Consider the following 1,153,433-nt stretch of genomic DNA (forward strand, 5'->3'; position numbering starts at 1 on the left):
TTAAATTTTAAAATTTAAAAATTTTAATACTAAATTTTAAAAATATAATTATTAAAACTTTAAATTTTAAAATTTAAAAATATCAATACTATATTTTAAAAATATAATTATTAAAATTTTAAATTTTAAAATTTAAATACCAAATTTTATAAATTTAATTATTAAAACTTTAAATTTTAAAATTTATAAATTTAAATACTAAATTTTAAAAATTTAATTCTTAAAATTTTAAATTTTAAAATTTAAAAATTTAAACACTAACTTTTAAAAATTTAATTATTAAAATTTTAAATTTTAAAATTTAAAAATTTAATTTTTAAAATTTAAAAATTTAAATACTAAATTTTAAATATTTAATTATTAAAACTTTAATTTTTAAAATTTAAAAATTTAAATACTAAATTTTAAAAATTTAATTACTAAAATTTTAAATTTTATAATTTAAAAATTTAAATTTTAAAATTTAAAAATTTAAATACTAAATTTTAAAAATTTAATTATTAAAACTTTAAATTTTAAAATTTAAAAATTTATATACTAAATTTTAAAAATATAATTATTAAAACTTTAAATTTTAAAATTTAAAAATATCAATACTATATTTTAAAAATTTAATTAATAAAATTTTAAATTTTAAAATTTAAATACCAAATTTTATAAATTTAATTATTAAAACTTTAAATTTTAAAATTTATAAATTTAAATACTAAATTTTAAAAATTTAATTCTTAAAATTTTAAATTTTAAAATTTAAAAATTTAATTTTTAAAATTTAAAAATTTAAATACTAAATTTTAAAAATTTAATTATTAAAACTTTAAATTTTAAAATTTAAAAATTCAAATACTAAATTTTAAAAATTTAATTATTACAATTTTAAATTTTAAAATTTAAAGATTTAAATACTAAATTTTAAAAATTTAATTATTAAAATTTTAAATTTTAAAATTTAAATACCAAATTTTATAAATTTAATTATTAAAACTTTAAATTTTAAAATTTATAAATTTAAATACTAAATTTTAAAAATTTAATTCTTAAAATTTTAAATTTTAAAATTTAAAAATTTAATTTTTAAAATTTAAAAATTTAAATACTAAATTTTAAAAATTTAATTATTAAAACTTTAAATTTTAAAATTTAAAAATTGAAATACTAAATTTTAAAATTTAAAAATTTAAATACTAAATTTTAAAAATTTAATTATTAAAATTTTAAATTTTAAAATTTAAAAATTTAAATAATAAATTTTAAAAATTTAATTATTAAAACTTTAAATTTTAAAATTTAAAAATTTAAATACTAAATTTTAAAAATTTAATTATTAAAATTTAAATTTTAAAATTTAAAAATTTTAATTTTAATATTTAAAAATTTAAATACTAAATTTTCAAAATTTAATTATTAAAACTTTAAATTTTAATATTTAAAAATTTGAATACTAAATATTAAAAATAAAATTATTAAAACTTTAAATTTTAAAATTTAAAAATATCAATACTAAATTTTAAAAATTTAATTATTAAAATTTTAAATTTTAAAATATAAAAATTTAAATTTTAAAATTTAAAAATTTAAATACCAAATTTTAAAAATTTAATTATTAAAACTTTAAATTTTAAAATTTTAAAATTTAAATACTAAATTTTAAAAATATAATTATTAAAACTTTAAATTATAAAATTTAAAAATATCAATACTATATTTTAAAAAATTTAATTATTAAAATTTTAAATTTTAAAATTTAAATACCAAATTTTATAAATTTAATTATTAAAACTTTAAATTTTAAAATTTATAAATTTAAATACTAAATTTTAAAAATTTAATTCTTAAAATTTTAAATTTTAAAATTTAAAAATTTAAATACTAACTTTTAAAAATTTAATTATTAAAATTTTAAATTTTAAAATTTAAAAATTTAATTTTTAAAATTTAAAAATTTAAATACTAAATTTTAAATATTTAATTATTAAAACTTTAATTTTTAAAATTTAAAAATTTAAATACTAAATTTTAAAAATTTAATTACTAAAATTTTAAATTTTATAATTTAAAAATTTAAATTTTAAAATTTAAAAATTTAAATACTAAATTTTAAAAATTTAATTATTAAAACTTTAAATTTTAAAATTTAAAAATATCAATACTATATTTTAAAAATTTAATTAATAAAATTTTAAATTTTAAAATTTAAATACCAAATTTTATAAATTTAATTATTAAAACTTTAAATTTTAAAATTTATAAATTTAAATACTAAATTTTAAAAATTTAATTCTTAAAATTTTAAATTTTAAAATTTAAAAATTTAATTTTTAAAATTTAAAAATTTAAATACTAAATTTTAAAAATTTAATTATTAAAACTTTAAATTTTAAAATTTAAAAATTCAAATACTAAATTTTAAAAATTTAATTATTACAATTTTAAATTTTAAAATTTAAAGATTTAAATACTAAATTTTAAAAATTTAATTATTAAAACTTTAAATTTTAAAATTTAAAAATTCAAATACTAAATTTTAAAAATTTAATTATTAAAATTTTAAATTTTAAAATTTTAAAATTTAAATACTAAATTTTAAAAATATAATTATTAAAACTTTAAATTATAAAATTTAAAAATATCAATACTAAATTTTAAAAATTTAATTATTAAAATTTTAAATTTTAAAATTTAAAAATTTAAATTTTAAAATTTAAAAATTTAAATACCAAAATTTAAAAATTTAATTATTAAAACTTTAAATTTTAAAATTTATAAATTTAAATACTAAATTTTAAAAATTTAATTCTTAAAATTTTAAATTTTAAAATTTAAAAATTTAATTTTTAAAATTTAAAAATTTAAATACTAAATTTTAAAAATTTAATTATTAAAACTTTAAATTTTAAAATTTAAAATTTTAAATACTAAATTTTAAAAATTTAATTATTAAAACTTTAAATTTTAAAATATAAAAATTTAAATACTAAATTTTAAAAGTTTAATTATTAAAATTTTAAATATTAAAATATAAAAATTTAAATTTTAAAATTTAAAAATTTAAATACTAAATTTTAAAAATTTAATTATTAAAACTTTAAATTTTAAAATTTAAAAATTTTAATACTAAATTTTAAAAATATAATTATTAAAACTTTAAATTTTAAAATTTAAAAATATCAATACTATATTTTAAAAATATAATTATTAAAATTTTAAATTTTAAAATTTAAATACCAAATTTTATAAATTTAATTATTAAAACTTTAAATTTTAAAATTTATAAATTTAAATACTAAATTTTAAAAATTTAATTCTTAAAATTTTAAATTTTAAAATTTAAAAATTTAAACACTAACTTTTAAAAATTTAATTATTAAAATTTTAAATTTTAAAATTTAAAAATTTAATTTTTAAAATTTAAAAATTTAAATACTAAATTTTAAATATTTAATTATTAAAACTTTAATTTTTAAAATTTAAAAATTTAAATACTAAATTTTAAAAATTTAATTACTAAAATTTTAAATTTTATAATTTAAAAATTTAAATTTTAAAATTTAAAAATTTAAATACTAAATTTTAAAAATTTAATTATTAAAACTTTAAATTTTAAAATTTAAAAATTTATATACTAAATTTTAAAAATATAATTATTAAAACTTTAAATTTTAAAATTTAAAAATATCAATACTATATTTTAAAAATTTAATTAATAAAATTTTAAATTTTAAAATTTAAATACCAAATTTTATAAATTTAATTATTAAAACTTTAAATTTTAAAATTTATAAATTTAAATACTAAATTTTAAAAATTTAATTCTTAAAATTTTAAATTTTAAAATTTAAAAATTTAATTTTTAAAATTTAAAAATTTAAATACTAAATTTTAAAAATTTAATTATTAAAACTTTAAATTTTAAAATTTAAAAATTCAAATACTAAATTTTAAAAATTTAATTATTACAATTTTAAATTTTAAAATTTAAAGATTTAAATACTAAATTTTAAAAATTTAATTATTAAAATTTTAAATTTTAAAATTTAAATACCAAATTTTATAAATTTAATTATTAAAACTTTAAATTTTAAAATTTATAAATTTAAATACTAAATTTTAAAAATTTAATTCTTAAAATTTTAAATTTTAAAATTTAAAAATTTAATTTTTAAAATTTAAAAATTTAAATACTAAATTTTAAAAATTTAATTATTAAAACTTTAAATTTTAAAATTTAAAAATTGAAATACTAAATTTTAAAATTTAAAAATTTAAATACTAAATTTTAAAAATTTAATTATTAAAATTTTAAATTTTAAAATTTAAAAATTTAAATAATAAATTTTAAAAATTTAATTATTAAAACTTTAAATTTTAAAATTTAAAAATTTAAATACTAAATTTTAAAAATTTAATTATTAAAATTTAAATTTTAAAATTTAAAAATTTTAATTTTAATATTTAAAAATTTAAATACTAAATTTTCAAAATTTAATTATTAAAACTTTAAATTTTAATATTTAAAAATTTGAATACTAAATATTAAAAATAAAATTATTAAAACTTTAAATTTTAAAATTTAAAAATATCAATACTAAATTTTAAAAATTTAATTATTAAAATTTTAAATTTTAAAATATAAAAATTTAAATTTTAAAATTTAAAAATTTAAATACCAAATTTTAAAAATTTAATTATTAAAACTTTAAATTTTAAAATTTTAAAATTTAAATACTAAATTTTAAAAATATAATTATTAAAACTTTAAATTATAAAATTTAAAAATATCAATACTATATTTTAAAAAATTTAATTATTAAAATTTTAAATTTTAAAATTTAAATACCAAATTTTATAAATTTAATTATTAAAACTTTAAATTTTAAAATTTATAAATTTAAATACTAAATTTTAAAAATTTAATTCTTAAAATTTTAAATTTTAAAATTTAAAAATTTAAATACTAACTTTTAAAAATTTAATTATTAAAATTTTAAATTTTAAAATTTAAAAATTTAATTTTTAAAATTTAAAAATTTAAATACTAAATTTTAAATATTTAATTATTAAAACTTTAATTTTTAAAATTTAAAAATTTAAATACTAAATTTTAAAAATTTAATTACTAAAATTTTAAATTTTATAATTTAAAAATTTAAATTTTAAAATTTAAAAATTTAAATACTAAATTTTAAAAATTTAATTATTAAAACTTTAAATTTTAAAATTTAAAAATATCAATACTATATTTTAAAAATTTAATTAATAAAATTTTAAATTTTAAAATTTAAATACCAAATTTTATAAATTTAATTATTAAAACTTTAAATTTTAAAATTTATAAATTTAAATACTAAATTTTAAAAATTTAATTCTTAAAATTTTAAATTTTAAAATTTAAAAATTTAATTTTTAAAATTTAAAAATTTAAATACTAAATTTTAAAAATTTAATTATTAAAACTTTAAATTTTAAAATTTAAAAATTCAAATACTAAATTTTAAAAATTTAATTATTAAAATTTTAAATTTTAAAATTTAAAGATTTAAATACTAAATTTTAAAAATTTAATTATTAAAATTTTAAATTTTAAAATTTAAATACCAAATTTTATAAATTTAATTATTAAAACTTTAAATTTTAAAATTTATAAATTTAAATACTAAATTTTAAAAATTTAATTCTTAAAATTTTAAATTTTAAAATTTAAAAATTTAATTTTTAAAATTTAAAAATTTAAATACTAAATTTTAAAAATTTAATTATTAAAACTTTAAATTTTAAAATTTAAAAATATCAATACTAAATTTTAAAAATTTAATTATTAAAATTTTAAATTTTAAAATATAAAAATTTAAATTTTAAAATTTAAAAATTTAAATACCAAATTTTAAAAATTTAATTATTAAAACTTTAAATTTTAAAATTTATAAATTTAAATACTAAATTTTAAAAATTTAATTCTTAAAATTTTAAATTTTAAAATTTAAAAATTTAAATACTAAATTTTAAAAATTTAATTATTAAAACTTTAAATTTTAAAATTTAAAAATATCAATACTAAATTTTAAAAATTTAATTATTAAAACTTTAAATTTTAAAATTTAAAAATTCAAATAATAAATTTTAAAAATTTAATTATTAAAATTTTAAATTTTAAAATTTAAAAATTTAAATACTAAATTTTAAAAATTTAATTATTAAAATTTTAAATTTTAAAATTTAAAAATTTAATTTTTAATATTTAAAAATTTAAATACTAAATTTTAAATATTTAATTATTAAAACTTTAAATTTTAAAATTTAAAAATTTAAATACTAAATTTTAAAAATTTAATTATTAAAACTTTAAATTTTAAAATTTAAAAATTTAAATACTAAATTTTAAAAATATAATTATTAAAACTTTAAATTTTAAAATTTAAAAATATCAATACTAAATTTTAAAAATTTAATTATTAAAATTTTAAATTTTAAAATTTAAAAATTTAAATTTTAAAATTTAAAAATTTAAAAACCAAATTTTAAAAATTTAATTATTAAAACTTTAAATTTTAAAATTTATAAATTTAAATACTAAATTTTAAAAATTTAATTCTTAAAATTTTAAATTTTAAAATTTAAAAATTTAATTTTTAAAATTTAAAAATTTAAATACTAAATTTTAAAAATTTAATTATTAAAACTTTAAATTTTAAAATTTAAAAATTCAAATACTAAATTTTAAAAATTTAATTATTAAAATATTAAATTTTAAAATTTAAAAATTTAAATACTATATTTTAAATATTTAATTATTAAAACTTTAAATTTTAAAATTTAAAAATTTTAATACTAAATTTTAAAAATATAATTATTAAAATTTTAAATTTTAAAATTTAAAAATTTTAATACTAAATTTTAAAAATATAATTATTAAAACATTAAATTTTAAAATTTAATAATATCAATACTAAATTTTAAAAATTTAATTATTAAAATTTTAAATTTTAAAATTTAAAAATTTAAATTTTAAAATTTAAAAATTTAAATACCAAATTTTAAAAATTTAATTATTAAAACTTTAAATTTTAAAATTTAAAAATTTAAATACTAAATTTTAAAAATTTAATTATTAAAACTTTAAATTTTAAAATATAAAAATTTAAATACTAAATTTTAAAAATTTAATTCTTAAAATTTTAAATTTTAAAATTTAAAAATTTAAATTTTAAAATTTAAAAATTTAGATACTAAATTTTAAAAATTTAATTATTTAAACTTTAAATTTTAAAATTCAAAAATTCAAATTCTAAATTATAAAAATTTAATTATTAAAATTTTAAATCTTAAAATTTAAAAATTTAAATACTAAATTTTAAAAATTTAATTATTAAAATTTTAAATTTTAAAATTTAAAAATTTAAATACTAAATTTTAAATATTTAATTATTAAAACTTTAAATTTTAAAATTTAAAAATTTTAATACTAAATTTTAAAAATATAATTATTAAAACTTTAAATTTTAAAATTTAAAAATTTTTATACTAAATTTTAAAAATATAATTATTAAAACTTTAAATTTTAAAATTTAAAAATATCAATACTAAATTTTAAAAATTTAATTATTAAAATTTTAAATTTTAAAATTTAAAAATATAAATTTTAAAATTTAAAAATTTAAATACCAAATTTTAAAAATTTAATTATTAAAACTTTAAATTTTAAAATTTAAAAATTTAAATACTAAATTTTAAAAATTTAATTATTAAAACTTTAAATTTTAAAATAAAAAAATTTAAATACTAAATTTTAAAAGTTTAATTATTAAAATTTTAAATATTAAAATATAAAAATTTAAATTTTAAAATTTAAAAATTTAAATACTAAATTTTAAAAATTTAATTATTAAAACTTTAAATTTTAAAACTTAAAAATTTTAATACTAAATTTTAAAAATATAATTATTAAAACTTTAAATTATAAAATTTAAAAATATCAATACTATATTTTAAAAATTTAATTATTAAAATTTTAAATTTTAAAATTTAAATACCAAATTTTATAAATTTAATTATTAAAACTTTAAATTTTAAAATTTATAAATTTAAATACTAAATTTTAAAAATTTAATTCTTAAAATTTTAAATTTTAAAATTTAAAAATTTAATTTTTAAAATTTAAAAATTTAAATACTAAATTTTAAAAATTTAATTATTAAAACTTTAAATTTTAAAATTTAAAAATTCAAATACTAAATTTTAAAATTTAAAAATTTAAATACTAAATTTTAAAAATTTAATTATTAAAATTTTAAATTTTAAAATTTAAAAATTTAAATAATAAATTTTAAAAATTTAATTATTAAAACTTTAAATTTTAAAATTTAAAAATTTAAATACTAAATTTTAAAAATTTAATTATTAAAATTTAAATTTTAAAATTTAAAAATTTTAATTTTAATATTTAAAAATTTAAATACTAAATTTTAAAAATTTAATTATTAAAACTTTAAATTTTAATATTTAAAAATTTGAATACTAAATATTAAAAATAAAATTATTAAAACTTTAAATTTTAAAATTTAAAAATATCAATACTAAATTTTAAAAATTTAATTATTAAAATTTTAAATTTTAAAATATAAAAATTTAAATTTTAAAATTTAAAAATTTAAATACCAAATTTTAAAAATTTAATTATTAAAACTTTAAATTTTAAAATTTATAAATTTAAATACTAAATTTTAAAAATTTAATTCTTAAAATTTTAAATTTTAAAATTTAAAAATTTAAATACTAAATTTTAAAAATTTAATTATTAAAATTTTAAATTTTAAAATTTAAAAATTTAATTTTTAAAATTTAAAAATTTAAATACTAAATTTTAAAAATTTAATTATTAAAACTTTAAATTTTAAAATTTAAAATTTTAAATACTAAATTTTAAAAATTTAATTATTAAAACTTTAAATTTTAAAATATAAAAATTTAAATACTAAATTTTAAAAGTTTAATTATTAAAATTTTAAATATTAAAATATAAAAATTTAAATTTTAAAATTTAAAAATTTAAATACTAAATTTTAAAAATTTATTTATTAAAACTTTAAATTTTAAAATTTAAAAATTTTAATACTAAATTTTAAAAATATAATTATTAAAACTTTAAATTTTAAAATTTAAAAATATCAATACTATATTTTAAAAATATAATTATTAAAATTTTAAATTTTAATATTTAAATACCAAATTTTATAAATTTAATTATTAAAACTTTAAATTTTAAAATTTATAAATTTAAATACAAAATTTTAAAAATTTAATTCTTAAAATTTTAAATTTTAAAATTTAAAAATTTAAACACTAACTTTTAAAAATTTAATTATTAAAATTTAAAATTTTAAAATTTAAAAATTTAATTTTTAAAATTTAAAAATTTAAATACTAAATTTTAAATATTTAATTATTAAAACTTTAATTTTTAAAATTTAAAAATTTAAATACTAAATTTTAAAAATTTAATTACTAAAATTTTAAATTTTATAATTTAAAAATTTAAATTTTAAAATTTAAAAATTTAAATACTAAATTTTAAAAATTTAATTATTAAAACTTTAAATTTTAAAATTTAAAAATTTATATACTAAATTTTAAAAATATAATTATTAAAACTTTAAATTTTAAAATTTAAAAATATCAATACTATATTTTAAAAATTTAATTAATAAAATTTTAAATTTTAAAATTTAAATACCAAATTTTATAAATTTAATTATTAAAACTTTAAATTTTAAAATTTATAAATTTAAATACTAAATTTTAAAAATTTAATTCTTAAAATTTTAAATTTTAAAATTTAAAAATTTAATTTTTAAAATTTAAAAATTTAAATACTAAATTTTAAAAATTTAATTATTAAAACTTTAAATTTTAAAATTTAAAAATTCAAATACTAAATTTTAAAAATTTAATTATTAAAATTTTAAATTTTAAAATTTTAAAATTTAAATACTAAATTTTATAAATATAATTATTAAAACTTTAAATTATAAAATTTAAAAATATCAATACTAAATTTTAAAAATTTAATTATTAAAATTTTAAATTTTAAAATTTAAAAATTTAAATTTTAAAATTTAAAAATTTAAATACCAAAATTTAAAAATTTAATTATTAAAACTTTAAATTTTAAAATTTATAAATTTAAATACTAAATTTTAAAAATTTAATTCTTAAAATTTTAAATTTTAAAATTTAAAAATTTAATTTTTAAAATTTAAAAATTTAAATACTAAATTTTAAAAATTTAATTATTAAAACTTTAAATTTTAAAATTTAAAATTTTAAATACTAAATTTTAAAAATTTAATTATTAAAACTTTAAATTTTAAAATATAAAAATTTAAATACTAAATTTTAAAAGTTTAATTATTAAAATTTTAAATATTAAAATATAAAAATTTAAATTTTAAAATTTAAAAATTTAAATACTAAATTTTAAAAATTTAATTATTAAAACTTTAAATTTTAAAATTTAAAAATTTTAATACTAAATTTTAAAAATATAATTATTAAAACTTTAAATTTTAAAATTTAAAAATATCAATACTATATTTTAAAAATATAATTATTAAAATTTTAAATTTTAAAATTTAAATACCAAATTTTATAAATTTAATTATTAAAACTTTAAATTTTAAAATTTATAAATTTAAATACTAAATTTTAAAAATTTAATTCTTAAAATTTTAAATTTTAAAATTTAAAAATTTAAACACTAACTTTTAAAAATTTAATTATTAAAATTTTAAATTTTAAAATTTAAAAATTTAATTTTTAAAATTTAAAAATTTAAATACTAAATTTTAAATATTTAATTATTAAAACTTTAATTTTTAAAATTTAAAAATTTAAATACTAAATTTTAAAAATTTAATTACTAAAATTTTAAATTTTATAATTTAAAAATTTAAATTTTAAAATTTAAAAATTTAAATACTAAATTTTAAAAATTTAATTATTAAAACTTTAAATTTTAAAATTTAAAAATTTATATACTAAATTTTAAAAATATAATTATTAAAACTTTAAATTTTAAAATTTAAAAATATCAATACTATATTTTAAAAATTTAATTAATAAAATTTTAAATTTTAAAATTTAAATACCAAATTTTATAAATTTAATTATTAAAACTTTAAATTTTAAAATTTATAAATTTAAATACTAAATTTTAAAAATTTAATTCTTAAAATTTTAAATTTTAAAATTTAAAAATTTAATTTTTAAAATTTAAAAATTTAAATACTAAATTTTAAAAATTTAATTATTAAAACTTTAAATTTTAAAATTTAAAAATTCAAATACTAAATTTTAAAAATTTAATTATTAAAATTTTAAATTTTAAAATTTAAAGATTTAAATACTAAATTTTAAAAATTTAATTATTAAAATTTTAAATTTTAAAATTTAAATACCAAATTTTATAAATTTAATTATTAAAACTTTAAATTTTAAAATTTATAAATTTAAATACTAAATTTTAAAAATTTAATTCTTAAAATTTTAAATTTTAAAATTTAAAAATTTAATTTTTAAAATTTAAAAATTTAAATACTAAATTTTAAAAATTTAATTATTAAAACTTTAAATTTTAAAATTTAAAAATTGAAATACTAAATTTTAAAATTTAAAAATTTAAATACTAAATTTTAAAAATTTAATTATTAAAATTTTAAATTTTAAAATTTAAAAATTTAAATAATAAATTTTAAAAATTTAATTATTAAAACTTTAAATTTTAAAATTTAAAAATTTAAATACTAAATTTTAAAAATTTAATTATTAAAATTTAAATTTTAAAATTTAAAAATTTTAATTTTAATATTTAAAAATTTAAATACTAAATTTTCAAAATTTAATTATTATAACTTTAAATTTTAATATTTAAAAATTTGAATACTAAATATTAAAAATAAAATTATTAAAACTTTAAATTTTAAAATTTAAAAATATCAATACTAAATTTTAAAAATTTAATTATTAAAATTTTAAATTTTAAAATATAAAAATTTAAATTTTAAAATTTAAAAATTTAAATACCAAATTTTAAAAATTTAATTATTAAAACTTTAAATTTTAAAATTTTAAAATTTAAATACTAAATTTTAAAAATATAATTATTAAAACTTTAAATTATAAAATTTAAAAATATCAATACTATATTTTAAAAAATTTAATTATTAAAATTTTAAATTTTAAAATTTAAATACCAAATTTTATAAATTTAATTATTAAAACTTTAAATTTTAAAATTTATAAATTTAAATACTAAATTTTAAAAATTTAATTCTTAAAATTTTAAATTTTAAAATTTAAAAATTTAAATACTAACTTTTAAAAATTTAATTATTAAAATTTTAAATTTTAAAATTTAAAAATTTAATTTTTAAAATTTAAAAATTTAAATACTAAATTTTAAATATTTAATTATTAAAACTTTAATTTTTAAAATTTAAAAATTTAAATACTAAATTTTAAAAATTTAATTACTAAAATTTTAAATTTTATAATTTAAAAATTTAAATTTTAAAATTTAAAAATTTAAATACTAAATTTTAAAAATTTAATTATTAAAACTTTAAATTTTAAAATTTAAAAATATCAATACTATATTTTAAAAATTTAATTAATAAAATTTTAAATTTTAAAATTTAAATACCAAATTTTATAAATTTAATTATTAAAACTTTAAATTTTAAAATTTATAAATTTAAATACTAAATTTTAAAAATTTAATTCTTAAAATTTTAAATTTTAAAATTTAAAAATTTAATTTTTAAAATTTAAAAATTTAAATACTAAATTTTAAAAATTTAATTATTAAAACTTTAAATTTTAAAATTTAAAAATTCAAATACTAAATTTTAAAAATTTAATTATTAAAATTTTAAATTTTAAAATTTAAAGATTTAAATACTAAATTTTAAAAATTTAATTATTAAAATTTTAAATTTTAAAATTTAAATACCAAATTTTATAAATTTAATTATTAAAACTTTAAATTTTAAAATTTATAAATTTAAATACTAAATTTTAAAAATTTAATTCTTAAAATTTTAAATTTTAAAATTTAAAAATTTAATTTTTAAAATTTAAAAATTTAAATACTAAATTTTAAAAATTTAATTATTAAAACTTTAAATTTTAAAATTTAAAAATATCAATACTAAATTTTAAAAATTTAATTATTAAAATTTTAAATTTTAAAATATAAAAATTTAAATTTTAAAATTTAAAAATTTAAATACCAAATTTTAAAAATTTAATTATTAAAACTTTAAATTTTAAAATTTATAAATTTAAATACTAAATTTTAAAAATTTAATTCTTAAAATTTTAAATTTTAAAATTTAAAAATTTAAATACTAAATTTTAAAAATTTAATTATTAAAACTTTAAATTTTAAAATATTAAAATTTAAATACTAAATTTTAAAAATATAATTATTAAAACTTTAAATTATAAAATTTAAAAATATCAATACTAAATTTTAAAAATTTAATTATTAAAATTTTAAATTTTAAAATTTAAAAATTTAAATTTTAAAATTTAAAAATTTAAATACCAAAATTTAAAAATTTAATTATTAAAACTTTAAATTTTAAAATTTATAAATTTAAATACTAAATTTTAAAAATTTAATTCTTAAAATTTTAAATTTTAAAATTTAAAAATTTAATTTTTAAAATTTAAAAATTTAAATACTAAATTTTAAAAATTTAATTATTAAAACTTTAAATTTTAAAATTTAAAATTTTAAATACTAAATTTTAAAAATTTAATTATTAAAACTTTAAATTTTAAAATATAAAAATTTAAATACTAAATTTTAAAAGTTTAATTATTAAAATTTTAAATATTAAAATATAAAAATTTAAATTTTAAAATTTAAAAATTTAAATACTAAATTTTAAAAATTTAATTATTAAAACTTTAAATTTTAAAATTTAAAAATTTTAATACTAAATTTTAAAAATATAATTATTAAAACTTTAAATTTTAAAATTTAAAAATATCAATACTATATTTTAAAAATTTAATTATTAAAATTTTAAATTTTAAAATTTAAATACCAAATTTTATAAATTTAATTATTAAAACTTTAAATTTTAAAATTTATAAATTTAAATACTAAATTTTAAAAATTTAATTCTTAAAATTTTAAATTTTAAAATTTAAAAATTTAATTTTTAAAATTTAAAAATTTAAATACTAAACTTTAAAAATTTAATTATTAAAACTTTAAATTTTAAAATTTAAAAATTCAAATACTAAATTTTAAAAATTTAATTATTAAAATTTTAAATTTTAAAATTTAAAAATTTAAATACTAACTTCTAAAAATTTAATTATTAAAATTTTAAATTTTAAAATTTAAAAATTTAATTTTTAAAATTTAAAAATTTAAATACTAAATTTTAAATATTTAATTATTAAAATTTTAATTTTTAAAATTTAAAAATTTAAATACTAAATTTTAAAAATTTAATTACTAAAATTTTAAATTTTATAATTTAAAAATTTAAATTTTAAAATTTAAAAATTTAAATACTAAATTTTAAAAATTTAATTATTAAAACTTTAAATTTTAAAATTTAAAAATTTATATACTAAATTTTAAAAATATAATTATTAAAACTTTAAATTTTAAAATTTAAAAATATCAATACTATATTTTAAAAATTTAATTAATAAAATTTTAAATTTTAAAATTTAAATACCAAATTTTATAAATTTAATTATTAAAACTTTAAATTTTAAAATTTATAAATTTAAATACTAAATTTTAAAAATTTAATTCTTAAAATTTTAAATTTTAAAATTTAAAAATTTAATTTTTAAAATTTAAAAATTTAAATACTAAATTTTAAAAATTTAATTATTAAAACTTTAAATTTTAAAATTTAAAAATTCAAATACTAAATTTTAAAAATTTAATTATTAAAATTTTAAATTTTAAAATTTAAAGATTTAAATACTAAATTTTAAAAATTTAATTATTAAAATTTTAAATTTTCAAATTTAAAAATTTAATTTTTAATATTTAAAAATTTAAATACTAAATTTTAAATATTTAATTATTAAAACTTTAAATTTTAAAATTTAAAAATTTAAATACTAAATTTTAAAATTTAAAAATTTAAATACTAAATTTTAAAAATTTAATTATTAAAATTTTAAATTTTAAAATTTAAAAATTTAAATAATAAATTTTAAAAATTTAATTATTAAAACTTTAAATTTTAAAATTTAAAAATTTAAATACTAAATTTTAAAAATTTAATTATTAAAATTTAAATTTTAAAATTTAAAAATTTTAATTTTAATATTTAAAAATTTAAATACTAAATTTTCAAAATTTAATTATTAAAACTTTAAATTTAAATATTTAAAAATTTGAATACTAAATATTAAAAATAAAATTATTAAAACTTTAAATTTTAAAATTTAAAAATATCAATACTAAATTTTAAAAATTTAATTATTAAAATTTTAAATTTTAAAATATAAAAATTTAAATTTTAAAATTTAAAAATTTAAATACCAAATTTTAAAAATTTAATTATTAAAACTTTAAATTTTAAAATTTATAAATTTAAATACTAAATTTTAAAAATTTAATTCTTAAAATTTTAAATTTTAAAATTTAAAAATTTAAATACTAAATTTTAAAAATTTAATTATTAAAACTTTAAATTTTAAAATTTTAAAATTTAAATACTAAATTTTAAAAATATAATTATTAAAACTTTAAATTATAAAATTTAAAAATATCAATACTAAATTTTAAAAATTTAATTATTAAAATTTTAAATTTTAAAATTTAAAAATTTAAATTTTAAAATTTAAAAATTTAAATACCAAAATTTAAAAATTTAATTATTAAAACTTTAAATTTTAAAATTTATAAATTTAAATACTAAATTTTAAAAATTTAATTCTTAAAATTTTAAATTTTAAAATTTAAAAATTTAATTTTTAAAATTTAAAAATTTAAATACTAAATTTTAAAAATTTAATTATTAAAACTTTAAATTTTAAAATTTAAAATTTTAAATACTAAATTTTAAAAATTTAATTATTAAAACTTTAAATTTTAAAATATAAAAATTTAAATACTAAATTTTAAAAATTTAATTATTAAAACTTTAAATTTTAAAATTTAAAAATTCAAATACTAAATTTAAAAATTTAATTATTAAAATATTAAATTTTAAAATTTAAAAATTTAAATACTATATTTTAAATATTTAATTATTAAAACTTTAAATTTTAAAATTTAAAAATTTTAATACTAAATTTTAAAAATATAATTATTAAAACTTTAAATTTTAAAATTTAAAAATTTTAATACTAAATTTTAAAAATATAATTATTAAAACATTAAATTTTAAAATTTAAAAATATCAATACTAAATTTTAAAAATTTAATTATTAAAATTTTAAATTTTAAAATTTAAAAATTTAAATTTAAAAATTTAAAAATTTAAATACCAAATTTTAAAAATTTAATTATTAAAACTTTAAATTTTAAAATTTAAAAATTTAAATACTAAATTTTAAAAATTTAATTATTAAAACTTTAAATTTTAAAATATAAAAATTTAAATACTAAATTTTAAAAATTTAATTCTTAAAATTTTAAATTTTAAAATTTAAAAATTTTATTTTTAAAATTTAAAAATTTAAATACTAAATTTTAAAAATTTAATTATTAAAACTTTAAATTTTAAAATTTAAAAATTCAAATACTAAATTTTAAAAATTTAATTATTAAAATATTAAATTTTAAAATTTAAAAATTTAAATACTAAATTTTAAAAATTTAATTCTTAAAATTTTAAATTTTAAAATTTAAAAATTTAATTTTTAAAATTTAAAAATTTAAATATTAAATTTTAAAAATTTAATTATTAAAACCTTAAATGTTAAAATTTAAAAATATAAATACTAAATTTTAAAAGTTTAATTATTAAAATTTTAAATATTAAAATATAAAAATTTAAATTTTAAAATTTAAAAATTTAAATACTAAATTTTAAAAATTTAATTATTTAAACTTTAAATTTTAAAATTCAAAAATTCAAATACTAAATTATAAAAATTTAATTATTAAAATTTTAAATCTCAAAATTTAAAAATTTAAATACTAAATTTTAAAACTTTAATTATTAAAATTTTAAATTTTAAAATTTAAAAATTTAAATAATAAATTTTAAAAATTTAATTATTAAAACTTTAAATTTTAAAATTTAAAAATTTAAATGCTAAATTTTAAAAATATAATTATTAAAACTTTAAATTTTAAAATTTAAAAATATCAATACTAAATTTTAAATATTTAATTATTAAAATTTTAAATTATAAAATTTAAAAATTTAATTTTTAAAATTTAAAAATTTAAATACTAGATTTTAAAACTTTAATTATTAAAACTTTAAATTTTAAAATTTAAAAATTTAAATACCAAATTTTAAAAATTTAATTATTAAAACATTAAATTTTAAAATTTATAAATTTAAATACTAAATTTTAAAAATTTAATTATTAAAACTTTAAATTTTAAAATTTAGAAATTTAAATACTAAATTTTAAAAATTTAATTATTAAAATATTAAATTTTAAAATTTAAAAATTTAAATACTAAATTTTAAATATTTAATTATTAAAATTTTAAATTTTAAAATTTAAAAATTTAATTTTTAAAATTTAAACATTTAAATACTAAATTTTAAAAATTTAATTATTAAAACTTTAAATTTTAAAATTTAAAAATTTATATACTAAATTTTAAAAATTTAATTATTAAAATTTTAAATTTTAAAATATAAAAATTCAAATACTAAATTTTAAAAATTTAATTATTAAAATTTTAAATTTTAAAATTTGAAAATTTAATTTTTAAAATTTAAAAATTTAAATACTAAATTTTAAAAATATAATTATTAAAACTTTAAATTTTAAAATTTAAAAATATCAATACTAAATTTTAAAAATTTAATTATTAAAATTTTAAATTTTAAAATTTAAAAATTTAAATTTCAAAATTTAAAAATTTAAAAACCAAATTTTAAAAATTTAATTATTAAAACTTTAAATTTTAAAATTTATAAATTTAAATACTAAATTTTAAAAATTTAAATCTTAAAATTTTAAATTTTAAAATTTAAAAATTTAATTTTTAAAATTTAAAAATTTAAATACTAAATTTTAAAAATTTAATTATTAAAACTTTAAATTTTAAAATTTAAAAATATCAATACTAAATTTTAAAAATTTAATTATTAAAATTTTAAATTTTAAAATTTAAAAATTTAAATTTTAAAATTTAAAAATTTAAATACCAAAATTTAAAAATTTAATTATTAAAACTTTAAATTTTAAAATTTATAAATTTAAATACTAAATTTTAAAAATTTAATTCTTAAAATTTTAAATTTTAAAATTTAAAAATTTAATTTTTAAAATTTAAAAATTTAAATACTAAATTTTAAAAATTTAATTATTAAAACTTTAAATTTTAAAATTTAAAATTTTAAATACTAAATTTTAAAAATTTAATTATTAAAACTTTAAATTTTAAAATATAAAAATTTAAATACTAAATTTTAAAAATTTAATTATTAAAACTTTAAATTTTAAAATTTAAAAATTCAAATACTAAATTTAAAAATTTAATTATTAAAATATTAAATTTTAAAATTTAAAAATTTAAATACTATATTTTAAATATTTAATTATTAAAACTTTAAATTTTAAAATTTAAAAATTTTAATACTAAATTTTAAAAATATAATTATTAAAACTTTAAATTTTAAAATTTAAAAATTTTAATACTAAATTTTAAAAATATAATTATTAAAACATTAAATTTTAAAATTTAAAAATATCAATACTAAATTTTAAAAATTTAATTATTAAAATTTTAAATTTTAAAATTTAAAAATTTAAATTTAAAAATTTAAAAATTTAAATACCAAATTTTAAAAATTTAATTATTAAAACTTTAAATTTTAAAATTTAAAAATTTAAATACTAAATTTTAAAAATTTAATTATTAAAACTTTAAATTTTAAAATTTAAAAATTTATATACTAAATTTTAAAAATATAATTATTAAAACTTTAAATTTTAAAATTTAAAAATATCAATACTATATTTTAAAAATTTAATTAATAAAATTTTAAATTTTAAAATTTAAATACCAAATTTTATAAATTTAATTATTAAAACTTTAAATTTTAAAATTTATAAATTTAAATACTAAATTTTAAAAATTTAATTCTTAAAATTTTAAATTTTAAAATTTAAAAATTTAATTTTTAAAATTTAAAAATTTAAATACTAAATTTTAAAAATTTAATTATTAAAACTTTAAATTTTAAAATTTAAAAATTCAAATACTAAATTTTAAAAATTTAATTATTAAAATTTTAAATTTTAAAATTTAAAGATTTAAATACTAAATTTTAAAAATTTAATTATTAAAATTTTAAATTTTCAAATTTAAAAATTTAATTTTTAATATTTAAAAATTTAAATACTAAATTTTAAATATTTAATTATTAAAACTTTAAATTTTAAAATTTAAAAATTTAAATACTAAATTTTAAAATTTAAAAATTTAAATACTAAATTTTAAAAATTTAATTATTAAAATTTTAAATTTTAAAATTTAAAAATTTAAATAATAAATTTTAAAAATTTAATTATTAAAACTTTAAATTTTAAAATTTAAAAATTTAAATACTAAATTTTAAAAATTTAATTATTAAAATTTAAATTTTAAAATTTAAAAATTTTAATTTTAATATTTAAAAATTTAAATACTAAATTTTCAAAATTTAATTATTAAAACTTTAAATTTAAATATTTAAAAATTTGAATACTAAATATTAAAAATAAAATTATTAAAACTTTAAATTTTAAAATTTAAAAATATCAATACTAAATTTTAAAAATTTAATTATTAAAATTTTAAATTTTAAAATATAAAAATTTAAATTTTAAAATTTAAAAATTTAAATACCAAATTTTAAAAATTTAATTATTAAAACTTTAAATTTTAAAATTTATAAATTTAAATACTAAATTTTAAAAATTTAATTCTTAAAATTTTAAATTTTAAAATTTAAAAATTTAAATACTAAATTTTAAAAATTTAATTATTAAAACTTTAAATTTTAAAATTTTAAAATTTAAATACTAAATTTTAAAAATATAATTATTAAAACTTTAAATTATAAAATTTAAAAATATCAATACTAAATTTTAAAAATTTAATTATTAAAATTTTAAATTTTAAAATTTAAAAATTTAAATTTTAAAATTTAAAAATTTAAATACCAAAATTTAAAAATTTAATTATTAAAACTTTAAATTTTAAAATTTATAAATTTAAATACTAAATTTTAAAAATTTAATTCTTAAAATTTTAAATTTTAAAATTTAAAAATTTAATTTTTAAAATTTAAAAATTTAAATACTAAATTTTAAAAATTTAATTATTAAAACTTTAAATTTTAAAATTTAAAATTTTAAATACTAAATTTTAAAAATTTAATTATTAAAACTTTAAATTTTAAAATATAAAAATTTAAATACTAAATTTTAAAAATTTAATTATTAAAACTTTAAATTTTAAAATTTAAAAATTCAAATACTAAATTTAAAAATTTAATTATTAAAATATTAAATTTTAAAATTTAAAAATTTAAATACTATATTTTAAATATTTAATTATTAAAACTTTAAATTTTAAAATTTAAAAATTTTAATACTAAATTTTAAAAATATAATTATTAAAACTTTAAATTTTAAAATTTAAAAATTTTAATACTAAATTTTAAAAATATAATTATTAAAACATTAAATTTTAAAATTTAAAAATATCAATACTAAATTTTAAAAATTTAATTATTAAAATTTTAAATTTTAAAATTTAAAAATTTAAATTTAAAAATTTAAAAATTTAAATACCAAATTTTAAAAATTTAATTATTAAAACTTTAAATTTTAAAATTTAAAAATTTAAATACTAAATTTTAAAAATTTAATTATTAAAACTTTAAATTTTAAAATATAAAAATTTAAATACCAAATTTTAAAAATTTAATTCTTAAAATTTTAAATTTTAAAATTTAAAAATTTTATTTTTAAAATTTAAAAATTTAAATACTAAATTTTAAAAATTTAATTATTAAAACTTTAAATTTTAAAATTTAAAAATTCAAATACTAAATTTTAAAAATTTAATTATTAAAATATTAAATTTTAAAATTTAAAAATTTAAATACTAAATTTTAAAAATTTAATTCTTAAAATTTTAAATTTTAAAATTTAAAAATTTAATTTTTAAAATTTAAAAATTTAAATATTAAATTTTAAAAATTTAATTATTAAAACCTTAAATGTTAAAATTTAAAAATATAAATACTAAATTTTAAAAGTTTAATTATTAAAATTTTAAATATTAAAATATAAAAATTTAAATTTTAAAATTTAAAAATTTAAATACTAAATTTTAAAAATTTAATTATTTAAACTTTAAATTTTAAAATTCAAAAATTCAAATACTAAATTATAAAAATTTAATTATTAAAATTTTAAATCTCAAAATTTAAAAATTTAAATACTAAATTTTAAAACTTTAATTATTAAAATTTTAAATTTTAAAATTTAAAAATTTAAATAATAAATTTTAAAAATTTAATTATTAAAACTTTAAATTTTTAAATTTAAAAATTTAAATGCTAAATTTTAAAAATATAATTATTAAAACTTTAAATTTTAAAATTTAAAAATATCAATACTAAATTTTAAATATTTAATTATTAAAATTTTAAATTATAAAATTTAAAAATTTAATTTTTAAAATTTAAAAATTTAAATACTAGATTTTAAAACTTTAATTATTAAAACTTTAAATTTTAAAATTTAAAAATTTAAATACCAAATTTTAAAAATTTAATTATTAAAACATTAAATTTTAAAATTTATAAATTTAAATACTAAATTTTAAAAATTTAATTATTAAAACTTTAAATTTTAAAATTTAGAAATTTAAATACTAAATTTTAAAAATTTAATTATTAAAATATTAAATTTTAAAATTTAAAAATTTAAATACTAAATTTTAAATATTTAATTATTAAAATTTTAAATTTTAAAATTTAAAAATTTAATTTTTAAAATTTAAACATTTAAATACTAAATTTTAAAAATTTAATTATTAAAACTTTAAATTTTAAAATTTAAAAATTTATATACTAAATTTTAAAAATTTAATTATTAAAATTTTAAATTTTAAAATATAAAAATTCAAATACTAAATTTTAAAAATTTAATTATTAAAATTTTAAATTTTAAAATTTGAAAATTTAATTTTTAAAATTTAAAAATTTAAATACTAAATTTTAAAAATATAATTATTAAAACTTTAAATTTTAAAATTTAAAAATATCAATACTAAATTTTAAAAATTTAATTATTAAAATTTTAAATTTTAAAATTTAAAAATTTAAATTTCAAAATTTAAAAATTTAAAAACCAAATTTTAAAAATTTAATTATTAAAACTTTAAATTTTAAAATTTATAAATTTAAATACTAAATTTTAAAAATTTAAATCTTAAAATTTTAAATTTTAAAATTTAAAAATTTAATTTTTAAAATTTAAAAATTTAAATACTAAATTTTAAAAATTTAATTATTAAAACTTTAAATTTTAAAATTTAAAAATATCAATACTAAATTTTAAAAATTTAATTATTAAAATTTTAAATTTTAAAATTTAAAAATTTAAATTTTAAAATTTAAAAATTTAAATACCAAAATTTAAAAATTTAATTATTAAAACTTTAAATTTTAAAATTTATAAATTTAAATACTAAATTTTAAAAATTTAATTCTTAAAATTTTAAATTTTAAAATTTAAAAATTTAATTTTTAAAATTTAAAAATTTAAATACTAAATTTTAAAAATTTAATTATTAAAACTTTAAATTTTAAAATTTAAAATTTTAAATACTAAATTTTAAAAATTTAATTATTAAAACTTTAAATTTTAAAATATAAAAATTTAAATACTAAATTTTAAAAATTTAATTATTAAAACTTTAAATTTTAAAATTTAAAAATTCAAATACTAAATTTAAAAATTTAATTATTAAAATATTAAATTTTAAAATTTAAAAATTTAAATACTATATTTTAAATATTTAATTATTAAAACTTTAAATTTTAAAATTTAAAAATTTTAATACTAAATTTTAAAAATATAATTATTAAAACTTTAAATTTTAAAATTTAAAAATTTTAATACTAAATTTTAAAAATATAATTATTAAAACATTAAATTTTAAAATTTAAAAATATCAATACTAAATTTTAAAAATTTAATTATTAAAATTTTAAATTTTAAAATTTAAAAATTTAAATTTAAAAATTTAAAAATTTAAATACCAAATTTTAAAAATTTAATTATTAAAACTTTAAATTTTAAAATTTAAAAATTTAAATACTAAATTTTAAAAATTTAATTATTAAAACTTTAAATTTTAAAATATAAAAATTTAAATACTAAATTTTAAAAATTTAATTCTTAAAATTTTAAATTTTAAAATTTAAAAATTTTATTTTTAAAATTTAAAAATTTAAATACTAAATTTTAAAAATTTAATTATTAAAACTTTAAATTTTAAAATTTAAAAATTCAAATACTAAATTTTAAAAATTTAATTATTAAAATATTAAATTTTAAAATTTAAAAATTTAAATACTAAATTTTAAAAATTTAATTCTTAAAATTTTAAATTTTAAAATTTAAAAATTTAATTTTTAAAATTTAAAAATTTAAATATTAAATTTTAAAAATTTAATTATTAAAACCTTAAATGTTAAAATTTAAAAATATAAATACTAAATTTTAAAAGTTTAATTATTAAAATTTTAAATATTAAAATATAAAAATTTAAATTTTAAAATTTAAAAATTTAAATACTAAATTTTAAAAATTTAATTATTTAAACTTTAAATTTTAAAATTCAAAAATTCAAATACTAAATTATAAAAATTTAATTATTAAAATTTTAAATCTCAAAATTTAAAAATTTAAATACTAAATTTTAAAACTTTAATTATTAAAATTTTAAATTTTAAAATTTAAAAATTTAAATAATAAATTTTAAAAATTTAATTATTAAAACTTTAAATTTTAAAATTTAAAAATTTAAATGCTAAATTTTAAAAATATAATTATTAAAACTTTAAATTTTAAAATTTAAAAATATCAATACTAAATTTTAAATATTTAATTATTAAAATTTTAAATTATAAAATTTAAAAATTTAATTTTTAAAATTTAAAAATTTAAATACTAAATTTTAAAACTTTAATTATTAAAACTTTAAATTTTAAAATTTAAAAATTTAAATACCAAATTTTAAAAATTTAATTATTAAAACATTAAATTTTAAAATTTATAAATTTAAATACTAAATTTTAAAAATTTAATTATTAAAACTTTAAATTTTAAAATTTAGAAATTTAAATACTAAATTTTAAAAATTTAATTATTAAAATATTAAATTTTAAAATTTAAAAATTTAAATACTAAATTTTAAATATTTAATTATTAAAATTTTAAATTTTAAAATTTAAAAATTTAATTTTTAAAATTTAAACATTTAAATACTAAATTTTAAAAATTTAATTATTAAAACTTTAAATTTTAAAATTTAAAAATTTATATACTAAATTTTAAAAATTTAATTATTAAAATTTTAAATTTTAAAATATAAAAATTCAAATACTAAATTTTAAAAATTTAATTATTAAAATTTTAAATTTTAAAATTTGAAAATTTAATTTTTAAAATTTAAAAATTTAAATACTAAATTTTAAAAATATAATTATTAAAACTTTAAATTTTAAAATTTAAAAATATCAATACTAAATTTTAAAAATTTAATTATTAAAATTTTAAATTTTAAAATTTAAAAATTTAAATTTCAAAATTTAAAAATTTAAAAACCAAATTTTAAAAATTTAATTATTAAAACTTTAAATTTTAAAATTTATAAATTTAAATACTAAATTTTAAAAATTTAAATCTTAAAATTTTAAATTTTAAAATTTAAAAATTTAATTTTTAAAATTTAAAAATTTAAATACTAAATTTTAAAAATTTAATTATTAAAACTTTAAATTTTAAAATTTAAAAATATCAATACTTAATTTTAAAAATTTAATTATTAAAATATTAAATTTTAAAATTTAAAAATTTAAATACTAAATTTTAAATATTTAATTATTAAAACTTTAAATTTTAAAATTTAAAAATTTTAATACTAAATTTTAAAAATATAATTATTAAAACTTTAAATTTTAAAGTTTAAAAATTTTAATACTAAATTTTAAAAATATAATTATTAAAACTTTAAATTTTAAAATTAAAAAATATCAATACTAAATTTTAAAAATTTAATTATTAAAATTTTAAATTTTAAAATTTAAAAATTTAAATTTTAAAATTTAAAAATTTAAAAACCAAATTTTAAAAATTTAATTATTAAAACTTTAAATTTTAAAATTTAAAAATTTAAATACTAAATTTTAAAAATTTAATTATTAAAACTTTAAATTTTAAAATATAAAAATTTAAATACTAAATTTTAAAAGTTTAATTATTAAAATTTTAAATATTAAAATATAAAAATTTAAATTTTAAAATTTAAAAATTTAAATACAAAATTTTAAAAATTTAATTATTAAAATTTTAAATTTTAAAATTTAAAAATTTTAATACTAAATTTTAAAAATATAATTATTAAAACTTTAAATTTTATAATTTAAAAATATCAATACTATATTTTAAAAATTTAACTATTAAAATTTTAAATTTTAAAATTTAAATACCAAATTTTATAAATTTAATTATTAAAACTTTAAATTTTAAAATTTATAAATTTAAATACTAAATTTTAAAAATTTAATTCTTAAAATTTTTTAAATTTTAAAATTTAAAAATTTAATTTTAAAAAATTTAAAAATTTAAATACTAAATTTTAAAAATTTAATTATTAAAACTTTAAAATTTAAAATTTAAAAATTCAAATACTAAATTTTAAAAATTTAATTATTAAAATATTAAATTTTAAAATTTAAAAATTTAAATACTAAATTTTAAAAATTTAATTCTTAAAATTTTAAATATTAAAATATAAAAATTTAAATTTTAAAATTTAAAAATTTAAATACTAAATTTTAAAAATTTAATTATATAAACTTTAAATTTTAAAATTCAAAAATTCAAATACTAAATTATAAAAATTTAATTATTAAAATTTTAAATCTTAAAATTTAAAAATTTAAATACTAAATTTTAAAAATTTAATTATTAAAATTTTAAATTTTAAAATTTAAAAATTTAAATACTAAATTTTAAATATTTAATTATTAAAACTTTAAATTTTAAAATTTAAAAATTTTAATACTAAATTTTAAAAATATAATTATTAAAACTTTAAATTTTAAAATTTAAAAATTTTAATACTAAATTTTAAAAATATAATTATTAAAACTTTAAATTTTAAAATTTAAAAATTTTAATACTAAATTTTAAAAATATAATTATTAAAATTTTAAATTTTAAAATTTAAAAATTTAAATTTTAAAATTTAAAAATTTAAATACCAAATTTTAAAAATTTAATTATTAAAACTTTAAATTTTAAAATTTAAAAATTTAAATACTAAATTTTAAAAATTTAATTATTAAAACTTTAAATTTTAAAATAAAAAAATTTAAATACTAAATTTTAAAAGTTTAATTATTAAAATTTTAAATATTAAAATATAAAAATTTAAATTTTAAAATTTAAAAATTTAAATACTAAATTTTAAAAATTTAATTATTAAAACTTTAAATTTTAAAATTTAAAAATTTTAATACTAAATTTTAAAAATATAATTATTAAAACATTAAATTATAAAATTTAAAAATATCAATACTATATTTTAAAAATTTAATTATTAAAATTTTAAATTTTAAAATTTAAATACCAAATTTTATAAATTTAATTATTAAAACTTTAAATTTTAAAATTTATAAATTTAAATACTAAATTTTAAAAATTTAATTCTTAAAATTTTAAATTTTAAAATTTAAAAATTTAATTTTTAAAATTTAAAAATTTAAATACTAAATTTTAAAAATTTAATTATTAAAACTTTAAATTTTAAAATTTAAAAATTCAAATACTAAATTTTAAAATTTAAAAATTTAAATACTAAATTTTAAAAATTTAATTCTTAAAATTTTAAATTTTAAAATTTAAAAATTTAATTTTTAAAATTTAAAAATTTAAATACTAAATTTTAAAAATTTAATTATTAAAACCTTAAATGTTAAAATTTAAAAATATAAATACTAAATTTTAAAAGTTTAATTATTAAAATTTTAAATATTAAAATATAAAAATTTAAATTTTAAAATTTAAAAATTTAAATACTAAATTTTAAAAATTTAATTATTTAATTTTTAAATTAAATTTTAGTATTTAAATTTTAAAATTCAAAAATTCAAATACTAAATTATAAAAATTTAATTATTAAAATTTTAAATTTTAAAATTTAAAAATTTAAATACTAAATTTTAAAAATTTAATTATTAAAATTTTAAATTTTAAAATTTAAAAATTTTAATAATAAATTTTAAAAATTTAATTATTAAAACTTTAAATTTTAAAATTTAAAAATTTAAATACTAAATTTTAAAAATTTAATTATTAAAATTTAAATTTTAAAATTTAAAAATTTTAATTTTAATATTTAAAAATTTAAATACTAAATTTTAAAAATTTAATTATTAAAACTTTAAATTTTAATATTTAAAAATTTGAATACTAAATATTAAAAATAAAATTATTAAAACTTTAAATTTTAAAATTTAAAAATATCAATACTAAATTTTAAAAATTTAATTATTAAAATTTTAAATTTTAAAATATAAAAATTTAAATTTTAAAATTTAAAAATTTAAATACCAAATTTTAAAAATTTAATTATTAAAACTTTAAATTTTAAAATTTATAAATTTAAATAGTAAATTTTAAAAATTTAATTCTTAAAATTTTATATTTTAAAATTTAAAAATTTAAATACTAAATTTTAAAAATTTAATTATTAAAACTTTAAATTTTAAAATTTTAAAATTTAAATACTAAATTTTAAAAATATAATTATTAAAACTTTAAATTATAAAATTTAAAAATATCAATACTAAATTTTAAAAATTTAATTATTAAAATTTTAAATTTTAAAATTTAAAAATTTAAATTTTAAAATTTAAAAATTTAAATACCAAAATTTAAAAATTTAATTATTAAAACTTTAAATTTTAAAATTTATAAATTTAAATACTAAATTTTAAAAATTTAATTCTTAAAATTTTAAATTTTAAAATTTAAAAATTTAATTTTTAAAATTTAAAAATTTAAATACTAAATTTTAAAAATTTAATTATTAAAACTTTAAATTTTAAAATTTAAAATTTTAAATACTAAATTTTAAAAATTTAATTATTAAAACTTTAAATTTTAAAATATAAAAATTTAAATACTAAATTTTAAAAGTTTAATTATTAAAATTTTAAATATTAAAATATAAAAATTTAAATTTTAAAATTTAAAAATTTAAATACTAAATTTTAAAAATTTAATTATTAAAACTTTAAATTTTAAAATTTAAAAATTTTAATACTAAATTTTAAAAATATAATTATTAAAACTTTAAATTTTAAAATTTAAAAATATCAATATTATATTTTAAAAATTTAATTATTAAAATTTTAAATTTTAAAATTTAAATACCAAATTTTATAAATTTAATTATTAAAACTTTAAATTTTAAAATTTATAAATTTAAATACTAAATTTTAAAAATTTAATTATTAAAATTTTAAATTTTAAAATTTAAAAATTTAATTTTTAAAATTTAAAAATTTAAATACTAAATTTTAAAAATTTAATTATTAAAACTTTAAATTTTAAAATTTAAAAATTCAAATACTAAATTTTAAAAATTTAATTATTAAAATTTTAAATTTTAAAATTTAAAAATTTAAATACTAACTTTTAAAAATTTAATTATTAAAATTTTAAATTTTAAAATTTAAAAATTTAATTTTTAAAATTTAAAAATTTAAATACTAAATTTTAAATATTTAATTATTAAAACTTTAAATTTTAAAATTTAAAAATTTAAATACTAAATTTTAAAAATTTAATTATTAAAACTTTAAATTTTAAAATTTAAAAATTTAAATACTAAATTTTAATAATATAATTATTAAAACTTTAAATTTTAAAATTTAAAAATTCAAATACTAAATTTTATAAATTTAATTATTAAAATTTTAAATTTTAAAATTTAAAAATTTAAATACTAAATTTTAAAAGTTTAATTATTAAAATTTTAAATATTAAAATATAAAAATTTAAATTTTAAAATTTAAAAATTTAAATACTAAATTTTAAAAATTTAATTATTAAAACTTTAAATTTTAAAATTTAAAAATTTAAATACTAAATTTTAAAAATTTAATTATTAAAACTTTAAATTTTAAAATTTAAAAATTTTAATACTAAATTTTAAAAATATAATTATTAAAACTTTAAATTTTAAAATTTAAAAATATCAATACTATATTTTAAAAATTTAATTATTAAAATTTTAAATTTTAAAATTTAAATACCAAATTTTATAAATTTAATTATTAAAACTTTAAATTTTAAAATTTATAAATTTAAATACTAAATTTTAAAAATTTAATTCTTAAAATTTTAAATTTTAAAATTTAAAAATTTAATTTTTAAAATTTAAAAATTTAAATACTAAATTTTAAAAATTTAATTATTAAAACTTTAAATTTTAAAATTTAAAAATTCAAATACTAAATTTTATAAATTTAATTATTAAAATTTTAAATTTTAAAATTTAAAAATTTAAATACTAACTTTTAAAAATTTAATTATTAAAATTTTAAATTTTAAAATTTAAAAATTTAATTTTTAAAATTTAAAAATTTAAATACTAAATTTTAAAAATTTAATTATTAAAACTTTAAATTTTAAAATTTAAAAATATCAATACTAAATTTTAAAAATTTAATTATTAAAATTTTAAATTTTAAAATATAAAAATTTAAATTTTAAAATTTAAAAATTTAAATACCAAATTTTAAAAATTTAATTATTAAAACTTTAAATTTTAAAATTTATAAATTTAAATACTAAATTTTAAAAATTTAATTATTAAAACTTTAAATTTTAAAATTTAAAAATTTAAATACTAAATTTTAAAAATTTAATTATTTAAACTTTAAATTTTAAAATTTAAAAATTTTAATACTAAATTTTAAAAATATAATTATTAAAACTTTAAATTTTAAAATTTAAAAATATCAATACTATATTTTAAAAATTTAATTATTAAAATTTTAAATTTTAAAATTTAAATACCAAATTTTATAAATTTAATTATTAAAACTTTAAATTTTAAAATTTATAAATTTAAATACTAAATTTTAAAAATTTAATTCTTAAAATTTTAAATTTTAAAATATAAAAATTTAATTTTTAATATTTAAAAATTTAAATACTAAATTTTAAAAATTTAATTATTAAAACTTTAAATTTTAATATTTAAAAATTTGAATACTAAATATTAAAAATAAAATTATTAAAACTTTAAATTTTAAAATTTAAAAATATCAATACTAAATTTTAAAAATTTAATTATTAAAATTTTAAATTTTAAAATATAAAAATTTAAATTTTAAAATTTAAAAATTTAAATACCAAATTTTAAAAATTTAATTATTAAAACTTTAAATTTTAAAATTTATAAATTTAAATACTAAATTTTAAAAATTTAATTCTTAAAATTTTAAATTTTAAAATTTAAAAATTTAAATACTAAATTTTAAAAATTTAATTATTAAAACTTTAAATTTTAAAATTTTAAAATTTAAATACTAAATTTTAAAAATATAATTATTAAAACTTTAAATTATAAAATTTAAAAATATCAATACTAAATTTTAAAAATTTAATTATTAAAATTTTAAATTTTAAAATTTAAAAATTTAAATTTTAAAATTTAAAAATTTAAATACCAAAATTTAAAAATTTAATTATTAAAACTTTAAATTTTAAAATTTATAAATTTAAATACTAAATTTTAAAAATTTAATTCTTAAAATTTTAAATTTTAAAATTTAAAAATTTAATTTTTAAAATTTAAAAATTTAAATACTAAATTTTAAAAATTTAATTATTAAAACTTTAAATTTTAAAATTTAAAATTTTAAATACTAAATTTTAAAAATTTAATTATTAAAACTTTAAATTTTAAAATATAAAAATTTAAATACTAAATTTTAAAAGTTTAATTATTAAAATTTTAAATATTAAAATATAAAAATTTAAATTTTAAAATTTAAAAATTTAAATACTAAATTTTAAAAATTTAATTATTAAAACTTTAAATTTTAAAATTTAAAAATTTTAATACTAAATTTTAAAAATATAATTATTAAAACTTTAAATTTTAAAATTTAAAAATATCAATATTATATTTTAAAAATTTAATTATTAAAATTTTAAATTTTAAAATTTAAATACCAAATTTTATAAATTTAATTATTAAAACTTTAAATTTTAAAATTTATAAATTTAAATACTAAATTTTAAAAATTTAATTATTAAAATTTTAAATTTTAAAATTTAAAAATTTAGTTTTTAAAATTTAAAAATTTAAATACTAAATTTTAAAAATTTAATTATTAAAACTTTAAATTTTAAAATTTAAAAATTCAAATACTAAATTTTAAAAATTTAATTATTAAAATTTTAAATTTTAAAATTTAAAAATTTAAATACTAACTTTTAAAAATTTAATTATTAAAATTTTAAATTTTAAAATTTAAAAATTTAATTTTTAAAATTTAAAAATTTAAATACTAAATTTTAAATATTTAATTATTAAAACTTTAAATTTTAAAATTTAAAAATTTAAATACTAAATTTTAAAAATTTAATTATTAAAACTTTAAATTTTAAAATTTAAAAATTTAAATACTAAATTTTAAAAATTTAATTATTAAAATTTTAAATTTTAAAATTTAAAAATTTAATTTTTAAAATTTAAAAATTTAAATACTAAATTTTAAAAATTTAATTATTAAAACTTTAAATTTTAAAATTTAAAAATTCAAATACTAAATTTTAAAAATTTAATTATTAAAATTTTAAATTTTAAAATTTAAAAATTTAAATACTAACTTTTAAAAATTTAATTATTAAAATTTTAAATTTTAAAATTTAAATATTTAATTTTTAAAATTTAAAAATTTAAATACTAAATTTTAAATATTTAATTATTAAAACTTTAAATTTTAAAATTTAAAAATTTAAATACTAAATTTTAAAAATTTAATTATTAAAACTTTAAATTTTAAAATTTAAAAATTTAAATACTAAATTTTAATAATATAATTATTAAAACTTTAAATTTTAAAATTTAAAAATATCAATACTTAATTTTAAAAATTTAATTGTTAAAACTTTAAATTTTAAAATATAAAAATTTAAATACTAAATTTTAAAAGTTTAATTATTAAAATTTTAAATATTAAAATATAAAAATTTAAATTTTAAAATTTAAAAATTTAAATACTAAATTTTAAAAATTTAATTATTAAAACTTTAAATTTTAAAATTTAAAAATTTAAATACTAAATTTTAAAAATTTAATTATTAAAACTTTAAATTTTAAAATTTAAAAATTTTAATACTAAATTTTAAAAATATAATTATTAAAACTTTAAATTTTAAAATTTAAAAATATCAATACTATATTTTAAAAATTTAATTATTAAAATTTTAAATTTTAAAATTTAAATACCAAATTTTATAAATTTAATTATTAAAACTTTAAATTTTAAAATATATAAATTTAAATACTAAATTTTAAAAATTTAATTCTTAAAATTTTAAATTTTAAAATTTAAAAATTTAATTTTTAAAATTTAAAAATTTAAATACTAAATTTTAAAAATTTAATTATTAAAACTTTAAATTTTAAAATTTAAAAATTCAAATACTAAATTTTAAAAATTTAATTATTAAAATTTTAAATTTTAAAATTTAAAAATTTAAATACTAACTTTTAAAAATTTAATTATTAAAATTTTAAATTTTAAAATTTAAAAATTTAATTTTTAAAATTTAAAAATTTAAATACTAAATTTTAAATATTTAATTATTAAAACTTTAAATTTTAAAATTTAAAAATTTAAATACTAAATTTTAAAAATTTAATTATTAAAACTTTAAATTTTAAAATTTAAAAATTTAAATACTAAATTTTAAAAATATAATTATTAAAACTTTAAATTTTAAAATTTAAAAATATCAATACTTAATTTTAAAAATTTAATTATTAAAATTTTAAATTTTAAAATTTAAAAATTTAAATTTTAAAATTTAAAAATTTAATTATTAAAACTTTAAATTTTAAAATTTATAAATTTAAATACTAAATTTTAAAAATTTAATTCTTAAAATTGTAAATTTTATAATTTAAAAATTTAATTTTTAAAATTTAAAAATTTAAATACTAAATTTTAAAAATTTAATTATTAAAACTATAAATTTTAAAATTTAAAAATTCAAATACTAAATTTTAAAAATTTAATTATTAAAATATTAAATTTTAAAATTTAAAAATTTAAATACTAAATTTTAAATATTTAATTATTAAAACTTTAAATTTTAAAATTTAAAAATTTTAATACTAAATTTTAAAAATATAATTATTAAAACTTTAAATTTTAAAATTTAAAAATTTTAATACTATATTTTAAAAATTTAATTATTAAAACTTTAAATTTTAAAATTTAAAAATTTTAATTTTAATATTTAAAAATTTAAATACCAAAATTTTAAAAATTTAATTATTAAAACTTTAAATTTAAAAATTTAAAAATTTAAATAGTAAATATTAAAAATAATATTATTAAAACTTTAAATTTTAAAATTTAAAAATATCAATACTAAATTTTAAAAATTTAATTATTAAAATTTTAAATTTTAAAATTTAAAAATTTAAATTTTAAAATTTAAAAATTTAAATACCAAATTTTAAAAATTTAATTATTAAAACTTTAAATTTTAAAATTTAAAAATTTAAATACTAAATTTTAAAAATTTAATTATTAAAACTTTAAATTTTAAAATTTAAAAATTTTAATTTTAATATTTAAAAATTTAAATACTAAATTTTAAAAATTTAATTATTAAAACTTTAAATTTTAAAATTTAAAAATTTAAATACTGAATATTAAAAATAAAATTATTAAAACTTTAAATTTTAAAATTTAAAAATATCAATACTAAATTTTAAAAATTTAATTATTAAAATTTTAAATTTTAAAATTTAAAAATTTAAATTTTAAAATTTAAAAATTTAAATACCAAATTTTAAAAATTTAATTATTAAAACTATAAATTTGAAAATTTATAAATTTATATACTAAATTTTAAAAATTTAATTCTTAAAATTTTAAATTTTAAAAATATAATTATTAAATTTTTAAATTATAAAATTTAAAAATATCAATACTAAATTTTAATAATTTAATTATTAAAATATTAAATTTTAAAATTTAAAAATTTAAATACCAAATTTTAAAAATTTAATTATTAAAATTTTAAATTTTAAAATTTAAAAATTTAAATACTAAATTTTAAAAATTTAATTATTAAAACTTTAAATTTTAAAATTTAAAAATTTAAATACCAAATTTTAAAAATTTAATTATTAAAACTTTAAATTTTAAAATATAAAAATTTAAATACTAAATTTTAAAAGTTTAATTATTAAAATTTTAAATATTAAAATATAAAAATTTAAATTTTAAAATTTAAAAATTTAAATACTAAATTTTAAAAATTTAATTATTAAAACTTTAAATTTTAAAATTTAAAAATATCAATACTTAATTTTAAAAATTTAATTATTAAAATATTAAATTTTAAAATTTAAATACCAAATTTTATAAATTTAATTATTAAATCTTTAAATTTTAAAATTTATAAATTTAAATACTAAATTTTAAAAATTTAATTCTTAAAATTTTAAATTTTAAAATTTAAAAATTTAATTTTTAAAATTTAAAAATTTAAATACTAAATTTTAAAAATTTAATTATTAAAATTTTAAATTTTAAAATATAAAAATTCAAATACTAAATTTTAAAAATTTAATTATTAAAATTTTAAATTTTAAAATTTGAAAATTTAATTTTTAAAATTTAAAAATTTAAATACTAAATTTTAAAAATATAATTATTAAAACTTTAAATTTTAAAATTTAAAAATATCAATACTAAATTTTAAAAATTTAATTATTAAAATTTTAAATTTTAAAATTTAAAAATTTAAATTTTAAAATTTAAAAATTTAAAAACCAAATTTTAAAAATTTAATTATTAAAACTTTAAATTTTAAAATTTATAAATTTAAATACTAAATTTTAAAAATTTAATTCTTAAAATTTTAAATTTTAAAATTTAAAAATTTAATTTTAAAATTTAAAAATTTAAATACTAAATTTTAAAAATTTAATTATTAAAACTTTAAATTTTAAAATTTAAAATTATCAATACTTAATTTTAAAAATTTAATTATTAAAATATTAAATTTTAAAATTTAAAAATTTAAATACTAAATTTTAAATATTTAATTATTAAAACTTTAAATTTTAAAATTTAAAAATTTTAATACTAAATTTTAAAAATATAATTATTAAAACTTTAAATTTTTAAGTTTAAAAATTTTAATACTAAATTTTAAAAATATAATTATTAAAACTTTAAATTTTGAAATTTAAAAATATCAATACTAAATTTTAAAAATTTAATTATTAAAATTTTAAATTTTAAAATTTAAAAATTTAAATTTTAAAATTTAAAAATTTAAATACCAAATTTTAAAAATTTAATTATTAAAACTTTAAATTTTAAAATTTAAAAATTTAAATACTAAATTTTAAAAATTTAATTATTAAAACTTTAAATTTTAAAATTTAAAAATTCAAATACTAAATTTTAAAAATTTAATTATTAAAATTTTAAATTTTAAAATTTAAAAATTTAAATACTAACTTTTAAAAATTTAATTATTAAAATTTTAAATTTTAAAATTTAAAAATTTAATTTTTAAAATTTAAAAATTTAAATACTAAATTTTAAATATTTAATTATTAAAACTTTAAATTTTAAAATTTAAAAATTTAAATACTAAATTTTAAAAATTTAATTATTAAAACTTTAAATTTTAAAATTTAAAAATTTAAATACTAAATTTTAAAAATATAATTATTAAAACTTTAAATTTTAAAATTTAAAAATATCAATACTTAATTTTAAAAATTTAATTATTAAAATTTTAAATTTTAAAATTTAAAAATTTAAATTTTAAAATATAAAAATTTAAAAACAAAATTTTAAAAATTTAATTATTAAAACTATTAATTTGAAAATTTATAAATTTATATACTAAATTTTAAAAATTTAATTCTTAAAATTTTAAATTTTAAAATTTAAAAATTTTAATTTTAATATTTAAAAATTTAAATACTAAATTTTAAAAATTTAATTATTAAAACTTTAAATTTTAAAATTTAAAAATTTAAATACTAAATATTAAAAATAAAATTATTAAAACTTTAAATTTTAAAATTTAAAAATATCAATACTAAATTTTAAAAATTTAATTATTAAAATTTTAAATTTTAAAATTTATAAATTTAAATACTAAATTTTAAAAATTTAATTCTTAAAATTTTAAATTTTAAAATTTAAAAATTTAATTTTTAAAATTTAAAAATTTAAATACTAAATTTTAAAAATTTAATTATTAAAACTTTAAATTTTAAAATTTAAAAATATCAATACTTAATTTTAAAAATTTAATTATTAAAATATTAAATTTTAAAATTTAAATACCAAATTTTATAAATTTAATTATTAAATCTTTAAATTTTAAAATTTATAAATTTAAATACTAAATTTTAAAAATTTAATTCTTAAAATTTTAAATTTTAAAATTTAAAAATTTAATTTTTAAAATTTAAAAATTTAAATACAAAATTTTAAAAATTTAATTATTAAAACTTTAAATTTTAAAATTTAAAAATTCAAATAATAAATTTTAAAAATTTAATTATTAAAATTTTAAATTATAAAATATAAAAATTCAAATACTAAATTTAAAAAATTTAATTATTAAAATTTTAAATTTTAAAATTTGAAAATTTAATTTTTAAAATTTAAAAATTTAAATACTAAATTTTAAAAATATAATTATTAAAACTTTAAATTTTAAAATTTAAAAATATCAATACTAAATTTTAAAAATTTAATTATTAAAATTTTAAATTTTAAAATTTAAAAATTTAAATTTTAAAATTTAAAAATTTAAATACCAAATTTTAAAAATTTAATTATTAAAATTTTAAATTTTAAAATTTAAAAATTTAAATACTAAATTTTAAAAATTTAATTATTAAAACTTTAAATTTTAAAATTTAAAAATTCAAATACTAAATTTTAAAAATTTAATTATTAAAATTTTAAATTTTAAAATTTAAAAATTTAAATACTAACTTTTAAAAATTTAATTATTAAAATTTTAAATTTTAAAATTTAAAAATTTAATTTTTAAAATTTAAAAATTTAAATACTAAATTTTAAATATTTAATTATTAAAACTTTAAATTTTAAAATTTAAAAATTCAAATACTAAATTTTAAAAATTTAATTATTAAAACTTTAAATTTTAAAATTTAAAAATTTAAATACTAAATTTTAAAAATATAATTATTAAAACTTTAAATTTTAAAATTTAAAAATATCAATACTAAATTTTAAAAATTTAATTATTAAAATTTTAAATTTTAAAATTTAAAAATTTAAATTTTAAAATTTAAAAATTTAAATACCAAATTTTAAAAATTTAATTATTAAAACTATAAATTTGAAAATTTATAAATTTAAAAACTAAATTTTAAAAATTTAATTCTTAAAATTTTAAATTTTAAAATTTAAAAATTTAAATACTAAATTTTAAAAATTTAATTATTAAAACTTTAAATTTTAAAATTTTAAAATTTAAATACTAAATTTTAAAAATATAATTATTAAATTTTTAAATTATAAAATTTAAAAATATCAATACTAAATTTTAATAATTTAATTATTGAAATTTTAAATTTTAAAATTTAAAAATTTAAATTTTAAAATTTAAAAATTTAAATACCAAATTTTAAAAATTTAATTATTAAAATTTTAAATTTTAAAATTTATAAATTTAAATACTAAATTTTAAAAATTTAATTCTTAAAATTTTAAATTTTAAAATTTAAAAATTTAATTTTTAAAATTTAAAAATTTAAATACTAAATTTTAAAAATTTAATTATTAAAACTTTAAATTTTAAAATTTAAAAATATCAATACTTAATTTTAAAAATTTAATTATTAAAATTTTAAATTTTAAAATTTAAAAATTTAAATTTTAAAATATAAAAATTTAAAAACCAAATTTTAAAAATTTAATTATTAAAACTTTAAATTTTAAAATTTATAAATTTAAATACTAAATTTTAAAAATTTAATTCTTAAAATTGTAAATTTTATAATTTAAAAATTTAATTTTTAAAAATTTAAATACTAAATTTTAAAAATTTAATTATTAAAACTATAAATTTTAAAATTTAAAAATTCAAATACTAAATTTTAAAGATTTAATTATTAAAATATTAAATTTTAAAATTTAAAAATTTAAATACTAAATTTTAAATATTTAATTATTAAAACTTTAAATTTTAAAATTTAAAAATTTTAATACTAAATTTTAAAAATATAATTATTAAAACTTTAAATTTTAAAATTTAAAAATTTTAATACTAAATTTTAAAAATTTAATTATTAAAACTTTAAATTTTAAAATTTAAAAATTTTAATTTTAATATTTAAAAATTTAAATACCAAAATTTTAAAAATTTAATTATTAAAATTTTAAATTTAAAAATTTAAAAATTTAAATAGTAAATATTAAAAATAATATTATTAAAACTTTAAATTTTAAAATTTAAAAATATCAATACTAAATTTTAAAAATTTAATTATTAAAATTTTAAATTTTAAAATTTAAAAATTTAAATTTTAAAATTTAAAAATTTAAATACCAAATTTTAAAAATTTAATTATTAAAACTTTAAATTTTAAAATTTAAAAATTTAAATACTAAATTTTAAAAATTTAATTATTAAAACTTTAAATTTTAAAATTTAAAAATTTTAATTTTAATATTTAAAAATTTAAATACTAAATTTTAAAAATTTAATTATTAAAACTTTAAATTTTAAAATTTAAAAATTTAAATTTTAAAATATAAAAATTTAAAAACCAAATTTTAAAAATTTAATTATTAAAACTTTAAATTTTAAAATTTATAAATTTAAATACTAAATTTTAAAAATTTAATTCTTATAAATTGTAAATTTTATAATTTAAAAATTTAATTTTTAAAATTTAAAAATTTAAATACTAAATTTTAAAAATTTAATTATTAAAACTATAAATTTTAAAATTTAAAAATTCAAATACTAAATTTTAAAAATTTAATTATTAAAATATTAAATTTTAAAATTTAAAAATTTAAATACTAAATTTTAAATATTTAATTATTAAAACTTTAAATTTTAAAATTTAAAAATTTTAATACTAAATTTTAAAAATATAATTATTAAAACTTTAAATTTTAAAATTTAAAAATTTTAATACTAAATTTTAAAAATTTAATTATTAAAACTTTAAATTTTAAAATTTAAAAATTTTAATTTTAATATTTAAAAATTTAAATACCAAAATTTTAAAAATTTAATTATTAAAACTTTAAATTTTAAAATTTAAAAATTTAAATAGTAAATATTAAAAATAATATTATTAAAACTTTAAATTTTAAAATTTAAAAATATCAATACTAAATTTTAAAAATTTAATTATTAAAATTTTAAATTTTAAAATTTAAAAATTTAAATTTTAAAATTTAAAAATTTAAATACCAAATTTTAAAAATTTAATTATTAAAACTTTAAATTTTAAAATTTAAAAATTTAAATACTAAATTTTAAAAATTTAATTATTAAAACTTTAAATTTTAAAATTTAAAAATTTTAATTTTAATATTTAAAAATTTAAATACTAAATTTTAAAAATTTAATTATTAAAACTTTAAATTTTAAAATTTAAAAATTTAAATACTAAATATTAAAAATAAAATTATTAAAACTTTAAATTTTAAAATTTAAAAATATCAATACTAAATTTTAAAAATTTAATTATTAAAATTTTAAATTTTAAAATTTAAAAATTTAAATTTTAAAATTTAAAAATTTAAATACCAAATTTTAAAAATTTAATTATTAAAACTATAAATTTGAAAATTTATAAATTTATATACTAAATTTTAAAAATTTAATTCTTAAAATTTTAAATTTTAAAATTTAAAAATTTTAATTTTAATATTTAAAAATTTAAATACTAAATTTTAAAAATTTAATTATTAAAACTTTAAATTTTAAAATTTAAAAATTTAAATACTAAATATTAAAAATAAAATTATTAAAACTTTAAATTTTAAAATTTAAAAATATCAATACTAAATTTTAAAAATTTAATTATTAAAATTTTAAATTTTAAAATTTAAAAATTTAAATTTTAAAATTTAAAAATTTAAATACCAAATTTTAAAAATTTAATTATTAAAACTATAAATTTGAAAATTTATAAATTTATATACTAAATTTTAAAAATTTAATTCTTAAAATTTTAAATTTTAAAATTTAAAAATTTAAATACTAAATTTTAAAAATTTAATTATTAAAACTTTAAATTTTAAAATTTTAAAATTTAAATACTAAATTTTAAAAATATAATTATTAAATTTTTAAATTATAAAATTTAAAAATATCAATACTAAATTTTAATAATTTAATTATTGAAATTTTAAATTTTAAAATTTAAAAATTTAAATTTTAAAATTTAAAAATTTAAATACCAAATTTTAAAAATTTAATTATTAAAATTTTAAATTTTAAAATTTATAAATTTAAATACTAAATTTTAAAAATTTAATTCTTAAAATTTTAAATTTTAAAATTTAAAAATTTAATTTTTAAAATTTAAAAATTTAAATACTAAATTTTAAAAATTTAATTATTAAAACTTTAAATTTTAAAATTTAAAAATATCAATACTTAATTTTAAAAATTTAATTATTAAAATATTAAATTTTAAAATTTAAATACCAAATTTTATAAATTTAATTATTAAATCTTTAAATTTTAAAATTTATAAATTTAAATACTAAATTTTAAAAATTTAATTCTTAAAATTTTAAATTTTAAAATTTAAAAATTTAATTTTTAAAATTTAAAAATTTAAATACAAAATTTTAAAAATTTAATTATTAAAACTTTAAATTTTAAAATTTAAAAATTCAAATAATAAATTTTAAAAATTTAATTATTAAAATTTTAAATTTTAAAATATAAAAATTCAAATACTAAATTTAAAAAATTTAATTATTAAAATTTTAAATTTTAAAATTTGAAAATTTAATTTTTAAAATTTAAAAATTTAAATACTAAATTTTAAAAATATAATTATTAAAACTTTAAATTTTAAAATTTAAAAATATCAATACTAAATTTTAAAAATTTAATTATTAAAATTTTAAATTTTAAAATTTAAAAATTTAAATTTTAAAATTTAAAAATTTAAATACCAAATTTTAAAAATTTAATTATTAAAATTTTAAATTTTAAAATTTAAAAATTTAAATACTAAATTTTAAAAATTTAATTATTAAAACTTTAAATTTTAAAATTTAAAAATTCAAATACTAAATTTTAAAAATTTAATTATTAAAATTTTAAATTTTAAAATTTAAAAATTTTAATACTAACTTTTAAAAATTTAATTATTAAAATTTTAAATTTTAAAATTTAAAAATTTAATTTTTAAAATTTAAAAATTTAAATACTAAATTTTAAATATTTAATTATTAAAACTTTAAATTTTAAAATTTAAAAATTCAAATACTAAATTTTAAAAATTTAATTATTAAAACTTTAAATTTTAAAATTTAAAAATTTAAATACTAAATTTTAAAAATATAATTATTAAAACTTTAAATTTTAAAATTTAAAAATATCAATACTAAATTTTAAAAATTTAATTATTAAAATTTTAAATTTTAAAATTTAAAAATTTAAATTTTAAAATTTAAAAATTTAAATACCAAATTTTAAAAATTTAATTATTAAAACTATAAATTTGAAAATTTATAAATTTATATACTAAATTTTAAAAATTTAATTCTTAAAATTTTAAATTTTAAAATTTAAAAATTTAAATACTAAATTTTAAAAATTTAATTATTAAAACTTTAAATTTTAAAATTTTAAAATTTAAATACTAAATTTTAAAAATATAATTATTAAATTTTTAAATTATAAAATTTAAAAATATCAATACTAAATTTTAATAATTTAATTATTGAAATTTTAAATTTTAAAATTTAAAAATTTAAATTTTAAAATTTAAAAATTTAAATACCAAATTTTAAAAATTTAATTATTAAAATTTTAAATTTTAAAATTTATAAATTTAAATACTAAATTTTAAAAATTTAATTCTTAAAATTTTAAATTTTAAAATTTAAAAATTTAATTTTTAAAATTTAAAAATTTAAATACTAAATTTTAAAAATTTAATTATTAAAACTTTAAATTTTAAAATTTAAAAATATCAATACTTAATTTTAAAAATTTAATTATTAAAATTTTAAATTTTAAAATTTAAAAATTTAAATTTTAAAATATAAAAATTTAAAAACCAAATTTTAAAAATTTAATTATTAAAACTTTAAATTTTAAAATTTATAAATTTAAATACTAAATTTTAAAAATTTAATTCTTAAAATTGTAAATTTTATAATTTAAAAATTTAATTTTTAAAAATTTAAATACTAAATTTTAAAAATTTAATTATTAAAACTATAAATTTTAAAATTTAAAAATTCAAATACTAAATTTTAAAGATTTAATTATTAAAATATTAAATTTTAAAATTTAAAAATTTAAATACTAAATTTTAAATATTTAATTATTAAAACTTTAAATTTTAAAATTTAAAAATTTTAATACTAAATTTTAAAAATATAATTATTAAAACTTTAAATTTTAAAATTTAAAAATTTTAATACTAAATTTTAAAAATTTAATTATTAAAACTTTAAATTTTAAAATTTAAAAATTTTAATTTTAATATTTAAAAATTTAAATACCAAAATTTTAAAAATTTAATTATTAAAATTTTAAATTTAAAAATTTAAAAATTTAAATAGTAAATATTAAAAATAATATTATTAAAACTTTAAATTTTAAAATTTAAAAATATCAATACTAAATTTTAAAAATTTAATTATTAAAATTTTAAATTTTAAAATTTAAAAATTTAAATTTTAAAATTTAAAAATTTAAATACCAAATTTTAAAAATTTAATTATTAAAACTTTAAATTTTAAAATTTAAAAATTTAAATACTAAATTTTAAAAATTTAATTATTAAAACTTTAAATTTTAAAATTTAAAAATTTTAATTTTAATATTTAAAAATTTAAATACTAAATTTTAAAAATTTAATTATTAAAACTTTAAATTTTAAAATTTAAAAATTTAAATACTAAATATTAAAAATAAAATTATTAAAACTTTAAATTTTAAAATTTAAAAATATCAATCCTAAATTTTAAAAATTTAATTATTAAAATTTTAAATTTTAAAATTTAAAAATTTAAATTTTAAAATTTAAAAATTTAAATACCAAATTTTAAAAATTTAATTATTAAAACTATAAATTTGAAAATTTATAAATTTATATACTAAATTTTAAAAATTTAATTCTTAAAATTTTAAATTTTAAAATTTAAAAATTTTAATTTTAATATTTAAAAATTTAAATACTAAATTTTAAAAATTTAATTATTAAAACTTTAAATTTTAAAATTTAAAAATTTAAATACTAAATATTAAAAATAAAATTATTAAAACTTTAAATTTTAAAATTTAAAAATATCAATACTAAATTTTAAAAATTTAATTATTAAAATTTTAAATTTTAAAATTTAAAAATTTAAATTTTAAAATTTAAAAATTTAAATACCAAATTTTAAAAATTTAATTATTAAAACTATAAATTTGAAAATTTATAAATTTATATACTAAATTTTAAAAATTTAATTCTTAAAATTTTAAATTTTAAAATTTAAAAATTTAAATACTAAATTTTAAAAATTTAATTATTAAAACTTTAAATTTTAAAATTTTAAAATTTAAATACTAAATTTTAAAAATATAATTATTAAATTTTTAAATTATAAAATTTAAAAATATCAATACTAAATTTTAATAATTTAATTATTGAAATTTTAAATTTTAAAATTTAAAAATTTAAATTTTAAAATTTAAAAATTTAAATACCAAATTTTAAAAATTTAATTATTAAAATTTTAAATTTTAAAATTTATAAATTTAAATACTAAATTTTAAAAATTTAATTCTTAAAATTTTAAATTTTAAAATTTAAAAATTTAATTTTTAAAATTTAAAAATTTAAATACTAAATTTTAAAAATTTAATTATTAAAACTTTAAATTTTAAAATTTAAAAATATCAATACTTAATTTTAAAAATTTAATTATTAAAATATTAAATTTTAAAATTTAAATACCAAATTTTATAAATTTAATTATTAAATCTTTAAATTTTAAAATTTATAAATTTAAATACTAAATTTTAAAAATTTAATTCTTAAAATTTTAAATTTTAAAATTTAAAAATTTAATTTTTAAAATTTAAAAATTTAAATACAAAATTTTAAAAATTTAATTATTAAAACTTTAAATTTTAAAATTTAAAAATTCAAATAATAAATTTTAAAAATTTAATTATTAAAATTTTAAATTTTAAAATATAAAAATTCAAATACTAAATTTAAAAAATTTAATTATTAAAATTTTAAATTTTAAAATTTGAAAATTTAATTTTTAAAATTTAAAAATTTAAATACTAAATTTTAAAAATATAATTATTAAAACTTTAAATTTTAAAATTTAAAAATATCAATACTAAATTTTAAAAATTTAATTATTAAAATTTTAAATTTTAAAATTTAAAAATTTAAATTTTAAAATTTAAAAATTTAAATACCAAATTTTAAAAATTTAATTATTAAAATTTTAAATTTTAAAATTTAAAAATTTAAATACTAAATTTTAAAAATTTAATTATTAAAACTTTAAATTTTAAAATTTAAAAATTCAAATACTAAATTTTAAAAATTTAATTATTAAAATTTTAAATTTTAAAATTTAAAAATTTAAATACTAACTTTTAAAAATTTAATTATTAAAATTTTAAATTTTAAAATTTAAAAATTTAATTTTTAAAATTTAAAAATTTAAATACTAAATTTTAAATATTTAATTATTAAAACTTTAAATTTTAAAATTTAAAAATTTTAATACTAAATTTTAAAAATATAATTATTAAAACTTTAAATTTTAAAATTTAAAAATTTTAATACTAAATTTTAAAAATTTAATTATTAAAACTTTAAATTTTAAAATTTAAAAATTTTAATTTTAATATTTAAAAATTTAAATACCAAAATTTTAAAAATTTAATTATTAAAATTTTAAATTTAAAAATTTAAAAATTTAAATAGTAAATATTAAAAATAATATTATTAAAACTTTAAATTTTAAAATTTAAAAATATCAATACTAAATTTTAAAAATTTAATTATTAAAATTTTAAATTTTAAAATTTAAAAATTTAAATTTTAAAATTTAAAAATTTAAATACCAAATTTTAAAAATTTAATTATTAAAACTTTAAATTTTAAAATTTAAAAATTTAAATACTAAATTTTAAAAATTTAATTATTAAAACTTTAAATTTTAAAATTTAAAAATTTTAATTTTAATATTTAAAAATTTAAATACTAAATTTTAAAAATTTAATTATTAAAACTTTAAATTTTAAAATTTAAAAATTTAAATACTAAATATTAAAAATAAAATTATTAAAACTTTAAATTTTAAAATTTAAAAATATCAATACTAAATTTTAAAAATTTAATTATTAAAATTTTAAATTTTAAAATTTAAAAATTTAAATTTTAAAATTTAAAAATTTAAATACCAAATTTTAAAAATTTAATTATTAAAACTATAAATTTGAAAATTTATAAATTTATATACTAAATTTTAAAAATTTAATTCTTAAAATTTTAAATTTTAAAATTTAAAAATTTAAATACTAAATTTTAAAAATTTAATTATTAAAACTTTAAATTTTAAAATTTTAAAATTTAAATACTAAATTTTAAAAATATAATTATTAAATTTTTAAATTATAAAATTTAAAAATATCAATACTAAATTTTAATAATTTAATTATTGAAATTTTAAATTTTAAAATTTAAAAATTTAAATTTTAAAATTTAAAAATTTAAATACCAAATTTTAAAAATTTAATTATTAAAATTTTAAATTTTAAAATTTATAAATTTAAATACTAAATTTTAAAAATTTAATTCTTAAAATTTTAAATTTTAAAATTTAAAAATTTAATTTTTAAAATTTAAAAATTTAAATACTAAATTTTAAAAATTTAATTATTAAAACTTTAAATTTTAAAATTTAAAAATTTAAATACCAAATTTTAAAAATTTAATTATTAAAACTTTAAATTTTAAAATATAAAAATTTAAATACTAAATTTTAAAAGTTTAATTATTAAATTTTAAATATTAAAATATAAAAATTTAAATTTTAAAATTTAAAAATTTAAATACTAAATTTTAAAAATTTAATTATTAAAACTTTAAATTTTAAAATTTAAAAATATCAATACTTAATTTTAAAAATTTAATTATTAAAATATTAAATTTTAAAATTTAAATACCAAACTTTATAAATTTAATTATTAAATCTTTAAATTTTAAAATTTATAAATTTAAATACTAAATTTTAAAAATTTAATTCTTAAAATTTTAAATTTTAAAATTTAAAAATTTAATTTTTAAAATTTAAAAATTTAAATACAAAATTTTAAAATTTAAATAGTAAATATTAAAAATAATATTATTAAAACTTTAAATTTTAAAATTTAAAAATATCAATACTAAATTTTAAAAATTTAATTATTAAAATTTTAAATTTTAAAATTTAAAAATTTAAATTTTAAAATTTAAAAATTTAAATACCAAATTTTAAAAATTTAATTATTAAAACTTTAAATTTAAAAATTTAAAAATTTAAATACTAAATTTTAAAAATTTAATTATTAAAACTTTAAATTTTAAAATTTAAAAATTTTAATTTTAATATTTAAAAATTTAAATACTAAATTTTAAAAATTTAATTATTAAAACTTTAAATTTTAAAATTTAAAAATTTAAATACTAAATATTAAAAATAAAATTATTAAAACTTTAAATTTTAAAATTTAAAAATATCAATACTAAATTTTAAAAATTTAATTATTAAAATTTTAAATTTTAAAATTTAAAAATTTAAATTTTAAAATTTAAAAATTTAAATACCAAATTTTAAAAATTTAATTATTAAAACTATAAATTTGAAAATTTTTTAAATTTATATACTAAATTTTAAAAATTTAATTCTTAAAATTTTAAATTTTAAAATTTAAAAATTTAAATACTAAATTTTAAAAATTTAATTATTAAAACTTTAAATTTTAAAATTTTAAAATTTAAATACTAAATTTTAAAAATATAATTATTAAATTTTTAAATTATAAAATTTAAAAATATCAATACTAAATTTTAATAATTTAATTATTGAAATTTTAAATTTTAAAATTTAAAAATTTAAATTTTAAAATTTAAAAATTTAAATTTTAAAATTTAAAAATTTAAATACCAAATTTTAAAAATTTAATTATTAAAATTTTAAATTTTAAAATTTATAAATTTAAATACTAAATTTTAAAAATTTAATTCTTAAAATTTTAAATTTTAAAATTTAAAAATCTAATTTTTAAAATTTAAAAATTTAAATACTAAATTTTAAAAATTTAATTATTAAAACTTTAAATTTTAAAATTTAAAAATTTAAATACCAAATTTTAAAAATTTAATTATTAAAACTTTAAATTTTAAAATATAAAAATTTAAATACTAAATTTTAAAAGTTTAATTATTAAAATTTTATATATTAAAATATAAAAATTTAAATTTTAAAATTTAATAATTTAAATACTAAATTTTAAAAATTTAATTATTAAAACTTTAAATTTTAAAATTTAAAAATATCAATACTTAATTTTAAAAATTTAATTATTAAAATATTAAATTTTAAAATTTAAATACCAAATTTTATAAATTTAATTATTAAATCTTTAAATTTTAAAATTTATAAATTTAAATACTAAATTTTAAAAATTTAATTCTTAAAATTTTAAATTTTAAAATTTAAAAATTTAATTTTTAAAATTTAAAAATTTAAATACAAAATTTTAAAAATTTAATTATTAAAACTTTAAATTTTAAAATTTAAAAATTCAAATACTAAATTTTAAAAATTTAATTATTAAAATTTTAAATTTTAAAATATAAAAATTCAAATACTAAATTTAAAAAATTTAATTATTAAAATTTTAAATTTTAAAATTTGAAAATTTAATTTTTAAAATTTAAAAATTTAAATACTAAATTTTAAAAATATAATTATTAAAACTTTAAATTTTAAAATTTAAAAATATCAATACTAAATTTTAAAAATTTAATTATTAAAATTTTAAATTTTAAAATTTAAAAATTTAAATTTTAAAATTTAAAAATTTAAAAACCAAATTTTAAAAATTTAATTATTAAAACTTTAAATTTTAAAATTTATAAATTTAAATACTAAATTTTAAAAATTTAATTCTTAAAATTTTAAATTTTAAAATTTAAAAATTTAATTTTAAAATTTAAAAATTTAAATACTAAATTTTAAAAATTTAATTATTAAAACTTTAAATTTTAAAATTTAAAAATATCAATACTTAATTTTAAAAATTTAATTATTAAAATATTAAATTTTAAAATTTAAAAATTTAAATTTTAAAATTTAAAAATTTAAATACCAAATTTTAAAAATTTAATTATTAAAACTTTAAATTTTAAAATTTAAAAATTTAAATACTAAATTTTAAAAATTTAATTATTAAAACTTTAAATTTTAAAATATAAAAATTTAAATACTAAATTTTAAAAGTTTAATTATTAAAATTTTAAATATTAAAATATAAAAATTTAAATTTTAAAATTTAAAAATTTAAATACTAAATTTTAAAAATTTAATTATTAAAACTTTAAATTTTAAAATTTAAAAATTTTAATACTAAATTTTAAAAATATAATTATTAAAACTTTAAATTTTATAATTTAAAAATATCAATACTATATTTTAAAAATTTAATTATTAAAATTTTAAATTTTAAAATTTAAATACCAAATTTTATAAATTTAATTATTAAAACTTTAAATTTTAAAATTTATAAATTTAAATACTAAATTTTAAAAATTTAATTCTTAAAATTTTAAATTTTAAAATTTAAAAATTTAATTTTTAAAATTTAAAAATTTAAATACTAAATTTTAAAAATTTAATTATTAAAACTTTAAATTTTAAAATTTAAAAATTCAAATACTAAATTTTAAAAATTTAATTATTAAAATATTAAATTTTAAAATTTAAAAATTTAAATACTAAATTTTAAAAATTTAATTCTTAAAATTTTAAATTTTAAAATTTAAAAATTTAATTTTTAAAATTTAAAAATTTAAATACTAAATTTTAAAAATTTAATTATTAAAACCTTAAATGTTAAAATTTAAAAATATAAATACTAAATTTTAAAAGTTTAATTATTAAAATTTTAAATATTAAAATATAAAAATTTAAATTTTAAAATTTAAAAATTTAAATACTAAATTTTAAAAATTTAATTATTTAAACTTTAAATTTTAAAATTCAAAAATTCAAATACTAAATTATAAAAATTTAATTATTAAAATTTTAAATCTTAAAATTTAAAAATTTAAATACTAAATTTTAAAAATTTAATTATTAAAATTTTAAATTTTAAAATTTAAAAATTTAAATACTAAATTTTAAATATTTAATTATTAAAACTTTAAATTTTAAAATTTAAAAATTTTAATACTAAATTTTAAAATTATAATTATTAAAACTTTAAATTTTAAAATTTAAAAATTTTAATACTAAATTTTAAAAATATAATTATTAAAACTTTAAATTTTAAAATTTAAAAATATCAATACTAAATTTTAAAAATTTAATTATTAAAATTTTAAATTTTAAAATTTAAAAATTTAAATTTTAAAATTTAAAAATTTAAATACCAAATTTTAAAAATTTAATTATTAAAACTTTAAATTTGAAAATTTATAAATTTAAATACTAGATTTTAAAAATTTAATTCTTCAAATTTTAAATTTTAAAATTTAAAAATTTAAATACTAAATTTTAAAAATTTAATTATTAAAACTTTAAATTTTAAAATTTTAAAATTTAAATACTAAATTTTAAAAATATAATTATTAAATTTTTAAATTATAAAACTTAAAAATATCAATACTAAATTTTAATAATTTAATTATTAAAATTTTAAATTTTAAAATTTAAAAATTTAAATTTTATAATTTAAAAATTTAAATACCAAATTTTAAAAATTTAATTATTAAAATTTTAAATTTTAAAATTTATAAATTTAAATACTAAATTTTAAAAATTTAATTCTTAAAATTTTAAATTTTAAAATTTAAAAATTTAATTTTTAAAATTTAAAAATTTAAATACTAAATTTTAAAAATTTAATTATTAAAACTTTAAATTTTAAAATTTAAAAATTTAAATACCAAATTTTAAAAATTTAATTATTAAAACTTTAAATTTTAAAATATAAAAATTTAAATACTAAATTTTAAAAGTTTAATTATTAAAATTTTAAATATTAAAATATAAAAATTTAAATTTTAAAATTTAAAAATGTAAATACTAAATTTTAAAAATTTAATTATTAAAACTTTAAATTTTAAAATTTAAAAATATCAATACTTAATTTTAAAAATTTAATTATTAAAATATTAAATTTTAAAATTTAAATACCAAATTTTATAAATTTAATTATTAAATCTTTAAATTTTAAAATTTATAAATTTAAATACTAAATTTTAAAAATTTAATTCTTAAAATTTTAAATTTTAAAATTTAAAAATTTAATTTTTAAAATTTAAAAATTTAAATACTAAATTTTAAAAATTTAATTATTAAAACTTTAAATTTTAAAATTTAAAAATTCAAATACTAAATTTTAAAAATTTAATTATTAAAATTTTAAATTTTAAAATATAAAAATTCAAATACTAAATTTTAAAAATTTAATTATTAAAATTTTAAATTTTAAAATTTGAAAATTTAATTTTTAAAATTTAAAAATTTAAATACTAAATTTTAAAAATATAATTATTAAAACTTTAAATTTTAAAATTTAAAAATATCAATACTAAATTTTAAAAATTTAATTATTAAAATTTTAAATTTTAAAATTTAAAAATTTAAATTTTAAAATTTAAAAATTTATAAACCAAAATTTAAAAATTTAATTATTAAAACTTTAAATTTTAAAATTTATAACTTTAAATACTAAATTTTAAAAATTTAATTCTTAAAATTTTAAATTTTAAAATTTAAAAATTTAATTTTTAAAATTTAAAAATTTAAATACTAAATTTTAAAAATTTAATTATTAAAACTTTAAATTTTAAAATTTAAAAATATCAATACTTAATTTTAAAAATTTAATTATTAAAATATTAAATTTTAAAATTTAAAAATTTAAATACTAAATTTTAAATATTTAATTATTAAAACTTTAAATTTTAAAATTTAAAAATTTTAATACTAAATTTTAAAAATATAATTATTAAAACTTTAAATTTTAAAGTTTAAAAATTTTAATACTAAATTTTAAAGATATAATTATTAAAACTTTAAATTTTAAAATTTAAAAATATCAATACTAAATTTTAAAAATTTAATTATTAAAATTTTAAATTTTAAAATTTAAAAATTTAAATTTTAAAATTTAAAAATTTAAATACCAAATTTTAAAAATTTATTTATTAAAACTTTAAATTTTAAAATATAAAAATTTAAATACTAAATTTTAAAAGTTTAATTATTAAAATTTTAAATTTTAAAATTTAAATACCAAATTTTATAAATTTAATTATTAAAACTTTAAATTTTAAAATTTATAAATTTAAATACTAAATTTTAAAAATTTAATTCTTAAAATTTTAAATTTTAAAATTTAAAAATTTAATTTTTAAAATTTAAAAATTTAAATACTAAATTTTAAAAATTTAATTATTAAAACTTTAAATTTTAAAATTTAAAAATTCAAATAATAAATTTTAAAAATTTAATTATTAAAATATTAAATTTTAAAATTTAAAAATTTAAATACTAAATTTTAAAAATTTAATTCTTAAAATTTTAAATTTTAAAATTTGAAAATTTAATTTTTAAAATTTAAAAATTTAAATACTAAATTTTAAAAATATAATTATTAAAACTTTAAATTTTAAAATTTAAAAATATCAATACTAAATTTTAAAAATTTAATTATTAAAATTTTAAATTTTAAAATTTAAAAATTTAACTTTTAAAATTTAAAAAATTTAAAAACCAAAATTTAAAAATTTAATTATTAAAACTATAAATTTTAAAATTTATAAATTTAAATACTAAATTTTAAAAATTTAATTCTTAAAATTTTAAATTTTAAAATTTAAAAATTTAATTTTTAAAATTTAAAAATTTAAATACTAAATTTTAAAAATTTAATTATTAAAACTTTAAATTTTAAAATTTAAAAATTCAAATACTAAATTTTAAAAATTTAATTATTAAAATTTTAAATTTTAAAATATAAAAATTCAAATACTAAATTTTAAAAATTTAATTATTAAAATTTTAAATTTTAAAATTTGAAAATTTAATTTTTAAAATTTAAAAATTTAAATACTAAATTTTAAAAATATAATTATTAAAACTTTAAATTTTAAAATTTAAAAATATCAATACTAAATTTTAAAAATTTAATTATTAAAATTTTAAATTTTAAAATTTAAAAATTTAAATTTTAAAATTTAAAAATTTAAAAACCAAAATTTAAAAATTTAATTATTAAAACTTTAAATTTTAAAATTTATAAATTTAAATACTAAATTTTAAAAATTTAATTCTTAAAATTTTAAATTTTAAAATTTAAAAATTTAATTTTTAAAATTTAAAAATTTAAATACTAAATTTTAAAAATTTAATTATTAAAGCTTTAAATTTTAAAATTTAAAAATATCAATACTTAATTTTAAAAATTTAATTATTAAAATATTAAATTTTAAAATTTAAAAATTTAAATACTAAATTTTAAATATTTAATTATTAAAACTTTAAATTTTAAAATTTAAAAATTTTAATACTAAATTTTAAAAATATAATTATTAAAACTTTAAATTTTAAAGTTTAAAAATTTTAATACTAAATTTTAAAAATATAATTATTAAAACTTTAAATTTTAAAATTTAAAAATATCAATACTAAATTTTAAAAATTTAATTATTAAAATTTTAAATTTTAAAATTTAAAAATTTAAATTTTAAAATTTAAAAATTTAAATACCAAATTTTAAAAATTTAATTATTAAAACTTTAAATTTTAAAATATAAAAATTTAAATACTAAATTTTAAAAGTTTAATTATTAAAATTTTAAATATTAAAATATAAAATTTTAAATTTTAAAATTTAAATACCAAATTTTATAAATTTAATTATTAAAACTTTAAATTTTAAAATTTATAAATTTAAATACTAAATTTTAAAAATTTAATTCTTAAAATTTTAAATTTTAAAATTTAAAAATTTAATTTTTAAAATTTAAAAATTTAAATACTAAATTTTAAAAATTTAATTATTAAAACTTTAAATTTTAAAATTTAAAAATTCAAATACTAAATTTTAAAAATTTAATTATTAAAATATTAAATTTTAAAATTTAAAAATTTAAATACTAAATTTTAAAAATTTAATTCTTAAAATTTTAAATTTTAAAATTTGAAAATTTAATTTTTAAAATTTAAAAATTTAAATACTAAATTTTAAAAATATAATTATTAAAACTTTAAATTTTAAAATTTAAAAATATCAATACTAAATTTTAAAAATTTAATTATTAAAATTTTAAATTTTAAAATTTAAAAATTTAAATTTTAAAATTTAAAAATTTAAAAACCAAAATTTAAAAATTTAATTATTAAAACTTTAAATTTTAAAATTTATAAATTTAAATACTAAATTTTAAAAATTTAATTCTTAAAATTTTAAATTTTAAAATTTAAAAATTTAATTTTTAAAATTTAAAAATTTAAATACTAAATTTTAAAAATTTAATTATTAAAACTTTAAATTTTAAAATTTAAAAATTCAAATACTAAATTTTAAAAATTTAATTATTAAAATTTTAAATTTTAAAATATAAAAATTCAAACACTAAATTTTAAAAATTTAATTATTAAAATTTTAAATCTTAAAATTTGAAAATTTAATTTTTAAAATTTAAAAATTTAAATACTAAATTTTAAAAATTTAATTATTAAAACTTTAAATTTTAAAATTTAAAAATTCAAATACTAAATTTTAAAAATTTAATTATTAAAATTTTAAATTTTAAAATTTGAAAATTTAATTTTTAAAATTTAAAAATTTAAATACTAAATTTTAAAAATATAATTATTAAAACTTTAAATTTTAAAATTTAAAAATATCAATACTAAATTTTAAAAATTTAATTATTAAAATTTTAAATTTTAAAATTTAAAAATTTAAATTTTAAAATTTAAAAATTTAAAAACCAAAATTTAAAAATTTAATTATTAAAACTTTAAATTTTAAAATTTATAAATTTAAATACTAAATTTTAAAAATTTAATTCTTAAAATTTTAAATTTTAAAATTTAAAAATTTAATTTTTAAAATTTAAAAATTTAAATACTAAATTTTAAAAATTTAATTATTAAAACTTTAAATTTTAAAATTTAAAAATATCAATACTTAATTTTAAAAATTTAATTATTAAAATATTAAATTTTAAAATTTAAAAATTTAAATACTAAATTTTAAATATTTAATTATTAAAACTTTAAATTTTAAAATTTAAAAATTTTAATACTAAATTTTAAAAATATAATTATTAAAACTTTAAATTTTAAAGTTTAAAAATTTTAATACTAAATTTTAAAAATATAATTATTAAAACTTTAAATTTTAAAATTTAAAAATATCAATACTAAATTTTAAAAATTTAATTATTAAAATTTTAAATTTTAAAATTTAAAAATTTAAATTTTAAAATTTAAAAATTTAAATACCAAATTTTAAAAATTTAATTATTAAAACTTTAAATTTTAAAATATAAAAATTTAAATACTAAATTTTAAAAGTTTAATTATTAAAATTTTAAATATTAAAATATAAAATTTTAAATTTTAAAATTTAAATACCAAATTTTATAAATTTAATTATTAAAACTTTAAATTTTAAAATTTATAAATTTAAATACTAAATTTTAAAAATTTAATTCTTAAAATTTTAAATTTTAAAATTTAAAAATTTAATTTTTAAAATTTAAAAATTTAAATACTAAATTTTAAAAATTTAATTATTAAAACTTTAAATTTTAAAATTTAAAAATTCAAATACTAAATTTTAAAAATTTAATTATTAAAATATTAAATTTTAAAATTTAAAAATTTAAATACTAAATTTTAAAAATTTAATTCTTAAAATTTTAAATTTTAAAATTTGAAAATTTAATTTTTAAAATTTAAAAATTTAAATACTAAATTTTAAAAATATAATTATTAAAACTTTAAATTTTAAAATTTAAAAATATCAATACTAAATTTTAAAAATTTAATTATTAAAATTTTAAATTTTAAAATTTAAAAATTTAAATTTTAAAATTTAAAAATTTAAAAACCAAAATTTAAAAATTTAATTATTAAAACTTTAAATTTTAAAATTTATAAATTTAAATACTAAATTTTAAAAATTTAATTCTTAAAATTTTAAATTTTAAAATTTAAAAATTTAATTTTTAAAATTTAAAAATTTAAATACTAAATTTTAAAAATTTAATTATTAAAACTTTAAATTTTAAAATTTAAAAATTCAAATACTAAATTTTAAAAATTTAATTATTAAAATTTTAAATTTTAAAATATAAAAATTCAAATACTAAATTTTAAAATTATAATTATTAAAACTTTAAATTTTAAAATTTAAAAATTTAAATACTAAATTTTAAAAATTTAATTATTAAAACTTTAAATTTTAAAATATAAAAATTTAAATACTAAATTTTAAAAGTTTAATTATTAAAATTTTAAATATTAAAATATAAAAATTTAAATTTTAAAATTTAAAAATTTAAATACTAAATTTTAAAAATTTAATTATTAAAACTTTAAATTTTAAAATTTAAAAATTTTAATACTAAATTATAAAAATATAATTATTAAAACTTTAAATTTTATAATTTAAAAATATCAATACAATATTTTAAAAATTTAATTATTAAAATTTTAAATTTTAAAATTTAAATACCAAATTTTATAAATTTAATTATTAAAACTTTAAATTTTAAAATTTATAAATTTAAATACTAAATTTTAAAAATTTAATTCTTAAAATTTTAAATTTTAAAATTTAAAAATTTAATTTTTAAAATTTAAAAATTTAAATACTAAATTTTAAAAATTTAATTATTAAAACTTTAAATTTTAAAATTTAAAAATTCAAATACTAAATTTTAAAAATTTAATTATTAAAATTTTAAATTTTAAAATATAAAAATTCAAATACTAAATTTTAAAAATTTAATTATTAAAATTTTAAATCTTAAAATTTGAAAATTTAATTTTTAAAATTTAAAAATTTAAATACTAAATTTTAAAAATATAATTATTAAAACTTTAAATTTTAAAATTTAAAAATATCAATACTAAATTTTAAAAATTTAATTATTAAAATTTTAAATTTTAAAATTTAAAAATTTAAATTTTAAAATTTAAAAATTTAAAAACCAAAATTTAAAAATTTAATTATTAAAACTTTAAATTTTAAAATTTATAAATTTAAATACTAAATTTTAAAAATTTAATTCTTAAAATTTTAAATTTTAAAATTTAAAAATTTAATTTTTAAAATTTAAAAATTTAAATACTAAATTTTAAAAATTTAATTATTAAAACTTTAAATTTTAAAATTTAAAAATTCAAATACTAAATTTTAAAAATTTAATTATTAAAATTTTAAATTTTAAAATATAAAAATTCAAACACTAAATTTTAAAAATTTAATTATTAAAATTTTAAATCTTAAAATTTGAAAATTTAATTTTTAAAATTTAAAAATTTAAATACTAAATTTTAAAAATTTAATTATTAAAACTTTAAATTTTAAAATTTAAAAATTCAAATACTAAATTTTAAAAATTTAATTATTAAAATTTTAAATTTTAAAATATAAAAATTCAAATACTAAATTTTAAAAATTTAATTATTAAAATTTTAAATTTTAAAATTTGAAAATTTAATTTTTAAAATTTAAAAATTTAAATACTAAATTTTAAAAATATAATTATTAAAACTTTAAATTTTAAAATTTAAAAATATCAATACTAAATTTTAAAAATTTAATTATTAAAATTTTAAATTTTAAAATTTAAAAATTTAAATTTTAAAATTTAAAAATTTAAAAACCAAAATTTAAAAATTTAATTATTAAAACTTTAAATTTTAAAATTTATAAATTTAAATACTAAATTTTAAAAATTTAATTCTTAAAATTTTAAATTTTAAAATTTAAAAATTTAATTTTTAAAATTTAAAAATTTAAATACTAAATTTTAAAAATTTAATTATTAAAACTTTAAATTTTAAAATTTAAAAATATCAATACTTAATTTTAAAAATTTAATTATTAAAATATTAAATTTTAAAATTTAAAAATTTAAATACTAAATTTTAAATATTTAATTATTAAAACTTTAAATTTTAAAATTTAAAAATTTTAATACTAAATTTTAAAAATATAATTATTAAAACTTTAAATTTTAAAGTTTAAAAATTTTAATACTAAATTTTAAAAATATAATTATTAAAACTTTAAATTTTAAAATTTAAAAATATCAATACTAAATTTTAAAAATTTAATTATTAAAATTTTAAATTTTAAAATTTAAAAATTTAAATTTTAAAATTTAAAAATTTAAATACCAAATTTTAAAAATTTAATTATTAAAACTTTAAATTTTAAAATATAAAAATTTAAATACTAAATTTTAAAAGTTTAATTATTAAAATTTTAAATATTAAAATATAAAATTTTAAATTTTAAAATTTAAATACCAAATTTTATAAATTTAATTATTAAAACTTTAAATTTTAAAATTTATAAATTTAAATACTAAATTTTAAAAATTTAATTCTTAAAATTTTAAATTTTAAAATTTAAAAATTTAATTTTTAAAATTTAAAAATTTAAATACTAAATTTTAAAAATTTAATTATTAAAACTTTAAATTTTAAAATTTAAAAATTCAAATACTAAATTTTAAAAATTTAATTATTAAAATATTAAATTTTAAAATTTAAAAATTTAAATACTAAATTTTAAAAATTTAATTCTTAAAATTTTAAATTTTAAAATTTGAAAATTTAATTTTTAAAATTTAAAAATTTAAATACTAAATTTTAAAAATATAATTATTAAAACTTTAAATTTTAAAATTTAAAAATATCAATACTAAATTTTAAAAATTTAATTATTAAAATTTTAAATTTTAAAATTTAAAAATTTAAATTTTAAAATTTAAAAATTTAAAAACCAAAATTTAAAAATTTAATTATTAAAACTTTAAATTTTAAAATTTATAAATTTAAATACTAAATTTTAAAAATTTAATTCTTAAAATTTTAAATTTTAAAATTTAAAAATTTAATTTTTAAAATTTAAAAATTTAAATACTAAATTTTAAAAATTTAATTATTAAAACTTTAAATTTTAAAATTTAAAAATTCAAATACTAAATTTTAAAAATTTAATTATTAAAATTTTAAATTTTAAAATATAAAAATTCAAATACTAAATTTTAAAATTATAATTATTAAAACTTTAAATTTTAAAATTTAAAAATTTAAATACTAAATTTTAAAAATTTAATTATTAAAACTTTAAATTTTAAAATATAAAAATTTAAATACTAAATTTTAAAAGTTTAATTATTAAAATTTTAAATATTAAAATATAAAAATTTAAATTTTAAAATTTAAAAATTTAAATACTAAATTTTAAAAATTTAATTATTAAAACTTTAAATTTTAAAATTTAAAAATTTTAATACTAAATTATAAAAATATAATTATTAAAACTTTAAATTTTATAATTTAAAAATATCAATACAATATTTTAAAAATTTAATTATTAAAATTTTAAATTTTAAAATTTAAATACCAAATTTTATAAATTTAATTATTAAAACTTTAAATTTTAAAATTTATAAATTTAAATACTAAATTTTAAAAATTTAATTCTTAAAATTTTAAATTTTAAAATTTAAAAATTTAATTTTTAAAATTTAAAAATTTAAATACTAAATTTTAAAAATTTAATTATTAAAACTTTAAATTTTAAAATTTAAAAATTCAAATACTAAATTTTAAAAATTTAATTATTAAAATTTTAAATTTTAAAATATAAAAATTCAAATACTAAATTTTAAAAATTTAATTATTAAAATTTTAAATCTTAAAATTTGAAAATTTAATTTTTAAAATTTAAAAATTTAAATACTAAATTTTAAAAATATAATTATTAAAACTTTAAATTTTAAAATTTAAAAATATCAATACTAAATTTTAAAAATTTAATTATTAAAATTTTAAATTTTAAAATTTAAAAATTTAAATTTTAAAATTTAAAAATTTAAAAACCAAAATTTAAAAATTTAATTATTAAAACTTTAAATTTTAAAATTTATAAATTTAAATACTAAATTTTAAAAATTTAATTCTTAAAATTTTAAATTTTAAAATTTAAAAATTTAAATACTAAATTTTAAAAATTTAATTATTAAAACTTTAAATTTTAAAATATAAAAATTTAAATACTAAATTTTAAAAGTTTAATTATTAAAATTTTAAATATTAAAATATAAAAATTTAAATTTTAAAATTTAAAAATTTAAATACTAAATTTTAAAAATTTAATTATTAAAACTTTAAATTTTAAAATTTAAAAATTTTAATACTAAATTATAAAAATATAATTATTAAAACTTTAAATTTTATAATTTAAAAATATCAATACAATATTTTAAAAATTTAATTATTAAAATTTTAAATTTTAAAATTTAAATACCAAATTTTATAAATTTAATTATTAAAACTTTAAATTTTAAAATTTATAAATTTAAATACTAAATTTTAAAAATTTAATTCTTAAAATTTTAAATTTTAAAATTTAAAAATTTAATTTTTAAAATTTAAAAATTTAAATACTAAATTTTAAAAATTTAATTATTAAAACTTTAAATTTTAAAATTTAAAAATTCAAATACTAAATTTTAAAAATTTAATTATTAAAATATTAAATTTTAAAATTTAAAAATTTAAATACTAAATTTTAAAAATTTGATTCTTAAAATTTTAAATTTTAAAATTTAAAAATTTAATTTTTAAAATTTAAAAATTTAAATACTAAATTTTAAAAATTTAATTATTAAAACCTTAAATGTTAAAATTTAAAAATATAAATACTAAATTTTAAAAGTTTAATTATTAAAATTTTAAATATTAAAATATAAAAATTTAAATTTTAAAATTTAAAAATTTAAATACTAAATTTTAAAAATTTAATTATTTAAACTTTAAATTTTAAAATTCAAAAATTCAAATACTAAATTATAAAAATTTAATTATTAAAATTTTAAATCTTAAAATTTAAAAATTTAAATACTAAATTTTAAAAATTTAATTATTAAAATTTTAAATTTTAAAATTTAAAAATTTAAATACTAAATTTTTAATATTTAATTATTAAAACTTTAAATTTTAAAATTTAAAAATTTTAATACTAAATTTTAAAATTATAATTATTAAAACTTTAAATTTTAAAATTTAAAAATTTTAATACTAAATTTTAAAAATATAATTATTAAAACTTTAAATTTTAAAATTTAAAAATATCAATACTAAATTTTAAAAATTTAATTATTAAAATTTTAAATTTTAAAATTTAAAAATTTAAATTTTAAAATTTAAAAATTTAAATACCAAATTTTAAAAATTTAATTATTAAAACTTTAAATTTTAAAATTTAAAAATTTAAATACTAAATTTTAAAAATTTAATTATTAAAACTTTAAATTTTAAAATATAAAAATTTAAATACTAAATTTTAAAAGTTTAATTATTAAAATTTTAAATATTAAAATATAAAAATTTAAATTTTAAAATTTAAAAATTTAAATACCAAATTTTAAAAATTTAATTATTAAAACTTTAAATTTTAAAATTTAAAAATTTTAATACTAAATTTTAAAAATATAATTATTAAAACTTTAAATTTTAAAATTTAAAAATATCAATACTATATTTTAAAAATTTAATTATTAAAATTTTAAATTTTAAAATTTAAATACCAAATTTTATAAATTTAATTATTAAAACTTTAAATTTTAAAATTTATAAATTTAAATACTAAATTTTAAAAATTTAATTCTTAAAATTTTAAATTTTATAATTTAAAAATTTAATTTTTAAAATTTAAAAATTTAAATACTAAATTTTAAAAATTTAATTATTAAAACTATAAATTTTAAAATTTAAAAATTCAAATACTTAATTTTAAAAATTTAATTATTAAAATATTAAATTTTAAAATTTAAAAATTTAAATACTAAATTTTAAATATTTAATTATTAAAACTTTAAATTTTAAAATTTAAAAATTTTAATACTAAATTTTAAAAATATAATTATTAAAACTTTAAATTTTAAAATTTTAAAATTTTAATACTAAATTTTAAAAATTTAATTATTAAAACTTTAAATTTTAAAATTTAAAAATGTTAATTTTAATATTTAAAAATTTAAATACCAAAATTTTAAAAATTTAATTATTAAAACTTTAAATTTAAAAATTTAAAAATTTAAATACTAAATATTAAAAATAAAATTATTAAAACTTTAAATTTTAAAATTTAAAAATATCAATACTATATTTTAAAAATTTAATTATTAAAATTTTAAATTTTAAAATTTAAAAATTTAAATTTTAAAATTTAAAAATTTAAATACCAAATTTTAAAAATTTAATTATTAAAACTTTAAATTTTAAAATTTATAAATTTAAATACTAAATTTTAAAAATTTAATTCTTAAAATTTTAAATTTTATAATTTAAAAATTTAAATTTTAAAATTTAAAAATTTAAATACTAAATTTTAAAAATTTAATTATTAAAACTATAAATTTTAAAATTTAAAAATTCAAATACTTAATTTTAAAAATTTAATTATTAAAATATTAAATTTTAAAATTTAAAAATTTAAATACTAAATTTTAAATATTTAATTATTAAAACTTTAAATTTTAAAATTTAAAAATTTTAATACTAAATTTTAAAAATATAATTATTAAAACTTTAAATTTTAAAATTTTAAAATTTTAATACTAAATTTTAAAAATTTAATTATTAAAACTTTAAATTTTAAAATTTAAAAATTTCAATTTTAATATTTAAAAATTTAAATACCAAAATTTTAAAAATTTAATTATTAAAACTTTAAATTTAAAAATTTAAAAATTTAAATACTAAATATTAAAAATAAAATTATTAAAACTTTAAATTTTAAAATTTAAAAATATCAATACTATATTTTAAAAATTTAATTATTAAAATTTTAAATTTTAAAATTTAAAAATTTAAATTTTAAAATTTAAAAATTTAAAAACCAAATTTTAAAAATTTAATTATTAAAACTTTAAATTTTAAAATATAAAAATTTAAATACTAAATTTTAAAAGTTTAATTATTAAAATTTTAAATATTAAAATATAAAAATTTAAATTTTAAAATTTAAAAATTTAAATACTAAATTTTAAAAATTTAATTATTAAAACTTTAAATTTTAAAATTTAAAAATTTTAATACTAAATTTTAAAATTATAATTATTAAAACTTTAAATTTTAAAATTTAAAAATATCAATACTATATTTTAAAAATTTAATTATTAAAATTTTAAAATTTAAATACCAAATTTTATAAATTTAATTATTAAAACTTTAAATTTTAAAATTTATAAATTTAAATACTAAATTTTAAAAATTTAATTCTTAAAATTTTAAATTTTAAAATTTAAAAATTTAATTTTTAAAATTTAAAAATTTAAATACTAAATTTTTTAAAATTTAATTATTAAAACTTTAAATTTTAAAATTTAAAAATTCAAATACTAAATTTTAAAAATTTAATTATTAAAATTTTAAATTTTAAAATTTAAAAATTTAAATACTAAATTTTAAAAATTTAATTATTAAAATTTTAAATTTTAAAATTTAAAAATTTAATTTTTAAAATTTAAAAATTTAAATACTAAATTTTAAATATTTTATTATTAATACTTTAAACTTTAAAATTTAAAAATTTAAATACTAAATTTTAAAAATTTAATTATTAAAACTTTAAATTTTAAAATTTAAAAATTTAAATACTAAATTTTAAAAATATAATTATTAAAACTTTAAATTTTAAAATTTAAAAATATCAATACTTAATTTTAAAAATTTAATTATTAAAATTTTAAATTTTAAAATTTAAAAATTTAAATTTTAAAATTTAAAAATTTAAAAACCAAATTTAAAAAATTTAATTATTAAAACTTTAAATTTTAAAATTTAAAAATTTAAATACTAAATTTTAAAAATATAATTATTAAAACTTTAAATTTTAAAATTTAAAAATATCAATACTAAATTTTAAAAATTTAATTATTAAAATTTTAAATTTTAAAATTTAAAAATTTAAATTTTAAAATTTAAAAATTTAAAAACCAAAATTTAAAAATTTAATTATTAAAACTTTAAATTTTAAAATTTATAAATTTAAATACTAAATTTTAAAAATTTAATTCTTAAAATTTTAAATTTTAAAATTTAAAAATTTAATTTTTAAAATTTAAAAATTTAAATACTAAATTTTAAAAATTTAATTATTAAAACTTTAAATTTTAAAATTTAAAAATTCAAATACTAAATTTTAAAAATTTAATTATTAAAATTTTAAATTTTAAAATATAAAAATTCAAATACTAAATTTTAAAATTATAATTATTAAAACTTTAAATTTTAAAATTTAAAAATTTAAATACTAAATTTTAAAAATTTAATTATTAAAACTTTAAATTTTAAAATATAAAAATTTAAATACTAAATTTTAAAAGTTTAATTATTAAAATTTTAAATATTAAAATATAAAAATTTAAATTTTAAAATTTAAAAATTTAAATACTAAATTTTAAAAATTTAATTATTAAAACTTTAAATTTTAAAATTTAAAAATTTTAATACTAAATTATAAAAATATAATTATTAAAACTTTAAATTTTATAATTTAAAAATATCAATACAATATTTTAAAAATTTAATTATTAAAATTTTAAATTTTAAAATTTAAATACCAAATTTTATAAATTTAATTATTAAAACTTTAAATTTTAAAATTTATAAATTTAAATACTAAATTTTAAAAATTTAATTCTTAAAATTTTAAATTTTAAAATTTAAAAATTTAATTTTTAAAATTTAAAAATTTAAATACTAAATTTTAAAAATTTAATTATTAAAACTTTAAATTTTAAAATTTAAAAATTCAAATACTAAATTTTAAAAATTTAATTATTAAAATTTTAAATTTTAAAATATAAAAATTCAAATACTAAATTTTAAAAATTTAATTATTAAAATTTTAAATCTTAAAATTTGAAAATTTAATTTTTAAAATTTAAAAATTTAAATACTAAATTTTAAAAATATAATTATTAAAACTTTAAATTTTAAAATTTAAAAATATCAATACTAAATTTTAAAAATTTAATTATTAAAATTTTAAATTTTAAAATTTAAAAATTTAAATTTTAAAATTTAAAAATTTAAAAACCAAAATTTAAAAATTTAATTATTAAAACTTTAAATTTTAAAATTTATAAATTTAAATACTAAATTTTAAAAATTTAATTCTTAAAATTTTAAATTTTAAAATTTAAAAATTTAAATACTAAATTTTAAAAATTTAATTATTAAAACTTTAAATTTTAAAATATAAAAATTTAAATACTAAATTTTAAAAGTTTAATTATTAAAATTTTAAATATTAAAATATAAAAATTTAAATTTTAAAATTTAAAAATTTAAATACTAAATTTTAAAAATTTAATTATTAAAACTTTAAATTTTAAAATTTAAAAATTTTAATACTAAATTATAAAAATATAATTATTAAAACTTTAAATTTTATAATTTAAAAATATCAATACAATATTTTAAAAATTTAATTATTAAAATTTTAAATTTTAAAATTTAAATACCAAATTTTATAAATTTAATTATTAAAACTTTAAATTTTAAAATTTATAAATTTAAATACTAAATTTTAAAAATTTAATTCTTAAAATTTTAAATTTTAAAATTTAAAAATTTAATTTTTAAAATTTAAAAATTTAAATACTAAATTTTAAAAATTTAATTATTAAAACTTTAAATTTTAAAATTTAAAAATTCAAATACTAAATTTTAAAAATTTAATTATTAAAATATTAAATTTTAAAATTTAAAAATTTAAATACTAAATTTTAAAAATTTGATTCTTAAAATTTTAAATTTTAAAATTTAAAAATTTAATTTTTAAAATTTAAAAATTTAAATACTAAATTTTAAAAATTTAATTATTAAAACCTTAAATGTTAAAATTTAAAAATATAAATACTAAATTTTAAAAGTTTAATTATTAAAATTTTAAATATTAAAATATAAAAATTTAAATTTTAAAATTTAAAAATTTAAATACTAAATTTTAAAAATTTAATTATTTAAACTTTAAATTTTAAAATTCAAAAATTCAAATACTAAATTATAAAAATTTAATTATTAAAATTTTAAATCTTAAAATTTAAAAATTTAAATACTAAATTTTAAAAATTTAATTATTAAAATTTTAAATTTTAAAATTTAAAAATTTAAATACTAAATTTTTAATATTTAATTATTAAAACTTTAAATTTTAAAATTTAAAAATTTTAATACTAAATTTTAAAATTATAATTATTAAAACTTTAAATTTTAAAATTTAAAAATTTTAATACTAAATTTTAAAAATATAATTATTAAAACTTTAAATTTTAAAATTTAAAAATATCAATACTAAATTTTAAAAATTTAATTATTAAAATTTTAAATTTTAAAATTTAAAAATTTAAATTTTAAAATTTAAAAATTTAAATACCAAATTTTAAAAATTTAATTATTAAAACTTTAAATTTTAAAATTTAAAAATTTAAATACTAAATTTTAAAAATTTAATTATTAAAACTTTAAATTTTAAAATATAAAAATTTAAATACTAAATTTTAAAAGTTTAATTATTAAAATTTTAAATATTAAAATATAAAAATTTAAATTTTAAAATTTAAAAATTTAAATACCAAATTTTAAAAATTTAATTATTAAAACTTTAAATTTTAAAATTTAAAAATTTTAATACTAAATTTTAAAAATATAATTATTAAAACTTTAAATTTTAAAATTTAAAAATATCAATACTATATTTTAAAAATTTAATTATTAAAATTTTAAATTTTAAAATTTAAATACCAAATTTTATAAATTTAATTATTAAAACTTTAAATTTTAAAATTTATAAATTTAAATACTAAATTTTAAAAATTTAATTCTTAAAATTTTAAATTTTATAATTTAAAAATTTAATTTTTAAAATTTAAAAATTTAAATACTAAATTTTAAAAATTTAATTATTAAAACTATAAATTTTAAAATTTAAAAATTCAAATACTTAATTTTAAAAATTTAATTATTAAAATATTAAATTTTAAAATTTAAAAATTTAAATACTAAATTTTAAATATTTAATTATTAAAACTTTAAATTTTAAAATTTAAAAATTTTAATACTAAATTTTAAAAATATAATTATTAAAACTTTAAATTTTAAAATTTTAAAATTTTAATACTAAATTTTAAAAATTTAATTATTAAAACTTTAAATTTTAAAATTTAAAAATGTTAATTTTAATATTTAAAAATTTAAATACCAAAATTTTAAAAATTTAATTATTAAAACTTTAAATTTAAAAATTTAAAAATTTAAATACTAAATATTAAAAATAAAATTATTAATACTTTAAATTTTAAAATTTAAAAATATCAATACTATATTTTAAAAATTTAATTATTAAAATTTTAAATTTTAAAATTTAAAAATTTAAATTTTAAAATTTAAAAATTTAAATACCAAATTTTAAAAATTTAATTATTAAAACTTTAAATTTTAAAATTTATAAATTTAAATACTAAATTTTAAAAATTTAATTCTTAAAATTTTAAATTTTATAATTTAAAAATTTAAATTTTAAAATTTAAAAATTTAAATACTAAATTTTAAAAATTTAATTATTAAAACTATAAATTTTAAAATTTAAAAATTCAAATACTTAATTTTAAAAATTTAATTATTAAAATATTAAATTTTAAAATTTAAAAATTTAAATACTAAATTTTAAATATTTAATTATTAAAACTTTAAATTTTAAAATTTAAAAATTTTAATACTAAATTTTAAAAATATAATTATTAAAACTTTAAATTTTAAAATTTTAAAATTTTAATACTAAATTTTAAAAATTTAATTATTAAAACTTTAAATTTTAAAATTTAAAAATTTCAATTTTAATATTTAAAAATTTAAATACCAAAATTTTAAAAATTTAATTATTAAAACTTTAAATTTAAAAATTTAAAAATTTAAATACTAAATATTAAAAATAAAATTATTAAAACTTTAAATTTTAAAATTTAAAAATATCAATACTATATTTTAAAAATTTAATTATTAAAATTTTAAATTTTAAAATTTAAAAATTTAAATTTTAAAATTTAAAAATTTAAAAACCAAATTTTAAAAATTTAATTATTAAAACTTTAAATTTTAAAATATAAAAATTTAAATACTAAATTTTAAAAGTTTAATTATTAAAATTTTAAATATTAAAATATAAAAATTTAAATTTTAAAATTTAAAAATTTAAATACTAAATTTTAAAAATTTAATTATTAAAACTTTAAATTTTAAAATTTAAAAATTTTAATACTAAATTTTAAAATTATAATTATTAAAACTTTAAATTTTAAAATTTAAAAATATCAATACTATATTTTAAAAATTTAATTATTAAAATTTTAAAATTTAAATACCAAATTTTATAAATTTAATTATTAAAACTTTAAATTTTAAAATTTATAAATTTAAATACTAAATTTTAAAAATTTAATTCTTAAAATTTTAAATTTTAAAATTTAAAAATTTAATTTTTAAAATTTAAAAATTTAAATACTAAATTTTTTAAAATTTAATTATTAAAACTTTAAATTTTAAAATTTAAAAATTCAAATACTAAATTTTAAAAATTTAATTATTAAAATTTTAAATTTTAAAATTTAAAAATTTAAATACTAAATTTTAAAAATTTAATTATTAAAATTTTAAATTTTAAAATTTAAAAATTTAATTTTTAAAATTTAAAAATTTAAATACTAAATTTTAAATATTTTATTATTAATACTTTAAACTTTAAAATTTAAAAATTTAAATACTAAATTTTAAAAATTTAATTATTAAAACTTTAAATTTTAAAATTTAAAAATTTAAATACTAAATTTTAAAAATATAATTATTAAAACTTTAAATTTTAAAATTTAAAAATATCAATACTTAATTTTAAAAATTTAATTATTAAAATTTTAAATTTTAAAATTTAAAAATTTAAATTTTAAAATTTAAAAATTTAAAAACCAAATTTAAAAAATTTAATTATTAAAACTTTAAATTTTAAAATTTATAAATTTAAATACTAAATTTTAAAAATTTAATTCTTAAAATTTTAAATTTTATAATTTAAAAATTTAATTTTTAAAATTTAAAAATTTAAATACTAAATTTTAAAAATTTAATTATTAAGACTATAAATTTTAAAATTTAAAAATTCAAATACTAAATTTTAAAAATTTAATTATTAAAATATTAAATTTTAGAATTTAAAAATTTAAATACTAAATTTTAAATATTTAATTATTAAAACTTTAAATTTTAAAATTTGAAAATTTTAATACTAAATTTTTAAAATATAATTATTAAAACTTTAAATTTTAAAATTTAAAAATTTTAATACTAAATTTTAAAAATATAATTATTAAAACTTTAAATTTTAAAATTTAAAAATATCAATACTAAATTTTAAAAGTTTAATTATTAAAATTTTAAATATTAAAATATAAAAATTTAAATTTTAAAATTTAAAAATTTAAAAACCAAATTTTAAAAATTTAATTATTAAAACTTTAAATTTTAAAATTTATAAATTTAAATACTAAATTTTAAAAATTTAATTATTAAAACTTTAAATTTTAAAATATAAAAATTTAAATACTAAATTTTAAAAGTTTAATTATTAAAATTTTAAATATTAAAATATAAAAATTTAAATTTTAAAATTTAAAAATTTAAATACTAAATTTTAAAAATTTAATTATTAAAACTTTAAATTTTAAAATTTAAAAATTTTAATACTAAATTTTAAAAATATAATTATTAAAACTTTAAATTTTAAAATTTAAAAATTTAATTTTTAAAATTTAAAAATTTAAATACTAAATTTTAAAAATTTAATTATTAAAACTTTAAATTTTAAAATTTAAAAATTCAAATACTAAATTTTAAAAATTTAATTATTAAAATATTAAATTTTAAAATTTAAAAATTTAAATACTAAATTTTAAAAATTTAATTCTTAAAATTTTAAATTTTAAAATTTAAAAATTTAAATACTAAATTTTAAAAATTTAATTATTAAAACCTTAAATGTTAAAATTTAAAAATATAAATACTAAATTTTAAAAGTTTAATTATTTAAATTTTAAATATTAAAATATAAAAATTTAAATTTTAAAATTTAAAAATTTAAATACTAAATTTTAAAAATTTAATTATTTAAACTTTAAATTTTAAAATTCAAAAATTCAAATACTAAATTATAAAAATTTAATTATTAAAATTTTAAATTTTAAAATTTAAAAATTTAAATACTAAATTTTAAAAATTTAATTATTAAAATTTTAAATTTTAAAGTTTAAAAATTTAATTAATAAATTTTAAAAATTTAATTATTAAAATTTTAAATTTTAAAATTTAAAAATTTAAATGCTAAATTTTAAAAATATAATTATTAAAACTTTAAATTTTAAAATTTAAAAATATCAATACTAAATTTTAAATATTTAATTATTAAAATTTTAAATTATAAAATTTAAATACCAAATTTTATAAATTTAATTATTAAAACTTTAAATTTTAAAATTTATAAATTTAAATACTAAATTTTAAAAATTTAATTTTTAAAATTTTAAATTTTAAAATTTAAAAATTTAAATAATAAATTTTAAAAATTTAATTATTAAAACTTTAAATTTTAAAATATAAAAATTTAAATACTAAATTTTAAAAGTTTAATTATTAAAATTTTAAATATTAAAATATAAAAATTTAAATTTTAAAATTTAAAAATTTAAATACTAAATTTTAAAAATTTAATTATTAAAACTTTAAATTTTAAAATTTAAAAATTTTAATACTAAATTTTAAAAATATAATTATTAAAACTTTAAATTTTAAAATTTAAAAATATCAATACTATATTTTAAAAATTTAATTATTAAAATTTTAAATTTTAAAATTTAAATACCAAATTTTATAAATTTAATTATTAAAACTTTAAATTTTAAAATTTATAAATTTAAATACTAAATTTTAAAAATTTAATTCTTAAAATTTTAAATTTTAAAATTTAAAAATTTAATTTTTAAAATTTAAAAATTTAAATACTAAATTTTAAAAATTTAATTATTAAAACTTTAAATTTTAAAATTTAAAAATTCAAATACTAAATTTTAAAAATTTAATTATTAAAATATTAAATTTTAAAATTTAAAAATTTAAATACTAAATTTTAAAAATTTAATTCTTAAAATTTTAAATTTTAAAATTTAAAAATTTAATTTTTAAAATTTAAAAATTTAAATACTAAATTTTAAAAATTTAATTATTAAAACCATAAATGTTAAAATTTAAAAATATAAATACTAAATTTTAAAAGTTTAATTATTAAAATTTTAAATATTAAAATATAAAAATTTAAATTTTAAAATTTAAAAATTTAAATACTAAATTTTAAAAATTTAATTATTTAAACTTTAAATTTTAAAATTCAAAAATTCAAATACTAAATTATAAAAATTTAATTATTAAAATTTTAAATCTTAAAATTTAAAAATTTAAATACTAAATTTTAAATATTTAATTATTAAAACTTTAAAATTTAAAATTTAAAAATTTTAATACTAAATTTTAAAATTATAATTATTAAAACTTTAAATTTTAAAATTTAAAAATTTTAATACTAAATTTTAAAAATATAATTATTAAAACTTTAAATTTTAAAATTTAAAAATATCAATACTAAATTTTAAAAATTTAATTATTAAAATTTTAAATTTTAAAATTTAAAAATTTAAATTTTAAAATTTAAAAATTTAAATACCAAATTTTAAAAATTTAATTATTAAAACTTTAAATTTTAAAATTTAAAAATTTAAATACTAAATTTTAAAAATTTAATTATTAAAACTTTAAATTTTAAAATATAAAAATTTAAATACTAAATTTTAAAAGTTTAATTATTAAAATTTTAAATATTAAAATATAAAAATTTAAATTTTAAAATTTAAAAATTTAAATACTAAATTTTAAAAATTTAATTATTAAAACTTTAAATTTTAAAATTTATAAATTTAAATACTAAATTTTAAAAATTTAATTCTTAAAATTTTAAATTTTAAAATTTAAAAATTTAAATACTAAATTTTAAAAATTTAATTATTAAAACTTTAAATTTTAAAATATAAAAATTTAAATACTAAATTTTAAAAGTTTAATTATTAAAATTTTAAATATTAAAATATAAAAATTTAAATTTTAAAATTTAAAAATTTAAATACTAAATTTTAAAAATTTAATTATTAAAACTTTAAATTTTAAAATTTAAAAATTTTAATACTAAATTTTAAAAATATAATTATTAAAACTTTAAATTTTATAATTTAAAAATATCAATACAATATTTTAAAAATTTAATTATTAAAATTTTAAATTTTAAAATTTAAGTACCAAATTTTATAAATTTAATTATTAAAACTTTAAATTTTAAAATTTATAAATTTAAATACTAAATTTTAAAAATTTAATTCTTAAAATTTTAAATTTTAAAATTTAAAAATTTAATTTTTAAAATTTAAAAATTTAAATACTAAATTTTAAAAATTTAATTATTAAAACTTTAAATTTTAAAATTTAAAAATTCAAATACTAAATTTTAAAAATTTAATTATTAAAATATTAAATTTTAAAATTTAAAAATTTAAATACTAAATTTTAAAAATTTAATTCTTAAAATTTTAAATTTTAAAATTTAAAAATTTAATTTTTAAAATTTAAAAATTTAAATACTAAATTTTAAAAATTTAATTATTAAAACTTTAAATTTTAAAATTTAAAAATTCAAATACTAAATTTTAAAAATTTAATTATTAAAATTTTAAATTTTAAAATATAAAAATTCAAATACTAAATTTTAAAAATTTAATTATTAAAATTTTAAATTTTAAAATTTGAAAATTTAATTTTTAAAATTTAAAAATTTAAATACTAAATTTTAAAAATATAATTATTAAAACTTTAAATTTTAAAATTTAAAAATATCAATACTAAATTTTAAAAATTTAATTATTAAAATTTTAAATTTTAAAATTTAAAAATTTAAATTTTAAAATTTAAAAATTTAAAAACCAAAATTTAAAAATTTAATTATTAAAACTTTAAATTTTAAAATTTATAAATTTAAATACTAAATTTTAAAAATTTAATTCTTAAAATTTTAAATTTTAAAATTTAAAAATTTAATTTTTAAAATTTAAAAATTTAAATACTAAATTTTAAAAATTTAATTATTAAAACTTTAAATTTTAAAATTTAAAAATATCAATTCTTAATTTTAAAAATTTAATTATTAAAATATTAAATTTTAAAATTTAAAAATTTAAATACTAAATTTTAAATATTTAATTATTAAAACTTTAAATTTTAAAATTTAAAAATTTTAATACTAAATTTTAAAAATATAATTATTAAAACTTTAAATTTTAAAGTTTAAAAATTTTAATACTAAATTTTAAAAATATAATTATTAAAACTTTAAATTTTAAAATTTAAAAATATCAATAATAAATTTTAAAAATTTAATTATTAAAATTTTAAATTTTAAAATTTAAAAATTTAAATTTTAAAATTTAAAAATTTAAATACCAAATTTTAAAAATTTAATTATTAAAACTTTAAATTTTAAAATATAAAAATTTAAATACTAAATTTTAAAAGTTTAATTATTAAAATTTTAAATATTAAAATATAAAATTTTAAATTTTAAAATTTAAATACCAAATTTTATAAATTTAATTATTAAAACTTTAAATTTTAAAATTTATAAATTTAAATACTAAATTTTAAAAATTTAATTCTTAAAATTTTAAATTTTAAAATTTAAAAATTTAATTTTTAAAATTTAAAAATTTAAATACTAAATTTTAAAAATTTAATTATTAAAACTTTAAATTTTAAAATTTAAAAATTCAAATACTAAATTTTAAAAATTTAATTATTAAAATATTAAATTTTAAAATTTAAAAATTTAAATACTAAATTTTAAAAATTTAATTCTTAAAATTTTAAATTTTAAAATTTGAAAATTTAATTTTTAAAATTTAAAAATTTAAATACTAAATTTTAAAAATATAATTATTAAAACTTTAAATTTTAAAATTTAAAAATATCAATACTAAATTTTAAAAATTTAATTATTAAAATTTTAAATTTTAAAATTTAGAAATTTAAATTTTAAAATTTAAAAATTTAAAAACCAAAATTTAAAAATTTAATTATTAAAACTTTAAATTTTAAAATTTATAAATTTAAATACTAAATTTTAAAAATTTAATTCTTAAAATTTTAAATTTTAAAATTTAAAAATTTAATTTTTAAAATTTAAAAATTTAAATACTAAATTTTAAAAATTTAATTATTAAAATTTTAAATCTTAAAATTTGAAAATTTAATTTTTAAAATTTAAAAATTTAAATACTAAATTTTAAAAATATAATTATTAAAACTTTAAATTTTAAAATTTAAAAATATCAATACTAAATTTTAAAAATTTAATTATTAAAATTTTAAATTTTAAAATTTAAAAATTTAAATTTTAAAATTTAAAAATTTAAAAACCAAAATTTAAAAATTTAATTATTAAAACTTTAAATTTTAAAATTTATAAATTTAAATACTAAATTTTAAAAATTTAATTCTTAAAATTTTAAATTTTAAAATTTAAAAATTTAAATACTAAATTTTAAAAATTTAATTATTAAAACTTTAAATTTTAAAATATAAAAATTTAAATACTAAATTTTAAAAGTTTAATTATTAAAATTTTAAATATTAAAATATAAAAATTTAAATTTTAAAATTTAAAAATTTAAATACTAAATTTTAAAAATTTAATTATTAAAACTTTAAATTTTAAAATTTAAAAATTTTAATACTAAATTATAAAAATATAATTATTAAAACTTTAAATTTTATAATTTAAAAATATCAATCCAATATTTTAAAAATTTAATTATTAAAATTTTAAATTTTAAAATTTAAATACCAAATTTTATAAATTTAATTATTAAAACTTTAAATTTTAAAATTTATAAATTTAAATACTAAATTTTAAAAATTTAATTCTTAAAATTTTAAATTTTAAAATTTAAAAATTTAATTTTTAAAATTTAAAAATTTAAATACTAAATTTTAAAAATTTAATTATTAAAACTTTAAATTTTAAAATTTAAAAATTCAAATACTAAATTTTAAAAATTTAATTATTAAAATATTAAATTTTAAAATTTAAAAATTTAAATACTAAATTTTAAAAATTTGATTCTTAAAATTTTAAATTTTAAAATTTAAAAATTTAATTTTTAAAATTTAAAAATTTAAATACTAAATTTTAAAAATTTAATTATTAAAACCTTAAATGTTAAAATTTAAAAATATAAATACTAAATTTTAAAAGTTTAATTATTAAAATTTTAAATATTAAAATATAAAAATTTAAATTTTAAAATTTAAAAATTTAAATACTAAATTTTAAAAATTTAATTATTTAAACTTTAAATTTTAAAATTCAAAAATTCAAATACTAAATTATAAAAATTTAATTATTAAAATTTTAAATCTTAAAATTTAAAAATTTAAATACTAAATTTTAAAAATTTAATTATTAAAATTTTAAATTTTAAAATTTAAAAATTTAAATACTAAATTTTTAATATTTAATTATTAAAACTTTAAATTTTAAAATTTAAAAATTTTAATACTAAATTTTAAAATTATAATTATTAAAACTTTAAATTTTAAAATTTAAAAATTTTAATACTAAATTTTAAAAATATAATTATTAAAACTTTAAATTTTAAAATTTAAAAATATCAATACTAAATTTTAAAAATTTAATTATTAAAATTTTAAATTTTAAAATTTAAAAATTTAAATTTTAAAATTTAAAAATTTAAATACCAAATTTTAAAAATTTAATTATTAAAACTTTAAATTTTAAAATTTAAAAATTTAAATACTAAATTTTAAAAATTTAATTATTAAAACTTTAAATTTTAAAATATAAAAATTTAAATACTAAATTTTAAAAGTTTAATTATTAAAATTTTAAATATTAAAATATAAAAATTTAAATTTTAAAATTTAAAAATTTAAATACCAAATTTTAAAAATTTAATTATTAAAACTTTAAATTTTAAAATTTAAAAATTTTAATACTAAATTTTAAAAATATAATTATTAAAACTTTAAATTTTAAAATTTAAAAATATCAATACTATATTTTAAAAATTTAATTATTAAAATTTTAAATTTTAAAATTTAAATACCAAATTTTATAAATTTAATTATTAAAACTTTAAATTTTAAAATTTATAAATTTAAATACTAAATTTTAAAAATTTAATTCTTAAAATTTTAAATTTTATAATTTAAAAATTTAATTTTTAAAATTTAAAAATTTAAATACTAAATTTTAAAAATTTAATTATTAAAACTATAAATTTTAAAATTTAAAAATTCAAATACTTAATTTTAAAAATTTAATTATTAAAATATTAAATTTTAAAATTTAAAAATTTAAATACTAAATTTTAAATATTTAATTATTAAAACTTTAAATTTTAAAATTTAAAAATTTTAATACTAAATTTTAAAAATATAATTATTAAAACTTTAAATTTTAAAATTTTAAAATTTTAATACTAAATTTTAAAAATTTAATTATTAAAACTTTAAATTTTAAAATTTAAAAATGTTAATTTTAATATTTAAAAATTTAAATACCAAAATTTTAAAAATTTAATTATTAAAACTTTAAATTTAAAAATTTAAAAATTTAAATACTAAATATTAAAAATAAAATTATTAAAACTTTAAATTTTAAAATTTAAAAATATCAATACTATAATTTAAAAATTTAATTATTAAAATTTTAAATTTTAAAATTTAAAAATTTAAATTTTAAAATTTAAAAATTTAAATACCAAATTTTAAAAATTTAATTCTTAAAATTTTAAATTTTATAATTTAAAAATTTAATTTTTAAAATTTAAAAATTTAAATACTAAATTTTAAAAATTTAATTATTAAAACTATAAATTTTAAAATTTAAAAATTCAAATACTTAATTTTAAAAATTTAATTATTAAAATATTAAATTTTAAAATTTAAAAATTTAAATACTAAATTTTAAATATTTAATTATTAAAACTTTAAATTTTAAAATTTAAAAATTTTAATACTAAATTTTAAAAATATAATTATTAAAACTTTAAATTTTAAAATTTTAAAATTTTAATACTAAATTTTAAAAATTTAATTATTAAAACTTTAAATTTTAAAATTTAAAAATTTCAATTTTAATATTTAAAAATTTAAATACCAAAATTTTAAAAATTTAATTATTAAAACTTTAAATTTAAAAATTTAAAAATTTAAATACTAAATATTAAAAATAAAATTATTAAAACTTTAAATTTTAAAATTTAAAAATATCAATACTATATTTTAAAAATTTAATTATTAAAATTTTAAATTTTAAAATTTAAAAATTTAAATTTTAAAATTTAAAAATTTAAATACCAAATTTTAAAAATTTAATTATTAAAACTTTAAATTTTAAAATATAAAAATTTAAATACTAAATTTTAAAAGTTTAATTATTAAAATTTTAAATATTAAAATATAAAAATTTAAATTTTAAAATTTAAAAATTTAAAAACTAAATTTTAAAAATTTAATTATTAAAACTTTAAATTTTAAAATTTAAAAATTTTAATACTAAATTTTAAAATTATAATTATTAAAACTTTAAATTTTAAAATTTAAAAATATCAATACTATATTTTAAAAATTTAATTATTAAAATTTTAAAATTTAAATACCAAATTTTATAAATTTAATTATTAAAACTTTAAATTTTAAAATTTATAAATTTAAATACTAAATTTTAAAAATTTAATTCTTAAAATTTTAAATTTTAAAATTTAAAAATTTAATTTTTAAAATTTAAAAATTTAAATACTAAATTTTTTAAAATTTAATTATTAAAACTTTAAATTTTAAAATTTAAAAATTCAAATACTAAATTTTAAAAATTTAATTATTAAAATTTTAAATTTTAAAATTTAAAAATTTAAATACTAAATTTTAACAATTTAATTATTAAAATTTTAAATTTTAAAATTTAAAAATTTAATTTTTAAAATTTAAAAATTTAAATACTAAATTTTAAATATTTTATTATTAATACTTTAAACTTTAAAATTTAAAAATTTAAATACTAAATTTTAAAAATTTAATTATTAAAACTTTAAATTTTAAAATTTAAAAATTTAAATACTAAATTTTAAAAATATAATTATTAAAACTTTAAATTTTAAAATTTAAAAATATCAATACTTAATTTTAAAAATTTAATTATTAAAATTTTAAATTTTAAAATTTAAAAATTTAAATTTTAAAATTTAAAAATTTAAAAACCAAATTTTAAAAATTTAATTATTAAAACTTTAAATTTTAAAATTTATAAATTTAAATACTAAATTTTAAAAATTTAATTCTTAAAATTTTAAATTTTATAATTTAAAAATTTAATTTTTAAAATTTAAAAATTTAAATACTAAATTTTAAAAATTTAATTATTAAGACTATAAATTTTAAAATTTAAAAATTCAAATACTAAATTTTAAAAATTTAATTATTAAAATATTAAATTTTAGAATTTAAAAATTTAAATACTAAATTTTAAATATTTAATTATTAAAACTTTAAATTTTAAAATTTAAAAATTTTAATACTAAATTTTTAAAATATAATTATTAAAACTTTAAATTTTAAAATTTAAAAATTTTAATACTAAATTTTAAAAATATAATTATTAAAACTTTAAATTTTAAAATTTAAAAATATCAATACTAAATTTTAAAAGTTTAATTATTAAAATTTTAAATATTAAAATATAAAAATTTAAATTTTAAAATTTAAAAATTTAAAAACCAAATTTTAAAAATTTAATTATTAAAACTTTAAATTTTAAAATTTATAAATTTAAATACTAAATTTTAAAAATTTAATTATTAAAACTTTAAATTTTAAAATATAAAAATTTAAATACTAAATTTTAAAAGTTTAATTATTAAAATTTTAAATATTAAAATATAAAAATTTAAATTTTAAAATTTAAAAATTTAAATACTAAATTTTAAAAATTTAATTATTAAAACTTTAAATTTTAAAATTTAAAAATTTTAATACTAAATTTTAAAAATATAATTATTAAAACTTTAAATTTTAAAATTTAAAAATTTAATTTTTAAAATTTAAAAATTTAAATACTAAATTTTAAAAATTTAATTATTAAAACTTTAAATTTTAAAATTTAAAAATTCAAATACTAAATTTTAAAAATTTAATTATTAAAATATTAAATTTTAAAATTTAAAAATTTAAATACTAAATTTTAAAAATTTAATTCTTAAAATTTTAAATTTTAAAATTTAAAAATTTAAATACTAAATTTTAAAAATTTAATTATTAAAACCTTAAATGTTAAAATTTAAAAATATAAATACTAAATTTTAAAAGTTTAATTATTTAAATTTTAAATATTAAAATATAAAAATTTAAATTTTAAAATTTAAAAATTTAAATACTAAATTTTAAAAATTTAATTATTTAAACTTTAAATTTTAAAATTCAAAAATTCAAATACTAAATTATAAAAATTTAATTATTAAAATTTTAAATTTTAAAATTTAAAAATTTAAATACTAAATTTTAAAAATTTAATTATTAAAATTTTAAATTTTAAAATTTAAAAATTTAATTAATAAATTTTAAAAATTTAATTATTAAAATTTTAAATTTTAAAATTTAAAAATTTAAATGCTAAATTTTAAAAATATAATTATTAAAACTTTAAATTTTAAAATTTAAAAATATCAATACTAAATTTTAAATATTTAATTATTAAAATTTTAAATTATAAAATTTAAATACCAAATTTTATAAATTTAATTATTAAAACTTTAAATTTTAAAATTTATAAATTTAAATACTAAATTTTAAAAATTTAATTCTTAAAATTTTAAATTTTAAAATTTAAAAATTTAAATAATAAATTTTAAAAATTTAATTATTAAAACTTTAAATTTTAAAATATAAAAATTTAAATACTAAATTTTAAAAGTTTAATTATTAAAATTTTAAATATTAAAATATAAAAATTTAAATTTTAAAATTTAAAAATTTAAATACTAAATTTTAAAAATTTAATTATTAAAACTTTAAATTTTAAAATTTAAAAATTTTAATACTAAATTATAAAAATTTAATTATTAAAATTTTAAATCTTAAAATTTAAAAATTTAAATACTAAATTTTAAAAGTTTAATTATTAAAATTTTAAATATTAAAATATAAAAATTTAAATTTTAAAATTTAAAAATTTAAATACTAAATTTTAAAAATTTAATTATTTAAACTTTAAATTTTAAAATTCAAAAATTCAAATACTAAATTATAAAAATTTAATTATTAAAATTTTAAATCTTAAAATTTAAAAATTTAAATACTAAATTTTAAAAATTTAATTATTAAAATTTTAAATTTTAAAATTTAAAAATTTAAATACTAAATTTTTAATATTTAATTATTAAAACTTTAAATTTTAAAATTTAAAAATTTTAATACTAAATTTTAAAATTATAATTATTAAAACTTTAAATTTTAAAATTTAAAAATTTTAATACTAAATTTTAAAAATATAATTATTAAAACTTTAAATTTTAAAATTTAAAAATATCAATACTAAATTTTAAAAATTTAATTATTAAAATTTTAAATTTTAAAATTTAAAAATTTAAATTTTAAAATTTAAAAATTTAAATACCAAATTTTAAAAATTTAATTATTAAAACTTTAAATTTTAAAATTTAAAAATTTAAATACTAAATTTTAAAAATTTAATTATTAAAACTTTAAATTTTAAAATATAAAAATTTAAATACTAAATTTTAAAAGTTTAATTATTAAAATTTTAAATATTAAAATATAAAAATTTAAATTTTAAAATTTACAAATTTAAATACCAAATTTTAAAAATTTAATTATTAAAACTTTAAATTTTAAAATTTAAAAATTTTAATACTAAATTTTAAAAATTTAATTATTAAAACTTTAAATTTTAAAATTTAAAAATATCAATACTATATTTTAAAAATTTAATTATTAAAATTTTAAATTTTAAAATTTAAATACCAAATTTTATAAATTTAATTATTAAAACTTTAAATTTTAAAATTTATAAATTTAAATACTAAATTTTAAAAATTTAATTCTTAAAATTTTAAATTTTATAATTTAAAAATTTAATTTTTAAAATTTAAAAATTTAAATACTAAATTTTAAAAATTTAATTATTAAAACTATAAATTTTAAAATTTAAAAATTCAAATACTTAATTTTAAAAATTTAATTATTAAAATATTAAATTTTAAAATTTAAAAATTTAAATACTAAATTTTAAATATTTAATTATTAAAACTTTAAATTTTAAAATTTAAAAATTTTAATACTAAATTTTAAAAATATAATTATTAAAACTTTAAATTTTAAAATTTTAAAATTTTAATACTAAATTTTAAAAATTTAATTATTAAAACTTTAAATTTTAAAATTTAAAAATGTTAATTTTAATATTTAAAAATTTAAATACCAAAATTTTAAAAATTTAATTATTAAAACTTTAAATTTAAAAATTTAAAAATTTAAATACTAAATATTAAAAATAAAATTATTAAAACTTTAAATTTTAAAATTTAAAAATATCAATACTATAATTTAAAAATTTAATTATTAAAATTTTAAATTTTAAAATTTAAAAATTTAAATTTTAAAATTTAAAAATTTAAATACCAAATTTTAAAAATTTAATTATTAAAACTTTAAATTTTAAAATTTATAAATTTAAATACTAAATTTTAAAAATTTAATTCTTAAAATTTTAAATTTTATAATTTAAAAATTTAATTTTTAAAATTTAAAAATTTAAATACTAAATTTTAAAAATTTAATTATTAAAACTATAAATTTTAAAATTTAAAAATTCAAATACTTAATTTTAAAAATTTAATTATTAAAATATTAAATTTTAAAATTTAAAAATTTAAATACTAAATTTTAAATATTTAATTATTAAAACTTTAAATTTTAAAATTTAAAAATTTTAATACTAAATTTTAAAAATATAATTATTAAAACTTTAAATTTTAAAATTTTAAAATTTTAATACTAAATTTTAAAAATTTAATTATTAAAACTTTAAATTTTAAAATTTAAAAATTTCAATTTTAATATTTAAAAATTTAAATACCAAAATTTTAAAAATTTAATTATTAAAACTTTAAATTTAAAAATTTAAAAATTTAAATACTAAATATTAAAAATAAAATTATTAAAACTTTAAATTTTAAAATTTAAAAATATCAATACTATATTTTAAAAATTTAATTATTAAAATTTTAAATTTTAAAATTTAAAAATTTAAATTTTAAAATTTAAAAATTTAAATACCAAATTTTAAAAATTTAATTATTAAAACTTTAAATTTTAAAATATAAAAATTTAAATACTAAATTTTAAAAGTTTAATTATTAAAATTTTAAATATTAAAATATAAAAATTTAAATTTTAAAATTTAAAAATTTAAAAACTAAATTTTAAAAATTTAATTATTAAAACTTTAAATTTTAAAATTTAAAAATTTTAATACTAAATTTTAAAATTATAATTATTAAAACTTTAAATTTTAAAATTTAAAAATATCAATACTATATTTTAAAAATTTAATTATTAAAATTTTAAAATTTAAATACCAAATTTTATAAATTTAATTATTAAAACTTTAAATTTTAAAATTTATAAATTTAAATACTAAATTTTAAAAATTTAATTCTTAAAATTTTAAATTTTAAAATTTAAAAATTTAATTTTTAAAATTTAAAAATTTAAATACTAAATTTTTTAAAATTTAATTATTAAAACTTTAAATTTTAAAATTTAAAAATTCAAATACTAAATTTTAAAAATTTAATTATTAAAATTTTAAATTTTAAAATTTAAAAATTTAAATACTAAATTTTAAAAATTTAATTATTAAAATTTTAAATTTTAAAATTTAAAAATTTAATTTTTAAAATTTAAAAATTTAAATACTAAATTTTAAATATTTTATTATTAATACTTTAAACTTTAAAATTTAAAAATTTAAATACTAAATTTTAAAAATTTAATTATTAAAACTTTAAATTTTAAAATTTAAAAATTTAAATACTAAATTTTAAAAATATAATTATTAAAACTTTAAATTTTAAAATTTAAAAATATCAATACTTAATTTTAAAAATTTAATTATTAAAATTTTAAATTTTAAAATTTAAAAATTTAAATTTTAAAATTTAAAAATTTAAAAACCAAATTTTAAAAATTTAATTATTAAAACTTTAAATTTTAAAATTTATAAATTTAAATACTAAATTTTAAAAATTTAATTCTTAAAATTTTAAATTTTATAATTTAAAAATTTAATTTTTAAAATTTAAAAATTTAAATACTAAATTTTAAAAATTTAATTATTAAGACTATAAATTTTAAAATTTAAAAATTCAAATACTAAATTTTAAAAATTTAATTATTAAAATATTAAATTTTAGAATTTAAAAATTTAAATACTAAATTTTAAATATTTAATTATTAAAACTTTAAATTTTAAAATTTAAAAATTTTAATACTAAATTTTTAAAATATAATTATTAAAACTTTAAATTTTAAAATTTAAAAATTTTAATACTAAATTTTAAAAATATAATTATTAAAACTTTAAATTTTAAAATTTAAAAATATCAATACTAAATTTTAAAAGTTTAATTATTAAAATTTTAAATATTAAAATATAAAAATTTAAATTTTAAAATTTAAAAATTTAAAAACCAAATTTTAAAAATTTAATTATTAAAACTTTAAATTTTAAAATTTATAAATTTAAATACTAAATTTTAAAAATTTAATTATTAAAACTTTAAATTTTAAAATATAAAAATTTAAATACTAAATTTTAAAAGTTTAATTATTAAAATTTTAAATATTAAAATATAAAAATTTAAATTTTAAAATTTAAAAATTTAAATACTAAATTTTAAAAATTTAATTATTAAAACTTTAAATTTTAAAATTTAAAAATTTTAATACTAAATTTTAAAAATATAATTATTAAAACTTTAAATTTTAAAATTTAAAAATTTAATTTTTAAAATTTAAAAATTTAAATACTAAATTTTAAAAATTTAATTATTAAAACTTTAAATTTTAAAATTTAAAAATTCAAATACTAAATTTTAAAAATTTAATTATTAAAATATTAAATTTTAAAATTTAAAAATTTAAATACTAAATTTTAAAAATTTAATTCTTAAAATTTTAAATTTTAAAATTTAAAAATTTAAATACTAAATTTTAAAAATTTAATTATTAAAACCTTAAATGTTAAAATTTAAAAATATAAATACTAAATTTTAAAAGTTTAATTATTTAAATTTTAAATATTAAAATATAAAAATTTAAATTTTAAAATTTAAAAATTTAAATACTAAATTTTAAAAATTTAATTATTTAAACTTTAAATTTTAAAATTCAAAAATTCAAATACTAAATTATAAAAATTTAATTATTAAAATTTTAAATTTTAAAATTTAAAAATTTAAATACTAAATTTTAAAAATTTAATTATTAAAATTTTAAATTTTAAAATTTAAAAATTTAATTAATAAATTTTAAAAATTTAATTATTAAAATTTTAAATTTTAAAATTTAAAAATTTAAATGCTAAATTTTAAAAATATAATTATTAAAACTTTAAATTTTAAAATTTAAAAATATCAATACTAAATTTTAAATATTTAATTATTAAAATTTTAAATTATAAAATTTAAATACCAAATTTTATAAATTTAATTATTAAAACTTTAAATTTTAAAATTTATAAATTTAAATACTAAATTTTAAAAATTTAATTCTTAAAATTTTAAATTTTAAAATTTAAAAATTTAAATAATAAATTTTAAAAATTTAATTATTAAAACTTTAAATTTTAAAATATAAAAATTTAAATACTAAATTTTAAAAGTTTAATTATTAAAATTTTAAATATTAAAATATAAAAATTTAAATTTTAAAATTTAAAAATTTAAATACTAAATTTTAAAAATTTAATTATTAAAACTTTAAATTTTAAAATTTAAAAATTTTAATACTAAATTTTAAAAATATAATTATTAAAACTTTAAATTTTAAAATTTAAAAATATCAATACTATATTTTAAAAATTTAATTATTAAAATTTTAAATTTTAAAATTTAAATACCAAATTTTATAAATTTAATTATTAAAACTTTAAATTTTAAAATTTATAAATTTAAATACTAAATTTTAAAAATTTAATTCTTAAAATTTTAAATTTTAAAATTTAAAAATTTAATTTTTAAAATTTAAAAATTTAAATACTAAATTTTAAAAATTTAATTATTAAAACTTTAAATTTTAAAATTTAAAAATTCAAATACTAAATTTTAATAATTTAATTATTAAAATATTAAATTTTAAAATTTAAAAATTTAAATACTAAATTTTAAAAATTTAATTCTTAAAATTTTAAATTTTAAAATTTAAAAATTTAATTTTTAAAATTTAAAAATTTAAATACTAAATTTTAAAAATTTAATTATTAAAACCATAAATGTTAAAATTTAAAAATATAAATACTAAATTTTAAAAGTTTAATTATTAAAATTTTAAATATTAAAATATAAAAATTTAAATTTTAAAATTTAAAAATTTAAATACTAAATTTTAAAAATTTAATTATTTAAACTTTAAATTTTAAAATTCAAAAATTCAAATACTAAATTATAAAAATTTAATTATTAAAATTTTAAATCTTAAAATTTAAAAATTTAAATACTAAATTTTAAATATTTAATTATTAAAACTTTAAAATTTAAAATTTAAAAATTTTAATACTAAATTTTAAAATTATAATTATTAAAACTTTAAATTTTAAAATTTAAAAATTTTAATACTAAATTTTAAAAATATAATTATTAAAACTTTAAATTTTAAAATTTAAAAATATCAATACTAAATTTTAAAAATTTAATTATTAAAATTTTAAATTTTAAAATTTAAAACTTTAAATTTTAAAATTTAAAAATTTAAATACTAAATTTTAAAAATTTAATTATTAAAACTTTAAATTTTAAAATATAAAAATTTAAATACTAAATTTTAAAAGTTTAATTATTAAAATTTTAAATATTAAAATATAAAAATTTAAATTTTAAAATTTAAAAATTTAAATACTAAATTTTAAAAATTTAATTATTAAAACTTTAAATTTTAAAATTTATAAATTTAAATACTAAATTTTAAAAATTTAATTCTTAAAATTTTAAATTTTAAAATTTAAAAATTTAAATACTAAATTTTAAAAATTTAATTATTAAAACTTTAAATTTTAAAATATAAAAATTTAAATACTAAATTTTAAAAGTTTAATTATTAAAATTTTAAATATTAAAATATAAAAATTTAAATTTTAAAATTTAAAAATTTAAATACTAAATTTTAAAAATTTAATTATTAAAACTTTAAATTTTAAAATTTAAAAATTTTAATACTAAATTTTAAAAATATAATTATTAAAACTTTAAATTTTATAATTTAAAAATATCAATACAATATTTTAAAAATTTAATTATTAAAATTTTAAATTTTAAAATTTAAAAATTTAATTTTTAAAATTTAAAAATTTAAATACTAAATTTTAAAAATTTAATTATTAAAACTTTAAATTTTAAAATTTAAAAATTCAAATACTAAATTTTAAAAATTTAATTCTTAAAATTTTAAATTTTAAAATTTAAAAATTTAAATTTTAAAATTTAAAAATTTAAATACCAAATTTTAAAAATTTAATTATTAAAACTTTAAATTTTAAAATTTAAAAATTTAAATACTAAATTTTAAAAATTTAATTATTAAAACTTTAAATTTTAAAATATAAAAATTTAAATACTAAATTTTAAAAGTTTAATTATTAAAATTTTAAATATTAAAATATAAAAATTTAAATTTTAAAATTTAAAAGTTTAAATACTAAATTTTAAAAGTTTAATTATTAAAATTTTAAATATTAAAATATAAAAATTTAAATTTTAAAATTTAAAAATTTAAATACTAAATTATAAAAATATAATTATTAAAACTTTAAATTTTATAATTTAAAAATATCAATACAATATTTTAAAAATTTAATTATTAAAATTTTAAATTTTAAAATTTAAATACCAAATTTTATAAATTTAATTATTAAAACTTTAAATTTTAAAATTTATAAATTTAAATACTAAATTTTAAAAATTTAATTCTTAAAATTTTAAATTTTAAAATTTAAAAATTTAATTTTTAAAATTTAAAAATTTAAATACTAAATTTTAAAAATTTAATTATTAAAACTTTAAATTTTAAAATTTAAAAATTCAAATACTAAATTTTAAAAATTTAATTATTAAAATATTAAATTTTAAAATTTAAAAATTTAAATACTAAATTTTAAAAATTTGATTCTTAAAATTTTAAATTTTAAAATTTAAAAATTTAATTTTTAAAATTTAAAAATTTAAATACTAAATTTTAAAAATTTAATTATTAAAACCTTAAATGTTAAAATTTAAAAATATAAATACTAAATTTTAAAAGTTTAATTATTAAAATTTTAAATATTAAAATATAAAAATTTAAATTTTAAAATTTAAAAATTTAAATACTAAATTTTAAAAATTTAATTATTTAAACTTTAAATTTTAAAATTCAAAAATTCAAATACTAAATTATAAAAATTTAATTATTAAAATTTTAAATCTTAAAATTTAAAAATTTAAATACTAAATTTTAAAAATTTAATTATTAAAATTTTAAATTTTAAAATTTAAAAATTTAAATACTAAATTTTTAATATTTAATTATTAAAACTTTAAATTTTAAAATTTAAAAATTTTAATACTAAATTTTAAAAATATAATTATTAAAACTTTAAATTTTAAAATTTAAAAATATCAATACTAAATTTTAAAAATTTAATTATTAAAATTTTAAATTTTAAAATTTAAAAATTTAAATTTTAAAATTTAAAAATTTAAATACCAAATTTTAAAAATTTAATTATTAAAACTTTAAATTTTAAAATTTAAAAATTTAAATACTAAATTTTAAAAATTTAATTATTAAAACTTTAAATTTTAAAATATAAAAATTTAAATACTAAATTTTAAAAGTTTAATTATTAAAATTTTAAATATTAAAATATAAAAATTTAAATTTTAAAATTTAAAAATTTAAATACCAAATTTTAAAAATTTAATTATTAAAACTTTAAATTTTAAAATTTAAAAATATCAATACTATATTTTAAAAATTTAATTATTAAAATTTTAAATTTTAAAATTTAAATACCAAATTTTATAAATTTAATTATTAAAACTTTAAATTTTAAAATTTATAAATTTAAATACTAAATTTTAAAAATTTAATTCTTAAAATTTTAAATTTTATAATTTAAAAATTTAATTTTTAAAATTTAAAAATTTAAATACTAAATTTTAAAAATTTAATTATTAAAACTATAAATTTTAAAATTTAAAAATTCAAATACTTAATTTTAAAAATTTAATTATTAAAATATTAAATTTTAAAATTTAAAAATTTAAATACTAAATTTTAAATATTTAATTATTAAAACTTTAAATTTTAAAATTTAAAAATTTTAATACTAAATTTTAAAAATATAATTATTAAAACTTTAAATTTTAAAATTTTAAAATTTTAATACTAAATTTTAAAAATTTAATTATTAAAACTTTAAATTTTAAAATTTAAAAATGTTAATTTTAATATTTAAAAATTTAAATACCAAAATTTTAAAAATTTAATTATTAAAACTTTAAATTTAAAAATTTAAAAATTTAAATACTAAATATTAAAAATAAAATTATTAAAACTTTAAATTTTAAAATTTAAAAATATCAATACTATATTTTAAAAATTTAATTATTAAAATTTTAAATTTTAAAATTTAAAAATTTAAATTTTAAAATTTAAAAATTTAAATACCAAATTTTAAAAATTTAATTATTAAAACTTTAAATTTTAAAATTTATAAATTTAAATACTAAATTTTAAAAATTTAATTCTTAAAATTTTAAATTTTATAATTTAAAAATTTAATTTTTAAAATTTAAAAATTTAAATACTAAATTTTAAAAATTTAATTATTAAAACTATAAATTTTAAAATTTAAAAATTCAAATACTTAATTTTAAAAATTTAATTATTAAAATATTAAATTTTAAAATTTAAAAATTTAAATACTAAATTTTAAATATTTAATTATTAAAACTTTAAATTTTAAAATTTAAAAATTTTAATACTAAATTTTAAAAATATAATTATTAAAACTTTAAATTTTAAAATTTTAAAATTTTAATACTAAATTTTAAAAATTTAATTATTAAAACTTTAAATTTTAAAATTTAAAAATTTCAATTTTAATATTTAAAAATTTAAATACCATAATTTTAAAAATTTAATTATTAAAACTTTAAATTTAAAAATTTAAAAATTTAAATACTAAATATTAAAAATAAAATTATTAAAACTTTAAATTTTAAAATTTAAAAATATCAATACTATATTTTAAAAATTTAATTATTAAAATTTTAAATTTTAAAATTTAAAAATTTAAATTTTAAAATTTAAAAATGTAAATACCAAATTTTAAAAATTTAATTATTAAAACTTTAAATTTTAAAATATAAAAATTTAAATACTAAATTTTAAAAGTTTAATTATTAAAATTTTAAATATTAAAATATAAAAATTTAAATTTTAAAATTTAAAAATTTAAATACTAAATTTTAAAAATTTAATTATTAAAACTTTAAATTTTAAAATTTAAAAATTTTAATACTAAATTTTAAAATTATAATTATTAAAACTTTAAATTTTAAAATTTAAAAATATCAATACTATATTTTAAAAATTTAATTATTAAAATTTTAAAATTTAAATACCAAATTTTATAAATTTAATTATTAAAACTTTAAATTTTAAAATTTATAAATTTAAATACTAAATTTTAAAAATTTAATTCTTAAAATTTTAAATTTTAAAATTTAAAAATTTAATTTTTAAAATTTAAAAATTTAAATACTAAATTTTTTAAAATTTAATTATTAAAACTTTAAATTTTAAAATTTAAAAATTCAAATACTAAATTTTAAAAATTTAATTATTAAAATTTTAAATTTTAAAATTTAAAAATTTAAATACTAAATTTTAAAAATTTTATTATTAAAATTTTAAATTTTAAAATTTAAAAATTTAATTTTTAAAATTTAAAAATTTAAATACTAAATTTTAAATATTTTATTATTAATACTTTAAACTTTAAAATTTAAAAATTTAAATACTAAATTTTAAAAATTTAATTATTAAAACTTTAAATTTTAAAATTTAAAAATTTAAATACTAAATTTTAAAAATATAATTATTAAAACTTTAAATTTTAAAATTTAAAAATATCAATACTTAATTTTAAAAATTTAATTATTAAAATTTTAAATTTTAAAATTTAAAAATTTAAATTTTAAAATTTAAAAATTTAAAAACCAAATTTTAAAAATTTAATTATTAAAACTTTAAATTTTAAAATTTATAAATTTAAATACTAAATTTTAAAAATTTAATTCTTAAAATTTTAAATTTTATAATTTAAAAATTTAATTTTTAAAATTTAAAAATTTAAATACTAAATTTTAAAAATTTAATTATTAAGACTATAAATTTTAAAATTTAAAAATTCAAATACTAGATTTTAAAAATTTAATTATTAAAATATTAAATTTTAGAATTTAAAAATTTAAATACTAAATTTTAAATATTTAATTATTAAAACTTTAAAAATTAAAATTTAAAAATTTTAATACTAAATTTTTAAAATATAATTATTAAAACTTTAAATTTTAAAATTTAAAAATTTTAATACTAAATTTTAAAAATATAATTATTAAAACTTTAAATTTTAAAATTTAAAAATATCAATACTAAATTTTAAAAGTTTAATTATTAAAATTTTAAATATTAAAATATAAAAATTTAAATTTTAAAATTTAAAAATTTAAAAACCAAATTTTAAAAATTTAATTATTAAAACTTTAAATTTTAAAATTTATAAATTTAAATACTAAATTTTAAAAATTTAATTATTAAAACTTTAAATTTTAAAATATAAAAATTTAAATACTAAATTTTAAAAGTTTAATTATTAAAATTTTAAATATTAAAATATAAAAATTTAAATTTTAAAATTTAAAAATTTAAATACTAAATTTTAAAAATTTAATTATTAAAACTTTAAATTTTAAAATTTAAAAATTTTAATACTAAATTTTAAAAATATAATTATTAAAACTTTAAATTTTAAAATTTAAAAATTTAATTTTTAAAATTTAAAAATTTAAATACTAAATTTTAAAAATTTAATTATTAAAACTTTAAATTTTAAAATTTAAAAATTCAAATACTAAATTTTAAAAATTTAATTATTAAAATATTAAATTTTAAAATTTAAAAATTTAAATACTAAATTTTAAAAATTTAATTCTTAAAATTTTAAATTTTAAAATTTAAAAATTTAAATACTAAATTTTAAAAATTTAATTATTAAAACCTTAAATGTTAAAATTTAAAAATATAAATACTAAATTTTAAAAGTTTAATTATTTAAATTTTAAATATTAAAATATAAAAATTTAAATTTTAAAATTTAAAAATTTAAATACTAAATTTTAAAAATTTAATTATTTAAACTTTAAATTTTAAAATTCAAAAATTCAAATACTAAATTATAAAAATTTAATTATTAAAATTTTAAATTTTAAAATTTAAAAATTTAAATACTAAATTTTAAAAATTTAATTATTAAAATTTTAAATTTTAAAATTTAAAAATTTAATTAATAAATTTTAAAAATTTAATTATTAAAATTTTAAATTTTAAAATTTAAAAATTTAAATGCTAAATTTTAAAAATATAATTATTAAAACTTTAAATTTTAAAATTTAAAAATATCAATACTAAATTTTAAATATTTAATTATTAAAATTTTAAATTATAAAATTTAAATACCAAATTTTATAAATTTAATTATTAAAACTTTAAATTTTAAAATTTATAAATTTAAATACTAAATTTTAAAAATTTAATTCTTAAAATTTTAAATTTTAAAATTTAAAAATTTAAATAATAAATTTTAAAAATTTAATTATTAAAACTTTAAATTTTAAAATATAAAAATTTAAATACTAAATTTTAAAAGTTTAATTATTAAAATTTTAAATATTAAAATATAAAAATTTAAATTTTAAAATTTAAAAATTTAAATACTAAATTTTAAAAATTTAATTATTAAAACTTTAAATTTTAAAATTTAAAAATTCAAATACTAAATTTTAAAAATTTAATTATTAAAACTTTAAATTTTAAAATTTAAAAATATCAATACTAAATTTTAAAAGTTTAATTATTAAAATTTTAAATATTAAAATATAAAAATTTAAATTTTAAAATTTAAAAATTTAAAAACCAAATTTTAAAAATTTAATTATTAAAACTTTAAATTTTAAAATTTATAAATTTAAATACTAAATTTTAAAAATTTAATTATTAAAACTTTAAATTTTAAAATATAAAAATTTAAATACTAAATTTTAAAAGTTTAATTATTAAAATTTTAAATATTAAAATATAAAAATTTAAATTTTAAAATTTAAAAATTTAAATACTAAATTTTAAAAATTTAATTATTAAAACTTTAAATTTTAAAATTTAAAAATTTTAATACTAAATTTTAAAAATATAATTATTAAAACTTTAAATTTTAAAATTTAAAAATTTAATTTTTAAAATTTAAAAATTTAAATACTAAATTTTAAAAATTTAATTATTAAAACTTTAAATTTTAAAATTTAAAAATTCAAATACTAAATTTTAAAAATTTAATTATTAAAATATTAAATTTTAAAATTTAAAAATTTAAATACTAAATTTTAAAAATTTAATTCTTAAAATTTTAAATTTTAAAATTTAAAAATTTAAATACTAAATTTTAAAAATTTAATTATTAAAACCTTAAATGTTAAAATTTAAAAATATAAATACTAAATTTTAAAAGTTTAATTATTTAAATTTTAAATATTAAAATATAAAAATTTAAATTTTAAAATTTAAAAATTTAAATACTAAATTTTAAAAATTTAATTATTTAAACTTTAAATTTTAAAATTCAAAAATTCAAATACTAAATTATAAAAATTTAATTATTAAAATTTTAAATTTTAAAATTTAAAAATTTAAATACTAAATTTTAAAAATTTAATTATTAAAATTTTAAATTTTAAAATTTAAAAATTTAATTAATAAATTTTAAAAATTTAATTATTAAAATTTTAAATTTTAAAATTTAAAAATTTAAATGCTAAATTTTAAAAATTTAATTATTAAAACTTTAAATTTTAAAATTTAAAAATATCAATACTAAATTTTAAATATTTAATTATTAAAATTTTAAATTATAAAATTTAAATACCAAATTTTATAAATTTAATTATTAAAACTTTAAATTTTAAAATTTATAAATTTAAATACTAAATTTTAAAAATTTAATTCTTAAAATTTTAAATTTTAAAATTTAAAAATTTAAATAATAAATTTTAAAAATTTAATTATTAAAACTTTAAATTTTAAAATATAAAAATTTAAATACTAAATTTTAAAAGTTTAATTATTAAAATTTTAAATATTAAAATATAAAAATTTAAATTTTAAAATTTAAAAATTTAAATACTAAATTTTAAAAATTTAATTATTAAAACTTTAAATTTTAAAATTTAAAAATTTTAATACTAAATTTTAAAAATATAATTATTAAAACTTTAAATTTTAAAATTTAAAAATATCAATACTATATTTTAAAAATTTAATTATTAAAATTTTAAATTTTAAAATTTAAATACCAAATTTTATAAATTTAATTATTAAAACTTTAAATTTTAAAATTTATAAATTTAAATACTAAATTTTAAAAATTTAATTCTTAAAATTTTAAATTTTAAAATTTAAAAATTTAATTTTTAAAATTTAAAAATTTAAATACTAAATTTTAAAAATTTAATTATTAAAACTTTAAATTTTAAAATTTAAAAATTCAAATACTAAATTTTAAAAATTTAATTATTAAAATATTAAATTTTAAAATTTAAAAATTTAAATACTAAATTTTAAAAATTTAATTCTTAAAATTTTAAATTTTAAAATTTAAAAATTTAATTTTTAAAATTTAAAAATTTAAATACTAAATTTTAAAAATTTAATTATTAAAACCATAAATGTTAAAATTTAAAAATATAAATACTAAATTTTAAAAGTTTAATTATTAAAATTTTAAATATTAAAATATAAAAATTTAAATTTTAAAATTTAAAAATTTAAATACTAAATTTTAAAAATTTAATTATTTAAACTTTAAATTTTAAAATTCAAAAATTCAAATACTAAATTATAAAAATTTAATTATTAAAATTTTAAATCTTAAAATTTAAAAATTTAAATACTAAATTTTAAATATTTAATTATTAAAACTTTAAAATTTAAAATTTAAAAATTTTAATACTAAATTTTAAAATTATAATTATTAAAACTTTAAATTTTAAAATTTAAAAATTTTAATACTAAATTTTAAAAATATAATTATTAAAACTTTAAATTTTAAAATTTAAAAATATCAATACTAAATTTTAAAAATTTAATTATTAAAATTTTAAATTTTAAAATTTAAAAATTTAAATTTTAAAATTTAAAAATTTAAATACCAAATTTTAAAAATTTAATTATTAAAACTTTAAATTTTAAAATTTAAAAATTTAAATACTAAATTTTAAAAATTTAATTATTAAAACTTTAAATTTTAAAATATAAAAATTTAAATACTAAATTTTAAAAGTTTAATTATTAAAATTTTAAATATTAAAATATAAAAATTTAAATTTTAAAATTTAAAAATTTAAATACTAAATTTTAAAAATTTAATTATTAAAACTTTAAATTTTAAAATTTAAAAATTTTAATACTAAATTTTAAAAATATAATTATTAAAACTTTAAATTTTAAAATTTAAAAATATCAATACTATATTTTAAAAATTTAATTATTAAAATTTTAAATTTTAAAATTTAAATACCAAATTTTATAAATTTAATTATTAAAACTTTAAATTTTAAAATTTATAAATTTAAATACTAAATTTTAAAAATTTAATTCTTAAAATTTTAAATTTTAAAATTTAAAAATTTAAATAATAAATTTTAAAAATTTAATTATTAAAACTTTAAATTTTAAAATATAAAAATTTAAATACTAAATTTTAAAAGTTTAATTATTAAAATTTTAAATATTAAAATATAAAAATTTAAATTTTAAAATTTAAAAATTTAAATACTAAATTTTAAAAATTTAATTATTAAAACTTTAAATTTTAAAATTTAAAAATTTTAATACTAAATTTTAAAAATATAATTATTAAAACTTTAAATTTTAAAATTTAAAAATATCAATACTATATTTTAAAAATTTAATTATTAAAATTTTAAATTTTAAAATTTAAATACCAAATTTTATAAATTTAATTATTAAAACTTTAAATTTTAAAATTTATAAATTTAAATACTAAATTTTAAAAATTTAATTCTTAAAATTTTAAATTTTAAAATTTAAAAATTTAATTTTTAAAATTTAAAAATTTAAATACTAAATTTTAAAAATTTAATTATTAAAACTTTAAATTTTAAAATTTAAAAATTCAAATACTAAATTTTAAAAATTTAATTATTAAAATATTAAATTTTAAAATTTAAAAATTTAAATACTAAATTTTAAAAATTTAATTCTTAAAATTTTAAATTTTAAAATTTAAAAATTTAATTTTTAAAATTTAAAAATTTAAATACTAAATTTTAAAAATTTAATTATTAAAACCATAAATGTTAAAATTTAAAAATATAAATACTAAATTTTAAAAGTTTAATTATTAAAATTTTAAATATTAAAATATAAAAATTTAAATTTTAAAATTTAAAAATTTAAATACTAAATTTTAAAAATTTAATTATTTAAACTTTAAATTTTAAAATTCAAAAATTCAAATACTAAATTATAAAAATTTAATTATTAAAATTTTAAATCTTAAAATTTAAAAATTTAAATACTAAATTTTAAATATTTAATTATTAAAACTTTAAAATTTAAAATTTAAAAATTTTAATACTAAATTTTAAAATTATAATTATTAAAACTTTAAATTTTAAAATTTAAAAATTTTAATACTAAATTTTAAAAATATAATTATTAAAACTTTAAATTTTAAAATTTAAAAATATCAATACTAAATTTTAAAAATTTAATTATTAAAATTTTAAATTTTAAAATTTAAAAATTTAAATTTTAAAATTTAAAAATTTAAATACCAAATTTTAAAAATTTAATTATTAAAACTTTAAATTTTAAAATTTAAAAGTTTAAATACTAAATTTTAAAAATTTAATTATTAAAACTTTAAATTTTAAAATATAAAAATTTAAATACTAAATTTTAAAAGTTTAATTATTAAAATTTTAAATATTAAAATATAAAAATTTAAATTTTAAAATTTAAAAATTTAAATACTAAATTTTAAAAATTTAATTATTAAAACTTTAAATTTTAAAATTTAAAAATTTTAATACTAAATTTTAAAAATATAATTATTAAAACTTTAAATTTTAAAATTTAAAAATATCAATACTATATTTTAAAAATTTAATTATTAAAATTTTAAATTTTAAAATTTAAATACCAAATTTTATAAATTTAATTATTAAAACTTTAAATTTTAAAATTTATAAATTTAAATACTAAATTTTAAAAATTTAATTCTTAAAATTTTAAATTTTAAAATTTAAAAATTTAATTTTTAAAATTTAAAAATTTAAATACTAAATTTTAAAAATTTAATTATTAAAACTTTAAATTTTAAAATTTAAAAATTCAAATACTAAATTTTAAAAATTTAATTATTAAAATATTAAATTTTAAAATTTAAAAATTTAAATACTAAATTTTAAAAATTTAATTCTTAAAATTTTAAATTTTAAAATTTAAAAATTTAATTTTTAAAATTTAAAAATTTAAATACTAAATTTTAAAAATTTAATTATTAAAACCTTAAATGTTAAAATTTAAAAATATAAATACTAAATTTTAAAAGTTTAATTATTAAAATTTTAAATATTAAAATATAAAAATTTAAATTTTAAAATTTAAAAATTTAAATACTAAATTTTAAAAATTTAATTATTTAAACTTAAAATTTTAAAATTCAAAAATTCAAATACTAAATTATAAAAATTTAATTACTAAAATTTTAAATTTTAAAATTTAAAAATTTAAATACTAAATTTTAAAAATTTAATTATTAAAATTTTAAATTTTAAAATTAAAAAATTTAAATAATAAATTATAAAAATTTAATTATTAAAACTTTAAATTTTAAAATTTAAAAATTTAAATACTAAATTTTAAAAATTTAATTATTAAAACTTTAAATTTTAAAATTTAAAAATTTTAATTTTAATATTTAAAAATTTAAATACTAAATTTTAAAAATTTAATTTTTAAAACTTTAAATTTAAAAATTTAAAAATTTAAATACTAAATATTAAAAATAAAATTATTAAAACTTTAAATTTTAAAATTTAAAAATATCAATACTAAATTTTAAAAATTTAATTATTAAAATTTAAAATTTTAATATTTAAAAATTTAAATTTTAAAATTTAAAAATTTAAATACCAAATTTTAAAAATTTAATTATTAAAACTTTAAATTTTAAAATTTAAAAATTTAAATAATAAATTTTAAAAATTTAATTATTAAAATTTAAATTTTAAAATTTAAAAATTTTAATTTTAATATTTAAAAATTTAAATACTAAATTTTAAAAATTTAATTATTAAAACTTTAAATTTTAAAATTTAAAAATTTGAATACTAAATATTAAAAATAAAATTATTAAAACTTTAAATTTTAAAATTTAAAAATATCAATACTAAATTTTAAAAATTTAATTATTAAAATTTTAAATTTTAAAATTTATAAATTTAAATACTAAATTTTAAAAATTTAATTCTTAAAATTTTAAATTTTAAAATTTAAAAATTTAATTTTTAAAATTTAAAAATTTAAATACTAAATTTTAAAAATTTAATTATTAAAACTTTAAATTTTAAAATTTAAAAATTCAAATACTAAATTTTAAAAATTTAATTATTAAAATATTAAATTTTAAAATTTAAAAATTTAAATACTAAATTTTAAAAATTTAATTCTTAAAATTTTAAATTTTAAAATTTAAAAATTTAATTTTTAAAATTTAAAAATTTAAATACTAAATTTTAAAAATTTAATTATTAAAACCTTAAATGTTAAAATTTAAAAATATAAATACTAAATTTTAAAAGTTTAATTATTAAAATTTTAAATATTAAAATATAAAAATTTAAATTTTAAAATTTAAAAATTTAAATACTAAATTTTAAAAATTTAATTATTTAAACTTAAAATTTTAAAATTCAAAAATTCAAATACTAAATTATAAAAATTTAATTACTAAAATTTTAAATTTTAAAATTTAAAAATTTAAATACTAAATTTTAAAAATTTAATTATTAAAATTTTAAATTTTAAAATTAAAAAATTTAAATAATAAATTATAAAAATTTAATTATTAAAACTTTAAATTTTAAAATTTAAAAATTTAAATACTAAATTTTAAAAATTTAATTATTAAAACTTTAAATTTTAAAATTTAAAAATTTTAATTTTAATATTTAAAAATTTAAATACTAAATTTTAAAAATTTAATTTTTAAAACTTTAAATTTAAAAATTTAAAAATTTAAATACTAAATATTAAAAATAAAATTATTAAAACTTTAAATTTTAAAATTTAAAAATATCAATACTAAATTTTAAAAATTTAATTATTAAAATTTAAAATTTTAATATTTAAAAATTTAAATTTTAAAATTTAAAAATTTAAATACCAAATTTTAAAAATTTAATTATTAAAACTTTAAATTTTAAAATTTAAAAATTTAAATAATAAATTTTAAAAATTTAATTATTAAAATTTAAATTTTAAAATTTAAAAATTTTAATTTTAATATTTAAAAATTTAAATACTAAATTTTAAAAATTTAATTATTAAAACTTTAAATTTTAAAATTTAAAAATTTGAATACTAAATATTAAAAATAAAATTATTAAAACTTTAAATTTTAAAATTTAAAAATATCAATACTAAATTTTAAAAATTTAAATACCAAATTTTAAAAATTTAATTATTAAAACTTTAAATTTTAAAATTTATAAATTTAAATACTAAATTTTAAAAATTTAATTCTTAAAATTTTAAATTTTAAAATTTAAAAATTTAAATATTAAATTTTAAAAATTTAATTATTAAAACTTTAAATTTTAAAATTTTAAAATTTAAATACTAAATTTTAAAAATATAATTATTAAAACTTTAAATTATAAAATTTAAAAATATCAATACAAAATTTTAAAAATTTAATTATTAAAATTTTAAATTTTAAAATTTAAAAATTTAAATTTTAAAATTTAAAAATTTAAATTTTAAAATTTAAAAATTTAAATACCAAATTTTAAAAATTTAATTATTAAAACTTTAAATTTTAAAATTTATAAATTTAAATACTAAATTTTAAAAATTTAATTCTTAAAATTTTAAATTTTAAAATTTAAAAATTTAATTTTTAAAATTTAAAAATTTAAATACTGAATTTTAGAAATTTAATTATTAAAACTTTAAATTTTAAAATTTAAAATTTTAAATACTAAATTTTAAAAATTTAATTATTAAAACTTTAAATTTTAAAATTTAAAAATTCAAATACTAAATTTTAAAAATTTAATTATTAAAATTTTAAATTTTAAAATTTAAAAATTTAAATACTAAATTTTAAAAATTTAATTATTAAAATTTTAAATTTTAAAATTTAAAAATTTAATTTTTAAAATTTAAAAATTTAAATACTAAATTTTAAATATTTAATTATTAAAACTTTAAATTTTAAAATTTAAAAATTTAAATACTAAATTTTAAAAATTTAATTATTAAAACTTTAAATTTTAAAATTAAAAAATTTAAATACTAAATTTTAAAAATATAATTATTAAAGCTATAAATTTTAAAATTTAAAAATATCAATACTTAATTTTAAAAATTTAATTATTAAAACTTTAAATTTTAAAATTTAAAAATTTAAATTTTAAAATTTAAAAATTTAAAAACCAAATTTTAAAAATTTAATTATTAAAACTTTAAATTTTAAAATTTATAAATTTAAATACTAAATTTTAAAAATTTAATTCTTAAAATTTTAAATTTTATAATTTAAAAATTTAATTTTTAAAATTTAAAAATTTAAATACTAAATTTTAAAAATTTAATTATTAAAATATTAAATTTTAAAATTTAAAAATTTAAATACTAAATTTTAAATATTTAATTATTAAAACTTTAAATTTTAAAATTTAAAAATTTTAATACTAAATTTTAAAAATATAATTATTAAAACTTTAAATTTTAAAATTTTAAAATTTTAATACTAAATTTTAAAAATTTAATTATTAAAACTTTAAATTTTAAAATTTAAAAATTTTAATTTTAATATTTAAAAATTTAAATACCAAAATTTTAAAAATTTAATTATTAAAACTTTAAATTTAAAAATTTAAAAATTTAAATACTAAATATTAAAAATAAAATTATTAAAACTTTAAATTTTAAAATTTAAAAATATCAATACTATATTTTAAAAATTTAATTATTAAAATTTTAAATTTTAAAATTTAAAAATTTAAATTTTAAAATTTAAAAATTTAAATACCAAATTTTAAAAATTTAATTATTAAAACTTTAAATTTTAAAATATAAAAATTTAAATACTAAATTTTAAAAGTTTAATTATTAAAATTTTATATATTAAAATATAAAAATTTAAATTTTAAAATTTAAAAATTTAAATACTAAATTTTAAAAATTTAATTATTAAAACTTTAAATTTTAAAATTTAAAAATTTTAATACTAAATTTTAAAATTATAATTATTAAAACTTTAAATTTTAAAATTTAAAAATATCAATACTATATTTTAAAAATTTAATTATTAAAATTTTAAATTTTAAAATTTAAATACCAAATTTTATAAATTTAATTATTAAAACTTTAAATTTTGAAATTTATAAATTTAAATACTAAATTTTAAAAATTTAATTCTTAAAATTTTAAATTTTAAAATTTAAAAATTTAATTTTTAAAATTTAAAAATTTAAATACTAAATTATTTAAAATTTAATTATTAAAACTTTAAATTTTAAAATTTAAAAATTCAAATACTAAATTTTAAAAATTTAATTATTAAAATTTTAAATTTAAAATTTAAAAATTTAAATACTAAATTTTAAAAATTTAATTATTAAAATTTTAAATTTTAAAATTTAAAAATTTAATTTTTAAAATTTAAAAATTTAAATACTAAATTTTAAATATTTAATTATTAATACTTTAAATTTTAAAATTTAAAAATTTAAATACTAAATTTTAAAAATTTAATTATTAAAACTTTAAATTTTAAAATTTAAAAATTTAAATACTAAATTTTAAAAATATAATTATTAAAACTTTAAATTTTAAAATTTAAAAATATCAATACTTAATTTTAAAAATTTAATTATTAAAATTTTAAATTTTAAAATTTAAAAATTTAAATTTTTAAAATTTAAAAATTTAAAAACCAAATTTTAAAAATTTAATTATTAAAACTTTAAATTTTAAAATTTATAAATTTAAATACTAAATTTTAAAAATTTAATTCTTAAAATTTTAAATTTTATAATTTAAAAATTTAATTTTTAAAATTTAAAAATTTAAATACTAAATTTTAAAAATTTAATTATTAAGACTATAAATTTTAAAATTTAAAAATTCAAATACTAAATTTTAAAAATTTAATTATTAAAATATTAAATTTTAAAATTTAAAAATTTAAATACTAAATTTTAAATATTTAATTATTAAAACTTTAAATTTTAAAATTTAAAAATTTTAATACTAAATTTTAAAAATATAATTATTAAAACTTTAAATTTTAAAATTTAAAAATATCAATACTAAATTTTAAAAGTTTAATTATTAAAATTTTAAATATTAAAATATAAAAATTTAAATTTTAAAATTTAAAAATTTAAAAACCAAATTTTAAAAATTTAATTATTAAAACTTTAAAATTTAAAATTTATAAATTTAAATACTAAATTTTAAAAATTTAATTATTAAAACTTTAAATTTTAAAATATAAAAATTTAAATACTAAATTTTAAAAGTTTAATTATTAAAATTTTAAATATTAAAATATAAAAATTTAAATTTTAAAATTTAAAAATTTAAATACTAAATTTTAAAAATTTAATTATTAAAACTTTAAATTTTAAAATTTAAAAATTTTAATACTAAATTTTAAAAATATAATTATTAAAACTTTAAATTTTAAAATTTAAAAATTTAATTTTTAAAATTTAAAAATTTTAATACTAAATTTTAAAATTATAATTATTAAAACTTTAAATTTTAAAATTTAAAAATATCAATACTATATTTTAAAAATTTAATTATTAAAATTTTAAATTTTAAAATTTAAATACCAAATTTTATAAATTTAATTATTAAAACTTTAAATTTTAAAATTTATAAATTTAAATACTAAATTTTAAAAATTTAATTCTTAAAATTTTAAATTTTAAAATTTAAAAATTTAATTTTTAAAATTTAAAAATTTAAATACTAAATTTTTTAAAATTTAATTATTAAAACTTTAAATTTTAAAATTTAAAAATTCAAATACTAAATTTTAAAAATTCAATTATTAAAATTTTAAATTTTAAAATTTAAAAATTTAAATACTAAATTTTAAAAATTTAATTATTAAAATTTTAAATTTTAAAATTTAAAAATTTAATTTTTAAAATTTAAAAATTTAAATACTAAATTTTAAATATTTAATTATTAATACTTTAAATTTTAAAATTTAAAAATTTAAATACTAAATTTTAAAAATTTAATTATTAAAACTTTAAATTTTAAAATTTAAAAATTTAAATACTAAATTTTAAAAATATAATTATTAAAACTTTAAATTTTAAAATTTAAAAATATCAATACTTAATTTTAAAAATTTAATTATTAAAATTTTAAATTTTAAAATTTAAAAATTTAAATTTTAAAATTTAAAAATTTAAAAACCAAATTTTAAAAATTTAATTATTAAAACTTTAAATTTTAAAATTTATAAATTTAAATACTAAATTTTAAAAATTTAATTCTTAAAATTTTAAATTTTATAATTTAAAAATTTAATTTTTAAAATTTAAAAATTTAAATACTAAATTTTAAAAATTTAATTATTAAGACAATAAATTTTAAAATTTAAAAATTCAAATACTAAATTTTAAAAATTTAATTATTAAAATATTAAATTTTAAAATTTAAAAATTTAAATACTAAATTTTAAATATTTAATTATTAAAACTTTAAATTTTAAAATTTAAAAATTTTAATACTAAATTTTTAAAATATAATTATTAAAACTTTAAATTTTAAAATTTAAAAATTTTAATACTAAATTTTAAAAATATAATTATTAAAACTTTAAATTTTAAAATTTAAAAATATCAATACTAAATTTTAAAAGTTTAATTATTAAAATTTTAAATATTAAAATATAAAAATTTAAATTTTAAAATTTAAAAATTTAAAAACCAAATTTTAAAAATTTAATTATTAAAACTTTAAATTTTAAAATTTATAAATTTAAATACTAAATTTTAAAAATTTAATTATTAAAACTTTAAATTTTAAAATATAAAAATTTAAATACTAAATTTTAAAAGTTTAATTATTAAAATTTTAAATATTAAAATATAAAAATTTAAATTTTAAAATTTAAAAATTTAAATACTAAATTTTAAAAATTTAATTATTAAAACTTTAAATTTTAAAATTTAAAAATTTTAATACTAAATTTTAAAAATATAATTATTAAAACTTTAAATTTTAAAATTTAAAAATTTAATTTTTAAAATTTAAAAATTTAAATACTAAATTTTAAAAATTTAATTATTAAAACTTTAAATTTTAAAATTTAAAAATTCAAATACTAAATTTTAAAAATTTAATTATTAAAATATTAAATTTTAAAATTTAAAAATTTAAATACTAAATTTTAAAAATTTAATACTTAAAATTTTAAATTTTAAAATTTAATAATTTAAATACTAAATTTTAAAAATTTAATTATTAAAACCTTAAATGTTAAAATTTAAAAATATAAATACTAAATTTTAAAAGTTTAATTATTAAAATTTTAAATATTAAAATATAAAAATTTAAATTTTAAAATTTAAAAATTTAAATACTAAATTTTAAAAATTTAATTATTTAAACTTTAAATTTTAAAATTCAAAAATTCAAATACTAAATTATAAAAATTTAATTATTAAAATTTTAAATTTTAAAATTTAAAAATTTAAATACTAAATTTTAAAAATTTAATTATTAAAATTTTAAATTTTAAAATTTAAAAATTTAAATAATAAATTTTAAAAATTTAATTATTAAAATTTTAAATTTTAAAATTTAAAAATTTAAATGCTAAATTTTAAAAATATAATTATTAAAACTTTAAATTTTAAAATTTAAAAATATCAATACTAAATTTTAAATATTTAATTATTAAAATTTTAAATTATAAAATTTAAAAATTTAATTTTTAAAATTTAAAAATTTAAATACTAAATTTTAAAACTTTAATTATTAAAACTTTAAATTTTAAAATTTAAAAATTTAAATACCAAATTTTAAAAATTTAATTATTAAAACTTTAAATTTTAAAATTTATAAATTTAAATACTAAATTTTAAAAATTTAATTATTAAAACTTTAAATTTTAAAATTTAAAAATTTAAATACTAAATTTTAAAAATTTAATTATTAAAATATTAAATTTTAAAATTTAAAAATTTAAATACTAAATTTTAAATATTTAATTATTAAAATTTTAAATTTTAAAATTTAAAAATTTAATTTTTAAAATTTAAAAATTTAAATACTAAATTTTAAAAATTTAATTATTAAAACTTTAAATTTTAAAATTTAAAAGTTTAAATACTAAATTTTAAAAATTTAATTATTAAAACTATAAATTTTAAAATTTAAAAATTCAAATACTAAAATTTGAAAATTTAATTTTTAAAATTTAAAAATTTAAATACTAAATTTTAAAAATTTAATTATTAAAACTTTAAATTTTAAAATTTAAAAATTTAAATACTAAATTTTAAAAATATAATTATTAAAACTTTAAATTTTAAAATTTAAAAATATCAATACTTAATTTTAAAAATTTAATTATTAAAATTTTAAATTTTAAAATTTAAAAATTTAAATTTTAAAATTTAAAAATTTAAAAACCAAATTTTAAAAATTTAATTATTAAAACTTTAAATTTTAAAATTTATAAATTTAAATACTAAATTTTAAAAATTTAATTCTTAAAATTTTAAATTTTATAATTTAAAAATTTAATTTTTAAAATTTAAAAATTTAAATACTAAATTTTAAAAATTTAATTATTAAGACAATAAATTTTAAAATTTAAAAATTCAAATACTAAATTTTAAAAATTTAATTATTAAAATATTAAATTTTAAAATTTAAAAATTTAAATACTAAATTTTAAATATTTAATTATTAAAACTTTAAATTTTAAAATTTAAAAATTTTAATACTAAATTTTTAAAATATAATTATTAAAACTTTAAATTTTAAAAATTAAAAATTTTAATACTAAATTTTAAAAATATAATTATTAAAACTTTAAATTTTAAAATTTAAAAATATCAATACTAAATTTTAAAAGTTTAATTATTAAAATTTTAAATATTAAAATATAAAAATTTAAATTTTAAAATTTAAAAATTTAAAAACCAAATTTTAAAAATTTAATTATTAAAACTTTAAATTTTAAAATTTATAAATTTAAATACTAAATTTTAAGAATTTAATTATTAAAACTTTAAATTTTAAAATATAAAAATTTAAATACTAAATTTTAAAAGTTTAATTATTAAAATTTTAAATATTAAAATATAAAAATTTAAATTTTAAAATTTAAAAATTTAAATACTAAATTTTAAAAATTTAATTATTAAAACTTTAAATTTTAAAATTTAAAAATTTTAATACTAAATTTTAAAAATATAATTATTAAAACTTTAAATTTTAAAATTTAAAAATTTAATTTTTAAAATTTAAAAATTTAAATACTAAATTTTAAAAATTTAATTATTAAAACTAAATTTTAAAATTTAAAAATTCAAATACTAAATTTTAAAAATTTAATTATTAAAATATTAAATTTTAAAATTTAAAAATTTAAATACTAAATTTTAAAAATTTAATTCTTAAAATTTTAAATTTTAAAATTTAAAAATTTAAATACTAAATTTTAAAAATTTAATTATTAAAACCTTAAATGTTAAAATTTAAAAATATAAATACTAAATTTTAAAAGTTTAATTATTAAAATTTTAAATATTAAAATATAAAAATTTAAATTTTAAAATTTAAAAATTTAAATACTAAATTTTAAAAATTTAATTATTTAAACTTTAAATTTTAAAATTCAAAAATTCAAATACTAAATTATAAAAATTTAATTATTAAAATTTTAAATTTTAAAATTTAAAAATTTAAATACTAAATTTTAAAAATTTAATTATTAAAATTTTAAATTTTAAAATTTAAAAATTTAAATAATAAATTTTAAAATTTTAATTATTAAAATTTTAAATTTTAAAATTTAAAAATTTAAATGCTAAATTTTAAAAATATAATTATTAAAACTTTAAATTTTAAAATTTAAAAATATCAATACTAAATTTTAAATATTTAATTATTAAAATTTTAAATTATAAAATTTAAAAATTTAATTTTTAAAATTTAAAAATTTAAATACTAAATTTTAAAACTTTAATTATTAAAACTTTAAATTTTAAAATTTAAAAATTTAAATACCAAATTTTAAAAATTTAATTATTAAAACTTTAAATTTTAAAATTTATAAATTTAAATACTAAATTTTAAAAATTTAATTATTAAAACTTTAAATTTTAAAATTTAAAAATTTAAATACTAAATTTTAAAAATTTAATTATTAAAATATTAAATTTTAAAATTTAAAAATTTAAATACTAAATTTTAAATATTTAATTATTAAAATTTTAAATTTTAAAATTTAAAAATTTAATTTTTAAAATTTAAAAATTTAAATACTAAATTTTAAAAATTTAATTATTAAAACTTTAAATTTTAAAATTTAAAAGTTTAAATACTAAATTTTAAAAATTTAATTATTAAAACTTTAAATTTTAAAATTTAAAAATTCAAATACTAAAATTTGAAAATTTAATTTTTAAAATTTAAAAATTTAAATACTAAATTTTAAAAATTTAATTATTAAAAATTTAAATACTAAATTTTAAAAATTTAATTATTAAAACTTTAAATTTTAAAATTTAAAAATTTGAATACTAAATTTTAAAAATTTAATTATTAAAATATTAAATTTTAAAATTTAAAAATTTAAAAACTAAATTTTAAATATTTAATTATTAAAATTTTAAATTTTAAAATTTAAAAATTTAATTTTTAAAATTTAAAAATTTAAATACTAAATTTTAAAAATTTAATTACTAAAATTTTAAATTTTATAATTTAAGAATTTAAATTTTAAAATTTAAAAATTTAAATACTAAATTTTAAAAATTTAATTATTAAAACTTTAAATTTTAAAATTTAAAAATTTATATACTAAATATTAAAAATATAATTATTAAAACTTTAAATTTTAAAATTTAAAAATATCAATACTAAATTTTAAAAATTTAATTATTAAAATTTTAAATTTTAAAATTTAAAAATATAAATTTTAAAATTTAAAAATTTAAATACTAAATTTTAAAAATTTAATTATTAAAACTTTAAATTTTAAAATTTAAAAATTTAAATACTAAATTTTAAAAATATTATTATTAAAACTTTAAATTTTAAAATTTAAAAATATCAATACTAAATTTTAAAAATTTATTTATTAAAATTTTAAATTTTAAAATTTAAAAATTTAAATTTTAAAATTTAAAAATTTAAATACTAAATTTTAAAAATTTAATTATTTAAACTTTAAATTTTAAAATTCAAAAATTCAAATACTAAATTATAAAAATTTAATTATTAAAATTTTAAATTTTAAAATTTAAAAATTTAAATACTAAATTTTAAAAATTTAATTATTAAAATTTTAAATTTTAAAATTTAAAAATTTAAATAATAAATTTTAAAAATTTAATTATTAAAATTTTAAATTTTAAAATTATAAAATTTAAATGCTAAATTTTAAAAATATAATTATTAAAACTTTAAATTTTAAAATTTAAAAATATCAATACTAAATTTTAAATATTTAATTATTAAAATTTTAAATTATAAAATTTAAAAATTTAATTTTTAAAATTTAAAAATTTAAATACTAAATTTTAAAAATTTAATTATTAAAACTTTAAATTTTAAAATTTATAAATTTAAATACTAAATTTTAAAAATTTAATTATTAAAACTTTAAATTTTAAAATTTAAAAATTTAAATACTAAATTTTTAAAATTTAATTATTAAAATATTAAATTTTAAAATTTAAAAATTTAAATACTAAATTTTAAATATTTAATTATTAAAATTTTAAATTTTAAAATTTAAAAATTTAATTTTTAAAATTTAAAAATTTAAATACTATATTTTAAAAATTTAATTATTAAAACTTTAAATTTTAAAATATAAAAGTTTAAATACTAAATTTTAAAAATTTAATTATTAAAACTTTAAATTTTAAAATTTAAAAATTCAAATACTAAATTTTAAAAATTTAATTATTAAAATTTTAAATTTTAAAATTTGAAAATTTAATTTTTAAAATTTAAAAATTTAAATACTAAATTTTAAAAATTTAATTATTAAAACTTTAAATTTTAAAATTTAAAAATTTAAATACTAAATTTTAAAAATTTAATTATTAAAATATTAAATTTTAAAATTTAAAAATTTAAATACTAAATTTTAAATATTTAATTATTAAAATTTTAAATTTTAAAATTTAAAAATTTAATTTTTAAAATTTAAAAATTTAAATACTAAATTTTAAAAATTTAATTACTAAAATTTTAAATTTTATAATTTAAGAATTTAAATTTTAAAATTTAAAAATATAAATACTAAATTTTAAAAATTTAATTATTAAAACTTTAAATTTTAAAATTTAAAAATTTATATACTAAATATTAAAAATATAATTATTAAAACTTTAAATTTTAAAATTTAAAAATATCAATACTAAATTTTAAAAATTTAATTATTAAAATTTTAAATTTTAAAATTTAAAAATTTAAATTTTAAAATTTAAAAATTTAAATACTAAATTTTAAAAATTTAATTATTAAAACTTTAAATTTTAAAATTTAAAAATTTAAATACTAAATTTTAAAAATATTATTGTTAAAACTTTAAATTTTAAAATTTAAAAATATCAATACTAAATTTTAAAAATTTATTTATTAAAATTTTAAATTTTAAAATTTAAAAATTTAAATTTTAAAATTTAAAAATTTAAATACCAAATTTTAAAAATTTAATAATTTAAACTTTAAATTTTAAAATTTATAAATTTAAATACTAAATTTTAAAAATTTAATTCTTAAAATTTTAAATTTTAAAATTTAAAAATTTAAATTTTAAAATTTAAAAATTTAAATACTAAATTTTAAAAATTTAATTATTAAAATATTAAATTTCAAAATTTAAAAATTTAAATACTAAATTTTAAAAATTTAATTATTAAAATTTTAAATTTTAAAATTTAAAAATTTAATTTTTAAAATTTAAAAATTTAAATACTAAATTTTAAAAATTTAATTATTAAAACTTTAAATTTTAAAATTTAAAAATTTAAATACTAAATTTTAAAAATTTAATTATTAAAACTTTAAATTTTAAAATATAAAAATTTAAATACTAAATTTTAAAAATTTAATTATTAAAATATTAAATTTTAAAATTTAAAAATTTAAATGCTAAATTTTAAAAATATAATTATTAAAACTTTAAATTTTAAAATTTAAAAATATCAATACTAAATTTTAAATATTTAATTATTAAAATTTTAAATTATAAAATTTAAAAATTTAAATGCTAAATTTTAAAAATTTAATTATTAAAACTTTAAATTTTAAAATTTAAAAATTTAAATACTAAATTTTAAAAATTTAATTATTAAAACTTTAAATTTTAAAATTTAAAAATTTAAATACTAAATTTTAAAAATTTAATTATTAAAATTTTAAATTTTAAAATTTAAAAATTTAATTTTTAAAATTTAAAAATTTAAATACTAAATTTTAAAAATTTAATTATTAAAACTTTAAATTTTAAAATTTAAAAATTTAAATACTAAATTTTAAAAATTTAATTATTAAAACTTTAAATTTTAAAATATAAAAATTTAAATACTAAATTTTAAAAATTTAATTATTAAAATATTAAATTTCAAAATTTAAAAATTTAAATACTAAATTTTAAAAATTTAATTATTAAAATTTTAAATTTTAAAATTTAAAAATTTAATTTTTAAAATTTAAAAATTTAAATACTAAATTTTAAAAATTTAATTACTAAAATTTTAAATTTTATAATTTAAGAATTTAAATTTTAAAATTTAAAAATATAAATACTAAATTTTAAAAATTTAATTATTAAAATTTTAAATTTTAAAATTTAAAAATTTAAATGCTAAATTTTAAAAATATAATTATTAAAACTTTAAATTTTAAAATTTAAAAATATCAATACTAAATTTTAAATATTTAATTATTAAAATTTTAAATTATAAAATTTAAAAATTTAATTTTTAAAATTTAAAAATTTAAATACTAAATTTTAAAACTTTAATTATTAAAACTTTAAATTTTAAAATTTAAAAATTTAAATACCAAATTTTAAAAATTTAATTATTAAAACTTTAAATTTTAAAATTTATAAATTTAAATACTAAATTTTAAAAATTTAATTATTAAAACTTTAAATTTTAAAATTTAAAAATTTAAATACTAAATTTTAAAAATTTAATTATTAAAATATTAAATTTTAAAATTTAAAAATTTAAATACTAAATTTTAAATATTTAATTATTAAAATTTTAAATTTTAAAATTTAAAAATTTAATTTTTAAAATTTAAAAATTTAAATATCAAATTTTAAAAATTTAATTATTAAAACTTTAAATTTTAAAATATAAAAGTTTAAATACTAAATTTTAAAAATTTAATTATTAAAACTTTAAATTTTAAAATTTAAAAATTCAAATACTAAATTTTAAAAATTTAATTATTAAAATTTTAAATTTTAAAATTTGAAAATTTAATTTTTAAAATTTAAAAATTTAAATACTAAATTTTAAAAATTTAATTATTAAAACTTTAAATTTTAAAATTTAAAAATTTAAATACTAAATTTTAAAAATTTAATTATTAAAATATTAAATTTTAAAATTTAAAAATTTAAATACTAAATTTTAAATATTTAATTATTAAAATTTTAAATTTTAAAATTTAAAAATTTAATTTTTAAAATTTAAAAATTTAAATACTAAATTTTAAAAATTTAATTACTAAAATTTTAAATTTTATAATTTAAGAATTTAAATTTTAAAATTTAAAAATATAAATACTAAATTTTAAAAATTTAATTATTAAAACTTTAAATTTTAAAATTTAAAAATTTATATACTAAATATTAAAAATATAATTATTAAAACTTTAAATTTTAAAATTTAAAAATATCAATACTAAATTTTAAAAATTTAATTATTAAAATTTTAAATTTTAAAATTTAAAAATTTAAATTTTAAAATTTAAAAATTTAAATACTAAATTGTTTAAAATTTAATTATTAAAACTTTAAATTTTAAAATTTAAAATTTTAAATACTAAATTTTAAAAATTTTATTATTAAAACTTTAAATTTTAAAATTTAAAAATTTAAATACTAAATTTTAAATATTTAATTATTAAAATTTTAAATTTTAAAATTTAAAAATTTAATTTTTAAAATTTAAAAATTTAAATACTAAATTTTAAATATTTAATTATTAAAACTTTAAATTTTAAAATTTAAAAATTTAAATACTAAATTTTAAAAATTTAATTATTAAAACTTTATATTTTAAAATTTAAAAATTCAAATACTAAATTTTAGAAATTTAATTATTAATATTTTAAATTTTAAAATTTGAAAATTTAATTTTTAAAATTTAAAAATTTAAATACTAAATTTTAAAAATTTAATTATTAAAACTTTATATTTTAAAATTTAAAAATTTAAATACTAAATTTTAAAAATTTAATTATTAAAATATTAAATTTTAAAATTTAAAATTTTAAATACTAAATTTTAAATATTTAATTAGTAAAATTTTAAATTTTAAAATTTAAAAATTTAATTTTTAAAATTTAAAAATTTAAATACTAAATTTTAAAAATTTAATTACTAAAATTTTAAATTTTATAATTTAAAAATTTAAATTTTAAAATTTAAAAATTTAAATACTAAATTTTAAAAATTTAATTATTAAAACTTTAAATTTTAAAATTTAAAAATTTATATACTAAATATTAAAAATATAATTATTAAAACTTTAAATTTTAAAATTTAAAAATATCAATACTAAATTTTAAAAATTTAATTATTAAAATTTTAAATTTTAAAATTTAAAAATTTAAATTTTAAAATTTAAAAATTTAAATACTAAATTTTAAAAATTTAATTATTAAAACTTTAAATTTTAAAATTTAAAAATTCAAATACTAAATTTTAAAAATTTAATTATTAAAATATTAAATTTCAAAATTTAAAAATTTAAATACTAAATTTTAAAAATTTAATTATTAAAATTTTAAATTTTAAAATTTAAAAATTTAATTTTTAAAATTTAAAAATTTAAATACTAAATTTTAAAAATTTAATTATTAAAACTTTAAATTTTAAAATTTAAAAATTTAAATACTAAATTTTAAAAATTTAATTATTAAAATTTTAAATTTTAAAATATAAAAATTTAAATACTAAATTTTAAAGGTTTAATTATTAAAATTTTAAATTTTAAAATTAAAAAATTTAAATACTAAATTTTAAATATTTAATTATTAAAATTTTATATTTTAAAATTTAAAAATTTATATACTAAATATTAAAAATATAATTATTAAAACTTTAAATTTTAAAATTTAAAAATATCAATACTATATTTTAAAAATTTAATTATTAAAATTTTAAATTTTAAAATTTAAATACCAAATTTTATAAATTTAATTATTAAAACTTTAAATTTTAAAATTTACAAATTTAAATACTAAATTTTAAAAATTTAATTCTTAAAATTTTAAATTTTAAAATTTAAAAATTTAATTTTTAAAATTTAAAAATTTAAATACTAAATTTTAAAAATTTAATTATTAAAACTTTAAATTTTAAAATTTAAAAATTCAAATACTAAATTTTAAAAATTTAATTATTAAAATTTTAAATTATAAAATTTAAAAATTTAATTTTTAAAATTTAAAAATTTAAATACTAAATTTTAAAACTTTAATTATTAAAACTTTAAATTTTAAAATTTAAAAATTTAAATACCAAATTTTAAAAATATAATTATTAAAACTTTAAATTTTAAAATTTATAAATTTAAATACTAAATTTTAAAAATTTAATTATTAAAACTTTAAATTTTAAAATTTAAAAATTTAAATACTAAATTTTAAAAATTAAATTATTAAAATATTAAATTTTAAAATTTAAAAATTTAAATACTAAATTTTAAATATTTAATTATTAAAATTTTAAATTTTAAAATTTAAAAATTTAATTTTTAAAATTTAAAAATTTAAATACTAAATTTTAAAAATTTAATTATTAAAACTTTAAATTTTAAAATTTAAAAATATAAATACTAAATTTTAAAAATTTGATTATTAAAACTTTAAATTTTAAAATTTAAAAATTTAAATAATAAATTTTAAAAATTTAATTATTAAAATTTTAAATTTTAAAATTTAAAAATTTAAATGCTAAATTTTAAAAATATAATTATTAAAACTTTAAATTTTAAAATTTAAAAATATCAATACTAAATTTTAAATATTTAATTATTAAAATTTTAAATTATAAAATTTAAAAATTTAATTTTTAAAATTTAAAAATTTAAATACTAAATTTTAAAACTTTAATTATTAAAACTTTAAATTTTAAAATTTAAAAATTTAAATACCAAATTTTAAAAATTTATTTATTAAAACTTTAAATTTTAAAATTTAAAAATTTAAATACTAAATTTTAAAAATTTAATTATTAAAATATTAAATTTTAAAATTTAAAAATTTAAATACTAAATTTTAAATATTTAATTATTAAAATTTTAAATTTTAAAATTAAAAAATTTAATTTTTAAAATTTAAAAATTTAAATACTAAATTTTAAAAATTTAATTATTAAAACTTTAAATTTTAAAATTTAAAAATTTAAATACTAAATTTAAAAAATTTAATTTTAAAACTTTAAATTTTAAAATTTAAAAATTCAAATACTAAATTTTAAAAATTTAATTATTAAAATTTTAAATTTTAAAATTTGAAAATTTAATTTTTAAAATTTAAAAATTTAAATACTAAATTTTAAAAATTTAATTATTAAAACTTTAAATTTTAAAATTTAAAAATTTAAATACTAAATTTTAAAAATTTAATTATTAAAATATTAAATTTTAAAATTTAAAAATTTATATACTAAATTTTAAATATTTAATTATTAAAATTTTAAATTTTAAAATTTAAAAATTTAATTTTTAAAATTTAAAAATTTAAATACAAAATTTTAAAAATTTAATTACTAAAATTTTAAATTTTATAATTTAAAAATTTAAATTTTAAAATTTAAAAATTTAAATACTAAATTTTAAAAATTTAATTCTTAAAATTTTAAATTTTAAAATTTAAAAATTTAAATACTAAATTTTAAAAATTTAATTATTAAAACCTTAAATGTTAAAATTTAAAAATATAAATACTAAATTTTAAAAGTTTAATTATTAAAATTTTAAATATTAAAATATAAAAATTTAAATTTTAAAATTTAAAAATTTAAATACTAAATTTTAAAAATTTAATTATTTAAACTTTAAATTTTAAAATTCAAAAATTCAAATACTAAATTATAAAAATTTAATTATTAAAATTTTAAATTTTAAAATTTAAAAATTTAAATACTAAATTTTAAAAATTTAATTATTTAAACTTTAAATTTTAAAATTCAAAAATTCAAATACTAAATTATAAAAATTTAATTATTAAAATTTTAAATTTTAAAATTTAAAAATTTAAATACCAAATTTTAAAAATTTAATTATTAAAACTTTAAATTTTAAAATTTATAAATTTAAATACTAAATTTTAAAAATTTAATTATTAAAACTTTAAATTTTAAAATTTAAAAATTTAAATACTAAATTTTAAAAATTTAATTATTAAAATATTAAATTTTAAAATTTAAAAATTTAAATACTAAATTTTAAATATTTAATTATTAAAATTTTAAATTTTAAAATTTAAAAATTTAATTTTTAAAATTTAAAAATTTAAATACTAAATTTTAAAAATTTAATTATTAAAACTTTAAATTTTAAAATTTAAAAGTTTAAATACTAAATTTTAAAAATTTAATTATTAAAACTTTAAATTTTAAAATTTAAAAATTCAAATACTAAAATTTGAAAATTTAATTTTTAAAATTTAAAAATTTAAATACTAAATTTTAAAAATTTAATTATTAAAAATTTAAATACTAAATTTTAAAAATTTAATTATAAAAACTTTAAATTTTAAAATTTAAAAATTTAAATATTAAATTTTAAAAATTTAATTATTAAAATATTAAATTTTAAAATTTAAAAATTTAAAAACTAAATTTTAAATATTTAATTATTAAAATTTTAAATTTTAAAATTTAAAAATTTAATTTTTAAAATTTAAAAATTTAAATACTAAATTTTAAAAATTTAATTACTAAAATTTTAAATTTTATAATTTAAGAATTTAAATTTTAAAATTTAAAAATTTAAATACTAAATTTTAAAAATTTAATTATTAAAACTTTAAATTTTAAAATTTAAAAATTTATATACTAAATATTAAAAATATAATTATTAAAACTTTAAATTTTAAAATTTAAAAATATCAATACTAAATTTTAAAAATTTAATTATTAAAATTTTAAATTTTAAAATTTAAAAATTAAATTTTAAAATTTAAAAATTTAAATACTAAATTTTAAAAATTTAATTATTAAAACTTTAAATTTTAAAATTTAAAAATTTAAATACTAAATTTTAAAAATATTATTATTAAAACTTTAAATTTTAAAATTTAAAAATATCAATACTAAATTTTAAAAATTTATTTATTAAAATTTTAAATTTTAAAATTTAAAAATTTAAATTTTAAAATTTAAAAATTTAAATACTAAATTTTAAAAATTTAATTATTTAAACTTTAAATTTTAAAATTCAAAAATTCAAATACTAAATTATAAAAATTTAATTATTAAAATTTTAAATATTAAAATTTAAAAATTTAAATACTAAATTTTAAAAATTTAATTATTAAAATTTTAAATTTTAAAATTTAAAAATTTAAATAATAAATTTTAAAAATTTAATTATTAAAATTTTAAATTTTAAAATTTAAAAATTTAAATGCTAAATTTTAAAAATATAATTATTAAAACTTTAAATTTTAAAATTTAAAAATATCAATACTAAATTTTAAATATTTAATTATTAAAATTTTAAATTATAAAATTTAAAAATTTAATTTTTAAAATTTAAAAACTTAAATACTAAATTTTAAAACTTTAATTATTAAAACTTTAAATTTTAAAATTTAAAAATTTAAATACCAAATTTTAAATATTTAATTATTAAAACTTTAAATTTTAAAATTTATAAATTTAAATACTAAATTTTAAAAATTTAATTATTAAAACTTTAAATTTTAAAATTTAAAAATTTAAATACTAAATTTTAAAAATTTAATTATTAAAATATTAAATTTTAAAATTTAAAAATTTAAATACTAAATTTTAAATATTTAATTATTAAAATTTTAAATTTTAAAATTTAAAAATTTAATTTTTAAAATTTAAAAATTTAAATACTAAATTTTAAAAATTTAATTATTAAAACTTTAAATTTTAAAATTTAAAAGTTTAAATACTAAATTTTAAAAATTTAATTATTAAAACTTTAAATTTTGAAATTTATAAATTCAAATACTAAATTTTAAAAATTTAATTATTAAAATTTTAAATTTTAAAATTTGAAAATTTAATTTTTAAAATTTAAAAATTTAAATACTAAATTTTAAAAATTTAATTATTAAAACTTTAAATTTTAAAATTTAAAAATTTAAATACTAAATTTTAAAAATTTAATTATTAAAATATTAAATTTTAAAATTTAAAAATTTAAATACTAAATTTTAAATATTTAATTATTAAAATTTTAAATTTTAAAATTTAAAAATTTAATTTTTAAAATTTAAAAATTTAAATACTAAATTTTAAAAATTTAATTACTAAAATTTTAAATTTTATAATTTAAAAATTTATATACTAAATATTAAAAATATAATTATTAAAACTTTAAATTTTAAAATTTAAAAATATCAATACTAAATTTTAAAAATTTAATTATTATAATTTTAAATTTTAAAATTTAAAAATTTAAATTTTAATATTTAAAAATTTAAATACTAAATTTTAAAAATTTAATTATTAAAACTTTAAATTTTAAAATTTAAAAATTTAAATACTAAATTTTAAAAATATTATTGTTAAAACTTTAAATTTTAAAATTTAAAAATATCAATACTAAATTTTAAAAATTTATTTATTAAAATTTTAAATTTTAAAATTTAAAAATTTAAATTTTAAAATTTAAAAATTTAAATACCAAATTTTAAAAATTTAATTATTTAAACTTTAAATTTTAAAATTTATAAATTTAAATACTAAATTTTAAAAATTTAATTCTTAAAATTTTAAATTTTAAAATTTAAAAATTTAATTTTTAAAATTTAAAAATTTAAATACTAAATTTTAAAAATTTAATTATTAAAATATTAAATTTCAAAATTTAAAAATTTAAATACTAAATCTTAAAAATTTAATTATTAAAATTTTAAATTTTAAAATTTAAAAATTTAATTTTTAAAATTTAGAAATTTAAATACTAAATTTTAAAAATTTAATTATTAAAACTTTAAATTTTAAAATTTAAAAATTTAAATACTAAATTTTAAAAATTTAATTATTAAAACTTTAAATTTTAAAATATAAAAATTTAAATACTAAATTTTAAAAATTTAATTATTAAAATATTAAATTTTAAAATTTAAAAATTTAAATACTAAATTTTAAATATTTAATTATTAAAATTTTAAATTTTAAAATTTAAAAATTTAATTTTTAAAATTTAAAAATTTAAATACTAAATTTTAAAAATTTAATTATTAAAACTTTAAATTTTAAAATTTAAAAATTTAAATACTAAATTTTAAAAATTTAATTATTAAAACTTTAAATTTTAAAATTTAAAAATTCAAATACTAAATTTTAAAAATTTAATTATTAATATTTTAAATTTTAAAATTTGAAAATTTAATTTTTAAAATTTAAAAATTTAAATACTAAATTTTAAAAATTTAATTATTAAAACTTTATATTTTAAAATTTAAAAATTTAAATACTAAATTTTAAAAATTTAATTATTAAAATATTAAATTTTAAAATTTAAAATTTTAAATACTAAATTTTAAATATTTAATTAGTAAAATTTTAAATTTTAAAATTTAAAAATTTAAATACTAAATTTTAAAAATTTAATTACTAAAATTTTAAATTTTATAATTTAAAAATTTAAATTTTAAAATTTAAAAATTTAAATACTAAATTTTAAAAATTTAATTATTAAAACTTTAAATTTTAAAATTTAAAAATTTATATACTAAATATTAAAAATATAATTATTAAAACTTTAAATTTTAAAATTTAAAAATATCAATACTAAATTTTAAAAATTTAATTATTAAAATTTTAAATTTTAAAATTTAAAAATTTAAATTTTAAAATTTAAAAATTTAAATACTAAATTGTTTAAAATTTAATTATTAAAACTTTAAATTTTAAAATTTAAAATTTTAAATACTAAATTTTAAAAATATTATTATTAAAACTTTAAATTTTAAAATTTAAAAATATCAATACAAAATTTTAAAAATTTATTTATTAAAATTTTAAATTTTAAAATTTAAAAATTTAAATTTTAAAATTTATAAATTTAAATACTAAATTTTAAAAATTTAATTCTTAAAATTTTAAATTTTAAAATTTAAAAATTTAATTTTTAAAATTTAAAAATTTAAATACCAAATTTTAAAAATTTAATTATTAAAACTTTAAATTTTAAAATTTAAAAATTCAAATACTAAATTTTAAAAATTTAATTATTAAAATATTAAATTTCAAAATTTAAAAATTTAAATACTAAATTTTAAAAATTTAATTATTAAAATTTTAAATTTTAAAATTTAAAAATTTAATTTTTAAAATTTAAAAATTTAAATACTAAATTTTAAAAATTTAATTATTAAAACTTTAAATTTTAAAATTTAAAAATTTAAATACTAAATTTTAAAAATTTAATTATTAAAACTTTAAATTTTAAAATATAAAAATTTAAATACTAAATTTTAAAGGTTTAATTATTAAAATTTTAAATTTTAAAATTAAAAAATTTAAATACTAAATTTTAAATATTTAATTATTAAAATTTTAAATTTTAAAATTTAAAAATATATATACTAAATATTAAAAATATAATTATTAAAACTTTAAATTTTAAAATTTAAAAATATCAATACTATATTTTAAAAATTTAATTATTAAAATTTTAAATTTTAAAATTTAAATACCAAATTTTATAAATTTAATTATTAAAACTTTAAATTTTAAAATTTATAAATTTAAATACTAAATTTTAAAAATTTAATTCTTAAAATTTTAAATTTTAAAATTTAAAAATTTAATTTTTAAAATTTAAAAATTTAAATACTAAATTTTAAAAATTTAATTATTAAAGCTTTAAATTTTAAAATTTAAAAATTCAAATACTAAATTTTAAAAATTTAATTATTAAAATTTTAAATTATAAAATTTAAAAATTTAATTTTTAAAATTTAAAAATTTAAATACTAAATTTTAAAACTTTAATTATTAAAACTTTAAATTTTAAAATTTAAAAATTTAAATACCAAATTTTAAAAATTTAATTATTAAAACTTTAAATTTTAAGATTTATAAATTTAAATACTAAATTTTAAAAATTTAATTATTAAAACTTTAAATTTTAAAATTTAAAAATTTAAATACTAAATTTTAAATATTTAATTATTAAAATTTTAAATTTTAAAATTTAAAAATTTAATTTTTAAAATTTAAAAATTTAAATACTAAATTTTAAAAATTTAATTATTAAAACTTTAAATTTTAAAATTTAAAAATGTAAATACTAAATTTTAAAAATTTGATTATTAAAACTTTAAATTTTAAAATTTAAAAATTTAAATAATAAATTTTAAAAATTTAATTATTAAAATTTTAAATTTTAAAATTTAAAAATTTAAATGCTAAATTTTAAAAATATAATTATTAAAACTTTAAATTTTAAAATTTAAAAATATCAATACTAAATTTTAAATAATTAATTATTAAAATTTTAAATTATAAAATTTAAAAATTTAATTTTTAAAATTTAAAAATTTAAATACTAAATTTTAAATATTTAATTATTAAAATTTTAAATTTTAAAATTTAAAAATATATATACTAAATATTAAAAATATAATTATTAAAACTTTAAATTTTAAAATTTAAAAATATCAATACTATATTTTAAAAATTTAATTATTAAAATTTTAAATTTTAAAATTTAAATACCAAATTTTATAAATTTAATTATTAAAACTTTAAATTTTAAAATTTATAAATTTAAATACTAAATTTTAAAAATTTAATTCTTAAAATTTTAAATTTTAAAATTTAAAAATTTAATTTTTAAAATTTAAAAATTTAAATACTAAATTTTAAAAATTTAATTATTAAAGCTTTAAATTTTAAAATTTAAAAATTCAAATACTAAATTTTAAAAATTTAATTATTAAAATTTTAAATTATAAAATTTAAAAATTTAATTTTTAAAATTTAAAAATTTAAATACTAAATTTTAAAACTTTAATTATTAAAACTTTAAATTTTAAAATTTAAAAATTTAAATACCAAATTTTAAAAATTTAATTATTAAAACTTTAAATTTTAAGATTTATAAATTTAAATACTAAATTTTAAAAATTTAATTATTAAAACTTTAAATTTTAAAATTTAAAAATTTAAATACTAAATTTTAAATATTTAATTATTAAAATTTTAAATTTTAAAATTTAAAAATTTAATTTTTAAAATTTAAAAATTTAAATACTAAATTTTAAAAATTTAATTATTAAAACTTTAAATTTTAAAATTTAAAAATGTAAATACTAAATTTTAAAAATTTGATTATTAAAACTTTAAATTTTAAAATTTAAAAATTTAAATAATAAATTTTAAAAATTTAATTATTAAAATTTTAAATTTTAAAATTTAAAAATTTAAATGCTAAATTTTAAAAATATAATTATTAAAACTTTAAATTTTAAAATTTAAAAATATCAATACTAAATTTTAAATATTTAATTATTAAAATTTTAAATTATAAAATTTAAAAATTTAATTTTTAAAATTTAAAAATTTAAATACTAAATTTTAAAACTTTAATTATTAAAACTTTAAATTTTAAAATTTAAAAATTTAAATACCAAATTTTAAAAATTTAATTATTAAAACTTTAGATTTTAAAATTTATAAATTTAAATACTAAATTTTAAAAATTTATTTATTAAAACTTTAAATTTTAAAATTTAAAAATTTAAATACTAAATTTTAAAAATTTAATTATTAAAATATTAAATTTTAAAATTTAAAAATTTAAATACTAAATTTTAAATATTTAATTATTAAGATTTTAAATTTTAAAATTAAAAAATTTAATTTTTAAAATTTAAAAATTTAAATACTAAATTTTAAAAATTTAATTATTAAAACTTTAAATTTTAAAATTTAAAAGTTTAAATACTAAATTTTAAAAATTTAATTATTAAAACTTTAAATTTTAAAATTTAAAAATTCAAATACTAAAATTTGAAAATTTAATTTTTAAAATTTAAAAATTTAAATACTAAATTTTAAAAATTTAATTATTAAAAATTTAAATACTAAATTTTAAAAATTTAATTATTAAAACTTTAAATTTTAAAATTTAAAAATTTAAATACTAAATTTTAAAAATTTAATTATTAAAATATTAAATTTTAAAATTTAAAAATTTAAAAACTAAATTTTAAATATTTAATTATTAAAATTTTAAATTTTAAAATTTAAAAATTTAATTTTTAAAATTTAAAAATTTAAATACTAAATTTTAAAAATTTAATTATTAAAACTTTAAATTTTAAAATTTAAAAATTTATATACTAAATATTAAAAATATAATTATTAAAACTTTAAATTTTAAAATTTAAAAATATCAATACTAAATTTTAAAAATTTAATTATTAAAATTTTAAATTTTAAAATTTAAAAATTTAAATTTTAAAATTTAAAAATTTAAATACTAAATTTTAAAAATTTAATTATTAAAACTTTAAATTTTAAAATTTAAAAATTTAAATACTAAATTTTAAAAATATTATTATTAAAACTTTAAATTTTAAAATTTAAAAATATCAATACTAAATTTTAAAAATTTATTTATTAAAATTTTAAATTTTAAAATTTAAAAATTTAAATTTTAAAATTTAAAAATTTAAATACTAAATTTTAAAAATTTAATTATTTAAACTTTAAATTTTAAAATTCAAAAATTCAAATACTAAATTATAAAAATTTAATTATTAAAATTTTAAATTTTAAAATTTAAAAATTTAAATACTAAATTTTAAAAATTTAATTATTAAAATTTTAAATTTTAAAATTTAAAAATTTAAATAATAAATTTTAAAAATTTAATTATTAAAATTTTAAATTTTAAAATTTAAAAATTTAAATGCTAAATTTTAAAAATATAATTATTAAAACTTTAAATTTTAAAATTTAAAAATATCAATACTAAATTTTAAATATTTAATTATTAAAATTTTAAATTATAAAATTTAAAAATTTAATTTTTAAAATTTAAAAATTTAAATACTAAATTTTAAAACTTTAATTATTAAAACTTTAAATTTTAAAATTTAAAAATTTAAATACCAAATTTTAAAAATATAATTATTAAAACTTTAAATTTTAAAATTTATAAATTTAAATACTAAATTTTAAAAATTTAATTATTAAAACTTTAAATTTTAAAATTTAAAAATTTAAATACTAAATTTTAAAAATTTAATTATTAAAATATTAAATTTTAAAATTTAAAAATTTAAATACTAAATTTTAAATATTTAATTATTAAAATTTTAAATTTTAAAATTTAAAAATTTAATTTTTAAAATTTAAAAATTTAAATACTAAATTTTAAAAATTTAATTATTAAAACTTTAAATTTTAAAATTTAAAAGTTTAAATACTAAATTTTAAAAATTTAATTATTAAAACTTTAAATTTTAAAATTTAAAAATTCAAATACTAAATTTTAAAAATTTAATTATTAAAATTTTAAATTTTAAAATTTGAAAATTTAATTTTTAAAATTTAAAAATTTAAATACTAAATTTTAAAAATTTAATTATTAAAACTTTAAATTTTAAAATTTAAAAATTTAAATACTAAATTTTAAAAATTTAATTATTAAAATATTAAATTTTAAAATTTAAAAATTTAAATACTAAATTTTAAATATTTAATTATTAAAAATTTAAATTTTAAAATTTAAAAATTTAATTTTTAAAATTTAAAAATTTAAATACTAAATTTTAAAAATTTAATTACTAAAATTTTAAATTTTATAATTTAAGAATTTAAATTTTAAAATTTAAAAATTTAAATACTAAATTTTAAAAATTTAATTATTAAAACTTTAAATTTTAAAATTTAAAAATTTATATACTAAATATTAAAAATATAATTATTAAAACTTTAAATTTTAAAATTTAAAAATATCAATACTAAATTTTAAAAATTTAATTATTAAAATTTTAAATTTTAAAATTTAAAAATTTAAATTTTAAAATTTAAAAATTTAAATACTAAATTTTAAAAATTTAATTATTAAAACTTTAAATTTTAAAATTTAAAAATTTAAATACTAAATTTTAAAAATATTATTGTTAAAACTTTAAATTTTAAAATTTAAAAATATCAATACTAAATTTTAAAAATTTATTTATTAAAATTTTAAATTTTAAAATTTAAAAATTTAAATTTTAAAATTCAAAAATTTAAATACCAAATTTTAAAAATTTAATTATTTAAACTTTAAATTTTAAAATTTATAAATTTAAATACTAAATTTTAAAAATTTAATTCTTAAAATTTTAAATTTTAAAATTTAAAAATTTAATTTTTAAAATTTAAAAATTTAAATACTAAATTTTAAAAATTTAATTATTAAAATATTAAATTTCAAAATTTAAAAATTTAAATACTAAATTTTAAAAATTTAATTATTAAAATTTTTAATTTTAAAATTTAAAAATTTAATTTTTAAAATTTAAAAATTTAAATACTAAATTTTAAAAATTTAATTATTAAAACTTTAAATTTTAAAATTTAAAAATTTAAATACTAAATTTTAAAAATTTAATTATTAAAACTTTAAATTTTAAAATATAAAAATTTAAATACTAAATTTTAAAAATTTAATTATTAAAATATTAAATTTTAAAATTTAAAAATTTAAATACTAAATTTTAAATATTTAATTATTAAAATTTTAAATTTTAAAATTTAAAAATTTAATTTTTAAAATTTAAAAATTTAAATACTAAATTTTAAAAATTTAATTATTAAAACTTTAAATTTTAAAATTTAAAAATTTAAATACTAAATTTTAAAAATTTAATTATTAAAACTTTAAATTTTAAAATTTAAAAATTCAAATACTAAATTTTAAAAATTTAATTATTAATATTTTAAATTTTAAAATTTGAAAATTTAATTTTTAAAATTTAAAAATTTAAATACTAAATTTTAAAAATTTAATTATTAAAACTTTAAATTTTAAAATTTAAAAATTCAAATACTAAATTTTAAAAATTTAATTATTAATATTTTAAATTTTAAAATTTGAAAATTTAATTTTTAAAATTTAAAAATTTAAATACTAAATTTTAAAAATTTAATTATTAAAACTTTATATTTTAAAATTTAAAAATTTAAATACTAAATTTTCAAAATTTAATTATTAAAATATTAAATTTTAAAATTTAAAATTTTAAATACTAAATTTTAAATATTTAATTAGTAAAATTTTAAATTTTAAAATTTAAAAATTTAAATACTAAATTTTAAAAATTTAATTACTAAAATTTTAAATTTTATAATTTAAAAATTTAAATTTTAAAATTTAAAAATTTAAATACTAAATTTTAAAAATTTAATTATTAAAACTTTAAATTTTAAAATTTAAAAATTCAAATACTAAATTTTAAAAATTTAATTATTAATATTTTAAATTTTAAAATTTGAAAATTTAATTTTTAAAATTTAAAAATTTATATACTAAATATTAAAAATATAATTATTAAAACTTTAAATTTTAAAATTTAAAAATATCAATACTAAATTTTAAAAATTTATTTATTAAAATTTTAAATTTTAAAATTTAAAAATTTAAATTTTAAAATTTAAAAATTTAAATACCAAATTTTAAAAATTTAATTATTAAAACTTTAAATTTTAAAATTTAAAAATTTAAATACTAAATTTTAAAAATTTAATTATTAAAATATTAAATTTTAAAATTTAAAAATTTAAAAACTAAATTTTAAATATTTAATTATTAAAATTTTAAATTTTAAAATTTAAAAATTTAATTTTTAAAATTTAAAAATTTAAATACTAAATTTTAAAAATTTAATTACTAAAATTTTAAATTTTATAATTTAAGAATTTAAATTTTAAAATTTAAAAATTTAAATACTAAATTTTAAAAATTTAATTATTAAAACTTTAAATTTTAAAATTTAAAAATTTATATACTAAATATTAAAAATATAATTATTAAAACTTTAAATTTTAAAATTTAAAAATATCAATACTAAATTTTAAAAATTTAATTATTAAAATTTTAAATTTTAAAATTTAAAAATTTAAATTTTAAAATTTAAAAATTTAAATACTAAATTTTAAAAATTTAATTATTAAAACTTTAAATTTTAAAATTTAAAAATTTAAATACTAAATTTTAAAAATATTATTATTAAAACTTTAAATTTTAAAATTTAAAAATATCAATACTAAATTTTAAAAATTTATTTATTAAAATTTTAAATTTTAAAATTTAAAAATTTAAATTTTAAAATTTAAAAATTTAAATACTAAATTTTAAAAATTTAATTATTTAAACTTTAAATTTTAAATATTTAATTATTAAAATTTTAAATTATAAAATTTAAAAATTTAATTTTTAAAATTTAAAAATTTAAATACTAAATTTTAAAACTTTAATTATTAAAACTTTAAATTTTAAAATTTAAAAATTTAAATACCAAATTTTAAAAATTTAATTATTAAAACTTTAAATTTTAAAATTTATAAATTTAAATACTAAATTTTAAAAATTTAATTATTAAAACTTTAAATTTTAAAATTTAAAAATTTAAATACTAAATTTTAAAAATTTAATTATTAAAATATTAAATTTTAAAATTTAAAAATTTAAATACTAAATTTTAAATATTTAATTATTAAAATTTTAAATTTTAAAATTTAAAAATTTAATTTTTAAAATTTAAAAATTTAAATACTAAATTTTAAAAATTTAATTATTAAAACTTTAAATTTTAAAATTTAAAAGTTTAAATACTAAATTTTAAAAATTTAATTATTAAAACTTTAAATTTTAAAATTTAAAAATTCAAATACTAAATTTTAAAAATTTAATTATTAAAATTTTAAATTTTAAAATTTGAAAATTTAATTTTTAAAATTTAAAAATTTAAATACTAAATTTTAAAAATTTAATTATTAAAACTTTAAATTTTAAAATTTAAAAATTTAAATACTAAATTTTAAAAATTTAATTATTAAAATATTAAATTTTAAAATTTAAAAATTTAAATACTAAATTTTAAATATTTAATTATTAAAATTTTAAATTTTAAAATTTAAAAATTTAATTTTTAAAATTTAAAAATTTAAATACTAAATTTTAAAAATTTAATTACTAAAATTTTAAATTTTATAATTTAAGAATTTAAATTTTAAAATTTAAAAATTAAATACTAAATTTTAAAAATTTAATTATTAAAACTTTAAATTTTAAAATTTAAAAATTCATATACTAAATATTAAAAATATAATTATTAAAACTTTAAATTTTAAAATTTAAAAATATCAATACTAAATTTTAAAAATTTAATTATTTAAATTTTAAATTTTAAAATTTAAAAATTTAAATTTTAAAATTTAAAAATTTAAATACTAAATTTTAAAAATTTAATTATTAAAACTTTAAATTTTAAAATTTAAAAATTTAAATACTAAATTTTAAAAATATTATTGTTAAAACTTTAAATTTTAAAATTTAAAAATATCAATACTAAATTTTAAAAATTTATTTATTAAAATTTTAAATTTTAAAATTTAAAAATTTAAATTTTAAAATTTAAAAATTTAAATACCAAATTTTAAAAATTTAATTATTTAAACTTTAAATTTTAAAATTTATAAATTTAAATACTAAATTTTAAAAATTTAATTCTTAAAATTTTAAATTTTAAAATTTAAAAATTTAATTTTTAAAATTTAAAAATTTAAATACTAAATTTTAAAAATTTAATTATTAAAATATTAAATTTCAAAATTTAAAAATTTAAATACTAAATTTTAAAAATTTAATTATTAAAATTTTAAATTTTAAAATTTAAAAATTTAATTATTAAAATTTAAAAATTTAAATACTAAATTTTAAAAATTTAATTATTAAAACTTTAAATTTTAAAATTTAAAAATTTAAATACTAAATTTTAAAAATTTAATTATTAAAACTTTAAATTTTAAAATATAAAAATTTAAATACTAAATTTTAAAAATTTAATTATTAAAATATTAAATTTTAAAATTTAAAAATTTAAATACTAAATTTTAAATATTTAATTATTAAAATTTTAAATTTTAAAATTTAAAAATTTAATTTTTAAAATTTAAAAATTTAAATACTAAATTTTAAAAATTTAATTATTAAAACTTTAAATTTTAAAATTTAAAAATTTAAATACTAAATTTTAAAAATTTAATTATTAAAACTTTAAATTTTAAAATTTAAAAATTCAAATACTAAATTTTAAAAATTTAATTATTAAAACTTTATATTTTAAAATTTAAAAATTTAAATACTAAATTTTAAAAATTTAATTATTAAAATATTAAATTTTAAAATTTAAAATTTTAAATACTAAATTTTAAATATTTAATTAGTAAAATTTTAAATTTTAAAATTTAAAAATTTAAATACTAAATTTTAAAAATTTAATTACTAAAATTTTAAATTTTATAATTTAAAAATTTAAATTTTAAAATTTAAAAATTTAAATACTAAATTTTAAAAATTTAATTATTAAAACTTTAAATTTTAAAATTTAAAAATTTATATACTAAATATTAAAAATATAATTATTAAAACTTTAAATTTTAAAATTTAAAAATATCAATACTAAATTTTAAAAATTTAATTATTAAAATTTTAAATTTTAAAAATATTATTATTAAAACTTTAAATTTTAAAATTTAAAAATATCAATACTAAATTTTAAAAATTTATTTATTAAAATTTTAAATTTTAAAATTTAAAAATTTAAATTTTAAAATTTAAAAATTTAAATACCAAATTTTAAAAATTTAATTATTAAAACTTTAAATTTTAAAATTTATAAAGTTAAATACTAAATTTTAAAAATTTAATTCTTAAAATTTTAAATTTTAAAATTTAAAAATTTAATTTTTAAAATTTAAAAATTTAAATACCAAATTTTAAAAATTTAATTATTAAAACTTTAAATTTTAAAATTTAAAAATTCAAATACTAAATTTTAAAAATTTAATTATTAAAATTTTAAATTTCAAAATTTAAAAATTTAAATACTAAATTTTAAAAATTTAATTATTAAAACTTTAAATTTTAAAATTTAAAAATTTAAATACTAAATTTTAAAAATTTAATTATTAAAACTTTAAATTTTAAAATATAAAAATTTAAATACTAAATTTTAAAGGTTTAATTATTAAAATTTTAAATTTTAAAATTAAAAAATTTAAATACTAAATTTTAAATATTTAATTATTAAAATTTTAAATTTTAAAATTTAAAAATTTATATACTAAATATTAAAAATATAATTATTAAAACTTTAAATTTTAAAATTTAAAAATATCAATACTATATTTTAAAAATTTAATTATTAAAATTTTAAATTTTAAAATTTAAAAATTTAATTTTTAAAATTTAAAAATTTAAATACTAAATTTTAAAAATTTAATTATTAAAACTTTAAATTTTAAAATTTAAAAGTTTAAATACTAAATTTTAAAAATTTAATTATTAAAACTTTAAATTTTAAAATTTAAAAATTCAAATACTAAATTTTAAAAATTTAATTATTAAAATTTTAAATTTTAAAATTTAAAAATTTAAATACTAAATTTTAAAAATTTAATTACTAAAATTTTAAATTTTATAATTTAAGAATTTAAATTTTAAAATTTAAAAATTTAAATACTAAATTTTAAAAATTTAATTATTAAAACTTTAAATTTTAAAATTTAAAAATTTATATACTAAATATTAAAAATATAATTATTAAAACTTTAAATTTTAAAATTTAAAAATATCAATACTAAATTTTAAAAATTTAATTATTAAAATTTTAAATTTTAAAATTTAAAAATTTAAATTTTAAAATTTAAAAATTTAAATACTAAATTTTAAAAATTTAATTATTAAAACTTTAAATTTTAAAATTTAAAAATTTAAATACTAAATTTTAAAAATATTATTGTTAAAACTTTAAATTTTAAAATTTAAAAATATCAATACTAAATTATAAAATTTATTTATTAAAATTTTAAATTTTAAAATTTAAAAATTTAAATTTTAAAATTTAAAAATTTAAATACCAAATTTTAAAAATTTAATTATTTAAACTTTAAATTTTAAAATTTATAAATTTAAATACTAAATTTTAAAAATTTAATTCTTAAAATTTTAAATTTTAAAATTTAAAAATTTAATTTTTAAAATTTAAAAATTTAAATACTAAATTTTAAAAATTTAATTATTAAAATATTAAATTTCAAAATTTAAAAATTTAAATACTAAATTTTAAAAATTTAATTATTAAAATTTTAAATTTTAAAATTTAAAAATTTAATTTTTAAAATTTAAAAATTTAAATACTAAATTTTAAAAATTTAATTATTAAAACTTTAAATTTTAAAATTTAAAAATTTAAATACTAAATTTTAAAAATTTAATTATTAAAACTTTAAATTTTAAAATATAAAAATTTAAATACTAAATTTTAAAAATTTAATTATTAAAATATTAAATTTTAAAATTTAAAAATTTAAATACTAAATTTTAAATATTTAATTATTAAAATTTTAAATTTTAAAATTTAAAAATTTAATTTTTAAAATTTAAAAATTTAAATACTAAATTTTAAAAATTTAATTATTAAAACTTTAAATTTTAAAATTTAAAAATTTAAATACTAAATTTTAAAAATTTAATTATTAAAACTTTAAATTTTAAAATTTAAAAATTCAAATACTAAATTTTAAAAATTTAATTATTAATATTTTAAATTTTAAAATTTGAAAATTTAATTTTTAAAATTTAAAAATTTAAATACTAAATTTTAAAAATTTAATTATTAAAACTTTATATTTTAAAATTTAAAAATTTAAATACTAAATTTTAAAAATTTAATTATTAAAATATTAAATTTTAAAATTTTAAATACTAAATTTTAAATATTTAATTAGTAAAATTTTAAATTTTAAAATTTAAAAATTTAAATACTAAATTTTAAAAATTTAATTACTAAAATTTTAAATTTTATAATTTAAAAATTTAAATTTTAAAATTTAAAAATTTAAATACTAAATTTTAAAAATTTAATTATTAAAACTTTAAATTTTAAAATTTAAAAATTTATATACTAAATATTAAAAATATAATTATTAAAACTTTAAATTTTAAAATTTAAAAATATCAATACTAAATTTTAAAAATTTAATTATTAAAATTTTAAATTTTAAAATTTAAAAATTTAAATACTAAATTGTTTAAAATTTAATTATTAAAACTTTAAATTTTAAAATTTAAAATTTTAAATACTAAATTTTAAAAATATTATTATTAAAACTTTAAATTTTAAAATTTAAAAATATCAATACTAAATTTTAAAAATTTATTTATTAAAATTTTAAATTTTAAAATTTAAAAATTTAAATTTTAAAATTTAAAAATTTAAATACCAAATTTTAAAAATTTAATTATTAAAACTTTAAATTTTAAAATTTATAAATTTAAATACTAAATTTTAAAAATTTAATTCTTAAAATTTTAAATTTTAAAATTTAAAAATTTAATTTTTAAAATTTAAAAATTTAAATACCAAATTTTAAAAATTTAATTATTAAAACTTTAAATTTTAAAATTTAAAAATTCAAATACTAAATTTTAAAAATTTAATTATTAAAATATTAAATTTCAAAATTTAAAAATTTAAATACTAAATTTTAAAAATTTAATTATTAAAATTTTAAATTTTAAAATTTAAAAATTTAATTTTTAAAATTTAAAAATTTAAATACTAAATTTTAAAAATTTAATTATTAAAACTTTAAATTTTAAAATTTAAAAATTTAAATACTAAATTTTAAAAATTTAATTATTAAAACTTTAAATTTTAAAATATAAAAATTTAAATACTAAATTTTAAAGGTTTAATTATTAAAATTTTAAATTTTAAAATTAAAAAATTTAAATACTAAATTTTAAATATTTAAATATTAAAATTTTAAATTTTAAAATTTAAAAATTTATATACTAAATATTAAAAATATAATTATTAAAACTTTAAATTTTAAAATTTAAAAATATCAATACTATATTTTAAAAATTTAATTATTAAAATTTTAAATTTTAAAATTTAAATACCAAATTTTATAAATTTAATTATTAAAACTTTAAATTTTAAAATTTATAAATTTAAATACTAAATTTTAAAAATTTAATTCTTAAAATTTTAAATTTTAAAATTTAAAAATTTAATTTTTAAAATTTAAAAATTTAAATACTAAATTTTAAAAATTTAATTATTAAAACTTTAAATTTTAAAATTTAAAAATATCAATACTAAATTTTTAAAATTTAATTATTAAAACTTTAAATTTTAAAATATAAAAATTTAAATACTAAATTTTAAAAGTTTAATTATTAAAATTTTAAATTTTAAAATTTAAAAATTTAAATACTAAATTTTAAATATTTAATTATTAAAATTTTAAATTTTAAAATTTAAAAATTTAATTTTTAAAATTTAAAAATTTAAATACTAAATTTTAAAAATTTAATTACTAAAATTTTAAATTTTATAATTTAAAAATTTAAATTTTAAAATTTAAAAATTTAAATACTAAATTTTAAAAATTTAATTATTAAAACTTTAAATTTTAAAATATAAAAATTTAAATACTAAATTTTAAAAATTTAATTATTAAAATATTAAATTTTAAAATTTAAAAATTTAAATACTAAATTTTAAATATTTAATTATTAAAATTTTAAATTTTAAAATTTAAAAATTTAATTTTTAAAATTTAAAAATTTAAATACTAAATTTTAAAAATTTAATTATTAAAACTTTAAATTTTAAAATTTAAAAATTTAAATACTAAATTTTAAAAATTTAATTATTAAAACTTTAAATTTTAAAATTTAAAAATTCAAATACTAAATTTTAAAAATTTAATTATTAAAACTTTATATTTTAAAATTTAAAAATTTAAATACTAAATTTTAAAAATTTAATTATTAAAATATTAAATTTTAAAATTTAAAATTTTAAATACTAAATTTTAAATATCTAATTAGTAAAATTTTAAATTTTAAAATTTAAAAATTTAAATACTAAATTTTAAAAATTTAATTACTAAAATTTTAAATTTTATAATTTAAAAATTTAAATTTTAAAATTTAAAAATTTAAATACTAAATTTTAAAAATTTAATTATTAAAACTTTAAATTTTAAAATTTAAAAATTTATATACTAAATATTAAAAATATAATTATTAAAACTTTAAATTTTAAAATTTAAAAATATCAATACTAAATTTTAAAAATTTAATTATTAAAATTTTAAATTTTAAAAATATTATTATTAAAACTTTAAATTTTAAAATTTAAAAATATCAATACTAAATTTTAAAAATTTATTTATTAAAATTTTAAATTTTAAAATTTAAAAATTTAAATTTTAAAATTTAAAAATTTAAATACCAAATTTTAAAAATTTAATTATTAAAACTTTAAATTTTAAAATTTATAAAGTTAAATACTAAATTTTAAAAATTTAATTCTTAAAATTTTAAATTTTAAAATTTAAAAATTTAATTTTTAAAATTTAAAAATTTAAATACCAAATTTTAAAAATTTAATTATTAAAACTTTAAATTTTAAAATTTAAAAATTCAAATACTAAATTTTAAAAATTTAATTATTAAAATATTAAATTTCAAAATTTAAAAATTTAAATACTAAATTTTAAAAATTTAATTATTAAAATTTTAAATTTTAAAATTTGAAAATTTAATTTTTAAAATTTAAAAATTTAAATACTAAATTTTAAAAATTTAATTATTAAAACTTTAAATTTTAAAATTTAAAAATTTAAATACTAAATTTTAAAAATTTAATTATTAAAATATTAAATTTTAAAATTTAAAAATTTAAATACTAAATTTTAAATATTTAATTATTAAAATTTTAAATTTTAAAATTTAAAAATTTAATTTTTAAAATTTAAAAATTTAAATACTAAATTTTAAAAATTTAATTACTAAAATTTTAAATTTTATAATTTAAGAATTTAAATTTTAAAATTTAAAAATTTAAATACTAAATTTTAAAAATTTAATTATTAAAACTTTAAATTTTAAAATTTAAAAATTTATATACTAAATATTAAAAATATAATTATTAAAACTTTAAATTTTAAAATTTAAAAATATCAATACTAAATTTTAAAAATTTAATTATTAAAATTTTAAATTTTAAAATTTAAAAATTTAAATTTTAAAATTTAAAAATTTAAATACTAAATTTTAAAAATTTAATTATTAAAACTTTAAATTTTAAAATTTAAAAATTTAAATACTAAATTTTAAAAATATTATTGTTAAAACTTTAAATTTTAAAATTTAAAAATATCAATACTAAATTATAAAATTTATTTATTAAAATTTTAAATTTTAAAATTTAAAAATTTAAATTTTAAAATTTAAAAATTTAAATACCAAATTTTAAAAATTTAATTATTTAAACTTTAAATTTTAAAATTTATAAATTTAAATACTAAATTTTAAAAATTTAATTCTTAAAATTTTAAATTTTAAAATTTAAAAATTTAATTTTTAAAATTTAAAAATTTAAATACTAAATTTTAAAAATTTAATTATTAAAATATTAAATTTCAAAATTTAAAAATTTAAATACTAAATTTTAAAAATTTAATTATTAAAATTTTAAATTTTAAAATTTAAAAATTTAATTTTTAAAATTTAAAAATTTAAATACTAAATTTTAAAAATTTAATTATTAAAACTTTAAATTTTAAAATTTAAAAATTTAAATACTAAATTTTAAAAATTTAATTATTAAAACTTTAAATTTTAAAATATAAAAATTTAAATACTAAATTTTAAAAATTTAATTATTAAAATATTAAATTTTAAAATTTAAAAATTTAAATACTAAATTTTAAATATTTAATTATTAAAATTTTAAATTTTAAAATTTAAAAATTTAATTTTTAAAATTTAAAAATTTAAATACTAAATTTTAAAAATTTAATTATTAAAACTTTAAATTTTAAAATTTAAAAATTTAAATACTAAATTTTAAAAATTTAATTATTAAAACTTTAAATTTTAAAATTTAAAAATTCAAATACTAAATTTTAAAAATTTAATTATTAATATTTTAAATTTTAAAATTTGAAAATTTAATTTTTAAAATTTAAAAATTTAAATACTAAATTTTAAAAATTTAATTATTAAAACTTTATATTTTAAAATTTAAAAATTTAAATACTAAATTTTAAAAATTTAATTATTAAAATATTAAATTTTAAAATTTAAAATTTTAAATACTAAATTTTAAATATTTAATTAGTAAAATTTTAAATTTTAAAATTTAAAAATTTAAATACTAAATTTTAAAAATTTAATTACTAAAATTTTAAATTTTATAATTTAAAAATTTAAATTTTAAAATTTAAAAATTTAAATACTAAATTTTAAAAATTTAATTATTAAAACTTTAAATTTTAAAATTTAAAAATTTATATACTAAATATTAAAAATATAATTATTAAAACTTTAAATTTTAAAATTTAAAAATATCAATACTAAATTTTAAAAATTTAATTATTAAAATTTTAAATTTTAAAATTTAAAAATTTAAATACTAAATTGTTTAAAATTTAATTATTAAAACTTTAAATTTTAAAATTTAAAATTTTAAATACTAAATTTTAAAAATATTATTAAAACTTTAAATTTTAAAATTTAAAACTATCAATACTAAATTTTAAAAATTTATTTATTAAAATTTTAAATTTTAAAATTTAAAAATTTAAATTTTAAAATTTAAAAATTTAAATACCAAATTTTAAAAATTTAATTATTAAAACTTTAAATTTTAAAATTTATAAATTTAAATACTAAATTTTAAAAATTTAATTCTTAAAATTTTAAATTTTAAAATTTAAAAATTTAATTTTTAAAATTTAAAAATTTAAATACCAAATTTTAAAAATTTAATTATTAAAACTTTAAATTTTAAAATTTAAAAATTCAAATACTAAATTTTAAAAATTTAATTATTAAAATATTAAATTTCAAAATTTAAAAATTTAAATACTAAATTTTAAAAATTTAATTATTAAAATTTTAAATTTTAAAATTTAAAAATTTAATTTTTAAAATTTAAAAATTTAAATACTAAATTTTAAAAATTTAATTATTAAAACTTTAAATTTTAAAATTTAAAAATTTAAATACTAAATTTTAAAAATTTAATTATTAAAACTTTAAATTTTAAAATATAAAAATTTAAATACTAAATTTTAAAGGTTTAATTATTAAAATTTTAAATTTTAAAATTAAAAAATTTAAATACTAAATTTTAAATATTTAATTATTAAAATTTTAAATTTTAAAATTTAAAAATTTATATACTAAATATTAAAAATATAATTATTAAAACTTTAAATTTTAAAATTTAAAAATATCAATACTATATTTTAAAAATTTAATTATTAAAATTTTAAATTTTAAAATTTAAATACCAAATTTTATAAATTTAATTATTAAAACTTTAAATTTTAAAATTTATAAATTTAAATACTAAATTTTAAAAATTTAATTCTTAAAATTTTAAATTTTAAAATTTAAAAATTTAATTTTTAAAATTTAAAAATTTAAATACTAAATTTTAAAAATTTAATTATTAAAACTTTAAATTTTAAAATTTAAAAATTCAAATACTAAATTTTAAAAATTTAATTATTAAAATTTTAAATTATAAAATTTAAAAATTTAATTTTTAAAATTTAAAAATTTAAATACTAAATTTTAAAACTTTAATTATTAAAACTTTAAATTTTAAAATTTAAAAATTTAAATACCAAATTTTAAAAATTTAATTATTAAAACTTTAAATTTTAAAATTTATAAATTTAAATACTAAATTTTAAAAATTTAATTATTAAAACTTTAAATTTTAAAATTTAAAAATTTAAATACTAAATTTTAAAAATTTAATTATTAAAATATTAAATTTTAAAATTTAAAAATTTAAATACTAAATTTTAAATATTTAATTATTAAAATTTTAAATTTTAAAATTTAAAAATTTAATTTTTAAAATTTAAAAATTTATATACTAAATTTTAAAAATTTAATTATTAAAACTTTAAATTTTAAAATTTAAAAATTTAAATACTAAATTTTAAAAATTTGATTATTAAAACTTTAAATTTTAAAATTTAAAAATTTAAATAATAAATTTTAAAAATTTAATTATTAAAATTTTAAATTTTAAAATTTAAAAATTTAAATGCTAAATTTTAAAAATATAATTATTAAAACTTTAAATTTTAAAATTTAAAAATATCAATACTAAATTTTAAATATTTAATTATTAAAATTTTAAATTATAAAATTTAAAAATTTAATTTTTAAAATTTAAAAATTTAAATACTAAATTTTAAAACTTTAATTATTAAAACTTTAAATTTTAAAATTTAAAAATTTAAATACCAAATTTTAAAAATTTAATTATTAAAACTTTAAATTTTAAAATTTATAAATTTAAATACTAAATTTTAAAAATTTATTTATTAAAACTTTAAATTTTAAAATTTAAAAATTTAAATACTAAATTTTAAAAATTTAATTATTAAAATATTAAATTTTAAAATTTAAAAATTTAAATACTAAATTTTAAATATTTAATTATTAAAATTTTAAATTTTAAAATTAAAAAATTTAATTTTTAAAATTTAAAAATTTAAATACTAAATTTTAAAAATTTAATTATTAAAACTTTAAATTTTAAAATTTAAAAATTTAAATACTAAATTTAAAAAATTTAATTTTAAAACTTTAAATTTTAAAATTTAAAAATTCAAATACTAAATTTTAAAAATTTAATTATTAAAATTTTAAATTTTAAAATTTGAAAATTTAATTTTTAAAATTTAAAAATTTAAATACTAAATTTTAAAAATTTAATTATTAAAACTTTAAATTTTAAAATTTAAAAATTTAAATACTAAATTTTAAAAATTTAATTATTAAAATATTAAATTTTAAAATTTAAAAATTTAAATACTAAATTTTAAATATTTAATTATTAAAATTTTAAATTTTAAAATTTAAAAATTTAATTTTTAAAATTTAAAAATTTAAATACAAAATTTTAAAAATTTAATTACTAAAATTTTAAATTATATAATTTAAAAATTTAAATTTTAAAATTTAAAAATTTAAATACTAAATTTTAAAAATTTAATTATTAAAACTTTAAATTTTAAAATTTAAAAATTTATATACTAAATATTAAAAATATAATTATTAAAACTTTAAATTTTAAAATTTAAAAATATCAATACTAAATTTTTAAAATTTAATTATTAAAATTTTAAATTTTAAAAATTTAAATTTTAAAATTTAAAAATTTAAATACTAAATTTTAAAAATTTAATTATTAAAACTTTAAATTTTAAAATTTAAAAATTTAAGTACTAAATTTTAAAAATATTATTATTAAAACTTTAAATTTTAAAATTTAAAAATATCAATACTAAATTTTAAAAATTTATTTATTAAAATTTTAAATTTTAAAATTTAAAAATTTAAATTTTAAAATTTAAAAATTTAAATACCAAATTTTAAAAATTTAATTATTAAAACTAAATTTTAAAATTTATAAATTTAAATACTAAATTTTAAAAATTTAATTCTTAAAATTTTAAATTTTAAAATTTAAAAATTTAATTTTTAAAATTTAAAAATTTAAATACTAAATTTTAAAAATTTAATTATTAAAACTTTAAATTTTAAAATTTAAAAATTCAAATACTAAATTTTAAAAATTTAATTATTAAAATATTAAATTTCAAAATTTAAAAATTTAAATACTAAATTTTAAAAATTTAATTATTAAAATTTTAAATTTTAAAATTTAAAAATTTAATTTTTAAAATTTAAAAATTTAAATACTAAATTTTAAAAATTTAATTATTAAAACTTTAAATTTTAAAATTTAAAAATTTAAATACTAAATTTTAAAAATTTAATTATTAAAACTTTAAATTTTAAAATATAAAAATTTAAATACTAAATTTTAAAAGTTTAATTATTAAAATTTTAAATTTTAAAATTTAAAAATTTAAATACTAAATTTTAAATATTTAATTATTAAAATTTTAAATTTTAAAATTTAAAAATTTAATTTTTAAAATTTAAAAATTTAAATACTAAATTTTAAAAATTTAATTACTAAAATTTTAAATTTTATAATTTAAAAATTTAAATTTTAAAATTTAAAAATTTAAATACTAAATTTTAAAAATTTAATTATTAAAACTTTAAATTTTAAAATTTAAAAATTTATATACTAAATATTAAAAATATAATTATTAAAACTTTAAATTTTAAAATTTAAAAATATCAATACTATATTTTAAAAATTTAATTATTAAAATTTTAAATTTTAAAATTTAAATACCAAATTTTATAAATTTAATTATTAAAACTTTAAATTTTAAAATTTATAAATTTAAATACTAAATTTTAAAAATTTAATTCTTAAAATTTTAAATTTTAAAATTTAAAAATTTAATTTTTAAAATTTAAAAATTTAAATACTAAATTTTAAAAATTTAATTATTAAAACTTTAAATTTTAAAATTTAAAAATTCAAATACTAAATTTTAAAAATTTAATTATTAAAATTTTAAATTTTAAAATTTAAAAATTTAAATACTAAATTTTAAAAATTTAATTATTAAAATTTTAAATTTTAAAATTTAAAAATTTAATTAATAAATTTAAAAATTTAAATACTAAATTTTAAATATTTAATTATTAAAACTTTAAATTTTAAAATTTAAAAATTTAAATACTAAATTTTAAATATTTAATTATTAAAATTTTAAATTTTTAAAATTTAAAAATTTAATTTTTAAAGTTTAAAAATTTAAATACTAAATTTTAAAAATTTAATTACTAAAATTTTAAATTTTATAATTTAAAAATTTAAATTTTAAAATTTAAAAATTTAAATACTAAATTTTAAAAATTTAATTATTAAAACTTTAAATTTTAAAATTTAAAAATTTATATACTAAATTTTAAAAATATAACTATTAAAACTTTAAATTTTAAAATTTAAAAATATCAATACTATATTTTAAAAATTTAATTATTAAAATTTTAAATTTTAAAATTTAAATACCAAATTTTATAAATTTAATTATTAAAACTTTAAATTTTAAAATTTATAAATTTAAATACTAAATTTTAAAAATTTAATTCTTAAAATTTTAAATTTCAAAATTTAAAAATTTAATTTTTAAAATTTAAAAATTTAAATACTAAATTTTAAAAATTTAATTATTAAAACTTTAAATTTTAAAATTTAAAAATTCAAATACTAAATTTTAAAAATTTAATTATTAAAATTTTAAATTTTAAAATTTAAAGATTTAAATACTAAATTTTAAAAATTTAATTATTAAAATTTTAAATTTTAAAATTTAAAAATTTAATTTTTAAAATTTAAAAATTTAAATACTAAATTTTAAATATTTAATTATTAAAACTTTAAATTTTAAAATTTAAAAATTTAAATTTTAAAATTTAAAAATTTAAAAACCAAATTTTAAAAATTTAATTATTAAAACTTTAAATTTTAAAATTTAAAAATTTTAATACTAAATTTTAAAAATATAATTATTAAAACATTAAATTTTAAAATTTAAAAATATCAATACTAAATTTTAAAAATTTAATTATTAAAATTTTAAATTTTAAAATTTAAAAATTCAAATTTTAAAATTTAAAAATTTAAATACCAAATTTTAAAAATTTAATTATTAAAACTTTAAATTTTAAAATTTAAAAATTTAAATACTAAATTTTAAAAATTTAATTATTAAAACTTTAAATTTTAAAATTTAAAAATTTAAATACTAAATTTTAAAAATTTAATTATTGAAACTTTAAATTTTAAAATATAAAAATTTAAATACTAAATTTTAAAAGTTTAATTATTAAAATTTTAAATTTTAAAATTTAAAAATTTGAATACTAAATTTTAAAAATTTAATTATTAAAACTTTAAATTTTAAAATTTAAAAATTTAAATACTAAATTTTAAAAATTTAATTATTAAAACTTTAAATTTAAAATTTAAAAATTCAAATACTAAATTTTAAAAATTTAATTATTAAAATATTAAATTTTAATATTTAAAAATTTAAATACTAAATTTTAAATATTTAATTATTAAAACTTTAAATTTTAAAATTTACAAATTTTAATACTAAATTTTAAAAATATAATTATTAAAACTTTAAATTTTAAAATTTAAAAATTTTAATACTAAATTTTAAAAATATAATTATTAAAACTTTAAATTTTAAAATTTAAAAATATCAATACTAAATTTTAAAAATTTAATTATTAAAATTTTAAATTTTAAAATTTAAAAATTTAAATTTTAAAATTTAAAAATTTAAATACCAAATTTTAAAAATTTAATTATTAAAATATTAAATTTTATAATTTAAAAATTTAAATACTAAATTTTAAAAATTTAATTATTAAAATTTTAAAATTTAAAAATTTAAATTTTAAAATTTAAAAATTTAAATACTAAATTTTAAAAATTTTATTCTTAAAATTTTAAATTTTAAAATTTAAAAATTTAATTTTTAAAATTTAAAAATTTAAATACTAAATTTTAAAAATTTAATTATTAAAACTTTAAATTTTAAAATTTAAAAATTCAAATACTAAATTTTAAAAATTTAATTATTAAAATATTAGATTTTAAAATTTAAAAATTTAAATGCTAAATTTTAAAAATTTAATTATTAAAATTTTAAAATTTAAAAATTTAAATTTTAAAATTTAAAAATTTAAATACTAAATTTTAAAAATATAATGATTGAAACTTTAAATTATAAAATTTAAAAATTTCAATACTAAATTTTAAAAATTTAATTATTCAAATTTTAAATTTTAAAATTTAAAAAGTTAAATTTTAAAATTTAAAAATTTAAATTTTAAAATTAAAAATTTAAATTTTAAAATTTAAAAATTTAAATACTAAATTTTAAAAAGTTAATTATTAAAACTTTAAATTTTAAAATTTAAAAATTTAAATACTAAATTTTAAAAGTTTCATTATTAAAATTTTAAATTTTAAAATTTAAATACCAAATTTTATAAATTTAATTATTAAAACTTTAAATTTTAAAATATATAAATTTAAATACTAAATTTTAAAAATTTAATTCTTAAAATTTTAAATTTTAAAATTTAAAAATTTAATTTTTAAAATTTAAAAATTTAAATACTAAATTTTAAAAATTTAATTATTAAAACTTTAAATTTTAAAATTTAAAAATTTAAATACTAAATTTTAAAAATTTAATTCTTAAAATTTTAAATTTTAAAATTTAAAAATTTAATTTTTAAAATTTAAAAATTTAAATACTAAATTTTAAAAATTTAATTATTAAAACTTTAAATTTTAAAATTTAAAAATTCAAATACTAAATTTTAAAAATTTAATTATTAAAATATTAAATTTCAAAATTTAAAAATTTAAATACTAAATTTTAAAAATTTAATTATTAAAATTTTAAATTTTAAAATTTAAAAATTTAATTTTTAAAATTTAAAAATTTAAATACTAAATTTTAAAAATTTAATTATTAAAACTTTAAATTTTAAAATTTAAAAATTTAAATACTAAATTTTAAAAATTTAATTATTAAAACTTTAAATTTTAAAATATAAAAATTTAAATACTAAATTTTAAAAGTTTAATTATTAAAATTTTAAATTTTAAAATTTAAAAATTTAAATACTAAATTTTAAATATTTAATTATTAAAATTTTAAATTTTAAAATTTAAAAATTTAATTTTTAAAATTTAAAAATTTAAATACTAAATTTTAAAAATTTAATTACTAAAATTTTAAATTTTATAATTTAAAAATTTAAATTTTAAAATTTAAAAATTTAAATACTAAATTTTAAAAATTTAATTATTAAAACTTTAAATTTTAAAATTTAAAAATTTATATACTAAATATTAAAAATATAATTATTAAAACTTTAAATTTTAAAATTTATAAATATCAATACTATATTTTAAAAATTTAATTATTAAAATTTTAAATTTTAAAATTTAAATACCAAATTTTATAAATTTAATTATTAAAACTTTAAATTTTAAAATTTATAAATTTAAATACTAAATTTTAAAAATTTAATTCTTAAAATTTTAAATTTTAAAATTTAAAAATTTAATTTTTAAAATTTAAAAATTTAAATACTAAATTTTAAAAATTTAATTATTAAAACTTTAAATTTTAAAATTTAAAAATTCAAATACTAAATTTTAAAAATTTAATTATTAAAATTTTAAATTTTAAAATTTAAAGATTTAAATACTAAATTTTAAAAATTTAATTATTAAAATTTTAAATTTTAAAATTTAAAAATTTAATTTTTAAAATTTAAAAATTTAAATACTAAATTTTAAATATTTAATTATTAAAACTTTAAATTTTAAAATTTAAAAATTTAAATTTTAAAATTTAAAAATTTAAAAACCAAATTTTAAAAATTTAATTATTAAAACTTTAAATTTTAAAATTTATAAATTTAAATACTAAATTTTAAAAATTTAATTCTTAAAATTTTAAATTTTAAAATTTAAAAATTTAATTTTTAAAATTTAAAAATTTAAATACTAAATTTTAAAAATTTGATTATTAAAACTTTAAATTTTAAAATTTAAAAATTCAAATACTAAATTTTAAAAATTTAATTATTAAAATATTAAATTTTAAAATTTAAAAATTTAAATCCTAAATTTTAAATATTTAATTATTAAAACTTTAAATTTTAAAATTTAAAAATTTTAATACTAAATTTTAAAAATATAATTATTAAAACTTTAAATTTTAAAATTTAAAAATTTTAATACTAAATTTTAAAAATATAATTATTAAAACATTAAATTTTAAAATTTAAAAATATCAATACTAAATTTTAAAAATTTAATTATTAAAATTTTAAATTTTAAAATTTAAAAATTTAAATTTTAAAAATTAAAAATTTAAATACCAAATTTTAAAAATTTAATTATTAAAACTTTAAATTTTAAAATTTAAAAATTTAAATACTAAATTTTAAAAATTTAATTATTAAAACTTTAAATTTTAAAATATAAAATTCTTAAAATTTTAAATTTTAAAATTTAAAAATTTAATTTTTAAAATTTAAAAATTTAAATACTAAATTTTAAAAATTTAATTATTAAAACTTTAAATTTTAAAATTTAAAAATAACATACTATATTTTAAAAATTTAATTATTAAAATTTTAAATTTTAAAATTTAAATACCAAATTTTATAAATTTAATTATTAAAACTTTAAATTTTAAAATATATAAATTTAAATACTAAATTTTAAAAATTTAATTCTTAAAATTTTAAATTTTAAAATTTAAAAATTTAATTTTTAAAATTTAAAAATTTAAATACTAAATTTTAAAAATTTAATTATTAAAACTTTAAATTTTAAAATTTAAAAATTTAAATACTAAATTTTAAAAATTTAATTATTGAAACTTTAAATTTTAAAATATAAAAATTTAAATACTAAATTTTAAAAGTTTAATTATTAAAATTTTAAATTTTAAAATTTAAAAATTTGAATACTAAATTTTAAAAATTTAATTATTAAAACTTTAAATTTTAAAATTTAAAAATTTAAATACTAAATTTTAAAAATTTAATTATTAAAACTTTAAATTTTAAAATTTAAAAATTCAAATACTAAATTTTAAAAATTTAATTATTAAAATATTAAATTTTAATATTTAAAAATTTAAATACTAAATTTTAAATATTTAATTATTAAAACTTTAAATTTTAAAATTTACAAATTTTAATACTAAATTTTAAAAATATAATTATTAAAACTTTAAATTTTAAAATTTAAAAATTTTAATACTAAATTTTAAAAATATAATTATTAAAACTTTAAATTTTAAAATTTAAAAATATCAATACTAAATTTTAAAAATTTAATTATTAAAATTTTAAATTTTAAAATTTAAAAATTTAAATTTTAAAATTTAAAAATTTAAATACCAAATTTTAAAAATTTAATTATTAAAATATTAAATTTTAAAATTTAAAAATTTAAATACTAAATTTTAAAAATTTAATTATTAAAATTTTAAAATTTAAAAATTTAAATTTTAAAATTTAAAAATTTAAATACTAAATTTTAAAAATTTAATTCTTAAAATTTTAAATTTTAAAATTTAAAAATTTAATTTTTAAAATTTAAAAATTTAAATACTAAATTTTAAAAATTTAATTATTAAAACTTTAAATTTTAAAATTTAAAAATTCAAATACTAAATTTTAAAAATTTAATTATTAAAATATTAGATTTTAAAATTTAAAAATTTAAATGCTAAATTTTAAAAATTTAATTATTAAAATTTTAAAATTTAAAAATTTAAATTTTAAAATTTAAAAATTTAAATACTAAATTTTAAAAATATAATGATTGAAACTTTAAATTATAAAATTTAAAAATTTCAATACTAAATTTTAAAAATTTAATTATTCAAATTTTAAATTTTAAAATTTAAAAAGTTAAATTTTAAAATTTAAAAATTTAAATTTTAAAATTAAAAATTTAAATTTTAAAATTTAAAAATTTAAATACTAAATTTTAAAAAGTTAATTATTAAAACTTTAAATTTTAAAATTTAAAAATTTAAATACTAAATTTTAAAAGTTTCATTATTAAAATTTTAAATTTTAAAATTTAAATACCAAATTTTATAAATTTAATTATTAAAACTTTAAATTTTAAAATATATAAATTTAAATACTAAATTTTAAAAATTTAATTCTTAAAATTTTAAATTTTAAAATTTAAAAATTTAATTTTTAAAATTTAAAAATTTAAATACTAAATTTTAAAAATTTAATTATTAAAACTTTAAATTTTAAAATTTAAAAATTCAAATACTAAATTTTAAAAATTTAATTATTAAAACTTTAAATTTTAAAATTTAAAAATTTAAATACTAAATTTTAAAAATTTAATTCTTAAAATTTTAAATTTTAAAATTTAAAAATTTAATTTTTAAAATTTAAAAATTTAAATACTAAATTTTAAAAATTTAATTATTAAAACTTTAAATTTTAAAATTTAAAAATTCAAATACTAAATTTTAAAAATTTAATTATTAAAATATTAAATTTCAAAATTTAAAAATTTAAATACTAAATTTTAAAAATTTAATTATTAAAATTTTAAATTTTAAAATTTAAAAATTTAATTTTTAAAATTTAAAAATTTAAATACTAAATTTTAAAAATTTAATTATTAAAACTTTAAATTTTAAAATTTAAAAATTTAAATACTAAATTTTAAAAATTTAATTATTAAAACTTTAAATTTTAAAATATAAAAATTTAAATACTAAATTTTAAAAGTTTAATTATTAAAATTTTAAATTTTAAAATTTAAAAATTTAAATACTAAATTTTAAATATTTAATTATTAAAATTTTAAATTTTAAAATTTAAAAATTTAATTTTTAAAATTTAAAAATTTAAATACTAAATTTTAAAAATTTAATTACTAAAATTTTAAATTTTATAATTTAAAAATTTAAATTTTAAAATTTAAAAATTTAAATACTAAATTTTAAAAATTTAATTATTAAAACTTTAAATTTTAAAATTTAAAAATTTATATACTAAATATTAAAAATATAATTATTAAAACTTTAAATTTTAAAATTTAAAAATATCAATACTATATTTTAAAAATTTAATTATTAAAATTTTAAATTTTAAAATTTAAATACCAAATTTTATAAATTTAATTATTAAAACTTTAAATTTTAAAATTTATAAATTTAAATACTAAATTTTAAAAATTTAATTCTTAAAATTTTAAATTTTAAAATTTAAAAATTTAATTTTTAAAATTTAAAAATTTAAATACTAAATTTTAAATATTTATTTATTAAAATTTTAAATTTTAAAATTTAAAAATTTAATTTTTAAAATTTAAAAATTTAAATACTAAATTTTAAAAATTTAATTACTAAAATTTTAAATTTTATAATTTAAAAATTTAAATTTTAAAATTTAAAAATTTAAATACTAAATTTTAAAAATTTAATTATTAAAACTTTAAATTTTAAAATTTAAAAATTTATATACTAAATATTAAAAATATAATTATTAAAACTTTAAATTTTAAAATTTAAAAATATCAATACTATATTTTAAAAATTTAATTATTAAAATTTTAAATTTTAAAATTTAAATACCAAATTTTATAAATTTAATTATTAAAACTTTAAATTTTAAAATTTATAAATTTAAATACTAAATTTTAAAAATTTAATTCTTAAAATTTTAAATTTTAAAATTTAAAAATTTAATTTTTAAAATTTAAAAATTTAAGTACTAAATTTTAAAAATTTAATTATTAAAACTTTAAATTTTAAAATTTAAAAATTCAAATACTAAATTTTAAAAATTTAATTATTAAAATTTTAAATTTTAATATTTAAAAATTTAAATACTAAATTTTAAAAATTTAATTATTAAAATTTTAAATTTTAAAATTTAAAAATTTAATTTTTAAAATTTAAAAATTTAAATACTAAATTTTAAATATTTAATTATTAAAACTTTAAATTTTAAAATTTAAAAATTTAAATACTAAATTTTAAATATTTAATTATTAAAATTTTAAATTTTAAAATTTAAAAATTTAATTTTTAAAGTTTAAAAATTTAAATACTAAATTTTAAAAATTTAATTACTAAAATTTTAAATTTTATAATTTAAAAATTTAAATTTTAAAATTTAAAAATTTAAATACTAAATTTTAAAAATTTAATTATTAAAACTTTAAATTTTAAAATTTAAAAATTTATATACTAAATTTTAAAAATATAATTATTAAAACTTTAAATTTTAAAATTTAAAAATATCAATACTATATTTTAAAAATTTAATTATTAAAATTTTAAATTTTAAAATTTAAATACCAAATTTTATAAATTTAATTATTAAAACTTTAAATTTTAAAATTTATAAATTTAAATACTAAATTTTAAAAATTTAATTCTTAAAATTTTAAATTTTAGAATTTAAAAATTTAATTTTTAAAATTTAAAAATTTAAATACTAAATTTTAAAAATTTAATTATTAAAACTTTAAATTTTAAAATTTAAAAATTTAAATACTAAATTTTAAAAATTTAATTATTAAAACTTTAAATTTTAAAATATAAAAATTTAAATACTAAATTTTAAAAGTTTAATTATTAAAATTTTAAATTTTAAAATTTAAAAATTTAATTTTTAAAATTTAAAAATTTAAATACTAAATTTTAAATATTTAATTATTAAAACTTTAAATTTTAAAATTTAAAAATTTAAATTTTAAAATTTAAAAATTTAAAAACCAAATTTTAAAAATTTAATTATTAAAACTTTAAATTTTAAAATTTATAAATTTAAATACTAAATTTTAAAAATTTAATTCTTAAAATTTTAAATTTTAAAATTTAAAAATTTAATTTTTAAAATTTAAAAATTTAAATACTAAATTTTAAATATTTAATTATTAAAACTTTAAATTTTAAAATTTAAAAATTTTAATACTAAATTTAAAAAATATAATTATTAAAACTTTAAATTTTAAAATTTAAAAATTTTAATACTAAATTTTAAAAATATAATTATTAAAACATTAAATTTTAAAATTTAAAAATATCAATACTAAATTTTAAAAATTTAATTATTAAAATTTTAAATTTTAAAATTTAAAAATTTAAATTTTAAAATTTAAAAATTTAAATACCAAATTTTAAAAATTTAATTATTAAAACTTTAAATTTTAAAATTTAAAAATTTAAATACTAAATTTTAAAAATTTAATTATTAAAACTTTAAATTTTAAAATATAAAATTCTTAAAATTTTAAGTTTTAAAATTTAAAAATTTAATTTTTAAAATTTAAAAATTTAAATACTAAATTTTAAAAATTTAATTATTAAAATATTAAATTTTAAAATTTAAAAATTTAAATACTAAATTTTAAAAATTTAATTCTTAAAATTTTAAATTTTAAAATTTAAAAATTTAATTTTTAAAATTTAAAAATTTAAATACTAAATTTTAAAAATTTAATTATTAAAACCTTAAATGTTAAAATTTAAAAATTTAAATACTAAATTTTAAAAATTTAATTTTTAAAATTTTAAATTTTAAAATTTAAAAATTTAAATACTAAATTTTAAAAATTTAATTATTAAATCTTTAAATTTTAAAATTTAATAATTTTAATACTAAATTTTAAAAATTTAATTATTAAAACTTTAAATTTTAAAATTTAAAAATAACATACTATATTTTAAAAATTTAATTATTAAAATTTTAAATTTTAAAATTTAAATACCAAATTTTATAAATTTAATTATTAAAACTTTAAATTTTAAAATATATAAATTTAAATACTAAATTTTAAAAATTTAATTCTTAAAATTTTAAATTTTAAAATTTAAAAATTTAATTTTTAAAATTTAAAAATTTAAATACTAAATTTTAAAAATTTAATTATTAAAACTTTAAATTTTAAAATTTAAAAATTTAAATACTAAATTTTAAAAATTTAATTATTGAAACTTTAAATTTTAAAATATAAAAATTTAAATACTAAATTTTAAAAGTTTAATTATTAAAATTTTAAATTTTAAAATTTAAAAATTTGAATACTAAATTTTAAAAATTTAATTATTAAAACTTTAAATTTTAAAATTTAAAAATTTAAATACTAAATTTTAAAAATTTAATTATTAAAACTTTAAATTTTAAAATTTAAAAATTCAAATACTAAATTTTAAAAATTTAATTATTAAAATATTAAATTTTAATATTTGAAAATTTAAATACTAAATTTTAAATATTTAATTATTAAAACTTTAAATTTTAAAATTTACAAATTTTAATACTAAATTTTAAAAATATAATTATTAAAACTTTAAATTTTAAAATTTAAAAATTTTAATACTAAATTTTAAAAATATAATTATTAAAACTTTAAATTTTAAAATTTAAAAATATCAATACTAAATTTTAAAAATTTAATTATTAAAATTTTAAATTTTAAAATTTAAAAATTTAAATTTTAAAATTTAAAAATTTAAATACCAAATTTTAAAAATTTAATTATTAAAATATTAAATTTTAAAATTTAAAAATTTAAATACTAAATTTTAAAAATTTAATTATTAAAATTTTAAAATTTAAAAATTTAAATTTTAAAATTTAAAAATTTAAATACTAAATTTTAAAAATTTAATTCTTAAAATTTTAAATTTTAAAATTTAAAAATTTAATTTTTAAAATTTAAAAATTTAAATACTAAATTTTAAAAATTTAATTATTAAAACTTTAAATTTTAAAATTTAAAAATTCAAATACTAAATTTTAAAAATTTAATTATTAAAATATTAGATTTTAAAATTTAAAAATTTAAATGCTAAATTTTAAAAATTTAATTATTAAAATTTTAAAATTTAAAAATTTAAATTTTAAAATTTAAAAATTTAAATACTAAATTTTAAAAATATAATGATTGAAACTTTAAATTATAAAATTTAAAAATTTCAATACTAAATTTTAAAAATTTAATTATTCAAATTTTAAATTTTAAAATTTAAAAAGTTAAATTTTAAAATTTAAAAATTTAAATTTTAAAATTAAAAATTTAAATTTTAAAATTTAAAAATTTAAATACTAAATTTTAAAAAGTTAATTATTAAAACTTTAAATTTTAAAATTTAAAAATTTAAATACTAAATTTTAAAAATTTAATTATTAAAATTTTAAAATTTAAAAATTTAAATTTTAAAATTTAAAAATTTAAATACTAAATTTTTAAAATATAATTATTAAAACTTTAAATTTTAAAATTTAAAAATTTCAATACTAAATTTTAAAAATTTAATTATTAAAATTTTAAATTTTAAAATTTAAAAATTTAAATTTTAAAATTTAAAAATTTAAAAACTAAGTTTTAAAAATTTAATTATTAAAACTTTAAATTTTAAAATTTATAAATTTAAATATTAAATTTTAAAAATCTTATTATTAAAATTTTAAATTTTAAAATTTAAAAATTTAAATACTAGATTTTAAAAATTTAATTATTAAAACTTTAAATTTTAAAATTTAAAAATTTATATACTAAATTTTAAAAATTTAATTGTTAAAATTTAAAATTTTAAAATTTAAAAAGTTAAATACTAAATTGTAAAAATTTATTTATTAAAACTTTAAATTTTAAAATTTAAAAATTTAAATACTAAATTTTAAAAATTTAATTATTAAAACTTTAAATTTTAAAATTTAAAAATTTAAATACTAAATTTTAAAAATATAATTATTAAAACTTTAAATTTTAAAATTTAAAAATATCAATACTAAATTTTAAAAATTTAATTATTAAAATTTTAAATTTTAAAATTTAAAAATTTAAATACTAAATTTTAAAAATTTAATTATTAAAATATTAAATTTCAAAATTTAAAAATTTAAATACTAAATTTTAAAAATTTAATTATTAAAATTTTAAATTTTAAAATTTAAAAATTTAATTTTTAAAATTTAAAAATTTAAATACTAAATTTTAAAAATTTAATTATTAAAGCTTTAAATTTTAAAATTTAAAAATTTAAATACTAAATTTTAAAAATTTAATTATTAAAACTTTAAATTTTAAAATATAAAAATTTAAATACTAAATTTTAAAAGTTTAATTATTAAAATTTTAAATTTTAAAATTTAAAAATTTAAATACTAAATTTTAAAAATTTAATTATTAAAACTTTAAATTTTAAAATTTAAAAATTTAAATACCAAATTTTAAAAATTTAATTATTAAAACTTTAAATTTTAAAATTTATAAATTTAAATATTAAATTTTAAAAATCTTATTATTAAAATTTTAAATTTTAAAATTTAAAAATTTAAATACTAGATTTTAAAAATTTAATTATTAAAACTTTAAATTTTAAAATTTAAAAATTTATATACTAAATTTTAAAAATTTAATTGTTAAAATTTAAAATTTTAAAATTTAAAAAGTTAAATACTAAATTGTAAAAATTTATTTATTAAAACTTTAAATTTTAAAATTTAAAAATTTAAATACTAAATTTTAAAAATTTAATTATTAAAACTTTAAATTTTAAAATTTAAAAATTTAAATACTAAATTTTAAAAATATAATTATTAAAACTTTAAATTTTAAAATTTAAAAATATCAATACTAAATTTTAAAAATTTAATTATTAAAATTTTAAATTTTAAAATTTAAAAATTTAATTTTTAAAATTTAAAAATTTAAATACTAAATTTTAAAAATTTAATTATTAAAACTTTAAATTTTAAAATTTAAAAATTCAAATACTAAATTTTAAAAATTTAATTATTAAAATATTAAATTTCAAAATTTAAAAATTTAAATGCTAAATTTTAAAAATTTAATTATTAAAACTTTAAATTTTAAAATATAAAAATTTAAATACTAAATTTTAAAAGTTTAATTATTAAAATTTTAAATTTTAAAATTTAAAAATTTAAATACTAAATTTTAAAAATTTAATTATTAAAACTTTAATTATTAAAACTTTAAATTTTAAAATTTAAAAATTTTAATACTAAATTTTAAAAATTTAATTATTAAAACTTTAAATTTTAAAATTTAAAAATAACATACTATATTTTAAAAATTTAATTATTAAAATTTTAAATTTTAAAATTTAAATACCAAATTTTATAAATTTAATTATTAAAACTTTAAATTTTAAAATATATAAATTTAAATACTAAATTTTAAAAATTTAATTCTTAAAATTTTAAATTTTAAAATTTAAAAATTTAATTTTTAAAATTTAAAAATTTAAATACTAAATTTTAAAAATTTAATTATTAAAACTTTAAATTTTAAAATTTAAAAATTCAAATACTAAATTTTAAAAATTTAATTATTAAAATATTAAATTTTAAAATTTAAAAATTTAAATATTAAATTTTAAATATTTAATTATTAAAACTTTAAATTTTAAAATTTAAAAATTTTAATACTAAATTTTAAAAATATAATTATTAAAACTTTAAATTTTAAAATTTAAAAATTTTAATACTAAATTTTAAAAATATAATTATTAAAACTTTAAATTTTAAAATTTAAAAATATCAATACTAAATTTTAAAAATTTAATTATTAAAACTTTAAATTTTAAAATTTATAAATTTAAGTATTAAATTTTAAAAATCTAATTATTAAAATTTTAAATTTTAAAATTTAAAAATTTAAATACTAGATTTTAAAAATTTAATTATTAAAACTTTAAATTTTAAAATTTAAAAATTTATATACTAAATTTTAAAAATTTAATTGTTAAAATTTAAAATTTTAAAATTTAAAAAGTTAAATACTAAATTGTAAAAATTTATTTATTAAAACTTTAAATTTTAAAATTTAAAAATTTAAATACTAAATTTTAAAAATTTAATTATTAAAACTTTAAATTTTAAAATTTAAAAATTTAAATACCAAATTTTAAAAATTTAATTATTAAAACTTTAAATTTTAAAATTTATAAATTTAAATATTAAATTTTAAAAATCTTATTATTAAAATTTTAAATTTTAAAATTTAAAAATTTAAATACTAGATTTTAAAAATTTAATTATTAAAACTTTAAATTTTAAAATTTAAAAATTTATATACTAAATTTTAAAAATTTAATTGTTAAAATTTAAAATTTTAAAATTTAAAAAGTTAAATACTAAATTGTAAAAATTTATTTATTAAAACTTTAAATTTTAAAATTTAAAAATTTAAATACTAAATTTTAAAAATTTAATTATTAAAACTTTAAATTTTAAAATTTAAAAATTTAAATACTAAATTTTAAAAATATAATTATTAAAACTTTAAATTTTAAAATTTAAAAATATCAATACTAACTTTTAAAAATTTAATTATTAAAATTTTAAATTTTAACATTTAAAAATTTAATTTTTAAAATTTAAAAATTTAAATACTAAATTTTAAAAATTTAATTATTAAAACTTTAAATTTTAAAATTTAAAAATTCAAATACTAAATTTTAAAAATTTAATTATTAAAATATTAAATTTCAAAATTTAAAAATTTAAATGCTAAATTTTAAAAATTTAATTATTAAAACTTTAAATTTTAAAATATAAAAATTTAAATACTAAATTTTAAAAGTTTAATTATTAAAATTTTAAATTTTAAAATTTAAAAATTTAAATACTAAATTTTAAAAATTTAATTATTAAAACTTTAATTATTAAAACTTTAAATTTTAAAATTTAAAAATTTTAATACTAAATTTTAAAAATTTAATTATTAAAACTTTAAATTTTAAAATTTAAAAATAACATACTATATTTTAAAAATTTAATTATTAAAATTTTAAATTTTAAAATTTAAATACCAAATTTTATAAATTTAATTATTAAAACTTTAAATTTTAAAATATATAAATTTAAATACTAAATTTTAAAAATTTAATTCTTAAAATTTTAAATTTTAAAATTTAAAAATTTAATTTTTAAAATTTAAAAATTTAAATACTAAATTTTAAAAATTTAATTATTAAAACTTTAAATTTTAAAATTTAAAAATTCAAATACTAAATTTTAAAAATTTAATTATTAAAATATTAAATTTTAAAATTTAAAAATTTAAATATTAAATTTTAAATATTTAATTATTAAAACTTTAAATTTTAAAATTTAAAAATTTTAATACTAAATTTTAAAAATATAATTATTAAAACTTTAAATTTTAAAATTTAAAAATTTTAATACTAAATTTTAAAAATATAATTATTAAAACTTTAAATTTTAAAATTTAAAAATATCAATACTAAATTTTAAAAATTTAATTATTAAAACTTTAAATTTTAAAATTTATAAATTTAAGTATTAAATTTTAAAAATCTAATTATTAAAATTTTAAATTTTAAAATTTAAAAATTTAAATACTAGATTTTAAAAATTTAATTATTAAAACTTTAAATTTTAAAATTTAAAAATTTATATACTAAATTTTAAAAATTTAATTGTTAAAATTTAAAATTTTAAAATTTAAAAAGTTAAATACTAAATTGTAAAAATTTATTTATTAAAACTTTAAATTTTAAAATTTAAAAATTTAAATACTAAATTTTAAAAATTTAATTATTAAAACTTTAAATTTTAAAATTTAAAAATTTAAAATACTAAATTTTAAAAATTTAATTATTAAAATTTTAAATTTTAAAATTTAAAAATTTAATTTTTAAAATTTAAAAATTTAAATACTAAATTTTAAAAATTTAATTATTAAAACTTTAAATTTTAAAATTTAAAAATTTAAATACTAAATTTTAAAAATTTAATTATTAAAACTTTAAATTTTAAAATTTAAAAATTTTAATACTAAATTTTAAAAGTTTCATTATTAAAATTTTAAATTTTAAAATTTAAATACCAAATTTTATAAATTTAATTATTAAAACTTTAAATTTTAAAATATATAAATTTAAATACTAAATTTTAAAAATTTAATTCTTAAAATTTTAAATTTTAAAATTTAAAAATTTAATTTTTAAAATTTAAAAATTTAAATACTAAATTTTAAAAATTTAATTATTAAAACTTTAAATTTTAAAATATAAAAATTTAAATACTAAATTTTAAAAGTTTAATTATTAAAATTTTAAATTTTAAAATTTAAAAATTTAAATACTAAATTTTAAAAATTTAATTATTAAAACTTTAAAATTTAAAATTTAAAAATTTAAATACTAAATTTTAAAAATTTAATTATTAAAACTTTAAATTTTAAAATTTAAAAATTCAAATACTAAATTTTAAAAATTTAATTATTAAAACTTTAAATTTTAAAATTTAAAAATTTAAATACTAAATTTTAAAAATTTAATTATTAAAACTTTAAATTTTAAAATTTAATAATTTTAATACTAAATTTTAAAAATTTAATTATTAAAACTTTAAATTTTAAAATTTAAAAATAACATACTATATTTTAAAAATTTAATTATTAAAATTTTAAATTTTAAAATTTAAATACCAAATTTTATAAATTTAATTATTAAAACTTTAAATTTTAAAATATATAAATTTAAATACTAAATTTTAAAAATTTAATTCTTAAAATTTTAAATTTTAAAATTTAAAAATTTAATTTTTAAAATTTAAAAATTTAAATACTAAATTTTAAAAATTTAATTATTAAAACTTTAAATTTTAAAATATATAAATTTAAATACTAAATTTTAAAAATTTAATTCTTAAAATTTTAAATTTTAAAATTTAAAAATTTAATTTTTAAAATTTAAAAATTTAAATACTAAATTTTAAAAATTTAATTATTAAAACTTTAAATTTTAAAATTTAAAAATTTAAATACTAAATTTTAAAAATTTAATTATTAAAATATTAAATTTTAAAATTTAAAAATTTAAATATTAAATTTTAAATATTTAATTATTAAAACTTTAAATTTTAAAATTTAAAAATTTTAATACTAAATTTTAAAAATATAATTATTAAAACTTTAAATTTTAAAATTTAAAAATTTTAATACTAAATTTTAAAAATATAATTATTAAAACTTTAAATTTTAAAATTTAAAAATATCAATAATAAATTTTAAAAATTTAATTATTAAAACTTTAAATTTTAAAATTTATAAATTTAAATATTAAATTTTAAAAATCTAATTATTAAAATTTTAAATTTTAAAATTTAAAAATTTAAATACTAGATTTTAAAAATTTAATTATTAAAACTTTAAATTTAAAATTTAAAAATTTATATACTAAATTTTAAAAATTTAATTGTTAAAATTTAAAATTTTAAAATTTAAAAAGTTAAATACCAAATTGTAAAAATTTATTTATTAAAACTTTAAATTTTAAAATTTAAAAATTTAAATACTAAATTTTAAAAATTTAATTATTAAAACTTTAAATTTTAAAATTTAAAAATTTAAAATACTAAATTTTAAAAATTTAATTATTAAAATTTTAAATTTTAAAATTTAAAAATTTAATTTTTAAAATTTAAAAATTTAAATACTAAATTTTAAAAATTTAATTATTAAAACTTTAAATTTTAAAATTTAAAAATTTAAATACTAAATTTTAAAAATTTAATTATTAAAACTTTAAATTTTAATATTTAAAAATTTTAATACTAAATTTTAAAAATTTAATTATTAAAACTTTAAATTTTAAAATTTAAAAATAACATACTATATTTTAAAAATTTAATTATTAAAATTTTAAATTTTAAAATTTAAATACCAAATTTTATAAATTTAATTATTAAAACTTTAAATTTTAAAATATATAAATTTAAATACTAAATTTTAAAAATTTAATTCTTAAAATTTTAAATTTTAAAATTTAAAAATTTAATTTTTAAAATTTAAAAATTTAAATACTAAATTTTAAAAATTTAATTATTAAAACTTTAAATTTTAAAATTTAAAAATTTAAATACTAAATTTTAAAAATTTAATTATTAAAACTTTAAATTTTAAAATATTAAAATTTAAATACTAAATTTTAAAAGTTTAATTATTAAAATTTTAAATTTTAAAATTTAAAAATTTAAATACTAAATTTTAAAAATTTAATTATTAAAACTTTAAAATTTAAAATTTAAAAATTTAAATACTAAATTTTAAAAATTTAATTATTAAAACTTTAAATTTTAAAATTTAAAAATTCAAATACTAAATTTTAAAAATTTAATTATTAAAACTTTAAATTTTAAAATTTAAAAATTTAAATACTAAATTTTAAAAATTTAATTATTAAAACTTTAAATTTTAAAATTTAATAATTTTAATACTAAATTTTAAAAATTTAAATATTAAAACTTTAAATTTTAAAATTTAAAAATAACATACTATATTTTAAAAATTTAATTATTAAAATTTTAAATTTTAAAATTTAAATACCAAATTTTATAAATTTAATTGTTAAAACTTTAAATTTTAAAATATATAAATTTAAATACTAAATTTTAAAAATTTAATTCTTAAAATTTTAAATTTTAAAATTTAAAAATTTAATTTTTAAAATTTAAAAATTTAAATACTAAATTTTAAAAATTTAATTATTAAAACTTTAAATTTTAAAATTTAAAAATTTAAATACTAAATTTTAAAAATTTAATTATTAAAACTTTAAATTTTAAAATATAAAAATTTAAATACAAAATTTTAAAAGTTTAATTATTAAAATTTTAAATTTTAAAATTTAAAAATTTAAATACTAAATTTTAAAAATTTAATTATTAAAACTTTAAAATTTAAAATTTAAAAATTTAAATACTAAATTTTAAAAATTTAATTATTAAAACTTTAAATTTTAAAATTTAAAAATTCAAATACTAAATTTTAAAAATTTAATTATTAAAACTTTAAATTTTAAAATTTAAAAATTTTAATACTAAATTTTAAAAATATAATTATTAAAACTTTAAATTTTAAAATTTAAAAATTTTAATACTAAATTTTAAAAATATAATTATTAAAACTTTAAATTTTAAAATTTAAAAATATCAATACTAAATTTTAAAAATTTAATTATTAAAATTTTAAATTTTAAAATTTAAAAATTTAAATTTTAAAATTTAAAAATTTAAATACCAAATTTTAAAAATTTAATTATTAAAACTTTAAATTTTAAAATTTAAAAATTTAAATACTAAATTTTAAAAATTTAATTATTAAAACTTTAAATTTTAAAATATAAAAATTTAAATACTAAATTTTAAAAGTTTAATTATTAAAATTTTAAATATTAAAATATAAAAATTTAAATTTTAAAATTTAAAAATTTAAATACTAAATTTTAAAAATTTAATTATTAAAACTTTAAATTTTAAAATTTAAAAATTTTAATACTAAATTTTAAAAATATAATTATTAAAACTTTAAATTTTAAAATTTAAAAATATCAATACTATATTTTAAAAATTTAATTATTAAAATTTTAAATTTTAAAATTTAAATACCAAATTTTATAAATTTAATTATTAAAACTTTAAATTTTAAAATTTAAAAATTTAAATACTAAATTTTAAAAATTTAATTATTAAAACTTTAAATTTTAAAACTTAAAAATTCAAATACTAAATTTTAAAAATTTAATTATTAAAATATTAAATTTTAAAATTTAAAAATTTAAATACTAAATTTTAAATATTTAATTATTAAAACTTTAAATTTTAAAATTTAAAAATTTTAATACTAAATTTTAAAAATATAATTATTAAAACTTTAAATTTTAAAATTTAAAAATTTTAATACTAAATTTTAAAAATATAATTATTAAAACTTTAAATTTTAAAATTTAAAAATATCAATACTAAATTTTAAAAATTTAATTATTAAAATTTTAAATTTTAAAATTTAAAAATTTAAATTTTAAAATTTAAAAATTTAAATACCAAATTTTAAAAATTTAATTATTAAAACTTTAAATTTTAAAATTTAAAAATTTAAATACTAAATTTTAAAAATTTAATTATTAAAACTTTAAATTTTAAAATATAAAAATTTAAATACTAAATTTTAAAAGTTTAATTATTAAAATTTTAAATATTAAAATATAAAAATTTAAATTTTAAAATTTAAAAATTTAAATACTAAATTTTAAAAATTTAATTATTAAAACTTTAAATTTTAAAATTTAAAAATTTTAATACTAAATTTTAAAAATATAATTATTAAAACTTTAAATTTTAAAATTTAAAAATATCAATACTATATTTTAAAAATTTAATTATTAAAATTTTAAATTTTAAAATTTAAATACCAAATTTTATAAATTTAATTATTAAAACTTTAAATTTTAAAATTTAAAAATTTAAATACTAAATTTTAAAAATTTAATTATTAAAACTTTAAATTTTAAAACTTAAAAATTCAAATACTAAATTTTAAAAATTTAATTATTAAAATATTAAATTTTAAAATTTAAAAATTTAAATACTAAATTTTAAATATTTAATTATTAAAACTTTAAATTTTAAAATTTAAAAATTTTAATACTAAATTTTAAAAATATAATTATTAAAACTTTAAATTTTAAAATTTAAAAATTTTAATACTAAATTTTAAAAATATAATTATTAAAACTTTAAATTTTAAAATTTAAAAATATCAATACTAAATTTTAAAAATTTAATTATTAAAATTTTAAATTTTAAAATTTAAAAATTTAAATTTTAAAATTTAAAAATTTAAATACCAAATTTTAAAAATTTAATTATTAAAACTTTAAATTTTAAAATTTAAAAATTTAAATACTAAATTTTAAAAATTTAATTATTAAAACTTTAAATTTTAAAATATAAAAATTTAAATACTAAATTTTAAAAGTTTAATTATTAAAATTTTAAATATTAAAATATAAAAATTTAAATTTTAAAATTTAAAAATTTAAATACTAAATTTTAAAAATTTAATTATTAAAACTTTAAATTTTAAAATTTAAAAATTTTAATACTAAATTTTAAAAATATAATTATTAAAACTTTAAATTTTAAAATTTAAAAATATCAATACTATATTTTAAAAATTTAATTATTAAAATTTTAAATTTTAAAATTTAAATACCAAATTTTATAAATTTAATTATTAAAACTTTAAATTTTAAAATTTAAAAATTTAAATACAAAATTTTAAAAATTTAATTATTAAAACTTTAAATTTTAAAACTTAAAAATTCAAATACTAAATTTTAAAAATTTAATTATTAAAATATTAAATTTTAAAATTTAAAAATTTAAATACTAAATTTTAAATATTTAATTATTAAAACTTTAAATTTTAAAATTTAAAAATTTTAATACTAAATTTTAAAAATATAATTATTAAAACTTTAAATTTTAAAATTTAAAAATTTTAATACTAAATTTTAAAAATATAATTATTAAAACTTTAAATTTTAAAATTTAAAAATATCAATACTAAATTTTAAAAATTTAATTATTAAAATTTTAAATTTTAAAATTTAAAAATTTAAATTTTAAAATTTAAAAATTTAAATACCAAATTTTAAAAATTTAATTATTAAAACTTTAAATTTTAAAATTTAAAAATTTAAATACTAAATTTTAAAAATTTAATTATTAAAACTTTAAATTTTAAAATATAAAAATTTAAATACTAAATTTTAAAAGTTTAATTATTAAAATTTTAAATATTAAAATATAAAAATTTAAATTTTAAAATTTAAAAATTTAAATACTAAATTTTAAAAGTTTAATTATTAAAATTTTAAATATTAAAATATAAAAATTTAAATTTTAAAATTTAAAAATTTAAATACTAAATTTTAAAAATTTAATTATTAAAACTTTAAATTTTAAAATTTAAAAATTTTAATACTAAATTTTAAAAATATAATTATTAAAACTTTAAATTTTAAAATTTATAAATTTAAATACTAAATTTTAAAAATTTAATTCTTAAAATTTTAAATTTTAAAATTTAGAAATTTAATTTTTAAAATTCAAAAATTTAAATACTAAATTTTAAAAATTTAATTCTTAAAATTTTAAATTTTAAAATTTAAAAATTTAATTTTTAAAATTTAAAAATTTAAATACTAAATTTTAAAAATTTAATTATTAAAACCTTAAATGTTAAAATTTAAAAATATAAATACTAAATTTTAAAAGTTTAATTATTAAAATTTTAAATATTAAAATATAAAAATTTAAATTTTACAATTTAAAAATTTAAATACTAAATTTTAAAAATTTAATTATTTAAACTTTAAATTTTAAAATTCAAAAATTCAAATACTAAATTATAAAAATTTAATTATTAAAATTTTAAATCTTAAAATTTAAAAATTTAAATACTAAATTTTAAAAATTTAATTATTAAAATTTTAAATTTTAAAATTTAAAAATTTAAATAATAAATTTTAAAAATTTAATTATTAAAACTTTAAATTTTAAAATTTAAAAATTTAAATGCTAAATTTTAAGAATATAATTATTAAAACTTTAAATTTTAAAATTTAAAAATATCAATACTAAATTTTAAATATTTAATTATTAAAATTTTAAATTATAAAATTTAAAAATTTAATTTTTAAAATTTAAAAATTTAAATACTAAATTTTAAAACTTTAATTATTAAAACTTTAAATTTTAAAATTTAAAAATTTAAATACCAAATTTTAAAAATTTAATTATTAAAACTTTAAATTTTAAAATTTATAAATTTAAATACTAAATTTTAAAAATTTAATTATTAAAACTTTAAATTTTAAAATTTAAAAATTTAAATACTAAATTTTAAAAATTTAATTATTAAAATATTAAATTTTAAAATTTAAAAATTTAAATACTAAATTTTAAATATTTAATTATTAAAATTTTAAATTTTAAAATTTAAAAATTTAATTTTTAAAATTTAAAAATTTAAATACTAAATTTTAAAAATTTAATTATTAAAACTTTAAATTTTAAAATTTAAAATTTAAATACTAAATTTTAAAAATTTAATTATTAAAATTTTAAATTTTAAAATATAAAAATTCAAAAACTAAATTTTAAAAATTTAATTATTAAAATTTTAAATTTTAAAATTTGAAAATTTAATTTTTAAAATTTAAAAATTTAAATACTAAATTTTAAAAATTTAATTATTAAAACTTTAAATTATAAAATTTAAAAATTTAAATACTAAATTTTAAAAATTTAATTATTAAAATATTAAATTTTAAAATTTAAAAATTTAAATACTAAATTTTAAATATTTAATTATTAAAATTTTAAATTTTAAAATTTAAAAATTTAATTTTTAAAATTTAAAAATTTAAATACTAAATTTTAAAAATTTAATTATTAAAACTTTAAATTTTAAAATTTACAATTTAAATACTAAATTTTAAAAATTTAATTATTAAAATTTTAAATTTTAAAATATAAAAATTCAAATACTAAATTTTAAAAATTTAATTATTAAAATTTTAAATTTTAAAATTTGAAAATTTAATTTTTAAAATTTAAAAATTTAAATACTAAATTTTAAAAATTTAATTATTAAAACTTTGAATTTTAAAATTTAAAAATTTAAATACTAAATTTTAAAAATTTAATTATTAAAATATTAAATTTTAAAATTTAAAAATTTAAATACTAAATTTTAAATATTTAATTATTAAAATTTTAAGTTTTAAAATTTAAAAATTTATATACTAAATATTAAAAATATAATTATTAAAACTTTAAATTTTAAAATTTAAAAATATCAATACTAAATTTTAAAAATTTAATTATTAAAATTTTAAATTTTAAAATTTAAAAATTTAAATTTTAAAATTTAAAAATTTAAATACCAAATTTTAAAAATTTAATTATTAAAACTTTAAATTTTAAAATTTATAAATTTAAATACTAAATTTTAAAAATTTAATTCTTAAAATTTTAAATTTTAAAATTTAAAAATTTAATTTTTAAAATTTAAAAATTTAAATACTAAATTTTAAAAATTTAATTATTAAAACTTTAAATTATAAAATTTAAAAATTTAAATACTAAATTTTAAAAATTTAATTATTAAAATATTAAATTTTAAAATTTAAAAACTTAAATACTAAATTTTAAAAATTTAATTATTAAAATTTTAAAATTTAAAAATTTAAATTTTAAAATTTAAAAATTTAAATACCAAATTTTAAAAATATAATGATTAAAACTTTAAATTATAAAATTTAAAAATTTCAATACTAAATTTTAAAAATTTAATTATTCAAATTTTAAATTTTAAAATTTAAAAATTAAAATTTTAAAATTTAAAAATTAAAATTTTAAAATTTAAAAATTTAAATTTTAAAATTTAAAAATTTAAATTTTAAAATTTAAAAATTTCAATACTAAATTTTAAAAAGTTAATTATTAAAACTTTAAATTTTAAAATTTAAAAATTTAAATACTAAATTTTAAAAATTTAATTATTAAAATTTAAAAATTTAAAAATTTAAATTTTAAAATTTAAAAATTTAAATACTAAATTTTTAAAATATAATTATTAAAACTTTATATTTTAAAATTTAAAAATTTCAATACTAAATTTTAAAAATTTAATTATTAAAATTTTAAATTTTAAAAATTTAAATACTAAGTTTTAAAAATTTAATTATTAAAACTTTAAATTTTAATATTTATAACTTTAAATATTAAATTTTAAAAATCTAATTATTAAAATTTTAAATTTTAAAATTTAAAAATTTAAATACTAGATTTTAAAAATTTAATTATTAAAACTTTAAATTTTAAAATTTAAAAATTTATATACTAAATTTTAAAAATTTAATTGTTAAAATTTAAAATTTTAAAATTTAAAAAGTTAAATACTAAATTGTAAAAATTTATTTATTAAAACTTTAAATTTTAAAATTTAAAAATTTAAATACTAAATTTTAAAAATTTAATTATTAAAACTTTAAATTTTAAAATTTAAAAATTTAAATACTAAATTTTAAAAATATAATTATTAAAACTTTAAATTTTAAAATTTAAAAATATCAATACTAAATTTTAAAAATTTAATTATTAAAATTTTAAATTTTAAAATTTAAAAATTTAAATTTTAAAATTTAAATATTTAAATACCAAAATTTAAAAATTTAATTATTAAAACTTTAAATTTTAAAATTTATAAATTTAAATACGAAATTTTAAAAATTTAATTCTTAAAATTTTAAATTTTAAAATTTAAAAATTTAATTTTTAAAATTTAAAAATTTAAATACTAAATTTTAAAAATTTAATTATTAAAACTTTAAATTTTAAAATTTAAAAATTCAAATATTAAATTTTAAAAATTTAATTATTAAAATATTAAATTTCAAAATTTAAAAATTTAAATACTAAATTTTAAAAATTTAATTATTAAAATTTTAAATTTTAAAATTTAAAAATTTAATTTTTAAAATTTAAAAATTTAAATACTAAATTTTAAAAATTTAATTATTAAAACTTTAAATTTTAAACTTTAAAAATTTAAATACTAAATTTTAAAAATTTAATTATTAAAACTTTAAATTTTAAAATATAAAAATTTAAATACTAAATTTTAAAAGTTTAATTATCAAAATTTTAAATTTTAAAATTTAAAAATATAATTTTTAAAATTTAAAAATTTAAATACTAAATTTTTAAATATTTAATTATTAAAACTTTAAATTTTAAAATTTAAAAATTTAAATACTAAATTTTAAAAATTTAATTATTAAAACTTTAAATTTTAAAATTTAAAAATTTAAATACTAAATTTTAAAAATATAATTATTAAGACTTTAAATTTTAAAATTTAAAAATATCAATACTCAATTTTAAAAGTTTAATTATTAAAATTTTAAATTTTAAAATTTAAATACCAAATTTTATAAATTTAATTATTAAAATTTTAAATTTTAAAATATATAAATTTAAATACTAAATTTTAAAAATTTAATTCTTAAAATTTTAAATTTTAAAATTTAAAAATTTAATTTTTTAAATTTAAAAATTTAAATACTAAATTTTAAAAATTTAATTATTAAAACTTTAAATTTTAAAATTTAAAATTTTAAATACTAAATTTTAAAAATTTAATTATTAAAACTTTAAATTTTAAAATTTAAAAATATCAATACTCAATTTTAAAAGTTTAATTATCAAAATTTTAAATTTTAAAATTTAAATACCAAATTTTATAAATTTAATTATTAAAATTTTAAATTTTAAAATATATAAATTTAAATACTAAATTTTAAAAATTTAATTCTTAAAATTTTAAATTTTAAAATTTAAAAATTTAATTTTTTAAATTTAAAAATTTAAATACTAAATTTTAAAAATTTAATTATTAAAACTTTAAATTTTAAAATTTAAAAATTTAAATACTAAATTTTAAAAATTTAATTATTAAAACTTTAAATTTTAAAATATAAAAATTTAAATACTAAATTTTAAAAGTTTAATTATTAAAATTTTAAATTTTAAAATTTAAAAATTTAAATACTAAATTTTAAAAATTTAATTATTAAAACTTTAAATTTTAAAATTTAAAAATTTAAATAATAAATTTTAAAAATTTAATTATTAAAACTTTAAATTTTAAAATTTAAAAATTCAAATACTAAATTTTAAAAATTTAATTATTAAAATATTAAATTTTAAAATTTAAAAATTTAAATACTAAATTTTAAATATTTAATTATTAAAACTTTAAATTTTAAAATTTAAAAATTTTAATACTAAATTTTAAAAATATAATTATTAAAACTTTAAATTTTAAAATTTAAAAATTTTAATACTAAATTTTAAAAATATAATTATTAAAACTTTAAATTTTAAAATTTAAAAATATCAATACTAAATTTTAAAAATTTAATTATTAAAATTTTAAATTTTAAAATTTAAAAATTTAAATTTTAAAATTTAAATATTTAAATACCAAATTTTAAAAATTTAATTATTAAAACTTTAAATTTTAAAATTTAAAAATTTAAATACTAAATTTTAAAAATTTAATTAATAAAACTTTAAATTTTAAAATATAAAAATTTAAATACTAAATTTTAAAAGTTTAATTATTAAAATTTTAAATATTAAAATATAAAAATTTAAATTTTAAAATTTAAAAATTTAAATACTAAAATTTAAAAATTTAATTATTAAAACTTTAAATTTTAAAATTTAAAAATTTTAATACTAAATTTTAAAAATATAATTATTAAAACTTTAAATTTTAAAATTTAAAAATATCTATACTATATTTTAAAAATTTAATTATTAAAATTTTAAATTTTAAAATATATAAATTTAAATACTAAATTTTAAAAATTTAATTCTTAAAATTTTAAATTTTAAAATTTAAAAATTTAATTTTTAAAATTTAAAAATTTAAATACTAAATTTTAAAAATTTAATTATTAAAACTTTAAATTTTAAAATTTAAAAATTTAAATACTAAATTTTAAAAATTTAATTATTAAAACTTTAAATTTTAAAATATAAAAATTTAAATACTAAATTTTAAAAGTTTAATTATTAAAATTTTAAATTTTAAAATTTAAAAATTTAATTTTTAAAATTTAAAAATTTAAATACTAAATTTTAAAAATTTAATTATTAAAACTTTAAATTTTAAAATTTAAAAATTCAAATACTAAATTTTAAAAATTTAATTATTAAAATATTAAATTTTAAAATTTAAAAATTTAAATATTAAATTTTAAATATTTAATTATTAAAACTTTAAATTTTATAATTTGAAAATTTTAATACTAAATTTTAAAAATATAATTATTTAAACTTTAAATTTTAAAATTTAAAAATTTTAATACTAAATTTTAAAAATATAATTATTAAAACTTTAAATTTTAAAATTTAAAAATATCAATACTAAATTTTAAAAATTTAATTATTAAATTTTAAATTTTAAAATTTAAAAATTTAAATTTTAAAATTTAAAAATTTAAATACCAAATTTTAAAAATTTAATTATTAAAACTTTAAATTTTAAAATTTAAAAATTTAAATACTAAATTTTAAAAATTTAATTAATAAAACTTTAAATTTTAAAATATAAAAATTTAAATACTAAATTTTAAAAGTTTAATTATTAAAATTTTAAATATTAAAATATAAAAATTTAAATTTTAAAATTTAAAAATTTAAATACTAAAATTTAAAAATTTAATTATTAAAACTTTAAATTTTAAAATTTAAAAATTTTAATACTAAATTTTAAAAATATAATTATTAAAACTTTAAATTTTAAAATTTAAAAATATCAATACTATATTTTAAAAATTTAATTATTAAAATTTTAAATTTTAAAATATATAAATTTAAATACTAAATTTTAAAAATTTAATTCTTAAAATTTTAAATTTTAAAATTTAAAAATTTAAATACTAAATTTTAAAAATATAATTATTAAGACTTTAAATTTTAAAATTTAAAAATATCAATACTCAATTTTAAAAGTTTAATTATTAAAATTTTAAATTTTAAAATTTAAATACCAAATTTTATAAATTTAATTATTAAAATTTTAAATTTTAAAATATATAAATTTAAATACTAAATTTTAAAAATTTAATTCTTAAAATTTTAAATTTTAAAATTTAAAAATTTAATTTTTTAAATTTAAAAATTTAAATACTAAATTTTAAAAATTTAATTATTAAAACTTTAAATTTTAAAATTTAAAAATTTAAATACTAAATATTAAAAATTTAATTATTAAAACTTTAAATTTTAAAATATAAAAATTTAAATACTAAATTTTAAAAGTTTAATTATTAAAATTTTAAATTTTAAAATTTAAAAATTTAAATTTTAAAATTTAAATATTTAAATACCAAAATTTAAAAATTTAATTATTAAAACTTTAAATTTTAAAATTTATAAATTTAAATACGAAATTTTAAAAATTTAATTCTTAAAATTTTAAATTTTAAAATTTAAAAATTTAATTTTTAAAATTTAAAAATTTAAATACTAAATTTTAAAAATTTAATTATTAAAACTTTAAATTTTAAAATTTAAAAATTCAAATACTAAATTTTAAAAATTTAATTATTAAAATATTAAATTTCAAAATTTAAAAATTTAAATACTAAATTTTAAAAATTTAATTCTTAAAATTTTAAATTTTAAAATTTAAAAATTTAATTTTTAAAATTTAAAAATTTAAATACTAAATTTTAAAAATTTAATTATTAAAACTTTAAATTTTAAACTTTAAAAATTTAAATACTAAATTTTAAAAATATAATTATTAAAACTTTAAATTTTAAAATATAAAAATTTAAATACTAAATTTTAAAAGTTTAATTATTAAAATTTTAAATTTTAAAATTTAAAAATTTATATACTAAATATTAAAAATATAATTATTAAAACTTTAAATTTTAAAATTTAAAAATATCAATACTAAATTTTAAAAATTTAATTATTAAAATTTTAAATTTTAAAATTTAAAAATTTAAATTTTAAAATTTAAAAATTTAAATACCAAATTTTAAAAATTTAATTATTACAACTTTAAATTTTAAAATTTATAAATTTAAATACTAAATTTTAAAAATTTAATTCTTAAAATTTTAAATTTTAAAATTTAAAAATTTAATTTTTAAAATTTAAAAATTTAAATACTAAATTTTAAAAATTTAATTATTAAAACTTTAAATTTTAAAATTTAAAAATTTAAATACTAAATTTTTAAATATTTAATTATTAAAACTTTAAATTTTAAAATTTAAAAATTTAAATACTAAATTTTAAAAATTTAATTATTAAAACTTTAAATTTTAAAATTTAAAAATTTAAATACTAAATTTTAAAAATATAATTATTAAAACTTTAAATTTTAAAATTTAAAAATATCAATACTCAATTTTAAAAGTTTAATTATTAAAATTTTAAATTTTAAAATTTAAATACCAAATTTTATAAATTTAATTATTAAAATTTTAAATTTTAAAATATATAAATTTAAATACTAAATTTTAAAAATTTAATTCTTAAAATTTTAAATTTTAAAATTTAAAAATTTAATTTTTTAAATTTAAAAATTTAAATACTAAATTTTAAAAATTTAATTATTAAAACTTTAAATTTTAAAATTTAAAAATTTAAATACTAAATTTTAAAAATTTAATTATTAAAACTTTAAATTTTAAAATATAAAAATTTAAATACTAAATTTTAAAAGTTTAATTATTAAAATTTTAAATTTTAAAATTTAAAAATTTAAATACTAAATTTTAAAAATTTAATTATTAAAACTTTAAATTTTAAAATTTAAAAATTTAAATAATAAATTTTAAAAATTTAATTATTAAAACTTTAAATTTTAAAATTTAAAAATTCAAATACTAAATTTTAAAAATTTAATTATTAAAATATTAAATTTTAAAATTTAAAAATTTAAATACTAAATTTTAAATATTTAATTATTAAAACTTTAAATTTTAAAATTTAAAAATTTTAATACTAAATTTTAAAAATATAATTATTAAAACTTTAAATTTTAAAATTTAAAAATTTTAATACTAAATTTTAAAAATATAATTATTAAAACTTTAAATTTTAAAATTTAAAAATATCAATACTAAATTTTAAAAATTTAATTATTAAAATTTTAAATTTTAAAATTTAAAAATTTAAATTTTAAAATTTAAAAATTTAAATACCAAATTTTAAAAATTTAATTATTAAAACTTTAAATTTTAAAATTTAAAAATTTAAATACTAAATTTTAAAAATTTAATTAATAAAACTTTAAATTTTAAAATATAAAAATTTAAATACTAAATTTTAAAAGTTTAATTATTAAAATTTTAAATATTAAAATATAAAAATTTAAATTTTAAAATTTAAAAATTTAAATACTAAAATTTAAAAATTTAATTATTAAAACTTTAAATTTTAAAATTTAAAAATTTTAATACTAAATTTTAAAAATATAATTATTAAAACTTTAAATTTTAAAATTTAAAAATATCTATACTATATTTTAAAAATTTAATTATTAAAATTTTATATTTTAAAATATATAAATTTAAATACTAAATTTTAAAAATTTAATTCTTAAAATTTTAAATTTTAAAATTTAAAAATTTAATTTTTAAAATTTAAAAATTTAAATACTAAATTTTAAAAATTTAATTATTAAAACTTTAAATTTTAAAATTTAAAAATTTAAATACTAAATTTTAAAAATTTAATTATTAAAACTTTAAATTTTAAAATATAAAAATTTAAATACTAAATTTTAAAAGTTTAATTATTAAAATTTTAAATTTTAAAATTTAAAAATTTAATTTTTAAAATTTAAAAATTTAAATACTAAATTTTAAAAATTTAATTATTAAAACTTTAAATTTTAAAATTTAAAAATTCAAATACTAAATTTTAAAAATTTAATTATTAAAATATTAAATTTTAAAATTTAAAAATTTAAATATTAAATTTTAAATATTTAATTATTAAAACTTTAAATTTTATAATTTGAAAATTTTAATACTAAATTTTAAAAATATAATTATTTAAACTTTAAATTTTAAAATTTAAAAATTTTAATACTAAATTTTAAAAATATAATTATTAAAACTTTAAATTTTAAAATTTAAAAATATCAATACTAAATTTTAAAAATTTAATTATTAAATTTTAAATTTTAAAATTTAAAAATTTAAATTTTAAAATTTAAAAATTTAAATACCAAATTTTAAAAATTTAATTATTAAAACTTTAAATTTTAAAATTTAAAAATTTAAATACTAAATTTTAAAAATTTAATTAATAAAACTTTAAATTTTAAAATATAAAAATTTAAATACTAAATTTTAAAAGTTTAATTATTAAAATTTTAAATATTAAAATATAAAAATTAAAATTTTAAAATTTAAAAATTTAAATACTAAAATTTAAAAATTTAATTATTAAAACTTTAAATTTTAAAATTTAAAAATTTTAATACTAAATTTTAAAAATATAATTATTAAAACTTTAAATTTTAAAATTTAAAAATATCAATACTATATTTTAAAAATTTAATTATTAAAATTTTAAATTTTAAAATATATAAATTTAAATACTAAATTTTAAAAATTTAATTCTTAAAATTTTAAATTTTAAAATTTAAAAATTTAATTTTTAAAATTTAAAAATTTAAATACTAAATTTTAAAAATTTAATTATTAAAACTTTAAATTTTAAAATTTAAAAATTTAAATACTAAATTTTAAAAATTTTATTATTAAAACTTTAAATTTTAAAATATAAAAATTTAAATACTAAATTTTAAAAGTTTAATTATTAAAATTTTAAATTTTAAAATTTAAAAATTTAAATACTAAATTTTAAAAATTTAATTATTAAAACTTTAAATTTTAAAATTTAAAAATTTAAATACTAAATTTTAAAAATTTAATTATTAAAACTTTAAATTTTAATATTTAAAAATTCAAATACTAAATTTTAAAAATTTAATTATTAAAATATTAAATTTTAAAATTTAAAAATTTAAATACTAAATTTTAAATATTTAATTATTAAAACTTTAAATTTTAAAATTTAAAAATTTTAATACTAAATTTTAAAAATATAATTATTAAAACTTTAAGTTTTAAAATTTAAAAATATCAATACTAAATTTTAAAAATTTAATTATTAAAATTTTAAATTTTAAAATTTAAAAATTTAAATTTTAAAATTTAAAAATTTAAATACCAAATTTTAAAAATTTAATTATTAAACCTTTAAATTTTAAAATTTAAAAATTTAAATACTAAATTTTAAAAATTTAATTAATAAAACTTTAAATTTTAAAATATAAAAATTTAAATACTAAATTTTAAAAGTTTAATTATTAAAATTTTAAATATTAAAATATAAAAATTTAAATTTTAAAATTTAAAAATTTAAATACTAAAATTTAAAAATTTAATTATTAAAACTTTAAATTTTAAAATTTAAAAATTTTAATACTAAATTTTAAAAATATAATTATTAAAACTTTAAATTTTAAAATTTAAAAATATCAATACTATATTTTAAAAATTTAATTATTAAAATTTTAAATTTTAAAATATATAAATTTAAATACTAAATTTTAAAAATTTAATTCTTAAAATTTTAAATTTTAAAATTTAAAAATTTAATTTTTAAAATTTAAAAATTTAAATACTAAATTTTAAAAATTTAATTATTAAAACTTTAAATTTTAAAATTTAAAAATTTAAATACTAAATTTTAAAAATTTAATTATTAAAACTTTAAATTTTAAAATATAAAAATTTAAATACTAAATTTTAAAAGTTTAATTATTAAAATTTTAAATTTTAAAATTTAAAAATTTAAATACTAAATTTTAAAAATTTAATTATTAAAACTTTAAATTTTAAAATTTAAAAATTTAAATACTAAATTTTAAAAATTTAATTATTAAAACTTTAAATTTTAAAATTTAAAAATTCAAATACTAAATTTTAAAAATTTAATTATTAAAATATTAAATTTTAAAATTTAAAAATTTAAATACTAAATTTTAAATATTTAATTATTAAAACTTTAAATTTTAAAATTTAAAAATTTTAATACTAAATTTTAAAAATATAATTATTAAAACTTTGAATTTTAAAATTTAAAAATTTTAATACTAAATTTTAAAAATATAATTATTAAAACTTTAAATTTTAAAATTTAAAAATATCAATACTAAATTTTAAAAATTTAATTATTAAAATTTTAAATTTTAAAATATATAAATTTAAATACTAAATTTTAAAAATTTAATTCTTAAAATTTTAAATTTTAATATTTAAAAATTTAAATTTTAAAATTTAAAAATTTAAATACCAAATTTTAAAAATTTAATTATTAAAACTATAAATTTTAAAATTTAAAAATTTAAATACTAAATTTTAAAAATTTAATTAATAAAACTTTAAATTTTAAAATATAAAAATTTAAATACTAAATTTTAAAAGTTTAATTATTAAAATTTTAAATATTAAAATATAAAAATTTAAATTTTAAAATTTAAAAATTTAAATACTAAAATTTAAAAATTTAATTATTAAAACTTTAAATTTTAAAATTTAAAAATTTTAATACTAAATTTTAAAAATATAATTATTAAAACTTTAAATTTTAAAATTTAAAAATATCAATACTATATTTTAAAAATTTAATTATTAAAATTTTAAATTTTAAAATTTAAATACCAACTTTTATAAATTTAATTATTAAAACTTTAAATTTTAAAATTTATAAATTTAAATACTAAATTTTAAAAATTTAATTCTTAAAATTTTAAATTTTAAAATTTAAAAATTTCAAATACTAAATTTTAAAAATTTAATTATTAAAATATTAAATTTTAAAATTTAAAAATTTAAATACTAAATTTTAAATATTTAATTATTAAAATTTTAAATTTTAAAATTTAAAAATTTAATTTTTAAAATTTAAAAATTTAAATACTAAATTTTAAAAATTTAATTATTAAAACTTTAAATTTTAAAATTTAAAATTTAAATACTAAATTTTAAAAATTTAATTATTAAAATTTTAAATTTTAAAATATAAAAATTCAAATACTAAATTTTAAAAATTTAATTATTAAAATTTTAAATTTTAAAATTTGAAAATTTAATTTTTAAAATTTAAAAATTTAAATACTAAATTTTAAAAATTTAATTATTAAAACTTTAAATTTTAAAATTTAAAAATTTAAATACTAAATTTTAAAAATTTAATTATTAAAATATTAAATTTTAAAATTTAAAAATTTAAATACTAAATTTTAAATATTTAATTATTAAAATTTTAAATTTTAAAATTTAAAAATTTAATTTTTAAAATTTAAAAATTTAAATACTAAATTTTAAAAATTTAATTATTAAAACTTTAAATTTTAAAATTTACAATTTAAATACTAAATTTTAAAAATTTAATTATTAAAATTTTAAATTTTAAAATATAAAAATTCAAATACTAAATTTTAAAAATTTAATTATTAAAATTTTAAATTTTAAAATTTGAAAATTTAATTTTTAAAATTTAAAAATTTAAATACTAAATTTTCAAAATTTAATTATTAAAACTTTGAATTTTAAAATTTAAAAATTTAAATACTAAATTTTAAAAATTTAATTATTAAAATATTAAATTTTAAAATTTAAAAATTTAAATACTAAATTTTAAATATTTCATTATTAAAATTTTAAATTTTAAAATTTAAAAATTTAATTCTTAAAATTTAAAAATTTAAATACTAAATTTTAAAAATTTAATTATTAAAACTAAAAATTTTAAATTTAAAAAATCAAATACAAATTTTAAAAATTTAATTATTAAAATATTAAATTTTAAAATTTAAAAATTTAAATACTAAATTTTAAAAATTTAATTCTTAAAATTTTAAATTTTAAAATTTAAAAATTTAATTTTTAAAATTTAAAAATTTAAGGACTAAATTTTAAAAATTTAATTATTAAAACCTTAAATGTTAAAATTTTAAAATATAAATACTAAATTTTAAAAGTTTAATTATTAAAATTTTAAATATTAAAATATAAAAATTTAAATTTTAAAATTTAAAAATTTAAATACTAAATTTTAAAAATTTAATTATTTAAACTTTAAATTTTAAAATTCAAAAATTCAAATACTAAATTATAAAAATTTAATTATTAAAATTTTAAATCTTAAAATTTAAAAATTTAAATACTAAATTTTAAAAATTTAATTATTAAAATTTTAAATTTTAAAATTTAAAAATTTAAATAATAAATTTTAAAAATTTAATTATTAAAACTTTAAATTTTAAAATTTAAAAATTTAAATGCTAAATTTTAAAAATATAATTATTAAAACTTTAAATTTTAAAATTTAAAAATATCAATACTAAATTTTAAATATTTAATTATTAAAATTTTAAATTATAAAATTTAAAAATTTAATTTTTAAAATTTAAAAATTTAAATACTAAATTTTAAAACTTTAATTATTAAAACTTTAAATTTTAAAATTTAAAAATTTAAATACCAAATTTTAAAAATTTAATTATTAAAACTTTAAATTTTAAAATTTATAAATTTAAATACTAAATTTTAAAAATTTAATTATTAAAACTTTAAATTTTAAAATTTAAAAATTTCAAATACTAAATTTTAAAAATTTAATTATTAAAATATTAAATTTTAAAAATTTAAATACTAAATTTTAAATATTTAATTATTAAAATTTTAAATTTTAAAATTTGAAAATTTAATTTTTAAAATTTAAAAATTTAAATACTAAATTTTAAAAATTTAATTATTAAAACTTTAAATTTTAAAATTTAAAAATTTAAATACTAAATTTTAAAAATTTAATTATTAAAATATTAAATTTTAAAATTTAAAAATTTAAATACTAAATTTTAAATATTTAATTATTAAAATTTTAAATTTTAAAATTTATAAATTTAATTTTTAAAATTTAAAAATTTAAATACTAAATTTTAAAAATTTAATTATTAAAACTTTAAATTTTAAAATTTACAATTTAAATACTAAGTTTTAAAAATTTAATTATTAAAATTTTAAATTTTAAAATATAAAAATTCAAATACTAAATTTTAAAAATTTAATTATTAAAATTTTAAATTTTAAAATTTGAAAATTTAATTTTTAAAATTTAAAAATTTATATACTAAATTTTAAAAATTTAATTATTAAAACTTTGAATTTTAAAATTTAAAAATTTAAATACTAAATTTTAAAAATTTAATTATTAAAATATTAAATTTTAAAATTTAAAAATTTAAATACTAAATTTTAAATATTTAATTATTAAAATTTTAAATTTTAAAATTTAAAATTTTAATTTTTAAAATTTAAAAATTTAAATACTAAATTTTAAAAATTTAATTACCAAAATTTTAAATTTTATAATTTAAAAATTTAAAATTTAAAATTTAAAAATTTAAATACTAAATTTTAAAAATTTAATTATTAAAACTTTAAATTTTAAAATTTAAAAATATCAATACTAAATTTTAAAAATTTAATTATTAAAATTTTAAATTTTAAAATTTAAAAATTTAAATTTTAAAATTTAAAAATTTAAATACCAAATTTTAAAAATTTAATTATTAAAACTTTAAATTTTAAAATTTATAAATTTAAATACTAAATTTTAAAAATTTAATTCTTAAAATTTTAAATTTTAAAATTTAAAAATTTAATTTTTAAAATTTAAAAATTTAAATACTAAATTTTAAAAATTTAATTATTAAAACTTTAAATTTTAAAATTTAAAAATTCAAATACTAAATTTTAAAAATTTAATTATTAAAATATTAAATTTTAAAATTTAAAAATTTAAATACTAAATTTTAAAAATTTAATTATTAAAATTTTAAAATTTAAAAATTTAAATTTTAAAATTTAAAAATTTAAATACTAAATTTTAAAAATATAATGATTAAAACTTTAAATTATAAAATTTAAAAATTTCAATACTAAATTTTAAAAATTTAATTATTCAAATTTTAAATTTTAAAATTTAAATACCAAATTTTATAAATTTAATTATTAAAACTTTAAATTTTAAAATTTATAAATTTAAATACTAAATTTTAAAAATTTAATTCTTAAAATTTTAAATTTTAAAATTTAAAAATTTAATTTTTAAAATTTAAAAATTTAAATACTAAATTTTAAAAATTTAATTATTAAAACTATAAATTTTAAATTTAAAAATTCAAATACTAAATTTTAAAAATTTAATTATTAAAATATTAAATTTTAAAATTTAAAAATTTAAATACTAAATTTTAAAAATTTAATTCTTAAAATTTTAAATTTTAAAATTTAAAAATTTAATTTTTAAAATTTAAAAATTTAAATACTAAATTTTAAAAATTTAATTATTAAAACCTTAAATGTTAAAATTTAAAAATATAAATACTAAATTTTAAAAGTTTAATTATTAAAATTTTAAATATTAAAATATAAAAATTTAAATTTTAAAATTTAAAAATTTAAATACTAAATTTTAAAAATTTAATTATTTAAACTTTAAATTTTAAAATTCAAAAATTCAAATACTAAATTATAAAAATTTAATTATTAAAATTTTAAATCTTAAAATTTAAAAATTTAAATACTAAATTTTAAAAATTTAATTATTAAAATTTTAAATTTTAAAATTTAAAAATTTAAATAATAAATTTCAAAAATTTAATTATTAAAACTTTAAATTTTAAAATTTAAAAATTTAAATGCTAAAATTTAAAAATATAATTATTAAAACTTTAAATTTTAAAATTTAAAAATATCAATACTAAATTTTAAATATTTAATTATTAAAATTTTAAATTATAAAATTTAAAAATTTAGTTTTTAAAATTTAAAAATTTAAATACTAAATTTTAAAACTTTAATTATTAAAACTTTAAATTTTAAAATTTAAAAATTTAAATACCAAATTTTAAAAATTTAATTATTAAAACTTTAAATTTTAAAATTTATAAATTTAAATACTAAATTTTAAAAATTTAATTATTAAAACTTTAAATTTTAAAATTTAAAAATTTCAAATACTAAATTTTAAAAATTTAATTATTAAAATATTAAATTTTAAAATTTAAAAATTTAAATACTAAATTTTAAATATTTAATTATTAAAATTTTAAATTTTAAAATTTAAAAATTTAATTTTTAAAATTTAAAAATTTAAATACTAAAATTTAAAAATTTAATTATTAAAACTTTAAATTTTAAAATTTAAAATTTAAATACTAAATTTTAAAAATTTAATTATTAAAATTTTAAATTTTAAAATATAAAAATTCAAATACTAAATTTTAAAAATTTAATTATTAAAATTTTAAATTTTAAAATTTGAAAATTTAATTTTTAAAATTTAAAAATTTAAATACTAAATTTTAAAAATTTAATTATTAAAACTTTAAATTTTAAAATTTAAAAATTTTTATACTAAATTTTAAAAATTTAATTATTAAAATATTAAATTTTAAAATTTAAAAATTTAAATACTAAATTTTAAATATTTAATTATTAAAATTTTAAATTTTAAAATTTAAAAATTTAATTTTTAAAATTTAAAAATTTAAATACTAAATTTTAAAAATTTAATTATTAAAACTTTAAATTTTAAAATTTACAATTTAAATACTAAATTTTAAAAATTTAATTATTAAAATTTTAAATTTTAAAATATAAAAATTCAAATACTAAATTTTAAAAATTTAATTATTAAAATTTTAAATTTTAAAATTTGAAAATTTAATTTTTAAAATTTAAAAATTTAAATACTAAATTTTAAAAATTTAATTATTAAAACTTTAAATTTTAAAATTTAAAAATATCAATACTAAATTTTAAAAATTTAATTATTAAAATTTTAAATTTTAAAATTTAAAAATTTAAATTTTAAAATTTAAAAATTTAAATACCAAATTTTAAAAATTTAATTATTAAAACTTTAAATTTTAAAATTTATAAATTTAAATACTAAATTTTAAAAATTTAATTCTTAAAATTTTAAATTTTAAAATTTAAAAATTTAATTTTTAAAATTTAAAAATTTAAATACTAAATTTTAAAAATTTAATTATTAAAACTTTAAATTTTAAAATTTAAAAATTCAAATACTAAATTTTAAAAATTTAATTATTAAAATATTAAATTTTAAAATTTAAAAATTTAAATACTAAATTTTAAAAATTTAATTATTAAAATTTTAAAATTTAAAAATTTAAATTTTAAAATTTAAAAATTTAAATACTAAATTTTAAAAATATAATGATTAAAACTTTAAATTATAAAATTTAAAAATTTCAATACTAAATTTTAAAAATTTAATTATTCAAATTTTAAATTTTAAAATTTAAATACCAAATTTTATAAATTTAATTATTAAAACTTTAAATTTTAAAATTTATAAATTTAAATACTAAATTTTAAAAATTTAATTCTTAAAATTTTAAATTTTAAAATTTAAAAATTTAATTTTTAAAATTTAAAAATTTAAATACTAAATTTTAAAAATTTAATTATTAAAACTATAAATTTTAAATTTAAAAATTCAAATACTAAATTTTAAAAATTTAATTATTAAAATATTAAATTTTAAAATTTAAAAATTTAAATACTAAATTTTAAAAATTTAATTCTTAAAATTTTAAATTTTAAAATTTAAAAATTTAATTTTTAAAATTTAAAAATTTAAATACTAAATTTTAAAAATTTAATTATTAAAACCTTAAATGTTAAAATTTAAAAATATAAATACTAAATTTTAAAAGTTTAATTATTAAAATTTTAAATATTAAAATATAAAAATTTAAATTTTAAAATTTAAAAATTTAAATACTAAATTTTAAAAATTTAATTATTTAAACTTTAAATTTTAAAATTCAAAAATTCAAATACTAAATTATAAAAATTTAATTATTAAAATTTTAAATCTTAAAATTTAAAAATTTAAATACTAAATTTTAAAAATTTAATTATTAAAATTTTAAATTTTAAAATTTAAAAATTTAAATAATAAATTTTAAAAATTTAATTATTAAAACTTTAAATTTTAAAATTTAAAAATTTAAATGCTAAAATTTAAAAATATAATTATTAAAACTTTAAATTTTAAAATTTAAAAATATCAATACTAAATTTTAAATATTTAATTATTAAAATTTTAAATTATAAAATTTAAAAATTTAGTTTTTAAAATTTAAAAATTTAAATACTAAATTTTAAAACTTTAATTATTAAAACTTTAAATTTTAAAATTTAAAAATTTAAATACCAAATTTTAAAAATTTAATTATTAAAACTTTAAATTTTAAAATTTATAAATTTAAATACTAAATTTTAAAAATTTAATTATTAAAACTTTAAATTTTAAAATTTAAAAATTTCAAATACTAAATTTTAAAAATTTAATTATTAAAATATTAAATTTTAAAATTTAAAAATTTAAATACTAAATTTTAAATATTTAATTATTTAGTATTTAAATTTTAAAATTTAAAAATTTAATTTTTAAAATTTAAAAATTTAAATACTAAATTTTAAAAATTTAATTATTAAAACTTTAAATTTTAAAATTTAAAATTTAAATACTAAATTTTAAAAATTTAATTATTAAAATTTTAAATTTTAAAATATAAAAATTCAAATACTAAATTTTAAAAATTTAATTATTAAAATTTTAAATTTTAAAATTTGAAAATTTAATTTTTAAAATTTAAAAATTTAAATACTAAATTTTAAAAATTTAATTATTAAAACTTTAAATTTTAAAATTTAAAAATTTTTATACTAAATTTTAAAAATTTAATTATTAAAATATTAAATTTTAAAATTTAAAAATTTAAATACTAAATTTTAAATATTTAATTATTAAAATTTTAAATTTTAAAATTTAAAAATTTAATTTTTAAAATTTAAAAATTTAAATAATAAATTTTAAAAATTTAATTATTAAAACTTTAAATTTTAAAATTTACAATTTAAATACTAAATTTTAAAAATTTAATTATTAAAATTTTAAATTTTAAAATATAAAAATTCAAATACTAAATTTTAAAAATTTAATTATTAAAATTTTAAATTTTAAAATTTGAAAATTTAATTTTTAAAATTTAAAAATTTAAATACTAAATTTTAAAAATTTAATTATTAAAACTTTGAATTTTAAAATTTAAAAATTTAAATACTAAATTTTAAAAATTTAATTATTAAAATATTAAATTTTAAAATTTAAAAATTTAAATACTATATTTTAAATATTTAATTATTAAAATTTTAAATTTTAAAATTTAAAAATTTAATTTTTAAAATTTAAAAATTTAACTACTAAATTTTAAAAATTTAATTACTAAAATTTTAAATTTTATAATTTAAAAATTTAAAATTTAAAATTTAAAAATTTAAATACTAAATTTTAAAAATTTAATTATTAAAACTTTAAATTTTAAAATTTAAAAATATCAATACTAAATTTTACAAATTTAATTATTAAAATTTTAAATTTTAAAATTTAAAAATTTAAATTTTAAAATTTAAAAATTTAAATACCAAATTTTAAAAATTTAATTATTAAAACTTTAAATTTTAAAATTTATAAATTTAAATACTAAATTTTAAAAATTTAATTCTTAAAATTTTAAATTTTAAAATTTAAAAATTTAATTTTTAAAATTTAAAAATTTAAATACTAAATTTTAAAAATTTAATTATTAAAACTATAAATTTTAAAATTTAAAAATTCAAATACTAAATTTTAAAAATTTAATTATTAAAATATTAAATTTTAAAATTTAAAAATTTAAATACTAAATTTTAAAAATTTAATTATTAAAATTTTAAAATTTAAAAATTTAAATTTTAAAATTTAAAAATTTAAATACTAAATTTTAAAAATATAATGATTAAAACTTTAAATTATAAAATTTAAAAATTTCAATACTAAATTTTAAAAATTTAATTATTCAAATTTTAAATTTTAAAATTTAAAAATTAAAATTTTAAAATTTAAAAATTTAAATTTTAAAATTTAAAAATTTAAATTTTAAAATTTAAATATTTAAATTTTAAAATTTAAAAATTTAAATTTTAAAATTTAAAAATTTAAATACTAAATTTTTAAAATATAATTATTAAAACTTTAAATTTTAAAATTTAAAAATTTCAATACTAAATTTTAAAAATTTAATTAATAAAATTTTAAATTTTAAAATTTAAAAATTTAAATACTAAGTTTTAAAAATTTAATTATTAAAACTTTAAATTTTAAAATTTATAAATTTAAATATTAAATTTTAAAAATATAAATATTAAAATTTTAAATTTTAAAATTTAAAAATTTAAATACTAGATTTTAAAAATTTAATTATTAAAACTTTAAATTTTAAAATTTAAAAATTTATATACTAAATTTTAAAAATCTAATTATTAAAATTTTAAATTTTAAAATTTAAAAATTTAAATACTAGATTTTAAAAATTTAATTATTAAAATATTAAATTTTAAAATTTAAAAATTTAAATACTAAATTTTAAAAATTTAATTATTAAAATTTTAAAATTTAAAAATTTAAATTTAAAAATTTAAATACTAAATTTTAAAAATATAATGATTAAAACTTTAAATTATAAAATTTAAAAATTTCAATACTAAATTTTAAAAATTTAATTATTCAAATTTTAAATTTTAAAATTTAAAAATTAAAATTTTAAAATTTAAAAATTTAAATACTAAATTTTAAAAATTTAATTATTAAAATTTTAAAATTTAAAAATTTAAATTTTAAAATTTAAAAATTTAAATACTAAATTTTTAAAATATAATTATTAAAACTTTAAATTTTAAAATTTAAAAATTTCAATACTAAATTTTAAAAATTTAATTATTAAAATTTTAAATTTTAAAATTTAAAAATTTAAATACTAAGTTTTAAAAATTTAATTATTAAAACTTTAAATTTTAAAATTTATAAATTTAAATATTAAATTTTAAAAATCTAATTATTAAAATTTTAAATTTTAAAATTTAAAAATTTAAATACTAGATTTTAAAAATTTAATTATTAAAACTTTAAATTTTAAAATTTAAAAATTTATATACTAAATTTTAAAAATTTAATTGCTAAAATTTAAAATTTTAAAATTTAAAAAGTTAAATACTAAATTGTAAAAATTTATTTATTAAAACTTTAAATTTTAAAATTTAAAAATTTAAATACTAAATTTTAAAAATTTAATTATTAAAACTTTAAATTTTAAAATTTAAAAATTTAAATACTAAATTTTAAAAATATAATTATTAAAACTTTAAATTTTAAAATTTAAAAATATCAATACTAAATTTTAAAAATTTAATTATTAAAATTTTAAATTTTAAAATTTAAAAATTTAAATTTTAAAATTTAAAAATTTAAATACCAAATTTTAAAAATTTAATTATTAAAACTTTAAATTTTAAAATTTATAAATTTAAATACTAAATTTTAAAAATTTAATTCTTAAAATTTTAAAATTTAAAAATTTAATTTTTAAAATTTAAAAATTTAAATACTAAATTTTAAAAATTTAATTATTAAAACTATAAATTTTAAAATTTAAAAATTCAAATACTAAATTTTAAAAATTTAATTATTAAAATATTAAATTTTAAAATTTAAAAATTTAAATACTAAATTTTAAAAATTTAATTATTAAAATTTTAAAATTTAAAAATTTAAATTTTAAAATTTAAAAATTTAATTACTAAATTTTAAAAATATAATGATTAAAACTTTAAATTATAAAATTTAAAAATTTCAATACTAAATTTTAAAAATTTAATTATTCAAATTTTAAATTTTAAAATTTAAAAATTAAAATTTTAAAATTTAAAAATTTAAATTTTAAAATTTAAAAATTTAAATTTTAAAATTTAAAAATTTAAATTTTAAAATTTAAAAATTTAAATACTAAATTTTTAAAATATAATTATTAAAACTTTAAATTTTAAAATTTAAAAATTTCAATACTAAATTTTAAAAATTTAATTAATAAAATTTTAAATTTTAAAATTTAAAAATTTAAATACTAAGTTTTAAAAATTTAATTATTAAAACTTTAAATTTTAAAATTTATAAATTTAAATATTAAATTTTAAAAATCTAATTATTAAAATTTTAAATTTTAAAATTTAAAAATTTAAATACTAGATTTTAAAAATTTAATTATTAAAACTTTAAATTTTAAAATTTAAAAATTTATATACTAAATTTTAAAAATCTAATTATTAAAATTTTAAATTTTAAAATTTAAAAATTTAAATACTAGATTTTAAAAATTTAATTATTAAAACATTAAATTTTAAAATTTAAAAATTTAAATACTAAATTTTAAAAATATAATTATTAAAACTTTAAATTTTAAAATTTAAAAATATCAATACTAAATTTTAAAAATTTAATTATTAAAATTTTAAATTTTAAAATTTAAAAATTTAAATACCAAATTTTAAAAATTTAATTATTAAAACTTAAAATTTTAAAATTTATAAATTTAAATACTAAATTTTAAAAATTTAATTCTTAAAATTTTAAATTTTAAAATTTAAAAATTTAATTTTTAAAATTTAAAAATTAAAATACTAAATTTTAAAAATTTAATTATTAAAACTTTAAATTTTAAAATTTAAAAATTCAAATACTAAATTTTAAAAATTTAATTATTAAAATATTAAATTTCAAAATTTAAAAATTTAAATACTAAATTTTAAAAATTTAATTATTAAAATTTTAAATTTTAAAATTTGAAAATTTAATTTTTAAAATTTAAAAATTTAAATACTAAATTTTAAAAATTTAATTATTAAAACTTTAAATTTTAAAATTTAAAAATTTAAATACTAAATTTTAAAAATTTAATTATTAAATATTAAATTTTAAAATTTAAAAATTTAAATACTAAATTTTAAATATTTAATTATTAAAATTTTAAATTTTAAAATTTAAAAATTTAATTTTTAAAATTTAAAAATTTAAATACTAAATTTTAGAAATTTAATTATTAAAACTTTAAATTTTAAAATTTACAATTTAAATACTAAATTTTAAAAATTTAATTATTAAAATTTTAAATTTTAAAATATAAAAATTCAAATTCTAAATTTTAAAAAGTTAATTATTAAAATTTTAAATTTTAAAATTTGAAAATTTTAAATTTTAAAATTTGAAAATTTAATTTTTAAAATTTAAAAATTTAAATACTAAACTTTAAAAATTTAATTACTAAAATTTTAAATTTTATAATTTAAAAATTTAAATTTTAAAATTTAAAAATTTAAATACTAAATTTTAAAAATTTAATTATTAAAACTTTAAATTTTAAAATTTAAAAATATCAATACTAAATTTTAAAAATTTAATTATTAAAATTTTAAATTTTAAAATTTAAAAATTTAAATTTTAAAATTTAAAAATTTAAATACCAAATTTTAAAAATTTAATTATTAAAACTTTAAATTTTAAAATTTAAAAATTCAAATACTAAATTTTAAAAATTTAATTATTAAAATATTAAATTTTAAAATTTAAAAATTTAAATACTAAATTTTAAAAATTTAATTATTAAAATTTTAAAATTTAAAAATTTAAATTTAAAAATTTAAATACTAAATTTTAAAAATATAATGATTAAAACTTTAAATTATAAAATTTAAAAATTTCAATACTAAATTTTAAAAATTTAATTATTCAAATTTTAAATTTTAAAATTTAAAAATTAAAATTTTAAAATTTAAAAATTTAAATACTAAATTTTAAAAATTTAATTATTAAAATTTTAAAATTTAAAAATTTAAATTTTAAAATTTAAAAATTTAAATACTAAATTTTTAAAATATAATTATTAAAACTTTAAATTTTAAAATTTAAAAATTTCAATACTAAATTTTAAAAATTTAATTATTAAAATTTTAAATTTTAAAATTTAAAAATTTAAATACTAAGTTTTAAAAATTTAATTATTAAAACTTTAAATTTTAAAATTTATAAATTTAAATATTAAATTTTAAAAATCTAATTATTAAAATTTTAAATTTTAAAATTTAAAAATTTAAATACTAGATTTTAAAAATTTAATTATTAAAACTTTAAATTTTAAAATTTAAAAATTTATATACTAAATTTTAAAAATTTAATTGCTAAAATTTAAAATTTTAAAATTTAAAAAGTTAAATACTAAATTGTAAAAATTTATTTATTAAAACTTTAAATTTTAAAATTTAAAAATTTAAATACTAAATTTTAAAAATTTAATTATTAAAACTTTAAATTTTAAAATTTAAAAATTTAAATACTAAATTTTAAAAATATAATTATTAAAACTTTAAATTTTAAAATTTAAAAATATCAATACTAAATTTTAAAAATTTAATTATTAAAATTTTAAATTTTAAAACTTAAAAATTTAAATTTTAAAATTTAAAAATTTAAATACCAAATTTTAAAAATTTAATTATTAAAACTTTAAATTTTAAAATTTATAAATTTAAATACTAAATTTTAAAAATTTAATTCTTAAAATTTTAAAATTTAAAAATTTAATTTTTAAAAATTAAAAATTTAAATACTAAATTTTAAAAATTTAATTATTAAAACTATAAATTTTAAAATTTAAAAATTCAAATACTAAATTTTAAAAATTTAATTATTAAAATATTAAATTTTAAAATTTAAAAATTTAAATACTAAATTTTAAAAATTTAATTATTAAAATTTTAAAATTTAAAAATTTAAATTTTAAAATTTAAAAATTTAAATACTAAATTTTAAAAATATAATGATTAAAACTTTAAATTATAAAATTTAAAAATTTCAATACTAAATTTTAAAAATTTAATTATTCAAATTTTAAATTTTAAAATTTAAAAATTAAAATTTTAAAATTTAAAAATTTAAATTTTAAAATTTAAAAATTTAAATTTTAAAATTTAAAAATTTAAATTTTAAAATTTAAAAATTTAAATACTAAATTTTTAAAATATAATTATTAAAACTTTAAATTTTAAAATTTAAAAATTTCAATACTAAATTTTAAAAATTTAATTAATAAAATTTTAAATTTTAAAATTTAAAAATTTAAATACTAAGTTTTAAAAATTTAATTATTAAAACTTTAAATTTTAAAATTTATAAATTTAAATATTAAATTTTAAAAATCTAATTATTAAAATTTTAAATTTTAAAATTTAAAAATTTAAATACTAGAATTTAAAAATTTAATTATTAAAACTTTAAATTTTAAAATTTAAAAATTTATATACTAAATTTTAAAAATCTAATTATTAAAATTTTAAATTTTAAAATTTAAAAATTTAAATACTAGATTTTAAAAATTTAATTATTAAAACATTAAATTTTAAAATTTAAAAATTTAAATACTAAATTTTAAAAATATAATTATTAAAACTTTAAATTTTAAAATTTAAAAATATCAATACTAAATTTTAAAAATTTAATTATTAAAATTTTAAATTTTAAAATTTAAAAATTTAAATTTTAAAATTTAAAAATTTAAATACCAAATTTTAAAAATTTAATTATTAAAACTTAAAATTTTAAAATTTATAAATTTAAATACTAAATTTTAAAAATTTAATTCTTAAAATTTTAAATTTTAAAATTTAAAAATTTAATTTTTAAAATTTAAAAATTAAAATACTAAATTTTAAAAATTTAATTATTAAAACTTTAAATTTTAAAATTTAAAAATTCAAATACTAAATTTTAAAAATTTAATTATTAAAATATTAAATTTCAAAATTTAAAAATTTAAATACTAAATTTTAAAAATTTAATTATTAAAATTTTAAATTTTAAAATTTGAAAATTTAATTTTTAAAATTTAAAAATTTAAATACTAAATTTTAAAAATTTAATTATTAAAACTTTAAATTTTAAAATTTAAAAATTTAAATACTAAATTTTAAAAATTTAATTATTAAATATTAAATTTTAAAATTTAAAAATTTAAATACTAAATTTTAAATATTTAATTATTAAAATTTTAAATTTTAAAATTTAAAAATTTAATTTTTAAAATTTAAAAATTTAAATACTAAATTTTAGAAATTTAATTATTAAAACTTTAAATTTTAAAATTTACAATTTAAATACTAAATTTTAAAAATTTAATTATTAAAATTTTAAATTTTAAAATATAAAAATTCAAATTCTAAATTTTAAAAAGTTAATTATTAAAATTTTAAATTTTAAAATTTGAAAATTTTAAATTTTAAAATTTGAAAATTTAATTTTTAAAATTTAAAAATTTAAATACTAAATTTTAAAAATTTATTTACTAAAATTTTAAATTTTATAATTTAAAAATTTAAATTTTAAAATTTAAAAATTTAAATACTAAATTTTAAAAATTTAATTATTAAAACTTTAAATTTTAAAATTTAAAAATATCAATACTAAATTTTAAAAATTTAATTATTAAAATTTTAAATTTTAAAATTTAAAAATTTAAATTTTAAAATTTAAAAATTTAAATACCAAATTTTAAAAATTTAATTATTAAAACTTTAAATTTTAAAATTTATAAATTTAAATACTAAATTTTAAAAATTTAATTCTTAAAATTTTAAATTTTAAAATTTAAAAATTTAATTTTTAAAATTTAAAAATTTAAATACTATATTTTAAAAATTTAATTATTAAAACTTTAAATTTTAAAATTTAAAAATTCAAATACTAAATTTTAAAAATTTAATTATTAAAATATTAAATTTTAAAATTTAAAAATTTAAATACTAAATTTTAAAAATTTAATTATTAAAATTTTAAAATTTAAAAATTTAAATTTAAAAATTTAAATACTAAATTTTAAAAATATAATGATTAAAACTTTAAATTATAAAATTTAAAAATTTCAATACTAAATTTTAAAAATTTAATTATTCAAATTTTAAATTTTAAAATTTAAAAATTAAAATTTTAAAATTTAAAAATTTAAATACTAAATTTTAAAAATTTAATTCTTATAATTTTAAATTTTAAAATTTAAAAATTTAATTTTTAAAATTTAAAAATTTAAATACTATATTTTAAAAATTTAATTATTAAAACTTTAAATTTTAAAATTTAAAAATTTCAATACTAAATTTTAAAAATTTAATTATTAAAATTTTAAATTTTAAAATTTAAAAATTTAAATACTAAGTTTTAAAAATTTAATTATTAAAACTTTAAATTTTAAAATTTATAAATTTAAATATTAAATTTTAAAAATCTAATTATTAAAATTTTAAATTTTAAAATTTAAAAATTTAAATACTAGATTTTAAAAATTTAATTATTAAAACTTTAAATTTTAAAATTTAAAAATTTATATACTAAATTTTAAAAATTTAATTGTTAAAATTTAAAATTTTAAAATTTAAAAAGTTAAATACTAAATTGTAAAAATTTATTTATTAAAACTTTAAATTTTAAAATTTAAAAATTTAAATACTAAATTTTAAAAATTTAATTATTAAAACTTTAAATTTTAAAATTTAAAAATTTAAATACTAAATTTTAAAAATATAATTATTAAAACTTTAAATTTTAAAATTTAAAAATATCAATACTAAATTTTAAAAATTTAATTATTAAAATTTTAAATTTTAAAATTTAAAAATTTAAATTTTAAAATTTAAAAATTTAAATACCAAATTTTAAAAATTTAATTATTAAAACTTTAAATTTTTAAATTTATAAATTTAAATACTAAATTTTAAAAATTTAATTCTTAAAATTTTAAATTTTAAAATTTAAAAATTTAATTTTTAAAATTTAAAAATTAAAATACTAAATTTTAAAAATTTAATTATTAAAACTTTAAATTTTTAAAATTTAAAAATTCAAATACTAAATTTTAAAAATTTAATTATTAAAATATTAAATTTCAAAATTTAAAAATTTAAATACTAAATTTTAAAAATTTAATTATTAAAATTTTAAATTTTAAAATTTAAAATTTTAAGAATTAAATTTTTAAAATTTAGTATTTAAATATATATATTTTAAAATTTAAAGTTTTAATAATTAAATTTATAAAATTTAAAATTTTAATAATTAAATTTTTAAAATATAGTATGTTATTTTTAAATTTTAAAATTTAAAGTTTTAATAATTAAATTTTTAAAATTTAGTATTAAAATTTTTAAATTTTAAAATTTAAAGTTTTAATAATTAAATTTTTAAAATTTAGTATTTAAATTTTTAAATTTAAAAATTTAAATATTAAATTTTAAAAATTTATTTATTAAAACTTTTAATTTTAAAATTTAAAAATTCAAATACTAAATTTTAAAAATTTAATTATTAAAATTTTAAATTTTAAAATTTAAAAATTTAAATACTAAATTTTAAAAATTTAATTATTAAAATTTTAAATTTTAAAATTTAAAAATTTAATTTTTAAAATTTAAAAATTTAAATACTAAATTTTAAATATTTAATTATTAAAACTTTAAATTTTAAAATTTAAAAATTTAAATACTAAATTTTAAAAATTTAATTATTAAAACTTTAAATTTTAAAATTTAAAAATTTAAATACTAAATTTTAAAAATATAATTATTAAAACTTTAAATTTTAAAATTTAAAAATATCAATACTCAATTTTAAAAATTTAATTATTAAAATTTTAAATTTTAAAATTTAAAAATTTAAATTTTAAAATTTAAAAATTTAAATTTTAAAATTTAAAAATATAAATTTTAAAATTTAAAAATTTCAATACTAAATTTTAAAAATTTAATTACTAAAATTTTAAATTTTAAAATTTAAAAATTTAAATTTTAAAATTTAAAAATTTAAACACTAAGTTTTAAAAATTTAATTATTAAAACTTTAAATTTTAAAATTTAAAAATATCAATACTAAATTTTAAAAATTTAATTATTAAAATTTTAAATTTTAAAATTTAAAAATTTAAATTTTAAAATTTAAAAATTTAAATACCAAATTTTAAAAATTTAATTATTAAAACTTAAAATTTTAAAATTTATAAATTTAAATACTAAATTTTAAAAATTTAATTCTTAAAATTTTAAATTTTAAAATTTAAAAATTTAATTTTTAAAATTTAAAAATTAAAATACTAAATTTTAAAAATTTAATTATTAAAACTTTAAATTTTAAAATTTAAAAATTCAAATACTAAATTTTAAAAATTTAATTATTAAAATATTAAATTTCAAAATTTAAAAATTTAAATACTAAATTTTAAAAATTTAATTATTAAAATTTTAAATTTTAAAATTTGAAAATTTAATTTTTAAAATTTAAAAATTTAAATACTAAATTTTAAAAATTTAATTATTAAAACTTTAAATTTTAAAATTTAAAAATTTAAATACTAAATTTTAAAAATTTAATTATTAAATATTAAATTTTAAAATTTAAAAATTTAAATACTAAATTTTAAATATTTAATTATTAAAATTTTAAATTTTAAAATTTAAAAATTTAATTTTTAAAATTTAAAAATTTAAATACTAAATTTTAGAAATTTAATTATTAAAACTTTAAATTTTAAAATTTACAATTTAAATACTAAATTTTAAAAATTTAATTATTAAAATTTTAAATTTTAAAATATAAAAATTCAAATTCTAAATTTTAAAAAGTTAATTATTAAAATTTTAAATTTTAAAATTTGAAAATTTTAAATTTTAAAATTTGAAAATTTAATTTTTAAAATTTAAAAATTTAAATACTAAATTTTAAAAATTTAATTACTAAAATTTTAAATTTTATAATTTAAAAATTTAAATTTTAAAATTTAAAAATTTAAATACTAAATTTTAAAAATTTAATTATTAAAACTTTAAATTTTAAAATTTAAAAATATCAATACTAAATTTTAAAAATTTAATTATTAAAATTTTAAATTTTAAAATTTAAAAATTTAAATTTTAAAATTTAAAAATTTAAATACCAAATTTTAAAAATTTAATTATTAAAACTTTAAATTTTAAAATTTATAAATTTAAATACTAAATTTTAAAAATTTAATTCTTAAAATTTTAAATTTTAAAATTTAAAAATTTAATTTTTAAAATTTAAAAATTTAAATACTATATTTTAAAAATTTAATTATTAAAACTTTAAATTTTAAAATTTAAAAATTCAAATACTAAATTTTAAAAATTTAATTATTAAAATATTAAATTTTAAAATTTAAAAATTTAAATACTAAATTTTAAAAATTTAATTATTAAAATTTTAAAATTTAAAAATTTAAATTTAAAAATTTAAATACTAAATTTTAAAAATATAATGATTAAAACTTTAAATTATAAAATTTAAAAATTTCAATACTAAATTTTAAAAATTTAATTATTCAAATTTTAAATTTTAAAATTTAAAAATTAAAATTTTAAAATTTAAAAATTTAAATACTAAATTTTAAAAATTTAATTATTAAAATTTTAAAATTTAAAAATTTAAATTTTAAAATTTAAAAATTTAAATACTAAATTTTAAAAATTTAATTCTTAAAATTTTAAATTTTAAAATTTAAAAATTTAATTTTTAAAATTTAAAAATTTAAATACTATATTTTAAAAATTTAATTATTAAAACTTTAAATTTTAAAATTTAAAAATTTCAATACTAAATTTTAAAAATTTAATTATTAAAATTTTAAATTTTAAAATTTAAAAATTTAAATACTAAGTTTTAAAAATTTAATTATTAAAACTTTAAATTTTAAAATTTATAAATTTAAATATTAAATTTTAAAAATCTAATTATTAAAATTTTAAATTTTAAAATTTAAAAATTTAAATACTAGATTTTAAAAATTTAATTATTAAAACTTAAATTTTAAAATTTAAAAATTTATATACTAAATTTTAAAAATTTAATTGTTAAAATTTAAAATTTTAAAATTTAAAAAGTTAAATACTAAATTGTAAAAATTTATTTATTAAAACTTTAAATTTTAAAATTTAAAAATTTAAATACTAAATTTTAAAAATTTAATTATTAAAACTTTAAATTTTAAAATTTAAAAATTTAAATACTAAATTTTAAAAATATAATTATTAAAACTTTAAATTTTAAAATTTAAAATTATCAATACTAAATTTTAAAAATTTAATTATTAAAATTTTAAATTTTAAAATTTAAAAATTTAAATTTTAAAATTTAAAAATTTAAATACCAAATTTTAAAAATTTAATTATTAAAACTTTAAATTTTTAAATTTATAAATTTAAATACTAAATTTTAAAAATTTAATTCTTAAAATTTTAAATTTTAAAATTTAAAAATTTAATTTTTAAAATTTAAAAATTAAAATACTAAATTTTAAAAATTTAATTATTAAAACTTTAAATTTTTAAAATTTAAAAATTCAAATACTAAATTTTAAAAATTTAATTATTAAAATATTAAATTTCAAAATTTAAAAATTTAAATACTAAATTTTAAAAATTTAATTATTAAAATTTTAAATTTTAAAATTTAAAATTTTAAGAATTAAATTTTTAAAATTTAGTATTTAAATATATATATTTTAAAATTTAAAGTTTTAATAATTAAATTTATAAAATTTAAAATTTTAATAATTAAATTTTTAAAATATAGTATGTTATTTTTAAATTTTAAAATTTAAAGTTTTAATAATTAAATTTTTAAAATTTAGTATTAAAATTTTTAAATTTTAAAATTTAAAGTTTTAATAATTAAATTTTTAAAATTTAGTATTTAAATTTTTAAATTTAAAAATTTAAATATTAAATTTTAAAAATTTATTTATTAAAACTTTTAATTTTAAAATTTAAAAATTCAAATACTAAATTTTAAAAATTTAATTATTAAAATTTTAAATTTTAAAATTTAAAAATTTAAATACTAAATTTTAAAAATTTAATTATTAAAATTTTAAATTTTAAAATTTAAAAATTTAATTTTTAAAATTTAAAAATTTAAATACTAAATTTTAAATATTTAATTATTAAAACTTTAAATTTTAAAATTTAAAAATTTAAATACTAAATTTTAAAAATTTAATTATTAAAACTTTAAATTTTAAAATTTAAAAATTTAAATACTAAATTTTAAAAATATAATTATTAAAACTTTAAATTTTAAAATTTAAAAATATCAATACTCAATTTTAAAAATTTAATTATTAAAATTTTAAATTTTAAAATTTAAAAATTTAAATTTTAAAATTTAAAAATTTAAATTTTAAAATTTAAAAATATAAATTTTAAAATTTAAAAATTTCAATACTAAATTTTAAAAATTTAATTACTAAAATTTTAAATTTTAAAATTTAAAAATTTAAATTTTAAAATTTAAAAATTTAAACACTAAGTTTTAAAAATTTAATTATTAAAACTTTAAATTTTAAAATTTATAAATTTAAATATTATATTTTAAAAATTTAATTATTAAAATTTTAAATTTTAAAATTTAAAAATATAAATACTAGATTTTAAAAATTTAATTATTAAAACTTTAAATTTTAAAATTTAAAAATTTATATACTAAATTTTAAAAATTTAATTGTTAAAATTTTAAATTTTAAAATTTAAAAAGTTAAATACTAAATTGTAAAAATTTAATTATTAAAACTTTAAATTTTAAAATTTAAAAATTTAAATACTAAATTTTAAAAATTTATTTATTAAAACTTTAAATTTTAAAATTTAAAAATTTAAATACTAAATTTTAAAAATATAATTATTAAAACTTTAAATTTTAAAATTTAAAAATATCAATACTAAATTTTAAAAATTTATTTATTAAAATTTTAAATTTTAAAATTTAAAAATTTAAATTTTAAAATTTAAAAATTTAAATACCAAATTTTAAAAATTTAATTATTAAAACTTTAAATTTTAAAATTTATAAATTTAAATACTAAATTTTAAAAATTTAATTCTTAAAATTTTAAATTTTAAAAATTTAATTTTTAAAATTTAAAAATTTAAATACCAAATTTTAAAAATTTAATTATTAAAACTTAAAATTTTAAAATTTATAAATTTAAATACTAAATTTTAAAAATTTAATTCTTAAAATTTTAAATTTTAAAATTTAAAAATTTAATTTTTAAAATTTAAAAATTAAAATACTAAATTTTAAAAATTTAATTATTAAAACTTTAAATTTTAAAATTTAAAAATTCAAATACTAAATTTTAAAAATTTAATTATTAAAATATTAAATTTCAAAATTTAAAAATTTAAATACTAAATTTTAAAAATTTAATTATTAAAATCTTAAATTTTAAAATTTGAAAATTTAATTTTTAAAATTTAAAAATTTAAATACTAAATTTTAAAAATTTAATTACTAAAATTTTAAATTTTATAATTTAAAAATTTAAATTTTAAAATTTAAAAATTTAAATACTAAATTTTAAAAATTTAATTATTAAAACTTTAAATTTTAAAATTTAAAAATTCAAATACTAAATTTTAAAAATTTAATTATTAAAATATTAAATTTCAAAATTTAAAAATTTAAATACTAAATTTTAAAAATTTAATTATTAAAATCTTAAATTTTAAAATTTGAAAATTTAATTTTTAAAATTTAAAAATATCAATACTAAATTTTAAAAATTTAATTATTAAAATTTTAAATTTTAAAATTTAAAAATTTAAATTTTAAAATTTAAAAATTTAAATACCAAATTTTAAAAATTTAATTATTAAAACTTTAAATTTTAAAATTTATAAATTTAAATACTAAATTTTAAAAATTTAATTCTTAAAATTTTAAATTTTAAAATTTAAAAATTTAATTTTTAAAATTTAAAAATTTAAATACTATATTTTAAAAATTTAATTATTAAAACTTTAAATTTTAAAATTTAAAAATTCAAATACTAAATTTTAAAAATTTAATTATTAAAATATTAAATTTTAAAATTTAAAAATTTAAATACTAAATTTTAAAAACTTAATTATTAAAATTTTAAAATTTAAAAATTTAAATTTAAAAATTTAAATACTAAATTTTAAAAATATAATGATTAAAACTTTAAATTATAAAATTTAAAAATTTCAATACTAAATTTTAAAAATTTAATTATTCAAATTTTAAATTTTAAAATTTAAAAATTAAAATTTTAAAATTTAAAAATTTAAATACTAAATTTTAAAAATTTAATTATTAAAATTTTAAAATTTAAAAATTTAAATTTTAAAATTTAAAAATTTAAATACTAAATTTTTAAAATATAATTATTAAAACTTTAAATTTTAAAATTTAAAAATTTCAATACTAAATTTTAAAAATTTAATTATTAAAATTTTAAATTTTAAAATTTAAAAATTTAAATACTAAGTTTTAAAAATTTAATTATTAAAACTTTAAATTTTAAAATTTATAAATTTAAATATTAAATTTTAAAAATCTAATTATTAAAATTTTAAATTTTAAAATTTAAAAATTTAAATACTAGATTTTAAAAATTTAATTATTAAAACTTTAAATTTTAAAATTTAAAAATTTATATACTAAATTTTAAAAATTTAATTGTTAAAATTTAAAATTTTAAAATTTAAAAAGTTAAATACTAAATTGTAAAAATTTATTTATTAAAACTTTAAATTTTAAAATTTAAAAATTTAAATACTAAATTTAAAAAATTTAATTATTAAAACTTTAAATTTTAAAATTTAAAAATTTAAATACTAAATTTTAAAAATATAATTATTAAAACTTTAAATTTTAAAATTTAAAAATATCAATACTAAATTTTAAAAATTTAATTATTAAAATTTTAAATTTTAAAATTTAAAAATTTAATTTTTAAAATTTAAAAATTAAAATACTAAATTTTAAAAATTTAATTATTAAAACTTTAAATTTTTAAATTTATAAATTTAAATACTAAATTTTAAAAATTTAATTATTAAAATATTAAATTTCAAAATTTAAAAATTTAAATACTAAATTTTAAAAATTTAATTATTAAAATTTTAAATTTTAAAATTTAAAACTTTAAGAATTAAATTTTTAAAATTTAGTATTTAAATATATATATTTTAAAATTTAAAGTTTTAATAATTAAATTTATAAAATTTAAAATTTTAATAATTAAATTTTTAAAATATAGTTTGTTATTTTTAAATTTTAAAATTTAAAGTTTTAATAATTAAATTTTTAAAATTTAGTATTAAAATTTTTAAATTTTAAAATTTAAAGTTTTAATAATTAAATTTTTAAAATTTAGTATTTAAATTTTTAAATTTAAAAATTTAAATATTAAATTTTAAAAATTTAATTATTAAAACTTTTAATTTTAAAATTTAAAAATTCAAATACTAAATTTTAAAAATTTAATTATTAAAATTTTAAATTTTAAAATTTAAAAATTTAAATACTAAATTTTAAAAATTTAATTATTAAAATTTTAAATTTTAAAATTTAAAAATTTAATTTTTAAATTTAAAAATTTAAATACTAAATTTTAAATATTTAATTATTAAAACTTTAAATTTTAAAATTTAAAAATTTAAATACTAAATTTTAAAAATTTAATTATTAAAACTTTAAATTTTAAAATTTAAAAATTTAAATACTAAATTTTAAAAATATAATTATTAAAACTTTAAATTTTAAAATTTAAAAATATCAATACTCAATTTTAAAAATTTAATTATTAAAATTTTAAATTTTAAAATTTAAAAATTTAAATTTTAAAATTTAAAAATTTAAATTTTAAAATTTAAAAATATAAATTTTAAAATTTAAAAATATCAATACTAAATTTTAAAAATTTAATTACTAAAATTTTAAATTTTAAAATTTAAAAATTTAAATTTTAAAATTTAAAAATTTAAACACTAAGTTTTAAAAATTTAATTATTAAAACTTTAAATTTTAAAATTTATAAATTTAAATATTATATTTTAAAAATTTAATTATTAAAATTTTAAATTTTAAAATTTAAAAATATAAATACTAGATTTTAAAAATTTAATTATTAAAACTTTAAATTTTAAAATTTAAAAATTTATATACTAAATTTTAAAAATTTAATTGTTAAAATTTTAAATTTTAAAATTTAAAAAGTTAAATACTAAATTGTAAAAATTTAATTATTAAAACTTTAAATTTTAAAATTTAAAAATTTAAATACTAAATTTTAAAAATTTATTTATTAAAACTAAATTTTAAAATTTAAAAATTTAAATACTAAATTTTAAAAATATAATTATTAAAACTTTAAATTTTAAAATTTAAAAATATCAATACTAAATTTTAAAAATTTATTTATTAAAATTTTAAATTTTAAAATTTAAAAATTTAAATTTTAAAATTTAAAAATTTAAATACCAAATTTTAAAAATTTAATTATTAAAACTTTAAATTTTAAAATTTATAAATTTAAATACTAAATTTTAAAAATTTAATTCTTAAAATTTTAAATTTTAAAATTTAAAAATTTAATTTTTAAAATTTAAAAATTTAAATACTATATTTTAAAAATTTAATTATTAAAACTTTAAATTTTAAAATTTAAAAATTCAAATACTAAATTTTAAAAATTTAATTATTAAAATATTAAATTTTAAAATTTAAAAATTTAAATACTAAATTTTAAAAACTTAATTATTAAAATTTTAAAATTTAAAAATTTAAATTTAAAAATTTAAATACTAAATTTTAAAAATATAATGATTAAAACTTTAAATTATAAAATTTAAAAATTTCAATACTAAATTTTAAAAATTTAATTATTCAAATTTTAAATTTTAAAATTTAAAAATTAAAATTTTAAAATTTAAAAATTTAAATACTAAATTTTAAAAATTTAATTATTAAAATTTTAAAATTTAAAAATTTAAATTTTAAAATTTAAAAATTTAAATACTAAATTTTTAAAATATAATTATTAAAACTTTAAATTTTAAAATTTAAAAATTTCAATACTAAATTTTAAAAATTTAATTATTAAAATTTTAAATTTTAAAATTTAAAAATTTAAATACCAAGTTTTAAAAATTTAATTATTAAAACTTTAAATTTTAAAATTTATAAATTTAAATATTAAATTTTAAAAATCTAATTATTAAAATTTTAAATTTTAAAATTTAAAAATTTAATTTTTAAAATTTAAAAATTAAAATACTAAATTTTAAAAATTTAATTATTAAAACTTTAAATTTTTAAATTTATAAATTTAAATACTAAATTTTAAAAATTTAATTATTAAAATATTAAATTTCAAAATTTAAAAATTTAAATACTAAATTTTAAAAATTTAATTATTAAAATTTTAAATTTTAAAATTTAAAAATTTAATTTTTAAAATTTAAAAATTAAAATACTAGATTTTAAAAATTTAATTATTAAAACTTTAAATTTTAAAATTTAAAAATTTATATACTAAATTTTAAAAATTTAATTGTTAAAATTTAAAATTTTAAAATTTAAAAAGTTAAATACTAAATTGTAAAAATTTATTTATTAAAACTTTAAATTTTAAAATTTAAAAATTTAAATACTAAATTTTAAAAATTTAATTATTAAAATTTTAAATTTTAAAATTTAAAAATTTAATTTTTAAAATTTAAAAATTAAAATACTAAATTTTAAAAATTTAATTATTAAAACTTTAAATTTTTAAATTTATAAATTTAAATACTAAATTTTAAAAATTTAATTATTAAAATATTAAATTTCAAAATTTAAAAATTTAAATACTAAATTTTAAAAATTTAATTATTAAAATTTTAAATTTTAAAATTTAAAACTTTAAGAATTAAATTTTTAAAATTTAGTATTTAAATATATATATTTTAAAATTTAAAGTTTTAATAATTAAATTTATAAAATTTAAAATTTTAATAATTAAATTTTTAAAATATAGTATGTTATTTTTAAATTTTAAAATTTAAAGTTTTAATAATTAAATTTTTAAAATTTAGTATTAAAATTTTTAAATTTTAAAATTTAAAGTTTTAATAATTAAATTTTTAAAATTTAGTATTTAAATTTTTAAATTTAAAAATTTAAATATTAAATTTTAAAAATTTAATTATTAAAACTTTTAATTTTAAAATTTAAAAATTCAAATACTAAATTTTAAAAATTTAATTATTAAAATTTTAAATTTTAAAATTTAAAAATTTAAATACTAAATTTTAAAAATTTAATTATTAAAATTTTAAATTTTAAAATTTAAAAATTTAATTTTTAAAATTTAAAAATTTAAATACTAAATTTTAAATATTTAATTATTAAAACTTTAAATTTTAAAATTTAAAAATTTAAATACTAAATTTTAAAAATTTAATTATTAAAACTTTAAATTTTAAAATTTAAAAATTTAAATACTAAATTTTAAAAATTTATTTATTAAAACTAAATTTTAAAATTTAAAAATTTAAATACTAAATTTTAAAAATATAATTATTAAAACTTTAAATTTTAAAATTTAAAAATATCAATACTAAATTTTAAAAATTTATTTATTAAAATTTTAAATTTTAAAATTTAAAAATTTAAATTTTAAAATTTAAAAATTTAAATACCAAATTTTAAAAATTTAATTATTAAAACTTTAAATTTTAAAATTTATAAATTTAAATACTAAATTTTAAAAATTTAATTCTTAAAATTTTAAATTTTAAAAATTTAATTTTTAAAATTTAAAAATTTAAATACCAAATTTTAAAAATTTAATTATTAAAACTTAAAATTTTAAAATTTATAAATTTAAATACTAAATTTTAAAAATTTAATTCTTAAAATTTTAAATTTTAAAATTTAAAAATTTAAATTTTAAAATTTAAAAATTTAATTTTTAAAATTTAAAAATTAAAATACTAAATTTTAAAAATTTAATTATTAAAACTTTAAATTTTAAAATTTAAAAATTCAAATACTAAATTTTAAAAATTTAATTATTAAAATATTAAATTTCAAAATTTAAAAATTTAAATACTAAATTTTAAAAATTTAATTATTAAAATCTTAAATTTTAAAATTTGAAAATTTAATTTTTAAAATTTAAAAATTTAAATACTAAATTTTAAAAATTTAATTATTAAAACTTTAAATTTTAAAATTTAAAAATTTAAATACTAAATTTTAAAAATTTAATTATTAAAATATTAAATTTTAAAATTTAAAAATTTAAATACTAAATTTTAAATATTTAATTATTAAAATTTTAAATTTTAAAATTTAAAAATTTAATTTTTAAAATTTAAAAATTTAAATACTAAATTTTAAAAATTTAATTATTAAAACTTTAAATTTTAAAATTTACAATTTAAATACTAAATTTTAAAAATTTAATTATTAAAATTTTAAATTTTAAAATATAAAAATTCAAATACTAAATTTTAAAAATTTAATTATTAAAATTTTAAATTTTAAAATTTGAAAATTTAATTTTTAAAATTTAAAAATTTAAATACTAAATTTTAAAAATTCAATTATTAAAACTTTAAATTTTAAAATTTAAACATTTAAATACTAAATTTTAAAAATTTAATTATTAAAATATTAAATTTTAAAATTTAAAAATTTAAATACTAAATTTTAAATATTTAATTATTAAAATTTTAAATTTTAAAATTTAAAAATTTAATTTTTAAAATTTAAAAATTTAAATGCTAAATTTTAAAAATTTAATTACTAAAATTTTAAATTTTATAATTTAAAAATTTAAATTTTAAAATTTAAAAATTTAAATACTAAATTTTAAAAATTTAATTATTAAAACTTTAAATTTTAAAATTTAAAAATATCAATACTAAATTTTAAAAATTTAATTATTAAAATTTTAAATTTTAAAATTTAAAAATTTAAATTTTAAAATTTTAAAAATTTAATTATTAAAACTTTAAATTTTAAAATTTATAAATTTAAATACTAAATTTTAAAAATTTAATTCTTAAAATTTTAAATTTTAAAATTTAAAAATTTAATTTTTAAAATTTAAAAATTTAAATACTATATTTTAAAAATTTAATTATTAAAACTTTAAATTTTAAAATTTAAAAATTCAAATACTAAATTTTAAAAATTTAATTATTAAAATATTAAATTTTAAAATTTAAAAATTTAAATACTAAATTTTAAAAATTTAATTATTAAAATTTTAAAATTTAAAAATTTAAATTTAAAAATTTAAATACTAAATTTTAAAAAGTTAATTATTAAAACTTTAAATTTTAAAATTTAAAAATTTAAATACTAAATTTTAAAAATTTAATTATTAAAATTTTAAAATTTAAAAATTTAAATTTTAAAATTTAAAAATTTAAATACTAAATTTTTAAAATATAATTATTAAAACTTTAAATTTTAAAATTTAAAAATTTCAATACAAAATTTTAAAAATTTAATTATTAAAATTTTAAATTTTAAAATTTAAAAATTTAAATACTAAGTTTTAAAAATTTAATTATTAAAACTTTAAATTTTAAAATTTATAAATTTAAATATTATATTTTAAAAATTTAATTATTAAAATTTTAAATTTTAAAATTTAAAAATATAAATACTAGATTTTAAAAATTTAATTATTAAAACTTTAAATTTTAAAATTTAAAAATTTATATACTTAATTTTAAAAATTTAATTGTTAAAATTTTAAATTTTAAAATTTAAAAAGTTAAATACTAAATTGTAAAAATTTAATTATTAAAACTTTAAATTTTAAAATTTAAAAATTTAAATACTAAATTTTAAAAATTTATTTATTAAAACTTTAAATTTTAAAATTTAAAAATTTAAATACTAAATTTTAAAAATATAATTATTAAAACTTTAAATTTTAAAATTTAAAAATATCAATACTAAATTTTAAAAATTTATTTATTAAAATTTTAAATTTTAAAATTTAAAAATTTAAATTTTAAAATTTAAAAATATAAATACCAAATTTTAAAAATTTAATTATTAAAACTTTAAATTTTAAAATTTATAAATTTAAATACTAAATTTTAAAAATTTAATTCTTAAAATTTTAAATTTTAAAAATATAATTTTTAAAATTTAAAAATTTAAATACCAAATTTTAAAAATTTAATTATTAAAACTTAAAATTTTAAAATTTATAAATTTAAATACTAAATTTTAAAAATTTAATTCTTAAAATTTTAAATTTTAAAATTTAAAAATTTAATTTTTAAAATTTAAAAATTAAAATACTAAATTTTAAAAATTTAATTATTAAAACTTTAAATTTTAAAATTTAAAAATTCAAATACTAAATTTTAAAAATTTAATTATTAAAATATTAAATTTCAAAATTTAAAAATTTAAATACTAAATTTTAAAAATTTAATTATTAAAATCTTAAATTTTAAAATTTGAAAATTTAATTTTTAAAATTTAAAAATTTAAATACTAAATTTTAAAAATTTAATTATTAAAACTTTAAATTTTAAAATTTAAAAATTTAAATACTAAATTTTAAAAATTTAATTATTAAAATATTAAATTTTAAAATTTAAAAATTTAAATACTAAATTTTAAATATTTAATTATTAAAATTTTAAATTTTAAAATTTAAAAATTTAATTTTTAAAATTTAAAAATTTAAATACTAAATTTTAAAAATTTAATTATTAAAATCTTAAATTTTAAAATTTGAAAATTTAATTTTTAAAATTTAAAAATTTAAATACTAAATTTTAAAAATTTAATTATTAAAACTTTAAATTTTAAAATTTAAAAATTTAAATACTAAATTTTAAAAATTTAATTATTAAAATTTTAAATTTTAAAATATAAAAATTCAAATACTAAATTTTAAAAATTTAATTATTAAAATTTTAAATTTTAAAATTTGAAAATTTAATTTTTAAAATTTAAAAATTTAAATACTAAATTTTAAAAATTCAATTATTAAAACTTTAAATTTTAAAATTTAAACATTTAAATACTAAATTTTAAAAATTTAATTATTAAAATATTAAATTTTAAAATTTAAAAATTTAAATACTAAATTTTAAATATTTAATTATTAAAATTTTAAATTTTAAAATTTAAAAATTTAATTTTTAAAATTTAAAAATTTAAATGCTAAATTTTAAAAATTTAATTACTAAAATTTTAAATTTTATAATTTAAAAATTTAAATTTTAAAATTTAAAAATTTAAATACTAAATTTTAAAAATTTAATTATCAAAACTTTAAATTTTAAAATTTAAAAATATCAATACTAAATTTTAAAAATTTAATTATTAAAATTTTAAATTTTAAAATTTAAAAATTTAAATTTTAAAATTTAAAAATTTAAATACCAAATTTTAAAAATTTAATTATTAAAACTTTAAATTTTAAAATTTATAAATTTAAATACTAAATTTTAAAAATTTAATTCTTAAAATTTTAAATTTTAAAATTTAAAAATTTAATTTTTAAAATTTAAAAATTTAAATACTATATTTTAAAAATTTAATTATTAAAACTTTAAATTTTAAAATTTAAAAATTCAAATACTAAATTTTAAAAATTTAATTATTAAAATATTAAATTTTAAAATTTAAAAATTTAAATACTAAATTTTAAAAATTTAATTATTAAAATTTTAAAATTTAAAAATTTAAATTTAAAAATTTAAATACTAAATTTTAAAAAGTTAATTATTAAAACTTTAAATTTTAAAATTTAAAAATTTAAATACTAAATTTTAAAAATTTAATTATTAAAATTTTAAAATTTAAAAATTTAAATTTTAAAATTTAAAAATTTAAATACTAAATTTTTAAAATATAATTATTAAAACTTTAAATTTTAAAATTTAAAAATTTCAATACAAAATTTTAAAAATTTAATTATTAAAATTTTAAATTTTAAAATTTAAAAATTTAAATACTAAGTTTTAAAAATTTAATTATTAAAACTTTAAATTTTAAAATTTATAAATTTAAATATTATATTTTAAAAATTTAATTATTAAAATTTTAAATTTTAAAATTTAAAAATATAAATACTAGATTTTAAAAATTTAATTATTAAAACTTTAAATTTTAAAATTTAAAAATTTATATACTAAATTTTAAAAATTTAATTGTTAAAATTTTAAATTTTAAAATTTAAAAAGTTAAATACTAAATTGTAAAAATTTAATTATTAAAACTTTAAATTTTAAAATTTAAAAATTTAAATACTAAATTTTAAAAATTTATTTATTAAAACTTTAAATTTTAAAATTTAAAAATTTAAATACTAAATTTTAAAAATATAATTATTAAAACTTTAAATTTTAAAATTTAAAAATATCAATACTAAATTTTAAAAATTTATTTATTAAAATTTTAAATTTTAAAATTTAAAAATTTAAATTTTAAAATTTAAAAATTTAAATACCAAATTTTAAAAATTTAATTATTAAAACTTTAAATTTTAAAATTTATAAATTTAAATACTAAATTTTAAAAATTTAATTCTTAAAATTTTAAATTTTAAAAATTTAATTTTTAAAATTTAAAAATTTAAATACCAAATTTTAAAAATTTAATTATTAAAACTTAAAATTTTAAAATTTATAAATTTAAATACTAAATTTTAAAAATTTAATTCTTAAAATTTTAAATTTTAAAATTTAAAAATTTAATTTTTAAAATTTAAAAATTAAAATACTAAATTTTAAAAATTTAATTATTAAAATTTTAAAATTTAAAAATTTAAATTTAAAAATTTAAATACTAAATTTTAAAAAGTTAATTATTAAAACTTTAAATTTTAAAATTTAAAAATTTAAATACTAAATTTTAAAAATTTAATTATTAAAATTTTAAAATTTAAAAATTTAAATTTTAAAATTTAAAAATTTAAATACTAAATTTTTAAAATATAATTATTAAAACTTTAAATTTTAAAATTTAAAAATTTCAATACAAAATTTTAAAAATTTAATTATTAAAATTTTAAATTTTAAAATTTAAAAATTTAAATACTAAGTTTTAAAAATTTAATTATTAAAACTTTAAATTTTAAAATTTATAAATTTAAATATTATATTTTAAAAATTTAATTATTAAAATTTTAAATTTTAAAATTTAAAAATATAAATACTAGATTTTAAAAATTTAATTATTAAAACTTTAAATTTTAAAATTTAAAAATTTATATACTAAATTTTAAAAATTTAATTGTTAAAATTTTAAATTTTAAAATTTAAAAAGTTAAATACTAAATTGTAAAAATTTAATTATTAAAACTTTAAATTTTAAAATTTAAAAATTTAAATACTAAATTTTAAAAATTTATTTATTAAAACTTTAAATTTTAAAATTTAAAAATTTAAATACTAAATTTTAAAAATATAATTATTAAAACTTTAAATTTTAAAATTTAAAAATATCAATACTAAATTTTAAAAATTTATTTATTAAAATTTTAAATTTTAAAATTTAAAAATTTAAATTTTAAAATTTAAAAATTTAAATACCAAATTTTAAAAATTTAATTATTAAAACTTTAAATTTTAAAATTTATAAATTTAAATACTAAATTTTAAAAATTTAATTCTTAAAATTTTAAATTTTAAAAATTTAATTTTTAAAATTTAAAAATTTAAATACCAAATTTTAAAAATTTAATTATTAAAACTTAAAATTTTAAAATTTATAAATTTAAATACTAAATTTTAAAAATTTAATTCTTAAAATTTTAAATTTTAAAATTTAAAAATTTAATTTTTAAAATTTAAAAATTAAAATACTAAATTTTAAAAATTTAATTATTAAAACTTTAAATTTTAAAATTTAAAAATTCAAATACTAAATTTTAAAAATTTAATTATTAAAATATTAAATTTCAAAATTTAAAAATTTAAATACTAAATTTTAAAAATTTAATTATTAAAATCTTAAATTTTAAAATTTGAAAATTTAATTTTTAAAATTTAAAAATTTAAATACTAAATTTTAAAAATTTAATTATTAAAACTTTAAATATTAAAATTTAAAAATTTAAATACTAAATTTTAAAAATTTAATTATTAAAATATTAAATTTTAAAATTTAAAAATTTAAATACTAAATTTTAAATATTTAATTATTAAAATTTTAAATTTTAAAATTTAAAAATTTAATTTTTAAAATTTAAAAATTTAAATACTAAATTTTAAAAATTTAATTATTAAAACTTTAAATTTTAAAATTTACAATTTAAATACTAAATTTTAAAAATTTAATTATTAAAATTTTAAATTTTAAAATATAAAAATTCAAATACTAAATTTTAAAAATTTAATTATTAAAATTTTAAATTTTAAAATTTGAAAATTTAATTTTTAAAATTTAAAAATTTAAATACTAAATTTTAAAAATTTAATTATTAAAACTTTAAATTTTAAAATTTAAACATTTAAATACTAAATTTTAAAAATTTAATTATTAAAATATTAAATTTTAAAATTTAAAAATTTAAATACTAAATTTTAAATATTTAATTATTAAAATTTTAAATTTTAAAATTTAAAAATTTAATTTTTAAAATTTAAAAATTTAAATACTAAATTTTAAAAATTTAATTACTAAAATTTTAAATTTTATAATTTAAAAATTTAAATTTTAAAATTTAAAAATTTAAATACTAAATTTTAAAAATTTAATTATTAAAACTTTAAATTTTAAAATTTAAAAATATCAATACTAAATTTTAAAAATTTAATTATTAAAATTTTAAATTTTAAAATTTAAAAATTTAAATTTTAAAATTTAAAAATTTAAATACCAAATTTTAAAAATTTAATTATTAAAACTTTAAATTTTAAAATTTATAAATTTAAATACTAAATTTTAAAAATTTAATTCTTAAAATTTTAAATTTTAAAATTTAAAAATTTAATTTTTAAAATTTAAAAATTTAAATACTATATTTTAAAAATTTAATTATTAAAACTTTAAATTTTAAAATTTAAAAATTCAAATACTAAATTTTAAAAATTTAATTATTAAAATATTAAATTTTAAAATTTAAAAATTTAAATACTAAATTTTAAAAATTTAATTATTAAAATTTTAAAATTTAAAAATTTAAATTTAAAAATTTAAATACTAAATTTTAAAAAGTTAATTATTAAAACTTTAAATTTTAAAATTTAAAAATTTAAATACTAAATTTTAAAAATTTAATTATTAAAATTTGAAAATTTAAAAATTTAAATTTTAAAATTTAAAAATTTAAATACTAAATTTTTAAAATATAATTATTAAAACTTTAAATTTTAAAATTTAAAAATTTCAATACAAAATTTTAAAAATTTAATTATTAAAATTTTAAATTTTAAAATTTAAAAATTTAAATACTAAGTTTTAAAAATTTAATTATTAAAACTTTAAATTTTAAAATTTATAAATTTAAATATTATATTTTAAAAATTTAATTATTAAAATTTTAAATTTTAAAATTTAAAAATATAAATACTAGATTTTAAAAATTTAATTATTAAAACTTTAAATTTTAAAATTTAAAAATTTATATACTAAATTTTAAAAATTTAATTGTTAAAATTTTAAATTTTAAAATTTAAAAAGTTAAATACTAAATTGTAAAAATTTAATTATTAAAACTTTAAATTTTAAAATTTAAAAATTTAAATACTAAATTTTAAAAATTTATTTATTAAAACTTTAAATTTTAAAATTTAAAAATTTAAATACTAAATTTTAAAAATATAATTATTAAAACTTTAAATTTTAAAATTTAAAAATATCAATACTAAATTTTAAAAATTTATTTATTAAAATTTTAAATTTTAAAATTTAAAAATTTAAATTTTAAAATTTAAAAATTTAAATACCAAATTTTAAAAATTTAATTATTAAAACTTTAAATTTTAAAATTTATAAATTTAAATACTAAATTTTAAAAATTTAATTCTTAAAATTTTAAATTTTAAAAATTTAATTTTTAAAATTTAAAAATTTAATTTTTAAAATTTAAAAATTTAAATACCAAATTTTAAAAATTTAATTATTAAAACTTAAAATTTTAAAATTTATAAATTTAAATACTAAATTTTAAAAATTTAATTCTTAAAATTTTAAATTTTAAAATTTAAAACTTTAATTTTTAAAATTTAAAAATTAAAATACTAAATTTTAAAAATTTAATTATTAAAACTTTAAATTTTAAAATTTAAAAATTCAAATACTAAATTTTAAAAATTTAATTATTAAAATATTAAATTTCAAAATTTAAAAATTTAAATACTAAATTTTAAAAATTTAATTATTAAAATCTTAAATTTTAAAATTTGAAAATTTAATTTTTAAAATTTAAAAATTTAAATACTAAATTTTAAAAATTTAATTATTAAAACTTTAAATTTTAAAATTTAAAAATTTAAATACTAAATTTTAAAAATTTAATTATTAAAATATTAAATTTTAAAATTTAAAAATTTAAATACTAAATTTTAAATATTTAATTATTAAAATTTTAAATTTTAAAATTTAAAAATTTAATTTTTAAAATTTAAAAATTTAAATACTAAATTTTAAAAATTTAATTATTAAAACTTTAAATTTTAAAATTTACAATTTAAATACTAAATTTTAAAAATTTAATTATTAAAATTTTAAATTTTAAAATATAAAAATTCAAATACTAAATTTTAAAAATTTAATTATTAAAATTTTAAATTTTAAAATTTGAAAATTTAATTTTTAAAGTTTAAAAATTTAAATACTAAATTTTAAAAATTTAATTATTAAAACTTTAAATTTTAAAATTTAAACATTTAAATACTAAATTTTAAAAATTTAATTATTAAAATATTAAATTTTAAAATTTAAAAATTTAAATACTAAATTTTAAATATTTAATTATTAAAATTTTAAATTTTAAAATTTAAAAATTTAATTTTTAAAATTTAAAAATTTAAATACTAAATTTTAAAAATTTAATTACTAAAATTTTAAATTTTATAATTTAAAAATTTAAATTTTAAAATTTAAAAATTTAAATACTAAATTTTAAAAATTTAATTATTAAAACTTTAAATTTTAAAATTTAAAAATATCAATACTAAATTTTAAAAATTTAATTATTAAAATTTTAAATTTTAAAATTTAAAAATTTAAATTTTAAAATTTAAAAATTTAAATACCAAATTTTAAAAATTTAATTATTAAAACTTTAAATTTTAAAATTTATAAATTTAAATACTAAATTTTAAAAATTTAATTCTTAAAATTTTAAATTTTAAAATTTAAAAATTTAATTTTTAAAATTTAAAAATTTAAATACTATATTTTAAAAATTTAATTATTAAAACTTTAAATTTTAAAATTTAAAAATTCAAATACTAAATTTTAAAAATTTAATTATTAAAATATTAAATTTTAAAATTTAAAAATTTAAATACTAAATTTTAAAAATTTAATTATTAAAATTTTAAAATTTAAAAATTTAAATTTAAAAATTTAAATACTAAATTTTAAAAATATAATGATTAAAACTTTAAATTATAAAATTTAAAAATTTCAATACTAAATTTTAAAAATTTAATTATTAAAATTTTAAATTTTAAAATTTAAAAATTAAAATTTTAAAATTTAAAAATTTAAATTTTAAAATTTAAAAATTTAAATTTTAAAATTTAAAAATTTAAATTTTAAAATTTAAAAATTTAAATTTTAAAATTTAAAAATTTAAATACTAAATTTTAAAAAGTTAATTATTAAAACTTTAAATTTTAAAATTTAAAAATTTAAATACCAAATTTTAAAAATTTAATTATTAAAACTTTAAATTTTAAAATTTATAAATTTAAATACTAAATTTTAAAAATTTAATTTTTAAAATTTAAAAATTTAAATACCAAATTTTAAAAATTTAATTATTAAAACTTAAAATTTTAAAATTTATAAATTTAAATACTAAATTTTAAAAATTTAATTCTTAAAATTTTAAATTTTAAAATTTAAAAATTTAATTTTTAAAATTTAAAAATTAAAATACTAAATTTTAAAAATTTAATTATTAAAACTTTAAATTTTAAAATTTAAAAATTCAAATACTAAATTTCAAAAATTTAATTATTAAAATATTAAATTTCAAAATTTAAAAATTTAAATACTAAATTTTAAAAATTTAATTATTAAAATCTTAAATTTTAAAATTTGAAAATTTAATTTTTAAAATTTAAAAATTTAAATACTAAATTTTAAAAATTTAATTATTAAAACTTTAAATTTTAAAATTTAAAAATTTAAATACTAAATTTTAAAAATTTAATTATTAAAATATTAAATTTTAAAATTTAAAAATTTAAATACTAAATTTTAAATATTTAATTATTAAAATTTTAAATTTTAAAATTTAAAAATTTAATTTTTAAAATTTAAAAATTTAAATACTAAATTTTAAAAATTTAATTATTAAAACTTTAAATTTTAAAATTTACAATTTAAATACTAAATTTTAAAAATTTAATTATTAAAATTTTAAATTTTAAAATATAAAAATTCAAATACTAAATTTTAAAAATTTAATTATTAAAATTTTAAATTTTAAAATTTGAAAATATAATTTTTAAAATTTAAAAATTTAAATACTAAATTTTAAAAATTTAATTATTAAAACTTTAAATTTTAAAATTTAAACATTTAAATACTAAATTTTAAAAATTTAATTATTAAAATATTAAATTTTAAAATTTAAAAATTTAAATACTAAATTTTAAATATTTAATTATTAAAATTTTAAATTTTAAAATTTAAAAATTTAATTTTTAAAATTTAAAAATTTAAATAATAAATTTTAAAAATTTAAATACTAAATTTTAAAAATTTAATTATTAAAACTTTAAATTTTAAAATTTAAACATTTAAATACTAAATTTTAAAAATTTAATTATTAAAATATTAAATTTTAAAATTTAAAAATTTAAATACTAAATTTTAAATATTTAATTATTAAAATTTTAAATTTTAAAATTTAAAAATATCAATACTAAATTTTAAAAATTTAATTATTAAAATATTAAATTTTAAAATTTAAAAATTTAAATACTAAATTTTAAATATTTAATTATTAAAATTTTAAATTTTAAAATTTAAAAATTTAATTTTTAAAATTTAAAAATTTAAATACTAAATTTTAAAAATTTAATTACTAAAATTTTAAATTTTATAATTTAAAAATTTAAATTTTAAAATTTAAAAATTTAAATACTAAATTTTAAAAATTTAATTATTAAAACTTTAAATTTTAAAATTTAAAAATATCAATACTAAATTTTAAAAATTTAATTATTAAAATTTTAAATTTTAAAATTTAAAAATTTAAATTTTAAAATTTAAAAATTTAAATACCAAATTTTAAAAATTTAATTATTAAAACTTTAAATTTTAAAATTTATAAATTTAAATACTAAATTTTAAAAATTTAATTCTTAAAATTTTAAATTTTAAAATTTAAAAATTTAATTTTTAAAATTTAAAAATTTAAATACTATATTTTAAAAATTTAATTATTAAAACTTTAAATTTTAAAATTTAAAAATTCAAATACTAAATTTTAAAAATTTAATTATTAAAATATTAAATTTTAAAATTTAAAAATTTAAATACTAAATTTTAAAAATTTAATTATTAAAATTTTAAAATTTAAAAATTTAAATTTAAAAATTTAAATACTAAATTTTAAAAATATAATGATTAAAACTTTAAATTATAAAATTTAAAAATTTCAATACTAAATTTTAAAAATTTAATTATTAAAATTTTAAATTTTAAAATTTAAAAATTAAAATTTTAAAATTTAAAAATTTAAATTTTAAAATTTAAAAATTTAAATTTTAAAATTTAAAAATTTAAATTTTAAAATTTAAAAATTTAAATTTTAAAATTTAAAAATTTAAATACTAAATTTTAAAAAGTTAATTATTAAAACTTTAAATTTTAAAATTTAAAAATTTAAATACCAAATTTTAAAAATTTAATTATTAAAACTTTAAATTTTAAAATTTATAAATTTAAATACTAAATTTTAAAAATTTAATTTTTAAAATTTAAAAATTTAAATACCAAATTTTAAAAATTTAATTATTAAAACTTAAAATTTTAAAATTTATAAATTTAAATACTAAATTTTAAAAATTTAATTCTTAAAATTTTAAATTTTAAAATTTAAAAATTTAATTTTTAAAATTTAAAAATTAAAATACTAAATTTTAAAAATTTAATTATTAAAACTTTAAATTTTAAAATTTAAAAATTCAAATACTAAATTTCAAAAATTTAATTATTAAAATATTAAATTTCAAAATTTAAAAATTTAAATACTAAATTTTAAAAATTTAATTATTAAAATCTTAAATTTTAAAATTTGAAAATTTAATTTTTAAAATTTAAAAATTTAAATACTAAATTTTAAAAATTTAATTATTAAAACTTTAAATTTTAAAATTTAAAAATTTAAATACTAAATTTTAAAAATTTAATTATTAAAATATTAAATTTTAAAATTTAAAAATTTAAATACTAAATTTTAAATATTTAATTATTAAAATTTTAAATTTTAAAATTTAAAAATTTAATTTTTAAAATTTAAAAATTTAAATACTAAATTTTAAAAATTTAATTATTAAAACTTTAAATTTTAAAATTTACAATTTAAATACTAAATTTTAAAAATTTAATTATTAAAATTTTAAATTTTAAAATATAAAAATTCAAATACTAAATTTTAAAAATTTAATTATTAAAATTTTAAATTTTAAAATTTGAAAATATAATTTTTAAAATTTAAAAATTTAAATACTAAATTTTAAAAATTTAATTATTAAAACTTTAAATTTTAAAATTTAAACATTTAAATACTAAATTTTAAAAATTTAATTATTAAAATATTAAATTTTAAAATTTAAAAATTTAAATACTAAATTTTAAATATTTAATTATTAAAATTTTAAATTTTAAAATTTAAAAATTTAATTTTTAAAATTTAAAAATTTAAATAATAAATTTTAAAAATTTAAATACTAAATTTTAAAAATTTAATTATTAAAACTTTAAATTTTAAAATTTAAACATTTAAATACTAAATTTTAAAAATTTAATTATTAAAATATTAAATTTTAAAATTTAAAAATTTAAATACTAAATTTTAAATATTTAATTATTAAAATTTTAAATTTTAAAATTTAAAAATATCAATACTAAATTTTAAAAATTTAATTATTAAAATTTTAAATTTTAAAATTTAAAAATTTAAATTTTAAAATTTAAAAATTTAAATACCAAATTTTAAAAATTTAATTATTAAAACTTTAAATTTTAAAATTTATAAATTTAAATACTAAATTTTAAAAATTTAATTCTTAAAATTTTAAATTTTAAAATTTAAAAATTTAATTTTTAAAATTTAAAAATTTAAATACTATATTTTAAAAATTTAATTATTAAAACTTTAAATTTTAAAATTTAAAAATTCAAATACTAAATTTTAAAAATTTAATTATTAAAATATTAAATTTTAAAATTTAAAAATTTAAATACTAAATTTTAAAAATTTAATTATTAAAATTTTAAAATTTAAAAATTTAAATTTAAAAATTTAAATACTAAATTTTAAAAATATAATGATTAAAACTTTAAATTATAAAATTTAAAAATTTCAATACTAAATTTTAAAAATTTAATTATTCAAATTTTAAATTTTAAAATTTAAAAATTAAAATTTTAAAATTTAAAAATTTAAATTTTAAAATTTAAAAATTTAAATTTTAAAATTTAAAAATTTAAATACTAAATTTTAAAAAGTTAATTATTAAAACTTTAAATTTTAAAATTTAAAAATTTAAATACTAAATTTTAAAAATTTAATTATTAAAATTTTAAAATTTAAAAATATAAATTTTAAAATTTAAAAATTTAAATACTAAATTTTTAAAATATAATTATTAAAACTTTAAATTTTAAAATTTAAAAATTTCAATACAAAATTTTAAAAATTTAATTATTAAAATTTTAAATTTTAAAATTTAAAAATTTAAATACTAAGTTTTAAAAATTTAATTATTAAAACTTTAAATTTTAAAATTTATAAATTTAAATATTAAATTTTAAAAATCTAATTATTAAAATTTTAAATTTTAAAATTTAAAAATTTAAATACTAGATTTTAAAAATTTAATTATTAAAACTTTAAATTTTAAAATTTAAAAATTTATATACTAAATTTTAAAAATTTAATTGTTAAAATTTAAAATTTTAAAATTTAAAAAGTTAAATACTAAATTGTAAAAATTTATTTATTAAAACTTTAAATTTTAAAATTTAAAAATTTAAACACTAAATTTTAAAAATTTAATTATTAAAACTTTAAATTTTAAAATTTAAAATTTTAAATACTAAATTTTAAAAATATAATTATTAAAACTTTAAATTTTAAAATTTAAAAATATCAATACTAAATTTTAAAAATTTAATTATTAAAATTTTAAATTTTAAAATTTAAAAATTTAAATTTTAAAATTTAAAAATTTAAATACCAAATTTTAAAAATTTAATTATTAAAACTTTAAATTTTAAAATTTATAGATTTAAATACTAAATTTTAAAAATTTAATTCTTAAAATTTTAAATTTTAAAATTTAAAATTTTAATTTTTAAAATTTAAAAATTAAAATACTAAATTTTAAAAGTTTAATTATTAAAACTTTAAATTTTTAAAATTTAAAAATTCAAATACTAAATTTTAAAAATTTAATTATTAAAATATTAAATTTCAAAATTTAAAAATTTAAATACTAAATTTTAAAAATTTAATTATTAAAATTTTAAATTTTAAAATTTAAAAATTTAATTTTTAAAATTTAAAAATTTAAATACTAAATTTTAAAAATTTAATTATTAAAACTTTAAATTTTAAAATTTAAAAATTTAAATACTAAATTTTAAAAATTTAATTATTAAAACTTTAAATTTTAAAATATAAAAATTTAAATACTAAATTTTAAAAGTTTAATTATTAAAATTTTAAATTTTAAAATTTAAAAATTTAAATACTAAATTTTAAAAATTTAATTATTAAAACTTTAAATTTTAAAATTTAAAAATTTAAATACTAAATTTTAAAAATTTAATTATTAAAACTTTAAATTTTAAAATTTAAAAATTTTAATACTAAATTTTAAAAATTTAATTATTAAAACTTTAAATTTTAAAATTTAAAAATTTATATACTAAATATTAAAAATATAATTATTAAAACTTTAAATTTTAAAATTTAAAAATATCAATACTAAATTTTAAAAATTTAATTATTAAAATTTTAAATTTTAAAATTTAAAAATTTAAATTTTAAAATTTAAATTTTAATAATTAAATTTTTAAAATTTAGTATTGATATTTTTAAATTTTAAAATTTAAATACCAAATTTTAAAAATTTAATTATTAAAACTTTAAATTTTAAAATTTATAAATTTAAATACTAAATTTTAAAAATTTAATTCTTAAAATTTTAAATTTTAAAATTTAAAATTTTAATTTTTAAAATTTAAAAATTAAAATACTAAATTTTAAAAATTTAATTATTAAAACTTTAAATTTTTAAAATTTAAAAATTCAAATACTAAATTTTAAAAATTTAATTATTAAAATATTAAATTTCAAAATTTAAAAATTTAAATACTAAATTTTTAAAATATAATTATTAAAACTTTAAATTTTAAAATTTAAAAATTTCAATACAAAATTTTAAAAATTTAATTATTAAAATTTTAAATTTTAAAATTTAAAAATTTAAATACTAAGTTTTAAAAATTTAATTATTAAAACTTTAAATTTTAAAATTTATAAATTTAAATATTAAATTTTAAAAATCTAATTATTAAAATTTTAAATTTTAAAATTTAAAAATTTAAATACTAGATTTTAAAAATTTAATTATTAAAACTTTAAATTTTAAAATTTAAAAATTTATATACTAAATTTTAAAAATTTAATTGTTAAAATTTAAAATTTTAAAATTTAAAAAGTTAAATACTAAATTGTAAAAAATTATTTATTAAAACTTTAAATTTTAAAATTTAAAAATTTAAACACTAAATTTTAAAAATTTAATTATTAAAACTTTAAATTTTAAAATTTAAAATTTTAAATACTAAATTTTAAAAATATAATTATTAAAACTTTAAATTTTAAAATTTAAAAATATCAATACTAAATTTTAAAAATTTAATTATTAAAATTTTAAATTTTAAAATTTAAAAATTTAAATTTTAAAATTTAAAAATTTAAATACCAAATTTTAAAAATTTAATTATTAAAACTTTAAATTTTAAAATTTATAGATTTAAATACTAAATTTTAAAAATTTAATTCTTAAAATTTTAAATTTTAAAATTTAAAATTTTAATTTTTAAAATTTAAAAATTAAAATACTAAATTTTAAAAATTTAATTATTAAAACTTTAAATTTTTAAAATTTAAAAATTCAAATACTAAATTTTAAAAATTTAATTATTGAAATATTAAATTTCAAAATTTAAAAATTTAAATACTAAATTTTAAAAATTTAATTATTAAAATTTTAAATTTTAAAATTTAAAAATTTAATTTTTAAAATTTAAAAATTTAAATACTAAATTTTAAAAATTTAATTATTAAAACTTTAAATTTTAAAATTTAAAAATTTAAATACTAAATTTTAAAAATTTAATTATTAAAACTTTAAATTTTAAAATATAAAAATTTAAATACTAAATTTTAAAAGTTTAATTATTAAAATTTTAAATTTTAAAATTTAAAAATTTAAATACTAAATTTTAAAAATTTAATTATTAAAACTTTAAATTTTAAAATTTAAAAATTTAAATACTAAATTTTAAAAATTTAATTATTAAAACTTTAAATTTTAAAATTTAAAAATTTTAATACTAAATTTTAAAAATTTAATTATTAAAACTTTAAATTTTAAAATTTAAAAATTTATATACTAAATATTAAAAATATAATTATTAAAACTTTAAATTTTAAAATTTAAAAATATCAATACTAAATTTTAAAAATTTAATTATTAAAATTTTAAATTTTAAAATTTAAAAATTTAAATTTTAAAATTTAAAAATTTAAATACCAAATTTTAAAAATTTAATTATTAAAACTTTAAATTTTAAAATTTATAAATTTAAATACTAAATTTTAAAAATTTAATTCTTAAAATTTTAAATTTTAAAATTTAAAAATTTAAATTTTAAAATTTAAAAATTTAAATACTAAATTTTAAAAATTTAATTATTAAAACTTTAAATTTTAAAATTTAAAAATTTAAATCCTAAATTTTAAAAATATAATTATTAAAACTTTAAATTTTAAAATTTAAAAATATCAATACTAAATTTTAAAAATTTAATTATTAAAATTTTAAATTTTAAAATTTAAAAATTTAAATTTTAAAATTTAAAAATTTAAATACCAAATTTTAAAAATTTAATTAATAAAACTTTAAATTTTAAAATTTATAAATTTAAAAACTAAATTTTAAAAATTTAATTCTTAAAATTTTAAATTTTAAAATTTAAAAATTTAATTTTTAAAATTTAAAAATTTAAATACTAGATTTTAAAAATTTAATTATTAAAACTTTAAATTTTAAAATTTAAAAATTTATATACAAAATTTTAAAAATTTAATTGTTAAAATTTAAAATTTTAAAATTTAAAAAGTTAAATACTAAATTGTAAAAATTTATTTATTAAAACTTTAAATTTTAAAATTTAAAAATTTAAACACTAAATTTTAAAAATTTAATTATTAAAACTTTAAATTTTAAAATTTAAAATTTTAAATACTAAATTTTAAAAATATAATTATTAAAACTTTAAATTTTAAAATTTAAAAATATCAATACTAAATTTTAAAAATTTAATTATTAAAATTTTAAATTTTAAAATTTAAAAATTTAAATTTTAAAATTTAAAAATTTAAATACCAAATTTTAAAAATTTAATTATTAAAACTTTAAATTTTAAAATTTATAAATTTAAATACTAAATTTTAAAAATTTAATTCTTAAAATTTTAAATTTTAAAATTTAAAATTTTAATTTTTAAAATTTAAAAATTAAAATACTAAATTTTAAAAATTTAATTATTAAAACTTTAAATTTTTAAAATTTAAAAATTCAAATACTAAATTTTAAAAATTTAATTATTAAAATATTAAATTTCAAAATTTAAAAATTTAAATACTAAATTTTAAAAATTTAATTATAAAAATTTTAAATTTTAAAATTTAAAAATTTAATTTTTAAAATTTAAAAATTTAAATACTAAATTTTAAAAATTTAATTATTAAAACTTTAAATTTTAAAATTTAAAAATTTAAATACTAAATTTTAAAAATTTAATTATTAAAACTTTAAATTTTAAAATATAAAAATTTAAATACTAAATTTTAAAAGTTTAATTATTAAAATTTTAAATTTTAAAATTTAAAAATTTAAATACAAAATTTTAAAAATTTAATTATTAAAACTTTAAATTTTAAAATTTAAAAATTTAAATACAAAATTTTAAAAATTTAATTATTAAAACTTTAAATTTTAAAATTTAAAAATTTAAATTTTAAAATTTAAAAATTTAAATACTAAATTTTAAAAATTTAATTATTAAAACTTTAAATTTTAAAATTTAAAAATTTAAATCCTAAATTTTAAAAATATAATTATTAAAACTTTAAATTTTAAAATTTAAAAATATCAATACTAAATTTTAAAAATTTAATTATTAAAATTTTAAATTTTAAAATTTAAAAATTTAAATTTTAAAATTTAAAAATTTAAATACCAAATTTTAAAAATTTAATTAATAAAACTTTAAATTTTAAAATTTAAAAATTTAAATACTAAATTTTAAAAATTTAATTATTAAAACTTTAAATTTTAAAATTTAAAAATTTTAATACTAAATTTTAAAAATTTAATTATTAAAACTTTAAATTTTAAAATTTAAAAATTTATATACTAAATATTAAAAATATAATTATTAAAACTTTAAATTTTAAAATTTAAAAATATCAATACTAAATTTTAAAAATTTAATTATTAAAATTTTAAATTTTAAAATTTAAAAATTTAAATTTTAAAATTTAAAAATTTAAATACCAAATTTTAAAAATTTAATTATTAAAACTTTAAATTTTAAAATTTATAAATTTAAATACTAAATTTTAAAAATTTAATTCTTAAAATTTTAAATTTTAAAATTTAAAAATTTAAATTTTAAAATTTAAAAATTTAAATACTAAATTTTAAAAATTTAATTATTAAAACTTTAAATTTTAAAATTTAAAAATTTAAATCCTAAATTTTAAAAATATAATTATTAAAACTTTAAATTTTAAAATTTAAAAATATCAATACCAAATTTTAAAAATTTAATTATTAAAATTTTAAATTTTAAAATTTAAAAATTTAAATTTTAAAATTTAAAAATTTAAATACCAAATTTTAAAAATTTAATTAATAAAACTTTAAATTTTAAAATTTATAAATTTAAAAACTAAATTTTAAAAATTTAATTCTTAAAATTTTAAATTTTAAAATTTAAAAATTTAATTTTTAAAATTTAAAAATTTAAATACTAGATTTTAAAAATTTAATTATTAAAACTTTAAATTTTAAAATTTAAAAATTTATATACAAAATTTTAAAAATTTAATTGTTAAAATTTAAAATTTTAAAATTTAAAAAGTTAAATACTAAATTGTAAAAATTTATTTATTAAAACTTTAAATTTTAAAATTTAAAAATTTAAACACTAAATTTTAAAAATTTAATTATTAAAACTTTAAATTTTAAAATTTAAAATTTTAAATACTAAATTTTAAAAATATAATTATTAAAACTTTAAATTTTAAAATTTAAAAATATCAATACTAAATTTTAAAAATTTAATTATTAAAATTTTAAATTTTAAAATTTAAAAATTTAAATTTTAAAATTTAAAAATTTAAATACCAAATTTTAAAAATTTAATTATTAAAACTTTAAATTTTAAAATTTATAAATTTAAATACTAAATTTTAAAAATTTAATTCTTAAAATTTTAAAGTTTAAAATTTAAAATTTTAATTTTTAAAATTTAAAAATTAAAATACTAAATTTTAAAAATTTAATTATTAAAACTTTAAATTTTTAAAATTTAAAAATTCAAATACTAAATTTTAAAAATTTAATTATTAAAATATTAAATTTCAAAATTTAAAAATTTAAATACTAAATTTTAAAAATTTAATTATTAAAATTTTAAATTTTAAAATTTAAAAATTTAATTTTTAAAATTTAAAAATTTAAATACTAAATTTTAAAAATTTAATTATTAAAACTTTAAATTTTAAAATTTAAAAATTTAAATACTAAATTTTAAAAATTTAATTATTAAAACTTTAAATTTTAAAATATAAAAATTTAAATACTAAATTTTAAAAGTTTAATTATTAAAATTTTAAATTTTAAAATTTAAAAATTTAAATACTAAATTTTAAAAATTTAATTATTAAAACTTTAAATTTTAAAATTTAAAAATTTAAATACTAAATTTTAAAAATTTAATTATTAAAACTTTAAATTTTAAAATTTAAAAATTTTAATACTAAATTTTAAAAATTTAATTATTAAAACTTTAAATTTTAAAATTTAAAAATTTATATACTAAATATTAAAAATATAATTATTAAAACTTTAAATTTTAAAATTTAAAAATATCAATACTAAATTTTAAAAATTTAATTATTAAAATTTTAAATTTTAAAATTTAAAAATTTAAATTTTAAAATTTAAAAATTTAAATACCAAATTTTAAAAATTTAATTATTAAAACTTTAAATTTTAAAATTTATAAATTTAAATACTAAATTTTAAAAATTTAATTCTTAAAATTTTAAATTTTAAAATTTAAAAATTTAATTTTTAAAATTTAAAAATTTAAATACTAAATTTTAAAAATTTAATTATTAAAACTTTAAATTTTAAAATTTAAAAATTTAAATCCTAAATTTTAAAAATATAATTATTAAAACTTTAAATTTTAAAATTTAAAAATATCAATACTAAATTTTAAAAATTTAATTATTAAAATTTTAAATTTTAAAATTTAAAAATTTAAATTTTAAAATTTAAAAATTTAAATACCAAATTTTAAAAATTTAATTAATAAAACTTTAAATTTCAAAATTTATAAATTTAAAAACTAAATTTTAAAAATTTAATTCTTAAAATTTTAAATTTTAAAATTTAAAAATTTAATTTTTAAAATTTAAAAATTTAAATACTAAATTTTAAAAATTTAATTATTAAAACTTTAAATTTTAAAATTTAAAAATTTAAATACTAAATTTTAAAAATTTAATTATTAAAACTTTAAATTTTAAAATATAAAAATTTGAATACTAAATTTTAAAAGTTTAATTATTAAAATTTTAAATTTTAAAATTTAAAAATTTAAATACTAAATTTTAAAAATTTAATTATTAAAACTTTAAATTTTAAAATTTAAAAATTTAAATACTAAATTTTAAAAATTTAATTATTAAAACTTTAAATTTTAAAATTTAAAAATTTTAATACTAAATTTTAAAAATTTAATTATTAAAACTTTAAATTTTAAAATTTAAAAATAACATACTATATTTTAAAAATTTAATTATTAAAATTTTAAATTTTATAAATTTAATTATTAAAACTTTAAATTTTAAAATATATATATTTAAATACTAAATTTTAAAAATTTAATTCTTAAAATTTTAAATTTTAAAATTTAAAAATTTAATTTTTAAAATTTAAAAATTTAAATATTAAATTTTAAAAATTTAATTATTAAAACTTTTAATTTTAAAATTTAAAAATTCAAATACTAAATTTTAAAAATTTAATTATTAAAATTTTAAATTTTAAAATTTAAAAATTTAAATACTAAATTTTAAAAATTTAATTATTAAAATTTTAAATTTTAAAACTTAAAAATTTAATTTTTAAAATTTAAAAATTTAAATACTAAATTTTAAATATTTAATTATTAAAACTTTAAATTTTAAAATTTAAAAATTTAAATACTAAATTTTAAAAATTTAATTATTAAAACTTTAAATTTTAAAATTTAAAAATTTAAATACTAAATTTTAAAAATATAATTATTAAAACTTTAAATTTTAAAATTTAAAAATATCAATACTCAATTTTAAAAATTTAATTATTAAAATTTTAAATTTTAAAATTTAAAAATTTAAATTTTAAAATTTAAAAATTTAAATACTAAATTTTAAAAATTTAATTATTAAAACTATAAATTTTAAATTTAAAAAATCAAATACTAAATTTTAAAAATTTAATTACTAAAATTTTAAACTTTAAAATTTAAAAATTTAAATTTTAAAATTTAAAAATTTAAACACTAAGTTTTAAAAATTTAATTATTAAAACTTTAAATTTTAAAATTTATAAATTTAAATATTATATTTTAAAAATTTAATTATTAAAATTTTAAATTTTAAAATTTAAAAATATAAATACTAGATTTTAAAAATTTAATTATTAAAACTTTAAATTTTAAAATTTAAAAATTTATATACTAAATTTTAAAAATTTAATTGTTAAAATTTTAAATTTTAAAATTTAAAAATTTAAATACTAAATTTTAAAAATTTATTTATTAAAACTTTAAATTTTAAAATTTAAAAATTTAAATACTAAATTTTAAAAATATAATTATTAAAACTTTAAATTTTAAAATTTAAAAATATCAATACTAAATTTTAAAAATTTATTTATTAAAATTTTAAATTTTAAAATTTAAAAATTTAAATTTTAAAATTTAAAAATTTAAATACCAAATTTTAAAAATTTAATTATTAAAACTTTAAATTTTAAAATTTATAAATTTAAATACTAAATTTTAAAAATTTAATTCTTAAAATTTTAAATTTTAAAAATTTAATTTTTAAAATTTAAAAATTTAAACACTATATTTTAAAAATTTAATTATTAAAACTTTAAATTTTAAAATTTAAAAATTCAAATACTAAATTTTAAAAATTTAATTATTAAAATATCAAATTTCAAAATTTAAAAATTTAAATACTAAATTTTAAAAATTTAATTATTAAAATTTTAAATTTTAAAATTTAAAAATTTAATTTTTAAAATTTAAAAATTTAAATACAAAATTTTAAAAATTTAATTATTAAAACTCTAAATTTTAAAATTTAAAAATTTAAATACAAAATTTTAAAAATTTAATTATTAAAACTTTAAATTTTAAAATATAAAAATTTAAATACTAAATTTTAAAAATTTAATTATTAAAATTTTAAATTTTAAAATTTAAAAATTTAATTTTTAAGATTTAAAAATTTAAATATTAAATTTTAAAAATTTAATTATTAAAACTTTAAATTTTAAAATTTAAAAATTCAAATACTAAATTTTAAAAATTTAATTATTAAAATTTTAAATTTTAAAATTTAAAAATTTAAATACTAAATTTTAAAAATTTATTTATTAAAATTTTAAATTTTAAAATTTAAAAATTTAATTTTTAAAATTTAAAAATTTAAATACTAAATTTTGAATATTTAATTATTAAAACTTTAAATTTTAAAATTTAAAAATTTAAATACTAAATTTTAAAAATTTAATTATTAAAACTTTAAATTTTAAAATTTAAAAATTTAAATACTAAATTTTAAAAATATAATTATTAAAACTTTAAATTTTAAAATTTAAAAATATCAATACTAAATTTTAAAAATTTAATTATTAAAATTTTAAATTTTAAAATTTAAAAATTTAAATTTTAAAATTTAAAAATTTAAATACTAAATTTTAAAAATTTAATTATTAAAACTTTAAATTTTAAAATTTAAAAATTTAAATACTAAATTTTAAAAATTTAATTATTAAAACTTTAAATTTTAAAATTTAAAAATTTTAATACTAAATTTTAAAAATTTAATTATTAAAACTTTAAATTTTAAAATTTAAAAATAACATACTATATTTTAAAAATTTAATTATTAAAATTTTAAATTTTATAAATTTAATTATTAAAACTTTAAATTTTAAAATATATATATTTAAATACTAAATTTTAAAAATTTAATTCTTAAAATTTTAAATTTTAAAATTTAAAAATTTAATTTTTAAAATTTAAAAATTTAAATATTAAATTTTAAAAATTTAATTATTAAAACTTTTAATTTTAAAATTTAAAAATTCAAATACTAAATTTTAAAAATTTAATTATTAAAATTTTAAATTTTAAAATTTAAAAATTTAATTTTTAAAATTTAAAAATTTAAATACTAAATTTTAAATATTTAATTATTAAAACTTTAAATTTTAAAATTTAAAAATTTAAATACTAAATTTTAAAAATTTAATTATTAAAACTTTAAATTTTAAAATTTAAAAATTTAAATACTAAATTTTAAAAATATAATTATTAAAACTTTAAATTTTAAAATTTAAAAATATCAATACTCAATTTTAAAAATTTAATTATTAAAATTTTAAATTTTAAAATTTAAAAATTTAAATTTTAAAATTTAAAAATTTAAATTTTAAAATTTAAAAATTTAAATACTAAATTTTAAAAATTTAATTATTAAAACTATAAATTTTAAATTTAAAAAATCAAATACTAAATTTTAAAAATTTAATTACTAAAATTTTAAATTTTAAAATTTAAAAATTTAAATTTTAAAATATAAAAATTTAAATACTAAATTTTAAAAGTTTAATTATTAAAATTTTAAATTTTAAAATTTAAAAATTTAAATACTAAATTTTAAAAATTTAATTATTAAAACTTTAAATTTTAAAATTTAAAAATTTAAATACTAAATTTTAAAAATTTAATTATTAAAACTTTAAATTTTAAAATTTAAAAATTTATATACTAAATTTTAAAAATTTAATTGTTAAAACTTTAAATTTTAAAATTTAAAAATTTATATACTAAATATTAAAAATATAATTATTAAAACTTTAAATTTTAAAATTTAAAAATATCAATACTAAATTTTAAAAATTTAATTATTAAAATTTTAAATTTTAAAATTTAAAAATTTAAATTTTAAAATTTAAAAATTTAAATACCAAATTTTAAAAATTTAATTATTAAAACTTTAAATTTTAAAATTTATAAATTTAAATACTAAATTTTAAAAATTTAATTCTTAAAATTTTAAATTTTAAAATTTAAAAATTTAATTTTTAAAATTTAAAAATTTAAATACTAAATTTTAAAAATTTAATTATTAAAACTTTAAATTTTAAAATTTAAAAATTTAAATCCTAAATTTTAAAAATATAATTATTAAAACTTTAAATTTTAAAATTTAAAAATATCAATACTAAATTTTAAAAATTTAATTATTAAAATTTTAAATTTTAAAATTTAAAAATTTAAATTTTAAAATTTAAAAATTTAAATACCAAATTTTAAAAATTTAATTAATAAAACTTTAAATTTTAAAATTTATAAATTTAAAAACTAAATTTTAAAAATCTAATTCTTAAAATTTTAAATTTTAAAATTTAAAAATTTAATTTTTAAAATTTAAAAATTTAAATACTAGATTTTAAAAATTTAATTATTAAAACTTTAAATTTTAAAATTTAAAAATTTATATACTAAATTTTAAAAATTTAATTGTTAAAATTTAAAATTTTAAAATTTAAAAAGTTAAATACTAAATTGTAAAAATTTATTTATTAAAACTTTAAATTTTAAAATTTAAAAATTTAAACACTAAATTTTAAAAATTTAATTATTAAAACTTTAAATTTTAAAATTTAAAATTTTAAATACTAAATTTTAAAAATATAATTATTAAAACTTTAAATTTTAAAATTTAAAAATATCAATACTCAATTTTAAAAATTTAATTATTAAAATTTTAAATTTTAAAATTTAAAAATTTAAATTTTAAAATTTAAAAATTTAAATTTTAAAATTTAAAAATTTAAATACTAAATTTTAAAAATTTAATTATTAAAACTATAAATTTTAAATTTAAAAAATCAAATACTAAATTTTAAAAATTTAATTATTAAAATTTTAAATTTTAAAATTTAAAAATTTAATTTTTAAAATTTAAAAATTTAAATACTAAATTTTAAATATTTAATTATTAAAACTTTAAATTTTAAAATTTAAAAATTTAAATACTAAATTTTAAAAATTTAATTATTAAAACTTTAAATTTTAAAATTTAAAAATTTAAATACTAAATTTTAAAAATATAATTATTAAAACTTTAAATTTTAAAATTTAAAAATATCAATACTCAATTTTAAAAATTTAATTATTAAAATTTTAAATTTTAAAATTTAAAAATTTAAATTTTAAAATTTAAAAATTTAAATTTTAAAATTTAAAAATTTAAATACTAAATTTTAAAAATTTAATTATTAAAACTATAAATTTTAAATTTAAAAAATCAAATACTAAATTTTAAAAATTTAATTACTAAAATTTTAAATTTTAAAATTTAAAAATTTAAATTTTAAAATATAAAAATTTAAATACTAAATTTTAAAAGTTTAATTATTAAAATTTTAAATTTTAAAATTTAAAAATTTAAATACTAAATTTTAAAAATTTAATTATTAAAACTTTAAATTTTAAAATTTAAAAATTTAAATACTAAATTTTAAAAATTTAATTATTAAAACTTTAAATTTTAAAATTTAAAAATTTATATACTAAATTTTAAAAATTTAATTGTTAAAACTTTAAATTTTAAAATTTAAAAATTTATATACTAAATATTAAAAATATAATTATTAAAACTTTAAATTTTAAAATTTAAAAATATCAATACTAAATTTTAAAAATTTAATTATTAAAATTTTAAATTTTAAAATTTAAAAATTTAAATTTTAAAATTTAAAAATTTAAATACCAAATTTTAAAAATTTAATTATTAAAACTTTAAATTTTAAAATTTATAAATTTAAATACTAAATTTTAAAAATTTAATTCTTAAAATTTTAAATTTTAAAATTTAAAAATTTAATTTTTAAAATTTAAAAATTTAAATACTAAATTTTAAAAATTTAATTATTAAAACTTTAAATTTTAAAATTTAAAAATTTAAATCCTAAATTTTAAAAATATAATTATTAAAACTTTAAATTTTAAAATTTAAAAATATCAATACTAAATTTTAAAAATTTAATTATTAAAATTTTAAATTTTAAAATTTAAAAATTTAAATTTTAAAATTTAAAAATTTAAATACCAAATTTTAAAAATTTAATTAATAAAACTTTAAATTTTAAAATTTATAAATTTAAAAACTAAATTTTAAAAATTTAATTCTTAAAATTTTAAATTTTAAAATTTAAAAATTTAATTTTTAAAATTTAAAAATTTAAATACTAGATTTTAAAAATTTAATTATTAAAACTTTAAATTTTAAAATTTAAAAATTTATATACTAAATTTTAAAAATTTAATTGTTAAAATTTAAAATTTTAAAATTTAAAAAGTTAAATACTAAATTGTAAAAATTTATTTATTAAAACTTTAAATTTTAAAATTTAAAAATTTAAACACTAAATTTTAAAAATTTAATTATTAAAACTTTAAATTTTAAAATTTAAAATTTTAAATACTAAATTTTAAAAATATAATTATTAAAACTTTAAATTTTAAAATTTAAAAATATCAATACTAAATTTTAAAAATTTAATTATTAAAATTTTAAATTTTAAAATTTAAAAATTTAAATTTTAAAATTTAAAAATTTAAATACCAAATTTTAAAAATTTAATTATTAAAACTTTAAATTTTAAAATTTATAAATTTAAATACTAAATTTTAAAAATTTAATTCTTAAAATTTTAAATTTTAAAATTTAAAATTTTAATTTTTAAAATTTAAAAATTAAAATACTAAATTTTAAAAATTTAATTATTAAAACTTTAAATTTTTAAAATTTAAAAATTCAAATACTAAATTTTAAAAATTTAATTATTAAAATATTAAATTTCAAAATTTAAAAATTTAAATACTAAATTTTAAAAATTTAATTATTAAAATTTTAAATTTTAAAATTTAAAAATTTAATTTTTAAAATTTAAAAATTTAAATACTAAATTTTAAAAATTTAATTATTAAAACTTTAAATTTTAAAATTTAAAAATTTAAATACTAAATTTTAAAAATTTAATTATTAAAACTTTAAATTTTAAAATATAAAAATTTAAATACTAAATTTTAAAAGTTTAATTATTAAAATTTTAAATTTTAAAATTTAAAAATTTAAATACTAAATTTTAAAAATTTAATTATTAAAACTTTAAATTTTAAAATTTAAAAATTTAAATACTAAATTTTAAAAATTTATTTATTAAAACTTTAAATTTTAAAATTTAAAAATTTATATACTAAATTTTAAAAATTTAATTGTTAAAACTTTAAATTTTAAAATTTAAAAATTTATATACTAAATATTAAAAATATAATTATTAAAACTTTAAATTTTAAAATTTAAAAATATCAATACTAAATTTTAAAAATTTAATTATTAAAATTTTAAATTTTAAAATTTAAAAATTTAAATTTTAAAATTTAAAAATTTAAATACCAAATTTTAAAAATTTAATTATTAAAACTTTAAATTTTAAAATTTATAAATTTAAATACTAAATTTTAAAAATTTAATTCTTAAAATTTTAAATTTTAAAATTTAAAAATTTAATTTTTAAAATTTAAAAATTTAAATACTAAATTTTAAAAATTTAATTATTAAAACTTTAAATTTTAAAATTTAAAAATTTAAATCCTAAATTTTAAAAATATAATTATTAAAACTTTAAATTTTAAAATTTAAAAATATCAATACTAAATTTTAAAAATTTAATTATTAAAATTTTAAATTTTAAAATTTAAAAATTTAAATTTTAAAATTTAAAAATTTAAATACCAAATTTTAAAAATTTAATTAATAAAACTTTAAATTTTAAAATTTATAAATTTAAAAACTAAATTTTAAAAATTTAATTCTTAAAATTTTAAATTTTAAAATTTAAAAATTTAATTTTTAAAATTTAAAAATTTAAATACTAGATTTTAAAAATTTAATTATTAAAACTTTAAATTTTAAAATTTAAAAATTTATATACTAAATTTTAAAAATTTAATTGTTAAAATTTAAAATTTTAAAATTTAAAAAGTTAAATACTAAATTGTAAAAATTTATTTATTAAAACTTTAAATTTTAAAATTTAAAAATTTAAACACTAAATTTTAAAAATTTAATTATTAAAACTTTAAATTTTAAAATTTAAAATTTTAAATACTAAATTTTAAAAATATAATTATTAAAACTTTAAATTTTAAAATTTAAAAATATCAATACTAAATTTTAAAAATTTAATTATTAAAATTTTAAATTTTAAAATTTAAAAATTTAAATTTTAAAATTTAAAAATTTAAATACCAAATTTTAAAAATTTAATTATTAAAACTTTAAATTTTAAAATTTATAAATTTAAATACTAAATTTTAAAAATTTAATTCTTAAAATTTTAAATTTTAAAATTTAAAATTTTAATTTCTAAAATTTAAAAATTAAAATACTAAATTTTAAAAATTTAATTATTAAAACTTTAAATTTTTAAAATTTAAAAATTCAAATACTAAATTTTAAAAATTTAATTATTAAAATATTAAATTTCAAAATTTAAAAATTTAAATACTAAATTTTAAAAATTTAATTATTAAAATTTTAAATTTTAAAATTTAAAAATTTAATTTTTAAAATTTAAAAATTTAAATACTAAATTTTAAAAATTTAATTATTAAAACTTTAAATTTTAAAATTTAAAAATTTAAATACTAAATTTTAAAAATTTAATTATTAAAACTTTAAATTTTAAAATATAAAAATTTAAATACTAAATTTTAAAAGTTTAATTATTAAAATTTTAAATTTTAAAATTTAAAAATTTAAATACTAAATTTTAAAAATTTAATTATTAAAACTTTAAATTTTAAAATTTAAAAATTTAAATACTAAATTTTAAAAATTTAATTATTAAAACTTTAAATTTTAAAATTTAAAAATTTTAATACTAAATTTTAAAAATTTAATTATTAAAACTTTAAATTTTAAAATTTAAAAATTTATATACTAAATATTAAAAATATAATTATTAAAACTTTAAATTTTAAAATTTAAAAATATCAATACTAAATTTTAAAAATTTAATTATTAAAATTTTAAATTTTAAAATTTAAAAATTTAAATTTTAAAATTTAAAAATTTAAATACCAAATTTTAAAAATTTAATTATTAAAACTTTAAATTTTAAAATTTATAAATTTAAATACTAAATTTTAAAAATTTAATTCTTAAAATTTTAAATTTTAAAATTTAAAAATTTAATTTTTAAAATTTAAAAATTTAAATACTAAATTTTAAAAATTTAATTATTAAAACTTTAAATTTTAAAATTTAAAAATTTAAATCCTAAATTTTAAAAATATAATTATTAAAACTTTAAATTTTAAAATTTAAAAATATCAATACTAAATTTTAAAAATTTAATTATTAAAATTTTAAATTTTAAAATTTAAAAATTTAAATTTAAAAATTTAAATACCAAATTTTAAAAATTTAATTAATAAAACTTTAAATTTTAAAATTTATAAATTTAAAAACTAAATTTTAAAAATTTAATTCTTAAAATTTTAAATTTTAAAATTTAAAAATTTAATTTTTAAAATTTAAAAATTTAAATACTAAATTTTAAAAATTTAATTATTAAAACTTTAAATTTTAAAATTTAAAAATTTAAATACTAAATTTTAAAAATTTAATTATTAAAACTTTAAATTTTAAAATATAAAAATTTGAATACTAAATTTTAAAAGTTTAATTATTAAAATTTTAAATTTTAAAATTTAAAAATTTAAATACTAAATTTTAAAAATTTAATTATTAAAACTTTAAATTTTAAAATTTAAAAATTTAAATACTAAATTTTAAAAATTTAATTATTAAAACTTTAAATTTTAAAATTTAAAAATTTTAATACTAAATTTTAAAAATTTAATTATTAAAACTTTAAATTTTAAAATTTAAAAATAACATATTATATTTTAAAAATTTAATTATTAAAATTTTAAATTTTATAAATTTAATTATTAAAACTTTAAATTTTAAAATATATATATTTAAATACTAAATTTTAAAAATTTAATTCTTAAAATTTTAAATTTTAAAATTTAAAAATTTAATTTTTAAAATTTAAAAATTTAAATATTAAATTTTAAAAATTTAATTATTAAAACTTTTAATTTTAAAATTTAAAAATTCAAATACTAAATTTTAAAAATTTAATTATTAAAATTTTAAATTTTAAAATTTAAAAATTTAAATACTAAATTTTAAAAATTTAATTATTAAAATTTTAAATTTTAAAATTTAAAAATTTAATTTTTAAAATTTAAAAATTTAAATACTAAATTTTAAATATTTAATTATTAAAACTTTAAATTTTAAAATTTAAAAATTTAAATACTAAATTTTAAAAATTTAATTATTAAAACTTTAAAATTTAAAATTTAAAAATTTAAATACTAAATTTTAAAAATATAATTATTAAAACTTTAAATTTTAAAATTTAAAAATATCAATACTCAATTTTAAAAATTTAATTATTAAAATTTTAAATTTTAAAATTTAAAAATTTAAATTTTAAAATTTAAAAATTTAAATTTTAAAATTTAAAAATTTAAATACTAAATTTTAAAAATTTAATTATTAAAACTATAAATTTTAAATTTAAAAAATCAAATACTAAATTTTAAAAATTTAATTACTAAAATTTTAAACTTTAAAATTTAAAAATTTAAATTTTAAAATTTAAAAATTTAAACACTAAGTTTTAAAAATTTAATTATTAAAACTTTAAATTTTAAAATTTATAAATTTAAATATTATATTTTAAAAATTTAATTATTAAAACTTTAAATTTTAAAATTTAAAAATAACATACTGTATTTTAAAAATTTAATTATTAAAATTTTAAATTTTATAAATTTAATTATTAAAACTTTAAATTTTAAAATATATATATTTAAATACTAAATTTTAAAAATTTAATTCTTAAAATTTTAAATTTTAAAATTTAAAAATTTAATTTTTAAAATTTAAAAATTTAAATACTAAATTTTGAATATTTAATTATTAAAACTTTAAATTTTAAAATTTAAAAATTTAAATACTAAATTTTAAAAATTTAATTATTAAAACTTTAAATTTTAAAATTTAAAAATTTAAATACTAAATTTTAAAAATATAATTATTAAAACTTTAAATTTTAAAATTTAAAAATATCAATACTAAATTTTAAAAATTTAATTATTAAAATTTTAAATTTTAAAATTTAAAAATTTAAATTTTAAAATTTAAAAATTTAAATACTAAATTTTAAAAATTTAATTATTAAAACTTTAAATTTTAAAATTTAAAAATTTAAATACTAAATTTTAAAAATTTAATTATTAAAACTTTAAATTTTAAAATTTAAAAATTTTAATACTAAATTTTAAAAATTTAATTATTAAAACTTTAAATTTTAAAATTTAAAAATAACATACTATATTTTAAAAATTTAATTATTAAAATTTTAAATTTTATAAATTTAATTATTAAAACTTTAAATTTTAAAATATATATATTTAAATACTAAATTTTAAAAATTTAATTCTTAAAATTTTAAATTTTAAAATTTAAAAATTTAATTTTTAAAATTTAAAAATTTAAATATTAAATTTTAAAAATTTAATTATTAAAACTTTTAATTTTAAAATTTAAAAATTCAAATACTAAATTTTAAAAATTTAATTATTAAAATTTTAAATTTTAAAATTTAAAAATTTAAATACTAAATTTTAAAAATTTAATTATTAAAATTTTAAATTTTAAAATTTAAAAATTTAATTTTTAAAATTTAAAAATTTAAATACTAAATTTTAAATATTTAATTATTAAAACTTTAAATTTTAAAATTTAAAAATTTAAATACTAAATTTTAAAAATTTAATTATTAAAACTTTAAATTTTAAAATTTAAAAATTTAAATACTAAATTTTAAAAATTTAATTATTAAAACTTTAAATTTTAAAATTTAAAAATTTTAATACTAAATTTTAAAAATTTAATTATTAAAACTTTAAATTTTAAAATTTAAAAATAACATACTATATTTTAAAAATTTAATTATTAAAATTTTAAATTTTATAAATTTAATTATTAAAACTTTAAATTTTAAAATATATATATTTAAATACTAAATTTTAAAAATTTAATTCTTAAAATTTTAAATTTTAAAATTTAAAAATTTAATTTTTAAAATTTAAAAATTTAAATATTAAATTTTAAAAATTTAATTATTAAAACTTTTAATTTTAAAATTTAAAAATTCAAATACTAAATTTTAAAAATTTAATTATTAAAATTTTAAATTTTAAAATTTAAAAATTTAAATACTAAATTTTAAAAATTTAATTATTAAAATTTTAAATTTTAAAATTTAAAAATTTAATTTTTAAAATTTAAAAATTTAAATACTAAATTTTAAATATTTAATTATTAAAACTTTAAATTTTAAAATTTAAAAATTTAAATACTAAATTTTAAAAATTTAATTATTAAAACTTTAAAATTTAAAATTTAAAAATTTAAATACTAAATTTTAAAAATATAATTATTAAAACTTTAAATTTTAAAATTTAAAAATATCAATACTCAATTTTAAAAATTTAATTATTAAAATTTTAAATTTTAAAATTTAAAAATTTAAATTTTAAAATTTAAAAATTTAAATTTTAAAATTTAAAAATTTAAATACTAAATTTTAAAAATTTAATTATTAAAACTATAAATTTTAAATTTAAAAAATCAAATACTAAATTTTAAAAATTTAATTACTAAAATTTTAAACTTTAAAATTTAAAAATTTAAATTTTAAAATTTAAAAATTTAAACACTAAGTTTTAAAAATTTAATTATTAAAACTTTAAATTTTAAAATTTATAAATTTAAATATTATATTTTAAAAATTTAATTATTAAAATTTAAAATTTTAAAATTTAAAAATATAAATACTAGATTTTAAAAATTTAATTATTAAAACTTTAAATTTTAAAATTTAAAAATTTATATACTAAATTTTAAAAATTTAATTGTTAAAATTTTAAATTTTAAAATTTAAAAATTTAAATACTAAATTTTAAAATTTAAAAATTTAAATTTTAAAATTTAAAAATTTAAATACCAAATTTTAAAAATTTAATTATTAAAACTTTAAATTTTAAAATTTATAAATTTAAATACTAAATTTTAAAAATTTAATTCTTAAAATTTTAAATTTTAAAAATTTAATTTTTAAAATTTAAAAATTTAAACACTATATTTTAAAAATTTAATTATTAAAACTTTAAATTTTAAAATTTAAAAATTCAAATACTAAATTTTAAAAATTTAATTATTAAAATATCAAATTTCAAAATTTAAAAATTTAAATACTAAATTTTAAAAATTTAATTATTAAAATTTTAAATTTTAAAATTTAAAAATTTAATTTTTAAAATTTAAAAATTTAAATACAAAATTTTAAAAATTTAATTATTAAAACTCTAAATTTTAAAATTTAAAAATTTAAATACAAAATTTTAAAAATTTAATTATTAAAACTTTAAATTTTAAAATATAAAAATTTAAATACTAAATTTTAAAAATTTAATTATTAAAATTTTAAATTTTAAAATTTAAAAATTTAATTTTTAAGATTTAAAAATTTAAATATTAAATTTTAAAAATTTAATTATTAAAACTTTAAATTTTAAAATTTAAAAATTCAAATACTAAATTTTAAAAATTTAATTATTAAAATTTTAAATTTTAAAATTTAAAAATTTAAATACTAAATTTTAAAAGTTTATTTATTAAAATTTTAAATTTTAAAATTTAAAAATTTAATTTTTAAAATTTAAAAATTTAAATACTAAATTTTGAATATTTAATTATTAAAACTTTAAATTTTAAAATTTAAAAATTTAAATACTAAATTTTAAAAATTTAATTATTAAAACTTTAAATTTTAAAATTTAAAAATTTAAATACTAAATTTTAAAAATATAATTATTAAAACTTTAAATTTTAAAATTTAAAAATATCAATACTAAATTTTAAAAATTTAATTATTAAAATTTTAAATTTTAAAATTTAAAAATTTAAATTTTAAAATTTAAAAATTTAAATACTAAATTTTAAAAATTTAATTATTAAAACTTTAAATTTTAAAATTTAAAAATTTAAATACTAAATTTTAAAAATTTAATTATTAAAACTTTAAATTTTAAAATTTAAAAATTTTAATACTAAATTTTAAAAATTTAATTATTAAAACTTTAAATTTTAAAATTTAAAAATAACATACTATATTTTAAAAATTTAATTATTAAAATTTTAAATTTTATAAATTTAATTATTAAAACTTTAAATTTTAAAATATATATATTTAAATACTAAATTTTAAAAATTTAATTCTTAAAATTTTAAATTTTAAAATTTAAAAATTTAATTTTTAAAATTTAAAAATTTAAATATTAAATTTTAAAAATTTAATTATTAAAACTTTTAATTTTAAAATTTAAAAATTCAAATACTAAATTTTAAAAATTTAATTATTAAAATTTTAAATTTTAAAATTTAAAAATTTAAATACTAAATTTTAAAAATTTAATTATTAAAATTTTAAATTTTAAAATTTAAAAATTTAATTTTTAAAATTTAAAAATTTAAATACTAAATTTTAAATATTTAATTATTAAAACTTTAAATTTTAAAATTTAAAAATTTAAATACTAAATTTTAAAAATTTAATTATTAAAACTTTAAATTTTAAAATTTAAAAATTTAAATACTAAATTTTAAAAATATAATTATTAAAACTTTAAATTTTAAAATTTAAAAATATCAATACTCAATTTTAAAAATTTAATTATTAAAATTTTAAATTTTAAAATTTTAAAATTTAAAGTTTTAATAATTAAATTTTCAAAATTTAGTATTTAAATTTTTAAATTTTAAAAATTAAATTTTTAAATTTTAAAATTTAAAATTTTAAGAATTAAATTTTTAAAATTTAGTATTTAAATTTATAAATTTTAAAATTTAAAGTTTTAATAATTAAATTTTTAAAATTTGGTTTTTAAATTTTTAAATTTTAAAATTTTAATTTTTAAATTTTAAAATTTAAAATCTTAATAATTAAATTTTTAAAATTTAGTATTGATATTTTTAAATTTTAAAATTTAAAATTTTAATAATTATATTTTTAAAATTTAGTATTTAAATTTTTAAATTTTAAAATTTAAAGTTTTAATAATTAAATTTTTAAAATTTAGTATTTAAATTTTTAAATTTTAAAATTTAAAGTTTTAATAATTAAATATTCAAAATTTAGTATTTAAATTTTTAAATTTTAAAAATTAAATTTTTAAATTTTAAAATTTAAATTTTAATAAATAAATTTTTAAAAGTTAGTATTTGAATTTTTAAATTATAAAATTTAAAGTTTTAATAATTAAATTTTTAAAATTTAATATTTAAATTTTTAAATCTTAAAAATTAAATTTTTAAATTTTAAAATTTAAAATTTTAATAATTAAATTTTTAAAATTTAGTATTTAAATTTTTATATTTTAAAATTTAAAGTTTTAATAATTAAATTTTTAAAATTTTGTATTTAAATTTTTAAATTTTAAAATTTAGAGTTTTAATAATTAAATTTTTAAAATTTAGTATTTAAATTTTTAAATTTAAAAAATTAAATTTTTAAATTTTAAAATTTAAAATTTTAATAATTAAATTTTTAAAATTTAGTATTTAAATTTTTAAATTTTGAAATTTGATACTTTAATAATTAAATTTTTAAAATTTAGTATTTGAATTTTTAAATTTTAAAATTTAAAGTTTTAATAATTAAATTTTTAAAATATAGTGTTTAAATTTTTAAATTTTAAAAATTAAATTTTTAAAATTTAAAATTTTAAGAATTAAATTTTTAAAATTTAGTATTTAAATTTATAAATTTTAAAATTTAAAGTTTATAAATTTAAATACTAAATTTTAAAAATTTAATTCTTAAAATTTTAAATTTTAAAAATTTAATTTTTAAAATTTAAAAATTTAAACACTATATTTTAAAAATTTAATTATTAAAACTTTAAATTTTAAAATTTAAAAATTCAAATACTAAATTTTAAAAATTTAATTATTAAAATATCAAATTTCAAAATTTAAAAATTTAAATACTAAATTTTAAAAATTTAATTATTAAAATTTTAAATTTTAAAATTTAAAAATTTAATTTTTTAAATTTAAAAATTTAAATACTAAATTTTAAAAATTTAATTATTAAAACTCTAAATTTTAAAATTTAAAAATTTAAATACAAAATTTTAAAAATTTAATTATTAAAACTTTAAATTTTAAAATATAAAAATTTAAATACTAAATTTTAAAAATTTAATTATTAAAATTTTAAATTTTAAAATTTAAAAATTTAATTTTTAAGATTTAAAAATTTAAATATTAAATTTTAAAAATTTAATTATTAAAACTTTAAATTTTAAAATTTAAAAATTCAAATACTAACTTTTAAAAATTTATTTATTAAAATTTAAATTTTAAAATTTAAAAATTTAATTTTTAAAATTTAAAAATTTAAATACTAAATTTTGAATATTTAATTATTAAAACTTTAAATTTTAAAATTTAAAAATTTAAATACTAAATTTTAAAAATTTAATTATTAAAACTTTAAATTTTAAAATTTAAAAATTTAAATACTAAATTTTAAAAATATAATTATTAAAATTTTAAATTTTAAAATTTAAAAATATCAATACTAAATTTTAAAAATTTAATTATTAAGATTTTAAATTTTAAAATTTAAAAATTAAAATTTTAAAATTTAAAAATTTAAAAATCAAATTTTAAAAATTTAATTATTAAAACTTTAAATTTTAAAATTTATAAATTTAAATACTAAATTTTAAAAATTTAATTCTTAAAATTTTAAATTTTAAAATTTAAAAATTTAATTTTTAAAATTTAAAAATTTAAATACTAAATTTTGAAAATTTAATTATTAAAACTTTAAATTTTAAAATTTAAAAATTCAAATACTAAATTTTTAAAATTTAATTATTAAAATATTAAATTTTAAAATTTAAAAATTTAAATACTAAATTTTAAATATTTAATTATTAAAACTTTAAATTTTAAAATTTAAAAATTTTAATACTAAATTTTAAAAATATAATTATTAAAACTTTAAATTTTAAAATTTAAAAATTTTAATACTAAATTTTAAAAATATAATTATTAAAACTTTAAATTTTAAAATTTAAAAATATCAATACTAAATTTTAAAAATTTAAATACCAAATTTTAAAAATTTAATTATTAAAACTTTAAATTTTAAAATTTAAAAATTTTAATTTTAATATTTAAAAATTTAAATACTAAATTTTAAAAATTTAATTATTAAAACTTTAAATTTTAAAATTTAAAAATTTAAATACTAAATATTAAAAATAAAATTATTAAAACTTTAAATTTTAAAATTAAAAATATCAATACTAAATTTTAAAAATTTAATTATTAAAACTTTAAATTTTAAAATTTAAAAATTTAAATGCTAAATTTTAAAAATATAATTATTAAAACTTTAAATTTTAAAATTTAAAAATATCAATACTAAATTTTAAATATTTAATTATTAAAATTTTAAATTATAAAATTTAAAAATTTAATTTTTAAAATTTAAAAATTTAAATACTAAATTTTAAAACTTTAATTATTAAAACTTTAAATTTTAAAATTTAAAAATTTAAATACCATATTTTAAAAATTTAATTATTAAAACGTTAAATTTTAAAATTTAAAAATTTAAATACTAAATTTTAAAAATTTAATTATTAAAACTTTAAATTTTAAAATTTAAAAATTTAAATACTAAATTTTAAAAATTTAATTATTAAAATATTAAATTTTAAAATTTAAAAATTTAAATACTAAATTTTAAATATTTAATTATTAAAATTTTAAATTTTAAAATTTAAAAATTTAATTTTTAAAATTTAAAAATTTAAATACTAAATTTTAAAAATTTAATTATTAAAACTTTAAATTTTAAAATTTAAAATTTAAATACTAAATTTTAAAAATTTAATTATTAAAATTTTAAATTTTAAAATATAAAAATTCAAATGCTAAATTTTAAAAATTTAATTATTAAAATTTTAAATTTTAAAATTTGAAAATTTAATTTTTAAAATTTAAAAATTTAAATACTAAATTTTAAAAATTTAATTATTAAAACTTTAAAATTTAAAATTTAAAAATTTAAATACTAAATTTTAAAAATTTAATTATTAAAATATTAAATTTTAAAATTTAAAAATTTAAATACTAAATTTTAAATATTTGATTATTAAAATTTTAAATTTTAAAATTTAAAAATTTAATTTTTAAAATTTAAAAATTTAAATACTAAATTTTAAAAATTTAATTATTAAAACTTTAAATTTTAAAATTTAAAATTTAAATACTAAATTTTAAAAATTTAATTATTAAAATTTTAAATTTTAAAATATAAAAATTCAAATGCTAAATTTTAAAAATTTAATTATTAAAATTTTAAATTTTAAAATTTGAAAATTTAATTTTTAAAATTTAAAAATTTAAATACTAAATTTTAAAAATTTAATTATTAAAACTTTAAAATTTAAAATTTAAAAATTTAAATACTAAATTTTAAAAATTTAATTATTAAAATATTAAATTTTAAAATTTAAAAATTTAAATACTAAATTTTAAATATTTGATTATTAAAATTTTAAATTTTAAAATTTAAAAATTTAATTTTTAAAATTTAAAAATTTAAATACTAAATTTTAAAAATTTAATTATTAAAACTTTAAATTTTAAAATTTAAAATTTAAATACTAAATTTTAAAAATTTAATTATTAAAATTTTAAATTTTAAAATATAAAAATTCAAATACTAAATTTTAAAAATTTAATTATTAAAATTTTAAATTTTAAAATTTGAAAATTTAATTTTTAAAATTTAAAAATTTAAATACTAAATTTTAAAAATTTAATTATTAAAACTTTAAATTTTAAAATTTAAAAATTTAAATACTAAATTTTAAAAATTTAATTATTAAAATATGAAATTTTAAAATTTAAAAATTTAAATACTAAATTTTAAATATTTAATTATTAAAATTTTAAATTTTATAATTTAAAAATTTAAATTTTAAAATTTAAAAATTTAAATACTAAATTTTAAAAATTTAATTATTAAAACTTTAAATTTTAAAATTTAAAAATTTATATACTAAATATTAAAAATATAATTATTAAAACTTTAAATTTTAATATTTAAAAATATCAATACTAAATTTTAAAAATTTAATTATTAAAATTTTAAATTTTAAAATTTAAAAATTTAAATTTTAAAATTTAAAAATTTAAATACCAAATTTTAAAAATTTAATTATTAAAACTTTAAATTTTAAAATTTAAAAATTTAAATGCTAAATTTTAAAAATATAATTATTAAAACTTTAAATTTTAAAATTTAAAAATATCAATACTAAATTTTAAATATTTAATTATTAAAATTTTAAATTATAAAATTTAAAAATTTAATTTTTAAAATTTAAAAATTTAAATACTAAATTTTAAAACTTTAATTATTAAAACTTTAAATTTTAAAATTTAAATATTTAAATACCAAATTTTAAAAATTTAATTATTAAAACGTTAAATTTTAAAATTTAAAAATTTAAATACTAAATTTTAAAAATTTAATTATTAAAACTTTAAATTTTAAAATTTAAAAATTTAAATACTAAATTTTAAAAATTTAATTATTAAAATATTAAATTTTAAAATTTAAAAATTTAAATACTAAATTTTAAATATTTAATTATTAAAATTTTAAATTTTAAAATTTAAAAATTTAATTTTTAAAATTTAAAAATTTAAATACTAAATTTTAAAAATTTAATTATTAAAACTTTAAATTTTAAAATTTAAAATTTAAATACTAAATTTTAAAAATTTAATTATTAAAATTTTAAATTTTAAAATATAAAAATTCAAATGCTAAATTTTAAAAATTTAATTATTAAAATTTTAAATTTTAAAATTTGAAAATTTAATTTTTAAAATTTAAAAATTTAAATACTAAATTTTAAAAATTTAATTATTAAAACTTTAAAATTTAAAATTTAAAAATTTAAATACTAAATTTTAAAAATTTAATTATTAAAATTTTAAATTTTAAAATATAAAAATTCAAATGCTAAATTTTAAAAATTTAATTATTAAAATTTTAAATTTTAAAATTTGAAAATTTAATTTTTAAAATTTAAAAATTTAAATACTAAATTTTAAAAATTTAATTATTAAAACTTTAAAATTTAAAATTTAAAAATTTAAATACTAAATTTTAAAAATTTAATTATTAAAATATTAAATTTTAAAATTTAAAAATTTAAATACTAAATTTTAAATATTTGATTATTAAAATTTTAAATTTTAAAATTTAAAAATTTAATTTTTAAAATTTAAAAATTTAAATACTAAATTTTAAAAATTTAATTATTAAAACTTTAAATTTTAAAATTTAAAATTTAAATACTAAATTTTAAAAATTTAATTATTAAAATTTTAAATTTTAAAATATAAAAATTCAAATACTAAATTTTAAAAATTTAATTATTAAAATTTTAAATTTTAAAATTTGAAAATTTAATTTTTAAAATTTAAAAATTTAAATACTAAATTTTAAAAATTTAATTATTAAAATATTAAATTTTAAAATTTAAAAATTTAAATACTAAATTTTAAATATTTGATTATTAAAATTTTAAATTTTAAAATTTAAAAATTTAATTTTTAAAATTTAAAAATTTAAATACTAAATTTTAAAAATTTAATTATTAAAACTTTAAATTTTAAAATTTAAAATTTAAATACTAAATTTTAAAAATTTAATTATTAAAATTTTAAATTTTAAAATATAAAAATTCAAATACTAAATTTTAAAAATTTAATTATTAAAATTTTAAATTTTAAAATTTGAAAATTTAATTTTTAAAATTTAAAAATTTAAATACTAAATTTTAAAAATTTAATTATTAAAACTTTAAATTTTAAAATTTAAAAATTTAAATACTAAATTTTAAAAATTTAATTATTAAAATATGAAATTTTAAAATTTAAAAATTTAAATACTAAATTTTAAATATTTAATTATTAAAATTTTAAATTTTATAATTTAAAAATTTAAATTTTAAAATTTAAAAATTTAAATACTAAATTTTAAAAATTTAATTATTAAAACTTTAAATTTTAAAATTTAAAAATTTATATACTAAATATTAAAAATATAATTATTAAAACTTTAAATTTTAATATTTAAAAATATCAATACTAAATTTTAAAAATTTAATTATTAAAATTTTAAATTTTAAAATTTAAAAATTTAAATTTTAAAATTTAAAAATTTAAATACCAAATTTTAAAAATTTAATTATTAAAACTTTAAATTTTAAAATTTAAAAATTTAAATGCTAAATTTTAAAAATATAATTATTAAAACTTTAAATTTTAAAATTTAAAAATATCAATACTAAATTTTAAATATTTAATTATTAAAATTTTAAATTATAAAATTTAAAAATTTAATTTTTAAAATTTAAAAATTTAAATACTAAATTTTAAAACTTTAATTATTAAAACTTTAAATTTTAAAATTTAAAAATTTAAATACCAAATTTTAAAAATTTAATTATTAAAACGTTAAATTTTAAAATTTAAAAATTTAAATACTAAATTTTAAAAATTTAATTATTAAAACTTTAAATTTTAAAATTTAAAAATTTAAATACTAAATTTTAAAAATTTAATTATTAAAATATTAAATTTTAAAATTTAAAAATTTAAATACTAAATTTTAAATATTTAATTATTAAAATTTTAAATTTTAAAATTTAAAAATTTAATTTTTAAAATTTAAAAATTTAAATACTAAATTTTAAAAATTTAATTATTAAAACTTTAAATTTTAAAATTTAAAATTTAAATACTAAATTTTAAAAATTTAATTATTAAAATTTTAAATTTTAAAATATAAAAATTCAAATGCTAAATTTTAAAAATTTAATTATTAAAATTTTAAATTTTAAAATTTGAAAATTTAATTTTTAAAATTTAAAAATTTAAATACTAAATTTTAAAAATTTAATTATTAAAACTTTAAAATTTAAAATTTAAAAATTTAAATACTAAATTTTAAAAATTTAATTATTAAAATATTAAATTTTAAAATTTAAAAATTTAAATACTAAATTTTAAATATTTGATTATTAAAATTTTAAATTTTAAAATTTAAAAATTTAATTTTTAAAATTTAAAAATTTAAATACTAAATTTTAAAAATTTAATTATTAAAACTTTAAATTTTAAAATTTAAAATTTAAATACTAAATTTTAAAAATTTAATTATTAAAATTTTAAATTTTAAAATATAAAAATTCAAATACTAAATTTTAAAAATTTAATTATTAAAATTTTAAATTTTAAAATTTGAAAATTTAATTTTTAAAATTTAAAAATTTAAATACTAAATTTTAAAAATTTAATTATTAAAACTTTAAATTTTAAAATTTAAAAATTTAAATACTAAATTTTAAAAATTTAATTATTAAAATATGAAATTTTAAAATTTAAAAATTTAAATACTAAATTTTAAATATTTAATTATTAAAATTTTAAATTTTATAATTTAAAAATTTAAATTTTAAAATTTAAAAATTTAAATACTAAATTTTAAAAATTTAATTATTAAAACTTTAAATTTTAAAATTTAAAAATTTATATACTAAATATTAAAAATATAATTATTAAAACTTTAAATTTTAATATTTAAAAATATCAATACTAAATTTTAAAAATTTAATTATTAAAATTTTAAATTTTAAAATTTAAAAATTTAAATTTTAAAATTTAAAAATTTAAATACCAAATTTTAAAAATTTAATTATTAAAACTTTAAATTTTAAAATTTATAAATTTAAATACTAAATTTTAAAAATTTAATTATTAAAACTTTAAATTTTAAAATTTAAAAATTTATATACTAAATATTAAAAATATAATTATTAAAACTTTAAATTTTAATATTTAAAATTATCAATACTAAATTTTAAAAATTTAATTATTAAAATATTAAATTTTAAAATTTAAAAATTTAAATACTAAATTTTAAAAATTTAATTATTAAAATTTTAAAATTTAAAAATTTAAATTTTAAAATTTAAAAATTTAAATACTAAATTTTAAAAATTTAATTATTAAAATATTAAATTTTAAAATTTAAAAATTTAAATACTAAATTTTAAAAATTTAATTATTCAAATTTTAAATTTTAAAATTTAAATATTAAAATTTTAAAATTTAAAAATTTAAATTTTAAAATTTAAAAATTTAAATTTTAAAATTTAAAAATTTAAATACTAAATTTTAAAAAGTTAATTATTAAAACTTTAAATTTTAAAATTTAAAAATTTAAATACTAAATTTTAAAAATTTAATTATTAAAATTTTAAAATTTAAAAATTTAAATTTTAAAATTTAAAAATTTAAATACTAAATTTTTAAAATATAATTATTAAAACTTTAAATTTTAAAATTTAAAAATTTCAATACTAAATTTTAAAAATTTAATTATTAAAATTTTAAATTTTAAAATTTAAAAATTTAAATTTTAAAATTTAAAAATTTAAATACTAAGTTTTAAAAATTTAATTATTATTTAAATTTTAAAATTTATAAATTTAAATATTAAATTTTAAAAATCTAATTATTAAAATTTTAAATTTTAAAATTTAAAAATTTAAATACTAGATTTTAAAAATTTAATTATTAAAACTTTAAATTTTAAAATTTAAAAATTTATATACTAAATTTTAAAAATTTAATTTTTAAAATTTAAAATTTTAAAATTTAAAAAGTTAAATACTAAATTGTAAAAATTTATTTATTAAAACTTTAAATTTTAAAATTTAAAAATTTAAATACTAAATTTTAAAAATTTAATTATTAAAACTTTAAATTTTAAAATTTAAAAATATCAATACTAAATTTTAAAAATTTAATTATTAAAATTTTAAATTTTAAATTTTAAAAATTTAAATTTTAAAATTTAAAAATTTAAATACCAAATTTTAAAAATTTAATTATTAAAACTTTAAATTTTAAAATTTATAAATTTAAATACTAAATTTTAAAAATTGAATTCTTAAAATTTTAAATTTTAAAATTTAAAAATTTAATTTTTAAAATTTAAAAATTTAAATACTAAATTTTAAAAATTTAATTATTAAAACTTTAAATTTTAAAATTTAAAAATTCAAATACTAAATTTTAAAAATTTAATTATTAAAATATTAAATTTCAAAATTTAAAAATTTAAATACTAAATTTTAAAAATTTAATTATTAAAATTTTAAATTTTAAAATTTAAAAATTTAATTTTTAAAATTTAAAAATTTAAATACTAAATTTTAAAAATTTAATTATTAAAACTTTAAATTTTAAAATTTAAAAATTTAAATAATAAATTTTAAAAATTTAATTATTAAAACTTTAAATTTTAAAATATAAAAATTTAAATACTAAATTTTAAAAGTTTAATTATTAAAATTTTAAATTTTAAAATTTAAAAATTTAAATACTAAATTTTAAAAAGTTAATTATTAAAACTTTAAATTTTAAAATTTAAAAATTTAAATACTAAATTTTAAAAATTTAATTATTAAAACTTTAAATTTTAAAATTTAAAAATTTTAATACTAAATTTTAAAAATTTAATTAATAAAACTTTAAATTTTAAAATTTAAAAATTTAAATACTAAATATTAAAAATATAATTATTAAAACTTTAAATTTTAAAATTTAAAAATATCAATACTAAATTTTAAAAATTTAATTATTAAAATTTTAAATTTTAAAATTTAAAAATTTAAATTTTAAAATTTAAAAATTTAAATACCAAATTTTAAAAATTTAATTATTAAAACGTTAAATTTTAAAATTTAAAAATTTAAATACTAAATTTTAAAAATATAATTATTAAAACTTTAAATTTTAAAATTTAAAAATATCAATACTAAATTTTAAAAATTTAATTATTAAAATTTTAAATTTTAAAATTTAAAAATTTAAATTTTAAAATTTAAAAATTTAAATACCAACTTTTAAAAATTTAATTATTAAAACTTTAAATTTTAAAACTTATAAATTTAAATACTAAATTTTAAAAATTTAATTCTTAAAATTTTAAATTTTAAAATTTAAAAATTTAATTTTTAAAATTTAAAAATTTGAATACTAAATTTTAAAAATTTAATTATTAAAACTTTAAATTTTAAAATTTAAAAATTCAAATACTAAATTTTAAAAATTTAATTATTAAAATATTAAATTTCAAAATTTAAAAATTTAAATACTAAATTTTAAAAATTTAATTATTAAAATTTTAAATTTTAAAATTTAAAAATTTAATTTTTAAAATTTAAAAATTTAAATACTAAATTTTAAAAATTTAATTATTAAAACTTTAAATTTTAAAATTTAAAAATTTAAATACCAAATTTTAAAAATTTAATTATTAAAACTTTAAATTTTAAAATTTAAAATTTTAAATACTAAATTTTAAAAATTTAATTATTAAAACTTTAAATTTTAAAATTTAAAAATTTTAATACTAAATTTTAAAAATTTAATTATTAAAACTTTAAATTTTAAAATTTAAAATTAACATACTATATTTTAAAAATTTAATTATTAAAATTTTAAATTTTATAAATTTAATTATTAAAACTTTAAATTTTAAAATATATATATTTAAAAACTAAATTTTAAAAATTTAATTCTTAAGATTTTAAATTTTAAAATTTAAAAATTTAATTTTTAAAATTTAAAAATTTAAATATTAAATTTTAAAAATTTAATTATTAAAACTTTTAATTTTAAAATTTAAAAATTCAAATACTAAATTTTAAAAATTTAATTATTAAAATTTTAAATTTTAAAATTTAAAAATTTAAATACTAAATTTTAAAAATTTAATTATTAAAATTTTAAATTTTAAAATTTAAAAATTTAATTTTTAAAATTTAAAAATTTAAATAGTAAATTTTAAATATTTAATTATTAAAACTTTAAATTTTAAAATTTAAAAATTTAAATACTAAATTTTAAAAATTTAATTATTAAAACTTTAAATTTTAAAATTTAAAAATTTAAATACTAAATTTTAAAAATATAATTATTAAAACTTTAAATTTTAAAATTTAAAAATATCAATACTCAATTTTAAAAATTTAATTATTAAAATTTTAAATTTTAAAATTTAAAAATTTAAATACTAAATTTTAAAAAGTTAATTATTAAAACTTTAAATTTTAAAATTTAAAAATTTAAATACTAAATTTTAAAAATTTAATTATTAAAATTTTAAAATTTAAAAATTTAAATTTTAAAATTTAAAAATTTAAATACTAAATTTTTAAAATATAATTATTAAAACTTTAAATTTTAAAATTTAAAAATTTCAATACTAAATTTTAAAAATTTAATTACTAAAATTTTAAATTTTAAAATTTAAAAATTTAAATTTTAAAATTTAAAAATTTAAACACTAAGTTTTAAAAATTTAATTATTAAAACTTTAAATATTAAAATTTATAAATTTAAATATTAAATTTTAAAAATTTAATTATTAAAATTTTAAATTTTAAAATTTAAAAATTTAAATACCAAATTTTAAAAATTTAATTATTAAAACGTTAAATTTTAAAATTTAAAAATTTAAATACTAAATTTTAAAAATATAATTATTAAAACTTTAAATTTTAAAATTTAAAAATATCAATACTAAATTTTAAAAATTTAATTATTAAAATTTTAAATTTTAAAATTTAAAAATTTAAATTTTAAAATTTAAAAATTTAAATACCAAATTTTAAAAATTTAATTATTAAAACTTTAAATTTTAAAACTTATAAATTTAAATACTAAATTTTAAAAATTTAATTCTTAAAATTTTAAATTTTAAAATTTAAAAATTTAATTTTTAAAATTTAAAAATTTGAATACTAAATTTTAAAAATTTAATTATTAAAACTTTAAATTTTAAAATTTAAAAATTCAAATACTAAATTTTAAAAATTTAATTATTAAAATATTAAATTTCAAAATTTAAAAATTTAAATACTAAATTTTAAAAATTTAATTATTAAAATTTTAAATTTTAAAATTTAAAAATTTAATTTTTAAAATTTAAAAATTTAAATACTAAATTTTAAAAATTTAATTATTAAAACTTTAAATTTTAAAATTTAAAAATTTAAATACTAAATTTTAAAAATTTAATTATTAAAACTTTAAATTTTAAAATATAAAAATTTAAATACTAAATTTTAAAAGTTTAATTATTAAAATTTTTAATTTTAAAATTTAAAAATTTAAATACCAAATTTTAAAAATTTAATTATTAAAACTTTAAATTTTAAAATTTAAAATTTTAAATACTAAATTTTAAAAATTTAATTATTAAAACTTTAAATTTTAAAATTTAAAAATTTTAATACTAAATTTTAAAAATTTAATTATTAAAACTTTAAATTTTAAAATTTAAAATTAACATACTATATTTTAAAAATTTAATTATTAAAATTTTAAATTTTATAAATTTAATTATTAAAACTTTAAATTTTAAAATATATATATTTAAATACTAAATTTTAAAAATTTAATTCTTAAGATTTTAAATTTTAAAATTTAAAAATTTAATTTTTAAAATTTAAAAATTTAAATATTAAATTTTAAAAATTTAATTATTAAAACTTTTAATTTTAAAATTTAAAAATTCAAATACTAAATTTTAAAAATTTAATTATTAAAATTTTAAATTTTAAAATTTAAAAATTTAAATATTAAATTTTAAAAATTTAATTATTAAAATTTTAAATTTTAAAATTTAAAAATTTAATTTTTAAAATTTAAAAATTTAAATAGTAAATTTTAAATATTTAATTATTAAAACTTTAAATTTTAAAATTTAAAAATTTAAATACTAAATTTTAAAAATTTAATTATTAAAACTTTAAATTTTAAAATTTAAAAATTTAAATACTAAATTTTAAAAATATAATTATTAAAACTTTAAATTTTAAAATTTAAAAATATCAATACTCAATTTTAAAAATTTAATTATTAAAATTTTAAATTTTAAAATTTAAAAATTTAAATACTAAATTTTAAAAAGTTAATTATTAAAACTTTAAATTTTAAAATTTAAAAATTTAAATACTAAATTTTAAAAATTTAATTATTAAAATTTTAAAATTTAAAAATTTAAATTTTAAAATTTAAAAATTTAAATACTAAATTTTTAAAATATAATTATTAAAACTTTAAATTTTAAAATTTAAAAATTTCAATACTAAATTTTAAAAATTTAATTACTAAAATTTTAAATTTTAAAATTTAAAAATTTAAATTTTAAAATTTAAAAATTTAAACACTAAGTTTTAAAAATTTAATTATTAAAACTTTAAATATTAAAATTTATAAATTTAAATATTAAATTTTAAAAATTTAATTATTAAAATTTTAAATTTTAAAATTTAAAAATATAAATACTAGATTTTAAAAATTTAATTATTAAAACTTTAAATTTTAATATTTAAAAATTTATATACTAAATTTTAAAAATTTAATTATTAAAACTTTAAATTTTAAAATTTAAAAATTTAAATAATAAATTTTAAAAATTTAATTATTAAAACTTTAAATTTTAAAATATAAAAATTTAAATACTAAATTTTAAAAGTTTAATTATTAAAATTTTAAATTTTAAAATTTAAAAATTTAAATACTAAATTTTAAAAAGTTAATTATTAAAACTTTAAATTTTAAAATTTAAAATTTTAAATACTAAATTTTAAAAATTTAATTATTAAAACTTTAAATTTTAAAATTTAAAAATTTTAATACTAAATTTTAAAAATTTAATTAATAAAACTTTAAATTTTAAAATTTAAAAATTTAAATACTAAATATTAAAAATATAATTATTAAAACTTTAAATTTTAAAATTTAAAAATATCAATACTAAATTTTAAAAATTTAATTATTAAAATTTTAAATTTTAAAATTTAAAAATTTAAATTTTAAAATTTAAAAATTTAAATACCAAATTTTAAAAATTTAATTATTAAAACGTTAAATTTTAAAATTTAAAAATTTAAATACTAAATTTTAAAAATATAATTATTAAAACTTTAAATTTTAAAATTTAAAAATATCAATACTAAATTTTAAAAATTTAATTATTAAAATTTTAAATTTTAAAATTTAAAAATTTAAATTTTAAAATTTAAAAATTTAAATACTAAATTTTAAAAATTTAATTATTAAAACTTTAAATTTTAAAATTTAAAAATTTAAATACTAAATTTTAAAAATTTAATTATTAAAACTTTAAATTTTAAAATATAAAAATTTAAATACTAAATTTTAAAAGTTTAATTATTAAAATTTTTAATTTTAAAATTTAAAAATTTAAATACCAAATTTTAAAAATTTAATTATTAAAACTTTAAATTTTAAAATTTAAAATTTTAAATACTAAATTTTAAAAATTTAATTATTAAAACTTTAAATTTTAAAATTTAAAAATTTTAATACTAAATTTTAAAAATTTAATTATTAAAACTTTAAATTTTAAAATTTAAAATTAACATACTATATTTTAAAAATTTAATTATTAAAATTTTAAATTTTATAAATTTAATTATTAAAACTTTAAATTTTAAAATATATATATTTAAATACTAAATTTTAAAAATTTAATTCTTAAGATTTTAAATTTTAAAATTTAAAAATTTAATTTTTAAAATTTAAAAATTTAAATATTAAATTTTAAAAATTTAATTATTAAAACTTTTAATTTTAAAATTTAAAAATTCAAATACTAAATTTTAAAAATTTAATTATTAAAATTTTAAATTTTAAAATTTAAAAATTTAAATATTAAATTTTAAAAATTTAATTATTAAAATTTTAAATTTTAAAATTTAAAAATTTAATTTTTAAAATTTAAAAATTTAAATAGTAAATTTTAAATATTTAATTATTAAAACTTTAAATTTTAAAATTTAAAAATTTAAATACTAAATTTTAAAAATTTAATTATTAAAACTTTAAATTTTAAAATTTAAAAATTTAAATACTAAATTTTAAAAATATAATTATTAAAACTTTAAATTTTAAAATTTAAAAATATCAATACTCAATTTTAAAAATTTAATTATTAAAATTTTAAATTTTAAAATTTAAAAATTTAAATACTAAATTTTAAAAAGTTAATTATTAAAACTTTAAATTTTAAAATTTAAAAATTTAAATACTAAATTTTAAAAATTTAATTATTAAAATTTTAAAATTTAAAAATTTAAATTTTAAAATTTAAAAATTTAAATACTAAATTTTTAAAATATAATTATTAAAACTTTAAATTTTAAAATTTAAAAATTTCAATACTAAATTTTAAAAATTTAATTACTAAAATTTTAAATTTTAAAATTTAAAAATTTAAATTTTAAAATTTAAAAATTTAAACACTAAGTTTTAAAAATTTAATTATTAAAACTTTAAATATTAAAATTTATAAATTTAAATATTAAATTTTAAAAATTTAATTATTAAAATTTTAAATTTTAAAATTTAAAAATATAAATACTAGATTTTAAAAATTTAATTATTAAAACTTTAAATTTTAATATTTAAAAATTTATATACTAAATTTTAAAAATTTAATTATTAAAACTTTAAATTTTAAAATTTAAAAATTTAAATAATAAATTTTAAAAATTTAATTATTAAAACTTTAAATTTTAAAATATAAAAATTTAAATACTAAATTTTAAAAGTTTAATTATTAAAATTTTAAATTTTAAAATTTAAAAATTTAAATACTAAATTTTAAAAAGTTAATTATTAAAACTTTAAATTTTAAAATTTAAAATTTTAAATACTAAATTTTAAAAATTTAATTATTAAAACTTTAAATTTTAAAATTTAAAAATTTTAATACTAAATTTTAAAAATTTAATTAATAAAACTTTAAATTTTAAAATTTAAAAATTTAAATACTAAATATTAAAAATATAATTATTAAAACTTTAAATTTTAAAATTTAAAAATATCAATACTAAATTTTAAAAATTTAATTATTAAAATTTTAAATTTTAAAATTTAAAAATTTAAATTTTAAAATTTAAAAATTTAAATACCAAATTTTAAAAATTTAATTATTAAAACGTTAAATTTTAAAATTTAAAAATTTAAATACTAAATTTTAAAAATATAATTATTAAAACTTTAAATTTTAAAATTTAAAAATATCAATACTAAATTTTAAAAATTTAATTATTAAAATTTTAAATTTTAAAATTTAAAAATTTAAATTTTAAAATTTAAAAATTTAAATACCAACTTTTAAAAATTTAATTATTAAAACTTTAAATTTTAAAACTTATAAATTTAAATACTAAATTTTAAAAATTTAATTCTTAAAATTTTAAATTTTAAAATTTAAAAATTTAATTTTTAAAATTTAAAAATTTGAATACTAAATTTTAAAAATTTAATTATTAAAACTTTAAATTTTAAAATTTAAAAATTCAAATACTAAATTTTAAAAATTTAATTATTAAAATATTAAATTTCAAAATTTAAAAATTTAAATACTAAATTTTAAAAATTTAATTATTAAAATTTTAAATTTTAAAATTTAAAAATTTAATTTTTAAAATTTAAAAATTTAAATACTAAATTTTAAAAATTTAATTATTAAAACTTTAAATTTTAAAATTTAAAAATTTAAATACTAAATTTTAAAAATTTAATTATTAAAACTTTAAATTTTAAAATATAAAAATTTAAATACTAAATTTTAAAAGTTTAATTATTAAAATTTTAAATTTTAAAATTTAAAAATTTAAATACCAAATTTTAAAAATTTAATTATTAAAACTTTAAATTTTAAAATTTAAAATTTTAAATACTAAATTTTAAAAATTTAATTATTAAAACTTTAAATTTTAAAATTTAAAAATTTTAATACTAAATTTTAAAAATTTAATTATTAAAACTTTAAATTTTAAAATTTAAAATTAACATACTATATTTTAAAAATTTAATTATTAAAATTTTAAATTTTATAAATTTAATTATTAAAACTTTAAATTTTAAAATATATATATTTAAAAACTAAATTTTAAAAATTTAATTCTTAAGATTTTAAATTTTAAAATTTAAAAATTTAATTTTTAAAATTTAAAAATTTAAATATTAAATTTTAAAAATTTAATTATTAAAACTTTTAATTTTAAAATTTAAAAATTCAAATACTAAATTTTAAAAATTTAATTATTAAAATTTTAAATTTTAAAATTTAAAAATTTAAATACTAAATTTTAAAAATTTAATTATTAAAATTTTAAATTTTAAAATTTAAAAATTTAATTTTTAAAATTTAAAAATTTAAATAGTAAATTTTAAATATTTAATTATTAAAACTTTAAATTTTAAAATTTAAAAATTTAAATACTAAATTTTAAAAATTTAATTATTAAAACTTTAAATTTTAAAATTTAAAAATTTAAATACTAAATTTTAAAAATATAATTATTAAAACTTTAAATTTTAAAATTTAAAAATATCAATACTCAATTTTAAAAATTTAATTATTAAAATTTTAAATTTTAAAATTTAAAAATTTAAATACTAAATTTTAAAAAGTTAATTATTAAAACTTTAAATTTTAAAATTTAAAAATTTAAATACTAAATTTTAAAAATTTAATTATTAAAATTTTAAAATTTAAAAATTTAAATTTTAAAATTTAAAAATTTAAATACTAAATTTTTAAAATATAATTATTAAAACTTTAAATTTTAAAATTTAAAAATTTCAATACTAAATTTTAAAAATTTAATTACTAAAATTTTAAATTTTAAAATTTAAAAATTTAAATTTTAAAATTTAAAAATTTAAACACTAAGTTTTAAAAATTTAATTATTAAAACTTTAAATATTAAAATTTATAAATTTAAATATTAAATTTTAAAAATTTAATTATTAAAATTTTAAATTTTAAAATTTAAAAATTTAAATACCAAATTTTAAAAATTTAATTATTAAAACGTTAAATTTTAAAATTTAAAAATTTAAATACTAAATTTTAAAAATATAATTATTAAAACTTTAAATTTTAAAATTTAAAAATATCAATACTAAATTTTAAAAATTTAATTATTAAAATTTTAAATTTTAAAATTTAAAAATTTAAATTTTAAAATTTAAAAATTTAAATACCAAATTTTAAAAATTTAATTATTAAAACTTTAAATTTTAAAACTTATAAATTTAAATACTAAATTTTAAAAATTTAATTCTTAAAATTTTAAATTTTAAAATTTAAAAATTTAATTTTTAAAATTTAAAAATTTGAATACTAAATTTTAAAAATTTAATTATTAAAACTTTAAATTTTAAAATTTAAAAATTCAAATACTAAATTTTAAAAATTTAATTATTAAAATATTAAATTTCAAAATTTAAAAATTTAAATACTAAATTTTAAAAATTTAATTATTAAAATTTTAAATTTTAAAATTTAAAAATTTAATTTTTAAAATTTAAAAATTTAAATACTAAATTTTAAAAATTTAATTATTAAAACTTTAAATTTTAAAATTTAAAAATTTAAATACTAAATTTTAAAAATTTAATTATTAAAACTTTAAATTTTAAAATATAAAAATTTAAATACTAAATTTTAAAAGTTTAATTATTAAAATTTTTAATTTTAAAATTTAAAAATTTAAATACCAAATTTTAAAAATTTAATTATTAAAACTTTAAATTTTAAAATTTAAAATTTTAAATACTAAATTTTAAAAATTTAATTATTAAAACTTTAAATTTTAAAATTTAAAAATTTTAATACTAAATTTTAAAAATTTAATTATTAAAACTTTAAATTTTAAAATTTAAAATTAACATACTATATTTTAAAAATTTAATTATTAAAATTTTAAATTTTATAAATTTAATTATTAAAACTTTAAATTTTAAAATATATATATTTAAATACTAAATTTTAAAAATTTAATTCTTAAGATTTTAAATTTTAAAATTTAAAAATTTAATTTTTAAAATTTAAAAATTTAAATATTAAATTTTAAAAATTTAATTATTAAAACTTTTAATTTTAAAATTTAAAAATTCAAATACTAAATTTTAAAAATTTAATTATTAAAATTTTAAATTTTAAAATTTAAAAATTTAAATATTAAATTTTAAAAATTTAATTATTAAAATTTTAAATTTTAAAATTTAAAAATTTAATTTTTAAAATTTAAAAATTTAAATAGTAAATTTTAAATATTTAATTATTAAAACTTTAAATTTTAAAATTTAAAAATTTAAATACTAAATTTTAAAAATTTAATTATTAAAACTTTAAATTTTAAAATTTAAAAATTTAAATACTAAATTTTAAAAATATAATTATTAAAACTTTAAATTTTAAAATTTAAAAATATCAATACTCAATTTTAAAAATTTAATTATTAAAATTTTAAATTTTAAAATTTAAAAATTTAAATACTAAATTTTAAAAAGTTAATTATTAAAACTTTAAATTTTAAAATTTAAAAATTTAAATACTAAATTTTAAAAATTTAATTATTAAAATTTTAAAATTTAAAAATTTAAATTTTAAAATTTAAAAATTTAAATACTAAATTTTTAAAATATAATTATTAAAACTTTAAATTTTAAAATTTAAAAATTTCAATACTAAATTTTAAAAATTTAATTACTAAAATTTTAAATTTTAAAATTTAAAAATTTAAATTTTAAAATTTAAAAATTTAAACACTAAGTTTTAAAAATTTAATTATTAAAACTTTAAATATTAAAATTTATAAATTTAAATATTAAATTTTAAAAATTTAATTATTAAAATTTTAAATTTTAAAATTTAAAAATATAAATACTAGATTTTAAAAATTTAATTATTAAAACTTTAAATTTTAATATTTAAAAATTTATATACTAAATTTTAAAAATTTAATTGTTAAAATTTTAAATTTTAAAATTTAAAAAGTTAAATACTAAATTGTAAAAATTTAATTATTAAAACTTTAAATTTTAAAATTTAAAAATTTAAATACTAAATTTTAAAAATTTATTTATTAAAACTTTAAATTTTAAAATTTAAAAATTTAAATACTAAATTTTAAAAAGTTAATTATTAAAACTTTAAATTTTAAAATTTAAAAATTTAAATACTAAATTTTAAAAATTTAATTATTAAAATTTTAAAATTTAAAAATTTAAATTTTAAAATTTAAAAATTTAAATACTAAATTTTTAAAATATAATTATTAAAACTTTAAATTTTAAAATTTATAAATTTAAATATTAAATTTTAAAAATCTAATTATTAAAATTTTAAATTTTAAAATTTAAAAATTTAAATACTAGATTTTAAAAATTTAATTATTAAAACTTTAAATTTTAAAATATAAATATTTATATACTAAATTTTAAAAATTTAATTGTTAAAATTTAAAATTTTAAAATTTAAAAAGTTAAATACTAAATTGTAAAAATTTATTTATTAAAACTTTAAATTTTAAAATTTAAAAATTTAAATACTAAATTTTAAAAATTTAATTATTAAAACATTAAATTTTAAAATTTAAAAATTTAAATACTAAATTTTAAAAATATAATTATTAAAACTTTAAATTTTAAAATTTAAAAATATCAATACTAAATTTTAAAAATTTAATTATTAAAATTTTAAATTTTAAAATTTAAAAATTTAAATTTTAAAATTTAAAAATTTAAATACCAAATTTTAAAAATTTAATTATTAAAACTTTAAATTTTAAAATTTATAAATTTAAATACTAAATTTTAAAAATTTAATTCTTAAAATTTTAAATTTTAAAATTTAAAAATTTAATTTTTAAAATTTAAAAATTTAAATACTAAATTTTAAAAATTTAATTATTAAAACTTTAAATTTTAAAATTTAAAAATTCAAATACTAAATTTTAAAAATTTAATTATTAAAATATTAAATTTCAAAATTTAAAAATTTAAATACTAAATTTTAAAAATTTAATTATTAAAATTTTAAATTTTAAAATTTAAAAATTTAATTTTTAAAATTTAAAAATTTAAATACTAAATTTTAAAAATTTAATTATTAAAACTTTAAATTTTAAAATTTAAAAATTTAAATAATAAATTTTAAAAATTTAATTATTAAAACTTTAAATTTTAAAATATAAAAATTTAAATACTAAATTTTAAAAGTTTAATTATTAAAATTTTAAATTTTAAAATTTAAAAATTTATATACTAAATATTAAAAACATAATTATTAAAATTTTAAATTTTAAAATTTAAAAATTTAATTTTTAAAATTTAAAAATTTAAATACTTAATTATAAAAAGTTAATTATTAAAACTTTAAATTTTAAAATTTAAAAATTTAAATACTAAATTTTAAAAATTTAATTATTAAAACTTTAAATTTTAAAATTTAAAAATTTTAATACTAAATTTTAAAAATTTAATTATTAAAACTTTAAATTTTAAAATTTAAAAATTTATATACTAAATATTAAAAATATAATTATTAAAACTTTAAATTTTAAAATTTAAAAATATCAATACTAAATTTTAAAAATTTAATTATTAAAATTTTAAATTTTAAAATTAAAAAATTTAAATTTTAAAATTTAAAAATTTAAATACCAAATTTTAAAAATTTAATTATTAAAACTTTAAATTTTAAAATTTATAAATTTAAATACTAAATTGTAAAAATTTAATTATTAAAATTTTAAATTTTAAAATTTAAAAATTTAATTTTTAAAATTTAAAAATTTAAATAGTAAATTTTAAATATTTAATTATTAAAACTTTAAATTTTAAAATTTAAAAATTTAAATACTAAATTTTAAAAATTTAATTATTAAAACTTTAAATTTTAAAATTTAAAAATTTAAATACTAAATTTTAAAAATATAATTATTAAAACTTTAAATTTTAAAATTTAAAAATATCAATACTCAATTTTAAAAATTTAATTATTAAAATTTTAAATTTTAAAATTTAAAAATTTAAATACTAAATTTTAAAAAGTTAATTATTAAAACTTTAAATTTTAAAATTTAAAAATTTAAATACTAAATTTTAAAAATTTAATTATTAAAATTTTAAAATTTAAAAATTTAAATTTTAAAATTTAAAAATTTAAATACTAAATTTTTAAAATATAATTATTAAAACTTTAAATTTTAAAATTTAAAAATTTCAATACTAAATTTTAAAAATTTAATTACTAAAATTTTAAATTTTAAAATTTAAAAATTTAAATTTTAAAATTTAAAAATTTAAACACTAAGTTTTAAAAATTTAATTATTAAAACTTTAAATATTAAAATTTATAAATTTAAATATTAAATTTTAAAAATTTAATTATTAAAATTTTAAATTTTAAAATTTAAAAATTTAAATACCAAATTTTAAAAATTTAATTATTAAAACGTTAAATTTTAAAATTTAAAAATTTAAATACTAAATTTTAAAAATATAATTATTAAAACTTTAAATTTTAAAATTTAAAAATATCAATACTAAATTTTAAAAATTTAATTATTAAAATTTTAAATTTTAAAATTTAAAAATTTAAATTTTAAAATTTAAAAATTTAAATACCAAATTTTAAAAATTTAATTATTAAAACTTTAAATTTTAAAACTTATAAATTTAAATACTAAATTTTAAAAATTTAATTCTTAAAATTTTAAATTTTAAAATTTAAAAATTTAATTTTTAAAATTTAAAAATTTGAATACTAAATTTTAAAAATTTAATTATTAAAACTTTAAATTTTAAAATTTAAAAATTCAAATACTAAATTTTAAAAATTTAATTATTAAAATATTAAATTTCAAAATTTAAAAATTTAAATACTAAATTTTAAAAATTTAATTATTAAAATTTTAAATTTTAAAATTTAAAAATTTAATTTTTAAAATTTAAAAATTTAAATACTAAATTTTAAAAATTTAATTATTAAAACTTTAAATTTTAAAATTTAAAAATTTAAATACTAAATTTTAAAAATTTAATTATTAAAACTTTAAATTTTAAAATATAAAAATTTAAATACTAAATTTTAAAAGTTTAATTATTAAAATTTTTAATTTTAAAATTTAAAAATTTAAATACCAAATTTTAAAAATTTAATTATTAAAACTTTAAATTTTAAAATTTAAAATTTTAAATACTAAATTTTAAAAATTTAATTATTAAAACTTTAAATTTTAAAATTTAAAAATTTTAATACTAAATTTTAAAAATTTAATTATTAAAACTTTAAATTTTAAAATTTAAAATTAACATACTATATTTTAAAAATTTAATTATTAAAATTTTAAATTTTATAAATTTAATTATTAAAACTTTAAATTTTAAAATATATATATTTAAATACTAAATTTTAAAAATTTAATTCTTAAGATTTTAAATTTTAAAATTTAAAAATTTAATTTTTAAAATTTAAAAATTTAAATATTAAATTTTAAAAATTTAATTATTAAAACTTTTAATTTTAAAATTTAAAAATTCAAATACTAAATTTTAAAAATTTAATTATTAAAATTTTAAATTTTAAAATTTAAAAATTTAAATATTAAATTTTAAAAATTTAATTATTAAAATTTTAAATTTTAAAATTTAAAAATTTAATTTTTAAAATTTAAAAATTTAAATAGTAAATTTTAAATATTTAATTATTAAAACTTTAAATTTTAAAATTTAAAAATTTAAATACTAAATTTTAAAAATTTAATTATTAAAACTTTAAATTTTAAAATTTAAAAATTTAAATACTAAATTTTAAAAATATAATTATTAAAACTTTAAATTTTAAAATTTAAAAATATCAATACTCAATTTTAAAAATTTAATTATTAAAATTTTAAATTTTAAAATTTAAAAATTTAAATACTAAATTTTAAAAAGTTAATTATTAAAACTTTAAATTTTAAAATTTAAAAATTTAAATACTAAATTTTAAAAATTTAATTATTAAAATTTTAAAATTTAAAAATTTAAATTTTAAAATTTAAAAATTTAAATACTAAATTTTTAAAATATAATTATTAAAACTTTAAATTTTAAAATTTAAAAATTTCAATACTAAATTTTAAAAATTTAATTACTAAAATTTTAAATTTTAAAATTTAAAAATTTAAATTTTAAAATTTAAAAATTTAAACACTAAGTTTTAAAAATTTAATTATTAAAACTTTAAATATTAAAATTTATAAATTTAAATATTAAATTTTAAAAATTTAATTATTAAAATTTTAAATTTTAAAATTTAAAAATATAAATACTAGATTTTAAAAATTTAATTATTAAAACTTTAAATTTTAATATTTAAAAATTTATATACTAAATTTTAAAAATTTAATTGTTAAAATTTTAAATTTTAAAATTTAAAAAGTTAAATACTAAATTGTAAAAATTTAATTATTAAAACTTTAAATTTTAAAATTTAAAAATTTAAATACTAAATTTTAAAAATTTATTTATTAAAACTTTAAATTTTAAAATTTAAAAATTTAAATACTAAATTTTAAAAAGTTAATTATTAAAACTTTAAATTTTAAAATTTAAAAATTTAAATACTAAATTTTAAAAATTTAATTATTAAAATTTTAAAATTTAAAAATTTAAATTTTAAAATTTAAAAATTTAAATACTAAATTTTTAAAATATAATTATTAAAACTTTAAATTTTAAAATTTATAAATTTAAATATTAAATTTTAAAAATCTAATTATTAAAATTTTAAATTTTAAAATTTAAAAATTTAAATACTAGATTTTAAAAATTTAATTATTAAAACTTTAAATTTTAAAATATAAATATTTATATACTAAATTTTAAAAATTTAATTGTTAAAATTTAAAATTTTAAAATTTAAAAAGTTAAATACTAAATTGTAAAAATTTATTTATTAAAACTTTAAATTTTAAAATTTAAAAATTTAAATACTAAATTTTAAAAATTTAATTATTAAAACATTAAATTTTAAAATTTAAAAATTTAAATACTAAATTTTAAAAATATAATTATTAAAACTTTAAATTTTAAAATTTAAAAATATCAATACTAAATTTTAAAAATTTAATTATTAAAATTTTAAATTTTAAAATTTAAAAATTTAAATTTTAAAATTTAAAAATTTAAATACCAAATTTTAAAAATTTAATTATTAAAACTTTAAATTTTAAAATTTATAAATTTAAATACTAAATTTTAAAAATTTAATTCTTAAAATTTTAAATTTTAAAATTTAAAAATTTAATTTTTAAAATTTAAAAATTTAAATACTAAATTTTAAAAATTTAATTATTAAAACTTTAAATTTTAAAATATAAAAATTTAAATACTAAATTTTAAAAGTTTAATTATTAAAATTTTAAATTTTAAAATTTAAAAATTTAAATACCAAATTTTAAAAATTTAATTATTAAAACTTTAAATTTTAAAATTTAAAATTTTAAATACTAAATTTTAAAAATTTAATTATTAAAACTTTAAATTTTAAAATTTAAAAATTTTAATACTAAATTTTAAAAATTTAATTATTAAAACTTTAAATTTTAAAATTTAAAATTAACATACTATATTTTAAAAATTTAATTATTAAAATTTTAAATTTTATAAATTTAATTATTAAAACTTTAAATTTTAAAATATATATATTTAAAAACTAAATTTTAAAAATTTAATTCTTAAGATTTTAAATTTTAAAATTTAAAAATTTAATTTTTAAAATTTAAAAATTTAAATATTAAATTTTAAAAATTTAATTATTAAAACTTTTAATTTTAAAATTTAAAAATTCAAATACTAAATTTTAAAAATTTAATTATTAAAATTTTAAATTTTAAAATTTAAAAATTTAAATACTAAATTTTAAAAATTTAATTATTAAAATTTTAAATTTTAAAATTTAAAAATTTAATTTTTAAAATTTAAAAATTTAAATAGTAAATTTTAAATATTTAATTATTAAAACTTTAAATTTTAAAATTTAAAAATTTAAATACTAAATTTTAAAAATTTAATTATTAAAACTTTAAATTTTAAAATTTAAAAATTTAAATACTAAATTTTAAAAATATAATTATTAAAACTTTAAATTTTAAAATTTAAAAATATCAATACTCAATTTTAAAAATTTAATTATTAAAATTTTAAATTTTAAAATTTAAAAATTTAAATACTAAATTTTAAAAAGTTAATTATTAAAACTTTAAATTTTAAAATTTAAAAATTTAAATACTAAATTTTAAAAATTTAATTATTAAAATTTTAAAATTTAAAAATTTAAATTTTAAAATTTAAAAATTTAAATACTAAATTTTTAAAATATAATTATTAAAACTTTAAATTTTAAAATTTAAAAATTTCAATACTAAATTTTAAAAATTTAATTACTAAAATTTTAAATTTTAAAATTTAAAAATTTAAATTTTAAAATTTAAAAATTTAAACACTAAGTTTTAAAAATTTAATTATTAAAACTTTAAATATTAAAATTTATAAATTTAAATATTAAATTTTAAAAATTTAATTATTAAAATTTTAAATTTTAAAATTTAAAAATTTAAATACCAAATTTTAAAAATTTAATTATTAAAACGTTAAATTTTAAAATTTAAAAATTTAAATACTAAATTTTAAAAATATAATTATTAAAACTTTAAATTTTAAAATTTAAAAATATCAATACTAAATTTTAAAAATTTAATTATTAAAATTTTAAATTTTAAAATTTAAAAATTTAAATTTTAAAATTTAAAAATTTAAATACCAAATTATAAAAATTTAATTATTAAAACTTTAAATTTTAAAACTTATAAATTTAAATACTAAATTTTAAAAATTTAATTCTTAAAATTTTAAATTTTAAAATTTAAAAATTTAATTTTTAAAATTTAAAAATTTGAATACTAAATTTTAAAAATTTAATTATTAAAACTTTAAATTTTAAAATTTAAAAATTCAAATACTAAATTTTAAAAATTTAATTATTAAAATATTAAATTTCAAAATTTAAAAATTTAAATACTAAATTTTAAAAATTTAATTATTAAAATTTTAAATTTTAAAATTTAAAAATTTAATTTTTAAAATTTAAAAATTTAAATACTAAATTTTAAAAATTTAATTATTAAAACTTTAAATTTTAAAATTTAAAAATTTAAATACTAAATTTTAAAAATTTAATTATTAAAACTTTAAATTTTAAAATATAAAAATTTAAATACTAAATTTTAAAAGTTTAATTATTAAAATTTTTAATTTTAAAATTTAAAAATTTAAATACCAAATTTTAAAAATTTAATTATTAAAACTTTAAATTTTAAAATTTAAAATTTTAAATACTAAATTTTAAAAATTTAATTATTAAAACTTTAAATTTTAAAATTTAAAAATTTTAATACTAAATTTTAAAAATTTAATTATTAAAACTTTAAATTTTAAAATTTAAAAATTTAAATACTAAATTTTAAAAATTTATTTATTAAAACTTTAAATTTTAAAATTTAAAAATTTAAATACTAGATTTTAAAAATTTAATTATTAAAACTTTAAATTTTAAAATATAAATATTTATATACTAAATTTTAAAAATTTAATTGTTAAAATTTAAAATTTTAAAATTTAAAAAGTTAAATACTAAATTGTAAAAATTTATTTATTAAAACTTTAAATTTTAAAATTTAAAAATTTAAATACTAAATTTTAAAAATTTAATTATTAAAACATTAAATTTTAAAATTTAAAAATTTAAATACTAAATTTTAAAAATATAATTATTAAAACTTTAAATTTTAAAATTTAAAAATATCAATACTAAATTTTAAAAATTTAATTATTAAAATTTTAAATTTTAAAATTTAAAAATTTAAATTTTAAAATTTAAAAATTTAAATACCAAATTTTAAAAATTTAATTATTAAAACTTTAAATTTTAAAATTTATAAATTTAAATACTAAATTTTAAAAATTTAATTCTTAAAATTTTAAATTTTAAAATTTAAAAATTTAATTTTTAAAATTTAAAAATTTAAATACTAAATTTTAAAAATTTAATTATTAAAACTTTAAATTTTAAAATTTAAAAATTCAAATACTAAATTTTAAAAATTTAATTATTAAAATATTAAATTTCAAAATTTAAAAATTTAAATACTAAATTTTAAAAATTTAATTATTAAAATTTTAAATTTTAAAATTTAAAAATTTAATTTTTAAAATTTAAAAATTTAAATACTAAATTTTAAAAATTTAATTATTAAAACTTTAAATTTTAAAATTTAAAAATTTAAATAATAAATTTTAAAAATTTAATTATTAAAACTTTAAATTTTAAAATATAAAAATTTAAATACTAAATTTTAAAAGTTTAATTATTAAAATTTTAAATTTTAAAATTTAAAAATTTATATACTAAATATTAAAAACATAATTATTAAAATTTTAAATTTTAAAATTTAAAAATTTAATTTTTAAAATTTAAAAATTTAAATACTTAATTATAAAAAGTTAATTATTAAAACTTTAAATTTTAAAATTTAAAAATTTAAATACTAAATTTTAAAAATTTAATTATTAAAACTTTAAATTTTAAAATTTAAAAATTTTAATACTAAATTTTAAAAATTTAATTATTAAAACTTTAAATTTTAAAATTTAAAAATTTATATACTAAATATTAAAAATATAATTATTAAAACTTTAAATTTTAAAATTTAAAAATATCAATACTAAATTTTAAAAATTTAATTATTAAAATTTTAAATTTTAAAATTAAAAAATTTAAATTTTAAAATTTAAAAATTTAAATACCAAATTTTAAAAATTTAATTATTAAAACTTTAAATTTTAAAATTTATAAATTTAAATACTAAATTGTAAAAATTTAATTCTTAAAATTTTAAATTTTAAAATTAAAAAATTTAATTTTTAAAATTTAAAAATTTAAATACTAAATTTTAAAAATTTAATTATTAAAATTTTAAATTTTAAAATTTAAAAATTTAAATACTAAATTTTAAAAATATAATTATTAAAACTTTAAATTTTAAAATTTAAAAATATCAATACTAAATTTTAAAAATTTAATTATTAAAATTTTAAATTTTAAAATTTAAAAATTTAAATTTTAAAATTTAAAAATTTAAATACCAAATTTTAAAAATTTAATTATTAAAACTTTAAATTTTAAAATTTATAAATTTAAATACTAAATTTTAAAAATTTAATTCTTTAAATTTTAAATTTTAAAATTTAAAAATTTAATTTTTAAAATTTAAAAATTTAAATACTAAATTTTAAAAATTTAATTATTAAAACTTTAAATTTTAAAATTTAAAAATTCAAATACTAAATTTTAAAAATTTAATTATTAAAATATTAAATTTCAAAATTTAAAAATTTAAATACTAAATTTTAAAAATTTAATTATTAAAATTTTAAATTTTAAAATTTAAATATTTAATTTTTAAAATTTAAAAATTTAAATACTAAATTTTAAAAATTTAATTATTAAAACTTTAAATTTTAAAATTTAAAAATTTAAATACTAAATTTTAAAAATTTAATTATTAAAACTTTAAATTTTAAAATATAAAAATTTAAATACTAAATTTTAAAAGTTTAATTATTAAAATTTTAAATTTTAAAATTTAAAAATTTAAATACTAAATTTTAAAAATTTAATTATTAAAACTTTAAATTTTAAAATTTAAAAATTTAAATACTAAATTTTAAAAATTTAATTATTAAAACTTTAAATTTTAAAATTTAAAAATTTTAATACTAAATTTTAAAAATTTAATTATTAAAACTTTAAATTTTAAAATTTATAAATAACATACTATATTTTAAAAATTTAATTATTAAAATTTTAAATTTTATAAATTTAATTATTAAAACTTTAAATTTTAAAATATATATATTTAAATACTAAATTTTAAAAATTTAATTCTTAAGATTTTAAATTTTAAAATTTAAAAATTTAATTTTTAAAATTTAAAAATTTAAATATTAAATTTTAAAAATTTAATTATTAAAACTTTTAATTTTAAAATTTAAAAATTCAAATACTAAATTTTAAAAATTTAATTATTAAAATTTTAAATTTTAAAATTTAAAAATTTAAATACTAAATTTTAAAAATTTAATTATTAAAATTTTAAATTTTAAAATTTAAAAATTTAATTTTTAAAATTTAAAAATTTAAATACTAAATTTTAAATATTTAATTATAAAAACTTTAAATTTTAAAATTTAAAAATTTAAATACTAAATTTTAAAAATATAATTATTAAAACTTTAAATTTTAAAATTTAAAAATATCAATACTCAATTTTAAAAATTTAATTATTAAAATTTTAAATTTTAAAATTTAAAAATTTAAATTTTAAAATTTAAAAATTTAAATTTTAAAATTTAAAAATTTAAATTTTAAAATTTAAAAATTTAAATACTAAATTTTAAAAAGTTAATTATTAAAACTTTAAATTTTAAAATTTAAAAATTTAAATACTAAATTTTAAAAATTTAATTATTAAAATTTTAAATTTTAAAAATTTAAATTTTAAAATTTAAAAATTTAAATACTAAATTTTTAAAATATAATTATTAAAACTTTAAATATTAAAATTTAAAAATTTCAATACTAAATTTTAAAAATTTAATTACTAAAATTTTAAATTTTAAAATTTAAAAATTTAAATTTTAAAATTTAAAAATTTAAACACTAAGTTTTAAAAATTTAATTATTAAAACTTTAAATATTAAAATTTATAAATTTAAATATTAAATTTTAAAAATTTAATTATTAAAATTTTAAATTTTAAAATTTAAAAATATAAATACTAGATTTTAAAAATTTAATTATTAAAACTTTAAATTTTAAAATTTAAAAATTTATATACTAAATTTTAAAAATTTAATTGTTAAAATTTTAAATTTTAAAATTTAAAAAGTTAAATACTAAATTGTAAAAATTTAATTATTAAAACTTTAAATTTTAAAATTTAAAAATTTAAATACTAAATTTTAAAAATTTATTTATTAAAACTTTAAATTTTAAAATTTAAAAATTTAAATACTAAATTTTAAAAATATAATTATTAAAATTTAAATTTTAAAATTTAAAAATATCAATACTAAATTTTAAAAATTTATTTATTAAAATTTTAAATTTTAAAATTTAAAAATTTAAATTTTAAAATTTAAAAATTTAAATACCAAATTTTAAAAATTTAATTATTAAAACTTTAAATTTTAAAATTTATAAATTTAAATACTAAATTTTAAAAATTTTATTCTTAAAATTTTAAATTTTAAAAATTTAATTTTTAAAATTTAAAAATTTAAATACTAAATTTTAAAAATTTAATTATTAAAACTTTAAATTTTAAAATTTAAAAATTCAAATACTAAATTTTAAAAATTTAGTTATTAAAATATTAAATTTCAAAATTTAAAAATTTAAATACTAAATTTTAAAAATTTAATTATTAAAATTTTAAATTTTAAAATTTAAAAATTTAATTTTTAAAATTTAAAAATTTAAATACTAAATTTTAAAAATTTAATTATTAAAACTTTAAATTTTAAAATTTAAAAATTTAAATACTAAATTTTAAAAATTTAATTATTAAAACTTTAAATTTTAAAATATAAAACTTTAAATACTAAATTTTAAAAGTTTAATTATTAAAATTTTAAATTTTAAAATTTAAAAATTTAAATACTAAATTTTAAAAATTTAATTATTAAAACTTTAAATTTTAAAACTTAAAAATTTAAATACTAAATTTTAAAAGTTTAATTATTAAAATTTTAAATTTTAAAATTTAAAAATTTAAATACTAAATTTTAAAAATTTAATTATTAAAACTTTAAATTTTAAAACTTAAAAATTTAAATACTAAATTTTAAAAATTTAATTATTAAAATTTTAAATTTTAAAATTTAAATACCAAATTTTATAAATTTAATTATTAAAACTTTAAATTTTAAAATTTAAAAATTTAATTTTTAAGATTTAAAAATTTAAATATTAAATTTTAAAAATTTAATTATTAAAACTTTAAATTTTAATATTTAAAAATTCAAATACTAAATTTTAAAAATTTAATTATTAAAATTTTAAATTTTAAAATTTAAAAATTTAAATACTAAATTTTAAAAATTTAATTATTAAAATTTTAAATTTTAAAATTTAAAAATTTAATTTTTAAAATTTAAAAATTTAAATACTAAATTTAAAATATTTAATTATTAAAACTTTAAATTTTAAAATTTAAAAATTTAACTACTAAATTTTAAAAATTTAATTATTAAAACTTTAAATTTTAAAATTTAAAAATTTAAATACTAAATTTTAAAAATATAATTATTAAAACTTTAAATTTTAAAATTTAAAAATATCAATACTCAATTTTAAAAATTTAATTATTAAAATTTTAAATTTTAAAATTTAAAAATTTAAATTTTAAAATTTAAAAATTTAAATACTAAATTTTAAAAAGTTAATTATTAAAACTTTAAATTTTAAAATTTAAAAATTTAAATACTAAATTTTAAAAATTTAATTATTAAAATTTTAAAATTTAAAAATTTAAATTTTAAAATTTAAAAATTTAAATACTAAATTTTTAAAATATAATTATTAAAACTTTAAATTTTAAAATTTAAAAATTTCAATACTAAATTTTAAAAATTTAATTACTAAAATTTTAAATTTTAAAATTTAAAAATTTAAATTTTAAAATTTAAAAATTTAAACACTAAGTTTTAAAAATTTAATTATTAAAACTTTAAATATTAAAATTTATAAATTTAAATCTTAAATTTTAAAAATTTAATTATTAAAATTTTAAATTTTAAAATTTAAAAATATAAATACTAGATTTTAAAAATTTAATTATTAAAACTTTAAATTTTAATATTTAAAAATTTATATACTAAATTTTAAAAATTTAATTGTTAAAATTTTAAATTTTAAAATTTAAAAAGTTAAATACTAAATTGTAAAAATTTAATTATTAAAACTTTAAATTTTAAAATTTAAAAATTTAAATACTAAATTTTAAAAATTTATTTATTAAAACTTTAAATTTTAAAATTTAAAAATTTAAATACTAAATTTTAAAAAGTTAATTATTAAAACTTTAAATTTTAAAATTTAAAAATTTAAATACTAAATTTTAAAAATTTAATTATTAAAATTTTAAAATTTAAAAATTTAAATTTTAAAATTTAAAAATTTAAATACTAAATTTTTAAAATATAATTATTAAAACTTTAAATTTTAAAATTTAAAAATTTCAATACTAAATTTTAAAAATTTAATTATTAAAATTTTAAATTTTAAAATTTAAAAATTTAAATTTTAAAATTTAAAAATTTAAATACTAAGTTTTAAAAATTTAATTATTAAAACTTTAAATTTTAAAATTTATAAATTTAAATATTAAATTTTAAAAATCTAATTATTAAAATTTTAAATTTTAAAATTTAAAAATTTAAATACTAGATTTTAAAAATTTAATTATTAAAACTTTAAATTTTAAAATATAAAAATTTATATACTAAATTTTAAAAATTTAATTGTTAAAATTTAAAATTTTAAAATTTAAAAAGTTAAATACTAAATTGTAAAAATTTATTTATTAAAACTTTAAATTTTAAAATTTAAAAATTTAAATACTAAATTTTAAAAATTTAATTATTAAAACTTTAAATTTTAAAATTTAAAAATTTAAATACTAAATTTTAAATATATAATTATTAAAACTTTAAATTTTAAAATTTAAAAATATCAATACTAAATTTTAAAAATTTAATTATTAAAATTTTAAATTTTAAAATTTAAAAATTTAAATTTTAAAATTTAAAAATTTAAATACCAAATTTTAAAAATTTAATTATTAAAACTTTAAATTTTAAAATTTATAAATTTAAATACTAAATTTTAAAAATTTAATTCTTAAAATTTTAAATTTTAAAATTTAAAAATTTAATTTTTAAAATTTAAAAATTTAAATACTAAATTTTAAAAATTTAATTATTAAAACTTTAAATTTTAAAATTTAAAAATTCAAATACTAAATTTTAAAAATTTAATTATTAAAATATTAAATTTCAAAATTTAAAAATTTAAATACTAAATTTTAAAAATTTAATTATTAAAATTTTAAAATTTAAAATTTAAAAATTTAATTTTTAAAATTTAAAAATTTAAATACTAAATTTTAAAAATTTAATTATTAAAACTTTAAATTTTAAAATTTAAAAATTTAAATAATAAATTTTAAAAATTTAATTATTAAAACTTTAAATTTTAAAATATAAAAATTTAAATACTAAATTTTAAAAGTTTAATTATTAAAATTTTAAATTTTAAAATTTAAAAATTTATATACTAAATTTTAAAAAGTAAATTATTAAAACTTTAAATTTTAAAATTTAAAAATTTAAATACTAAATTTTAAAAATTTAATTATTAAAACTTTAAATTTTAAAATTTAAAAATTTTAATACTAAATTTTAAAAATTTAATTATTAAAACTTTAAATTTTAAAATTTAAAAATTTATATACTAAATATTAAAAATATAATTATTAAAACTTTAAATTTTAAAATTTAAAAATATCAATACTAAATTTTAAAAATTTAATTATTAAAATTTAAAAATTTAAATACCAAATTTTAAAAATTTAATTATTAAAACTTTAAATTTTAAAATTTATAAATTTAAATACTAAATTGTAAAAATTTAATTCTTAAAATTTTAAATTTTAAAATTTAAAAATTTAATTTTTAAAATTTAAAAATTTAAATACTAAATTTTAAAAATTTAATTATTAAAACTTTAAATTTTAAAATTTAAAAATTTAAATACTAAATTTTAAAAATATAATTATTAAAACTTTAAATTTTAAAATTTAAAAATATCAATACTAAATTTTAAAAATTTAATTATTAAAATTTTAAATTTTAAAATTTAAAAATTTAAATTTTAAAATTTAAAAATTTAAATACCAAATTTTAAAAATTTAATTATTAAAACTTTAAATTTTAAAATTTATAAATTTAAATACTAAATTTTAAAAATTTAATTCTTTAAATTTTAAATTTTAAAATTTAAAAATTTAATTTTTAAAATTTAAAAATTTAAATACTAAATTTTAAAAATTTAATTATTAAAACTTTAAATTTTAAAATTTAAAAATTCAAATACTAAATTTTAAAAATTTAATTATTAAAATATTAAATTTCAAAATTTAAAAATTTAAATACTAAATTTTAAAAATTTAATTATTAAAATTTTAAATTTTAAAATTTAAAAATTTAATTTTTAAAATTTAAAAATTTAAATACTAAATTTTAAAAATTTAATTATTAAAACTTTAAATTTTAAAATTTAAAAATTTAAATACTAAATTTTAAAAATTTAATTATTAAAACTTTAAATTTTAAAATATAAAAATTTAAATACTAAATTTTAAAAGTTTAATTATTAAAATTTTAAATTTTAAAATTTAAAAATTTAAATACTAAATTTTAAAAATTTAATTATTAAAACTTTAAATTTTAAAATTTAAAAATTTAAATACTAAATTTTAAAAATTTAATTATTAAAACTTTAAATTTTAAAATTTAAAAATTTTAATACTAAATTTTAAAAATTTAATTATTAAAACTTTAAATTTTAAAATTTAAAAATTTATATACTAAATATTAAAAATATAATTATTAAAACTTTAAATTTTAAAATTTAAAAATATCAATACTAAATTTTAAAAATTTAATTATTAAAATTTAAAAATTTAAATACCAAATTTTAAAAATTTAATTATTAAAACTTTAAATTTTAAAATTTATAAATTTAAATACTAAATTGTAAAAATTTAATTATTAAAATTTTAAAATTTAAAATTTAAAAATTTAATTTTTAAAATTTAAAAATTTAAATACTAAATTTTAAAAATTTAATTATTAAAACTTTAAATTTTAAAATTTAAAAATTTAAATAATAAATTTTAAAAATTTAATTATTAAAACTTTAAATTTTAAAATATAAAAATTTAAATACTAAATTTTAAAAGTTTAATTATTAAAATTTTAAATTTTAAAATTTAAAAATTTATATACTAAATTTTAAAAAGTAAATTATTAAAACTTTAAATTTTAAAATTTAAAAATTTAAATACTAAATTTTAAAAATTTAATTATTAAAACTTTAAATTTTAAAATTTAAAAATTTTAATACTAAATTTTAAAAATTTAATTATTAAAACTTTAAATTTTAAAATTTAAAAATTTATATACTAAATATTAAAAATATAATTATTAAAACTTTAAATTTTAAAATTTAAAAATATCAATACTAAATTTTAAAAATTTAATTATTAAAATTTAAAAATTTAAATACCAAATTTTAAAAATTTAATTATTAAAACTTTAAATTTTAAAATTTATAAATTTAAATACTAAATTGTAAAAATTTAATTCTTAAAATTTTAAATTTTAAAATTTAAAAATTTAATTTTTAAAATTTAAAAATTTAAATACTAAATTTTAAAAATTTAATTATTAAAACTTTAAATTTTAAAATTTAAAAATTTAAATACTAAATTTTAAAAATATAATTATTAAAACTTTAAATTTTAAAATTTAAAAATATCAATACTAAATTTCAAAAATTTAATTATTAAAATTTTAAATTTTAAAATTTAAAAATTTAAATTTTAAAATTTAAAAATTTAAATACCAAATTTTAAAAATTTAATTATTAAAACTTTAAATTTTAAAATTTATAAATTTAAATACTAAATTTTAAAAATTTAATTCTTTAAATTTTAAATTTTAAAATTTAAAAATTTAATTTTTAAAATTTAAAAATTTAAATACTAAATTTTAAAAATTTAATTATTAAAACTTTAAATTTTAAAATTTAAAAATTCAAATACTAAATTTTAAAAATTTAATTATTAAAATATTAAATTTCAAAATTTAAAAATTTAAATACTAAATTTTAAAAATTTAATTATTAAAATTTTAAATTTTAAAATTTAAAAATTTAATTTTTAAAATTTAAAAATTTAAATACTAAATTTTAAAAATTTAATTATTAAAACTTTAAATTTTAAAATTTAAAAATTTAAATACTAAATTTTAAAAATTTAATTATTAAAACTTTAAATTTTAAAATATAAAAATTTAAATACTAAATTTTAAAAGTTTAATTATTAAAATTTTAAATTTTAAAATTTAAAAATTTAAATACTAAATTTTAAAAATTTAATTATTAAAACTTTAAATTTTAAAATTTAAAAATTTAAATACTAAATTTTAAAAATTTAATTATTAAAACTTTAAATTTTAAAATTTAAAAATTTTAATACTAAATTTTAAAAATTTAATTATTAAAACTTTAAATTTTAAAATTTAAAAATTTATATACTAAATATTAAAAATATAATTATTAAAACTTTAAATTTTAAAATTTAAAAATATCAATACTAAATTTTAAAAATTTAATTATTAAAATTTAAAAATTTAAATACCAAATTTTAAAAATTTAATTATTAAAACTTTAAATTTTAAAATTTATAAATTTAAATACTAAATTGTAAAAATTTAATTCTTAAAATTTTAAATTTTAAAATTTAAAAATTTAATTTTTAAAATTTAAAAATTTAAATACTAAATTTTAAAAATTTAATTATTAAAACTTTAAATTTTAAAATTTAAAAATTTAAATACTAAATTTTAAAAATATAATTATTAAAACTTTAAATTTTAAAATTTAAAAATATCAATACTAAATTTTAAAAATTTAATTATTAAAATTTTAAATTTTAAAATTTAAAAATTTAAATTTTAAAATTTAAAAATTTAAATACCAAATTTTAAAAATTTAATTATTAAAACTTTAAATTTTAAAATTTATAAATTTAAATACTAAATTTTAAAAATTTAATTCTTTAAATTTTAAATTTTAAAATTTAAAAATTTAATTTTCAAAATTTAAAAATTTAAATACTAAATTTTAAAAATTTAATTATTAAAACTTTAAATTTTAAAATTTAAAAATTCAAATACTAAATTTTAAAAATTTAATTATTAAAATATTAAATTTCAAAATTTAAAAATTTAAATACTAAATTTTAAAAATTTAATTATTAAAATTTTAAATTTTAAAATTTAAAAATTTAATTTTTAAAATTTAAAAATTTAAATACTAAATTTTAAAAATTTAATTATTAAAACTTTAAATTTTAAAATTTAAAAATTTAAATACTAAATTTTAAAAATTTAATTATTAAAACTTTAAATTTTAAAATATAAAAATTTAAATACTAAATTTTAAAAGTTTAATTATTAAAATTTTAAATTTTAAAATTTAAAAATTTAAATACTAAATTTTAAAAATTTAATTATTAAAACTTTAAATTTTAAAATTTAAAAATTTAAATACTAAATTTTAAAAATTTAATTATTAAAACTTTAAATTTTAAAATTTAAAAATTTTAATACTAAATTTTAAAAATTTAATTATTAAAACTTTAAATTTTAAAATTTAAAAATAACATACTATATTTTAAAAATTTAATTATTAAAATTTTAAATTTTATAAATTTAATTATTAAAACTTTAAATTTTAAAATATATATATTTAAATACTAAATTTTAAAAATTTAATTCTTAAGATTTTAAATTTTAAAATTTAAAAATTTAATTTTTAAAATTTAAAAATTTAAATATTAAATTTTAAAAATTTAATTATTAAAACTTTTAATTTTAAAATTTAAAAATTCAAATACTAAATTTTAAAAATTTAATTATTAAAATTTTAAATTTTAAAATTTAAAAATTTAAATACTAAATTTTAAAAATTTAATTATTAAAATTTTAAATTTTAAAATTTAAAAATTTAATTTTTAAAATTTAAAAATTTAAATACTAAATTTTAAATATTTAATTATAAAAACTTTAAATTTTAAAATTTAAAAATTTAAATACTAAATTTTAAAAATATAATTATTAAAACTTTAAATTTTAAAATTTAAAAATATCAATACTCAATTTTAAAAATTTAATTATTAAAATTTTAAATTTTAAAATTTAAAAATTTAAATTTTAAAATTTAAAAATTTAAATTTTAAAATTTAAAAATTTAAATTTTAAAATTTAAAAATTTAAATACTAAATTTTAAAAAGTTAATTATTAAAACTTTAAATTTTAAAATTTAAAAATTTAAATACTAAATTTTAAAAATTTAATTATTAAAATTTTAAAATTTAAAAATTTAAATTTTAAAATTTAAAAATTTAAATACTAAATTTTTAAAATATAATTATTAAAACTTTAAATATTAAAATTTAAAAATTTCAATACTAAATTTTAAAAATTTAATCCTTTAAATTTTAAATTTTAAAATTTAAAAATTTAATTTTTAAAATTTAAAAATTTAAATACTAAATTTTAAAAATTTAATTATTAAAACTTTAAATTTTAAAATTTAAAAATTCAAATACTAAATTTTAAAAATTTAATTATTAAAATATTAAATTTCAAAATTTAAAAATTTAAATACTAAATTTTAAAAATTTAATTATTAAAATTTTAAATTTTAAAATTTAAAAATTTAATTTTTAAAATTTAAAAATTTAAATACTAAATTTTAAAAATTTAATTATTAAAACTTTAAATTTTAAAATTTAAAAATTTAAATACTAAATTTTAAAAATTTAATTATTAAAACTTTAAATTTTAAAATATAAAAATTTAAATACTAAATTTTAAAAGTTTAATTATTAAAATTTTAAATTTTAAAATTTAAAAATTTAAATACTAAATTTTAAAAATTTAATTATTAAAACTTTAAATTTTAAAATTTAAAAATTTAAATACTAAATTTTAAAAATTTAATTATTAAAACTTTAAATTTTAAAATTTAAAAATTTTAATACTAAATTTTAAAAATTTAATTATTAAAACTTTAAATTTTAAAATTTAAAAATAACATACTATATTTTAAAAATTTAATTATTAAAATTTTAAATTTTATAAATTTAATTATTAAAACTTTAAATTTTAATATATATATATATTTAAATACTAAATTTTAAAAATTTAATTCTTAAGATTTTAAATTTTAAAATTTAAAAATTTAATTTTTAAAATTTAAAAATTTAAATATTAAATTTTAAAAATTTAATTATTAAAACTTTTAATTTTAAAATTTAAAAATTCAAATACTAAATTTTAAAAATTTAATTATTAAAATTTTAAATTTTAAAATTTAAAAATTTAAATACTAAATTTTAAAAATTTAATTATTAAAATTTTAAATTTTAAAATTTAAAAATTTAATTTTTAAAATTTAAAAATTTAAATACTAAATTTTAAATATTTAATTATAAAAACTTTAAATTTTAAAATTTAAAAATTTAAATACTAAATTTTAAAAATATAATTATTAAAACTTTAAATTTTAAAATTTAAAAATATCAATACTCAATTTTAAAAATTTAATTATTAAAATTTTAAATTTAAAAATTTAAATTTTAAAATTTAAAAATTTAAATTTTAAAATTTAAAAATTTAAATTTTAAAATTTAAAAATTTAAATACTAAATTTTAAAAAGTTAATTATTAAAACTTTAAATTTTAAAATTTAAAAATTTAAATACTAAATGTTAAAAATTTAATTATTAAAATTTTAAAATTTAAAAATTTAAATTTTAAAATTTAAAAATTTAAATACTAAATTTTTAAAATATAATTATTAAAACTTTAAATATTAAAATTTAAAAATTTCAATACTAAATTTTAAAAATTTAATTACTAAAATTTTAAATTTTAAAATTTAAAAATTTAAATTTTAAAATTTAAAAATTTAAACACTAAGTTTTAAAAATTTAATTATTAAAACTTTAAATATTAAAATTTATAAATTTAAATATTAAATTTTAAAAATTTAATTATTAAAATTTTAAATTTTAAAATTTAAAAATATAAATACTAGATTTTAAAAATTTAATTATTAAAACTTTAAATTTTAAAATTTAAAAATTTAAATACTAAATTTTAAAAATTTAATTATTAAAACTTTAAATTTTAAAATTTAAAAATTCAAATACTAAATTTTAAAAATTTAATTATTAAAATATTAAATTTCAAAATTTAAAAATTTAAATACTAAATTTTAAAAATTTAATTATTAAAATTTTAAATTTTAAAATTTAAAAATTTAATTTTTAAAATTTAAAAATTTAAATACTAAATTTTAAAAATTTAATTATTAAAACTTTAAATTTTAAAATTTAAAAATTTAAATACTAAATTTTAAAAATTTAATTATTAAAACTTTAAATTTTAAAATATAAAAATTTAAATACTAAATTTTAAAAGTTTAATTATTAAAATTTTAAATTTTAAAATTTAAAAATTTAAATACTAAATTTTAAAAATTTAATTATTAAAACTTTAAATTTTAAAATTTAAAAATTTAAATACTAAATTTTAAAAATTTAATTATTAAAACTTTAAATTTTAAAATTTAAAAATTTTAATACTAAATTTTAAAAATTTAATTATTAAAACTTTAAATTTTAAAATTTAAAAATAACATACTATATTTTAAAAATTTAATTATTAAAATTTTAAATTTTATAAATTTAATTATTAAAACTTTAAATTTTAATATATATATATATATTTAAATACTAAATTTTAAAAATTTAATTCTTAAGATTTTAAATTTTAAAATTTAAAAATTTAATTTTTAAAATTTAAAAATTTAAATATTAAATTTTAAAAATTTAATTATTAAAACTTTTAATTTTAAAATTTAAAAATTCAAATACTAAATTTTAAAAATTTAATTATTAAAATTTTAAATTTTAAAATTTAAAAATTTAAATACTAAATTTTAAAAATTTAATTATTAAAATTTTAAATTTTAAAATTTAAAAATTTAATTTTTAAAATTTAAAAATTTAAATACTAAATTTTAAATATTTAATTATAAAAACTTTAAATTTTAAAATTTAAAAATTTAAATACTAAATTTTAAAAATATAATTATTAAAACTTTAAATTTTAAAATTTAAAAATATCAATACTCAATTTTAAAAATTTAATTATTAAAATTTTAAATTTAAAAATTTAAATTTTAAAATTTAAAAATTTAAATTTTAAAATTTAAAAATTTAAATTTTAAAATTTAAAAATTTAAATTTTAAAATTTAAAAATTTAAATACTAAATTTTAAAAAGTTAATTATTAAAACTTTAAATTTTAAAATTTAAAAATTTAAATACTAAATTTTAAAAATTTAATTATTAAAATTTTAAAATTTAAAAATTTAAATTTTAAAATTTAAAAATTTAAATACTAAATTTTTAAAATATAATTATTAAAACTTTAAATATTAAAATTTAAAAATTTCAATACTAAATTTTAAAAATTTAATTACTAAAATTTTAAATTTTAAAATTTAAAAATTTAAATTTTAAAATTTAAAAATTTAAACACTAAGTTTTAAAAATTTAATTATTAAAACTTTAAATATTAAAATTTATAAATTTAAATATTAAATTTTAAAAATTTAATTATTAAAATTTTAAATTTTAAAATTTAAAAATATAAATACTAGATTTTAAAAATTTAATTATTAAAACTTTAAATTTTAAAATTTAAAAATTTAAATACTAAATTTTAAAAATTTAATTATTAAAACTTTAAATTTTAAAATTTAAAAATTCAAATACTAAATTTTAAAAATTTAATTATTAAAATATTAAATTTCAAAATTTAAAAATTTAAATACTAAATTTTAAAAATTTAATTATTAAAATTTTAAATTTTAAAATTTAAAAATTTAATTTTTAAAATTTAAAAATTTAAATACTAAATTTTAAAAATTTAATTATTAAAACTTTAAATTTTAAAATTTAAAAATTTAAATACTAAATTTTAAAAATTTAATTATTAAAACTTTAAATTTTAAAATATAAAAATTTAAATACTAAATTTTAAAAATTTAATTATTAAAACTTTAAATTTTAAAATTTAAAAATTTAAATACTAAATTTTAAAAATTTAATTATTAAAACTTTAAATTTTAAAATTTAAAAATTTTAATACTAAATTTTAAAAATTTAATTATTAAAACTTTAAATTTTAAAATTTAAAAATAACATACTATATTTTAAAAATTTAATTATTAAAATTTTAAATTTTATAAATTTAATTATTAAAACTTTAAATTTTAAAATATATATATTTAAATACTAAATTTTAAAAATTTAATTCTTAAGATTTTAAATTTTAAAATTTAAAAATTTAATTTTTAAAATTTAAAAATTTAAATATTAAATTTTAAAAATTTAATTATTAAAACTTTTAATTTTAAAATTTAAAAATTCAAATACTAAATTTTAAAAATTTAATTATTAAAATTTTAAATTTTAAAATTTAAAAATTTAAATACTAAATTTTAAAAACTTAATTATTAAAATTTTAAATTTTAAAATTTAAAAATTTAATTTTTAAAATTTAAAAATTTAAATACTAAATTTTAAATATTTAATTATAAAAACTTTAAATTTTAAAATTTAAAAATTTAAATACTAAATTTTAAAAATATAATTATTAAAACTTTAAATTTTAAAATTTAAAAATATCAATACTCAATTTTAAAAATTTAATTATTAAAATTTTAAATTTTAAAATTTAAAAATTTAAATTTTAAAATTTAAAAATTTAAATTTTAAAATTTAAAAATTTAAATTTTAAAATTTAAAAATTTAAATACTAAATTTTAAAAAGTTAATTATTGAAACTTTAAATTTTAAAATTTAAAAATTTAAATACTAAATTTTAAAAATTTAATTATTAAAATTTTAAAATTTAAAAATTTAAATTTTAAAATTTAAAAATTTAAATACTAAATTTTTAAAATATAATTATTAAAACTTTAAATATTAAAATTTAAAAATTTCAATACTAAATTTTAAAAATTTAATTCTTTAAATTTTAAATTTTAAAATTTAAAAATTTAATTTTTAAAATTTAAAAATTTAAATACTAAATTTTAAAAATTTAATTATTAAAACTTTAAATTTTAAAATTTAAAAATTCAAATACTAAATTTTAAAAATTTAATTATTAAAATATTAAATTTCAAAATTTAAAAATTTAAATACTAAATTTTAAAAATTTAATTATTAAAATTTTAAATTTTAAAATTTAAAAATTTAATTTTTAAAATTTAAAAATTTAAATACTAAATTTTAAAAATTTAATTATTAAAACTTTAAATTTTAAAATTTAAAAATTTAAATACTAAATTTTAAAAATTTAATTATTAAAACTTTAAATTTTAAAATATAAAAATTTAAATACTAAATTTTAAAAGTTTAATTATTAAAATTTTAAATTTTAAAATTTAAAAATTTAAATACTAAATTTTAAAAATTTAATTATTAAAACTTTAAATTTTAAAATTTAAAAATTTAAATACTAAATTTTAAAAATTTAATTATTAAAACTTTAAATTTTAAAATTTAAAAATTTTAATACTAAATTTTAAAAATTTAATTATTAAAACTTTAAATTTTAAAATTTAAAAATAACATACTATATTTTAAAAATTTAATTATTAAAATTTTAAATTTTATAAATTTAATTATTAAAACTTTAAATTTTAAAATATATATATTTAAATACTAAATTTTAAAAATTTAATTCTTAAGATTTTAAATTTTAAAATTTAAAAATTTAATTTTTAAAATTTAAAAATTTAAATATTAAATTTTAAAAATTTAATTATTAAAACTTTTAATTTTAAAATTTAAAAATTCAAATACTAAATTTTAAAAATTTAATTATTAAAATTTTAAATTTTAAAATTTAAAAATTTAAATACTAAATTTTAAAAATTTAATTATTAAAATTTTAAATTTTAAAATTTAAAAATTTAATTTTTAAAATTTAAAAATTTAAATACTAAATTTTAAATATTTAATTATAAAAACTTTAAATTTTAAAATTTAAAAATTTAAATACTAAATTTTAAAAATATAATTATTAAAACTTTAAATTTTAAAATTTAAAAATATCAATACTCAATTTTAAAAATTTAATTATTAAAATTTTAAATTTTAAAATTTAAAAATTTAAATTTTAAAATTTAAAAATTTAAATTTTAAAATTTAAAAATTTAAATTTTAAAATTTAAAAATTTAAATACTAAATTTTAAAAAGTTAATTATTAAAACTTTAAATTTTAAAATTTAAAAATTTAAATACTAAATTTTAAAAATTTAATTATTAAAATTTTAAAATTTAAAAATTTAAATTTTAAAATTTAAAAATTTAAATACTAAATTTTTAAAATATAATTATTAAAACTTTAAATATTAAAATTTAAAAATTTCAATACTAAATTTTAAAAATTTAATTACTAAAATTTTAAATTTTAAAATTTAAAAATTTAAATTTTAAAATTTAAAAATTTAAACACTAAGTTTTAAAAATTTAATTATTAAAACTTTAAATATTAAAATTTATAAATTTAAATATTAAATTTTAAAAATTTAATTATTAAAATTTTAAATTTTAAAATTTAAAAATATAAATACTAGATTTTAAAAATTTAATTATTAAAACTTTAAATTTTAAAATTTAAAAATTTATATACTAAATTTTAAAAATTTAATTGTTAAAATTTTAAATTTTAAAATTTAAAAAGTTAAATACTAAATTGTAAAAATTTAATTATTAAAACTTTAAATTTTAAAATTTAAAAATTTAAATAATAAATTTTAAAAATTTATTTATTAAAACTTTAAATTTTAAAATTTAAAAATTTAAATACTAAATTTTAAAAATATAATTATTAAAATTTAAATTTTAAAATTTAAAAATATCAATACTAAATTTTAAAAATTTAAATACCAAATTTTAAAAATTTAATTATTAAAACTTTAAAATTTAAAATTTATAAATTTAAATACTAAATTTTAAAAATTTTATTCTTAAAATTTTAAATTTTAAAAATTTAATTTTTAAAATTTAAAAATTTAAATACTAAATTTTAAAAATTTAATTATTAAAACTTTAAATTTTAAAATTTAAAAATTCAAATACTAAATTTTAAAAATTTAATTATTAAAATATTAAATTTCAAAATTTAAAAATTTAAATACTAAATTTAAAAAATTTAATTATTAAAATTTTAAATTTTAAAATTTAAAAATTTAATTTTTAAAATTTAAAAATTTAAATACTAAATTTTAAAAATTTAATTATTAAAACTTTAAATTTTAAAATTTAAAAATTTAAATACTAAATTTTAAAAATTTAATTATTAAAACTTTAAATTTTAAAATATAAAAATTTAAATACTAAATTTTAAAAGTTTAATTATTAAAATTTTAAATTTTAAAATTTAAAAATTTAAATACTAAATTTTAAAAATTTAATTATTAAAACTTTAAATTTTAAAACTTAAAAATTTAAATACTAAATTTTAAAAATTTAATTATTAAAATTTTAAATTTTAAAATTTAAATACCAAATTTTATAAATTTAATTATTAAAACTTTAAATTTTAAAATTTATAAATTTAAATACTAAATTTTAAAAATTTAATTCTTAAAATTTTAAATTTTAAAATTTAAAAATTTAATTTTTAAGATTTAAAAATTTAAATATTAAATTTTAAAAATTTAATTATTAAAACTTTAAATTTTAATATTTAAAAATTCAAATACTTAATTTTAAAAATTTAATTATTAAAATTTTAAATTTTAAAATTTAAAAATTTAAATACTAAATTTTAAAAATTTAATTATTAAAATTTTAAATTTTAAAATTTAAAAATTTAATTTTTAAAATTTAAAAATTTAAATACTAAATTTTAAATATTTAATTATTAAAACTTTAAATTTTAAAATTTAAAAATTTAAATACTAAATTTTAAAAATTTAATTATTAAAACTTTAAATTTTAAAATTTAAAAATTTAAATACTAAATTTTAAAAATATAATTATTAAAACTTTAAATTTTAAAATTTAAAAATATCAATACTCAATTTTAAAAATTTAATTATTAAAATTTTAAATTTTAAAATTTAAAAATTTAAATTTTAAAATTTAAAAATATAAATTTTAAAATTTAAAAATTTAAATTTTAAAATTTAAAAATTTAAATACTAAATTTTAAAAAGTTAATTATTAAAACTTTAAATTTTAAAATTTAAAAATTTAAATACTAAATTTTAAAAATTTAATTATTAAAATTTTAAAATTTAAAAATTTAAATTTTAAAATTTAAAATTTAAATACTAAATTTTTAAAATATAATTATTAAAACTTTAAATATTAAAATTTAAAAATTTCAATACTAAATTTTAAAAATTTAATTACTAAAATTTTAAATTTTAAAATTTAAAAATTTAAATTTTAAAATTTAAAAATTTAAACACTAAGTTTTAAAAATTTGATTATTAAAACTTTAAATTTTAAAATTTATAAATTTAAATATTAAATTTTAAAAATTTAATTATTAAAATTTTAAATTTTAAAATTTAAAAATATAAATACTAGATTTTAAAAATTTAATTATTAAAACTTTAAATTTTAAAATTTAAAAATTTATATACTAAATTTTAAAAATTTAATTGTTAAAATTTTAAATTTTAAAATTTAAAAAGTTAAATACTAAATTGTAAAAATTTAATTATTAAAACTTTAAATTTTAAAATTTAAAAATTTAAATACTAAATTTTAAAAATATAATTATTAAAATTTAAATTTTAAAATTTAAAAATATCAATACTAAATTTTAAAAATTTATTTATTAAAATTTTAAATTTAAAAATTTAAATTTTAAAATTTAAAAATTTAAATACCAAATTTTAAAAATTTAATTATTAAAACTTTAAATTTTAAAATTTATAAATTTAAATACTAAATTTTAAAAATTTTATTCTTAAAATTTTAAATTTTAAAAATTTAATTTTTAAAATTTAAAAATTTAAATACTAAATTTTAAAAATTTAATTATTAAAACTTTAAATTTTAAAATTTAAAAATTCAAAAACTAAATTTTAAAAATTTAATTATTAAAATATTAAATTTCAAAATTTAAAAATTTAAATACTAAATTTTAAAAATTTAATTATTAAAATTTTAAATTTTAAAATTTAAAAATTTAATTTTTAAAATTTAAAAATTTAAATACTAAATTTTAAAAATTTAATTATTAAAACTTTAAATTTTAAAATTTAAAAATTTAAATACTAAATTTTAAAAATTTAATTATTAAAACTTTAAATTTTAAAATATAAAAATTTAAATACTAAATTTTAAAAGTTTAATTATTAAAATTTTAAATTTTAAAATTTAAAAATTTAAATACTAAATTTTAAAAATTTAATTACTAAAACTTTAAATTTTAAAACTTAAAAATTTAAATACTAAATTTTAAAAATTTAATTATTAAAATTTTAAATTTTAAAATTTAAATACCAAATTTTATAAATTTAATTATTAAAACTTTAAATTTTAAAATTTATAAATTTAAATACTAAATTTTAAAAATTTAATTCTTAAAATTTTAAATTTTAAAATTTAAAAATTTAATTTTTAAGATTTAAAAATTTAAATATTAAATTTTAAAAATTTAATTATTAAAACTTTAAATTTTAATATTTCAAAATTCAAATACTAAATTTTAAAAATTTAATTATTAAAATTTTAAATTTTAAAATTTAAAAATTTAAATACTAAATTTTAAAAATTTATTTATTAAAATTTTAAATTTTAAAATTTAAAAATTTTATTTTTAAAATTAAAAAATTTAAATACTAAATTTTGAATATTTAATTATTAAAACTTTAAATTTTAAAATTTAAAAATTTAAATACTAAATTTTAAAAATTTAATTATTAAAACTTTAAATTTTAAAATTTAAAAATTTAAATACTAAATTTTAAAAATATAATTATTAAAACTTTAAATTTTAAAATTTAAAAATATCAATACTAAATTTTAAAAATTTAATTATTAAAATTTTAAATTTTAAAATTTAAAAATTTAAATTTTAAAATTTAAAAATTTAAAAACCAAATTTTAAAAATTTAATTATTAAAACTTTAAATTTTAAAATTTATAAATTTAAATACTAAATTTTAAAAATTTAATTCTTAAAATTTTAAATTTTAAAATTTAAAAATTTAATTTTTAAAATTTAAAAATTTAAATACTAAATTTTGAAAATTTAATTATTAAAACTTTAAATTTTAAAATTTAAAAATTCAAATACTAAATTTTAAAAATTTAATTATTAAAATATTAAATTTTAAAATTTAAAAATTTAAATACTAAATTTTAAATATTTAATTATTAAAACTTTAAATTTTAAAATTTAAAAATTTTAATACTAAATTTTAAAAATATAATTATTAAAACTTTAAATTTTAAAATTTAAAAATTTTAATACTAAATTTTAAAAATATAATTATTAAAACTTTAAATTTTAAAATTTAAAAATATCAATACTAAATTTTAAAAATTTAATTATTAAAATTTTAAATTTTAAAATTTAAAAATTTAAATTTTAAAATTTAAAAATTTAAATACCAAATTTTAAAAATTTAATTATTAAAACTTTAAATTTTAAAATTTATAAATTTAAATACTAAATTTTAAAAATTTTATTCTTAAAATTTTAAATTTTAAAAATTTAATTTTTAAAATTTAAAAATTTAAATACTAAATTTTAAAAATTTAATTATTAAAACTTTAAATTTTAAAATTTAAAAATTCAAATACTAAATTTTAAAAATTTAATTATTAAAATATTAAATTTCAAAATTTAAAAATTTAAATACTAAATTTTAAAAATTTAATTATTAAAATTTTAAATTTTAAAATTTAAAAATTTAATTTTTAAAATTTAAAAATTTAAATACTAAATTTTAAAAATTTAATTATTAAAACTTTAAATTTTAAAATTTAAAAATTTAAATACTAAATTTTAAAAATTTAATTATTAAAACTTTAAATTTTAAAATATAAAAATTTAAATACTAAATTTTAAAAGTTTAATTATTAAAATTTTAAATTTTAAAATTTAAAAATTTAAATACTAAATTTTAAAAATTTAATTACTAAAACTTTAAATTTTAAAACTTAAAAATTTAAATACTAAATTTTAAAAATTTAATTATTAAAATTTTAAATTTTAAAATTTAAATACCAAATTTTATAAATTTAATTATTAAAACTTTAAATTTTAAAATTTATAAATTTAAATACTAAATTTTAAAAATTTAATTCTTAAAATTTTAAATTTTAAAATTTAAAAATTTAATTTTTAAGATTTAAAAATTTAAATATTAAATTTTAAAAATTTAATTATTAAAACTTTAAATTTTAATATTTAAAAATTCAAATACTAAATTTTAAAAATTTAATTATAAAATTTTAAATTTTAAAATTTAAAAATTTAAATACTAAATTTTAAAAATTTATTTATTAAAATTTTAAATTTTAAAATTTAAAAATTTTATTTTTAAAATTAAAAAATTTAAATACTAAATTTTGAATATTTAATTATTAAAACTTTAAATTTTAAAATTTAAAAATTTAAATACTAAATTTTAAAAATTTAATTATTAAAACTTTAAATTTTAAAATTTAAAAATTTAAATACTAAATTTTAAAAATATAATTATTAAAACTTTAAATTTTAAAATTTAAAAATATCAATACTAAATTTTAAAAATTTAATTATTAAAATTTTAAATTTTAAAATTTAAAAATTTAAATTTTAAAATTTAAAAATTTAAAAACCAAATTTTAAAAATTTAATTATTAAAACTTTAAATTTTAAAATTTATAAATTTAAATACTAAATTTTAAAAATTTAATTCTTAAAATTTTAAATTTTAAAATTTAAAAATTTAATTTTTAAAATTTAAAAATTTAAATACTAAATTTTGAAAATTTAATTATTAAAACTTTAAATTTTAAAATTTAAAAATTCAAATACTAAATTTTAAAAATTTAATTATTAAAATATTAAATTTTAAAATTTAAAAATTTAAATACTAAATTTTAAATATTTAATTATTAAAACTTTAAATTTTAAAATTTAAAAATTTTAATACTAAATTTTAAAAATATAATTATTAAAACTTTAAATTTTAAAATTTAAAAATTTTAATACTAAATTTTAAAAATATAATTATTAAAACTTTAAATTTTAAAATTTAAAAATATCAATACTAAATTTTAAAAATTTAATTATTAAAATTTTAAATTTTAAAATTTAAAAATTTAAATTTTAAAATTTAAAAATTTAAATACCAAATTTTAAAAATTTAATTATTAAAACTTTAAATTTTAAAATTTAAAAATTTAAATACTAAATTTTAAAAATTTAATTATTAAAACTTTAAATTTTAAAATTTAAAAATTTTAATTTTAATATTTAAAAATTTAAATACCAAATTTTAAAAATTTAATTATTAAAACTTTAAATTTTAAAATTTAAAAATTTAAATACTAAATATTAAAAATAAAATTATTAAAACTTTAAATTTTAAAATTTAAAAATATCAATTCTAAATTTTAAAAATTTAATTATTAAAATTTTAAATTTTAAAATTTAAAAATTTAAATTTTAAAATTTAAAAATTTAAATACCAAATTTTAAAAATTTAATTATTAAAACTATAAATTTTAAAATTTATCAATTTAAATACTATATTTTAAAAATTTAATTATTAAAACTTTAAATTTAAAAATTTAAAAATTTAAATACTAAATATTAAAAATAAAATTATTAAAACTTTAAATTTTAAAATTTAAAAATATCAATACTAAATTTTAAAAATTTAATTATTAAAATTTTAAATTTTAAAATTTAAAAATTTAAATTTTAAAATTTAAAAATTTAATTTTTAAAATTTAAAAATTTAAATACTAAATTTTAAAAATTTAATTATTAAAACTTTAAATTTTAAAATTTAAAAATTTAAATACTAAATTTTAAATATTTAATTATTAAAACTTTAAATTTTAAAATATAAAAATTTAAATACTAAATTTTAAAAATTTAATTATTAAAACCTTAAATGTTAAAATTTAAAAATATAAATACTAAATTTTAAAAGTTTAATTATTAAAATTTTAAATATTAAAATATAAAACTTTAAATTTTAAAATTTAAAAATTTAAATACTAAATATTAAAAATAAAATTATTAAAACTTTAAATTTTAAAATTTAAAAATATCAATACTAAATTTTAAAAATTTAATTATTAAAATTTTAAATTTTAAAATTTAAAAATTTAAATTTTAAAATTTAAAAATTTAAATACCAAATTTTAAAAATTTAATTATTAAAACTTTAAATTTTAAAATTTATAAATTTAAATACTAAATTTTAAAAATTTAATTATTAAAATATTAAATTTCAAAATTTAAAAATTTAAATACTAAATTTTAAAAATTTAATTATTAAAACTATAAATTTTAAAATTTAAAAATTTAAATACTAAATTTTAAATATTTAATTATTAAAACTTTAAATTTTAAAATATAAAAATTTAAATACTAAATTTTAAAAGTTTAATTATTAAAATTTTAAATTTTAAAATTTAAAAATTTTAATACTAAATTTTAAAAATTTAATTATTAAAACTTTAAATTTTAAAATTTAAAAATTTAAATACTAAATTTTAAAAATTTAATTATTAAAATTTTAAATTTTAAAATTTAAAAATTTTAATACTAAATTTTAAAAATTTAATTATTAAAACTTTAAATTTTAAAATTTAAAAATAACATACTATATTTTAAAAATTTAATTATTAAAATTTTAAATTTTAAAATTTAAATACCAAATTTTATAAATTTAATTATTAAAACTTTAAATTTTAAAATTTATAAATTTAAATACTAAATTTTAAAAATTTAATTCTTAAAATTTTAAATTTTAAAATTTAAAAATTTAATTTTTAAGATTTAAAAATTTAAATATTAAGTTTTAAAAATTTAATTATTAAAACTTTAAATTTTAAAATTTAAAAATTCAAATACTAAATTTTAAACATTTAATTATTAAAATTTTAAATTTTAAAATTTAAAAATTTAAATACTAAATTTTAAAAATTAATTATTAAAATTTTAAATTTTAAAATTTAAAAATTTAATTTTTAAAATTTAAAAATTTAAATACTAAATTTTGAATATTTAATTATTAAAACTTTAAATTTTAAAATTTAATAATTTAAATACTAAATTTTAAAAATTTAATTATTAAAACTTTAAATTTTAAAATTTAAAAATTTTAATTTTAATATTTAAAAATTTAAATACTAAATTTTAAAAATATAATTAATAAAACTTTAAATTTTAAAATTTAAAAATTTAAATACAAATATTAAAAATAAAATTATTAAAACTTTAAATTTTAAAATTTAAAAATATCAATACTAAATTTTAAAAATTTAATTATTAAAATTTTAAATTTTAAAATTTAAAAATTTAAATTTTAAAATTTAAAAATTTAAATTTTAAAATTTAAAAATTTAAATATCAAATTTTAAAAATTTAATTATTAAAACTTTAAATTTTAAAATTTTTAAATTTAAATACTAAATTTTAAAAATTTAATTCTTAAAATTTTAAATTTTAAAATTTAAAAATTTAATTTTTAAAATTTAAATACTAAATTTTAAAAATTTAATTATTAAAACTTTAAATTTTAAAATATAAAAATTTAAATACTAAATTTTAAAAGTTTAATTATTAAAATTTTAAATTTTAAAATTTAAAAATTTAAATACTAAATTTTAAAAATTTAATTATTAAAACTTTAAATTTTAAAATTTAAAAATTTAAATACTAAATTTTAAAAATTTAATTGTTAAAACATTAAATTTTAAAATTTAAAAATTTTAATACTAAATTTTAAAAATTTAATTATTAAAACTTTAAATTTTAAAATTTAAAAATAACATACTATATTTTAAAAATTTAATTATTAAAATTTTAAATTTTAAAATTTAAATACCAAATTTTATAAATTTAATTATTAAAACTTTAAATTTTAAAATTTAAAAATTTAAATACTAAATATTAAAAATAAAATTATTAAAACTTTAAATTTTAAAATTTAAAAATATCAATACTAAATTTTAAAAATTTAATTATTAAAATTTTAAATTTAAAAATTTAAATTTTAAAATTTAAAAATTTAAATACCAAATTTTAAAAATTTAATTATTAAAACTTTAAATTTTAAAATTTATAAATTTAAATACTAAATTTTAAAAATTTAATTATTAAAACTTTAAATTTTAAAATTTAAAAATTTTAATTTTAATATTTAAAAATTTAAATACTAAATTTTAAAAATTTAATTATTAAAACTTTAAATTTTAAAATTTAAAAATTTAAATACTAAATATTAAAAATAAAATTATTAAAACTTTAAATTTTAAAATTTAAAAATATCAATACTAAATTTTAAAAATTTAATTATTAAAATTTTAAATTTTAAAATTTAAAAATTTAAATTTTAAAATTTAAAAATTTAAATAACAAATTTTAAAAATTTAATTATTAAAACTTTAAATTTTAAAATTTATAAATTTAAATACTAAATTTTAAAAATTTAATTATTAAAACTTTAAATTTTAAAATTTAAAAATTTTAATTTTAATATTTAAAAATTTAAATACTAAATTTTGAATATTTAATTATTAAAACTTTAAATTTTAAAATTTATAAATTTAAATACCAAATTGTAAAAATTTAATTCTTAAAATTTTAAATTTTAAAATTTAAAAATTTAATTTTTAAAATTTAAAAATTTAAATACTAAATTTTAAAAATTTAATTATTAAAACTTTAAATTTTAAAAATTTAAATACTAAATTTTAAAAATATAATTATTAAAACTTTAAATTTTAAAATTTAAAAATATCAATACTAAATTTTAAAAATTTAATTATTAAAATTTTAAATTTTAAAATTTAAAAATTTAAATTTTAAAATTTAAAAATTTAAATACCAAATTTTAAAAATTTAATTATTAAAACTTTAAATTTTAAAATTTATAAATTTAAATACTAAATTTTAAAAATTTAATTCTTAAAATTTTAAATTTTAAAATTTAAAAATTTAATTTTTAAAATTTAAAAATTTAAATACTAAATTTTAAAAATTTAATTATTAAAACTTTAAATTTTAAAATTTAAAAATTCAAATACTAAATTTTAAAAATTTAATTATTAAAATATTAAATTTCAAAATTTAAAAATTTAAATACTAAATTTTAAAAATTTAATTATTAAAATTTTAAATTTTAAAATTTAAAAATTTAATTTTTAAAATTTAAAAATTTAAATACTAAATTTTAAAAATTTAATTATTAAAACTTTAAATTTTAAAATTTAAAAATTTAAATACTAAATTTTAAAAATTTAATTATTAAAACTTTAAATTTTAAAATATAAAAATTTAAATACTAAATTTTAAAAGTTTAATTATTAAAATTTTAAATTTTAAAATTTAAAAATTTAAATACTAAATTTTAAAAATTTAATTATTAAAACTTTAAATTTTAAAATTTAAAAATTTAAATACTAAATTTTAAAAATTTAATTATTAAAACTTTAAATTTTAAAATTTAAAAATTTTAATACTAAATTTTAAAAATTTAATTATTAAAACTTTAAATTTTAAAATTTAAAAATAACATACTATATTTTAAAAATTTAATTATTAAAATTTTAAATATTATAAATTTAATTATTAAAACTTTAAATTTTAAAATATATATATTTAAATACTAAATTTTAAAAATTTAATTCTTAAGATTTTAAATTTTAAAATTTAAAAATTTAATTTTTAAAATTTAAAAATTTAAATATTAAATTTTAAAAATTTAATTATTAAAACTTTTAATTTTAAAATTTAAAAATTCAAATACTAAATTTTAAAAATTTAATTATTAAAATTTTAAATTTTAAAATTTAAAAATTTAAAAATTTAAATACTAAATTTTAAATATTTAATTATTAAAACTTTAAATTTTAAAATTTAAAAATTTAAATACTAAATTTTAAAAATATAATTATTAAAACTTTAAATTTTAAAATTTAAAAATATCAATACTCAATTTTAAAAATTTAATTATTAAAATTTTAAATTTTAAAATTTAAAAGTTTAAATTTTAAAATTTAAAAATTTAAATTTTAAAATTTAAAAATTTAAATTTTAAAATTTAAAAATTTAAATACTAAATTTTAAAAATTTAATTATTAAAACTTTAAATTTTAAAATTTAAAAATTTAAATACTAAATTTTAAAAATTTAATTATTAAAATTTTAAAATTTAAAAATTTAAATTTTAAAATTTAAAAATTTAAATACTAAATTTTTAAAATATAATTATTAAAACTTTAAATATTAAAATTTAAAAATTTCAATACTAAATTTTAAAAATTTAAAAATTTAAACACTAAGTTTTAAAAATTTAATTATTAAAACTTTAAATTTTAAAATTTATAAATTTAAATATTAAATTTTAAAAATTTAATTATTAAAATTTTAAATTTTAAAATTTAAAAATATAAATACTAGATTTTAAAAATTTAATTATTAAAACTTTAAATTTTAAAATTTAAAAATTTATATACTAAATTTTAAAAATTTAATTGTTAAAATTTTAAATTTTAAAATTTAAAAAGTTAAATACTAAATTGTAAAATTTTAATTATTAAAACTTTAAATTTTAAAATTTAAAAATTTAAATACTAAATTTTAAAAATTTATTTATTAAAACTTTAAATTTTAAAATTTAAAAATTTAAATACTAAATTTTAAAAATATAATTATTAAAATTTAAATTTTAAAATTTAAAAATATCAATACTAAATTTTAAAAATTTATTTATTAAAATTTTAAATTTTAAAATTTAAAAATTTAAATTTTAAAATTTAAAAATTTAAATACCAAATTTTAAAAATTTAATTATTAAAACTTTAAATTTTAAAATTTATAAATTTAAATACTAAATTTTAAAAATTTAATTCTTAAAATTTTAAATTTTAAAAATTTAATTTTTAAAATTTAAAAATTTAAATACTAAATTTTAAAAATTTAATTATTAAAACTTTAAATTTTAAAATTTAAAAATTTAAATACTAAATTTTAAAAATTTAATTATTAAAACTTTAAATTTTAAAATATAAAAATTTAAATACTAAATTTTAAAAGTTTAATTATTAAAATTTTAAATTTTAAAATTTAAAAATTTAAATACTAAATTTTAAAAATTTAATTATTAAAACTTTAAATTTTAAAACTTAAAAATTTAAATACTAAATTTTAAAAATTTAATTATTAAAACTTTAAATTTTAAAATTTAAAAATAACATACTATATTTTAAAAATTTAATTATTAAAATTTTAAATTTTAAAATTTAAATACCAAATTTTATAAATTTAATTATTAAAACTTTAAAATTTAAAATTTATAAATTTAAATACTAAATTTTAAAAATTTAATTCTTAAAATTTTAAATTTTAAAATTTAAAAATTTAATTTTTAAGATTTAAAAATTTAAATATTAAATTTTAAAAATTTAATTATTAAAACTTTAAATTTTAATATTTAAAAATTCAAATACTAAATTTTAAAAATTTAATTATTAAAATTTTAAATTTTAAAATTTAAAAATTTAAATACTAAATTTTAAAAATTTATTTATTAAAATTTTAAATTTTAAAATTTAAAAATTTAATTTTTAAAATTTAAAAATTTAAATACTAAATTTTGAATATTTAATTATTAAAACTTTAAATTTTAAAATTTAAAAATCTAAATACTAAATTTTAAAAATTTAATTATTAAAACTTTAAATTTTAAAATTTAAAAATTTAAATACTAAATTTTAAAAATATAATTATTAAAACTTTAAATTTTAAAATTTAAAAATATCAATACTAAATTTTAAAAATTTAATTATTAAAATTTTAAATTTTAAAATTTAAAAATATCAATACTAAATTTTAAAAATTTAATTATTAAAATTTTAAATTTTAAAATTTAAAAATTTAAATTTTAAAATTTAAAAATTTAAAAACCAAATTTTAAAAATTTAATTATTAAAACTTTAAATTTTAAAATTTAAAAATATCAATACTAAATTTTAAAAATTTAATTATTAAAATTTTAAATTTTAAAATTTAAAAATATCAATACTAAATTTTAAAAATTTAATTATTAAAATTTTAAATTTTAAAATTTAAAAATTTAAATTTTAAAATTTAAAAATTTAAAAACCAAATTTTAAAAATTTAATTATTAAAACTTTAAATTTTAAAATTTAAAAATATCAATACTAAATTTTAAAAATTTAATTATTAAAATTTTAAATTTTAAAATTTAAAAATTTAAATTTTAAAATTTAAAAATTTAAATACCAAATTTTAAAAATTTAATTATTAAAGCTTTAAATTTTAAAATTTATAAATTTAAATACTAAATTTTAAAAATTTAATTATTAAAACTTTAAATTTTAAAATTTAAAAATTTTAATTTTAATATTTAAAAATTTGAATACTAAATTTTAAAAATTTAATTATTAAAACTTTAAATTTAAAAATTTAAAAATTTAAATACTAAATATTAAAAATAAAATTATTAAAACTTTAAATTTTAAAATTTAAAAATATCAATACTAAATTTTAAAAATTTAATTATTAAAATTTTAAATTTTAAAATTTAAAAATTTAAATTTTAAAATTTAAAAATTTAAATACCAAATTTTAAAAATTTAATTATTAAAACTTTAAATTTTAAAATTTATAAATTTAAATACTAAATTTTAAAAATTTAATTATTAAAACTTTAAATTTTAAAATTGAAAAATTTTAATTTTAATATTTAAAATTTTAAATACTAAATTTTAAAAATTTAATTATTAAAACCTTAAATGTTAAAATTTAAAAATATAAATACTAAATTTTAAAAGTTTAATTATTAAAATTTTAAATATTAAAATATAAAACTTTAAATTTTAAAATTTAAAAATTTTAATTTTAATATTTAAAAATTTAAATACTAAATTTTAAAAATTTAATTATTAAAACTTTAAATTTTAAAATTTAAAAATTTAAATACTAAATATTAAAAATAAAATTATTAAAACTTTAAATTTTAAAATTTAAAAATATCAATACTAAATTTTAAAAATTTAATTATTAAAATTTTAAATTTTAAAATTTAAAAATTTAAATTTTAAAATTTAAAAATTTAAATACCTAATTTTAAAAATTTAATTATTAAAACTTTAAATTTTATAATTTATAAATTTAAATACTAAATTTTAAAAATTTAATTATAAAAATATTAAATTTCAAAATTTAAAAATTTAAATACTAAATTTTAAAAATTTAATTATTAAAATTTTAAATTTTAAAATTTAAAAATTTAATTTTTAAAATTTAAAAATTTAAATACTAAATTTTAAAAATTTAATTATTAAAACTTTAAATTTTAAAATTTAAAAATTTAAATACTAAATTTTAAATATTTAATTATTAAAACTTTAAATTTTAAAATATAAAAATTTAAATACTAAATTTTAAAAATTTAATTCTTAAAATTTTAAATTTTAAAATTTAAAAATTTAATTTTTAAGATTTAAAAATTTAAATATTAAATTTTAAAAATTTAATTATTAAAACTTTAAATTTTAAAATTTAAAAATTCAAATACTAAATTTTAAAAATTTAATTATTAAAATTTTAAATTTTAAAATTTAAAAATTAAAATACTAAATTTTAAAAATTTAATTATTAAAATTTTAAATTTTAAAATTTAAAAATTTAATTTTTAAAATTTAAAAATTTAAATACTAAATTTTGAATATTTAATTATTAAAACTTTAAATTTTAAAATTTAAAAATTTAAATACTAAATTTTAAAAATTTAATTATTAAAACTTTAAATTTTAAAATTTAAAAATTTAAATACTAAATTTTAAAAATTTAATTATTAAAACTTTAAATTTTAAAATATAAAAATTTAAATACTAAATTTTAAAAGTTTAATTATTAAAATTTTAAATTTTAAAATTTAAAAATTTAAATACTAAATTTTAAAAATTTAATTATTAAAACTTTAAATTTTAAAACTTAAAAATTTAAATACTAAATTTTAAAAATTTAATTATTAAAACTTTAAATTTTAAAATTTAAAAATAACATACTATATTTTAAAAATTTAATTATTAAAATTTTAAATTTTAAAATTTAAATACCAAATTTTAAAAATTTAATTATTAAAACTTTAAATTTTAAAATTTATAAATTTAAATACTAAATTTTAAAAATTTAATTCTTAAAATTTTAAATTTTAAAATTTAAAAATTTAATTTTTAAGATTTAAAAATTTAAATATTAAATTTTAAAAATTTATTTATTAAAACTTTATATTTTAATATTTAAAAATTCAAATACTAAATTTTAAAAATTTAATTATTAAAATTTTAAATTTTAAAATTTAAAAATTTAAATAGTAAATTTTAAAAATTTATTTATTAAAATTTTAAATTTTAAAATTTAAAAATTTAATTTTTAAAATTTAAAAATTTAAATACTAAATTTTGAATATTTAATTATTAAAACTTTAAATTTTAAAATTTAAAAATTTAAATACTAAATTTTAAAAATTTAATTATTAAAACTTTAAATTTTAAAATTTAAAAATTTAAATACTAAATTTTAAAAATATAATTATTAAAACTTTAAATTTTAAAATTTAAAAATATCAATACTAAATTTTAAAAATTTAATTATTAAAATTTTAAATTTTAAAATTTAAAAATTTAAATTTTAAAATTTAAAAATTTAAATTTTAAAATTTAAAAACCAAATTTTAAAAATTTAATTATTAAAACTTTAAATTTTAAAATTTATAAATTTAAATACTAAATTTTAAAAATTTAATTCTTAAAATTTTAAATTTTAAAATTTAAAAATTTAAATTTTAAAATTTAAAAATTTAAATACCAAATTTTAAAAATTTAATTATTAAAACTTTAAATTTTAAAATTTAAAAATTCAAATACTAAATTTTAAAAATTTAATTATTAAAATATTAAATTTTAAAATTTAAAAATTTAAATACTAAATTTTAAATATTTAATTATTAAAACTTTAAATTTTAAAATTTAAAAATTTTAATACTAAATTTTAAAAATATAATTATTAAAACTTTAAATTTTAAAATTTAAAAATTTTAATACTAAATTTTAAAAATATAATTATTAAAACTTTAAATTTTAAAATTTAAAAATATCAATACTAAATTTTAAAAATTTAATTATTAAAATTTTAAATTTTAAAATTTAAAAATTTAAATTTTAAAATTTAAAAATTTAAATACCAAATTTTAAAAATTTAATTATTAAAACTTTAAATTTTAAAATTTAAAAATTTAAATACTAAATTTAAAAATTTAATTATTAAAACTTTAAATTTTAAAATTTAAAAATTTTAATTTTAATATTTAAAAATTTAAATACTAAATTTTAAAAATTTAATTATTAAAACTTTAAATTTTAAAATTTAAAAATTTAAATACCAAATATTAAAAATAAATTTATTAAAACTTTAAATTTTAAAATTTAAAAATATCAATACTAAATTTTAAAAATTTAATTATTAAAATTTTAAATTTAAAAATTTAAATTTTAAAATTTAAAAATTTAAATACCAAATTTTAAAAATTTAATTATTAAAACTTTAAATTTTAAAATTTATAAATTTAAATACTAAATTTTAAAAATTTAATTATTAAAACTTTAAATTTTAAAATTTAAATATTTTAATTTTAATATTTAAAAATTTGAATACTAAATTTTAAAAATTTAATTATTAAAACTTTAAACTTAAAAATTTAAAAATTTAAATACTAAATATTAAAAATAAAATTATTAAAACTTTAAATTTTAAAATTTAAAAATATCAATACTAAATTTTAAAAATTTAATTATTAAAATTTTAAATTTAAAAATTTAAATTTTAAAATTTAAAAATTTAAATACCAAATTTTAAAAATTTAATTATTAAAACTTTAAATTTTAAAATTTATAAATTTAAATACTAAATTTTAAAAATTTAATTATTAAAACTTTAAATTTTAAAATTTAAAAATTTTAATTTTAATATTTAAAAATTTAAATAATAAATTTCAAAAATTTAATTATTAAAACCTTAAATGTTAAAATTTAAAAATATAAATACTAAATTTTAAAAGTTTAATTATTAAAATTTTAAATATTAAAATATAAAACTTTAAATTTTAAAATTTAAAAATTTTAATTTTAATATTTAAAAATTTAAATACTAAATTTTAAAAATTTAATTATTAAAACTTTAAATTTTAAAATTTAAAAATTTAAATACTAAATATTAAAAATAAAATTAATAAAACTTTAAATTTTAAAATTTAAAAATATCAATACTAAATTTTAAAAATTTAATTATTAAAATTTTAAATTTTAAAATTTAAAAATTTAAATTTTAAAATTTAAAAATTTAAATACCAAATTTTAAAAATTTAATTATTAAAACTTTAAATTTTAAAATTTATAAATTTAAATACTAAATTTTAAAAATTTAATTATTAAAATATTAAATTTCAAAATTTAAAAATTTAAATACCAAATTTTAAAAATTTAATTATTAAAATTTTAAATTTTAAAATTTAAAAATTTAATTTTTAAAATTTAAAAATTTAAATACTAAATTTTAAAAATTTAATTATTAAAACTTTAAATTTTAAAATTTAAAAATTTAAATACTAAATTTTAAATATTTAATTATTAAAACTTTAAATTTTAAAATATAAAAATTTAAATACTAAATTTTAAAAGTTTAATTATTAAAATTTTAAATTTTAAAATTTAAAAATTTAAATACTAAATTTTAAAAATTTAATTATTAAAATTTTAAATTTTAAAATTTAAAAATTTAAATACCAAATTTTAAAAATTTAATTATTAAAATTTTAAATTTTAAAATTTAAAAATTTAATTTTTAAGATTTAAAAATTTAAATATTAAATTTTAAAAATTTAATTATTAAAACTTTAAATTTTAAAATTTAAAAATTTAAATACTAAATTTTAAAAATTTAATTATTAAAACTTTAAATTTTAAAATATAAAAATTTAAATACTAAATTTTAAAAGTTTAATTATTAAAATTTTAAATTTTAAAATTTAAAAATTTAAATACTAAATTTTAAAAATTTAATTATTAAAACTTTAAATTTTAAAACTTAAAAATTTAAATACTAAATTTTAAAAATTTAATTATTAAAACTTTAAATTTTAAAATTTAAAAATAACATACTATATTTTAAAAATTTAATTATTAAAATTTTAAATTTTAAAATTTAAATACCAAATTTTAAAAATTTAATTATTAAAACTTTAAATTTTAAAATTTATAAATTTAAATACTAAATTTTAAAAATTTAATTCTTAAAATTTTAAATTTTAAAATTTAAAAATTTAATTTTTAAGATTTAAAAATTTAAATATTAAATTTTAAAAATTTATTTATTAAAACTTTATATTTTAATATTTAAAAATTCAAATACTAAATTTTAAAAATTTAATTATTAAAATTTTAAATTTTAAAATTTAAAAATTTAAATACTAAATTTTAAAAATTTATTTATTAAAATTTTAAATTTTAAAATTTAAAAATTTAATTTTTAAAATTTAAAAATTTAAATACTAAATTTTGAATATTTAATTATTAAAACTTTAAATTTTAAAATTTAAAAATTTAAATACTAAATTTTAAAAATTTAATTATTAAAACTTTAAATTTTAAAATTTAAAAATTTAAATACTAAATTTTAAAAATATAATTATTAAAACTTTAAATTTTAAAATTTAAAAATATCAATACTAAATTTTAAAAATTTAATTATTAAAATTTTAAATTTTAAAATTTAAAAATTTAAATTTTAAAATTTAAAAATTTAAATTTTAAAATTTAAAAATTTAAAAACCAAATTTTAAAAATTTAATTATTAAAACTTTAAATTTTAAAATTTATAAATTTAAATACTAAATTTTAAAAATTTAATTCTTAAAATTTTAAATTTTAAAATTTAAAAATTTAAATTTTAAAATTTAAAAATTTAAATACCAAATTTTAAAAATTTAATTATTAAAACTTTAAATTTTAAAATTTAAAAATTCAAATACTAAATTTTAAAAATTTAATTATTAAAATATTAAATTTTAAAATTTAAAAATTTAAATACTAAATTTTAAATATTTAATTATTAAAACTTTAAATTTTAAAATTTAAAAATTTTAATACTAAATTTTAAAAATATAATTATTAAAACTTTAAATTTTAAAATTTAAAAATTTTAATACTAAATTTTAAAAATATAATTATTAAAACTTTAAATTTTAAAATTTAAAAATATCAATACTAAATTTTAAAAATTTAATTATTAAAATTTTAAATTTTAAAATTTAAAAATTTAAATTTTAAAATTTAAAAATTTAAATACCAAATTTTAAAAATTTAATTATTAAAACTTTAAATTTTAAAATTTAAAAATTTAAATACTAAATTTTAAAAATTTAATTATTAAAACTTTAAATTTTAAAATTTAAAAATTTTAATTTTAATATTTAAAAATTTAAATACTAAATTTTAAAAATTTAATTATTAAAACTTTAAATTTTAAAATTTAAAAATTTAAATACCAAATATTAAAAATAAAATTATTAAAACTTTAAATTTTAAAATTTAAAAATATCAATACTAAATTTTAAAAATTTAATTATTAAAATTTTAAATTTAAAAATTTAAATTTTAAAATTTAAAAATTTAAATACCAAATTTTAAAAATTTAATTATTAAAACTTTAAATTTTAAAATTTATAAATTTAAATACTAAATTTTAAAAATTTAATTATTAAAACTTTAAATTTTAAAATTTAAATATTTTAATTTTAATATTTAAAAATTTGAATACTAAATTTTAAAAATTTAATTATTAAAACTTTAAATTTAAAAATTTAAAAATTTAAATACTAAATATTAAAAATAAAATTATTAAAACTTTAAATTTTAAAATTTAAAAATATCAATACTAAATTTTAAAAATTTAATTATTAAAATTTTAAATTTTAAAATTTAAAAATTTAAATTTTAAAATTTAAAAATTTAAATACCAAATTTTAAAAATTTAATTATTAAAACTTTAAATTTTAAAATTTATAAATTTAAATACTAAATTTTAAAAATTTAATTATTAAAACTTTAAATTTTAAAATTTAAAAATTTTAATTTTAATATTTAAAAATTTAAATAATAAATTTCAAAAATTTAATTATTAAAACCTTAAATGTTAAAATTTAAAAATATAAATACTAAATTTTAAAAGTTTAATTATTAAAATTTTAAATATTAAAATATAAAACTTTAAATTTTAAAATTTAAAAATTTTAATTTTAATATTTAAAAATTTAAATACTAAATTTTAAAAATTTAATTATTAAAACTTTAAATTTTAAAATTTAAAAATTTAAATACTAAATATTAAAAATAAAATTATTAAAACTTTAAATTTTAAAATTTAAAAATATCAATACTAAATTTTAAAAATTTAATTATTAAAATTTTAAATTTTAAAATTTAAAAATTTAAATTTTAAAATTTAAAAATTTAAATACCAAATTTTAAAAATTTAATTATTAAAACTTTAAATTTTAAAATTTATAAATTTAAATACTAAATTTTAAAAATTTAATTATTAAAATATTAAATTTCAAAATTTAAAAATTTAAATACCAAATTTTAAAAATTTAATTATTAAAATTTTAAATTTTAAAATTTAAAAATTTTAATTTTAATATTTAAAAATTTAAATACCAAATTTTAAAAATATAATTATTAAAACTTTAAATTTTAAAATTTAAAAATTTAAATACTAAATATTAAAAATAAAATTATTAAAACTTTAAATTTTAAAATTTAAAAATATCAATACTAAATTTTAAAAATTTAATTATTAAAATTTTAAATTTTAAAATTTAAAAATTTAAATTTTAAAATTTAAAAATTTAAATACTAAATTTTAAATATTTAATTATTAAAACTTTAAATTTTAAAATATAAAAATTTAAATACTAAATTTTAAAAATTTAATTATTAAAACCTTAAATGTTAAAATTTAAAAATATAAATACTAAATTTTAAAAGTTTAATTATTAAAATTTTAAATATTAAAATATAAAACTTTAAATTTTAAAATTTAAAAATTTAAATACTAAATATTAAAAATAAAATTATTAAAACTTTAAATTTTAAAATTTAAAAATATCAATACTAAATTTTAAAAATTTAATTATTAAAATTTTAAATTTTAAAATTTAAAAATTTAAATTTTAAAATTTAAAAATTTAAATACCAAATTTTAAAAATTTAATTATTAAAACTTTAAATTTTAAAATTTATAAATTTAAATACTAAATTTTAAAAATTTAATTATTAAAATATTAAATTTCAAAATTTAAAAATTTAAATACTAAATTTTAAAAATTTAATTATTAAAACTTTAAATTTTAAAATTTAAAAATTTAAATACTAAATTTTAAATATTTAATTATTAAAACTTTAAATTTTAAAATATAAAAATTTAAATACCAAATTTTAAAAGTTTAATTATTAAAATTTTAAATTTTAAAATTTAAAAATTTTAATACTAAATTTTAAAAATTTAATTATTAAAACTTTAAATTTTAAAATTTAAAAATTTAAATACTAAATTTTAAAAATTTAATTATTAAAATTTTAAATTTTATAATTTAAAAATTTTAATACTAAATTTTAAAAATTTAATTATTAAAACTTTAAATTTTAAAATTTAAAAATAACATACTATATTTTAAAAATTTAATTATTAAAATTTTAAATTTTAAAATTTAAATACCAAATTTTATAAATTTAATTATTAAAACTTTAAATTTTAAAATTTATAAATTTAAATACTAAATTTTAAAAATTTAATTCTTAAAATTTTAAATTTTAAAATTTAAAAATTTAATTTTTAAGATTTAAAAATTTAAATATTAAGTTTTAAAAATTTAATTATTAAAACTTTAAATTTTAAAATTTAAAAATTCAAATACTAAATTTTAAAAATTTAATTATTAAAATTTTAAATTTTAAAATTTAAAAATTTAAATACTAAATTTTAAAAATTAATTATTAAAATTTTAAATTTTAAAATTTAAAAATTTAATTTTTAAAATTTAAAAATTTAAATACTAAATTTTGAATATTTAATTATTAAAACTTTAAATTTTAAAATTTAAAAATTTAAATACTAAATTTTAAAAATTTAATTATTAAAACTTTAAATTTTAAAATTTAAAAATTTTAATTTTAATATTTAAAAATTTAAATACTAAATTTTAAAAATATAATTAATAAAACTTTAAATTTTAAAATTTAAAAATTTAAATACAAATATTAAAAATAAAATTATTAAAACTTTAAATTTTAAAATTTAAAAATATCAATACTAAATTTTAAAAATTTAATTATTAAAATTTTAAATTTTAAAATTTAAAAATTTAAATTTTAAAATTTAAAAATTTAAATTTTAAAATTTAAAAATTTAAATATCAAATTTTAAAAATTTAATTATTAAAACTTTAAATTTTAAAATTTTTAAATTTAAATACTAAATTTTAAAAATTTAATTCTTAAAATTTTAAATTTTAAAATTTAAAAATTTAATTTTTAAAATTTAAATACTAAATTTTAAAAATTTAATTATTAAAACTTTAAATTTTAAAATATAAAAATTTAAATACTAAATTTTAAAAGTTTAATTATTAAAATTTTAAATTTTAAAATTTAAAAATTTAAATACTAAATTTTAAAAATTTAATTATTAAAACTTTAAATTTTAAAATTTAAAAATTTAAATACTAAATTTTAAAAATTTAATTGTTAAAACTTTAAATTTTAAAATTTAAAAATTTTAATACTAAATTTTAAAAATTTAATTATTAAAACTTTAAATTTTAAAATTTAAAAATAACATACTATATTTTAAAAATTTAATTATTAAAATTTTAAATTTTAAAATTTAAATACCAAATTTTATAAATTTAATTATTAAAACTTTAAATTTTAAAATTTAAAAATTTAAATACTAAATATTAAAAATAAAATTATTAAAACTTTAAATTTTAAAATTTAAAAATATCAATACTAAATTTTAAAAATTTAATTATTAAAATTTTAAATTTAAAAATTTAAATTTTAAAATTTAAAAATTTAAATACCAAATTTTAAAAATTTAATTATTAAAACTTTAAATTTTAAAATTTATAAATTTAAATACTAAATTTTAAAAATTTAATTATTAAAACTTTAAATTTTAAAATTTAAAAATTTTAATTTTAATATTTAAAAATTTAAATACTAAATTTTAAAAATTTAATTATTAAAACTTTAAATTTTAAAATTTAAAAATTTAAATACTAAATATTAAAAATAAAATTATTAAAACTTTAAATTTTAAAATTTAAAAATATCAATACTAAATTTTAAAAATTTAATTATTAAAATTTTAAATTTTAAAATTTAAAAATTTAAATTTTAAAATTTAAAAATTTAAATAACAAATTTTAAAAATTTAATTATTAAAACTTTAAATTTTAAAATTTATAAATTTAAATACTAAATTTTAAAAATTTAATTATTAAAACTTTAAATTTTAAAATTTAAAAATTTTAATTTTAATATTTAAAAATTTAAATACTAAATTTTGAATATTTAATTATTAAAACTTTAAATTTTAAAATTTATAAATTTAAATACCAAATTGTAAAAATTTAATTCTTAAAATTTTAAATTTTAAAATTTAAAAATTTAATTTTTAAAATTTAAAAATTTAAATACTAAATTTTAAAAATTTAATTATTAAAACTTTAAATTTTAAAAATTTAAATACTAAATTTTAAAAATATAATTATTAAAACTTTAAATTTTAAAATTTAAAAATATCAATACTAAATTTTAAAAATTTAATTATTAAAATTTTAAATTTTAAAATTTAAAAATTTAAATTTTAAAATTTAAAAATTTAAATACCAAATTTTAAAAATTTAATTATTAAAACTTTAAATTTTAAAATTTATAAATTTAAATACTAAATTTTAAAAATTTAATTCTTAAAATTTTAAATTTTAAAATTTAAAAATTTAATTTTTAAAATTTAAAAATTTAAATACTAAATTTTAAAAATTTAATTATTAAAACTTTAAATTTTAAAATTTAAAAATTCAAATACTAAATTTTAAAAATTTAATTATTAAAATATTAAATTTCAAAATTTAAAAATTTAAATACTAAATTTTAAAAATTTAATTATTAAAATTTTAAATTTTAAAATTTAAAAATTTAATTTTTAAAATTTAAAAATTTAAATATTAAATTTTAAAAATTTAATTATTAAAACTTTAAATTTTAAAATTTAAAAATTTAAATACTAAATTTTAAAAATTTAATTATTAAAACTTTAAATTTTAAAATATAAAAATTTAAATACTAAATTTTAAAAGTTTAATTATTAAAATTTTAAATTTTAAAATTTAAAAATTTAAATACTAAATTTTAAAAATTTAATTATTAAAACTTTAAATTTTAAAATTTAAAAATTTAAATACTAAATTTTAAAAATTTAATTATTAAAACTTTAAATTTTAAAATTTAAAAATTTTAATACTAAATTTTAAAAATTTAATTATTAAAACTTTAAATTTTAAAATTTAAAAATAACATACTATATTTTAAAAATTTAATTATTAAAATTTTAAATATTATAAATTTAATTATTAAAACTTTAAATTTTAAAATATATATATTTAAATACTAAATTTTAAAAATTTAATTCTTAAGATTTTAAATTTTAAAATTTAAAAATTTAATTTTTAAAATTTAAAAATTTAAATATTAAATTTTAAAAATTTAATTATTAAAACTTTTAATTTTAAAATTTAAAAATTCAAATACTAAATTTTAAAAATTTAATTATTAAAATTTTAAATTTTAAAATTTAAAAATTTAAAAATTTAAATACTAAATTTTAAATATTTAATTATTAAAACTTTAAATTTTAAAATTTAAAAATTTAAATACTAAATTTTAAAAATATAATTATTAAAACTTTAAATTTTAAAATTTAAAAATATCAATACTCAATTTTAAAAATTTAATTATTAAAATTTTAAATTTTAAAATTTAAAAATTTAAATACTAAATTTTAAAAATTTAATTATTAAAACTTTAAATTTTAAAATTTAAAAATTTAAATACTAAATTTTAAAAATTTAATTATTAAAATTTTAAAATTTAAAAATTTAAATTTTAAAATTTAAAAATTTAAATACTAAATTTTTAAAATATAATTATTAAAACTTTAAATATTAAAATTTAAAAATTTCAATACTAAATTTTAAAAATTTAAAAATTTAAACACTAAGTTTTAAAAATTTAATTATTAAAACTTTAAATTTTAAAATTTATAAATTTAAATATTAAATTTTAAAAATTTAATTATTAAAATTTTAAATTTTAAAATTTAAAAATATAAATACTAGATTTTAAAAATTTAATTATTAAAACTTTAAATTTTAAAATTTAAAAATTTATATACTAAATTTTAAAAATTTAATTGTTAAAATTTTAAATTTTAAAATTTAAAAAGTTAAATACTAAATTGTAAAATTTTAATTATTAAAACTTTAAATTTTAAAATTTAAAAATTTAAATACTAAATTTTAAAAATTTATTTATTAAAACTTTAAATTTTAAAATTTAAAAATTTAAATACTAAATTTTAAAAATATAATTATTAAAATTTAAATTTTAAAATTTAAAAATATCAATACTAAATTTTAAAAATTTATTTATTAAAATTTTAAATTTTAAAATTTAAAAATTTAAATTTTAAAATTTAAAAATTTAAATACCAAATTTTAAAAATTTAATTATTAAAACTTTAAATTTTAAAATTTATAAATTTAAATACTAAATTTTAAAAATTTAATTCTTATAATTTTAAATTTTAAAAATTTAATTTTTAAAATTTAAAAATTTAAATACTAAATTTTAAAAATTTAATTATTAAAACTTTAAATTTTAAAATTTAAAAATTTAAATACTAAATTTTAAAAATTTAATTATTAAAACTTTAAATTTTAAAATATAAAAATTTAAATACTAAATTTTAAAAGTTTAATTATTAAAATTTTAAATTTTAAAATTTAAAAATTTAAATACTAAATTTTAAAAATTTAATTATTAAAACTTTAAATTTTAAAACTTAAAAATTTAAATACTAAATTTTAAAAATTTAATTATTAAAACTTTAAATTTTAAAATTTAAAAATAACATACTATATTTTAAAAATTTAATTATTAAAATTTTAAATTTTAAAATTTAAATACCAAATTTTATAAATTTAATTATTAAAACTTTAAAATTTAAAATTTATAAATTTAAATACTAAATTTTAAAAATTTAATTCTTAAAATTTTAAATTTTAAAATTTAAAAATTTAATTTTTAAGATTTAAAAATTTAAATATTAAATTTTAAAAATTTAATTATTAAAACTTTAAATTTTAATATTTAAAAATTCAAATACTAAATTTTAAAAATTTAATTATTAAAATTTTAAATTTTAAAATTTAAAAATTTAAATACTAAATTTTAAAAATTTATTTATTAAAATTTTAAATTTTAAAATTTAAAAATTTAATTTTTAAAATTTAAAAATTTAAATACTAAATTTTGAATATTTAATTATTAAAACTTTAAATTTTAAAATTTAAAAATCTAAATACTAAATTTTAAAAATTTAATTATTAAAACTTTAAATTTTAAAATTTAAAAATTTAAATACTAAATTTTAAAAATATAATTATTAAAACTTTAAATTTTAAAATTTAAAAATATCAATACTAAATTTTAAAAATTTAATTATTAAAATTTTAAATTTTAAAATTTAAAAATATCAATACTAAATTTTAAAAATTTAATTATTAAAATTTTAAATTTTAAAATTTAAAAATTTAAATTTTAAAATTTAAAAATTTAAAAACCAAATTTTAAAAATTTAATTATTAAAACTTTAAATTTTAAAATTTAAAAATATCAATACTAAATTTTAAAAATTTAATTATTAAAATTTTAAATTTTAAAATTTAAAAATATCAATACTAAATTTTAAAAATTTAATTATTAAAATTTTAAATTTTAAAATTTAAAAATTTAAATTTTAAAATTTAAAAATTTAAAAACCAAATTTTAAAAATTTAATTATTAAAACTTTAAATTTTAAAATTTAAAAATTTTAATTTTAATATTTAAAAATTTGAATACTAAATTTTAAAAATTTAATTATTAAAACTTTAAATTTAAAAATTTAAAAATATCAATACTAAATTTTAAAAATTTAATTATTAAAATTTTAAATTTTAAAATTTAAAAATTTAAATTTTAAAATTTAAAAATTTAAATACTAAATTTTAAAAATTTAATTATTAAAACTTTAAATTTTAAAATTTAAAAATTTAAATACTAAATTTTAAATATTTAATTATTAAAACTTTAAATTTTAAAATATAAAAATTTAAATACTAAATTTTAAAAGTTTAATTATTAAAATTTTAAATTTTAAAATTTAAAAATTTAAATACTAAATTTTAAAAATTTAATTATTAAAACTTTAAATTTTAAAATTTAAAAATTTAAATACTAAATTTTAAAAATTTAATTATTAAAATTTTAAATTTTAAAATTTAAAAATTTTAATACTAAATTTTAAAAATTTAATTATTAAAACTTTAAATTATAAAATTTAAAAATAACATACTATATTTTAAAAATTTAATTATTAAAATTTTAAATTTTAAAATTTAAATACCAAATTTTATAAATTTAATTATTAAAACTTTAAATTTTAAAATTTATAAATTTAAATACTAAATTTTAAAAATTTAATTCTTAAAATTTTAAATTTTAAAATTTAAAAATTTAATTTTTAAGATTTAAAAATTTAAATATTAAATTTTAAAAATTTAATTATTAAAACTTTAAATTTTAAAATTTAAAAATTTAAATACTAAATTTTAAAAATTTAATTATTAAAACTTTAAATTTTAAAATATAAAAATTTAAATACTAAATTTTAAAAGTTTAATTATTAAAATTTTAAATTTTAAAATTTAAAAATTTAAATACTAAATTTTAAAAATTTAATTATTAAAACTTTAAATTTTAAAACTTAAAAATTTAAATACTAAATTTTAAAAATTTAATTATTAAAACTTTAAATTTTAAAATTTAAAAATAACATACTATATTTTAAAAATTTAATTATTAAAATTTTAAATTTTAAAATTTAAATACCAAATTTTAAAAATTTAATTATTAAAACTTTAAATTTTAAAATTTATAAATTTAAATACTAAATTTTAAAAATTTAATTCTTAAAATTTTAAATTTTAAAATTTAAAAATTTAATTTTTAAGATTTAAAAATTTAAATATTAAATTTTAAAAATTTATTTATTAAAACTTTATATTTTAATATTTAAAAATTCAAATACTAAATTTTAAAAATTTAATTATTAAAATTTTAAATTTTAAAATTTAAAAATTTAAATACTAAATTTTAAAAATTTATTTATTAAAATTTTAAATTTTAAAATTTAAAAATTTAATTTTTAAAATTTAAAAATTTAAATACTAAATTTTGAATATTTAATTATTAAAACTTTAAATTTTAAAATTTAAAAATTTAAATACTAAATTTTAAAAATTTAATTATTAAAACTTTAAATTTTAAAATTTAAAAATTTAAATACTAAATTTTAAAAATATAATTATTAAAACTTTAAATTTTAAAATTTAAAAATATCAATACTAAATTTTAAAAATTTAATTATTAAAATTTTAAATTTTAAAATTTAAAAATTTAAATTTTAAAATTTAAAAATTTAAATTTTAAAATTTAAAAATTTAAAAACCAAATTTTAAAAATTTAATTATTAAAACTTTAAATTTTAAAATTTATAAATTTAAATACTAAATTTTAAAAATTTAATTCTTAAAATTTTAAATTTTAAAATTTAAAAATTTAAATTTTAAAATTTAAAAATTTAAATACCAAATTTTAAAAATTTAATTATTAAAACTTTAAATTTTAAAATTTAAAAATTCAAATACTAAATTTTAAAAATTTATTTATTAAAATATTAAATTTTAAAATTTAAAAATTTAAATACTAAATTTTAAATATTTAATTATTAAAACTTTAAATTTTAAAATTTAAAAATTTTAATACTAAATTTTAAAAATATAATTATTAAAACTTTAAATTTTAAAATTTAAAAATTTTAATACTAAATTTTAAAAATATAATTATTAAAACTTTAAATTTTAAAATTTAAAAATATCAATACTAAATTTTAAAAATTTAATTATTAAAATTTTAAATTTTAAAATTTAAAAATTTAAATTTTAAAATTTAAAAATTTAAATACCAAATTTTAAAAATTTAATTATTAAAACTTTAAATTTTAAAATTTAAAAATTTAAATACTAAATTTTAAAAATTTAATTATTAAAACTTTAAATTTTAAAATTTAAAAATTTTAATTTTAATATTTAAAAATTTAAATACTAAATTTTAAAAATTTAATTATTAAAACTTTAAATTTTAAAATTTAAAAATTTAAATACCAAATATTAAAAATAAAATTATTAAAACTTTAAATTTTAAAATTTAAAAATATCAATACTAAATTTTAAAAATTTAATTATTAAAATTTTAAATTTAAAAATTTAAATTTTAAAATTTAAAAATTTAAATACCAAATTTTAAAAATTTAATTATTAAAACTTTAAATTTTAAAATTTATAAATTTAAATACTAAATTTTAAAAATTTAATTATTAAAACTTTAAATTTTAAAATTTAAATATTTTAATTTTAATATTTAAAAATTTGAATACTAAATTTTAAAAATTTAATTATTAAAACTTTAAATTTAAAAATTTAAAAATTTAAATACTAAATATTAAAAATAAAATTATTAAAACTTTAAATTTTAAAATTTAAAAATATCAATACTAAATTTTAAAAATTTAATTATTAAAATTTTAAATTTTAAAATTTAAAAATTTAAATTTTAAAATTTAAAAATTTAAATACCAAATTTTAAAAATTTAATTATTAAAACTTTAAATTTTAAAATTTATAAATTTAAATACTAAATTTTAAAAATTTAATTATTAAAACTTTAAATTTTAAAATTTAAAAATTTTAATTTTAATATTTAAAAATTTAAATAATAAATTTCAAAAATTTAATTATTAAAACCTTAAATGTTAAAATTTAAAAATATAAATACTAAATTTTAAAAGTTTAATTATTAAAATTTTAAATATTAAAATATAAAACTTTAAATTTTAAAATTTAAAAATTTTAATTTTAATATTTAAAAATTTAAATACTAAATTTTAAAAATTTAATTATTAAAACTTTAAATTTTAAAATTTAAAAATTTAAATACTAAATATTAAAAATAAAATTATTAAAACTTTAAATTTTAAAATTTAAAAATATCAATACTAAATTTTAAAAATTTAATTATTAAAATTTTAAATTTTAAAATTTAAAAATTTAAATTTTAAAATTTAAAAATTTAAATACCAAATTTTAAAAATTTAATTATTAAAACTTTAAATTTTAAAATTTATAAATTTAAATACTAAATTTTAAAAATTTAATTATTAAAATATTAAATTTCAAAATTTAAAAATTTAAATACCAAATTTTAAAAATTTAATTATTAAAATTTTAAATTTTAAAATTTAAAAATTTTAATTTTAATATTTAAAAATTTAAATACTAAATTTTAAAAATATAATTATTAAAACTTTAAATTTTAAAATTTAAAAATTTAAATACTAAATATTAAAAATAAAATTATTAAAACTTTAAATTTTAAAATTTAAAAATATCAATACTAAATTTTAAAAATTTAATTATTAAAATTTTAAATTTTAAAATTTAAAAATTTAAATTTTAAAATTTAAAAATTTAATTTTTAAAATTTAAAAATTTAAATACTAAATTTTAAATATTTAATTATTAAAACTTTAAATTTTAAAATTTAAAAATTTAAATACTAAATTTTAAATATTTAATTATTAAAACTTTAAATTTTAAAATATAAAAATTTAAATACTAAATTTTAAAAATTTAATTATTAAAACCTTAAATGTTAAAATTTAAAAATATAAATACTAAATTTTAAAAGTTTAATTATTAAAATTTTAAATATTAAAATATAAAACTTTAAATTTTAAAATTTAAAAATTTAAATACTAAATATTAAAAATAAAATTATTAAAACTTTAAATTTTAAAATATAAAAATTTAAATACTAAATTTTAAAAGTTTAATTATTAAAATTTTAAATTTTAAAATTTAAAAATTTAAATACTAAATTTTAAAAATTTAATTATTAAAACTTTAAATTTTAAAATTTAAAAATTTAAATACTAAATTTTAAAAATTTAATTATTAAAACTTTAAATTTTAAAATTTAAAAATTTTAATACTAAATTTTAAAAATTTAATTATTAAAACTTTAAATTTTAAAATTTAAAAATAACATACTATATTTTAAAAATTTAATTATTAAAATTTTAAATATTATAAATTTAATTATTAAAACTTTAAATTTTAAAATATATATATTTAAATACTAAATTTTAAAAATTTAATTCTTAAGATTTTAAATTTTAAAATTTAAAAATTTAATTTTTAAAATTTAAAAATTTAAATATCAAATTTTAAAAATTTAATTATTAAAACTTTTAATTTTAAAATTTAAAAATTCAAATACTAAATTTTAAAAATTTAATTATTAAAATTTTAAATTTTAAAATTTAAAAATTTAAAAATTTAAATACTAAATTTTAAATATTTAATTATTAAAACTTTAAATTTTAAAATTTAAAAATTTAAATACTAAATTTTAAAAATATAATTATTAAAACTTTAAATTTTAAAATTTAAAAATATCAATACTCAATTTTAAAAATTTAATTATTAAAATTTTAAATTTTAAAATTTAAAAGTTTAAATTTTAAAATTTAAAAATTTAAATTTTAAAATTTAAAAATTTAAATTTTAAAATTTAAAAATTTAAATACTAAATTTTAAAAATTTAATTATTAAAACTTTAAATTTTAAAATTTAAAAATTTAAATACTAAATTTTAAAAATTTAATTATTAAAATTTTAAAATTTAAAAATTTAAATTTTAAAATTTAAAAATTTAAATACTAAATTTTTAAAATATAATTATTAAAACTTTAAATATTAAAATTTAAAAATTTCAATACTAAATTTTAAAAATTTAAAAATTTAAACACTAAGTTTTAAAAATTTAATTATTAAAACTTTAAATTTTAAAATTTATAAATTTAAATATTAAATTTTAAAAATTTAATTATTAAAATTTTAAATTTTAAAATTTAAAAATATAAATACTAGATTTTAAAAATTTAATTATTAAAACTTTAAATTTTAAAATTTAAAAATTTATATACTAAATTTTAAAAATTTAATTGTTAAAATTTTAAATTTTAAAATTTAAAAAGTTAAATACTAAATTGTAAAATTTTAATTATTAAAACTTTAAATTTTAAAATTTAAAAATTTAAATACTAAATTTTAAAAATTTATTTATTAAAACTTTAAATTTTAAAATTTAAAAATTTAAATACTAAATTTTAAAAATATAATTATTAAAATTTAAATTTTAAAATTTAAAAATATCAATACTAAATTTTAAAAATTTATTTATTAAAATTTTAAATTTTAAAATTTAAAAATTTAAATTTTAAAATTTAAAAATTTAAATACCAAATTTTAAAAATTTAATTATTAAAACTTTAAATTTTAAAATTTATAAATTTAAATACTAAATTTTAAAAATTTAATTCTTAAAATTTTAAATTTTAAAAATTTAATTTTTAAAATTTAAAAATTTAAATACTAAATTTTAAAAATTTAATTATTAAAACTTTAAATTTTAAAATTTAAAAATTTAAATACTAAATTTTAAAAATTTAATTATTAAAACTTTAAATTTTAAAATATAAAAATTTAAATACTAAATTTTAAAAGTTTAATTATTAAAATTTTAAATTTTAAAATTTAAAAATTTAAATACTAAATTTTAAAAATTTAATTATTAAAACTTTAAATTTTAAAACTTAAAAATTTAAATACTAAATTTTAAAAATTTAATTATTAAAATTTTAAATTTTAAAATTTAAATACCAAATTTTATAAATTTAATTATTAAAACTTTAAAATTTAAAATTTATAAATTTAAATACTAAATTTTAAAAATTTAATTCTTAAAATTTTAAATTTTAAAATTTAAAAATTTAATTTTTAAGATTTAAAAATTTAAATATTAAATTTTAAAAATTTAATTATTAAAACTTTAAATTTTAATATTTAAAAATTCAAATACTAAATTTTAAAAATTTAATTATTAAAATTTTAAATTTTAAAATTTAAAAATTTAAATACTAAATTTTAAAAATTTATTTATTAAAATTTTAAATTTTAAAATTTAAAAATTTAATTTTTAAAATTTAAAAATTTAAATACTAAATTTTGAATATTTAATTATTAAAACTTTAAATTTTAAAATTTAAAAATCTAAATACTAAATTTTAAAAATTTAATTATTAAAACTTTAAATTTTAAAATTTAAAAATTTAAATACTAAATTTTAAAAATATAATTATTAAAACTTTAAATTTTAAAATTTAAAAATATCAATACTAAATTTTAAAAATTTAATTATTAAAATTTTAAATTTTAAAATTTAAAAATATCAATACTAAATTTTAAAAATTTAATTATTAAAATTTTAAATTTTAAAATTTAAAAATTTAAATTTTAAAATTTAAAAATTTAAAAACCAAATTTTAAAAATTTAATTATTAAAACTTTAAATTTTAAAATTTAAAAATATCAATACTAAATTTTAAAAATTTAATTATTAAAATTTTAAATTTTAAAATTTAAAAATATCAATACTAAATTTTAAAAATTTAATTATTAAAATTTTAAATTTTAAAATTTAAAAATTTAAATTTTAAAATTTAAAAATTTAAAAACCAAATTTTAAAAATTTAATTATTAAAACTTTAAATTTTAAAATTTAAAAATATCAATACTAAATTTTAAAAATTTAATTATTAAAATTTTAAATTTTAAAATTTAAAAATTTAAATTTTAAAATTTAAAAATTTAAATACCAAATTTTAAAAATTTAATTATTAAAGCTTTAAATTTTAAAATTTATAAATTTAAATACTAAATTTTAAAAATTTAATTATTAAAACTTTAAATTTTAAAATTTAAAAATTTTAATTTTAATATTTAAAAATTTGAATACTAAATTTTAAAAATTTAATTATTAAAACTTTAAATTTAAAAATTTAAAAATTTAAATACTAAATATTAAAAATAAAATTATTAAAACTTTAAATTTTAAAATTTAAAAATATCAATACTAAATTTTAAAAATTTAATTATTAAAATTTTAAATTTTAAAATTTAAAAATTTAAATTTTAAAATTTAAAAATTTAAATACCAAATTTTAAAAATTTAATTATTAAAACTTTAAATTTTAAAATTTATAAATTTAAATACTAAATTTTAAAAATTTAATTATTAAAACTTTAAATTTTAAAATTGAAAAATTTTAATTTTAATATTTAAAAATTTAAATACTAAATTTTAAAAATTTAATTATTAAAATCTTAAATGTTATAATTTAAAAATATAAATACTAAATTTTAAAAGTTTAATTATTAAAATTTTAAATATTAAAATATAAAACTTTAAATTTTAAAATTTAAAAATTTTAATTTTAATATTTAAAAATTTAAATACTAAATTTTAAAAATTTAATTATTAAAACTTTAAATTTTAAAATTTAAAAATTTAAATACTAAATATTAAAAATAAAATTATTAAAACTTTAAATTTTAAAATTTAAAAATATCAATACTAAATTTTAAAAATTTAATTATTAAAATTTTAAATTTTAAAATTTAAAAATTTAAATTTTAAAATTTAAAAATTTAAATACCTAATTTTAAAAATTTAATTATTAAAACTTTAAATTTTATAATTTATAAATTTAAATACTAAATTTTAAAAATTTAATTATAAAAATATTAAATTTCAAAATTTAAAAATTTAAATACTAAATTTTAAAAATTTAATTATTAAAATTTTAAATTTTAAAATTTAAAAATTTAATTTTTAAAATTTAAAAATTTAAATACTAAATTTTAAAAATTTAATTATTAAAACTTTAAATTTTAAAATTTAAAAATTTAAATACTAAATTTTAAATATTTAATTATTAAAACTTTAAATTTTAAAATATAAAAATTTAAATACTAAATTTTAAAAATTTAATTCTTAAAATTTTAAATTTTAAAATTTAAAAATTTAATTTTTAAGATTTAAAAATTTAAATATTAAATTTTAAAAATTTAATTATTAAAACTTTAAATTTTAATATTTAAAAATTCAAATACTAAATTTTAAAAATTTAATTATTAAAATTTTAAATTTTAAAATTTAAAAATTTAAATACTAAATTTTAAAAATTTATTTATTAAAATTTTAAATTTTAAAATTTAAAAATTTAATTTTTAAAATTTAAAAATTTAAATACTAAATTTTGAATATTTAATTATTAAAACTTTAAATTTTAAAATTTAAAAATCTAAATACTAAATTTTAAAAATTTAATTATTAAAACTTTAAATTTTAAAATTTAAAAATTTAAATACTAAATTTTAAAAATATAATTATTAAAACTTTAAATTTTAAAATTTAAAAATATCAATACTAAATTTTAAAAATTTAATTATTAAAATTTTAAATTTTAAAATTTAAAAATATCAATACTAAATTTTAAAAATTTAATTATTAAAATTTTAAATTTTAAAATTTAAAAATTTAAATTTTAAAATTTAAAAATTTAAAAACCAAATTTTAAAAATTTAATTATTAAAACTTTAAATTTTAAAATTTAAAAATATCAATACTAAATTTTAAAAATTTAATTATTAAAATTTTAAATTTTAAAATTTAAAAATATCAATACTAAATTTTAAAAATTTAATTATTAAAATTTTAAATTTTAAAATTTAAAAATTTAAATTTTAAAATTTAAAAATTTAAAAACCAAATTTTAAAAATTTAATTATTAAAACTTTAAATTTTAAAATTTAAAAATATCAATACTAAATTTTAAAAATTTAATTATTAAAATTTTAAATTTTAAAATTTAAAAATTTAAATTTTAAAATTTAAAAATTTAAATACCAAATTTTAAAAATTTAATTATTAAAGCTTTAAATTTTAAAATTTATAAATTTAAATACTAAATTTTAAAAATTTAATTATTAAAACTTTAAATTTTAAAATTTAAAAATTTTAATTTTAATATTTAAAAATTTGAATACTAAATTTTAAAAATTTAATTATTAAAACTTTAAATTTAAAAATTTAAAAATTTAAATACTAAATATTAAAAATAAAATTATTAAAACTTTAAATTTTAAAATTTAAAAATATCAATACTAAATTTTAAAAATTTAATTATTAAAATTTTAAATTTTAAAATTTAAAAATTTAAATTTTAAAATTTAAAAATTTAAATACCAAATTTTAAAAATTTAATTATTAAAACTTTAAATTTTAAAATTTATAAATTTAAATACTAAATTTTAAAAATTTAATTATTAAAACTTTAAATTTTAAAATTGAAAAATTTTAATTTTAATATTTAAAAATTTAAATACTAAATTTTAAAAATTTAATTATTAAAACCTTAAATGTTAAAATTTAAAAATATAAATACTAAATTTTAAAAGTTTAATTATTAAAATTTTAAATATTAAAATATAAAACTTTAAATTTTAAAATTTAAAAATTTTAATTTTAATATTTAAAAATTTAAATACTAAATTTTAAAAATTTAATTATTAAAACTTTAAATTTTAAAATTTAAAAATTTAAATACTAAATATTAAAAATAAAATTATTAAAACTTTAAATTTTAAAATTTAAAAATATCAATACTAAATTTTAAAAATTTAATTATTAAAATTTTAAATTTTAAAATTTAAAAATTTAAATTTTAAAATTTAAAAATTTAAATACCTAATTTTAAAAATTTAATTATTAAAACTTTAAATTTTATAATTTATAAATTTAAATACTAAATTTTAAAAATTTAATTATAAAAATATTAAATTTCAAAATTTAAAAATTTAAATACTAAATTTTAAAAATTTAATTATTAAAATTTTAAATTTTAAAATTTAAAAATTTAATTTTTAAAATTTAAAAATTTAAATACTAAATTTTAAAAATTTAATTATTAAAACTTTAAATTTTAAAATTTAAAAATTTAAATACTAAATTTTAAATATTTAATTATTAAAACTTTAAATTTTAAAATATAAAAATTTAAATACTAAATTTTAAAAATTTAATTCTTAAAATTTTAAATTTTAAAATTTAAAAATTTAATTTTTAAGATTTAAAAATTTAAATATTAAATTTTAAAAATTTAATTATTAAAACTTTAAATTTTAAAATTTAAAAATTCAAATACTAAATTTTAAAAATTTAATTATTAAAATTTTAAATTTTAAAATTTAAAAATTAAAATACTAAATTTTAAAAATTTAATTATTAAAATTTTAAATTTTAAAATTTAAAAATTTAATTTTTAAAATTTAAAAATTTAAATACTAAATTTTGAATATTTAATTATTAAAACTTTAAATTTTAAAATTTAAAAATTTAAATACTAAATTTTAAAAATTTAATTATTAAAACTTTAAATTTTAAAATTTAAAAATTTAAATACTTAAATTTTAAAATTTAAAAATTTAATTTTTAAAATTTAAATACTAAATTTTAAAAATTTAATTATTAAAACTTTAAATTTTAAAATATAAAAATTTAAATACTAAATTTTAAAAGTTTAATTATTAAAATTTTAAATTTTAAAATATAAAAATTTAAATACTAAATTTTAAAAATTTAATTATTAAAACTTTAAATTTTAAAATTTAAAAATTTAAATACTAAATTTTAAAAATTTAATTGTTAAAACTTTAAATTTTAAAATTTAAAAATTTTAATACTAAATTTTAAAAATTTAATTATTAAAACTTTAAATTTTAAAATTTAAAAATAACATACTATATTTTAAAAATTTAATTATTAAAATTTTAAATTTTAAAATTTAAATACCAAATTTTATAAATTTAATTATTAAAACTTTAAATTTTAAAATTTAAAAATTTAAATACTAAATATTAAAAATAAAATTATTAAAACTTTAAATTTTAAAATTTAAAAATATCAATACTAAATTTTAAAAATTTAATTATTAAAATTTTAAATTTAAAAATTTAAATTTTAAAATTTAAAAATTTAAATACCAAATTTTAAAAATTTAATTATTAAAACTTTAAATTTTAAAATTTATAAATTTAAATACTAAATTTTAAAAATTTAATTATTAAAACTTTAAATTTTAAAATTTAAAAATTTTAATTTTAATATTTAAAAATTTAAATACTAAATTTTAAAAATTTAATTATTAAAACTTTAAATTTTAAAATTTAAAAATTTAAATACTAAATATTAAAAATAAAATTATTAAAACTTTAAATTTTAAAATTTAAAAATATCAATACTAAATTTTAAAAATTTAATTATTAAAATTTTAAATTTTAAAATTTAAAAATTTAAATTTTAAAATTTAAAAATTTAAATAACAAATTTTAAAAATTTAATTATTAAAACTTTAAATTTTAAAATTTATAAATTTAAATACTAAATTTTAAAAATTTAATTATTAAAACTTTAAATTTTAAAATTTAAAAATTTTAATTTTAATATTTAAAAATTTAAATACTAAATTTTGAATATTTAATTATTAAAACTTTAAATTTTAAAATTTATAAATTTAAATACCAAATTGTAAAAATTTAATTCTTAAAATTTTAAATTTTAAAATTTAAAAATTTAATTTTTAAAATTTAAAAATTTAAATACTAAATTTTAAAAATTTAATTATTAAAACTTTAAATTTTAAAAATTTAAATACTAAATTTTAAAAATATAATTATTAAAACTTTAAATTTTAAAATTTAAAAATATCAATACTAAATTTTAAAAATTTAATTATTAAAATTTTAAATTTTAAAATTTAAAAATTTAAATTTTAAAATTTAAAAATTTAAATACCAAATTTTAAAAATTTAATTATTAAAACTTTAAATTTTAAAATTTATAAATTTAAATACTAAATTTTAAAAATTTAATTCTTAAAATTTTAAATTTTAAAATTTAAAAATTTAATTTTTAAAATTTAAAAATTTAAATACTAAATTTTAAAAATTTAATTATTAAAACTTTAAATTTTAAAATTTAAAAATTCAAATACTAAATTTTAAAAATTTAATTATTAAAATATTAAATTTCAAAATTTAAAAATTTAAATACTAAATTTTAAAAATTTAATTATTAAAATTTTAAATTTTAAAATTTAAAAATTTAATTTTTAAAATTTAAAAATTTAAATACTAAATTTTAAAAATTTAATTATTAAAACTTTAAATTTTAAAATTTAAAAATTTAAATACTAAATTTTAAAAATTTAATTATTAAAACTTTAAATTTTAAAATATAAAAATTTAAATACTAAATTTTAAAAGTTTAATTATTAAAATTTTAAATTTTAAAATTTAAAAATTTAAATACTAAATTTTAAAAATTTAATTATTAAAACTTTAAATTTTAAAATTTAAAAATTTAATTTTTAAAATTTAAAAATTTAAATATCAAATTTTAAAAATTTAATTATTAAAACTTTTAATTTTAAAATTTAAAAATTCAAATACTAAATTTTAAAAATTTAATTATTAAAATTTTAAATTTTAAAATTTAAAAATTTAAAAATTTAAATACTAAATTTTAAATATTTAATTATTAAAACTTTAAATTTTAAAATTTAAAAATTTAAATACTAAATTTTAAAAATATAATTATTAAAACTTTAAATTTTAAAATTTAAAAATATCAATACTCAATTTTAAAAATTTAATTATTAAAAATTTAAATTTTAAAATTTAAAAGTTTAAATTTTAAAATTTAAAAATTTAAATTTTAAAATTTAAAAATTTAAATTTTAAAATTTAAAAATTTAAATACTAAATTTTAAAAATTTTTAAATTTTAAAATTTAAAAATTTAAATACTAAATTTTAAAAATTTATTTATTAAAATTTTAAATTTTAAAATTTAAAATTTTAATAATTAAATTTTTAAAATTTAGTATTGATATTTTTAAATTTTAAAATTTAAAATTTTAATAATTAAATTTTTAAAATTTAGTATTGATATTTTTAAATTTTAAAATTTAAAGTTTTAATAATTATATTTTTAAAATTTAGTATTTAAATTTTTAAATTTTAAAATTTAAAGTTTTAATAATTAAATTTTTAAAATTTAGTATTTAGATTTTTAAATTTTAAAATTTAAAGTTTTAATAATTAAATATTCAAAATTTAGTATTTAAATTTTTAAATTTTAAAAATTAAATTTTTAAATTTTAAAATTTAAAATTTTAATAAATAAATTTTTAAAATTTAGTATTTAAATTTTTAAATTTTAAAATTTAAAATTTTAATAATTAAATTTTTAAAATTTAGTATTTGAATTTTTAAATATTAAAATTTAAAGTTTTAATAATTAAATTTTTAAAATTTAATATTTAAATTTTTAAATCTTAAAAATTAAATTTTTAAATTTTAAAATTTAAAATTTTAAGAATTAAATTTTTAAAATTTAGTATTTAAATTTATAAATTTTAAATTTTAAAGTTTTAATAATTAAATTTATAAAATTTGGTATTTAAATTTTAAAATTTAAAATTTTAATAATTAAATTTTTAAAATATAGTATGTTATTTTTAAATTTTAAAATTTAAAGTTTTAATAATTAAATTTTTAAAATTTAGTATTTAAATTTTTAAGTTTTAAAATTTAAAGTTTTAATAATTAAATTTTTAAAATTTAGTATTTAAATTTTTAAATTTTAAAATTTAAAATTTTAATAATTAAACTTTTAAAATTTAGTATTTAAATTTTTATATTTTAAAATTTAAAGTTTTAATAATTAAATTTTTAAAATTTAGTATTTAAATTTTTAAATTTTAAAATTTAAAGTTTTAATAATTAAATTTTTAAAATTTAGTATTTAAATTTTTAAATTTTAAAAATTAAATTTTTAAAATTTAAAATTTTAAGAATTAAATTTTTAAAATTTAGTATTTAAATTTATAAATTTTAAAATTTAAAGTTTTAATAATTAAATTTTTAAAATTTGGTATTTAAATTTTTAAATTTTAAAATTTAAATTTTTAAATTTTAAAATTTAAAATTTTAATAAATAAATTTTTAAAATTTAGTATTGATATTTTTAAATTTTAAAATTTAAATTTTAATAATTATATTTTTAAAATTTAGTATTTAAATTTTTAAATTTTAAAATTTAAAGTTTAAATAAATAAATTTTTAAAATTTAGTATTTAAATTTTTAAATTTTAAAATTTAAAGTTTTAATAATTAAAATTTTACAATTTAGTATTTAACTTTTTAAATTTTAAAATTTAAAATTTTAACAATTAAATTTTTAAAATTTAGTATATAAATTTTTAAATTTTAAAATTTAAAGTTTTAATAATTAAATTTTTAAAATCTAGTATTTATATTTTTAAATTTTAAAATTTAAAATTTTAATAATTAAATTTTTAAAATTTAATATTTAAATTTATAAATTTTAAAATTTAAAGTTTTAATAATTAAATTTTTAAAACTTAGTGTTTAAATTTTTAAATTTTTAAAATTTAGTATTGAAATTTTTAAATTTTAATATTTAAAGTTTTAATAATTATATTTTAAAAATTTAGTATTTAAATTTTTAAATTTTAAAATTTAAATTTTTAAATTTTAAAATTTTAATAATTAAATTTTTAAAATTTAGTATTTAAATTTTTAAATTTTAAAATTTAAAGTTTTAATAATTAAATTTTTAAAATTTAGTATTTAAATTTTTAAATTTTAAAATTTAAATTTTTAAATTTTAAAATTTAAATTTTTAAATTTTAAAATTTAAACTTTTAAATTTTAAAATTTAAATTTTTAATAATTAAATTTTTAAAATTGAGTATTGATATTTTTAAATTTTAAAATTTAAAGTTTTAATAATTATATTTTTAAAATTTAGTATTTAAATTTTTAAATTTTAAAATTTAAAGTTTTAATAATTAAATATTTAAAATTTAGTATTTAAATTTTTAAATTTTTAAATTTTAAAATTTAAAAATTTAAATACTAAATTTTAAAAATTTAATTATTAAAACTTTAAATTTTAAAATTTAAAAATTTAATTTTTAAAATTTAAAAATTTAAATATCAAATTTTAAAAATTTAATTATTAAAACTTTTAATTTTAAAATTTAAAAATTCAAATACTAAATTTTAAAAATTTAATTATTAAAATTTTAAATTTTAAAATTTAAAAATTTAAAAATTTAAATACTAAATTTTAAATATTTAATTATTAAAACTTTAAATTTTAAAATTTAAAAATTTAAATACTAAATTTTAAAAATATAATTATTAAAACTTTAAATTTTAAAATTTAAAAATATCAATACTCAATTTTAAAAATTTAATTATTAAAAATTTAAATTTTAAAATTTAAAAGTTTAAATTTTAAAATTTAAAAATTTAAATTTTAAAATTTAAAAATTTAAATTTTAAAATTTAAAAATTTAAATACTAAATTTTAAAAATTTAATTATTAAAACTTTAAATTTTAAAATTTAAAAATTTAAATACTAAATTTTAAAAATTTAATTATTAAAATTTTAAAATTTAAAAATTTAAATTTTAAAATTTAAAAATTTAAATACTAAATTTTTAAAATATAATTATTAAAACTTTAAATATTAAAATTTAAAAATTTCAATACTAAATTTTAAAAATTTAAAAATTTAAACACTAAGTTTTAAAAATTTAATTATTAAAACTTTAAATTTTAAAATTTATAAATTTAAATATTAAATTTTAAAAATTTAATTATTAAAATTTTAAATTTTAAAATTTAAAAATATAAATACTAGATTTTAAAAATTTAATTATTAAAACTTTAAATTTTAAAATTTAAAAATTTATATACTAAATTTTAAAAATTTAATTGTTAAAATTTTAAATTTTAAAATTTAAAAAGTTAAATACTAAATTGTAAAATTTTAATTATTAAAACTTTAAATTTTAAAATTTAAAAATTTAAATACTAAATTTTAAAAATTTATTTATTTAAACTTTAAATTTTAAAATTTAAAAATTTAAATACTAAATTTTAAAAATATAATTATTAAAATTTAAATTTTAAAATTTAAAAATATCAATACTAAATTTTAAAAATTTATTTATTAAAATTTTAAATTTTAAAATTTAAAAATTTAAATTTTAAAATTTAAAAATTTAAATACCAAATTTTAAAAATTTAATTATTAAAACTTTAAATTTTAAAATTTATAAATTTAAATACTAAATTTTAAAAATTTAATTCTTAAAATTTTAAATTTTAAAAATTTAATTTTTAAAATTTAAAAATTTAAATACTAAATTTTAAAAATTTAATTATTAAAACTTTAAATTTTAAAATTTAAAAATTTAAATACTAAATTTTAAAAATTTAATTATTAAAACTTTAAATTTTAAAATATAAAAATTTAAATACTAAATTTTAAAAGTTTAATTATTAAAATTTTAAATTTTAAAATTTAAAAATTTAAATACTAAATTTTAAAAATTTAATTATTAAAACTTTAAATTTTAAAACTTAAAAATTTAAATACTAAATTTTAAAAATTTAATTATTAAAACTTTAAATTTTAAAATTTAAAAATAACATACTATATTTTAAAAATTTAATTATTAAAATTTTAAATTTTAAAATTTAAATACCAAATTTTATAAATTTAATTATTAAAACTTTAAAATTTAAAATTTATAAATTTAAATACTAAATTTTAAAAATTTAATTCTTAAAATTTTAAATTTTAAAATTTAAAAATTTAATTTTTAAGATTTAAAAATTTAAATATTAAATTTTAAAAATTTAATTATTAAAACTTTAAATTTTAATATTTAAAAATTCAAATACTAAATTTTAAAAATTTAATTATTAAAATTTTAAATTTTAAAATTTAAAAATTTAAATACTAAATTTTAAAAATTTATTTATTAAAATTTTAAATTTTAAAATTTAAAAATTTAATTTTTAAAATTTAAAAATTTAAATACTAAATTTTGAATATTTAATTATTAAAACTTTAAATTTTAAAATTTAAAAATCTAAATACTAAATTTTAAAAATTTAATTATTAAAACTTTAAATTTTAAAATTTAAAAATTTAAATACTAAATTTTAAAAATATAATTATTAAAACTTTAAATTTTAAAATTTAAAAATATCAATACTAAATTTTAAAAATTTAATTATTAAAATTTTAAATTTTAAAATTTAAAAATATCAATACTAAATTTTAAAAATTTAATTATTAAAATTTTAAATTTTAAAATTTAAAAATTTAAATTTTAAAATTTAAAAATTTAAAAACCAAATTTTAAAAATTTAATTATTAAAACTTTAAATTTTAAAATTTAAAAATATCAATACTAAATTTTAAAAATTTAATTATTAAAATTTTAAATTTTAAAATTTAAAAATATCAATACTAAATTTTAAAAATTTAATTATTAAAATTTTAAATTTTAAAATTTAAAAATTTAAATTTTAAAATTTAAAAATTTAAAAACCAAATTTTAAAAATTTAATTATTAAAACTTTAAATTTTAAAATTTAAAAATATCAATACTAAATTTTAAAAATTTAATTATTAAAATTTTAAATTTTAAAATTTAAAAATTTAAATTTTAAAATTTAAAAATTTAAATACCAAATTTTAAAAATTTAATTATTAAAGCTTTAAATTTTAAAATTTATAAATTTAAATACTAAATTTTAAAAATTTAATTATTAAAACTTTAAATTTTAAAATTTAAAAATTTTAATTTTAATATTTAAAAATTTGAATACTAAATTTTAAAAATTTAATTATTAAAACTTTAAATTTAAAAATTTAAAAATTTAAATACTAAATATTAAAAATAAAATTATTAAAACTTTAAATTTTAAAATTTAAAAATATCAATACTAAATTTTAAAAATTTAATTATTAAAATTTTAAATTTTAAAATTTAAAAATTTAAATTTTAAAATTTAAAAATTTAAATACCAAATTTTAAAAATTTAATTATTAAAACTTTAAATTTTAAAATTTATAAATTTAAATACTAAATTTTAAAAATTTAATTATTAAAACTTTAAATTTTAAAATTGAAAAATTTTAATTTTAATATTTAAAAATTTAAATACTAAATTTTAAAAATTTAATTATTAAAACCTTAAATGTTAAAATTTAAAAATATAAATACTAAATTTTAAAAGTTTAATTATTAAAATTTTAAATATTAAAATATAAAACTTTAAATTTTAAAATTTAAAAATTTTAATTTTAATATTTAAAAATTTAAATACTAAATTTTAAAAATTTAATTATTAAAACTTTAAATTTTAAAATTTAAAAATTTAAATACTAAATATTAAAAATAAAATTATTAAAACTTTAAATTTTAAAATTTAAAAATATCAATACTAAATTTTAAAAATTTAATTATTAAAATTTTAAATTTTAAAATTTAAAAATTTAAATTTTAAAATTTAAAAATTTAAATACCTAATTTTAAAAATTTAATTATTAAAACTTTAAATTTTATAATTTATAAATTTAAATACTAAATTTTAAAAATTTAATTATAAAAATATTAAATTTCAAAATTTAAAAATTTAAATACTAAATTTTAAAAATTTAATTATTAAAATTTTAAATTTTAAAATTTAAAAATTTAATTTTTAAAATTTAAAAATTTAAATACTAAATTTTAAAAATTTAATTATTAAAACTTTAAATTTTAAAATTTAAAAATTTAAATACTAAATTTTAAATATTTAATTATTAAAACTTTAAATTTTAAAATATAAAAATTTAAATACTAAATTTTAAAAATTTAATTCTTAAAATTTTAAATTTTAAAATTTAAAAATTTTATTTTTAAGATTTAAAAATTTAAATATTAAATTTTAAAAATTTAATTATTAAAACTTTAAATTTTAAAATTTAAAAATTCAAATACTAAATTTTAAAAATTTAATTATTAAAATTTTAAATTTTAAAATTTAAAAATTAAAATACTAAATTTTAAAAATTTAATTATTAAAATTTTAAATTTTAAAATTTAAAAATTTAATTTTTAAAATTTAAAAATTTAAATACTAAATTTTGAATATTTAATTATTAAAACTTTAAATTTTAAAATTTAAAAATTTAAATACTAAATTTTAAAAATTTAATTATTAAAACTTTAAATTTTAAAATTTAAAAATTTAAATACTAAATTTTAAAAATTTAATTATTAAAACTTTAAATTTTAAAATATAAAAATTTAAATACTAAATTTTAAAAGTTTAATTATTAAAATTTTAAATTTTAAAATTTAAAAATTTAAATACTAAATTTTAAAAATTTAATTATTAAAACTTTAAATTTTAAAACTTAAAAATTTAAATACCAAATTTTAAAAATTTAATTATTAAAACTTTAAATTTTAAAATTTAAAAATAACATACTATATTTTAAAAATTTAATTATTAAAATTTTAAATTTTAAAATTTAAATACCAAATTTTAAAAATTTAATTATTAAAACTTTAAATTTTAAAATTTATAAATTTAAATACTAAATTTTAAAAATTTAATTCTTAAAATTTTAAATTTTAAAATTTAAAAATTTAATTTTTAAGATTTAAAAATTTAAATATTAAATTTTAAAAATTTATTTATTAAAACTTTATATTTTAATATTTAAAAATTCAAATACTAAATTTTAAAAATTTAATTATTAAAATTTTAAATTTTAAAATTTAAAAATTTAAATAGTAAATTTTAAAAATTTATTTATTAAAATTTTAAATTTTAAAATTTAAAAATTTAATTTTTAAAATTTAAAAATTTAAATACTAAATTTTGAATATTTAATTATTAAAACTTTAAATTTTAAAATTTAAAAATTTAAATACTAAATTTTAAAAATTTAATTATTAAAACTTTAAATTTTAAAATTTAAAAATTTAAATACTAAATTTTAAAAATATAATTATTAAAACTTTAAATTTTAAAATTTAAAAATATCAATACTAAATTTTAAAAATTTAATTATTAAAATTTTAAATTTTAAAATTTAAAAATTTAAATTTTAAAATTTAAAAATTTAAATTTTAAAATTTAAAAATTTAAAAACCAAATTTTAAAAATTTAATTATTAAAACTTTAAATTTTAAAATTTATAAATTTAAATATTAAATTTTAAAAATTTAATTCTTAAAATTTTAAATTTTAAAATTTAAAAATTTAAATTTTAAAATTTAAAAATTTAAATGCCAAATTTTAAAAATTTAATTATTAAAACTTTAAATTTTAAAATTTAAAAATTCAAATACTAAATTTTAAAAATTTAATTATTAAAATATTAAATTTTAAAATTTAAAAATTTAAATACTAAATTTTAAATATTTAATTATTAAAACTTTAAATTTTAAAATTTAAAAATTTTAATACTAAATTTTAAAAATATAATTATTAAAACTTTAAATTTTAAAATTTAAAAATTTTAATACTAAATTTTAAAAATATAATTATTAAAACTTTAAATTTTAAAATTTAAAAATATCAATACTAAATTTTAAAAATTTAATTATTAAAATTTTAAATTTTAAAATTTAAAAATTTAAATTTTAAAATTTAAAAATTTAAATACCAAATTTTAAAAATTTAATTATTAAAACTTTAAATTTTAAAATTTAAAAATTTAAATACTAAATTTTAAAAATTTAATTATTAAAACTTTAAATTTTAAAATTTAAAAATTTTAATTTTAATATTTAAAAATTTAAATACTAAATTTTAAAAATTTAATTATTAAAACTTTAAATTTTAAAATTTAAAAATTTAAATACCAAATATTAAAAATAAATTTATTAAAACTTTAAATTTTAAAATTTAAAAATATCAATACTAAATTTTAAAAATTTAATTATTAAAATTTTAAATTTAAAAATTTAAATTTTAAAATTTAAAAATTTAAATACCAAATTTTAAAAATTTAATTATTAAAACTTTAAATTTTAAAATTTATAAATTTAAATACTAAATTTTAAAAATTTAATTATTAAAACTTTAAATTTTAAAATTTAAATATTTTAATTTTAATATTTAAAATTTGAATACTAAATTTTAAAAATTTAATTATTAAAACTTTAAACTTAAAAATTTAAAAATTTAAATACTAAATATTAAAAATAAAATTATTAAAACTTTAAATTTTAAAATTTAAAAATATCAATACTAAATTTTAAAAATTTAATTATTAAAATTTTAAATTTAAAAATTTAAATTTTAAAATTTAAAAATTTAAATACCAAATTTTAAAAATTTAATTATTAAAACTTTAAATTTTAAAATTTATAAATTTAAATACTAAATTTTAAAAATTTAATTATTAAAACTTTAAATTTTAAAATTTAAAAATTTTAATTTTAATATTTAAAAATTTAAATAATAAATTTCAAAAATTTAATTATTAAAACCTTAAATGTTAAAATTTAAAAATATAAATACTAAATTTTAAAAGTTTAATTATTAAAATTTTAAATATTAAAATATAAAACTTTAAATTTTAAAATTTAAAAATTTTAATTTTAATATTTAAAAATTTAAATACTAAATTTTAAAAATTTAATTATTAAAACTTTAAATTTTAAAATTTAAAAATTTAAATACTAAATATTAAAAATAAAATTATTAAAACTTTAAATTTTAAAATTTAAAAATATCAATACTAAATTTTAAAAATTTAATTATTAAAATTTTAAATTTTAAAATTTAAAAATTTAAATTTTAAAATTTAAAAATTTAAATACCAAATTTTAAAAATTTAATTATTAAAACTTTAAATTTTAAAATTTATAAATTTAAATACTAAATTTTAAAAATTTAATTATTAAAATATTAAATTTCAAAATTTAAAAATTTAAATACCAAATTTTAAAAATTTAATTATTAAAATTTTAAATTTTAAAATTTAAAAATTTTAATTTTAATATTTAAAAATTTAAATACTAAATTTTAAAAATATAATTATTAAAACTTTAAATTTTAAAATTTAAAAATTTAAATACTAAATATTAAAAATAAAATTATTAAAACTTTAAATTTTAATATTTAAAAATATCAATACTAAATTTTAAAAATTTAATTATTAAAATTTTAAATTTTAAAATTTAAAAATTTAAATTTTAAAATTTAAAAATTTAAATACCAAATTTTAAAAATTTAATTATTAAAACTTTAAATTTTAAAATTTATAAATTTAAATACTAAATTTTAAAAATTTAATTCTTAAAATTTTAAATTTTAAAATTTAAAAATTTAAATACTAAATTTTAAAAATTTAATTCTTAAAATTTTAAATTTTAAAATTTAAAAATTTAATTTTTAAAATTTAAATACTAAATTTTAAAAACTTAATTATTAAAACTTTAAATTTTAAAATATAAAAATTTAAATACTAAATTTTAAAAGTTTAATTATTAAAATTTTAAATTTTAAAATTTAAAAATTTAAATACTAAATTTTAAAAATTTAATTATTAAAACTTTAAATTTTAAAATTTAAAAATTTAAATACTAAATTTTAAAAATTTAATTATTAAAATTTTAAATTTTAAAATTTAAAAATTTTAATACTAAATTTTAAAAATTTAATTATTAAAACTTTAAATTATAAAATTTAAAAATAACATACTATATTTTAAAAATTTAATTATTAAAATTTTAAATTTTAAAATTTAAATACCAAATTTTATAAATTTAATTATTAAAACTTTAAATTTTAAAATTTATAAATTTAAATACTAAATTTTAAAAATTTAATTCTTAAAATTTTAAATTTTAAAATTTAAAAATTTAATTTTTAAGATTTAAAAATTTAAATATTAAATTTTAAAAATTTAATTATTAAAACTTTAAATTTTAAAATTTAAAAATTTAAATACTAAATTTTAAAAATTTAATTATTAAAACTTTAAATTTTAAAATATAAAAATTTAAATACTAAATTTTAAAAGTTTAATTATTAAAATTTTAAATTTTAAAATTTAAAAATTTAAATACTAAATTTTAAAAATTTAATTATTAAAACTTTAAATTTTAAAACTTAAAAATTTAAATACTAAATTTTAAAAATTTAATTATTAAAACTTTAAATTTTAAAATTTAAAAATAACATACTATATTTTAAAAATTTAATTATTAAAATTTTAAATTTTAAAATTTAAATACCAAATTTTAAAAATTTAATTATTAAAACTTTAAATTTTAAAATTTATAAATTTAAATACTAAATTTTAAAAATTTAATTCTTAAAATTTTAAATTTTAAAATTTAAAAATTTAATTTTTAAGATTTAAAAATTTAAATATTAAATTTTAAAAATTTATTTATTAAAACTTTATATTTTAATATTTAAAAATTCAAATACTAAATTTTAAAAATTTAATTATTAAAATTTTAAATTTTAAAATTTAAAAATTTAAATACTAAATTTTAAAAATTTATTTATTAAAATTTTAAATTTTAAAATTTAAAAATTTAATTTTTAAAATTTAAAAATTTAAATACTAAATTTTGAATATTTAATTATTAAAACTTTAAATTTTAAAATTTAAAAATTTAAATACTAAATTTTAAAAATTTAATTATTAAAACTTTAAATTTTAAAATTTAAAAATTTAAATACTAAATTTTAAAAATATAATTATTAAAACTTTAAATTTTAAAATTTAAAAATATCAATACTAAATTTTAAAAATTTAATTATTAAAATTTTAAATTTTAAAATTTAAAAATTTAAATTTTAAAATTTAAAAATTTAAATTTTAAAATTTAAAAATTTAAAAACCAAATTTTAAAAATTTAATTATTAAAACTTTAAATTTTAAAATTTATAAATTTAAATACTAAATTTTAAAAATTTAATTCTTAAAATTTTAAATTTTAAAATTTAAAAATTTAAATTTTAAAATTTAAAAATTTAAATACCAAATTTTAAAAATTTAATTATTAAAACTTTAAATTTTAAAATTTAAAAATTCAAATACTAAATTTTAAAAATTTAATTATTAAAATATTAAATTTTAAAATTTAAAAATTTAAATACTAAATTTTAAATATTTAATTATTAAAACTTTAAATTTTAAAATTTAAAAATTTTAATACTAAATTTTAAAAATATAATTATTAAAACTTTAAATTTTAAAATTTAAAAATTTTAATACTAAATTTTAAAAATATAATTATTAAAACTTTAAATTTTAAAATTTAAAAATATCAATACTAAATTTTAAAAATTTAATTATTAAAATTTTAAATTTTAAAATTTAAAAATTTAAATTTTAAAATTTAAAAATTTAAATACCAAATTTTAAAAATTTAATTATTAAAACTTTAAATTTTAAAATTTAAAAATTTAAATACTAAATTTTAAAAATTTAATTATTAAAACTTTAAATTTTAAAATTTAAAAATTTTAATTTTAATATTTAAAAATTTAAATACTAAATTTTAAAAATTTAATTATTAAAACTTTAAATTTTAAAATTTAAAAGTTTAAATACCAAATATTAAAAATAAAATTATTAAAACTTTAAATTTTAAAATTTAAAAATATCAATACTAAATTTTAAAAATTTAATTATTAAAATTTTAAATTTAAAAATTTAAATTTTAAAATTTAAAAATTTAAATACCAAATTTTAAAAATTTAATTATTAAAACTTTAAATTTTAAAATTTATAAATTTAAATACTAAATTTTAAAAATTTAATTATTAAAACTTTAAATTTTAAAATTTAAATATTTTAATTTTAATATTTAAAAATTTGAATACTAAATTTTAAAAATTTTATTATTAAAACTTTAAATTTAAAAATTTAAAAATTTAAATACTAAATATTAAAAATAAAATTATTAAAACTTTAAATTTTAAAATTTAAAAATATCAATACTAAATTTTAAAAATTTAATTATTAAAATTTTAAATTTTAAAATTTAAAAATTTATATTTTAAAATTTAAAAATTTAAATACCAAATTTTAAAAATTTAATTATTAAAACTTTAAATTTTAAAATTTATAAATTTAAATACTAAATTTTAAAAATTTAATTATTAAAACTTTAAATTTTAAAATTTAAAAATTTTAATTTTAATATTTAAAAATTTAAATAATAAATTTCAAAAATTTAATTATTAAAACCTTAAATGTTAAAATTTAAAAATATAAATACTAAATTTTAAAAGTTTAATTATTAAAATTTTAAATATTAAAATATAAAACTTTAAATTTTAAAATTTAAAAATTTTAATTTTAATATTTAAAAATTTAAATACTAAATTTTAAAAATTTAATTATTAAAACTTTAAATTTTAAAATTTAAAAATTTAAATACTAAATATTAAAAATAAAATTATTAAAACTTTAAATTTTAAAATTTAAAAATATCAATACTAAATTTTAAAAATTTAATTATTAAAATTTTAAATTTTAAAATTTAAAAATTTAAATTTTAAAATTTAAAAATTTAAATACCAAATTTTAAAAATTTAATTATTAAAACTTTAAATTTTAAAATTTATAAATTTAAATACTAAATTTTAAAAATTTAATTATTAAAATATTAAATTTCAAAATTTAAAAATTTAAATACCAAATTTTAAAAATTTAATTATTAAAATTTTAAATTTTAAAATTTAAAAATTTTAATTTTAATATTTAAAAATTTAAATACTAAATTTTAAAAATATAATTATTAAAACTTTAAATTTTAAAATTTAAAAATTTAAATACTAAATATTAAAAATAAAATTATTAAAACTTTAAATTTTAATATTTAAAAATATCAATACTAAATTTTAAAAATTTAATTATTAAAATTTTAAATTTTAAAATTTAAAAATTTAAATTTTAAAATTTAAAAATTTAAATACCAAATTTTAAAAATTTAATTATTAAAACTTTAAATTTTAAAATTTATAAATTTAAATACTAAATTTTAAAAATTTAATTCTTAAAATTTTAAATTTTAAAATTTAAAAATTTAAATACTAAATTTTAAAAATTTAATTCTTAAAATTTTAAATTTTAAAATTTAAAAATTTAATTTTTAAAATTTAAATACTAAATTTTAAAAACTTAATTATTAAAACTTTACATTTTAAAATATAAAAATTTAAATACTAAATTTTAAAAGTTTAATTATTAAAATTTTAAATTTTAAAATTTAAAAATTTAAATACTAAATTTTAAAAATTTAATTATTAAAACTTTAAATTTTAAAATTTAAAAATTTAAATACTAAATTTTAAAAATTTAATTGTTAAAACTTTAAATTTTAAAATTTAAAAATTTTAATACTAAATTTTAAAAATTTAATTATTAAAATTTTAAATTTTAAAATTTAAATACCAAATTTTATAAATTTAATTATTAAAACTTTAAATTTTAAAATTTAAAAATTTAAATACTAAATATTAAAAATAAAATTATTAAAACTTTAAATTTTAAAATTTAAAAATATCAATACTAAATTTTAAAAATTTAATTATTATTATTATTTTAAATTTTAAAATTTAAAAATTTAAATTTTAAAATTTAAAAATTTAAATACCAAATTTTAAAAATTTAATTATTAAAACTTTAAATTTTAAAATTTATAAATTTAAATACTAAATTTTAAAAATTTAATTATTAAAACTTTAAATTTTAAAATTTAAAAATTTTAATTTTAATATTTAAAAATTTGAATACTAAATTTTAAAAATTTAATTATTAAAACTTTAAATATAAAAATTTAAAAATTTAAATACTAAATATTAAAAATAAAATTATTAAAACTTTAAATTTTAAAATTTAAAAATATCAATACTAAATTTTAAAAATTTAATTATTAAAATTTTAAATTTTAAAATTTAAAAATTTAAATTTTAAAATTTAAAAATTTAAATACCAAATTTTAAAAATTTAATTATTAAAACTTTAAATTTTAAAATTTATAAATTTAAATACTAAATTTTAAAAATTTAATTATTAAAACTTTAAATTTTAAAATTTAAAAATTTAAATACTAAATATTAAAAATAAAATTATTAAAACTTTAAATTTTAAAATTTAAAAATATCAATACTAAATTTTAAAAATTTAATTATTAAAATTTTAAATTTTAAAATTTAAAAATTTAAATTTTAAAATTTAAAAATTTAAATACCAAATTTTAAAAATTTAATTATTAAAACTTTAAATTTTAAAATTTATAAATTTAAATACTAAATTTTAAAAATTTAATTATTAAAATATTAAATTTCAAAATTTAAAAATTTAAATACCAAATTTTAAAAATTTAATTATTAAAATTTTAAATTTTAAAATTTAAAAATTTTAATTTTAATATTTAAAAATTTAAATACTAAATTTTAAAAATATAATTATTAAAACTTTAAATTTTAAAATTTAAAAATTTAAATACTAAATATTAAAAATAAAATTATTAAAACTTTAAATTTTAATATTTAAAAATATCAATACTAAATTTTAAAAATTTAATTATTAAAATTTTAAATTTTAAAATTTAAAAATTTAAATTTTAAAATTTAAAAATTTAAATACCAAATTTTAAAAATTTAATTATTAAAACTTTAAATTTTAAAATTTATAAATTTAAATACTAAATTTTAAAAATTTAATTCTTAAAATTTTAAATTTTAAAATTTAAAAATTTAAATACTAAATTTTAAAAATTTAATTCTTAAAATTTTAAATTTTAAAATTTAAAAATTTAATTTTTAAAATTTAAATACTAAATTTTAAAAACTTAATTATTAAAACTTTACATTTTAAAATATAAAAATTTAAATACTAAATTTTAAAAGTTTAATTATTAAAATTTTAAATTTTAAAATTTAAAAATTTAAATACTAAATTTTAAAAATTTAATTATTAAAACTTTAAATTTTAAAATTTAAAAATTTAAATACTAAATTTTAAAAATTTAATTGTTAAAACTTTAAATTTTAAAATTTAAAAATTTTAATACTAAATTTTAAAAATTTAATTATTAAAATTTTAAATTTTAAAATTTAAATACCAAATTTTATAAATTTAATTATTAAAACTTTAAATTTTAAAATTTAAAAATTTAAATACTAAATATTAAAAATAAAATTATTAAAACTTTAAATTTTAAAATTTAAAAATATCAATACTAAATTTTAAAAATTTAATTATTATTATTATTTTAAATTTTAAAATTTAAAAATTTAAATTTTAAAATTTAAAAATTTAAATACCAAATTTTAAAAATTTAATTATTAAAACTTTAAATTTTAAAATTTATAAATTTAAATACTAAATTTTAAAAATTTAATTATTAAAACTTTAAATTTTAAAATTTAAAAATTTTAATTTTAATATTTAAAAATTTGAATACTAAATTTTAAAAATTTAATTATTAAAACTTTAAATTTAAAAATTTAAAAATTTAAATACTAAATATTAAAAATAAAATTATTAAAACTTTAAATTTTAAAATTTAAAAATATCAATACTAAATTTTAAAAATTTAATTATTAAAATTTTAAATTTTAAAATTTAAAAATTTAAATTTTAAAATTTAAAAATTTAAATACCAAATTTTAAAAATTTAATTATTAAAACTTTAAATTTTAAAATTTATAAATTTAAATACTAAATTTTAAAAATTTAATTATTAAAACTTTAAATTTTAAAATTTAAAAATTTTAATTTTAATATTTAAAAATTTAAATACTAAATTTTAAAAATTTAATTATTAAAACCTTAAATGTTAAAATTTAAAAATATAAATACTAAATTTTAAAAGTTTAATTATTAAAATTTTAAATATTAAAATATAAAACTTTAAATTTTAAAATTTAATAATTTTAATTTTAATATTTAAAAATTTAAATACTAAATTTTAAAAATTTAATTATTAAAACTTAAAATTTTAAAATTTAAAAATTTAAATACTAAATATTAAAAATAAAATTATTAAAACTTTAAATTTTAAAATTTAAAAATATCAATACTAAATTTTAAATATTTAATTATTAAAATTTTAAATTTTAAAATTTAAAAATTTAAATTTTAAAATTTAAAAATTTAAATACCAAATTTTAAAAATTTAATTATTAAAATTTTAAATTTTAAAATTTATAAATTTAAATACTAAATTTTAAAAATTTAATTATTAAAATATTAAATTTCAAAATTTAAAAATTTAAATACTAAATTTTAAAAATTTAATTATTAAAATTTTAAATTTTAAAATTTAAAAATTTAATTTTTAAAATTTAAAAATTTAAATACTAAATTTTAAAAATTTAATTATTAAAACTTTAAATTTTAAAATTTAAAAATTTAAATACTAAATTTTAAATATTTAATTATTAAAACTTTAAATTTTAAAATTTAAAAATTTAAATACTAAATTTTAAAAATTTAATTATTAAAACTTTAAATTTTAAAATTTAAAAATTTAAATACTAAATATTAAAAATAAAATTATTAAAACTTTAAATTTTAAAATTTAAAAATATCAATACTAAATTTTAAAAATTTAATTATTAAAATTTTAAATTTTAAAATTTAAAAATTTAAATTTTAAAATTTAAAAATTTAAATACCAAATTTTAAAAATTTAATTATTAAAACTTTAAATTTTAAAATTTAAAAATTTAAATACTAAATTTTAAAAATTTAATTATTAAAATTTTAAATTTTAAAATTTAAAAATTTAATTTTTAAAATTTAAAAATTTAAATACTAAATTTTAAAAATTTAATTATTAAAACTTTAAATTTTAAAATTTAAAAATTTAAATACTAAATTTTAAATATTTAATTATTAAAACTTTAAATTTTAAAATATAAAAATTTAAATACTAAATTTTAAAAGTTTAAGTTTTAAAATTTTAAATTTTAAAATTTAAAAATTTAAATACTAAATTTTAAAAATTTAATTATTAAAACTTTAAATTTTAAAATTTAAAAATTTAAATACTAAATTTTAAAAATTTAATTATTAAAATTTTAAATTTTAAAATTTAAAAATTTTAATACTAAATTTTAAAAATTTAATTATTAAAACTTTAAATTTTAAAATTTAAAAATAACATACTATATTTTAAAAATTTAATTATTAAAATTTTAAATTTTAAAATTTAAATACCAAATTTTATAAATTTAATTATTAAAACTTTAAATTTTAAAATTTATAAATTTAAATACTAAATTTTAAAAATTTAATTCTTAAAATTTTAAATTTTAAAATTTAAAAATTTAATTTTTAAGATTTAAAAATTTAAATATTAAATTTTAAAAATTTAATTATTAGAACTTTAAATTTTAAAATTTAAAAATTCAAATACTAAATTTTAAAAATTTAATTATTAAAATTTTAAATTTTAAAATTTAAAAATTTAAATACTAAATTTTAAAAATTTAATTATTAAAATTTTAAATTTTAAAATTTAAAAATTTAATTTTTAAAATTTAAAAATTTAAATACTAAATTTTGAATATTTAATTATTAAAACTTTAAATTTTAAAATTTAAAAATTTAAATACTAAATTTTAAAAATTTAATTATTAAAACTTTAAATTTTAAAATTTAAAAATTTAAATACTAAATTTTAAAAATATAATTATTAAAACTTTAAATTTTAAAATTTAAAAATTTAAATTTTAAAATTTAAAAATTTAAATACCAAATTTTAAAAATTTAATTATTAAAACTTTAAATTTTAAAATTTATAAATTTAAATACTAAATTTTAAAAATTTAATTATTAAAACTTTAAATTTTAAAATTTAAAAATTTTAATTTTAATATTTAAAAATTTAAATACTAAATTTTAAAAATTTAATTATTAAAAACTTAAATGTTAAAATTTAAAAATATAAATACTAAATTTTAAAAGTTTAATTATTAAAATTTTAAATATTAAAATATAAAACTTTAAATTTTAAAATTTAAAAATTTTAATTTTAATATTTAAAAATTTAAATACTAAATTTTAAAAATTTAATTATTAAAACTTTAAATTTTAAAATTTAAAAATTTAAATACTAAATATTAAAAATAAAATTATTAAAACTTTAAATTTTAAAATTTAAAAATATCAATACTAAATTTTAAAAATTTAATTATTAAAATTTTAAATTTTAAAATTTAAAAATTTAAATTTTAAAATTTAAAAATTTAAATACCAAATTTTAAAAATTTAATTATTAAAACTTTAAATTTTAAAATTTATAAATTTAAATACTAAATTTTAAAAATTTAATTATTAAAATATTAAATTTCAAAATTTAAAAATTTAAATACTAAATTTTAAAAATTTAATTATTAAAATTTTAAATTTTAAAATTTAAAAATTTAATTTTTAAAATTTAAAAATTTAAATACTAAATTTTAAAAATTTAATTATTAAAACTTTAAATTTTAAAATTTAAAAATTTAAATACTAAATTTTAAATATTTAATTATTAAAACTTTAAATTTTAAAATATAAAAATTTAAATACTAAATTTTAAAAGTTTAAGTTTTAAAATTTTAAATTTTAAAATTTAAAAATTTAAATACTAAATTTTAAAAATTTAATTATTAAAACTTTAAATTTTAAAATTTAAAAATTTAAATACTAAATTTTAAAAATTTAATTATTAAAATTTTAAATTTTAAAATTTAAAAATTTTAATACTAAATTTTAAAAATTTAATTATTAAAACTTTAAATTTTAAAATTTAAAAATAACATACTATATTTTAAAAATTTAATTATTAAAATTTTAAATTTTAAAATTTAAATACCAAATTTTATAAATTTAATTATTAAAACTTTAAATTTTAAAATTTATAAATTTAAATACTAAATTTTAAAAATTTAATTCTTAAAATTTTAAATTTTAAAATTTAAAAATTTAATTTTTAAGATTTAAAAATTTAAATATTAAATTTTAAAAATTTAATTATTAGAACTTTAAATTTTAAAATTTAAAAATTCAAATACTAAATTTTAAAAATTTAATTATTAAAATTTTAAATTTTAAAATTTAAAAATTTAAATACTAAATTTTAAAAATTTAATTATTAAAATTTTAAATTTTAAAATTTAAAAATTTAATTTTTAAAATTTAAAAATTTAAATACTAAATTTTGAATATTTAATTATTAAAACTTTAAATTTTAAAATTTAAAAATTTAAATACTAAATTTTAAAAATTTAATTATTAAAACTTTAAATTTTAAAATTTAAAAATTTAAATACTAAATTTTAAAAATATAATTATTAAAACTTTAAATTTTAAAATTTAAAAATATCAATACTAAATTTTAAAAATTTAATTATTAAAATTTTAAATTTTAAAATTTAAAAATTTAAATTTTAAAATTGAAAAATTTAAAAACCAAATTTTAAAAATTTAATTATTAAAACTTTAAATTTTAAAATTTAAAAATTCAAATACTAAATTTTAAAAATTTAATTATTAAAATATTAAATTTTAAAATTTAAAAATTTAAATACTAAATTTTAAAAATTTAATTATTAAAACTTTAAATTTTAAAATTTAAAAATTTAAATACTAAATATTAAAAATAAAATTATTAAAACTTTAAATTTTAAAATTTAAAAATATCAATACTAAATTTTAAAAATTTAATTATTAAAATTTTAAATTTTAAAATTTAAAAATTTAAATTTTAAAATTTAAAAATTTAAATACCAAATTTTAAAAATTTAATTATTAAAGCTTTAAATTTTAAAATTTATAAATTTAAATACTAAATTTTAAAAATTTAATTCTTAAAATTTTAAATTTTAAAATTTAAAAATTTAAATACTAAATTTTAAAAATTTAATTATTAAAACTTTAAATTTTAAAATTTAAAAATTTAAATACTAAATTTTAAAAATATAATTATTAAAACTTTAAATTTTAAAATTTAAAAATATCAATACTAAATTTTAAAAATTTAATTATTAAAATTTTAAATTTTAAAATTTAAAAATTTAAATTTTAAAATTGAAAAATTTAAAAACCAAATTTTAAAAATTTAATTATTAAAACTTTAAATTTTAAAATATAAAAATTCAAATACTAAATTTTAAAAATTTAATTATTAAAATATTAAATTTTAAAATTTAAAAATTTAAATACTAAATTTTAAAAATTTAATTATTAAAACTTTAAATTTTAAAATTTAAAAATATCAATACTAAATTTTAATAATTTAATTATTAAAATTTTAAATTATAAAATTTAAAAATTTAAATTTTAAAATTTTAAAAATTTAAATACCAAATTTTAAAAATTTAATTATTAAAACTTTAAATTTTAAAATTTAAAAATTTAAATACTAAATTTTAAAAATTTAATTATTAAAACTTTAAATTTTAAAATTTAAAAATTTTAATTTTAATTTTTAAAAATTTAAATACTAAATTTTAAAAATATAATTATTAAAACTTTAAATTTTAAAATTTAAAAATTTAAATACTAAATATTAAAAATAAAATTATTAAAACTTTAAATTTTAAAATTTAAAAATATCAATACTAAATTTTAAAAATTTAATTATTAAAATTTTAAATTTTAAAATTTAAAAATTTAAATTTTAAAATTTAAAAATTTAAATACCAAATTTTAAAAATTTAATTATTAAAACTTTAAATTTTAAAATTTATAAATTTAAATACTAAATTTTAAAAATTTAATTATTAAAATATTAAATTTCAAAATTTAAAAATTTAAATACTAAATTTTAAAAATTTAATTATTAAAATTTTAAATTTTAAAATATAAAAATTTAATTTTTAAAATTTAAAAATTTAAATACTAAATTTTAAAAATTTAATTATTAAAACTTTAAATTTTAAAATTTAAAAATTTAAATACTAAATTTTAAATATATAATTATTAAAACTTTAAATTTTAAAATATAAAAATTTAAATACTAAATTTTAAAAGTTTAATTATTAAAATTTTAAATTTTAAAATTTAAAAATTTAAATACTAAATTTTAAAAATTTAATTATTAAAACTTTAAATTTTAAAATTTAAAAATTTAAATACTAAATTTTAAAAATTTAATTATTAAAATTTTAAATTTTAAAATTTAAAAATTTTAATACTAAATTTTAAAAATTTAATTATTAAAACTTTAAATTTTAAAATTTAAAAATAACATACTATATTTTAAAAATTTAATTATTAAAATTTTAAATTTTAAAATTTAAATACCAAATTTTATAAATTTAATTATTAAAACTTTAAATTTTAAAATTTATAAATTTAAATACTAAATTTTAAAAATTTAATTCTTAAAATTTTAAATTTTAAAATTTAAAAATTTAATTTTTAAGATTTAAAAATTTAAATATTAAATTTTAAAAATTTAATTATTAAAACTTTAAATTTTAAAATTTAAAAATTCAAATACTAAATTTTAAAAATTTAATTATTAAAATTTTAAATTTTAAAATTTAAAAATTTAATTTTTAAAATTTAAAAATTTAAAAACTAAATTTTGAATATTTAATTATTAAAACTTTAAATTTTAAAATTTAAAAATTTAAATACTAAATTTTAAAAATTTAATTATTAAAACTTTAAATTTTAAAATTTAAAAATTTTAATTTTAATATTTAAAAATTTAAATACTAAATTTTAAAAATATAATTATTAAAACTTTAAATTTTAAAATTTAAAAATTTAAATACTAAATATTAAAAATAAAATTATTAAAACTTTAAATTTTAAAATTTAAAAATATCAATACTAAATTTTAAAAATTTAATTATTAAAATTTTAAATTTTAAAATTTAAAAATTTAAATTTTAAAATTTAAAAATTTAAATACCAAATTTTAAAAATTTATTTATTAAAACTTTAAATATTAAAATTTATAAATTTAAATACTAAATTTTAAAAATTTAATTATTAAAACTTTAAATTTTAAAATTTAAAAATTTTAATTTTAATATTTAAAAATTTAAATACTAAATTTTAAAAATTTAATTATTAAAAACTTAAATGTTAAAATTTAAAAATATAAATACTAAATTTTAAAAGTTTAATTATTAAAATTTTAAATATTAAAATATAAAACTTTAAATTTTAAAATTTAAAAAATTTAATTTTAATATTTAAAAATTTAAATACTAAATTTTAAAAATTTAATTATTAAAACTTTAAATTTTAAAATTTAAAAATTTAAATACTAAATATTAAAAATAAAATTATTAAAACTTTAAATTTTAAAATTTAAAAATATCAATACTAAATTTTAAAAATTTAATTATTAAAATTTTAAATTTTAAAATTTAAAAATTTAAATTTTAAAATTTAAAAATTTATATACCAAATTTTAAAAATTTAATTATTAAAACTTTAAATTTTAAAATTTATAAATTTAAATACTAAATTTTAAAAATTTAATTATTAAAATATTAAATTTCAAAATTTAAAAATTTAAATACTAAATTTTAAAAATTTAATTGTTAAAATTTTAAATTTTAAAATTTAAAAATATAAATACTAAATTTTAAAAATTTAATTATTAAAACTTTAAATTTTAAAATTTAAAAATTTAAATACTAAATTTTAAATATTTAATTATTAAAACTTTAAATTTTAAAATATAAAAATTTAAATACTAAATTTTAAAAGTTTAATTATTAAAATTTTAAATTTTAAAATTTAAAAATTTAAATACTAAATTTTAAAAATTTAATTATTAAAACTTTAAATTTTAAAATTTAAAAATTTAAATACTAAATTTTAAAAATTTAATTATTAAAATTTTAAATTTTAAAATTTAAAAATTTTAATACTAAATTTTAAAAATTTAATTATTAAAACTTTAAATTTTAAAATTTAAAAATAACATACTATATTTTAAAAATTTAATTATTAAAATTTTAAATTTTAAAATTTAAATACCAAATTTTATAAATTTAATTATTAAAACTTTAAATTTTAAAATTTATAAATTTAAATACTAAATTTTAAAAATTTAATTCTTAAAATTTTAAATTTTAAAATTTAAAAATTTAATTTTTAAGATTTAAAAATTTAAATATTAAATTTTAAAAATTTAATTATTAAAACTTTAAATTTTAAAATTTAAAAATTCAAATACTAAATTTTAAAAATTTAATTATTAAAATTTTAAATTTTAAAATTTAAAAATTTAAATACTAAATTTTAAAAATTTAATTATTAAAATTTTAAATTTTAAAATTTAAAAATTTAATTTTTAAAATTTAAAAATTTAAATACTAAATTTTGAATAATTAATTATTAAAACTTTAAATTTTAAAATTTAAAAATTTAAATACTAAATTTTAAAAATTTAATTATTAAAACTTTAAATTTTAAAATTTAAAAATTTAAATACTAAATTTTAAAAATATAATTATTAAAACTTTAAATTTTAAAATTTAAAAATATCAATACTAAATTTTAAAAATTTAATTATTAAAATTTTAAATTTTAAAATTTAAAAATTTAAATTTTAAAATTGAAAAATTTAAAAACCAAATTTTAAAAATTTAATTATTAAAACTTTAAATTTTAAAATTTAAAAATTTAAATTTTAAAATTTAAAAATTTAAATACCAAATTTTAAAAATTTAATTATTAAAACTTTAAATTTTAAAATTTAAAAATTTTAATTTTAATGTTTAAAAATTTAAATACTAAATTTTAAAAATATAATTATTAAAACTTTAAATTTTAAAATTTAAAAATTTAAATACTAAATATTAAAAATAAAATTATTAAAACTTTAAATTTTAAAATTTAAAAATATCAATACTAAATTTTAAAAATTTAATTATTAAAATTTTAAATTTTAAAATTTAAAAATTTAAATTTTAAAATTTAAAAATTTAAATACCAAATTTTAAAAATTTAATTATTAAAACTTTAAATTTTAAAATTTAAAAATTTAAATACTAAATTTTAAAAATTTAATTATTAAAATTTTAAATTTTAAAATTTAAAAATTTTAATACTAAATTTTAAAAATTTAATTATTAAAACTTTAAATTTTAAAATTTAAAAATAACATACTATATTTTAAAAATTTAATTATTAAAATTTTAAATTTTAAAATTTAAATACCAAATTTTATAAATTTAATTATTAAAACTTTAAATTTTAAAATTTATAAATTTAAATACTAAATTTTAAAAATTTAATTCTTAAAATTTTAAATTTTAAAATTTAAAAATTTAATTTTTAAGATTTAAAAATTTAAATATTAAATTTTAAAAATTTAATTATTAGAACTTTAAATTTTAAAATTTAAAAATTCAAATACTAAATTTTAAAAATTTAATTATTAAAATTTTAAATTTTAAAATTTAAAAATTTAAATACTAAATTTTAAAAATTTAATTATTAAAATTTTAAATTTTAAAATTTAAAAATTTAATTTTTAAAATTTAAAAATTTAAATACTAAATTTTGAATATTTAATTATTAAAACTTTAAATTTTAAAATTTAAAAATTTAAATACTAAATTTTAAAAATTTAATTATTAAAACTTTAAATTTTAAAATTTAAAAATTTAAATACTAAATTTTAAAAATATAATTATTAAAACTTTAAATTTTAAAATTTAAAAATATCAATACTAAATTTTAAAAATTTAATTATTAAAATTTTAAATTTTAAAATTTAAAAATTTAAATTTTAAAATTGAAAAATTTAAAAACCAAATTTTAAAAATTTAATTATTAAAACTTTAAATTTTAAAATTTAAAAATTCAAATACTAAATTTTAAAAATTTAATTATTAAAATATTAAATTTTAAAATTTAAAAATTTAAATACTAAATTTTAAAAATTTAATTATTAAAACTTTAAATTTTAAAATTTAAAAATTTAAATACTAAATATTAAAAATAAAATTATTAAAACTTTAAATTTTAAAATTTAAAAATATCAATACTAAATTTTAAAAATTTAATTATTAAAATTTTAAATTTTAAAATTTAAAAATTTAAATTTTAAAATTTAAAAATTTAAATACCAAATTTTAAAAATTTAATTATTAAAGCTTTAAATTTTAAAATTTATAAATTTAAATACTAAATTTTAAAAATTTAATTCTTAAAATTTTAAATTTTAAAATTTAAAAATTTAAATACTAAATTTTAAAAATTTAATTATTAAAACTTTAAATTTTAAAATTTAAAAATTTAAATACTAAATTTTAAAAATATAATTATTAAAACTTTAAATTTTAAAATTTAAAAATATCAATACTAAATTTTAAAAATTTAATTATTAAAATTTTAAATTTTAAAATTTAAAAATTTAAATTTTAAAATTGAAAAATTTAAAAACCAAATTTTAAAAATTTAATTATTAAAACTTTAAATTTTAAAATATAAAAATTCAAATACTAAATTTTAAAAATTTAATTATTAAAATATTAAATTTTAAAATTTAAAAATTTAAATACTAAATTTTAAAAATTTAATTATTAAAACTTTAAATTTTAAAATTTAAAAATATCAATACTAAATTTTAATAATTTAATTATTAAAATTTTAAATTATAAAATTTAAAAATTTAAATTTTAAAATTTTAAAAATTTAAATACCAAATTTTAAAAATTTAATTATTAAAACTTTAAATTTTAAAATTTAAAAATTTAAATACTAAATTTTAAAAATTTAATTATTAAAACTTTAAATTTTAAAATTTAAAAATTTTAATTTTAATTTTTAAAAATTTAAATACTAAATTTTAAAAATATAATTATTAAAACTTTAAATTTTAAAATTTAAAAATTTAAATACTAAATATTAAAAATAAAATTATTAAAACTTTAAATTTTAAAATTTAAAAATATCAATACTAAATTTTAAAAATTTAATTATTAAAATTTTAAATTTTAAAATTTAAAAATTTAAATTTTAAAATTTAAAAATTTAAATACCAAATTTTAAAAATTTAATTATTAAAACTTTAAATTTTAAAATTTATAAATTTAAATACTAAATTTTAAAAATTTAATTCTTAAAATTTTAAATTTTAAAATTTAAAAATTTAAATACTAAATTTTAAAAATTTAATTATTAAAACTTTAAATTTTAAAATTTTAAAATTTAAATACTAAATTTTAAAAATATAATTATTAAAACTTTAAATTATAAAATTTAAAAATATCAATACTAAATTTTAAAAATTTAATTTTTAAAATTTTAAATTTTAAAATTTAAAAATTTAAATTTTAAAATTTAAAAATTTAAATATCAAATTTTAAAAATTTAATTACTAAAACTTTAAATTTTAAAATTTTTAAATTTAAATACTAAATTTTAAAAATTTAATTCTTAAAATTTTAAATTTTAAAATTTAAAAATTTAATTTTTAAAATTTAAAAATTTAAATACTAAATTTTAAAAATTTAATTATTAAAACTTTAAATTTTAAAATATAAAAATTTAAATACTAAATTTTAAAAGTTTAATTATTAAAATTTTAAATTTTAAAATTTAAAAATTTAAATACTAAATTTTAAAAATTTAATTATTAAAACTTTAAATTTTAAAAATTTAAATACTAAATTTTAAAAATTTAATTGTTAAAACTTTAAATTTTAAAATTTAAAAATTTTAATACTAAATTTTAAAAATTTAATTATTAAAACTTTAAATTTTAAAATTTAAAAATAACATACTATATTTTAAAAATTTAATTATTAAAATTTTAAATTTTAAAATTTAAATACCAAATTTTATAAATTTAATTATTAAAACTTTAAATTTTAAAATTTATAAATTTAAATACTAAATTTTAAAAATTTAATTATTAAAACTTTAAATTTTAAAATTTAAAAATTTTAATTTTAATATTTAAAAATTTGAATACTAAATTTTAAAAATTTAATTATTAAAACTTTAAATTTAAAAATTTAAAAATTTAAATACTAAATATTAAAAATAAAATTATTAAAACTTTAAATTTTAAAATTTAAAAATATCAATACTAAATTTTAAAAATTTAATTATTAAAATTTTAAATTTTAAAATTTAAAAATTTAAATTTTAAATTTTAAAATTTAAAAATTTAAATTTTAAAATTTAAAAATTTAAATACCAAATTTTAAAAATTTAATTATTAAAACTTTAAATTATAAAATTTATAAATTTAAATACTAAATTTTAAAAATTTAATTATTAAAACTTTAAATTTTAAAATTTAAAAATTTTAATTTTAATATTTAAAAATTTAAATACTAAATTTTAAAAATTTAATTATTAAAAACTTAAATGTTAAAATTTAAAAATATAAATACTAAATTTTAAAAGTTTAATTATTAAAATTTTAAATAATAAAATATAAAACTTTAAATTTTAAAATTTAAAAATTTTAATTTTAATATTTAAAAATTTAATTATTAAAACTTTAAATTTTAAAATTTAAAAATTTAAATACTAAATATTAAAAATAAAATTATTAAAACTTTAAATTTTAAAATTTAAAAATATCAATACTAAATTTTAAAAATTTAATTATTAAAATTTTAAATTTTAAAATTTAAAAATTTAAATTTTAAAATTTAAAAATTTAAATACCAAATTTTAAAAATTTAATTATTAAAACTTTAAATTTTAAAATTTATAAATTTAAATACTAAATTTTAAAAATTTAATTATTAAAATATTAAATTTCAAAATTTAAAAATTTAAATACTAAATTTTAAAAATTTAATTATTAAAATTTTAAATTTTAAAATATAAAAATTTAATTTTTAAAATTTAAAAATTTAAATACTAAATTTTAAAAATTTAATTATTAAAACTTTAAATTTTAAAATTTAAAAATTTAAATACTAAATTTTAAATATATAATTATTAAAACTTTAAATTTTAAAATATAAAAATTTAAATACTAAATTTTAAAAGTTTAATTATTAAAATTTTAAATTTTAAAATTTAAAAATTTAAATACTAAATTTTAAAAATTTAATTATTAAAACTTTAAATTTTAAAATTTAAAAATTTAAATACTAAATTTTAAAAATTTAATTATTAAAATTTTAAATTTTAAAATTTAAAAATTTTAATACTAAATTTTAAAAATTTAATTATTAAAACTTTAAATTTTAAAATTTAAAAATAACATACTATATTTTAAAAATTTAATTATTAAAATTTTAAATTTTAAAATTTAAATACCAAATTTTATAAATTTAATTATTAAAACTTTAAATTTTAAAATTTATAAATTTAAATACTAAATTTTAAAAATTTAATTCTTAAAATTTTAAATTTTAAAATTTAAAAATTTAATTTTTAAGATTTAAAAATTTAAATATTAAATTTTAAAAATTTAATTATTAAAACTTTAAATTTTAAAATTTAAAAATTCAAATACTAAATTTTAAAAATTTAATTATTAAAATTTTAAATTTTAAAATTTAAAAATTTAATTTTTAAAATTTAAAAATTTAAAAACTAAATTTTGAATATTTAATTATTAAAACTTTAAATTTTAAAATTTAAAAATTTAAATACTAAATTTTAAAAATTTAATTATTAAAACTTTAAATTTTAAAATTTAAAAATTTTAATTTTAATATTTAAAAATTTAAATACTAAATTTTAAAAATATAATTATTAAAACTTTAAATTTTAAAATTTAAAAATTTAAATACTAAATATTAAAAATAAAATTATTAAAACTTTAAATTTTAAAATTTAAAAATATCAATACTAAATTTTAAAAATTTAATTATTAAAATTTTAAATTTTAAAATTTAAAAATTTAAATTTTAAAATTTAAAAATTTAAATACCAAATTTTAAAAATTTAATTATTAAAACTTTAAATATTAAAATTTATAAATTTAAATACTAAATTTTAAAAATTTAATTATTAAAACTTTAAATTTTAAAATTTAAAAATTTTAATTTTAATATTTAAAAATTTAAATACTAAATTTTAAAAATTTAATTATTAAAAACTTAAATGTTAAAATTTAAAAATATAAATACTAAATTTTAAAAGTTTAATTATTAAAATTTTAAATATTAAAATATAAAACTTTAAATTTTAAAATTTAAAAAATTTAATTTTAATATTTAAAAATTTAAATACTAAATTTTAAAAATTTAATTATTAAAACTTTAAATTTTAAAATTTAAAAATTTAAATACTAAATATTAAAAATAAAATTATTAAAACTTTAAATTTTAAAATTTAAAAATATCAATACTAAATTTTAAAAATTTAATTATTAAAATTTTAAATTTTAAAATTTAAAAATTTAAATTTTAAAATTTAAAAATTTATATACCAAATTTTAAAAATTTAATTATTAAAACTTTAAATTTTAAAATTTATAAATTTAAATACTAAATTTTAAAAATTTAATTATTAAAATATTAAATTTCAAAATTTAAAAATTTAAATACTAAATTTTAAAAATTTAATTGTTAAAATTTTAAATTTTAAAATTTAAAAATATAAATACTAAATTTTAAAAATTTAATTATTAAAACTTTAAATTTTAAAATTTAAAAATTTAAATACTAAATTTTAAATATTTAATTATTAAAACTTTAAATTTTAAAATATAAAAATTTAAATACTAAATTTTAAAAGTTTAATTATTAAAATTTTAAATTTTAAAATTTAAAAATTTAAATACTAAATTTTAAAAATTTAATTATTAAAACTTTAAATTTTAAAATTTAAAAATTTAAATACTAAATTTTAAAAATTTAATTATTAAAATTTTAAATTTTAAAATTTAAAAATTTTAATACTAAATTTTAAAAATTTAATTATTAAAACTTTAAATTTTAAAATTTAAAAATAACATACTATATTTTAAAAATTTAATTATTAAAATTTTAAATTTTAAAATTTAAATACCAAATTTTATAAATTTAATTATTAAAACTTTAAATTTTAAAATTTATAAATTTAAATACTAAATTTTAAAAATTTAATTCTTAAAATTTTAAATTTTAAAATTTAAAAATTTAATTTTTAAGATTTAAAAATTTAAATATTAAATTTTAAAAATTTAATTATTAAAACTTTAAATTTTAAAATTTAAAAATTCAAATACTAAATTTTAAAAATTTAATTATTAAAATTTTAAATTTTAAAATTTAAAAATTTAAATACTAAATTTTAAAAATTTAATTATTAAAATTTTAAATTTTAAAATTTAAAAATTTAATTTTTAAAATTTAAAAATTTAAATACTAAATTTTGAATAATTAATTATTAAAACTTTAAATTTTAAAATTTAAAAATTTAAATACTAAATTTTAAAAATTTAATTATTAAAACTTTAAATTTTAAAATTTAAAACTTTAAATACTAAATTTTAAAAATATAATTATTAAAACTTTAAATTTTAAAATTTAAAAATATCAATACTAAATTTTAAAAATTTAATTATTAAAATTTTAAATTTTAAAATTTAAAAATTTAAATTTTAAAATTGAAAAATTTAAAAACCAAATTTTAAAAATTTAATTATTAAAACTTTAAATTTTAAAATTTAAAAATTTAAATTTTAAAATTTAAAAATTTAAATACCAAATTTTAAAAATTTAATTATTAAAACTTTAAATTTTAAAATTTAAAAATTTTAATTTTAATGTTTAAAAATTTAAATACTAAATTTTAAAAATATAATTATTAAAACTTTAAATTTTAAAATTTAAAAATTTAAATACTAAATATTAAAAATAAAATTATTAAAACTTTAAATTTTAAAATTTAAAAATATCAATACTAAATTTTAAAAATTTAATTATTAAAATTTTAAATTTTAAAATTTAAAAATTTAAATTTTAAAATTTAAAAATTTAAATACCAAATTTTAAAAATTCAATTATTAAAACTTTAAATTTTAAAATTTATAAATTTAAATACTAAATTTTAAAAATTTAATTCTTAAAATTTTAAATTTTAAAATTTAAAAATTTAAATACTAAATTTTAAAAATTTAATTATTAAAACTTTAAATTTTAAAATATAAAAATTTAAATACTAAATTTTAAAAGTTTAATTATTAAAATTTTAAATTTTAAAATTTAAAAATTTAAATACTAAATTTTAAAAATTTAATTATTAAAACTTTAAATTTTAAAATTTAAAAATTTAAATACTAAATTTTAAAAATTTAATTGTTAAAACTTTAAATTTTAAAATTTAAAAATTTTAATACTAAATTTTAAAAATTTAATTATTAAAACTTTAAATTTTAAAATTTAAAAATAACATACTATATTTTAAAAATTTAATTATTAAAATTTTAAATTTTAAAATTTAAATACCAAATTTTATAAATTTAATTATTAAAACTTTAAATTTTAAAATTTATAAATTTAAATACTAAATTTTAAAAATTTAATTCTTAAAATTTTAAATTTTAAAATTTAAAAATTTAATTTTTAAGATTTAAAAATTTAGATATTAAATTTTAAAAATTTAATTATTAAAACTTTAAATTTTAAAATTTAAAAATTCAAATACTAAATTTTAAAAATTTAATTATTAAAATTTTAAATTTTAAAATTTAAAAATTTAAATACTATATTTTAAAAATTTAATTATTAAAATTTTAAATTTTAAAATTTAAAAATTTAATTTTTAAAATTTAAAAATTTAATTTTTAAAATTTAAAAATTTAAATACTAAATTTTAAAAATTTAATTATTAAAACTTTAAATTTTAAAATATAAAAATTTAAATACTAAATTTTAAAAGTTTAATTATTAAAATTTTAAATATTAAAATATAAAAATTTAAATTTTAAAATTTAAAAATTTAAATACTAAATTTTAAAAATATAATTATTAAAACTTTAAATTTTAAAATTTAAAAATTTAAATACTAAATTTTAAAAATTTAATTATTAAAACTTTAAATTTTAAATTTTAAAAATTTTAATATTAAATTTTAAAAATATAATTATTAAAACTTTAAATTTTAAAATTTAAAAATATCAATACTATATTTTAAAAATTTAATTATTAAAATTTTAAATTTTAAAATTTAAAAATTTAATTTTTAAAATTTAAAAATTTAAATACTAAATTTTAAAAATTTAATTATTAAAACTTTAAATTTTAAAATTTAAAAATTCAAATACTAAATTTTAAAAATTTAATTATTAAAATATTAAATTTTAAAATTAAAAAATTTAAATACTAAATTTTAAAAATTTAATTCTTAAAATTTTAAATTTTAAAATTTAAAAATTTAATTTTTAAAATTTAAAAATTTAAATACTAAATTTTAAAAATTTAATTATTAAAACCTTAAATGTTAAAATTTAAAAATATAAATACTAAATTTTAAAAGTTTCATTATTAAAATTTTAAATATTAAAATATAAAAATTTAAATTTTAAAATTTAAAAATTTAAATACTAAATTTTAAAAATTTAATTATTTAAACTTTAAATTTTAAAATTCAAAAATTCAAATACTAAGTTTTAAAAATTTAATTATTAAAATTTTAAAATTTAAAAAATTTTAATTTTAATACTTAAAAATTTAAATACTAAATTTTAAAAATTTAATTATTAAAACTTTAAATTTTAAAATTTAAAAATTTAAATACTAAATTTTAAAAATTTAATTACTAAAATTTTAAATTTTATAATTTAAAAATTTAAATTTTAAAATTTAAAAATTTAAATACTAAATTTTAAAAATTTAATTATTAAAATTTTAAATTTTAAAATTTAAAAATTTAAATACTAAATTTTTAAAATATAATTATTAAAACTTTAAATTTTAAAATTTGAAAATTTCAATACTAAATTTTAAAAATTTAATTATTAAAATTTTAAATTTTAAAATTTAAAAATTTAAATACTAAATTTTAAAAATTTAATTATTAAAATTTTAAATTTTAAAATTTAAAAATTTAATTTTTAAAATTTAAAAATTTAAATACTAAATTTTGAATATTTAATTATTAAAACTTTAAATTTTAAAATTTAAAAATTTAAATACTAAATTTTAAAAATTTAATTATTAAAACTTTAAATTTTAAAATTTAAAAATTTAAATACTAAATTTTAAAAATATAATTATTAAAACTTTAAATTTTAAAATTTAAAAATATCAATACTAAATTTTAAAAATTTAATTATTAAAATTTTAAATTTTAAAATTTAAAAATTTAAATTTTAAAATTGAAAAATTTAAAAACCAAATTTTAAAAATTTAATTATTAAAACTTTAAATTTTAAAATTTAAAAATTCAAATACTAAATTTTAAAAATTTAATTATTAAAATATTAAATTTTAAAATTTAAAAATTTAAACACTAAATTTTAAAAATTTAATTATTAAAACTTTAAATTTTAAAATTTAAATATATCAATACTAAATTTTAATAATTTAATTATTAAAATTTTAAATTTTAAAATTTAAAAATTTAAATTTTAAAATTTAAAAATTTAAATTTTAAAATTTAAAAATTTAAATACCAAATTTTAAAAATTTAATTATTAAAACTTTAAATTTTAAAATTTAAAAATTTAAATTTTAAAATTTAAAAATTTAAATACCAAATATTAAAAATTTAATTATTAAAACTTTAAATTTTAAAATTTATAAATTTAAATACTAAATTTTAAAAATTTAATTCTTAAAATTTTAAATTTTAAAATTTAAAAATTTAAATACTAAATTTTAATAATTTAATTATTAAAACTTTAAATTTTAAAATTTTAAAATTTAAATACTAAATTTTAAAAATATAATTATTAAAACTTTAAATTATAAAATTTAAAAATATCAATACTAAATTTTAAAAATTTAATTTTTAAAATTTTAAATTTTAAAATTTAAAAATTTAAATTTTAAAATTTAAAAATTTAAATATCAAATTTTAAAAATTTAATTATTAAAACTTTAAATTTTAAAATTTTTAAATTTAAATACTAAATTTTAAAAATTTAATTCTTAAAATTTTAAATTTTAAAATTTAAAAATTTAATTTTTAAAATTTAAAAATTTAAATACTAAATTTTAAAAATTTAATTATTAAAACTTTAAATGTTAAAATATAAAAATTTAAATACTAAATTTTAAAAGTTTAATTATTAAAATTTTAAATTTTAAAATTTAAAAATTTAAATACTAAATTTTAAAAATTTAATTATTAAAACTTTAAATTTTAAAATTTAAAAATTTAAATACTAAATTTTAAAAATTTAATTGTTAAAACTTTAAATTTTAAAATTTAAAAATTTTAATACTAAATTTTAAAAATTTAATTATTAAAACTTTAAATTTTAAAATTTAAAAATAACATACTATATTTTAAAAATTTAATTATTAAAATTTTAAATTTTAAAATTTAAATACCAAATTTTATAAATTTAATTATTAAAACTTTAAATTTTAAAATTTATAAATTTAAATACTAAATTTTAAAAATTTAATTCTTAAAATTTTAAATTTTAAAATTTAAAAATTTAATTTTTAAGATTTAAAAATTTAGATATTAAATTTTAAAAATTTAATTATTAAAACTTTAAATTTTAAAATTTAAAAATTCAAATACTAAATTTTAAAAATTTAATTATTAAAATTTTAAATTTTAAAATTTAAAATTTAAATACTAAATTTTAAAAATTTAATTATTAAAATTTTAAATTTTAAAATTTAAAAATTTAATTTTTAAAATTTAAAAATTTAAATACTAAATTTTGAATATTTAATTATTAAAACTTTAAATTTTAAAATTTAAAAATTTAAATACTAAATTTTAAAAATTTAATTATTAAAACTTTAAATTGTAAAATTTAAAAATTTAAATACTAAATTTTAAAAATATAATTATTAAAACTTTAAATTTTAAAATTTAAAAATATCAATACTAAATTTTAAAAATTTAATTATTAAAATTTTAAATTTTAAAATTTAAAAATTTAAAAACCAAATTTTAAAAATTTTATTATTAAAACTTTAAATTTTAAAATTTAAAAATTCAAATACTAAATTTTAAAAATTTAATTATTAAAATTTTAAATTTTAAAATTTAAAAATTTAAATACTAAATTTTAAAAATTTAATTATTAAAATTTTAAATTTTAAAATTTAAAAATTTAATTTTTAAAATTTAAAAATTTAAATACTAAATTTTGAATATTTAATTATTAAAACTTTAAATTTTAAAATTTATAAATTTAAATACTAAATTTTAAAAATTTAATTCTTAAAATTTTAAATTTTAAAATTTAAAAATTTAATTTTTAAAATTTAAAAATTTAAATACTAAATTTTAAAAATTTAATTATTAAAACTTTAAATTTTAAAATATAAAAATTTAAATACTAAATTTTAAAAATTTAATTATTAAAACTTTAAATTTTAAAATATAAAAATTTAAATACTAAATTTTAAAAGTTTAATTATTAAAATTTTAAATATTAAAATATAAAAATTTAAATTTTAAAATTTAAAAATTTAAATACTAAATTTTAAAAATTTAATTATTAAAACTTTAAATTTTAAAATTTAAAAATATCAATACTATATTTTAAAAATTTAATTATTAAAATTTTAAATTTTAAAATTTAAATACCAAATTTTATAAATTTAATTATTAAAACTTTAAATTTTAAAATTTATAAATTTGAATACTAAATTTTAAAAATTTAATTCTTAAAATTTTAAATTTTAAAATTTAAAAATTTAATTTTTAAAATTTAAAAATTTAAATACTAAATTTTAAAAATTTAATTATTAAAACTTTAAACTTTAAAATTGAAAAATTCAAATACTAAATTTTAAAAATTTAATTATTAAAATATTAAATTTTAAAATTTAAAAATTTAAATACCAAATTTTAAAAATTTAATTCTTAAAAATTTTAAATTTTAAAATTTAAAAATTTAATTTTTAAAATTTAAAAATTTAAATACTAAATTTTAAAAATTTAATTATTAAAACTTTAAATTTTAAAATATAAAAATTTAAATACTAAATTTTAAAAGTTTAATTATTAAAATTTTAAATATTAAAATATAAAAATTTAAATTTTAAAATTTAAAAATTTAAATACTAAATTTTAAAAATATAATTATTAAAACTTTAAATTTTAAAATTTAAAAATTCAAATACTAAATTTTAAAAATTTAATTATTAAAATTTTAAATTTTAAAATTTAAAAATTTAAATACTAAATTTTAAAAATTTAATTATTAAAATTTTAAATTTTAAAATTTAAAAATTTAATTTTTAAAATTTAAAAATTTAAATACTAAATTTTGAATATTTAATTATTAAAACTTTAAATTTTAAAATTTAAAAATTTAAATACTAAATTTTAAAAATTTAATTATTAAAACTTTAAATTGTAAAATTTAAAAATTTAAATACTAAATTTTAAAAATATAATTATTAAAACTTTAAATTTTAAAATTTAAAAATATCAATACTAAATTTTAAAAATTTAATTATTAAAATTTTAAATTTTAAAATTTAAAAATTTAAAAACCAAATTTTAAAAATTTTATTATTAAAACTTTAAATTTTAAAATTTAAAAATTCAAATACTAAATTTTAAAAATTTAATTATTAAAATTTTAAATTTTAAAATTTAAAAATTTAATTAATACTATATTTTAAAAATTTAATTATTAAAATTTTAAATTTTAAAATTTAAATACCAAATTTTATAAATTTAATTATTAAAACTTTAAATTTTAAAATTTATAAATTTAAATACTAAATTTTAAAAATTTAATTCTTAAAATTTTAAATTTTAAAATTTAAAAATTTAATTTTTAAGATTTAAAAATTTAGATATTAAATTTTAAAAATTTAATTATTAAAACTTTAAATTTTAAAATTTAAAAATTCAAATACTAAATTTTAAAAATTTAATTATTAAAATTTTAAATTTTAAAATTTAAAAATTTAAATACTAAATTTTAAAAATTTAATTATTAAAATTTTAAATTTTAAAATTTAAAAATTTAATTTTTAAAATTTAAAAATTTAAATACTAAATTTTGAATATTTAATTATTAAAACTTTAAATTTTAAAATTTAAAAATTTAAATACTAAATTTTAAAAATTTAATTATTAAAACTTTAAATTGTAAAATTTAAAAATTTAAATACTAAATTTTAAAAATATAATTATTAAAACTTTAAATTTTAAAATTTAAAAATATCAATACTAAATTTTAAAAATTTAATTATTAAAATTTTAAATTTTAAAATTTAAAAATTTAAAAACCAAATTTTAAAAATTTTATTATTAAAACTTTAAATTTTAAAATTTAAAAATTCAAATACTAAATTTTAAAAATTTAATTATTAAAATTTTAAATTTTAAAATTTAAAAATTTAAATACTAAATTTTAAAAATTTAATTATTAAAATTTTAAATTTTAAAATTTAAAAATTTAATTTTTAAAATTTAAAAATTTAAATACTAAATTTTGAATATTTAATTATTAAAACTTTAAATTTTAAAATTTAAATATTTAAATACTAAATTTTAAAAATTTAATTATTAAAACTTTAAATTTTAAAATTTAAAAATTTAAATACAAAATTTTAAAAATATAATTATTAAAACTTTAAATTTTAAAATTTAAAAATATCAATACTAAATTTTAAAAATTTAATTATTAAAATTTTAAATTTTAAAATTTAAAAATTTAAATTTTAAAATTTAAAAATTTAAATACCAAATTTTAAAAATTTAATTCTTAAAATTTTAAATTTTAAAATTTAAAAATTTAAATACTAAATTTTAAAAATTTAATTATTAAAAGTTTAAATTTTAAAATTTTAAAATTTAAATATTAATTTTAAAAATATAATTATTAAAACTTTAAATTATAAAATTTAAAAATATCAATACTAAATTTTAAAAATTTAATTATTAAAATTTTAAATTTTAAAATTTAAAAATTTAAATTTTAAAATTTAAAAATTTAAATATCAAATTTTAAAAATTTAATTATTAAAACTTTAAATTTTAAAATTTATAAATTTAAATACTAAATTTTAAAAATTTAATTCTTAAAATTTTAAATTTTAAAATTTAAAAATTTAATTTTTAAAATTTAAAAATTTAAATACTAAATTTTAAAAATTTAATTATTAAAACTTTAAATTTTAAAATATAAAAATTTAAATACTAAATTTTAAAAGTTTAATTATTAAAATTTTAAATATTAAAATATAAAAATTTAAATTTTAAAATTTAAAAATTTAAATACTAAATTTTAAAAATTTAATTATTAAAACTTTAAATTTTAAAATTTAAAAATATCAATACTATATTTTAAAAATTTAATTATTAAAATTTTAAATTTTAAAATTTAAATACCAAATTTTATAAATTTAATTATTAAAACTTTAAATTTTAAAATTTATAAATTTGAATACTAAATTTTAAAAATTTGATTCTTAAAATTTTAAATTTTAAAATTTAAAAATTTAATTTTTAAAATTTAAAAATTTAAATACTAAATTTTAAAAATTTAATTATTAAAACTTTAAACTTTAAAATTGAAAAATTCAAATACTAAATTTTAAAAATTTAATTATTAAAATATTAAATTTTAAAATTTAAAAATTTAAATACCAAATTTTAAAAATTTAATTCTTAAAAATTTTAAATTTTAAAATTTAAAAATTTAATTTTTAAAATTTAAAAATTTAAATACTAAATTTTAAAAATTTAATTATTAAAACTTTAAATTTTAAAATATAAAAATTTAAATACTAAATTTTAAAAGTTTAATTATTAAAATTTTAAATATTAAAATATAAAAATTTAAATTTTAAAATTTAAAAATTTAAATACTAAATTTTAAAAATATAATTATTAAAACTTTAAATTTTAAAATTTAAAAATTTAAATACTAAATTTTAAAAATTTAATTATTAAAACTTTAAATTTTAAAATTTAAAAATTTTAATATTAAATTTTAAAAATATAATTATTAAAACTTTAAATTTTAAAATTTAAAAATATCAATACTATATTTTAGAAATTTAATTATTAAAATTTTAAATTTTAAAATTTAAAAATTTAATTTTTAAAATTTAAAAATTTAAATACTAAATTTTAAAAATTTAATTATTAAAACTTTAAATTTTAAAATTTAAAAATTCAAATACTAAATTTTAAAAATTTAATTATTAAAATATTAAATTTTAAAATTAAAAAATTTAAATACTAAATTTTAAAAATTTAATTCTTAAAATTTTAAATTTTAAAATTTAAAAATTTAATTTTTAAAATTTAAAAATTTAAATACTAAATTTTAAAAATTTAATTCTTAAAACCTTAAATGTTAAAATTTAAAAATATAAATACTAAATTTTAAAAGTTTCATTATTAAAATTTTAAATATTAAAATATAAAAATTTAAATTTTAAAATTTAAAAATTTAAATACTAAATTTTAAAAATTTAATTATTTAAACTTTAAATTTTAAAATTCAAAAATTCAAATACTAAGTTTTAAAAATTTAATTATTAAAATTTTAAAATTTAAAAAATTTTAATTTTAATACTTAAAAATTTAAATACTAAATTTTAAAAATTTAATTATTAAAACTTTAAATTTTAAAATTTAAAAATTTAAATACTAAATTTTAAAAATTTAATTACTAAAATTTTAAATTTTATAATTTAAAAATTTAAATTTTAAATTTTAAAAATTTAAATACTAAATTTTAAAAATTTAATTATTAAAACTTTAAATTTTAAAATTTAAAAATTTAAATACTAAATTTTTAAAATATAATTATTAAAACTTTAAATTTTAAAATTTGAAAATTTCAATACTAAATTTTAAAAATTTAATTATTAAAATTTTAAATTTTAAAATTTAAAAATTTAAATACTAAATTTTAAAAATTTAATTATTAAAATTTTAAATTTTAAAATTTAAAAATTTAATTTTTAAAATTTAAAAATTTAAATACTAAATTTTGAATATTTAATTATTAAAACTTTAAATTTTAAAATTTAAAAATTTAAATACTAAATTTTAAAAATTTAATTATTAAAACTTTAAATTTTAAAATTTAAAAATTTAAATACTAAATTTTAAAAATATAATTATTAAAACTTTAAATTTTAAAATTTAAAAATATCAATACTAAATTTTAAAAATTTAATTATTAAAATTTTAAATTTTAAAATTTAAAAATTTAAATTTTAAAATTGAAAAATTTAAAAACCAAATTTTAAAAATTTAATTATTAAAACTTTAAATTTTAAAATTTAAAAATTCAAATACTAAATTTTAAAAATTTAATTATTAAAATATTAAATTTTAAAATTTAAAAATTTAAATACTAAATTTTAAAAATTTAATTATTAAAACTTTAAATTTTAAAATTTAAATATATCAATACTAAATTTTAATAATTTAATTATTAAAATTTTAAATTTTAAAATTTAAAAATTTAAATTTTAAAATTTAAAAATTTAAATTTTAAAATTTAAAAATTTAAATACCATATTTTAAAAATTTAATTATTAAAACTTTAAATTTTAAAATTTAAAAATTTAAATTTTAAAATTTAAAAATTTAAATACCAAATATTAAAAATTTAATTATTAAAACTTTAAATTTTAAAATTTATAAATTTAAATACTAAATTTTAATAATTTAATTATTAAAACTTTAAATTTTAAAATTTTAAAATTTAAATACTAAATTTTAAAAATATAATTATTAAAACTTTAAATTATAAAATTTAAAAATATCAATACTAAATTTTAAAAATTTAATTTTTAAAATTTTAAATTTTAAAATTTAAAAATTTAAATTTTAAAATTTAAAAATTTAAATATCAAATTTTAAAAATCTAATTATTAAAACTTTAAATTTTAAAATTTTTAAATTTAAATACTAAATTTTAAAAATTTAATTCTTAAAATTTTAAATTTTAAAATTTAAAAATTTAATTTTTAAAATTTAAAAATTTAAATACTAAATTTTAAAAATTTAATTATTAAAACTTTAAATGTTAAAATATAAAAATTTAAATACTAAATTTTAAAAGTTTAATTATTAAAATTTTAAATTTTAAAATTTAAAAATTTAAATACTAAATTTTAAAAATTTAATTATTAAAACTTTAAATTTTAAAATTTAAAAATTTAAATACTAAATTTTAAAAATTTAATTGTTAAAACTTTAAATTTTAAAATTTAAAAATTTTAATACTAAATTTTAAAAATTTAATTATTAAAACTTTAAATTTTAAAATTTAAAAATAACATACTATATTTTAAAAATTTAATTATTAAAATTTTAAATTTTAAAATTTAAATACCAAATTTTATAAATTTAATTATTAAAACTTTAAATTTTAAAATTTATAAATTTAAATACTAAATTTTAAAAATTTAATTCTTAAAATTTTAAATTTTAAAATTTAAAAATTTAATTTTTAAGATTTAAAAATTTAGATATTAAATTTTAAAAATTTAATTATTAAAACTTTAAATTTTAAAATTTAAAAATTCAAATACTAAATTTTAAAAATTTAATTATTAAAATTTTAAATTTTAAAATTTAAAAATTTAAATACTAAATTTTAAAAATTTAATTATCAAAATTTTAAATTTTAAAATTTAAAAATTTAATTTTTAAAATTTAAAAATTTAAATACTAAATTTTGAATATTTAAATATTAAAACTTTAAATTTTAAAATTTAAAAATTTAAATACTAAATTTTAAAAATTTAATTATTAAAACTTTAAATTGTAAAATTTAAAAATTTAAATACTAAATTTTAAAAATATAATTATTAAATCTTTAAATTTTAAAATTTAAAAATATCAATACTAAATTTTAAAAATTTAATTATTAAAATTTTAAATTTTAAAATTTAAAAATTTAAAAACCAAATTTTAAAAATTTTATTATTAAAACTTTAAATTTTAAAATTTAAAAATTCAAATACTAAATTTTAAAAATTTAATTATTAAAATTTTAAATTTTAAAATTTAAAAATTTAAATACTAAATTTTAAAAATTTAATTATTAAAATTTTAAATTTTAAAATTTAAAAATTTAATTTTTAAAATTTAAAAATTTAAATACTAAATTTTGAATATTTAATTATTAAAACTTTAAATTTTAAAATTTAAATATTTAAATACTAAATTTTAAAAATTTAATTATTAAAACTTTAAATTTTAAAATTTAAAAATTTAAATACTAAATTTTAAAAATTAATTATTAAAACTTTAAATTTTAAAATTTAAAAATATCAATACTAAATTTTAATAATTTAATTATTAAAATTTTAAATTTTAAAATTTAAAAATTTAAATTTTAAAATTTAAAAATTTAAATACCAAATTTTAAAAATTTAATTATTAAAACTTTAAATTTTAAAATTTAAAAATTTAAATACTAAATTTTAAAAATTTAATTATTAAAACTTTAAATTTTAAAATTTAAAAATTTTAATTTTAATATTTAAAAATTTAAATACTAAATTTTAAAAATATAATTATTAAAACTTTAAATTTTAAAATTTAAAAATTTAAATACTAAATATTAAAAATAAAATTATTAAAACTTTAAATTTTAAAATTTAAAAATATCAATACTAAATTTTAAAAATTTAATTATTAAAATTTTAAATTTTAAAATTTAAAAATTTAAATTTTAAAATTTAAAAATTTAAATACCAAATTTTAAAAATTTAATTATTAAAACTTTAAATTTTAAAATTTATAAATTTAAATACTAAATTTTAAAAATATAATTATTAAAACTTTAAATTTTAAAATTTAAAAATATCAATACTAAATTTTAAAAATTTAATTATTAAAATTTTAATTTTTAAAATTTAAAAATTTAAATACTAAATTTTGAATATTTAAATATTAAAACTTTAAATTTTAAAATTTAAAAATTTAAATACTAAATTTTAAAAATTTAATTATTAAAACTTTAAATTGTAAAATTTAAAAATTTAAATACTAAATTTTAAAAATATAATTATTAAAACTTTAAATTTTAAAATTTAAAAATATCAATACTAAATTTTAAAAATTTAATTATTAAAACTTTAAATTTTAAAATTTAAAAATTTTAATTTTAATATTTAAAAATTTAAATACTAAATTTTAAAAATATAATTATTAAAACTTTAAATTATAAAATTTAAAAATATCAATACTAAATTTTAAAAATTTAATTTTTAAAATTTTAAATTTTAAAATTTAAAAATTTAAATTTTAAAATTTAAAAATTTAAATATCAAATTTTAAAAATTTAATTATTAAAACTTTAAATTTTAAAATTTTTAAATTTAAATACTAAATTTTAAAAATTTAATTCTTAAAATTTTAAATTTTAAAATTTAAAAATTTAATTTTTAAAATTTAAAAATTTAAATACTAAATTTTAAAAATTTAATTATTAAAACTTTAAATTTTAAAATATAAAAATTTAAATACTAAATTTTAAAAGTTTAATTATTAAAATTTTAAATTTTAAAATTTAAAAATTTAAATACTAAATTTTAAAAATTTAATTATTAAAACTTTAAATTTTAAAATTTAAAAATTTAAATACTAAATTTTAAAAATTTAATTGTTAAAACTTTAAATTTTAAAATTTAAAAATTTTAATACTAAATTTTAAAAATTTAATTATTAAAACTTTAAATTTTAAAATTTAAAAATAACATACTATATTTTAAAAATTTAATTATTAAAATTTTAAATTTTAAAATTTAAATACCAAATTTTATAAATTTAATTATTAAAACTTTAAATTTTAAAATTTATAAATTTAAATACTAAATTTTAAAAATTTAATTCTTAAAATTTTAAATTTTAAAATTTAAAAATTTAATTTTTAAGATTTATAAATTTAGATATTAAATTTTAAAAATTTAATTATTAAAACTTTAAATTTTAAAATTTAAAAATTCAAATACTAAATTTTAAAAATTTAATTATTAAAATTTTAAATTTTAAAATTTAAAAATTTAAATACTAAATTTTAAAAATTTAATTATTAAAATTTTAAATTTTAAAATTTAAAAATTTAATTTTTAAAATTTAAAAATTTAAATACTAAATTTTGAATATTTAATTATTAAAACTTTAAATTTTAAAATTTAAAAATTTAAATACTAAATTTTAAAAATTTAATTATTAAAACTTTAAATTGTAAAATTTAAAAATTTAAATACTAAATTTTAAAAATATAATTATTAAAACTTTAAATTTTAAAATTTAAAAATATCAATACTAAATTTTAAAAATTTAATTATTAAAATTTTAAATTTTAAAATTTAAAAATTTAAAAACCAAATTTTAAAAATTTTATTGTTAAAACTTTAAATTTTAAAATTTAAAAATTTAAATACTAAATTTTAAAAATTTAATTATTAAAACTTTAAATTTTAAAATTTAAAAATTTAAATACTAAATATTAAAAATAAAATTATTAAAACTTTAAATTTTAAAATTTAAAAATATCAATACTAAATTTTAAAAATTTAATTATTAAAATTTTAAATTTTAAAATTTGGAAATTTAAATTTTAAAATTTAAAAATTTAAATATCAAATTTTAAAAATTTAATTATTAAAACTTTAAATTTTAAAATTTAAAAATTTAAATACTAAATTTTAAAAATTTAATTATTAAAACTTTAAATTTTAAAATTTAAAAATTTAAATACTAAATATTAAAAATAAAATTATTAAAACTTTAAATTTTAAAATTTAAAAATATCAATATTAAATTTTAAAAATTTAATTATTAAAATTTTAAATTTTAAAATTTAAAAATTTAAATTTTAAAATTTAAAAATTTAAATACCAAATTTTAAAAATTTAATTCTTAAAATTTTAAATTTTAAAATTTAAAAATTTAAATACTAAATTTTAAAAATTTAATTATTAAAAGTTTAAATTTTAAAATTTTAAAATTTAAGTACTAAATTTTAAAAATATAATTATTAAAACTTTAAATTATAAAATTTAAAAATATCAATACTAAATTTTAAAAATTTAATTATTAAAATTTTAAATTTTAAAATTTAAAAATTTAAATTTTAAAATTTAAAAATTTAAATATCAAATTTTAAAAATTTAATTATTAAAACTTTAAATTTTAAAATTTATAAATTTAAATACTAAATTTTAAAAATTTAATTCTTAAAATTTTAAATTTTAAAATTTAAAAATTTAATTTTTAAAATTTAAAAATTTAAATACTAAATTTTAAAAATTTAATTATTAAAACTTTAAATTTTAAAATATAAAAATTTAAATACTAAATTTTAAAAGTTTAATTATTAAAATTTTAAATATTAAAATATAAAAATTTAAATTTTAAAATTTAAAAATTTAAATACTAAATTTTAAAAATTTGATTATTAAAACTTTAAATTTTAAAATTTAAAAATATCAATACTATATTTTAAAAATTTAATTATTAAAATTTTAAATTTTAAAATTTAAATACCAAATTTTATAAATTTAATTATTAAAACTATAAATTTTAAAATTTATAAATTTGAATACTAAATTTTAAAAATTTAATTCTTAAAATTTTAAATTTTAAAATTTAAAAATTTAATTTTTAAAATTTAAAAATTTAAATACTAAATTTTAAAAATTTAATTATTAAAACTTTAAACTTTAAAATTGAAAAATTCAAATACTAAATTTTAAAAATTTAATTATTAAAATATTAAATTTTAAAATTTAAAAATTTAAATACCAAATTTTAAAAATTTAATTCTTAAAAATTTTAAATTTTAAAATTTAAAAATTTAATTTTTAAAATTTAAAAATTTAAATACTAAATTTTAAAAATTTAATTATTAAAACTTTAAATTTTAAAATATAAAAATTTAAATACTAAATTTTAAAAGTTTAATTATTAAAATTTTAAATATTAAAATATAAAAATTTAAATTTTAAAATTTAAAAATTTAAATACTTAATTTTAAAAATTTAATTATTAAAACTTTAAATTTTAAAATTTAAAAATTCAAATACTAAATTTTAAAAATTTAATTATTAAAATATTAAATTTTAAAATTAAAAAATTTAAATACTAAATTTTAAAAATTTAATTCTTAAAATTTTAAATTTTAAAATTTAAAAATTTAATTTTTAAAATTTAAAAATTTAAGTACTAAATTTTAAAAATTTAATTATTAAAACCTTAAATGTTAAAATTTAAAAATATAAATACTAAATTTTAAAAGTTTCATTATTAAAATTTTAAATAATAAAATATAAAAATTTAAATTTTAAAATTTAAAAATTTAAATACTAAATTTTAAAAATTTAATTATTTAAACTTTAAATTTTAAAATTCAAAAATTCAAATACTAAGTTTTAAAAATTTAATTATTAAAATTTTAAAATTTAAAAAATTTTAATTTTAATACTTAAAAATTTAAATACTAAATTTTAAAAATTTAATTATTAAAACTTTAAATTTTAAAATTTAAAAATTTAAATACTAAATTTTAAAAATTTAATTACTAAAATATTAAATTTTAAAATTTAAAAATTTAAATACTAAATTTTAAAAATTTAATTATTAAAACTTTAAATTTTAAAATTTAAAAATTTAAATACTAAATTTTTAAAATATAATTATTAAAACTTTAAATTTTAAAATTTGAAAATTTCAATACTAAATTTTAAAAATTTAATTATTAAAATTTTAAATTTTAAAATTTAAAAATTTAATTTTTAAAATTTAAAAATTTAAATACTAAATTTTGAATATTTAATTATTAAAACTTTAAATTTTAAAATTTAAAAATTTAAATACTAAATTTTAAAAATTTAATTATTAAAACTTTAAATTTTAAAATTTTAAAATTTAAATACTAAATTTTAAAAATATAATTATTAAAACTTTAAATTTTAAAATTTAAAAATATCAATACTAAATTTTAAAAATTTAATTATTAAAATTTTAAATTTTAAAATTGAAAAATTTAAATTTTAAAATTGAAAAATTTAAAAACCAAATTTTAAAAATTTAATTATTAAAACTTTAAATTTTAAAATTTAAAAATTCAAATACTAAATTTTAAAAATTTAATTATTAAAATATTAAATTTTAAAATTTAAAAATTTAAATACTAAATTTTAAAAATTTAATTATTAAAACTTTAAATTTTAAAATTTAAATATATCAATACTAAATTTTAATAATTTAATTAATAAAATTTTAAATTTTAAAATTTAAAAATTTAAATTTTAAAATTTAAAAATTTAAATACCAAATTTTAAAAATTTAATTATTAAAACTTTAAATTTTAAAATTTAAAAATTTAAATTTTAAAATTTAAAAATTTAAATACCAAATATTAAAAATTTAATTATTAAAACTTTAAATTTTAAAATTTATAAATTTAAATACTAAATTTTAAAAATTTAATTCTTAAAATTTTAAATTTTAAAATTTAAAAATTTAAATACTAAATTTTAATAATTTAATTATTAAAACTTTAAATTTTAAAATTTTAAAATTTAAATACTAAATTTTAAAAATATAATTATTAAAACTTTAAATTATAAAATTTAAAAATATCAATACTAAATTTTAAAAATTTAATTTTTAAAAATTTAAATTTTAAAATTTAAAAATTTAAATATCAAATTTTAAAAATTTAATTATTAAAACTTTAAATTTTAAAATTTTTAAATTTAAATACTAAATTTTAAAAATTTAATTCTTAAAATTTTAAATTTTAAAATTTAAAAATTTAATTTTTAAAATTTAAAAATTTAAATACTAAATTTTAAAAATTTAATTATTAAAACTTTAAATTTTAAAATATAAAAATTTAAATACTAAATTTTAAAAGTTTAATTATTAAAATTTTAAATTTTAAAATTTAAAAATTTAAATACTAAATTTTAAAAATTTAATTATTAAAACTTTAATTTTAAAATTTAAAAATTTAAATACTAAATTTTAAAAATATATTTGTTAAAACTTTAAATTTTAAAATTTAAAAATTTTAATACTAAATTTTAAAAATTTAATTATTAAAATTTTAAATTTTAAAATTTAAAAATAACATACTATATTTTAAAAATTTAATTATTAAAATTTTAAATTTTAAAATTTAAATACCAAATTTTATAAATTTAATTATTAAATCTTTAAATTTTAAAATTTATAAATTTAAATACTAAATTTTAAAAATTTAATTCTTAAAATTTTAAATTTTAAAATTTAAAAATTTAATTTTTAAGATTTAAAAATTTAGATATTAAACTTTAAAAATTTAAATATTAAAACTTTAAATTTTAAAATTTAAAAATTCAAATACTAAATTTTAAAAATTTAATTATTAAAATTTTAAATTTTAAAATTTAAAAATTTAAATACTAAATTTAAAAAATTTAATTATTAAAATTTTAAATTTTAAAATTTAAAAATTTAATTTTTAAAATTTAAAAATTTAAATACTAAATTTTGAATATTTAATTATTAAAACTTTAAATTTTAAAATTTAAAAATTTAAATACTAAATTTTAAAAATTTAATTATTAAAACTTTAAATTGTAAAATTTAAAAATTTAAATACTAAATTTTAAAAATATAATTATTAAAACTTTAAATTTTAAAATTTAAAAATATCAATACTAAATTTTAAAAATTTAATTATTAAAATTTTAAATTTTAAAATTTAAAAATTTAAAAACCAAATTTTAAAAATTTTATTATTAAAACTTTAAATTTTAAAATTTAAAAATTCAAATACTAAATTTTAAAAATTTAATTATTAAAATATTAAATTTTAAAATTTAAAAATTTAAATACTAAATTTTAAAAATTTAATTATTAAAACTTTAAATTTTAAAATTTAAATATATCAATACTAAATTTTAATAATTTAATTATTAAAATTTTAAATTTTAAAATTTAAAAATTTAAATTTTAAAATTTAAAAATTTAAATACCAAATTTTAAAAATTTAATTATTAAAACTTTAAATTTTAAAATTTAAAAATTTAAATACTAAATTTTAAAAATTTAATTATTAAAACTTTAAATTTTAAAATTTAAAAATTTTAATTTTAATATTTAAAAATTTAAATACTAAATTTTAAAAATATAATTATTAAAACTTTAAATTTTAAAATTTAAAAATTTAAATACTAAATATTAAAAATAAAATTATTAAAACTTTAAATTTTAAAATTTAAAAATATCAATACTAAATTTTAAAAATTTAATTCTTATAATTTTAAATTTTAAAATTTAAAAATTTAAATACTAAATTTTAAAAATTTAATTACTAAAATTTTAAATTTTATAATTTAAAAATTTAAATTTTAAAATTTAAAAATTTAAATACTAAATTTTAAAAATTTAATTATTAAAACTTTAAATTTTAAAATTTAAAAATTTAAATACTAAATTTTTAAAATATAATTATTAAAACTTTAAATTTTAAAATTTGAAAATTTCAATACTAAATTTTAAAAATTTAATTATTAAAATTTTAAATTTTAAAATTTAAAAATTTAAATACTAAATTTTAAAAATTTAATTATTAAAATTTTAAATTTTAAAATTTAAAAATTTAATTTTTAAAATTTAAAAATTTAAATACTAAATTTTGAATATTTAATTATTAAAACTTTAAATTTTAAAATTTAAAAATTTAAATATTAGTATTAGTAAAATTTAGATTTTAAAAATTTAATTATTAAAATTTTAAATTTTAAAATTTAAAAATTTAAATACTAAATTTTAAAAATATAATTATTAAAACTTTAAATTTTAAAATTTAAAAATATCAATACTAAATTTTAAAAATTTAATTATTAAAATTTTAAATTTTAAAATTGAAAAATTTAAATTTTAAAATTGAAAAATTTAAAAACCAAATTTTAAAAATTTAATTATTAAAACTTTAAATTTTAAAATTTAAAAATTCAAATACTAAATTTTAAAAATTTAATTATTAAAATATTAAATTTTAAAATTTAAAAATTTAAATACTAAATTTTAAAAATTTAATTATTAAAACTTTAAATTTTAAAATTTAAATATATCAATACTAAATTTTAATAATTTAATTATTAAAATTTTAAATTTTAAAATTTAAAAATTTAAATTTTAAAATTTAAAAATTTAAATTTTAAAATTTAAAAATTTAAATACCAAATTTTAAAAATTTAATTATTAAAACTTTAAATTTTAAAATTTAAAAATTTAAATTTTAAAATTTAAAAATTTAAATACCAAATATTAAAAATTTAATTATTAAAACTTTAAATTTTAAAATTTATAAATTTAAATACTAAATTTTAAAAATTTAATTCTTAAAATTTTAAATTTTAAAATTTAAAAATTTAAATACTAAATTTTAATAATTTAATTATTAAAACTTTAAATTTTAAAATTTTAAAATTTAAATACTAAATTTTAAAAATATAATTATTAAAACTTTAAATTTTAAAATTTAAAAATTTAAATACTAAATTTTAAAAATATATTTGTTAAAACTTTAAATTTTAAAATTTAAAAATTTTAATACTAAATTTTAAAAATTTAATTATTAAAACTTTAAATTTTAAAATTTTTAAATTTAAATACTAAATTTTAAAAATTTAATTCTTAAAATTTTAAATTTTAAAATTTAAAAATTTAATTTTTAAAATTTAAAAATTTAAATACTAAATTTTAAAAATTTAATTATTAAAACTTTAAATTTTAAAATATAAAAATTTAAATACTAAATTTTAAAAGTTTAATTATTAAAATTTTAAATTTTAAAATTTAAAAATTTAAATACTAAATTTTAAAAATTTAATTATTAAAACTTTAAATTTTAAAATTTAAAAATTTAAATACTAAATTTTAAAAATATATTTGTTAAAACTTTAAATTTTAAAATTTAAAAATTTTAATACTAAATTTTAAAAATTTAATTATTAAAACTTTAAATTTTAAAATTTAAAAATAACATACTATATTTTAAAAATTTAATTATTAAAATTTTAAATTTTAAAATTTAAATACCAAATTTTATAAATTTAATTATTAAAACTTTAAATTTTAAAATTTATAAATTTAAATACTAAATTTTAAAAATTTAATTCTTAAAATTTTAAATTTTAAAATTTAAAAATTTAATTTTTAAGATTTAAAAATTTAGATATTAAATTTTAAAAATTTAATTATTAAAACTTTAAATTTTAAAATTTAAAAATTCAAATACTAAATTTTAAAAATTTAATTATTAAAATTTTAAATTTTAAAATTTAAAAATTTAAATACTAAATTTTAAAAATTTAATTATTAAAATTTTAAATTTTAAAATTTAAAAATTTAAATACTAAATTTTAAAAATTTAATTATTAAAATTTTAAATTTTAAAATTTAAAAATTTAATTTTTAAAATTTAAAAATTTAAATACTAAATTTTGAATATTTAATTATTAAAACTTTAAATTTTAAAATTTAAAAATTTAAATACTAAATTTTAAAAATTTAATTATTAAAACTTTAAATTGTAAAATTTAAAAATTTAAATACTAAATTTTAAAAATATAATTATTAAAACTTTAAATTTTAAAATTTAAAAATATCAATACTAAATTTTAAAAATTTAATTATTAAAATTTTAAATTTTAAAATTTAAAATTTAAAAACCAAATTTTAAAAATTTTATTATTAAAACTTTAAATTTTAAAATTTAAAAATTCAAATACTAAATTTTAAAAATTTAATTATTAAAATATTAAATTTTAAAATTTAAAAATTTAAATACTAAATTTTAAAAATTTAATTATTAAAACTTTAAATTTTAAAATTTAAATATATCAATACTAAATTTTAATAATTTAATTATTAAAATTTTAAATTTTAAAATTTAAAAATTTAAATTTTAAAATTTAAAAATTTAAATACTAAATTTTAAAAATTTAATTATTAAAATATTAAATTTTAAAATTTAAAAATTTAAATACTAAATTTTAAAAATTTAATTATTAAAACTTTAAATTTTAAAATTTAAAAATTTAAATACTAAATTTTAAAAATTTAATTATTAAAACTTTAAATTTTAAAATTTAAAAATTTTAATTTTAATATTTAAAAATTTAAATACTAAATTTTGAAAATATAATTATTAAAACTTTAAATTTTAAAATTTAAAAATTTAAATACTAAATATTAAAAATAAAATTATTAAAACTTTAAATTTTAAAATTTAAAAATATCAATACTAAATTTTAAAAATTTAATTCTTATAATTTTAAATTTTAAAATTTAAAAATTTAAAAATTTAAATTTTAAAATTTAAAAATTTAAATACCAAATTTTAAAAATTTAATTATTAAAACTTTAAATTTTAAAATTTATAAATTTAAATACTAAATTTTAAAAATTTAATTATTAAAACTTTAAATTTTAAAATTTTAAAATTTAAATACTAAATATTAAAAATAAAATTATTAAAACTTTAAATTTTAAAATTTAAAAATATCAATACTAAATTTTAAAAATTTAATTATTAAAATTTTAAATTTTAAAATTTAAAAATTTAAATTTTAAAATTTAAAAATTTAAATACCAAATTTTAAAAATTTAATTATTAAAACTTTAAATTTTAAAATTTATAAATTTAAATACTAAATTTTAAAAATTTAATTCTTAAAATTTTAAATTTTAAAATTTAAAAATTTAAATACTAAATTTTAATAATTTAATAATTAAAACTTTAAATTTTAAAATTTTAAAATTTAAATACTAAATTTTAAAAATATAATTATTAAAACTTTAAATTATAAAATTTAAAAATATCAATACTAAATTTTAAAAATTTAATTTTTAAAATTTTAAATTTTAAAATTTAAAAATTTAAATTTTAAAATTTAAAAATTTAAATATTAAATTTTAAAAATTTAATTAATAAAACTTTAAATTTTAAAATTTTTAAATTTAAATACTAAATTTTAAAAATTTAATTCTTAAAATTTTAAATTTTAAAATTTAAAAATTTAAATACTAAATTTTAAAAATTTAATTATTAAAATTTTAAATTTTAAAATTTAAAAATTTAATTTTTAAAATTTAAAAATTTAAATACTAAATTTTGAATATTTAATTATTAAAACTTTAAATTTTAAAATTTAAAAATTTAAATACTAAATTTTAAAAATTTAATTATTAAAACTTTAAATTTTAAAATTTAAAAATTTAAATACTAAATTTTAAAAATATAATTATTAAAACTTTAAATTTTAAAATTTAAAAATATCAATACTAAATTTTAAAAATTTAATTATTAAAATTTTAAATTTTAAAATTTAAAAATTTAAATTTTAAAATTGAAAAATTTAAAAACCAAATTTTAAAAATTTAATTATTAAAACTTTAAATTTTAAAATTTAAAAATATCAATACTAAATTTTAAAAATTTAATTATTAAAATATTAAATTTTAAAATTTAAAAATTTAAATACTAAATTTTAAAAATTTAATTATTAAAACTTTAAATTTTAAAATTTAAATATATCAATACTAAATTTTAATAATTTAATTATTAAAATTTTAAATTTTAAAATTTAAAAATTTAAATTTTAAAATTTAAAAATTTAAATTTTAAAATTTAAAAATTTAAATTTTAAAATTTAAAAATTTAAATACCAAATTTTAAAAATTTAATTATTAAAACTTTAAATTTTAAAATTTAAAAATTTAAATTTTAAAATTTAAAAATTTAAATACCAAATATTAAAAATTTAATTATTAAAACTTTAAATTTTAAAATTTATAAATTTAAATACTAAATTTTAAAAATTTAATTCTTAAAATTTTAAATTTTAAAATTTAAAAATTTAATTTTTAAAATTTAAAAATTTAAATTTTAAAATTTAAAAATTTAAATTTTAAAATTTAAAAATTTAAATATCAAATTTTAACAATTTAATTATTAAAACTTTAAATTTTAAAATTTTTAAATTTAAATACTAAATTTTAAAAATTTAATTCTTAAAATTTTAAATTTTAAAATTTAAAAATTTAATTTTTAAAATTTAAAAATTTAAATACTAAATTTTAAAAATTTAATTATTAAAACTTTAAATGTTAAAATATAAAAATTTAAATACTAAATTTTAAAAGTTTAATTATTAAAATTTTAAATTTTAAAATTTAAAAATTTAAATACTAAATTTTAAAAATTTAATTATTAAAACTTTAAATTTTAAAATTTAAAAATTTAAATACTAAATTTTAAAAATTTAATTGTTAAAACTTTAAATTTTAAAATTTAAAAATTTTAATACTAAATTTTAAAAATTTAATTATTAAAACTTTAAATTTTAAAATTTAAAAATAACATACTATATTTTAAAAATTTAATTATTAAAATTTTAAATTTTAAAATTTAAATACCAAATTTTATAAATTTAATTATTAAAACTTTAAATTTTAAAATTTATAAATTTAAATACTAAATTTTAAAAATTTAATTCTTAAAATTTTAAATTTTAAAATTTAAAAATTTAATTTTTAAGATTTAAAAATTTAGATATTAAATTTTAAAAATTTAATTATTAAAACTTTAAATTTTAAAATTTAAAAATTCAAATACTAAATTTTAAAAATTTAATTATTAAAATTTTAAATTTTAAAATTTAAAAATTTAAATACTAAATTTTAAAAATTTAATTATTAAAATTTTAAATTTTAAAATTTAAAAATTTAATTTTTAAAATTTAAAAATTTAAATACTAAATTTTGAATATTTAATTATTAAAACTTTAAATTTTAAAATTTAAAAATTTAAATACTAAATTTTAAAAATTTAATTATTAAAACTTTAAATTGTAAAATTTAAAAATTTAAATACTAAATTTTAAAAATATAATTATTAAAACTTTAAATTTTAAAATTTAAAAATATCAATACTAAATTTTAAAAATTTAATTATTAAAATTTTAAATTTTAAAATTTAAAAATTTAAAAACCAAATTTTAAAAATTTTATTATTAAAACTTTAAATTTTAAAATTTAAAAATTCAAATACTAAATTTTAAAAATTTAATTATTAAAATTTTAAATTTTAAAATTTAAAAATTTAAATACTAAATTTTAAAAATTTAATTATTAAAATTTTAAATTTTAAAATTTAAAAATTTAATTTTTAAAATTTAAAAATTTAAATACTAAATTTTGAATATTTAATTATTAAAACTTTAAATTTTAAAATTTAAATATTTAAATACTAAATTTTAAAAATTTAATTATTAAAACTTTAAATTTTAAAATTTAAAAATTTAAATACTAAATTTTAAAAATTAATTATTAAAACTTTAAATTTTAAAATTTAAAAATATCAATACTAAATTTTAATAATCTAATTATTAAAATTTTAAATTTTAAAATTTAAAAATTTAAATTTTAAAATTTAAAAATTTAAATACCAAATTTTAAAAATTTAATTATTAAAACTTTAAATTTTAAAATTTAAAAATTTAAATACTAAATTTTAAAAATTTAATTATTAAAACTTTAAATTTTAAAATTTAAAAATTTTAATTTTAATATTTAAAAATTTAAATACTAAATTTTAAAAATATAATTATTAAAACTTTAAATTTTAAAATTTAAAAATTTAAATACTAAATATTAAAAATAAAATTATTAAAACTTTAAATTTTAAAATTTAAAAATATCAATACTAAATTTTAAAAATTTAATTATTAAAATTTTAAATTTTAAAATTTAAAAATTTAAATTTTAAAATTTAAAAATTTAAATAACAAATTTTAAAAATTTAATTATTAAAACTTTAAATTTTAAAATTTATAAATTTAAATACTAAATTTTAAAAATTTAATTCTTAAAATTTTAAATTTTAAAATTTAAAAATTTAAATACTAAATTTTAAAAATTTAATTATTAAAACTTTAAATTTTAAAATTTTAAAATATAAATACTAAATTTTAAAAATATAATTATTAAAACTTTAAATTATAAAATTTAAAAATATCAATACTAAATTTTAAAAATTTAATTTTTAAAATTTTAAATTTTAAAATTTAAAAATTTAAATTTTAAAATTTAAAAATTTAAATATCAAATTTTAAAAATTTAATTATTAAAACTTTAAATTTTAAAATTTTTAAATTTAAATACTAAATTTTAAAAATTTAATTCTTAAAATTTTAAATTTTAAAATTTAAAAATTTAATTTTTAAAATTTAAAAATTTAAATACTAAATTTTAAAAATTTAATTATTAAAACTTTAAATTTTAAAATATAAAAATTTAAATACTAAATTTTAAAAGTTTAATTATTAAAATTTTAAATTTTAAAATTTAAAAATTTAAATACTAAATTTTAAAAATTTAATTATTAAAACTTTAAATTTTAAAATTTAAAAATTTAAATACTAAATTTTAAAAATTTAATTGTTAAAACTTTAAATTTTAAAATTTAAAAATTTTAATACTAAATTTTAAAAATTTAATTATTAAAACTTTAAATTTTAAAATTTAAAAATAACATACTATATTTTAAAAATTTAATTATTAAAATTTTAAATTTTAAAATTTAAATACCAAATTTTATAAATTTAATTATTAAAACTTTAAATTTTAAAATTTATAAATTTAAATACTAAATTTTAAAAATTTAATTCTTAAAATTTTAAATTTTAAAATTTAAAAATTTAATTTTTAAGATTTATAAATTTAGATATTAAATTTTAAAAATTTAATTATTAAAACTTTAAATTTTAAAATTTAAAAATTCAAATACTAAATTTTAAAAATTTAATTATTAAAATTTTAAATTTTAAAATTTAAAAATTTAAATACTAAATTTTAAAAATTTAATTATTAAAATTTTAAATTTTAAAATTTAAAAATTTAATTTTTAAAATTTAAAAATTTAAATACTAAATTTTGAATATTTAATTATTAAAACTTTAAATTTTAAAATTTAAAAATTTAAATACTAAATTTTAAAAATTTAATTATTAAAACTTTAAATTGTAAAATTTAAAAATTTAAATACTAAATTTTAAAAATATAATTATTAAAACTTTAAATTTTAAAATTTAAAAATATCAATACTAAATTTTAAAAATTTAATTATTAAAATTTTAAATTTTAAAATTTAAAAATTTAAAAACCAAATTTTAAAAATTTTATTGTTAAAACTTTAAATTTTAAAATTTAAAAATTTAAATACTAAATTTTAAAAATTTAATTATTAAAACTTTAAATTTTAAAATTTAAAAATTTAAATACTAAATATTAAAAATAAAATTATTAAAACTTTAAATTTTAAAATTTAAAAATATCAATACTAAATTTTAAAAATTTAATTATTAAAATTTTAAATTTTAAAATTTGGAAATTTAAATTTTAAAATTTAAAAATTTAAATATCAAATTTTAAAAATTTAATTATTAAAACTTTAAATTTTAAAATTTAAAAATTTAAATACTAAATTTTAAAAATTTAATTATTAAAACTTTAAATTTTAAAATTTAAAAATTTAAATACTAAATATTAAAAATAAAATTATTAAAACTTTAAATTTTAAAATTTAAAAATATCAATATTAAATTTTAAAAATTTAATTATTAAAATTTTAAATTTTAAAATTTAAAAATTTAAATTTTAAAATTTAAAAATTTAAATACCAAATTTTAAAAATTTAATTCTTAAAATTTTAAATTTTAAAATTTAAAAATTTAAATACTAAATTTTAAAAATTTAATTATTAAAAGTTTAAATTTTAAAATTTTAAAATTTAAGTACTAAATTTTAAAAATATAATTATTAAAACTTTAAATTATAAAATTTAAAAATATCAATAATAAATTTTAAAAATTTAATTATTAAAATTTTAAATTTTAAAATTTAAAAATTTAAATTTTAAAATTTAAAAATTTAAATATCAAATTTTAAAAATTTAATTATTAAAACTTTAAATTTTAAAATTTATAAATTTAAATACTAAATTTTAAAAATTTAATTCTTAAAATTTTAAATTTTAAAATTTAAAAATTTAATTTTTAAAATTTAAAAATTTAAATACTAAATTTTAAAAATTTAATTATTAAAACTTTAAATTTTAAAATATAAAAATTTAAATACTAAATTTTAAAAATTTGATTATTAAAACTTTAAATTTTAAAATTTAAAAATATCAATACTATATTTTAAAAATTTAATTATTAAAATTTTAAATTTTAAAATTTAAATACCAAATTTTATAAATTTAATTATTAAAACTATAAATTTTAAAATTTATAAATTTGAATACTAAATTTTAAAAATTTAATTCTTAAAATTTTAAATTTTAAAATTTAAAAATTTAATTTTTAAAATTTAAAAATTTAAATACTAAATTTTAAAAATTTAATTATTAAAACTTTAAACTTTAAAATTGAAAAATTCAAATACTAAATTTTAAAAATTTAATTATTAAAATATTAAATTTTAAAATTTAAAAATTTAAATACCAAATTTTAAAAATTTAATTCTTAAAAATTTTAAATTTTAAAATTTAAAAATTTAATTTTTAAAATTTAAAAATTTAAATACTAAATTTTAAAAATTTAATTATTAAAACTTTAAATTTTAAAATTTAAAAATTTAAATACAATATTTTAAAAATTTAAATATTAAATTTTATAAATTTAAATAATAAATTTTAAAAATTTATATATAAAAACTTTAAATATAAAATTTTAAAAATTTAAATAAAAAATTTTAAAATTTTATAAATTTAAATAATAAATTTTAAAAATTTAATTATTAAAACTTTAAATTTAAAATTTTAAAAATTTAAATACTAAATTTTAAAAATTTAATTATTAAAACTATAAATTTTAAAATTTAAGAATTTAAATAATAAATTTTAAATATTTAATTATTAAAACTTTAAATTTAAAATTTATAAATTTAAATACTAAATTTTAAAAATTTAAATTTTTAAAATTAAAAAAATTAAATATTAAATTTTATAAATTTAAATAATAAATTTTATAAATTTAAATAATAAATTTTAAAAATTTATATATAAAAACTTTAAATATAAAATTTTAAAAATTTAAATAATAAATTTTAAAATTTTATAAATTTAAATAATAAATTTTAAAAATTTAATTATTATAACTTTAAATTTTAAAAATTTAAATAATAAATTTTAAAAATTTAAATATTAAATTTTATAAATTTAAATAAAAAATTTTAAAAATTTAATTATTAAAACTTTAAATTTAAAATTTTAAATATTTAAATAATAAATTTTAAAAATTTAATTATTAAAACTTTAAATTTTAAAATTTAAAAATTTAAATACTATATTTTAAAAATTTAAATATTAAATTTTATAAATTTAAATATTAAATTTTATAAATTTAAATATTAAATTTTAAAAATTTAAATATTAAATTTTAAAAATTTAATTATTAAAACTTTAAATTTTAAAATTTAAAAATTTAAATACTAAATTTTAAAAATTTAATTATTAAAACTTTAAATTTTAAAATTTAAAAATTTAAATACAATATTTTAAAAATTTAAATATTAAATTTTATAAATTTAAATAATAAATTTTAAAAATTTATATATAAAAACTTTAAATATAAAATTTTAATAATTTAAATAATAAATTTTAAAATTTTATAAATTTAAATAATAAATTTTAAAAATTTAATTATTAAAACTATAAATTTTAAAATTTAAGAATTTAAATAATAAATTTTAAATATTTAATTATTAAAACTTTAAATTTAAAATTTATAAATTTAAATACTAAATTTTAAAAATTTAATTATTGTAACTTTAAATTTTAAAGTATAAAAAATATAAATATTAAAATTAAAAAAATTAAATATTAAATTTTATAAATTTAAATAATAAATTTTATAAATTTAAATAATAAATTTTATAAATTTAAATAATAAATTTTATAAATTTAAATAATAAATTTTAAAAATTTAATTATTAAAACTTTAAATTTAAAATTTAAAAAAATTTAAATACTAAATTTTAAAAATTTAATTATTAAAACTTTAAATTTTAAAATTTAAAAATTTAAATACTAAATTTTAAAAATTTAAATATTAAATTTTATAAATTTAAATAATAAATTTTAAAAATTTATTTATTATAATTTTTGATTTAAAATTTTAAAAATTTAAATACAAAATTTTAAAAATTTAATTATTAAAACTTTAAATTTTAAAATTTAAAAATTAAAATAATAAATTTTAAAAATTTAATTAATAAAAATTTAAATTTTAAAATTTAAAAATATAAATACTAAATTTTAAAAATTTAAATATTAAATTTTATAAATTTAAATAATAAATTTTATAAAATTAAATAATAAACTTTATAAATTTAAATATTAAATATTAAAAATTTATTTATTAAAAGTTTAAATTTAAAATTTTAAAAATTTAAATACTAAACTTTAAAAATTTAATTATTAAAACTTTAAATTTTAAAATTTAAAAATTTAAATACTAAATTTTAAAAATTTAATTATTATATCATTAAATTCTAAAAATTTAAATATTAAATTTTATAAATTTAAATAATAAATTTTAAAAATTTAATTATTAAAACTTTAAATTTAAAATTTTAAAAATTTAAATACTAAATTTTAAAAATTTAATTATTAAATCATTAAATTTAAAAATTTAAAAATACAAATTTTAAAATTTAAAAATTTAAATACTAAATTTTAAAAATTTAAATATTAAATTTTATAAATTTAAATAAAAAATTTTGTAAATTTAAATAATAAATTTTAAAAATTTATTTATAAAAATTTTAAATGTAAAATTTTAAAAATTTAAATATTAAATTTTATAAATTTAAATAATAAATATTAAAAATTTATTTATTAAAAGTTTAAATTTAAAATTATAAAAATTTAAATTGTAAACTTTAAAAATTTAATTATTAAAACTTTAAATTTTAAAATTTAAAAATTTAAATACTAAATTTTAAAAATTTAAATATTAAATTTTATAAATTTAAATAATAAATATTAAAAATTTATTTATTAAAAGTTTAAATTTAAAATTATAAAAATTTAAATTGTAAACTTTAAAAATTTAATTATTAAAACTTTAAATTTTAAAATTTAAAAATTTAAATACTAAATTTTAAAAATTTAAATATTAAATTTTATAAATTTAAATAATAAATTTTAAAAATTTATTTATTAAAACTTGAAATTTAAAATTTTAAAAATTTAAATATTAAATTTTATAAATTTAAATAATAAATATTAAAAATTTATTTATTAAAAGTTTAAATTTAAAATTTTAAAAATTTAAATACTAAATTTTAAAATTTTATAAATTTAAATAATAAATTTTAAAAATTTAATTATTAAAACTTTAAATTTTAAAATTTAAAAATTTAAATACTAAATTTTAAAAATTTAATCATTATAACTTTAAATTTTAAAAATTTAAATAATAAATTTTAAAAATTTAAATATTAAATTTTATAAATTTAAATAATAAATTTTAAAAATTTAATTATTAAAACTTTAAATTTTAAAATTTAAAAATTTAAATATTAAATTTTAAAAATTTAAATATTAAATTTTATAAATTTAAATAATAAATTTTAAAAATTTAAATAATAAATTTTAAAAATTTAATTATTTAAACTTTAAATTTTAAAATTTAAAAATTTAAATATTAAATTTTAAAAATTTAAATATTAAATTTTATAAATTTAAATAATAAATTTTAAAAATTTAAATAATAAATTTTAAAAATTTAATTATTTAAACTTTAAATTTTAAAATTTAAAAATTTAAATACTATATTTTGAAAATTTAAATATTAAATTTTATAAATTTAAATATTAAATTTTATAAATTTAAATATTAAATTTTATAAATTTAAATATTAAATTTAAAATATTTAATTATTAAAACTTTAAATTTTAAAATTTAAAAATTTAAATACTAAATTTTAAAAATTTAATTATTAAAACTTTAAATTTTAAAATTTAAAAATTTAAATACAATATTTTAAAAATTTAAATATTAAATTTTATAAATTTAAATAATAAATTTTAAAAATTTAAATAATATATTTTAAAAATTTAATTATTAAAACTTTAAATTTTAAAATTTAAAAATTTAAATATTAAATTTTATAAATTTAAATAATAAATTTTAAAAATTTAAATAATAAATTTTAAAAATTTAATTATTAAAACTTTAAATTTTAAAATTTAAAAATTTAAATATTAAATTTTAAAAATTTAAATATTAAATTTTATAAATTTAAATAATAAATTTTAAAAATTTAAATAATAAATTTTAAAAATTTAATTATTAAAACTTTAAATTTTAAAATTTAAAAATTTAAATATTAAATTTTAAAAATTTAAATATTAAATTTTAAAAATTTAAATATTAAATTTTAAAAATTTAAATATTAAATTTTAAAAATTTAAATATTAAATTTTATAAATTTAAATAATAAATTTTATAAATATAATTATTAAAAATTTAAATTTTAAAATTTAAAAATTTAAATACTATATTTTAAAAATTTAATTATTAAAACTTTAAATCTTAAAAATTTAAATACTAAATTTTAAAAATTTAAATATTAAATTTTATAAATTTAAATAATAAATTTTAAAAATATATTTATTATAATTTTTGATTTAAAATTTTAAAAATTTAAATACTAAATTTTAAAAATTTAATTATTAAAACTTTAAATTTTAAAATTTAAAAATTAAAATAATAAATTTTAAAAATTTAATTAATAAAAATTTAAATTTTAAAATTTAAAAATATAAATACTCAATTTTAAAAATTTAAATATTAAATTTTTTAAATTTAAATAATAAATTTTATAAAATTAAATAATAAATTTTATAAATTTAAATATTAAATATTAAAAATTTATTTATTAAAAGTTTAAATTTAAAATTTTAAAAATTTAAATACTAAACTTTAAAAATTTAATTATTAAAACTTTAAATTTTAAAATTTAAAAATTTAAATACTAAATTTTAAAAATTTAATTATTATAACTTTAAAATTTAAAAATTTAAATAATAAATTTTAAAAATTTAAATATTAAATTTTATAAATTTAAATAATAAATTTTAAAAATTTAATTATTAAAACTTTAAATTTAAAATTTTAAAAATTTAAATACTAAATTTTATAAATTTAATTATTAAAACTTTAAATTTTAAAATTTAAAAATTTAAATACTATATTTTAAAAATTTAAATATTAAATTTTATAAATTTAAATATTAAATTTTATAAATTTAAATATTAAATTTTAAAAATTTAATTATTAAAACTTTAAATTTTAAAATTTAAAAATTTAAATACTAAATTTTAAAAATTTAATTATTAAAACTTTAAATTTTAAAATTTAAAAATTTAAATACAATATTTTAAAAATTTAAATATTAAATTTTATAAATTTAAATAATAAATTTTAAAAATTTAAATAATATATTTTAAAAATTTAATTATTAAAACTTTAAATTTTAAAATTTAAAAATTTAAATATTAAATTTTATAAATTTAAATAATAAATTTTAAAAATTTAAATAATAAATTTTAAAAATTTAATTATTAAAACTTTAAATTTTAAAATTTAAAAATTTAAATATTAAATTTTAAAAATTTAAATATTAAATTTTATAAATTTAAATAATAAATTTTAAAAATTTAAATAATAAATTTTAAAAATTTAATTATTAAAACTTTAAATTTTAAAATTTAAAAATTTAAATATTAAATTTTAAAAATTTAAATATTAAATTTTAAAAATTTAAATATTAAATTTTAAAAATTTAAATATTAAATTTTAAAAATTTAAATATTAAATTTTATAAATTTAAATAATAAATTTTATAAATATAATTATTAAAAATTTAAATTTTAAAATTTAAAAATTTAAATACTATATTTTAAAAATTTAATTATTAAAACTTTAAATCTTAAAAATTTAAATACTAAATTTTAAAAATTTAAATATTAAATTTTATAAATTTAAATAATAAATTTTAAAAATATATTTATTATAATTTTTGATTTAAAATTTTAAAAATTTAAATACTAAATTTTAAAAATTTAATTATTAAAACTTTAAATTTTAAAATTTAAAAATTAAAATAATAAATTTTAAAAATTTAATTAATAAAAATTTAAATTTTAAAATTTAAAAATATAAATACTCAATTTTAAAAATTTAAATATTAAATTTTTTAAATTTAAATAATAAATTTTATAAAATTAAATAATAAATTTTATAAATTTAAATATTAAATATTAAAAATTTATTTATTAAAAGTTTAAATTTAAAATTTTAAAAATTTAAATACTAAACTTTAAAAATTTAATTATTAAAACTTTAAATTTTAAAATTTAAAAATTTAAATACTAAATTTTAAAAATTTAATTATTATAACTTTAAAATTTAAAAATTTAAATAATAAATTTTAAAAATTTAAATATTAAATTTTATAAATTTAAATAATAAATTTTAAAAATTTAATTATTAAAACTTTAAATTTAAAATTTTAAAAATTTAAATACTAAATTTTATAAATTTAATTATTAAAACTTTAAATTTTAAAATTTAAAAATTTAAATACTATATTTTAAAAATTTAAATATTAAATTTTATAAATTTAAATATTAAATTTTATAAATTTAAATATTAAATTTTAAAAATTTAATTATTAAAACTTTAAATTTTAAAATTTAAAAATTTAAATACTAAATTTTAAAAATTTAATTATTAAAACTTTAAATTTTAAAATTTAAAAATTTAAATACAATATTTTAAAAATTTAAATATTAAATTTTATAAATTTAAATAATAAATTTTAAAAATTTATATATAAAAACTTTAAATATAAAATTTTAAAAATTTAAATAAAAAATTTTAAAAATTTAAATAAAAAATTTTAAAATTTTATAAATTTAAATAATAAATTTTAAAAATTTAACTATTAAAACTTTAAATTTAAAATTTTAAAAATTTAAATACTAAATTTTAAAAATTTAATTATTAAAACTATAAATTTTAAAATTTAAGAATTTAAATAATAAATTTTAAATATTTAATTATTAAAATTTTAAATTTAAAATTTATAAATTTAAATACTAAATTTTAAAAATTTAATTATTGTAACTTTAAATTTTAAAGTTTAAAAATATAAATATTAAAATTAAAAAAATTAAATAATAAATTTTATAAATTTAAATATTAAATTTTATATATTTAAATATTAAATTTAAAATATTTAATTATTAAAACTTTAAATTTTAAAATTTAAAAATTTAAATACTAAATTTTAAAAATTTAATTATTAAAACTTTAAATTTTAAAATTTAAAAATTTAAATATTAAATTTTAAAAATTTAAATATTAAATTTTATAAATTTAAATAATAAATTTTAAAAATTTATTTATTAAAACTTGAAATTTAAAATTTTAAAAATTTAAATATTAAATTTTATAAATTTAAATAATAAATATTAAAAATTTATTTATTAAAAGTTTAAATTTAAAATCATAAAAATTTAAATTGTAAACTTTAAAAATTTAATTATTAAAACTTTAAATTTTAAAATTTAAAAATTTAAATACTAAATTTTAAAAATTTAATTATTAAAACTTTAAATTTTAAAATTTTAAAATATAAATACTAAATTTTAAAAATATAATTATTAAAACTTTAAATTATAAAATTTAAAAATATCAATACTAAATTTTAAAAATTTAATTTTTAAAATTTTAAATTTTAAAATTTAAAAATTTAAATTTTAAAATTTAAAAATTTAAATATCAAATTTTAAAAATTTAATTATTAAAACTTTAAATTTTAAAATTTTTAAATTTAAATACTAAATTTTAAAAATTTAATTCTTAAAATTTTAAATTTTAAAATTTAAAAATTTAATTTTTAAAATTTAAAAATTTAAATACTAAATTTTAAAAATTTAATTATTAAAACTTTAAATGTTAAAATATAAAAATTTAAATACTAAATTTTAAAAGTTTAATTATTAAAATTTTAAATTTTAAAATTTAAAAATTTAAATACTAAATTTTAAAAATTTAATTATTAAAACTTTAAATTTTAAAATTTAAAAATTTAAATACTAAATTTTAAAAATTTAATTGTTAAAACTTTAAATTTTAAAATTTAAAAATTTTAATACTAAATTTTAAAAATTTAATTATTAAAACTTTAAATTTTAAAATTTAAAAATAACATACTATATTTTAAAAATTTAATTATTAAAATTTTAAATTTTAAAATTTAAATACCAAATTTTATAAATTTAATTATTAAAACTTTAAATTTTAAAATTTATAAATTTAAATACTAAATTTTAAAAATTTAATTCTTAAAATTTTAAATTTTAAAATTTAAAAATTTAATTTTTAAGATTTAAAAATTTAGATATTAAATTTTAAAAATTTAATTATTAAAACTTTAAATTTTAAAATTTAAAAATTCAAATACTAAATTTTAAAAATTTAATTATTAAAATTTTAAATTTTAAAATTTAAAAATTTAAATACTAAATTTTAAAAATTTAATTATTAAAATTTTAAATTTTAAAATTTAAAAATTTAATTTTTAAAATTTAAAAATTTAAATACTAAATTTTGAATATTTAATTATTAAAACTTTAAATTTTAAAATTTAAAAATTTAAATACTAAATTTTAAAAATTTAATTATTAAAACTTTAAATTGTAAAATTTAAAAATTTAAATACTAAATTTTAAAAATATAATTATTAAAACTTTAAATTTTAAAATTTAAAAATATCAATACTAAATTTTAAAAATTTAATTATTAAAATTTTAAATTTTAAAATTTAAAAATTTAAAAACCAAATTTTAAAAATTTTATTATTAAAACTTTAAATTTTAAAATTTAAAAATTCAAATACTAAATTTTAAAAATTTAATTATTAAAATTTTAAATTTTAAAATTTAAAAATTTAAATACTAAATTTTAAAAATTTAATTATTAAAATTTTAAATTTTAAAATTTAAAAATTTAATTTTTAAAATTTAAAAATTTAAATACTAAATTTTGAATATTTAATTATTAAAACTTTAAATTTTAAAATTTAAATATTTAAATACTAAATTTTAAAAATTTAATTATTAAAACTTTAAATTTTAAAATTTAAAAATTTAAATACTAAATTTTAAAAATTAATTATTAAAACTTTAAATTTTAAAATTTAAAAATATCAATACTAAATTTTAATAATTTAATTATTAAAATTTTAAATTTTAAAATTTAAAAATTTAAATTTTAAAATTTAAAAATTTAAATACCAAATTTTAAAAATTTAATTATTAAAACTTTAAATTTTAAAATTTAAAAATTTAAATACTAAATTTTAAAAATTTAATTATTAAAACTTTAAATTTTAAAATTTAAAAATTTTAATTTTAATATTTAAAAATTTAAATACTAAATTTTAAAAATATAATTATTAAAACTTTAAATTTTAAAATTTAAAAATTTAAATACTAAATATTAAAAATAAAATTATTAAAACTTTAAATTTTAAAATTTAAAAATATCAATACTAAATTTTAAAAATTTAATTATTAAAATTTTAAATTTTAAAATTTAAAAATTTAAATTTTAAAATTTAAAAATTTAAATACCAAATTTTAAAAATTTAATTATTAAAACTTTAAATTTTAAAATTTATAAATTTAAATACTAAATTTTAAAAATTTAATTCTTAAAATTTTAAATTTTAAAATTTAAAAATTTAAATACTAAATTTTAAAAATTTAATTATTAAAACTTTAAATTTTAAAATTTTAAAATATAAATACTAAATTTTAAAAATATAATTATTAAAACTTTATATTATAAAATTTAAAAATATCAATACTAAATTTTAAAAATTTAATTATTAAAACTTTAAATTTTAAAATATAAAAATTTAAATACTAAATTTTAAAAGTTTAATTATTAAAATTTTAAATTTTAAAATTTAAAAATTTAAATACTAAATTTTAAAAATTTAATTATTAAAACTTTAAATTTTAAAATTTAAAAATTTAAATACTAAATTTTAAAAATTTAATTGTTAAAACTTTAAATTTTAAAATTTAAAAATTTTAATACTAAATTTTAAAAATTTAATTATTAAAACTTTAAATTTTAAAATTTAAAAATAACATACTATATTTTAAAAATTTAATTATTAAAATTTTAAATTTTAAAATTTAAATACCAAATTTTATAAATTTAATTATTAAAACTTTAAATTTTAAAATTTATAAATTTAAATACTAAATTTTAAAAATTTAATTCTTAAAATTTTAAATTTTAAAATTTAAAAATTTAATTTTTAAGATTTATAAATTTAGATATTAAATTTTAAAAATTTAATTATTAAAACTTTAAATTTTAAAATTTAAAAATTCAAATACTAAATTTTAAAAATTTAATTATTAAAATTTTAAATTTTAAAATTTAAAAATTTAAATACTAAATTTTAAAAATTTAATTATTAAAATTTTAAATTTTAAAATTTAAAAATTTAATTTTTAAAATTTAAAAATTTAAATACTAAATTTTGAATATTTAATTATTAAAACTTTAAATTTTAAAATTTAAAAATTTAAATACTAAATTTTAAAAATTTAATTATTAAAACTTTAAATTGTAAAATTTAAAAATTTAAATACTAAATTTTAAAAATATAATTATTAAAACTTTAAATTTTAAAATTTAAAAATATCAATACTAAATTTTAAAAATTTAATTATTAAAATTTTAAATTTTAAAATTTAAAAATTTAAAAACCAAATTTTAAAAATTTTATTGTTAAAACTTTAAATTTTAAAATTTAAAAATTTAAATACTAAATTTTAAAAATTTAATTATTAAAACTTTAAATTTTAAAATTTAAAAATTTAAATACTAAATATTAAAAATAAAATTATTAAAACTTTAAATTTTAAAATTTAAAAATATCAATACTAAATTTTAAAAATTTAATTATTAAAATGTTAAATTTTAAAATTTGGAAATTTAAATTTTAAAATTTAAAAATTTAAATATCAAATTTTAAAAATTTAATTATTAAAACTTTAAATTTTAAAATTTAAAAATTTAAATACTAAATTTTAAAAATTTAATTATTAAAACTTTAAATTTTAAAATTTAAAAATTTAAATACTAAATATTAAAAATAAAATTATTAAAACTTTAAATTTTAAAATTTAAAAATATCAATATTAAATTTTAAAAATTTAATTATTAAAATTTTAAATTTTAAAATTTAAAAATTTAAATACCAAATTTTAAAAATTTAATTCTTAAAATTTTAAATTTTAAAATTTAAAAATTTAAATACTAAATTTTAAAAATTTAATTATTAAAAGTTTAAATTTTAAAATTTTAAAATTTAAGTACTAAATTTTAAAAATATAATTATTAAAACTTTAAATTATAAAATTTAAAAATATCAATACTAAATTTTAAAAATTTAATTATTAAAATTTTAAATTTTAAAATTTAAAAATTTAAATTTTAAAATTTAAAAATTTAAATATCAAATTTTAAAAATTTAATTATTAAAACTTTAAATTTTAAAATTTATAAATTTAAATACTAAATTTTAAAAATTTAATTCTTAAAATTTTAAATTTTAAAATTTAAAAATTTAATTTTTAAAATTTAAAAATTTAAATACTAAATTTTAAAAATTTAATTATTAAAACTTTAAATTTTAAAATATAAAAATTTAAATACTAAATTTTAAAAGTTTAATTATTAAAATTTTAAATATTAAAATATAAAAATTTAAATTTTAAAATTTAAAAATTTAAATACTAAATTTTAAAAATTTGATTATTAAAACTTTAAATTTTAAAATTTAAATATATCAATACTATATTTTAAAAATTTAATTATTAAAATTTTAAATTTTAAAATTTAAATACCAAATTTTATAAATTTAATTATTAAAACTATAAATTTTAAAATTTATAAATTTGAATACTAAATTTTAAAAATTTAATTCTTAAAATTTTAAATTTTAAAATTTAAAAATTTAATTTTTAAAATTTAAAAATTTAAATACTAAATTTTAAAAATTTAATTATTAAAACTTTAAACTTTAAAATTGAAAAATTCAAATACTAAATTTTAAAAATTTAATTATTAAAATATTAAATTTTAAAATTTAAAAATTTAAATACCAAATTTTAAAAATTTAATTCTTAAAAATTTTAAATTTTAAAATTTAAAAATTTAATTTTTAAAATTTAAAAATTTAAATACTAAATTTTAAAAATTTAATTATTAAAACTTTAAATTTTAAAATATAAAAATTTAAATACTAAATTTTAAAAGTTTAATTATTAAAATTTTAAATATTAAAATATAAAAATTTAAATTTTAAAATTTAAAAATTTAAATACTTAATTTTAAAAATTTAATTATTAAAACTTTAAATTTTAAAATTTAAAAATTTAAATACTAAATTTTAAAAATTTAATTATTAAAACTTTAAATTTTAAAATTTAAAAATTTTAATACTAAATTTTAAAAATATAATTATTAAAACTTTAAATTTTAAAATTTAAAAATATCAATACTATATTTTAAAAATTTAATTATTAAAATTTTAAATTTTAAAATTTAAAAATTTAATTTTTAAAATTTAAAAATTTAAATACTAAATTTTAAAAATTTAATTATTAAAACTTTAAATTTTAAAATTTAAAAATTCAAATACTAAATTTTAAAAATTTAATTATTAAAATATTAAATTTTAAAATTAAAAAATTTAAATACTAAATTTTAAAAATTTAATTCTTAAAATTTTAAATTTTAAAATTTAAAAATTTAATTTTTAAAATTTAAAAATTTAAATACTAAATTTTAAAAATTTAATTATTAAAACCTTAAATGTTAAAATTTAAAAATATAAATACTAAATTTTAAAAGTTTCATTATTAAAATTTTAAATAATAAAATATAAAAATTTAAATTTTAAAATTTAAAAATTTAAATACTAAATTTTAAAAATTTAATTATTGAAACTTTAAATTTTAAAATTCAAAAATTCAAATACTAAGTTTTAAAAATTTAATTATTAAAATTTTAAAATTTAAAAAATTTTAATTTTAATACTTAAAAATTTAAATACTAAATTTTAAAAATTTAATTATTAAAACTTTAAATTTTAAAATTTAAAAATTTAAATACTAAATTTTAAAAATTTAATTACTAAAATTTTAAATTTTATAATTTAAAAATTTAAATTTTAAAATTTAAAAATTTAAATACTAAATTTTAAAAATTTAATTATTAAAACTTTAAATTTTAAAATTTAAAAATTTAAATACTAAATTTTTAAAATATAATTATTAAAACTTTAAATTTTAAAATTTGAAAATTTCAATACTAAATTTTAAAAATTTAATTATTAAAATTTTAAATTTTAAAATTTAAAAATTTAAATACTAAATTTTAAAAATTTAATTATTAAAATTTTAAATTTTAAAATTTAAAAATTTAATTTTTAAAATTTAAAAATTTAAATACTAAATTTTGAATATTTAATTATTAAAACTTTAAATTTTAAAATTTAAAAATTTAAATACTAAATTTTAAAAATTTAATTATTAAAACTTTAAATTTTAAAATTTTAAAATTTAAATACTAAATTTTAAAAATATAATTATTAAAACTTTAAATTTTAAAATTTAAAAATATCAATACTAAATTTTAAAAATTTAATTATTAAAATTTTAAATTTTAAAATTGAAAAATTTAAATTTTAAAATTGAAAAATTTAAAAACCAAATTTTAAAAATTTAATTATTAAAACTTTAAATTTTAAAATTTAAAAATTCAAATACTAAATTTTAAAAATTTAATTATTAAAATATTAAATTTTAAAATTTAAAAATTTAAATACTAAATTTTAAAAATTTAATTATTAAAACTTTAAATTTTAAAATTTAAATATATCAATACTAAATTTTAATAATTTAATTATTAAAATTTTAAATTTTAAAATTTAAAAATTTAAATTTTAAAATTTAAAAATTTAAATTTTAAAATTTAAAAATTTAAATACCAAATTTTAAAAATTTAATTATTAAAACTTTAAATTTTAAAATTTAAAAATTTAAATTTTAAAATTTAAAAATTTAAATACCAAATATTAAAAATTTAATTATTAAAACTTTAAATTTTAAAATTTATAAATTTAAATACTAAATTTTAAAAATTTAATTCTTAAAATTTTAAATTTTAAAATTTAAAAATTTAAATACTAAATTTTAATAATTTAATTATTAAAACTTTAAATTTTAAAATTTTAAAATTTAAATACTAAATTTTAAAAATATAATTATTAAAACTTTAAATTATAAAATTTAAAAATATCAATACTAAATTTTAAAAATTTAATTTTTAAAAATTTAAATTTTAAAATTTAAAAATTTAAATATCAAATTTTAAAAATTTAATTATTAAAACTTTAAATTTTAAAATTTTTAAATTTAAATACTAAATTTTAAAAATTTAATTCTTAAAATTTTAAATTTTAAAATTTAAAAATTTAATTTTTAAAATTTAAAAATTTAAATACTAAATTTTAAAAATTTAATTATTAAAACTTTAAATTTTAAAATATAAAAATTTAAATACTAAATTTTAAAAGTTTAATTATTAAAATTTTAAATTTTAAAATTTAAAAATTTAAATACTAAATTTTAAAAATTTAATTATTAAAACTTTAAATTTTAAAATTTAAAAATTTAAATACTAAATTTTAAAAATATATTTGTTAAAACTTTAAATTTTAAAATTTAAAAATTTTAATACTAAATTTTAAAAATTTAATTATTAAAACTTTAAATTTTAAAATTTAAAAATAACATACTATATTTTAAAAATTTAATTATTAAAATTTTAAATTTTAAAATTTAAATACCAAATTTTATAAATTTAATTATTAAAACTTTAAATTTTAAAATTTATAAATTTAAATACTAAATTTTAAAAATTTAATTCTTAAAATTTTAAATTTTAAAATTTAAAAATTTAATTTTTAAGATTTAAAAATTTAGATATTAAATATTAAAAATTTAAATATTAAAACTTTAAATTTTAAAATTTAAAAATTCAAATACTAAATTTTAAAAATTTAATTATTAAAATTTTAAATTTTAAAATTTAAAAATTTAAATACTAAATTTTAAAAATTTAATTATTAAAATTTTAAATTTTAAAATTTAAAAATTTAATTTTTAAAATTTAAAAATTTAAATACTAAATTTTGAATATTTAATTATTAAAACTTTAAATTTTAAAATTTAAAAATTTAAATACTAAATTTTAAAAATTTAATTATTAAAACTTTAAATTGCAAAATTTAAAAATTTAAATACTAAATTTTAAAAATATAATTATTAAAACTTTAAATTTTAAAATTTAAAAATATCAATACTAAATTTTAAAAATTTAATTATTAAAATTTTAAATTTTAAAATTTAAAAATTTAAAAACCAAATTTTAAAAATTTTATTATTAAAACTTTAAATTTTAAAATTTAAAAATTCAAATACTAAATTTTAAAAATTTAATTATTAAAATATTAAATTTTAAAATTTAAAAATTTAAATACTAAATTTTAAAAATTTAATTATTAAAACTTTAAATTTTAAAATATAAAAATTTAAATACTAAATTTTAAAAGTTTAATTATTAAAATTTTAAATTTTAAAATTTAAAAATTTAAATACTAAATTTTAAAAATTTAATTATTAAAACTTTAAATTTTAAAATTTAAAAATTTAAATACTAAATTTTAAAAATATATTTGTTAAAACTTTAAATTTTAAAATTTAAAAATTTTAATACTAAATTTTAAAAATTTAATTATTAAAACTTTAAATTTTAAAATTTAAAAATAACATACTATATTTTAAAAATTTAATTATTAAAATTTTAAATTTTAAAATTTAAATACCAAATTTTATAAATTTAATTATTAAAACTTTAAATTTTAAAATTTATAAATTTAAATACTAAATTTTAAAAATTTAATTCTTAAAATTTTAAATTTTAAAATTTAAAAATTTAATTTTTAAGATTTAAAAATTTAGATATTAAATTTTAAAAATTTAAATATTAAAACTTTAAATTTTAAAATTTAAAAATTCAAATACTAAATTTTAAAAATTTAATTATTAAAATTTTAAATTTTAAAATTTAAAAATTTAAATACTAAATTTTAAAAATTTAATTATTAAAATTTTAAATTTTAAAATTTAAAAATTTAATTTTTAAAATTTAAAAATTTAAATACTAAATTTTGAATATTTAATTATTAAAACTTTAAATTTTAAAATTTAAAAATTTAAATACTAAATTTTAAAAATTTAATTATTAAAACTTTAAATTGCAAAATTTAAAAATTTAAATACTAAATTTTAAAAATATAATTATTAAAACTTTAAATTTTAAAATTTAAAAATATCAATACTAAATTTTAAAAATTTAATTATTAAAATTTTAAATTTTAAAATTTAAAAATTTAAAAACCAAATTTTAAAAATTTTATTATTAAAACTTTAAATTTTAAAATTTAAAAATTCAAATACTAAATTTTAAAAATTTAATTATTAAAATATTAAATTTTAAAATTTAAAAATTTAAATACTAAATTTTAAAAATTTAATTATTAAAACTTTAAATTTTAAAATTTAAATATATCAATACTAAATTTTAATAATTTAATTATTAAAATTTTAAATTTTAAAATTTAAAAATTTAAATTTTAAAATTTAAAAATTTAAATACCAAATTTTAAAAATTTAATTATTAAAACTTTAAATTTTAAAATTTAAAAATTTAAATACTAAATTTTAAAAATTTAATTATTAAAACTTTAAATTTTAAAATTTAAAAATTTTAATTTTAATATTTAAAAATTTAAATACTAAATTTTAAAAATATAATTATTAAAACTTTAAATTTTAAAATTTAAAAATTTAAATACTAAATATTAAAAATAAAATTATTAAAACTTTAAATTTTAAAATTTAAAAATATCAATACTAAATTTTAAAAATTTAATTCTTATAATTTTAAATTTTAAAATTTAAAAATTTAAATACTAAATTTTAAAAATTTAATTACTAAAATTTTAAATTTTATAATTTAAAAATTTAAATTTTAAAATTTAAAAATTTAAATACTAAATTTTAAAAATTTAATTATTAAAACTTTAAATTTTAAAATTTAAAAATTTAAATACTAAATTTTTAAAATATAATTATTAAAACTTTAAATTTTAAAATTTGAAAATTTCAATACTAAATTTTAAAAATTTAATTATTAAAATTTTAAATTTTAAAATTTAAAAATTTAATTTTTAAAATTTAAAAATTTAAATACTAAATTTTGAATATTTAATTATTAAAACTTTAAATTTTAAAATTTAAAAATTTAAATACTAAATTTTAAAAATTTAATTATTAAAACTTTAAATTTTATAATTTAAAAATTTAAATACTAAATTTTAAAAATATAATTATTAAAACTTTAAATTTTAAAATTTAAAAATATCAATACTAAATTTTAAAAATTTAATTATTAAAATTTTAAATTTTAAAATTGAAAAATTTAAATTTTAAAATTGAAAAATTTAAAAACCAAATTTTAAAAATTTAATTATTAAAACTTTAAATTTTAAAATTTAAAAATTCAAATACTAAATTTTAAAAATTTAATTATTAAAATATTAAATTTTAAAATTTAAAAATTTAAATACTAAATTTTAAAAATTTAATTATTAAAACTTTAAATTTTAAAATTTAAATATATCAATACTAAATTTTAATAATTTAATTATTAAAATTTTAAATTTTAAAATTTAAAAATTTAAATTTTAAAATTTAAAAATTTAATTATTAAAACTTTAAATTTTAAAATTTAAAAATTTAAATTTTAAAATTTAAAAATTTAAATACCAAATATTAAAAATTTAATTATTAAAACTTTAAATTTTAAAATTTATAAATTTAAATACTAAATTTTAAAAATTTAATTCTTAAAATTTTAAATTTTAAAATTTAAAAATTTAATTTTTAAAATTTAAAAATTTAAATACTAAATTTTAAAAATTTAATTATTAAAACTTTAAATTTTAAAATATAAAAATTTAAATACTAAATTTTAAAAGTTTAATTATTAAAATTTTAAATTTTAAAATTTAAAAATTTAAATACTAAATTTTAAAAATTTAATTATTAAAACTTTAAATTTTAAAATTTAAAAATTTAAATACTAAATTTTAAAAATTTAATTATTAAAACTTTAAATTTTAAAATTTAAAAATTTTAATTTTAATATTTAAAAATTTAAATACTAAATTTTAAAAATATAATTATTAAAACTTTAAATTTTAAAATTTAAAAATTTAAATACTAAATATTAAAAATAAAATTATTAAAACTTTAAATTTTAAAATTTAAAAATATCAATACTAAATTTTAAAAATTTAATTCTTATAATTTTAAATTTTAAAATTTAAAAATTTAAATACTAAATTTTAAAAATTTAATTACTAAAATTTTAAATTTTATAATTTAAAAATTTAAATTTTAAAATTTAAAAATTTAAATACTAAATTTTAAAAATTTAATTATTAAAACTTTAAATTTTAAAATTTAAAAATTTAAATACTAAATTTTTAAAATATAATTATTAAAACTTTAAATTTTAAAATTTGAAAATTTCAATACTAAATTTTAAAAATTTAATTATTAAAATTTTAAATTTTAAAATTTAAAAATTTAAATACTAAATTTTAAAAATTTAATTATTAAAATTTTAAATTTTAAAATTTAAAAATTTAATTTTTAAAATTTAAAAATTTAAATACTAAATTTTGAATATTTAATTATTAAAACTTTAAATTTTAAAATTTAAAAATTTAAATACTAAATTTTAAAAATTTAATTATTAAAACTTTAAATTTTAAAATTTAAAAATTTAAATACTAAATTTTAAAAATATAATTATTAAAACTTTAAATTTTAAAATTTAAAAATATCAATACTAAATTTTAAAAATTTAATTATTAAAATTTTAAATTTTAAAATTGAAAAATTTAAATTTTAAAATTGAAAAATTTAAAAACCAAATTTTAAAAATTTAATTATTAAAACTTTAAATTTTAAAATTTAAAAATTCAAATACTAAATTTTAAAAATTTAATTATTAAAATATTAAATTTTAAAATTTAAAAATTTAAATACTAAATTTTAAAAATTTAATTATTAAAACTTTAAATTTTAAAATTTAAATATATCAATACTAAATTTTAATAATTTAATTATTAAAATTTTAAATTTTAAAATTTAAAAATTTAAATTTTAAAATTTAAAAATTTAATTATTAAAACTTTAAATTTTAAAATTTAAAAATTTAAATTTTAAAATTTAAAAATTTAAATACCAAATATTAAAAATTTAATTATTAAAACTTTAAATTTTAAAATTTATAAATTTAAATACTAAATTTTAAAAATTTAATTCTTAAAATTTTAAATTTTAAAATTTAAAAATTTAATTTTTAAAATTTAAAAATTTAAATACTAAATTTTAAAAATTTAATTATTAAAACTTTAAATTTTAAAATATAAAAATTTAAATACTAAATTTTAAAAGTTTAATTATTAAAATTTTAAATTTTAAAATTTAAAAATTTAAATACTAAATTTTAAAAATTTAATTATTAAAACTTTAAATTTTAAAATTTAAAAATTTAAATACTAAATTTTAAAAATATATTTGTTAAAACTTTAAATTTTAAAATTTAAAAATAACATACTATATTTTAAAAATTTAATTATTAAAATTTTAAATTTTAAAATTTAAATACCAAATTTTATAAATTTAATTATTAAAACTTTAAATTTTAAAATTTATAAATTTAAATACTAAATTTTAAAAATTTAATTCTTAAAATTTTAAATTTTAAAATTTAAAAATTTAATTTTTAAGATTTAAAAATTTAGATATTAAATTTTAAAAATTTAATTATTAAAACTTTAAATTTTAAAATTTAAAAATTCAAATACTAAATTTTAAAAATTTAATTATTAAAATTTTAAATTTTAAAATTTAAAAATTTAAATACTAAATTTTAAAAATTTAATTATTAAAATTTTAAATTTTAAAATTTAAAAATTTAAAAACTAAATTTTAAAAATTTAATTATTAAAATTTTAAATTTTAAAATTTAAAAATTTAATTTTTAAAATTAAAAATTTAAATACTAAATTTTGAATATTTAATTATTAAAACTTTAAATTTTAAAATTTAAAAATTTAAATACTAAATTTTAAAAATTTAATTATTAAAACTTTAAATTTTAAAATTTAAAAATTTTAATTTTAATATTTAAAAATTTAAATACTAAATTTTGAAAATATAATTATTAAAACTTTAAATTTTAAAATTTAAAAATTTAAATACTAAATTTTAAAAATTTAATTATTAAAACTTTAAATTTTAAAATTTAAATATATCAATACTAAATTTTAATAATTTAATTATTATAATTTTAAATTTTAAAATTTAAAAATTTAAATTTTAAAATTTAAAAATTTAAATACTAAATTTTAAAAATTTAATTATTAAAACTTTAAATTTTAAAATTTAAATATATCAATACTAAATTTTAATAATTTAATTATTATAATTTTAAATTTTAAAATTTAAAAATTTAAATTTTAAAATTTAAAAATTTAAATACCAAATTTTAAAAATTTAATTATTAAAACTTTAAATTTTAAAATTTAAAAATTTAAATACTAAATTTTTAAAATTTAATTATTAAAACTTTAAATTTTAAAATTGAAAAATTCAAATACTAAATTTTAAAAGTTTAATTATTAAAATTTTAAATATTAAAATATAAAAATTTAAATTTTAAAATTTAAAAATTTAAATACTAAATTTTAAAAATTTAATTATTAAAACTTTAAATTTTAAAATTTAAAAATTTTAATACTAAATTTTAAAAATATAATTATTAAAACTTTAAATTTTAAAATTTAAAAATATCAATATTATATTTTAAAAATTTAATTATTAAAATTTTAAATTTTAAAATTTAAATACCAAATTTTATAAATTTAATTATTAAAACTTTAAATATTAAAATTTATAAATTTGAATACTAAATTTTAAAAATTTAATTCTTAAAATTTTAAATTTTAAAATTTAAAAATTTAATTTTTAAAATTTAAAAATTTAAATACTAAATTTTAAAAATTTAATTATTAAAACTTTAAATTTTAAAATTGAAAAATTCAAATACTAAATTTTAATAATTTAATTATTAAAATATTAAATTTTAAAATTTAATAATTTAAATACCAAATTTTAAAAATTTAATTCTTAAAATTTTAAATTTTAAAATTTAAAAATTTAATTTTTAAAATTTAAAAATTTAAATAATAAATTTTAAAAATTTAATTATTAAAACTTTAAATTTTAAAATATAAAAATTTAAATACTAAATTTTAAAAGTTTAATTATTAAAATTTTAAATATTAAAATATAAAAATTTAAATTTTAAAATTTAAAAATTTAAATACTAAATTTTAAAAATTTAATTATTAAAACTTTAAATTTTAAAATTTAAAAATTTAAATACTAAATTTTAAAAATTTTATTATTAAAACTTTAAATTTTAAAATTTAAAAATTTTAATACTAAATTTTAAAAATATAATTATTAAAACTTTAAATTTTAAAATTTAAAAATATCAATACTATATTTTAAAAATTTAATTATTAAAATTTTAAATTTTAAAATTTAAAAATTTAATTTTTAAAATTTAAAAATTTAAATACTAAATTTTAAAAATTTAATTATTTAAACTTTAAATTTTAAAATTCAAAAATTCAAATACTAAGTTTTAAAAATTTAATTATTAAAATTTTAAAATTTAAAAAATTTTAATTTTAATACTTAAAAATTTAAATACTAAATTTTAAAAATTTAATTATTAAAACTTTAAATTTTAAAATTTAAAAATTTAAATACTAAATTTTAAAAATTTAATTACTAAAATTTTAAATTTTATAATTTAAAAATTTAAATTTTAAAATTTAAAAATTTAAATACTAAATTTTAAAAATTTAATTATTAAAACTTTAAATTTTAAAATTTAAAAATTTAAATACTAAATTTTTAAAATATAATTATTAAAACTTTAAATTTTAAAATTTGAAAATTTCAATACTAAATTTTAAAAATTTAATTATTAAAATTTTAAATTTTAAAATTTAAAAATTTAAATACTAAATTTTAAAAATTTAATTATTAAAATTTTAAATTTTAAAATTTAAAAATTTAATTTTTAAAATTTAAAAATTTAAATACTAAATTTTGAATATTTAATTATTAAAACTTTAAATTTTAAAATTTAAAAATTTAAATACTAAATTTTAAAAATTTAATTATTAAAACTTTAAATTTTAAAATTTAAAAATTTAAATACTAAATTTTAAAAATATAATTATTAAAACTTTAAATTTTAAAATTTAAAAATATCAATACTAAATTTTAAAAATTTAATTATTAAAATTTTAAATTTTAAAATTTAAAAATTTAAATTTTAAAATTGAAAAATTTAAAAACCAAATTTTAAAAATTTAATTATTAAAACTTTAAATTTTAAAATTTAAAAATTCAAATACTAAATTTTAAAAATTTAATTATTAAAATATTAAATTTTAAAATTTAAAAATTTAAATACTAAATTTTAAAAATTTAATTATTAAAACTTTAAATTTTAAAATTTAAATATATCAATACTAAATTTTAATAATTTAATTATTAAAATTTTAAATTTTAAAATTTAAAAATTTAAATTTTAAAATTTAAAAATTTAAATACCAAATTTTAAAAATTTAATTATTAAAACTTTAAATTTTTAAATTTAAAAATTTAAATACTAAATTTTAAAAATTTAATTATTAAAACTTTAAATTTTAAAATTTAAAAATTTTAATTTTAATATTTAAAAATTTAAATACTAAATTTTAAAAATATAATTATTAAAACTTTAAATTTTAAAATTTAAAAATTTAAATACTAAATATTAAAAATAAAATTATTAAAACTTTAAATTTTAAAATTTAAAAATATCAATACTAAATTTTAAAAATTTAATTATTAAAATTTTAAATTTTAAAATTTAAAAATTTAAATTTTAAAATTTAAAAATTTAAATACCAAATTTTAAAAATTTAATTATTAAACTTTAAATTTTAAAATTTATAAATTTAAATACTAAATTTTAAAAATTTAATTCATAAAATTTTAAATTTTAAAATTTAAAAATTTAAATACTAAATTTTAAAAATTTAATTATTAAAACTTTAAATTTTAAAATTTTAAAATTTAAATACTAAATTTTAAAAATATAATTATTAAAACTTTAAATTATAAAATTTTTAAATTTAAATACTAAATTTTAAAAATTTAATTCTTAAAATTTTAAATTTTAAAATTTAAAAATTTAAATTTTAAAATTTAAAAATTTAATTTTTAAAATTTAAAAATTTAAATACTAAATTTTAAAAATTTAATTATTAAAACTTTAAATTTTAAAATATAAAAATTTAAATACTAAATTTTAAAAGTTTAATTATTAAAATTTTAAATTTTAAAATTTAAAAATTTAAATACTAAATTTTAAAAATTTAATTATTAAAACTTTAAATTTTAAAATTTAAAAATTTAAATACTAAATTTTAAAAAATTAATTGTTCAAACTTTAAATTTTAAAATTTAAAAATTTTAATACTAAATTTTAAAAATTTAATTATTAAAACTTTAAATTTTAAAATTTAAAAATAACATACAATATTTTAAAAATTTAATTATTAAAATTTTAAATTTTAAAATTTAAATACCAAATTTTATAAATTTAATTATTAAAACTTTAAATTTTAAAATTTAAAAATTTAAATACTAAATTTTAAAAATTTAATTATTAAAACTTTAAATTTTAAAATTTAAAAATTTTAATTTTAATATTTAAAAATTTAAATACTAAATTTTAAAAATATAATTATTAAAACTTTAAATTTTAAAATTTAAAAATTTAAATACTAAATATTAAAAATAAAATTATTAAAACTTTAAATTTTAAAATTTAAAAATATCAATACTAAATTTTAAAAATTTAATTATTAAAATTTTAAATTTTAAAATTTAAAAATTTAAATACCAAATTTTAAAAATTTAATTCTTAAAATTTTAAATTTTGAAATTTAAAAATTTAATTTTTAAAATTTAAAAATTTAAATACTAAATTTTAAAAATTTAATTATTAAAACTTTAAATTTTAAAATTGAAAAATTCAAATACTAAATTTTAAAAATTTAATTATTAAAATATTAAATTTTAAAATTTAAAAATTTAAATACCAAATTTTAAAAATTTAATTCTTAAAATTTTAAATTTTAAAATTTAAAAATTTAATTTTTAAAATTTAAAAATTTAAATAATAAATTTTAAAAATTTAATTATTAAAACTTTAAATTTTAAAATATAAAAATTTAAATACTAAATTTTAAAAGTTTAATTATTAAAATTTTAAATATTAAAATATAAAAATTTAAATTTTAAAATTTAAAAATTTAAATACTAAATTTTAAAAATTTAATTATTAAAACTTTAAATTTTAAAATTTAAAAATTTAAATACTAAATTTTAAAAATTTAATTATTAAAACTTTAAATTTTAAAATTTAAAAATTTTAATACTAAATTTTAAAAATATAATTATTAAAATTTTAAATTTTAAAATTTAAAAATATCAATACTATATTTTAAAAATTTAATTATTAAAATTTTAAATTTTAAAATTTAAAAATTTAATTTTTAAAATTTAAAAATTTAAATACTAAATTTTAAAAATTTAATTATTAAAACCTTAAATGTTAAAATTTAAAAATATAAATACTAAATTTTTAAAGCTTAATTATTAAAATTTTAAATATTAAAATATAAAAATTTAAATTTTAAAATTTAAAAATTTAAATACTAAATTTTAAAAATTTAATTATTTAAACTTTAAATTTTAAAATTCAAAAATTCAAATACTAAGTTTTAAAAATTTAATTATTAAAATTTTAAAATTTAAAAAATTTTAATTTTAATACTTAAAAATTTAAATACTAAATTTTAAAAATTTAATTATTAAAACTTTAAATTTTAAAATTTAAAAATTTAAATACTAAATTTTAAAAATTTAATTACTAAAATTTTAAATTTTATAATTTAAAAATTTAAATTTTAAAATTTAAAAATTTAAATACTAAATTTTAAAAATTTAATTATTAAAACTTTAAATTTTAAAATTTAAAAATATCAATACTAAATTTTAAAAATTAAATTATTAAAATTTTAAATTTTAAAATTTAGATATTTAAATTTTAAAATTTAAAAATTTAAATACCAAATTTTAAAAATTTAATTATTAAAACTTTAAATTTTAAAATTTAAAAATTTAAATACTAAATTTTAAAAATTTAATTATTAAAACTTTAAATTTTAAAATTTAAAAATTTTAATTTTAATATTTAAAAATTTAAATACTAAATTTTAAAAATATAATTATTAAAACTTTAAATTTTAAAATTTAAAAATTTAAATACTAAATATTAAAAAAAAAATTACTAAAACTTTAAATTTTAAAATTTAAAAATATCAATACTAAATTTTAAAAATTTAATTATTAAAATTTTAAATTTTAAAATTTAAAAATTTAAATTTTAAAATATAAAAATTTAAATATCAAATTTTAAAAATTTAATTATTAAAACTTTAAATTTTAAAATTTATAAATTTAAATACTAAATTTTAAAAATTTAATTCTTAAAATTTTAAATTTTAAAATTTAAAAATTTAATTTTTAAAATTTAAAAATTTAAATACTAAATTTTAAAAATTTAATTATTAAAACTTTAAATTTTAAAATATAAAAATTTAAATACTAAATTTTAAAAGTATAATTATTAAAATTTTAAATATTAAAATATAAAAATTTAAATTTTAAAATTTAAAAATTTAAATACTAAATTTTAAAAATTTAATTAATAAAACTTTAAATTTTAAAATTTAAAAATTTTAATACTAAATTTTAAAAATATAATTATTAAAACTTTAAATTTTAAAATTTTAAAATATCAATACTAAATTTTAAAAATTTAATTATTAAGATTTTAAATTTTAAAATTAAAAATTTAAATTTTAAAATTTAAAAATTTAAATAACAAATTTTAAAAATTTAATTATTAAAACTTTAAATTTTAAAATTTAAAAATTTAAATACTAAATTTTTAAAATTTAATTATTAAAACTTTAAATTTTAAAATTGAAAAATTCAAATACTAAATTTTAAAAGTTTAATTATTAAAATTTTAAATATTAAAATATAAAAATTTAAATTTTAAAATTTAAAAATTTAAATACTAAATTTTAAAAATTTAATTATTAAAACTTTAAATTTTAAAATTTAAAAATTTTAATACTAAATTTTAAAAATATAATTATTAAAACTTTAAATTTTAAAATTTAAAAATATCAATATTATATTTTAAAAATTTAATTATTAAAATTTTAAATTTTAAAATTTAAATACCAAATTTTATAAATTTAATTATTAAAACTTTAAATATTAAAATTTATAAATTTGAATACTAAATTTTAAAAATTTAATTCTTAAAATTTTAAATTTTAAAATTTAAAAATTTAATTTTTAAAATTTAAAAATTTAAATACTAAATTTTAAAAATTTAATTATTAAAACTTTAAATTTTAAAATTGAAAAATTCAAATACTAAATTTTAATAATTTAATTATTAAAATATTAAATTTTAAAATTTAATAATTTAAATACCAAATTTTAAAAATTTAATTCTTAAAATTTTAAATTTTAAAATTTAAAAATTTAATTTTTAAAATTTAAAAATTTAAATAATAAATTTTAAAAATTTAATTATTAAAACTTTAAATTTTAAAATATAAAAATTTAAATACTAAATTTTAAAAGTTTAATTATTAAAATTTTAAATATTAAAATATAAAAATTTAAATTTTAAAATTTAAAAATTTAAATACTAAATTTTAAAAATTTAATTATTAAAACTTTAAATTTTAAAATTTAAAAATTTAAATACTAAATTTTAAAAATTTTATTATTAAAACTTTAAATTTTAAAATTTAAAAATTTTAATACTAAATTTTAAAAATATAATTATTAAAACTTTAAATTTTAAAATTTAAAAATATCAATACTATATTTTAAAAATTTAATTATTAAAATTTTAAATTTTAAAATTTAAAAATTTAATTTTTAAAATTTAAAAATTTAAATACTAAATTTTAAAAATTTAATTATTTAAACTTTAAATTTTAAAATTCAAAAATTCAAATACTAAGTTTTAAAAATTTAATTATTAAAATTTTAAAATTTAAAAAATTTTAATTTTAATACTTAAAAATTTAAATACTAAATTTTAAAAATTTAATTATTAAAACTTTAAATTTTAAAATTTAAAAATTTAAATACTAAATTTTAAAAATTTAATTACTAAAATTTTAAATTTTATAATTTAAAAATTTAAATTTTAAAATTTAAAAATTTAAATACTAAATTTTAAAAATTTAATTATTAAAACTTTAAATTTTAAAATTTAAAAATTTAAATACTAAATTTTTAAAATATAATTATTAAAACTTTAAATTTTAAAATTTAAAAATTTAAATACCAAATTTTAAAAATTTAATTATTAAAACTTTAAATTTTAAAATTTAAAAATTTAAATACTAAATTTTAAAAATTTAATTATTAAAACTTTAAATTTTAAAATTTAAAAATTTTAATTTTAATATTTAAAAATTTAAATACTAAATTTTAAAAATATAATTATTAAAACTTTAAATTTTAAAATTTAAAAATTTAAATACTAAATATTAAAAAAAAAATTACTAAAACTTTAAATTTTAAAATTTAAAAATATCAATACTAAATTTTAAAAATTTAATTATTAAAATTTTAAATTTTAAAATTTAAAAATTTAAATTTTAAAATATAAAAATTTAAATATCAAATTTTAAAAATTTAATTATTAAAACTTTAAATTTTAAAATTTATAAATTTAAATACTAAATTTTAAAAATTTAATTCTTAAAATTTTAAATTTTAAAATTTAAAAATTTAATTTTTAAAATTTAAAAATTTAAATACTAAATTTTAAAAATTTAATTATTAAAACTTTAAATTTTAAAATATAAAAATTTAAATACTAAATTTTAAAAGTATAATTATTAAAATTTTAAATATTAAAATATAAAAATTTAAATTTTAAAATTTAAAAATTTAAATACTAAATTTTAAAAATTTAATTAATAAAACTTTAAATTTTAAAATTTAAAAATTTTAATACTAAATTTTAAAAATATAATTATTAAAACTTTAAATTTTAAAATTTTAAAATATCAATACTAAATTTTAAAAATTTAATTATTAAGATTTTAAATTTTAAAATTTAAAAATTTAAATTTTAAAATTTAAAAATTTAAATAACAAATTTTAAAAATTTAATTATTAAAACTTTAAATTTTAAAATTTAAAAATTTAAATACTAAATTTTTAAAATTTAATTATTAAAACTTTAAATTTTAAAATTGAAAAATTCAAATACTAAATTTTAAAAGTTTAATTATTAAAATTTTAAATATTAAAATATAAAAATTTAAATTTTAAAATTTAAAAATTTAAATACTAAATTTTAAAAATTTAATTATTAAAACTTTAAATTTTAAAATTTAAAAATTTTAATACTAAATTTTAAAAATATAATTATTAAAACTTTAAATTTTAAAATTTAAAAATATCAATATTATATTTTAAAAATTTAATTATTAAAATTTTAAATTTTAAAATTTAAATACCAAATTTTATAAATTTAATTATTAAAACTTTAAATATTAAAATTTATAAATTTGAATACTAAATTTTAAAAATTTAATTCTTAAAATTTTAAATTTTAAAATTTAAAAATTTAATTTTTAAAATTTAAAAATTTAAATACTAAATTTTAAAAATTTAATTATTAAAACTTTAAATTTTAAAATTGAAAAATTCAAATACTAAATTTTAATAATTTAATTATTAAAATATTAAATTTTAAAATTTAATAATTTAAATACCAAATTTTAAAAATTTAATTCTTAAAATTTTAAATTTTAAAATTTAAAAATTTAATTTTTAAAATTTAAAAATTTAAATAATAAATTTTAAAAATTTAATTATTAAAACTTTAAATTTTAAAATATAAAAATTTAAATACTAAATTTTAAAAGTTTAATTATTAAAATTTTAAATATTAAAATATAAAAATTTAAATTTTAAAATTTAAAAATTTAAATACTAAATTTTAAAAATTTAATTATTAAAACTTTAAATTTTAAAATTTAAAAATTTAAATACTAAATTTTAAAAATTTTATTATTAAAACTTTAAATTTTAAAATTTAAAAATTTTAATACTAAATTTTAAAAATATAATTATTAAAACTTTAAATTTTAAAATTTAAAAATATCAATACTATATTTTAAAAATTTAATTATTAAAATTTTAAATTTTAAAATTTAAAAATTTAATTTTTAAAATTTAAAAATTTAAATACTAAATTTTAAAAATTTAATTATTTAAACTTTAAATTTTAAAATTCAAAAATTCAAATACTAAGTTTTAAAAATTTAATTATTAAAATTTTAAAATTTAAAAAATTTTAATTTTAATACTTAAAAATTTAAATACTAAATTTTAAAAATTTAATTATTAAAACTTTAAATTTTAAAATTTAAAAATTTAAATACTAAATTTTAAAAATTTAATTACTAAAATTTTAAATTTTATAATTTAAAAATTTAAATTTTAAAATTTAAAAATTTAAATACTAAATTTTAAAAATTTAATTATTAAAACTTTAAATTTTAAAATTTAAAAATTTAAATACTAAATTTTTAAAATATAATTATTAAAACTTTAAATTTTAAAATTTGAAAATTTCAATACTAAATTTTAAAAATTTAATTATTAAAATTTTAAATTTTAAAATTTAAAAATTTAAATACTAAATTTTAAAAATTTAATTATTAAAATTTTAAATTTTAAAATTTAAAAATTTAATTTTTAAAATTTAAAAATTTAAATACTAAATTTTGAATATTTAATTATTAAAACTTTAAATTTTAAAATTTAAAAATTTAAATACTAAATTTTAAAAATTTAATTATTAAAACTTTAAATTTTAAAATTTAAAAATTTAAATACTAAATTTTAAAAATATAATTATTAAAACTTTAAATTTTAAAATTTAAAAATATCAATACTAAATTTTAAAAATTTAATTATTAAAATTTTAAATTTTAAAATTTAAAAATTTAAATTTTAAAATTGAAAAATTTAAAAACCAAATTTTAAAAATTTAATTATTAAAACTTTAAATTTTAAAATTTAAAAATTCAAATACTAAATTTTAAAAATTTAATTATTAAAATATTAAATTTTAAAATTTAAAAATTTAAATACTAAATTTTAAAAATTTAATTATTAAAACTTTAAATTTTAAAATTTAAATATATCAATACTAAATTTTAATAATTTAATTATTAAAATTTTAAATTTTAAAATTTAAAAATTTAAATTTTAAAATTTAAAAATTTAAATACCAAATTTTAAAAATTTAATTATTAAAACTTTAAATTTTTAAATTTAAAAATTTAAATACTAAATTTTAAAAATTTAATTATTAAAACTTTAAATTTTAAAATTTAAAAATTTTAATTTTAATATTTAAAAATTTAAATACTAAATTTTAAAAATATAATTATTAAAACTTTAAATTTTAAAATTTAAAAATTTAAATACTAAATATTAAAAATAAAATTATTAAAACTTTAAATTTTAAAATTTAAAAATATCAATACTAAATTTTAAAAATTTAATTATTAAAATTTTAAATTTTAAAATTTAAAAATTTAAATTTTAAAATTTAAAAATTTAAATACCAAATTTTAAAAATTTAATTATTAAACTTTAAATTTTAAAATTTATAAATTTAAATACTAAATTTTAAAAATTTAATTCATAAAATTTTAAATTTTAAAATTTAAAAATTTAAATACTAAATTTTAAAAATTTAATTATTAAAACTTTAAATTTTAAAATTTTAAAATTTAAATACTAAATTTTAAAAATATAATTATTAAAACTTTAAATTATAAAATTTAAAAATATCAATACTAAATTTTAAAAATTTAATTTTTAAAATTTTAAATTTTAAAATTTAAAAATTTAAATTTTAAAATTTAAAAATTTAAATATCAAATTTTAAAAATTTAATTATTAAAACTTTAAATTTTAAAATTTTTAAATTTAAATACTAAATTTTAAAAATTTAATTCTTAAAATTTTAAATTTTAAAATTTAAAAATTTAAATTTTAAAATTTAAAAATTTAATTTTTAAAATTTAAAAATTTAAATACTAAATTTTAAAAATTTAATTATTAAAACTTTAAATTTTAAAATATAAAAATTTAAATACTAAATTTTAAAAGTTTAATTATTAAAATTTTAAATTTTAAAATTTAAAAATTTAAATACTAAATTTTAAAAATTTAATTATTAAAACTTTAAATTTTAAAATTTAAAAATTTAAATACTAAATTTTAAAAAATTAATTGTTCAAACTTTAAATTTTAAAATTTAAAAATTTTAATACTAAATTTTAAAAATTTAATTATTAAAACTTTAAATTTTAAAATTTAAAAATTTTAATACTAAATTTTAAAAATATAATTATTAAAACTTTAAATTTTAAAATTCAAAAATTCAAATACTAAATTTTAAAAATTTAATTATTAAGATTTTAAATTTTAAAATTTAAAAATTTAAATACTAAATTTTAAAAAATTAATTGTTCAAACTTTAAATTTTAAAATTTAAAAATTTTAATACTAAATTTTAAAAATTTAATTATTAAAACTTTAAATTTTAAAATTTAAAAATTTAAATACTAAATTTTAAAAATTTAATTATTTAAACTTTAAATTTTAAAATTCAAAAATTCAAATACTAAATTTTAAAAATTTAATTATTAAGATTTTAAATTTTAAAATTTAAAAATTTAAATTTTAAAATTTAAAAATTTAAATAACAAATTTTAAAAATTTAATTATTAAAACTTTAAATTTTAAAATTTAAAAATTTAAATACTAAATTTTTAAAATTTAATTATTAAAACTTTAAATTTTAAAATTGAAAAATTCAAATACTAAATTTTAAAAGTTTAATTATTAAAATTTTAAATATTAAAATATAAAGATTTAAATTTTAAAATTTAAAAATTTAAATACTAAATTTTAAAAATTTAATTATTAAAACTTTAAATTTTAAAATTTAAAAATTTTAATACTAAATTTTAAAAATATAATTATTAAAACTTTAAATTTTAAAATTTAAAAATATCAATATTATATTTTAAAAATTTAATTATTAAAATTTTAAATTTTAAAATTTAAATACCAAATTTTATAAATTTAATTATTAAAACTTTAAATATTAAAATTTATAAATTTGAATACTAAATTTTAAAAATTTAATTCTTAAAATTTTAAATTTTAAAATTTAAAAATTTAATTTTTAAAATTTAAAAATTTAAATACTAAATTTTAAAAATTTAATTATTAAAACTTTAAATTTTAAAATTGAAAAATTCAAATACTAAATTTTAATAATTTAATTATTAAAATATTAAATTTTAAAATTTAATAATTTAAATACCAAATTTTAAAAATTTAATTCTTAAAATTTTAAATTTTAAAATTTAAAAATTTAATTTTTAAAATTTAAAAATTTAAATAATAAATTTTAAAAATTTAATTATTAAAACTTTAAATTTTAAAATATAAAAATTTAAATACTAAATTTTAAAAGTTTAATTATTAAAATTTTAAATATTAAAATATAAAAATTTAAATTTTAAAATTTAAAAATTTAAATACTAAATTTTAAAAATTTAATTATTAAAACTTTAAATTTTAAAATTTAAAAATTTAAATACTAAATTTTAAAAATTTTATTATTAAAACTTTAAATTTTAAAATTTAAAAATTTTAATACTAAATTTTAAAAATATAATTATTAAAACTTTAAATTTTAAAATTTAAAAATATCAATACTATATTTTAAAAATTTAATTATTAAAATTTTAAATTTTAAAATTTAAAAATTTAATTTTTAAAATTTAAAAATTTAAATACTAAATTTTAAAAATTTAATTATTTAAACTTTAAATTTTAAAATTCAAAAATTCAAATACTAAGTTTTAAAAATTTAATTATTAAAATTTTAAAATTTAAAAAATTTTAATTTTAATACTTAAAAATTTAAATACTAAATTTTAAAAATTTAATTATTAAAACTTTAAATTTTAAAATTTAAAAATTTAAATACTAAATTTTAAAAATTTAATTACTAAAATTTTAAATTTTATAATTTAAAAATTTAAATTTTAAAATTTAAAAATTTAAATACTAAATTTTAAAAATTTAATTATTAAAACTTTAAATTTTAAAATTTAAAAATTTAAATACTAAATTTTTAAAATATAATTATTAAAACTTTAAATTTTAAAATTTGAAAATTTCAATACTAAATTTTAAAAATTTAATTATTAAAATTTTAAATTTTAAAATTTAAAAATTTAAATACTAAATTTTAAAAATTTAATTATTAAAATTTTAAATTTTAAAATTTAAAAATTTAATTTTTAAAATTTAAAAATTTAAATACTAAATTTTGAATATTTAATTATTAAAACTTTAAATTTTAAAATTTAAAAATTTAAATACTAAATTTTAAAAATTTAATTATTAAAACTTTAAATTTTAAAATTTAAAAATTTAAATACTAAATTTTAAAAATATAATTATTAAAACTTTAAATTTTAAAATTTAAAAATATCAATACTAAATTTTAAAAATTTAATTATTAAAATTTTAAATTTTAAAATTTAAAAATTTAAATTTTAAAATTGAAAAATTTAAAAACCAAATTTTAAAAATTTAATTATTAAAACTTTAAATTTTAAAATTTAAAAATTCAAATACTAAATTTTAAAAATTTAATTATTAAAATATTAAATTTTAAAATTTAAAAATTTAAATACTAAATTTTAAAAATTTAATTATTAAAACTTTAAATTTTAAAATTTAAATATATCAATACTAAATTTTAATAATTTAATTATTAAAATTTTAAATTTTAAAATTTAAAAATTTAAATTTTAAAATTTAAAAATTTAAATACCAAATTTTAAAAATTTAATTATTAAAACTTTAAATTTTTAAATTTAAAAATTTAAATACTAAATTTTAAAAATTTAATTATTAAAACTTTAAATTTTAAAATTTAAAAATTTTAATTTTAATATTTAAAAATTTAAATACTAAATTTTAAAAATATAATTATTAAAACTTTAAATTTTAAAATTTAAAAATTTAAATACTAAATATTAAAAATAAAATTATTAAAACTTTAAATTTTAAAATTTAAAAATATCAATACTAAATTTTAAAAATTTAATTATTAAAATTTTAAATTTTAAAATTTAAAAATTTAAATTTTAAAATTTAAAAATTTAAATACCAAATTTTAAAAATTTAATTATTAAACTTTAAATTTTAAAATTTATAAATTTAAATACTAAATTTTAAAAATTTAATTCATAAAATTTTAAATTTTAAAATTTAAAAATTTAAATACTAAATTTTAAAAATTTAATTATTAAAACTTTAAATTTTAAAATTTTAAAATTTAAATACTAAATTTTAAAAATATAATTATTAAAACTTTAAATTATAAAATTTAAAAATATCAATACTAAATTTTAAAAATTTAATTTTTAAAATTTTAAATTTTAAAATTTAAAAATTTAAATTTTAAAATTTAAAAATTTAAATATCAAATTTTAAAAATTTAATTATTAAAACTTTAAATTTTAAAATTTTTAAATTTAAATACTAAATTTTAAAAATTTAATACTTAAAATTTTAAATTTTAAAATTTAAAAATTTAAATTTTAAAATTTAAAAATTTAATTTTTAAAATTTAAAAATTTAAATACTAAATTTTAAAAATTTAATTATTAAAACTTTAAATTTTAAAATATAAAAATTTAAATACTAAATTTTAAAAGTTTAATTATTAAAATTTTAAATTTTAAAATTTAAAAATTTAAATACTAAATTTTAAAAATTTAATTATTAAAACTTTAAATTTTAAAATTTAAAAATTTAAATACTAAATTTTAAAAAATTAATTGTTCAAACTTTAAATTTTAAAATTTAAAAATTTTAATACTAAATTTTAAAAATTTAATTATTAAAACTTTAAATTTTAAAATTTAAAAATAACATACAATATTTTAAAAACTTAATTATTAAAATTTTAAATTTTAAAATTTAAATACCAAATTTTATAAATTTAATTATTAAAACTTTAAATTTTAAAATTTAAAAATTTAAATACTAAATTTTAAAAATTTAATTATTAAAACTTTAAATTTTAAAATTTAAAAATTTTAATTTTAATATTTAAAAATTTAAATACTAAATTTTAAAAATATAATTATTAAAACTTTAAATTTTAAAATTTAAAAATTTAAATACTAAATATTAAAAATAAAATTATTAAAACTTTAAATTTTAAAATTTAAAAATATCAATACTAAATTTTAAAAATTTAATTATTAAAATTTTAAATTTTAAAATTTAAAAATTTAAATACCAAATTTTAAAAATTTAATTCTTAAAATTTTAAATTTTAAAATTTAAAAATTTAATTTTTAAAATTTAAAAATTTAAATACTATATTTTAAAAATTTAATTATTAAAACTTTAAATTTTAAAATTGAAAAATTCAAATACTAAATTTTAAAAATTTAATTATTAAAATATTAAATTTTAAAATTTAAAAATTTAAATACCAAATTTTAAAAATTTAATTCTTAAAATTTTAAATTTTAAAATTTAAAAATTTAATTTTTAAAATTTAAAAATTTAAATAATAAATTTTAAAAATTTAATTATTAAAACTTTAAATTTTAAAATATAAAAATTTAAATACTAAATTTTAAAAGTTTAATTATTAAAATTTTAAATATTAAAATATAAAAATTTAAATTTTAAAATTTAAAAATTTAAATACTAAATTTTAAAAATTTAATTATTAAAACTTTAAATTTTAAAATTTAAAAATTTAAATACTAAATTTTAAAAATTTAATTATTAAAACTTTAAATTTTAAAATTTAAAAATTTTAATACTAAATTTTAAAAATATAATTATTAAAATTTTAAATTTTAAAATTTAAAAATATCAATACTATATTTTAAAAATTTAATTATTAAAATTTTAAATTTTAAAATTTAAAAATTTAATTTTTAAAATTTAAAAATTTAAATACTAAATTTTAAAAATTTAATTATTAAAACCTTAAATGTTAAAATTTAAAAATATAAATACTAAATTTTTAAAGCTTAATTATTAAAATTTTAAATATTAAAATATAAAAATTTAAATTTTAAAATTTAAAAATTTAAATACTAAATTTTAAAAATTTAATTATTTAAACTTTAAATTTTAAAATTCAAAAATTCAAATACTAAGTTTTAAAAATTTAATTATTAAAATTTTAAAATTTAAAAAATTTTAATTTTAATACTTAAAAATTTAAATACTAAATTTTAAAAATTTAATTATTAAAACTTTAAATTTTAAAATTTAAAAATTTAAATACTAAATTTTAAAAATTTAATTACTAAAATTTTAAATTTTATAATTTAAAAATTTAAATTTTAAAATTTAAAAATTTAAATACTAAATTTTAAAAATTTAATTATTAAAACTTTAAATTTTAAAATTTAAAAATTTAAATACTAAATTTTTAAAATATAATTATTAAAACTTTAAATTTTAAAATTTGAAAATTTCAATACTAAATTTTAAAAATTTAATTATTAAAATTTTAAATTTTAAAATTTAAAAATTTAAATACTAAATTTTAAAAATTTAATTATTAAAATTTTAAATTTTAAAATTTAAAAATTTAATTTTTAAAATTTAAAAATTTAAATACTAAATTTTGAATATTTAATTATTAAAACTTTAAATTTTAAAATTTAAAAATTTAAATACTAAATTTTAAAAATTTAATTATTAAAACTTTAAATTTTAAAATTTAAAAATTTAAATACTAAATTTTAAAAATATAATTATTAAAACTTTAAATTTTAAAATTTAAAAATATCAATACTAAATTTTAAAAATTTAATTATTAAAATTTTAAATTTTAAAATTTAAAAATTTAAATTTTAAAATTGAAAAATTTAAAAACCAAATTTTAAAAATTTAATTATTAAAACTTTAAATTTTAAAATTTAAAAATTCAAATACTAAATTTTAAAAATTTAATTATTAAAATATTAAATTTTAAAATTTAAAAATTTAAATACTAAATTTTAAAAATTTAATTATTAAAACTTTAAATTTTAAAATTTAAATATATCAATACTAAATTTTAATAATTTAATTATTAAAATTTTAAATTTTAAAATTTAAAAATTTAAATTTTAAAATTTAAAAATTTAAATACCAAATTTTAAAAATTTAATTATTAAAACTTTAAATTTTAAAATTTAAAAATTTAAATACTAAATTTTAAAAATTTAATTATTAAAACCTTAAATGTTAAAATTTAAAAATATAAATACTAAATTTTTAAAGCTTAATTATTAAAATTTTAAATATTAAAATATAAAAATTTAAATTGTAAAATTTAAAAATTTAAATACTAAATTTTAAAAATTTAATTATTTAAACTTTAAATTTTAAAATTCAAAAATTCAAATACTAAGTTTTAAAAATTTAATTATTAAAATTTTAAAATTTAAAAAATTTTAATTTTAATACTTAAAAATTTAAATACTAAATTTTAAAAATTTAATTATTAAAACTTTAAATTTTAAAATTTAAAAATTTAAATACTAAATTTTAAAAATTTAAATACTAAAATTTTAAATTTTATAATTTAAAAATTTAAATTTTAAAGTTTAAAAATTTAAATACTAAATTTTAAAAATTTAATTATTAAAACTTTAAATTTTAAAATTTAAAAATTTAAATACTAAATTTTTAAAATATAATTATTAAAACTTTAAATTTTAAAATTTGAAAATTTCAATACTAAATTTTAAAAATTTAATTATTAAAATTTTAAATTTTAAAATTTAAAAATTTAAATACTAAATTTTAATAATTTAATTATTAAAACTTTAAATTTTAAAATATAAAAATTTAAATACTAAATTTTAAAAGTTTAATTATTAAAATTTTAAATTTTAAAATTTAAAAATTTAAATACTAAATTTTAAAAATTTAATTATTAAAACTTTAAATTTTAAAATTTAAAAATTTAAATACTAAATTTTAAAAAATTAATTGTTCAAACTTTAAATTTTAAAATTTAAAAATTTTAATACTAAATTTTAAAAATTTAATTATTAAAACTTTAAATTTTAAAATTTAAAAATAACATACAATATTTTAAAAATTTAATTATTAAAATTTTAAATTTTAAAATTTAAATACCAAATTTTATAAATTTAATTATTAAAACTTTAAATTTTAAAATTTAAAAATTTAAATACTAAATTTTAAAAATTTAATTATTAAAACATTAAATTTTAAAATTTAAAAATTTTAATTTTAATATTTAAAAATTTAAATACTAAATTTTAAAAATATAATTATTAAAACTTTAAATTTTAAAATTTAAAAATTTAAATACTAAATATTAAAAATAAAATTATTAAAACTTTAAATTTTAAAATTTAAAAATATCAATACTAAATTTTAAAAATTTAATTATTAAAATTTTAAATTTTAAAATTTAGATATTTAAATTTTAAAATTTAAAAATTTAAATACCAAATTTTAAAAATTTAATTATTAAAACTTTAAATTTTAAAATTTAAAAATTTAAATACTAAATTTTAAAAATTTAATTATTAAAACTTTAAATTTTAAAATTTAAAAATTTTAATTTTAATATTTAAAAATTTAAATACTAAATTTTAAAAATATAATTATTAAAACTTTAAATTTTAAAATTTAAAAATTTAAATACTAAATATTAAAAATAAAATTATTAAAACTTTAAATTTTAAAATTTAAAAATATCAATACTAAATTTTAAAAATTTAATTATTAAAATTTTAAATTTTAAAATTTAAAAATTTAAATACCAAATTTTAAAAATTTAATTCTTAAAATTTTAAATTTTAAAATTTAAAAATTTAATTTTTAAAATTTAAAAATTTAAATACTAAATTTTAAAAATTTAATTATTAAAACTTTAAATTTTAAAATTGAAAAATTCAAATACTAAATTTTAAAAATTTAATTATTAAAATATTAAATTTTAAAATTTAAAAATTTAAATACCAAATTTTAAAAATTTAATTCTTAAAATTTTGCATATTAAAATATAAAAATTTAATTTTTAAAATTTAAAAATTTAAATAATAAATTTTAAAAATTTAATTATTAAAACTTTAAATTTTAAAATATAAAAATTTAAATACTAAATTTTAAAAGTTTAATTATTAAAATTTTAAATATTAAAATATAAAAATTTAAATTTTAAAATTTAAAAATTTAAATACTAAATTTTAAAAATTTAATTATTAAAACTTTAAATTTTAAAATTTAAAAATTTAAATACTAAATTTTAAAAATTTAATTATTAAAACTTTAAATTTTAAAATTTAAAAATTTTAATACTAAATTTTAAAAATATAATTATTAAAATTTTAAATTTTAAAATTTAAAAATATCAATACTATATTTTAAAAATTTAATTATTAAAATTTTAAATTTTAAAATTTAAAAATTTAATTTTTAAAATTTAAAAATTTAAATACTAAATTTTAAAAATTTAATTATTAAAACCTTAAATGTTAAAATTTAAAAATATAAATACTAAATTTTTAAAGCTTAATTATTAAAATTTTAAATATTAAAATATAAAAATTTAAATTTTAAAATTTAAAAATTTAAATACTAAATTTTAAAAATTTAATTATTTAAACTTTAAATTTTAAAATTCAAAAATTCAAATACTAAGTTTTAAAAATTTAATTATTAAAATTTTAAAATTTAAAAAATTTTAATTTTAATACTTAAAAATTTAAATACTAAATTTTAAAAATTTAATTATTAAAACTTTAAATTTTAAAATTTAAAAATTTAAATACTAAATTTTAAAAATTTAATTACTAAAATTTTAAATTTTATAATTTAAAAATTTAAATTTTAAAATTTAAAAATTTAAATACTAAATTTTAAAAATTTAATTATTAAAACTTTAAATTTTAAAATTTAAAAATTTAAATACTAAATTTTTAAAATATAATTATTAAAACTTTAAATTTTAAAATTTGAAAATTTCAATACTAAATTTTAAAAATTTAATTATTAAAATTTTAAATTTTAAAATTTAAAAATTTAAATACTAAATTTTAAAAATTTAATTATTAAAATTTTAAATTTTAAAATTTAAAAATTTAATTTTTAAAATTTAAAAATTTAAATACTAAATTTTGAATATTTAATTATTAAAACTTTAAATTTTAAAATTTAAAAATTTAAATACTAAATTTTAAAAATTTAATTATTAAAACTTTAAATTTTAAAATTTAAAAATTTAAATACTAAATTTTAAAAATATAATTATTAAAACTTTAAATTTTAAAATTTAAAAATATCAATACTAAATTTTAAAAATTTAATTATTAAAATTTTAAATTTTAAAATTTAAAAATTTAAATTTTAAAATTGAAAAATTTAAAAACCAAATTTTAAAAATTTAATTATTAAAACTTTAAATTTTAAAATTTAAAAATTCAAATACTAAATTTTAAAAATTTAATTATTAAAATATTAAATTTTAAAATTTAAAAATTTAAATACTAAATTTTAAAAATTTAATTATTAAAACTTTAAATTTTAAAATTTAAATATATCAATACTAAATTTTAATAATTTAATTATTAAAATTTTAAATTTTAAAATTTAAAAATTTAAATTTTAAAATTTAAAAATTTAAATACCAAATTTTAAAAATTTAATTATTAAAACTTTAAATTTTAAAATTTAAAAATTTAAATACTAAATTTTAAAAATTTAGTTATTAAAACCTTAAATGTTAAAATTTAAAAATATAAATACTAAATTTTTAAAGCTTAATTATTAAAATTTTAAATATTAAAATATAAAAATTTAAATTTTAAAATTTAAAAATTTAAATACTAAATTTTAAAAATTTAATTATTTAAACTTTAAATTTTAAAATTCAAAAATTCAAATACTAAGTTTTAAAAATTTAATTATTAAAATTTTAAAATTTAAAAAATTTTAATTTTAATACTTAAAAATTTAAATACTAAATTTTAAAAATTTAATTATTAAAACTTTAAATTTTAAAATTTAAAAATTTAAATACTAAATTTTAAAAATTTAAATACTAAAATTTTAAATTTTATAATTTAAAAATTTAAATTTTAAAGTTTAAAAATTTAAATACTAAATTTTAAAAATTTAATTATTAAAACTTTAAATTTTAAAATTTAAAAATTTAAATACTAAATTTTTAAAATATAATTGTTAAAACTTTAAATTTTAAAATTTGAAAATTTCAATACTAAATTTTAAAAATTTAATTATTAAAATTTTAAATTTTAAAATTTAAAAATTTAAATACTAAATTTTAAAAATTTAATTATTAAAATTTTAAATTTTAAAATTTAAAAATTTAATTTTTAAAATTTAAAAATTTAAATACTAAATTTTGAATATTTAATTATTAAAACTTTAAATTTTAAAATTTAAAAATTTAAATACTAAATTTTAAAAATTTATTTATTAAAACTTTAAATTTTAAAATTTAAAAATATCAATACTAAATTTTAAAAATTTAATTATTAAAATTTTAAATTTTAAAATTTAAAAATTTAAATTTTAAAATTGAAAAATTTAAAAACCAAATTTTAAAAATTTAATTATTAAAACTTTAAATTTTAAAATTTAAAAATTCAAATACTAAATTTTAAAAATTTAATTATTAAAATATTAAATTTTAAAATCTAAAAATTTAAATACCAAATTTTAAAAATTTAATTATTAAAACTTTAAATTTTAAAATTTAAAAATTTAAATACTAAATTTTAAAAATTTAATTATTAAAACTTTAAATTTTAAAATTTAAAAATTTAAATTTTAAAATTTAAAAATTTAAATACCAAATTTTAAAAAATTAATTATTAAAACTTTAAATTTTAAAATTTATAAATTTAAATACTAAATTTTAAAAATTTAATTCATAAAATTTAAATCTTAAAATTTAAATATATCAATACTAAATTTTAATAATTTAATTATTAAAATTTTAAATTTTAAAATTTAAAAATTTAAATTTTAAAATTTAAAAATTTAAATACCAAATTTTAAAAATTTAATTATTAAAACTTTAAATTTTAAAATTTAAAAATTTAAATACTAAATTTTAAAAATTTAATTATTAAAACCTTAAATGTTAAAATTTAAAAATATAAATACTAAATTTTTAAAGCTTAATTATTAAAATTTTAAATATTAAAATATAAAAATTTAAATTTTAAAATTTAAAAATTTAAATACTAAATTTTAAAAATTTAATTATTTAAACTTTAAATTTTAAAATTCAAAAATTCAAATACTAAGTTTTAAAAATTTAATTATTAAAATTTTAAAATTTAAAAAATTTTAATTTTAATACTTAAAAATTTAAATACTAAATTTTAAAAATTTAATTATTAAAACTTTAAATTTTAAAATTTAAAAATTTAAATACTAAATTTTAAAAATTTAAATACTAAAATTTTAAATTTTATAATTTAAAAATTTAAATTTTAAAGTTTAAAAATTTAAATACTAAATTTTAAAAATTTAATTATTAAAACTTTAAATTTTAAAATTTAAAAATTTAAATACTAAATTTTTAAAATATAATTATTAAAACTTTAAATTTTAAAATTTGAAAATTTCAATACTAAATTTTAAAAATTTAATTATTAAAATTTTAAATTTTAAAATTTAAAAATTTAAATACTAAATTTTAAAAATTTAATTATTAAAATTTTAAATTTTAAAATTTAAAAATTTAATTTTTAAAATTTAAAAATTTAAATACTAAATTTTGAATATTTAATTATTAAAACTTTAAATTTTAAAATTTAAAAATTTAAATACTAAATTTTAAAAATTTATTTATTAAAACTTTAAATTTTAAAATTTAAAAATATCAATACTAAATTTTAAAAATTTAATTATTAAAATTTTAAATTTTAAAATTTAAAAATTTAAATTTTAAAATTGAAAAATTTAAAAACCAAATTTTAAAAATTTAATTATTAAAACTTTAAATTTTAAAATTTAAAAATTCAAATACTAAATTTTAAAAATTTAATTATTAAAATATTAAATTTTAAAATCTAAAAATTTAAATACCAAATTTTAAAAATTTAATTATTAAAACTTTAAATTTTAAAATTTAAAAATTTAAATACTAAATTTTAAAAATTTAATTATTAAAACTTTAAATTTTAAAATTTAAAAATTTAAATTTTAAAATTTAAAAATTTAAATACCAAATTTTAAAAAATTAATTATTAAAACTTTAAATTTTAAAATTTATAAATTTAAATACTAAATTTTAAAAATTTAATTCATAAAATTTTAAATTTTAAAATTTAAAAATTTAAATACTAAATTTTAAAAATTTAATTATTAAAACTTTAAATTTTAAAATATAAAAATTTAAATACTAAATTTTAAAAGTTTAATTATTAAAATTTTAAATTTTAAAATTTAAAAATTTAAATACTAAATTTTAAAAATTTAATTATTAAAACTTTAAATTTTAAAATTTAAAAATTTAAATACTAAATTTTAAAAAATTAATTGTTCAAACTTTAAATTTTAAAATTTAAAAATTTTAATACTAAATTTTAAAAATTTAATTATTAAAACTTTAAATTTTAAAATTTAAAAATAACATACAATATTTTAAAAATTTAATTATTAAAATTTTAAATTTTAAAATTTAAATACCAAATTTTATAAATTTAATTATTAAAACTTTAAATTTTAAAATTTATAAACTTAAATACTAAATTTTGAAAATTTAATTCTTAAAATTTTAAATTTTAAAATTTAAAAATTTAATTTTTAAGATTTAAAAATTTAGATATTAAATTTTAAAAATTTAATTATTAAAACTTTAAATTTTAAAATTTAAAAATTCAAATACTAAATTTTAAAAATTTAATTATTAAAATTTTAAATTTTAAAATTTAAAAATTTAAATACTAAATTTTAAAAATTTAATTATTAAAATTTTAAATTTTAAAATTTAAAAATTTAATTTTTAAAATTTAAAAATTTAAATACTAAATTTTGAATATTTTATTGTTAAAACTTTAAATTTTAAAACTTTAAAACTTTAAAATTTAAAAATTTATATACTAAATTTTAAAAATTTAATTATTAAAACTTTAAATTGTAAAATTTAAAAATTTAAATACTAAATTTTAAAAATATAATTATTAAAACTTTAAATTTTAAAATTTAAAAATATCAATACTAAATTTTAAAAATTTAATTATTAAAATTTTAAATTTTAAAATTTAAAAATTTAAAAACCAAATTTTAAAAATTTTATTATTAAAACTTTAAATTTTAAAATTTAAAAATTCAAATACTAAATTTTAAAAATTTAATTATTAAAATATTAAATTTTAAAATTTAAATATTTAAATACTAAATTTTAAAAATTTAATTATTAAAACTTTAAATTTTAAAATTTAAAAATATCAATACTAAATTTTAAAAATTTAATTATTAAAACTTTAAATTTTAAAATTTAAAAATTTAAATACTAAATTTTAAAAAATTAATTGTTCAAACTTTAAATTTTAAAATTTAAAAATTTTAATACTAAATTTTAAAAATTTAATTATTAAAACTTTAAATTTTAAAATTTAAAAATAACATACAATATTTTAAAAATTTAATTATTAAAATTTTAAATTTTAAAATTTAAATACCAAATTTTATAAATTTAATTATTAAAACTTTAAATTTTAAAATTTATAAATTTAAATACTAAATTTTAAAAATTTAATTCTTAAAATTTTAAATTTTAAAATTTAAAAATTTAATTTTTAAGATTTAAAAATTTAGATATTAAATTTTAAAAATTTAATTATTAAAACTTTAAATTTTAAAATTTAAAAATTCAAATACTAAATTTTAAAAATTTAATTATTAAAATTTTAAATTTTAAAATTTAAAAATTTAAATACTAAATTTTAAAAATTTAATTATTAAAATTTTAAACTTTAAAATTTAAAAATTTAATTTTAAAAATTTAAAAATTTAAATACTAAATTTTGAATATTTTATTATTAAAACTTTAAATTTTAAAACTTTAAAACTTTAAAATTTAAAAATTTAAATACTAAATTTTAAAAATTTAATTATTAAAACTTTAAATTGTAAAATTTAAAAATTTAAATACTAAATTTTAAAAATATAATTATTAAAACTTTAAATTTTAAAATTTAAAAATATCAATACTAAATTTTAAAAATTTAATTATTAAAATTTTAAATTTTAAAATTTAAAAATTTAAAAACCAAATTTTAAAAATTTTATTATTAAAACTTTAAATTTTAAAATTTAAAAATTCAAATACTAAATTTTAAAAATTTAATTATTAAAATATTAAATTTTAAAATTTAAAAATTTAAATACTAAATTTTAAAAATTTAATTATTAAAACTTTAAATTTTAAAATTTAAAAATATCAATACTAAATTTTAAAAATTTAATTATTAAAATTTTAAATTTTAAAATTTAGATATTTAAATTTTAAAATTTAAAAATTTAAATACCAAATTTTAAAAATTTAATTATTAAAACTTTAAATTTTAAAATTTAAAAATTTAAATACTAAATTTTAAAAATTTAATTATTAAAACTTTAAATTTTAAAATTTAAAAATTTTAATTTTAATATTTAAAAATTTAAATACTAAATTTTAAAAATATAATTATTAAAACTTTAAATTTTAAAATTTAAAAATTTAAATACTAAATATTAAAAATAAAATTATTAAAACTTTAAATTTTAAAATTTAAAAATATCAATACTAAATTTTAAAAATTTAATTATTAAAATTTTAAATTTTAAAATTTAAAAATTTAAATACCAAATTTTAAAAATTTAATTCTTAAAATTTTAAAAATTAAAATTTAAAAATTTAATTTTTAAAATTTAAAAATTTAAATACTAAATTTTAAAAATTTAATTATTAAAACTTTAAATTTTAAAATTGAAAAATTCAAATACTAAATTTTAAAAATTTAATTATTAAAATATTAAATTTTAAAATTTAAAAATTTAAATACCAAATTTTAAAAATTTAATTCTTAAAATTTTGCATATTAAAATATAAAAATTTAATTTTTAAAATTTAAAAATTTAAATAATAAATTTTAAAAATTTAATTATTAAAACTTTAAATTTTAAAATATAAAAATTTAAATACTAAATTTTAAAAGTTTAATTATTAAAATTTTAAATATTAAAATATAAAAATTTAAATTTTAAAATTTAAAAATTTAAATACTAAATTTTAAAAATTTAATTATTAGAACTTTAAATTTTAAAATTTAAAAATTTAAATACTAAATTTTAAAAATTTAATTATTAAAACTTTAAATTTTAAAATTTAAAAATTTAAATACTAAATTTTAAAAATTTAATTATTAAAACTTTAAATTTTAAAATATAAAAATTTAAATACTAAATTTTAAAAGTTTAATTATTAAAATTTTAAATATTAAAATATAAAAATTTAAATTTTAAAATTTAAAAATTTAAATACTAAATTTTAAAAATTTAATTATTAAAATTTTAAATTTTATAATTTAAAAATTTAATTTTTAAAATTTAAAAATTTAAATACTAAATTTTAAAAATTTAATTATTAAAACCTTAAATGTTAAAATTTAAAAATATAAATACTAAATTTTTAAAGCTTAATTATTAAAATTTTAAATATTAAAATATAAAAATTTAAATTTTAAAATTTAAAAATTTAAATACTAAATTTTAAAAATTTAATTATTTAAACTTTAAATTTTAAAATTCAAAATTTCAAATACTAAGTTTTAAAAATTAAATTATTAAAATTTTAAAATTTAAAAAATTTTAATTTTAATACTTAAAAATTTAAATACTAAATTTTAAAAATTTAATTATTAAAACTTTAAATTTTAAAATTTAAAAATTTAAATACTAAATTTTAAAAATTTAATTACTAAAATTTTAAATTTTATAATTTAAAAATTTAAATTTTAAAATTTAAAAATTTAAATTTTAAAATTTAAAAATTTAAATACTAAATTTTAAAAATTTAATTATTTAAACTTTAAATTTTAAAATTCAAAAATTCAAATACTAAGTTTTAAAAATTTAATTATTAAAATTTAAAAATTTAAAAAATTTTAATTTTAATACTTAAAAATTTAAATACTAAATTTTAAAAATTTAATTATTAAAACTTTAAATTTTAAAATTTAAAAATTTAAATACTAAATTTTAAAAATTTAATTACTAAAATTTTAAATTTTATAATTTAAAAATTTAAATTTTAAAATTTAAAAATTTAAATACTAAATTTTTAAAATATAATTATTAAAACTTTAAATTTTAAAATTTGAAAATTTCAATACTAAATTTTAAAAATTTAATTATTAAAATTTTAAATTTTAAAATTTAAAAATTTAAATACTAAATTTTAAAAATTTAATTATTAAAATTTTAAATTTTAAAATTTAAAAATTTAATTTTTAAAATTTAAAAATTTAAATACTAAATTTTGAATATTTAATTATTAAAACTTTAAATTTTAAAATTTAAAAATTTAAATACTAAATTTTAAAAATTTATTTATTAAAACTTTAAATTTTAAAATTTAAAAATTTAAATACTAAATTTTAAAAATATAATTTTTAAAACTTTAAATTTTAAAATTTAAAAATATCAATACTAAATTTTAAAAATTTAATTATTAAAATTTTAAATTTCAAAAATTTAAAAATTTAAATTTTAAAATTGAAAAATTTAAAAACCAAATTTTAAAAATTTAATTATTAAAACTTTAAATTTTAAAATTTAAAAATTCAAATACTAAATTTTAAAAATTTAATTATTAAAATATTAAATTTTAAAATTTAAAAATTTAAATACTAAATTTTAAAAATTTAATTATTAAAACTTTAAATTTTAAAATTTTAAAATTTAAATACTAAATTTTAAAAATATAATTATTAAAACTTTAAATTATAAAATTTAAAAATATCAATACTAAATTTTAAAAATTTAATTATTAAAACTTTAAATTTTAAAATTTAAAAATTTAAATACTAAATTTTAAAAAATTAATTGTTCAAACTTTAAATTTTAAAATTTAAAAATTTTAATACTAAATTTTAAAAATTTAATTATTAAAACTTTAAATTTTAAAATTTAAAAATAACATACAATATTTTAAAAATTTAATTATTAAAATTTTAAATTTTAAAATTTAAATACCAAATTTTATAAATTTAATCATTAAAACTTTAAATTTTAAAATTTATAAATTTAAATACTAAATTTTAAAAATTTAATTCTTAAAATTTTAAATTTTAAAATTTAAAAATTTAATTTTTAAGATTTAAAAATTTAGATATTAAATTTTAAAAATTTAATTATTAAAACTTTAAATTTTAAAATTTAAAAATTAAAATACTAAATTTTAAAAATTTAATTATTAAAATTTTAAATTTTAAAATTTAAAAATTTAAATACTAAATTTTAAAAATTTAATTATTAAAATTTTAAATTTTAAAATTTAAAAATTTAATTTTTAAAATTTAAAAATTTAAATACTAAATTTTGAATATTTTATTATTAAAACTTTAAATTTTAAAACTTTAAAACTTTAAAATTTAAAAATTTAAATACTAAATTTTAAAAATTTAATTATTAAAACTTTAAATTGTAAAATTTAAAAATTTAAATACTAAATTTTAAAAATATAATTATTAAAACTAAATTTTAAAATTTAAAAATATCAATACTAAATTTTAAAAATTTAATTATTAAAATTTTAAATTTTAAAATTTAAAAATTTAAAAACCAAATTTTAAAAATTTTATTATTAAAACTTTAAATTTTAAAATTTAAAAATTCAAATACTAAATTTTAAAAATTTAATTATTAAAATATTAAATTTTAAAATTTAAAAATTTAAATACTAAATTTTAAAAATTTAATTATTAAAACTTTAAATTTTAAAATTTAAAAATATCAATACTAAATTTTAAAAATTTAATTATTAAAATTTTAAATTTTAAAATTTAGATATTTAAATTTTAAAATTTAAAAATTTAAATACCAAATTTTAAAAATTTAATTATTAAAACTTTAAATTTTAAAATTTAAAAATTTAAATACTAAATTTTAAAAATTTAATTATTAAAACTTTAAATTTTAAAATTTAAAAATTTTAATTTTAATATTTAAAAATTTAAATACTAAATTTTAAAAATATAATTATTAAAACTTTAAATTTTAAAATTTAAAAATATCAATACTAAATTTTAAAAATTTAATTATTAAAATTTTAAATTTTAAAATTTAAAAATTTAAATTTTAAAATTTAAAAATTTAAATACCAAATTTTAAAAATTTAATTATTAAAACTTTAAATTTTAAAATTTATAAATTTAAATACTAAATTTTAAAAATTTAATTCATAAAATTTTAAATTTTAAAATTTAAAAATTTAAATACTAAATTTTAAAAATTTAATTATTAAAACTTTAAATTTTAAAATTTTAAAATTTAAATACTAAATTTTAAAAATATAATTATTAAAACTTTAAATTATAAAATTTAAAAATATCAATACTAAATTTTAAAAATTTAATTTTTAAAATTTTAAATTTTAAAATTTAAAAATTTAAATTTTAAAATTTAAAAATTTAAATATCAAATTTTAAAAATTTAATTATTAAAACTTTAAATTTTAAAATTTTTAAATTTAAATACTAAATTTTAAAAATTTAATTCTTAAAATTTTAAATTTTAAAATTTAAAAATTTAAATTTTAAAATTTAAAAATTTAATTTTTAAAATTTAAAAATTTAAATACTAAATTTTAAAAATTTAATTATTAAAACTTTAAATTTTAAAATATAAAAATTTAAATACTAAATTTTAAAAGTTTAATTATTAAAATTTTAAATTTTAAAATTTAAAAATTTAAATACTAAATTTTAAAAATTTAATTATTAAAACTTTAAATTTTAAAATTTAAAAATTTAAATACTAAATTTTAAAAAATTAATTGTTCAAACTTTAAATTTTAAAATTTAAAAATTTTAATACTAAATTTTAAAAATTTAATTATTAAAACTTTAAATTTTAAAATTTAAAAATAACATACAATATTTTAAAAATTTAATTATTAAAATTTTAAATTTTAAAATTTAAATACCAAATTTTATAAATTTAATTATTAAAACTTTAAATTTTAAAATTTATAAATTTAAATACTAAATTTTAAAAATTTAATTCTTAAAATTTTAAATTTTAAAATTTAAAAATTTAATTTTTAAGATTTAAAAATTTAGATATTAAATTTTAAAAATTTAATTATTAAAACTTTAAATTTTAAAATTTAAAAATTCAAATACTAAATTTTAAAAATTTAATTATTAAAATTTTAAATTTTAAAATTTAAAAATTTAAATACTAAATTTTAAAAATTTAATTATTAAAACTTTAAATTTTAAAACTTTAAAACTTTAAAACTTTAAAATTTAAAAATTTAAATACTAAATTTTAAAACTTTAATTATTAAAACTTTAAATTGTAAAATTTAAAAATTTAAATACTAAATTTTAAAAATATAATTATTAAAACTTTAAATTTTAAAATTTAAAAATATCAATACTAAATTTTAAAAATTTAATTATTAAAATTTTAAATTTTAAAATTTAAAAATTTAAAAACCAAATTTTAAAAATTTTATTATTAAAACTTTAAATTTTAAAATTTAAAAATTCAAATACTAAATTTTAAAAATTTAATTATTAAAATATTAAATTTTAAAATTTAAAAATTTAAATACTAAATTTTAAAAATTTAATTATTAAAACTTTAAATTTTAAAATTTAAAAATATCAATACTAAATTTTAAAAATTTAATTATTAAAATTTTAAATTTTAAAATTTAGATATTTAAATTTTAAAATTTAAAAATTTAAATACCAAATTTTAAAAATTTAATTATTAAAACTTTAAATTTTAAAATTTAAAAATTTAAATACTAAATTTTAAAAATTTAATTATTAAAACTTTAAATTTTAAAATTTAAAAATTTTAATTTTAATATTTAAAAATTTAAATACTAAATTTTAAAAATATAATTATTAAAACTTTAAATTTTAAAATTTAAAAATTTAAATACTAAATATTAAAAATAAAATTATTAAAACTTTAAATTTTAAAATTTAAAAATATCAATACTAAATTTTAAAAATTTAATTATTAAAATTTTAAATTTTAAAATTTAAAAATTTAAATACCAAATTTTAAAAATTTAATTCTTAAAATTTTAAATTTTAAATTTTAAAAATTTAAATACTAAATTTTAAAAATTTAATTATTAAAAGTTTAAATTTTAAAATTTTAAAATTTAAATGCTAAATTTTAAAAATATAATCATTAAAACTTTAAATTATAAAATTTAAAAATATCAATACTAAATTTTAAAAATTTAATTATTAAAATTTTAAATTTTAAAATTTAAAAATTTAATTTTGAAGATTTAAAAATTTAGATATTAAATTTTAAAAATTTAATTATTAAAACTTTAAATTTTAAAATTTAAAAATTCAAATACTAAATTTTAAAAATTTAATTATTAAAATTTTAAATTTTAAAATTTAAAAATTTAAATACTAAATTTTAAAAATTTAATTATTAAAATTTTAAATTTTAAAATTTAAAAATTTAATTTTTAAAATTTAAAAATTTAAATACTAAATTTTGAATATTTTATTATTAAAACTTTAAATTTTAAAACTTTAAATCTTTAAAATTTAAAAATTTAAATACTAAATTTTAAAAATTTAATTATTAAAACTTTAAATTGTAAAATTTAAAAATTTAAATACTAAATTTTAAAAATATAATTATTAAAACTTTAAATTTTAAAATTTAAAAATATCAATACTAAATTTTAAAAATTTAATTATTAAAATTTTAAATTTTAAAATTTAAAAATTTAAAAACCAAATTTTAAAAATTTTATTATTAAAACTTTAAATTTTAAAATTTAAAAATTCAAATACTAAATTTTAAAAATTTAATTATTAAAATATTAAATTTTAAAATTTAAAAATTTAAATACTAAATTTTAAAAATTTAATTATTAAAACTTTAAATTTTAAAATTTAAAAATATCAATACTAAATTTTAAAAATTTAATTATTAAAATTTTAAATTTTAAAATTTAGATATTTAAATTTTAAAATTTAAAAATTTAAATACCAAATTTTAAAAATTTAATTATTAAAACTTTAAATTTTAAAATTTAAAAATTTAAATACTAAATTTTAAAAATTTAATTATTAAAACTTTAAATTTTAAAATTTAAAAATTTTAATTTTAATATTTAAAAATTTAAATACTAAATTTTAAAAATATAATTATTAAAACTTTAAATTTTAAAATTAAAAAAATATCAATACTAAATTTTAAAAATTTAATTATTAAAATTTTAAATTTTAAAATTTAAAAATTTAAATACCAAATTTTAAAAATTTAATTATTAAAACTTTAAATTTTAAAATTTATAAATTTAAATACTAAATTTTAAAAATTTAATTCATAAAATTTTAAATTTTAAAATTTAAAAATTTAAATACTAAATTTTAAAAATTTAATTATTAAAACTTTAAATTTTAAAATTTTAAAATTTAAATACTAAATTTTAAAAATATAATTATTAAAACTTTAAATTATAAAATTTAAAAATATCAATACTAAATTTTAAAAATTTAATTTTTAAAATTTTAAATTTTAAAATTTAAAAATTTAAATTTTAAAATTTAAAAATTTAAATATCAAATTTTAAAAATTTAATTATTAAAACTTTAAATTTTAAAATTTTTAAATTTAAATACTAAATTTTAAAAATTTAATTCTTAAAATTTTAAATTTTAAAATTTAAAAATTTAAATTTTAAAATTTAAAAATTTAATTTTTAAAATTTAAAAATTTAAATACTAAATTTTAAAAATTTAATTATTAAAACTTTAAATTTTAAAATATAAAAATTTAAATACTAAATTTTAAAAGTTTAATTATTAAAATTTTAAATTTTAAAATTTAAAAATTTAAATACTAAATTTTAAAAATTTAATTATTAAAACTTTAAATTTTAAAATTTAAAAATTTAAATACTAAATTTTAAAAAATTAATTGTTCAAACTTTAAATTTTAAAATTTAAAAATTTTAATACTAAATTTTAAAAATTTAATTATTAAAACTTTAAATTTTAAAATTTAAAAATAACATACAATATTTTAAAAATTTAATTATTAAAATTTTAAATTTTAAAATTTAAATACCAAATTTTATAAATTTAATTATTAAAACTTTAAATTTTAAAATTTATAAATTTAAATACTAAATTTTAAAAATTTAATTCTTAAAATTTTAAATTTTAAAATTTAAAAATTTAATTTTTAAGATTTAAAAATTTAGATATTAAATTTTAAAAATTTAATTATTAAAACTTTAAATTTTAAAATTTAAAAATTCAAATACTAAATTTTAAAAATTTAATTATTAAAATTTTAAATTTTAAAATTTAAAAATTTAAATACTAAATTTTAAAAATTTAATTATTAAAATTTTAAATTTTAAAATTTAAAAATTTAATTTTTAAAATTTAAAAATTTAAATACTAAATTTTGAATATTTTATTATTAAAACTTTAAATTTTAAAACTTTAAAACTTTAAAATTTAAAAATTTAAATACTAAATTTTAAAAATTTAATTATTAAAACTTTAAATTGTAAAATTTAAAAATTTAATTACTAAATTTTAAAAATATAATTATTAAAACTTTAAATTTTAAAATTTAAAAATATCAATACTAAATTTTAAAAATTTAATTATTAAAATTTTAAATTTTAAAATTTAAAAATTTAAAAACCAAATTTTAAAAATTTTATTATTAAAACTTTAAATTTTAAAATTTAAAAATTCAAATACTAAATTTTAAAAATTTAATTATTAAAATATTAAATTTTAAAATTTAAAAATTTAAATACTAAATTTTAAAAATTTAATTATTAAAACTTTAAATTTTAAAATTTAAAAATATCAATACTAAATTTTAAAAATTTAATTATTAAAATTTTAAATTTTAAAATTTAGATATTTAAATTTTAAAATTTAAAAATTTAAATACCAAATTTTAAAAATTTAATTATTAAAACTTTAAATTTTAAAATTTAAAAATTTAAATACTAAATTTTAAAAATTTAATTATTAAAACTTTAAATTTTAAAATTTAAAAATTTTAATTTTAATATTTAAAAATTTAAATACTAAATTTTAAAAATATAATTATTAAAACTTTAAATTTTAAAATTTAAAAATTTAAATACTAAATATTAAAAATAAAATTATTAAAACTTTAAATTTTAAAATTTAAAAATATCAATACTAAATTTTAAAAATTTAATTATTAAAATTTTAAATTTTAAAATTTAAAAATTTAAATACCAAATTTTAAAAATTTAATTCTTAAAATTTTAAATTTTAAATTTTAAAAATTTAAATACTAAATTTTAAAAATTTAATTATTAAAAGTTTAAATTTTAAAATTTTAAAATTTAAATGCTAAATTTTAAAAATATAATCATTAAAACTTTAAATTATAAAATTTAAAAATATCAATACTAAATTTTAAAAATTTAATTATTAAAATTTTAAATTTTAAAATTTAAAAATTTAATTTTGAAGATTTAAAAATTTAGATATTAAATTTTAAAAATTTAATTATTAAAACTTTAAATTTTAAAATTTAAAAATTCAAATACTAAATTTTAAAAATTTAATTATTAAAATTTTAAATTTTAAAATTTAAAAATTTAAATACTAAATTTTAAAAATTTAATTATTAAAATTTTAAATTTTAAAATTTAAAAATTTAATTTTTAAAATTTAAAAATTTAAATACTAAATTTTGAATATTTTATTATTAAAACTTTAAATTTTAAAACTTTAAATCTTTAAAATTTAAAAATTTAAATACTAAATTTTAAAAATTTAATTATTAAAACTTTAAATTGTAAAATTTAAAAATTTAAATACTAAATTTTAAAAATATAATTATTAAAACTTTAAATTTTAAAATTTAAAAATATCAATACTAAATTTTAAAAATTTAATTATTAAAATTTTAAATTTTAAAATTTAAAAATTTAAAAACCAAATTTTAAAAATTTTATTATTAAAACTTTAAATTTTAAAATTTAAAAATTCAAATACTAAATTTTAAAAATTTAATTATTAAAATATTAAATTTTAAAATTTAAAAATTTAAATACTAAATTTTAAAAATTTAATTATTAAAACTTTAAATTTTAAAATTTAAAAATATCAATACTAAATTTTAAAAATTTAATTATTAAAATTTTAAATTTTAAAATTTAGATATTTAAATTTTAAAATTTAAAAATTTAAATACCAAATTTTAAAAATTTAATTATTAAAACTTTAAATTTTAAAATTTAAAAATTTAAATACTAAATTTTAAAAATTTAATTATTAAAACTTTAAATTTTAAAATTTAAAAATTTTAATTTTAATATTTAAAAATTTAAATACTAAATTTTAAAAATATAATTATTAAAACTTTAAATTTTAAAATTAAAAAAATATCAATACTAAATTTTAAAAATTTAATTATTAAAATTTTAAATTTTAAAATTTAAAAATTTAAATTTTAAAATTTAAAAATTTAAATACCAAATTTTAAAAATTTAATTATTAAAACTTTAAATTTTAAAATTTATAAATTTAAATACTAAATTTTAAAAATTTAATTCATAAAATTTTAAATTTTAAAATTTAAAAATTTAAATACTAAATTTTAAAAATTTAATTATTAAAACTTTAAATTTTAAAATTTTAAAATTTAAATACTAAATTTTAAAAATATAATTATTAAAACTTTAAATTATAAAATTTAAAAATATCAATACTAAATTTTAAAAATTTAATTTTTAAAATTTTAAATTTTAAAATTTAAAAATTTAAATTTTAAAATTTAAAAATTTAAATATCAAATTTTAAAAATTTAATTATTAAAACTTTAAATTTTAAAATTTTTAAATTTAAATACTAAATTTTAAAAATTTAATTCTTAAAATTTTAAATTTTAAAATTTAAAAATTTAAATTTTAAAATTTAAAAATTTAATTTTTAAAATTTAAAAATTTAAATACTAAATTTTAAAAATTTAATTATTAAAACTTTAAATTTTAAAATATAAAAATTTAAATACTAAATTTTAAAAGTTTAATTATTAAAATTTTAAATTTTAAAATTTAAAAATTTAAATACTAAATTTTAAAAATTTAATTATTAAAACTTTAAATTTTAAAATTTAAAAATTTAAATACTAAATTTTAAAAAATTAATTGTTCAAACTTTAAATTTTAAAATTTAAAAATTTTAATACTAAATTTTAAAAATTTAATTATTAAAACTTTAAATTTTAAAATTTAAAAATAACATACAATATTTTAAAAATTTAATTATTAAAATTTTAAATTTTAAAATTTAAATACCAAATTTTATAAATTTAATTATTAAAACTTTAAATTTTAAAATTTATAAATTTAAATACTAAATTTTAAAAATTTAATTCTTAAAATTTTAAATTTTAAAATTTAAAAATTTAATTTTTAAGATTTAAAAATTTAGATATTAAATTTTAAAAATTTAATTATTAAAACTTTAAATTTTAAAATTTAAAAATTCAAATACTAAATTTTAAAAATTTAATTATTAAAATTTTAAATTTTAAAATTTAAAAATTTAAATACTAAATTTTAAAAATTTAATTATTAAAATTTTAAATTTTAAAATTTAAAAATTTAATTTTTAAAATTTAAAAATTTAAATACTAAATTTTGAATATTTTATTATTAAAACTTTAAATTTTAAAACTTTAAAACTTTAAAATTTAAAAATTTAAATACTAAATTTTAAAAATTTAATTATTAAAACTTTAAATTGTAAAATTTAAAAATTTAATTACTAAATTTTAAAAATATAATTATTAAAACTTTAAATTTTAAAATTTAAAAATATCAATACTAAATTTTAAAAATTTAATTATTAAAATTTTAAATTTTAAAATTTAAAAATTTAAAAACCAAATTTTAAAAATTTTATTATTAAAACTTTAAATTTTAAAATTTAAAAATTCAAATACTAAATTTTAAAAATTTAATTATTAAAATATTAAATTTTAAAATTTAAAAATTTAAATACTAAATTTTAAAAATTTAATTATTAAAACTTTAAATTTTAAAATTTAAAAATATCAATACTAAATTTTAAAAATTTAATTATTAAAATTTTAAATTTTAAAATTTAGATATTTAAATTTTAAAATTTAAAAATTTAAATACCAAATTTTAAAAATTTAATTATTAAAACTTTAAATTTTAAAATTTAAAAATTTAAATACTAAATTTTAAAAATTTAATTATTAAAACTTTAAATTTTAAAATTTAAAAATTTTAATTTTAATATTTAAAAATTTAAATACTAAATTTTAAAAATATAATTATTAAAACTTTAAATTTTAAAATTTAAAAATTTAAATACTAAATATTAAAAATAAAATTATTAAAACTTTAAATTTTAAAATTTAAAAATATCAATACTAAATTTTAAAAATTTAATTATTAAAATTTTAAATTTTAAAATTTAAAAATTTAAATACCAAATTTTAAAAATTTAATTCTTAAAATTTTAAATTTTAAATTTTAAAAATTTAAATACTAAATTTTAAAAATTTAATTATTAAAAGTTTAAATTTTAAAATTTTAAAATTTAAATGCTAAATTTTAAAAATATAATTATTAAAACTTTAAATTATAAAATTTAAAAATATCAATACTAAATTTTAAAAATTTAATTATTAAAATTTTAAATTTTAAAATTTAAAATTTTAAATTTTAAAATTTAAAAATTTAAATATCAAATTTTAAAAATTTAATTATTAAAACTTTAAATTTTAAAATTTATAAATTTAAATACTAAATTTTAAAAATTTAATTCTTAAAATTTTAAATTTTAAAATTTAAAAATTTAATTTTTAAAATTTAAAAATTTAAATACTAAATTTTAAAAATTTAATTATTAAAACTTTAAATTTTAAAATATAAAAATTTAAATACTAAATTTTAAAAGTTTAATTAATAAAATTTTAAATATTAAAATATAAAAATTTAAATTTTAAAATTTAAAAATTTAAATACTAAATTTTAAAAATTTAATTATTAAAACTTTAAATTTTAAAATTTAAAAATTTTAATACTAAATTTTAAAAATATAATTATTAAAACTTTACATTTTAAAATTTAAAAATATCAATACTAAATTTTAAAAATTTAATTATTAAAATTTTAAATTTTAAAATTTAAAAATTTAAATTTTAAAATTTAAAAATTTAAATACCAAATTTTAAAAATTTAACTATTAAAACTTTAAATTTTAAAATTTAAAAATTTAAATACTAAATTTTAAAAGTTTAATTATTAAAATTTTAAATATTAAAATATAAAAATTTAAATTTTAAAATTTAAAAATTTAAATACTAAATTTTAAAAATTTAATTATTAAAACTTTAAATTTTAAAATTTAAAAATTTAAATACTAAATTTTAAAAATTTAATTATTAAAACTTTAAATTTTAAAATTTAAAAATTTTAATACTAAATTTTAAAAATATAATTATTAAAAGTTTAAATTTTAAAATTTTAAAATATCAATACTATATTTTAAAAATTTAATTATTAAAATTTTAAATTTTAAAATTTAAAAAATTTAATTTTTAAAATTTAAAAATTTAAATACTAAATTTTAAAAATTTAATTATTAAAACCTTAAATGTTAAAATTTAAAAATATAAATACTAAATTTTTAAAGTTTAATTATTAAAATTTTAAATATTAAAATATAAAAATTTAAATTTTAAAATTTAAAAATTTAAATACTAAATTTTAAAAATTTAATTATTTAAACTTTAAATTTTAAAATTCAAAAATTCAAATACTAAGTTTTAAAAATTTAATTATTAAAATTTTAAAATTTAAAAAATTTTAATTTTAATACTTAAAAATTTAAATACTAAATTTTAAAAATTTAATTACTAAAATTTTAAATTTTATAATTTAAAAATTTAAATTTTAAAATTTAAAAATTTAAATACTAAATTTTAAAAATTTAATTATTAAAACTTTAAATTTTAAAATTTAAAAATTTAAATACTAAATTTTTAAAATATAATTATTATAACTTTAAATTTTAAAATTTGAAAATTTCAATACTAAATTTTAAAAATTTAATTATTATAATTTTAAATTTTAAAATTTAAAAATTTAAATTTTAAAATTTAAAAATTTAAATTTTAAAATTTAAAAAGTTAAATACTAAATTGTAAAAATTTAATTTTTAAAACTTTAAATTTTAAAATTTAAAAATTTAAATACTAAATTTTAAAAATTTAATTATTTAAACTTTAAATTTTAAAATTCAAAAATTCAAATACTAAATTTTAAAAATTTAATTATTAAAATTTTAAATTTTAAAATTTAAAAATTTAAATTTTAAAATTTAAAAATTTAAATTTTAAAATTTAAAAATTTAAATTTTAAAATTTAAAAATTTAAATACTAAATTTTAAAAATTTAATTATTAAAACATTAAATTTTAAAATTTATAAATTTAAATATTAAATTTTAAAAATTTAATTATTAAAATTTTAAATTTTAAAATTTAAAAATTTAAATACTAGATTTTAAAAATTTAATTATTAAAACTTTAAATTTTAAAGTTTAAAAATTTATATACTAAATTTTAAAAATTTAATTGTTAAAATTTTAAATTTTAAAATTTAAAAAGTTAAATACTAATTTGTAAAAATTTAATTATTAAAACTTTAAATTTTAAAATTTAAAAATTTAAATACTAAATTTTAAAAATTTAATTATTAAAACTTTAAATTTTAAAATTTAAAAATTTAAATACTAAATTTTAAAAATATAATTATTAAAACTTTAAATTTTAAAATTTAAAAATATCAATACTAAATTTTAAAAATTTTATTATTAAAATTTTAAATTTTAAAATTTAAAAATTTAAATTTTAAAATTTAAAAATTTAAATACCAAATTTTAAAAATTTAATTATTAAAACTTTAAATTTTAAAATTTATAAATTTAAATACTAAATTTTAAAAATTTAATTCTTAAAATTTTAAATTTTAACATTTAAAAATTTAAATACTAAATTTTAAAAATTTAATTATTAAAACTTTAAATTTTAAAATTTAAAAATTCAAATACTAAATTTTAAAAATTTAATTATTAAAATATTAAATTTCAAAATTTCAAAATTTAAATACTAAATTTTAAAAATTTAATTATTAAAATTTTAAATTTTAAAATTTAAAAATTTAATTTTTAAAATTTAAAAATTTAAATACCAAATTTTAAAAATTTAATTATTAAAACTTTAAATTTTAAAATTTAAAAATTTAAATACTAAATTTTAAAAATTTAACTATTAAAACTTTAAATTTTAAAATATAAAAATTTAAATACTAAATTTTAAAAGTTTAATTATTAAAATTTTAAATATTAAAATTTAAATACCAAATTTTATAAATTTAATTATTAAAACTTTAAATTTTAAAATTTATAAATTTAAAAACTAAATTTTAAAAATTTAATTCTTAAAATTTTAAATTTTAAAATTTAAAAATTTAATTTTTAAAATTTAAAAATTTAAATTTTAAGATTTAAAAATTTAAATACCAAATTTTAAAAATTTAATTATTAAAACTTTAAATTTTAAAATTTATAAATTTAAATACTAAATTTTAAAAATTTAATTCTTAAAATTTTAAATTTTAAAATTTAAAAATTTAAATACTAAATTTTAAAAATTTAATTATTAAAACTTCAAATTTTAAAATTTAAAAATTCAAATACTAAATTTTAAAAATTTAATTTTTAAAATATTAAATTTCAAAATTTCAAAATTTAAATACTAAATTTTAAAAATTTAATTATTAAAATTTTAAATTTTAAAATTTAAAAATTTAATTTTTAAAATTTAAAAATTTAAATACCAAATTTTAAAAATTTAATTATTAAAACTTTAAATTTTAAAATTTAAAAATTTAAATACTAAATTTTAAAAATTTAACTATTAAAACTTTAAATTTTAAAATATAAAAATTTAAATACTAAATTTTAAAAGTTTAATTATTAAAATTTTAAATATTAAAATTTAAATACTAAATTTTAAAAATTTAATTCTTAAAATTTTAAATTTTAAAATTTAAAAATTTAATTTTTAAAATTTAAAAATTTAAATACTAAATTTTAAAAATTTAATTATTAAAATTTTAAATTTTAAAATTTAAAAATTTAATTTTTAAAATTTAAAAATTTAAATACTAAATTTTAAATATCTAATTATTAAAACTTTAAATTTTAAAATTTAAAAATTTAAATACTAAATTTTAAAAATATAATTATTAAAACTTTAAATTTTAAAATTTAAAAATATCAATACTAAATTTTAAAAATTTAATTATTAAAATTTTAAATTTTAAAATTTAAAAATTTAATTTTTAAAATTTAAAAATTTAATTTTTAAAATTTAAAAATTTAAATACTAAATTTTAAAAATTTAATTATTAAAACCTTAAATGTTAAAATTTAAAAATATAAATACTAAATTTTAAAAGTTTAATTATTAAAATTTTAAATATTAAAATATAAAAATTTAAATTTTATAAATTTAATTATTAAAATTTTAAAATTTAAAAATTTTAATTTTGATATTTAAAAATTTAAATACTAAATTTTAAAAATTTAATTATTAAAACTTTAAATTTTAAAATTTAAAAATTTAAATACAAAATTTTAAAAATTTAATTACTAAAATTTTAAATTTTATAATTTAAAAATTTAAATACTAAATTTTAAAAATTTAATTATTAAAATTTTAAATTTTAAAATTTAAAAATTTAATTTTTAAAATTTAAAAATTTAAATACTAAATTTTAAAAATTTAATTATTAAAACTTTAAATTTTAAAATTTAAAAATTTAAATACTAAATTTTAAAAATTTAATTATTAAAACTTTAAATTTTAAAATTTAAAAATTTAAATACTAAATTATAAAAATTTAATTATTAAAACTTTAAATTTTAAAATTTAAAAATTTAAATACTAAATATTAGAAATTTAATTATTAAAACTTTAAATTTTAAAATTTAAAAATTCAAATACTAAATTTTAAAAATTTAATTATTAAAATTTTAAATTTTAAAATTTAAAAATTTAAATACTAAATTTTAAAAATTTAATTATTAAAATTTTAAATTTTAAAATTTAAAAATTTAATTTTTAAAATTTAAAAATTTAAATACTAAATTTTAAATATTTAATTATTAAAACTTTAAATTTTAAAATTTAAAAATTTAAATACTAAATTTTAAAAATTTAATTATTAAAACTTTAAATTTTAAAATTTAAAAATTTAAATACTATATTTTAAAAATATGATTATTAAAACTTTAAATTTTAAAATTTAAAAATATCAATACTAAATTTTAAAAATTTAATTATTAAAATTTTAAATTTTAAAATTTAAAAATTTAATACTATATTTTAAAAATTTAATTATTTAAACTTTATATTTTAAAATTTAAAAATCTATATACTAAATTTTAAAAATTTAATTGTTAAAATTTTAAATTTTAAAATTTAAAAAGTTAAATACTAAATTGTAAAAATTTAATTATTAAAACTTTAAATTTTAAAATTTAAAAATTTAAATACTAAATTTTAAAAATTTAATTATTAAAACTTTAAATTTTAAAATTTAAAAATTTAAATACTAAATTTTAAAAATATAATTATTAAAACTTTAAATTTTAAAATTTAAAAATATCAATACTAAATTATAAAAATTTAATTATTAAAATTTTAAATTTAGAAATTTAAAAATTTAAATTTTAAGATTTAAAAATTTAAATACCATTTAATTATTAAAACTTTAAATTTTAAAATTTATAAATTTAAATACTAAATTTTAAAAATTTAATTCTTAAAATTTTAAATTTTAAAATTTAAAAATTTAATTTTTAAAATTTAAAAATTTAAATACTAAATTTTAAAAATTTAATTATTAAAACTTTAAATTTTAAAATTTAAAAATTTAAATACTAAATTTTAAAAATTTAATTATTAAAACTTTAAATTTTAAAATTTAAAAATTTAAATACTAAATTATAAAAATTTAATTATTAAAACTTTAAATTTTAAAATTTAAAAATTTTAATACTAAATTTTAAAAATATAATTATTAAAACTTTAAATTTTAATATTTAAAAATATCAATACTATATTTTAAAAATTTAATTATTAAAATTTTAAATTTTAAAATTTAAATACCAAATTTTATAAATTTAATTATTAAAACTTTAAATTTTAAAATTTATAAATTTAAATACTAAATTTTAAAAATTTAATTCTTAAAATTTTAAATTTTAAAATTTAAAAATTTAAATACTAAATTTTAGAAATTTAATTATTAAAACTTTAAATTTTAAAATTTAAAAATTCAAATACTAAATTTTAAAAATTTAATTATTAAAATTTTAAATTTTAAAATTTAAAAATTTAAATACTAAATTTTAAAAATTTAATTATTAAAATTTTAAATTTTAAAATTTAAAAATTTAATTTTTAAAATTTAAAAATTTAAATACTAAATTTTAAATATTTAATTATTAAAACTTTAAATTTTAAAATTTAAAAATTTAAATACTAAATTTTAAAAATTTAATTATTAAAACTTTAAATTTTAAAATTTAAAAATTTAAATACTATATTTTAAAAATATGATTATTAAAATTTTAAATTTTAAAATTTAAAAATATCAATACTAAATTTTAAAAATTTAATTATTAAAATTTTAAATTTTAAAATTTAAAAATTTAATACTATATTTTAAAAATTTAATTATTTAAACTTTATATTTTAAAATTTAAAAATCTATATACTAAATTTTAAAAATTTAATTGTTAAAATTTTAAATTTTAAAATTTAAAAATTTAAATACTAAATTTTAAAAATATAATTATTAAAACTTTAAATTTTAAAATTTAAAAATATCAATACTAAATTATAAAAATTTAATTATTAAAATTTTAAATTTAGAAATTTAAAAATTTAAATTTTAAGATTTAAAAATTTAAATGCCATTTAATTATTAAAACTTTAAATTTTAAAATTTATAAATTTAAATACTAAATTTTAAAAATTTAATTCTTAAAATTTTAAATTTTAAAATTTAAAAATTTAATTTTTAAAATTTAAAAATTTAAATACTAAATTTTAAAAATTTAATTATTAAAACTTTAAATTTTAAAATTTAAAAATTCAAATACTAAATTTTAAAAATTTAATTATTAAAATATTAAATTTCAAAATTTAAAAATTTAAATACTAAATTTTAAAAATTTAATTATTAAAATTTTAAATTTTAAATTTTAAAAATTTAATTTTTAAAATTTAAAAATTTAAATACTAAATTTATAAATTTAATAATTAAAACTTTAAATTTTAAAATTTAAAAATTTAAATACTAAATTTTAAAAATTTAATTATTAAAACTTTAAATTTTAAAATATAAAAATTTAAATACTAAATTTTAAAAGTTTAATTATTAAAATTTTAAATAATAAAATATAAAAATTTAAATTTTAAAATTTAAAAATTTAAATACTAAATTTTAAAAATTTAATTATTAAAACTTTAAATTTTAAAATTTAAAAATTTAAATACTAAATTTTAAAAATTTAATTATTAAAACTTTAAATTTTAAAATTTAAAAATTCAAATACTAAATTTTAAAAATTTAATTATTAAAATATTAAATTTCAAAATTTAAAAATTTAAATACTAAATTTTAAAAATTTAATTATTAAAATTTTAAATTTTAAAATTTAAAAATTTAATTTTTAAAATTTAAAAATTTAAATACTAAATTTTAAAAATTTAATTATTAAAACTTTAAATTTTAAAATTTAAAAATTTAAATACTAAATTTTAAAAATTTAATTATTAAAACTTTAAATTTTAAAATATAAAAATTTAAATACTAAATTTTAAAAGTTTAATTATTAAAATTTTAGATATTAAAATATAAAAATTTAAATTTTAAAATTTAAAAATTTAAATACTAAATTTTAAAAATTTAATTATTAAAACTTTAAATTTTAAAATTTAAAAATTTAAATACTAAATTTTAAAAATTTAATTATTAAAACTTTAAATTTTAAAATTTAAAAATTCAAATACTAAATTTTAAAAATTTAATTATTAAAATTTTAAATTTTAAAATTTAAAAATTTAAATACTAAATTTTAAAAATTTAATTATTAAAATTTTAAATTTAAAAATTTAAAAATTTAATTTTTAAAATTTAAAAATTTAAATACTAAATTTTAAAAATTTAATTATTAAAACTTTAAATTTTAAAATTTAAAAATTTAAATACTAAATTTTAAAAATTTAATTATTAAAACTTTAAATTTTAAAATATAAAAATTTAAATACTAAATTTTAAAAGTTTAATTCCTAAAATTTTAAATATTAAAATATAAAAATTTAAATTTTAAAATTTAAAAATTTAAATACTAAATTTCAAAAATTTAATTATTAAAACTTTAAATTTTAAAATTTAAAAATTCAAATACTAAATTTTAAAAATTTAATTATTAAAATTTTAAATTTTAAAATTTAAAAATTTAAATACTATATTTTAAAAATTTAATTATTAAAATTTTAAATTTTAAAATTTAAAAATTTAATTTTTAAAATTTAAAAATTTAAATACTAAATTTTAAATATTTAATTATTAAAACTTTAAATTTTAAAATTTAAAAATTTAAATACTAAATTTTAAAATTTTAATTATTAAAACTTTAAATTTTAAAATTTAAAAATTTAAATACTAAATTTTAAAAATATAATTATTAAAACTTTAAATTTTAAAATTTAAAAATATCAATACTAAATTTTAAAAATTTAATTATTAAAATTTTAAATTTTAAAATTTAAAAATTTAAAGACTAAATTTTAAAAATTTAATTATTAAAACTTTAAATTTTAAAATTTATAAATTTAAATATTAAATTTTAAAAATTTAATTATTAAAATTTTAAATTTTAAAATTTAAAAATTTAAATACTAGATTTTAAAAATTTAATTATTAAAATTTTAAATTTTAAAATTTAAAAATTTATATACTAAATTTTAAAAATTTAATTGTTAAAATTTTAAATTTTAAAATTTAAAAAGTTAAATACTAAATTGTAAAAATTTAATTATTAAAACTTTAAATTTTAAAATTTAAAAATTTAAATACTAAATTTTAAAAATTTAATTATTAAAACTTTAAATTTTAAAATTTAAAAATTTAAATACTAAATTTTAAAAATATAATTATTAAAACTTTAAATTTTAAAATTTAAAAATTTAAATACTAAATTTTAAAAATTTAATTATTAAAATTTTAAATTTTAAAATTTAAAAATTTAATTTTTAAAATTTAAATACTAAATTTTAAAAATTTAATTACTAAAATTTTAAATTTTATAATTTAAAAATTTAAATTTTAAAATTTAAAAATTTAAATACTAAATTATATAAATTTAATTATTAAAACTCTAAATTTTAAAATTTAAAAATTTATATACTAAATTTTAAAAATTTAATTGTTAAAATTTTAAATTTTAAAATTTAAAAAGTTAAATACTAATTTGTAAAAATTTAATTATTAAAACTTTAAATTTTAAAATTTAAAAATTTAAATACTAAATTTTAAATATTTAATTATTAAAACTTTAAATTTTAAAATTTAAAAATTTAAATACTAAATTTTAAAAATTTAATTATTAAAACATTAAATTTTAAAATTTAAAAATTTAAATACTATATTTTAAAAATATGATTATTAAAACTTTAAATTTTAAAATTTAAAAATATCAATACTAAATTTTAAAAATTTAATTATTAAAATTTTAAATTTTAAAATTTAAAAATTTAATACTATATTTTAAAAATTTAATTATTTAAACTTTATATTTTAAAATTTAAAAATCTATATACTAAATTTTAAAAATTTAATTGTTAAAATTTTAAATTTTAAAATTTAAAAAGTTAAATACTAAATTGTAAAAATTTAATTATTAAAACTTTAAATTTTAAAATTTAAAAATTTAAATACTAAATTTTAAAAATTTAATTATTAAAACTTTAAATTTTAAAATTTAAAAATTTAAATACTAAATTTTAAAAATATAATTATTAAAACTTTAAATTTTAAAATTTAAAAATATCAATACTAAATTATAAAAATTTAATTATTAAAATTTTAAATTTAGAAATTTAAAAATTTAAATTTTAAGATTTAAAAATTTAAATACCATTTAATTATTAAAACTTTAAATTTTAAAATTTATAAATTTAAATACTAAATTTTAAAAATTTAATTCTTAAAATTTTAAATTTTAAAATTTAAAAATTTAATTTTTAAAATTTAAAAATTTAAATACTAAATTTTAAAAATTTAATTATTAAAACTTTAAATTTTAAAATTTAAAAATTCAAATACTAAATTTTAAAAATTTAATTATTAAAATATTAAATTTCAAAATTTAAAAATATAAATACTAAATTTTAAAAATTTAATTATTAAAATTTTAAATTTTAAATTTTAAAAATTTAATTTTTAAAATTTAAAAATTTAAATACTAAATTTTAAAATTTAATAATTAAAACTTTAAATTTTAAAATTTAAAAATTTAAATACTAAATTTTAAAAATTTAATTATTAAAACTTTAAATTTTAAAATATATAAATTTAAATACTAAATTTTAAAAGTTTAATTATTAAAATTTTAAATATTAAAATATAAAAATTTAAATTTTAAAATTTAAAAATTTAAATACTAAATTTTAAAAATTTAATTATTAAAACTTTAAATTTTAAAATTTAAAAATTTAAATACTAAATTTTAAAAATTTAATTATTAAAACTTTAAATTTTAAAATTTAAAAATTCAAATACTAAATTTTAAAAATTTAATTATTAAAATTTTAAATTTTAAAATTTAAAAATTTAAATACTAAATTTTAAAAATTTAATTATTAAAATTTTAAATTTTAAAATTTAAAAATTTAATTTTTAAAATTTAAAAATTTAAATACTAAATTTTAAATATTTAATTATTAAAACTTTAAATTTTAAAATTTAAAAATTTAAATACTAAATTTTAAAATTTTAATTATTAAAACTTTAAATTTTAAAATTTAAAAATTTAAATACTAAATTTTAAAAATATAATTATTAAAACTTTAAATTTTAAAATTTAAAAATATCAATACTAAATTTTAAAAATTTAATTATTAAAATTTTAAATATTAAAATATAAAAATTTAAATTTTAAAATTTAAAAATTTAAATACTAAATTTTAAAAATTTAATTATTAAAACTTTAAATTTTAAAATTTAAAAATTTAAATACTAAATTTTAAAAATTTAATTATTAAAACTTTAAATTTTAAAATTTAAAAATTCAAATACTAAATTTTAAAAATTTAATTATTAAAATTTTAAATTTTAAAATTTAAAAATTTAAATACTAAATTTTAAAAATTTAATTATTAAAATTTTAAATTTTAAAATTTAAAAATTTAATTTTTAAAATTTAAAAATTTAAATACTAAATTTTAAATATTTAATTATTAAAACTTTAAATTTTAAAATTTAAAAATTTAAATACTAAATTTTAAAATTTTAATTATTAAAACTTTAAATTTTAAAATTTAAAAATTTAAATACTAAATTTTAAAAATATAATTATTAAAACTTTAAATTTTAAAATTTAAAAATATCAATACTAAATTTTAAAAATTTAATTATTAAAATTTTAAATTTTAAAATTTAAAAATTTAAATACTAAATTTTAAAAATTTAATTATTAAAACTTTAAATTTTAAAATTTATAAATTTAAATATTAAATTTTAAAAACTTAATTATTAAAATTTTAAATTTTAAAATTTAAAAATTTAAATACTAGATTTTAAAAATTTAATTATTAAAATTTTAAATTTTAAAATTTAAAAATTTATATACTAAATTTTAAAAATTTAATTGTTAAAATTTTAAATTTTAAAATTTAAAAAGTTAAATACTAAATTGTAAAAATTTAATTATTAAAACTTTAAATTTTAAAATTTAAAAATTTAAATACTAAATTTTAAAAATTTAATTATTAAAACTTTAAATTTTAAAATTTAAAAATTTAAATACTAAATTTTAAAAATATAATTATTAAAACTTTAAATTTTAAAATTTAAAAATATCAATACTAAATTTTAAAAATTTAATTATTAAAATTTTAAATTTTAAAATTTAAAAATTTAAATTTTAAGATTTAAAAATTTAAATACCATTTAAGTATTAAAACTTTAAATTTTAAAATTTATAAATTTAAATACTAAATTTTAAAAATTTAATTATTAAAACTTTAAATTTTATAAATTTAAATATTAAATTTTATAAATTTAATTATTAAAACTTTAAATTTTAAAATTTATAAATTTAAATACTAAATTTTAAAAATTTAATTCTTAAAATTTTAAATTTTAAAATTTAAAAATTTAATTTTTAAAATTTAAAAATTTAAATACTAAATTTTAAAAATTTAATTATTAAAACTTTAAATTTTAAAATTTAAAAATTCAAATACTAAATTTTAAAAATTTAATTATTAAAATATTAAATTTCAAAATTTAAAAATTTAAATACTAAATTTTAAAAATTTAATTATTAAAACTTTAAATTTTAAAATTTAAAAATTTAAATACTAAATTTTAAAAATTTAATTATTAAAACTTTAAATTTTAAAATATAAAAATTTAAATACTAAATTTTAAAAGTTTAATTCCTAAAATTTTAAATATTAAAATATAAAAATTTAAATTTTAAAATTTAAAAATTTAAATACTAAATTTCAAAAATTTAATTATTAAAACTTTAAATTTTAAAATTTAAAAATATAAATACTAAATTTTAAAAATTTAATTATTAAAATTTTAAATTTTAAAATTTAAAAATTTAAATTTTAAAATTTATAAATTTAAATACCAAATTTTAAAAATTTAATTATTAAAATTTTAAATTTTAAAATTTAAAAATTTAATTTTATAAATTTAAATATTAAAATACTAAATTTTAAAAATTTAATTATTAAAACTTTAAATTTTAAAATTTAAAATTTTATATACTAAATTTTAAAAATTTAAAAATTTAAATACTTAATTTTAAAAATTTAATTATTAAAACTTTAAATTTTAAAATTTAAAAATTTAAATACTAAATTTTAAAAATTTAATTGTTAAAATTTTAAATTTTAAAATTTAAAAAGTTAAATACTAAATTGTAAAAATTTAATTATTAAAACTTTAAATTTTAAAATTTAAAAATTTAAATACTAAATTTTAAAAATTTAATTATTAAAACTTTAAATTTTAAAATTTAAAAATTTAAATACTAAATTTTAAAAATATAATTATTAAAACTTTAAATTTTAAAATTTAAAAATATCAATACTAAATTTTAAAAATTTAACTATTAAAATTTTAAATTTTAAAATTTAAAAATTTAAATTTTAAGATTTAAAAATTTAAATACCATTTAATTATTAAAACTTAAAATTTTAAAATTTAAAAATTTAAATACTAAATTTTAAACATTTAATTATTAAATTTTTTAAATTTAATAATTTAAATTTTAAAATTTAAAAATATAAATACTAAATTTTAAAAATTTAATTAAAATTTTAAATTTTAAAATTTAAAAATTTAAATTTTAAAATTTATAAATTTAAATACCAAATTTTAAATATTTAATTATTAAAATTTTAAATTTTAAAATTTAAAAATTTAATTTTATAAATTTAAATATTAAAATACTAAATTTTAAAAATTTAATTATTAAAACTTTAAATTTTAAAATTTAAAATTTTATATACTAAATTTTAAAAATTTAAAAATTTAAATACTTAATTTTAAAAATTTAATTATTAAAACTTTAAATTTTAAAATTTAAAAATTTAAATACTAAATTTTAAAAATTTAATTATTAAAATTTTAAATTTTAAAATTTAAAAATTTAAATTTTAAAATTTAAAAATTTAAATACTAAATTTTAAAAATTTAATTATTAAAACTTTAAATTTTAAAATTTAAAAATTTAATTTTTAAAATTTAAAAATTTAAATTCTAAATTTTAAAAATTTAATTATTAAAACATTAAATTTTAAAATTTAAAAATTTAAATACTAAATTTTAAAAATTTAATCATTAAAATTTTAAATTTTAAAATTTAAAAATTTAAATTTTAAAATTTAAAAATTTAAATACTAAATTTTATAAATTTAATCAATAAAATTTTAAATTTTAAAATTTAAAAATTTATATACTAAATTTTAAAAATTTAATTGTTAAAATTTTAAATTTTAAAGTTTAAAAATTTAAATACTAAATTATAAAAATTTAATTATTAAAACTTTAAATTTTAAAATTTAAAAATTTAAATACTAAATTTTAAAAATTTAATTATTAAAATTATAAAATTTAAAAATTTAAATTTTAAAATTTAAAAATTTAAATACTAAATTTTAAAAATTTAATTATTAAAACTTTAAATTTTAAAATTTAAAAATTTAATTTTTAAAATTTAAAAATTTAAATACTAAATTTTAAAAATTTAATTAGTAAAATTTTAAATTTTAAAATTTAAAAATTTAAATTTTAAAAATATAATTATTAAAACTTTAAATTTTAAAATTTAAAAATATCAATACTAAATTTTAAAAATTTAATTCTTAAAATTTTAAATTTTAAAATTTAAAAATTTAATTTTTAAAATTTAAAAATTTAAAAACTAAATTTTAAAAATTTAATTATTAAAACTTTAAATTTTGAAATTTAAAAATTCAAATACTAAACTTTAAAAATTTAATTATTAAAATTTTAAATTTTAAAATTTAAAAATTTAAATACTAAATTTTAAAAATTTAATTATTAAAATTTTAAATTTTAAAATTTAAAAATTTAATTTTTAAAATTTAAATACTAAATTTTAAAAATTTAATTACTAAAATTTTAAATTTTATAATTTAAAAATTTAAATTTTAAAATTTAAAAATTTGAATACTAAATTTTATAAATTTAATTATTAAAACTCTAAATTTTTAAATTTAAAAATTTATATACTAAATTTTAAAAATTTAATTGTTAAAATTTTAAATTTTAAAATTTAAAAATTTAAATTTTAAAAATATAATTATTAAAACTTTAAATTTTAAAATTTAAAAATATCAATACAAAATTTTAAAAATTTAATTCTTAAAATTTTAAATTTTAAAATTTAAAAATTTAATTTTTAAAATTTAAAAATTTAAAAACTAAATTTTAAAAATTTAATTGTTAAAACTTTAAATTTTAAAATTTAAAAATTTAAATACTAAATTTTAAAAATTAATTATTAAAATTTTAAATTTTAAAATTTAAAAATTTAAATTTTAAAAATATAATTATTAAAACTTTAAATTTTAAAATTTAAAAATATCAATACCAAATTTTAAAAATTTAATTCTTAAAATTTTAAATTTTAAAATTTAAAAATTTAATTTTTAAAATTTAAAAATTTAAATTCTAAATTTTAAAAATTTAATTATTAAAACATTAAATTTTAAAATTTAAAAATTTAAATACTAAATTTTAAAAATTTAATTATTAAAATTTTAAATTTTAAAATTTAAAAATTTAAATTTTAAAATTTAAAAATTTAAATTTTAAAATTTAAAAATTTAAATACTAAATTTTAAAAATTTAATTATTAAAACTTTAAATTTTAAAATTTAAAAATTTAAATACTAAATTCTAAAAATTTAATTACTAAAATTTTAAATTTTAAAATTTAAAAATTTAAATTTTAAAAATATAATTATTAAAACTTTAAATTTTAAAATTTAAAAATATCAATACTAAATTTTAAAAATTTAATTCTTAAAATTTTAAATTTTAAAATTTAAAAATTTAATTTTTAAAATTTAAAAATTTAAATACTATATTTTAAAAATTTAATTATTAAAACTTTAAATTTTGAAATTTAAAAATTCAAATACTAAATTTTAAAAATTTAATTATTAAAATTTTAAATTTTAAAATTTAAAAATTTAAATACTAATTTTTAAAAATTTAATCATTAATATTTTAAATTTTAAAATTTAAAAATTTAAATTTTAAAATTTAAAAATTTAAATACTAAATTTTATAAATTTAATCAATAAAATTTTAAATTTTAAAATTTAAAAATTTATATACTAAATTTTAAAAATTTAATTGTTAAAATTTTAAATTTTAAAGTTTAAAAATTTAAATACTAAATTATAAAAATTTAATTATTAAAACTTTAAATTTTAAAATTTAAAAATTTAAATACTAAATTTTAAAAATTTAATTATTAAAATTATAAAATTTAAAAATTTAAATTTTAAAATTTAAAAATTTAAATACTAAATTTTAAAAATTTAATTATTAAAACTTTAAATTTTAAAATTTAAAAATTTAATTTTTAAAATTTAAAAATTTAAATACTAAATTTTAAAAATTTAATTAGTAAAATTTTAAATTTTAAAATTTAAAAATTTAAATTTTAAAAATATAATTATTAAAACTTTAAATTTTAAAATTTAAAAATATCAATACTAAATTTTAAAAATTTAATTCTTAAAATTTTAAATTTTAAAATTTAAAAATTTAATTTTTAAAATTTAAAAATTTAAATACTAAATTTTAAAAATTTAATTATTAAAACTTTAAATTTTGAAATTTAAAAATTCAAATACTAAACTTTAAAAATTTAATTATTAAAATTTTAAATTTTAAAATTTAAAAATTTAAATACTAAATTTTAAAAATTTAATTATTAAAATTTTAAATTTTAAAATTTAAAAATTTAATTTTTAAAATTTAAATACTAAATTTTAAAAATTTAATTACTAAAATTTTAAATTTTATAATTTAAAAATTTAAATTTTAAAATTTAAAAATTTAAATACTAAATTTTATAAATTTAATTATTAAAACTCTAAATTTTAAAATTTAAAAATTTATATACTAAATTTTAAAAATTTAATTGTTAAAATTTTAAATTTTATAATTTAAAAATTTAAATACTAAATTTTAAAAATTTAATTATTAAAACTTTAAATTTTAAAATTTAAAAATTTAAATACTAAATTTTAAAAATTAATTATTAAAATTTTAAATTTTAAAATTTAAAAATTTAAATTTTAAAAATATAATTATTAAAACTTTAAATTTTAAAATTTAAAAATATCAATACCAAATTTTAAAAATTTAATTCTTAAAATTTTAAATTTTAAAATTTAAAAATTTAATTTTTAAAATTTAAAAATTTAAATTCTAAATTTTAAAAATTTAATTATTAAAACATTAAATTTTAAAATTTAAAAATTTAAATACTAAATTTTAAAAATTTAATTATTAAAATTTTAAATTTTAAAATTTAAAAATTTAAATTTTAAAATTTAAAAATTTAAATTTTAAAATTTCAAAATTTAAATACTAAATTTTAAAAATTTAATTATTAAAACTTTAAATTTTAAAATTTAAAAATTTAAATACTAAATTCTAAAAATTTAATTACTAAAATTTTAAATTTTAAAATTTAAAAATTTAAATTTTAAAAATATAATTATTAAAACTTTAAATTTTAAAATTTAAAAATATCAATACTAAATTTTAAAAATTTAATTCTTAAAATTTTAAATTTTAAAATTTAAAAATTTAATTTTTAAAATTTAAAAATTTAAATACTATATTTTAAAAATTTAATTATTAAAACTTTAAATTTTGAAATTTAAAAATTCAAATACTAAATTTTAAAAATTTAATTATTAAAATTTTAAATTTTAAAATTTAAAAATTTAAATACTAAATTTTAAAAATTTAATTATTAAAATTTTAAATTTTAAAATTTAAAAATTTAATTTTTAAAATTTAAATACTAAATTTTAAAAATTTAATTACTAAAATTTTAAATTTTATAATTTAAAAATTTAAATTTGAAAATTTAAAAATTTAAATACTAAATTTTATAAATTTAATTATTAAAACTTTAAATTTTAAAATTTAAAAATTTATATACTAAATTTTAAAAATTTAATTGTTAAAATTTTAAATTTTATAATTTAAAAATTTAAATACTAAATTTTAAAAATTTAATTATTAAAACTTTAAATTTTAAAATTTGAAAATTTAAATACTAAATCTTAAAAATTAATTATTAAAATTTTAAATTTTAAAATTTAAAAATTTAAATTTTAAAAATATAATTATTAAAACTTTAAATTTTAAAATTTAAGAATATCAATACCAAATTTTAAAAATTTAATTCTTAAAATTTTAAATTTTAAAATTTAAAAATTTAATTTTTAAAATTTAAAAATTTAAATACTAAATTTTAAAAATTTAATTATTAAAACTTTAAATTTTGAAATTTAAAAATTCAAATACTAAATTTTAAAAATTTAATTATTAAAATTTTAAATTTTAAAATTTAAAAATTTAAATACTAAATTTTAAAAATTTAATTATTAAAATTTTAAATTTTAAAATTTAAAATTTTAATTTTTAAAATTTAAAAATTTAAATACTAAATTTTAAAAATTTAATTATTAAAACTTTAAATTTTGAAATTTAAAAATTCAAATACTAAATTTTAAAAATTTAATTATTAAAATTTTAAATTTTAAAATTTAATAAATATAAATTTTAAAATTAAAAAATTTAAATACTAAATTTTAAAAATTTAATTATTAAAACTTTAAATTTTAAAATTTAAAAATTCAAATACTAAATTTTAAAAATTTAATTATTAAAATATTAAATTTCAAAATTTAAAAATTTAAATACTAAATTTTAAAAATTTAATTATTAAAATTTTAAATTTTAAAATTTAAAAATTTAATTTTTGGAATTTAAAAATTTAAATACTAAATTTTAAAAATTTAATTATTAAAACTTTAAATTTTAAAATTTAAAAATATAAATACTAAATTTTAAAAATTTAATTATTAAAACTTTAAATTTTAAAATATAAAAATTTAAATACTAAATTTTAAAAGTTTAATTATTAAAATTTTAAATATTAAAATATAAAAATTTAAATTTTAAAATTTAAAAATTTAAATACTAAATTTTAAAAATTTAATTATTAAAACTTTAAATTTTAAAATTTAAAAATTTAAATACTAAATCTTAAAAATTTAATTATTAAAACTTTAAATTTTAAAATTTAAAAATATCAATACTATATTTTAAAAATTTAATTATTAAAATTTTAAAATTTAAATACCAAATTTTATAAATTTAATTATTAAAACTTTAAATTTTAAAATTTATAAATTTAAATACTAAATTTTAAAAATTTAATTCTTAAAATTTTAAATTTTAAAATTTAAAAATTTAATTTTTAAAATTTAAAAATTTAAATACTAAATTTTAAAAATTTAATTATTAAAATTTTAAATTTTAAAATTTAAAAATTTAAATACTAAATTTTAAATATTTAATTATTAAAACTTTAAATTTTAAAATTTAAAAATTTAAATACTAAATTTTAAAAATTTAATTATTAAAACTTTAAATTTTAAAATTTAAAAATTTAAATACTAAATTTTAAAAATATAATTATTAAAACTTTAAATTTTAAAATTTATAAATTTTAATACTAAATTTAAAAAATTTAATTCTTAAAATTTTAAATTTTAAAATTTAAAAATTTAATTTTTAAAATTTAAAAATATAAATATTAAATTTTAAAAATTTAATTACTAAAATTTTAAATTTTATAATTTAAAAATTTAAATTTTAAAATTTAAAAATTTAAATACTAAATTTTAAAAATTTAATTATTAAAACTATAAATTTTAAAATTTAAAAATTTAAATACTAAATTTTAAAAATTTAATTACTAAAATTTTAAATTTTATAATTTAAAAATTTAAATTTTAAAATTTAAAAATTTAAATACTAAATTTTAAAAATTTAATTATTAAAACTTTTAATTTTAAAATATAAAAATTTAAATACTAAATTTTAAAAGTGTAATTATTAAAATTTTAAATATTAAAATATAAAAATTTAAATTTTAAAATTTAAACATTTAAATACTAAATTTTAAAAATTTAATTATTTAAACTTTAAATTTTAAAATTCAAAAATTCAAATACTAAATATTAAAAATTTAATTATTAAAATTTTAAATTTTAAAATTTAAAAATTTAAATTTTAAAATTTAAAAATTTAAAAACTAAATTTTAAAAATATAATTATTAAAACCTTAAATGTTAAAATTTAAAAATATAAATACTAAATTTTAAAAGTTTAATTATTAAAATTTTAAATATTAAAATATAAAAATTTAAATTTTAAAATTTAAAAATTTAAATACTAAATTTTAAAAATTTAATTATTTAAACTTTAAATTTTAAAATTCAAAAATTCAAATACTAAATTTTAAAAATTTAATTATTAAAGTTTTAAATTTTAAAATTTAAAAATTCTAATTTTAATATTTAAAAATTTAAAAACTAAATTTTAAAAATTTAATTATTAAAACTTAAAATTTTAAAATTTAAAAATTTAAATACTAAATTTTAAACATTTAATTATTAAATTTTTTAAATTTAATAATTTAAATTTTAAAATTTAAAAATATAAATACTAAATTTTAAAAATTTAATTATTAAAATTTTAAATTTTAAAATTTAAAAATTTAAATTTTAAAATTTATAAATTTAAATACCAAATTTTAAAAATTTAATTATTAAAATTTTAAATTTTAAAATTTAAAAATTTAATTTTATAAATTTAAATATTAAAATACTAAATTTTAAAAATTTAATTATTAAAACTTTAAATTTTAAAATTTAAAAATTTATATACTAAATTTTAAAAATTTAAAAATTTAAATACTTAATTTTAAAAATTTAATTATTAAAACTTTAAATTTTAAAATTTAAAAATTTAAATACTAAATTTTAAAAATTTAATTATTAAAATTTTAAATTTTAAAATTTAAAAATTTAAATTTTAAAATTTAAAAATTTAAATACTAAATTTTAAAAATTTAATTATTAAAACTTTAAATTTTAAAATTTAAAAATTTAATTTTTAAAATTTATAAATTTAAATACTAAATTTTAAAAATTTAATTAGTAAAATTTTAAATTTGAAAATTTAAAAATTTAATTTTTAAAATTTAAAAATTTAAATTCTAAATTTTAAAAATTTAATTATTAAAACATTAAATTTTAAAATTTAAAAATTTAAATACTAAATTTTAAAAATTTAATCATTAAAATTTTAAATTTTAAAATTTAAAAATTTAAATTTTAAAATTTAAAAATTTAAATACTAAATTTTATAAATTTAATCAATAAAATTTTAAATTTTAAAATTTAAAAATTTATATACTAAATTTTAAAAATTTAATTGTTAAAATTTTAAATTTTAAAGTTTAAAAATTTAAATACTAAATTATAAAAAATTAATTATTAAAACTTTAAATTTTAAAATTTAAAAATTTAAATACTAAATTTTAAAATTTTAATTATTAAAATTATAAAATTTAAAAATTTAAATTTTAAAATTTAAAAATTTAAATACTAAATTTTAAAAATTTAATTATTAAAACTTTAAATTTTAAAATTTAAAAATTTAATTTTTAAAATTTAAAAATTTAAATACTAAATTTTAAAAATTTAATTAGTAAAATTTTAAATTTTAAAATTTAAAAATTTAAATTTTAAAAATATAATTATTAAAACTTTAAATTTTAAAATTTAAAAATATCAATACTAAATTTTAAAAATTTAATTCTTAAAATTTTAAATTTTAAAATCTAAAAATTTAATTTTTAAAATTTAAAAATTTAAATACTAAATTTTAAAAATTTAATTATTAAAACTTTAAATTTTGAAATTTAAAAATTCAAATACTAAACTTTAAAAATTTAATTATTAAAATTTTAAATTTTAAAATTTAAAAATTTAAATTTTAAAATTTAAAAATTTAAATACTAAATTTTAAAAATTTAATTATTAAAATTTTAAATTTTAAAATTTAAAAATTTAATTTTTAAAATTTAAATACTAAATTTTAAAAATTTAATTACTAAAATTTTAAATTTTATAATCTAAAAATTTAAATTTTAAAATTTAAAAATTTAAATACTAAATTTTATAAATTTAATTATTAAAACTTTAAATTTTAAAATTTAAAAATTTATATACTAAATTTTAAAAATTTAATTGTTAAAATTTTAAATTTTATAATTTAAAAATTTAAATACTAAATTTTAAAAATTTAATTATTAAAACTTTAAATTTTAAAATTTAAAAATTTAAATACTAAATTTTAAAAATTAATTATTAAAATTTTAAATTTTAAAATTTAAAAATTTAAATTTTAAAAATATAATTAATAAAACTTTAAATTTTAAAATTTAAAAATATCAATACCAAATTTTAAAAATTTAATTCTTAAAATTTTAAATTTTAAAATTTAAAAATTTAATTTTTAAAATTTAAAAATTTAAATTCTAAATTTTAAAAATTTAATTATTAAAACATTAAATTTTAAAATTTAAAAATTTAAATACTAAATTTTAAAAATTTAATTATTAAAATTTTAAATTTTAAAATTTAAAAATTTAAATTTTAAAATTTAAAAATTTAAATTTTAAAATTTAAAAATTTAAATTTTAAAATTTAAAAATTTAAATACTAAATTTTAAAAATTTAATTATTAAAACTTTAAATTTTAAAATTTAAAAATTTAAATACTAAATTCTAAAAATTTAATTACTAAAATTTTAAATTTTAAAATTTAAAAATTTAAATTTTAAAAATATAATTATTAAAACTTTAAATTTTAAAATTTAAAAATATCAATACTAAATTTTAAAAATTTAATTCTTAAAATTTTAAATTTTAAAATTTAAAAATTTAATTTTTAAAATTTAAAAATTTAAATACTATATTTTAAAAATTTAATTATTAAAACTTTAAATTTTGAAATTTAAAAATTCAAATACTAAATTTTAAAAATTTAATTATTAAAATTTTAAATTTTAAAATTTAAAAATTTAAATACTAAATTTTAAAAATTTAATTATTAAAATTTTAAATTTTAAAATTTAAAAATTTAATTTTTAAAATTTAAATACTAAATTTTAAAAATTTAATTACTAAAATTTTAAATTTTATAATTTAAAAATTTAAATTTGAAAATTTAAAAATTTAAATACTAAATTTTATAAATTTAATTATTAAAACTTTAAATTTTAAAATTTAAAAATTTATATACTAAATTTTAAAAATTTAATTGTTAAAATTTTAAATTTTATAATTTAAAAATTTAAATACTAAATTTTAAAAATTTAATTATTAAAACTTTAAATTTTAAAATTTAAAAATTTAAATACTAAATCTTAAAAATTAATTATTAAAATTTTAAATTTTAAAATTTAAAAATTTAAATTTTAAAAATATAGTTATTAAAACTTTAAATTTTAAAATTTAAGAATATCAATACCAAATTTTAAAAATTTAATTCTTAAAATTTTAAATTTTAAAATTTAAAAATTTAATTTTTAAAATTTAAAAATTTAAATACTAAATTTTAAAAATTTAATTATTAAAACTTTAAATTTTGAAATTTAAAAATTCAAATACTAAATTTTAAAAATTTAATTATTAAAATTTTAAATTTTAAAATTTAAAAATTTAAATTTTAAAATTTAAAAATTTAAATACTAAATTTTAAAAATTTAATTATTAAAACTTTAAATTTTAAAATTTAAAAATTTAAATACTAAATATTAAAAATATATTTATTAAAACTTTAAATTTTAAAATTTAAAAATATCAATACTAAATTTTAAAAAGTTAATTATTAAAATTTTAAATTTTAAAATTTAAAAATTTAATTTTTAAAATTTAAAAATTTAAATACTAAATTTTAAAAATTTAATTATTAAAACCTTAAAGGTTAAAATTTAAAAATATAAATACTAAATTTTAAAAGTTTAATTATTAAAATTTTAAATATTAAAATATAAAAATTTAAATTTTAAAATTTAAAAATTTAAATACTAAATTTTAAAAATTTAATTATTTAAACTTTAAATTTTAAAATTCAAAAATTCAAATACTAAATTTTAAAAATTTAATTATTAAAATTTTAAATTTTAAAATTTAAAAATTTAAATTTTAAAATTTAAAAATTTAAATACTAAATTTTAAAAATTTAATTATTAAAACTTTAAATTTTAAAATTTAAAAATTTAAATACTAAATTTTAAAAATTTAATTACTAAAATTTTAAATTTTATAATTTAAAAATTTAAATTTTAAAATTTAAAAATTTAAATACTAAATTTTAAAAATTTAATTATTAAAACTTTAAATTTTAAAATTTAAAAATTTAAATACTAAATATTAAAAATATATTTATTAAAACTTTAAATTTTAAAATTTAAAAATATCAATACTAAATTTTAAAAATTTAATTATTAAAATTTTAAATTATAATATTTAAAAATTTAAATTTTAAAATTTAAAAATTTAAATACTAAATTTTAAACATTTAATTATTAAATTTTTTAAATTTAATAATTTAAATTTTAAAATTTAAAAATATAAATTCTAAATTTTAAAAATTTAATTATTAAAACTTTAAATTTTAAAATTTAAAAATTTGTTTACTAAATTTTAAAAATTTAAATACTAAATTTTAAAAATTTAATTATTAAAACTTTAAATTTTAAAATTTAAAAATTTAAATACTAAATTTTAAAAATTTAATTATTAAAATTTTAAATTTTAAAATTTAAAAATTTAAATTATAAAATTTAAAAATTTAAATTCTAAATTTTAAAAATTTAATTATTAAAACTTTAAATTTTAAAAATTAAAAATTTAATTTTTAAAATTTAAAAATTTAAATACTAAATTTTAAAAATTTAATTAGTAAAATTTTAAATTTTAAAATTTAAAAATTTAAATTTTAAAATTTAAAAATTTAAATACTAAATTTTAAAATTTAATTATTAAAACTTTAAATTTTAAAATTTAAAAATTTAAATACTAAATTTTAAACATTTAATTATTAAATTTTTTAAATTTAATAATTTAAATTTTAAAATTTAAAAATATAAATACTAAATTTTAAAAATTTATTTATTAAAACTTTAAATTTTAAAATTTAAAAATTTATGTACTAAATTTTAAAAATTTAATTGTTAAAATTTTAAATTTTAAAATTTAGAAATTTAAATTTTAAACTTTAAAAATTTTAATACTAAATTTTAAAAATTTATTTATTAAAACTTTAAGTTTTAAAATTTAAAAATTTAAATACTAAATTTTAAAAATTTAATTATTAAAATTATAAATTTTAAAATTTAAAAATTTAAATTTTAAAATTTAAAAATTTAAATACTAAATTTTCAAAATTTAATTATTAAAACATTAAATTTTAAAATTTTAAAATTCAAATACTAAATTTTAAAAATTTAATTATTAAAATATTAAATTTTAAAATTTAAAAATTTAAATACTAAATTTTAAAAATTTAATTAATAAAATATTAAATTTTAAAATTTAAAAATTTAACTTTTAAAATTTAAAAATTTAAATTCTAAATTTTAAAAATTCAATTATTAAAACTTTAAATTTTAAAATTTAAAAATTTAAATACTAAGTTTTAAAAATTTAATTATTAAAATTTTAAATTTTAAAATGTAAAAATTTAAATTTTAAAATTTAAAAATTTATATACTAAATTTTAAAAATTTAATTGTTAAAATTTTAAATTTTAAAATTTAAAAATTTAAATACTAAATTTTATAAATTTAATTATTAAAACTTTAAATTTTAAAATTTAAAAATTTAAATACTAAATTTTAAAAATTTAATTATTAAAATTTTAAATTTTAAAATTTAAAAATTTCAATACTAAATTTTAAAAATTTAATTCTTAAAATTTTAAATTTTAAAATTTAAAAATTTAAATACTAAATTTTAAAAATTTAATTATTAAAACTTTAAATTTTAAAATTTAAAAATTTAAATACTAAATTTTAAAAATATAATTATTAAAACTTTAAATTTTAAATTTTAAAAATATCAATACTAAATTTTAAAAATTTAATTCTTAAAATTTTAAATTTTAAAATTTAAAAATTTAATTTTTAAAATTTAAATATTTAAATACTAAGTTTTAAAAATTTAATTATTAAAACTTTAAATTTTAAAATTTAAAAATTTAAATACTAAATTTTAAAAATTTAATTACTAAAATTTTAAATTTTATAATTTAAAAATTTAAATTTTAAAATTTTAAAATTTAAATACTAAATTTTAAAAATTTAATTATTAAAACTTTAAATTTTAAAATATAAAAATTTAAATACTAAATTTTAAAAGTTTAATTATTAAAATTTTAAATATTAAAATATAAAAATTTAAAATTTAAAATTTAAAAATTTAAATACTAAATTTTAAAAATTTAATTATTTAAACTTTAAAGTTTAAAATTCAAAAATTCAAATACTAAATTTTAAAAATTTAATTATTAAAATTTTAAATTTTAAAATTTAATAAATTTAAATTTTATAATTAAAAAATTTAAATACTAAATTTTAAAAATTTAATTATTAAAACTTTAAATTTTAAAATTTAAAAATTTAAATACTAAATTTTAAACATTTAATTATTAAATTTTTTAAATTTAATAATTTAAAATTTAAAATTTAAAAATATAAATACTAAATTTTAAAAATTTAATTATTAAAACTTTAAATTTTAAAATTTAAAAATTTATTTACTAAATTTTAAAAATTTAAATAATAAATTTTAATAATTTAATTATTAAAACTTTAAATTTTAAAATTTAAAAATTTAAATACTAAATTTTAAAAATTTAATTATTAAAATTTTAAATTTTAAAATTTAAAAATTTAAATTATAAAATTTAAAGATTTAAATTCTAAATTTTAAAAATTTAATTATTAAAACTTTAAATTTTAAAATTTAAAAATTTAAATACTAAATTTTAAAAATTTAATTATTAAAATTTTAAATTTTAAAATTTAAAAATTTAATTTTTAAAATTTAAAAATTTAAATTTTAAAAATATAATTATTAAAACTTTAAATTTTAAAATTTAAAAATATCAAAACCAAATTTTAAAAATTTAATTCTTAAAATTTTAAATTTTAAAATTTAAAAATTTAAATACTAAATTTTCAAAATTTAATTATTAAAACATTAAATTTTAAAATTTAAAAATTCAAATACTAAATTTTAAAAATTTAATTATTAAAATATTAAATTTTAAAATTTAAAAATTTAAATACTAAATTTTAAAAATTTAATTAATAAAATATTAAATTTTAAAATTTAAAAATTTAATTTTTAAAATTTAAAAATTTAAATTCTAAATTTTAAAAATTCAATTATTAAAACTTTAAATTTTAAAATTTAAAAATTTAAATACTAAGTTTTAAAAATTTAATTATTAAAATTTTAAATTTTAAAATGTAAAAATTTAAATTTTAAAATTTAAAAATTTATATACTAAATTTTAAAAATTTAATTGTTAAAATTTTAAATTTTAAAATTTAAAAATTTAAATACTAAATTTTATAAATTTAATTATTAAAACTTTAAATTTTAAAATTTAAAAATTTAAATACTAAATTTTAAAAATTTAATTATTAAAATTTTAAATTTTAAAATTTAAAAATTTCAATACTAAATTTTAAAAATTTAATTCTTAAAATTTTAAATTTTAAAATTTAAAAATTTAAATACTAAATTTTAAAAATTTAATTATTAAAACTTTAAATTTTAAAATTTAAAAATTTAAATACTAAATTTTAAAAATATAATTATTAAAACTTTAAATTTTAAATTTTAAAAATATCAATACTAAATTTTAAAAATTTAATTCTTAAAATTTTAAATTTTAAAATTTAAAAATTTAATTTTTAAAATTTAAATATTTAAATACTAAATTTTAAAAATTTAATTATTAAAACTTTAAATTTTAAAATTTAAAAATTTAAATACTAAATTTTAAAAATTTAATTACTAAAATTTTAAATTTTATAATTTAAAAATTTAAATTTTAAAATTTTAAAATTTAAATACTAAATTTTAAAAATTTAATTATTAAAACTTTAAATTTTAAAATATAAAAATTTAAATACTAAATTTTAAAAGTTTAATTATTAAAATTTTAAATATTAAAATATAAAAATTTAAAATTTAAAATTTAAAAATTTAAATACTAAATTTTAAAAATTTAATTATTTAAACTTTAAAGTTTAAAATTCAAAAATTCAAATACTAAATTTTAAAAATTTAATTATTAAAATTTTAAATTTTAAAATTTAATAAATTTAAATTTTATAATTAAAAAATTTAAATACTAAATTTTAAAAATTTAATTATTAAAACTTTAAATTTTAAAATTTAAAAATTTAAATACTAAATTTTAAACATTTAATTATTAAATTTTTTAAATTTAATAATTTAAAATTTAAAATTTAAAAATATAAATACTAAATTTTAAAAATTTAATTATTAAAACTTTAAATTTTAAAATTTAAAAATTTATTTACTAAATTTTAAAAATTTAAATAATAAATTTTAAAAATTTAATTATTAAAACTTTAAATTTTAAAATTTAAAAATTTAAATACTAAATTTTAAAAATTTAATTATTAAAATTTTAAATTTTAAAATTTAAAAATTTAAATTATAAAATTTAAAGATTTAAATTCTAAATTTTAAAAATTTAATTATTAAAACTTTAAATTTTAAAATTTAAAAATTTAAATACTAAATTTTAAAAATTTAATTATTAAAATTTTAAATTTTAAAATTTAAAAATTTAATTTTTAAAATTTAAAAATTTAAATTTTAAAAATATAATTATTAAAACTTTAAATTTTAAAATTTAAAAATATCAATACCAAATTTTAAAAATTTAATTCTTAAAATTTTAAATTTTAAAATTTAAAAATTTAATTTTTAAAATTTAAAAATTTAAATTCTAAATTTTAAAAATTTAATTATTAAAACATTAAATTTTAAAATTTAAAAATTTAAATACTAAATTTTAAAAATTTAATTATTAAAATTTTAAATTTTAAAATTTAAAAATTTAAATTTTAAAATTTAAAAATTTAAATTTTAAAATTTAAAAATTTAAATACTAAATTTTAAAAATTTAATTATTAAAACTTTAAATTTAAAAATTTAAAAATTTAAATACTAAATTCTAAAAATTTAATTACTAAAATTTTAAATTTTAAAATTTAAAAATTTAAATTTTAAAAATATAATTATTAAAACTTTAAATTTTAAAATTTAAAAATATCAATACTAAATTTTAAAAATTTAATTCTTAAAATTTTAAATTTTAAAATTTAAAAATTTAATTTTTAAAATTTAAAAATTTAAATACTATATTTTAAAAATTTAATTATTAAAACTTTAAATTTTGAAATTTAAAAATTCAAATACTAAATTTTAAAAATTTAATTATTAAAATTTTAAATTTTAAAATTTAAAAATTTAAATACTAAATTTTAAAAATTTAATTATTAAAATTTTAAATTTTAAAATTTAAAAATTTAATTTTTAAAATTTAAATACTAAATTTTAAAAATTTAATTACTAAAATTTTAAATTTTATAATTTAAAAATTTAAATTTGAAAATTTAAAAATTTAAATACTAAATTTTATAAATTTAATTATTAAAACTTTAAATTTTAAAATTTAAAAATTTATATACTAAATTTTAAAAATTTAATTGTTAAAATTTTAAATTTTATAATTTAAAAATTTAAATACTAAATTTTAAAAATTTAATTATTAAAACTTTAAATTTTAAAATTTAAAAATTTAAATACTAAATCTTAAAAATTAATTATTAAAATTTTAAATTTTAAAATTTAAAAATTTAAATTTTAAAAATATAATTATTAAAACTTTAAATTTTAAAATTTAAGAATATCAATACCAAATTTTAAAAATTTAATTCTTAAAATTTTAAATTTTAAAATTTAAAAATTTAATTTTTAAAATTTAAAAATTTAAATACTAAATTTTAAAAATTTAATTATTAAAACTTTAAATTTTGAAATTTAAAAATTCAAATACTAAAGTTTAAAAATTAAATTATTAAAATTTTAAATTTTAAAATTTAAAAATTTAAATACTAAATTTTAAAAATTTAATTATTAAAATTTTAAATTTTAAAATTTAAAATTTTAATTTTTAAAATTTAAAAATTTAAATACTAAATTTTAAAAATTTAATTATTAAAACTTTAAATTTTGAAATTTAAAAATTCAAATAATAAATTTTAAAAATTTAATTATTAAAATTTTAAATTTTAAAATTTAATAAATTTAAATTTTAAAATTAAAAAATTTAAATACTAAATTTTAAAAATTTAATTATTAAAACTTTAAATTTTAAAATTTAAAAATTTAAATACTAAATTTTAAACAATTAATTATTAAATTTTTTAAATTTAATAATTTAAATTTTAAAATTTAAAAATATAAATACTAAATTTTAAAAATTTAATTATTAAAACTTTAAATTTTAAAATTTAAAAATTTATTTACAAAATTTTAAAAATTTAATTATTAAACCTTTAAATTTTAAAATTTAAAAATTTAAATACTAAATTTTAAAAATTTAATTATTAAAATTTTAAATTTTAAAATTTAAAAATTTAAATTATAAAATTTAAAAATTTAAATTCTAAATTTTAAAAATTTAATTATTAAAACTTTAAATTTTAAAAATTAAAAATTTAATTTTTAAAATTTAAAAATTTAAATACTAAATTTTAAAAATTTAATTAGTAAAATTTTAAATTTTAAAATTTAAAAATTTAAATACTAAATTTTAAAAATTTAATTATTAAAATTTTAAATTATAAAATTTAAAAATTTAAATTTTAAAATTTAAAAATTTAAATACTAAATTTTAAAAATTTAATTATTAAAACTTTAAATTTTAAAATTTAAAAATTTAAATACTAAATTTTAAACATTTAATTATTAAATTTTTTAAATTTAATAATTTAAATTTTAATATTTAAAAATATAAATACTAAATTTTAAAAATTTAATTATTAAAATTTTAAAAATTTAATTATTAAAACTTTAAATTTTAAAATTTATAAATTTAAATACTAAATTTTAAAAATTTAATTCTTAAAATTTTAAATTTTAAAATTTAAAAATTTAATTTTTAAAATTTAAAAATTTAAATACGAAATTTTAAAAATTTAATTACTAAAATTTTAAATTTTATAATTTAAAAATTTAAATTTTAAAATTTAAAAGTTTAATTTTTAAAATTTAAAAATTTAAATACTAAATTTTAAAAATTTAATTAGTAAAATTTTATATTTTAAAATTTAAAAATTTAATTTTTAAAATTTAAAAATTTAAATTCTAAATTTTAAAAATTTAATTATTAAAACATTAAATTTTAAAATTTAAAAATTTAAATACTAAATTTTATAAATTTAATTAATAAAATTTTAAATTTTAAAATTTAAAAATTTATATACTAAATTTTAAAAATTTAATTATTAAAACTTTAAATTTTAAAATTTAAAAATTTAAATACTAAATTTTAAACATTTAATTATTAAATTTTTTAAATTTAATAATTTAAATTTTAAAATTTAAAAATATAAATACTAAATTTTAAAAATTTAATTATTAAAACTTTAAATTTTAAAATTTAAAAATTTATTTACTAAATTTTTAAAATTTAAATACTAAATTTTAAAAATTTAATTATTAAAACTTTAAATTTAAAAATTTAAATACTAAATTTTAAAAATTTAATTATTAAAATTTTAAATTTTAAAATTTAAAAATTTAAATTATAAAATTTAAAAATTTAAATTCTAAATTTAAAAAATTTAATTATTAAAACTTTAAATTTTAAAAATTAAATATTTAATTTTTAAAATTTAAAAATTTAAATACTAAATTTTAAAAATTTAATTAGTAAAATTTTAAATTTAAAAATTTAAATACTAAATTTTAAAAATTTAATTATTAAAATTTTAAATTTTAAAATTTAAAAATTTAAATTTTAAAATTTAAAAATTTAAATACTAAATTTTAAAAATTTAATTATTAAAACTTTAAATTTTAAAATTTAAAAATTTAAATACTAAATTTTAAACATTTAAATATTAAATTTTTTAAATTTAATAATTTAAATTTTAAAATTTAAAAATATAAATACTAAATTTTAAAAATTTAATTATTAAAATTTTAAAAATTCAATTATTAAAACTTTAAATTTTAAAATTTATAAATTTAAATACTAAATTTTAAAAATTTAATTCTTAAAATTTTAAATTTTAAAATTTAAAAATTTAATTTTTAAAATTTAAAAATTTAAATACCAAATTTTAAAAATTTAATTACTAAAATTTTAAATTTTATAATTTAAAAATTTAAATTTTAAAATTTAAAAATTTAATTTTTAAAATTTAAATATTTAAATACTAAATTTTAAAAATTTAATTAGTAAAATTTTAAATTTTAAAATTTAAAAATTTAATTTTTAAAATTTAAAAATTTAAATTCTAAATTTTAAAAATTTAATTATTAAAACATTAAATTTTAAAATTTAAAAATTTAAATACTAAATTTTATAAATTTAATTAATAAAATTTTAAATTTTAAAATTTAAAAATTTATATACTAAATTTTAAAAATTTAATTGTTAAAATTTTAAATTTTAAAGTTTAAAAATTTAAATACTAAATTATAAAAATTTAATTATTAAAACTTTAAATTTTAAAATTTAAAAATTTAAATACTAAATTTTAAAAATTTAATTATTAAAACTTTAAATTTTAAATTTACAATTTAAAAATTTAAATACTAAATTTTAAAAATTTAATTATTAAAACTTTAAATTTTAAAATTTAAAAATTTAAATACTAAATTTTAAAAATTAATTATTAAAATTTTAAATTTTAAAATTTAAAAATTTAAATTTTAAAAATATAATTATTAAAACTTTAAATTTTAAAATTTAAAAATATCAATACTAAATTTTAAAAATTTAATTATTAAAATTTTAAATTTTAAAATTTAAAAATTTAATTTTTAAAATTTAAAAATTTAAATACTAAATTTTGAATATTTAATTATTAAAACTTTAAATTTTAAAATTTAAAAATTTAAATACTAAATTTTAAAAATTTAATTATTAAAACTTTAAATTGTAAAATTTAAAAATTTAAATACTAAATTTTAAAAATATAATTATTAAAACTTTAAATTTTAAAATTTAAAAATATCAATACTAAATTTTAAAAATTTAATTATTAAAATTTTAAATTTTAAAATTTAAAAATTTAAAAACCAAATTTTAAAAATTTTATTATTAAAACTTTAAATTTTAAAATTTAAAAATTTAAATACTAAATTTTAAAAATTTAATTATTAAAGCTTTAAATTTAAAAATTTAAATACTAAATATTAAAAATAAAATTATTAAAACTTTAAATTTTAAAATTTAAAAATATCAATACTAAATTTTAAAAATTTAATTATTAAAATTTTAAATTTTAAAATTTGGAAATTTAAATTTTAAAATTTAAAAATTTAAATATCAAATTTTAAAAATTTAATTATTAAAACTTTAAATTTTAAAATTTAAAAATTTAAATACTAAATTTTAAAAATATAATTATTAAAACTTTAAATTTTAAAATTTAAAAATTTAAATACTAAATATTAAAAATAAAATTATTAAAACTTTAAATTTTAAAATTTAAAAATATCAATACTAAATTTTAAAAATTTAATTATTAAAATTTTAAATTTTAAAATTTAAAAATTTAAATTTTAAAATTTAAAAATTTAAATACCAAATTTTAAAAATTTAATTCTTAAAATTTTAAATTTTAAAATTTAAAAATTTAAATACTAAATTTTAAAAATTTAATTATTAAAAGTTTAAATTTTAAAATTTTAAAATTTAAATATTAATTTTAAAAATATAATTATTAAAACTTTAAATTATAAAATTTAAAAATATCAATACTAAATTTTAAAAATTTAATTATTAAAATTTTAAATTTTAAAATTTAAAAATTTAAATTTTAAAATTTAAAAATTTAAATATCAAATTTTAAAAATTTAATTATTAAAACTTTAAATTTTAAAATTTATAAATTTAAATACTAAATTTTAAAAATTTAATTCTTAAAATTTTAAATTTTAAAATTTAAAAATTTAATTTTTAAAATTTAAAAATTTAAATACTAAATTTTAAAAATTTAATTATTAAAACTTTAAATTTTAAAATATAAAAATTTAAATACTAAATTTTAAAAGTTTAATTATTAAAATTTTAAATATTAAAATATAAAAATTTAAATTTTAAAATTTAAAAATTTAAATACTAAATTTTAAAAATTTAATTATTAAAACTTTAAATTTTAAAATTTAAAAATATCAATACTATATTTTAAAAATTTAATTATTAAAATTTTAAATTTTAAAATTTAAATACCAAATTTTATAAATTTAATTATTAAAACTTTAAATTTTAAAATTTATAAATTTGAATACTAAATTTTAAAAATTTAATTCTTAAAATTTTAAATTTTAAAATTTAAAAATTTAATTTTTAAAATTTAAAAATTTAAATACTAAATTTTAAAAATTTAATTATTAAAACTTTAAACTTTAAAATTGAAAAATTCAAATACTAAATTTTAAAAATTTAATTATTAAAATATTAAATATTAAAATTTAAAAATTTAAATACCAAATTTTAAAAATTTAATTCTTAAAAATTTTAAATTTTAAAATTTAAAAATTTAATTTTTAAAATTTAAAAATTTAAATACTAAATTTTAAAAATTTAATTATTAAAACTTTAAATTTTAAAATATAAAAATTTAAATACTAAATTTTAAAAGTTTAATTATTAAAATTTTAAATATTAAAATATAAAAATTTAAATTTTAAAATTTAAAAATTTAAATACTAAATTTTAAAAATTTAATTATTAAAACTTTAAATTTTAAAATTTAAAAATTTAAATATTAAATTTTAAAAATTTAATTATTAAAACTTTAAATTTTAAAATTTAAAAATTTTAATATTAAATTTTAAAAATATAATTATTAAAACTTTAAATTTTAAAATTTAAAAATATCAATACTATATTTTAAAAATTTAATTATTAAAATTTTAAATTTTAAAATTTAAAAATTTAATTTTTAAAATTTAAAAATTTAAATACTAAATTTTAAAAATTTAATTATTAAAACTTTAAATTTTAAAATTTAAAAATTCAAATACTAAATTTTAAAAATTTAATTATTAAAATATTAAATTTTAAAATTAAAAAATTTAAATACTAAATTTTAAAAATTTAATTCTTAAAATTTTAAATTTTAAAATTTAAAAATTTAATTTTTAAAATTTAAAAATTTAAATACTAAATTTTAAAAATTTAATTATTAAAACCTTAAATGTTAAAATTTAAAAATATAAATACTAAATTTTAAAAGTTTCATTATTAAAATTTTAAATATTAAAATATAAAAATTTAAATTTTAAAATTTAAAAATTTAAATACTAAATTTTAAAAATTTAATTATTTAAACTTTAAATTTTAAAATTCAAAAATTCAAATACTAAGTTTTAAAAATTTAATTATTAAAATTTTAAAATTTAAAAAATTTTAATTTTAATACTTAAAAATTTAAATACTAAATTTTAAAAATTTAATTATTAAAACTTTAAATTTTAAAATTTAAAAATTTAAATACTAAATTTTAAAAATTTAATTACTAAAATTTTAAATTTTATAATTTAAAAATTTAAATTTTAAAATTTAAAAATTTAAATACTAAATTTTAAAAATTTAATTATTAAAACTTTAAATTTTAAAATTTAAAAATTTAAATACTAAATTTTTAAAATATAATTATTAAAACTTTAAATTTTAAAATTTGAAAATTTCAATACTAAATTTTAAAAATTTAATTATTAAAATTTTAAATTTTAAAATTTAAAAATTTAAATACTAAATTTTAAAAATTTAATTATTAAAATTTTAAATTTTAAAATTTAAAAATTTAATTTTTAAAATTTAAAAATTTAAATACTAAATTTTGAATATTTAATTATTAAAACTTTAAATTTTAAAATTTAAAAATTTAAATACTAAATTTTAAAAATTTAATTATTAAAACTTTAAATTTTAAAATTTAAAAATTTAAATACTAAATTTTAAAAATATAATTATTAAAACTTTAAATTTTAAAATTTAAAAATATCAATACTAAATTTTAAAAATTTAATTATTAAAATTTTAAATTTTAAAATTTAAAAATTTAAATTTTAAAATTGAAAAATTTAAAAACCAAATTTTAAAAATTTAATTATTAAAACTTTAAATTTTAAAATTTAAAAATTCAAATACTAAATTTTAAAAATTTAATTATTAAAATATTAAATTTTAAAATTTAAAAATTTAAATACTAAATTTTAAAAATTTAATTATTAAAACTTTAAATTTTAAAATTTAAATATATCAATACTAAATTTTAATAATTTAATTATTAAAATTTTAAATTTTAAAATTTAAAAATTTAAATTTTAAAATTTAAAAATTTAAATTTTAAAATTTAAAAATTTAAATACCAAATTTTAAAAACTTAATTATTAAAACTTTAAATTTTAAAATTTAAAAATTTAAATTTTAAAATTTAAAAATTTAAATACCAAATATTAAAAATTTAATTATTAAAACTTTAAATTTTAAAATTTATAAATTTAAATACTAAATTTTAAAAATTTAATTCTTAAAATTTTAAATTTTAAAATTTAAAAATTTAAATACTAAATTTTAATAATTTAATTATTAAAACTTTAAATTTTAAAATTTTAAAATTTAAATACTAAATTTTAAAAATATAATTATTAAAACTTTAAATTATAAAATTTAAAAATATCAATACTAAATTTTAAAAATTTAATTTTTAAAATTTTAAATTTTAAAATTTAAAAATTTAAATTTTAAAATTTAAAAATTTAAATATCAAATTTTAAAAATTTAATTATTAAAACTTTAAATTTTAAAATTTTTAAATTTAAATACTAAATTTTAAAAATTTAATTCTTAAAATTTTAAATTTTAAAATTTAAAAATTTAATTTTTAAAATTTAAAAATTTAAATACTAAATTTTAAAAATTTAATTATTAAAACTTTAAATGTTAAAATATAAAAATTTAAATACTAAATTTTAAAAGTTTAATTATTAAAATTTTAAATTTTAAAATTTAAAAATTTAAATACTAAATTTTAAAAATTTAATTATTAAAACTTTAAATTTTAAAATTTAAAAATTTAAATACTAAATTTTAAAAATTTAATTGTTAAAACTTTAAATTTTAAAATTTAAAAATTTTAATACTAAATTTTAAAAATTTAATTATTAAAACTTTAAATTTTAAAATTTAAAAATAACATACTATATTTTAAAAATTTAATTATTAAAATTTTAAATTTTAAAATTTAAATACCAAATTTTATAAATTTAATTATTAAAACTTTAAATTTTAAAATTTATAAATTTAAATACTAAATTTTAAAAATTTAATTCTTAAAATTTTAAATTTTAAAATTTAAAAATTTAATTTTTAAGATTTAAAAATTTAGATATTAAATTTTAAAAATTTAATTATTAAAACTTTAAATTTTAAAATTTAAAAATTCAAATACTAAATTTTAAAAATTTAATTATTAAAATTTTAAATTTTAAAATTTAAAAATTTAATTTTTAAAATTTAAAAATTTAAATACTAAATTTTGAATATTTAATTATTAAAACTTTAAATTTTAAAATTTAAAAATTTAAATACTAAATTTTAAAAATTTAATTATTAAAACTTTAAATTGTAAAATTTAAAAATTTAAATACTAAATTTTAAAAATATAATTATTAAAACTTTAAATTTTAAAATTTAAAAATATCAATACTAAATTTTAAAAATTTAATTATTAAAATTTTAAATTTTAAAATTTAAAAATTTAAAAACCAAATTTTAAAAATTTTATTATTAAAACTTAAATTTTAAAATTTAAAAATTCAAATACTAAATTTTAAAAATTTAATTATTAAAATTTTAAATTTTAAAATTTAAAAATTTAAATACTAAATTTTAAAAATTTAATTATTAAAATTTTAAATTTTAAAATTTAAAAATTTAATTTTTAAAATTTAAAAATTTAAATACTAAATTTTGAATATTTAATTATTAAAACTTTAAATTTTAAAATTTAAATATTTAAATACTAAATTTTAAAAATTTAATTATTAAAACTTTAAATTTTAAAATTTAAAAATTTAAATACTAAATTTTAAAAATATAATTATTAAAACTTTAAATTTTAAAATTTAAAAATATCAATACTAAATTTTAAAAATTTAATTATTAAAATTTTAAATTTTAAAATTTAAAAATTTAAATTTTAAAATTGAAAAATTTAAAAACCAAATTTTAAAAATTTAATTATTAAAACTTTAAATTTTAAAATTTAAAAATACAAATACTAAATTTTAAAAATTTAATTATTAAAATATTAAATTTTAAAATTTAAAAATTTAAATACTAAATTTTAAAAATTAATTATTAAAACTTTAAATTTTAAAATTTAAAAATATCAATACTAAATTTTAATAATTTAATTATTAAAATTTTAAATTTTAAAATTTAAAAATTTAAATTTTAAAATTTAAAAATTTAAATACCAAATTTTAAAAATTTAATTATTAAAACTTTAAATTTTAAAATTTAAAAATTTAAATACTAAATTTTAAAAATTTAATTATTAAAACTTTAAATTTTAAAATTTAAAAATTTTAATTTTAATATTTAAAAATTTAAATACTAAATTTTAAAAATATAATTATTAAAACTTTAAATTTTAAAATTTAAAAATTTAAATACTAAATATTAAAAATAAAATTATTAAAACTTTAAATTTTAAAATTTAAAAATATCAATACTAAATTTTAAAAATTTAATTATTAAAATTTTAAATTTTAAAATTTAAAAATTTAAATTTTAAAATTTAAAAATTTAAATACCAAATTTTAAAAATTTAATTATTAAAACTTTAAATTTTAAAATTTATAAATTTAAATACTAAATTTTAAAAATTTAATTCTTAAAATTTTAAATTTTAAAATTTAAAAATTTAAATACTAAATTTTAAAAATTTAATTAATAAAACTTTAAATTTTAAAATTTTAAAATATAAATACTAAATTTTAAAAATATAATTATTAAAACTTTAAATTATAAAATTTAAAAATATCAATACTAAATTTTAAAAATTTAATTTTTAAAATTTTAAATTTTAAAATTTAAAAATTTAAATTTTAAAATTTAAAAATTTAAATATCAAATTTTAAAAATTTAATTATTAAAACTTTAAATTTTAAAATTTTTAAATTTAAATACAAAATTTTAAAAATTTAATTCTTAAAATTTTAAATTTTAAAATTTAAAAATTTAATTTTTAAAATTTAAAAATTTAAATACTAAATTTTAAAAATTTAATTATTAAAACTTTAAATTTTAAAATATAAAAATTTAAATACTAAATTTTAAAAGTTTAATTATTAAAATTTTAAATTTTAAAATTTAAAAATTTAAATACTAAATTTTAAAAATTTAATTATTAAAACTTTAAATTTTAAAATTTAAAAATTTAAATACTAAATTTTAAAAATTTAATTGTTAAAACTTTAAATTTTAAAATTTAAAAATTTTAATACTAAATTTTAAAAATTTAATTATTAAAACTTTAAATTTTAAAATTTAAAAATAACATACTATATTTTAAAAATTTAATTATTAAAATTTTAAATTTTAAAATTTAAATACCAAATTTTATAAATTTAATTATTAAAACTTTAAATTTTAAAATTTATAAATTTAAATACTAAATTTTAAAAATTTAATTCTTAAAATTTTAAATTTTAAAATTTAAAAATTTAATTTTTAAGATTTATAAATTTAGATATTAAATTTTAAAAATTTAATTATTAAAACTTTAAATTTTAAAATTTAAAAATTCAAATACTAAATTTTAAAAATTTAATTATTAAAATTTTAAATTTTAAAATTTAAAAATTTAAATACTAAATTTTAAAAATTTAATTATTAAAACTTTAAATTTTAAAATTTAAAAATTTAAATTCTAAATTTTAAAAATTTAATTATTAAAACTTTAAATTTTAAAATTTAAAAATTTAAATACTAAATTTTAAAAATTTAATTATTAAAATTTTAAATTTTAAAATTTAAAAATTTAATTTTTAAAATTTAAAAATTTAATTTTTAAAATTTAAAAATTTAAATTTTAAAAATATAATTATTAAAACATTAAATTTTAAAATTTAAAAATATCAATACCAAATTTTAAAAATTTAATTCTTAAAATTTTAAATTTTAAAATTTAAAAATTTAATTTTTAAAATTTAAAAATTTAAATTCTAAATTTTAAAAATTTAATTATTAAAACATTAAATTTTAAAATTTAAAAATTTAAATACTAAATTTTAAAAATTTAATTATTAAAATTTTAAATTTTAAAATTTAAAAATTTAAATTTTAAAATTTAAAAATTTAAATTTTAAAATTTAAAAATTTAAATACTAAATTTTAAAAATTTAATTATTAAAACTTTAAATTTAAAAATTTAAAAATTTAAATACTAAATTCTAAAAATTTAATTACTAAAATTTTAAATTTTAAAATTTAAAAATTTAAATTTTAAAAATATAATTATTAAAACTTTAAATTTTAAAATTTAAAAATATCAATACTAAATTTTAAAAATTTAATTCTTAAAATTTTAAATTTTAAAATTTAAAAATTTAATTTTTAAAATTTAAAAATTTAAATACTATATTTTAAAAATTTAATTATTAAAACTTTAAATTTTGAAATTTAAAAATTCAAATACTAAATTTTAAAAATTTAATTATTAAAATTTTAAATTTTAAAATTTAAAAATTTAATTTTTAAAATTTAAATACTAAATTTTAAAAATTTAATTACTAAAATTTTAAATTTTATAATTTAAAAATTTAAATTTGAAAATTTAAAAATTTAAATACTAAATTTTATAAATTTAATTATTAAAACTTTAAATTTTAAAATTTAAAAATTTATATACTAAATTTTAAAAATTTAATTGTTAAAATTTTAAATTTTATAATTTAAAAATTTAAATACTAAATTTTAAAAATTTAATTATTAAAACTTTAAATTTTAAAATTTAAAAATTTAAATACTAAATCTTAAAAATTAATTATTAAAATTTTAAATTTTAAAATTTAAAAATTTAAATTTTAAAAATATAATTATTAAAACTTTAAATTTTAAAATTTAAGAATATCAATACCAAATTTTAAAAATTTAATTCTTAAAATTTTAAATTTTAAAATTTAAAAATTTAATTTTTAAAATTTAAAAATTTAAATACTAAATTTTAAAAATTTAATTATTAAAACTTTAAATTTTGAAATTTAAAAATTCAAATACTAAAGTTTAAAAATTAAATTATTAAAATTTTAAATTTTAAAATTTAAAAATTTAAATACTAAATTTTAAAAATTTAATTATTAAAATTTTAAATTTTAAAATTTAAAATTTTAATTTTTAAAATTTAAAAATTTAAATACTAAATTTTAAAAATTTAATTATTAAAACTTTAAATTTTGAAATTTAAAAATTCAAATAATAAATTTTAAAAATTTAATTATTAAAATTTTAAATTTTAAAATTTAATAAATTTAAATTTTAAAATTAAAAAATTTAAATACTAAATTTTAAAAATTTAATTATTAAAACTTTAAATTTTAAAATTTAAAAATTTAAATACTAAATTTTAAACAATTAATTATTAAATTTTTTAAATTTAATAATTTAAATTTTAAAATTTAAAAATATAAATACTAAATTTTAAAAATTTAATTATTAAAACTTTAAATTTTAAAATTTAAAAATTTATTTACAAAATTTTAAAAATTTAATTATTAAACCTTTAAATTTTAAAATTTAAAAATTTAAATACTAAATTTTAAAAATTTAATTATTAAAATTTTAAATTTTAAAATTTAAAAATTTAAATTATAAAATTTAAAAATTTAAATTCTAAATTTTAAAAATTTAATTATTAAAACTTTAAATTTTAAAAATTAAAAATTTAATTTTTAAAATTTAAAAATTTAAATACTAAATTTTAAAAATTTAATTAGTAAAATTTTAAATTTTAAAATTTAAAAATTTAAATACTAAATTTTAAAAATTTAATTATTAAAATTTTAAATTATAAAATTTAAAAATTTAAATTTTAAAATTTAAAAATTTAAATACTAAATTTTAAAAATTTAATTATTAAAACTTTAAATTTTAAAATTTAAAAATTTAAATACTAAATTTTAAACATTTAATTATTAAATTTTTTAAATTTAATAATTTAAATTTTAATATTTAAAAATATAAATCCTAAATTTTAAAAATTTAATTATTAAAATTTTAAAAATTTAATTATTAAAACTTTAAATTTTAAAATTTATAAATTTAAATACTAAATTTTAAAAATTTAATTCTTAAAATTTTAAATTTTAAAATTTAAAAATTTAATTTTTAAAATTTAAAAATTTAAATACTAAATTTTAAAAATTTAATTACTAAAATTTTAAATTTTATAATTTAAAAATTTAAATTTTAAAATTTAAAAGTTTAATTTTTAAAATTTAAAAATTTAAATACTAAATTTTAAAAATTTAATTAGTAAAATTTTATATTTTAAAATTTAAAAATTTAATTTTTAAAATTTAAAAATTTAAATTCTAAATTTTAAAAATTTAATTATTAAAACATTAAATTTTAAAATTTAAAAATTTAAATACTAAATTTTATAAATTTAATTAATAAAATTTTAAATTTTAAAATTTAAAAATTTATATACTAAATTTTAAAAATTTAATTATTAAAACTTTAAATTTTAAAATTTAAAAATTTAAATACTAAATTTTAAACATTTAATTATTAAATTTTTTAAATTTAATAATTTAAATTTTAAAATTTAAAAATATAAATACTAAATTTTAAAAATTTAATTATTAAAACTTTAAATTTTAAAATTTAAAAATTTAAATACTAAATTTTAAACATTTAAATATTAAATTTTTTAAATTTAATAATTTAAATTTTAAAATTTAAAAATATAAATACTAAATTTTAAAAATTTAATTATTAAAATTTTAAAAATTCTAAATTTAATTATTAAAACTTTAAATTTTAAAAATTAAATATTTAATTTTTAAAATTTAAAAATTTAAATACTAAATTTTAAAAATTTAATTAGTAAAATTTTAAATTTAAAAATTTAAATACTAAATTTTAAAAATTTAATTATTAAAATTTTAAATTTTAAAATTTAAAAATTTAAATTTTAAAATTTAAAAATTTAAATACTAAATTTTAAAAATTTAATTATTAAAACTTTAAATTTTAAAATTTAAAAATTTAAATACTAAATTTTAAACATTTAAATATTAAATTTTTTAAATTTAATAATTTAAATTTTAAAATTTAAAAATATAAATACTAAATTTTAAAAATTTAATTATTAAAATTTTAAAAATTCAATTATTAAAACTTTAAATTTTAAAATTTATAAATTTAAATACTAAATTTTAAAAATTTAATTCTTAAAATTTTAAATTTTAAAATTTAAAAATTTAATTTTTAAAATTTAAAAATTTAAATACCAAATTTTAAAAATTTAATTACTAAAATTTTAAATTTTATAATTTAAAAATTTAAATTTTAAAATTTAAAAATTTAATTTTTAAAATTTAAATATTTAAATACTAAATTTTAAAAATTTAATTAGTAAAATTTTAAATTTTAAAATTTAAAAATTTAATTTTTAAAATTTAAAAATTTAAATTCTAAATTTTAAAAATTTAATTATTAAAACATTAAATTTTAAAATTTAAAAATTTAAATACTAAATTTTATAAATTTAATTAATAAAATTTTAAATTTTAAAATTTAAAAATTTATATACTAAATTTTAAAAATTTAATTGTTAAAATTTTAAATTTTAAAGTTTAAAAATTTAAATACTAAATTATAAAAATTTAATTATTAAAACTTTAAATTTTAAAATTTAAAAATTTAAATACTAAATTTTAAAAATTTAATTATTAAAACTTTAAATTTTAAATTTACAATTTAAAAATTTAAATACTAAATTTTAAAAATTTAATTATTAAAACTTTAAATTTTAAAATTTAAAAATTTAAATACTAAATTTTAAAAATTAATTATTAAAATTTTAAATTTTAAAATTTAAAAATTTAAATTTTAAAAATATAATTATTAAAACTTTAAATTTTAAAATTTAAAAATATCAATACTAAATTTTAAAAATTTAATTATTAAAATTTTAAATTTTAAAATTTAAAAATTTAATTTTTAAAATTTAAAAATTTAAATACTAAATTTTGAATATTTAATTATTAAAACTTTAAATTTTAAAATTTAAAAATTTAAATACTAAATTTTAAAAATTTAATTATTAAAACTTTAAATTGTAAAATTTAAAAATTTAAATACTAAATTTTAAAAATATAATTATTAAAACTTTAAATTTTAAAATTTAAAAATATCAATACTAAATTTTAAAAATTTAATTATTAAAATTTTAAATTTTAAAATTTAAAAATTTAAAAACCAAATTTTAAAAATTTTATTATTAAAACTTTAAATTTTAAAATTTAAAAATTTAAATACTAAATTTTAAAAATTTAATTATTAAAACTTTAAATTTAAAAATTTAAAAATTTAAATACTAAATATTAAAAATAAAATTATTAAAACTTTAAATTTTAAAATTTAAAAATATCAATACTAAATTTTAAAAATTTAATTATTAAAATTTTAAATTTTAAAATTTGGAAATTTAAATTTTAAAATTTAAAAATTTAAATATCAAATTTTAAAAATTTAATTATTAAAACTTTAAATTTTAAAATTTAAAAATTTAAATACTAAATTTTAAAAATATAATTATTAAAACTTTAAATTTTAAAATTTAAAAATTTAAATACTAAATATTAAAAATAAAATTATTAAAACTTTAAATTTTAAAATTTAAAAATATCAATACTAAATTTTAAAAATTTAATTATTAAAATTTTAAATTTTAAAATTTAAAAATTTAAATTTTAAAATTTAAAAATTTAAATACCAAATTTTAAAAATTTAATTCTTAAAATTTTAAATTTTAAAATTTAAAAATTTAAATACTAAATTTTAAAAATTTAATTATTAAAAGTTTAAATTTTAAAATTTTAAAATTTAAATATTAATTTTAAAAATATAATTATTAAAACTTTAAATTATAAAATCTAAAAATATCAATACTAAATTTTAAAAATTTAATTATTAAAATTTTAAATTTTAAAATTTAAAAATTTAAATTTTAAAATTTAAAAATTTAAATATCAAATTTTAAAAATTTAATTATTAAAACTTTAAATTTTAAAATTTATAAATTTAAATACTAAATTTTAAAAATTTAATTCTTAAAATTTTAAATTTTAAAATTTAAAAATTTAATTTTTAAAATTTAAAAATTTAAATACTAAATTTTAAAAATTTAATTATTAAAACTTTAAATTTTAAAATATAAAAATTTAAATACTAAATTTTAAAAGTTTAATTATTAAAATTTTAAATATTAAAATATAAAAATTTAAATTTTAAAATTTAAAAATTTAAATACTAAATTTTAAAAATTTAATTATTAAAACTTTAAATTTTAAAATTTAAAAATATCAATACTATATTTTAAAAATTTAATTATTAAAATTTTAAATTTTAAAATTTAAATACCAAATTTTATAAATTTAATTATTAAAACTTTAAATTTTAAAATTTATAAATTTGAATACTAAATTTTATAAATTTAATTCTTAAAATTTTAAATTTTAAAATTTAAAAATTTAATTTTTAAAATTTAAAAATTTAAATACTAAATTTTAAAAATTTAATTATTAAAACTTTAAACTTTAAAATTGAAAAATTCAAATACTAAATTTTAAAAATTTAATTATTAAAATATTAAATATTAAAATTTAAAAATTTAAATACCAAATTTTAAAAATTTAATTATTAAAAATTTTAAATTTTAAAATTTAAAAATTTAATTTTTAAAATTTAAAAATTTAAATACTAAATTTTAAAAATTTAATTATTAAAACTTTAAATTTTAAAATATAAAAATTTAAATACTAAATTTTAAAAGTTTAATTATTAAAATTTTAAATATTAAAATATAAAAATTTAAATTTTAAAATTTAAAAATTTAAATACTAAATTTTAAAAATTTAATTATTAAAACTTTAAATTTTAAAATTTAAAAATTTAAATACTAAATTTTAAAAATTTAATTATTAAAACTTTAAATTTTAAAATTTAAAAATTTTAATATTAAATTTTAAAAATATAATTATTAAAACTTTAAATTTTAAAATTTAAAAATATCAATACTATATTTTAAAAATTTAATTATTAAAATTTTAAATTTTAAAATTTAAAAATTTAATTTTTAAAATTTAAAAATTTAAATACTAAATTTTAAAAATTTAATTATTAAAACTTTAAATTTTAAAATTTAAAAATTCAAATACTAAATTTTAAAAATTTAATTATTAAAATATTAAATTTTAAAATTAAAAAATTTAAATACTAAATTTTAAAAATTTAATTCTTAAAATTTTAAATTTTAAAATTTAAAAATTTAATTTTTAAAATTTAAAAATTTAAATACTAAATTTTAAAAATTTAATTATTAAAACCTTAAATGTTAAAATTTAAAAATATAAATACTAAATTTTAAAAGTTTCATTATTAAAATTTTAAATATTAAAATATAAAAATTTAAATTTTAAAATTTAAAAATTTAAATACTAAATTTTAAAAATTTAATTATTTAAACTTTAAATTTTAAAATTCAAAAATTCAAATACTAAGTTTTAAAAATTTAATTATTAAAATTTTAAAATTTTAAAAATTTTAATTTTAATACTTAAAAATTTAAATACTAAATTTTAAAAATTTAATTATTAAAACTTTAAATTTTAAAATTTAAAAATTTAAATACTAAATTTTAAAAATTTAATTACTAAAATTTTAAATTTTATAATTTAAAAATTTAAATTTTAAAATTTAAAAATTTAAATACTAAATTTTAAAAATTTAATTATTAAAACTTTAAATTTTAAAATTTAAAAATTTAAATACTAAATTTTTAAAATATAATTATTAAAACTTTAAATTTTAAAATTTGAAAATTTCAATACTAAATTTTAAAAATTTAATTATTAAAATTTTAAATTTTAAAATTTAAAAATTTAAATACTAAATTTTAAAAATTTAATTATTAAAATTTTAAATTTTAAAATTTAAAAATTTAATTTTTAAAATTTAAAAATTTAAATACTAAATTTTGAATATTTAATTATTAAAACTTTAAATTTTAAAATTTAAAAATTTAAATACTAAATTTTAAAAATTTAATTATTAAAACTTTAAATTTTAAAATTTAAAAATTTAAATACTAAATTTTAAAAATATAATTATTAAAACTTTAAATTTTAAAATTTAAAAATATCAATACTAAATTTTAAAAATTTAATTATTAAAATTTTAAATTTTAAAATTTAAAAATTTAAATTTTAAAATTGAAAAATTTAAAAACCAAATTTTAAAAATTTAATTATTAAAACTTTAAATTTTAAAATTTAAAAATTCAAATACTAAATTTTAAAAATTTAATTATTAAAATATTAAATTTTAAAATTTAAAAATTTAAATACTAAATTTTAAAAATTTAATTATTAAAACTTTAAATTTTAAAATTTAAATATATCAATACCAAATTTTAATAATTTAATTATTAAAATTTTAAATTTTAAAATTTAAAAATTTAAATTTTAAAATTTAAAAATTTAAATTTTAAAATTTAAAAATTTAAATACCAAATTTTAAAAATTTAATTATTAAAACTTTAAAGTTTAAAATTTAAAAATTTAAATTTTAAAATTTAAAAATTTAAATACCAAATATTAAAAATTTAATTATTAAAACTTTAAATTTTAAAATTTATAAATTTAAATACTAAATTTTAAAAATTTAATTCTTAAAATTTTAAATTTTAAAATTTAAAAATTTAAATACTAAATTTTAATAATTTAATTATTAAAACTTTAAATTTTAAAATTTTAAAATTTAAATACTAAATTTTAAAAATATAATTATTAAAACTTTAAATTATAAAATTTAAAAATATCAATACTAAATTTTAAAAATTTAATTTTTAAAATTTTAAATTTTAAAATTTAAAAATTTAAATTTTAAAATTTAAAAATTTAAATATCAAATTTTAAAAATTTAATTATTAAAACTTTAAATTTTAAAATTTTTAAATTTAAATACTAAATTTTAAAAATTTAATTCTTAAAATTTTAAATTTTAAAATTTAAAAATTTAATTTTTAAAATATAAAAATTTAAATACTAAATTTTAAAAGTTTAATTATTAAAATTTTAAATTTTAAAATTTAAAAATTTAAATACTAAATTTTAAAAATTTAATTATTAAAACTTTAAATTTTAAAATTTAAAAATTTAAATACTAAATTTTAAAAATTTAATTGTTAAAACTTTAAATTTTAAAATTTAAAAATTTTAATACTAAATTTTAAAAATTTAATTATTAAAACTTTAAATTTTAAAATTTAAAAATAACATACTATATTTTAAAAATTTAATTATTAAAATTTTAAATTTTAAAATTTAAATACCAAATTTTATAAATTTAATTATTAAAACTTTAAATTTTAAAATTTATAAATTTAAATACTAAATTTTAAAAATTTAATTCTTAAAATTTTAAATTTTAAAATTTAAAAATTTAATTTTTAAGATTTAAAAATTTAGATATTAAATTTTAAAAATTTAATTATTAAAACTTTAAATTTTAAAATTTAAAAATTCAAATACTAAATTTTAAAAATTTAATTATTAAAATTTTAAATTTTAAAATTTAAAAATTTAAATACTAAATTTTAAAAATTTAATTATTAAAATTTTAAATTTTAAAATTTAAAAATTTAATTTTTAAAATTTAAAAATTTAAATACTAAATTTTGAATATTTAATTATTAAAACTTTAAATTTTAAAATTTAAAAATTTAAATACTAAATTTTAAAAATTTAATTATTAAAACTTTAAATTGTAAAATTTAAAAATTTAAATACTAAATTTTAAAAATATAATTATTAAAACTTTAAATTTTAAAATTTAAAAATATCAATACTAAATTTTAAAAATTTAATTATTAAAATTTTAAATTTTAAAATTTAAAAATTTAAAAACCAAATTTTAAAAATTTTATTATTAAAACTTTAAATTTTAAAATTTAAAAATTCAAATACTAAATTTTAAAAATTTAATTATTAAAATTTTAAATTTTAAAATTTAAAAATTTAAATATTAAATTTTAAAAATTTAATTATTAAAATTTTAAATTTTAAAATTTAAAAATTTAATTTTTAAAATTTAAAAATTTAAATACTAAATTTTGAATATTTAATTATTAAAACTTTAAATTTTAAAATTTAAATATTTAAATACTAAATTTTAAAAATTTAATTATTAAAACTTTAAATTTTAAAATTTAAAAATTTAAATACTAAATTTTAAAAATATAATTATTAAAACTTTAAATTTTAAAATTTAAAAATATCAATACTAAATTTTAAAAATTTAATTATTAAAATTTTAAATTTTAAAATTTAAAAATTTAAATTTTAAAATTGAAAAATTTAAAAACCAAATTTTAAAAATTTAATTATTAAAACTTTAAATTTTAAAATTTAAAAATACAAATACTAAATTTTAAAAATTTAATTATTAAAATATTAAATTTTAAAATTTAAAAATTTAAATACTAAATTTTAAAAATTAATTATTAAAACTTTAAATTTTAAAATTTAAAAATATCAATACTAAATTTTAATAATTTAATTATTAAAATTTTAAATTTTAAAATTTAAAAATTTAAATTTTAAAATTTAAAAATTTAAATACCAAATTTTAAAAATTTAATTATTAAAACTTTAAATTTTAAAATTTAAAAATTTAAATACTAAATTTTAAAAATTTAATTATTAAAACTTTAAATTTTAAAATTTAAAAATTTTAATTTTAATATTTAAAAATTTAAATACTAAATTTTAAAAATATAATTATTAAAACTTTAAATTTTAAAATTTAAAAATTTAAATACTAAATATTAAAAATAAAATTATTAAAACTTTAAATTTTAAAATTTAAAAATATCAATACTAAATTTTAAAAATTTAATTATTAAAATTTTAAATTTTAAAATTTAAAAATTTAAATTTTAAAATTTAAAAATTTAAATACCAAATTTTAAAAATTTAATTATTAAAACTTTAAATTTTAAAATTTATAAATTTAAATACTAAATTTTAAAAATTTAATTCTTAAAATTTTAAATTTTAAAATTTAAAAATTTAAATACTAAATTTTAAAAATTTAATTATTAAAACTTTAAATTTTAAAATTTTAAAATATAAATACTAAATTTTAAAAATATAATTATTAAAACTTTAAATTATAAAATTTAAAAATATCAATACTAAATTTTAAAAATTTAATTTTTAAAATTTTAAATTTTAAAATTTAAAAATTTAAATTTTAAAATTTAAAAATTTAAATATCAAATTTTAAAAATTTAATTATTAAAACTTTAAATTTTAAAATTTTTAAATTTAAATACTAAATTTTAAAAATTTAATTCTTAAAATTTTAAATTTTAAAATTTAAAAATTTAATTTTTAAAATTTAAAAATTTAAATACTAAATTTTAAAAATTTAATTATTAAAACTTTAAATTTTAAAATATAAAAATTTAAATACTAAATTTTAAAAGTTTAATTATTAAAATTTTAAATTTTAAAATTTAAAAATTTAAATACTAAATTTTAAAAATTTAATTATTAAAACTTTAAATTTTAAAATTTAAAAATAACATACTATATTTTAAAAATTTAATTATTAAAATTTTAAATTTTAAAATTTAAATACCAAATTTTATAAATTTAATTATTAAAACTTTAAATTTTAAAATTTATAAATTTAAATACTAAATTTTAAAAATTTAATTCTTAAAATTTTAAATTTTAAAATTTAAAAATTTAATTTTTAAGATTTATAAATTTAGATATTAAATTTTAAAAATTTAATTATTAAAACTTTAAATTTTAAAATTTAAAAATTCAAATACTAAATTTTAAAAATATAATTATTAAAATTTTAAATTTTAAAATTTAAAAATTTAAATACTAAATTTTAAAAATTTAATTATTAAAATTTTAAATTTTAAAATTTAAAAATTTAATTTTTAAAATTTAAAAATTTAAATACTAAATTTTGAATATTTAATTATTAAAACTTTAAATTTTAAAATTTAAAAATTTAAATACTAAATTTTAAAAATTTAATTATTAAAACTTTAAATTGTAAAATTTAAAAATTTAAATACTAAATTTTAAAAATATAATTATTAAAACTTTAAATTTTAAAATTTAAAAATATCAATACTAAATTTTAAAAATTTAATTATTAAAATTTTAAATTTTAAAATTTAAAAATTTAAAAACCAAATTTTAAAAATTTTATTGTTAAAACTTTAAATTTTAAAATTTAAAAATTTAAATACTAAATTTTAAAAATTTAATTATTAAAACTTTAAATTTTAAAATTTAAAAATTTAAATACTAAATATTAAAAATAAAATTATTAAAACTTTAAATTTTAAAATTTAAAAATTTAATTTTTAAAATTTAAAAATTTAAATACTAAATTTTAAAAATTTAATTATTAAAACTTTAAATTTTAAAATATAAAAATTTAAATACTAAATTTTAAAAGTTTAATTATTAAAATTTTAAATTTTAAAATTTAAAAATTTAAATACTAAATTTTAAAAATTTAATTATTAAAACTTTAAATTTTAAAATTTAAAAATTTAAATACTAAATTTTAAAAATTTAATTGTTAAAACTTTAAATTTTAAAATTTAAAAATTTTAATTCTAAATTTTAAAAATTTAATTATTAAAACTTTAAATTTTAAAATTTAAAAATAACATACTATATTTTAAAAATTTAATTATTAAAATTTTAAATTTTAAAATTTAAATACCAAATTTTATAAATTTAATTATTAAAACTTTAAATTTTAAAATTTATAAATTTAAATACTAAATTTTAAAAATTTAATTCTTAAAATTTTAAATTTTAAAATTTAAAAATTTAATTTTTAAGATTTATAAATTTAGATATTAAATTTTAAAAATTTAATTATTAAAACTTTAAATTTTAAAATTTAAAAATTCAAATACTAAATTTTAAAAATTTAATTATTAAAATTTTAAATTTTAAAATTTAAAAATTTAAATACTAAATTTTAAAAATTTAATTATTAAAATTTTAAATTTTAAAATTTAAAAATTTAATTTTTAAAATTTAAAAATTTAAATACTAAATTTTGAATATTTAATTATTAAAACTTTAAATTTTAAAATTTAAAAATTTAAATACTAAATTTTAAAAATTTAATTATTAAAACTTTAAATTTTAAAATTTAAAAATTTTAATTTTAATATTTAAAAATTTAAATACTAAATTTTAAAAATATAATTATTAAAACTTTAAATTTTAAAATTTAAAAATTTAAATACTAAATATTAAAAATAAAATTATTAAAACTTTAAATTTTAAAATTTAAAAATATCAATACTAAATTTTAAAAATTTAATTATTAAAATTTTAAATTTTAAAATTTAAAAATTTAAATTTTAAAATTTAAAAATTTAAATACCAAATTTTAAAAATTTAATTATTAAAACTTTAAATTTTAAAATTTATAAATTTAAATACTAAATTTTAAAAATTTAATTCTTAAAATTTTAAATTTTAAAATTTAAAAATTTAAATACTAAATTTTAAAAATTTAATTATTAAAACTTTAAATTTTAAAATTTTAAAATATAAATACTAAATTTTAAAAATATAATTATTAAAACTTTAAATTATAAAATTTAAAAATATCAATACTAAATTTTAAAAATTTAATTTTTAAAATTTTAAATTTTAAAATTTAAAAATTTAAATTTTAAAATTTAAAAATTTAAATATCAAATTTTAAAAATTTAATTATTAAAACTTTAAATTTTAAAATTTTTAAATTTAAATACTAAATTTTAAAAATTTAATTCTTAAAATTTTAAATTTTAAAATTTAAAAATTTAATTTTTAAAATTTAAAAATTTAAATACTAAATTTTAAAAATTTAATTATTAAAACTTTAAATTTTAAAATATAAAAATTTAAATACTAAATTTTAAAAGTTTAATTATTAAAATTTTAAATTTTAAAATTTAAAAATTTAAATACTAAATTTTAAAAATTTAATTATTAAAACTTTAAATTTTAAAATTTAAAAATAACATACTATATTTTAAAAATTTAATTATTAAAATTTTAAATTTTAAAATTTAAATACCAAATTTTATAAATTTAATTATTAAAACTTTAAATTTTAAAATTTATAAATTTAAATACTAAATTTTAAAAATTTAATTCTTAAAATTTTAAATTTTAAAATTTAAAAATTTAATTTTTAAGATTTATAAATTTAGATATTAAATTTTAAAAATTTAATTATTAAAACTTTAAATTTTAAAATTTAAAAATTCAAATACTAAATTTTAAAAATTTAATTATTAAAATTTTAAATTTTAAAATTTAAAAATTTAAATACTAAATTTTAAAAATTTAATTATTAAAATTTTAAATTTTAAAATTTAAAAATTTAATTTTTAAAATTTAAAAATTTAAATACTAAATTTTGAATATTTAATTATTAAAACTTTAAATTTTAAAATTTAAAAATTTAAATACTAAATTTTAAAAATTTAATTATTAAAACTTTAAATTGTAAAATTTAAAAATTTAAATACTAAATTTTAAAAATATAATTATTAAAACTTTAAATTTTAAAATTTAAAAATATCAATACTAAATTTTAAAAATTTAATTATTAAAATTTTAAATTTTAAAATTTAAAAATTTAAAAACCAAATTTTAAAAATTTTATTGTTAAAACTTTAAATTTTAAAATTTAAAAATTTAAATACTAAATTTTAAAAATTTAATTATTAAAACTTTAAATTTTAAAATTTAAAAATTTAAATACTAAATATTAAAAATAAAATTATTAAAACTTTAAATTTTAAAATTTAAAAATTTAATTTTTAAAATTTAAAAATTTAAATACTAAATTTTAAAAATTTAATTATTAAAACTTTAAATTTTAAAATATAAAAATTTAAATACTAAATTTTAAAAGTTTAATTATTAAAATTTTAAATTTTAAAATTTAAAAATTTAAATACTAAATTTTAAAAATTTAATTATTAAAACTTTAAATTTTAAAATTTAAAAATTTAAATACTAAATTTTAAAAATTTAATTGTTAAAACTTTAAATTTTAAAATTTAAAAATTTTAATTCTAAATTTTAAAAATTTAATTATTAAAACTTTAAATTTTAAAATTTAAAAATAACATACTATATTTTAAAAATTTAATTATTAAAATTTTAAATTTTAAAATTTAAATACCAAATTTTATAAATTTAATTATTAAAACTTTAAATTTTAAAATTTATAAATTTAAATACTAAATTTTAAAAATTTAATTCTTAAAATTTTAAATTTTAAAATTTAAAAATTTAATTTTTAAGATTTATAAATTTAGATATTAAATTTTAAAAATTTAATTATTAAAACTTTAAATTTTAAAATTTAAAAATTCAAATACTAAATTTTAAAAATTTAATTATTAAAATTTTAAATTTTAAAATTTAAAAATTTAAATACTAAATTTTAAAAATTTAATTATTAAAATTTTAAATTTTAAAATTTAAAAATTTAATTTTTAAAATTTAAAAATTTAAATACTAAATTTTGAATATTTAATTATTAAAACTTTAAATTTTAAAATTTAAAAATTTAAATACTAAATTTTAAAAATTTAATTATTAAAACTTTAAATTGTAAAATTTAAAAATTTAAATACTAAATTTTAAAAATATAATTATTAAAACTTTAAATTTTAAAATTTAAAAATATCAATACTAAATTTTAAAAATTTAATTATTAAAATTTTAAATTTTAAAATTTAAAAATTTAAAAACCAAATTTTAAAAATTTTATTGTTAAAACTTTAAATTTTAAAATTTAAAAATTTAAATACTAAATTTTAAAAATTTAATTATTAAAACTTTAAATTTTAAAATTTTTAAATTTAAATACTAAATTTTAAAAATTTAATTCTTAAAATTTTAAATTTTAAAATTTAAAAATTTAATTTTTAAAATTTAAAAATTTAAATACTAAATTTTAAAAATTTAATTATTAAAACTTTAAATTTTAAAATATAAAAATTTAAATACTAAATTTTAAAAGTTTAATTATTAAAATTTTAAATTTTAAAATTTAAAAATTTAAATACTAAATTTTAAAAATTTAATTATTAAAACTTTAAATTTTAAAATTTAAAAATTTAAATACTAAATTTTAAAAATTTAATTGTTAAAACTTTAAATTTTAAAATTTAAAAATTTTAATACTAAATTTTAAAAATTTAATTATTAAAACTTTAAATTTTAAAATTTAAAAATAACATACTATATTTTAAAAATTTAATTATTAAAATTTTAAATTTTAAAATTTAAATACCAAATTTTATAAATTTAATTATTAAAACTTTAAATTTTAAAATTTATAAATTTAAATACTAAATTTTAAAAATTTAATTCTTAAAATTTTAAATTTTAAAATTTAAAAATTTAATTTTTAAGATTTATAAATTTAGATATTAAATTTTAAAAATTTAATTATTAAAACTTTAAATTTTAAAATTTAAAAATTCAAATACTAAATTTTAAAAATTTAATTATTAAAATTTTAAATTTTAAAATTTAAAAATTTAAATACTAAATTTTAAAAATTTAATTATTAAAATTTTAAATTTTAAAATTTAAAAATTTAATTTTTAAAATTTAAAAATTTAAATACTAAATTTTGAATATTTAATTATTAAAACTTTAAATTTTAAAATTTAAAAATTTAAATACTAAATTTTAAAAATTTAATTATTAAAACTTTAAATTGTAAAATTTAAAAATTTAAATACTAAATTTTAAAAATATAATTATTAAAACTTTAAATTTTAAAATTTAAAAATATCAATACTAAATTTTAAAAATTTAATTATTAAAATTTTAAATTTTAAAATTTAAAAATTTAAAAACCAAATTTTAAAAATTTTATTGTTAAAACTTTAAATTTTAAAATTTAAAAATTTAAATACTAAATTTTAAAAATTTAATTATTAAAACTTTAAATTTTAAAATTTAAAAATTTAAATACTAAATATTAAAAATAAAATTATTAAAACTTTAAATTTTAAAATTTAAAAATTTAAATACTAAATTTTAAAAATTTAATTATTAAAACTTTAAATTGTAAAATTTAAAAATTTAAATACTAAATTTTAAAAATATAATTATTAAAACTTTAAATTTTAAAATTTAAAAATATCAATACTAAATTTTAAAAATTTAATTATTAAAATTTTAAATTTTAAAATTTAAAAATTTAAAAACCAAATTTTAAAAATTTTATTGTTAAAACTTTAAATTTTAAAATTTAAAAATTTAAATACTAAATTTTAAAAATTTAATTATTAAAACTTTAAATTTTAAAATTTAAAAATTTAAATACTAAATATTAAAAATAAAATTATTAAAACTTTAAATTTTAAAATTTAAAAATATCAATACTAAATTTTAAAAATTTAAATATCAAATTTTAAAAATTTAATTATTAAAACTTTAAATTTTAAAATTTAAAAATTTAAATACTAAATTTTAAAAATTTAATTATTAAAACTTTAAATTTTAAAATTTAAAAATTTAAATACTAAATATTAAAAATAAAATTATTAAAACTTTAAATTTTAAAATTTAAAAATATCAATACTAAATTTTAAAAATTTAATTATTAAAATTTTAAATTTTAAAATTTAAAAATTTAAATTTTAAAATTTAAAAATTTAAATACCAAATTTTAAAAATTTAATTCTTAAAATTTTAAATTTTAAAATTTAAAAATTTAAGTACTAAATTTTAAAAATTTAATTATTAAAAGTTTAAATTTTAAAATTTTAAAATTTAAGTACTAAATTTTAAAAATATAATTATTAAAACTTTAAATTATAAAATTTAAAAATATCAATACTAAATTTTAAAAATTTAATTATTAAAATTTTAAATTTTAAAATTTAAAAATTTAAATTTTAAAATTTAAAAATTTAAATATCAAATTTTAAAAATTTAACTATTAAAACTTTAAATTTTAAAATTTATAAATTTAAATACTAAATTTTAAAAATTTAATTCTTAAAATTTTAAATTTTAAAATTTAAAAATTTAATTTTTAAAATTTAAAAATTTAAATACTAAATTTTAAAAATTTAATTATTAAAACTTTAAATTTTAAAATATAAAAATTTAAATACTAAATTTTAAAAGTTTAATTATTAAAATTTTAAATATTAAAATATAAAAATTTAAATTTTAAAATTTAAAAATTTAAATACTAAATTTTAAAAATTTGATTATTAAAACTTTAAATTTTAAAATTTAAAAATATCAATACTATATTTTAAAAATTTAATTATTAAAATTTTAAATTTTAAAATTTAAATACCAAATTTTATAAATTTAATTATTAAAACTATAAATTTTAAAATTTATAAATTTGAATACTAAATTTTAAAAATTTAATTCTTAAAATTTTAAATTTTAAAATTTAAAAATTTAATTTTTAAAATTTAAAAATTTAAATACTAAATTTTAAAAATTTTATTATTAAAACTTTAAACTTTAAAATTGAAAAATTCAAATACTAAATTTTAAAAATTTAATTATTAAAATATTAAATTTTAAAATTTAAAAATTTAAATACCAAATTTTAAAAATTTAATTCTTAAAAATTTTAAATTTTAAAATTTAAAAATTTAATTTTTAAAATTTAAAAATTTAAATACTAAATTTTAAAAATTTAATTATTAAACCTTTAAATTTTAAAATATAAAAATTTAAATACTAAATTTTAAAAGTTTAATTATTAAAATTTTAAAAATTAAAATATAAAAATTTAAATTTTAAAATTTAAAAATTTAAATACTTAATTTTAAAAATTTAATTATTAAAACTTTAAATTTTAAAATTTAAAAATTTAAATACTAAATTTTAAAAATTTAATTATTAAAACTTTAAATTTTAAAATTTAAAAATTTTAATACTAAATTTTAAAAATATAATTATTAAAACTTTAAATTTTAAAATTTGAAAATATCAATACTATATTTTAAAAATTTAATTATTAAAATTTTAAATTTTAAAATTTAAAAATTTAATTTTCAAAATTTAAAAATTTAAATACTAAATTTTAAAAATTTAATTATTAAAACTTTAAATTTTAAAATTTAAAAATTCAAATACTAAATTTTAAAAATTTAATTATTAAAATATTAAATTTTAAAATTAAAAAATTTAAATACTAAATTTTAAAAATTTAATTCTTAAAATTTTAAATTTTAAAATTTAAAAATTTAATTTTTAAAATTTAAAAATTTAAATACTAAATTTTAAAAATTTAATTATTAAAACCTTAAATGTTAAAATTTAAAAATATAAATACTAAATTTTAAAAGTTTCATTATTAAAATTTTAAATATTAAAATATAAAAATTTAAATTTTAAAATTTAAAAATTTAAATACTAAATTTTAAAAATTTAATTATTTAAACTTTAAATTTTAAAATTCAAAAATTCAAATACTAAGTTTTAAAAATTTAATTATTAAAATTTTAAAATTTAAAAAATTTTAATTTTAATACTTAAAAATTTAAATACTAAATTTTAAAAATTTAATTATTAAAACTTTAAATTTTAAAATTTAAAAATTTAAATACTAAATTTTAAAAATTTAATTACTAAAATTTTAAATTTTATAATTTAAAAATTTAAATTTTAAAATTTAAAAATTTAAATACTAAATTTTAAAAATTTAATTATTAAAACTTTAAATTTTAAAATTTAAAAATTTAAATAGTAAATTTTTAAAATATAATTATTAAAACTTTAAATTTTAAAATTTGAAAATTTCAATACTAAATTTTAAAAATTTAATTATTAAAATTTTAAATTTTAAAATTTAAAAATTTAAATACTAAATTTTAAAAATTTAATTATTAAAATTTTAAATTTTAAAATTTAAAAATTTAATTTTTAAAATTTAAAAATTTAAATACTAAATTTTGAATATTTAATTATTAAAACTTTAAATTTTAAAATTTAAAAATTTAAATACTAAATTTTAAAAATTTAATTATTAAAACTTTAAATTTTAAAATTTTAAAATTTAAATACTAAATTTTAAAAATATAATTATTAAAACTTTAAATTTTAAAATTTAAAAATATCAATACTAAATTTTAAAAATTTAATTATTAAAATTTTAAATTTTAAAATTGAAAAATTTAAATTTTAAAATTGAAAAATTTAAAAACCAAATTTTAAAAATTTAATTATTAAAACTTTAAATTTTAAAATTTAAAAATTCAAATACTAAATTTTAAAAATTTAATTATTAAAATATTAAATTTTAAAATTTAAAAATTTAAATACTAAATTTTAAAAATTTAATTATTAAAACTTTAAATTTCAAAATTTAAATATATCAATACTAAATTTTAATAATTTAATTATTAAAATTTTAAATTTTAAAATTTAAAAATTTAAATTTTAAAATTTAAAAATTTAAATTTTAAAATTTAAAAATTTAAATACCAAATTTTAAAAATTTAATTATTAAAACTTTAAATTTTAAAATTTAAAAATTTAAATTTTAAAATTTAAAAATTTAAATACCAAATATTAAAAATTTAATTATTAAAACTTTAAATTTTAAAATTTATAAATTTAAATACTAAATTTTAAAAATTTAATTCTTAAAATTTTAAATTTTAAAATTTAAAAATTTAAATACTAAATTTTAATAATTTAATTATTAAAACTTTAAATTTTAAAATTTTAAAATTTAAATACTAAATTTTAAAAATATAATTATTAAAACTTTAAATTATAAAATTTAAAAATATCAATACTAAATTTTAAAAATTTAATTTTTAAAAATTTAAATTTTAAAATTTAAAAATTTAAATATCAAATTTTAAAAATTTAATTATTAAAACTTTAAATTTTAAAATTTTTAAATTTAAATACTAAATTTTAAAAATTTAATTCTTAAAATTTTAAATTTTAAAATTTAAAAATTTAATTTTTAAAATTTAAAAATTTAAATACTAAATTTTAAAAATTTAATTATTAAAACTTTAAATTTTAAAATATAAAAATTTAAATACTAAATTTTAAAAGTTTAATTATTAAAATTTTAAATTTTAAAATTTAAAAATTTAAATACTAAATTTTAAAAATTTAATTATTAAAACTTTAAATTTTAAAATTTAAAAATTTAAATACTAAATTTTAAAAATATATTTGTTAAAACTTTAAATTTTAAAATTTAAAAATTTTAATACTAAATTTTAAAAATTTAATTATTAAAACTTTAAATTTTAAAATTTAAAAATAACATACTATATTTTAAAAATTTAATTATTAAAATTTTAAATTTTAAAATTTAAATACCAAATTTTATAAATTTAATTATTAAAACTTTAAATTTTAAAATTTATAAATTTAAATACTAAATTTTAAAAATTTAATTCTTAAAATTTTAAATTTTAAAATTTAAAAATTTAATTTTTAAGATTTAAAAATTTAGATATTAAATTTTAAAAATTTAAATATTAAAACTTTAAATTTTAAAATTTAAAAATTCAAATACTAAATTTTAAAAATTTAATTATTAAAATTTTAAATTTTAAAATTTAAAAATTTAAATACTAAATTTTAAAAATTTAATTATTAAAATTTTAAATTTTAAAATTTAAAAATTTAAGTTTTAAAATTTAAAAATTTAAATACTAAATTTTGAATATTTAATTATTAAAACTTTAAATTTTAAAATTTAAAAATTTAAATACTAAATTTTAAAAATTTAATTATTAAAACTTTAAATTGTAAAATTTAAAAATTTAAATACTAAATTTTAAAAATATAATTATTAAAACTTTAAATTTTAAAATTTAAAAATATCAATACTAAATTTTAAAAATTTAATTATTAAAATTTTAAATTTTAAAATTTAAAAATTTAAAAACCAAATTTTAAAAATTTTATTATTAAAACTTTAAATTTTAAAATTTAAAAATTCAAATACTAAATTTTAAAAATTTAATTATTAAAATATTAAATTTTAAAATTTAAAAATTTAAATACTAAATTTTAAAAATTTAATTATTAAAACTTTAAATTTTAAAATTTAAATATATCAATACTAAATTTTAATAATTTAATTATTAAAATTTTAAATTTTAAAATTTAAAAATTTAAATTTTAAAATTTAAAAATTTAAATACCAAATTTTAAAAATTTAATTATTAAAACTTTAAATTTTAAAATTTAAAAATTTAAATACTAAATTTTAAAAATTTAATTATTAAAACTTTAAATTTTAAAATTTAAAAATTTTAATTTTAATATTTAAAAATTTAAATACTAAATTTTAAAAATATAATTATTAAAACTTTAAATTTTAAAATTTAAAAATTTAAATACTAAATATTAAAAATAAAATTATTAAAACTTTAAATTTTAAAATTTAAAAATATCAATACTAAATTTTAAAAATTTAATTCTTATAATTTTAAATTTTAAAATTTAAAAATTTAAATACTAAATTTTAAAAATTTAATTACTAAAATTTTAAATTTTATAATTTAAAAATTTAAATTTTAAAATTTAAAAATTTAAATACTAAATTTTAAAAATTTAATTATTAAAACTTTAAATTTTAAAATTTAAAAATTTAAATACTAAATTTTTAAAATATAATTATTAAAACTTTAAATTTTAAAATTTGAAAATTTCAATACTAAATTTTAAAAATTTAATTATTAAAATTTTAAATTTTAAAATTTAAAAATTTAAATACTAAATTTTAAAAATTTAATTATTAAAATTTTAAATTTTAAAATTTAAAAATTTAATTTTTAAAATTTAAAAATTTAAATACTAAATTTTGAGTATTTAATTATTAAAACTTTAAATTTTAAAATTTAATAATTTAAATACTAAATTTTAAAAATTTAATTATTAAAACTTTAAATTTTAAAATTTAAAAATTTAAATACTAAATTTTAAAAATATAATTATTAAAACTTTAAATTTTAAAATTTAAAAATATCAATACTAAATTTTAAAAATTTAATTATTAAAATTTTAAATTTTAAAATTGAAAAATTTAAATTTTAAAATTGAAAAATTTAAAAACCAAATTTTAAAAATTTAATTATTAAAACTTTAAATTTTAAAATTTAAAAATTCAAATACTAAATTTTAAAAATTTAATTATTAAAATATTAAATTTTAAAATTTAAAAATTTAAATACTAAATTTTAAAAATTTAATTATTAAAACTTTAAATTTTAAAATTTAAATATATCAATACTAAATTTTAATAATTTAATTATTAAAATTTTAAATTTTAAAATTTAAAAATTTAAATTTTAAAATTTAAAAATTTAAATTTTAAAATTTAAAAATTTAAATACCAAATTTTAAAAATTTAATTATTAAAACTTTAAATTTTAAAATTTAAAAATTTAAATTTTAAAATTTAAAAATTTAAATACCAAATTTTAAAAATTTAATTATTAAAACTTTAAATTTTAAAATTTATAAATTTAAATACTAAATTTTAAAAATTTAATTATTAAAACTTTAAATTTTAAAATTTTAAAATTTAAATACTAAATATTAAAAATAAAATTATTAAAACTTTAAATTTTAAAATTTAAAAATATCAATACTAAATTTTAAAAATTTAATTATTAAAATTTTAAATTTTAAAATTTAAAACTTTAAATTTTAAAATTTAAAAATTTAAATACCAAATTTTAAAAATTTAATTATTAAAACTTTAAATTTTAAAATTTATAAATTTAAATACTAAATTTTAAAAATTTAATTCTTAAAATTTTAAATTTTAAAATTTAAAAATTTAAATACTAAATTTTAATAATTTAATTATTAAAACTTTAAATTTTAAAATTTTAAAATTTAAATACTAAATTTTAAAAATATAATTATTAAAACTTTAAATTATAAAATTTAAAAATATCAATACTAAATTTTAAAAATTTAATTTTTAAAATTTTAAATTTTAAAATTTAAAAATTTAAATTTTAAAATTTAAAAATTTAAATATTAAATTTTAAAAATTTAATTATTAAAACTTTAAATTTTAAAATTTTTAAATTTAAATACTAAATTTTAAAAATTTAATTCTTAAAATTTTAAATTTTAAAATTTAAAAATTTAATTTTTAAAATTTAAAAATTTAAATACTAAATTTTAAAAATTTAATTATTAAAACTTTAAATTTTAAAATATAAAAATTTAAATACTAAATTTTAAAAGTTTAATTATTAAAATTTTAAATTTTAAAATTTAAAAATTTAAATACTAAGTTTTAAAAATTTAATTATTAAAACTTTAAATTTTAAAATTTAAAAATTTAAATACTAAATTTTAAAAATTTAATTGTTAAAACTTTAAATTTTAAAATTTAAAAATTTTAATACTAAATTTTAGAAATTTAATTATTAAAACTTTAAATTTTAAAATTTAAAAATAACATACTATATTTTAAAAATTTAATTATTAAAATTTTAAATTTTAAAATTTAAATACCAAATTTTATAATTTTAATTATTAAAACTTTAAATTTTAAAATTTATAAATTTAAATACTAAATTTTAAAAATTTAATTCTTAAAATTTTAAATTTTAAAATTTAAAAATTTAATTTTTAAGATTTAAAAATTTAGATATTAAATTTTAAAAATTTAATTATTAAAACTTTAAATTTTAAAATTTAAAAATTCAAATACTAAATTTTAAAAATTTAATTATTAAAATTTTAAATTTTAAAATTTAAAAATTTAAATACTAAATTTTAAAAATTTAATTATTAAAATTTTAAATTTTAAAATTTAAAAATTTAATTTTTAAAATTTAAAAATTTAAATACTAAATTTTGAATATTTAATTATTAAAACTTTAAATTTTAAAATTTAAAAATTTAAATACTAAATTTTAAAAATTTAATTATTAAAACTTTAAATTGTAAAATTTAAAAATTTAAATACTAAATTTTAAAAATATAATTATTAAAACTTTAAATTTTAAAATTTAAAAATATCAATACTAAATTTTAAAAATTTAATTATTAAAATTTTAAATTTTAAAATTTAAAAATTTAAAAACCAAATTTTAAAAATTTTATTATTAAAACTTTAAATTTTAAAATTTAAAAATTCAAATACTAAATTTTAAAAATTTAATTATTAAAATATTAAATTTTAAATTTTAAAAATTTAAATACTAAATTTTAAAAATTTAATTATTAAAACTTTAAATTTTAAAATTTAAAAATATCAATACTAAATTTTAAAAATTAAATTATTAAAATTTTAAATTTTAAAATTTAGATATTTAAATTTTAAAATTTAAAAATTTAAATACCAAATTTTAAAAATTTAATTATTAAAACTTTAAATTTTAAAATTTAAAAATTTAAATACTAAATTTTAAAAATTTAATTATTAAAACTTTAAATTTTAAAATTTAAAAATTTTAATTTTAATATTTAAAAATTTAAATACTAAATTTTAAAAATATAATTATTAAAACTTTAAATTTTAAAATTTAAAAATTTAAATACTAAATATTAAAATAAAAATTACTAAAACTTTAAATTTTAAAATTTAAAAATATCAATACTAAATTTTAAAAATTTAATTATTAAAATTTTAAATTTTAAAATATAAAAATTTAAATTTTAAAATATAAAAATTTAAATATCAAATTTTAAAAATTTAATTATTAAAACTTTAAATTTTAAAATTTATAAATTTAAATACTAAATTTTAAAAATTTAATTCTTAAAATTTTAAATTTTAAAATTTAAAAATTTAATTTTTAAAATTTAAAAATTTAAATACTAAATTTTAAAAATTTAATTATTAAAACTTTAAATTTTAAAATATAAAAATTTAAATACTAAATTTTAAAAGTATAATTATTAAAATTTTAAATATTAAAATATAAAAATTTAAATTTTAAAATTTAAAAATTTAAATACTAAATTTTAAAAATTTAATTAATAAAACTTTAAATTTTAAAATTTAAAAATTTTAATACTAAATTTTAAAAATATAATTATTAAAACTTTAAATTTTAAAATTTAAAAATATCAATACTAAATTTTAAAAATTTAATTATTAAGATTTTAAATTTTAAAATTTAAAAATATAAATTTTAAAATTTAAAAATTTAAATACTAAATTTTTAAAATTTAATTATTAAAACTTTAAATTTTAAAATTGAAAAATTCAAATACTAAATTTTAAAAGTTTAATTATTAAAATTTTAAATATTAAAATATAAAAATTTAAATTTTAAAATTTAAAAATTTAAATACTAAATTTTAAAAATTTAATTATTAAAACTTTAAATTTTAAAATTTAAAAATTTTAATACTAAATTTTAAAAATATAATTATTAAAACTTTAAATTTTAAAATTTAAAAATATCAATATTATATTTTAAAAATTTAATTATTAAAATTTTAAATTTTAAAATTTAAATACCAAATTTTATAAATTTAATTATTAAAACTTTAAATATTAAAATTTATAAATTTGAATACTAAATTTTAAAAATTTAATTCTTAAAATTTTAAATTTTAAAATTTAAAAATTTAATTTTTAAAATTTAAAAATTTAAATACTAAATTTTAAAAATTTAATTATTAAAACTTTAAATTTTAAAATTGAAAAATTCAAATACTAAATTTTAATAATTTAATTATTAAAATATTAAATTTTAAAATTTAAAAATTTAAATACCAAATTTTAAAAATTTAATTCTTAAAATTTTAAATTTTAAAATTTAAAAATTTAATTTTTAAAATTTAAAAATTTAAATACTAAATTTTAAAAATTTAATTATTAAAACCTTAAATGTTAAAATTTAAAAATATAAATACTAAATTTTAAAAATTTAATTATTAAAACTTTAAATTTTAAAATTTAAAACTTTAAATACTAAATTTTAAAAATTTTATTATTAAAACTTTAAATTTTAAAATTTAAAAATTTTAATACTAAATTTTAAAAATTTTATTATTAAAACTTTAAATTTTAAAATTTAAAAATTTTAATACTAAATTTTAAAAATATAATTATTAAAACTTTAAATTTTAAAATTTAAAAATATCAATACTATATTTTAAAAATTTAATTATTAAAATTTTAAATTTTAAAATTTAAAAATTTAATTTTTAAAATTTAAAAATTTAAATACTAAATTTTAAAAATTTAATTATTAAAACCTTAAATGTTAAAATTTAAAAATATAAATACTAAATTTTTAAAGCTTAATTATTAAAATTTTAAATATTAAAATATAAAAATTTAAATTTTAAAATTTAAAAATTTAAATACTAAATTTTAAAAATTTAATTATTTAAACTTTAAATTTTAAAATTCAAAAATTCAAATACTAAGTTTTAAAAATTTAATTATTAAAATTTTAAAATTTAAAAAATTTTAATTTTAATACTTAAAAATTTAAATACTAAATTTTAAAAATTTAATTATTAAAACTTTAAATTTTAAAATTTAAAAATTTAAATACTAAATTTTAAAAATTTAATTACTAAAATTTTAAATTTTATAATTTAAAAATTTAAATTTTAAAATTTAAAAATTTAAATACTAAATTTTAAAAATTTAATTATTAAAACTTTAAATTTTAAAATTTAAAAATTTAAATACTAAATTTTTAAAATATAATTATTAAAACTTTAAATTTTAAAATTTGAAAATTTCAATACTAAATTTTAAAAATTTAATTATTAAAATTTTAAATTTTAAAATTTAAAAATTTAAATACTAAATTTTAAAAATTTAATTATTAAAATTTTAAATTTTAAAATTTAAAAATTTAATTTTTAAAATTTAAAAATTTAAATACTAAATTTTGAATATTTAATTATTAAAACTTTAAATTTTAAAATTTAAAAATTTAAATACTAAATTTTAAAAATTTAATTATTAAAACTTTAAATTTTAAAATTTAAAAATTTAAATACTAAATTTTAAAAATATAATTATTAAAACTTTAAATTTTAAAATTTAAAAATATCAATACTAAATTTTAAAAATTTAATTATTAAAATTTTAAATTTTAAAATTTAAAAATTTAAATTTTAAAATTGAAAAATTTAAAAACCAAATTTTAAAAATTTAATTATTAAAACTTTAAATTTTAAAAGTTAAAAATTCAAATACTAAATTTTAAAAATTTAATTATTAAAATATTAAATTTTAAAATTTAAAAATTTAAATACTAAATTTTAAAAATTTAATTATTAAAACTTTAAATTTTAAAATTTAAATATATCAATACTAAATTTTAATAATTTAATTATTAAAATTTTAAATTTTAAAATTTAAAAATTTAAATTTTAAAATTTAAAAATTTAAATACCAAATTTTAAAAATTTAATTATTAAAACTTTAAATTTTAAAATTTAAAAATTTAAATACTAAATTTTAAAAATTTAATTATTAAAACTTTAAATTTTAAAATTTAAAATTTTTAATTTTAATATTTAAAAATTTAAATACTAAATTTTAAAAATATAATTATTAAAACTTTAAATTTTAAAATTTAAAAATTTAAATACTAAATATTAAAAATAAAATTATTAAAACTTTAAATTTTAAAATTTAAAAATATCAATACTAAATTTTAAAAATTTAATTATTAAAATTTTAAATTTTAAAATTTAAAAATTTAAATTTTAAAATTTAAAAATTTAAATACCAAATTTTAAAAATTTAATTATTAAAACTTTAAATTTTAAAATTTATAAATTTAAATACTAAATTTTAAAAATTTAATTCATAAAATTTTAAATTTTAAAATTTAAAAATTTAAATACTAAATTTTAAAAATTTAATTATTAAAACTTTAAATTTTAAAATTTTAAAATTTAAATACTAAATTTTAAAAATATAATTATTAAAACTTTAAACTATAAAATTTAAAAATATCAATACTAAATTTTAAAAATTTAATTTTTAAAATTTTAAATTTTAAAATTTAAAAATTTAAATTTTAAAATTTAAAAATTTAAATATCAAATTTTAAAAATTTAATTATTAAAACTTTAAATTTTAAAATTTTTAAATTTAAATACTAAATTTTAAAAATTTAATTCTTAAAATTTTAAATTTTAAAATTTAAAAATTTAAATTTTAAAATTTAAAAATTTAATTTTTAAAATTTAAAAATTTAAATACTAAATTTTAAAAATTTAATTATTAAAACTTTAAATTTTAAAATATAAAAATTTAAATACTAAATTTTAAAAGTTTAATTATTAAAATTTTAAATTTTAAAATTTAAAAATTTAAATACTAAATTTTAAAAATTTAATTATTAAAACTTAAAATTTTAAAATTTAAAAATTTAAATACTAAATTTTAAAAAATTAATTGTTCAAACTTTAAATTTTAAAATTTAAAAATTTTAATACTAAATTTTAAAAATTTAATTATTAAAACTTTAAATTTTAAAATTTAAAAATAACATACAATATTTTAAAAATTTAATTATTAAAATTTTAAATTTTAAAATATAAATACCAAATTTTATAAATTTAATTATTAAAACTTTAAATTTTAAAATTTAAAAATTTAAATACTAAATTTTAAAAATTTAATTATTAAAACTTTAAATTTTAAAATTTAAAAATTTTAATTTTAATATTTAAAAATTTAAATACTAAATTTTAAAAATATAATTATTAAAACTTTAAATTTTAAAATTTAAAAATTTAAATACTAAATATTAAAAATAAAATTATTAAAACTTTAAATTTTAAAATTTAAAAATATCAATACTAAATTTTAAAAATTTAATTATTAAAATTTTAAATTTTAAAATTTAAAAATTTAAATACCAAATTTTGAAAATTTAATTCTTAAAATTTTAAATTTTAAAATTTAAAAATTTAATTTTTAAAATTTAAAAATTTAAATACTAAATTTTAAAAATTTAATTATTAAAACTTTAAATTTTAAAATTGAAAAATTCAAATACTAAATTTTAAAAATTTAATTATTAAAATATTAAATTTTAAAATTTAAAAATTTAAATACCAAATTTTAAAAATTTAATTCTTAAAATTTTAAATTTTAAAATTTAAAAATTTAATTTTTAAAATTTAAAAATTTAAATAATAAATTTTAAAAATTTAATTATTAAAACTTTAAATTTTAAAATATAAAAATTTAAATACTAAATTTTAAAAGTTTAATTATTAAAATTTTAAATATTAAAATATAAAAATTTAAATTTTAAAATTTAAAAATTTAAATACTAAATTTTAAAAATTTAATTATTAAAACTTTAAATTTTAAAATTTAAAAATTTAAATACTAAATTTTAAAAATTTAATTATTAAAACTTTAAATTTTAAAATTTAAAAATTTTAATTTTAATATTTAAAAATTTAAATACTAAATTTTAAAAATTTAATTATTAAAACTTTAAATTTTAAAATTTAAAAATTTAAATACTAAATTTTTAAAATTTAATTATTAAAACTTTAAATTTTAAAATTGAAAAATTCAAATACTAAATTTTAAAAGTTTAATTATTAAAATTTTAAATATTAAAATATAAAAATTTAAATTTTAAAATTTAAAAATTTAAATACTAAATTTTAAAAATTTAATTATTAAAACTTTAAATTTTAAAATTTAAAAATTTTAATACTAAATTTTAAAAATATAATTATTAAAACTTTAAATTTTAAAATTTAAAAATATCAATATTATATTTTAAAAATTTAATTATTAAAATTTTAAATTTTAAAATTTAAATACCAAATTTTATAAATTTAATTATTAAAACTTTAAATATTAAAATTTATAAATTTGAATACTAAATTTTAAAAATTTAATTCTTAAAATTTTAAATTTTAAAATTTAAAAATTTAATTTTTAAAATTTAAAAATTTAAATACTAAATTTTAAAAATTTAATTATTAAAACTTTAAATTTTAAAATTGAAAAATTCAAATACTAAATTTTAATAATTTAATTATTAAAATATTAAATTTTAAAATTTAAAAATTTAAATACCAAATTTTAAAAATTTAATTCTTAAAATTTTAAATTTTAAAATTTAAAAATTTAATTTTTAAAATTTAAAAATTTAAATACTAAATTTTAAAAATTTAATTATTAAAACCTTAAATGTTAAAATTTAAAAATATAAATACTAAATTTTTAAAGCTTAATTATTAAAATTTTAAATATTAAAATATAAAAATTTAAATTTTAAAATTTAAAAATTTAAATACTAAATTTTAAAAATTTAATTATTTAAACTTTAAATTTTAAAATTCAAAAATTCAAATACTAAGTTTTAAAAATTTAATTATTAAAATTTTAAAATTTAAAAAATTTTAATTTTAATACTTAAAAATTTAAATACTAAATTTTAAAAATTTAATTATTAAAACTTTAAATTTTAAAATTTAAAAATTTAAATACTAAATTTTAAAAATTTAATTACTAAAATTTTAAATTTTATAATTTAAAAATTTAAATTTTAAAATTTAAAAATTTAAATACTAAATTTTAAAAATTTAATTATTAAAACTTTAAATTTTAAAATTTAAAAATTTAAATACTAAATTTTTAAAATATAATTATTAAAACTTTAAATTTTAAAATTTGAAAATTTCAATACTAAATTTTAAAAATTTAATTATTAAAATTTTAAATTTTAAAATTTAAAAATTTAAATACTAAATTTTAAAAATTTAATTATTAAAATTTTAAATTTTAAAATTTAAAAATTTAATTTTTAAAATTTAAAAATTTAAATACTAAATTTTGAATATTTAATTATTAAAACTTTAAATTTTAAAATTTAAAAATTTAAATACTAAATTTTAAAAATTTAATTATTAAAACTTTAAATTTTAAAATTTAAAAATTTAAATACTAAATTTTAAAAATATAATTATTAAAACTTTAAATTTTAAAATTTAAAAATATCAATACTAAATTTTAAAAATTTAATTATTAAAATTTTAAATTTTAAAATTTAAAAATTTAAATTTTAAAATTGAAAAATTTAAAAACCAAATTTTAAAAATTTAATTATTAAAACTTTAAATTTTAAAATTTAAAAATTCAAATACTAAATTTTAAAAATTTAATTATTAAAATATTAAATTTTAAAATTTAAAAATTTAAATACTAAATTTTAAAAATTTAATTATTAAAACTTTAAATTTTAAAATTTAAATATATCAATACTAAATTTTAATAATTTAATTATTAAAATTTTAAATTTTAAAATTTAAAAATTTAAATTTTAAAATTTAAAAATTTAAATACCAAATTTTAAAAATTTAATTATTAAAACTTTAAATTTTAAAATTTAAATATTTAAATACTAAATTTTAAAAATTTAATTATTAAAACTTTAAATTTTAAAATTTAAAATTTTTAATTTTAATATTTAAAAATTTAAATACTAAATTTTAAAAATATAATTATTAAAACTTTAAATTTTAAAATTTAAAAATTTAAATACTAAATATTAAAAATAAAATTATTAAAACTTTAAATTTTAAAATTTAAAAATATCAATACTAGATTTTAAAAATTTAATTATTAAAATTTTAAATTTTAAAATTTAAAAATTTAAATTTTAAAATTTAAAAATTTAAATACCAAATTTTAAAAATTTAATTATTAAAACTTTAAATTTTAAAATTTATAAATTTAAATACTAAATTTTAAAAATTTAATTCATAAAATTTTAAATTTTAAAATTTAAAAATTTAAATACTAAATTTTAAAAATTTAATTATTAAAACTTTAAATTTTAAAATTTTAAAATTTAAATACTAAATTTTAAAAATATAATTATTAAAACTTTAAACTATAAAATTTAAAAATATCAATACTAAATTTTAAAAATTTAATTTTTAAAATTTTAAATTTTAAAATTTAAAAATTTAAATTTTAAAATTTAAAAATTTAAATATCAAATTTTAAAAATTTAATTATTAAAACTTTAAATTTTAAAATTTTTAAATTTAAATACTAAATTTTAAAAATTTAATTCTTAAAATTTTAAATTTTAAAATTTAAAAATTTAAATTTTAAAATTTAAAAATTTAATTTTTAAAATTTAAAAATTTAAATACTAAATTTTAAAAATTTAATTATTAAAACTTTAAATTTTAAAATATAAAAATTTAAATACTAAATTTTAAAAGTTTAATTATTAAAATTTTAAATTTTAAAATTTAAAAATTTAAATACTAAATTTTAAAAATTTAATTATTAAAACTTAAAATTTTAAAATTTAAAAATTTAAATACTAAATTTTAAAAAATTAATTGTTCAAACTTTAAATTTTAAAATTTAAAAATTTTAATACTAAATTTTAAAAATTTAATTATTAAAACTTTAAATTTTAAAATTTAAAAATAACATACAATATTTTAAAAATTTAATTATTAAAATTTTAAATTTTAAAATATAAATACCAAATTTTATAAATTTAATTATTAAAACTTTAAATTTTAAAATTTAAAAATTTAAATACTAAATTTTAAAAATTTAATTATTAAAACTTTAAATTTTAAAATTTAAAAATTTTAATTTTAATATTTAAAAATTTAAATACTAAATTTTAAAAATATAATTATTAAAACTTTAAATTTTAAAATTCAAAAATTTAAATACTAAATATTAAAAATAAAATTATTAAAACTTTAAATTTTAAAATTTAAAAATATCAATACTAAATTTTAAAAATTTAATTATTAAAATTTTAAATTTTAAAATTTAAAAATTTAAATACCAAATTTTGAAAATTTAATTCTTAAAATTTTAAATTTTAAAATTTAAAAATTTAATTTTTAAAATTTAAAAATTTAAATACTAAATTTTAAAAATTTAATTATTAAAACTTTAAATTTTAAAATTGAAAAATTCAAATACTAAATTTTAAAAATTTAATTATTAAAATATTAAATTTTAAAATTTAAAAATTTAAATACCAAATTTTAAAAATTTAATTCTTAAAATTTTAAATTTCAAAATTTAAAAATTTAATTTTTAAAATTTAAAAATTTAAATAATAAATTTTAAAAATTTAATTATTAAAACTTTAAATTTTAAAATATAAAAATTTAAATACTAAATTTTAAAAGTTTAATTATTAAAATTTTAAATATTAAAATATAAAAATTTAAATTTTAAAATTTAAAAATTTAAATACTAAATTTGAAAAATTTAATTATTAAAACTTTAAATTTTAAAATTTAAAAATTTAAATACTAAATTTTAAAAATTTAATTATTAAAACTTTAAATTTTAAAATTTAAAAATTTTAATACTAAATTTTAAAAATATAATTATTAAAATTTTAAATTTTAAAATTTAAAAATATCAATACTATATTTTAAAAATTTAATTATTAAAATTTTAAATTTTAAAATTTAAAAATTTAATTTTTAAAATTTAAAAATTTAAATACTAAATTTTAAAAATTTAATTATTAAAACCTTAAATGTTAAAATTTAAAAATATAAATACTAAATTTTTAAAGCTTAATTATTAAAATTTTAAATATTAAAATATAAAAATTTAAATTTTAAAATTTAAAAATTTAAATACTAAATTTTAAAAATTTAATTATTTAAACTTTAAATTTTAAAATTCAAAAATTCAAATACTAAGTTTTAAAAATTTAATTATTAAAATTTTAAAATTTAAAAAATTTTAATTTTAATACTTAAAAATTTAAATACTAAATTTTAAAAATTTAATTATTAAAACTTTAAATTTTAAAATTTAAAAATTTAAATACTAAATTTTAAAAATTTAATTACTAAAATTTTAAATTTTATAATTTAAAAATTTAAATTTTAGAATTTAAAAATTTAAATACTAAATTTTAAAAATTTAATTATTAAAACTTTAAATTTTAAAATTTAAAAATTTAAATACTAAATTTTTAAAATATAATTATTAAAACTTTAAATTTTAAAATTTGAAAATTTCAATACTAAATTTTAAAAATTTAATTATTAAAATTTTAAATTTTAAAATTTAAAAATTTAAATACTAAATTTTAAAAATTTAATTATTAAAATTTTAAATTTTAAAATTTAAAAATTTAATTTTTAAAATTTAAAAATTTAAATACTAAATTTTGAATATTTAATTATTAAAACTTTAAATTTTAAAATTTAAAAATTTAAATACTAAATTTTAAAAATTTAATTATTAAAACTTTAAATTTTAAAATTTAAAAATTTAAATACTAAATTTTAAAAATATAATTATTAAAACTTTAAATTTTAAAATTTAAAAATATCAATACTAAATTTTAAAAATTTAATTATTAAAATTTTAAATTTTAAAATTTAAAAATTTAAATTTTAAAATTGAAAAATTTAAAAACCAAATTTTAAAAATTTAATTATTAAAACTTTAAATTTTAAAATTTAAAAATTCAAATACTAAATTTTAAAAATTTAATTATTAAAATATTAAATTTTAAAATTTAAAAATTTAAATACTAAATTTTAAAAATTTAATTATTAAAACTTTAAATTTTAAAATTTAAATATATTAATACTAAATTTTAATAATTTAATTATTAAAATTTTAAATTTTAAAATTTAAAAATTTAAATTTTAAAATTTAAAAATTTAAATACCAAATTTTAAAAATTTAATTATTAAAACTTTAAATTTTAAAATTTAAAAATTTAAATACTAAATTTTAAAAATTTAATTATTAAAACCTTAAATGTTAAAATTTAAAAATATAAATACTAAATTTTTAAAGCTTAATTATTAAAATTTTAAATATTAAAATATAAAAATTTAAATTTTAAAATTTAAAAATTTAAATACTAAATTTTAAAAATTTAATTATTTAAACTTTAAATTTTAAAATTCAAAAATTCAAATACTAAGTTTTAAAAATTTAATTATTAAAATTTTAAAATTTAAAAAATTTTAATTTTAATACTTAAAAATTTAAATACTAAATTTTAAAAATTTAATTATTAAAACTTTAAATTTTAAAATTTAAAAATTTAAATACTAAATTTTAAAAATTTAAATACTAAAATTTTAAATTTTATAATTTAAAAATTTAAATTTTAAAGTTTAAAAATTTAAATACTAAATTTTAAAAATTTAATTATTAAAACTTTAAATTTTAAAATTTAAAAATTTAAATACTAAATTTTTAAAATATAATTATTAAAACTTTAAATTTTAAAATTTGAAAATTTCAATACTAAATTTTAAAAATTTAATTATTAAAATTTTAAATTTTAAAATTTAAAAATTTAAATACTAAATTTTAAAAATTTAATTATTAAAATTTTAAATTTTAAAATTTAAAAATTTAATTTTTAAAATTTAAAAATTTAAATACTAAATTTTGAATATTTAATTATTAATCTTTAAATTTTAAAATTTAAAAATTTAAATACTAAATTTTAAAAATTTATTTATTAAAACTTTAAATTTTAAAATTTAAAAATATCAATACTAAATTTTAAAAATTTAATTATTAAAATTTTAAATTTTAAAATTTAAAATTTTAAATTTTAAAATTGAAAAATTTAAAAACCAAATTTTAAAAATTTAATTATTAAAACTTTAAATTTTAAAATTTAAAAATTCAAATACTAAATTTTAAAAATTTAATTATTAAAATATTAAATTTTAAAATTTAAAAATTTAAATACCAAATTTTAAAAATTTAATTATTAAAACTTTAAATTTTAAAATTTAAAAATTTAAATACTAAATTTTAAAAATTTAATTATTAAAACTTTAAATTTTAAAATTTAAAAATTTAAATTTTAAAATTTAAAAATTTAAATACCAAATTTTAAAAAATTAATTATTAAAACTTTAAATTTTAAAATTTATAAATTTAAATACTAAATTTTAAAAATTTAATTCATAAAATTTTAAATTTTAAAATTTAAAAATTTAAATACTAAATTTTAAAAATTTAATTATTAAAACTTTAAATTTTAAAATATAAAAATTTAAATACTAAATTTTAAAAGTTTAATTATTAAAATTTTAAATTTTAAAATTTAAAAATTTAAATACTAAATTTTAAAAATTTAATTATTAAAACTTTAAATTTTAAAATTTAAAAATTTAAATACTAAATTTTAAAAAATTAATTGTTCAAACTTTAAATTTTAAAATTTAAAAATTTTAATACTAAATTTTAAAAATTTAATTATTAAAACTTTAAATTTTAAAATTTAAAAATAACATACAATATTTTAAAAATTTAATTATTAAAATTTTAAATTTTAAAATTTAAATACCAAATTTTATAAATTTAATTATTAAAACTTTAAATTTTAAAATTTATAAATTTAAATACTAAATTTTAAAAATTTAATTCTTAAAATTTTAAATTTTAAAATTTAAAAATTTAATTTTTAAGATTTAAAAATTTAGATATTAAATTTTAAAAATTTAATTATTAAAACTTTAAATTTTAAAATTTAAAAATTCAAATACTAAATTTTAAAAATTTAATTATTAAAATTTTAAATTTTAAAATTTAAAAATTTAAATACTAAATTTTAAAAATTTAATTATTAAAATTTTAAATTTTAAAATTTAAAAATTTAATTTTTAAAATTTAAAAATTTAAATACTAAATTTTGAATATTTTATTATTAAAACTTTAAATTTTAAAACTTTAAAATTTAAAAATTTATATACTAAATTTTAAAAATTTAATTATTAAAACTTTAAATTGTAAAATTTAAAAATTTAAATACTAAATTTTAAAAATATAATTATTAAAACTTTAAATTTTAAAATTTAAAAATATCAATACTAAATTTTAAAAATTTAATTATTAAAATTTTAAATTTTAAAATTTAAAAATTTAAAAACCAAATTTTAAAAATTTTATTATTAAAACTTTAAATTTTAAAATTTAAAAATTCAAATACTAAATTTTAAAAATTTAATTATTAAAATATTAAATTTTAAAATTTAAATATTTAAATACTAAATTTTAAAAATTTAATTATTAAAACTTTAAATTTTAAAATTTAAAAATATCAATACTAAATTTTAAAAATTTAATTATTAAAATTTTAAATTTTAAAATTTAAAAATTTAAATTTTAAAATTGAAAAATTTAAAAACCAAATTTTAAAAATTTAATTATTAAAACTTTAAATTTTAAAATTTAAAAATTCAAATACTAAATTTTAAAAATTTAATTATTAAAATATTAAATTTTAAAATTTAAAAATTTAAATACCAAATTTTAAAAATTTAATTATTAAAACTTTAAATTTTAAAATTTAAAAATTTAAATACTAAATTTTAAAAATTTAATTATTAAAACTTTAAATTTTAAAATTTAAAAATTTAAATTTTAAAATTTAAAAATTTAAATACCAAATTTTAAAAAATTAATTATTAAAACTTTAAATTTTAAAATTTATAAATTTAAATACTAAATTTTAAAAATTTAATTCATAAAATTTTAAATTTTAAAATTTAAAAATTTAAATACTAAATTTTAAAAATTTAATTATTAAAACTTTAAATTTTAAAATATAAAAATTTAAATACTAAATTTTAAAAGTTTAATTATTAAAATTTTAAATTTTAAAATTTAAAAATTTAAATACTAAATTTTAAAAATTTAATTATTAAAACTTTAAATTTTAAAATTTAAAAATTTAAATACTAAATTTTAAAAAATTAATTGTTCAAACTTTAAATTTTAAAATTTAAAAATTTTAATACTAAATTTTAAAAATTTAATTATTAAAACTTTAAATTTTAAAATTTAAAAATAACATACAATATTTTAAAAATTTAATTATTAAAATTTTAAATTTTAAAATTTAAATACCAAATTTTATAAATTTAATTATTAAAACTTTAAATTTTAAAATTTATAAATTTAAATACTAAATTTTAAAAATTTAATTCTTAAAATTTTAAATTTTAAAATTTAAAAATTTAATTTTTAAGATTTAAAAATTTAGATATTAAATTTTAAAAATTTAATTATTAAAACTTTAAATTTTAAAATTTAAAAATTCAAATACTAAATTTTAAAAATTTAATTATTAAAATTTTAAATTTTAAAATTTAAAAATTTAAATACTAAATTTTAAAAATTTAATTATTAAAATTTTAAATTTTAAAATTTAAAAATTTAATTTTTAAAATTTAAAAATTTAAATACTAAATTTTGAATATTTTATTATTAAAACTTTAAATTTTAAAACTTTAAAATTTAAAAATTTATATACTAAATTTTAAAAATTTAATTATTAAAACTTTAAATTGTAAAATTTAAAAATTTAAATACTAAATTTTAAAAATATAATTATTAAAACTTTAAATTTTAAAATTTAAAAATATCAATACTAAATTTTAAAAATTTAATTATTAAAATTTTAAATTTTAAAATTTAAAAATTTAAAAACCAAATTTTAAAAATTTTATTATTAAAACTTTAAATTTTAAAATTTAAAAATTCAAATACTAAATTTTAAAAATTTAATTATTAAAATATTAAATTTTAAAATTTAAATATTTAAATACTAAATTTTAAAAATTTAATTATTAAAACTTTAAATTTTAAAATTTAAAAATATCAATACTAAATTTTAAAAATTTAATTATTAAAACTTTAAATTTTAAAATTTAAAAATTTAAATACTAAATTTTAAAAAATTAATTGTTCAAACTTTAAATTTTAAAATTTAAAAATTTTAATACTAAATTTTAAAAATTTAATTATTAAAACTTTAAATTTTAAAATTTAAAAATAACATACAATATTTTAAAAATTTAATTATTAAAATTTTAAATTTTAAAATTTAAATACCAAATTTTATAAATTTAATTATTAAAACTTTAAATTTTAAATTTTATAAATTTAAATACTAAATTTTAAAAATTTAATTCTTAAAATTTTAAATTTTAAAATTTAAAAATTTAATTTTTAAGATTTAAAAATTTAGATATTAAATTTTAAAAATTTAATTATTAAAACTTTAAATTTTAAAATTTAAAAATTCAAATACTAAATTTTAAAAATTTAATTATTAAAATTTTAAATTTTAAAATTTAAAAATTTAAATACTAAATTTTAAAAATTTAATTATTAAAATTTTAAATTTTAAAATTTAAAAATTTAATTTTAAAAATTTAAAAATATAAATACTAAATTTTGAATATTTTATTATTAAAACTTTAAATTTTAAAACTTTAAAACTTTAAAATTTAAAAATTTAAATACTAAATTTTAAAAATTTAATTATTAAAACTTTAAATTGTAAAATTTAAAAATTTAAATACTAAATTTTAAAAATATAATTATTAAAACTTTAAATTTTAAAATTTAAAAATATCAATACTAAATTTTAAAAATTTAATTATTAAAATTTTAAATTTTAAAATTTAAAAATTTAAAAACCAAATTTTAAAAATTTTATTATTAAAACTTTAAATTTTAAAATTTAAAAATTCAAATACTAAATTTTAAAAATTTAATTATTAAAATATTAAATTTTAAAATTTAAAAATTTAAATACTAAATTTTAAAAATTTAATTATTAAAACTTTAAATTTTAAAATTTAAAAATATCAATACTAAATTTTAAAAATTTAATTATTAAAATTTTAAATTTTAAAATTTAGATATTTAAATTTTAAAATTTAAAAATTTAAATACCAAATTTTAAAAATTTAATTATTAAAACTTTAAATTTTAAAATTTAAAAATTTAAATACTAAATTTTAAAAATTTAATTATTAAAACTTTAAATTTTAAAATTTAAAAATTTTAATTTTAATATTTAAAAATTTAAATACTAAATTTTAAAAATATAATTATTAAAACTTTAAATTTTAAAATTTAAAAATTTAAATACTAAATATTAAAAATAAAATTATTAAAACTTTAAATTTTAAAATTTAAAAATATCAATACTAAATTTTAAAAATTTAATTATTAAAATTTTAAATTTTAAAATTTAAAAATTTAAATACCAAATTTTAAAAATTTAATTCTTAAAATTTTAAATTTTAAAATTTAAAAATTTAATTTTTAAAATTTAAAAATTTAAATACTAAATTTTAAAAATTTAATTATTAAAACTTTAAATTTTAAAATTGAAAAATTCAAATACTAAATTTTAAAAATTTAATTATTAAAATATTAAATTTTAAAATTTAAAAATTTAAATACCAAATTTTAAAAATTTAATTCTTAAAATTTTGCATATTAAAATATAAAAATTTAATTTTTAAAATTTAAAAATTTAAATAATAAATTTTAAAAATTTAATTATTAAAACTTTAAATTTTAAAATATAAAAATTTAAATACTAAATTTTAAAAGTTTAATTATTAAAATTTTAAATATTAAAATATAAAAATTTAAATTTTAAAATTTAAAAATTTAAATACTAAATTTTAAAAATTTAATTATTAAAACTTTAAATTTTAAAATTTAAAAATTTAAATACTAAATTTTAAAAATTTAATTATTAAAACTTTAAATTTTAAAATTTAAAAATTTAAATACTAAATTTTAAAAATTTAATTATTAAAACTTTAAATTTTAAAATATAAAAATTTAAATACTAAATTTTAAAAGTTTAATTATTAAAATTTTAAATATTAAAATATAAAAATTTAAATTTTAAAATTTAAAAATTTAAATACTAAATTTTAAAAATTTAATTATTAAAATTTTAAATTTTAAAATTTAAAAATTTAATTTTTAAAATTTAAAAATTTAAATACTAAATTTTAAAAATTTAATTATTAAAACCTTAAATGTTAAAATTTAAAAATATAAATACTAAATTTTTAAAGCTTAATTATTAAAATTTTAAATATTAAAATATAAAAATTTAAATTTTAAAATTTAAAAATTTAAATACTAAATTTTAAAAATTTAATTACTAAAATTTTAAATTTTATAATTTAAAAATTTAAATTTTAAAATTTAAAAATTTAAATACTAAATTTTAAAAATTTAATTATTAAAACTTTAAATTTTAAAATTTAAAAATTTAAATACTAAATTTTTAAAATATAATTATTAAAACTTTAAATTTTAAAATTTGAAAATTTCAATACTAAATTTTAAAAATTTAATTATTAAAATTTTAAATTTTAAAATTTAAAAATTTAAATACTAAATTTTAAAAATTTAATTATTAAAATTTTAAATTTTAAAATTTAAAAATTTAATTTTTAAAATTTAAAAATTTAAATACTAAATTTTGAATATTTAATTATTAAAACTTTAAATTTTAAAATTTAAAAATTTAAATACTAAATTTTAAAAATTTAATTATTAAAACTTTAAATTTTAAAATTTAAAAATTTAAATACTAAATTTTAAAAATATAATTATTAAAACTTTAAATTTTAAAATTTAAAAATATCAATACTAAATTTTAAAAATTTAATTATTAAAATTTTAAATTTCAAAAATTTAAAAGTTTAAATTTTAAAATTGAAAAATTTAAAAACCAAATTTTAAAAATTTAATTATTAAAACTTTAAATTTTAAAATTTAAAAATTCAAATACTAAATTTTAAAAATTTAATTATTAAAATATTAAATTTTAAAATTTAAAAATTTAAATACTAAATTTTAAAAATTTAATTATTAAAACTTTAAATTTTAAAATTTAAATATATCAATACTAAATTTTAATAATTTAGTTATTAAAATTTTAAATTTTAAAATTTAAAAATTTAAATTTTAAAATTTAAAAATTTAAATACCAAATTTTAAAAATTTAATTATTAAAACTTTAAATTTTAAAATTTAAAAATTTAAATACTAAATTTTAAAAATTTAATTATTAAAACTTTAAATTTTAAAATTTAAAAATTTTAATTTTAATATTTAAAAATTTAAATACTAAATTTTAAAAATATAATTATTAAAACTTTAAATTTTAAAATTTAAAAATTTAAATACTGAATATTAAAAATAAAATTATTAAAACTTTAAATTTTAAAATTTAAAAATATCAATACTAAATTTTAAAAATTTAATTATTAAAATTTTAAATTTTTTAATTTAAAAATTTAAATTTTAAAATTTAAAAATTTAAATACCAAATTTTAAAAATTTAATTATTAAAACTTTAAATTTTAAAATTTATAAATTTAAATACTAAATTTTAAAAATTTAATTCATAAAATTTTAAATTTTAAAATTTAAAAATTTAAATACTAAATTTTAAAAATTTAATTATTAAAACTTTAAATTTTAAAATTTTAAAATTTAAATACTAAATTTTAAAAATATTATTATTAAAACTTTAAATTATAAAATTTAAAAATATCAATACTAAATTTTAAAAATTTAATTTTTAAAATTTTAAATTTTAAAATTTAAAAATTTAAATTTTAAAATTTAAAAATTTAAATATCAAATTTTAAAAATTTAATTATTAAAACTTTAAATTTTAAAATTTTTAAATTTAAATACTAAATTTTAAAAATTTAATTCTTAAAATTTTAAATTTTAAAATTTAAAAATTTAATTTTTAAAATTTAAAAATTTAAATACTAAATTTTAAAAATTTAATTATTAAAACTTTAAATTTTAAAATATAAAAATTTAAATACTAAATTTTAAAAGTTTAATTATTAAAATTTTAAATTTTAAAATTTAAAAATTTAAATACTAAATTTTAAAAATTTAATTATTAAAACTTTAAATTTTAAAATTTAAAAATTTAAATACTAAATTTTAAAAAATTAATTGTTCAAACTTTAAATTTTAAAATTTAAAAATTTTAATACTAAATTTTAAAAATTTAATTATTAAAACTTTAAATTTTAAAATTTAAAAATAACATACAATATTTTAAAAATTTAATTATTAAAATTTTAAATTTTAAAATTTAAATACCAAATTTTATAAATTTAATCATTAAAACTTTAAATTTTAAAATTTATAAATTTAAATACTAAATTTTAAAAATTTAATTCTTAAAATTTTAAATTTTAAAATTTAAAAATTTAATTTTTAAGATTTAAAAATTTAGATATTAAATTTTAAAAATTTAATTATTAAAACTTTAAATTTTAAAATTTAAAAATTCAAATACTAAATTTTAAAAATTTAATTATTAAAATTTTAAATTTTAAAATTTAAAAATTTAAATACTAAATTTTAAAAATTTAATTATTAAAATTTTAAATTTTAAAATTTAAAAATTTAATTTTTAAAATTTAAAAATTTAAATACTAAATTTTGAATATTTTATTATTAAAACTTTAAATTTTCAAACTTTAAAACTTTAAAATTTAAAAATTTAAATACTAAATTTTAAAAATTTAATTATTAAAACTTTAAATTGTAAAATTTAAAAATTTAAATACTAAATTTTAAAAATATAATTATTAAAACTTTAAATTTTAAAATTTAAAAATATCAATACTAAATTTTAAAAATTTAATTATTAAAATTTTAAATTTTAAAATTTAAAAATTTAAAAACCAAATTTTAAAAATTTTATTATTAAAACTTTAAATTTTAAAATTTAAAAATTTTAATTTTAATATTTAAAAATTTAAATACTAAATTTTAAAAATATAATTATTAAAACTTTAAATTTTAAAATTTAAAAATATCAATACTAAATTTTAAAAATTTAATTATTAAAATTTTAAATTTTAAAATTTAAAAATTTAAATTTTAAAATTTAAAAATTTAAATACCAAATTTTAAAAATTTAATTATTAAAACTTTAAATTTTAAAATTTATAAATTTAAATACTAAATTTTAAAAATTTAATTCATAAAATTTTAAATTTTAAAATTTAAAAATTTAAATACTAAATTTTAAAAATTTAATTATTAAAACTTTAAATTTTAAAATTTTAAAATTTAAATACTAAATTTTAAAAATATAATTATTAAAACTTTAAATTATAAAATTTAAAAATATCAATACTAAATTTTAAAAATTTAATTTTTAAAATTTTAAATTTTAAAATTTAAAAATTTAAATTTTAAAATTTAAAAATTTAAATATCAAATTTTAAAAATTTAATTATTAAAACTTTAAATTTTAAAATTTTTAAATTTAAATACTAAATTTTAAAAATTTAATTCTTAAAATTTTAAATTTTAAAATTTAAAAATTTAAATTTTAAAATTTAAAAATTTAATTTTTAAAATTTAAAAATTTAAATACTAAATTTTAAAAATTTAATTATTAAAACTTTAAATTTTAAAATTTAAAAATTTAAATACTAAATTTTAAAAAATTAATTGTTCAAACTTTAAATTTTAAAATTTAAAAATTTTAATACTAAATTTTAAAAATTTAATTATTAAAACTTTAAATTTTAAAATTTAAAATAACATACAATATTTTAAAAATTTAATTATTAAAATTTTAAATTTTAAAATTTAAATACCAAATTTTATAAATTTAATTATTAAAACTTTAAATTTTAAAATTTATAAATTTAAATACTAAATTTTAAAAATTTAATTCTTAAAATTTTAAATTTTAAAATTTAAAAATTTAATTTTTAAGATTTAAAAATTTAGATATTAAATTTTAAAAATTTAATTATTAAAACTTTAAATTTTAAAATTTAAAAATTCAAATACTAAATTTTAAAAATTTAATTATTAAAATTTTAAATTTTAAAATTTAAAAATTTAAATACTAAATTTTAAAAATTTAATTATTAAAATTTTAAATTTTAAAATTTAAAAATTTAATTTTTAAAATTTAAAAATTTAAATACTAAATTTTGAATATTTTATTATTAAAACTTTAAATTTTAAAACTTTAAAACTTTAAAATTTAAAAATTTAAATACTAAATTTTAAAAATTTAATTATTAAAACTTTAAATTGTAAAATTTAAAAATTTAAATACTAAATTTTAAAAATATAATTATTAAAACTTTAAATTTTAAAATTTAAAAATATCAATACTAAATTTTAAAAATTTAATTATTAAAATTTTAAATTTTAAAATTTAAAAATTTAAAAACCAAATTTTAAAAATTTTATTATTAAAACTTTAAATTTTAAAATTTAAAAATTCAAATACTAAATTTTAAAAATTTAATTATTAAAATATTAAATTTTAAAATTTAAAAATTTAAATACTAAATTTTAAAAATTTAATTATTAAAACTTTAAATTTTAAAATTTAAAAATATCAATACTAAATTTTAAAAATTTAATTATTAAAATTTTAAATTTTAAAATTTAGATATTTAAATTTTAAAATTTAAAAATTTAAATACCAAATTTTAAAAATTTAATTATTAAAACTTTAAATTTTAAAATTTAAAAATTTAAATACTAAATTTTAAAAATTTAATTATTAAAACTTTAAATTTTAAAATTTAAAAATTTTAATTTTAATATTTAAAAATTTAAATACTAAATTTTAAAAATTTAATTATTAAAAGTTTAAATTTTAAAATTTTAAAATTTAAATGCTAAATTTTAAAAATATAATTATTAAAACTTTAAATTATAAAATTTAAAAATATCAATACTAAATTTTAAAAATTTAATTATTAAAATTTTAAATTTTAAAATTTAAAAATTTAATTTTTAAGATTTAAAAATTTAGATATTAAATTTTAAAAATTTAATTATTAAAACTTTAAATTTTAAAATTTAAAAATTCAAATACTAAATTTTAAAAATTTAATTATTAAAATTTTAAATTTTAAAATTTAAAAATTTAAATACTAAATTTTAAAAATTTAATTATTAAAATTTTAAATTTTAAAATTTAAAAATTTAATTTTTAAAATTTAAAAATTTAAATACTAAATTTTGAATATTTTATTATTAAAACTTTAAATTTTAAAACTTTAAATCTTTAAAATTTAAAAATTTAAATACTAAATTTTAAAAATTTAATTATTAAAACTTTAAATTGTAAAATTTAAAAATTTAAATACTAAATTTTAAAAATATAATTATTAAAACTTTAAATTTTAAAATTTAAAAATATCAATACTAAATTTTAAAAATTTAATTATTAAAATTTTAAATTTTAAAATTTAAAAATTTAAAAACCAAATTTTAAAAATTTTATTATTAAAACTTTAAATTTTAAAATTTAAAAATTCAAATACTAAATTTTAAAAATTTAATTATTAAAATATTAAATTTTAAAATTTAAAAATTTAAATACTAAATTTTAAAAATTTAATTATTAAAACTTTAAATTTTAAAATTTAAAAATATCAATACTAAATTTTAAAAATTTAATTATTAAAATTTTAAATTTTAAAATTTAGATATTTAAATTTTAAAATTTAAAAATTTAAATACCAAATTTTAAAAATTTAATTATTAAAACTTTAAATTTTAAAATTTAAAAATTTAAATACTAAATTTTAAAAATTTAATTATTAAAACTTTAAATTTTAAAATTTAAAAATTTTAATTTTAATATTTAAAAATTTAAATACTAAATTTTAAAAATATAATTATTAAAACTTTAAATTTTAAAATTTAAAAATATCAATACTAAATTTTAAAAATTTAATTATTAAAATTTTAAATTTTAAAATTTAAAAATTTAAATTTTAAAATTTAAAAATTTAAATACCAAATTTTAAAAATTTAATTATTAAAACTTTAAATTTTAAAATTTATAAATTTAAATACTAAATTTTAAAAATTTAATTCATAAAATTTTAAATTTTAAAATTTAAAAATTTAAATACTAAATTTTAAAAATTTAATTATTAAAACTTTAAATTTTAAAATTTTAAAATTTAAATACTAAATTTTAAAAATATAATTATTAAAACTTTAAATTATAAAATTTAAAAATATCAATACTAAATTTTAAAAATTTAATTTTTAAAATTTTAAATTTTAAAATTTAAAAATTTAAATTTTAAAATTTAAAAATTTAAATATCAAATTTTAAAAATATAATTATTAAAACTTTAAATTTTAAAATTTTTAAATTTAAATACTAAATTTTAAAAATTTAATTCTTAAAATTTTAAATTTTAAAATTTAAAAATTTAAATTTTAAAATTTAAAAATTTAATTTTTAAAATTTAAAAATTTAAATACTAAATTTTAAAAATTTAATTATTAAAACTTTAAATTTTAAAATATAAAAATTTAAATACTAAATTTTAAAAGTTTAATTATTAAAATTTTAAATTTTAAAATTTAAAAATTTAAATACTAAATTTTATAAATTTAATTATTAAAACTTTAAATTTTAAAATTTAAAAATTTAAATACTAAATTTTAAAAAATTAATTGTTCAAACTTTAAATTTTAAAATTTAAAAATTTTAATACTAAATTTTAAAAATTTAATTATTAAAACTTTAAATTTTAAAATTTAAAAATAACATACAATATTTTAAAAATTTAATTATTAAAATTTTAAATTTTAAAATTTAAATACCAAATTTTATAAATTTAATTATTAAAACTTTAAATTTTAAAATTTATAAATTTAAATACTAAATTTAAAAATTTAATTCTTAAAATTTTAAATTTTAAAATTTAAAAATTTAATTTTTAAGATTTAAAAATTTAGATATTAAATTTTAAAAATTTAATTATTAAAACTTTAAATTTTAAAATTTAAAAATTCAAATACTAAATTTTAAAAATTTAATTATTAAAATTTTAAATTTTAAAATTTAAAAATTTAAATACTAAATTTTAAAAATTTAATTATTAAAATTTTAAATTTTAAAATTTAAAAATTTAATTTTTAAAATTTAAAAATTTAAATACTAAATTTTGAATATTTTATTATTAAAACTTTAAATTTTAAAACATTAAAACTTTAAAATTTAAAAATTTAAATACTAAATTTTAAAAATTTAATTATTAAAACTTTAAATTGTAAAATTTAAAAATTTAATTACTAAATTTTAAAAATATAATTATTAAAACTTTAAATTTTAAAATTTAGAAATATCAATACTAAATTTTAAAAATTTAATTATTAAAATTTTAAATTTTAAAATTTAAAAATTTAAAAACCAAATTTTAAAAATTTTATTATTAAAACTTTAAATTTTAAAATTTAAAAATTCAAATACTAAATTTTAAAAATTTAATTATTAAAATATTAAATTTTAAAATTTAAAAATTTAAATACTAAATTTTAAAAATTTAATTATTAAAACTTTAAATTTTAAAATTTAAAAATATCAATACTAAATTTTAAAAATTTAATTATTAAAATTTTAAATTTTAAAATTTAGATATTTAAATTTTAAAATTTAAAAATTTAAATACCAAATTTTAAAAATTTAATTATTAAAACTTTAAATTTTAAAATTTAAAAATTTAAATACTAAATTTTAAAAATTTAATTATTAAAACTTTAAATTTTAAAATTTAAAAATTTTAATTTTAATATTTAAAAATTTAAATACTAAATTTTAAAAATATAATTATTAAAACTTTAAATTATAAAATTTAAAAATATCAATACTAAATTTTAAAAATTTAATTATTAAAATTTTAAATTTTAAAATTTAAAAATTTAAATTTTAAAATTTAAAAATTTAAATATCAAATTTTAAAAATTTAATTATTAAAACTTTAAATTTTAAAATTTATAAATTTAAATACTAAATTTTAAAAATTTAATTCTTAAAATTTTAAATTTTAAAATTTAAAAATTTAATTTTTAAAATTTAAAAATTTAAATACTAAATTTTAAAAATTTAATTATTAAAACTTTAAATTTTAAAATATAAAAATTTAAATACTAAATTTTAAAAGTTTAATTATTAAAATTTTAAATATTAAAATATAAAAATTTAAATTTTAAAATTTAAAAATTTAAATACTAAATTTTAAAAATTTAATTATTAAAACTTTAAATTTTAAAATTTAAAAATTTTAATACTAAATTTTAAAAATATAATTATTAAAACTTTACATTTTAAAATTTAAAAATATCAATACTAAATTTTAAAAATTTAATTATTAAAATTTTAAATTTTAAAATTTAAAAATTTAAATTTTAAAATTTAAAAATTTAAATACCAAATTTTAAAAATTTAACTATTAAAACTTTAAATTTTAAAATTTAAAAATTTAAATACTAAATTTTAAAAGTTTAATTATTAAAATTTTAAATATTAAAATATAAAAATTTAAATTTTAAAATTTAAAAATTTAAATACTAAATTTTAAAAATTTAATTATTAAAACTTTAAATTTTAAAATTTAAAAATTTAAATACTAAATTTTAAAAATTTAATTATTAAAACTTTAAATTTTAAAATTTAAAAATTTTAATACTAAATTTTAAAAATATAATTATTAAAAGTTTAAATTTTAAAATTTTAAAATATCAATACTATATTTTAAAAATTTAATTATTAAAATTTTAAATTTTAAAATTTAAAAAATTTAATTTTTAAAATTTAAAAATTTAAATACTAAATTTTAAAAATTTAATTATTAAAACCTTAAATGTTAAAATTTAAAAATATAAATACTAAATTTTTAAAGTTTAATTATTAAAATTTTAAATATTAAAATATAAAAATTTAAATTTTAAAATTTAAAAATTTAAATACTAAATTTTAAAAATTTAATTATTTAAACTTTAAATTTTAAAATTCAAAAATTCAAATACTAAGTTTTAAAAATTTAATTATTAAAATTTTAAAATTTAAAAAATTTTAATTTTAATACTTAAAAATTTAAATACTAAATTTTAAAAATTTAATTACTAAAATTTTAAATTTTATAATTTAAAAATTTAAATTTTAAAATTTAAAAATTTAAATACTAAATTTTAAAAATTTAATTATTAAAACTTTAAATTTTAAAATTTAAAAATTTAAATACTAAATTTTAAAAATTTAATTATTATAACTTTAAATTTTAAAATTTGAAAATTTCAATACTAAATTTTAAAAATTTAATTATTAAAATTTTAAATTTTAAAATTTAAAAATTTAAATTTTAAAATTTAAAAATTTAAATTTTAAAATTTAAAAATTTAAATACTAAATTTTAAAAATTTAATTATTAAAACATTAAATTTTAAAATTTATAAATTTAAATATTAAATTTTAAAAATTTAATTATTAAAATTTTAAATTTTAAAGTTTAAAAATTTATATACTAAATTTTAAAAATTTAATTGTTAAAATTTTAAATTTTAAAATTTAAAAAGTTAAATACTAAATTGTAAAAATTTAATTTTTAAAACTTTAAATTTTAAAATTTAAAAATTTAAATACTAAATTTTAAAAATTTAATTATTTAAACTTTAAATTTTAAAATTCAAAAATTCAAATACTAAATTTTAAAAATTTAATTATTAAAATTTTAAATTTTAAAATTTAAAAATTTAAATTTTAAAATTTAAAAATTTAAATTTTAAAATTTAAAAATTTAAATTTTAAAATTTAAAAATTTAAATACTAAATTTTAAAAATTTAATTATTAAAACATTAAATTTTAAAATTTATAAATTTAAATATTAAATTTTAAAAATTTAATTATTAAAATTTTAAATTTTAAAATTTAAAAATTTAAATACTAGATTTTAAAAATTTAATTATTAAAACTTTAAATTTTAAAGTTTAAAAATTTATATACTAAATTTTAAAAATTTAATTGTTAAAATTTTAAATTTTAAAATTTAAAAAGTTAAATACTAAATTGTAAAAATTTAATTATTAAAACTTTAAATTTTAAAATTTAAAAATTTAAATACTAAATTTTAAAAATTTAATTATTAAAACTTTAAATTTTAAAATTTAAAAATATCAATACTAAATTTTAAAAATTTTATTATTAAAATTTTAAATTTTAAAATTTAAAAATTTAAATTTTAAGATTTAAAAATTTAAATACCAAATTTTAAAAATTTAATTATTAAAACTTTAAATTTTAAAATTTATAAATTTAAATACTAAATTTTAAAAATTTAATTCTTAAAATTATAAATTTTAACATTTAAAAATTTAAATACTAAATTTTAAAAATTTAATTATTAAAACTTTAAATTTTAAAATTTAAAAATTCAAATACTAAATTTTAAAAATTTAATTATTAAAATATTAAATTTCAAAATTTCAAAATTTAAATACTAAATTTTAAAAATTTAATTATTAAAATTTTAAATTTTAAAATTTAAAAATTTAATTTTTAAAATTTAAAAATTTAAATACCAAATTTTAAAAATTTAATTATTAAAACTTTAAATTTTAAAATTTAAAAATTTAAATACTAAATTTTAAAAATTTAACTATTAAAACTTTAAATTTTAAAATATAAAAATTTAAATACTAAATTTTAAAAGTTTAATTATTAAAATTTAAATACCAAATTTTATAAATTTAATTATTAAAACTTTAAATTTTAAAATTTATAAATTTAAAAACTAAATTTTAAAAATTTAATTCTTAAAATTTTAAATTTTAAAATTTAAAAATTTAATTTTTAAAATTTAAAAATTTAAATTTTAAGATTTAAAAATTTAAATACCAAATTTTAAAAATTTAATTATTAAAACTTTAAATTTTAAAATTTATAAATTTAAATACTAAATTTTAAAAATTTAATTCTTAAAATTTTAAATTTTAAAATTTAAAAATTTAAATACTAAATTTTAAAAATTTAATTATTAAAACTTTAAATTTTAAAATTTAAAAATTCAAATACTAAATTTTAAAAATTTAATTTTTAAAATATTAAATTTCAAAATTTCAAAATTTAAATACTAAATTTTAAAAATTTAATTATTAAAATTTTAAATTTTAAAATTTAAAAATTTAATTTTCAAAATTTAAAAATTTAAATACCAAATTTTAAAAATTTAATTATTAAAACTTTAAATTTTAAAATTTAAAAATTTAAATACTAAATTTTAAAAATTTAACTATTAAAATTTTAAATTTTAAAATATAAAAATTTAAATACTAAATTTTAAAAGTTTAATTATTAAAATTTTAAATATTAAAATTTAAATACTAAATTTTAAAAATTTAATTCTTAAAATTTTAAATTTTAAAATTTAAAAATTTAATTTTTAAAATTTAAAAATTTAAATACTAAATTTTAAAAATTTAATTATTAAAATTTTAAATTTTAAAATTTAAAAATTTAATTTTTAAAATTTAAAAATTTAAATACTAAATTTTAAATATCTAATTATTAAAACTTTAAATTTTAAAATTTAAAAATTTAAATACTAAATTTTAAAAATATAATTATTAAAACTTTAAATTTTAAAATTTAAAAATATCAATACTAAATTTTAAAAATTTAATTATTAAAATTTTAAATTTTAAAATTTAAAAATTTAATTTTTAAAATTTAAAAATTTAAATACTAAATTTTAAAAATTTAATTATTAAAACCTTAAATGTTAAAATTTAAAAATATAAATACTAAATTTTAAAAGTTTAATTTTTAAAATTTTAAATATTAAAATATAAAAATTTAAATTTTATAAATTTAATTATTAAAATTTTAAAATTTAAAAATTTTAATTTTAATATTTAAAAATTTAAATACTAAATTTTAAAAATTTAATTATTAAAACTTTAAATTTTAAAATTTAAAAATTTAAATACTAAATTTTAAAAATTTAATTACTAAAATTTTAAATTTTATAATTTAAAAATTTAAATACTAAATTTTAAAAATTTAATTATTAAAATTTTAAATTTTAAAATTTAAAAATTTAATTTTTAAAATTTAAAAATTTAAATACTAAATTTTAAAAATTTAATTATTAAAACTTTAAATTTTAAAATTTAAAAATTTAAATACTAAATTTTAAAAATTTAATTATTAAAACTTTAAATTTTAAAATTTAAAAATTTAAATACTAAATTATAAAAATTTAATTATTAAAACTTTAAATTTTAAAATTTAAAAATTTAAATACTAAATATTAGAAATTTAATTATTAAACCTTTAAATTTTAAAATTTAAAAATTCAAATACTAAATTTTAAAAATTTAATTATTAAAATTTTAAATTTTAAAATTTAAAAATTTAAATACTAAATTTTAAAAATTTAATTATTAAAATTTTAAATTTTAAAATTTAAAAATTTAATTTTTAAAATTTAAAAATTTAAATACTAAATTTTAAATATTTAATTATTAAAACTTTAAATTTTAAAATTTAAAAATTTAAATACTAAATTTTAAAAATTTAATTATTAAAACTTTAAATTTTAAAATTTAAAAATTTAAATACTATATTTTAAAAATATGATTATTAAAACTTTAAATTTTAAAATTTAAAAATATCAATACTAAATTTTAAAAATTTAATTATTAAAATTTTAAATTTTAAAATTTAAAAATTTAATACTATATTTTAAAAATTTAATTATTTAAACTTTATATTTTAAAATTTAAAAATCTATATACTAAATTTTAAAAATATAATTATTAAAACTTTAAATTTTAAAATTTAAAAATATCAATACTAAATTATAAAAATTTAATTATTAAAATTTTAAATTTAGAAATTTAAAAATTTAAATTTTAAGATTTAAAAATTTAAATACCATTTAATTATTAAAACTTTAAATTTTAAAATTTATAAATTTAAATACTAAATTTTAAAAATTTAATTCTTAAAATTTTAAATTTTAAAATTTAAAAATTTAATTTTTAAAATTTAAAAATTTAAATACTAAATTTTAAAAATTTAATTATTAAAACTTTAAATTTTAAAATTTAAAAATTTAAATACTAAATTTTAAAAATTTAATTATTAAAACTTTAAATTTTAAAATTTAAAAATTTAAATACTAAATTATAAAAATTTAATTATTAAAACTTTAAATTTTAAAATTTAAAAATTTTAATACTAAATTTTAAAAATATAATTATTAAAACTTTAAATTTTAATATTTAAAAATATCAATACTATATTTTAAAAATTTAATTATTAAAATTTTAAATTTTAAAATTTAAATACCAAATTTTATAAATTTAATTATTAAAACTTTAAAATTTAAAATTTATAAATTTAAATACTAAATTTTAAAAATTTAATTCTTAAAATTTTAAATTTTAAAATTTAAAAATTTAAATACTAAATTTTAGAAATTTAATTATTAAAACTTTAAATTTTAAAATTTAAAAATTCAAATACTAAATTTTAAAAATTTAATTATTAAAATTTTAAATTTTAAAATTTAAAAATTTAAATACTAAATTTTAAAAATTTAATTATAAAAATTTTAAATTTTAAAATTTAAAAATTTAATTTTTAAAATTTAAAAATTTAAATACTAAATTTTAAATATTTAATTATTAAAACTTTAAATTTTAAAATTTAAAAATTTAAATACTAAATTTTAAAAATTTAATTATTAAAACTTTAAATTTTAAAATTTAAAAATTTAAATACTATATTTTAAAAATATGATTATTAAAACTTTAAATTTTAAAATTTAAAAATATCAATACTAAATTTTAAAAATTTAATTATTAAAATTTTAAATTTTAAAATTTAAAAATTTAATACTATATTTTAAAAATTTAATTATTTAAACTTTATATTTTAAAATTTAAAAATCTATATACTAAATTTTAAAAATTTAATTGTTAAAATTTTAAATTTTAAAATTTAAAAAGTTAAATACTAAATTGTAAAAATTTAATTATTAAAACTTTAAATTTTAAAATTTAAAAATTTAAATACTAAATTTTAAAAATTTAATTATTAAAACTTTAAATTTTAAAATTTAAAAATTTAAATACTAAATTTTAAAAATATAATTATTAAAACTTTAAATTTTAAAATTTAAAAATATCAATACTAAATTATAAAAATTTAATTATTAAAATTTTAAATTTAGAAATTTAAAAATTTAAATTTTAAGATTTAAAAATTTAAATACCATTTAATTATTAAAACTTTAAATTTTAAAATTTATAAATTTAAATACTAAATTTTAAAAATTTAATTCTTAAAATTTTAAATTTTAAAATTTAAAAATTTAATTTTTAAAATTTAAAAATTTAAATACAAAATTTTAAAAATTTAATTATTAAAACTTTAAATTTTAAAATTTAAAAATTCAAATAATAAATTTTAAAAATTTAATTATTAAAATATTAAATTTCAAAATTTAAAAATTTAAATACTAAATTTTAAAAATTTAATTATTAAAATTTTAAATTTTAAATTTTAAAAATTTAATTTTTAAAATTTAAAAATTTAAATACTAAATTTTAAAAATTTAATAATTAAAACTTTAAATTTTAAAATTTAAAAATTTAAATACTAAATTTTAAAAATTTAATTATTAAAACTTTAAATTTTAAAATATAAAAATTTAAATACTAAATTTTAAAAGTTTAATTATTAAAATTTTAAATAATAAAATATAAAAATTTAAATTTTAAAATTTAAAAATTTAAATACTAAATTTTAAAAATTTAATTATTAAAACTTTAAATTTTAAAATTTAAAAATTTAAATACTAAATTTTAAAAATTTAATTGTTAAAACTTTAAATTTTAAAATTTAAAAATTCAAATACTAAATTTTAAAAATTTAATTATTAAAATATTAAATTTCAAAATTTAAAAATTTAAATACTAAATTTTAAAAATTTAATTATTAAAATTTTAAATTTTAAAATTTAAAAATTTAATTTTTAAAATTTAAAAATTTAAATACTAAATTTTAAAAATTTAATTATTAAAACTTTAAATTTTAAAATTTAAAAATTTAAATACTAAATTTTAAAAATTTAATTATTAAAACTTTAAATTTTAAAATATAAAAATTTAAATACTAAATTTTAAAAGTTTAATTATTAAAATTTTAAATATTAAAATATAAAAATTTAAATTTTAAAATTTAAAAATTTAAATACTAAATTTTAAAAATTTAATTATTAAAACTTTAAATTTTAAAATTTAAAAATTTAAATACTAAATTTTAAAAATTTAATTATTAAAACTTTAAATTTTAAAATTTAAAAATTCAAATACTAAATTTTAAAAATTTAATTATTAAAATTTTAAATTTTAAAATTTAAAAATTTAAATACTAAATTTTAAAAATATAATTATTAAAATTTTAAATTTTAAAATTTAAAAATTTAATTTTTAAAATTTAAAAATTTAAATACTAAATTTTAAATATTTAATTATTAAAACTTTAAATTTTAAAATTTAAAAATTTAAATACTAAATTTTAAAATTTTAATTATTAAAACTTTAAATTTTAAAATTTAAAAATTTAAATACTAAATTTTAAAAATATAATTATTAAAACTTTAAATTTTAAAATTTAAAAATATCAATACTAAATTTTAAAAATTTAATTATTAAAATTTTAAATTTTAAAATTTAAAAATTTAAATACTAAATTTTAAAAATTTAATTATTACAACTTTAAATTTTAAAATTTATAAATTTAAATATTAAATTTTAAAAACTTAATTATTAAAATTTTAAATTTTAAAATTTAAAAATTTAAATACTAGATTTTAAAAATTTAATTATTAAAATTTTAAATTTTAAAATTTAAAAATTTATATACTAAATTTTAAAAATTTAATTGTTAAAATTTTAAATTTTAAAATTTAAAAAGTTAAATACTAAATTGTAAAAATTTAATTATTAAAACTTTAAATTTTAAAATTTAAAAATTTAAATACTAAATTTTAAAAATTTAATTATTAAAACTTTAAATTTTAAAATTTAAAAATTTAAATACTAAATTTTAAAAATATAATTATTAAAACTTTAAATTTTAAAATTTAAAAATATCAATACTAAATTTTAAAAATTTAATTATTAAAATTTTAAATTTTAAAATTTAAAAATTTAAATTTTAAGATTTAAAAATTTAAATACCATTTAAGTATTAAAACTTTAAATTTTAAAATTTATAAATTTAAATACTAAATTTTAAAAATTTAATTATTAAAACTTTAAATTTTATAAATTTAAATATTAAATTTTATAAATTTAATTATTAAAACTTTAAATTTTAAAATTTATAAATTTAAATACTAAATTTTAAAAATTTAATTCTTAAAATTTTAAATTTTAAAATTTAAAAATTTAATTTTTAAAATTTAAAAATTTAAATACTAAATTTTAAAAATTTAATTATTAAAACTTTAAATTTTAAAATTTAAAAATTCAAATACTAAATTTTAAAAATTTAATTATTAAAATATTAAATTTCAAAATTTAAAAATTTAAATACTAAATTTTAAAAATTTAATTATTAAAATTTTAAATTTTAAAATTTAAAAATTTAATTTTTAAAATTTAAAAATTTAAATACTAAATTTTAAAAATTTAATTATTAAAACTTTAAATTTTAAAATTTAAAAATTTAAATACTAAATTTTAAAAATTTAATTATTAAAACTTTAAATTTTAAAATATAAAAATTTAAATACTAAATTTTAATTCCTAAAATTTTAAATATTAAAATATAAAAATTTAAATTTTAAAATTTAAAAATTTAAATACTAAATTTCAAAAATTTAATTATTAAAACTTTAAATTTTAAAATTTAAAAATTCAAATACTAAATTTTAAAAATTTAATTATTAAAATTTTAAATTTTAAAATTTAAAAATTTAAATACTATATTTTAAAAATTTAATTATTAAAATTTTAAATTTTAAAATTTAAAAATTTAATTTTTAAAATTTAAAAATTTAAATACTAAATTTTAAATATTTAATTATTAAAACTTTAAATTTTAAAATTTAAAAATTTAAATACTAAATTTTAAAATTTTAATTATTAAAACTTTAAATTTTAAAATTTAAAAATTTAAATACTAAATTTTAAAAATATAATTATTAAAACTTTAAATTTTAAAATTTAAAAATATCAATACTAAATTTTAAAAATTTAATTATTAAAATTTTAAATTTTAAAATTTAAAAATTTAAATACTAAATTTTAAAAATTTAATTATTAAAACTTTAAATTTTAAAATTTATAAATTTAAATATTAAATTTTAAAAATTTAATTATTAAAATTTTAAATTTTAAAATTTAAAAATTTAAATACTAGATTTTAAAAATTTAATTATTAAAATTTTAAATTTTAAAATTTAAAAATTTATATACTAAATTTTAAAAATTTAATTGTTAAAATTTTAAATTTTAAAATTTAAAAAGTTAAATACTAAATTGTAAAAATTTAATTATTAAAACTTTAAATTTTAAAATTTAAAAATTTAAATACTAAATTTTAAAAATTTAATTATTAAAACTTTAAATTTTAAAATTTAAAAATTTAAATACTAAATTTTAAAAATATAATTATTAAAACTTTAAATTTTAAAATTTAAAAATATCAATACTAAATTTTAAAAATTTAACTATTAAAATTTTAAATTTTAAAATTTAAAAATTTAAATTTTAAGATTTAAAAATTTAAATACCATTTAATTATTAAAACTTAAAATTTTAAAATTTAAAAATTTAAATACTAAATTTTAAACATTTAATTATTAAATTTTTTAAATTTAATAATTTAAATTTTAAAATTTAAAAATTTAAATACTAAATTTTAAAAATTTAATTATTAAAATTTTATATTTTAAAATTTAAAAATTTAATTTTATAAATTTAAATATTAAAATACTAAATTTTAAAAATTTAATTATTAAAACTTTAAATTTTAAAATTTAAAATTTTATATACTAAATTTTAAAAATTTAAAAATTTAAATACTTAATTTTAAAAATTTAATTATTAAAACTTTAAATTTTAAAATTTAAAAATTTAAATACTAAATTTTAAAAATTTAATTATTAAAATTTTAAATTTTAAAATTTAAAAATTTAAATTTTAAAATTTAAAAATTTAAATACTAAATTTTAAAAATTTAATTATTAAAACTTTAAATTTTAAAATTTAAAAATTTAATTTTTAAAATTTATAAATTTAAATACTAAATTTTAAAAATTTAATTAGTAAAATTTTAAATTTTAAAATTTAAAAATTTAATTTTTAAAATTTAAAAATTTAAATTCTAAATTTTAAAAATTTAATTATTAAAACATTAAATTTTAAAATTTAAAAATTTAAATACTAAATTTTAAAAATTTAATCATTAAAATTTTAAATTTTAAAATTTAAAAATTTAAATTTTAAAATTTAAAAATTTAAATACTAAATTTTATAAATTTAATCAATAAAATTTTAAATTTTAAAATTTAAAAATTTATATACTAAATTTTAAAAATTTAATTGTTAAAATTTTAAATTTTAAAGTTTAAAAATTTAAATACTAAATTATAAAAATTTAATTATTAAAACTTTAAATTTTAAAATTTAAAAATTTAAATACTAAATTTTAAAAATTTAATTATTAAAATTATAATATTTAAAAATTTAAATTTTAAAATTTAAAAATTTAAATACTAAATTTTAAAAATTTAATTATTAAAACTTTAAATTTTAAAATTTAAAAATTTAATTTTTAAAATTTAAAAATTTAAATACTAAATTTTAAAAATTTAATTAGTAAAATTTTAAATTTTAAAATTTAAAAATTTAAATTTTAAAAATATAATTATTAAAACTTTAAATTTTAAAATTTAAAAATATCAATACTAAATTTTAAAAATTTAATTCTTAAAATTTTAAATTTTAAAATTTAAAAATTTAATTTTTAAAATTTAAAAATTTAAATACTAAATTTTAAAAATTTAATTATTAAAACTTTAAATTTTGAAATTTAAAAATTCAAATACTAAACTTTAAAAATTTAATTATTAAAATTTTAAATTTTAAAATTTAAAAATTTAAATACTAAATTTTAAAAATTTAATTATTAAAATTTTAAATTTTAAAATTTAAAAATTTAATTTTTAAAATTTAAATACTAAATTTTAAAAATTTAATTACTAAAATTTTAAATTTTATAATTTAAAAATTTAAATTTTAAAATTTAAAAATTTAAATACTAAATTATATAAATTTAATTATTAAAACTCTAAATTTTAAAATTTAAAAATTTATATACTAAATTTTAAAAATTTAATTGTTAAAATTTTAAATTTTAAAATTTAAAAATTTAAATACTAAATTTTAGAAATTTAATTATTAAAACTTTAAGTTTTAAAATTTAAAAATTCAAATACTAAATTTTAAAAATTTAATTATTAAAATTTTAAATTTTAAAATTTAAAAATTTAAATACTAAATTTTAAAAATTTAATTATTAAAATTTTAAATTTTAAAATTTAAAAATTTAATTTTTAAAATTTAAAAATTTAATTTTTAAAATTTAAAAATTTAAATACTAAATTTTAAATATTTAATTATTAAAACTTTAAATTTTAAAATTTAAAAATTTAAATACTAAATTTTAAAAATTTAATTATTAAAACTTTAAATTTTAAAATTTAAAAATTTAAATACTATATTTTAAAAATATGATTATTAAAACTTTAAATTTTAAAATTTAAAAATATCAATACTAAATTTTAAAAATTTAATTATTAAAATTTTAAATTTTAAAATTTAAAAATTTAAATACTAAATTTTAAAAATATAATTATTAAAACTTTAAATTTTAAAATTTAAAAATATCAATACTAAATTATAAAAATTTAATTATTAAAATTTTAAATTTAGAAATTTAAAAATTTAAATTTTAACATTTAAAAATTTAAATACCATTTAATTATTAAAACTTTAAATTTTAAAATTTATAAATTTAAATACTAAATTTTAAAAATTTAATTCTTAAAATTTTAAATTTTAAAATTTAAAAATTTAATTTTTAAAATTTAAAAATTTAAATACTAAATTTTAAAAATTTAATTATTAAAACTTTAAATTATAAAATTTAAAAATTCAAATACTAAATTTTAAAAATTTAATTATTAAAATATTAAATTTCAAAATTTAAAAATATAAATACTAAATTTTAAAAATTTAATTATTAAAATTTTAAATTTTAAATTTTAAAAATTTAATTTTTAAAATTTAAAAATTTAAATACTAAATTTTAAAAATTTAATAATTAAAACTTTAAATTTTAAAATTTAAAAATTTAAATACTAAATTTTAAAAATTTAATTATTAAAACTTTAAATTTTAAAATATAAAAATTTAAATACTAAATTTTAAAAGTTTAATTATTAAAATTTTAAATAATAAAATATAAAAATTTAAATTTTAAAATTTAAAAATTTAAATACTAAATTTTAAAAATTTAATTATTAAAACTTTAAATTTTAAAATTTAAAAATTTAAATACTAAATTTTAAAAATTTAATTATTAAAACTTTAAATTTTAAAATTTAAAAATTCAAATACTAAATTTTAAAAATTTAATTATTAAAATATTAAATTTCAAAATTTAAAAATTTAAATACTAAATTTTAAAAATTTAACTATTAAAATTTTAAATTTTAAAATTTAAAAATTTAATTTTTAAAATTTAAAAATTTAAATACTAAATTTTAAAAATTTAATTATTAAAACTTTAAATTTTCAAATATAAAAATTTAAATACTAAATTTTAAAAGTTTAATTATTAAAATTTTAAATATTAAAATATAAAAATTTAAATTTTAAAATTTAAAAATTTAAATACTAAATTTTAAAAATTTAATTATTAAAACTTTAAATTTTAAAATTTAAAAATTTAAATACTAAATTTTAAAAATTTAATTATTAAAACTTTAAATTTTAAAATTTAAAAATTCAAATACTAAATTTTAAAAATTTAATTATTAAAATTTTAAATTTTAAAATTTAAAAATTTAAATACTAAATTTTAAAAATTTAATTATTAAAATTTTAAATTTTAAAATTTAAAAATTTAATTTTTAAAATTTAAAAATTTAAATACTAAATTTTAAATATTTAATTATTAAAACTTTAAATTTTAAAATTTAAAAATTTAAATACTAAATTTTAAAATTTTAATTATTAAAACTTTAAATTTTAAAATTTAAAAATTTAAATACTAAATTTTAAAAATATAATTATTAAAACTTTAAATTTTAAAATTTAAAAATATCAATACTAAATTTTAAAAATTTAATTATTAAAATTTTAAATTTTAAAATTTAAAAATTTAAATACTAAATTTTAAAAATTTAATTATTAAAACTTTAAATTTTAAAATTTATAAATTTAAATATTAAATTTTAAAAACTTAATTATTAAAATTTTAAATTTTAAAATTTAAAAATTTAAATACTAGATTTTAAAAATTTAATTATTAAAATTTTAAATTTTAAAATTTAAAAATTTATATACTAAATTTTAAAAATTTAATTGTTAAAATTTTAAATTTTAAAATTTAAAAAGTTAAATACTAAATTGTAAAAATTTAATTATTAAAACTTTAAATTTTAAAATTTAAAAATTTAAATACTAAATTTTAAAAATTTAATTATTAAAACTTTAAATTTTAAAATTTAAAAATTTAAATACTAAATTTTAAAAATATAATTATTAAAACTTTAAATTTTAAAATTTAAAAATATCAATACTAAATTTTAAAAATTTAATTATTAAAATTTTAAATTTTAAAATTTAAAAATTTAAATTTTAAGATTTAAAAATTTAAATACCATTTAAGTATTAAAACTTTAAATTTTAAAATTTATAAATTTAAATACTAAATTTTAAAAATTTAATTATTAAAACTTTAAATTTTATAAATTTAAATATTAAATTTTATAAATTTAATTATTAAAACTTTAAATTTTAAAATTTATAAATTTAAATACTAAATTTTAAAAATTTAATTCTTAAAATTTTAAATTTTAAAATTTAAAAATTTAATTTTTAAAATTTAAAAATTTAAATACTAAATGTTAAAAATTTAATTATTAAAACTTTAAATTTTAAAATTTAAAAATTCAAATACTAAATTTTAAAAATTTAATTATTAAAATATTAAATTTCAAAATTTAAAAATTTAAATACTAAATTTTAAAAATTTAATTATTAAAATTTTAAATTTTAAAATTTAAAAATTTAATTTTTAAAATTTAAAAATTTAAATACTAAATTTTAAAAATTTAATTATTAAAACTTTAAATTTTAAAATTTAAAAATTTAAATACTAAATTTTAAAAATTTAATTATTAAAACTTTAAATTTTAAAATATAAAAATTTAAATACTAAATTTTAAAAGTTTAATTCCTAAAATTTTAAATATTAAAATATAAAAATTTAAATTTTAAAATTTAAAAATTTAAATACTAAATTTCAAAAATTTAATTATTAAAACTTTAAATTTTAAAATTTAAAAATTCAAATACTAAATTTTAAAAATTTAATTATTAAAATTTTAAATTTTAAAATTTAAAAATTTAAATACTATATTTTAAAAATTTAATTATTAAAATTTTAAATTTTAAAATTTAAAAATTTAATTTTTAAAATTTAAAAATTTAAATACTAAATTTTAAATATTTAATTATTAAAACTTTAAATTTTAAAATTTAAAAATTTAAATACTAAATTTTAAAATTTTAATTATTAAAACTTTAAATTTTAAAATTTAAAAATTTAAATACTAAATTTTAAAAATATAATTATTAAAACTTTAAATTTTAAAATTTAAAAATATCAATACTAAATTTTAAAAATTTAATTATTAAAATTTTAAATTTTAAAATTTAAAAATTTAAATACTAAATTTTAAAAATTTAATTATTAAAACTTTAAATTTTAAAATTTATAAATTTAAATATTAAATTTTAAAAATTTAATTATTAAAATTTTAAATTTTAAAATTTAAAAATTTAAATTTTAAAATTTATAAATTTAAATACCAAATTTTAAAAATTTAATTATTAAAATTTTAAATTTTAAAATTTAAAAATTTAATTTTATAAATTTAAATATTAAAATACTAAATTTTAAAAATTTAATTATTAAAACTATAAATTTTAAAATTTAAAATTTTATATACTATATTTTAAAAATTTAAAAATTTAAATACTTAATTTTAAAAATTTAATTATTAAAACTTTAAATTTTAAAATTTAAAAATTTAAATACTAAATTTTAAAAATTTAATTATTAAAATTTTAAATTTTAAAATTTAAAAATTTAAATTTTAAAATTTAAAAATTTAAATACTAAATTTTAAAAATTTAATTATTAAAACTTTAAATTTTAAAATTTAAAAATTTAATTTTTAAAATTTATAAATTTAAATACTAAATTTTAAAAATTTAATTAGTAAAATTTTAAATTTTAAAATTTAAAAATTTAATTTTTAAAATTTAAAAATTTAAATTCTAAATTTTAAAAATTTAATTATTAAAACATTAAATTTTAAAATTTAAAAATTTTAATACTAAATTTTAAAAATTTAATCATTAAAATTTTAAATTTTAAAATTTAAAAATTTAAATTTTAAAATTTAAAAATTTAAATACTAAATTTTATAAACTTAATCAATAAAATTTTAAATTTTAAAATTTAAAAATTTATATACTAAATTTTAAAAATTTAATTGTTAAAATTTTAAATTTTAAAGTTTAAAAATTTAAATACTGAATTATAAAAATTTAATTATTAAAACTTTAAATTTTAAAATTTAAAAATTTAAATACTAAATTTTAAAAATTTAATTATTAAAATTATAAAATTTAAAAATTTAAATTTTAAAATTTAAAAATTTAAATACTAAATTTTAAAAATTTAATTATTAAAACTTTAAATTTTAAAATTTAAAAATTTAATTTTTAAAATTTAAAAATTTAAATACTAAATTTTAAAAATTTAATTAGTAAAATTTTAAATTTTAAAATTTAAAAATTTAAATTTTAAAAATATAATTATTAAAACTTTAAATTTTAAAATTTAAAAATATCAATACTAAATTTTAAAAATTTAATTCTTAAAATTTTAAATTTTAAAATTTAAAAATTTAATTTTTAAAATTTAAAAATTTAAATACTAAATTTTAAAAATTTAATTATTAAAACTTTAAATTTTGAAATTTAAAAATTCAAATACTAAACTTTAAAAATTTAATTATTAAAATTTTAAATTTTAAAATTTAAAAATTTAAATACTAAATTTTAAAAATTTAATTATTAAAATTTTAAATTTTAAAATTTAAAAATTTAATTTTTAAAATTTAAATACTAAATTTTAAAAATTTAATTACTAAAATTTTAAATTTTATAATTTAAAAATTTAAATTTTAAAATTTAAAAATTTAAATACTAAATTTTATAAATTTAATTATTAAAACTCTAAATTTTAAAATTTAAAAATTTATATACTAAATTTTAAAAATTTAATTGTTAAAATTTTAAATTTTATAATTTAAAAATTTAAATACTAAATTTTAAAAATTTAATTATTAAAACTTTAAATTTTAAAATTTAAAAATTTAAATACTAAATTTTAAAAATTAATTATTAAAATTTTAAATTTTAAAATTTAAAAATTTAAATTTTAAAAATATAATTATTAAAACTTTAAATTTTAAAATTTAAAAATATCAATACCAAATTTTAAAATTTTAATTCTTAAAATTTTAAATTTTAAAATTTAAAAATTTAATTTTTAAAATTTAAAAATTTAAATTCTAAATTTTAAAAATTTAATTATTAAAACATTAAATTTTAAAATTTAAAAATTTAAATACTAAATTTTAAAAATTTAATTATTAAAATTTTAAATTTTAAAATTTAAAAATTTAAATTTTAAAATTTAAAAATTTAAATTTTAAAATTTAAAAATTTAAATACTAAATTTTAAAAATTTAATTATTAAAACTTTAAATTTTAAAATTTAAAAATTTAAATACTAAATTCTAAAAATTTAATTACTAAAATTTTAAATTTTAAAATTTAAAAATTTAAATTTTAAAAATATAATTATTAAAACTTTAAATTTTAAAATTTAAAAATATCAATACTAAATTTTAAAAATTTAATTCTTAAAATTTTAAATTTTAAAATTTAAAAATTTAATTTTTAAAATTTAAAAATTTAAATACTATATTTTAAAAATTTAATTATTAAAACTTTAAATTTTGAAATTTAAAAATTCAAATACTAAATTTTAAAAATTTAATTATTAAAATTTTAAATTTTAAAATTTAAAAATTTAAATACTAAATTTTAAAAATTTAATTATTAAAATTTTAAATTTTAAAATTTAAAAATTTAATTTTTAAAATTTAAATACTAAATTTTAAAAATTTAATTACTAAAATTTTAAATTTTATAATTTAAAAATTTAAATTTGAAAATTTAAAAATTTAAATACTAAATTTTATAAATTTAATTATTAAAACTTTAAATTTTAAAATTTAAAAATTTATATACTAAATTTTAAAAATTTAATTGTTAAAATTTTAAATTTTATAATTTAAAAATTTAAATACTAAATTTTAAAAATTTAATTATTAAAACTTTAAATTTTAAAATTTAAAAATTTAAATACTAAATCTTAAAAATTAATTATTAAAATTTTAAATTTTAAAATTTAAAAATTTAAATTTTATAAATATAATTATTAAAACTTTAAATTTTAAAATTTAAGAATATCAATACCAAATTTTAAAAATTTAATTCTTAAAATTTTAAATTTTAAAATTTAAAAATTTAATTTTTAAAATTTAAAAATTTAAATACTAAATTTTAAAAATTTAATTATTAAAACTTTAAATTTTGAAATTTAAAAATTCAAATACTAAATTTTAAAAATTTAATTATTAAAATTTTAAATTTTAAAATTTAAAAATTTAAATACTAAATTTTAAAAATTTAATTATTACAATTTTAAATTTTAAAATTTAAAATTTTAATTTTTAAAATTTAAAAATTTAAATACTAAATTTTAAAAATTTAATTATTAAAACTTTAAATTTTGAAATTTAAAAATTCAAATACTAAATTTTAAAAATTTAATTATTAAAATTTTAAATTTTAAAATTTAATAAATATAAATTTTAAAATTAAAAAATTTAAATACTAAATTTTAAAAATTTAATTATTAAAACTTTAAATTTTAAAATTTAAAAATTCAAATACTAAATTTTAAAAATTTAATTATTAAAATATTAAATTTCAAAATTTAAAAATTTAAATACTAAATTTTAAAAATTTAATTATTAAAATTTTAAATTTTAAAATTTAAAAATTTAATTTTTGAAATTTAAAAATTTAAATACTAAATTTTAAAAATTTAATTATTAAAACTTTAAATTTTAAAATTTAAAAATATAAATACTAAATTTTAAAAATTTAATTATTAAAACTTTAAATTTTAAAATATAAAAATTTAAATACTAAATTTTAAAAGTTTAATTATTAAAATTTTAAATATTAAAATATAAAAATTTAAATTTTAAAATTTAAAAATTTAAATACTAAATCTTAAAAATTTAATTATTAAAACTTTAAATTTTAAAATTTAAAAATATCAATACTATATTTTAAAAATTTAATTATTAAAATTTTAAAATTTAAATACCAAATTTTATAAATTTAATTATTAAAACTTTAAATTTTAAAATTTATAAATTTAAATACTAAATTTTAAAAATTTAATTCTTAAAATTTTAAATTTTAAAATTTAAAAATTTAAATACTAAATTTTAAATATTTAATTATTAAAACTTTAAATTTTAAAATTTAAAAATTTAAATACTAAATTTTAAAAATTTAATTATTAAAACTTTTAATTTTAAAATTTAAAAATTTAAATACTAAATTTTAAAAATATAATTATTAAAACTTTAAATTTTAAAATTTATAAATTTTAATACTAAATTTAAAAAATTTAATTCTTAAAATTTTAAATTTTAAAATTTAAAAATTTAATTTTTAAAATTTAAAAATTTAAATATTAAATTTTAAAAATTTAATTACTAAAATTTTAAATTTTATAATTTAAAAATTTAAATTTTAAAATTTAAAAATTTAAATACTAAATTTTAAAAATTTAATTATTAAAACTTTTAATTTTAAAATATAAAAATTTAAATACTAAATTTTAAAAGTGTAATTATTAAAATTTTAAATATTAAAATATAAAAATTTAAATTTTAAAATTTAAATATTTAAATACTAAATTTTAAAAATTTAATTATTTAAACTTTAAATTTTAAAATTCAAAAATTCAAATACTAAATATTAAAAATTTAATTATTAAAATTTTAAATTTTAAAATTTAAAAATTTAAATTTTGAAATTTAAAAATTTAAAAACTAAATTTTAAAAATATAATTATTAAAACCTTAAATGTTAAAATTTAAAAATATAAATACTAAATTTTAAAAGTTTAATTATTAAAATTTTAAATATTAAAATATAAAAATTTAAATTTTAAAATATAAAAATTTAAATACTAAATTTTAAAAATTTAATTATTAAAATTTTAAATTTTTAAATTTAAAAATTTAAATTTGAAAATTCAAAAATTCAAATACTAAATTTTAAAAATTTAATTATTAAAGTTTTAAATTTTAAAATTTAAAAATTTTAATTTTAATATTTAAAAATTTAAAAACTAAATTTTAAAAATTTAATTATTAAAACTTAAAATTTTAAAATTTAAAAATTTAAATACTAAATTTTAAACATTTAATTATTAAATTTTTTAAATTTAATAATTTAAATTTTAAAATTTAAAAATATAAATACTAAATTTTAAAAATTTAATTATTAAAATTTTAAATTTTAAAATTTAAAAATTTAAATTTTAAAATTTATAAATTTAAATACCAAATTTTAAAAATTTAATTATTAAAATTTTAAATTTTAAAATTTAAAAATTTAATTTTATAAATTTAAATATTAAAATACTAAATTTTAAAAATTTAATTATTAAAACTTTAAATTTTAAAATTTAAAAATTTATATACTAAATTTTAAAAATTTAAAAATTTAAATACTTAATTTTAAAAATTTAATTATTAAAACTTTAAATTTTAAAATTTAAAAATTTAAATACTAATTTTTAAAAATTTAATTATTAAAATTTTAAATTTTAAAATTTAAAAATTTAAATTTTAAAATTTAAAAATTTAAATACTAAATTTTAAAAATTTAATTATTAAAACTTTAAATTTTAAAATTTAAAAATTTAATTTTTAAAATTTATAAATTTAAATACTAAATTTTAAAAATTTAATTAGTAAAATTTTAAATTTGAAAATTTAAAAATTTAATTTTTAAAATTTAAAAATTTAAATTCTAAATTTTAAAAATTTAATTATTAAAACATTAAATTTTAAAATTTAAAAATTTAAATACTAAATTTTAAAAATTTAATCATTAAAATTTTAAATTTTAAAATTTAAAAATTTAAATTTTAAAATTTAAAAATTTAAATACTAAATTTTATAAATTTAATCAATAAAATTTTAAATTTTAAAATTTAAAAATTTATATACTAAATTTTAAAAATTTAATTGTTAAAATTTTAAATTTTAAAGTTTAAAAATTTAAATACTAAATTATAAAAATTTAATTATTAAAACTTTAAATTTTAAAATTTAAAAATTTAAATACTAAATTTTAAAATTTTAATTATTAAAATTATAAAATTTAAAAATTTAAATTTTAAAATTTAAAAATTTAAATACTAAATTTTAAAAATTTAATTATTAAAACTTTAAATTTTAAAATTTAAAAATTTAATTTTTAAAATTTAAAAATTTAAATACTAAATTTTAAAAATTTAATTAGTAAAATTTTAAATTTTAAAATTTAAAAATTTAAATTTTAAAAATATAATTATTAAAACTTTAAATTTTAAAATTTAAAAATATCAATACTAAATTTTAAAAATTTAATTCTTAAAATTTTAAATTTTAAAATCTAAAAATTTAATTTTTAAAATTTAAAAATTTAAATACTAAATTTTAAAAATTTAATTATTAAAACTTTAAATTTTGAAATTTAAAAATTCAAATACTAAACTTTAAAAATTTAATTATTAAAATTTTAAATTTTAAAATTTAAAAATTTAAATTTTAAAATTTAAAAATTTAAATACTAAATTTTAAAAATTTAATTATTAAAATTTTAAATTTTAAAATTTAAAAATTTAATTTTTAAAATTTAAATACTAAATTTTAAAAATTTAATTACTAAAATTTTAAATTTTATAATTTAAAAATTTAAATTTTAAAATTTAAAAATTTAAATACTAAATTTTATAAATTTAATTATTAAAACTTTAAATTTTAAAATTTAAAAATTTATATACTAAATTTTAAAAATTTAATTGTTAAAATTTTAAATTTTATAATTTAAAAATTTAAATACTAAATTTTAAAAATTTAATTATTAAAACTTTAAATTTTAAAATTTAAAAATTTAAATACTAAATTTTAAAAATTAATTATTAAAATTTTAAATTTTAAAATTTAAAAATTTAAATTTTAAAAATATAATTATTAAAACTTTAAATTTTAAAATTTAAAAATATCAATACCAAATTTTAAAAATTTAATTCTTAAAATTTTAAATTTTAAAATTTTAAAATTTAATTTTTAAAATTTAAAAATTTAAATTATAAATTTTAAAAATTTAATTATTAAAACATTAAATCTTAAAATTTAAAAATTTAAATACTAAATTTTAAAAATTTAATTATTAAAATTTTAAATTTTAAAATTTAAAAATTTAAATTTTAAAATTTAAAAATTTAAATTTTAAAATTTAAAAATTTAAATTTAAAAATTTAAATAGTAAATTTTAAAAATTTAATTATTAAAACTTTAAATTTTAAAATTTAAAAATTTAAATACTAAATTCTAAAAATTTAATTACTAAAATTTTAAATTTTAAAATTTAAAAATTTAAATTTTAAAAATATAATTATTAAAACTTTAAATTTTAAAATTTAAAAATATCAATACTAAATTTTAAAAATTTAATTCTTAAAATTTTAAATTTTAAAATTTAAAAATTTAATTTTTAAAATTTAAATACTAAATTTTAAAAATTTAATTACTAAAATTTTAAATTTTATAATTTAAAAATTTAAATTTGAAAATTTAAAAATTTAAATACTAAATTTTATAAATTTAATTATTAAAACTTTAAATTTTAAAATTTAAAAATTTATATACTAAATTTTAAAAATTTAATTGTTAAAATTTTAAATTTTATAATTTAAAAATTTAAATACTAAATTTTAAAAATTTAATTATTAAAACTTTAAATTTTAAAATTTAAAAATTTAAATACTATATTTTAAAAATTTAATTATTAAAACTTTAAATTTTGAAATTTAAAAATTCAAATACTAAATTTTAAAAATTTAATTATTAAAATTTTAAATTTTAAAATTTAAAAATTTAAATACTAAATTTTAAAAATTTAATTATTAAAATTTTAAATTTTAAAATTTAAAAATTTAATTTTTAAAATTTAAATACTAAATTTTAAAAATTTAATTACTAAAATTTTAAATTTTATAATTTAAAAATTTAAATTTGAAAATTTAAAAATTTAAATACTAAATTTTATAAATTTAATTATTAAAACTTTAAATTTTAAAATTTAAAAATTTATATACTAAATTTTAAAAATTTAATTGTTAAAATTTTAAATTTTATAATTTAAAAATTTAAATACTAAATTTTAAAAATTTAATTATTAAAACTTTAAATTTTAAAATTTAAAAATTTAAATACTAAATCTTAAAAATTAATTATTAAAATTTTAAATTTTAAAATTTAAAAATTTAAATTTTAAAAATATAATTATTAAAACTTTAAATTTTAAAATTTAAGAATATCAATACCAAATTTTAAAAATTTAATTCTTAAAATTTTAAATTTTAAAATTTAAAAATTTAATTTTTAAAATTTAAAAATTTAAATACTAAATTTTAAAAATTTAATTATTAAAACTTTAAATTTTGAAATTTAAAAATTCAAATACTAAATTTTAAAAATTTAATTATTAAAATTTTAAATTTTAAAATTTAAAAATTTAAATACTAAATTTTAAAAATTTAATTATTAAAATTTTAAATTTTAAAATTTAAAATTTTAATTTTTAAAATTTAAAAATTTAAATACTAAATTTTAAAAATTTAATTATTAAAACTTTAAATTTTGAAATTTAAAAATTCAAATACTAAATTTTAAAAATTTAATTATTAAAATTTTAAATTTTAAAATTTAATAAATTTAAATTTTAAAATTAAAAAATTTAAATACTAAATTTTAAAAATTTAATTATTAAAACTTTAAATTTTAAAATTTAAAAATTTAAGTACTAAATTTTAAACAATTAATTATTAAATTTTTTAAATTTAATAATTTAAATTTTAAAATTTAAAAATATAAATACTAAATTTTAAAAATTTAATTATTAAAACTTTAAATTTTAAAATTTAAAAATTTATTTACAAAATTTTAAAAATTTAATTATTAAACCTTTAAATTTTAAAATTTAAAAATTTAAATACTAAATTTTAAAAATTTAATTATTAAAATTTTAAATTTTAAAATTTAAAAATTTAAATTATAAAATTTAAAAATTTAAATTCTAAATTTTAAAAATTTAATTATTAAAACTTTAAATTTTAAAAATTAAAAATTTAATTTTTAAAATTTAAAAATTTAAATACAAAATTTTAAAAATTTAATTAGTAAAATTTTAAATTTTAAAATTTAAAAATTTAAATACTAAATTTTAAAAATTTAATTATTAAAATTTTAAGTTATAAAATTTAAAAATTTAAATTTTAAAATTTAAAAATTTAAATACTAAATTTTAAAAATTTAATTATTAAAACTTTAAATTTTAAAATTTAAAAATTTAAATACTAAATTTTAAACATTTAATTATTAAATTTTTTAAATTTAATAATTTAAATTTTAATATTTAAAAATATAAATACTAAATTTTAAAAATTTAATTATTAAAATTTTAAAAATTTAATTATTAAAACTTTAAATTTTAAAATTTATAAATTTAAATACTAAATTTTAAAAATTTAATTCTTAAAATTTTAAATTTTAAAATTTAAAAATTTAATTTTTAAAATTTAAAAATTTAAATACTAAATTTTAAAAATTTAATTACTAAAATTTTAAATTTTATAATTTAAAAATTTTAATTTTAAAATTTAAAAATTTAATTTTTAAAATTTAAAAATTTAAATACTAAATTTTAAAAATTTAATTAGTAAAATTTTAAATTTTAAAATTTAAAAATTTAATTTTTAAAATTTAAAAATTTAAATTCTAAATTTTAAAAATTTAATTATTAAAACATTAAATTTTAAAATTTAAAAATTTAAATTCTAAATTTTAAAAATTTAATTATTAAAACTTTAAATTTTAAAATTTAAAAATTTAAATACTAAATTTTAAACATTTAATTATTAAATTTTTTAAATTTAATAATTTAAATTTTAAAATTTAAAAATATAAATACTAAATTTTAAAAATTTAATTATTAAAACTTTAAATTTTAAAATTTAAAAATTTATTTACTAAATTTTAAAAATTTAAATACTAAATTTTAAAAATTTAATTATTAAAACTTTAAATTTTAAAATTTAAAAATTTAAATACTAAATTTTAAAAATTTAATTATTAAAATTTTAAATTTTAAAATTTAAAAATTTAAATTATAAATTTAAAAATTTAAATTCTAAATTTTAAAAATTTATTTATTAAAACTTTAAATTTTAAAAATTAAAAATTTAATTTTTAAAATTTAAAAATTTAAATACTAAATTTTAAAAATTTAATTAGTAAAATTTTAAATTTTAAAATTTAAAAATTTAAATACTAAATTTTAAAAATTTAATTATTATAATTTTAAATTTTAAAATTTAAAAATTTAAATTTTAAAATTTAAAAATTTAAATACTAAATTTTAAAAATTTAATTATTAAAACTTTAAATTTTAAAATTTAAAAATTTAAATACTAAATTTTAAACATTTAATTATTAAATTTTTTAAATTTAATAATTTAAATTTTAAAATTTAAAAATATAAATACTAAATTTTAAAAATTTAATTATTAAAATTTTAAAAATTCAATTATTAAAACTTTAAATTTTAAAATTTATAAATTTAAATACTAAATTTTAAAAATTTAATTCTTAAAATTTTAAATTTTAAATTTAAAAATTTAATTTTTAAAATTTAAAAATTTAAATACCAAATTTTAAAAATTTAATTACTAAAATTTTAAATTTTATAATTTAAAAATTTAAATTTTAAAATTTAAAAATTTAATTTTTAAAATTTAAAAATTTAAATACTAAATTTTAAAAATTTAATTAGTAAAATTTTAAATTTTAAAATTTAAAAATTTAAATTTTAAAATTTAAAAATTTAAATACTAAATTTTAAAAATTTAATTATTAAAACATTAAATTTTAAAATTTAAAAATTTAAATACTAAATTTTATAAATTTAATTAATAAAATTTTAAATTTTAAAATTTAAAAATTTATATACTAAATTTTAAAAATTTAATTGTTAAAATTTTAAATTTTAAAGTTTAAAAATTTAAATACTAAATTATAAAAATTTAATTATTAAAACTTTAAATTTTAAAATTTAAAAATTTAAATACTAAATTTTAAAAATTTAATTATTGAAATTATAAAATTTAAAAATTTAAATTTTAAAATTTAAAAATTTAAATACTAAATTTTAAAAATTTAATTATTAAAACTTTAAATTTTAAAATTTAAAAATTTAGTTTTTAAAATTTAAAAATTTAAATACTAAATTTTAAAAATTTAATTATTAAAACTTTAAATTTTAAAATTTAAAAATTTAAATACTAAATTTTAAAAATTAATTATTAAAATTTTAAATTTTAAAATTTAAAAATTTAAATTTTAAAAATATAATTATTAAAACTTTAAATTTTAAAATTTAAAAATATCAATACTAAATTTTAAAAATTTAATTCTTAAAATTTTAAATTTTAAAATTTAAAAATTTAATTTTTAAAATTTAAAAATTTAAATACTAAATTTTAAAAATTTAATTATTAAAACTTTAAATTTTGAAATTTAAAAATTCAAATACTATATTTTAAAAATTTAATTATTAAAATTTTAAATTTTAAAATTTAAAAATTTAAATCCTAAGTTTTAAAAATTTAATAATTAAAATTTTAAATTTTAAAATTTAAAAATTTAATTTTTAAAATTTAAAAATTTAAATACTAAATTTTAAAAATTTAATTATTAAAACTTTAAATTTTGAAATTTAAAAATTCAAATACTAAATTTTAAAAATTTAATTATTAAAATTTTAAATTTTAAAATTTAATAAATTTAAATTTTAAAATTAAAAAATTTAAATACTAAATTTTAAAAATTTAATTATTAAAACTTTAAATTTTAAAATTTAAAAATTTAAATACTAAATTTTAAACATTTAATTATTAAATTTTTTAAATTTAATAATTCAAATTTTAAAATTTAAAAATATAAATACTAAATTTTAAAAATTTAATTATTAAAACTTTAAATTTTAAAATTTAAAAATTTATTTACCAAATTTTAAAAATTTAAATACTAAATTTTAAAAAGTTAATTATTAAAACTTTAAATTTTAAAATTTAAAAATTTAAATTCTAAATTTTAAAAATTTAATTATTAAAACTTTAAATTTTAAAAATTAAAAATTTAATTTTTAAAATTTAAAAATTTAAATACTAAATTTTAAAAATTTAATTAGTAAAATTTTAAATTTTAAAATTTAAAAATTTAAATACTAAATTTTAAAAATTTAATTATTAAAATTTTAAATTATAAAATTTAAAAATTTAAATTTTAAAATTTAAAAATTTAAATACTAAATTTTAAAAATTTAATTATTAAAACTTTAAATTTTAAAATTTAAAAATTTAAATACTAAATTTTAAACATTTAATTATTAAATTTTTTAAATTTAATAATTTAAATTTTAATATTTAAAAATATAAATACTAAATTTTAAAAATTTAATTATTAAAATTTTAAAAATTTAATTATTAAAACTTTAAATTTTAAAATTTATAAATTTAAATACTAAATTTTAAAAATTTAATTCTTAAAATTTTAAATTTTAAAATTTAAAAATTTAATTTTTAAAATTTAAAAATTTAAATACTAAATTTTAAAAATTTAATTACTAAAATTTTAAATTTTATAATTTAAAAATTTAAATTTTAAAATTTAAAAATTTAATTTTTAAAATTTAAAAATTTAAATACTAAATTTTAAAAATTTAATTAGTAAAATTTTAAATTTTAAAATTTAAAAATTTAATTTTTAAAATTTAAAAATTTAAATTCTAAATTTTAAAAATTTAATTATTAAAACATTAAATTTTAAAATTTAAAAATTTAAATACTAAATTTTATAAATTTAATTAATAAAATTTTAAATTTTAAAATTTAAAAATTTATATACTAAATTTTAAAAATTTAATTATTAAAACTTTAAATTTTAAAATTTAAAAATTTAAATACTAAATTTTAAACATTTAATTATTAAATTTTTTAAATTTAATAATTTAAATTTTAAAATTTAAAAATATAAATACTAAATTTTAAAAATTTAATTATTAAAACTTTAAATTTTAAAATTTAAAAATTTATTTACTAAATTTTAAAAATTTAAATACTAAATTTTAAAAATTTAATTATTAAAACTTTAAATTTTAAAATTTAAAAATTTAAAAATTTAATTATTTAAACTTTAAATTTTAAAATTCAAAAATTCAAATACTAAATTTTAAAAATTTAATTATTAAAATTTTAAATTTTAAAATTTAAAAATTTAAATTTTAAAATTTAAAAATTTAAATACTAAATTTTAAAAATTTAATTATTAAAACTTTAAATTTTAAAATTTAAAAATTTAAATACTAAATTTTAAAAATTTAATTACTAAAATTTTAAATTTTATAATTTAAAAATTTAAATTTTAAAATTTAAAAATTTAAATACTAAATTTTAAAAATTTAATTATTAAAACTTTAAATTTTAAAATTTAAAAATTTAAATACTAAATATTAAAAATATATTTATTAAAACTTTAAATTTTAAAATTTAAAAATATCAATACTAAATTTTAAAAATTTAATTATTAAAATTTTAAATTATAATATTTAAAAATTTAAATTTTAAAATTTAAAAATTTAAATACCAAATTTTAAAAATTTAATTATTAAAACTTTAAATTTTAAAATTTAAAAATTTAATTTTTAAAATTTAAAAATTTAAATACTAAATTTTAAAAATTTAATTAATAAAATATTAAATTTTAAAATTTAAAAATTTAATTTTTAATATTTAAAAATTTAAATTCTAAATTTTAAAAATTTAATTATTAAAACTTTAAATTTTAAAATTTAAAAATTTAAATACTAAGTTTTAAAAATTTAATTATTAAAATTTTAAATTTTAAAATTTAAAAATTTAAATACTAAATTTTAAACATTTAATTATTAAATTTTTTAAATTTAATAATTTAAATTTTAAAATTTAAAAATTTAAATACTAAATTTTAAAAATTTAATTATTAAAATTTTAAATTTTAAAATTTAAAAATTTAATTTTTAAAATTTAAAAATTTAAATACTAAATTTTAAAAATTTAATTATTAAAACTTTAAATTTTGAAATTTAAAAATTCAAATACTAAATTTTAAAAATTTAGTTATTAAAATTTTAAATTTTAAAATTTAATAAATTTAAATTTTAAAATTAAAAAATTTAAATACTAAATTTTAAAAATTTAATTATTAAAACTTTAAATTTTAAAATTTAAAAATTTAAATACTAAATTTTAAACTTTTAATTATTAAATTTTTTAAATTTAATAATTTAAATTTTAAAATTTAAAAATATAAATTCTAAATTTTAAAAATTTAATTATTAAAACTTTAAATTTTAAAATTTAAAAATTTGTTTACTAAATTTTAAAAATTTAAATACTAAATTTTAAAAATTTAATTATTAAAACTTTAAATTTTAAAATTTAAAAATTTAAATACTAAATTTTAAAAATTTAATTATTAAAATTTTAAATTTTAAAATTTAAAAATTTAAATACTAAATTTTAAAAATTTAATTATTAAAATTTTAAATTTTAAAATTTAAAAATATAAATACTAAATTTTAAAAATTTAATTATTAAAACTTTAAATTTTAAAATTTAAAAATTTATTTACTAAATTTTAAAAATTTAAATACTAAATTTTAAAAATTTAATTATTAAAACTTTAAATTTTAAAATTTAAAAATTTAAATACTAAATTTTAAAAATTTAATTATTTAAACTTTAAATTTTAAAATTCAAAAATTCAAATACTAAATTTTAAAAATTTAATTATTAAAATTTTAAATTTTAAAATTTAAAAATTTAAATTTTAAAATTTAAAAATTTAAATACTAAATTTTAAAAATTTAATTATTAAAACTTTAAATTTTAAAATTTAAAAATTTAAATACTAAATTTTAAAAATTTAATTACTAAAATTTTAAATTTTATAATTTAAAAATTTAAATTTTAAAATTTAAAAATTTAAATACTAAATTTTAAAAATTTAATTATTAAAACTTTAAATTTTAAAATTTAAAAATTTAAATACTAAATATTAAAAATATATTTATTAAAACTTTAAATTTTAAAATTTAAAAATATCAATACTAAATTTTAAAAATTTAATTATTAAAATTTTAAATTATAATATTTAAAAATTTAAATTTTAAAATTTAAAAATTTAAATACCAAATTTTAAAAATTTAATTATTAAAACTTTAAATTTTAAAATTTAAAAATTTAATTTTTAAAATTTAAAAATTTAAATACTAAATTTTAAAAATTTAATTAATAAAATATTAAATTTTAAAATTTAAAAATTTAATTTTTAATATTTAAAAATTTAAATTCTAAATTTTAAAAATTTAATTATTAAAACTTTAAATTTTAAAATTTAAAAATTTAAATACTAAGTTTTAAAAATTTAATTATTAAAATTTTAAATTTTAAAATTTAAAAATTTAAATACTAAATTTTAAACATTTAATTATTAAATTTTTTAAATTTAATAATTTAAATTTTAAAATTTAAAAATTTAAATACTAAATTTTAAAAATTTAATTATTAAAATTTTAAATTTTAAAATTTAAAAATTTAATTTTTAAAATTTAAAAATTTAAATACTAAATTTTAAAAATTTAATTATTAAAACTTTAAATTTTGAAATTTAAAAATTCAAAGACTAAATTTTAAAAATTTAATTATTAAAATTTTAAATTTTAAAATTTAATAAATTTAAATTTTAAAATTAAAAAATTTAAATACTAAATTTTAAAAATTTAATTATTAAAACTTTAAATTTTAAAATTTAAAAATTTAAATACTAAATTTTAAACATTTAATTATTAAATTTTTTAAATTTAATAATTTAAAATTTAAAATTTAAAAATATAAATTCTAAATTTTAAAAATTTAATTATTAAAACTTTAAATTTTAAAATTTAAAAATTTGTTTACTAAATTTTAAAAATTTAAATACTAAATTTTAAAAATTTAATTATTAAAACTTTAAATTTTAAAATTTAAAAATTTAAATACTAAATTTTAAAAATTTAATTATTAAAATTTTAAATTTTAAAATTTAAAAATTTAAATTATAAAATTTAAAAATTTAAATTCTAAATTTTAAAAATTTAATTATTAAAACTTTAAATTTTAAAAATTAAAAATTTAATTTTTAAAATTTAAAAATTTAAATACTAAATTTTAAAAATTTAATTAGTAAAATTTTAAATTTTAAAATTTAAAAATTTAAATTTTAAAATTTAAAAATTTAAATACTAAATTTTAAAATTTAATTATTAAAACTTTAAATTTTAAAATTTAAAAATTCAAATACTAAATTTTAAAAATTTAATTATTAAAATTTTAAATTTTAAAATTTAATAAATTTAAATTTTAAAATTAAAAAATTTAAATACTAAATTTTAAAAATTTAATTATTAAAACTTTAAATTTTAAAATTTAAAAATTTAAATACTAAATTTTAAACATTTAATTATTAAATTTTTTAAATTTAATAATTTAAATTTTAAAATTTAAAAATATAAATTCTAAATTTTAAAAATTTAATTATTAAAACTTTAAATTTTAAAATTTAAAAATTTGTTTACTAAATTTTAAAAATTTAAATACTAAATTTTAAAAATTTAATTATTAAAACTTTAAATTTTAAAATTTAAAAATTTATGTACTAAATTTTAAAAATTTAATTGTTAAAATTTTAAATTTTAAAATTTAGAAATTTAAATTTTAAACTTTAAAAATTTAAATACTAAATTTTAAAAATTTATTTATTAAAACTTTAAGTTTTAAAATTTAAAAATTTAAATACTAAATTTTAAAAATTTAATTATTAAAATTATAAATTTTAAAATTTAAAAATTTAAATTTTAAAATTTAAAAATTTAAATACTAAATTTTCAAAATTTAATTATTAAAACATTAAATTTTAAAATTTAAAAATTCAAATACTAAATTTTAAAAATTTAATTATTAAAATATTAAATTTTAAAATTTAAAAATTTAAATACTAAATTTTAAAAATTTAATTAATAAAATATTAAATTTTAAAATTTAAAAATTTAATTTTTAAAATTTAAAAATTTAAATTCTAAATTTTAAAAATTCAATTATTAAAACTTTAAATTTTAAAATTTAAAAATTTAAATACTAAGTTTTAAAAATTTAATTATTAAAATTTTAAATTTTAAAATGTAAAAATTTAAATTTTAAAATTTAAAAATTTATATACTAAATTTTAAAAATTTAATTGTTAAAATTTTAAATTTTAAAATTTAAAAATTTAAATACTAAATTTTATAAATTTAATTATTAAAACTTTAAATTTTAAAATTTAAAAATTTAAATACTAAATTTTAAAAATTTAATTATTAAAATTTTAAATTTTAAAATTTAAAAATATCAATACTAAATTTTAAAAATTTAATTCTTAAAATTTTAAATTTTAAAATTTAAAAATTTAAATACTAAATTTTAAAAATTTAATTATTAAAACTTTAAATTTTAAAATTTAAAAATTTAAATACTAAATATTAAAAATATATTTATTAAAACTTTAAATTTTAAAATTTAAAAATATCAATACTAAATTTTAAAAATTTAATTATTAAAATTTTAGATTATAATATTTAAAAATTTAAATTTTAAAATTTAAAAATTTAAATACCAAATTTTAAAAATTTAATTATTAAAACTTTAAATTTTAAAATTTAAAAATTTAATTTTTAAAATTTAAAAATTTAAATACTAAATTTTAAAAATTTAATTAATAAAATATTAAATTTTAAAATTTAAAAATTTAATTTTTAATATTTAAAAATTTAAATTCTAAATTTTAAAAATTTAATTATTAAAACTTTAAATTTTAAAATTTAAAAATTTAAATACTAAGTTTTAAAAATTTAATTATTAAAATTTTAAATTTTAAAATTTAAAAATTTAATTTTTAAAATTTAAAAATTTAAATACTAAATTTTAAAAATTTAATTATTAAAACTTTAAATTTTAAAATTTAAAAATTTAAATACTAAATTTTAAACATTTAATTATTAAATTTTTTAAATTTAATAATTTAAATTTTAAAATTTAAAAATATAAATACTAAATTTTAAAAATTTAATTATTAAAACTTTAAATTTTAAAATTTAAAAATTTATTTACTAAATTTTAAAAATTTAAATACTAAATTTTAAAAATTTAATTATTAAAACTTTAAATTTTAAAATTTAAAAATTTAAAAATTTAATAATTTAAACTTTAAATTTTAAAATTCAAAAATTCAAATACTAAATTTTAAAAATTTAATTATTAAAATTTTAAATTTTAAAATTTAAAAATTTAAATTTTAAAATTTAAAAATTTAAATACTAAATTTTAAAAATTTAATTATTAAAACTTTAAATTTTAAAATTTAAAAATTTAAATACTAAATTTTAAAAATTTAATTACTAAAATTTTAAATTTTATAATTTAAAAATTTAAATTTTAAAATTTAAAAATTTAAATACTAAATTTTAAAAATTTAATTATTAAAACTTTAAATTTTAAAATTTAAAAATTTAAATACTAAATATTAAAAATATATTTATTAAAACTTTAAATTTTAAAATTTAAAAATATCAATACTAAATTTTAAAAATTTAATTATTAAAATTTTAAATTTTAAAATTTAAAAATTTAAATACTAAATTTTAAACATTTAATTATTAAATTTTTTAAATTTAATAATTTAAATTTTAAAATTTAAAAATTTAAATACTAAATTTTAAAAATTTAATTATTAAAATTTTAAATTTTAAAATTTAAAAATTTAATTTTTAAAATTTAAAAATTTAAATACTAAATTTTAAAAATTTAATTATTAAAACTTTAAATTTTGAAATTTAAAAATTCAAATACTAAATTTTAAAAATTTAATTATTAAAATTTTAAATTTTAAAATTTAATAAATTTAAATTTTAAAATTAAAAAATTTAAATACTAAATTTTAAAAATTTAATTATTAAAACTTTAAATTTTAAAATTTAAAAATTTAAATACTAAATTTTAAATATTTAATTATTAAATTTTTTAAATTTAATAATTTAAATTTTAAAATTTAAAAATATAAATTCTAAATTTTAAAAATTTAATTATTAAAACTTTAAATTTTAAAATTTAAAAATTTGTTTACTAAATTTTAAAAATTTAAATACTAAATTTTAAAAATTTAATTATTAAAACTTTAAATTTTAAAATTTAAAAATTTAAATACTAAATTTTAAAAATTTAATTATTAAAATTTTAAATTTTAAAATTTAAAAATTTAAATACTAAATTTTAAAAATTTAATTATTAAAATTTTAAATTTTAAAATTTAAAAATATAAATACTAAATTTTAAAAATTTAATTATTAAAACTTTAAATTTTAAAATTTAAAAATTTATTTACTAAATTTTAAAAATTTAAATACTAAATTTTAAAAATTTAATTATTAAAACTTTAAATTTTAAAATTTAAAAATTTAAATACTAAATTTTAAAAATTTAATTATTTAAACTTTAAATTTTAAAATTCAAAAATTCAAATACTAAATTTTAAAAATTTAATTATTAAAATTTTAAATTTTAAAATTTAAAAATTTAAATTTTAAAATTTAAAAATTTAAATACTAAATTTTAAAAATTTAATTATTAAAACTTTAAATTTTAAAATTTAAAAATTTAAATACTAAATATTAAAAATATATTTATTAAAACTTTAAATTTTAAAATTTAAAAATATCAATACTAAATTTTAAAAATTTAATTATTAAAATTTTAAATTATAATATTTAAAAATTTAAATTTTAAAATTTAAAAATTTAAATACCAAATTTTAAAAATTTAATTATTAAAACTTTAAATTTTAAAATTTAAAAATTTAATTTTTAAAATTTAAAAATTTAAATACTAAATTTTAAAAATTTAATTAATAAAATATTAAATTTTAAAATTTAAAAATTTAATTTTTAATATTTAAAAATTTAAATTCTAAATTTTAAAAATTTAATTATTAAAACTTTAAATTTTAAAATTTAAAAATTTAAATACTAAGTTTTAAAAATTTAATTATTAAAATTTTAAATTTTAAAATTTAAAAATTTAAATACTAAATTTTAAACATTTAATTATTAAATTTTTTAAATTTAATAATTTAAATTTTAAAATTTAAAAATTTAAATACTAAATTTTAAAAATTTAATTATTAAAATTTTAAATTTTAAAATTTAAAAATTTAATTTTTAAAATTTAAAAATTTAAATACTAAATTTTAAAAATTTAATTATTAAAACTTTAAATTTTGAAATTTAAAAATTCAAATACTAAATTTTAAAAATTTAATTATTAAAATTTTAAATTTTAAAATTTAATAAATTTAAATTTTAAAATTAAAAAATTTAAATACTAAATTTTAAAAATTTAATTATTAAAACTTTAAATTTTAAAATTTAAAAATTTAAATACTAAATTTTAAACATTTAATTATTAAATTTTTTAAATTTAATAATTTAAATTTTAAAATTTAAAAATATAAATTCTATATTTTAAAAATTTAATTATTAAAACTTTAAATTTTAAAATTTAAAAATTTGTTTACTAAATTTTAAAAATTTAAATACTAAATTTTAAAAATTTAATTATTAAAACTTTAAATTTTAAAATTTAAAAATTTAAATACTAAATTTTAAAAATTTAATTATTAAAATTTTAAATTTTAAAATTTAAAAATTTAAATTATAAAATTTAAAAATTTAAATTCTAAATTTTAAAAATTTAATTATTAAAACTTTAAATTTTAAAAATTAAAAATTTAATTTTTAAAATTTAAAAATTTAAATACTAAATTTTAAAAATTTAATTAGTAAAATTTTAAATTTTAAAATTTAAAAATTTAAATTTTAAAATTTAAAAATTTAAATACTAAATTTTAAAATTTAATTATTAAAACTTTAAATTTTAAAATTTAAAAATTCAAATACTAAATTTTAAAAATTTAATTATTAAAATTTTAAATTTTAAAATTTAATAAATTTATATTTTAAAATTAAAAAATTTAAATACTAAATTTTAAAAATTTAATTATTAAAACTTTAAATTTTAAAATTTAAAAATTTAAATACTAAATTTTAAACATTTAATTATTAAATTTTTTAAATTTAATAATTTAAATTTTAAAATTTAAAAATATAAATTCTAAATTTTAAAAATTTAATTATTAAAACTTTAAATTTTAAAATTTAAAAATTTGTTTACTAAATTTTAAAAATTTTATTACTAAATTTTAAAAATTTAATTATTAAAACTTTAAATTTTAAAATTTAAAAATTTATGTACTAAATTTTAAAAATTTAATTGTTAAAATTTTAAATTTTAAAATTTAGAAATTTAAATTTTAAACTTTAAAAATTTAAATACTAAATTTTAAAAATTTATTTATTAAAACTTTAAGTTTTAAAATTTAAAAATTTAAATACTAAATTTTAAAAATTTAATTATTAAAATTATAAATTTTAAAATTTAAAAATTTAAATTTTAAAATTTAAAAATTTAAATACTAAATTTTCAAAATTTAATTATTAAAACATTAAATTTTAAAATTTAAAAATTCAAATACTAAATTTTAAAAATTTAATTATTAAAATATTAAATTTTAAAATTTAAAAATTTAAATACTAAATTTTAAAAATTTAATTAATAAAATATTAAATTTTAAAATTTAAAAATTTAATTTTTAAAATTTAAAAATTTAAATTCTAAATTTTAAAAATTCAATTATTAAAACTTTAAATTTTAAAATTTAAAAATTTAAATACTAAGTTTTAAAAATTTAATTATTAAAATTTTAAATTTTAAAATGTAAAAATTTAAATTTTAAAATTTAAAAATTTATATACTAAATTTTAAAAATTTAATTGTTAAAATTTTAAATTTTAAAATTTAAAAATTTAAATACTAAATTTTATAAATTTAATTATTAAAACTTTAAATTTAAAATTTAAAAATTTAAATACTAAATTTTAAAAATTTAATTATTAAAATTTTAAATTTTAAAATTTAAAAATATCAATACTAAATTTTAAAAATTTAATTCTTAAAATTTTAAATTTTAAAATTTAAAAATTTAAATACTAAATTTTAAAAATTTAATTATTAAAACTTTAAATTTTAAAATTTAAAAATTTAAATACTAAATTTTAAAAATATAATTATTAAAACTTTAAATTTTAAATTTTAAAAATATCAATACTAAATTTTAAAAATTTAATTCTTAAAATTTTAAATTTTAAAATTTAAAAATTTAAATACTAAATTTTAAAAATTTAATTATTAAAACTTTAAATTTTAAAATTTAAAAATTTAAATACCAAATTTTAAAAATTTAATTATTAAAACTTTAAATTTTAAAATTTAAAAATTTAATTTTTAAAATTTAAAAATTTAAATACTAAATTTTAAAAATTTAATTAATAAAATATTAAATTTTAAAATTTAAAAATTTAATTTTTAATATTTAAAAATTTAAATTCTAAATTTTAAAAATTTAATTATTAAAACTTTAAATTTTAAAATTTAAAAATTTAAATACTAAGTTTTAAAAATTTAATTATTAAAATTTTAAATTTTAAAATTTAAAAATTTAAATACTAAATTTTAAACATTTAATTATTAAATTTTTTAAATTTAATAATTTAAATTTTAAAATTTAAAAATTTAAATACTAAATTTTAAAAATTTAATTATTAAAATTTTAAATTTTAAAATTTAAAAATTTAATTTTTAAAATTTAAAAATTTAAATACTAAATTTTAAAAATTTAATTATTAAAACTTTAAATTTTGAAATTTAAAAATTCAAATACTAAATTTTAAAAATTTAATTATTAAAATTTTAAATTTTAAAATTTAATAAATTTAAATTTTAAAATTAAAAAATTTAAATACTAAATTTTAAAAATTTAATTATTAAAACTTTAAATTTTAAAATTTAAAAATTTAAATACTAAATTTTAAACATTTAATTATTAAATTTTTTAAATTTAATAATTTAAATTTTAAAATTTAAAAATATAAATTCTAAATTTTAAAAATTTAATTATTAAAACTTTAAATTTTAAAATTTAAAAATTTGTTTACTAAATTTTAAAAATTTAAATACTAAATTTTAAAAATTTAATTATTAAAACTTTAAATTTTAAAATTTAAAAATTTAAATACTAAATTTTAAAAATTTAATTATTAAAATTTTAAATTTTAAAATTTAAAAATTTAAATTATAAAATTTAAAAATTTAAATTCTAAATTTTAAAAATTTAATTATTAAAACTTTAAATTTTAAAAATTAAAAATTTAATTTTTAAAATTTAAAAATTTAAATACTAAATTTTAAAAATTTAATTAGTAAAATTTTAAATTTTAAAATTTAAAAATTTAAATTTTAAAATTTAAAAATTTAAATACTAAATTTTAAAATTTAATTATTAAAACTTTAAATTTTAAAATTTAAAAATTCAAATACTAAATTTTAAAAATTTAATTATTAAAATTTTAAATTTTAAAATTTAATAAATTTAAATTTTAAAATTAAAAAATTTAAATACTAAATTTTAAAAATTTAATTATTAAAACTTTAAATTTTAAAATTTAAAAATTTAAATACTAAATTTTAAACATTTAATTATTAAATTTTTTAAATTTAATAATTTAAATTTTAAAATTTAAAAATATAAATTCTAAATTTTAAAAATTTAATTATTAAAACTTTAAATTTTAAAATTTAAAAATTTGTTTACTAAATTTTAAAAATTTAAATACTAAATTTTAAAAATTTAATTATTAAAACTTTAAATTTTAAAATTTAAAAATTTATGTACTAAATTTTAAAAATTTAATTGTTAAAATTTTAAATTTTAAAATTTAGAAATTTAAATTTTAAACTTTATAAATTTAAATACTAAATTTTAAAAATTTATTTATTAAAACTTTAAGTTTTAAAATTTAAAAATTTAAATACTAAATTTTAAAAATTTAATTATTAAAATTATAAATTTTAAAATTTAAAAATTTAAATTTTAAAATTTAAAAATTTAAATACTAAATTTTCAAAATTTAATTATTAAAACATTAAATTTTAAAATTTAAAAATTCAAATACTAAATTTTAAAAATTTAATTATTAAAATATTAAATTTTAAAATTTAAAAATTTAAATACTAAATTTTAAAAATTTAATTAATAAAATATTAAATTTTAAAATTTAAAAATTTAATTTTTAAAATTTAAAAATTTAAATTCTAAATTTTAAAAATTCAATTATTAAAACTTTAAATTTTAAAATTTAAAAATTTAAATACTAAGTTTTAAAAATTTAATTATTAAAATTTTAAATTTTAAAATGTAAAAATTTAAATTTTAAAATTTAAAAATTTATATACTAAATTTTAAAAATTTAATTGTTAAAATTTTAAATTTTAAAATTTAAAAATTTAAATACTAAATTTTATAAATTTAATTATTAAAACTTTAAATTTTAAAATTTAAAAATTTAAATACTAAATTTTAAAAATTTAATTATTAAAATTTTAAATTTTAAAATTTAAAAATATCAATACTAAATTTTAAAAATTTAATTCTTAAAATTTTAAATTTTAAAATTTAAAAACTTAAATACTAAATTTTAAAAATTTAATTATTAAAACTTTAAATTTTAAAATTTAAAAATTTAAATACTAAATTTTAAAAATATAATTATTAAAACTTTAAATTTTAAATTTTAAAAATATCAATACTAAATTTTAAAAATTTAATTCTTAAAATTTTAAATTTTAAAATTTAAAAATTTAATTTTTAAAATTTAAATATTTAAATACTAAATTTTAAAAATTTAATTATTAAAACTTTAAATTTTAAAATTTAAAAATTTAAATACTAAATTTTAAAAATTTAATTACTAAAATTTTAAATTTTATAATTTAAAAATTTAAATTTTAAAATTTTAAAATTTAAATACTAAATTTTAAAAATTTAATTATTAAAACTTTAAATTTTAAAATATAAAAATTTAAATACTAAATTTTAAAAGTTTAATTATTAAAATTTTAAATATTAAAATATAAAAATTTAAAATTTAAAATTTAAAAATTTAAATACTAAATTTTAAAAATTTAATTATTTAAACTTTAAAGTTTAAAATTCAAAAATTCAAATACTAAATTTTAAAAATTTAATTATTAAAATTTTAAATTTTAAAATTTAATAAATTTAAATTTTATAATTAAAAAATTTAAATACTAAATTTTAAAAATTTAATTATAAAACTTTAAATTTTAAAATTTAAAAATTTAAATACTAAATTTTAAACATTTAATTATTAAATTTTTTAAATTTAATAATTTAAAATTTAAAATTTAAAAATATAAATACTAAATTTTAAAAATTTAATTATTAAAACTTTAAATTTTAAAATTTAAAAATTTATTTACTAAATTTTAAAAATTTAAATAATAAATTTTAAAAATTTAATTATTAAAACTTTAAATTTTAAAATTTAAAAATTTAAATACTAAATTTTAAAAATTTAATTAATAAAATTTTAAATTTTAAAATTTAAAAATTTAAATTATAAAATTTAAAGATTTAAATTCTAAATTTTAAAAATTTAATTATTAAAACTTTAAATTTTAAAATTTAAAAATTTAAATACTAAATTTTAAAAATTTAATTATTAAAATTTTAAATTTTAAAATTTAAAAATTTAATTTTTAAAATTTAAAAATTTAAATTTTAAAAATATAATTATTAAAATTTTAAATTTTAAAATTTAAAAATATCAATACCAAATTTTAAAAATTTAATTCTTAAAATTTTAAATTTTAAAATTTAAAAATTTAATTTTTAAAATTTAAAAATTTAAATTCTAAATTTTAAAAATTTAATTATTAAAACATTAAATTTTAAAATTTAAAAATTTAAATACTAAATTTTAAAAATTTAATTATTAAAATTTTAAATTTTAAAATTTAAAAATTTAAATTTTAAAATTTAAAAATTTAAATTTTAAAATTTAAAAATTTAAATACTAAATTTTAAAAATTTAATTATTAAAACTTTAAATTTAAAAATTTAAAAATTTAAATACTAAATTCTAAAAATTTAATTACTAAAATTTTAAATTTTAAAATTTAAAAATTTAAATTTTAAAAATATAATTATTAAAACTTTAAATTTTAAAATTTAAAAATATCAATACTAAATTTTAAAAATTTAATTCTTAAAATTTTAAATTTTAAAATTTAAAAATTTAATTTTTAAAATTTAAAAATTTAAATACTATATTTTAAAAATTTAATTATTAAAACTTTAAATTTTGAAATTTAAAAATTCAAATACTAAATTTTAAAAATTTAATTATTAAAATTTTAAATTTTAAAATTTAAAAATTTAAATACTAAATTTTAAAAATTTAATTATTAAAATTTTAAATTTTAAAATTTAAAAATTTAATTTTTAAAATTTAAATACTAAATTTTAAAAATTTAATTACTAAAATTTTAAATTTTATAATTTAAAAATTTAAATTTGAAAATTTAAAAATTTAAATACTAAATTTTATAAATTTAATTATTAAAACTTTAAATTTTAAAATTTAAAAATTTATATACTAAATTTTAAAAATTTAATTGTTAAAATTTTAAATTTTATAATTTAAAAATTTAAATACTAAATTTTAAAAATTTAATTATTAAAACTTTAAATTTTAAAATTTAAAAATTTAAATACTAAATCTTAAAAATTAATTATTAAAATTTTAAATTTTAAAATTTAAAAATTTAAATTTTAAAAATATAATTATTAAAACTTTAAATTTTAAAATTTAAGAATATCAATACCAAATTTTAAAAATTTAATTCTTAAAATTTTAAATTTTAAAATTTAAAAATTTAATTTTTAAAATTTAAAAATTTAAATACTAAATTTTAAAAATTTAATTATTAAAACTTTAAATTTTGAAATTTAAAAATTCAAATACTAAAGTTTAAAAATTTAATTATTAAAATTTTAAATTTTAAAATTTAAAAATTTAAATACTAAATTTTAAAAATTTAATTATTAAAATTTTAAATTTTAAAATTTAAAATTTTAATTTTTAAAATTTAAAAATTTAAATACTAAATTTTAAAAATTTAATTATTAAAACTTTAAATTTTGAAATTTAAAAATTCAAATAATAAATTTTAAAAATTTAATTATTAAAATTTTAAATTTTAAAATTTAATAAATTTAAATTTTAAAATTAAAAAATTTAAATACTAAATTTTAAAAATTTAATTATTAAAACTTTAAATTTTAAAATTTAAAAATTTAAATACTAAATTTTAAACAATTAATTATTAAATTTTTTAAATTTAATAATTTAAATTTTAAAATTTAAAAATATAAATACTAAATTTTAAAAATTTAATTATTAAAACTTTAAATTTTAAAATTTAAAAATTTATTTACAAAATTTTAAAAATTTAATTATTAAACCTTTAAATTTTAAAATTTAAAAATTTAAATACTAAATTTTAAAAATTTAATTATTAAAATTTTAAATTTTAAAATTTAAAAATTTAAATACTAAATTTTAAAAATTTAATTATTAAAACTTTAAATTATAAAATTTAAAAATTTAAATTCTAAATTTTAAAAATTTAATTATTAAAACTTTAAATTTTAAAAATTAAAAATTTAATTTTTAAAATTTAAAAATTTAAATACTAAATTTTAAAAATTTAATTAGTAAAATTTTAAATTTTAAAATTTAAAAATTTAAATACTAAATTTTAAAAATTTAATTATTAAAATTTTAATTTATAAAATTTAAAAATTTAAATTTTAAAATTTAAAAATTTAAATACTAAATTTTAAAAATTTAATTATTAAAACTTTAAATTTTAAAATTTAAAAATTTAAATACTAAATTTTAAACATTTAATTATTAAATTTTTTAAATTTAATAATTTAAATTTTAATATTTAAAAATATAAATACTAAATTTTAAAAATTTAATTATTAAAATTTTAAAAATTTAATTATTAAAACTTTAAATTTTAAAATTTATAAATTTAAATACTAAATTTTAAAAATTTAATTCTTAAAATTTTAAATTTTAAAATTTAAAAATTTAATTTTTAAAATTTAAAAATTTAAATACTAAATTTTAAAAATTTAATTACTAAAATTTTAAATTTTATAATTTAAAAATTTAAATTTTAAAATTTAAAAGTTTAATTTTTAAAATTTAAAAATTTAAATACTAAATTTTAAAAATTTAATTAGTAAAATTTTAAATTTTAAAATTTAAAAATTTAATTTTTAAAATTTAAAAATTTAAATTCTAAATTTTAAAAATTTAATTATTAAAACATTAAATTTTAAAATTTAAAAATTTAAATACTAAATTTTATAAATTTAATTAATAAAATTTTAAATTTTAAAATTTAAAAATTTATATACTAAATTTTAAAAATTTAATTATTAAAACTTTAAATTTTAAAATTTAAAAATTTAAATACTAAATTTTAAACATTTAATTATTAAATTTTTTAAATTTAATAATTTAAATTTTAAAATTTAAAAATATAAATACTAAATTTTAAAAATTTAATTATTAAAACTTTAAATTTTAAAATTTAAAAATTTATTTACTAAATTTTAAAAATTTAAATACTAAATTTTAAAAATTTAATTATTAAAACTTTAAATTTTAAAATTTAAAAATTTAAATACTAAATTTTAAAAATTTAATTATTAAAATTTTAAATTTTAAAATTTAAAAATTTAAATTATAAAATTTAAAAATTTAAATTCTAAATTTAAAAAATTTAATTATTAAAACTTTAAATTTTAAAAATTAAATATTTAATTTTTAAAATTTAAAAATTTAAATACTAAATTTTAAAAATTTAATTAGTAAAATTTTAAATTCAAAAATTTAAATACTAAATTTTAAAAATTTAATTATTAAAATTTTAAATTTTAAAATTTAAAAATTTAAATTTTAAAATTTAAAAATTTAAATACTAAATTTTAAAAATTTAATTATTAAAACTTTAAATTTTAAAATTTAAAAATTTAAATACTAAATTTTAAACATTTAATTATTAAATTTTTTAAATTTAATAATTTAAATTTTAAAATTTAAAAATATAAATACTAAATTTTAAAAATTTAATTATTAAAATTTTAAAAATTCAATTATTAAAACTTTAAATTTTAAAATTTATAAATTTAAATACTAAATTTTAAAAATTTAATTCTTAAAATTTTAAATTTTAAAATTTAAAAATTTAATTTTTAAAATTTAAAAATTTAAATACCAAATTTTAAAAATTTAATTACTAAAATTTTAAATTTTATAATTTAAAAATTTAAATTTTAAAATTTAAAAATTTAATTTTTAAAATTTAAATATTTAAATACTAAATTTTAAAAATTTAATTAGTAAAATTTTTTTTTTAAAATTTAAAAATTTAATTTTTAAAATTTAAAAATTTAAATTCTAAATTTTAAAAATTTAATTATTAAAACATTAAATTTTAAAATTTAAAAATTTAAATACTAAATTTTATAAATTTAATTAATAAAATTTTAAATTTTAAAATTTAAAAATTTATATACTAAATTTTAAAAATTTAATTGTTAAAATTTTAAATTTTAAAGTTTAAAAATTTAAATACTAAATTATAAAAATTTAATTATTAAAACTTTAAATTTTAAAATTGAAAAATTTAAATACTAAATTTTAAAAATTTAATTATTAAAACTTTAAATTTTAAATTTACAATTTAAAAATTTAAATACTAAATTTTAAAAATTTAATTATTAAAACTTTAAATTTTAAAATTTAAAAATTTAAATACTAAATTTTAAAAATTAATTATTAAAATTTTAAATTTTAAAATTTAAATATTTAAATTTTAAAAATATAATTATTAAAACTTTAAATTTTAAAATTTAAAAATATCAATACTAAATTTTAAAAATTTAATTCTTAAAATTTTAAATTTTAAAATTTAAAAATTTAATTTTTAAAATTTAAAAATTTAAATACTAAATTTTAAAAATTTAATTATTAAAACTTTAAATTTTGAAATTTAAAAATTCAAATACTATATTTTAAAAATTTAATTATTAAAATTTTAAATTTTAAAATTTAAAAATTTAAATACTAAATTTTAAAAATTTAATTATTAAAATTTTAAATTTTAAAATTTAAAAATTTAATTTTTAAAATTTAAAAATTTAAATACTAAATTTTAAAAATTTAATTATTAAAACTTTAAATTTTGAAATTTAAAAATTCAAATACTAAATTTTAAAAATTTAATTATTAAAATTTTAAATTTTAAAATTTAATAAATTTAAATTTTAAAATTAAAAAATTTAAATACTAAATTTTAAAAATTTAATTATTAAAACTTTAAATTTTAAAAATTAAAAATTTAATTTTTAAAATTTAAAAATTTAAATACTAAATTTTAAAAATTTAATTAGTAAAATTTTAAATTTTAAAATTTAAAAATTTAAATACTAAATTTTAAAAATTTAATTATTAAAATTTTAAATTTTAAAATTTAAAAATTTAAATTTTAAAATTTAAAAATTTAAATACTAAATTTTAAAAATTTAATTATTAAAATTATAAATTTTAAAATTTAAAAATTTAAATTTTAAAATTTAAAAATTTAAATACTAAATTTTCAAAATTTAATTATTAAAACATTAAATTTTAAAATTTAAAAATTCAAATACTAAATTTTAAAAATTTAATTATTAAAATATTAAATTTTAAAATTTAAAAATTTAAATACTAAATTTTAAAAATTTAATTCTTAAAATTTTAAATTTTAAAATTTAAAAATTTAATTTTTAAAATTTAAAAATTTAAATACTAAATTTTAAAAATTTAATTATTAAAACCTTAAAGGTTAAAATTTAAAAATATAAGTACTAAATTTTAAAAGTTTAATTATTAAAATTTTAAATATTAAAATATAAAAATTTAAATTTTAAAATTTAAAAATTTAATTACTAAATTTTAAAAATTTAATTATTTAAACTTTAAATTTTAAAATTCAAAAATTCAAATACTAAATTTTAAAAATTTAATTATTAAAATTTTAAATTTTAAAATTTAAAAATTTTAATTTTAATATTTAAAAATTTAAATATTAAATTTTAAAAATTTAATTATTAAAACTTTAAATTTTAAAATTTAAAAATTTAAATACTAAATTTTAAAAATTTAATTACTAAAATTTTAAATTTTATAATTTAAAAATTTAAATTTTAAAATTTAAAAATTTAAATACTAAATTTTAAAAATTTAATTATTAAAACTTTAAATTTTAAAATTTAAAAATTTAAATACTAAATATTAAAAATATATTTATTAAAACTTTAAATTTTAAAATTTAAAAATATCAATACTAAATTTTAAAAATTTAATTATTAAAATTTTAAATTATAATATTTAAAAATTTAAATTTTAAAATTTAAAAATTTAAATACCAAATTTTAAAAATTTAATTATTAAAACTTTAAATTTTAAAATTTAAAAATTTAATTTTTAAAATTTAAAAATTTAAATACTAAATTTTAAAAATTTAATTAATAAAATATTAAATTTTAAAATTTAAAAATTTAATTTTTAATATTTAAAAATTTAAATTCTAAATTTTAAAAATTTAATTATTAAAACTTTAAATTTTAAAATTTAAAAATTTAAATACTAAGTTTTAAAAATTTAATTATTAAAATTTTAAATTTTAAAATTTAAAAATTTAAATACTAAATTTTAAACATTTAATTATTAAATTTTTTAAATTTAATAATTTAAATTTTAAAATTTAAAAATTTAAATACTAAATTTTAAAAATTTAATTATTAAAATTTTAAATTTTAAAATTTAAAAATTTAATTTTTAAAATTTAAAAATTTAAATACTAAATTTTAAAAATTTAATTATTAAAACTTTAAATTTTGAAATTTAAAAATTCAAATACTAAATTTTAAAAATTTAATTATTAAAATTTTAAATTTTAAAATTTAATAAATTTAAATTTTAAAATTAAAAAATTTAAATACTAAATTTTAAAAATTTAATTATTAAAACTTTAAATTTTAAAATTTAAAAATTTAAATACTAAATTTTAAACATTTAATTATTAAATTTTTTAAATTTAATAATTTAAATTTTAAAATTTAAAAATATAAATTCTAAATTTTAAAAATTTAATTATTAAAACTTTAAATTTTAAAATTTAAAAATTTGTTTACTAAATTTTAAAAATTTAAATACTAAATTTTAAAAATTTAATTATTAAAACTTTAAATTTTAAAATTTAAAAATTTAAATACTAAATTTTAAAAATTTAATTATTAAAATTTTAAATTTTAAAATTTAAAAATTTAAATTATAAAATTTAAAAATTTAAATTCTAAATTTTAAAAATTTAATTATTAAAACTTTAAATTTTAAAAATTAAAAATTTAATTTTTAAAATTTAAAAATTTAAATACTAAATTTTAAAAATTTAATTAGTAAAATTTTAAATTTTAAAATTTAAAAATTTAAATTTTAAAATTTAAAAATTTAAATACTAAATTTTAAAATTTAATTATTAAAACTTTAAATTTTAAAATTTAAAAATTCAAATACTAAATTTTAAAAATTTAATTATTAAAATTTTAAATTTTAAAATTTAATAAATTTAAATTTTAAAATTAAAAAATTTAAATACTAAATTTTAAAAATTTAATTATTAAAACTTTAAATTTTAAAATTTAAAAATTTAAATACTAAATTTTAAACATTTAATTATTAAATTTTTTAAATTTAATAATTTAAATTTTAAAATTTAAAAATATAAATTCTAAATTTTAAAAATTTAATTATTAAAACTTTAAATTTTAAAATTTAAAAATTTGTTTACTAAATTTTAAAAATTTTATTACTAAATTTTAAAAATTTAATTATTAAAACTTTAAATTTTAAAATTTAAAAATTTATGTACTAAATTTTAAAAATTTAATTGTTAAAATTTTAAATTTTAAAATTTAGAAATTTAAATTTTAAACTTTAAAAATTTAAATACTAAATTTTAAAAATTTATTTATTAAAACTTTAAGTTTTAAAATTTAAAAATTTAAATACTAAATTTTAAAAATTTAATTATTAAAATTATAAATTTTAAAATTTAAAAATTTAAATTTTAAAATTTAAAAATTTAAATACTAAATTTTCAAAATTTAATTATTAAAACATTAAATTTTAAAATTTAAAAATTCAAATACTAAATTTTAAAAATTTAATTATTAAAATATTAAATTTTAAAATTTAAAAATTTAAATACTAAATTTTAAAAATTTAATTAATAAAATATTAAATTTTAAAATTTAAAAATTTAATTTTTAAAATTTAAAAATTTAAATTCTAAATTTTAAAAATTCAATTATTAAAACTTTAAATTTTAAAATTTAAAAATTTAAATACTAAGTTTTAAAAATTTAATTATTAAAATTTTAAATTTTAAAATGTAAAAATTTAAATTTTAAAATTTAAAAATTTATATACTAAATTTTAAAAATTTAATTGTTAAAATTTTAAATTTTAAAATTTAAAAATTTAAATACTAAATTTTATAAATTTAATTATTAAAACTTTAAATTTTAAAATTTAAAAATTTAAATACTAAATTTTAAAAATTTAATTATTAAAATTTTAAATTTTAAAATTTAAAAATATCAATACTAAATTTTAAAAATTTAATTCTTAAAATTTTAAATTTTAAAATTTAAAAATTTAAATACTAAATTTTAAAAATTTAATTATTAAAACTTTAAATTTTAAAATTTAAAAATTTAAATACTAAATTTTAAAAATATAATTATTAAAACTTTAAATTTTAAATTTTAAAAATATCAATACTAAATTTTAAAAATTTAATTCTTAAAATTTTAAATTTTAAAATTTAAAAATTTAAATACTAAATTTTAAAAATTTAATTATTAAAACTTTAAATTTTAAAATTTAAAAATTTAAATACCAAATTTTAAAAATTTAATTATTAAAACTTTAAATTTTAAAATTTAAAAATTTAATTTTTAAAATTTAAAAATTTAAATACTAAATTTTAAAAATTTAATTAATAAAATATTAAATTTTAAAATTTAAAAATTTAATTTTTAATATTTAAAAATTTAAATTCTAAATTTTAAAAATTTAATTATTAAAACTTTAAATTTTAAAATTTAAAAATTTAAATACTAAGTTTTAAAAATTTAATTATTAAAATTTTAAATTTTAAAATTTAAAAATTTAAATACTAAATTTTAAACATTTAATTATTAAATTTTTTAAATTTAATAATTTAAATTTTAAAATTTAAAAATTTAAATACTAAATTTTAAAAATTTAATTATTAAAATTTTAAATTTTAAAATTTAAAAATTTAATTTTTAAAATTTAAAAATTTAAATACTAAATTTTAAAAATTTAATTATTAAAACTTTAAATTTTGAAATTTAAAAATTCAAATACTAAATTTTAAAAATTTAATTATTAAAATTTTAAATTTTAAAATTTAATAAATTTAAATTTTAAAATTAAAAAATTTAAATACTAAATTTTAAAAATTTAATTATTAAAACTTTAAATTTTAAAATTTAAAAATTTAAATACTAAATTTTAAACATTTAATTATTAAATTTTTTAAATTTAATAATTTAAATTTTAAAATTTAAAAATATAAATTCTAAATTTTAAAAATTTAATTATTAAAACTTTAAATTTTAAAATTTAAAAATTTGTTTACTAAATTTTAAAAATTTAAATACTAAATTTTAAAAATTTAATTATTAAAACTTTAAATTTTAAAATTTAAAAATTTAAATACTAAATTTTAAAAATTTAATTATTAAAATTTTAAATTTTAAAATTTAAAAATTTAAATTATAAAATTTAAAAATTTAAATTCTAAATTTTAAAAATTTAATTATTAAAACTTTAAATTTTAAAAATTAAAAATTTAATTTTTAAAATTTAAAAATTTAAATACTAAATTTTAAAAATTTAATTAGTAAAATTTTAAATTTTAAAATTTAAAAATTTAAATTTTAAAATTTAAAAATTTAAATACTAAATTTTAAAATTTAATTATTAAAACTTTAAATTTTAAAATTTAAAAATTCAAATACTAAATTTTAAAAATTTAATTATTAAAATTTTAAATTTTAAAATTTAATAAATTTAAATTTTAAAATTAAAAAATTTAAATACTAAATTTTAAAAATTTAATTATTAAAACTTTAAATTTTAAAATTTAAAAATTTAAATACTAAATTTTAAACATTTAATTATTAAATTTTTTAAATTTAATAATTTAAATTTTAAAATTTAAAAATATAAATTCTAAATTTTAAAAATTTAATTATTAAAACTTTAAATTTTAAAATTTAAAAATTTGTTTACTAAATTTTAAAAATTTAAATACTAAATTTTAAAAATTTAATTATTAAAACTTTAAATTTTAAAATTTAAAAATTTATGTACTAAATTTTAAAAATTTAATTGTTAAAATTTTAAATTTTAAAATTTAGAAATTTAAATTTTAAACTTTATAAATTTAAATACTAAATTTTAAAAATTTATTTATTAAAACTTTAAGTTTTAAAATTTAAAAATTTAAATACTAAATTTTAAAAATTTAATTATTAAAATTATAAATTTTAAAATTTAAAAATTTAAATTTTAAAATTTAAAAATTTAAATACTAAATTTTCAAAATTTAATTATTAAAACATTAAATTTTAAAATTTAAAAATTCAAATACTAAATTTTAAAAATTTAATTATTAAAATATTAAATTTTAAAATTTAAAAATTTAAATACTAAATTTTAAAAATTTAATTAATAAAATATTAAATTTTAAAATTTAAAAATTTAATTTTTAAAATTTAAAAATTTAAATTCTAAATTTTAAAAATTCAATTATTAAAACTTTAAATTTTAAAATTTAAAAATTTAAATACTAAGTTTTAAAAATTTAATTATTAAAATTTTAAATTTTAAAATGTAAAAATTTAAATTTTAAAATTTAAAAATTTATATACTAAATTTTAAAAATTTAATTGTTAAAATTTTAAATTTTAAAATTTAAAAATTTAAATACTAAATTTTATAAATTTAATTATTAAAACTTTAAATTTTAAAATTTAAAAATTTAAATACTAAATTTTAAAAATTTAATTATTAAAATTTTAAATTTTAAAATTTAAAAATATCAATACTAAATTTTAAAAATTTAATTCTTAAAATTTTAAATTTTAAAATTTAAAAACTTAAATACTAAATTTTAAAAATTTAATTATTAAAACTTTAAATTTTAAAATTTAAAAATTTAAATACTAAATTTTAAAAATATAATTATTAAAACTTTAAATTTTAAATTTTAAAAATATCAATACTAAATTTTAAAAATTTAATTCTTAAAATTTTAAATTTTAAAATTTAAAAATTTAATTTTTAAAATTTAAATATTTAAATACTAAATTTTAAAAATTTAATTATTAAAACTTTAAATTTTAAAATTTAAAAATTTAAATACTAAATTTTAAAAATTTAATTACTAAAATTTTAAATTTTATAATTTAAAAATTTAAATTTTAAAATTTTAAAATTTAAATACTAAATTTTAAAAATTTAATTATTAAAACTTTAAATTTTAAAATATAAAAATTTAAATACTAAATTTTAAAAGTTTAATTATTAAAATTTTAAATATTAAAATATAAAAATTTAAAATTTAAAATTTAAAAATTTAAATACTAAATTTTAAAAATTTAATTATTTAAACTTTAAAGTTTAAAATTCAAAAATTCAAATACTAAATTTTAAAAATTTAATTATTATAATTTTAAATTTTAAAATTTAATAAATTTAAATTTTATAATTAAAAAATTTAAATACTAAATTTTAAAAATTTAATTATAAAACTTTAAATTTTAAAATTTAAAAATTTAAATACTAAATTTTAAACATTTAATTATTAAATTTTTTAAATTTAATAATTTAAAATTTAAAATTTAAAAATATAAATACTAAATTTTAAAAATTTAATTATTAAAACTTTAAATTTTAAAATTTAAAAATTTATTTACTAAATTTTAAAAATTTAAATAATAAATTTTAAAAATTTAATTATTAAAACTTTAAATTTTAAAATTTAAAAATTTAAATACTAAATTTTAAAAATTTAATTATTAAAATTTTAAATTTTAAAATTTAAAAATTTAAATTATAAAATTTAAAGATTTAAATTCTAAATTTTAAAAATTTAATTATTAAAACTTTAAATTTTAAAATTTAAAAATTTAAATACTAAATTTTAAAAATTTAATTATTAAAATTTTAAATTTTAAAATTTAAAAATTTAATTTTTAAAATTTAAAAATTTAAATTTTAAAAATATAATTATTAAAATTTTAAATTTTAAAATTTAAAAATATCAATACCAAATTTTAAAAATTTAATTCTTAAAATTTTAAATTTTAAAATTTAAAAATTTAATTTTTAAAATTTAAAAATTTAAATTCTAAATTTTAAAAATTTAATTATTAAAACATTAAATTTTAAAATTTAAAAATTTAAATACTAAATTTTAAAAATTTAATTATTAAAATTTTAAATTTTAAAATTTAAAAATTTAAATTTTAAAATTTAAAAATTTAAATTTTAAAATTTAAAAATTTAAATACTAAATTTTAAAAATTTAATTATTAAAACTTTAAATTTAAAAATTTAAAAATTTAAATACTAAATTCTAAAAATTTAATTACTAAAATTTTAAATTTTAAAATTTAAAAATTTAAATTTTAAAAATATAATTATTAAAACTTTAAATTTTAAAATTTAAAAATATCAATACTAAATTTTAAAAATTTAATTCTTAAAATTTTAAATTTTAAAATTTAAAAATTTAATTTTTAAAATTTAAAAATTTAAATACTATATTTTAAAAATTTAATTATTAAAACTTTAAATTTTGAAATTTAAAAATTCAAATACTAAATTTTAAAAATTTAATTATTAAAATTTTAAATTTTAAAATTTAAAAATTTAAATACTAAATTTTAAAAATTTAATTATTAAAATTTTAAATTTTAAAATTTAAAAATTTAATTTTTAAAATTTAAATACTAAATTTTAAAAATTTAATTACCAAAATTTTAAATTTTATAATTTAAAAATTTAAATTTGAAAATTTAAAAATTTAAATACTAAATTTTATAAATTTAATTATTAAAACTTTAAATTTTAAAATTTAAAAATTTATATACTAAATTTTAAAAATTTAATTGTTAAAATTTTAAATTTTATAATTTAAAAATTTAAATACTAAATTTTAAAAATTTAATTATTAAAACTTTAAATTTTAAAATTTAAAAATTTAAATACTAAATCTTAAAAATTAATTATTAAAATTTTAAATTTTAAAATTTAAAAATTTAAATTTTAAAAATATAATTATTAAAACTTTAAATTTTAAAATTTAAGAATATCAATACCAAATTTTAAAAATTTAATTCTTAAAATTTTAAATTTTAAAATTTAAAAATTTAATTTTTAAAATTTAAAAATTTAAATACTAAATTTTAAAAATTTAATTATTAAAACTTTAAATTTTGAAATTTAAAAATTCAAATACTAAAGTTTAAAAATTTAATTATTAAAATTTTAAATTTTAAAATTTAAAAATTTAAATACTAAATTTTAAAAATTTAATTATTAAAATTTTAAATTTTAAAATTTAAAATTTTAATTTTTAAAATTTAAAAATTTAAATACTAAATTTTAAAAATTTAATTATTAAAACTTTAAATTTTGAAATTTAAAAATTCAAATAATAAATTTTAAAAATTTAATTATTAAAATTTTAAATTTTAAAATTTAATAAATTTAAATTTTAAAATTAAAAAATTTAAATACTAAATTTTAAAAATTTAATTATTAAAACTTTAAATTTTAAAATTTAAAAATTTAAATACTAAATTTTAAACAATTAATTATTAAATTTTTTAAATTTAATAATTTAAATTTTAAAATTTAAAAATATAAATACTAAATTTTAAAAATTTAATTATTAAAACTTTAAATTTTAAAATTTAAAAATTTATTTACAAAATTTTAAAAATTTAATTATTAAACCTTTAAATTTTAAAATTTAAAAATTTAAATACTAAATTTTAAAAATTTAATTATTAAAATTTTAAATTTTAAAATTTAAAAATTTAAATACTAAATTTTAAAAATTTAATTATTAAAACTTTAAATTATAAAATTTAAAAATTTAAATTCTAAATTTTAAAAATTTAATTATTAAAACTTTAAATTTTAAAAATTAAAAATTTAATTTTTAAAATTTAAAAATTTAAATACTAAATTTTAAAAATTTAATTAGTAAAATTTTAAATTTTAAAATTTAAAAATTTAAATACTAAATTTTAAAAATTTAATTATTAAAATTTTAATTTATAAAATTTAAAAATTTAAATTTTAAAATTTAAAAATTTAAATACTAAATTTTAAAAATTTAATTATTAAAACTTTAAATTTTAAAATTTAAAAATTTAAATACTAAATTTTAAACATTTAATTATTAAATTTTTTAAATTTAATAATTTAAATTTTAATATTTAAAAATATAAATACTAAATTTTAAAAATTTAATTATTAAAATTTTAAAAATTTAATTATTAAAACTTTAAATTTTAAAATTTATAAATTTAAATACTAAATTTTAAAAATTTAATTCTTAAAATTTTAAATTTTAAAATTTAAAAATTTAATTTTTAAAATTTAAAAATTTAAATACTAAATTTTAAAAATTTAATTACTAAAATTTTAAATTTTATAATTTAAAAATTTAAATTTTAAAATTTAAAAGTTTAATTTTTAAAATTTAAAAATTTAAATACTAAATTTTAAAAATTTAATTAGTAAAATTTTAAATTTTAAAATTTAAAAATTTAATTTTTAAAATTTAAAAATTTAAATTCTAAATTTTAAAAATTTAATTATTAAAACATTAAATTTTAAAATTTAAAAATTTAAATACTAAATTTTATAAATTTAATTAATAAAATTTTAAATTTTAAAATTTAAAAATTTATATACTAAATTTTAAAAATTTAATTATTAAAACTTTAAATTTTAAAATTTAAAAATTTAAATACTAAATTTTAAACATTTAATTATTAAATTTTTTAAATTTAATAATTTAAATTTTAAAATTTAAAAATATAAATACTAAATTTTAAAAATTTAATTATTAAAACTTTAAATTTTAAAATTTAAAAATTTATTTACTAAATTTTAAAAATTTAAATACTAAATTTTAAAAATTTAATTATTAAAACTTTAAATTTTAAAATTTAAAAATTTAAATACTAAATTTTAAAAATTTAATTATTAAAATTTTAAATTTTAAAATTTAAAAATTTAAATTATAAAATTTAAAAATTTAAATTCTAAATTTAAAAAATTTAATTATTAAAACTTTAAATTTTAAAAATTAAATATTTAATTTTTAAAATTTAAAAATTTAAATACTAAATTTTAAAAATTTAATTAGTAAAATTTTAAATTCAAAAATTTAAATACTAAATTTTAAAAATTTAATTATTAAAATTTTAAATTTTAAAATTTAAAAATTTAAATTTTAAAATTTAAAAATTTAAATACTAAATTTTAAAAATTTAATTATTAAAACTTTAAATTTTAAAATTTAAAAATTTAAATACTAAATTTTAAACATTTAATTATTAAATTTTTTAAATTTAATAATTTAAATTTTAAAATTTAAAAATATAAATACTAAATTTTAAAAATTTAATTATTAAAATTTTAAAAATTCAATTATTAAAACTTTAAATTTTAAAATTTATAAATTTAAATACTAAATTTTAAAAATTTAATTCTTAAAATTTTAAATTTTAAAATTTAAAAATTTAATTTTTAAAATTTAAAAATTTAAATACCAAATTTTAAAAATTTAATTACTAAAATTTTAAATTTTATAATTTAAAAATTTAAATTTTAAAATTTAAAAATTTAATTTTTAAAATTTAAATATTTAAATACTAAATTTTAAAAATTTAATTAGTAAAATTTTTTTTTTAAAATTTAAAAATTTAATTTTTAAAATTTAAAAATTTAAATTCTAAATTTTAAAAATTTAATTATTAAAACATTAAATTTTAAAATTTAAAAATTTAAATACTAAATTTTATAAATTTAATTAATAAAATTTTAAATTTTAAAATTTAAAAATTTATATACTAAATTTTAAAAATTTAATTGTTAAAATTTTAAATTTTAAAGTTTAAAAATTTAAATACTAAATTATAAAAATTTAATTATTAAAACTTTAAATTTTAAAATTGAAAAATTTAAATACTAAATTTTAAAAATTTAATTATTAAAACTTTAAATTTTAAATTTACAATTTAAAAATTTAAATACTAAATTTTAAAAATTTAATTATTAAAACTTTAAATTTTAAAATTTAAAAATTTAAATACTAAATTTTAAAAATTAATTATTAAAATTTTAAATTTTAAAATTTAAATATTTAAATTTTAAAAATATAATTATTAAAACTTTAAATTTTAAAATTTAAAAATATCAATACTAAATTTTAAAAATTTAATTCTTAAAATTTTAAATTTTAAAATTTAAAAATTTAATTTTTAAAATTTAAAAATTTAAATACTAAATTTTAAAAATTTAATTATTAAAACTTTAAATTTTGAAATTTAAAAATTCAAATACTATATTTTAAAAATTTAATTATTAAAATTTTAAATTTTAAAATTTAAAAATTTAAATACTAAATTTTAAAAATTTAATTATTAAAATTTTAAATTTTAAAATTTAAAAATTTAATTTTTAAAATTTAAAAATTTAAATACTAAATTTTAAAAATTTAATTATTAAAACTTTAAATTTTGAAATTTAAAAATTCAAATACTAAATTTTAAAAATTTAATTATTAAAATTTTAAATTTTAAAATTTAATAAATTTAAATTTTAAAATTAAAAAATTTAAATACTAAATTTTAAAAATTTAATTATTAAAACTTTAAATTTTAAAAATTAAAAATTTAATTTTTAAAATTTAAAAATTTAAATACTAAATTTTAAAAATTTAATTAGTAAAATTTTAAATTTTAAAATTTAAAAATTTAAATACTAAATTTTAAAAATTTAATTATTAAAATTTTAAATTTTAAAATTTAAAAATTTAAATTTTAAAATTTAAAAATTTAAATACTAAATTTTAAAAATTTAATTATTAAAATTATAAATTTTAAAATTTAAAAATTTAAATTTTAAAATTTAAAAATTTAAATACTAAATTTTCAAAATTTAATTATTAAAACATTAAATTTTAAAATTTAAAAATTCAAATACTAAATTTTAAAAATTTAATTATTAAAATATTAAATTTTAAAATTTAAAAATTTAAATACTAAATTTTAAAAATTTAATTCTTAAAATTTTAAATTTTAAAATTTAAAAATTTAATTTTTAAAATTTAAAAATTTAAATACTAAATTTTAAAAATTTAATTATTAAAACCTTAAAGGTTAAAATTTAAAAATATAAGTACTAAATTTTAAAAGTTTAATTATTAAAATTTTAAATATTAAAATATAAAAATTTAAATTTTAAAATTTAAAAATTTAATTACTAAATTTTAAAAATTTAATTATTTAAACTTTAAATTTTAAAATTCAAAAATTCAAATACTAAATTTTAAAAATTTAATTATTAAAATTTTAAATTTTAAAATTTAAAAATTTTAATTTTAATATTTAAAAATTTAAATACTAAATTTTAAAAATTTAATTATTAAAACTTTAAATTTTAAAATTTAAAAATTTAAATACTAAATTTTAAAAATTTAATTACTAAAATTTTAAATTTTATAATTTAAAAATTTAAATTTTAAAATTTAAAAATTTAAATACTAAATTTTAAAAATTTAATTATTAAAACTTTAAATTTTAAAATTTAAAAATTTAAATACTAAATATTAAAAATATATTTATTAAAACTTTAAATTTTAAAATTTAAAAATATCAATACTAAATTTTAAAAATTTAATTATTAAAATTTTAAATTATAATATTTAAAAATTTAAATTTTAAAATTTAAAAATTTAAATAGCAAATTTTAAAAATTTAATTATTAAAACTTTAAATTTTAAAATTTAAAAATTTAATTTTTAAAATTTAAAAATTTAAATACTAAATTTTAAAAATTTAATTAATAAAATATTAAATTTTAAAATTTAAAAATTTAATTTTTAATATTTAAAAATTTAAATTCTAAATTTTAAAAATTTAATTATTAAAACTTTAAATTTTAAAATTTAAAAATTTAAGTACTAAGTTTTAAAAATTTAATTATTAAAATTTTAAATTTTAAAATTTAAAAATTTAAATACTAAATTTTAAACATTTAATTATTAAATTTTTTAAATTTAATAATTTAAATTTTAAAATTTAAAAATTTATTTACTAAATTTTAAAAATTTAAATAATAAATTTTAAAAATTTAATTATTAAAACTTTAAATTTTAAAATTTAAAAATTTAAATACTAAATTTTAAAAATTTAATTATTAAAATTTTAAATTTTAAAATTTAAAAATTTAAATTATAAAATTTAAAGATTTAAATTCTAAATTTTAAAAATTTAATTATTAAAACTTTAAATTTTAAAATTTAAAAATTTAAATACTAAATTTTAAAAATTTAATTCTTAAAATTTTAAATTTTAAAATTTAAAAATTTAATTTTTAAAATTTAAAAATTTAAATACTAAATTTTAAAAATTTAATTATTAAAACTTTAAATTTTGAAATTTAAAAATTCAAATACTATATTTTAAAAATTTAATTATTAAAATTTTAAATTTTAAAATTTAAAAATTTAAATACTAAATTTTAAAAATTTAATTATTAAAATTTCAAATTTTAAAATTTAAAAATTTAATTTTTAAAATTTAAAAATTTAAATACTAAATTTTAAAAATTTAATTATTAAAACTTTAAATTTTGAAATTTAAAAATTCAAATACTAAATTTTAAAAATTTAATTATTAAAATTTTAAATTTTAAAATTTAATAAATTTAAATTTTAAAATTAAAAAATTTAAATACTAAATTTTAAAAATTTAATTATTAAAACTTTAAATTTTAAAAATTAAAAATTTAATTTTTAAAATTTAAAAATTTAAATACTAAATTTTAAAAATTTAATTAGTAAAATTTTAAATTTTAAAATTTAAAAATTTAAATACTAAATTTTAAAAATTTAATTATTAAAATTTTAAATTTTAAAATTTAAAAATTTAAATTTTAAAATTTAAAAATTTAAATACTAAATTTTAAAAATTTAATTATTAAAATTATAAATTTTAAAATTTAAAAATTTAAATTTTAAAATTTAAAAATTTAAATACTAAATTTTCAAAATTTAATTATTAAAACATTAAATTTTAAAATTTAAAAATTCAAATACTAAATTTTAAAAATTTAATTATTAAAATATTAAATTTTAAAATTTAAAAATTTAAATACTAAATTTTAAAAATTTAATTCTTAAAATTTTAAATTTTAAAATTTAAAAATTTAATTTTTAAAATTTAAAAATTTAAATACTAAATTTTAAAAATTTAATTATTAAAACCTTAAAGGTTAAAATTTAAAAATATAAGTACTAAATTTTAAAAGTTTAATTATTAAAATTTTAAATATTAAAATATAAAAATTTAAATTTTAAAATTTAAAAATTTAATTACTAAATTTTAAAAATTTAATTATTTAAACTTTAAATTTTAAAATTCAAAAATTCAAATACTAAATTTTAAAAATTTAATTATTAAAATTTTAAATTTTAAAATTTAAAAATTTTAATTTTAATATTTAAAAATTTAAATACTAAATTTTAAAAATTTAATTATTAAAACTTTAAATTTTAAAATTTAAAAATTTAAATACTAAATTTTAAAAATTTAATTACTAAAATTTTAAATTTTATAATTTAAAAATTTAAATTTTAAAATTTAAAAATTTAAATACTAAATTTTAAAAATTTAATTATTAAAACTTTAAATTTTAAAATTTAAAAATTTAAATACTAAATATTAAAAATATATTTATTAAAACTTTAAATTTTAAAATTTAAAAATATCAATACTAAATTTTAAAAATTTAATTATTAAAATTTTAAATTATAATATTTAAAAATTTAAATTTTAAAATTTAAAAATTTAAATACCAAATTTTAAAAATTTAATTATTAAAACTTTAAATTTTAAAATTTAAAAATTTAATTTTTAAAATTTAAAAATTTAAATACTAAATTTTAAAAATTTAATTAATAAAATAGTAAATTTTAAAATTTAAAAATTTAATTTTTAATATTTAAAAATTTAAATTCTAAATTTTAAAAATTTAATTATTAAAACTTTAAATTTTAAAATTTAAAAATTTAAGTACTAAGTTTTAAAAATTTAATTATTAAAATTTTAAATTTTAAAATTTAAAAATTTAAATACTAAATTTTAAACATTTAATTATTAAATTTTTTAAATTTAATAATTTAAATTTTAAAATTTAAAAATTTATTTACTAAATTTTAAAAATTTAAATAATAAATTTTAAAAATTTAATTATTAAAACTTTAAATTTTAAAATTTAAAAATTTAAATACTAAATTTTAAAAATTTAATTATTAAAATTTTAAATTTTAAAATTTAAAAATTTAAATTATAAAATTTAAAGATTTAAATTCTAAATTTTAAAAATTTAATTATTAAAACTTTAAATTTTAAAATTTAAAAATTTAAATACTAAATTTTAAAAATTTAATTATTAAAATTTTAAATTTTAAAATTTAAAAATTTAAGTTTTAAAATTTAAAAATTTAAATTTTAAAAATATAATTATTAAAACTTTAAATTTTAAAATTTAAAAATATCATACCAAATTTTAAAAATTTAATTCTTAAAATTTTAAATTTTAAAATTTAAAAATTTAATTTTTAAAATTTAAAAATTTAAATTCTAAATTTTAAAAATTTAATTATTAAAACATTAAATTTTAAAATTTAAAAATTTAAATACTAAATTTTAAAAATTTAATTATTAAAATTTTAAATTTTAAAATTTAAAAATTTAAATTTTAAAATTTAAAAATTTAAATTTTAAAATTTAAAAATTTAAATACTAAATTTTAAAAATTTAATTATTAAAACTTTAAATTTTAAAATTTAAAAATTTAAATTTTAAAATTTAAAAATTTAAATTTTAAAATTTAAAAATTTAAATACTAAATTTTAAAAATTTAATTACTAAAATTTTAAATTTTAAAATTTAAAAATTTAAATTTTAAAAATATAATTATTAAAACTTTAAATTTTAAAATTTAAAAATATCAATACTAAATTTTAAAAATTTAATTCTTAAAATTTTAAATTTTAAAATTTAAAAATTTAATTTTTAAAATTTAAAAATTTAAATACTATATTTTAAAAATTTAATTATTAAAACTTTAAATTTTGAAATTTAAAAATTCAAATACTAAATTTTAAAAATTTAATTATTAAAATTTTAAATTTTAAAATTTAAAAATTTAAATACTAAATTTTAAAAATTTAATTATTAATTATTTTAAATTTTAAAATTTTAAAATTTAAAAATTTAAATACTAAATTTTAAAAATTTAATTAGTAAAATTTTAAATTTTAAAATATAAAAGTTTAATTTTTAAAATTTAAAAATTTAAATTCTAAATTTTAAAAATTTAATTATTAAAACATTAAATTTTAAAATTTAAAAATTCAAATACTAAATTTTAAAAATTTAATTATTAAAATATTAAATTTTAAAATTTAAAAATTTAAATACTAAATTTTAAAAATTTAATTCTTAAAATTTTAAATTTTAAAATTTAAAAATTTAATTTTTAAAATTTAAAAATTTAAATTCTAAATTTTAAAAATTTAATTATTAAAACTTTAAATTTTAAAATTTAAAAATTTAAATACTAAGTTTTAAATATTTAATTATTAAAATTTTAAATTTTAGAATGTAAAAATCTAAATTTAAAAATTTAAATACCAAATTTTATAAATTTAATTATTAAAACTTTAAATTTTAAAATTTAAAAATTTATATACTAAATTTTAAAAATTTAATTGTTAAAATTTTAAATTTTAAAATTTAAAAATTTAAATACTAAATTTTAAAAATTTAATTATTAAAACTTTAAATTTTAAAATTTAAAAATTTAAATACTAAATTTTAAAAATTTAATTATTAAAATTTTAAATTTTAAAATTTAAAAATATCAATACTAAATTTTAAAAATTTAATTCTTAAAATTTTAAATTTTAAAATTTAAAAATATCAATACTAAATTTTAAAAATTTAATTCTTAAAACTTTAAATTTTAAAATATAAAAATTTAAATACTAAATTTTAAAAGTTTAATTATTAAAATTTTAAATATTAAAATATAAAAATTTAAAATTTAAAATTTAAAAATATAAATACTAAATTTTAAAAATTTAATTATTAAAACCTTAAATGTTAAAATTTAAAAATATAAATACTAAATTTTAAAAGTTTAATTATTAAAATTTTAAATATTAAAATATAAAAATTTAAATTTTAAAATTTAAAAATTTAAATACTAAATTTTAAAAATTTAATTATTTAAACTTTAAATTTTAAAATTCAAAAATTCAAATACTAAATTTTAAAAATTTAATTATTAAAATTTTAAATTTTAAAATTTAAAAATTTTAATTTTAATATTTAAAAATTTAAATACTAAATTTTAAAAATTTAATTATTAAAACTTTAAATTTTAAAATTTAAAAATTTAAATACTAAATTTTAAAAATTTAATTACTAAAATTTTAAATTTTATAATTTAAAAATTTAAATTTTAAAATATAAAAATTTAAATACTAAATTTTAAAAATTTAATTATTAAAATTTTAAATTTTAAAATTTAAAAATTTAAATTTTAAAATTTAAAAATTTAAATACTAAATTTTAAAAATTTAATTATTAAAACTTTAAATTTTAAAATTTAAAAATTTAAATACCAAATTTTAAAAATTTAATTATTAAAACTTTAAATTTTAAAAATTAAAAATTTAATTTTTAAAATTTAAAAATTTAAATACTAAATTTTAAAAATTTAATTAGTAAAATTTTAAATTTTAAAATTTAAAAATTTAATTTTTAAAATTTAAAAATTTAATTTTTAAAATTTAAAAATTTAAATACCAAATTTTAAAAATTTAATTATTAAAACCTTAAATGTTAAAATTTAAAAATATAAATACTAAATTTTAAAAATTTAATTCTTAAAATTTTAAATTTTAAAATTTAAAAATTTAATTTTTAAAATTTAAAAATTTAATTCTTAAAATTTAAAAATTTAAATACCAAATTTTAAAAATTTAATTATTAAAACCTTAAATGTTAAAATTTAAAAATATAAATACTAAATTTTAAAAGTTTAATTATTAAAATTTTAAATATTAAAATATAAAAATTTAAATTTTAAAATTTAAAAATTTAAATACTAAATTTTAAAAATTTAATTATTTAAACTTTAAATTTTAAAATTCACAAATTCAAATACTAAATTTTAAAAATTTAATTATTAAAATTTTAAATTTTAAAATTTAAAAATTTTAATTTTAATATTTAAAAATTTAAATACTAAATTTTAAAAATTTAATTATTAAAACTTTAAATTTTAAAATTTAAAAATTTAAATACTAAATATTAAAAATTTAATTATTTAAACTTTAAATTTTAAAATTCAAAAATTCAAATACTAAATTTTAAAAATTTAATTATTAAAATTTTAAATTTTAAAATTTAAAAATTTTAATTTTAATATTTAAAAATTTAAATACTAAATTTTAAAAATTTAATTATTAAAACTTTAAATTTTAAAATTTAAAAATTTAAATACTAAATTTTAAAAATTTAATTACTAAAATTTTAAATTTTATAATTTAAAAATTTAAATTTTAAAATTTAAAAATTTAAATACTAAATATTAAAAATATAATTATTAAAACTTTAAATTTTAAAATTTAAAAATATCAATACTAAATTTTAAAAATTTAATTATTAAAATTTTAAATTATAAAATTTAAAAATTTAAATTTTAAAATTTAAAAATTTAAATACCAAATTTTAAAAATTTAATTATTAAAACTTTAAATTTTAAAATTTAAAAATTTAATTTTTAAAATTTAAAAATTTAAATACTAAATTTTAAAAATTTAGTTAATAAAATATTAAATTTTAAAATTTAAAAATTTAATTTTTAATATTTAAAAATTTAAATTCTAAATTTTAAAAATTTAATTATTAAAACTTTAAATTTTAAAATTTAAAAATTTAAATACTAAATTTTAAAAATTTAATTATTAAAACTTTAAATTTTAAAATTTAAAAATTTAAATACTAAGTTTTAAAAATTTAATTATTATAATTTTAAATTTTAAAATTTAAAAATTTAAATACTAAATTTTAAAAATTTAATTATTAAAACCTTAATTGTTAAAATTTAAAAATATAAATACTAAATTTTAAAAGTTTAATTATTAAAATTTTAAATATTAAAATATAAAAATTTATATTTTAAAATTTAAAAATTTAAATACTAAATTTTAAAAATTTAATTATTTAAACTTTAAATTTTAAAATTCAAAAATTCAAATACAAAATTTTAAAAATTTAATTATTAAAATTTTAAATTTTAAAATTTAAAAATTTTAATTTTAATATTTAAAAATTTAAATACTAAATCTTAAAAATTTAATTATTAAAACTTTAAATTTTAAAATTTAAAAATTTAAATACTAAATTTTAAAAATTTAATTACTAAAATTTTAAATTTTATAATTTAAAAATTTAAATTTTAAAATTTAAAAATTTAAATACTAAATTTTAAAAATTTAATTATTAAAACTTTAAATTTTAAAATTTAAAAATTTAAATACTAAATATTAAAAATATAATTATTAAAACTTTAAATTTTAAAATTTAAAAATATCAATACTAAATTTTAAAAATTTAATTATTAAAATTTTAAATTATAAAATTTAAAAATTTAAATTTTAAAATTTAAAAATTTAATTTTTAAAATTTAAAAATTTAAATACTAAATTTTAAAAATTTAATTAATAAAATATTAAATTTTAAAATTTAAAAATTTAATTTTTAATATTTAAAAATTTAAATTCTAAATTTTAAAAATTTAATTATTAAAACTTTAAATTTTAAAATTTAAAAATTTAAATACCAAATTTTAAAAATTTAATTATTAAAATTTTAAATTTTAAAATTTAAAAATTTAAATACTAAGTTTTAAAAATTTAATTATTAAAATTTTAAATTTTAAAATTTAAAAATTTAAATACTAAATTTTAAACATTTAATTATTAAATTTTTTAAATTTAATAATTTAAATTTTAAAATTTAAAAATATAAATACTAAATTTTAAAAATTTAATTATTAAAACTTTAAATTTTAAAATTTAAAAATTTATTTACTAAATTTTAAAAATTTAAATACTAAATTTTAAAAATTTAATTATTAAAATTTTAAATTTTAAAATTTAAAAATTTAAATTATAAAATTTAAAAATTTAAATTCTAAATTTTAAAAATTTAATTATTAAAACTTTAAATTTTAAAAATTAAAAATTTAATTTTTAAAATTTAAAAATTTAAATACTAAATTTTAAAAATTTAATTAGTAAAATTTTAAATTTTAAAATTTAAAAATTTAAATACTAAATTTTAAAAATTTAATTATTAAAACTTTAAATTTTAAAATTTAATAATTTAATTTTTAAAATTTAAAAATTTAAATACTAAATTTTAAAAATTTAATTAGTAAAATTTTAAATTTTAAAATTTAAAAATTTAAATACTAAATTTTAAAAATTTAATTATTAAAACTTTAAATTTTAAAATTTAAAAATATCAATACTAAATTTTAAAAATTTAATTGTTAAAATTTTAAATTTTAAAATTTAAAAATTTAAATACCAAATTTTATAAATTTAATTATTAAAACTTTAAATTTTAAAATTTAAAAATTTATATACTAAATTTTAAAAATTTAATTGGTAAAATTTTAAATTTTAAAATTTAAAAATATCAATACTAAATTTTAAAAATTTAATTCTTAAAATTTTAAATTTTAAAATTTAAAAATATCAATACTAAATTTTAAAAATTTAATTCTTAAAACTTTAAATTTTAAAATATAAAAATTTAAATACTAAATTTTAAAAGTTTAATTATTAAAATTTTAAATATTAAAATATAAAAATTTAAAATTTAAAATTTAAAAATATAAATACTAAATTTTAAAAATTTAATTATTAAAACCTTAAATGTTAAAATTTAAAAATATAAATACTAAATTTTAAAAGTTTAATTATTAAAATTTTAAATATTAAAATATAAAAATTTAAATTTTAAAATTTAAAAATTTAAATACTAAATTTTAAAAATTTAATTATTTAAACTTTAAATTTTAAAATTCAAAAATTCAAATACTAAATTTTAAAAATTTAATTATTAAAATTTTAAATTTTAAAATTTAAAAATTTTAATTTTAATATTTAAAAATTTAAATACTAAATTTTAAAAATTTAATTATTAAAACTTTAAATTTTAAAATTTAAAAATTTAAATACTAAATTTTAAAAATTTAATTACTAAAATTTTAAATTTTATAATTTAAAAATTTAAATTTTAAAATATAAAAATTTAAATACTAAATTTTAAAAATTTAATTATTAAAATTTTAAATTTTAAAATTTAAAAATTTAAATTTTAAAATTTAAAAATTTAAATACTAAATTTTAAAAATTTAATTATTAAAACTTTAAATTTTAAAATTTAAAAATTTAAATACCAAATTTTAAAAATTTAATTATTAAAACTTTAAATTTTAAAAATTAAAAATTTAATTTTTAAAATTTAAAAATTTAAATACTAAATTTTAAAAATTTAATTAGTAAAATTTTAAATTTTAAAATTTAAAAATTTAATTTTTAAAATTTAAAAATTTAATTTTTAAAATTTAAAAATTTAAATACCAAATTTTAAAAATTTAATTATTAAAACCTTAAATGTTAAAATTTAAAAATATAAATACTAAATTTTAAAAATTTAATTCTTAAAATTTTAAATTTTAAAATTTAAAAATTTAATTTTTAAAATTTAAAAATTTAATTCTTAAAATTTAAAAATTTAAATACCAAATTTTAAAAATTTAATTATTAAAACCTTAAATGTTAAAATTTAAAAATATAAATACTAAATTTTAAAAGTTTAATTATTAAAATTTTAAATATTAAAATATAAAAATTTAAATTTTAAAATTTAAAAATTTAAATACTAAATTTTAAAAATTTAATTATTTAAACTTTAAATTTTAAAATTCACAAATTCAAATACTAAATTTTAAAAATTTAATTATTAAAATTTTAAATTTTAAAATTTAAAAATTTTAATTTTAATATTTAAAAATTTAAATACTAAATTTTAAAAATTTAATTATTAAAACTTTAAATTTTAAAATTTAAAAATTTAAATACTAAATATTAAAAATTTAATTATTTAAACTTTAAATTTTAAAATTCAAAAATTCAAATACTAAATTTTAAAAATTTAATTATTAAAATTTTAAATTTTAAAATTTAAAAATTTTAATTTTAATATTTAAAAATTTAAATACTAAATTTTAAAAATTTAATTATTAAAACTTTAAATTTTAAAATTTAAAAATTTAAATACTAAATTTTAAAAATTTAATTACTAAAATTTTAAATTTTATAATTTAAAAATTTAAATTTTAAAATTTAAAAATTTAAATACTAAATATTAAAAATATAATTATTAAAACTTTAAATTTTAAAATTTAAAAATATCAATACTAAATTTTAAAAATTTAATTATTAAAATTTTAAATTATAAAATTTAAAAATTTAAATTTTAAAATTTAAAAATTTAAATACCAAATTTTAAAAATTTAATTATTAAAACTTTAAATTTTAAAATTTAAAAATTTAATTTTTAAAATTTAAAAATTTAAATACTAAATTTTAAAAATTTAGTTAATAAAATATTAAATTTTAAAATTTAAAAATTTAATTTTTAATATTTAAAAATTTAAATTCTAAATTTTAAAAATTTAATTATTAAAACTTTAAATTTTAAAATTTAAAAATTTAAATACTAAATTTTAAAAATTTAATTATTAAAACTTTAAATTTTAAAATTTAAAAATTTAAATACTAAGTTTTAAAAATTTAATTATTATAATTTTAAATTTTAAAATTTAAAAATTTAAATACTAAATTTTAAAAATTTAATTATTAAAACCTTAATTGTTAAAATTTAAAAATATAAATACTAAATTTTAAAAGTTTAATTATTAAAATTTTAAATATTAAAATATAAAAATTTAAATTTTAAAATTTAAAAATTTAAATACTAAATTTTAAAAATTTAATTATTTAAACTTTAAATTTTAAAATTCAAAAATTCAAATACAAAATTTTAAAAATTTAATTATTAAAATTTTAAATTTTAAAATTTAAAAATTTTAATTTTAATATTTAAAAATTTAAATACTAAATCTTAAAAATTTAATTATTAAAACTTTAAATTTTAAAATTTAAAAATTTAAATACTAAATTTTAAAAATTTAATTACTAAAATTTTAAATTTTATAATTTAAAAATTTAAATTTTAAAATTTAAAAATTTAAATACTAAATTTTAAAAATTTAATTATTAAAACTTTAAATTTTAAAATTTAAAAATTTAAATACTAAATATTAAAAATATAATTATTAAAACTTTAAATTTTAAAATTTAAAAATATCAATACTAAATTTTAAAAATTTAATTATTAAAATTTTAAATTATAAAATTTAAAAATTTAAATTTTAAAATTTAAAAATTTAATTTTTAAAATTTAAAAATTTAAATACTAAATTTTAAAAATTTAATTAATAAAATATTAAATTTTAAAATTTAAAAATTTAATTTTTAATATTTAAAAATTTAAATTCTAAATTTTAAAAATTTAATTATTAAAACTTTAAATTTTAAAATTTAAAAATTTAAATACCAAATTTTAAAAATTTAATTATTAAAATTTTAAATTTTAAAATTTAAAAATTTAAATACTAAGTTTTAAAAATTTAATTATTAAAATTTTAAATTTTAAAATTTAAAAATTTAAATACTAAATTTTAAACATTTAATTATTAAATTTTTTAAATTTAATAATTTAAATTTTAAAATTTAAAAATATAAATACTAAATTTTAAAAATTTAATTATTAAAACTTTAAATTTTAAAATTTAAAAATTTATTTACTAAATTTTAAAAATTTAAATACTAAATTTTAAAAATTTAATTATTAAAATTTTAAATTTTAAAATTTAAAAATTTAAATTATAAAATTTAAAAATTTAAATTCTAAATTTTAAAAATTTAATTATTAAAACTTTAAATTTTAAAAATTAAAAATTTAATTTTTAAAATTTAAAAATTTAAATACTAAATTTTAAAAATTTAATTAGTAAAATTTTAAATTTTAAAATTTAAAAATTTAAATACTAAATTTTAAAAATTTAATTATTAAAACTTTAAATTTTAAAATTTAATAATTTAATTTTTAAAATTTAAAAATTTAAATACTAAATTTTAAAAATTTAATTAGTAAAATTTTAAATTTTAAAATTTAAAAATTTAAATACTAAATTTTAAAAATTTAATTATTAAAACTTTAAATTTTAAAATTTAAAAATATCAATACTAAATTTTAAAAATTTAATTGTTAAAATTTTAAATTTTAAAATTTAAAAATTTAAATACCAAATTTTATAAATTTAATTATTAAAACTTTAAATTTTAAAATTTAAAAATTTATATACTAAATTTTAAAAATTTAATTGGTAAAATTTTAAATTTTAAAATTTAAAAATTTAAATACTAAATTTTAAAAATTTAATTATTAAAACTTTAAATTTTAAAATTTAAAAATTTAAATACTAAATTTTAAAAATTTAATTACTAAAATTTTAAATTTAATAATTTAAAAATTTAAATTTTAAAATTTAAAAATTTAAATACTAAATTTTAAACATTTAATTATAAAATTTTTTAAATTTAATAATTTAAATTTTAAAATTTAAAAATATAAATACCAAATTTTAAAAATTTAATTATTAAAACTTTAAATTTTAAAATTTAAAAATTTATTTACTAAATTTTAAAAATTTAAATAATAAATTTTAAAAATTTAATTATTAAAACTTTAAATTTTAAAATTTAAAAATTTAAATACTAAAGTTTAAAAATTTAATTATTAAAATTTTAAATTTTAAAATTTAAAAATTTAAATTATAAAATTTAAAGATTTAAATTCTAAATTTTAAAAATTTAATTTTTAAAACTTGAAATTTTAAAATTTAAAAATTTAATTTTTAAAATTTAAAAATTTAAATACTAAATTTTAAAAATTTAATTAGTAAAATTTTAAATTTTAAAATTTAAAAATTTAAATACTAAATTTTAAAAATTTAATTATTAAAATTTTAAATTTTAAAATTTAAAAATTTAAATTTTAAAATTTAAAAATTTAAATACTAAATTTTAAAAATTTAATTATTAAAACTTTAAATTTTAAAATATAAAAATTCAAATACTAAATTTTAAAAGTTTAATTATTAAAATTTTAAATATTAAAATATAAAAATTTAAAATTTAAAATTTAAAAATTTAAATACTAAATTTTAAAAATTTAATTATTTAAACTTTAAATTTTAAAATTCAAAAATTCAAATACTAAATTTTAAAAATTTAATTATTAAAACTTTAAATTTTAAAATTAAAAAATTTAAATACTAAATTTTAAACATTTAATTATTAAATTTTTTAAATTTAATAATTTAAATTTTAAAATTTAAAAATATAAATACTAAATTTTAAAAATTTAATTATTAAAATTTTAAATTTTAAAATTTAAAAATTTAAATTATAAAATTTAAAAATTTAAATTCTAAATTTTAAAAATTTAAATTCTAAATTTTAAAAATTTAATTATTAAAACTTTAAATTTTAAAATTTAAAAATTTAATTTTTAAAATTTAAAAATTTAAATACTAAATTTTAAAAATTTAATTAGTAAAATTATAAATTTTAAAATTTAAAAATTTAAATACTAAATTTTAAAAATTTAATTATTAAAATTTTAAATTTTAAAATTTAAAAATTTAAATTTTAAAATTTAAAAATTTAAATACTAAATTTTAAAAATTTAATTATTAAAATTTTAAATTTTAAAATTTAAAAATTTAAATACTAAATTTTAAACATTTAATTATTAAATTTTTTAAATTTAATAATTTAAATTTTAAAATTTAAAAATATAAATACTAAATATTAAAAATTTACTTATTAAAACTTTAAATTTTAAAATTTAAAAATTTATATACTAAATTTTAAAAATTTAATTGTTAAAATTTTAAATTTTAAAATTTAAAAATTTAAATACTAAATTTTAAAAATTTAATTATTAAAACTTTAAGTTTTAAAATTTAAAAATTTAAATACTAAATTTTAAAAATTTAATTATTAATTATTTTAAATTTTAAAATTTTAAAATTTAAAAATTTAAATACTAAATTTTCAAAATTTAATTATTAAAACTTTAAATTTTAAAATTTAAAAATTTAAATACAAAATTTTATAAATTTAATTATTAAAACTTTAAATTTTAAAATTTAAAAATTTATATACTAAATTTTAAAAATTTAATTGTTAAAATTTTAAATTTTAAAATTTAAAAATTTAAATACTAAATTTTAAAAATTTAATTATTAAAACTTTAAATTTTAAAATTTAAAAATTTAAATACTAAATTTTAAAAATTTAATTATTAAAATTTTAAATTTTAAAATTTAAAAATATCAATACTAAATTTTAAAAATTTAATTCTTAAAATTTTAAATTTTAAAATTTAAAAATTTAATTTTTAAAATTTAAATATTTAAATACTAAATTTTAAAAATTTAATTATTAAAACTTTAAATTTTAAAATTTAAAAATTTAAATACTAAATTTTAAAAATTTAATTACTAAAATTTTAAATTTTATAATTTAAAAATTTAAATTTTAAAATTTAAAAATTTAAATACTAAATTTTAAAAATTTAATTATTAAAACTTTAAATTTTAAAATATAAAAATTTAAATACTAAATTTTAAAAGTTTAATTATTAAAATATTAAATTTTAAAATATAAAAATTTAAAATTTAAAAATTTAAATACTAAATTTTAAAAATTTTATTATTAAAACCTTAAATGTTAAAATTTAAAAATATAAATACTAAATTTTAAAAGTTTAATTATTAAAATTTTAAATATTAAAATATAAAAATTTAAATTTTAAAATTTAAAAATTTAAATACTAAATTTTAAAAATTTAATTATTTAAACTTTAAATTTTAAAATTCAAAAATTCAAATACTAAATTTTAAAAATTTAATTATTAAAATTTTAAATTTTAAAATTTAAAAATTTTAATTTTAATATTTAAAAAATTTAAATACTAAATTTTAAAAATTTAATTATTAAAACTTTAAATTTTAAAATTTAAAAATTTAAATACTACATTTTAAAAATTTAATTACTAAAATTTTAAATTTTATAATTTAAAGATTTAAATTTTAAAATATAAAAATTTAAATACTAAATTTTAAAAATTTAATTATTAAAATTTTAAATTTTAAAATGTAAAAATTTAAATTTTAAAATTTAAAAATTTAAATACCAAATTTTATAAATTTAATTATTAAAACTTTAAATTTTAAAATTTAAAAATTTATATACTAAATTTTAAAAATTTAATTGTTAAAATTTTAAATTTTAAAATTTAAAAATTTAAATACTAAATTTTAAAAATTTAATTATTAAAACTTTAAATTTTAAAATTTAAAAATTTAAATACTAAATTTTAAAAATTTAATTATTAAAATTTTAAATTTTAAAATTTAAAAATATCAATACTAAATTTTAAAAATTTAATTCTTAAAACTTTAAATTTTAAAATTTAAAAATTTAAATACTAAATTTTAAAAATTTAATTATTAAAACTTTAAATTTTAAAATTTAAAAATTTAAATACCAAATTTTATAAATTTAATTATTAAAACTTTAAATTTTAAAATTTAAAAATTTATAACTAAATTTTAAAAATTTAATTGTTAAAATTTTAAATTTTAAAATTTAAAAATTTAAATATAAATTTTAAAAATTTAATTCTTAAAACTTTAAATTTTAAAATTTAAAAATTTAAATACTAAATTTTAAAAATTTAATTAATAAAATATTAAATTTTAAAATTTAAAAATTTAATTTTTAAAATTTAAAAATTTAAATTCTAAATTTTAAAAATTTAATTATTAAAACTTTAAATTTTAAAATTTAAAAATTTAAATACTAAGTTTTAAAAATTTAATTATTAAAATTTTAAATTTTAAAATGTAAAAATTTAAATTTTAAAATTTAAAAATTTAAATACCAAATTTTATAAATTTAATTATTAAAACTTTAAATTTTAAAATTTAAAAATTTATATACTAAATTTTAAAAATTTAATTTTTAAAATTTTAAATTTTAAAATTTAAAAATTTAAATACTAAATTTTAAAAATTTAATTATTAAAACTTTAAATTTTAAAATTTAAAAATTTAAATACTAAATTTTAAAAATTTAATTATTAAAATTTTAAATTTTAAAATTTAAAAATATCAATACTAAATTTTAAAAATTTAATTCTTAAAACTTTAAATTTTAAAATTTAAAAATTTAAATACTAAATTTTAAAAATTTAATTATTAAAACTTTAAATTTTAAAATTTAAAAATTTAAATACCAAATTTTATAAATTTAATTATTAAAACTTTAAATTTTAAAATTTAAAAATTTATATACTAAATTTTAAAAATTTAATTGTTAAAATTTTAAATTTTAAAATTTAAAAATTTAAATACTAAATTTTAAAAATTTAATTATTAAAACTTTAAATTTTAAAAATTTAAATACTAAATTTTAAAAATTTAATTATTAAAATTTTAAATTTTAAAATTTAAAAATATCAATACTAAATTTTAAAAATTTAATTCTTAAAATTTTAAATTTTAAAATTTAAAAATTTAATTTTTAAAATTTAAATATTTAAATACTAAATTTTAAAAATTTAATTATTAAAACTTTAAATTTTAAAATTTAAAAATTTAAATACTAAATTTTAAAAATTTAATTACTAAAATTTTAAATTTTATAATTTAAAAATTTAAATTTTAAAATTTAAAAATTTAAATACTAAATTTTAAAAATTTAATTATTAAAACCTTTAAATTTTAAAATATAAAAATTTAAATACTAAATTTTAAAAGTTTAATTATTAAAATTTTAAATATTAAAATATAAAAATTTAAAATTTAAAATTTAAAAATTTAAATACTAAATTTTAAAAATTTATTTATTAAAACCTTAAATGTTAAAATTTAAAAATATAAATACTAAATTTTAAAAGTTTAATTATTAAAATTTTAAATATTAAAATATAAAAATTTAAATTTTAAAATTTAAAAATTTAAATACTAAATTTTAAAAATTTAATTATTTAAACTTTAAATTTTAAAATTCAAAAATTCAAATACTAAATTTTAAAAATTTAATTATTAAAATTTTAAATTTTAAAATTTAAAAATTTTAATTTTAATATTTAAAAATTTAAATACTAAATTTTAAAAATTTAATTATTAAAACTTTAAATTTTAAAATTTAAAAATTTAAATTTTAATATATAAAAATTTAAATACTAAATTTTAAAAATTTAATTATTAAAATTTTAAATTTTAAAATTTAAAAATTTAATTTTTAAAATTTAAAAATTTAAATACTAAATTTTAAAAATTTAATTATTTAAACTTTAAATTTTAAAATTCAAAAATTCAAATACTAAATTTTAAAAATTTAATTACTAAAATTTTAAATTTTATAATTTAAAAATTTAAATTTTAAAATATAAAAATTTAAATACAAAATTTTAAAAATTTAATTATTAAAATTTTAAATTTTAAAATTTAAAAATTTAATTTTTAAAATTTAAAAATTTAAATACTAAATTTTAAAAATTTAATTAATAAAATATTAAATTTTAAAATTTAAAAATTTAATTTTTAAAATTTAAAAATTTAAATTCTAAATTATAAAAATTTAATTATTAAAACTTTAAATTTTAAAATTTAAAAATTTAAATACTAAGTTTTAAAAATTTAATTATTAAAATTTTAAATTTTAAAATGTAAAAATTTAAATTTTAAAATTTAAAAATTTAAATACCAAATTTTATAAATTTAATTATTAAAACTTTAAATTTTAAAATTTAAAAATTTATATACTAAATTTTAAAAATTTAATTGTTAAAATTTTAAATTTTAAAATTTAAAAATTTAAATACTAAATTTTAAAAATTTAATTATTAAAACTTTAAATTTTAAAATTTAAAAATTTAAATACTAAATTTTAAAAATATAATTATTAAAACTTTAAATTTTAAAATTTAAAAATATCAATACTAAATTTTAAAAATTTAATTCTTAAAATTTTAAATTTTAAAATTTAAAAATTTAATTTTTAAAATTTAAATATTTAAATACTAAATTTTAAAAATTTAATTACTAAAATTTTAAATTTTATAATTTAAAAATTTAAATTTTAAAATTTAAAAATTTAAATACTAAATTTTAAAAATTTAATTATTAAAACTTTAAATTTTAAAATATAAAAATTTAAATACTAAATTTTAAAAGTTTAATTATTAAAATTTTAAATATTAAAATATAAAAATTTAAAATTTAAAATTTAAAAATTTAAATACTAAATTTTAAAAATTTAATTATTAAAACTTTAAATTTTAAAATTTAAAAATTTAAATACTAAATTTTAAACATTTAATTATTAAATTTTTTAAATTTAATAATTTAAATTTTAAAATTTAAAAATATAAATACTAAATTTTAAAAATTTAATTATTAAAACTTTAAATTTTAAAATTTAAAAATTTAATTTTTAAAATTTAAAAATTTAAATACAAAATTTTAAAAATTTAATTATTAAAACTTTAAATTTTAAAATTTAAAAATTTAAATACTAAATTTTAAAAATTTAATTATTAAAACTTTAAGTTTTAAAATTTAAAAATTTAAATACTAAATTTTAAAAATTTAATTATTAATTATTTTAAATTTTAAAATTTTAAAATTTAAAAATTTAAATACTAAATTTTCAAAATTTAATTATTAAAACTTTAAATTTTAAAATTTAAAAATTTAAATACCAAATTTTATAAATTTAATTATTAAAACTTTAAAATTTAAAATTTTATTTACTAAATTTTAAAAATTTAAATAATAAATTTGAAAAAATTTAATTATTAAAACTTTAAATTTTAAAATTTAAAAATTTAAATTATAAAATTTAAAGATTTAAATTCTAAATTTTAAAAATTTAATTATTAAAACTTTAAATTTTAAAATTTAAAAATTTAATTTTTAAAATTTAAAAATTTAAATACTAAATTTTAAAAATTTAATTAGTAAAATTTTAAATTTTAAAATTTAAAAATTTAAATACTAAATTTTAAAAATTTAATTATTAAAATTTTAAATTTTAAAATTTAAAAATTTAAATTTTAAAATTTAAAAATTTAAATACTAAATTTTAAAAATTTAATTATTAAAACTTTAAATTTTAAAATTTAAAAATTTAAATACTAAATTTTAAAAATTTAATTATTAAAACTTTAAATTTTAAAATATAAAAATTCAAATACTAAATTTTAAAAGTTTAATTATTAAAATTTTAAATATTAAAATATAAAAATTTAAAATTTAAAATTTAAAAATTTAATTTTTAAAATTTAAAAATTTAAATACTAAATTTTAAAAATTTAATTAGTAAAATTTTAAATTTAAATACTAAATTTTAAAAATTTAATTATTAAAATTTTAAATTTTAAAATTTAAAAATTTAAATTCTAAATTTTAAACATTTAATTATTAAATTTTTTAAATTTAATAATTTAAATTTTAAAATTTAAAAATATAAATACTAAATATTAAAAATTTACTTATTAAAACTTTAAATTTTAAAATTTAAAAATTTATATACTAAATTTTAAAAATTTAATTGTTAAAATTTTAAATTTTAAAATTTAAAAATTTAAATACTAAATTTTAAAAATTTAATTATTAAAACTTTAAATTTTAAAATTTAAAAATTTAATTTTTAAAATTTAAAAATTTAAATACTAAATTTTAAAAATTTAATTAGTAAAATTTTAAATTTTAAAATTTAAAAATTTAAATACTAAATTTTAAAAATTTAATTATTAAAATTTTAAATTTTAAAATTTAAAAATTTAAATTTTAAAATTTAAAAATTTAAATACTAAATTTTAAAAATTTAATTATTTAAACTTTAAATTTTAAAATTCAAAAATTCAAATACTAAATTTTAAAAATTTAATTATTAAAACTTTAAATTTTAAAATTAAAAAATTTAAATACTAAATTTTAAACATTTAATTATTAAATTTTTTAAATTTAATAATTTAAATTTTAAAATTTAAAAATATAAATACTAAATTTTAAAAATTTAATTATTAAAATTTTAAATTTTAAAATTTAAAAATTTAAATTATAAAATTTAAAAATTTAAATTCTAAATTTTAAAAATTTAAATTCTAAATTTTAAAAATTTAATTATTAAAACTTTAAATTTTAAAATTTAAAAATTTAATTTTTAAAATTTAAAAATTTAAATACTAAATTTTAAAAATTTAATTAGTAAAATTATAAATTTTAAAATTTAAAAATTTAAATACTAAATTTTAAAAATTTAATTATTAAAATTTTAAATTTTAAAATTTAAAAATTTAAATTTTAAAATTTAAAAATTTAAATACTAAATTTTAAAAATTTAATTATTAAAATTTTAAATTTTAAAATTTAAAAATTTAAATACTAAATTTTAAACATTTAATTATTAAATTTTTTAAATTTAATAATTTAAATTTTAAAATTTAAAAATATAAATACTAAATATTAAAAATTTACTTATTAAAACTTTAAATTTTAAAATTTAAAAATTTATATACTAAATTTTAAAAATTTAATTGTTAAAATTTTAAATTTTAAAATTTAAAAATTTAAATACTAAATTTTAAAAATTTAATTATTAAAACTTTAAGTTTTAAAATTTAAAAATTTAAATACTAAATTTTAAAAATTTAATTATTAATTATTTTAAATTTTAAAATTTTAAAATTTAAAAATTTAAATACTAAATTTTCAAAATTTAATTATTAAAAGTTTAAATTTTAAAATTTAAAAATTTAAATACAAAATTTTATAAATTTAATTATTAAAACTTTAAATTTTAAAATTTAAAAATTTATATACTAAATTTTAAAAATTTAATTGTTAAAATTTTAAATTTTAAAATTTAAAAATTTAAATACTAAATTTTATAAATTTAATTATTAAAACTTTAAATTTTAAAATTTAAAAATTTAAATACTAAATTTTAAAAATTTAATTATTAAAATTTTAAATTTTAAAATTTAAAAATATCAATACTAAATTTTAAAAATTTAATTCTTAAAATTTTAAATTTTAAAATTTAAAAATTTAATTTTTAAAATTTAAATATTTAAATACTAAATTTTAAAAATTTAATTATTAAAACTTTAAATTTTAAAATTTAAAAATTTAAATACTAAATTTTAAAAATTTAATTACTAAAATTTTAAATTTTATAATTTAAAAATTTAAATTTTAAAATTTAAAAATTTAAATACTAAATTTTAAAAATTTAATTATTAAAACTTTAAATTTTAAAATATAAAAATTTAAATACTAAATTTTAAAAGTTTAATTATTAAAATATTAAATTTTAAAATATAAAAATTTAAAATTTAAAAATTTAAATACTAAATTTTAAAAATTTAATTATTAAAACCTTAAATGTTAAAATTTAAAAATATAAATACTAAATTTTAAAAGTTTAATTATTAAAATTTTAAATATTAAAATATAAAAATTTAAATTTTAAAATTTAAAAATTTAAATACTAAATTTTAAAAATTTAATTATTTAAACTTTAAATTTTAAAATTCAAAAATTCAAATACTAAATTTTAAAAATTTAATTATTAAAATTTTAAATTTTAAAATTTAAAAATTTTAATTTTAATATTTAAAAAATTTAAATACTAAATTTTAAAAATTTAATTATTAAAACTTTAAATTTTAAAATTTAAAAATTTAAATACTACATTTTAAAAATTTAATTACTAAAATTTTAAATTTTATAATTTAAAGATTTAAATTTTAAAATATAAAAATTTAAATACTAAATTTTAAAAATTTAATTATTAAAATTTTAAATTTTAAAATGTAAAAATTTAAATTTTAAAATTTAAAAATTTAAATACCAAATTTTATAAATTTAATTATTAAAACTTTAAATTTTAAAATTTAAAAATTTATATACTAAATTTTAAAAATTTAATTGTTAAAATTTTAAATTTTAAAATTTAAAAATTTAAATACTAAATTTTAAAAATTTAATTATTAAAACTTTAAATTTTAAAATTTAAAAATTTAAATACTAAATTTTAAAAATTTAATTATTAAAATTTTAAATTTTAAAATTTAAAAATATCAATACTAAATTTTAAAAATTTAATTCTTAAAACTTTAAATTTTAAAATTTAAAAATTTAAATACCAAATTTTATAAATTTAATTATTAAAACTTTAAATTTTAAAATTTAAAAATTTATAACTAAATTTTAAAAATTTAATTGTTAAAATTTTAAATTTTAAAATTTAAAAATTTAAATATAAATTTTAAAAATTTAATTCTTAAAACTTTAAATTTTAAAATTTAAAAATTTAAATACTAAATTTTAAAAATTTAATTAATAAAATATTAAATTTTAAAATTTAAAAATTTAATTTTTAAAATTTAAAAATTTAAATTCTAAATTTTAAAAATTTAATTATTAAAACTTTAAATTTTAAAATTTAAAAATTTAAATACTAAGTTTTAAAAATTTAATTATTAAAATTTTAAATTTTAAAATGTAAAAATTTAAATTTTAAAATTTAAAAATTTAAATACCAAATTTTATAAATTTAATTATTAAAACTTTAAATTTTAAAATTTAAAAATTTATATACTAAATTTTAAAAATTTAATTTTTAAAATTTTAAATTTTAAAATTTAAAAATTTAAATACTAAATTTTAAAAATTTAATTATTAAAACTTTAAATTTTAAAATTTAAAAATTTAAATACTAAATTTTAAAAATTTAATTATTAAAATTTTAAATTTTAAAATTTAAAAATATCAATACTAAATTTTAAAAATTTAATTCTTAAAACTTTAAATTTTAAAATTTAAAAATTTAAATACTAAATTTTAAAAATTTAATTATTAAAACTTTAAATTTTAAAATTTAAAAATTTAAATACCAAATTTTATAAATTTAATTATTAAAACTTTAAATTTTAAAATTTAAAAATTTATATACTAAATTTTAAAAATTTAATTGTTAAAATTTTAAATTTTAAAATTTAAAAATTTAAATACTAAATTTTAAAAATTTAATTATTAAAACTTTAAATTTTAAAAATTTAAATACTAAATTTTAAAAATTTAATTATTAAAATTTTAAATTTTAAAATTTAAAAATATCAATACTAAATTTTAAAAATTTAATTCTTAAAATTTTAAATTTTAAAATTTAAAAATTTAATTTTTAAAATTTAAATATTTAAATACTAAATTTTAAAAATTTAATTATTAAAACTTTAAATTTTAAAATTTAAAAATTTAAATACTAAATTTTAAAAATTTAATTACTAAAATTTTAAATTTTATAATTTAAAAATTTAAATTTTAAAATTTAAAAATTTAAATACTAAATTTTAAAAATTTAATTATTAAAACCTTTAAATTTTAAAATATAAAAATTTAAATACTAAATTTTAAAAGTTTAATTATTAAAATTTTAAATATTAAAATATAAAAATTTAAAATTTAAAATTTAAAAATTTAAATACTAAATTTTAAAAATTTATTTATTAAAACCTTAAATGTTAAAATTTAAAAATATAAATACTAAATTTTAAAAGTTTAATTATTAAAATTTTAAATATTAAAATATAAAAATTTAAATTTTAAAATTTAAAAATTTAAATACTAAATTTTAAAAATTTAATTATTTAAACTTTAAATTTTAAAATTCAAAAATTCAAATACTAAATTTTAAAAATTTAATTATTAAAATTTTAAATTTTAAAATTTAAAAATTTTAATTTTAATATTTAAAAATTTAAATACTAAATTTTAAAAATTTAATTATTAAAACTTTAAATTTTAAAATTTAAAAATTTAAATTTTAATATATAAAAATTTAAATACTAAATTTTAAAAATTTAATTATTAAAATTTTAAATTTTAAAATTTAAAAATTTAATTTTTAAAATTTAAAAATTTAAATACTAAATTTTAAAAATTTAATTATTTAAACTTTAAATTTTAAAATTTAAAAATTTAAATACTACATTTTAAAAATTTAATTACTAAAATTTTAAATTTTATAATTTAAAGATTTAAATTTTAAAATATAAAAATTTAAATACTAAATTTTAAAAATTTAATTATTAAAATTTTAAATTTTAAAATGTAAAAATTTAAATTTTAAAATTTAAAAATTTAAATACCAAATTTTATAAATTTAATTATTAAAACTTTAAATTTTAAAATTTAAAAATTTATATACTAAATTTTAAAAATTTAATTGTTAAAATTTTAAATTTTAAAATTTAAAAATTTAAATACTAAATTTTAAAAATTTAATTATTAAAACTTTAAATTTTAAAATTTAAAAATTTAAATACTAAATTTTAAAAATTTAATTATTAAAATTTTAAATTTTAAAATTTAAAAATATCAATACTAAATTTTAAAAATTTAATTCTTAAAACTTTAAATTTTAAAATTTAAAAATTTAAATACTAAATTTTAAAAATTTAATTATTAAAACTTTAAATTTTAAAATTTAAAAATTTAAATACCAAATTTTATAAATTTAATTATTAAAACTTTAAATTTTAAAATTTAAAAATTTATAACTAAATTTTAAAAATTTAATTGTTAAAATTTTAAATTTTAAAATTTAAAAATTTAAATATAAATTTTAAAAATTTAATTCTTAAAACTTTAAATTTTAAAATTTAAAAATTTAAATACTAAATTTTAAAAATTTAATTAATAAAATATTAAATTTTAAAATTTAAAAATTTAATTTTTAAAATTTAAAAATTTAAATTCTAAATTTTAAAAATTTAATTATTAAAACTTTAAATTTTAAAATTTAAAAATTTAAATACTAAGTTTTAAAAATTTAATTATTAAAATTTTAAATTTTAAAATGTAAAAATTTAAATTTTAAAATTTAAAAATTTAAATACCAAATTTTATAAATTTAATTATTAAAACTTTAAATTTTAAAATTTAAAAATTTATATACTAAATTTTAAAAATTTAATTTTTAAAATTTTAAATTTTAAAATTTAAAAATTTAAATACTAAATTTTAAAAATTTAATTATTAAAACTTTAAATTTTAAAATTTAAAAATTTAAATAATAAATTTTAAAAATTTAATTATTAAAATTTTAAATTTTAAAATTTAAAAATATCAATACTAAATTTTAAAAATTTAATTCTTAAAACTTTAAATTTTAAAATTTAAAAATTTAAATACTAAATTTTAAAAATTTAATTATTAAAACTTTAAATTTTAAAATTTAAAAATTTAAATACCAAATTTTATAAATTTAATTATTAAAACTTTAAATTTTAAAATTTAAAAATTTATATACTAAATTTTAAAAATTTAATTGTTAAAATTTTAAATTTTAAAATTTAAAAATTTAAATACTAAATTTTAAAAATTTAATTATTAAAACTTTAAATTTTAAAAATTTAAATACTAAATTTTAAAAATTTAATTATTAAAATTTTAAATTTTAAAATTTAAAAATATCAATACTAAATTTTAAAAATTTAATTCTTAAAATTTTAAATTTTAAAATTTAAAAATTTAATTTTTAAAATTTAAATATTTAAATACTAAATTTTAAAAATTTAATTATTAAAACTTTAAATTTTAAAATTTAAAAATTTAAATACTAAATTTTAAAAATTTAATTACTAAAATTTTAAATTTTATAATTTAAAAATTTAAATTTTAAAATTTAAAAATTTAAATACTAAATTTTAAAAATTTAATTATTAAAACCTTTAAATTTTAAAATATAAAAATTTAAATACTAAATTTTAAAAGTTTAATTATTAAAATTTTAAATATTAAAATATAAAAATTTAAAATTTAAAATTTAAAAATTTAAATACTAAATTTTAAAAATTTATTTATTAAAACCTTAAATGTTAAAATTTAAAAATATAAATACTAAATTTTAAAAGTTTAATTATTAAAATTTTAAATATTAAAATATAAAAATTTAAATTTTAAAATTTAAAAATTTAAATACTAAATTTTAAAAATTTAATTATTTAAACTTTAAATTTTAAAATTCAAAAATTCAAATACTAAATTTTAAAAATTTAATTATTAAAATTTTAAATTTTAAAATTTAAAAATTTTAATTTTAATATTTAAAAATTTAAATACTAAATTTTAAAAATTTAATTATTAAAACTTTAAATTTTAAAATTTAAAAATTTAAATTTTAATATATAAAAATTTAAATACTAAATTTTAAAAATTTAATTATTAAAATTTTAAATTTTAAAATTTAAAAATTTAATTTTTAAAATTTAAAAATTTAAATACTAAATTTTAAAAATTTAATTATTTAAACTTTAAATTTTAAAATTCAAAAATTCAAATACTAAATTTTAAAAATTTAATTACTAAAATTTTAAATTTTATAATTTAAAAATTTAAATTTTAAAATATAAAAATTTAAATACAAAATTTTAAAAATTTAATTATTAAAATTTTAAATTTTAAAATTTAAAAATTTAATTTTTAAAATTTAAAAATTTAAATACTAAATTTTAAAAATTTAATTAATAAAATATTAAATTTTAAAATTTAAAAATTTAATTTTTAAAATTTAAAAATTTAAATTCTAAATTATAAAAATTTAATTATTAAAACTTTAAATTTTAAAATTTAAAAATTTAAATACTAAGTTTTAAAAATTTAATTATTAAAATTTTAAATTTTAAAATGTAAAAATTTAAATTTTAAAATTTAAAAATTTAAATACCAAATTTTATAAATTTAATTATTAAAACTTTAAATTTTAAAATTTAAAAATTTATATACTAAATTTTAAAAATTTAATTGTTAAAATTTTAAATTTTAAAATTTAAAAATTTAAATACTAAATTTTAAAAATTTAATTATTAAAACTTTAAATTTTAAAATTTAAAAATTTAAATACTAAATTTTAAAAATATAATTATTAAAACTTTAAATTTTAAAATTTAAAAATATCAATACTAAATTTTAAAAATTTAATTCTTAAAATTTTAAATTTTAAAATTTAAAAATTTAATTTTTAAAATTTAAATATTTAAATACTAAATTTTAAAAATTTAATTACTAAAATTTTAAATTTTATAATTTAAAAATTTAAATTTTAAAATTTAAAAATTTAAATACTAAATTTTAAAAATTTAATTATTAAAACTTTAAATTTTAAAATATAAAAATTTAAATACTAAATTTTAAAAGTTTAATTATTAAAATTTTAAATATTAAAATATAAAAATTTAAAATTTAAAATTTAAAAATTTAAATACTAAATTTTAAAAATTTAATTATTAAAACTTTAAATTTTAAAATTTAAAAATTTAAATACTAAATTTTAAACATTTAATTATTAAATTTTTTAAATTTAATAATTTAAATTTTAAAATTTAAAAATATAAATACTAAATTTTAAAAATTTAATTATTAAAACTTTAAATTTTAAAATTTAAAAATTTAATTTTTAAAATTTAAAAATTTAAATACTAAATTTTAAAAATTTAATTATTAAAACTTTAAATTTTAAAATTTAAAAATTTAAATACTAAATTTTAAAAATTTAATTATTAAAACTTTAAGTTTTAAAATTTAAAAATTTAAATACTAAATTTTAAAAATTTAATTATTAATTATTTTAAATTTTAAAATTTTAAAATTTAAAAATTTAAATACTAAATTTTCAAAATTTAATTATTAAAACTTTAAATTTTAAAATTTAAAAATTTAAATACCAAATTTTATAAATTTAATTATTAAAACTTTAAAATTTAAAATTTTATTTACTAAATTTTAAAAATTTAAATAATAAATTTGAAAAAATTTAATTATTAAAACTTTAAATTTTAAAATTTAAAAATTTAAATTATAAAATTTAAAGATTTAAATTCTAAATTTTAAAAATTTAATTATTAAAACTTTAAATTTTAAAATTTAAAAATTTAATTTTTAAAATTTAAAAATTTAAATACTAAATTTTAAAAATTTAATTAGTAAAATTTTAAATTTTAAAATTTAAAAATTTAAATACTAAATTTTAAAAATTTAATTATTAAAATTTTAAATTTTAAAATTTAAAAATTTAAATTTTAAAATTTAAAAATTTAAATACTAAATTTTAAAAATTTAATTATTAAAACTTTAAATTTTAAAATTTAAAAATTTAAATACTAAATTTTAAAAATTTAATTATTAAAACTTTAAATTTTAAAATATAAAAATTCAAATACTAAATTTTAAAAGTTTAATTATTAAAATTTTAAATATTAAAATATAAAAATTTAAAATTTAAAATTTAAAAATTTAATTTTTAAAATTTAAAAATTTAAATACTAAATTTTAAAAATTTAATTAGTAAAATTTTAAATTTAAATACTAAATTTTAAAAATTTAATTATTAAAATTTTAAATTTTAAAATTTAAAAATTTAAATTCTAAATTTTAAACATTTAATTATTAAATTTTTTAAATTTAATAATTTAAATTTTAAAATTTAAAAATATAAATACTAAATATTAAAAATTTACTTATTAAAACTTTAAATTTTAAAATTTAAAAATTTATATACTAAATTTTAAAAATTTAATTGTTAAAATTTTAAATTTTAAAATTTAAAAATTTAAATACTAAATTTTAAAAATTTAATTATTAAAACTTTAAGTTTTAAAATTTAAAAATTTAAATACTAAATTTTAAAAATTTAATTATTAATTATTTTAAATTTTAAAATTTTAAAATTTAAAAATTTAAATACTAAATTTTCAAAATTTAATTATTAAAACTTTAAATTTTAAAATTTAAAAATTTAAATACCAAATTTTTTAAATTTAATTATTAAAACTTTAAATTTTAAAATTTAAAAATTTATATACTAAATTATAAAAATTTAATTGTTAAAATTTTAAATTTTAAAATTTAAAAATTTAAATACTAAATTTTAAAAATTTAATTATTAAAACTTTAAATTTTAAAATATAAAAATTTAAATACTAAATTTTAAAAGTTTAATTATTAAAACTTTAAATTTTAAAATTTAAAAATTCAAATACTAAATTATAAAAATTTAATTATTAAAATATTAAATTTTAAAATTTAAAAATTTAAATACTAAATTTTAAAAATTTAATTATTAAAACTTTAAATTTTAAAATTTAAAAATTCAAATACTAAATTATAAAAATTTAATTATTAAAATATTAAATTTTAAAATTTAAAAATTTAAATACTAAATTTTAAAAATTTAATTATTAAAACTTTAAATTTTAAAATTTAAAAATTCAAATACTAAATTATAAAAATTTAATTATTAAAATATTAAATTTTAAAATTTAAAAATTTAAATACTAAATTTTAAAAATTTAATTATTTAAACTTTAAATTTTAAAATTTAAAAATTTAAATTTTAAAATTTAAAAATTTAAATACTAAATTTTAAACATTTAATTATTAAATTTTTTAAATTTAATAATTTAAATTTTAAAATTTAAAAATATAAATAATAAATTTTAAAAATTAAATTATTAAAACTTTAAATTTAAAAATTTATTTACTAAACTTTAAAAATTTAAATACTAAATTTTAAAAATTTAATTAGTAAAATTTAAAATTTTAAAATTTAAAAGTTTAATTTTTAAAATTAAAAAATTTAAATACTAAATTTTAAAAATTTAATTATTAAAACCTTAAATGTTAAAATTTAAAAATATAAATACTAAATTTTAAAAGTTTAATTATTAAAATTTTAAATATTAAAATATAAAAATTTAAATTTTAAAATTTAAAAATTTAAATACTAAATTTTAAAAATTTAATTGTTAAAATTTTAAATTTTAAAATTTAGAAATTTAAATTTTAAACTTTAAAAATTTAAATACTAAATTTTAAAAATTTAATTATTAAAACTTTAAGTTTTAAAATTTAAAAATTTAAATACTAAATTTTAAAAATTTAATTATTAAAATTTTAAATTTTAAAATTTAAAAATTTAAATTTTAAAATTTAAAAATTTAAATACTAAATTTTCAAAATTTAATTATTAAAACTTTAAATTTTAAAATTTAAAAATTTAATTTTTAAAGTTTAAAAATTTAAATACTAATTTTTAAAAATTTAATTAGTAAAATTTTAAATTTTAAAATTTAAAAGTTTAATTTTTAAAATTAAAAAATTTAAATTCTAAATTTTAAAAATTTAATTATTAAAACATTAAATTTTAAAATTTAAAAATTCAAATACTAAATTTTAAAAATTTAATTATTAAAATATTAAATTTTAAAATTTAAAAATTTAAATACTAAATTTTAAAAATTTAATTCTTAAAATTTTAAATTTTAAAATTTATAAATTTAATTTTTAAAATTTAAAAATTTAAATACTAAATTTTAAAAATTTAATTATTAAAACCTTAAATGTTAAAATTTAAAAATATAAATACTAAATTTTAAAAGTTTAATTATTAAAATTTTTAAATATTAAAATATAAAAATTTAAATTTTAAAATTTAAAAATTTAAATACTAAATTTTAAAAATTTAATTATTTTAACTTTAAATTTTAAAATTCAAAAATTCAAATACTAAATTTTAAAAATTTAATTATTAAAATTTTAAATTTTAAAATTTAAAAATTTTAATTTTAATATTTAAAAATTTAAATACTAAATTTTAAAAATTTAATTATTAAAACTTTGAATTTTAAAATTTAAAAATTTAAATACTAAATTTTAAAAATTTAATTACTAAAATTTTAAATTTTATAATTTAAAAATTTAAATTTTAAAATATAAAAATTTAAATACTAAATTTTAAAAATTTAATTATTAAAACTTTAAATTTTAAAATTTAAAAATTTAAATACTAAATATTAAAAATATAATTATTAAAATTTTAAATTTTAAAATTTAAAAATAACAATACTAAATTTTAAAAATTTAATTATTAAAATTTTAAATTATAAAATTTAAAAATTTAAATACTAAATTTTAAACATTTAATTATTAAATTTTTTAAATTTAATAATTTAAATTTTAAAATTTAAAAATATAAATACTAAATATTAAAAAATTTATTTATTAAAACTTTAAATTTTAAAATTTAAAAATTTATATACTAAATTTTAAAAATTTAATTGTTAAAATTTTAAATTTTAAAATTTAGAAATTTAAATTTTAAACTTTAAAAATTTAAATACTAAATTTTAAAAATTTAATTATTAAAACTTTAAGTTTTAAAATTTAAAAATTTAAATACTAAATTTTAAAAATTTAATTATTAAAATTTTAAATTTTAAAATTTAAAATTTTAAATTTTAAAATTTAAAAATTTAAATTTTAAAATTTAAAAATTTAAATACTAAATTTTCAAAATTTAATTATTAAAACTTTAAATTTTAAAATTTAAAAATTTAATTTTTAAAATTTAAAAATTTAAATACTAAATTTTAAAAATTTAATTATTAAAATTTTAAATTTTAAAATTTAAAATTTTAAATTTTAAAATTTAAAAAATTTAAATTTTAAACTTTAAAAATTTAAATACTAAATTTTAAAAATTTAATTATTAAAACTTTAAGTTTTAAAATTTAAAAATTTAAATACTAAATTTTAAAAATTTAATTATTAAAATTTTAAATTTTAAAATTTAAAAATTTAAATTTTAAAATTTAAAAATTTAAATACTAAATTTTCAAAATTTAATTATTAAAACTTTAAATTTTAAAATTTAAAAATTTAATTTTTAAAGTTTAAAAATTTAAATACTAATTTTTAAAAATTTAATTAGTAAAATTTTAAATTTTAAAATTTAAAAGTTTAATTTTTAAAATTAAAAAATTTAAATTCTAAATTTTAAAAATTTAATTATTAAAACATTAAATTTTAAAATTTAAAAATTCAAATACTAAGTTTTAAAAATTTAATTATTAAAATATTAAATTTTAAAATTTAAAAATTTAATTAATAAAATTTTAAATTTTAAAATTTAAAAATTTAAATTTTAAAATTTAAAAATTTAAATTTTAAAATTTAAAAATTTAAATTTTAAAATTTAAAAATTTAAATTTTAAAATTTAAAAATTTAAATTCTAAATTTTAAAAATTTAGTTATTAAAACTTTAAATTTTAAAATTTAAAAATTTAAATACTAAATTTTAAAAATTTAATTATTAAAATTTTAAATTTTAAAATTTAAAAATTTAAATTTTAAAATTTAAAAATTTAAATTTTAAAATTTAAAAATTTAAATTTTAAAATTTAAAAATTTAAATTTTAAAATTTAAAAATTTAAATACTAAATTTTAAAAATTTAGTTATTAAAACTTTAAATTTTAAAATTTAAAAATTTAATTTTTAAAATTTAAAAATTTAAATACTAAATTTTAAAAATTTAATTAGTAAAATTTTAAATCTTAAAATTTAAAAATTTAATTTTTAAAATTTAAAAATTTAATTTTTAAAATTTAAAAATTTAATTTTTAAAATTTAAAAATTTAAATTCTAAATTTTAAAAATTTAATTATTAAAATTTTAAATTTTAAAATTTAAAAATTTAAATTTTAAAATTTAAAAATTTAAATACCAAATTTTAAAAATTTAATTATTAAAACTTTAAATTTTAAAATTTAAAACTTTAAATACTAAATTTTAAAAATTTAATTATTAAAATTTTAAAATTTAAAAATTTAAATTTTAAAATTTAAAAATTTAAATACTAAATTTTAAAAATTTAATTATTAAAATTTTAAATTTTAAAATTTAAAAATTTAAATTTTAAAATTTTGAAAATTTAAATACTAAATTTTAAAAATTTAATTATTAAAACTTTAAATTTTAAAATTTAAAAATTTAATTTCTAAATTTAAAAATTTAAATACTAAATTTTAAAAATTTAATTAGTAAAATTTTAAATTTTAAAATTTAAAAATTTAAAATTTAAAAATTTAAAAATTTTAAAATTTAAAAATTTAATTTTTAAAATTTAAAAATTTAATTTTTAAAATTTAAAAATTTAATTTTTAAAATTTAAAAATTTAAATTCTAAATTTTGAAAATTTAATTATTAAAACATTAAATTTTAAAATTTAAAAATTTAAATTTTTAAATTTAAAAATTTAAATACTAAATTTTTATAAATTTAATTAATAAAATTTTAAATTTTAAAATTTAAAAATTTATATACTAAATTTTAAAAATTTAATTGTTAAAATTTTAAATTTTAAAGTTTAAAAATTTAAATTTTAAAATTTAAAAATTTAAATACTAAATTTTAAAAATTTAATTATTAAAACTTTAAATTTTAAAATTTAAAAATTTAAATACTAAATTTTAAAAATTTAATTATTAAAATTTTAAAATTTAAAAATTTAATTTTTAAAATTTAAAAATTTAAATACTAAATTTTAAAAATTTAATTATAAAAATTTTAAATTTTAAAATTTAAAAATTTAAATTTTAAAATTTAAAAATTTAAATTTTAAAATTTAAAAATTTAAATACTAAAATTTAAAAATTTAATTTTTAAAATTTAAAAATTTAAATACTAAATTTTAAAAATTTAATTAATAAAATTTTAAATTTTAAAATTTAAAAATTTAAATTTTAAAATTTAAAAATTTAAATACTAAATTTTATAAATTTAATTATTAAAACTTCAAATTTTAAAATTTAAAAATTTAATTTTTAAAATTTAAAAATTTAAATACTAAATTTTAAAAATATAATTAATAAAATTTTAAATTTTAAAATTTAAAAATTTAATTTTTAAAATCTAAAAATTTAAATTCTAAATTTTAAAAATTTAATTATTAAAACTTTAAATTTTAAAATTTAAAAATTTAAATACTAAATTTTAAAAATTTAATTATTAAAATTTTAAATTTTAAAATTTAAAAATTTAAATATTAAAATTTAAAAATTTACATACTAAAACTTTAAATTTTAAAATATAAAAATTTAAATACTAAATTTTAAATGTTTAATTATTAAAATTTTAAAAGTTTAATTATTAAAATTTTAAATATTAAAATATAAAAATTTAAAATTTAAAATTTAAAAATTTAAATTCTAAATTTTAAAAATTTAATTATTTAAACTTTAAATTTTAAAATTCAAAAAATTCAAATCCTAAATTTTAAAAATTTAATTATTAAAATTTTAAATTTTAAAATTTAATAAATTTAAATTTTAAAATTTAAAAATTTAAATACTAAATTTTAAAAATTTAATTATTAAAACTTTAAATTTTAAAATTTAAAAATTTAAATACTAAATTTTAAACATTTAATTATTAAATTTTTTAAAATTAATAATTTAAATTTTAAAATTTAAAAATATAAATACTAAATTTTAAAAATTTAATTATTAAAACTTTAAATTTTAAAATTTAAAAATTTAAATACCAAATTTTAAAAATTTAATTATTAAAATTTTAAATTTTAAAATTTAAAAATTTAAATTATAAAATTTAAAAATTTAAATACTAAATTTTAAAAATTTAATTATTAAAACTTTAAATTTTAAAATTTAAAAATTTAATTTTTAAAATTTAAAAATTTAAATACTAAATTTTAAAAATTTAATTAGTAAAATTTTAAATTTTAAAATTTAAAAATTTAATTTTTAAAATTTAAAAATTTAATTTTTAAAATTTAAAAATTTAAATTCTAAATTTTAAAAATTTAATTATTAAAACATTAAATTTTAAAATTTAAAAATTTAAATACTAAATTTTAAAAATTTAATTATTAAAATTTTAAATTTTAAAATTTAAAAATTTAAATTTTAAAATTTAAAAATTTAAATACTAAATTTTAAAAATTTAATTATTAAAACTTTAAATTTTAAAATTTAAAAATTTAATTTATTAAAACTTTAAATTTTAAAGTTTAAAAATTTATATAATAAATTTTAAAAATTTAATTATTAAAATTTTAAATTTTAAAATTTAAAAATTTAAATTTTAAAATTTAAAAATTTAAATTTTAAAATTTAAAAATTTAAATACTAAATTTTAAAAATTTAATTATTAAAACTTTAAATTTTAAAATTTAAAAATTTAATTTTTAAAATTTAAAAATTTAAATTCTAAATTTTAAAAATTTAATTATTAAAACTTTAAATTTTAAAATTTAAAAATTTAAATACTAAATTTTAAAAATTTAATTAGTAAAATTTTAAATTTTAAAATTTAAAAATTTAATTTTTAAAATTTAAAAATTTAAATTCTAAATTTTAAAAATTTAATTATTAAAACATTAAATTTTAAAATTTAAAAATTTAAATACTAAATTTTAAAAATTTAATTATTAAAATTTTAAATTTTAAAATTTAAAAATTTAAATTTTAAAATTTAAAAATTTAAATACTAAAATTTAAAAATTTAATTTTTAAAATTTAAAAATTTAAATACTAAATTTTAAAAATTTAATTAATAAAATTTTAAATTTTAAAATTTAAAAATTTAATTTTTAAAATTTAAAAATTTAAATTCTAAATTTTAAAAATTTAATTATTAAAACTTTAAATTTTAAAATTTAAAAATTTAAATACTAAATTTTAAAAATTTAATTATTAAAATTTTAAATTTTAAAATTTAAAAATTTAAATTTTAAAATTTAAAAATTTAAATTCTAAATTTTAAAAATTTAATTATTTAAACTTTAAATTTTAAAATTCAAAAATTCAAATCCTAAATTTTAAAAATTTAATTATTAAAATTTTAAATTTTAAAATTTAATAAATTTAAATTTTAAAATTTAAAAATTTAAATACTAAATTTTAAAAATTTAATTATTTAATTTTTTAAATTTAATAATTTAAATTTTAAAATTTAAAAATATAAATACTAAATTTTAAAAATTTAATTATTAAAACATTAAATTTTAAAATTTAAAAATTTAAATACTAAATTTTAAAAATTTAATTATTAAAATTTTAAATTTTAAAATTTAAAAATTTAAATTATAAAATTTATAAATTTAATTTTTAAAATTTAAAAATTTAAATTCTAAATTTTAAAAATTTAATTATTAAAATTTTAAATTTTAAAATTTAAAAATTTAAATTTTAAAATTTAAAAATTTAAATACTAAAATTTAAAAATTTAATTATTAAAATTTTAAATTTTAAAATTTAAAAATTTAAATTTTAAAATTTAAAAATTTAAATACTAAAATTTAAAAATTTAATTTTTAAAATTTAAAAATTTAAATACTAAATTTTAAAAATTTAATTAATAAAATTTTAAATTTTAAAATTTAAAAATTTAATTTTAAAATTTAAAAATTTACATACTAAAACTTAAAATTTTAAAATATAAAAATTTAAATACTAAATTTTAAATGTTTAATTATTAAAATTTTAAAAGTTTAATTATTAAAATTTTAAATATTAAAATATAAAAATTTAAAATTTAAAATTTAAAAATTTAAATTCTAAATTTTAAAAATTTAATTATTAAAACATTAAATTTTAAAATTTAAAAATTTAAATACTAAATTTTAAAAATTTAATTATTAAAATTTTAAATTTTAAAATTTAAAAATTTAAATTTTAAAATTTAAAAATTTAAATACTAAAATTTAAAAATTTAAATACTAAAATTTAAAAATTTAATTTTTAAAATTTAAAAATTTAAATACTAAATTTTAAAAATTTAATTAATAAAATTTTAAATTTTAAAATTTAAAAATTTAATTTTTAAAATTTAAAAATTTAAATTCTAAATTTTAAAAATTTAATTATTAAAACTTTAAATTTTAAACTTTAAAAATTTAAATACTAAATTTTAAAAATTTAATTATTAAAATTTTAAATTTTAAAATTTAAAAATTTAAATTTTAAAATTTAAAAATTTACATACTAAAACTTAAAATTTTAAAATATAAAAATTTAAATACTAAATTTTAAATGTTTAATTATTAAAATTTTAAAAGTTTAATTATTAAAATTTTAAATATTAAAATATAAAAATTTAAAATTTAAAATTTAAAAATTTAAATTCTAAATTTTAAAAATTTAATTATTTAAACTTTAAATTTTAAAATTCAAAAATTCAAATCCTAAATTTTAAAAATTTAATTATTAAAATTTTAAATTTTAAAATTTAATAAATTTAAATTTTAAAATTTAAAAATTTAAATACTAAATTTTAAAAATTTAATTATTTAATTTTTTAAATTTAATAATTTAAATTTTAAAATTTAAAAATATAAATACTAAATTTTAAAAATTTAATTATTAAAACATTAAATTTTAAAATTTAAAAATTTAAATACTAAATTTTAAAAATTTAATTAGTAAAATTTTAAATTTTAAAATTTAAAAATTTAAATTTTAAAATTTAAAAATTTAAATACTAAATTTTAAAAATTTAATTATTAAAATTTTAAATTTTAAAATTTAAAAATTTAAATTTTAAAATTTAAAAATTTAAATACTAAATTTTATAAATTTAATTATTAAAACTTTAAATTTTAAAATTTAAAAATTTCTATACTAAATTTTAAAAATTTAATTGTTAAAATTTTAAATTTTAAAATTTAAAAATTTAAATACTAAATTTTAAAAATTTAATTATTAAAACTTTAAATTTTATAATTTAAAAATTTAAATACTAAGTTTTAAAAATTTAATTAATAAAATTTTAAATTTTAAAATTTAAAAATTTAAATTTTAAAATTTAAAAATTTAAATACTAAATTTTAAAAATTTAATTATTAAAACTTTAAATTTTAAAATTTAAAAATTTAATTTTTATAATTTAGAAATTTAAATACTAAATTTTAAAAATTTAATTAATAAAATTTTAAATTTTAAAATTTAAAAATTTAATTTTTAAAATTTAAAAATTTAAATTCTAAATTTTAAAAATTTAGTTATTAAAACTTTAAATTTTAAAATTTAAAAATTTAAATACTAAATTTTAAAAATTTAATTATTAAAATTTTAAATTTTAAAATTTAAAAATTTAAATTTTAAAATTTAAAAATTTAAATTTTAAAATTTAAAAATTTAAATTTTAAAATTTAAAAATTTAAATTTTAAAATTTAAAAATTTAAATACTAAAACTTTAAATTTTAAAATATAAATTTAATTATTAAAACTTTAAATTTTAAAGTTTAAAAATTTATATACTAAATTTTAAAAATTTAATTATTAAAATTTTAAATTTTAAAATTTAAAAATTTAAATTTTAAAATTTAAAAATTTAAATACTAAATTTTAAAAATTTAATTATTAAAACTTTAAATTTTAAAATTTAAAAATTTAATTTTTAAAATTTAAAAATTTAAATACTAAATTTTAAAATTTTAAGAATTAAATTTAAATTAATTTTAAAATTTATAAATTTAATTTTTAAAATTTAAAAATTTAAATACTAAATTTTAAAAATTTAATTATTAAAACCTTAAATGTTAAAATTTAAAAATATAAATACTAAATTTTAAAAGTTTAATTATTAAAATTTTAAATATTAAAATATAAAAATTTAAATTTTAAAATTTAAAAATTTAAATACTAAATTTTAAAAATTTAATTATTTTAAATTTAAATTTTAAAATTCAAAAATTCAAATACTAAATTTTAAAAATTTAATTATTAAAATTTTAAATTTTAAAATTTAAAAATTTTAATTTTAATATTTAAAAATTTAAATACTAAATTTTAAAAATTTAATTATTAAAACTTTGAATTTTAAAATTTAAAAATTTAAATACTAAATTTTAAAAATTTAATTACTAAAATTTTAAATTTTATAATTTAAAAATTTAAATTTTAAAATATAAAAATTTAAATACTAAATTTTAAAAATTTAATTATTAAAACTTTAAATTTTAAAATTTAAAAATTCAAATACTAAATTATAAAAATTTAATTATTAAAATATTAAATTTTAAAATTTAAAAATTTAAATACTAAATTTTAAAAATTTAATTATTTAAACTTTAAATTTTAAAATTTAAAAATTTAAATTTTAAAATTTAAAAATTTAAATACTAAATTTTAAACATTTAATTATTAAATTTTTTAAATTTAATAATTTAAATTTTAAAATTTAAAAATATAAATAATAAATTTTAAAAATTAAATTATTAAAACTTTAAATTTAAAAATTTATTTACTAAACTTTAAAAATTTAAATACTAAATTTTAAAAATTTAATTAGTAAAATTTAAAATTTTAAAATTTAAAAGTTTAATTTTTAAAATTAAAAAATTTAAATACTAAATTTTAAAAATTTAATTATTAAAACCTTAAATGTTAAAATTTAAAAATATAAATACTAAATTTTAAAAGTTTAATTATTAAAATTTTAAATATTAAAATATAAAAATTTAAATTTTAAAATTTAAAAATTTAAATACTAAATTTTAAAAATTTAATTGTTAAAATTTTAAATTTTAAAATTTAGAAATTTAAATTTTAAACTTTAAAAATTTAAATACTAAATTTTCAAAATTTAATTATTAAAATTTTAAATTTTAAAATTTAAAAATTTAATTTTTAAAGTTTAAAAATTTAAATACTAATTTTTAAAAATTTAATTAGTAAAATTTTAAATTTTAAAATTTAAAAGTTTAATTTTTAAAATTAAAAAATTTAAATTCTAAATTTTAAAAATTTAATTATTAAAACATTAAATTTTAAAATTTAAAAATTCAAATACTAAATTTTAAAAATTTAATTATTAAAATATTAAATTTTAAAATTTAAAAATTTAAATACTAAATTTTAAAAATTTAATTCTTAAAATTTTAAATTTTAAAATTTATAAATTTAATTTTTAAAATTTAAAAATTTAAATACTAAATTTTAAAAATTTAATTATTAAAACCTTAAATGTTAAAATTTAAAAATATAAATACTAAATTTTAAAAGTTTAATTATTAAAATTTTAAATATTAAAATATAAAAATTTAAATTTTAAAATTTAAAAATTTAAATACTAAATTTTAAAAATTTAATTATTTTAACTTTAAATTTTAAAATTCAAAAATTCAAATACTAAATTTTAAAAATTTAATTATTAAAATTTTAAATTTTAAAACTTAAAAATTTTAATTTTAATATTTAAAAATTTAAATACAAAATTTTAAAAATTTAATTATTAAAACTTTGAATTTTAAAATTTAAAAATTTAAATACTAAATTTTAAAAATTTAATTACTAAAATTTTAAATTTTATAATTTAAAAATTTAAATTTTAAAATATAAAAATTTAAATACTAAATTTTAAAAATTTAATTATTAAAACTTTAAATTTTAAAATTTAAAAATTTAAATACTAAATATTAAAAATATAATTATTAAAATTTTAAATTTTAAAATTTAAAAATAACAATACTAAATTTTAAAAATTTAATTATTAAAATTTTAAATTATAAAATTAAAAATTTAAATACTAAATTTTAAACATTTAATTATTAAATTTTTTAAATTTAATAATTTAAATTTTAAAATTTAAAAATATAAATACTAAATATTAAAAAATTTATTTATTAAAACTTTAAATTTTAAAATTTAAAAATTTATATACTAAATTTTAAAAATTTAATTGTTAAAATTTTAAATTTTAAAATTTAGAAATTTAAATTTTAAACTTTAAAAATTTAAATACTAAATTTTAAAAATTTAATTATTAAAACTTTAAGTTTTAAAATTTAAAAATTTAAATACTAAATTTTAAAAATTTAATTATTAAAATTTTAAATTTTAAAATTTAAAATTTTAAATTTTAAAATTTAAAAATTTAAATTTTAAAATTTAAAAATTTAAATACTAAATTTTCAAAATTTAATTATTAAAACTTTAAATTTTAAAATTTAAAAATTTAAATACTAATTTTTAAAAATTTAATTAGTAAAATTTTAAATTTTAAAATTTAAAAGTTTAATTTTTAAAATTTAAAAATTTAAATTCTAAATTTTAAAAATTTAATTATTAAAACATTAAATTTTAAAATTTAAAAATTCAAATACCAAATTTTAAAAATTTAATTATTAAAACCTTAAATGTTAAAATTTAAAAATATAAATACTAAATTTTAAAAGTTTAATTATTAAAATTTTAAATATTAAAATATAAAAATTTAAATTTTAAAATTTAAAAATTTAAATACTAAATTTTAAAAATTCAATTATTAAAACTTTAAATTTTAAAATTTAAAAATTTAAATACTAAATTTTAAAAATTTAATTACTAAAATTTTAAATTTTATAATTTAAAAATTTAAATATTAAAATTTAAATACTAAATTTTAAAAATTTAATTATTAAAACTTTAAATTTTAAAATTTAAAAATTTAATTTTTAAAATTTAAAAATTTAAATACTAAATTTTAAAAATTTAATTCTTAAAATTTTAAATTTTAAAATTTAAAAATTTAATTTTTAAAATTTAAAAATTTAAAAACTAAATTTTAAAAATTTAATTATTAAAACTTTAAATTTTAAAATTTAAAAATTCAAATACTAAATTATAAAAATTTAATTATTAAAATATTAAATTTTAAAATTTAAAAATTTAAATACTAAATTTTAAAAATTTAATTATTTAAACTTTGAATTTTAAAATTTAAAAATTTAAATACTAAATTTTAAAAATTTAATTACTAAAATTTTAAATTTTATAATTTAAAAATTTAAATTTTAAAATATAAAAATTTAAATACAAAATTTTAAAAATTTAATTATTAAAACTTTGAATTTTAAAATTTAAAAATAACAATACTAAATTTTAAAAATTTAATTATTAAAATTTTAAATTATAAAATTTAAAAATTTAAATACTAAATTTTAAACATTTAATTATTAAATTTTATAAATTTAATAATTTAAATTTTAAAATTTAAAAATATAAATGCTAAATATTAAAAAATTTATTTATTAAAACTTTAAATTTTAAAATTTAAAAATTTATATACTAAATTTTAAAAATTTAATTGTTAAAATTTTAAATTTTAAAATTTAGAAATTTAAATTTTAAACTTTAAAAATTTAAATACTAAATTTTAAAAATTTAATTAAGTTAAGTTAGTTAATTAATTAACTTTAAGTTTTAAAATTTAAAAATTTAAATACTAAATTTTAAAAATTTAATTATTAAAATTTTAAATTTTAAAATTTAAAATTTTACTAATTAAATTTTTAAAAATTAGTATTTAAATTTTTAAATTTTAAAATTTAAAATTTTAATAATTAAATTTTTAAAATTTAGTATTCAAATTTTTAAATTTTAAAACTTAAAGTTAATTAATTAACTAACTTAACTTAATTAAATTTTTAAAATTTAGTATTTAAATTTTTAAAGTTTAAAATTTAAATTTCTAAATTTTAAAATTTAAAATTTTAACAATTAAATTTTTAAAATTTAGTATATAAATTTTTAAATTTTAAAATTTAAAGTTTTAATAAATAAATTTTTTAATATTTAGTATTTATATTTTTAAATTTTAAAATTTAAATTATTAAATTTAAAATTTAAAAATTTAAATACTAAAACTTTAAATTTTAAAATATAAATTTAATTATTAAAACTTTAAATTTTAAAGTTTAAAAATTTATATACTAAATTTTAAAAATTTAATTATTAAAATTTTAAATTTTAAAATTTAAAAATTTAAATTTTAAAATTTAAAAATTTAAATACTAAATTTAAAAAATTTAATTATTAAAACTTTAAATTTTAAAATTTAAAAATTTAATTTTTAAAATTTAAAAATTTAAATTCTAAATTTTAAAAATTTAATTATTAAAACATTAAATTTTAAAATTTAAAAATTTAAATACTAAATTTTAAAAATTTAATTATTAAAATTTTAAATTTTAAAATTTAAAAATTTAAATTTTAAAATTTAAAAATTTAAATACTAAATTTTAAAAATTTAATTATTAAAACTTTAAATTTTAAAATTTAAAAATTTAATTTATTAAAATTTTAAATTTTAAAGTTTAAAAATTTATACAATAAATTTTAAAAATTTAATTATTAAAATTTTAAATTTTAAAATTTAAAAATTTAAATTTTAAAATTTAAAAATTTAAATTTTAAAATTTAAAAATTTAAATTTTAAAATTTAAAAATTTAAATACTAAATTTTAAAAATTTAATTATTAAAACTTTAAATTTTAAAATTTAAAAATTTAATTTTTAAAATTTAAAAATTTAAATTCTAAATTTTAAAAACTTAATTATTAAAACTTTAAATTTTAAAATTTAAAAATTTAAATACTAAATTTTAAAAATTTAATTAGTAAAATTTTAAATTTTAAAATTTAAAAATTTAATTTTTAAAATTTAAAAATTTAAATTCTAAATTTTAAAAATTTAATTATTAAAACATTAAATTTTAAAATTTAAAAATTTAAATACTAAATTTTAAAAATTTAATTATTAATATTTTAAATTTTAAAATTTAAAAATTTAAATTTTAAAATTTAAAAATTTACATACTAAAACTTAAAATTTTAAAATATAAAAATTTAAATACTAAATTTTAAATGTTTAATTATTAAAATTTTAAAAGTTTAATTATTAAAATTTTAAATATTAAAATATAAAAATTTAAAATTTAAAATTTAAAAATTTAAATTCTAAATTTTAAAAATTTAATTATTTAATTTTTTAAATTTAATAATTTAAATTTTAAAATTTAAAAATATAAATACTAAATTTTAAAAATTTAATTATTAAAACTTTAAATTTTAAAATTTAAAAATTTAAATACTAAATTTTAAAAATTTAATTATTAAAATTTTAAATTTTAAAATTTAAAAATTTAAATTATAAAATTTATAAATTTAATTTTTAAAATTTAAAAATTTAAATTCTAAATTTTAAAAATTTAATTATTAAAACATTAAATTTTAAAATTTAAAAATTTAAATACTAAATTTTAAAAATTTAATTATTGAAACTTTAAATTTTAAAATTTAAAAATTTATATACTAAATTTTAAAAATTTAATAATTTAAATACTAAATTTTAAAAATTTAATTATTAAAATTTTAAAAATTTAATTATTAAAACTTTAAATTTTAAAATTTAAAAATTTAATTTTAAAAATTTAAAAATTTAAATACTAAATTTTAAAAATTTAATTAGTAAAATTTTAAATTTTAAAATTTAAAAATTTAAATTTTAAAATTTAAAAATTTAAATTTTAAAATTTAAAAATTTAAATTTTAAAATTTAAAAATTTAAATACTAAATTTTAAAAATTTAATTATTAAAACTTTAAATTTTAAAGTTTAAAAATTTATATACTAAATTTTAAAAATTTAATTATTAAAATTTTAAATTTTAAAATTTAAAAATTTAAATTTTAAAATTTAAAAATTTAAATACTAAATTTTAAAAATTTAATTATTAAATCTTTAAATTTTAAAATTTAAAAATTTAATTTATAAAATTTAAAAATTTAAATACTAAATTTTAAAAATTTAATTAATAAAACTTTAAATTTTAAAATTTAAAAATTTAAATACTAAATTTTAAAAATTTAATTATTAAAATTTTAAATTTTAAAATTTAAAAATTTAAATTTTAAAATTTAAAAATTTAAATACTAAATTTTATAAATTTAATTATTAATACTTTAAATTTAAAAATTTAAAAATTTCTATACTAAATTTTAAAAATTTAATTGTTAAAATTTTAAATTTTAAAATTTAAAAATTTAAATACTAAATTTTAAAAATTTAATTATTAAAACTTTAAATTTTAAAATTTAAAAATTTAAATACTAAGTTTTAAAAATTTAATTAATAAAATTTTAAATTTTAAAATTTAAAAATTTAAATTTTAAAATTTAAAAATTTAAATACTAAATTTTAAAAATTTAATTATTAAAACTTTAAATTTTAAAATTTAAAAATTTAAATTTTAAAATTTAAAAATTTAAATTTTAAAATTTAAAAATTTAAATTTTAAAATTTAAAAATTTAAATACTAAAACTTTAAATTTTAAAATATAAATTTAATTATTAAAACTTTAAATTTTAAAGTTTAAAAATTTATATACTAAATTTTAAAAATTTAATTATTAAAATTTTAAATTTTAAAATTTAAAAATTTAAATTTTAAAATTTAAAAATTTAAATACTAAATTTTAAAAATTTAATTATTAAAACTTTAAATTTTAAAATTTAAAAATTTAATTTTTAAAATTTAAAAATTTAAATACTAAATTTTAAAAATTTAATTAATAAAATTTTAAATTTTAAAATTTAAAAATTTAATTTTTAAAATTTAAAAATTTAAATTTTAAAATTTAAAAATTTAAATTTTAAAATTTAAAAATTTAAATACTAAAACTTTAAATTTTAAAATATAAATTTAATTATTAAAACTTTAAATTTTAAAGTTTAAAAATTTATATACTAAATTTTAAAAATTTAATTATTAAAATTTTAAATTTTAAAATTTAAAAATTTAAATTTTAAAATTTAAAAATTTAAATACTAAATTTTAAAAATTTAATTATTAAAACTTTAAATTTTAAAATTTAAAAATTTAATTTTTAAAATTTAAAAATTTAAATACTAAATTTTAAAAATTTAATTAATAAAACTTTAAATTTTAAAATATAAAAATTTAAATTCTAAATTTTAAATGTTTAATTATTAAAATTTTAAAAGTTTAATTATTAAAATTTTAAATATTAAAATATAAAAATTTAAAATTTAAAATTTAAAAATTTAAATACTAAATTTTAAAAATTTAATTATTTAAACTTTAAATTTTAAAATTCAAAAATTCAAATCCTAAATTTTAAAAATTTAATTATTAAAATTTTAAATTTTAAAATTTAATAAATTTAAATTTTAAAATTTAAAAATATAAATACTAAACTTTAAAAATTTAATTATTAAAACTTTAAATTTTAAAATTTAAAAATTTAATTTTTAAAATTTAAAAATTTAAATTCTAAATTTTAAAAATTTAATTATTAAAACTTTAAATTTTAAAATTTAAAAATTTAAATACTAAATTTTAAAAATTTAATTAGTAAAATTTTAAATTTTAAAATTTAAAAATTTAATTTTTAAAATTTAAAAATTTAAATACTAAATTTTAAAAATTTAATTATTAAAACTTTAAATTTTAAAATTTAAAAATTTAATTTTTAAAATTTAAAAATTTAAATACTAAATTTTAAAAATTTAATTAATAAAACTTTAAATTTTAAAATATAAAAATTTAAATTCTAAATTTTAAATGTTTAATTATTAAAATTTTAAAAGTTTAATTATTAAAATTTTAAATATTAAAATATAAAAATTTAAAATTTAAAATTTAAAAATTTAAATACTAAATTTTAAAAATTTAATTATTTAAACTTTAAATTTTAAAATTCAAAAATTCAAATCCTAAATTTTAAAAATTTAATTATTAAAATTTTAAATTTTAAAATTTAATAAATTTAAATTTTAAAATTTAAAAATATAAATACTAAACTTTAAAAATTTAATTATTAAAACTTTAAATTTTAAAATTTAAAAATTTAATTTTTAAAATTTAAAAATTTAAATTCTAAATTTTAAAAATTTAATTATTAAAACTTTAAATTTTAAAATTTAAAAATTTAAATACTAAATTTTAAAAATTTAATTAGTAAAATTTTAAATTTTAAAATTTAAAAATTTAATTTTTAAAATTTAAAAATTTAAATACTAAATTTTAAAAATTTAATTATTAAAACTTTAAATTTTAAAATTTAAAAATTTAATTTTTAAAATTTAAAAATTTAAATACTAAATTTTAAAAATTTAATTAATAAAACTTTAAATTTTAAAATATAAAAATTTAAATTCTAAATTTTAAATGTTTAATTATTAAAATTTTAAAAGTTTAATTATTAAAATTTTAAATATTAAAATATAAAAATTTAAAATTTAAAATTTAAAAATTTAAATACTAAATTTTAAAAATTTAATTATTTAAACTTTAAATTTTAAAATTCAAAAATTCAAATCCTAAATTTTAAAAATTTAATTATTAAAATTTTAAATTTTAAAATTTAATAAATTTAAATTTTAAAATTTAAAAATATAAATACTAAACTTTAAAAATTTAATTATTAAAACTTTAAATTTTAAAATTTAAAAATTTAATTTTTAAAATTTAAAAATTTAAATTCTAAATTTTAAAAATTTAATTATTAAAACTTTAAATTTTAAAATTTAAAAATTTAAATACTAAATTTTAAAAATTTAATTATTAAAATTTTAAATTTTAAAATTTAAAAATTTAAATTTTAAAATTTAAAAATTTAAATTTTAAAATTTAAAAATTTAAATACTAAATTTTAAAAATTTAATTATTAAAACTTTAAATTTTAAAATTTAAAAATTTAATTTTTAAAATTTAAAAATTTAAATTCTAAATTTTAAAAATTTAATTATTAAAACTTTAAATTTTAAAATTTAAAAATTTAAATACTAAATTTTAAAAATTTAATTAGTAAAATTTTAAATTTTAAAATTTAAAAATTTAATTTTTAAAATTTAAAAATTTAAATTCTAAATTTTAAAAATTTAATTATTAAAACATTAAATTTTAAAATTTAAAAATTTAAATACTAAATTTTAAAAATTTAATTATTAAAATTTTAAATTTTAAAATTTAAAAATTTAAATTTTAAAATTTAAAAATTTAAATACTAAAATTTAAAAATTTAATTTTTAAAATTTAAAAATTTAAATACTAAATTTTAAAAATTTAATTAATAAAATTTTAAATTTTAAAATTTAAAAATTTAAAAATTTAAATTCTAAATTTTAAAAATTTAATTATTAAAACTTTAAATTTTAAAATTTAAAAATTTAAATACTAAATTTTAAAAATTTAATTATTAAAATTTTAAATTTTAAAATTTAAAAATTTAAATTTTAAAATTTAAAAATTTACATACTAAAACTTAAAATTTTAAAATATAAAAATTTAAATACTAAATTTTAAATGTTTAATTATTAAAATTTTAAAAGTTTAATTATTAAAATTTTAAATATTAAAATATAAAAATTTAAAATTTAAAATTTAAAAATTTAAATTCTAAATTTTAAAAATTTAATTATTTAATTTTTTAAATTTAATAATTTAAATTTTAAAATTTAAAAATATAAATACTAAATTTTAAAAATTTAATTATTAAAACTTTAAATTTTAAAATTTAAAAATTTAAATACTAAATTTTAAAAATTTAATTATTAAAATTTTAAATTTTAAAATTTAAAAATTTAAATTATAAAATTTATAAATTTAATTTTTAAAATTTAAAAATTTAAATTCTAAATTTTAAAAATTTAATTATTAAAACATTAAATTTTAAAATTTAAAAATTTAAATACTAAATTTTAAAAATTTAATTATTGAAACTTTAAATTTTAAAATTTAAAAATTTATATACTAAATTTTAAAAATTTAATAATTTAAATACTAAATTTTAAAAATTTAATTATTAAAATTTTAAAAATTTAATTATTAAAACTTTAAATTTTAAAATTTAAAAATTTAATTTTAAAAATTTAAAAATTTAAATACTAAATTTTAAAAATTTAATTAGTAAAATTTTAAATTTTAAAATTTAAAAATTTAAATTTTAAAATTTAAAAATTTAAATTTTAAAATTTAAAAATTTAAATACTAAATTTTAAAAATTTAATTATTAAAACTTTAAATTTTAAAGTTTAAAAATTTATATACTAAATTTTAAAAATTTAATTATTAAAATTTTAAATTTTAAAATTTAAAAATTTAAATTTTAAAATTTAAAAATTTAAATACTAAATTTTAAAAATTTAATTATTAAAACTTTAAATTTTAAAATTTAAAAATTTAATTTTTAAAATTTAAAAATTTAAATATTAAATTTTAAAAATTTAATTAATAAAACTTTAAATTTTAAAATTTAAAAATTTAAATACTAAATTTTAAAAATTTAATTATTAAAATTTTAAATTTTAAAATTTAAAAATTTAAATTTTAAAATTTAAAAATTTAAATACTAAATTTTATAAATTTAATTATTAATACTTTAAATTTTAAAATTTAAAAATTTCTATACTAAATTTTAAAAATTTAATTGTTAAAATTATAAATTTTAAAATTTAAAAATTTAAATACTAAATTTTAAAAATTTAATTATTAAAACTTTAAATTTTAAAATTTAAAAATTTAAATACTAAGTTTTAAAAATTTAATTAATAAAATTTTAAATTTTAAAATTTAAAAATTTAAATTTTAAAATTTAAAAATTTAAATACTAAATTTTAAAAATTTAATTATTAAAACTTTAAATTTTAAAATTTAAAAATTTAATTTTTATAATTTATAAATTTAAATACTAAATTTTAAAAATTTAATTAATAAAATTTTAAATTTTAAAATTTAAAAATTTAATTTTTAAAATTTAAAAATTTAAATTCTAAATTTTAAAAATTTAGTTATTAAAACTTTAAATTTTAAAATTTAAAAATTTAAATACTAAATTTTAAAAATTTAATTATTAAAATTTTAAATTTTAAAATTTAAAAATTTAAATTTTAAAATTTAAAAATTTAAATTTTAAAATTTAAAAATTTAAATTTTAAAATTTAAAAATTTAAATACTAAAACTTTAAATTTTAAAATATAAATTTAATTATTAAAACTTTAAATTTTAAAGTTTAAAAATTTATATACTAAATTTTAAAAATTTAATTATTAAAATTTTAAATTTTAAAATTTAAAAATTTAAATTTTAAAATTTAAAAATTTAAATACTAAATTTTAAAAATTTAATTATTAAAACTTTAAATTTTAAAATTTAAAAATTTAATTTTTAAAATTTAAAAATTTAAATACTAAATTTTAAAAATTTAATTAATAAAATTTTAAATTTTAAAATTTAAAAATTTAATTTTTAAAATTTAAAAATTTAAATTTTAAAATTTAAAAATTTAAATTTTAAAATTTAAAAATTTAAATACTAAAACTTTAAATTTTAAAATATAAATTTAATTATTAAAACTTTAAATTTTAAAGTTTAAAAATTTATATACTAAATTTTAAAAATTTAATTATTAAAATTTTAAATTTTAAAATTTAAAAATTTAAATTTTAAAATTTAAAAATTTAAATACTAAATTTTAAAAATTTAATTATTAAAACTTTAAATTTTAAAATTTAAAAATTTAATTTTTAAAATTTAAAAATTTAAATACTAAATTTTAAAAATTTAATTAATAAAACTTTAAATTTTAAAATATAAAAATTTAAATTCTAAATTTTAAATGTTTAATTATTAAAATTTTAAAAGTTTAATTATTAAAATTTTAAATATTAAAATATAAAAATTTAAAATTTAAAAATTTAAATACTAAATTTTAAAAATTTAATTATTTAAACTTTAAATTTTAAAATTCAAAAATTCAAATCCTAAATTTTAAAAATTTAATTATTAAAATTTTAAATTTTAAAATTTAATAAATTTAAATTTTAAAATTTAAAAATATAAATACTAAACTTTAAAAATTTAATTATTAAAACTTTAAATTTTAAAATTTAAAAATTTAAATACTAAATTTTAAACATTTAATTATTAAATTTTTTAAATTTAATAATTTAAATTTTAAAATTTAAAAATTAAAATACTAAATTTTAAAAATTTAATTATTAAAACTTTAAATTTTAAAATTTAAAAATTTAAATACTAAATTTTAAAAATTTAATTATTAAAATTTTAAATTTTAAAATTTAAAAATTTAAATTTTAAAATTTAAAAATTTAAATACTAAATTTTAAAAATTTAATTATTAAAACTTTAAATTTTAAAGTTTAAAAATTTATATACTAAATTTTAAAAATTTAATTATTAAAATTTTAAATTTTAAAATTTAAAAATTTAAATTTTAAAATTTAAAAATTTAAATACTAAATTTTAAAAATTTAATTATTAAAACTTTAAATTTTAAAATTTAAAAATTTAATTTTTAAAATTTAAAAATTTAAATATTAAATTTTAAAAATTTAATTAATAAAACTTTAAATTTTAAAATTTAAAAATTTAAATACTAAATTTTAAAAATTTAATTATTAAAATTTTAAATTTTAAAATTTAAAAATTTAAATTTTAAAATTTAAAAATTTAAATACTAAATTTTATAAATTTAATTATTAATACTTTAAATTTTAAAATTTAAAAATTTCTATACTAAATTTTAAAAATTTTATTGTTAAAATTTTAAATTTTAAAATTTAAAAATTTAAATACTAAATTTTAAAAATTTAATTATTAAAACTTTAAATTTTAAAATTTAAAAATTTAAATACTAAGTTTTAAAAATTTAATTAATAAAATTTTAAATTTTAAAATTTAAAAATTTAAATTTTAAAATTTAAAAATTTAAATACTAAATTTTAAAAATTTAATTATTAAAACTTTAAATTTTAAAATTTAAAAATTTAATTTTTATAATTTATAAATTTAAATACTAAATTTTAAAAATTTAATTAATAAAATTTTAAATTTTAAAATTTAAAAATTTAATTTTTAAAATTTGAAAATTTAAATTCTAAATTTTAAAAATTTAGTTATTAAAACTTTAAATTTTAAAATTTAAAAATTTAAATACTAAATTTTAAAAATTTAATTATTAAAATTTTAAATTTTAAAATTTAAAAATTTAAATTTTAAAATTTAAAAATTTAAATTTTAAAATTTAAAAATTTAAATTTTAAAATTTAAAAATTTAAATACTAAAACTTTAAATTTTAAAATATAAATTTAATTATTAAAACTTTAAATTTTAAAGTTTAAAAATTTATATACTAAATTTTAAAAATTTAATTATTAAAATTTTAAATTTTAAAATTTAAAAATTTAAATTTTAAAATTTAAAAATTTAAATACTAAATTTTAAAAATTTAATTATTAAAACTTTAAATTTTAAAATTTATAAATTTAATTTTTAAAATTTAAAAATTTAAATACTAAATTTTAAAAATTTAATTAATAAAATTTTAAATTTTAAAATTTAAAAATTTAATTTTTAAAATTTAAAAATTTAAATTTTAAAATTTAAAAATTTAAATTTTAAAATTTAAAAATTTAAATACTAAAACTTTAAATTTTAAAATATAAATTTAATTATTAAAACTTTAAATTTTAAAGTTTAAAAATTTATATACTAAATTTTAAAAATTTAATTATTAAAATTTTAAATTTTAAAATTTAAAAATTTAAATTTTAAAATTTAAAAATTTAAATACTAAATTTTAAAAATTTAATTATTAAAACTTTAAATTTTAAAATTTAAAAATTTAATTTTTAAAATTTAAAAATTTAAATACTAAATTTTAAAAATTTAATTAATAAAACTTTAAATTTTAAAATATAAAAATTTAAATTCTAAATTTTAAATGTTTAATTATTAAAATTTTAAAAGTTTAATTATTAAAATTTTAAATATTAAAATATAAAAATTTAAAATTTAAAATTTAAAAATTTAAATACTAAATTTTAAAAATTTAATTATTTAAACTTTAAATTTTAAAATTCAAAAATTCAAATCCTAAATTTTAAAAATTTAATTATTAAAATTTTAAATTTTAAAATTTAATAAATTTAAATTTTAAAATTTAAAAATATAAATACTAAACTTTAAAAATTTAATTATTAAAACTTTAAATTTTAAAATTTAAAAATTTAAATACTAAATTTTAAACATTTAATTATTAAATTTTTTAAATTTAATAATTTAAATTTTAAAATTTAAAAATTAAAATACTAAATTTTAAAAATTTAATTATTAAAACTTTAAATTTTAAAATTTAAAAATTTAAATACTAAATTTTAAAAATTTAATTATTAAAATTTTAAATTTTAAAATTTAAAAATTTAAATTTTAAAATTTAAAAATTTAAATACCAAATTTTAAAAATTTAATTATTAAAACTTTAAATTTTAAAATTTAAAAATTTAATTTTTAAAATTTAAAAATTTAATTTTTAAAATTTAAAAATTTAAATTCTAAATTTTAAAAATTTAATTATTAAAATTTTAAATTTTAAAATTTAAAAATTTAAATTTTAAAATTTAAAAATTTAAATACCAAATTTTAAAAATTTAATTATTAAAACTTTAAATTTTAAAATTTAAAAATTTAAATACTAAATTTTAAAAATTTAATTATTAAAATTTTAAAATTTAAAAATTTAAATTTTAAAATTTAAAAATTTAAATTCTAAATTTTAAAAATTTAATTATTAAAATTTTAAATTTTAAAATTTAAAAATTTAAATTTTAAAATTTTGAAAATTTAAATACTAAATTTTAAAAATTTAATTATTAAAACTTTAAATTTTAAAATTTAAAAATTTAATTTCTAAATTTAAAAATTTAAATACTAAATTTTAAAAATTTAATTAGTAAAATTTTAAATTTTAAAATTTAAAAATTTAATTTTTAAAATTTAAAAATTTAATTTTTAAAATTTAAAAATTTAAATTCTAAATTTTAAAAATTTAATTATTAAAACATTAAATTTTAAAATTTAAAAATTTAAATACTAAATTTTAAAAATTTAATTATTAAAACTTTAAATTTTAAAATTTAAAAATTTAATTTTTAAAATTTAAAAACTTAAATACTAAATTTTAAAAATATAATTAATAAAATTTTAAATTTTAAAATTTAAAAATTTAATTTTTAAAATTTAAAAATTTAAATTCTAAATTTTAAAAATTTAATTATTAAAACTTTAAATTTTAAAATTTAAAAATTTAAATACTAAATTTTAAAAATTTAATTATTAAAATTTTAAATTTTAAAATTTAAAAATTTAAATATTAAAATTTAAAAATTTACATACTAAAACTTTAAATTTTAAAATATAAAAATTTAAATACTAAATTTTAAATGTTTAATTATTAAAATTTTAAAAGTTTAATTATTAAAATTTTAAATATTAAAATATAAAAATTTAAAATTTAAAATTTAAAAATTTAAATTCTAAATTTTAAAAATTTAATTATTTAAACTTTAAATTTTAAAATTCAAAAATTCAAATCCTAAATTTTAAAAATTTAATTATTAAAATTTTAAATTTTAAAATTTAATAAATTTAAATTTTAAAATTTAAAAATTTAAATACTAAATTTTAAAAATTTAATTATTAAAACTTTAAATTTTAAAATTTAAAAATTTAAATACTAAATTTTAAACATTTAATTATTAAATTTTTTAAATTTAATAATTTAAATTTTAAAATTTAAAAATATAAATACTAAATTTTAAAAATTTAATTATTAAAACTTTAAATTTTAAAATTTAAAAATTTAAATACCAAATTTTAAAAATTTAATTATTAAAATTTTAAATTTTAAAATTTAAAAATTTAAATTATAAAATTTAAAAATTTAAATACTAAATTTTAAAAATTTAATTATTAAAACTTTAAATTTTAAAATTTAAAAATTTAATTTTTAAAATTTAAAAATTTAAATACTAAATTTTAAAAATTTAATTAGTAAAATTTTAAATTTTAAAATTTAAAAATTTAATTTTTAAAATTTAAAAATTTAAATTCTAAATTTTAAAAATTTAATTATTAAAACATTAAATTTTAAAATTTAAAAATTTAAATACTAAATTTTAAAAATTTAATTATTAAAATTTTAAATTTTAGAATTTAAAAATTTAAATTTTAAAATTTAAAAACTTAAATACTAAATTTTAAAAATTTAATTATTAAAACTTTAAATTTTAAAATTTAAAAATTTAATTTTTAAAATTTAAAAATTTAAATACTAAATTTTAAAAATTTAATTAGTATAATTTTAAATTTTAAAATTTAAAAATTTAATTTTTAAAATTTAAAAATATAAATTCTAAATTTTAAAAATTTAATTATTAAAACATTAAATTTTAAAATTTAAAAATTTAAATACTAAATTTTAAAAATTTAATTATTAAAATTTTAAATTTTAAAATTTAAAAATTTAAATTTTAAAATTTAAAAATTTACATACTAAAACTTAAAATTTTAAAATATAAAACTTTAAATACTAAATTTTAAATGTTTAATTATTAAAATTTTAAAAGTTTAATTATTAAAATTTTAAATATTAAAATATAAAAATTTAAAATTTAAAATTTAAAAATTTAAATTCTAAATTTTAAAAATTTAATTATTTAAACTTTAAATTTTAAAATTCAAAAATTCAAATCCTAAATTTTAAAAATTTAATTATTAAAATTTTAAATTTTAAAATTTAATAAATTTAAATTTTAAAATTTAAAAATTTAAATACTAAATTTTAAAAATTTAATAATTTAAATACTAAATTTTAAAAATTTAATTATTAAAATTTTAAAAATTTAATTATTAAAACTTTAAATTTTAAAATTTAAAAATTTAATTTTAAAAATTTAAAAATTTAAATACTAAATTTTAAAAATTTAATTAGTAAAATTTTAAATTTTAAAATTTAAAAATTTAATTTTTAAAATTTAAAAATTTAATTTTTAAAATTTAAAAATTTAAATTCTAAATTTTAAAAATTTAATTATTAAAACATTAAATTTTAAAATTTAAAAATTTAAATACTAAATTTTAAAAATTTAATTATTAAAATTTTAAATTTTAAAATTTAAAAATTTAAATTTTAAAATTTAAAAATTTAAATACTAAATTTTTATAAATTTAATTAATAAAATTTTAAATTTTAAAATTTAAAAATTTATATACTAAATTTTAAAAATTTAATTGTTAAAATTTTAAATTTTAAAGTTTAAAAATTTAAATACTAAATTTTAAAAATTTAATTATTAAAACTTTAAATTTTAAAATTTAAAAATTTAAATACTAAATTTTAAAAATTTAATTATTAAAATTTTAATATTTAAAAATTTAAATTTTAAAATTTAAAATTTTAAATACTAAATTTTAAAAATTTAATTATTAAAACTTTAAATTTTATAATTTAAAAATTTAATTTTTAAAATTTAAAAATTTAAATACTAAATTTTAAAAATTTAAATAGTATAATTTTAAATTTTAAAATTTAAAAATTTATTTTTTAAAATTTAAAAATATAAATTCTAAATTTTAAAAATTTAATTATTAAAACTTTAAATTTTAAAGTTTAAAAATTTATATAATAAATTTTAAAAATTTAATTATTAAAATTTTAAATTTTAAAATTTTAAAATTTAAAAATTTAAATTTTAAAATTTAAAAATTTAAATACTAAATTTTAAAAATTTAATTATTAAAACTTTAAATTTTAAAATTTAAAAATTTAATTTTTAAAATTTAAAAATTTAAATACTAAATTTTAAAAATTTAATTAATAAAATTTTAAATTTTAAAATTTAAAAATTTAATTTTTAAAATTTAAAAATTTAAATTCTAAATTTTAAAAATTTAATTATTAAAACTTTAAATTTTGAAATTTAAAAATTTAAATACTAAATTTTAAAAATTTAATTATTAAAATTTTAAATTTTAAAATTTAAAAATTTAAATTTTAAAATTTAAAAATTTAAATACTAAATTTTAAAAATTTAATTATTAAAACTTTAAATTTTAAAATTTAAAAATTTAAATACTAAATTTTAAAAATTTAATTATTAAAATTTTAAATTATAAAATTTAAAAATTTAAATTTTAAAAATATAATTATTAAAACTTTAAATTTTAAAATTTAAAAATATCAATACTAAATTTTAAAAATTTAATTCTTAAAATTTTAAATTTTAAAATTTATAAATTTAATTTTTAAAATTTAAAAATTTAAATACTAAATTTTAAAAATTTAATTATTAAAACTTTAAATTTTGAAATTTAAAAATTCAAATACTAAATTTTAAAAATTTAATTATTAAAATTATAAATTTTAAAATTTAAAAATTTAAATACAAAATTTTAAAAATTTAATTATTAAAATTTTAAATTATAAAATTTAAAAATTTAATTTTTAAAATTTAAATATTTAAATACTAAATTTTAAAAATTTAATTATTAAAACTTTAAATTTTAAAATTTAAAAATTTAAATACTAAATTTTAAAAATTTAATTACTAAAATTTTAAATTTTATAATTTAAAAATTTAAATTTTAAAATTTTAAAAATTTAAATACTAAATTTTAAACATTTAATTATTAAATTTTTTAAATTTAATAATTTAAATTTTAAAATTTAAAAATTTAAATACTAAATTTTAAAAATTTAATTATTAAAACTTTAAATTTTAAAATTTAAAAATTTAAATACTAAATTTTAAACATTTAATTATTAAATTTTTTAAATTTAATAATTTAAATTTTAAAATTTAAAAATATAAATACTAAATTTTAAAAATTTAATTATTAAAATTTTAAATTTTAAAATTTAAAAATTTAAATTTTAAAATTTAAAAATTTAAATACTAAATTTTATAAATTTAATTATTAATACTTTAAATTTTAAAATTTAAAAATTTCTATACTAAATTTTAAAAATTTAATTATTAAAATTTTAAATTATAAAATTTAAAAATTTAAATTTTAAAAATATAATTATTAAAACTTTAAATTTTAAAATTTAAAAATATCAATACTAAATTTTAAAAATTTAATTCTTAAAATTTTAAATTTTAAAATTTATAAATTTAATTTTTAAAATTTAAAAATTTAAATACTAAATTTTAAAAATTTAATTAATAAAATTTTAAATTTTAAAATTTAAAAATTTAATTTTTAAAATTTAAAAATTTAAATTCTAAATTTTAAAAATTTAATTATTAAAACTTTAAATTTTGAAATTTAAAAATTTAAATACTAAATTTTAAAAATTTAATTATTAAAATTTTAAATTTTAAAATTTAAAAATTTAAATTTTAAAATTTAAAAATTTAAATACTAAATTTTATAAATTTAATTATTAATACTTTAAATTTTAAAATTTAAAAATTTCTATACTAAATTTTAAAAATTTAATTGTTAAAATTTTAAATTTTAAAATTTAAAAATTTAAATACTAAATTTTAAAAATTTAATTATTAAAACTTTAAATTTTAAAATTTAAAAATTTAAATACTAAGTTTTAAAAATTTAATTAATAAAATTTTAAATTTTAAAATTTAAAAATTTAAATTTTAAAATTTAAAAATTTAAATACTAAATTTTAAAAATTTAATTATTAAAACTTTAAATTTTAAAATTTAAAAATTTAATTTTTATAATTTATAAATTTAAATACTAAATTTTAAAAATTTAATTAATAAAATTTTAAATTTTAAAATTTAAAAATTTAATTTTTAAAATTTAAAAATTTAAATTCTAAATTTTAAAAATTTAGTTATTAAAACTTTAAATTTTAAAATTTAAAAATTTAAATACTAAATTTTAAAAATTTAATTATTAAAATTTTAAATTTTAAAATTTAAAAATTTAAATTTTAAAATTTAAAAATTTAAATTTTAAAATTTAAAAATTTAAATTTTAAAATTTAAAAATTTAAATACTAAAACTTTAAATTTTAAAATTTAAATTTAATTATTAAAACTTTAAATTTTAAAGTTTAAAAATTTATATACTAAATTTTAAAAATTTAATTATTAAAATTTTAAATTTTAAAATTTTAAAATTTAAAAATTTAAATTTTAAAATTTAAAAATTTAAATACTAAATTTTAAAAATTTAATTATTAAAACTTTAAATTTTAAAATTTAAAAATTTAATTTTTAAAATTTAAAAATTTAAATACTAAATTTTAAAAATTTAATTAATAAAATTTTAAATTTTAAAATTTAAAAATTTAATTTTTAAAATTTAAAAATTTAAATTCTAAATTTTAAAAATTTAATTATTAAAACTTTAAATTTTGAAATTTAAAAATTTAAATACTAAATTTTAAAAATTTAATTATTAAAATTTTAAATTTTAAAATTTAAAAATTTAAATTTTAAAATTTAAAAATTTAAATACTAAATTTTAAAAATTTAATTATTAAAACTTTAAATTTTAAAATTTAAAAATTTAAATACTAAATTTTAAAAATTTAATTATTAAAATTTTAAATTATAAAATTTAAAAATTTAAATTTTAAAAATATAATTATTAAAACTTTAAATTTTAAAATTTAAAAATATCAATACTAAATTTTAAAAATTTAATTCTTAAAATTTTAAATTTTAAAATTTATAAATTTAATTTTTAAAATTTAAAAATTTAAATACTAAATTTTAAAAATTTAATTATTAAAACTTTAAATTTTGAAATTTAAAAATTCAAATACTAAATTTTAAAAATTTAATTATTAAAATTATAAATTTTAAAATTTAAAAATTTAAATACAAAATTTTAAAAATTTAATTATTAAAATTTTAAATTATAAAATTTAAAAATTTAATTTTTAAAATTTAAATATTTAAATACTTAATTTTAAAAATTTAATTATTAAAACTTTAAATTTTAAAATTTAAAAATTTAAATACTAAATTTTAAAAATTTAATTACTAAAATTTTAAATTTTATAATTTAAAAATTTAAATTTTAAAATTTTAAAAATTTAAATACTAAATTTTAAACATTTAATTATTAAATTTTTTAAATTTAATAATTTAAATTTTAAAATTTAAAAATTTAAATACTAAATTTTAAAAATTTAATTATTAAAACTTTAAATTTTAAAATTTAAAAATTTAAATACTAAATTTTAAACATTTAATTATTAAATTTTTTAAATTTAATAATTTAAATTTTAAAATTTAAAAATATAAATACTAAATTTTAAAAATTTAATTATTAAAATTTTAAATTTTAAAATTTAAAAATTTAAATTTTAAAATTTAAAAATTTAAATACTAAATTTTATAAATTTAATTATTAATACTTTAAATTTTAAAATTTAAAAATTTCTATACTAAATTTTAAAAATTTAATTATTAAAATTTTAAATTATAAAATTTAAAAATTTAAATTTTAAAAATATAATTATTAAAACTTTAAATTTTAAAATTTAAAAATATCAATACTAAATTATAAAAATTTAATTCTTAAAATTTTAAATTTTAAAATTTATAAATTTAATTTTTAAAATTTAAAAATTTAAATACTAAATTTTAAAAATTTAATTAATAAAATTTTAAATTTTAAAATTTAAAAATTTAATTTTTAAAATTTAAAAATTTAAATTCTAAATTTTAAAAATTTAATTATTAAAACTTTAAATTTTGAAATTTAAAAATTTAAATACTAAATTTTAAAAATTTAATTATTAAAATTTTAAATTTTAAAATTTAAAAATTTAAATTTTAAAATTTAAAAATTTAAATACTAAATTTTATAAATTTAATTATTAATACTTTAAATTTTAAAATTTAAAAATTTCTATACTAAATTTTAAAAATTTAATTGTTAAAATTTTAAATTTTAAAATTTAAAAATTTAAATACTAAATTTTAAAAATTTAATTATTAAAACTTTAAATTTTAAAATTTAAAAATTTAAATACTAAGTTTTAAAAATTTAATTAATAAAATTTTAAATTTTAAAATTTAAAAATTTAAATTTTAAAATTTAAAAATTTAAATACTAAATTTTAAAAATTTAATTATTAAAACTTTAAATTTTAAAATTTAAAAATTTAATTTTTATAATTTATAAATTTAAATACTAAATTTTAAAAATTTAATTAATAAAATTTTAAATTTTAAAATTTAAAAATTTAATTTTTAAAATTTAAAAATTTAAATTCTAAATTTTAAAAATTTAGTTATTAAAACTTTAAATTTTAAAATTTAAAAATTTAAATACTAAATTTTAAAAATTTAATTATTAAAATTTTAAATTTTAAAATTTAAAAATTTAAATTTTAAAATTTAAAAATTTAAATTTTAAAATTTAAAAATTTAAATTTTAAAATTTAAAAATTTAAATACTAAAACTTTAAATTTTAAAATTTAAATTTAATTATTAAAACTTTAAATTTTAAAGTTTAAAAATTTATATACTAAATTTTAAAAATTTAATTATTAAAATTTTAAATTTTAAAATTTAAAAATTTAAATTTTAAAATTTAAAAATTTAAATACTAAATTTTAAAAATTTAATTATTAAAACTTTAAATTTTAAAATTTAAAAATTTAATTTTTAAAATTTAAAAATTTAAATACTAAATTTTAAAAATTTAATTAATAAAATTTTAAATTTTAAAATTTAAAAATTTAATTTTTAAAATTTAAAAATTTAAATTTTAAAATTTAAAAATTTAAATTTTAAAATTTAAAAATTTAAATACTAAAACTTTAAATTTTAAAATATAAATTTAATTATTAAAACTTTAAATTTTAAAATTTAAAAATTTAAATACTAAATTTTAAAAATTTAATTATTAAAATTTTAAATTTTAAAATTTAAAATTTTAAATTTTAAAATTTAAAAATTTAATTTTTAAAATTTAAAAATTTAAATACTAAATTTTAAAAATTTAATTATTAAAACTTTAAATTTTAAAATTTAAAAATTTAATTTTTAAAATTTAAAAATTTAAATACTAAATTTTAAAAATTTAATTAATAAAACTTTAAATTTTAAAATATAAAAATTTAAATTCTAAATTTTAAATGTTTAATTATTAAAATTTTAAAAGTTTAATTATTAAAATTTTAAATATTAAAATATAAAAATTTAAAATTTAAAATTTAAAAATTTAAATACTAAATTTTAAAAATTTAATTATTTAAACTTTAAATTTTAAAATTCAAAAATTCAAATCCTAAATTTTAAAAATTTAATTATTAAAATTTTAAATTTTAAAATTTAATAAATTTAAATTTTAAAATTTAAAAATATAAATACTAAACTTTAAAAATTTAATTATTAAAACTTTAAATTTTAAAATTTAAAAATTTAATTTTTAAAATTTAAAAATTTAAATTCTAAATTTTAAAAATTTAATTATTAAAACTTTAAATTTTAAAATTTAAAAATTTAAATACTAAATTTTAAAAATTTAATTATTAAAATTTTAAATTTTAAAATTTAAAAATTTAAATTTTAAAATTTAAAAATTTAAATTTTAAAATTTAAAAATTTAAATACTAAATTTTAAAAATTTAATTATTAAAACTTTAAATTTTAAAATTTAAAAATTTAATTTTTAAAATTTAAAAATTTAAATTCTAAATTTTAAAAATTTAATTATTAAAACTTTAAATTTTAAAATTTAAAAATTTAAATACTAAATTTTAAAAATTTAATTAGTAAAATTTTAAATTTTAAAATTTAAAAATTTAATTTTTAAAATTTAAAAATTTAAATTCTAAATTTTAAAAATTTAATTATTAAAACATTAAATTTTAAAATTTAAAAATTTAAATACTAAATTTTAAAAATTTAATTATTAAAATTTTAAATTTTAAAATTTAAAAATTTAAATTTTAAAATTTAAAAATTTAAATACTAAAATTTAAAAATTTAATTTTTAAAATTTAAAAATTTAAATACTAAATTTTAAAAATTTAATTAATAAAATTTTAAATTTTAAAATTTAAAAATTTAAAAATTTAAATTCTAAATTTTAAAAATTTAATTATTAAAACTTTAAATTTTAAAATTTAAAAATTTAATTTTTAAAATTTAAAAATTTAAATACTAAATTTTAAAAATTTAATTAATAAAACTTTAAATTTTAAAATATAAAAATTTAAATTCTAAATTTTAAATGTTTAATTATTAAAATTTTAAAAGTTTAATTATTAAAATTTTAAATATTAAAATATAAAAATTTAAAATTTAAAATTTAAAAATTTAAATACTAAATTTTAAAAATTTAATTATTTAAACTTTAAATTTTAAAATTCAAAAATTCAAATCCTAAATTTTAAAAATTTAATTATTAAAATTTTAAATTTTAAAATTTAATAAATTTAAATTTTAAAATTTAAAAATATAAATACTAAACTTTAAAAATTTAATTATTAAAACTTTAAATTTTAAAATTTAAAAATTTAATTTTTAAAATTTAAAAATTTAAATTCTAAATTTTAAAAATTTAATTATTAAAACTTTAAATTTTAAAATTTAAAAATTTAAATACTAAATTTTAAAAATTTAATTATTAAAATTTTAAATTTTAAAATTTAAAAATTTAAATTTTAAAATTTAAAAATTTAAATTTTAAAATTTAAAAATTTAAATTTTAAAATTTAAAAATTTAAATACTAAAACTTTAAATTTTAAAATTTAAATTTAATTATTAAAACTTTAAATTTTAAAGTTTAAAAATTTATATACTAAATTTTAAAAATTTAATTATTAAAATTTTAAATTTTAAAATTTAAAAATTTAAATTTTAAAATTTAAAAATTTAAATACTAAATTTTAAAAATTTAATTATTAAAACTTTAAATTTTAAAATTTAAAAATTTAATTTTTAAAATTTAAAAATTTAAATACTAAATTTTAAAAATTTAATTAATAAAATTTTAAATTTTAAAATTTAAAAATTTAATTTTTAAAATTTAAAAATTTAAATTTTAAAATTTAAAAATTTAAATTTTAAAATTTAAAAATTTAAATACTAAAACTTTAAATTTTAAAATATAAATTTAATTATTAAAACTTTAAATTTTAAAATTTAAAAATTTAAATACTAAATTTTAAAAATTTAATTATTAAAATTTTAAATTTTAAAATTTAAAATTTTAAATTTTAAAATTTAAAAATTTAATTTTTAAAATTTAAAAATTTAAATACTAAATTTTAAAAATTTAATTATTAAAACTTTAAATTTTAAAATTTAAAAATTTAATTTTTAAAATTTAAAAATTTAAATACTAAATTTTAAAAATTTAATTAATAAAACTTTAAATTTTAAAATATAAAAATTTAAATTCTAAATTTTAAATGTTTAATTATTAAAATTTTAAAAGTTTAATTATTAAAATTTTAAATATTAAAATATAAAAATTTAAAATTTAAAATTTAAAAATTTAAATACTAAATTTTAAAAATTTAATTATTTAAACTTTAAATTTTAAAATTCAAAAATTCAAATCCTAAATTTTAAAAATTTAATTATTAAAATTTTAAATTTTAAAATTTAATAAATTTAAATTTTAAAATTTAAAAATATAAATACTAAACTTTAAAAATTTAATTATTAAAACTTTAAATTTTAAAATTTAAAAATTTAATTTTTAAAATTTAAAAATTTAAATTCTAAATTTTAAAAATTTAATTATTAAAACTTTAAATTTTAAAATTTAAAAATTTAAATACTAAATTTTAAAAATTTAATTATTAAAATTTTAAATTTTAAAATTTAAAAATTTAAATTTTAAAATTTAAAAATTTAAATTTTAAAATTTAAAAATTTAAATACTAAATTTTAAAAATTTAATTATTAAAACTTTAAATTTTAAAATTTAAAAATTTAATTTTTAAAATTTAAAAATTTAAATTCTAAATTTTAAAAATTTAATTATTAAAACTTTAAATTTTAAAATTTAAAAATTTAAATACTAAATTTTAAAAATTTAATTAGTAAAATTTTAAATTTTAAAATTTAAAAATTTAATTTTTAAAATTTAAAAATTTAAATTCTAAATTTTAAAAATTTAATTATTAAAACATTAAATTTTAAAATTTAAAAATTTAAATACTAAATTTTAAAAATTTAATTATTAAAATTTTAAATTTTAAAATTTAAAAATTTAAATTTTAAAATTTAAAAATTTAAATACTAAAATTTAAAAATTTAATTTTTAAAATTTAAAAATTTAAATACTAAATTTTAAAAATTTAATTAATAAAATTTTAAATTTTAAAATTTAAAAATTTAAAAATTTAAATTCTAAATTTTAAAAATTTAATTATTAAAACTTTAAATTTTAAAATTTAAAAATTTAATTTTTAAAATTTAAAAATTTAAATACTAAATTTTAAAAATTTAATTAATAAAACTTTAAATTTTAAAATATAAAAATTTAAATTCTAAATTTTAAATGTTTAATTATTAAAATTTTAAAAGTTTAATTATTAAAATTTTAAATATTAAAATATAAAAATTTAAAATTTAAAATTTAAAAATTTAAATACTAAATTTTAAAAATTTAATTATTTAAACTTTAAATTTTAAAATTCAAAAATTCAAATCCTAAATTTTAAAAATTTAATTATTAAAATTTTAAATTTTAAAATTTAATAAATTTAAATTTTAAAATTTAAAAATATAAATACTAAACTTTAAAAATTTAATTATTAAAACTTTAAATTTTAAAATTTAAAAATTTAATTTTTAAAATTTAAAAATTTAAATTCTAAATTTTAAAAATTTAATTATTAAAACTTTAAATTTTAAAATTTAAAAATTTAAATACTAAATTTTAAAAATTTAATTATTAAAATTTTAAATTTTAAAATTTAAAAATTTAAATTTTAAAATTTAAAAATTTAAATTTTAAAATTTAAAAATTTAAATACTAAATTTTAAAAATTTAATTATTAAAACTTTAAATTTTAAAATTTAAAAATTTAATTTTTAAAATTTAAAAATTTAAATTCTAAATTTTAAAAATTTAATTATTAAAACTTTAAATTTTAAAATTTAAAAATTTAAATACTAAATTTTAAAAATTTAATTAGTAAAATTTTAAATTTTAAAATTTAAAAATTTAATTTTTAAAATTTAAAAATTTAAATTCTAAATTTTAAAAATTTAATTATTAAAACATTAAATTTTAAAATTTAAAAATTTAAATACTAAATTTTAAAAATTTAATTATTAAAATTTTAAATTTTAAAATTTAAAAATTTAAATTTTAAAATTTAAAAATTTAAATACTAAATTTTTATAAATTTAATTAATAAAATTTTAAATTTTAAAATTTAAAAATTTATATACTAAATTTTAAAAATTTAATTGTTAAAATTTTAAATTTTAAAGTTTAAAAATTTAAATACTAAATTTTAAAAATTTAATTATTAAAACTTTAAATTTTAAAATTTAAAAATTTAAATACTAAATTTTAAAAATTTAATTATTAAAATTTTAATATTTAAAAATTTAAATTTTAAAATTTAAAATTTTAAATACTAAATTTTAAAAATTTAATTATTAAAACTTTAAATTTTATAATTTAAAAATTTAATTTTTAAAATTTAAAAATTTAAATACTAAATTTTAAAAATTTAAATAGTATAATTTTAAATTTTAAAATTTAAAAATTTAATTTTTAAAATTTAAAAATATAAATTCTAAATTTTAAAAATTTAATTATTAAAACTTTAAATTTTAAAGTTTAAAAATTTATATAATAAATTTTAAAAATTTAATTATTAAAATTTTAAATTTTAAAATTTTAAAATTTAAAAATTTAAATTTTAAAATTTAAAAATTTAAATACTAAATTTTAAAAATTTAATTATTAAAACTTTAAATTTTAAAATTTAAAAATTTAATTTTTAAAATTTAAAAATTTAAATACTAAATTTTAAAAATTTAATTAATAAAATTTTAAACTTTAAAATTTAAAAATTTAATTTTTAAAATTTAAAAATTTAAATTCTAAATTTTAAAAATTTAATTATTAAAACTTTAAATTTTGAAATTTAAAAATTTAAATTCTAAATTTTAAAAATTTAATTATTAAAATTTTAAATTTTAAAATTTAAAAATTTAAATTTTTAAATTTTAAAGTTTAAAATTTTATTAATTAAATTTTTAAAATTTAGTATTTAAATTTTTAAATTTTAAAAATTAAATTTTTAAATTTTAAAATTTAAAGTTTTAATAATTAAATTTTTAAAATTTAGTATTTAAATTTTTAAATTTTAAAATTTAAATTTTTAAATTTTAAAATTTTAAAATTTAAAATTTTAATAATTAAATTTTTAAAATTTATTATATAAATTTTTAAACTTTAAAATTTAAAGTTTTAATAATTAAATTTTTAAAATTTAGAATTTATATTTTTAAATTTTAAAAATTAAATTTTTAAATTTTAAAATTTAAAATTATACTATTTAAATTTTTAAAATTTAGTATTTAAATTTTTAAATTTTAAAAATTAAATTTTTAAATTATAAAATTTAAAGTTTTAATAATTAAATTTTTAAAATTTAGTATTTAAAATTTTAAATTTTAAAATTTAAATTTTTAAATATTAAAATTTTAATAATTAAATTTTTAAAATTTAGTATTTAAATTTTTAAATTTTAAAATTTAAAGTTTTAATAATTAAATTTTTAAAATTTAGTATTTAAATTTTTAAACTTTAAAATTTAAAATTTTAACAATTAAATTTTTAAAATTTAGTATATAAATTTTTAAATTTTAAAATTTAAAATTTTATTAATTAAATTTATAAAAATTTAGTATTTAAATTTTTAAATTTTAAAATTTAAATTTTTAAATTTTAAAATTTAAAATTTTAATAATTAAATTTTTAAAATTTAGTATTTAAATTTTTAAATTTTAAAATTTAATGTTTTAATAATTAAATTTTTAAAATTTAGAATTTAAATTTTTAAATTTTAAAAATTAAATTTTTAAATTTTAAAATTTAAAATTTTACTAATTAAATTTTTAAAATTTAGTATTTAAATTTTTAAATTTTAAAATTTAAAGTTTTAATAATTAAATTTTTAAAATTTAGAATTTAAATTTTTAAATTTTAAAAATTAAATTTTTAAATTTTAAAATTTAAAGTTTTAATAATTAAATTTTTAAAATTTAGTATTTAAATTTTTAAATTTTAAAATTTAAATTTTTAAATTTTAAAATTTAAATTTTTAAATTTTAAAATTTAAAATTTTAATAATTAAATTTTTAAAATTTAGTATTTAAATTTTTAAATTTTAAAATTTAAAGTTTTAATAATTAAATTTTTGAAATTTAGAATTTAAATTTTTAAATTTTAAAAATTAAATTTTTAAATTTTAAAATTTAAAGTTTTAATAATTAAATTTTTAAAGTTTAGTATTTATATTTTTAAATTTTAAAATTTAAAAATTTAAATACTAAATATTAAAAATTTAATTATTAAAACTTTAAATTTTAAAATTTAAAAATTTAAATACTAAATTTTAAAAAATTAATTATTAAAATTTTAAATTATAAAATTTAAAAATTTAAATTTTAAAAATATAATTATTAAAACTTTAAATTTTAAAATTTAAAAATATCAATACTAAATTTTAAAAATTTAATTCTTAAAATTTTAAATTTTCAAATTTATAAATTTAATTTTTAAAATTTAAAAATTTAAATACTAAATTTTAAAAATTTAATTATTAAAACTTTAAATTTTGAAATTTAAAAATTCAAATACTAAATTTTAAAAATTTAATTATTAAAATTATAAATTTTAAAATTTAAAAATTTAAATACAAAATTTTAAAAATTTAATTATTAAAATTTTAAATTATAAAATTTAAAAATTTAATTTTTAAAATTTAAATATTTAAATACTAAATTTTAAAAATTTAATTATTAAAACTTTAAATTTTAAAATTTAAAAATTTAAATACTAAATTTTAAAAATTTAATTACTAAAATTTTAAATTTTATAATTTAAAAATTTAAATTTTAAAATTTAAAAATTTAAATACTAAATTTTAAACATTTAATTATTAAATTTTTTAAATTTAATAATTTAAATTTTAAAATTTAAAAATTTAAATACTAAATTTTAAAAATTTAATTATTAAAACTTTAAATTTTAAAATTTAAAAATTTAAATACTAAATTTTAAACATTTAATTATTAAATTTTTTAAATTTAATAATTTAAATTTTAAAATTTAAAAATATAAATACTAAATTTTAAAAATTTATTTATTAAAACTTTAAATTTTAAAATTTAAAAATTTAAATACTAAATTTTAAAAATTTAATTATTAAACTTTTAAATTTTAAAATTTAAAAATTTAAATTATAAAATTTAAAAATTTAAATACTAAATTTTAAAAATTTAATTATTAAAACTTTAAATTTTAAAATTTAAAAATTTATATACTAAATTTTAAAAATTTAATAATTTAAATACTAAATTTTAAAAATTTAATTATTAAAATTTTATATTTTAAAATTTAAAAATTTAAATACTAAATTTTAAAAATTTAATTATTAAAATTTTAAATTTTAAAATTTAAAAATTTAAATTTTAAAATTTAAAAATTTAAATACTAAATTTTAAAAATTTAATTATTAAAACTTTAAATTTTAAAATTTAAAAATTTAATTTTTTAAATTTAAAAATTTAAATACTATATTTTAAAAATTCAATTAGTAAAATTTTAAATTTTAAAATTTAAAAATTTAATTTTTAAAATTTAAAAATTTAATTTTTAAAATTTAAAAATTTAATTTTTAAAATTTAAAAATTTAATTTTTAAAATTTAAAAATTTAATTTTTAAAATTTAAAAATTTAATTTTTAAAATTTAAAAATTTAAATTCTAAATTTTAAAAATTTAATTATTAAAACATTAAATTTTAAAATTTAAAAATTTAAATACTAAATTTTAAAAATTTAATTATTAAAATTTTAAATTTTAAAATTTAAAAATTTAAATTTTAAAATTTAAAAATTTAAATACTAAATTTTTATAAATTTAATTAATAAAATTTTAAATTTTAAAATTTAAAAATTTATATACTAAATTTTAAAAATTTAATTGTTAAAATTTTAAATTTTAAAGTTTAAAATTTTAAATACTAACTTTTAAAAATTTAATTATTAAAACTTTAAATTTTAAAATTTAAAAATTTAAATACTAAATTTTAAAAATTTAATTATTAAAATTTTAATATTTAAAAATTTAAATTTTAAAATTTAAAAATTTAAATACTGAATTTTAAAAATTTAATTATTAAAACTTTAAATATTAAAATTTAGAAATTTAATTTTTAAAATTTAAAAATTTTAATACCAAATTTTAAAAATTTAATTAGTATAATTTTAAATTTTAAAATTTAAAAATTTAATTTTTAAAATTTAAAAATATAAATTCTAAATTTTAAAAATTTAATTATTAAAACATTAAATTTTAAAATTTAAAAATTTAAATACTAAATTTTAAAAATTTAATTATTAAAATTTTAAATTTTAAAATTTAAAAATTTAAATTTTAAAATTTAAAAATTTAAATACTAAATTTTAAAAATTTAATTATTAAAACTTTAAATTTTAAAGTTTAAAAATTTATATAATAAATTTTAAAATTTTAATTATTAAAATTTTAAATTTTTAAATTTAAAAATTTAAATTTTAAAATTTAAAAATTTAAATTTTAAAATTTAAATATTTAAATACTAAATTTTAAAAATTTAATTATTAAAACTTTAAATTTTAAAATTTAAAAATTTAATTTTTAAAATTTAAAAATTTAAATACTAAATTTTAAAAATTTAATTAATAAAATTTTAAATTGTAAAATTTAAAAATTTAATTTTTAAAATTTAAAAATTTAAATTCTAAATTTTAAAAATTTAATTATTAAAACTTTAAATTTTAAAATTTAAAAATTTAAATACTAAATTTTAAAAATTTAATTATTAAAATTTTAAATTTTAAAATTTAAAAATTTAAATTTTAAAATTTAAAAATTTAAATACTAAATTTTATAAATTTAATTATTAAAACTTTAAATTTTAAAATTTAAAAATTTATATACTAAATTTTAAAAATTTAATTGTTAAAATTTTAAATTTTAAAATTTAAAAATTTAAATACTAAATTTTAAAAATGTAATTATTAAAACTTTAAATTTTAAAATTTAAAAATTTAAATACTAAATTTTAAACATTTAATTATTAAATTTTTTATATTTAATAATTTAAATTTTAAAATTTAAAAATATAAATACTAAATTTTAAAAATTTAATTTTTAAAACTTTAAATTTTAAAATTTAAAAATTTAAATTTTAAAATTTAAAAATTTAAATTTTAAAATTTAAAAATTTAAATTTTAAAATTTAAAAATTTAAATACTAAATTTTAAAAATTTAATTATTAAAATTTTAAATTTTAAAATTTAGAAATTTAAATACTAAATTTTAAAAATTTAATTATTAAAATTTTAAATTTTAAAATTTAAAAATTTAAATTTTAAAATTTAAAAATTTAAATTTTAAAATTTAAAAATTTAAATACTAAATTTTAAAAAATTAATTATTAAAACTTTAAATTTTAAAATTTAAAAATTTAAATACTAAATTTTAAACATTTAATTATTAAATTTTTTAAATTTAATAATTTAAATTTTAAAATTTAAAAATATAAATACTAAATTTTAAAAATTTATTTATTAAAACTTTAAATTTTAAAATTTAAAAATTTATATACTAAATTTTAAAAATTTAATTGTTAAAATTTTAAATTTTAAAATTTAGAAATTTAAATTTTAAACTTTAAAAATTTAAATACTAAATTTTAAAAATTTAATTATTAAAACTTTAAGGTTTAAAATTTAAAAATTTAAATACTAAATTTTAAAAATTTAATTATTAAAATTTTAAATTTTAAAATTTAAAAATTTAAATTTCTAAATTTTAAATTTAAAATTTTAATTTTTAAAATTTAAAAATTTAAATACTAAATTTTAAAAATTTAATTAGTAAAATTTAAAATTTTAAAATTTACAAATTTAATTTTTAAAATTTAAAAATTTAATTTTTAAAATTTAAAAATTTAAATTCTAAATTTTAAAAATTTAATTATTAAAACATTAAATTTTAAAATTTTAAAATTTAAATACTAAATTTTAAAAATTTAATTATTAAAATTTTAAATTTTAAAATTTAAAATTTTAAATTTTAAAATTTAAAAATTTAATTTTTAAAATTTAAAAATTTAAATTCTAAATTTTAAAAATTTAATTATTAAAACATTAAATTTTAAAATTTTAAAATTTAAATACTAAATTTTAAAAATTTAATTATTAAAATTTTAAATTTTAAAATTTAAAAATTTAAATTTTAAAATTTAAAAATTTAAATACTAAATTTTAAAAATTTAATTATTAAAACTTTAAATTTTAAAATTTAAAAATTTAAATACTAAATTTTAAACATTTAATTATTAAATTTTTTAAATTTAATAATTTAAATTTTAAAATTTAAAAATATAAATACTAAATTTTTAAAATTTAATTTTTAAAACTTTAAATTTTAAAATTTAAAAATTTATTTACTAAATTTTAAAAATTTAAATACTAAATTTTAAAAATTTAATTATAAAAACTTTAAATTTTAAAATTTAAAAATTTAAATACTAAATTTTTATAAATTTAATTAATAAAGTTTTAAATTTTAAAATTTAAAAATTTATATACTAAATTTTAAAAATTTAATTGTTAAAATTTTAAATTTTAAAGTTTAAAAATTTAAATACTAAATTTTAAAAATTTAATTATTAAAACTTTAAATTTTAAAATTTAAAAATTTAAATACTAAATTTTAAAAATTTAATTATTAAAATTTTAATATTTAAAAATTTAAATTTTAAAATTTAAAAATTTAAATACTAAATTTTAAAAATTTAATTATTAAAACTTTAAATTTTAAAATTTAAAAATTTAATTTTTAAAATTTAAAAATTTAAATACTAAATTTTAAAAATTTAATTAGTATAATTTTAAATTTTAAAATTTAAAAATTTAATTTTTAAAATTTAAAAATATAAATTCTAAATTTTAAAAATTTAATTATTAAAACATTAAATTTTAAAATTTAAAAATTTAAATACTAAATTTTTATAAATTTAATTAATAAAATTTTAAATTTTAAAATTTAAAAATTTATATACTAAATTTTAAAAATTTAATTGTTAAAATTTTAAATTTTAAAGTTTAAAAATTTAAATACTAACTTTTAAAAATTTAATTATTAAAACTTTAAATTTTAAAATTTAAAAATTTAAATACTAAATTTTAAAAATTTAATTATTAAAATTTTAATATTTAAAAATTTAAATTTTAAAATTTAAAAATTTAAATACTAAATTTTAAAAATTTAATTATTAAAACTTTAAATATTAAAATTTAAAAATTTAATTTTTAAAATTTAAAAATTTTAATACCAAATTTTAAAAATTTAATTAGTATAATTTTAAATTTTAAAATTTAAAAATTTAATTTTTAAAATTTAAAAATATAAATTCTAAATTTTAAAAATTTAATTATTAAAACATTAAATTTTAAAATTCAAAAATTTAAATACTAAATTTTAAAAATTTAATTATTAAAATTTTAAATTTTAAAATTTAAAAATTTAAATTTTAAAATTTAAAAATTTAAATACTAAATTTTAAAAATTTAATTATTAAAACTTTAAATTTTAAAGTTTAAAAATTTATATAATAAATTTTAAAAATTTAATTATTAAAATTTTAAATTTTTAAATTTAAAAATTTAAATTTTAAAATTTAAAAATTTAAATTTTAAAATTTAAAAATTTAAATACTAAATTTTAAAAATTTAATTATTAAAACTTTAAATTTTAAAATTTAAAAATTTAATTTTTAAAATTTAAAAATTTAAATACTAAATTTTAAAAATTTAATTAATAAAATTTTAAATTGTAAAATTTAAAAATTTAATTTTTAAAATTTAAAAATTTAAATTCTAAATTTTAAAAATTTAATTATTAAAACTTTAAATTTTAAAATTTAAAAATTTAAATACTAAATTTTAAAAATTTAATTATTAAAATTTTAAATTTTAAAATTTAAAAATTTAAATTTTAAAATTTAAAAATTTAAATACTAAATTTTATAAATTTAATTATTAAAACTTTAAATTTTAAAATTTAAAAATTTATATACTAAATTTTAAAAATTTAATTGTTAAAATTTTAAATTTTAAAATTTAAAAATTTAAATACTAAATTTTAAAAATTTAATTATTAAAACTTTAAATTTTAAAATTTAAAAATTTAAATACTAAATTTTAAACATTTAATTATTAAATTTTTTATATTTAATAATTTAAATTTTAAAATTTAAAAATATAAATACTAAATTTTAAAAATTTAATTTTTAAAACTTTAAATTTTAAAATTTAAAAATTTATTTACTAAATTTTAAAAATTTAAATACTAAATTTTAAAAATTTAATTATAAAAACTTTAAATTTTAAAATTTAAAAATTTAAATACTAAATTTTAAAAATTTAATTATTTAAATTTTAAATTTTAAAATTTAGAAATTTAAATACAAAATTTTAAAAATTTAATTATTAAAATTTTAAATTTTAAAATTTAAAAATTTAAATTTTAAAATTTAAAAATTTAAATTTTAAAATTTAAAAATTTAAATACTAAATTTTAAAAAATTAATTATTAAAACTTTAAATTTTAAAATTTAAAAATTTAAATACTAAATTTTAAACATTTAATTATTAAATTTTTTAAATTTAATAATTTAAATTTTAAAATTTAAAAATATAAATACTAAATTTTAAAAATTTACTTATTAAAACTTTAAATTTTAAAATTTAGAAATTTAAATTTTAAACTTTAAAAATTCAAATACTAAATTTTAAAAATTTAATTATTAAAACTTTAAGGTTTAAAATTTAAAAATTTAAATACTAAATTTTAAAAATTTAATTATTAAAATTTTAAATTTTAAAATTTAAAAATTTAAATTTCTAAATTTTAAATTTAAAATTTTAATTTTTAAAATTTAAAAATTTAAATACTAAATTTTAAAAATTTAATTAGTAAAATTTAAAATTTTAAAATTTACAAATTTAATTTTTAAAATTTAAAAATTTAATTTTTAAAATTTAAAAATTTAGATTCTAAATTTTAAAAATTTAATTATTAAAACATTAAATTTTCAAATTTAAAAATTTAAATACTAAATTTTAAAAATTTAATTATTAAAATTTTAAATTTTAAAATTTAAAAATTTAAATTTTAAAATTTAAAAATTTATATACTAAATTTTATAAAATTAATTAATAAAATTTTAAATTTTAAAATTTAAAAATTTATATACTAAATTTTAAAAATTTAATTGTTAAAATTTTAAATTTTAAAATTTAAAAATTTAAATACTAAATTTTAAAAATTTAATTATTAAAATTTTATTATTTAAAAATTTAAATTTTAAAATTTAAAAATTTAAATACTAAATTTTAAAAATTTAATTATTAAAACTTTAAATTTAAAAATTTAATTTTTAAAATTTAAAAATTTAAATACCAAATTTTAAAAATTTAATTAGTATAATTTTAAAATTTTAAAATTTAAAAATTTAATTTTTAAAATTTAAAAATATAAATTCTAAATTTTAAAAATTTAATTATTAAAACATTAAATTTTAAAATTTAAAAATTTAAGTACTAAATTTTAAAAATTTAATTATTAAAATTTTAAATTTTAAAATTTAAAAATTTAAATTTCAAAATTTAAAAATTTAAATTTTAAAATTTAAAAATTTAAATACTAAATTTTAAAAATTTAATTATTAAAACTTTAAATTTTAAAATTTAAAAATTTAATTTTTAAAATTTAAAAATTTAAATACTAAATTTTAAAAATTGAATTAATAAAATTTTAAATTTTAAAATTTAAAAATTTAATTTTTAAAATTTAAAAATTTAAATTCTAAATTTTAAAAATTTAATTATTAAAACTTTAAATTTTAAAATTTAAAAATTTAAATACTAAATTTTAAAAATTTAATTATTAAAATTTTAAATTTTAAAATTTAAAAATTTAAATTTTAAAATTTAAAAATTTAAATACTAAATTTTAAAAATTTAATTATTAAAACTTTAAATTTTAAAATTTAAAAATTTAAATACTAAATTTTAAACATTTAATTATTAAATTTTTTAAATTTAATAATTTAAATTTTAAAATTTAAAAATATAAATACTAAATTTTTAAAATTTAATTTTTAAAACTTTAAATTTTAAAATTTAAAAATTTATTTACTAAATTTAAAAAATTTAAATACTAAATTTTAAAAATTCAATTATAAAAACTTTAAATTTTAAAATTTAAAAATTTAAATACTAAATTTTAAAAATTTAATTATTAAAATTTTAAATTTTAAAATTTAAAAATTTAAATTCTAAATTTTAAAAATTTAATTATTAAAACATTAAATTTTAAAATTTAAAAATTTAAATACTAAATTTTAAAAATTTAATTATTAAAATTTTAAATTTTAAAATTTAAAAATTTAAATTTTAAAATTTAAAAATTTAAATACTAAATTTTTATAAATTTAATTAATAAAATTTTAAATTTTAAAATTTAAAAATTTATATACTAAATTTTAAAAATTTAATTGTTAAAATTTTAAATTTTAAAGTTTAAAAATTTAAATACTAAATTTTAAATTTAAATTTTAAAATTTAAAAATTTAAATACTAAATTTTAAAAATTTAATTATTAAAACTTTAAATTTTAAAATTTAAAAATTTAAATACTAAGTTTTAAACATTTAATTATTAAATTTTTTAAATTTAATAATTTAAATTTTAAAATTTAAAAATATAAATACTAAATTTTAAAAATTTATTTATTAAAACTTTAAATTTTAAAATTTAAAAATTTATATACTAAATTTTAAAAATTTAATTGTTAAAATTTTAAATTTTAAAATTTAGAAATTTAAATTTTAAACTTTAAAAATTTAAATACCAAATTTTAAAAATTTAATTATTAAAACTTTAAGTTTTAAAATTTAAAAATTTAAATACTAAATTTTAAAAATTTAATTATTAAAATTTTAAATTTTAAAATTTAAAAATTTAAATTTCTAAATATTAAATTTAAAATTTTAATTTTTAAAATTTAATAATTTAAATACTAAATTTTAAAAATTTAATTAGTAAAATTTAAAATTTTAAAATTTAAAAATTTAATTTTTAAAATTTAAAAATTTAATTTTTAAAATTTAAAAATTTAAATTCTAAATTTTAAAAATTTAATTATTAAAACATTAAATTTTAAAATTTAAAAATTTAAATACTAAATTTTAAAAATTTAATTATTAAAATTTTAAATTTTAAAATTTAAAAATTTAAATTTTAAAATTTAAAAATTTATATACTAAATTTTATAAATTTAATTAATAAAATTTTAAATTTTAAAATTTAAAAATTTATATACTAAATTTTAAAAATTTAATTGTTAAAATTTTAAATTTTAAAGTTTAAAAATTTAAATACTAAATTTTAAAAATTTAATTATTAAAACTTTAAATTTTAAAATTTAAAAATTTAATTTTTAAAATTTAAAAATTTAAATACTAAATTTTAAAAATTTTATTAGTATAATTTTAAAATTTTAAAATTTAAAAATTTAATTTTTAAAATTTAAAAATATAAATTTTAAAATTTAAAAATTTAAATACTAAATTTTAAAAATTTAATTATTAAAACTTTAAATTTTAAAATTTAAAAATTTAATTTTTAAAATTTAAAAATTTAAATACTAAATTTTAAAAATTTTAATTATTAAAACTTTAAATTTTAAAATTTAAAAATTTAAATACTAAATTTTAAAAATTTAATTATTAAAATTTTAAATTTTAAAATTTAAAAATTTAAATTTTAAAATTTAAAAATTTAAATTTTAAAATTTAAAAATTTAAATTTTAAAATTTAAAAATTTAAATTTTAAAATTTAAAAATTTAAATTTTAAAATTTAAAAATTTAAATTTTAAAATTTAAAAATTTAAATTTTAAAATTTAAAAATTTAAATACTAAATTTTAAAAATTTAATTATTAAAACTTTAAATTTTAAAATTTAAAAATTTAATTTTTAAAATTTAAAAATTTAAATACTAAATTTTAAAAATTTAATTATTAAAACTTTAAATTTTAAAATTTAAAAATTTAAATTTTAAAATTTAAAAATTTAAATACTAAATTTTATAAATTTAATTATTAAAACTTTAAATTTTAAAACTTAAAAATTTATATACTAAATTTTAAAAATTTAATTGTTAAAATTTTAAATTTTAAAATTTAAAAATTTAAATACTAAATTTTAAAAATTTAATTATTAAAACTTTAAATTTTGAAATTTAAAAATTCAAATACTAAATTTTAAAAATTTAATTATTAAAATTTTAAATTTTAAAATTTAAAAATTTAAATACTAAATTTTAAAAATTTAATTATTAAAATTTTAAATTTTAAAATTTAAAAATTTAATTTTTAAAATTTAAAAATTTAAATACTAAATTTTAAAAATTTAATTATTAAAACTTTAAATTTTGAAATTTAAAAATTCAAATACTAAATTTAAAAATTTAATTATTAAAATTTTAAATTTTAAAATTTAAAAATTTAAATACTAAATTTTAAAAATTTAATTATTAAAATTTTAAATTTTAAAATTTAAAAATTTAATTATTAAAATTTTAAATTTTAAAATTTAAAAATTTAATTTTTAAAATTTAAATATTTAAATACTAAATTTTAAAAATTTAATTATTAAAACTTTAAATTTTAAAATTTAAAAATTTAAATACTAAATTTTAAAAATTTAATTACTAAAATTTTAAATTTTATAATTTAAAAATTTAAATTTTAAAATTTAAAAATTTAAATACCAAAACTTTAAATTTTAAAATATAAAAATTTAAATACTAAATTTTAAAAGTTTAATTATTAAAATTTTAAAAGTTTAATTATTAAAATTTTAAATATTAAAATATAAAAATTTAAAATTTAAAATTTAAAAATTTAAATACTAAATTTTAAAGATTTAATTATTTAAACTTTAAATTTTAAAATTCAAAAATTCAAATACTAAATTTTAAAAATTTAATTATTAAAATTTTAAATTTTAAAATTTAATAAATTTAAATTTTAAAATTTAAAAATTTAAATACTAAATTTTAAAAAGTTAATTAATAAAACTTTAAATTTTAAAATTTAAAAATTTAATTTTTAAAATTTAAAAATTTAAATACTAAATTTTAAAAATTTAATTAATAAAATTTTAAATTTTAAAATTTAAAAATTTAATTTTTAAAATTTAAAAATTTAAATTCTTAATTTTAAAAATTTAATTATTAAAACTAAATTTTAAAATTTAAAAATTTAAATACTAAATTTTAAAAATTTAATTATTAAAATTTTAAATTTTAAAATTTACAAATTTAAATTTTAAAATTTAAAAATTTAAATACTAAATTTTTTAAATTTAATTATTAAAACTTTAAATTTTAAAATTTAAAAATATCAATACTAAATTTTAAAAATTTAATTCTTAAAATTTTAAATTTTAAAATTTAAAAATTTAATTTTTAAAATTTAAAAATTTAAATACTAAATTTTAAAAATTTAATTATTAAAACTTTAAATTTTGAAATTTAAAAATTCAAATACTAAATTTTATAAATTTAATTATTAAAATTTTAAATTTTAAAATTTAAAAATTTAAATACTAAATTTTAAAAATTTAATTATTAAAATTTTAAATTATAAAATTTAAAAATTTAATTTTTAAAATTTAAATATTTAAATACTAAATTTTAAAAATTTAATTATTAAAACTTTAAATTTTAAAATTTAAAAATTTAAATACTAAAACTTTAAATTTTAAAATTCAAAAATTCATATACTAAATTTTAAAAATTTAATTATTAAAATTTTAAATTTTAAAATTTAATAAATTTAAATTTTAAAATTTAAAAATTTAAATACTAAATTTTAAAAATTTAATTATTAAAACTTTAAATTTTAAAATTTAAAAATTTAAATACTAAATTTTAAACATTTAATTATTAAATTTTTTAAATTTAATAATTTAAATTTTAAAATTTAAAAATATAAATACTAAATTTTAAAAATTTTATTTTTAAAACTTTAAATTTTAAAATTTAAAAATTTATTTACTAAATTTTAAAAATTTAAATACTAAATTTTAAAAATTTAATTATAAAAACTTTAAATTTTAAAATTTAAAAATTTAAATACTAAATTTTAAAAATTTAATTATTAAAATTTTAAATTTTAAAATTTAGAAATTTAAATACTAAATTTTAAAAATTTAATTATTAAAATTTTAAAGTTTCAAATTTAAAAATTTAAATTTTAAAATTTAAAAATTTAAATTTTAAAATTTAAAAATTTAAATACTAAATTTTAAAAATTTAATTATTAAACCTTTAAATTTTAAAATTTAAAAATTTAAATACTAAATTTTAAAAATTTAATTGTTAAAATTTTAAATTTTAAAATTTAATAAATTTAAATTTTAAAATTTAAAAATTTAAATACTAAATTTTAAAAATTTAATTATTAAAACTTTAAATTTTAAAATTTAAAAATTTTAATACTAAATTTTAAACATTTAATTATTAAATTTTTTAAATTTAATAATTTAAATTTTAAAATTTAAAAATATAAATACTAAATTTTAAAAATTTATTTATTAAAACTTTAAATTTTAAATTTTAAAAATTTATATACTAAATTTTAAAAATTTAATTGTTAAAATTTTAAATTTTAAAATTTAGAAATTTAAATTTTAAACTTTAAAAATTTAAATACTAAATTTTAAAAATTTAATTACTAAAACTTTAAGTTTTAAAATTTAAAAATTTAAATACTAAATTTTAAAAATTTAATTATTAAAATTTTAAATTTTAAAATTTAAAAATTTAAATTTCTAAATTTTAAAATTTAAAATTTTAATTTTTAAAATTTAAAAATTTAAATACTAAATTTTAAAAATTTAATTAGTAAAATTTTAAATTTTAAAATTTAAAAATTTAATTTTTAAAAATTTATAAATTTAATTTTTAAAATTTAAAAATTTAAATTCTAAATTTTAAAAATTTAATTATTAAAACATTAAATTTTAAAATTTAAAAATTTAAATACTAAATTTTAAAAATTTATTTATTAAAATTTTAAATTATAAAATTTAAAAATATAAATTTTAAAATTTAAAAATTTATATACTAAATTTTATAAATTTAATTAATAAAATTTTAAATTTTAAAATTTAAAAATATATATACTAAATTTTAAAAATATAATTGTTAAAATTTTAAATTTTAAAGTTTAAAAATTTAAATACTAAATTTTAAAAATTTAATTATTAAAACTATAAATTTTAAAATTTAAAAATTTAAATACTAAATTTTAAAAATTTAATTATTAAAATTTTAAAATTTAAAAATTTAAATACTAAATTTCAAAAATTTAATTATTAAATCTTTAAATTTTAAAATTTAAAAATTTAATTTTTAAAATTTAAAAATTTAAATACTAAATTTTAAAAATTTAATTAGTAAAATTTTAAATTTTAAAATTTGAAAATTTAATTTTTAAAATTTAAAAATTTAAATTCTAAATTTTAAAAATTTAATTATTAAAACATTAAATTTAAAAATTTAAAAATTTAAATACTAAATTTTAAAAATTTAATTATTAAAATTTTAAATTTTAAAATTTAAAAATTTAAATTTTAAAATTTAAAAATTTAGATTTTAAAATTTAAAAATTTAAATACTAAATTTTAAAAATTTATTATTAAAACTTTAAATTTTAAAGTTTAAAAATTTATATACTAAATTTTAAAAATTTAATTATTAAAATTTTAAATTTTAAAATTTAAAAATTTAAATTTTAAAATATAAAAATTTAAATTTTAAAATTTAAAAATTTAAATTTTAAAATTTAAAAATTTAAATACTAAATTTTAAAAATTTAATTATTAAAACTTTAAATTTTAAAATTTAAAAATTTAATTTTTAAAATTTAAAAATTTAAATACTAAATTTTAAAAATTTAATTAATAAAATTTTAAATTTTATAATTTAAAAATTTAATTTTTAAAATTTAAAAATTTAAATTCTAAATTTTAAAAATTTAATTATTAAAACTTTAAATTTTAAAATTTAAAAATTTAAATACTAAATTTTAAAAATTTAATTATTAAAATTTTAAATTTTAAAATTTAAAAATTTAAATTTTAAAATTTAAAAATTTAAATACTAAATTTTATAAATTTAATTATTAAAACTTTAAATTTTAAAACTTAAAAATTTATATACTAGATTTTAAAAATTTAATTGTTAAAATTTTAAATTTTAAAATTTAAAAATTTAAATACCAAATTTTAAAAATTTAATTATTAAAACTTTAAGTTTTAAAATTTAAAAATTTAAATACTAAATTTTAAAAATTTAATTATTAAAATTTTAAATTTTAAAATTTAAAAATTTAAATTTCTAAATATTAAATTTAAAATTTTAATTTTTAAAATTTAATAATTTAAATACTAAATTTTAAAAATTTAATTAGTAAAATTTAAAATTTTAAAATTTAAAAATTTAATTTTTAAAATTTAAAAATTTAATTTTTAAAATTTAAAAATTTAAATTCTAAATTTTAAAAATTTAATTATTAAAACATTAAATTTTAAAATTTAAAAATTTAAATACTAAATTTTAAAAATTTAATTATTAAAATTTTAAATTTTAAAATTTAAAAATTTAAATTTTAAAATTTAAAAATTTATATACTAAATTTTATAAATTTAATTAATAAAATTTTAAATTTTAAAATTTAAAAATTTATATACTAAATTTTAAAAATTTAATTGTTAAAATTTTAAATTTTAAAGTTTAAAAATTTAAATACTAAATTTTAAAAATTTAATTATTAAAACTTTAAATTTTAAAATTTAAAAATTTAATTTTTAAAATTTAAAAATTTAAATACTAAATTTTAAAAATTTTATTAGTATAATTTTAAAATTTTAAAATTTAAAAATTTAATTTTTAAAATTTAAAAATATAAATTTTAAAATTTAAAAATTTAAATACTAAATTTTAAAAATTTAATTATTAAAACTTTAAATTTTAAAATTTAAAAATTTAATTTTTAAAATTTAAAAATTTAAATACTAAATTTTAAAAATTTTAATTATTAAAACTTTAAATTTTAAAATTTAAAAATTTAAATACTAAATTTTAAAAATTTAATTATTAAAATTTTAAATTTTAAAATTTAAAAATTTAAATTTTAAAATTTAAAAATTTAAATTTTAAAATTTAAAAATTTAAATTTTAAAATTTAAAAATTTAAATTTTAAAATTTAAAAATTTAAATTTTAAAATTTAAAAATTTAAATTTTAAAATTTAAAAATTTAAATACTAAATTTTAAAAATTTAATTATTAAAACTTTAAATTTTAAAATTTAAAAATTTAATTTTTAAAATTTAAAAATTTAAATACTAAATTTTAAAAATTTAATTATTAAAACTTTAAATTTTAAAATTTAAAAATTTAAATTTTAAAATTTAAAAATTTAAATACTAAATTTTATAAATTTAATTATTAAAACTTTAAATTTTAAAACTTAAAAATTTATATACTAAATTTTAAAAATTTAATTGTTAAAATTTTAAATTTTAAAATTTAAAAATTTAAATACTAAATTTTAAAAATTTAATTATTAAAACTTTAAATTTTGAAATTTAAAAATTCAAATACTAAATTTTAAAAATTTAATTATTAAAATTTTAAATTTTAAAATTTAAAAATTTAAATACTAAATTTTAAAAATTTAATTATTAAAATTTTAAATTTTAAAATTTAAAAATTTAATTTTTAAAATTTAAAAATTTAAATACTAAATTTTAAAAATTTAATTATTAAAACTTTAAATTTTGAAATTTAAAAATTCAAATACTAAATTTAAAAATTTAATTATTAAAATTTTAAATTTTAAAATTTAAAAATTTAAATACTAAATTTTAAAAATTTAATTATTAAAATTTTAAATTTTAAAATTTAAAAATTTAATTATTAAAATTTTAAATTTTAAAATTTAAAAATTTAATTTTTAAAATTTAAATATTTAAATACTAAATTTTAAAAATTTAATTATTAAAACTTTAAATTTTAAAATTTAAAAATTTAAATACTAAATTTTAAAAATTTAATTACTAAAATTTTAAATTTTATAATTTAAAAATTTAAATTTTAAAATTTAAAAATTTAAATACCAAAACTTTAAATTTTAAAATATAAAAATTTAAATACTAAATTTTAAAAGTTTAATTATTAAAATTTTAAAAGTTTAATTATTAAAATTTTAAATATTAAAATATAAAAATTTAAAATTTAAAATTTAAAAATTTAAATACTAAATTTTAAAGATTTAATTATTTAAACTTTAAATTTTAAAATTCAAAAATTCAAATACTAAATTTTAAAAATTTAATTATTAAAATTTTAAATTTTAAAATTTAATAAATTTAAATTTTAAAATTTAAAAATTTAAATACTAAATTTTAAAAAGTTAATTAATAAAACTTTAAATTTTAAAATTTAAAAATTTAATTTTTAAAATTTAAAAATTTAAATACTAAATTTTAAAAATTTAATTAATAAAATTTTAAATTTTAAAATTTAAAAATTTAATTTTTAAAATTTAAAAATTTAAATTCTTAATTTTAAAAATTTAATTATTAAAACTAAATTTTAAAATTTAAAAATTTAAATACTAAATTTTAAAAATTTAATTATTAAAATTTTAAATTTTAAAATTTACAAATTTAAATTTTAAAATTTAAAAATTTAAATACTAAATTTTTTAAATTTAATTATTAAAACTTTAAATTTTAAAATTTAAAAATATCAATACTAAATTTTAAAAATTTAATTCTTAAAATTTTAAATTTTAAAATTTAAAAATTTAATTTTTAAAATTTAAAAATTTAAATACTAAATTTTAAAAATTTAATTATTAAAACTTTAAATTTTGAAATTTAAAAATTCAAATACTAAATTTTATAAATTTAATTATTAAAATTTTAAATTTTAAAATTTAAAAATTTAAATACTAAATTTTAAAAATTTAATTATTAAAATTTTAAATTATAAAATTTAAAAATTTAATTTTTAAAATTTAAATATTTAAATACTAAATTTTAAAAATTTAATTATTAAAACTTTAAATTTTAAAATTTAAAAATTTAAATACTAAAACTTTAAATTTTAAAATTCAAAAATTCATATACTAAATTTTAAAAATTTAATTATTAAAATTTTAAATTTTAAAATTTAATAAATTTAAATTTTAAAATTTAAAAATTTAAATACTAAATTTTAAAAATTTAATTATTAAAACTTTAAATTTTAAAATTTAAAAATTTAAATACTAAATTTTAAACATTTAATTATTAAATTTTTTAAATTTAATAATTTAAATTTTAAAATTTAAAAATATAAATACTAAATTTTAAAAATTTTATTTTTAAAACTTTAAATTTTAAAATTTAAAAATTTATTTACTAAATTTTAAAAATTTAAATACTAAATTTTAAAAATTTAATTATAAAAACTTTAAATTTTAAAATTTAAAAATTTAAATACTAAATTTTAAAAATTTAATTATTAAAATTTTAAATTTTAAAATTTAGAAATTTAAATACTAAATTTTAAAAATTTAATTATTAAAATTTTAAAGTTTAAAATTTAAAAATTTAAATTTTAAAATTTAAAAATTTAAATTTTAAAATTTAAAAATTTAAATACTAAATTTTAAAAATTTAATTATTAAACCTTTAAATTTTAAAATTTAAAAATTTAAATACTAAATTTTAAAAATTTAATTGTTAAAATTTTAAATTTTAAAATTTAATAAATTTAAATTTTAAAATTTAAAAATTTAAATACTAAATTTTAAAAATTTAATTATTAAAACTTTAAATTTTAAAATTTAAAAATTTTAATACTAAATTTTAAACATTTAATTATTAAATTTTTTAAATTTAATAATTTAAATTTTAAAATTTAAAAATATAAATACTAAATTTTAAAAATTTATTTATTAAAACTTTAAATTTTAAATTTTAAAAATTTATATACTAAATTTTAAAAATTTAATTGTTAAAATTTTAAATTTTAAAATTTAGAAATTTAAATTTTAAACTTTAAAAATTTAAATACTAAATTTTAAAAATTTAATTACTAAAACTTTAAGTTTTAAAATTTAAAAATTTAAATACTAAATTTTAAAAATTTAATTATTAAAATTTTAAATTTTAAAATTTAAAAATTTAAATTTCTAAATTTTAAAATTTAAAATTTTAATTTTTAAAATTTAAAAATTTAAATACTAAATTTTAAAAATTTAATTAGTAAAATTTTAAATTTTAAAATTTAAAAATTTAATTTTTAAAAATTTATAAATTTAATTTTTAAAATTTAAAAATTTAAATTCTAAATTTTAAAAATTTAATTATTAAAACATTAAATTTTAAAATTTAAAAATTTAAATACTAAATTTTAAAAATTTATTTATTAAAATTTTAAATTATAAAATTTAAAAATATAAATTTTAAAATTTAAAAATTTATATACTAAATTTTATAAATTTAATTAATAAAATTTTAAATTTTAAAATTTAAAAATATATATACTAAATTTTAAAAATATAATTGTTAAAATTTTAAATTTTAAAGTTTAAAAATTTAAATACTAAATTTTAAAAATTTAATTATTAAAACTATAAATTTTAAAATTTAAAAATTTAAATACTAAATTTTAAAAATTTAATTATTAAAATTTTAAAATTTAAAAATTTAAATACTAAATTTTAAAAATTTAATTATTAAATCTTTAAATTTTAAAATTTAAAAATTTAATTTTTAAAATTTAAAAATTTAAATACTAAATTTTAAAAATTTAATTAGTAAAATTTTAAATTTTAAAATTTGAAAATTTAATTTTTAAAATTTAAAAATTTAAATTCTAAATTTTAAAAATTTAATTATTAAAACATTAAATTTTAAAATTTAAAAATTTAAATACTAAATTTTAAAAATTTAATTATTAAAATTTTAAATTTTAAAATTTAAAAATTTAAATTTTAAAATTTAAAAATTTAGATTTTAAAATTTAAAAATTTAAATACTAAATTTTAAAAATTTATTATTAAAACTTTAAATTTTAAAGTTTAAAAATTTATATACTAAATTTTAAAAATTTAATTATTAAAATTTTAAATTTTAAAATTTAAAAATTTAAATTTTAAAATATAAAAATTTAAATTTTAAAATTTAAAAATTTAAATTTTAAAATTTAAAAATTTAAATACTAAATTTTAAAAATTTAATTATTAAAACTTTAAATTTTAAAATTTAAAAATTTAATTTTTAAAATTTAAAAATTTAAATACTAAATTTTAAAAATTTAATTAATAAAATTTTAAATTTTATAATTTAAAAATTTAATTTTTAAAATTTAAAAATTTAAATTCTAAATTTTAAAAATTTAATTATTAAAACTTTAAATTTTAAAATTTAAAAATTTAAATACTAAATTTTAAAAATTTAATTATTAAAATTTTAAATTTTAAAATTTAAAAATTTAAATTTTAAAATTTAAAAATTTAAATACTAAATTTTATAAATTTAATTATTAAAACTTTAAATTTTAAAACTTAAAAATTTATATACTAGATTTTAAAAATTTAATTGTTAAAATTTTAAATTTTAAAATTTAAAAATTTAAATACTAAATTTTAAAAATTTAATTATTAAAACTTTAAATTTTAAAATTTAAAAATTTAAATACTAAATTTTAAAAATTTAATTATTAAAATTTTAAATTATAAAATTTAAAAATTTAAATTTTAGAAATATAATTATTAAAACTTTAAATTTTGAAATTTAAAAATTCAAATACTAAATTTTAAAAATTTAATTATTAAAATTTTAAATTTTAAAATTTAAAAATTTAAATACTAAATTTTAAAAATTTAATTATTAAAATTTTAAATTTTAAAATTTAAAAATTTAATTTTTAAAATTTAAAAATTTAAATACTAAATTTTAAAAATTTAATTATTAAAACTTTAAATTTTGAAATTTAAAAATTCAAATACTAAATTTTAAAAATTTAATTATTAAAATTTTAAATTTTAAAATTTAAAAATTTAAATACTAAATTTTAAAAATTTAATTATTAAAATTTTAAATTATAAAATTTAAAAATTTAATTTTTAAAATTTAAATATTTAAATACTAAATTTTAAAAATTTAATTATTAAAACTTTAAATTTTAAAATTTAAAAATTTAAATACTAAATTTTAAAAATTTAATTACTAAAATTTTAAATTTTATAATTTAAAAGTTTAAATTTTAAAATTTAAAAATTTAAATACTAAAACTTTAAATTTTAAAATATAAAAATTTAAATACTAAATTTTAAAAGTTTAATTATTAAAATTTTAAAAGTTTAATTATTAAAATTTTAAATATTAAAATATAAAAATTTAAAATTTAAAAATTTAAATACTAAATTTTAAAAATTTAATTATTAAAACTTTAAATTTTAAAATTTAAAAATTTAAATACTAAATTTTAAACATTTAATTATTAAATTTTTTAAATTTAATAATTTAAATTTTAAAATTTAAAAATATAAATACTAAATTTTAAAAATTTAATTATTAAAACTTTAAATTTTGAAATTTAAAAATTCAAATACTAAATTTTAAAAATTTAATTATTAAAATTTTAAATTTTAAAATTTAAAAATTTAAATACTAAATTTTAAAAATTTAATTATTAAAATTTTAAATTTTAAAATTTAAAAATTTAGTTTTTAAAATTTAAATATTTAAATACTAAATTTTAAAAATTTAATTATTAAAACTTTAAATTTTAAAATTTAAAAATTTAAATACTAAATTTTAAAAATTTAATTACTAAAATTTTAAATTTTATAATTTAAAAATTTAAATTTTAAAATTTAAAAATTTAAATACTAAAACTTTAAATTTTAAAATTCAAAAATTCAAATACTAAATTTTAAAAATTTAATTATTAAAATTTTAAATTTTAAAATTTAATAAATTTAAATTTTAAAATTTAAAAATTTAAATACTAAATTTTAAAAATTTAATTATTAAAACTTTAAATTTTAAAATTTAAAAATTTTAATACTAAATTTTAAACATTTAATTATTAAATTTTTTAAATTTAATAATTTAAATTTTAAAATTTAAAAATATAAATACTAAATTTTAAAAATTTAATTTTTAAAACTTTAAATTTTAAAATTTAAAAATTTATTTACTAAATTTTAAAAATTTAAATACTAAATTTTAAAAATTTAATTATAAAAACTTTAAATTTTAAAATTTAAAAATTTAAATACTAAATTTTAAAAATTTAATTATTAAAATTTTAAATTTTAAAATTTAGAAATTTAAATACAAAATTTTAAAAATTTAAATATTAAAATTTTAAATTTTAAAATTTAAAAATTTAAATACTAAATTTTAAAAATTTAATTATTAAAACTTTAAATTTTAAAATTTAAAAATTTAAATACTAAATTTTAAACATTTAATTATTAAATTTTTTAAATTTAATAATTTAAATTTTAAAATTTAAAAATATAAATACTAAATTTTAAAAATTTATTTATTAAAACTTTAAATTTTAAAATTTAAAAATTTATATACTAAATTTTAAAAATTTAATTGTTAAAATTTTAAATTTTAAAATTTAGAAATTTAAATTTTAAACTTTAAAAATTTAAATACTAAATTTTAAAAATTTAATTATTAAAACTTTAAGTTTTAAAATTTATAAATTTAAATACTAAATTTTAAAAATTTAATTATTAAAATTTAAAAATTTAAATACTAAATTTTAAAAATTTAATTAGTAAAATTTTAAATTTTAAAATTTAAAAATTTAATTTTTAAAAATATATAAATTTAATTTTTAAAATTTAAAAATTTAAATTCTAAATTTTAAAAATTTAATTATTAAAACATTAAATTTTAAAATTTAAAAATTTAAATACTAAATTTTAAAAATTTAATTATTAAAATTTTAAATTTTAAAATTTAAAAATTTAAATTTTAAAATTTAAAAATTTATATACTAAATTTTATAAATTTAATTAATAAAATTTTAAATTTTAAAATTTAAAAATTTATATACTAAATTTTAAAAATTTAATTGTTAAAATTTTAAATTTTAAAGTTTAAAAATTTAAATACTAAATTTTAAAAATTTAATTATTAAAACTTTAAATTTTAAAATTTAAAAATTTAAATACTAAATTTTAAATATTTAATTATTAAAATTTTAAAATTTAAAAATTTAAATTTTAAAATTTAAAAATTTAAATTTTAAAATTTAAAAATTTAAATACTAAATTTTAAAAATTTAATTATTAAAACTTTAAATTTTAAAATTTAAAAATTTAATTTTTAAAATTTAAAAGTTTAAATACTAAATTTTAAAAATTTAATTAGTAAAATTTTAAATTTTAAAATTTGAAAATTTAATATTTAAAATTTAAAAATTTAAATTCTAAATTCTAAAAATTTAATTATTAAAACATTAAATTTTAAAATTTAAAAATTTAAATACTAAATTTTAAAAATTTAATTATTAAAACTTTAAATTTTAAAATTTAAAAATTTGAATACTAAATTTTAAACATTTAATTATTAAATTTTTTAAATTTAATAATTTAAATTTTAAAATTTAAAAATATAAATACTAAATTTTAAAAATTTAATTATTAAAACTTTAAATTTTAAAATTTAAAAATTTATTTACTAAATTTTAAAAATTTAAATACTAAATTTTAAAAATTTAATTATTAAAATTTTAAATTTTAAAATTTAAAAATTTAAATTTTAAAATTTAAAAATTTAAAATTTTAATAATTAAATTTTTAAAATTTAGTATTTAAATTTTTAAATTTTAAAACTTAAAATTTTAATAATTAAATTTTTAAAATTTAGTATTTAAATTTTTAAAGTTTAAAATTTAAATTTCTAAATTTTAAAATTTAAAATTTTAACATTTAAATTTTTAAAATTTAGTATTTAAATTTTTAAATTTTAAAATTTAAAATTTTAATAATTTAATTTTTAAAATTTAGTATTTAAATTTTTAAATTTTAAAATTTAAAGTTTTAATAATTAAATTTTTAAAATTTAGTATTTAAATTTTTAAAATTTAGTAATTAAATTTTTAAATTTTAAAATTTAAAGTTTTAATAATTAAATTTTTAAAATTTAGTATTTAAATTTTTAAATTTTAAAATTTAAAATTTTAATAATTTAATTTTTAAAATTTAGTATTTAAATTTTTAAATTTTAAAATTTAAAGTTTTAATAATTAAATTTTTAAAATTTAGTATTTAAATTTTTAAAATTTAGTAATTAAATTTTTAAATTTTAAAATTTAAAGTTTTAATAATTAAATTTTTAAAATTTAGTATTTATATTTTTAAATTTTAAAATTTAAATTATTAAATTTAAAAAATTTAATAATTAAATGTTTAAAATTTAGTATTTAAATTTTTAAATTTTAAAATTTAAAATTTTAATAATTAAATTTTTAAAATTTAGTATTTGAATTTTTGAATTTTAAAATTTAAAGTTTAAATAATTAAATTTTTAAAATTTAGTATTTAAATTTTTAAATTTTAAATTTTAAATTTTTATATTTTAATATTTAAAATTTTAATAATTAAACTTTTAAAATTTTAATAATTAAACTTTTAAAATTTAGTATTTAAATTTTTATATTTTAAAATTTAATGTTTTAGTATTTAAATTTTTAAATTTTAAAATTTAAATTTTTAAATTATAAAATTTAAAATTTTAGTAATTAAATTTTTAAAATTTAGTATTTAAATTTTTAAATTTTAAAATTTAAAGTTTTAATAATAAAATTTTTAAAATTTAGTATTTAAATATTTAAATTTTAAAAATTAAATTTTTAAATTTTAAAATTTAAAATTTTAAGAATTAAATTTTTAAAATTTAGTATTGATATTTTTAAATTTAAAGTTTTAATAATTATATTTTTAAAATTTAAATTTTTAAATTTTATAATTTAAAATTTTAGTAATTAAATTTTTAAAATTTAGTATTTAAATTTTTAACTTTTAAAATTTAAATTTTTAAATTTTAAAATTTAAAATTTTAATAATTAAATTTTTAAAATTTAGTATTTAAATTTTTAAATTTTAAAATTTAAATTTTTAAATTTTAAAATTTTAATAATTAAATTTTTAAAATTTAGTATTTAAATTTTTAAATTTTAAAATTTAAAGTTTTAATAATTAAATTTTTAAAATTTAGTATTTAAATTTTTAAACTTTAAAATTTAAAATTTTAACAATTAAATTTTTAAAATTTGGTATATAAATTTTTAAATTTTAAAATTTAAAATTTTATTAATTAAATTTATAAAATTTAGTATTTAAATTTTTAAATTTTAAAATTTAAATTTTTAAATTTTAAAATTTAAAATTTTAATAATTAAATTTTTAAAATTTAGTATTTAAATTTTTAAATTTTAAAATTTAAAGTTTTAATAATTAAATTTTTAAAATTTAGTATTTAAATTTTTAACTTTTAAAATTTAAATTTTTAAATTTTAAAATTTAAAATTTTAATAATTAAATTTTTAAAATTTAGTATTTAAATTTTTAAATTTTAAAATTTAAATTTATTAAATTTTAAAATTTAAAATTTTAATAATTAAATTTTTAAAATTTAGTATTTGAATTTTTGAATTTTAAAATTTAAAGTTTAAATAATTAAATTTTTAAAATTTAGTATTTAAATTTTTAAATTTTAAATTTTAAATTTTTATATTTTAATATTTAAAATTTTAATAATTAAACTTTTAAAATTTTAATAATTAAACATTTAAAATTTAGTATTTAAATTTTCATATTTTAAAATTTAAAGTTTTAGTATTTAAATTTTTAAATTTTAAAATTTAAATTTTTAAATTATAAAATTTAAAATTTTAGTAATTAAATTTTTAAAATTTAGTATTTAAATTTTTAAATTTTAAAATTTAAAGTTTTAATAATAAAATTTTTAAAATTTAGTATTTAAATATTTAAATTTTAAAAATTAAATTTTTAAATTTTAAAATTTAAAATTTTAATAATTAAATTTTTAAAATTTAGTATTTAAATTTTTAAATTTTAAAATTTAAAATTTTAATAATTAAATTTTTAAAATTTAGTATTTGAATTTTTAAATTTCAAAATTTAAAGTTTTAATAATTAAATTTTTAAAATTTAGTATTTAAATTTTTAAATTTTAAAAATTAAATTTTTAAATTTTAAAATTTAAAATTTTAAGAATTAAATTTTTAAAATTTAGTATTGATATTTTTAAATTTAAAGTTTTAATAATTATATTTTTAAAATTTAAATTTTTAAATTTTATAATTTAAAATTTTAATAATTAAATTTTTAAAATTTAGTATTTAAAATTTTAAATTTTAAAATTTAAAGTTTTAATAATTAAATTTTTAAAATTTAGTATTTAAATTTTTAAATTTTAAAATTTAAAATTTTAACAATTAAATTTTTAAAATTTAGTATATAAATTTTTAAGTTTTAAAATTTAAAGTTTTCATAATTAAATTTATAAAATTTAGTATTTAAATTTTTAAATTTTAAAATTTAAATTTTTAAATTTTAAAATTTAAAATTTTAATAATTAAATTTTTAAAATTTAGGATTTAAATTTTTAAATTTTAAAATTTAAAGTTTTAATAATTAAATTTTTAAAATTTAGAATTTAAATTTTTAAATTTTAAAAATTAAATTTTTAAATTTTAAAATTTAAAATTTTATTAATTAAATTTTTAAAATTTAGTATTTAAATTTTTAAATTTTAAAAATTAAATTTTTAAATTTTAAAATTTAAAGTTTTAATAATTAAATTTTTAAAATTTAGTATTTAAATTTTTAAATTTTAAAATTTAAATTTTTAAATTTTAAAATTTAAATTTTTAAATTTTAAAATTTAAAGTTTTAATAATTAAATTTTTAAAATTTAGTATTTGAATTTTTGAATTTTAAAATTTAAAGTTTAAATAATTAAATTTTTAAAATTTAGTATTTAAATTTTTAAATTTTAAATTTTAAATTTTTATATTTTAATATTTAAAATTTTAATAATTAAACTTTTAAAATTTTAATAATTAAACTTTTAAAATTTAGTATTTAAATTTTTATATTTTAAAATTTAATGTTTTAGTATTTAAATTTTTAAATTTTAAAATTTAAATTTTTAAATTATAAAATTTAAAATTTTAGTAATTAAATTTTTAAAATTTAGTATTTAAATTTTTAAATTTTAAAATTTAAAGTTTTAATAATAAAATTTTTAAAATTTAGTATTTAAATATTTAAATTTTAAAAATTAAATTTTTAAATTTTAAAATTTAAAATTTTAAGAATTAAATTTTTAAAATTTAGTATTGATATTTTTAAATTTAAAGTTTTAATAATTATATTTTTAAAATTTAAATTTTTAAATTTTATAATTTAAAGTTTTAATAATTTAATTTTTAAAATTTAGTATTTAAATTTTTAAATTTTAAAATTTAAAATTTTAATAATTATATTTTTAAAATTTAGTATTTAAATTTTTAAATTTTAAAATTTAAAATTTTAACAATTAAATTTTTAAAATTTAGTATATAAATTTTTAAGTTTTAAAATTTAAAGTTTTAATAATTAAATTTATAAAATTTAGTATTTAAATTTTTAAATTTTAAAATTTAAATTTTTAAATTTTAAAATTTAAAATTTTAATAATTAAATTTTTAAAATTTAGTATTTAAATTTTTAAATTTTAAAATTTAAAGTTTTAATAATTAAATTTTTAAAATTTAGAATTAAAATTTTTAAATTTTAAAAATTAAATTTTTAAATTTTAAAATTTAAAATTTTATTAATTTAATTTTTAAAATTTAGTATTTAAATTTTTAAATATTAAAAATTAAATTTTTAAATTTTAAAATTTAAAGTTTTAATAATTAAATTTTTAAAATTTAGTATTTAAATTTTTAAATTTTAAAATTTAAATTTTTAAATTTTAAAATTTAAATTTTTAAATTTTAAAATTTAAATTTTTAAATTTTAAAATTTAAAATTTTAATAATTAAATTTTTAAAATTTAGTATATAAATTTTTAAACTTTAAAATTTAAAGTTTTAATAATTAAATTTTTAAAATTTAGTATTTAAATTTTTAAATTTTAAAATTTAAATTTTTAAATTTTAAAATTTAAATTTTTAAATTTTAAAATTTAAATTTTTAAATTTTAAAATTTAAAATTTTAATAATTAAATTTTTAAAATTTAGTATTTAAATTTTTAAATTTTAAAATTTAATGTTTTAATAATTAAATTTTTAAAATTTAGAATTTAAATTTTTAAATTTTAAAAATTAAATTTTCAAATTTTAAAATTTAAAATTTTACTAATTAAATTTTTAAAATTTAGTATTTAAATTTTTAAATTTTAAAAATTAAATTTTTACATTTTAAAATTTAAAGTTTTAATAATTAAATTTTTAAAATTTAGTATTTAAATTTTTAAATTTTAAAATTTAAATTTTTAAATTTTAAAATTTTAATAATTAAATTTTTAAAATTTAGTATTTAAATTTTTAAATTTTAAAATTTAAAGTTTTAATAATTAAATTTTTAAAATTTAGTATTTAAATTTTTAAACTTTAAAATTTAAAATTTTAACAATTAAATTTTTAAAATTTGGTATATAAATTTTTAAATTTTAAAATTTAAAATTTTATTAATTAAATTTATAAAATTTAGTATTTAAATTTTTAAATTTTAAAATTTAAATTTTTAAATTTTAAAATTTAAAATTTTAATAATTAAATTTTTAAAATTTAGTATTTAAATTTTTAAATTTTAAAATTTAAAGTTTTAATAATTAAATTTTTAAAATTTAGTATTTAAATTTTTAACTTTTAAAATTTAAATTTTTAAATTTTAAAATTTAAAATTTTAATAATTAAATTTTTAAAATTTAGTATTTAAATTTTTAAATTTTAAAATTTAAATTTATTAAATTTTAAAATTTAAAATTTTAATAATTAAATTTTTAAAATTTAGTATTTGAATTTTTGAATTTTAAAATTTAAAGTTTAAATAATTAAATTTTTAAAATTTAGTATTTAAATTTTTAAATTTTAAATTTTAAATTTTTATATTTTAATATTTAAAATTTTAATAATTAAACTTTTAAAATTTTAATAATTAAACATTTAAAATTTAGTATTTAAATTTTCATATTTTAAAATTTAAAGTTTTGGTATTTAAATTTTTAAATTTTAAAATTTAAATTTTTAAATTATAAAATTTAAAATTTTAGTAATTAAATTTTTAAAATTTAGTATTTAAATTTTTAAATTTTAAAATTTAAAGTTTTAATAATAAAATTTTTAAAATTTAGTATTTAAATATTTAAATTTTAAAAATTAAATTTTTAAATTTTAAAATTTAAAATTTTAATAATTAAATTTTTAAAATTTAGTATTTAAATTTTTAAATTTTAAAATTTAAAATTTTAATAATTAAATTTTTAAAATTTAGTATTTGAATTTTTAAATTTCAAAATTAAATTTTTAAATTTTAAAATTTAAAATTTTAAGAATTAAATTTTTAAAATTTAGTATTGATATTTTTAAATTTAAAGTTTTAATAATTATATTTTTAAAATTTAAATTTTTAAATTTTATAATTTAAAATTTTAATAATTAAATTTTTAAAATTTAGTATTTAAAATTTTAAATTTTAAAATTTAAAGTTTTAATAATTAAATTTTTAAAATTTAGTATTTAAATTTTTAAATTTTAAAATTTAAAATTTTAACAATTAAATTTTTAAAATTTAGTATATAAATTTTTAAGTTTTAAAATTTAAAGTTTTCATAATTAAATTTATAAAATTTAGTATTTAAATTTTTAAATTTTAAAATTTAAATTTTTAAATTTTAAAATTTAAAATTTTAATAATTAAATTTTTAATATTTAGTATTTAAATTTTTAAATTTTAAAATTTAAAGTTTTAATAATTAAATTTTTAAAATTTAGAATTTAAATTTTTAAATTTTAAAAATTAAATTTTTAAATTTTAAAATTTAAAATTTTATTCATTAAATTTTTAAAATTTAGTATTTAAATTTTTAAATTTTAAAAATTAAATTTTTAAATTTTAAAATTTAAAGTTTTAATAATTAAATTTTTAAAATTTAGTATTTAAATTTTTAAATTTTAAAATTTAAATTTTTAAATTTTAAAATTTTAATAATTAAATTTTTAAAATTTAGTATTTAAATTTTTAAATTTTAAAATTTAAAGATTTAATAAATAAATTTTTAAAATTTAGTATTTAAATTTTTAAACTTTAAAATTTAAAATTTTAACAATTAAATTTTTAAAATTTAGTATATAAATTTTTAAATTTTAAAATTTAAAATTTTATTAATTAAATTTATAAAATTTAGTATTTAAATTTTTAAATTTTAAAATTTAAATTTTTAAATATTAAAATTTAAAATTTTAATAATTAAATTTTTAAAATTTAGTATTTAAATTTTTAAATTTTAAAAATTAAATTTTTAAATTTTAAAATTTAAATTTTTAAATTTTAAAATTTAAAATTTTAATAATTAAATTTTTAAAATTTAGTATTTAAATTTTTAAATTTTAAAATTTAAAGTTTTAATAATTAAATTTTTAAAATTTATAATTTAAATTTTTAAATTTTAAAAATTAAATTTTTAAATTTTAAAATTTAAAATTTTATTAATTAAATTTTTAAAATTTAGTATTTAAATTTTTAAATTTTAAAAATTAAATTTTTAAATTTTAAAATTTAAATTTTTAAATTTTAAAATTTAATGTTTTAGTAATTAAATTTTTAAAATTTAGAATTTAAATTTTTAAATTTTAAAAATTAAATTTTCAAATTTTAAAATTTAAAATTTTACTAATTAAATTTTTAAAATTTAGTATTTAAATTTTTAAATTTTAAAAATTAAATTTTTAAATTTTAAAATTTAAAGTTTTAATAATTAAATTTTTAAAATTTAGTATTTTAATTTTTAAATTTTAAAATTTAAATTTTTAAATTTTAAAATTTTAATAATTAAATTTTTAAAATTTAGTATTTAAATTTTTAAATTTTAAAATTTAAAGATTTAATAAATAAATTTTTAAAATTTAGTATTTAAATTTTTAAACTTTAAAATTTAAAATTTTAACAATTAAATTTTTAAAATTTAGTATATAAATTTTTAAATTTTAAAATTTAAAATTTTATTAATTAAATTTATAAAATTTAGTATTTAAATTTTTAAATTTTAAAATTTAAATTTTTAAATATTAAAATTTAAAATTTTAATAATTAAATTTTTAAAATTTAGTATTTAAATTTTTAAATTTTAAAATTTAAATTTTTAAATTTTAAAATTTAAAATTTTAATAATTAAATTTTTAAAATTTAGAATTTAAATTTTTAAATTTTAAAAATTAAATTTTTAAATTTTAAAAATTTAATTTTTAAATTTTAAAATTTAAAATTTTACTAATTAAATTTTTAAAATTTAGTATTTAAATTTTTAAATTTTAAAATTTAAATTTTTAAATTTTAAAATTTAAAATTTTAATAATTAAATTTTTAAAATTTAGTATTTAAATTTTTAAATTTTAAAATTTAAAATTTTAATAATTAAATTTTTAAAATTTAGTATTTAAATTTTTAAATTTTTAAAATTTAGTACATAAATTTTTAAATTTTAAAATTTAAAGTTTTAATATTTAAATTTTTAAAATTTAGTATTTAAATTTTTAAATTTTATAATTTAAAGTTTTAAATTTTAAAATTTAAAATTTTAATAATTAAATTTTTAAAATTTATTATTTAAATTTTTAAATATTAAAATTTAATGTTTTAATAATTAAATTTTTAAAATTTAGTATTTAAATTTTTAAAATTTAGTAAATAAATTTTTAAATTTTAAAATTTAAAGTTTTAATAATTAAATTTTTAAAATTTAGTATTTATATTTATAAATTTTAAAATTTAAATTATTAAATTTGAAAAATTTAATAATTAAATGTTTAAAATTTGGTATTTAAATTTTTAAATTTTAAAAATTAAATTTTTAAATTTTAAAATTTAAAGTTTTAATAATTAAATTTTTAAAATTTAGTATTTAAATTTTTAAATTTTAAAATTTATATTTTTAAATTTTAAAATTTAAAATTTTAATAATTAAATTTTTAAAATTTAGTATTTAAATTTTTAAATTTTGAAATTTAAAATTTTAATAATTAAATTTTTAAAATTTAGTATTTAAATTTTTAAATTTTTAAACTTTAGTATATAAATTTTTAAATTTTAAAATTTAAAGTTTTAATAATTAAATTTTTAAAATTTAGTATTTAAATTTTTAAATTTTATAATTTAAAGTTTTAAATTTTAAAATTTAAAATTTTAATAATTAAATTTTTAAAATTTATTATTTAAATTTTTAAATTTTAAAATTTAATGTTTTAATAATTAAATTTTTAAAATTTAGTATTTAAATTTTTAAAATTTAGTAAATAAATTTTTAAATTTTAAAATTTAAAGTTTTAATAATTAAATTTTTAAAATTTAGTATTTATATTTTTAAATTTTAAAATTTAAATTATTAAATTTAAAAAATTTAATAATTAAATGTTTAAAATTTAGTATTTAAATTTTTAAATTTTAAAATTTAAAGTTTGAATAATTAAATTTTTAAAATTTAGTATTTAAATTTTTAAATTTTAAAATTTAAATTTATTACATTTTTAAATTTAAAATTTTAATAATTAAATTTTTGAAATTTAGTATTTGAATTTTTAATTTTAAAATTTAAAGTTTAAATAATTAAATTTTTAAAATTTAGTATTTAAATTTTTAAATTTTAAATTTTAAATTTTTATATTTTAATATTTAAAATTTTAATAAATAAACTTTTAAAATTTTAAAATTAAACTTTTAAAATTTAGTATTTAAATTTTTAAAATAAATACTAAATTTTAAAAATTTAATTATTAAAACTTTAAATTTTGAAATTTAAAAATTTAAATACTAAATTTTAAAAATTTAATTATTAAAATTTTAAATTTTAAAATTTAAAAATTTAAATACTAAATTTTAAAAATTTAATTATTAAAATTTTAAATTTTAAAATTTAAAAATTTAAATTTTAAAATTTAAAAATTTAAATACTAAATTTTAAAAATTTAATTATTAAAACTTTAAATTTTAAAATTTAAAAATTTAAATACTAAATTTTAAAAATTTAATTATTAAAACTTTAAATTTTAAAATTTAAAAATATAAATTTTAAAATTTAAAAATTTAAATACTAAATTTTAAAAATTTAATTATTAAAACTTTAAATTTTAAAATTTAAAAATTTATATACTAAATTTTAAAAATTTAATTGTTAAAATTTTAAATTTTAAAATTTAGAAATTTAAATTTTAAACTTTAAAAATTTAAATGCTAAATTTTAAAAATTTAATTATTAAAACTTTAAATTTTAAAATTTAAAAATTTAAATACTAAATTTTAAAAATTTAATTATTAAAATTTTAAATTTTAAAATTCAAAAATTTAAATTATAAAATTTAAAAATTTAAATACTAAATTTTAAAAATTTAATTATTAAAACTTTAAATTTTAAAATTTAAAAATTTAAATACTAAATTTTAAAAATTTAATTATTAAAATTTTAAATTTTAAAATTTAAAAATTTAAATACTAAATTTTAAAAATTTAATTATTAAAATTTTAAATTTTAAAATTTAAAAATTTAAATTTTAAAATTTAAAAATTTAAATACTAAATTTTAAAAATTTAATTATTAAAACTTTAAATTTTAAAATTTAAAAATTTAAATACTAAATTTTAAAAATTTAATTATTAAAACTTTAAATTTTAAAATTTAAAAATTTATATACTAAATTTTAAAAATTTAATTGTTAAAATTTTAAATTTTAAAATTTAGAAATTTAAATTTTAAACTTTAAAAATTTAAATACTAAATTTTAAAAATTTAATTATTAAAACTTTAAATTTTAAAATTTAAAAATTTAAATACTAAATTTTAAAAATTTAATTATTAAAATTTTAAATTTTAAAATTCAAAAATTTAAATTATAAAATTTAAAAATTTAAATACTAAATTTTAAAAATTTAATTATTAAAACTTTAAATTTTAAAATTTAAAAATTTAAATACTAAATTTTAAAAATTTAATTATTAAAACTTTAAATTTTAAAATTTAAAAATTTAAATACTAAATTTTAAAAATTTAATTATTAAAATTTTAAATTTTAAAATTTAAAAATTTAAATACTAAATTTCAAAAATTTAATTATTAAAATTTTAAATTTTAAAATTTAAAAATTTAAATACTAAATCTTAAAAATTTAATTATTAAAATTTAAATTTTAAAATTTAAAAATTTAAATACTAAATTTTAAAAATTTAATTATTAAAATTTTAAATTTTAAAATTTAAAAATTTAAATTTTAATATTTAAAAATTTAAATACCAAATTTAAAAATTTAATTATTAAAATTTTAAATTTTAAAATTTAGAAATTTAAATACTAAATTTTAAAAATTTAATTATTAAAATTTTAAATTTTAAAATTTAGAAATTTAAATACCAAATTTTAAAAATTTAATTATTAAAATTTTAAATTATAAAATTTAAAAATTTAAATTTTAAAATTTAAAAATTTAAATACTAAATTTTAAAAATTTAATTATTAAAACTTTAAATTTTAAAATTTAAAAATTTAAATACTAAATTTTAAAAATTTAATTATTAAAACTTTAAATTTTAAAATTTAAAAATTTAAATACTAAATTTTAAAAAGTTAATTATTAAAATTTTAAATTTTAAAATTTAGAAATTTAATTTTTAAAATTTAAAAATTAAAATACTAAATTTTAAAAATTTAATTATTAAAACTTTAAATTTTAAAATTTAAAAATTTAAATACTAAATTTTAAAAATTTAATTATTAAAATTTTAAATTTTAAAATTTAAAAATTTAAATACTAAATTTCAAAAATTTAATTATTAAAACTTTAAATTTTAAAATTTAAAAATTTAATTTTTAAAATTTAAAAATTTAAATACTAAATTTTAAAAATTTAATTAATAAAATTTTAAATTTTAAAATTTAAAAATTTAATTTTTAAAATTTAAAAATTTAAATTCTAAATTTTAAAAATTTAATTATTAAAACTTTAAATTTTAAAATTTAAAAATTTAAATACTAAATTTTAAAAATTTAATTATTAAAATTTTAAATTTTAAATTTCAAAAATTTAAATTTTAAAATTTAAAAATTTAAATACTAAATTTTAAAAATTTAATTATTAAAACTTTAAATTTTAAAATTCAAAAATTTAAATTATAAAATTTAAAAATTTAAATACTAAATTTTAAAAATTTAATTATTAAAACTTTAAATTTTAAAATTTAAAAATTTAAATACTAAATTTTAAAAATTTAATTATTAAAATTTTAAATTTTAAAATTTAAAAATTTAAATACTAAATTTAAAAATTTAATTATTAATATTTTAAATTTTAAAATTTAAAAATTTAAATTTTAAAATTTAAAAATTTAAATTTTAAAATTTAAAAATTTAAATACTAAATTTTAAAAATTTAATTATTAAAACTTTAAATTTTAAAATTTAAAAATTTAAATACTAAATTTTAAAAATTTAATTATTAAAATTTTAAATTTTAAAATTTAAAAATTTAAATACTAAATTTCAAAAATTTAATTATTAAAATTTTAAATTTTAAAATTTAAAAATTTAAATACTAAATCTTAAAAATTTAATTATTAAAATTTAAATTTTAAAATTTAAAAATTTAAATACTAAATTTTAAAAATTTAATTATTAAAATTTTAAATTTTAAAATTTAAAAATTTAAATTTTAATATTTAAAAATTTAAATACCAAATTTAAAAATTTAATTATTAAAATTTTAAATTTTAAAATTTAGAAATTTAAATACTAAATTTTAAAAATTTAATTATTAAAATTTTAAATTTTAAAATTTAGAAATTTAAATACCAAATTTTAAAAATTTAATTATTAAAATTTTAAATTATAAAATTTAAAAATTTAAATTTTAAAATTTAAAAATTTAAATACTAAATTTTAAAAATTTAATTATTAAAACTTTAAATTTTAAAATTTAAAAATTTAAATACTAAATTTTAAAAATTTAATTATTAAAACTTTAAATTTTAAAATTTAAAAATTTAAATACTAAATTTTAAAAAGTTAATTATTAAAATTTTAAATTTTAAAATTTAGAAATTTAATTTTTAAAATTTAAAAATTAAAATACTAAATTTTAAAAATTTAATTATTAAAACTTTAAATTTTAAAATTTAAAAATTTAAATACTAAATTTTAAAAATTTAATTATTAAAATTTTAAATTTTAAAATTTAAAAATTTAAATACTAAATTTCAAAAATTTAATTATTAAAACTTTAAATTTTAAAATTTAAAAATTTAATTTTTAAAATTTAAAAATTTAAATACTAAATTTTAAAAATTTAATTAATAAAATTTTAAATTTTAAAATTTAAAAATTTAATTTTTAAAATTTAAAAATTTAAATTCTAAATTTTAAAAATTTAATTATTAAAACTTTAAATTTTAAAATTTAAAAATTTAAATACTAAATTTTAAAAATTTAATTATTAAAATTTTAAATTTTAAATTTCAAAAATTTAAATTTTAAAATTTAAAAATTTAAATACTAAATTTTAAAAATTTAATTATTAAAACTTTAAATTTTAAAATTTAAAAATTTAAATACTAAATTTTAAAAATTTAATTATTAAAATTTTAAATTTTAAAATTTAAAAATTTAAATACTAAATTTAAAAATTTAATTATTAAAATTTTAAATTTTAAAATTTAAAAATTTAAATTTTAAAATTTAAAAATTTAAATTTTAAAATTTAAAAATTTAAATACTAAATTTTAAAAATTTAATTATTAAAACTTTAAATTTTAAAATTTAAAAATTTAAATACTAAATTTTAAAAATTTAATTATTAAAATTTTAAATTTTAAAATTTAAAAATTTAAATACTAAATTTCAAAAAATTTAATTATTAAAATTTTAAATTTTAAAATTTAAAAATTTAAATACTAAATCTTAAAAATTTAATTATTAAAATTTAAATTTTAAAATTTAAAAATTTAAATACTAAATTTTAAAAATTTAATTATTAAAATTTTAAATTTTAAAATTTAAAAATTTAAATTTTAATATTTAAAAATTTAAATACTAAATTTAAAAATTTAATTATTAAAATTTTAAATTTTAAAATTTAGAAATTTAAATACTAAATTTTAAAAATTTAATTATTAAAATTTTAAATTTTAAAATTTAGAAATTTAAATACCAAATTTTAAAAATTTAATTATTAAAATTTTAAATTATAAAATTTAAAAATTTAAATTTTAAAATTTAAAAATATAAATACTAAATTTTAAAAATTTAATTATTAAAACTTTAAATTTTAAAATTTAAAAACTTAAATTTTAAAATTTAAAAATATAAATACTAAATTTTAAAAATTTAATTATTAAAACTTTAAATTTTAAAATTTAAAAATTTATATACTAAATTTTAAAAATTTAATTGTTAAAATTTTAAATTTTAAAATTTAGAAATTTAAATACCAAATTTTAAAAATTTAATTATTAAAATTTTAAATTATAAAATTTAAAAATTTAAATTTTAAAATTTAAAAATATAAATACTAAATTTTAAAAATTTAATTATTAAAACTTTAAATTTTAAAATTTAAAAACTTAAATTTTAAAATTTAAAAATATAAATACTAAATTTTAAAAATTTAATTATTAAAACTTTAAATTTTAAAATTTAAAAATTTAAATACTAAATTTTAAAAATTTAATTATTAAAATTTTAAATTTTAAAATTTAAAAATTTAAATACTAAATTTAAAAATTTAATTATTAAAATTTTAAATTTTAAAATTTAAAAATTTAAATTTTAAAATTTAAAAATTTAAATTTTAAAATTTAAAAATTTAAATACTAAATTTTAAAAATTTAATTATTAAAACTTTAAATTTTAAAATTTAAAAATTTAAATACTAAATTTTAAAAATTTAATTATTAAAATTTTAAATTTTAAAATTTAAAAATTTAAATACCAAATTTCAAAATTTTAATTATTAAAATTTTAAATTTTAAAATTTAAAAATTTAAATACTAAATCTTAAAAATTTAATTATTAAAATTTAAATTTTAAAATTTAAATACTAAATTTTAAAAATTTAATTATTAAAATTTTAAATTTTAAAATTTAAAAATTTAAATTTTAATATTTAAAAATTTAAATACTAAATTTTAAAAATTTAATTATTAAAATTTTAAATTTTAAAATTTAGAAATTTAAATACTAAATTTTAAAAATTTAATTATTAAAATTTTAAATTTTAAAATTTAGAAATTTAAATACTAAATTTTAAAAATTTAATTATTAAAATTTTAAATTATAAAATTTAAAAATTTAAATTTTAAAATTTAATAATTTAAATACTAAATTTTATAAATTTAATTATTAAAACTTTAAATTTTAAAATTTAAAAATTTAAATACTAAATTTTAAAAATTTAATTATTAAAACTTTAAATTTTAAAATTTAAAAATTTAAATACCAAATTTTAAAAATTTAATTATTAAAATTTTAAATTTTAAAATTTAAAAATTTAAATACTAAATTTCAAAAATTTAATTATTAAAACTTTAAATTTTAAAATTTAAAAATTTAATTTTTAAAATTTAAAAATTTAAATACTAAATTTTAAAAATTTAATTAATAAAATTTTAAATTTTAAAATTTAAAAATTTAATTTTTAAAATTTAAAAATTTAAATTCTAAATTTTAAAAATTTAATTATTAAAACTTTAAATTTTAAAATTTAAAAATTTAAATACTAAATTTTAAAAATTTAATTATTAAAATTTTAAATTTTAAAATTCAAAAATTTAAATTTTAAAATTTAAAAATTTAAATACTAAATTTTAAAAATTTAATTATTAAAACTTTAAATTTTAAAATTTAAAAATTTAAATACTAAATTTTAAAAATTTAATTATTAAAATTTTAAATTTTAAAATTTAAAAATTTAAATACTAAATTTAAAAATTTAATTATTAAAATTTTAAATTTTAAAATTTAAAAATTTAAATTTTAAAATTTAAAAATTTAAATTTTAAAATTTAAAAATTTAAATTTTAAAATTTAAAAATATAAATACTAAATTTTAAAAATTTAATTATTAAAACTTTAAATTTTAAAATTTAAAAATTTAAATACTAAATTTTAAAAATTTAATTATTAAAATTTTAAATTTTAAAATTTAAAAATTTAAATACTAAATTTCAAAAATTTAATTATTAAAATTTTAAATTTTAAAATTTAAAAATTTAAATACTAAATCTTAAAAATTTAATTATTAAAATTTAAATTTTAAAATTTAAAAATTTAAATACTAAATTTTAAAAATTTAATTATTAAAATTTTAAATTTTAAAATTTAAAAATTTAAATTTTAATATTTAAAAATTTAAATACTAAATTTTAAAAATTTAATTATTAAAATTTTAAATTTTAAAATTTAGAAATTTAAATACTAAATTTTAAAAATTTAATTATTAAAATTTTAAATTTTAAAATTTAGAAATTTAAATACCAAATTTTAAAAATTTAATTATTAAAATTTTAAATTATAAAATTTAGAAATTTAAATACTAAATTTTAAAAATTTAATTATTAAAATTTTAAATTTTAAAGTTCAAAAATTTAAATTTTAAAATTTAAAAATTTAAATACTAAATTTTAAAAATTTAATTATTAAAACTTTAAATTTTAAAATTTAAAAATTTAAATACTAAATTTTAAAAATTTAATTATTAAAACTTTAAATTTTAAAATTTAGAAATTTAAATTTTAAACTTTAAAAATTTAAATGCTAAATTTTAAAAATTTAATTATTAAAACTTTAAATTTTAAAATTTAAAAATTTAAATACTAAATTTTAAAAATTTAATTATTAAAATTTTAAATTTTAATATTCAAAAATTTAAATTTTAAAATTTAAAAATTTAAATACTAAATTTTAAAAATTTAATTATTAAAACTTTAAATTTTAAAATTTAAAAATTTAAATACTAAATTTTAAAAATTTAATTATTAAAATTTTAAATTTTAAAATTTAAAAATTTAAATACTAAATTTAAAAATTTAATTATTAAAATTTTAAATTTTAAAATTTAAAAATTTAAATTTTAAAATTTAAAAATATAAATACTAAATTTTAAAAATTTAATTATTAAAACTTTAAATTTTAAAATTTAAAAATTTAAATACTAAATTTTAAAAATTTAATTATTAAAATTTTAAATTTTAAAATTTAAAAATTTAAATACCAAATTTTAAAAATTTAATTATTAAAATTTTAAATTTTAAAATTTAAAAATTTAAATACTAAATTTCAAAAATTTAATTATTAAAACTTTAAATTTTAAAATTTAAAAATTTAATTTTTAAAATTTAAAAATTTAAATACTAAATTTTAAAAATTTAATTAATAAAATTTTAAATTTTAAAATTTAAAAATTTAATTTTTAAAATTTAAAAATTTAAATTCTAAATTTTAAAAATTTAATTATTAAAACTTTAAATTTTAAAATTTAAAAATTTAAATACTAAATTTTAAAAATTTAATTATTAAAATTTTAAATTTTAAAATTCAAAAATTTAAATTTTAAAATTTAAAAATTTAAATACTAAATTTTAAAAATTTAATTATTAAAACTTTAAATTTTAAAATTTAAAAATTTAAATACTAAATTTTAAAAATTTAATTATTAAAATTTTAAATTTTAAAATTTAAAAATTTAAATACTAAATTTAAAAATTTAATTATTAAAATTTTAAATTTTAAAATTTAAAAATTTAAATTTTAAAATTTAAAAATTTAAATTTTAAAATTTAAAAATATAAATACTAAATTTTAAAAATTTAATTATTAAAACTTTAAATTTTAAAATTTAAAAATTTAAATACTAAATTTTAAAAATTTAATTATTAAAATTTTAAATTTTAAAATTTAAAAATTTAAATACTAAATTTCAAAAATTTAATTATTAAAATTTTAAATTTTAAAATTTAAAAATTTAAATACTAAATCTTAAAAATTTAATTATTAAAATTTAAATTTTAAAATTTAAAAATTTAAATACTAAATTTTAAAAATTTAATTATTAAAATTTTAAATTTTAAAATTTAAAAATTTAAATTTTAATATTTAAAAATTTAAATACTAAATTTTAAAAATTTAATTATTAAAATTTTAAATTTTAAAATTTAGAAATTTAAATACTAAATTTTAAAAATTTAATTATTAAAATTTTAAATTTTAAAATTTAGAAATTTAAATACCAAATTTTAAAAATTTAATTATTAAAATTTTAAATTATAAAATTTAGAAATTTAAATACTAAATTTTAAAAATTTAATTATTAAAATTTTAAATTTTAAAGTTCAAAAATTTAAATTTTAAAATTTAAAAATTTAAATACTAAATTTTAAAAATTTAATTATTAAAACTTTAAATTTTAAAATTTAAAAATTTAAATACTAAATTTTAAAAATTTAATTATTAAAACTTTAAATTTTAAAATTTAGAAATTTAAATTTTAAACTTTAAAAATTTAAATGCTAAATTTTAAAAATTTAATTATTAAAACTTTAAATTTTAAAATTTAAAAATTTAAATACTAAATTTTAAAAATTTAATTATTAAAATTTTAAATTTTAATATTCAAAAATTTAAATTTTAAAATTTAAAAATTTAAATACTAAATTTTAAAAATTTAATTATTAAAATTTTAAATTTTAAAATTTAAAAATTTAAATACTAAATTTAAAAATTTAATTATTAAAATTTTAAATTTTAAAATTTAAAAATTTAAATTTTAAAATTTAAAAATATAAATACTAAATTTTAAAAATTTAATTATTAAAACTTTAAATTTTAAAATTTAAAAATTTAAATACTAAATTTTAAAAATTTAATTATTAAAATTTTAAATTTTAAAATTTAAAAATTTAAATACTAAATTTCAAAAATTTAATTATTAAAATTTTAAATTTTAAAATTTAAAAATTTAAATACTAAATCTTAAAAATTTAATTATTAAAATTTAAATTTTAAAATTTAAAAATTTAAATACTAAATTTTAAAAATTTAATTATTAAAATTTTAAATTTTAAAATTTAAAAATTTAAATTTTAATATTTAAAAATTTAAATACTAAATTTTAAAAATTTAATTATTAAAATTTTAAATTTTAAAATTTAGAAATTTAAATACTAAATTTTAAAAATTTAATTTTTAAAATTTTAAATTTTAAAATTTAGAAATTTAAATACCAAATTTTAAAAAGTTAATTATTAAAATTTTAAATTATAAAATTTAGAAATTTAAATACTAAATTTTAAAAATTTAATTATTTAAATTTTAAAGTTTAAAGTTCAAAAATTTAAATTTTAAAATTTAAAAATTTAAATACTAAATTTTAAAAATTTAATTATTAAAACTTTAAATTTTAAAATTTAAAAATTTAAATACTAAATTTTAAAAATTTAATTATTAAAACTTTAAATTTTAAAATTTAGAAATTTAAATTTTAAACTTTAAAAATTTAAATGCTAAATTTTAAAAATTTAATTATTAAAACTTTAAATTTTAAAATTTAAAAATTTAAATACTAAATTTTAAAAATTTAATTATTAAAATTTTAAATTTTAAAATTCAAAAATTTAAATTATAAAATTTAAAAATTTAAATACTAAATTTTAAAAATTTAATTATTAAAACTTTAAATTTTAAAATTTAAAAATTTAAATACTAAATTTTAAAAATTTAATTATTAAAATTTTAAATTTTAAAATTTAAAAATTTAAATACTAAATTTTAAAAATTTAATTATTAAAATTTTAAATTTTAAAATTTAAAAATTTAAATTTTAAAATTTAAAAATTTAAATACTAAATTTTAAAAATTTAATTATTAAAACTTTAAATTTTAAAATTTAAAAATTTAAATACTAAATTTTAAAAATTTAATTATTAAAACTTTAAATTTTAAAATTTAAAAATTTATATACTAAATTTTAAAAATTTAATTGTTAAAATTTTAAATTTTAAAATTTAGAAATTTAAATTTTAAACTTTAAAAATTTAAATGCTAAATTTTAAAAATTTAATTATTAAAACTTTAAATTTTAAAATTTAAAAATTTAAATACTAAATTTTAAAAATTTAATTATTAAAATTTTAAATTTTAAAATTCAAAAATTTAAATTATAAAATTTAAAAATTTAAATACTAAATTTTAAAAATTTAATTATTAAAACTTTAAATTTTAAAATTTAAAAATTTAAATACTAAATTTTAAAAATTTAATTATTAAAATTTTAAATTTTAAAATTTAAAAATTTAAATACTAAATTTAAAAATTTAATTATTAAAATTTTAAATTTTAAAATTTAAAAATTTAAATTTTAAAATTTAAAAATTTAAATTTTAAAATTTAAAAATTTAAATACTAAATTTTAAAAATTTAATTATTAAAACTTTAAATTTTAAAATTTAAAAATTTAAATACTAAATTTTAAAAATTTAATTATTAAAATTTTAAATTTTAAAATTTAAAAATTTAAATACTAAATTTCAAAAATTTAATTATTAAAATTTTAAATTTTAAAATTTAAAAATTTAAATACTAAATCTTAAAAATTTAATTATTAAAATTTAAATTTTAAAATTTAAAAATTTAAATACTAAATTTTAAAAATTTAATTATTAAAATTTTAAATTTTAAAATTTAAAAATTTAAATTTTAATATTTAAAAATTTAAATACCAAATTTAAAAATTTAATTATTAAAATTTTAAATTTTAAAATTTAGAAATTTAAATACTAAATTTTAAAAATTTAATTATTAAAATTTTAAATTTTAAAATTTAGAAATTTAAATACCAAATTTTAAAAATTTAATTATTAAAATTTTAAATTATAAAATTTAAAAATTTAAATTTTAAAATTTAAAAATTTAAATACTAAATTTTAAAAATTTAATTATTAAAACTTTAAATTTTAAAATTTAAAAATTTAAATACTAAATTTTAAAAATTTAATTATCAAAACTTTAAATTTTAAAATTTAAAAATTTAAATACTAAATTTTAAAAAGTTAATTATTAAAATTTTAAATTTTAAAATTTAGAAATTTAATTTTTAAAATTTAAAAATTAAAATACTAAATTTTAAAAATTTAATTATTAAAACTTTAAATTTTAAAATTTAAAAATTTAAATACTAAATTTTAAAAATTTAATTATTAAAATTTTAAATTTTAAAATTTAAAAATTTAAATACTAAATTTCAAAAATTTAATTATTAAAACTTTAAATTTTAAAATTTAAAAATTTAATTTTTAAAATTTAAAAATTTAAATACTAAATTTTAAAAATTTAATTAATAAAATTTTAAATTTTAAAATTTAAAAATTTAATTTTTAAAATTTAAAAATTTAAATTCTAAATTTTAAAAATTTAATTATTAAAACTTTAAATTTTAAAATTTAAAAATTTAAATACTAAATTTTAAAAATTTAATTATTAAAATTTTAAATTTTAAATTTCAAAAATTTAAATTTTAAAATTTAAAAATTTAAATACTAAATTTTAAAAATTTAATTATTAAAACTTTAAATTTTAAAATTTAAAAATTTAAATACTAAATTTTAAAAATTTAATTATTAAAATTTTAAATTTTAAAATTTAAAAATTTAAATACTAAATTTAAAAATTTAATTATTAAAATTTTAAATTTTAAAATTTAAAAATTTAAATTTTAAAATTTAAAAATTTAAATTTTAAAATTTAAAAATTTAAATACTAAATTTTAAAAATTTAATTATTAAAACTTTAAATTTTAAAATTTAAAAATTTAAATACTAAATTTTAAAAATTTAATTATTAAAATTTTAAATTTTAAAATTTAAAAATTTAAATACTAAATTTCAAAAAATTTAATTATTAAAATTTTAAATTTTAAAATTTAAAAATTTAAATACTAAATCTTAAAAATTTAATTATTAAAATTTAAATTTTAAAATTTAAAAATTTAAATACTAAATTTTAAAAATTTAATTATTAAAATTTTAAATTTTAAAATTTAAAAATTTAAATTTTAATATTTAAAAATTTAAATACTAAATTTAAAAATTTAATTATTAAAATTTTAAATTTTAAAATTTAGAAATTTAAATACTAAATTTTAAAAATTTAATTATTAAAATTTTAAATTTTAAAATTTAGAAATTTAAATACCAAATTTTAAAAATTTAATTATTAAAATTTTAAATTATAAAATTTAAAAATTTAAATTTTAAAATTTAAAAATATAAATACTAAATTTTAAAAATTTAATTATTAAAACTTTAAATTTTAAAATTTAAAAACTTAAATTTTAAAATTTAAAAATATAAATACTAAATTTTAAAAATTTAATTATTAAAACTTTAAATTTTAAAATTTAAAAATTTATATACTAAATTTTAAAAATTTAATTGTTAAAATTTTAAATTTTAAAATTTAGAAATTTAAATTTTAAACTTTAAAAATTTAAATGCTAAATTTTAAAAATTTAATTATTAAAACTTTAAATTTTAAAATTTAAAAATTTAAATACTAAATTTTAAAAATTTAATTATTAAAATTTTAAATTTTAAAGTTCAAAAATTTAAATTTTAAAATTTAAAAATTTAAATACTAAATTTTAAAAATTTAATTATTAAAACTTTAAATTTTAAAATTTAAAAATTTAAATACTAAATTTTAAAAATTTAATTATTAAAATTTTAAATTTTAAAATTTAAAAATTTAAATACTAAATTTAAAAATATAATTATTAAAATTTTAAATTTTAAAATTTAAAAATTTAAATTTTAAAATTTAAAAATTTAAATTTTAAAATTTAAAAATTTAAATACTAAATTTTAAAAATTTAATTATTAAAACTTTAAATTTTAAAATTTAAAAATTTAAATACTAAATTTTAAAAATTTAATTATTAAAATTTTAAATTTTAAAATTTAAAAATTTAAATACCAAATTTCAAAATTTTAATTATTAAAATTTTAAATTTTAAAATTTAAAAATTTAAATACTAAATCTTAAAAATTTAATTATTAAAATTTAAATTTTAAAATTTAAATACTAAATTTTAAAAATTTAATTATTAAAATTTTAAATTTTAAAATTTAAAAATTTAAATTTTAATATTTAAAAATTTAAATACTAAATTTTAAAAATTTAATTATTAAAATTTTAAATTTTAAAATTTAGAAATTTAAATACTGAATTTTAAAAATTTAATTATTAAAATTTTAAATTTTAAAATTTAGAAATTTAAATACTAAATTTTAAAAATTTAATTATTAAAATTTTAAATTATAAAATTTAAAAATTTAAATTTTAAAATTTAATAATTTAAATACTAAATTTAAAAATATAATTATTAAAATTTTAAATTTTAAAATTTAAAAATTTAAATTTTAAAATTTAAAAATTTAAATTTTAAAATTTAAAAATTTAAATACTAAATTTTAAAAATTTAATTATTAAAACTTTAAATTTTAAAATTTAAAAATTTAAATACCAAATTTTAAAAATTTAATTATTAAAATTTTAAATTTTAAAATTTAAAAATTTAAATACTAAATTTCAAAAATTTAATTATTAAAACTTTAAATTTTAAAATTTAAAAATTTAATTTTTAAAATTTAAAAATTTAAATACTAAATTTTAAAAATTTAATTAATAAAATTTTAAATTTTAAAATTTAAAAATTTAATTTTTAAAATTTAAAAATTTAAATTCTAAATTTTAAAAATTTAATTATTAAAACTTTAAATTTTAAAATTTAAAAATTTAAATACTAAATTTTAAAAATTTAATTATTAAAATTTTAAATTTTAAAATTCAAAAATTTAAATTTTAAAATTTAAAAATTTAAATACTAAATTTTAAAAATTTAATTATTAAAACTTTAAATTTTAAAATTTAAAAATTTAAATACTAAATTTTAAAAATTTAATTATTAAAATTTTAAATTTTAAAATTTAAAAATTTAAATACTAAATTTAAAAATTTAATTATTAAAATTTTAAATTTTAAAATTTAAAAATTTAAATTTTAAAATTTAAAAATTTAAATTTTAAAATTTAAAAATATAAATACTAAATTTTAAAAATTTAATTATTAAAACTTTAAATTTTAAAATTTAAAAATTTAAATACTAAATTTTAAAAATTTAATTATTAAAATTTTAAATTTTAAAATTTAAAAATTTAAATACTAAATTTCAAAAATTTAATTATTAAAATTTTAAATTTTAAAATTTAAAAATTTAAATACTAAATCTTAAAAATTTAATTATTAAAATTTAAATTTTAAAATTTAAAAATTTAAATACTAAATTTTAAAAATTTAATTATTAAAATTTTAAATTTTAAAATTTAAAAATTTAAATTTTAATATTTAAAAATTTAAATACTAAATTTTAAAAATTTAATTATTAAAATTTTAAATTTTAAAATTTAGAAATTTAAATACTAAATTTTAAAAATTTAATTATTAAAATTTTAAATTTTAAAATTTAGAAATTTAAATACCAAATTTTAAAAATTTAATTATTAAAATTTTAAATTATAAAATTTAGAAATTTAAATACTAAATTTTAAAAATTTAATTATTAAAATTTTAAATTTTAAAGTTCAAAAATTTAAATTTTAAAATTTAAAAATTTAAATACTAAATTTTAAAAATTTAATTATTAAAACTTTAAATTTTAAAATTTAAAAATTTAAATACTAAATTTTAAAAATTTAATTATTAAAACTTTAAATTTTAAAATTTAGAAATTTAAATTTTAAACTTTAAAAATTTAAATGCTAAATTTTAAAAATTTAATTATTAAAACTTTAAATTTTAAAATTTAAAAATTTAAATACTAAATTTTAAAAATTTAATTATTAAAATTTTAAATTTTAATATTCAAAAATTTAAATTTTAAAATTTAAAAATTTAAATACTAAATTTTAAAAATTTAATTATTAAAACTTTAAATTTTAAAATTTAAAAATTTAAATACTAAATTTTAAAAATTTAATTATTAAAATTTTAAATTTTAAAATTTAAAAATTTAAATACTAAATTTAAAAATTTAATTATTAAAATTTTAAATTTTAAAATTTAAAAATTTAAATTTTAAAATTTAAAAATATAAATACTAAATTTTAAAAATTTAATTATTAAAACTTTAAATTTTAAAATTTAAAAATTTAAATACTAAATTTTAAAAATTTAATTATTAAAATTTTAAATTTTAAAATTTAAAAATTTAAATACTAAATTTCAAAAATTTAATTATTAAAATTTTAAATTTTAAAATTTAAAAATTTAAATACTAAATCTTAAAAATTTAATTATTAAAATTTAAATTTTAAAATTTAAAAATTTAAATACTAAATTTTAAAAATTTAATTATTAAAATTTTAAATTTTAAAATTTAAAAATTTAAATTTTAATATTTAAAAATTTAAATACTAAATTTTAAAAATTTAATTATTAAAATTTTAAATTTTAAAATTTAGAAATTTAAATACTAAATTTTAAAAATTTAATTTTTAAAATTTTAAATTTTAAAATTTAGAAATTTAAATACCAAATTTTAAAAAGTTAATTATTAAAATTTTAAATTATAAAATTTAGAAATTTAAATACTAAATTTTAAAAATTTAATTATTTAAATTTTAAAGTTTAAAGTTCAAAAATTTAAATTTTAAAATTTAAAAATTTAAATACTAAATTTTAAAAATTTAATTATTAAAACTTTAAATTTTAAAATTTAAAAATTTAAATACTAAATTTTAAAAATTTAATTATTAAAACTTTAAATTTTAAAATTTAGAAATTTAAATTTTAAACTTTAAAAATTTAAATGCTAAATTTTAAAAATTTAATTATTAAAACTTTAAATTTTAAAATTTAAAAATTTAAATACTAAATTTTAAAAATTTAATTATTAAAATTTTAAATTTTAAAATTCAAAAATTTAAATTATAAAATTTAAAAATTTAAATACTAAATTTTAAAAATTTAATTATTAAAACTTTAAATTTTAAAATTTAAAAATTTAAATACTAAATTTTAAAAATTTAATTATTAAAATTTTAAATTTTAAAATTTAAAAATTTAAATACTAAATTTTAAAAATTTAATTATTAAAATTTTAAATTTTAAAATTTAAAAATTTAAATTTTAAAATTTAAAAATTTAAATACTAAATTTTAAAAATTTAATTATTAAAACTTTAAATTTTAAAATTTAAAAATTTAAATACTAAATTTTAAAAATTTAATTATTAAAACTTTAAATTTTAAAATTTAAAAATTTAAATACTAAATTTTAAAAATTTAATTATTAAAATTTTAAATTTTAAAATTTAAAAATTTAAATACTAAATTTCAAAAATTTAATTATTAAAATTTTAAATTTTAAAATTTAAAAATTTAAATACTAAATCTTAAAAATTTAATTATTAAAATTTAAATTTTAAAATTTAAAAATTTAAATACTAAATTTTAAAAATTTAATTATTAAAATTTTAAATTTTAAAATTTAAAAATTTAAATTTTAATATTTAAAAATTTAAATACCAAATTTAAAAATTTAATTATTAAAATTTTAAATTTTAAAATTTAGAAATTTAAATACTAAATTTTAAAAATTTAATTATTAAAATTTTAAATTTTAAAATTTAGAAATTTAAATACCAAATTTTAAAAATTTAATTATTAAAATTTTAAATTATAAAATTTAAAAATTTAAATTTTAAAATTTAAAAATTTAAATACTAAATTTTAAAAATTTAATTATTAAAACTTTAAATTTTAAAATTTAAAAATTTAAATACTAAATTTTAAAAATTTAATTATCAAAACTTTAAATTTTAAAATTTAAAAATTTAAATACTAAATTTTAAAAAGTTAATTATTAAAATTTTAAATTTTAAAATTTAGAAATTTAATTTTTAAAATTTAAAAATTAAAATACTAAATTTTAAAAATTTAATTATTAAAACTTTAAATTTTAAAATTTAAAAATTTAAATACTAAATTTTAAAAATTTAATTATTAAAATTTTAAATTTTAAAATTTAAAAATTTAAATACTAAATTTCAAAAATTTAATTATTAAAACTTTAAATTTTAAAATTTAAAAATTTAATTTTTAAAATTTAAAAATTTAAATACTAAATTTTAAAAATTTAATTCATAAAATTTTAAATTTTAAAATTTAAAAATTTAATTTTTAAAATTTAAAAATTTAAATTCTAAATTTTAAAAATTTAATTATTAAAACTTTAAATTTTAAAATTTAAAAATTTAAATACTAAATTTTAAAAATTTAATTATTAAAATTTTAAATTTTAAATTTCAAAAATTTAAATTTTAAAATTTAAAAATTTAAATACTAAATTTTAAAAATTTAATTATTAAAACTTTAAATTTTAAAATTTAAAAATTTAAATACTAAATTTTAAAAATTTAATTATTAAAATTTTAAATTTTAAAATTTAAAAATTTAAATACTAAATTTAAAAATTTAATTATTAAAATTTTAAATTTTAAAATTTAAAAATTTAAATTTTAAAATTTAAAAATTTAAATTTTAAAATTTAAAAATTTAAATACTAAATTTTAAAAATTTAATTATTAAAACTTTAAATTTTAAAATTTAAAAATTTAAATACTAAATTTTAAAAATTTAATTATTAAAATTTTAAATTTTAAAATTTAAAAATTTAAATACTAAATTTCAAAAAATTTAATTATTAAAATTTTAAATTTTAAAATTTAAAAATTTAAATGCTAAATCTTAAAAATTTAATTATTAAAATTTAAATTTTAAAATTTAAAAATTTAAATACTAAATTTTAAAAATTTAATTATTAAAATTTTAAATTTTAAAATTTAAAAATTTAAATTTTAATATTTAAAAATTTAAATACTAAATTTAAAAATTTAATTATTAAAATTTTAAATTTTAAAATTTAGAAATTTAAATACTAAATTTTAAAAATTTAATTATTAAAATTTTAAATTTTAAAATTTAGAAATTTAAATACCAAATTTTAAAAATTTAATTATTAAAATTTTAAATTATAAAATTTAAAAATTTAAATTTTAAAATTTAAAAATATAAATACTAAATTTTAAAAATTTAATTATTAAAACTTTAAATTTTAAAATTTAAAAACTTAAATTTTAAAATTTAAAAATATAAATACTAAATTTTAAAAATTTAATTATTAAAACTTTAAATTTTAAAATTTAAAAATTTATATACTAAATTTTAAAAATTTAATTGTTAAAATTTTAAATTTTAAAATTTAGAAATTTAAATTTTAAACTTTAAAAATTTAAATGCTAAATTTTAAAAATTTAATTATTAAAACTTTAAATTTTAAAATTTAAAAATTTAAATACTAAATTTTAAAAATTTAATTATTAAAATTTTAAATTTTAAAGTTCAAAAATTTAAATTTTAAAATTTAAAAATTTAAATACTAAATTTTAAAAATTTAATTATTAAAACTTTAAATTTTAAAATTTAAAAATTTAAATACTAAATTTTAAAAATTTAATTATTAAAATTTTAAATTTTAAAATTTAGAAATTTAAATACTAAATTTTAAAAATTTAATTATTAAAATTTTAAATTTTAAAATTTAGAAATTTAAATACCAAATTTTAAAAATTTAATTATTAAAATTTTAAATTATAAAATTTAAAAATTTAAATTTTAAAATTTAAAAATTTAAATACTAAATTTTAAAAATTTAATTATTAAAACTTTAAATTTTAAAATTTAAAAATTTAAATACTAAATTTTAAAAATTTAATTATTAAAACTTTAAATTTTAAAATTTAAAAATTTAAATACTAAATTTTAAAAAGTTAATTATTAAAATTTTAAATATTAAAATTTAAAAATTTAAATACTAAATTTTAAAAATTTAATTAATAAAATTTTAAATTTTAAAATTTAAAAATTTAATTTTTAAAATTTAAAAATTTTAAATTCTAAATTTTAAAAATTTAATTATTAAAACTTTAAATTTTATAGTTTAAAAATTTATATACTAAATTTTAAAAATTTAATTAATAAAATTTTAAATTTTAAAATTTAAAAATTTAAATTTTAAAATTTAAAAACTTAAATTTTAAAATTTAAAAATTTATTATACTAAATTTTAAAAATTTAATTATTAAAACTTTAAATTTTAAAATTTAAAAATTTATATACTAAATTTTAAGAATTTAATTGTTAAAATTTTAAATTTTAAAATTTAGAAATTTAAATTTTAAACTTTAAAAATTTAAATGCTAAATTTTAAAAATTTAATTATTAAAACTTTAAATTTTAAAATTTAAAAATATAAATACTAAATTTTAAAAATTTAATTATTAAAATTTTAAACTTTAAAATTCAAAAATTTAAATTTTAAAATTTAAAAATTTAAATACTAAATTTTAAAAATTTAATTATTAAAACTTTAAATTTTAAAATTTAAAAATTTAAATACTAAATTTTAAAAATTTAATTATTAAAATTTTAAATTTTAAAATTTAAAAATTTAAATACTAAATTTAAAAATTTAATTATTAAAATTTTAAATTTTAAATTTTAAAAATTTAAATTTTAAAATTTAAAAATTTAAATTTTAAAATTTAAAAATTTAAATACTATATTTTAAAAATTTAATTATTAAAACTTTAAATTTTAAAATTTAAAAATTTAAATACTAAATTTTAAAAATTTAATTATTAAAATTTTAAATTTTAAAATTTAAAAATTTAAATACTAAATTTCAAAAATTTAATTGTTAAAATTTAAATTTTAAAATTAAAAAATTTAAATACTAAATTTTAAAAATTTAATTATTAAAATTTTAAATTTTAAAATTTAAAAATTTAAATTTTAATATTTAAAAATTTAAATACTAAATTTTAAAAATTTAATTATTAAAATTTTAAATTTTAAAATTTAGAAATTTAAATACTAAATTTTAAAAATTTAATTATTAAAATTTTAAATTTTAAAATTTAGAAATTTAAATACTAAATTTTAAAAATTTAATTATTAAAATTTTAAATTATAAAATTTAAAAATTTAAATTTTAAAATTTAAAAATTTAAATACTAAATTTTAAAAATTTAATTATTAAAACTTTAAATTTTAAAATTTAAAAATTTAAATACTAAATTTTAAAAATTTAATTATTAAAATTTTAAATTTTAAAATTTAAAAATTTAAATACTAAATTTTAAAAATTTAATTATTAAAATTTTAAATTTTAAAATTTAAAAATTTAAATACTAAATTTCAAAAATTTAATTATTAAAACTTTAAATTTTAAAATTTAAAAATTTAATTTTTAAAATTTAAAAATTTAAATACTAAATTTTAAAAATTTAATTAATAAAATTTTAAATTTTAAAATTTAAAAATTTAATATTTAAAATTTAAAAATTTAAATTCTAAATTTTAAAAATTTAATTATTAAAACTTTAAATTTTAAAATTTAAAAATTTAAATACCAAATTTTAAAAATTTAATTATTAAAATTTTAAATTTTAAAATTCAAAAATTTAAATTTTAAAATTTAAAAATTTAAATACTAAATTTTAAAAATTTAATTATTAAAACTTTAAATTTTAAAATTTAAAAATTTAAATACTAAATTTTAAAAATTTAATTATTAAAATTTTAAATTTTAAAATTTAAAAATTTAAATACTAAATTTAAAAATTTAATTATTAAAATTTTAAATTTTAAAATTTAAAAATTTAAATTTTAAAATTTAAAAATTTAAATTTTAAAATTTAAAAATTTAAATACTAAATTTTAAAAATTTAATTATTAAAACTTTAAATTTTAAAATTTAAAAATTTAAATACTAAATTTTAAAAATTTAATTATTAAAATTTTAAATTTTAAAATTTAAAAATTTAAATACTAAATTTCAAAAATTTAATTATTAAAATTTTAAATTTTAAAATTTAAAAATTTAAATACTAAATTTTAAAAATTTAATTATTAAAATTTTAAATTTCAAAATTTAAAAATTTAAATTTTAATATTTAAAAATTTAAATACTAAATTTAAAAATATAATTATTAAAATTTTAAATTTTAAAATTTAGAAATTTAAATACTAAATTTTAAAAATTTAATTATTAAAATTTTAAATTTTAAAATTTAGAAATTTAAATACCAAATTTTAAAAATTTAATTATTAAAATTTTAAATTATAAAATTTAAAAATTTAAATTTTAAAATTTAAAAATTTAAATACTATATTTTAAAAATTTAATTATTAAAACTTTAAATTTTAAAATTTAAAAACTTAAATTTTAAAATTTAAAAATTTAAATACTAAATTTTAAAAATTTAATTATTAAAACTTTAAATTTTAAAATTTAAAAATTTATATACTAAATTTTAAAAATTTAATTGTTAAAATTTTAAATTTTAAAATTTAGAAATTTAAATTTTAAACTTTAAAAATTTAAATGCTAAATTTTAAAAATTTAATTATTAAAACTTTAAATTTTAAAATTTAAAAATTTAAATACTAAATTTTAAAAATTTAATTATTAAAATTTTAAATTTTAAAATTTAAAAATTTAAATACTAAATTTAAAAATTTAATTATTAAAATTTTAAATTTTAAAATTTAAAAATTTAAATTTTAAAATTTAAAAATTTAAATTTTAAAATTTAAAAATTTAAATACTAAATTTTAAAAATTTAATTATTAAAACTTTAAATTTTAAAATTTAAAAATTTAAATACTAAATTTTAAAAATTTAATTATTAAAATTTTAAATTTTAAAATTTAAAAATTTAAATTTTAATATTTAAAAATTTAAATACTAAATTTTAAAAATTTAATTATTAAAATATTAAATTTTAAAATTTAGAAATTTAAATACTAAATTTTAAAAATTTAATTATTAAAATTTTAAATTTTAAAATTTAGAAATTTAAATACTAAATTTTAAAAATTTAATTATTAAAATTTTAAATTATAAAATTTAAAAATTTAAATTTTAAAATTTAAAAATTTAAATACTAAATTTTAAAAATTTAATTATTAAAACTTTAAATCTTAAAATTTAAAAATTTAAATACTAAATTTTAAAAATTTAATTATTAAAACTTTAAATTTTAAAATTTAAAAATTTAAATACTAAATTTTAAAAATTTAATTATTAAAATTTTAAATTTTAAAATTTAAAAATTTAATTTTTAAAATTTAAAAATTTAAATTCTAAATTTTAAAAATTTAATTATTAAAACTTTAAATTTTAAAATTTAAAAATTTAAATACTAAATTTTAAAAATTTAATTATTAAAATTTTAAATTTTAAAATTTAAAAATTTAAATACTAAATTTAAAAATTTAATTATTAAAATTTTAAATTTTAAAATTTAAAAATTTAAATTTTAAAATTTAAAAATTTAAATTTTAAAATTTAAAAATTTAAATACTAAATTTTAAAAATTTAATTATTAAAACTTTAAATTTTAAAATTTAAAAATTTAAATACTAAATTTTAAAAATTTAATTATTAAAATTTTAAATTTTAAAATTTAAAAATTTAAATACTAAATTTCAAAAATTTAATTATTAAAATTTTAAATTTTAAAATTTAAAAATTTAAATACTAAATCTTAAAAATTTAATTATTAAAATTTAAATTTTAAAATTTAAAAATTTAAATACTAAATTTTAAAAATTTAATTATTAAAACTTTAAATTTTAAAATTTAAAAATTTAAATACTAAATTTCAAAAATTTAATTATTAAAACTTTAAATTTTAAAATTTAAAAATTTAAATACTAAATTTTAAAAATTTAATTATTAAAATTTTAAATTTTAAAATTTAAAAATTTAAATACTAAATTTCAAAAATTTAATTATTAAAATTTTAAATTTTAAAATTTAAAAATTTAAATACTAAATCTTAAAAATTTAATTATTAAAATTTAAATTTTAAAATTTAAAAATTTAAATACTAAATTTTAAAAATTTAATTATTAAAACTTTAAATTTTAAAATTTAAAAATTTAAATACTAAATTTTAAAAATTTAATTATTAAAATTTTAAATTTTAAAATTCAAAAATTTAAATTTTAAAATTTAAAAATTTAAATACTAAATTTTAAAAATTTAATTATTAAAACTTTAAATTTTAAAATTTAAAAATTTAAATACTAAATTTTAAAAATTTAATTATTAAAATTTTAAATTTTAAAATTTAAAAATTTAAATACTAAATTTAAAAATTTAATTATTAAAATTTTAAATTTTAAAATTTAAAAATTTAAATTTTAAAATTTAAAAATTTAAATTTTAAAATTTAAAAATTTAAATACTAAATTTTAAAAATTTAATTATTAAAACTTTAAATTTTAAAATTTAAAAATTTAAATACTAAATTTTAAAAATTTAATTATTAAAATTTTAAATTTTAAAATTTAAAAATTTAAATACTAAATTTCAAAAATTTAATTATTAAAATTTTAAATTTTAAAATTTAAAAATTTAAATACTAAATCTTAAAAATTTAATTATTAAAATTTAAATTTTAATATTTAAAAATTTAAATACTAAATTTTAAAAATTTAATTATTAAAACTTTAAATTTTAAAATTTAAAAATTTAAATACTAAATTTTAAAAATTTAATTATTAAAACTTTAAATTTTAAAATTTAAAAATTTAAATACTAAATTTTAAAAATTTAATTATTAAAATTTTAAATTTTAAAATTTAAAAATTTAAATTTTAATATTTAAAAATTTAAATACTAAATTTTAAAAATTTAATTATTAAAATATTAAATTTTAAAATTTAGAAATTTAAATACTAAATTTTAAAAATTTAATTATTAAAATTTTAAATTTTAAAATTTAGAAATTTAAATACTAAATTTTAAAAATTTAATTATTAAAATTTTAAATTATAAAATTTAAAAATTTAAATTTTAAAATTTAAAAATTTAAATACTAAATTTTAAAAATTTAATTATTAAAACTTTAAATCTTAAAATTTAAAAATTTAAATACTAAATTTTAAAAATTTAATTATTAAAACTTTAAATTTTAAAATTTAAAAATTTAAATACTAAATTTTAAAAATTTAATTATTAAAATTTTAAATTTTAAAATTTAAAAATTTAATTTTTAAAATTTAAAAATTTAAATTCTAAATTTTAAAAATTTAATTATTAAAACTTTAAATTTTAAAATTTAAAAATTTAAATACTAAATTTTAAAAATTTAATTATTAAAATTTTAAATTTTAAAATTTAAAAATTTAAATACTAAATTTAAAAATTTAATTATTAAAATTTTAAATTTTAAAATTTAAAAATTTAAATTTTAAAATTTAAAAATTTAAATTTTAAAATTTAAAAATTTAAATACTAAATTTTAAAAATTTAATTATTAAAACTTTAAATTTTAAAATTTAAAAATTTAAATACTAAATTTTAAAAATTTAATTATTAAAATTTTAAATTTTAAAATTTAAAAATTTAAATACTAAATTTCAAAAATTTAATTATTAAAATTTTAAATTTTAAAATTTAAAAATTTAAATACTAAATCTTAAAAATTTAATTATTAAAATTTAAATTTTAAAATTTAAAAATTTAAATACTAAATTTTAAAAATTTAATTATTAAAACTTTAAATTTTAAAATTTAAAAATTTAAATACTAAATTTCAAAAATTTAATTATTAAAACTTTAAATTTTAAAATTTAAAAATTTAAATACTAAATTTTAAAAATTTAATTATTAAAATTTTAAATTTTAAAATTTAAAAATTTAAATACTAAATTTCAAAAATTTAATTATTAAAATTTTAAATTTTAAAATTTAAAAATTTAAATACTAAATCTTAAAAATTTAATTATTAAAATTTAAATTTTAAAATTTAAAAATTTAAATACTAAATTTTAAAAATTTAATTATTAAAACTTTAAATTTTAAAATTTAAAAATTTAAATACTAAATTTTAAAAATTTAATTATTAAAATTTTAAATTTTAAAATTCAAAAATTTAAATTTTAAAATTTAAAAATTTAAATACTAAATTTTAAAAATTTAATTATTAAAACTTTAAATTTTAAAATTTAAAAATTTAAATACTAAATTTTAAAAATTTAATTATTAAAATTTTAAATTTTAAAATTTATAAATTTAAATACTAAATTTAAAAATTTAATTATTAAAATTTTAAATTTTAAAATTTAAAAATTTAAATTTTAAAATTTAAAAATTTAAATTTTAAAATTTAAAAATTTAAATACTAAATTTTAAAAATTTAATTATTAAAACTTTAAATTTTAAAATTTAAAAATTTAAATACTAAATTTTAAAAATTTAATTATTAAAATTTTAAATTTTAAAATTTAAAAATTTAAATACTAAATTTCAAAAATTTAATTATTAAAATTTTAAATTTTAAAATTTAAAAATTTAAATACTAAATCTTAAAAATTTAATTATTAAAATTTAAATTTTAATATTTAAAAATTTAAATACTAAATTTTAAAAATTTAATTATTAAAACTTTAAATTTTAAAATTTAAAAATTTAAATACTAAATTTTAAAAATTTAATTATTAAAACTTTAAATTTTAAAATTTAAAAATTTAAATACTAAATTTTAAAAATTTAATTATTAAAACTTTAAATTTTAAAATTTAAAAATTTAAATACTAAATTTTAAAAATTTAATTATTAAAACTTTAAATTTTAAAATTTAAAAATTTAAATACTAAATTTTAAAAATTTAATTATTAAAACTTTAAATTTTAAAATTTAAAAATTTAAATACTAAATTTTAAAAAGTTAATTATTAAAATTTTAAATATTAAAGTTTAAAAATTTATATACTAAATTTTAAAAATTTAATTAATAAAATTTTAAATTTTAAAATTTAAAAATTTAAATTTTAAAATTTAAAAACTTAAATTTTAAAATTTAAAAATTTATTATACTAAATTTTAAAAATTTAATTATTAAAACTTTAAATTTTAAAATTTAAAAATTTATATACTAAATTTTAAGAATTTAATTGTTAAAATTTTAAATTTTAAAATTTAGAAATTTAAATTTTAAACTTTAAAAATTTAAATGCTAAATTTTAAAAATTTAATTATTAAAACTTTAAATTTTAAAATTTAAAAATTTAAATACTAAATTTTAAAAATTTAATTATTAAAATTTTAAATTTTAAAATTCAAAAATTTAAATTTTAAAATTTAAAAATTTAAATACTAAATTTTAAAAATTTAATTATTAAAACTTGAAATTTTAAAATTTAAAAATTTAAATACCAAATTTCAAAATTTTAATTATTAAAATTTTAAATTTTAAAATTTAAAAATTTAAATACTATATCTTAAAAATTTAATTATTAAAATTTAAATTTTAAAATTTAAATACTAAATTTTAAAAATTTAATTATTAAAATTTTAAATTTTAAAATTTAAAAATTTAAATTTTAATATTTAAAAATTTAAATACTAAATTTTAAAAATTTAATTATTAAAATTTTAAATTTTAAAATTTAGAAATTTAAATACTAAATTTTAAAAATTTAATTATTAAAATTTTAAATTTTAAAATTTAGAAATTTAAATACTAAATTTTAAAAATTTAATTATTAAAATTTTAAATTATAAAATTTAAAAATTTAAATTTTAAAATTTAAAAATTTAAATACTAAATTTTAAAAATTTAATTATTAAAACTTTAAATTTTAAAATTTAAAAATTTAAATACTAAATTTTAAAAATTTAATTATTAAAACTTTAAATTTTAAAATTTAAAAATTTAAATACTAAATTTTAAAAATTTAATTATTAAAATTTTAAATTTTAAAATTTAAAAATTTAAATACTAAATTTCAAAAATTTAATTATTAAAACTTTAAATTTTAAAATTTAAAAATTTAATTTTTAAAATTTAAAAATTTAAATACTAAATTTTAAAAATTTAATTAATAAAATTTTAAATTTTAAAATTTAAAAATTTAATTTTTAAAATTTAAAAATTTAAATTCTAAATTTTAAAAATTTAATTATTAAAACTTTAAATTTTAAAATTTAAAAATTTAAATACTAAATTTTAAAAATTTAATTATTAAAATTTTAAATTTTAAAATTCAAAAATTTAAATTTTAAAATTTAAAAATTTAAATACTAAATTTTAAAAATTTAATTATTAAAACTTTAAATTTTAAAATTTAAAAATTTAAATACTAAATTTTAAAAATTTAATTATTAAAATTTTAAATTTTAAAATTTAAAAATTTAAATACTAAATTTAAAAATTTAATTATTAAAATTTTAAATTTTAAAATTTAAAATTTTAATAATTAAATTTTTAAAATTTAGTATTTAAATTTTTAAATTTTAAAATTTAATGTTTTAATAATTAAATTTTTAAAATTTAGAATTTAAATTTTTAAATTTTAAAAATTAAATTTTTAAATTTTAAAAATTAAATTTTTAAATTTTAAAAATTAAATTTTTAAATTTTAAAATTTAAAATTTTACTAATTAAATTTTTAAAATTTAGTAATTAAATTTTTAAATTTTAAAAATTAAATTTTTAAATTTTAAAATTTAAAGTTTTAATAATTAAATTTTTAAAATTTAGTATTTAAATTTTTAAATTTTAAAATTTAAATTTTTAAATTTTAAAATTTAAAATTTTAATAATAAAATTTTTAAAATTTATTATTTAAATTTTTAAATTTTAAAATTTAAAATTTTAATACTTAAATTTTTAAAATTTAGTATTTAAATTTTTAAATTTTAAAATATAAAATTTTAATAATTAAATTTTTAAAATTTAGTATTTGAATTTTTAAATTTCAAAATTTATAGTTTTAATAATTAAATTTTTAAAATTTAGTATTTAAATTTTTAAATTTTAAAAATTAAATTTTTAAATTTTAAAATTTAAAATTTTAAGAATTAAATTTTTAAAATTTAGTATTGATATTTTTAAATTTAAAGTTTTAATAATTATATTTTTAAAATTTAAATTTTTAAATTTTATAATTTAAAATTTTAATAATTAAATTTTTAAAATTTAGTATTTAAATTTTTAAATTTTAAAATTTAAAGTTTTAATAATTAAATTTTTAAAATTTAGTATTTAAATTTTTAAAATTTAGTATATAAATTTTTAAGTTTTAAAATTTAAAGTTTTAATAATTAAATTTAAAAAATTTAGTATTTAAATTTTTAAATTTTAAAATTTAAATTTTTAAATTTTATAATTTAAAATTTTAATAATTAAATTTTTAAAATTTAGTATTTAAATTTTTAAATTTTAAAATTTAAAGTTTTAATAATTAAATTTTTAAAATTTATAATTTAAATTTTTAAATTTTAAAAATTAAATTTTTAAATTTTAAAATTTAAAATTTTATTAATTAAATTTTTAAAATTTAGTATTTAAATTTTTAAATTTTAAAAATTAAATTTTTAAATTTTAAAATTTAAATTTTTAAATTTTAAAATTTAAAATTTTAATAATTAAATTTTTAAAATTTAGTATTTAAATTTTTAAATTTTAAAATTTAATGTTTTAGTAATTAAATTTTTAAAATTTAGAATTTAAATTTTTAAATTTTAAAAATTAAATTTTCAAATTTTAAAATTTAAAATTTTACTAATTAAATTTTTAAAATTTAGTATTTAAATTTTTAAATTTTAAAAATTAAATTTTTAAATTTTAAAATTTAAAGTTTTAATAATTAAATTTTTAAAATTTAGTATTTTAATTTTTAAATTTTAAAATTTAAATTTTTAAATTTTAAAATTTTAATAATTAAATTTTTAAAATTTAGTATTTAAATTTTTAAATTTTAAAATTTAAAGATTTAATAAATAAATTTTTAAAATTTAGTATTTAAATTTTTAAACTTTAAAATTTAAAATTTTAACAATTAAATTTTTAAAATTTAGTATATAAATTTTTAAATTTTAAAATTTAAAATTTTATTAATTAAATTTATAAAATTTAGTATTTAAATTTTTAAATTTTAAAATTTAAATTTTTAAATATTAAAATTTAAAATTTTAATAATTAAATTTTTAAAATTTAGTATTTAAATTTTTAAATTTTAAAAATTAAATTTTTAAATTTTAAAATTTAAATTTTTAAATTTTAAAATTTAAAATTTTAATAATTAAATTTTTAAAATTTAGTATTTAAATTTTTAAATTTTAAAATTTAAAGTTTTAATAATTAAATTTTTAAAATTTATAATTTAAATTTTTAAATTTTAAAAATTAAATTTTTAAATTTTAAAATTTAAAATTTTATTAATTAAATTTTTAAAATTTAGTATTTAAATTTTTAAATTTTAAAAATTAAATTTTTAAATTTTAAAATTTAAATTTTTAAATTTTAAAATTTAAAATTTTAATAATTAAATTTTTAAAATTTAGTATTTAAATTTTTAAATTTTAAAATTTAATGTTTTAGTAATTAAATTTTTAAAATTTAGAATTTAAATTTTTAAATTTTAAAAATTAAATTTTCAAATTTTAAAATTTAAAATTTTACTAATTAAATTTTTAAAATTTAGTATTTAAATTTTTAAATTTTAAAAATTAAATTTTTAAATTTTAAAATTTAAAGTTTTAATAATTAAATTTTTAAAATTTAGTATTTTAATTTTTAAATTTTAAAATTTAAATTTTTAAATTTTAAAATTTTAATAATTAAATTTTTAAAATTTAGTATTTAAATTTTTAAATTTTAAAATTTAAAGATTTAATAAATAAATTTTTAAAATTTAGTATTTAAATTTTTAAACTTTAAAATTTAAAATTTTAACAATTAAATTTTTAAAATTTAGTATATAAATTTTTAAATTTTAAAATTTAAAATTTTATTAATTAAATTTATAAAATTTAGTATTTAAATTTTTAAATTTTAAAATTTAAATTTTTAAATATTAAAATTTAAAATTTTAATAATTAAATTTTTAAAATTTAGTATTTAAATTTTTAAATTTTAAAATTTAAATTTTTAAATTTTAAAATTTAAAATTTTAATAATTAAATTTTTAAAATTTAGAATTTAAATTTTTAAATTTTAAAAATTAAATTTTTAAATTTTAAAAATTAAATTTTTAAATTTTAAAATTTAAAATTTTACTAATTAAATTTTTAAAATTTAGTATTTAAATTTTTAAATTTTAAAATTTAAATTTTTAAATTTTAAAATTTAAAATTTTAATAATTAAATTTTTAAAATTTAGTATTTAAATTTTTAAATTTTAAAATTTAAAATTTTAATAATTAAATTTTTAAAATTTAGTATTTAAATTTTTAAATTTTTAAAATTTAGTACATAAATTTTTAAATTTTAAAATTTAAAGTTTTAATATTTAAATTTTTAAAATTTAGTATTTAAATTTTTAAATTTTATAATTTAAAGTTTTAAATTTTAAAATTTAAAATTTTAATAATTAAATTTTTAAAATTTATTATTTAAATTTTTAAATATTAAAATTTAATGTTTTAATAATTAAATTTTTAAAATTTAGTATTTAAATTTTTAAAATTTAGTAAATAAATTTTTAAATTTTAAAATTTAAAGTTTTAATAATTAAATTTTTAAAATTTAGTATTTATATTTATAAATTTTAAAATTTAAATTATTAAATTTGAAAAATTTAATAATTAAATGTTTAAAATTTGGTATTTAAATTTTTAAATTTTAAAAATTAAATTTTTAAATTTTAAAATTTAAAGTTTTAATAATTAAATTTTTAAAATTTAGTATTTAAATTTTTAAATTTTAAAATTTATATTTTTAAATTTTAAAATTTAAAATTTTAATAATTAAATTTTTAAAATTTAGTATTTAAATTTTTAAATTTTGAAATTTAAAATTTTAATAATTAAATTTTTAAAATTTAGTATTTAAATTTTTAAATTTTTAAACTTTAGTATATAAATTTTTAAATTTTAAAATTTAAAGTTTTAATAATTAAATTTTTAAAATTTAGTATTTAAATTTTTAAATTTTATAATTTAAAGTTTTAAATTTTAAAATTTAAAATTTTAATAATTAAATTTTTAAAATTTATTATTTAAATTTTTAAATTTTAAAATTTAATGTTTTAATAATTAAATTTTTAAAATTTAGTATTTAAATTTTTAAAATTTAGTAAATAAATTTTTAAATTTTAAAATTTAAAGTTTTAATAATTAAATTTTTAAAATTTAGTATTTATATTTTTAAATTTTAAAATTTAAATTATTAAATTTAAAAAATTTAATAATTAAATGTTTAAAATTTAGTATTTAAATTTTTAAATTTTAAAATTTAAAGTTTGAATAATTAAATTTTTAAAATTTAGTATTTAAATTTTTAAATTTTAAAATTTAAATTTATTACATTTTAAAATTTAAAATTTTAATAATTAAATTTTTGAAATTTAGTATTTGAATTTTTGAATTTTAAAATTTAAAGTTTAAATAATTAAATTTTTAAAATTTAGTATTTAAATTTTTAAATTTTAAATTTTAAATTTTTATATTTTAATATTTAAAATTTTAATAAATAAACTTTTAAAATTTTAAAATTAAACTTTTAAAATTTAGTATTTAAATTTTTAAAATAAATACTAAATTTTAAAAATTTAATTATTAAAACTTTAAATTTTGAAATTTAAAAATTTAAATACTAAATTTTAAAAATTTAATTATTAAAATTTTAAATTTTAAAATTTAAAAATTTAATTTTTAAAATTTAAAAATTTAAATACTAAATTTTAAAAATTTAATTAATAAAATTTTAAATTTTAAAATTTAAAAATTTAATTTTTAAAATTTAAAAATTTAAATTCTAAATTTTAAAAATTTAATTATTAAAACTTTAAATTTTAAAATTTAAAAATTTAAATACTAAATTTTAAAAATTTAATTATTAAAATTTTAAATTTTAAAATTCAAAAATTTAAATTTTAAAATTTAAAAATTTAAATACTAAATTTTAAAAATTTAATTATTAAAACTTTAAATTTTAAAATTTAAAAATTTAAATACTAAATTTTAAAAATTTAATTATTAAAATTTTAAATTTTAAAATTTAAAAATTTAAATACTAAATTTAAAAATTTAATTATTAAAATTTTAAATTTTAAAATTTAAAATTTTAATAATTAAATTTTTAAAATTTAGTATTTAAATTTTTAAATTTTAAAATTTAATGTTTTAATAATTAAATTTTTAAAATTTAGAATTTAAATTTTTAAATTTTAAAAATTAAATTTTTAAATTTTAAAAATTAAATTTTTAAATTTTAAAAATTAAATTTTTAAATTTTAAAATTTAAAATTTTACTAATTAAATTTTTAAAATTTAGTAATTAAATTTTTAAATTTTAAAAATTAAATTTTTAAATTTTAAAATTTAAAGTTTTAATAATTAAATTTTTAAAATTTAGTATTTAAATTTTTAAATTTTAAAATTTAAATTTTTAAATTTTAAAATTTAAAATTTTAATAATAAAATTTTTAAAATTTATTATTTAAATTTTTAAATTTTAAAATTTAAAATTTTAATACTTAAATTTTTAAAATTTAGTATTTAAATTTTTAAATTTTAAAATATAAAATTTTAATAATTAAATTTTTAAAATTTAGTATTTGAATTTTTAAATTTCAAAATTTATAGTTTTAATAATTAAATTTTTAAAATTTAGTATTTAAATTTTTAAATTTTAAAAATTAAATTTTTAAATTTTAAAATTTAAAATTTTAAGAATTAAATTTTTAAAATTTAGTATTGATATTTTTAAATTTAAAGTTTTAATAATTATATTTTTAAAATTTAAATTTTTAAATTTTATAATTTAAAATTTTAATAATTAAATTTTTAAAATTTAGTATTTAAATTTTTAAATTTTAAAATTTAAAGTTTTAATAATTAAATTTTTAAAATTTAGTATTTAAATTTTTAAAATTTAGTATATAAATTTTTAAGTTTTAAAATTTAAAGTTTTAATAATTAAATTTAAAAAATTTAGTATTTAAATTTTTAAATTTTAAAATTTAAATTTTTAAATTTTATAATTTAAAATTTTAATAATTAAATTTTTAAAATTTAGTATTAAAATTTTTAAATTTTAAAATTTAAAGTTTTAATAATTAAATTTTTAAAATTTATAATTTAAATTTTTAAATTTTAAAAATTAAATTTTTAAATTTTAAAATTTAAAATTTTATTAATTAAATTTTTAAAATTTAGTATTTAAATTTTTAAATTTTAAAAATTAAATTTTTAAATTTTAAAATTTAAATTTTTAAATTTTAAAATTTAAAATTTTAATAATTAAATTTTTAAAATTTAGTATTTAAATTTTTAAATTTTAAAATTTAATGTTTTAGTAATTAAATTTTTAAAATTTAGAATTTAAATTTTTAAATTTTAAAAATTAAATTTTCAAATTTTAAAATTTAAAATTTTACTAATTAAATTTTTAAAATTTAGTATTTAAATTTTTAAATTTTAAAAATTAAATTTTTAAATTTTAAAATTTAAAGTTTTAATAATTAAATTTTTAAAATTTAGTATTTTAATTTTTAAATTTTAAAATTTAAATTTTTAAATTTTAAAATTTTAATAATTAAATTTTTAAAATTTAGTATTTAAATTTTTAAATTTTAAAATTTAAAGATTTAATAAATAAATTTTTAAAATTTAGTATTTAAATTTTTAAACTTTAAAATTTAAAATTTTAACAATTAAATTTTTAAAATTTAGTATATAAATTTTTAAATTTTAAAATTTAAATTTTTAAATTTTAAAATTTAAAATTTTAATAATTAAATTTTTAAAATTTAGTATTTAAATTTTTAAATTTTAAAATTTAAAGTTTTAATAATTAAATTTTTAAAATTTATAATTTAAATTTTTAAATTTTAAAAATTAAATTTTTAAATTTTAAAATTTAAAATTTTATTAATTAAATTTTTAAAATTTAGTATTTAAATTTTTAAATTTTAAAAATTAAATTTTTAAATTTTAAAATTTAAATTTTTAAATTTTAAAATTTAAAATTTTAATAATTAAATTTTTAAAATTTAGTATTTAAATTTTTAAATTTTAATATTTAATGTTTTAGTAATTAAATTTTTAAAATTTAGAATTTAAATTTTTAAATTTTAAAAATTAAATTTTCAAATTTTAAAATTTAAAATTTTACTAATTAAATTTTTAAAATTTAGTATTTAAATTTTTAAATTTTAAAAATTAAATTTTTAAATTTTAAAATTTAAAGTTTTAATAATTAAATTTTTAAAATTTAGTATTTTAATTTTTAAATTTTAAAATTTAAATTTTTAAATTTTAAAATTTTAATAATTAAATTTTTAAAATTTAGTATTTAAATTTTTAAATTTTAAAATTTAAAGATTTAATAAATAAATTTTTAAAATTTAGTATTTAAATTTTTAAACTTTAAAATTTAAAATTTTAACAATTAAATTTTTAAAATTTAGTATATAAATTTTTAAATTTTAAAATTTAAAATTTTATTAATTAAATTTATAAAATTTAGTATTTAAATTTTTAAATTTTAAAATTTAAATTTTTAAATATTAAAATTTAAAATTTTAATAATTAAATTTTTAAAATTTAGTATTTAAATTTTTAAATTTTAAAATTTAAATTTTTAAATTTTAAAATTTAAAATTTTAATAATTAAATTTTTAAAATTTAGAATTTAAATTTTTAAATTTTAAAAATTAAATTTTTAAATTTTAAAAATTAAATTTTTTAATTTTAAAAATTAAATTTTTAAATTTTAAAATTTAAAATTTTACTAATTAAATTTTTAAAATTTAGTATTTAAATTTTTAAATTTTAAAATTTAAATTTTTAAATTTTAAAATTTAAAATTTTAATAATTAAATTTTTAAAATTTAGTATTTAAATTTTTAAATTTTAAAATTTAAAATTTTAATAATTAAATTTTTAAAATTTAGTATTTAAATTTTTAAATTTTTAAAATTTAGTACATAAATTTTTAAATTTTAAAATTTAAAGTTTTAATATTTAAATTTTTAAAATTTAGTATTTAAATTTTTAAATTTTATAATTTAAAGTTTTAAAATTTAAAATTTAAAATTTTAATAATTAAATTTTTAAAATTTATTATTTAAATTTTTAAATATTAAAATTTAATGTTTTAATAATTAAATTTTTAAAATTTAGTATTTAAATTTTTAAAATTTAGTAAATAAATTTTTAAATTTTAAAATTTAAAGTTTTAATAATTAAATTTTTAAAATTTAGTATTTATATTTATAAATTTTAAAATTTAAATTATTAAATTTGAAAAATTTAATAATTAAATGTTTAAAATTTGGTATTTAAATTTTTAAATTTTAAAAATTAAATTTTTAAATTTTAAAATTTAAAGTTTTAATAATTAAATTTTTAAAATTTAGTATTTAAATTTTTAAATTTTAAAATTTATATTTTTAAATTTTAAAATTTAAAATTTTAATAATTAAATTTTTAAAATTTAGTATTTAAATTTTTAAATTTTGAAATTTAAAATTTTAATAATTAAATTTTTAAAATTTAGTATTTAAATTTTTAAATTTTTAAACTTTAGTATATAAATTTTTAAATTTTAAAATTTAAAGTTTTAATAATTAAATTTTTAAAATTTAGTATTTAAATTTTTAAATTTTATAATTTAAAGTTTTAAATTTTAAAATTTAAAATTTTAATAATTAAATTTTTAAAATTTATTATTTAAATTTTTAAATTTTAAAATTTAATGTTTTAATAATTAAATTTTTAAAATTTAGTATTTAAATTTTTAAAATTTAGTAAATAAATTTTTAAATTTTAAAATTTAAAGTTTTAATAATTAAATTTTTAAAATTTAGTATTTATATTTTTAAATTTTAAAATTTAAATTATTAAATTTAAAAAATTTAATAATTAAATGTTTAAAATTTAGTATTTAAATTTTTAAATTTTAAAATTTAAAGTTTGAATAATTAAATTTTTAAAATTTAGTATTTAAATTTTTAAATTTTAAAATTTAAATTTATTACATTTTAAAATTTAAAATTTTAATAATTAAATTTTTGAAATTTAGTATTTGAATTTTTGAATTTTAAAATTTAAAATTTAAATAATTAAATTTTTAAAATTTAGTATTTAAATTTTTAAATTTTAAATTTTAAATTTTTATATTTTAATATTTAAAATTTTAATAAATAAACTTTTAAAATTTTAAAATTAAACTTTTAAAATTTAGTATTTAAATTTTTAAAATAAATACTAAATTTTAAAAATTTAATTATTAAAACTTTAAATTTTGAAATTTAAAAATTTAAATACTAAATTTTAAAAATTTAATTATTAAAATTTTAAATTTTAAAATTTAAAAATTTAAATACTAAATTTTAAAAATTTAATTATTAAAATATTAAATTTTAAAATTTAAAAATTTAAATTTTAAAATTTAAAAATTTAAATACTAAATTTTAAAAATTTAATTATTAAAACTTTAAATTTTAAAATTTAAAAATTTAAATACTAAATTTTAAAAATTTAATTATTAAAACTTTAAATTTTAAAATTTAAAAATTTATATACTAAATTTTAAAAATTTAATTGTTAAAATTTTAAATTTTAAAATTTAGAAATTTAAATTTTAAACTTTAAAAATTTAAATGCTAAATTTTAAAAATTTAATTATTAAAACTTTAAATTTTAAAATTTAAAAATTTAAATACTAAATTTTAAAAATTTAATTATTAAAATTTTAAATTTTAAAATTCAAAAATTTAAATTATAAAATTTAAAAATTTAAATACTAAATTTTAAAAATTTAATTATTAAAACTTTAAATTTTAAAATTTAAAAATTTAAATACTAAATTTTAAAAATTTAATTATTAAAATTTTAAATTTTAAAATTTAAAAATTTAAATACTAAATTTTAAAAATTTAATTATTAAAATTTTAAATTTTAAAATTTAAAAATTTAAATTTTAAAATTTAAAAATTTAAATACTAAATTTTAAAAATTTAATTATTAAAACTTTAAATTTTAAAATTTAAAAATTTAAATACTAAATTTTAAAAATTTAATTATTAAAACTTTAAATTTTAAAATTTAAAAATTTAAATACTAAATTTTAAAAATTTAATTATTAAAATTTTAAATTTTAAAATTTAAAAATTTAAATACTAAATTTAAAAATTTAATTATTAAAATTTTAAATTTTAAAATTTAAAAATTTAAATTTTAAAATTTAAAAATTTAAATACTAAATTTTAAAAATTTAATTATTAAAATTTTAAATTTTAAAATTTAAAAATTTAAATGCTAAATTTTAAAAATTTAATTATTAAAATTTTAAATTTTAAAATTCAAAAATTTAAATTATAAAATTTAAAAATTTAAATACTAAATTTTAAAAATTTAATTATTAAAACTTTAAATTTTAAAATTTAAAAATTTAAATACTAAATTTTAAAAATTTAATTATTAAAATTTTAAATTTTAAAATTTAAAAATTTAAATACTAAATTTAAAAATTTAATTATTAAAATTTTAAATTTTAAAATTTAAAAATTTAAATTTTAAAATTTAAAAATTTAAATTTTAAAATTTAAAAATTTAAATACTAAATTTTAAAAATTTAATTATTAAAACTTTAAATTTTAAAATTTAAAAATTTAAATACTAAATTTTAAAAATTTAATTATTAAAATTTTAAATTTTAAAATTTAAAAATTTAAATACTAAATTTCAAAAATTTAATTATTAAAATTTTAAATTTTAAAATTTAAAAATTTAAATACTAAATCTTAAAAATTTAATTATTAAAATTTAAATTTTATAATTTAAAAATTTAAATACTAAATTTTAAAAATTTAATTATTAAAATTTTAAATTTTAAAATTTAAAAATTTAAATTTTAATATTTAAAAATTTAAATACCAAATTTAAAAATTTAATTATTAAAATTTTAAATTTTAAAATTTAGAAATTTAAATACTAAATTTTAAAAATTTAATTATTAAAATTTTAAATTTTAAAATTTAGAAATTTAAATACCAAATTTTAAAAATTTAATTATTAAAACTTTAAATTTTAAAATTTAAAAATTTATATACTAAATTTTAAAAATTTAATTGTTAAAATTTTAAATTTTAAAATTTAGAAATTTAAATTTTAAACTTTAAAAATTTAAATGCTAAATTTTAAAAATTTAATTATTAAAACTTTAAATTTTAAAATTTAAAAATTTAAATACTAAATTTTAAAAATTTAATTATTAAAATTTTAAATTTTAAAATTCAAAAATTTAAATTATAAAATTTAAAAATTTAAATACTAAATTTTAAAAATTTAATTATTAAAACTTTAAATTTTAAAATTTAAAAATTTAAATACTAAATTTTAAAAATTTAATTATTAAAATTTTAAATTTTAAAATTTAAAAATTTAAATACTAAATTTTAAAAATTTAATTATTAAAATTTTAAATTTTAAAATTTAAAAATTTAAATTTTAAAATTTAAAAATTTAAATACTAAATTTTAAAAATTTAATTATTAAAACTTTAAATTTTAAAATTTAAAAATTTAAATACTAAATTTTAAAAATTTAATTATTAAAACTTTAAATTTTAAAATTTAAAAATTTATATACTAAATTTTAAAAATTTAATTGTTAAAATTTTAAATTTTAAAATTTAGAAATTTAAATTTTAAACTTTAAAAATTTAAATGCTAAATTTTAAAAATTTAATTATTAAAACTTTAAATTTTAAAATTTAAAAATTTAAATACTAAATTTTAAAAATTTAATTATTAAAATTTTAAATTTTAAAATTTAAAAATTTAAATACTAAATTTAAAAATTTAATTATTAAAATTTTAAATTTTAAAATTTAAAAATTTAAATTTTAAAATTTAAAAATTTAAATACTAAATTTTAAAAATTTAATTATTAAAATTTTAAATTTTAAAATTTAAAAATTTAAATGCTAAATTTTAAAAATTTAATTATTAAAATTTTAAATTTTAAAATTCAAAAATTTAAATTATAAAATTTAAAAATTTAAATACTAAATTTTAAAAATTTAATTATTAAAACTTTAAATTTTAAAATTTAAAAATTTAAATACTAAATTTTAAAAATTTAATTATTAAAATTTTAAATTTTAAAATTTAAAAATTTAAATACTAAATTTAAAAATTTAATTATTAAAATTTTAAATTTTAAAATTTAAAAATTTAAATTTTAAAATTTAAAAATTTAAATTTTAAAATTTAAAAATTTAAATACTAAATTTTAAAAATTTAATTATTAAAACTTTAAATTTTAAAATTTAAAAATTTAAATACTAAATTTTAAAAATTTAATTATTAAAATTTTAAATTTTAAAATTTAAAAATTTAAATTTTAATATTTAAAAATTTAAATACCAAATTTAAAAATTTAATTATTAAAATTTTAAATTTTAAAATTTAGAAATTTAAATACTAAATTTTAAAAATTTAATTATTAAAATTTTAAATTTTAAAATTTAGAAATTTAAATACCAAATTTTAAAAATTTAATTATTAAAATTTTAAATTATAAAATTTAAAAATTTAAATTTTAAAATTTAAAAATTTAAATACTAAATTTTAAAAATTTAATTATTAAAACTTTAAATTTTAAAATTTAAAAATTTAAATACTAAATTTTAAAAATTTAATTATTAAAACTTTAAATTTTAAAATTTAAAAATTTAAATACTAAATTTTAAAAAGTTAATTATTAAAATTTTAAATTTTAAAATTTAGAAATTTAATTTTTAAAATTTAAAAATTAAAATACTAAATTTTAAAAATTTAATTATTAAAACTTTAAATTTTAAAATTTAAAAATTGAAATACTAAATTTTAAAAATTTAATTATTAAAATTTTAAATTTTAAAATTTAAAAATTTAAATACTAAATTTTAAAAATTTAATTATTAAAATTTAAATTTTAAAATTTAAAAATTTAAATACTAAATTTTAAAAATTTAATTATTAAAATTTTAAATTTTAAAATTTAAAAATTTAAATTTTAATATTTAAAAATTTAAATACCAAATTTAAAAATTTAATTATTAAAATTTTAAATTTTAAAATTTAGAAATTTAAATACTAAATTTTAAAAATTTAATTAATAAAATTTTAAATTTTAAAATTTAAAAATTTAATTTTTAAAATTTAAAAATTTAAATTCTAAATTTTAAAAATTTAATTATTAAAACTTTAAATTTTAAAATTTAAAAATTTAAATACTAAATTTTAAAAATTTAATTATTAAAATTTTAAATTTTAAATTTCAAACATTTAAATTTTAAAATTTAAAAATTTAAATACTAAATTTTAAAAATTTAATTATTAAAACTTTAAATTTTAAAATTTAAAAATTTAAATACTAAATTTTAAAAATTTAATTATTAAAATTTTAAATTTTAAAATTTAAAAATTTAAATACTAAATTTAAAAATTTAATTATTAAAATTTTAAATTTTAAAATTTAAAAATTTAAATTTTAAAATTTAAAAATTTAAATTTTAAAATTTAAAAATTTAAATACTAAATTTTAAAAATTTAATTATTAAAACTTTAAATTTTAAAATTTAAAAATTTAAATACTAAATTTTAAAAATTTAATTATTAAAATTTTAAATTTTAAAATTTAAAAATTTAAATACTAAATTTCAAAAAATTTAATTATTAAAATTTTAAATTTTAAAATTTAAAAATTTAAATACTAAATCTTAAAAATTTAATTATTAAAATTTAAATTTTAAAATTTAAAAATTTAAATACTAAATTTTAAAAATTTAATTATTAAAATTTTAAATTTTAAAATTTAAAAATTTAAATTTTAATATTTAAAAATTTAAATACTAAATTTAAAAATTTAATTATTAAAATTTTAAATTTTAAAATTTAGAAATTTAAATACTAAATTTTAAAAATTTAATTATTAAAATTTTAAATTTTAAAATTTAGAAATTTAAATACCAAATTTTAAAAATTTAATTATTAAAATTTTAAATTATAAAATTTAAAAATTTAAATTTTAAAATTTAAAAATTTAATTTTTAAAATTTAAAAATTTAAATACTAAATTTTAAAAATTTAATTAATAAAATTTTAAATTTTAAAATTTAAAAATTTAATTTTTAAAATTTAAAAATTTAAATTCTAAATTTTAAAAATTTAATTATTAAAACTTTAAATTTTAAAATTTAAAAATTTAAATACTAAATTTTAAAAATTTAATTATTAAAATTTTAAATTTTAAAATTCAAAAATTTAAATTTTAAAATTTAAAAATTTAAATACTAAATTTTAAAAATTTAATTATTAAAACTTTAAATTTTAAAATTTAAAAATTTAAATACTAAATTTTAAAAATTTAATTATTAAAATTTTAAATTTTAAAATTTAAAAATTTAAATACTAAATTTAAAAATTTAATTATTAAAATTTTAAATTTTAAAATTTAAAAATTTAAATTTTAAAATTTAAAAATTTAAATTTTAAAATTTAAAAATTTAAATTTTAAAATTTAAAAATATAAATACTAAATTTTAAAAATTTAATTATTAAAACTTTAAATTTTAAAATTTAAAAATTTAAATACTAAATTTTAAAAATTTAATTATTAAAATTTTAAATTTTAAAATTTAAAAATTTAAATACTAAATTTAAAAATTTAATTATTAAAATTTTAAATTTTAAAATTTAAAAATTTAAATTTTAAAATTTAAAAATATAAATACTAAATTTCAAAAATTTAATTATTAAAATTTTAAATTTTAAAATTTAAAAATTTAAATACTAAATCTTAAAAATTTAATTATTAAAATTTAAATTTTAAAATTTAAAAATTTAAATACTAAATTTTAAAAATTTAATTATTAAAATTTTAAATTTTAAAATTTAAAAATTTAAATTTTAATATTTAAAAATTTAAATACTAAATTTTAAAAATTTAATTATTAAAATTTTAAATTTTAAAATTTAGAAATTTAAATGCTAAATTTTAAAAATTTAATTATTAAAATTTTAAATTTTAAAATTTAGAAATTTAAATACCAAATTTTAAAAATTTAATTATTAAAATTTTAAATTATAAAATTTAGAAATTTAAATACTAAATTTTAAAAATTTAATTATTAAAATTTTAAATTTTAAAGTTCAAAAATTTAAATTTTAAAATTTAAAAATTTAAATACTAAATTTTAAAAATTTAATTATTAAAACTTTAAATTTTAAAATTTAAAAATTTAAATACTAAATTTTAAAAATTTAATTATTAAAACTTTAAATTTTAAAATTTAGAAATTTAAATTTTAAACTTTAAAAATTTAAATGCTAAATTTTAAAAATTTAATTATTAAAACTTTAAATTTTAAAATTTAAAAATTTAAATACTAAATTTTAAAAATTTAATTATTAAAATTTTAAATTTTAATATTCAAAAATTTAAATTTTAAAATTTAAAAATTTAAATACTAAATTTTAAAAATTTAATTATTAAAACTTTAAATTTTAAAATTTAAAAATTTAAATACTAAATTTTAAAAATTTAATTATTAAAATTTTAAATTTTAAATTTCAAAAATTTAAATTTTAAAATTTAAAAATTTAAATACCAAATTTAAAAATTTAATTATTAAAATTTTAAATTTTAAAATTTAGAAATTTAAATACTAAATTTTAAAAATTTAATTATTAAAATTTTAAATTTTAAAATTTAAAAATTTAAATACTAAATTTAAAAATTTAATTATTAAAATTTTAAATTTTAAAATTTAAAAATTTAAATTTTAAAATTTAAAAATTTAAATACTAAATTTTAAAAATTTAATTATTAAAATTTTAAATTTTAAAATTTAAAAATTTAAATGCTAAATTTTAAAAATTTAATTATTAAAATTTTAAATTTTAAAATTCAAAAATTTAAATTATAAAATTTAAAAATTTAAATACTAAATTTTAAAAATTTAATTATTAAAACTTTAAATTTTAAAATTTAAAAATTTAAATACTAAATTTTAAAAATTTAATTATTAAAATTTTAAATTTTAAAATTTAAAAATTTAAATACTAAATTTAAAAATTTAATTATTAAAATTTTAAATTTTAAAATTTAAAAATTTAAATTTTAAAATTTAAAAATTTAAATTTTAAAATTTAAAAATTTAAATACTAAATTTTAAAAATTTAATTATTAAAACTTTAAATTTTAAAATTTAAAAATTTAAATACTAAATTTTAAAAATTTAATTATTAAAATTTTAAATTTTAAAATTTAAAAATTTAAATTTTAATATTTAAAAATTTAAATACCAAATTTAAAAATTTAATTATTAAAATTTTAAATTTTAAAATTTAGAAATTTAAATACTAAATTTTAAAAATTTAATTATTAAAATTTTAAATTTTAAAATTTAGAAATTTAAATACCAAATTTTAAAAATTTAATTATTAAAATTTTAAATTATAAAATTTAAAAATTTAAATTTTAAAATTTAAAAATTTAAATACTAAATTTTAAAAATTTAATTATTAAAACTTTAAATTTTAAAATTTAAAAATTTAAATACTAAATTTTAAAAATTTAATTATTAAAACTTTAAATTTTAAAATTTAAAAATTTAAATACTAAATTTTAAAAAGTTAATTATTAAAATTTTAAATTTTAAAATTTAGAAATTTAATTTTTAAAATTTAAAAATTAAAATACTAAATTTTAAAAATTTAATTATTAAAACTTTAAATTTTAAAATTTAAAAATTGAAATACTAAATTTTAAAAATTTAATTATTAAAATTTTAAATTTTAAAATTTAAAAATTTAAATACTAAATTTTAAAAATTTAATTATTAAAATTTAAATTTTAAAATTTAAAAATTTAAATACTAAATTTTAAAAATTTAATTATTAAAATTTTAAATTTTAAAATTTAAAAATTTAAATTTTAATATTTAAAAATTTAAATACCAAATTTAAAAATTTAATTATTAAAATTTTAAATTTTAAAATTTAGAAATTTAAATACTAAATTTTAAAAATTTAATTAATAAAATTTTAAATTTTAAAATTTAAAAATTTAATTTTTAAAATTTAAAAATTTAAATTCTAAATTTTAAAAATTTAATTATTAAAACTTTAAATTTTAAAATTTAAAAATTTAAATACTAAATTTTAAAAATTTAATTATTAAAATTTTAAATTTTAAATTTCAAAAATTTAAATTTTAAAATTTAAAAATTTAAATACTAAATTTTAAAAATTTAATTATTAAAACTTTAAATTTTAAAATTTAAAAATTTAAATACTAAATTTTAAAAATTTAATTATTAAAATTTTAAATTTTAAAATTTAAAAATTTAAATACTAAATTTAAAAATTTAATTATTAAAATTTTAAATTTTAAAATTTAAAAATTTAAATTTTAAAATTTAAAAATTTAAATTTTAAAATTTAAAAATTTAAATACTAAATTTTAAAAATTTAATTATTAAAACTTTAAATTTTAAAATTTAAAAATTTAAATACTAAATTTTAAAAATTTAATTATTAAAATTTTAAATTTTAAAATTTAAAAATTTAAATACTAAATTTCAAAAAATTTAATTATTAAAATTTTAAATTTTAAAATTTAAAAATTTAAATACTAAATCTTAAAAATTTAATTATTAAAATTTAAATTTTAAAATTTAAAAATTTAAATACTAAATTTTAAAAATTTAATTATTAAAATTTTAAATTTTAAAATTTAAAAATTTAAATTTTAATATTTAAAAATTTAAATACTAAATTTAAAAATTTAATTATTAAAATTTTAAATTTTAAAATTTAGAAATTTAAATACTAAATTTTAAAAATTTAATTATTAAAATTTTAAATTTTAAAATTTAGAAATTTAAATACCAAATTTTAAAAATTTAATTATTAAAATTTTAAATTATAAAATTTAAAAATTTAAATTTTAAAATTTAAAAATTTAATTTTTAAAATTTAAAAATTTAAATACTAAATTTTAAAAATTTAATTAATAAAATTTTAAATTTTAAAATTTAAAAATTTAATTTTTAAAATTTAAAAATTTAAATTCTAAATTTTAAAAATTTAATTATTAAAACTTTAAATTTTAAAATTTAAAAATTTAAATACTAAATTTTAAAAATTTAATTATTAAAATTTTAAATTTTAAAATTCAAAAATTTAAATTTTAAAATTTAAAAATTTAAATACTAAATTTTAAAAATTTAATTATTAAAACTTTAAATTTTAAAATTTAAAAATTTAAATACTAAATTTTAAAAATTTAATTATTAAAATTTTAAATTTTAAAATTTAAAAATTTAAATACTAAATTTAAAAATTTAATTATTAAAATTTTAAATTTTAAAATTTAAAAATTTAAATTTTAAAATTTAAAAATTTAAATTTTAAAATTTAAAAATTTAAATTTTAAAATTTAAAAATATAAATACTAAATTTTAAAAATTTAATTATTAAAACTTTAAATTTTAAAATTTAAAAATTTAAATTCTAAATTTTAAAAATTTAATTATTAAAATTTTAAATTTTAAAATTTAAAAATTTAAATACTAAATTTAAAAATTTAATTATTAAAATTTTAAATTTTAAAATTTAAAAATTTAAATTTTAAAATTTAAAAATATAAATACTAAATTTCAAAAATTTAATTATTAAAATTTTAAATTTTAAAATTTAAAAATTTAAATACTAAATCTTAAAAATTTAATTATTAAAATTTAAATTTTAAAATTTAAAAATTTAAATACTAAATTTTAAAAATTTAATTATTAAAATTTTAAATTTTAAAATTTAAAAATTTAAATTTTAATATTTAAAAATTTAAATACTAAATTTTAAAAATTTAATTATTAAAATTTTAAATTTTAAAATTTAGAAATTTAAATACTAAATTTTAAAAATTTAATTATTAAAATTTTAAATTTTAAAATTTAGAAATTTAAATACCAAATTTTAAAAATTTAATTATTAAAATTTTAAATTATAAAATTTAGAAATTTAAATACTAAATTTTAAAAATTTAATTATTAAAATTTTAAATTTTAAAGTTCAAAAATTTAAATTTTAAAATTTAAAAATTTAAATACTAAATTTTAAAAATTTAATTATTAAAACTTTAAATTTTAAAATTTAAAAATTTAAATACTAAATTTTAAAAATTTAATTATTAAAACTTTAAATTTTAAAATTTAGAAATTTAAATTTTAAACTTTAAAAATTTAAATGCTAAATTTTAAAAATTTAATTATTAAAACTTTAAATTTTAAAATTTAAAAATTTAAATACTAAATTTTAAAAATTTAATTATTAAAATTTTAAATTTTAATATTCAAAAATTTAAATTTTAAAATTTAAAAATTTAAATACTAAATTTTAAAAATTTAATTATTAAAACTTTAAATTTTAAAATTTAAAAATTTAAATACTAAATTTTAAAAATTTAATTATTAAAATTTTAAATTTTAAAATTTAAAAATTTAAATACTAAATTTAAAAATTTAATTATTAAAATTTTAAATTTTAAAATTTAAAAATTTAAATTTTAAAATTTAAAAATATAAATACTAAATTTTAAAAATTTAATTATTAAAACTTTAAATTTTAAAATTTAAAAATTTAAATACTAAATTTTAAAAATTTAATTATTAAAATTTTAAATTTTAAAATTTAAAAATTTAAATACTAAATTTCAAAAATTTAATTATTAAAATTTTAAATTTTAAAATTAAAAATTTAAATACTAAATCTTAAAAATTTAATTATTAAAATTTAAATTTTAAAATTTAAAAATTTAAATACTAAATTTTAAAAATTTAATTATTAAAATTTTAAATTTTAAAATTTAAAAATTTAAATTTTAATATTTAAAAATTTAAATACTAAATTTTAAAAATTTAATTATTAAAATTTTAAATTTTAAAATTTAGAAATTTAAATACTAAATTTTAAAAATTTAATTATTAAAATTTTAAATTTTAAAATTTAGAAATTTAAATACCAAATTTTAAAAATTTAATTATAAAAATTTTAAATTATAAAATTTAGAAATTTAAATACTAAATTTTAAAAATTTAATTATTTAAATTTTAAATTTTAAAGTTCAAAAATTTAAATTTTAAAATTTAAAAATTTAAATACTAAATTTTAAAAATTTAATTATTAAAACTTTAAATTTTAAAATTTAAAAATTTAAATACTAAATTTTAAAAATTTAATTATTAAAACTTTAAATTTTAAAATTTAGAAATTTAAATTTTAAACTTTAAAAATTTAAATGCTAAATTTTAAAAATTTAATTATTAAAACTTTAAATTTTAAAATTTAAAAATTTAAATACTAAATTTTAAAAATTTAATTATTAAAATTTTAAATTTTAATATTCAAAAATTTAAATTTTAAAATTTAAAAATTTAAATACTAAATTTTAAAAATTTAATTATTAAAACTTTAAATTTTAAAATTTAAAAATTTAAACACTAAATTTTAAAAATTTAATTATTAAAATTTTAAATTTTAAAATTTAAAAATTTAAATACTAAATTTAAAAATTTAATTATTAAAATTTTAAATTTTAAAATTTAAAAATTTAAATTTTAAAATTTAAAAATTTAAATTTTAAAATTTAAAAATTTAAATACTAAATTTTAAAAATTTAATTATTAAAACTTTAAATTTTAAAATTTAAAAATTTAAATACTAAATTTTAAAAATTTTATTATTAAAATTTTAAATTTTAAAATTTAAAAATTTAAATACTAAATTTCAAAATTTTAATTATTAAAATTTTAAATTTTAAAATTTAAAAATTTAAATACTAAATTTTAAAAATTTTATTATTAAAATTTTAAATTTTAAAATTTAAAAATTTAAATACTAAATTTCAAAATTTTAATTATTAAAATTTTAAATTTTAAAATTTAAAAATTTAAATACTATATCTTAAAAATTTAATTATTAAAATTTAAATTTTAAAATTTAAATACTAAATTTTAAAAATTTAATTATTAAAATTTTAAATTTTAAAATTTAAAAATTTAAATTTTAATATTTAAAAATTTAAATACTAAATTTTAAAAATTTAATTATTAAAATTTTAAATTTTAAAATTTAGAAATTTAAATACTAAATTTTAAAAATTTAATTATTAAAATTTTAAATTTTAAAATTTAGAAATTTAAATACCAAATTTTAAAAATTTAATTATTAAAATTTTAAAATATAAAATTTAAAAATTTAAATTTTAAAATTTAAAAATTTAAATACTAAATTTTAAAAATTTAATTATTAAAACTTTAAATTTTAAAATTTAAAAATTTAAATACTAAATTTTAAAAATTTAATTATTAAAACTTTAAATTTTAAAATTTAAAAATTTAAATACTAAATTTTAAAAAGTTAATTATTAAAATTTTAAATATTAAAATTTAAAAATTTAAATACTAAATTTTAAAAATTTAATTAATAAAATTTTAAATTTTAAAATTTAAAAATTTAATTTTTAAAATTTAAAAATTTTAAATTCTAAATTTTAAAAATTTAATTATTAAAACTTTAAATTTTAAAGTTTAAAAATTTATATACTAAATTTTAAAAATTTAATTAATAAAATTTTAAATTTTAAAATTTAAAAATTTAAATTTTAAAATTTAAAAACTTAAATTTTAAAATTTAAAAATTTATTATACTAAATTTTAAAAATTTAATTATTAAAACTTTAAATTTTAAAATTTAAAAATTTATATACTAAATTTTAAGAATTTAATTGTTAAAATTTTAAATTTTAAAATTTAGAAATTTAAATTTTAAACTTTAAAAATTTAAATGCTAAATTTTAAAAATTTAATTATTAAAATTTTAAATTTTAAATTTTAAAATTTTAAATTTTAAATTTTAAAAATTTAAATTTTAAAATTTAAAAATTTAAATACTAAATTTTAAAAATTTAATTATTAAAATTTTAAATTTTAAAATTCAAAAATTTAAATTTTAAAATTTAAAAATTTAAATACTAAATTTTAAAAATTTAATTATTAAAACTTTAAATTTTAAAATTTAAAAATTTAAATACTAAATTTTAAAAATTTAATTATTAAAATTTTAAATTTTAAAATTTAAAAATTTAAATACTAAATTTAAAAATTTAATTATTAAAATTTTAAATTTTAAATTTTAAAAATTTAAATTTTAAAATTTAAAAATTTAAATTTTAAAATTTAAAAATTTAAATACCAAATTTTAAAAATTTAATTATTAAAACTTTAAATTTTAAAATTTAAAAATTTAAATACTAAATTTTAAAAATTTAATTATTAAAATTTTAAATTTTAAAATTTAAAAATTTAAATACTAAATTTCAAAAATTTAATTATTAAAATTTAAATTTTAAAATTTAAAAATTTAAATACTAAATTTTAAAAATTTAATTATTAAAATTTTAAATTTTAAAATTTAAAAATTTAAATTTTAATATTTAAAAATTTAAATACTAAATTTTAAAAATTTAATTATTAAAATTTTAAATTTTAAAATTTAGAAATTTAAATACTAAATTTTAAAAATTTAATTATTAAAATTTTAAATTTTAAAATTTAGAAATTTAAATACTAAATTTTAAAAATTTAATTATTAAAATTTTAAATTATAAAATTTAAAAATTTAAATTTTAAAATTTAAAAATTTAAATACTAAATTTTAAAAATTTAATTATTAAAACTTTAAATTTTAAAATTTAAAAATTTAAATACTAAATTTTAAAAATTTAATTATTAAAATTTTAAATTTTAAAATTTAAAAATTTAAATACTAAATTTTAAAAATTTAATTATTAAAATTTTAAATTATAAAATTTAAAAATTTAAATACTAAATTTCAAAAATTTAATTATTAAAACTTTAAATTTTAAAATTTAAAAATTTAATTTTTAAAATTTAAAAATTTAAATACTAAATTTTAAAAATTTAATTAATAAAATTTTAAATTTTAAAATTTAAAAATTTAATTTTTAAAATTTAAAAATTTAAATTCTAAATTTTAAAAATTTAATTATTAAAACTTTAAATTTTAAAATTTAAAAATTTAAATACCAAATTTTAAAAATTTAATTATTAAAATTTTAAATTTTAAAATTCAAAAATTTAAATTTTAAAATTTAAAAATTTAAATACTAAATTTTAAAAATTTAATTATTAAAACTTTAAATTTTAAAATTTAAAAATTTAAATACTAAATTTAAAAATTTAATTATTAAAATTTTAAATTTTAAAATTTAAAAATTTAAATTTTAAAATTTAAAAATTTAAATTTTAAAATTTAAAAATTTAAATACTAAATTTTAAAAATTTAATTATTAAAACTTTAAATTTTAAAATTTAAAAATTTAAATACTAAATTTTAAAAATTTAATTATTAAAATTTTAAATTTTAAAATTTAAAAATTTAAATACTAAATTTCAAAAATTTAATTATTAAAATTTTAAATTTTAAAATTTAAAAATTTAAATACTAAATCTTAAAAATTTAATTATTAAAATTTAAATTTTAAAATTTAAAAATTTAAATACTAAATTTTAAAAATTTAATTATTAAAATTTTAAATTTCAAAATTTAAAAATTTAAATTTTAATATTTAAAAATTTAAATACTAAATTTAAAAATATAATTATTAAAATTTTAAATTTTAAAATTTAGAAATTTAAATACTAAATTTTAAAAATTTAATTATTAAAATTTTAAATTTTAAAATTTAGAAATTTAAATACCAAATTTTAAAAATTTAATTATTAAAATTTTAAATTATAAAATTTAAAAATTTAAATTTTAAAATTTAAAAATTTAAATACTATATTTTAAAAATTTAATTATTAAAACTTTAAATTTTAAAATTTAAAAACTTAAATTTTAAAATTTAAAAATTTAAATACTAAATTTTAAAAATTTAATTCTTAAAACTTTAAATTTTAAAATTTAAAAATTTATATACTAAATTTTAAAAATTTAATTGTTAAAATTTTAAATTTTAAAATTTAGAAATTTAAATTTAAAACTTTAAAAATTTAAATGCTAAATTTTAAAAATTTAATTATTAAAACTTTAAATTTTAAAATTTAAAAATTTAAATACTAAATTTTAAAAATTTAATTATTAAAATTTTAAATTTTAAAATTTAAAAATTTAAATACTAAATTTAAAAATTTAATTATTAAAATTTTAAATTTTAAAATTGAAAAATTTAAATTTTAAAATTTAAAAATTTAAATTTTAAAATTTAAAAATTTAAATACTAAATTTTAAAAATTTAATTATTAAAACTTTAAATTTTAAAATTTAAAAATTTAAATACTAAATTTTAAAAATTTAATTATTAAAATTTTAAATTTTAAATTTTAAAAATTTAAATTTTAATATTTAAAAATTTAAATACTAAATTTTAAAAATTTAATTATTAAAATTTTAAATTTCAAAATTTAAAAATTTAAATTTTAATATTTAAAAATTTAAATACTAAATTTAAAAATATAATTATTAAAATTTTAAATTTTAAAATTTAGAAATTTAAATACTAAATTTTAAAAATTTAATTATTAAAATTTTAAATTTTAAAATTTAGAAATTTAAATACCAAATTTTAAAAATTTAATTATTAAAATTTTAAATTATAAAATTTAAAAATTTAAATTTTAAAATTTAAAAATTTAAATACTATATTTTAAAAATTTAATTATTAAAACTTTAAATTTTAAAATTTAAAAACTTAAATTTTAAAATTTAAAAATTTAAATACTAAATTTTAAAAATTTAATTATTAAAACTTTAAATTTTAAAATTTAAAAATTGATATACTAAATTTTAAAAATTTAATTGTTAAAATTTTAAATTTTAAAATTTAGAAATTTAAATTTTAAACTTTAAAAATTTAAATGCTAAATTTTAAAAATTTAATTATTAAAACTTTAAATTTTAAAATTTAAAAATTTAAATACTAAATTTTAAAAATTTAATTATTAAAATTTTAAATTTTAAAATTTAAAAATTTAAATACTAAATTTAAAAATTTAATTATTAAAATTTTAAATTTTAAAATTTAAAAATTTAAATTTTAAAATTTAAAAATTTAAATTTTAAAATTTAAAAATTTAAATTTTAAAATTTAAAAATTTAAATACTAAATTTTAAAAATTTAATTACTAAAACTTTAAATTTTAAAATTTAAAAATTTAAATACTAAATTTTAAAAATTTAATTATTAAAATTTTAAATTTTAAAATTTAAAAATTTAAATTTTAATATTTAAAAATTTAAATACTAAATTTTAAAAATTTAATTATTAAAATATTAAATTTTAAAATTTAGAAATTTAAATACTAAATTTTAAAAATTTAATTATTAAAATTTTAAATTTTAAAATTTAGAAATTTAAATACTAAATTTTAAAAATTTAATTATTAAAATTTTAAATTATAAAATTTAAAAATTTAAATTTTAAAATTTAAAAATTTAAATACTAAATTTTAAAAATTTAATTATTAAAACTTTAAATCTTAAAATTTAAAAATTTAAATAATAAATTTTAAAAATTTAATTATTAAAACTTTAAATTTTAAAATTTAAAAATTTAAATACTAAATTTTAAAAATTTAATTATTAAAATTTTAAATTTTAAAATTTAAAAATTTAAATACTAAATTTCAAAAATTTAATTATTAAAACTTTAAATTTTAAAATTTAAAAATTTAATTTTTAAAATTTAAAAATTTAGATACTAAATTTTAAAAATTTAATTAATAAAATTTTAAATTTTAAAATTTAAAAATTTAATTTTTAAAATTTAAAAATTTAAATTCTAAATTTTAAAAATTTAATTATTAAAACTTTAAATTTTAAAATTTAAAAATTTAAATACTAAATTTTAAAAATTTAATTATTAAAATTTTAAATTTTAAAATTCAAAAATTTAAATTTTAAAATTTAAAAATTTAAATACTAAATTTTAAAAATTTAATTATTAAAACTTTAAATTTTAAAATTTAAAAATTTAAATACTAAATTTTAAAAATTTAATTATTAAAATTTTAAATTTTAAAATTTAAAAATTTAAATACTAAATTTAAAAATTTAATTATTAAAATTTTAAATTTTAAAATTTAAAAATTTAAATTTTAAAATTTAAAAATTTAAATTTTAAAATTTAAAAATTTAAATACTAAATTTTAAAAATTTAATTATTAAAACTTTAAATTTTAAAATTTAAAAATTTAAATACTAAATTTTAAAAATTTAATTATTAAAATTTTAAATTTTAAAATTTAAAAATTTAAATACTAAATTTCAAAAATTTAATTATTAAAATTTTAAATTTTAAAATTTAAAAATTTAAATACTAAATCTTAAAAATTTAATTATTAAAATTTAAATTTTAAAATTTAAAAATTTAAATACTAAATTTTAAAAATTTAATTATTAAAACTTTAAATTTTAAAATTTAAAAATTTAAATACTAAATTTCAAAAATTTAATTATTAAAACTTTAAATTTTAAAATTTAAAAATTTAATTTTTAAAATTTAAAAATTTAGATACTAAATTTTAAAAATTTAATTAATAAAATTTTAAATTTTAAAATTTAAAAATTTATATACTAAATTTTAAAAATTTAATTGTTAAAATTTTAAATTTTAAAATTTAGAAATTTAAATTTAAAACTTTAAAAATTTAAATGCTAAATTTTAAAAATTTAATTATTAAAACTTTAAATTTTAAAATTTAAAAATTTAAATACTAAATTTTAAAAATTTAATTATTAAAATTTTAAATTTTAAAATTTAAAAATTTAAATACTAAATTTAAAAATTTAATTATTAAAATTTTAAATTTTAAAATTTAAAAATTTAAATTTTAAAATTTAAAAATTTAAATTTTAAAATTTAAAAATTTAAATACTAAATTTTAAAAATTTAATTATTAAAACTTTAAATTTTAAAATTTAAAAATTTAAATACTAAATTTTAAAAATTTAATTATTAAAATTTTAAATTTTAAAATTTAAAAATTTAAATTTTAATATTTAAAAATTTAAATACTAAATTTTAAAAATTTAATTATTAAAATTTTAAATTTCAAAATTTAAAAATTTAAATTTTAATATTTAAAAATTTAAATACTAAATTTAAAAATATAATTATTAAAATTTTAAATTTTAAAATTTAGAAATTTAAATACTAAATTTTAAAAATTTAATTATTAAAATTTTAAATTTTAAAATTTAGAAATTTAAATACCAAATTTTAAAAATTTAATTATTAAAATTTTAAATTATAAAATTTAAAAATTTAAATTTTAAAATTTAAAAATTTAAATACTATATTTTAAAAATTTAATTATTAAAACTTTAAATTTTAAAATTTAAAAACTTAAATTTTAAAATTTAAAAATTTAAATACTAAATTTTAAAAATTTAATTATTAAAACTTTAAATTTTAAAATTTAAAAATTGATATACTAAATTTTAAAAATTTAATTGTTAAAATTTTAAATTTTAAAATTTAGAAATTTAAATTTTAAACTTTAAAAATTTAAATGCTAAATTTTAAAAATTTAATTATTAAAACTTTAAATTTTAAAATTTAAAAATTTAAATACTAAATTTTAAAAATTTAATTATTAAAATTTTAAATTTTAAAATTTAAAAATTTAAATACTAAATTTAAAAATTTAATTATTAAAATTTTAAATTTTAAAATTTAAAAATTTAAATTTTAAAATTTAAAAATTTAAATTTTAAAATTTAAAAATTTAAATTTTAAAATTTAAAAATTTAAATACTAAATTTTAAAAATTTAATTATTAAAACTTTAAATTTTAAAATTTAAAAATTTAAATACTAAATTTTAAAAATTTAATTATTAAAATTTTAAATTTTAAAATTTAAAAATTTAAATTTTAATATTTAAAAATTTAAATACTAAATTTTAAAAATTTAATTATTAAAATATTAAATTTTAAAATTTAGAAATTTAAATACTAAATTTTAAAAATTTAATTATTAAAATTTTAAATTTTAAAATTTAGAAATTTAAATACTAAATTTTAAAAATTTAATTATTAAAATTTTAAATTATAAAATTTAAAAATTTAAATTTTAAAATTTAAAAATTTAAATACTAAATTTTAAAAATTTAATTATTAAAACTTTAAATCTTAAAATTTAAAAATTTAAATAATAAATTTTAAAAATTTAATTATTAAAACTTTAAATTTTAAAATTTAAAAATTTAAATACTAAATTTTAAAAATTTAATTATTAAAATTTTAAATTTTAAAATTTAAAAATTTAAATACTAAATTTCAAAAATTTAATTATTAAAACTTTAAATTTTAAAATTTAAAAATTTAATTTTTAAAATTTAAAAATTTAGATACTAAATTTTAAAAATTTAATTAATAAAATTTTAAATTTTAAAATTTAAAAATTTAATTTTTAAAATTTAAAAATTTAAATTCTAAATTTTAAAAATTTAATTATTAAAACTTTAAATTTTAAAATTTAAAAATTTAAATACTAAATTTTAAAAATTTAATTATTAAAATTTTAAATTTTAAAATTCAAAAATTTAAATTTTAAAATTTAAAAATTTAAATACTAAATTTTAAAAATTTAATTATTAAAACTTTAAATTTTAAAATTTAAAAATTTAAATACTAAATTTTAAAAATTTAATTATTAAAATTTTAAATTTTAAAATTTAAAAATTTAAATACTAAATTTAAAAATTTAATTATTAAAATTTTAAATTTTAAAATTTAAAAATTTAAATTTTAAAATTTAAAAATTTAAATTTTAAAATTTAAAAATTTAAATACTAAATTTTAAAAATTTAATTATTAAAACTTTAAATTTTAAAATTTAAAAATTTAAATACTAAATTTTAAAAATTTAATTATTAAAATTTTAAATTTTAAAATTTAAAAATTTAAATACTAAATTTCAAAAATTTAATTATTAAAATTTTAAATTTTAAAATTTAAAAATTTAAATACTAAATCTTAAAAATTTAATTATTAAAATTTAAATTTTAAAATTTAAAAATTTAAATACTAAATTTTAAAAATTTAATTATTAAAACTTTAAATTTTAAAATTTAAAAATTTAAATACTAAATTTCAAAAATTTAATTATTAAAACTTTAAATTTTAAAATTTAAAAATTTAATTTTTAAAATTTAAAAATTTAGATACTAAATTTTAAAAATTTAATTAATAAAATTTTAAATTTTAAAATTTAAAAATTTAATTTTTAAAATTTAAAAATTTAAATTCTAAATTTTAAAAATTTAATTATTAAAACTTTAAATTTTAAAATTTAAAAATTTAAATACTAAATTTTAAAAATTTAATTATTAAAATTTTAAATTTTAAAATTCAAAAATTTAAATTTTAAAATTTAAAAATTTAAATACTAAATTTTAAAAATTTAATTATTAAAACTTTAAATTTTAAAATTTAAAAATTTAAATACTAAATTTTAAAAATTTAATTATTAAAATTTTAAATTTTAAAATTTAAAAATTTAAATACTAAATTTAAAAATTTAATTATTAAAATTTTAAATTTTAAAATTTAAAAATTTAAATTTTAAAATTTAAAAATTTAAATTTTAAAATTTAAAAATTTAAATACTAAATTTTAAAAATTTAATTATTAAAACTTTAAATTTTAAAATTTAAAAATTTAAATACAAAATTTTAAAAATTTAATTATTAAAATTTTAAATTTTAAAATTTAAAAATTTAAATACTAAATTTCAAAAATTTAATTATTAAAATTTTAAATTTTAAAATTTAAAAATTTAAATACTAAATCTTAAAAATTTAATTATTAAAATTTAAATTTTAAAATTTAAAAATTTAAATACTAAATTTTAAAAATTTAATTATTAAAACTTTAAATTTTAAAATTTAAAAATTTAAATACTAAATTTTAAAAATTTAATTATTAAAACTTTAAATTTTAAAATTTAAAAATTTAAATACTAAATTTTAAAAATTTAATTATTAAAACTTTAAATTTTAAAATTTAAAAATTTAAATACTAAATTTTAAAAATTTAATTATTAAAACTTTAAATTTTAAAATTTAAAAATTTATATACTAAATTTTAAAAATTTAATTGTTAAAATTTTAAATTTTAAAATTTAGAAATTTAAATTTTAAACTTTAAAAATTTAAATGCTAAATTTTAAAAATTTAATTATTAAAACTTTAAATTTTAAAATTTAAAAATTTAAATACTAAATTTTAAAAATTTAATTATTAAAATTTTAAATTTTAAAATTTAAAAATTTAAATACTAAATTTAAAAATTTAATTATTAAAATTTTAAATTTTAAAATTTAAAAATTTAAATTTTAAAATTTAAAAATTTAAATTTTAAAATTTAAAAATTTAAATACTAAATTTTAAAAATTTAATTATTAAAACTTTAAATTTTAAAATTTAAAAATTTAAATACTAAATTTTAAAAATTTAATTATTAAAATTTTAAATTTTAAAATTTAAAAATTTAAATTTTAATATTTAAAAATTTAAATACTAAATTTTAAAAATTTAATTATTAAAATTTTAAATTTCAAAATTTAAAAATTTAAATTTTAATATTTAAAAATTTAAATACTAAATTTAAAAATATAATTATTAAAATTTTAAATTTTAAAATTTAGAAATTTAAATACTAAATTTTAAAAATTTAATTATTAAAATTTTAAATTTTAAAATTTAGAAATTTAAATACCAAATTTTAAAAATTTAATTATTAAAATTTTAAATTATAAAATTTAAAAATTTAAATTTTAAAATTTAAAAATTTAAATACTATATTTTAAAAATTTAATTATTAAAACTTTAAATTTTAAAATTTAAAAACTTAAATTTTAAAATTTAAAAATTTAAATACTAAATTTTAAAAATTTAATTATTAAAACTTTAAATTTTAAAATTTAAAAATTGATATACTAAATTTTAAAAATTTAATTGTTAAAATTTTAAATTTTAAAATTTAGAAATTTAAATTTTAAACTTTAAAAATTTAAATGCTAAATTTTAAAAATTTAATTATTAAAACTTTAAATTTTAAAATTTAAAAATTTAAATACTAAATTTTAAAAATTTAATTATTAAAATTTTAAATTTTAAAATTTAAAAATTTAAATACTAAATTTAAAAATTTAATTATTAAAATTTTAAATTTTAAAATTTAAAAATTTAAATTTTAAAATTTAAAAATTTAAATTTTAAAATTTAAAAATTTAAATTTTAAAATTTAAAAATTTAAATACTAAATTTTAAAAATTTAATTATTAAAACTTTAAATTTTAAAATTTAAAAATTTAAATACTAAATTTTAAAAATTTAATTATTAAAATTTTAAATTTTAAAATTTAAAAATTTAAATTTTAATATTTAAAAATTTAAATACTAAATTTTAAAAATTTAATTATTAAAATATTAAATTTTAAAATTTAGAAATTTAAATACTAAATTTTAAAAATTTAATTATTAAAATTTTAAATTTTAAAATTTAGAAATTTAAATACTAAATTTTAAAAATTTAATTATTAAAATTTTAAATTATAAAATTTAAAAATTTAAATTTTAAAATTTAAAAATTTAAATACTAAATTTTAAAAATTTAATTATTAAAACTTTAAATCTTAAAATTTAAAAATTTAAATAATAAATTTTAAAAATTTAATTATTAAAACTTTAAATTTTAAAATTTAAAAATTTAAATACTAAATTTTAAAAATTTAATTATTAAAATTTTAAATTTTAAAATTTAAAAATTTAAATACTAAATTTCAAAAATTTAATTATTAAAACTTTAAATTTTAAAATTTAAAAATTTAATTTTTAAAATTTAAAAATTTAGATACTAAATTTTAAAAATTTAATTAATAAAATTTTAAATTTTAAAATTTAAAAATTTAATTTTTAAAATTTAAAAATTTAAATTCTAAATTTTAAAAATTTAATTATTAAAACTTTAAATTTTAAAATTTAAAAATTTAAATACTAAATTTTAAAAATTTAATTATTAAAATTTTAAATTTTAAAATTCAAAAATTTAAATTTTAAAATTTAAAAATTTAAATACTAAATTTTAAAAATTTAATTATTAAAACTTTAAATTTTAAAATTTAAAAATTTAAATACTAAATTTTAAAAATTTAATTATTAAAATTTTAAATTTTAAAATTTAAAAATTTAAATACTAAATTTAAAAATTTAATTATTAAAATTTTAAATTTTAAAATTTAAAAATTTAAATTTTAAAATTTAAAAATTTAAATTTTAAAATTTAAAAATTTAAATACTAAATTTTAAAAATTTAATTATTAAAACTTTAAATTTTAAAATTTAAAAATTTAAATACTAAATTTTAAAAATTTAATTATTAAAATTTTAAATTTTAAAATTTAAAAATTTAAATACTAAATTTCAAAAATTTAATTATTAAAATTTTAAATTTTAAAATTTAAAAATTTAAATACTAAATCTTAAAAATTTAATTATTAAAATTTAAATTTTAAAATTTAAAAATTTAAATACTAAATTTTAAAAATTTAATTATTAAAACTTTAAATTTTAAAATTTAAAAATTTAAATACTAAATTTCAAAAATTTAATTATTAAAACTTTAAATTTTAAAATTTAAAAATTTAATTTTTAAAATTTAAAAATTTAGATACTAAATTTTAAAAATTTAATTAATAAAATTTTAAATTTTAAAATTTAAAAATTTAATTTTTAAAATTTAAAAATTTAAATTCTAAATTTTAAAAATTTAATTATTAAAACTTTAAATTTTAAAATTTAAAAATTTAAATACTAAATTTTAAAAATTTAATTATTAAAATTTTAAATTTTAAAATTCAAAAATTTAAATTTTAAAATTTAAAAATTTAAATACTAAATTTTAAAAATTTAATTATTAAAACTTTAAATTTTAAAATTTAAAAATTTAAATACTAAATTTTAAAAATTTAATTATTAAAATTTTAAATTTTAAAATTTAAAAATTTAAATACTAAATTTAAAAATTTAATTATTAAAATTTTAAATTTTAAAATTTAAAAATTTAAATACTAAATTTCAAAAATTTAATTATTAAAACTTTAAATTTTAAAATTTAAAAATTTAATTTTTAAAATTTAAAAATTTAGATACTAAATTTTAAAAATTTAATTAATAAAATTTTAAATTTTAAAATTTAAAAATTTAATTTTTAAAATTTAAAAATTTAAATTCTAAATTTTAAAAATTTAATTATTAAAACTTTAAATTTTAAAATTTAAAAATTTAAATACTAAATTTTAAAAATTTAATTATTAAAATTTTAAATTTTAAAATTCAAAAATTTAAATTTTAAAATTTAAAAATTTAAATACTAAATTTTAAAAATTTAATTATTAAAACTTTAAATTTTAAAATTTAAAAATTTAAATACTAAATTTTAAAAATTTAATTATTAAAATTTTAAATTTTAAAATTTAAAAATTTAAATACTAAATTTAAAAATTTAATTATTAAAATTTTAAATTTTAAAATTTAAAAATTTAAATTTTAAAATTTAAAAATTTAAATTTTAAAATTTAAAAATTTAAATACTAAATTTTAAAAATTTAATTATTAAAACTTTAAATTTTAAAATTTAAAAATTTAAATACTAAATTTTAAAAATTTAATTATTAAAATTTTAAATTTTAAAATTTAAAAATTTAAATACTAAATTTCAAAAATTTAATTATTAAAATTTTAAATTTTAAAATTTAAAAATTTAAATACTAAATCTTAAAAATTTAATTATTAAAATTTAAATTTTAAAATTTAAAAATTTAAATACTAAATTTTAAAAATTTAATTATTAAAACTTTAAATTTTAAAATTTAAAAATTTAAATACTAAATTTCAAAAATTTAATTATTAAAACTTTAAATTTTAAAATTTAAAAATTTAATTTTTAAAATTTAAAAATTTAGATACTAAATTTTAAAAATTTAATTAATAAAATTTTAAATTTTAAAATTTAAAAATTTAATTTTTAAAATTTAAAAATTTAAATTCTAAATTTTAAAAATTTAATTATTAAAACTTTAAATTTTAAAATTTAAAAATTTAAATACTAAATTTTAAAAATTTAATTATTAAAATTTTAAATTTTAAAATTCAAAAATTTAAATTTTAAAATTTAAAAATTTAAATACTAAATTTTAAAAATTTAATTATTAAAACTTTAAATTTTAAAATTTAAAAATTTAAATACTAAATTTTAAAAATTTAATTATTAAAATTTTAAATTTTAAAATTTAAAAATTTAAATACTAAATTTCAAAAATTTAATTATTAAAATTTAAATTTTAAAATTTAAAAATTTAAATACTAAATTTTAAAAATTTAATTATTAAAATTTTAAATTTTAAAATTTAAAAATTTAAATTTTAATATTTAAAAATTTAAATACTAAATTTTAAAAATTTAATTATTAAAATTTTAAATTTTAAAATTTAGAAATTTAAATACTAAATTTTAAAAATTTAATTATAAAAATTTTAAATTTTAAAATTTAGAAATTTAAATACTAAATTTTAAAAATTTAATTATTAAAATTTTAAATTATAAAATTTAAAAATTTAAATTTTAAAATTTAAAAATTTAAATACTAAATTTTAAAAATTTAATTATTAAAACTTTAAATTTTAAAATTTAAAAATTTAAATACTAAATTTTAAAAATTTAATTATTAAAATTTTAAATTTTAAAATTTAAAAATTTAAATACTAAATTTTAAAAATTTAATTATTAAAATTTTAAATTTTAAAATTTAAAAATATAAATACTAAATTTCAAAAATTTAATTATTAAAACTTTAAATTTTAAAATTTAAAAATTTAATTTTTAAAATTTAAAAATTTAGATACTAAATTTTAAAAATTTAATTAATAAAATTTTAAATTTTAAAATTTAAAAATTTAATTTTTAAAATTTAAAAATTTAAATTCTAAATTTTAAAAATTTAATTATTAAAACTTTAAATTTTAAAATTTAAAAATTTAAATACTAAATTTTAAAAATTTAATTATTAAAATTTTAAATTTTAAAATTCAAAAATTTAAATTTTAAAATTTAAAAATTTAAATACTAAATTTTAAAAATTTAATTATTAAAACTTTAAATTTTAAAATTTAAAAATTTAAATACTAAATTTTAAAAATTTAATTATTAAAATTTTAAATTTTAAAATTTAAAAATTTAAATACTAAATTTAAAAATTTAATTATTAAAATTTTAAATTTTAAAATTTAAAAATTTAAATACTAAATTTCAAAAATTTAATTATTAAAACTTTAAATTTTAAAATTTAAAAATTTAATTTTTAAAATTTAAAAATTTAGATACTAAATTTTAAAAATTTAATTAATAAAATTTTAAATTTTAAAATTTAAAAATTTAATTTTTAAAATTTAAAAATTTAAATTCTAAATTTTAAAAATTTAATTATTAAAACTTTAAATCTTAAAATTTAAAAATTTAAATAATAAATTTTAAAAATTTAATTATTAAAACTTTAAATTTTAAAATTTAAAAATTTAAATACTAAATTTTAAAAATTTAATTATTAAAATTTTAAATTTTAAAATTTAAAAATTTAAATACTAAATTTCAAAAATTTAATTATTAAAACTTTAAATTTTAAAATTTAAAAATTTAATTTTTAAAATTTAAAAATTTAGATACTAAATTTTAAAAATTTAATTAATAAAATTTTAAATTTTAAAATTTAAAAATTTAATTTTTAAAATTTAAAAATTTAAATTCTAAATTTTAAAAATTTAATTATTAAAACTTTAAATTTTAAAATTTAAAAATTTAAATACTAAATTTTAAAAATTTAATTATTAAAATTTTAAATTTTAAAATTCAAAAATTTAAATTTTAAAATTTAAAAATTTAAATACTAAATTTTAAAAATTTAATTATTAAAACTTTAAATTTTAAAATTTAAAAATTTAAATACTAAATTTTAAAAATTTAATTATTAAAATTTTAAATTTTAAAATTTAAAAATTTAAATACTAAATTTAAAAATTTAATTATTAAAATTTTAAATTTTAAAATTTAAAAATTTAAATTTTAAAATTTAAAAATTTAAATTTTAAAATTTAAAAATTTAAATACTAAATTTTAAAAATTTAATTATTAAAACTTTAAATTTTAAAATTTAAAAATTTAAATACTAAATTTTAAAAATTTAATTATTAAAATTTTAAATTTTAAAATTTAAAAATTTAAATACTAAATTTCAAAAATTTAATTATTAAAATTTTAAATTTTAAAATTTAAAAATTTAAATACTAAATCTTAAAAATTTAATTATTAAAATTTAAATTTTAAAATTTAAAAATTTAAATACTAAATTTTAAAAATTTAATTATTAAAACTTTAAATTTTAAAATTTAAAAATTTAAATACTAAATTTCAAAAATTTAATTATTAAAACTTTAAATTTTAAAATTTAAAAATTTAATTTTTAAAATTTAAAAATTTAGATACTAAATTTTAAAAATTTAATTAATAAAATTTTAAATTTTAAAATTTAAAAATTTAATTTTTAAAATTTAAAAATTTAAATTCTAAATTTTAAAAATTTAATTATTAAAACTTTAAATTTTAAAATTTAAAAATTTAAATACTAAATTTTAAAAATTTAATTATTAAAATTTTAAATTTTAAAATTCAAAAATTTAAATTTTAAAATTTAAAAATTTAAATACTAAATTTTAAAAATTTAATTATTAAAACTTTAAATTTTAAAATTTAAAAATTTAAATACTAAATTTTAAAAATTTAATTATTAAAATTTTAAATTTTAAAATTTAAAAATTTAAATACTAAATTTAAAAATTTAATTATTAAAATTTTAAATTTTAAAATTTAAAAATTTAAATACTAAATTTCAAAAATTTAATTATTAAAACTTTAAATTTTAAAATTTAAAAATTTAATTTTTAAAATTTAAAAATTTAGATACTAAATTTTAAAAATTTAATTAATAAAATTTTAAATTTTAAAATTTAAAAATTTAATTTTTAAAATTTAAAAATTTAAATTCTAAATTTTAAAAATTTAATTATTAAAACTTTAAATTTTAAAATTTAAAAATTTAAATACTAAATTTTAAAAATTTAATTATTAAAATTTTAAATTTTAAAATTCAAAAATTTAAATTTTAAAATTTAAAAATTTAAATACTAAATTTTAAAAATTTAATTATTAAAACTTTAAATTTTAAAATTTAAAAATTTAAATACTAAATTTTAAAAATTTAATTATTAAAATTTTAAATTTTAAAATTTAAAAATTTAAATACTAAATTTAAAAATTTAATTATTAAAATTTTAAATTTTAAAATTTAAAAATTTAAATTTTAAAATTTAAAAATTTAAATTTTAAAATTTAAAAATTTAAATACTAAATTTTAAAAATTTAATTATTAAAACTTTAAATTTTAAAATTTAAAAATTTAAATACTAAATTTTAAAAATTTAATTATTAAAATTTTAAATTTTAAAATTTAAAAATTTAAATACTAAATTTCAAAAATTTAATTATTAAAATTTTAAATTTTAAAATTTAAAAATTTAAATACTAAATCTTAAAAATTTAATTATTAAAATTTAAATTTTAAAATTTAAAAATTTAAATACTAAATTTTAAAAATTTAATTATTAAAACTTTAAATTTTAAAATTTAAAAATTTAAATACTAAATTTCAAAAATTTAATTATTAAAACTTTAAATTTTAAAATTTAAAAATTTAATTTTTAAAATTTAAAAATTTAGATACTAAATTTTAAAAATTTAATTAATAAAATTTTAAATTTTAAAATTTAAAAATTTAATTTTTAAAATTTAAAAATTTAAATTCTAAATTTTAAAAATTTAATTATTAAAACTTTAAATTTTAAAATTTAAAAATTTAAATACTAAATTTTAAAAATTTAATTATTAAAATTTTAAATTTTAAAATTCAAAAATTTAAATTTTAAAATTTAAAAATTTAAATACTAAATTTTAAAAATTTAATTATTAAAACTTTAAATTTTAAAATTTAAAAATTTAAATACTAAATTTTAAAAATTTAATTATTAAAATTTTAAATTTTAAAATTTAAAAATTTAAATACTAAATTTCAAAAATTTAATTATTAAAATTTAAATTTTAAAATTTAAAAATTTAAATACTAAATTTTAAAAATTTAATTATTAAAATTTTAAATTTTAAAATTTAAAAATTTAAATTTTAATATTTAAAAATTTAAATACTAAATTTTAAAAATTTAATTATTAAAATTTTAAATTTTAAAATTTAGAAATTTAAATACTAAATTTTAAAAATTTAATTATAAAAATTTTAAATTTTAAAATTTAGAAATTTAAATACTAAATTTTAAAAATTTAATTATTAAAATTTTAAATTATAAAATTTAAAAATTTAAATTTTAAAATTTAAAAATTTAAATACTAAATTTTAAAAATTTAATTATTAAAACTTTAAATTTTAAAATTTAAAAATTTAAATACTAAATTTTAAAAATTTAATTATTAAAATTTTAAATTTTAAAATTTAAAAATTTAAATACTAAATTTTAAAAATTTAATTATTAAAATTTTAAATTTTAAAATTTAAAAATATAAATACTAAATTTCAAAAATTTAATTATTAAAACTTTAAATTTTAAAATTTAAAAATTTAATTTTTAAAATTTAAAAATTTAGATACTAAATTTTAAAAATTTAATTAATAAAATTTTAAATTTTAAAATTTAAAAATTTAATTTTTAAAATTTAAAAATTTAAATTCTAAATTTTAAAAATTTAATTATTAAAACTTTAAATTTTAAAATTTAAAAATTTAAATACTAAATTTTAAAAATTTAATTATTAAAATTTTAAATTTTAAAATTCAAAAATTTAAATTTTAAAATTTAAAAATTTAAATACTAAATTTTAAAAATTTAATTATTAAAACTTTAAATTTTAAAATTTAAAAATTTAAATACTAAATTTTAAAAATTTAATTATTAAAATTTTAAATTTTAAAATTTAAAAATTTAAATACTAAATTTAAAAATTTAATTATTAAAATTTTAAATTTTAAAATTTAAAAATTTAAATACTAAATTTCAAAAATTTAATTATTAAAACTTTAAATTTTAAAATTTAAAAATTTAATTTTTAAAATTTAAAAATTTAGATACTAAATTTTAAAAATTTAATTAATAAAATTTTAAATTTTAAAATTTAAAAATTTAATTTTTAAAATTTAAAAATTTAAATTCTAAATTTTAAAAATTTAATTATTAAAACTTTAAATTTTAAAATTTAAAAATTTAAATACTAAATTTTAAAAATTTAATTATTAAAATTTTAAATTTTAAAATTCAAAAATTTAAATTTTAAAATTTAAAAATTTAAATACTAAATTTTAAAAATTTAATTATTAAAACTTTAAATTTTAAAATTTAAAAATTTAAATACTAAATTTTAAAAATTTAATTATTAAAATTTTAAATTTTAAAATTTAAAAATTTAAATACTAAATTTAAAAATTTAATTATTAAAATTTTAAATTTTAAAATTTAAAAATTTAAATTTTAAAATTTAAAAATTTAAATTTTAAAATTTAAAAATTTAAATACTAAATTTTAAAAATTTAATTATTAAAACTTTAAATTTTAAAATTTAAAAATTTAAATACTAAATTTTAAAAATTTAATTATTAAAATTTTAAATTTTAAAATTTAAAAATTTAAATACTAAATTTCAAAAATTTAATTATTAAAATTTTAAATTTTAAAATTTAAAAATTTAAATACTAAATCTTAAAAATTTAATTATTAAAATTTAAATTTTAAAATTTAAAAATTTAAATACTAAATTTTAAAAATTTAATTATTAAAACTTTAAATTTTAAAATTTAAAAATTTAAATACTAAATTTCAAAAATTTAATTATTAAAACTTTAAATTTTAAAATTTAAAAATTTAATTTTTAAAATTTAAAAATTTAGATACTAAATTTTAAAAATTTAATTAATAAAATTTTAAATTTTAAAATTTAAAAATTTAATTTTTAAAATTTAAAAATTTAAATTCTAAATTTTAAAAATTTAATTATTAAAACTTTAAATTTTAAAATTTAAAAATTTAAATACTAAATTTTAAAAATTTAATTATTAAAATTTTAAATTTTAAAATTCAAAAATTTAAATTTTAAAATTTAAAAATTTAAATACTAAATTTTAAAAATTTAATTATTAAAACTTTAAATTTTAAAATTTAAAAATTTAAATACTAAATTTTAAAAATTTAATTATTAAAATTTTAAATTTTAAAATTTAAAAATTTAAATACTAAATTTCAAAAATTTAATTATTAAAATTTAAATTTTAAAATTTAAAAATTTAAATACTAAATTTTAAAAATTTAATTATTAAAATTTTAAATTTTAAAATTTAAAAATTTAAATTTTAATATTTAAAAATTTAAATACTAAATTTTAAAAATTTAATTATTAAAATTTTAAATTTTAAAATTTAGAAATTTAAATACTAAATTTTAAAAATTTAATTATAAAAATTTTAAATTTTAAAATTTAGAAATTTAAATACTAAATTTTAAAAATTTAATTATTAAAATTTTAAATTATAAAATTTAAAAATTTAAATTTTAAAATTTAAAAATTTAAATACTAAATTTTAAAAATTTAATTATTAAAACTTTAAATTTTAAAATTTAAAAATTTAAATACTAAATTTTAAAAATTTAATTATTAAAATTTTAAATTTTAAAATTTAAAAATTTAAATACTAAATTTTAAAAATTTAATTATTAAAATTTTAAATTTTAAAATTTAAAAATATAAATACTAAATTTCAAAAATTTAATTATTAAAACTTTAAATTTTAAAATTTAAAAATTTAATTTTTAAAATTTAAAAATTTAAATACTAAATTTTAAAAATTTAATTAATAAAATTTTAAATTTTAAAATTTAAAAATTTAATTTTTAAAATTTAAAAATTTAAATTCTAAATTTTAAAAATTTAATTATTAAAACTTTAAATTTTAAAATTTAAAAATTTAAATACCAAATTTTAAAAATTTAATTATTAAAATTTTAAATTTTAAAATTCAAAAATTTAAATTTTAAAATTTAAAAATTTAAATACTAAATTTTAAAAATTTAATTATTAAAACTTTAAATTTTAAAATTTAAAAATTTAAATACTAAATTTTAAAAATTTAATTATTAAAATTTTAAATTTTAAAATTTAAAAATTTAAATACTAAATTTAAAAATTTAATTATTAAAATTTTAAATTTTAAAATTTAAAAATTTAAATTTTAAAATTTAAAAATTTAAATTTTAAAATTTAAAAATTTAAATACTAAATTTTAAAAATTTAATTATTAAAACTTTAAATTTTAAAATTTAAAAATTTAAATACTAAATTTTAAAAATTTAATTATTAAAATTTTAAATTTTAAAATTTAAAAATTTAAATACTAAATTTCAAAAATTTAATTATTAAAATTTTAAATTTTAAAATTTTAAAATTTAAATACTAAATCTTAAAAATTTAATTATTAAAATTTAAATTTTAAAATTTAAAAATTTAAATACTAAATTTTAAAAATTTAATTATTAAAATTTTAAATTTTAAAATTTAAAAATTTAAATTTTAATATTTAAAAATTTAAATACTAAATTTAAAAATATAATTATTAAAATTTTAAATTTTAAAATTTAGAAATTTAAATACTAAATTTTAAAAATTTAATTATTAAAATTTTAAATTATAAAATTTAAAAATTTAAATTTTAAAATTTAAAAATTTAAATACTAAATTTTAAAAATTTAATTATTAAAACTTTAAATTTTAAAATTTAAAAATTTAAATACTAAATTTTAAAAATTTAATTATTAAAATTTTAAATTTTAAAATTTAAAAATTTAAATACTAAATTTTAAAAATTTAATTATTAAAATTTTAAAATTTAAAAATTTAAATACTAAATTTCAAAAATTTAATTATTAAAACTTTAAATTTTAAAATTTAAAAATTTAATTTTTAAAATTTAAAAATTTAAATACTAAATTTTAAAAATTTAATTAATAAAATTTTAAATTTTAAAATTTAAAAATTTAATTTTTAAAATTTAAAAATTTAAATTCTAAATTTTAAAAATTTAATTATTAAAACTTTAAATTTTAAAATTTAAAAATTTAAATACCAAATTTTAAAAATTTAATTATTAAAATTTTAAATTTTAAAATTCAAAAATTTAAATTTTAAAATTTAAAAATTTAAATACTAAATTTTAAAAATTTAATTATTAAAACTTTAAATTTTAAAATTTAAAAATTTAAATACTAAATTTTAAAAATTTAATTATTAAAATTTTAAATTTTAAAATTTAAAAATTTAAATACTAAATTTAAAAATTTAATTATTAAAATTTTAAATTTTAAAATTTAAAAATTTAAATTTTAAAATTTAAAAATTTAAATTTTAAAATTTAAAAATTTAAATACTAAATTTTAAAAATTTAATTATTAAAACTTTAAATTTTAAAATTTAAAAATTTAAATACTAAATTTTAAAAATTTAATTATTAAAATTTTAAATTTTAAAATTTAAAAATTTAAATACTAAATTTCAAAAATTTAATTATTAAAATTTTAAATTTTAAAATTTAAAAATTTAAATACTAAATCTTAAAAATTTAATTATTAAAATTTAAATTTTAAAATTTAAAAATTTAAATACTAAATTTTAAAAATTTAATTATTAAAATTTTAAATTTTAAAATTTAAAAATTTAAATTTTAATATTTAAAAATTTAAATACTAAATTTAAAAATATAATTATTAAAATTTTAAATTTTAAAATTTAGAAATTTAAATACTAAATTTTAAAAATTTAATTATTAAAATTTTAAATTATAAAATTTAAAAATTTAAATTTTAAAATTTAAAAATTTAAATACTAAATTTTAAAAATTTAATTATTAAAACTTTAAATTTTAAAATTTAAAAATTTAAATACTAAATTTTAAAAATTTAATTATTAAAATTTTAAATTTTAAAATTTAAAAATTTAAATACTAAATTTTAAAAATTTAATTATTAAAATTTTAAATTTTAAAATTTAAAAATTTAAATACTAAATTTCAAAAATTTAATTATTAAAACATTAAATTTTAAAATTTAAAAATTTAATTTTTAAAATTTAAAAATTTAAATACTAAATTTTAAAAATTTAATTAATAAAATTTTAAATTTTAAAATTTAAAAATTTAATTTTTAAAATTTAAAAATTTAAATTCTAAATTTTAAAAATTTAATTATTAAAACTTTAAATTTTAAAATTTAAAAATTTAAATACCAAATTTTAAAAATTTAATTATTAAAATTTTAAATTTTAAAATTCAAAATTTAAATTTTAAAATTTAAAAATTTAAATACTAAATTTTAAAAATTTAATTATTAAAACTTTAAATTTTAAAATTTAAAAATTTAAATACTAAATTTTAAAAATTTAATTATTAAAATTTTAAATTTTAAAATTTAAAAATTTAAATACTAAATTTAAAAATTTAATTATTAAAATTTTAAATTTTAAAATTTAAAAATTTAAATTTTAAAATTTAAAAATTTAAATTTTAAAATTTAAAAATTTAAATACTAAATTTTAAAAATTTAATTATTAAAACTTTAAATTTTAAAATTTAAAAATTTAAATACTAAATTTTAAAAATTTAATTATTAAAATTTTAAATTTTAAAATTTAAAAATTTAAATACTAAATTTCAAAAATTTAATTATTAAAATTTTAAATTTTAAAATTTAAAAATTTAAATACTAAATCTTAAAAATTTAATTATTAAAATTTAAATTTTAAAATTTAAAAATTTAAATTTTAAAATTTAAAAATTTAAATTTTAAAATTTAAAAATTTAATTTTTAAAATTTAAAAATTTAAATACTAAATTTTAAAAATTTAATTAATAAAATTTTAAATTTTAAAATTTAAAAATTTAATTTTTAAAATTTAAAAATTTAAATTCTAAATTTTAAAAATTTAATTATTAAAACTTTAAATTTTAAAATTTAAAAATTTAAATACCAAATTTTAAAAATTTAATTATTAAAATTTTAAATTTTAAAATTCAAAATTTAAATTTTAAAATTTAAAAATTTAAATACTAAATTTTAAAAATTTAATTATTAAAACTTTAAATTTTAAAATTTAAAAATTTAAATACTAAATTTTAAAAATTTAATTATTAAAATTTTAAATTTTAAAATTTAAAAATTTAAATACTAAATTTAAAAATTTAATTATTAAAATTTTAAATTTTAAAATTTAAAAATTTAAATTTTAAAATTTAAAAATTTAAATTTTAAAATTTAAAAATTTAAATACTAAATTTTAAAAATTTAATTATTAAAACTTTAAATTTTAAAATTTAAAAATTTAAATACTAAATTTTAAAAATTTAATTATTAAAATTTTAAATTTTAAAATTTAAAAATTTAAATACTAAATTTCAAAAATTTAATTATTAAAATTTTAAATTTTAAAATTTAAAAATTTAAATACTAAATCTTAAAAATTTAATTATTAAAATTTAAATTTTAAAATTTAAAAATTTAAATACTAAATTTTAAAAATTTAATTATTAAAATTTTAAATTTTAAAATTTAGAAATTTAAATACTAAATTTTAAAAATTTAATTATTAAAATTTTAAATTTTAAAATTTAGAAATTTAAATACCAAATTTTAAAAATTTAATTATTAAAATTTTAAATTATAAAATTTAAAAATTTAAATTTTAAAATTTAAAAATTTAAATACTATATTTTAAAAATTTAATTATTAAAACTTTAAATTTTAAAATTTAAAAACTTAAATTTTAAAATTTAAAAATTTAAATACTAAATTTTAAAAATTTAATTATTAAAACTTTAAATTTTAAAATTTAAAAATTTATATACTAAATTTTAAAAATTTAATTGTTAAAATTTTAAATTTTAAAATTTAGAAATTTAAATTTTAAACTTTAAAAATTTAAATGCTAAATTTTAAAAATTTAATTATTAAAACTTTATATTTTAAAATTTAATAATTTAAATACTAAATTTTAAAAATTTAATTATTAAAATTTTAAATTTTAAAATTTAAAAATTTAAATACTAAATTTAAAAATTTAATTATTAAAATTTTAAATTTTAAAATTTAAAAATTTAAATTTTAAAATTTAAAAATTTAAATTTTAAAATTTAAAAATTTAAATACTAAATTTTAAAAATTTAATTATTAAAATTTTAAATTTTAAAATTTAAAAATTTAAATACTAAATTTTAAAAATTTAATTATTAAAATTTTAAATTTTAAAATTTAAAAATTTAAATACTAAATTTCAAAATTTTAATTATTAAAATTTTAAATTTTAAAATTTAAAAATTTAAATACTAAATCTTAAAAATTTAATTATTAAAATTTAAATTTTAAAATTTAAAAATTTAAATACTAAATTTTAAAAATTTAATTATTAAAATTTTAAATTTTAAAATTTAAAAATTTAAATTTTAATATTTAAAAATTTAAATACTAAATTTTAAAAATTTAATTATTAAAATATTAAATTTTAAAATTTAGAAATTTAAATACTAAATTTTAAAAATTTAATTATTAAAATTTTAAATTTTAAAATTTAGAAATTTAAATACTAAATTTTAAAAATTTAATTATTAAAATTTTAAATTATAAAATTTAAAAATTTAAATTTTAAAATTTAAAAATTTAAATACTAAATTTTAAAAATTTAATTATTAAAACTTTAAATTTTAAAATTTAAAAATTTAAATACTAAATTTTAAAAATTTAATTATTAAAACTTTAAATTTTAAAATTTAAAAATTTAAATTTTAAAATTTAAAAATTTAAATACTAAATTTTAAAAATTTAATTATTAAAATTTTAAATTTTAAAATTTAAAAATTTAAATACTAAATTTCAAAAATTTAATTATTAAAACTTTAAATTTTAAAATTTAAAAATTTAATTTTTAAAATTTAAAAATTTAGATACTAAATTTTAAAAATTTAATTAATAAAATTTTAAATTTTAAAATTTAAAAATTTAAATTTTAAAATTTAAAAATTTAAATACTAAATTTTAAAAATTTAATTATTAAAATTTTAAATTTTAAAATTTAAAAATTTAAATACTAAATTTTAAAAATTTAATTATTAAAATTTTAAATTTTAAAATTTAAAAATTTAAATTTTAAAATTTAAAAATTTAAATTTTAAAATTTAAAAATTTAAATACTAAATTTTAAAAATTTAATTATTAAAACTTTAAATTTTAAATTTTAAAAATTTAAATACTAAATTTTAAAAATTTAATTATTAAAATTTTAAATTTTAAAATTTAAAAATTTAAATACTAAATTTCAAAAATTTAATTATTAAAATTTTAAATTTTAAAATTTAAAAATTTAAATACTAAATCTTAAAAATTTAATTATTAAAATTTAAATTTTATAATTTAAAAATTTAAATACTAAATTTTAAAAATTTAATTATTAAAATTTTAAATTTTAAAATTTAAAAATTTAAATACTAAATTTCAAAAATTTAATTATTAAAACTTTAAATTTTAAAATTTAAAAATTTAATTTTTAAAATTTAAAAATTTAAATACTAAATTTTAAAAATTTAATTAATAAAATTTTAAATTTTAAAATTTAAAAATTTAATTTTTAAAATTTAAAAATTTAAATTCTAAATTTTAAAAATTTAATTATTAAAACTTTAAATTTTAAAATTTAAAAATTTAAATACTAAATTTTAAAAATTTAATTATTAAAACTTTAAATTTTAAAATTTAAAAATTTAAATACTAAATTTTAAAAATTTAATTATTAAAATTTTAAATTTTAAAATTTAAAAATTTAAATACTAAATTTAAAAATTTAATTATTAAAATTTTAAATTTTAAAATTTAAAAATTTAAATTTTAAAATTTAAAAATTTAAATTTTAAAATTTAAAAATTTAAATTTTAAAATTTAAAAATTTAAATACTAAATTTTAAAAATTTAATTATTAAAACTTTAAATTTTAAAATTTAAAAATTTAAATACTAAATTTTAAAAATTTAATTATTAAAATTTTAAATTTTAAAATTTAAAAATTTAAATACTAAATTTCAAAAATTTAATTATTAAAATTTTAAATTTTAAAATTTAAAAATTTAAATACTAAATTTTAAAAATTTAATTATTAAAATTTAAATTTTAAAATTTAAAAATTTAAATACTAAATTTTAAAAATTTAATTATTAAAATTTTAAATTTAAAATTTAAAAATTTAAATTTTAATATTTAAAAATTTAAATACTAAATTTAAAAATTTAATTATTAAAATTTTAAATTTTAAAATTTAGAAATTTAAATACTAAATTTTAAAAATTTAATTATTAAAATTTTAAATTTTAAAATTTAGAAATTTAAATACCAAATTTTAAAAATTTAATTATTAAAATTTTAAATTATAAAATTTAAAAATTTAAATTTTAAAATTTAAAAATTTAAATACTAAATTTTAAAAATTTAATTATTAAAACTTTAAATTTTAAAATTTAAAAATTTAAATACTAAATTTTAAAAATTTAATTATTAAAATTTTAAATTTTAAAATTTAAAAATTTAAATACTAAATTTCAAAAATTTAATTATTAAAATTTAAATTTTAAAATTTAAAAATTTAAATACTAAATTTTAATAATTTAATTATTAAAATTTTAAATTTTAAAATTTAAAAATTTAAATTTTAATATTTAAAAATTTAAATACTAAATTTTAAAAATTTAATTATTAAAATTTTAAATTTTAAAATTTAGAAATTTAAATACTAAATTTTAAAAATTTAATTATTAAAATTTTAAATTTTAAAATTTAGAAATCTAAATACTAAATTTCAAAAATTTAATTATTAAAACTTTAAATTTTAAAATTTAAAAATTTAATTTTTAAAATTTAAAAATTTAAATACTAAATTTTAAAAATTTAATTAATAAAATTTTAAATTTTAAAATTTAAAAATTTAATTTTTAAAATTTAAAAATTTAAATTCTAAATTTTAAAAATTTAATTATTAAAACTTTAAATTTTAAAATTTAAAAATTTAAATACTAAATTTTAAAAATTTAATTATTAAAACTTTAAATTTTAAAATTTAAAAATTTAAATACTAAATTTTAAAAATTTAATTATTAAAATTTTAAATTTTAAAATTTAAAAATTTAAATACTAAATTTAAAAATTTAATTATTAAAATTTTAAATTTTAAAATTTAAAAATTTAAATTTTAAAATTTAAAAATTTAAATTTTAAAATTTAAAAATTTAAATTTTAAAATTTAAAAATTTAAATACTAAATTTTAAAAATTTAATTATTAAAACTTTAAATTTTAAAATTTAAAAATTTAAATACTAAATTTTAAAAATTTAATTATTAAAATTTTAAATTTTAAAATTTAAAAATTTAAATACTAAATTTCAAAAATTTAATTATTAAAATTTTAAATTTTAAAATTTAAAAATTTAAATACTAAATTTTAAAAATTTAATTATTAAAATTTAAATTTTAAAATTTAAAAATTTAAATACTAAATTTTAAAAATTTAATTATTAAAATTTTAAATTTAAAATTTAAAAATTTAAATTTTAATATTTAAAAATTTAAATACTAAATTTAAAAATTTAATTATTAAAATTTTAAATTTTAAAATTTAGAAATTTAAATACTAAATTTTAAAAATTTAATTATTAAAATTTTAAATTTTAAAATTTAGAAATTTAAATACCAAATTTTAAAAATTTAATTATTAAAATTTTAAATTATAAAATTTAAAAATTTAAATTTTAAAATTTAAAAATTTAAATACTAAATTTTAAAAATTTAATTATTAAAACTTTAAATTTTAAAATTTAAAAATTTAAATACTAAATTTTAAAAATTTAATTATTAAAATTTTAAATTTTAAAATTTAAAAATTTAAATACTAAATTTCAAAAATTTAATTATTAAAATTTAAATTTTAAAATTTAAAAATTTAAATACTAAATTTTAATAATTTAATTATTAAAATTTTAAATTTTAAAATTTAAAAATTTAAATTTTAATATTTAAAAATTTAAATACTAAATTTTAAAAATTTAATTATTAAAATTTTAAATTTTAAAATTTAGAAATTTAAATACTAAATTTTAAAAATTTAATTATTAAAATTTTAAATTTTAAAATTTAGAAATCTAAATACTAAATTTTAAAAATTTAATTATTAAAATTTTAAATTATAAAATTTAAAAATTTAAATTTTAAAATTTAAAAATTTAAATACTAAATTTTAAAAATTTAATTATTAAAACTTTAAATTTTAAAATTTAAAAATTTAAATACTAAATTTTAAAAATTTAATTATTAAAATTTTAAATTTTAAAATTTAAAAATTTAAATACTAAATTTTAAAAATTTAATTATTAAAATTTTAAATTTTAAAATTTAAAAATTTAAATACTAAATTTCAAAAATTTAATTATTAAAACTTTAAATTTTAAAATTTAAAAATTTAATTTTTAAAATTTAAAAATTTAAATACTAAATTTTAAAAATTTAATTAATAAAATTTTAAATTTTAAAATTTAAAAATTTAATTTTTAAAATTTAAAAATTTAAATTCTAAATTTTAAAAATTTAATTATTAAAACTTTAAATTTTAAAATTTAAAAATTTAAATACCAAATTTTAAAAATTTAATTATTAAAATTTTAAATTTTAAAATTCAAAAATTTAAATTTTAAAATTTAAAAATTTAAATACTAAATTTTAAAAATTTAATTATTAAAACTTTAAATTTTAAAATTTAAAAATTTAAATACTAAATTTTAAAAATTTAATTATTAAAATTTTAAATTTTAAAATTTAAAAATTTAAATACTAAATTTAAAAATTTAATTATTAAAATTTTAAATTTTAAAATTTAAAAATTTAAATTTTAAAATTTAAAAATTTAAACTTTAAAATTTAAAAATTTAAATACTAAATTTTAAAAATTTAATTATTAAAACTTTAAATTTTAAAATTTAAAAATTTAAATACTAAATTTTAAAAATTTAATTATTAAAATTTTAAATTTTAAAATTTAAAAATTTAAATACTAAATTTCAAAAATTTAATTATTAAAATTTTAAATTTTAAAATTTAAAAATTTAAATACTAAATCTTAAAAATTTAATTATAAAAATTTAAATTTTAAAATTTAAAAATTTAAATACTAAATTTTAAAAATTTAATTATTAAAATTTTAAATTTTAAAATTTAAAAATTTAAATTTTAATATTTAAAAATTTAAATACTAAATTTAAAAATATAATTATTAAAATTTTAAATTTTAAAATTTAGAAATTTAAATACTAAATTTTAAAAATTTAATTATTAAAATTTTAAATTTTAAAATTTAGAAATTTAAATACCAAATTTTAAAAATTTAATTATTAAAATTTTAAATTATAAAATTTAAAAATTTAAATTTTAAAATTTAAAAATTTAAATACTATATTTTAAAAATTTAATTATTAAAACTTTAAATTTTAAAATTTAAAAACTTAAATTTTAAAATTTAAAAATTTAAATACTAAATTTTAAAAATTTAATTATTAAAACTTTAAATTTTAAAATTTAAAAATTTATATACTAAATTTTAAAAATTTAATTGTTAAAATTTTAAATTTTAAAATTTAGAAATTTAAATTTTAAACTTTAAAAATTTAAATGCTAAATTTTAAAAATTTAATTATTAAAACTTTATATTTTAAAATTTAAAAATTTAAATACTAAATTTTAAAAATTTAATTATTAAAATTTTAAATTTTAAAATTTAAAAATTTAAATACTAAATTTAAAAATTTAATTATTAAAATTTTAAATTTTAAAATTTAAAAATTTAAATTTTAAAATTTAAAAATTTAAATTTTAAAATTTAAAAATTTAAATACTAAATTTTAAAAATTTAATTATTAAAATTTTAAATTTTAAAATTTAAAAATTTAAATACTAAATTTTAAAAATTTAATTATTAAAATTTTAAATTTTAAAATTTAAAAATTTAAATACTAAATTTCAAAATTTTAATTATTAAAATTTTAAATTTTAAAATTTAAAAATTTAAATACTAAATCTTAAAAATTTAATTATTAAAATTTAAATTTTAAAATTTAAAAATTTAAATACTAAATTTTAAAAATTTAATTATTAAAATTTTAAATTTTAAAATTTAAAAATTTAAATTTTAATATTTAAAAATTTAAATACTAAATTTTAAAAATTTAATTATTAAAATATTAAATTTTAAAATTTAGAAATTTAAATACTAAATTTTAAAAATTTAATTATTAAAATTTTAAATTTTAAAATTTAGAAATTTAAATACTAAATTTTAAAAATTTAATTATTAAAATTTTAAATTATAAAATTTAAAAATTTAAATTTTAAAATTTAAAAATTTAAATACTAAATTTTAAAAATTTAATTATTAAAACTTTAAATTTTAAAATTTAAAAATTTAAATACTAAATTTTAAAAATTTAATTATTAAAACTTTAAATTTTAAAATTTAAAAATTTAAATACTAAATTTTAAAAATTTAATTATTAAAATTTTAAATTTTAAAATTTAAAAATTTAAATACTAAATTTCAAAAATTTAATTATTAAAACTTTAAATTTTAAAATTTAAAAATTTAATTTTTAAAATTTAAAAATTTAGATACTAAATTTTAAAAATTTAATTAATAAAGTTTTAAATTTTAAAATTTAAAAATTTAATTTTTAAAATTTAAAAATTTAAATTCTAAATTTTAAAAATTTAATTATTAAAACTTTAAATTTTAAAATTTAAAAATTTAAATACTAAATTTTAAAAATTTAATTATTAAAATTTTAAATTTTAAAATTCAAAAATTTAAATTTTAAAATTTAAAAATTTAAATACTAAATTTTAAAAATTTAATTATTAAAACTTTAAATTTTAAAATTTAAAAATTTAAATACTAAATTTTAAAAATTTAATTATTAAAATTTTAAATTTTAAAATTTAAAAATTTAAATACTAAATTTCAAAATTTTAATTATTAAAATTTTAAATTTTAAAATTTAGAAATTTAAATTTTAAACTTTAAAAATTTAAATGCTAAATTTTAAAAATTTAATTATTAAAACTTTATATTTTAAAATTTAAAAATTTAAATACTAAATTTTAAAAATTTAATTATTAAAATTTTAAATTTTAAAATTTAAAAATTTAAATACTAAATTTAAAAATTTAATTATTAAAATTTTAAATTTTAAAATTTAAAAATTTAAATTTTAAAATTTAAAAATTTAAATTTTAAAATTTAAAAATTTAAATACTAAATTTTAAAAATTTAATTATTAAAATTTTAAATTTTAAAATTTAAAAATTTAAATACTAAATTTTAAAAATTTAATTATTAAAATTTTAAATTTTAAAATTTAAAAATTTAAATACTAAATTTCAAAATTTTAATTATTAAAATTTTAAATTTTAAAATTTAAAAATTTAAATACTAAATCTTAAAAATTTAATTATTAAAATTTAAATTTTAAAATTTAAAAATTTAAATACTAAATTTTAAAAATTTAATTATTAAAATTTTAAATTTTAAAATTTAAAAATTTAAATTTTAATATTTAAAAATTTAAATACTAAATTTTAAAAATTTAATTATTAAAATATTAAATTTTAAAATTTAGAAATTTAAATACGAAATTTTAAAAATTTAATTATTAAAATTTTAAATTTTAAAATTTAGAAATTTAAATACTAAATTTTAAAAATTTAATTATTAAAATTTTAAATTATAAAATTTAAAAATTTAAATTTTAAAATTTAAAAATTTAAATACTAAATTTTAAAAATTTAATTATTAAAACTTTAAATTTTAAAATTTAAAAATTTAAATACTAAATTTTAAAAATTTAATTATTAAAACTTTAAATTTTAAAATTTAAAAATTTAAATACTAAATTTTAAAAATTTAATTATTAAAATTTTAAATTTTAAAATTTAAAAATTTAAATACTAAATTTCAAAAATTTAATTATTAAAACTTTAAATTTTAAAATTTAAAAATTTAATTTTTAAAATTTAAAAATTTAGATACTAAATTTTAAAAATTTAATTAATAAAGTTTTAAATTTTAAAATTTAAAAATTTAATTTTTAAAATTTAAAAATTTAAATTCTAAATTTTAAAAATTTAATTATTAAAACTTTAAATTTTAAAATTTAAAAATTTAAATACTAAATTTTAAAAATTTAATTATTAAAATTTTAAATTTTAAAATTCAAAAATTTAAATTTTAAAATTTAAAAATTTAAATACTAAATTTTAAAAATTTAATTATTAAAACTTTAAATTTTAAAATTTAAAAATTTAAATACTAAATTTTAAAAATTTAATTATTAAAATTTTAAATTTTAAAATTTAAAAATTTAAATACTAAATTTAAAAATTTAATTATTAAAATTTTAAATTTTAAAATTTAAAAATTTAAATTTTAAAATTTAAAAATTTAAATTTTAAAATTTAAAAATTTAAATACTAAATTTTAAAAATTTAATTATTAAAATTTAAATTTTAAAATTTAAAAATTTAAATACTAAATTTTAAAAATTTAATTATTAAAATTTTAAATTTTAAAATTTAAAAATTTAAATACTAAATTTTAAAAATTTAATTATTAAAATTTTAAATTTTAAAATTTAAAAATTTAAATACTAAATTTCAAAATTTTAATTATTAAAATTTTAAATTTTAAAATTTAAAAATTTAAATACTAAATCTTAAAAATTTAATTATTAAAATTTAAATTTTAAAATTTAAAAATTTAAATACTAAATTTTAAAAATTTAATTATTAAAATTTTAAATTTTAAAATTTAAAAATTTAAATTTTAATATTTAAAAATTTAAATACTAAATTTTAAAAATTTAATTATTAAAATATGAAATTTTAAAATTTAGAAATTTAAATACTAAATTTTAAAAATTTAATTATTAAAATTTTAAATTTTAAAATTTAGAAATTTAAATACTAAATTTTAAAAATTTAATTATTAAAATTTTAAATTATAAAATTTAAAAATTTAAATTTTAAAATTTAAAAATTTAAATACTAAATTTTAAAAATTTAATTATTAAAACTTTAAATTTTAAAATTTAAAAATTTAAATACTAAATTTTAAAAATTTAATTATTAAAACTTTAAATTTTAAAATTTAAAAATTTAAATACTAAATTTTAAAAATTTAATTATTAAAATTTTAAATTTTAAAATTTAAAAATTTAAATACTAAATTTCAAAAATTTAATTATTAAAACTTTAAATTTTAAAATTTAAAAATTTAATTTTTAAAATTTAAAAATTTAGATACTAAATTTTAAAAATTTAATTAATAAAGTTTTAAATTTTAAAATTTAAAAATTTAATTTTTAAAATTTAAAAATTTAAATTCTAAATTTTAAAAATTTAATTATTAAAACTTTAAATTTTAAAATTTAAAAATTTAAATACTAAATTTTAAAAATTTAATTATTAAAATTTTAAATTTTAAAATTCAAAAATTTAAATTTTAAAATTTAAAAATTTAAATACTAAATTTTAAAAATTTAATTATTAAAACTTTAAATTTTAAAATTTAAAAATTTAAATACTAAATTTTAAAAATTTAATTATTAAAATTTTAAATTTTAAAATTTAAAAATTTAAATACTAAATTTAAAAATTTAATTATTAAAATTTTAAATTTTAAAATTTAAAAATTTAAATTTTAAAATTTAAAAATTTAAATTTTAAAATTTAAAAATTTAAATACTAAATTTTAAAAATTTAATTATTAAAACTTTAAATTTTAAAATTTAAAAATTTAAATACTAAATTTTAAAAATTTAATTATTAAAATTTTAAATTTTAAAATTTAAAAATTTAAATACTAAATTTCAAAAATTTAATTATTAAAATTTTAAATTTTAAAATTTAAAAATTTAAATACTAAATCTTAAAAATTTAATTATTAAAATTTAAATTTTAAAATTTAAAAATTTAAATACTAAATTTTAAAAATTTAATTATTAAAATTTTAAATTTTAAAATTTAAAAATTTAAATACTAAATTTCAAAAATTTAATTATTAAAACTTTAAATTTTAAAATTTAAAAATTTAATTTTTAAAATTTAAAAATTTAAATACTAAATTTTAAAAATTTAATTAATAAAATTTTAAATTTTAAAATTTAAAAATTTAATTTTTAAAATTTAAAAATTTAAATTCTAAATTTTAAAAATTTAATTATTAAAACTTTAAATTTTAAAATTTAAAAATTTAAATACTAAATTTTAAAAATTTAATTATTAAAACTTTAAATTTTAAAATTTAAAAATTTAAATACTAAATTTTAAAAATTTAATTATTAAAATTTTAAATTTTAAAATTTAAAAATTTAAATACTAAATTTAAAAATTTAATTATTAAAATTTTAAATTTTAAAATTTAAAAATTTAAATTTTAAAATTTAAAAATTTAAATTTTAAAATTTAAAAATTTAAAAATTTAAATTTTAAAATTTAAAAATTTAAATACTAAATTTTAAAAATTTAATTATTAAAACTTTAAATTTTAAAATTTAAAAATTTAAATACTAAATTTTAAAAATTTAATTATTAAAATTTTAAATTTTAAAATTTAAAAATTTAAATACTAAATTTCAAAAATTTAATTATTAAAATTTTAAATTTTAAAATTTGAAAATTTAAATACTAAATCTTAAAAATTTAATTATTAAAATTTAAATTTTAAAATTTAAAAATTTAAATACTAAATTTTAAAAATTTAATTATTAAAATTTTAAATTTAAAATTTAAAAATTTAAATTTTAATATTTAAAAATTTAAATACTAAATTTAAAAATTTAATTATTAAAATTTTAAATTTTAAAATTTAGAAATTTAAATACTAAATTTTAAAAATTTAATTATTAAAATTTTAAATTTTAAAATTTAGAAATTTAAATACCAAATTTTAAAAATTTAATTATTAAAATTTTAAATTATAAAATTTAAAAATTTAAATTTTAAAATTTAAAAATTTAAATACTAAATTTTAAAAATTTAATTATTAAAACTTTAAATTTTAAAATTTAAAAATTTAAATACTAAATTTTAAAAATTTAATTATTAAAATTTTAAATTTTAAAATTTAAAAATTTAAATACTAAATTTCAAAAATTTAATTATTAAAATTTAAATTTTAAAATTTAAAAATTTAAATACTAAATTTTAAAAATTTAATTATTAAAATTTTAAATTTTAAAATTTAAAAATTTAAATTTTAATATTTAAAAATTTAAATACTAAATTTTAAAAATTTAATTATTAAAATTTTAAATTTTAAAATTTAGAAATTTAAATACTAAATTTTAAAAATTTAATTATTAAAATTTTAAATTTTAAAATTTAGAAATTTAAATACTAAATTTTAAAAATTTAATTATTAAAATTTTAAATTATAAAATTTAAAAATTTAAATTTTAAAATTTAAAAATTTAAATACTAAATTTTAAAAATTTAATTATTAAAACTTTAAATTTTAAAATTTAAAAATTTAAATACTAAATTTTAAAAATTTAATTATTAAAATTTTAAATTTTAAAATTTAAAAATTTAAATACTAAATTTTAAAAATTTAATTATTAAAATTTTAAATTTTAAAATTTAAAAATTTAAATACTAAATTTCAAAAATTTAATTATTAAAACTTTAAATTTTAAAATTTAAAAATTTAATTTTTAAAATTTAAAAATTTAAATACTAAATTTTAAAAATTTAATTAATAAAATTTTAAATTTTAAAATTTAAAAATTTAATTTTTAAAATTTAAAAATTTAAATTCTAAATTTTAAAAATTTAATTATTAAAACTTTAAATTTTAAAATTTAAAAATTTAAATACCAAATTTTAAAAATTTAATTATTAAAATTTTAAATTTTAAAATTCAAAAATTTAAATTTTAAAATTTAAAAATTTAAATACTAAATTTTAAAAATTTAATTATTAAAACTTTAAATTTTAAAATTTAAAAATTTAAATACTAAATTTTAAAAATTTAATTATTAAAATTTTAAATTTTAAAATTTAAAAATTTAAATACTAAATTTAAAAATTTAATTATTAAAATTTTAAATTTTAAAATTTAAAAATTTAAATTTTAAAATTTAAAAATTTAAATTTTAAAATTTAAAAATTTAAATACTAAATTTTAAAAATTTAATTATTAAAACTTTAAATTTTAAAATTTAAAAATTTAAATACTAAATTTTAAAAATTTAATTATTAAAATTTTAAATTTTAAAATTTAAAAATTTAAATTTTAATATTTAAAAATTTAAATACTAAATTTTAAAAATTTAATTATTAAAATATTAAATTTTAAAATTTAGAAATTTAAATACTAAATTTTAAAAATTTAATTATTAAAATTTTAAATTTTAAAATTTAGAAATTTAAATACTAAATTTTAAAAATTTAATTATTAAAATTTTAAATTATAAAATTTAAAAATTTAAATTTTAAAATTTAAAAATTTAAATACTAAATTTTAAAAATTTAATTATTAAAACTTTAAATTTTAAAATTTAAAAATTTAAATACTAAATTTTAAAAATTTAATTATTAAAACTTTAAATTTTAAAATTTAAAAATTTAAATACTAAATTTTAAAAATTTAATTATTAAAATTTTAAATTTTAAAATTTAAAAATTTAAATACTAAATTTCAAAAATTTAATTATTAAAACTTTAAATTTTAAAATTTAAAAATTTAATTTTTAAAATTTAAAAATTTAAATACTAAATTTTAAAAATTTAATTAATAAAATTTTAAATTTTAAAATTTAAAAATTTAATTTTTAAAATTTAAAAATTTAAATTCTAAATTTTAAAAATTTAATTATTAAAACTTTAAATTTTAAAATTTAAAAATTTAAATACCAAATTTTAAAAATTTAATTATTAAAATTTTAAATTTTAAAATTCAAAAATTTAAATTTTAAAATTTAAAAATTTAAATACTAAATTTTAAAAATTTAATTATTAAAACTTTAAATTTTAAAATTTGAAAATTTAAATACTAAATTTTAAAAATTTAATTATTAAAATTTTAAATTTTAAAATTTAAAAATTTAAATACTAAATTTAAAAATTTAATTATTAAAATTTTAAATTTTAAAATTTAAAAATTTAAATTTTAAAATTTAAAAATTTAAATTTTAAAATTTAAAAATTTAAATACTAAATTTTAAAAATTTAATTATTAAAACTTTAAATTTTAAAATTTAAAAATTTAAATACTAAATTTTAAAAATTTAATTATTAAAATTTTAAATTTTAAAATTTAAAAATTTAAATACTAAATTTCAAAAATTTAATTATTAAAATTTTAAATTTTAAAATTTAAAAATTTAAATACTAAATCTTAAAAATTTAATTATTAAAATTTAAATTTTAAAATTTAAAAATTTAAATACTAAATTTTAAAAATTTAATTATTAAAATTTTAAATTTTAAAATTTAAAAATTTAAATTTTAATATTTAAAAATTTAAATACTAAATTTAAAAATATAATTATTAAAATTTTAAATTTTAAAATTTAGAAATTTAAATACTAAATTTTAAAAATTTAATTATTAAAATTTTAAATTTTAAAATTTAGAAATTTAAATACCAAATTTTAAAAATTTAATTATTAAAATTTTAAATTATAAAATTTAAAAATTTAAATTTTAAAATTTAAAAATTTAAATACTATATTTTAAAAATTTAATTATTAAAACTTTAAATTTTAAAATTTAAAAACTTAAATTTTAAAATTTAAAAATTTAAATACTAAATTTTAAAAATTTAATTATTAAAACTTTAAATTTTAAAATTTAAAAATTTATATACTAAATTTTAAAAATTTAATTGTTAAAATTTTAAATTTTAAAATTTAGAAATTTAAATTTTAAACTTTAAAAATTTAAATGCTAAATTTTAAAAATTTAATTATTAAAACTTTATATTTTAAAATTTAAAAATTTAAATACTAAATTTTAAAAATTTAATTATTAAAATTTTAAATTTTAAAATTTAAAAATTTAAATACTAAATTTAAAAATTTAATTATTAAAATTTTAAATTTTAAAATTTAAAAATTTAAATTTTAAAATTTAAAAATTTAAATTTTAAAATTTAAAAATTTAAATACTAAATTTTAAAAATTTAATTATTAAAATTTTAAATTTTAAAATTTAAAAATTTAAATACTAAATTTTAAAAATTTAATTATTAAAATTTTAAATTTTAAAATTTAAAAATTTAAATACTAAATTTCAAAATTTTAATTATTAAAATTTTAAATTTTAAAATTTAAAAATTTAAATACTAAATCTTAAAAATTTAATTATTAAAATTTAAATTTTAAAATTTAAAAATTTAAATACTAAATTTTAAAAATTTAATTATTAAAATTTTAAATTTTAAAATTTAAAAATTTAAATTTTAATATTTAAAAATTTAAATACTAAATTTTAAAAATTTAATTATTAAAATATTAAATTTTAAAATTTAGAAATTTAAATACTAAATTTTAAAAATTTAATTATTAAAATTTTAAATTTTAAAATTTAGAAATTTAAATACTAAATTTTAAAAATTTAATTATTAAAATTTTAAATTATAAAATTTAAAAATTTAAATTTTAAAATTTAAAAATTTAAATACTAAATTTTAAAAATTTAATTATTAAAACTTTAAATTTTAAAATTTAAAAATTTAAATACTAAATTTTAAAAATTTAATTATTAAAACTTTAAATTTTAAAATTTAAAAATTTAAATACTAAATTTTAAAAATTTAATTATTAAAATTTTAAATTTTAAAATTTAAAAATTTAAATACTAAATTTCAAAAATTTAATTATTAAAACTTTAAATTTTAAAATTTAAAAATTTAATTTTTAAAATTTAAAAATTTAGATACTAAATTTTAAAAATTTAATTAATAAAATTTTAAATTTTAAAATTTAAAAATTTAATTTTTAAAATTTAAAAATTTAAATTCTAAATTTTAAAAATTTAATTATTAAAACTTTAAATTTTAAAATTTAAAAATTTAAATACTAAATTTTAAAAATTTAATTATTAAAATTTTAAATTTTAAAATTCAAAAATTTAAATTTTAAAATTTAAAAATTTAAATACTAAATTTTAAAAATTTAATTATTAAAACTTTAAATTTTAAAATTTAAAAATTTAAATACTAAATTTTAAAAATTTAATTATTAAAATTTTAAATTTTAAAATTTAAAAATTTAAATACTAAATTTAAAAATTTAATTATTAAAATTTTAAATTTTAAAATTTAAAAATTTAAATTTTAAAATTTAAAAATTTAAATTTTAAAATTTAAAAATTTAAATACTAAATTTTAAAAATTTAATTATTAAAACTTTAAATTTTAAAATTTAAAAATTTAAATACTAAATTTTAAAAATTTAATTATTAAAATTTTAAATTTTAAAATTTAAAAATTTAAATACTAAATTTCAAAAATTTAATTATTAAAATTTTAAATTTTAAAATTTAAAAATTTAAATACTAAATCTTAAAAATTTAATTATTAAAATTTAAATTTTAAAATTTAAAAATTTAAATACTAAATTTTAAAAATTTAATTATTAAAATTTTAAATTTTAAAATTTAAAAATTTAAATACTAAATTTCAAAAATTTAATTATTAAAACTTTAAATTTTAAAATTTAAAAATTTAATTTTTAAAATTTAAAAATTTAAATACTAAATTTTAAAAATTTAATTAATAAAATTTTAAATTTTAAAATTTAAAAATTTAATTTTTAAAATTTAAAAATTTAAATTCTAAATTTTAAAAATTTAATTATTAAAACTTTAAATTTTAAATACTAAATTTTAAAAATTTAATTATTAAAATTTTAAATTTTAAAATTTAAAAATTTAAATACTAAATTTAAAAATTTAATTATTAAAATTTTAAATTTTAAAATTTAAAAATTTAAATTTTAAAATTTAAAAATTTAAATTTTAAAATTTAAAAATTTAAATTTTAAAATTTAAAAATTTAAATACTAAATTTTAAAAATTTAATTATTAAAACTTTAAATTTTAAAATTTAAAAATTTAAATACTAAATTTTAAAAATTTAATTATTAAAATTTTAAATTTTAAAATTTAAAAATTTAAATACTAAATTTCAAAAATTTAATTATTAAAATTTTAAATTTTAAAATTTAAAAATTTAAATACTAAATCTTAAAAATTTAATTATTAAAATTTAAATTTTAAAATTTAAACATTTAAATACTAAATTTTAAAAATTTAATTATTAAAATTTTAAATTTAAAATTTAAAAATTTAAATTTTAATATTTAAAAATTTAAATACTAAATTTAAAAATTTAATTATTAAAATTTTAAATTTTAAAATTTAGAAATTTAAATACCAAATTTTAAAAATTTAATTATTAAAATTTTAAATTATAAAATTTAAAAATTTAAATTTTAAAATTTAAAAATTTAAATACTAAATTTTAAAAATTTAATTATTAAAACTTTAAATTTTAAAATTTAAAAATTTAAATACTAAATTTTAAAAATTTAATTATTAAAACTTTAAATTTTAAAATTTAAAAATTTAAATACTAAATTTTAAAAATTTAATTAATAAAATTTTAAATTTTAAAATTCAAAAATTTAAATTTTAAAATTTAAAAATTTAAATACTAAATTTTAAAAATTTAATTATTAAAACTTTAAATTTTAAAATTTAAAAATTTAAATACTAAATTTTAAAAATTTAATTATTAAAATTTTAAATTTTAAAATTTAAAAATTTAAATACTAAATTTAAAAATTTAATTATTAAAATTTTAAATTTTAAAATTTAAAAATTTAAATTTTAAAATTTAAAAATTTAAATTTTAAAATTTAAAAATTTAAATACTAAATTTTAAAAATTTAATTATTAAAACTTTAAATTTTAAAATTTAAAAATTTAAATACTAAATTTTAAAAATTTAATTATTAAAATTTTAAATTTTAAAATTTAAAAATTTAAATACTAAATTTCAAAAATTTAATTATTAAAATTTTAAATTTTAAAATTTAAAAATTTAAATACTAAATCTTAAAAATTTAATTATTAAAATTTAAATTTTAAAATTTAAAAATTTAAATACTAAATTTTAAAAATTTAATTATTAAAATTTTAAATTTTAAAATTTAAAAATTTAAATACTAAATTTCAAAAATTTAATTATTAAAACTTTAAATTTTAAAATTTAAAAATTTAATTTTTAAAATTTAAAAATTTAAATACTAAATTTTAAAAATTTAATTAATAAAATTTTAAATTTTAAAATTTAAAAATTTAATTTTTAAAATTTAAAAATTTAAATTCTAAATTTTAAAAATTTAATTATTAAAACTTTAAATTTTAAATACTAAATTTTAAAAATTTAATTATTAAAATTTTAAATTTTAAAATTTAAAAATTTAAATACTAAATTTAAAAATTTAATTATTAAAATTTTAAATTTTAAAATTTAAAAATTTAAATTTTAAAATTTAAAAATTTAAATTTTAAAATTTAAAAATTTAAATTTTAAAATTTAAAAATTTAAATTTTAAAATTTAAAAATTTAAATACTAAATTTTAAAAATTTAATTATTAAAACTTTAAATTTTAAAATTTAAAAATTTAAATACTAAATTTTAAAAATTTAATTATTAAAATTTTAAATTTTAAAATTTAAAAATTTAAATACTAAATTTCAAAAATTTAATTATTAAAATTTTAAATTTTAAAATTTAAAAATTTAAATACTAAATCTTAAAAATTTAATTATTAAAATTTAAATTTTAAAATTTAAACATTTAAATACTAAATTTTAAAAATTTAATTATTAAAATTTTAAATTTAAAATTTAAAAATTTAAATTTTAATATTTAAAAATTTAAATACTAAATTTAAAAATTTAATTATTAAAATTTTAAATTTTAAAATTTAGAAATTTAAATACCAAATTTTAAAAATTTAATTATTAAAATTTTAAATTATAAAATTTAAAAATTTAAATTTTAAAATTTAAAAATTTAAATACTAAATTTTAAAAATTTAATTATTAAAACTTTAAATTTTAAAATTTAAAAATTTAAATACTAAATTTTAAAAATTTAATTATTAAAACTTTAAATTTTAAAATTTAAAAATTTAAATACTAAATTTTAAAAATTTAATTAATAAAATTTTAAATTTTAAAATTTAAAAATTTAATTTTTAAAATTTAAAAATTTAAATTCTAAATTTTAAAAATTTAATTATTAAAACTTTAAATTTTAAAATTTAAAAATTTAAATACTAAATTTTAAAAATTTAATTAATAAAATTTTAAATTTTAAAATTTAAAAATTTAAATTTTAAAATTTAAAAACTTAAATTTTAAAATTTAAAAATTTAAATACTAAATTTTAAAAATTTAATTATTAAAACTTTAAATTTTAAAATTTAAAAATTTAAATACTAAATTTTAAAAATTTAATTAATAAAATTTTAAATTTTAAAATTTAAAAATTTAAATTTTAAAATTTAAAAACTTAAATTTTAAAATTTAAAAATTTAAATACTAAATTTTAAAAATTTAATTATTAAAACTTTAAATTTTAAAATTTAAAAATTTATATACTAAATTTTAAAAATTTAATTGTTAAAATTTTAAATTTTAAAATTTAGAAATTTAAATTTTAAACTTTAAAAATTTAAATGCTAAATTTTAAAAATTTAATTATTAAAACTTTAAATTTTAAAATTTAAAAATTTAAATACTAAATTTTAAAAATTTAATTATTAAAATTTTAAATTTTAAAATTCAAAAATTTAAATTTTAAAATTTAAAAATTTAAATACTAAATTTTAAAAATTTAATTATTAAAACTTTAAATTTTAAATTTTAAAAATTTAAATACTAAATTTTAAAAATTTAGTTATTAAAATTTTAAATTTTAAAATTTAAAAATTTAAATACTAAATTTAAAAATTTAATTATTAAAATTTTAAATTTTAAAATTTAAAAATTTAAATTTTAAAATTTAAAAATTTAAATTTTAAAATTTAAAAATTTAAATACTAAATTTTAAAAATTTAATTATTAAAACTTTAAATTTTAAAATTTAAAAATTTAAATACTAAATTTTAAAATTTTAATTATTAAAATTTTAAATTTTAAAATTTAAAAATTTAAATACTAAATTTCAAAATTTTAATTATTAAAATTTTAAATTTTAAAATTTAAAAATTTAAATACTAAATCTTAAAAATTTAATTATTAAAATTTAAATTTTAAAATTTAAAAATTTAAATACTAAATTTTAAAAATTTAATTATTAAATTTTAAATTTTAAAATTTAAAAATTTAAATTTTAATATTTAAAAATTTAAATACTAAATTATAAAAATTTAATTATTAAAATTTTAAATTTTAAAATTTAGAAATTTAAATACTAAATTTTAAAAATTTAATTATTAAAATTTTAAATTTTAAAATTTAGAAATTTAAATACTAAATTTTAAAAATTTAATTATTAAAATTTTAAATTATAAAATTTAAAAATTTAAATTTTAAAATTTAAAAATTTAAATACTAAATTTTAAAAATTTAATTATTAAAACTTTAAATTTTAAAATTTAAAAATTTAAGTACTAAATTTTAAAAATTTAATTATTAAAACTTTAAATTTTAAAATTTAAAAATTTAAATACTAAATTTTAAAAATTTAATTATTAAAATTTTAAATTTTAAAATTTAAAAATTTAAATACTAAATTTCAAAAATTTAATTATTAAAACTTTAAATTTTATAATTTAAAAATTTAATTTTTAAAATTTAAAAATTTAAATACTAAATTTTAAAAATTTAATTAATAAAATTTTAAATTTTAAAATTTAAAAATTTAATTTTTAAAATTTAAAAATTTAAATTCTAAATTTTAAAAATTTAATTATTAAAACTTTAAATTTTAAAATTTAAAAATTTAAATACTAAATTTTAAAAATTTTATTATTAAAATTTTAAATTTTAAAATTTAAAAATTTAAATACTAAATTTCAAAAATTTAATTATTAAAATTTTAAATTTTAAAATTTAAAAATTTAAATACTAAATCTTAAAAATTTAATTATTAAAATTTAAATTTTAAAATTTAAAAATTTAAATACTAAATTTTAAAAATTTAATTATTAAAATTTTAAATTTAAAATTTAAAAATTTAAATTTTAATATTTAAAAATTTAAATACTAAATTTAAAAATTTAATTATTAAAGTTTTAAATTTTAAAATTTAGAAATTTAAATACTAAATTTTAAAAATTTAATTATTAAAATTTTAAATTTTAAAATTTAGAAATTTAAATACCAAATTTTAAAAATTTAATTATTAAAATTTTAAATTATAAAATTTAAAAATTTAAATTTTAAAATTTAAAAATTTAAATACTAAATTTTAAAAATTTAATTATTAAAACTTTAAATTTTAAAATTTAAAAATTTAAATACTAAATTTTAAAAATTTAATTATTAAAACTTTAAATTTTAAAATTTAAAAATTTAAATACTAAATTTTAAAAATTTAATTAATAAAATTTTAAATTTTAAAATTTAAAAATTTAATTTTTAAAATTTAAAAATTTAAATTCTAAATTTTAAAAATTTAATTATTAAAACTTTAAATTTTAAAGTTTAAAAATTTATATACTAAATTTTAAAAATTTAATTAATAAAATTTTAAATTTTAAAATTTAAAAATTTAAATTTTAAAATTTAAAAACTTAAATTTTAAAATTTAAAAATTTAAATACTAAATTTTAAAAATTTAATTATTAAAACTTTAAATTTTAAAATTTAAAAATTTATATACCAAATTTTAAAAATTTAATTGTTAAAATTTTAAATTTTAAAATTTAGAAATTTAAATTTTAAACTTTAAAAATTTAAATGCTAAATTTTAAAAATTTAATTATTAAAACATTAAATTTTAAAATTTAAAAATTTAAATACTAGATTTTAAAAATTTAATTATTAAAATTTTAAATTTTAAAATTCAAAAATTTAAATTTTAAAATTTAAAAATTTAAATACTAAATTTTAAAAATTTAATTATTAAAACTTTAAATTTTAAAATTTAAAAATTTAAATACTAAATTTTAAAAATTTAATTATTAAAATTTTAAATTTTAAAATTTAAAAATTTAAATACTAAATTTAAAAATTTAATTATTAAAATTTTAAATTTTAAAATTTAAAAATTTAAATTTTAAAATTTAAAAATTTAAATTTTAAAATTTAAAAATTTAAATTTTAAAATTTAAAAATTTAAATACTAAATTTTAAAAATTTAATTATTAAAACTTTAAATTTTAAAATTTAAAAATTTAAATACTAAATTTTAAAAATTTAATTATTAAAATTTTAAATTTTAAAATTTAAAAATTTAAATACTAAATTTCAAAATTTTAATTATTAAAATTTTAAATTTTAAAATTTAAAAATTTAAATACTAAATCCTAAAAATTTAATTATTAAAATTTAAATTTTAAAATTTAAAAATTTAAATACTAAATTTTAAAAATTTAATTATTAAATTTTAAATTTTAAAATTTAAAAATTTAAATTTTAATATTTAAAAATTTAAATACTAAATTTTAAAAATTTAATTATTAAAATTTTAAATTTTAAAATTTAGAAATTTAAATACTAAATTTTAAAAATTTAATTATTAAAATTTTAAATTTTAAAATTTAGAAATTTAAATACTAAATTTTATAAATTTAATTATTAAAATTTTAAATTATAAAATTTAAAAATTTAAATTTTAAAATTTAAAAATTTAAATACTAAATTTTAAAAATTTAATTATTAAAACTTTAAATTTTAAAATTTAAAAATTTAAATACTAAATTTTAAAAATTTAATTATTAAAATTTTAAATTTTAAAATTTAAAAATTTAAATACTAAATTTCAAAAATTTAATTATTAAAACTTTAAATTTTATAATTTAAAAATTTAATTTTTAAAATTTAAAAATTTAAATACTAAATTTTAAAAATTTAATTAATAAAATTTTAAATTTTAAAATTTAAAAATTTAATTTTTAAAATTTAAAAATTTAAATTCTAAATTTTAAAAATTTAATTATTAAAACTTTAAATTTTAAAGTTTAAAAATTTATATACTAAATTTTAAAAATTTAATTAATAAAATTTTAAATTTTAAAATTTAAAAATTTAAATTTTAAAATTTAAAAATTTAAATTTTAAAATTTAAAAATTTAAATACTAAATTTTAAAAATTTAATTATTAAAATTTTAAATTTTAAAATTTAAAAATTTAATTTTTAAAATTTAAAAATTTAAATACTAAATTTTAAAAATTTAATTATTAAAACTTTAAATTTTGAAATTTAAAAATTCAAATACTAAATTTTAAAAATTTAATTATTAAATTTTTAAATTTTAAAATTTAAAAATTTAAATACTAAATTTTAAAAATTTAATTATTAAAATTTTAAATTTTAAAATTTAATAAATTTAAATTTTAAAATTTAAAAATTAAAATACTAAATTTTAAAAATTTAATTATTAAAACTTTAAATTTTAAAATTTAAAAATTTAAATACTAAATTTTAAAAATTTAATTATTAAAATTTTAAATTTTAAAATTTAAAAATTTAAATTATAAATTTTAAAAATTTAAATACTAAATTTTAAAAATTTAATTATTAAAACTTTAAATTTTAAAATTTAAAAATTTAATTTTTAAAATTTAAAAATTTAAATACTAAATTTTAAATATTTAATTGGTAAAATTTTAAATTTTAAAATTTAAAAATTTAAATACTAAATTTTAAAAATTTAATTATTAAAATTTTAAATTTTAAAATTTAAAAATTTAAATTTTAAAATTTAAAAATTTAAATTTTAAAATTTAAAAATTTAAATACTAAATTTTAAAAATTTAATTATTAAAACTTTAAATTTTAACATTTAAAAATATAAATACTAAATTTTAAACATTTAATTAATAAATTTTTTAAATTTAATAATTTAAATTTTAAAATTTAAAAATATAAATACTAAATTTTAAAAATTTATTTATTAAAATTTTAAATTTTAAAATTTAAAAATTTAATTTTTAAAATTTAAAAATTTAAATACTAAATTTTAAAAATTTAATTAGTAAAATTTTAAATTTTAAAATTTAAAAGTTTAATTTTTAAAATTTAAAAATTTAAATTCTAAATTTTAAAAATTTAATTATTAAAACATTAAATTTTAAAATTTAAAAATTTAAATACTAAATTTTAAAAATTTAATTAGTAAAATTTTAAATTTTAAAATTTAAAAATTTAAATTTTAAAATTTAAAAATTTAAATACTAAATTTTAAAAGTGTAATTATTAAAATTTTAAAAATTAAAATATAAAAATTTAAATTTTAAAATTTAAAAATTTAAATACTAAATTTTAAAAATTTAATTACTAAAATTTTAAATTTTATAATTTAAAAATTTAAATTTTAAAATTTAAAAATTTAAATACTAAATTTTAAAAGTGTAATTATTAAAATTTTAAAAATTAAAATATAAAAATTTAAATTTTAAAATTTAAAAATTTAAATACTAAATTTTAAAAATTTTATTATTTAAACTTTAAATTTTAAAATTTAAAAATTCAAATACTAAATTTTAAAAATTTAATTATTAAAATTTTAAATTTTAAAATTTAAAAATTTAAATTTTAAAATTTAAAAATTTAAATACTAAATTTTAAAAATTTAATTATTAAAACTTTAAATGTTAAAATTTAAAAATATAAATACTAAAATTTAAAAGTTTAATTATTAAAATTTTAAATATTAAAATATAAAAATTTAAATTTTAAAATTTAAAAATTTAATTTTTAAAATTTAAAAATTTAAATTCTAAATTTTAAAAATTTAATTATTAAAAGTTTAAATTTTAAAATTTAAAAATTTAAATACTAAATTTTAAACATTTAATTATTAAATCTTTTAAATTTAATAATTCAAATTTTAAAATTTAAAAATATAAATACTAAAATTTAAAAGTTTAATTATTAAAATTTTAAATATTAAAATATAAAAATTTAAATTTTAAAATTTAAAAATTTAAATACTAAATTTTAAAAATTTAATTATTTAAACTTTAAATTTTAAAATTTAAAAATTCAAATACTAAATTTTAAAAATTTAATTATTAAAATTTTAAATTTTAAAATTTAAAAATTTAAATTTTAAAATTTAAAAATTTAAATACTAAATTTTAAAAATTTAATTATTAAAACTTTAAATGTTAAAATTTAAAAATATAAATACTAAAATTTAAAAGTTTAATTATTAAAATTTTAAATATTAAAATATAAAAATTTAAATTTTAAAATTTAAAAATTTAAGTACAAAATTTTAAAAATTTAATTATTTAAACTTTAAATTTTAAAATTCAAAAATTCAAATACTAAATTTTAAAAAGTTAATTATTAAAATTTTAAATTTTAAAATTTAAAAATTTAAATTTTAAAATTTAAAAATTTAAATACTAAATTTTAAAAATTTAATTATTAAAACTTTAAATTTTAAAATTTAAAAATTTAAATACTAAATTTTAAACATTTAATTATTAAATCTTTTAAATTTAATAATTCAAATTTTAAAATTTAAAAATATAAATACTAAATTTTAAAAATTTAATTATTAAAATTTTAAATTTTAAAATTTAAAAATTTAAATTTTAAAATTTAAAACTTTAAATACCAAATTTTAAAAATTTAATTATTGAAACTTTAAATTTTAAAATTTATAAATTTAAACACCAAATTTTAAAAATTTAATTATTAAAATTTTAAATTTTAAAATTTAAAAATTTAATTATTTAAATTTAAAAATTTAAATACTAAATTTTAAAAATTTAATTATTAAAACTTTAAATTTTAATATTTATATACTAAATTTTAAAAATTTAAAAATTTAAATACTAAATTTTAAAAATTTAATTATTAAAACTCTAAATATTAAAATTTAAAAATTTAAATACTAAATTTTAAAAATTTAATTATTAAAATTTTAAATTTTGAAATTTAAAAATTTAAATTTTAAAATTTAAAAATTTAAATACTAAATTTTAAAAATTTAATTATTAAAACTTTAAATTTTAAAATTTAAAAATTTAATTTTTAAAATTTAAAAATTTAAATTCTAAATTTTAAATATTTAATTATTAAAAGTTTAAATTTTAAAATTTAAAAATTTAAATACTAAATATTAAAAATTTAATTAGTAAAATTTTAAATTTTAAAATTTAAAAATTTAAATACTAAATTTTAAAAATTTAATTATTAAAAGTTTAAATTTTAAAATTTAAAAATTTAATTATTAAAACTTTAAATTTTAAAATTTAAAAATTTAAATATTAAATTTTAAACATTTAATTATTAAATTTTTTAAATTTAATAATTTAAATTTTAAAATTTAAAAATATAAATTTTAAATTTTAAAAATTTATTTATTAAAACTTTAAATTTTAAAATTTAAAAATTTATATACTAAATTTTAAAAATTTAATTGTTAAAATTTTAAATTTTAAAATTTAGAAATTTAAATTTTAAACTTTAAAAATTTAAATACTAAATTTTAAAAATTTAATTATTAAAACTTTAAGTTTTAAAATTTAAAAATTTAAATACTAAATTTTAAAAATTTAATTAATAAAATTTTAAATTTTAAAATTTAAAAATTTAAATTTTAAAATTTAAAAATTTAAATACTAAATTTTTAAAATTTATTTATTAAAACTCTAAATATTAAAATTTAAAAATTTAAATACTAAATTTTAAAAATTTAATTATTAAAATTTTAAATTTTGAAATTTAAAAATTTAAAATTTTATTAATTAAATTTTTAAAATTTAGTATTTAAATTTTTAAATTTTAAAAATTAAATTTTTAAATTTTAAAATTTAAAGTTTTAATAATTAAATTTTTAAAATTTAGTATTTAAATTTTTAAATTTTAAAATTTAAATTTTTAAATTTTAAAATTTAAATTTTTAAATTTTAAAATTTAAAATTTTAATAATTAAATTTTTAAAATTTAGTATATAAATTTTTAAACTTTAAAATTTAAAGTTTTAATAATTAAATTTTTAAAATTTAGTATTTAAATTTTTAAATTTTAAAATTTAAATTTTTAAATTTTAAAATTTAAATTTTTAAATTTTAAAATTTAAAATTTTAATAATTAAATTTTTAAAATTTAGTATTTAAATTTTTAAATTTTAAAATTTAATGTTTTAATAATTAAATTTTTAAAATTTAGAATTTAAATTTTTAAATTTTAAAAATTAAATTTTCAAATTTTAAAATTTAAAATTTTACTAATTAAATTTTTAAAATTTAGTATTTAAATTTTTAAATTTTAAAAATTAAATTTTTAAATTTTAAAATTTAAAGTTTTAATAATTAAATTTTTAAAATTTAGTATTTAAATTTTTAAATTTTAAAATTTAAATTTTTAAATTTTAAAATTTTAATAATTAAATTTTTAAAATTTAGTATTTAAATTTTTAAATTTTAAAATTTAAAGTTTTAATAATTAAATTTTTAAAATTTAGTATTTAAATTTTTAAACTTTAAAATTTAAAATTTTAACAATTAAATTTTTAAAATTTAGTATATAAATTTTTAAATTTTAAAATTTAAAATTTTATTAATTAAATTTATAAAATTTAGTATTTAAATTTTTAAATTTTAAAATTTAAATTTTTAAATTTTAAAATTTAAAATTTTAATAATTAAATTTTTAAAATTTAGTATTTAAATTTTTAAATTTTAAAATTTAATGTTTTAATAATTAAATTTTTAAAATTTAGAATTTAAATTTTTAAATTTTAAAAATTAAATTTTTAAATTTTAAAAATTAAATTTTTAAATTTTAAAATTTAAAATTTTACTAATTAAATTTTTAAAATTTATTATTTATATTTTTAAACTTTAAAATTTAAATTTTTAAATTTTAAAATTTAAAATTTTAATAATTAAATTTTTAAAATTTAGTATTTAAATTTTTAAATTTTAAAATTTAAAATTTTAATAATTAAATTTTTAAAATTTAGTATTTAAATTTTTAAATTTTTAAAATTTAGTATATAAATTTTTAAATTTTAAAATTTAAAGTTTTAATATTTAAATTTTTAAAATTTAGTATTTAAATTTTTAAATTTTATAATTTAAAGTTTTAAATTTTAAAATTTAAAATTTTAATAATTAAATTTTTAAAATTTATTATTTAAATTTTTAAATATTAAAATTTAATGTTTTAATAATTAAATTTTTAAAATTTAGTATTTAAATTTTTAAAATTTAGTAAATAAATTTTTAAATTTTAAAATTTAAAGTTTTAATAATTAAATTTTTAAAATTTAGTATTTATATTTTTAAATTTTAAAATTTAAATTATTAAATTTAAAAAATTTAATAATTAAATGTTTAAAATTTAGTATTTAAATTTTTAAATTTTAAAAGTTAAATTTTTAAATTTTAAAATTTAAAATTTTAATAATTAAATTTTTAAAATTTATTATTTAAATTTTTAAATTTTAAAATTTAATGTTTTAATAATTAAATTTTTAAAATTTAGTATTTAAATTTTTAAAATTTAGTAAATAAATTTTTAAATTTTAAAATTTAAAATTTTAATAATTAAATTTTTAAAATTTAGTATTTATATTTTTAAATTTTAAAATTTAAATTATTAAATTTAAAAAATTTAATAATTAAATGTTTAAAATTTAGTATTTAAATTTTTAAATTTTAAAAATTAAATTTTTAAATTTTAAAATTTAAAGTTTTAATAATTAAACTTTTAAAATTTTAAAATTAAACTTTTAAAATTTGGTATTTAAATTTTTAAAATAAATACTAAATTTTAAAAATTTAATTATTAAAACTTTAAATTTTGAAATTTAAAAATTTAAATACTAAATTTTAAAAATTTAATTATTAAAATTTTAAATTTTAAAATTTAAAAATTTAAATACTAAATTTTAAAAATTTAATTATTAAAATTTTAAATTTTAAAATTTAAAAATTTAAATTTTAAAATTTAAAAATTTAAATACTAAATTTTAAAAATTTAATTATTAAAACTTTAAATTTTAAAATTTAAAAATTTAAATACTAAATTTTAAAAATTTAATTATTAAAACTTTAAATTTTAAAATTTAAAAATTTATATACTAAATTTTAAAAATTTAATTGTTAAAATTTTAAATTTTAAAATTTAGAAATTTAAATTTTAAACTTTAAAAATTTAAATGCTAAATTTTAAAAATTTAATTATTAAAACTTTAAATTTTAAAATTTAAAAATTTAAATACTAAATTTTAAAAATTTAATTATTAAAATTTTAAATTTTAAAATTCAAAAATTTAAATTTTAAAATTTAAAAATTTAAATACTAATTTTTAAAAATTTAATTATTAAAACTTTAAATTTTAAAATTTAAAAATTTAAATACTAAATTTTAAAAATTTAATTATTAAAATTTTAAATTTTAAAATTTAAAAATTTAAATACTAAATTTAAAAATTTAATTATTAAAATTTTAAATTTTAAAATTTAAAAATTTAAATTTTAAAATTTAAAAATTTAAATTTTAAAATTTAAAAATTTAAATACCAAATTTTAAAAATTTAATTATTAAAACTTTAAATTTTAAAATTTAAAAATTTAAATACTAAATTTTAAAAATTTAATTATTAAAATTTTAAATTTTAAAATTTAAAAATTTAAATACTAAATTTCAAAAATTTAATTATTAAAATTTTAAATTTTAAAATTTAAAAATTTAAATACTAAATCTTAAAAATTTAATTATTAAAATTTAAATTTTAAAATTTAAAAATTTAAATACTAAATTTTAAAAATTTAATTATTAAAATTTTAAATTTTAAAATTTAAAAATTTAAATTTTAATATTTAAAAATTTAAATACTAAATTTTAAAAATTTAATTATTAAAATTTTAAATTTTAAAATTTAGAAATTTAAATACTAAATTTTAAAAATTTAATTATTAAAATTTTAAATTTTAAAATTTAGAAATTTAAATACCAAATTTTAAAAATTTAATTATTAAAATTTTAAATTATAAAATTTAAAAATTTAAATTTTAAAATTTAAAAATTTAAATACTAAATTTTAAAAATTTAATTATTAAAACTTTAAATTTTAAAATTTAAAAATTTAAATACTAAATTTTAAAAATTTAATTATTAAAACTTTAAATTTTAAAATTTAAAAATTTAAATACTAAATTTTAAAAATTTAATTATTAAAATTTTAAATTTTAAAATTTAAAAATTTAAATACTAAATTTCAAAAATTTAATTATTATAACTTTAAATTTTAAAATTTAAAAATTTAAATACTAAATTTTAAAAATTTAATTAATAAAATTTTAAATTTTAAAATTTAAAAATTTAATTTTTAAAATTTAAAAATTTAAATTCTATATTTTAAAAATTTAATTATTAAAACTTTAAATTTTAAAGTTTAAAAATTTATATACTAAATTTTAAAAATTTAATTAATAAAATTTTAAATTTTAAAATTTAAAAATTTAAATTTTAAAATTTAAAAATTTAAAGTTTAAAATTTAAAAATTTAAATACTAAATTTTAAAAATTTAATTATTAAAACTTTAAATTTTAAAATTTAAAAATTTAAATACTAAATTTTAAAAATTTAATTATTAAAATTTTAAATTTTAAAATTTAAAAATTTAAATTTTAAAATTTAAAAATTTAAATACTAAATTTTAAAAATTTAATTATTAAAACTTTAAATTTTAAAATATAAAAATTTAAATACTAAATTTTAAAAATTTAATTATTAAAACTTTAAATTTTAAAATTTAAAAATTTATATACTAAATTTTAAAAATTTAATTGTTAAAATTTTAAATTTTAAAATTTAGAAATTTAAATTTTAAACCTTAAAAATTTAAATGCTAAATTTTAAAAATTTAATTATTAAAACTTTAAATTTTAAAATTTAAAAATTTAAATACTAAATTTTAAAAATTTAATTATTAAAATTTTAAATTTTAAAATTCAAAAATTTAAATTTTAAAATTTAAAAATTTAAATACTAAATTTTAAAAATTTAATTATTAAAACTTTAAATTTTAAAATTTAAAAATTTAAATACTAAATTTTAAAAATTTAATTATTAAAATTTTAAATTTTAAAATTTAAAAATTTAAATACTAAATTTAAAAATTTAATTATTAAAATTTTAAATTTTAAAATTTAAAAATTTAAATTTTAAAATTTAAAAATTTAAATTTTAAAATTTAAAAATTTAAATACTAAATTTTAAAAATTTAATTATTAAAACTTTAAATTTTAAAATTTAAAAATTTAAATACTAAATTTTAAAAATTTAATTATTAAAATTTTAAATTTTAAAATTTAAAAATTTAAATACTAAATCTTAAAAATTTAATTATTAAAATTTAAATTTTAAAATTTAAAAATTTAAATACTAAATTTTAAAAATTTAATTATTAAAATTTTAAATTTTAAAATTTAAAAATTTAAATTTTAATATTTTAAAATTTAAATACTAAATTTTAAAAATTTAATTATTAAAATTTTAAATTTTAAAATTTAGAAATTTAAATACTAAATTTTAAAAATTTAATTATTAAAATTTTAAATTTTAAAATTTAGAAATTTAAATACTAAATTTTAAAAATTTAATTATTAAAATTTTAAATTATAAAATTTAAAAATTTAAATTTTAAAATTTAAAAATTTAAATACTAAATTTTAAAAATTTAATTATTAAAACTTTAAATTTTAAAATTTAAAAATTTAAATACTAAATTTTAAAAATTTAATTATTAAAACTTTAAATTTTAAAATTTAAAAATTTAAATACTAAATTTTAAAAATTTAATTATTAAAATTTTAAATTTTAAAATTTAAAAATTTAATTTTTAAAATTTAAAAATTTAAATTCTAAATTTTAAAAATTTAATTATTAAAACTTTAAATTTTATAATTTAAAAATTTAAATACTAAATTTTAAAAATTTAATTATTAAAACTTTAAATTTTAAAATTTAAAAATTTAATTTTTAAAATTTAAAAATTTAAATACTAAATTTCAAAAATTTAATTATTAAAACTTTAAATTTTAAAATTTAAAAATTTAATTTTTAAAATATAAAAATTTAAATACTAAATTTTAAAAATTTAATTAATAAAATTTTAAATTTTAAAATTTAAAATTTTAAATTTTAAAATTTAAAAATTTAATTTTTAAAATTTAAAAATTTAAATTCTAAATTTTAAAAATTTAATTATTAAAACTTCAAATTTTAAAGTTTAAAAATTTATATACTAAATTTTAAAAATTTATTTAATAAAATTTTAAATTTTAAAATTTAAAAATTTAAATTTTAAAATTTAAAAATTTAAATACTAAATTTTAAAAATTTAATTATTAAAACTTTAAATTTTAAAATTTAAAAATTTAATTTTTAAAATTTAAAAATTTAAATACTAAATTTTAAAAATTTAATTATTAAAATTTTAAATTTTAAAATTTAAAAATTTAATTTTTAAAATTTAAAAATTTAAATTCTAAATTTTAAAAATTTAATTATTAAAACTTTAAATTTTATAATTTAAAAATTTAAATACTAAATTTTAAAAATTTTAATAATTAAATTTTTAAAATTTAGTATTTAAATTTTTAAATTATAAAATTTAAAAATTTAAATTTTAAAATTTAAAAATTTAAATACCAAATTTTAAAAATTTAATTATTAAAACTTTAAATTTTAAAATTTAAAAATTTAAATACTAAATTTTAAAAATTTAATTATTAAAACTTTAAATTTTAAAATTTAAAAATTTAAATACTAAATTTTAAAAATTTAATTATTAAAATTTTAAATTTTAAAATTTAAAAATTTAAATACTAAATTTCAAAAATTTAATTATTAAAACTTTAAATTTTAAAATTTAAAAATTTAATTTTTAAAATTTAAAAATTTAATTTTTAAAATTTAAAAATTTAAATACTAAATTTTAAAAATTTAATTAATAAAATTTTAAATTTTAAAATTTAAAAATTTAATTTTTAAAATTTAAAAATTTAAATTCTAAATTTTAAAAATTTAATTATTAAAACTTTAAATTTTAAAGTTTAAAAATTTATATACTAAATTTTAAAAATTTATTTAATAAAATTTTAAATTTTAAAATTTAAAAATTTAAATTTTAAAATTTAAAAATTTAAATACTAAATTTTAAAAATTTAATTATTAAAACTTTAAATTTTAAAATTTAAAAATTTAATTTTTAAAATTTAAAAATTTAAATACTAAATTTTAAAAATTTAATTATTAAAATTTTAAATTTTAAAATTTAAAAATTTAATTTTTAAAATTTAAAAATTTAAATTCTAAATTTTAAAAATTTAATTATTAAAACTTTAAATTTTATAATTTAAAAATTTAAATACTAAATTTTAAAAATTTAATTATTAAAATTTTAAATTTTAAAATTTAAAAATTTAAATTTTAAAATTTAAAAATTTAAATACTAAATTTTATAAATTTAATTATTAAAACTTTAAATTTTAAAATTTAAAAATTTATATACTAAATTTTATAAATTTAATTGTTAAAATTTTAAATTTTAAAATTTAAAAATTTAGACACTAAATTTTAAAAATTTAATTATTAAAACTTTAAATTTTAAAATTTAAAAATTTAAATACTAAATTTTAAAAATTTAATTATTAAAATTTTAAATTATAAAATTTAAAAATTTAAATTTTAAAAATATAATTATTAAAACTTCAAATTTTAAAATTTAAAAATATCAATACTAAATTTTAAAAATTTAATTCTTAAAATTTTAAATTTTAAAATTTAAAAATTTAATTTTTAAAATTTAAAAATTTAAATTCTAAATTTTAAAAATTTAATTATTAAAACTTTAAATTTTATAATTTAAAAATTTAAATACTAAATTTTAAAAATTTAATTATTAAAACTTTAAATTTTATAATTTAAAAATTTAAATACTAAATTTTAAAAATTTAATTATTAAAATTTTAATTTTTAAAATTTAAAAATTTAAATTCTAAATTTTAAAAATTTAATTATTAAAACTTTAAATTTTATAATTTAAAAATTTAAATACTAAATTTTAAAAATTTAATTATTAAAACTTTAAATTTTAAAATTTAAAAATTTAAATACTAAATTTTAAAAATTTAATTATTAAATTTTTAAATTTTAAAATTTAAAAATTTAAATACTAAATTTTAAAAATTTAATTATTAAAATTTTAAATTTTAAAATTTAAAAATTTAAATACTAAATTTCTAAAATTTAATTATTAAAACTTTAAATTTTAAAATTTAAAAATTTAATTTTTAAAATTTAAAAATTTAAATACTAAATTTTAAAAATTTAATTAATAAAATTTTAAATTTTAAAATTTAAAAATTTAATTTTTAAAATTTAAAAATTTAAATTCTAAATTTTAAAAATTTAATTATTAAAACTTTAAATTTTAAAATTTAAAAATTTAATTTTTAAAATTTAAAAATTTAAATTTTAAAATTTAAAAATTTAAATACTAAATTTTAAAAATTTAATTATTAAAACTTTAAATTTTAAAATTTAAAAATTTAATTTTTAAAATTTAAAAATTTAAATACTAAATTTTAAAAATTTAATTATTAAAATTTTAAATTTTAAAATTTAAAAATTTAATTTTTAAAATTTAAAAATTTAAATTCTAAATTTTAAAAATTTAATTATTAAAACTTTAAATTTTATAATTTAAAAATTTAAATACTAAATTTTAAAAATTTAATTATTAAAATTTTAAATTTTAAAATTTAAAAATTTAAATTTTAAAATTTAAAAATTTAAATACTAAATTTTATAAATTTAATTATTAAAACTTTAAATTTTAAAATTTAAAAATTTATATACTAAATTTTAAAAATTTAATTGTTAAAATTTTAAATTTTAAAATTTAAAAATTTAGACATTAAATTTTAAAAATTTAATTATTAAAACTTTAAATTTTAAAATTTAAAAATTTAAATACTAAATTTTAAAAATTTAATTATTAAATTTTTAAATTTTAAAATTTAAAAATTTAAATACTAAATTTTAAAAATTTAATTATTAAATTTTTAAATTTTAAAATTTAAAAATTTAAATTTTAAAATTTAAAAATTTAAATACTAAATTTTAAAAATTTAATTATTAAAACTTTAAATTTTAAAATTTAAAAATTTAAATACTAAATTTTAAACATTTAATTATTAAATTTTTTAAATTTAATAATTTAAATTTTAAAATTTAAAAATATAAATACTAAATTTTAAAAATTTATTTATTAAAATTTTAAATTTTAAAATTTAGAAATTTAAATTTTAAACTTTAAAAATTTAAATACTAAATTTTAAAAATTTAATTATTAAAACTTTAAGTTTTAAAATTTAAATACTAAATTTTAAAAATTTAATTATTAAAATCTTAAATTTTAAAATTTAAAAATTTAAATTTTAAAATTTAAAAATTTAAATACTAAATTTTCAAAATTTAATTATTAAAACTTTAAATTTTAAAATTTAAAAATTTAATTTTTAAAATTTAAAAATTTAAATACTAAATTTTAAAAATTTAATTATTAAAATTTTAAATTTTAAAATTTAAAAATATCAATACTAAATTTTAAAAATTTAATTCTTAAAATTTTAAATTTTAAAATTTAAAAATTTAATTTTTAAAATTTAAAAATTTAAATACTAAATTTTAAAAATTTAATTATTAAAACTTTAAATTTTGAAATTTAAAAATTCAAATACTAAATTTTAAAAATTTAATTATTAAATTTTTAAATTTTAAAATTTAAAAATTTAAATACTAAATTTTAAAAATTTAATTATTAAAATTTTAAATTTTAAAATTTAATAAATTTAAATTTTAAAATTTAAAAATTAAAATACTAAATTTTAAAAATTTAATTATTAAAACTTTAAATTTTAAAAATTTAAATACTAAATTTTAAAAATTTAATTATTAAAATTTTAAATTTTAAAATTTAAAAATTTAAATTATAAAATTTAAAAATTTAAATATTAAATTTTAAAAATTTAATTATTAAAATTTTAAATTTTAAAATTTAAAAATTTAATTTTTAAAATTTAAAAATTTAAATACTAAATTTTAAATATTTAATTGGTAAAATTTTAAATTTTAAAATTTAAAAATTTAAATACTAAATTTTAAAAATTTAATTATTAAAATTTTAAATTTTAAAATTTAAAAATTTAAATTTTAAAATTTAAAAATTTAAATACTAAATTTTAAAAATTTAATTATTAAAACTTTAAATTTTAAAATTTAAAAATTTAAATACTAAATTTTAAACATTTAATTATTAAATTTTTTAAATTTAATAATTTAAATTTTAAAATTTAAAAATATAAATACTAAATTTTAAAAATTTATTTATTAAAATTTTAAATTTTAAAATTTAGAAATTTAAATTTTAAACTTTAAAAATTTAAATACTAAATTTTAAAAATTTAATTATTAAAACTTTAAGTTTTAAAATTTAAAAATTTAAATACTAAATTTTAAAAATTTAATTATTAAAATCTTAAATTTTAAAATTTAAAAATTTAAATTTTAAAATTTAAAAATTTAAATACTAAATTTTCAAAATTTAATTATTAAAACTTTAAATTTTAAAATTTAAAAATTTAATTTTTAAAATTTAAAAATTTAAATACTAAATTTTAAAAATTTAATTATTAAAATTTTAAATTTTAAAATTTAAAAATTTAAATACTAAATTTCAAAATTTTAATTATTAAAATTTTAAATTTTAAAATTTAAAAATTTAAATACTAAATCTTAAAAATTTAATTATTAAAATTTAAATTTTAAAATTTAAAAATTTAAATACTAAATTTTAAAAATTTAATTATTAAAATTTTAAATTTTAAAATTTAAAAATTTAAATACTAAATTTCAAAAATTTAATTATTAAAACTTTAAATTTTAAAATTTAAAAATTTAATTTTTAAAATTTAAAAATTTAGATACTATATTTTAAAAATTTAATTAATAAAATTTTAAATTTAAAAATTTAATTTTTAAAATTTAAAAATTTAAATTCAAAATTTTAATAATTTAATTATTAAAACTTTAAATTTTAAAATTTAAAAATTTAAATACTAAATTTTAAAAATAATAAAAAAATAAAATAAAATTTAAAAATTTAAATTCAAAATTTTAAAAATTTAATTATTAAAACTTTAAATTTTAAAATTTAAAAATTTAAATACTAAATTTTAAAAAATTTAATTATTAAAATTTTAAATTTTAAAATTGAAAAATTTAAATTTTAAAATTTAAAAATTTAAATACTAAATTTTAAAAATTTAATTATTAAAACTTTAAATTTTAAAATTTAAAAATTTAAATACTAAATTTTAAAAATTTAATTATTAAAATTTTAAATTTTAAAATTTAAAAATTTAAATACTAAATTTAAAAATTTAATTATTAAAATTTTAAATTTTAAAATTTAAAAATTTAAATTTTAAAATTTAAAAATTTAAATTTTAAAATTTAAAAATTTAAATACTAAATTTTAAAAATTTAATTATTAAAACTTTAAATTTTAAAATTTAAAAATTTAAATACTAAATTTTAAAAATTTAATTATTAAAATTTTAAATTTTAAAATTTAAAAATTTAAATACTAAATTTCAAAAATTTAATTATTAAAATTTTAAATTTTAAAATTTAAAAATTTAAATACTAAATTTTAAAAATTTAATTATTAAAACTTTAAATTTTAAAATTTAAAAATTTAAATACTAAATTTTAAAAATTTAATTATTAAAACTTTAAATTTTAAAATTTAAAAATTTAAATACTAAATTTTAAAAATTTAATTATTAAAATTTTAAATTTTAAAATTTAAAAATTTAAATACTAAATTTCAAAAATTTAATTATTAAAACTTTAAATTTTAAAATTTAAAAATTTAATTTTTAAAATTTAAAAATTTAAATACTAAATTTTAAAAATTTAATTAATAAAATTTTAAATTTTAAAATTTAAAAATTTAATTTTTAAAATTTAAAAATTTAAATTCTAAATTTTAAAAATTTAATTATTAAAACTTTAAATTTTAAAATTTAAAAATTTAAATACTAAATTTTAAAAATTTAATTATTAAAATTTTAAATTATAAAATTTAAAAATTTAAATTTTAAAAATATAATTATTAAAACTTCAAATTTTAAAATTTAAAAATATCAATACTAAATTTTAAAAATTTAATTCTTAAAATTTTAAATTTTAAAATTTAAAAATTTAATTTTTAAAATTTAAAAATTTAAATACTAAATTTTAAAAATTTAATTATTAAAACTTTAAATTTTGAAATTTAAAAATTCAAATACTAAATTTTAAAAATTTAATTATTAAATTTTTAAATTTTAAAATTTAAAAATTTAAATACTAAATTTTAAAAATTTAATTATTAAAATTTTAAATTTTAAAATTTAATAAATTTAAATTTTAAAATTTAAAAATTAAAATACTAAATTTTAAAAATTTAATTATTAAAACTTTAAATTTTAAAAATTTAAATACTAAATTTTAAAAATTTAATTATTAAAATTTTAAATTTTAAAATTTAAAAATTTAAATTATAAAATTTAAAAATTTAAATATTAAATTTTAAAAATTTAATTATTAAAACTTTAAATTTTAAAATTTAAAAATTTAATTTTTAAAATTTAAAAATTTAAATACTAAATTTTAAATATTTAATTGGTAAAATTTTAAATTTTAAAATTTAAAAATTTAAATACTAAATTTTAAAAATTTAATTATTAAAATTTTAAATTTTAAAATTTAAAAATTTAAATTTTAAAATTTAAAAATTTAAATACTAAATTTTAAAAATTTAATTATTAAAACTTTAAATTTTAAAATTTAAAAATTTAAATACTAAATTTTAAACATTTAATTATTAAATTTTTTAAATTTAATAATTTAAATTTTAAAATTTAAAAATATAAATACTAAATTTTAAAAATTTATTTATTAAAATTTTAAATTTTAAAATTTAGAAATTTAAATTTTAAACTTTAAAAATTTAAATACTAAATTTTAAAAATTTAATTATTAAAACTTTAAGTTTTAAAATTTAAATACTAAATTTTAAAAATTTAATTATTAAAATCTTAAATTTTAAAATTTAAAAATTTAAATTTTAAAATTTAAAAATTTAAATACTAAATTTTCAAAATTTAATTATTAAAACTTTAAATTTTAAAATTTAAAAATTTAATTTTTAAAATTTAAAAATTTAAATACTAAATTTTAAAAATTTAATTATTAAAATTTTAAATTTTAAAATTTAAAAATATAAATACTAAATTTCAAAATTTTAATTATTAAAATTTTAAATTTTAAAATTTAAAAATTTAAATACTAAATCTTAAAAATTTAATTATTAAAATTTAAATTTTAAAATTTAAAAATTTAAATACTAAATTTTAAAAATTTAATTATTAAAATTTTAAATTTTAAAATTTAAAAATTTAAATTTTAATATTTAAAAATTTAAATACTAAATTTTAAAAATTTAATTATTAAAATATTAAATTTTAAAATTTAGAAATTTAAATACTAAATTTTAAAAATTTAATTATTAAAATTTTAAATTTTAAAATTTAGAAATTTAAATACTAAATTTTAAAAATTTAATTATTAAAATTTTAAATTATAAAATTTAAAAATTTAAATTTTAAAATTTAAAAATTTAAATACTAAATTTTAAAAATTTAATTATTAAAACTTTAAATTTTAAAATTTAAAAATTTAAATACTAAATTTTAAAAATTTACTTATTAAAACTTTAAATTTAAAAATTTAAAAATTTAAATACTAAATTTTAAAAATTTAATTATTAAAATTTTAAATTTTAAAATTTAAAAATTTAAATACTAAATTTCAAAAATTTAATTATTAAAACTTTAAATTTTAAAATTTAAAAATTTAATTTTTAAAATTTAAAAATTTAGATACTAAATTTTAAAAATTTAATTAATAAAATTTTAAATTTTAAAATTTAAAAATTTAATTTTTAAAATTTAAAAATTTAAATTCTAAATTTTAAAAATTTAATTATTAAAACTTTAAATTTTAAAATTTAAAAATTTAAATACTAAATTTTAAAAATTTAATTATTAAAATTTTAAATTTTAAAATTCAAAAATTTAAATTTTAAAATTTAAAAATTTAAATACTAAATTTTAAAAATTTAATTATTAAAACTTTAAATTTTAAAATTTAAAAATTTAAATACTAAATTTTAAAAATTTAATTATTAAAATTTTAAATTTTAAAATTTAAAAATTTAAATACTAAATTTAAAAATTTAATTATTAAAATTTTAAATTTTAAAATTCAAAAATTTAAATTTTAAAATTTAAAAATTTAAATACTAAATTTTAAAAATTTAATTATTAAAACTTTAAATTTTAAAATTTAAAAATTTAAATACTAAATTTTAAAAATTTAATTATTAAAATTTTAAATTTTAAAATTTAAAAATTTAAATACTAAATTTAAAAATTTAATTATTAAAATTTTAAATTTTAAAATTTAAAAATTTAAATTTTAAAATTTAAAAATTTAAATTTTAAAATTTAAAAATTTAAATACTAAATTTTAAAAATTTAATTATTAAAACTTTAAATTTTAAAATTTAAAAATTTAAATACTAAATTTTAAAAATTTAATTATTAAAATTTTAAATTTTAAAATTTAAAAATTTAAATACTAAATTTCAAAAATTTAATTATTAAAATTTTAAATTTTAAAATTTAAAAATTTAAATACTAAATCTTAAAAATTTAATTATTAAAATTTAAAAATTTAAATTTTAATATTTAAATATTTAAATACTAAATTTTAAAAATTTAATTATTAAAATTTTAAATTTTAAAATTTAGAAATTTAAATACTAAATTTTAAAAATTTAATTATTAAAATTTTAAATTTTAAAATTTAGAAATTTAAATACTAAATTTTAAAAATTTAATTATTAAAATTTTAAATTATAAAATTTAAAAATTTAAATTTTAAAATTTAAAAATTTAAATACTAAATTTTAAAAATTTAATTATTAAAACTTTAAATTTTAAAATTTAAAAATTTAAATACTAAATTTTAAAAATTTAATTATTAAAACTTTAAATTTTAAAATTTAAAAATTTAAATACTAAATTTTAAAAATTTAATTATTAAAATTTTAAATTTTAAAATTTAAAAATTTAAATACTAAATTTCAAAAATTTAATTATTAAAACTTTAAATTTTAAAATTTAAAAATTTAATTTTTAAAATTTAAAAATTTAAATACTAAATTTTAAATATTTAATTAATAAAATTTTAAATTTTAAAATTTAAAAATTTAATTTTTAAAATTTAAAAATTTAAATTCTAAATTTTAAAAATTTAATTATTAAAACTTTAAATTTTAAAATTTAAAAATTTAAATACTAAATTTTAAAAATTTAATTATTAAAATTTTAAATTTTAAAATTCAAAAATTTAAATTTTAAAATTTAAAAATTTAAATACTAAATTTTAAAAATTTAATTATTAAAACTTTAAATTTTAAAATTTAAAAATTTAAATACTAAATTTTAAAAATTTAATTATTAAAATTTTAAATTTTAAAATTTAAAAATTTAAATACTAAATTTAAAAATTTAATTATTAAAATTTTAAATTTTAAAATTTAAAAATTTAAATTTTAAAATTTAAAAATTTAAATTTTAAAATTTAAAAATTTAAATACTAAATTTTAAAAATTTAATTACTAAAACTTTAAATTTTAAAATTTAAAAATTTAAATACTAAATTTTAAAAATTTAATTATTAAAATATTAAATTTTAAAATTTAAAAATTTAAATACTAAATTTCAAAATTTAATTATTAAAATTTTAAATTTTAAAATTTAGAAATTTAAATACTAAATTTTAAAAATTTAATTATTAAAATTTTAAATTTTAAAATTTAGAAATTTAAATACCAAATTTTAAAAATTTAATTATTAAAATTTTAAATTATAAAATTTAAAAATTTAAATTTTAAAATTTAAAAATTTAAATACTAAATTTTAAAAATTTAATTATTAAAACTTTAAATTTTAAAATTTAAAAATTTAAATACTAAATTTTAAAAATTTAATTATTAAAACTTTAAATTTTAAAATTTAAAAATTTAAATACTAAATTTTAAAAATTTAATTAATAAAATTTTAAATTTTAAAATTTAAAAATTTAATTTTTAAAATTTAAAAATTTAAATTCTAAATTTTAAAAATTTAATTATTAAAACTTTAAATTTTAAAGTTTAAAAATTTATATACTAAATTTTAAAAATTTAATTAATAAAATTTTAAATTTTAAAATTTAAAAATTTAAATTTTAAAATTTAAAAACTTAAATTTTAAAATTTAAAAATTTAAATACTAAATTTTAAAAATTTAATTATTAAAACTTTAAATTTTAAAATTTAAAAATTTATATACTAAATTTTAAAAATTTAATTGTTAAAATTTTAAATTTTAAAATTTAGAAATTTAAATTTTAAACTTTAAAAATTTAAATGCTAAATTTTAAAAATTTAATTATTAAAACTTTAAATTTTAAAATTTAAAAATTTAAATACTAAATTTTAAAAATTTAATTATTAAAATTTTAAATTTTAAAATTCAAAAATTTAAATTTTAAAATTTAAAAATTTAAATACTAAATTTTAAAAATTTAATTATTAAAACTTTAAATTTTAAAATTTAAAAATTTAAATACTAAATTTTAAAAATTTAATTATTAAAATTTTAAATTTTAAAATTTAAAAATTTAAATACTAAATTTAAAAATTTAATTATTAAAATTTTAAATTTTAAAATTTAAAAATTTAAATTTTAAAATTTAAAAATTTAAATTTTAAAATTTAAAAATTTAAATACTAAATTTTAAAAATTTAATTATTAAAACTTTAAATTTTAAAATTTAAAAATTTAAATACTAAATTTTAAAAATTTAATTATTAAAATTTTAAATTTTAAAATTTAAAAATTTAAATACTAAATTTCAAAATTTTAATTATTAAAATTTTAAATTTTAAAATTTAAAAATTTAAATACTAAATCTTAAAAATTTAATTATTAAAATTTAAATTTTATAATTTAAAAATTTAAATACTAAATTTTAAAAATTTAATTATTAAAATTTTAAATTTTAAAATTTAAAAATTTAAATTTTAATATTTAAAAATTTAAATACTAAATTTTAAAAATTTAATTATTAAAATTTTAAATTTTAAAATTTAGAAATTTAAATACTAAATTTTAAAAATTTAATTATTAAAATTTTAAATTTTAAAATTTAGAAATTTAAATACTAAATTTTAAAAATTTAATTATTAAAATTTTAAATTATAAAATTTAAAAATTTAAATTTTAAAATTTAAAAATTTAAATACTAAATTTTAAAAATTTAATTATTAAAACTTTAAATTTTAAAATTTAAAAATTTAAATACTAAATTTTAAAAATTTAATTATTAAAACTTTAAATTTTAAAATTTAAAAATTTAAATACTAAATTTTAAAAATTTAATTATTAAAATTTTAAATTTTAAAATTTAAAAATTTAAATACTAAATTTCAAAAATTTAATTATTAAAACTTTAAATTTTAAAATTTAAAAATTTAATTTTTAAAATTTAAAAATTTAAATACTAAATTTTAAAAATTTAATTAATAAAATTTTAAATTTTAAAATTTAAAAATTTAATTTTTAAAATTTAAAAATTTAAATTCTAAATTTTAAAAATTTAATTATTAAAACTTTAAATTTTAAAGTTTAAAAATTTATATACTAAATTTTAAAAATTTAATTAATAAAATTTTAAATTTTAAAATTTAAAAATTTAAATTTTAAAATTTAAAAATTTAAATTTTAAAATTTAAAAATTTAAATACTAAATTTTAAAAATTTAATTATTAAAACTTTAAATTTTAAAATTTAAAAATTTAATTTTTAAAATTTAAATATTTAAATACTAAATTTTAAAAATTTAATTATTAAAATTTTAAATTTTAAAATTTAAAAATTTAATTTTTAAAATTTAAAAATTTAAATTCTAAATTTTAAAAATTTAATTATTAAAACTTTAAATTTTATAATTTAAAAATTTAAATACTAAATTTTAAAAATTTAATTATTAAAATTTTAAATTTTAAAATTTAAAAATTTAAATTTTAAAATTTAAAAATTTAAATACTAAATTTTATAAATTTAATTATTAAAACTTTAAATGTTAAAATTTAAAAATTTATATACTAAATTTTAAAAATTTAATTGTTAAAATTTTAAATTTTAAAATTTAAAAATTTAGACACTAAATTTTAAAAATTTAATTATTAAAACTTTAAATTTTAAAATTTAAAAATTTAAATACTAAATTTTAAAAATTTAATTCTTAAAATTTTAAATTTTAAAATTTAAAAATTTAATTTTTAAAATTTAAAAATTTAAATACTAAATTTTAAAAATTTAATTATTAAAACTTTAAATTTTGAAATTTAAAAATTCAAATACTAAATTTTAAAAATTTAATTATTAAATTTTTAAATTTTAAAATTTAAAAATTTAAATACTAAATTTTAAAAATTTAATTATTAAAATTTTAAATTTTAAAATTTAATAAATTTAAATTTTAAAATTTAAAAATTAAAATACTAAATTTTAAAAATTTAATTATTAAAACTTTAAATTTTAAAATTTAAAAATTTAAATACTAAATTTTAAAAATTTAATTATTAAAATTTTAAATTTTAAAATTTAAAAATTTAAATTATAAAATTTAAAAATTTAAATACTAAATTTTAAAAATTTAATTATTAAAACTTTAAATTTTAAAATTTAAAAATTTAATTTTTAAAATTTAAAAATTTAAATACTAAATTTTAAATATTTAATTGGTAAAATTTTAAATTTTAAAATTTAAAAATTTAAATACTAAATTTTAAAAATTTAATTATTAAAATTTTAAATTTTAAAATTTAAAAATTTAAATTTTAAAATTTAAAAATTTAAATACTAAATTTTAAAAATTTAATTATTAAAACTTTAAATTTTAAAATTTAAAAATTTAAATACTAAATTTTAAACATTTAATTAATAAATTTCTTAAATTTAATAATTTAAATTTTAAAATTTAAAAATATAAATACTAAATTTTAAAAATTTATTTATTAAAATTTTAAATTTTAAAATTTAGAAATTTAAATTTTAAACTTTAAAAATTTAAATACTAAATTTTAAAAATTTAATTATTAAAACTTTAAGTTTTAAAATTTAAAAATTTAATTTTTAAAATTTAAAAATTTAAATACTAAATTTTAAAAATTTAATTAGTAAAATTTTAAATTTTAAAATTTAAAAGTTTAATTTTTAAAATTTAAAAATTTAAATTCTAAATTTTAAAAATTTAATTATTAAAACATTAAATTTTAAAATTTAAAAATTTAAATACTAAATTTTAAAAATTTAATTAGTAAAATTTTAAATTTTAAAATTTAAAAGTTTAATTTTTAAAATTTAAAAATTTAAATACTAAATTTTAAAAATTTAATTATTAAAACTTTAAATTTTAAAATTTAAAAATTTAAATACTAAATTTTAAAAATTTAATTACTAAAATTTTAAATTTTATAATTTAAAAATTTAAATTTTAAAATTTAAAAATTTAAATACTAAATTTTAAAAGTGTAATTATTAAAATTTTAAAAATTAAAATATAAAAATTTAAATTTTAAAATTTAAAAATTTAAATACTAAATTTTAAAAATTTAATTATTTAAACTTTAAATTTTAAAATTTAAAAATTCAAATACTAAATTTTAAAAATTTAATTATTAAAATTTTAAATTTTAAAATTTAAAAATTTAAATTTTAAAATTTAAAAATTTAAATACTAAATTTTAAAAATTTAATTATTAAAACTTTAAATGTTAAAATTTAAAAATATAAATACTAAAATTTAAAAGTTTAATTATTAAAATTTTAAATATTAAAATATAAAAATTTAAATTTTAAAATTTAAAAATTTAAGTACAAAATTTTAAAAATTTAATTATTTAAACTTTAAATTTTAAAATTCAAATATTCAAATACTAAATTTTAAAAAGTTAATTATTAAAATTTTAAATTTTAAAATTTAAAAATTTAAATTTTAAAATTTAAAAATTTAAATACTAAATTTTAAAAATTTAATTATTAAAACTTTAAATTTTAAAATTTAAAAATTTAAATACTAAATTTTAAACATTTAATTATTAAATCTTTTAAATTTAATAATTCAAATTTTAAAATTTAAAAATATAAATACTAAATTTTAAAAATTTAATTATTAAAATTTTAAATTTTAAAATTTAAAAATTTAAATTTTAAAATTTAAAACTTTAAATACCAAATTTTAAAAATTTAATTATTGAAACTTTAAATTTTAAAATTTATAAATTTAAACACCAAATTTTAAAAATTTAATTATTAAAATTTTAAATTTTAAAATTTAAAAATTTAATTATTTAAATTTAAAAATTTAAATACTAAATTTTAAAAATTTAATTATTAAAACTTTAAATTTTAATATTTATATACTAAATTTTAAAAATTTAAAAATTTAAATACTAAATTTTAAAAATTTAATTATTAAAACTCTAAATATTAAAATTTAAAAATTTAAATACTAAATTTTAAAAATTTAATTATTAAAATTTTAAATTTTGAAATTTAAAAATTTAAATTTTAAAATTTAAAAATTTAAATACTAAATTTTAAAAATTTAATTATTAAAACTTTAAATTTTAAAATTTAAAAATTTAATTTTTAAAATTTAAAAATTTAAATTCTAAATTTTAAAAATTTAATTATTAAAAGTTTAAATTTTAAAATTTAAAAATTTAAATACTAAATTTTAAAAATTTAATTAGTAAAATTTTAAATTTTAAAATTTAAAAATTTAAATACTAAATTTTAAAAATTTAATTATTAAAAGTTTAAATTTTAAAATTTAAAAATTTAAATTTTAAAATTTAAAAATTTAAATTCTAAATTTTAAAAATTTAATTATTAAAACTTTAAATTTTAAAATTTAAAAATTTAAATATTAAATTTTAAACATTTAATTATTAAATTTTTTAAATTTAATAATTTAAATTTTAAAATTTAAAAATATAAATACTAAATTTTAAAAATTTATTTATTAAAACTTTAAATTTTAAAATTTAAAAATTTATATACTAAATTTTAAAAATTTAATTGTTAAAATTTTAAATTTTAAAATTTAGAAATTTAAATTTTAAACTTTAAAAATTTAAATACTAAATTTTAAAAATTTAATTATTAAAACTTTAAGTTTTAAAATTTAAAAATTTAAATACTAAATTTTAAAAATTTAATTAATAAAATTTTAAATTTTAAAATTTAAAAATTTAAATTTTAAAATTTAAAAATTTAAATACTAAATTTTAAAAATTTAATTATTAAATCTTTAAATTTTAAAATTTAAAAATTTAAATACTAAATTTTAAACATTTAATTATTAAATTTTTTAAATTTAATAATTTAAATTTTAAAATTTAAAAATATAAATACTAAATTTTAAAAATTTAATTATTAAAATTTTAAATTTAATTATTAAAATTTTAAATTTTAAAATTTAAATATTTAAATTTTAAAATTTAAAAATTTAAATACTAAATTTTAAAAATTTATTTATTAAAACTTTAAATTTTAAAATTTATAAATTTAAATATCAAATTTTAAAAATTTAATTATTAAAATTTTAAATTTTGAAATTTAAAAATTTAAAATTTTATTAATTAAATTTTTAAAATTTAGTATTTAAATTTTTAAATTTTAAAATTTAATGTTTTAATAATTAAATTTTTAAAATTTAGAATTTAAATTTTTAAATTTTAAAAATTAAATTTTCAAATTTTAAAATTTAAAATTTTACTAATTAAATTTTTAAAATTTAGTATTTAAATTTTTAAATTTTAAAAATTAAATTTTTAAATTTTAAAATTTAAAGTTTTAATAATTAAATTTTTAAAATTTAGTATTTAAATTTTTAAATTTTAAAATTTAAATTTTTAAATTTTAAAATTTTAATAATTAAATTTTTAAAATTTAGTATTTAAATTTTTAAATTTTAAAATTTAAAGTTTTAATAATTAAATTTTTAAAATTTAGTATTTAAATTTTTAAACTTTAAAATTTAAAATTTTAACAATTAAATTTTTAAAATTTAGTATATAAATTTTTAAATTTTAAAATTTAAAATTTTATTAATTAAATTTATAAAATTTAGTATTTAAATTTTTAAATTTTAAAATTTAAATTTTTAAATTTTAAAATTTAAAATTTTAATAATTAAATTTTTAAAATTTAGTATTTAAATTTTTAAATTTTAAAATTTAATGTTTTAATAATTAAATTTTTAAAATTTAGAATTTAAATTTTTAAATTTTATAAATTAAATTTTTAAATTTTAAAAATTAAATTTTTAAATTTTAAAATTTAAAATTTTACTAATTAAATTTTTAAAATTTAGTATTTATATTTTTAAACTTTAAAATTTAAATTTTTAAATTTTAAAATTTAAAATTTTAATAATTAAATTTTTAAAATTTAGTATTTAAATTTTTAAATTTTAAAATTTAAAATTTTAATAATTAAATTTTTAAAATTTAGTACTTAAATTTTTAAATTTTTAAAATTTAGTATATAAATTTTTAAATTTTAAAATTTAAATATTAAATTTTAAACATTTAATTATTAAATTTTTTAAATTTAATAATTTAAATTTTAAAATTTAAAAATATAAATAATAAATTTTAAAAATTTAATTATTAAAACTTTAAATTTTGAAATTTAAAAATTCAAATACTAAATTTTAAAAATTTAATTATTAAATTTTTAAATTTTAAAATTTAAAAATTTAAATACTAAATTTTAAAAATTTAATTATTAAAATTTTAAATTTTAAAATTTAATAAATTTAAATTTTAAAATTTAAAAATTAAAATACTAAATTTTAAAAATTTAATTATTAAAACTTTAAATTTTAAAATTTAAAAATTTAAATACTAAATTTTAAAAATTTAATTATTAAAATTTTAAATTTTAAAATTTAAAAATTTAAATTATAAAATTTAAAAATTTAAATACTAAATTTTAAAAATTTAATTATTAAAACTTTAAATTTTAAAATTTAAAAATTTAATTTTTAAAATTTAAAAATTTAAATACTAAATTTTAAATATTTAATTGGTAAAATTTTAAATTTTAAAATTTAAAAATTTAAATACTAAATTTTAAAAATTTAATTATTAAAATTTTAAAAATTTAATTATTAAAACTTTAAATTTTAAAATTTAAAAATTTAAATACTAAATTTTAAACATTTAATTAATAAATTTCTTAAATTTAATAATTTAAATTTTAAAATTTAAAAATATAAATACTAAATTTTAAAAATTTATTTATTAAAATTTTAAATTTTAAAATTTAGAAATTTAAATTTTAAACTTTAAAAATTTAAATACTAAATTTTAAAAATTTAATTATTAAAACTTTAAGTTTTAAAATTTAAAAATTTAATTTTTAAAATTTAAAAATTTAAATACTAAATTTTAAAAATTTAATTAGTAAAATTTTAAATTTTAAAATTTAAAAGTTTAATTTTTAAAATTTAAAAATTTAAATTCTAAATTTTAAAAATTTAATTATTAAAACATTAAATTTTAAAATTTAAAAATTTAAATACTAAATTTTAAAAATTTAATTAGTAAAATTTTAAATTTTAAAATTTAAAAGTTTAATTTTTAAAATTTAAAAATTTAAATACTAAATTTTAAAAATTTAATTATTAAAACTTTAAATTTTAAAATTTAAAAATTTAAATACTAAATTTTAAAAATTTAATTACTAAAATTTTAAATTTTATAATTTAAAAATTTAAATTTTAAAATTTAAAAATTTAAATACTAAATTTTAAAAGTGTAATTATTAAAATCTTAAAAATTAAAATATAAAAATTTAAATTTTAAAATTTAAAAATTTAAATACTAAATTTTAAAAATTTAATTATTTAAACTTTAAATTTTAAAATTTAAAAATTCAAATACTAAATTTTAAAAATTTAATTATTAAAATTTTAAATTTTAAAATTTAAAAATTTAAATTTTAAAATTTAAAAATTTAAATACTAAATTTTAAAAATTTAATTATTAAAACTTTAAATGTTAAAATTTAAAAATATAAATACTAAAATTTAAAAGTTTAATTATTAAAATTTTAAATATTAAAATATAAAAATTTAAATTTTAAAATTTAAAAATTTAAGTACAAAATTTTAAAAATTTAATTATTTAAACTTTAAATTTTAAAATTCAAATATTCAAATACTAAATTTTAAAAAGTTAATTATTAAAATTTTAAATTTTAAAATTTAAAAATTTAAATTTTAAAATTTAAAAATTTAAATACTAAATTTTAAACATTTAATTATTAAATCTTTTAAATTTAATAATTCAAATTTTAAAATTTAAAAATATAAATACTAAATTTTAAAAATTTAATTATTAAAATTTTAAATTTTAAAATTTAAAAATTTAAATTTTAAAATTTAAAACTTTAAATACCAAATTTTAAAAATTTAATTATTGAAACTTTAAATTTTAAAATTTATAAATTTAAACACCAAATTTTAAAAATTTAATTATTAAAATTTTAAATTTTAAAATTTAAAAATTTAATTATTTAAATTTAAAAATTTAAATACTAAATTTTAAAAATTTAATTATTAAAACTTTAAATTTTAATATTTATATACTAAATTTTAAAAATTTAAAAATTTAAATACTAAATTTTAAAAATTTAATTATTAAAACTCTAAATATTAAAATTTAAAAATTTAAATACTAAATTTTAAAAATTTAATTATTAAAATTTTAAATTTTGGAATTTAAAAATTTAAATTTTAAAATTTAAAAATTTAAATACTAAATTTTAAAAATTTAATTATTAAAACTTTAAATTTTAAAATTTAAAAATTTAATTTTTAAAATTTAAAAATTTAAATTCTAAATTTTAAAAATTTAATTATTAAAAGTTTAAATTTTAAAATTTAAAAATTTAAATACTAAATTTTAAAAATTTAATTAGTAAAATTTTAAATTTTAAAATTTAAAAATTTAAATACTAAATTTTAAAAATTTAATTATTAAAAGTTTAAATTTTAAAATTTAAAAATTTAAATTTTAAAATTTAAAAATTTAAATACTAAATTTTAAAAATTTAATTATTAAAACTTTAAATTTTAAAATTTAAAAATTTAAATATTAAATTTTAAACATTTAATTATTAAATTTTTTAAATTTAATAATTTAAATTTTAAAATTTAAAAATATAAATACTAAATTTTAAAAATTTATTTATTAAAACTTTAAATTTTAAAATTTAAAAATTTATATACTAAATTTTAAAAATTTAATTGTTAAAATTTTAAATTTTAAAATTTAGAAATTTAAATTTTAAACTTTAAAAATTTAAATACTAAATTTTAAAAATTTAATTATTAAAACTTTAAGTTTTAAAATTTAAAAATTTAAATACTAAATTTTAAAAATTTAATTAATAAAATTTTAAATTTTAAAATTTAAAAATTTAAATTTTAAAATTTAAAAATTTAAATACTAAATTTTAAAAATTTAATTATTAAAACTCTAAATATTAAAATTTAAAAATTTAAATACTAAATTTTAAAAATTTAATTATTAAAATTTTAAATTTTGAAATTTAAAAATTTAAAATTTTATTAATTAAATTTTTAAAATTTAGTATTTAAATTTTTAAATTTTAAAATTTAATGTTTTAATAATTAAATTTTTAAAATTTAGAATTTAAATTTTTAAATTTTAAAAATTAAATTTTCAAATTTTAAAATTTAAAATTTTACTAATTAAATTTTTAAAATTTAGTATTTAAATTTTTAAATTTTAAAAATTAAATTTTTAAATTTTAAAATTTAAAGTTTTAATAATTAAATTTTTAAAATTTAGTATTTAAATTTTTAAATTTTAAAATTTAAATTTTTAAATTTTAAAATTTTAATAATTAAATTTTTAAAATTTAGTATTTAAATTTTTAAATTTTAAAATTTAAAGTTTTAATAATTAAATTTTTAAAATTTAGTATTTAAATTTTTAAACATTAAAATTTAAAATTTTAACAATTAAATTTTTAAAATTTAGTATATAAATTTTTAAATTTTAAAATTTAAAATTTTATTAATTAAATTTATAAAATTTAGTATTTAAATTTTTAAATTTTAAAATTTAAATTTTTAAATTTTAAAATTTAAAATTTTAATAATTAAATTTTTAAAATTTAGTATTTAAATTTTTAAATTTTAAAATTTAATGTTTTAATAATTAAATTTTTAAAATTTAGAATTTAAATTTTTAAATTTTAAAAATTAAATTTTTAAATTTTAAAAATTAAATTTTTAAATTTTAAAATTTAAAATTTTACTAATTAAATTTTTAAAATTTAGTATTTATATTTTTAAACTTTAAAATTTAAATTTTTAAATTTTAAAATTTAAAATTTTAATAATTAAATTTTTAAAATTTAGTATTTAAATTTTTAAATTTTAAAATTTAAAATTTTAATAATTAAATTTTTAAAATTTAGTATTTAAATTTTTAAATTTTTAAAATTTAGTATATAAATTTTTAAATTTTAAAATTTAAAGTTTTAATATTTAAATTTTTAAAATTTAGTATTTAAATTTTTAAATTTTATAATTTAAAGTTTTAAATTTTAAAATTTAAAATTTTAATAATTAAATTTTTAAAATTTATTATTTAAATTTTTAAATATTAAAATTTAATGTTTTAATAATTAAATTTTTAAAATTTAGTATTTAAATTTTTAAAATTTAGTAAATAAATTTTTAAATTTTAAAATTTAAAGTTTTAATAATTAAATTTTTAAAATTTAGTATTTATATTTTTAAATTTTAAAATTTAAATTATTAAATTTAAAAAATTTTATAATTAAATGTTTAAAATTTAGTATTTAAATTTTTAAATTTTAAAAATTAAATTTTTAAATTTTAAAATTTAAAGTTTTAATAATTAAATTTTTAAAATTTAGTATTTAAATTTTTAAAATTTAGTAAATAAATTTTTAAATTTTAAAATTTAAAGTTTTAATAATTAAATTTTTAAAATTTAGTATTTATATTTTTAAATTTTAAAATTTAAATTATTAAATTTAAAAAATTTAATAATTAAATGTTTAAAATTTAGTATTTAAATTTTTAAATTTTAAAAATTAAATTTTTAAATTTTAAAATTTAAAGTTTTAATAATTAAACTTTTAAAATTTTAAAATTAAACTTTTAAAATTTAGTATTTAAATTTTTAAAATAAATACTAAATTTTAAAAATTTAATTATTAAAACTTTAAATTTTGAAATTTAAAAATTTAAATACTAAATTTTAAAAATTTAATTATTAAAATTTTAAATTTCAAAATTTAAAAATTTAAATACTAAATTTTAAAAATTTAATTATTAAAATTTTAAATTTTAAAATTTAAAAATTTAAATTTTAAAATTTAAAAATTTAAATACTAAATTTTAAAAATTTAATTATTAAAACTTTAAATTTTAAAATTTAAAAATTTAAATACTAAATTTTAAAAATTTAATTTTTAAAACTTTAAATTTTAAAATTTAAAAATTTATATACTAAATTTTAAAAATTTAATTGTTAAAATTTTAAATTTTAAAATTTAGAAATTTAAATTTTAAACTTTAAAAATTTAAATGCTAAATTTTAAAAATTTAATTATTAAAATTTTAAATTTTAAAATTTAAAAATTTAAATACTAAATTTCAAAAATTTAATTATTAAAATTTTAAATTTTAAAATTTAAAAATTTAAATACTAAATCTTAAAAATTTAATTATTAAAATTTAAATTTTAAAATTTAAAAATTTAAATACTAAATTTTAAAAATTTAATTATTAAAATTTTAAATTTTAAAATTTAAAAATTTAAATTTTAATATTTAAAAATTTAAATACTAAATTTTAAAAATTTAATTATTAAAATTTTAAATTTTAAAATTTAGAAATTTAAATACTAAATTTTAAAAATTTAATTATTAAAATTTTAAATTTTAAAATTTAGAAATTTAAATACTAAATTTTAAAAATTTAATTATTAAAATTTTAAATTATAAAATTTAAAAATTTAAATTTTAAAATTTAAAAATTTAAATACTAAATTTTAAAAATTTAATTATTAAAACTTTAAATTTTAAAATTTAAAAATTTAAATACTAAATTTTAAAAATTTAATTATTAAAACTTTAAATTTTAAAATTTAAAAATTTAAATACTAAATTTTAAAAATTTAATTATTAAAATTTTAAATTTTAAAATTTAAAAATTTAAATACTAAATTTCAAAAATTTAATTATTAAAACTTTAAATTTTAAAATTTAAAAATTTAATTTTTAAAATTTAAAAATTTAAATACTAAATTTTAAATATTTAATTAATAAAATTTTAAATTTTAAAATTTAAAAATTTAATTTTCAAAATTTAAAAATTTAAATTCTAAATTTTAAAAATTTAATTATTAAAACTTTAAATTTTAAAATTTAAAAATTTAAATACTAAATTTTAAAAATTTAATTATTAAAATTTTAAATTTTAAAATTCAAAAATTTAAATTTTAAAATTTAAAAATTTAAATACTAAATTTTAAAAATTTAATTATTAAAACTTTAAATTTTAAAATTTAAAAATTTAAATACTAAATTTTAAAAATTTAATTATTAAAATTTTAAATTTTAAAATTTAAAAATTTAAATACTAAATTTAAAAATTTAATTATTAAAATTTTAAATTTTAAAATTTAAAAATTTAAATTTTAAAATTTAAAAATTTAAATTTTAAAATTTAAAAATTTAAATACTAAATTTTAAAAATTTAATTATTAAAACTTTAAATTTTAAAATTTAAAAATTTAAATTCTAAATTTTAAAAATTTAATTATTAAAATTTTAAATTTTAAAATTTAAAAATTTAAATACTAAATTTCAAAAATTTAATTATTAAAATTTTAAATTTTAAAATTTAAAAATTTAAATACTAAATCTTAAAAATTTAATTATTAAAATTTAAATTTTAAAATTTAAAAATTTAAATACTAAATTTTAAAAATTTAATTATTAAAATTTTAAATTTAAAATTTAAAAATTTAAATTTTAATATTTAAAAATTTAAATACTAAATTTAAAAATTTAATTATTAAAATTTTAAATTTTAAAATTTAGAAATTTAAATACTAAATTTTAAAAATTTAATTATTAAAATTTTAAATTTTAAAATTTAGAAATTTAAATACCAAATTTTAAAAATTTAATTATTAAAATTTTAAATTATAAAATTTAAAAATTTAAATTTTAAAATTTAAAAATTTAAATACTAAATTTTAAAAATTTAATTATTAAAACTTTAAATTTTAAAATTTAAAAATTTAAATACTAAATTTTAAAAATTTAATTATTAAAACTTTAAATTTTAAAATTTAAAAATTTAAATACTAAATTTTAAAAATTTAATTAATAAAATTTTAAATTTTAAAATTTAAAAATTTAATTTTTAAAATTTAAAAATTTAAATTCTAAATTTTAAAAATTTAATTATTAAAACTTTAAATTTTAAAGTTTAAAAATTTATATACTAAATTTTAAAAAATTTAATTAATAAAATTTTAAATTTTAAAATTTAAAAATTTAAATTTTAAAATTTAAAAACTTAAATTTTAAAATTTAAAAATTTAAATACTAAATTTTAAAAATTTAATTATTAAAACTTTAAATTTTAAAATTTAAAAATTTATATACTAAATTTTAAAAATTTAATTGTTAAAATTTTAAATTTTAAAATTTAGAAATTTAAATTTTAAACTTTAAAAATTTAAATGCTAAATTTTAAAAATTTAATTATTAAAACTTTAAATTTTAAAATTTAAAAATTTAAATACTAAATTTTAAAAATTTAATTATTAAAATTTTAAATTTTAAAATTCAAAAATTTAAATTTTAAAATTTAAAAATTTAAATACTAAATTTTAAAAATTTAATTATTAAAACTTTAAATTTTAAAATTTAAAAATTTAAATACTAAATTTTAAAAATTTAATTATTAAAATTTTAAATTTTAAAATTTAAAAATTTAAATACTAAATTTAAAAATTTAATTATTAAAATTTTAAATTTTAAAATTTAAAAATTTAAATTTTAAATTTTAAAAATTTAAATTTTAAAATTTAAAAATTTAAATACTAAATTTTAAAAATTTAATTATTAAAACTTTAAATTTTAAAATTTAAAAATTTAAATACTAAATTTTAAAAATTTAATTATTAAAATTTTAAATTTTAAAATTTAAAAATTTAAATACTAAATTTCAAAATTTTAATTATTAAAATTTTAAATTTTAAAATTTAAAAATTTAAATACTAAATCTTAAAAATTTAATTATTAAAATTTAAATTTTAAAATTTAAAAATTTAAATACTAAATTTTAAAAATTTAATTATTAAAATTTTAAATTTTAAAATTTAAAAATTTAAATTTTAATATTTAAAAATTTAAATACTAAATTTTAAAAATTTAATTATTAAAATTTTAAATTTTAAAATTTAGAAATTTAAATACTAAATTTTAAAAATTTAATTATTAAAATTTTAAATTTTAAAATTTAGAAATTTAAATACTAAATTTTAAAAATTTAATTATTAAAATTTTAAATTATAAAATTTAAAAATTTAAATTTTAAAATTTAAAAATTTAAATACTAAATTTTAAAAATTTAATTATTAAAACTTTAAATTTTAAAATTTAAAAATTTAAATACTAAATTTTAAAAATTTAATTATTAAAACTTTAAATTTTAAAATTTAAAAATTTAAATACTAAATTTTAAAAATTTAATTATTAAAATTTTAAATTTTAAAATTTAAAAATTTAAATACTAAATTTCAAAAATTTAATTATTAAAACTTTAAATTTTAAAATTTAAAAATTTAATTTTTAAAATTTAAAAATTTAAATACTAAATTTTAAAAATTTAATTAATAAAATTTTAAATTTTAAAATTTAAAAATTTAATTTTTAAAATTTAAAAATTTAAATTCTAAATTTTAAAAATTTAATTATTAAAACTTTCAATTTTAAAGTTTAAAAATTTATATACTAAATTTTAAAAATTTAATTAATAAAATTTTAAATTTTAAAATTTAAAAATTTAAATTTTAAAATTTAAAAATTTAAATTTTAAAATTTAAAAATTTAAATACTAAATTTTAAAAATTTAATTATTAAAACTTTAAATTTTAAAATTTAAAAATTTAAATACTAAATTTTAAAAATTTAATTAATAAAATTTTAAATTTTAAAATTTAAAAATTTAATTTTTAAAATTTAAAAATTTAAATTCTAAATTTTAAAAATTTAATTATTAAAACTTTAAATTTTAAAGTTTAAAAATTTATATACTAAATTTTAAAAATTTAATTAATAAAATTTTAAATTTTAAAATTTAAAAATTTAAATTTTAAAATTTAAAAACTTAAATTTTAAAATTTAAAAATTTAAATACTAAATTTTAAAAATTTAATTATTAAAACTTTAAATTTTAAAATTTAAAAATTTATATACTAAATTTTAAAAATTTAATTGTTAAAATTTTAAATTTTAAAATTTAGAAATTTAAATTTTAAACTTTAAAAATTTAAATGCTAAATTTTAAAAATTTAATTATTAAAACTTTAAATTTTAAAATTTAAAAATTTAAATAATAAATTTTAAAAATTTAATTATTAAAATTTTAAATTTTAAAATTCAAAAATTTAAATTTTAAAATTTAAAAATTTAAATACTAAATTTTAAAAATTTAATTATTAAAACTTTAAATTTTAAAATTTAAAAATTTAAATACTAAATTTTAAAAATTTAATTATTAAAATTTTAAATTTTAAAATTTAAAAATTTAAATACTAAATTTAAAAATTTAATTATTAAAATTTTAAATTTTAAAATTTAAAAATTTAAATTGTAAAATTTAAAAATTTAAATTTTAAAATTTAAAAATTTAAATACTAAATTTTAAAAATTTAATTATTAAAACTTTAAATTTTAAAATTTAAAAATTTAAATATTAAATTTTAAAAATTTAATTATTAAAATTTTAAATTTTAAAATTTAAAAATTTAAATACTAAATTTCAAAATTTTAATTATTAAAATTTTAAATTTTAAAATTTAAAAATTTAAATACTAAATCTTAAAAATTTAATTATTAAAATTTAAATTTTAAAATTTAAAAATTTAAATACTAAATTTTAAAAATTTAATTATTAAAATTTTAAATTTTAAAATTTAAAAATTTAAATTTTAATATTTAAAAATTTAAATACTAAATTTTAAAAATTTAATTATTAAAATTTTAAATTTTAAAATTTAGAAATTTAAATACTAAATTTTAAAAATTTAATTATTAAAATTTTAAATTTTAAAATTTAGAAATTTAAATACTAAATTTTAAAAATTTAATTATTAAAATTTTAAATTATAAAATTTAAAAATTTAAATTTTAAAATTTAAAAATTTAAATACTAAATTTTAAAAATTTAATTATTAAAACTTTAAATTTTAAAATTTAAAAATTTAAATACTAAATTTTAAAAATTTAATTATTAAAACTTTAAATTTTAAAATTTAAAAATTTTAATACTAAATTTTAAAAATTTAATTATTAAAATTTTAAATTTTAAAATTTAAAAATTTAAATACTAAATTTCAAAAATTTAATTATTAAAACTTTAAATTTTAAAATTTAAAAATTTAATTTTTAAAATTTAAAAATTTAAATACTAAATTTTAAAAATTTAATTAATAAAATTTTAAATTTTAAAATTTAAAAATTTAATTTTTAAAATTTAAAAATTTAAATTCTAAATTTTAAAAATTTAATTATTAAAACTTTCAATTTTAAAGTTTAAAAATTTATATACTAAATTTTAAAAATTTAATTAATAAAATTTTAAATTTTAAAATTTAAAAATTTAAATTTTAAAATTTAAAAATTTAAATTTTAAAATTTAAAAATTTAAATACTAAATTTTAAAAATTTAATTATTAAAACTTTAAATTTTAAAATTTAAAAATTTAATTTTTAAAATTTAAATATTTAAATACTAAATTTTAAAAATTTAATTATTAAAATTTTAAATTTTAAAATTTAAAAATTTAATTTTTAAAATTTAAAAATTTAAATTCTAAATTTTAAAAATTTAATTATTAAAACTTTAAATTTTATAATTTAAAAATTTAAATACTAAATTTTAAAAATTTAATTATTAAAATTTTAAATTTTAAAATTTAAAAATTTAAATTTTAAAATTTAAAAATTTAAATACTAAATTTTATAAATTTAATTATTAAAACTTTAAATTTTAAAATTTAAAAATTTATATACTAAATTTTAAAAATTTAATTGTTAAAATTTTAAATTTTAAAATTTAAAAATTTAGACACTAAATTTTAAAAATTTAATTATTAAAACTTTAAATTTTAAAATTTAAAAATTTAAATACTAAATTTTAAAAATTTAATTCTTAAAATTTTAAATTTTAAAATTTAAAAATTTAAATTTTAAAATTTAAAAATTTAATTTTTAAAATTTAAAAATTTAAATACTAAATTTTAAAAATTTAATTATTAAATTTTTAAATTTTAAAATTTAAAAATTTAAATACTAAATTTTAAAAATTTACGTATTAAAATTTTAAATTTTAAAATTTAATAAATTTAAATTTTAAAATTTAAAAATTAAAATACTAAATTTTAAAAATTTAATTATTAAAACTTTAAATTTTAAAATTTAAAAATTTAAATACTAAATTTTAAAAATTTAATTATTAAAATTTTAAATTTTAAAATTTAAAAATTTAAATTATAAAATTTAAAAATTTAAATACTAAATTTTAAAAATTTAATTATTAAAACTTTAAATTTTAAAATTTAAAAATTTAATTTTTAAAATTTAAAAATTTAAATACTAAATTTTAAATATTTAATTGGTAAAATTTTAAATTTTAAAATTCAAAAATTTAAATACTAAATTTTAAAAATTTAATTATTAAAACTTTAAATTTTAAAATTTAAAAATTTAAATACTAAATTTTAAAAATTTAATTACTAAAATTTTAAATTTTATAATTTAAAAATTTAAATTTTAAAATTTAAAAATTTAAATACTAAATTTTAAAAGTGTAATTATTAAAATTTTAAAAATTAAAATATAAAAATTTAAATTTTAAAATTTAAAAATTTAAATACTAAATTTTAAAAATTTAATTATTTAAACTTTAAATTTTAAAATTTAAAAATTCAAATACTAAATTTTAAAAATTTAATTTTTAAAATTTTAAATTTTAAAATTTAAAAATTTAAATTTTAAAATTTAAAAATTTAAATACTAAATTTTAAAAATTTAATTATTAAAACTTTAAATGTTAAAATTTAAAAATATAAATACTAAAATTTAAAAGTTTAATTATTAAAATTTTAAATATTAAAATATAAAAATTTAAATTTAAAAATTTAAGTACAAAATTTTAAAAATTTAATTATTTAAACTTTAAATTTTAAAATTCAAAAATTCAAATACTAAATTTTAAAAAGTTAATTATTAAAATTTTAAATTTTAAAATTTAAAAATTTAAATTTTAAAATTTAAAAATTTAAATACTAAATTTTAAAAATTTAATTATTAAAACTTTAAATTTTAAAATTTAAAAATTTAAATACTAAATTTTAAACATTTAATTATTAAACCTTTTAAATTTAATAATTCAAAATTTAAAATTTAAAAATATAAATACTAAATTTTAAAAATTTAATTATTAAAATTTTAAATTTTAAAATTTAAAAATTTAAATTTTAAAATTTAAAACTTTAAATACCAAATTTTAAAAATTTAATTATTGAAACTTTAAATTTTAAAATTTATAAATTTAAACACCAAATTTTAAAAATTTAATTATTAAAATTTTAAATTTTAAAATTTAAAAATTTAATTATTTAAATTTAAAAATTTAAATACTAAATTTTAAAAAATTAATTATTAAAACTTTAAATTTTAATATTTATATACTAAATTTTAAAAATTTAAAAATTTAAATACTAAATTTTAAAAATTTAATTATTAAAACTCTAAATATTAAAATTTAAATACTAAATTTTAAAAATTTAATTATTAAAATTTTAAATTTTGAAATTTAAAAATTTAAATTTTAAAATTTAAAAATTTAAATACTAAATTTTAAAAATTTAATTATTAAAACTTTAAATTTTAAAATTTAAAAATTTAATTTTTAAAATTTAAAAATTTAAATTCTAAATTTTAAAAATTTAATTATTAAAAGTTTAAATTTTAAAATTTAAAAATTTAAATACTAAATTTTAAAAATTTAATTAGTAAAATTTTAAATTTTAAAATTTAAAAATTTAAATACTAAATTTTAAAAATTTAATTATTAAAAGTTTAAATTTTAAAATTTAAAAATTTAAATTTTAAAATTTAAAAATTTAAATACTAAATTTTAAAAATTTAATTATTAAAACTTTAAATTTTAAAATTTAAAAATTTAAATATTAAATTTTAAACATTTAATTATTAAATTTTTTAAATTTAATAATTTAAATTTTAAAATTTAAAAATATAAATACTAAATTTTAAAAATTTATTTATTAAAACTTTAAATTTTAAAATTTAAAAATTTATATACTAAATTTTAAAAATTTAATTGTTAAAATTTTAAATTTTAAAATTTAGAAATTTAAATTTTAAACTTTAAAAATTTAAATACTAAATTTTAAAAATTTAATTATTAAAACTTTAAGTTTTAAAATTTAAAAATTTAAATACTAAATTTTAAAAATTTAATTAATAAAATTTTAAATTTTAAAATTTAAAAATTTAAATTTTAAAATTTAAAATTTTAAATACTAAATTTTAAAAATTTAATTATTAAAACTCTAAATATTAAAATTTAAAAATTTAAATACTAAATTTTAAAAATTTAATTATTAAAATTTTAAATTTTGAAATTTAAAAATTTAAAATTTTATTAATTAAATTTTTAAAATTTAGTATTTAAATTTTTAAATTTTAAAAATTAAATTTTTAAATTTTAAAATTTAAAGTTTTAATAATTAAATTTTTAAAATTTAGTATTTAAATTTTTAAATTTTAAAATTTAAAATTTTAATAATTAAATTTTTAAAATTTAGTATATAAATTTTTAAACTTTAAAATTTAAAGTTTTAATAATTATATTTTTAAAATTTAGTATTTAAATTTTTAAATTTTAAAATTTAAATTTTTAAATTTTAAAATTTAAATTTTTAAATTTTAAAATTTAAAATTTTAATAATTAAATTTTTAAAATTTAGTATTTAAATTTTTAAATTTTAAAATTTAATGTTTTAATAATTAAATTTTTAAAATTTAGAATTTAAATTTTTAAATTTTAAAAATTAAATTTTTAAATTTTAAAAATTAAATTTTTAAATTTTAAAATTTAAAATTTTACTAATTAAATTTTTAAAATTTAGTATTTATATTTTTAAACTTTAAAATTTAAATTTTTAAATTTTAAAATTTAAAATTTTAATAATTAAATTTTTAAAATTTAGTATTTAAATTTTTAAATTTTAAAATTTAAAATTTTAATAATTAAATTTTTAAAATTTAGTATTTAAATTTTTAAATTTTTAAAATTTAGTATATAAATTTTTAAATTTTAAAATTTAAAGTTTTAATATTTAAATTTTTAAAATTTAGTATTTAAATTTTTAAATTTTATAATTTAAAGTTTTAAATTTTAAAATTTAAAATTTTAATAATTAAATTTTTAAAATTTATTATTTAAATTTTTAAATATTAAAATTTAATGTTTTAATAATTAAATTTTTAAAATTTAGTATTTAAATTTTTAAAATTTAGTAAATAAATTTTTAAATTTTAAAATTTAAAGTTTTAATAATTAAATTTTTAAAATTTAGTATTTATATTTTTAAATTTTAAAATTTAAATTATTAAATTTAAAAAATTTAATAATTAAATGTTTAAAATTTAGTATTTAAATTTTTAAATTTTAAAAATTAAATTTTTAAATTTTAAAATTTAAAGTTTTAATAATTAAACTTTTAAAATTTTAAAATTAAATTTTTAAAATTTAGTATTTAAATTTTTAAAATAAATACTAAATTTTAAAAATTTAATTATTAAAACTTTAAATTTTGAAATTTAAAAATTTAAATACTAAATTTTAAAAATTTAATTATTAAAATTTTAAATTTCAAAATTTAAAAATTTAAATACTAAATTTTAAAAATTTAATTATTAAAATTTTAAATTTTAAAATTTAAAAATTTAAATTTTAAAATTTAAAAATTTAAATACTAAATTTTAAAAATTTAATTATTAAAACTTTAAATTTTAAAATTTAAAAATTTAAATACTAAATTTTAAAAATTTAATTATTAAAACTTTAAATTTTAAAATTTAAAAATTTATATACTAAATTTTAAAAATTTAATTGTTAAAATTTTAAATTTTAAAATTTAGAAATTTAAATTTTAAACTTTAAAAATTTAAATGCTAAATTTTAAAAATTTAATTATTAAAACTTTAAATTTTAAAATTTAAAAATTTAAATACTAAATTTTAAAAATTTAATTATTAAAATTTTAAATTTTAAAATTCAAAAATTTAAATTTTAAAATTTAAAAATTTAAATACTAAATTTTAAAAATTTAATTATTAAAACTTTAAATTTTAAATACTAAATTTAAAAATTTAATTATTAAAATTTTAAATTTTAAAATTTAAAAATTTAAATTTTAAAATTTAAAAATTTAAATACCAAATTTTAAAAATTTAATTATTAAAACTTTAAATTTTAAAATTTAAAAATTTAAATACTAAATTTTAAAAATTTAATTATTAAAATTTTAAATTTTAAAATTTAAAAATTTAAATACTAAATTTCCAAAATTTAATTATTAAAATTTTAAATTTTAAAATTTAAAAATTTAAATACTAAATCTTAAAAATTAAATTATTAAAATTTAAATTTTAAAATTTAAAAATTTAAATACTAAATTTTAAAAATTTAATTATTAAAATTTTAAATTTTAAAATTTAAAAATTTAAATTTTAATATTTAAAAATTTAAATACTAAATTTTAAAAATTTAATTATTAAAATTTTAAATTTTAAAATTTAGAAATTTAAATACTAAATTTTAAAAATTTAATTATTAAAATTTTAAATTTTAAAATTTAGAAATTTAAATACCAAATTTTAAAAATTTAATTATTAAAATTTTAAATTATAAAATTTAAAAATTTAAATTTTAAAATTTAAAAATTTAAATACTAAATTTTAAAAATTTAATTATTAAAACTTTAAATTTTAAAATTTAAAAATTTAAATACTAAATTTTAAAAATTTAATTATTAAAACTTTAAATTTTAAAATTTAAAAATTTAAATACTAAATTTTAAAAATTTAATTATTAAAATTTTAAATTTTAAAATTTAAAAATTTAAATACTAAATTTCAAAAATTTAATTATTAAAACTTTAAATTTTAAAATTTAAAAATTTAATTTTTAAAATTTAAAAATTTAAATACTAAATTTTAAAAATTTAATTAATAAAATTTTAAATTTTAAAATTTAAAAATTTAATTTTTAAAATTTAAAAATTTAAATTCTAAATTTTAAAAATTTAATTATTAAAACTTTAAATTTTAAAGTTTAAAAATTTATATACTAAATTTTAAAAATTTAATTAATAAAATTTTAAATTTTAAAATTTAAAAATTTAAATTTTAAAATTTAAAAATTTAAAGTTTAAAATTTAAAAATTTAAATACTAAATTTTAAAAATTTAATTATTAAAACTTTAAATTTTAAAATTTAAAAATTTAAATACTAAATTTTAAAAATTTAATTATTAAAATTTTAAATTTTAAAATTTAAAATTTAAATTTTAAAATTTAAAAATTTAAATACTAAATTTTAAAAATTTAATTATTAAAACTTTAAATTTTAAAATTTAAAAATTTAAATACTAAATTTTAAAAATTTAATTATTAAAACTTTAAATTTTAAAATTTAAAAATTTAAACACTAAATTTTATAAATTTAATTATTAAAACTTTGAATTTTAAAATTTAAAAATTTATATACTAAATTTTAAAAATTTAATTGTTAAAATTTTAAATTTTAAAATTTAAAAATTTAGACACTAAATTTTAAAAATTTAATTATTAAAACTTTAAATTTTAAAATTTAAAAATTTAAATACTAAATTTTAAAAATTTAATTATTAAAATTTTAAATTATAAAATTTAAAAATTTAAATTTTAAAAATATAATTATTAAAACTTCAAATTTTAAAATTTAAAAATATCAATACTAAATTTTAAAAATTTAATTCTTAAAATTTTAAATTTTAAAATTTAAAAATTTAATTTTTAAAATTTAAAAATTTAAATACTAAATTTTGAAAATTTAATTATTAAAACTTTAAATTTTGAAATTTAAAAATTCAAATACTAAATTTTAAAAATTTAATTATTAAATTTTTAAATTTTAAAATTTAAAAATTTAAATACTAAATTTTAAAAATTTAATTATTAAAATTTTAAATTTTAAAATTTAAAAATTTAAATAATAAATTTCAAAAATTTAGTTATTAAAACTTTAAATTTTAAAATTTAAAAATTTAATTTTTAAAATTTAAAAATTTAAATACTAAATTTTAAAAATTTAATTATTAAAATTTTAAATTTTAAAATTTAAAAATTTAAATACTAAATTTCAAAAATTTAATTATTAAAACTTTAAATTTTAAAATTTAAAAATTTAATTTTTAAAATTTAAAAATTTAAATACTAAATTTTAAAAATTTAATTATTAAAACTTTAAATTTTAAAATTTAAAAATTTAAATACTAAATTTTAAAAATTTAATTATTAAAACTTTAAATTTTAAAATTTAAAAATTTATATACTAAATTTTAAAAATTTAATTGTTAAAATTTTAAATTTTAAAATTTAGAAATTTAAATTTTAAACTTTAAAAATTTAAATGCTAAATTTTAAAAATTTAATTATTAAAACTTTAAATTTTAAAATTTAAAAATTTAAATACTAAATTTTAAAAATTTAATTATTAAAATTTTAAATTTTAAAATTCAAAAATTTAAATTTTAAAATTTAAAAATTTAAATACTAAATTTTAAAAATTTAATTATTAAAACTTTAAATTTTAAATACTAAATTTAAAAATTTAATTATTAAAATTTTAAATTTTAAAATTTAAAAATTTAAATTTTAAAATTTAAAAATTTAAATACCAAATTTTAAAAATTTAATTATTAAAACTTTAAATTTTAAAATTTAAAAATTTAAATACTAAATTTTAAAAATTTAATTATTAAAATTTTAAATTTTAAAATTTAAAAATTTAAATACTAAATTTCCAAAATTTAATTATTAAAATTTTAAATTTTAAAATTTAAAAATTTAAATACTAAATCTTAAAAATTAAATTATTAAAATTTAAATTTTAAAATTTAAAAATTTAAATACTAAATTTTAAAAATTTAATTATTAAAATTTTAAATTTTAAAATTTAAAAATTTAAATTTTAATATTTAAAAATTTAAATACTAAATTTTAAAAATTTAATTATTAAAATTTTAAATTTTAAAATTTAGAAATTTAAATACTAAATTTTAAAAATTTAATTATTAAAATTTTAAATTTTAAAATTTAGAAATTTAAATACCAAATTTTAAAAATTTAATTATTAAAATTTTAAATTATAAAATTTAAAAATTTAAATTTTAAAATTTAAAAATTTAAATACTAAATTTTAAAAATTTAATTATTAAAACTTTAAATTTTAAAATTTAAAAATTTAAATACTAAATTTTAAAAATTTAATTATTAAAACTTTAAATTTTAAAATTTAAAAATTTAATACTAAATTTTAAAAATTTAATTATTAAAATTTTAAATTTTAAAATTTAAAAATTTAAATACTAAATTTCAAAAATTTAATTATTAAAACTTTAAATTTTAAAATTTAAAAATTTAATTTTTAAAATTTAAAAATTTAAATACTAAATTTTAAAAATTTAATTAATAAAATTTTAAATTTTAAAATTTAAAAATTTAATTTTTAAAATTTAAAAATTTAAATTCTAAATTTTAAAAATTTAATTATTAAAACTTTAAATTTTAAAGTTTAAAAATTTATATACTAAATTTTAAAAATTTAATTAATAAAATTTTAAATTTTAAAATTTAAAAATTTAAATTTTAAAATTTAAAAATTTAAAGTTTAAAATTTAAAAATTTAAATACTAAATTTTAAAAATTTAATTATTAAAACTTTAAATTTTAAAATTTAAAAATTTAAATACTAAATTTTAAAAATTTAATTATTAAAATTTTAAATTTTAAAATTTAAAATTTAAATTTTAAAATTTAAAAATTTAAATACTAAATTTTAAAAATTTAATTATTAAAACTTTAAATTTTAAAATTTAAAAATTTAAATACTAAATTTTAAAAATTTAATTATTAAAACTTTAAATTTTAAAATTTAAAAATTTAAACACTAAATTTTATAAATTTAATTATTAAAACTTTGAATTTTAAAATTTAAAAATTTATATACTAAATTTTAAAAATTTAATTGTTAAAATTTTAAATTTTAAAATTTAAAAATTTAGACACTAAATTTTAAAAATTTAATTATTAAAACTTTAAATTTTAAAATTTAAAAATTTAAATACTAAATTTTAAAAATTTAATTATTAAAATTTTAAATTATAAAATTTAAAAATTTAAATTTTAAAAATATAATTATTAAAACTTCAAATTTTAAAATTTAAAAATATCAATACTAAATTTTAAAAATTTAATTCTTAAAATTTTAAATTTTAAAATTTAAAAATTTAATTTTTAAAATTTAAAAATTTAAATACTAAATTTTGAAAATTTAATTATTAAAACTTTAAATTTTGAAATTTAAAAATTCAAATACTAAATTTTAAAAATTTAATTATTAAATTTTTAAATTTTAAAATTTAAAAATTTAAATACTAAATTTTAAAAATTTAATTATTAAAATTTTAAATTTTAAAATTTAAAAATTTAAATAATAAATTTCAAAAATTTAGTTATTAAAACTTTAAATTTTAAAATTTAAAAATTTAATTTTTAAAATTTAAAAATTTAAATACTAAATTTTAAAAATTTAATTATTAAAATTTTAAATTTTAAAATTTAAAAATTTAAATACTAAATTTCAAAAATTTAATTATTAAAACTTTAAATTTTAAAATTTAAAAATTTAATTTTTAAAATTTAAAAATTTAAATACTAAATTTTAAAAATTTAATTAATAAAATTTTAAATTTTAAAATTTAAAAATTTAATTTTTAAAATTTAAAAATTTAAATTCTAAATTTTAAAAATTTAATTATTAAAACTTTAAATTTTAAAGTTTAAAAATTTATATACTAAATTTTAAAAATTTATTTAATAAAATTTTAAATTTTAAAATTTAAAAATTTAAATTTTAAAATTTAAAAATTTAAATACTAAATTTTAAAAATTTAATTATTAAAACTTTAAATTTTAAAATTTAAAAATTTAATTTTTAAAATTTAAAAAATTAAATACTAAATTTTAAAAATTTAATTATTAAAATTTTAAATTTTAAAATTTAAAAATTTAATTTTTAAAATTTAAAAATTTAAATTCTAAATTTTAAAAATTTAATTATTAAAACTTTAAATTTTATAATTTAAAAATTTAAATACTAAATTTTAAAAATTTAATTTTTAAAATTTTAAATTTTAAAATTTAAAAATTTAAATTTTAAAATTTAAAAATTTAAATACTAAATTTTATAAATTTAATTATTAAAACTTTGAATTTTAAAATTTAAAATTTTATATACTAAATTTTAAAAATTTAATTGTTAAAATTTTAAATTTTAAAATTTAAAAATTTAGACACTAAATTTTAAAAATTTAATTATTAAAACTTTAAATTTTAAAATTTAAAAATTTAAATACTAAATTTTAAAAATTTAATTATTAAAATTTTAAATTATAAAATTTAAAAATTTAAATTTTAAAAATATAATTATTAAAACTTCAAATTTTAAAATTTAAAAATATCAATACTAAATTTTAAAAATTTAATTCTTAAAATTTTAAATTTTAAAATTTAAAAATTTAATTTTTAAAATTTAAAAATTTAAATACTAAATTTTGAAAATTTAATTATTAAAACTTTAAATTTTGAAATTTAAAAATTCAAATACTAAATTTTAAAAATTTAATTATTAAATTTTTAAATTTTAAAATTTAAAAATTTAAATACTAAATTTTAAAAATTTAATTATTAAAATTTTAAATTTTAAAATTTAAAAATTTAAATAATAAATTTCAAAAATTTAGTTATTAAAACTTTAAATTTTAAAATTTAAAAATTTAATTTTTAAAATTTAAAAATTTAAATACTAAATTTTAAAAATTTAATTATTAAAATTTTAAATTTTAAAATTTAAAAATTTAAATACTAAATCTTAAAAATTTAATTATTAAAATTTAAATTTTAAAATTTAAAAATTTAAATACTAAATTTTAAAAATTTAATTATTAAAATTTTAAATTTTAAAATTTAAAAATTTAAATTTTAATATTTAAAAATTTAAATACTAAATTTTAAAAATTTAATTATTAAAATTTTAAATTTTAAAATTTAGATATTTAAATACTAAATTTTAAAAATTTAATTATTAAAATTTTAAATTTTAAAATTTAGAAATTTAAATACTAAATTTTAAAAATTTAATTATTAAAATTTTAAATTATAAAATTTAAAAATTTAAATTTTAAAATTTAAAAATTTAAATACCAAATTTTAAAAATTTAATTATTAAAACTTTAAATTTTAAAATTTAAAAATTTAAATACTAAATTTTAAAAATTTAATTATTAAAACTTTAAATTTTAAAATTTAAAAATTTAAATACTAAATTTTAAAAATTTAATTATTAAAATTTTAAATTTTAAAATTTAAAAATTTAAATACTAAATTTCAAAAATTTAATTATTAAAACTTTAAATTTTAAAATTTAAAAATTTAATTTTTAAAATTTAAAAATTTAAATACTAAATTTTAAAAATTTAATTATTAAAACTTTAAATTTTATAATTTAAAAATTTAAATACTAAATTTTAAAAATTTAATTTTTAAAATTTTAAATTTTAAAATTTAAAAATTTAAATTTTAAAATTTAAAAATTTAAATACTAAATTTTATAAATTTAATTATTAAAACTTTGAATTTTAAAATTTAAAAATTTATATACTAAATTTTAAAAATTTAATTGTTAAAATTTTAAATTTTAAAATTTAAAAATTTAGACACTAAATTTTAAAAATTTAATTATTAAAACTTTAAATTTTAAAATTTAAAAATTTAAATACTAAATTTTAAAAATTTAATTATTAAAATTTTAAATTTTAAAATTTAAAAATTTAAATAATAAATTTCAAAAATTTAGTTATTAAAACTTTAAATTTTAAAATTTAAAAATTTAATTTTTAAAATTTAAAAATTTAAATACTAAATTTTAAAAATTTAATTAATAAAATTTTAAATTTTAAAATTTAAAAATTTAATTTTTAAAATTTAAAAATTTAAATTCTAAATTTTAAAAATTTAATTATTAAAACTTTAAATTTTAAAGTTTAAAAATTTATATACTAAATTTTAAAAATTTAATTAATAAAATTTTAAATTTTAAAATTTAAAAATTTAAATTTTAAAATTTAAAAATTTAAATACTAAATTTTAAAAATTTAATTATTAAAACTTTAAATTTTAAAATTTAAAAATTTAATTTTTAAAATTTAAAAATTTAAATACTAAATTTTAAAAATTTAATTATTAAAATTTTAAATTTTAAAATTTAAAAATTTAATTTTTAAAATTTAAAAATTTATATTCTAAATTTTAAAAATTTAATTATTAAAACTTTAAATTTTATAATTTATAAATTTAAATACTAAATTTTAAAAATTTAATTATTAAAATTTTAAATTTTAAAATTTAAAAATTTAAATTTTAAAATTTAAAAATTTAAATACTAAATTTTATAAATTTAATTATTAAAACTTTAAATTTTAAAATTTAAAAATTTATATACTAAATTTTAAAAATTTAATTGTTAAAATTTTAAATTTTAAAATTTAAAAATTTAGACACTAAATTATAAAAATTTAATTATTAAAAGTTTAAATTTTAAAATTTAAAAATTTAAATACTAAATTTTAAAAATTTAATTATTAAAATTTTAAATTATAAAATTTAAAAATTTAAATTTTAAAAATATAATTATTAAAACTTCAAATTTTAAAATTTAAAAATTTAAATACTAAATTTTAAAAATTTAATTATTAAAATTTTAAATTTTAAAATTTAGATATTTAAATACTAAATTTTAAAAATTTAATTATTAAAATTTTAAATTTTAAAATTTAGAAATTTAAATACTAAATTTTAAAAATTTAATTATTAAAATTTTAAATTATAAAATTTAAAAATTTAAATTTTAAAATTTAAAAATTTAAATACCAAATTTTAAAAATTTAATTATTAAAACTTTAAATTTTAAAGTTTAAAAATTTATATACTAAATTTTAAAAATTTATTTAATAAAATTTTAAATTTTAAAATTTAAAAATTTAAATTTTAAAATTTAAAAATTTAAATACTAAATTTTAAAAATTTAATTATTAAAACTTTAAATTTTAAAATTTAAAAATTTAATTTTTAAAATTTAAAAATTTAAATACTAAATTTTAAAAATTTAATTATTAAAATTTTAAATTTTAAAATTTAAAAATTTAATTTTTAAAATTTAAAAATTTAAATTCTAAATTTTAAAAATTTAATTATTAAAACTTTAAATTTTATAATTTAAAAATTTAAATACTAAATTTTAAAAATTTAATTTTTAAAATTTTAAATTTTAAAATTTAAAAATTTAAATTTTAAAATTTAAAAATTTAAATACTAAATTTTATAAATTTAATTATTAAAACTTTGAATTTTAAAATTTAAAAATTTATATACTAAATTTTAAAAATTTAATTGTTAAAATTTTAAATTTTAAAATTTAAAAATTTAGACACTAAATTTTAAAAATTTAATTATTAAAACTTTAAATTTTAAAATTTAAAAATTTAAATACTAAATTTTAAAAATTTAATTATTAAAATTTTAAATTATAAAATTTAAAAATTTAAATTTTAAAAATATAATTATTAAAACTTCAAATTTTAAAATTTAAAAATATCAATACTAAATTTTAAAAATTTAATTCTTAAAATTTTAAATTTTAAAATTTAAAAATTTAATTTTTAAAATTTAAAAATTTAAATACTAAATTTTGAAAATTTAATTATTAAAACTTTAAATTTTGAAATTTAAAAATTCAAATACTAAATTTTAAAAATTTAATTATTAAATTTTTAAATTTTAAAATTTAAAAATTTAAATACTAAATTTTAAAAATTTAATTATTAAAATTTTAAATTTTAAAATTTAAAAATTTAAATAATAAATTTCAAAAATTTAGTTATTAAAACTTTAAATTTTAAAATTTAAAAATTTAATTTTTAAAATTTAAAAATTTAAATACTAAATTTTAAAAATTTAATTATTAAAATTTTAAATTTTAAAATTTAAAAATTTAAATACTAAATCTTAAAAATTTAATTATTAAAATTTAAATTTTAAAATTTAAAAATTTAAATACTAAATTTTAAAAATTTAATTATTAAAATTTTAAATTTTAAAATTTAAAAATTTAAATTTTAATATTTAAAAATTTAAATACTAAATTTTAAAAATTTAATTATTAAAATTTTAAATTTTAAAATTTAGATATTTAAATACTAAATTTTAAAAATTTAATTATTAAAATTTTAAATTTTAAAATTTAGAAATTTAAATACTAAATTTTAAAAATTTAATTATTAAAATTTTAAATTATAAAATTTAAAAATTTAAATTTTAAAATTTAAAAATTTAAATACCAAATTTTAAAAATTTAATTATTAAAACTTTAAATTTTAAAATTTAAAAATTTAAATACTAAATTTTAAAAATTTAATTATTAAAACTTTAAATTTTAAAATTTAAAAATTTAAATACTAAATTTTAAAAATTTAATTATTAAAATTTTAAATTTTAAAATTTAAAAATTTAAATACTAAATTTCAAAAATTTAATTATTAAAACTTTAAATTTTAAAATTTAAAAATTTAATTTTTAAAATTTAAAAATTTAAATACTAAATTTTAAAAATTTAATTAATAAAATTTTAAATTTTAAAATTTAAAAATTTAATTTTTAAAATTTAAAAATTTAAATTCTAAATTTTAAAAATTTAATTATTAAAACTTTAAATTTTAAAGTTTAAAAATTTATATACTAAATTTTAAAAATTTATTTAATAAAATTTTAAATTTTAAAATTTAAAAATTTAAATTTAAAAATTTAAATACTAAATTTTAAAAATTTAATTATTAAAACTTTAAATTTTAAAATTTAAAAATTTAATTTTTAAAATTTAAAAATTTAAATACTAAATTTTAAAAATTTAATTATTAAAATTTTAAATTTTAAAATTTAAAAATTTAATTTTTAAAATTTAAAAATTTAAATTCTAAATTTTAAAAATTTAATTAATAAAACTTTAAATTTTATAATTTAAAAATTTAAATACTAAATTTTAAAAATTTAATTTTTAAAATTTTAAATTTTAAAATTTAAAAATTTAAATTTTAAAATTTAAAAATTTGAATACTAAATTTTATAAATTTAATTATTAAAACTTTGAATTTTAAAATTTAAAAATTTATATACTAAATTTTAAAAATTTAATTGTTAAAATTTTAAATTTTAAAATTTAAAAATTTAGACACTAAATTTTAAAAATTTAATTATTAAAACTTTAAATTTTAAAATTTAAAAATTTAAATACTAAATTTTAAAAATTTAATTATTAAAATTTTAAATTTTAAAATTTAAAAATTTAAATAATAAATTTCAAAAATTTAGTTATTAAAACTTTAAATTTTAAAATTTAAAAATTTAATTTTTAAAATTTAAAAATTTAAATACTAAATTTTAAAAATTTAATAAATAAAATTTTAAATTTTAAAATTTAAAAATTTAATTTTTAAAATTTAAAAATTTAAATTCTAAATTTTAAAAATTTAATTATTAAAACTTTAAATTTTAAAGTTTAAAAATTTATATACTAAATTTTAAAAATTTAATTAATAAAATTTTAAATTTTAAAATTTAAAAATTTAAATTTTAAAATTTAAAAATTTAAATACTAAATTTTAAAAATTTAATTATTAAAACTTTAAATTTTAAAATTTAAAAATTTAATTTTTAAAATTTAAAAATTTAAATACTAAATTTTAAAAATTTAATTATTAAAATTTTAAATTTTAAAATTTAAAAATTTAATTTTTAAAATTTAAAAATTTATATTCTAAATTTTAAAAATTTAATTATTAAAACTTTAAATTTTATAATTTATAAATTTAAATACTAAATTTTAAAAATTTAATTATTAAAATTTTAAATTTTAAAATTTAAAAATTTAAATTTTAAAATTTAAAAATTTAAATACTAAATTTTATAAATTTAATTATTAAAACTTTAAATTTTAAAATTTAAAAATTTATATACTAAATTTTAAAAATTTAATTGTTAAAATTTTAAATTTTAAAATTTAAAAATTTAGACACTAAATTATAAAAATTTAATTATTAAAAGTTTAAATTTTAAAATTTAAAAATTTAAATACTAAATTTTAAAAATTTAATTATTAAAATTTTAAATTTTAAAATTTAAAAATTTAAATTTTAAAATTTAAAAATTTAAATACTAAATTTTAAAAATTTAATTATTAAAACTTTAAATTTTAAAATTTAAAAATATAAATACTAAATTTTAAAAATTTATTTATTAAAATTTTAAATTTTAAAATTTAGAAATTTAAATTTTAAACTTTAAAAATTTAAATACTAAATTTTAAAAATTTAATTATTAAAACTTTAAGTTTTAAAATTTAAAAATTTAAATACTAAATTTTAAAAATTTAATTATTAAAATCTTAAATTTTAAAATTTAAAAATTTAAATTTTAAAATTTAAAAATTTAAATACTAAATTTTCAAAATTTAATTATTAAAACTTTAAATTTTAAAATTTAAAAATTTAATTTTTAAAATTTAAAAATTTAAATACTAAATTTTAAAAATTTAATTAGTAAAATTTTAAATTTTAAAATTTAAAAGTTTAATTTTTAAAATTTAAAAATTTAAATTCTAAATTTTAAAAATTTAATTATTAAAACATTAAATTTTAAAATTTAAAAATTTAAATACTAAATTTTAAAAATTTAATTAGTAAAATTTTAAATTTTAAAATTTAAAAGTTTAATTTTTAAAATTTAAAAATTTAAATACTAAATTTTAAAAATTTAACTATTAAAACTTTAAATTTAAAAATTTAAAAATTTAAATACTAAATTTTAAACATTTAATTATTAAATTTTTTAAATTTAATAATTTAAATTTTAAAATTTAAAAATATCAATACTAAATTTTAAAAATTTAATTCTTAAAATTTTAAATTTTAAAATTTAAAAATTTAATTTTTAAAATTTAAAAATTTAAATACTAAATTTTGAAAATTTAATTATTAAAACTTTAAATTTTGAAATTTAAAAATTCAAATACTAAATTTTAAAAATTTAATTATTAAATTTTTAAATTTTAAAATTTAAAAATTTAAATACTAAATTTTAAAAATTTAATTATTAAAATTTTAAATTTTAAAATTTAAAAATTTAAATAATAAATTTCAAAAATTTAGTTATTAAAACTTTAAATTTTAAAATTTAAAAATTTAATTTTTAAAATTTAAAAATTTAAATACTAAATTTTAAAAATTTAATTATTAAAATTTTAAATTTTAAAATTTAAAAATTTAAATACTAAATCTTAAAAATTTAATTATTAAAATTTAAATTTTAAAATTTAAAAATTTAAATACTAAATTTTAAAAATTTAATTATTAAAATTTTAAATTTTAAAATTTAAAAATTTAAATTTTAATATTTAAAAATTTAAATACTAAATTTTAAAAATTTAATTATTAAAATTTTAAATTTTAAAATTTAGATATTTAAATACTAAATTTTAAACATTTAATTATTAAAATTTTAAATTTTAAAATTTAGAAATTTAAATACTAAATTTTAAAAATTTAATTATTAAAATTTTAAATTATAAAATTTAAAAATTTAAATTTTAAAATTTAAAAATTTAAATACCAAATTTTAAAAATTTAATTATTAAAACTTTAAATTTTAAAATTTAAAAATTTAAATACTAAATTTTAAAAATTTAATTATTAAAACTTTAAATTTTAAAATTTAAAAATTTAAATACTAAATTTTAAAAATTTAATTATTAAAATTTTAAATTTTAAAATTTAAAAATTTAAATACTAAATTTCAAAAATTTAATTATTAAAACTTTAAATTTTAAAATTTAAAAATTTAATTTTTAAAATTTAAAAATTTAAATACTAAATTTTAAAAATTTAATTAATAAAATTTTAAATTTTAAAATTTAAAAATTTAATTTTTAAAATTTAAAAATTTAAATTCTAAATTTTAAAAATTTAATTATTAAAACTTTAAATTTTAAAGTTTAAAAATTTATATACTAAATTTTAAAAATTTATTTAATAAAATTTTAAATTTTAAAATTTAAAAATTTAAATTTTAAAATTTAAAAATTTAAATACTAAATTTTAAAAATTTAATTATTAAAACTTTAAATTTTAAAATTTAAAAATTTAATTTTTAAAATTTAAAAATTTAAATACTAAATTTTAAAAATTTAATTATTAAAATTTTAAATTTTAAAATTTAAAAATTTAATTTTTAAAATTTAAAAATTTAAATTCTAAATTTTAAAAATTTAATTATTAAAACTTTAAATTTTATAATTTAAAAATTTAAATACTAAATTTTAAAAATTTAATTTTTAAAATTTTAAATTTTAAAATTTAAAAATTTAAATTTTAAAATTTAAAAATTTAAATACTAAATTTTATAAATTTAATTATTAAAACTTTGAATTTTAAAATTTAAAAATTTATATACTAAATTTTAAAAATTTAATTGTTAAAATTTTAAATTTTAAAATTTAAAAATTTAGACACTAAATTTTAAAAATTTAATTATTAAAACTTTAAATTTTAAAATTTAAAAATTTAAATACTAAATTTTAAAAATTTAATTATTAAAATTTTAAATTTTAAAATTTAAAAATTTAAATAATAAATTTCAAAAATTTAGTTATTAAAACTTTAAATTTTAAAATTTAAAAATTTAATTTTTAAAATTTAAAAATTTAAATACTAAATTTTAAAAATTTAATAAATAAAATTTTAAATTTTAAAATTTAAAAATTTAATTTTTAAAATTTAAAAATTTAAATTCTAAATTTTAAAAATTTAATTATTAAAACTTTAAATTTTAAAGTTTAAAAATTTATATACTAAATTTTAAAAATTTAATTAATAAAATTTTAAATTTTAAAATTTAAAAATTTAAATTTTAAAATTTAAAAATTTAAATACTAAATTTTAAAAATTTAATTATTAAAACTTTAAATTTTAAAATTTAAAAATTTAATTTTTAAAATTTAAAAATTTAAATACTAAATTTTAAAAATTTAATTATTAAAATTTTAAATTTTAAAATTTAAAAATTTAATTTTTAAAATTTAAAAATTTATATTCTAAATTTTAAAAATTTAATTATTAAAACTTTAAATTTTATAATTTATAAATTTAAATACTAAATTTTAAAAATTTAATTATTAAAATTTTAAATTTTAAAATTTAAAAATTTAAATTTTAAAATTTAAAAATTTAAATACTAAATTTTATAAATTTAATTATTAAAACTTTAAATTTTAAAATTTAAAAATTTATATACTAAATTTTAAAAATTTAATTGTTAAAATTTTAAATTTTAAAATTTAAAAATTTAGACACTAAATTATAAAAATTTAATTATTAAAAGTTTAAATTTTAAAATTTAAAAATTTAAATACTAAATTTTAAAAATTTAATTATTAAAATTTTAAATTATAAAATTTAAAAATTTAAATTTTAGAAATATAATTATTAAAACTTCAAATTTTAAAATTTAAAAATATCAATACTAAATTTTAAAAATTTAATTCTTAAAATTTTAAATTTTAAAATTTAAAAATTTAATTTTTAAAATTTAAAAATTTAAATACTAAATTTTAAAAATTTAATTATTAAAACTTTAAATTTTGAAATTTAAAAATTCAAATACTAAATTTTAAAAATTTAATTATTAAATTTTTAAATTTTAAAATTTAAAAATTTAAATACCAAATTTTAAAAATTTAATTATTAAAATTTTAAATTTTAAAATTTAATAAATTTAAATTTTAAAATTTAAAAATTAAAATACTAAATTTTAAAAATTTAATTATTAAAACTTTAAATTTTAAAATTTAAAAATTTAAATACTAAATTTTAAAAATTTAATTATTAAAATTTTAAATTTTAAAATTTAAAAATTTAAATTATAAAATTTAAAAATTTAAATATTAAATTTTAAAAATTTAATTATTAAAACTTTAAATTTTAAAATTTAAAAATTTAATTTTTAAAATTTAAAAATTTAAATACTAAATTTTAAATATTTAATTGGTAAAATTTTAAATTTTAAAATTTAAAAATTTAAATACTAAATTTTAAAAATTTAATTATTAAAATTTTAAATTTTAAAATTTAAAAATTTAAATTTTAAAATTTAAAAATTTAAATACTAAATTTTAAAAATTTAATTATTAAAACTTTAAATTTTAAAATTTAAAAATTTAAATACTAAATTTTAAACATTTAATTATTAAATTTTTTAAATTTAATAATTTAAATTTTAAAATTTAAAAATATAAATACTAAATTTTAAAAATTTATTTATTAAAATTTTAAATTTTAAAATTTAGAAATTTAAATTTTAAACTTTAAAAATTTAAATACTAAATTTTAAAAATTTAATTATTAAAACTTTAAGTTTTAAAATTTAAAAATTTAAATACTAAATTTTAAAAATTTAATTATTAAAATCTTAAATTTTAAAATTTAAAAATTTAAATTTTAAAATTTAAAAATTTAAATACTAAATTTTCAAAATTTAATTATTAAAACTTTAAATTTTAAAATTTAAAAATTTAATTTTTAAAATTTAAAAATTTAAATACTAAATTTTAAAAATTTAATTAGTAAAATTTTAAATTTTAAAATTTAAAAGTTTAATTTTTAAAATTTAAAAATTTAAATTCTAAATTTTAAAAATTTAATTATTAAAACATTAAATTTTAAAATTTAAAAATTTAAATACTAAATTTTAAAAATTTAATTAGTAAAATTTTAAATTTTAAAATTTAAAAGTTTAATTTTTAAAATTTAAAAATTTAAATACTAAATTTTAAAAATTTAATTATTAAAACTTTAAATTTTAAAATTTAAAAATTTAAATACTAAATTTTAAAAATTTAATTACTAAAATTTTAAATTTTATAATTTAAAAATTTAAATTTTAAAATTTAAAAATTTAAATACTAAATTTTAAAAGTGTAATTATTAAAATTTTAAATATTAAAATATAAAAATTTAAATTTTAAAATTTAAAAATTTAAATACTAAATTTTAAAAATTTAATTATTTAAACTTTAAATTTTAAAATTTAAAAATTCAAATACTAAATTTTAAAAATTTAATTATTAAAACTTTAAATTTTAAAATTTAAAAATTTAAATACTAAATTATAAAAATTTAATTACTAAAATTTTAAATTTTATAATTTAAAAATTTAAATTTTAAAATTTAAAAATTTAAATACTAAATTTTAAAAGTGTAATTATTAAAATTTTAAATATTAAAATATAAAAATTTAAATTTTAAAATTTAAAAATTTAAATACTAAATTTTAAAAATTTAATTATTTAAACTTTAAATTTTAAAATTTTAAAATTCAAATACTAAATTTTAAAAATTTAATTATTAAAATTTTAAATTTTAAAATTTAAAAATTTAAATTTTAAAATTTAAAAATTTAAATACTAAATTTTAAAAATTTAATTATTAAAACTTTAAATGTTAAAATTTAAAAATATAAATACTAAAATTTAAAAGTTTAATTATTAAAATTTTAAATATTAAAATATAAAAATTTAAATTTTAAAATTTAAAAATTTAAGTACTAAATTTTAAAAATTTAAAATTTAAACTTTAAATTTTAAAATTCAAAAATTCAAATACTAAATTTTAAAAATTTAATTATTAAAATTTTAAATTTTAAAATTTAAAAATTTAAATTTTAAAATTTAAAAATTTAAATAATAAATTTTAAAAATTTAATTACTAAAATTTTAAATTTTAAAATTTAAAAATTTAAATACTAAATTTTAAAAATTTAATTATTAAAATTTTAAATTTTAAAATTTAAAAATTTAAATTTTAAAATTTAAAAATTTAAATTTTAAAATTTAAAAATTTAAATACTAAATTTTAAAAATTTAATTAGTAAAATTTTAAATTTTAAAATTTAAAAGTATAATTTTTAAAATTTAAAAATTTAAATACTAAATTTTATAAATTTAATTATTAAAACTTTAAATTTTAAAATTTAAAAATTTAAATACTAAATTTTAAAAATTTAATTACTAAAATTTTAAATTTTATAATTTAAAAATTTAAATTTTAAAATTTAAAAATTTAAATACTAAATTTTAAAAGTGTAATTATTAAAATTTTAAATATTAAAATATAAAAATTTAAATTTTAAAATTTAAAAATTTAAATACTAAATTTTAAAAATTTAATTATTTAAACTTTAAATTTTAAAATTCAAACATTCAAATACTAAATTTTAAAAATTTAATTATTAAAATTTTAAATTTTAAAATTTAAAAATTTAAATTTTAAAATTTAAAAATTTAAATACTAAATTTTAAAAATTTAATTATTAAAACTTTAAATGTTAAAATTTAAAAATATAAATACTAAAATTTAAAAGTTTAATTATTAAAATTTTAAATATTAAAATATAAAAATTTTAATTTTAAAATTTAAAAATTTAAGTACTAAATTTTAAAAATTTAATTATTTAAACTTTAAATTTTAAAATTCAAAAATTCAAATACTAAATTTTAAAAATTTAATTATTAAAATTTTAAATTTTAAAATTTAAAAATTTTAATTTTAAAATTTAAAAATTTAAATACTAAATTTTAAAAATTTAATTATTAAAACTTTAAATTTTAAAATTTAAAAATTTAAATACTAAATTTTAAACATTTAATTATTAAGTCTTTTAAATTTAATAATTTAAATTTTAAAATTTAAAAATATAAATACTAAATTTTAAAAATTTAATTATTAAAATTTTAAAAATTTAATTATTGAAACTTTAAATTTTAAAATTTATAAATTTAAACACCAAATTTTAAAAATTTAATTATTAAAATTTTAAATTTTAAAATTTAAAAATTTAATTATTTAAATTTAAAAATTTAAATACTAAATTTTAAAAATTTAATTATTAAAACTTTAAATTTTAATATTTATATACTAAATTTTAAAAATTTAAAAATTTAAATACTAAATTTTAAAAATTTAATTATTAAAACTTTAAATTTTAAAATTTAAAAATTTAATTTTTAAAATTTAAAAATTTAAATACTAAATTTTAAAAATTTAATTAGTAAAATTTTAAATTTTAAAATTTAAATATTTAATTATTAAAACATTAAATTTTAAAATTTAAAAATTTAAATACTAAATTTTAAAAATTTAATTATTAAAATTTTAAATTTTAAAATTTAAAATTTTAACAATTAAATTTTTAAAATTTAGTATATAAATTTTTAAATTTTAAAATTTAATGTTTTAATAATTAAATATTTAAATTATAAAATTTAAAATTTTACTAATTAAATTTTTAAAATTTAGTATTTAAATTTTTAAATTTTAAAATTTAAATACTAAATTTTAAAAATTTAATTATTAAAACTTTAAATGTTAAAATTTAAAAATATAAATACTAAAATTTAAAAGTTTAATTATTAAAATTTTAAATATTAAAATATAAAAATTTAAATTTTAAAATTTAAAAATTTAAGTACTAAATTTTAAAAAATTAATTATTTAAACTTTAAATTTTAAAATTCAAAAATTCAAATACTAAATTTTAAAAATTTAATTATTAAAATTTTAAATTTTAAAATTTAAAAATTTAAATTTTAAAATTTAAAAATTTAAATAATAAATTTTAAAAATTTAATTATTAAAACTTTAAATTTTAAAATTTAAAAATTTAAATACTAAATTTTAAACATTTAATTATTAAATCTTTTAAATTTAATAATTTAAATTTTAAAATTTAAAAATATAAATACTAAATTTTAAAAATTTAATTATTAAAATTTTAAATTTTAAAATTTAAAAATTTAAATTTTAAAATTTAAAACTTTAAATACTAAATTTTAAAAATTTAATTATTGAAACTTTAAATTTAAAAATTTATAAATTTAAACACCAAATTTTAAAAATTTAATTATTAATATTTTAAATTTTAAAATTTAAAAATTTAATTATTTAAATTTAAAAATTTAAATACTAAATTTTAAAAATTTAATTATTAAAACTTTAAATTTTAATATTTATATACTAAATTTTAAAAATTTAAAAATTTAAATACTAAATTTTAAAAATTTAATTATTAAAACACTAAATATTAAAATTTAAAAATTTAAATACTAAATTTTAAAAATTTAATTATTAAAATTTTAAATTTTGAAATTTAAAAATTTAAATTTTAAAATTTAAAAATTTAAATACTAAATTTTAAAAATTTAATTATTAAAACTTTAAATTTTAAAATTTAAAAATTTAATTTTTAAAATTTAAAAATTTAAATTCTAAATTTTAAAAATTTAATTATTAAAAGTTTAAATTTTAAAATTTAAAAATTTAAATACTAAATTTTAAAAATTTAATTAGTAAAATTTTAAATTTTAAAATTTAAAAATTTAAATACTAAATTTTAAAAATTTAATTATTAAAATTTTAAATTTTAAAATTTAAAAATTTAAATTTTAAAATTTAAAAATTTAAATACTAAATTTTAAAAATTTAATTATTAAAACTTTAAATTTTAAAATTTAAAAATTTAAATATTAAATTTTAAAAATTTAATTATTAAAACTCTACATATTAAAATATAAATATTTAATTATTTAAATTTAAAAATTTAAATACTAAATTTTAAAAATTTATTTATTAAAACTTTAAATTTTAAAATTTAAAAATTTATATACTAAATTTTAAAAATTTAATTGTTAAAATTTTAAATTTTAAAATTTAGAAATTTAAATTTTAAACTTTAAAAATTTAAATACTAAATTTTAAAAATTTAATTATTAAAACTTTAAGTTTTAAAATTTAAAAATTTAAATACTAAATTTTAAAAATTTAATTAATAAAATTTTAAATTTTAAAATTTAAAAATTTAAATTTTAAAATTTAAAAATTTAAATACTAAATTTTAAAAATTTAATTATTAAAACTCTACATATTAAAATATAAAAATTTAATTATTTAAATTTAAAAATTTAAATACTAAATTTTAAAAATTTAATTATTAAAACTTTAAATTTTAATATTTATATACTAAATTTTAAAAATTTAAAAATTTAAATTCTAAATTTTAAAAATTTAATTATTAAAAGTTTAAATTTTAAAATTTAAAAATTTAAATACTAAATTTTCAAAATTTAATTATTAAAACTTTAAATTTTAAAATTTAAAAATTTAATTTTTAAAATTTAAAAATTTAAATACTAAATTTTAAAAATTTAATTAGTAAAATTTTAAATTTTAAAATTTAAAAGTTTAATTTTTAAAATTTAAAAATTTAAATTCTAAATTTTAAAAATTTAATTATTAAAACATTAAATTTTAAAATTTAAAAATTTAAATACTAAATTTTAGAAATTTAATTAGTAAAATTTTAAATTTTAAAATTTAAAAGTATAATTTTTAAAATTTAAAAATTTAAATACTAAATTTTATAAATTTAATTATTAAAACTTTAAATTTTAAAATTTAAAAATTTAAATACTGAATTTTAAAAATTTAATTACTAAAATTTTAAATTTTATAATTTAAAAATTTAAATTTTAAAATTTAAAAATTTAAATACTAAATTTTAAAAGTGTAATTATTAAAATTTTAAATATTAAAATATAAAAATTTAAATTTTAAAATTTAAAAATTTAAATACTAAATTTTAAAAATTTAATTATTAAAACTTTAAATGTTAAAATTTAAAAATTTAAATACTAAATTTTAAAAATTTAATTATTAAAATTTTAAATTTTAAAATTTAAAAATTTAAATACTATATTTTAAAAATTTAATTATTAAAATTTTAGATTTTAAAATTTAAAAATTTAAATTTTAAAATTTAAAAATTTAAATACTAAATTTTAAAAATTTAATTATTAAAATTTTAAATTTTAAAATTTAAAAATTTAAATTTTAAAATTTAAAAATTTAAATACTAAATTTTTAAAATTTAATTATTAAAACTTTAAATGTTAAAATTTAAAAATATAAATACTAAAATTTAAAAGTTTAATTATTAAAATTTTAAATATTAAAATATAAAAATTTAAATTTTAAAATTTAAAAATTTAAGTACTAAATTTTAAAAATTTAATTATTTAAACTTTAAATTTTAAAATTCAAAAATTCAAATACTAAATTTTAAAAATTTAATTATTAAAATTTTAAATTTTAAAATTTAAAAATTTTAATTTTAAAATTTAAAAATTTAAATACTAAATTTTAAAAATTTAATTATTAAAACTTTAAATTTTAAAATTTAAAAATTTAAATACTAAATTTTAAACATTTAATTATTAAATCTTTTAAATTTAATAATTTAAATTTTAAAATTTAAAAATATAAATACTAAATTTTAAAAATTTAATTATTAAAATTTTAAAAATTTAATTATTGAAACTTTAAATTTTAAAATTTATAAATTTAAACACCAAATTTTAAAAATTTAATTATTAAAATTTTAACTTTTAAAATTTAAAAATTTAATTATTTAAATTTAAAAATTTAAATACTAAATTTTAAAAATTTAATTATTAAAACTTTAAATTTTAATATTTATATACTAAATTTTAAAAATTTAAAAATTTAAATACTAAATTTTAAAAATTTAATTATTAAAATTTTAAATTTTAAAATTTAAAAATTTAATTATTAAAACATTAAATTTTAAAATTTAAAAATTTAAATACTAAATTTTAAAAATTTAATTATTAAAACTTTAAATTTTAAAATTTAAAAATTTAATTTTTAAAATTTAAAAATTTAAATACTAAATTTTAAAAATTTAATTAGTAAAATTTTAAATTTTAAAATTTAAAAATTTAATTATTAAAACATTAAATTTTAAAATTTAAAAATTTAAATACTAAATTTTAAAAATTTAATTATTAAAACTTTAAATTTTAAAATTTAAAAATTTAATTTTTAAAATTTAAAAATTTAAATTCTAAATTTTAAAAATTTAATTATTAAAAGTTTAAATTTTAAAATTTAAAAATTTAAATACTAAATTTTAAAAATTTAATTAGTAAAATTTTAAATTTTAAAATTTAAAAATTTAAATACTAAATTTTAAAAATTTAATTATTAAAATTTTAAATTTTAAAATTTAAAAATTTAAATTTTAAAATTTAAAAATTTAAATACTAAATTTTAAAAATTTAATTATTAAAACTTTAAATTTTAAAATTTAAAAATTTAAATATTAAATTTTAAACATTTAATTATTAAATATTTTAAATTAAATAATTTAAATTTTAAAATTTAAAAATATAAATACTAAATTTTAAAAATTTATTTATTAAAACTTTAAATTTTAAAATTTAAAAATTTATATACTAAATTTTAAAAATTTAATTGTTAAAATTTTAAATTTTAAAATTTAGAAATTTAAATTTTAAACTTTAAAAATTTAAATACTAAATTTTAAAAATTTAATTATTAAAACTTTAAGTTTTAAAATTTAAAAATTTAAATACTAAATTTTAAAAATTTAATTAATAAAATTTTAAATTTTAAAATTTAAAAATTTAAATTTTAAAATTTAAAAATTTAAATACTAAATTTTAAAAATTTAATTATTAAAACTCTAAATATTAAAATATAAAAATTTAATTATTTAAATTTAAAAATTTAAATACTAAATTTTAAAAATTTAATTATTAAAACTTTAAATTTTAATATTTATATACTAAATTTTAAAAATTTAAAAATTTAAATACTAAATTTTAAAAATTTAATTATTAAAAGTCTAAATATTAAAATTTAAAAATTTAAATACTATATTTTAAAAATTTAATTATTAAAATTTTAAATTTTGAAATTTAAAAATTTAAATTTTAAAATTTAAAAATTTAAATACTAAATTTTAAAAATTTAATTATTAAAACTTTAAATTTTAAAATTTAAAAATTTAAATATTAAAATTTAAAAATTTAAATACTAAATTTTAAAAATTTAATTATTAAAACTTTAAATTTTAAAATTTAAAAATTTAAATATTAAATTTTAAACATTTAATTATTAAATTTTTTAAATTTAATAATTTAAATTTTAAAATTTAAAAATTTAAATACTAAATTTTAAAAATTTAATTGTTAAAATTTGAAATTTTAAAATTTAGAAATTTAAATTTTAAACTTTAAAAATTTAAATACTAAATTTTAAAAATTTAATTATTAAAACTTTAAGTTTTAAAATTTAAAAATTTAAATATTAAATTTTAAAAATTTATTTAATAAAATTTTAAATTTTAAAATTTAAAAATTTAAATTTTAAAATTTAAAAATTTAAATACTATATTTTAAAAATTTAATTATTAAAACTCTAAATATTAAAATTTAAAAATTTAAATACTAAATTTTAAAAATTTAATTATTAAAATTTTAAATTTTGAAATTTAAAAATTTAAATTTTAAAATTTAAAAATTTTAATACTAAATTTTAAAAATTTAATTATTAAAACTTTAAATTTTAAAATTTAAAAATTTAATTTTTAAAATTTAAAAATTTAAATTCTAAATTTTAAAAATTTAATTATTAAAAGTTTAAATTTTAAAATTTAAAAATTTAATTACAAAATTTTCAAAATTTAATTATTAAAACTTTAAATTTTAAAATTTAAAAATTTAATTTTTAAAATTTAAAAATTTAAATACTAAATTTTAAAAATTTAATTAGTAAAATTTTAAATTTTAAAATTTAAAAGTTTAATTTTTAAAATTTAAAAATTTAAATTCTAAATTTTAAAAATTTAATTATTAAAACTCTAAATATTAAAATATAAAAATTTAATTATTTAAATTTAAAAATTTAAATACTAAATTTTAAAAATTTATTTATTAAAACTTTAAATTTTAAAATTTAAAAATTTATATACTAAATTTTAAAAATTTAATTGTTAAAATTTGAAATTTTAAAATTTAGAAATTTAAATTTTAAACTTTAAAAATTTAAATACTAAATTTTAAAAATTTAATTATTAAAACTTTAAGTTTTAAAATTTAAAAATTTAAATATTAAATTTTAAAAATTTATTTAATAAAATTTTAAATTTTAAAATTTAAAAATTTAAATTTTAAAATTTAAAAATTTAAATACTAAATTTTAAAAATTTAATTATTAAAACTCTAAATATTAAAATTTAAAAATTTAAATACTAAATTTTAAAAATTTAATTATTAAAATTTTAAATTTTGAAATTTAAAAATTTAAATTTTAAAATTTAAAAATTTTAATACTAAATTTTAAAAATTTAATTATTAAAACTTTAAATTTTAAAATTTAAAAATTTAATTTTTAAAATTTAAAAATTTAAATTCTAAATTTTAAAAATTTAATTATTAAAAGTTTAAATTTTAAAATTTAAAAATTTAAATACTAAATTTTAAAAATTTAATTAGTAAAATTTTAAATTTTAAAATTTAAAAGTTTAATTTTTAAAATTTAAAAATTTAAATTCTAAATTTTAAAAATTTAATTATTAAAACATTAAATTTTAAAATTTAAAAATTTAAATACTAAATTTTAGAAATTTAATTAGTAAAATTTTAAATTTTAAAATTTAAAAGTATAATTTTTAAAATTTAAAAATTTAAATACTAAATTTTATAAATTTAATTATTAAAACTTTAAATTTTAAAATTTAAAAATTTAAATACTAAATTTTAAAAATTTAATTACTAAAATTTTAAATTTTATAATTTAAAAATTTAAATTTTAAAATTTAAAAATTTAAATACTAAATTTTAAAAGTGTAATTATTAAAATTTTAAATATTAAAATATATAAATTTAAATTTTAAAATTTAAAAATTTAAATACTAAATTTTAAAAATTTAATTATTAAAACTTTAAATGTTAAAATTTAAAAATTTAAATACTAAATTTTAAACATTTAATTATTAAAATTTTAAATTTTAAAATTTAAAAATTTAAATACTATATTTTAAAAATTTAATTATTAATATTTTAGATTTTAAAATTTAAAAATTCAAATTTTAAAATTTAAAAATTTAAATACTAAATTTTAAAAATTTAATTATTAAAATTTTAAATTTTAAAATTTAAAAATTTAAATTTTAAAATTTAAAAATTTAAATACTAAATTTTAAAAATTTAATTATTAAAACTTTAAATGTTAAAATTTAAAAATATAAATACTAAAATTTAAAAGTTTAATTATTAAAATTTTAAATATTAAAATATAAAAATTTAAATTTTAAAATTTAAAAATTTAAGTACTAAATTTTAAAAATTTAATTATTAAAATTTTAAAAATTTAATTATTGAAACTTTTTTATTTATTTTAAAATTTATAAATTTAAACACCAAATTTTAAAAATTTAATTATTAAAATTTTAAATTTTAAAATTTAAAAATATAATTATTTAAATTTAAAAATTTAAATACTAAATTTTAAAAATTTAATTATTAAAACTTTAAATTTTAATATTTATGTACTAAATTTTAATAATTTAAAAATTTAAATACTAAATTTTAAAAATTTAATTATTAAAATTTTAAATTTTGAAATTTAAAAATTTAAATTTTAAAATTTAAAAATTTAAATACTAAATTTTAAAAATTTAATTATTAAAACTTTAAATTTTAAAATTTAAAAATTTAATTTTTAAAATTTAAAAATTTAAATACTAAATTTTAAAAATTTAATTTGTAAAATTTTAAATTTTAAAATTTAAATATTTAATTATTAAAACATTAAATTTTAAAATTTAAAAATTTAAATACTAAATTTTAAAAATTTAATTATTAAAATTTAAAATTTTAAAATTTAAAATTTTAACAATTAAATTTTTAAAATTTAGTATGTAAATTTTTAAATTTTAAAATTTAATGTTTTAATAATTAAATATTTAAATTTTAAAATTTAAAATTTTACTAATTAAATTTTTCAAATTTAGTATTTAAATTTTTAAATTTTAAAATTTAAATACTAAATTTTAAAAATTTAATTATTAAAACTTTAAATGTTAAAATTTAAAAATATAAATACTAAAATTTAAAAGTTTAATTATTAAAATTTTAAATATTAAAATATAAAAATTTAAATTTTAAAATTTAAAAATTTAAGTACTAAATTTTAAAAATTTAATTATTTAAACTTTAAATTTTAAAATTCAAAAATTCAAATACTAAATTTTAAAAATTTAATTATTAAAATTTTAAATTTTAAAATTTAAAAATTTAAATTTTAAAATTTAAAAATTTAAATTTTAAAATTTAAAAATTTAAATACTAAATTTTAAAAATTTAATTATTAAAACTTTAAATTTTAAAATTTAAAAATTTAAATACTAAATTTTAAACATTTAATTATTAAATCTTTTAAATTTTAAAATTTAAAAATATAAATACTAAATTTTAAAAATTTAATTATTAAAATTTTAAATTTTAAAATTTAAAAATTTAAATACTAAATTTTAAACATTTAATTATTAAATCTTTTAAATTTAATAATTTAAATTTTAAAATTTAAAAATTTAAATATTATATTTTAAAAATTTATTTAATAAAATTTTAAATTTTAAAATTTAAAAATTTAAATTTTAAAATTTAAAAATTTAAATACTAAATTTTAAAAATTTAATTATTAAAATTTTAAATTTTGAAATTTAAAAATTTAAATTTTAAAATTTAAAAATTTTAATACTAAATTTTAAAAATTTAATTATTAAAACTTTAAATTTTAAAATTTAAAAATTTAATTTTTAAAATTTAAAAATTTAATTTTTAAAATTTAAAAATTTAAATTCTAAATTTTAAAAATTTAATTATTAAAAGTTTAAATTTTAAAATTTAAAAATTTAAATACTAAATTTTAAAAATTTAATTAGTAAAATTTTAAATTTTAAAATTTAAAAGTTTAATTTTTAAAATTTAAAAATTTAAATTCTAAATTTTAAAAATTTAATTATTAAAACATTAAATTTTAAAATTTAAAAATTTAAATACTAAATTTTAGAAATTTAATTAGTAAAATTTTAAATTTTAAAATTTAAAAGTATAATTTTTAAAATTTAAAAATTTAAATACTAAATTTTATAAATTTAATTATTAAAACTTTAAATTTTAAAATTTAAAAATTTAAATACTAAATTTTAAAAATTTAATTACTAAAATTTTAAATTTTATAATTTAAAAATTTAAATTTTAAAATTTAAAAATTTAAATACTAAATTTTAAAAGTGTAATTATTAAAATTTTAAATATTAAAATATATAAATTTAAATTTTAAAATTTAAAAATTTAAATACTAAATTTTAAAAATTTAATTATTAAAACTTTAAATGTTAAAATTTAAAAATTTAAATACTAAATTTTAAACATTTAATTATTAAAATTTTAAATTTTAAAATTTAAAAATTTAAATACTATATTTTAAAAATTTAATTATTAATATTTTAGATTTTAAAATTTAAAAATTTAAATTTTAAAATTTAAAAATTTAAATACTAAATTTTAAAAATTTAATTATTAAAATTTTAAATTTTAAAATTTAAAAATTTAAATTTTAAAATTTAAAAATTTAAATACTAAATTTTAAAAATTTAATTATTAAAACTTTAAATGTTAAAATTTAAAAAAATAAATACTAAAATTTAAAAGTTTAATTATTAAAATTTTAAATATTAAAATATAAAAATTTAAATTTTAAAATTTAAAAATTTAAGTACTAAATTTTAAAAATTTAATTATTTAAACTTTAAATTTTAAAATTCAAAAATTCAAATACTAAATTTTAAAAATTTAATTATTAAAATTTTAAATTTTAAAATTTAAAAATTTTAATTTTAAAATTTAAAAATTTAAATACTAAATTTTAAAAATTTAATTATTAAAACTTTAAATTTTAAAATTTAAAAATTTAAATACTAAATTTTAAACATTTAATTATTAAATCTTTTAAATTTAATAATTTAAATTTTAAAATTTAAAAATATAAATACTAAATTTTAAAAATTTAATTATTAAAATTTTAAAAATTTAATTATTGAAACTTTTTTATTTATTTTAAAATTTATAAATTTAAACACCAAATTTTAAAAATTTAATTATTAAAATTTTAAATTTTAAAATTTAAAAATATAATTATTTAAATTTAAAAATTTAAATACTAAATTTTAAAAATTTAATTATTAAAACTTTAAATTTTAAAATTTAAAAATTTAAATACTAAATTTTAAACATTTAATTATTAAATCTTTTAAATTTAATAATTTAAATTTTAAAATTTAAAAATATAAATACTAAATTTTAAAAATTTAATTATTAAAATTTTAAAAATTTAATTATTGAAACTTTTTTATTTATTTTAAAATTTATAAATTTAAACACCAAATTTTAAAAATTTAATTATTAAAATTTTAAATTTTAAAATTTAAAAATATAATTATTTAAATTTAAAAATTTAAATACTAAATTTTAAACATTTAATTATTAAATCTTTTAAATTTAATAATTTAAATTTTAAAATTTAAAAATTTAAATACTAAATTTTAAAAATTTTATTATTAAAATTTTAAATTTTAAAATTTAAAATTTTAACAATTAAATTTTTAAAATTTAGTATATAAATTTTTAAATTTTAAAATTTAATGTTTTAATAATTAAATATTTAAATTTTAAAATTTAAAATTTTACTAATTAAATTTTTCAAATTTAGTATTTAAATTTTTAAATTTTAAAATTTAAATACTAAATTTTAAAAATTTAATTATTAAAACTTTAAATGTTAAAATTTAAAAATATAAATACTAAAATTTAAAAGTTTAATTATTAAAATTTTAAATATTAAAATATAAAAATTTAAATTTTAAAATTTAAAAATTTAAGTACTAAATTTTAAAAATTTAATTATTTAAACTTTAAATTTTAAAATTCAAAAATTCAAATACTAAATTTTAAAAATTTAATTATTAAAATTTTAAATTTTAAAATTTAAAAATTTAAATTTTAAAATTTAATAATTTAAATACTAAATTTTAAAAATTTAATTATTAAAACTTTAAATTTTAAAATTTAAAAATTTAAATTTTAAAATTTAAAACTTTAAATACTAAATTTTAAAAATTTAATTATTGAAACTTTAAATTTTAAAATTTATAAATTTAAACACCAAATTTTAAAAATTTAATTATTAATATTTTAAATTTTAAAATTTAAAAATTTAATTATTTAAATTTAAAAATTTAAATACTAAATTTTAAAAATTTAATTATTAAAACTTTAAATTTTAATATTTATATACTAAATTTTAAAAATTTAAAAATTTAAATACTAAATTTTAAAAATTTAATTATTAAAACTCTAAATATTAAAATTTAAAAATTTAAATACTAAATTTTAAAAATTTAATTATTAAAATTTTAAATTTTGAAATTTAAAAATTTAAATTTTAAAATTTAAAAATTTAAATACTAAATTTTAAAAATTTAATTATTAAAACTTTAAATTTTAAAATTTAAAAGTTTAATTTTTAAAATTTAAAAATTTAAATTCTAAATTTTAAAAATTTATTTATTAAAAGTTTAAATTTTAAAATTTAAAAATTTAAATACTAAATTTTAAAAATTTAATTAGTAAAATTTTAAATTTTAAAATTTAAAAATTTAAATACTAAATTTTAAAAATTTAATTATTAAAATTTTAAATTTTAAAATTTAAAAATTTAAATTTTAAAATTTAAAAATTTAAATATTAAATTTTAAACATTTAATTATTAAATATTTTAAATTAAATAATTTAAATTTTAAAATTTAAAAATATAAATACTAAATTTTAAAAATTTATTTATTAAAACTTTAAATTTTAAAATTTAAAAATTTATATACTAAATTTTAAAAATTTAATTGTTAAAATTTTAAATTTTAAAATTTAGAAATTTAAATTTTAAACTTTAAAAAATTTAAATACTAAATTTTAAAAATTTAATTATTAAAACTTTAAGTTTTAAAATTTAAAAATTTAAATACTAAATTTTAAAAATTTAATTAATAAAATTTTAAATTTTAAAATTTAAAAATTTAAATTTTAAAATTTAAAAATTTAAATACTAAATTTTAAAAATTTAATTATTAAAACTCTAAATATTAAAATATAAAAATTTAATTATTTAAATTTAAAAATTTAAATACTAAATTTTAAAAATTTAATTATTAAAACTTTAAATTTTAATATTTATATACTAAATTTTAAAAATTTAAAAATTTAAATACTAAATTTTAAAAATTTAATTACTAAAATTTTAAATTTTATAATTTAAAAATTTAAATTTTAAAATTTAAAAATTTAAATACTAAATTTTAAAAGTGTAATTATTAAAATTTTAAATATTAAAATATAAAAATTTAAATTTTAAAATTTAAAAATTTAAATACTAAATTTTAAAAATTTAATTATTTAAACTTTAAATTTTAAAATTTAAAAATTCAAATACTAAATTTTAAAAATTTAATTATTAAAATTTTAAATTTTAAAATTTAAAAATTTAAATTTTAAAATTTAAAAATTTAAATACTAAATTTTAAAAATTTAATTATTAAAACTTTAAATGTTAAAATTTAAAAATATAAATACTAAAATTTAAAAGTTTAATTATTAAAATTTTAAATATTAAAATATAAAAATTTAAATTTTAAAATTTAAAAATTTAAGTACTAAATTTTAAAAATTTAATTATTTAAACTTTAAATTTTAAAATTCAAAAATTCAAATACTAAATTTTAAAAATTTAATTATTAAAATTTTAAATTTTAAAATTTAAAAATTTAAATTTTAAAATTTAAAAATTTAAATACTAAATTTTAAAAATTTAATTATTAAAACTTTAAATTTTAAAATTTAAAAATTTAAATACTAAATTTTAAACATTTAATTATTAAATCTTTTAAATTTAATAATTTAAATTTTAAAATTTAAAAATATAAATACTAAATTTTAAAAATTTAATTATTAAAATTTTAAATTTTAAAATTTAAAACTTTAAATACTAAATTTTAAAAATTTAATTATTGAAACTTTAAATTTTAAAATTTATAAATTTAATTATTTAAATTTAAAAATTTTAATACTAAATTTTAAAAATTTAATTATTAAAACTTCAAATTTTAATATTTATATACTAAATTTTAAAAATTTAAAAATTTAAATACTAAATTTTAAAAATTTAATTATTAAAACTCTAAATAATAAAATTTAAAAATTTAAATACTAAATTTTAAAAATTTAATTATTAAAATTTTAAATTTTGAAATTTAAAAATTTAAATTTTAAAATTTAAAAATTTAAATACTAAATTTTAAAAATTTAATTATTAAAACTTTAAATTTTAAAATTTAAAAATTTAATTTTTAAAATTTAAAAATTTAAATTCTAAATTTTAAAAATTTAATTATTAAAAGTTTAAATTTTAAAATTTAAAAATTTAAATACTAAATTTTAAAACTTTAAATTTTAAAATTTAAAAATTTAAATATTAAATTTTAAACATTTAATTATTAAATTTTTTAAATTTAATAATTTAAATTTTAAAATTTAAAAATATAAATACTAAATTTTAAAAATTTATTTATTAAAACTTTAAATTTTAAAATTTAAAAATTTATATACTAAATTTTAAAAATTTAATTGTTAAAATTTTAAATTTTAAAATTTAGAAATTTAAATTTTAAACTTTAAAAATTTAAATACTAAATTTTAAAAATTTAATTATTAAAACTTTAAGTTTTAAAATTTAAAAATTTAAAAACTAAATTTTAAAAATTTAATTAATAAAATTTTAAATTTTAAAATTTAAAAATTTAAATTTTAAAATTTAAAAATTTAAATACTAAATTTTCAAAATTTAATTATTAAAACTTTAAATTTTAAAATTTAAAAATTTAATTTTTAAAATTTAAAAATTTAAATACTAAATTTTAAAAATTTAATTAGTAAAATTTTAAATTTTAAAATTTTAAAGTTTAATTTTTAAAATTTAAAAATTTAAATTCTAAATTTTAAAAATTTAATTATTAAAACATTAAATTTTAAAATTTAAAAATTTAAATACTAAATTTTAAAAATTTAATTAGTAAAATTTTAAATTTTAAAATTTAAAAGTATAATTTTTAAAATTTAAAAATTTAAATACTAAATTTTATAAATTTAATTATTAAAACTTTATATTTTAAAATTTAAAAATTTAAATACTAAATTTTAAAAATTTAATTACTAAAATTTTAAATTTTATAATTTAAAAATTTAAATTTTAAAATTTAAAAATTTAAATACTAAATTTTAAAAGTGTAATTATTAAAATTTTAAATATTAAAATATAAAAATTTAAATTTTAAAATTTAAAAATTTAAATACTAAATTTTAAAAATTTAATTATTTAAACTTTAAATTTTAAAATTCAAAAATTCAAATACTAAATTTTAAAAATTTAATTATTAAAATTTTAAATTTTAAAATTTAAAAATTTAAATTTTAAAATTTAAAAATTTAAATACTAAATTTTAAAAATTTAATTATTAAAACTTTAAATGTTAAAATTTTAAAATATAAATACTAAAATTTAAAAGTTTAATTATTAAAATTTTAAATATTAAAATATAAAAATTTAAATTTTAAAATTTAAAAATTTAAGTACTAAATTTTAAAAATTTAATTATTTAAACTTTAAATTTTAAAATTCAAAAATTCAAATACTAAATTTTAAAAATTCAATTATTAAAATTTTAAATTTTAAAATTTAAAAATTTAAATTTTAAAATTTAAAAATTTAAATACTAAATTTTAAAAATTTAATTATTAAAACTTTAAATTTTAAAATTTAAAAATTTAAATACTAAATTTTAAACATTTAATTATTAAATCTTTTAAATTTAATAGTTTAAATTTTAAAATTTAAAAATATAAATACTAAATTTTAAAAATTTAATTATTAAAATTTTAAATTTTAAAATTTAAAAATTTAAATTTTAAAATTTAAAAATTTAAATACTAAATTTTAAAAATTTAATTATTGAAACTTTAAATTTTAAAATTTATAAATTTAAACACCAAATTTTAAAAATTTAATTATTAAAATTTTAAATTTTAAAATTTAAAAATTTAATTATTTAAATTTAAAAATTTAAATACTAAATTTTAAAAATTTAATTATTAAAACTTTAAATTTTAATATTTATATACTAAATTTTAAAAATTTAAAAATTTAAATACTAAATTTTAAAAATTTAATTATTAAAATTTTAAATTTTGAAATTTAAAAATTTAAATTTTAAAATTTAAAAATTTAAATACTAAATTTTAAAAATTTAATTATTAAAACTTTAAATTTTAAAATTTAAAAATTTAATTTTTAAAATTTAAAAATTTAAATACTAAATTTTAAAAATTTAATTAGTAAAATTTTAAATTTTAAAATTTAAAAATTTAATTATTAAAACATTAAATTTTAAAATTTAAAAATTTAAATACTAAATTTTAAAAATTTAATTATTAAAATTTTAAATTTTAAAATTTAAAATTTTAACAATTAAATTTTTAAAATTTAGTATATAAATTTTTAAATTTTAAAATTTAAAGTTTTAATAATTAAATTTATAAAATTTAGTATTTAAATTTTTAAATTTTAAAATTTAAATTTTTAAACTTTAAAATATAAAAATTTAAATACTAAATTTTAAATATTTAATTATTAAAATTTTAAATTTTAAAATTTAAAAATTTAAATTTTAAAATTTAAAAATTTAAATACTAAATTTTAAAAATTTAATTATTAAAACTTTAAATTTTAAAATTTAAAAATTTAAATACTAAATTTTAAAAATTTAATTATTAAAATTTTAAATTATAAAAATTTAAATTTTAAAATTTAAAAATTTAAATACTAAATTTTAAAAATTTAATTATTAAAACTTTAAATTTTATAATTTAAAAATTTAATTTTTAAAATTTAAATACTAAATTTTAAAAATTTAATTAGTAAAATTTTAAATTTTAAAATTTAAAAATTTAATTTTTAAAATTTAAAAATTTAAATTCTAAATTTTAAAAATTTAATTATTAAAACATTAAATTTTAAAATTTAAAAATTTAAATACTAAATTTTAAAAATTTAATTTAAAACTTTAAATTTTAAAATTTAAAAATTTAAATACTAAATTTTTAAAATTTAATTATTAAAATTTTAAATTTTAAAATTTAAAAATTGAAATTTTAAAATTTAAAAATTTAAATTTTAAAATTTAAAAATTTAAATACTAAATTTTAAAAATTTAATTACTAAAATTTTAAATTTTATAATTTAAAAATTTAAATTTTAAAATTTAAAAATTTAAATACTAAATTTTAAAAATTTAATTATTAAAACTTTAAAAATTTAAATTTTAAAATATAAAAATTTAAATACTAAATTTTAAAAGTTAAAATATAAAAATTTAAATTTTAAAATTTAAAAATTTAAATACTAAATTTTAAAAATTTAATTATTTAAACTTTAAATTTTAAAATTCAAAAATTCAAATACTAAATTTAAAAAAATTTAATTATTAAAATTTTAAATTTTAAAATTTAAAAATTTAAATTTTAAAATTTAAAAATTTAAATACTAAATTTTAAAAATTTAATTATTAAAACTTTAAATTTTAAAATTTAAAAATTTAATTTTTAAAATTTAAAAATTTAAATACTAAATTTTAAAAATTTAATTAATAAAATTTTAACTTTTAAAATTTAAAAATTTAATTTATAAATTTAAAAATTTAATTTTTAAAATTTAAAAATTTAAATTCTAAATTTTAAAAATTTAATTATTAAAATTTTAAATTTTAAAATTTAAAAATTTAAATTTTAAAATTTAAAAATTTAAATTTTAAAATATAAAAATTTAAATACTAAATTTTATAAATTTAATTATTAAAATTTTAAATTTTTAAATTTAAAAATTTAAATTTTAAAAATATAATTATTAAAACTTTAAATTTTAAAATTTAAAAATGTCAATACTAAATTTTAAAAATTTAAGTATTAAAATTTTAAATTTTAAAATTTAAAAATTTAAATACCAAATTTTAAAAATTTAATTATTAAAACTTTAAATTTTAAAACTTAAAAATTTAAATACTAAATTTTAAAAATTTAATTACTAAAATTTTAAATTTTATAATTTAAAAATTTAAATTTTAAAATTTAAAAATTTAAATACTAAATTTTAAAAATTTAATTATTAAAACTTTAAATTTTAAAATATAAAAATTTAAATACTAAATTTTAAAAGTGTAATTATTAAAATTTTAAATATTAAAATATAAAAATTTAAATTTTAAAATTTAAAAATTTAAATACTAAATTTTAAAAATTTAATTATTTAAACATTAAATTTTAAAATTCAAAAATTCAAATACTAAATTTTAAAATTTTAATTATTAAAATTTTAAATTTTAAAATTTAAAAATTTAAATTTTAAAATTTAAAAATTTAAATACTAAATCTTAAAAATTTAATTATTAAAACTTTAAATGTTAAAATTTAAAAATATAAATACTAAATTTTAAAAGTTTAATTATTAAAATTTTAAATATTAAAATATAAAAATTTAAATATTAAAATTTAAAAATTTAAATACTAAATTTTAAAAATTTAATTATTTAAACTTTAAATTTTAAAATTCAAAAATTCAAATACTAAATTTTAAAAATTTAATTATTAAAATTTTAAATTTTAAAATTTAAAAATTTAAATACTAAATTTTAAAAATTTAATTATTAAAACTTTAAATTTTAAAATATAAAAATTTAAATACTAAATTTTAAAAGTGTAATTATTAAAATTTTAAATATTAAAATATAAAAATTTAAATTTTAAAATTTAAAAATTTAAATACTAAATTTTAAAAATTTAATTATTTAACTTTAAATTTTAAAATTCAAAAATTCAAATACTAAATTTTAAAAATTTAATTTTTAATATATTAAATTTTAAAATTTAAAAATTTAAATTTTAAAATTTAAAAATTTAAATACTAAATTTTAAAAATTTAATTATTAAAACTTTAAATTTTAAAATTTAAAAATTTAAATACTAAATTTTAAACATTTAATTATTAAATTTTTTAAATTTAATAATTTAAATTTTTAAATTTAAAAAATATAAATACTAAATTTTAAAAATTTAATTATTAAAATTTTAAATTTAATTATTAAAATTTTAAATTTTAAAATTTAAAAATTTAAATTTTAAAATTCAAAAATTCAAATACTAAATTTTAAAAATTTAATTTTTAATATATTAAATTTTAAAATTTAAAAATTTAAATTTTAAAATTTAAAAATTTAAATACTAAATTTTAAAAATTTAATTATTAAAACTTTAAATTTTAAAATTTAAAAATTTAAATACTAAATTTTAAACATTTAATTATTAAATTTTTTAAATTTAATAATTTAAATTTTTAAATTTAAAAAATATAAATACTAAATTTTAAAAATTTAATTATTAAAACTTTAAATTTTAAAATTTAAAAATTTAAATACTAAATTTTAAACATTTAATTATTAAATTTTTTAAATTTAATAATTTAAATTTTTAAATTTAAAAAATATAAATACTAAATTTTAAAAATTTAATTATTAAAATTTTAAATTTAATTATTAAAATTTTAAATTTTAAAATTTAAAAATTTAAATTTTAAAATTTAAAAATTTAAATACTAAATTTTAAAAATTTAATTATTTAAACTTTAAATTTTAAAATTCAAAAATTCAAATACTAAATTTAAAAAAATTTAATTATTAAAATTTTAAATTTTAAAATTTAAAAATTTAAATTTTAAAATTTAAAAATTTAAATACTAAATTTTAAAAATTTAATTATTAAAACTTTAAATTTTAAAATTTAAAAATTTAATTTTTAAAATTTAAAAATTTAAATACTAAATTTTAAAAATTTAATTAATAAAATTTTAACTTTTAAAATTTAAAAATTTAATTTATAAATTTAAAAATTTAATTTTTAAAATTTAAAAATTTAAATTCTAAATTTTAAAAATTTAATTATTAAAATTTTAAATTTTAAAATTTAAAAATTTAAATTTTAAAATTTAAAAATTTAAATTTTAAAATATAAAAATTTAAATACTAAATTTTATAAATTTAATTATTAAAATTTTAAATTTTTAAATTTAAAAATTTAAATTTTAAAAATATAATTATTAAAACTTTAAATTTTAAAATTTAAAAATGTCAATACTAAATTTTAAAAATTTAAGTATTAAAATTTTAAATTTTAAAATTTAAAAATTTAAATACCAAATTTTAAAAATTTAATTATTAAAACTTTAAATTTTAAAACTTAAAAATTTAAATACTAAATTTTAAAAATTTAATTACTAAAATTTTAAATTTTATAATTTAAAAATTTAAATTTTAAAATTTAAAAATTTAAATACTAAATTTTAAAAATTTAATTATTAAAACTTTAAATTTTAAAATATAAAAATTTAAATACTAAATTTTAAAAGTGTAATTATTAAAATTTTAAATATTAAAATATAAAAATTTAAATTTTAAAATTTAAAAATTTAAATACTAAATTTTAAAAATTTAATTATTTAAACATTAAATTTTAAAATTCAAAAATTCAAATACTAAATTTTAAAATTTTAATTATTAAAATTTTAAATTTTAAAATTTAAAAATTTAAATTTTAAAATTTAAAAATTTAAATACTAAATCTTAAAAATTTAATTATTAAAACTTTAAATGTTAAAATTTAAAAATATAAATACTAAATTTTAAAAGTTTAATTATTAAAATTTTAAATATTAAAATATAAAAATTTAAATATTAAAATTTAAAAATTTAAATACTAAATTTTAAAAATTTAATTATTTAAACTTTAAATTTTAAAATTCAAAAATTCAAATACTAAATTTTAAAAATTTAATTATTAAAATTTTAAATTTTAAAATTTAAAAATTTAAATACTAAATTTTAAAAATTTAATTATTAAAACTTTAAATTTTAAAATATAAAAATTTAAATACTAAATTTTAAAAGTGTAATTATTAAAATTTTAAATATTAAAATATAAAAATTTAAATTTTAAAATTTAAAAATTTAAATACTAAATTTTAAAAATTTAATTATTTAACTTTAAATTTTAAAATTCAAAAATTCAAATACTAAATTTTAAAAATTTAATTTTTAATATATTAAATTTTAAAATTTAAAAATTTAAATTTTAAAATTTAAAAATTTAAATACTAAATTTTAAAAATTTAATTATTAAAACTTTAAATTTTAAAATTTAAAAATTTAAATACTAAATTTTAAACATTTAATTATTAAATTTTTTAAATTTAATAATTTAAATTTTTAAATTTAAAAAATATAAATACTAAATTTTAAAAATTTAATTATTAAAATTTTAAATTTAATTATTAAAATTTTAAATTTTAAAATTTAAAAATTTAAATTTTAAAATTCAAAAATTCAAATACTAAATTTTAAAAATTTAATTTTTAATATATTAAATTTTAAAATTTAAAAATTTAAATTTTAAAATTTAAAAATTTAAATACTAAATTTTAAAAATTTAATTATTAAAACTTTAAATTTTAAAATTTAAAAATTTAAATACTAAATTTTAAACATTTAATTATTAAATTTTTTAAATTTAATAATTTAAATTTTTAAATTTAAAAAATATAAATACTAAATTTTAAAAATTTAATTATTAAAACTTTAAATTTTAAAATTTAAAAATTTAAATACTAAATTTTAAACATTTAATTATTAAATTTTTTAAATTTAATAATTTAAATTTTTAAATTTAAAAAATATAAATACTAAATTTTAAAAATTTAATTATTAAAATTTTAAATTTAATTATTAAAATTTTAAATTTTAAAATTTAAAAATTTAAATTTTAAAATTTAAAAATTTAAATACTAAATTTTAAAAATTTATTTATTGAAACTTTAAATTTTAAAATTTATAAATTTAAATATCAAATTTTAAAAATTTAATTATTAAAATTTTAATTTTTTAAATTTAAAAATTTAAATACTAAATTTTAAAAATTTAATTATTAAAACTTTAAATTTTAAAATTTAAAAATTTATATACTAAATTTTAAAAATTCAAAAATTTAAATACTAAATTTTAAAAATTTAATTATTAAAATTTTAAATTTTAAAATTTAAAAATTTAAATACTAAATTTTAAAAATTTAATTATTAAAACTTTAAATTTTAAAATTAAAAAATTTAAATACTAAATTTTAAAAATTTAATTACTAAAATTTTAAATTTTATAATTTAAAAATTTAAATTATAAAATTTAAAAATTTAAATACTAAATTTTAAAAATTTAATTACTAAAACTTTAAATTTTAAAATATAAAAATTTATATACTAAATTTTAAAAGTGTAATTATTAAAATTTTAAATATTAAAATATAAAAATTTAAATTTTAAAATTTAAAAATTTAAATACTAAATTTTAAAAATTTAATTATTTAAACTTTAATTTTAAAATTCAAAAATTCAAATACTAAATTTTAAAAATTTAATTATTAAAATTTTAAATTTTAAAATTTAAAAATTTAAATTTTAAAATTTAAAAATTTAAATACTAAATCTTAAAAATTTAATTATTAAAACTTTAAATGTTAAAATTTAAAAATATAAATACTAAATTTTAAAAGTTTAATTATTAAAATTTTAAATATTAAAATATAAAAATTTAAATTTTAAAATTTAAAAATTTAAATACTAAATTTTAAAAATTTAATTATTTAAACTTTAATTTTAAAATTCAAAAATTCAAATACTAAATTTTAAAAATTTAATTATTTAAACTTTAAATTTTAAAATTCAAAAATTCAAATACTAAATTTTAAAAATTTAATTATTAAAATTTTAAATTTTAAAATTTAAAAATTTAAATACTAAATTTTAAAAATTTAATTATTAAAACTTTAAATTTTAAAATATAAAAATTTAAATACTAAATTTTAAAAGTGTAATTATTAAAATTTTAAATATTAAAATATAAAAAATTTAAATTTTAAAATTTAAAAATTTAAATACTAAATTTTAAAAATTTAATTATTTAAACTTTAAATTTTAAAATTCAAAAATTCAAATACTAAATTTTAAAAATTTAATTATTAAAATTTTAAATTTTAAAATTTAAAAATTTAAATACTAAATTTTAAAAATTTAAATATTAAAACTTTAAATTTTAAAATATAAAAATTTAAATACTAAATTTTAAAAGTGTAATTATTAAAATTTTAAATATTAAAATATAAAAATTTAAATTTTAAAATTTAAAAATTTAAATACTAAATTTTAAAAATTTAATTATTTAAACTTTAAATTTTAAAATTCAAAAATTCAAATACTATATTTTAAAAATTTAATTTTTAAAATTTTAAATTTTAAAATTTAAAAATTTAAATACTAAATTTTAAAAATTTAATTATTAAAACTTTAAATTTTAAAATTTAAAAATTTAAATACTAAATTTTAAACATTTAATTATTAAATTTTTTAAATTTAATAATTTAAATTTTAAAATTTAAAAATATAAATACTAAATTTTAAATATTTAATTATTAAAATTTTAAATTTAATTATTAAAATTTTAAATTTTAAAATTTAAAAACTTAAATTTTAAAATTTAAAAATTTAAATACTAAATTTTAAAAATTTATTTATTGAAACTTTAAATTTTAAAATTTATAAATTTAAATATCAAATTTTAAAAATTTAATTATTAAAATTTTAAATTTTAAAATTTAAAAATTTAATTTTTTAAATTTAAAAATTTAAATACTAAATTTTAAAAATTTAATTATTAAAACTTTAAATTTTAAAATTTAAAAATTTATATACTAAATTATAAAAATTTAAAAATTTTAATACTAAATTTTAAAAATTTAATTATTAAAATTTTAAATTTTAAAATTTAAAAATTTAAATACTAAATTTTAAAAATTTAATTATTAAAACTTTAAATTTTAAAATTAAAAAATTTAAATACTAAATTTTAAAAATTTAATTACTAAAATTTTAAATTTTATAATTTAAAAATTTAAATTTTAAAATTTAAAAATTTAAATACTAAATTTTAAAAATTTAATTATTAAAACTTTAAATTTTAAAATATAAAAATTTAAATACTAAATTTTAAAAGTGTAATTATTAAAATTTTAAATATTAAAATATAAATATATAAATTATAAATTTAAAAATTTAAATACTAAATTTTAAAAATTTAATTATTTAAACTTTAAATTTTAAAATTCAAAAATTCAAATACTAAATTTTAAAAATTTAATTATTAAAATTTTAAATTTTAAAATTTAAAAATTTAAATTTTAAAATTTAAAAATTTAAATACAAAATTTTAAAAATTTAATTATTAAAACTTTAAATGTTATAATTTAAAAATATAAAAACTAAATTTTAAAAGTTTAATTATTAAAATTTTAAATATTAAAATATAAAAATTTAAATTTTAAAATTTAAAAATTTAAATACTAAATTTTAAAAATTTAATTATTTAAACTATAAATTTTAAAATTCAAAAATTCAAATACTAAATTTTAAAAATTTAAATTTTTAAATTTAAAAATTTAAATACTAAATTTTAAAAATTTATTTATTGAAACTTTAAATTTTAAAATTTATAAATTTAAATACCAAATTTTAAAAATTTAATTATTAAAATTTTAAATTTTAAAATTTAAAAATTTAATTTTTTAAATTTAAAAATTTAAATACTAAATTTTAAAAATTTAATTATTAAAATTTTAAATTTTAAAATTTAAAAATTTAAATACTAAATTTTAAAAATTTAATTATTAAAACTTTAAATTTTAAAATTTAAAAATTTAATTTTTAAAATTTAAAAATTTAAATACTAAATTTTAAAAATTTAATTAGTAAAATTTTAAATTTTAAAATTTAAAAATTTAATTATTAAAACATTAAATTTTAAAATTTAAAAATTTAAATACTAAATTTTAAAAATTTAATTATTAAAATTTTAAATTTTAAAATTTAAAATTTTAACAATTAAATTTTTAAAATTTAGTATATAAATTTTTAAATTTTAAAATTTAAAGTTTTAATAATTAAATTTATAAAATTTAGTATTTAAATTTTTAAATTTTAAAATTTAAATTTTTAAACTTTAAAATATAAAAATTTAAATACTAAATTTTAAATATTTAATTATTAAAATTTTAAATTTTAAAATTTAAAAATTTAAATTTTAAAATTTAAAAATTTAAATACTAAATTTTAAAAATTTAATTATTAAAACTTTAAATTTTAAAATTTAAAAATTTAAATACTAAATTTTAAAAATTTAATTATTAAAATTTTAAATTATAAAAATTTAAATTTTAAAATTTAAAAATTTAAATACTAAATTTTAAAAATTTAATTATTAAAACTTTAAATTTTATAATTTAAAAATTTAATTTTTAAAATTTAAATACTAAATTTTAAAAATTTAATTAGTAAAATTTTAAATTTTAAAATTTAAAAATTTAATTTTTAAAATTTAAAAATTTAAATTCTAAATTTTAAAAATTTAATTATTAAAACATTAAATTTTAAAATTTAAAAATTTAAATACTAAATTTTAAAAATTTAATTTAAAACTTTAAATTTTAAAATTTAAAAATTTAAATACTAAATTTTTAAAATTTAATTATTAAAATTTTAAATTTTAAAATTTAAAAATTGAAATTTTAAAATTTAAAAATTTAAATTTTAAAATTTAAAAATTTAAATACTAAATTTTAAAAATTTAATTACTAAAATTTTAAATTTTATAATTTAAAAATTTAAATTTTAAAATTTAAAAATTTAAATACTAAATTTTAAAAATTTAATTATTAAAACTTTAAAAATTTAAATTTTAAAATATAAAAATTTAAATACTAAATTTTAAAAGTTAAAATATAAAAATTTAAATTTTAAAATTTAAAAATTTAAATACTAAATTTTAAAAATTTAATTATTTAAACTTTAAATTTTAAAATTCAAAAATTCAAATACTAAATTTAAAAAAATTTAATTATTAAAATTTTAAATTTTAAAATTTAAAAATTTAAATTTTAAAATTTAAAAATTTAAATACTAAATTTTAAAAATTTAATTATTAAAACTTTAAATTTTAAAATTTAAAAATTTAATTTTTAAAATTTAAAAATTTAAATACTAAATTTTAAAAATTTAATTAATAAAATTTTAAATTTTAAAATTTAAAAATTTAATTTTTAAAATTTAAAAATTTAATTTTTAAAATTTAAAAATTTAAATTCTAAATTTTAAAAATTTAATTATTAAAATTTTAAATTTTAAAATTTAAAAATTTAAATTTTAAAATTTAAAAATTTAAATTTTAAAATATAAAAATTTAAATACTAAATTTTATAAATTTAATTATTAAAATTTTAAATTTTTAAATTTAAAAATTTAAATTTTAAAAATATAATTATTAAAACTTTAAATTTTAAAATTTAAAAATGTCAATACTAAATTTTAAAAATTTAAGTATTAAAATTTTAAATTTTAAAATTTAAAAATTTAAATACCAAATTTTAAAAATTTAATTATTAAAACTTTAAATTTTAAAACTTAAAAATTTAAATACTAAATTTTAAAAATTTAATTACTAAAATTTTAAAATTTATAATTTAAAAATTTAAATTTTAAAATTTAAAAATTTAAATACTAAATCTTAAAAATTTAATTATTAAAACTTTAAATGTTAAAATTTAAAAATATAAATACTAAATTTTAAAAGTTTAATTATTAAAATTTTAAATATTAAAATATAAAAATTTAAATATTAAAATTTAAAAATTTAAATACTAAATTTTAAAAATTTAATTATTTAAACTTTAAATTTTAAAATTCAAAAATTCAAATACTAAATTTTAAAAATTTAATTATTAAAATTTTAAATTTTAAAATTTAAAAATTTAAATACTAAATTTTAAAAATTTAATTATTAAAACTTTAAATTTTAAAATATAAAAATTTAAATACTAAATTTTAAAAGTGTAATTATTAAAATTTTAAATATTAAAATATAAAAATTTAAATTTTAAAATTTAAAAATTTAAATACTAAATTTTAAAAATTTAATTATTTAACTTTAAATTTTAAAATTCAAAAATTCAAATACTAAATTTTAAAAATTTAATTTTTAATATATTAAATTTTAAAATTTAAAAATTTAAATTTTAAAATTTAAAAATTTAAATACTAAATTTTAAAAATTTAATTATTAAAACTTTAAATTTTAAAATTTAAAAATTTAAATACTAAAGTTTAAACATTTAATTATTAAATTTTTTAAATTTAATAATTTAAATTTTTAAATTTAAAAAATATAAATACTAAATTTTAAAAATTTAATTATTAAAATTTTAAATTTAATTATTAAAATTTTAAATTTTAAAATTTAAAAATTTAAATTTTAAAATTTAAAAATTTAAATACTAAATTTTAAAAATTTATTTATTGAAACTTTAAATTTTAAAATTTATAAATTTAAATATCAAATTTTAAAAATTTAATTATTAAAATTTTAATTTTTTAAATTTAAAAATTTAAATACTAAATTTTAAAAATTTAATTATTAAAACTTTAAATTTTAAAATTTAAAAATTTATATACTAAATTTTAAAAATTCAAAAATTTAAATACTAAATTTTAAAAATTTAATTATTAAAATTTTAAATTTTAAAATTTAAAAATTTAAATACTAAATTTTAAAAATTTAATTATTAAAACTTTAAATTTTAAAATTAAAAAATTTAAATACTAAATTTTAAAAATTTAATTACTAAAATTTTAAATTTTATAATTTAAAAATTTAAATTATAAAATTTAAAAATTTAAATACTAAATTTTAAAAATTTAATTACTAAAACTTTAAATTTTAAAATATAAAAATTTATATACTAAATTTTAAAAGTGTAATTATTAAAATTTTAAATATTAAAATATAAAAATTTAAATTTTAAAATTTAAAAATTTAAATACTAAATTTTAAAAATTTAATTATTTAAACTTTAATTTTAAAATTCAAAAATTCAAATACTAAATTTTAAAAATTTAATTATTAAAATTTTAAATTTTAAAATTTAAAAATTTAAATTTTAAAATTTAAAAATTTAAATACTAAATCTTAAAAATTTAATTATTAAAACTTTAAATGTTAAAATTTAAAAATATAAATACTAAATTTTAAAAGTTTAATTATTAAAATTTTAAATATTAAAATATAAAAATTTAAATTTTAAAATTTAAAAATTTAAATACTAAATTTTAAAAATTTAATTATTTAAACTTTAAATTTTAAAATTCAAAAATTCAAATACTAAATTTTAAAAATTTAATTATTAAAATTTTAAATTTTAAAATTTAAAAATTTAAATACTAAATTTTAAAAATTTAATTATTAAAACTTTAAATTTTAAAATATAAAAATTTAAATACTAAATTTTAAAAGTGTAATTATTAAAATTTTAAATATTAAAATATAAAAATTTAAATTTTAAAATTTAAAAATTTAAATACTAAATTTTAAAAATTTAATTATTTAAACTTTAAATTTTAAAATTCAAAAATTCAAATACTAAATTTTAAAAATTTAATTTTTAAAATTTTAAATTTTAAAATTTAAAAATTTAAATACTAAATTTTAAAAATTTAATTATTAAAACTTTAAATTTTAAAATTTAAAAATTTAAATACTAAATTTTAAACATTTAATTATTAAATTTTTTAAATTTAATAATTTAAATTTTAAAATTTAAAAATATAAATACTAAATTTTAAATATTTAATTATTAAAATTTTAAATTTAATTATTAAAATTTTAAATTTTAAAATTTAAAAACTTAAATTTTAAAATTTAAAAATTTAAATACTAAATTTTAAAAATTTATTTATTGAAACTTTAAATTTTAAAATTTATAAATTTAAATATCAAATTTTAAAAATTTAATTATTAAAATTTTAAATTTTAAAATTTAAAAATTTAATTTTTTAAATTTAAAAATTTAAATACTAAATTTTAAAAATTTAATTATTAAAACTTTAAATTTTAAAATTTAAAAATTTATATACTAAATTATAAAAATTTAAAAATTTTAATACTAAATTTTAAAAATTTAATTATTAAAATTTTAAATTTTAAAATTTAAAAATTTAAATACTAAATTTTAAAAATTTAATTATTAAAACTTTAAATTTTAAAATTAAAAAATTTAAATACTAAATTTTAAAAATTTAATTACTAAAATTTTAAATTTTATAATTTAAAAATTTAAATTTTAAAATTTAAAAATTTAAATACTAAATTTTAAAAATTTAATTATTAAAACTTTAAATTTTAAAATATAAAAATTTAAATACTAAATTTTAAAAGTGTAATTATTAAAATTTTAAATATTAAAATATAAATATATAAATTATAAATTTAAAAATTTAAATACTAAATTTTAAAAATTTAATTATTTAAACTTTAAATTTTAAAATTCAAAAATTCAAATACTAAATTTTAAAAATTTAATTATTAAAATTTTAAATTTTAAAATTTAAAAATTTAAATTTTAAAATTTAAAAATTTAAATACAAAATTTTAAAAATTTAATTATTAAAACTTTAAATGTTATAATTTAAAAATATAAAAACTAAATTTTAAAAGTTTAATTATTAAAATTTTAAATATTAAAATATAAAAATTTAAATTTTAAAATTTAAAAATTTAAATACTAAATTTTAAAAATTTAATTATTTAAACTATAAATTTTAAAATTCAAAAATTCAAATACTAAATTTTAAAAATTTAAATTTTTAAATTTAAAAATTTAAATACTAAATTTTAAAAATTTATTTATTGAAACTTTAAATTTTAAAATTTATAAATTTAAATACCAAATTTTAAAAATTTAATTATTAAAATTTTAAATTTTAAAATTTAAAAATTTAATTTTTTAAATTTAAAAATTTAAATACTAAATTTTAAAAATTTAATTATTAAAATTTTAAATTTTAAAATTTAAATACTAAATTTTAAAAATTTAATTATTAAAATTTTAAAATTTAAAAATTTAAATTTTAAAATTTAAAAATTTAAATTTGAAAATTTAAAAATTTAAATACCAAATTTTAAAAATTTAATTATTAAAACTTTAAATTTTAAAATTTATAAATTTAAATACTAAATTTTAAAAATTTAATTATTAAAAGTTTAAATTTTAAAATTTAAAAATTCAAATACTAAATTTTAAAAATTTAATTATTAAAATTTTAAATTTTAAAATTTAAAAATTAAATACTAAATTTTAAAAATTTAATTATTAAAACTTTAAATTTTAAAATTTAAAAATTCAAATACTAAATTTTAAAAATATAATTATTAAAATATTAAATTTTAAAATTTAAAAATTTAAATTTTAAAATTTAAAAATTTAGATACTAAATTTTATAAATTTAATTATTAAAACATTAAATTTTAAAATTTAAAAATTTATATACTAACTTTTAAAAATTTAATTATTAAAATTTTAAATTTTAAAATTTAAAAATTTAAATTTTTAAATTTAAAAATTTAAATACTAAATTTTAAAAATTTAATTATTAAAACTTTAAATTTTAAAATTTAAAAATTTAAATACTAAATTTTAAAAATTTAATTATTAAAATTTTAAATTTTAAAATTTAAAAATTTAAATTTTAAAATTTAAAAATTTAAATACTAAATTTTAAAAATTTAATTATTAAAACTTTAAATTTTAAAATTTAAAAATTTATATACTAAATTTTAAAAATTTAAAAATATAAATATTAAATTTTAAAAATTTAATTTTTAAAATTTTATATTTTAAAATTTAAAAATTAAAATTTTAAAATTTAAAAATTTAAATACTAAATTTTAAAAATTTAATTATTAAAACTTTAAATTTTAAAATTTAAAAATTTAATTTTTAAAATTTAAAAATTTAAATACTAAATTTTAAAAATTTAATTAGTAAAATTTTAAATTTTAAAATTTAAAAATTAAAATTTTAAAATTTAAAAATTTAAAAACTAAATTTTAAAAATTTAATTATTAAAACTTAAATTTTAAAATTTGAAAATTTAATTTTTAAAATTTAAAAATTTAAATACTAAATTTTAAAAATTTAATTATTAAAACATTAAATTTTAAAATTTAAAAATTTAAATACTAAATTTTAAAAATTTAATTATTAAAATTTTAAATTTTAAAATTTAAAAATTTAAATTTTAAAATTTAAAAATTTAAATTTTAAAATTTAAAAATTTAAATACTAAATTTTAAAAATTTAATTATTAAAACTTTAAATATTAAAATTTAAAAATTTAAATACTAAATTTTAAAAGTTTAATTATTAAAATTTTAAATATTAAAATATAAAAATTAAAATTTTAAAATTTAAAAATTTAAATACTAAATTTTAAAAATTTAATTATTTAAACTTTAAATTTTAAAATTCAAAAATTCAAATACTAAATTTTAAAAATTTAATTATTAAAATTTTAAATTTTAAAATTTAAAAATTTAAATACTAAATTTTATAAATTTAATTATTAAAACTTTAAATTTTAAAATATAAAAATTTAAATACTAAATTTTAAAAGTGTAATTATTAAAATTTTAAATATTAAAATATAAAAATTTAAATTTTAAAATTTAAAAATTTAAATACTAAATTTTAAAAATTTAATTATTTAAACTTTAAATTTTAAAATTCAAAAATTCAAATACTAAATTTTAAAAATTTAATTATTAAAATTTTAAATTTTAAAATTTAAAAATTTAAATACTAAATTTTAAAAATTTAATTATTAAAACTTTAAATTTTAAAATATAAAAATTTAAATACTAAATTTTAAAAGTGTAATTATTAAAATTTTAAATATTAAAATATAAAAATTTAAATTTTAAAATTTAAAAATTTAAATACTAAATTTTAAAAATTTAATTATCTAAACTTTAAATTTTAAAATTCAAAAATTCAAATACTAAATTTTAAAAATTTAATTTTTAAAATTTTAAATTTTAAAATTTAAAAATTTAAATACTAAATTTTAAAAATTTAATTATTAAAACTTTAAATTTTAAAATTTAAAAATTTAAATACTAAATTTTAAACATTTAATTATTAAATTTTTTAAATTTAATAATTTAAATTTTAAAATTTAAAAATATAAATACTAAATTTTAAATATTTAATTATTAAAATTTTAAATTTAATTATTAAAATTTTAAATTTTAAAATTTAAAAATTTAAATTTTAAAATTTAAAAATTTAAATACTAAATTTTAAAAATTTATTTATTGAAACTTTAAAGTTTAAAATTTATAAATTTAAATATCAAATTTTAAAAATTTAATTATTAAAATTTTAAATTTTAAAATTTAAAAATTTAATTTTTTAAATTTAAAAATTTAAATACTAAATTTTAAAAATTTAATTATTAAAACTTTAAATTTTAAAATTTAAAAATTTATATACTAAATTATAAAAATTTAAAAATTTAAATACTAAATTTTAAAAATTTAATTATTAAAATTTTAAATTTTAAAATTTAAAAATTTAAATACTAAATTTTAAAAATTTAATTATTAAAACTTTAAATTTTAAAATTAAAAAATTTAAATACTAAATTTTAAAAATTTAATTACTAAAATTTTAAATTTTATAATTTAAAAATTTAAATTTTAAAATTTAAAAATTTAAATACTAAATTTTAAAAATTTAATTATTAAATCTTTAAATTTTAAAATATAAAAATTTAAACACTAAATTTTAAAAGTGTAATTATTAAAATTTTAAATATTAAAATATAAATATATAAATTTTAAAATTTAAAAATTTAAATACTAAATTTTAAAAATTTAATTATTTAAACTTTAAATTTTAAAATTCAAAAATTCAAATACTAAATTTTAAAAATTTAATTATTAAAATTTTAAATTTTAAAATTTAAAAATTTAAATTTTAAAATTTAAAAATTTAAATACAAAATTTTAAAAATTTAATTATTAAAACTTTAAATGTTATAATTTAAAAATATAAAAACTAAATTTTAAAAGTTTAATTATTAAAATTTTAAATATTAAAATATAAAAATTTAAATTTTAAAATTTAAAAATTTAAATACTAAATTTTAAAAATTTAATTATTTAAACTATAGATTTTAAAATTCAAAAATTCAAATACTAAATTTTAAAAATTTAAATTTTTAAATTTAAAAATTTAAATACTAAATTTTAAAAATTTATTTATTGAAACTTTAAATTTTAAAATTTATAAATTTAAATACCAAATTTTAAAAATTTAATTATTAAAATTTTAAATTTTAAAATTTAAAAATTTAATTTTTTAAATTTAAAAATTTAAATACTAAATTTTAAAAATTTAATTATTAAAATTTTAAATTTTAAAATTTAAATACTAAATTTTAAAAATTTAATTATTAAAATTTTAAAATTTAAAAATTTAAATTTTAAAATTTAAAAATTTAAATTTGAAAATTTAAAAATTTAAATACCAAATTTTAAAAATTTAATTATTAAAACTTTAAATTTTAAAATTTATAAATTTAAATACTAAATTTTAAAAATTTAATTATTAAAAGTTTAAATTTTAAAATTTAAAAATTCAAATACTAAATTTTAAAAATTTAATTATTAAAATTTTAAATTTTAAAATTTAAAAATTAAATACTAAATTTTAAAAATTTAATTATTAAAACTTTAAATTTTAAAATTTAAAAATTCAAATACTAAATTTTAAAAATTTAATTATTAAAATATTAAATTTTAAAATTTAAAAATTTAAATTTTAAAATTTAAAAATTTAGATACTAAATTTTATAAATTTAATTATTAAAACATTAAATTTTAAAATTTAAAAATTTATATACTAACTTTTAAAAATTTAATTATTAAAATTTTAAATTTTAAAATTTAAAAATTTAAATTTTTAAATTTAAAAATTTAAATACTAAATTTTAAAAATTTAATTATTAAAACTTTAAATTTTAAAATTTAAAAATTTAAATACTAAATTTTAAAAATTTAATTATTAAAATTTTAAATTTTAAAATTTAAAAATTTAAATTTTAAAATTTAAAAATTTAAATACTAAATTTTAAAAATTTAATTATTAAAACTTTAAATTTTAAAATTTAAAAATTTATATACTAAATTTTAAAAATTTAAAAATATAAATATTAAATTTTAAAAATTTAATTATTAAAATTTTATATTTTAAAATTTAAAAATTAAAATTTTAAAATTTAAAAATTTAAATACTAAATTTTAAAAATTTAATTATTAAAACTTTAAATTTTAAAATTTAAAAATTTAATTTTTAAAATTTAAAAATTTAAATACTAAATTTTAAAAATTTAATTAGTAAAATTTTAAATTTTAAAATTTAAAAATTAAAATTTTAAAATTTAAAAATTTAAAAACTAAATTTTAAAAATTTAATTATTAAAACTTAAATTTTAAAATTTGAAAATTTAATTTTTAAAATTTAAAAATTTAAATACTAAATTTTAAAAATTTAATTATTAAAACATTAAATTTTAAAATTTAAAAATTTAAATACTAAATTTTAAAAATTTAATTATTAAAATTTTAAATTTTAAAATTTAAAAATTTAAATTTTAAAATTTAAAAATTTAAATTTTAAAATTTAAAAATTTAAATTTTAAAATTTAAAAATTTAAATACTAAATTTTAAAAATTTAATTATTAAAACTTTAAATATTAAAATTTAAAAATTTAATTTTAAAAATTTAAAAATTTAAATAGTAAATTTTAAAAATTTAATTAATAAAATTTAAAATTTTATAATTTAAAAATTTATATACTAAATTTTAAAAATTTAATTGTTAAAATTTTAAATTTTAAAGTTTAAAAATTTAAATACTAAATTTTAAAAATTTAATTATTAAAACTTTAAATTTTAAAATTTAAACATTTAAATACTAAATTTTAAAAATTTAATTATTAAAATTTTAAATTTTAAAATTTAAAAATTTAAATTTTAAAATTTAAATATTTTAATTTTAAAATTTAAAAATTTAAATATTAAATTTTAAAAATTTAATTATTTAAACTTTAAATTTTAAAATTCAAAAATTCAAATACTAAATTTTAAAAATTTAATTATTAAAATTTTAAATTTTAAAATTTAAAAATTTAAATTTTAAAATTTAAAAATTTAAATACAAAATTTTAAAAATTTAATTATTAAAACTTTAAATGTTATAATTTAAAAATATAAAAACTAAATTTTAAAAGTTTAATTATTAAAATTTTAAATATTAAAATATAAAAATTTAAATTTTAAAATTTAAAAATTTAAATACTAAATTTTAAAAATTTAATTATTTAAACTATAAATTTTAAAATTCAAAAATTCAAATACTAAATTTTAAAAATTTAAATTTTTAAATTTAAAAATTTAAATACTAAATTTTAAAAATTTATTTATTGAAACTTTAAATTTTAAAATTTATAAATTTAAATACCAAATTTTAAAAATTTAATTATTAAAATTTTAAATTTTAAAATTTAAAAATTTAATTTTTTAAATTTAAAAATTTAAATACTAAATTTTAAAAATTTAATTATTAAAATTTTAAATTTTAAAATTTAAATACTAAATTTTAAAAATTTAATTATTAAAATTTTAAAATTTAAAAATTTAAATTTGAAAATTTAAAAATTTAAATACCAAATTTTAAAAATTTAATTATTAAAACTTTAAATTTTAAAATTTATAAATTTAAATACTAAATTTTAAAAATTTAATTATTAAAAGTTTAAATTTTAAAATTTAAAAATTCAAATACTAAATTTTAAAAATTTAATTATTAAAATTTTAAATTTTAAAATTTAAAAATTAAATACTAAATTTTAAAAATTTAATTATTAAAACTTTAAATTTTAAAATTTAAAAATTTAATTTTTAAAATTTAAAAATTTAAATACTAAATTTTAAAAATTTAATTAGTAAAATTTTAAATTTTAAAATTTAAAAATTAAAATTTTAAAATTTAAAAATTTAAAAACTAAATTTTAAAAATTTAATTATTAAAACTTAAATTTTAAAATTTGAAAATTTAATTTTTAAAATTTAAAAATTTAAATACTAAATTTTAAAAATTTAATTATTAAAAATTTAAATACTAAATTTTAAAAGTTTAATTATTAAAATTTTAAATATTAAAATATAAAAATTAAAATTTTAAAATTTAAAAATTTAAATACTAAATTTTAAAAATTTAATTATTTAAACTTTAAATTTTAAAATTCAAAAATTCAAATACTAAATTTTAAAAATTTAATTATTAAAATTTTAAATTTTAAAATTTAAAAATTTAAATACTAAATTTTATAAATTTAATTATTAAAACTTTAAATTTTAAAATATAAAAATTTAAATACTAAATTTTAAAAGTGTAATTATTAAAATTTTAAATATTAAAATATAAAAATTTAAATTTTAAAATTTAAAAATTTAAATACTAAATTTTAAAAATTTAATTATTTAAACTTTAAATTTTAAAATTCAAAAATTCAAATACTAAATTTTAAAAATTTAATTATTAAAATTTTAAATTTTAAAATTTAAAAATTTAAATACTAAATTTTAAAAATTTAATTATTAAAACTTTAAATTTTAAAATATAAAAATTTAAATACTAAATTTTAAAAGTGTAATTATTAAAATTTTAAATATTAAAATATAAAAATTTAAATTTTAAAATTTAAAAATTTAAATACTAAATTTTAAAAATTTAATTATTTAAACTTTAAATTTTAAAATTCAAAAATTCAAATACTAAATTTTAAAAATTTAATTTTTAAAATTTTAAATTTTAAAATTTAAAAATTTAAATACTAAATTTTAAAAATTTAATTATTAAAACTTTAAATTTTAAAATTTAAAAATTTAAATACTAAATTTTAAACATTTAATTATTAAATTTTTTAAATTTAATAATTTAAATTTTAAAATTTAAAAATATAAATACTAAATTTTAAATATTTAATTATTAAAATTTTAAATTTAATTATTAAAATTTTAAATTTTAAAATTTAAAAATTTAAATTTTAAAATTTAAAAATTTAAATACTAAATTTTAAAAATTTATTTATTGAAACTTTAAATTTTAAAATTTATAAATTTAAATATCAAATTTTAAAAATTTAATTATTAAAATTTTAAATTTTAAAATTTAAAAATTTAATTTTTTAAATTTAAAAATTTAAATACTAAATTTTAAAAATTTAATTTTTAAAACTTTAAATTTTAAAATTTAAAAATTTATATACTAAATTATAAAAATTTAAAAATTTAAATACTAAATTTTAAAAATTTAATTATTAAAATTTTAAATTTTAAAATTTAAAAATTTAAATACTAAATTTTAAAAATTTAATTATTAAAACTTTAAATTTTAAAATTAAAAAATTTAAATACTAAATTTTAAAAATTTAATTACTAAAATTTTAAATTTTATAATTTAAAAATTTAAATTTTAAAATTTAAAAATTTAAATACTAAATTTTAAAAATTTAATTATTAAATCTTTAAATTTTAAAATATAAAAATTTAAATACTGAATTTTAAAAGTGTAATTATTAAAATTTTAAATATTAAAATATAAATATATAAATTTTAAAATTTAAAAATTTAAATACTAAATTTTAAAAATTTAATTATTTAAACTTTAAATTTTAAAATTCAAAAATTCAAATACTAAATTTTAAAAATTTAATTAATAAAATTTTAAATTTTAAAATTTAAAAATTTAAATTTTAAAATTTAAAAATTTAAATACAAAATTTTAAAAATTTAATTATTAAAACTTTAAATGTTATAATTTAAAAATATAAAAACTAAATTTTAAAAGTTTAATTATTAAAATTTTAAATATTAAAATATAAAAATTTAAATTTTAAAATTTAAAAATTTAAATACTAAATTTTAAAAATTTAATTATTTAAACTATAGATTTTAAAATTCAAAAATTCAAATACTAAATTTTAAAAATTTAAATTTTTAAATTTAAAAATTTAAATACTAAATTTTAAAAATTTATTTATTGAAACTTTAAATTTTAAAATTTATAAATTTAAATACCAAATTTTAAAAATTTAATTATTAAAATTTTAAATTTTAAAATTTAAAAATTTAATTTTTTAAATTTAAAAATTTAAATACTAAATTTTAAAAATTTAATTATTAAAATTTTAAATTTTAAAATTTAAATACTAAATTTTAAAAATTTAATTATTAAAATTTTAAAATTTAAAAATTTAAATTTTAAAATTTAAAAATTTAAATTTGAAAATTTAAAAATTTAAATACCAAATTTTAAAAATTTAATTATTAAAACTTTAAATTTTAAAATTTATAAATTTAAATACTAAATTTTAAAAATTTAATTATTAAAAGTTTAAATTTTAAAATTTAAAAATTCAAATACTAAATTTTAAAAATTTAATTATTAAAATTTTAAATTTTAAAATTTAAAAATTAAATACTAAATTTTAAAAATTTAATTATTAAAACTTTAAATTTTAAAATTTAAAAATTCAAATACTAAATTTTAAAAATTTAATTATTAAAATATTAAATTTTAAAATTTAAAAATTTAAATTTTAAAATTTAAAAATTTAGATACTAAATTTTATAAATTTAATTATTAAAACATTAAATTTTAAAATTTAAAAATTTATATACTAACTTTTAAAAATTTAATTATTAAAATTTTAAATTTTAAAATTTAAAAATTTAAATTTTTAAATTTAAATATTTAAATACTAAATTTTAAAAATTTAATTATTAAAACTTTAAATTTTAAAATTTAAAAATTTAAATACTAAATTTTAAAAATTTAATTATTAAAATTTTAAATTTTAAAATTTAAAAATTTAAATTTTAAAATTTAAAAATTTAAATACTAAATTTTAAAAATTTAATTATTAAAACTTTAAATTTTAAAATTTAAAAATTTATATACTAAATTTTAAAAATTTAAAAATATAAATATTAAATTTTAAAAATTTAATTATTAAAATTTTATATTTTAAAATTTAAAAATTAAAATTTTAAAATTTAAAAATTTAAATACTAAATTTTAAAAATTTAATTATTAAAACTTTAAATTTTAAAATTTAAAAATTTAATTTTTAAAATTTAAAAATTTAAATACTAAATTTTAAAAATTTAATTAGTAAAATTTTAAATTTTAAAATTTAAAAATTAAAATTTTAAAATTTAAAAATTTAAAAACTAAATTTTAAAAATTTAATTATTAAAACTTAAATTTTAAAATTTGAAAATTTAATTTTTAAAATTTAAAAATTTAAATACTAAATTTTAAAAATTTAATTATTAAAACATTAAATTTTAAAATTTAAAAATTTAAATACTAAATTTTAAAAATTTAATTATTAAAATTTTAAATTTTAAAATTTAAAAATTTAAATTTTAAAATTTAAAAATTTAAATTTTAAAATTTAAAAATTTAAATTTTAAAATTTAAAAATTTAAATACTAAATTTTAAAAATTTAATTATTAAAACTTTAAATATTAAAATTTAAAAATTTAATTTTAAAAATTTAAAAATTTAAATAGTAAATTTTAAAAATTTAATTAATAAAATTTAAAATTTTATAATTTAAAAATTTATATACTAAATTTTAAAAATTTAATTGTTAAAATTTTAAATTTTAAAGTTTAAAAATTTAAATACTAAATTTTAAAAATTTAATTATTAAAACTTTAAATTTTAAAATTTAAACATTTAAATACTAAATTTTAAAAATTTAATTATTAAAATTTTAAATTTTAAAATTTAAAAATTTAAATTTTAAAATTTAAATATTTTAATTTTAAAATTTAAAAATTTAAATACTAAATTTTAAAAATTTAATTATTTAAACTTTAAATTTTAAAATTTAAACATTCAAATACTAAATTTTAAAAATTTAAATTTTTAAATTTAAAAATTTAAATACTAAATTTTAAAAATTTATTTATTGAAACTTTAAATTTTAAAATTTATAAATTTAAATACCAAATTTTAAAAATTTAATTATTAAAATTTTAAATTTTAAAATTTAAAAATTTAATTTTTTAAATTTAAAAATTTAAATACTAAATTTTAAATATTTAATTATTAAAATTTTAAATTTTAAAATTTAAATACTAAATTTTAAAAATTTAATTATTAAAATTTTAAAATTTAAAAATTTAAATTTTAAAATTTAAAAACTTAAATTTGAAAATTTAAAAATTTAAATACCAAATTTTAAAAATTTAATTATTAAAACTTTAAATTTTAAAATTTATAAATTTAAATACTAAATTTTAAAAATTTAATTATTAAAAGTTTAAATTTTAAAATTTAAAAATTCAAATACTAAATTTTAAAAATTTAATTATTAAAATTTTAAATTTTAAAATTTAAAAATTAAATACTAAATTTTAAAAATTTAATTATTAAAACTTTAAATTTTAAAATTTAAAAATTCAAATACTAAATTTTAAAAATTTAATTATTAAAATATTAAATTTTAAAATTTAAAAATTTAAATTTTAAAATTTAAAAATTTAGATACTAAATTTTATAAATTTAATTATTAAAACATTAAATTTTAAAATTTAAAAATTTATATACTAACTTTTAAAAATTTAATTATTAAAATTTTAAATTTTAAAATTTAAAAATTTAAATTTTTAAATTTAAAAATTTAAATACTAAATTTTAAAAATTTAATTATTAAAACTTTAAATTTTAAAATTTAAAAATTTAAATACTAAATTTTAAAAATTTAATTATTAAAATTTTAAATTTTAAAATTTAAAAATTTAAATTTTAAAATTTAAAAATTTAAATACTAAATTTTAAAAATTTAATTATTAAAACTTTAAATTTTAAAATTTAAAAATTTATATACTAAATTTTAAAAATTTAAAAATATAAATATTAAATTTTAAAAATTTAATTATTAAAATTTTATATTTTAAAATTTAAAAATTAAAATTTTAAAATTTAAAAATTTAAATACTAAATTTTAAAAATTTAATTATTAAAACTTTAAATTTTAAAATTTAAAAATTTAATTTTTAAAATTTAAAAATTTAAATACTAAATTTTAAAAATTTAATTAGTAAAATTTTAAATTTTAAAATTTAAAAATTAAAATTTTAAAATTTAAAAATTTAAAAACTAAATTTTAAAAATTTAATTATTAAAACTTAAATTTTAAAATTTGAAAATTTAATTTTTAAAATTTAAAAATTTAAATACTAAATTTTAAAAATTTAATTATTAAAACATTAAATTTTAAAATTTAAAAATTTAAATACTAAATTTTAAAAATTTAATTATTAAAATTTTAAATTTTAAAATTTAAAAATTTAAATTTTAAAATTTAAAAATTTAAATTTTAAAATTTAAAAATTTAAATTTTAAAATTTAAAAATTTAAATACTAAATTTTAAAAATTTAATTATTAAAACTTTAAATATTAAAATTTAAAAATTTAATTTTAAAAATTTAAAAATTTAAATAGTAAATTTTAAAAATTTAATTAATAAAATTTAAAATTTTATAATTTAAAAATTTATATACTAAATTTTAAAAATTTAATTGTTAAAATTTTAAATTTTAAAGTTTAAAAATTTAAATACTAAATTTTAAAAATTTAATTATTAAAACTTTAAATTTTAAAATTTAAACATTTAAATACTAAATTTTAAAAATTTAATTATTAAAATTTTAAATTTTAAAATTTAAAAATTTAAATTTTAAAATTTAAATATTTTAATTTTAAAATTTAAAAATTTAAATACTAAATTTTAAAAATTTAATTATTTAAACTTTAAATTTTAAAATTTAAACATTCAAATACTAAATTTTAAAAATTTAAATTTTTAAATTTAAAAATTTAAATACTAAATTTTAAAAATTTATTTATTGAAACTTTAAATTTTAAAATTTATAAATTTAAATACCAAATTTTAAAAATTTAATTATTAAAATTTTAAATTTTAAAATTTAAAAATTTAATTTTTTAAATTTAAAAATTTAAATACTAAATTTTAAAAATTTAATTATTAAAATTTTAAATTTTAAAATTTAAATACTAAATTTTAAAAATTTAATTATTAAAATTTTAAAATTTAAAAATTTAAATTTTAAAATTTAAAAACTTAAATTTGAAAATTTAAAAATTTAAATACCAAATTTTAAAAATTTAATTATTAAAACTTTAAATTTTAAAATTTATAAATTTAAATACTAAATTTTAAAAATTTAATTATTAAAAGTTTAAATTTTAAAATTTAAAAATTCAAATACTAAATTTTAAAAATTTAATTATTAAAATTTTAAATTTTAAAATTTAAAAATTAAATACTAAATTTTAAAAATTTAATTATTAAAACTTTAAATTTTAAAATTTAAAAATTCAAATACTAAATTTTAAAAATTTAATTATTAAAATATTAAATTTTAAAATTTAAAAATTTAAATTTTAAAATTTAAAAATTTAGATACTAAATTTTATAAATTTAATTATTAAAACATTAAATTTTAAAATTTAAAAATTTATATACTAACTTTTAAAAATTTAATTATTAAAATTTTAAATTTTAAAATTTAAAAATTTAAATTTTTAAATTTAAAAATTTAAATACTAAATTTTAAAAATTTAATTATTAAAACTTTAAATTTTAAAATTTAAAAATTTAAATACTAAATTTTAAAAATTTAATTATTAAAATTTTAAATTTTAAAATTTAAAAATTTAAATTTTAAAATTTAAAAATTTAAATACTAAATTTTAAAAATTTAATTATTAAAACTTTAAATTTTAAAATTTAAAAATTTATATACTAAATTTTAAAAATTTAAAAATATAAATATTAAATTTTAAAAATTTAATTATTAAAATTTTATATTTTAAAATTTAAAAATTAAAATTTTAAAATTTAAAAATTTAAATACTAAATTTTAAAAATTTAATTATTAAAACTTTAAATTTTAAAATTTAAAAATTTAATTTTTAAAATTTAAAAATTTAAATACTAAATTTTAAAAATTTAATTAGTAAAATTTTAAATTTTAAAATTTAAAAATTAAAATTTTAAAATTTAAAAATTTAAAAACTAAATTTTAAAAATTTAATTATTAAAACTTAAATTTTAAAATTTGAAAATTTAATTTTTAAAATTTAAAAATTTAAATACTAAATTTTAAAAATTTAATTATTAAAACATTAAATTTTAAAATTTAAAAATTTAAATACTAAATTTTAAAAATTTAATTATTAAAATTTTAAATTTTAAAATTTAAAAATTTAAATTTTAAAATTTAAAAATTTAAATACTAAATTTTAAAAATTTAATTATTAAAACTTTAAATATTAAAATTTAAAAATTTAATTTTAAAAATTTAAAAATTTAAATAGTAAATTTTAAAAATTTAATTAATAAAATTTAAAATTTTATAATTTAAAAATTTATATACTAAATTTTAAAAATTTAATTGTTAAAATTTTAAATTTTAAAGTTTAAAAATTTAAATACTAAATTTTAAAAATTTAATTATTAAAACTTTAAATTTTAAAATTTAAACATTTAAATACTAAATTTTAAAAATTTAATTATTAAAATTTTAAATTTTAAAATTTAAAAATTTAAATACTAAATCTTAAAAATTTAATTATTAAAACTTTAAATGTTAAAATTTAAAAATATAAATACTAAATTTTAAAAGTTTAATTATTAAAATTTTAAATATTAAAATATAAAAATTTAAATTTTAAAATTTAAAAATTTAAATACTAAATTTTAAAAATTTAATTATTTAAACTTTAAATTTTAAAATTCAAAAATTCAAATACTAAATTTTAAAAATTTAATTATTAAAATTTTAAATTTTAAAATTTAAAAATTTAAATACTAAATTTTAAAAATTTAATTATTAAAATTTTAAATTTTAAAATTTAAAAATTTAAATACTAAATTTTAAAAATTTAATTATTAAAACTTTAAATTTTAAAATATAAAAATTTAAATACTAAATTTTAAAAGTGTAATTATTAAAATTTTAAATATTAAAATATAAAAATTTAAATTTTAAAATTTAAAAATTTAAATACTAAATTTTAAAAATTTAATTATTTAAACTTTAAATTTTAAAATTCAAAAATTCAAATACTAAATTTTAAAAATTTAATTTTTAAAATTTTAAATTTTAAAATTTAAAAATTTAAATTTTAAAATTTAAAAATTTAAATACTAAATTTTAAAAATTTAATTATTAAATCTTTAAATTTTAAAATTTAAAAATTTAAATACTAAATTTTAAACATTTAATTATTAAATTTTTTAAATTTAATAATTTAAATTTTAAAATTTAAAAATATAAATACTAAATTTTAAAAATTTAATTATTAAAATTTTAAATTTAATTATTAAAATTTTAAATTTTAAAATTTAAAAATTTAAATTTTAAAATTTAAAAATTTAAATACTAAATTTTAAAAATTTATTTATTAAAACTTTAAATTTTAAAATTTATAAATTTAAATATCAAATTTTAAAAATTTAATTATTAAAATTTTAAATTTTAAAATTTAAAAATTTAATTTTTTAAATTTAAAAATTTAAATACTAAATTTTAAAAATTTAATTATTAAAACTTTAAATTTTAAAATTTAAAAATTTAAATACTAAATTTTAAAAATTTAATTATAAAAATTTTAAATTTTAAAATTTAAAAATTTAAATTTTAAAATTTAAAAATTTAAATACTAAATTTTATAAATTTAATTATTAAAACTTTAAATTTTAAAATTAAAAAATTTAAATACTAAATTTTAAAAATTTAATTACTAAAATTTTAAATTTTATAATTTAAAAATTTAAATTTTAAAATTTAAGAATTTAAATACTAAATTTTAAAAATTTAATTATTAAAACTTTAAATTTTAAAATATAAAAATTTAAATACTAAATTTTAAAAGTGTAATTATTAAAATTTTAAATATTAAAATATAAATATATAAATTTTAAAATTTAAAAATTTAAATACTAAATTTTAAAAATTTAATTATTTAAACTTTAAATTTTAAAATTCAAAAATTCAAATACTAAATTTTAAAAATTTAATTATTAAAATTTTAAATTTTAAAATTTAAAAATTTAAATTTTAAAATTTAAAAATTTAAATACAAAATTTTAAAAATTTAATTATTAAAACTTTAAATGTTATAATTTAAAAATATAAAAACTAAATTTTAAAAGTTTAATTATTAAAATATTAAATATTAAAATATAAAAATTTAAATTTTATAATTTAAAAATTTAAATTCTAAATTTTAAAAATTTAATTATTAAAACATTAAATTTTAAAATTTAAAAATTTAAATAATAAATTTTAAAAATTTAATTTAAAACTTTAAATTTTAAAATTTAAAAATTTAAATACTAAATTTTTAAAATTTAATTATTAAAATTTTAAATTTTAAAATTTAAAAATTGAAATTTTAAAATTTAAAAATTGAAATTTTAAAATTTAAAAATTTAAATTTTAAAATTTAAAAATTTAAATACTAAATTTTAAAAATTTAATTATTAAAACTTTAAATTTTAAAATTTAAAAATTTAATTTTTAAAATTTAAAAATTTAAATTCTAAATTTTAAAAATTTAATTATTAAAAGTTTAAATTTTAAAATTTAAAAATTTAAATACTAAATTTTAAAAATTTAATTATAAAAATTTTAAATTTTAAAATTTAAAAATTTAAATTTTAAAATTTAAAAATTTAAATTCTAAATTTTAAAAATTTAATTATTAAAACTTTAAATTTTAAAATTTAAGAATTTATATACTAAATTTTAAAAATTTAATTGTTAAAATTTTAAATTTTAAAATTTAAAAATTTAAATACTAAATTTTAAAAATTTAATTATTAAAACTTTAAATTTTAAAAATATAATTATTAAAACTTTAAATTTTAAAATTTAAAAATATCAATACTAAATTTTAAAAATTTAATTATTAAAATTTTAAATTTTAAAATTTAAAAATTTAAATTTTAAAATTTAAAAATTTAAATACTTAATTTTAAATATTTAATTATTAAAATTTTAAATTTTAAAATTTAAAAATTTAATTTTTAAAATTTAAAAATTTAAATACTAAATTTTAAAAATTTAATTATTAAAACTTTAAATTTTAAAATTTAAAAATTTAAATACTAAATTTTAAAAATTTAATTACTAAAATTTTAAATTTTATAATTTAAAAATTTAAATTTTAAAATTTAAAAATTTAAATACTAAATTTTAAAAATTTAATTATTAAAACTTTAAAAATTTAAATTTTAAAATATAAAAATTTAAATACTAAATTTTAAAAGTTAAAATATAAAAATTTAAATTTTAAAATTTAAAAATTTAAATACTAAATTTTAAAAATTTAATTATTTAAACTTAAAATTTTAAAATTCAAAAATTCAAATACTAAATTTTAAAAATTTAATTATTAAAATTTTAAATTTTAAAAATTTAAATTTTAAAATTTAAAAATTTAAATACTAAATTTTAAAAATTTAATTATTAAAACTTTAAATTTTAAAATTTAAAAATTTAATTTTTAAAATTTAAAAATTTAAATACTAAATTTTAAAAATTTAATTAATAAAATTTTAAATTTTAAAATTTAAAAATTTAATTTTTAAAGTTTAAAAATTTAATTTTTAAAATTTAAAAATTTAAATTCTAAATTTTAAAAATTTAATTATTAAAACTTTAAATTTTAAAATTTAAAAATTTAAATAATAAATTTTAAAAATTTAATTATTAAAATTTTAAATTTTAAAATTTAAAAATTTAAATTTTAAAATATAAAAATTTAAATACTAAATTTTATAAATTTAATTATTAAAATTTTAAATTTTAAAATTTAAAAATTTAAATTTTAAAAATATAATTATTAAAACTTTAAATTTTAAAATTTAAAAATGTCAATACTAAATTTTAAAAATTTAAGTATTAAAATTTTAAATTTTAAAATTTAAAAATTTAAATTTTAAAATTTAAAAATTTAAATACCAAATTTTAAAAATTTAATTATTAAAACTTTAAATTTTATAATTTAAAAATTTAAATACTAAATTTTAAAAATTTAATTACTTAAATTTTAAATTTTATAATTTAAAAATTTAAATTTTAAAATTTAAAAATTTAAATACTAAATTTTAAAAATTTAATTATTAAAACTTTAAATTTTAAAATATAAAAATTTAAATACTAAATTTTAAAAGTGTAATTATTAAAATTTTAAATATTAAAATATAAAAATTTAAATTTTAAAATTTAATAATTTAAATACTAAATTTTAAAAATTTAATTATTTAAACTTTAAATTTTAAAATTCAAAAATTCAAATACTAAATTTTAAAAATTTAATTATTAAAATTTTAAATTTTAAAATTTAAAAATTTAAATACTAAATTTTAAAAATTTAATTATTAAAACTTTAAATTTTAAAATATAAAAATTTAAATACTAAATTTTAAAAGTGTAATTATTAAAATTTTAAATATTAAAATATAAAAATTTAAATTTTAAAATTTAAAAATTTAAATACTAAATTTTAAAAATTTAATTATTTAAACTTTAAATTTTAAAATTCAAAAATTCAAATACTAAATTTTAAAAATTTAATTATTAAAATTTTAAATTTTAAAATTTAAAAATTTAAATACTAAATTTTAAAAATTTAATTATTAAAACTATAAATTTTAAAATATAAAAATTTAAATACTAAATTTTAAAAGTGTAATTATTAAAATTTTAAATATTAAAATATAAAAATTTAAATTTTAAAATTTAAAAATTTAAATACTAAATTTTAAAAATTTAATTATTTAAACTTTAAATTTTAAAATTCAAAAATTCAAATACTAAATTTTAAAAATTTAATTTTTAAAATTTTAAATTTTAAAATTTAAAAATTTAAATTTTAAAATTTAAAAATTTAAATACTAAATTTTAAAAATTTAATTATTAAAACTTTAAATTTTAAAATTTAAAAATTTAAATACTAAATTTTAAACATTTAATTATTAAATTTTTTAAATTTAATAATTTAAATTTTAAAATTTAAAAATATAAATACTAAATTTTAAAAATTTAATTATTAAAATTTTAAATTTAATTATTAAAATTTTAAATTTTAAAATTTAAAAATTTATATACTAAATTTTAAAAATTTAAAAATTTAAATACTAAATTTTAAAAATTTAATTATTAAAATTTTAAATTTTAAAATTAAAAAATTTAAATACTAAATTTTAAAAATTTATTTATTGAAACTTTAAATTTTAAAATTTATAAATTTAAATATCAAATTTTAAAAATTTAATTATTAAAATTTTAAATTTTAAAATTTAAAAATTTAATTTTTTAAATTTAAAATTTAAATACTAAATTTTAAAAATTTAATTATTAAAACTTTAAATTTTAAAATTTAAAAATTTATATACTAAATTTTAAAAATTTAAAAATTTAAATACTAAATTTTAAAAATTTAATTATTAAAATTTTAAATTTTAAAATTTAAAAATTTAAATACTAAATTTTAAAAATTTAATTATTAAAACTTTAAATTTTAAAATTAAAAAATTTAAATACTAAATTTTAAAAATTTAATTACTAAAATTTTAAATTTTATAATTTAAAAATTTAAATTTTAAAATTTAAAAATTTAAATACTAAATTTTAAAAATTTAATTATTAAAACTTTAAATTTTAAAATATACAAATTTAAATACTAAATTTTAAAAGTGTAATTATTAAAATTTTAAATATTAAAATATAAATATATAAATTTTAAAATTTTAAAATTTAAATACTAAATTTTAAAAATTTAATTATTTAAACTTTAAATTTTAAAATTCAAAAATTCAAATACTAAATTTTAAAAATTTAATTATTAAAATTTTAAATTTTAAAATTTAAAAATTTAAATTTTAAAATTTAAAAATTTAAATACAAAATTTTAAAAATTTAATTATTAAAACTTTAAATGTTATAATTTAAAAATATAAAAACTAAATTTTAAAAGTTTAATTATTAAAATTTTAAATATTAAAATATAAAAATTTAAATTTTAAAATTTAAAAATTTAAATACTAAATTTTAAAAATTTAATTATTTAAACTATAAATTTTAAAATTCAAAAATTCAAATACTAAATTTTAAAAATTTAAATTTTTAAATTTAAAAATTTAAATACTAAATTTTAAAAATTTATTTATTGAAACTTTAAATTTTAAAATTTATAAATTTAAATACCAAATTTTAAAAATTTAATTATTAAAATTTTAAATTTTAAAATTTAAAAATTTAATTTTTTAAATTTAAAAATTTAAATACTAAATTTTAAAAATTTATTTATTGAAACTTTAAATTTTAAAATTTATAAATTTAAATACCAAATTTTAAAAATTTAATTATTAAAATTTTAAATTTTAAAATTTAAAAATTTAATTTTTTAAATTTAAAAATTTAAATACTAAATTTTAAAAATTTAATTATTAAAATTTTAAATTTTAAAATCTAAATACTAAATTTTAAAAATTTAATTATTAAAATTTTAAAATTTAAAAATTTAAATTTTAAAAATTTAAATTTGAAAATTTAAAAATTTAAATACCAAATTTTAAAAATTTAATTATTAAAACTTTAAATTTTAAAATTTATAAATTTAAATACTAAATTTTAAAAATTTAATTATTAAAAGTTTAAATTTTAAAATTTAAAAATTCAAATACTAAATTTTAAAAATTTAATTATTAAAATTTTAAATTTTAAAATTTAAAAATTAAATACTAAATTTTAAAAATTTAATTATTAAAACTTTAAATTTTAAAATTTAAAAATTCAAATACTAAATTTTAAAAATTTATTTATTGAAACTTTAAATTTTAAAATTTATAAATTTAAATACCAAATTTTAAAAATTTAATTATTAAAATTTTAAATTTTAAAATTTAAAAATTTAATTTTTTAAATTTAAAATTTAAATACTAAATTTTAAAAATTTAATTTTTAAAATTTTAAATTTTAAAATTTAAAAATTTAAATACTAAATTTTAAAAATTTAATTATTAAAAGTTTAAATTTTAAAATTTAAAAATTCAAATACTAAATTTTAAAAATTTAATTATTAAAATTTTAAATTTTAAAATTTAAAAATTTTAATACTAAATTTTAAAAATTTAATTATTAAAACTTTAAATTTTAAAATTTTAAAATTCAAATACTAAATTTTAAAAATTTAATTATTAAAATATTATAAATTTAAATACTAAATTTTATAAATTTAATTATTAAAGCTTTAAATTTTAAAATTTAAAAATTTATATACTAAATTTTAAAAATTTAATTGTTAAAATTTTAAATTTTAAAATTTAAAAATTTAAATTTTAAAATTTAAAAATTTAAATACTAAATTTTAAAAATTTAATTATTAAAACTTTAAATTTTAAAATTTAAAAATTTAATTATTAAAATTTTAAATTTTAAAATTTAAAAATTTAAATTTTAAAATTAAAAAATTTAAATACTAAATTTTAAAAATTTAATTATTAAAACTTTAAATTTTAAAATTTAAAAATTTAATTTTTAAAATTTAAAAATTTAAATTCTAAATTTTAAAAATTTAATTATTAAAACATTAAATTTTAAAATTTAAAAATTTAAATACTAAATTTTAAAAATTTAATTATTAAAATTTTAAATTTTAAAATTTAAAAATTTAAATTTTAAAATTTAAATGTTTAAATACTAAATTTTATAAATTTAATTATTAAAATTTTAAATTTTAAAATTTAAAAAATTTATATACTAAATTTTAAAAATTTAATTACTAAAACTTTAAGTTTTAAAATTTAAAAATTTAAATACTAAATTTTAAAAATTTAATTATTAAAATTTTAAATTTTAAAAATTTAATTATTTAAACTTTAAATTTTAAAAATTCAAAAATTCAAATACTAAATTTTAAAAATTTAATTATTAAAATTTTAAATTTTAAAATTTAAAAATTTAAATTTTAAAATTTAAAAATTTAAATACTAAATTTTAAAAATTTAATTATTAAAACTTTAAATTTTAAAATTTAAAAATTTAATTTTTAAAATTCAAAAAGTTAAATACTAAATTTTAAAAATTTAATTAATAAAATTTTAAATTTTAAAATTTAAAAATTTAATTTTTAAAATTTAAAAATTTAAATTCTAAATTTTAAAAATTTAATTATTAAAATTTTAAATTTTAAAATTTAAAAATTTAAATACTAAATTTTAAAAATTTAATTATTAAAATTTTAAATTTTAAAATTTAAAAATTTAAATACTAAATTTTAAAAATTTAATTATTAAAATTTTAAATTTTAAAATTTAAAAATTTAAATTTTAAAATTTAAAAATTTAAATACAAAATTTTAAAAATTTAATTATTAAAACTTTAAATGTTATAATTTAAAAATATAAAAACTAAATTTTAAAAGTTTAATTATTAAAATTTTAAATATTAAAATATAAAAATTTAAATTTTAAAATTTAAAAATTTAAATACTAAATTTTAAAAATTTAATTATTTAAACTATAAATTTTAAAATTCAAAAATTCAAATACTAAATTTTAAAAATTTAAATTTAAAAATTTAAAAATTTAAATACTAAATTTTAAAAATTTATTTATTGAAACTTTAAATTTTAAAATTTATAAATTTAAATACCAAATTTTAAAAATTTAATTATTAAAATTTTAAATTTTAAAATTTAAAAATTTAAATACTAAATTTTAAAAATTTAATTATTAAAACTTTAAATTTTAAAATTTAAAAATTCAAATACTAAATTTTAAAAATTTAATTATTAAAATTTTAAATTTTAAAATTTAAAAATTAAATACTAAATTTAAAAATTTAATTATTAAAACTTTAAATTTTAAAATTTAAAAATTCAAATACTAAATTTTAAAAATTTAATTATTAAAATATTAAATTTTAAAATTTAAAAATTTAAATTTTAAAATTTAAAAATTTAGATACTAAATTTTATAAATTTAATTATTAAAACATTAAATTTTAAAATTTAAAAATTTATATACTAACTTTTAAAAATTTAATTATTAAAATTTTAAATTTTAAAATTTAAAAATTTAAATTTTTAAATTTAAAAATTTAAATACTAAATTTTAAAAATTTAATTATTAAAACTTTAAATTTTAAAATTTAAAAATTTAAATACTAAATTTTAAAAATTTAATTATTAAAATTTTAAATTTTAAAATTTAAAAATTTAAATTTTAAAATTTAAAAATTTAAATACTAAATTTTAAAAATTTAATTATTAAAACTTTAAATTTTTAAATTTAAAAATTTATATACTAAATTTTAAAAATTTAAAAATATAAATATTAAATTTTAAAAATTTAATTATTAAAATTTTATATTTTAAAATTTAAAAATTAAAATTTTAAAATTTAAAAATTTAAATACTAAATTTTAAAAATTTAATTATTAAAACTTTAAATTTTAAAATTTAAAAATTTAATTTTTAAAATTTAAAAATTTAAATAATAAATTTTAAAAATTTAATTAGTAAAATTTTAAATTTTAAAATTTAAAAATTAAAATCTTAAAATTTAAAAATTTAAAAACTAAATTTTAAAAATTTAATTATTAAAACTTAAATTTTAAAATTTGAAAATTTAATTTTTAAAATTTAAAAATTTAAATACTAAATTTTAAAAATTTAATTATTAAAACATTAAATTTTAAAATTTAAAAATTTAAATACTAAATTTTAAAAATTTAATTATTAAAATTTTAAATTTTAAAATTTAAAAATTTAAATTTTAAAATTTAAAAATTTAAATTTTAAAATTTAAAAATTTAAATTTTAAAATTTAAAAATTTAAATACTAAATTTTAAAAATTTAATTATTAAAACTTTAAATATTAAAATTTAAAAATTTAATTTTAAAAATTTAAAAATTTAAATAGTAAATTTTAAAAATTTAATTAATAAAATTTAAAATTTTATAATTTAAAAATTTATATACTAAATTTTAAAAATTTAATTGTTAAAATTTTAAATTTTAAAGTTTAAAAATTTAAATACTAAATTTTAAAAATTTAATTATTAAAACTTTAAATTTTAAAATTTAAACATTTAAATACTAAATTTTAAAAATTTAATTATTAAAATTTTAAATTTTAAAATTTTAAAATTTAAATATTTTAATTTTAAAATTTAAAAATTTAAATACTAAATTTTAAAAATTTAATTATTTAAACTTTAAATTTTAAAATTTAAACATTCAAATACCAAATTTTAAAAATTTAATTATTAAAATTTTAAATTTTAAAATTTAAAAATTTAAATTTTAAAATTTAAAAATTTTAATTTTAAAATTTAAAAATTTAAATACTAAATTTTAAAAATTTAATTATTAAAACTTTAAATTTTAAAATTTAAACATTTAAATACTAAATTTTAAAAATTTAATTATTAAAATTTTAAATTTTAAAATTTAAAAATTTAAATTTTAAAATTTAAATATTTTAATTTTAAAATTTAAAAATTTAAATACTAAATTTTAAAAATTTAATTATTAAAACTTTAAATTTTAAAATATAAAAATTTAAATACTAAATTTTAAAAGTGTAATTATTAAAATTTTAAATATTAAAATATAAAAATTTAAATTTTAAAATTTAAAAATTTAAATACTAAATTTTAAAATTTAAAAATTTAAATACTAAATTTTAAAAATTTAATTATCTAAACTTTAAATTTTAAAATTCAAAAATTCAAATACTAAATTTTAAAAATTTAATTTTTAAAATTTTAAATTTTAAAATTTAAAAATTTAAATTTTAAAATTTAAAAATTTAAATACTAAATTTTAAAAATTTAATTATTAAATCTTTAAATTTTAAAATTTAAAAATTTAAATACTAAATTTTAAACATTTAATTATTAAATTTTTTAAATTTAATAATTTAAATTTTAAAATTTAAAAATATAAATACTAAATTTTAAAAATTTAATTATTAAAATTTTAAATTTAATTATTAAAATTTTAAATTTTAAAATTTAAATATTTAAATTTTAAAATTTAAAAATTTAAATACTAAATTTTAAAAATTTATTTATTAAAACTTTAAATTTTAAAATTTATAAATTTAAATATCAAATTTTAAAAATTTAATTATTAAAATTTTAAATTTTAAAATTTAAAAATTTAATTTTTTAAATTTAAAAATTTAAATACTAAATTTTTAAAATTTAATTATTAAAACTTTAAATTTTAAAATTTAAAAATTTAAATTTTAAAGTTTAAAAATTTAAATTTTAAAATTTAAAAATTTAAATTTTAAAATTTAAAAATTTAAATACTAAATTTTAAAAATTTAATTATTATAACTTTAAATATTAAAATTTAAAAATTTAATTTTAAAAATTTAAAAATTTAAATAGTAAATTTTAAAAATTTAATTAATAAAATTTAAAATTTTATAATTTAAAAATTTATATACTAAATTTTAAAAATTTAATTGTTAAAATTTTAAATTTTAAATTTTAAAAATTTAAATACTAAATTTTAAAAATTTAATTATTAAAACTTTAAATTTTAAAATTTAAACATTTAAATACTAAATTTTAAAAATTTAATTATTAAAATTTTAAATTTTAAAATTTTAAAATTTAAATATTTTAATTTTAAAATTTAAAAATTTAAATACTAAATTTTAAAAATTTAATTATTTAAACTTTAAATTTTAAAATTTAAACATTCAAATACCAAATTTTAAAAATTTAATTATTAAAATTTTAAATTTTAAAATTTAAAAATTTAAATTTTAAAATTTAAAAATTTTAATTTTAAAATTTAAAAATTTAAAAACTAAATTTTAAAAATTTAATTATTAAAACTTTAAATTTTAAAATTTAAACATTTAAATAATAAATTTTAAAAATTTAATTATTAAAATTTTAAATTTTAAAATTTAAAAATTTAAATTTTAAAATTTAAATATTTTAATTTTAAAATTTAAAAATTTAAATACTAAATTTTAAAAATTTAATTATTAAAACTTTAAATTTTAAAATATAAAAATTTAAATACTAAATTTTAAAAGTGTAATTATTAAAATTTTAAATATTAAAATATAAAAATTTAAATTTTAAAATTTAAAAATTTAAATACTAAATTTTAAAATTTAAAAATTTAAATACTAAATTTTAAAAATTTAATTATTTAAACTTTAAATTTTAAAATTAAAAATTCAAATACTAAATTTTAAAAATTTAATTTTTAAAATTTTAAATTTTAAAATTTAAAAATTTAAATTTTAAAATTTAAAAATTTAAATACTAAATTTTAAAAATTTAATTATTAAATCTTTAAATTTTAAAATTTAAAAATTTAAATACTAAATTTTAAACATTTAATTTTTAAATTTTTTAAATTTAATAATTTAAATTTTAAAATTTAAAAATATAAATACTAAATTTTAAAAATTTAATTATTAAAATTTTAAATTTAATTATTAAAATTTTAAATTTCAAAATTTAAAAATTTAAATTTTAAAATTTAAAAATTTAAATACTAAATTTTAAAAATTTATTTATTAAAACTTTAAATTTTAAAATTTATAAATTTAAATATCAAATTTTAAAAATTTAATTATTAAAATTTTAAATTTTAAAATTTAAAAATTTAATTTTTTAAATTTAAAAATTTAAATACTAAATTTTAAAAATTTAATTATTAAAACTTTAAATTTTAAAATTTAAAAATTTAAATACTAAATTTTAAAAATTTAATTATAAAAATTTTAAATTTTAAAATTTAAAAATTTAAATTTTAAAATTTAAAAATTTAAATACTAAATTTTATAAATTTAATTATTAAAACTTTAAATTTTAAAATTTAAAAATTTAAATACTAAATTTTAAAAATTTAATTATTAAAACTTTAAATTTTAAAATTAAAAAATTTAAATACTAAATTTTAAAAATTTAATTACTAAAATTTTAAATTTTATAATTTAAAAATTTAAATTTTAAAATTTAAGAATTTAAATACTAAATTTTAAAAATTTAATTATTAAAACTTTAAATTTTAAAATATAAAAATTTAAATACTAAATTTTAAAAGTGTAATTATTAAAATTTTAAATATTAAAATATAAATATATAAATTTTAAAATTTAAAAATTTAAATACTAAATTTTAAAAATTTAATTATTTAAACTTTAAATTTTAAAATTCAAAAATTCAAATACTAAATTTTAAAAATTTAATTATTAAAATTTTAAATTTTAAAATTTAAAAATTTAAATTTTAAAATTTAAAAATTTAAATACAAAATTTTAAAAATTTAATTATTAAAACTTTAAATGTTATAATTTAAAAATATAAAAACTAAATTTTAAAAGTTTAATTATTAAAATTTTAAATATTAAAATATAAAAATTTAAATTTTAAAATTTAAAAATTTAAATTCTAAATTTTAAAAATTTAATTATTAAAACATTAAATTTTAAAATTTAAAAATTTAAATAATAAATTTTAAAAATTTAATTTAAAACTTTAAATTTTAAAATTTAAAAATTTAAATACTAAATTTTTAAAATTTAATTATTAAAATTTTAAATTTTAAAATTTAAAAATTGAAATTTTAAAATTTAAAAATTTAAATTTTAAAATTTAAAAATTTAAATACTAAATTTTAAAGATTTAATTATTAAAACTTTAAATTTTAAAATTTAAAAATTTAATTTTTAAAATTTAAAAATTTAAATTCTAAATTTTAAAAATTTAATTATCAAAAGTTTAAATTTTAAAATTTAAAAATTTAAATACTAAATTTTAAAAATTTAATTATAAAAATTTTAAATTTTAAAATTTAAAAATTTAAATTTTAAAATTTAAAAATTTAAATACTAAATTTTAAAAATTTAATTATTAAAACTTTAAATTTTAAAATTTAAGAATTTATATACTAAATTTTAAAAATTTAATTGTTAAAATTTTAAATTTTAAAATTTAAAAATTTAAATACAAAATTTTAAAAATTTAATTATTAAAACTTTAAATTTTAAAAATATAATTATTAAAACTTTAAATTTTAAAATTTAAAAATATCAATACTAAATTTTAAAAATTTAATTATTAAAATTTTAAATTTTAAAATTTAAAAATTTAAATTTTAAAATTTAAAAATTTAAATACTTAATTTTAAATATTTAATTATTAAAATTTTAAATTTTAAAATTTAAAAATTTAATTTTTAAAATTTAAAAATTTAAATACTAAATTTTAAAAATTTAATTATTAAAACTTTAAATTTTAAAATTTAAAAATTTAAATACTAAATTTTAAAAATTTAATTACTAAAATTTTAAATTTTATAATTTAAAAATTTAAATTTTAAAATTTAAAAATTTAAATACTAAATTTTAAAAATTTAATTATTAAAACTTTAAAAATTTAAATTTTAAAATATAAAAATTTAAATACTAAATTTTAAAAATTTAATTATTTAAACTTTAAATTTTAAAATTCAAAAATTTAAATACTAAATTTTAAAAATTTAATTATTAAAACTTTAAATTTTAAAATTTAAAAATTTAATTTTTAAAATTTAAAAATTTAAATACTAAATTTTAAAAATTTAATTAATAAAATTTTAAATTTTAAAATTTAAAAATTTAATTTTTAAAATTTAAAAATTTAATTTTTAAAATTTAAAAATTTAAATTCTAAATTTTAAAAATTTAATTATTAAAACTTTAAATTTTAAAATTTAAAAATTTAAATAATAAATTTTAAAAATTTAATTATTAAAATTTTAAATTTTAAAATTTAAAAATTTAAATTTTAAAATATAAAAATTTAAATACTAAATTTTATAAATTTAATTATTAAAATTTTAAATTTTAAAATTTAAAAATTTAAATTTTAAAAATATAATTATTAAAACTTTAAATTTTAAAATTTAAAAATGTCAATACTAAATTTTAAAAATTTAAGTATTAAAATTTTAAATTTTAAAATTTAAAAATTTAAATTTTAAAATTTAAAAATTTTAATTTTAAAATTTAAAAATTTAAATACTAAATTTTAAAAATTTAATTATTAAAACTTTAAATTTTAAAATTTAAAAATTTAAATACTAAATTTTAAAAATTTAATTATTTAAACTTTAAATTTTAAAATTTAAACATTCAAATACTAAATTTTAAAAATTTAATTATTAAAATTTTAAATTTTAAAATTTAAAAATTTAAATTTTAAAATTTAAAAATTTTAATTTTAAAATTTAAAAATTTAAATACTAAATTTTAAAAATTTAATTATTAAAACTTTAAATTTTAAAATTTAAACATTTAAATACTAAATTTTAAAAATTTAATTATTAAAATTTTAAATTTTAAAATTTAAAAATTTAAATTTTAAAATTTAAATATTTTAATTTTAAAATTTAAAAATTTAAATACTAAATTTTAAAAATTTAATTATTTAAACTATAAATTTTAAAATTTAAACATTCAAATACTAAATTTTAAAAATTTAATTATTAAAATTTTAAATTTTAAAATTTAAATATTTAAATTTTAAAATTTAAAAATTTTAATTTTAAAATTTAAAAATTTAAATACTAAATTTTAAAAATTTAATTATTAAAACTTTAAATTTTAAAATTTAAACATTTAAATACTAAATTTTAAAAATTTAATTATTAAAATTTTAAATTTTAAAATTTAAAAATTTAAATTTTAAAATTTAAATATTTTAATTTTAAAATTTAAAAATTTAAATACTAAATTTTAAAAATTTAATTATTTAAACTTTAAATTTTAAAATTTAAACATTCAAATACTAAATTTTAAAAATTTAATTATTAAAATTTTAAATTTTAAAATTTAAAAATTTAAATTTTAAAATTTAAAAATTTAAATACTAAATCTTAAAAATTTAATTATTAAAACTTTAAATGTTAAAATTTAAAAATATAAATACTAAATTTTAAGATTTTAATTATTAAAATTTTAAATATTAAAATATAAAAATTTAAATTTTAAAATTTAAAAATTTAAATACTAAATTTTAAAAATTTAATTATTTAAACTTTAAATTTTAAAATTCAAAAATTCAAATACTAAATTTTAAAAATTTAATTATTAAAATTTTAAATTTTAAAATTTAAAAATTTAAATACTAAATTTTAAAAATTTAATTATTAAAATTTTAAATTTTAAAATTTAAAAATTTAAATACTAAATTTTAAAAATTTAATTATTAAAACTTTAAATTTTAAAATATAAAAATTTAAATACTAAATTTTAAAAGTGTAATTATTAAAATTTTAAATATTAAAATATAAAAATTTAAATTTTAAAATTTAAAAATTTAAATAATAAATTTTAAAAATTTAATTATTTAAACTTTAAATTTTAAAATTCAAAAATTCAAATACTAAATTTTAAAAATTTAATTATTAAAATTTTAAATTTTAAAATTTAAAAATTTAAATACTAAATTTTAAAAATTTAATTATTAAAACTTTAAATTTTAAAATATAAAAGTTTAAATACTAAATTTTAAAAGTGTAATTAACAAAATTTTAAATATTAAAATATAAAAATTTAAATTTTAAAATTTAAAAATTTAAATATTAAATTTTAAAATTTAAAAATTTAAATACTAAATTTTAAAAATTTAATTATTTAAACTTTAAATTTTAAAATTCAAAAATTCAAATACTAAATTTTAAAAATTTAATTTTTAAAATTTTAAATTTTAAAATTTAAAAATTTAAATTTTAAAATTTAAAAATTTAAATACTAAATTTTAAAAATTTAATTATTAAATCTTTAAATTTTAAAATTTAAAAATTTAAATACTAAATTTTAAACATTTAATTATTAAATTTTTTAAATTTAATAATTTAAATTTTAAAATTTAAAAATATAAATACTAAATTTTAAAAATTTAATTATTAAAATTTTAAATTTAATTATTAAAATTTTAAATTTTAAAATTTAAATATTTAAATTTTAAAATTTAAAAATTTAAATACTAAATTTTAAAAATTTATTTATTAAAACTTTAAATTTTAAAATTTATAAATTTAAATATCAAATTTTAAAAATTTAATTATTAAAATTTTAAATTTTAAAATTTAAAAATTTAATTTTTTAAATTTAAAAATTTAAATACTAAATTTTAAAAATTTAATTATTAAAACTTTAAATTTTAAAATTTAAAAATTTAAATACTAAATTTTAAAAATTTAATTATAAAAATTTTAAATTTTAAAATTTAAAAATTTAAATTTTAAAATTTAAAAATTTAAATACTAAATTTTATAAATTTAATTATTAAAACTTTAAATTTTAAAATTTAAAAATTTAAATACTAAATTTTAAAAATTTAATTATTAAAACTTTAAATTTTAAAATTAAAAAATTTAAATACTAAATTTTAAAAATTTAATTACTAAAATTTTAAATTTTATAATTTAAAAATTTAAATTTTAAAATTTAAGAATTTAAATACTAAATTTTAAAAATTTAATTATTAAAACTTTAAATTTTAAAATATAAAAATTTAAATACTAAATTTTAAAAGTGTAATTATTAAAATTTTAAATATTAAAATATAAATATATAAATTTTAAAATTTAAAAATTTAAATACTAAATTTTAAAAATTTAATTATTTAAACTTTAAATTTTAAAATTCAAAAATTCAAATACTAAATTTTAAAAATTTAATTATTAAAATTTTAAATTTTAAAATTTAAAAATTTAAATTTTAAAATTTAAAAATTTAAATACAAAATTTTAAAAATTTAATTATTAAAACTTTAAATGTTATAATTTAAAAATATAAAAACTAAATTTTAAAAGTTTAATTATTAAAATTTTAAATATTAAAATATAAAAATTTAAATTTTAAAATTTAAAAATTTAAATTCTAAATTTTAAAAATTTAATTATTAAAACATTAAATTTTAAAATTTAAAAATTTAAATAATAAATTTTAAAAATTTAATTTAAAACTTTAAATTTTAAAATTTAAAAATTTAAATATTAAATTTTTAAAATTTAATTATTAAAATTTTAAATTTTAAAATTTAAAAATTGAAATTTTAAAATTTAAAAATTTAAATTTTAAAATTTAAAAATTTAAATACTAAATTTTAAAAATTTAATTATTAAAACTTTAAATTTTAAAATTTAAAAATTTAATTTTTAAAATTTAAAAATTTAAATTCTAAATTTTAAAAATTTAATTATTAAAAGTTTAAATTTTAAAATTTAAAAATTTAAATACTAAATTTTAAAAATTTAATTATAAAAATTTTAAATTTTAAAATTTAAAAATTTAAATTTTAAAATTTAAAAATTTAAATACTAAATTTTAAAAATTTAATTATTAAAACTTTAAATTTTAAAATTTAAGAATTTATATACTAAATTTTAAAAATTTAATTGTTAAAATTTTAAATTTTAAAATTTAAAAATTTAAATACTAAATTTTAAAAATTTAATTATTAAAACTTTAAATTTTAAAAATATAATTATTAAAACTTTAAATTTTAAAATTTAAAAATATCAATACTAAATTTTAATAATTTAATTATTAAAATTTTAAATTTTAAAATTTAAAAATTTAAATTTTAAAATTTAAAAATTTAAATACTTAATTTTAAATATTTAATTATTAAAATTTTAAATTTTATAATTTAAAAATTTAAATTTTAAAATTTAAAAATTTAAATACTAAATTTTAAAAATTTAATTATTAAAACTTTAAATTTTAAAATTTAAAAATTTAAATACTAAATTTTAAAAATTTAATTACTAAAATTTTAAATTTTATAATTTAAAAATTTAAATTTTAAAATTTAAAAATTTAAATACTAAATTTTAAAAATTTAATTATTAAAACTATAAAAATTTAAATTTTAAAATATAAAAATTTAAATACTAAATTTTAAAAGTTAAAATATAAAAATTTAAATTTTAAAATTTAAAAATTTAAATACTAAATTTTAAAAATTTAATTATTTAAACTTTAAATTTTAAAATTCAAAAATTCAAATACTAAATTTTAAAAATTTAATTATTAAAATTTTAAATTTTAAAAATTTAAATTTTAAAATTTAAATACTAAATTTTAAAAATTTAATTATTAAAACTTTAAATTTTAAAATTTAAAAATTTAATTTTTAAAATTTAAAAATTTAAATACTAAATTTTAAAAATTTAATTAATAAAATTTTAAATTTTAAAATTTAAAAATTTAATTTTTAAAATTTAAAAATTTAATTTTTAAAATTTAAAAATTTAAATTCTAAATTTTAAAAATTTAATTATTAAAACTTTAAATTTTAAAATTTAAAAATTTAAATAATAAATTTTAAAAATTTAATTATTAAAATTTTAAATTTTAAAATTTAAAAATTTAAATTTTAAAATATAAAAATTTAAATACTAAATTTTATAAATTTAATTATTAAAATTTTAAATTTTAAAATTTAAAAATTTAAATTTTAAAAATATAATTATTAAAACTTTAAATTTTAAAATTTAAAAATTTAAATAATAAATTTTAAAAATTTAATTATTAAAATTTTAAATTTTAAAAATTTAATTTTTAAAATTTAAAAATTTAAATACTAAATTTTAAAAATTTAATTAATAAAATTTTAAATTTTAAAATTTAAAAATTTAATTTTTAAAATTTAAAAATTTAATTTTTAAAATTTAAAAATTTAAATTCTAAATTTTAAAAATTTAATTATTAAAACTTTAAATTTTAAAATTTAAAAATTTAAATAATAAATTTTAAAAATTTAATTATTAAAATTTTAAATTTTAAAATTTAAAAATTTAAATTTTAAAATTTAAAAATTTAAATACCAAATTTTAAAAATTTAATTATTAAAACTTTAAATTTTATAATTTAAAAATTTAAATACTAAATTTTAAAAATTTAATTATTAAAACTTTAAATTTTAAAATATAAAAATTTAAATACTAAATTTTAAAAGTGTAATTATTAAAATTTTAAATATTAAAATATAAAAATTTAAATTTTAAAATTTAATAATTTAAATACTAAATTTTAAAAATTTAATTATTTAAACTTTAAATTTTAAAATTCAAAAATTCAAATACCAAATTTTAAAAATTTAATTATTAAAATTTTAAATTTTAAAATTTAAAAATTTAAATTTTAAAATTTAAAAATTTAAATACTAAATCTTAAAAATTTAATTATTAAAACTTTAAATGTTAAAATTTAAAAATATAAATACTAAATTTTAAAAATTTAATTATTTAAACTTTAAATTTTAAAATTCAAAAATTCAAATACTAAATTTTAAAAATTTAATTATTAAAATTTTAAATTTTAAAATTTAAAAATTTAAATACTAAATTTTAAAAATCTAATTATTAAAACTTTAAATTTTAAAATATAAAAATTTAAATACTAAATTTTAAAAGTGTAATTATTAAAATTTTAAATATTAAAATATAAAAATTTAAATTTTAAAATTTAAAAATTTAAATACTAAATTTTAAAAATTTAATTATTTAAACTTTAAATTTTAAAATTCAAAAATTTAAGTACTAAATTTTAAAAATTTAATTATTAAAATTTTAAATTTTAAAATTTAAAAATTTAAATACTGAATTTTAAAAATTTAATTATTAAAACTATAAATTTTAAAATATAAAAATTTAAATACTAAATTTTAAAAGTGTAATTATTAAAATTTTAAATATTAAAATATAAAAATATAAATTTTAAAATTTAAAAATTTAAATACTAAATTTTAAAAATTTAATTATTTAAACTTTAAATTTTAAAATTCAAAAATTCAAATACTAAATTTTAAAAATTTAATTTTTAAAATTTTAAATTTTAAAATTTAAAAATTTAAATTTTAAAATTTAAAAATTTAAATACTAAATTTTAAAAATTTAATTATTAAAACTTTAAATTTTAAAATTAAAAATTTAAATACTAAATTTTAAACATTTAATTATTAAATTTTTTAAATTTAATAATTTAAATTTTAAAATTTAAAAATATAAATACTAAATTTTAAAAATTTAATTATTAAAATTTTAAATTTAATTATTAAAATTTTAAATTTTAAAATTTAAAAATTTAAATTTTAAAATTAAAAAATTTAAATACTAAATTTTAAAAATTTATTTATTGAAACTTTAAATTTTAAAATTTATAAATTTAAATATCAAATTTTAAAAATTTAATTATTAAAATTTTAAATTTTAAAATATAAAAATTTAATTTTTTAAATTTAAAAATTTAAATACTAAATTTTAAAAATTTAATTATTAAAACTTTAAATTTTAAAATTTAAAAATTTATATACTAAATTTTAAAAATTTAAAAATTTAAATACTAAATTTTAAAAATTTAATTACTAAAATTTTAAATTTTAAAATTTAAAAATTTTAATTTTAAAATTTAAAAATTTAAATACTAAATTTTAAAAATTTAATTATTAAAACTTTAAATTTTAAAATTTAAACATTTAAATACTAAATTTTAAAAATTTAATTATTAAAATTTTAAATTTTAAAATTTAAAAATTTAAATTTTAAAATTTAAATATTTTAATTTTAAAATTTAAAAATTTAAATACTAAATTTTAAAAATTTAATTATTTAAACTTTAAATTTTAAAATTTAAACATTCAAATACTAAATTTTAAAAATTTAATTATTAAAATTTTAAATTTTAAAATTTAAAAATTTAAATTTTAAAATTTAAAAATTTAAATACTAAATCTTAAAAATTTAATTATTAAAACTTTAAATGTTAAAATTTAAAAATATAAATACTAAATTTTAAAAGTTTAATTATTAAAATTTTAAATATTAAAATATAAAAATTTAAATTTTAAAATTTAAAAATTTAAATACTAAATTTTAAAAATTTAATTATTTAAACTTTAAATTTTAAAATTCAAAAATTCAAATACTAAATTTTAAAAATTTAATTATTAAAATTTTAAATTTTAAAAATTTAAATTTTAAAATTTAAAAATTTAAATACTAAATTTTAAAAATTTAATTATTAAAACTTTAAATTTTAAAATTTAAAAATTTAATTTTTAAAATTTAAAAATTTAAATACTAAATTTTAAAAATTTATTTAATAAAATTTTAAATTTTAAAATTTAAAAATTTAATTTTTAAAATTTAAAAATTTAATTTTTAAAATTTAAAAATTTAATTTTTAAAATTTAAAAATTTAAATTCTAAATTTTAAAAATTTAATTATTAAAACTTTAAATTTTAAAATTTTAAAATTTAAATAATAAATTTTAAAAATTTAATTATTAAAATTTTAAATTTTAAAATTTAAAAATTTAAATTTTAAAATATAAAAATTTAAATACTAAATTTTATAAATTTAATTATTAAAATTTTAAATTTTAAAATTTAAAAATTTAAATTTTAAAAATATAATTATTAAAACTTTAAATTTTAAAATTTAAAAATGTCAATACTAAATTTTAAAAATTTAAGTATTAAAATTTTAAATTTTAAAATTTAAAAATTTAAATTTTAAAATTTAAAAATTTAAATACCAAATTTTAAAAATTTAATTATTAAAACTTTAAATTTTATAATTTAAAAATTTAAATACTAAATTTTAAAAATTTAATTACTAAAATTTTAAATTTTATAATTTAAAAATTTAAATTTTAAAATTTAAAAATTTAAATACTAAATTTTAAAAATTTAATTATTAAAACTTTAAATTTTAAAATATAAAAATTTAAATACTAAATTTTAAAAGTGTAATTATTAAAATTTTAAATATTAAAATATAAAAATTTAAATTTTAAAATTTAATAATTTAAATACTAAATTTTAAAAATTTAATTATTTAAACTTTAAATTTTAAAATTCAAAAATTCAAATACTAAATTTTAAAAATTTAATTATTAAAATTTTAAATTTTAAAATTTAAAAATTTAAATTTTAAAATTTAAAAATTTAAATACTAAATCTTAAAAATTTAATTATTAAAACTTTAAATGTTAAAATTTAAAAATATAAATACTAAATTTTAAAAGTTTAATTATTAAAATTTTAAATATTAAAATATAAAAATTTAAATTTTAAAATTTAAAAATTTAAATACTAAATTTTAAAAATTTAATTATATAAACTTTAAATTTTAAAATTCAAAAATTCAAATACTAAATTTTAAAAATTTAAATTTTTAAATTTAAAAATTTAAATACTAAATTTTAAAAATTTATTTATTGAAACTTTAAATTTTAAAATTTATAAATTTAAATACCAAATTTTAAAAATTTAATTATTAAAATTTTAAATTTTAAAATTTAAAAATTTAATTTTTTAAATTTAAAAATTTAAATACTAAATTTTAAAAATTTATTTATTGAAACTTTAAATTTTAAAATTTATAAATTTTAATACCAAATTTTAAAAATTTAATTATTAAAATTTTAAATTTTAAAATTTAAAAATTTAATTTTTTAAATTTAAAAATTTAAATACTAAATTTTAAAAATTTAATTATTAAAATTTTAAAATTTAAAAATTTAAATTTTAAAATTTAAAAATTTAAATTTGAAAATTTAAAAATTTAAATACCAAATTTTAAAAATTTAATTATTAAAACTTTAAATTTTAAAATTTATAAATTTAAATACTAAATTTTAAAAATTTAATTATTAAAAGTTTAAATTTTAAAATTTAAAAATTCAAATACTAAATTTTAAAAATTTAATTATTAAAATTTTAAATTTTAAAATTTAAAAATTAAATACTAAATTTTAAAAATTTAATTATTAAAACTTTAAATTTTAAAATTTAAAAATTCAAATACTAAATTTTAAAAATTTAATTATTAAAATATTAAATTTTAAAATTTAAAAATTTAAATTTTAAAATTTAAAAATTTAGATACTAAATTTTATAAATTTAATTATTAAAACATTAAATTTTAAAATTTAAAAATTTATATACTAACTTTTAAAAATTTAATTGTTAAAATTTTAAATTTTAAAATTTAAAAATTTAAATTTTTAAATTTAAAAATTTAAATACTAAATTTTAAAAATTTAATTATTAAAACTTTAAATTTTAAAATTTAAAAATTTAAATACTAAATTTTAAAAATTTAATTATTAAAATTTTAAATTTTAAAATTTAAAAATTTAAATTTTAAAATTTAAAAATTTAAATACTAAATTTTAAAAATTTAATTATTAAAACTTTAAATTTTAAAATTTAAAAATTTATATACTAAATTTTAAAAATTTAAAAATATAAATATTAAATTTTAAAAATTTAATTATTAAAATTTTATATTTTAAAATTTAAAAATTAAAATTTAAAAATTTAAATACTAAATTTTAAAAATTTAATTATTAAAACTTTAAATTTTAAAATTTAAAAATTTAATTTTTAAAATTTAAAAATTTAAATACTAAATTTTAAAAATTTAATTAGTAAAATTTTAAATTTTAAAATTTAAAAATTTAAATACTAAATTTTAAAAATTTAATTATTAAAATTTTATATTTTAAAATTTAAAAATTAAAATTTTAAAATTTAAAAATTTAAATACTAAATTTTAAAAATTTAATTATTAAAACTTTAAATTTTAAAATTTGAAAATTTAATTTTTAAAATTTAAAAATTTAAATACTAAATTTTAAAAATTTAATTATTAAAACATTAAATTTTAAAATTTAAAAATTTAAATACTAAATTTTAAAAATTTAATTATTAAAATTTTAAATTTTAAAATTTAAAAATTTAAATTTTAAAATTTAAAAATTTAAATTTTAAAATTTAAAAATTTAAATTTTAAAATTTATAAATTTAAATACTAAATTTTAAAAATTTAATTATTAAAACTTTAAATATTAAAATTTAAAAATTTAATTTTAAAAATTTAAAAATTTAAATAGTAAATTTTAAAAATTTAATTAATAAAATTTAAAATTTTATAATTTAAAAATTTATATACTAAATTTTAAAAATTTAATTGTTAAAATTTTAAATTTTAAAGTTTAAAAATTTAAATACTAAATTTTAAAAATTTAATTATTAAAACTTTAAATTTTAAAATTTAAACATTTAAATACTAAATTTTAAAAATTTAATTATTAAAATTTTAAATTTTAAAATTTAAAAATTTAAATTTTAAAATTTAAAAATTTAAATTTTAAAATTTAAAAATTTAAATTTTAAAATTTATAAATTTAAATACTAAATTTTAAAAATTTAATTATTAAAAGTTTAAATTTTAAAATTTAAAAATTCAAATACTAAATTTTAAAAATTTAATTATTAAAATTTTAAATTTTAAAATTTAAAAATTAAATACTAAATTTTAAAAATTTAATTATTAAAACTTTAAATTTTAAAATTTAAAAATTCAAATACTAAATTTTAAAAATTTAATTATTAAAATATTAAATTTTAAAATTTAAAAATTTAAATTTTAAAATTTAAAAATTTAGATACTAAATTTTATAAATTTAATTATTAAAACATTAAATTTTAAAATTTAAAAATTTATATACTAACTTTTAAAAATTTAATTGTTAAAATTTTAAATTTTAAAATTTAAAAATTTAAATTTTTAAATTTAAAAATTTAAATACTAAATTTTAAAAATTTAATTATTAAAACTTTAAATTTTAAAATTTAAAAATTTAAATACTAAATTTTAAAAATTTAATTATTAAAATTTTAAATTTTAAAATTTAAAAATTTAAATTTTAAAATTTAAAAATTTAAATACTAAATTTTAAAAATTTAATTATTAAAACTTTAAATTTTAAAATTTAAAAATTTATATACTAAATTTTAAAAATTTAAAAATATAAATATTAAATTTTAAAAATTTAATTATTAAAATTTTATATTTTAAAATTTAAAAATTAAAATTTAAAAATTTAAATACTAAATTTTAAAAATTTAATTATTAAAACTTTAAATTTTAAAATTTAAAAATTTAATTTTTAAAATTTAAAAATTTAAATACTAAATTTTAAAAATTTAATTAGTAAAATTTTAAATTTTAAAATTTAAAAATTTAAATACTAAATTTTAAAAATTTAATTATTAAAATTTTATATTTTAAAATTTAAAAATTAAAATTTTAAAATTTAAAAATTTAAATACTAAATTTTAAAAATTTAATTATTAAAACTTTAAATTTTAAAATTTGAAAATTTAATTTTTAAAATTTAAAAATTTAAATACTAAATTTTAAAAATTTAATTATTAAAACATTAAATTTTAAAATTTAAAAATTTAAATACTAAATTTTAAAAATTTAATTATTAAAATTTTAAATTTTAAAATTTAAAAATTTAAATTTTAAAATTTAAAAATTTAAATTTTAAAATTTAAAAATTTAAATTTTAAAATTTATAAATTTAAATACTAAATTTTAAAAATTTAATTATTAAAACTTTAAATATTAAAATTTAAAAATTTAATTTTAAAAATTTAAAAATTTAAATAGTAAATTTTAAAAATTTAATTAATAAAATTTAAAATTTTATAATTTAAAAATTTATATACTAAATTTTAAAAATTTAATTGTTAAAATTTTAAATTTTAAAGTTTAAAAATTTAAATACTAAATTTTAAAAATTTAATTATTAAAACTTTAAATTTTAAAATTTAAACATTTAAATACTAAATTTTAAAAATTTAATTATTAAAATTTTAAATTTTAAAATTTAAAAATTTAAATTTTAAAATTTAAATATTTAAATTTTAAAATTTAAAAATTTAAATACTAAATTTTAAAAATTTAATTATTAAAACTTTAAATATTAAAATTTAACAATTTAATTTTTAAAATTTAAAAATTTAAATACTAAATTTTAAAAATTTAATTATTAAAATTTTAAATTTTAAAATTTAAAAATTTAAATTTTAAAATTTAAAAATTTAAATTTGAAAATTTAAAAATTTAAATACCAAATTTTAAAAATTTAATTATTAAAACTTTAAATTATAAAATTTATAAATTTAAATACTAAATTTTAAAAATTTAATTTTTAAAATTTTAAATTTTAAAATTTAAAAATTTGATTTTTAAAATTTAAAAATTTAAATACTAAATTTTAAAAATTTAATTATTAAAAGTTTAAATTTTAAAATTTAAAAATTCAAATACTAAATTTTAAAAATTTAATTATTAAAATTTTAAATTTTAAAATTTAAAAATTTTAATACTAAATTTTAAAAATTTAATTATTAAAACTTTAAATTTTAAAATTTTAAAATTCAAATACTAAATTTTAAAAATTTAATTATTAAAAGTTTAAATTTTAAAATTTAAAAATTCAAATACTAAATTTTAAAAATTTAATTATTAAAGCTTTAAATTTTAAAATTTAAATATTTATATACTAAATTTTAAAAATTTAATTGTTAAAATTTTAAATTTTAAAATTTAAAAATTTAAATTTTAAAATTTAAAAATTTAAATACAAAATTTTAAAAATTTAATTATTAAAACTTTAAATTTTAAAATTTAAAAATTTAATTATTAAAATTTTAAATTTTAAAATTTAAAAATTTAAATTTTAAAATTAAAAAATTTAAATACTAAATTTTAAAAATTTAATTATTAAAACTTTAAATTTTAAAATTTAAAAATTTAATTTTTAAAATTTAAAAATTTAAATTCTAAATTTTAAAAATTTAATTATTAAAACATTAAATTTTAAAATTTAAAAATTTAAATACTAAATTTTAAAAATTTAATTATTAAAATTTTAAATTTTAAAATTTAAAAATTTAAATTTTAAAATTTAAATATTTAAATACTAAATTTTATAAATTTAATTATTAAAATTTTAAATTTTAAAATTTAAAAAATTTATATACTAAATTTTAAAAATTTAATTACTAAAACTTTAAGTTTTAAAATTTAAAAATTTAAATACTAAATTTTAAAAATTTAATTATTAAAATTTTAAATTTTAAAAATTTAATTATTTAAACTTTAAATTTTAAAAATTCAAAAATTCAAATACTAAATTTTAAAAATTTAATTATTAAAATTTTAAATTTTAAAATTTAAAAATTTAAATTTTAAAATTTAAAAATTTAAATACTAAATTTTAAAAATTTAATTATTAAAACTTTAAATTTTAAAATTTAAAAATTTAATTTTTAAAATTCAAAAAGTTAAATACTAAATTTTAAAAATTTAATTAATAAAATTTTAAATTTTAAAATTTAAAAATTTAATTTTTAAAATTTAAAAATTTAAATTCTAAATTTTAAAAATTTAATTATTAAAATTTTAAATTTTAAAATTTAAAAATTTAAATACTAAATTTTAAAAATTTAATTATTAAAATTTTAAATTTTAAAATTTAAAAATTTAAATACTAAATTTTAAAAATTTAATTATTAAAATTTTAAATTTTAAAATTTAAAAATTTAAATTTTAAAATTTAAAAATTTAAATACAAAATTTTAAAAATTTAATTATTAAAACTTTAAATGTTATAATTTAAAAATATAAAAACTAAATTTTAAAAGTTTAATTATTAAAATTTTAAATATTAAAATATAAAAATTTAAATTTTAAAATTTAAAAATTTAAATACTAAATTTTAAAAATTTAATTATTTAAACTATAAATTTTAAAATTCAAAAATTCAAATACTAAATTTTAAAAATTTAAATTTTTAAATTTAAAAATTTAAATACTAAATTTTAAAAATTTATTTATTGAAACTTTAAATTTTAAAATTTATAAATTTAAATACCAAATTTTAAAAATTTAATTATTAAAATTTTAAATTTTAAAATTTAAAAATTTAATTTTTTAAATTTAAAAATTTAAATACTAAATTTTAAAAATTTAATTATTAAAATTTTAAATTTTAAAATTTAAATACTAAATTTTAAAAATTTAATTATTAAAATTTTAAAATTTAAAAATTTAAATTTTAAAATTTAAAAATTTAAATTTTAAAATTTAAAAATTTAAATTTGAAAATTTAAAAATTTAAATACCAAATTTTAAAAATTTAATTATTAAAACTTTAAATTTTAAAATTTATAAATTTAAATACTAAATTTTAAAAATTTAATTATTAAAAGTTTAAATTTTAAAATTTAAAAATTCAAATACTAAATTTTAAAAATTTAATTATAAAAATTTTAAATTTTAAAATTTAAAAATTAAATACTAAATTTTAAAAATTTAATTATTAAAACTTTAAATTTTAATATTTAAAAATTCAAATACTAAATTTTAAAAATTTAATTATTAAAATATTAAATTTTAAAATTTAAAAATTTAAATTTTAAAATTTAAAAATTTAGATACTAAATTTTATAAATTTAATTATTAAAACATTAAATTTTAAAATTTAAAAATTTATATACTAACTTTTAAAAATTTAATTATTAAAATTTTAAATTTTAAAATTTAAAAATTTAAATTTTTAAATTTAAAAATTTAAATACTAAATTTTAAAAATTTAATTATTAAAACTTTAAATTTTAAAATTTAAAAATTTAAATACTAAATTTTAAAAATTTAATTATTAAAATTTTAAATTTTAAAATTTAAAAATTTAAATTTTAAAATTTAAAAATTTAAATACTAAATTTTAAAAATTTAATTATTAAAATTTTAAATTTTAAAATTTAAAAATTAAATACTAAATTTTAAAAATTTAATTATTAAAACTTTAAATTTTAAAATTTAAAAATTCAAATACTAAATTTTAAAAATTTAATTATTAAAATTTTAAATTTTAAAATTTAAAAATTAAATACTAAATTTTAAAAATTTAATTATTAAAACTTTAAATTTTAAAATTTAAAAATTCAAATACTAAATTTTAAAAATTTAATTATTAAAATATTAAATTTTAAAATTTAAAAATTTAAATTTTAAAATTTAAAAATTTAGATACTAAATTTTATAAATTTAATTATTAAAACATTAAATTTTAAAATTTAAAAATTTATATACTAACTTTTAAAAATTTAATTATTAAAATTTTAAATTTTAAAATTTAAAAATTTAAATTTTATAATTTAAAAATTTATATACTAAATTTTAAAAATTTAATTGTTAAAATTTTAAATTTTAAAGTTTAAAAATTTAAATACTAAATTTTAAAAATTTAATTATTAAAACTTTAAATTTTAAAATTTAAACATTTAAATACTAAATTTTAAAAATTTAATTATTAAAATTTTAAATTTTAAAATTTAAAAATTTAAATTTTAAAATTTAAATATTTTAATTTTAAAATTTAAAAATTTAAATACTAAATTTTAAAAATTTAATTATTTAAACTTTAAATTTTAAAATTTAAACATTCAAATACTAAATTTTAAAAATTTAATTATTAAAATTTTAAATTTTAAAATTTAAAAATTTAAATTTTAAAATTTAAAAATTTTAATTTTAAAATTTAAAAATTTAAATACTAAATTTTAAAAATTTAATTATTAAAACTTTAAATTTTAAAATTTAAACATTTAAATACTAAATTTTAAAAATTTAATTATTAAAATTTTAAATTTTAAAATTTAAAAATTTAAATTTTAAAATTTAAATATTTTAATTTTAAAATTTAAATATTTAAATACTAAATTTAAAAAATTTAATTATTAAAACTTTAAATTTTAAAATATAAAAATTTAAATACTAAATTTTAAAAGTGTAATTATTAAAATTTTAAATATTAAAATATAAAAATTTAAATTTTAAAATTTAAAAATTTAAATACTAAATTTTAAAATTTAAAAATTTAAATACTAAATTTTAAAAATTTAATTATTTAAACTTTAAATTTTAAAATTCAAAAATTCAAATACTAAATTTTAAAAATTTAATTTTTAAAATTTTAAATTTTAAAATTTAAAAATTTAAATTTTAAAATTTAAAAATTTAAATACTAAATTTTAAAAATTTAATTATTAAATCTTTAAATTTTAAAATTTAAAAATTTAAATACTAAATTTTAAACATTTAATTATTAAATTTTTTAAATTTAATAATTTAAATTTTAAAATTTAAAAATATAAATACTAAATTTTAAAAATTTAATTATTAAAATTTTAAATTTAATTATTAAAATTTTAAATTTTAAAATTTAAAAATTTAAATTTTAAAATTTAATAATTTAAATTTTAAAATTTAAAAATTTAAATACTAAATTTTAAAAATTTATTTATTAAAACTTTAAATTTTAAAATTTATAAATTTAAATATCAAATTTTAAAAATTTAATTATTAAAATTTTAAATTTTAAAATTTAAAAATTTAATTTTTTAAATTTAAAAATTTAAATACTAAATTTTAAAAATTTAATTATTAAAATTTTAAATTTTAAAATTTAAAAATTTAAATACTAAATTTTAAAAATTTAATTATAAAAATTTTAAATTTTAAAATTTAAAAATTTAAATTTTAAAATTTAAAAATTTAAATACTAAATTTTATAAATTTAATTATTAAAACTTTAAATTTTAAAATTTAAAAATTTAAATACTAAATTTTAAAAATTTAATTATTAAAACTTTAAATTTTAAAATTAAAAAATTTAAATACTAAATTTTAAAAATTTAATTACTAAAATTTTAAATTTTATAATTTAAAAATTTAAATTTTAAAATTTAAGAATTTAAATACTAAATTTTAAAAATTTAATTATTAAAACTTTAAATTTTAAAATTAAAAAATTTAAATACTAAATTTTAAAAATTTAATTACTAAAATTTTAAATTTTATAATTTAAAAATTTAAATTTTAAAATTTAAGAATTTAAATACTAAATTTTAAAAATTTAATTATTTAAACTTTAAATTTTAAAATTCAAAAATTCAAATACTAAATTTTAAAAATTTAATTATTAAAATTTTAAATTTTAAAATTTAAAAATTTAAATTTTAAAATTTAAAAATTTAAATACAAAATTTTAAAAATTTAATTATTAAAACTTTAAATGTTATAATTTAAAAATATAAAAACTAAATTTTAAAAGTTTAATTATTAAAATTTTAAATATTAAAATATAAAAATTTAAATTTTAAAATTTAAAAATTTAAATTCTAAATTTTAAAAATTTAATTATTAAAACATTAAATTTTAAAATTTAAAAATTTAAATAATAAATTTTAAAAATTTAATTTAAAACTTTAAATTTTAAAATTTAAAAATTTAAATACTAAATTTTTAAAATTTAATTATTAAAATTTTAAATTTTAAAATTTAAAAATTGAAATTTTAAAATTTAAAAATTTAAATTTTAAAATTTAAAAATTTAAATACTAAATTTTAAAAATTTAATTATTAAAACTTTAGATTTTAAAATTTAAAAATTTAATTTTTAAAATTTAAAAATTTAAATTCTAAATTTTAAAAATTTAATTATCAAAAGTTTAAATTTTAAAATTTAAAAATTTAAATACTTAATTTTAAAAATTTAATTATAAAAATTTTAAATTTTAAAATTTAAAAATTTAAATTTTAAAATTTAAAAATTTAAATACTAAATTTTAAAAATTTAATTATTAAAACTTTAAATTTTAAAATTTAAGAATTTATATACTAAATTTTAAAAATTTAATTGTTAAAATTTTAAATTTTAAAATTTAAAAATTTAAATACTAAATTTTAAAAATTTAATTATTAAAACTTTAAATTTTAAAAATATAATTATTAAAACTTTAAATTTTAAAATTTAAAAATATCAATACTAAATTTTAAAAATTTAATTATTAAAATTTTAAATTTTAAAATTTAAAAATTTAAATTTTAAAATTTAAAAATTTAAATACTTAATTTTAAATATTTAATTATTAAAATTTTAAATTTTAAAATTTAAAAATTTAATTTTTAAAATTTAAAAATTTAAATACTAAATTTTAAAAATTTAATTATTAAAACTTTAAATTTTAAAATTTAAAAATTTAAATACTAAATTTTAAAAATTTAATTACTAAAATTTTAAATTTTATAATTTAAAAATTTAAATTTTAAAATTTAAAAATTTAAATACTAAATTTTAAAAATTTAATTATTAAAACTTTAAAAATTTAAATTTTAAAATATAAAAATTTAAATACTAAATTTTAAAAGTTAAAATATAAAAATTTAAATTTTAAAATTTAAAAATTTAAATACTAAATTTTAAAAATTTAATTATTTAAACTTTAAATTTTAAAATTCAAAAATTTAAATACTAAATTTTAAAAATTTAATTATTAAAACTTTAAATTTTAAAATTTAAAAATTTAATTTTTAAAATTTAAAAATTTAAATACTAAATTTTAAAAATTTAATTAATAAAATTTTAAATTTTAAAATTTAAAAATTTAATTTTTAAAATTTAAAAATTTAATTTTTAAAATTTAAAAATTTAAATTCTAAATTTTAAAAATTTAATTATTAAAACTTTAAATTTTAAAATTTAAAAATTTAAATTTTAAAATATAAAAATTTAAATACTAAATTTTATAAATTTAATTATTAAAATTTTAAATTTTAAAATTTAAAAATTTAAATTTTAAAAATATAATTATTAAAACTTTAAATTTTAAAATTTAAAAATGTCAATACTATATTTTAAAAATTTAAGTATTAAAATTTTAAATTTTAAAATTTAAAAATTTAAATTTTAAAATTTAAAAATTTAAATACCAAATTTTAAAAATTTAATTATTAAAACTTTAAATTTTATAATTTAAAAATTTAAATACTAAATTTTAAAAATTTAATTATTAAAATTTTAAATTTTATAATTTAAAAATTTAAATTTTAAAATTTAAAAATTTAAATACTAAATTTTAAAAATTTAATTATTAAAACTTTAAATTTTAAAATATAAAAATTTAAATACTAAATTTTAAAAGTGTAATTATTAAAATTTTAAATATTAAAATATAAAAATTTAAATTTTAAAATTTAAAAATTTAAATACTAAATTTTAAAAATTTAATTATTTAAACTTTAAATTTTAAAATTCAAAAATTCAAATACTAAATTTTAAAAATTTAATTATTAAAATTTTAAATTTTAAAATTTAAAAATTTAAATACTAAATTTTAAAAATTTAATTATTAAAACTATAAATTTTAAAATATAAAAATTTAAATACTAAATTTTAAAAGTGTAATTATTAAAATTTTAAATATTAAAATATAAAAATTTAAATTTTAAAATTTAAAAATTTAAATACTAAATTTTAAAAATTTAATTATTTAAACTTTAAATTTTAAAATTCAAAAATTCAAATACTAAATTTTAAAAATTTAATTTTTAAAATTTTAAATTTTAAAATTTAAAAATTTAAATTTTAAAATTTAAAAATTTAAATACTAAATTTTAAAAATTTAATTATTAAAACTTTAAATTTTAAAATTTAAAAATTTAAATACTAAATTTTAAACATTTAATTATTAAATTTTTTAAATTTAATAATTTAAATTTTAAAATTTAAAAATATAAATACTAAATTTTAAAAATTTAATTATTAAAATTTTAAATTTAATTATTAAAATTTTAAATTTTAAAATTTAAAAATTTAAATTTTAAAATTAAAAAATTTAAATACTAAATTTTAAAAATTTATTTATTGAAACTTTAAATTTTAAAATTTATAAATTTAAATATCAAATTTTAAAAATTTAATTATTAAAATTTTAAATTTTAAAATTTAAAAATTTAATTTTTTAAATTTAAAAATTTAAATACTAAATTTTAAAAATTTAATTATTAAAACTTTAAATTTTAAAATTTAAAAATTTATATACTAAATTTTAAAAATTTAAAAATTTAAATACTAAATTTTAAAAATTTAATTATTAAAATTTTAAATTTTAAAATTTAAAAATTAAATACTAAATTTTAAAAATTTAATTATTAAAACTTTAAATTTTAAAATATAAAAATTTAAATACTAAATTTTAAAAGTGTAATTATTAAAATTTTAAATATTAAAATATAAATATATAAATTTTAAAATTTAAAAATTTAAATACTAAATTTTAAAAATTTAATTATTTAAACTTTAAATTTTAAAATTCAAAAATTCAAATACTAAATTTTAAAAATTTAATTATTAAAATTTTAAATTTTAAAATTTAAAAATTTAAATACTAAATTTTAAAAATTTAATTATTTAAACTATAAATTTTAAAATTCAAAAATTCAAATACTACATTTTAAAAATTTAAATTTTTAAATTTAAAAATTTAAATACTAAATTTTAAAAATTTATTTATTGAAACTTTAAATTTTAAAATTTATAAATTTAAATACCAAATTTTAAAAATTTAATTATTAAAATTTTAAATTTTAAAATTTAAAAATTTAATTTTTTAAATTTAAAAATTTAAATACTAAATTTTAAAAATTTAAATACTAAATTTTAAAAATTTAATTATTAAAATTTTAAAATTTAAAAATTTAAATTTTAAAATTTAAAAATTTAAATTTGAAAATTTAAAAATTTAAATACCAAATTTTAAAAATTTAATTATTAAAACTTTAAATTTTAAAATTTATAAATTTAGATACTAAATTTTAAAAATTTAATTATTAAAAGTTTAAATTTTAAAATTTAAAAATTCAAATACTAAATTTTAAAAATTTAATTATTAAAATTTTAAATTTTAAAATTTAAAAATTAAATACTAAATTTTAAAAATTTAATTATTAAAACTTTAAATTTTAAAATTTAAAAATTCAAATACTAAATTTTAAAAATTTAATTATTAAAATATTAAATTTTAAAATTTAAAAATTTAAATTTTAAAATTTAAAAATTTAGATACTAAATTTTATAAATTTAATTATTAAAACATTAAATTTTAAAATTTAAAAATTTATATACTAACTTTTAAAAATTTAATTGTTAAAATTTTAAATTTTAAAATTTAAAAATTTAAATTTTTAAATTTAAAAATTTAAATACTAAATTTTAAAAATTTAATTATTAAAACTTTAAATTTTAAAATTTAAAAATTTAAATACTAAATTTTAAAAATTTAATTATTAAAATTTTAAATTTTAAAATTTAAAAATTTAAATTTTAAAATTTAAAAATTTAAATACTAAATTTTAAAAATTTAATTATTAAAACTTTAAATTTTAAAATTTAAAAATTTATATACTAAATTTTAAAAATTTAAAAATATAAATATTAAATTTTAAAAATTTAATTATTAAAATTTTATATTTTAAAATTTAAAAATTAAAATTTTAAAATTTAAAAATTTAAATACTAAATTTTAAAAATTTAATTATTAAAACTTTAAATTTTAAAATTTAAAAATTTAATTTTTAAAATTTAAAAATTTAAATACTAAATTTTAAAAATTTAATTAGTAAAATTTTAAATTTTAAAATTTAAAAATTAAAATTTTAAAATTTAAAAATTTAAATACTAAATTTTAAAAATTTAATTATTAAAACTTTAAATTTTAAAATTTGAAAATTTAATTTTTAAAATTTAAAAATTTAAATACTAAATTTTAAAAATTTAATTATTAAAACATTAAATTTTAAAATTTAAAAATTTAAATACTAAATTTTAAAAATTTAATTATTAAAATTTTAAATTTTAAAATTTAAAAATTTAAATTTTAAAATTTAAAAATTTAAATTTTAAAATTTAAAAATTTAAATTTTAAAATTTAAAAATTTAAATACTAAATTTTAAAAATTTAATTATTAAAACTTTAAATATTAAAATTTAAAAATTTAATTTTAAAAATTTAAAAATTTAAATAGTAAATTTTAAAAATTTAATTAATAAAATTTAAAATTTTATAATTTAAAAATTTATATACTAAATTTTAAAAATTTAATTGTTAAAATTTTTAATTTTAAAGTTTAAAAATTTAAATACTAAATTTTAAAAATTTAATTATTAAAACTTTAAATTTTAAAATTTAAACATTTAAATACTAAATTTTAAAAATTTAATTATTAAAATTTTAAATTTTAAAATTTAAAAATTTAAATTTTAAAATTTAAATATTTAAATTTTAAAATTTAAAAATTTAAATACTAAATTTTAAAAATTTAATTATTAAAACTTTAAATATTAAAATTTAACAATTTAATTTTTAAAATTTAAAAATTTAAATACTAAATTTTAAAAATTTAATTATTAAAATTTTAAATTTTAAAATTTAAAAATTTAAATTTTAAAATTTAAAAATTTAAATTTGAAAATTTAAAAATTTAAATACCAAATTTTAAAAATTTAATTATTAAAACTTTAAATTTTAAAATTTATAAATTTAAATACTAAATTTTAAAAATTTAATTTTTAAAATTTTAAATTTTAAAATTTAAAAATTTGATTTTTAAAATTTAAAAATTTAAATACAAAATTTTAAAAATTTAATTATTAAAAGTTTAAATTTTAAAATTTAAAAATTCAAATACTAAATTTTAAAAATTTAATTATTAAAATTTTAAATTTTAAAATTTAAAAATTTTAATACTAAATTTTAAAAATTTAATTATTAAAAGTTTAAATTTTAAAATTTTAAAATTCAGATACTAAATTTTAAAAATTTAATTATTAAAATATTATATTTTAAAATTTAAAAATTTAAATTTTAAAATTTAAAAATTTAAATACTAAATTTTATAAATTTAATTATTAAAGCTTTAAATTTTAAAATTTAAAAATTTATATACTAAATTTTAAAAATTTAATTGTTAAAATTTTAAATTTTAAAATTTAAAAATTTAAATTTTAAAATTTAAAAATTTAAATACTAAATTTTAAAAATTTAATTATTAAAACTTTAAATTTTAAAATTTAAAAATTTAATTATTAAAATTTTAAATTTTAAAATTTAAAAATTTAAATTTTAAAATTAAAAAATTTAAATAATAAATTTTAAAAATTAAATTATTAAAACTTTAAATTTTAAAATTTAAAAATTTAATTTTTAAAATTTAAAAATTTAAATTCTAAATTTTAAAAATTTAATTATTAAAGCTTTAAATTTTAAAATTTAAAAATTTAAATACTAAATTTTAAAAATTTAATTATTAAAATTTTAAATTTTAAAATTTAAAAATTTAAATTTTAAAATTTAAATATTTAAATACTAAATTTTATAAATTTAATTATTAAAATTTTAAATTTTAAAATTTAAAAAATTTATATACTAAATTTTAAAAATTTTATTACTAAAACTTTAAGTTTTAAAATTTAAAAATTTAAATACTAAATTTTAAAAATTTAATTATTAAAATTTTAAATTTTAAAAATTTAATTATTTAAACTTTAAATTTTAAAAATTCAAAAATTCAAATACTAAATTTTAAAAATTTGATTATTAAAATTTTAAATTTTAAAATTTAAAAATTTAAATTTTAAAATTTAAAAATTTAAATACTAAATTTTAAAAATTTAATTATTAAAACTTTAAATTTTAAAATTTAAAAATTTAATTTTTAAAATTCAAAAAGTTAAATACTAAATTTTAAACATTTAATTAATAAAATTTTAAATTTTAAAATTTAAAAATTTAATTTTTAAAATTTAAAAATTTAAATTCTAAATTTTAAAAATTTAATTATTAAAATTTTAAATTTTAAAATTTAAAAATTTAAATACTAAATTTTAAAAATTTAATTATTAAAATTTTAAATTTTAAAATTTAAAAATTTAAATACTAAATTTTAAAAATTTAATTATTAAAATTTTAAATTTTAAAATTTAAAAATTTAAATTTTAAAATTTAAAAATTTAAATTCTAAATTTTATAAATTTAATTATTAAAATTTTAAATTTTAAAATTTAAAAATTTATATACTAAATTTTAAAAATTTAATTGTTAAAATTTTAAATTTTAAAATTTAAAAATTTAAATTTTAAAATTAAAAAATTTAAATTTGAAAATTTAAATTTGAAAATTTAAAAATTTAAATACCAAATTTTAAAAATTTAATTATTAAAACTTTAAATTTTAAAATTTATAAATTTAAATACTAAATTTTAAAAATTTAATTCTTAAAATTTTAAATTTTAAAATTTAAAAATTTAAATACTAAATTTTAAAAATTTAATTTTTAAAATTTAAAAATTTAAATTTTAAAATTTAAAAATTTAAATTTGAAAATTTAAAAATTTAAATACCAAATTTTAAAAATTTAATTATTAAAAGTTTAAATTTTAAAATTTAAAAATTCAAATACTAAATTTTAAAAATTTAATTATTAAAATTTTAAATTTTAAAATTTAAAAATTTAAATACTAAATTTTAAAAATTTAATTATTAAAATTTTAGATTTTAAAATTTAAATTTAAAATTTTAAAATTTAAAAATTTAAATACTAAATTTTAAAAATTTAATTATTAAAATTTTAAATTTTAAAATTTAAAAATTTAAATACTAAATTTTAAAAATTTAATTATTAAAATTTTAGATTTTAAAATTTAAATTTAAAATTTTAAAATTTAAAAATTTAAATACTAAATTTTAAAAATTTAATTATTAAAATTTTAAATTTTAAAATTTAAAAATTTAAATTCTAAATTTTAAAAATTTAATTATTAAAATTTTAAATATTAAAATTTAAAAATTTAAATACTAAATTTTAAAAATTTAATAATTAAAATTTTAGATTTTAAAATTTAAATTTTAAATTTTAAAATTTAAAAATTTAAATACTAAATTTTAAAAATTTAATTATTAAAATTTTAAATTTTAAAATTTAAAAATTTAAATACTAAATTTTAAAAATTTAATTATTAAAATTTTAAATTTTAAAATTTAAAAATTTAAATACTAAATTTTAAAAATTTAATTATTAAAATTTTAGATTTTAAAATTTAAATTTTATATTTTAAAATTTAAAAATTTAAATACTAAATTTTAAAAATTTAATTATTAAAATTTTAAATTTTAAAATTTAAAAATTTAAATACTAAATTTTAAAAATTTAATTATTAAAATTTTAGATTTTAAAATTTAAATTTTAAATTTTAAAATTTAAAAATTTAAATACCAAATTTTAAAAATTTAATTATTAAAATTTTAAATTTTAAAATTTAAAAATTTAAATACTAAATTTTTAAAATTTAATTATTAAAATTTTAAATTTTAAAATTGAAAAATTTTAATTTAAAAATTTAAAAATTTAAATACTAAATTTTAAAAATTTAATTATTAAAATTTTAAATTTTAAAATTTAAAAATTTAAATACTAAATTTTAAAAATTTAATTATTAAAATTTTAAATTTTAAAATTGAAAAATTTTAATTTAAAAATTTAAAAATTTAAATACTAAATTTTAAAAATTTAATTATTAAAATTTTAAATTTTAAAATTTAAAAATTTAAATACTAAATTTTAAAAATTTAATTATTAAAATTTTAAATTTTAAAATTTAAAAATTTAAATACTAAATTTTAAAAATTTAATTATTAAAATTTTAAATTTTAAAATTTAAAAATTTAAATACTAAATTTTAAAAATTTAATTATTAAAATTTTAGATTTTAAAATTTAAATTTAAAATTTTAAAATTTAAAAATTTAAATACTAAATTTTAAAAATTTAATTATTAAAATTTTAAATTTTAAAATTTAAAAATTTAAATACTAAATTTTAAAAATTTAATTATTAAAATTTTAAATTTTAAAATTTAAAAATTTAAATACTAAATTTTAAAAATTTAATTATTAAAATTTTAAATTTTAAAATTTAAAAATATAAATACTAAATTTTAAAAATTTAATTATTAAAATTTTAAATTTTAAAATTTAAAAATTTATATTTTAAAATTTAGAAATTTAAATTTTAAAATTTATAAATTTAAATTTTAAAATTTAAAAATTTAAACACTAAAGTTTAAAAATTTAATTATTAAAATTTTAAATTTTAAAATTTAAAAATTTAAATACTAAATTTTAAAAATTTAACTATTAAAATTTTAAATTTTAAAATTTAAAAATTTAAATACTAAATTTTAAAAATTTAATTATTAAAATTTTAAATTTTAAAATTGAAAAATTTTAATTTAAAAATTTAAAAATTTAAATACTAAATTTTAAAAATTTAATTATTAAAATTTTAAATTTTAAAATTTAAAAATTTAAATACTAAATTTTAAAAATTTAATTATTAAAATTTTAAATTTTAAAATTTAAAAATTTAAATACTAAATTTTAAAAATTTAATTATTAAAATTTTAAATTTTAAAATTTAAAAATTTAAATACTAAATTTTAAAAATTTAATTATTAAAATTTTAAATTTTAAAATTGAAAAATTTTAATTTAAAAATTTAAAAATTTAAATACTAAATTTTAAAAATTTAATTATTAAAATTTTAAATTTTAAAATTTAAAAATTTAAATACTAAATTTTAAAAATTTAATTATTAAAATTTTAAATTTTAAAATTGAAAAATTTTAATTTAAAAATTTAAAAATTTAAATACTAAATTTTAAAAATTTAATTATTAAAATTTTAAATTTTAAAATTTAAAAATTTAAATACTAAATTTTAAAAATTTAATTATTAAAATTTTAAATTTTAAAATATAAAAATTTAAATACTAAATTTTAAAAATTTAATTATTAAAATTTTAGATTTTAAAATTTAAAATTTAAATTTTAAAATTTAAAAATTTAAATACTAAATTTTAAAAATTTAATTATTAAAATTTTAAATTTTAAAATTTAAAAATTTAAATTTTAAAATTTAAAAATTTAAATACTAAATTTTAAAAATTTAATTATTAAAATTTTAAATTTTAAAATTTAAAAATTTAAATACTAAATTTTAAAAATTTAATTATTAAAATTTTAAATTTTAAAATTTAAAAATTTAAATTTTAAAATTTAAAAATTTAAATATTAAATTTTAAAAATTTAATTATTAAAATTTTAAATTTTAAAATTTAAAAATATAAATACTAAATTTTTAAAATTTAATTATTAAAATTTTAAATTTTAAAATTTAAAAATTTAAATTTTAAAATTTAAAAATTTAAATACTAAATTTTAAAAATTTAATTATTAAAATTTTAAATTTTAAAATTTAAAAATTTAAATACTAAATTTTAAAAATTTAATTATTAAAATTTTAAATTTTAAAATTTAAAAATTTAAATACTAAATTTTAAAAATTTAGTTATTAAAATTTTAAATTTTAAAATTTAAAAATTTAAATTTTAAAATTTAAAAATTTAAATACTAAATTTTAAAAATTTAATTATTAAAATTTTAAATTTTAAAATTTAAAAAGTTAAATTTTAAAATTTAAAAATTTAAATACTAAATTTAAAAAATTTAATTATTAAAATTTTAAATTTTAAAATTTAAAAATTTAAATACAAAATTTTAAAAATTTAATTATTAAAATTTTAAATTTTAAAATTTAAAAATTTAAATTTTAAAATTTAAAAATTTAAATATTAAATTTTAAAAATTTAATTATTAAAATTTTAAATTTTATAATTTAAAAATTTAAATACTAAATTTTAAAAATTTAATTATTAAAATTTTAAATTTTAAAATTTAAAAATTTAAATACTAAATTTTAAAAATTTAATTATTAAAATTTTAGATTTTAAAATTTAAATTTTAAATTTTAAAATTTAAAAATTTAAATACTAAATTTTAAAAATTTAATTATTAAAATTTTAAATTTTAAAATTTAAAAATTTAAATTTTAAAATTTAAAAATTTAAATACTAAATTTTAAAAATTTAATTATTAAAATTTTAAATTTTAAAATTTAAAAATTTAAATACTAAATTTTAAAAATTTAATTATTAAAATTTTAAATTTTAAAATTTAAAAATTTAAATTTTAAAATTTAAAAATTTAAATATTAAATTTTAAAAATTTAATTATTAAAATTTTAAATTTTAAAATTTAAAAATATAAATACTAAATTTTTAAAATTTAATTATTAAAATTTTAAATTTTAAAATTTAAAAATTTAAATTTTAAAATTTAAAAATTTAAATACTAAATTTTAAAAATTTAATTATTAAAATTTTAAATTTTAAAATTTAAAAATTTAAATACTAAATTTTAAAAATTTAATTATTAAAATTTTAAATTTTAAAATTTAAAAATTTAAATACTAAATTTTAAAAATTTAGTTATTAAAATTTTAAATTTTAAAATTTAAAAATTTAAATTTTAAAATTTAAAAATTTAAATACTAAATTTTAAAAATTTAATTATTAAAATTTTAAATTTTAAAATTTAAAAAGTTAAATTTTAAAATTTAAAAATTTAAATACTAAATTTAAAAAATTTAATTATTAAAATTTTAAATTTTAAAATTTAAAAATTTAAATACAAAATTTTAAAAATTTAATTATTAAAATTTTAAATTTTAAAATTTAAAAATTTAAATTTTAAAATTTAAAAATTTAAATATTAAATTTTAAAAATTTAATTATTAAAATTTTAAATTTTATAATTTAAAAATTTAAATACTAAATTTTAAAAATTTAATTATTAAAATTTTAAATTTTAAAATTTAAAAATTTAAATACTAAATTTTAAAAATTTAATTATTAAAATTTTAGATTTTAAAATTTAAATTTTAAATTTTAAAATTTAAAAATTTAAATACTAAATTTTAAAAATTTAATTATTAAAATTTTAAATTTTAAAATTTAAAAATTTAAATACTAAATTTTAAAAATTTAATTATTAAAATTTTAAATTTTAAAATTTAAAAATTTAAATACTAAATTTTAAAAATTTAATTATTAAAATATTAGATTTTAAAATTTAAATTTTAAATTTTAAAATTTAAAAATTTAAATACTAAATTTTAAAAATTTAATTATTAAAATTTTAAATTTTAAAATTTAAAAATTTAAATACTAAATTTTAAAAATTTAATTATTAAAATTTTAAATTTTAAAATTTAAAAATTTAAATTTTAAAATTTAGAAATTTAAATTTTAAAATTTATAAATTTAAATTTTAAAATTTAAAAATTTAAACACTAAAGTTTAAAAATTTAATTTTTAAAATTTTAAATTTTAAAATTTAAAAATTTAAATACTAAATTTTAAAAATTTAATTATTAAAATTTTAAATTTTAAAATTTAAAAATTTAAATACTAAATTTTAAAAATTTAATTATTTAAACTATAAATTTTAAAATTCAAAAATTCAAATACTAAATTTTAAAAATTTAAATTTTTAAATTTAAAAATTTAAATACTAAATTTTAAAAATTTATTTATTGAAACTTTAAATTTTAAAATTTATAAATTTAAATACCAAATTTTAAAAATTTAATTATTAAAATTTTAAATTTTAAAATTTAAAAATTTAATTTTTTAAATTTAAAAATTTAAATACTAAATTTTAAAAATTTAAATACTAAATTTTAAAAATTTAATTATTAAAATTTTAAAATTTAAAAATTTAAATTTTAAAATTTAAAAATTTAAATTTGAAAATTTAAAAATTTAAATACCAAATTTTAAAAATTTAATTATTAAAACTTTAAATTTTAAAATTTATAAATTTAGATACTAAATTTTAAAAATTTAATTATTAAAAGTTTAAATTTTAAAATTAAAAATTCAAATACTAAATTTTAAAAATTTAATTATTAAAATTTTAAATTTTAAAATTTAAAAATTAAATACTAAATTTTAAAAATTTAATTATTAAAACTTTAAATTTTAAAATTTAAAAATTCAAATACTAAATTTTAAAAATTTAATTATTAAAATATTAAATTTTAAAATTTAAAAATTTAAATTTTAAAATTTAAAAATTTAGATACTAAATTTTATAAATTTAATTATTAAAACATTAAATTTTAAAATTTAAAAATTTATATACTAACTTTTAAAAATTTAATTGTTAAAATTTTAAATTTTAAAATTTAAAAATTTAAATTTTTAAATTTAAAAATTTAAATACTAAATTTTAAAAATTTAATTATTAAAACTTTAAATTTTAAAATTTAAAAATTTAAATACTAAATTTTAAAAATTTAATTATTAAAATTTTAAATTTTAAAATTTAAAAATTTAAATTTTAAAATTTAAAAATTTAAATACTAAATTTTAAAAATTTAATTATTAAAACTTTAAATTTTAAAATTTAAAAATTTATATACTAAATTTTAAAAATTTAAAAATATAAATATTAAATTTTAAAAATTTAATTATTAAAATTTTATATTTTAAAATTTAAAAATTAAAATTTTAAAATTTAAAAATTTAAATACTAAATTTTAAAAATTTAATTATTAAAACTTTAAATTTTAAAATTTAAAAATTTAATTTTTAAAATTTAAAAATTTAAATACTAAATTTTAAAAATTTAATTAGTAAAATTTTAAATTTTAAAATTTAAAAATTAAAATTTTAAAATTTAAAAATTTAAATACTAAATTTTAAAAATTTAATTATTAAAACTTTAAATTTTAAAATTTGAAAATTTAATTTTTAAAATTTAAAAATTTAAATACTAAATTTTAAAAATTTAATTATTAAAACATTAAATTTTAAAATTTAAAAATTTAAATACTAAATTTTAAAAATTTAATTATTAAAATTTTAAATTTTAAAATTTAAAAATTTAAATTTTAAAATTTAAAAATTTAAATTTTAAAATTTAAAAATTTAAATTTTAAAATTTAAAAATTTAAATACTAAATTTTAAAAATTTAATTATTAAAACTTTAAATATTAAAATTTAAAAATTTAATTTTAAAAATTTAAAAATTTAAATAGTAAATTTTAAAAATTTAATTAATAAAATTTAAAATTTTATAATTTAAAAATTTATATACTAAATTTTAAAAATTTAATTGTTAAAATTTTTAATTTTAAAGTTTAAAAATTTAAATACTAAATTTTAAAAATTTAATTATTAAAACTTTAAATTTTAAAATTTAAACATTTAAATACTAAATTTTAAAAATTTAATTATTAAAATTTTAAATTTTAAAATTTAAAAATTTAAATTTTAAAATTTAAATATTTAAATTTTAAAATTTAAAAATTTAAATACTAAATTTTAAAAATTTAATTATTAAAACTTTAAATATTAAAATTTAACAATTTAGTTTTTAAAATTTAAAAATTTAAATACTAAATTTTAAAAATTTAATTATTAAAATTTTAAATTTTAAAATTTAAAAATTTAAATTTTAAAATTTAAAAATTTAAATTTGAAAATTTAAAAATTTAAATACCAAATTTTAAAAATTTAATTATTAAAACTTTAAATTTTAAAATTTATAAATTTAAATACTAAATTTTAAAAATTTAATTTTTAAAATTTTAAATTTTAAAATTTAAAAATTTGATTTTTAAAATTTAAAAATTTAAATACAAAATTTTAAAAATTTAATTATTAAAAGTTTAAATTTTAAAATTTAAAAATTCAAATACTAAATTTTAAAAATTTAATTATTAAAATTTTAAATTTTAAAATTTAAAAATTTTAATACTAAATTTTAAAAATTTAATTATTAAAAGTTTAAATTTTAAAATTTTAAAATTCAGATACTAAATTTTAAAAATTTAATTATTAAAATATTATATTTTAAAATTTAAAAATTTAAATTTTAAAATTTAAAAATTTAAATACTAAATTTTATAAATTTAATTATTAAAGCTTTAAATTTTAAAATTTAAAAATTTATATACTAAATTTTAAAAATTTAATTGTTAAAATTTTAAATTTTAAAATTTAAAAATTTAAATTTTAAAATTTAAAAATTTAAATACTAAATTTTAAAAATTTAATTATTAAAACTTTAAATTTTAAAATTTAAAAATTTAATTATTAAAATTTTAAATTTTAAAATTTAAAAATTTAAATTTTAAAATTAAAAAATTTAAATAATAAATTTTAAAAATTAAATTATTAAAACTTTAAATTTTAAAATTTAAAAATTTAATTTTTAAAATTTAAAAATTTAAATTCTAAATTTTAAAAATTTAATTATTAAAGCTTTAAATTTTAAAATTTAAAAATTTAAATACCAAATTTTAAAAATTTAATTATTAAAACTTTAAATTTTAAAATTTATAAATTTAAATACTAAATTTTAAAAATTTAATTTTTAAAATTTTAAATTTTAAAATTTAAAAATTTGATTTTTAAAATTTAAAAATTTAAATACAAAATTTTAAAAATTTAATTATTAAAAGTTTAAATTTTAAAATTTAAAAATTCAAATACTAAATTTTAAAAATTTAATTATTAAAATTTTAAATTTTAAAATTTAAAAATTTTAATACTAAATTTTAAAAATTTAATTATTAAAAGTTTAAATTTTAAAATTTTAAAATTCAGATACTAAATTTTAAAAATTTAATTATTAAAATATTATATTTTAAAATTTAAAAATTTAAATTTTAAAATTTAAAAATTTAAATACTAAATTTTATAAATTTAATTATTAAAGCTTTAAATTTTAAAATTTAAAAATTTATATACTAAATTTTAAAAATTTAATTGTTAAAATTTTAAATTTTAAAATTTAAAAATTTAAATTTTAAAATTTAAAAATTTAAATACTAAATTTTAAAAATTTAATTATTAAAACTTTAAATTTTAAAATTTAAAAATTTAATTATTAAAATTTTAAATTTTAAAATTTAAAAATTTAAATTTTAAAATTAAAAAATTTAAATAATAAATTTTAAAAATTAAATTATTAAAACTTTAAATTTTAAAATTTAAAAATTTAATTTTTAAAATTTAAAAATTTAAATTCTAAATTTTAAAAATTTAATTATTAAAGCTTTAAATTTTAAAATTTAAAAATTTAAATACTAAATTTTAAAAATTTAATTATTAAAATTTTAAATTTTAAAATTTAAAAATTTAAATTTTAAAATTTAAATATTTAAATACTAAATTTTATAAATTTAATTATTAAAATTTTAAATTTTAAAATTTAAAAAATTTATATACTAAATTTTAAAAATTTTATTACTAAAACTTTAAGTTTTAAAATTTAAAAATTTAAATACCAAATTTTAAAAATTTAATTATTAAAATTTTAAATTTTAAAAATTTAATTATTTAAACTTTAAATTTTAAAAATTCAAAAATTCAAATACTAAATTTTAAAAATTTGATTATTAAAATTTTAAATTTTAAAATTTAAAAATTTAAATTTTAAAATTTAAAAATTTAAATACTAAATTTTAAAAATTTAATTATTAAAACTTTAAATTTTAAAATTTAAAAATTTAATTTTTAAAATTCAAAAAGTTAAATACTAAATTTTAAACATTTAATTAATAAAATTTTAAATTTTAAAATTTAAAAATTTAATTTTTAAAATATAAAAATTTAAATTCTAAATTTTAAAAATTTAATTATTAAAATTTTAAATTTTAAAATTTAAAAATTTAAATACTAAATTTTAAAAATTTAATTATTAAAATTTTAAATTTTAAAATTTAAAAATTTAAATACTAAATTTTAAAAATTTAATTATTAAAATTTTAAATTTTAAAATTTAAAAATTTAAATTTTAAAATTTAAAAATTTAAATTCTAAATTTTATAAATTTAATTATTAAAATTTTAAATTTTAAAATTTAAAAATTTATATACTAAATTTTAAAAATTTAATTGTTAAAATTTTAAATTTTAAAATTTAAAAATTTAAATTTTAAAATTAAAAAATTTAAATTTGAAAATTTAAATTTGAAAATTTAAAAATTTAAATACCAAATTTTAAAAATTTAATTATTAAAACTTTAAATTTTAAAATTTATAAATTTAAATACTAAATTTTAAAAATTTAATTCTTAAAATTTTAAATTTTAAAATTTAAAAATTTAAATTTGAAAATTTAAAAATTTAAATACCAAATTTTAAAAATTTAATTATTAAAAGTTTAAATTTTAAAATTTAAAAATTCAAATACTAAATTTTAAAAATTTAATTATTAAAATTTTAAATTTTAAAATTTAAAAATTTAAATACTAAATTTTAAAAATTTAATTATTAAAATTTTAGATTTTAAAATTTAAATTTAAAATTTTAAAATTTAAAAATTTAAATACTAAATTTTAAAAATTTAATTATTAAAATTTTAAATTTTAAAATTTAAAAATTTAAATACTAAATTTTAAAAATTTAATTATTAAAATTTTAGATTTTAAAATTTAAATTTAAAATTTTAAAATTTAAAAATTTAAATACTAAATTTTAAAAATTTAATAATTAAAATTTTAAATTTTAAAATTTAAAAATTTAAATTCTAAATTTTAAAAATTTAATTATTAAAATTTTAAATATTAAAATTTAAAAATTTAAATACTAAATTTTAAAAATTTAATAATTAAAATTTTAGATTTTAAAATTTAAATTTTAAATTTTAAAATTTAAAAATTTAAATACTAAATTTTAAAAATTTAATTATTAAAATTTTAAATTTTAAAATTTAAAAATTTAAATACTAAATTTTAAAAATTTAATTATTTAAATTTTAAATTTTAAAATTTAAAAATTTAAATACTAAATTTTAAAAATTTAATTATTAAAATTTTAGATTTTAAAATTTAAATTTTAAATTTTAAAATTTAAAAATTTAAATACTAAATTTTAAAAATTTAATTATTAAAATTTTAAATTTTAAAATTTAAAAATTTAAATACTAAATTTTAAAAATTTAATTATTAAAATTTTAAATTTTAAAATTTAAAAATTTAAATACTAAATTTTAAAAATTTAATTATTAAAATTTTAGATTTTAAAATTTAAATTTAAAATTTTAAAATTTAAAAATTTAAATACTAAATTTTAAAAATTTAATTATTAAAATTTTAAATTTTAAAATTTAAAAATTTAAATACTAAATTTTAAAAATTTAATTATTAAAATTTTAAATTTTAAAATTTAAAAATTTAAATACTAAATTTTAAAAATTTAATTATTAAAATTTTAAATTTTAAAATTTAAAAATATAAATACTAAATTTTAAAAATTTAATTATTAAAATTTTAAATTTTAAAATTTAAAAATTTATATTTTAAAATTTAGAAATTTAAATTTTAAAATTTATAAATTTAAATTTTAAAATTTAAAAATTTAAACACTAAAGTTTAAAAATTTAATTATTAAAATTTTAAATTTTAAAATTTAAAAATTTAAATACTAAATTTTAAAAATTTAGTTATTAAAATTTTAAATTTTAAAATTTAAAAATTTAAATTTTAAAATTTAAAAATTTAAATACTAAATTTTAAAAATTTAATTATTAAAATTTTAAATTTTAAAATTTAAAAAGTTAAATTTTAAAATTTAAAAATTTAAATACTAAATTTAAAAAATTTAATTATTAAAATTTTAAATTTTAAAATTTAAAAATTTAAATACAAAATTTTAAAAATTTAATTATTAAAATTTTAAATTTTAAAATTTAAAAATTTAAATTTTAAAATTTAAAAATTTAAATATTAAATTTTAAAAATTTAATTATTAAAATTTTAAATTTTATAATTTAAAAATTTAAATACTAAATTTTAAAAATTTAATTATTAAAATTTTAAATTTTAAAATTTAAATACTAAATTTTAAAAATTTAATTATTAAAATTTTAGATTTTAAAATTTAAATTTTAAATTTTAAAATTTAGAAATTTAAATACTAAATTTTAAAAATTTAATTATTAAAATTTTAAATTTTAAAATTTAAAAATTTAAATACTAAATTTTAAAAATTTAATTATTAAAATTTTAAATTTTAAAATTTAAAAATTTAAATACTAAATTTTAAAAATTTTATTATTAAAATATTAGATTTTAAAATTTAAATTTTAAATTTTAAAATTTAAAAATTTAAATACTAAATTTTAAAAATTTAATTATTAAAATTTTAAATTTTAAAATTTAAAAATTTAAATACTAAATTTTAAAAATTTAATTATTAAAATTTTAAATTTTAAAATTTAAAAATTTAAATTTTAAAATTTAAAAATTTAAATTTTAAAATTTATAAATTTAAATTTTAAAATTTAAAAATTTAAACACTAAAGTTTAAAAATTTAATTTTTAAAATTTTAAATTTTAAAATTTAAAAATTTAAATACTAAATTTTAAAAATTTAATTATTAAAATTTTAAATTTTAAAATTTAAAAATTTAAATACTAAATTTTAAAAATATAATTATTAAAATTTTAAATTTTAAAATTGAAAAATTTTAATTTAAAAATTTAAAAATTTAAATACTAAATATTAAAAATTTAATTATTAAAATTTTAAATTTTAAAATTTAAAAATTTAAATACTAAATTTTAAAAATTTAATTATTAAAATTTTAAATTTTAAAATTTAAAAATTTAAATACTAAATTTTAAAAATATAATTATTAAAATTTTAAATTTTAAAATTTAAAAATTTAAATTTTAAAATTTAAAAATTTAAATTCTAAATTTTATAAATTTAATTATTAAAATTTTAAATTTTAAAATTTAAAAATTTATATACTAAATTTTAAAAATTTAATTGTTAAAATTTTAAATTTTAAAATTTAAAAATTTAAATTTTAAAATTAAAAAATTTAAATTTGAAAATTTAAATTTGAAAATTTAAAAATTTAAATACCAAATTTTAAAAATTTAATTATTAAAACTTTAAATTTTAAAATTTATAAATTTAAATACTAAATTTTAAAAATTTAATTCTTAAAATTTTAAATTTTAAAATTTAAAAATTTAAATTTGAAAATTTAAAAATTTAAATACCAAATTTTAAAAATTTAATTATTAAAAGTTTAAATTTTAAAATTTAAAAATTCAAATACTAAATTTTAAAAATTTAATTATTAAAATTTTAAATTTTAAAATTTAAAAATTTAAATACTAAATTTTAAAAATTTAATTATTAAAATTTTAGATTTTAAAATTTAAATTTAAAATTTTAAAATTTAAAAATTTAAATACTAAATTTTAAAAATTTAATTATTAAAATTTTAAATTTTAAAATTTAAAAATTTAAATACTAAATTTTAAAAATTTAATTATTAAAATTTTAGATTTTAAAATTTAAATTTAAAATTTTAAAATTTAAAAATTTAAATACTAAATTTTAAAAATTTAATTATTAAAATTTTAAATTTTAAAATTTAAAAATTTAAATTCTAAATTTTAAAAATTTAATTATTAAAATTTTAAATATTAAAATTTAAAAATTTAAATACTAAATTTTAAAAATTTAATAATTAAAATTTTAGATTTTAAAATTTAAATTTTAAATTTTAAAATTTAAAAATTTAAATACTAAATTTTAAAAATTTAATTATTAAAATTTTAAATTTTAAAATTTAAAAATTTAAATACTAAATTTTAAAAATTTAATTATTTAAATTTTAAATTTTAAAATTTAAAAATTTAAATACTAAATTTTAAAAATTTAATTATTAAAATTTTAGATTTTAAAATTTAAATTTTAAATTTTAAAATTTAAAAATTTAAATACTAAATTTTAAAAATTTAATTATTAAAATTTTAAATTTTAAAATTTAAAAATTTAAATACTAAATTTTAAAAATTTAATTATTAAAATTTTAAATTTTAAAATTTAAAAATTTAAATACTAAATTTTAAAAATTTAATTATTAAAATTTTAGATTTTAAAATTTAAATTTAAAATTTTAAAATTTAAAAATTTAAATACTAAATTTTAAAAATTTAATTATTAAAATTTTAAATTTTAAAATTTAAAAATTTAAATACTAAATTTTAAAAATTTAATTATTAAAATTTTAAATTTTAAAATTTAAAAATTTAAATACTAAATTTTAAAAATTTAATTATTAAAATTTTAAATTTTAAAATTTAAAAATATAAATACTAAATTTTAAAAATTTAATTATTAAAATTTTAAATTTTAAAATTTAAAAATTTATATTTTAAAATTTAGAAATTTAAATTTTAAAATTTATAAATTTAAATTTTAAAATTTAAAAATTTAAACACTAAAGTTTAAAAATTTAATTATTAAAATTTTAAATTTTAAAATTTAAAAATTTAAATACTAAATTTTAAAAATTTAATTATTAAAATTTTAAATTTTAAAATTTAAAAATTTAAATACTAAATTTTAAAAATTTAATTATTAAAATTTTAAATTTTAAAATTGAAAAATTTTAATTTAAAAATTTAAAAATTTAAATACTAAATTTTAAAAATTTAATTATTAAAATTTTAAATTTTAAAATTTAAAAATTTAAATACTAAATTTTAAAAATTTAATTATTAAAATTTTAAATTTTAAAATTTAAAAATTTAAATACTAAATTTTAAAAATTTAATTATTAAAATTTTAAATTTTAAAATTGAAAAATTTTAATTTAAAAATTTAAAAATTTAAATACTAAATTTTAAAAATTTAATTATTAAAATTTTAAATTTTAAAATTTAAAAATTTAAATACTAAATTTTAAAAATTTAATTATTAAAATTTTAAATTTTAAAATTGAAAAATTTTAATTTAAAAATTTAAAAATTTAAATACTAAATTTTAAAAATTTAATTATTAAAATTTTAAATTTTAAAATTTAAAAATTTAAATACTAAATTTTAAAAATTTAATTATTAAAATTTTAAATTTTAAAATTTAAAAATTTAAATACTAAATTTTAAAAATTTAATTATTAAAATTTTAGATTTTAAAATTTAAAATTTAAATTTTAAAATTTAAAAATTTAAATACTAAATTTTAAAAATTTAATTATTAAAATTTTAAATTTTAAAATTTAAAAATTTAAATTTTAAAATTTAAAAATTTAAATACTAAATTTTAAAAATTTAATTATTAAAATTTTAAATTTTAAAATTTAAAAATTTAAATACTAAATTTTAAAAATTTAATTATTAAAATTTTAAATTTTAAAATTTAAAAATTTAAATTTTAAAATTTAAAAATTTAAATATTAAATTTTAAAAATTTAATTATTAAAATTTTAAATTTTAAAATTTAAAAATTTAAATACTAAATTTTTAAAATTTAATTATTAAAATTTTAAATTTTAAAATTTAAAAATTTAAATTTTAAAATTTAAAAATTTAAATACTAAATTTTAAAAATTTAATTATTAAAATTTTAAATTTTAAAATTTAAAAATTTAAATACTAAATTTTAAAAATTTAATTATTAAAATTTTAAATTTTAAAATTTAAAAATTTAAATACTAAATTTTAAAAATTTAATTATTAAAATTTTAAATTTTAAAATTTAAAAATTTAAATTTTAAAATTTAAAAATTTAAATACTAAATTTTAAAAATTTAGTTATTAAAATTTTAAATTTTAAAATTTAAAAATTTAAATACTAAATTTTAAAAATTTAATTATTAAAATTTTAAATTTTAAAATTTAAAAATTTAAATACTAAATTTTAAAAATTTAGTTATTAAAATTTTAAATTTTAAAATTTAAAAATTTAAATTTTAAAATTTAAAAATTTAAATACTAAATTTTAAAAATTTAATTATTAAAATTTTAAATTTTAAAATTTAAAAAGTTAAATTTTAAAATTTAAAAATTTAAATACTAAATTTAAAAAATTTAATTATTAAAATTTTAAATTTTAAAATTTAAAAATTTAAATACAAAATTTTAAAAATTTAATTATTAAAATTTTAAATTTTAAAATTTAAAAATTTAAATTTTAAAATTTAAAAATTTAAATATTAAATTTTAAAAATTTAATTATTAAAATTTTAAATTTTATAATTTAAAAATTTAAATACTAAATTTTAAAAATTTAATTATTAAAATTTTAAATTTTAAAATTTAAATACTAAATTTTAAAAATTTAATTATTAAAATTTTAGATTTTAAAATTTAAATTTTAAATTTTAAAATTTAAAAATTTAAATACTAAATTTTAAAAATTTAATTATTAAAATTTTAAATTTTAAAATTTAAAAATTTAAATACTAAATTTTAAAAATTTAATTATTAAAATTTTAAATTTTAAAATTTAAAAATTTAAATACTAAATTTTAAAAATTTAATTATTAAAATTTTAAATTTTAAAATTTAAAAATTTAAATTTTAAAATTTAGAAATTTAAATTTTAAAATTTATAAATTTAAATTTTAAAATTTAAAAATTTAAACACTAAAGTTTAAAAATTTAATTTTTAAAATTTTAAATTTTAAAATTTAAAAATTTAAATACTAAATTTTAAAAATTTAATTATTAAAATTTTAAATTTTAAAATTTAAAAATTTAAATACTAAATTTTAAAAATATAATTATTAAAATTTTAAATTTTAAAATTGAAAAATTTTAATTTAAAAATTTAAAAATTTAAATACTAAATATTAAAAATTTAATTATTAAAATTTTAAATTTTAAAATTTAAAAATTTAAATACTAAATTTTAAAAATTTAATTATTAAAATTTTAAATTTTAAAATTTAAAAATTTAAATTTTAAAATTTAAAAATTTAAATACTAAATTTTAAAAATTTAGTTATTAAAATTTTAAATTTTAAAATTTAAAAATTTAAATACTAAATTTTAAAAATTTAATTATTAAAATTTTAAATTTTAAAATTTAAAAATTTAAATACTAAATTTTAAAAATTTAGTTATTAAAATTTTAAATTTTAAAATTTAAAAATTTAAATTTTAAAATTTAAAAATTTAAATACTAAATTTTAAAAATTTAATTATTAAAATTTTAAATTTTAAAATTTAAAAAGTTAAATTTTAAAATTTAAAAATTTAAATACTAAATTTAAAAAATTTAATTATTAAAATTTTAAATTTTAAAATTTAAAAATTTAAATACAAAATTTTAAAAATTTAATTATTAAAATTTTAAATTTTAAAATTTAAAAATTTAAATTTTAAAATTTAAAAATTTAAATATTAAATTTTAAAAATTTAATTATTAAAATTTTAAATTTTATAATTTAAAAATTTAAATACTAAATTTTAAAAATTTAATTATTAAAATTTTAAATTTTAAAATTTAAAAATTTAAATACTAAATTTTAAAAATTTAATTATTAAAATTTTAGATTTTAAAATTTAAATTTTAAATTTTAAAATTTAAAAATTTAAATACTAAATTTTAAAAATTTAATTATTAAAATTTTAAATTTTAAAATTTAAAAATTTAAATACTAAATTTTAAAAATTTAGTTATTAAAATTTTAAATTTTAAAATTTAAAAATTTAAATTTTAAAATTTAAAAATTTAAATACTAAATTTTAAAAATTTAATTATTAAAATTTTAAATTTTAAAATTTAAAAAGTTAAATTTTAAAATTTAAAAATTTAAATACTAAATTTAAAAAATTTAATTATTAAAATTTTAAATTTTAAAATTTAAAAATTTAAATACAAAATTTTAAAAATTTAATTATTAAAATTTTAAATTTTAAAATTTAAAAATTTAAATTTTAAAATTTAAAAATTTAAATATTAAATTTTAAAAATTTAATTATTAAAATTTTAAATTTTATAATTTAAAAATTTAAATACTAAATTTTAAAAATTTAATTATTAAAATTTTAAATTTTAAAATTTAAAAATTTAAATACTAAATTTTAAAAATTTAATTATTAAAATTTTAGATTTTAAAATTTAAATTTTAAATTTTAAAATTTAAAAATTTAAATACTAAATTTTAAAAATTTAATTATTAAAATTTTAAATTTTAAAATTTAAAAATTTAAATACTAAATTTTAAAAATTTAATTATTAAAATTTTAAATTTTAAAATTTAAAAATTTAAATACTAAATTTTAAAAATTTAATTATTAAAATATTAGATTTTAAAATTTAAATTTTAAATTTTAAAATTTAAAAATTTAAATACTAAATTTTAAAAATTTAATTATTAAAATTTTAAATTTTAAAATTTAAAAATTTAAATACTAAATTTTAAAAATTTAATTATTAAAATTTTAAATTTTAAAATTTAAAAATTTAAATTTTAAAATTTAGAAATTTAAATTTTAAAATTTATAAATTTAAATTTTAAAATTTAAAAATTTAAACACTAAAGTTTAAAAATTTAATTTTTAAAATTTTAAATTTTAAAATTTAAAAATTTAAATACTAAATTTTAAAAATTTAATTATTAAAATTTTAAATTTTAAAATTTAAAAATTTAAATACTAAATTTTAAAAATATAATTATTAAAATTTTAAATTTTAAAATTGAAAAATTTTAATTTAAAAATTTAAAAATTTAAATACTAAATTTTAAAAATTTAATTATTAAAATTTTAGATTTTAAAATTTAAATTTTAAATTTTAAAATTTAAAAATTTAAATACTAAATTTTAAAAATTTAATTATTAAAATTTTAAATTTTAAAATTTAAAAATTTAAATTTTAAAATTTAAAAATTTAAATACTAAATTTTAAAAATTTAATTATTAAAATTTTAAATTTTAAAATTTAAAAATTTAAATACTAAATTTTAAAAATTTAATTATTAAAATTTTAAATTTTAAAATTTAAAAATTTAAATACTAAATTTTAAAATTTTAATTAATAAAATTTTAAATTTTAAAATTTAAAAATTTAAATTTTAAAATTTAAAAATTTAAATATTAAATTTTAAAAATTTAATTATTAAAATTTTAAATTTTAAAATTTAAAAATTTAAATACTAAATTTTTAAAATTTATTTATTAAAATTTTAAATTTTAAAATTTAAAAATTTAAATTTTAAAATTTAAAATTTTAAATACTAAATTTTAAAAATTTAATTATTAAAATTTTAAATTTTAAAATTTAAAAATTTAAATACTAAATTTTAAAAATTTAATTATTAAAATTTTAAATTTTAAAATTTAAAAATTTAAATACTAAATTTTAAAAATTTAATTATTAAAATTTTAAATTTTAAAATTTAAAAATTTAAATTTTAAAATTTAAAAATTTAGTTATTAAAATTTTAAATTTTAAAATTTAAAAATTTAAATTTTAAAATTTAAAAATTTAAATACTAAATTTTAAAAATTTATTTATTAAAATTTTAAATTATAAAATTTAAAAATTTAAATACTAAATTTTTAAAATTTAATTATTAAAATTTTAAATTTTAAAATTTAAAAATTTAAATTTTAAAATTTAAAAATTTAAATACTAAATTTTAAAAATTTAATTATTAAAATTTTAAATTTTAAAATTTAAAAATTTAAATACTAAATTTTAAAAATTTAATTATTAAAATTTTAAATTTTAAAATTTAAAAATTTAAATACTTAATTTTAAAAATTTAATTATTAAAATTTTAAATTTTAAAATTTAAAAAGTTAAATTTTAAAATTTAAAAATTTAAATACTAAATTTTAAAAATTTAGTTATTAAAATTTTAAATTTTAAAATTTAAAAATTTAAATTTTAAAATTTAAAAATTTAAATACCAAATTTTAAAAATTTAATTATTAAAATTTTAAATATTAAAATTTAAAAATTTAAATACTAAATTTTAAAAATTTAATTATTAAAATTTTAAATTTTGAAATTTAAAAATTTAAATACTAAATTTTAAAAATTTAATTATTAAAATTTTAAATTTTAAAATTTAAAAATTTAAATTTTAAAATTTAAAAATTTAAATACTAAATTTTAAAAATTTAGTTATTAAAATTTTAAATTTTAAAATTTAAAAATTTAAATACTAAATTTTAAAAATTTAATTATTAAAATTTTAAATTTTAAAATTTAAAAATTTAAATACTAAATTTTAAAAATTTAGTTATTAAAATTTTAAATTTTAAAATTTAAAAATTTAAATTTTAAAATTTAAAAATTTAAATACTAAATTTTAAAAATTTAATTATTAAAATTTTAAATTTTAAAATTTAAAAAGTTAAATTTTAAAATTTAAAAATTTAAATACTAAATTTAAAAAATTTAATTATTAAAATTTTAAATTTTAAAATTTAAAAATTTAAATACAAAATTTTAAAAATTTAATTATTAAAATTTTAAATTTTAAAATTTAAAAATTTAAATTTTAAAATTTAAAAATTTAAATATTAAATTTTAAAAATTTAATTATTAAAATTTTAAATTTTATAATTTAAAAATTTAAATACTAAATTTTAAAAATTTAATTATTAAAATTTTAAATTTTAAAATTTAAAAATTTAAATACTAAATTTTAAAAATTTAATTATTAAAATTTTAGATTTTAAAATTTAAATTTTAAATTTTAAAATTTAAAAATTTAAATACTAAATTTTAAAAATTTAATTATTAAAATTTTAAATTTTAAAATTTAAAAATTTAAATACTAAATTTTAAAAATTTAATTATTAAAATTTTAAATTTTAAAATTTAAAAATTTAAATACTAAATTTTAAAAATTTAATTATTAAAATATTAGATTTTAAAATTTAAATTTTAAATTTTAAAATTTAAAAATTTAAATTTTAAAATTTAGAAATTTAAATTTTAAAATTTATAAATTTAAATTTTAAAATTTAAAAATTTAAACACTAAAGTTTAAAAATTTAATTTTTAAAATTTTAAATTTTAAAATTTAAAAATTTAAATACTAAATTTTAAAAATTTAATTATTAAAATTTTAAATTTTAAAATTTAAAAATTTAAATACTAAATTTTAAAAATTTAATTATTAAAATTTTAAATTATAAAATTGAAAAATTTTAATTTAAAAATTTAAAAATTTAAATACTAAATTTTAAAAATTTAATTATTAAAATTTTAAATTTTAAAATTTAAAAATTTAAATACTAAATTTTAAAAATTTAATTATTAAAATTTTAAATTTTAAAATTTAAAAATTTAAATACTAAATTTTAAAAATTTAATTATTAAAATTTTAGATTTTAAAATTTAAATTTTAAATTTTAAAATTTAAAAATTTAAATACTAAATTTTAAAAATTTAATTATTAAAATTTTAAATTTTAAAATTTAAAAATTTAAATTTTAAAATTTAAAAATTTAAATACTAAATTTTAAAAATTTAATTATTAAAATTTTAAATTTTAAAATTTAAAAATTTAAATACTAAATTTTAAAAATTTAATTATTAAAATTTTAAATTTTAAAATTTAAAAATTTAAATTTTAAAATTTAAAAATTTAAATTTTAAAATTTAAAAATTTAAATATTAAATTTTAAAAATTTAATTATTAAAATTTTAAATTTTAAAATTTAAAAATTTAAATACTAAATTTTAAAAATTTAATTATTAAAATTTTAGATTTTAAAATTTAAAAATTTAAATTTTAAAATTTAAAAATTTAAATACTAAATTTTAAAAATTTAATTATTAAAATTTTAAATTTTAAAATTTAAAAATTTAAATACTAAATTTTAAAAATTTAATTATTAAAATTTTAAATTTTAAAATTTAAAAATTTAAATTTTAAAATTTAAAAATTTAAATATTAAATTTTAAAAATTTAATTATTAAAATTTTAAATTTTAAAATTTAAAAATTTAAATACTAAATTTTTAAAATTTAATTATTAAAATTTTAAATTTTAAAATTTAAAAATTTAAATTTTAAAATTTAAAAATTTAAATACTAAATTTTAAAAATTTAATTATTAAAATTTTAAATTTTAAAATTTAAAAATTTAAATACTAAATTTTAAAAATTTAATTATTAAAATTTTAAATTTTAAAATTTAAAAATTTAAATACTAAATTTTAAAAATTTAATTATTAAAATTTTAAATTTTAAAATTTAAAAATTTAAATTTTAAAATTTAAAAATTTAAATACTAAATTTTAAAAATTTAGTTATTAAAATTTTAAATTTTAAAATTTAAAAATTTAAATACTAAATTTTAAAAATTTAATTATTAAAATTTTAAATTTTAAAATTTAAAAATTTAAATACTAAATTTTAAAAATTTAGTTATTAAAATTTTAAATTTTAAAATTTAAAAATTTAAATTTTAAAATTTAAAAATTTAAATACTAAATTTTAAAAATTTAATTATTAAAATTTTAAATTATAAAATTTAAAAATTTAAATTTTAAAATTTAAAAATTTAAATACTAAATTTTAAAAATTTAATTATTAAAATTTTAAATTTTAAATTTTAAAATTTAAAAATTTAAATACTAAATTTTTAAAATTTAATTATTAAAATTTTAAATTTTAAAATTTAAAAATTTAAATTTTAAAATTTAAAAATTTAAATACTAAATTATAAAAATTTAATTATTAAAATTTTAAATTTTAAAATTTAAAAATTTAAATACTAAATTTTAAAAATTTAATTATTAAAATTTTAAATTTTAAAATTTAAAAATTTAAATTTTAAAATTTAAAAATTTAAATACTAAATTTTAAAAATTTAATTATTAAAATTTTAAATTTTAAAATTTAAAAATTTAAATACTAAATTTTAAAAATTTAGTTATTAAAATTTTAAATTTTAAAATTTAAAAATTTAAATTTTAAAATTTAAAAATTTAAATTTTAAAATTTAAAAATTTAAATACTTAATTTTAAAAATTTAATTATTAAAATTTTAAATTTTAAAATTTAAAAAGTTAAATTTTAAAATTTAAAAATTTAAATACTAAATTTTAAAAACTTAGTTATTAAAATTTTAAATTTTAAAATTTAAAAATTTAAATTTTAAAATTTAAAAATTTAAATACTAAATTTTAAAAATTTAATTATTAAAATTTTAAATTTTAAAATTTAAAAAGTTAAATTTTAAAATTTAAAAATTTAAATACTAAATTTAAAAAATTTAATTATTAAAATTTTAAATTTTAAAATTTAAAAATTTAAATACTAAATTTTTAAAATTTAATTATTAAAATTTTAAATTTTAAAATTTAAAAATTTAAATTTTAAAATTTAAAAATTTAAATACTAAATTTTAAAAATTTAATTATTAAAATTTTAAATTTTAAAATTTAAAAATTTAAAGACTAAATTTTAAAAATTTAATTATTAAAATTTTAAATTTTAAAATTTAAAAATTTAAATACTAAATTTTAAAAATTTAATTATTAAAATTTTAAATTTTAAAATTTAAAAATTTAAATACTAAATTTTAAAAATTTAATTATTAAAATTTTAAATTTTAAAATTTAAAAATTTAAATTTTAAAATTTAAAAATTTAAATTTTAAAATTTAAAAATTTAAATACTAAATTTTAAAAATTTAGTTATTAAAATTTTAAATTTTAAAATTTAAAAATTTAAATACTAAATTTTAAAAATTTAATTATTAAAATTTTAAATTTTAAAATTTAAAAATTTAAATACTAAATTTTAAAAATTTAGTTATTAAAATTTTAAATTTTAAAATTTAAAAATTTAAATTTTAAAATTTAAAAATTTAAATACTAAATTTTAAAAATTTAATTATAAAAATTTTAAATTATAAAATTTAAAAATTTAAATTTTAAAATTTAAAAATTTAAATACTAAATTTTAAAAATTTAATTATTAAAATTTTAAATTTTAAATTTTAAAATTTAAAAATTTAAATACTAAATTTTTAAAATTTAATTATTAAAATTTTAAATTTTAAAATTTAAAAATTTAAATTTTAAAATTTAAAAATTTAAATACTAAATTTAAAAAATTTAATTATTAAAATTTTAAATTTTAAAATTTAAAAATTTAAATACTAAATTTTAAAAATTTAATTATTAAAATTTTAAATTTTAAAATTTAAAAATTTAAATACTTAATTTTAAAAATTTAATTATTAAAATTTTAAATTTTAAAACTTAAAAAGTTAAATTTTAAAATTTAAAAATTTAAATACTAAATTTTAAAAATTTAGTTATTAAAATTTTAAATTTTAAAATTTAAAAATTTAAATTTTAAAATTTAAAAATTTAAATACTAAATTTTAAAAATTTAATTATTAAAATTTTAAATTTTAAAATTTAAAAAGTTAAATTTTAAAATTTAAAAATTTAAATACTAAATTTAAAAAATTTAATTATTAAAATTTTAAATTTTAAAATTTAAAAATTTAAATACAAAATTTTAAAAATTTAATTATTAAAATTTTAAATTTTAAAATTTAAAAATTTAAATTTTAAAATTTAAAACTTTAAATATTAAATTTTAAAAATTTAATTATTAAAATTTTTAATTTTAAAATTTAAAAATTTAAATACTAAATTTTAAAAATTTAATTATTAAAATTTTAAATTTTAAAATTTAAAAATTTAAATTTTAAAATTTAAAATTTAAATACTAAATTTTAAAAATTTAATTATTAAAATTTTAAATTTTAAAATTTAAAAATTTAAATTTTAAAATTTAAAAATTTAAATACTAAATTTTAAAAATTTAATTATTAAAATTTTAAATTTTAAAATTTAAAAATTTAAATACTAAATTTTAAAAATTTAATTATTAAAATTTTAAATTTTAAAATATAAAAATTTAAATTTTGAAATTTAGAAATTTAAATTTTAAAATTTAAAAATTTAAATACTAAATTTTAAAAATTTAATTATTAAAATTTTAAATTATAAAATTTAAAAATTTAAATTTTAAAATTTAAAAATTTAAATACTAAATTTTAAAAATTTAATTATTAAAATTTTAAATTTTAAAATTTAAAAATTTAAATTTTAAAATTTAGAAATTTAAATTTTAAAATTTATAAATTTAAATTTTAAAATTTATAAATTTAAACACTAAAGTTTAAAAATTTAATTATTAAAATTTTAAATTTTAAAATTTAAAAAGTTAAATTTTAAAATTTAAAAATTTAAATACTAAATTTTAAAAATTTAGTTATTAAAATTTTAAATTTTAAAATTTAAAAATTTAAATTTTAAAATTTAAAAATTTAAATACTAAATTTTAAAAATTTAATTATTAAAATTTTAAATTTTAAAATTTAAAAAGTTAAATTTTAAAATTTAAAAATTTAAATACTAAATTTAAAAAATTTAATTATTAAAATTTTAAATTTTAAAATTTAAAAATTTAAATACAAAATTTTAAAAATTTAATTATTAAAATTTTAAATTTTAAAATTTAAAAATTTAAATTTTAAAATTTAAAAATATAAATAATAAATTTTAAAAATTTAGTTATTAAAATTTTAAATTTTAAAATTTAAAAATTTAAATACTAAATTTTAAAAATTTAATTATTAAAATTTTAAATTTTAAAATTTAAAAATTTAAATACTAAATTTTAAAAGTTTAGTTATTAAAATTTTAAATTTTAAAATTTAAAATTTTAAATTTTAAAATTTAAAAGTTTAAATACTAAATTTTAAAAATTTAATTATTAAAATTTTAAATTTTAAAATTTAAAAATTTAAATACTTAATTTTAAAAATTTAATTATTAAAATTTTAAATTTTAAAATTTAAAAAGTTAAATTTTAAAATTTAAAAATTTAAATACTAAATTTTAAAAATTTAGTTATTAAAATTTTAAATTTTAAAATTTAAAAATTTAAATTTTAAAATTTAAAAATTTAAATACTAAATTTTAAAAATTTAATTATTAAAATTTTAAATTTTAAAATTTAAAAAGTTAAATTTTAAAATTTAAAAATTTAAATACTAAATTTAAAAAATTTAATTATTAAAATTTTAAATTTTAAAATTTAAAAATTTAAATACAAAATTTTAAAAATTTAATTATTAAAATTTAAAAATTTAAATTTTAAAATTTAAAACTTTAAATATTAAATTTTAAAAATTTAATTATTAAAATTTTAAATTTTAAAATTTAAAAATTTAAATACTAAATTTTAAAAATTTAATTATTAAAATTTTAAATTTTAAAATTTAAAAATTTAAATTTTAAAATTTAAAATTTAAATACTAAATTTTAAAAATATAATTATTAAAATTTTAAATTTTCAAATTTAAAAATTTAAATTTTAAAATTTAAAAATTTAAATACTAAATTTTAAAAATTTAATTATTAAAATTTTAAATTTTAAAATTTAAAAATTTAAATACTAAATTTTAAAAATTTAATTATTAAAATTTTAAATTTTAAAATTTAAAAATTTAAATTTTGAAATTTAGAAATTTAAATTTTAAAATTTAAAAATTTAAATACTAAATTTTAAAAATTTAATTATTAAAATTTTAAATTATAAAATTTAAAAATTTAAATTTTAAAATTTAAAAATTTAAATACTAAATTTTAAAAATTTAATTATTAAAATTTTAAATTTTAAAATTTAAAAATTTAAATTTTAAAATTTAGAAATTTAAATTTTAAAATTTATAAATTTAAATTTTAAAATTTATAAATTTAAACACTATAGTTTAAAAATTTAATTATTAAAATTTTAAATTTTAAAATTTAAAAATTTAAATTTTAAAATTTAAAAATTTAAATACTAAATTTTAAAAATTTAATTATTAAAATTTTAAATTTTAAAATTTAAAAAGTTAAATTTTAAAATTTAAAAATTTAAATACTAAATTTAAAAAATTTAATTATTAAAATTTTAAATTTTAAAATTTAAAAATTTAAATACAAAATTTTAAAAATTTAATTATTAAAATTTTAAATTTTAAAATTTAAAAATTTAAATTTTAAAATTTAAAACTTTAAATATTAAATTTTTGAAAATTTAATTATTAAAATTTTAAATTTTAAAATTTAAAAATTTAAATTTTAAAATTTAAAAATATAAATACTAAATTTTAAAAATTTAGTTATTAAAATTTTAAATTTTAAAATTTAAAATTTTAAATTTTAAAATTTAAAAGTTTAAATACTATATTTTAAAAATTTAATTATTAAAATTTTAAATTTTAAAATTTAAAAATTTAAATACTTAATTTTAAAAATTTAATTATTAAAATTTTAAATTTTAAAATTTAAAAAGTTAAATTTTAAAATTTAAAAATTTAAATACTAAATTTTAAAAATTTAGTTATTAAAATTTTAAATTTTAAAATTTAAAAATTTAAATTTTAAAATTTAAAAATTTAAATACTAAATTTTAAAAATTTAATTATTAAAATTTTAAATTTTAAAATTTAAAAAGTTAAATTTTAAAATTTAAAAATTTAAATACTAAATTTAAAAAATTTAATTATTAAAATTTTAAATTTTAAAATTTAAAAATTTAAATACAAAATTTTAAAAATTTAATTATTAAAATTTTAAATTTTAAAATTTAAAAATTTAAATTTTAAAATTTAAAACTTTAAATATTAAATTTTAAAAATTTAATTATTAAAATTTTAAATTTTAAAATTTAAAAATTTAAATACTAAATTTTAAAAATTTAATTATTAAAATTTTAAATTTTAAAATTTAAAAATTTAAATTTTAAAATTTAAAATTTAAATACTAAATTTTAAAAATTTAATTATTAAAATTTTAAATTTTAAAATTTAAAAATTTAAATTTTAAAATTTAAAAATTTAAATACTAAATTTTAAAAATTTAATTATTAAAATTTTAAATTTTAAAATTTAAAAATTTAAATACTAAATTTTAAAAATTTAATTATTAAAATTTTAAATTTTAAAATTTAAAAATTTAAATTTTGAAATTTAGAAATTTAAATTTTAAAATTTAAAAATTTAAATACTAAATTTTAAAAATTTAATTATTAAAATTTTAAATTATAAAATTTAAAAATTTAAATTTTAAAATTTAAAAATTTAAATACTAAATTTTAAAAATTTAATTATTAAAATTTTAAATTTTAAAATTTAAAAATTTAAATTTTAAAATTTAGAAATTTAAATTTTAAAATTTATAAATTTAAATTTTAAAATTTATAAATTTAAACACTAAAGTTTAAAAATTTAATTATTAAAATTTTAAATTTTAAAATTTAAAAATTTAAATTTTAAAATTTAAAAATTTAAATACTAAATTTTAAAAATTTAATTATTAAAATTTTAAATTTTAAAATTTAAAAAGTTAAATTTTAAAATTTAAAAATTTAAATACTAAATTTAAAAAATTTAATTATTAAAATTTTAAATTTTAAAATTTAAAAATTTAAATACAAAATTTTAAAAATTTAATTATTAAAATTTTAAATTTTAAAATTTATAAATTTAAATTTTAAAATTTAAAACTTTAAATATTAAATTTTTGAAAATTTAATTATTAAAATTTTAAATTTTAAAATTTAAAAAGTTAAATTTTAAAATTTAAAAATTTAAATACTAAATTTAAAAAATTTAATTATTAAAATTTTAAATTTTAAAATTTAAAAATATAAATACTAAATTTTAAAAATTTAGTTATTAAAATTTTAAATTTTAAAATTTAAAAATTTAAATACTAAATTTTAAAAATTTAATTATTAAAATTTTAAATTTTAAAATTTAAAAATTTAAATACTAAATTTTAAAAATTTAGTTATTAAAATTTTAAATTTTAAAATTTAAAATTTTAAATTTTAAAATTTAAAAGTTTAAATACTAAATTTTAAAAATTTAATTATTAAAATTTTAAATTTTAAAATTTAAAAATTTAAATTTTAAAATTTAAAAATTTAAATACTAAATTTTAAAAATTTAATTATTAAAATTTTAAATTTTAAAATTTAAAAATTTAAATACAAAATTTTAAAAATTTAATTAGTAAAATTTTAAATTTTAAAATTTAAATTTTAAAATTTAAAAATATAAATACTAAATTTTAAAAATTTAGTTATTAAAATTTTAAATTTTAAAATTTAAAAATTTAAATACTAAATTTTAAAAATTTAATTATTAAAATTTTAAAATTTAAAAATTTAAATTTTAAAATTTAAAAATTTAAATACTAAATTTTAAAAATTTAATTATTAAAATTTTAAATTTTAAAATTTAAAAATTTAAAATTTAAAATTTAAAAATTTAAATACTAAATTTTAAAAATTTAATTATTAAAATTTTAGATTTTAAAATTTAAAAATTTAAATACTAAATTTTAAAAATTTAGTTATTAAAATTTTAAATTTTAAAATTTAAAAATTTAAATTTTAAAATTTAAAAATTTAAATACTAAATTTTAAAGATTTAATTATTAAAATTTTAAATTTTAAAATTTAAAAAGTTAAATTTTAAAATTTAAAAATTTAAATACTAAATTTAAAAATTTTAATTATTAAAATTTTAAATTTTAAAATTTAAAAATTTAAATACAAAATTTTAAAAATTTAATTATTAAAATTTTAAATTTTAAAATTTAAAAATTTAAATACAAAATTTTAAAAATTTAATTATTAAAATTTTAAATTTTAAAATTTAAAAATTAAATATTAAATTTTAAAAATTTAATTATTAAAATTTTAAATTTTAAAATTTAAAAATTTAAATTTTAAAATTTAAAAATTTAAATACTAAAGTTTAAAAATTTAATTATTAAATTTTAAAATTTAAAAATTTAAATACTAAATTTTAAAAATTTAATTATTAAAATTTTAAATTTTAAAATTGAAAAATTTTAATTTAAAAATTTAAAAATTTAAATACTAAATTTTAAAAATATAATTATTAAAATTTTAAATTTTAAAATTTAAAAATTTAAATACTAAATTTTAAAAATTTAATTATTAAAATTTTAAATTTTAAAATTTAAAAATTTAAATACTAAATTTTAAAAATTTAATTATTAAAATTTTAAATTATAAATTTAAAAATTTAAATTTTAAAATTTAAAAATTTAAATACTAAATTTTAAAAATTTAATTATTAAAATTTTAAATTTTAAAATTTAAAAATTTAAATACTAAATCTTAAAAATTTAATTATTAAAATATTAGATTTTAAAATTTAAATTTTAAATTTTAAAATTTAAAAATTTAAATACTAAATTTTAAAAATTTAGTTATTAAAATTTTAAATTTTAAAATTTAAAATTTTAAATTTTAAAATTTAAAAGTTTAAATACTAAATTTTAAAAATTTAATTATTAAAATTTTAAATTTTAAAATTTAAAAATTTAAATTTTAAAATTTAAAAATTTAAATACTAAATTTTAAAAATTTAATTATTAAAATTTTAAATTTTAAAATTTAAAAATTTAAATACTAAATTTTAAAAATTTAATTAGTAAAATTTTAAATTTTAAAATTTAAATTTTAAAATTTAAAAATATAAATACTAAATTTTAAAAATTTAGTTATTAAAATTTTAAATTTTAAAATTTAAAAATTTAAATACTAAATTTTAAAAATTTAATTATTAAAATTTTAAAATTTAAAAATTTAAATTTTAAAATTTAAAAATTTAAATACTAAATTTTAAAAATTTAATTATTAAAATTTTAAATTTTAAAATTTAAAAATTTAAATTTTAAAATTTAAAAATTTAAATACTAAATTTTAAAATTTTAATTATTAAAATTTTAGATTTTAAAATTTAAAAATTTAAATACTAAATTTTAAAAATTTAGTTATTAAAATTTTAAATTTTAAAATTTAAAAATTTAAATTTTAAAATTTAAAAATTTAAATACTAAATTTTAAAGATTTAATTATTAAAATTTTAAATTTTAAAATTTAAAAAGTTAAATTTTAAAATTTAAAAATTTAAATACTAAATTTAAAAAATTTAATTATTAAAATTTTAAATTTTAAAATTTAAAAATTTAAATACAAAATTTTAAAAATTTAATTTTTAAAATTTTAAATTTTAAAATTTAAAAATTTAAATACAAAATTTTAAAAATTTAATTATTAAAATTTTAAATTTTAAAATTTAAAAATTAAATATTAAATTTTAAAAATTTAATTATTAAAATTTTAAATTTTAAAATTTAAAAATTTAAATTTTAAAATTTAAAAATTTAAATACTAAAGTTTAAAAATTTAATTATTAAATTTTAAAATTTAAAAATTTAAATACTAAATTTTAAAAATTTAATTATTAAAATTTTAAATTTTAAAATTGAAAAATTTTAATTTAAAAATTTAAAAATTTAAATACTAAATTTTAAAAATTTAATTATTAAAATTTTAAATTTTAAAATTTAAAAATTTAAATACTAAATTTTAAAAATTTAATTATTAAAATTTTAAATTTTAAAATTTAAAAATTTAAATACTAAATTTTAAAAATTTAATTATTAAAATTTTAAATTATAAATTTAAAAATTTAAATTTTAAAATTTAAAAATTTAAATACTAAATTTTAAAAATTTAATTATTAAAATTTTAAATTTTAAAATTTAAAAATTTAAATACTAAATCTTAAAAATTTAATTATTAAAATATTAGATTTTAAAATTTAAATTTTAAATTTTAAAATTTAAAAATTTAAATACTAAATTTTAAAAATTTAATTATTAAAATTTTAAATTTTAAAATTTAAAAATTTAAATACTAAATTTTAAAAATTTAATTATTAAAATTTTAAATTTTAAAATTTAAAAATTTAAATTTTAAAATTTAGAAATTTAAATTTTAAAATTTATAAATTTAAATTTTAAAATTTAAAAATTTAAACACTAAAGTTTAAAAATTTAATTTTTAAAATTTTAAATTCTAAAATTTAAAAATTTAAATACTAAATTTTAAAAATTTAATTATTAAAATTTTAAATTTTAAAATTTAAAAATTTAAATACTAAATTTTAAAAATTTAATTATTAAAATTTTAAATTTTAAAATTGAAAAATTTTAATTTAAAAATTTAAAAATTTAAATACTAAATTTTAAAAATTTAATTATTAAAATTTTAAATTTTAAAATTTAAAAATTTAAATACTAAATTTTAAAAATTTAATTATTAAAATTTTAAATTTTAAAATTTAAAAATTTAAATACTAAATTTTAAAAATTTAATTATTAAAATTTTAGATTTTAAAATTTAAATTTTAAATTTTAAAATTTAAAAATTTAAATACTAAATTTTAAAAATTTAATTATTAAAATTTTAAATTTTAAAATTTAAAAATTTAAATTTTAAAATTTAAAAATTTAAATACTAAATTTTAAAAATTTAATTATTAAAATTTTAAATTTTAAAATTTAAAAATTTAAATACTAAATTTTAAAAATTTAATTATTAAAATTTTAAATTTTAAAATTTAAAAATTTAAATACTAAATTTTTAAAATTTAATTATTAAAATTTTAAATTTTAAAATTTAAAAATTTAAATACTAAATTTTAAAAATTTAATTATTAAAATTTTAAATTTTAAAATTTAAAAATTTAAATACTAAATTTTAAAAATTTAATTATTAAAATTTTAAATTTTAAAATTTAAAAATTTAAATACTAAATTTTAAAAATTTAATTATTAAAATTTTAAATTTTAAAATTTAAAAATTTAAATTTTAAAATTTAAAAATTTAAATACTAAATTTTAAAAATTTAGTTATTAAAATTTTAAATTTTAAAATTTAAAAATTTAAATACTAAATTTTAAAAATTTAATTATTAAAATTTTAAATTTTAAAATTTAAAAATTTAAATACTAAATTTTAAAAATTTAGTTATTAAAATTTTAAATTTTAAAATTTAAAAATTTAAATTTTAAAATTTAAAAATTTAAATTTTAAAATTTAAAATTTTAATAACTAAATTTTTAAAATTTAGTATTTAAATTTTTAAATTTTAAAATTTAAAATTTTAATAATTAAATTTTTAAAATTTAGTATTTAAATTTTTAAATTTTAAAATTTAAAATTTTAATAACTAAATTTTTAAAATTTAGTATTTAAATTTTTAAATTTTAAAATTTAAATTTTTAAATTTTAAAATTTAAAATTTTAATAATTAAATTTTTAAAATTTAGTATTTAAATTTTTAAATTTTAAAATTTAAAATTTTAATAATTAAATTTTTAAAATTTAGTATTTAAATTTTTAAATTTTAAAATTTAAAATTTTAATAATTAAATTTTTAAAATTTAGTATTTAAATTTTTAAATTTTAAAATTTAAAATTTTAATAATTAAATTTTAAAAATTTAGTATTTAAATTTTTAAATTTTAAAATTTAAAATTTTAATAATTAAATTTTTAAAATTTAATATTTAAATTTTTAAATTTTAAAATTTAAATTTTTAAATTTTAAAATTTAAAATTTTAATAATTAAATTTTTAAAATTTAGTATTTAAATTTTTAAATTTTAAAATTTAAAATTTTAATAATTAAATTTTTAAAATTTAGTATTTAAATTTTTAAATTTTAAAATTTAAAATTTTAATAATTAAATTTTTAAAATTTAGTATTTAAATTTTTAAATTTTAAAATTTAAATTTTTAAATTTTAAAATTTAAAATTTTAATAATTAAATTTTTAAAATTTAGTATTTAAATTTTTAAATTTTAAAATTTAAAATTTAAATTTTAAAATCTAAAATTTTAATAATTAAATTTTTAAAATTTAGTATTTAAATTTTTAAATTTTAAAATTTAAAATTTTAATAATTAAATTTTTAAAATTTAGTATTTAAATTTTTAAATTTTAAAATTTAAAATTTTAATAATTAAATTTTTAAAATTTAGTATTTAAATTTTTAAATTTTTAAATTAAAATTTTTCAATTTTAAAATTTAAAATTTTAATAATTAAATTTTTAAAATTTAGTATTTAAATTTTTAAATTTTATAATTTAAAATTTTAATAATTAAATTTTTAAAATTTAGTATTTAAATTTTTAAATTTTAGAATTTAAAATTTTAAAAATTAAATTTTTAAACTTTAGTGTTTAAGTTTTTAAATTTTAAAATTTAAATTTATAAATTTTAAAATTTAAATTTCTAAATTTTAAAATTTAAATATTAAATTTTAAAAATTTAATTATTAAAATTTTAAATTTTATAATTTAAAAATTTAAATACTAAATTTTAAAAATTTAATTATTAAAATTTTAAATTTTAAAATTTAAAAATTTAAATTTTAAAATTTAAATATTTAAATACTAAATTTTAAAAATTTAATTATTAAAATTTTAAATTTTAAAATTTAAAAATTTAAATACTAAATTTTAAAAATTTATTTATTAAAATTTTAAATTTTAAAATTTAAAAATTTAAATTTTGAAATTTAGAAATTTAAATTTTAAAATTTAATAATTTAAATACTAAATTTTAAAGATTTAATTATTAAAATTTTAAATTATAAAATTTAAAAATTTAAATTTTAAAATTTAAAAATTTAAATACTAAATTTTAAAAATTTAATTATTAAAATTTTAAATTTTAAAATTTAAAAATTTAAATACTAAATTTTTAAAATTTAATTATTAAAATTTTAAATTTTAAAATTTAAAAATTTAAATTTTAAAATTTAAAAATTTAAATACTAAATTTTAAAAATTTAATTATTAAAATTTTAAATTTTAAAATTTAAATACTAAATTTTAAAAATTTAATTATTAAAATTTTAAATTTTAAAATTTAAAAATTTAAATACTTAATTTTAAAAATTTAATTATTAAAATTTTAAATTTTAAAATTTAAAAAGTTAAATTTTAAAGTTTAAAAATTTAAATAGTAAATTTTAAAAATTTAATTATTAAAATTTTAAATTATAAAATTTAAAAATTTAAATTTTAAAATTTAAAAATTTAAATACTAAATTTTAAAAATTTAATTATTAAAATTTTAAATTTTAAATTTTAAAATTTAAAAATTTAAATACTAAATTTTTAAAATTTAATTATTAAAATTTTAAATTTTAAAATTTAAAAATTTAAATTTTAAAATTTAAAAATTTAAATAATAAATTTTAAAAATTTAATTATTAAAATTTTAAATTTTAAAATTTAAAAATTTAAATACTAAATTTTAAAAATTTAATTATTAAAATTTTAAATTTTAAAATTTAAAAATTTAAATACTTAATTTTAAAAATTTAATTATTAAAATTTTAAATTTTAAAATTTAAAAAGTTAAATTTTAAAATTTAAAAATTTAAATACTAAATTTTAAAAATTTAGTTATTAAAATTTTAAATTTTAAAATTTAATAATTTAAATTTTAAAATTTAAAAATTTAAATACTAAATTTTAAAAATTTAATTATTAAAATTTTAAATTTTAAAATTTAAAAAGTTAAATTTTAAAATTTAAAAATTTAAATACTAAATTTAAAAAATTTAATTATTAAAATTTTAAATTTTAAAATTTAAAAATTTAAATACAAAATTTTAAAAATTTATTTATTAAAATTTTAAATTTTAAAATTTAAAAATTTAAATTTTAAAATTTAAAACTTTAAATATTAAATTTTAAAAATTTAATTATTAAAATTTTAAATTTTAAAATTTTAAAATTTAAAAATTTAAATACTAAATTTTAAAAATTTAATTATTAAAATTTTAAATTTTAAAATTTAAAAATTTAAATTTTAAAATTTAAAATTTAAATACTAAATTTTAAAAATTTAATTATTAAAATTTTAAATTTTAAAATTTAAAAATTTAAATTTTAAAATTTAAAAATTTAAATACTAAATTTTAAAAATTTAATTATTAAAATTTTAAATTTTAAAATTTAAAAATTTAAATACTAAATTTTAAAAATTTAATTATTAAAATTTTAAATTTTAAAATTTAAAAATTTAAATTTTGAAATTTAGAAATTTAAATTTTAAAATTTTAAAATTTAAATACTAAATTTTAAAAATTTAATTATTAAAATTTTAAATTATAAAATATAAAAATTTAAATTTTAAAATTTAAAAATTTAAATACTTAATTTCAAAAATTTAATTATTAAAATTTTAAATTTTAAAATTTAAAAATTTAAATACTAAATTTTAAAAATTTTATTATTAAAATTTTAAATTTTAAAATTTAAAAATTTAAATTTTAAAATTTAGAAATTTAAATTTTAAAATTTATAAATTTAAATTTTAAAATTTATAAATTTAAACACTAAAGTTTAAAAATTTAATTATTAAAATTTTAAATTTTAAAATTTAAAAATTTAAATTTTAAAATTTAAAAATTTAAATACTAAATTTTAAAAATTTAATTATTAAAATTTTAAATTTTAAAATTTAAAAAGTTAAATTTTAAAATTTAAAAATTTAAATACTAAATTTAAAAAATTTAATTATTAAAATTTTAAATTTTAAAATTTAAAAATTTAAATACAAAATTTTAAAAATTTAATTATTAAAATTTTAAATTTTAAAATTTAAAAATTTAAATTTTAAAATTTAAAAGTTTAAATACTAAATTTTAAAAATTTAATTATTAAAATTTTAAATTTTAAAATTTAAAAATTTAAATTTTAAAATTTAAAAATTTAAATACTAAATTTTAAAAATTTAATTATTAAAATTTTAAATTTTAAAATTTAAAAATTTAAATACTAAATCTTAAAAATTTAATTATTAAAATATTAGATTTTAAAATTTAAATTTTAAATTTTAAAATTTAAAAATTTAAATACTAAATTTTAAAAATTTAATTATTAAAATTTTAAATTTTAAAATTTAAAAATTTAAATACTAAATTTTAAAAATTTAATTATTAAAATTTTAAATTTTAAAATTTAAAAATTTAAATTTTAAAATTTAAAAATTTAAATTTTAAAATTTAGAAATTTAAATTTTAAAATTTATAAATTTAAATTTTAAAATTTAAAAATTTAAACACTAAAGTTTAAAAATTTAATTTTTAAAATTTTAAATTCTAAAATTTAAAAATTTAAATACTAAATTTTAAAAATTTAATTATTAAAATTTTAAATTTTAAAATTTAAAAATTTAAATACTAAATTTTAAAAATTTAATTATTAAAATTTTAAATTTTAAAATTGAAAAATTTTAATTTAAAAATTTAAAAATTTAAATACTAAATTTTAAAAATTTAATTATTAAAATTTTAAATTTTAAAATTTAAAAATTTAAATACTAAATTTTAAAAATTTAATTATTAAAATTTTAAATTTTAAAATTTAAAAATTTAAATACTAAATTTTAAAAATTTAATTATTAAAATTTTAGATTTTAAAATTTAAATTTTAAATTTTAAAATTTAAAAATTTAAATACTAAATTTTAAAAATTTAATTATTAAAATTTTAAATTTTAAAATTTAAAAATTTAAATTTTAAAATTTAAAAATTTAAATACTAAATTTTAAAAATTTAATTATTAAAATTTTAAATTTTAAAATTTAAAAATTTAAATACTAAATTTTAAAAATTTAATTATTAAAATTTTAAATTTTAAAATTTAAAAATTTAAATACTAAATTTTAAAAATTTAATTATTAAAATTTTAAATTTTAAAATTTAAAAATTTAAATTTTAAAATTTAAAAATTTAAATATTAAATTTTAAAAATTTAATTATTAAAATTTTAAATTTTAAAATTTAAAAATTTAAATACTAAATTTTTAAAATTTAATTATTAAAATTTTAAATTTTAAAATTTAAAAATTTAAATACTAAATTTTAAAAATTTAATTATTAAAATTTTAAATTTTAAAATTTAAAAATTTAAATACTAAATTTTAAAAATTTAATTATTAAAATTTTAAATTTTAAAATTTAAAAATTTAAATACTAAATTTTAAAAATTTAATTATTAAAATTTTAAATTTTAAAATTTAAAAATTTAAATTTTAAAATTTAAAAATTTAAATACTAAATTTTAAAAATTTAGTTATTAAAATTTTAAATTTTAAAATTTAAAAATTTAAATACTAAATTTTAAAAATTTAATTATTAAAATTTTAAATTTTAAAATTTAAAAATTTAAATACTAAATTTTAAAAATTTAGTTATTAAAATTTTAAATTTTAAAATTTAAAAATTTAAATTTTAAAATTTAAAAATTTAAATACTAAATTTTAAAAATTTAATTATTAAAATTTTAAATTTTAAAATTTAAAAAGTTAAATTTTAAAATTTAAAAATTTAAATACTAAATTTAAAAAATTTAATTATTAAAATTTTAAATTTTAAAATTTAAAAATTTAAATACAAAATTTTAAAAATTTAATTATTAAAATTTTAAATTTTAAAATTTAAAAATTTAAATTTTAAAATTTAAAAATTTAAATATTAAATTTTAAAAATTTAATTATTAAAATTTTAAATTTTATAATTTAAAAATTTAAATACTAAATTTTAAAAATTTAATTATTAAAATTTTAAATTTTAAAATTTAAAAATTTAAATTTTAAAATTTAAATATTTAAATACTAAATTTTAAAAATTTAATTATTAAAATTTTAAATTTTAAAATTTAAAAATTTAAATACTAAATTTTAAAAATTTATTTATTAAAATTTTAAATTTTAAAATTTAAAAATTTAAATTTTGAAATTTAGAAATTTAAATTTTAAAATTTAAAAATTTAAATACTAAATTTTAAAGATTTAATTATTAAAATTTTAAATTATAAAATTTAAAAATTTAAATTTTAAAATTTAAAAATTTAAATACTAAATTTTAAAAATTTAATTATTAAAATTTTAGATTTTAAAATTTAAATTTTAAATTTTAAAATTTAAAAATTTAAATACTAAATTTTAAAAATTTAATTATTAAAATTTTAAATTTTAAAATTTAAAAATTTAAATTTTAAAATTTAAAAATTTAAATACTAAATTTTAAAAATTTAATTATTAAAATTTTAAATTTTAAAATTTAAAAATTTAAATACTAAATTTTAAAAATTTAATTATTAAAATTTTAAATTTTAAAATTTAAAAATTTAAATACTAAATTTTAAAAATTTAATTATTAAAATTTTAAATTTTAAAATTTAAAAATTTAAATTTTAAAATTTAAAAATTTAAATATTAAATTTTAAAAATTTAATTATTAAAATTTTAAATTTTAAAATTTAAAAATTTAAATACTAAATTTTTAAAATTTAATTATTAAAATTTTAAATTTTAAAATTTAAAAATTTAAATACTAAATTTTAAAAATTTAATTATTAAAATTTTAAATTTTAAAATTTAAAAATTTAAATACTAAATTTTAAAAATTTAATTATTAAAATTTTAAATTTTAAAATTTAAAAATTTAAATACTAAATTTTAAAAATTTAATTATTAAAATTTTAAATTTTAAAATTTAAAAATTTAAATTTTAAAATTTAAAAATTTAAATACTAAATTTTAAAAATTTAGTTATTAAAATTTTAAATTTTAAAATTTAAAAATTTAAATACTAAATTTTAAAAATTTAATTATTAAAATTTTAAATTTTAAAATTTAAAAATTTAAATACTAAATTTTAAAAATTTAGTTATTAAAATTTTAAATTTTAAAATTTAAAAATTTAAATTTTAAAATTTAAAAATTTAAATTTTAAAATTTAAAATTTTAATAACTAAATTTTTAAAATTTAGTATTTAAATTTTTAAATTTTAAAATTTAAAATTTTAATAATTAAATTTTTAAAATTTAGTATTTAAATTTTTAAATTTTAAAATTTAAAATTTTAATAACTAAATTTTTAAAATTTAGTATTTAAATTTTTAAATTTTAAAATTTAAATTTTTAAATTTTAAAATTTAAAATTTTAATAATTAAATTTTTAAAATTTAGTATTTAAATTTTTAAATTTTAAAATTTAAAATTTTAATAATTAAATTTTTAAAATTTAGTATTTAAATTTTTAAATTTTAAAATTTAAAATTTTAATAATTAAATTTTTAAAATTTAGTATTTAAATTTTTAAATTTTAAAATTTAAAATTTTAATAATTAAATTTTAAAAATTTAGTATTTAAATTTTTAAATTTTAAAATTTAAAATTTTAATAATTAAATTTTTAAAATTTAATATTTAAATTTTTAAATTTTAAAATTTAAATTTTTAAATTTTAAAATTTAAAATTTTAATAATTAAATTTTTAAAATTTAGTATTTAAATTTTTAAATTTTAAAATTTAAAATTTTAATAATTAAATTTTTAAAATTTAGTATTTAAATTTTTAAATTTTAAAATTTAAAATTTTAATAATTAAATTTTTAAAATTTTAATAATTAAATTTTTAAAATTTAGTATTTAAATTTTTAAATTTTAAAATTTAAAATTTAAATTTTAAAATCTAAAATTTTAATAATTAAATTTTTAAAATTTAGTATTTAAATTTTTAAATTTTAAAATTTAAAATTTTAATAATTAAATTTTTAAAATTTAGTATTTAAATTTTTAAATTTTAAAATTTAAAATTTTAATAATTAAATTTTTAAAATTTAGTATTTAAATTTTTAAATTTTTAAATTAAAATTTTTCAATTTTAAAATTTAAAATTTTAATAATTAAATTTTTAAAATTTAGTATTTAAATTTTTAAATTTTAAAATTTAAAATTTTAATAATTAAATTTTTAAAATTTAGTATTTAAATTTTTAAATTTTAGAATTTAAAATTTTAAAAATTAAATTTTTAAACTTTAGTGTTTAAATTTTTAAATTTTAAAATTTAAATTTATAAATTTTAAAATTTAAATTTCTAAATTTTAAAATTTAAATATTAAATTTTAAAAATTTAATTATTAAAATTTTAAATTTTATAATTTAAAAATTTAAATACTAAATTTTAAAAATTTAATTATTAAAATTTTAAATTTTAAAATTTAAAAATTTAAATTTTAAAATTTAAATATTTAAATACTAAATTTTAAAAATTTAATTATTAAAATTTTAAATTTTAAAATTTAAAAATTTAAATACTAAATTTTAAAAATTTATTTATTAAAATTTTAAATTTTAAAATTTAAAAATTTAAATTTTGAAATTTAGAAATTTAAATTTTAAAATTTAATAATATAAATACTAAATTTTAAAGATTTAATTATTAAAATTTTAAATTATAAAATTTAAAAATTTAAATTTTAAAATTTAAAAATTTAAATACTAAATTTTAAAAATTTAATTATTAAAATTTTAAATTTTAAAATTTAAAAATTTAAATACTAAATTTTTAAAATTTAATTATTAAAATTTTAAATTTTAAAATTTAAAAATTTAAATTTTAAAATTTAAAAATTTAAATACTAAATTTTAAAAATTTAATTATTAAAATTTTAAATTTTAAAATTTAAATACTAAATTTTAAAAATTTAATTATTAAAATTTTAAATTTTAAAATTTAAAAATTTAAATACTTAATTTTAAAAATTTAATTATTAAAATTTTAAATTTTAAAATTTAAAAAGTTAAATTTTAAAGTTTAAAAATTTAAATAGTAAATTTTAAAAATTTAATTATTAAAATTTTAAATTATAAAATTTAAAAATTTAAATTTTAAAATTTAAAAATTTAAATACTAAATTTTAAAAATTTAATTATTAAAATTTTAAATTTTAAATTTTAAAATTTAAAAATTTAAATACTAAATTTTTAAAATTTAATTATTAAAATTTTAAATTTTAAAATTTAAAAATTTAAATTTTAAAATTTAAAAATTTAAATTTTAAAATTTAAAAATTTAAATAATAAATTTTAAAAATTTAATTATTAAAATTTTAAATTTTAAAATTTAAAAATTTAAATACTAAATTTTAAAAATTTAATTATTAAAATTTTAAATTTTAAAATTTAAAAATTTAAATACTTAATTTTAAAAATTTAATTATTAAAATTTTAAATTTTAAAATTTAAAAAGTTAAATTTTAAAATTTAAAAATTTAAATACTAAATTTTAAAAATTTAGTTATTAAAATTTTAAATTTTAAAATTTAATAATTTAAATTTTAAAATTTAAAAATTTAAATACTAAATTTTAAAAATTTAATTATTAAAATTTTAAATTTTAAAATTTAAAAAGTTAAATTTTAAAATTTAAAAATTTAAATACTAAATTTAAAAAATTTAATTATTAAAATTTTAAATTTTAAAATTTAAAAATTTAAATACAAAATTTTAAAAATTTAATTATTAAAATTTTAAATTTTAAAATTTAAAAATTTAAATTTTAAAATTTAAAACTTTAAATATTAAATTTTAAAAATTTAATTATTAAAATTTTAAATTTTAAAATTTTAAAATTTAAAAATTTAAATACTAAATTTTAAAAATTTAATTATTAAAATTTTAAATTTTAAAATTTAAAAATTTAAATTTTAAAATTTAAAATTTAAATACTAAATTTTAAAAATTTAATTATTAAAATTTTAAATTTTAAAATTTAAAAATTTAAATTTTAAAATTTAAAAATTTAAATACTAAATTTTAAAAATTTAATTATTAAAATTTTAAATTTTAAAATTTAAAAATTTAAATACTAAATTTTAAAAATTTAATTATTAAAATTTTAAATTTTAAAATTTAAAAATTTAAATTTTGAAATTTAGAAATTTAAATTTTAAAATTTTAAAATTTAAATACTAAATTTTAAAAATTTAATTATTAAAATTTTAAATTATAAAATATAAAAATTTAAATTTTAAAATTTAAAAATTTAAATACTTAATTTCAAAAATTTAATTATTAAAATTTTAAATTTTAAAATTTAAAAATTTAAATACTAAATTTTAAAAATTTTATTATTAAAATTTTAAATTTTAAAATTTAAAAATTTAAATTTTAAAATTTAGAAATTTAAATTTTAAAATTTATAAATTTAAATTTTAAAATTTATAAATTTAAACACTAAAGTTTAAAAATTTAATTATTAAAATTTTAAATTTTAAAATTTAAAAATTTAAATTTTAAAATTTAAAAATTTAAATACTAAATTTTAAAAATTTAATTATTAAAATTTTAAATTTTAAAATTTAAAAAGTTAAATTTTAAAATTTAAAAATTTAAATACTAAATTTAAAAAATTTAATTATTAAAATTTTAAATTTTAAAATTTAAAAATTTAAATACAAAATTTTAAAAATTTAATTATTAAAATTTTAAATTTTAAAATTTAAAAATTTAAATTTTAAAATTTAAAAGTTTAAATACTAAATTTTAAAAATTTAATTATTAAAATTTTAAATTTTAAAATTTAAAAATTTAAATTTTAAAATTTAAAAATTTAAATACTAAATTTTAAAAATTTAATTATTAAAATTTTAAATTTTAAAATTTAAAAATTTAAATACTAAATCTTAAAAATTTAATTATTAAAATATTAGATTTTAAAATTTAAATTTTAAATTTTAAAATTTAAAAATTTAAATACTAAATTTTAAAAATTTAATTATTAAAATTTTAAATTTTAAAATTTAAAAATTTAAATACTAAATTTTAAAAATTTAATTATTAAAATTTTAAATTTTAAAATTTAAAAATTTAAATTTTAAAATTTAAAAATTTAAATTTTAAAATTTAGAAATTTAAATTTTAAAATTTATAAATTTAAATTTTAAAATTTAAAAATTTAAACACTAAAGTTTAAAAATTTAATTTTTAAAATTTTAAATTCTAAAATTTAAAAATTTAAATACTAAATTTTAAAAATTTAATTATTAAAATTTTAAATTTTAAAATTTAAAAATTTAAATACTAAATTTTAAAAATTTAATTATTAAAATTTTAAATTTTAAAATTGAAAAATTTTAATTTAAAAATTTAAAAATTTAAATACTAAATTTTAAAAATTTAATTATTAAAATTTTAAATTTTAAAATTTAAAAATTTAAATACTAAATTTTAAAAATTTAATTATTAAAATTTTAAATTTTAAAATTTAAAAATTTAAATACTAAATTTTAAAAATTTAATTATTAAAATTTTAGATTTTAAAATTTAAATTTTAAATTTTAAAATTTAAAAATTTAAATACTAAATTTTAAAAATTTAATTATTAAAATTTTAAATTTTAAAATTTAAAAATTTAAATTTTAAAATTTAAAAATTTAAATACTAAATTTTAAAAATTTAATTATTAAAATTTTAAATTTTAAAATTTAAAAATTTAAATACTAAATTTTAAAAATTTAATTATTAAAATTTTAAATTTTAAAATTTAAAAATTTAAATACTAAATTTTAAAAATTTAATTATTAAAATTTTAAATTTTAAAATTTAAAAATTTAAATTTTAAAATTTAAAAATTTAAATATTAAATTTTAAAAATTTAATTATTAAAATTTTAAATTTTAAAATTTAAAAATTTAAATACTAAATTTTTAAAATTTAATTATTAAAATTTTAAATTTTAAAATTTAAAAATTTAAATACTAAATTTTAAAAATTTAATTATTAAAATTTTAAATTTTAAAATTTAAAAATTTAAATACTAAATTTTAAAAATTTAATTATTAAAATTTTAAATTTTAAAATTTAAAAATTTAAATACTAAATTTTAAAAATTTAATTATTAAAATTTTAAATTTTAAAATTTAAAAATTTAAATTTTAAAATTTAAAAATTTAAATACTAAATTTTAAAAATTTAGTTATTAAAATTTTAAATTTTAAAATTTAAAAATTTAAATACTAAATTTTAAAAATTTAATTATTAAAATTTTAAATTTTAAAATTTAAAAATTTAAATACTAAATTTTAAAAATTTAGTTATTAAAATTTTAAATTTTAAAATTTAAAAATTTAAATTTTAAAATTTAAAAATTTAAATACTAAATTTTAAAAATTTAATTATTAAAATTTTAAATTTTAAAATTTAAAAAGTTAAATTTTAAAATTTAAAAATTTAAATACTAAATTTAAAAAATTTAATTATTAAAATTTTAAATTTTAAAATTTAAAAATTTAAATACAAAATTTTAAAAATTTAATTATTAAAATTTTAAATTTTAAAATTTAAAAATTTAAATTTTAAAATTTAAAAATTTAAATATTAAATTTTAAAAATTTAATTATTAAAATTTTAAATTTTATAATTTAAAAATTTAAATACTAAATTTTAAAAATTTAATTATTAAAATTTTAAATTTTAAAATTTAAAAATTTAAATTTTAAAATTTAAATATTTAAATACTAAATTTTAAAAATTTAATTATTAAAATTTTAAATTTTAAAATTTAAAAATTTAAATACTAAATTTTAAAAATTTATTTATTAAAATTTTAAATTTTAAAATTTAAAAATTTAAATTTTGAAATTTAGAAATTTAAATTTTAAAATTTAAAAATTTAAATACTAAATTTTAAAGATTTAATTATTAAAATTTTAAATTATAAAATTTAAAAATTTAAATTTTAAAATTTAAAAATTTAAATACTAAATTTTAAAAATTTAATTATTAAAATTTTAAATTTTAAAATTTAAAAATTTAAATACTAAATTTTTAAAATTTAATTATTAAAATTTTAAATTTTAAAATTTAAAAATTTAAATTTTAAAATTTAAAAATTTAAATACTAAATTTTAAAAATTTAATTATTAAAATTTTAAATTTTAAAATTTAAATACTAAATTTTAAAAATTTAATTATTAAAATTTTAAATTTTAAAATTTAAAAATTTAAATACTAAATTTTAAAAATTTAATTATTAAAATTTTAAATTTTAAAATTTAAAAAGTTAAATTTTAAAATTTAAAAATTTAAATACTAAATTTAAAAAATTTAATTATTAAAATTTTAAATTTTAAAATTTAAAAATTTAAATACAAAATTTTAAAAATTTAATTATTAAAATTTTAAATTTTAAAATTTAAAAATTTAAATTTTAAAATTTAAAAATTTAAATATTAAATTTTAAAAATTTAATTATTAAAATTTTAAATTTTATAATTTAAAAATTTAAATACTAAATTTTAAAAATTTAATTATTAAAATTTTAAATTTTAAAATTTAAAAATTTAAATTTTAAAATTTAAATATTTAAATACTAAATTTTAAAAATTTAATTATTAAAATTTTAAATTTTAAAATTTAAAAATTTAAATACTAAATTTTAAAAATTTATTTATTAAAATTTTAAATTTTAAAATTTAAAAATTTAAATTTTGAAATTTAGAAATTTAAATTTTAAAATTTAAAAATTTAAATACTAAATTTTAAAGATTTAATTATTAAAATTTTAAATTATAAAATTTAAAAATTTAAATTTTAAAATTTAAAAATTTAAATACTAAATTTTAAAAATTTAATTATTAAAATTTTAAATTTTAAAATTTAAAAATTTAAATACTAAATTTTTAAAATTTAATTATTAAAATTTTAAATTTTAAAATTTAAAAATTTAAATTTTAAAATTTAAAAATTTAAATACTAAATTTTAAAAATTTAATTATTAAAATTTTAAATTTTAAAATTTAAATACTAAATTTTAAAAATTTAATTATTAAAATTTTAAATTTTAAAATTTAAAAATTTAAATACTTAATTTTAAAAATTTAATTATTAAAATTTTAAATTTTAAAATTTAAAAAGTTAAATTTTAAAGTTTAAAAATTTAAATACTAAATTTTAAAAATTTAATTATTAAAATTTTAAATTATAAAATTTAAAAATTTAAATTTTAAAATTTAAAAATTTAAATACTAAATTTTAAAAATTTAATTATTAAAATTTTAAATTTTAAATTTTAAAATTTAAAAATTTAAATACTAAATTTTTAAAATTTAATTATTAAAATTTTAAATTTTAAAATTTAAAAATTTAAATTTTAAAATTTAAAAATTTAAATAATAAATTTTAAAAATTTAATTATTAAAATTTTAAATTTTAAAATTTAAAAATTTAAATACTAAATTTTAAAAATTTAATTATTAAAATTTTAAATTTTAAAATTTAAAAATTTAAATACTTAATTTTAAAAATTTAATTATTAAAATTTTAAATTTTAAAATTTAAAAAGTTAAATTTTAAAATTTAAAAATTTAAATACTAAATTTTAAAAATTTAGTTATTAAAATTTTAAATTTTAAAATTTAATAATTTAAATTTTAAAATTTAAAAATTTAAATACTAAATTTTAAAAATTTAATTATTAAAATTTTAAATTTTAAAATTTAAAAAGTTAAATTTTAAAATTTAAAAATTTAAATACTAAATTTAAAAAATTTAATTATTAAAATTTTAAATTTTAAAATTTAAAAATTTAAATACAAAATTTTAAAAATTTAATTATTAAAATTTTAAATTTTAAAATTTAAAAATTTAAATTTTAAAATTTAAAACTTTAAATATTAAATTTTAAAAATTTAATTATTAAAATTTTAAATTTTAAAATTTTAAAATTTAAAAATTTAAATACTAAATTTTAAAAATTTAATTATTAAAATTTTAAATTTTAAAATTTAAAAATTTAAATTTTAAAATTTAAAATTTAAATACTAAATTTTAAAAATTTAATTATTAAAATTTTAAATTTTAAAATTTAAAAATTTAAATTTTAAAATTTAAAAATTTAAATACTAAATTTTAAAAATTTAATTATTAAAATTTTAAATTTTAAAATTTAAAAATTTAAATACTAAATTTTAAAAATTTAATTATTAAAATTTTAAATTTTAAAATTTAAAAATTTAAATTTTGAAATTTAGAAATTTAAATTTTAAAATTTTAAAATTTAAATACTAAATTTTAAAAATTTAATTATTAAAATTTTAAATTATAAAATATAAAAATTTAAATTTTAAAATTTAAAAATTTAAATACTTAATTTCAAAAATTTAATTATTAAAATTTTAAATTTTAAAATTTAAAAATTTAAATACTAAATTTTAAAAATTTTATTATTAAAATTTTAAATTTTAAAATTTAAAAATTTAAATTTTAAAATTTAGAAATTTAAATTTTAAAATTTATAAATTTAAATTTTAAAATTTATAAATTTAAACACTAAAGTTTAAAAATTTAATTATTAAAATTTTAAATTTTAAAATTTAAAAATTTAAATTTTAAAATTTAAAAATTTAAATACTAAATTTTAAAAATTTAATTATTAAAATTTTAAATTTTAAAATTTAAAAAGTTTAATTTTAAAATTTAAAAATTTAAATACTAAATTTAAAAAATTTAATTATTAAAATTTTAAATTTTAAAATTTAAAAATTTAAATACAAAATTTTAAAAATTTAATTATTAAAATTTTAAATTTTAAAATTTAAAAATTTAAATTTTAAAATTTAAAAGTTTAAATACTAAATTTTAAAAATTTAATTATTAAAATTTTAAATTTTAAAATTTAAAAATTTAAATTTTAAAATTTAAAAATTTAAATACTAAATTTTAAAAATTTAATTATTAAAATTTTAAATTTTAAAATTTAAAAATTTAAATTTTAAAATTTAAAAATATAAATACTAAATTTTAAAAATTTAGTTATTAAAATTTTAAATTTTAAAATTTAAAAATTTAAATACTAAATTTTAAAAATTTAATTATTAAAATTTTAAATTTTAAAATTTAAAAATTTAAATACTAAATTTTAAAAATTTAGTTATTAAAATTTTAAATTTTAAAATTTAAAATTTTAAATTTTAAAATTTAAAAGTTTAAATACTAAATTTTAAAAATTTATTTATTAAAATTTTAAATTTTAAAATTTAAAAATTTAAATTTTAAAATTTAAAAATTTAAATACTAAATTTTAAAAATTTAATTATTAAAATTTTAAATTTTAAAATTTAAAAATTTAAATACTAAATTTTAAAAATTTAATTAGTAAAATTTTAACTTTTAAAATTTAAATTTTAAAATTTAAAAATATAAATACTAAATTTTAAAAATTTAGTTATTAAAATTTTAAATTTTAAAATTTAAAAATTTAAATACTAAATTTTAAAAATTTAATTATTAAAATTTTAAAATTTAAAAATTTAAATTTTAAAATTTAAAAATTTAAATACTAAATTTTAAAAATTTAATTATTAAAATTTTAAATTTTAAAATTTAAAAATTTAAATTTTAAAATTTAAAAATTTAAATACTAAATTTTAAAAATTTTATTATTAAAATTTTAGATTTTAAAATTTAAAAATTTAAATACTAAATTTTAAAAATTTAGTTATTAAAATTTTAAATTTTAAAATTTAAAAATTTAAATTTTAAAATTTAAAAATTTAAATACTAAATTTTAAAGATTTAATTATTAAAATTTTAAATTTTAAAATTTAAAAAGTTAAATTTTAAAATTTAAAAATTTAAATACTAAATTTAAAAAATTTAATTATTAAAATTTTAAATTTTAAAATTTAAAAATTTAAATACAAAATTTTAAAAATTTAAGTATTAAAATTTTAAATTTTAAAATTTAAAAATTTTAATTTTAAAATTTAAAAATTTAAATATTAAATTTTAAAAATTTAATTATTAAAATTTTAAATTTTAAAATTTAAAAATTTAAATATTAAATTTTAAAAATTTAATTATTAAAATTTTAAATTTTAAAATTTAAAAATTTAAATTTTAAAATTTAAAAATTTAAATACTAAAGTTTAAAAATTTAATTATTAAATTTTAAAATTTAAAAATTTAAATACTAAATTTTAAAAATTTAATTATTAAAATTTTAAATTTTAAAATTGAAAAATTTTAATTTAAAAATTTAAAAATTTAAATACTAAATTTTAAAAATTTAATTATTAAAATTTTAAATTTTAAAATTTAAAAATTTAAATACTAAATTTTAAAAATTTAATTATTAAAATTTTAAATTTTAAAATTTAAAAATTTAAATACTAAATTTTAAAAATTTAATTATTAAAATTTTAAATTATAAATTTAAAAATTTAAATTTTAAAATTTAAAAATTTAAATACTAAATTTTAAAAATTTAATTATTAAAATTTTAAATTTTAAAATTTAAAAATTTAAATACTAAATTTTAAAAATTTAATTATTAAAATATTAGATTTTAAAATTTAAATTTTAAATTTTAAAATTTAAATATTTAAATACTAAATTTTAAAAATTTAATTATTAAAATTTTAAATTTTAAAATTTAAAAATTTAAATACTAAATTTTAAAAATTTAATTATTAAAATTTTAAATTTTAAAATTTAAAAATTTAAATTTTAAAATTTAGAAATTTAAATTTTAAAATTTATAAATTTAAATTTTAAAATTTATAAATTTAAATTTTAAAATTTAAAAATTTAAACACTAAAGTTTAAAAATTTAATTTTTAAAATTTTAAATTTTAAAATTTAAAAATTTAAATACTAAATTTTAAAAATTTAATTATTAAAATTTTAAATTTTAAAATTTAAAAATTTAAATACTAAATTTTAAAAATTTAATTATTAAAAATTTAAATTTTAAAATTGAAAAATTTTAATTTAAAAATTTAAAAATTTAAATACTAAATTTTAAAAATTTAATTATTAAAATTTTAAATTTTAAAATTTAAAAATTTAAATATTAAATTTTAAAAATTTAATTATTAAAATTTTAAATTTTAAAATTTAAAAATTTAAATACTAAATTTTAAAAATTTAATTATTAAAATTTTAGATTTTAAAATTTAAATTTTAAATTTTAAAATTTAAAAATTTAAATACTAAATTTTAAAAATTTACTTATTAAAATTTTAAATTTTAAAATTTAAAAATTTAAATTTTAAAATTTAAAAATTTAAATACTAAATTTTAGAAATTTAATTATTAAAATTTTAAATTTTAAAATTTAAAAATTTAAATACTAAATTTTAAAAATTTAATTATTAAAATTTTAAATTTTAAAATTTAAAAATTTAAATACTAAATTTTAAAAATTTAATTATTAAAATTTTAAATTTTAAAATTTAAAAATTTAAATTTTAAAATTTAAAAATTTAAATATTAAATTTTAAAAATTTAATTATTAAAATTTTAAATTTTAAAATTTAAAAATTTAAATACTAAATTTTTAAAATTTAATTATTAAAATTTTAAATTTTAAAATTTAAAAATTTAAATACTAAATTTTAAAAATTTAATTATTAAAATTTTAAATTTTAAAATTTAAAAATTTAAATACTAAATTTTAAAAATTTAATTATTAAAATTTTAAATTTTAAAATTTAAAAATTTAAATACTAAATTTTAAAAATTTAATTATTAAAATTTTAAATTTTAAAATTTAAAAATTTAAATTTTAAAATTTAAAAATTTAAATACTAAATTTTAAAAATTTAGTTATTAAAATTTTAAATTTTAAAATTTAAAAATTTAAATAATAAATTTTAAAAATTTAGTTATTAAAATTTTAAATTTTAAAATTTAAAAATTTAAATACTAAATTTTAAAAATTTAGTTATTAAAATTTTAAATTTTAAAATTTAAAAATTTAAATTTTAAAATTTAAAAAATTAAATACTAAATTTTAAAAATTTAATTATTAAAATTTTAAATTTTAAAATTTAAAAAGTTAAATTTTAAAATTTAAAAATTTAAATACTAAATTTAAAAAATTTAATTATTAAAATTTTAAATTTTAAAATTTAAAAATTTAAATACAAAATTTTAAAAATTTAATTATTAAAATTTTAAATTTTAAAATTTAAAAATTTAAATTTTAAAATTTAAAAATTTAAATATTAAATTTTAAAAATTTAATTATTAAAATTTTAAATTTTAAAATTTAAAAATTTAAATACTAAATTTTAAAAATTTAATTATTAAAATTTTAAATTTTAAAATTTAAAAATTTAAATTTTAAAATTTAAAAATTTAAATACTAAATTTTAAAAATTTAATTATTAAAATTTTAAATTTTAAAATTTAAAAATTTACATACTAAATTTTAAAAATTTATTTATTAAAATTTTAAATTTTAAAATTTAAAAATTTAAATTTTGAAATTTAGAAATTTAAATTTTAAAATTTAAAAATTTAAATACTAAATTTTAAAGATTTAATTATTAAAATTTTAAATTATAAAATTTAAAAATTTAAATTTTAAAATTTAAAAATTTAAATACTAAATTTTAAAAATTTAATTATTAAAATTTTAAATTTTAAAATTTAAAAATTTAAATACTAAATTTTTAAAATTTAATTATTAAAATTTTAAATTTTAAAATTTAAAAATTTAAATTTTAAAATTTAAAAATTTAAATACTAAATTTTAAAAATTTAATTATTAAAATTTTAAATTTTAAAATTTAAAAATTTAAATACTAAATTTTAAAAATTTAATTATTAAAATTTTAAATTTTAAAATTTAAAAATTTAAATACTTAATTTTAAAAATTTAATTATTAAAATTTTAAATTTTAAAATTTAAAAAGTTAAATTTTAAAGTTTAAAAATTTAAATACTAAATTTTAAAAATTTAGTTATTAAAATTTTAAATTTTAAAATTTAAAAATTTAAATTTTAAAATTTAAAAATTTAAATACTAAATTTTAAAAATTTAATTATTAAAATTTTAAATTTTAAAATTTAAAAAGTTAAATTTTAAAATTTAAAAATTTAAAATTTTAATAACTAAATTTTTAAAATTAAGTATTTAAATTTTTAAATTTTAAAATTTAAAAATTTAAATACTAAATTTTAAAAATTTAATTATTAAAATTTTAAAATTTAAAATTTAAAAATTTAAATTTTAAAATTTAAAAACTTAAATACTAAATTTTAAAAATTTAATTATTAAAATTTTAAATTTTAAAATTTAAAAATTTAAATATTAAATTTTAAAAATTTAATTATTAAAATTTTAAATTTTAAAATTTAAAAATTTAAATACTAAATTTTAAAAATTTAATTATTAAAATTTTAAATTTTAAAATTTAAAAATTTAAATACTAAATTTTAAAAATTTAATTATTAAAATTTTAAATTTTAAAACTTAAAAATTTAAATACTAAATTTTTAAAATTTAATTATTAAAATTTTAAATTTTAAAATTTAAAAATTTAAATTTTAAAATTTAAAAATTTAAATACTAAATTTTAAAAATTTAATTATTAAAATTTTAAATTTTAAAATTTAAAAATTTAAATACTAAATTTTAAAAATTTAGTTATTAAAATTTTAAATTTTAAAATTTAAAATTTTAAATTTTAAAATTTAAAAATTTAAATACTAAATTTTTAAAATTTAATTATTAAAATTTTAAATTTTAAAATTTAAAAATTTAAATTTTAAAATTTAAAAATTTAAATATTAAATTTTAAAAATTTAATTATTAAAATTTTAAATTTTAAAATTTAAAAATTTAAATACTAAATTTTAAAAATTTAATTATTAAAATTTTAAATTTTAAAATTTAAAAATTTAAATACTAAATTTTTAAAATTTAATTATTAAAATTTTAAATTTTAAAATTTAAAAATTTAAATTTTAAAATTTAAAAATTTAAATACTAAATTTTAAAAATTTAATTATTAAAATTTTAAATTTTAAAATTTAAAAATTTAAATACTAAATTTTAAAAATTTAATTATTAAAATTTTAAATTTTAAAATTTAAAAATTTAAATTTTAAAATTTAAAAGTTTAAATATTAAATTTTAAAAATTTAATTATTAAAATTTTAAATTTTAAAATTTAAAAATTTAAATAGTAAATTTTAAAAATTTAATTATTAAAATTTTAAATTTTAAAATTTAAAAATTTAAATTTTAAAATTTAAAATTTAAATACTAAATTTTAAAAATTTAATTATTAAAATTTTAAATTTTAAAATTTAAAAATTTAAATACTAAATTTTAAAAATTTATATATTAAAATTTTAAATTTTAAAATTTAAAAATTTAAATACTAAATTTTAAAAATTTAATTATTAGAATTTTAAATTTTAAAATTTAAAAATTTAAATTTTGAAATTTAGAAATTTAAATTTTAAAATTTAAAAATTTAAATACTAAATTTTAAAAATTTAATTATTAAAATTTTAAATTATAAAATTTAAAAATTTAAATTTTAAAATTTAAAAATTTAAATACTAAATTTTAAAAATTTAATTATTAAAATGTTAAATTTTAAAATTGAAAAATTTAAATACTAAATTTTAAAAATTTAATTATTAAAATTTTAAATTTTAAAATTTAAAAATTTAAATACTAAATTTTAAATATTTAATTATTAAAATTTTAAATTTTAAAATTTAAAAATTTAAATTTTAAAATTTAGAAATTTAAATTTTAAAATTTATAAATTTAAATTTTAAAATTTATAAATTTAAACACTAAAGTTTAAAAATTTAATTATTAAAATTTTAAATTTTAAAATTTAAAAATTTAAATTTTAAAATTTAAAACTTTAAATATTAAATTTTAAAAATTTAATTATTAAAATTTTAAATTTTAAAATTTAAAAATTTAAATTTTAAAATTTAAAAATATAAATACTAAATTTTAAAAATTTAGTTATTAAAATTTTAAATTTTAAAATTTAAAAATTTAAATACTAAATTTTAAAAATTTAATTATTAAAATTTTAAATTTTAAAATTTAAAAATTTAAATACTAAATTTTAAAAATTTAGTTATTAAAATTTTAAATTTTAAAATTTAAAAATTTAAATACTAAATTTTAAAAATTTAATTATTAAAATTTTAAATTTTAAAATTTAAAAATTTAAATACTAAATTTTAAAAATTTAATTATTAAAATTTTAAATTTTAAAATTTAAATTTTAAAATTTAAAAATATAAATACTAAATTTTAAAAATTTAGTTATTAAAATTTTAAATTTTAAAATTTAAAAATTTAAATACTAAATTTTAAAAATTTAATTATTAAAATTTTAAAATTTAAAAATTTAAATTTTAAAATTTAAAAATTTAAATACTAAATTTTAAAAATTTAATTATTAAAATTTTAAATTTTAAAATTTAAAAATTTAAATTTTAAAATTTAAAAATTTAAATACTAAATTTTAAAAATTTAATTATTAAAATTTTAGATTTTAAAATTTAAAAATTTAAATACTAAATTTTAAAAATTTAGTTATTAAAATTTTAAATTTTAAAATTTAAAAATTTAAATTTTAAAATTTAAAAATTTAAATACTAAATTTAAAGATTTAATTATTAAAATTTTAAATTTTAAAATTTAAAAAGTTAAATTTTAAAATTTAAAAATTTAAATATTAAATTTAAAAAATTTAATTATTAAAATTTTAAATTTTAAAATTTAAAAATTTAAATACAAAATTTTAAAAATTTAATTATTAAAATTTTAAATTTTAAAATTTAAAAATTTAAATTTTAAAATTTAAAAATTTAAATATTAAATTTTAAAAATTTAATTATTAAAATTTTAAATTTTAAAATTTAAAAATTTAAATACAAAATTTTAAAAATTTAATTATTAAAATTTTAAATTTTAAAATTTAAAAATTTAAATATTAAATTTTAAAAATTTAATTATTAAAATTTTAAATTTTAAAATTTAAAAATTTAAATTTTAAAATTTAAAAATTTAAATACTAAAGTTTAAAAATTTAATTATTAAATTTTAAAATTTAAAAATTTAAATACTAAATTTTAAAAATTTAATTATTAAAATTTTAAATTTTAAAATTTAAAAATTTAAATACTAAATTTTAAAAATTTACTTATTAAAATTTTAAATTTTAAAATTTAAAAATTTAAATACTAAATTTTAAAAATTTAATTATTAAAATTTTAGATTTTAAAATTTAAATTTTAAATTTTAAAATTTAAAAATTTAAATACTAAATTTTAAAAATTTAATTATTAAAATTTTAAATTTTAAAATTTAAAAATTTAAATAATAAATTTTAAAAATTTAATTATTAAAATTATAAATTTTAAAATATAAAAATTTAAATACTAAATTTTAAAAATTTAATTATTAAAATTTTAAATTTTAAAATTTAAAAATTTAAATTTTAAAATTTAAAAATTTAAATACTAAATTTTAAAAATTTAATTATTAAAATTTTAAATTTTAAAATTTAAAAATTTAAATTTTAAAATTTAAAAATTTAAATTTTAAAATTTAAGAATTTAAATACTAAATTTTAAAAATATAATTATTAATATTTTAGATTTTAAAATTTAAAAATTTTAATTTTAAAATTTAAAAATTTAAATACTAAATTTTAAAAATTTAATTATTAAAATTTTAAATTTTAAAATTTAAAAATTTAAATACTAAATTTTAAAAATTTAATTATTAAAATTTTAAATTTTAAAATTTAAAAATTTAAATACTAAATTTTAAAAATTTAATTATTAAAATTTTAAATTTTAAAATTTAAAAATTTAAATTTTAAAATTTAGAAATTTAAATTTTAAAATTTAAAAATTTAAATTTTAAAATTTAAAAATTTAAACACTAAAGTTTAAAAATTTAATTATTAAAATTTTAAATTTTAAAATTTAAAAATTTAAATACTAAATTTTAAAAATTTAATTATTAAAATTTTAAATTTTAAAATTTAAAAATTTAAATACTAAAGTTTAAAAATTTAATTATTAAAATTTTAAATTTTAAAATTTAAAAAGTTAAATTTTAAAATTTAGAAATTTAAATTTTAAAATTTATAAATTTAAATTTTAAAATTTAAAAATTTAAACACTAAAGTTTAAAAATTTAATTATTAAAATTTTAAATTTTAAAATTTAAAAATTTAAATACTAAATTTTAAAAATTTAATTATTAAAATTTTAAATTTTAAAATTTAAAAATTTAAATACTAAATTTTTAAAATTTAATTATTAAAATTTTAAATTTTAAAATTTAAAAATTTAAATTTTAAAATTTAAAAATTTAAATACTAAATTTTAAAAATTTAATTATTAAAATTTTAAATTTTAAAATTTAAAAAGTTAAATTTTAAAATTTAAAAATTTAAATACTAAATTTTAAAAATTTAATTATTAAAATTTTAAATTATAAAATTTAAAAATTTAAATTTTAAAATTTAAAAATTAAAATACCAAATTTAAAAAATTTAATTATTAAAATTTTAAATTTTAAAATTTAAAAATTTAAATACAAAATTTTAAAAATTTAATTATTAAAATTTTAAATTTTAAAATTTAAAAATTTAAATACTAAATTTTAAAAATTTAATTATTAAAATTTTAAATTTTAAAATTTAAAAATTTAAATTTTAAAATTTAAAATTTAAACACTAAATTTTAAAAATTTAATTATTAAAATTTTAAATTTTAAAATTTAAAAATTTAAATCTTAAAATTTAAAAATTTAAATACTAAATTTTAAAAATTTAATTATTAAAATTTTAAATTTTAAAATTTAAAAATTTAAATACTAAATTTTAAAAATTTAATTATTAAAATTTTAAATTTTAAAATTTAAAAATTTAAATTTTGAAATTTAGAAATTTAAATTTTAAAATTTAAAAATTTAAATACTAAATTTTAAAAATTTAATTATTAAAATTTTAAATTATAAAATTTAAAAATTTAAATTTTAAAATTTAAAAATTTAAATACTAAATTTTAAAAATTTAATTATTAAAATTTTAAATTTTAAAATTTAAAAATTTAAATACTAAATTTTAAAAATTTAATTATTAAAATTTTAAATTTTAAAATTTAAAAATTTAAATACTAAATTTTAAAAATTTAATTATTAAAATTTTAAATTTTAAAATTTAAAAATTTAAATTTTAAAATTTAAAAATTTAAATACTAAATTTTAAAAATTTAATTATTAAAATTTTAAATTTTAAAATTTAAAAAGTTAAATTTTAAAATTTAAAAATTTAAATACTAAATTTAAAAAATTTAATTATTAAAATTTTAAATTTTAAAATTTAAAAATTTAAATTTTAAAATTTAAAAATATAAATACTAAATTTTAAAAATTTAGTTATTAAAATTTTAAATTTTAAAATTTAAAAATTTAAATACTAAATTTTAAAAATTTAATTATTAAAATTTTAAATTTTAAAATTTAAAAATTTAAATACTAAATTTTAAAAATTTAGTTATTAATATTATAGATTTTAAAATTTAAAAATTTAAATTTTAAAATTTAAAAATTTAAATACTAAATTTTAAAAATTTAATTATTAAAATTTTAAATTTTAAAATTTCAAAATTTAAATACTAAATTTTAAAAATTTAATTATTAAAATTTTAAATTTTAAAATTTAAAAATTTAAATACTAAATTTTAAAAATTTAATTATTAAAATTTTAAATTTTCAAATTTAAAAATTTAAATACTAAATTTTAAAAATTTAATTATTAAAATTTTAAATTTTAAAATTTAAAAATTTAAATTTTAAAATTTAGAAATTTAAATTTTAAAATTTAAAAATTTAAATACTATATTTTAAAAATTTAATTATTAAAATTTTAAATTTAAAATTTAAAAATTTAAATACTAAATTTTAAAAATTTGATTATTAAAATTTTAAATTTTAAAATTTAAAAATTTAAATACTAAATTTTAAAAATTTAATTATTAAAATTTTAAATTTTAAAATTTAAAAATTTAAATTTTAAAATTTAAAAATTTAAATACTAAATTTTAAAAATTTAATTATTAAAATTTTAGATTTTAAAATTTAAAAATTTAAATACTAAATTTTAAAAATTTAGTTATTAAAATTTTAAATTTTAAAATTTAAAAATTTAAATTTTAAAATTTAAAAATTTAAATACTAAATTTAAAGATTTAATTATTAAAATTTTAAATTTTAAAATTTAAAAAGTTAAATTTTAAAATTTAAAAATTTAAATATTAAATTTAAAAAATTTAATTATTAAAATTTTAAATTTTAAAATTTAAAAATTTAAATACAAAATTTTAAAAATTTAATTATTAAAATTTTAAATTTTAAAATTTAAAAATTTAAATTTTAAAATTTAAAAATTTAAATATTAAATTTTAAAAATTTAATTATTAAAATTTTAAATTTTAAAATTTAAAAATTTAAATACAAAATTTTAAAAATTTAATTATTAAAATTTTAAATTTTAAAATTTAAAAATTTAAATATTAAATTTTAAAAATTTAATTATTAAAATTTTAAATTTTAAAATTTAAAAATTTAAATTTTAAAATTTAAAAATTTAAATACTAAAGTTTAAAAATTTAATTATTAAATTTTAAAATTTAAAAATTTAAATACTAAATTTTAAAAATTTAATTATTAAAATTTTAAATTTTAAAATTTAATAATTTAAATACTAAATTTTAAAAATTTACTTATTAAAATTTTAAATTTTAAAATTTAAAAATTTAAATACTAAATTTTAAAAATTTAATTATTAAAATTTTAGATTTTAAAATTTAAATTTTAAATTTTAAAATTTAAAAATTTAAATACGAAATTTTAAAAATTTAATTATTAAAATTTTAAATTTTAAAATTTAAAAATTTAAATAATAAATTTTAAAAATTTAATTATTAAAATTATAAATTTTAAAATATAAAAATTTAAATACTAAATTTTAAAAATTTAATTATTAAAATTTTAAATTTTAAAATTTAAAAATTTAAATTTTAAAATTTAAAAATTTAAATACTAAATTTTAAAAATTTAATTATTAAAATTTTAAATTTTAAAATTTAAAAATTTAAATTTTAAAATTTAAAAATTTAAATTTTAAAATTTAAAAATTTAAATACTAAATTTTAAAAATATAATTATTAATATTTTAGATTTTAAAATTTAAAAATTTTAATTTTAAAATTTAAAAATTTAAATACTAAATTTTAAAAATTTAATTATTAAAATTTTAAATTTTAAAATTTAAAAATTTAAATACTAAATTTTAAAAATTTAATTATTAAAATTTTAAATTTTAAAATTTAAAAATTTAAATACTAAATTTTAAAAATTTAATTATTAAAATTTTAAATTTTAAAATTTAAAAATTTAAATTTTAAAATTTAGAAATTTAAATTTTAAAATTTAAAAATTTAAATTTTAAAATTTAAAAATTTAAACACTAAAGTTTAAAAATTTAATTATTAAAATTTTAAATTTTAAAATTTAAAAATTTAAATACTAAATTTTAAAAATTTAATTATTAAAATTTTAAATTTTAAAATTTAAAAATTTAAATACTAAAGTTTAAAAATTTAATTATTAAAATTTTAAATTTTAAAATTTAAAAAGTTAAATTTTAAAATTTAGAAATTTAAATTTTAAAATTTATAAATTTAAATTTTAAAATTTAAAAATTTAAACACTAAAGTTTAAAAATTTAATTATTAAAATTTTAAATTTTAAAATTTAAAAATTTAAATACTAAATTTTAAAAATTTAATTATTAAAATTTTAAATTTTAAAATTTAAAAATTTAAATTTTAAAATTTAAAAATTTAAATACTAAATTTTAAAAATTTAATTATTAAAATTTTAAATTTTAAAATTTAAAAAGTTAAATTTTAAAATTTAAAAATTTAAATACTAAATTTAAAAAATTTAATTATTAAAATTTTAAATTTTAAAATTTAAAAATTTAAATTTTAAAATTTAAAAATATAAATACTAAATTTTAAAAATTTAGTTATTAAAATTTTAAATTTTAAAATTTAAAAATTTAAATACTAAATTTTAAAAATTTAATTATTAAAATTTTAAATTTTAAAATTTAAAAATTTAAATACTAAATTTTAAAAATTTAGTTATTAATATTATAGATTTTAAAATTTAAAAATTTAAATTTTAAAATTTAAAAATTTAAATACTAAATTTTAAAAATTTAATTATTAAAATTTTAAATTTTAAAATTTCAAAATTTAAATACTAAATTTTAAAAATTTAATTATTAAAATTTTAAATTTTAAAATTTAAAAATTTAAATACTAAATTTTAAAAATTTAATTATTAAAATTTTAAATTTTCAAATTTAAAAATTTAAATACTAAATTTTAAAAATTTAATTATTAAAATTTTAAATTTTAAAATTTAAAAATTTAAATTTTAAAATTTAGAAATTTAAATTTTAAAATTTAAAAATTTAAATACTATATTTTAAAAATTTAATTATTAAAATTTTAAATTTAAAATTTAAAAATTTAAATACTAAATTTTAAAAATTTGATTATTAAAATTTTAAATTTTAAAATTTAAAAATTTAAATACTAAATTTTAAAAATTTAATTATTAAAATTTTAAATTTTAAAATTTAAAAATTTAAATTTTAAAATTTAAAAATTTAAATACTAAATTTTAAAAATTTAATTATTAAAATTTTAGATTTTAAAATTTAAAAATTTAAATACTAAATTTTAAAAATTTAGTTATTAAAATTTTAAATTTTAAAATTTAAAAATTTAAATTTTAAAATTTAAAAATTTAAATACTAAATTTAAAGATTTAATTATTAAAATTTTAAATTTTAAAATTTAAAAAGTTAAATTTTAAAATTTAAAAATTTAAATATTAAATTTAAAAAATTTAATTATTAAAATTTTAAATTTTAAAATTTAAAAATTTAAATACAAAATTTTAAAAATTTAATTATTAAAATTTTAAATTTTAAAATTTAAAAATTTAAATTTTAAAATTTAAAAATTTAAATATTAAATTTTAAAAATTTAATTATTAAAATTTTAAATTTTAAAATTTAAAAATTTAAATACAAAATTTTAAAAATTTAATTATTAAAATTTTAAATTTTAAAATTTAAAAATTTAAATATTAAATTTTAAAAATTTAATTATTAAAATTTTAAATTTTAAAATTTAAAAATTTAAATTTTAAAATTTAAAAATTTAAATACTAAAGTTTAAAAATTTAATTATTAAATTTTAAAATTTAAAAATTTAAATACTAAATTTTAAAAATTTAATTATTAAAATTTTAAATTTTAAAATTTAAAAATTTAAATACTAAATTTTAAAAATTTACTTATTAAAATTTTAAATTTTAAAATTTAAAAATTTAAATACTAAATTTTAAAAATTTAATTATTAAAATTTTAGATTTTAAAATTTAAATTTTAAATTTTAAAATTTAAAAATTTAAATACTAAATTTTAAAAATTTAATTATTAAAATTTTAAATTTTAAAATTTAAAAATTTAAATAATAAATTTTAAAAATTTAATTATTAAAATTATAAATTTTAAAATATAAAAATTTAAATACTAAATTTTAAAAATTTAATTATTAAAATTTTAAATTTTAAAATTTAAAAATTTAAATTTTAAAATTTAAAAATTTAAATACTAAATTTTAAAAATTTAATTATTAAAATTTTAAATTTTAAAATTTAAAAATTTAAATTTTAAAATTTAAAAATTTAAATTTTAAAATTTAAAAATTTAAATACTAAATTTTAAAAATATAATTATTAATATTTTAGATTTTAAAATTTAAAAATTTTAATTTTAAAATTTAAAAATTTAAATACTAAATTTTAAAAATTTAATTATTAAAATTTTAAATTTTAAAATTTAAAAATTTAAATACTAAATTTTAAAAATTTAATTATTAAAATTTTAAATTTTAAAATTTAAAAATTTAAATACTAAATTTTAAAAATTTAATTATTAAAATTTTAAATTTTAAAATTTAAAAATTTAAATTTTAAAATTTAGAAATTTAAATTTTAAAATTTAAAAATTTAAATTTTAAAATTTAAAAATTTAAACACTAAAGTTTGAAAATTTAATTATTAAAATTTTAAATTTTAAAATTTAAAAATTTAAATACTAAATTTTAAAAATTTAATTATTAAAATTTTAAATTTTAAAATTTAAAAATTTAAATACTAAAGTTTAAAAATTTAATTATTAAAATTTTAAATTTTAAAATTTAAAAAGTTAAATTTTAAAATTTAGAAATTTAAATTTTAAAATTTATAAATTTAAATTTTAAAATTTAAAAATTTAAACACTAAAGTTTAAAAATTTAATTATTAAAATTTTAAATTTTAAAATTTAAAAATTTAAATACTAAATTTTAAAAATTTAATTATTAAAATTTTAAATTTTAAAATTTAAAAATTTAAATACTAAATTTTTAAAATTTAATTATTAAAATTTTAAATTTTAAAATTTAAAAATTTAAATACTAAATTTTAAAAATTTAATTATTAAAATTTTAAATTTTAAAATTTAAAAAGTTAAATTTTAAAATTTAAAAATTTAAATACTAAATTTTAAAAATTTAATTATTAAAATTTTAAATTATAAAATTTAAAAATTTAAATTTTAAAATTTAAAAATTAAAATACTAAATTTAAAAAATTTAATTATTAAAATTTTAAATTTTAAAATTTAAAAATTTAAATACAAAATTTTAAAAATTTAATTATTAAAATTTTAAATTTTAAAATTTAAAAATTTAAATACTAAATTTTAAAAATTTAATTAATAAAATTTTAAATTTTAAAATTTAAAAATTTAAATTTTAAAATTTAAAATTTAAATACTAAATTTTAAATATTTAATTATTAAAATTTTAAATTTTAAAATTTAAAAATTTAAATCTTAAAATTTAAAAATTTAAATACTAAATTTTAAAAATTTAATTATTAAAATTTTAGATTTTAAAATTTAAATTTTAAATTTTAAAATTTAAAAATTTAAATACTAAATTTTAAAAATTTAATTATTAAAATTTTAAATTTTAAAATTTAAAAATTTAAATAATAAATTTTAAAAATTTAATTATTAAAATTATAAATTTTAAAATATAAAAATTTAAATACTAAATTTTAAAAATTTAATTATTAAAATTTTAAATTTTAAAATTTAAAAATTTAAATTTTAAAATTTAAAAATTTAAATACTAAATTTTAAAAATTTAATTATTAAAATTTTAAATTTTAAAATTTAAAAATTTAAATTTTAAAATTTAAAAATTTAAATTTTAAAATTTAAAAATTTAAATACTAAATTTTAAAAATATAATTATTAATATTTTAGATTTTAAAATTTAAAAATTTTAATTTTAAAATTTAAAAATTTAAATACTAAATTTTAAAAATTTAATTATTAAAATTTTAAATTTTAAAATTTAAAAATTTAAATACTAAATTTTAAAAATTTAATTATTAAAATTTTAAATTTTAAAATTTAAAAATTTAAATACTAAATTTTAAAAATTTAATTATTAAAATTTTAAATTTTAAAATTTAAAAATTTAAATTTTAAAATTTAGAAATTTAAATTTTAAAATTTAAAAATTTAAATTTTAAAATTTAAAAATTTAAACACTAAAGTTTAAAAATTTAATTATTAAAATTTTAAATTTTAAAATTTAAAAATTTAAATACTAAATTTTAAAAATTTAATTATTAAAATTTTAAATTTTAAAATTTAAAAATTTAAATACTAAAGTTTAAAAATTTAATTATTAAAATTTTAAATTTTAAAATTTAAAAAGTTAAATTTTAAAATTTAGAAATTTAAATTTTAAAATTTATAAATTTAAATTTTAAAATTTAAAAATTTAAACACTAAAGTTTAAAAATTTAATTATTAAAATTTTAAATTTTAAAATTTAAAAATTTAAATACTAAATTTTAAAAATTTAATTATTAAAATTTTAAATTTTAAAATTTAAAAATTTAAATACTAAATTTTTAAAATTTAATTATTAAAATTTTAAATTTTAAAATTTAAAAATTTAAATACTAAATTTTAAAAATTTAATTATTAAAATTTTAAATTTTAAAATTTAAAAAGTTAAATTTTAAAATTTAAAAATTTAAATACTAAATTTTAAAAATTTAATTATTAAAATTTTAAATTATAAAATTTAAAAATTTAAATTTTAAAATTTAAAAATTAAAATACTAAATTTAAAAAATTTAATTATTAAAATTTTAAATTTTAAAATTTAAAAATTTAAATACAAAATTTTAAAAATTTAATTATTAAAATTTTAAATTTTAAAATTTAAAAATTTAAATACTAAATTTTAAAAATTTAATTAATAAAATTTTAAATTTTAAAATTTAAAAATTTAAATTTTAAAATTTAAAATTTAAATACTAAATTTTAAATATTTAATTATTAAAATTTTAAATTTTAAAATTTAAAAATTTAAATCTTAAAATTTAAAAATTTAAATACTAAATTTTAAAAATTTAATTATTAAAATTTTAAATTTTAAAATTTAAAAATTTAAATACTAAATTTTAAAAATTTAATTATTAAAATTTTAAATTTTAAAATTTAAAAATTTAAATTTTGAAATTTAGAAATTTAAATACTAAATTTTAAAAATTTAATTATTAAAATTTTAAATTTTAAAATTTAAAAAGTTAAATTTTAAAATTTAAAAATTTAAATACTAAATTTAAAAAATTTAATTATTAAAATTTTAAATTTTAAAATTTAAAAATTTAAATTTTAAAATTTAAAAATATAAATACTAAATTTTAAAAATTTAGTTATTAAAATTTTAAATTTTAAAATTTAAAAATTTAAATACTAAATTTTAAAAATTTAATTATTAAAATTTTAAATTTTAAAATTTAAAAATTTAAATACTAAATTTTAAAAATTTAGTTATTAATATTATAGATTTTAAAATTTAAAAATTTAAATTTTAAAATTTAAAAATTTAAATACTAAATTTTAAAAATTTAATTATTAAAATTTTAAATTTTAAAATTTCAAAATTTAAATACTAAATTTTAAAAATTTAATTATTAAAATTTTAAATTTTAAAATTTAAAAATTAAAATACTAAATTTTAAAAATTTAATTATTAAAATTTTAAATTTTCAAATTTAAAAATTTAAATACTAAATTTTAAAAATTTAATTATTAAAATTTTAAATTTTAAAATTTAAAAATTTAAATTTTAAAATTTAGAAATTTAAATTTTAAAATTTAAAAATTTAAATACTATATTTTAAAATTTTAATTATTAAAATTTTAAATTTTAAAATTTAAAAATTTAAATACTAAATTTTAAAAATTTGATTATTAAAATTTTAAATTTTAAAATTTAAAAATTTAAATACTAAATTTTAAAAATTTAATTATTAAAATTTTAAATTTCCAAATTTAAAATTTTAAATACTAAATTTTAAAAATTTAGTTATTAAAATTTTAAATTTTAAAATTTAAAAATTTAAATTTTAAAATTTAAAAATTTAAATACTAAATTTTAAAAATTTAATTATTAAAATTATAAATTTTAAAATTTAAAAATTTAAATACTAAATTTTAAAAATTTAATTATTAAAATTTTAAATTTTAAAATTTAAAAATTTAAATTTTAAAATTTAAAAATTTAAATACTAAATTTTAAAAATTTAATTATTAAAATTTTAAATTTTAAAATTTAAAAATTTAAATTTTAAAATTTAAAAATTTAAATACTAAATTTTAAAAATTTAATTATTAAAATTTTAAATTTTAAAATTTAAAAATTTAAATTTTTTAAATTTAAAAATTTAAATACTAAATTTTAAAAATTTAATTATTAAAATTTTAAATTTTAAAATTTAAAAATTTAAATACTAAATTTTAAAAATTTAATTATTAAAATTTTAAATTATAAAATTTAAAAATTTAAATTTTAAAATTTAAAAATTTAAATTTTAAAATTTAAAAATTTAAATTTTAAAATTTAAAAATTTAAATATTAAATTTTAAAAATTTAATTATTAAAATTTTAAATTTTAAAATTTAAAAATTTAAATACTAAATTTTAAAAATTTAATTATTAAAATTTTAAATTTTAAAATTTAAAAATTTAAATACTAAATTTTAAAAATTTAATTATTAAAATTTTAAATTTTAAAATTTAAAAATTTAAATACTAAATTTTAAAAATTTAATTATTAAAATTTTAAATTTTAAAATTTAAAAATTTAAATTTTAAAATTTAGAAATTTAAATTTTAAAATTTAAAAATTTAAATACTAAATTTTAAAATTTTAATTATTAAAATTTTAAATTTTAAAATTTAAAATTTTAAATTTTAAAATTTAAAAATTTAAATATAAAATTTTAAAAATTTAATTATTAAAATTTTAAATTTTAAAATTTAAAAATTTAAATACTAAATTTTAAAAATTTAATTATTAAAATTTTAAATTTTATAATTTAAAAATTTAAATACTAAATTTTAAAAATTTAATTATTAAAATTTTAAATTTAAAAATTTAAATTTTAAAATTTAGAAATTTAAATTTTAAAATTTAAAAATTTAAATACTAAATTTTAAAAATTTAATTATTAAAATTTTAAATTTTAAAATTTAAGAATTTAAATACTAAATTTTAAAAATTTAATTATTAAAATTTTAAATTTTAAAATTTAAAAATTTAAATACTAAATTTTAAAAATTTAATTATTAAAATTTTAAATTTTAAAATTTAAAAATTTAAATACTAAATTTTAAAAATTTAATTATTAAAATTTTAAATTTTAAAATTTAAAAATTTAAATTTTAAAATTTAAATACTAAATTTTAAAAATTTAAAATTTAAATTTTAAAATTTAAAAATTTAAATACTAAATTTTAAAAATTTAATTATTAAAATTTTAAATTTTAAAATTTAAAAATTTAAATACTAAATTTTAAAAATTTAATTATTAAAATTTTAAATTTCAAAATTTAAAAATTTAAATACTAAATTTTAAAAATTTAATTATTAAAATTTTAAAATTTAAAATTTAAAAATTTAAATTTTAAAATTTAAAAATTTAAATACTAAATTTTAAAAATTTAGTTATTAAAATTTTAAATTTTAAAATTTAAAAATTTAAATACTAAATTTTATAAATTTAATTATTAAAATTTTTAATTTAAAATTTAAAAATTTAAATACTAAATTTTAAAAATTTAGTTATTAAAATTTTAAAATTTAAAATTTAAAAATTTAAATTATAAAATTTAAAAATTTAAATTATAAAATTTAAAAATTTAAATACTAAATTTTAAAAATTTAATTATTAAAATTTTAAATTTTAAAATTTAAAAATTTAAATACTAAATTTTAAAAATTTAATTATTAAAATTTTAAGTTATAAATTTAAAAATTTAAATTTTAAAATTTAAAAATTTAAATACTAAATTTTAAAAATTTAATTATTAAAATTTTAAATTTTAAAATTTAAAAATTTAAATACTAAATTTTAAAAATTTAATTATTAAAATTTTAAATTTTAAAATTTAAAAATTGAAATGTTAAATTTTAAAAATTTAATTATTAAAGTTTTAAATTTTAAAATTTAAAAATTTAAATACTAAATTTTAAAAATTTAGTTATTAAAATTTTAAATTTAAAAATTTAAAATTTAAAAATTTAAATACTAAATTTTAAAAATTTAATTATTAAAATTTTAAATTTTAAAATTTAAAAATTTAAATACTAAATTTTAAAAATTTAATTATTAAAATTTTAAATTTTAAAATTTAAAAATTGAAATGCTAAATTTTAAAAATTTAATTATTAAAAGTTTAAATTTTAAAATTTAAAAATTTAAATACTAAATTTTAAAAGTTTAATTATTAAAATTTTAAATTTTAAAATTTAAAAATTTAAATACTAAATTTTAAAAATTTAATTATTAAAATTTTAAATTTTAAAATTTAAAAATTTAAACACTAAATTTTAAAAATTTAATTATTAAAATTTTAGATTTTAAAATTTAAAAATTTAAATACTAAATTTTAAAAATTTAATTATTAAAATTTTAAATTTTAAAATTTAAAAATTTAAATACTAAATTTTAAAAATTTAATTATTAAAATTTTAAATTTTAAAATTTAAAAATTTAAAAATTTAAATACTAAATTTTAAAAATTTAGTTATTAAAATTTTAAATTTTAAAATTTAAATATTTAAATACTAAATTTTAAAAATTTAATTATTAAAATTTAAAAATTTAAATTTTAAAATTTAAAAATTTAAATACTAAATTTTAAAAATTTAATTATTAAAATTTTAAATTTTAAAATTTAAAAATTTAAATACTAAATTTTAAAAATTTAATTATTAAAATTTTAAATTTTAAAATTTAAAAATTTAAATACTAAATTTTAAAAATTTAATTATTAAAATTTTAAATTTTAAAATTTAAAAATTTAAAAATTTAAATACTAAATTTTAAAAATTTAATTATTAAAATTTTAAATTTTAAAATTTAAAAATTTAAATTTTAAAATTTAAAAATTTAATTACTAAATTTTAAAAATTTAATTATTAAAATTTAAAAATTTAAAAATTTAAATTTTAAAATTTAAAAATTTAAATACTAAATTTTAAAAATTTAATTATTAAAATTTTAAATTTTAAAATTTAAAAATTTAAATACTAAATTTTAAAAATTTAATTATTAAAATTTTAAATTTTAAAATTTAAAAATTTAAATACTAAATTTTAAAAATTTAATTATTAAAATTTTAAATTTTAAAATTTAAAAATTTAAATTTTAAAATTTAAAAATTTAAATTTTAAAATTTAAAAATTTAAATACTAAATTTTAAAAATTTAATTATTAAAATTTTAAATTTTAAAATTTAAAAATTTAAATTTTTAAATTTAAAAATTTAAATACTAAATTTTAAAAATTTAATTATTAAAATTTTAAATTTTAAAATTTAAAATTTAAATTTTAAAATTTAAAAATTTAAATACTAAATTTTAAAAATTTAATTATTAAAATTTTAAATTTTAAAATATAAAAATTTAAATACTAAATTTTAAAAATTTAATTATTAAAATTTTAAATTTTAAAATTTAAAAATTTAAATTATAAAATTTAGAAATTTAAATTTTAAAATTTAAAAATTTAAATACTAAATTTTAAAAATTTAATTATTAAAATTTTAAATTTTAAAATTTAAAAATTTCAATACTAAATTTTAAAAATTTAATTATTAAAATTTTAAAATTTAAAATTTAAAAATTTAAATTTTAAAATTTAAAAATTTAAATACTAAATTTTAAAAATTTAGTTATTAAAATTTTAAATTTTAAAATTTAAAAATTTAAATACTAAATTTTAAAAATTTAATTATTAAAATTTTAAATTTTAAAATTTAAAAATTTAAATTTTAAAATTTAAAAATTTAAATACTAAATTTTAAAAATTTAATTATTAAAATTTTAAATTTTAAAATTTAAAATTTAAATTTTAAAATTTAAAAATTTAAATACTAAATTTTAAAAATTTAATTATTAAAATTTTAAATTTTAAAATATAAAAATTTAAATACTAAATTTTAAAAATTTAATTATTAAAATTTTAAATTTTAAAATTTAAAAATTTAAATTATAAAATTTAGAAATTTAAATTTTAAAATTTAAAAATTTAAATACTAAATTTTAAAAATTTAATTATTAAAATTTTAAATTTTAAAATTTAAAAATTTCAATACTAAATTTTAAAAATTTAATTATTAAAATTTTAAAATTTAAAATTTAAAAATTTAAATTTTAAAATTTAAAAATTTAAATACTAAATTTTAAAAATTTAGTTATTAAAATTTTAAATTTTAAAATTTAAAAATTTAAATACTAAATTTTATAAATTTAATTATTAAAATTTTTAATTTAAAATTTAAAAATTTAAATACTAAATTTTAAAAATTTAGTTATTAAAATTTTAAATTTTAAAATTTAAAAATTTAAATTATAAAATTTAAAAATTTAAATTATAAAATTTAAAAATTTAAATACTAAATTTTAAAAATTTAATTATTAAAATTTTAAATTTTAAAATTTAAAAATTTAAATACTAAATTTTAAAAATTTAATTATTAAAATTTTAAATTATAAATTTAAAAATTTAAATTTTAAAATTTAAAAATTTAAATACTAAATTTTAAAAATTTAATTATTAAAATTTTAAATTTTAAAATTTAAAAATTTAAATACTAAATTTTAAAAATTTAATTATTAAAATTTTAAATTTTAAAATTTAAAAATTTAAATTTTAAAATTTAAAAATTTAAATACTAAATTTTAAAAATTTAGTTATTAAAATTTTAAATTTAAAAATTTAAAATTTAAAAATTTAAATACTAAATTTTAAAAATTTAATTATTAAAATTTTAAATTTTAAAATTTAAAAATTTAAATACTAAATTTTAAAAATTTAATTATTAAAATTTTAAATTTTAAAATTTAAAAATTTAAATTTTAAAATTTAAAAATTTAAATACTAAATTTTAAAAATTTAGTTATTAAAATTTTAAATTTTAAAATTTAAAAATTTAAATACTAAATTTTAAAAATTTAATTATTAAAATTTAAAAATTTACATTTTAAAATTTAAAAATTTAAATACTAAATTTTAAAAATTTAATTATTAAAATTTTAAATTTTAAAATTTAAAAATTTAAATACTAAATTTTAAAAATTTAATTATTAAAATTTTAAATTTTAAAATTTAAAAATTTAAATACTAAATTTTAAAAATTTAATTATTAAAATTTCAAATTTTAAAATTTAAAAATTTAAAAATTTAAATACTAAATTTTAAAAATTTAGTTCTTAAAATTTTAAATTTTAAAATTTAAAAATTTAATTACTAAATTTTAAAAATTTAATTATTAAAATTTAAAAATTTAAAAATTTAAATTTTAAAATTTAAAAATTTAAATACTAAATTTTAAAAATTTAATTATTAAAATTTTAAATTTTAAAATTTAAAAATTTAAATACTAAATTTTAAAAATTTAATTATTAAAAATTTTAAATTTTAAAATTTAAAAATTTAAATACTAAATTTTAAAAATTTAATTATTAAAATTTTAAATGTTAAAATTTAAAAATTTAAATTTTAAAATTTAAAAATTTAAATTTTAAAATTTAAAAATTTAAATACTAAATTTTAAAAATTTAATTATTAAAATTTTAAATTTTAAAATTTAAAAATTTAAATTTTAAAATTTAAAAATTTAAATACTAAATTTTAAAAATTTAATTATTAAAATTTTAAATTTTAAAATTTAAAAATTTAAAAATTTAAATACTAAATTTTAAAAATTTAATTATTAAAATTTTAAATTTTAAAATTTAAAAATTTAAATACTAAATTTTAAAAATTTAATTATTAAAATTTTAAATTTTAAAATTTAAAAATTTAAATTTTAAAATTTAAAAATTTAAATACTAAATTTTAAAAATTTAGTTATTAAAATTTTAAATTTTAAAATTTAAAAATTTAAATACTAAATTTTAAAAATTTAATTATTAAAATTTAAAAATTTAAATTTTAAAATTTAAAAATTTAAATACTAAATTTTAAAAATTTAATTATTAAAATTTTAAATTTTAAAATTTAGAAATTTAAATACTAAATTATAAAAATTTAATTATTAAAATTTTAAATTTTAAAATTTAAAAATTTAAATACTAAATTTTAAAAATTTAATTATTAAAATTTTAAATTTTAAAACTTAAAAATTTAAATTTTAAAATTTAAAAATTTAAATACTAAATTTTAAAAATTTAGTTATTAAAATTTTAAATTTTAAAATTTAAAAATTTAAATACTAAATTTTAAAAATTTAATTATTAAAATTTTTAATTTAAAATTTAAAAATTTAAATACTAAATTTTAAAAATTTAGTTATTAAAATTTTAAATTTTAAAATTTAAAAATTTAAATTATAAAATTTAAAAATTTAAATTATAAAATTTAAAAATTTAAATACTAAATTTTAAAAATTTAATTATTAAAATTTTAAATTTTAAAATTTAAAAATTTAAATACCAAATTTTAAAAATATAATTATTAAAATTTTAAATTATAAATTTAAAAATTTAAATTTTAAAATTTAAAAATTTAAATACTAAATTTTAAAAATTTAATTATTAAAATTTTAAATTTTAAAATTTAAAAATTTAAATACTAAATTTTAAAAATTTAATTATTAAAATTTTAAATTTTAAAATTTATAAATTTAAATTTTAAAATTTAAAAATTTAAATACCAAATTTTAAAAATTTAGTTATTAAAATTTTAAATTTAAAAATTTAAAATTTAAAAATTTATATACTAAATTTTAAAAATTTAATTATTAAAATTTTAAATTTTAAAATTTAAAAATTTAAATACTAAATTTTAAAAATTTAATTATTAAAATTTTAAATTTTAAAATTTAAAAATTGAAATGCTAAATTTTAAAAATTTAATTATTAAAATTTTAAATTTTAAAATTTAAAAATTTAAATACTAAATTTTAAAAATTTAATTATTAAAATTTTAAATTATAAAATTTAAAAATTTAAATACTAAATTTTAAAAATTTAATTATTAAATTTAATATTTAAATTTAAAAATTTAAATACTAAATTTTAAAAATTTAATTATTAAAATTTTAAATTTTAAAATTTAAAAATTTAAACACTAAATTTTAAAAATTTAATTATTAAAATTTTAAATTTTAAAATTTAAAAATTTAAATACTAAATTTTAAAAATTTAATTATTAAAATCTTAAATTTTAAAATTTAAAAATTTAAATTTTAAAATTTAAAAATTTAAATACTAAATTTTAAAAATTTAATTATTAAAATTTTAAATTTTAAAATTTAAAAATTTAAATTTTAAAATTTAAAAATTTAAATACTAAATTTTAAAAATTTAATTATTAAAATTTTAAATTTTAAAATTTAAAAATTTAAATACTAAATTTTAAAAATTTAATTATTAAAATTTTAAATTTTAAAATTTAAAAATTTAAATACTAAATTTTAAAAATTTAATTATTAAAATTTTAAATTTATAAATTTAAAAATTTAAATTTTAAAATTTAAGAATTTAAATATTAAATCAAAAATTTAATTATTAAAATTTTAAATTTTAAAATTTAAAAATTTATACACTAAATTTTAAAAATTTAATTATTAAAATTTTAAATTTAAAAATTTAAATTTAAAAATTTTAAAATTTAAATACTAAATTTTAAAAATTTAATTATTAAAATTTTAAATTTTAAAATTTAAAAATTTAAATTTTAAAATTTAAAAATTTAAATACTAAATTTTAAAAATTTAATTATTAAAATTTTAAATTTTAAAATTTAAAAATTTAAATAATAAATTTTAAATATTTAATTATTCAAATTTTAAATTTTAAAATTTAAAAATTTAAATACTAAATTTTAAAAGTTTAGTTATTAAAATTTTAAAATTTAAAATTTAAAAATTTAAATTTTAAAATTTAAAAATTTAAATACTAAATTTTAAAAATTTAATTATTAAAATTTTAAAATTTAAATAATAAATTTTAAAAATTTAATTATTAAAATTTTAAATTTTAAAATTTAAAAATTTAAATACTAAATTTTAAAAATTTAGTTATTAAAATTTTAAAATTTAAAATTTAAAAATTTAAATTTTAAAATTTAAAAATTTAAATACTAAATTTTAAAAATTTAATTATTAAAATTTTAAATTTTAAAATTTAAAAATTTAAATACTAAATTTTAATAATTTAATTATTAAAATTTTAAATTTTAAAATTTAAAAATTTAAATACTAAATTTTAAAAATTTAATTATTAAAATTTTAAATTTTAAAATTTTAAAATTTAAAAATTTAAATATTAAATTTTAAAAATTTAATTATTAAAATTTTAAATTTTAAAATTTAAAAATTTATATACTAAATTTTAAAAATTTAATTATTAAAATTTTAAATTTTAAAATTTAAAAATTTAAATTTAAAATTTTAAAAATTTAAATAATATATTTTAAAAATTTAATTATTAAAATTTTAAATTTTAAAATTTAAAAATTTAAATACTAAATTTTAAAAATTTAATTATTAAAATTTTAAATTTTAAAAATTTAAATACTAAATTTTATAAATTTAATTATTAAAATTTTAAATTTTAAAAGTTAAAAATTTAAATACTAAATTTTAAAAAATTTAAATTTTAAAATTTAAAAATTTAAATACTAAATTTTAAAAATTTAATTATTAAAATTTTAAATTTTAAAATTTAAAAATTTAAACACTAAATTTTAAAAATTTAATTATTAAAATTTTAAATTTTAAAATTTAAAAATTTAAATACTAAATTTTAAAAATTTAATTATTAAAATTTTAAATTTTAAAATTTAAAAATTTAAATTCTAAATTTTATAAATTTAATTATTAAAATTTTAAATTTTAAAATTTAAAAATTTAAATACTAAATTTTAAAAATTTAATTATTAAAATTTTAAATTTTAAAATTTAGAAATTTAAATACTAAATTATAAAAATTTAATTATTAAAATTTTAAATTTTAAAATTTAAAAATTTAAATACTAAATTTTAAAAATTTAATTATTAAAATTTTAAATTTTAAAACTTAAAAATTTAAATTTTAAAATTTAAAAATTTAAATACCAAATTTTAAAAATTTAATTATTAAAATTTTAAATTTTAAAATTTAAAAATTTAAATTTTAAAATTTAAAAATTTAAATACTAAATTTTAAAAATTTAGTTATTAAAATTTTAAATTTTAAAATTTAAAAATTTAAATACTAAATTTTAAAAATTTAATTATTAAAATTTTTAATTTAAAATTTAAAAATTTAAATACTAAATTTTAAAAATTTAGTTATTAAAATTTTAAATTTTAAAATTTAAAAATTTAAATTATAAAATTTAAAAATTTAAATTATAAAATTTAAAAATTTAAATACTAAATTTTAAAAATTTAATTATTAAAATTTTAAATTTTAAAATTTAAAAATTTAAATACTAAATTTTAAAAATTTAATTATTAAAATTTTAAATTATAAATTTAAAAATTTAAATTTTAAAATTTAAAAATTTAAATACTAAATTTTAAAAATTTAATTATTAAAATTTTAAATTTTAAATTTTAAAAATTTAAATACTAAATTTTAAAAATTTAATTAATAAAATTTTAAATTTTAAAATTTAAAAATTTAAATTTTAAAATTTAAAAATTTAAATACTAAATTTTAAAAATTTAGTTATTAAAATTTTAAATTTAAAAATTTAAAATTTAAAAATTTAAATACTAAATTTTAAAAATTTAATTATTAAAATTTTAAATTTTAAAATTTAAAAATTTAAATACTAAATTTTAAAAATTTAATTATTAAAATTTTAAATTTTAAAATTTAAAAATTGAAATGCTAAATTTTAAAAATTTAATTATTAAAATTTTAAATTTTAAAATTTAAAAATTTAAATACTAAATTTTAAAAATTTAATTATTAAAATTTTAAATTATAAAATTTAAAAATTTAAATACTAAATTTTAAAAATTTAATTATTAAATTTAATATTTAAATTTAAAAATTTAAATACTAAATTTTAAAAATTTAATTATTAAAATTTTAAATTTTAAAATTTAAAAATTTAAACACTAAATTTTAAAAATTTAATTATTAAAATTTTAAATTTTAAAATTTAAAAATTTAAATACTAAATTTTAAAAATTTAATTATTAAAATCTTAAATTTTAAAATTTAAAAATTTAAATTTTAAAATTTAAAAATTTAAATACTAAATTTTAAAAATTTAATTATTAAAATTTTAAATTTTAAAATTTAAAAATTTAAATTTTAAAATTTAAAAATTTAAATACTAAATTTTAAAAATTTAATTATTAAAATTTTAAATTATAAAATTTAAAAATTTAAATACTAAATTTTAAAAATTTAATTATTAAAATTTTAAATTTTAAAATTTAAAAATTTAAATACTAAATTTTAAAAATTTAATTATTAAAATTTTAAATTTTATAATTTAAAAATTTAAATACTAAATTTTAAAAATTTAATTATTAAAATTTTATATTTTTAAATTTAAAAATTTAAATTTTAAAATTTAAGAATTTAAATATTAAATTTCAAAAATTTAATTATTAAAATTTTAAATTTTAAAATTTAAAAATTTATACACTAAATTTTAAAAATTTAATTATTAAAATTTTAAATTTTAAAATTTAAAAATATAAATTTAAAAATTTTAAAATTTAAATACTAAATTTTAAAAATTTAATTATTAAAATTTTAAATTTTAAAATTTAAAAATTTAAATTTTAAAATTTAAAAATTTAAATACTAAATTTTAAAAATTTAATTATTAAAATTTTAAATTTTAAAATTTAAAAATTTAAATACTAAATTTTAAAAATTTAATTATTAAAATTTTAGATTTTAAAATTTAAAAATTTAAATTTTAAAATTTAAAAATTTAAATACTAAATTTTAAAAATTTAATTATTAAAATTTTAAATTTTAAAATTTAAAAATTTAAATAATAAATTTTAAATATTTAATTATTCAAATTTTAAATTTTAAAATTTAAAAATTTAAATACTAAATTTTAAAAATTTAGTTATTAAAATTTTAAAATTTAAAATTTAAAAATTTAAATTTTAAAATTTAAAAATTTAATTACTAAATTTTAAAAATTTAATTATTAAAATTTAAAAATTTAAAAATTTAAATTTTAAAATTTAAAAATTTAAATACTAAATTTTAAAAATTTAATTATTAAAATTTTAAATTTTAAAATTTAAAAATTTAAATACTAAATTTTAAAAATTTAATTATTAAAAATTTTAAATTTTAAAATTTAAAAATTTAAATACTAAATTTTAAAAATTTAATTATTAAAATTTTAAATGTTAAAATTTAAAAATTTAAATTTTAAAATTTAAAAATTTAAATTTTAAAATTTAAAAATTTAAATACTAAATTTTAAAAATTTAATTATTAAAATTTTAAATTTTAAAATTTAAAAATTTAAATTTTAAAATTTAAAAATTTAAATACTAAATTTTAAAAATTTAATTATTAAAATTTTAAATTTTAAAATTTAAAAATTTAAAAATTTAAATACTAAATTTTAAAAATTTAATTATTAAAATTTTAAATTTTAAAATTTAAAAATTTAAATACTAAATTTTAAAAATTTAATTATTAAAATTTTAAATTTTAAAATTTAAAAATTTAAATTTTAAAATTTAAAAATTTAAATACTAAATTTTAAAAATTTAGTTATTAAAATTTTAAATTTTAAAATTTAAAAATTTAAATACTAAATTTTAAAAATTTAATTATTAAAATTTAAAAATTTAAATTTTAAAATTTAAAAATTTAAATACTAAATTTTAAAAATTTAATTATTAAAATTTTAAATTTTAAAATTTAGAAATTTAAATACTAAATTATAAAAATTTAATTATTAAAATTTTAAATTTTAAAATTTAAAAATTTAAATACTAAATTTTAAAAATTTAATTATTAAAATTTTAAATTTTAAAACTTAAAAATTTAAATTTTAAAATTTAAAAATTTAAATACTAAATTTTAAAAATTTAATTATTAAAATTTTAAATTTTAAAATTTAAAAATTTAAATTTTAAAATTTAAAAATTTAAATACTAAATTTTAAAAATTTAGTTATTAAAATTTTAAATTTTAAAATTTAAAAATTTAAATACTAAATTTTAAAAATTTAATTATTAAAATTTTTAATTTAAAATTTAAAAATTTAAATACTAAATTTTAAAAATTTAGTTATTAAAATTTTAAATTTTAAAATTTAAAAATTTAAATTATAAAATTTAAAAATTTAAATTATAAAATTTAAAAATTTAAATACTAAATTTTAAAAATTTAATTATTAAAATTTTAAATTTTAAAATTTAAAAATTTAAATACCAAATTTTAAAAATATAATTATTAAAATTTTAAATTATAAATTTAAAAATTTAAATTTTAAAATTTAAAAATTTAAATACTAAATTTTAAAAATTTAATTATTAAAATTTTCAATTTTAAAATTTAAAAATTTAAATACTAAATTTTAAAAATTTAATTATTAAAATTTTAAATTTTAAAATTTAAAAATTTAAATTTTAAAATTTAAAAATTTAAATACCAAATTTTAAAAATTTAGTTATTAAAATTTTAAATTTAAAAATTTAAAATTTAAAAATTTATATACTAAATTTTAAAAATTTAATTATTAAAATTTTAAATTTTAAAATTTAAAAATTTAAATACTAAATTTTAAAAATTTAATTATTAAAATTTTAAATTTTAAAATTTAAAAATTGAAATGCTAAATTTTAAAAATTTAATTATTAAAATTTTAAATTTTAAAATTTAAAAATTTAAATACTAAATTTTAAAAATTTAATTATTAAAATTTTAAATTATAAAATTTAAAAATTTAAATACTAAATTTTAAAAATTTAATTATTAAATTTAATATTTAAATTTAAAAATTTAAATACTAAATTTTAAAAATTTAATTATTAAAATTTTAAATTTTAAAATTTAAAAATTTAAACACTAAATTTTAAAAATTTAATTATTAAAATTTTAAATTTTAAAATTTAAAAATTTAAATTTTAAAATTTAAAAATTTAAATACTAAATTTTAAAAATTTAATTATTAAAATTTTAAATTTTAAAATTTAAAAATTTAAATACTAAATTTTAAAAATTTAATTATTAAAATTTTAAATTTTAAAATTTAAAAATTTAAATACTAAATTTTAAAAATTTAATTATTAAAATTTTAAATTTATAAATTTAAAAATTTAAATTTTAAAATTTAAGAATTTAAATATTAAATTTCAAAAATTTAATTATTAAAATTTTAAATTTTAAAATTTAAAAATTTATACACTAAATTTTAAAAATTTAATTATTAAAATTTTAAATTTAAAAATTTAAATTTAAAAATTTTAAAATTTAAATACTAAATTTTAAAAATTTAATTATTAAAATTTTAAATTTTAAAATTTAAAAATTTAAATTTTAAAATTTAAAAATTTAAATACTAAATTTTAAAAATTTAATTATTAAAATTTTAAATTTTAAAATTTAAAAATTTAAATAATAAATTTTAAATATTTAATTATTCAAATTTTAAATTTTAAAATTTAAAAATTTAAATACTAAATTTTAAAAGTTTAGTTATTAAAATTTTAAAATTTAAAATTTAAAAATTTAAATTTTAAAATTTAAAAATTTAAATACTAAATTTTAAAAATTTAATTATTAAAATTTTAAAATTTAAATAATAAATTTTAAAAATTTAATTATTAAAATTTTAAATTTTAAAATTTAAAAATTTAAATACTAAATTTTAAAAATTTAGTTATTAAAATTTTAAAATTTAAAATTTAAAAATTTAAATTTTAAAATTTAAAAATTTAAATACTAAATTTTAAAAATTTAATTATTAAAATTTTAAATTTTAAAATTTAAAAATTTAAATACTAAATTTTAATAATTTAATTATTAAAATTTTAAATTTTAAAATTTAAAAATTTAAATACTAAATTTTAAAAATTTAATTATTAAAATTTTAAATTTTAAAATTTTAAAATTTAAAAATTTAAATATTAAATTTTAAAAATTTAATTATTAAAATTTTAAATTTTAAAATTTAAAAATTTATATACTAAATTTTAAAAATTTAATTATTAAAATTTTAAATTTTAAAATTTAAAAATTTAAATTTAAAATTTTAAAAACTTAAATAATATATTTTAAAAATTTAATTATTAAAATTTTAAATTTTAAAATTTAAAAATTTAAATACTAAATTTTAAAAATTTAATTATTAAAATTTTAAATTTTAAAAATTTAAATACTAAATTTTATAAATTTAATTATTAAAATTTTAAATTTTAAAAGTTAAAAATTTAAATACTAAATTTTAAAAAATTTAAATTTTAAAATTTAAAAATTTAAATACTAAATTTTAAAAATTTAATTATTAAAATTTTAAATTTTAAAATTTAAAAATTTAAACACTAAATTTTAAAAATTTAATTATTAAAATTTTAAATTTTAAAATTTAAAAATTTAAATACTAAATTTTAAAAATTTAATTATTAAAATTTTAAATTTTAAAATTTAAAAATTTAAATTCTAAATTTTAAAAATTTAATTATTAAAATTTTAAATTTTAAAATTTAAAAATTTAAATACTAAATTTTAAAAATTTAATTATTAAAATTTTAAATTTTAAAATTTAGAAATTTAAATACTAAATTATAAAAATTTAATTATTAAAATTTTAAATTTTAAAATTTAAAAATTTAAATACTAAATTTTAAAAATTTAATTATTAAAATTTTAAATTTTAAAACTTAAAAATTTAAATTTTAAAATTTAAAAATTTAAATACCAAATTTTAAAAATTTAATTATTAAAATTTTAAATTTTAAAATTTAAAAATTTAAATTTTAAAATTTAAAAATTTAAATACTAAATTTTAAAAATTTAGTTATTAAAATTTTAAATTTTAAAATTTAAAAATTTAAATACTAAATTTTAAAAATTTAATTATTAAAATTTTTAATTTAAAATTTTGAAAATTTAAATACTAAATTTTAAAAATTTAGTTATTAAAATTTTAAATTTTAAAATTTAAAAATTTAAATTATAAAATTTAAAAATTTAAATTATAAAATTTAAAAATTTAAATACTAAATTTTAAAAATTTAATTATTAAAATTTTAAATTTTAAAATTTAAAAATTTAAATACTAAATTTTAAAAATTTAATTATTAAAATTTTAAATTATAAATTTAAAAATTTAAATTTTAAAATTTAAAAATTTAAATACTAAATTTTAAAAATTTAATTATTAAAATTTTAAATTTTAAATTTTAAAAATTTAAATACTAAATTTTAAAAATTTAATTAATAAAATTTTAAATTTTAAAATTTAAAAATTTAAATTTTAAAATTTAAAAATTTAAATACTAAATTTTAAAAATTTAGTTATTAAAATTTTAAATTTAAAAATTTAAAATTTAAAAATTTAAATACTAAATTTTAAAAATTTAATTATTAAAATTTTAAATTTTAAAATTTAAAAATTTAAATACTAAATTTTAAAAATTTAATTATTAAAATTTTAAATTTTAAAATTTAAAAATTGAAATGCTAAATTTTAAAAATTTAATTATTAAAATTTTAAATTTTAAAATTTAAAAATTTAAATACTAAATTTTAAAAATTTAATTATTAAAATTTTAAATTATAAAATTTAAAAATTTAAATACTAAATTTTAAAAATTTAATTATTAAATTTAATATTTAAATTTAAAAATTTAAATACTAAATTTTAAAAATTTAATTATTAAAATTTTAAATTTTAAAATTTAAAAATTTAAACACTAAATTTTAAAAATTTAATTATTAAAATTTTAAATTTTAAAATTTAAAAATTTAAATACTAAATTTTAAAAATTTAATTATTAAAATCTTAAATTTTAAAATTTAAAAATTTAAATTTTAAAATTTAAAAATTTAAATACTAAATTTTAAAAATTTAATTATTAAAATTTTAAATTTTAAAATTTAAAAATTTAAATTTTAAAATTTAAAAATTTAAATACTAAATTTTAAAAATTTAATTATTAAAATTTTAAATTATAAAATTTAAAAATTTAAATACTAAATTTTAAAAATTTAATTATTAAAATTTTAAATTTTAAAATTTAAAAATTTAATTATTAAAATTTTAAATTTTATAATTTAAAAATTTAAATACTAAATTTTAAAAATTTAATTATTAAAATTTTATATTTTTAAATTTAAAAATTTAAATTTTAAAATTTAAGAATTTAAATATTAAATTTCAAAAATTTAATTATTAAAATTTTAAATTTTAAAATTTAAAAATTTATACACTAAATTTTAAAAATTTAATTATTAAAATTTTAAATTTTAAAATTTAAAAATATAAATTTAAAAATTTTAAAATTTAAATACTAAATTTTAAAAATTTAATTATTAAAATTTTAAATTTTAAAATTTAAAAATTTAAATTTTAAAATTTAAAAATTTAAATACTAAATTTTAAAAATTTAATTATTAAAATTTTAAATTTTAAAATTTAAAAATTTAAATACTAAATTTTAAAAATTTAATTATTAAAATTTTAGATTTTAAAATTTAAAAATTTAAATTTTAAAATTTAAAAATTTAAATACTAAATTTTAAAAATTTAATTATTAAAATTTTAAATTTTAAAATTTAAAAATTTAAATAATAAATTTTAAATATTTAATTATTCAAATTTTAAATTTTAAAATTTAAAAATTTAAATACTAAATTTTAAAAATTTAGTTATTAAAATTTTAAAATTTAAAATTTAAAAATTTAAATTTTAAAATTTAAAAATTTAAATACTAAATTTTAAAAATTTAATTATTAAAATTTTAAAGTTTAAAATTTTAAAATTTAAATAATAAATTTTAAAAATTTAATTATTAAAATTTTAAATTTTAAAATTTAAAAATTTAAATACTAAATTTTAAAAATTTAGTTATTAAAATTTTAAAATTTAAAATTTAAAAATTTAAATTTTAAAATTTAAAAATTTAAATACTAAATTTTAAAAATTTAATTATTAAAATTTTAAATTTTAAAATTTAAAAATTTAAATACTAAATTTTAATAATTTAATTATTAAAATTTTAAATTTTAAAATTTAAAAATTTAAATACTAAATTTTAAAAATTTAATTATTAAAATTTTAAATTTTAAAATTTAAAAATTTATATACTAAATTTTTAAAATTTAATTATTAAAATTTTAAATTTTAAAATTTAAAAATTTAAATTTAAAATTTTAAAAATTTAAATAATATATTTTAAAAATTTAATTATTAAAATTTTAAATTTTAAAATTTAAAAATTTAAATACTAAATTTTAAAAATTTGATTATTAAAATTTTAAATTTTAAAAATTTAAATACTAAATTTTAAAAATTTAATTATTAAAATTTTAAATTTTAAAATTTAAAAATTTAAACACTAAATTTTAAAAATTTAATTATTAAAATTTTAAATTTTAAAATTTAAAAATTTAAATACTAAATTTTAAAAATTTAATTATTAAAATTTTAAATTTTAAAATTTAAAAATTTAAATACTAAATTTTAAAAATTTAATTATTAAAATTTTAAATTTTAAAATTTAAAAATTTAAATACTAAATTTTAAAAATTTAATTATTAAAATTTTAAATTTTAAAATTTAAAAATTTAAATATTAACTTTTAAAAATTTAATTATTAAAATTTTAAATTTTAAAATTTAAAAATTTAAATTTTAAAATTTAAAAATTTAAATACTAAATTTTAAAAATTTAATTATTAAAATTTTAAATTTTAAAATTTAAAAATTTATATACTAAATTGTAAAAATTTAATTATTAAAATTTTAAATTTTAAAATTTAAAAATTTAAATTTAAAAATTTAAAAATTTAAATACTAAATTTTAAAAATTTAATTATTAAAATTTAAAATTTTAAAATTTAAAAATTTAAATTTAAAAATTTAAAAATTTAAATACTAAATTTTAAAAATTTAATTATTAAAATTTTAAATTTTAAAATTTAAAGATTTAAATACTAAATTTTAAAAATTTAATTATTAAAATTTTAAATTTTAAAATTTAAAAATTTTTATACTAAATTTTAAAAATTTAATTATTAAAATTTTAAATTTTAAAATTGAAAAATTTAAATTTAAAAATTTAAAAATTTAAATACTAAATTTCAAAAAATTTAATTATTAAAATTTCAAATTTTAAAATTTAAAAATTTAAATACTAAATTTTAAAAATTTAATTATTAAAATTTTAAATTTTAAAATTTAAAAATTTAAATAATAAATTTTAAATATTTAATTATTCAAATTTTAAATTTTAAAATTTTAAAATTTAAAAATTTTAATACTAAATTTTTAAAATTTAGTTATTAAAATTTTAAAATTTAAAATTTAAAATTTAAAAATTTAAATTTTAAAATTTAAAAATTTAAATTCTAAATTTTAAAAATTTAATTATTAAAATTTTAAATTTTAAAATTTTAAAATTTAAATAATAAATTTTAAAAATTAAAATTTAAAAATTTAAATTTTAAAATTTAAAAATATAAATACTAAATTTTAAAAATTTAATTATTAAAATTTTAAATTTTAAAATTTAAAAATTTAAATACTAAATTTTAAAAATTTAATTATTAAAATTTTAAATTTTAAAATTTAAAAATTTAAATACTAAATTTTAAAAATTTAATTATTAAAATTTTAAATTTTAAAATTTAAAAATTTAAATTTCAAAATTTAAAAATTTAAATATTAAATTTTAAAAATTTAATTATTAAAATTTTAAATTTTAAAATTTAAAAATTTATATACTAAATTTTAAAAATTTAATTATTAAAATTTTAAATTTTAAAATTTAAAAATTTAAATTTAAAAATTTAAAAATTTAAATAATATATTTTAAAAATTTAATTATTAAAATGTTAAATTTTAAAATTTAAAAATTTAAATACTAAATTTTAAAAATTTAATTATTAAAATTTTAAATTTTAAAATTTAAAAATTTAAATACTAAATTTTAAAAATTTAATTATTAAAATTTTAAATTTTAAAAGTTAAAAATTTAAATACTAAATTTTAAAAATTTAAATTTTAAAATTTAAAAATTTAAATACTAAATTTTAAAAATTTAATTATTAAAATTTTAAATTTTAAAATTTAAAAATTTAAACACTAAATTTTAAAAATTTAATTATTAAAATTTTAAATTTTAAAATTTAAAAATTTAAATACTAAATTTTAAAAATTTAATTATTAAAATTTTAAATTTTAAAATTTAAAAATTTAAATACTAAATTTTAAAAATTTAATTATTAAAATTTTAAATTTTAAAATTTAAAAATTTAAATACTAAATTTTAAAAATTTAATTATTAAAATTTTAAATTTTAAAATTTAAAAATTTAAATACTAAATTTTAAAAATTTAATTATTAAAATTTTAAATTTTAAAATTTAAAAATTTATATACTAAATTTTAAAAATTTAATTATTAAAATTTTAAATTTTAAAATTGAAAAATTTAAATTTAAAAATTTAAAAATTTAAATACTAAATTTCAAAAAATTTAATTATTAAAATTTCAAATTTTAAAATTTAAAAACTAAATTTTAAAAATTTAATTATTAAAATTTTAAATTTTAAAATTTAAAAATTTAAATACTATATTTTAAAAATTTAATAATTAAAATTTTAGATTTTAAAATTTAAAAATTTAAATTTTAAAATTTAAAAATTTAAATACTAAATTTTAAAAATTTAATTATTAAAATTTTAAATTTTAAAATTTAAAAATTTAAATAATAAATTTTAAATATTTAATTATTCAAATTTTAAATTTTAAAATTTTAAAATTTAAAAATTTAAATACTAAATTTTAAAAATTTAGTTATTAAAATTTTAAAATTTAAAATTTAAAAATTTAAATTTTAAAATTTAAAAATTTAAATACTAAATTTTAAAAATTTAATTATTAAAATTTTAAATTTTAAAATTTAAAAATTTAAATACTAAATTTTAAAAATTTAATTATTAAAATTTTAAATTTTAAAATTTAAAAATTTAAATTTAAAAATTTAAAAATTTAAATAATATATTTTAAAAATTTAATTATTAAAATTTTAAATTTTAAAATTTAAAAATTTAAATACTAAATTTTAAAAATTTAATTATTAAAATTTTAAATTTTAAAATTTAAAAATTTAAATACTAAATTTTAAAAATTTAATTAATAAAATTTTAAATTTTAAAATTTAAAAATTTATATACTAAATTTTAAAAATTTAATTATTAAAATTTTAAAATTTAAAATTTAAAAATTTAAATTTTAAAATTTAAAAACTTAAATACTAAATTTTAAAAATTTAATTATTAAAATTTTAAATTTTAAAATTTAAAAATTTAAATACTAAATTTTAAAAATTTAATTATTAAAATTTTAAATTTTAAAATTTAAAAATTTAAATACTAAATTTTAAAAATTTAATTATTAAAATTTTAAATTTTAAAATTTAAAAATTTAAATTTTAAAATTTAAATATTAAATTTTAAAAATTTAATTATTAAAATTTTAAATTTTAAAATTTAAAAATTTATATACTAAATTTTAAAAATTTAATTAATAAAATTTTAAATTTTAAAATTTAAAAATTTAAATTTAAAAATTTAAATAATATATTTTAAAAATTTAATTATTAAAATTTTAAATTTTAAAATTTAAAAATTTAAATACTAAATTTTAAAAATTTAATTATTAAAATTTTAAATTTTAAAATTTAAAAATTTAAATACTAAATTTTAAAAATTTAATTAATAAAATTTTAAATTTTAAAATGTAAAAATTTATATACTAAATTTTAAAAATTTAATTATTAAAATTTTAAATTTTAAAATTGAAAAATTTAAATTTAAAAATTTAAAAATTTAAATACTAAATTTTAAAAATTTAATTATTAAAATTTTAAATTTTAAAATTTAAAAATTTAAATACTAAATTTTAAAAATTTAATTATTAAAATTTTAAATTTTAAAAGTTAAAAATTTAAATACTAAATTTTAAAAATTTAAATTTTAAAATTTAAAAATTTAAACACAAAATTTTAAAAATTTAATTATTAAAATTTTAAATTTTAAAATTTAAAAATTTATATACTAAATTTTAAAAATTTAATTAATAAAATTTTAAATTTTAAAATTTAAAAATTTAAATTTAAAAATTTAAATAATATATTTTAAAAATTTAATTATTAAAATTTTAAATTTTAAAATTTAAAAATTTAAATACTAAATTTTAAAAATTTAATTATTAAAATTTTAAATTTTAAAATTTAAAAATTTAAATACTAAATTTTAAAAATTTAATTAATAAAATTTTAAAATGTCAAAATTTATATACTAAATTTTAAAAATTTAATTATTAAAATTTTAAATTTTAAAATTGAAAAGTTTAAATTTAAAAATTTAAAAATTTAAATACTAAATTTTAAAAATTTAATTATTAAAATTTTAAATTTTAAAATTTAAAAATTTAAATACTAAATTTTAAAAATTTAATTATTAAAATTTTAAATTTTAAAAGTTAAAAATTTAAGTACTAAATTTTAAAAATTTAAATTTTAAAATTTAAAAATTTAAACACAAAATTTTAAAAATTTAATTATTAAAATTTTAAATTTTAAAATTTAAAAATTGAAATACTAAATTATAAAAATTTAATTATTAAAATTTTAAATTTTAAAATTTAAAAATTTAAATTTTAAAATTTAAATATTAAATTTTAAAAATTTAATTATTAAAATTTTAAATTTTAAAATTTAAAAATTTATATACTAAATTTTAAAAATTTAATTAATAAAATTTTAAATTTTAAAATTTAAAAATTTAAATTTAAAAATTTAAATAATATATTTTAAAAATTTAATTATTAAAATTTTAAATTTTAAAATTTAAAAATTTAAATACTAAATTTTAAAAATTTAATTATTAAAATTTTAAATTTTAAAAGTTAAAAATTTAAATACTAAATTTTAAAAATTTTATTATTAAAATTTTAAATTTTAAAATTTAAAAATTTAAAAATTTAAATACTAAATTTTAAAAATTTAATTATTAAAATTTTAAATTTTAAAATTTAAAAATTTATATACTAAATTTTAAAAATTTAATTATTAAAATTTTAAATTTTAAAATTTAAAAATTTAAATTTAAAAATTTAAAAATTTAAATATTAAATTTTAAAAATTTAATTATTAAAATTTTAAATTTTAAAATTTAAAAATTTAAATTTAAAAATTTAAATACTAAATTTTAAAAATTTAATTATTAAAATTTTAAATTTTAAAATTTAAAAATTTAAATACTAAATTTTAAAAATTTAATTATTAAAATTTTAAATTTTAAAATTTAAAAATTTAAATTTTAAAATTTAAATATTAAATTTTAAAAATTTAATTATTAAAATTTTAAATTTTAAAATTTAAAAATTTATATACTAAATTTTAAAAATTTAATTAATAAAATTTTAAATTTTAAAATTTAAAAATTTAAATTTAAAAATTTAAATAATATATTTTAAAAATTTAATTATTAAAATTTTAAATTTTAAAATTTAAAAATTTAAATACTAAATTTTAAAAATTTAATTATTAAAATTTTAAATTTTAAAATTTAAAAATTTAAATACTAAATTTTAAAAATTTAATTAATAAAATTTTAAATTTTAAAATGTAAAAATTTATATACTAAATTTTAAAAATTTAATTATTAAAATTTTAAATTTTAAAATTGAAAAATTTAAATTTAAAAATTTAAAAATTTAAATACTAAATTTTAAAAATTTAATTATTAAAATTTTAAATTTTAAAATTTAAAAATTTAAATACTAAATTTTAAAAATTTAATTATTAAAATTTTAAATTTTAAAAGTTAAAAATTTAAATACTAAATTTTAAAAATTTAAATTTTAAAATTTAAAAATTTAAACACAAAATTTTAAAAATTTAATTATTAAAATTTTAAATTTTAAAATTTAAAAATTTATATACTAAATTTTAAAAATTTAATTAATAAAATTTTAAATTTTAAAATTTAAAAATTTAAATTTAAAAATTTAAATAATATATTTTAAAAATTTAATTATTAAAATTTTAAATTTTAAAATTTAAAAATTTAAATACTAAATTTTAAAAATTTAATTATTAAAATTTTAAATTTTAAAATTTAAAAATTTAAATACTAAATTTTAAAAATTTAATTAATAAAATTTTAAAATGTCAAAATTTATATACTAAATTTTAAAAATTTAATTATTAAAATTTTAAATTTTAAAATTGAAAAGTTTATATTTAAAAATTTAAAAATTTAAATACTAAATTTTAAAAATTTAATTATTAAAATTTTAAATTTTAAAATTTAAAAATTTAAATACTAAATTTTAAAAATTTAATTATTAAAATTTTAAATTTTAAAAGTTAAAAATTTAAGTACTAAATTTTAAAAATTTAAATTTTAAAATTTAAAAATTTAAACACAAAATTTTAAAAATTTAATTATTAAAATTTTAAATTTTAAAATTTAAAAATTGAAATACTAAATTATAAAAATTTAATTATTAAAATTTTAAATTTTAAAATTTAAAAATTTAAATTTTAAAATTTAAATATTAAATTTTAAAAATTTAATTATTAAAATTTTAAATTTTAAAATTTAAAAATTTATATACTAAATTTTAAAAATTTAATTAATAAAATTTTAAATTTTAAAATTTAAAAATTTAAATTTAAAAATTTAAATAATATATTTTAAAAATTTAATTATTAAAATTTTAAATTTTAAAATTTAAAAATTTAAATACTAAATTTTAAAAATTTAATTATTAAAATTTTAAATTTTAAAAGTTAAAAATTTAAATACTAAATTTTAAAAATTTTATTATTAAAATTTTAAATTTTAAAATTTAAAAATTTAAAAATTTAAATACTAAATTTTAAAAATTTAATTATTAAAATTTTAAATTTTAAAATTTAAAAATTTATATACTAAATTTTAAAAATTTAATTATTAAAATTTTAAATTTTAAAATTTAAAAATTTAAATTTAAAAATTTAAAAATTTAAATATTAAATTTTAAAAATTTAATTATTAAAATTTTAAATTTTAAAATTTAAAAATTTAAATTTAAAAATTTAAATACTAAATTTTAAAAATTTAATTATTAAAATTTTAAATTTTAAAATTTAAAAATTTAAATACTAAATTTTAAAAATTTAATTATTAAAATTTTAAATTTTAAAATTTAAAAATTTATATACTAAATTTTAAAAATTTAATTATTAAAATTTTAAATTTTAAAATTTAAAAATTTAAATTTAAAAATTTAAAAATTTAAATAATATATTTTAAAAATTTAATTATTAAAATTTTAAATTTTAAAATTTAAAAATTTAAATACTAAATTTTAAAAATTTGATTATTAAAATTTTAAATTTTAAAAATTTAAATACTAAATTTTAAAAATTTAATTATTAAAATTTTAAATTTTAAAATTTAAAAATTTAAACACTAAATTTTAAAAATTTAATTATTAAAATTTTAAATTTTAAAATTTAAAAATTTAAATACTAAATTTTAAAAATTTAATTATTAAAATTTTAAATTTTAAAATTTAAAAATTTAAATACTAAATTTTAAAAATTTAATTATTAAAATTTTAAATTTTAAAATTTAAAAATTTAAATACTAAATTTTAAAAATTTAATTATTAAAATTTTAAATTTTAAAATTTAAAAATTTAAATACTAAATTTTAAAAATTTAATTATTAAAATTTTAAATTTTAAAAGTTAAAAATTTAAATACTAAATTTTAAAAATTTAAATTTTAAAATTTAAAAATTTAAACACAAAATTTTAAAAATTTAATTATTAAAATTTTAAATTTTAAAATTTAAAAATTTATATACTAAATTTTAAAAATTTAATTAATAAAATTTTAAATTTTAAAATTTAAAAATTTAAATTTAAAAATTTAAATAATATATTTTAAAAATTTAATTATTAAAATTTTAAATTTTAAAATTTAAAAATTTAAATACTAAATTTTAAAAATTTAATTATTAAAATTTTAAATTTTAAAATTTAAAAATTTAAATACTAAATTTTAAAAATTTAATTAATAAAATTTTAAAATGTCAAAATTTATATACTAAATTTTAAAAATTTAATTATTAAAATTTTAAATTTTAAAATTGAAAAGTTTAAATTTAAAAATTTAAAAATTTAAATACTAAATTTTAAAAATTTAATTATTAAAATTTTAAATTTTAAAATTTAAAAATTTAAATACTAAATTTTAAAAATTTAATTATTAAAATTTTAAATTTTAAAAGTTAAAAATTTAAGTACTAAATTTTAAAAATTTAAATTTTAAAATTTAAAAATTTAAACACAAAATTTTAAAAATTTAATTATTAAAATTTTAAATTTTAAAATTTAAAAATTGAAATACTAAATTATAAAAATTTAATTATTAAAATTTTAAATTTTAAAATTTAAAAATTTAAATTTTAAAATTTAAATATTAAATTTTAAAAATTTAATTATTAAAATTTTAAATTTTAAAATTTAAAAATTTATATACTAAATTTTAAAAATTTAATTAATAAAATTTTAAATTTTAAAATTTAAAAATTTAAATTTAAAAATTTAAATAATATATTTTAAAAATTTAATTATTAAAATTTTAAATTTTAAAATTTAAAAATTTAAATACTAAATTTTAAAAATTTAATTATTAAAATTTTAAATTTTAAAAGTTAAAAATTTAAATACTAAATTTTAAAAATTTTATTATTAAAATTTTAAATTTTAAAATTTAAAAATTTAAAAATTTAAATACTAAATTTTAAAAATTTAATTATTAAAATTTTAAATTTTAAAATTTAAAAATTTATATACTAAATTTTAAAAATTTAATTATTAAAATTTTAAATTTTAAAATTTAAAAATTTAAATTTAAAAATTTAAAAATTTAAATATTAAATTTTAAAAATTTAATTATTAAAATTTTAAATTTTAAAATTTAAAAATTTAAATTTAAAAATTTAAATACTAAATTTTAAAAATTTAATTATTAAAATTTTAAATTTTAAAATTTAAAAATTTAAATACTAAATTTTAAAAATTTAATTATTAAAATTTTAAATTTTAAAATTTAAAAATTTATATACTAAATTTTAAAAATTTAATTATTAAAATTTTAAATTTTAAAATTTAAAAATTTAAATTTAAAAATTTAAAAATTTAAATAATATATTTTAAAAATTTAATTATTAAAATTTTAAATTTTAAAATTTAAAAATTTAAATACTAAATTTTAAAAATTTGATTATTAAAATTTTAAATTTTAAAAATTTAAATACTAAATTTTAAAAATTTAATTATTAAAATTTTAAATTTTAAAATTTAAAAATTTAAACACTAAATTTTAAAAATTTAATTATTAAAATTTTAAATTTTAAAATTTAAAAATTTAAATACTAAATTTTAAAAATTTAATTATTAAAATTTTAAATTTTAAAATTTAAAAATTTAAATACTAAATTTTAAAAATTTAATTATTAAAATTTTAAATTTTAAAATTTAAAAATTTAAATACTAAATTTTAAAAATTTAATTATTAAAATTTTAAATTTTAAAATTTAAAAATTTAAATATTAACTTTTAAAAATTTAATTATTAAAATTTTAAATTTTAAAATTTAAAAATTTAAATTTTAAAATTTAAAAATTTAAATACTAAATTTTAAAAATTTAATTATTAAAATTTTAAATTTTAAAATTTAAAAATTTATATACCAAATTGTAAAAATTTAATTATTAAAATTTTAAATTTTAAAATTTAAAAATTTAAATTTAAAAATTTAAAAATTTAAATACTAAATTTTAAAAATTTAATTATTAAAATTTAAAATTTTAAAATTTAAAAATTTAAATTTAAAAATTTAAAAATTTAAATACTAAATTTTAAAAATTTAATTATTAAAATTTTAAATTTTAAAATTTAAAGATTTAAATACTAAATTTTAAAAATTTAATTATTAAAATTTTAAATTTTAAAATTTAAAAATTTTTATACTAAATTTTAAAAATTTAATTATTAAAATTTTAAATTTTAAAATTGAAAAATTTAAATTTAAAAATTTAAAAATTTAAATACTAAATTTCAAAAAATTTAATTATTAAAATTTCAAATTTTAAAATTTAAAAATTTAAATACTAAATTTTAAAAATTTAATTATTAAAATTTTAAATTTTAAAATTTAAAAATTTAAATAATAAATTTTAAATATTTAATTATTCAAATTTTAAATTTTAAAATTTTAAAATTTAAAAATTTTAATACTAAATTTTTAAAATTTAGTTATTAAAATTTTAAAATTTAAAATTTAAAATTTAAAAATTTAAATTTTAAAATTTAAAAATTTAAATACTAAATTTTAAAAATTTAATTATTAAAATTTTAAATTTTAAAATTTTTAAATTTAAATAATAAATTTTAAAAATTAAAATTTAAAAATTTAAATTTTAAAATTTAAAAATATAAATACTAAATTTTAAAAATTTAATTATTAAAATTTTAAATTTTAAAATTTAAAAATTTAAATACTAAATTTTAAAAATTTAATTATTAAAATTTTAAATTTTAAAATTTAAAAATTTAAATACTAAATTTTAAAAATTTAATTATTAAAATTTTAAATTTTAAAATTTAAAAATTTAAATTTCAAAATTTAAAAATTTAAATATTAAATTTTAAAACTTTAATTATTAAAATTTTAAATTTTAAAATTTAAAAATTTATATACTAAATTTTAAAAATTTAATTATTAAAATTTTAAATTTTAAAATTTAAAAATTTAAATTTAAAAATTTAAAAATTTAAATAATATATTTTAAAAATTTAATTATTAAAATTTTAAATTTTAAAATTTAAAAATTTAAATACTAAATTTTAAAAATTTAATTATTAAAATTTTAAATTTTAAAATTTAAAAATTTAAATACTAAATTTTAAAAATTTAATTATTAAAATTTTAAATTTTAAAAGTTAAAAATTTAAATACTAAATTTTAAAAATTTAAATTTTAAAATTTAAAAATTTAAATACTAAATTTTAAAAATTTAATTATTAAAATTTTAAATTTTAAAATTTAAAAATTTAAACACTAAATTTTAAAAATTTAATTATTAAAATTTTAAATTTTAAAATTTAAAAATTTAAATACTAAATTTTAAAAATTTAATTATTAAAATTTTAAATTTTAAAATTTAAAAATTTAAATACTAAATTTTAAAAATTTAATTATTAAAATTTTAAATTTTAAAATTTAAAAATTTAAATACTAAATTTTAAAAATTTAATTATTAAAATTTTAAATTTTAAAATTTAAAAATTTAAATACTAAATTTTAAAAATTTAATTATTAAAATTTTAAATTTTAAAATTTAAAAATTTATATACTAAATTTTAAAAATTTAATTATTAAAATTTTAAATTTTAAAATTGAAAAATTAAAATTTAAAAATTTAAAAATTTAAATACTAAATTTCAAAAAATTTAATTATTAAAATTTCAAATTTTAAAATTTAAAAACTAAATTTTAAAAATTTAATTATTAAAATTTTAAATTTTAAAATTTAAAAATTTAAATACTATATTTTAAAAATTTAATAATTAAAATTTTAGATTTTAAAATTTAAAAATTTAAATTTTAAAATTTAAAAATTTAAATACTAAATTTTAAAAATTTAATTATTAAAATTTTAAATTTTAAAATTTAAAAATTTAAATAATAAATTTTAAATATTTAATTATTCAAATTTTAAATTTTAAAATTTTAAAATTTAAAAATTTAAATACTAAATTTTAAAAATTTAGTTATTAAAATTTTAAAATTTAAAATTTAAAAATTTAAATTTTAAAATTTAAAAATTTAAATACTAAATTTTAAAAATTTAATTATTAAAATTTTAAATTTTAAAATTTAAAAATTTAAATACTAAATTTTAAAAATTTAATTATTAAAATTTTAAATTTTAAAATTTAAAAATTTAAATTTAAAAATTTAAAAATTTAAATAATATATTTTAAAAATTTAATTATTAAAATTTTAAATTTTAAAATTTAAAAATTTAAATACTAAATTTTAAAAATTTAATTATTAAAATTTTAAATTTTAAAATTTAAAAATTTAAATACTAAATTTTAAAAATTTAATTAATAAAATTTTAAATTTTAAAATTTAAAAATTTATATACTAAATTTTAAAAATTTAATTATTAAAATTTTAAAATTTAAAATTTAAAAATTTAAATTTTAAAATTTAAAAACTTAAATACTAAATTTTAAAAATTTAATTATTAAAATTTTAAATTTTAAAATTTAAAAATTTAAATACTAAATTTTAAAAATTTAATTATTAAAATTTTAAATTTTAAAATTTAAAAATTTAAATACTAAATTTTAAAAATTTAATTATTAAAATTTTAAATTTTAAAATTTAAAAATTTAAATTTTAAAATTTAAATATTAAATTTTAAAAATTTAATTATTAAAATTTTAAATTTTAAAATTTAAAAATTTATATACTAAATTTTAAAAATTTAATTAATAAAATTTTAAATTTTAAAATTTAAAAATTTAAATTTAAAAATTTAAATAATATATTTTAAAAATTTAATTATTAAAATTTTAAATTTTAAAATTTAAAAATTTAAATACTAAATTTTAAAAATTTAATTATTAAAATTTTAAATTTTAAAATTTAAAAATTTAAATACTAAATTTTAAAAATTTAATTAATAAAATTTTAAATTTTAAAATGTAAAAATTTATATACTAAATTTTAAAAATTTAATTATTAAAATTTTAAATTTTAAAATTGAAAAATTTAAATTTAAAAATTTAAAAATTTAAATACTAAATTTTAAAAATTTAATTATTAAAATTTTAAATTTTAAAATTTAAAAATTTAAATACTAAATTTTAAAAATTTAATTATTAAAATTTTAAATTTTAAAAGTTAAAAATTTAAATACTAAATTTTAAAAATTTAAATTTTAAAATTTAAAAATTTAAACACAAAATTTTAAAAATTTAATTATTAAAATTTTAAATTTTAAAATTTAAAAATTTATATACTAAATTTTAAAAATTTAATTAATAAAATTTTAAATTTTAAAATTTAAAAATTTAAATTTAAAAATTTAAATAATATATTTTAAAAATTTAATTATTAAAATTTTAAATTTTAAAATTTAAAAATTTAAATACTAAATTTTAAAAATTTAATTATTAAAATTTTAAATTTTAAAATTTAAAAATTTAAATACTAAATTTTAAAAATTTAATTAATAAAATTTTAAAATGTAAAAATTTATATACTAAATTTTAAAAATTTAATTATTAAAATTTTAAATTTTAAAATTGAAAAATTTAAATTTAAAAATTTAAATACTAAATTTTAAAAATTTAATTATTAAAATTTTAAATTTTAAAATTTAAAAATTTAAATACTAAATTTTAAAAATTTAATTATTAAAATTTTAAATTTTAAAAGTTAAAAATTTAAATACTAAATTTTAAAAATTTAAATTTTAAAATTTAAAAATTTAAACACAAAATTTTAAAAATTTAATTATTAAAATTTTAAATTTTAAAATTTAAAAATTGAAATACTAAATTTTAAAAATTTAATTATTAAAATTTTAAATTTTAAAATTTAAAAATTTAAATTTTAAAATTTAAATATTAAATTTTAAAAATTTAATTATTAAAATTTTAAATTTTAAAATTTAAAAATTTATATACTAAATTTTAAAAATTTAATTAATAAAATTTTAAATTTTAAAATTTAAAAATTTAAATTTAAAAATTTAAATAATATATTTTAAAAATTTAATTATTAAAATTTTAAATTTTAAAATTTAAAAATTTAAATACTAAATTTTAAAAATTTAATTATTAAAATTTTAAATTTTAAAATTTAAAAATTTAAATACTAAATTTTAAAAATTTTATTATTAAAATTTTAAATTTTAAAATTTAAAAATTTAAATTTTAAAATTTAAATATTAAATTTTAAAAATTTAATTATTAAAAATTTAAATTTAAAAATTTAAAAATTTAAATATTAAATTTTAAAAATTTAATTATTAAAATTTTAAATTTTAAAATTTAAAAATTTAAATTTAAAAATTTAAATACTAAATTTTAAAAATTTAATTATTAAAATTTTAAATTTTAAAATTTAAAAATTTAAATACTAAATTTTAAAAATTTAATTATTAAAATTTTAAATTTTAAAATTTAAAAATTTATATACTAAATTTTAAAAATTTAATTATTAAAATTTTAAATTTTAAAATTTAAAAATTTAAATTTAAAAATTTAAAAATTTAAATAATTTATTTTAAAAATTTAATTATTAAAATTTTAAATTTTAAAATTTAAAAATTTAAATACTAAATTTTAAAAATTTAATTATTAAAATTTTAAATTTTAAAATTTAAAAATTTAAATACTAAATTTTAAAAATTTAATTAATAAAATTTTAAATTTTAAAATTTAAAAATTTAAAATTTAAAAATTTATATACTAAATTTTAAAAATTTAATTATTAAAATTTTAAATTTTAAAATTTAAAAATTTAAAAATTTAAATAATATATTTTAAAAATTTAATTATTAAAATTTTAAATTTTAAATTTTTAATTTAAAAATTTAAATACTAAATTTTAAAAATTTAATTATTAAAATTTTAAATTTTAAAATTTAAAAATTTAAATACTAAATTTTAAAAATTTAATTAATAAAATTTTAAATTTTAAAATTTAAAAATTTATATACTAAATTTTAAAAATTTAATTATTAAAATTTTAAAATTTAAAATTTAAAAATTTAAATTTTATAATTTAAAAACTTAAATACTAAATTTTAAAAATTTAATTATTAAAATTTTAAATTTTAAAATTTAAAAATTTAAATACTAAATTTTAAAAATTTAATTATTAAAATTTTAAATTTTAAAATTTAAAAATTTAAATACTAAATTTTAAAAATTTAATTATTAAAACTTTAAATTTTAAAATTTAAAAATTTAAATTTTAAAATTTAAATATTAAATTTTAAAAATTTAATTATTAAAATTTTAAATTTTAAAATTTAAAAATTTATATACTAAATTATAAAAATTTAATTATTAAAATTTTAAATTTTAAAATTTAAAAATTTAAATTTAAAAATTTAAATATTTAAATAATATATTTTAAAAATTTAATTATTAAAATTTTAAATTTTAAAATTTAAAAATTTAAATACTAAATTTTAAAAATTTAATTATTAAAATTTTAAATTTTAAAATTTAAAAATTTAAATTTTAAAATTTAAAAATTTAAATACTAAATTTTAAAAATTTAATTATTAAAATTTTAAATTTTAAAATTTAAAAATTTAAATTTAAAAATTTAAATACTAAATTTTAAAAATTTAATTATTAAAATTTTAAATTTTAAAATTTAAAAATTTAAATACTAAATTTTAAAAATTTAATTATTAAAATTTTAAATTTTAAAATCTAAAAATTTATATACTAAATTTTAAAAATTTAATTATTAAAATTTTAAATTTTAAAATTTAAAAATTTAAATTTTAAAATCAAAAAATTTAAATACTAAATTTTAAAAATTTAATTAATAAAATTTTAAATTTTAAAATTTAAAAATTTATATACTAAATTTTAAAAATTTAATTATTAAAATTTTAAAATTTAAAATTTAAAAATTTAAATTTTAAAATTTAAAAACTTAAATACTAAATTTTAAAAATTTAATTATTAAAATTTTAAATTTTAAAATTTAAAAATTTAAATACTAAATTTTAAAAATTTAATTATTAAAATTTTAAATTTTAAAATTTAAAAATTTAAATACTAAATTTTAAAAATTTAATTATTAAAATTTTAAATTTTAAAATTGAAAAATTTAAATTTAAAAATTTAAAAATTTAAATATTAAATTTCAAAAATTTAATTATTAAAATTTTAAATTTTAAAATTTAAAAATTTAAATACTAAATTTTAAAAATTTAATTATTAAAATTTTAAATTTTAAAATTTAAAAATTTAAATACTATATTTTAAAAATTTAGTTATTAAAATTTTAAAATTTAAAATTTAAAAATTTAAATTTTAAAATTTAAAAATTTAAATACTAAATTTTAAAAATTTAATTATTAAAATTTTAAATTTTAAAATTTAAAAATTTAAATACTAAATTTTAAAAATTTAATTATTAAAATTTTAAATTTTAAAATTTAAAAATTTAAATACTAAATTTTAAAAATTTAATTATTAAAATTTTAAATTTTAAAATTTAAAAATTTAAATTTTAAAATTTAAAAATTTAAATATTAAATTTTAAAAATTTAATTATTAAAATTTTAAATTTTAAAATTTAAAAATTTAAATTTAAAAATTTAAAAATTTAAATAATTTATTTTAAAAATTTAATTATTAAAATTTTAAATTTTAAAATTTAAAAATTTAAATACTAAATTTTAAAAATTTAATTATTAAAATTTTAAATTTTAAAATTTAAAAATTTAAATACTAAATTTCAAAAATTTAATTAATAAAATTTTAAATTTTAAAATTTAAAAATTTAAATACTAAATTTTAAAAATTTAATTATAAAAATTTTAAATTTTAAAATTGAAAATTTTAAATTTAAAAATTTAAAAATTTAAATACTAAATTTTAAAAATTTAATTATTAAAATTTTAAATTTTAAAATTTAAAGATTTAAATACTAAATTTTAAAAATTTAATTATTAAAATTTTAAATTTTAAAATTTAAAAATTTATATACTAAATTTTAAAAATTTAATTATTAAAATTTTAAATTTTAAAATTGAAAAATTTAAATTTATAAATTTAAAAATTTAAATACTAAATTTCAAAAAATTTAATTATTAAAATTTCAAATTTTAAAATTTAAAAATTTAAATACTAAATTTTAAAAATTTAATTATTAAAATTTTAAATTTTAAAATTTAAAAATTTAAATACTATATTTTAAAAATTTAATTATTAAAATTTTAGATTTTAAAATTTAAAAATTTAAATTTTAAAATTTAAAAATTTAAATACTAAATTTTAAAAATTTAATTTTTAAAATTTTAAATTTTAAAATTTAAAAATTTAAATAATAAATTTTAAATATTTAATTATTCAAATTTTAAATTTTAAAATTTTAAAATTTTAAAATTTAAAAATTTAAATACTAAATTTTAAAAATTTAGTTATTAAAAGTTTAAAATTTAAAATTTAAAAATTTAAATTTTAAAATTTAAAAATTTAAATACTAAATTTTAAAAATTTAATTATTAAAATTTTAAATTTTAAAATTTAAAAATTTAAATATTAAAATTTAAAAATTTAATTATTAAAATTTTAAATTTTAAAATTTAAAAATTTATATACTAAATTTTAAAAATTTAATTATTAAAATTTTAAATTTTAAAATTTAAAAATTTAAATTTAATAATTTAAAAATTTAAATAATATATTTTAAAAATTTAATTATTAAACTTTTAAATTTTAAAATTTAAAAATTTAAATACTAAATTTTAAAAATTTAATTATTAAAATTTTAAATTTTAAAATTTAAAAATTTAAATACTAAATTTTAAAAATTTAATTAATAAAATTTTAAATTTTAAAATTTAAAAATTTATATACTAAATTTTAATAATTTAATTATTAAAATTTTAAAATATAAAATTTAAAAATTTAAATTTTAAAATTTAAAAACTTAAATACTAAATTTTAAAAATTTAATTATTAAAATTTTAAATTTTAAAATTTAAAAATTTAAATAATATGTTTTTAAAATTTAATTATTAAAATTTTAAATTTTAAAATTTAAAAACTTAAATACTAAATTTTAAAGATTTAATTATTAAAATTTTAAATTTTAAAATTTAAAATTTTAAATTTTAAAATATAAAAATTTAATTAATAAAATTTTAAATTTTAAAATTTAAAAATTTATATACTAAATTTTAAAAATTTAATTATTAAAATTTTAAATTTTAAAATTGAAAAATTTAAATTTAAAAATTTAAAAATTTAAATATTAAATTTTAAAAATTTAATTAGTAAAATTTTAAATTTTAAAATTTAAAGATTTAAATACTAAATTTTAAAAATTTAATTATTAAAATTTTAAATTTTAAAATTTTAAAATTTATATACTAAATTTTAAAAATTTAATTATTAAAATTTTAAATTTTAAAATTGAAAAATTTAAATTTAAAAATTTAAAAATTTAAATACTAAATTTCAAAAAATTTAATTATTAAAATTTCAAATTTTAAAATTTAAAAATTTAAATACTAAATTTTAAAAATTTAATTATTAAAATTTTAAATTTTAAAATTTAAAAATTTAAATACTATATTTTAAAAATTTAATTATTAAAATTTTAGATTTTAAAATTTAAAAATTTAAATTTTAAAATTTAAAAATTTAAATACTAAATTTTAAAAATTTAATTATTAAAATTTTAAATTTTAAAATTTAAAAATTTAAATAATAAATTTTAAATATTTAATTATTCAAATTTTAAATTTTAAAATTTAAAAATTTAAATTTTAAAATTTAAAAATTTAAATATTAAATTTTAAAAATTTAAATATTAAAATTTTAAATTTTAAAATTTAAAAATTTAAATTTAAAAATTTAAAAATTTAAATAATATATTTTAAAAATTTAATTATTAAAATTTTAAATTTTAAAATTTAAAAATTTAAATACTAAATTTTAAAAATTTAATTATTAAAATTTTAAATTTTAAAATTTAAAAATTTAAATGCTAAATTTTAAAAATTTAATTAATAAAATTTTAAATTTTAAAATTTAAAAATTTATATACTAAATTTTAAAAATTTAATTATTAAAATTTTAAATTTAAAAATTGAAAAATTTAAATTTAAAAATTTAAAAATTTAAATACTAAATTTTAAAAATTTAATTATTAAAATTTTAAATTTTAAAATTTAAAGATTTAAATACTAAATTTTAAAAATTTAATTATTAAAATTTTAAATTTTAAAATTTAAAAATTTATATACTAAATTTTAAAAATTTAATTATTAAAATTTTAAATTTTAAAATTGAAAAATTTAAATTTAAAAATTTAAAAATTTAAATACTAAATTTCAAAAAATTTAATTATTAAAATTTCAAATTTTAAAATTTAAAAATTTAAATACTAAATTTTAAAAATTTAATTATTAAAATTTTAAATTTTAAAATTTAAAAATTTAAATACTATATTTTAAAAATTTAATTATTAAAATTTTAGATTTTAAAATTTAAAAATTTAAATTTTAAAATTTAAAAATTTAAATACTAAATTTTAAAAATTTAATTATTAAAATTTTAAATTTTAAAATTTAAAAATTTAAATTTAAAAATTTAAAAATTTAAATAATATATTTTAAAAATTTAATTATTAAAATTTTAAATTTTAAAATTTAAAAATTTAAATACTAAATTTTAAAAATTTAATTATTAAAATTTTAAATTTTAAAATTTAAAAATTTAAATACTAAATTTTAAAAATTTAATTATTAAAATTTTAAATTTTAAAATTGAAAAATTTAAATTTAAAAATTTAAAAATTTAAATACTAAATTTTAAAAATTTAATTATTAAAATTTTAAATTTTAAAATTTAAAGATTTAAATACTAAATTTTAAAAATTTAATTATTAAAATTTTAAATTTTAAAATTTAAAAATTTATATACTAAATTTTAAAAATTTAATTATTAAAATTTTAAATTTTAAAATTGAAAAATTTAAATTTAAAAATTTAAAAATTTAAATACTAAATTTCAAAAAATTTAATTATTAAAATTTCAAATTTTAAAATTTAAAAATTTAAATACTAAATTTTAAAAATTTAATTATTAAAATTTTAAATTTTAAAATTTAAAAATTTAAATACTATATTTTAAAAATTTAATTATTAAAATTTTAGATTTTAAAATTTTTAAAATTTAAATTTTAAAATTTAAAAATTTAAATACTAAATTTTAAAAATTTAATTATTAAAATTTTAAATTTTAAAATTTAAAAATTTAAATAATAAATTTTAAATATTTAATTATTCAAATTTTAAATTTTAAAATTTTAAAATTTTAAAATTTAAAAATTTAAATACTAAATTTTAAAAATTTAGTTATTAAAATTTTAAAATTTAAAATTTAAAAATTTAAATTTTAAAATTTAAAAATTTAAATACTAAATTTTAAAAATTTAATTATTAAAATTTTAAATTTTAAAATTTAAAAATTTAAATACTAAATTTTAAAAATTTAATTATTAAAATTTTAAATTTTAAAATTTAAAAATTTAAATACTAAATTTTAAAAATTTAATTATTAAAATTTTAAATTTTAAAATTTAAAAATTTAAATTTTAAAATTTTAAAATTTAAATTTTAAAATTTAAAAATTTAAATTTTAAAATTTAAAAATTTAAATATTAAATTTTAAATATTTAATTATTAAAATTTTAAATTTTAAAATTTAAAAATTTATATACTAAATTTTAAAAATTTAATTATTAAAATTTTAAATTTTAAAATTTAAAAATTTAAATTTAATAATTTAAATAATATAATTTAAAAATTTAATTATTAAAATTTTAAATTTTAAAATTTAAAAATTTAAATACTAAATTTTAAAAATTTAATTATTAAAATTTTAAATTTTAAAATTTAAAAATTTAAATACTAAATTTTAAAAATTTAATTAATAAAATTTTAAATTTTAAAATTTAAAAATTTATATACTAAATTTTAAAAATTTAATTATTAAAATTTTAAAATTTAAAATTTAAAAATTTAAATTTTAAAATTTAAAAACTTAAATACTAAATTTTAAAAATTTAATTATTAAAATTTTAAATTTTAAAATTTAAAAATTTAAATACTAAATTTTAAAAATTTAATTATTAAAATTTTAAATTTTAAAATTTAAAAATTTAAATACTAAATTTTAAAAATTTAATTATTAAAATTTTAAATTTTAAAATTTAAAATTTTAAATTTTAAAATTTAAAAATTTAAATTTAAAAATTTAAAAATATAAATAATATGTTTTTAAAATTTAATTATTAAAATTTTAAATTTTAAAATTTAAAAATTTAAATACTAAATTTTAAATATTTAATTATTAAAATATTAAATTTTAAAATTTAAAAATTTAAATACTAAATTTTAAAAATTTAATTAATAAAATTTTAAATTTTAAAATTTAAAAATTTATATACTAAATTTTAAAAATTTAATTATTAAAATTTTAAATTTTAAAATTGAAAAATTTAAATTTAAAAATTTAAAAATTTAAATATTAAATTTTAAAAATTTAATTATTAAAACTGTAAATTTTAAAATTTAAAGATTTAAATACTAAATTTTAAAAATTTAATTATTAAAATTTTAAATTTTAAAATTTAAAAATTTATATACTAAATCTTAAAAATTTAATTATTAAAATTTTAAATTTTAAAATTTAAAAATTTAAATACTATATTTTAAAAATTTAATTATTAAAATTTTAGATTTTAAAATTTAAAAATTTAAATTTTAAAATTTAAAAATTTAAATACTAAATTTTAAAAATTTAATTATTAAAATTTTAAATTTTAAAATTTAAAAATTTAAATAAAAAATTTTAAATATTTAATTATTCAAATTTTAAATTTTAAAATTTTAAAATTTAAAAATTTAAATACTAAATTTTAAAAATTTATTTATTAAAATTTTAAAATTTAAAATTTAAAAATTTAAATTTTAAAATTTAAAAATTTAAATACTAAATTTTAAAAATTTAATTATTAAAATTTTAAAATTTAAATACTAAATTTTAAAAATTTAATTATTAAAATTTTAAATTTTAAAATTTAAAAATTTAAATTTTAAAATTTAAAAATTTAAATATTAAATTTTAAAAATTTAATTATTAAAATTTTAAATTTTAAAATTTAAAAATTTAAATACTATATTTTAAAAATTTAATTATTAAAATTTTAGATTTTAAAATTTAAAAATTTAAATTTTAAAATTTAAAAATTTAAATACTAAATTTTAAAAATTTAATTATTAAAATTTTAAATTTTAAAATTTAAAAATTTAAATAATAAAATTTAAATATTTAATTATTCAAATTTTAAATTTTAAAATTTTAAAATTTAAAAATTTAAATACTAAATTTTAAAAATTTAGTTATTAAAATTTTAAAATTTAAAATTTAAAAATTTAAATTTTAAAATTTAAAAATTTAAATACTAAATTTTAAAAATTTAATTATTAAAATTTTAAATTTTAAAATTTAAAAATTTAAATACTAAATTTTAAAAATTTAATTATTAAAATTTTAAATTTTAAAATTTAAAAATTTAAATACTATATTTTAAAAATTTAATTATTAAAATTTTAGATTTTAAAATTTAAAAATTTAAATTTTAAAATTTAAAAATTTAAATACTAAATTTTAAAAATTTAATTATTAAAATTTTAAATTTTAAAATTTAAAAATTTAAATAAAAAATTTTAAATATTTAATTATTCAAATTTTAAATTTTAAAATTTTAAAATTTAAAAATTTAAATACTAAATTTTAAAAATTTAGTTATTAAAATTTTAAAATTTAAAATTTAAAAATTTAAATTTTAAAATTTAAAAATTTAAATACTAAATTTTAAAAATTTAATTATTAAAATTTTAAAATTTAAATACTAAATTTTAAAAATTTAATTATTAAAATTTTAAATTTTAAAATTTAAAAATTTAAATTTTAAAATTTAAAAATTTAAATTTTAAAATTTAAAAATTTAAATACTAAATTTTAAAAATTTAATTATTAAAATTTTAAATTTTAAAATTTAAAAATTTAAATAATAAATTTTAAATATTTAATTATTCAAATTTTAAATTTTAAAATTTAAAAATTTAAATACTAAATTTTAAAAATTTAGTTATTAAAATTTTAAAATTTAAAATTTAAAAATTTAAATTTTAAAATTTAAAAATTTAAATACTAAATTTTAAAAATTTAATTATTAAAATTTTAAAGTTTAAAATTTTAAAATTTAAATAATAAATTTTAAAAATTTAATTATTAAAATTTTAAATTTTAAAATTTAAAAATTTAAATACTAAATTTTAAAAATTTAGTTATTAAAATTTTAAAATTTAAAATTTAAAAATTTAAATTTTAAAATTTAAAAATTTAAATACTAAATTTTAAAAATTTAATTATTAAAATTTTAAATTTTAAAATTTAAAATTTTAAATTTTAAAATTTAAAAATTTAAATTTAAAAATTTAAAAATATAAATAATATGTTTTTAAAATTTAATTATTAAAATTTTAAATTTTAAAATTTAAAAATTTAAATACTAAATTTTAAATATTTAATTATTAAAATATTAAATTTTAAAATTTAAAAATTTAAATACTAAATTTTAAAAATTTAATTAATAAAATTTTAAATTTTAAAATTTAAAAATTTATATACTAAATTTTAAAAATTTAATTATTAAAATTTTAAATTTTAAAATTGAAAAATTTAAATTTAAAAATTTAAAAATTTAAATATTAAATTTTAAAAATTTAATTATTAAAACTGTAAATTTTAAAATTTAAAGATTTAAATACTAAATTTTAAAAATTTAATTATTAAAATTTTAAATTTTAAAATTTAAAAATTTATATACTAAATCTTAAAAATTTAATTATTAAAATTTTAAATTTTAAAATTTAAAAATTTAAATACTATATTTTAAAAATTTAATTATTAAAATTTTAGATTTTAAAATTTAAAAATTTAAATTTTAAAATTTAAAAATTTAAATACTAAATTTTAAAAATTTAATTATTAAAATTTTAAATTTTAAAATTTAAAAATTTAAATAAAAAATTTTAAATATTTAATTATTCAAATTTTAAATTTTAAAATTTTAAAATTTAAAAATTTAAATACTAAATTTTAAAAATTTATTTATTAAAATTTTAAAATTTAAAATTTAAAAATTTAAATTTTAAAATTTAAAAATTTAAATACTAAATTTTAAAAATTTAATTATTAAAATTTTAAAATTTAAATACTAAATTTTAAAAATTTAATTATTAAAATTTTAAATTTTAAAATTTAAAAATTTAAATTTTAAAATTTAAAAATTTAAATATTAAATTTTAAAAATTTAATTATTAAAATTTTAAATTTTAAAATTTAAAAATTTAAATACTATATTTTAAAAATTTAATTATTAAAATTTTAGATTTTAAAATTTAAAAATTTAAATTTTAAAATTTAAAAATTTAAATACTAAATTTTAAAAATTTAATTATTAAAATTTTAAATTTTAAAATTTAAAAATTTAAATAATAAAATTTAAATATTTAATTATTCAAATTTTAAATTTTAAAATTTTAAAATTTAAAAATTTAAATACTAAATTTTAAAAATTTAGTTATTAAAATTTTAAAATTTAAAATTTAAAAATTTAAATTTTAAAATTTAAAAATTTAAATACTAAATTTTAAAAATTTAATTATTAAAATTTTAAATTTTAAAATTTAAAAATTTAAATACTAAATTTTAAAAATTTAATTATTAAAATTTTAAATTTTAAAATTTAAAAATTTAAATACTATATTTTAAAAATTTAATTATTAAAATTTTAGATTTTAAAATTTAAAAATTTAAATTTTAAAATTTAAAAATTTAAATACTAAATTTTAAAAATTTAATTATTAAAATTTTAAATTTTAAAATTTAAAAATTTAAATAAAAAATTTTAAATATTTAATTATTCAAATTTTAAATTTTAAAATTTTAAAATTTAAAAATTTAAATACTAAATTTTAAAAATTTAGTTATTAAAATTTTAAAATTTAAAATTTAAAAATTTAAATTTTAAAATTTAAAAATTTAAATACTAAATTTTAAAAATTTAATTATTAAAATTTTAAAATTTAAATACTAAATTTTAAAAATTTAATTATTAAAATTTTAAATTTTAAAATTTAAAAATTTAAATTTTAAAATTTAAAAATTTAAATTTTAAAATTTAAAAATTTAAATACTATATTTTAAAAATTTAATTATTAAAATTTTAAATTTTAAAATTTAAAAATTTAAATAATAAATTTTAAATATTTAATTATTCAAATTTTAAATTTTAAAATTTAAAAATTTAAATACTAAATTTTAAAAATTTAGTTATTAAAATTTTAAAATTTAAAATTTAAAAATTTAAATTTTAAAATTTAAAAATTTAAATACTAAATTTTAAAAATTTAATTATTAAAATTTTAAAGTTTAAAATTTTAAAATTTAAATAATAAATTTTAAAAATTTAATTATTAAAATTTTAAATTTTAAAATTTAAAAATTTAAATACTAAATTTTAAAAATTTAGTTATTAAAATTTTAAAATTTAAAATTTAAAAATTTAAATTTTAAAATTTAAAAATTTAAATACTAAATTTTAAAAATTTAATTATTAAAATTTTAAATTTTAAAATTTAAAAATTTAAATACTAAATTTTAATAATTTAATTATTAAAATTTTAAATTTTAAAATTTAAAAATTTAAATACTAAATTTTAAAAATTTAATTATTAAAATTTTAAATTTTAAAATTTAAAAATTTAAATTTTAAAATTTAAAAATTTAAATATTAAATTTTAAAAATTTAATTATTAAAATTTTAAATTTTAAAATTTAAAAATTTATATACTAAATTTTTAAAATTTAATTATTAAAATTTTAAATTTTAAAATTTAAAAATTTAAATTTAAAATTTTAAAAATTTAAATAATATATTTTAAAAATTTAATTATTAAAATTTTAAATTTTAAAATTTAAAAATTTAAATACTAAATTTTAAAAATTTAATTATTAAAATTTTAAATTTTAAAAATTTAAATACTAAATTTTAAAAATTTAATTATTAAAATTTTAAATTTTAAAATTTAAAAATTTAAACACTAAATTTTAAAAATTTAATTATTAAAATTTTAAATTTTAAAATTTAAAAATTTAAATACTAAATTTTAAAAATTTAATTATTAAAATTTTAAATTTTAAAATTTAAAAATTTAAATACTAAATTTTAAAAATTTAATTATTAAAATTTTAAATTTTAAAATTTAAAAATTTAAATACTAAATTTTAAAAATTTAATTATTAAAATTTTAAATTTTAAAATTTAAAAATTTAAATATTAACTTTTAAAAATTTAATTATTAAAATTTTAAATTTTAAAATTTAAAAATTTAAATTTTAAAATTTAAAAATTTAAATACTAAATTTTAAAAATTTAATTATTAAAATTTTAAATTTTAAAATTTAAAAATTTATATACTAAATTGTAAAAATTTAATTATTAAAATTTTAAATTTTAAAATTTAAAAATTTAAATTTAAAAATTTAAAAATTTAAATACTAAATTTTAAAAATTTAATTATTAAAATTTAAAATTTTAAAATTTAAAAATTTAAATTTAAAAATTTAAAAATTTAAATACTAAATTTTAAAAATTTAATTATTAAAATTTTAAATTTTAAAATTTAAAGATTTAAATACTAAATTTTAAAAATTTAATTATTAAAATTTTAAATTTTAAAATTTAAAAATTTTTATACTAAATTTTAAAAATTTAATTATTAAAATTTTAAATTTTAAAATTGAAAAATTTAAATTTAAAAATTTAAAAATTTAAATACTAAATTTCAAAAAATTTAATTATTAAAATTTCAAATTTTAAAATTTAAAAATTTAAATACTAAATTTTAAAAATTTAATTATTAAAATTTTAAATTTTAAAATTTAAAAATTTAAATAATAAATTTTAAATATTTAATTATTCAAATTTTAAATTTTAAAATTTTAAAATTTAAAAATTTTAATACTAAATTTTAAAAATTTAGTTATTAAAATTTTAAAATTTAAAATTTAAAATTTAAAAATTTAAATTTTAAAATTTAAAAATTTAAATACTAAATTTTAAAAATTTAATTATTAAAATTTTAAATTTTAAAATTTTAAAATTTAAATAATAAATTTTAAAAATTAAAATTTAAAAATTTAAATTTTAAAATTTAAAAATATAAATACTAAATTTTAAAAATTTAATTATTAAAATTTTAAATTTTAAAATTTAAAAATTTAAATACTAAATTTTAAAAATTTAATTATTAAAATTTTAAATTTTAAAATTTAAAAATTTAAATACTAAATTTTAAAAATTTAATTATTAAAATTTTAAATTTTAAAATTTAAAAATTTAAATTTTAAAATTTAAAAATTTAAATATTAAATTTTAAAAATTTAATTATTAAAATTTTAAATTTTAAAATTTAAAAATTTATATACTAAATTTTAAAAATTTAATTATTAAAATTTTAAATTTTAAAATTTAAAAATTTAAATTTAAAAATTTAAAAATTTAAATAATATATTTTAAAAATTTAATTATTAAAATTTTAAATTTTAAAATTTAAAAATTTAAATACTAAATTTTAAAAATTTAATTATTAAAATTTTAAATTTTAAAATTTAAAAATTTAAATACTAAATTTTAAAAATTTAATTATTAAAATTTTAAATTTTAAAAGTTAAAAATTTAAATACTAAATTTTAAAAATTTAAATTTTAAAATTTAAAAATTTAAATACTAAATTTTAAAAATTTAATTATTAAAATTTTAAATTTTAAAATTTAAAAATTTAAACACTAAATTTTAAAAATTTAATTATTAAAATTTTAAATTTTAAAATTTAAAAATTTAAATACTAAATTTTAAAAATTTAATTATTAAAATTTTAAATTTTAAAATTTAAAAATTTAAATACTAAATTTTAAAAATTTAATTATTAAAATTTTAAATTTTAAAATTTAAAAATTTAAATACTAAATTTTAAAAATTTAATTATTAAAATTTTAAATTTTAAAATTTAAAAATTTAAATACTAAATTTTAAAAATTTAATTATTAAAATTTTAAATTTTAAAATTTAAAAATTTATATGCTAAATTTTAAAAATTTAATTATTAAAATTTTAAATTTTAAAATTGAAAAATTTAAATTTAAAAATTTAAAAATTTAAATACTAAATTTCAAAAAATTTAATTATTAAAATTTCAAATTTTAAAATTTAAAAACTAAATTTTAAAAATTTAATTATTAAAATTTTAAATTTTAAAATTTAAAAATTTAAATACTATATTTTAAAAATTTAATAATTAAAATTTTAGATTTTAAAATTTAAAAATTTAAATTTTAAAATTTAAAAATTTAAATACTAAATTTTAAAAATTTAATTATTAAAATTTTAAATTTTAAAATTTAAAAATTTAAATAATAAATTTTAAATATTTAATTATTCAAATTTTAAATTTTAAAATTTTAAAATTTAAAAATTTAAATACTAAATTTTAAAAATTTAGTTATTAAAATTTTAAAATTTAAAATTTAAAAATTTAAATTTTAAAATTTAAAAATTTAAATACTAAATTTTAAAAATTTAATTATTAAAATTTTAAATTTTAAAATTTAAAAATTTAAATACTAAATTTTAAAAATTTAATTATTAAAATTTTAAATTTTAAAATTTAAAAATTTAAATTTAAAAATTTAAAAATTTAAATAATATATTTTAAAAATTTAATTATTAAAATTTTAAATTTTAAAATTTAAAAATTTAAATACTAAATTTTAAAAATTTAATTATTAAAATTTTAAATTTTAAAATTTAAAAATTTAAATACTAAATTTTAAAAATTTAATTAATAAAATTTTAAATTTTAAAATGTAAAAATTTATATACTAAATTTTAAAAATTTAATTATTAAAATTTTAAATTTTAAAATTGAAAAATTTAAATTTAAAAATTTAAAAATTTAAATACTAAATTTCAAAAAATTTAATTATTAAAATTTCAAATTTTAAAATTTAAAAATTTAAATACTAAATTTTAAAAATTTAATTATTAAAATTTTAAATTTTAAAATTTAAAAATTTAAATAATAAATTTTAAATATTTAATTATTCAAATTTTAAATTTTAAAATTTTAAAATTTAAAAATTTTAATACTAAATTTTAAAAATTTAGTTATTAAAATTTTAAAATTTAAAATTTAAAATTTAAAAATTTAAATTTTAAAATTTAAAAATTTAAATACTAAATTTTAAAAATTTAATTATTAAAATTTTAAATTTTAAAATTTTAAAATTTAAATAATAAATTTTAAAAATTAAAATTTAAAAATTTAAATTTTAAAATTTAAAAATATAAATACTAAATTTTAAAAATTTAATTATTAAAATTTTAAATTTTAAAATTTAAAAATTTAAATACTAAATTTTAAAAATTTAATTATTAAAATTTTAAATTTTAAAATTTAAAAATTTAAATACTAAATTTTAAAAATTTAATTATTAAAATTTTAAATTTTAAAATTTAAAAATTTAAATTTTAAAATTTAAAAATTTAAATATTAAAATTTTAAATTTTAAAATTTAAAAATTTAAATTTAAAAATTTAAAAATTTAAATAATATATTTTAAAAATTTAATTATTAAAATTTTAAATTTTAAAATTTAAAAATTTAAATACTAAATTTTAAAAATTTAATTATTAAAATTTTAAATTTTAAAATTTAAAAATTTAAATACTAAATTTTAAAAATTTAATTATTAAAATTTTAAATTTTAAAAGTTAAAAATTTAAATACTAAATTTTAAAAATTTAAATTTTAAAATTTAAAAATTTAAATACTAAATTTTAAAAATTTAATTATTAAAATTTTAAATTTTAAAATTTAAAAATTTAAACACTAAATTTTAAAAATTTAATTATTAAAATTTTAAATTTTAAAATTTAAAAATTTAAATACTAAATTTTAAAAATTTAATTATTAAAATTTTAAATTTTAAAATTTAAAAATTTAAATACTAAATTTTAAAAATTTAATTATTAAAATTTTAAATTTTAAAATTTAAAAATTTAAATACTAAATTTTAAAAATTTAATTATTAAAATTTTAAATTTTAAAATTTAAAAATTTAAATACTAAATTTTAAAAATTTAATTATTAAAATTTTAAATTTTAAAATTTAAAAATTTATATGCTAAATTTTAAAAATTTAATTATTAAAATTTTAAATTTTAAAATTGAAAAATTTAAATTTAAAAATTTAAAAATTTAAATACTAAATTTCAAAAAATTTAATTATTAAAATTTCAAATTTTAAAATTTAAAAACTAAATTTTAAAAATTTAATTATTAAAATTTTAAATTTTAAAATTTAAAAATTTAAATACTATATTTTAAAAATTTAATAATTAAAATTTTAGATTTTAAAATTTAAAAATTTAAATTTTAAAATTTAAAAATTTAAATACTAAATTTTAAAAATTTAATTATTAAAATTTTAAATTTTAAAATTTAAAAATTTAAATAATAAATTTTAAATATTTAATTATTCAAATTTTAAATTTTAAAATTTTAAAATTTAAAAATTTAAATACTAAATTTTAAAAATTTAGTTATTAAAATTTTAAAATTTAAAATTTAAAAATTTAAATTTTAAAATTTAAAAATTTAAATACTAAATTTTAAAAATTTAATTATTAAAATTTTAAATTTTAAAATTTAAAAATTTAAATACTAAATTTTAAAAATTTAATTATTAAAATTTTAAATTTTAAAATTTAAAAATTTAAATTTAAAAATTTAAAAATTTAAATAATATATTTTAAAAATTTAATTATTAAAATTTTAAATTTTAAAATTTAAAAATTTAAATACTAAATTTTAAAAATTTAATTATTAAAATTTTAAATTTTAAAATTTAAAAATTTAAATACTAAATTTTAAAAATTTAATTAATAAAATTTTAAATTTTAAAATGTAAAAATTTATATACTAAATTTTAAAAATTTAATTATTAAAATTTTAAATTTTAAAATTGAAAAATTTAAATTTAAAAATTTAAAAATTTAAATACTAAATTTTAAAAATTTAATTATTAAAATTTTAAATTTTAAAATTTAAAAATTTAAATACTAAATTTTAAAAATTTAATTATTAAAATTTTAAATTTTAAAAGTTAAAAATTTAAATACTAAATTTTAAAAATTTAAATTTTAAAATTTAAAAATTTAAACACAAAATTTTAAAAATTTAATTATTAAAATTTTAAATTTTAAAATTTAAAAATTGAAATACTAAATTTTAAAAATTTAATTATTAAAATTTTAAATTTTAAAATTTAAAAATTTAAATTTTAAAATTTAAATATTAAATTTTAAAAATTTAATTATTAAAATTTTAAATTTTAAAATTTAAAAATTTATATACTAAATTTTAAAAATTTAATTAATAAAATTTTAAATTTTAAAATTTAAAAATTTAAATTTAAAAATTTAAATAATATATTTTAAAAATTTAATTATTAAAATTTTAAATTTTAAAATTTAAAAATTTAAATACTAAATTTTAAAAATTTAATTATTAAAATTTTAAATTTTAAAATTTAAAAATTTAAATACTAAATTTTAAAAATTTTATTATTAAAATTTTAAATTTTAAAATTTAAAAATTTAAAAATTTAAATACTAAATTTTAAAAATTTAATTATTAAAATTTTAAATTTTAAAATTTAAAAATTTATATACTAAATTTTAAAAATTTAATTATTAAAATTTTAAATTTTAAAATTTAAAAATTTAAATTTAAAAATTTAAAAATTTAAATATTAAATTTTAAAAATTTAATTATTAAAATTTTAAATTTTAAAATTTAAAAATTTAAATTTAAAAATTTAAATACTAAATTTTAAAAATTTAATTATTAAAATTTTAAATTTTAAAATTTAAAAATTTAAATACTAAATTTTAAAAATTTAATTATTAAAATTTTAAATTTTAAAATTTAAAAATTTATATACTAAATTTTAAAAATTTAATTATTAAAATTTTAAATTTTAAAATTTAAAAATTTAAATTTAAAAATTTAAAAATTTAAATAATTTATTTTAAAAATTTAATTATTAAAATTTTAAATTTTAAAATTTAAAAATTTAAATACTAAATTTTAAAAATTTAATTATTAAAATTTTAAATTTTAAAATTTAAAAATTTAAATACTAAATTTTAAAAATTTAATTAATAAAATTTTAAATTTTAAAATTTAAAAATTTAAAATTTAAAAATTTATATACTAAATTTTAAAAATTTAATTATTAAAATTTTAAATTTTAAAATTTAAAAATTTAAATTTAAAAATTTAAAAATTTAAATAATATATTTTAAAAATTTAATTATAAAAATTTTAAATTTTAAATTTTTAATTTAAAAATTTAAATACTAAATTTTAAAAATTTAATTATTAAAATTTTAAATTTTAAAATTTAAAAATTTAAATACTAAATTTTAAAAATTTAATTAATAAAATTTTAAATTTTAAAATTTAAAAATTTATATACTAAATTTTAAAAATTTAATTATTAAAATTTTAAAATTTAAAATTTAAAAATTTAAATTTTAAAATTTAAAAACTTAAATACTAAATTTTAAAAATTTAATTATTAAAATTTTAAATTTTAAAATTTAAAAATTTAAATACTAAATTTTAAAAATTTAATTATTAAAATTTTAAATTTTAAAATTTAAAAATTTAAATACTAAATTTTAAAAATTTAATTATTAAAACTTTAAATTTTAAAATTTAAAAATTTAAATTTTAAAATTTAAATATTAAATTTTAAAAATTTAATTATTAAAATTTTAAATTTTAAAATTTAAAAATTTATATACTAAATTATAAAAATTTAATTATTAAAATTTTAAATTTTAAAATTTAAAAATTTAAATTTAAAAATTTAAATATTTAAATAATATATTTTAAAAATTTAATTATTAAAATTTTAAATTTTAAAATTAAAAAATTTAAATACTAAATTTTAAAAATTTAATTATTAAAATTTTAAATTTTAAAATTTAAAAATTTAAATTTTAAAATTTAAAAATTTAAATACTAAATTTTAAAAATTTAATTATTAAAATTTTAAATTTTAAAATTTAAAAATTTAAATTTAAAAATTTAAATACTAAATTTTAAAAATTTAATTATTAAAATTTTAAATTTTAAAATTTAAAAATTTAAATACTAAATTTTAAAAATTTAATTATTAAAATTTTAAATTTTAAAATCTAAAAATTTATATACTAAATTTTAAAAATTTAATTATTAAAATTTTAAATTTTAAAATTTAAAAATTTAAATTTTAAAATCAAAAAATTTAAATACTAAATTTTAAAAATTTAATTAATAAAATTTTAAATTTTAAAATTTAAAAATTTATATACTAAATTTTAAAAATTTAATTATTAAAATTTTAAAATTTAAAATTTAAAAATTTAAATTTTAAAATTTAAAAACTTAAATACTAAATTTTAAAAATTTAATTATTAAAATTTTAAATTTTAAAATTTAAAAATTTAAATACTAAATTTTAAAAATTTAATTATTAAAATTTTAAATTTTAAAATTTAAAAATTTAAATACTAAATTTTAAAAATTTAATTATTAAAATTTTAAATTTTAAAATTGAAAAATTTAAATTTAAAAATTTAAAAATTTAAATATTAAATTTTAAAAATTTAATTATTAAAATTTTAAATTTTAAAATTTAAAAATTTAAATACTAAATTTTAAAAATTTAATTATTAAAATTTTAAATTTTAAAATTTAAAAATTTAAATACTATATTTTAAAAATTTAGTTATTAAAATTTTAAAATTTAAAATTTAAAAATTTAAATTTTAAAATTTAAAAATTTAAATACTAAATTTTAAAAATTTAATTATTAAAATTTTAAATTTTAAAATTTAAAAATTTAAATACTAAATTTTAAAAATTTAATTATTAAAATTTTAAATTTTAAAATTTAAAAATTTAAATACTAAATTTTAAAAATTTAATTATTAAAATTTTAAATTTTAAAATTTAAAAATTTAAATTTTAAAATTTAAAAATTTAAATATTAAATTTTAAAAATTTAATTATTAAAATTTTAAATTTTAAAATTTAAAAATTTAAATTTAAAAATTTAAAAATTTAAATAATTTATTTTAAAAATTTAATTATTAAAATTTTAAATTTTAAAATTTAAAAATTTAAATACTAAATTTTAAAAATTTAATTATTAAAATTTTAAATTTTAAAATTTAAAAATTTAAATACTAAATTTTAAAAATTTAATTAATAAAATTTTAAATTTTAAAATTTAAAAATTTAAATACTAAATTTTAAAAATTTAATTATAAAAATTTTAAATTTTAAAATTGAAAATTTTAAATTTAAAAATTTAAAAATTTAAATACTAAATTTTAAAAATTTAATTATTAAAATTTTAAATTTTAAAATTTAAAGATTTAAATACTAAATTTTAAAAATTTAATTATCAAAATTTTAAATTTTAAAATTTAAAAATTTATATACTAAATTTTAAAAATTTAATTATTAAAATTTTAAATTTTAAAATTGAAAAATTTAAATTTATAAATTTAAAAATTTAAATACTAAATTTCAAAAAATTTAATTATTAAAATTTCAAATTTTAAAATTTAAAAATTTAAATACTAAATTTTAAAAATTTAATTATTAAAATTTTAAATTTTAAAATTTAAAAATTTAAATACTATATTTTAAAAATTTAATTATTAAAATTTTAGATTTTAAAATTTAAAAATTTAAATTTTAAAATTTAAAAATTTAAATACTAAATTTTAAAAATTTAATTATTAAAATTTTAAATTTTAAAATTTAAAAATTTAAATAATAAATTTTAAATATTTAATTATTCAAATTTTAAATTTTAAAATTTTAAAATTTTAAAATTTAAAAATTTAAATACTAAATTTTAAAAATTTAGTTATTAAAAGTTTAAAATTTAAAATTTAAAAATTTAAATTTTAAAATTTAAAAATTTAAATACTAAATTTTAAAAATTTAATTATTAAAATTTTAAATTTTAAAATTTAAAAATTTAAATATTAAAATTTAAAAATTTAATTATTAAAATTTTAAATTTTAAAATTTAAAAATTTATATACTAAATTTTAAAAATTTAATTATTAAAATTTTAAATTTTAAAATTTAAAAATTTAAATTTAATAATTTAAAAATTTAAATAATATATTTTAAAAATTTAATTATTAAACTTTTAAATTTTAAAATTTAAAAATTTAAATACTAAATTTTAAAAATTTAATTATTAAAATTTTAAATTTAAAAATTGAAAAATTTAAATTTAAAAATTTAAAAATTTAAATACTAAATTTTAAAAATTTAATTATTAAAATTTTAAATTTTAAAATTTAAAGATTTAAATACTAAATTTTAAAAATTTAATTATTAAAATTTTAAATTTTAAAATTTAAAAATTTATATACTAAATTTTAAAAATTTAATTATTAAAATTTTAAATTTTAAAATTGAAAAATTTAAATTTAAAAATTTAAAAATTTAAATACTAAATTTCAAAAAATTTAATTATTAAAATTTCAAATTTTAAAATTTAAATACTAAATTTTAAAAATTTAATTATTAAAATTTTAAATTTTAAAATTTAAAAATTTAAATACTATATTTTAAAAATTTAATTATTAAAATTTTAGATTTTAAAATTTAAAAATTTAAATTTTAAAATTTAAAAATTTAAATACTAAATTTTAAAAATTTAATTATTAAAATTTTAAATTTTAAAATTTAAAAATTTAAATTTAAAAATTTAAAAATTTAAATAATATATTTTAAAAATTTAATTATTAAAATTTTAAATTTTAAAATTTAAAAATTTAAATACTAAATTTTAAAAATTTAATTATTAAAATTTTAAATTTTAAAATTTAAAAATTTAAATACTATATTTTAAAAATTTAATTATTAAAATTTTAGATTTTAAAATTTTTAAAATTTAAATTTTAAAATTTAAAAATTTAAATACTAAATTTTAAAAATTTAATTATTAAAATTTTAAATTTTAAAATTTAAAAATTTAAATAATAAATTTTAAATATTTAATTATTCAAATTTTAAATTTTAAAATTTTAAAATTTTAAAATTTAAAAATTTAAATACTAAATTTTAAAAATTTAGTTATTAAAATTTTAAAATTTAAAATTTAAAAATTTAAATTTTAAAATTTAAAAATTTAAATACTAAATTTTAAAAATTTAATTATTAAAATTTTAAATTTTAAAATTTAAAAATTTAAATACTAAATTTTAAAAATTTAATTATTAAAATTTTAAATTTTAAAATTTAAAAATTTAAATACTAAATTTTAAAAATTTAATTATTAAAATTTTAAATTTTAAAATTTAAAAATTTAAATTTTAAAATTTAAAAATTTAAATTTTAAAATTTAAAAATTTAAATTTTAAAATTTAAAAATTTAAATATTAAATTTTAAATATTTAATTATTAAAATTTTAAATTTTAAAATTTAAAAATTTATATACTAAATTTTAAAAATTTAATTATTAAAATTTTAAATTTTAAAATTTAAAAATTTAAATTTAATAATTTAAATAATATAATTTAAAAATTTAATTATTAAAATTTTAAATTTTAAAATTTAAAAATTTAAATACTAAATTTTAAAAATTTAATTATTAAAATTTTAAATTTTAAAATTTAAAAATTTAAATACTAAATTTTAAAAATTTAATTAATAAAATTTTAAATTTTAAAATTTAAAAATTTATATACTAAATTTTAAAAATTTAATTATTAAAATTTTAAAATTTAAAATTTAATAATTTAAATTTTAAAATTTAAAAACTTAAATACTAAATTTTAAAAATTTAATTATTAAAATTTTAAATTTTAAAATTTAAAAATTTAAATACTAAATTTTAAAAATTTAATTATTAAAATTTTAAATTTTAAAATTTAAAAATTTAAATACTAAATTTTAAAAATTTAATTATTAAAATTTTAAATTTTAAAATTTAAAATTTTAAATTTTAAAATTTAAAAATTTAAATTTAAAAATTTAAAAATTTAAATAATATGTTTTTAAATTTAATTATTAAAATTTTAAATTTTAAAATTTAAAAATTTAAATACTAAATTTTAAATATTTAATTATTAAAATATTAAATTTTAAAATTTAAAAATTTAAATACTAAATTTTAAAAATTTAATTAATAAAATTTTAAATTTTAAAATTTAAAAATTTATATACTAAATTTTAAAAATTTAATTATTAAAATTTTAAATTTTAAAATTGAAAAATTTAAATTTAAAAATTTAAAAATTTAAATATTAAATTTTAAAAATTTAATTATTAAAACTGTAAATTTTAAAATTTAAAGATTTAAATACTAAATTTTAAAAATTTAATTATTAAAATTTTAAATTTTAAAATTTAAAAATTTATATACTAAATCTTAAAAATTTAATTATTAAAATTTTAAATTTTAAAATTTAAAAATTTAAATACTATATTTTAAAAATTTAATTATTAAAATTTTAGATTTTAAAATTTAAAAATTTAAATTTTAAAATTTAAAAATTTAAATACTAAATTTTAAAAATTTAATTATTAAAATTTTAAATTTTAAAATTTAAAAATTTAAATAAAAAATTTTAAATATTTAATTATTCAAATTTTAAATTTTAAAATTTTAAAATTTAAAAATTTAAATACTAAATTTTAAAAATTTAGTTATTAAAATTTTAAAATTTAAAATTTAAAAATTTAAATTTTAAAATTTAAAAATTTAAATACTAAATTTTAAAAATTTAATTATTAAAATTTTAAAATTTAAATACTAAATTTTAAAAATTTAATTATTAAAATTTTAAATTTTAAAATTTAAAAATTTAAATTTTAAAATTTAAAAATTTAAATATTAAATTTTAAAAATTTAATTATTAAAATTTTAAATTTTAAAATTTAAAAATTTAAATACTATATTTTAAAAATTTAATTATTAAAATTTTAGATTTTAAAATTTAAAAATTTAAATTTTAAAATTTAAAAATTTAAATACTAAATTTTAAAAATTTAATTATTAAAATTTTAAATTTTAAAATTTAAAAATTTAAATAATAAAATTTAAATATTTAATTATTCAAATTTTAAATTTTAAAATTTTAAAATTTAAAAATTTAAATACTAAATTTTAAAAATTTAGTTATTAAAATTTTAAAATTTAAAATTTAAAAATTTAAATTTTAAAATTTAAAAATTTAAATACTAAATTTTAAAAATTTAATTATTAAAATTTTAAATTTTAAAATTTAAAAATTTAAATACTAAATTTTAAAAATTTAATTATTAAAATTTTAAATTTTAAAATTTAAAAATTTAAATACTAAATTTTAAAAATTTAATTATTAAAATTTTAAATTTTAAAATTTAAAAATTTAAATTTTAAAATTTAAAAATTTAAATATTAAATTTTAAAAATTTAATTATTAAAATTTTAAATTTTAAAATTTAAAAATTTATATACTAAATTTTAAAAATTTAATTATTAAAATTTTAAATTTTAAAATTTAAAAATTTAAATACTAAATTTTAAAAATTTAATTATTAAAATTTTAAATTTTAAAATTTAAAAATTTAAATTTAAAAATTTAAAAATTTAAATAATATATTTTAAAAATTTAATTATTAAAATTTTAAATTTTAAAATTTAAAAATTTAAATACTAAATTTTAAAAATTTAATTATTAAAATTTTAAATTTTAAAATTTAAAAATTTAAATACTATATTTTAAAAATTTAATTATTAAAATTTTAGATTTTAAAATTTAAAAATTTAAATTTTAAAATTTAAAAATTTAAATACTAAATTTTAAAAATTTAATTATTAAAATTTTAAATTTTAAAATTTAAAAATTTAAATAATAAAATTTAAATATTTAATTAATCAAATTTTAAATTTTAAAATTTTAAAATTTAAAAATTTAAATACTAAATTTTAAAAATTTAGTTATTAAAATTTTAAAATTTAAAATTTAAAAATTTAAATTTTAAAATTTAAAAATTTAAATTTTAAAATTTAAAAATTTAAATACTAAATTTTAAAAATTTAGTTATTAAAATTTTAAATTTTAAAATTTAAAAATTTAAATACTAAATTTTAAAAATTTAATTATTAAAATTTTAAATTTTAAAATTTAAAAATTTAAATACTAAATTTTAAAAATTTAATTATTAAAATTTTAAATTTTAAAATTTAAAAATTTAAATTTTAAAATTTAAAAATTTAAATATTAAATTTTAAAAATTTAATTATTAAAATTTTAAATTTTAAAATTTAAAAATTTATATACTAAATTTTAAAAATTTAATTATTAAAATTTTAAATTTTAAAATTTAAAAATTTAAATACTAAATTTTAAAAATTTAATTATTAAAATTTTAAATTTTAAAATTTAAAAATTTAAATACTATATTTTAAAAATTTAATTATTAAAATTTTAGATTTTAAAATTTAAAAATTTAAATTTTAAAATTTAAAAATTTAAATACTAAATTTTAAAAATTTAATTATTAAAATTTTAAATTTTAAAATTTAAAAATTTAAATAATAAAATTTAAATATTTAATTATTCAAATTTTAAATTTTAAAATTTTAAAATTTAAAAATTTAAATACTAAATTTTAAAAATTTAGTTATTAAAATTTTAAAATTTAAAATTTAAAAATTTAAATTTTAAAATTTAAAAATTTAAATTTTAAAATTTAAAAATTTAAATACTAAATTTTAAAAATTTAGTTATTAAAATTTTAAATTTTAAAATTTAAAAATTTAAATACTAAATTTTAAAAATTTAATTATTAAAATTTTAAATTTTAAAATTTAAAAATTTAAATACTAAATTTTAAAAATTTAATTATTAAAATTTTAAATTTTAAAATTTAAAAATTTAAATTTTAAAATTTAAAAATTTAAATATTAAATTTTAAAAATTTAATTATTAAAATTTTAAATTTTAAAATTTAAAAATTTATATACTAAATTTTAAAAATTTAATTATTAAAATTTTAAATTTTAAAATTTAAAAATTTAAATTTAAAAATTTAAAAATTTAAATAATATATTTTAAAAATTTAATTATTAAAATTTTAAATTTTAAAATTTAAAAATTTAAATACTAAATTTTAAAAATTTAATTATTAAAATTTTAAATTTTAAAATTTAAAAATTTATATACTAAATTTTAAAAATTTAATTAATAAAATTTTAAATTTTAAAATTTAAAAATTTATATACTAAATTTTAAAAATTTAATTATTAAAATTTTAAAATTTAAAATTTAAAAATTTAAATTTTAAAATTTAAAAACTTAAATACTAAATTTTAAAAATTTAATTATTAAAATTTTAAATTTTAAAATTTAAAAATTTAAATACTAAATTTTAAAAATTTAATTATTAAAATTTTAAATTTTAAAATTTAAAAATTTAGATACTAAATTTTAAAAATTTAATTATTAAAATTTTAAATTTTAAAATTTAAAAATTTAAATTTTAAAATTTAAAAATTTAAATATTAAATTTTAAAAATTTAATTATTAAAATTTTAAATTTTAAAATTTAAAAATTTTTATACTAAATTTTAAAAATTTAATTATTAAAATTTTAAATTTTAAAATTTAAAAATTTAAATTTAAAAATTTAAAAATTTAAATAATATATTTTAAAAATTTAATTATTAAAATTTTAAATTTTAAAATTTAAAAATTTAAATACTAAATTTTAAAAATTTAATTATTAAAATTTTAAATTTTAAAATTTAAAAATTTAAATACTAAATTTTAAAAATTTAATTAATAAAATTTTAAATTTTAAAATGTAAAAATTTATATACTAAATTTTAAAAATTTAATTATTAAAATTTTAAATTTTAAAATTGAAAAATTTAAATTTAAAAATTTAAAAATTTAAATACTAAATTTTAAAAATTTAATTATTAAAATTTTAAATTTTAAAATTTAAAAATTTAAATACTAAATTTTAAAAATTTAATTATTAAAATTTTAAATTTTAAAAGTTAAAAATTTAAATACTAAATTTTAAAAATTTAAATTTTAAAATTTAAAAATTTAAACACTAAATTTTAAAAATTTAATTATTAAAATTTTAAATTTTAAAATTTAAAAATTTAAATACTAAATTTTAAAAATTTAATTATTAAAATCTTAAATTTTAAAATTTAAAAATTTAAATTTTAAAATTTAAAAATTTAAATACTAAATTTTAAAAATTTAATTATTAAAATTTTAAATTTTAAAATTTAAAAATTTAAATTTAAAAATTAAAAAATTTAAATAATATATTTTAAAAATTTAATTATTAAAATTTTAAATTATAAAATTTAAAAATTTAAATACTAAATTTTAAAAATTTAATTATTAAAATTTTAAATTTTAAAATTTAAAAATTTAAATACTAAATTTTAAAAATTTAATTATTAAAATTTTAAATTTTAAAATTTAAAAATTTAAATACTAAATTTTAAAAATTTAATTATTAAAATTTTAAATTTTAAAATTTAAAAATTTAAATACCAAATTTTAAAAATTTAATTATTAAAATTTTAAATTTTAAAATTTAAAAATTTAAATTTTAAAATTTAAAAATTTAAATATTAAATTTTAAAAATTTAATTATTAAAATTTTAAATTTTAAAATTTAAAAATTTATATACTAAATTTTAAAAATTTAATTATTAAAATATTAAATTTTAAAATTTAAAAATTTAAATTTAAAATTAAAAATTTAAATAATATATTTTAAAAATTTAATTATTAAAATTTTAAATTTTAAAATTTAAACATTTAAATACTAAATTTTAAAAATTTAATTATTAATATTTTAAATTTTAAAATTTAAAAATTTAAATACTAAATTTTAAAAATTTAATTAATAAAATTTTAAATTTTAAAATTTAAAAATTTATATACTAAATTTTAAAAATTTAATTATTAAAATTTTAAAATTTAAAATTTAAAAATTTAAATTTTAAAATTTAAAAACTTAAATACTAAATTTTAAAAATTTAATTATTAAAATTTTAAATTTTAAAATTTAAATATTTAAATACTAAATTTTAAAAATTTAATTATTTAAATTTTAAATTTTAAAATTTAAAAATTTAAATACTAAATTTTAAAAATTTAATTATTAAAATTTTAAATTTTAAAATTTAAAAATTTAAATTTTAAAATTTAAAAATTTAAATATTAAATTTTAAAAATTTAATTATTAAAATTTTAAATTTTAAAATTTAAAAATTTATATACTAAATTTTAAAAATTTAATTATTAAAATTTTAAATTTTAAAATTTAAAAATTTAAATACTAAATTTTAAAAATTTAATTAATAAAATTTTAAATTTTAAAATGTAAAAATTTATATACTAAATTTTAAAAATTTAATTATTAAAATTTTAAATTTTAAAATTGAAAAATTTAAATTTAAAAATTTAAAAATTTAAATACTAAATTTTAAAAATTTAATTATTAAAATTTTAAATTTTAAAATTTAAAAATTTAAATTCTAAATTTTAAAAATTTAATTATTAAAATTTTAAATTTTAAAAGTTAAAAATTTAAATACTAAATTTTAAAAATTTAAATTTTAAAATTTAAAAATTTAAACACTAAATTTTAAAAATTTAATTATTAAAATTTTAAATTTTAAAATTTAAAAATTTAAATACTAAATTTTAAAAATTTAATTATTAAAATCTTAAATTTTAAAATTTAAAAATTTAAATTTTAAAATTTAAAAATTTAAATACTAAATTTTAAAAATTTAATTATTAAAATTTTAAATTTTAAAATTTAAAAATTTAAATTTTAAAATTTAAAAATTTAAATACAAAATTTTAAAAATTTAATTATTAAAATTTTAAATTTTAAAATTTAAAAATTTAAATACTAAATTTTAAAAATTTAATTATTAAAATTTTAAATTTTAAAATTTAAAAATTTAAATACTAAATTTTAAAAATTTAATTATTAAAATTTTAAATTTTAAAATTTAAAAATTTAAATTTTAAAATTTAAAAATTTAAATATTAAATTTTAAAAATTTAATTATTAAAATTTTAAATTTTAAAATTTAAAAATTTATATACTAAATTTTAAAAATTTAATTATTAAAATATTAAATTTTAAAATTTAAAAATTTAAATTTAAAATTAAAAATTTAAATAATATATTTTAAAAATTTAATTATTAAAATTTTAAATTTTAAAATTTAAAAATTTAAATACTAAATTTTAAAAATTTAATTATTAAAATTTTAAATTTTAAAATTTAAAAATTTAAATACTAAATTTTAAAAATTTAATTAATAAAATTTTAAATTTTAAAATTTAAAAATTTATATACTAAATTTTAAAAATTTAATTATTAAAATTTTAAAATTTAAAATTTAAAAATTTAAATTTTTAAATTTAAAAACTTAAATACTAAATTTTAAAAATTTAATTATTAAAAGTTTAAATTTTAAAATTTAAATATTTAAATACTAAATTTTAAAAATTTAATTATTTAAATTTTAAATTTTAAAATTTAAAAATTTAAATACTAAATTTTAAAAATTTAATTATTAAAATTTTAAATTTTAAAATTTAAAAATTTAAATTTTAAAATTTAAAAATTTAAATATTAAATTTTAAAAATTTAATTATTAAAATTTTAAATTTTAAAATTTAAAAATTTATATACTAAATTTTAAAAATTTAATTATTAAAATTTTAAATTTTAAAATTTAAAAATTTAAATTTAAAAATTTAAAAATTTAAATAATATATTTTAAAAATTTAATTATTAAAATTTTAAATTTTAAAATTTAAAAATTTAAATACTAAATTTTAAAAATTTAATTATTAAAATTTTAAATTTTAAAATTTAAAAATTTAAATACTAAATTTTAAAAATTTAATTAATAAAATTTTAAATTTTAAAATGTAAAAATTTATATACTAAATTTTAAAAATTTAATTATTAAAATTTTAAATTTTAAAATTGAAAAATTTAAATTTAAAAATTTAAAAATTTAAATACTAAATTTTAAAAATTTAATTATTAAAATTTTAAATTTTAAAATTTAAAAATTTAAATACTAAATTTTAAAAATTTAATTATTAAAATTTTAAATTTTAAAATTTAAAAATTTAAATTTTAAAATTTAAAAATTTAAATACTAAATTTTAAAAATTTAATTATTAAAATTTTAAATTTTAAAATTTAAAAATTTTAATACTAAATTTTAAAAATTTAATTATTAAAAATTTAAATTTTAAAATTTAAACATTTAAATACTAAATTTTAAAAATTTATTTATTAAAATTTTAAATTTTAAAATTTAAAAATTTAAATTTTAAAATTTAAAAATTTAAATATTAAATTTTAAAAATTTAATTATTAAAATTTTAAATTTTAAAATTTAAAAATTTATATACTAAATTTTAAATATTTAATTATTAAAATTTTAAATTTTAAAATTTAAAAATTTAAATTTAAAATTATAAATTTAAATAATATATTTTAAAAATTTAATTATTAAAATTTTAAATTTTAAAATTTAAAAATTTAAATACTAAATTTTAAAAATTTAATTATTAAAATTTTAAATATTAAAATTTAAAAATTTAAATACTAAATTTTAAAAATTTAATTAATAAAATTTTAAATTTTAAAATTTAAAAATTTATATACTAAATTTTAAAAATTTAATTATTAAAATTTTAAAATTTAAAATTTAAAAATTTAAATTTTAAAATTTAAAAACTTAAATACTAAATTTTAAAAATTTAATTATTAAAATTTTTAATTTTAAAATTTAAAAATTTAAATACTAAATTTTAAAAATTTAATTATTAAAATTTTAAATTTTAAAATTTAAAAATTTAAATACTAAATTTTAAAAATTTAATTATTAAAATTTTAAATTTTAAAATTTAAAAATTTAAATTTTAAAATTTAAAAATTTAAATTTTAAAATTTAAAAATTTAAATATTAAATTTTAAAAATTTAATTATTAAAATTTTAAATTTTAAAATTTAAAAATTTATATACTAAATTTTAAAAATTTAATTATAAAATTTTAAATTTTAAAATTTAAAAATTTAAATTTAAAAATTTAAAAATTTAAATAATATATTTTAAAAATTTAATTATTAAAATTTTAAATTTTAAAATTTAAAAATTTAAATACTAAATTTTAAAAATTTAATTATTAAAATTTTAAATTTAAAAATTTAAAAATTTAAATACTAAATTTTAAAAATTTAATTATTAAAATTTTAAATTTTAAAAGTTAAAAATTTAAATTTTAAAATTTACAAATTTAAACACTAAATTTTAAAAATTTAATTTTAAAATTTTAAATTTTAAAATTTAAAAATTTAAATACTAAATTTTAAAAATTTAATTATTAAAATTTTAAATTTTAAAATTTAAAAATTTAAATTTTAAAATTTAAAAATTTAAATACTAAATTTTAAAAATTTAATTATTAAAATTTTAAATTTTAAAATTTTAAAATTTAAATACCAAATTTTAAAAATTTAGTTATTAAAATTTTAAATTTTAAAATTTAAAAATTTAAATACTAAATTTTAAAAATTTAATTATTAAAATATTAAATTTTAAAATTTAAAAATTTAAATTTTAAAATTTAAAAATTTAAATATTAAATTTTAAAAATTTAATTATTAAAATTTTAAAAATTTAATTATTAAAATTTTAAATTTTAAAATTTAAAAATTTATATACTAAATTTTAAAAATTTAATTATTAAAATTTTAAATTTTAAAATTTAAAAATTTTAATTTAAAATTAAAAATTTAAATAATATATTTTAAAAATTTAATTATTAAAATTTTAAATTTTAAAATTTAAAAATTTAAATTTAAAAATTTAAAAATTTAAATACTAAATTTTAAAAATTTAATTAATAAAATTTTAAATTTTAAAATGTAAAAATTTATATACTAAATTTTAAAAATTTAATTATTAAAATTTTAAATTTTAAAATTGAAAAATTTAAATTTAAAAATTTAAAAATTTAAATACTAAATTTTAAAAATTTAATTATTAAAATTTTAAATTTTAAAATTTAAAAATTTAAATACTAAATTTTAAAAATTTAATTATTAAAATTTTAAATTTTAAAATTTAAAAATTTAAATTTTAAAATTTAAAAATTTAAATACTAAATTTTAAAAATTTAATTATTAAAATTTTAAATTTTAAAATTTTAAAATTTAAATACCAAATTTTAAAAATTTAATTATTAAAATTTTAAATTTTAAAATTTAAAAATTTAAATACTAAATTTTAAAAATTTAATTATTAAATAATAAAATTTAAATATTTAATTATTCAAATTTTAAATTTTAAAATTTTAAAATTTAAAAATTTAAATACTAAATTTTAAAAATTTAGTTATTAAAATTTTATAATTTAAAATTTAAAAATTTAAATTTTAAAATTTAAAAATTTAAATACTAAATTTTAAAAATTTAGTTATTAAAATTTTAAATTTTAAAATTTAAAAATTTAAATACTAAATTTTAAAAATTTAATTATTAAAATTTTAAATTTTAAAATATAAAAATTTAAATACTAAATTTTAAAAATTTAATTATTAAAATTTTAAATTTTAAAATTTAAAAATTTAAATTTTAAAATTTAAAAATTTAAATATTAAATTTTAAAAATTTAATTATTAAAATTTTAAATTTTAAAATTTAAAAATTTATATACTAAATTTTAAAAATTTAATTATTAAAATTTTAAATTTTAAAATTTAAAAATTTAAATTTAAAAATTTAAAAATTTAAATAATATATTTTAAAAATTTAATTATTAAAATTTTAAATTTTAAAATTTAAAAATTTAAATACTAAATTTTAAAAATTTAATTATTAAAATTTTAAATTTTAAAATTTAAAAATTTAAATACTAAATTTTAAAAATTTAATTAATAAAATTTTAAATTTTAAAATTTAAAAATTTATATACTAAATTTTAAAAATTTAATTATTAAAATTTTAAAATTTAAAATTTAAAAATTTAAATTTTAAAATTTAAAAACTTAAATACTAAATTTTAAAAATTTAATTATTAAAATTTTAAATTTTAAAATTTAAAAATTTAAATACTAAATTTTAAAAATTTAATTATTAAAATTTTAAATTTTAAAATTTAAAAATTTAGATACTAAATTTTAAAAATTTAATTATTAAAATTTTAAATTTTAAAATTTAAAAATTTAAATTTTAAAATTTAAAAATTTAAATATTAAATTTTAAAAATTTAATTATTAAAATTTTAAATTTTAAAATTTAAAAATTTTTATACTAAATTTTAAAAATTTAATTATTAAAATTTTAAATTTTAAAATTTAAAAATTTAAATTTAAAAATTTAAAAATTTAAATAATATATTTTAAAAATTTAATTATTAAAATTTTAAATTTTAAAATTTAAAAATTTAAATACTAAATTTTAAAAATTTAATTATTAAAATTTTAAATTTTAAAATTTAAAAATTTAAATACTAAATTTTAAAAATTTAATTAATAAAATTTTAAATTTTAAAATGTAAAAATTTATATACTAAATTTTAAAAATTTAATTATTAAAATTTTAAATTTTAAAATTGAAAAATTTAAATTTAAAAATTTAAAAATTTAAATACTAAATTTTAAAAATTTAATTATTAAAATTTTAAATTTTAAAATTTAAAAATTTAAATACTAAATTTTAAAAATTTAATTATTAAAATTTTAAATTTTAAAAGTTAAAAATTTAAATACTAAATTTTAAAAATTTAAATTTTAAAATTTAAAAATTTAAACACTAAATTTTAAAAATTTAATTATTAAAATTTTAAATTTTAAAATTTAAAAATTTAAATACTAAATTTTAAAAATTTAATTATTAAAATCTTAAATTTTAAAATTTAAAAATTTAAATTTTAAAATTTAAAAATTTAAATACTAAATTTTAAAAATTTAATTATTAAAATTTTAAATTTTAAAATTTAAAAATTTAAATTTTTAAAATTAAAAAATTTAAATAATATATTTTAAAAATTTAATTATTAAAATTTTAAATTTTAAAATTTAAAAATTTAAATACTAAATTTTAAAAATTTAATTATTAAAATTTTAAATTTTAAAATTTAAAAATTTAAATACTAAATTTTAAAAATTTAATTATTAAAATTTTAAATTTTAAAATTTAAAAATTTAAATACTAAATTTTAAAAATTTAATTATTAAAATTTTAAATTTTAAAATTTAAAAATTTAAATTTTAAAATTTAAAAATTTAAATATTAAATTTTAAAAATTTAATTATTAAAATTTTAAATTTTAAAATTTAAAAATTTATATACTAAATTTTAAAAATTTAATTATTAAAATTTTAAATTTTAAAATTTAAAAATTTAAATACTAAATTTTAAAAATTTAATTAATAAAATTTTAAATTTTAAAATGTAAAAATTTATATACTAAATTTTAAAAATTTAATTATTAAAATTTTAAATTTTAAAATTGAAAAATTTAAATTTAAAAATTTAAAAATTTAAATACTAAATTTTAAAAATTTAATTATTAAAATTTTAAATTTTAAAATTTAAAAATTTAAATTCTAAATTTTAAAAATTTAATTATTAAAATTTTAAATTTTAAAAGTTAAAAATTTAAATACTAAATTTTAAAAATTTAAATTTTAAAATTTAAAAATTTAAACCCTAAATTTTAAAAATTTAATTATTAAAATTTTAAATTTTAAAATTTAAAAATTTAAATACTAAATTTTAAAAATTTAATTATTAATATCTTAAATTTTAAAATTTAAAAATTTAAATTTTAAAATTTAAAAATTTAAATACTAAATTTTAAAAATTTAATTATTAAAATTTTAAATTTTAAAATTTAAAAATTTAAATTTTAAAATTTAAAAATTTAAATGCAAAATTTTAAAAATTTAATTATTAAAATTTTAAATTTTAAAATTTAAAAATTTAAATACTAAATTTTAAAAATTTAATTATTAAAATTTTAAATTTTAAAATTTAAAAATTTAAATACTAAATTTTAAAAATTTAATTATTAAAATTTTAAATTTTAAAATTTAAAAATTTAAATTTTAAAATTTAAAAATTTAAATATTAAATTTTAAAAATTTAATTATTAAAATTTTAAATTTTAAAATTTAAAAATTTATATACTAAATTTTAAAAATTTAATTATTAAAATATTAAATTTTAAAATTTAAAAATTTAAATTTAAAATTAAAAATTTAAATAATATATTTTAAAAATTTAATTATTAAAATTTTAAATTTTAAAATTTAAAAATTTAAATACTAAATTTTAAAAATTTAATTATTAAAATTTTAAATTTTAAAATTTAAAAATTTAAATACTAAATTTTAAAAATTTAATTAATAAAATTTTAAATTTTAAAATTTAAAAATTTATATACTAAATTTTAAAAATTTAATTATTAAAATTTTAAAATTTAAAATTTAAAAATTTAAATTTTAAAATTTAAAAACTTAAATACTAAATTTTAAAAATTTAATTATTAAAAGTTTAAATTTTAAAATTTAAATATTTAAATACTAAATTTTAAAAAATTAATTATTTAAATTTTAAATTTTAAAATTTATAAATTTAAATACTAAATTTTAAAAATTTAATTATTAAAATTTTAAATTTTAAAATTTAAAAATTTAAATTTTAAAATTTAAAAATTTAAATATTAAATTTTAAAAATTTAATTATTAAAATTTTAAATTTTAAAATTTAAAAATTTATATACTAAATTTTAAAAATTTAATTATTAAAATTTTAAATTTTAAAATTTAAAAATTTAAATTTAAAAATTTAAAAATTTAAATAATATATTTTAAAAATTTAATTATTAAAATTTTAAATTTTAAAATTTAAAAATTTAAATACTAAATTTTAAAAATTTAATTATTAAAATTTTAAATTTTAAAATTTAAAAATTTAAATACTAAATTTTAAAAATTTAATTAATAAAATTTTAAATTTTAAAATGTAAAAATTTATATACTAAATTTTAAAAATTTAATTATTAAAATTTTAAATTTTAAAATTGAAAAATTTAAATTTAAAAATTTAAAAATTTAAATACTAAATTTTAAAAATTTAATTAAAATTTTAAATTTTAAAATTTAAAAATTTAAATACTAAATTTTAAAAATTTAATTATTAAAATTTTAAATTTTAAAATTTAAAAATTTAAATTTTAAAATTTAAAAATTTAAATACTAAATTTTAAAAATTTAATTATTAAAATTTTAAATTTTAAAATTTAAAAATTTAAATACTAAATTTTAAAAATTTAATTATTAAAAATTTAAATTTTAAAATTTAAACATTTAAATACTAAATTTTAAAAATTTAATTATTAAAATTTTAAATTTTAAAATTTAAAAATTTAAATTTTAAAATTTAAAAATTTAAATATTAAATTTTAAAAATTTAATTATTAAAATTTTAAATTTTAAAATTTAAAAATTTATATACTAAATTTTAAATATTTAATTATTAAAATTTTAAATTTTAAAATTTAAAAATTTAAATTTAAAATTATAAATTTAAATAATATATTTTAAAAATTTAATTATTAAAATTTTGAATATTAAAATTTAAAAATTTAAATACTAAATTTTAAAAATTTAATTATTAAAATTTTAAATTTTAAAATTTAAAAATTTAAATACTAAATTTTAAAAATTTAATTAATAAAATTTTAAATTTTAAAATTTAAAAATTTATATATTAAATTTTAAAAATTTAATTATTAAAATTTTAAAATTTAAAATTTAAAAATTTAAATTTTAAAATTTAAAAACTTAAATACTAAATTTTAAAAATTTAATTATTAAAATTTTAAATTTTAAAATTTAAAAATTTAAATACTAAATTTTAAAAATTTAATTATTAAAATTTTAAATTTTAAAATTTAAAAATTTAAATACTAAATTTTAAAAATTTAATTATTAAAATTTTAAATTTTAAAATTTAAAAATTTAAATTTTAAAATTTAAAAATTTAAATTTTAAAATTTAAAAATTTAAATATTAAATTTTAAAAATTTAATTATTAAAATTTTAAATTTTAAAATTTAAAAATTTATATACTAAATTTTAAAAATTTAATTATTAAAATTTTAAATTTTAAAATTTAAAAATTTAAATTTAAAAATTTAAAAATTTAAATAATATATTTTAAAAATTTAATTATTAAAATTTTAAATTTTAAAATTTAAAAATTTAAATACTAAATTTTAAAAATTTAATTATTAAAATTTTAAATTTAAAAATTTAAAAATTTAAATACTAAATTTTAAAAATTTAATTATTAAAATTTTAAATTTTAAAAGTTAAAAATTTAAATTTTAAAATTTACAAATTTAAACACTAAATTTTAAAAATTTAATTATTAAAATTTTAAATTTTAAAATTTAAAAATTTAAATACTAAATTTTAAAAATTTAATTATTAAAATTTTAAATTTTAAAATTTAAAAATTTAAATACTAAATTTTAAAAATTTAATTATTAAAATTTTAAATTTTAAAATTTAAAAATTTAAATTTTAAAATTTAAAAATTTAAATACTAAATTTTAAAAATTTAATTATTAAAATTTTAAATTTTAAAATTTTAAAATTTAAATACCAAATTTTAAAAATTTAATTATTAAAATTTTAAATTTTAAAATTTAAAAATTTAAATACTAAATTTTAAAAATTTAATTATTAAAATAATAAATTTTAAAATTTAAAAATTTAAATTTTAAAATTTAAAAATTTAAATATTAAATTTTAAAAATTTAATTATTAAAGTTTTAAATTTTAAAATTTAAAAATTTATATACTAAATTTTAAAAATTTAATTATTAAAATTTTAAATTTTAAAATTTAAAATTTTAAATTTAAAATTAAAAATTTAAATAATATATTTTAAAAATTTAATTATTAAAATTTTAAATTTTAAAATTTAAAAATTTAAATTTAAAAATTTAAAAATTTAAATACTAAATTTTAAAAATTTAATTAATAAAATTTTAAATTTTAAAATGTAAAAATTTATATACTAAATTTTAAAAATTTAATTATTAAAATTTTAAATTTTAAAATTGAAAAATTTAAATTTAAAAATTTAAAAATTTAAATACTAAATTTTAAAAATTTAATTATTAAAATTTTAAATTTTAAAATTTAAAAATTTAAATACTAAATTTTAAAAATTTAATTATTAAAATTTTAAATTTTAAAATTTAAAAATTTAAATTTTAAAATTTAAAAATTTAAATACTAAATTTTAAAAATTTAATTATTAAAATTTTAAATTTTAAAATTTAAAAATTTATATACTAAATTTTAAAAATTTAATTATTAAAATTTTAAATTTTAAAATTTAAAAATTTAAATTTAAAATTAAAAATTTAAATAATATATTTTAAAAATTTAATTATTAAAATTTTAAATTTTAAAATTTAAAAATTTAAATTTAAAAATTTAAAAATTTAAATACTAAATTTTAAAAATTTAATTAATAAAATTTTAAATTTTAAAATGTAAAAATTTATATACTAAATTTTAAAAATTTAATTATTAAAATTTTAAATTTTAAAATTGAAAAATTTAAATTTAAAAATTTAAAAATTTAAATACTAAATTTTAAAAATTTAATTATTAAAATTTTAAATTTTAAAATTTAAAAATTTAAATACTAAATTTTAAAAATTTAATTATTAAAATTTTAAATTTTAAAATTTAAAAATTTAAATTTTAAAATTTAAAAATTTAAATACTAAATTTTAAAAATTTAATTATTAAAATTTTAAATTTTAAAATTTTAAAATTTAAATACCAAATTTTAAAAATTTAATTATTAAAATTTTAAATTTTAAAATTTAAAAATTTAAATACTAAATTTTAAAAATTTAATTATTAAAATATTAAATTTTAAAATTTAAAAATTTAAATTTTAAAATTTAAAAATTTAAATATTAAATTTTAAAAATTTAATTATTAAAATTTTAAATTTTAAAATTTAAAAATTTATATACTAAATTTTAAAAATTTAATTATTAAAATTTTAAATTTTAAAATTTAAAAATTTAAATTTAAAATTAAAAATTTAAATAATATATTTTAAAAATTTATTTATTAAAATTTTAAATTTTAAAATTTAAAAATTTAAATACTAAATTTTAAAAATTTAATTATTAAAATTTTAAATTTTAAAATTTAAAAATTTAAATACTAAATTTTAAAAATTTAATTAATAAAATTTTAAATTTTAAAATTTAAAAATTTATATACTAAATTTTAAAAATTTAATTATTAAAATTTTAAAATTTAAAATTTAAAAATTTAAATTTTAAAATTTAAAAACTTAAATACTAAATTTTAAAAATTTAATTATTAAAATTTTAAATTTTAAAATTTAAAAATTTAAATACTAAATTTTAAAAATTTAATTATTAAAATTTTAAATTTTAAAATTTAAAAATTTAAATACTAAATTTTAAAAATTTAATTATTAAAATTTTAAATTTTAAAATTTAAAAATTTAAATTTTAAAATTTAAAAATTTAAATATTAAATTTTAAAAATTTAATTATTAAAATTTTAAATTTTAAAATTTAAAAATTTATATACTAAATTTTAAAAATTTAATTATTAAAATTTTAAATTTTAAAATTTAAAAATTTAAATTTAAAAATTTAAAAATTTAAATAATATATTTTAAAAATTTAATTATTAAAATTTTAAATTTTAAAATTTAAAAATTTAAATACTAAATTTTAAAAATTTAATTATTAAAATTTTAAATTTTAAAATTTAAAAATTTAAATACTAAATTTTAAAAATTTAATTAATAAAATTTTAAATTTTAAAATGTAAAAATTTATATACTAAATTTTAAAAATTTAATTATTAAAATTTTAAATTTTAAAATTGAAAAATTTAAATTTAAAAATTTAAATACTAAATTTTAAAAATTTAATTATTAAAATTTTAAATTTAAAAATTTAAAAATTTAAATACTAAATTTTAAAAATTTAATTATTAAAATTTTAAATTTTAAAAGTTAAAAATTTAAATACTAAATTTTAAAAATTTAAATTTTAAAATTTACAAATTTAAACACTAAATTTTAAAAATTTATTTATTAAAATTTTAAATTTTAAAATTTAAAAATTTAAATACTAAATTTTAAAAATTTAATTATTAAAATTTTAAATTTTAAAATTTAAAAATTTAAATACTAAATTTTAAAAATTTAATTATTAAAATTTTAAATTTTAAAATTTAAAAATTTATATACTAAATTTTAAAAATTTAATTATTAAAATTTTAAATTTTAAAATTTAAAAATTTAAATTTAAAAATTTAAAAATTTAAATAATATATTTTAAAAATTTAGTTATTAAAATTTTAAATTTTAAAATTTAAAAATTTAAATACTAAATTTTAAAAATTTAATTAATAAAATTTTAAATTTTAAAATGTAAAAATTTATATACTAAATTTTAAAAATTTAATTATTAAAATTTTAAATTTTAAAATTTAAAAATTTAAATACTAAATTTTAAAAATTTAATTATTAAAATTATAAATTTTAAAAGTTAAAAACTTAAATACCAAATTTTAAAAATTTAAATTTTAAAATTTAAAATTTTAAACACTAAATTTTAAAAATTTAATTATTAAAATTTTAAATTTTAAAATTTAAAAATTTAAATACTAAATTTTAAAAATTTAATTATTAAAATCTTAAATTTTAAAATTTAAAAATTTAAATTTTAAAATTTAAAAATTTAAATACTAAATTTTAAAAATTTAATTATTAAAATTTTAAATTTTAAAATTTAAAAATTTAAATATTAAATTTTAAAAATTTAATTATTAAAATTTTAAATTTTAAAATTTAAAAATTTATATACTAAATTTTAAAAATTTAATTATTAAAATTTTAAATTTTAAAATTTAAAAATTTAAATTTAAAATTAAAAATTTAAATAATATATTTTAAAAATTTAATTATTAAAATTTTAAATTTTAAAATTTAAAAATTTAAATTTTAAAATTTAAAAACTTAAATACTAAATTTTAAAAATTTAATTATTAAAATTTTAAATTTTAAAATTTAAAAATTTAAATACTAAATTTTAAAAATTTAATTATTAAAATTTTAAATTTTAAAATTTAAAAATTTAAATACTAAATTTTAAAAATTTAATTATTAAAATTTTAAATTTTAAAATTTAAAAATTTAAATTTAAAATTAAAAATTTAAATAATATATTTTAAAAATTTAATTATTAAAATTTTAAATTTTAAAATTTAAAAATTTAAATTTTAAAATTTAAAAACTTAAATACTAAATTTTAAAAATTTAATTATTAAAATTTTAAATTTTAAAATTTAAAAATTTAAATATTAAATTTTAAAAATTTAATTATTAAAATTTTAAATTTTAAAATTTAAAAATTTATATACTAAATTTTAAAAATTTAATTATTAAAATTTTAAATTTTAAAATTTAAAAATTTAAATTTAAAATTAAAAATTTAAATAATATATTTTAAAAATTTAATTATTAAAATTTTAAATTTTAAAATTTAAAAATTTAAATTTTAAAATTTAAAAACTTAAATACTAAATTTTAAAAATTTAATTATTAAAATTTTAAATTTTAAAATTTAAAAATTTAAATACTAAATTTTAAAAATTTAATTATTAAAATTTTAAATTTTAAAATTTAAAAATTTAAATACTAAATTTTAAAAATTTAATTATTAAAATTTTAAATTTTAAAATTTAAAAATTTAAATTTTAAAATTTAAAAATTTAAATATTAAATTTTAAAAATTTAATTATTAAAATTTTAAATTTTAAAATTTAAAAATTTAAATACTAAATTTTAAAAATTTAATTATTAAAATTTTAAATTTTAAATTTTAAAAATTTAAATTTTAAAATTTAAAAATTTAAATATTAAATTTTAAAAATTTAATTATTAAAATTTTAAATTTTAAAATTTAAAAATTTATATACTAAATTTTAAAAATTTAATTATTAAAATTTTAAATTTTAAAATTTATAAATTTAAATTTAAAAATTTAAAAATTTAAATAATATATTTTAAAAATTTAATTATTAAAATTTTAAATTTTAAAATTTAAAAATTTAAATACTAAATTTTAAAAATTTAATTATTAAAATTTTAAATTTTAAAATTTAAAAATTTAAATACTAAATTTTAAAAATTTAATTAATAAAATTTTAAATTTTAAAATGTAAAAATTTATATACTAAATTTTAAAAATTTAATTATTAAAATTTTAAATTTTAAAATTGAAAAATTTAAATTTAAAAATTTAAAAATTTAAATACTAAATTTTAAAAATTTAATTATTAAAATTTTAAATTTTAAAATTTAAAAATTTAAATACTAAATTTTAAAAATTTAATTATTAAAATTTTAAATTTTAAAATTTAAAAATTTAAATACTAAATTTTAAAAATTTAATTATTAAAATTTTAAATTTTAAAATTTAAAAATTTAAATACTAAATTTTAAAAATTTAATTATTAAAATTTTAAATTTTAAAATTTAAAAATTTAAATTTTAAAATTTAAAAATTTAAATATTAAATTTTAAAAATTTAATTATTAAAATTTTAAATTTTAAAATTTAAAAATTTATATACTAAATTTTAAAAATTTAATTATTAAAATTTTAAATTTTAAAATTTAAAAATTTAAATTTAAAATTAAAAATATAAATAATATATTTTAAAAATTTAATTATTAAAATTTTAAATTTTAAAATTTAAAAATTTAAATACTAAATTTTAAAAATTTAATTATTAAAATTTTAAATTTTAAAATTTAAAAATTTAAATACTAAATTTTAAAAATTTAATTAATAAAATTTTAAATTTTAAAATTTAAAAATTTATATACTAAATTTTAAAAATTTAATTATTAAAATTTTAAAATTTAAAATTTAAAAATTTAAATTTTAAAATTTAAAAACTTAAATACTAAATTTTAAAAATTTAATTATTAAAATTTTAAATTTTAAAATTTAAAAATTTAAATACTAAATTTTAAAAATTTAATTATTTAAATTTTAAATTTTAAAATTTAAAAATTTAAATACTAAATTTTAAAAATTTAATTATTAAAATTTTAAATTTTAAAATTTAAAAATTTAAATTTTAAAATTTAAAAATTTAAATATTAAATTTTAAAAATTTAATTATTAAAATTTTAAATTTTAAAATTTAAAAATTTATATACTAAATTTTAAAAATTTAATTATTAAAATTTTAAAAATTTAATTATTAAAATTTTAAATTTTAAAATTTAAAAATTTATATACTAAATTTTAAAAATTTAATTATTAAAATTTTAAATTTTAAAATTTAAAAATTTAAATTTAAAATTAAAAATTTAAATAATATATTTTAAAAATTTAATTATTAAAATTTTAAATTTTAAAATTTAAAAATTTAAATACTAAATTTTAAAAATTTAATTATTAAAATTTTAAATTTTAAAATTTAAAAATTTAAATAATATATTTTAAAAATTTAATTATTAAAATTTTAAATTTTAAAATTTAAAAATTTAAATACTAAATTTTAAAAATTTAATTATTAAAATTTTAAATTTTAAAATTTAAAAATTTAAATACTAAATTTTAAAAATTTAATTAATAAAATTTTAAATTTTAAAATTTAAAAATTTATATACTAAATTTTAAAAATTTAATTATTAAAATTTTAAAATTTAAAATTTAAAAATTTAAATTTTAAAATTTAAAAACTTAAATACTAAATTTTAAAAATTTAATTATTAAAATTTTAAATTTTAAAATTTAAAAATTTAAATACTAAATTTTAAAAATTTAATTATTAAAATTTTAAATTTTAAAATTTAAAAATTTAAATACTAAATTTTAAAAATTTAATTATTAAAATTTTAAATTTTAAAATTTAAAAATTTAAATTTTAAAATTTAAAAATTTAAATACTAAATTTTAAAAATTTAATTATTAAAATTTTAAAAATTTAATTATTAAAATTTTAAATTTTAAAATTTAAAAATTTATATACTAAATTTTAAAAATTTAATTATTAAAATTTTAAATTTTAAAATTTAAAAATTTAAATTTAAAATTAAAAATTTAAATAATATATTTTAAAAATTTAATTATTAAAATTTTAAATTTTAAAATTTAAAAATTTAAATACTAAATTTTAAAAATTTAATTATTAAAATTTTAAATTTTAAAATTTAAAAATTTAAATAATATATTTTAAAAATTTAATTATTAAAATTTTAAATTTTAAAATTTAAAAATTTAAATACTAAATTTTAAAAATTTAATTATTAAAATTTTAAATTTTAAAATTTAAAAATTTAAATACTAAATTTTAAAAATTTAATTAATAAAATTTTAAATTTTAAAATTTAAAAATTTATATACTAAATTTTAAAAATTTAATTATTAAAATTTTAAAATTTAAAATTTAAAAATTTAAATTTTAAAATTTAAAAACTTAAATACTAAATTTTAAAAATTTAATTATTAAAATTTTAAATTTTAAAATTTAAAAATTTAAATACTAAATTTTAAAAATTTAATTATTAAAATTTTAAATTTTAAAATTTAAAAATTTAAATACTAAATTTTAAAAATTTAATTAATAAAATTTTAAATTTTAAAATTTAAAAATTTAAATACTAAATTTTAAAAATTTAATTAATAAAATTTTAAATTTTAAAATTTAAAAATTTATATATTAAATTTTAATAATTTAATTATTAAAATTTTAAAATTTAAAATTTAAAAATTTAAATTTTAAAGGTTAAAAACTTAAATACTAAATTTTAAAAATTTAATTATTAAAATTTTAAATTTTAAAATTTAAAAATTTAAATACTAAATTTTAAAAATTTAATTATTTAAATTTTAAATTTTAAAATTTAAAAATTTAAATACTAAATTTTAAAAATTTAATTATTAAAATTTTAAATTTTAAAATTTAAAAATTTAAATTTTAAAATTTAAAAATTTAAATATTAAATTTTAAAAATTTAATTATTAAAATTTTAAATTTTAAAATTTAAAAATTTATATACTAAATTTTAAAAATTTAATTATTAAAATTTTAAATTTTAAAATTTAAAAATTTAAATACTAAATTTTAAAAATTTAATTATTAAAATTTTAAATTTTAAAATTTAAAAATTTAAATACTAAATTTTAAAAATTTAATTATTAAAATTTTAAATTTTAAAATTTAAAAATTTAAATTTTAAAATTTAAAAATTTAAATACTAAATTTTAAAAATTTAATTATTAAAATTTTAAAAATTTAATTATTAAAATTTTAAATTTTAAAATTTAAAAATTTATATACTAAATTTTAAAAATTTAATTATTAAAATTTTAAATTTTAAAATTTAAAAATTTAAATTTAAAATTAAAAATTTAAATAATATATTTTAAAAATTTAATTATTAAAATTTTAAATTTTAAAATTTAAAAATTTAAATACTAAATTTTAAAAATTTAATTATTAAAATTTTAAATTTTAAAATTTAAAAATTTAAATAATATATTTTAAAAATTTAATTATTAAAATTTTAAATTTTAAAATTTAAAAATTTAAATACTAAATTTTAAAAATTTAATTATTAAAATTTTAAATTTTAAAATTTAAAAATTTAAATACTAAATTTTAAAAATTTAATTAATAAAATTTTAAATTTTAAAATTTAAAAATTTATATACTAAATTTTAAAAATTTAATTATTAAAATTTTAAAATTTAAAATTTAAAAATTTAAATTTTAAAATTTAAAAACTTAAATACTAAATTTTAAAAATTTAATTATTAAAATTTTAAATTTTAAAATTTAAAAATTTAAATACTAAATTTTAAAAATTTAATTATTAAAATTTTAAATTTTAAAATTTAAAAATTTAAATACTAAATTTTAAAAATTTAATTAATAAAATTTTAAATTTTAAAATTTAAAAATTTAAATACTAAATTTTAAAAATTTAATTAATAAAATTTTAAATTTTAAAATTTAAAAATTTATATATTAAATTTTAATAATTTAATTATTAAAATTTTAAAATTTAAAATTTAAAAATTTAAATTTTAAAGGTTAAAAACTTAAATACTAAATTTTAAAAATTTAATTATTAAAATTTTAAATTTTAAAATTTAAAAATTTAAATACTAAATTTTAAAAATTTAATTATTTAAATTTTAAATTTTAAAATTTAAAAATTTAAATACTAAATTTTAAAAATTTAATTATTAAAATTTTAAATTTTAAAATTTAAAAATTTAAATTTTAAAATTTAAAAATTTAAATATTAAATTTTAAAAATTTAATTATTAAAATTTTAAATTTTAAAATTTAAAAATTTATATACTAAATTTTAAAAATTTAATTATTAAAATTTTAAATTTTAAAATTTAAAAATTTAAATTTAAAAATTTAAAAATTTAAATAATATATTTTAAAAATTTAATTATTAAAATTTTAAATTTTAAAATTTAAAAATTTAAATACTAAATTTTAAAAATTTAATTATTAAAATTTTAAATTTTAAAATTTAAAAATTTAAATACTAAATTTTAAAAATTTAATTAATAAAATTTTAAATTTTAAAATGTAAAAATTTATATACTAAATTTTAAAAATTTAATTATTAAAATTTTAAATTTTAAAATTGAAAAATTTAAATTTAAAAATTTGAAAATTTAAATACTAAATTTTAAAAATTTAATTATTAAAATTTTAAATTTTAAAATTTAAAAATTTAAATTTTAAAATTTATAAATTTAAATATTAAATTTTAAAAAATTAATTATTAAAATTTTAAATTTTAAAATATAAAAATTTATATACTAAATTTTAAAAATTTAATTATTAAAATTTTAAATTTTAAAATTTAAAAATTTAAATTTAAAAATTTAAAAATTTAAATAATATATTTTAAAAGTTTAATTATTAAAATTTTAAATTTTAAAATTTAAAAATTTAATTACTAAATTTTAAAAATTTAATTATTAAAATTTTAAATTTTAAAATTTAAAAATTTAAATACTAAATTTTAAAAATTTAATTAATAAAATTTTAAATTTTAAAATTTAAAAATTTATATACTAAATTTTAAAAATTTAATTATTAAAATTTTAAAATTTAAAATTTAAAAATTTAAATTTTAAAATTTAAAAACTTAAATACTAAATTTTAAAAATTTAATTATTAAAATTTTAAGTTTTAAAATTTAAAAATTTAAATACTAAATTTTAAAAATTTAATTATTAAAATTTTAAATTTTAAAATTTAAAAATTTAAATACTAAATTTTAAAAATTTAATTATTAAAATTTTAAATTTTAAAATTTAAAAATTTAAATACTAAATTTTAAAAATTTAATTATTAAAATTTTAAATTTTAAAATTTAAAAATTTAAATACTAAATTTTAAAAATTTAATTATTAAAATTTTAAATTTTAAAATTTAAAAATTTAAATTTTAAAATTTAAAAATTTAAATATTAAATTTTAAAAATTTAATTATTAAAATTTTAAATTTTAAAATTTAAAAATTTATATACTAAATTTTAAAAATTTAATTATTAAAATTTTAAATTTTAAAATTTAAAAATTTAAATTTAAAATTAAAAATTTAAATAATATATTTTAAAAATTTAATTATTAAAATTTTAAATTTTAAAATTTAAAAATTTAAATACTAAATTTTAAAAATTTAATTATTAAAATTTTAAATTTTAAAATTTAAAAATTTAAATACTAAATTTTAAAAATTTAATTAATAAAATTTTAAATTTTAAAATTTAAAAATTTATATACTAAATTTTAAAAATTTAATTATTAGAATTTTAAAATTTAAAATTTAAAAATTTAAATTTTAAAATTTAAAAACTTAAATACTAAATTTTAAAAATTTAATTATTAAAATTTTAAATTTTAAAATTTAAAAATTTAAATTTTAAAATTTATAAATTTAAATATTAAATTTTAAAAAATTAATTATTAAAATTTTAAATTTTAAAATATAAAAATTTATATACTAAATTTTAAAAATTTAATTATTAAAATTTTAAATTTTAAAATTTAAAAATTTAAATTTAAAAATTTAAAAATTTAAATAATATATTTTAAAAGTTTAATTATTAAAATTTTAAATTTTAAAATTTAAAAATTTAATTACTAAATTTTAAAAATTTAATTATTAAAATTTTAAATTTTAAAATTTAAAAATTTAAATACTAAATTTTAAAAATTTAATTAATAAAATTTTAAATTTTAAAATTTAAAAATTTATATACTAAATTTTAAAAATTTAATTATTAAAATTTTAAAATTTAAAATTTAAAAATTTAAATTTTAAAATTTAAAAATTTAAATACTAAATTTTAAAAATTTAATTATTAAAATTTTAAGTTTTAAAATTTAAAAATTTAAATACTAAATTTTAAAAATTTAATTATTAAAATTTTAAATTTTAAAATTTAAAAATTTAAATACTAAATTTTAAAAATTTAATTATTAAAATTTTAAATTTTAAAATTTAAAAATTTAAATACTAAATTTTAAAAATTTAATTATTAAAATTTTAAATTTTAAAATTTAAAAATTTAAATACTAAATTTTAAAAATTTAATTATTAAAATTTTAAATTTTAAAATTTAAAAATTTAAATACTAAATTTTAAAAATTTAATTAATAAAATTTTAAATTTTAAAATGTAAAAATTTATATACTAAATTTTAAAAATTTAATTATTAAAATTTTAAATTTTAAAATTGAAAAATTTAAATTTAAAAATTTAAAAATTTAAATACTAAATTTTAAAAATTTAATTATTAAAATTTTAAATTTTAAAATTTAAAAATTTAAATACTAAATTTTAAAAATTTAATTATTAAAATTTTAAATTTTAAAATTTAAAAATTTAAATACTAAATTTTAAAAATTTAATTATTAAAATTTTAAATTTTAAAATTTAAAAATTTAAATACTAAATTTTAAAAATTTAATTATTAAAATTTTAAATTTTAAAATTTAAAAATTTAAATACTAAATTTTAAAAATTTAATTATTAAAATTTTAAATTTTAAAATTTAAAAATTTATATACTAAATTTTAAAAATTTAATTATTAAAATTTTAAATTTTAAAATTTAAAAATTTAAATACTAAATTTTAAAAATTTAATTATTAAAATTTTAAATTTTAAAATTTAAAAATTTAAATACTAAATTTTAAAAATTTAATTAATAATTTTTTAAATTTAAAAATTTATATACTAAATTTTAAAAATTTAATTATTAAAATTTTAAAATTTAAAATTTAAAAATTTAAATTTTAAAATTTAAAAACTTAAATACTAAATTTTAAAAATTTAATTATTAAAATTTTAAATTTTAAAATTTAAAAATTTAAATACTAAATTTTAAAAATTTAATTATTTAAATTTTAAATTTTAAAATTTAAAAATTTAAATACTAAATTTTAAAAATTTAATTATTAAAATTTTAAATTTTAAAATTTAAAAATTTAAATTTTAAAATTTAAAAATTTAAATATTAAATTTTAAAAATTTAATTATTAAAATTTTAAATTTTAAAATTTAAAAATTTATATACTAAATTTTAAAAATTTAATTATTAAAATTTTAAAAATTTAATTATTAAAATTTTAAATTTTAAAATTTAAAAATTTATATACTAAATTTTAAAAATTTAATTATTAAAATTTTAAATTTTAAAATTTAAAAATTTAAATTTAAAATTAAAAATTTAAATAATATATTTTAAAAATTTAATTATTAAAATTTTAAATTTTAAAATTTAAAAATTTAAATACTAAATTTTAAAAATTTAATTATTAAAATTTTAAATTTTAAAATTTAAAAATTTAAATAATATATTTTAAAAATTTAATTATTCAAATTTTAAATTTTAAAATTTAAAAATTTAAATACTAAATTTTAAAAATTTAATTATTAAAATTTTAAATTTTAAAATTTAAAAATTTAAATACTAAATTTTAAAAATTTAATTAATAAAATTTTAAATTTTAAAATTTAAAAATTTATATACTAAATTTTAAAAATTTAATTATTAAAATTTTAAAATTTAAAATTTAAAAATTTAAATACTAAATTTTAAAAATTTAATTAATAAAATTTTAAATTTTAAAATTTAAAAATTTATATACTAAATTTTAAAAATTTAATTATTAAAATTTTAAAATTTAAAATTTAAAAATTTAAATTTTAAAATTTAAAAACTTAAATACTAAATTTTAAAAATTTAATTATTAAAATTTTAAATTTTAAAATTTAAAAATTTAAATACTAAATTTTAAAAATTTAATTATTAAAATTTTAAATTTTAAAATTTAAAAATTTAAATACTAAATTTTAAAAATTTAATTATTAAAATTTTAAAATTTAAAAATTTAAATTTTAAAATTTAAAAATTTAAATACTAAATTTTAAAAATTTAATTATTAAAATTTTAAAAATTTAATTATTAAAATTTTAAATTTTAAAATTTAAAAATTTATGTACTAAATTTTAAAAATTTAATTATTAAAATTTTAAATTTTAAAATTTAAAAATTTAAATTTAAAATTAAAAATTTAAATAATATATTTTAAAAATTTAATTATTAAAATTTTAAATTTTAAAATTTAAAAATTTAAATACTAAATTTTAAAAATTTAATTATTAAAATTTTAAATTTTAAAATTTAAAAATTTAAATACTAAATTTTAAAAATTTAATTATTAAAATTTTAAATTTTAAAATTTAAAAATTTAAATACTAAATTTTAAAAATTTAATTAATAAAATTTTAAATTTTAAAATTTAAAAATTTATATACTAAATTTTAAAAATTTAATTATTAAAATTTTAAAATTTAAAATTTAAAAATTTAAATTTTAAAATTTAAAAACTTAAATACTAAATTTTAAAAATTTAATTATTAAAATTTTAAATTTTAAAATTTAAAAATTTAAATACTAAATTTTAAAAATTTAATTATTAAAATTTTAAATTTTAAAATTTAAAAATTTAAATACTAAATTTTAAAAATTTAATTAATAAAATTTTAAATTTTAAAATTTAAAAATTTAAATACTAAATTTTAAAAATTTAATTAATAAAATTTTAAATTTTAAAATTTAAAAATTTATATACTAAATTTTAAAAATTCAATTATTAAAATTTTAAAATTTAAAATTTAAAAATTTAAATTTTAAAATTTAAAAACTTAAATACTAAATTTTAAAAATTTAATTATTAAAATTTTAAATTTTAAAATTTAAAAATTTAAATACTAAATTTTAAAAATTTAATTATTTAAATTTTAAATTTTAAAATTTAAAAATTTAAATACTAAATTTTAAAAATTTAATTATTAAAATTTTAAATTTTAAAATTTAAAAATTTAAATTTTAAAATTTAAAAATTTAAATATTAAATTTTAAAAATTTAATTATTAAAATTTTAAATTTTAAAATTTAAAAATTTATATACTAAATTTTAAAAATTTAATTATTAAAATTTTAAATTTTAAAATTTAAAAATTTAAATTTAAAAATTTAAAAATTTAAATAATATATTTTAAAAATTTAATTATTAAAATTTTAAATTTTAAAATTTAAAAATATAAATACTAAATTTTAAAAATTTAATTATTAAAATTTTAAATTTTAAAATTTAAAAATTTAAATACTAAATTTTAAAAATTTAATTAATAAAATTTTAAATTTTAAAATGTAAAAATTTATATACTAAATTTTAAAAATTTAATTATTAAAATTTTAAATTTTAAAATTGAAAAATTTAAATTTAAAAATTTAAAAATTTAAATACTAAATTTTAAAAATTTAATTATTAAAATTTTAAATTTTAAAATTTAAAAATTTAAATTTTAAAATTTATAAATTTAAATATTAAATTTTAAAAATTTAATTATTAAAATTTTAAATTTTAAAATATAAAAATTTATATACTAAATTTTAAAAATTTAATTATTAAAATTTTAAATTTTAAAATTTAAAAATTTAAATTTAAAAATTTAAAAATTTAAATAATATATTTTAAAAGTTTAATTATTAAAATTTTAAATTTTAAAATTTAAAAATTTAATTACTAAATTTTAAAAATTTAATTATTAAAATTTTAAATTTTAAAATTTAAAAATTTAAATACTAAATTTTAAAAATTTAATTAATAAAATTTTAAATTTTAAAATTTAAAAATTTATATACTAAATTTTAAAAATTTAATTATTAAAATTTTAAAATTTAAAATTTAAAAATTTAAATTTTAAAATTTAAAAACTTAAATACTAAATTTTAAAAATTTAATTATTAAAATTTTAAGTTTTAAAATTTAAAAATTTAAATACTAAATTTTAAAAATTTAATTATTAAAATTTTAAATTTTAAAATTTAAATACTAAATTTTAAAAATTTAATTATTAAAATTTTAAATTTTAAAATTTAAAAATTTAAATACTAAATTTTAAAAATTTAATTATTAAAATTTTAAATTTTAAAATTTAAAAATTTAAATACTAAATTTTAAAAATTTAATTATTAAAATTTTAAATTTTAAAATTTAAAAATTTAAATTTTAAAATTTAAAAATTTAAATATTAAATTTTAAAAATTTAATTATTAAAATTTTAAATTTTAAAATTTAAAAATTTATATACTAAATTTTAAAAATTTAATTATTAAAATTTTAAATTTTAAAATTTAAAAATTTAAATTTAAAATTAAAAATTTAAATAATATATTTTAAAAATTTAATTATTAAAATTTTAAATTTTAAAATTTAAAAATTTAAATACTAAATTTTAAAAATTTAATTATTAAAATTTTAAATTTTAAAATTTAAAAATTTAAATACTAAATTTTAAAAATTTAATTAATAAAATTTTAAATTTTAAAATTTAAAAATTTATATACTAAATTTTAAAAATTTAATTATTAGAATTTTAAAATTTAAAATTTAAAAATTTAAATTTTAAAATTTAAAAACTTAAATACTAAATTTTAAAAATTTAATTATTAAAATTTTAAATTTTAAAATTTAAAAATTTAAATACTAAATTTTAAAAATTTAATTATTTAAATTTTAAATTTTAAAATTTAAAAATTTAAATACCAAATTTTAAAAATTTAACTATTAAAATTTTAAATTTTAAAATTTAAAAATTTAAATTTTAAAATTTAAAAATTTAAATATTAAATTTTAAAAATTTAATTATTAAAATTTTAAATTTTAAAATTTAAAAATTTATATACTAAATTTTAAAAATTTAATTATTAAAATTTTAAATTTTAAAATTTATAAATTTAAATTTAAAAATTTAAAAATTTAAATAATATATTTTAAAAATTTAATTATTAAAATTTTAAATTTTAAAATTTAAAAATTTAAATACTAAATTTTAAAAATTTAATTATTAAAATTTTAAATTTTAAAATTTAAAAATTTAAATACTAAATTTTAAAAATTTAATTAATAAAATTTTAAATTTTAAAATGTAAAAATTTATATACTAAATTTTAAAAATTTAATTATTAAAATTTTAAATTTTAAAATTGAAAAATTTAAATTTAAAAATTTAAAAATTTAAATACTAAATTTTAAAAATTTAATTATTAAAATTTTAAATTTTAAAATTTAAAAATTTAAATACTAAATTTTAAAAATTTAATTATTAAAATTTTAAATTTTAAAATTTAAAAATTTAAATACTAAATTTTAAAAATTTAAGTATTAAAATTTTAAATTTTAAAATTTAAAAATTTAAATACTAAATTTTAAAAATTTAATTATTAAAATTTTAAATTTTAAAATTTAAAAATTTAAATACTAAATTTTAAAAATTTAATTATTAAAATTTTAAATTTTAAAATTTAAAAATTTAAATACTATATTTTAAAAATTTAATTATTAAAATTTTAAATTTTAAAATTTAAAAATTTAAATTTTAAAATTTAAAAATTTAAATATTAAATTTTAAAAATTTAATTATTAAAATTTTAAATTTTAAAATTTAAAAATTTATATACTAAATTTTAAAAATTTAATTATTAAAATTTTAAATTTTAAAATTTAAAAATTTAAATTTAAAATTAAAAATATAAATAATATATTTTAAAAATTTAATTATTAAAATTTTAAATTTTAAAATTTAAAAATTTAAATACTAAATTTTAAAAATTTAATTATTAAAATTTTAAATTTTAAAATTTAAAAATTTAAATACTAAACTTCCTAAGCAGTTATGTATACAATTTAAGACAGTTCTGAAACTTCTCAAGTAACTAAATATAAAATTAAGACAGTTCTTAAACTTCCTAAGCAGTTATGTATACAAATTAAGACAGTTCTGAAACTTCTCAAGTAACTAAATATAAAATTAAGACAGTTCTTAAACTTCCTAAGCAGTTCTGTAATTTAAATACTAAATTTTAAAAATTTAATTATTTAAATTTTAAATTTTAAAATTTAAAAATTTAAATACTAAATTTTAAAAATTTAATTATTAAAATTTTAAATTTTAAAATTTAAAAATTTAAATACTATATTTTAAAAATTTAATTATTAAAATTTTAAATTTTAAAATTTAAAAATTTAAATACTAAATTTTAAAAATTTAATTAATAAAATTTTAAATTTTAAAATGTAAAAATTTATATACTAAATTTTAAAAATTTAATTATTAAAATTTTAAATTTTAAAATTGAAAAATTTAAATTTAAAAATTAAAAAATTTAAATACTAAATTTTAAAAATTTAATTATTAAAATTTTAAATTTTAAAATTTAAAAATTTAAATACTAAATTTTAAAAATTTAATTATTAAAATTTTAAATTTTAAAATTTAAAAATTTAAATTTTAAAATTTAAAAATTTAAATACTAAATTTTAAAAATTTAATTATTAAAATTTTAAAAATTTAATTATTAAAATTTTAAATTTTAAAATTTAAAAATTTATATACTAAATTTTAAAAATTTAATTATTAAAATTTTAAATTATAAAATTTAAAAATTTAAATTTAAAATTAAAAATTTAAATAATATATTTTAAAAATTTAATTATTAAAATTTTAAATTTTAAAATTTAAAAATTTAAATACTAAATTTTAAAAATTTAATTATTAAAATTTTAAATTTTAAAATTTAAAAATTTAAATAATATATTTTAAAAATTTAATTATTAAAATTTTAAATTTTAAAATTTAAAAATTTAAATACTAAATTTTAAAAATTTAATTATTAAAATTTTAAATTATAAAATTTAAAAATTTAAATTTAAAATTAAAAATTTAAATAATATATTTTAAAAATTTAATTATTAAAATTTTAAATTTTAAAATTTAAAAATTTAAATACTAAATTTTAAAAATTTAATTAATTAAATTTTAAATTTTAAAATTTAAAAATTTAAATACTAAATTTTAAAAATTTAATTAATAAAATTTTAAATTTTAAAATTTAAAAATTTATATACTAAATTTTAAAAATTTAATTATTAAAATTTTAAAATTTAAAATTTAAAAATTTAAATTTTAAAATTTAAAAACTTAAATACTAAATTTTAAAAATTTAATTATTAAAATTTTAAATTTTAAAATTTAAAAATTTAAATACTAAATTTTAAAAATTTAATTATTTAAATTTTAAATTTTAAAATTTAAAAATTTAAATACTAAATTTTAAAAATTTAATTATTAAAATTTTAAATTTTAAAATTTAAAAATTTAAATTTTAAAATTTAAAAATTTAAATATTAAATTTTAAAAATTTAATTATTAAAATTTTAAATTTTAAAATTTAAAAATTTATATACTAAATTTTAAAAATTTAATTATTAAAATTTTAAATTTTAAAATTTAAAAATTTAAAAATTTAAATAATATATTTTAAAAATTTAATTATTAAAATTTTAAATTTTAAAATTTAAAAATTTAAATACTAAATTTTAAAAATTTAATTATTAAAATTTTAAATTTTAAAATTTAAAAATTTAAATACTAAATTTTAAAAATTTAATTAATAAAATTTTAAATTTTAAAATGTAAAAATTTATATAATAAATTTTAAAAATTTAATTATTAAAATTTTAAATTTTAAAATTTAAAAATTTAAATACTAAATTTTAAAAATTTAATTATTAAAATTTTAAATTTTAAAATTTAAAAATTTAAATTTTAAAATTTAAAAATTTAAATACTAAATTTTAAAAATTTAATTATTAAAATTTTAAATTTTAAAATTTAAAAATTTAAATACTAAATTTTAAAAATATAATTATTAAAATTTTAAATTTTAAAATTTAAAAATTTAAATACTAAATTTTAAAAATTTAATTATTAAAATTTTAAATTTTAAAATTTAGAAATTTAATTATTAAAATTTTAAATTTTAAAATTTAAAAATTTATATACTAAATTTTAAAAATTTAATTATTAAAATTTTAAATTTTAAAATTTAAAAATTTAAATTTAAAATTAAAAATTTAAATAATATATTTTAAAAATTTAATTATTAAAATTTTAAATTTTAAAATTTAAAAATTTAAATACTAAATTTTAAAAATTTAATTATTAAAATTTTAAATTTTAAAATTTAAAAATTTAAATACTAAATTTTAAAAATTTAATTAATAAAATTTTAAATTTTAAAATTTAAAAATTTATATACTAAATTTTAAAAATTTAATTATTAAAATTTTAAAATTTAAAATTTAAAAATTTAAATTTTAAAATTTAAAAACTTAAATACTAAATTTTAAAAATTTAATTATTAAAATTTTAAATTTTAAAATTTAAAAATTTAAATACTAAATTTTAAAAATTTAATTATTAAAATTTTAAATTTTAAAATTTAAAAATTTAAATACTAAATTTTAAAAATTTAATTATTAAAATTTTAAATTTTAAAATTTAAAAATTTAAATTTTAAAATTTAAAAATTTAAATATTAAATTTTAAAAATTTGATTATTAAAATTTTAAATTTTAAAATTTAAAAATTTATATACTAAATTTTAAAAATTTAATTAATTATTAAAATTTTAAATTTTAAAATTTAAAAATTTAAATTTAAAAATTTAAAAATTTAAATAATATATTTTAAAAATTTAATTATTAAAATTTTAAATTTTAAAATTTAAAAATTTAAATACTGAATTTTAAAAATTTAATTAATAAAATTTTAAATTTTAAAATGTAAAAATTTATATACTAAATTTTAAAAATTTAATTATTAAAATTTTAAATTTTAAAATTGGAAAATTTAAATTTAAAAATTTAAAAATTTAAATACTAAATTTTAAAAATTTAATTATTAAAATTTTAAATTTTAAAATTTAAAAATTTAAATACTAAATTTTAAAAATTTAATTATTAAAATTTTAAATTTTAAAAGTTAAAAATTTAAATACTAAATTTTAAAAATTTAAATTTTAAAATTTACAAATTTAAACACTAAATTTTAAAAATTTAATTATTAAAATTTTAAATTTTAAAATTTAAAAATTTAAATACTAAATTTTAAAAATTTAATTATTAAAATTTTAAATTTTAAAATTTAAAAATTTAAATACTAAATTTTAAAAATTTAATTATTAAAATTTTAAATTTTAAAATTGAAAAATTTAAATTTAAAAATTTAAAAATTTAAATACTAAATTTTAAAAATTTAATTATTAAAATTTTAAATTTTAAAATTTAAAAATTTAAATAATAAATTTTAAAAATTTAATTATTAAAATTTTAAATTTTAAAATTTAAAAATTTAAATTTTAAAATTTAAAAATTTAAATACTAAATTTTAAAAATTTAATTAATAAAATTTTAAATTTTAAAATGTAAAAATTTATATACTAAATTTTAAAAATTTAATTATTAAAATTTTAAATTTTAAAATTGAAAAATTTAAATTTAAAAATTTAAAAATTTAAATACTAAATTTTAAAAATTTAATTATTAAAATTTTAAATTTTAAAATTTAAAAATTTAAATACTAAATTTTAAAAATTTAATTATTAAAATTTTAAATTTTAAAAGTTAAAAATTTAAATACTAAATTTTAAAAATTTAAATTTTAAAATTTAAAAATTTAAACACTAAATTTTAAAAATTTAATTATTAAAATTTTAAATTTTAAAATTTAAAAATTTAAATACTAAATTTTAAAAATTTAATTATTAAAATCTTAAATTTTAAAATTTAAAAATTTAAATTTTAAAATTTAAAAATTTAAATACTAAATTTTAAAAATTTAATTATTAAAATTTTAAATTTTAAAATTTAAAAATTTAAATTTTAAAATTTAAAAATTTAAATACTAAATTTTAAAAATTTAATTATTAAAATTTTAAATTTTAAAATTTAAAAATTTAAATACTAAATTTTAAAAATTTAATTATTAAAATTTTAAATTTTGAAATTTAAAAATTTAAATACTAAATTTTAAAAATTTAATTATTAAAATTTTAAATTTTAAAATTTAAAAATTTAAATTTTAAAATTTAAAAATTTAAATATTAAATTTTAAAAATTTAATTATTAAAATTTTAAATTTTAAAATTTAAAAATTTATATACCAAATTTTAAAAATTTAATTATTAAAATTTTAAATTTTAAAATTTAAAAATTTAAATTTAAAAATTTAAAAATTTAAATAATATATTTTAAAAGTTTAATTATTAAAATTTTAAATTTTAAAATTTAAAAATTTAAATACCAAATTTTAAAAATTTAATTATTAAAATTTTAAATTTTAAAATTTAAAAATTTAAATACTAAATTTTAAAAATTTAATTAATAAAATTTTAAATTTTAAAATTTAAAAATTTATATACTAAATTTTAAAAATTTAATTATTAAAATTTTAAAATTTAAAATTTAAAAATTTAAATTTTAAAATTTAAAAACTTAAATACTAAATTTTAAAAATTTAATTATTAAAATTTTAAATTTTAAAATTTAAAAATTTAAATACTAAATTTTAAAAATTTAATTATTAAAATTTTAAATTTTAAAATTTAAAAATTTAAATACTAAATTTTAAAAATTTAATTATTAAAATTTTAAATTTTAAAATTTAAAAATTTAAATTTTAAAATTTAAAAATTTAAATATTAAATTTTAAAAATTTAATTATTAAAATTTTAAATTTTAAAATTTAAAAATTTAAATACTAAATTTTAAAAATTTAATTATTAAAATTTTAAATTTTAAAATTTAAAAATTTAAATTTAAAAATTTAAAAATTTAAATAATATATTTTAAAACTTTAATTATTAAAATTTTAAATTTTAAAATTTAAAAATTTAAATACTAAATTTTAAAAATTTAATTATTAAAATTTTAAATTTTAAAATTTAAAAATTTAAATACTAAATTTTAAAAATTTAATTAATAAAATTTTAAATTTTAAAATGTAAAAATTTATATACTAAATTTTAAAAATTTAATTATTAAAATTTTAAATTTTAAAATTGAAAAATTTAAATTTAAAAATTTAAAAATTTAAATACTAAATTTTAAAAATTTAATTATTAAAATTTTAAATTTTAAAATTTAAAAATTTAAATACTAAATTTTAAAAATTTAATTATTAAAATTTTAAATTTTAAAAGTTAAAAATTTAAATACTAAATTTTAAAAATTTAAATTTTAAAATTTAAAAATTTAAACACTAAATTTTAAAAATTTAATTATTAAAATTTTAAATTTTAAAATTTAAAAATTTAAATACTAAATTTTAAAAATTTAATTATTAATATCTTAAATTTTAAAATTTAAAAATTTAAATTTTAAAATTTAAAAATTTAAATAATAAATTTTAAAAATTTAATTATTAAAATTTTAAATTTTAAAATTTAAAAATTTAAATACTAAATTTTAAAAATTTAATTATTAAAATTTTAAATTTTAAAATTTAAAAATTTAAATACTAAATTTTAAAAATTTAATTATTAAAATTTTAAATTTTAAAATTTAAAAATTTAAATACTAAATTTTAAAAATTTAATTATTAAAATTTTAAATTTTAAAATTTAAAAATTTAAATTTTAAAATTTAAAAATTTAAATATTAAATTTTAAAAATTTAATTATTAAAATTTTAAATTTTAAAATTTAAAAATTTATATACTAAATTTTAAAAATTTAATTATTAAAATTTTAAATTTTAAAATTTAAAAATTTAAATTTAAAAATTTAAAAATTTAAATAATATATTTTAAAAATTTAATTATTAAAATTTTAAATTTTAAAATTTAAAAATTTAAATACTAAATTTTAAAAATTTAATTATTAAAGTCTTAAATTTTAAAATTTAAAAATTTAAATACTAGATTTTAAAAATTTAATTATTAAAATTTTAAATTTTAAAATTTAAAAATTTAAATTTTAAAATTTAAAAATTTAAATTTAAAAATTTAAAAATTTAAATAATATATTTTAAAACTTTAATTATTAAAATTTTAAATTTTAAAATTTAAAAATTTAAATACTAAATTTTAAAAATTTAATTATTAAAATTTTAAATTTTAAAATTTAAAAATTTAAATACTAAATTTTAAAAATTTAATTAATAAAATTTTAAATTTTAAAATGTAAAAATTTATATACTAAATTTTAAAAATTTAATTATTAAAATTTTAAATTTTAAAATTGAAAAATTTAAATTTAAAAATTTAAAAATTTAAATACTAAATTTTAAAAATTTAATTATTAAAATTTTAAATTTTAAAATTTAAAAATTTAAATACTAAATTTTAAAAATTTAATTATTAAAATTTTAAATTTTAAAAGTTAAAAATTTAAATACTAAATTTTAAAAATTTAAATTTTAAAATTTAAAAATTTAAACACTAAATTTTAAAAATTTAATTATTAAAATTTTAAATTTTAAAATTTAAAAATTTAAATACTAAATTTTAAAAATTTAATTATTAAAATCTTAAATTTTAAAATTTAAAAATTTAAATTTTAAAATTTAAAAATTTAAATAATAAATTTTAAAAATTTAATTATTAAAATTTTAAATTTTAAAATTTAAAAATTTAAATACTAAATTTTAAAAATTTAATTATTAAAATTTTAAATTTTAAAATTTAAAAATTTAAATACTAAATTTTAAAAATTTAATTATTAAAATTTTAAATTTTAAAAGTTAAAAATTTAAATACTAAATTTTAAAAATTTAAATTTTAAAATTTAAAAATTTAAACACTAAATTTTAAAAATTTAATTATTAAAATTTTAAATTTTAAAATTTAAAAATTTAAATACTAAATTTTAAAAATTTAATAATTAAAATTTTAAATTTTAAAATTTAAAAATTTAAATTTTAAAATTTAAAAATTTAAATAATAAATTTTAAAAATTTAATTATTAAAATTTTAAATTTTAAAATTTAAAAATTTAAATACTAAATTTTAAAAATTTAATTATTAAAATTTTAAATTTTAAAATTTAAAAATTTAAATACTAAATTTTAAAAATTTAATTATTAAAATTTTAAATTTTAAAATTTAAAAATTTAAAAACTAAATTTTAAAAATTTAATTATTAAAATTTTAAATTTTAAAATTTAAAAATTTAAATTTTAAAATTTAAAAATTTAAATATTAAATTTTAAAAATTTAATTATTAAAATTTTAAATTTTAAAATTTAAAAATTTATATACTAAATTTTAAAAATTTAATTATTAAAATTTTAAATTTTAAAATTTAAAAATTTAAATTTAAAAATTTAAAAATTTAAATAATATATTTTAAAAATTTAATTATTAAAATTTTAAATTTTAAAATTTAAAAATTTAAATACTAAATTTTAAAAATTTAATTATTAAAATTTTAAATTTTAAAATTTAAAAATTTAAATACTAAATTTTAAAAATTTAATTAATAAAATTTTAAATTTTAAAATGTAAAAATTTATATACTAAATTTTAAAAATTTAATTATTAAAATTTTAAATTTTAAAATTGAAAAATTTAAATTTAAAAATTTAAAAATTTAAATACTAAATTTTAAAAATTTAATTATTAAAATTTTAAATTTTAAAATTTAAAAATTTAAATACTAAATTTTAAAAATTTAATTATTAAAATTTTAAATTTTAAAATTTAAAAATTTAAATTTTAAAATTTAAAAATTTAAATACTAAATTTTAAAAATTTAATTATTAAAATTTTAAATTTTAAAATTTAAAAATTTAAATACTAAATTTTAAAAATTTAATTATTAAAATTTTAAATTTTAAAATTTAAAAATTTAAATACTAAATTTTAAAAATTTAATTATTAAAATTTTAAATTTTAAAATTTAAAAATTTAATTATTAAAATTTTAAATTTTAAAATTTAAAAATTTATATACTAAATTTTAAAAATTTAATTATTAAAATTTTAAATTTTAAAATTTAAAAATTTAAATTTAAAATTAAAAATTTAAATAATATATTTTAAAAATTTAATTATTAAAATTTTAAATTTTAAAATTTAAAAATTTAAATACTAAATTTTAAAAATTTAATTATTAAAATTTTAAATTTTAAAATTTAAAAATTTAAATACTAAATTTTAAAAATTTAATTAATAAAATTTTAAATTTTAAAATTTAAAAATTTATATACTAAATTTTAAAAATTTAATTATTAAAATTTTAAAATTTAAAATTTAAAAATTTAAATTTTAAAATTTAAAAACTTAAATATTAAATTTTAAAAATTTAATTATTAAAATTTTAAATTTTAAAATTTAAAAATTTATATACTAAATTTTAAAAATTTAATTATTAAAATTTTAAATTTTAAAATTTAAAAATTTAAATTTAAAAATTTAAAAATTTAAATAATATATTTTAAAAATTTAATTATTAAAATTTTAAATTTTAAAATTTAAAAATTTAAATACTAAATTTTAAAAATTTAATTATTAAAATTTTAAATTTTAAAATTTTAAAATTTAAATACTAAATTTTAAAAATTTAATTAATAAAATTTTAAATTTTAAAATGTAAAAATTTATATACTAAATTTTAAAAATTTAATTATTAAAATTTTAAATTTTAAAATTGAAAAATTTAAATTTAAAAATTTAAAAATTTAAATACTAAATTTTATAAATTTAATTATTAAAATTTTAAATTTTAAAATTTAAAAATTTAAATACTAAATTTTAAAAATTTAATTATTAAAATTTTAAATTTTAAAATTTAAAAATTTAAATACTAAATTTTAAAAATTTAATTACTAAAATTTTAAATTTTGAAATTTAAAAATTTAAATACTAAATTTTAAAAATTTAATTATTAAAATTTTAAATTTTAAAATTTAAAAATTTAAATAATAAATTTTAAAAATTTAATTATTAAAATTTTAAATTTTAAAATTTAAAAATTTAAATACTAAATTTTAAAAATTTAATTATTAAAATTTTAAATTTTAAAATTTAAAAATTTAAATACTAAATTTTAAAAATTTAATTATTAAAATTTTAAATTTTAAAATTTAAAAATTTAAAAACTAAATTTTAAAAATTTAATTATTAAAATTTTAAATTTTAAAATTTAAAAATTTAAATTTTAAAATTTAAAAATTTAAATATTAAATTTTAAAAATTTAATTATTAAAATTTTAAATTTTAAAATTTAAAAATTTATATACTAAATTTTAAAAATTTAATTATTAAAATTTTAAATTTTAAAATTTAAAAATTTAAATTTAAAAATTTAAAAATTTAAATAATATATTTTAAAAATTTAATTATTAAAATTTTAAATTTTAAAATTTAAAAATTTAAATACTAAATTTTAAAAATTTAATTATTAAAATTTTAAATTTTAAAATTTAAAAATTTAAATACTAAATTTTAAAAATTTAATTAATAAAATTTTAAATTTTAAAATGTAAAAATTTATATACTAAATTTTAAAAATTTAATTATTAAAATTTTAAATTTTAAAATTGAAAAATTTAAATTTAAAAATTTAAAAATTTAAATACTAAATTTTAAAAATTTAATTATTAAAATTTTAAATTTTAAAATTTAAAAATTTAAATACTAAATTTTAAAAATTTAATTATTAAAATTTTAAATTTTAAAATTTAAAAATTTAAATTTTAAAATTTAAAAATTTAAATACTAAATTTTAAAAATTTAATTATTAAAATTTTAAATTTTAAAATTTAAAAATTTAAATACTAAATTTTAAAAATTTAATTATTAAAATTTTAAATTTTAAAATTTAAAAATTTAAATACTAAATTTTAAAAATTTAATTATTAAAATTTTAAATTTTAAAATTTAAAAATTTAATTATTAAAATTTTAAATTTTAAAATTTAAAAATTTATATACTAAATTTTAAAAATTTAATTATTAAAATTTTAAATTTTAAAATTTAAAAATTTAAATTTAAAATTAAAAATTTAAATAATATATTTTAAAAATTTAATTATTAAAATTTTAAATTTTAAAATTTAAAAATTTAAATACTAAATTTTAAAAATTTAATTATTAAAATTTTAAATTTTAAAATTTAAAAATTTAAATACTAAATTTTAAAAATTTAATTAATAAAATTTTAAATTTTAAAATTTAAAAATTTATATACTAAATTTTAAAAATTTAATTATTAAAATTTTAAAATTTAAAATTTAAAAATTTAAATTTTAAAATTTAAAAACTTAAATACTAAATTTTAAAAATTTTATTATTAAAATTTTAAATTTTAAAATTTAAAAATTTAAATACTAAATTTTAAAAATTTAATTATTAAAATTTTAAATTTTAAAATTTAAAAATTTAAATACTAAATTTTAAAAATTTAATTATTAAAATTTTAAATTTTAAAATTTAAAAATTTAAATTTTAAAATTTAAAAATTTAAATATTAAATTTTAAAAATTTAATTATTAAAATTTTAAATTTTAAAATTTAAAAATTTATATACTAAATTTTAAAAATTTAATTATTAAAATTTTAAATTTTAAAATTTAAAAATTTAAATTTAAAAATTTAAAAATTTAAATAATATATTTTAAAAATTTAATTATTAAAATTTTAAATTTTAAAATTTAAAAATTTAAATACTAAATTTTAAAAATTTAATTATTAAAATTTTAAATTTTAAAATTTTAAAATTTAAATACTAAATTTTAAAAATTTAATTAATAAAATTTTAAATTTTAAAATGTAAAAATTTATATACTAAATTTTAAAAATTTAATTATTAAAATTTTAAATTTTAAAATTGAAAAATTTAAATTTAAAAATTTAAAAATTTAAATACTAAATTTTATAAATTTAATTTTTAAAATTTTAAATTTTAAAATTTAAAAATTTAAATACTAAATTTTAAAAATTTAATTATTAAAATTTTAAATTTTAAAAGTTAAAAATTTAAATACTAAATTTTAAAAATTTAAATTTTAAAATTTACAAATTTAAACACTAAATTTTAAAAATTTAATTATTAAAATTTTAAATTTTAAAATTTAAAAATTTAAATACTAAATTTTAAAAATTTAATTATTAAAATTTTAAATTTTAAAATTTAAAAATTTAAATACTAAATTTTAAAAATTTAATTAATAAAATTTTAAATTTTAAAATGTAAAAATTTATATACTAAATTTTAAAAATTTAATTATTAAAATTTTAAATTTTAAAATTGAAAAATTTAAATTTAAAAATTTAAAAATTTAAATACTAAATTTTAAAAATTTAATTATTAAAATTTTAAATTTTAAAATTTAAAAATTTAAACACTAAATTTTAAAAATTTAATTATTAAAATCTTAAATTTTAAAATTTAAAAATTTAAATTTTAAAATTTAAAAATTTAAATACAAAATTTTAAAAATTTAATTATTAAAATTTTAAATTTTAAAATTTAAAAATTTAAATTTTAAAATTTAAAAATTTAAATACTAAATTTTAAAAATTTAATTATTAAAATTTTAAATTTTAAAATTTAAAAATTTAAATACTAAATTTTAAAAATTTAATTACTAAAATTTTAAATTTTGAAATTTAAAAATTTAAATACTAAATTTTAAAAATTTAATTATTAAAATTTTAAATTTTAAAATTTAAAAATTTAAATTTTAAAATTTAAAAATTTAAATATTAAATTTTAAAAATTTAATTATTAAAATTTTAAATTTTAAAATTTAAAAATTTATATACCAAATTTTAAAAATTTAATTATTAAAATTTTAAATTTTAAAATTTAAAAATTTAAATTTAAAAATTTAAAAATTTAAATAATATATTTTAAAAGTTTAATTATTAAAATTTTAAATTTTAAAATTTAAAAATTTAAATACCAAATTTTAAAAATTTAATTATTAAAATTTTAAATTTTAAAATTTAAAAATTTAAATACTAAATTTTAAAAATTTAATTAATAAAATTTTAAATTTTAAAATTTAAAAATTTATATACTAAATATTAAAAATTTAATTATTAAAATTTTAAAATTTAAAATTTAAAAATTTAAATTTTAAAATTTAAAAACTTAAATACTAAATTTTAAAAATTTAATTATTAAAATTTTAAATTTTAAAATTTAAAAATTTAAATACTAAATTTTAAAAATATAATTATTAAAATTTTAAATTTTAAAATTTAAAAATTTAAATACTAAATTTTAAAAATTTAATTATTAAAATTTTAAATTTTAAAAGTTAAAAATTTAAATACTAAATTTTAAAAATTTAAATTTTAAAATTTAAAAATTTAAACACTAAATTTTAAAAATTTAATTATTAAAATTTTAAATTTTAAAATTTAAAAATTTAAATACTAAATTTTAAAAATTTAATTATTAAAATCTTAAATTTTAAAATTTAAAAATTTAAATTTTAAAATTTAAAAATTTAAATAATAAATTTTAAAAATTTAATTATTAAAATTTTAAATATTAAAATTTAAAAATTTAAATTTTAAAATTTAAAAATTTAAATACTAAATTTTAAAAATTTAATTATTAAAATTTTAAATTTTAAAATTTAAAAATTTAAATACTAAATTTTAAAAATTTAATTATTAAAATTTTAAATTTTAGAATTTAAAAATTTAAATACTAAATTTTAAAAATTTAATTATTAAAATTTTAAATTTTAAAATTTAAAAATTTAAATTTTAAAATTTAAAAATTTAAATATTAAATTTTAAAAATTTAATTATTAAAATTTTAAATTTTAAAATTTAAAAATTTATATACTAAATTTTAAAAATTTAATTATTAAAATTTTAAATTTTAAAATTTAAAAATTTAAATTTAAAAATTTAAAAATTTAAATAATATATTTTAAAAATTTAATTATTAAAATTTTAAATTTTAAAATTTAAAAATTTAAATACTAAATTTTAAAAATTTAATTGTTAAAATTTTAAATTTTAAAATTTAAAAATTTAAATACTAAATTTTAAAAATTTAATTAATAAAATTTTAAATTTTAAAATTTAAAAATTTATATACTAAATTTTAAAAATTTAATTATTAAAATTTTAAAATTTAAAATTTAAAAATTTAAATTTTAAAATTTAAAAACTTAAATACTAAATTTTAAAAATTTAATTATTAAAATTTTAAATTTTAAAATTTAAAAATTTAAATACTAAATTTTAAAAATTTAATTATTAAAATTTTAAATTTTAAAATTTAAAAATTTAAATACTAAATTTTAAAAATTTAATTATTAAAATTTTAAATTTTAAAATTTAAAAATTTAAATTTTAAAATTTAAAAATTTAAATATTAAATTTTAAAAATTTAATTATTAAAATTTTAAATTTTAAAATTTAAAAATTTAAATACTAAATTTTAAAAATTTAATTATTAAAATTTTAAATTTTAAAATTTAAAAATTTAAATACTAAATTTTAAAAATTTAATTAATAAAATTTTAAATTTTAAAATGTAAAAATTTATATACTAAATTTTAAAAATTTAATTATTAAAATTTTAAATTTTAAAAGTTAAAAATTTAAATACTAAATTTTAAAAATTTAAATTTTAAAATTTAAAAATTTAAACACTAAATTTTAAAAATTTAATTATTAAAATTTTAAATTTTAAAATTTAAAAATTTAAATACTAAATTTTAAAAATTTAATTATTAAAATTTTAAATTTTAAAATTTAAAAATTTAAATACTAAATTTTAAAAATTTAATTATTAAAATTTTAAATTTAATAATTTAAAAATTTAAATACTAAATTTTAAAAATTTAATTATTAAAATTTGAAATTTTAAAATTTAAAAATTTAAATAGTAAATTTTAAAAATTTAATTATTAAAATCTTAAATTTTAAAATTTAAAAATTTAAATTTTAAAATTTAAAAATTTAAATACTAAATTTTAAAAATTTAATTATTAAAATTTTAAATTTTAAAATTTAAAAATTTAAATTTTAAAATTAAAAAATTTAAATACTAAATTTTAAAAATTTAATTATTAAAATTTTAAATTTTAAAATTTAAAAATTTAAATACTAAATTTTAATAATTTAATTATTAAAATTTTAAATTTTAAAATTTAAAAATTTAAATACCAAATTTTAAAAATTTAATTATTAAAATTTTAAATTTAATAATTTAAAAATTTAAATACTAAATTTTAAAAATTTAATTATTAAAATTTTAAATTTTAAAATTTAATAATTTAAATTTTAAAATTTAAAAATTTTAATATTAAATTTTAAAGATTTAATTATTAAAATTTTAAATTTTAAAATTTAAAAATTTATATACTAAATTTTAAAAATTTAATTATTAAAATTTTAAATTTTAAAATTAAAAAATTTAAATTTAAAAATTTAAAAATTTAAATACTAAATTTTAAAAATTTAATTATTAAAATTTTAAATTTTAAAATTTAAAAATTTAAATACTAAATTTTAAAAATTTAATTATTAAAATTTTAAATTTTAAAATTTAAAAATTTAAATACTAAATTTTAAAAATTTAATTATTAAAATTTTAAATTTTAAAATGTAAAAATTTATATACTAAATTTTAAAAATTTAATTATTAAAATTTTAAATTTTAAAATTGAAAAATTTAAATTTAAAAATTTAAAAATTTAAATACTAAATTTTAAAAATTTAATTATTAAAATTTTAAATTTTAAAATTTAAAAATTTAAATACTAAATTTTAAAAATTTAATTATTAAAATTTTAAATTTTAAAATTTAAAAATTTAAATTTTAAAATTTAAAAATTTAAATACTAAATTTTAAAAATTTAATTATTAAAATTTTAAATTTTAAAATTTAAAAATTTAAATACTAAATTTTAAAAATTTAATTATTAAAATTTTAAATTTTAAAATTTAAAAATTTAAATACTAAATTTTAAAAATTTAATTATTAAAATTTTAAATTTTAAAATTTAAAAATTTAATTATTAAAATTTTAAATTTTAAAATTTAAAAATTTATTTACTAAATTTTAAAAATTTAATTATTAAAATTTTAAATTTTAAAATTTAAAAATTTAAATTTAAAATTAAAAATTTAAATAATATATTTTAAAAATTTAATTATTAAAATTTTAAATTTTAAAATTTAAAAATTTAAATACTAAATTTTAAAAATTTAATTATTAAAATTTTAAATTTTAAAATTTAAAAATTTAAATACTAAATTTTAAAAATTTAATTAATAAAATTTTAAATTTTAAAATTTAAAAATTTATATACTAAATTTTAAAAATTTAATTATTAAAATTTTAAAATTTAAAATTTAAAAATTTAAATTTTAAAATTTAAAAACTTAAATACTAAATTTTAAAAATTTTATTATTAAAATTTTAAATTTTAAAATTTAAAAATTTAAATACTAAATTTTAAAAATTTAATTATTAAAATTTTAAATTTTAAAATTTAAAAATTTAAATACTAAATTTTAAAAATTTAATTATTAAAATTTTAAATTTTAAAATTTAAAAATTTAAATTTTAAAATTTAAAAATTTAAATATTAAATTTTAAAAATTTAATTATTAAAATTTTAAATTTTAAAATTTAAAAATTTAAATACTAAATTTTAAAAATTTAATTATTAAAATTTTAAATTTTAAAAGTTAAAAATTTAAATACTAAATTTTAAAAATTTAAATTTTAAAATTTACAAATTTAAACACTAAATTTTAAAAATTTAATTATTAAAATTTTAAATTTTAAAATTTAAAAATTTAAATACTAAATTTTAAAAATTTAATTATTAAAATTTTAAATTTTAAAATTTAAAAATTTAAATACTAAATTTTAAAAATTTAATTAATAAAATTTTAAATTTTAAAATGTAAAAATTTATATACTAAATTTTAAAAATTTAATTATTAAAATTTTAAATTTTAAAATTGAAAAATTTAAATTTAAAAATTTAAAAATTTAAATACTAAATTTTAAAAATTTAATTATTAAAATTTTAAATTTTAAAATTTAAAAATTTAAACACTAAATTTTAAAAATTTAATTATTAAAATCTTAAATTTTAAAATTTAAAAATTTAAATTTTAAAATTTAAAAATTTAAATACAAAATTTTAAAAATTTAATTATTAAAATTTTAAATTTTAAAATTTAAAAATTTAAATTTTAAAATTTAAAAATTTAAATACTAAATTTTAAAAATTTAATTATTAAAATTTTAAATTTTAAAATTTAAAAATTTAAATACTAAATTTTAAAAATTTAATTACTAAAATTTTAAATTTTGAAATTTAAAAATTTAAATACTAAATTTTAAAAATTTAATTATTAAAATTTTAAATTTTAAAATTTAAAAATTTAAATTTAAAAATTTAAAAATTTAAATAATATATTTTAAAAGTTTAATTATTAAAATTTTAAATTTTAAAATTTAAAAATTTAAATACCAAATTTTAAAAATTTAATTATTAAAATTTTAAATTTTAAAATTTAAAAATTTAAATACTAAATTTTAAAAATTTAATTAATAAAATTTTAAATTTTAAAATTTAAAAATTTATATACTAAATTTTAAAAATTTAATTATTAAAATTTTAAAATTTAAAATTTAAAAATTTAAATTTTAAAATTTAAAAACTTAAATACTAAATTTTAAAAATTTAATTATTAAAATTTTAAATTTTAAAATTTAAAAATTTAAATACTAAATTTTAAAAATATAATTATTAAAATTTTAAATTTTAAAATTTAAAAATTTAAATACTAAATTTTAAAAATTTAATTATTAAAATTTTAAATTTTAAAAGTTAAAAATTTAAATACTAAATTTTAAAAATTTAAATTTTAAAATTTAAAAATTTAAACACTAAATTTTAAAAATTTAATTATTAAAATTTGAAATTTTAAAATTTAAAAATTTAAATAGTAAATTTTAAAAATTTAATTATTAAAATCTTAAATTTTAAAATTTAAAAATTTAAATTTTAAAATTTAAAAATTTAAATACTAAATTTTAAAAATTTAATTATTAAAATTTTAAATTTTAAAATTTAAAAATTTAAATTTTAAAATTAAAAAATTTAAATACTAAATTTTAAAAATTTAATTATTAAAATTTTAAATTTTAAAATTTAAAAATTTAAATACTAAATTTTAATAATTTAATTATTAAAATTTTAAATTTTAAAATTTAAAAATTTAAATACCAAATTTTAAAAATTTAATTATTAAAATTTTAAATTTAATAATTTAAAAATTTAAATACTAAATTTTAAAAATTTAATTATTAAAATTTTAAATTTTAAAATTTAATAATTTAAATTTTAAAATTTAAAAATTTTAATATTAAATTTTAAAAATTTAATTATTAAAATTTTAAATTTTAAAATTTAAAAATTTATATACTAAATTTTAAAAATTTAATTATTAAAATTTTAAATTTTAAAATTAAAAAATTTAAATTTAAAAATTTAAAAATTTAAATACTAAATTTTAAAAATTTAATTATTAAAATTTTAAATTTTAAAATTTAAAAATTTAAATACTAAATTTTAAAAATTTAATTATTAAAATTTTAAATTTTAAAATTTAAAAATTTAAATACTAAATTTTAAAAATTTAATTATTAAAATTTTAAATTTTAAAATGTAAAAATTTATATACTAAATTTTAAAAATTTAATTATTAAAATTTTAAATTTTAAAATTGAAAAATTTAAATTTAAAAATTTAAAAATTTAAATACTAAATTTTAAAAATTTAATTATTAAAATTTTAAATTTTAAAATTTAAAAATTTAAATACTAAATTTTAAAAATTTAATTATTAAAATTTTAAATTTTAAAATTTAAAAATTTAAATTTTAAAATTTAAAAATTTAAATACTAAATTTTAAAAATTTAATTATTAAAATTTTAAATTTTAAAATTTAAAAATTTAAATACTAAATTTTAAAAATTTAATTATTAAAATTTTAAATTTTAAAATTTAAAAATTTAAATACTAAATTTTAAAAATTTAATTATTAAAATTTTAAATTTTAAAATTTAAAAATTTAATTATTAAAATTTTAAATTTTAAAATTTAAAAATTTATATACTAAATTTTAAAAATTTAATTATTAAAATTTTAAATTTTAAAATTTAAAAATTTAAATTTAAAATTAAAAATTTAAATAATATATTTTAAAAATTTAATTATTAAAATTTTAAATTTTAAAATTTAAAAATTTAAATACTAAATTTTAAAAATTTAATTATTAAAATTTTAAATTTTAAAATTTAAAAATTTAAATACTAAATTTTAAAAATTTAATTAATAAAATTTTAAATTTTAAAATTTAAAAATTTATATACTAAATTTTAAAAATTTAATTATTAAAATTTTAAAATTTAAAATTTAAAAATTTAAATTTTAAAATTTAAAAACTTAAATACTAAATTTTAAAAATTTTATTATTAAAATTTTAAATTTTAAAATTTAAAAATTTAAATACTAAATTTTAAAAATTTAATTATTAAAATTTTAAATTTTAAAATTTAAAAATTTAAATACTAAATTTTAAAAATTTAATTATTAAAATTTTAAATTTTAAAAGTTAAAAATTTAAATACTAAATTTTAAAAATTTAAATTTTAAAATTTACAAATTTAAACACTAAATTTTAAAAATTTAATTATTAAAATTTTAAATTTTAAAATTTAAAAATTTAAATACTAAATTTTAAAAATTTAATTATTAAAATTTTAAATTTTAAAATTTAAAAATTTAAATACTAAATTTTAAAAATTTAATTAATAAAATTTTAAATTTTAAAATGTAAAAATTTATATACTAAATTTTAAAAATTTAATTATTAAAATTTTAAATTTTAAAATTGAAAAATTTAAATTTAAAAATTTAAAAATTTAAATACTAAATTTTAAAAATTTAATTATTAAAATTTTAAATTTTAAAATTTAAAAATTTAAACACTAAATTTTAAAAATTTAATTATTAAAATCTTAAATTTTAAAATTTAAAAATTTAAATTTTAAAGTTTAAAAATTTAAATACAAAATTTTAAAAATTTAATTATTAAAATTTTAAATTTTAAAATTTAAAAATTTAAATTTTAAAATTTAAAAATTTAAATACTAAATTTTAAAAATTTAATTATTAAAATTTTAAATTTTAAAATTTAAAAATTTAAATACTAAATTTTAAAAATTTAATTACTAAAATTTTAAATTTTGAAATTTAAAAATTTAAATACTAAATTTTAAAAATTTAATTATTAAAATTTTAAATTTTAAAATTTAAAAATTTAAATTTTAAAATTTAAAAATTTAAATATTAAATTTTAAAAATTTAATTATTAAAATTTTAAATTTTAAAATTTAAAAATTTATATACCAAATTTTAAAAATTTAATTATTAAAATTTTAAATTTTAAAATTTAAAAATTTAAAAATTTAAATAATATATTTTAAAAGTTTAATTATTAAAATTTTAAATTTTAAAATTTAAAAATTTAAATACCAAATTTTAAAAATTTAATTATTAAAATTTTAAATTTTAAAATTTAAAAATTTAAATACTAAATTTTAAAAATTTAATTAATAAAATTTTAAATTTTAAAATTTAAAAATTTATATACTAAATTTTAAAAATTTAATTATTAAAATTTTAAAATTTAAAATTTAAAAATTTAAATTTTAAAATTTAAAAACTTAAATACTAAATTTTAAAAATTTAATTATTAAAATTTTAAATTTTAAAATTTAAAAATTTAAATACTAAATTTTAAAAATATAATTATTAAAATTTTAAATTTTAAAATTTAAAAATTTAAATACTAAATTTTAAAAATTTAATTATTAAAATTTTAAATTTTAAAAGTTAAAAATTTAAATACTAAATTTTAAAAATTTAAATTTTAAAATTTAAAAATTTAAACACTAAATTTTAAAAATTTAATTATTAAAATTTTAAATTTTAAAATTTAAAAATTTAAATACTAAATTTTAAAAATTTAATTATTAAAATCTTAAATTTTAAAATTTAAAAATTTAAATTTTAAAATTTAAAAATTTAAATAATAAATTTTAAAAATTTAATTATTAAAATTTTAAATATTAAAATTTAAAAATTTAAATTTTAAAATTTAAAAATTTAAATACTAAATTTTAAAAATTTAATTATTAAAATTTTAAATTTTAAAATTTAAAAATTTAAATACTAAATTTTAAAAATTTAATTATTAAAATTTTAAATTTTAGAATTTAAAAATTTAAATACTAAATTTTAAAAATTTAATTATTAAAATTTTAAATTTTAAAATTTAAAAATTTAAATTTTAAAATTTAAAAATTTAAATATTAAATTTTAAAAATTTAATTATTAAAATTTTAAATTTTAAAATTTAAAAATTTATATACTAAATTTTAAAAATTTAATTATTAAAATTTTAAATTTTAAAATTTAAAAATTTAAATTTAAAAATTTAAAAATTTAAATAATATATTTTAAAAATTTAATTATTAAAATTTTAAATTTTAAAATTTAAAAATTTAAATACTAAATTTTAAAAATTTAATTGTTAAAATTTTAAATTTTAAAATTTAAAAATTTAAATACTAAATTTTAAAAATTTAATTAATAAAATTTTAAATTTTAAAATTTAAAAATTTATATACTAAATTTTAAAAATTTAATTATTAAAATTTTAAAATTTAAAATTTAAAAATTTAAATTTTAAAATTTAAAAACTTAAATACTAAATTTTAAAAATTTAATTATTAAAATTTTAAATTTTAAAATTTAAAAATTTAAATACTAAATTTTAAAAATTTAATTATTAAAATTTTAAATTTTAAAATTTAAAAATTTAAATACTAAATTTTAAAAATTTAATTATTAAAATTTTAAATTTTAAAATTTAAAAATTTAAATTTTAAAATTTAAAAATTTAAATATTAAATTTTAAAAATTTAATTATTAAAATTTTAAATTTTAAAATTTAAAAATTTAAATACTAAATTTTAAAAATTTAATTATTAAAATTTTAAATTTTAAAATTTAAAAATTTAAATACTAAATTTTAAAAATTTAATTAATAAAATTTTAAATTTTAAAATGTAAAAATTTATATACTAAATTTTAAAAATTTAATTATTAAAATTTTAAATTTTAAAAGTTAAAAATTTAAATACTAAATTTTAAAAATTTAAATTTTAAAATTTAAAAATTTAAACACTAAATTTTAAAAATTTAATTATTAAAATTTTAAATTTTAAAATTTAAAAATTTAAATACTAAATTTTAAAAATTTAATTATTAAAATTTTAAATTTTAAAATTTAAAAATTTAAATACTAAATTTTAAAAATTTAATTATTAAAATTTTAAATTTAATAATTTAAAAATTTAAATACTAAATTTTAAAAATTTAATTATTAAAATTTGAAATTTTAAAATTTAAAAATTTAAATAGTAAATTTTAAAAATTTAATTATTAAAATCTTAAATTTTAAAATTTAAAAATTTAAATTTTAAAATTTAAAAATTTAAATACTAAATTTTAAAAATTTAATTATTAAAATTTTAAATTTTAAAATTTAAAAATTTAAATTTTAAAATTAAAAAATTTAAATACTAAATTTTAAAAATTTAATTATTAAAATTTTAAATTTTAAAATTTAAAAATTTAAATACTAAATTTTAATAATTTAATTATTAAAATTTTAAATTTTAAAATTTAAAAATTTAAATACCAAATTTTAAAAATTTAATTATTAAAATTTTAAATTTAATAATTTAAAAATTTAAATACTAAATTTTAAAAATTTAATTATTAAAATTTTAAATTTTAAAATTTAATAATTTAAATTTTAAAATTTAAAAATTTTAATATTAAATTTTAAAAATTTAATTATTAAAATTTTAAATTTTAAAATTTAAAAATTTATATACTAAATTTTAAAAATTTAATTATTAAAATTTTAAATTTTAAAATTAAAAAATTTAAATTTAAAAATTTAAAAATTTAAATACTAAATTTTAAAAATTTAATTATTAAAATTTTAAATTTTAAAATTTAAAAATTTAAATACTAAATTTTAAAAATTTAATTATTAAAATTTTAAATTTTAAAATTTAAAAATTTAAATACTAAATTTTAAAAATTTAATTATTAAAATTTTAAATTTTAAAATTTAAAAATTTAAATAATAAATTTTAAAAATTTAATTATTAAAATTTTAAATTTTAAAATTTAAAAATTTAAATAATAAATTTTAAAAATTTAATTATTAAAATTTTAAATTTTAAAATTTAAAAATTTAAATACTAAATTTTAAAATTTAAAAATTTAAATACTAAATTTTAAAAATTTAATTATTAAAATTTTAAATTTTAAAATTTAAAAATTTAAATACTAAATTTTAAAAATTTAATTAATAAAATTTTAAATTTTAAAATGTAAAAATTTATATACTAAATTTTAAAAATTTAATTATTAAAATTTTAAATTTTAAAATTGAAAAATTTAAATTTAAAAATTTAAAAATTTAAATACTAAATTTTAAAAATTTAATTATTAAAATTTTAAATTTTAAAATTTAAAAATTTAAATACTAAATTTTAAAAATTTAATTATTAAAATTTTAAATTTTAAAAGTTAAAAATTTAAATACTAAATTTTAAAAATTTAAATTTTAAAATTTAAAAATTTAAACACTAAATTTTAAAAATTTAATTATTAAAATTTTAAATTTTAAAATTTAAAAATTTAAATACTAAATTTTAAAAATTTAATTATTAAAATGTTAAATTTTAAAATTTAAAAATTTAAATTTTAAAATTTAAAAATTTAAATAATAAATTTTAAAAATTTAATTATTAAAATTTTAAATTTTAAAATTTAAAAATTTAAATTTTAAAATTTAAAAATTTAAATACTAAATTTTAAAAATTTAATTATTAAAATTTTAAATTTTAAAATTTAAAAATTTAAATACTAAATTTTAAAAATTTAATTATTAAAATTTTAAATTTTAAAATTTAAAAATTTAAATACTAAATTTTAAAAATTTAATTATTAAAATTTTAAATTTTAAAATTTAAAAATTTAAATTTTAAAATTTAAAAATTTAAATATTAAATTTTAAAAATTTAATTATTAAAATTTTAAATTTTAAAATTTAAAAATTTATATACTAAATTTTAAAAATTTAATTATTAAAATTTTAAATTTTAAAATTTAAAAATTTAAATTTAAAAATTTAAAAATTTAAATAATATATTTTAAAAATTTAATTATTAAAATTTTAAATTTTAAAATTTAAAAATTTAAATACTAAATTTTAAAAATTTAATTATTAAAATTTTAAATTTTAAAATTTAAAAATTTAAATATTAAATTTTAAAAATTTAATTAATAAAATTTTAAATTTTAAAATGTAAAAATTTATATACTAAATTTTAAAAATTTAATTATTAAAATTTTAAATTTTAAAATTGAAAAAATTAAATTTAAAAATTTAAAAATTTAAATACTAAATTTTAAAAATTTAATTATTAAAATTTTAAATTTTAAAATTTAAAAATTTAAATACTAAATTTTAAAAATTTAATTATTAAAATTTTAAATTTTAAAATTTAAAAATTTAAATTTTAAAATTTAAAAATTTAAATACTAAATTTTAAAAATTTAATTATTAAAATTTTAAATTTTAAAATTTAAAAATTTAAATACTAAATTTTAAAAATTTAATTATTAAAAGTTTAAATTTTAAAATTTAAAAATTTAAATACTAAATTTTAAAAATTTAATTATTAAAATTTTAAATTTTAAAATTTAAAAATTTAATTATTAAAATTTTAAATTTTAAAATTTAAAAATTTATATACTAAATTTTAAAAATTTAATTATTAAAATTTTAAATTTTAAAATTTAAAAATTTAAATTTAAAATTAAAAATTTAAATAATATATTTTAAAAATTTAATTATTAAAATTTTAAATTTTAAAATTTAAAAATTTAAATACTAAATTTTAAAAATTTAATTATTAAAATTTTAAATTTTAAAATTTAAAAATTTAAATACTAAATTTTAAAAATTTAATTAATAAAATTTTAAATTTTAAAATTTAAAAATTTAAATTTTAAAATTTAAAAACTTAAATACTAAATTTTAAAAATTTAATTATTAAAATTTTAAATTTTAAAATTTAAAAATTTAAATACTAAATTTTAAAAATTTAATTATTAAAATTTTAAATTTTAAAATTTAAAAATTTAAATACTAAATTTTAAAAATTTAATTATTAAAATTTTAAATTTTAAAATTTAAAAATTTAAATTTTAAAATTTAAAAATTTAAATATTAAATTTTAAAAATTTAATTATTAAAATTTTAAATTTTAAAATTTAAAAATTTATATACTAAATTTTAAAAATTTAATTATTAAAATTTTAAATTTTAAAATTTAAAAATTTAAATTTAAAAATTTAAAAATTTAAATAATATATTTTAAAAATTTAATTATTAAAATTTTAAATTTTAAAATTTAAAAATTTAAATACTAAATTTTAAAAATTTAATTAATAAAATTTTAAATTTTAAAATGTAAAAATTTATATACTAAATTTTAAAAATTTAATTATTAAAATTTTAAATTTTAAAATTTAAAAATTTAAATACTAAATTTTAAAAATTTAATTATTAAAATTTTAAATTTTAAAATTTAAAAATTTAAATACTAAATTTTAATAATTTAATTATTAAAATTTTAAATTTTAAAATTTAAAAATTTAAATACCAAATTTTAAAAATTTAATTATTAAAATTTTAAATTTAATAATTTAAAAATTTAAATACTAAATTTTAAAAATTTAATTATTAAAATTTTAAATTTTAAAATTTAATAATTTAAATTTTAAAATTTAGAAATTTTAATATTAAATTTTAAAAATTTAATTATTAAAATTTTAAATTTTAAAATTTAAAAATTTATATACTAAATTTTAAAAATTTAATTATTAAAATTTTAAATTTTAAAATTTAAAAATTTAAATACTAAATTTTAAAAATTTAATTATTAAAATTTTAAATTTTAAAATTTAAAAATTTAAATACTAAATTTTAAAAATTTAATTAATAAAATTTTAAATTTTAAAATGTAAAAATTTATATACTAAATTTTAAAAATTTAATTATTAAAATTTTAAATTTTAAAAGTTAAAAATTTAAATAATAAATTTTAAAAATTTAATTATTAAAATTTTAAATTTTAAAATTTAAAAATTTAAATACTAAATTTTAAAATTTAAAAATTTAAATACTAAATTTTAAAAATTTAATTATTAAAATTTTAAATTTTAAAATTTAAAAATTTAAATACTAAATTTTAAAAATTTAATTAATAAAATTTTAAATTTTAAAATGTAAAAATTTATATACTAAATTTTAAAAATTTAATTATTAAAATTTTAAATTTTAAAATTGAAAAATTTAAATTTAAAAATTTAAAAATTTAAATACTAAATTTTAAAAATTTAATTATTAAAATTTTAAATTTTAAAATTTAAAAATTTAAATACTAAATTTTAAAAATTTAATTATTAAAATTTTAAATTTTAAAAGTTAAAAATTTAAATACTAAATTTTAAAAATTTAAATTTTAAAATTTAAAAATTTAAACACTAAATTTTAAAAATTTAATTATTAAAATTTTAAATTTTAAAATTTAAAAATTTAAATACTAAATTTTAAAAATTTAATTATTAAAATGTTAAATTTTAAAATTTAAAAATTTAAATTTTAAAATTTAAAAATTTAAATAATAAATTTTAAAAATTTAATTATTAAAATTTTAAATTTTAAAATTTAAAAATTTAAATTTTAAAATTTAAAAATTTAAATACTAAATTTTAAAAATTTAATTATTAAAATTTTAAATTTTAAAATTTAAAAATTTAAATACTAAATTTTAAAAATTTAATTATTAAAATTTTAAATTTTAAAATTTAAAAATTTAAATACTAAATTTTAAAAATTTAATTATTAAAATTTTAAATTTTAAAATTTAAAAATTTAAATTTTAAAATTTAAAAATTTAAATATTAAATTTTAAAAATTTAATTATTAAAATTTTAAATTTTAAAATTTAAAAATTTAAATACTAAATTTTAAAAATTTAATTATTAAAATTTTAAATTTTAAAATTTAAAAATTTAAATATTAAATTTTAAAAATTTAATTAATAAAATTTTAAATTTTAAAATGTAAAAATTTATATACTAAATTTTAAAAATTTAATTATTAAAATTTTAAATTTTAAAATTGAAAAAATTAAATTTAAAAATTTAAAAATTTAAATACTAAATTTTAAAAATTTAATTATTAAAATTTTAAATTTTAAAATTTAAAAATTTAAATACTAAATTTTAAAAATTTAATTATTAAAATTTTAAATTTTAAAATTTAAAAATTTAAATTTTAAAATTTAAAAATTTAAATACTAAATTTTAAAAATTTAATTATTAAAATTTTAAATTTTAAAATTTAAAAATTTAAATACTAAATTTTAAAAATTTAATTATTAAAAGTTTAAATTTTAAAATTTAAAAATTTAAATACTAAATTTTAAAAATTTAATTATTAAAATTTTAAATTTTAAAATTTAAAAATTTAATTATTAAAATTTTAAATTTTAAAATTTAAAAATTTATATACTAAATTTTAAAAATTTAATTATTAAAATTTTAAATTTTAAAATTTAAAAATTTAAATTTAAAATTAAAAATTTAAATAATATATTTTAAAAATTTAATTATTAAAATTTTAAATTTTAAAATTTAAAAATTTAAATACTAAATTTTAAAAATTTAATTATTAAAATTTTAAATTTTAAAATTTAAAAATTTAAATACTAAATTTTAAAAATTTAATTAATAAAATTTTAAATTTTAAAATTTAAAAATTTAAATTTTAAAATTTAAAAACTTAAATACTAAATTTTAAAAATTTAATTATTAAAATTTTAAATTTTAAAATTTAAAAATTTAAATACTAAATTTTAAAAATTTAATTATTAAAATTTTAAATTTTAAAATTTAAAAATTTAAATACTAAATTTTAAAAATTTAATTATTAAAATTTTAAATTTTAAAATTTAAAAATTTAAATTTTAAAATTTAAAAATTTAAATATTAAATTTTAAAAATTTAATTATTAAAATTTTAAATTTTAAAATTTAAAAATTTATATACTAAATTTTAAAAATTTAATTATTAAAATTTTAAATTTTAAAATTTAAAAATTTAAATTTAAAAATTTAAAAATTTAAATAATATATTTTAAAAATTTAATTATTAAAATTTTAAATTTTAAAATTTAAAAATTTAAATACTAAATTTTAAAAATTTAATTAATAAAATTTTAAATTTTAAAATGTAAAAATTTATATACTAAATTTTAAAAATTTAATTATTAAAATTTTAAATTTTAAAATTTAAAAATTTAAATACTAAATTTTAAAAATTTAATTATTAAAATTTTAAATTTTAAAATTTAAAAATTTAAATACTAAATTTTAATAATTTAATTATTAAAATTTTAAATTTTAAAATTTAAAAATTTAAATACCAAATTTTAAAAATTTAATTATTAAAATTTTAAATTTAATAATTTAAAAATTTAAATACTAAATTTTAAAAATTTAATTATTAAAATTTTAAATTTTAAAATTTAATAATTTAAATTTTAAAATTTAGAAATTTTAATATTAAATTTTAAAAATTTAATTATTAAAATTTTAAATTTTAAAATTTAAAAATTTATATACTAAATTTTAAAAATTTAATTATTAAAATTTTAAATTTTAAAATTAAAAAATTTAAATTTAAAAATTTAAAAATTTAAATACTAAATTTTAAAAATTTAATTATTAAAATTTTAAATTTTAAAATTTAAAAATTTAAATACTAAATTTTAAAAATTTAATTATTAAAATTTTAAATTTTAAAATTTAAAAATTTAAATACTAAATTTTAAAAATTTAATTATTAAAATTTTAAATTTTAAAATTTAAAAATTTAAATAATAAATTTTAAAAATTTAATTATTAAAATTTTAAATTTTAAAATTTAAAAATTTAAATAATAAATTTTAAAAATTTAATTATTAAAATTTTAAATTTTAAAATTTAAAAATTTAAATACTAAATTTTAAAATTTAAAAATTTAAATACTAAATTTTAAAAATTTAATTATTAAAATTTTAAATTTTAAAATTTAAAAATTTAAATACTAAATTTTAAAAATTTAATTAATAAAATTTTAAATTTTAAAATGTAAAAATTTATATACTAAATTTTAAAAATTTAATTATTAAAATTTTAAATTTTAAAATTGAAAAATTTAAATTTAAAAATTTAAAAATTTAAATACTAAATTTTAAAAATTTAATTATTAAAATTTTAAATTTTAAAATTTAAAAATTTAAATACTAAATTTTAAAAATTTAATTATTAAAATTTTAAATTTTAAAAGTTAAAAATTTAAATACTAAATTTTAAAAATTTAAATTTTAAAATTTAAAAATTTAAACACTAAATTTTAAAAATTTAATTATTAAAATTTTAAATTTTAAAATTTAAAAATTTAAATACTAAATTTTAAAAATTTTATTATTAAAATCTTAAATTTTAAAATTTAAAAATTTAAATTTTAAAATTTAAAAATTTAAATAATAAATTTTAAAAATTTAATTATTAAAATTTTAAATTTTAAAATTTAAAAATTTAAATTTTAAAATTTAAAAATTTAAATACTAAATTTTAAAAATTTAATTATTAAAATTTTAAATTTTAAAATTTAAAAATTTAAATTTAAAAATTTAAAAATTTAAATAATATATTTTAAAAATTTAATTATTAAAATTTTAAATTTTAAAATTTAAAAATTTAAATACTAAATTTTAAAAATTTAATTATTAAAATTTAAATACTAAATTTTAAAAATTTAATTATTAAAATTTTAAATTTTAAAATTTAAAAATTTAAATATTAAATTTTAAAAATTTAATTAATAAAATTTTAAATTTTAAAATGTAAAAATTTATATACTAAATTTTAAAAATTTAATTATTAAAATTTTAAATTTTAAAATTGAAAAAATTAAATTTAAAAATTTAAAAATTTAAATACTAAATTTTAAAAATTTAATTATTAAAATTTTAAATTTTAAAATTTAAAAATTTAAATACTAAATTTTAAAAATTTAATTATTAAAATTTTAAATTTTAAAATTTAAAAATTTAAATTTTAAAATTTAAAAATTTAAATACTAAATTTTAAAAATTTAATTATTAAAATTTTAAATTTTAAAATTTAAAAATTTAAATACTAAATTTTAAAAATTTAATTATTAAAAGTTTAAATTTTAAAATTTAAAAATTTAAATACTAAATTTTAAAAATTTAATTATTAAAATTTTAAATTTTAAAATTTAAAAATTTAATTATTAAAATTTTAAATTTTAAAATTTAAAAATTTATATACTAAATTTTAAAAATTTAATTATTAAAATTTTAAATTTTAAAATTTAAAAATTTAAATTTAAAATTAAAAATTTAAATAATATATTTTAAAAATTTAATTATTAAAATTTTAAATTTTAAAATTTAAAAATTTAAATACTAAATTTTAAAAATTTAATTATTAAAATTTTAAATTTTAAAATTTAAAAATTTAAATACTAAATTTTAAAAATTTAATTAATAAAATTTTAAATTTTAAAATTTAAAAATTTAAATTTTAAAATTTAAAAACTTAAATACTAAATTTTAAAAATTTAATTATTAAAATTTTAAATTTTAAAATTTAAAAATTTAAATACTAAATTTTAAAAATTTAATTATTAAAATTTTAAATTTTAAAAATTTAATTATTAAAATTTTAAATTTTAAAATTTAAATATTTAAATACTAAATTTTAAAAATTTAATTATTAAAATTTTAAATTTTAAAATTTAAAAATTTAAATTTTAAAATTTAAAAATTTAAATATTAAATTTTAAAAATTTAATTATTAAAATTTTAAATTTTAAAATTTAAAAATTTATATACTAAATTTTAAAAATTTAATTATTAAAATTTTAAATTTTAAAATTTAAAAATTTAAATTTAAAAATTTAAAAATTTAAATAATATATTTTAAAAATTTAATTATTAAAATTTTAAATTTTAAAATTTAAAAATTTAAATACTAAATTTTAAAAATTTAATTAATAAAATTTTAAATTTTAAAATGTAAAAATTTATATACTAAATTTTAAAAATTTAATTATTAAAATTTTAAATTTTAAAATTTAAAAATTTAAATACTAAATTTTAAAAATTTAATTATTAAAATTATAAATTTTAAAATTTAAAAATTTAAATACTAAATTTTAAAAATTTAATTAATAAAATTTTAAATTTTAAAATGTAAAAATTTATATACTAAATTTTAAAAATTTAATTATTAAAATTTTAAATTTTAAAATTGAAAAATTTAAATTTAAAAATTTAAAAATTTAAATACTAAATTTTAAAAATTTAATTATTAAAATTTTAAATTTTAAAATTTAAAAATTTAAATACTAAATTTTAAAAATTTAATTATTAAAATTTTAAATTTTAAAATTTAAAAATTTAAATAATAAATTTTAAAAATTTAATTATTAAAATTTTAAATTTTAAAATTTAAAAATTTAAATAATAAATTTTAAAAATTTAATTATTAAAATTTTAAATTTTAAAATTTAAAAATTTAAATACTAAATTTTAAAATTTAAAAATTTAAATACTAAATTTTAAAAATTTAATTATTAAAATTTTAAATTTTAAAATTTAAAAATTTAAATACTAAATTTTAAAAATTTAATTAATAAAACTTTAAATTTTAAAATGTAAAAATTTATATACTAAATTTTAAAAATTTAATTATTAAAATTTTAAATTTTAAAAGTTAAAAATTTAAATACTAAATTTTAAAAATTTAAATTTTAAAATTTAAAAATTTAAACACTAAATTTTAAAAATTTAATTATTAAAATTTTAAATTTTAAAATTTAAAAATTTAAATACTAAATTTTAAAAATTTTATTATTAAAATCTTAAATTTTAAAATTTAAAAATTTAAATTTTAAAATTTAAAAATTTAAATAATAAATTTTAAAAATTTAATTATTAAAATTTTAAATTTTAAAATTTAAAAATTTAAATTTTAAAATTTAAAAATTTAAATACTAAATTTTAAAAATTTAATTATTAAAATTTTAAATTTTAAAATTTAAAAATTTAAATTTAAAAATTTAAAAATTTAAATAATATATTTTAAAAATTTAATTATTAAAATTTTAAATTTTAAAATTTAAAAATTTAAATACTAAATTTTAAAAATTTAATTATTAAAATTTAAATACTAAATTTTAAAAATTTAATTATTAAAATTTTAAATTTTAAAATTTAAAAATTTAAATATTAAATTTTAAAAATTTAATTAATAAAATTTTAAATTTTAAAATGTAAAAATTTATATACTAAATTTTAAAAATTTAATTATTAAAATTTTAAATTTTAAAATTGAAAAAATTAAATTTAAAAATTTAAAAATTTAAATACTAAATTTTAAAAATTTAATTATTAAAATTTTAAATTTTAAAATTTAAAAATTTAAATACTAAATTTTAAAAATTTAATTATTAAAATTTTAAATTTTAAAATTTAAAAATTTAAATTTTAAAATTTAAAAATTTAAATACTAAATTTTAAAAATTTAATTATTAAAATTTTAAATTTTAAAATTTAAAAATTTAAATACTAAATTTTAAAAATTTAATTATTAAAAGTTTAAATTTTAAAATTTAAAAATTTAAATACTAAATTTTAAAAATTTAATTATTAAAATTTTAAATTTTAAAATTTAAAAATTTAATTATTAAAATTTTAAATTTTAAAATTTAAAAATTTATATACTAAATTTTAAAAATTTAATTATTAAAATTTTAAATTTTAAAATTTAAAAATTTAAATTTAAAATTAAAAATTTAAATAATATATTTTAAAAATTTAATTATTAAAATTTTAAATTTTAAAATTTAAAAATTTAAATACTAAATTTTAAAAATTTAATTATTAAAATTTTAAATTTTAAAATTTAAAAATTTAAATACTAAATTTTAAAAATTTAATTAATAAAATTTTAAATTTTAAAATTTAAAAATTTAAATTTTAAAATTTAAAAACTTAAATACTAAATTTTAAAAATTTAATTATTAAAATTTTAAATTTTAAAATTTAAAAATTTAAATACTAAATTTTAAAAATTTAATTATTAAAATTTTAAATTTTAAAAATTTAATTATTAAAATTTTAAATTTTAAAATTTAAATATTTAAATACTAAATTTTAAAAATTTAATTATTAAAATTTTAAATTTTAAAATTTAAAAATTTAAATTTTAAAATTTAAAAATTTAAATATTAAATTTTAAAAATTTAATTATTAAAATTTTAAATTTTAAAATTTAAAAATTTATATACTAAATTTTAAAAATTTAATTATTAAAATTTTAAATTTTAAAATTTAAAAATTTAAATTTAAAAATTTAAAAATTTAAATAATATATTTTAAAAATTTAATTATTAAAATTTTAAATTTTAAAATTTAAAAATTTAAATACTAAATTTTAAAAATTTAATTAATAAAATTTTAAATTTTAAAATGTAAAAATTTATATACTAAATTTTAAAAATTTAATTATTAAAATTTTAAATTTTAAAATTTAAAAATTTAAATACTAAATTTTAAAAATTTAATTATTAAAATTATAAATTTTAAAATTTAAAAATTTAAATACTAAATTTTAAAAATTTAATTAATAAAATTTTAAATTTTAAAATGTAAAAATTTATATACTAAATTTTAAAAATTTAATTATTAAAATTTTAAATTTTAAAATTGAAAAATTTAAATTTAAAAATTTAAAAATTTAAATACTAAATTTTAAAAATTTAATTATTAAAATTTTAAATTTTAAAATTTAAAAATTTAAACACTAAATTTTAAAAATTTAATTATTAAAATTTTAAATTTTAAAAGTTAAAAATTTAAATACTAAATTTTAAAAATTTAATTATTAAAATCTTAAATTTTAAAATTTAAAAATTTAAATTTTAAAATTTAAAAATTTAAATACTAAATTTTAAAAATTTAATTATTAAAATTTTAAATTTTAAAATTTAAAAATTTAAATTTTAAAATTTAAAAATTTAAATACTAAATTTTAAAAATTTAATTATTAAAATTTTAAATTTTAAAATTTAAAAATTTAAATACTAAATTTTAAAAATTTAATTACTAAAATTTTAAATTTTGAAATTTAAAAATTTAAATACTAAATTTTAAAAATTTAATTATTAAAATTTTAAATTTTAAAATTTAAAAATTTAAATTTTAAAATTTAAAAATTTTAAAATTTAATTATTAAAATTTTAAATTTTAAAATTTAAAAATTTAAATTTAAAATTAAAAATTTAAATAATATATTTTAAAAATTTAATTATTAAAATTTTAAATTTTAAAATTTAAAAATTTAAATACTAAATTTTAAAAATTTAATTATTAAAATTTTAAATTTTAAAATTTAAAAATTTAAATACTAAATTTTAAAAATTTAATTAATAAAATTTTAAATTTTAAAATTTAAAAATTTATATACTAAATTTTAAAAATTTAATTATTAAAATTTTAAAATTTAAAATTTAAAAATTTAAATTTTGAAATTTAAAAACTTAAATACTAAATTTTAAAAATTTTATTATTAAAATTTTAAATTTTAAAATTTAAAAATTTAAATACTAAATTTTAAAAATTTAATTATTAAAATTTTAAATTTTAAAATTTAAAAATTTAAATACTAAATTTTAAAAATTTAATTATTAAAATTTTAAATTTTAAAATTTAAAAATTTAAATTTTAAAATTTAAAAATTTAAATATTAAATTTTAAAAATTTAATTATTAAAATTTTAAATTTTAAAATTTAAAAATTTATATACTAAATTTTAAAAATTTAATTATTAAAATTTTAAATTTTAAAATTTAAAAATTTAAATTTAAAAATTTAAAAATTTAAATAATATATTTTAAAAATTTAATTATTAAAATTTTAAATTTTAAAATTTAAAAATTTAAATACTAAATTTTAAAAATTTTATTATTAAAATTTTAAATTTTAAAATTTAAAAATTTAAATACTAAATTTTAAAAATTTAATTATTAAAATTTTAAATTTTAAAATTTAAAAATTTAAATTTAAAAATTTAAAAATTTAAATAATATATTTTAAAAATTTAATTATTAAAATTTTAAATTTTAAAATTTAAAAATTTAAATACTAAATTTTAAAAATTTTATTATTAAAATTTTAAATTTTAAAATTTAAAAATTTATATACTAAATTTTAAAAATTTAATTATTAAAATTTTAAAATTTAAAATTTAAAAATTTAAATTTTAAAATTTAAAAACTTAAATACTAAATTTTAAAAATTTTATTATTAAAATTTTAAATTTTAAAATTTAAAAATTTAAATACTAAATTTTAAAAATTTAATTATTAAAATTTTAAATTTTAAAATTTAAAAATTTAAATACTAAATTTTAAAAATTTAATTAATAAAATTTTAAATTTTAAAATGTAAAAATTTATATACTAAATTTTAAAAATTTAATTAATAAAATTTTAAATTTTAAAATTTAAAAATTTATATACTAAATTTTAAAAATTTAATTATTAAAATTTTAAAATTTAAAATTTAAAAATTTAAATTTTAAAATTTAAAAACTTAAATACTAAATTTTAAAAATTTAATTATTAAAATTTTAAATTTTAAAATTTAAAAATTTAAATACTAAATTTTAAAAATATAATTATTAAAATTTTAAATTTTAAAATTTAAAAATTTAAATACTAAATTTTAAAAATTTAATTATTAAAATTTTAAATTTTAAAAGTTAAAAATTTAAATACTAAATTTTAAAAATTTAAATTTTAAAATTTAAAAATTTAAACACTAAATTTTAAAAATTTAATTATTAAAATTTTAAATTTTAAAATTTAAAAATTTAAATACTAAATTTTAAAAATTTAATTATTAAAATCTTAAATTTTAAAATTTAAAAATTTAAATTTTAAAATTTAAAAATTTAAATAATAAATTTTAAAAATTTAATTATTAAAATTTTAAATTTTAAAATTTAAAAATTTAAATTTTAAAATTTAAAAATTTAAATACTAAATTTTAAAAATTTAATTATTAAAATTTTAAATTTTAAAATTTAAAAATTTAAATACTAAATTTTAAAAATTTAATTATTAAAATTTTAAATTTTAGAATTTAAAAATTTAAATACTAAATTTTAAAAATTTAATTATTAAAATTTTAAATTTTAAAATTTAAAAATTTAAATTTTAAAATTTAAAAATTTAAATATTAAATTTTAAAAATTTAATTATTAAAATTTTAAATTTTAAAATTTAAAAATTTATATACTAAATTTTAAAAATTTAATTATTAAAATTTTAAATTTTAAAATTTAAAAATTTAAATTTAAAAATTTAAAAATTTAAATAATATATTTTAAAAATTTAATTATTAAAATTTTAAATTTTAAAATTTAAAAATTTAAATACTAAATTTTAAAAATTTAATTATTAAAATTTTAAATTTTAAAATTTAAAAATTTAAATACTAAATTTTAAAAATTTAATTAATAAAATTTTAAATTTTAAAATTTAAAAATTTATATACTAAATTTTAAAAATTTAATTATTAAAATTTTAAATTTTAAAATTTAAAAATTTAAATACTAAATTTTAAAAATTTAATTATTAAAATTTTAAATTTTAAAATTTAAAAATTTAAATACTAAATTTTAAAAATTTAATTATTAAAATTTTAAATTTTAAAATTTAAAAATTTAAATTTTAAAATTTAAAAATTTAAATATTAAATTTTACAAATTTAATTATTAAAATTTTAAATTTTAAAATTTAAAAATTTAAATACTAAATTTTAAAAATTTAATTATTAAAATTTTAAATTTTAAAATTTAAAAATTTAAATACTAAATTTTAAAAATTTAATTAATAAAATTTTAAATTTTAAAATGTAAAAATTTATATACTAAATTTTAAAAATTTAATTATTAAAATTTTAAATTTTAAAATTGAAAAATTTAAATTTAAAAATTTAAAAATTTAAATACTAAATTTTAAAAGTTTAATTATTAAAATTTTAAATTTTAAAATTTAAAAATTTAAATACTAAATTTTAAAAATTTAATTATTAAAATTTTAAATTTTAAAAGTTAAAAATTTAAATACTAAATTTTAAAAATTTAAATTTTAAAATTTAAAAATTTAAACACTAAATTTTAAAAATTTAATTATTAAAATTTTAAATTTTAAAATTTAAAAATTTAAATACTAAATTTTAAAAATTTAATTATTAAAATTTTAAATTTTAAAATTTAAAAATTTAAATACTAAATTTTAAAAATTTAATTATTAAAATTTTAAATTTAATAATTTAAAAATTTAAATACTAAATTTTAAAAATTTAATTATTAAAATTTGAAATTTTAAAATTTAAAAATTTAAATACTAAATTTTAAAAATTTAATTATTAAAATCTTAAATTTTAAAATTTAAAAATTTAAATTTTAAAATTTAAAAATTTAAATACTAAATTTTAAAAATTTAATTATTAAAATTTTAAATTTTAAAATTTAAAAATTTAAATACTAAATTTTAAAAATTTAATTAATAAAATTTTAAATTTTAAAATGTAAAAATTTATATACTAAATTTTAAAAATTTAATTATTAAAATTTTAAATTTTAAAATTTAAAAATTTAAATACTAAATTTTAAAAATTTAATTATTAAAATTTTAAATTTTAAAATTTAAAAATTTAAATACTAAATTTTAAAAATTTAATTAATAAAATTTTAAATTTTAAAATTTAAAAATTTAAATTTTAAAATTTAAAAACTTAAATACTAAATTTTAAAAATTTAATTATTAAAATTTTAAATTTTAAAATTTAAAAATTTAAATACTAAATTTTAAAAATTTAATTATTAAAATTTTAAATTTTAAAATTTAAAAATTTAAATACTAAATTTTAAAAATTTAATTATTAAAATTTTAAATTTTAAAATTTAAAAATTTAAATTTTAAAATTTAAAAATTTAAATATTAAATTTTAAAAATTTAATTATTAAAATTTTAAATTTTAAAATTTAAAAATTTATATACTAAATTTTAAAAATTTAATTATTAAAATTTTAAATTTTAAAATTTAAAAATTTAAATTTAAAAATTTAAAAATTTAAATACTAAATTTTAAAAATTTAATTATTAAAATTTTAAATTTTAAAATTTAAAAATTTAAACACTAAATTTTAAAAATTTAATTATTAAAATTTTAAATTTTAAAAGTTAAAAATTTAAATACTAAATTTTAAAAATTTAATTATTAAAATCTTAAATTTTAAAATTTAAAAATTTAAATTTTAAAATTTAAAAATTTAAATACTAAATTTTAAAAATTTAATTATTAAAATTTTAAATTTTAAAATTTAAAAATTTAAATTTTAAAATTTAAAAATATAAATACTAAATTTTAAAAATTTAATTATTAAAATTTTAAATTTTAAAATTTAAAAATTTAAATACTAAATTTTAAAAATTTAATTACTAAAATTTTAAATTTTGAAATTTAAAAATTTAAATACTAAATTTTAAAAATTTAATTATTAAAATTTTAAATTTTAAAATTTAAAAATTTAAATTTTAAAATTTAAAAATTTAAATATTAAATTTTAAAAATATAATTATTAAAATTTTAAATTTTAAAATTTAAAAATTTATATACCAAATTTTAAAAATTTAATTATTAAAATTTTAAATTTTAAAATTTAAAAATTTAAATTTAAAAATTTAAAAATTTAAATAATATATTTTAAAAGTTTAATTATTAAAATTTTTAATTTTAAAATTTAAAAATTTAAATACCAAATTTTAAAAATTTAATTATTAAAATTTTAAATTTTAAAATTTAAAAATTTAAATACTAAATTTTAAAAATTTTATTAATAAAATTTTAAATTTTAAAATTTAAAAATTTATATACTAAATTTTAAAAATTTAATTATTAAAATTTTAAAATTTAAAATTTAAAAATTTAAATTTTAAAATTTAAAAACTTAAATACTAAATTTTAAAAATTTAATTATTAAAATTTTAAATTTTAAAATTTAAAAATTTAAATACTAAATTTTAAAAATATAATTATTAAAATTTTAAATTTTAAAATTTAAAAATTTAAATACTAAATTTTAAAAATTTAATTATTAAAATTTTAAATTTTAAAAGTTAAAAATTTAAATACTAAATTTTAAAAATTTAAATTTTAAAATTTAAAAATTTAAACACTAAATTTTAAAAATTTAAATATTAAAATTTTAAATTTTAAAATTTAAAAATTTAAATACTAAATTTTAAAAATTTAATTATTAAAATCTTAAATTTTAAAATTTAAAAATTTATATTTTAAAATTTAAAAATTTAAATAATAAATTTTAAAAATTTAATTATTAAAATTTTAAATTTTAAAATTTAAAAATTTAAATTTTAAAATTAAAAAATTTAAATACTAAATTTTAAAAATTTAATTATTAAAATTTTAAATTTTAAAATTTAAAAATTTAAATACTAAATTTTAAAAATTTAATTATTAAAATTTTAAATTTTAAAATTTAAAAATTTAAATACTAAATTTTAAAAATTTAATTATTAAAATTTTAAATTTTAAAATTTAAAAATTTAAATTTTAAAATTTAAAAATTTAAATATTAAATTTTAAAAATTTAATTATTAAAATTTTAAATTTTAAAATTTAAAAATTTATATACTAAATTTTAAAAATTTAATTATTAAAATTTTAAATTTTAAAATTTAAAAATTTAAATTTAAAAATTTAAAAATTTAAATAATATATTTTAAAAATTTAATTATTAAAATTTTAAATTTTAAAATTTAAAAATTTAAATACTAAATTTTAAAAATTTAATTATTAAAATTTTAAATTTTAAAATTTAAAAATTTAAATACTAAATTTTAAAAATTTAATTAATAAAATTTTAAATTTTAAAATGTAAAAATTTATATACTAAATTTTAAAAATTTAATTATTAAAATTTTAAAATTTAAAATTTAAAAATTTAAATTTTAAAATTTAAAAACTTAAATACTAAATTTTAAAAATTTAATTATTAAAATTTTAAATTTTAAAATTTAAAAATTTAAATTTAAAAATTTAAAAATTTAAATAATATATTTTAAAAATTTAATTATTAAAATTTTAAATTTTAAAATTTAAAAATTTAAATACTAAATTTTAAAAATTTAATTAATAAAATTTTAAATTTTAAAATGTAAAAATTTATATACTAAATTTTAAAAATTTAATTATTAAAATTTTAAATTTTAAAATTGAAAAATTTAAATTTAAAAATTTAAAAATTTAAATACTAAATTTTAAAAGTTTAATTATTAAAATTTTAAATTTTAAAATTCAAAAATTTAAATACTAAATTTTAAAAATTTAATTATTAAAATTTTAAATTTTAAAAGTTAAAAATTTAAATACTAAATTTTAAAAATTTAAATTTTAAAATTTAAAAATTTAAACACTAAATTTTAAAAATTTAATTATTAAAATTTTAAATTTTAAAATTTAAAAATTTAAATACTAAATTTTAAAAATTTAATTATTAAAATTTTAAATTTTAAAATTTAAAAATTTAAATACTAAATTTTAAAAATTTAATTATTAAAATTTTAAATTTAATAATTTAAAAATTTAAATACTAAATTTTAAAAATTTAATTATTAAAATTTGAAATTTTAAAATTTAAAAATTTAAATACTAAATTTTAAAAATTTAATTATTAAAATCTTAAATTTTAGAATTTAAAAATTTAAATTTTAAAATTTAAAAATTTAAATACTAAATTTTAAAAATTTAATTATTAATATTTTAAATTTTAAAATTTAAAAATTTAAATACTAAATTTTAAAAATTTAATTAATAAAATTTTAAATTTTAAAATGTAAAAATTTATATACTAAATTTTAAAAATTTAATTATTAAAATTTTAAATTTTAAAATTTAAAAATTTAAATACTAAATTTTAAAAATTTAATTATTAAAATTTTAAATTTTAAAATTTAAAAATTTAAATACTAAATTTTAAAAATTTAATTAATAAAATTTTAAATTTTAAAATTTAAAAATTTAAATTTTAAAATTTAAAAACTTAAATACTAAATTTTAAAAATTTAATTATTAAAATTTTAAATTTTAAAATTTAAAAATTTAAATACTAAATTTTAAAAATTTAATTATTAAAATTTTAAATTTTAAAATTTAAAAATTTAAATACTAAATTTTAAAAATTTAATTATTAAAATTTTAAATTTTAAAATTTAAAAATTTAAATTTTAAAATTTAAAAATTTAAATATTAAATTTTAAAAATTTAATTATTAAAATTTTAAATTTTAAAATTTAAAAATTTATATACTAAATTTTAAAAATTTAATTATTAAAATTTTAAATTTTAAAATTTAAAAATTTAAATTTAAAAATTTAAAAATTTAAATAATATATTTTAAAAATTTAATTATTAAAATTTTAAATTTTAAAATTTAAAAATTTAAATACTAAATTTTAAAAATTTAATTAATAAAATTTTAAATTTTAAAATGTAAAAATTTATATACTAAATTTTAAAAATTTAATTATTAAAATTTTAAATTTTAAAATTTAAAAATTTAAATACTAAATTTTAAAAATTTAATTATTAAAATTTTAAATTTTAAAATTTAAAAATTTAAATACTAAATTTTAAAAATTTAATTAATAAAATTTTAAATTTTAAAATGTAAAAATTTATATACTAAATTTTAAAAATTTAATTATTAAAATTTTAAATTTTAAAATTGAAAAATTTAAATTTAAAAATTTAAAAATTTAAATACTAAATTTTAAAAATTTAATTATTAAAATTTTAAATTTTAAAATTTAAAAATTTAAACACTAAATTTTAAAAATTTAATTATTAAAATTTTAAATTTTAAAAGTTAAAAATTTAAATACTAAATTTTAAAAATTTAATTATTAAAATCTTAAATTTTAATTATTAAAATCTTAAATTTTAAAATTTAAAAATTTAAATTTTAAAATTTAAAAATTTAAATACTAAATTTTAAAAATTTAATTATTAAAATTTTAAATTTTAAAATTTAAAAATTTAAATTTTAAAATTTAAAAATTTAAATACTAAATTTTAAAAATTTAATTATTAAAATTTTAAATTTTAAAATTTAAAAATTTAAATACTAAATTTTAAAAATTTAATTACTAAAATTTTAAATTTTGAAATTTAAAAATTTAAATACTAAATTTTAAAAATTTAATTATTAAAATTTTAAATTTTAAAATTTAAAAATTTAAATTTTAAAATTTAAAAATTTAAATATTAAATTTTAAAAATTTAATTATTAAAATTTTAAATTTTAAAATTTAAAAATTTATATACCAAATTTTAAAAATTTAATTATTAAAATTTTAAATTTTAAAATTTAAAAATTTAAATTTAAAAATTTAAAAATTTAAATAATATATTTTAAAAGTTTAATTATTAAAATTTTTAATTTTAAAATTTAAAAATTTAAATACCAAATTTTAAAAATTTAATTATTAAAATTTTAAATTTTAAAATTTAAAAATTTAAATACTAAATTTTAAAAATTTTATTAATAAAATTTAAAATTTTAAAATTTAAAAATTTATATACTAAATTTTAAAAATTTAATTATTAAAATTTTAAAATTTAAAATTTAAAAATTTAAATTTTAAAATTTAAAAACTTAAATACTAAATTTTAAAAATTTAATTATTAAAATTTTAAATTTTAAAATTTAAAAATTTAAATACTAAATTTTAAAAATATAATTATTAAAATTTTAAATTTTAAAATTTAAAAATTTAAATACTAAATTTTAAAAATTTAATTATTAAAATTTTAAATTTTAAAAGTTAAAAATTTAAATACTAAATTTTAAAAATTTAAATTTTAAAATTTAAAAATTTAAACACTAAATTTTAAAAATTTAATTATTAAAATTTTAAATTTTAAAATTTAAAAATTTAAATACTAAATTTTAAAAATTTAATTATTAAAATCTTAAATTTTAAAATTTAAAAATTTATATTTTAAAATTTAAAAATTTAAATAATAAATTTTAAAAATTTAATTATTAAAATTTTAAATTTTAAAATTTAAAAATTTAAATTTTAAAATTAAAAAATTTAAATACTAAATTTTAAAAATTTAATTATTAAAATTATAAATTTTAAAATTTAAAAATTTAAATACTAAATTTTAAAAATTTAATTATTAAAATTTTAAATTTTAAAATTTAAAAATTTAAATACTAAATTTTAAAAATTTAATTATTAAAATTTTAAATTTTAAAATTTAAAAATTTAAATTTTAAAATTTAAAAATTTAAATATTAAATTTTAAAAATTTAATTATTAAAATTTTAAATTTTAAAATTTAAAAATTTATATACTAAATTTTAAAAATTTAATTATTAAAATTTTAAATTTTAAAATTTAAAAATTTAAATTTAAAAATTTAAAAATTTAAATAATATATTTTAAAAATTTAATTATTAAAATTTTAAATTTTAAAATTTAAAAATTTAAATACTAAATTTTAAAAATTTAATTATTAAAATTTTAAATTTTAAAATTTAAAAATTTAAATACTAAATTTTAAAAATTTAATTAATAAAATTTTAAATTTTAAAATGTAAAAATTTATATACTAAATTTTAAAAATTTAATTATTAAAATTTTAAAATTTAAAATTTAAAAATTTAAATTTTAAAATTTAAAAACTTAAATACTAAATTTTAAAAATTTAATTATTAAAATTTTAAATTTTAAAATTTAAAAATTTAAATTTAAAAATTTAAAAATTTAAATAATATATTTTAAAAATTTAATTATTAAAATTTTAAATTTTAAAATTTAAAAATTTAAATACTAAATTTTAAAAATTTAATTAATAAAATTTTAAATTTTAAAATTTAAAAACTTATATACTAAATTTTAAAAATTTAATTATTAAAATTTTAAAATTTAAAATTTAAAAATTTAAATTTTAAAATTTAAAAACTTAAATACTAAATTTTAAAAATTTAATTATTAAAATTTTAAATTTTAAAATTTAAAAATTTAAATACTAAATTTTAAAAATTTAATTATTAAAATTTTAAATTTTAAAATTTAAAAATTTAAATACTAAATTTTAAAAATTTAATTATTAAAATTTTAAATTTTAAAATTTAAAAATTTAAATTTTAAAATTTAAAAATTTAAATATTAAATTTTAAAAATTTAATTATTAAAATTTTAAATTTTAAAATTTAAAAATTTAAATACTAAATTTTAAAAATTTAATTATTAAAATTTTAAATTTTAAAATTTAAAAATTTAAATACTAAATTTTAAAAATTTAATTAATAAAATTTTAAATTTTAAAATGTAAAAATTTATATACTAAATTTTAAAAATTTAATTATTAAAATTTTAAATTTTAAAATTGAAAAATTTAAATTTAAAAATTTAAAAATTTAAATACTAAATTTTAAAAGTTTAATTATTAAAATTTTAAATTTTAAAATTTAAAAATTTAAATACTAAATTTTAAAAATTTAATTATTAAAATTTTAAATTTTAAAAGTTAAAAATTTAAATACTAAATTTTAAAAATTTAAATTTTAAAATTTAAAAATTTAAACACTAAATTTTAAAAATTTAATTATTAAAATTTTAAATTTTAAAATTTAAAAATTTAAATACTAAATTTTAAAAATTTAATTATTAAAATTTTAAATTTTAAAATTTAAAAATTTAAATACTAAATTTTAAAAATTTAATTATTAAAATTTTAAATTTAATAATTTAAAAATTTAAATACTAAATTTTAAAAATTTAATTATTAAAATTTGAAATTTTAAAATTTAAAAATTTAAATACTAAATTTTAAAAATTTAATTATTAAAATCTTAAATTTTAAAATTTAAAAATTTAAATTTTAAAATTTAAAAATTTAAATACTAAATTTTAAAAATTTAATTATTAAAATTTTAAATTTTAAAATTTAAAAATTTAAATACTAAATTTTAAAAATTTAATTAATAAAATTTTAAATTTTAAAATGTAAAAGTTTATATACTAAATTTTAAAAATTTAATTATTAAAATATTAAATTTTAAAATTGAAAAATTTAAATTTAAAAATTTAAAAATTTAAATACTAAATTTTAAAAATTTAATTATTAAAATTTTAAAATTTAAAAATTTAAACACTAAATTTTAAAAATTTAATTATTAAAATTTTAAATTTTAAAAGTTAAAAATTTAAATACTAAATTTTAAAAATTTAATTATTAAAATCTTAAATTTTAAAATTTAAAAATTTAAATTTTAAAATTTAAAAATTTAAATACTAAATTTTAAAAATTTAATTATTAAAATTTTAAATTTTAAAATTTAAAAATTTAAATTTTAAAATTTAAAAATTTAAATACTAAATTTTAAAAATTTAATTATTAAAATTTTAAATTTTAAAATTTAAAAATTTAAATACTAAATTTTAAAAATTTAATTACTAAAATTTTAAATTTTGAAATTTAAAAATTTAAATACTAAATTTTAAAAATTTAATTATTAAAATTTTAAATTTTAAAATTTAAAAATTTAAATATTAAATTTTAAAAATTTAATTATTAAAATTTTAAATTTTAAAATTTAAAAATTTATATACCAAATTTTAAAAATTTAATTATTAAAATTTTAAATTTTAAAATTTAAAAATTTAAATTTAAAAATTTAAAAATTTAAATAATATATTTTAAAAGTTTAATTATTAAAATTTTAAATTTTAAAATTTAAAAATTTAAATACTAAATTTTAAAAATTTAATTATTAAAATTTTAAATTTTAAAAGTTAAAAATTTAAATACTAAATTTTAAAAATTTAAATTTTAAAATTTAAAAATTTAAACACTAAATTTTAAAAATTTAATTATTAAAATTTTAAATTTTAAAATTTAAAAATTTAAATACTAAATTTTAAAAATTTAATTATTAAAATCTTAAATTTTAAAATTTAAAAATTTAAATTTTAAAATTTAAAAATTTAAATTTTAAAATTTAAAAATTTAAATAATAAATTTTAAAAATTTAATTATTAAAATTTTAAATTTTAAAATTTAAAAATTTAAATTTAAAAATTTAAAAATTTAAATACTAAATTTTAAAAATTTAATTAATAAAATTTTAAATTTTAAAATGTAAAAATTTATATACTAAATTTTAAAAATTTAATTATTAAAATTTTAAAATTTAAAATTTAAAAATTTAAATTTTAAAATTTAAAAACTTAAATACTAAATTTTAAAAATTTAATTATTAAAATTTTAAATTTTAAAATTTAAAAATTTAAATTTAAAAATTTAAAAATTTAAATAATATATTTTAAAAATTTAATTATTAAAATTTTAAATTTTAAAATTTAAAAATTTAAATACTAAATTTTAAAAATTTAATTAATAAAATTTTAAATTTTAAAATTTAAAAACTTATATACTAAATTTTAAAAATTTAATTATTAAAATTTTAAAATTTAAAATTTAAAAATTTAAATTTTAAAATTTAAAAACTTAAATACTAAATTTTAAAAATTTAATTATTAAAATTTTAAATTTTAAAATTTAAAAATTTAAATACTAAATTTTAAAAATTTAATTATTAAAATTTTAAATTTTAAAATTTAAAAATTTAAATACTAAATTTTAAAAATTTAATTATTAAAATTTTAAATTTTAAAATTTAAAAATTTAAATTTTAAAATTTAAAAATTTAAATATTAAATTTTAAAAATTTAATTATTAAAATTTTAAATTTTAAAATTTAAAAATTTAAATACTAAATTTTAAAAATTTAATTATTAAAATTTTAAATTTTAAAATTTAAAAATTTAAATACTAAATTTTAAAAATTTAATTAATAAAATTTTAAATTTTAAAATGTAAAAATTTATATACTAAATTTTAAAAATTTAATTATTAAAATTTTAAATTTTAAAATTGAAAAATTTAAATTTAAAAATTTAAAAATTTAAATACTAAATTTTAAAAGTTTAATTATTAAAATTTTAAATTTTAAAATTTAAAAATTTAAATACTAAATTTTAAAAATTTAATTATTAAAATTTTAAATTTTAAAAGTTAAAAATTTAAATACTAAATTTTAAAAATTTAAATTTTAAAATTTAAAAATTTAAACACTAAATTTTAAAAATTTAATTATTAAAATTTTAAATTTTAAAATTTAAAAATTTAAATACTAAATTTTAAAAATTTAATTATTAAAATTTTAAATTTTAAAATTTAAAAATTTAAATACTAAATTTTAAAAATTTAATTATTAAAATTTTAAATTTAATAATTTAAAAATTTAAATACTAAATTTTAAAAATTTAATTATTAAAATTTGAAATTTTAAAATTTAAAAATTTAAATACTAAATTTTAAAAATTTAATTATTAAAATCTTAAATTTTAAAATTTAAAAATTTAAATTTTAAAATTTAAAAATTTAAATACTAAATTTTAAAAATTTAATTATTAAAATTTTAAATTTTAAAATTTAAAAATTTAAATACTAAATTTTAAAAATTTAATTAATAAAATTTTAAATTTTAAAATGTAAAAATTTATATACTAAATTTTAAAAATTTAATTATTAAAATATTAAATTTTAAAATTGAAAAATTTAAATTTAAAAATTTAAAAATTTAAATACTAAATTTTAAAAATTTAATTATTAAAATTTTAAATTTTAAAATTTAAAAATTTAAACACTAAATTTTAAAAATTTAATTATTAAAATTTTAAATTTTAAAAGTTAAAAATTTAAATACTAAATTTTAAAAATTTAATTATTAAAATCTTAAATTTTAAAATTTAAAAATTTAAATTTTAAAATTTAAAAATTTAAATACTAAATTTTAAAAATTTAATTATTAAAATTTTAAATTTTAAAATTTAAAAATTTAAATTTTAAAATTTAAAAATTTAAATACTAAATTTTAAAAATTTAATTATTAAAATTTTAAATTTTAAAATTTAAAAATTTAAATACTAAATTTTAAAAATTTAATTATTAAAATTTTAAATTTTAAAATTTAAAAATTTAAATATTAAATTTTAAAAATTTAATTATTAAAATTTTAAATTTTAAAATTTAAAAATTTATATACCAAATTTTAAAAATTTAATTATTAAAATTTTAAATTTTAAAATTTAAAAATTTAAATTTAAAAATTTAAAAATTTAAATAATATATTTTAAAAGTTTAATTATTAAAATTTTAAATTTTAAAATTTAAAAATTTAAATACTAAATTTTAAAAATTTAATTATTAAAATTTTAAATTTTAAAAGTTAAAAATTTAAATACTAAATTTTAAAAATTTAAATTTTAAAATTTAAAAATTTAAACACTAAATTTTAAAAATTTAATTATTAAAATTTTAAATTTTAAAATTTAAAAATTTAAATACTAAATTTTAAAAATTTAATTATTAAAATCTTAAATTTTAAAATTTAAAAATTTAAATTTTAAAATTTAAAAATTTAAATTTTAAAATTTAAAAATTTAAATAATAAATTTTAAAAATTTAATTATTAAAATTTTAAATTTTAAAATTTAAAAATTTAAATTTAAAAATTTAAAAATTTAAATACTAAATTTTAAAAATTTAATTAATAAAATTTTAAATTTTAAAATGTAAAAATTTATATACTAAATTTTAAAAATTTAATTATTAAAATTTTAAATTTTAAAATTGAAAAATTTAAATTTAAAAATTTAAAAATTTAAATACTAAATTTTAAAAGTTTAATTATTAAAATTTTAAATTTTAAAATTTAAAAATTTAAATACTAAATTTTAAAAATTTAATTATTAAAATTTTAAATTTTAAAAGTTAAAAATTTAAATACTAAATTTTAAAAATTTAAATTTTAAAATTTAAAAATTTAAACACTAAATTTTAAAAATTTAATTATTAAAATTTTAAATTTTAAAATTTAAAAATTTAAATACTAAATTTTAAAAATTTAATTATTAAAATTTTAAATTTTAAAATTTAAAAATTTAAATACTAAATTTTAAAAATTTAATTATTAAAATTTTAAATTTAATAATTTAAAAATTTAAATACTAAATTTTAAAAATTTAATTATTAAAATTTGAAATTTTAAAATTTAAAAATTTAAATACTAAATTTTAAAAATTTAATTATTAAAATCTTAAATTTTAAAATTTAAAAATTTAAATTTTAAAATTTAAAAATTTAAATACTAAATTTTAAAAATTTAATTATTAAAATTTTAAATTTTAAAATTTAAAAATTTAAATACTAAATTTTAAAAATTTAATTAATAAAATTTTAAATTTTAAAATGTAAAAATTTATATACTAAATTTTAAAAATTTAATTATTAAAATTTTAAATTTTAAAATTTAAAAATTTAAATACTAAATTTTAAAAATTTAATTATTAAAATTTTAAATTTTAAAATTTAAAAATTTAAATACTAAATTTTAAAAATTTAATTAATAAAATTTTAAATTTTAAAATTTAAAAATTTAAATTTTAAAATTTAAAAACTTAAATACTAAATTTTAAAAATTTAATTATTAAAATTTTAAATTTTAAAATTTAAAAATTTAAATACCAAATTTTAAAAATTTAATTATTAAAATTTTAAATTTTAAAATTTAAAAATTTAAATACTAAATTTTAAAAATTTTATTAATAAAATTTTAAATTTTAAAATTTAAAAATTTATATACTAAATTTTAAAAATTTAATTATTAAAATTTTAAAATTTAAAATTTAAAAATTTAAATTTTAAAATTTAAAAACTTAAATACTAAATTTTAAAAATTTAATTATTAAAATTTTAAATTTTAAAATTTAAAAATTTAAATACTAAATTTTAAAAATATAATTATTAAAATTTTAAATTTTAAAATTTAAAAATTTAAATACTAAATTTTAAAAATTTAATTATTAAAATTTTAAATTTTAAAATTTAAAAATTTAAATACTAAATTTTAAAAATTTAATTATTAAAATCTTAAATTTTAAAATTTAAAAATTTATATTTTAAAATTTAAAAATTTAAATAATAAATTTTAAAAATTTAATTATTAAAATTTTAAATTTTAAAATTTAAAAATTTAAATTTTAAAATTTAAAAATTTAAATACTAAATTTTAAAAATTTAATTATTAAAATTTTAAATTTTAAAATTTAAAAATTTAAATACTAAATTTTAAAAATTTAATTATTAAAATTTTAAATTTTAAAATTTAAAAATTTAAATACTAAATTTTAAAAATTTAATTATTAAAATTTTAAATTTTAAAATTTAAAAATTTAAATTTTAAAATTTAAAAATTTAAATATTAAATTTTAAAAATTTAATTATTAAAATTTTAAATTTTAAAATTTAAAAATTTATATACTAAATTTTAAAAATTTAATTATTAAAATTTTAAATTTTAAAATTTAAAAATTTAAATTTAAAAATTTAAAAATTTAAATAATATATTTTAAAAATTTAATTATTAAAATTTTAAATTTTAAAATTTAAAAATTTAAATACTAAATTTTAAAAATTTAATTATTAAAATTTTAAATTTTAAAATTTAAAAATTTAAATACTAAATTTTAAAAATTTAATTAATAAAATTTTAAATTTTAAAATGTAAAAATTTATATACTAAATTTTAAAAATTTAATTATTAAAATTTTAAAATTTAAAATTTAAAAATTTAAATTTTAAAATTTAAAAACTTAAATACTAAATTTTAAAAATTTAATTATTAAAATTTTAAATTTTAAAATTTAAAAATTTAAATTTAAAAATTTAAAAATTTAAATAATATATTTTAAAAATTTAATTATTAAAATTTTAAATTTTAAAATTTAAAAATTTAAATACTAAATTTTAAAAATTTAATTAATAAAATTTTAAATTTTAAAATTTAAAAACTTATATACTAAATTTTAAAAATTTAATTATTAAAATTTTAAAATTTAAAATTTAAAAATTTAAATTTTAAAATTTAAAAACTTAAATACTAAATTTTAAAAATTTAATTATTAAAATTTTAAATTTTAAAATTTAAAAATTTAAATTTTAAAATTTAAAAATTTAAATATTAAATTTTAAAAATTTAATTATTAAAATTTTAAATTTTAAAATTTAAAAATTTAAATACTAAATTTTAAAAATTTAATTATTAAAATTTAAAAATTTAAATACTAAATTTTAAAAATTTAATTAATAAAATTTTAAATTTTAAAATGTAAAAATTTATATACTAAATTTTAAAAATTTAATTATTAAAATTTTAAATTTTAAAATTGAAAAATTTAAATTTAAAAATTTAAAAATTTAAATACTAAATTTTAAAAGTTTAATTATTAAAATTTTAAATTTTAAAATTTAAAAATTTAAATACTAAATTTTAAAAATTTAATTATTAAAATTTTAAATTTTAAAAGTTAAAAATTTAAATACTAAATTTTAAAAATTTAAATTTTAAAATTTAAAAATTTAAACACTAAATTTTAAAAATTTAATTATTAAAATTTTAAATTTTAAAATTTAAAAATTTAAATACTAAATTTTAAAAATTTAATTATTAAAATTTTAAATTTTAAAATTTAAAAATTTAAATACTAAATTTTAAAAATTTAATTATTAAAATTTTAAATTTAATAATTTAAAAATTTAAATACTAAATTTTAAAAATTTAATTATTAAAATTTGAAATTTTAAAATTTAAAAATTTAAATACTAAATTTTAAAAATTTAATTATTAAAATCTTAAATTTTAAAATTTAAAAATTTAAATTTTAAAATTTAAAAATTTAAATACTAAATTTTAAAAATTTAATTATTAAAATTTTAAATTTTAAAATTTAAAAATTTAAATACTAAATTTTAAAAATTTAATTAATAAAATTTTAAATTTTAAAATGTAAAAATTTATATACTAAATTTTAAAAATTTAATTATTAAAATTTTAAATTTTAAAATTGAAAAATTTAAATTTAAAAATTTAAAAATTTAAATACTAAATTTTAAAAGTTTAATTATTAAAATTTTAAATTTTAAAATTTAAAAATTTAAATACTAAATTTTAAAAATTTAATTATTAAAATTTTAAATTTAATAATTTAAAAATTTAAATACTAAATTTTAAAAATTTAATTATTAAAATTTGAAATTTTAAAATTTAAAAATTTAAATACTAAATTTTAAAAATTTAATTATTAAAATCTTAAATTTTAAAATTTAAAAATTTAAATTTTAAAATTTAAAAATTTAAATACTAAATTTTAAAAATTTAATTATTAAAATTTTAAATTTTAAAATTTAAAAATTTAAATACTAAATTTTAAAAATTTAATTAATAAAATTTTAAATTTTAAAATGTAAAAATTTATATACTAAATTTTAAAAATTTAATTATTAAAATTTTAAATTTTAAAATTTAAAAATTTAAATACTAAATTTTAAAAATTTAATTATTAAAATTTTAAATTTTAAAATTTAAAAATTTAAATACTAAATTTTAAAAATTTAATTAATAAAATTTTAAATTTTAAAATTTAAAAATTTAAATTTTAAAATTTAAAAACTTAAATACTAAATTTTAAAAATTTAATTATTAAAATTTTAAATTTTAAAATTTAAAAATTTAAATACCAAATTTTAAAAATTTAATTATTAAAATTTTAAATTTTAAAATTTAAAAATTTAAATACTAAATTTTAAAAATTTTATTAATAAAATTTTAAATTTTAAAATTTAAAAATTTATATACTAAATTTTAAAAATTTAATTATTAAAATTTTAAAATTTAAAATTTAAAAATTTAAATTTTAAAATTTAAAAACTTAAATACTAAATTTTAAAAATTTAATTATTAAAATTTTAAATTTTAAAATTTAAAAATTTAAATACTAAATTTTAAAAATATAATTATTAAAATTTTAAATTTTAAAATTTAAAAATTTAAATACTAAATTTTAAAAATTTAATTATTAAAATTTTAAATTTTAAAATTTAAAAATTTAAATACTAAATTTTAAAAATTTAATTATTAAAATCTTAAATTTTAAAATTTAAAAATTTATATTTTAAAATTTAAAAATTTAAATAATAAATTTTAAAAATTTAATTATTAAAATTTTAAATTTTAAAATTTAAAAATTTAAATTTTAAAATTTAAAAATTTAAATACTAAATTTTAAAAATTTAATTATTAAAATTTTAAATTTTAAAATTTAAAAATTTAAATACTAAATTTTAAAAATTTAATTATTAAAATTTTAAATTTTAAAATTTAAAAATTTAAATACTAAATTTTAAAAATTTAATTATTAAAATTTTAAATTTTAAAATTTAAAAATTTAAATTTTAAAATTTAAAAATTTAAATATTAAATTTTAAAAATTTAATTATTAAAATTTTAAATTTTAAAATTTAAAAATTTATATACTAAATTTTAAAAATTTAATTATTAAAATTTTAAATTTTAAAATTTAAAAATTTAAATTTAAAAATTTAAAAATTTAAATAATATATTTTAAAAATTTAATTATTAAAATTTTAAATTTTAAAATTTAAAAATTTAAATACTAAATTTTAAAAATTTAATTATTAAAATTTTAAATTTTAAAATTTAAAAATTTAAATACTAAATTTTAAAAATTTAATTAATAAAATTTTAAATTTTAAAATGTAAAAATTTATATACTAAATTTTAAAAATTTAATTATTAAAATTTTAAAATTTAAAATTTAAAAATTTAAATTTTAAAATTTAAAAACTTAAATACTAAATTTTAAAAATTTAATTATTAAAATTTTAAATTTTAAAATTTAAAAATTTAAATTTAAAAATTTAAAAATTTAAATAATATATTTTAAAAATTTAATTATTAAAATTTTAAATTTTAAAATTTAAAAATTTAAATACTAAATTTTAAAAATTTAATTAATAAAATTTTAAATTTTAAAATTTAAAAACTTATATACTAAATTTTAAAAATTTAATTATTAAAATTTTAAAATTTAAAATTTAAAAATTTAAATTTTAAAATTTAAAAACTTAAATACTAAATTTTAAAAATTTAATTATTAAAATTTTAAATTTTAAAATTTAAAAATTTAAATTTTAAAATTTAAAAATTTAAATATTAAATTTTAAAAATTTAATTATTAAAATTTTAAATTTTAAAATTTAAAAATTTAAATACTAAATTTTAAAAATTTAATTATTAAAATTTAAAAATTTAAATACTAAATTTTAAAAATTTAATTAATAAAATTTTAAATTTTAAAATGTAAAAATTTATATACTAAATTTTAAAAATTTAATTATTAAAATTTTAAATTTTAAAATTGAAAAATTTAAATTTAAAAATTTAAAAATTTAAATACTAAATTTTAAAAGTTTAATTATTAAAATTTTAAATTTTAAAATTTAAAAATTTAAATACTAAATTTTAAAAATTTAATTATTAAAATTTTAAATTTTAAAAGTTAAAAATTTAAATACTAAATTTTAAAAATTTAAATTTTAAAATTTAAAAATTTAAACACTAAATTTTAAAAATTTAATTATTAAAATTTTAAATTTTAAAATTTAAAAATTTAAATACTAAATTTTAAAAATTTAATTATTAAAATTTTAAATTTTAAAATTTAAAAATTTAAATACTAAATTTTAAAAATTTAATTATTAAAATTTTAAATTTAATAATTTAAAAATTTAAATACTAAATTTTAAAAATTTAATTATTAAAATTTGAAATTTTAAAATTTAAAAATTTAAATACTAAATTTTAAAAATTTAATTATTAAAATCTTAAATTTTAAAATTTAAAAATTTAAATTTTAAAATTTAAAAATTTAAATACTAAATTTTAAAAATTTAATTATTAAAATTTTAAATTTTAAAATTTAAAAATTTAAATACTAAATTTTAAAAATTTAATTAATAAAATTTTAAATTTTAAAATGTAAAAATTTATATACTAAATTTTAAAAATTTAATTATTAAAATTTTAAATTTTAAAATTGAAAAATTTAAATTTAAAAATTTAAAAATTTAAATACTAAATTTTAAAAATTTAATTATTAAAATTTTAAATTTTAAAATTTAAAAATTTAAACACTAAATTTTAAAAATTTAATTATTAAAATTTTAAATTTTAAAAGTTAAAAATTTAAATACTAAATTTTAAAAATTTAATTATTAAAATCTTAAATTTTAAAATTTAAAAATTTAAATTTTAAAATTTAAAAATTTAAATACTAAATTTTAAAAATTTAATTATTAAAATTTTAAATTTTAAAATTTAAAAATTTAAATTTTAAAATTTAAAAATTTAAATACTAAATTTTAAAAATTTAATTATTAAAATTTTAAATTTTAAAATTTAAAAATTTAAATACTAAATTTTAAAAATTTAATTACTAATATTTTAAATTTTGAAATTTAAAAATTTAAATACTAAATTTTAAAAATTTAATTATTAAAATTTTAAATTTTAAAATTTAAAAATTTAAATTTTAAAATTTAAAAATTTAAATATTAAATTTTAAAAATTTAATTATTAAAATTTTAAATTTTAAAATTTAAAAATTTATATACCAAATTTTAAAAATTTAATTATTAAAATTTTAAATTTTAAAATTTAAAAATTTAAATTTAAAAATTTAAAAATTTAAATAATATATTTTAAAAGTTTAATTATTAAAATTATAAATTTTAAAATTTAAAAATTTAAATACCAAATTTTAAAAATTTAATTATTAAAATTTTAAATTTTAAAATTTAAAAATTTAAATACTAAATTTTAAAAATTTTATTAATAAAATTTTAAATTTTAAAATTTAAAAATTTATATACTAAATTTTAAAAATTTAATTATTAAAATTTTAAAATTTAAAATTTAAAAATTTAAATTTTAAAATTTAAAAACTTAAATACTAAATTTTAAAAATTTAATTATTAAAATTTTAAATTTTAAAATTTAAAAATTTAAATACTAAATTTTAAAAATATAATTATTAAAATTTTAAATTTTAAAATTTAAAAATTTAAATACTAAATTTTAAAAATTTAATTATTAAAATTTTAAATTTTAAAAGTTAAAAATTTAAATACTAAATTTTAAAAATTTAAATTTTAAAATTTAAAAATTTAAATACTAAATTTTAAAAATTTAATTATTAAAATCTTAAATTTTAAAATTTAAAAATTTAAATTTTAAAATTTAAAAATTTAAATAATAAATTTTAAAAATTTAATTATTAAAATTTTAAATTTTAAAATTTAAAAATTTAAATTTTAAAATTTAAAAATTTAAATACTAAATTTTAAAAATTTAATTATTAAAATTTTAAATTTTAAAATTTAAAAATTTAAATACTAAATTTTAAAAATTTAATTATTAAAATTTTAAATTTTAAAATTTAAAAATTTAAATACTAAATTTTAAAAATTTAATTATTAAAATTTTAAATTTTAAAATTTAAAAATTTAAATTTTAAAATTTAAAAATTTAAATATTAAATTTTAAAAATTTAATTATTAAAATTTTAAATTTTAAAATTTAAAAATTTATATACTAAATTTTAAAAATTTAATTATTAAAATTTTAAATTTTAAAATTTAAAAATTTAAATTTAAAAATTTAAAAATTTAAATAATATATTTTAAAAATTTAATTATTAAAATTTTAAATTTTAAAATTTAAAAATTTAAATACTAAATTTTAAAAATTTAATCATTAAAATTTTAAATTTTAAAATTTAAAAATTTAAATACTAAATTTTAAAAATTTAATTAATAAAATTTTAAATTTTAAAATTTAAAAACTTATATACTAAATTTTAAAAATTTAATTATTAAAATTTTAAAATTTAAAATTTAAAAATTTAAATTTTAAAATTTAAAAACTTAAATACTAAATTTTAAAAATTTAATTATTAAAATTTTAAATTTTAAAATTTAAAAATTTAAATACTAAATTTTAAAAATTTAATTATTAAAATTTTAAATTTTAAAATTTAAAAATTTAAATACTAAATTTTAAAAATTTAATTATTAAAATTTTAAATTTTAAAATTTAAAAATTTAAATTTTAAAATTTAAAAATTTAAATATTAAATTTTAAAAATTTAATTATTAAAATTTTAAATTTTAAAATTTAAAAATTTAAATACTAAATTTTAAAAATTTAATTATTAAAATTTTAAATTTTAAAATTTAAAAATTTAAATACTAAATTTTAAAAATTTAATTAATAAAATTTTAAATTTTAAAATGTAAAAATTTATATACTAAATTTTAAAAATTTAATTATCAAAATTTTAAATTTTAAAATTGAAAAATTTAAATTTAAAAATTTAAAAATTTAAATACTAAATTTTAAAAGTTTAATTATTAAAATTTTAAATTTTAAAATTTAAAAATTTAAATACTAAATTTTAAAAATTTAATTATTAAAATTTTAAATTTTAAAATTTAAAAATTTAAATTTTAAAATTTAAAAATTTAAATACTAAATTTTAAAAATTTAATTATTAAAATTTTAAATTTTAAAATTTAAAAATTTAAATACTAAATTTTAAAAATTTAATTACTAATATTTTAAATTTTGAAATTTAAAAATTTAAATACTAAATTTTAAAAATTTAATTATTAAAATTTTAAATTTTAAAATTTAAAAATTTAAATTTTAAAATTTAAAAATTTAAATATTAAATTTTAAAAATTTAATTATTAAAATTTTAAATTTTAAAATTTAAAAATTTATATACCAAATTTTAAAAATTTAATTATTAAAATTTTAAATTTTAAAATTTAAAAATTTAAATTTAAAAATTTAAAAATTTAAATAATATATTTTAAAAGTTTAATTATTAAAATTATAAATTTTAAAATTTAAAAATTTAAATACCAAATTTTAAAAATTTAATTATTAAAATTTTAAATTTTAAAATTTAAAAATTTAAATACTAAATTTTAAAAATTTTATTAATAAAATTTTAAATTTTAAAATTTAAAAATTTATATACTAAATTTTAAAAATTTAATTATTAAAATTTTAAAATTTAAAATTTAAAAATTTAAATTTTAAAATTTAAAAACTTAAATACTAAATTTTAAAAATTTAATTATTAAAATTTTAAATTTTAAAATTTAAAAATTTAAATACTAAATTTTAAAAATATAATTATTAAAATTTTAAATTTTAAAATTTAAAAATTTAAATACTAAATTTTAAAAATTTAATTATTAAAATTTTAAATTTTAAAAGTTAAAAATTTAAATACTAAATTTTAAAAATTTAAATTTTAAAATTTAAAAATTTAAATACTAAATTTTAAAAATTTAATTATTAAAATCTTAAATTTTAAAATTTAAAAATTTAAATTTTAAAATTTAAAAATTTAAATAATAAATTTTAAAAATTTAATTATTAAAATTTTAAATTTTAAAATTTAAAAATTTAAATTTTAAAATTTAAAAATTTAAATACTAAATTTTAAAAATTTAATTATTAAAATTTTAAATTTTAAAATTTAAAAATTTAAATACTAAATTTTAAAAATTTAATTATTAAAATTTTAAATTTTAAAATTTAAAAATTTAAATACTAAATTTTAAAAATTTAATTATTAAAATTTTAAATTTTAAAATTTAAAAATTTAAATTTTAAAATTTAAAAATTTAAATATTAAATTTTAAAAATTTAATTATTAAAATTTTAAATTTTAAAATTTAAAAATTTATATACTAAATTTTAAAAATTTAATTATTAAAATTTTAAATTTTAAAATTTAAAAATTTAAATTTAAAAATTTAAAAATTTAAATAATATATTTTAAAAATTTAATTATTAAAATTTTAAATTTTAAAATTTAAAAATTTAAATACTAAATTTTAAAAATTTAATCATTAAAATTTTAAATTTTAAAATTTAAAAATTTAAATACTAAATTTTAAAAATTTAATTAATAAAATTTTAAATTTTAAAATTTAAAAACTTATATACTAAATTTTAAAAATTTAATTATTAAAATTTTAAAATTTAAAATTTAAAAATTTAAATTTTAAAATTTAAAAACTTAAATACTAAATTTTAAAAATTTAATTATTAAAATTTTAAATTTTAAAATTTAAAAATTTAAATACTAAATTTTAAAAATTTAATTATTAAAATTTTAAATTTTAAAATTTAAAAATTTAAATACTAAATTTTAAAAATTTAATTATTAAAATTTTAAATTTTAAAATTTAAAAATTTAAATTTTAAAATTTAAAAATTTAAATATTAAATTTTAAAAATTTAATTATTAAAATTTTAAATTTTAAAATTTAAAAATTTAAATACTAAATTTTAAAAATTTAATTATTAAAATTTTAAATTTTAAAATTTAAAAATTTAAATACTAAATTTTAAAAATTTAATTAATAAAATTTTAAATTTTAAAATGTAAAAATTTATATACTAAATTTTAAAAATTTAATTATCAAAATTTTAAATTTTAAAATTGAAAAATTTAAATTTAAAAATTTAAAAATTTAAATACTAAATTTTAAAAGTTTAATTATTAAAATTTTAAATTTTAAAATTTAAAAATTTAAATACTAAATTTTAAAAATTTAATTATTAAAATTTTAAATTTTAAAAGTTAAAAATTTAAATACTAAATTTTAAAAATTTAAATTTTAAAATTTAAAAATTTAAACACTAAATTTTAAAAATTTAATTATTAAAATTTTAAATTTTAAAATTTAAAAATTTAAATACTAAATTTTAAAAATTTAATTATTAAAATTTTAAATTTTAAAATTTAAAAATTTAAATACTAAATTTTAAAAATTTAATTATTAAAATTTTAAATTTAATAATTTAAAAATTTAAATACTAAATTTTAAAAATTTAATTATTAAAATTTGAAATTTTAAAATTTAAAAATTTAAATACTAAATTTTAAAAATTTAATTATTAAAATCTTAAATTTTAAAATTTAAAAATTTAAATTTTAAAATTTAAAAATTTAAATACTAAATTTTAAAAATTTAATTATTAAAATTTTAAATTTTAAAATTTAAAAATTTAAATTTTAAAATTAAAAAATTTAAATACTAAATTTTAAAAATTTAATTATTAAAATTTTAAATTTTAAAATTTAAAAATTTAAATACTAAATTTTAATAATTTAATTATTAAAATTTTAAATTTTAAAATTTAAAAATTTAAATACTAAATTTTAAAAATTTAATTATTAAAATTTTAAATTTAATAATTTAAAAATTTAATTATTAAAATTTTAAATTTTAAAATTTAATAATTTAAATTTTAAAATTTAAAAATTTTAATATTAAATTTTAAAAATTTAATTATTAAAATTTTAAATTTTAAAATTTAAAAATTTATATACTAAATTTTAAAAATTTAATTATTAAAATTTTAAAAATTTAATTATTAAAATTTTAAATTTTAAAATTAAAAAATTTAAATTTAAAAATTTAAAAATTTAAATACTAAATTTTAAAATTTTAATTATTAAAATTTTAAATTTTAAAATTTAAAAATTTAAATACTAAATTTTAAAAATTTAATTATTAAAATTTTAAATTTTAAAATTTAAAAATTTAAATACTAAATTTTAAAAATTTAATTAATAAAATTTTAAATTTTAAAATGTAAAAATTTATATACTAAATTTTAAAAATTTAATTATTAAAATTTTAAATTTTAAAATTTAAAAATTTAAATACTAAATTTTAAAAATTTAATTATTAAAATTTTAAATTTTAAAAGTTAAAAATTTAAATACTAAATTTTAAAAATTTTATTAATAAAATTTTAAATTTTAAAATTTAAAAATTTATATACTAAATTTTAAAAATTTAATTATTAAAATTTTAAAATTTAAAATTTAAAAATTTAAATTTTAAAATTTAAAAACTTAAATACTAAATTTTAAAAATTTAATTATTAAAATTTTAAATTTTAAAATTTAAAAATTTAAATACTAAATTTTAAAAATATAATTATTAAAATTTTAAATTTTAAAATTTAAAAATTTAAATACTAAATTTTAAAAATTTAATTATTAAAATTTTAAATTTTAAAAGTTAAAAATTTAAATACTAAATTTTAAAAATTTAAATTTTAAAATTTAAAAATTTAAATACTAAATTTTAAAAATTTAATTATTAAAATCTTAAATTTTAAAATTTAAAAATTTAAATTTTAAAATTTAAAAATTTAAATAATAAATTTTAAAAATTTAATTATTAAAATTTTAAATTTTAAAATTTAAAAATTTAAATTTTAAAATTTAAAAATTTAAATACTAAATTTTAAAAATTTAATTATTAAAATTTTAAATTTTAAAATTTAAAAATTTAAATACTAAATTTTAAAAATTTAATTATTAAAATTTTAAATTTTAAAATTTAAAAATTTAAATACTAAATTTTAAAAATTTAATTATTAAAATTTTAAATTTTAAAATTTAAAAATTTAAATTTTAAAATTTAAAAATTTAAATATTAAATTTTAAAAATTTAATTATTAAAATTTTAAATTTTAAAATTTAAAAATTTATATACTAAATTTTAAAAATTTAATTATTAAAATTTTAAATTTTAAAATTTAAAAATTTAAATTTAAAAATTTAAAAATTTAAATAATATATTTTAAAAATTTAATTATTAAAATTTTAAATTTTAAAATTTAAAAATTTAAATACTAAATTTTAAAAATTTAATCATTAAAATTTTAAATTTTAAAATTTAAAAATTTAAATACTAAATTTTAAAAATTTAATTAATAAAATTTTAAATTTTAAAATTTAAAAACTTATATACTAAATTTTAAAAATTTAATTATTAAAATTTTAAAATTTAAAATTTAAAAATTTAAATTTTAAAATTTAAAAACTTAAATACTAAATTTTAAAAATTTAATTATTAAAATTTTAAATTTTAAAATTTAAAAATTTAAATACTAAATTTTAAAAATTTAATTATTAAAATTTTAAATTTTAAAATTTAAAAATTTAAATACTAAATTTTAAAAATTTAATTATTAAAATTTTAAATTTTAAAATTTAAAAATTTAAATTTTAAAATTTAAAAATTTAAATATTAAATTTTAAAAATTTAATTATTAAAATTTTAAATTATAAAATTTAAAAATTTAAATACTAAATTTTAAAAATTTAATTATTAAAATTTTAAATTTTAAAATTTAAAAATTTAAATACTAAATTTTAAAAATTTAATTAATAAAATTTTAAATTTTAAAATGTAAAAATTTATATACTAAATTTTAAAAATTTAATTATCAAAATTTTAAATTTTAAAATTGAAAAATTTAAATTTAAAAATTTAAAAATTTAAATACTAAATTTTAAAAGTTTAATTATTAAAATTTTAAATTTTAAAATTTAAAAATTTAAATACTAAATTTTAAAAATTTAATTATTAAAATTTTAAATTTTAAAAGTTAAAAATTTAAATACTAAATTTTAAAAATTTAAATTTTAAAATTTAAAAATTTAAACACTAAATTTTAAAAATTTAATTATTAAAATTTTAAATTTTAAAATTTAAAAATTTAAATACTAAATTTTAAAAATTTAATTATTAAAATTTTAAATTTTAAAATTTAAAAATTTAAATACTAAATTTTAAAAATTTAATTATTAAAATTTTAAATTTAATAATTTAAAAATTTAAATACTAAATTTTAAAAATTTAATTATTAAAATTTGAAATTTTAAAATTTAAAAATTTAAATACTAAATTTTAAAAATTTAATTATTAAAATCTTAAATTTTAAAATTTAAAAATTTAAATTTTAAAATTTAAAAATTTAAATTTAAAAATTTAAAAATTTAAATAATATATTTTAAAAATTTAATTATTAAAATTTTAAATTTTAAAATTTAAAAATTTAAATACTAAATTTTAAAAATTTAATCATTAAAATTTTAAATTTTAAAATTTAAAAATTTAAATACTAAATTTTAAAAATTTAATTAATAAAATTTTAAATTTTAAAATTTAAAAACTTATATACTAAATTTTAAAAATTTAATTATTAAAATTTTAAAATTTAAAATTTAAAAATTTAAATTTTAAAATTTAAAAACTTAAATACTAAATTTTAAAAATTTAATTATTAAAATTTTAAATTTTAAAATTTAAAAATTTAAATACTAAATTTTAAAAATTTAATTATTAAAATTTTAAATTTTAAAATTTAAAAATTTAAATACTAAATTTTAAAAATTTAATTATTAAAATTTTAAATTTTAAAATTTAAAAATTTAAATTTTAAAATTTAAAAATTTAAATATTAAATTTTAAAAATTTAATTATTAAAATTTTAAATTTTAAAATTTAAAAATTTAAATACTAAATTTTAAAAATTTAATTATTAAAATTTTAAATTTTAAAATTTAAAAATTTAAATACTAAATTTTAAAAATTTAATTAATAAAATTTTAAATTTTAAAATGTAAAAATTTATATACTAAATTTTAAAAATTTAATTATCAAAATTTTAAATTTTAAAATTGAAAAATTTAAATTTAAAAATTTAAAAATTTAAATACTAAATTTTAAAAGTTTAATTATTAAAATTTTAAATTTTAAAATTTAAAAATTTAAATACTAAATTTTAAAAATTTAATTATTAAAATTTTAAATTTTAAAAGTTAAAAATTTAAATACTAAATTTTAAAAATTTAAATTTTAAAATTTAAAAATTTAAACACTAAATTTTAAAAATTTAATTATTAAAATTTTAAATTTTAAAATTTAAAAATTTAAATACTAAATTTTAAAAATTTAATTATTAAAATTTTAAATTTTAAAATTTAAAAATTTAAATACTAAATTTTAAAAATTTAATTATTAAAATTTTAAATTTAATAATTTAAAAATTTAAATACTAAATTTTAAAAATTTAATTATTAAAATTTGAAATTTTAAAATTTAAAAATTTAAATACTAAATTTTAAAAATTTAATTATTAAAATCTTAAATTTTAAAATTTAAAAATTTAAATTTTAAAATTTAAAAATTTAAATACTAAATTTTAAAAATTTAATTATTAAAATTTTAAATTTTAAAATTTAAAAATTTAAATTTTAAAATTAAAAAATTTAAATACTAAATTTTAAAAATTTAATTATTAAAATTTTAAATTTTAAAATTTAAAAATTTAAATACTAAATTTTAATAATTTAATTATTAAAATTTTAAATTTTAAAATTTAAAAATTTAAATACTAAATTTTAAAAATTTAATTATTAAAATTTTAAATTTAATAATTTAAAAATTTAATTATTAAAATTTTAAATTTTAAAATTTAATAATTTAAATTTTAAAATTTAAAAATTTTAATATTAAATTTTAAAAATTTAATTATTAAAATTTTAAATTTTAAAATTTAAAAATTTATATACTAAATTTTAAAAATTTAATTATTAAAATTTTAAAAATTTAATTATTAAAATTTTAAATTTTAAAATTAAAAAATTTAAATTTAAAAATTTAAAAATTTAAATACTAAATTTTAAAATTTTAATTATTAAAATTTTAAATTTTAAAATTTAAAAATTTAAATACTAAATTTTAAAAATTTAATTATTAAAATTTTAAATTTTAAAATTTAAAAATTTAAATACTAAATTTTAAAAATTTAATTAATAAAATTTTAAATTTTAAAATGTAAAAATTTATATACTAAATTTTAAAAATTTAATTAATAAAATTTTAAATTTTAAAATTTAAAAACTTAAATACTAAATTTTAAAAATTTAATTATTAAAATTTTAAATTTTAAAATTTAAAAATTTAAATACTAAATTTTAAAAATTTAATTATTAAAATTTTAAATTTTAAAATTTAAAAATTTAAATACTAAATTTTAAAAATTTAATTATTAAAATTTTAAATTTTAAAATTTAAAAATTTAAATTTTAAAATTTAAAAATTTAAATATTAAATTTTAAAAATTTAATTATTAAAATTTTAAATTTTAAAATTTAAAAATTTAAATACTAAATTTTAAAAATTTAATTATTAAAATTTTAAATTTTAAAATTTAAAAATTTAAATACTAAATTTTAAAAATTTAATTAATAAAATTTTAAATTTTAAAATGTAAAAATTTATATACTAAATTTTAAAAATTTAATTATCAAAATTTTAAATTTTAAAATTGAAGAATTTAAATTTAAAAATTTAAAAATTTAAATACTAAATTTTAAAAGTTTAATTATTAAAATTTTAAATTTTAAAATTTAAAAATTTAAATACTAAATTTTAAAAATTTAATTATTAAAATTTTAAATTTTAAAAGTTAAAAATTTAAATACTAAATTTTAAAAATTTAAATTTTAAAATTTAAAAATTTAAACACTAAATTTTAAAAATTTAATTATTAAAATTTTAAATTTTAAAATTTAAAAATTTAAATACTAAATTTTAAAAATTTAATTATTAAAATTTTAAATTTTAAAATTTAAAAATTTAAATACTAAATTTTAAAAATTTAATTATTAAAATTTTAAATTTAATAATTTAAAAATTTAAATACTAAATTTTAAAAATTTAATTATTAAAATTTGAAATTTTAAAATTTAAAAATTTAAATACTAAATTTTAAAAATTTAATTATTAAAATCTTAAATTTTAAAATTTAAAAATTTAAATTTTAAAATTTAAAAATTTAAATACTAAATTTTAAAAATTTAATTATTAAAATTTTAAATTTTAAAATTTAAAAATTTAAATTTTAAAATTAAAAAATTTAAATACTAAATTTTAAAAATTTAATTATTAAAATTTTAAATTTTAAAATTTAAAAATTTAAATACTAAATTTTAATAATTTAATTATTAAAATTTTAAATTTTAAAATTTAAAAATTTAAATACTAAATTTTAAAAATTTAATTATTAAAATTTTAAATTTAATAATTTAAAAATTTAATTATTAAAATTTTAAATTTTAAAATTTAATAATTTAAATTTTAAAATTTAAAAATTTTAATATTAAATTTTAAAAATTTAATTATTAAAATTTTAAATTTTAAAATTTAAAAATTTATATACTAAATTTTAAAAATTTAATTATTAAAATTTTAAAAATTTAATTATTAAAATTTTAAATTTTAAAATTAAAAAATTTAAATTTAAAAATTTAAAAATTTAAATACTAAATTTTAAAATTTTAATTATTAAAATTTTAAATTTTAAAATTTAAAAATTTAAATACTAAATTTTAAAAATTTAATTATTAAAATTTTAAATTTTAAAATTTAAAAATTTAAATACTAAATTTTAAAAATTTAATTAATAAAATTTTAAATTTTAAAATGTAAAAATTTATATACTAAATTTTAAAAATTTAATTATTAAAATTTTAAATTTTAAAATTTAAAAATTTAAATACTAAATTTTAAAAATTTAATTATTAAAATTTTAAATTTTAAAAGTTAAAAATTTAAATACTAAATTTTAAAAATTTAATTATTAAAATGTTAAATTTTAAAAGTTAAAAATTTAAATACTAAATTTTAAAAATTTAAATTTTAAAATTTCCAAATTTGAATACTAAATTTTAAAAATTAAATTATTAAAATTTTAAATTTTAAAATTTAAAAATTTAAATACTAAATTTTAAAAATTTAATTATTAAAATTTTAAATTTTAAAAGTTAAAAATTTAAATACTAAATTTTAAAAATTTAAATTTTAAAATGTACAAATTTAAACACTATATTTTAAAAATTTAATTATTAAAATTTTAAATTTTAAAATTTAAAAATTTAAATACTAAATTTTAAAAATTTAATTATTAAAATTTTAAATTTTAAAATTTAAAAATTTAAATACTAAATTTTAAAAATTTAATTAATAAAATTTTAAATTTTAAAATGTAAAAATTTATATACTAAATTTTAAAAATTTAATTATTAAAATTTTAAATTTTAAAATTGAAAAATTTAAATTTAAAAATTTAAAAATTTAAATACTAAATTTTAAAAATTTAATTATTAAAATTTTAAATTTTAAAATTTAAAAATTTAAATACTAATAAAAATTTAATTATTAAAATTTTAAATTTTAAAAGTTAAAAATTTAAATACTAAATTTTAAAAATTTAAATTTTAAAATTTAAAAATTTAAACACTAAATTTTAAAAATTTAATTATTAAAATTTTAAATTTTAAAATTTAAAAATTTAAATACTAAATTTTAAAAATTTAATTATTAAAATTTTAAATTTTAAAATTTAAAAATTTAAATACTAAATTTTAAAAATTTAATTATTAAAATTTTAAATTTTAAAATTTAAAAATTTAAATACTAAATTTTAAAAATTTAATTATTAAAATTTTAAATTTTAAAATTTAAAAATTTAAATACTAAATTTTAAAAATTTAATTATTAAAATTTTAAATTTTAAAATTTAAAAATTTAAATTTTAAAATTTAAAAATTTAAATATTAAATTTTAAAAATTTAATTATTAAAATTTTAAATTTTAAAATTTAAAAATTTATATACTAAATTTTAAAAATTTAATTATTAAAATTTTAAATTTTAAAATTTAAAAATTTAAATTTAAAAATTTAAAAATTTAAATAATATATTTTAAAAATTTAATTATTAAAATTTTAAATTTTAAAATTTAAAAATTTAAATACTAAATTTTAAAAATTTAATCATTAAAATTTTAAATTTTAAAATTTAAAAATTTAAATACTAAATTTTAAAAATTTAATTAATAAAATTTTAAATTTTAAAATTTAAAAACTTATATACTAAATTTTAAAAATTTAATTATTAAAATTTTAAAATTTAAAATTTAAAAATTTAAATTTTAAAATTTAAAAACTTAAATACTAAATTTTAAAAATTTAATTATTAAAATTTTAAATTTTAAAATTTAAAAATTTAAATACTAAATTTTAAAAATTTAATTATTAAAATTTTAAATTTTAAAATTTAAAAATTTAAATACTAAATTTTAAAAATTTAATTATTAAAATTTTAAATTTTAAAATTTAAAAATTTAAATTTTAAAATTTAAAAATTTAAATATTAAATTTTAAAAATTTAATTATTAAAATTTTAAATTTTAAAATTTAAAAATTTAAATACTAAATTTTAAAAATTTAATTATTAAAATTTTAAATTTTAAAATTTAAAAATTTAAATACTAAATTTTAAAAATTTAATTAATAAAATTTTAAATTTTAAAATGTAAAAATTTATATACTAAATTTTAAAAATTTAATTATCAAAATTTTAAATTTTAAAATTGAAAAATTTAAATTTAAAAATTTAAAAATTTAAATACTAAATTTTAAAAGTTTAATTATTAAAATTTTAAATTTTAAAATTTAAAAATTTAAATACTAAATTTTAAAAATTTAATTATTAAAATTTTAAATTTTAAAAGTTAAAAATTTAAATACTAAATTTTAAAAATTTAAATTTTAAAATTTAAAAATTTAAACACTAAATTTTAAAAATTTAATTATTAAAATTTTAAATTTTAAAATTTAAAAATTTAAATACTAAATTTTAAAAATTTAATTATTAAAATTTTAAATTTTAAAATTTAAAAATTTAAATACTAAATTTTAAAAATTTAATTATTAAAATTTTAAATTTAATAATTTAAAAATTTAAATACTAAATTTTAAAAATTTAATTATTAAAATTTGAAATTTTAAAATTTAAAAATTTAAATACTAAATTTTAAAAATTTAATTATTAAAATCTTAAATTTTAAAATTTAAAAATTTAAATTTTAAAATTTAAAAATTTAAATACTAAATTTTAAAAATTTAATTATTAAAATTTTAAATTTTAAAATTTAAAAATTTAAATTTTAAAATTAAAAAATTTAAATACTAAATTTTAAAAATTTAATTATTAAAATTTTAAATTTTAAAATTTAAAAATTTAAATACTAAATTTTAATAATTTAATTATTAAAATTTTAAATTTTAAAATTTAAAAATTTAAATACTAAATTTTAAAAATTTAATTATTAAAATTTTAAATTTAATAATTTAAAAATTTAATTATTAAAATTTTAAATTTTAAAATTTAATAATTTAAATTTTAAAATTTAAAAATTTTAATATTAAATTTTAAAAATTTAATTATTAAAATTTTAAATTTTAAAATTTAAAAATTTATATACTAAATTTTAAAAATTTAATTATTAAAATTTTAAAAATTTAATTATTAAAATTTTAAATTTTAAAATTAAAAAATTTAAATTTAAAAATTTAAAAATTTAAATACTAAATTTTAAAATTTTAATTATTAAAATTTTAAATTTTAAAATTTAAAAATTTAAATACTAAATTTTAAAAATTTAATTATTAAAATTTTAAATTTTAAAATTTAAAAATTTAAATACTAAATTTTAAAAATTTAATTAATAAAATTTTAAATTTTAAAATGTAAAAATTTATATACTAAATTTTAAAAATTTAATTATTAAAATTTTAAATTTTAAAATTTAAAAATTTAAATACTAAATTTTAAAAATTTAATTATTAAAATTTTAAATTTTAAAAGTTAAAAATTTAAATACTAAATTTTAAAAATTTAATTATTAAAATGTTAAATTTTAAAAGTTAAAAATTTAAATACTAAATTTTAAAAATTTAAATTTTAAAATTTCCAAATTTGAATACTAAATTTTAAAAATTAAATTATTAAAATTTTAAATTTTAAAATTTAAAAATTTAAATACTAAATTTTAAAAATTTAATTATTAAAATTTTAAATTTTAAAAGTTAAAAATTTAAATACTAAATTTTAAAAATTTAAATTTTAAAATGTACAAATTTAAACACTATATTTTAAAAATTTAATTATTAAAATTTTAAATTTTAAAATTTAAAAATTTAAATACTAAATTTTAAAAATTTAATTATTAAAATTTTAAATTTTAAAATTTAAAAATTTAAATACTAAATTTTAAAAATTTAATTAATAAAATTTTAAATTTTAAAATGTAAAAATTTATATACTAAATTTTAAAAATTTAATTATTAAAATTTTAAATTTTAAAATTGAAAAATTTAAATTTAAAAATTTAAAAATTTAAATACTAAATTTTAAAAATTTAATTATTAAAATTTTAAATTTTAAAATTTAAAAATTTAAATACTAAATTTTAAAAATTTAATTATTAAAATTTTAAATTTTAAAAGTTAAAAATTTAAATACTAAATTTTAAAAATTTAAATTTTAAAATTTAAAAATTTAAACACTAAATTTTAAAAATTTAATTATTAAAATTTTAAATTTTAAAATTTAAAAATTTAAATACTAAATTTTAAAAATTTAATTATTAAAATCTTAAATTTTAAAATTTAAAAATTTAAATTTTAAAATTTAAAAATTTAAATACTAAATTTTAAAAATTTAATTATTAAAATTTTAAATTTTAAAATTTAAAAATTTAAATTTTAAAATTTAAAAATTTAAATACTAAATTTTAAAAATTTAATTATTAAAATTTTAAATTTTAAAATTTAAAAATTTAAATACTAAATTTTAAAAATTTAATTATTAAAATTTTAAATTTTAAAATTTAAAAATTTAAATACCAAATTTTAAAAATTTAATTACTAAAATTTTAAATTTTGAAATTTAAAAATTTAAATACTAAATTTTAAAAATTTAATTATTAAAATTTTAAATTTTAAAAATTTAAATTTTAAAATTTAAAAATTTAAATATTAAATTTTAAAAATTTAATTATTAAAATTTTAAATTTTAAAATTTAAAAATTTATATACCAAATTTTAAAAATTTAATTATTAAAATTTTAAATTTTAAAATTTAAAAATTTAAATTTAAAAATTTAAAAATTTAAATAATATATTTTAAAAGTTTAATTATTAAAATTTTAAATTTTAAAATTTAAAAATTTAAATACCAAATTTTAAAAATTTAATTATTAAAATTTTAAATTTTAAAATTTAAAAATTTAAATACTAAATTTTAAAAATTTAATTAATAAAATTTTAAATTTTAAAATTTAAAAATTTATATACTAAATTTTAAAAATTTAATTATTAAAATTTTAAAATTTAAAATTTAAAAATTTAAATTTTAAAATTTAAAAACTTAAATACTAAATTTTAAAAATTTAATTATTAAAATTTTAAATTTAAAAATTTAAATACTAAATTTTAAAAATATAATTATTAAAATTTTAAATTTTAAAATTTAAAAATTTAAATAATATATTTTAAAAATTTAATTATTAAAATTTTAAATTTTAAAATTTAAAAATTTAAATACTAAATTTTAAAAATTTAATCATTAAAATTTTAAATTTTAAAATTTAAAAATTTAAATACTAAATTTTATAAATTTAATTAATAAAATTTTAAATTTTAAAATTTAAAAACTTATATACTAAATTTTAAAAATTTAATTATTAAAATATTAAAATTTAAAATTTAAAAATTTAAATTTTAAAATTTAAAAACTTAAATACTAAATTTTAAAAATTTAATTATTAAAATTTTAAATTTTAAAATTTAAAAATTTAAATACTAAATTTTAAAAATTTAATTATTAAAATTTTAAATTTTAAAATTTAAAAATTTAAATACTAAATTTTAAAAATTTAATTAATAAAATTTTAAATTTTAAAATGTAAAAATTTATATACTAAATTTTAAAAATTTAATTATTAAAATTTTAAATTTTAAAATTGAAAAATTTAAATTTAAAAATTTAAAAATTTAAATACTAAATTTTAAAAGTTTAATTATTAAAATTTTAAATTTTAAAATTTAAAAATTTAAATACTAAATTTTAAAAATTTAATTATTAAAATTTTAAATTTAATAATTTAAAAATTTAAATACTAAATTTTAAAAATTTAATTATTAAAATTTGAAATTTTAAAATTTAAAAATTTAAATACTAAATTTTAAAAATTTAATTATTAAAATCTTAAATTTTAAAATTTAAAAATTTAAATTTTAAAATTTAAAAATTTAAATACTAAATTTTAAAAATTTAATTATTAAAATTTTAAATTTTAAAATTTAAAAATTTAAATTTTAAAATTAAAAAATTTAAATACTAAATTTTAAAAATTTAATTATTAAAATTTTAAATTTTAAAATTTAAAAATTTAAATACTAAATTTTAATAATTTAATTATTAAAATTTTAAATTTTAAAATTTAAAAATTTAAATACTAAATTTTAAAAATTTAATTATTAAAATTTTAAATTTAATAATTTAAAAATTTAAATACTAAATTTTAAAAATTTAATTATTAAAATTTTAAATTTTAAAATTTAATAATTTAAATTTTAAAATTTAAAAATTTTAATATTAAATTTTAAAAATTTAATTATTAAAATTTTAAATTTTAAAATTTAAAAATTTATATACTAAATTTTAAAAATTTAATTATTAAAATTTTAAATTTTAAAATTAAAAAATTTAAATTTAAAAATTTAAAAATTTAAATACTAAATTTTAAAAATTTAATTATTAAAATTTTAAATTTTAAAATTTAAAAATTTAAATACTAAATTTTAAAAATTTAATTATTAAAATTTTAAATTTTAAAATTTAAAAATTTAAATACTAAATTTTAAAAATTTAATTAATAAAATTTTAAATTTTAAAATGTAAAAATTTATATACTAAATTTTAAAAATTTAATTATTAAAATTTTAAATTTTAAAAGTTAAAAATTTAAATACTAAATTTTAAAAATTTAAATTTTAAAATTTAAAAATTTAAACACTAAATTTTAAAAATTTAATTATTAAAATTTTAAATTTTAAAATTTAAAAATTTAAATACTAAATTTTAAAAATTTAAATTTTAAAATTTACAAATTTGAATACTAAATTTTAAAAATTTAATTATTAAAATTTTAAATTTTAAAATTTAAAAATTTAAATACTAAATTTTAAAAATTTAATTATTAAAATTTTAAATTTTAAAAGTTAAAAATTTAAATACTAAATTTTAAAAATTTAAATTTTAAAATTTACAAATTTAAACACTAAATTTTAAAAATTTAATTATTAAAATATTAAATTTTAAAATTTAAAAATTTAAATACTAAATTTTAAAAATTTAATTATTAAAATTTTAAATTGTAAAATTTAAAAATTTTAAATACTAAATTTTAAAAATTTAATTAATAAAATTTTAAATTTTAAAATGTAAAAATTTATATACTAAATTTTAAAAATTTAATTATTAAAATTTTAAATTTTAAAATTGAAAAATTTAAATTTAAAAATTTAAAAATTTAAATACTAAATTTTAAAAATTTAATTATTAAAATTTTAAATTTTAAAATTTAAAAATTTAAATACTAAATTTTAAAAATTTAATTATTAAAATTTTAAATTTTAAAAGTTAAAAATTTAAATACTAAATTTTAAAAATTTAAATTTTAAAATTTAAAAATTTAAACACTAAATTTTAAAAATTTAATTATTAAAATTTTAAATTTTAAAATTTAAAAATTTAAATACTAAATTTTAAAAATTTAATTATTAAAATCTTAAATTTTAAAATTTAAAAATTTAAATTTTAAAATTTAAAAATTTAAATACTAAATTTTAAAAATTTAATTATTAAAATTTTAAATTTTAAAATTTAAAAATTTAAATTTTAAAATTTAAAAATTTAAATACTAAATTTTAAAAATTTAATTATTAAAATTTTAAATTTTAAAATTTAAAAATTTAAATACTAAATTTTAAAAATTTAATTATTAAAATTTTAAATTTTGAAATTTAAAAATTTAAATACTAAATTTTAAAAATTTAATTATTAAAATTTTAAATTTTAAAATTTAAAAATTTAAATTTTAAAATTTAAAAATTTAAATATTAAATTTTAAAAATTTAATTATTAAAGTTTTAAATTTTAAAATTTAAAAATTTATATACCAAATTTTAAAAATTTAATTATTAAAATTTTAAATTTTAAAATTTAAAAATTTATATTTAAAAATTTAAAAATTTAAATAATATATTTTAAAAGTTTAATTATTAAAATTTTAAATTTTAAAATTTAAAAATTTAAATACTAAATTTTAAAAATTTAATTATTAAAATTTTAAATTTTAAAATTTAAAAATTTAAATACTAAATTTTAAAAATTTAATTATTAAAATTTTAAATTTTGAAATTTAAAAATTTAAATACTAAATTTTAAAAATTTAATTATTAAAATTTTAAATTTTCAAATTTAAAAATTTAAATACTAAATTTTAAAAATTTAATTATTAAAATTTTAAATTTTAAAATTTAAAAATTTAAATACTAAATTTTAAAAATTTAATTATTAAAATTTTAAATTTTAAAATTTAAAAATTTAAATTTAAAAATTTAAAAATTTAAATAATATATTTTAAAACTTTAATTATTAAAATTTTAAATTTTAAAATTTAAAAATTTAAATACTAAATTTTAAAAATTTAATTATTAAAATTTTAAATTTTAAAATTTAAAAATTTAAATACTAAATTTTAAAAATTTAATTATTAAAATTTTAAATTTTAAAATTTAAAAATTTAAATACTAAATTTTAAAAATTTAATTATTAAAATTTTAAATTTAATAATTTAAAAATTTAAATACTAAATTTTAAAAATTTAATTATTAAAATTTGAAATTTTAAAATTTAAAAATTTAAAAACTAAATTTTAAAAATTTAATTATTAAAATCTTAAATTTTAAAATTTAAAAATTTAAATTTTAAAATTTAAAAATTTAAATACTAAATTTTAAAAATTTAATTATTAAAATTTTAAATTTTAAAATTTAAAAATTTAAATTTTAAAATTAAAAAATTTAAATACCAAATTTTAAAAATTTAATTATTAAAATTTTAAATTTTAAAATTTAAAAATTTAAATACTAAATTTTAATAATTTAATTATTAAAATTTTAAATTTTAAAATTTAAAAATTTAAATACTAAATTTTAAAAATTTAATTATTAAAATTTTAAATTTAATAATTTAAAAATTTAAATACTAAATTTTAAAAATTTAATTATTAAAATTTTAAATTTTAAAATTTAATAATTTAAATTTTAAAATTTAAAAATTTTAATATTAAATTTTAAAAATTTAATTATTAAAATTTTAAATTTTAAAATTTAAAAATTTATATACTAAATTTTAAAAATTTAATTATTAAAATTTTAAATTTTAAAATTAAAAAATTTAAATTTAAAAATTTAAAAATTTAAATACTAAATTTTAAAAATTTAATTATTAAAAGTTTAAATTTTAAAATTTAAAAATTTAAATACTAAATTTTAAAAATTTAATTATTAAAATTTTAAATTTTAAAATTTAAAAATTTAAATACTAAATTTTAAAAATTTAATTAATAAAATTTTAAATTTTAAAATGTAAAAATTTATATACTAAATTTTAAAAATTTAATTATTAAAATTTTAAATTTTAAAATTTAAAAATTTAAATACTAAATTTTAAAAATTTAATTATTAAAATTTTAAATTTTAAAAGTTAAAAATTTAAATACTAAATTTTAAAAATTTAATTATTAAAATTTTAAATTTTAAAAGTTAAAAATTTAAATACTAAATTTTAAAAATTTAAATTTTAAAATTTACAAATTTGAATACTAAATTTTAAAAATTTAATTATTAAAATTTTAAATTTTAAAATTTAAAAATTTAAATACTAAATTTTAAAAATTTAATTATTAAAATTTTAAATTTTAAAAGTTAAAAATTTAAATACTAAATTTTAAAAATTTAAATTTTAAAATTTACAAATTTAAACACTAAATTTTAAAAATTTAATTATTAAAATTTTAAATTTTAAAATTTAAAAATTTAAATACTAAATTTTAAAAATTTAATTATTAAAATTTTAAATTTTAAAATTTAAAAATTTAAATAATTAATAAAATTTTAAATTTTAAAATGTAAAAATTTATATACTAAATTTTAAAAATTTAATTATTAAAATTTTAAATTTTAAAATTGAAAAATTTAAATTTAAAAATTTAAAAATTTAAATACTAAATTTTAAAAATTTAATTATTAAAATTTTAAATTTTAAAATTTAAAAATTTAAATACTAAATTTTAAAATTTTAATTATTAAAATTTTAAATTTTAAAAGTTAAAAATTTAAATACTAAATTTTAAAAATTTAAATTTTAAAATTTAAAAATTTAAACACTAAATTTTAAAAATTTAATTATTAAAATTTTAAATTTTAAAATTTAAAAATTTAAATACTAAATTTTAAAAATTTAATTATTAAAATCTTAAATTTTAAAATTTAAAAATTTAAATTTTAAAATTTAAAAATTTAAATACTAAATTTTAAAAATTTAATTATTAAAATTTTAAATTTTAAAATTTAAAAATTTAAATACTAAATTTTAAAAATTTAATTATTAAAATTTTAAATTTTGAAATTTAAAAATTTAAATACTAAATTTTAAAAATTTAATTATTAAAATTTTAAATTTTAAAATTTAAAAACATAAATTTTAAAATTTAAAAATTTAAATATTAAATTTTAAAAATTTAATTATTAAAATTTTAAATTTTAAAATTTAAAAATTTATATACCAAATTTTAAAAATTTAATTATTAAAATTTTAAATTTTAAAATTTAAAAATTTAAATTTAAAAATTTAAAAATTTAAATAATATATTTTAAAAGTTTAATTATTAAAATTTTAAATTTTAAAATTTAAAAATTTAAATACTAAATTTTAAAAATTTAATTATTAAAATTTTAAATTTTAAAATTTAAAAATTTAAATACTAAATTTTAAAAATTTAATTAATAAAATTTTAAATTTTAAAATTTAAAAATTTATATACTAAATTTTAAAAATTTAATTATTAAAATTTTAAAATTTAAAATTTAAAAATTTAAATTTTAAAATTTAAAAACTTAAATACTAAATTTTAAAACTTTAATTATTAAAATTTTAAATTTTAAAATTTAAAAATTTAAATACTAAATTTTAAAAATTTAATTATTAAAATTTTAAATTTTAAAATTTAAAAATTTAAATTTAAAAATTTAAAAATTTAAATAATATATTTTAAAACTTTAATTATTAAAATTTTAAATTTTAAAATTTAAAAATTTAAATACTAAATTTTAAAAATTTAATTATTAAAATTTTAAATTTTAAAATTTAAAAATTTAAATACTAAATTTTAAAAATTTAATTACTAAAATTTTAAATTTTAAAATTTAAAAATTTAAATACTAAATTTTAAAAATTTAGTTATTAAAATTTTAAATTTTAAAATTTAAAAATTTAAATCTTAAAATTTAAAAATTTAAATATTAAATTTTAAAAATTTAATTATTAAAATTTTAAATTTTAAAATTTAAAAATTTATATACTAAATTTTAAAAATTTAATTATTAAAATTTTTAATTTTAAAATTTGAAAATTTAAATTTAAAAATTTAAAAATTTAAATAATATGTTTTAAAAATTTAATTATTAAAATTTTAAATTTTAAAATTTAAAAATTTAAATACTAAATTTTAAAAATTTAATTATTAAAATTTTAAATTTTAAAATTTAAAAATTTAAATACTAAATTTTAAAAATTTAATTAATAAAATTTTAAATTTTAAAATGTAAAAATTTATATACTAAATTTTAAAAATTTAATTATTAAAATTTTAAATTTTAAAATTGAAAAATTTAAATTTAAAAATTTAAAAATTTAAATACTAAATTTTAAAAATTTAATTATTAAAATTTTAAATTTTAAAATTTAAAAATTTAAATACTAAATTTTAAAAATTTAATTATTAAAATTTTAAATTTTAAAATTTAAAAATTTAAATTTTAAAATTTAAAAATTTAAATACTAAATTTTAAAAATTTAATTATTAAAATTTTAAATTTTAAAATTTAAAAATTTAAATACTAAATTTTAAAAATTTAATTATTAAAATTTTAAATTTTAAAATTTAAAAATTTAAATACTAAATTTTAAAAATTTAATTATTAAAATTTTAAATTTTAAAATTTAAAAATTTAATTATTAAAATTTTAAATTTTAAAATTTAAAAATTTATATACTAAATTTTAAAAATTTAATTATTAAAATTTTAAATTTTAAAATTTAAAAATTTAAATTTAAAATTAAAAATTTAAATAATATATTTTAAAAATTTAATTATTAAAATTTTAAATTTTAAAATTTAAAAATTTAAATACTAAATTTTAAAAATTTAATTATTAAAATTTTAAATTTTAAAATTTAAAAATTTAAATTTTAAAATTTAAAAATTTAAATATTAAATTTTAAAAATTTAATTATTAAAATTTTAAATTTTAAAATTTAAAAATTTATATACTAAATTTTAAAAATTTAATTATTAAAATTTTAAATTTTAAAATTTAAAAATTTAAATACTAAATTTTAAAAATTTAATTATTAAAATTTTAAATTTTAAAATTTAAAACTTTATATACTAAATTTTAAAAATTTAATTATTAAAATTTTAAATTTTAAAATTTAAAAATTTAAATACTAAATTTTAAAAATTTAATTAATAAAATTTTAAATTTTAAAATGTAAAAATTTATATACTAAATTTTAAAAATTTAATTATTAAAATTTTAAATTTTAAAATTTAAAAATTTAAATACTAAATTTTAAAAATTTAATTATTAAAATTTTAAATTTTAAAATTTAAAAATTTAAATACTAAATTTTAAAAATTTAATTATTAAAATTTTAAATTTAAAAATTTAAAATTTTAAATTTTAAAATTTAAAAATTTAAATAATAAATTTTAAATATTTAATTATTAAAATTTTAAATTTTAAAATTTAAAAATTTAAATTTTAAAATTTAAAAATTTAAATACTAAATTTTAAAAATTTAATTATTAAAATTTTAAATTTTAAAATTTAAAAATTTAAATACTAAATTTTAAAAATTTAATTATTAAAATTTTAAATTTTAAAATTTAAAAATTTAAATACTAAATTTTAAAAATTTAATTATTAAAATTTTAAATTTTAAAATTTAAAAATTTAAGTTTTAAAATTTAAAAATTTAAATACTAAATTTTAAAAATTTAATTATTAAAATTTTAAATTTTAAAATTTAAAAATTTAAATACTAAA

The sequence above is a fragment of the Aethina tumida genome, chromosome 6, assembly GCF_024364675.1.
Source record: "Aethina tumida isolate Nest 87 chromosome 6, icAetTumi1.1, whole genome shotgun sequence".
Lineage (NCBI taxonomy): Eukaryota > Metazoa > Arthropoda > Insecta > Coleoptera > Nitidulidae > Aethina > Aethina tumida.